A 1117169-nucleotide genomic window follows, 5' to 3' on the forward strand; every position below is an offset into this window, starting at 1 on the left:
ATTTCACAACACTGATACGGGTGCTTATCGCCGTCTTCTGTCCCGCATAATGATTCAAATTCAAAGATAACTCCGAAGATTGGCGTAGAAGAGCGCGAGTCTCATCTAGATTGTATTCGAACAGCGCCCGGATGTATTTTCATTCACTTTGTCTGCAATCCAGGATCAATTAAATGCGAGAAATAATACAGTGCTTCGCAACGAAAAGTGCCTTAACATGCGCAGATTCATTAATAATAACTTGACATGTCTGGTTTTTCACCGCTTGTGCGATGGGGAGTGTAAAAATCGATCCCCCGAGAGTGTGTGTGGGACAAGAGAAATTTCTTGAAATAAATTGAAACACCCCTGATTGTGACACAAAAGAGGCACAATTGGGGCGAAAAGGGCGAGAATTTTTCCCTTTCGGTGTTGTGCCATATCATAAAAGATTCAGAGAAATTGCTGCAAGGCACCCACATTTGCCCACTCATTAGATTACACATGTTCATGAGAGAAAGAGGAGATATTTGCCTCGGCGTTTGGGAAAGAAATTGTGGCAATTGGACGGAAATGGAGATGTTTGGAATTGTTTCTAAGCCACGAGGGATGAACAGAAATTTGAATAAAAACAAAATTGAGAAAAATTAAACATAAACATTGAGATTTATGCCCTCGAGTCAGTGGAGTGTGACTGGGAATTTCGCAAAATCTTCATCCCTCCCGGCAAACTGATAATGTGTCGCATTGTGTCATTGTCCAATCCACTATATAGGATAGCTGTGGGATGTCAATAGTGGGCGAAATGCATAATTGAGGTCACTTCCGGTATTCGATGGGTGGCACAACTGCTTCCGTCCACTATTCCTCAGGCCTGAACATAGGGTAGACTTTGTGGGAAATCCACACTCATATCCAAACATGCATTACACACGGGCGAGTCATAAATAAAAGCTATTATTACCACCACCGGCCAGAGCAGCTCCGCACAGTGGCTCTTGGGGGGTGGCGAGGAAAAAAAGTATGTGTGGCCGCTACTTTTCTCATGCCATGTGGAGAACTGAATCGATTACATTACACACATAAAAGGGGAAGTTAGTGAGAATAAAAGGGAGTGAATGTGTGTGCGGAGAAAGCTCTGGGTATATAAACTTTTTGCTCATTAAATCCACCCCAAAATGAAATGAATGCGTTGTGCCACGTTCTCGGCGCTGTTTTGCGCCGTCACATGGGGACTTGGAGGAGCTACAGGCCACTAGTTGAAGTCACACCACTTTGGGGTTGAATTGTGAGCGATACATGGCGAAGGTGGTGGGTGGCGACGAGCGGTGGGGCGAAGGAAGTAGTTGCTCATCCACCATCCCAAGATGCTCTTGACTTGGCAGTTTATTTTCCCACCCTTGCGGCCCAAGAGGAAAGTCACCCCATATCAAGATTGGTGGGAAAAAGGCGCGCGTCTGTCAGCAAGGATTATCGAAGATAATGTATACACACGGAGGAACTCGGAAATTGAACCCACTTTGATCTCTTCAGCAACGGAGACTCATTTTCGTCTCAGTGTAATAATTATAATAAATCTCACTTCGTCTCTCGTCAGAAAAAAAGATTGATTATTTTGTCATGCGGAGTTTGCTGAAACTTTCGCAAACTTAAACTATCCATTTATATTCATGTCGTATTTTTATCAAAGCAACAAATCTTACCCCTGTGCATCATCGATGCGCCAGTGGGTGGCGAAGAACAAGGGTGGTGAAGGAACACTTTGGGGTTGAATGCGAAGCACATAACCAGGCGAAAACACGCCACATCGCACTCGAGTTGCTCTCTTGCACCCACGAAGATGAATGCGAAGCAAACCCCGTGGTGCTCAGTGGGTGGAAATCAAATGGAGCAAGTCATACAATCTGCACACTTTCCCCTCAACATAACTGGTTGCACATCAGAAATGAAGTTGAGAATGATTTCCTGTTGCAATTTTGTTCGAGAGATTTCTAAAATGACTTCGAAGACACAGAAAATTGTCCATAAAATTTCTATATTTAAACATATTTTGCACAGTTTCAAACATTATGCTTCACACATCAATGCAATATTTCATTGCCACTTAACACAAATCTCTCTGAGTTACTTTAATTGATCAATCAGCATTTTGATTAATTATCCATGTGACAATTCAAGGATGAATCGAGATTTGGGAATGGATTTTCTGGGCATTTGGGGAATGGAAAGGATTTAATTTAGCACATTGTTGTCGTGTGATAATGTATAAATCATTAGGAATAAATGTTGTGGAATTAATTATATCGCGAAATTGAGCCATTAATTGACACTCACTGAGCATATCATCAAAAACTCATGCACTGAATACAGTGAGATTTATTAGTTGCCTAACTACCGTCCGAGTATCATAAGATTTTCATAGCTGAAATAAATCGTTTAATTATCAATTACTGTCCGCTTAGCGTTGATGCTGGAAGTAATTGAGTGATTAATCATCTTTTGAAAATCTAATTATACTACAGAATTCTATTCCTCTCATAACGCTGAAGTTAAATTATTTTACACATATTCATAGGTTAAAAGTTGTTGTTTTTCAAAATTCTCTCTCACTTCACTACCCTTCACCTAATCAATGTAACACTGCCACATAGACTTTCCATTTACATAATTTCAATCGCAAGTCGGATTCTCATTGCCAACATCCACATAGGGTATATCGTCGCGATGCAGGGTAACTTTTGGCTGTTCTCTTAATTGAATTTCCTCCCTCAGTGTTGGCATTTCTCTGCGCTCTGCAAATTAATTCATCATCATCTCTCAGCACATCACAGAAAATTCTAATTTTCCACACTACAAGACCCATGGATAAATATTTCCAACTGATAGAGGTGGGATTTTACCTAAATTGGCCAGCAGTTTCGGCTGCAGTGGCAGAAGGAGGTCAACATTGCCAGTGGTGGCGGCTCGTGGCTGCAGGGCTTGCAGTGTGGGCACCGTGAGGAAATCGCCTGCGATGGGAAAATTGCACAATTATTCTGTGCGGTCTCATTTCCTATTTATAGACTGCTAATTGCGCCCGTGAAGGCACATTTGTTATGACAGTGAAGCTCAAGTGACAAAAACCTTCTCCCATTCCAGCACAACACGAGAATAATAATGATGAGAGTTGATCCAGAACTCACCTCTTTTGGGAAGTTCCTAATATGTATGAAATTACAGGGTAATTTTATCCACTTACCTGCCAGCGTCTGCCATTCCGGGGCAATGAGGAGTTGGTCAAAGTCACAATGACATATTTCCAACATTATTCTTGTGTTTTTCTACGGATGTTTGGAATATGTGCGAATAATTCTGTCTGTCGCATATTGGGGCAAATTCAATTGTCCCACCATTGAAACACCAGAATGATAGATGTCCTCTGCTTCTCTCCCTCAATGAGGCTTTCCCTCGAGGGCTAGCAAATCCGCTTTTCACATGTAACTTCATTGCAATTCGAGAATTCTACGTGTATGAGTATTTGCAAGAAGAAATTCTTGAAGGAAATGAAACCATGCACTAAAGTCAATACTTGAAAGTGCAATTCAACAGTTTTTGCGTCATTTAGCAGAAAAGCACACAGAAACCGCACACGCCAGTAAGTCGCCTTCTGGTGGCCACAAGTCCACCCCCTATTTGTCACTGTGCGACCTGGAAAACACTAGAATAGCTTTCGCTGGACTATTGGGTCGAATGCTTCCTGGAACTGACATTCTACACCCATTACCTTCTTCACTCCTCTCTGACTGATGATTGTCCTGTGCTTGTGCAGGGACATTTGCAAATTATTCACTACACCCACACTCAGCCACCGAAATGTTGCTCTTTCGCCAGGAGGGAAAATCTTCTAGCTAATAAGATAAGAAAAACAATTTCTCGGCACGTTCTAACACAGTGACAAAGAGATTTAATGTCACCCACGCCTTCACACACCGTACTCAAATTTCCTCTCGTGTTAATTAAACTTACATGAGTTCTTTCGGCAATTCTTGGTGGCTTCACAGGAATGCTGAGTGATATTTTAGAGATTTTGGTTTCTAAAGTGGCAGCTTCAGGAAATTAATTCAGTGTCAATTCATGAAATTGCCTGAGTGATGGCGTGAAAATGGAATTGTTTAATATATGGTAATTTCTTGGAAGATCAATGACTTTGAGCAACTTGTCATCCCCTCTGTTTTTCTTGCGGATGAATTTACACATTCAAAATATTCACACTGGGTCTTCATTGATACAAAGTGCTTCTTATGGATTCTGTGTGCCAAAATTTATGGACTCTAAATTGCGCTGTCTAACCGTAAGTGTCGTGGAAATGCGTTCATTGAGCAACATTCCGGGTGAAAAATGTACATACAGTGCATTCAGTTCATACAAATCAACACACTTTTGTGGGAAAATGTGAAGTATATTGTCGTATGTGGGGAACATAAACGTAAAGGTGAAAAAGGAGGTGGAAAGCTGCTATAAATCACTTGAGTGTAATTTCATTGTCTCATCAGCATAGGCAGTAAAGGCATTCATAAATCTGTTGACGTATAGGCATTCTATCGACCAATCTCTCTCGTCTATTGAGAGCTTTTTGGGCGCACATGGTGTGGAATTAGGGTTGTGTTTTCACGATCGTGATGTGACGGATTTATGTTGAAAACATAAAGTGCATTGTACATGTGTGAGTCCAGTTGTTCTTGACAGTGAAATTAATCAATTAATGTATCGAATTCATGGGATGCAGCGGAAGTTGGGACTTTGAGAGAGTAACGAGTCATTGGGCAGTGCGTCATGCTGAATGTTATCTTTGGGGTTGACTAGAGGGGGTGAAGGCGTAAATCACAGTCTAGAGGGCAGAGGTTTAGCGGTGCATAACTGAGCCTGGAGGCAATGAGAATAGAGCATTTTGCAATAGCAATGAAATTTGGGTTATATACCTGGGCGATTGGACATTAATAGGGGACGCATGACCGCAAGCCCTGGTACTGTTGGACTCTGTAAGCTTAGTCCGATTATATTCACGGTGTCCACGTGTCCTGTCGGGACAATGGCAGGGAGAGAGAGAGAGAGAGATAATTGCCAATTTGTATTTTGGAAATACGCGCTTTAGCACTATTAATAGCTTAGCCATGCTTTAATTGCACTATCATCGACTGAATTTAATTTTCAAGGCTCTTTATAAAGGCACTTGCAACTCAATTTAATCAAAATCACATTTTACTGTTCTATGTGGTAAAGACCATATTTTTTCAGTAGCCCAATTAATCTCTCGCATCGCTCGTTAAAGGTATTTTGTGGGTTGGATGCGTGCTTCACAGTCGGGCGCGCAAAAGCTCATAGGAGGATTAAAATCCACCCATAAATTGTCACCATTTTTGTAATCGTCGCGGCTTTCATGACATTGCCACCTCATAAATCACACATGTGTCCTTTTTATAGCGGTAGCTGAAAACCCCCCTTTTTATTTATAAACTACCGGAAATTGCTAATTATTTCACCATCCAAGTATACTAATAATACTCTTCGGAAATCCACAAGCCAGGACACCCGGGACAGCAATCCTTGTACTAAAAAGAGAACACGAATACAGGACGATCACAGACAGTAACCAGCAACACAACGGTTGAACATCGAAACAGAGAGCTTTTCTGAACAACAACAAGGACACACCGCGAAAGCTCGAGTGCTTGGGAGAGCTTTACCGATTTTGGCACTTCCGAAGGCATCCTTGAAGATGGCAGGATGTGTATGAGACGCGTGCTGGTGCTTCATGGCATTCATGCGGCGATTGGCCGGGGCTCCGGTGTCTCGTTTGCGTCTCGGTTGCTCCACCGGAAGGACTCGCCGACGTCTCTTGGGTAGCTTGGATCTTGCCTGTGCGAGAGGGTGATTAATTGTCGGCAATTATGCAAATGGAGAGGCAAATTTTTTTCTTCACACTCAATTCACTGTGCATTTGGATGGACAAACAAGAGTGGTTTTAGCGAAATGCCGCTTCATTGGTGGAATGGGAAGATCCCCAGCAGGGAAGGTGAGCTGCAGAGACAGAGTGCTAACCCACATGAATAATTACCATTTGCCCGGTGATGCGTAAAGTGAGTCGTTTATGTTTTAAATAGCTTCGAGCCATTCAGGAGTGGAATATGCATGATTGAACTGCACGAGGCGTTCCTATACGTCACAGTATAATTAAATAAAACTAATGGAGGCAGAAAAATGACAGAATAATTGATAAATTCAAACCTTCTGTCTCTGCAGCATCATAATTAATTTCTGAAAAATGTACTCACCTGAGTGTGTGAGTAGAACATGGAGAAATTGCTGACAATGACCGGAACAGGAAGAGCAATTGTCAAGACACCGGCCAATGCACAAAGGGCGCCCACAAACATTCCCACGTACGTTTTAGGTGCCATATCGCCGTATCCCACTGTCGTCATGGTCACTATGGCCCACCACAGACCAAGAGGGATGCTCTTGAATTGATTATCCGGGTTATCCTGCAAGGAATACATGATTTTAATCAGTGCAAAATCTCTTAAACTTTTACTCCTGTCTTTCTTCCCTCAAAAATCCCGTCGTCGGTTGTAAACTGAAGTATTGTATACCACTAAGACCACTTTCCAAAAGAAAGGCTTTAAGCATAGCATGCGAAGAAGGAAGATTTACAACACTTTAGTTTACGCACGACGGTATGCATTTGAAGTTTTGAGGTATTTTTCATAAACCGAAATCCACTTTTCCAAGTACATAACTTTATGTCATCCATCTTCGTTATGGATATGGAAACCATATAGCGAAATTTTTTCATAAAACAGAAAAAGTATTGCTGTAAAAGTTTTGGATACGTGAACAGAGTATTGTTCATAAATGGGAAAGAAAATCGAAGGAGAATTCGTTGATGGATATTGAGAGTCTTTTTTTCTGGTACTCTTTCCTTCATACAAAATGCATCACGTCCTTGATAAACTTTGCACGGCGGAAAGTTACGCTAATGTGGCAAAATAGGAAAACACGGAATTAATTTTTGCTCCGATAAAGCACACCCAGAGAAATCAATAAATCACACAAAATTTCGGTGAGAGGTAATTTGAAAGCAAGGCACAGATAAGGCATCTAAATGAGAAATTGCGTCCCTCCAGGAATTAAAAGCAAGAGGCAAGTGAGTAATTTGGGTAAACAAATCTCACAATTTCATTTTATGAAATTCTGTGTTTTAAGGTAAATCTTTCCGTTCCGAATGCTTGGCGGAAATGTAAGCAAAATTGAATAAATTTCACTAACATCATCTTGTGTATTTATTTATATTCACTTCCACCTCTTGCTTATCGCAAAAGAGCATCTCAGGCTTGTGGGGCAGCAAAGTGGAACGATGGGGGATTCTCACCTGCAACTTCTCGGCGTAGTATACGAGACTGGCGAAGACCACGATGCCGAGAACGAGGAAGAAGACGAGGAGGGTGAGCTCCTTGGCGGACGCCTTGAAGGTGTGAATGAGGATGCGGAGGCCGGGCGAGTGGCGCGTTAGCTTGAACAGTCTCAGAATCCGGATGATGGAGAAGGCCTCCAGCAGGCCCGTTTGCTCCCCCATCTGCTGCACCACGTCCGTGTAGAAGCTCAGAGTGGCGGCCAGATCGATGATATTCACTGGGGATTTGATGAACTGGAGAATGTTGGGGGCCACCTGAGAGTCAGAATGATATGAGTATCATTTTATTCGTGTTGATGTTTCCCACGAGTGAATGATCAATGACCACTGTATTTGCTATTTCCCAAGGACTATTTGATACATCATGTCCTGGAACATTAGGCGTCAGTGCAATGACTCACCACAAAACGAACAGCCAATTCAATGATAAACCACACATTGCAGACAAGCTCCACGTAGAAGAATGCCAAGTGAGGCTGTCCATGTGAGTCCTGCCACCCATCCTTGCTCAGGCTTAATCGTCTCAAGTGGAAGAATGTTGGGGAATGTCGTGCTTCCGTGGAGGTGGTTCTATTGGTGAAGCGGCTCCGATTGCCCAGTCCGAGAGATGCCATGGCATTCTCCTCTAGGCTGGGCGTCGGTGTGACGTTCGCATGGGCGATGGGTGTTGGAATTTCCACCCGGAATCCTGGGTGGGTCTTCAAGCAGAAGGATATCACAGAAGTGCATATGAAGAACACAGAAATGCAAGCAATTAACTGGAAATGAAGCAGACATGAAGTGTACGTGAGCAAAGTCTTCCATATGAGGATTCTCCAAATGCCACAGGATGGTTCAGCAGACCTTTGCACCTGTTGAGCTCGACGGTTCATCAAACATCGCCCATATTTTTGGCTTGACACGCTGCCAGCAGTTCAATTCTGTGCTCTCTTCAAATCCGAACAGACGCGATATGGCATCTTCAGAAGGCTGCTCGTTGTCCAGATCCAACTTGTCCAGAATGGCCAGTGTTGTCTGCCGGCCGCAATCCGCAAAATCAATTATGTTACAGTCAGTCACATATAGTGCAAATTATGCTGAGGACAAAGCCAGAACCTGAGTGTCGCGGTGTATGCTGTACGTTGACCAGCAGCACGGTTCAACTTGATTAGAATCTAAGCCCCAGAATTCCAGCTCCTCCTCGAACAGCGGTCCGCACACATCAGTCGGGTAATGAAGCTTCCCTGTCCTGAGGATAAAGTGCGTATTCAATGGTAGAGAAAATTCAATTTACCTACCCATCCAACCATAATATAAAGTAGGGAAATTTATTAAACGTGAAGCTAGCATGAAAGCTCTTTTTTCCGCAAAAATGAACTTAAGTCTGTTGATTTAAAATGCAATTTTTCACCACATTTCTCTAAACATCACGTTGTGCTGAATGTACACAAATTTACAACACGGAAAAGGATGAATAGCTGCAAATACAATTCACTGAATTCCGGTTTATAATAATATTCTATCTCTAAAGCGTCTGACAAAGAACACAGTGAGATTTATATTCCCAATTCCATTGAAATGTAATATCAATTGTGTTTTGAATCGATGCAGAAACTGAATTCTCATATTGCTTGGTGGGAAAAGCCCAACAGCATTTATCGAGTTAATATTCATAGCTTGTTCCTCGTGCAAGTTAGGAGTTTTGCGCGGAAATGAAGTCAATTAGTTGGCAAGCGCTCGCCCTTTGGTCATCCCCCATAACCATAATTCATTCATTCTCTCCCAAAGTACATTAATATCAATTTTCTCATCATTAAAATCAACTTTCTTCATCATCAACGCATCTGTAGTTACCGATATTCTCAGTATATTACGTGGTGTATCGCAAATTACCATAGAATGTGACTAAACAAACAGAGAAAGTGTTTCACATATTTACACTATCCCAACTAATTGATTGATGATGGAAATTTTGCCATAGTTCCCTTTGAGAGGAAGTGACATTTAATCAGCTCAGCATCACTGACCTGTAGTAATTGAGGATCTGAGCAAAAACACCCGGATGCCGGTCGAAGAAGTACTCATTCAGGACGGGATCATAATTCGCCAGAGCTTCTGTGAGGCGAGACAATCGCGTTGCTGGAATCTTCTTCAAGGTGGCTTTATACGTTTCATACCTGCAAATAGAATGGGGATAGAGACAAAAGACAGAGACTTCGTCACATCCAGATTAAGGATATTTTATATCCTGACCTCCATGAATTAGATATATCTTGTCTATAAGCTTTCTGTGAACTCAGACAGAAGGAAGTGTCGTTCGTATACTTTCTTTTTCAATTTGCAACGAAAAGAGGACGAAGAAATCTTTCAAAGGTGAAGATGTATGAATAAGAATGTGCCGAGATATTTTCGCTTGATTGATTATTCCACCTGATATGTTCAGCATATATTTTTTTTCACTTTCTCCACAGACCCATAAAAATGCCTCACATGCATAATCTGAAAGGTTTCCAGCATTCAAACAATTTTTTATCATATTCTTTTCCTCAGATTTATGAAACGGAAAACGGAATACAAGCTCCTCGGTGTGAGGTGAGAAAACATTTAATACAATGACGTCTAACTTTAAAGTTTAAACAAAGCTCACACTATGAAAATTTTATTATGCAAACACATTAGTTGCTTACCGAATCCCACCCACATTCAAGATGATCCGATTTTCACCATCCATGGCTTGTGGTGAGGGTGCGAATGTCAGCCCATCACTGCAGAGTTGCTCCTCGACAGCAGGTGGAAATGGTGTCCCCTTGCAAATTGATTAGACTAACGCTCCTCCTTGTTCCACTGTTCTCCTCCTGCCATGCAATTCAGCAAACTTTTATTACACCCCACAAAATCATTTCCACGCTCAAAGGTTCAGCAACATATCCTCTCTGATCTCGTGAAAGCACAGCACAGGCTTTATGCGTGGTGCCTCTCATTTCCAGTGAGCGCGATTGCCTATATTCAAATGTCGCGTATAACCAATTGCAATTGGACCTGGTTGTGTGGCAAAGAATACTACAAAAACTTTAATATGTAGTGTGAAAAATATATGAATGAACGCGTTTTACTGACAACAAATCAGTTAAACACTGTCGTAAACAACACACCGTGAAATGTTCATTTTGTGATAAGAGAAAAGTGTGATTTCGTGATTTTATTTTATTTTTTAGACAACTGTGAATTTATTTCCGTAAATAAAGGAGAGTTTTTACTATAAAATAGTATCTCACATAATTTGAATATACATTATATGAAATCATTTGACTTTCAGACCACAAGACAAGTTCTCACATATATTAGAACTTTTACTAAAGTTAATCAGTATGTTTCACCCTCATCAACGATAGGAAAGCATTTCTTCCATATATTATACAGAAATCTGTACGTGATTGTCAGGTGCAAGTTCTGAATTGTGTCTGGATCGTCTGAACAAACATTTTGGAAATATGGGAAATATGACTCTAAATGAAGCATAATCATGATTACAGAAAGTTTATGGCTGTAACATCATATTCATTATATTGACTCTCATAGACGAGTTAAGCTGTGATAATCTGTGTAGCAATTTATTATGTATCAAAGGCACTTCTAGTATTCTCAAGGGTATGTTTGCATGAAATGGATTGCTGAGGAGATCCCATCAAAGGTAATTTGACCTACATTTCTCAAACTGACGTATAAAGGCATAAACTTTGAGATGGACGTAATTTTTCAGGCATGTTTTTGTAGAATTTTCTAAAAAATGACGCCTGTATTTTGCACAAAAGTTCCATTTGTAAGAAAACTTGTTAGAGTGTGAAAAATTAGTTAGAAGAGGTTCCCATTATCCTTTTCCTGGGGGTTGGGCAAAGTCATCCCCAAGGCTTGCCTTCTCACCTGCACACACTCTCATGCCCTGTTGTTGTAATGTTTCGGCAGAGTGGCACATTGGACGCATAATATGTGTGTTTGTATTGAGTCCATGTGAGAGAAATGATCCCAGCCATTGTCCCTCGTGCGAGGCGAATGTCGGTCACACGCATCGCAACGTAATTTATGTATAATAAACTCGTGGAACATACATAAATCCCGGTGAGAACATGTGTGCATTTGCAAGTTAAATATTTAAAGAGGAAACACCAAATTCTTCGCCACAGACACTCCTTCGGCCGCAAACATTTAGGATGGAGTGTCCTGGAATGACGTCGTAAAAAACGTCGACAACCCCATATGATTATCGCCCGAGCTATGAGCCGGGGTATAAAAATAAATATATTTTCTTATTTTCTCAAAGCGCCGCAGCACAAGTTTTCGCCACATTCTGCCACTTCAGCATGAAGGTCAGGATCAAGAATTTTACACCATCTCGAGCACTTTAGCGGTGGAAAAGCGCCCTTTCGACTCTGTGCACAAATATTTCTGTGAAACTTTCAAGGGTGATTCAATTAAAGTTACAGCGCATGATGAAAATTTCCATGCAATTTACTGTGAAATTGTAGAATCTATTTTTAGCAGTCTTCTGACGCTGTCCCAAACAACTTATGCAGACACATTCATTCTTCATTCAGACAACTTTACACTCAGCCAAAATGGAGGGTCTGTGTGAATTAATAACACCTGATTTTAATGAACTTTTCAAGTGGTAAATGGTGCAAATTTTAGAGCATTCCCCTCACATAAATTGCACGATGGCGCGTCATTTGCAATTCTTCAGCCAGAGTTTGAATATAAATTTTCCCCACTCTGTGGAAAATCGCCAATAAAATATAGTTATGAATTTGAGCATGAAAGGCAATCAGAGTTTCGAATTGAGCTTCTCCTATAGAAATGTGACAGAGATGAATTATTGCATTTATTCGGGATGCACTGAATCACAATCATGGAAAAAGTTCCCTTGATATTAATGTCACTGACGCCAAGTGACGTAATATTGAGCATTTTTGACTGTTGGAATTTCATAAAGCCAGCAGAATATCAATATATATACATATTTCAATTTATGGTATTTCTAGTTTATCTGGTATTTCGTGCAAATATGAAATGCACAAGTAATTATTATACTATACTTCAAGCGAAAACCACACATTCCATTACGAGTTGCACAATATTTGGAGCTGTGCTTTCGTTTAGTTGTTTTCAATGAATTTTCAGTGGCCAAATTGCGTGAATTTGTCCGTTTCTCATGTAAATTTTGCTGAATTGAATATATCACTGAAATTTATAACAACCCAAATGCAATTACCTGGCAATTTGATTCAAGCGAAACCGACTGTTTCGTTTTCATTTAGAGTCCCTTTTCTAGTGGTTATTGAATTGATATTTTTTTCTATCGTATTAGTGATTGCGCACAGTATAAATAAATAAATTATTAAATTGCGCTATTTCCAAAATTATCCACTACATTTAATTTTAAAGGAAATCATCGGTGTGAGTTCATGAAAACAAGCCACATTCCACTTTAGTGACTCTTTTCACTCCCAAAGCCATGCTAAATGAATTCCCAGCTCAAAATGAAGCTCACAGACTGTTTTCATTCATCTGGTAGACAGAAAACATGGATCATTTGAAAGAAAAAGAGTGTCTTTTCACACAAAAAACCATCAAGGTAAATGTTTTCAGGGTGATTCCGAATACATAAGTAAACAGACAGGGAAATTCCCTGGTGGAGTAGGTAGAGAAATGAGTTTCCTCTTAAGAATCGTCTTCTCATTGGATTCACGTGAAATCCCTTGAGGGTGTGCAATTCTCCCTTCCAGAAAGTGTCAAAAGACATATTTTTTCGTGAATTCATGGGAGAGATAAATGCAAATAAACTATCAACAAGTTTTCCTTATAACGCCTGAATCTGAGCGTCAAGTGAATAAAACATTCAATCGTGAATATTTGTATGATCAAAATTTCAATAAAATATTCATATATCTTTCCGGGGCCTTTCCCAACCAGCTCGTTTCCCCCTTGTATTTTCTTTTCCTGTGAAAACGAACTAAACCGGAAGCACGTACGGCATTTTTTTTTCCTCTCCCTCTCGCTCGCTGGGATTGGTATTTGCGTAAAGCGATATGATTCTAAATTAAATTCGCTGAGAATATTTGTTTGATCTCTGCTTTTGTATGCCGAAGAGACGGAGAAAAAACCTGTAGCTTCATCATAATTTCATGCATGATTTTCTCTCTTTCTCTTGAAAAGGGATTCCTTGAGAGAAACCACAGATATTGCATGCGATTCGAAAGAGTTCACAAAGCACTCGAAGTTTCATGTCTCAATACAAAATCCCAGCTGGCTGTAATCTCATAAGGCTTAACCACGCTTGCTGACTTCACAAACGAAAGGAAAACAATGAAAAGGATCCCCTACTGACTCACTGGCAGCACAAGTGTCTCTTCGACATTCCAGCTACATATTTGCTCCCTTCGCATCCCTTTTTCTGCCCTGTCTCCTCGAATTTAAGAAATATCAAGATGAATGTATATTTTTCCCCTCCCTCCCCCTCCCCGCCCCTTCGGGCGTCAATCTCATTTGTGTGAATTGTGGGATTCCCAAAACAGCGCTGAAGATAAGAGGCACCAAATTGACACTGGCAAGATTGTCGATGGAGGCGCCTGGTGGGGGTTGAACAAAGATTATAGTTGTTAAGTTGTGTTGGTTGCAAGGACCATTGAGAGCGTCCCAATTTGCTCCCCATGTTATTTATATATGTATTTGCCACCCTAATCCGCCCCGGGTCGTGGGGATTGTGGTCGTGATGGAGAGGATTCACACTTGGAAAAATCAGTGAGTTATTGCTCATTCAGCAGCCGTTAAGAATTTAATACGACACCGAGTATGAAGTTGTGACTATTACGGGATTCTCGTCTACCATGTCATCAAGGATTTCCATTGGGCTTCTCGTCTTTTCACCGCAAAGACCAATGAGAATTTCAGGGAGTCGACGAACAATCATTCTGTTAACACTTGATTGTCTCCATTTAATCTGCGGGATTCATACTTGGAAATATATTTAAATGACTCTCGTCCGATTTAGACTGATTTACAAAGAATGGAAAGAAGGTAAATCAATTAGGCACCATGGGATAATTCTTGTTCTGCATCAAGTCTGACTAGAATCTCATTTATTTTTCAACCCCTGTTAAGATTAAAACCGTATCAATGGGGTTTCTTCGTCCCTATCTATGGTGGAATGACATGGCGCGAACGAAAGGGTTTGTTTTTTGAGTGTTCATCCACTCACAGCGTCAAACTTTCGACTATGTGACAAATGGCTACGTGATGACAATGCGATTGTGTAAAATAATTAAAAGCCGAGCTAAAATACTATGGAAATTTGGTGTAATTTAATTGAGGTGACAGAGGTACAGCCAATTAATGCCGGTGGAGTAATCTCAATAAAATTTTAATTAAATTGCTACGTAATCCTTACAATATGAGGTGTAGGAGAGACACTTTTTTCACCATTTATCACCGTGAAAATGGGGAGCGGGAGGCAAATATTTGTTGGGTGTTTCCAGGGTGGAGATTAGGCTCGGTATTTGCCTCAATCTTTCAGCTTTTTATTTCACATGTAAGGACCCCAACTCCTGCCTCCTAGCCAGAGCAGAAGCGGCAAATTTGTTCCCATCTCGAGTGTCATTTGGCGTGAGAATAGCATTTGGAGTCTCTCTCTCTCTCTCTCGCTTTCGCTTTACACAATAACACAAGATGATCCCCATGAATGTTGTAGAAAGTTGAACAATTTAGAGAGGCTGAATGGAGGAAATTTTGGGAATGTGTCTCTGGAATTGGAGCTTTTTGCTGGGTGGGTTTGAAAAAGTATTGCTCAATCTATCAATCACTGTCCAAAATTGCCCCCCACCTCGTGAAACATCCCCAAACCACCAATATTTTCATCACTGTCAAATTATTGTGAGTTTATTGTACTAATGGGAATTGTCATCATCACCAATGTTGTCCTATTCACCACAATTCACCCTGTCTGTGCAATTTATTCAATAGGGATAATTAATTGTCACCAAATTAACAAGCCTACAGCTTTAACCTGTTCCTTGTCGAGAGGATATTTTACCAAATTTTGAAATCCCGACATGTTCACTCTTTGTCTCTTTTATTATGTGCATATACACATGAGCGTGTGCTTAATTTGGTCTTTGTCGCTACAAATTGACTTTTCATGTCATAACATTCGAAAACCCACGATACAGTACAATTAAAAATTAATACAGTGTTTTCATGGCATTTTGGGTCGAAGAGCTCGACAAGTGATACGCAATCTCGTGGAGGTGTAGCCTTTCCACCTACGCCACCTTTGGAAAATTCATTTGTGAAAGGTGAGGCGTAATCTCGTTAAAAGCACGTGAAATCGCTATGTGGGTTCAACAGTTCATCTCATTTTGCCAGTTCTTTGACTATCTCATTGCTCCATTTATACTATTTCAACCGCAGATCCACTTAATCTATGCTCACGATGAGCCTATTATGCGACATAACATATTGCACGAGGAATTTCTCACTTATCGCAAAACACAATGCACCAACAGGGATTCGCGAAAATTTTCATAAAATTACTATAAAGTCTGTGTTCATATCATGCCACTGTGTATGAGAATATTATTCCGCTGCTTGCATAATTACTATTTGCAGATCATCAACGAGCATATTTTTAATCAATTCACGAGCACCAGATAAATTATTTTCAGTCAGATAGAGCACAAATTCACCTTGGTTCTCTGCCAGAATGTAGAGTAAAATTTATGTATATATGGAAATTTTTGTTTAAATAAATTGCAACCATAATATCCAATAAAATTTTGCAATATTTCTGGATTAAGCTAATTGCTTTGGGAAAATCCATAGATCGTGACCTCATTGTGTTTGTTCCATCCTGACCATCAAAATCCAAATATTTAAGTTACGTTAAACGCGCCAAACACTTGTTGCTGAATGTCTCAAGACAAGAAAGCTTGAACTTCTTCAGTATTAATGTTGAATCCCTTCTATCATAATTTCCTCTTAATCTCTGTAAACACGGAGTTCAATTGAATATCTCATTTTCATCCCGCGTCAAAATATACTAAATTCTATGGACTCAATGAAGCCTCTTGAAAGATTATATTGAATGGGTGGATTTTTCACATTGCCTCTTAAGGTCGACAAAGCTCTCGAGCCTACAGTGTTGCTGAAAGTCCTCTTCAACCCGAGAAGGGTTGATTATATTTGTACAATGTTTCGAGTGACGCGTCGACCAATTCACGCGGAAACTCCGCGAAAGAAAGTCAAAGTTTGGCATTCCGTTCCAATGAGGGTGTAATCTTTCCTTTTAATTGTTTCGCCCATCCACCCGAAAGTTTCCAACAGCGAAAAGACACGGTATGGCTAATTAAATAGGACGAGATAAAGTCAAGGCAATAGGAAATATTGCTGAAAAGTTAGATGCGTCTTGATGGCTCAATATGTACCCAATTTTCGTGTACTTTCCAACCCCGTAAACAGACATAAAGTCTGGGCAAAAAACGTGGCATCCCTTCGGGGTAGCCGTGTTAATTACGTGGTGGAATGGGCACTTTCATTGTCTAACTTTCCAGGCAAATGAGCCTGTTGGAGATTTGTGCTGTTTTTTCTACGCTCTTGGGTGGAAACTGAGGAAATTTATTTGCTCTTCGACCACTTGAGAATGATGGATTATGATTGCGTGAATTATTTAAACTTGGGAAAGTGTACAAAAAAAATCGATGCTTTTTTCTCGCTGACTTATGCATAATTTATCTCCCCAAAAAAGAATGATCTATAAGAGCTGTGTTCTATTGCGCACTTTATTATACTCCAGTCGTCAGCCAAAGAGGTGAAAAAAGCTTAAGGGCGAAGAAAAATTGTTCTGAAACTCGGATATTTAATTGAAAATACATCAACACTGCACGAGCTCCATGGAAAGAACATGCATAATTCCATTATCACGCGATCCTGTTCAGATTCATTGTTGGCTTCGACTATAGTTGCCAAAAGTGCACTTTTCAGATATTCGTGTACAGATTAAATGAGTCTGAACTGGAAGAATGAATCGCCATTGGCGATGCTGGATGTCATGCTACACAGTAGATAGAACTAGAAAATCCTTCTGACCGTGCAAAGATCCTCTCTCATGGCGAACTGATATGGTTGTAGCGAGAAATTTTTGGTGATGGTTCGGAAATAAATTTTCTGTGTCGCCTATTTTTCCTGTCACTCTCATCATACACCCTTGGGTCTACCCATTTCTCCCTTGGAGACGAATGGGTGGCTGATAAAGCTCCTCGTCGATAGATAACACACATCTCAGGCCTCCAACTCGAGAGGGTGTTTGACTATGTGACTCCATAAAATAGCAAATAAATGTTATTGAGTTATTTTAAAGCGAAAGCGCAATAGATATCAAGGAGGGGATTTGCATTGGCAATACAAGGGAGAGAACAAAAAAAAGGGGAGAATATGATAGGAAGGCAACTTTGTTCATGAACATTTCGCTGAAATATTTCAAGTATAGTGAACAGCTATTCTGATCGCGAGGGTGTGCTGAGAGGATGTAAAGGAATGTCGTACTAGAGAGAGGATGTGATTCATTTTAAATGCCTAGCTTCAGTGGTGTGTACTTGAGATACACACGCCGAAAAGAAATCTCTTTGGCAGTGCAAAAGAGAACAGTCTCTGGGAGAATTGGAATTTCTGGCAGGGAGAATGAACTTACGGAATGCGATAGTCAGTCAATTTCAAAGAACGCCACGCGATGTGCTTGTGGTGAAAAACATGTGAGGACAACGGGAGGAAAAACAGGCAAAAAAGCCACAGAAAACAGTCTATCGAATCATTCAATGTGGTCCATTAAAAATAATGCTTTTAGAGCTGCTGCTGTCAAAGAGCCTTGTTGTTCTCTGAACCAGTGAACACTCTCAGCCAACAGATATCGATTACATATGTTCCATTTCTATTCTTTTACCCACCAGCCAGAAACAACCAACCCCCAATCAGCCCCCACAAGTGGAATGGCACCACTCAAGTGGCCACATGATGGAAGTTTTATGATGAGTGATTTGCACAGCGAATTAAACTTTTATGCACAATCGGAGCTTGACGGCTCAAAGGGAAAATTTACACTTAAAGGGTGAGCATTTAAAGGGAATTGTCTCCCATAATGGCAAGTTTTAGGGAGGATATTTTGGGTGTGTGTGAGGCAATTTATTGGGCCAATTTCACCCCAAATGACCACAATTTCTCTCAGCATCTCATACGAGCCTCACATCATTGAATCGTCAACATTGCAAGAAGTTGCTGAATTCTTGAAATATTTTCTCCTATGTCTTTAAGGAGGGTGAATTATGAGGAAAAGAACACTGGAAAATATTACTGAAAGCCTGACGAAAATATTCAACTCGGATGTTGCGGCAATTTACTCAATTGCTTATAGAATAGTTGCACTCGAAGAAATGCCCATCAAAATTTATCTACAGATCATTTTTGCTGGATAGCTCTTTTTCTGAGTGAAAGCGGTGGAAAATCTCACATCAGAGACTTGAGAAGATCAGAATTTGTGAGATTTTTTTTCCCAACGTTTGAGCTTTTTCCCGAGTGTACCTCAGTAACTCATTTAGGGCTTCTGCAATTAGTAATGCAATTAAAGATAATGTTTCGGAACTTTCGCGGAAGCTCAGCACTTTGGGGTGGAATGTCCTAATAAAATATATGACGTAGACAGAAGACAAGCAAATGCTGTAATTGCCAACTCATTGTGCGATTTCCATATTACATTTCGTCCAGATAGTTATGCAGGAGTTCTGTATGGAATCAATTGCATCATTGACGGAGCCATTATTGAGTTACTGGAAATAATTGAATTTTGCTGTGATGATATGTGAGATCACTTCGAGGACTTCATTAATTTTGCTGGGCTCAAGAATGATAACCATATCTTATTTAGTCGGCCGTCTATTAATTATAAAACTTGCACAATAAAAGTGTAATAACGGCGGGCAGTAAAAATTCTTTATGAACACATCTCATCCATTTTCATCTCCATCCATGTGCTGTTCATGAACTTATGACAGCGAAATAAATTCTAATCACAAAACAATTTTAATTATAAGTTTTCTCACTTGGCGAGATATTATTAATCATAAAGAAAAATTCCTCTGTCTCATGGGGTTGAGGGATTTTGGGGAATTTTTCCCTCCCGTTTCGTATTTCGGTTAAATTTCACCTGCCATGTAATTAACGGGGGCATTTGCCGAGTGGAAATTAGGAAGAGAGGCACCGTGGCATTGGCTTTTAATCACTCAGGCTTGATGCCTTAATTGCCTGGTTTCAGGATTTGAAGGTGCAAATTACCTCGGCTTAATCACACTCTCACGTGGACACTCTGAAGCACAAATCACACAAGAACTGTTTAACTTTACGACTGGCGTCCAATAAATTGTGCAGTGCAGAGGATTCTTATAGTTGCGGAGCACGAAATCACTTGGGAGGATGTAACGGAAATTCAGAGCTGCGGTGGGCGTAAATTCAAAAGTTTGTCCAAGAGAGCACTCGACAGGCGAAGAAGTTGAAGGAGAAACCGCAATCCTACTGCTTCAGCATCCGACGACAGATGAACTGAAGATGCCGTGGGAAAGCAAGAAAGTAGCCGAGCAGCTACTAAATGATTTAGCAAGCGAGCGGCTCCAACTCAGAAACAGATTTATCCCCATCACACAGTCAGCATCCGCACGCAATTCTCACTGCCTCCTCACCTTGTCCCACCCACACGTCTTTGCACCCGCTGCGCATGTCCCGCTCACGGAAGACTCCGCGGCACAGCACTTCTGTCTCAGACCTCATCGAGAGCCGTTTGTTTTATTTACCAAAGTCACCTCGAGCAGACTTCATCCACCAACACTCGTCGCCCGAGTGGATTTTGGCGAGAGTCAGTGGGGATGGTGGGCACTATCTTCACTCGAAATTCCAACTGATCCGCGCACACAATGTGGCAAAACTTACCAGCAAAACAAAAACTTTACAAAAGCCTTATCTCAAAGCTCCAATTTCCTGAAATGAGTTCTTCCACGCGGTAAATATATTCATTGCAATTTCTCTTGGTTCAAAGAGTTGCAACAAGGTTACAAGTTGCACAACAAAGAGTTATTTTTCACGAGAAATGTTGCTTATAATCCTGAAGAGGAAGGATTATGGGAATGCTTTTGACGCAGAACTGAATAAGCCGACCCCATTCATTGCATAGTCGTCGAATGAAACACACACTGTGGTTCTATAAAATTGATGCATTGTGAAAATGCAATTTATCGCCATATTTTTATTATTTATCATCTTCATTCATAGAAATTCAATCATATGCTTTTGATTTATTTTATCACCGGAATGGTCAAATTTCTATAGGTGAATATGATAAACACTGTACAACGTTTGTTATTTGTGTGTTGATGTTGATTATTTATGTATGTGAAAATGGAAAATGTCTGTTTGCGAGGGGGCGTTGAATCTGCCGAAGAAAAAATATATATATTGCATTTTCAGGCATATTTAAAATTTCATTTATCACACACACAAAAAAAATGAATTCTAAGAAATTTGAACAGATTTTCTCTTCAATTTGGCATCTGAAAGACAGCAAAACAATAAAGCATATCAGCAAGAATCATACCAACGAGAGACATTTAAATGCCGCTCAGATTTGATGGTGAAGATAAGTTGGGAGATCTCGATGAAAAGCACCCCCACATAATCTTCTCTGAGATAATATCCCCCCTCAGTCCTCAGTCACGTGAATATTTTATTATTTTAATGAAGTCTTAATAAGACATCAACAAACAGAAGAACCATTCCGTTTCACTTTCCACCCACCCACAGAGTCTGCGAAAAAGTCAGATTGTGTGCTATGAAACATTGTGTAAATTGTACTGTGAATGACAGAACAGGAGCGAAATTCCTATGAGATATAAATTAAATCATGCTCGAAGGCACTCAAAAGTTATCCTGGAGACCTGAGCAAAAAATGAGTTGAGCAAGTCCCAAAAAAGACATAAGTCCATCTCCGGTCTTACCGCCGTAATTACCCAGGGATAATTCCCATGAAAAAAACCCTACTTGAAGGGATTTTTTTACTGGCACGGACCCAACTCACCCAGCCAGCATTTCATTCTTGCAAATTTAATTGAACTTGCGGGGGATTTTCTTTAGCAAATTCCATTACCGAAATTATTCACAGTCGTATATTCGAGCTCAATTTTGCAAGGGGCCACTGACTGAGGGCAATTTTGCGAAAATGTGCAAAGAACATGATTTGATGAGTAATTAATTAGGCCTTGAATTATCATTAATATTTATGTGATATTTTCATACCCCAGAGAACGTAAGGAATGCCTCTTTGTGGCTCTTTGTCTCGCTTGCTGGCATTTAAAGGTTGTGCTGTCTTTAAGATGTTACTGAACTTTTAGTAGAATTTTGTCACTGAAGGCATTTAATATCATCGCATTACCTTCGCTTCGCCCCCCAATTTTATGCATATGAACTCAACGTGATTTGCACAAACGTGAATCTCAACGTCGATAATTGAATTTGCATTGTTCAAATATTATTCACCTGAGCAAATACCTAAAGGTTATTTTCCCTAACGACAGCTCGTGATGTGGAAGCTCGCACTGTGATGCCCATGCACTTACAGCAATGAAAACAGTGGATATTGATTTCTGCAGACAAAATTACACCTCACGGATGATTTTCTAAAAGCTGGAGAGAAAAATAATGTTCCACTCTCGATAAATTATGAAACAAGCTGTGTGGGAAATTGAGTTTGTGAGATCAAAGGCAATATCTTGTGGCATGCCGTCTTTGCACAATTTCCCACTCAAGCTTACTTCAACTTTTACAGCATCTCAAAGTTTAATTTTCTTATCAAATCTGCTTTATGCGAGTTCAAACTGGCACTAAATGTTACAACAAAATCAAATAAATCCAATTATTTCACTCCAAAATTGTGAGCTGGAATTATCATCAGTAGAAGCACTAATTCAATTTAGTATTCAATGTCACAAATCCTGCAGAGATCTATCGTTTTTCTGTGAACACTTGATGTATCCCATTAGATTGTGATATAGAATTTCCATTCCTATTTCAATTAATGGACATAGGTGTGCTCGTTCAGCCGAAAGCTCCGGAGATGAAATGAAAACACCTCCATTTCGAAGGGTATAGCAATTTTCATGAGTAAGGAAAGGTATATGTCGCTCAATTTCACTGTAGCAGGGATTAGGCAAAGTTTATGTCATGTGTTTTGTGATTATTATTTGGAAGATCTCACCGCGGACAGAGTCGGTTGAGGGAAATTTCATAAGCGGACCGCTCAGAGTACATTCATTAAGTGTCTCAATAGCCTGCAGCTTTATCATCTCGACACAGGAAGACCTGTGCTTTGATGCCCACGATATTATCCGTTTTATTAACAACCGTAACTTTTAGCATCAAGACTCTAAATAGTGTGGGAAAGGGTGGGGAAAACAGTGAGTTTGGCAATATCAACTTGAATTTCCGCTATACTTAGACTTGAATTAGCACATGAGCTTAGTTGGTGTGTCAGTGATATTATCTCTGCACTTCCCATCAAGGATCATCACTGGACACCGTCGAGTTGGGTGAAGCTCTGCGCTAAATGTATCCAACTGAGCCTATGATAAGGGTTGCCTATGGACGTGTTTACTGGACTTACACTTCCCTTTGTTCCATAATCACATACTCAGACGCGCGGTGGCAACCAACACCCGGAATGCAGGACGCAACAGGGAGGGTGAGTAATGAGATGACTGTAACCCCCGCCGTCAGATAATTTTGTTTCCGTGTCTCCCAGCATAAATATAATATCACACTCTGGCGCCACTTTATGTTTCGGCACATGGCAACCGGCAGGCATGAGGAGTCAAGGAGCTTCATTCGGGAGACGAGAGTCGATGATATCAAGGGGCATTTTGTCTCATGTACGCATGAGATTAATTTCTGGATAATTCACCTGCAAAATATACATTTTCATGAGACTTTCCGCCCCAAAGAGGAGTGAACACGCTCAACTACTCTGGAATCAACACAGTGTAAGTAATCCTATAATCATGTACAGGAGGATTTCCTCTTTGAGAATTATGACAGTGCGGAGATGTGTTTTAATCTCGGGTACAAACTCTAAACACGCCATCCGACACGCTCATGCCTTCGCTTTAAGAGCTGTGTAATTGCACTCTGGTGAATAATCGCCACGGTTAAACCATAAACTCGTGATAAGGTAAGAAGGTACATGCAACAGGCCTGATGTCCTAGCAAATAACCATCATCGGAACCGAAAGCAAACACTTTTAAGCCATCTTTGTGCGGCGAAAGGCAAAGAATATGACCTTTGCCACTCAATTCATAAATATTCATACCCCCAAAGTTGGCATGTTTATCTTCCTCTCGCCGCACTTGCCAGCAAAAACAGAAATGTCTTGGCTTTTTAATTAAGTCCCTTATTGATGGCTTCCACGTGAAGGAGACAAAAAAGAATTTCCGCTCAGTGAAATCGAGGGTCCTCGAAAATTGCGGTCGTTGAAAATTATGCCAAACACTCCGTGACATGTTATTAAAATTTTCCTGGAAATTTGTGTACGAGATATAAAATGGATTTTCGCCAGAAGTTGTTTCTGCTGCTCGATAGGGAAAAAAAACACACACACATAATTTTATAAGGCCAGGGGTGGTTTTCTTGGCAGCGCCAGAGTAATTTCGGGTCAGAGTTCTGAGAATTTTCCATGCACATTCAATCCGAATATGAGGCAATTTCCCAAGCACGTGACATAGCCTGTTGAATATCATTGGGAATGGAGAATTCACGAGAGTGAAAATCATAATAAAAATTATTATCATACATCCCAGAAGCAAAGTGGTGTTGTGCAAAAATGCTCCTCATCACATTGAGTGGCTTCTGGCGTTTTCTCAGATTCTCATTATGAGGTTTAAAATTTTCATCACTTTCTACACAAGGAAGTGAAATTGCGGGTGGGTAAGAGAAGCGACGAGAAACGAAATGGAAAATTCAAATGGGTAGCTTTCAATTATCGCCTCAATTTATTTTTCTTAACTATTTTCTTTTTTTCAATCTCCAACCAGAAACGGTAGCCTAATTCAAATGGAAATACATGGGGATTTTCTTATGAAACGCCACTAAGCTTGGGCAGCAATTTCATATCGTATTATTTTTCTCAATTTGGAATCATTTAGCGTGAAAACGCCTTTTTCTTCCCTTCATCTTTTCTTGTCTTGTGAGCAAAAATGACGACTTTTCCGCCTCCGAATTTGTCCATATCAATCTTTCTCGGAAGTGGCCTCGCACCACAAGAGTCCTCATTCTTCTTCCGTCTCGTAAGAATATCACAGATGGTGGATTGTTGGAAGGGAAGGAGTTTCCAACCTTCAGAGGAGACAGGAAGATGATTTCTTATTCATTTGCGAGGTTCGTAAAAAAGTCACGTTTTTCAATAAAATAGATCAGTGTATAAGTGAAATGAAGCTCCAACTTTAGTCTACTTAAAAATAGGGAGTCTAATATAGATGGAATATTGAATGGGAGGCAACGTGCAAAAAACAAAAGGATCACAGCGATGCCTTTGGGGATGCGTCGCGAATTATTAAATATACATGAATGACTGTAACGCTCCTGCTCCCCGGGTGAAAAACAAACTCCCCAAAGCGGGTTCGACTCCCCATGAAATCCCATTTGTAACTCAAGAGCCCTCTTGAGTGTTTTCTCATTTACCATGGGTTTTCATGGCAGGTGTCTTTACATTTTCATCCTTGGCAAAGTTGGCAAAATCAACAAACTCTCCCACTCTTGCAGCATTATATTTTTCAATACCCCTTTATTGAGAATTGTGTGTGAGCCTGTTTGTGGCACAATTGCTGTATGTGATGAGACAAAAATGCCAGAACAACTCGTGCAACATCAACGCAAAACTCTCCCAATACGCAAATGTTGCAAAATTGCTTTCTAATACACATACAAATTAATTTATAGCTCTGGTAACGAATGAAATTCAATCTCAAACCCCAAAAACAGCACTCCCAAACATGGTGCCCTGCAAAGTTTATTTTCACCCGCCATACCATATTATGTGTTTAGATTTGGGATGTAATGTAAAGTGGCAAAACGAGTCAGGGTAATTGAGTTTAAAATTGGGCGTATTAAATTAATGGGGAAAAATGCAAATCAAATGTTTATTCAGACACGAGTTGGATTTGAGCAAACAACCGCCATTTCAAGATTTTTGCCAACAAAGTGCAAGTATTTCGCCGGCAAAACTTATGGGATAAATTTGTCATTCAGTTTGCGTGTCCCCAAATAAGGGTCTGGCAAGGCATTTCCCATTTAGGAGGCTAATTTCGGCAATAAGTGTCACAAGGAGACTTTTAATGGCGGTGACCGATTTGAAAGTCAATTGGAAGGCAATCGATATCCATAAAGACATCTGCGAAATGGCCAAATTGTTTCCAGGGACATTTGAAAAGCAAATGTCGATTCATGCGAGGTCAATGGTTGAGTTGCAAATTTGTAAATTTATGGTAAATGTTTGATTGATTGGATTTGATGTAATTCAATCCACCCACGCAGCCATGGTGTCCTATTACAGTTCAAAACTTATCAATTGGATGGGTCATTTGGTCGGTGGTGAAATCCAATGTTCTTTAGATAGGGTTACGCTAATGACTCGTATATCAAACAGACATTTGATATATGTATGCATATATGAAAGAGGAATATCCACGACCATCATGTCTTTTTATATCTGCGTGACTGCTCGTAAAAAGCCAAATTTGAAATTTAAAAGAACGTAAAACGTGCAGGAAACACTCTCAAATTGTGGCACTTTTCTCTTTCTTCACTAAATTAGCACTCATTGGCGGTAAATATCGATACGTTTGAGTGAACTTCACACCCTCTGGTCTAATCGGTATCTTGAGACACCCTAAACATAACCTTAAGCGACAGGGATCAATCAAGTGGAAACACCACAATGTGGCTGATCGGCGCCAAAGGGGGAGTGAAGAGAATACATTGTGCCATCTACATATCATACAGTGGTGTCAAAAATAATATGAATGATTGGAAAATACATAAAAATCCACCCATAGACCGTCACAAAGACTTCGGAGTTACTCTTCACAAGAAAGAAGATACACAATGCGCAAATCACTTCAATTCTAAAAAATATTTCACCAAAAACTCTGAAAATATGCATTTATGAACGTACAAATTTACATCGAGTGACTATATTCCTCCCATTAGGTTTATGTATCTACTGTATAGTTGATGTTATCGTTTATATACTCATGCAAACATGGGATATATCTATATAAAAATTGTGAAATTTAGGTTTCTTCTATCTGTGATATTATCATGAGAAACACTGTAACAACCAAAAATGTGCGGCTTATATACATATAATCAAGGGGGATGAAAATCGCGATAGAATAAAATCAGAGTGAAGAGGGTTTTTTGGGGAAAAATGAATATGATATAGCTTGAGAGCAACAATTTTTCCAATATTCTATCGCGCGATGAATTCGAAGAACGCCTTCCCAGAGGATATATGTGAAGATTGGAGACAAAAGGGAATTGGGAGAATTATTGAAAAATTCTCTTTACGTTATGTATGTGTAGCAGATCAAAAGACACCGTGTGGATTATATTTTCATCCAAAATTGAATATTTTACTTAAATTACTTGTATGCTAATGTGATACATGACATGAAAGCCACCTGTTCAACGTGTAGAGGAGCAGTGTGATTAATTATTTTGCAAGAAATAGCATTAGATTCTGAGCTTTAGACTTGTCCTTCAAAACAAACCCTCAAGGCAAATGAGAAACATATAAACCTTCCCAAGCGGGAAATGAAAAACATTTTTCTGCATAACGACATGGATTTGTGAAAATGGAGAGAATTATTAGGACTGCAGAGCAATTTTTCCCATCATGCAAGACACCAAACAGTGAAAATGTTCGTCATAAATAATTCAGGGAACCCTGCTGATCCAATTCTCAGAAGCGATGCTTCCATTCTTTAGCGCCAAGCTTCCGTAGAACAATTTGCTATTCCTACCAAGTCGTGAAGGAGATTAACAAGCAATGCATATGAATTTCTACTTGTAGTTCATCATTTTTTCTCTGTACTTTAATCAAGAAATGTCTGGAGAGAGATCAAATTTATTTGTCTGCCTCTCGTGTTGTTTATCAGGCCAATAAATGTTGTTGTTTCTCACCGCCCAAAAAAGAGCCACACACTTATTTTCTTTGTCCAACAAACAACACAAACAACTTCACGGTATGAATTTATAAAATAGACACACGGCTATTACTCACATAAAGTGTTATACAGATCGTATGGTTGGTACTTGAGCAACTTTTACGGTTGGAATGGTTGCGGAATCAATAAAAATACACTGAGATGATTGATTTAAGGTTGGCTCGAATGTTTTTCTCACTTGCCGGTTGATTTAGCAACACTCTGGCTCGTATTCGCGCCACAAAATGAAGTTGCCACGATGCACGGGGGGAGGTAATCAAATAAAGGCCACCCTTCCTCAATAAAACCTTATTTTCAACTTATTTTCCGACGACTCCGCTGCCTCGGGGCCATCCATTTTTTTTCCTATAATCACCAAACGGATGAAAAAGTTTCCCGAACAGCCGCACTTCTGTCCGGATTTGATCCCAAACTCTGCTCGGGTCAGAATAGTGAGAAGCACAAAACTTTTGCCACCCCCAATTTCAGTAGATTTGAATGTGTGTTTTCTCTAGCGACGAGAGAAAATACCTAATAAGGATTTATAAGATAACGGGAATGATAAAAGGACGAAACGACCAAGAATGGCAAAAAAGAAGCACTTTTCCTATACATTATTTCTTACTATATTTTCTCTCTCTTTCTCTTGAGGAGGTTTAATCTCTTTTTGTTTTCTAGATGAATCACAGTTTGGACAAGTATTCATGTAATTTTACACATACATAATATTATATTAAATTACAAATTGAGGGTGAATAACAAAATAGAAGGGCCAATACTTTGTGGAAGAGATTCTTTTTACAATTTCACTACGTTATTATAAGACTTTCGCATTCTTTTTTTTTTCCTTACAATAAGAAATATGTATATTCAATAAAAGTTTGTCATCAACACTCTCGAGCTTGCGGTGGACAATATTTCACAAACTTTGGTCTCAATGGTCTCAATATGAGTTGAAATATCACTGAAATGTGGAAAAGTTGAGAGGATGAAAGATAAATCAACGTATTTGCATAAAGGCTATGCGATTGAAATGGAAGCTTTCAGACACACTTCAAGCGCTCTGAATGCTCTGTATCAATTGGGATTCGTCAAGCTCAATAGGTTCAAAAGATGCTCTCAATGGCGAGAAATTCACAAATATTGACCAAACTCCAGCTAAAGAGTTAGAAAGCAGTCGAAAACGACGCGACAGAGAAGTTAATTATGCAAATGAATTTTCTTCATATAATCAGCTTCGACTGTATAGTAAGTTTAACAATTCATTTGCTAAATATACATTAAATTGTCTTCAACCACAACTTTAAAAGGTGCGACGTAACGTTGAGAGTGTTGCAGACAAGCTCTGTACAATTGGGATTGAAAGAATATTTATTCACTCACCTATCTAGAAATTGTGTAACTTTTCACCTTATTTAAATATAGAAATTTTTCTCAATCAATGGAAGTTCTACAATTCAAGAGAGATAATTTATTATCACAAAAGTATACGAGCTTGGTAAAGTCGATAAAGGGTTCAGCGTCTATTTGGCTGGATTACTTCGGGTCATTCACGGCTATGCATTCCATCTTAACTTTAGAAATAATCAAGGCGGTATTTTGTGTCACGATGGTTGTCAGTCTCCTGGGCGGAGTCATCCTTTGTCACCTGGCGTGATTTGTTATCGACAGAGGGTGAAATTACTGCTGTTTTGGAGTAGAAAAAGAAAGACACCCAATTTAGAATAACCATAGAACTGACAAGGGAGCCTCTCCTACCAATTTTTGCCGTACCAAAGGCATCTTTGAAATTGTTTAGGTGGGCATTCGGCGGGTGCTGACTATTCTTCAGGCTGCTGTTGACATTGTGTCGTATTGTTGAGACCTCGGTGTCCCTCTTTCGCCTCGGCTGTTCCACAGGAATGACACGCTGACGTTGCCTCGGCAATTTGGATCGTGCCTGAAGTGCATAATATTGTGGCACTTTAGAAATTAAACTCAATCGGATATTAGACCACACATCCCATCAATAAGAGGACCATTCTCGACACCGCCAAACACCATCGTTTGGTGTATTTCGTAATTTCAACGGAGTGGAAAATCTATTTGATTCAATTAAGCCCAATTGCCCAGAGGGTAGAAATTCCGAGAATTACGACCCTCAAAGCTTCTCCACAGCGTGGAAGACCACATTCACATGCATTTTTAAGAAAATCCAACTTTACTTATTCAGCAATCATCCACTTGCGGACGAGCAGACGGTATGAAGAAATGACCGTATTCAATTACAAGAATATGAAATATACTCCGACGTATGACCTCTGATTCGTTTCATTTGCATGGGGCGGTAGTGCGAACAGTACCTGAGTGTGTGAGTAGAACATGGAAAAATTGCTGACGATGACCGGAACGGGAAGAGCAATCGTCAAGACACCGGCCAATGCACAAAGAGCGCCTACAAACATCCCCACGTACGTCTTGGGGACAATATCGCCGTATCCCACTGTCGTCATGGTCACTATGGCCCACCACAGACCGAGAGGAATGCTTTTGAATTGATTATCCGGATTATCCTGGAAGAGACACGGGATTAGACAACAATTTTAAAGCAATAACAGTCGAATCAGAGTTGAATAGCATTACAGGTTAATATAGATTCGAGATTCACCAATGTAGCTTAAAGTGATTACAGAGTTTTTATACTTCCTTGAGTAGTAAGAGATGGCTAAGACACGATTAAATTAAATAAGTTCTTTTAGAATAAAGTAACAATGCAATTGAAATTAAAACACATAGAAAAGGGAACAAATGGTGTCGCTTATTGGTAGTATCTACAATCAAATGTCCAACTAATAAATTGAATTCCTATTTTTTTGTAAAATCTATAATTCTCCATGAATTCAATTCAGATAAGAAATACGCACTTGCAACTTTTCAGCATAATAGACGAGACTGGCGAAGACCACGATGCCGAGAACGAGGAAGAAGACGAGGAGGGTGAGCTCCTTGGCGGACGCCTTGAAGGTGTGAATGAGGATGCGGAGGCCGGGCGAGTGGCGCGTTAGCTTGAACAGTCTCAGAATCCGGATGATGGAGAAGGCCTCCAGCAGGCCCGGTTGTTCGCCCATCTGCTGCGCCACGTCCGTGTAGAAGCTCAAAGTGGCGGCCAGATCGATGATATTCACTGGGGATTTGACGAATTGGAAGAGATTGGGCGCAACCTGCAATCAACAACATCATTAGTCCTGTCGTCGGCTCAAATGCATTCATAGCTAATCTAATGGTCGAAGACCCACGGACGTGAATGAGACAGTGAAATGACAATTGTATTGAATTCCTAATGGCTGCAATGGCAATTTCCACTGGGCTTCGGACCCGTATTAATTGATTTCCTGTGTTGCTTACCACAAAACGCACCGCCAGCTCAATGATGAACCACAGATTGCACATGAGCTCCACATAGAAGAATGCCAAATGAGGCTGGCCGTAAGTGTCCTGCCAACCGTCCTTCACCATGCTGGGCCTCTTCCATCGGCCGGAGTAATTCGTTGTTGCGAAGGTGGTCTGAGATGGTCTCATTGTCGATGCAGTCGTTGTCTCCTCTTGATATGCCACTGTTGTGTTGGTCAATTCACTACTGCTGTTGGCCACAATGAAGTCCACAGGAAGTAGCTCCACTCTAAAGCCCGGATGTGTTTTCAAGCAGAACACAATGACGGATGTACAGATGAAAAACACCGAAATGCACGCCACAACCTTGGGATGAGATGCAGGAATCATGGAAAGAGATAAAATGTTGTGAATTAATGAATGTGATTGCAGGGAATTCATGAAACATTCAATGCACATTGCTAGCCTTTACTTTGGCGCCCATCGAGCTCGACGGCTCGTCAAACATTGCCCAAATTTTGGGCTTCAGCTTCTGCCAGCAGTTGAGCTCGCCTCGAGCCAGGGCCTCCTCGAAACCGAACAGTCTGGCTATTTGCTCTTCAGACGGCTTTTCGTTGTCTAAGTCCAGCTTATCGATAATCGCCAGAGTAGTCTGCGTGTCGCGGTGGATGCTGTACGTGGACCAGCAGCACGGCTCCACCTGATTGGAGTCGAGGCCCCAGAACTCCAGCTCCTCCTCGAAAAGTGGTCCGCACACATCAGTCGGGTAATGAAGCTTTCCAGTTCTGCAGTGAAATTACAAAGCAATGTTCACATGAGAGCACAGCGGCATAAATAGTTATTAACTGCAACTATTGCTAGAATATTAATATAAACACGAAATGCTACAATGATAATGTGAATATTAAGCTATACATATATTGAACATTTTCCACACAAGCACACATCATCACGAGCAGATTTAGTGCACTGAAAGATGCAAATGACAATGCAAAGCTTTCAAAGAACTACACCAATGAAATTACGCTAAAATTCTATTCGTGTTTTCCTTCCCACTGAAGCTTTCAATAGTGAATTCTCGCGGATTTATTTACCCCGAAACGAACACGAAATGCATCTGTTGCCAGCTATCGATTTCCTCTTATTTCTCCACGATTTATCGCGAATACTTGGAGAGTTTTATCAATTGCCAGAGTAAATTAGACACACTGTGGAATGACAAATTTCAGGTGGGAAAATAGCTTTTTATCACCTCTGACCTTTTGTCACTGATTTTTTTTTTCGAAATGGCAAAAAGAGAGGCTCCAAATATTTTCATTGCTCTCTCCCCAAATCGACAGGGTGGAAAATCAACGAATTTCATTAAATCATTTTCAATAAAGGGCGGGTAAAACCCATATAATTTATGGAGGAGAGTTTTCACCCAAGTTAGTCTCGTTCTTTGATTTCACGCGACTCTCTCTCTGAGAGGGAATATTGTTGGGTGGAAAGTTTTCGTAAAACTTGTTGTGTAATAAATTTGACTAATAGAGAGCATTTTAATTAATTCCGCCTGAAACATTCTGATTGAATTTATTCGAGACATTAAATACACAAAGCAGCTGCTCACTTGGAAAGGATTTCTTTTTCTAACTTGACGACCTCTTTATTAAATTAAATTCAAATCTGGCGAGCTTTTCATCGCCAAAAGTGATGGAAGCAACATCTGCATACTCAAGACACTTGCGTTCTCCACTGCTCTCCATCCTTTTCATACAGCGGTCACTGTTTTCAGCCACTCCCTTGCAATTTATTTCGGATTAGTGAGTCTTTTGAGCTGTAATTTTGCATGCACATATTCATGGCGCTCGAGGAAAAAGTGCTACGATAGAAAGGCACATCAAAAAAAGGGGTTTTAAACTAAAACTCTACACTGACCTGTAGTAATTGAGAATCTGTGCAAAAACTCCCGGATGCCGGTCGAAAAAGTACTCGTTGAGGACGGGATCATAATTTGCGAGAGCTTCTGTCAATCTGGAGAGTCTCGTTGCTGGGATTTTCTTCAGTGTGGCTTTGTACGTTTCGTATCTGAGGGGATGGAGTGTTGAAAGGCCAGAGCAAAGTGGTGAGAAAAGTGGCAACTTTTGCAATGGAGGTGGGAAAAAAAGCTCAAACTTGTATATGTGTGTTGGAATGAAAGGAAAAACGGCCTACAAAATGATTCATTTAGAGTAAATGCTCCACTGTGATTTTCATCCTCACACTCAGGATGGGCATTATTTCACATCATCACGTCCATTCTGGGGTATGAGGACGACGGTTCTCAATGATGAAGCACTTTTTTCTCTCTGGCAAAATATTCTTTTTTTTTGCGCCCCAAAAAGCAGAGCTGAAAACTTGAAAGCGCCAAACAAAGAAATTCTTCCGGTGAATGTGAATAAATATTTTGTCGTTTTTGCACCATCTTTTCACGGCAATGCCTCAGCTCCATTTCACCAACCTCCCGCTGGCCGCCTCTTCCTGACCACACACATACACACAGAAACAGAAGGCACGAGGGGAAAACGCCGGGGAAAATTGCCCAAATTCCCATATACCGTGCTTTTGGTGAATTTCCTCTCGAATTATGTTTGGGGAGAGTCTGATATGATGGGAAAAAATTACCTGATACCACCCACATTGAGAATTATGCGATTTTCACCATCCATGTCTTTCCAGGCGCCTCTCTTGTCATGCAATCATCTCACATGTGAGTGGCGCCGTCAGTCGATCCACCAGAAAGAATTCTACGGGGAAGAAAAATGAACATTTTCAGTGATAATGAGACAGTGCGGATACATGATATCCCCCTCAAACATGATCCATCTCAGGCTGGATAAGAAGAAATAGCGAATTTTCTTGTCTCGAGCTTGTTCCTTTGAGAATTTCTTAGCACTTGCACAGAATATTCTCACATTTTCAGCAAAAGTTACCATACTGAAAAATTCTCTTTCTCTCACATATGCATGTTTCATTCATGCAGAGAAAATACGCAAGAGAATTTGGCATTGTCTATCATATGACCTAATTACATATCTCTAACTTGTATATAAGCTTGTATATGAATATAAATTCATATATAAATATTCACCAAATGAAAATGTGTGGAAAAAATTGATTGTGAATAAATTTTTCTACTTTAGAGCTCATTTATCTCCTTATAAGGGTCTATAAACAACCATTCACAACTCTCAGAATCTAATTTTTAATTAATAAGAAACTCAATGTTTTACCGATTAATTATGTCTTGCTGCCCTTTTGATAATATTAAGCTTCCCTCCGTCTTATTCACAACCAACATGTTAATCTATCAGAGAGGAGCAAAAAGTAAGACGATTATTTCTAGGTAACTCGTCTCTTTTCGCTAATGTCAATTGAAATGATTATGCTGATAAATTTCTCAGCATTAATTAAATATTGTATGTCTCTCTCTCTTCTCAGCCCCGCACTGAATAAATGAGCTTTCGGGGCGACGCGCAGAGCCTATCTGCAAATGCTTTTTCCTCTTTTCTGAGAAACTCCTTTTCCGCACCTCTGCCATCATTACCATGGATGGAAAGTATTTAATATCAAGCGAATGCGACAGTGTGTGCTCTTAAACGTGGAGAATATGCTAAGAGACAATCTCTTCAGCAGAATTTTATCTCGGATTTCATCTATACCTTGGCAGCTTCGAGGGATTTAACTGAGAACCAGAGAGTCACTGTATTAAAATAGGAGAAGAATGAAATTCACTCAGTATCTCAAAATTATCTAAATGGGCCTTTGTTCTATGCGAGTTGTCTGATATTTTTGCATTAAATTTTCGCCCGATTCAGCATAATTTACGAGTGGCAATTTCCTGATAAAGCCGCAAACTACCATTTTATGCACATTGCCGAGTGATACATAGTAATTTGGACAAATAATATAATTTGTTATAAATTTCACTTAATTCACAAATCATCTCAGGAAACTCATTAAGAACTTTTCCCGGGAAAAGTAATTTCAGCCACAAAAGTATCTCAACTGCTTTGCCAAACTGTGAAATTGGAAAAACTTTTCTATGCACCAGAATAACTAAATAAGTAGGAATTGTTTGCAAGAATGTCAATGGAAAAAGTATTCCAATTAGCCACACTCATTTCTCAAGCAGGTGTAAAGTGTTGAAAATCCACTGACAAACACAGAGTTTTCTCTTGCTTTTGGGACTGACGTGAAATTTATTTCAACTGAAAATTCTCTTTGTGCAGCGAATAAAATGAAATTAAAAAGAAAGATGAATAATAAATGAAAGACTTGATTTATTTATCTATTTCATTTTATGCACTTTAGATTTTGCATTCCATTTCAATCGCCAATCAGGAACGGTGTGAACAAGTGGCAATCGATAAGTCTATTAAAAAGTCTAATGGTTTAAAAGCACTCAATCAATAGAGCCATCCTCCATCCACACAGGCACTATGTGGAATTTGTTAAAGTGCAAGAGTGGGTGAATAAAAAGTTTCGAAAATTGGTGAGTGGCTCGTAAAATTTCTCATTTCCTGTCAATATTTTTACAACCGTCTTTTTCCCAAAGTGATTTTCCTAAGGATAAATTTCATGAGATAACAACGTGAAATATTACGACTGTTTTTCTCAACACATGAACATGGTTAGCTAAAGTATGATGACGCTTTTAATGATGGGAATTTTATTTATCGCCAAAGTATTGTGATATCTCGTGAAAGACACACATTTATTTGCCTTCCGCACGATTACACCCGCCGAGGACTTTCCAATTCACTACGTGCAATGAATGCGACGATAGTGAGTTTTAATGGCAAATTCTTGTATGATTTTTGCGTTAAATAAAAATATAAGATTGTCATGAAATCAATAAGGCGCCAAGAGATATAAATTATTCGGGAATGACTTTTCTGATTTTCAGCAGCGATAGTAAAATATTTTGTGATGCACAAGTGGCTGTAAAAATAATGAAGTGCTCATATAGAAATTGGCTACTGGATCATAAAATTGTTTACAGCGTATTTTCATTAAATCACGAGATGAGATACAACAGTTGTATTTCCGGGAACAAGGGCAGGAAGTTCTTAAATAATAAGGCATTTTGCAAGCATGATACGCAATTTTCAGATTTTCTTTTCTAGCTACCCAGTTTTATGTCGTTACTTAATTCTCCACCCGTCAATCTCGACTTATTTAAATTATTTGTTGATTTTCATTAATTTCTTATGAGGTTTTCATTATCGCCAAAAAGAATCATTATGGTTTGCGAAAGATTTGAAAGATTTTGAGTTTTGACAAAAGCTCTCAGCTCTCAATGAACAAGAAGTCCTTAAATTTTAGGGATAATAAGCTGTGTCACCCAAGTATGACTTCGAAAATTGAATACCTTTTAATTTTGCAAAATCCTTTATGGCGATTCTCATATTCGATAACGCCCTCGGCAATTCTGTTTAGGAAATCCTTTGTTGACATTCTCTCACGTCCGATGCCCCTCGATTCGATGGAGTGTTTCACGCACAATGTGGCAAACGCCCACCCCAAGGCGACATCATCGTCTACTCCCGAAAGCCTCGTCTCTCGCCTCGGGCTCCTCGCTCTGCTCCCAGGAGGCGGCTTGGGAGTGCTCTACAAATAGCCGATCAGTGATAGTATCGCATATAAATGGGGCGCACGGAAAGAGAGAAAATCATTGAATTACAGCACAACATGGGGTCGTATAGAGGCATTAGAAGAAAATAATCTTTCCGGACAAATCACACTGAAGAGCGTGGTACTGGCGAGCGGGACGGTACAGAATGTGGGACAGAATGAAAATAGTTTCTCTCCTCATCGTCAGTCGTTGGGGCTTTTGTTTCACCCTGAGAGAGAGCCCCGAACTAAAAGTCTCATTTACCGAATTGTCAATTTCAGGACTGAAGTGGCTCATTGCCCGAGATCCAAATCGCTTGTAATGAGTCTCATTGTTTGCTGTCCAGTTCTCTTCCTTTCATTCTCTTCATCTGCGGAAGACTCATGGGTAAACAGTCAATTCACAGAAGAATCTTCATAAATTAGTCAGCCACATTCCGACGCCTAATGGGGTTTGTCAATTTTTTTCCACCCACAGCAAAAAGTCCTTTATGACTCGAGAGGCGACTAATGAAAAGAAATTTTACCAAACATCTTGGGGTTAATAAATCTCGCCAGAGTGTCTATTTTTACACTTGGGAAATTCTTCATGCTGAAACCGGCTCATCCCCAAGAGTGCCAGTGGAAGGATTTCCTCTCCTCTGTAATTATCTCACCCTGGGCGGAGACGACTTTGATAGTAATTGATAGGTAAATCAGGGTCAGAGCCTTGTACTTAAGACCAATACTTGTTATCCTTTTGATACTTTAAGCCCATTAATCCGCAACACCCTCACAATATCCTCCACAAAATTAATCCCCAGCAACTGAGGTGAATTGCCTACAATTTTGCCATGACTAATGAATTTGTATTGTTTCCTCCTGAGAACGTCAAGGGGAGAAAAAGCTGAGACGAAACAATTTTGGGACGATCTCACAGGATTTCATATTTTAACATGGCCTTGTTATTAGTATGTGACGAGGCATGTTTTATGAGAATGTTCCCTGTTTTCATGACTAAAAAGTCAAGTCACTTGAGAATGAGTGAATCCCGTTGCGCAGCGAAAAACCAATATTATGAAATTAAAAAAACCCTCCAAATTAATTCTAAATGCTTTTATAATGGGAAAGAGATGTTCTATTTTTAAAGCCAGAAAGCCAAATTCCCAGAATAGCAATAAACTTGTATAGCATTTGATTGAAAAGGACATCTAAAATAGTGAATTTCCTATTATTGGGCACAATCTCATATTCTCTTTTTTAGATTGATGCTATTTTGAATCCATCACTGATATGTAACCAACAGTATCATTGAAAACGATTACGAATAAAATTTGCAAGAGTTTTAGCGAATTTTCCTTGTGTCAGCTAAGCTAGAAAACTTTCAACATTACAGAAACCTGAAGAGTGTACTTCGGGATTTCTCGTTTTCCCAAACTCCACGGAAAATATAACTTTTACAGTGTATTCTACAAAAAAATCAACTATCCGCTTCGATTGTATATATGAATCATTGCCATAAAAATTGAAGCGTGAAGACAAAAAAATCTGTCTCAGACTTCTGCTTAAGAGTGACTGAAGAATTTAGGAAAAATAGTGATTGAAAATGGGTGACTCGACTTTTTGGAAAAAAATCTTCCTTCACGTCATTTGGTTTGACAGAGTGAAGTGAGACTGCTGATGCCAAAAGTCTAGCCAAAAGGATTTCGTCGGATTATATTAAGAAATTCATCTTCTTTTCTGGTCCAAATATAAGTCAGCAGAAAACATGACCGCAAAAAGAATTTAATGCTGCAATCTCCTTGTATATCTTCATCTTCTACGTTTAGGGACAATTCGGAAAGGCAACCTCAATTTCCACAACTGTATCGTTTCTATAGTTTACAATTCATCGAGCAACTCGCATATCTTCTGGCAGAGCAGAGCTGAATGAGTTATTTTTAATATTGCCCAGCAACGTCCCCTCTCTGTCGTGCGGATGTTAATCAAATATCTTTTGTACATATTTTGTGGTATGTGCGAAGTATATATTGTATTGACAATGCGGAGAACCATGCAAATCACCCGCAATCTGGCCAAATTGTGATGAAGCCTTATTATTATTATATTGCGGAGAGATGCGCGAAGCTCGGACTTAATTGATTTATAAACGTCCGCCCGCGTGTGACGCTGGGGCCCGGCACTGTCGCAGCAGAGACGTTTTGTGCTGGGGAACTCTTGTCTCAGAGCATCGCGAGTGACTGAGGAAATTGAGGGAGCCCGAGTGGGAGTTGGGCGGCTGTAGAGTTGTGTAATCCAACTTGGAGACGTGCAGCTTGTTATAATTAAATTTCCTGTGATGTTTAAAATGAAAATTACTCATTCGACATCATTAAAACGTCGATGGAATTCTATTCTCAATAACATTGTAATTTATCCGCAATAACTGATATATAGTTGAATTTGCCCCGTGTTATTTCCTCATTGTTATTCGCTGGGACTGCCATCGCTTCTTTTTCCCACAAAACCACCCTCTTGGAAGAATGTCAGGCTGGCGGAAGTGTTGGAGCAATTGTGGGTACATCAGACACTTTCGCGCCATCTCTTCTAGCAAGAGAGGAGAATATAAATAATACATGGAGGAAATTTACTTCCCCATTCCAAAACTTTCTCTCTCATGCTTCGGAAAGGAATTGATTTTTCATTCCTCTCATCTTTTCATACTCTCCTCTCACTCCTTTTCACATTTGGCTTTTGTGCAGCCAACTTCCCTTCGGCTTCATCCCGTAGCATTGGTAGAGTCCCGAGAATTTTTCCACCACTTCGTTCTCATACTTTGTCGGCTTCCGCCGCACACTTTCCGCAAAATGCTGCCAACTTATAAATCTCTCAAAATATTTATTTATTTAACCATTACTAGCGTTGCCATCGCAAAAATGTACCACCGAGAATTGTGTGTGAGATTTACAGTTGCAATAATTGAAAACATAATTCAGGGAAGCGCCTTTAACAGTTGCTGCAATTTTCAATTTCACTTCGCAAATTATATGCGCATTTTCCGCCAAGATAATAAGCCATCAGTCAGATTTTGAAAAATGTAGTACCAAAAACAGACATTTCCGAGTTAAAATTTATTATTCGTATAGGAATTGCAAGCATAATGCAAATGTGAATCAACCAATAACCGGAAACAAGTACAGAACTGTATCGATTAACGTTCAGGAAGGCTGTGTACCTATATAAAGACCTTTTATACATATTCCTAACTTTCTTACAGTTGTGTAAAATTTAAAGGAGGACAAATCGTAGCAGAGAAAGTTCAAATACACAATTGAATTTATTGCTTATTCTGTATACTGTTTCCCTTGGGAAAATATCTCATGCAAGAGCACACATTTTTGTTGGAAGGAAGTTTGCTTACCCAGCAAAATCACAATAGTCTCAAACTACCCCAACGTCTAATCTAATATTAATAAAAAGTTCACATGCTCTAATATAATCTCTGTGATTCCACACATCACAGATGCGCTTCAAACACAAATTGATTTATATTTTCACCAACGGTGTCTTCAAAAGAGGATGTAATTACTCAAACTTACATCTCCGTCAGACATTTCTCACTCTACATCACGTCAAATCCTGAGCCAGAATGTCAAATCAAAGAAGCTATCAACATCTGGATGGACTCTTGAGTTGGGAAAGCAGATATGCATATGGGAAAAATTACGGTGTGAAAGAAGCTTATGAATTTTTCACGAGGAGAGATTTGTCCTGACAGAAGTACATGGTAACCATGTGTTGCCGCCCTCATTTGCCGTAAATGGTTTGATAGTCGCCGTGGAAGAGCTTTCGCCGCGAAGAAAGGGTGGGAAAGTGTGGTGAGCACTTACCGGAGATTACATAATTACACAAGGAAAATTACTCGTGTATTCATCTATTTGCACTGCACTGTGGCAGCACACAAATATTTCCACAATTTAATCTCGCAACCCTCAAGAAGAGCAGCTCGCTTCCATGCAAATGATTGAACTTGAAATTTTTATGCCCCATATAGTGCTTAATATAGTGTCGTATTTTTGTCCCTCGCTCGCTCTATTTAAAGCATTCTCACAGGAATATTCGCAATACGACTATAGTGTTATTGATCAATTCCAAATTTAAAGTTCTAATGTTCTTTATCATATATTTTCAGTTATAAAAGGGACTTTCTATTGTGGATCAGACAGAACTTCACTAAAAGATTCATTCCTTTTCCGTTTCTATAACGAGAATTCAATTTATACTCGTAATGCTTGTCCTTTTGTGTCATTCTTTCAGTGAATTAGCAATATATTCTGGGCTTGAGATAAAAGAATCAATGAAATCAATGGACTTATCAAAGAAACAATCGGGATTAAAAAGCAATTCACTCTGTTCTCCCCTTTTAAAGTCAAACAATCGGAACAGAGAAAGGGTTGTAGTAACACAATTCTTAATCTATCGCCTTTTATGGTTGTGTGACTTCTCCGGACCACGTTTTTCTGGGAATATTAATGTCAAATATTACCATCATCAGAATCTATGTACAGTAAATTGAGCGTTGGCATTACATTATGTAATCACCGCCTCATTTCAACCGTAAACTTTTGGTGCACACTGTAGATGACAGGGAAAAGGAGAGCCCTTGGGCATTTCCCGAAATGAGTTTTTCGCATACAAATTCAATAAGCATGTTCACAACTGGAATTTCATCTTTAATCGAGTCCAGCGTGTTCTTTGATCAACATTGTATTTTTTTATTTAGTCTCTCGGCGGTAATCTCCATGTTTTCTCGGAGGCAAAATTAAAAATTCATCCAACATAGTTTCCCTGGCTGGAAAAGAGTGCCACAATTCCATTCGGATGGTGGAGAAGAGAGAGGGTATTATTATTTCCTTCTGCACAGTTTCACTCAATTTTTCTCCATTCTACTCCATTATTTAGCAGATCCCTCCAAGCTCATATTGCAATTCTGCTCTTTTTGCGTCCCTCTCAGCCCATCTTATTCTTGTATTCAATTACTTTTTTCACTTACCACACACACTCACTCAAATTATGCTGAGTCTTTCCGGAGCACACACAGAAATTCCTCAACCAAGAGAGCAATAGTTTTTTTATCCCTTTGTCCTGTGATGCACTTGAGCTCCGCGCTAACTGGCGAAAGCTCACGGAGCGGAAGTGGAAGCAAACGACTGACGATGACGATATCAATTGATTCAGTACCGCGAGGGACGCACAGCGGTTGAGCTTAAAGCTCGACCTTTTTCACCCCACTAGAGCGCACGCAAACCGAAAATGTGGTCCAGACGCACCGAAGTCTCCTGAATCTCTGATTCTCCCACATCATCTGACACGGAATCTTGGGACATCGGCTCTCTCGCCGACTCCCGCGCTCTCCCACTCTCTCTCGCTCGCACAGAGTCTCTCCCAAAATGTTGGATGGAAATTTTTGCGCAAGTACGGGATCTCAGTGCGAAAATGAAGACAGTTTTAATGTAAATTCACCATCTAGCACATGAATATGGAGCATTTTGGCCAGTGAATGCTCCTGATCGCCCTCGATGTGTCACTGATAGGAAAGTCAACAGTGTCCCTCGACCCGCCCCAAACTCACCCCAACTCTTCAGCCGTGCTAAAAATTAACGTGAGGGAGCAATTGTGATCCAGGCAGGGTGTGTGTGCCCTCCGTGTCATCCCCGAACGAAGCATGGAAAAGCTCTCAACGCAGAATTAATGTATGCCAGCAAGATGGTTTAGATTATTAAACTTTGTCGCATCTTTCATCGCCCCTCGAGCCACTGCGCGATGTTTCTTTTCTCACAATTGAGCACACACTCCAGTTCATTCATTTGCTCCCAGAGGAGCAAACAAATCACTTCTTCTAATGGGGCTTTTGTACTTCAGCCTGGCCCAGAGTCAAGAAACGGTAATAAAAACAAGACTTCTCTCCCCTTAATTGATGGCATGGCCTTTCATGGTCCTCCCATGGCGCGGGAAACAAAGAAAGCCCACCTCATGAGACTTTATTGCATTTGAATGGGAGCGTATGAGAGAATGAGCTTCCTCAAACGACATAGAGTCCGGAAAAAGCCTTTCACAATCAAAACCTTCGAATTATATTGCTAAACTTTTCACTAAAACGCAAATCTTCGCAGTATCTTTGGGAAAACTGTATCTAATTTTCCAGATAACATGACAAAGGATGAAAATAGAAATTGTGAAAAAATGTTCTTATTTTCAACAAATTTCTAAACTCAATTTCGAATGTGGTCTAAAAAACATATCCTTAAGGATGAAAATGTAATTTCCTCGAGCAGCCACAGCAGCTCTTTCATGCTTGTGGTCCCACGATGAGAATATTGAAGTGAATTTCTTCGTCAAAGTGTTGCATAGTTGATGACATTTCCCCAACAAGTGTGGAATATAGTTTTTCCTCTCGTTCAAGGGACTCAACTTCCCACAACGACATGCCCTTTTTGCTTCATAATTTTCCTTGTGGGATGGCTTTTTATTATCCTCTCAGCTCAATTCATACATGGAAAAACGCACATGTAGCAGCACACATAGTCCTCCATGGACGCTTTTTTATTGGAGGGTCATCCCCATAAATCCCATTATGTCGTTGTTGACGACATCTACCTGGGTATCTCGACATTCCCGCGCCTGGAACGTCCTCGTGCCCGAGAAGTCCACCCCTCGAAAACACAGCTCTTTGGCACGAGCAATAAAAAAGATGAACTGCTGAGAGAAGATGATGGTGAAGTATGGCTTATCACAATTTATGGTTATGTGAAAATTGTTTCAATTTCAATTTGCCCAACCGAACTATCTTTCATGCCACTCTGCTTCCTCCTCATTTATGCATTCTCTCCCTTTGTTGCTCTGCCGACCATCCAATAGCCTTTAAAGCATTTTCACCGCTTGATTCGCAATTATTCGTTGAACGTTTCTTTGGCACGATCTACAAGCAGCTTAGCTATTCACTACACCGAAGAACATTTTCGCGTCTACTGAAATCCGGAAAATCTCAAGAATTCACCTTAAAAGTATGCAGAATTCGCTGCATCACTTGACTTGACGTACTGAAAAAATTATGCGCACATTGTTGGCGTCAGAGACACTTTCCAGGTCATTTCAAGAACGTCCCTGGAAATTGCAATCAATGTGGGGAGAAGCAACTTCATGGATATTTGAAATACAAGAAATAATTGCCAGTGATTAATAAATCCCTTTGGCTCACCATTTCTTTGGCCGCCTTTTTAAATCGCCTTGAGACACACTTTTAGGCTCAGAAGAGTTTGCGACATCATAGAAAAATGGCGCAAAGTGAGAGTGCGAAAGTGAGCTTGACGGAAATTTACGCAAGACTTCTTCATACGTTGGATCAATGTGTGATCAAATACGATCTGCAAATACCTGTGCAAGACAACTCGTGGCACTTCAGCATTCTCCAAATTATTACTTATATCATTCTGGTTGTCTATCCTTTCATGGTTGCTCATACTGTATTGTTAAACTCGGACGACTTCATTCTTTTGATATACTGCCTCACAACGTCAGGAGTTATTATAGGGGTTATGGGCAGACTTTATACGATTCAGTTCAAGTGGAGAAAGTCCCGTGACATGACAACAGAAATCAACAAAGTGCTCCAGAGAATGGAAGCCAGTTATCACGTCCGGAATATATCCGAGAAGTTTCTTCTGCTGTCCGAAAGAATTTTCGTATTTGTTAAGACGACTTTCTATTTCTGTTCATGTATTTTGTTGACCTATTCTTTATCTGTTTTCTTAATGACCGGGCAAAAAATACTACCCTACGAATTCTACATTCCTGGGGTTGATCACACAACCACACTTGGATACTTTGAAACATACGGATATCAAGTTATCGTGACAAAAGTATGCATGGATATCATTGTCTACACATCCGGACACTTCTTCAGCCACATGGTTATCGGATGTGGTCAGATGCAAGTCCTTGAGCAGTACATTAAGGATCTGGATTATCTGATCTTGGAAGGAGACTGGGAAAATCGACAACTAAAGCTGGATGAAGAGACCAGACAGTTCAGGAAGAATGTCCGTGAAATTATCGGCAAGCTTGTGATTGAGCATCAGAGTCACATTAAGACAATGCAACATTTCAATGACTTCTACAGTACTCATGGATTCATTGTCACTATGTGCGAAGTGGTAATTTGCGTCTGTGTTATATTTTGCATGATGTCCTCATTTTGGATTCAAGGAATTGGTCTCATTTTTTGCTGTTGTGGTGAGATCTTTGCAATCACTTACATGGGAAACATTTTTACTACTTTTTGTGAGAACTTTGAGAACGCTATTTACAACTGCAAGTGGTAAATTTACTTACAACAAGAGCAAAAGGTGAAAAACACACTCAAGTGTTTATTATCCAGGTATTGCCTACCAACGGACCTTCAAAAGGACATTATTATAATCCTGAGAGTTGCCCAAAATCCCATCATGCCGACAATTGGAAACTATCTACCTTTGCAACTCAGGACATTCTATCTGGTGAGTCTAAATCTCTCGAATTATACTTTTCACTCTGCTTTTTCTTCCATCTTTCAGTGCATGAAGCAAGTCTACAGCATTTCAATGTTCCTCTTCAATTTTGTCTACTAAATATGATGTTGCTGGAAATTGGACACGACATTCTAATTAATTGGGTGAAAGTGCAGAAAAATGTTACGCTTTCCGTAATGAATACTAGTGAAAATTTTTAGTAGCGTGTTTAGCAAGCCCACAAAACTGAGATGTAACTTGTCTCGTGTAGTCTTATGTTATTCCCTATTTAAATGGTAACAGTTTAATAAATAGATACATTTCCTCATTGAATTTATTAAGCTCATTAATATGTGCATTTAGTAAACTTTTTAATGGGTTTCCACATCATTTCCACTTTAATATATTTTAAAGTCTACCAATTGAGCGAGTTAGTGTATTTCATTATGCTAAAACTTTCTCGAAATTTCCTTACCATTCGCACTGTGCGCATTAGCCAGTGAGAACAGTTTCCTGGACTGAAGCCAATGAAGCTCACTTCCCTGGATGTGTCTCTGTATTTATTGGAGTGAAATTGTAACAACTTTAATTATCCTCTTGACAACATTAGGGCTCATCTCGGCGAGGCCGCATGGAAAAGTTTCTTGATTATCTTGCATCATCAAATGACATCTTTTGGAAGCGAGGACAGTGTCTTTCGGAGAGATAAAGGGAGATGTGCAGAAAATTCAATTTGTATGCGAAACAATTCACCAATTTGTGGGGAAATTAGATAAAATCAATGAACCCACAGTTTTTTTTCGGGCTCTGTCAATCCCCCAAGTTCGAGCAGGGAGTAAACTTTTCCGGCACGTCCAGGTAGGGAGAAGGCCTCAAGTTGCCAAAATGTACAAGACGTTCCAGACGACTAAAGTCTGTGGAGTGCAGATTGTAGCAAGTGATTGAATCAACTTTGGTGGTGTCCCCACCCTCGGGCTGTTGATGGCCCGAGAGAGAGAGGAAAAGCTCACTGCCTGCCTTTGTCCATATAACTTGGCTCATTAAAATCAATTAGCTTCTCTGGGGAGAGATGAGAATCTTTCGGTGTGGCACAGTGAGGATTTTTTGGGCTTGCGCCTCTCGAAAATGGCCCCTTGTATACTTTTTCCTCTTCATTAAATTTTCACAGCAAATGAGAGAAATGCTGATGGGTGGAAATTTTCCCCAAGATGAACATTCCTCCACTCGTGACACCTTACGATAATCACCAATTTACACAAGTCCCCATAGCTTCGAGCTACTCTAGCATCACACAATAACTTCAAACTCAAACTCTGTGAATTTCTGCAGGGTGGAGAAATTAAATAGTCAATTCAATGGCTATGGAATTTTTCAGTCATTTCCTCGTACGTTGGCGGCGAAAAGGAGAAAATAAAATATTTCAGTCCAATAGAAAAGCACACATTGCATTATTCGGCCCCGGAGTCGCAGAAAAAGCACCACACAGTTGCTCAATATACAAAGCAAATAATAATTCCCTTGGAAAATGTTTCGAAATTCCAGTTGAAATGAATGAGAAGTTGGGTCGCTGAATGTGGCGGCTAAAGTGGTTTTCCGTGGCTCGGAATGAGCGCAGTTTTGGGGTGATGGAGAAGATGGCATGAGAAGCTTTTTTGACGAATAATGTGACAAGCCCCAAAATTCATAAACATAATGAATATTTTCAATTTCAAAGCATTTGTGTTGCTTTGTCTAGCACATTTGCCCTAAAAGCTCGCACTGTCCATAAAATTTACAAACACTGAGACAATTTTCAATATCATAATGTGTGGAATTGTGGTAGATTCTGCTGTGTAAGATGTTCACTTTCCTGTGGACAAAGTTCACAAGGCAAAACTTCACTGCAAAGTATCTATTTGCCCATATCATTTTGAGGATCAAGATTAAACTTTGACTTTCCCACATAAACTTTACCGAACTTTCTGTGCAATTATCATAAGAGAAAATTGACTGCCACATGAAAATCTCACGAGCATACTCAAAAAATTTGCACCACTCGCACGCATCTGACAAATCCTCCAAGACTTTCCGCTACGAGAGAGCAAACATCGCGCAAGAAAAACCCCAGCTCGTCGATATTTTATGGATATTTTATTTTCATCCCATTTTCAATTCACTCACCCTCCACAAATGCGTGGGATGAATAGCGATGAAGGATTTCCACATGTTCCATCGGCTTTATTGGCCCACGCCCTGTGCCGAGGAGAAATTGCTGAATTCCTTTTTGATGCTCTCCGAGCCCTCAATGGACTCTCTCTGCTCCCTGTGAAATATTTTCATAGCAATATTTTGAAAACATAATTGATTTACAGCCAGACTTTATTAACGATAAGTCAATTATGTTTCCCTGGAGAATATCAATGGAATTTTTCAATCTCTCCCTTTTTCCCCACGATATATTCATGATGCAATAAAGTGATTTTTATGGAGGAAAATTAGGTGTTTGCGTTTCAATGATTATTCACTTACCTTTATTATCACTGGAAGAACGTGAGGGTGTTTCACGTGTTTTGCGAACGCGCGATAAAAAAATACAGGAAGCTTGATGAATGGATTTTCATTTGATTTTGCTGATAGATTGAACAAGTAATAAGTCAGGTTTATCCAATGACTGATGCATTCACAATAGAAAACTTGAATGGGATTTTTTATCGTGTGCGATCGAGAACAAAAAAAGGGCAGAACGTTGCCCATGGTTGATTGATGTAGCAGCATTTATGTTGACACAAGCATAAAATCCAGCACACTGGTGTTATTTGGATTTTCAGTGTGAGATGTTGCAATAAAAAGTCTTAACTAGTCATCTGACACTGGGTCTCTTTTCTTGCTGCAATTGCCACAATGGACATCGTCTCTGGGGATTCTGCAAGTTCACTTAATGATAAGGAAAAGTCGTCGGTGGCCTTTTGTGAGCTCTCACAAAACACACGGGTCGCACAGTCACGTCCAGAAGCGAGGATTAAACAAGGATTTGCTCAGGATATGTACAAACACGAACTTTCTCACGTGCAGTGGGGTTCGAGGAGGAAAACTTTTCAGTCTAACGCTCGTGGCAACCGCAGGGGACAACCATGGAATGGAAGCTCGCCTGGGCGGTTTTTGGCAAACACCATCGAATAAATCAATCAGACGTTTAAAGTCGCAGCCATGAGATAAATGGATTTCATAGAGAGGTTCACATTTTCAATTAGAGGCTTGGAGGATGTGCCGCTGAAATAAAGCCTGTCATACACACCATTTTGCGGCGAAATCTACCGAATTGATCTTCAATGTGGGCAAAATTCGCTGCATCACTTGACTTGAGATATTGCATTCATGATGCGCATATTGTTGACGTCACAGAAACTTTTCAGGTCATTTCAAGAACGTCCGTGAAAATTGCAATCAATGTGGGGAGAATATTGCAAAAAGCAACTTCATGGATATTTAAAATACAAGAAATAATTGCCAGTGATTAATAAATCCCTTTGGCTCACCATTTCTTATACTTTTCCTTGTACTTTTTCTACCCTTTTCCAGTGCATGAAGCAAGTGTACACCATTACAATGTTGCTCTACAATTTTGTCTACTAAATATGATGTTGCAGGAAATTGGACATGACATTCCAATTAATTGGGTGAAAGTGCAGAAAATTGTTACGCTGATGGTAGTGCAAAAATTTGAAAATATTCTATGTTATATTTTATACATCACCCTGTTGATTGCTATTTCACCTGTTGTTCATGAGATGAATAAATAACACCCGCAATTGATGAGTGTGTAGATCCAAACATTTTCAGGCTACTGTGGTATCCTTGACATTTTGTTATGTATTACGTTGCAAGGCATGAATTTTTCACTTCTCAATTTGGTATTTTTCGCCCAGAAAAAAAACTTCACATTCCATGCCAAATGCTAAAGTATCCGAGTTCGACTTTCAGGCAGTGCTTCGGAGTTTAATCATACACAGTATATGTAAACTAGGAGTAGAAATTCGTGTGAATAAGCAATGATGCCTTGTGTGGAGGTGATTTCAGATCAGGACGTTTTGATGCATTTTTAACAACTCGTTTCAGCACTTGTCGTGCTCTCGCCATTATATTCGAAAATCTGTGCTCTTTGAAGTGCACCCGGATTAATAATGCAGAGAATGTTAGCTATGCTAGCATAACTTTCAGCAAATTCTGCATGTGTATACAGACTAAGACAAAACTGGGCACATCCTTCAGCATTTGCAATCTCAAATACATTTTCCAACACCTTATCAGCTCATGAGACGTATAAAAAAAGAGTGAAATTGCCACGGTGACAATAAAAAAATAATCTCTTTGCACTTTTTCCCACTTTTCCCACACACAAGACGGAGATAAGAAATGTGCGCGCTCCGACGGAAATTCCTTCAGCAGTCTTCAAAGTTAATAAAGGGAGATAAAGGTATTAAGGCGACATCTTCTCTTCCCAGCCATCCAATTTGTAGCCAATGTCGTAAATTTAAAATGTGATTTATTTATTGGGTAGATTTTGTCAGTATGAATCCCCATGAGAAGCCCTCGCCGGCTTTTGGGTCACGTTCCGAGAGTTTGTCAGGGACACTCCAAGGATAATTATCGCGGGAAATTTAATAAAGTGGAAAACACGTGGAAAGTGTTGTTCTGTCTCTTCCAAATTATAAAATCATTAATTAGAGCGACGTTGAATTAAGTGCAACTTGGCCAGCGTTTGGTGGTGTGAATTAACCTGAATCTGCTGCGATTTTTCACGTCAAAATGAAGTGTGGGCGCCAGAAAAAAGGCTACGGAAGGATAAAAGAGTGTGAAATATATCCGAGAATGCCTGCCAGATGGAACCTTGTGCAAATTTACCGGACAACCGCCTCAAAGGAGAGAGCCTGCTGGGGCTTTGAAAGCGCTCCAAAGCGCCCCGGGGACTTTGACAATCTTGTAGAGTATTGTGAGGAAGACAAAGCCCGCATTATGTATGCATTAACTTGCAAGATGAATTTGAGAAATCCAACGTGCACATCTCTGTTTATTAAATTTACGAAACCATTTAAGCTGAGCAAAGAATTTTTGCACGCTCCCTTCTCGACTCTCAAGAAACCGCATAATGTCCAGATACTCAATTATTTACTGTTTGTGTAATCTCGAGGCTCAGCTTAAGCCCCAGTTTCTTGTATACCTTTTTCCATTCGACAGAGTCACTTCCACGGGTTTGAGATCGATTATGCGTTGAGGAGTGAGAAGTACAATATTGACGAATTTCTAATGAATTGAATGTGTGTGTGGTGAAATTGACAAGACTTTCGAGGGTTGAACTTAACTTCTAAGCGTTAAGCAAACAATTGGATCTGTTGAATGGTCTTGAAAACGTGATTTGAGAGTAAATTTGGCGACCGCATAGAAACCGCGCGATGGTTTGCTGACTTTGCCATGCAAAACACTCCCGTGAAAAGGGGTGACAATTCTCAATGACACACTTGAGTAAAATGCCATTGAAAATGTAGAAGAGGAAATTATGTATCAAATATAATTCCCGCCACTTTCACGTAGAATGGGAAAATGGGAAAGTTTTCTGAATTTTCGCGAATTCGCTGTACAAGAAGACGAATGATTATGGCATTCTCCCCTTCTCATATCGTGATATTGAATTAATTTCACGCACTCACTCACATATTGTTGGAAGGTGAAAAACTTTCTCTCACCCTCTTTGTGTGCGCCTCGTGAATGTGGGAATCAATAACTCGGTGAAAATGGTGAAAAGACATTTTTCACACAGAGGAATTCACCCTTGAAAGCATCGCCATTCTTTGGTGATAATGAAAAAGCTCAACGTGGCAATTTATCTCATTTATTTGAATGAACATCGTTGAATTTATCTGAGGCTTCACAATGGAAAAACTTCCGCTCATTGCCTCAGGGAATCGCATTCGGCGAAAACCCAGGGATAAAACTATTGGCTTAAGTGAAGAGCAATTGGATTTCCCTCTAGCTAGACGTCAGATCATTGGGAAAATGTCGAGTGGAAAATTACAGAGTCTCCTTGCCTGTTTATTTATTCAATTATATAGCAATATCCTCTCTGCTTATGTTATTCTTTCTGCTAAATGGCCTGTAATTGTTCATCTGTCTTAATACTCATAGATTCAGAGTTAAATTTCATCCACAAATCTCTTCATATTCACCATATATAATTTCCATTGTAGTTTCAAATATTTGATTTTCACTATAAGAGATTTATCTATAATTAACACACAACACCACATAGACGAAATCGCAATTGAGAGACACAAAAGAGCTTTTGAAACGCATACTTTATTCATTACTGAACTTCTATAGTTTTCCTGTAGCTTTCACAGGGGCGGAAAAGTTCTTTCACGTGTCATGAAGAGTATTTACGGAAGCTCAACATTTTGAGAACCATTTGCCAATTGTGGATAAGGGTGAAGCAAAAATATTGCCACATTTCTATATGCGCCTATTGTGTTTGTGTATGAATATGAAATACGGGTTGTTAACTGGATATTTATATGTTTAATCCGGAAAAACAACAGGCGAATTTCAATATTGTCACTTCAACTGGGTGGATGATGCATGAATTTTGAGCACAGATCCCGCCTGGTCCTTTCCCCATAGAAATTCACTGGGTTGGAACTCTTTAGTGACAAGCATTTGCGTGCTGAGGCTCTGCTGTGTTGTTGTTAATTACGATCCGAGGGAGGCTCACAAAATAAATGGCTTACGATGAATGATGTAGCGGTGTTTGGTGTGAAGTCACTGGGAAATCTCAAGTGCTCTCACTTCATTTCTTTCACTCTCCACCCTCTTTGTGTGCGTCCTTTGTCCGTTCCTTGAATAACAAGCTCTCTCAATTGAGACATTCTAACTTCCTCTGGAACTTAGAATGTGATGCCAAAGAGAAAGGGAGACAATTAAACTTTTGTCCATCTCCGAGCCAAACACTTCAGATGCCATTGGCACACATGCTTCAAAGGGTTTTCTATATGTGTAAAACGTGCAAGGGACGAGGGCGAGAGAGTACAGTCTCGATAGGTGTGCGCAGAGTTGGCTCCCAAAAGCCAAAACTCGGCTTCGCCCCATGGCGAAATTGCCATAGTTTGTATTGTATTACTATTTCTGTGACACAACTATAGCAATTTCCCATCTATCCAGACGTGGTGTTTCAACTTCACCAATTGTGGCGCAATGTGTGAAGAATAAGCCCAAACTTTCAGTGCCTATTTACCCACGAAACTGCCTTCAGAGTCACCCACAAACAGTGAGAATAGCATTTCTGATAAAGTGAAGAGCATGACAAGAAATTGTGGGGCGAATTGTGGGAAGTGTGCGGTTCCACGTTTGAGGATGAAATGAGTGGAAAAAAGCATTACCGCGCCAAGCGAGATGCCTTCTTCATACGTTTCAACATCTACCGACAATCATTTCAAATTACACCCCAGCCGCGCGCTTCTCTCTGTGTTTTTACCAAAGCCATCAGACAGATTATTCCCTCTAAATTCCACTATATATTTCTTTCATACACACCCCCTCACGGCACGGAGCATGTTTCCCTCATCAACATGATGGCTCAATGTTCATTTTATGGTGAATTAATCTTTTCATGTTTCGCTCGTCGAGAGGGTGAGATGGGCCCAATATTACTCCACCAAACAGACGGCTCAAGAACCCCATAAATAAATGGAATAGCATCTCATATCGTAATTATGTGTCTTGGAAATGATTCCACCACTCTCTCAATCATGCCATCCCTTCTCAGAGATCACGAATAGAGTGGGTGTTAATTTTATATATCTCTCCGCTCTCAGGATCGATTCGAGGCTTCTCCTCTTCATGGACGAAGTGTTGTATGGCAATTCATAAATTATCGGCACCGCTTTTCTCTTGATCACATCTTGAGAAAATCCCACCAAGAATACTTGCAGTTTTTCAGAACAATACAGAGTAGTTATAGTTGTAGTTTTTGTTTTATATATAGAAACTGTCTTACTGCAATCTCATCATTGACTGTACTTAAAAACTTTGCGTGAAAGCTAAAGTCAAGGCTAAAGTATTTCACTAAACTTCCATCATCAGTAAACATAAACACTCTCCACTTACTTTTTAGACAGACTCCCTCAAGACAGTTTATCCTCATGGAGATGCAGAGATAAGCTCATGCTTGTGCACCTCTTCTTGTCGAGTGGAGGAGAGAAGATTGATATGCCATTTATCAGTGTATAAACTGAGCAAGCGAATAAACCCATCGTCGTTGAAGACAATACGTGAAGTCAACGATGAATGTCAGGATAGAACAGAGATAAATTGGGAAGGATGAAGGTGAAATGCGACAATTTCCCTTGATTCTTCAGTGGCACACACATAATCGGATTATTTGAATAGTTTGCTGCACAGTGGATAAGCGGATTCCACCAACTCACGACTTTGCGCTTCAGCAAATCGCAAAATTGTCTGCAATCTACCATGAAAGGACGGCAGCTTCACCTGCTTGCACTTCTTATGCCCCTATGCAGATTCCCAGGGGAAGCAAATGAAAGAAAATCTGTTTAATTTTCTTAACTAACTATTAGCGTAAAGCTAGAAGCGCTGTTTTATACAAACTATCACCGTTGGTGAGAGATTTTCAGAGTAAATCGTATTTTCAATCATCGCTTTCTACCCAGAAAACCAAAGACAATCCATCAATTTCTGCTTCAACAAGTTATTACATTCCTGGAAAATCTTTTCTCGTCGAGACACTCACCCATTAATCATCCTCTCGAGTTAAATAACGGATTTATTACACTGAATTCCAGTTTAAACAAAGTCAAAATTTCGTCCTACCTTTTGCGCGCCTCCGCATTACTTCCTGTACCACATCTGGAGGGTCTTCATGCGCTTCACCTTCTTCTGCAGCTGCAGAATGCCGTACAGAAGAGCCTCGGCCGTGGGCGGGCAGCCGGGAACGTAGATGTCCACAGGGATGATTCTGTCGCAGCCTCGCACCACAGAGTAGGAATAGTGGTAGTATCCGCCGCCGTTGGCACAGCTCCCCATCGAGATTACCCATCGGGGCTCAGGCATCTGGTCGTACACCTTCCGGAGCGCCGGTGCCATCTTGTTGGTCAGCGTTCCGGCCACGATAATCACGTCCGCCTGGCGCGGAGAGGCACGGAAGACCACACCGTAGCGATCCATGTCGTATCGCGGAGCAGCGATGTGCATCATCTCGACAGCGCAGCACGCCAGGCCGAAGGTCAGGGGCCAGATTGAACCCTTGCGGCCCCAATTTAGGAGATCGTCAAGTCGCGCAACCGCCCATTCACCCACACTGGACTGCTTTGTGCCGAAGGGAGAGTACTTCTTGGGTGGCGGAGGTTTGGACTCATCCGCCACCGGGAGAGTGGCCATCGTCCTGACTGCAGGAGCGGCAAAACTGCCCGGAGGCAGGACAGCGCGTAGCTGTCCGGAAGTGAGGAAGCGACGCATCATTTTGAAGCCTAAATACAACAGATAATATGATTATGGTTGGATTATCAGGTTGGCTAGACATCATGCTCACCCTTTACTGCAAGAACAGTGCCAGGATATTGCGCTTTTCACTGAAATTCGCACTATTTTTGGGCAGAAAACACGCAGTGTTTATATAATAGCCCGTCACATTGACGTCTCGCATTTGACGACCTGCATTACCGACTTCGCCGCGAGAAGCGCGCCAGCAAACAAACTGAACGAAGAACCGAGCGATGACGAGAAAAGCCAGGAACAAAGGAAAATTATTGAATTAAATTAGAAATTGATTAGATAGCAAAAACCAAAAAAATACTCAACCAAAAAAGTTTAATTGAAAATACAAATTCACGTACAAAACATTGTGCACAAATCTGCTGCCACTATAAATTACAAAAGAAAAAAAGGAAAAATGGGAGAAAGCATGGAAAACATTACTAGACAATTGGCCAAGATACAGTCCGCAACCCATGATTCTAGAGCCTTAATTACACAGTATATTTTGTTTTTATTAAATTCAGTTCCTCTCACACCATTTTTTCATTTTCAAAATATTCATGTCTTAAAACAAAGTGTAGAAGGAAAAAAGTCTGGTACACCACGATTTTTTTTTGTTGCCTCACGAAGGACACAGAAAGAATATCTCGGGAATCAATTTTCTTCTCTCCATTGTAAGTTATAATCAATTTGCAAGCTCGAATGCATCCAGTGCACGATTGAGAGTCTTTTTAGTAAATTAATCAAAAATAAAACTGATCCCTCCTTATATTTATCATACCAGAAGTTTGATCTCATGTCCTCTCACTCTGCCATGCCCATGAGAATCTTCAATCAAACCCGAACAATTCACAGAAACGATGACAATTAATTGATCCCCATGCGGAGCCCCCGCGGGCTGGGGCCCCAGCGGGATTTACACTCTGCTCAGCATCTGACCGTCACTCGTCCTTCGGCTTCTCTGCCGACTTGTCCGATGGACCTTCCTCGTCCTCGTCCGAATAGTTGGTCGGCTGTTCGCCAGGCTTCAGCAATTTCCCCACGAAAATGTATCGCTCTGCGAAAACAAGGGTGTGATTAGAATTTTAATAGAAGAATCACAACTTAAAAAAGTTACATTGTAAGTCCAAAAGCAACACAAGACGCGATCATATGATATTGTCTCACTAGTTTCTATCAGAATGTCTCAAGACGAATGGCATTGGTTAAAATTTCAATCAGAATTCACTAAAGAGCGCATTTTTCATAAAATATTCTGTATTTCTTAGAAAATCTCAGAGATTTCTAAGAAATAGCAGAGATTTCTTGCATGGTTGAGCTGTAAATCTTGATATTCATGTTGTTTATCGCGCCTCATGAACGCCAAAATTAGGATTAAAACAACGGCTCTTCATGAAGAGTTCTTCAACGAAATATGATATGATAATCACTCATTGAACTACTTCTCAGAAGTGCACAACTATCAATATGACAAACCTTTAAACTGCATTTCCCATTCGCGGACAGAATCCATTTCCATTGTATTCAAATCGCTGAGGTCATCGTATTCATTATTGTCATTGCTGGTGACACTGAATGTAGCCAAACCTCTGGAAGCATCCCGGCCGCCGAAAGCCGCATAAGGTCCACCTGGAAGAGGGAAAAGCAGTGCGAGAAATTAGTGAGGATTGCCGTGTGAGAAAGGCGCGCGCGTGCACAATGGCCTCAGTGATCCGGAAATAGAATATCTCCAGAGATTCAATTATTTACCATCAATCTTTGTAATGGATCAACGCAAACCGCCCTTAATTTAATTAATTTCCCGCAATCAATACTTTCACATGTCAACAGACATTTTCCTCTTTCTCTCCGTCTCGACATGAGCGACGACAAAAGAGAAATCCAGCAGGTATGATATCGCTTTCATTGTGTGTGTATTGTGATAAAAATCATGTTGCTTAATTAGAAGCAGAAAACACAGCCATTTGGATCCACTTTATCATGCAGAAGAGAGAGAGAGAGAGAGAGAAAAAGCGCTGCGAAGCTCAATAAGTAAGATAGGATGGATAGAATAGGAAACAAATCCATGTTTTTCAACACTGGACTGTATTGACCCATTAATTCATATTTGAAGTCCACTAGTGAAAAACTCTTGATAAATGATGAAATATGTGTGATAACAATTTCTGCTTTTGTGTAATCTCGACTATTTTTAGTCTCTCGACTTTTCTCTACGGCATATCATTGAAAATTCATATCAAAACTGCCCCGTTATCAATGAAGAAATTGCGTTTCTCCGCACACAATTTCTGTTGTCTCATGCTGAATGTGTTTGAATTCAGACGGAATTCACACAGCCAAAAATCCGTGCCCGTGGAAAATCTTCGCCATTGCGTAATGCAGTAATTCGTGCACTTTATTGCCGAGAGTTCCAGTGAAAAACCGACTGACAATGATTGTGAAGCGCATAAAAAACTCGTCTTTGAAGTCTCTCAATCTCAGGTGTGATCGTTCACGGCAACATTTGTTGTGCTGATCAATGCAAAAAGTATTCACACAGCGGCCAGGAATAATTGACGCTCTCTGAGAACTTGAGAGTCAATTTGCAAATTACAAAGATTCTCCAGAGAAAGAGAGAGAGAATCACTGGAGCGCGAATACTTGAAAATCCGGATATTTTTGTAACTCAATTGGAAATTCAGAACGGCTCAATTTGAAATTGATGAGAATATTGAGAGAAAGGCGCGCGTCTCGCCATCAACCTTTTCCCTCTCAATTGTCCATCGCGAGGCACACAAGGTTGTGCGACTTGAAGAACACGTAATTCTATTTATGCAAAAAAGCAGCGTTCTAAACTCTCGCTTTTCTGCGTGTCTGCGTGTGTTTTTATTACTCGTCTATTTTTTATTCATCTAAATCGTTCTGTAGATCATTGGCAATTTTTTTTTCAGCTTCATTGCCAAAGTCCGTGTGCACTAAACACACGCAGAATGGTGAGTTAATTGTTTTTACAAATTTTACGCAATAATGACTTCAGTTACGGAACAATTACCGAAATAAGACTTTCAATTAGCCTATATTTAGGCACATTTCAATTTGAGTAATCAATTTATGCGATAAACTTTGCTCAGTGAGGAATTAATTAGAAGATAGAATAGAGACAATGGTGACCGAAAAGTAGAACAATAAATAAATGAATATCGTGAGAGAATGAGAATTTTCATTCCCAGAAGCGCTATTTCATTATTATTCACTAAAAAGTGAAACTTTCTGTACTTTACCCCATTATTCTTATATAAAAGCTGTTCCACAAGCATTAAATCCTCATATAAAGATGTTGTACTTTGAAGTCATTTGAGAATCACAGCCGGAAGCATGCAAAAGGCGAGTCAAAAATATGACATCAATCCGTGTCTTACTTGGGGATGAGCAATTCCACTGCTAAGGCTTCTCAGAGCTGAAACACTAGAGATTGGAGCCTTGCAAGTTCAACGCAGATCGTCCAGAAATAGAACTCCAAAACTAATGAGCATTTCTTCTGCAAAACCCCACGCAAATTCAACCTTTCGCAGCGCAACATATGCTTCACCTTCTGCGCCTTGCGGATCGATTCCGCCCGAAATTAACACATTGGACAAGCATTCTTGGGATAGCTTCGCTAATGACCTCATCGACTGAGAAACCCCCGGACGAGCTGTAATTTCTCCATATTGCGATGGAATCTCATGTGATAATGACGGTGCAGCTCAAGGAGAGTCGCCGGGCCGCGCGCGAGTGCGTCTTCAGGTGAGGAATGACACAGCGCCAGCCCAGTTTCACTCTTCGAGTCATGCTCCGGTGCCCGGCGAGCGGTTTACCTGGCCCGTAGAAGCGCTTCCCCTTCGTCACGTCGTACACATTCCCGTTCACGGCCACGAGGATGCGCCCATCCGGCTGGTTGCCGTCGAACGGCCGCAGCTCCTGCACAGTGAAGTCCCGCCGGAGGCGCGGCAGCGCTGGCTCCACAGGTTGCGTCCGGACGGCCGCCGACTGGGTGGTGTTCCGGAAGATTTTGTACGCCAGAAACGATATGACTCCGACGAGGAACAAGTTGACGGGATTGAAGAACATCTCGTAGAAGAGCCCCGTGAGGAAGCCCACATCATTTTCACTCTCCACACTATCGGCCATCGTCACGCGTGTCCGAATGTCTGTTCGCGGGTCGCCACAAGCACTAGAAAATGTACAATTTCACTATGTTTTCCCTGCCCACTGGAGTTTTACAGAATCATGCTTCGTCGTGAAATAAAACACTGAACGATGGCATCTTCGTTCAGTTTCTTTTTGCTTCTGCGTTCGCCGCACTTCGCCGCGTGTGTACTAAAAACCGTGACGCGCGCGATCAATTTGAACGAAATCGATTTAACCCATCAACGGGACGCGAAAGAGAAGAACCTTTTTCCCATATTTTCCATGACCCACAAGCAAGACAGATCAGTTGCCCCTAGATTTCGAGTTAATAAGCCAGTAACCTCAGCGGGAAAGCGAAATTTCGCCTTCGTCGCCATGAGAGCGCGAAATGAATACTAAAGCGCCCAATACAATTGATATTCATATTTATTATCATTTTCTGTCATCATGCACAAAAACATGCCTTAAACTCTAAGCCCTCTACGTGCTGACGAGTCCTGAATCTTATCTCTTGCCACCAGCCGCCGCTTTGCTGGCCATTTTGCGTGGGGTCTTGTGATGCACTTTCTGTCCGGATGCGCGTCGCACGAACATCGTGGACACGGGCCACTTGTCCGCCTCCTGGGGTCCGCCCAGCACCACGTGCGCCCCATCGGGAGTGTGCGCCCAGGGCAGGGCGAACTCAGCGGGCGTCACGTCGGGGACGTGCTCGCCGAACGCTTGCACGGGCAGCTCCTCGGTGATCTGAATGAAGCGGATACTGCTGGGACTCGGATAGAAGGAGGGTAGGCAGTTGGAGGACTTCTCCTCGCCCGCCGCCGTCACTTCCAGCTTATAGTGGCGCTTTTTGAGTCGCTCTATCGTGCGCTGCTCCCTTATTCGCTGCACATCCCACTTCTTCCGGCGGCGCTCGTCAATCTCGAACTTGAGGTGACGCTTCATGTACGCCTCCTCGCGAATCTCACCCTCGGCCAGCACTTCTGGTGGCCTCTCTGAGGGCTCCTCTGCGTCGCCCTCGACAATACGCCAACTCGGCACTTCCAGATTAATCTCCAAGTCGCCGCGCTTCTCAATCAGCTGAGTCACATCCTCCTCCAGCTCCACCAGCTCCCAGTCGCGCGTCACGTACTGCTTGTTGGTGGTCATGGACATGAGTTTGAGTGCCTTCTTGCCCTGCTCGGCGCTGACAGCCGACGTTTCGGAGAGACGCCGCTTGCCAGAGCCCTCATCGCTGCCTTTGTCCGCATCTGCAGTACCCTCAGGTGACATGGGCTGCATCGGTGGCGGCTCCTCCGCCTTCAGCACGCCCTTCTGGCCCTCATCATTGGACTCCACCTTAATTTCCGGCACTTGCTGGACGACCGACGTAATGTTCTCAATGTTCCCCGCGTTGTTCAGCACGATCTTCCCAATGGGCATCCCATTGGCCTCCAGCGCCTTCTCAGTTGCCAGTCCCACCGCATTGGGCTTCACCTCATCCAGGCCATTATCACACTTTGCCGCGGGCGCGGACAGGTCAATCCGGAAGTGCGGCTTGGGCGCTCCATTGTTCTTCGCTTTCCCATCCACAGTGGGCAGGTGGTGCAGGATGCTGCGGCTCTGCTTGATGTGCATTCGCCGCTCCATGCGCTCAATCTTCAGCTTCAGCGACTCATTCTCCTGGCGCAGGCTCGAGATCTGCTTCTCCTTGGTCAGCAACTGGTCGCTCTGCTCCTGAATCAAGTCCAGGTGCAGCAGCAGCATCGACTTGAGCTGCTTGTTCTCCTTGATGATGGATATGAGATCCGAGCTGGGGCTGCTCTTGATGTACGCACTGTTCTCGGCTTTGTGGCAATACAAGTGATCCAGGTTGTGTACATCCTGCTTGATGTTTTTGCTACTGCGACTGGACATTTTCACGCTTCCGCGATGGTCAACACCAATGAAAACAACACCATACGACACCCCGGCGGTCCAAAAGATGTTCAAAAGGACATTTTTGCACGCGGGCGAGGAGAAAAGTGGATAAAATTAGCCGCAATGTATATTGCGTGTTTTGATACAAAAAATTTCTGAAGACGCGAATTTTGACATTGACAGCGCGATGACCCGCCGAAGGAACTTTCCAGCACGTCCCATGGACCTCTCCGCTGTGCTCCAGTGAACTTTGTGTGAAAAAATATCACACAAGAACGAAGACCTGGCAAAATAGGTATTGCTTGTGCTGACACAGCTATTATTATAGTCCTGTAGCGCATAGAATATACAGGACGAAGATCTGATTGCGTTGAATTTTGTTTTTTGCCACTCTTCACGGGTGGATCACGCGAAATCTATTGGAAATGTCCATCGAAATCCACAGTGCATTTGAGGTGTTTCCAGGAAACAATTTGTAACGGCCATCAGTGTGAATGTGTAATGTCAATCCAGCAGAGAAACTTCACGAGACTCGTTTCTTATTCCCAATAATACTGTATTTTACCGATTTTACCATTATCACAGGGTTTCCTTGTGCCGTTTCCCAGGTCACTCCTCACGAGCTGCAGTCCAGAAGATGTCTGACGATACCATCAAGAAGGTACGTGCATCAGAAATGGGTTTTTGTTGAGCTCATTCTTTGGCCTCATGTCACATCTGAGAAAGTCGCTAAATTGGCCTTTTATTGCGTATCACTGGCAAAATTCCCGGTTATGCCTCCTCTTGAGTCCCTTCTGATGTGCCCTGCACGGGTGGATGATGGGCTTGGGGAAAGTAATGCGATGCTGGAACAAAGAGTGAGGTTATGTTCGAGGATGATGCCGAGAGAGTATTTTTTAAGGTGTTAAGTATTTTCAGTATCAATTGCAGGTGCAGGAGTATAAGGACACGCTGATCAAGAAGGCGGAGCACTTGATCATCACCGGATTCCCTGAGAAGATTGTCAAGCTCAATCAGATTCTGGCAACTCCTGCCTTCGCTGAACGTGACTTTTCCGATGTTTACCAGGTACTTTTCCATGATACTTCTGCGCACTGCCGCTCGATTAGCTAATTCTTTTGCGATTTCGCCGGCCCAGGAGCTCAACATTCCAGTGCCCGACGCCGTGCCAGTGAATAGCTACGGTGATGCTGGAGATCCGCCGCCGAAGAAGGCTCGAATGGAGACCACGGTTTCCGGGACGAAGGTTATGGCGCTTCCCTCGGGAATTGTGACTTGCAACGCGCCTATTTGTGATCTTATCAAAGTCGTGAAGCCTGTTATCCGAGCTCTCGTCGAGGACTGTGAGTTATCCTGGCAAGGAATGCACTCTTCGTCATCTCAACTGTTTCCTTTCTTTGCAGCCAATGTGCTGAAGATGTGGATTTCCTTCCTGATTCCCAAGATTGAGGACGGCAACAACTTTGGCGTGTCAATCCAGGAGGACACCTTGTCGGAGATTCAGTCCGTCGAGTCCGAGTCTGCGGCGTTCTTCGAGCAAATCTCCCGCTACTTCATTTCGCGCGCAAAAGTCATCTCGAAAGTGGCCAAATATCCACACGTTGAGGATTACAGACGGGCCGTCCAGGAGCTGGACGAGAAGGAGTACTTGAGTCTCTGGCTGGTGATGTGCGAAGTGAGGAATCGCTACTGCTCGCTCCATGATATCGTGACGAAGAACCTGGAGAAGCTCAAAAAGCCACGATCCTCGAATGCCGAGAGTCTCTACTAGCTTCTCCGTCTTTTCTGGCTCCCTGGAAGTCTGGACAAGAGGCACTGCGCTTATCATTTAGTCGTCCATCATCAGCAGTATCAATTTTTATAATTCTGCCACTCGCAAAGTCTTCAATCATTCATCCATATTTGTTCCAGAACAATGTTCTCAGCCTCCCAGATTGCTAATAAAAGAAATTTGAAACATACTCAAGGTCAATTAGAATTTGAGATCAGCACATTTTGCTCACCGCGAATGCGAATCCAGCAAGGAGGCGAATTTGAAGAAATCAAAGCATGGGCGTAGGAAAGAATTATACTGATGAATGGGATGAATGACTATTTTTCTACACCCTCGCAGGAATATTCTACACCAAACATTCCGAATTCCACTCGTACTAATTTTACAGTGTACTACAAAAGAGTGACAAATGTGTCAAAATGGTTCAGTGAAAAATTGCTGTGTTCGTGAGAAAAGCACGAAAATTGCATAGAAGCGTGCGTGAAGTGACGTGATACGATCGCGAAACATTCCCCCGTGACCCGTGAAGACGTAGATATAGGAATTGGTTTGTAAATCGCGAAGAAATTCTGGTTTTGCGGACATTTGTGCATGACTATTGATGTTTTTACCTCTTTCTTCTGGTTATTCTCTTGTTATTCTGGCGATCTGGCAAATTCCTAGTGCATGAATTTTGCTTGAAAATCCTCTTCTCTTCTGCTGGCATAAAAGACAAATCACTCTTCGTGAGCGGACGCCGTGAATAATTAATTCGCCAATCGATTGTTGCACTGTGACCGTTGGAAGGAGGCGAACTTCCTCTCGCTTCCAGTCCGGGAAGGCGTTCTGGCGACAGCTGGTCGAGCAGACGACAATGCGAAGATGAGTCATCAGCACAGCTACGCCGTGTGCTCGCGCCCCTGCCAGATTCGTCTGCTGACGGGCGTGCTGTCCGGGGACGAGTACACGGGCCTCCACGCGGGCGCGATGCTGCAGATCCGGGAGCGCCCCAGCGCCAAGTTCGCCAACGTGCGCGTGCACGAGTTCCACACCAAGGACCTGATGTGGGAGAGCAACCTCTTCTCCTGTCCGCTGGCCAATCTCACGCTGATCCCGTCGGACATCTGGCTCTTCCTCGCCGCCATCGTGGACCCCGCGGAGCGCCTGGCGCTGGCGCAGGCGGAGAGCCGCGTGAAGCACATCCTGAGCCTCAATCTTGGCGATATCGTGGTGGTCAGCGGGGCCGCCTTTAGATTAGAGTCCTGCTTTGATGCCATTGTTAGATACATTGGAAATGTGCCTGAAATCGGACCGGGAAATTATTTTGGTTTAGAGATTTTGGTAATTTTGGTCTTTGCTTGTTCTCAAAAACCACCTCACTTTATCCGCATCCCCGCACTAAACAGTGGCTTAACAAGGGTTTCAGAGACTCGCTAGCTCTTATGTAACACCTGTTTAATCTCGTTCTGGGCCAAGGTTATTTTGAGACTTAGCCGGAAGCTTATTAACTCTGTGCATGTGTTTAACTGGTGACTTTTGCGTTTTCCCAACCAACTCTTGTCTGTTTCTGTAAAATTTTCCACTCAATTTGAAGGACAGAATGATTGTTAAACAATTGAATGCATTTATTGAAATTTTATCTGAAACCCACGAATGGGAAAAGCCACAAAATTATCACACTCAATCGAATAATTTCAACCTCATATTTCTCCTTCAATCTCTCAATTCAATTTTCTTTATTCACACGCAGAACTTCAAGTCTGGAGCGTCGCCACAGGCAAATGAACTCTACTATCTGGGAAAGTACATGTCATGCGATCCCGCGCTGGCTCTAGTGGTTCCGGCCAATCTGATTGAATTGCCCGCGGATTACAAGTCGTCCAAGCGCTCCACGAAGGGACTCATCAATGGCTTCCTCTGTCTGGCTGTCGATCGCGTGCAGGAGACGAAGGATCGCTATGTCACGCTGAGAAGCTCCAGCAGGAGAATCAACAAGATCGACTCGCTGAACAGGCTGTCTCTCAATGCCGACGTAGAGGGATTTAAGGCACGAGACTTGTCACCGCACTCCAGTGAGTCAGCGATGGATCCCAGCCATCGTAAGGTGAGCTCAATTAAGCCATTTCTGTTTTGCCTCTCCATAGATAAGCCCTTGGCTAGTAAATTCGCGGATAAAATCAATTAGCGTGGAAAGGTGTGGCGCGCGGAAAATCGATTGACAGCACTCTTTTTCCCTCTCTCTTGTCCAGAGTATTTCCTCTTCGTATTCGAATCCCAACTTGAGGCGGGACGACGAGAGCGAGCGCGCCAAGTTGAATGGCGCAAAGACGCTGACGAACAGCGAGGAGTACGTAAAGTATGTGGAGAACCACGAGCGGAATCTGGAGAAGCAGGCGAAACTGAAGAAGAAGGCCGTGGTGCCCGGCGTGAAGCCCAATACATTCCTCAGCCTTAAGGATCGTGATATTGTGGTGATAGACAAGGCGGACATCAAGGAGTCGGTGAAGAATGAGAGCGAAGTGATTGTGGTGGATCATGGCTCGCGCAGCAGCAACAGCGAGATGGATCTCGTGGACATTCTGGGTGCGAATTGGCCGGCGGCGGCCGGTGATGTGGCGCCGGTGCTGAACAGTGACAAGCGAAATGCACCGCCGCCGCCCGTGAAGAGTTGTGATAGGAACAAGTCGGGAAATCCAATTTCACACCTGATAAGCACTAAAAGTGCTGAGCGACGCCAGAAGGACAATATTGCGAGATTCAGTGAGGAATCCGCGTCGAGTTCGTTCGACAGCAGCAGCAGTTCGGCGAACAGGAAGAGTGAGTGTAATTTTCGAAGATTTCCACATTGCGTGAATCCCTCTCGCATTCGGAAAGGTTTACTTTCTAGTTTGGTTGCTATTAATAGATGTTTGACTTAAGATGAAAGTTCTATAATTAGAGACTGTATAGTCTCTTCCACGTTCCGTTTTCCGTTCTTTCGAACGCCATCACGCGTTCTTCTGTTCGTCCATAATTTTTTTAGTGGTTAAATTGCTGTGAAGGACTGGCAATTAAAGTGGCGAGAACAATGGGAACTTCAGAGGTGATGAAAGTGAATGATATTCCGCTCACTGTGCTGGAATTGTTCAACATTAAGGCGCTAAATTGTGTGGATTTCAGTGGGAATTGTGAAGGTTTTCACGCATGTGATAATTTAATTTGGATCTCTTTGTCATTCGGAAGGTTGTAACTTGTGCGGTGTCTTTTCAGAGAATGCAGAGCCTGAATATGACAATATTGTCGCCTCGCCACGTGTGGATGATGAGCCCATCGCTCCGTCGCCGCTGTCGGAGATTCCGGACACGAATCTGGGCGTGGGATCAGTTGTGGAGGTGTCGACGGACGTGAGCGAGGACCTGTACGGCGTCATCCGGTGGATTGGTTATACGCCGGGCAATGCAGCGGCCGCGAAGGGTCTTTTGGTGGGCGTGGAGCTGGAGGAGGATCAGCCGGAGAGACCGCTGACCCTCACAGATGGCTCTTACAATGGTGTGCGGCTGTTCAAGTGTCCTCTGGGACGAGCTCTCTTCATTCCGCCGTCGCAGTGCTCCAAGGATCGTCGCTTTCAGGACATTGAGCGTCCCTCCACGTCCACAGTGCCGGACAATTACAAACTCTTCGGGCACGTTGACTGTCCCATTGTCCACGGATCCGTGGCTCCGCTGAGTGAGTCCTCTGGCCATTCTTATCTGGAGTTTGTGTATGATTGTCCTTCGTTCTTGCAGAAGTCGCCAAACCGGACGATCTGGAGACGATGTGTGGCAAATTCAAGGGAATACAGGGTCATCACAATTCATGCTACCTCGACGCCACGCTCTTTGCCATGTTCACCTTCTCCAGTGTCTTCGATTCGCTCCTGTTCCGGCCGCCTGAATCAGGAGACATTCCCCACTACACGGAAGTGCAGAAAGTGCTGCGCGAGGAGATTGTCAATCCCCTGAGGAAGAATTTGTTCGTGCGTGCGGATCGTGTGATGAAACTGCGTCAGTTGCTGGACAAGCTGAGCTCAGTCACGGGTCTCATGTCGGAGGAGAAGGATCCTGAGGAGTTCCTCAACAGTCTCTTGGCGCAAATACTGCGCGCTGAACCGCTGCTCAAGCTCAGCTCTGGTCAGGATGCCTTCTACTATCAGCTGTTCGTGGAGAAGGACGAGCGACTGAGTTTCCCGTCGGTGCAGCAACTGTTCGAGCAGAGTTTCCTGGCGTCGGACATCAAGCTGAAGGAGGTGCCGTCGTGTCTCATCATCCAAATGCCGCGCTTTGGCAAGAATTTCAAGATGTATCCGAGAATTCTGCCCTCGCAAGTGCTCGATGTCACTGACATCATTGAAGACTGTGAGTATATATGCAGATTGTATGTTTATCGCTGCTCATTTACCCCAATTTTCACTTGACTCGCCAAGTGTGTTGGCGGAAGTGAGTGCAAATTGAGATAAGGGAATTTGTGTTACTGAATCAGACCTGAATTTTCATTGCTGGTTTGATGCAAAATCATTCTGAAGCACAAGGATAATTTCACTGCATCTGTATTGTAATTTAACAAGGATTCTCTCTTTTACAGCTCCGCGTCAGTGCACGGTTTGCGGCAAATTGGCGGAGTTTGAGTGTCGCGAGTGCTTCGGGACGCTTCAATGCGGCGTCGGCCTGGAGAGCACTGCGTTCTGCCGCAAGTGCCTGGAGACGGCGCACTCGCACTCCAAGCGACTGAACCACGCGCCCAAGGAGATCTCGGTGCCGCACGACTTCAAGATCATGGCCGAGCACTGTCCCGTGCCGCGCCTCTTCATGGAGCTCTTCGCCGTCGTGTGCATCGAGACATCTCACTACGTGGCCTTCGTGAAGGCGGGCTCTGGCCAGGACGCGCCGTGGTGCTTCTTCGACTCCATGGCGGACCGCAAGGGCGAGGTGAACGGCTACAACATCCCCGAGATGGTGTCCGTGCCGGATCTGCCGCAGTGGCTGAGCGAAGACAGCGCCCGGACGCTGCACGAGGCGGCGTCACACGACAAGATGCTGCCTGACCACGCGAAGCGCCTCCTCTGCGACGCTTACATGTGCATGTACCAGAGCACCGACATGATGATGTATAGATAGACGCGCTTTAAGTCCTCCTAAAGAGATGCAAGTAGTCCGAATTTGTGAATATTCACTTTTATTGAGAAGAGTTGTGTTATTCAGCGCATAAGATTACGGTGTGGACATTCAAAGACCCACAGGAGATAGATAAATGAAAGTATTAATTCTACGGTTATCAATAAATTCCTCTTAATTCAACACATAGACTTTCTATCTCTACAATTCACATCTAAAGAAAAAAATTCATGATTTTTGGGCTCTTTTTTGCCTTTGCCAGTCTACTCTCTGTTTTGCTTTCACCTGCAATATATTGCCTCTTCGTCTAGATCTTTAGCGACAATTTCTTTTTTTACCTCTTTGAGAGTGCAATAGTCACAAAAAATTGTACTCTTCTTGAGTTTCACTTCACACTTCACCAATATTAAGACAAGAATATCAAAGCTTTTACGATTGTGCCTTAAAACGAACAGATTCACAATCTTACTGGCTATGTCAATCCTTATAAACTACATACCTAGTAGAGAAGATAGATTGTATTTGATATTTTTCCTCACCATTCGCAAGAGAATTCATCCACAAATTAAATCAAGTTTTCAGTTTTTTGCAGTTAGTAATGATGCTTAAACATAACATTCTACACTCTGTCTCTCTATCTAGTGTCCTATTTCTAAAAAGTCACCTTACATACTAAGACAAATGTACAGTCAATTGGATGGTTCTCACGTGCGAATCATTCATTGCTGAACTGACTTCGCCCCATTCACTTGAGCGTACCTAAAGGACTGTTTCTGTACAGAATGCAAGCAAATTCACCCAATTTGTCTGGAAATTGTGATCGCATCTTTACAAAAACAGGGGCTCAAAACTGCTGATTTGTACATAAATTTTACGTTTTGTACATTTTACATAATAATTCCTCGCTCTCTGTCTGTGTCCTCTGTGTGTATCTTAATCCACCTTATCACTCATTATATAGTCTAAAGTAAGCAAAAATCTTCAGCAGTTTTGACGCCAGCATCGCGCACATCTCGGGACGGAAACTCTCACATCGCGTCTCTCACCCGCTTTTCCGTCACAAAATGAGCCGGAGAGAAAAGATCAATATTGTTCAAACAATTCACATACTTCATCTGCGACGTCTTCAGCGTCTCTCTCTTAAGAACTAGCAAGAAATTGGGGGGTGTGTTTGTGTGGTTACTGAGAAATCGTTAACTTGTTACGTTGAAAGATTGCAAAAAGAAAGAAAATTAGAAATTCGGCTCCGATGCCACACACGATATTTAGTAGTAGTCATCGTCGCCCTCCTCCATTGCGAAGTCACTCGACGTTCCAGACTCCCGCACGCAGAATTGACTGCAAGAAAGAGCGCGTTAAAAAGTGTATTGAGAGCACTTTCTCGCACGGCAAACTATCCAATTTTCCACTCACTTCATTGCGCGACAAGTGAAGAAGACGATGCGCTTCAGCTTCTTGTTGTAGAAGAAGTAGTTGAAAGACCAGAGACATCCAGGCTCACCATACGGGTCAGAGTTCAAGTCCGGATTGTAGCTGTAGATGTCGCAATCCATCAGGCTGATCTCGTCGTCCACGGCGGACCAGAGAGCCGCCCGCAGACCGTGATACTGCTCACCAGCCACAGCCGACAGGTTGGCCTCCACGGAGTTCATCACCCACTGCAAGGAAGGCTCCTTGCTGAACTCGTGACTCTGCGGGGACAGAGGAAAACACTGCGTTACACCAATGACTGCCAAGCCGCATAAATCGATGCATAATTGTACAATAAATCTAGCGGTTCTTGTGACATTTAGAAACTTGTTTAGAAACCTGGGACTTCGTGAAGAATTTACTTGAGAAAGTGTAGTTTTCGGCTCACAAACTACACAACAAGGTGTTTAATGTGATTTTAACTTTAATAGACAGAATTTTAAATACTGTAGCAAATTAAGAATACAGAAGTAAACTTCCTCCTGAATCTTCAAGATTTTCATAGAAAAGTAATGTTTCAGTCTGTATTAGGCAACGCTTAACTAAGAAAACTGTGATTGTTGTGCGAGTGTTGAAAATCGCATTCCTATTTCAGCACAATAAGGCTTTTATTGTTTGCCGCTGCTCAAAAAACCATTAAAAATTGATCGGAATTTTATCGACTTCACGAACGCCAAGCACTTTTTACGCCAATTTCGTGTTAAAACTATGACGAGGAATAAATAGCAAAAGTTTTGTGGATTTGGTTTTGAATTTTGATTTCATTTCAAGCAATTCAGCAGAATTGGTCTTAAGAAAATTCAATGTGGATGGCTAAGAAACGGTATTTCAAAATAGACTGAATTTTCCTCAAGCAATCTCAAGCCTAAGTATAGATAACCAATCAGATTCAAGTGTGATTACCTCTGAGATAAGGCACTCAGAAATTCAGCTTACGATTTACATCACCGTAAAATAAAGCGCAAGACTTCAGAGCTGTGTGTTTTTCTTTCGCCTAAGTGTAAAAACCCGTAATCTCCGCTCTCTTCTTCACGGGCAAATTCAAAACACACCCACGCACACAGCCACAGAAATAACAGCAAACTTAGCACTCAAAATATTCCTTGTTTTTCACAAGCATCATCAGTTTGTTGGCTAAAAATAGCCATTCGTCAGCCGTTCGTGCGGCAAGAGGGCAACTTCTGTGCCCCCTGACCGAAGGGCGACTCACCTTGGCGTCCGAGAAGTCATAGTCGGGCTCGAAGGCGGCATTCAGTGTCGCGATGAGATAGAAGAGCGTCTTCCGCGAGATGGTGTCGCACAGGATCACGCCCTCGTCGCCGCTCATGCTGCCGCCGCCGCGGCTGAAGGCCGGCGAGAGGTCCATGAGCGTCTGCGGAGGCGACAGGGCCTGCAGGTCGGCCTGCTCGGACGTGAAGCGCTTGTACAGCGCCTTGTCGGCGCTCACCATCTTGCAGGAGTAGCTCTCAATCCTGCCCACGATCGTGCTGTCGCCCTTCTTGATGGACAGCGCATTATTGATCGCCTCGAAGCGCGAACTCTCCAGCAACTTCATCTCGCCGGTCGTCCGTCGCGCGCCTGGGGAATTTCTTGCTGACTGTGTTTTTGTATGTGAGACAATTGTGAATTGGTTGTTTGAACAATAGAAACCTATTTCGCACTCTTGACGATGCAATCGCTTGAATGCAGACAAATTAAACCGCTAAACCTTAATATATACGCCCAGTTGGGGTCGTGATATATTGCCGTTTAGGGAGTTTAGTTCCTGGCCGGGAATCTCGCACTCGAGGGTTGCGGAAAGCCCGTCAGCTGATTTCCTGCGGCACTGGGCAAATTTCTAAACATCGTGGCGGGATGTATGCAAAGTCTCTTCCTGATCGATGCTATGTGGATGAAATTGTCGTTCTGGCGCTTGTTTTCTCGCAATTTTGTCAATTTCGGGCTCATTACAGCACTAAGAGTCCACCGCACAACTGACTCTTCTCTCTCTCACTCACTCGCGCGCACAAGTGGATGTTCTCTCTCTGTCGCGCACTGGGGGCCACTGCCTGAAAAGTCCTTGTCGCGCACCGTGACCTTCAAACTCTGCTCTCCAACTTCACGCGAAAACCTCCAATCGAATCGCCGCACAGGGAAAGCAGTCCCAATTGGAGCTCACAGTTTCTTTCGGGAGTGAAATTGCACCGCAAACGGTAAATAAGCGCAATGGAGGGCAAGGAAAACACAGCACTGTGTGTGTGTGAGCTATAAATGTTCAGAATCTGATAGCTTCTCGTAAGACATCATTTTCCTCGTCGAATCTCTAGCAAATCCAAATACTCAAGCACTGCACACTGGTCACTGGGTGGAATGGCGCAAGTTTGAGCGGAAAGAGACGCTTCTTCGGCTGTTTTTCACATACAATTTCTCAATTCCAAAATGGAAAATGACGGAGATCTCGCAAACACAAAGGAAATTACTCGATTAATACGGCAACCCTCGAACACCCCATAAAGTGCGCAAATCAATCTGCTCCATAGACAAATCCAAAAGTGTCGCAGGACACTTCAGCTTCTGTATTTTTCATCGCTGGTGAGACTATTTGAGAAGATGTCTCAAGCATATAAGCTTCTTAGCATATTCCCATTGGTACTTTTCCATTCATTTTCTCTCAATAAATACTCTCAGAAGCTCAGTAAATTTGCTGTTCTGCTTCGACTATTCTCAACTCTCCGCGGTGGATTGGAAAGTCAAGGTCCGCGGATCTGTCGTGGGACGCTATTTTTCCGCGATGCTCGTGACGCAATTGCGTCGCGGGTGTGGTGAGTAGATGTGTCCGAGAGTGGTGGATATGGCGGAATGTCAGTGGTGAAGTGGACTCTCTGGATTGTTGCTTTTTTCTCACCCCGTGCAGACAATTACTTAATTTGCCCCCAAAGAGCCCTCCGTCGTGCCGAATACTTAACGCCCTCGTGAGTGCCCCCTCGCCTTCGACACGTGTGCACGTTCGTGAGCTCGGAGGAGGGAATGTGTTATGATTGTGGCCTGATTTAGTTCTCATCTCTCTCTCTCTTTCGGTTCTTTTTTCTCTTCCTACCTTCCACTCACTCTTCATGTTCCATTTGCAAGAATTTTCTGACTCGTTCTGCTGGTGCATCATATATGTTGGGACTCTTTAGCCGCCGTGGGCATCGCGCTAACAGGACGGGAGGATGCAGACGTCGATAAAGCAGGAGAACCCGCAGCTCAGCCCGCTGAAGATCGTGCCGCTGAGGGCGGGCGGAAATGGCAGCGGGAATGCCTTTGAGGAGGACAGCCCCATGAAGTACGAGGAGAAGCCGCTGCTGCTCAACGTGGAGCTCTGCCTCGTGTGCGGCGACAGGGCGTCGGGGCGCCACTACGGCGCCATCAGCTGCGAGGGCTGCAAGGGCTTCTTCAAGCGCTCCATCCGGAAGCAGCTCGGCTATCAGTGTCGTGGCACGATGAACTGCGAGGTGACGAAGCACCACCGGAACCGCTGCCAGTACTGCCGCCTGCAGAAGTGCCTGGCCTGCGGCATGCGGAGCGACTGTGAGTACTCCCGACCCAGCCATCCGGGCCCCAGTGACACTGTCTCTCTCCCCGCAGCCGTGCAGCACGAGCGGAAGCCCATCCTGGACAAGAAGGAGGCCTCGGTCGCGGGCAACAGCGTGGGCGGCGGCGCAATGGGCCCCTCCATCAGTCCTGGCGACGTGGGCTCCAACAACCAGCCCACGATGAGCGGAAGCGCGCGCCCGTCGTCGTCCAGCCCCAATTATCTCTTCTTCAGGCCACCCAATGACTACAGCGAGCCCAATTTCGCCAGCATGATGTTCCCCGTTGGATTCAACTTCAATGACCTCAAGGCAACTCTTGGACAGAGAGCATGTAAGTCGCTCGAACTCATTTTCTCTTCACGCTTACGCGCCGAGCACACTCGCCGCTATACCTTGATTGGGCGATTTTATTGAGAATATCGTGCAGCGATTCTAAGCACTTCTTGCTGGACAGCTTCGCCCTTCCGATTGGAAACGAGTTGGATTCATTTGAGATGCGAATAGGGAAATGATTTTGCAATTAGGACAATTGGGAGGGAAAATGATGCACAAGTGATTTATCCGAGTGACATTTATAATATTGCTTTATGCGCCAGAGTAATTGTTAACACTAGATTAACCTTAGATTCATTAAATTCGTCATAACCAGACTGAAAGCAAGAAATTGCAGTTGAATCACTGTTAATGATAAGTTGATAATTGTGGAAATTATTAGACATGAATGTTGCACAGCAGAATGCCTACTACTGGTGAATCTAGTGTTGATAGTCTTATCGGAAACAGAAGTGCTTGTGCTAAGATAACGTATACTTAGAACCGGAGCATTTTAGAAGAATGCTTTATGCGCTTTTGGTTGAGTTTCGAGAATACAATTTCCTTGGATGACAATCCATTGATATGCCGCAGTGATAGTTCGCGATCTGAGTTGATTCTAGGGCGATAATAGCGCACGGTGTGCAATGATAAAGAGCTAGACGGTGGCGGAGAGTTATGGCTGAATCTTTCTGAGTTACGGAGAGCAGAATATGCGAGGTGTATTAGATAAGGTTGCGCGCGATGTACACAGGAATAAATTATCCAGGTGAGCGAGCCGGGGTTAGAAGTTAATTTAGAACAAATAAAAGTTGCGCTGGAGATGGAGAGGCACTGAAAATATGAAAAGTGATTAGATGATTGCGCTCTGAAGGTATTCGTAACGGTTGCACTCGGCATAATCGCTAATGTATGCGCGCAGAGGGTGCAAAAGGCGTGGATGGACTATTGGGAATGAAAGTGTGGCGAAAAACTGATGGTTTGTGTGCTCTGTGCAGTTTTGCAGCAGAGCGGTGTCTTCCAGGGCCATCCCATATCGTCGCCATCCACGAGTGGATTGCAGCAAGATGACGAGGCGTCCAATGATAACAATCCACCAAATAGTATCTTCACAACGGCAATAAACACACTGTCGAGTCTAACTGCCACCAGTTCCGCTGATTTTCTCCAGGCCGCTATTAACAAACATACAATTGCCGAGTCGCTGGAGCTCATCACGAACCTGCCGTTCGAAATGAATGCAAATGGGGCGAGAGACTTCACGAAGCACGAACCGTCAGCGGGCACGCCCGCGTCTGCGGACAACAGCAGCCCCAGCGGCGACGACAGCAGCTCGCCCACGGCCGCCGCGGTCATCAGCATCGATCCCAGCGACCTGGACCCCCTCATCCCGGAGCCGTGCGTGCCCTTCTCCCTGCAGATACCCAACGTGGTGCCGGCGTACTTAAACTTACACTATACCTGCGAGACGGGATCGCGGCTGCTGTTCTCGTCAGTGATATGGGTGAGCAAGGTGCCCGTCTTCCGCGCGCTGCCTGACGACTGCCAGGTGCAGATCCTGCGCGCGTGCTGGACCGAGCTGTTCGTCCTCGGGCTGGCCCAGTCGGCGCCGCAGCTCGCCTTTCCCACCATAGTCACATCCCTGGTCAATTGCTTCAAGGCGGCGATGGTGCAGGAGAAGCTCTCGGCGGCGCGCATCAAGCTGATGGCCGACAACATTTCAAGACTGTGTGATTTTGTACAAAACATTCAGCGAATCGGCGTGGATGACTATGAGTTTGCAGTGCTGCGCCTCCTCTTGCTCTTCAGTACAGGTGAATCTCTGAAGCCAGTGTCCTTTTGGCATGAGTGTCTCACTCTCAACTCCCTTGCAGACAACATTCGCCGGGAGCCGATGCGTCAATCAACGTCTCTGGAGGGAATTCAGGAGATCGCATGTCGCTGCCTGCGAGCCCACATCGACCAAAGTCACCATCCGTCTCAGTCGGATCGTTTCGCCAAATTGTTGCTCAAACTACCCGCTTTAAGGACGTTCAATGCGAACACAATGGAGGACCTGTTTTTCGCCAATCTAATTGGGCAAGTGCAAATTGACAATGTTATCCCCTACATTTTAAAATTGGGGGTAGCCAGTGGGGTTCGTATCATTTTTACTGCCTCTGATTTATCGCTGATTTGTGTTTTATATTAATTTCTTTTTCTCTTTTTTTTCTCCCTCCTCACCGTTGTGGCCAAATGCAGATTAAATCCGAAACAACATGATTGTTAAATTGTCTTATTTTATACAACAAGAAACATAATATTATAATAAGTATATTATTATATATTCTAATGCTATTTTATGAGAATGAGAGAATATTATTCGTAAAAAGTTCATAATAACTATGTTAACTTTTAATCAAAATTAACTTAATTCATTTTGAAAGCAATTTTCTTTTCCTTTTGATGAGTTGAAAGATTTTATATATTGTGTAAGACGATGGATAATGTATGTAAACGAGGTGTCTCTAAATTGTGCCTTTCGCGATGCAAAATTTTCAATGTTTTTACGTAATTTCTTTTTCGAAAAGAGATAAATGAGAATTAATCAAAAGAGTAGAAAACAATTATGAAATAGTATTAAAAGTGAGTATTAGATGATGAAATTTTATCCTTTCTAAGGTTAGAACAAATTTTGTAGTCTTGAGACAGGAAAATGACGTGAAATTGGCTCTGACGCATAGAATGTGACCGTTCGACTCCTGCCTGCAGTAAGAATGTTTTTTTTTTATTAAGTTATACAGATCAGTTGGAAAAGCACTTAAATCATTGGGAAAAACAAAGTGTCAGGGCCAACAGCGAAGGTTCCCTTCGCTTTTAACCCTTTATGATAAATTTAACAACTAAATTGGAGATAAAAATTAGCAATTTTGTTAACACTATTGTTGGAGAGAAAGTTCTGATTGTATGAATTTTCTTGCGTTTTATTAAGTCCCTTTGATTGAGAAAAGTAATATATTGTTTTGTTTCTTTTCTTTTCTCCTAACGGAAACAATAAAAAAAAACACAATGCTATTTTTATATTATAAAATGATTATGATAAAAAGCAGAAAATATAAATTATATGAATATTATTTACAAAACAGAAATTGTGTGGAGGGCCGCAGAGTTGCTGACACGGCGAGTTCTCGTCGGTGGATTTATTTGTGTCCACACGCGAAAGAGGCGAGCGAGAGCCAGATTAAAGTGCGCCGATGAGTGAGGTGGCCTTTATTGAGACAAGAAGAACGGCGTTTTTTCAGAGCGTAACGCGTGTGTATACTCGCTCTGGGTGCGAAGAGGTCACGCGAGGTCAGTTGGATCTCTTCCACTGGCCACTGCAGCGTTCCGGGCTCCATCTCGTGTGCCAACTGCACGCCAAGTCACCGTGACGCGGTCCGCCGGCGGGCGCACGTCGACTGGCGGCGGAGTAGGGTTCGCACCTCACCGACAGAGCCTCATTAGAGCGGCAATTCGCACTCGAATTAATCTTATTCACCTTTGCTGATGCGCCTTGCAGACAAGGTGGTTTGCACAATAGGAAAAGAGATTGAATTGAATTTCTCGACATGATTAGTTGTTCTGCCCTTGATGTACATCAAAAGATGAATAATCGAAAGACTTTTTATTGCAGCAAATGACCGGAAGTGATACACAGATTCGCAATGACTGAAATAAGTCCGCAAATGGGGGATAATGTGTCTTTTATTGCGCGATAGGGCCAGGCGATCTTGGGAGAAGATGTGGCGCGAACAGAGTGCAAGAACCGGTTCAGAGGTTGCTAGTAAAGATGAAAAAGATGTACCATTAAGTCACAGAAGTAATCATGTCTTGAGCACGTCTACCAGATTGCCTCTGTCCAGTCGCAACGCGTCATCGTGAAGAGGTGAAAAAGAAGCTATATTATAATTCACTGCAGTAGCATGAGAAAGATCAATTTACGGTGTAACCAGACTGCAAATTGATTCTTAATTGAACTCTTTAATGAATATTTTATTGTTGCGTTTTTATTATCAATATAAAATAGTAGTGTGTAATGAAAATTATGTGGGCGGGGCACTGGAGTGGGCGTGGTTTCACAAAATTGCCCCTTCACAGTCGAGCATACTGCGAAAACCTCATTCACTCTCTCTCGCTCTATTCATGTCTTAAAAGCGACATTATTTACATCATTTATTGATCACCGTGCAATTCCATCCACCTCGGAATTGCACTCGCGGTCGATGAACACAATAATCTCAACACCATCTTCATCATCATCCAACCACACTTCTGTGGACCTCCTCGTGAGTTGCCAGACACGGTGCGAATACTTAGTGACATTCACTTATTCACTTGCAATTGCGCTGGAGTGCATTAAAGGCATTAAGAAAATCCTGATTGTTTTTTGCTTAATGCAGCAAGAAGAATGCATATATTTTCAATATTGTAACTTATTTGTTTAAGACGGATAGGTTTTTATGGAATAGTTTATCATGAGAAAATACTCATTTCTATTTTTAAATGTCCACCAATCACTGGCGCGATTAATCACGTATTGTAATCATTCTTCATCTTGTCCGTATTTTGGTAAAACACCAAATTGGCACGAACAGGTTGCCAAGAAACCCTTAGCTTTTCCATCTCCATCCTATTCAGTGGTATTTGCATGTTCATCCGCCACAAATACCACTCAGAAATGGGCAATTTGCCTGTGTGTCCGTTGGGAATTCAACGAATACGGATAGTCTTTTTTCGCGGGCAACAGAATCATTACAGAGACGATCGGCTATTTGTGTGTACAAGATTACTTTTGCTCATCATATTCGTACCCTGCAATCACTAGTGATCAGCCTGAGATTCTCTGTATATGCTGGCGCGTTTTTCTCCGTTCTCGGGATGATGCGCGAGTCTATAAAGAAGCCTCCAAGTCGCTGGGCATCTTGAGTGTCCGACCGACTGGCTTCGAGAGAAGCTCGCGTAGTCGCGCAACAATAGTGCCCAACGCGAGATCAATCATCGGCAGTCTGTGATAAACACGTGGAGAAGAAAGGTGAAAGAGCCACGAAAAGATGAGAGCTTCAGTGGTCTTGGGCTATGCAGTGGCCCTAACTGTGTTACTGGTGCAAAGTAGCGGTAAGTTCGTGGCTTTCCTTGTGCGCTTATTTGATGGGCGTCTCTCAAAATCTCTTTCTCACTCAAATATCACTCCATAATAGTTTAACGGCAAAGTGAAGTTTTTGCTGGCCGACTGATTTGTGCATTGAGCCTCAAATTGAGATCTACAACTGAAGAGTGCGTGGCCAAAAAGAAGAGTTCATGGCGAAGGTGAACTGAGCAAATCAATTACAACGCGAGTGATTGCTCAGATGAGGTGCTAAATCTTCTTTTTTAACACAGCACACCATCTCATATGAAAAGAATTTGTGTCTTCTTTTTTTGTATCAGCAAAAAGCCTCATTCTTTCAGCGATCGACTGAATGTGGAATATGAAGAATCCAAATTTATGGGCCATCTCAGACTAACACTCGCAGACTCAATGGCAATTTAGCAATCGATTCCTTCGATTTTTAATCGAATTCTTATGCACAATAATTATGGCTGAGCATCTTCGATAAAACTTTCATGAAGATTGGAAAAGCATTTACAGTCATTTAAGTTAGATAATTTATTTAAATGCAAATAATCTTTGTTTTGCTAATTTCCTGTCAAATTTCCATTTATTGAGCAGATTTGATCACAAACCTTTTTTGCAAATTTACAGTAAGAACACTCAGAGACGATTTTACGCTCTCGTCTGAGATTAGATGGAATTGTTAATTTTCAAATAATCCTCACTCTGAAGACTTCCTCTTGTGTGTGGAATTAACATGGCTAATGAAAGCGAGTGATCTCATATTTTGCACGGAGTGCAAAAAAGTAACACTGCTGAGAGGCACCTCATTTGATCACGGTTACGTAGAAATCAATAAATCATTAAAATTATTTACAAACTAATGGCAATCACGGATCAAAAGTCACGATTATTCTGCAGAAGCTGATCGTGTAGATCTTGGTAATTCGCAATTTCTTGCAAATTCCTTATACACTGACTGCATACATGAGAGTCACTCTGGGAAATTAATGGTGTTTTAGTCAATAGTTTGTTAAACTCTCCAATAACCAGAGATAAATCCGGTGAAGCAAATAAATCGCTATGCCAAAGCTTGTCTTTTTGCATACACCACATTTTCAAGCGATGAGCAAAGTGGAATCGCAGAAATGCAAGAAAAAAGATTCGCATGCGAATAAGAAGGACTACAACATAAGAATCAAAGGGGCTACTCGCAGAGAATGTGTCGTTTTTGTTAGGAGAGGGAGAGAAATTTTGAGTGGGCGGAGCATCTAAATGGGCGGGGCTTTTTAGAGATGTCCAATGTTTCATTAGAACATTTCAATGAGTAAGAGAAGTTGTTAGAAAACGCTCTGTACGGCACTTCTCGACACTCACTGTCCTAATAATTCACCTGATTTACACACATATTCCAATGTGAGTAGCCTTTTACTACCTGGTTGAGAGAAGTTACCGAGAATATTCGAAGGAAGCACCTTGAGGAGCTGGAAATCATCACTTTGGTATTTCAGTAACGTTGGTTGCTTCGATGAAATAATGCGCGATGAGGTCATGGGTGTTTTTTTTCCAATTTTTCTATTGTACCCCCTCAATTATTTAATGATCCTCTCTGTGATTGTCAATGAGGTGAGCGTGTGGGAGACGAGAAGAGGGATTCGCCGATAAGCTAACAGTGGAGAATAATTGTTTTCCGCCATCACTTAAATCTTACCTTTTGCTTTGCAGACGCCGCACTAGTTTATCAGGTTCTGCCACCGCGAGAAGGTACTTTGAAATTGAAGCGCAGTTACATCAATTGATGGCATAATCTAAGCTTAATTGAGGAATGACAATTGGTGGCATGATTTGTTAAAAGCGTATGCTCGTTTTTTTCCACACTCAGGCTATGTTCCGGTGTACATTCGCTACGGTGAAACGCCACTTGACGAGATTAATCCCAACTTGGCAGATGCTTTTCATGAATACGGAATCAGTGCCCGGAAGATTAAATCTGGACTGGATGCCGTGAGTTGAGCATCTGATGGAAGAGGAAATTCTCTAAGTTCTGTCTTTTTTGTTGCACAGCAAATGATGGAAGACCAGCCACAGGAAGAGCACAGCAGCACACCTGAAGAGCCTGCAAAACCGGCCAAATCCTCTCTGCCACCCGCAGCTGAGGCTGCAAGTGAAGACAGACCACAATCGCCGGACGCGAAGAGCGACAAAGCTTAGCAGGTGACACTGAGTCGTGAGATGCAGGGAGGTAATAATAATGAAACGTAGTCTAAATGTTAGGCATAGAATTTCCATAATTCAATCTCATACACGACATTCACTTTGCGACTGTATAATTTAATTGGATACTTTATTTACAAAATAAACGATAAATCACAGACATATGACGTAAGCTTTTGAAACTACAAAGCATTTTGGACAATTAGGTATTCCTTTAAGAACTGTGCAAAGTATCACACACAGTCATTAATTTTGAATGACACCCCTTAATTTGCAACCCTTAGTTGCCACTACACGCTGCGATGCATAAATGTTTAAACACTGACAAAATTGGATTAAATTTGCATTTGTATCGATTTTATTACAATTTCACCTTCCCCGGGTGGAAATTAAACTTTTAACCCTTCCCAACAGGTCAGTTTATTGCTTACTAAAAATTCCATACCAAAGGCCCATAAATTCGAACCCCTGTACAATATTCCACAGTCCGCAACGCATTCTGCATAGAAAAAAAAAACAGATAATATTATGAAAGTGAATCCGCGCCGTGGGTAATGAGCGCAAATAAAATTAATTTAAATTATTTACATTCCAGTTAATGGCAATAAAATCAATTTGGCTGCCAAGAATGACATTTACAGTGGCGAGTCATTTTATATTTGAGCGGATGAAATTTGTGCAAATTGCACCAATAATTTACATTTCACAAGGCGCACCGCGCCCGGACTGCCAGTGGGAAAATTTATACAATTCTATGTAATCTTTGATCTATGATGCGAAGATATGTTAAGTCAGACTCTAAACACTTAAAAATATTTGCATGAAATTCTGATATGTTACGAAATATCAAAGTTTCACGCATTTTTAGTATAAAATGCCTTGATAAAATGCGTGTCATGCGGCCCTGTAATTTCGAATGCACAATTTATTTGATAGCAATTGACGAGGATACTCAGGATGTACTTTATGGCAATACATTTTTTTTCAGCCCCGGAACACCGCTGTGCATATGAGCAAATATTGCCAATTATTGGAGTGCAAAATAGTGATGCTTAACGCCAATTGTGTCAATTGCAATTCAGTGGGTATTTGTCAATATTTGCAACATTCTTCGTGTACAAAGTATTGTAAGAATTTCACGTAAAATTGGTTTTCATTCCATAAAATTCAAATAATTTTCCACATGGAATATTTATCAATACAGTGATTAATCATTCATCCGTATGTTAATTGCAATTCCCATGGCGAAGCAGTAATCTATACAGGGATTGATTAAAAAGAGCCGAGTGGGGTGGAATAATGCCCTAAATGCAGAATTCATGCTCATTCAATTAATTATTTAAGCAAATAATGTGGGCGATTGCAATGAATGAAATTTTAATACGCTCCCATTCACTTTCGTCCTGGGAAACGAAAAGGTATAATCAAGGGGGGAAATTTGATGAGCAAGTATTATCATTTTCTATTCCGCAAAATTTTGATGGATTGCTGTAAAATTTGAATTTTGTTCACACTAATGATTCTACTCTAGCCACTACTCTAGCCTAGAGCCGATGCAATTCAATCTCTATGCTGGGAAATATTTAAGACAGTGTTCTAAACATTCATGAACTCCCCGTTCGTCACCCCTCGGGTGACGAGATAAAGAAGTTTTGAGTGTTTATCTGGGGTGAGAAAGAGGCGTCTGATTAGCATTTCCAGGAGCAATTTCAGAGTGTATGACACACTTTCGAGCAAAACACACAATTTCACCCTTTCACAGGCGCTTTTTCATGAGACACGCCGCCTCATAGTGGAACAAGAGGGTGGAAAGTTTGTCTACTTGGCAGATATGTTTTTCCTCAAAAATCATGAGCGAGGGTGCAGAAAAATGGTCAACCTAGAGAGTCTTCCCCCAGTCGAGCGACTCCACATAATTAGACTCCAAAAGTCATTTTAAAGTCAATTTCGCCTCATAAATATTCAGTGTGGCCCTGCTTACTAATTAAAGTGGACCATTTGGATATACTTTGTCAAGTCCAGGACTTTTGAAGTTCTCATTTCTTCCCAGGTAATTCAGGAAGAAGCGTCAGGGATAGAAAAAAATCACTGTCAATGGTTCTTTGGTAGTTTATAGTAATGAAACTTTAAAAAACTTTAAGAACTTTCACCATTGATTTGGATAATCCCTCCCTTCTCCTGATATATGGATGGGAGAAAGCTATTTCACTGTAGGCACACATCATCAGGGAGAAAAGATTAGAGGTCTGTGTGAGTTCCTTCAAAGAGATTTCCCACCTCTCACCAATTCAGCTTCTTTGAGGAACATGTCAATTCAGCAGCCTTGCTGGGCTCCTTTACTTTCTACTTTATTCAAGTCAACATCAACAAAACTGTATGTCCTGAAAGTCGCTTGATGGATCTGAAGAGACTGTGTGCTTTTTAAAGAATCATGTAAGTACGTGTATAGATTAACAGGGTATTTTTGGGAAAGAAAATTGATTAATGTTTATCCAGACAGAAATTTATTTATCATTACTTATCTTCAAATGATAACGATAGGATAAGGAGTATTAACCTAAATAGATTTATTTCATAAATGATTTATAAAAGAGGGGAGAATGAAGTATTTCCTAGCGAGGAAATTTGCGTATGAAATTAAAGAATTAGGTTATTGAATTGTTTTATAACTGAATGCAAAAACTAATGCCGGGGGCTTTTGAGATGCATTAGAGCATTAGAAGCTTCAAATTCATCCAAATTGCTCATATGAATTCCCGCAGGTGAAAAGAAGCAACACAGGAATGCTGTGTCGCGCGCAACTTTGCCAACTACAACTATATCGAAATTAATTGAATTCCCAAAGTTTGTTCCGTCGGGAGATAGGGTGGAAAATTCCTTGGGGATGATGGCACTTGGAGTCTTGGAGCGTATTAATTATTTAACTGTTATTCGTGGGCGAAAGGACAGAGTTTGGCCTTCAAACAGCTTCTCCGGACATGCATATACTTATATGTACATCTTGCCCGTCTTGCTTGTGTACGAAAGAAGGTGGTTTGTGGGCAACTTTACTGTGAGCCTGTCCTTCATCGTGGGAGGAATTCCGGGTGGTGAGTCTCATGCCCACACCCTAAGCCACAATGGGCTTTGTTTTTGTGGTGGTATATGGGTCATTTATCTTCCATTTGAATTGGAATTCAAAGCCGGTGAAACTATGTCGTGTGCTTTGGTACACAGTTTCGGTGACACACCTTCTCCACCCGCAACCGCCAGGCATGATGATGACGATGTCCGTCAAATTTGTGTAACGATCTCCAGGGCGAAATGAGGGGGGATGATAAATGAAGACATTCCCTTGATGATGGTAAAACAACTTGTTTGGCATCTCAAACAAACATTGATAGAATACCGGGAATTCAGCCGCAATGCCACACAAATTTCCCCACATCCAACCCCCATTTCAGATCTTTCATCGCTGAAGCTTAAGCAACACATGATAAGTATATAATTTCCGCTCCTTTTGTGCGAATATTCACTTGAATCTCGAATGGGAATCAAAGGGTGTGTTATTAAATTCAGAATGAAGGAAGGAAAACCATAAAAAATTAACTCAGTGTCAAGTCTCAAACCCTTGTATTTACTCAAGCTCGCACTAAATGAAATTGGATTAAGATAAACTTCTTGGCACCTGAAAGCGTTTTCCTTCCTGCTTCATAAGATGTCAAAGTTTTCACCCTCAAGACTACAGATATCTCACTATATTCAATTAACTACGAGAGCAACTAATTAGAAGGGAGCTTATTTAAAGTAATTAAAACTTATCTCAAATGGTGATTAAAATAAACTTGGACGCGCTTGAGTTCGTGGGTAGAAAGGTCTCGAAATCACGTGCAAACGGAGAATATACAGTTTTATGAAATTATTAGGAACATTTTTCCCTCATTTTCCTCTCAAGAGTCACCCTATTTGCTCGCTTTTGAAACTTTTTTTTATAACTTTGGTGGAAATGAATGATGACGAGCACTCAACTTTGCCCACACTCCGGCAGTATTGTGCGAGGGAACGTTGTCAAATCAGCATCTCACACCGTAAATCAATGTATAAACACTAACGGTGTCGCAAGTGCAGGCCACAATATGTTGCCGAGCATAAGTCTGCATTAAGGATCTAAATTAACAGCTTTTCCACCCACGAAAGCTCAACTCGCCATCAGCTGCAAGTGTCTCAATTAGGCGGAATCAGGCCGGGCTGCTGGTGAGATGGTGTCTTGTCACCCTCTCAATCTCTGTCCCCCCGCCGCCGGCTGCCAGACGTGGTGGCGTCGCCCCCACCGTCGGGATGCTAAGCGGGATCCTGCGGGTGTATCGCAATCGCACATCATAAACACATGGTGTGACGCGTGTAATGGGTTCGTGACCTTCGTTAGTTCGTGACCGAGGGATATCTGTGCCTTCGGGGCGGCTCCGCAGGAAAATTGAATTGTAATGGAATGTGTTTGCACGGGGCTTTTGATGAGGGCAATTCCTCCGGTATGCTGATGATCTCGCTCAGACTCTGATTCCAGTCACGGCGCGTCTATTTGTCTTATTTGACTTCCGCTTAGCGGCTCCGACTGTCTTGGTGCAGTGAACGCTTCAAGTGGCGTAATTTGTTCTTGCAAATGACTTTTCAATACAGAATTAATGAGACTCAATGGCAGTACAGAATCTTGCAAATTTGTAATACATTCTTGGTACATTACAAATGCAGTGTCTCTGAGTACCATATTTTTTGCTACTCTAGTCTATATTCTTATTAAATTTATTATTGTCGCTTCCCGCAAATATTTCGTGCTTGAATCTGGAGACTATTTTCCATATATTGCATTGGTTAACTTGAGAAACTCTTTGACGGAATTGCATTCCCACTCATCAACAAACATAACACGATCTTTATAAGCTGTGAACAAAGTTGTGATGTAATTCTATGTCGTTTCAATTAATTCCACTTATTTTGGTCTATGTTGATTTACCGTAAATAAGTGATATGATGTAGGAAATAGCAGAGTTAGGCCACTTTCCCACTCAATTTAAGTGCAGTTACTGGAAAGTTTCTCAGAAGTACTAATGAATTTCTTTGAAAGAACCAAGGGAAGAACTCTTCAAGACGCACCGGAGTTATTGGCAGTTGGGTGGAGAGTGGGTGTGGGTGCGAAAACAAGTCTGACAAATTGTACCTCTAAATTGTGCAAGCGATGGAACAACTTGAACCACACCACTTCCGGTGATTACCCAAGCATGAGCACGCCCACACCCTTAAACGCTCCTGAAGCGCAATAAGATTGATTAATGAAATTCACTCCCTTTCTTGTGGTGCAAAGTTTTGGTTGTTTGCACGAGATTCCGGTGTGCAGTGCACACAGATTCACACGCTCAAGATGCCGCTCACATGATTCTGGATGATCCGAAAGAGAAAGAGAGAGAGAGTGTTAAGTCGCAATTCGGCCAGGAAACACAATGAGAGAATTATTGCCTTTGCTGACGCCGGAACAGATGGGCTTGAGTTACTGGCGGTTCGGAGCTTTGCCTATGCTTTGTGTTCGATAAAAATGTCGTTATTCTTTCCACGAGGGCTCAAGAGTGTTTGTATTTTGCAAAATTCATTGCACGCCTCTCACGGAACAATCAAATACTCTTGAAATTTATTATGAATCAGTTGGAAGGAAATTCAATTGCAGTACATAATGCTTGAGCGTGTCTCCGTAGGCCAATTTACCTTCGACTTCCCTCAGAGCATATTTGTTCCCGGTAAACAAGCGCTTGGACAGAGGGACTTTGTCTGGATGTCTTTCTGTCTGGGTCACTTAATAAACCCTACCAATGCAGGAATGGTCATTCTGTACCTTGAGGAGCAATTTTGTCAACTCCAACATAGCCATCAAGAGAGGTTCAGAGACTCTTGAAGCCATTGAAAATATTTTTATATTTCACGTGACAGGACTTGATTGTTCAAACAATATTTACTCGTCCTCCAATGATAGCCAGAAGGATTCTCTTTCGCTTATCGTGACTTCGGATGAAACACAGCCTTGAGGATTTTGTTTGGGGTTGGGACAAAAAGATTGTGTGTACCTTCCTGTCGAAACATTTCCCAGGAAATTGTCGCACCAACTTGGGTTTTCCACTCTACAGCAAGAGGAGCAAATAATGAAATTTTTATGGTCACATTCACTCATATTCCGGAAAAAATTCTCCGTTGCATCGTGAGATTTTCATTTAGTGACTCCTAAATTAATTTTTCTGTTGGCAGTGCTCTCACAAGTACGGCGATATTCTTTATTAAAGTGTAATTGAGAGTGGAAATGAGAAAAAAATAGAACTGAGGGTTGAAATAATCATCATAAAATTCTCCGAGAAATTCACATTTCCAACATTTGATTGTTATGTCGAGATAGCATGATGAGATAGTAAAGGACTGACTTTTAGGGTGTTCTTTGGCAGATTTGGTTGATTGACAAGATGAACATAAATTGAGTCCTTATGCGTTATCCTCACAATGAATAAATTGCAGCAATCTGGCATAGGAATTTTCATTCTCCCGGCGACAGTGACAAATGGATGGAAACATCCTTATTCACTGGTTCAAGTGCGGCGCTTTTCTGTGTCAAATGTTTGCACAAAGGACACAAAATCCGGGCCAATAAAAAATTTACTAAACTGAGATTTGTCCTGCAGATAAACTTTGAGAAACACTTGATATATGTTTCCACTGACCATTATGATCTCTCGAAAGCCCCCAAAAGCCCAGAAATTCCTCACATCTATGCGAGTCTTTTATGCAAATTTCATCTAAAGAGAGCTGAAAAAGGACTGTAGAATAGAGAATTACTAATCTGTCCCGCTTACACTGGATTAATTCACATACTGTTGTTTACTTGTGAAATTGTCCACTAAACAATGCATTTGAGTGGAACTAAAAGCACACAAAAGCCCGCAATGGACGCAACAAGGAGGACTGAAAGTGACTTCCAACTGTAAATAGTTTTATTAGTTGGACTCATTTGGTCCGGAGTCAATTGGGAAACTTTTCCCCACCCCCGCTCCTCGATGACCATAATATGGGAAACGATTTGGAAGTTGGGATAAGTTCTTAGCAGAGCAGATTGGTTTTTGAGTATGAATGCATTTGGGAAATTTCACTTGTCACGCCAGCAATAGTGGTAATTCCGAAATTACTCCTCCAGCTTGAGACATATTCGTGTTATGTCTCAGAATTATTTACACAGTCTAACTGGGATAAACCCAGGGAAAGTTTCCTCGTCTCGCATAATCCCCGATGAAAGCTCGAGAAGAGTGTTTAGTCCTGAATTTAATTCAAAATGCTTGTTAGATATATATATTACATTATTAGATATTCATGAATTCCATGCAGAGAGACAAACTTTGCAGAATTTCAAGTCAATTTTGAATAATTCCATGTCATGCGTTTAATGTGGAACGATATGATTGTGGATATGAAGGTAAAGCTTTCAGCAAATACAGCACAAAGACGCAGAACTTAAGCTTTTCTCGTGATATAAATTTTCATCTAGATGAATCTTCCTCTCAATGCAAGCAAAATAACGAGGAGCAAGATTTACTATTCCTGTCGTGATTGTGATTGAATTTCTTTCCTCGGCATCCTGCTTATCTCTGATGATACAAATCCACTTCATGTTTAGTAATAACACACGTCTCCTCAATGATATTCTTCCTGTTTTTCATCCTCAATCCAACTTCAGTGTGAATACACTTTTCCCACTTCTTATCTTCCTGACGAGCAAAAGGCAAATCCGCAGTGCAATATTCAATTGAAACAAATAACATGTGGCTGAGAGTCGTTCGCAAGGATGCTGACTTCCTCGGAATGAGACACTGAGGAATACACGACATTGGGTAGAGCAAAATTGATACATTATTCACTCTTGCGACTTTTATGACGCACTGTCGCTGAACTTTTCAGTTCACCGAAGTATAGAAGGCGAATTCAAGGGTTTCCACCCACTTCCACCGTATCTTCAGCATCGGTTGCAATAAAATATGAGCAAACACGCTTTTTCATGCGAAATATATCATCTGTGATTCGCTCTGAACTCACAGATTCCGTGTTTACGGAAAATGATATGATGCGAGACTTTTACTAACTTTGGACAAAAAGTCAAAATAAATTACACAGAAAATCGATGCTAACCGCGCTCGTATTTTTTTTTTTAATAATAATTAACTTAACATTCTTTTTATTCATATTGCGGAACAGTTTCCATAATGAGTTAAAATTGGGAGGTTGTTTTAAGGAGCTCTGTATAATATCTATTTCACTTTGCAAAATTAATTCTCCGTTAAAAACTTTTATGCGCAAAATTTAGATGGAAAGTGAACCAGAACAAAGTTGTTATTCTCAAGTAAATAATTTCTGCTGCATTGTCATTTTATATCTGGAGTCATACAAAGATATATAGTGAATATTTTGCACAAGAGTTCTCTAAATAGCACTGAAAGACCCGTCATAAAACTTTCAAAGTTTTATATGCAAATAAACTGTGTGTACAGAGAGCCAGAAAGAATTCATGTTTATGTGAAAGTTCACTGGGTTTTCATTGTACTTTATAGAATCTAATTTGCACAACTGAAAGCGTAAAACGCAATGAAAATATTGTTTAAAAAATATATGATGCGAGAAATTGTATTATTTTCCAGAGTTTTTGCTCTCTAAAATTGCAGATTTATAGTTTTTAACGGCCGAATTTGTGAATTTCATGGCAAAGTGTATGAAACACTTTACTTGCAATCTTACTCTCCAAATGTTTGGCCGCCGACCTCTCGAAATCACTTGTACGTGCTTATGTGTACTTAAAGTTTCTCTTCTGAATCCAATTAAGAGGGTATTATTTAAATTTGCCCTGTAAGCCGTTGAATACCGACGGCGAAACGGTGAAATTATGACGGTCTCTCATATCAGCTCTCTAGCTCTAGAGAGCGCCATAGAGGTGGAAATGGAAATTACCTGTTGCAAAATATTTTCTCACACACCCGTGTATGTAATGTTGGCGCAGCAGAGGTCTTATGCTAATAACATTAGATCCTATGCTAAGAGATGAATTCCAAAGTCATGGAGTGGGAAATTTGCTCATTAGGAGCCATTATGGAAGTTTTATTGGATGATCAGGGTATGGCAGGGAGAGATGAGTGGCGGCGAGGATAAAATTGCAAAATGCCGCTCATGCGAGGTGAATTGTGAAACGAAACTTTCGTCATTCAGTGCTGTCTTTGTGAAGCAGATAGTTGGACTTTTTCTACTTTATAAACTACTTGGACTTCAATCAGTATCAGCTCGCAGACCTCGAGTGAAAATCCATATCAGATTTTAGTCGCGTATCTCACTTCAAAAGCTCAGAGCAGCGACACAGAAAACTTCACCTGGCAACTTTACAGTGCCTGCATTGAGTGGGCGTATGAGAAAGTTGGTGCGGGAAAACTTATTTAGCCAAGGTAAAGCATTTCATTCTGGGTTGCGAGTGTGGGACCCACTTAAAATCTCAAGATATTCTCGAAAAGAACCAACGCTGGGTGAGAAAGTTTGCTGCGAATGAAAGTTGCACGAAAAATATCGGTTTATTCAGGATTTGCGCTCAAGATGGGTATAAAGTTTAAATTCTCCAACAATGATGTGCATTTTCACCGCGTCCTCAGTCTTTCCATGACGAGCGTCACCACCTTGACGCACGCTGAATGGGATCTCAGTGGAATATCCAGCCGCTGGGGAGACGTCTTCAGTTACAGCCCACGCGCAGAGAGAGAGAGAGGTGAAGGATGTGTAGGAAGAGATAGGGACGAAACGCAATTAATGGGAAGGATAATGGTGAGACTCCATTAATGGATTGCTGAAACTCAATTAATTTCTTGAAAAGGATTTTCCTTTTGAGTTTAATAAATAAAATCAAGCGTCTGCCTGTAAATAAGACAACCTGATTTTCTGGATCGGATTTCTTCTCAGTCTTCAGGCAAAGCCAAGAATGGTTTCCATAGTTTCAACTCCACTGCCTATAATGGCTAAATTTCAGTATAATTACGGATGTAAACAATATACTTCCACGTTCGAGTATCGCAACACATGTGTATATTGTTCGAAATATACATTCAAATGAACATTCTTCACAAGATTACAAGAGTTATTGGGCTATTAGTGCTACGTTGCATATGCTGGCTTTGTACAAGTTCTAAATTGTAGCCATTCTTCACAAATATGTATTATCTATATGTCCTTAATGGAAAATCCGCAAATAACTATAGTGCACATTTGCAGCAAAATTTGTTGCGGATGGGAAAGAGCACAGCAGATTTTTCAACAAAAACTGCAAAATTTAGAGAAACAATTGATTTTTACTGTGTCTGTGAATGGAATAGGAAAGAACAGATCCAAATTGCGTCTGTTGTGCTGAAAAATGCATTTGATGTGTGGCGAAAAAGCTAAATTTCCTCGAAAATTCTGCATTGTGTGAAGTAGCGAAAGCGTTTTGAGGGTGATTTGTAATTTATTTAATAAATAACGAGTCAATTATCCTCTCTTCTTCATCCATGTATTCTCACTGTGCGGAGATGCCTGGGAAGTAATTTGAGAAGTGCCAAAGGTTTCGCGCAAAATACACCCTTTCTTCTGTCCTGTCTCTTTTTTCTGACCATCCACTTCTGCCCCATTTGCCACTAATGGAACTCGAGAAGCTCTGTCTGGCGGGTGCTGTGGATGCCTGAAGAATTCAATTAGTGATGCACATTCCAATGCAATTCCGCAAACAATATACTCGTGCATGGTCGCCAAGTTGAAAGTGTGTGGCGGAAGGTGGGAAAAAGCTGCTGCTCTGCCGCATTTACGGTCCCCATGAGCTTTCACATCTGCGAGGGTTGTGGGTAAAATTGTGTGGAAAAATTGTGGCATTTCCTCAATAAATTACTTTTCTGTCTTCGCAGCTTTTGTCACACCACCCAAAGAGGATGGACAAATGGAAAATACCATTATGATTGTGTGAAGTGGCAACAGAATTGGCAATTGAATTTTTCCCTCTCGTGCTGAGATGAAATGCACATTTTTCCATCTTTCTTGTGTTACAGGAAAAGTCTCTTGTCTCGCCAAACTGCACCTCAACGTGCTAACAAATTTTCATGAACTATAGAGGTGGGATCTGAAAGCGAGTGAAACAGAAGCAGAGCTGGAAAAACTATGTCATATAAGCGGAGGAAACCCGAGAAAATACCTTACTCACAGTATGTAACTGTAATTCGTTTTACTTGGCATTGTTCGGCTATATTTAGCCGAAGACATGGAGGGGATTTGTGAAATTGTCCTCAACCGACAATGAAAAATGACCAACGAGGAAAGTTGAACTATACAATTTATTCATTGGTGTCAATTTGGTGACAAAAAGAAGGCAAAGTTTGGAAACTTTCGGAGATACCTAATGGTGTATTGACTAAGAATATTTTGAGGGATCTTCATGTCCTTAGACATAACCAGTAGTGTGGTAAACCTGCATATATAGTCATATAAATGAATTTTACAGGCATTATTTAGTAATGAAAACTTTTAATGGGATTTTCCTGTATGAAATACTCATTTGCGCTGCATAATTTCAACTTCCACTTATTGATAACTTTTGTAGACTGTTATTACAGAAAGTAATATGTGCAAAAACTCATTGATATAACATAAAATTTTAATGATCCTACGCAGAATATGATTGCAAACATATTTTTACTTATTTGGAAAATATTTTCTCAGAAATGTTTTCCAGTCCAATATCTCCACCATTTTCAGGTAAAACATCCCCTTTTAATTTTATTATACCTTTGAAATAGGAAAATCAAAGAATTCGTTATGTGGTATTTTCTCCTCGCCATGCTAAATATTTTGTCGTTGGTGCATTTAAGTTTTCAACTTGAAAAGACGGTAAAATTTTCACAGAGAATAATATATATAAAAGTGATGTCTCAAAGAGCATATTAAATTCCTTAACGTGGAATTTCTACTTGAATTTTCACCATATGTGAAATGCATATTTTCCTGATGAAACTTTCAGCATTTTCGCAGACATATACCTGTCTGTCGTTGTTGTGTTCCACTTTTTCGCGTGAGAAAAGCTACAAAAAGAAGTCATAACTCATATTTGGCTCTTTTCATGTTGCACATGAAACATCTACGAGATTCTCTTGATGATTTCAATGATTTCATACGTGTGGATTTTCTGCAATTTTCATACGGCAAAGCACACACTTCAGCAATCTCCTTTTGCACCTCGTTGTAGAAAATCTTTTCAAACGAAAAGACCTTTGGTGAGAATCAATCACATGGCACTGATTGTGAAAATTCTACATTGAATTTCTGATGAAAAGAATTATTATGTGGAAAAGAGCACGCTTAAATACTAAAATTGTTGCTTCCCATCAATATACACACCCTTCGAGGGCTTTTCCCCTCAAGAACTGTTCGACAAGGAGGACAACTGAGAATTTATGGGAAATGTTTCCTTTCCACTGCATCAATTCGCTCACTTGAAGATACAAGAGAACATCTTCCATACACATATTAATCACCCTTGTGATTCACAATGAGCCAATTGATCTCTACCAATTTGTGAAATTCCACTGCTATGCTGTGAGGATTTTCACTTCAGCTACATTGTGACTGATTTGGGCAAATTGAAGGGCTTTTCATCGTAACATCCAGGCAATATAACGTGATATGTTGGATGAGTTCGAAGTATGTAAAATATATGTATGCTTTACTCGAGGGTGTTCTTGAATAAAAATTCAGTCTAGAAGCGTGAAGGATGCGCTGTCAATTATTTATTGTTGAAGGATAACCTGATTTAAGGAAAATTTTAAGGAAATTGTGTAATCAATATCCATATTTTGGCCATAAATATTATGAATTTGACGAGCAATTGAAATTGTTTACCCAACTTCTAATTTTTTTTAGAAACAACCTTTAAAAGTGGTCCTTAAATTTGTGGTTTAAATTGTCCAGCTCTTCTGTGAAACAACATTATAGGGGCTGGAAATAGGTAGAGAATAGATTTTAATGGGAAATTTTCATGTCAATCATACCAAAATTGGGCTCTTATATCTATTTTGTTGTTCTAGTCATTATTGATGCAACAAAGGCCCTGATGGTCGATTTGGAGTATGGAGGCGATAGTCGAGAATGAAATCAACTGCATACTATTATCAATAACCATTATCCAGTTGATTGGATTTTCAAATTGGATTGTTTAATGTATTCTGTCCACTTTGTGTCAATTATTCGGCTCACATGCAACGACTCTCTGCTATTTTCCAGTCAAAATCACTTTTTCCCCAGTGCAGAGCTTTTTATCAATCAAACGGTGGCTTATAAGTGATTGGAAAATAGTTAAAATGCGAGAAAAATGGGATGATCTGAAGAAGAGGATTTCCTCCTCCAGACATTCAGTCTGGGCCAAGTGCAGAAAGTCAGACTACGGGTGGAAATTTGCACACTCATCTATTTGGGATTATCCGGGGGCGCGATGGAATTTTGAATTTTGCGAGCTCTTCCCACCCCGTGAAAGCGAGTGAGCTGACACAAAATCCTCCACATATCATGCTGAATTTATAAATTTATGTTGTAGCCCACCACACTCGCTCCGGCCACCCGGAAAGTTGGCTTATACGAGCGACAACTAAACTTTAGTATCAGACACCCACGAATGTGACGTGTGTTGGGTATTTTGTAGCCATGCAATGTACCCCCAGAGTGGTACAAAGTTGAATTTAATTTAGCCATGTGTACAGCCACTTGATGTATTTAGAAGTGTGTATGAGTTGTGAATAAAATCAGCAACATCAATCACTGTCACCACATGAAGTTATGCTTGACAGTAGTTATTGATGTATCCACTACTGAGGGAAAAGTTTGGCAAATATGAAAAATTACCGACTTTAATCACTTTTCAGCCCTCAAAAAGCTCTTACTTCTAAAAGACACTAAAATTTCAATCATCATTTAGTTTTAATTTTTTTGAAGTTCACATTCTTTATCAGATTTTTCTCACAGTGCAAGAAAAACTTCAATATTTGCCTCTTTCCTTTCGTTCCTTTATCAACCTTCAGGGCAAGTTATCTAGATATGGATGAAATTAATGCTTTCGAACTTTGTTTGGACCATGATAAAACATCAATATTCTTTTCAACTCTGTCCTATCTCGATTGATTGTGTTGATTCTCAAAGTGGCACATGAATTTATTGCTCAATAGAGAAATTACGTGAAAAACTCAAGCACAAAATTAATGATGTGTCTCATTTCTTATAAGTTGACGTGAAAATAATTTGCTCTATTAACGACTTTCTCCGCCCTGTCTCGCCCTTTAGATGAGATAATTTATGTTTTGGAAAGAAAAACGACACTTATAAAATATTGAAGTCAATTACACGAAGTTAACAGCAATAGTTCATCTCTGTCCATAAGATAACACAGTTCGTATGCATCTTTGGAAAAACAATATAATAGATTCTTGAGAACATTCACGCCCAAGTTTCAAATGTTGGATATTTTCAGCCAAGGAGGAAATAGCAAAGTCTTTAATTCACGAATGAATAACCACAAACAAAAACAATAGTATAATACAAAACAAAAGCAGAGTAAAAAGACGAAGAAAAGTGTTCCCAACTCATTCTTTTCATTTCATGTGTAAAAAACAACATTTCACTAAGTTATCACGGAAAAATGAGATGAATGTATTGTTGAGTTTATTGCGTAATTAAATGCTAAAGACAAGGATAAAGATATGAATAGCCATCGTTACGAATATCAGTGGTACAATATACTGTATCAGTGTAATAAAAGTATTAAATTTATAGCTTTCATAATAATTAAAATTTAATTTTGAGGGAGTTTCATTCAAGTGATATTCCAAATAAAGCACAGTGTTTACTGATTATGTGGTTTATGGATAACTATGGTGAAATTTGTGTAATAAAACCGCGGAATTTCCACAACAAAGGGATTTATTGACCAGAAGATTTTCATATTTTTCATGACAGATAATAAAATGTACTCAGCAAATTGTTAAATTATTTTTTAATGAAATTATTACACAATGATATAATGTTGAAATTCAATAAGAATTGTAGTTTACGGGATATTTCCGAAGCGAAACAAAAATTGCAATTATTATATATATAAAATAAGGAGGAAAAATTGACTCAAGAACTGAAGACAAGCCGGAAAGTGGTTAGACAATCGCTCTTGTAGTTCTCGACCATTTTCGACCCAATTTAATTTAGCACAGAACCCGCACAATCAATCATATCTTTTGTATTGGAGCAAAATGAAATTTAGAAAACACTTTTCTCCCTGGCTTTATTCTTCATATAACCAAGTAGGGGATTTTCTCTGCAGAGGAAGCTCTTAAGTTCATCAATTTGTCATGTTGCACGAGAGTGGGAAATTGTAGAAAAAGTGAGAATGTAGAATTGGTGACGGGAAATAGGATCAGGAAGTTGGCATCATTTTCTACACCTCACAGAAAATCGCTTGATAAAAGATTTCCCCCAAAAGCACCAACAAAGAAGCGCCAGAATATTAAATTTTCCCTTTTGTGCACGCCCTCAACTATTGAAATGGTATTTGGGAAGATTTTTCAAGCGGGCAATTTGTCACTTCACAAAATGCACGTCGCGCGTCATCGCCTTTTGCATAGCATATAAACTCAATTTATTATTCGAAAGAACTTCGTGCACGTCTCGCTGGAAGTAGTAGAAAATACATAATCAATATTGCATCGCGAACGATGACTTGCAAATTTGTGATACTCAAGTAACAATTCAACCCAGAGTTCTTAATACTCAAGATGTTTTCTATTTTATATTCATTGAAATACGTTTTCCGCGTATTTTTTATGTGCGATAAACTTGTCCACCCTTTGTTACACAATTTATTTTATTCATAACGAGCCAAAAAAAATTTCTCTCAAATTACGAGCTCAAATAAAAAAAATCAATCTATCCATTACTGGTTCAAATTATATCATAATTGCACATTTCCGTGCATTTCATCATTGTTTATGCTCATAAATCAACAATATAATTGTGCTTGCATGTGTGTATATTAAATTCGGTGTAATTAAAATATTTCAGACAGATTTTCATATCTTCAGTTCATGTTAAATAAACGTTAAAGTTTTTCTCTATACACTTTGTCAACACGGTTTTGCCGTTAAAAGTGTTAAAAAGGATGTTAAAGGCAAACGCCAAGGAAGAATAAATTACGCCAAGGCATAATTTTTTATTCAGGAGCTTGGGAAATGCTTGAATTTTTCTTCTGTGCACAGTTTTAAATCTCTTCTATAAGTTAATCATTCAGTTAATGACTCGGAAACTTTAGTACTATATGTTTAACATCATAGAATTGCCACCGGAAACAAAGGCCAATGAGCTTTCACGTGAGAATGACACATTTTAAATATTTCCTTGAGAAGTCTGGGAGAGAAGTGCTAAATGATGTTATCATAAGTGATATGGGTAGAAATTTAGCCTCCCTAATCACTTTTTGCTCCATTCAACTTTTCCATCTTCCACACATTTCCCATTCTATTAATATTGTCGATTGGAATACGTAGAAATGCGACAGAGCAAATATCAACTATGTAAAATATCAAAACAACTTTTTCACGACAAGTTTCGATTGAATTGAGGGAAAAGGGCACAAATTCTAATGGTAAACAAGTTGTTTTTCCTCATTCACTTCATCTGTGGGTCTTCCAATTTTCTCTTCGTGATCTATATGACCTCATCAAATGCATTGGAAATCCTACAAAAATCTTTTTTCCCCGTTGAAACCCCATCGCATATCAATTTCAATTTCACAGATACACAACAAGACATAAAATCGAAAAGGAACTGCACTTTTGTAGTATTATTATGACATTCAATTTAGTAGATATAATTTCTTCTCAAAATTCACTCTTCGATTGTATTTCGACTGTAGTTTCCAATCATTTGTCTGACACTTTAACTATCCCATTGTCGAATTCAATGTACAGTTGCTGCTGTGAAGACACAAGAGTGGAGGATTTGATTGATTTTTTACTGAAGAGCAGTGAAAAGAGGAAATTGTGGATTAAAATGGGAGAAACACGTACCAGAATCGCCATTGTGGATAAAAATTGATTTTTCCTTCAATCGGAGAGTGAGAAAATTCAAACGTTTTCCTCGTGGTCACAAATTCGATGGTATGGAAGCTTATCGGCCAGAGGCAGCTTTATCGGTTTGGCTTTCTGGCAAAATATGCGGGAGGAGATGCGATTTTTCACGAATGGTCGGGACATTTCCCCCTCATTTGAAGCCACTCGTAAAGGCCTTATCACAATTGCCGGGAGTGCCGAAGAATAATCCAAAAAATATAAATTTTCAGTTCAACAATATTTCTTCCCAGATCCTTCGTCACATTTTCATATCTCGCTACAAGGAAAGATGAGAAATGAGACTTTTTTCCCTGATGCAGAAAGGGCAGAAAATATGGGGCAAAAAACATGACTTGGAATCGCACGAGTTGCCTTTGAGTGTATCTTCTTGGAGAATTGAATTAATCACCTCTATGATGGCTCATGGTATCAGTTTCTTCTTGTCTATTAAAATCCTCTTTACAACCATGCCAATGTGGGCGTTGTCATGACAAATCAGCCAAAGCTCGAGAGTGATGGTTAGCATGATTGCGATCAAAGTTATTTGTTGTGTCCAGAATGAGGCTCTGAAGTTTGATGAATTATGCAGAAAGTGCAGCAGAATTCTACTGTTTATCACACCACAAAACTGCAAAACTGCCAGACTTTTCGGGAAGTTTTAAAAAATTCCCATTCTGTTTCAAACTATTAACATATTACCGCCCATGTGGTGAAGGATGATTTACAGCACGGCCATATTTTGTGCTTCCATATACCATATTGCTTCTCTAATAACTTGAAAGCACCCTCTGTGCGCTACACCAAGAAAAGTCGCAACTTTCAAGGTGCTTAGAACATGTAATATGGTAGACTTTGTCTCTGTCGCCTTGGGCAATCCATTATCAAAGTCAGTGTCAAAATTCAGGGACACTTGGACAGGGGTTCACTAATAAATTAACAAAGACATTTAATTTCCTTATGCTCTTCTTCGAGTGTCTCAAGTGGAGTATGGGGAAAACAGTGAAAGAATTTCTATAAGAAATGCGAAAAACTCATTGTTCTGCTTTACAAGTTGTTTTTACGTCTAAAAACAGTTCAGAAGGCACCGATTTGGATATTTATCAAAATTACTTCTAGGATATCTAAAGCGAAATCTAAAGTCTGTATATCAAAAACCCATAAGCTTAAGCGAAGTTCTTCGTATGAGAGGAGAGAGTCGTTTTGAGATCATTCCGGAAGGTTACATTGCATCACAATCTTCCTAGCAACAACATGCTGGCCACTTCTAATTAATAACTTAACTGGAAGTGAGCACGTAAGAGGGAGAACAAGACGGGAGATGCCTGGATAGCCTCTCAATATCCTCGGGTGATGTTATGTGTACATATACCTTTCGGTGCGGTCTCTCATGGGATGTTGTTCATTACCAGTATCGAGCCGAAGGAAGTGTGGTGATATCAATTGGTGTTGATATTGATGCAAGTTGGAAACCACAGAGGCGACAAACATGCTGGACGTGACTTGAATCACAGGGCTATTTGGCCACACAGGCGCCTCACAGTTCCTCCGCAGTTGATTCGGAGAAAGGCCTCAGACGCTGGGTGTGAAGATGTTGTATTAAAGGTGTGATGATTTTCTTGAATTCCCCTGAACTGCTCTTCAGTTAATTTCTCAGTAAACATATCGAGGAAGATAATGGCTTGGCGACGGAGGTTAAGTGCCCGGAGACACTGCATCCTCTCAACTCCGCACGATTTCCGGGATGAGTCATGCTAATGGCGTTTGACTCTGGCAGACGACCAAGAGCAAGCCTTCATTTTATTTGAGTAATTATCCACCTGACGTGAATTTGCCAACATATCACGTTCTCTCAAGAGTGGCAAAATCATAAAAGCTCTCGTCACTCCAGGTTTCAGCGCCAGTTATGAGCTTTTTCTCACGCCGTGACCATGCAGCTCAGCAGAATTTCTACCCTTCGCTCGTCTGACTGGACTATGGTGCCAAGGAGTGTATTCCAGCAATTTATAATAAAAGCATATATGTTTAATATATATAAACATGGTTGGCTTCTGCCCTTGTTGCACTTTTAACACGACAACATGACATTCTTTGGGGCCACAAAGGGAAATGTAATGAATGTCAAGGGTAAAAAATGATTTTGAGGTTTTGTCACTTTTACCTGTCTCGCGAGGTGAAAATTTATTCATGGGAAAGTGTATAGAGAGCATAGAGAATATGTGAAAAAACCACGAATACAAAATGATTGTCCTTTGACGCTGAAATATGAATTTGTATCTGTGAATGGGACATATTAAATTTATAGGGAGAGAGAATCATTAATTCACATCCAATCCTTTGCCTGGACAAGATGATTGAATATGAATGATAAATCTTGTTCTTTGTCACATGTATGAAGCATCAAAAGTACAGACGATGGAAGAGTCAAGAAGAAAGGATATGTGCAAACGAGTGAACCATGTCATCGAGTCTCCTTGATAATCTTTGGTGAGCGAGAGGCATTATTTCGGAAATTAGTTTTCAAGGAACATGCACATGACAATGGAAATGCATATGAATTAGATATTAAAATATTCTCTTCATGATCTCGCTAGAACGTAGAGAAATAATTGACCATCGTGAGCGACATGGAAAAATTTACATTTTCGATGTCCGGATTCAAGTTCGACTTTTGAGGAGGGGAAATCAACCAGAGAATAGGCAAACTCTAGGTGTTATTTATTAAAGCGCTCCAAAAGATATTCATTAGAATTTCGAGAATCCATGAAGGGTATGTGGATGAAATTCAATTTGTTTCTCATTGTCTTCCGGATGGGAAACTTTCCCCACGACAATTCATCGTGAGTCTGTGGGCACTAAATTGAATGATTTGTCACTCTTGAATTCATAACCAACACGGGAAAGTGGAATGCATTGGGTTGACTTGAGGAGAGAGAACAGGAGGAGGCGCAAATTTGTGGTACTTCCGATTTGTTTGTGTCACTCACAGGATTTCAGCACACATTTCTATATGCTCCACTGAACTTGGCAATTTCACCCGAAATTCTATCGTATTAATACATCGGGATGAATCGGTGAATGTCACCGAATGTCCTGGCATTTGTATTTTGATTTGGATCAGAATTATGTACATTGATTACCATTTGAACTAGCTCAGTTCTTCATATCACACGTCGAAAATAACTGCTGGCAGAAGCGCCTCTTGTCTCCGCACCCTCATTGTCGTTATATCCCATTTGTTCGCATGCAAAATAGATGATGCTGAATAGAAGAACATTGAGTGCCTGTATTTGCGCTGGATTGTGAATTTCATATTTTTTCACATTGTTCTATGCAGTGTCAGCCACTCAGCATATTTAAATTTCACACCTCCATGTTGAGATCAAGGATACATTCTAGTGCAAAAGCCGTAATCTTTCTGAAAAGCATACTAGAGTCTGAAATGTCTCTGAATAATCTATAATAGTATGTTCGTAAAGAGACTTGTAGGACACTAAAAACCATGTGATGAAAATCCAAATCTTGATGTACATCTGTTCATATTTGAATACTCACTCGCTTGCAAGACTCAAGAACATGGCTCTTCTTCCCACATATTCAGCATGTAGTTAGTCCTTCACAATTGGCACAGGGATTCTATTCAGTTCGGTTTCATCTTTAAATATCTTGTTAAATATCCGAGATCTTCCATTCATTTGTATGGCCGATGATTCTCCAATTGCGACACAGACGTTTGTTGTCTGAAAATCAGACAGAGAGTGAGAAAGCCTCCAGTAAGTCACTGGCAATCCCTAATCGTGTAATTGAATCACCCAGTTTGATGCTCTTTCGATGGGCAGACCAGACCACAATCTCGTTAAATGTGTATGAGATGGGAAAGTTCTTTGAGTTTAATTAAATCAATTAGTTCTTAACCTTCCTCGCACACCTCTCTGGACCATTTATCCATCCTCGACAGCCCTCTCGAGGGGCGGGCCAGAGTGTCGCCTATCATACAAAGGGTTTCGGCAGAAACAAGAAACTTTCTCGATGAAAATTATCACAATTAATAGAATTGAATTGTGGGATGGAGTACATTACGCTCCTCCGAGAGTCGTCTTGCTCTTTCAAGCTCTGACGACTGGAAAGGGTGAGTTTATGACTGAAGAAGGTAATTGGAGATTTTATGGATCGATTTTTTGAATGGAACATGAGAATTGTTCTGATTATTATGACTCTTTTAGCACTGTTTGTACGTCAATTTTCAGCCATTTGCGACCAAAGAGAGTGACTGGATTCTTTTCATGGTGCAACATAAAAGGAGCTTTATTCCAACTTTATTACCTTAAGAGCTCAATATTGGTGGGATTTCGGATAAATGCCAATGATCTGAAATTGGCACAATCAGTATATTTTGATGATGTTTTTCATGCTGATCTCACTTGCAGAAACCACGTCGTTTCGCACTCAACATTCAGCCGTGCACAATTGTAGACAATAAAAATCGCTGCGGTGGAAATTTCTTATTCAGACATACGGAAAGTTGTGCGGAAATTGGCAGTCATCCTGTGGAAATGATAAGTTCTATTGCGCATTTTACATGCAACTTTTTTGTGACAATTACTATTGTCAATTTCTGTCTACCTCATAAAGTCGTGACGTGGAAAATGCAAAATTTTCCAAATGTGTGAACACGGGTGGAAAAATTATTCAAAAAAATTCAAAACACGCCGCGAATCTGCCTCTCGTAGCTAAACAGGCATTATTCTGGTATGGCAGCAACAACCCACATCCATTCTCTGTCGATATATATTGTTGCTTATTATGCCAATTTATGTAGATATTTACCTCAGAGAATTCAATTTTTTACCGTGAATCATGAGCTATGGTTGGTGCGGCTTTTTGAAGCACCATCGCGCAAATTTGACAGGTTACAAGAAATTGGATTTTACTCCTTCCCATGCGTTTAACCACTTTCAGTTTCCTTGGCAATTCACCCCAACTGCCACAGCATCCGCACCCCAATGTTTTGCAAAAAGAATATTCCATACACTAATAAATAATCACGAGAAACAAGCCCCGAGACGCTCAATTCTGGCATCAGTCCAAAATCAGGGGCGGAGAGAGTCACAGAGACGATATTTTCTGGGTGAGAAGGAGGGCTTCTGTTTTTTTTCTGCACAACATATGCCGAGAAAGGTGGCTGTGTACCCCCGACAGTTTCCCAAATGCAGGAACATGGAAAAGTTTTACCACCGAACCACCCCCGGAGTGTTGACGCGGAAAATGTAAAACTTCCCGCACCCTCAATTTATTTCTCACTGGCATTTTCATTCTGGGGCCTCCCATTGTGCCAATTTGCAGCTCCTGAGGAATTTCCCAAGAGGAGATGGAGTAATTCAATAGACATGGAGAATTTGTTACAACTTACGCTAGTCGTTTTTGACCATTAAAGGTATTTTGCGGACAGATAGAGCTCATAATATCGTTTCCTGTAGTTTTTCTTTTTCACTGTAAAAGCGAGTAAACAAGTGTTTAACAAATTTATGCAACTTTATTCATCTCAGGCAATGAAAATTCGCTTAGAAGGCGTGCACAGAGCAGTAAAACAAGCTAATTATACAATTGTGTCGTACTAAAAACTACTATATAGTGATTATATCCACCACATTACTGCTCTACGTTAATGCAATTCCATCCCCCTTGCTTAATTGCATTGGCGGAATGAAATATGACAAATAAATACGTCACCAAGTTATGCTACTGCTGTTTCCACATTAATTACCCAGCAGAAGTGAGTGGGTTGAGTTGGGTGTGGCAGTGGAAATTAAAAAGCCAGAGACTGACAAAGTATTTCCATCTCTAACCATTTTCCTGCGACCAAGATGCACAACTTCACGGGTTATATGCCAGTTTGTTTTCAATTCCATTACGACACAAGAGCTCGGGGAGAGATTAGGAAAATCTGAGGAGAGTCCCGGAAGAGTCATTCTCGAGATTTTCATCATTAATTGTGAGTTTCGCCGTGCAATAAAAAGATTATGGCTGAATTTTTCACGAGAAGGTTGTAGAGTTAGGGTGATGTTGCTGAATTTATATGTTAGACGGTGGCCTGAATTAAATATTTTTATGATTATACCAGAAAGACTTACACTCCATCAGATTGTGGTGTTCTTTTCTTCTCTCGTGTGTACAACAAATTATGATGATTTTTTAAGCTGCCATCTTCGCTTGCAAGAGTTGGGATTCCTAGTGAGAGCACAGCAGTTTACATTGCCTCACTCTATGACATTAACTTAACCTCACAGTTGCAAAATCGCCCTTTTCATCTAAACGCTCTAAAAACACAACATATTTTGAGGATTCCTCCACAAATTCTGCTTCCATTGAGACAATCTTGTGTCTTATTGACATTCTTAAACCTCGCCAGATAAATTCGTATTGTTTCTGACATTTTCAACATCTTGTTCATCTAATAACTATTAAAATTCCATATTCTCTATTTCCTTTGGCAACACTGTCTTTTTCGCACAATTACAAAAGGTCTGGTTTGTAAAGAAAATTCGCTTATATTGTAACAACACTAACTCGCAAATTTGTGTGCTTTTTCGCAATGACTTTGCAGAGCTGTAAAGCATAGTCGGGATTAAGCGAAAGGGTGTTTTAAGAGAAATTAAATATTTGAATAATTTATCAGATTGAACACGAGCATTTAAAGGAGAATATTCAGCAGTACACTTTAGAATCTTTAAAAATTGCTTTTTTCAACTCTGCATCTCTCTCTTCAAAATGAAGCTATGGTAATCTTATAAAGCATAATTCTTGTTATGCAGCACAAAATATAACGTGTGGCTGCGGAGAGGTGTGTGCAAAAGGGGGTGCATGAATAAATTGCATCTCGCTTCAGTCTTTTGGTGGTTTTCATGGCGTGGCGGAGACTAACAAAGCTAAGGTGGAATGTCGGATGGGAATTCCTGGCGAAGGTACGTGAAAAATTGATAAGTTTTTGATTTTTCCATCCCTGCATTTTCCAGATGCATTCAAGTATCCAGTAAATATTTACATACAATGAAAGATAAATTGTCAATTTCCTAGCCAATGCATTTCAATGAAATGCTCTCGTACAATTGCGCTTCAGCATTCTATTGATCGAGGAAAACCCAGCACAGAAGTTTTTTTTTACTCCCTCTACTTCTTTCCCAACAATACGAAATTTATGCAATTATCGCTTCAATGTTGTGTTCATTTTTCAACGTGATGTCGTGTATAGAAAGAAACAGAAAAGATGAAATTGAACTCTCGAAATTCAGTGATTATTTCATATTCCTCATGCCCTTGAGCTCTGTTTTCTTGCTGTCGTGGGTGAAAAGAGGCTTTCAGGAAATTCCAATATCACCATCGATATTTTTATGGAATCAACTCACAATGCCAAATGTAATATTGGCAGACGACAAGACGAACAGGAGGAAGGAACAGAGTGGAAAATGTTCTTGAGATTAAATCAGTTTACCAAATTTTACTTTCCCTAGTCGGAATTTTTCCTCTCTTTTTTCCTTCATTCATAAATATGATGAAGTACTCTTGTCCGTCAGCAGCTTTTCAGCTGTGTATTTTACTCTTTCCATGTTCATGAAAATGATAATTAAAGGGTTTCATGTTTTGATTTACCAAACGAACCGCGTTTTCACTTTGTTTTAATTTTCTATGATGCTGTCAGTATGCTAAACAATACATGCACTAAATTAAGCTTTAATCTCATTACATTTATGAGCTTTTCGAACTTAAATTGAGAGCTCTGAGTATGGAAAACTGTACTGTATAATGCTAATTGATAGTTCATTGCGTTCATTTTCAGTTTTATGAAATGAAATCACATCTGTTTGTTAATGGTTTCAATATAATTTCGCTAAATTTGTTAACAATAATATTGTATTTGATATCAATCATTTTGGGGTTTTTCCAGGAATTGCGTTCAAATATTCAAACATCATTAGTCGAGCACTTTTAGCATCTATCGATCCTGTCTATATTTTAAAGCTATAGAGATTCTGCTGAGTGTCTTACCGTGAATTCGATATAAATTAGAAATCCATTATGGCAGCTTCGTTGTTCTCAATAATTTGAAAATGTGTCACTCTCTGCGGAGGGACATACAATTTGCAAGGGGATTTCGTGGAGACATAATGGATTTTCGGGGAGACACATTATGTTTTTCATTTATTCATTAAATATTGCTTCATCACGGTGGGAGATTGTGGGATCTGTGGGTTTGTAGGTGCAATTTGTTCTGCCTTCCGTACACAATCTCAACCCTCACAATCCCCCAGAGAACCTGAGTATTCGCCAGTGTGTGTGTGTGTGTGTGGGTGGATTTTGCAACCACGTGCAGAGACTTTGCTAAAGGACGAGCCTCTCGAGATATTTCATATGCGCTCTTTCAGCCACTGCAAACTTATTTTGTGGCATTGATGGAATTCACATGCACAAAAGGTGCGGCACACGAGAAGGGGAAGATAGGTGTGCAATTGAAATATTTGGTATGCAAAATAAATGCAAACTTTCCCCCAGCCAGCTTTTGCTGATGCAAGCGAAAAAGTTCCCCGTCGTGTGAGCATTCGAACACACCCACGCTGGGTATCATGTGAGAAAACAGTCAGAAATTGTTACGCTCCAGGAATAAAGTACCAGTCGATTTGGTGTTGTTTGCAAAATAGTTGCATATTCTCGTGCCGAATATTTGCATAATCCACCAGCAACAGTCGCTGAATGACAATCTACTACACTTTTCTGCACGAGGCACTGCACTAGAGCGTGTCAATGAGTGCCGAATCCTCATTCTCTGCAATCTGGCTAATCCTGTCATTTTTTTCTGCTCTGACTCGCAGTGTCGTGGCCAAGTGTATAAAATTGAAAGCTCTGGTCACAATATTTTCGAGCGTGAAAGAGAGAATTTGCAAAGTGGCTGTAAACAAATGCCCATGAAATGCGTTGAAATTTGTGTATGAAGCGCACTTCAAAAGCTCTCCTAACTCTACTATCGCGCGTTGGAATACCATTTCACATCAATGTGCATGTGCGTGTGTATTGTCAATAAAAACGCGATACTCGCAATGAAAATGGAAGAAATTATAGATTTATTGTGCTATGTGACGATTTATGGACGATTATAAAATAATATTTTTATGAAATTCAAGCGATAGTATTTTTAAACGCTTTAACTTTAAAACTTTGGATCCAGAAAACGATGTGAAACATTGATCTCATTTCTTGCTCGAAAACATTTGGCAATATCAACCAATAATAATTTATCTTTTGCGCACTTTATTCCATTTCTGAAAAAAGCTAATTTGTTTTGATGAAAAGAAGCAGGAAAAGTGTGAGGAAAAGTTTTCGTATTATAACTTTGATTTGCTCATGCAGTCAATATTCTACTGCGACTTGGCACTGCATTTGTCTGTCATCACGTTTGAAGTCAGAGTTTCACATGAAAAACTTAGTCAACTTTCTTGTTTTCTCCAATGTAAAAGTGTGAAATAGAGATTGCCTGCAGCATAGTTGCATTTCTTCTCAAGGCGATGATATCAAACTTAACTTGTTGGCGTTGGTGGTATTGTGATTAATTTGTTTAAAATATTTGTATCAGCATTAAATTTTGTGATGCGCTCCAAGAGAATAACGTCAAAATTTAAATGGAATATTCTACTGAGCGAGAAGTCTGAGTATATCTCGTCTCTTTTGGTTTTTGCTTGCTCTTCTCTTTAGAGCAGCCATATAAAGATTCCAATCTATGCAAAACACGAAAATTGCTCATTATGTCTCAAGAAATCTCTCATGAACATAAATTTCATTCGACTCATTTTATTATCACCCCATCTTCGCTGCCAAAGTGCACTCAAAGAGAATTTTCAGCCATGCATTTTCACCACAGAAGAACGGGTGGAAAGCGGTGAAAATGAGAAATGAATAAAATGTTCCGAGCGAGGTGATGACACGACTGATCGATCGCCTTTCGTGGGTGTTGCGGAGAAATATTGCTCTCGTGTGTTGTAACTGCATTGAACATATTCACATGTCGAATTTGGAGAAAAATTCTTTGCGAAAGCACATTCTGCACTTTATCAATTTTCCATTCACGCAGCAAAACTGGGTGCTGGAAAATGTGACACGGAGCAGAGTTTTTTTTGGTTCTATAGATGCTAAGTGATGGTGTATAGATTCAATAATAATATTTTTATTTTGAAAAATATCGTAGAATTTATAAATTATGGGATTTTGTGCAATAACTCTGCTGGAATTGTTTTTTAAAGATATCCAGCTCGTCAATTTTTCATGCAGAAAAATTAAATTTCTCTTCTCCTTTGGATACCATCCGCAAACATTTTCTTTTTCTACCCGAGATGCAGCTGGAAAAATATGGAAGAGCAGCAAAAAACACATCCATATGATCATGGCAATTTATTAAACGGAGGAAATTCTTTTCTGGTTTCCACTGTATTAAAGTACGTTGAGTGGTTTAGAGAAAGCTCCTGATGTTGCATATGAAAAACAATGCTTAAACATTATGAAATTTATTGTTTTATTGCCGTTCTTCTAAAAATTTTTAGTCAGATGTCTGGAAATAATTGATTATTGATTTATTGCTAGTACAGAAACATTTACAGTCAAATTGCGAAACTTTCTTGAATCACTGAAAGAGTTCCAGTAAGAGAGTGAATAGCTTATCTTCGGTCTTTTGGATGTGTTCCAGACTAGAATCTCTATATGTTACATTGTATTACATCCTCGAGGATGATAGTTCATCTCATTTTTCATCCTCTCCTCTCCATTTTCCCGCAAACTCTGCCCCTCAGACAAAGATTCTCTGCACTTTTCCACGGATTCTTTCTCACGCTGAATTAGGGTGACTCGTCGTTTGGAAAATTCCCTCTCCACCCTAAAGTTTTCCCACATTTCACCCGAAATTCTCAGCGCAATGGAATCTAAAATCACTCCTCGAGATTACTTTCTTATTCTCAAGCAATGATTCTATTTGTACTTTTTTAATTAAAATGACGAGAAAGTTCAACGAATATCTCTCACAAGGGACGTTAACTAACTCTTCGGTGGACTTTGTAAAGATTCTCAGCAGATATTGAGAGATGGTGGGAAAAAAGACGAAAATCTCATAGAGCTTTTCGCACAAGCTTAATTGAATTTTCGCTCACAGATGTGTTGCGATAATCTATGTTTCTCAGCAAAGTTAAGGACGTGATAAGCGAACGCCAAGGCTAGCTTATGGGTAAGCTGGGCCACGCCACCAATTTGAAATGTGGCAGGTTCGATTTGTAGCTAAGTTCAAATGATATTGGATTTGATTTATTCATTATTTGTTGAAATATTAATTTAACCACCAGAAATGCAGTTCCAAGTGTAGTTCCTTAGTTTTGTGAAAAATGTGTTATTCAGCTACATTCCACATATTACTTCCGCCTGCTGCAACTCGATAAAAATTACTATTTATTAAGTTGGTTTGCCACTCTGGTTTCACTAAAAATTTATTCTAACACAACTTTTAGTACGCATTTAAGTTAGTACAAAGTGAATTATGGGAATATATGTGTAAATTTTTACGGAACTCAAAAAATAACACCCTTTTATTCTTCATAATTAGCCTCTGTGCTGTAATTTTAGTCGATTTGCGACATTTGATTTTTTGCGCGATTACAGATGAAACCGGACGGACTTCGCCAGCTCAACAAACTCAATTGTGAAAATGTGAAAAAGCAACCGATGCTCATTTAAGACATCACGAACTTGATTTTGCTATTGACACCGTGATTAGATTTCAGAGAAATTAATTCGCTTCTTCCTACGATAAATGAGCCATAGACGGAGAATAATTTATACACATATTATGTGTATAACTATTAGTGAAATATCAGAAGGTGGGCCTAAAAGTTATGTACATATTCCATGCTGAATATATTAAGGCAAATGCGATTTATGGTAATTGAATATATTAAAGCTCAGAGTCCTAAACAGACAAAGTCAGTAATATAATGAGGAATTGTCAAATCAAGTTAATTTTCACTCCCCCTTTGAAAACCCAATAATGAACAAGTAATTAATAGATAATTATACGTAAATTGATGTGAAATCAAAACCATAGTAATTATCGGAGCTTTTAACTATGTTGTGAGCGTTCGAAATTCTGAACAATCACTGTATACAAGCTGTGAAAAATCACTGATATTCTAACATGAAAATTCAAAATTACCTGGGTATTATGTTCATTCTATAGTATTCATTCTATATCATTAATGAAGTGAGATGCAAATGCTTGAGCAGAAAAACACGTTTCCGATGGAATCATTGCTGAGTCTATTCACATCAATGTGAATGTCGGATTGCATGTAATTTCATTGAAATTCACGTGCAAATATTTACAATGCACCATTGTCATATCTTTACCACGTTATAACGTATAAACAAGAAATCAAATACACTCACTTTATAATAATATTCACGTTTCGGAGATTCTGTAGTTAAGAGACATTTCTGTGCAGGAATTTAGTCGAAAGCAAATTGAAGGTAAGGATGAAATGGTAAATTAGATGCTCAAGTGTAACACCAAAACATCATCATCGCATTGTAGACACTGTGTAAATAATTTCGTGCATGAGACAGTGTGGCGAGATGGTGTGACTGAGGGTGATGTTCATGGGGGAGCTGAAAAATTTGCTGTACACCCTAAGCAACAAGAAGATGGGAAATTTAATAGCAATAAACACAAGAAAACATATTCACCAAACACATTTCGATTGGCTTATCAATTTCACGATGCGACGAATGCCGGAGGAATTCTGTCGCTCATGGGGCGGCTCCACCCCCAAAAATTGCACGATCTCCCCATAAACACAAACAAAATAATAATATTTTATGGCTACCACGCCACGAATGACTATAAATGGAGAGGTCATATTATTATCTGTCGATTTCATTTCAGCTCTGTCTTGTGGCAATTTTCTGATTTTCAAGCATTCTGCGAAAACCTCCTTCGCGCCTTCTTTTTATCAGAATCATGAAGTAACTTGAATCGATAAAAACTTTCTGTTTATATACTTGGCCTGAGAGCCTCGACTCGATTTCGCGTGTTTATGGAAAACAAACACCACAAAGTCTCGTCAATCTTTCTGTAAGTCAACACAGCTTTTTGACATTCAACTACCCAGTCGAGAAAGGGAGTCCAAGTATTGACTTTAGTCGATTGAAATTATGCATTGCAAAAGAAAACTACGCGAAGGTAACTTTCCTCATCGATATAGTTGAAAGTTGTACTTATAAATAAGATCTCTGTTTAATATGAAGACTAGTCGCTTTCTTCTTGCCTTGCTTTTTACCGTGAGCTGAAAGAAGGCTTGAAGTACATGAACAGGAATATCCAAGAGAGATGTTAGGTTGTTAATTTATTTCAGCAAATAATCCACAAGACGCCAATTCACCATAAAAGACGCATTGAATCATGGGAGTCTCATCAGGATAAGCACTTTTTTGCCGTGAAATAGCAACTGCGAGCGGTAAAAGTTTGAGCAAGTGATTTAATAGTAAAAAGACTCCACAAGGAATTCTCGCGAAAGTTAATAATCCCTTCGTCAAGCACACAATCTTACCATCATGAGTAATAAATTGGCCATTAAAGCTCCTCTCCAGGAGATGCCTATTTTGCACGATATCATTCTGAATTCTTTACTCCTTTTACTCAATATAAAACTATTAGGATAATTGTTGCAGTACAAAAGCTGAAAAACGGGGCAAGATATTTAATTATATTATCCAGAAAGCTCTTCATGAGCCTTTAAAACAAAGAAAAGTCGCGCACTTAAAACAACAGAGAAGACAATTAATTTTCAATTATCCTAACTTGTCGGAAGAAAGAAGCTCAGAGTGCATTTTGAAACTTTTCAAATATCCTGTGAGAAAAACATGAAAAGCATCCCTGCAGAAATAATTTACATGGCACAGAAGAAACAATATAGGGACTTTAAAATTTCTCTGAGATGGGAATTAAAGTTAAATATGGTGCAGAAAATACGTTGTATAATAAAAGTTGCATTGTTAATAATTGAAGAAGACATATCAAGAGAAAAGCGTTTTTGTACTCTTTAAACTTAAATTACCAATTTCATTCAGTTCAAGTTTTCATTGCTTTCCATGCATGTGCGATGCTGAGATTCGTTTGAAGCGGAACAACGCGGCCAGATGTATTTTATCGTGAAGCGTCAATTCCCGAAGAAAATTTATGACCCTCCGCGAGGAAGTGCATGTGACGAGTGCAATAAAATTCGCTCGTCGGGCAAGATTGATGGTGGAAGTCAAACAATGTTGAGATGGTGAATTGGTCAGTGAGTCTGTTGCTCATGTCAATTCCTCTGGGGAATCTTTGTTGAATTTAACGACTCACTTGGGGGTAATTTTAATTTGTTCTGGGGGTTTTTCCCGTCTGTGAGAGTTGAGTTACTTCAGCCCAACTCCTCTTCAATGCGGCGCTCAAATGTTTATTGAGACTTCTTCGTTTGGGGCAACTTTCTCCCGGGTGTGAGTAATATGTTCTTCCGGGGGATGTTGCTTTGTTGATTTCCATGGTATCACCGCTCAACTCCAGTCTCAATTGCTGGGAATTCTGTCGGCCACACACATTTATCACGCTATCGATTTGTGTCGGGCAGACAAAAATCATCATCGTGGAAGTTTGGCCATTTCCACCTCGACCCATTTTCCGGATTGGGGTGTGAGAAAGTGGAGCTACCGTAACAATTTGCGACACAATTTGGAGGATAGTGTAAACAACATTGGCGCCATCAAACGCACTCAAATAACGCGCCACGACGTCCTGTTAATTGAGTGCCGTGATTGCAGCCCAGCTTCACGTAAACATATTCCCTGACCTCCTCGAAACATCATCACCTCACAGTAAACAACGTCTTTTCTGGCAACCAAATTGACTATGCGGACTTGCCGAGCATCCGAGCAGCAACTCGTGGATTTGTAAATTATTGGCAAATAGATGGAATTCAATTTGAGCGTTATGACATGATAAATTTGGCATTATGATTCCGGTGACGTCAATAAATTTATCATCATCGCATTCATCGCTACGCAGAGAGATTTCCAGGATTTATTTGCTCACTGGATTTATTTGCCGATTTGATGATGTCGAAAATTGAATTGAGTCAATCTTTACCTTCATGAATATTGCGATTAAGAAAGCAACTATTTGCTTTATGAGTCATTTCGCGGACAATTTCACTAATTTATTTGTTCTCTGTCACTAAAAAAAAACGTTCTCTTTCCCCAGAAGGATTTTCAGGTTAATCAATTTCGAAATCGCAAGAGCAATTTACAATTGAGTTCCTTATTCTCAAATTGAACGTATACCAAAATAATTACTAATTTCTCTGAAAGTTTCCACAAGCTCGGAAAATCCACACAAGAGTTTATAAATCACCCCAATTACGACGATATGTATAAGGTATTGAGTAGAATTCATTGAACAGGGAATCACTTGTGCTCCTGCTTTGAACTTTTGCACATATTTCAATAGACTAATTTATGTTACTCAACGAGAACTTCCCCTTGGCTGCAACTTTTCCCATTTATGCAAGATTGTGCAGGATTAAAGTTCATTTTATGACCATTGAGGGATTTCTTTTGTGACTCTCGTGCATTGAAAGACTTGCATTTTGCAATTAATGTTCGCCACTCAGGGTGAATAGTTGTCTGCTTACAACGACGGTAATCAACGTTAGTGGATTTCAGATTACTGTCCCAAACCACATGTCACAGTTCACTTTCAAAGGCATCGCTTCGTTCTTTGGTGGGTAAATTTCAATTTTTTACCATAAGCATCAGCATAGAAGCACTGCTGAAATTAAGTTACAGAATTAAACTCACTGAAAGCTTTTCTATGTGCTAAAGTGTCAGTAAAAGCTTGAGAAAATGCTGTATTGTCTCAGCGTTAAGTGCTGTTTGGACATTTTTTTCTTATGTCTTTCATCTTTAAAATGATTGTATCTTGGAATGATTGTGAAGGAGGAATTTTTATAGCTAATTTCTTTTATCACAAAGTCGTAAATTCTTGCTATATATTTTTATGGCCAGTATTGCGTTATAACAAGTGCATTTTGTGTGTAGCTATTAAAATGAAAGTGGCTCTCTAAACCCAATTTCAATACACGATTTGTCGTACAATTGATTTATTTTATTCCCAAGACTTTACAAGACTTTACAAATGCATCTCATGGGATTTTCCTTGCCAAAAGCACAAATTCAGAATACCTCAGGGCTTAACTTTTTTGAGCTTTCGAGATACCAGAATGTCTTTCAGAGACTGTAAAATCACTCCTCGTACGAGCATGTGAAGGAAGACTACAGAAATGTATGTATTTAGTGCACAAAAGAAGGAATTCTTTCAATGGCAAAAGAAACTTGTGAATCCTATTTCATTCTTACTTTTATACGGTTAAACTATATGTTGGTCGTATAAATGCATTTCTCTGCATACATATGAGGAACTTTGTGCTTTTTCCCGCCATCTCCCAACTGCAATATCGCGCTGCAGTTCAAAGGGAATAAAAATGCATTTATTTCTGATTGTTCAGTATAGCTTTGCTGTGTTCTGAAGACAAGTAAGAATAGAGATGAAAGGAAGGTTTTTATACACAAAAATTCTATATGTGATGGATTAAAGTGATAATTTTGTACGAAACCATCCATAAATTTACTGATAGCGTTTGCAACGACAGAACTTGATGACGGGTCAATTCAATGATTTTCTAATCATATTCAAATGTCAATAGCAGTCACACAGTTTGCATTTGAACACTATCACGATGACACTTCATTACCGAATGGAGTGATTTCCATGGTGCAAATTCAATAAAATAGTATAGTGTTAACAGAGCCTCGATATAAGTGTGATGTAGCGTGAAATGTGACGAGCATTGCTCAAAGTGAGCCCATTTGTTCCGTAAAATCTCGCAAGAAATGATAAATGTTCCTCTGGATGGAGTTTCATTTCCCAACATAATTAATATTCCAATATGAAGAAGACGACACCATCTGGACAAACATACAAATTTCTCTAGTATTATTGCAGTCACTCTAATCTCAATGGTCTGGAATTTACGCCGATGGTCTTAAGAGCACTGTGTTTCACTTTTCGGGCCAAAATCCTGAGTGCCTCACTCTTAGGGAGATTATTAAGATGTGGCAGTGACAAGAGGTCTTACAGTGATGTCAGGACGTGCGTTTGCAATGAAACTTTAAGACTTTGGAGGAAAGACCCACGTCAAGATTAACAATGACCAGACTGATCTAGGTTGTTGTTTAAAAAAAAAACAGTAGGCAAGACATTAAGAAGCAGTTCCTGAATATATTACAGACACAGACTTTAAGTTATTGAGTTTCCTTTCGATTTCCGCTGTTTACTGTCCTTTTCTGCACACATTTCTGCTCGTCTGGTTACCGCACTATTGTGGGGAGAAATGTGCACGATGCCCTCAGAAAATCACTTTGGCAATCTCGCATTTCACATAAAGACGCATTTTCTTGGCAGCTTGCTGTGCGAGCGTGCCTGATGAACTGCTCCAGTGTCTTCACAGAAATCTTACCACATTCCTCTGGTCACGTTGTCACGGAGGGTGGTCAAGATGCCTGAATGTAAGCTAAGGGCGCTTCCGCGGGTGTGTATTCACTTTTCAACAGTTGGACGTTGAAATGAAATATCGTTAAATTTCTCGTGTGTGAAAAATATTTGATACCCTTCCTCAATGGCAATAGAGAGAAGTGATATTTGAATCAGCCGAGTGAGCTTCATTTTCATTCCCTTGTCAGATATATCACTTTCTTAGACGTGTCTCGAATTGACGAGATGTAAACTCCACGAGTTGTGCTCTTTTTCGCTGGCGCACAGAAGCAGGAATGTAATGGAAACGGAAAACTTTATCATTTCATGCCTTCTCGCAATAGGAGTCCTATACTTTCTATCAGCATTCCTCAAATGGGACGACTGAGGGTGAATGGATATAGATAGGGAGTTGGATAGAAAAGTAGAAACAGAATTTATTCTTCATAGTTCATAAAACTTGAATGACTTATTTATATACGAGCCCCAACATTCTTGTCGTGCCTTTTTTGCCTTTCTCACGTTATGCAAAATGGGCACATTTGTCCGCCCAACCCCGACGCGACGCCCCACGCAAGGCGTCTCAGAAGAATGGACTGCGTTATGGGGGTGAAAAGGAGTATTGATTGCGGGACGTCTGCTCACCACGATGGTGTACCTCCACGCGGCAAGGCGCGAGGTGTTGTATTGAAAATGTGAGTGTGCGTGGCCACTGGTGGGATTTATGCGTATAACGCCTGTTCTTGACTGATTACCCAGTGGATGCCCGCCACTTCTTGCCCAGAAATCCGCCGCGCGTGGATTAATGGTGTGACACAAAGAGCTGTTTCGGCTTCACATTGAATTATTGCCAACGCCTCGCTGAACAGGGGATGATCATTAAAATTATCTGGCTGTTGTGCAAATCATTCGCCCCCGGGGAAAGAGCAGCCCCGTCATTTCTAATGTAGTGAGCAATCTCTTTTTTTACGCCTCCACCCAGGAAAGCCGCCTGTTTACCGCTCCACCGTGCAAAATTACTTCCGAACAATGAATTTTATTACATGAAAATGTAATTAAAAAAGGTTAATTATGACAGTCAATCTCGCGCGGTGGAAACAGCCCCAAACCTCTCAGGAAGCAACCGATTTCCAAGGGGTGGGAAATGTGCTGTGTTGAGGGTGAAATAGTTCTGGAGAATCACCCTCGGGCCATTGACAAATAGCAGTAAATGAAATCGTTTAAGCGCTGAATTGGCTCTCTTTGTGGAGCTCTTTTATTCAACTTCTACATCTACTTTCTATGCTGAGCCACCTCCTGAGGGCTCCGGTGGGCGGACTGGGCTGGACCAACTTGTCTGAACCTGAGATTGGATTCGCACAGAGAGTGTGTCGACAATGAAATGGTAAATTTTGATTGAAATTTAATTTGGAGCGCGCTTTGGATCATACAAAGTGGAATGTTGCCAAAATCGAATGAATATAAGATGCAAAAAAAGTCAACGAATCATATAATGGGAATTGAGATTATTTTGATGATACTTCATAATCCGTTTTCAATATGCGACGAATGAAACCTTAAAGATTTGCGCAGCGAGATATCCGCTTCTCATCCTTACCGCTGGCAATTGTCGAAAATGACAGGAAATTACGAGGGTGCTTTCCTGGGGGAGCTTTTATTGAGTTTTTACAAACGAAAAGTCTGTCGAAATTGCTTGATTTTCATGTCAAAAGCTGACCAAGTTTTTGGTTAATTTGAAATATAAAAAGCAAATCTGGAATAAAACTTGAACATCAGAAATTTATAAACTCTGCTTACTTATAATTGGAAAAGCTGAGACTGGTTCTGAAATGTGACTATTCAGCACAAAGATTCATGCACTCGAGTGACTTAGTTAATCGGTCATTCAATTTAATTGTGATTCTGTTGGCAACGCCAATGCAAAAAGCATCGTGTAGCCAATATGTGATTTCGCTTGAGTGTCAATTGGGTGAATAATCGACATTTTAGTATTCATGGCTTCAAAAGCTCATTTCCGGGTCAGGCAGTCTCATCAACAGTTTCTGCAAGAGTTCAGTCTCCATCCAATCCATCCACTCTGTGAGATAATTCCCAGCCAGTCCTCCATTGCTTAAATATTCATGTCGCAACCGCCAGTCCACCTTTTTTGCCGTACTCTTTCAAATATAAAAGCACCCACCTCTCTCCCTCTCTCATCAAGCGTATCCGTTAAAAGCTCTGGCACTTATCAACACAATTTCCTTTAACCGACTGTTTGGTGCATAACTCATATTCACGTGCTTCTCCATTGCGGATTAATTCACGGTGGATAGACTATAATGCCATGGATTAAAACAATGTCTGCTTTCTCGTCTTTCTTTCTGTCTCTCACCTCGTAAAAACTTCAATTGCACTTAAAGTTCTGCAACATTGTTGCAAGAGTTGCAAGTCGTAAAAGATTACACTTTCTCGCTTTGGTCTTCACGCTGAGAAGTTGTGGAAAAAATTGATAAACCAAGATGAGAGTGTGAGAATACCCCGTTTGATAAAATATAATTTCTAATTTCCCTCTACTTATCTTCCTTAGCAAGAACCGTCCTGCTCACCGCCCTTAAAGTTTCCCTGAGGGCAATTACTGTAATTAAATTTTATTAATCCATTGACCTAGTCGACGTCAGTTATCACACACATTTATTAATCCTCCCCAATTACTCTCAATTCCTCACCAATTTCAGTTTGTCTGGGTGATTTTCCGCTTGCAAATTCACCGAAAATAACATTATAGCAATTGACCATTTCTCACCCTTCATCGGATGGCATTAATTAAATTACAGACAATTTCTGCTCACAGCAAAAATCGTCTTCGGGCGAAGTGAAAAAGGGAAAATTGTCTGGAAAATTGTTGGGATAGCGTGAGAACGACAAAAAAGAGTTGAGTGAAAAAACAACCCATTTTTCCTCTCTGTTTTCTCGATATAAACATTTTTTTTTAAAAGACCAGCATTTGCTGGTATGTAAATTTTTAGGATACAGACAAATATGTCATACACATGATAAATTTTACAGACCGATCCATCTTATGACGACTGAGATAAGATAACTCTCTTATAGCATCAGCAAAGCCTCATGGCGGGTCTTTCCGCAGAGGTCGTCTTCACTTTCTCTTTTGTAGAGACACCATAAAAAATGATGGGCGGGCGAAAGGATTGCTGGAATGTTGCGAGAAACTCATGTGAGGAAATGTGTCAATAATGAAACTTTAAAAGCTCCCCAAGAAAGTTACAAATCGACAACTTCACCGAAGTCATTGTGGGGGTGCTTCGAAGGAGAGGAACTTTCACTTTTCGGGTTGGATCTCTTCCTAAAGTGAGCATGTAATTAATTGCGACCAATTGCGACCATGGCCCTTGATCATAAGCGGAATGCGAACGAGAAAGGACTAATGCCGTCGGACACTATATCCATACAGAATGAGCAGAAATGATAAATTACCCGTAGATTGGCTAATTTGTAAACGCCATCGAGAATGCTCCCCATATTTTTCTCCCCATCAACTAAACCGCCTCTGCCCCATCTCATCAGACTGTGCCTATTTAAAACCCAAAGCGTCCCGCAGCGGCGAAGCATCAAAAATAGGATTATTCAATATAAACTCAATTTCACCCCCCCCCCCACAATTCATGCTTTTTGCACATAAACATAACTCATAAAAAAAATAGTGCATCCCGTATTCGACAATTTGTTCATATATTCATTATTGTTCAGCATCCCATTGAAAATTGCATCAAATATTTAGAGGAAAATCGTGCTAAAGTGCTATTGAAATATTTTTCTGCACTGACAAAACATCATTTCAGCAGTGGAGTAAAAATTTCAGTTGATTTCATGTAAATTTACCACTGTTGAGGGATTTTTGCTGGTGGTTTTGGGACAAAAACTGTATCCATTCGAATAAAAATGCGCGAGAAATTTAATATGATTGGGCAATGCTCGGAAACTGATGATTTTTTCAGTGTTTACCAAGGGGAGAAAAAACTTGTAAATTGCAATGCATAAACCTATTGGAAGATAAATAATGCAAGCGATACAACTCACAAAAACAACGTTGATTAGTTAACAGAAACTTTTATCATCAGTCGTCCTCTTTATTCGTCGAAATAATTTCTGTATCAATTATTCAAGTAGAAGGAAATTTCGTAGCGATTTACGGAGTGGAATACTATTGATTTCTATAGTATGTGCTGACATAAAGTTATATTATGTATATGTGCTAAAAAGTTTCTTGCTGAAAGATTTCTCCAAACACTGAATCCGTGATTTCGATAAGAAGAGAAACATTGTACAAATGTTGATGCCACGAGTTTCGTGATTTTTATGGCTAGTTTTCACTTCTTCTCTTTATCGACTGATTTTTTGCTGTGATTTTGTTGAGTTCTTCTCATTTTTCGACAAGAATTGAGCATTAAGCACACTTCCCAGTGATTTATTTCTTAATTCACTCTTTTTCACTGAATATTTGGGATTTCCGAAAATAATACAACATTCTTGAGAAATTGTATCAAATCTTAATTGATTTCCTCTTCATTGTCGAATTAAAACCCAATTAATAATGAAATTATGAAGAATACAATATGCTTTTGAGTTCCTTCCTCTGTCTTTTCATGTGTTCAGCCAGACATCATATTATAGATTGCCATCTGAAATGGAAGGGCAATTTACAATTACACTTATTATTCTATGGTAAGCGAGTATTTTTTCCCACTTTACATCATCACACGAGCATTTATTAGGCATGGAAAACGAATAAAATTAAAACATTCGGCTAACCTTGCGAGCGGTGTTTTTGCACTCTTTTCTTCCACTTCATTATTGCTCGTCGCGATCAAGTTTCAGTCTCCGGTGATCTTTGAATGGATTAACACCTCCAAAATTGTTAAGTGGTGAAATTTGTGGGTAGACAACAATGTCGCAAAAATACGACGGGAGCAAATTGAGTGATGAATTGAAGAAGAAAGCTTGGGAAAACTTGCGAGAGGATGAAAATCTGCGATGCCAGGCTCTTGAACAGTTCAGAGAATGGATTACCAAGCACCCAAAGATCAAGAAGTGTCGTATGGATGATGTTTTCCTCTTGAGATTCCTTCGGACAAAGAAATTCTCTGTCCCGGAAGCTTGTCAGCTGCTCGAGAAGTATCTCACAACGCGCAAAGTTCTACCTCAGCTTTTCGATAACCTTTCACTGTCTGATCCGGCTATTCGTCATTTGATTTCGAGTGGCGGCGTCATGCTTCTGCCAGAGCCGGACAAGCAGGGACGCCTTGTGATCACATTCGATCCTGAGCACTATGATCCGAACAAGTACACGACTGTGGATGGGATCAGAGCCACGAATCTGATCCTGGAGCTGGCTAACCTCGATGAGAGATCTCAAATCTGCGGCATTGCTCATGTCATGGACTGGGCTAAGCTCACACTCCCTTTCATGGGGATGTGGACGGTCTCACAGACAAAGAACTTCACTCGTTGCTGGCAAAAAACCTTCCCATTGCGTCATGGAGCTTTTTTCTTCGTCAACATGCCAGCCTTTTCATTGGCGTTCTCGAAGCTCGTAATATCTTGTCTGAGTGAGAAGCTGAGAGATCGAATTTACGTAATGCCCGGAGTTTTTCCACAAATTACATATTCTTCGACTCATGTTCTTCGTCTTTCAGATGGTGAAGGACTGGGAGAGCGTCCATGGCGACTTAGGTGCATCGATCTTGCCTAGCGATTGCGGTGGGAAAGTTCCTCGTAAAGAGATTGCAAAGAAAGTTATTGAACTGGCCGAGAAGCACCGCGAAGAAATTCTTGCTCTCAATGACTTCGATATTGATGTATCTGATGTTGACCTCAATTTCGGCAACAGTTACGATGCCGACCTAGACTCAGCGATCGTCGGAAGCTTCAGAAAAATCCAAGTTGATTGACATGCAGTATTGTATCAATTGAACAATTAAAATGGTAATTTATGCTTCAGACTTTAGCACTGCAACTGTACAGGAGATCATTAATCTTGCATGAGATTAATTGTATATACTTTCAGTATCAGTATTTTCACTTGGGACTGGATTTGGTGCTGCGTGGATGTCACAAAACAGATAATTAATTACAAATTATAAATGAGCTGGAAACAAGAGAACATTTAAAATTTTTGTATACGGTAGAATTAATAAAAACTTTTTTTCCTCTTTTTTTTTATTGTATTTTATGTGTTTCTTCTTGTGGTGATTAAGTTGCGAGTTTTAGGCCTATAATGCTCCGCAATTCAGTCCTCATGATGATATGGATCGCCAAAAGCGCGAGCAGAGAAGGTTTCTCTAGCATAACATGGTCAAGGGCACTTTAACCGCGAGCATATTGAAGTGTTTCACACACATTAACACATTCAAATGTAATAAAACTACCCATTAAAGGTGTAAAGAGAGACTGTAAGATGATTGAAGCACTAAGAGATAGTATGCGAATTAATTTTGCGAAGGTGAGTTTCTTGCTGAATAAATGATAAATGAATATGAACTTATATACACTTTCGAGTTGAATTGTTTGTATAGATAACGAATTTCACAAATTTTTACCATAATTTATGCAAAATTCTTGAATTGAATAAAATAATCTTTATAATGAAATGCACAAACTTGATAGCGAAAAATGAATTTTAAAGAAAAATGCGTCACTTAATCTTTGTGTTTAAATCATAACAACTCTGATTCGCTTCCACACATTTTATATAAAAATTTTCTTAAGAAATTGTTTTCCCAGGAGTTGCAATGATTTTCAGTCACAATTTTCTCCTCAATTGATACACACACTCGCTGCTTTTTTAATTGGAAAAGTCTCTTTTAATTAAAATATGGATAAAACCTCACTAAACGCGCGCGACGATGAAAATCTTAGAGCGCAAGCTCTTAATCAGTTTCGTGAATGGATATCGAAACATCCGCAGATAAGGAAGTGCCGAACGGACGATCAATTCCTTCTTCGTTTCCTGAGAGCAAGGAAGTTTTGTGTAACTGAAGCGTGCCAATTGCTTGTGAACTACTTATCTAGGAGGAAGATGCTGCCGAGTATATTCGAGAACCTCGACTTCAAATCACCAGAGATTGATTTCTTCATTCAGAATAAAAGTGTTTATATTCTTCCCGAGGTGGACAAGCACGGACGTAATGTACTGTTTTTTGATGTGGGACAAATGGATCCGAAGCAATGCACAGCCTTGGATTGCTTAAGGATGTGCAATGTTTTATTTGAACACTTAAGCATCGATGCAAGGTCACAAACCAACGGAGTGGTTAAGGTGGTTGATTGCACAAATGAAGAATTTGCCTTTGTGGCCATGTGGACACCAGCGAAGATCAAGGAATTCTCTCAGTGCTGGCAAAAAACCTTTCCTATCAGCTTTGCAAAGATTTATTTAGTTAACATGCCCTCTTTCGCGAACGTTGCGCTAAACCTCTTCAAAACTTTTATCAGCAATAAGCTTAAGGAGCGAATTAAGGTGAGAGACTTGCTGACATAAAAAAAATCGAGTTTTTATAAACGTTTTTTCGCTTTATATAGACAGTTAATGGCTGGCAGGAAGTATTCGATGATTTGGGAAGAGACATCTTTCCGGAGGAAATTGGTGGCAAAACTCCATCAGCAAAGATAGATGAATTGTTCAAGAAAAACCTCCTTGAGACCCGAGAAGAAATTCTCGCCATCGGCGACTTGGATATTGAAGTCTCCAATACAGCTGTGAACTTTGGCAACAGTTACGATGCTGATCTCGACACGGCGATCGTCGGAAGCTTTCGCAAAATTTCTGTGGATTAACTCAGGCTTTACGCCAAAAAGTATGTGTAATGTAACTTCCACGAAAGATAGAACGAAAAGTGATGCAAACTAGCTTAAATTAACGTCTCGTGATCAAGTCAAGAGGAACTTTCAATGAGTTGTAAGATTGTGAATGCTCAATTCAATCAAGATTGATTAGCAACTCATGCATATCAGTTTGAATGTTCATGCTTTTCAACACAGACATAAAAGGCTGTTTCACGATGAACGAGACTTTTAAACTCAAAATTGTACTGCGTAGGAAATTTATGGTAACACTTGAATCATTTTTTTTCCGCCGAAAACATCTATTTTTGATAAGAAGCACGAGGCAATGATAGAGTTTGAGCGGGAAGACTGATAAATTTGGCTGAATTCACGAGACATTTTTGAAACATGACGCGATAATTTGGTTAGCGGTGGCATCGATAATCACTTTTTCTCCATCACACGTGATTTATTGTCATTCTCTACACTGAACGATATAAGAGTGGTGAGTGAAAATTATCAATAGAGAAGCGGGATTACCAGGGAATTTGTCTTCGCGACATATCAGCAAGTTCACTTATATTGTGTGAAAATATCTCAAAAAGTGCTGTATATTTTAGCAGAAATTCGGATAGTTATACGTGCGTTTAATGACGTATGATTCTTCTCAACATTTTCATCTAATGGTTAATCCATTAGCATGCTATAGCGTGATAACTAAGAAAAGTCAGTCAAGAATAAAGAGTGGAAAATATAACTGAAGAAGTGTCTAAAATAGCACAGATTTTTTTTTATTGTATTTTCTTCTTTATCGATCGGGCACGATAACAACGTGATAATTAATCAAAATACACAATTCTTAGGCGAAAAAACGGAGCTTTCAGCGGAAGAGAGTCGATATCATGACCGAAAGAATAATTCATGGTTTTCAATGTGAATTAATTACGCGAAACGCTGATTGAGGTGAAAAGTTTAGTTCCAATCGAACAATTCCATTTTATTCTTCAAAAAGAGGGACACTTTCCCAAGGTTTTCTTTCATTAAATGGCTAGATAAAAAAGGTGGAAAGGGGAGAATGGGAGAAAAACGTCTTCTCATGCTTCTCATGGACTTAATTAATTAGGGATTTTTTCTTCGCAGTGAATAAAATTAGCACCTGCAGGAGTGATAAGATTACACCGACTCTCACTAAGGTTTCACGGGTGTGAAGGGGTTTAATGGGTGTGCGCTTTGAGATAAAAGCGAGCAGACAGTGAATAGGAATTGTATTTTGTGCCTAATAAATAATTTTATTAAAAATATCTCAATAATACACTGTCTGTAAATTCAATGCTTCGGATTGGATGTGATGGATGTGAAGCTGATGATGGAGAAGTTGAATCGCAGGCCTTCGGGAGTCGGTTCTTCCTGGACGTTGATGTCCTCATCCAGCTCGTCATCTTCGTCGTCTCGCTCCTCCTCATCCTCACTGTAGACCACATGTCCGTTGCTTTCCTCTGTGGGCACTGGATGATGATGGACAATCATCTTGCCGTTGCTCTCCTCGTGCATGGCCTTCAGTTTCTCCTCGCGATGCTTGTGGCGAACCTCCACAATCACCCAGCCAATGCCTCCGGCCAGAAGCACAAGGAGCAGAACAATGAGTTTCATTTTAGCGCACATGGCCGCCGAACTGGCGTACGTCACGACGAAGCCAATGGATTCCCAGAGTCGGAAGTTCGAGAAGGCCGCTTCCTTGTTTCGCCTGAAGAGTGCTCCGTACATTCCGTTGATTTGTGTCTGCCACACAGCATCGGCAACGCCCCAGAGGCCAGAGATTGCAAAGAAGATCATGGGTTGTTCGGGATTCGGCCGCCAGAAGAGCATCATGAGCAGCAGAGATCCGTGCAGAATGAATCCCAGCAAGATGATTGGAATCCTGCCGATGACTTTCATTGCTGACCCGAAGATGATGGAGCAGATTGAATCAACCACGCCGAAGCACACCATCACGTATCCGATAAGATGAATTCCCAGGGCGCAGGAAACAAAGGCCTGCAAGAGACAACATGCGGGTGTGAGTCAGAGAAATTGTGAGTCTATGGATTGTCTCGTGAGTGACGCACTAATTGAATCAGAACATTCATCAGAAAAGTTAATTATGTGGAGATTAGAGCATCGTTGATAATTTCATTGTAGAAATTCTTGAAATTTCGAGGTGTTGACGTATTTTCAACAATCACCAAGTTATACCCAAAATTTAGTTGGAGAAATTATTACGAAATTTACAGTAATTTTCGGCTTGTGGTTTTGTGATAAACACAGAAGATAATCTATGTGACAAACTCCAGATGTTTCCAGTTTCATCAGAATAAAGTCAGTTATCTCCCAATTAAGACATTTTAGCGCTCACTTTTTCCATTAGAAACCGCGCACATGTGCTCAATAATTTGGCAAAAAAATAAAGTAATTGGTAATAATTTCAGCAGTGTAAGTCAGACCTGTGTGAAATCCGCTGCCAAGACGGCCTGTTCCATTCCAATAAACACCGTGATGGGGATCAGGAAGATCTGGTTAGGCTTCTTGAGTTGCTTCGCCGTGGCAATCATAAGAGTCCTGATCGGAGTGGGTTTGGCGGCGACTGATCCTCGTCGGTTTTCTCCGTACCGCGACAGAGGATCTAAGAAGATCGCAATTATGGCCACAGCTATGATGATGCAGGCTAGATAGATTCCTGAGATCTTGTAGATATCAGCATCCGGAGGCCTTTCTAGGTTCTCATTCACATGAGCTGTGCAGAAATTGGCACCACAAATGTCCAAGTCAATCGTCACATTATCTTTGCTCTCCTTTTCGCTGGAGAGAACTAGACTTGAGATGAGATTTCCCCAGAGTTCGGCGGTTTGCCAGGCAAAGAAGAAGAAGCCGAAGAAGCGCACAATGATTGCCTCGACGGCCTGATGGGAGATCTTGGCGTACACTTGGCCCACTTGCGTCAGATAAGTAGCTTTGGCCGCCCACATAGGCGCCGCTCCGAGACCCAGGAGGATTCCTGCCGGAACGAGGGTGTAGAATCGCGGGTAAAACTGGAAGGCGATGTAGGGAACGTAGCACAGCATCGAGACGCACAGCGTCCACTTGGCTGTGAGCTTTCTGATCATGAGGGTGGGAATGAAGATGCAGGAGATGATCAGGGCGGCGTAGATTGCACTCAAGGATGTCACTCCCAAGCCATTTTCAGCATTTATCGATGACTGGAGATTCCCGACGCCTTGGAAGGCCGTGAAGTGCATCATAAAGGCCACCGAAATGGTCACAATATCTTTGAGAATCTGCCATTTGTCATGTGGGAATACATTCACCTTCGCGCGAGGCTCCCGAGGATCATCCACGTGTTCGACACTACCGTACTTCATAATGAGAAATCCTGGTTTTTCAGTCCTTTGATAGAGTCTGTGTGTTTGAATAAAAGTTCCACTTCAATTCGCACTGTGTTTTTTTGCCTTAGCCTTATCTGATCACAAAAGAAGAGGAAGTTCCTCTAAAGCACGTGCTCACTTGGTCACTTCATACGACAGACTGATGTGGTCTGCGTCGCATTTTCCACTGATCGGGTTGAGTATGAAAGTGTTTTTGGTCTAAATTTTTTGCCCTTACCGGTTCTATCCCCATCGGCTTTGGCAATGCCTGGAAGGTGCGAATTGGTGGAAAAATCCAATAACCATAAAGTGTCGTTAATCTTGCGTGTAAATTCACCTAATTCGCACTCTTTGACGCTCAGATTGACATGCCAACAATTCATATAATGACAATATGTATTATAATTGTTTTTTTTCCTATGAAATGGCCGTCCTTCTGGCACATTCTCGCTCATATGACGTCTTATCTCTGATTTCTCTTTATCATCGCTCGTCGCTTATCTTGAGCTGTGATTTTCCTCAACTTCTCAAGAAGGCAACTCATGCCCGAAACGAATCACTTCGCTCACAAAAAGCTGCCATGAAAAAATTGCACATTCAATTTGCCATTGATTCTTGTTCCACAGGATGAATTTTATCAACTTGTCGATTACCGTAAAGGAGAAAACAATAAAGAATGACGATGCTTTTAATACAAGAAAATCCCCGTGAATCTGTAAATGATGTTATAGTAATTTTAGTCTCTAAAATTAATACTATACTGCGTGAGTCACATTTAATCCAAATATTGTCACACTTGGAGTACTTTACTTTCTCATTTAGCCAATAAAATATTATGTTTATGAGAATGTTGCTACTCTGAAGGAGTTGAAAGTTTTCCCATTTCTTTTCCACCGCCTTGCTTCTTGCGTCGACGAAAGCCAATTAAGTGGTGAAATTGATTTCCATCGACTACCTGTCTCACCATCTCAATATCATCTCGTTGAATTACATTTCTATATTTCTTCCTCCCCAATTACTAAACTTCCCGCATTTTTCCCCCCACTTCCAGCGCAATTCCTCTCCCTTCGACCCTATAATCCAATTCTTATGGCAAGAAATCCATCGAGTAATTGTGTTTTGCTTACAATTAGCATGAGTTTATTGAATTTCCATATCCGATGAAAGACTCTCGGTATATTTATTAAACTTTTTTCTACTTCTTTAATGGGTCAGAATAGAGATTTTCTTCGTAGGAAAATTCTCCGTCTTCTGATATTGGAATTTTAATGAGGCTTTAATAATAGCAAAGTGCTTAAAGCTCTTCACTAAGCATCTCTGAGGGGTATTTTTAGAAAGCTCTTGAAACGCGATTTGAGTTGATAGAAATGAATCAATCCAAGATGATTGTAGTCAGACGGACAGACGGATAAACGACATTACAGTGCTATTCTAAAATGGTCTCTCTATACACATCGTTTAGCATTGTTGAGGCCATAAAATAGGAGTTAATTGTCCATCTAATGATCTCATGTTGCATCTCCGTGATTACTTGCCCAGTTTTTTCTGCTTTTATCTCGCTTAGGGCTTTCAATCCAATTATTCTGGGGCCGGAGACAAAAATTCCCTAAAGAGCGCCACGCGAACATAAATTTTCCCAGAGTGTGGAAATCGCAAAGCTCTACATTTCATCCAAGGCAATTATTATTCGCTCACATTTGCAGATTGCAAAGCTGAATTAAAGACACACTTTCTGAGGCCGACAAGTTGAATGTGTTTTGACAATTCCTGTCCTCAGTGTGGTTAATTTTGTTTAAAACACACAATTCGGTGAATTACGATTTAATGGGAAACTCACTGTTGACTATTTGGATTAGTTGACTATTTGGATGTTAAATTGAAATTTTTCATTAACCTGTAATAATCTAGGTAATCTAAATGCACACTGAATTCTATTTCGGATATTTAGCTAAAAGGTAAACGATGAACTTTTGTGATTAATTTAATTATTTTACATCGTATAAATTTCCATTAATGAAATTGTTGATGCTTGTATAATTTTAATAATAAACTTTGCATTTACTTGTATCTTTTATATCATTATTTATCTCATAAATATATCGCATGAAAGTTTAGAACAAACATTTATTAGTGTGATGTTTTCCAAAATGTTCATAAAATATTGATGGTTGTGCATCCTGCAAATGTTTGATTTAATAATTACAGACTGTTAATGAATACAAAATTTAATGTTCTTTCTGTAACTCAATCTATAGCCTCGAGTTATCAGCAATTTGGAGAAGGAATATGCAATTTGCACGAAATGTTTCTCTTTTAGAGTATGTTGAACTTTGAGAAAGTAAGGTAATACTTCTCTCAGGCGGGCGAGACTGAAAGATATTCAATCTGCCAGCTTAATGTCTTGGAGGCATTCTAATAGCTAATTTGAGGTTTCTTCATGTTGAGCACAAATCTCGAATTTAATTAATAACACAGCACATCCTGGTGCTTGAACCTTCGGTATTGTAACTCGAGAGTAGATTAATTAATTGTGTACGAGGCATAAACCTCTATACATACATCCACTTTGGCGCAATAATTTACATTTTCAACATTTTCTATGTGGCATTGTTGGTTGCTTTTGGACTTTTCCCTCGCTCGAAATGCGAGCACACTCGTTGAAATTGTTGTGGATAAAGAATATGTTACAGTGGGTACGAATTTCTCACTTGCCCCAACCGGCAATTGGAGCATGGGGAACATGCATATGAAGGTGGGGCGTGTGTTGAAATTTTCAGACAACTGTTGAAATTTGAAATTTAATTTCCGCCCTGCCAGAAGCGACGATCCAGGCATTACCTTGAGGGAAGTTTACGGATGGGCTGTCTTAGATCTCATTTCAATTGTAATGTGCAATTGATGAAAGAGTTCGTCTTGCGTTGAATCGAGCTCAACACCCTTCAGGAGCACATTTCACCACCAACTTTTAAACTCACAAGAGCGGAACAAGAAGTTGAACTCCATTCACTTTATCCGACCACTAATTGTGTGGTCCTCGAGCCACACATGCTTGGCCGCAGAGTGCAAAGCTCTGAATAAATATTAGATGAACATAGAGGGCAATTCAAGAGCCAGAGAGTGTAATTGTTCATTTGGATATTTGATTTGTGTAATTCATGGATTATGGACTTTACGTCTGCAGAGGACTTTATTCAATGAAAGGCATTTGGTATGTATGTTTTATAAACAAACTATGCGAGGAAACTTATCAAGTTGCAAAATCATGTAGATTTTACGTGGACTCTCTAGGTTTTCCGCGTCCATTGTTGTAACATCAGAAAAGGTTTCCATCTGGCAACTCCACACAATGCTATCATAGAAAGTTCTCTTGAGGTGTAAAACTCATCATGATGCTGAAAATGGAAGTTTGCAGCAATATTCTGCCATTCACTCAACCGAATTCTAACATTTGGTGTACATTAAAATGATATCTCCCCAGCTCGCAATGCAAAACATGACAATTATATCCAACTTTCGTCTTTCTCTGCGCTATTTTTCACCCTCAGAGCTTTTCACATAGAAAATTCAAGATATACAGAAGTTCATTTATGAAAATGTGAGTGTATTTATTCATAATCTTCTCATCTATTTATCATGACTTCCACAATGTAAAATTCTTGCTGAGCACAATGAAAATTCCACTCACAAGGCTTCAATTCTTAGGCCAGAGAGCTTTCTGAGGTACCAAGAAATTGATGCACATCTCAAATTAAATTCTGGGAAAATTCACTGTTCACTGGGTTCAATTAGGGAATTTTTTTCCCTGGAATCTCCCAGTGCATTTTTTCATTCATTCCATTAGGAAAATTACTAAAATCCTGAGAGGCACGAATTGTTCCAATTCAATTTTACAATATCCATCAATGCAAAATGGAAAATTCATTGCACAAAATGGATTAACGTGCCACTCTTCTATCTCTTACAAATATTTACGTTCTTGTTTACGTATTTTTTAATGCATTGCATTTAATTACCGCTTTCCATATTTTTTCAATGTAAATTCGAGTGCAAATCCCACTTAGTTTAATGCAAATAACGCAGTGAAAGACAAATTAATATTTTTTGTGCATAATTTCATGTTTGATTTCCATTTTAGTCACTTTCACCCCAGATAATTCACTATTTCCGGGAAATTTATGTAATATGTTAAATTCAGCTTTGCTCCTCAGTGCTTTGGCATGATTTTGGCAGATTAAAGTTGGAAAATTTGCCAGATAATTTAATTAACATGTCTAAAAGTTTCATCTTTGAGGATTTCCCCATTAATTTCACAATTTCATACCATACGTATATTTCTCAACATGCATCACTCGACAGTAAATTTAAATGATTATTATTATTACGAGAAAATATTGCTGTGGCTTCTGGAGATGAAAATCCTTGATTTCAGAGGATTCTCCCTAACGACGCATTTCGCTTTATGCTGTTAAAAACAAAGGATTTTTGTACCAATGATGACATACAATAAATAAACTTTTACGATATTACAGAAATTACAACCATATTTTAAGTACAATGAATTTAATTAATTTATCAAGTAATTACTCATAGAACTCCGGTATTTGCTTTGTATTCAATTATGAGTTCAATTTTCACTTCATTTCTAAAATACACCCATGGAGAAGCTCATTTCCCGTGCTTTTGTACTTTGCCTTTCATGTCCAAACTTGCTCAAAATTGGCTTTTCCTGCATGAATAAGTAATTGCGAAACGTCATAGAAATCAAGTGAATCTTTTATTTTGTAGCACAAAGTTACATATTCCCTTAGATGAATATTTGAAGGTTTCTCCTGGCTTGACCCTAAACTTGGTCCGACACGTAAAGGAAAAGGAAATAATTTTATTTATGGATCTATTGGAGACATAAGAGTCTTTTCGCATGTGACTGTATCATAACTTTGGAGAGCATATGCGGGAAATACCTTCAAGTTTTTCTTATAGCAAAACTTCCCTTGAATTCATTTCTTATGCTCCGCGTGTCAGCAGCCATGACAAATTCATTGAAGATGACACTGAGACACATCCTATATTCTACTTGCAACCCCCATTGGGAATTCTCATATGCGAGATAATAAGTAAAAGTGTGATTTCCTCGGGCATGGCGATTCGGGTAATTCACCATTAAGATGATTTTGGTCCCAATATAGAGAGTCTTTCGCAGTAAGGGGAAAACTCTGCACTGCGCATGCTCTGTTGGGATAGGAGAGCTGTGGAACGTGTGGAATGTAACGCATTCTCAAGATTCTTGAATTGAAAAGCTTGTTGGGGTAAAATCAGTTGGTGTCTGACCACGAAGACGAAGAGTGGTGCTGAAAACAAGGTCTGACTGTAGCTGTGTTCAAAGTTTTGTTGGGGAAACTGTGTAATGCTAGACATTTCTCTGGATTAAATGATGATAAATGTGATTACCTTTCCACCGAATTCCATGCGCGTTGTGTTGTGTAAGTGATTTTCCGACTGAGAAGGTGCTTAAGAAGTGTTTGCCTGAGTGAGGATAATGGATGTTTGTGGATCAATTTGTCGGATTAAGTGAAAGTGTTTTTAAAGAAACCATACCCACAATTTCCCACCGGAAAATCCCTATTGAGCTACCAAAATTGCTTAGCAGCAACAATTCCAAAATTGCCACCCTAATGACCTTCTTTTGGGCACCCGACAAAACCAACCCCACAGTCTGTGGTGGGATGTGATTTCATTGACTCTCTGAATTTAAATTGATTTCCATTCTGTTGGGTATTGAATTCAACATTTATCTCCACGTCCCTACACTTGAGCCAAGAGAGGAAAGATTGCCAGTGAGGGTCCTTTTCATCCAAACAGATCCTCTCCAGCGTCACATTGTGTTTCCCAATGTGACGATTTGTATTCCCCACAATTCACAACGTCTTATTACAAAAAAAAAATCCCACCCCTAACACCCACTTCTTCGCACACACTCGAGAGGGAATCCCTTTCACTCAGTCTCCGGCAGAAGGAAAGGTCAATAAATTGTCACATTTCGTCATTCGCTAGCCTTTTGAAACACCCCGACACTCTTACCCAAATGGCTGCATCCATAAATTAAATTTATGCCTAAAGTTATTTGAAATCTGGTTCACTCCACATTTTTCAACGTGAGAATCTCGACAAGCACACCGACTTTACATCTGTCGAGAGCAGTCGAGAGTCTTTAGTCAGACCGCGACTACTCTCCATTGCAAATTAAATTTTCCCTCATATGAAAAATTCAGATGGCATTGCAAGGGGAAAAAAATGAAAGAGATGCTATGCATTTTAAATTTTGCACATATCATCCATTTTGAGGTGAAAGCGCTTTCCCGCGAGAAAGCACTAAAATCAGAGCTTTTCACTCGCAGTAGTGAAAAATGAATTTTCAACCCGCGCGAGAGGGTTTATCGGATTTGCGAATATTACAAACTGAATAGATGTGATCCTACTTTTAATTTTCGTTGATGGGTTTAGGATTGCATGATTTATAAACTAATCCATAGCGACATTTTTTCCCGCGCTTAAAACTATTCATCCAGTAACTCAGACAATATCAAATAGCTTTGTTTGAAATTCATTATACATTCCCCACAATATTTGCATTCGATTTATTTGACGTATTTTACATAAACCCATCCGTTAAGGGGTTGCATCTGAGCCCGGGCGCGAGACAGATTCATGCAAAGAATTTCGAAAGTGTCCCGAAAAAGACATGAGGGTGAAAAAAAGAAGAAATATGGACAAGTAACCCGCAAGATTTCCTTTTCCACCCTTCAATTCATGAATAAAATATGCGGTTTATATACCCAAATGATTTCACTGCGAATCCTTGTGCAAATATGCTGAAGCGCGGACAGCGGGTATTTGAGAGGGAGTGAATGTGAAAACATCATTGTTGATACATAATGTGGTAGTGAGGCTGAAAAAAGCTGAGCGCTTTCGATAGTTTAATAAATAATGGGCATATTTAATATTCGCAAACATCAGCAGTGTGATAAAATCTGTGAATGACATCTATAAAAAATATAATTCTTCATTCAATTAACCAGGCCGACGGAAATGATATTTTTATTAAAATTCAAAGTTTGTCACATCACTTTGTGTGGTCTAGTGATGCTTTTTGTGAAGGGTGTATTCAAAAGATGACGTTGATTACACTTATTGGCGCTTCCTCTTTTTTCATCGCCTCCCTGCTTTTTCATCCCTCTCTCCACTCTCATGGGAGAATGACTGGGCAATTCAAGGGCTCTGGTGCGTTTCCCAAGAATTCCCTAGACAGAAGGAGCGCTTTTGCCACGTCATCGAGTTCGTGGTTTCAATTCAGTGAGCATTTCACATGCAAAAAGGCCTCCTCATTGCCTAAGAATTTTAACATTGTGTCATTCTCGAAGCCCTTGTATAGTGAAATTGCTCCATTCTATGGTGAATTCTCATCATTTCCCAATCAATGGCATCCATCCTCAATTTCCTCCGTCAAATTACTTTGACCGAGAGAGAGAGAGAGTGATTTCAAGATCGTTTCGGAAAATTTGATGTGCCACTCTAAGTGAAATCAACACAATTTCAGTGCCAGAACTTCCTGCATTTGCCCTCCACAATTGCCATCCGGAATTGACCCAACTATGCCTATTAAAGTACTCTTCTTTCTTGGCAAAATCACCCCCCGAAAGCCGCAACCACAAACCGTGCAATGGAAAAAGTTGGATTTTCATCACCAATAAAATTATCATTTTAATCTCGTTGTGGGAATTTTTTTCCCAGTCATTGAATCCGGATTGCGACAAGAAAAAGGTGGGAGTTTCATCAATTCACCCTCGGCAGAACATCAATAGGTCGGGTTGAATTTCCTCGGAAATCCATCAATAAAGGACAACAAATCACAAGCACGAAATAATTGTATTTTTTTTATGCAATTTATTTTTTATTACCCCACAAATGTGAATGACCCAGTTTGCAGAAGTGTCCTCTGCATATTTTGCTCCTGATGGGTTTCCTCTTCTCAATTCTTTCCACATTATTGGCTTTATTGACCTAACTGACTGTGTTTTATTGACTCTGTATTTTCCTTCTCCTTTTATTGAATATTCAAATTTTGAATGAATCACTGAAATATCATTTCTGAATATGCTTTTCTTCATCAATCTAGTCTAGAATATTGTGAAATGAAGTTAGAGCAAACGTGTCTCTAGCTAGAGTGCTGACACTAGATCTATATACTTTCAACTCTATCTCAATCAATATCGAATATTGTTCAGAGAAAGACAGATGGTGACCACTCGTCATCTCTTGAAGGCTCTTCTGCCGCGACAATAAACGCTTTTGAATAATTTTTAGAGTGTGAAAAAACTCATTATTCGCATCGGGAAGTGTTGATGAGTTTTCCAGTGAAATGATCGTGAAATTGTGATTGCGCATTTAGCAGGAAGTTGAGTGCTTGTGGTCAGGAGATCGTAAATTGAATGTCAAGCTGCGAGCCAGTGTCACAAGGGGGAACGATATGGAACCACAACAGGTGATCCGTGTGTTGGTTAATCAGCAAAAGTGGTGCAGTTGATGCCGGAAGGGCGGACTAGGAATGTCGCTGTAGTGCCCAGATTGTCACACACTTCCGCGTGAAAGTCTCTCTGGATATAATAGTTGTTTACTGACGTATGGCGATGTACTATTACGCCAGTAAATTGTCCGCCGTGGCATGTGGTGCACGGTGCAAGCAGAGTTCGTCCCAGAGGATCCGTCATCGAGGCACCGGACGCAGGTTCGTGGGTGGAAGTTGCAGCGAGGACGATGAGAAGGACGACGACAACGATGACAATAACACCGCAGACCATTTTGCCACGGTATGTGTGCTCGTGTCGTTGCCAAATTGACCCGACCCCAGGACCATGAAGACTCGCTCCTTCTTAATTGTGGTCGCTCTTGTGCATGCTCACGAGTCTCGGATCACATTTCATGTGGAAATTCTTCTAAGCGACGAGGATTTGCTCCATATTTTTTCCCAGCGCAATCCTGCATACCGCCCTGAAAAAGAATCTCATGAATAGGGATTGTATTCCCCTCCAAATTCATTTCCCATCCACATCATTTTCGCTAAATTATACGCGCTCAGAGTTGCATGTTCACCAGATGAGAGATGGACGCTCTGAATTATTATCTCTGTGGGTGAAAAGTGGTTGGAAATTCCTCAGCATAACTGATGTATTTAATAATTTTGCAGCAATTCTTCGCCTCGGAATAATTTGGAATATTTTAGCCTTGATTTTAGCAGATTTCTTGTGATTCAAAATGCTGAATATTTATGAGAACAGCATGAATTTTCGACGCAGAATAACCTGAGATGAAATTAGAAAACATGTTGAGCTGCAAAGACAACATTGTCGATGGGAGAAAATGGGTCAAATGAGAAAACAATTTCATCTCTAAACTGTCTTCTTGTCTCCTTCCAACTCTTATCCTTCATTTTTTTCCACCCAACAAAAAATGCGAATGAAAACACGCGACTTCATCAACAATGACGACTTTTCAGAGTCAATCTCAGACATGGAACTTGATTGCGGAGGTTCTTTGTAATTCCAATGGCGTGTGTTTTATAGCTTCGACACTCAATGTGTGTATTATTAACGGGAATAAAAGGTGAATACGCGACTTAGGCTTCTCCCTTTCTCGGGAAACACTTTGACAATCAGATTCCTGACTTTTTTTTTCTAGCATTTTTAACTTGCAATGTTTCGTCAAACAGATGAGTTTTTCGCAGAGAAAAATATTTCCTAATTTAATTTCCACCTCACAGACATCATTTCTACGCCTTCTTACCTCCGGCCAAAGCTCTTCTTGTACGTTTCTATAATTATTCGTATTCACTCGCCACAGCTTGATGTTTTAGCTTGTTTTCTCATCCTAAATTATGTTGATTTTCCCAGTAAATTTGATTTCAACCACTGGGTGAGAAGCGCACCCTCTCACTTTCTGAGGACTCTTCAGTCGGGAATCAAAGTCACTTGTCTTAGGTTTTTCACAAAAACACCCGTATTTGCTCAATTATTTCACAGTGTAGTGATTCACTGAGGGAAAGTCTCAGGATTTGTTCACCATTTATACTCGCCCACAGATTTCCTTCCTCCAACTTCACGATAAAAGAAATAAAAACAGCAATTTTGTAAAAATGAATTCAGTAAGACATTAAAATACTAATTGAATTTAATAGTTTTCAAACTTAAATTGTAAAGAGCGTGAGTTTGAGTTGGGAGAAAATAAATTTTAGAGCCCATGGGTAATTGAAATGAGCAGAGTAAGAGTGAATTTGTGGGGTAACATTGTGAAGGTAGAACGTATAATCAATGAAATGTATGTACAACAATCAAATACTGCAAACATACATTCTCCAGCTTTTAACAGGAGCTCGTGATGCCTTCTCCCGTTGCCATTTATCTGAGTCCAATGTGGTTGATGGGATTTTCTCCCAGGACAGTGAACAAGTTGTACATTTCATGAGGCATGAGCGAATGACCGACTGGGTCTCTAATAGCATATCGTCTGTAAATTCCTTTTCAGTTTCTTCCTCAAATGGTCTATTTGAAGTGCACCTCACGAATCTCTCTGGTGGGCATTGAGACGTTCGACAAGAGATGAAACAGAATTTTCCACATGATCCATTTCCTAGGCTATTCAATTCGAATTTTCCTCAAAGTTGAAAATCAATGCCTCTTGAATATATTGCCGACATGAAAGCTCTGTAGGACCAAGGGAGTGAGATTTTATCGGTCTTTCAACGTGAAAGAGTCTCAATAATTCAATTATAATGGCCGTGTCTCCTTTTTATTCTCTCCTTTGCAGGCAAAAACATCCTCCAGTCAGTTAGATAGCGACCAAAAAACCATTCACGGCACCTCGGCACAGCCTCCGGAAGTGGCATGTGAGAATCCACCCCCAAGTCTCACGGTAAGTTTCCACCCCAGCAGCGTGGAGAATTTCCCATTCATGGTGGTCAATTGCGCGCAATGTCGCGATAATTTCACACCACTCAATCTGTAATTAATTGCCTAATGATGGCCCAGGGACTCGGTGGCACGTGGGAGTTTTTGGGGTTGTGCTGTCGAGGAAGGAATTTCAATTAATTATGCCCTGCCTTCCGTCCCCTGAAAAATTCACGCAGATTTTTCCAGGAATTTGGACTTATTCAATATTCCGCAAAGTGGATTTGGCACATCCTGACTTCTAGCATATCGCATCTCCCCAGCAATAATGCCATCAATTTGACTTTAATGCTAATAAAATGTTCAAATTCAACATGAAGAATTATTTAACACCATTTAACTTGAGTGTGTTCTCATTTGACAAATTGAAATAATTTACTTAAATGTATTTATTTGGAAGACACAGCGCGAATTCACAGGGCAAAATCATCATCTCCGCCCGGAACGTCGGAAAGAGTTTTGTAATGTTAGTGTGGAAAAAGCCCAGAGCGAACAATCTCAATTCAATTAATAATTTTCCCGAGTGCTCTCACATAATGGCTGAATTTTCTCTTCAGTCGAGAGGCCACGCAACAATTGCGCTCTATACTATTAACCTCGCTGATGTGCCGCGACCCTTCTTCGCCCTTTGCCACGCCCGCCAAGGAATTGAACTTCCCTCCACTCGAACCCCCATATCGCTGAAGAAGATCACGAGGAAAATCTCCGCTGACAGCGACAAAGTGAATGTGACATATTCGCGCGCGAACACACCATCGAGCGTGATTGATGCGTCGTCGTGTCGTTATGTGTAAGTTTTGGGGTTTAGGGTGAAGAACTTAAATTAAATTCGACTTTGCGGAATATTTATGACAACATCTCACCTTCAGCTTCAACAATTTGTTCGATCTATTTGGTAATGAGCGCGACGAGGAAGGAAGATGTGCGGATAAGGAGGGAAGAATACTCAGGCGACAATGATAAATTTCCAACGTCTTTTCTCGTGAATGGATAATAGCTTACTTATACTCAGTGTCGCTACTCAGTTACTTCAGCTGCAACCTTCTCACCATGAATAATTACACATCAACAACTTTGAGCTCCTAAAACTTGAAATCCATTCCAAACTTGGGATTCAAATGCCACAAATATTCAATTTATTGCAGATGTGCAGCGCACTGCGATACGCCACAAGATATTAGAAGCCTCAGGGAATATGCAAGTTGGTTAATATTGGAATTTTTCCCGAAATAACTTGCGGGAATTTGGAGCAATTTCCCAGAAATTCATTGATGAGTATCAGAATGAAACTTAGTCAAAGCATCAACAGATTTCCGTTCAAAATTACAATAGAATCGCGCTCAATAAACAATTGAGTTCATTGGAGGAATTATGCTCTCGTCTCGATTACCCACTTACAGACTTTTCCGCTCAATTTAACTCTTTCCCTACTTCGTGCCGACTACTTCAGCTCGGCGCGAGAACGTGGGGTTGCAGCCCACAGCAACCGCGCTGATGTAAATGAACCATATTGGCGCAAAACCACAATTTTCAATTGATTGGTATTTGACTGAAAATGAACTTTCATGCGCGAGATTAGGCCAATACTGGCGGGTATTATTCATGTGAAATTGAGAGAATTAATAGCGTGCTTTCCCACATTTCATTACTTTAATGCGATATGATATCCATGGAAGATTGGTGGATTTTCATTTAAGCGGTTTTACATTACGAAGTGGTGTTATTTTAGTAAAATTACTGATAAGATAGATTTGCAGTGCTGCAAATTATGAAAATGTGTTACATACAATATTGACCAAGATATTGACGGTTACATTTAGTCTATTTAATCCTGAAAAGCCAGCAAAATTTTCAATTAACGTTTTAAGTTTTCCCTTTGTTTTATATAAGAGTATTATCCTCACATATTCAGAATATTTTTATATGTAACTTATCTAAACCTTGATTTAATCGCTTTAAAATCTTGACAGAGAAAGAGAAGGAATCCACTTATTCTTTATTTAAAAAATTCGCCTCTAACTATTAGAAAGTCTATTTCAAGTCAAGAGCTTATTGTTCGATATCTGATATGATGCTCAGTATAATTAAATTAAAAGTTCGAAACTAAAATACACAAAGTGCACTTTCTTAATCCATTTTCGCTGAGAAACACAAACTCATGCTCAAATTGCTTCTGTGTATTTTGCTTTCAGCAAAATGCGAATGAAAATTGAATTGGAGTCTCAAATTCTGTTCGTAGTCTCATGTTGCTTTTGCAAATTTTATCACGCAACATCACGAGCTCTTAAAGATATGAATCTTATCAAATAGACACGCACCGGACGTCCATTTCTGAGCACAAAAGCCTATTTCCTAATATAAAATTAACATGGTGTTTATCGGGTATCCACTCAATCATCCATTATTTACGAGCCTCCCTCGCATTGCTGATTATATTCACCATTGATATTAACGCTGGATAAACAACATCGTGACTCTGTTTCGTTGTACATAAATAATGGCAATTTATTTCGAGACCAATGAATTTTACTTCCACATTATTGAATGATGTGGATGCTCGTGATCGGTTGCACTGTAATTCTGAAAGGACTTCCGATCCCTGCAATATTGATTATGACCATTTACAGACACCTTCCAAAGTGGTTTTGTGTGAATGCTCACATTACTTTATATGCCAGATTAGACAGCCGCAAAATACCCGGAATTATGGACGGAAGCGTGGCCACACGTCTCAGGACGAATAACATTTGTAACCGTCGCTTAATCATAATCGCATGGTTGAATTGTTGCAGAACGCTGCTCTGGGACCTGGTGGTATAATGTACAGCAATGGAAATGCGGTTTCCGGTCCTCTGGATTCACTAATTGACTCCCTCATGCCGGCCAAGTGTGATGAATTCGATAAGGTGAGTCCATGAGCTCGTTCTCCTGATTTATTCCCACCACAAACATTATGCTAAATTGAGTAATAGCAGCACATAAGGTATGCAACTCCTCGTGCTGAATATTGCTGCACGTTCCGAAAAACTTTATACTTTAATCATGACAATTCATGGTTTTGAATTCAAACCCTAAGTGCATTATTGAAGATATACTCTTCGTCTGCACATTGCCATACAATACCATCAACTGCGAACGCACCTTCAACCGACATGTTTATGCTTATTCCAAAATTGATCGCATTAATCTCAGCGCAAGCTCGCTGCAAAACCCCGTTTTAGAGCTTAATGGGGTCGTTCGTCAGAGCGGACTGTGAATTGGAAATCATTTGATATACTGAGAGATTTTGTAGCTTTATCCAAAGCCCGGGAGAGATTCTCTCGAGTTTATACGTATTAGCTTAAAACCCGAAATAACATTTTGCACACAAGGGAATTGATTTAAGACTTCAACTACTTAATTAGTCAAATTGTTTGGCCTGTATTCGAAAATAGACCCCGATGAAGGGTGACATTTTGATACAATAAGTGGAAAATCAGGACTCTTAATCTCATAGGAAGGTTATTGATTGATGCAATCATGCATAATCAATGAGAATGTCTTATTCCATCTGCAGGACTATGTGTTCTCCTTCCTCTTGTCATCGCGTCTGTTTGTGCGCCCTCACGAGCTCCTCGGGCAACTGTTGTCTTCCGTACCTGACCACGAGCCACAGGATCGCCTCGTCGGACTCCTCGGACTGTGGACCAAGATCTTCCCCTACGATTTCCGAGATGAGAGAATCATGTGTCACGTGAAACATATCGTTGCCAGGTAAATGGCTCACATTCACCAAACTCGTGACAAATCACATTGATTAATCAGCCTCATCGCAGATGTGCAAACACTGAACTTGGTGATAGAGTCTCCGACTTACTGAGTGCCTTGCTAAATCGTCTCACCGATCTGGAGCATCACGAGGAGGAGTTGCGTGCCTGTCAATCCAACATGGAAAAAGTGAGTAGCCAATATTTGAGGAATAACCCGAACGTAATTTATGAGACCGACAGAACCTTCACCGCAACTTTCACCACGTATAAAATCCCTGTGAGAGGGTCCATAACCCCGCCGACCCGGCGTGTTTGATTTATTATTTGGCGGAAAAAGGGAGACATGCAAATTGCCAATAGTTTTCATCTGTTTGCTCATGAATAACCCACAAAAAATTCTCGTGGCCCCAAAAATTGAGCACTCCACCCAGGAAAATATCAATTTTCATATAACTTTTGACTCTGTGGCGCGGAGAAAGGCAAAGCATGAAAGCAGATATATTGAAAATTTATGCCTCAATTGCAGGTGAAGGCAGAAAAAAAACATCTATAACGTACGTTTTACAAAAATATAGAGAGGATTCGGTTGTGGCGTCACTTTGCACACTAAATAACAGCGGCCTGGCAAAAAAACCTGCCATGAAAAATGCATCAGAATTGCACTAAATATGTAAATTGCACGTGAAATGGTTTGGTTTAATAGCTCTCAGTTGAGGTGTATTTTCCTAAACTTTCGCACAAAAAACTGTGAGTCAACGGAAAAAAAACCTTTAATTATTCAGGCGAATGAAAAAGAGAACACAAATATAACATTTAAGAACCGTGAAATGGAAGGAACTCAAATGTCAACATGTGAAATTGTATACTGAAAAGTGACAAAAATAAGTAACTAAATGTAAAAGGTCTCATTTTGGCCCACTTGACAGTGTTAAACATAGATTTTTGCACGACTATAACAGATAATTTCCATACCATTTGCATTTTATTGCGAGGAACAGTGATAAATTCAGTCCGAACAATGTTCTGGATAGTAGGGATTAACATAAACAAGGCTCCATTTCAAATAATTTCAACAAAAGTTTTACTAGGTTGAGCATAATATAGAATCATAAAATTCTTTACAGCAATCTTATTAAAATTTTACAATGAATTTATGTGGTATAGAGGCGTACCTCTGCTCAGATGGCCCTTAATGTTCAGAAAGACCATTGACATCGGCATTATTTGGGTTAAATTGAAAAATGTCTGCAAGATAACAGCCAAAGAATGGGAAAGAGCTGGGAGAATGGAATATGGCTCTTGGGATTGCGATGGCAAGCGCAGTTTGCTAACTTCATCCCCGAATAATAATGTGAATATGGATTGTCTGTCGACATCAAAAGGCATGTGGACAGAATGTCTTGTGCACTTCTTTCTCGACTCCAGCAAAAGACCTCTACAAATAGTACAAATGACATTTTTTTTGCCGCAATCGAGCTCCAAGTCATTTCTCGAGGGCTTTTCCATTCACATAACCTTCACTGGGGAGTTGAATTTTTCGGGTTGCACAATGGTGGGCAAATAGATTTCCTCTCTCCACCCTTCGTCTGGGTTTTTGTACCCTCGTAAGCTCAGTCTCCCGCCCCCGCCGAGCGACAGTGGCTCCAATGCCGAAAACAAGTGGACCATGATGGCAAAGTGCATTGATTTTTCATTAAAGCCTTTGGCATGGCCCCCGAGGAGTGGCTCTCGGTGGAGGAAATCACTCTCAAATCCCTCGTTATGGGTGAAATATGTGGGCGCAAGGTAGGAGGCTATAAACTGAGAGTTCCTAAAGCCAATGCCATTCTCCCTGTGCCGTGCAGAGCGACATGAAGTGGACGTCAGCATCTCAACTGGCTCAATTGCTGTGTCGCATCGAGAGGAAATTGGCGAAGCATGTGGGACCGGAAGAGTTCCTGCAATGCAATGGGAACATTTTGAGCAAGCAGGACAGTTCATCAACTTGTGCACAAAATGGCACTCCCGGAAATCAGGATCCCAAGAAGACATGCAACTTGGAAACGTATTTGGATTGGTCATCACGACTTCGCCTCTTGGCATCCAACGATATCCTTCAGGTGAGGACAAGTCGATTCTCATGTATTCTCTGAAGACCGGGTCACACAGAATGTTCACATTCCATTAGAAGTTGATTAGGAGGATTTTCGTTCATGTTCCAATTATATAATTTGTTGCATTTCTGAGAAAATTCTTTTTTTACAAAAATAATTGTGGGTTGTCTTCAAATGCCCCGCAGCCAAATACGGAGCAAATGTTAAACATTTTTCTGAACTCACGTCGCGGATTTTATTTATACAGTGCCAAACGAAGCAAATATTTATACACAAAGCTTAATTTAGCATAAATTGGCTTGATCTTTACTTTTTGAATTACTATCCCATTTTCTTGGTAGGAAGCTGAGTATTTCACCAAGCTTAGTCCTCCTCGCACTGCTTTTCGCAGAATTTTTCTCCCAGGCATTTGTCAGTGGATGAAATATGTATCTCATTGACTTTCTAAACTTGTCTCATAAAGCTGGGGGAACGGGGGCAGTTTGTGGTGTGCTGGAGACAGAACCTGAAATGATGTGCAATTCACAGCAATTAATGCCATGCCTCAAAACCCATTTATTTTGCAGTGCGACGGAATTACGGAGAGAAGTCGGATTGTCGAGATGTGGAGTGGTGCTGCCCAATATTGTCTCCTGGTGGGCAACTACAATAGTGCCACCGCGATTCTCGAGACACTGGATGCAATTCCGGTGGCACGTCTCACAGGCACGGTGAGTAATCGTATTGAGAGAAGCAAAATAGAGTCCAAAAAGAGAAGAGCTGAGTAGAAAATTAGCTTGCAAGACAGCATCTCCCAATTTGTCCAATTAGATAAATTCACTTTGATAGTTCCGATCTGACTTAAATCTCCGAGGGATTTTATTTCCTCAAACACTGATGCCTCTTAGCATCAGTGAATTCCTCACATTTCTCTACGGATTTCCCATCGCCCGCTTAAGTATCAGGTGGGCGATCCTTGGTGTCGCTTCAGATGAAATATTCAAGGAGATGAGGAAGATTTTCGACGGTGTGTATTTGCTCGAATGGCTGGAGTGCAGGATAATTCTGGCAAACGCTGATGGCATTTCAGAAACATAAATCCTTCGTGCAATAAATAATGCGACAGGGTGTCTCTCATGCCGGCATTCTTACTCGCAGCACAACGGCGTGTGCAGTTCGCTCTGCGAACAGCCCGGAAAGGTGTTTTGGACTTTGCTGACTATGACAAAGTGGGCGATAATGGATTTCCGGCTGGTTGTCCTGTTTTTGGCTCGGGAACACTCATAAAAGTTCTATGGTTTTATGGTATCTGAAGATGCTTTTTTATTGCGGCTACTATTTGACGCGTGCTGCTCGGAAATCTCAGTTCCCATAAGATTTGCAAAAAGGTGGCCTGACAAATTGCTTTAATAATACATAACCCAGGTCATGGCTATACCAAAAATCAGGTCACACTTTGTCAACTGTTTTATGGAACAAGAAGTCAAGTAGCAATAAACCTCGAATCCCTGAAATCTCATGTACGTATAGCCTAATCCCGGATGCTTTCTCTCGTGCGTCTGTCCACTTTTTCCATTACTACACTGCGGACGGGACACTCAACCCGATCCAGAGGTAAATAATAAAATATTCATTCGCACAGGCAAGCGACAACCGTCATTCGCCATGGCAAATACCGCACAAGAGTTGAGGGATTTTCATTGCGGACGGTTTGCCACACACACCGGAAGTCACACAGTCGACAGAAAGTTTTCCACACTCATTTCCGTCTATGGATATTATTTGCTGAATGGATGAAAAATCGCACAAATCCGCTCCAGAATCCGTGTATTCCGCATTTGTGAGCATTTGTGCGGATAAATCTTCAAGGGCGATTTGTGGCTCTGGAATTTCCATTGCAAAAGCAATTTCGCTGCTTTATTTGATGTCCTCATGAGATTGTTTTCGTGCTAATAGCATGTTTACACCCACACATTCGTCAAAGCCGAGTATTGATCCTCGATCTGATGCCGACTTGCCCTTAATGAAATCCTTCGCAATGATTTATCTGGTTTTTACTGAAATCGATTTCGTCATTGTCAAGTTTTCCAATTAAAAATCGTGGTAACCGTATTGTTTTGAACGCTCTCAATTCGTGTAATTTTTATAAAAATCACGTTCTGAAGAGCCCTGATATTGATCCAACCACAAACTGCTGGGGATGCTGACAAACATGAACCTACTTATGCTTATATATACACACTTTCCCTAATTATTTAAACTTAAAGGATTAGGAAAATTAATTAGGGGGTTATGAAGTAGTCTTATTTTCTGGCTCTTTCCCCGCTTCTTCTTTTATTTTAATTTGAACCGCCTCGCTTAACTTTAATATGTGAATTTTAATATAATACTTGGTGGAAGAGCTATGCGACAATTTGTGGAATATAGTAAATTTCGCAAACATGGATATAAAAAAAACACCAAATAAGCAAAGGACATAGAGTAAAAGCACAGAAGGCTGCAGAAAAGAATGCTCATTGTGTGTCGTGAGTAGGCGGAAAAGTATTTGGAGCAGAGAGAATTTTTAAATGAATCCAACGTGACTTTCATGTGCAATTAATTAATAGCACTTTGTGCAGTCTTTAACCATTTTCCTATACAGTTTGGAACTCGGAGACCTCCGGCATTGCCCTCAATGTACCTTGTGCGGAGAGAAAGTTTCTCAGTGTGAAATTATTATGCAAAGTTTTTCCAAGAGTGTCTCGAAACCCGAACACTGTAAATCATTCTCAGTGTGACAAGAGTATTTCGTATGAAATTTGCTGTGAGAATTCTTCCGCTGAACATGCAGTCCAACTCTTGTCCAAATTGATGTGACTTGCACATTATGAAGTTGTGTATACATTGGGAATTGAGAGGAGACTCTGTGGATTTGATGGAGAAAATTACTTATTAGAGTTCCATCGGAGCTATTTTACCATGGCACATTGGCCAGTGTTTCTGACACACAAATCAATTTTTCCCTCCACCCCCTTTTGTCCTCTCGATGGGACTTGTATGCTCTTAGATTGTGAGACAAGCAATGAAACTTTCCCTCCTTTACTTTCACGTTGGAGCTTTTGGGAAAACTTTCGACTTTCCGCCCTCACCCACAAACAAGTCGAGTCTCTCTTGTAAGTCTGTCGCCTTTCCACCCCAATTCGACGGGAAGTGGATAATTCTTTTTGCCCTCGTTACTTCTCACCCTTCGCCACTCACGATCGACGCTCACGTCAACAACTGACGAAGGCGCAAGACACTCCCCACGGTTGCAAGGAGTGATTGCTGATGTGGAAAACTCCACGTTTTAATTATGAGACAACACTGCATGGAAGGACTTTTGATAAACTTTCATTTAACATGGATATCTTGGTATATTCGTAAGCTACACTTACAAAATAACATCAAGGAAGTTTGAAGAGTGTGAAAGGGTATTAATGAAGAAGTTTTGATGATCTTCGACAGAGTTGCTGTACCTTCTTGAGAGCATTTTATTCACTTTAATTATTTACTCTCCACCAGTCAATCTTATTCTTTGAGTACAAAATGCAACATCGCACTTCATTTGCTCCCATGTGAGGTTCATTGAAGATACTCAACTGCACACATTACAGCAACTTCCCTGTAACTTGTTTAAAAAGTTTTGACTTTTGAACTCCCCACAAGATTGTGCTTCTCGTATTTCTCCTATTCTCAATTTCCTCCAGTTGATTTTTTCCCACAATGCTAGGCATTCCGTAGGGTCAGAGTTCAACGCAAGTTTCCTCATGAGCTTCGATGGAAATTTGCCATCTCGGGGGAAAAGTAGAACTTTTGCTGTTGCGCGAAAGCTCTAAGTGGAAAAGGTCCATTTAAATTAGTGGAAAACATCTTAACTGGACCGTAAAATTATAAGCAACTGGCAGATACTTTCCTCACACAAAAACACACACACTCACATCCACCCTCACTTCCCTTGCGGATTAAATGGATCTACTCTGCGGAAGATCACCATGGCAAAGTCCAGGGAATGTGGGAGTCATTTGCCTAAAACGGAAATAAGATTTAATACCCGCCGTCATTCTTTCGGAACCGAGAGGCTGCATGAGAAATTGAACAAAGTCTCTCTGGGTGTCACTCGAATCTTTGTCCCGTCGCACACTTCACTGATTTTCTTGTCTACGATAATATATCCCATCATTCCACCCCTTTTCCACCCAATATTGGAAGAATCACCCCCAGAATAATATTAGTGGAATCTTCAATCTTTACCATTTTCCTTTCTCGAGCAATTACCCTTTCCCTCACTTTCGTACTTTCACAGGAAATTTTCATGCTTATATGAATCTGATAGAATTGAAGCTTCTTATCGGCATCTTAATTCAAGTTACTCAATGGTGTTCATCCATACCCTTCTGATCACTCTGATTGTGCTCAAAAGGCGGCTGTTTAAGCAGAGTAGAAGCTATTAAAGATCTTATATGAGCTGAAGTAATGTGCAAAAGCTGACCTAAACATAAAATTTTCTTGAAAATCTCAGAGAATATCACCGAGATTGCAGAAAATAGAATAGATTGTTGGCAGAATTTTAATCAGTAGAGTGAAGCGTTTTTTACCCAAATATGAAAATTAAATAAAATTTATCTATTCAACGACTGACTGACAAGAGAAATCTTCCTAATGAATATTCGGAATGCAAATGACTTTTCCAACTATAAAGAATAAATGAATGAATATGGCAATTGTACGAAAAATCAATAATTTTGTGTACTTTCGCTCACAAATTCTGCATAATTTGATCACAAGCGACTCATATTTCTTTGTGCTCGCCTTCTGTGGCTTCTAAACGTTTCTCCTGCTCTTCGAATTATCCTCAATTCACCCTATGTGACCATCAATGCTTAGCATAAAGTGATACTAACCCACTCCACTGCTCCTTGTGCTTTTCAGTGGAGCAGACTGTCGTCAACGAGTCAACAGTTGAACTGCATGCAGAGACACGCGGAAGGATGCGGGGATTTGTGGCACAAACAGACAGAAAGCTCGATGGAGAGTGGCATAACAGCCGATAAGATCAGGCACTGCAAGCAGAAATCCAGCACGCACATCTCGACCAAAGTCAAATCCAGCGATTGGGTTGTAATCCCCGTCTTCGCAGACATCGTACGATTGGCCTTAATAGCACGTGAAGACTGCTTGATAAAGTAAGCATGATTGATGATGCCTTATCAATCGTTGGATATTTATTTGCATAAAAGCTTTCCACTTGGCTTTCGCTCTCATCTCACAAGACATGCCTGTTCGCCCTTTTTGCCCCTGCAACATCGCAAACAAGCATCTTTTATTGTTGGATTATTTTTTGGAGGACTTTTCTCACGGTTGTCGCTTAGTTTTCCTCCGTTATTCGTCGTTAAATTGTTTTTACAAAATGCAAGAATGTCGTGTTCACAAATCTTAACTCTAAGCTCAGTTTCTTGTGTTCCTCACTAACAGCTGGATTATTAAGCTTTCTCAGCGACATTTAGACTTTAAGGAGACCCACGAAAAAGCTTGAATTCTGTATTCCAAGAATTTCAATATATTTGTGCATGTTTAGTTATACTGAAAAAAAAATCGTATATTTCACTTTTCTAATGAGTTGTGATGCTTTTATACTCGTGCAGAGCTTTGAAATGCGTCAGAGCTTTCATTTAATATCACTCCCTGTTCATTTACTTATGAACTTATTAAGAACCATATTGTTCTCCCTGGAAAAACGGGAAAACTAATTATCTTAATTGCAATATAGAGGGAATCATTGTGAATTTTCGCTGTTTCTTTCTTTCGTCATTCGCAGATGAATAACACTGATTTCTTTTATTCATCTCTCCTGGTTTCACCAGAAATCCCAGCTCATGAGGGCTTGCGAAGGGTGCAGCTTATCACTTTATTTGCATTTGATTTATGACCCTTCATTGCAGGTTGCCGAACGGACATTTGAATGTGGCCGCTTTTGATAGATTAGCGGCCATTGTGGGTGCTTTCACACGTCACGTGAGCACCGTGAACGCCCCTCTGCCCGCGCCCGGTGAGTTTGAGTCCTTCTGGCAACACATGCACCACTGCACTTTGCTCAGCGACACAGGTAGGCGCTCTCTTCCACGCCTTTTCGCTCGAGTTGCTGTGGCAAGAGCGAAAAGCCTAACCTCCGAAGTTTTCTCCAGAAAATTAAACCCTCATAATGTGTTTCCGCCTCCTTGCATGTCATTCGACGGATCGCTTTGCAGACCTGCTGCTGGCATCGTTTGACTGCGAACCACCCACTGCCAGTGAGAAGCTCAACTACAACATTGTTTAGGAGCGTCGTGCGAATATTAATTATAACTTCGGTTGTTGGCATTTTCTACAGAATTTGTATCCATTCTTTTTTGTTGTCACCCCCTTTTTTACATGTCCATTCGCATGTTCCGCTTGATTGGCGAGCAAAAGAACACAGAGACACTAAATTGTTTCACACCCACCCTGATAGCACAAACGGCAAAAACATCGCCAATGTTGCACTTCTGAAAAGCTCTCGCTGGACTAATGAAAAGTTTTTAGTCCACTTTTTCATCAAGTGGCAAGTTTTCAAATAGAACCTAACAAGGAATTCAATGTCGTGCTGTTCTGCCACCTTTTTCCCTAATACATAATAACCTATAAATAACATGCATGTCGTGGAGCAACAGATTTAATAATATCGGCAAAAAAAAACCGGGATTGTGAAGGTGAAGTTTTTTAATAAAACTTTTTTTATAGAATCCGCTTACTTTTACCATGTTTTACAACGAAAAAACAATTCCATGTTTTTTATAGGAAGGATCTTTGCAGAGTAGCCTGATAATTGGTTTCGCTGAAGCTTTTATGAATTATTTATACGGGTAATTGATTTCCTGCTCCTAAATGCGATACAATTGATAAAGGGCTTAAGCACCGCAGAAATACATACTTTAGTGAGCCCTAAATCGTCGATTTGAAACTTATGCAGATGTAGAGAATCCTCAATGAGTCACAAGAATAACGCGAAAGTATTTGTCAGAATATGATTATTGGACCAAAGTTTCTTGTGAAGCTGTTGCAAAAGGAAACTGCTGCCTGTATCATAAATTGCAGGTTGATTCCGCATCACTTATTTCAAAAGAACTTTAATGCAAATTATATATAAAAATATATTTATTGAACATCCAGCGAAATTATTCATCAGGATACTCTGAGAATATCAACCAAGGGCTTCTGAAAGTTATTTGCACCTTGTCAAATACTTTATCGTCTCATTTTATTCTCGTTTTCTTGTAACAGGCAAAATCCAATAAATTTTATATATAAAACTATAATTAGTGCTCATTCGTTGTATTTCACATACATTTTTTAAGTGTACAAAGTAATTAAATCTGTCTCAAATTCAAGCAAAATTTATGCTTTTAACAAGTAAAAAGGCATGTTTTTTTTACCACTTGATTGCACATTTTCGAAAAAAAATATATGACTGAGTTTGCATTTCACCATAAAAAAAGTCATATTCATAACAGGATCAGTTTCACAAATGCACTGATAATACATGCATCATTTCATGGTATTTAATTAAAAATTGTACCGAATTTATATGACATTCCATTTTTACTTTATACATTCCTGATGGATATTCGCCACAGTTCCCCAAACAAATTTCGCGTCTCTTTAATTTTCTATGCTTCTGCGGAACAAAATTGAGCGGTTTTTCTCGTCCACAGAAGCCAAATCAATTTTTAACGTATTAGTAAGGTTTATATGATGTGAACAAGTAAAAAAGAGTGGAAAATAACCAAAATAACTCAGTAGAGGACAAAAAATGGGATGGCAACAGTGTAAAAAACGCGTGAGAATGTAAATAAAGTGAAAATGCATTTTTGTATGTTACATCACGACTTTTCTTGCTCACTTACTCGACTTTGTAGAACTCAAAGGTGGCTGGATATCACCCAAACCAGGACTTCTCGTTCATCTGATTGAATTTGGCCATGTTCACCGCGATGGACGTGGATATCTGCTCTGCCTGCATCGTCTGGCCATAATAGTCCACAAATTGTCCGTTGGGATCCACTAAATAGATGATGATTGTGTGGTCGACAATGTAGTCATCGTCGACGTCTTTGGGACCAGCGCTGTAATACACCCGGAAAGCCTTGCACACCTGGTGAATTTGCTCCAAACTCCCTGTCAGGCCGAGCAATTTGGGCGAGAACTCCTTCACATACTTCCCCACGATCTCTTTGGAGTCCCTCTCAGGATCCACCGTGATGAACAGGGGCTGAATATTGGGCACATCCTTGAGGGCGTCTGAAATCGACAATCTGATAAGAATTGCGCAAGAAAATTCAAGCATTTCTCAACTCACCGATGTTATCAACGACTTTTGCCATTTTCTCCAGCTCCTCTGGACATACATCCGGACAGTGGGTGAATCCGAAGTAGATCAGGAGCCACTGGCCCTGGAAATCCTCAGATTTCCTCGTTTTTCCCTCGCAATCCACCAATTCCCATCGTCCGCCAATAGCCGCCTTGCCGAGCTGCCTCTTCCGCTCCTTCAGCATAGCTGCAAGGTCAAGAAAACCTATGTTCAGCACCTGGACCAGTACATTGAGCAGAAAATCCTCACCCATCTCTTTTTCCTGCTTCACGTAATACATAAATCCCATCACACCGGCTCCGGCAATTGTGATGATGCCGAGGCTGCGCCACGTTATCGGCCCCACCGCCTTCTTGGGCGCCCTCTCAGTGGCCATGGAACGTCTCACCAATCCATCAGGGAGTCTCCTGGGCGGCAAAAGGGAGGAAATCCTCTGGCAAAACAGGAACCTTCCTAGTCGCGACATTGTGAGGTTAAACACTACAAATCGATGAGTCGGCCAGGAAACATGTCACTTGTTGGGTGTTTACGAGAAACACTCTAAATGCAAAACTTCCCGCGCTCTGCAGTATAACAGATTCAAAGGAATTTCCGTTTGCTTAGTGTGATTACACAGCATCGTCACGTTTTTCTGGAGAAAAAAAAACAATCGAAAAGTGATACACAAAGCTAATTGACAAAAGAAGAAACCACACAATGCGTTGTCGCTTTTTGGCCTTACATGTGAATTTCGCGGCTCATCAAACTGATTGTGCAAGTGATCCATGAGGAAGAGTGTGAGTCACTGGAAAAGTCTCATTATTATTCACCGAATGTGTATCATTGTTTCCTCGGTTGTAGTTTCAATACATCTCTAATCACTCAATTTTTCTTGAAGACAAGCTCTCTTGTCAGCATGGATATTCTCACATACAAAGCGATATTGGTTTTTGCAGAGCGCTAAAGATCGTGAATAGTTTGTTTGTGGATAACGCGGACAATATGGTAATTTATGCGTAGAAAATTCCTGCGATACTCTATTTTTACTCCATCCACAGAGTAGGAAAATAATTACATTTCTAATTATTCAGACCTCGCGAAAAAAATACGCCAGAGTCGTGCGGAGTTTTAAGCATCGGCGCTCATGAGTTCACCGCGAGACTCTGGGGAGTCTGTGGAGTATTTAGTGGTCTCCAACTTGCCTGTAGTGATCAGTCATGCGAGAGACGAGCTCGTGGTCGAAGCAGTCCTCAGCAGGTGCACTTTTTCCCGTGATCTTCCGTCTCAGTTATTCGTGAGTATATTTTTGCCCAGTGAAGATCTTTGCTGCCAAAGTTGCGATTTTGAACCGTGAAGTTGCAAAACACTGATAATTTTTTCTCACGACCGATCGGAGTTTAAAACGCGGTGTTTCTCAGCGCGCTATTACAGCTTTGGAGAGATACTGCGACAGAGGATATCAGTGCTCTTGTGCTAAGTAATGTGCTTTATTGGTTGTGATTCTTCGAGAATTCGCAGTTTCTGTTGTTTATCCTGTTTGATTTTCTTGCATTTCACACATTTTTACATTACTTAGCATTCATATAGTGCTATAAAATGATTTTACATCAAAGTTACAATCAAAATGAAACATAAATTATGCGTAGCTGCTTTAGTGCTTTTGTGTAACAACAGGCATAACTATAAAATTTTATTTACACTTCGAGTTCTCCATCAAACAATCATTGTCGCCATAAGATCGAGCAAAGCAGAAGACTTACCACGTGTTTTCCTTCATTATTAAAATGCCGCGGCTGTTGCGACACATTTCTGCACATTTTTTCCCACTTTTCTGCTAAACTTTATGATCACTTCGCGGATTGAATGCAGACATTTCATCTGACGATTTTATTCCCCTTGGAAATCTCAATGTTAGATTCAATTGCGTTTAGTGGAGATTCTCGAAACTCAGTGAGAATGTTTCCGTGAGAAAACACGGATTTACATACACTTTTTCTTTCTACGAAATTGTATAACTCGCGCTTTCCAAATTTTATACTCTGGGCACAGTGATTTGCTGTATTTGAGCTTTGTGAATTCACCTTGAATTTAATGTTGATTTTTCAACCAAAAATTTCTCTCTCGCTGAACGGCGAACATGAAATGGCACAAGCTCTTCAAGTTCTTGTGTGATGATCTTCTGACCCAATTTTCAACGAAATTTATCGTTGTCGTGTTTCGGTGACAATTTTTTCGAGGTCTCACGACAGTTTAGTGCCCTTGTGACCCCGGACGATGAACAAACGCGACAAGAGAGAGAAATTGCGAGGGAAATGCAAATGACGGTGGGCTTCGAGGCAGAATGCGGGAGTTGATGTAATTTTAATGAGATCTCTTTCAAGTGCTAACAAGCGACATTGCCTCTCTGTTTTCCAATCCGTTGACAAAGAAAACAACAACTCGGGATCACGGGAAATCCGCAAAGCGACGGCTTTTTTTCCCCGTCGCAAATTGATAGTAATTCTTTAGCACGGCTGAGAAGCCCCGACAAATAGATGGATACTAATTCCGCACTTCACTATTCTTAACTATTCACATCACATGGAAATTTCGCTCTTCAGTCACAATACAAGACACTGAGGTCAATTTCGAGTAATCGCACGCCTCATGTTCTCCTTGAACTTGCTTCAGGGGATCTTTTTCGTTGATTGATTTATTTAAAAGGAACGGCGCGAAAATTTGATGGAATTCCCACACTTTTCACTCGGCAAAAAGTCACAAAAATGATTTTGATTGCATAAATACACTATTACGGCGAAGAGTGTAAAAGCGTGGAAACGCATGATGATTGATGAGCATAGTGTTATATAGAAAAGTGAACAATTATTGAAATTCCACCAATTCGGCAATTCTAATCACTTTCATCTTATGCGGATATTAATTTTACTTTCAGAACATGGCGAAACAATTGCTGATTTGCTGTCTTATTAGCCTGGCGACAATTGTTAGTGGGGCAGGACTCTCTCTTGATGAACTAATAGCGTGAGTAATTTGATTATTGATTATTGAATCGATGTGCCACTTTTTTTAGTATTTTGGAAAATTTTCCTAGTTTAAACCAACTCTAACAAAGAAACAATAAATATTTGGTATAGAAAAATCATTTGAATGGTGCTTGAGTTTAATTGTGGCATTAAATTGTGCCAGGCGAAAAAACTGGGCTCTGGCAAAAATTATTCATTTACTGATGTTCTTATCGGATGAATGCGAAATTGGTCATTTGGTGAATACACCGATGAAGTCTAAAAATAACAACACCTGTTAAATTTCCCGTGATCTATAGAGAAAAAAGAACACACTATTATGGCGCTATGTAATCTAAATGCACGAATAATGATTATTTTCACAAATTGGAATTCAGGGTCATGCGTTTATGTATTCAGGAGATTCAGGATGAAATGAAAACTTTTAATGCTTTTAATTTTCAGAGAGCAAACCCAGTTCAGGCCTGCTGTCAGTCTTCCTGATAGTTTGAAGTTAGAGGCTTCAGCCTTGCTGCGACAGGACGTGATTAACACGTCTCCTCATCACCATGGACACACGGCGAAGAACATCCTCAATTTGGCTCAAAAGATCGGGGAGGCACTCATGGCTTCGCGATCGGAAAAGGTGTTTGTTTATTCACCAGTGGCAATCGCGGCTGCTCTTCAGCTGGTTCTCCTGGGCGCCAATGGTGAAACCTACAATGAATTACTGAAGCTTCTCTCGACTGACAACTCTCAGACCCTCCATGAGGACTTCGCAGCGACAATCAGCGATCTCTTGGCCACAAATTTCGATGACGTGAACGACAGCAATGTGAAGACGAACCAAATAGCAGCCGGAGCTGGATCAGTTGATCATCGTATATCTGTCGTCAATGGTCTCTTCGTGCAGAATGGTTACTCCATCCGACCCAACTATCGAACGGTCGTGGAGTCGATCTACAGCAGTGAAATCACAGAGTTGGATTTCGAGAGATATCCGGAAAACGCAGTGTCGTTCATAAACAACTGGGTGGAGAAATCAACCAACGGGAAAGTGAAGAATATCGTTCAGAGTCTATCTCGAGATACGAGAGTAATCGTGGCGTCAACACTTTACTTCAATGCTCGCTGGAAGCAGACTTTCCACGAGGCAGGCACGCGTCCTCGAGAATTCTATCCTGATGGTCATGGAGGACGATCTATAATGGTGGACATGATGTCCTTCGGGGGAAAGCTACCATATTACGACGCCAAGGAGTATGATTGCAAGATTATTGGCTTCCCGTACAAGAACAATCTCAGCACATTCTACATCATCATCCCGAATGATTCCACTCCGCAGAAGCTAAGGGATCTGCAGAGGGATCTGTCGCCCGATATGATAGACTACATGATTTCCAGAATGACCATGAACACGTCCATACTCTTCCTCCCGAAGATGCACCTCACGTCCGACTTCAGACTAAGAGATATTCTCTATCAGCTCGGAATTACCACGCTCTTTGACCCCGCCAGAGCCGATCTTTCCTTGATCACCGACAGAGATGCATTCGGAAACGTTGGTCGGACTCTTCCTCTGACCCAATCTGGAGGCTTTGCAGCCCCAAGTGTGCCTCTTCGGTACGAAAACCGAGAGGATGTGCTGATCTTCTCCCGTCTGCGTGGAGATGATGATGATGATGAGCAAGCAGAAATTAAAGATGCAAGTAATGACACCCAGAAAACTAAAAATGCGCGAAAGAAAAGAGCCACGTACAAAGTAGCTAGCAAGTATGAAAGAGAATCCGAACCGCTGAGACTAAAGGATTTCGTGCTGAGAAAGAGGATTACAAAGCCTTATGCTGAGAAGAAGCTTTCTCGGCCACGTAGGCAAATCTCGGCGCTGGAAAGTCTCCAGGAAATCAATCAATTGAGAGGAAGAGTTATCTCAAATCCTGGTCTCTACGCCAGTGAGGTTGTTCACAAAGTCGACCTAACAATAAACGAGAAAGGTAAATTGCATTTTCTATTATCTTGTAATATCTTGGCTAATCCTGGTGTAATTTTCAGGAACTGAAGGTGGCGCTGCCGTTTTGGTCCTGCTCCACAAGACCGGTACGGATGTCGTGTTGAGAGTTGACGTGCCATTTATGTTCCTCATCCGCAATGAGGCCACAAAGCTGCCGCTCTTCTACGGAACGATTTTTGAACCGCCACAGCCCGAGAAACCTTATTAATCCCTTGTGATTTTATATTTATCGCGTGGAAATCACACTCTTATTTTATGTACAAATTGAATAAAATTTCGTATGACAAATATCTGAAATATATATTTTTAATCTTGTCCGAGTAGAAAAGACAGCATAAAAATCGTTGCATATGAATTACCCGCCGAATCTTTAGAATGAGTTTCTCTGCTGAGTCGAGTGATTACAGCGCCAACGGCTTTAGTCTGGCAATACTAACGGCGGTGAGTCGGGTTAAAAGGGTTGCCGTGATTTGTTTACTTGGTTTTCACTGCTTATTTACTTTTTATACCGAAAATGCATGAGATTTCCCTCAATATCGACAACATCGAGGTTTTGAGAGAGGTAAGACATACGATTTTGTCAGAGTTGAAGAGATAAATGAGTTCTTTCGTAGTTCCTCAACTTTGTCATCGATGAGGAAACTTTCGAGAAGACTGAGAGAAACTCCCTGACAGCCTGGAGAAAATATGGTTTTTCTCAGAAGGAAGAGATTGATTTGGCCAGGAAGAGCCTCACAAGCATCTTCACACAGTATGCTTTGGCGAAGATTGATCAGCGAACTCTGAAATCCTACTTTTCCTACCTCAGTTCGGAACTCCAGGAGAGTATCGTGGCAGTGCTCGAGAGCAGGAAGGAGGAACTCCTGAGACGACTAGTCTTCGCCAGGATATCCGCTGAACAAAAGGCTATGGAGTCGTTTGACTGGGACGTGAAGTGGATTCTTGGCAGCAGCAGTTCATCAACTGTCCAGAAACTCATCACTTCTTTGACGATCAATTGCAGGAAAGGAAAAGATCCGACTGAGAATCTCCACATAGAAATGGACAAGACGTTGCTAGATAAGATGATTGCGGCTCTAGAGAACTGTGAAAGTAATTTGTCTAGTGCATAATGTGCACAATAAAAACTCCTGGTAAGCATGTTTTGACTATTATCGTAATCATAAATTAGACCGTGAATTTATTGGGGCGCCGATGAATTTCTCTTGAGTCACTCTGCTGGGAATCCGTGCCAAGATTTCATCAGTGGCAATCAAAATAAAAACATCACAGTCCTGGAATCCCCTGGCATTCCGCGGATTCCATTGGCGATTCAAGATTGCCAAGAAGACGATAAGCAACGATCAGACGCCGAACTGACGGCGTCGTGGACAGAATCGAGGGATATTTTTAAACGCACTGCACAGCGAAGGTGTCTCCCAGTAGGCAAGAACACTCGCTAGAGAATCGTCTCGCATCCGGAAGCGCAAAGTTTGATCCTCGGGAGAAGGAAGTGCGAATATCTGGTAAAAAGACAATATCACCACGTAAAGCAAAGTCGCATCGAAAGTGATCTTAATATCACCCACTCAATCAAGCATTTGACCAATTTGTTAGCGATGGTGTGGATTAAATGAGACAACATTGACGGAGATTTATTATTGCTGCTCCCATTTCATTGTGCAACTCGTGTCGCTTCAACTACGCACAAACCGGGCAGTTTTCTTATGTAGGATCGCACGAATAGATCTTCACAAGCTCGTGGTTCAAAAGGAAAGATTTTCCGTGAGGAGTTGATGTAAAACGCATTTTGCAATTTATTGGGGTTTAAAACCTTATAAAAATAGCTTTCCGCGTCTCAATGATGAGTCTTCAATTTTGCTTAACCCAATATTTTTTATACAATTAGTTTGGTGTTTAAATTTGCCTAATTATTTCATGCGATCGCACCCAAAAATTGCGAAAACTGTCCACCCTTATTGCTTCACATCCTTCACATCTCTAACAAAGGGCTTTATTACACAGAGATTTGAAATCAAATTATCAAATTAAACTAAACGCAAGTGCTTATGAATTGGTGTGACTCTGATATGGTGATGTTCAAGCGCTGTCAGTGGTCCTTGTGATATCGTGAGTGCTTGAAGTGCAAAGTTTAGGGAAAATTATTAGTGATTCAAAGCGCTTTGGCGTGAAGAGAAGATTTGCCGCCAAATAGTGAATTCTAATTGATCGGCGAAAAGCCAAAAGTAAGTGCCACGCACAGCAGAGACAGTGCCCAAGTCTGCACTCCAACCAGTTGCATAACGCGGACGAAATAAGGTGAAACGACAATCCAGAGCCCACAGGGATGGTCCTTGGGCGAGGTTATAGAACACATAGCACGTCATCAAGTAGATTGTGAGCTTCTCCACCAGGAATTTCGAGGTGAGACTTATTCTCGTGCGCAATTATCTTGTTTGCCACGTGTGGTATAATTTCGCATTCGCGTGGACTCGGGATTAGGACAGGGCCAAGATCATGTCGAGAGTCAGCGAACGAGACAGAGGAGATTTATTTAACCGGCAGATTCATTGAATACTTCGCCAACTCACTAATGCTGTGCGGCAGAATTTATCCGGATGTTTCGCATAAATACAAGAAAGTCCGCCCTCAAAGAGCTTTGTTGAACCGCTCTGAATATCTTTGCGACAGTCATGAAATTTCTTCTTTGAAGATATAAGTTAAAAAACTTCTATTATAAAAAATAATATACAGACAGTGAAGGTGTTGATTGCGATATTTCAGCACGCTTGTTGTTAATTTGACTTGAAATTTGGTGAATAAGAACATTATACTAATTGATCTTGACTAAAAAATATGACATTATATGTCTTGTTATATGTAAAACATACACAATTAAGCTCTAAAAGAAACATGAGAAATTAGATATAACTAGTGGCAGAGCCAGCAAATTTTATTATAATAGAAATTTTTTTTTATCAATGATTTTGTTGAAACCAGAAGAAAAGAGATCAGGAAGCAATTTCACTCTATCAAATGATTTACCCAGTAGAATAATTTAATTAATTAAATTAAGGTTCATTTTGGCTGGGTTGAATCCTAAATATAAAATTTGATTGCATATGTATATTTTTCTTGCTTGGTATAATTTAAAATGTTCCAGCTGGAAGACTGAAATTAAATTTAATTACACAAAGTGTGGAATGTTAGTAAGAAAAAGTTTAATATCACAATTAAAATGAATTTTTGAATAGGTGTATGTAGAATAAGGGCTAAAGAGTGACGAAATTTTCCACGAGTTATCTTGTAATTTTCTGGTATACAATTGCTTTATTTAAAAAAGAGATCAGCAAAATAGGTTCAACTTACCTACACTATCCGAATAATTTATATTATAATGTAGCGAAGAATAATGTTCAAATGCCACGCCCATTTGTATGCCCCACCCATTCTTGATGAAAGACTTTCGCAATCTCTCTATCTGCGTATGGAACAAATTTGGTGTTTACCCCAATTTTCTCCAACGCTTTCAATGCGCTTTCCCCAAAATTAACACTCAAGCCTCCTTCAAATGGTGAAATAGTATTTAAATATGCGACCACTCCACATGTTGTCACGGTTATCAGAATTACTCCCAATATTGCCCTTGTGCTGAATACATCATCCCTGGGGAATGTTTGTGCAATAAAAATTGCACGCAGTTTGTGAGATTTTCCATCCTATGTATTCAACCTGGAAAATCGATGCGCTTTCGCCACCAATGCAATGCCTTCGCTATTGAGGGATTCAGGGGAAAGCCTCAACAACCACCGAGGTGATTAATACTTTCATGGTCATGGGAAAAGTGCTGATGGAGTTCCGTTGCCTCTTCCATTCAGCTTTTCGCTTGAAATTGCTGGCAAAATCGCAGGAAAAATGATGAGCTCGAGAAGGGTGAATTTGCATTTCGAGTCGCGATGTGCGGATGCGAATGGCCTGCGAATGGAGAATCATCTGAGAACTTGACAGTCACTGTGCCTGCTTCGGGCATTCCTTCGGTATGTGGCTGCTCAGTGGAGAAAATCGATACGCTTTCGGGAGCGGTTTGATTTGCAGGCCGCGGAAACATCGGTTCAGTTTATTTTCATCTGCCACTGCGTACAGACATGCTCATGTGCACAAGTCCTGTCCAAAATAAGTGACTTGAAAATTGCTGCTGCCTGCATTTTGTGGCACTCCAGTGAAGTCTAGCCAGGATTATATTGCCAGGATCGGGCCCTTGTTCTGTTCGGTCGCACGTGACGCAGTTTTCCAATACAGTATTGCTCGGTTTTCGGGAGTGCTCTTCGCATACGCAATATACGGAAGAGGGATAGTGTCTCTATCATCTCTCCCTGCGTAGTTTGTCTGACAGAGAAAAAAGGGAGGAGAGTGTCTTGTGATCCTTTGAAGAGGAATCTTACGGTGGCCCAGGGCTCAGTAAACGAACACAAAACGGAGCCAAGACTTTCCACCACAGCCGCTTACCGTGCAAATTTCCCAATCTGTCCACACAGATAGTAATGGACCAGTCTGGCCGCTTTTCAGATTACTTCTTTGCCAAGATGGGACCTACATTGCAAAACGGAGACGATGACTACACGGGAGAGACCAAGGAGCGATGTCACACCCCAACTGATCCCGCGGGCATCCGCAAGTGGATCAGCGACAACATGATGCTCCTCGTCACCCTGTCCGGGGTCATCCTGGGCGTTGTTGTGGGTAAGTCACAGTCCTTCAATCAATGCTTTGCCTCCGGTGACTATTAATTTGCATGCAAACCCCCCTTTTCATATCGGCAAACGAACTCCTTTTTTACACTCACATCCAATTCTTACTTCTCTATTTCTAATTTGCACACCTCATGAATTTTCCATGCATCTCCCCTCCGGAGGGGGTGGCGACGGGCGCTGGGGAGGGGCAAAATGGCCAGAGTGGTGGAAAATTTCCATCGATTGGATTTCCCTGCCGCGTGCAATTTGCAGGGCCAGAGCCAAACACCCGTTGTGCAAATAACAAGAGAGCTTCCCATCAACTCTAAATCAATTTGTAATAAAAATTCATGCGACTGGGTTGGATTATTGGGCAAATACAAGGGTTAAGTAGAGGGTGCAAAGTGGATGGGCTGAAATCGATAGTTGGATGGAATGCGCCGAGGAAGCAAGTTTGAGTGATTGATAGGGCCTGAGAGCGCCACGGCACGTGAATCATAATACCATTATCTCACAATCCGCGTAATCCCACCTCTTGACATTCGGAAGGGACGTGCCTAATCGTAGGAAAATTTCCGAGAGGTGCACATGATATGATTTGCATAATTCGTTAGTTGGAAACAGATCAATTTGCACAAGAATATCCAAATTGTGGAGATGATTTCGCGCAAAACTGTTAAAACAAACAATGGCCCTATGACTATAAGGTGCTAATGCAAGACATTCTGGAAGTTGCGACGGTATGATGAAATTAAGTAGGTACTCTGAATGCGAACACGTCAGTGGTCAAAATTAGATTCACTGAATCTCAACCTCGTGTTAAATCAATGAATTTTTCCGCTGATGATAACATATCGCGCCTTGTAAACTTTAATCTCTCTATCTTGATTAGATGTGAAACATTTGAAATTTATGTTCAGAAAAGAAAAGCAGAAAAAATCATTATGATAGAGAACAACATAGGAAATCATATTGATTAATTATTACTCTGGGTATTAATTATTTATGGATTGTTTACGTTTCGTTGACGATTAATTTTTAAAGATTTTCTTGATTGTACTGTTCAACAGTCGTTTTCTTAGACCATTTAAGCCAAATATACCGCATATGTACATATGTGTGTATTTATCTCTGATTTTCTGTAGATTGCGGCAAATCGAGTTTTATATTCTTTCTGTGTTTCTCGGAACTTTTTTAGCTTGTTCAGAATTCGTAGAAAAATTTTATATTTCACTTCAGCTCTGCAAAATAATCCAAAGACATTTGAAGTGAACTTAAAGAAAAGAAAAAGTTAAAAAGAATAAAAACGACATGTTACACAATAAATAAGAGAAGTAATACTGACTGTCATCTAAACTCATTTTTATGTGGTAGAAAAATCTCTCATTTTTATTTCGCCCATATATTTTATAGCCTTTCAGTGGCTATGAATTAAGTGATGACAAGAGATTTTCCTCACATGAGTTGGTTTTTTTTTTTAAATTAAATCTAAGAGTAAAGGCAACTTTTTGTGGATTTTGAAAAAAAAACCACTTTTTTTCTCCGCCCACTTCAAAATCACGCCCATTTATTGCATTGTCTCTAACACAAAATCCTATATACGCTCTTCTGTATTGTTCATCTCGTTCATCTTATGGTAAATACGGCTTTCATGTGTATGATTTATGTGTAATTCAGTCAGAACATCGTCTCTGGTGTTTAGGCTGATAAATTTCATCGAGGCTTTATGTATGATAATAAAAAAGCAACGCTGTGTTGTCCTAGAGTATTGACATTAGAAATTATTGACATCAGCAGCTCAATTTTTGACGACTCACAATTCTAGCTCTCACAATAGTGGTAAAATCAATGTGGCTTTTTTAATTATTCACGGGTTGTCTTGCTCTCAAATTCCGAACCATATTTTATCGTGACGACAACATGAGTGACTCCACCGGCAGATATTCAATATGAAATTGGCCACGCAATGAAATAATTTTATTGAGCGATACACCATGGCATCATCTAGCAAGAACTTTTGTTGCCAAGCACTGACATTGATGCGGTGCTGCACGAGAATTTCGCTGTCGCGGGATGATTTCTAGACACGTGATATGGCAATTTATGTGTCGATTGATGAGCCCCCTCTTGAACTTGCTCTCACGATGACTGGTGGTGACTTGACAAGGAGGAAATGAAAATTTCTACCACATGAAAAGCGCGCTGTTCTGGCGGAAAATGTGGGGGGAAACTGCATTGCGTGGACAGTGAAGAGGAAATTGTATGCGAAGCACCTATAAATTGGATTTAGAGATGAGCCAATTAGAGGATGTGAGGCAATGCATAACTGACTTCGTCCTTGTTGGCTGAAGAAATGTGCGAGTTCAAGAGCAAGAAGCGGCGTCAGATCGTAATCGAATTGAAATCGAATGAATTTGCTTTATTGTTGATGGCACAGCAATGTTGCAAGGGTCAATTAGAATGTGTCTGTCGCCAATGATGATTAATTGCTAATCAATTGGGAGATAAATAATCTGTCTTTCTCTGGTAGGTTTCAGTTTGAGGCCACTCAACCTCAGCAAGGACTACATCATGTTGATTTCCTACCCGGGAGAGCTATTTATGCGCGTCCTCAAGCTCATGATTCTTCCGCTGATCATCTCCAGTCTCATCGCCGGCTCGGCCAGTCTCAATGCACGAATGAATGGGAAAATCGCCCTTAGAACGCTCATCTACTTTGCCTCCACGTCCTTCTTCAACGCCTGTCTTGGCATCTTTCTCGTCCTTCTCATCCACCCCGGAGATCCTGGTCTTCACCACGAATCTGTCGGAGCATCTGAAAACAAGAACATCAACCTCCTCGACAGTCTTCTCGATCTTGGACGGTGAGTCTTACGACTTAAGCCACAAATGTATATCAGGCATAACTCTGGTCTTTCTCTTGTGTTGCTGCATGTTTATCTGAGTTTCAACATCGTCAGCCGGACAGACGATTTTCGAAATCATTGGGGTCATAGTTATAAATTGTTTTCTTGGTTTTCTTCTTTAGTGATGCTAAATTAAAACACATTGTGTAAGACAATTTAGAGGAAATTTAAGTGCCAATAATAGAAAATATTTAGGGTAGAATTGATATTTAAGTCAATTGTATATATAAAAAAGTCGTATCTTTCAACTCTGTTTTGTCAAAAATTTCCCCAATAGATAAAAATATACTTATAAGTACAGCGTGAAGACGGTGAAGACTCACAACGATGACGTGAATTGATTAGAATGACTCAAAAGAGTTGTCTTTTTTAGACTTTGTTCACTATGAAATTAACATCACAAACGTCATAAATGCTATTTGAAATGAAGAGGAAAGAATAGCGCTTATACAAAAATAACAGCAAATTTCATGACTGACAGCAGACATTTGATGAGAGGCTTCTGAAAAGTCGTGTTTAGTGTCGCTATTTTTGCACATGCACGGAAAAGAATTACCTACTTTTCGCTATTCAAGAACTTATAATAAATTTGTGCATAAATAAATATCAAAATTTTATTCCCAACATCACGATATATTTGATTTTATTTTATAATGAGCACAGAAAATAAGAAATATTCCAGGTGTCAAACATTAAAAATCGTAATTACGCTTGAAATTTCCTTAATTAGTAATAAACAAGCCGACAAAGTTCTAGAATGGAACATTCTCTCTGTCTTATATTTAAATAGGTCATTCATAAGAAATCTTGTGACTATTTCTATTTCCGCCTCGTTTTCAAACCCAACGAACACACACACACACACACGCTTAGAGGAAAGTGTATTCAATTCGAAATGCTTCTCGAGTGAATACAATTTTCTGCAGAAAATTTTCTTCGTCTCTCAGAATTCTTGTCTCTATCTTGCATTTTGCAATTCTCCATTTAAATTGAGTTTTAAAGTTCGCATTTCTCTTCGCTCTCTATTCCAACTACCAAATATGACTATAATTCAACGAGTCGCATGCAGAAGCAAAATGTTCAGAGAGCGTGCCAAAAGTTAGATAATTTTGGCACACGAGGTGATTTTTGCTGGTATTTCAGCAAATCAAACATCACACTTAATGAGGTACTCAATTTGGCTGCTTTCGCCAATAAAAGGCTAAAGAGGTGAAAGTTTTCGCAAATAATTTAGAACATTACATATAAAAAAAACCACATAAATTCAAGAGATTCTACTATCAATTAAAATGCTGAAAACAATTAAATACTATTTTTGTAGTCATTGGCGATATGTACTTTGCCATATTTAAGGGGCATGTCATTTGTAACATTGGATGCCTATAGAAAATTTTGTATTAGTATTGGGTGGAACTTTGCGAAGTTTTGGAGTGCAAATTTGAACTGTGCGCTTTCTTCCATCCACAGAAATGTCTTCCCGGACAACCTGTTTCAAGCTGCTTTCCAGCAGGCTCACACGGCCTACGTACCGCAAAGCAATTCTCTGGGCCTCAACGACTCTCTGCTCAACGCCACGGACGCCGCTGACGAGGCGGAGCCTGAGATGGTGCGCGTGATCAAGTACCGTCCTGGCACCAACACGCTGGGCATCGTCTTCTTCTGCCTGCTGTTCGGCACGCTGCTGGGCACTCTGGGCGAGCGCGGGCAGGTGGTCATTGACTTCTTCTCGGCCGTTTTCGAGGTGATAATGCGCATGGTGACGGGCGTGATGTGGTGCACCCCGTTGGGCATCAGCAGCGTGATCGCCGGCAAGATCCTTGACGTGTCCAACTTGGCCCTGGTGATGTCTCAGTTGGCCATGTTCATCGTCACGGTGGCAATTGGCGTCTTCCTGTACCAGCTCGTCATCATGCAGCTGGTGTACTTTGTTTTCCTGCGCAAGAACCCCTTCAAGTTCTACTACGGCCTCATCAATCCAATGCTCACGGCCTTCGCCACGGCGTCCACCGCTGCCGCTCTGCCCATCACATTCCGCTGCATGAACGAGAAGTTGCGCATCGACCCGCGTGTCACGCGCTTCGTGTTGCCCATCGGCTGCAACATCAACATGGACGGGACGGCGCTCTTCATCTCCATCGCCTCCATCTTCATCGCCCAGATGAGCGGCATGAATCTGGGCTTCGGCGAGATAGTCACTGTCTGTCTCTCCTCGACGGCCGCCTCAATGTCGTCGGCCAGCGTTCCCAGCGCCGCCCTCGTGCTCCTCCTCGTCGTGCTCTCGGCCATCGATGCTCCCGTTCAGGACGTGACGCTTCTCTTCGCTATCGATTGGTTCGTGTAAGTAGAGAAAATCCTATAGGATTATTGAAATTTCAACTTCACCTGCACTTGTTTTGCCTCCACTCATGAATATTAAACAATGCATGAACAATTTAGCAGCCAGAACTTGTGTACGAGTTTTCTCCACCAAACTCCGTCAATTAAAACTGTAATCTCAACTGATTAATGTTATGCCTCTTGTGTAAAATATAAACTCATCCTTGACATTTATATTCTGCACGACATTTCAACATACTCTTCATCTTCCAGAGACCGGATCAGGACGACCAACAACATGCTTGGCGACTGCTATGCTGCTGCTGTAGTGGAACACTTGTCCCGAAAGGAACTCATGGCGTTGGACGCAGCAACGCTTTATCAAGTTAGCGCAGAACTCTAACAACTATACCGCATTTCACCTGCACAATCCCTTTTTTATGCACACATTAAAAGGTTTTGCTTTTTGGCTTTTGTGTTTATTTTGCATAGTCCTTTCCTCTTCTCTTGTGCACTTTTGTGTTACTCTGTGTTGGTTTGTATGCAAAAGCACTCACGTTTGCTCCTCTTTTCTGCAGGAACAAGCACCAAATGGCCATATTATGAATGACACCGACCCAGACTTGGATCGACGAAGCTCAGTACCTGATTCCGTGATCGTTGACATTCCGGCAGCTGTGGCCAATGGTCAGGCCATGCGTCGCAACTGAACGGAAGGATCTCCGGCTGCTTGGGAAGACGACGCAACGCAGATTGAAATGCAAAATCTCAATGGATTGTCCCACAAGTGGAGTCACAATGGAGAGACAGACCTTTGTGATAGAGTCGAAGAGTCACACTCTTTCAAGCAAATTCTTCTCTCATTTTCCACCGTCCCCACCAGAGTCACACTCTCAACCGTTTATTCTTCTCATTTTGACAGTGAAAAGCCCAGGCCTGTGTCCATTTCTCTTCAACCGAAAATATTGAAAAGCTATATCACGGGGAAAAATGCAAAAAAGTATTCACCTTCTGAGGATTAACCATAAAGTCACGAAGCATCTCTTCAGATTGAAAAATGACATAAAACAATACTAGGAATATATTTAGAGCCTATTGAGAGATAAAAGGAAATACATCACAGTAGATTGTAGAACTTTATAATGTGATACCAACAATTTAAATGTTACCCCGAGGGTTTTTTTGTTAGAGAAGTGAAACACCTTCCAGAGAATATCAAAAAAGTAAATATATATAAAAGGCTAAATCCTCTCACGTAGGATCACGTGATTAAACAGGGAAAAAACTTTGAGGCAACCAGATGTATTGGGCATCTTTATGAAGAGACATATTATAAACGGTTTTTAGACAACATTTTATTCCTTTAAGAACACACCCTTAGATCGACCTTCATTGCCAAGTAATCTGTAAACTGTAGGTCATCAAGCAAGACAACTTCTATCTTTCTCCTAACATACACAGTCCACCATAGAAATTTATGAATAATGTATTATACATATAATATATTTGCTGTAATAATTCATTGTTAGACTGATTAGATTTTAGATGAAGATGCGAGATTAATAAAAAGTATAAAAATACCAAGCAAATTGCAGTTGTAAAATAATCATTTGTGAGACTACAATGGAAAATATATTTGTAATCGCTGTAATTCATGTTTGATCTGATTTTCACTATTTCATTTGAAAGAATTAAATTATCTCACTGATAGTGTCAATCAAACACACTCACTACTTATAAGATGATAAGATTGCGACTCTGAGATGCTGTGGCGTCATGATTAGGCACTCAAGATAAATGAATTTCCTGATTAATTACGCCAGTCGCAGTTTCAGTATCAGAGTGGAAGAGTGGAAGTTCTTAACAGTGAATATGAGTGACGAAAGAAAGAAATCATGGGTGAGAAAGAATCTCATGTTGGTTCTCACTCTGATGGGAGTTGCTGCGGGAGTTTTGCTGGGATTTTCGGAGGAGTTTTGGGAACACTTGGCGAGCGCGGAAAAATGGCCATTGGTTTTTTCCAAGGCATTCTTGAAGCTACGCTGAAGATTGTCCGAGCCGGAATGTGGATGGCCCCTTTGGGAGTGTGCAGTATCATTGCTGCGAAGATAATCGAAATTGAGAATCTGAACTTAGTTCTCACTCAGCTGGGAAAATTCATCATAACAGTTTGCATTGGTGAAACAGTTTATCAATTGATAATCCTTCAATCATATTATTACATCATTATCAGGAAGAATCACTTCAAATTCTTCGTCAAGCTATTCGATCCGATGATTACAGGATTCGCCACATGTTCTTCGTAAGTCTCACTTAAAAATCTCTTTCATTACGAAATTCAGTTAATTTTGACAGTCACTGTTTTGCAATAGACTAATTTAACACGGAATAATCTTAAACTAAATAAAAGAATATTTTATGAGTAAATATTTACCATGAGATTTTCTACTTCAGAAGCATGAGCACTGGAGTTTCTATGCAAACATTACCTCGTGTTCTCTGTCTTCTAGAGTTGCCACGCTTCCGATAACACTTCGAACTCTCAACGACCAAGTGAAGATGAATCCTAAAGTTACGAGATTTGTTCTTCCGCTTGGATGCTCAATGAATACCGATGGAGCTGCAATGTTCATGATGATCGCCTCAGCCTTTCTCGCTCAGATACAGGGCATTGAACTGAAGCTAGGTGAACTTATAAGTCTGCTGATCATAACGACAATCTTGTCCTTGGCCGTTGGTAGCGTGCCGAGTGGGCCGGTTGTCTTAGTAGCGATCATTCTCTCCTCAATCAATGCTTCTGCCGACCAAATTACTCTTCTTTTCACTGTTGAATGGTTGTTTGACAGAATTCGAACACCAAACAGCATACTCAGTGATTGCTATGCAGCTGCAATAGTCCAACATCTTTCCAAAAAGGAATTAGAGCAGCAAAACTCAGAGGAAGAAGGAAAAATGTTACAATCAGTAAAAGTAGAACAAGCCGAAAGATAGTATAAATTTAATGCGTATATTTAAACTTTCCTTTCAATATCCTTTCAACTTTTCATCATACTTGTGGCAAAGGGGCAACTTTTGAGGAAACTTAATGCTATTAATCAAATATTTAAATAAAATAATAAAAAAATGATTATTTTTCAAGTAAAATTGCAAAATAATCAAATATATTTAAATAAATCAGAGATTATATTAAAATATTTTCTGAATATTAACAAAAAAAAAGGAATCGATTCGATGAAATCGGTGCGCCTGACGCCCCAATCCAAATTAAAATTGCCTTTGACCCAGAGCCTTATTGCATTCATTTTTCAATGACACAATGAGCCCAAAGTGCCTAGTGAGGCATTGCGCTGAACTGTTTGTCTCACATACTTGTCAAAATCTATTGTAATCATATAAAATACATTAAATAATCATTTGCTTCTCACACATATGCTGATAACAATGATAGCGTAATAAATTATAACTGAGAATGCTTGATCTTACACTTTTTGGAATGAGACTTTTGTCAGTTGAAATTGTAGTGTCACGGAGAGTGGACGTACTATTTGAATTAAGGAAAATGGCTATAGACGAAAAGAAGCCATGGGTGAGAAAGAATCTCATGTTGGTTCTCACTCTGATGGGAGTTGCTGCGGGAGTTTTGCTGGGATTTTCCTTGAAAGCTCTCCATCTGAACACGGATTACATAGCGATCATCTCATATCCTGGAGAAGTCTTCATGAGCTTCCTGAAAATGATTATTCTTCCTTTACTGACATCATGTTTAATTTATGGAACTGCGAGTTTGAACATTGGTGCCAATGGAAAAATCGCTATAAGAACATTAACTTACATAATCTTCAGTTCATTTATCGCTGTGTCAATTGGACTGTGTTTAGTCGTCCTCATTAAACCAGGAGTGGACACAACCAGTGAAAGAAGCATAAGTGAAGAGAGAAATTGTTCGGCAACTTCTGAAGTGAATCTCTTGGACACATTTCTCGATCTGGGACGAAATCTCGTGCCGAACAATCTCTTCAGGGCGACATTTCAGCAAGCTTACACAGCTCGTGAACCCAAGAATGTGATTCTCTTCCGCGATGGAACCAACAGCATGGGAATTGTATTCTTTTGCTTCCTTCTCGGTGGAGTTCTGGGAACGCTGGGGGAGCGTGGAAAGGTGGCCATTGATTTCTTCCAAGGCATTCTTGAAGCCACGCTGAAGATTGTTCGAGCTGGAATGTGGATGGCTCCTTTGGGAGTGTGCAGTATCATTGCAGGGAAAATACTCGAAGTGGAGAATCTGAACATGGTGATGTTACAGATAGGAAAGTTCATAGTCACAGTTTGCCTTGGGCAGGCAATCTATCAATTGATAATCCTTCAATCGTATTATTACATCATTATTAGGAAGAATCCCTTTAAATTCTACGTTAAGCTCGTTGATCCGATAATTTCAGGAATTGTTACATGCTCAACGTAAGTTGAAAATGTATTATTTCTTTATAGTTAATATATATATATATATATATATATATGAAAGCTGCAATTTTTAATAAAAAAAAAAATAAGCACGTTAAGAACAATTCATTGGTAAACAGAAACATCGCGCTTTATATTCAAAATTAAACAATCGCAAAAAGTTCTGCAAAATTTGCATTGAAACATGATATCAGCAGTTTTACTTCAAACTCCACCTTGTTCTCTGTTTTCTAGAGTTGCCACGCTCCCGATAACACTTCGAGCTCTGAATGATAAAGCTAGGATTAATCCTCGTGTGACGAGATTCGTTCTTCCGCTTGGATGCTCTATGAATACAGATGGAGCTGCAATGTATATGATAATGGCTTCGGGATTTCTCGCTCAAATGCAAGGAATTGATTTGAAGATGGGAGAACTTGGAACTCTCCTAGTCATCACCACGATTTTATCTTTGGCTATTGGAAGCGTTCCAAGTGGAGCAGTTATGTTGGTGACAATCATACTTTCCTCAATCAATGCCTCAGGCGACCAGATCACCCTTCTTTTCACTGTTGAATGGTTCCTTGATAGGGTTCGAACGCCAAACAACATTTTAACTGATTGCTATGCAGCTGCCATAGTCGATTATCTATCTATGAAAGAATTACAGAAAGAAGTAATTGAGGAAGAAGGAGTTATGCTGCAATCAGTAGAAGTTGAAAAAGCTGAAAAATTGCAAACAATGTAATTTGCCTGATTCTTTACATTGAAATCAAATTTTATATTAAATAAATAATTCACAGATAAGCAGTATCTCATGTGAAGATTCATTCAAGGATTCTTACTATCATATGAGGTATCTTCTTTCTCTCAGAGATAAGGTAATATCTTTAATTGTCCTGGGCAATAAATTATAGCTTTAAAAGCGTCAGACTGCGTACATCAGAATAAGAATTTCATCAGTTGCATTTGAAGCGCCAGAGAGAGTGGAAGTTCTTAACAGTGAATATGAGTGACGAAGGAAAGAAATCATGGGTGAGAAAGAATCTCATGTTGGTTCTCACTCTGATTGGAGTTGCTGCGGGAGTTTTGTTGGGATTTTCCTTGAAAGCTCTCCATCTCAATCCACACTACTTGCCGGATTACATCGCGATCATCTCCTATCCTGGAGTAATCTTCATGAGCTTCCTGAAAATGATCATTCTACCACTGCTAATTTGTTGCCTCATTTACGGAACCGCGAGTTTGAACATTGGTGCCAATGGGAAGATCGCTGTAAGAACGCTGATTTACTTCGTCTCCAGTTCATTCATCGCCGTGTCAATTGGACTGTGTTTAGTCGTCCTCATTAAACCAGGAGTGGACACAACCAGTGAAAGAAGCATCAGTGAAGAGAGAAACAGTTCGGCAACTTCTGAAGTGAATCTCTTGGACACATTTCTCGATCTGGGACGAAATCTTGTGCCAAACAATCTCTTCAGGGCGACATTTCAGCAAGCTTACACAGATCGTGATCTCGAGAGTGACCAGAAAGTGATTCGCTTCCGCGATGGTACCAACAGCATGGGAATTGTATTCTTTTGCTTTCTTCTTGGAGGAGTTCTGGGAACGCTAGGGGAGCGTGGAAAAGTGGCCATTGATTTCTTCCAAGGAGTTCTTGAGGCAATGATGAGAATAGTTCGAGCAGGAATGTGGATGACACCTTTGGGAGTGTGCAGTATCATTGCGGGGAAAATTATGGAGGTGGAAAATTTAAGTCTCGTTCTTTCTCAACTGGGAAAATTCATAATAACAGTTTGCATCGGTGAAACAGTTTATCAATTGGTAATCCTTCAATCGTATTATTACATCATTATCAGGAAGAATCCCTTCAAATTCTACGTCAAGCTATTCGATCCGATGATTTCAGGATTCGCCACATGTTCAACGTAAGTGGAATATTAGTCTTCATAGTGACTTTCAGATTTCTTGATAAGATAAAAAACCAGAAGAGAAAGTGGAATGTCCAAAATAATTCCTAACCAAATAAGCTGAGAATTTACTTTTTGATTAAATATTTGCCATGAGATTTGCTATTTTAGAAACATGAGCACTGGAGTTTCTGTGCAAACATTACCTCGTGTTCTCTGTCTTCCCCAGACTTGCTACACTTCCAATAACGTTGCGAACACTGAATGATAAAGTGAAAATCAATCCGCGAGTGACGAGATTCGTTCTTCCTCTGGGATGCTCAATGAATACCGATGGAGCTGCGATGTTTATGGTGATCGCTTCAGCATTCCTCGCTCAGATGCAAGGCATTGATCTTCGAATGGGAGAACTTTTGACTCTCCTCGTCATGACTACGATCATGTCTTTATCAGTTGGAACGGTTCCGAGTGGAGCTGTCGTCTTGGTAGTGATCATTCTGTCTACAATCAATGCTTCTGCTGACCAAATCACTCTTCTCTTCACTGTGGAGTGGTTCCTGGACAGAATCAGGACGACAAACAATGTTCTAACCGATTGCTATGCGTCGGCAATAGTCGATCATCTTTCCCGAAAGGAATTGGAGCTGCAGAACTTAGAAGAAGAAGGAGCGATGCTGCAATCAGTGGAAGTGGAGAGACCAAGAAAAATAGCAAATATTTAATTTTACAATTTTCTTTTTCATTTCAACTACATTCTCGGAATTTCTTTACATTTGTTTTGTCGTATTTTGTATTTTCGTAAGTAATTTCGCTTCAGCAGAGAGAGAGTCAACTTACTGGCCGTGATTTCAAAATTAGAAACTTAACTGCCGATTATTCCACAAAACGATCTCATCTCTGTATTCGTTCTAATAACTCCGAGTATGTCGTTTAAACAGAAAATTCTTCACTATCGAGCATTAAAAAACGTACTAACTGCGCTGCTTCCTTGAAATTAACAATTAATTGGGAGTAGAATTTACAGAGATAATTATGGCGTTTTAAATACGCTTTACACAGTCTTATTTCAGTTCTAATCCATTCGCTCCTTTTTTACAAGTACTCTGACACTGCACTTCAGATAATACTCTCTCGCTGTTATGCTATAGTTATTAGAAATTTCAGCGGGGACTATGTACAAATTAAACAAATAAATTTGAATCCTACTTTGTTGGACTAATTAACTTATCTCATTACTGAAGGCACATTGTTATTTACAGACCTGTGTAGATTCGAATTACGGCAAAATTTCTTTTCGCACTTGTTTTCGCGCGATCTGCGTGGGCGATTTGCTGACTGGTGAGAAGGAGGCACGCCTAATAAATATTGATCATCAAAATAAAATCCTCCCGCGGCCCACGCAGAAATACTCTAAGAAACCTATCTAGATTATCTTATAGACAACAGACACAAATCTTGCTTAAACACAAGACAATTAACTGGGGAACTCCCTCTCGTCCACCTGCGGAACACAGCCTTTCTGGGGGTGTCTCGGTCACTCTCTCCGGTCAACTCAGATGCGTACCCTCATTTCCGGATCGAGTGTCTTCCTCTGGATCGGCTGTGGCTGGTGCTGCGGCAGGGACACCATGTGATGCGATGTGGACAGGCCAGAGTTCACATGGGGCGAAATGGAAGGCGACCTAGTGGCCAGTGGACTGAGGGAGGGCGAGAAACTCGGCGACATGGCCGAGGAGGTGCTGAAGCCGCCACCGGGAGCATCGTGGCTGATCGGCGATCGCGGCAGGAGGTACTGATGCGCCGTGAGGACAGAGTGATGGCCAGGTCCTCGGCTTGGCAACACCGGCATAGCATTGATGGTTCTCGGAGCGACGTTCGTGAGCAAGGGCGGCGGAATATGCTTGGCAGCATGCTGCAGAGATCCTTTGCTCTTGGCACTCGACGCGCCGCTGTTTCCACTGTGCACAGACAACGTGTCATCCTTCAGGCGGGCGATCTCGCTGAAGACATGCGCCAGCGGCTGGTACTGCGGTCCCCAGTCCAGCAAGTAATCCCAGTTGTAGCTGCCCGTGAGCTCCTCTTCACTATGTACAATGGAACTCAGGGACCCATTCATACTGGGTCCGGTGTTGCCACCGCCAACCACTGGTCCATCCCCGAAGCCTCCCATCACCATCACATGATCCACGGCAGCCCCTATACTGCCCGCAGTTGTTGCAGCTTCATCGGCACTGCTCGCCCGGTCGCTGCCGCCAGCAACATCGTTGAGCTTCGCATAGATGAGATTCGTGATATCTGACTCTCCGCCAGGCTCCTCATCGAACATGTTGTGCAGACTATCGATGGGCAGTGTGTGGTGCAGAATGGCATCTTTGGCACTCCCCGGACCTATACTCTCCGAGCAATGTCGTGAGGACGTCGATCCCGCTCCGTTTGTTGCCGGATTGTCAACAATCCCCAATCTTGCTAGGTACTCTTGAGTATTCTGCACAGAAATGCCAGACAGCCTGCCGTCCACATCGTTCGTCCTGTGCAAGCCAGTGTCTCTCTGCAGAGGTCCCTCATTGATCATCCTGATCTCTTCGTCCTCTCCATCATCCCCATCTTCCGCACTTCCTCGCCCACTCGATCCCGACTGCTCTGATCCCGACAACTCAGACGTTGTAGGGGCTCCGGAATTAGAGCTCCCCGTGTGTGGCCCATACGGCGGAATCTCGTCGTACTTCGGCGGAGCAAACTGTCCGGTAGTGCTAACTCCAGCAGCATTCCCTCTTATGGGAATCGTGTCAAAAGCCGAGGGATCCACATATGAATTGCTATTGCCAACAGTTTCTGAGCTCAAACTCGGCTTGGTCACTTGCTTGTGTCTTCTGTTGCGCATGTGGAGGAAGACAAACACCGCTGCGAATGACAGTATAACCAGGATTAAAGAGATGAGAAGTCCCAGAGCCCAATCGGCCAGTCCACTGCCGCCGGATCCAGAGCCTGAATTTCCAGTGGCCGAAGCAATGTTCGTTGCAGGATCTGCTGAAGGATCCAGCGCAATCTCCACAACAGTCATGTTGGTTAAGGAACCTTGTCTGCCTGAACTTGCCTGAACCACAAGACTAATGTCTCTTCCAGCCTCAAGACTCGCTGCAACATTGTCCACCTTCTTCTTCACCATCACAGCGCCGGTGGTGCGGTTCATCTTGAAGTAGGGATGATGAGTGGAGAGTTGGTAGATCACTCGACCATCGGGTCCCTTGTCCCTGTCGGTGGCTGTGACATGACCCACGACATAGCCAACGGGAAGGTATCCAGAAGACGGAGTGGCCAGTATGAAGCGATACGTTCTCTCCGTGAACTGAGGGCTGAACTCATCGCGACTCTCAATCATCACTCTCACCCTCACACTCGCCGTCTTTCCGCCAATGTCCCGAGCCTTGATCGTGAACGTGTATCGATTCTTCTGCTCATAGTCAAAGATGGCATTTGTGTTAACAACTCCTGTTTCGGGATCCACTTTGAACAGCTTCCACGACTCATCAATGTCCGAATATCCACTGGCGGCTGACGAGACTATCGTGTAGTTCACCTGGCCAAAGACACCTTTATCCATATCCGTAGCCCTGGCCGTGAACACGGACACCCCTATGGGCTCATTCTCACCAACGAATTCCAAGTATTCCGATACCGGGAACTTCGGTTCATTGTCATTCTCGTCAGTCAGTTGGATGCGGAAAGGCTGAAGACTGCACAAGGGCTTGATAGCACTATCACACGCTCTAATTACGAGATTGTACTCCGACTCTCCAGTGTCATAGTCCAATTCGTTGTTAACAAACAGCACTCCCGACACCAAATCAATGGAGAACATTCCCGAATCATTTCCACTCGTGATGTCATAAACCACCTCAGAATTTGGTGAGCTTTCCAGATCCGCATCTACAGCCTGGATCTTGGTTATTGAGTGCCTCAGCGTGGCTGCCTCGCTTATGGTGGCTTCGTAAGTGGCAGCTTGAAACACTGGCACATTATCATTGGCATCATCCACTGTTATGAAGACGTTTATGGCCGTGGAATTGTCATCTTTCCGTGTGGGCTTCCCTCGTTCACACATCATCAACCGCAAATGATACAGATCCGTTTCCTCGCGATCCAGCGTCTTCACAGTTATTATAGTAGCTCCAGGATTGGTGATCTCAAAAGTGCCATTGTCATTCCCAGAGACAATCTCCAAGTTCATCAAACTCTGGGCATCAATTTCTGGCAAGTCTGGCGGTGATAGGCGAATAACTGCAGAGCCCCGTGAGATGTCTTCCTTGACGCTCGCCCTGCGGTCGAAAGAATGATTAGTTCATCATGAATCGATCATAGTTCAATGCTATCAACTCACCGATATTGATTCTGCATAAACTGCGGTTTCGCGTGCGAATTGGAGTTCACATGAATGCGAACAGTTGTGGTGGCTGTGAGAGGAACACTTCCCGAGTCCGTGGCCACAATGGTCAGATGAATGTCCTCGCGCAAGGGTTTGGAGATGCGCGAAGTGTTGGCATAGAGAATACCAGACGTTTCCCCAATCCTAAAGCCAGCGATCAACTTGGCAATGGAGTACCTGATCTTGGCATTGACCTCGCTGTCGGCATCTGTGGCATTCACGGTGAGGATCTCCAATTCGGCATTGTTGACTTCCTCTGCAATGGAACGATCGCACACATGATGAGAACTGCATGTTTGGACAGTTTGATGTGATATGGAGAGATATTGAGACAGTCCAAGGCGATTGGACTGTTTATTGTGTGGTTTGGGACAAGAAGAAGGAATTATTGATGAATGTGATCATATGTGATCAAGGTCTCGTGTCAAATTACACTCGGTCTGCTTCTGCTAGATCAAAAGTGTGTACACCTTGGTGTGTACATATGAAGAGAATAGAGCGAGAGGGCAAGGAGACGAGACAATGGTCGCGGCTGTTGGATGTGATTGACTTGGCAGGGTCATTTGAATGATTAACACTCGAGCATCTGCATATTTTCTCACAACACCTCATACCGGTCTTCTAGTGAGAGAGAGAGCCCTATTCATAGGGACAGAAACAGTGAAGGGCGCGCAGGAAAAAGAAGAAACCAATCGCCAGTGACACCATACGATCGCGCCCATTGTAACTGTCACTACCATTTAAAGACTTCACCTTTTGGTCGTCGAACAATCGAACATGAAAATACAATTGCACATAATGTGGAGTGCATAAGTGAATCCCTACAATAAATGCAGCAACGCGATTTCTTCAGGATCAAACTCACGCAGTTTCTCATCTTGTCAACATTTTGAACACCACAGAGATTCTGTGTGCCGCAGAAAAACATGCGGATTGTAATTTAATTCCAAACAACTCATCTCACTTTAATTTGAGGTGCGCTGTTTCACTCTCTGCTATCATAGGGTGTGATTTTTCATCAATTGCATACGCAATGCTCGTCGAGATGAGCCACTTTGCGTCGTTAATACCCTTCTTCGTTGACACATCAGCTATTATTAATGCTTCTCTTCTCTTTTCTCAGCATTTATGCGATTAATACCGAGAAATTCAATCGTTCTCATCGCAATCATGCTCAGATTTGTATGTTATAGCTGACATTGAGATCTTTTCAGTGAACCCACACTTTAATGTCTCTGGGCATTGGAACTCTTAGCTTCTATCGATCATTCTATAAAATTAAAGCAATAAAACATAAATTCGAAAATTATTGTGCAACAAGATTTTCCTAATCATGTCGATTACAAGTTGTGTTCATCTTCAAATCGAATCGAATTTCGACCTAAAACTGTGCCGTTTCGTAAGGCTTATGCACTTAGAAATGATTTCATCAATTGGCTATTGTTCTCGCCAGTGAAAGAAGCTACCAATTGCAATCACTCATTCATGGACGTCACAATGCGAGGATTTGTCAATTTAAGCACGATCTCGGGAGCGCAGAAAGGGTGATCAAATCGCGGGCATGAGTGGCAATAAAGTGTGGATCAACTCACCGGGCAGTGTGGTGTGATAGGCCGGCTGCTGGAAGATTGGCGCATTGTCGTTCTGATCTGTGACACGGATCGTGAGGGTTGTTTGCGCCAGGTGTGACGTGTCGGACGCACTGATCTTTAATTGATACTCCTGTCGTGTCTCATAGTCCAGCCGCTGGCGCAGGATCACTTTGCCACTGAAGCGGTCAATGGCGAAGATGTTGGTGGTGTCGGGATCGGAAGCCTCGTCGACAAAGCTGTACGTCAGAGCGGGATTGGTGTCCACATCATTGGCCGTGATGGACGTCAGCACTGTTCCCAATTCAATTCCTAGGCGCGAGCGTGGAAAAGAGAGAAAAGAAAGGCCATCAATTTACTGTGGCGCGCACACGAGTTGGCGAATTGACATGCCAGGAAGATGTAAGAAGGCAATAATGTAGCAATAAATCACGGAACGGTCCATAAACTCATACACCTCGACACTGTCCCACCCGCAGAAATCGAAGGCTCATCGTATGGCAACGATATCATCTTCCCCAGCTCCACCCTGTGCCCCCTAACACATCAGCCAGAGCGGCTCTGCGCGAGCTGATCGTGCCTGTAAACGCTGAAATTGCGAATTGACCTGTGACCCGTGAAAAATTCATCATAACACCGCAAATATTTATGTGTATATTTCCTCCTCTCCTCAGTGCACACATGACTTTTATATGCAAAAATGCACCTCATTGTGCATCCATCCTAATACAATGTTCCACGCACCGGCAAAATATATTGGCTGTGTGGGTTGTGCTTTTGGCTAAATGACCATCAATAAGCGAATAAGACAAGATCGCGCGAGGAAGTGAGGATCAACGTGTGGAAAAAAAGACCGAAAAGCGGAGCGCACGAAGGATTGTGTATCTTTCAATTTACGAGAGTGTATAATCGAAATATTGCTTTTGAATTACTTAAATTGCACTGCAAAAAACCGATCCAAATTCGTCATTTAATGTCAAAACCGGTCAAAACACTCAAGTATTTCTCACAATTTAAGGTAATAACAAGAAAAGCAGACAGAAAATAGATCAATTTTCTTGTGTGAGTAATTTAGTGTGGATCATCGACTAAACAATTTCGTAAAAAATGATCACAGAGGGGAAAAGGAGGTGAAAAAGCCTCTCATAATTCATATATAAATTTGGTGGAGAAACCGGTTGAAGGAAATTGCGCGCCCGAACGATAAAAGCGAGAATATCAGGAGAGTCATTTAAAGTGTAAAGCAAATTCTCGTCATTTTCTCCCTTTTGCTTTTTACCCATTCTCCATTCTATGAGAAATGTATGGCATAAATAAATAAATTATGATTAATTTTCTTTTAAAGTATTCTCCGGGTGTTTCGGAAACCGTGTTTTGCCTTTCAGTTTTAATTAAACTAAGCCACAAATAGCGATTTCTCTCCGGGTGAGAATTGAGCTCATACCGGGTGGAATTCGCAGCATCTCGTCATGCGGACTCACCTTCGCTCACGCTGATAACGCTGTGAGGCGGAAATGTGGGTTGGTTGTCGTTCACGTCCACAATGTGCACCTGGATTGTCGTTGTGCCCGTCATCTGTGGCACCCCTTCATCCGTTGCGATCACCTTCAATCGATACATGTCCCTGATTTCGCGATCCAGCACGATGTTCGTCTTCACAACGCCACTGAACGCTGGTTCGATGATGAAGGCGTTGTCATGATTTCCGTCCACGATGTGGTACAGGATGCGTGAGTTCGATCCTTGGTCGGCATCGTAGGCTGACACTTGCATCACGAACGTGCCCTTGTTGTTGCCCTCCCACACGGCCGCTGAATACTGATGCTGCGTGAATCTGGGAGCGTTGTCATTTTCATCCACAAGAAGCACCTTCACCTCACAGTAACCATACAGCACGGGATTACCCTCGGTTCTCGCCACTGCGATCAGCTTCAAGCCCTTCGGATACTTCTCAAAGTCCAGCTGATCCGCATTGTGGATCTTGATCTCATCCGTTGCCGGATCGATCGTGAAAGCTCCATCCTCGTTTCCACTCCCGATCTTATAAATGATTCTCTGACGTCGCCCATCACTTCGAACGGCATTCAGCTGAACGACAGATTGTCCAGAGACCCCATTCTCCGGCAGTCGAACAACATAGGTGTCATTCTGGAAGCGAAGATGTGGCGTTCCCGGAGGAACATCACCAACTTGAAGTTCGATAAGTCCGGTGGCGGTCTGTGGAGGATTTCCCTTGTCCCGAGCGATCACTTCCAGATGCAGCAGCTTTCCATTCTCACTCGCCAAACTTTGAGTAGCGCTCAGAGCGCCTGTGTTGGGGTTTATCCGGAACTTTCCGTTTGTCGCATCATTGATAAGACTGTAGAGAATCTCACCATTAGTCCCTTGATCGCCATCTGTCGCCGAGACTTGCAGGAGAGTTTGTCCGGGCTGCACAAAGGCCGCCACGTGACCCTTGAAAGGATATTTCTCAAACACTGGCTTGTTGTCATTCACATCCTCAATGATGATCTGCACAGGGACTTTCTGGGATCGCGTATCATACTTTCCGCCGTCAGTTGCTACCACCATGAAGTTGTAGATGTTCTCCTTTTCTCGATCAAAGAGCCTGAAAGGAGAAGAGATTGCAATAAAGTATTCAGTTTATGCTAAATGACTAGATAAGACGTTTCCCTCACACATTGATTTAGTGACTAATGACCGTTCAATGTTGACAGAATAACTTTAACTACATCAATTAACTGTTCAAATGTCCCTATTCACCACAGAGGAAGAGTGGCAAGCTCTTATGTGGCAGAAACATGGCTTAAATTTCATCCACCGTCCAATTGACGGCACATCGTATAAACACTTATTTATGCAACCATTTAAAAGGCTGTAAAAGGATGATATCGTATTAATATATGAAACACCAGCACACATAAAATTGCCTTCCATCTCACTTTCATGCACAAATAGCAAATAGTCTCACGAACAGCAACATGAAAAGGCATATCATTCATATTAAAGGGAATTCTACATAGTATGCAAATTGTTCTGGGCCATTAAATGCTTTATAGAGATGCAATGGAATTGATCCTTCATAAACCGGCAAAGTTAGCCAAACTCTCTGACCCAAGAGGTCGTTTTCTCAGCGCATTGCCAGCGACATTCCCAGCCACTCAGTGGGAGTTTCACCTGCTCTGGTAAATTCCTCGGCATTGTTCATATTAATATCGGCGGACAATGGCGGGCAGAAAGGTGAAAAACGTCCTCCGTATGACAAATTGTTGCATTTAAATAATAATATAGAAGCAAAAGCACAGGGATTCGCTCATTTGTCTCTCTGACTGTGTATGTGATATTTTGGTCTTATATGCCGAGTATTTATCAGGCTTAATCACATACGAATCGGTGTCTCCATAGGCAAAATAGACTCTCCTTCTGAGCTTCAGCTCCCAAGATGACTACGAATGGGAGTCACCGGCAAATGCCACCGACTTCTTTGTGCTCATTCTCGGCGACTAATTGTTCGCTGTGATGAAAGTGACATGCAACATAAAATTGGCTTGTTTATCTGATGAAGGGACTCTCTTAAAGTGAGGAGAGTAGATTCTGACAATATTTATGTATATGCAAAAACGCCCAATGATAGTGCTCATTGTTCAACGCCACACTTTTTATATCCCTCTCAGCATTGGAGGACGCAAGACAGTGGCTTTCGAGACGATCTGACAAGAGGATATATATCACGTTGGCTGGGCGAAGGACAAGAAAGTGAAATGACAAGCCACATGGCTCGCTTGCAAGAGAGAATTGGGATTCCCAGTGAGCCAACGTGGAATGTGCAATCGGCATCCTCATTTTTGTGATCACGGAAATTCGAGAGAGCTCGCAAGAACACAACTTCCCGCGGTTCATCAGCCAATTTATGTAAATGATGATGAATTTTCGGTACTTGTGGTCGTGCTATCGACTAATTTATCACTCGTATTCGCCTCTTGTTTCTCCCATGCATAACGGACCAAATCGCGGAATACCGAAGAACTCCATCGCAAACATTCTGTGCAACAAGCGTGATTTTCTTATTACAAGTTTACGCGCATCTGTACCAAAAATCACATTTGGCCAGTTCAATTCCAATTGCAGCTTTCTTATTTCCGATACTTTATTGTGCTGAGATCTTGGCGGAGACTCACTTCCGCACCTTCGCGAGCATTGGATCTCAGCGCGGTGTAAATTCCCCACGAAAGACGTGGGATGAGATGATGGTTGAATGGCATAAATTGTTGATTTTAGCACCTGAATGTTTATTCACGAAAACATCGATCTCAATCGCAAAAACCGTCTGAAGGAGCCTCTCATGAAATTTGACTCCGAAGAAAGTTTCAAGATCTCTTTAGGAGCGATGCTGATGAATTACATATTGAGAGGAAAACATATTCATGAAGCGTTTTATTTTATGGATTTCACGCGACAATGGCTTTTAAATTGCTGAAGGATTGAGTTTCTTGAGCTTGAAATGCCCAAATTTTACTATTATCTAATAGTGGATAGTATTTCCAAATCTATTAGCGCCCATTTTCGGAAATTCCGCCGAAGATCTCTTGATACTTGTTCAATTCAAGAGACCAAAAAGCATCCCCACATAATGCCAGACGCTGGAACCGAAAGACAAACGGTCCAGCAATAGGAGGCTCTTTGACATTGGCACAAAGGGAGAAAATAAGCTGCCTCCAATTCACCATTCGACGTCGTCGCTTATTATATGCAAATTACGAAAAATGCCATTCTACAATTTTGGCAAAAATAAAACGCATGTAAATGCATTCATAAAATAACTTCACTTTAACGACAAACCAAAGCGATCGCCGACAATTTTACTTCTTCATTTTTTGTCCCATTCCCAAGTCACTGATCGTCGACTTTTTTCGCGACGTTATGCCCTCCACCGCCTCCCCTGCCCACCCCAATTCCCAGATCATTGTTCCATTCGCTTTGCGTAATGGCAGGAAAAGGCGCGCACACTGTCTTGCTCTCTCCTCTACGGCATTGTCGAACTGCCGGGCTGAATATTTATTTAATTATCTTGATAAAGTCGCGGATGCGTCTTTTGAGGATTCTCACATCCTCCATCCCATGACATGCAGTGACAGACGCTGGCTTCTGCGTATTCTTCCACGCAATCAAATATCAATTCTCCGATATTGCCTACACCGATACAGAATATACATCTTGTCTTCTCATCAATAAATATTCCAGTATATATATTTATTGTCAAGTGATATTTCAAAAGGCGATTCGTTTAATTTCGTGAGATTCCTCTCTAAACAATTTTCTACGCTCTCAGCTTCATTCGTGATTGTTTATTACAGATGTAATAAGTATTTCCAAACTGTATGTTTTAGAGACATGCGAGGGAATTTCTATTTTTGAAACTTGTACTCATATCAAACTTTTGATGATAGCGCACTTCATCTTGTGGACATGACAATGGAAAGTGTCTTGAATTGTGTGCATAATACGCCAAAATTAAAGGACAACAGCCAAAAAGACACCGAAAAGTATAGGAAAAATGCAAATAAATAACTCACCCTGCTGTCGTTATAAGTCCACTCCGATTGTCAATGCTGAACAGCCACTGCGTCTCGTTGGCCAGCGAATAGACGATCCGGGCATTGATGCCCAAATCCACGTCTGTGGCCCGCACGGTGAGCACTGATGTGCCGATGGCCACATCCTCGGCGATCGTCGCAATATATTTCGACAATTCAAATCGTGGATCATTGTCATTTTGGTCCTCAACGGCTATAGATATATTGCACGTGCCATGATATGCGATCGGTGAGCCGCGATCTTGGGCTGTCACTTGAATTGTATAGCGCGACTGGACCTCGCGATCCAGCGGACGGGCTGTTAATTCGCCCGTGTGCATGTCAATGCTGAACTTGTTGCCGATATTTCCACCTGAAGAAGAATTTTTTGTGATAAGCGTCCCTGGCAACATCTAATAATATCGTCAATCTCCTTTATGACACTCAATAAAAGGTCACACAAACACGCAGAGTGTGCGAAGATCGCGTGGAGTAATATAAAATATATGATGGAATAGGAATGGAGGAGATGTTCTAGCTACAGAAACACTTTTGTGGCTTTTCGCCATGTTAAATGATATGCGGTGCGTCATAAAAGTGCATTGCATACCTGTAATGCTGTAAATGATATCTCCATTGAGTCCTTCATCCAGATCGGTGGCCACGACTGTGTGGATGACGGCCAAATCGCTATTTTCGGGCACTCTCAGTGGGTAACACGATCCAGGGCGGAACTCTGGGGCATGATCATTGACATCAGTCACCCTCACCACGATGGTGGCGACGTCGAATTGCCAAGTGGCCGCCTTCCCGCCGGACGACTTGACTTTGCTGGCTGAGAAACTGGACTCCTTCACGTACACCGGCACTGTGTACATGTCCTTAGACTCACGATCAAAAGCGCCCCGTGTTGTGATAATTCCGCGGATGGGATCCACAACAAAGTGATCATCGGCCACTCCATTTGGTATCTCAAAGGTCAAATTGCCACCTGAGGAGAGAAGAGAGATGATAAGTCGGAGATCGTGAATTTATAGAGTGTGTGAGCCAAGCCAATTATGGCATCGAGAGCGCAGATGCTAAATAAGCCCTCCAGACAGACTTTTAGCTGGGCGAAAAAAGGGTACATAATCAGAGTAAAAAGATTGAGCAAAGCGTACACCCAAAATCATCTATGCATGTGCCTTCAATCGTACGATCCATTGATCTTCGATATTCGATCTGCAAGATCGCATCGTGGGTATGAAATTTTAGGCTACTTTTTTCACACACGCAGCTTCCCTTTTTCGGCCACGCCACGCAGTGTGGATGCGATTTTTCTGGCTAGGTACATTACCTCTCCTCAGCCTCTCATTCACGTCTTATGACCACAAACCGCACATTTGCTACATGAATGAATGGCTACGTCAGTGTAAATTGAAGTCTTCAGCACTAGATGCAATACTTTGGAATGTAATCTAAGTCAATTTCTGTCCACTCGGAGATGCGATCGACGCTGATCTCGCCTTTCCCTCTGCGCGGACCCTCTTTGCTCTGTCTTTCGACATCACACGGCGCACAAAAAACAATGGACCAATATATTATGGGACCTGTTGAAATTCAAGCCGTGCGTACTCTTCCCGCGGACTCTGGGTATGAATTCAGAGTCCAATAATTTCATCGTGGCCGTTTTTGCTCGCCCAGAGACGTTTGTTTTGGGCATATCAAGCCAACTAAAGGGGCTCCGAGACCACTCTCAAAGACTTTTCTTCTGTCGTAAAAGTAATCTATACGTAATCTTTTTTCCTCTGTGTTGGTGATACTTCATGAATAATGGCATCCCAAGAGGATGATCATAGCGAGAACCAGTTTCACCACTGTTGTCAAACCTAATCTCGCGATCACGTGAAGATCAGCCTCCCAGAAAGTATTTCACTGTGCGCGCAAACTATGATTTTTGTCAAATTGTAACTCTAAAATCGATACGGTTTCTAATTATACGAGGATGATCACGAGATGCTATGATGATCAGCAAATTGACTGGCTTTCTCGTGATAGGCGATCGATATTGATCTCGCGGAGAAATTCGTCTGTGAATATATCTCGAATGGGAAATGTCTGGCGGGCAGTGGACACCAGATAGAGATCGATCTTGAGAGGAAGGGATTAAGCTAGAAGAGATTTATAACTTCTGAAAAGTTAGATAATTGAAAATCGGTGTTTTCATCTTCAGTTCTGTTATTGTTCGCGATCGCTCTGTGAAAGACTCTGCAGAACGGTCATCGCGCGAGGGAAATTGAAAGAGCGCGACTCACGAAGAGGGTTTTCATCTCGCTGAGAGACTTTTATTCCCTCCATTATATTACATAGTTGCTCTGTGATATGATTAGTGCTGAAGACACTCTCTTTTATACGATCTGTCTGTATAATGCAGGTTAAAATAGCAGCCATATTTAATAATTTGAGAATAATTACTCGCCAAGAAATGCATCGTCTCTAATCGTTCGGAATGCTGTGTGCTGTCGAGATCGTCGTCTTCTATTTTACCAGATATTAACACACACTCATTTATACAGAATTTACCTCTCTGCTTTTTTCTACACTTATTTCACCTTTTATATGCCATCCCCGCAACCAACTACAGAAAACAAGAATGCGGCCAAAGAATGGAAGTAATGTCGGATCAAAATATGAAATGAAGAATTATGAAAATCGCTTTTCATGTACAATTTCGTCTCAATTGCCTCTTTTTTACATTGTAATCTTGCTCTGAAAGGTTCTATATTAGCCCAAGAGGCTTGTCCACATGTTGAGAGATTTTTACTTGCACTCTTATTCCCTGCCTGACAGTTGATATCTTGCGAGATATTTTGCTGCCGTTTTGTGTCTTCAACTAATCAGAATCTAGCCTTGAATCTGACAAAAATCTGAGCAAAGGTTTGATGATATCAACGTCAACACTCTGACTTATAATCCCAACCATAATTCCTTCATTATTACTTTGTTTTGCACTCACCATTATCAGGCTGGAATGATTTGGCACCCACTCGCGTGACGAAGCTTCCGGACGGAATGTTCTCCGACACATTCACGTGGTAGACGGGTTCTAGGAAGCGCGGTGGATTGTTAGTAGATCCTTGAATGACGATCTGCAGAGTTCGACGATTTTCTTTGGGGATCGGAATCCCTTTGTCGGTGGCACTGACGATAATGTTGTATTTTCCAGCATTTCTTCCATTGGTGGCATGATGAAGATGCCTAGCTGACGATTGATGGCCTATGATTGGCTTTGCCAGAACGATGTTTCCACTCTCAGAGTCAATACTGAAGCGTTCATCGTCGTTGCCACTGACGATGCTGTAGATTACGCGGCCATTATCACCACTGTCTGCGTCAACGGCGACTATATGAGTGACTAACTGGCCTACAGTAGCTGAATCGCTGAGATAGATCACTTCTCCGTCAGACGAAGGCAGGACGAAAGCAGGGGCGTTGTCATTCACATCAGTCACAGTGATCATAGCTGTGACTGAAGTATTTCTGCGATCACTCACGATCGTAGCTTGATCAGTGGCCTGGACGACAAGGAGGAAGTTGCGACAATTTTCAAAATCCAGCGGCTTCAGTAAGGTCAGACTCCCAGTCAGCGGATCCAACTCAAAAGTTCCAGCCTCCCCGGGAGAATGCTTGACCATGTGGTACTGAATCTCGCCATTCACTCCCTCATCGGCATCGTGGGCAGAGAAGTTGTAGACAACTGATCCCACACTCGCGCTCTCTGCGATCTCAATCGTGATTGGATCCGTATGCCAAACTGGGCTGTTATCATTGACATCTACAATGTCCACTCGCACGGTGACGGCTGAGCTCTGAGGATTGTTGGAGGCGCTCGTGTCGAGAGCTCTGATCTCCAGTCTATATTCACTTTGCTGCTCACGGTCCAACTTCCGCGTGACGATCAAGGAGCCCGTGTTGCGATCCATGTCAAAGGCGCCATCCACAACATCAGACGTAATGGACGTTAAGGTGTACGTGATGTAGAGACTATTGCCGGAGATGAAATTGTCGGATTCCGAATGATCAGAGCCACTAACGGAGCCCACAACGTGACCCACAGACACATCCTCGCGAACCTGCAAGACAAAAGACTCGCTGTATTGACAGTAAAGCGCCGAAAATGTTGACCAAGAACTTATCGCAATCATCTCATCCCCAGCAGTGAGCAGGAGCTTTGTGGGTAAATTACATAATTTCGCTCACTCATTTTTTGTACGTCTCCGGCTTTATTTCCGCCAAATAATTGCGAATTTATCAGAGTAAATGGATAAAATCATCACTTGACTGATGAGCAATCTCGGCAATCTCTCATCTTTTGGCCTGGCTGTCTCTATAATTTTGCGCAATAACTCAAAATCAATCAGCAATCTTCGAACCCATGGCGAGAGGGAGACAACAGCACAGGAGATGAGAGACAATGTAGCATTGAACTGAGCAATTTCTGGGCTCGCGATTGGCAAAAAAGGACCAGCCGAGAAGAACGAAGAAGATGGAGAAAGACGGCAAAAATATGTGAGCCGTATTCGGTGGGATTGCAGAAAAAGTGCATTCCGCACAAGAAGGGATTTGCAGAACGCGAAAAATGTGTGACTTTGCGTATTTTGTCAATTGTGCGAATCACTTCGATGACAGCAATTAAAAAGCATGAGGCAAAAAGGGTGACTCACTCACCTTGAACAAAAGGCTGGAACTCGTGAATGTGGGACGATTGTCGTTCAAATCCAGCACTTCGACCCTCAGAAGGCGCACCGTTTGCTTCGGCGGCTTCCCTCCGTCTGTCGCCGCCACGGCTAGGCGATAGATGCTCTTCTCCTCGTGATCCAGCGATGCCCGCGTCTTGATCAGTCCCGTCATAGGGTCGATCGAGAATAGTCCAAAGCCGTCAGAATCTCGACCCTTCAGAATCGAGTATGACACGGAAGCATTGTATCCGTTGTCCCGATCAATTGCCCGGATTCTGACCACCTCAGTTCCCGGCGGCTGCTCCTCACGCACACTGACCACATCCTCCTGAGGATCAATGATGTCCGGAGCGTTATCGTTGACGTCAGTGACTAGGACGCGCACTGAGACTCTGCTGCTGCGATAAGGCGTACCTTGATCGCGAGCTTCGGCCACGAGATCATAAGACGATCTGGTTTCCCGGTCAAGAGGCTCGCGGGTTATGATTTCACCTGAAAGAAGGAAGACAAGCATGTTTAAAAAACCGATTGAGAAGGGAATTTTACAAGAACACTTGTTTAATCCGTGAAATATGAAATAAATTGATATAAAATGAGGTGAAATATTATTATTGTAAAAGGACCGTGAAATCTACATTCTCAATTCAATTCTTCATTTCCCGGGGAATTTCTCACACCTTCATCTCTAGATTCCTCAACCGTCTGTCTGTTGCATTTCAATTGGTTCGTGTGGCACAAAACTAGAAAACAGTAACAAATCGCAAAAATTTGCTGGCGAACAGCAACGGATGAGAAGGGCAAGCGCTAAGGTGAGCACTGTGTGCAGAGATGAGGCAGGGGAGAAAGAGGGAGAGATTGCTGAATCACGATTCAAAGTGGAGACAAGTGGTGCAATTATTAAAATACATGACGGACAATCACGTTCAATGAATGCGGTAGGGTTGAGGCTCCAATTCACGCAATTCTCTTTGGCAAAAGTACTGGGTCGCCTTTGTACATCTCATTCTCTCACCCAACACGCTGAGGCGCAGAGCTTCTGTAGCAGGAAATCAATTTAATTAATAGCTGCCTCTTGCGTATCAAATACAAAGCCTATGATAATGTGGAAGTGAAAAACGCTGCCAAAATTATCACCTTCCATGCAATTTTGCGATTCTCCGTTGCTCTCTCGCGAGTTGGGCCGTTTCCGATCTCCTTTGCTCACATGTCTCGAGATCACAATCCAAAGGAGGAACTCACTGGCAAAAAGCCGAGATTTTGACCTTATTGTTGAGTGTGGGAACTCCATTCGTTCCAAATTGGAAAAGTACAATTAATTTGTATGCTGCAATTCAGAGAATCTCTCTTCTCTGTGGCAAAGTGAGTGATTTTTGGAAATAGTGAAAGAATATTGCATGCGAATTAAAGTTCCTATGCAAGACTTCAATGCTGGAATCTGCACACAAATGCCGCTCTCAGTTCTTGTTGCGCTTTTCATTACCATTCATCTACTCGTGAAGGCCATTAATTACATTTTTAAAATAATATTGCATTTGTTTTGCATTCCTTGTCTTAATTATGTGTTTCCATTCTGTTGCCAAGAACGCGAGAGAGGGAGAAAGTGAGATCCTCAGCTCTCTTCTGCTGGACTGACCATTCTCAAGCCCATCTTCAATCGTCTGTGTTAAGCGAATGCGCCTGATGTGCAATACTATATGTTGCCATTGAATAAAGGGCAACAACAGACTGCGGACTCAACGTGATATATTTATAGAAGTGCGATGAGCATTGGGTCAGCGATTCTCAACCTTCGCAACCACCATCTTAGGAGCATTAAACAATAGGCTATTCTCTCGTCATATTTACCAAAAAATTTGTCATAAAATTCCCAATTTAATTGCTCAACGGCGCAATTGTAATACTTGAAATAAAGGAAATAAAATTTTGAAGGTTTGAAAGATTCCAGTTTGATGACCTAAAAATCACGAGGTGCTTCATTGAAAGTTCGTCAAAGGCGCATTTCACTTTTACCAGCTGAGATTTATTTAAATGTCATCGATGGCATAAAACAATACCCGAAAGTGCAATTAAAATGCAAAACAAGCCTTTTTCTCATACATAACATCGGTGCGAAAGAGATTTCGCAGACAGCCAGAAATCAGAGTTTTTGCTTTGGCAGGTCATAATTTGGGCAATTGTAAAAATCACTATGGATTGTAGTGTTTGGCCACCCTACGCATTGTCTGGAGGCGTGTCAGCGCAATAAAATCATGCAGAGTGATCAATGAGCACGATCTGTTGGGTGCAAATTGTGTGGAACTTTCACATTCACGCGATGCCAATGAAATGTCAATAAAATTATTGGATTTATAAATGAATTTTATGGGCGAAATCAATTAATGAATATATTGCATAATTGGCCTGCGGTGTAATTGAGAAGCACTGGTGGACCGAAATTAGGAAGATTCTCGCTGACTTGCGCTTGTGGATGCTGGAATGTCCGAGGGGAGTTCCTTTTGTTGCTCAACAGAACTCACAAAGCCGCACTCGGTTTAAATAGGGAAAATTAATCGCTCTCACTTATTACCGTCGACGAAGGCATTTTTCAGGCCGAACAATGGCGATCGCGAAACTAAATCACCCACTCTTCTGCTCATGCTCGCCCATAGACAGGCAATGCATTGCCCACAAATTGATGATCATATTACACTACATTGTATTAATTTCTATAAATCGCCATCCGCCAGTTCACGCCACGGACAACTGGGAGGAATGTCTTCAAGGGTTAGACTCATTGCTCACCTGTCATGGGATTGACTTGGAAGCTGGTATTGCTCGGTATGAGCGTGTATCTGATGGCTGCATTTGCATCCAGATCGGCATCCGTGGCGACCAAGAGGCCAACAATTGCACCCCGACGCAGATTCTCCTCCACGCTAAACTCATAGTTGTCACGTGAGAAGCGCGGATCGTTGTCATTGGCATCCAGGACATTGACAATGACACGTGTTGTGGCCGTGGCCGCGGGTGTACCGTTATCAGTTGCCACAACAGTTATCTCATACCGACCACGTGTTTCACGATCCAGCATACGGTGCAAGTAGAGCCATCCACTGTTGGGAAAGATGCCGAATACCTCACTCACATCCTCGTCGTATCGTGAGGCAGTCGTTTTGTTCTCCAGATGTGCAATCTGATCACCGCCACCGCCACCAACAATACGGTATGTGAGTCGTGCGTTGTTCCCAGTGTCCAGGTCAACGGCGGCGACCTGCAATATCTGCAATCAGACAGCACAATATTGATCAATTATCATTGGTGCAAATTAATGTGTAAGGCTACAATTTTTCGAGCAGACGCTCTTCCGCTATCACCTTATGCGGCTGCGTGATATAAACTAATTGATTTATGATGGACACATTGCCGCGAGTCTCATGTAATTAAGGATTCGAAATTGAAAAGTGCGATCTGCAAGATCACGGACAGATATGTGTTACTGGTTCAAAGGTGCTGACGTGAGAGCGGCAGAAGGTTGCGGGAAAGCCGCGGTGATTGAGCAAGGGCTATAATCGATAAGTATCTATCACTTGGATGCCTGTAAATTATAGGGCTTCATAAAACTTTACTAGCTGAAGTCAAGCTGAATTTGTGCAAGATGCGACTTTCTCTTGTATCCAACACGGCGAACGCCAATGTCCAGTGATGCACAATTGAAAATGATCCCTGTAGACACTATTGGACACCATCTGCAGCACATTGAGTCAACTCTAATACACATCACATGACCTTAACGGATGTGCAGTGAAATATTTCAATGGAGCATCGCGCTAGTCTATTTCCGACTTTTCTGCAATTCACATACCTGCGAATTGATGGTTGTCGATTCGGACACTTTAACGGTGTACTCATTGCGCTCGAACACGGGTGGATTGTCATTGACATCTTGCACCTCGACCAGCACCGTGAGATTGGCGGCCAAGGGAGGTTCGCCCGAGTCCGTGGCCGTCACGATCAGCGAGTGCCTCTGCGTGGTTTCGTAGTCGAGGTGGCGAGAGAGGGTCAAGTGACCCGTGCGTGAGTCGATGCTGAAGAGATTCGAGTCACTCTGACCCGAGTCCCCGCCACTCGCGATATTCGACAGCCGATACGTGACCACACCGCTCTTCCCGGAGTCGCGGTCGTGGGCATTGGCGACGTACAGCGGCGTGCCCAGCTCAACATTCTCCGGGACAGAAATCCTAACTGTGCTGGATTCAAATTCTGGCGGATTGTCGTTCACGTCTTCGATGTCAATGTTAACCTTTGGGCAGACAGAGAAGTGAATTGCAGACTCCGTCTCTGAAATTTGCACACAAACCACTCACCTGAGTGTGACCGTAGACCGGAGGATCTCCGCTCGTGGCTTGGACATTGAGCAGAACCTGAACTTTGGACTCATGATCCAGCGGGCTGGCGATGCGGATGTTACCAGACACAGGATCGATGCTGAAGTAACCATCAGGATCACCTGAATAGATTGAGTATCGCACAGTGCCTCGACTCCCTGCGAAGTTTGAAGAAATTGATTACTTTCATGTAAATTAATGGCACTTCACATCATTATTTATTGTGCCCAATTAATTCCGAGTCTCTCTTTTGGCCAGAAATATTTTAACAGCAGTCAATTGGAAGGTGTCAAATGAACTAACTATATACACAATTTGTAAGAAATCTACAAAGTCAAACCCTTTCTCATGATTCAGTGATTGACGAGCTAATTCATGTCCTGTCATCGTGCGCTTCAAATGAGTGCGCTCACAGGGAAGTCAGACTTATTAAGTGAGCTAAAAATTGTTCCATTCGAGAGCCACTTGAAAAGAGTCCCACCACTGTGAATGTGCTCTTCAGCATCCCTGGGTTTGATCTGCATTTTGTGGAAGGCCCACTGTCAAAATATTTTACGAAAACGAGCGTAAACAAGGTGCAGAACCAGCAGGAAAATTGTGCCCCTGCAGAACTTGGCAGAGAGATGCTCGACTGGAAATGGGCGAAGCAGGAGAGGAAAGAGGGCCAAAAGAATGGCTGAGCCAAAGTGGGATGGGAGAGAGATCTGCTGCAGTGACAGAAGGAATGTGCCATGAGGATTTCATGTCACGAGAAGAAATGGCAGGAAGGGCATAGCAAGGGATTTGGCTTGGGTGTGCAATCGTGTGCATTTGTATTTGCGATCTTGTTGGAATTGCCAATGGAGAAATGTTTGCGCGGTGGCACAAAACAAGAAGAGCGCGAAATGGTGGAGAAAAAATGCCAAGTGAAGCGAAGATGGAGAAATAAAACAATGTGTGGTGTGTCTCAGGAATATCGACGACCTTTTAATTAAATTAAATGATTTGAGTTTTGAGAAGTCCGGAGGAGAGTTGTGTGAGAGTTGGAGGGTTGGCAAGAGAGGCAGATAGAGACTAAACGGGTAGATAACATAGCAAATAGCGACATATCGGCGCGACTGTTTATAGTTCTTCGCGAACGAACGAATAAAATTCATGTTTACAGAAAAGAGTTAATGCTAATTTACATGAGATTAATGCGATAGGCTACCTCCGTGAGCCTCCTCTGTGAAGAATGAACGAGCCACAGCGCAACACAATACATATTCACATTGTGTGCTCCAAACAGGCATAGAATGCCTGAGAGAAGGGGCTCGCTTTCCGCGATGGCGGACCCAGCCAAATGGAAGCGACAATCTTCGCGAATGTCTCACTCAATTTGTGTACATTGGACTATACACTGACAATATAGCCACGGCAAGGAGGAAGGCATCTCCTTATGGGCCCAGCAAAAAATGCTCTCCACGATTGCGTTTATATTGGGAGAGAAAATAAAAATGTGCGCGCATGTATATTCCCTCCAGTGGAACTTAACACTTTAATCTCAACGCGAACTTGTGCTTCGTAAATTAATGACGATTGAATATCTGGCGAAAAATATTTGCATCAAACTGTACAATGATAAATTGTCACAATTAGACGTTGAAGGTGCATTCGGCGACATGTACGAAAATTACTGTCGTGTATTATTGCGCGGAATTAATTGGGTGTGTTGCCAAAATTAATATACAATCCCATCCTCTGGTGACACACTAAATATTCTCTTGTTTCGCGCATTCAATCGTGGTGCAAATTGCATCTTTCTCGCATGGTCGCAAACCCGAGAAAGAATTATTCCCCTCCGGAGCTCTTTTTCTCTGGCTCCACTGCCGCGCGCTGTCCAATTCAATGAGGGAGATTCATTGCTGTCCCGGCACGATAGAGGGCTGCTCATTAGTGGAATTGCGGTACAGCGGATTGATGAGAGGTTCTCAGGTTTCTCGTAATTGACCCGATGCTCAAATGCAAATCACAGGCAAATTTTAAAGATATTTTCACATTGAACAAGTCTATTTCACAAGTTTGGAAGGGAACGTCGCCTACCTATAAGCGCATCCTCTTCATCTTCTTATAACTACGATGGATCTTGAGCAAGAAAAACAAATGAGCACGCTTGCGAGACAGCAAAAGAAGCCCACATTAGAGTCTGTACATACTTAGGGACAGAACATTTGCATATATGCCAAATGATAGGAGACTTTTTCTTGTGAATTTAGTATTGAGATATGAGCTTCGACAATGGAATTTAAGCCTTTGTTCGCGTAACATCCATCTCCATGTCATGTCTTCCCCCTGGCCGCCTCTCGCAATTCTGGTGGGCATTGGATAAGTAGCAGAGAGACTTGAATGGAATCCGCAGTACACAATATAAGTCCTTTTTTCTCAATATAACACAAGTCGCGATCCGAACTGCGGGAAAGATGCTTATACGATTTTGAGCAGCAGAATGAAGAGACTCACATGAATTAATTTATAACTTTAGTGATGCGGACAAACTGCAAATGGACATGGAATCAATTGCTATCACTTTTCTCTTTATGCAGCTACCACACGTTATATTGTGTCTTACTACCGACTCGCCGATAGATTATATTGGAGAGACCTGAGAAGACTAATTAAAGTGAACATGAATAAACGAGTGCTTCACATTGTCTGTGAGATTAGATAAAGTGCATTTATACCCCGTGATATTTATTCCGACACACGAATTGAGAAGTCACACATTAATCTTCACACAGGAGCTCCTCAGCCAATGAGCCTCTCACCGCCGTGACCGTTTAATTGATCCATTTGACTAAGAGACTCTCAAATACTACGCAAAATTTGTTTGACTGAGCAAAAATAGTAATTAGAAGACTCGAAACGCGTGATAGTCATCGTTTCTCCTCTTTTTCGCCACAGGGCAAAGGAAAGCCATATGGAGATGAGTTCGCTCAATATGGAGATTGAGTGCACTTGAGCGCTAAGCAAAAGTTTGACGAGATATATTGTTAAATATTTAACCAACTTCGTGAGTTCATCTTCCCAGAAAATTTTCATGTTATCTTCAACTTATTCAGAGTTATTCTTCAGCGAAAAAACACTTTACTGTCAGTAAAAGTGTCATTTCTGAAATATGATAAGACCCAATTTACATCAACATAAGGGTTTTAGACAACTTTCTAACAATTCGGTTGGAATTTCGCCCTTTTTAAGAATTATAGTTAAAAAGAAATATTTACTACACCGCGGATGAAATGCGAGAGTTTCTGAATTGTTGGGTCAAAAGTAGGTGAAATTTATGCCCTAACCACGAGAGACACTCTGGAAGAAGAAACTGGACTCAAATTCTCCGGGCTGGCAAATAAATCAGGCAGAAAGAGATTGCAATCTGAAGACTCACCTGAGTCACTGCTTGTGGCCGAAACGGCTCCCACGACAGTGCCCCGCTTCACGTCCTCCTTGACGTAGTAGTTGTAGCGTGGCTTCTCGAAGATCGGTGGCCTCTGCGCCGAATCAATCACGCTAATGAACACTTCGGCATCTTGACTAGTTCTGAGGCCTCCGCCGTCGCTGGCGGAGATGTTGAGCCAATGGTAGGGCTGCACCCGGCTGGAAAGTATCGTCGGACGCGCCAGGAAGATCTCACCTGTGATCCTGTCGATCCTGAAGATGCCCGCCTCGTTGCCACCCACAATTCTGTACGTCACCACGCCGAAGCGGCCAGAGTCCGGGTCCGTGGCCACCACCACGACCACGGGCGTGACTGACGAGGACGAGGGCAGGGGCTCCCTTAGGGACACATTGTACTCCCGCGGGTAGAACGTCGGCCGGTTGTCATTGACGTCGGTCAGCTGAATCTTAACCATTGCCGTGGTGCTGAGCCCACCTGAAAGTGTGAAAAAATAGGAGTGAGAATTCCGCGGATTGTCTGAGAGCCAAGGCCAGATAAGCGGGACGCTCGAAGAGCCAACAAAGTCCCCATTCTTTATCACCAGCACCTCTCCTGCACTTTGCATGTAAGGCTGCAGCGCGGAGCCGACGTGTAACACATGTTATCACAAGAGAATTCCCTTCACGACTTTCCGTGATTCTCTCATTATTTTTGTTTCAATTGGCACTCACAAATCGTCTGTTTGGCGTGCAGGGGAATCGCGAGGGGCACATCAGCATATACAGATTTTTCTGCAATTCATACACAACCGACTGATCTCTACTTTTGTGCTCATATAGTTCTCAAGCAATATTCAGAAGCTAGGTAATTACTGACTGTTCTACCGGAGAAAATTGAAAGACCTTTGCAACATCGAGAGTCTTTAGGATGAATAGAAGTTTAACTGTGTGACTTTCCAATGTAGCGACTTAGAAAGGCAAAAATCTCCACATAAAAACTGTCTAATTCGAGTGAACTTGCCGTAAATTATGTCAGCAGTAATTGCCACCTTAGTGGCAGAAATTTTCTCCTCTGATTGGGTTTTTAGACAACAAAGTCTAGCGCGAGATGCAAGAAAAATGCAGAATATAATCTGTGGCCCAGTTGAGGTGAGTGAAAATACTTCTGGAGAAACTCACCTCGATCCGTGGCGATTATGGGAAACTCATAAGAAGTCCGGAGCTCGTAGTCCAAATCGCCGGAAATGCAGACCTCACCCGTGGCGGATTTCACCTCGAACTCCTTCAGTTTCCTGAAGCCGGTGACCAGAGTGTAGTTCACCATGGCATTGACGCCGCAGTCCAGATCAGTGGCGGATACCTGGAAGAGAAGGTGTCAGCAATGAATTTGTGTGCATATGATGTACACATTCTGTCGCATTGGACAGCATGTTGCCAATATTATGACTAATTTTTCTTCTATTTTGATCACACCGAGGAAATCTCTCATTTAGCGCGAGTGCTTTGCCAACTGGAGGGAATTCTTCAGCTTCCAATTTGCCCGGTGAGTGACTTTTTTCATCGCGCACAGTGAAGAAATAGCAAACGCGTCCGCGGAGCGCAATTTATTCTACTGCATTTATTGCCCACGTCTCCCCATCTTTCGCTCATTCGCTCCACACAACAGCCAGCGATGGATAATCTCAAATGTGAGGAGTGTGTGTGGATTGTATTGGAATTGTATGAAGCTGTGAAGCATAAATAATATATTGTCACACCTTTTTCACCTCAATTTTCGGACCTGATTCAGCATCACCACCATAGGGAAGGTGCATTTTTCGACATAGGAGAGATGCTGATCAAATTAATTGCGACAACATTGTACACCTCATAAGCAAACACGAGCTTTCGCAGGAAGTTCCATGCATAGGGAAAAGTAGACCACCTTGTCGAGGTCACAATATCACAAGACAATTAATCACGAGCTTTTCAGCAAAACTGGAGACACACTGAGAGTTCCACGACTCGCTTGGATGTTGTTGTCTCCACCTTCGTCGAAGGAAGGCGCGCGAGATGTGAAAAAGAGCCCATAAGGCTCTCAAGATGCCAGAGTGAATATCTATTTAAGTTCCCCTTGTTGATGTTCCACGCCATTCGTAATAATTCTCAGTGGTGTCGGGCATTCAGGTGCACAAGTAATATTTTATTAGGATTGGCATAAATGGTATTAAGAGGGATGAAAGAAGTTACTGCACAGCCAAGAGGATTTTCGCGTGGTGATCTTTAAGCTGGCACAATATGTCACAAACACTCGGTCAATAATAAATTCATGTGCTTGGCCAGAGCAAAAATGATCATTTTTATTGGCAAAATGTAATTTATAGTGTGGCACCTACTCAATATCACAAAGTTTTCCTCGCCAAATCACAATTTTAGAGAGTTACTATTAAGTCATCAGTCATATATTGAAATACAATCATGGCGAATGTGGATTAAGCATGATTACGAGGAATGAAGACGATGTTATGCTGCATTCATTAAGTTATGTCTTGGATATTGTAGCTATTTGGCACACTCAATGAGCCGACAATAGCGATGGAAGGAAGAATTTCGCGTCATTCCTCGCCATCGGACACTTAGAAGTTGTTCTCATCGAATTCGAGGAAGTTCTCTGTGAAAGGGGACAGTATTTGAGCTATTCTCCCTAGGATTGAGTTTACAACACAGCGAACACAATGCATCTGGGAATGGAGGAATTGCAGAGTGTCCAATGACCAGAGGGCAAATGTCGGTCAATGAGTTGATTCTCAAGATATAAAATCCTCCACATAGTCCACCTCTGTATCGATTAATTAACTATTAAGTCGTTTTCTGTTGCCAGCTTCTCTGGCCACAACGCGTTCTGCCATAGCTTCTCGAAAAGCTGTAAACAGTTTTATTAATAAGTCTTAATCTCTCATAATTATCCAGTGGGAACACTATTGAGTCGATTCTCATCTGCTAACCCTCAAACTCTGCTCAAATGTGGCATACCTTCCTATACAACCCAGGAGAATATATGTTGAAAAAGACAATTTACTTTTATTGTATGCCACACACCATGAGCATAAATTTTAGCTTCTTTTTCTACCGCAAATATTGCAAAAAGGTGTGGTTTTTATCCGAAAATTACTCCTTCCTGCCCACCCTGACCCGACTGCGAAAGTACATTTCCTTCTCCGCGCAGACTCACAAGATGCAAATTTCCTCTTAGCAATTAATACCATCCTGAGGATCATCAAGCCAGTTCAATTTAAAAGCATCGCCACGGCCGATGATCACTTGACACCACAAGAGCGAAGATCGCGCGATCAACTCCCATGATCTGCCCAATGCATTATTGCCAATCCATTCAACTATTTCGCGCATATTGTATTACTTTTATGTCCAGCTTTTATGCAGCGAGCCACTCTTTGAAATGCGCGTGTGAATTGTTTATGTGATAATTTCTACGATTAGTAATAACTTGTCAATATATTTCTGAGGCACAAAACCACTGGTAAAACTCTTGTATAGGATGCCGACAATATTTATAAATGCATTTATTAACATACAGGGTGATTGTATCTGTCGCAAATATGGCAGATATGACTGAATATATTAGCCAATGCGCCAGCTAGCATTCTATACCCGCGAAAGCGCCTACAAACCAATTAACAGGTGAGCGAAATCCCTTAATTACTTCTGAGATACTTTTTCATACACATGACTTGTGCTATGATTTATATTGCCACACGAAAAATTGATAAATTTCCAACCCACTCATGAAACACCCTGCAATCGATCAACATTGTGCAGAGGAGATAAATTAAAATGTAGTTCCCGTATTAATAAATAAGTTGGATGTCTTCTCAAATGTTGGGATTTCTTCATTCTTCCCATCGCCATCGAGTGAATTAATATGCCACAGGATATAAATATTATTGCTCTTCACCATTATCTTGAATTCGCTGCAATTGTGATTCGTGCGATAAGTTAGTTAGGCTCGAGACAAGATGATGCATTTTTAAGGCAATTTCACTACAATTCCAATATATCATTGGCCAGAGATGAGAACCACTTTTGGGCGAAGCTGTACAGGAATTGTGTCATGCAAATTAGACGTCTTTCGTAAGCTTAGAAATTCCTCTTGTGTGGTTGGCTCTAAGACCACTGCCTTCAAGGCTGACGACACGCTGTCTAATCTGCATGGTGTGTGTTACAAATTAATAAGGCGACTCTGGGTAGAAAAATACTCGAATGCCGAGGATTTGCACACCTGTGATATGTGTAGACGCACTCAAAATGTGCAAACCAACCTCAAGGTTCAGCCTCTATCGCATGATCTAAATTAAAATCATGTTCTACGACACATTCTCACACGGCATTCTTTCGCCAGTCATGCTTTTTCGACCAGCATTGCTGTGCTCACGAGAAAGGCCAATTAATGAACTTCTTCGCTGATCACGAGACTACATTTCGAATAGAGTGCCTTTTTGGTGAGCATACAATTTTGTTAAACACTGATTTTAAAGCCTCAGAAATTAATTATTTCTCCGCACTGAATTTTTATGTTAATTCCTCTTAAGAGTACTTAATATACACTGGTCATAAATGTGCGATTTTCTCATGCAAAGGCACTTATCGTAATTTATTTTTGTAAAATACTGTGCAAGCATATTTTATTTTTGACCATATTTTCCACTCAGTGGCTCTTTATTTGCTCTTCGTGTAGCTTTTCTTGGGAAAATGCCCATGATATGTCCAATGTAGAATAAAGTACCTCAATTAGACACACTTTTTGCACAAAAGATATAACACGATAGCGGGAATGCCTCGCGATAAATGCATTAGGGGAATTTAAGGTCGCACAGGAGATGCACAAAAATTCGCACACTCACATTATTTAAGTATTCGTTATTATTAATAAATGTCAGTTTATGAAAGAGGCAAGATCTCAGATTACTTCTCTTCTTGTGAAATTTGTCTCCACTGGTGAGAAAGACGAAGAAATGGTCAAAAGCTCATCCTCTGCGCCAATGAAGTTTGATTAATCACGACAAAATATTATTTATACAGTGAGACTAACTATGAAAATTCATTCAGTGCCTGAATGCTGTCGGGAGGGAAAAAAGACAAGACAAGGAGAGAGACAGAAATGTGGATTATTTTAATCTACTCAAAGATGAAGTTGGTTGTGAAGACAATTTCAAGAAGAAGAAAAAAAAGAACAGAGAGAAGAAACCATGACAAAATGAAGAGTGTGATGAAAAGACAACAATCCATAGGTTTTATTGCCATTATTGTTGATAAAAAATATCAAATAAATTATGGTATTTCACAAGACCCTGAGCTTCTTTGGGAAATCTTGGAATTGAGAGTTAAGAGATCTCCAAAAAAATGAACTGTATGTCAATTCTGTAAATGGTACAGCGAGAAACCCATAAAAATGTCAGCCTAGATATTTTTATGATCTTCTATGTTAATGCAGAGGAGTAAAACTGACTTAGAAGTTGGAGTGTTGCGTGGACTTCTAGATCTATTCTATCATCACAAAATTTGCCCTTTTCTTCAACACTTTGTAGCCAAACTGTACGTGAAATCGTGAACATCGCCATGAAATCACCATGTTACGTTAGAGCACTGAAGAATTTCAATTAGAGAAATTTGTAGGATTTTTGTCCTTTAACCATTGCACAACAATCAATTAAATCCATTAAATTAGATGAAAGAAAATACGCGACACTCAGGCTCTCGATTATGGAATTAATTACTGCATGAAAAGCTTTCTAATGTTGTCCAATTATCTCGCGATGATCTGTGCAGATCTCGTCAATCCACGTGCATTCAATGGGTCATTTTTTTTATAATTTATTTGCTGATAAATGACTGGAAGATCTTATCGATGCTTATGAGATCGTCACAAAACATCTTCGAGTTGATATTTCACCTCCGCAAGAGATAGAAATGCGACTCCGCCTGCTCGCGTGGATCTCATGAAGACCTATTGATTGAGAAACCTCCTAAAATCACTGTCTCACTGTCCCATAAATTTCCTGACAGAGGAATATTTTTAAAACCAACTGGTTTTGCATCTGCAAAAAATGTCTACCTTATTCCGCAAAAAGCTCGTCTCACCAAATTAGCCTTCAACCATCATAAAGAAAATGTCTCAATATAAATTCCATTAAACGCAAATAATATGCATTAACCAAAGCGGTGTGCTAATTAATTGAGTTTCTTTGTCATGTTTATTGCGCAATTGCATTCCAATGGAAAAGCAATGCCCTTTGGCAAGCACATTGATGGCCTACGCAATGCGCCAAAGGACAAACGAATTATGCAAAAAAGAGAATAATACGTGATCTTATTAGCCTTCTCGGGGATGTACAAAATCGTGAAAATATGGATGTAAAAAGTGGAAAACCTCGCGGACTTCAAGAGCCAATAATTCGACATCATAGGACGCTTCCAATTGGCGTGATTGAGATATTTCTCGCGTACAACAAACATAAGCAACTGAAAAGGAGGTGAGCGTCATTAAATCAAATGCAATTTTGCGGTGTGAGAATCGCAGCATTTCACCGACACACAATTTCTCATCTTATCAATTGAAATGTGCATTCATCATAAGGCTGTTCAGCACATCACTTCGTTGCGATTTCTCTCACTTTGTCACGCCGCAAGTCGCTGCGCGACTCTTAGATTTCGACAATTATTCACAAACAACGACTAATGGCTGAGATAACGAGTGAGTTTCTATATGTCAATCCATCAAACGAATCGAGGTTTCCCAGATAAAAGTGTAGCATTAATTAGACTATTCTTAAATTCATCCTTCAGACCAAAAGTCTTGCTAATAGCAAACTTATACAATGTAAATTTCCTGCTATGTCCTCACAGCAAATATTCACCCATTGTGCCGTTACCGTCATTATTCACATCGTCGATTGACTATGATAAATTTGCTATTTGTCTCCCTTGAGGTGATATAAATTCATAATTATTGGAAATCCTCCGTGACACTTGCGACTCCCCGAAAGACATTCCTCAGCTTCCGCGTAAAAACCCAATGCGCGCTGTTCTATCGGTGAAATATTTCACGAGCGCCAGATCGAGCGGTGAGAAATGATGCAAAGTAAGAAATTGATCTCCAAGAGGAAGTATTTCATTAAATTTCCATTCGGTTAGCCATTTAAGGTGTTAAGATTGAGAGATAGATCGCCAGGGTGAAGAGTACGGAGCCACCGAGCCACTGTTTAGACACCCGAGCATTATTCTTTAAAATCCATTCAGGTGAAAAGTTGATAAATGGCTGTGAATCACATTGAAGTGAGCAAATGATATTCCCTCTTCCTCGCGATGGCAGCAACACTCGTGATTTATTTATTTCTAGTAAAAATTCTACATTAAAATCGTGCGATCAAGATAATTCGGTGAATAAATACAATTTGATTGTGGCACAGAGAAGAAGGCTGCATTGCTTGCAATGGTGTTGATGGCGCGCAGAAGCTTTTATATACCCATAGAGAAATTCTCAGGGTTGCAGAATGCACTCGGACGGGAGGAAAAATACAATAAGAGACTCAGATGAATTTCAATGGAGCTATTAATATAATCGCATTGATGCTGATGAACAGAATTTACCTGTGCAGGAAATACTGCCAATATCCCCCCATTTGATATGAATTTCGCGCCCGGAGATCGATAAGGATGCAGAATCTCACGGTGGCGACAGGAGTTTATTGAACTCCGGTACATTTCAGCACCGTGAAAGAACTGGACAGAGAGAAAACTGTCAAATTGCCAAAATTCTGTGGACAGTGTGACATCTGCGACTGGTGAATGAGAGACAGTATTAATTATTGCATTCCAATGCAGGGAAATTGATCCGAAGATTGGCATTTTTCAATATTCTTCAGGATATCGCACCAGAAAGCTCTTTACACAGCGAAATTGCCCAGAAAGCCTATCTTTATTTACAAAAATGTGCAACAACAAAGCTCCAGAGAACCACCTTGAGAAGCAGTAAATTTTCCATGTTGATTATGGTGCCCAGTTGAGACATTATGCAAATGAGAGGCACCATAATCCAGCATGTGTCGTCTGCATTGTAGTTAATTGCATGAATGGGAATTCCTCAGATGGCCGTAAAATTCCGGAAGTTTTTACCAAAGCGGCGCAGTTTGAGAGATAGTAGTTTAATTGTTTCTCGATATACCCATTAAATTCACCTTTATTTACCCAAAGTCCAAGCGATAGCCACGGAGATTGGTGGAAAAATGTCTCTAATGACAAAATATTTCGCCTCTCTGGCATTTGGCATCAATTAAGTGAATCAATAAATCAATAACCGTTAGAGTTCAGCAAAACTATATTAACTTGTCATGATTGTGTGTTGTGTGTATTTTACACTTCCTATAGGTATGATTTTTCACTTCTTTTTCGTGTGTCTCAGATTGTCGTGTGTGTCGGTTTTTTTGCGCGCGCGCGCCAGCGCAATCTTCAGAAAGCCCATCGCGGGTTCGCGGAATAGAGTCGAGATGAGAGAAGGAGGAAGAGGAGAAAAAATGAGATCTCAGAAATAAATTACGCCCACAATAATTAGAGAATATGTTTTATGAATCGATGTGGTCGCGATAAAATGCCAACAGCAACAACACAATATGCTTTCCGATGCGCCGTTTGATGATCTCGATGGTTCTTTGCCTTCTTTTTCCGCCACTCTTCCTCTGGTTTCTCCCGCACGCTCTCGCCTGTCTATCAGACCGGCCTATGCCCGATCGCGGTGCGGAGCGTATGACAAAAAGCAATAAATTATATAGATGTACAATCGCCAGAAATGTTTCAATATCTCCAGAGAGACTTTATTTGGACTTTTGGCGCGCAAAAGACGAATTACAAATTATTCCAGCCGCGACTGATTGATTTGGGGAGCGCTGGCCTGGGTTGGGACCGAGAGGACGGAGTGTCACACTGAGCTTTGGTGATGTAATTTGTTTGAGTTCAGCGAAGAATAATACATGATTAATGAATTGGACACCATTGAGAGACACTCTTATGATTTATAGAGACATATATTTTTGACACGATTTCCCGTGAACTTAACATCGGCCGAGAGTCCTTCTTTTTTGCCCACGTCCATTGCCTCCTCATTAATGCAAATTTCCCTGCCCCGCAGGATCGCCCTCGCCCGATTGACACTTGACATCCACGAAAGAGATTATTTTTAATTCGACTTGCACTCAGAAAGGGGAGAAATGCCCAGCCGCTGGCGTCGTCCTACCATTAACGGTTGAGGCACAATGTTGCCCATATGGAAATGAGGTGGAGGACGCTTCGCGTGGTGCTCAAGTGCTGAGGATCGCGCAAATCGGCCCCTCGGGGTTGCTACTGCATTCAACAGACAGCCACACCCTCTCTCGCACGCCAATTTCCTACAATGTTGAACCGCCAATATATCATGGCATAGCAAATCTTTATTTGCTTGCACACATTAATTTTTTATTACGCACTAAACTGACGTATTAAGACTGACCTACACTTAAATTATGCACGTAGTACACAATCTCTGTTTGATCACTTTAGGAAATCACTTTCATGGAAGGCGAAGCGAAAGATGAGATGCCGAGAGACCGTCTCAGCGCCAATATTTCAATCAATCTCACCGAGTCTCCTCACATGGCCAACGCATAAAGAGTCATTAAAGTGGCGGCAATGGGACTTATCAGGATATTTATCGCAACACCTCACCGGGTAAACAGATTGCGGAGGGATTTCTCCAGGGAGTCTTCTCACAGAGTGCTGATTAATAAATCTGAATCACTTTCGCGGTTGGCCATGTGTGCAAACAATTTCAGTATTGTCGTTCATTTTTTCTCTTCTCTCTCTCTCTAAATTCTTGTGGTATTATAAAGTAGAGCATGATTCCACGAATATGAATACTTTTCTCAGAAGCTTCAATCTCGCCCTAGCGAAATATCCCATCTTACGAGGAATGATTGTGTACAGTGTCATTTGGCCAACAGGATCATTGGCACAGCAAACAATTGCTGGAAAGCGATGGGGTTTATTTTGGCAGTTGCAAACTATATTCGAGGATACTTAAATTCTGCCTCTTTCAGATACATACAACTACAAGAAATGCCTCTTATTCTCTCTCTATGGCACCTTCTTCGTGGCTCCTGCTCTGTACACTTGGATCCGATTCGCCTCTAATTTGTGGCCAGCTCAAAATCTCCAGAACAGTTTGGCAAAAGCCCTAGTTCAGCAATTCACCTTCACTCCATTGAACATGACCGGCTTCTTCTTCTTCGTCCCACTAATGGAAGGACGCGGTGTTGATAGTGCACTTAACCAAGTCCGCGAAAAAGTGCTTCCGACTTTCCAAATGTCACTGCTCTTCTGGCCCACCTTCCAAACCATCACCTTCACTTTCATCCCCGAACGCAATCGCATAGTCTTTGTCGCTGCTGGCAGTCTCATTTGGTCAACCTATCTTGCGTACGTAAATCAATGTTATGAGAAAGCAAATGTAGAAAAAACATCTTTCTGAACTGATTGATGAGAATTATGCACTGATAAACGATACAGAACCACTACCTAAAGTTCAAATTTAAAAGTAAAAATGCAACCAACGATGTGTCTATTGAGAAATACAGAATACATAAAAAAGAATTGTGTTTGAGAAGGAATGCAATTAAATGGAATATCTATCCAATAGCACCATTAACTCTAAACTGCGTAATAATAGGGAAGAAGACGCAGTTATTTATGCTAGACGCATCGATTGACTCGTCAAGTTCTCACCATCTGTTGTACTGGAAATGACAGTCGAGGAAGATTATTGAAATTGCAACTCGCTTGTGGACTGGCGAAATAACAATTGCCATCAGATTCTCTTGAAGATTGCCTTAATCAGCTCTATCGGTCCAATGCGATCAATCGCAAATCATTGGTCCTATTGAAGGCCCTATGCATTGAATAACACATGGTCGATGCGGCATCTAATGACCAAGAGATAGACTTTACAATAGGAATATTTCCGGGATTTATAAAATATTTTAATAGATTCCATCTGACATGCCCTCAAAGACCCAGAAATACCATCTTGCAGGCAGACTTTGTCAGCAATATTACAACTTCACTGCGTCCGAAAATCTATAAGTATGTCCCAGAAAGCATCATCTTAATGAGTGCATTAAATTGTCCATTGGCAACTGAAGACATCATCAGCTTTTTAAATGATAATTCCGCCGCTGAGACTATTTGTACCGCATAGTCTCTCATTGAAGTGAAAAAGGAAGAAATTATCATTTCAACTTCCAAAGAAGAAGTGCAATAAAATAGAGTCTACGGAGCTTCATCACTGTGTCTCTTTTTCACCAGATTCCACATCGCAAGCTTCTCTGCCAGTCTAGTGGTCTTGACACATGGATGTGATCTACTTTTCAATGTCTCCAGCATTCTGCGCCCAGTGCAAGATATTGCAATTCAAGGGATACACACACGTGTAAAAATCGTGGCAATTTTCATTTTGACTCATGTGAGATGTGACGGAATGACAATTGCTTGATTTACCTCTTAAACCATTTAACTGTGACGCATATATTGAATGGATTAAGAGAAAGACTAATGCATCGATATGCACTCTATTGCATGGGAGACATTGTTGCGCCTGCATCATTTAAATCGATTCTTCATCTCGCATGCCATATGACAAAGTCTATGCAAAACGAGGACAATATCGAGAAAATTTTATCGTTGACTCATCATCGATGAATATTGCGAGGAGAGATAAATTCTTTCATTTTGCGCTCATGGCGTTGGATGGATTCTTTTGTGAGTCCAACGCCAAGTGTCTGGAGCGTCTAATTCCATAATCATGTAACTGTATATATCATAATTACACACATTTTCAATCATTTTCAATTCATAATTTCATCTCATACTGTTATTAATGACGCAGAAAAAGATTACGATGAAATTGAGTATGAAGTAACCCATTTCGCTGAGTTGTGTGAATTAAAGGCCCATTGATGGAATGAAAAAAAGAACCCTCGTGGATTTGACACACTTCGGAATAGGTTAACTTATCATCCCAGACATCAGCAAGTTTACAGTGGTGACGAGCATCTGAGCGGTTCGTCATCTGACCATTGAAATCTTTTGATTATCTTCCGAATTTTTCTGAATTTCGCTGGAAAAATGTTTTTGAATAATAATTGGCAATTATCGCCAAAGTAAATTGGTTCTTACTATTTTGATGAGACACAATTTGGCATACCTTTTAATGCTTTTTGCATACGTGAGCAGAAGGAACAGTTAGTCAAGTCTTTAAAGAATGGGTACTAGTTTCTGTTAACACTTCATTAAAATCTCCATCGTATGAATAAACACCAAATAGCAAGTGAAATTGCCAATATTTTCGACAGATCTTCGTGGGAAAGTTCCAGTAGGGAGAAACACATATAAAATGTCCAATTTAAATAAATTTCAGTGTCCATTTCATCTATTGAAGAGCCACATTAAGTGTGTGAGTGTTGCTCAACAAATTAGCTGAGATCAGTAGTAAAAAGTTCAAGATTACCAATTATTAAACAAAATGCATGCAAGCACTTTAACCTCTCTCGCAAATGCTTTGATCATTCGTGGCACAAAGAATGCTGTTTGAGTGTATTTGAGAGACTCAACGAGAGAGGCTGGTCAAAGTACATTAAATGTTCACATATAATATCCAAAAAGGAGCAACGCGATGGTGAGTGAGAAGGAGAATAGAAATGAAAATAATAATAAAATATAGGGTGAGGAGAGGCAAAAAGGAGAGAGAAAGAGAGATTCCAAGGAAAAGACTATGGGGGAGAACAAGTACAAAGGATGGGAATGGGAATTAAACACAAGACCCAACACCTGTAATTCGATATAAAAGACCAACTCTTCGCTATAACGATCGAGGAACACAGAGTCTCTTCCTCCGGTGCACGTAAAGATAGATGGCTGGCATCGGGGAAGTAAAGCACTCTCAGGTAATAATTATACACCACTCATCGGCCAATGGAGTTTTTGTTGACTGTAACATTAATGTTAGATTTGATTCTTGTTTCTTTCATACATTCTTATATGTACGCATACAGAAACACACTTTGCTCGGCTCTGCTTGGTAAAAACAGCCTTCTCAAGCACACCGATACAAAGTGAAACAAACTCTCATCTGTTGATTCATGTGTGATACTCCGCACAAGAGATTCCATCTTTATCCCTGCGCAAGAATTATTCAGTTTCCACAAAATTTGAGAGAAACTCCCAAAAAATGTTAACTAATCTTGTAACTGTCGCAAGATCAAGATCAATCCAATGAGTGCTGTTCTCATCTCAAGCGCGACAGTGTGTGACTTAGTTAAGATCACCCAATTGGAAAGTACATATATAGATAGTCTCTTGAATGATCCGAGAAGATGGACAGAGGAATGAGGTCGTGTTGACAAACGTCGGTAAGAAAGAGGAGAAAAAATATTCCACACATTGTGAAATAATTAATTAAGAAGCGTGAATGTCGAACAATTAAAATTCCAGTCGATGACAGAAAATTTGATCACGATTCAATCATCACAATTACACCAATCTATACATAGATTGCGGTATAGAAAAAGGACGGATGGAGAAGATGAAAAAGAATCTCCCAAGATATGCTTCAACTATTTTAACCGATGACGGCATTTGTGGCCGAATCGCACACAGTTTTGCCATGAGAGAATAAGGGAAAGGACAAAATCAGGCCAGCAGGAAGGGTTACTTTGTCATGCAGAAAAGAAATGCCAAGCACTGTCTTCTCGCGAGCATCCATGTCTCTAATTTAAAAGTCACATCCATGTTCTGTCTTAATCAATCTCAGCTATGTACACTTAGCTTCAGTCCCAACACAAAACCATTTTCTATGGGATTGTCTTGAGATAGAGAAAACGCAATTCCCTAGACTATTTCTTCTTATTACAGTAAGATATTGCAGTGATATTAAATAAATTCAATGCGCCTTTTTGCTCATGAGCTTTTTCAGACTACCTGCACACATTCATTCATGGAATGCAAGCTCTTCATCTCCTTGAGGACTCGCCCTTCCGCTCTCGAGAGAGTTAGAACAATGCCAATTCACCGCGGGCGGCATAATTAAGGCATCGAGAGAAAGAGATTGGCAAATATATGTATTCAAAGCAGTGTAAATCCCTCTAACGAAGATCAGAATAATCAGATATCTTTCGAATTAACCTATCTGAAAAGCAAGGCCACAAAACCGCAATTTGAGGTCGCGATTTTGAAAACCTGGCTTAATGCAGTCGTATGAGATCGAAGCAAGCTCTCACGTGATCCATATTCTTCATAATATTTCTTGTAAATTTTATGTATAGCAATTAGCAACAATGTTTCTCTTGAGTATATTTTTAGTAAATATTCTTCTCTCATCTCAAGCAGAAATATGTGCATTCTATATCAATGATTTATTGTTTTTGCACACTATTTAAAGTCTCTCCAACGCGTTCTCTTCATCCTAATATGCTAAGAGAAATACAGCACGAATACATGGATCTCTTTTGCAGGCGCAGAAAAGCCTCATCCTTATCGATTTGAGATTAAGGAAACACAGCAAGTGTCTCTATATCTTCTCTTACACCTTTTTAGTGTGACGTGTGAAACTGTTTCAGTTTTTAATGTGATTTTCGGGCCGTCTCGAGATAGTGCGTAAAAGCTCTTTATTCTCCGTTGATAGATGGATAATTTCCATAATTTCTTAACCATGTTCGCAATGGGGCGACTATGCTTCTGCCTCAAATCGAATTTGACTGTCGATTAGTTTGCCACAGCAATTGATCGATGGTGATTCTGTTTGCCCGCGAGTAACACCAGATAATCCAATCGTGAAGCCGCACTTCGTAAGCCTTTGGGGAAGGAGATGACTTGTGGAAATGGCCTATTGCCGACATTCCATCATCAATTTCACGAAATCGCCTTTTCTCTTATTAGCATCGACTTTCTTATTTGTTTGTTTCTTGATTAATATGTACACACACTTCAGCCTTTTTGTCTTCAACATCCCCTGACTCGCTCGCTCGGCAGTGCACCTTTTTACTCAGTCTTCCAGGTAATGATCTCTCGTCTCTCCCAATAGTCACAATCAAAGCAAATCATCTCACCATTAGTATAAAAGCTTTTTACCGGCGTCCCGCTGAAATTATACACCACCACCGCCGACAATTTGTTTGACTTCAGACCACAAGTTCATGTGCCTCGGCAGAAGCCCATCGCATGGAGGAAATGGAGAAAAAAGTCACATTTTAACCAACTAATTCGCCGTCAGTCTCTTTGTCTTCTCCCCGGCAAATGTAGGAAATTGTCTCTCACTGGGCGCTTCTTGGGAAAATTATCAGGCCATCCAATTAGGAATTCCACAGTAATTTTTCATAGGCAATTTCAATCTCAATACTCATCATCCAATACGCACGGCCACCGACACACACAGAGAAATTAATAATCAATTTTTGATATTTTATTTCTATTTCTACCATTGGTCACTGGCGCGAGCCGCAGTGGAAAAATCCATTGAAATTCAAATGTGACTAATTTTATAGTAAACACTTTCTTGTCGGTAGATTCCTGGGAGAATCCACCGCCTTTTTCATCTTTGCCGAATTTCTTCACCTTCTTTTCTCACACCTTTTTCACACTCCATTTCCACCATTCTTCGCACTAAAGCATCATCTAGCAATATTCCACAGACCATCGCACTATTTGGGCAATATATCGCTTTGAAGAGTGTAAAATTGAAAGTGAGGAACGCTGGGCAGACGTGAGAATATTGCTAAATTTCAAGGTAGCTTCTATTCTCCGAAATGATGGGTTAAGTAAGGGGTTAATGGAGTTCTCTTTTTCCGCAAGTCCTCTGGCAATTTACATACGACTCTTGTGTACACTTAATGCACATTATTGTGCAATTGGCCAAGGATGGAGTCTCATTAATGCGTTTCTTTTGTTTTTATCCCCAGTGCGCATTTAATATATGACGGTGAGTCTGTATGGCTGTACCATTGACTAAAATGCCCTGACGGAATTCTGTACAGCATTTTGTGATGGTGTGCAGAGAATTAATGAGATGGAAAAGAGGGGGGAAGAAAGGGATCAAAAATGGGAAGATTTTCTGTAATCCTTCCACGGTGGAGGAATTCACTTACATGAGACTGTCAAACACACAATATAAATTCCTCGACATTGCTCACAATGCCCTCACATTCCAAAATTGAGCATCGCGTTCCAACCAGAAGCCGCACATCGCCAATCATGGCAGATTCTGCATTTCTGCACCCAGGTTAATTGCCAAAGATAATCCACCTACAATGGCTAGAGAGGAGCCTTGAAATTTAAGAAGATTCCTCTGGAAAACAGCAATGCTTCCTGCGGAAAACTCCTTGCCGCAGAAGCGCACAATTAATATGGGAAAGGTGCGTTGCAATGCACCAAACACTCGAGGAATTGCCAATGTTCTTTCGGAGTCTAAATGCGGGAATGTAAAGTGTTTGTCATATGAATTTGTTCTGTGGATTAAAGTAAATAAATGCACCGGCGGGTATTTGTTCTGCGCGGCAACTCTTTTACCATGTGTGGGAAACTATTAATTTTCTTAACGTCTTTCTATGACCTCCAGTGTTCAGAGTACTTGATTGAGCTATTCGCCATCCCAGATGACTTAATTGGATGGAAAGGAATTGTCGATAGTGCACAAATTTTCCCACAACTTCTAAAGTCACTTGCTGACCGACGAAGCCTGCGAATTGATACCACACAACACTTTCGCATTCTACTTCCCCTCCTTTAAACCTTCTCCAATTAAGCACTGCAATTCTTATGTAGTCGCTAACTAATGGACTCGATTCATTTGTCAGAGAACTTCATTCGTCTTCTCCATTGTAGTTTAAAGCCTCAGCTTCCGCGTATTTCACAGACCTATTTCAAAATGCAAAAACAAATGATCCTCGTGATTGAGCAATTTCACTCCCTAAAGAGATCTTTTGCATATCTGTGACTTCTCAAGTTATGGAAAGAAAAGTGGAAAAAATCCGTTGAGAATTCATTTATGCAAAATTGTACAGTCAGTTGGCAATTATTTCGTTATCTAACTCAAAACAGGAGTTATTTGCCCCTCTTTTCGCAGTCATTTTATTAGCACTCAGGGTGTGGCTGCGGCACTAGAGGCACATGGACCTTGAGTACTGTTCTAGAGAAGGCGCAGCCGGTGGTTGAGGGTGTCCACGTGAGTTGGTGAGCTTTTTTGTCTGCACGGCATTCTTTCACTTCACACCATCATTAATAACAACCATGGCGAATTTGCCACGCCGAGAGGATGAAAAAGTGCTGAGACCGAAAATCGTGATACCATCATCATTACTCTTCTAACACTTAATGACAGGTCAAGGCACACAAGTGTAATAGTACAGTCAGAAGCTTCTTGGCGATCAAGCCATGAAGACACCCAGCTTGCCTTTGGTAGCTGATGTTGAGTACTTTGACCTCAGGACCGTTTTTTGTTCCACGCCGAATTCTTCACTGCAATCAAATGCAACACAGGGAAACTTCCGCTCCAGTGATTCACTTATTTGGGCTCTTGATGTGTGGAGGAGCATACGATAAATGATTAGTTGGACTAGCTTACAAACACGATTCTTATATTGCCGAAGCCTTGCAAAATGTAGTGATTTTAGAAATAAAATCTACAAAGTCGAAAATAGCCTTGTTAAATATTTCCTGCAACACTGTCCAACCACAAACGTACAGCCATGAGATTGAGATATACTCTCTCGGGGTTTGCATGGGGATTTCGGTGAGTGATTGTCCCCTTCGGAAAGCTCATGGTATGTAGGAGAAAGAATGGCTATAATAATCATTTCACGAGCATGTGGGCTCCACATTGAGCCTCACAATCGAGTTCTTGGCTTTGCAATGAGTTTGAGGAATGATAGCAAAGTTATATGGCATTCGGTGAAGTAATCCCTCGTGTGAGAGCGAGAGATGCCAACTAACCGTCCGCGGGTGAAGTGGAGACGCGAAAGAGAGATCAATGGGAGGCTCGCATATTCCTCCGCAGAAACCTCGCCAGGAGATAACCGCGAACATGGCACATAATTCAACTGAGCAGTGTCATATGAACACATTTCCAATTCTCCGGTGTCCTCAGAGCATTCAAGAATTCCCATTGGAGTTGTATTTGTTGTGCTTGTTTATTTCATATTAATTTTTAATCATCATCAATATTTATTTTAATGTGTGCAGGAGACCATCATCATTATCGCTACCACACTGTCGTATGGTCTATGTGATTGTGTCTTGTTTCCCATTTTATTTATAGATTTATCTCTATTTACTCGCCAACTCAATGGACTGTGGAGTATTTTAATGTGCCTTCCTCCTTTGCCCAAGCCACATTATACGTGTTGGGGAGAAATGGGGGGTTTATCATCGTCACATGGCCAAACATGTGGGAATAGATTGAATTTCTCACTCATCTGTCTCAGTCCCATAAACACCCATTTCCTCTGGACAACGACACCTCGCAGAAGATGGACTCTCATGAACGGATGGTGGGCAAAAAGGGCATTCTCTGCCATCGATAAGAGTCACTAGAATTTGCTACTTTGTGGCACTCTGTCTCAATTCCGCCGAGGAAGAAGGAGGAGATGACGGCCTCCCTAAGTGATGCTGCACCTCGTAACCAATAACACTCAATACAAGGAATGATCCATATTAATGCACTCATTCGCAGCTCTTTAAGAAAAACACACGCTGAGTTGAGAACCTTTCCTGTTCGCCGTCATTCATCAATTTCCCTAATGACAATGGAAAAACCAGCGACATCAGAAGGAAGTATTTATGGAATCTGCTTTTTATCCGCTACGCGTGTAAAGCACTTCAAGTTATCCAATTTAAGGACAGCAAATTCAACTTCAACTTGCAGATATGAAAACAGGACGGGGTAGAAAATCAATTTGCTCATTTTGAATTCTTCCAAATGGCATTAGAGAAACACACATTCATAGATTGCGCCTCTGTGATCAGACTGGCTTGAGCTTGAGGTTGTAATTCCATCGTGATATCTGATTGCGAGGAACATGCGCTCAAAGGAGGTGGATTGCAATTGATTCCAAACAAGGCAAATGAACTGCAAAGTGAAACACTCTCGATATGATAGACCTTGGGAGCACTTTTAACGCATTTTCGTCATCTCCTATTATAATTGATATCACAGTGATCGCCATGGAGATCTTGCGTGATCTCTGCGTGATCTTTCAGCAAAAGTGTCAGCGGGACAGCTTATAAAAGGACGAAGTCTCTACACCTGAACTCCTCAACTTGCCACACTGCAGGTGAGGTGCATGTTCCGCAATCAAAACACACCTTGAAACAATTAAAGGTGCACAAATTGCATTAGAAAGTTCACTTTGGCGCGAAGCTCTGCGCAAAAGCTGAGATTCCTCTGGTGAAAAGCTGTGACTAAGTCGCTGTGCAAAAGTCGAAGGTTGTACCAGATTTGCATTTCGAGAAACTCGTCATATTCGCATGGTAGGAAATTGAGTGTGTGCCTCTATTTGGTCTGGATGGGTTATGGCGAGTGTGTGGCACATTTTGAATAATATTTTGTAACGACGTGCCAGATACTTATCTCGCAAGTGAATTTTATCGTCACTCCGTGCTTCAAATGTACGAGAGGCACAGAAAAAAAGTTTCAGACTCCAAAAGTGAACTACATGTAAATTCTGAACAGACATTTGGTGGAGTTTTCGTGGTGTTTCTCACTGTCTTGCATAATTTTCAACGCAATTACGACGAATCGTCAAGTAATTGGCTTGTAAATTGGAGGGAAGCTGCAGGCGTGCGTGGGTGTGCCTCTCATTCCACCTCAAAATTTGCGCATATATTGAGCACACAGCAGAGACAATAGATCATGTGCTCAGATACACTCGTCGTGTCCTAAAGACTTCCTTTCATTTGCATTCACAAACCTCCAACTAATTGCTTAATTCTGTTAGTGCACAGACAATGGCAGAGAGATTGATTCGTTGGTGGTAATTTTCTCTGTTTTCACCGTGTTATTTTTGGAAATTTCATCACTGAATTCATTTCATATAAATGCTAAAAAGATTCCATAGAGCTTTCAACACATATTCATTTGCATTTTTATATGATTAATCGCCATAGTTCACATATAACATTCCGATCTCATCAAATGAACAATCGAAGAGACACTCTTTTGACCATTCACTGCATCGGCCACTGACTCAGTTGGTAATAAATAATGGAAGACACGTTGTGAGACCCGTGTTGAAATTATTATTACCCCTTGCGATGGCTGAATCGACCGATGTGAGGGTGGCCGGGGAGTCGATAAAACACTAAATCCCCGGCAAACAATTTCGACGAGAAGCCAAGAGATATGCAAATTGTGCTTTTTCTTATTTTGTCATCAGCTCTCGCCCATCAACACCAATGCAGGAGTGAAGAGGGATTACATGTGAGGAAAAAATCTGTGTACAGATGCTTATTTGTACGTGATGCCGAGAGTCACCGTGTCAGTGAGAGAAAAAGAAGCGCAGAGATAGCAACAGACGGAAAAAACGATGTATTTTGGATTGCGGAGGAGCATAAGAAAAAAAACAGAGGAGTTATAAAAAATTCTACAATAAAAGGACATATAAATCATTCTGCGTGAATGACTCGGAATTGTTGGAGCAGCGTAACAATGTATGAATACAAATTGTCCAAATTGTACCCTTTCTCCTGGCCACGTAGAGACAAGTTGAGTACCTTTGGTGGCGACATGTGGAGGAAGACTGTAATCATGAGCACTCCCTTTCCGACCGGTCTCTTCTAGTTTTCACCCCTGATCGTTGATGCACTATGAATCAGGGGCGGTGAAGAAACCTCAATAATCATTTTTCTAGCATGAAACTTTTACCTGCTTCACAGTCTTCCTCTACCCAAGAAACATCCACTATAATCAGTCGTGTCGGAAAAGGTGAATTTCAAGAATCCCTCAGTTTTCGATCAAGAGGCGGAGTCGTATTTTTTCGACTTTTGTGATATCCAAAAGTAATTGTGTTCCTTTGAAGTCTCACAAAAATAAACTGACTCTATCGAAATGAAAGCCCACTTCAGCAGAGTGGCACAATATGCAATTGCAGTGCTATGAGGCAGGCATTTTTCGCAGCATCAAGTGTAGCTCGAGCATTTTGCATCAGCAGCCACAAGCTGAGTGTATACGGTATCCCCCAAAGTAAATGGAAAGGCATCTCACGACAAGAGTTTTGCATAATCGAGCACATCAACCACTTTCTGCGGTGGAATGGACAGAATGTGAACAATATCGCGCGTTATAAATCAAATGCATCGTCGTCCAAACACTTTCTGAAAATGTGTCAGACAGAATTGGTTGTCGACTATGGGAACAGCGCGATAGTTTGCATTGCAAGCGATTCGATCGTCGAAAATGTTTCTTGCATTTCGTGGCAACGGCACAGGTGAAAATTGGCTTAAATTACAACTAGGTGTAGTGTCATAAGTTGTATGCTGGCTGTATGATGTTTTTCCAGTGACACACCTAATCGCACACACTCGCAGATTGTATACTTCACAGAAAGCGATCGTGATTGTAATCATTTTGGGTGCGCGAGGATCACTTGTAGCATTTGCAGATTGCATTTTTATCCATCTGTGACATGTCAACGAGACTTTTTCAACCTTCTCACTCGCTTTCAGATGCTGATCTGATGGCACACAGAATGGCGAGATACTGCAAAATACCAATAGAGATGAAGATTTTTTCCATCACAGTTGACGATCAAGCGAAGATCTCGTTTGCATGCTGAAGCAGTCACGCATAGAGAATCTCTATGAGAAATGGAAAGTTGCTGGGGAATACAATTATTCCTAATTAAATTCCTTGCCGTACATACACCTCAGCAACTGCTCATTTGCTTGTGCAAGACCACCACGAGATCACCTTAAGATCGCATTAATAGCCAAAGTATTTTGCTATTGAAAGACACCGCTGTGACTCCAAAATGCAATCTTGCAAGCACAAGCACATTTTTTCCACCCGCCAAAGGAACAATGTTAAAGCAGAGAAGAAGTTAACAAAAAGTGAGTGCCAAGAGGACTTTCGCGAGATGCTTCAGCTCCGCGATTTGGGTGATATGTGAATTTCACTAGAATCAATCGATTGTAATACAGCCGCTCCGCGAATCGTCAGACAGCGTGTCATGGCCATAAAAACCCAGAGGGAATGTGTGTATATAAAATGATTATACTCAGTAATCAGACAATTAGTACAGTTGAATGTATTCTGTTGGGAGTCGAAAATCGGGCTTGTTCGCAGCACGTGATCACCATTTCTTCGTGAAAAGTATTTTATCCATTTTGCTATTCATTTGCATCAACAGCGTCATTTGCGCCTGCAAAACACCCATATTGTTAATTAATTGAGACTTTTCCATTCAGGCTCGCTCGACTCCCTCCCATTACGTATTCACGTCACAAACCACAGGTACTCATTCAATTAGTGCCTGCGAGTGTTTCAGATATCGTCCTCAGGTGATTCCGACTCTCAATACATCCAATATAGTCTCATGCAACCACAGAACACACTGCGTTATGGATTATCCTTGTCCTTGGAGTCCCTTGGATGTCGTGTCACCAATTTATTTTCATTTTTGGCCTGTGTCGCTGCACATTTAGCCACGATCATTTGCAATTCTTTGTCAACTTGTTAGTCTCTCCTTGTCTGCGAAATTCGTCTCAGTGGCTCCCCGGTCGCCTTTGGCCCGGGCCGAGAACAGCAAGACACTGATCTCCTCTGTTATGAGACGAGAGATAACAAAAGTCGGTTTTTTCTCACCTAAAAATCATCCCGCAGTTGTTTTTCTCCAGTCAAACGTGAAAGTCTCTGAATGAGACGAGAGCGGAATACAAATTTTGATGGATGAACCTCGCTGGGTGTTGCTCTCTCAACTTTTAATGGCTCGAGCATTGTGAATTTCATGGACTATATTGCTGTGATGTCGAATTATCCTTCTCTCATTAAATCTTGCATCGCCATCTGAATGACAAAAACCACCCGAAATATTTGGGGAGTTCTTGGAAAGCATTCAGAAAGCCTCAAGGCCGAAGGAATTTTGATGTCTTCCGCGTGATTATCAGTCGAGGTGTCGTCTGATGGGCAGAAATTAAATTCACATTGATTCATCCAATTCATCGAGATGGAATTAAGTATCATAAAAGTGAAAGTTCCCAATCAAACGGAGATTTTATGGAATTCTTGTCAATTGCCGCCTGTCAAGCAATCACAAGGTGTGAAAAACATCTCAAGTGACACTTGAAACGTCCCATCTTCAATTTCAATTACATATGGAGAAACAACAGCTGAAGTATGTATTGATTCAGCGTGTAAAAGAGTGACAAATAAATGAAGATTATTGAAATATGATGGAATTTTTATGCGGTCACTCGTGAGGAATTTGCCACTTTCGCACTGAGAAAATTATTGCGAGCCTGGCCACGTTACGCTCATCATCGAATTTCATCAGTCTCACCTTCTGATTAGGTACACGAGATAATTTAATCTGACTTGACGTGAACCAGAGAAATGCGCCACCCAATCCGATACCCTTCACTTTACGCAGGTCTGGAAAATGGCTTCCCAAATTGCAGCATTTCCACGTCACTGTGGAATTTGCCAATGCGAATTCAATATGCACAATTACTACTATTCGCTAGAGAATTAGTCAAGTTGGAGTGCCTCAAGAGATCACTCAAAGTTTCCTAACAAAAGTGGCGGCATGGAAAAGCCTCTGGCACGAGTATTGCGGTGTTGAGGAGCTCAATAGGCCATCGAGGTGGGTGTTTTTTGGTGTATAAGAATTTTCAGGAGGAGATTGTTGAATTGACTCCGATCAGCATATGTGAATTGCGTCCCCTCCCAACAGGGCCGACCATTTGAGCAGTCGTGACCCAAATTTCCATCAATCGACACACACGGCTTTAGTGAGAAAAGACAAGTGTACGAAGCGTGATTGAGAGTGTTTCTGGCCATCCAATATAGGCATTGCAACTTTACTAAGAAGGCGCAACCGGTGGCTTTTTGCGATCAATTAAAATTTGTGGCATGATCACGTCAATATATTGGCAATCGAAGGTACAGAGATTGAGTGATGTGATTTGACTGCTCAGGTATTGCACGACCTACGAATCGCTGGCTAATATGCATCTTTGTCGTGCATATTGAACACAAAAAATATCACATTGGAAGCCAGATGCCTCGCCTGACTTGCATTCGATGTGATTCAATCGCGCCCAACTCGTGCAAACGTTCTCTCAATGCTTCTCAATCGAATGCAGAAGCTGTGAATTCTACTCAAACTCCATCTCGTTGTCACTCGTCCTCGAAGAACACGAATTATCAGTGACTGTAGCACCTTTCGATGCGATAAAAGTGCCAAAGACACGACTTATGCGGAGGTGTTGAATGTGACAAAAAGTGATTCATCAATTTATGGGACTTTAATCATCAGGTGTCCCCATGAATTGCACACCGAGGAACACTCCTCCAGATAGCCAGCCACTGTGGACGGCATTGGGGCACATTTTAATTGAAAAAGTCACTTATAAATGGTCTCAATCAATTTTATCTGTCACGTCGCCTGCAGATGGATGGAACAAAAGGCCGTGTCTCACGAGACTCGAAAAGCCGCGAAAAACGAGCGGCAATCGCTTAAAACCTGTGTGTTAATTTGAATGTAATCTAGCGAATGGCAATGATGTTTCTATCATTGACTTCCTCATTGTCCTAATCTGACATAATGACGTGACATATGATGCAATAACCAGTGCCGAAAATGCAATATGCGAAATTAACCTCTTGCCCGCGGTGTCCGTTTCACCTTAAGTGCGTTTATCTTTGCTTGTCCATATTAATTTTGGCGTGAGATGTTGCACAGCATGTGTGTATTCGTTGGATGTTGTCGCATATTGATTTGTCTCTTTTTCCTCCACCACAAAATTGAGGAATCATTTCGAATCCCATGATTTTTCGCACTTCAACCAGTAACGACTTTCTCATCATCTTATCGCTCAATGATCACTCTTAAAACTCATTAACATCGCGTTATTCAACAGGGAAAGAAAAGCAACCAAAATGATTAAAGCACAAATTGAATTGATATAGACATTCCGAGAGCTACTAATTAGGTTGATCGCTGATCAAAATGAGCATCAGTCACTGGAGAATTGTTCGTAAATGATTAATCTCGCCTTAATTAAAATGTTTGGAAGTTTTTGAGCTTTCCGCGATGATCAATAAACTAATCGCGAACAGCTTAATGTGCATTTGCATAATTCTGCAATTAAAATAACTCAAGTCACGCTTAACTTAAATTCAAATGCATTTGTATAGAAAATATTGCGGTAATTTTCTGTCTAGGAAACTGTGACGATTGCAAGGATAATGTCGAGTTACTTCTCGCGCTTATTAGATTTGATAAATAAGGTTAATAAGCAAGTCTGGTGATCTTTCGCCCAAACTCCACATGTGATCGTGATCAACACTCGAATGGGAGCCTATGGATGTTACGCAAATGGTGATTTGTGATCATTAATGCGTGCTCAATTGAATGCTCGGACGTTTTCTTTTCGCTAACATGACGAATCCCTCTCGTGCCGAATTAATTCCCCGAACGAAATTGGCGTGGAGATCGCGCCCCAGAAGCATGATCTTTCAGGGGACACACCGTGGAGTCTGTAAGCATTTCATAGGGAATTGTGCAAGAGTCTGTTGTCGCCGTGCAGGCCGATCATCGGTACTTCATTGCGCAATTGGAAAATATCTAATTTATATGCAATATATTTTACTTTTCAGTGTGGCTGCTGTCAAAACCATTTCGCATTGGAATCTCTCCTCTTTCTTTTCGTCCATTTTGCCAACCTCCTTGCGCGCCGTGTTTTCTTCGCGCAGAGTGGCCGCATATTGGCAGAGAATCACAATACGACACGACGAAAAGACCATTTAAGACAGAGAGATACCATATGTTCTATTGTCTTGCAGATACTTCTCCACATTTGCCCAAAAATGCTCCTCCATCGAGCATGATCACTTTAATATTCACTCAGTGGAATAATGGACTCATGGAATAATGACTTCCAAAATTGTCTAAAAGATTGTTTTATATTAATTATACTGAGACTGCGAAGAGAGGCTTGGAAATATTTCAGGTTCGTCACTTGAAGCGCTGATGTCTATCGTTTAATTCAACGCTTAGCTTCATCTTCTGACTATGAAACTAAAATAGACACCTTTATTCTCAACTCTACGTCGAATGATGCATATTAAAATGAGTTGTTCCTCCCCTAGATGATATTAAAATTTGACTTTAGACACACATTGAAAATTGTCGGGCAATTTGACTCGCTTTGTTGACTTGCCTTCAACTTAGGCGACAGTCATGACACGAATTATGATGGTTTCCATAGAAATAACTCATATTTCCATCTCATTTTTTTCATTCCTTCCTCTTAATTCAATTTCATCCATTTCCCTTCTCATTGTTTCGCGCAAGTCAGATTTTTTTCCGTGATAAGATTTCACTGAGGGAATATGAAAATGATTCTCAGTAGTGGAGGAACGCCCACTGAAACTTAGCTGTAAAAGTGACAATTTCTTATACAGCGGATATTCTTGCACTCAATGCCTCTCTTTTTTTCTTCATAGCAAACCGTGGGAGTTTTTGGGGTGAAATCCCTGCACGAAACTGCAAGTTTCACTCGTCACGTTGATCTCTTGCGAAATTTCCGCTTCCATCACACGTGAAAATTCCAGCAATAAATTTAGCCGAAATTTTGAAATTATCCCAGTGAAAAATCTCGCGCACATAAATGTGCAATTTTTTCTGTTGCCGCAACCGCGGTTGACCAATGAAGTCTGTCCTAAACTATAAAGTCTTCTGGTGTGAAGAGATAAAAAATTACTCTCAATGAAAAGATTATTCAATTTTGTCGCTCGTCCGGTCACGTATTCTTCACCATTGCATTCCCGAGGTGGTGAAAAGAAAACGTGTCCATTGCGGTGTACATCTCTGTGGCCATCCGGAGCACATATTCGTGGTGTTGATGGGTGTCTTCATTTTCGTGCGCCTGTGAAACACGATCCACCATCGAGAAGAAACTGGCCCCACCAACGAACGGGGACATTTTGTAACTTTTTCCAGCTCATCAAGATAACTTCTTTCATCTCTAATCTATCGCAATCACGTGTTTTCCACCCCAGACAAAACATTCCCCAATTGATTCTCAACAACGTTGCAGTCTCAAGGCAATTTTGCAAAATCCAAACTCCGAACAATAAGATTTAACTCCCGTCTGAGACTTATTGTGAGCCAAATAGCCTGTCTCTGGCGTGTTTCCTGATTTTCCGCGGTTGGATGTTCTTTTTTTCCTCTCTCTTCTTTAAATAATATTTTTTGCCATCAATCTCAGGGTTGGTAATTCATAATAATTTGAGGTCTGTCGAAAATTGGAAAAATGCGCAGAATATACGAAGCGAGACCATAAGTGTTGGGGCAGAAAGATGAGGTGCAGTGATGAATTCTGCAGAAGTGATTTGTGTAGGATACAGAAATTAATGATGAGTGGTTGTGGCATAATTGGGGACTGATAGAAAGAACTGATGACTTCCAAGACGATCTGCCATGATCATTAAGACACTGTGAATGCGAATTTGTCGCCATTCTCTTCGCACCATTGCGTCTCCATGATGGTCAAATTATGATGAATTTCGACGCACTTTCGGTATTCTTATGGGCAGTAGTGCCCACTGAATGCTAACTATTTTGCATCCAGCCCCTCTGCAAATGCCATGTGCACATCCCGCTGCGTGGAGTCCATTGCGACCGCATGTATATAAAATGAATTTTATATAAAATGATAATACGAAAATCAACCAACCGGGTGAGGGAAGGTTGTACCGCGAGTATTCACCAATCCACGTCCACCGAGAATATTCACCTCATCACACAATCATTATTATCGTCGTTGCGATGCACCTGAATTCCACACACGTCTTTTTTCTCTCGCTCTCTCTCGTTCTTTTATGCCATCCACCTCTTTGCCTTTCCATGAGCGCCTTCCAGGGAAAAATGTGTGGCTTCGCAGTGTGAAATTTTCACCGTCACTTCACTTCGAAATGCCACGGTAATTTTCTTGAAAATTTATGCGCATACATCACAAGTGGAAAATTCTGAAAGCACACAATTCTACAGATAAAGAAAGCATATAATCTAATATGAAATTAACGACAATTTTTCAAAACATCTTACAAGAAAGTGTGACACCCTCGATCAATTGAGAAATATGTACGCGAATGGTAATTTCAGCACACTTCTGGTTAAAGTTATCTAATTATTCAATTTGACCAGTATTGTGTGGTCGTTTGAGGGCACCGCGAGACACAAACACCACAAGAGTGGCAAATAAATGCGATAAACTCCTTAAATGGTGGTTCAAAGTATCAAAGGGTCAGTCGGTTTCGTACACGCTGCTTGTTTTCAGCTTCACTTCCTGGTGGGACTGATCTCGAAACTCGAATGCGAGAGAGTACAAAAAAGGTCTCCAAATGAAATAATGAAATGTAGAGAATAGAAGAGAGAGAAATCGTGAATTTTCTTATTCTTCCAAAGTAGTGGAAGAATTGAAATTTAAGCCACTCTTCATTATTCTCAAAGTCTCTGGCGTCTCTAAATGGCATTGAATGAAAATTTGCAAGCCAGAAGGAGCGAATGTGACTCAATAACTGTGGCATTCGGTAGCTTATTCATGTTCCACCTTTAATTACCCTCGATCTCGCGAGCAATTTCCCCTCGCACGTGGGAATCTTTTTCTCAAGTAACCCATCGTCGGGTCAGTGAATAGATTATAACTCTGGGGCCCAGGAAATAAAACTAGCTAAAGTATTACAGAGCATCCAGGAAAAAAGCCAACATTTCGTAGGCAATAATTCCAAAGTTATACCAAATTTACTTGAATAATGAAGCATTCATCATGTAACATGAGTCTAAATGTGTAATCTTCTGTTTCACCTCTCTTTCTCACCGCGGAAATTTGGGTTCTTTCCCTCCAGGCCGCATGTCTTTTTACTTCAGAGATTCCGGTGTAGATCTTGAGCATCAAACGTGGTTTTATTGCACCTTTTTATCACTGTCACACAAGATTTTGAAGCCGCGCATTGGTCAATTTTTGCGTAAGATCGTCCTACATAGCATAATTTGTATCCTCCTGAGCTCAAAAGCCAGACATGGCAAAAAATATCATTTGGCTACAATGGCAAGATCATCAAACTCTCAATGGCAAACGGAAGCATTCCAGAGTTCTTGCTATTTCTTCTTTTAATTGGCTCTTTTTGACTCTTCGCCATTTTTGCATGGCTTGCATCTCAACGAGACCCATGAAAAAAGCATGAAGACTTAATGAAATCCACCCACTGAACAGTAACACCAGAAGCTAATTAGATGGACTGAGAAACACTCATCTAGAGCTCAAAATTGCAAAGTAACAGGTCGATGAGATTGTTTTTAATCATATTAAATCGATTGATTTAATGAATTGACTCTGCCTTTTCAACATAGAAGTTCCTTCACCTGCTTATTTAATTAAGAGATTGCGATAGAATTCCCACCGGCAAATTGCAAAGCAAAATTCATCATAATGCCTCACAAGATGCGCGTCTTTTTGCGTGGATAAACATATTTTTTAGGCTGAAGGAGGGCCATTGAAACCTGTTAGTGTCAAGACTACAAAGGGTTAAGCAGCAGTTTAGCAATCGGTAAGTTTCATAAACCCATTCATGATTGGATGAATAAGAAAAATGAGAAAAAAGGGGGCAATTTGGTATTCTTTATCGTGACTGTTTTTTTTTTCTCTTCATTGGGCAACTTCGGCACTGAATTTTTCTTAGACGCCAATGCCAGGAAGATTGAGTTTCATGTGAAGGCACCATCACTCGCTGGATTTGTCTTTTTGTGCCCTGGCGCGCGGTGCACGCGGAGTTTTGCATAAAGACCAGAACGACAGCGCATTGCAAGAGACTTGGGGAGACGCGATGGATGGCAGACCTGAGATAAACTGTCGTCCTTCTTGTATTTAATGATTAAAAAGAATCAATTGTTTCAAACATACTTTATGTGTGTGCTCACGGCACTGCCAATTATGCGACTCTGACCAGCATTGTGATCCCCAGGTGAGCCCAATCGAAAATTGCAACAACACAGCGGTCAGAGATTGGGCATTTGAGCACTCCGAGACGCCCACGTTAAAATTACGAATGGATCATATAGCTCATAGAAGAGGTGTTATTATACCAGGAAAGTGGTCTCTAATCTTGCCAAATAGATCTCCATCCCGCGGTGAGTCAGTTGGTTTACATCAGAGGTGGTATTCGGATGGAAATCTTAGAACTTTGGGATGCACTCCGCTAGGTAAACATGAGTTTGACGAGGTGGAGTGCGGGAATTCTGGAAAGGAGTGCTTCTAATGAAGAAAATACGGAATTCGAGCCTTAATTAGAGGCACAAAAAGTCAAAGCAACCGAGAAGGGAGAACTTCTAATATGTCCCCTTTTAGCACAAACAGACAAAACACAACACTAAATAGTTCATCCCACGATTTTGCTATTTTCTTTACCTCTGGCCTCACGATCAGGAGAGCACCTCAGCCACCGATTCCCGCCAACGGTGATCTCAATAAGCAATCCATCCGCAAGTTCAATTGCTGTTCAATTCTGCATTTGCTAAAGAGACGTATTGTGAGAAATTGTGGTCTCTCTTCGAGGTAAACATTTCTTGATCCCACATTTTGAGCATTTTTAGGTAACAAAAAAATTCCTTTTAAATTAATTACAATGTTCCAGCGACACGACGGTGACACTTTGGTAAGAGTGTTCAGAAACAGCAATCACGATAATGCAAATTCAATTTTTACAGACTTCGCAACACACAGAAGTGTTTTGGTTGGAACCTTGTGATCACGCAAAAGTGGGTGGCCCAGTATCGACTTCCGGCTTCACAACAATTTACCAGTTTAATGCAGATCGTTAGAGGCTGAACGAAAAAATCTTGCCAAAGCTTGCAATTTGCACGCACGATGTTAGACCCGTGGAGGAATGTCTTAGAATATAAGACAGACGTCCCTTTACAGGCACCAGAGCATCGTTGTAGCTTTATTATGCATTTTCGAGCATACTTGACTGCGGAAGAAACACATTAGAGCACGTCGCAATGCAGAATCGTGAAGCTGCTGGAATATTCTAATCCTCATTGCCGCGCTTCATTGGCGTGGCGACATTAATCCTTTCAGTGTTGAGTTTTTCTATCCAATCATCTCACAGAGAAAGAGAGAAGAAAAAGAATCAAAAATTATCCGCAATGTTAGATTATGCTTGTATGATAATAATAAAGGTGGTTCGATGTGTCTTGCGCCCAAATGTTCTTGAGAAATATGACGAATGGCTGATGGCAGAGGAGGAAAAACATAGCGGAGAAATATTTTCAATAGCTGTTGGCCGAAGATAAGCGCCTTCGGACGCGGGCATGGCAAATTCATGGCGTACACATGCTGCAATGTTGTGATTTCTGCCATTGAGGGGGCAAAGGCAAAACTGTACACGGGACTCCCCGGAGAGCGTCCCGGGACAACACTGAATCAATAGGTAGTGGCATTCTGCATTAAATTGGACAATGATGGAAGCCCTTCTCACCATCTCACATCACTTGCAGGCATTTCTTCGGCACTTTCACATCAATCTCCCGATCATCAATGGCCATTTCACGCCGTAACTCTGTAATTTGCAAGTGGAAACTATTCAGTACTGTGCTAATTGAAATTCAAATCACTGACGAAGATACATTTTATCCTTTTCCAAACCTCAAAATCGCAACTCAGCCACAAAGATCAATCTTGCTTGCATGATCCTTTCGTATTTACCCTTTTTTGTATGGCCATCGCCCCTTCTTTGGCTTTCTTATGCTGCCATTCATGGCCACTACTTTGCGCTACAAAGCGTGTTATTATTTATTTTATAACGAAATTGTTGCAAAAGCAATTACGTTTTAATAGTAATCAACTGGATGGTACAAAGAAGTCTCATTTGCGGGCATGGTCAGGAATCTCCGCATCTCATCGACGCAGTTTGTGCGAAAATGACGGTATTTCATGCTCAGGAAATAAGTTTAGAAAGAAAATACGTTGGGAAAAACGTGGGAAAAACAGTCTTGTGCGGCGATGAGGAATTTTCTCAGCGGGACTGAAGGTGAAATTTATGGTGTGATCTTCCCAAAAATTGACAGCTCCAATTCGTTGGCCTGCCATCCTGGCCACAATTTATGGTCTGGCGGTGCGCTCACGCGTGCAAAACGCACGAAAAGGCCAGCCCATTGGCATATAATTTCAGCTGCAGTCTCCACCATCTTCTGTGCCATCCGGCGGACTCCCTTCGCCGCCCCGCGGCCGCGAATCTACAAAATGAGTACGTGCGGTAAATCCATTTAGTTTTAATTAGATTTTATACTGATATCCCTCGAGTTCAATTATTGATTCCCATCGAATGTCAGCCATTTTCATTCTCCGACTCCCGAGAGCTCTATATATTCCAGCCCATGCAATTAATGCTCATTGAAGTTGATTGGTTCTCCGTTTCGTCGTTCTCTTTTTTCGACATCATCGCGCGCCGTTGCAGTGTGATCTTGCCTCGCGCAACAGCATAACATTGTGGCGATCAACTAATATATTCTGGCGCACCATCTCTGGGCCCAGGTAGCCATCAGCCACAACTACGAGCGCAGCCAATTCAATTCCATACGTGATCGCCATCAACCATCCGTGTCGTACATATTTTTATTATTATTGTTATTATGATTATTATTATCATTATAATGATGATGGTGCGGAAATGGAAATTTGTTTTGGTGCTCCTTCTTTTTTTCCTAGCCCTGATTGCATCGCCCATTGGCGCATATCTGGGAGTATATATTGTGAAAAATGACCATCACCGAGCCGGGAACAATCTCCTTTTTCCCGCCTTCCGGAGACCGGCGATGGTATCTCCGGCCGCCAACCGGAATGGGAGCGCGCGCGCTGAAAAGCGAGAGAAAATGAGATTTCTCAAAGTTGGCGGAAAAATCACATAATCAACTGTGGGAGGATGAAGATAGAGGAAATTATTTGTAGCGCGTCTTGCTTCTTACTCACTGGAATGTTGATAACTGATCGTACGCGATAGCAGCAAACGATTTACGCGCTGCAGCCGCAACCGCAGGAATCCAATCGGCGCATTGGGTGATAGAGTGAAAAGGAAGAGGAGAGATTTCATTCGGAAAATAAATTCCATGCCATGGAGGCGCCAGGTGTTCTAACACGACACATCAATTGGCGAGCAAATCAAATTCTCGCATCCTCTCGCTGTCCATTCATAGGTTCCGAGTCGGATTTCAAATATTTTTGGCAGCCCAGCAATCACTACAGGTTCTTAAGATCACACCCACTGAACAGAATGCAGCATCTACTCTTCTTCAGACTCTGTGCAATAATATCTCGGATTCACTTCACACTGTAAACCTCTTAAATTATAAATCCGAGCATCAGCAATAAATTTTGACAGTTAAATTAAAGCTCTGTGAGAGCAACAAAAGACGAAGACGTTCATAAACACGTCATTAGCTGATCAATAGAGAAGAAAGTTGAGGCACGAATAGACTCTTAAATTGACACTGATGTCTAAAAGGACAAATCACACAGAGCTTCCATCGGAGTCAATTTCACGTCGTGATCTTGCAACTCTTTGCGTGGTGAAATGGTAAGAGGTGGAATCCATTTAGCCGTAGCGTGAATAATATAAAATACTACTGTCACGCTGATGGTATTAATGGGACACGCGCGGTTCTTTGTCTAGAAAATCCTCAGGGCTTTTCTTCGTCATTTTTTTCGCACTTTCCGCATAAATCCGCGGCACCGTGCCTCTTAAATTCGTATTAATTGCCTTATCGACGAGGATGATCGCATTCTTGTCTGCTCAGAAGCTTTCACCGCTCTGTCTCATGGACAGGATGCGTGTTTCGCCTTTGCGTGATGCTTTCATTTGGGAGAAAAGAAGGCAAATTGTGTCCTTTTGTCACTCTACATGTCGTCTTCATGTCCATGTCTTGCAATGGCAGACTGAATATCGGTCAAATGTCTCGTTACATTGCTTATCGCGAAATCATCTGGTTTCAATAACATTCATTAGAAGATTGCGCGATCCGACTGTGTCTGTCGCAAACTTGAGGCAGTGCTATTCGTTTTTTTCTTCTACAAGTCGCCGCCGTGCGATCATCTTCTACACAATCATCTTTTACGCGCAAAATTGACACATTGATTTATTTGACACAGTTCGGACATGTATTACATATGTTATAGACGCTCTTTCACATCATTGGGTGCCATTGCCTATATTGTTATTCCTCTCTATTTGCACTAATAGCGCCTTTTTTCCACGCTGGCCTATCCATCCTTAAATAGAGACACGTCTCGTGACTCCGTGTGACTTTATACTCGTCAGTTGGATGCAACTGTCGCCACATTTTTCCACGCTGAAGTCTCGGACAATTTTCCAATTTATGTCATTTTGGACATCTTGAGCACCTTCGCGACTCCCCAACTTTCTGATTCGCCTGGAACTCGTTGGAAAATATGAGCGGGGCTGAAAGTAATAATTTTTGCAACTCTTGCTTTGGCGACACACGCAGAATGGCGGTGACAGTTGCATACGCGGATATTTTTACTTATATAAGGAAACACGATCGCAATTGAATTGATGGAACTTTCATTCATACTTCGTGTTTTTCGAGATTACAAATATTATACATTTTACGCACAACAAAATGAGATTCAATTGAAAACAAGAGTTTTAATTGCCGCGTTTTTGCCACCGAATAATTTATTATTTCTTGCCTTTTGCTAAGTGTATTTCTCGCTCTGAATCAATTTGTCTTTGTGGACAATATTTAGCTTGATGGCCAAACACCAGGAAGTGTGCAATGAGAGAAGTAATGAGTGTCTTACACTGATGAAAATAGGTGATCATGCGTTGCAGATTTTAATAATAGAAAGGGCTCTGACTTGTGGTCTGATGATGGCGAATGATGATGAAGGCATGATTATCTCGAAGCGCAGAGAATTAACCGCTCACGAGAGTGAGAACAACAGGTGGAGGATGCCAAGAGAGGATATCTCGCTAAGCGTCTAGTCCTTAATCTGCAATCTTTAATTATACATCGCTGAGCCCTCAATTCATGGGCTGTTGAGTGTGTATACATCAACATTTAACACACACTGCACTGCATTATTGACAAATGAATGGTGAATTTGTGCCGGAAATTAATGTTCAATTTAATGTTTCAATGTGTTATTTTCTCCTTGCGTGAAAAACGATAAATTTGATCTGGGAGGCTGCAAGACTGCAACCATTCTAATATGTACACGATGTCCAATCATTTGATCTCTCCTCTCGTTGGCTGCACAACTTCTGCGCTCAAAATTACACAAGGGATAAACAACTCGTTTGCGTACTGAAAATCTCACAAGCTGTCAATGATTTTTTTTTCTGCTAAAATTATGACTCATGACTTCAGATCACATTTGGTTGTGTTTCTTTTTCGAAAATGCTCCAAAATTGGAGTAAACGGTCAACATCTTGTTTAATTGATCTCAAGCTCGCCACATAAAATTGTTGGCATTTTTCCTCGCCGATTGATTAATAAAAATCCATACATTTTAATTGCTTCTTAATACGAAGTACCAGCCGCATTATTAATGTTAATTGGGGGAAAAATGTGTTGAAAATCAATCAGCTTCGATGTTACACACATTGATATGATGGCGAAACTTGCTCCTGGCCAAACTCTATGCGAAATTTTCATTCATACAGCCGCTCTTCACTCACTATAAATTGAATCAAAGGCTCGCCTATTTGTCGTCAAGTGAATTACTCGCTGTCGTATCACCATTAGATTTACCATAGCAAATGCAACAAGAGACAATTCATCCGACGTTATATAAAAAGCACTTATGAAATTCATCGCAGACTCAGGAAAAAAAAAGATAATTGCGATTTTCCTTTTTATGGTAAAAGCTCAATAGCCGGAGACACGCATCGGGTTTATGATATGGATGGTCAAAAGCAGTCCACGAGACCCATGAGAGTGAAACTATCCACTCTCTCGTGACTATTTAGAGTCAATTCAAATCGAAGAATGAAGGAAATACCAGCTATTCAAATACAACGTCTTTCATTTTAGTAAATTTGTCCTCAACTCTGAGAAAACCCCACGAAAATCACGCCCTTTTTGGAATAGATCTCGCGAGAATACCTTTTAAGGCCACGGACTTCATGATGAAGCAGATTAATGAAATGCAATAAAAATATTTTCCACACAAGCGCCATGCGAAAACCAGAAGGAGATTTTTGCTATATTTGCTTGAGTTTCCAGTGATTTTTCGCAAAGTGAATTATGTCACTGAAAAGTGAACTTTTAGCGTGATTGGCGAGTTTGATTGACAGAAATGTCTATGACAGATCTGCATTCTAATGATTCTGCGAGCGAATGCAGAGCGAGTCTGAAGGATTGGGAGGTCTTCGGTTGAAACATTTAAACAATTGTTCCTTTGCGCATGATCGCAAGTGCGTGTCAAGTCCATAAATTAGGACCCACCGACACTATTTAATTTGAACATTTTCGGTTGGAATGCTGGGGATATCAAAAGCACCGCGTGTTTGGAAAGCGCGTGACTCCATCATTAAGACAAGACGGCCAGAATGTCTACCCGAGTTTGGGTGAAGAAAATCACTTGCCCCTCCCCAGAACCTAGCTTTCGATTCACTTCTTGCGTGAAAAATTGCCATAGAAGTCGGCGCAAGAAAGCCAAGCAGGAGCGATTTTAATTTAATTAACATTTCGCTGATAATGCTTATAATTACATTTTGCTATAAATAATCATCGATTACCGCAAGATATTTTCAATTAAACTTTCCACCGTTCATACTTGTATTGGATTCTAACCCATAAAAGCCGAAGGTTTGTGTAGACTAAGATGAGAACCACATGATTTTTTATCTTTTACATATAGGTAATTTTTAAACCGTATCTATTCCTCTCTCTCTCTCTCACTCTCGTGATATTGAGTGCGCCCATTAACTTGCCTCTTGTGCTGGGCTGGCAAAGTGTATATTTGCAAACCTGAAGTCGGCCGAGAAGACCGGAACGCAGTGGTGGTTGGGAAAAAGTGATAATCTCGGGAGTGAAAAAGTTATCTCTTTGGGGTCGCATATAAAATTAAGGAAGGTAAGGATGGATTAGTTATACCTGAAAGGCGGAGCCGCAGAGGCCAGGTTTATTAACGTGCATACACTCCGAATAATTGCGTTTGAAAATTATTATCCATTTATACGGTTGCAAGAGTTTTTGAGTGCGTCATTGATATTTGATTCTTGCATTTCGCTCCCCCTTTTTTCCCTCGTTTCGCGGCAAATGAGGGGTGTTACTGGAAAAATATTTGAATCAAAGCAAGCCTATGCGAACCATCATGCTTATTAAGAATAATTAATGAGTATGTTTTCAATAAAATAAAATAATTTTAGACACTGATGCGATATTCTTCTCTGAGGCATTGGTCTGTTTTATTTCTCATGCCCATGTCCAATCAACACATATAGCTAATTAACCGTCTACATGGTGTACAGATAAACCGTACTTAGTGGACTCAAAGAGACAAAAAAAAGCGTTCGTATATTAACGCACATTCAAACTATTGATGTCTTTTACTTGTCGGATTACGGAAACACTCTATGTGTAGCTCAACTCTTTCAGGATCGTTTCATTAGGCTCTTCATCGAGTTTGGCGCGAATGCCAGGAATTTTAGTTTCCTGTTGCAGGTTCAAAGGATGCTTTGAGAGCCCCAAAACGGACTCTCTGTCCAGTGCGGACGAATGCGACAGATATCATCACTGGGCATTTCTCTGGGATGAGAAAGAGAAGGCTGTGCTTCAGTCTCAAACACACACTCATTTCTTGGGATCCAAGACACATCTTCCGAGGAAGACAAGACGACGGACGAGAGATTGGAATGCACTGCGCGTCTTATATAGTTATCGTGTGTTTACTGCAAGGTGATGATTAATCTGATTAATTCCTCAACTTTCAAAAAGCCACATGGTCGGAATAGACAACAGCTCTGAATTGATGCTATTAGTCTGAAAATTCTCCAATTGTCATTGAAATAAATCAGTGCAGGGGAACTTAGAGATCACCCTGTGCGTTTTCATGTATCCAATAACACATGTCGAAGATTGAAGGCAGAGTGAAAGGAAAAGAACTGGAAGATCAAATCTCCATGGTATATTTTGGGCCATTTGATCGAGTGTGCAGGCTAAGCCCATTACCACACCATCTCTGCAGTTGTGTCTGTGGTGAAACAAGCGCTCATACCAAGAAAGTCTTCCATATTTCCACAATCTCATCTCTTTATGAATAAATATTTTATATACGATGGTGTAAGTGTTTAACAGTTTTTCTTTGACTTCTTTTGCTCCTCTTTTCCAGCCATCTCGCATCTCCACAGCCCAACTATACACACTTGCCAGAGTGTTGGTGTGCCACAAGAAGCTAATCTTGAGGCCGGTGCCCGAAGGCACAATAAAAAATGAGGCTTAGAGATATAATGGTATATTGCTACTCCGCCCCGATAGAGTCCCAATCGCATCTGTTATCTCACACAATTCGTTTTGGTGTATTCGAGAAAATTCCTCCCCCTCGCTTCCCATGGACCCCTTCTGACTACTTTTAGCGCAGCACATTCGTCAATTGCCGTGTTAAAATCACACACCGAGTGCAGATTGAAGAGGTGCGCTGTGTGGATGCCACATATTCTCCACAATCTTTCATACTCCATCCCATTTTGCTATTCATTAACGCTAATGCATCCAATATCAATGGCAGCACAAGAATTTCCGAGCCATAATGAAACACATCTATTCAATCAATTAGCACCTATACGCCACATTCAATCAAAAAGCCTCGAGACTCGTTGTATCTCAATTCCTGCAATATCTCATGCCTGTGTTGAGTAAGAGGAGGAAGAAAGTTGATAGAAACAAGCTTGTGCGGAACCGATTTCAATGAAGTAAATGAAAAAAAGAAACTTTCGAGAACCTTAAGAGAGAGCCACCCAACTAATCGAGGACTTCGCATTGATGGGTTAAGGGCCGATTGAGACTACTGGTTTCTCATGTTCTACAGGAGGAGAATTTCTCAAGAAATACCCAAAGGGCCACATTAACACCTTTCCTAAGTAAACAAGATTTTCAGCCACCGAAAGACAATTTAGTTGCCTCAATAATAATTGCGCAGCATCGTATAAGAATACCCCGGAAGACGGCTGGAATTTTATTGGGGTATGTGAGCAAGACAGCAGGGATCGAATTGCAGGAGGTGAATAAGGAACGCTTGCCTCTCAGTCTTGCACATGATGAAAGAAGTGAGAGTTATAATTAAGGTGCAACGCAGTGAACCACAAAATCCGCCGCACATTGAATTTGAATATGCATATTAAAATTCTAGATTGTGTGTGCGAGAAGGAAAGAGACTCGTGAGATCAAAGACATCGCGCCGCATGTGAATTGGTGAAGGGTTTTTCTTCACCATCTTTGTCGGTTTTTCGTCAACATTATCCCAAATAGCACAGTCTCACATCCCACCGCCTTTTGGGTCTATGATTCCCGAAAGGCCACTCTGCTGAGCCTCCCTTTGGGACACCACTCACATCCCAATGTTTGTTGATCATCCGTCTGTGGCGACTCTTCAGAAGCACTATGGTATGATAAATATGTACATTCAAAGCCATAGACATATTTAGTTAATGGATTTTATGGATAATCAAATTGTTGTGTCTCACAACAACTGGACAAATTGTGGAAGAGATCAATCGGCAAGCTATTTAGCGGGAATTATGATTTTTAATGATTTAGTGGGGACAAAAGAGAGGATCTTCAGGGCAGTTTTATGTTGTATAATCATTGCAAAACATGTCCACTTTACATTAATCACTATCAATGCTCCGCAATCATACAACAAATTCGTAATAAAGACTAAAGAACAAGAAAAGGAAGTTCCAAGAGCGTGTTTATTTGCCTCTCAAATTGATCATTGGCTTCCTTTTTCACCCGAATGAACTCACACAAGGTCGTAAAGTATTTCAGCAATGGCTAATTTCGCAAAACATCGTCAGATTTCTACATCTCGTGTGATGAATTATATCTGATATTAAGAAGGAAAACATCCCGACTCAATGCAGAAGCTGCAGAAAATTTCAAGGTGAGAAGAACTTCACATAATGTTCTAAAGGTGTTCAAGAAATATTTCGCAAATTTTCTAATATAAGTGATAATTCAAATTGTATCTTAACTCAGAAATCAAAGATGCCTGTATTTAGGTCAATTTAACAAAAATCTACGACTTATAACCTGATCCTCCGTGCATTGTTTGAAACCATGTCGGGACCACAAAAAGAACACTGCGCGGATTCGTTTAGTGATCTTAATGAGAAGGAGGATGGAAAGGTGATCCAACGGTCAAAAATGTGATGAAGCTGAGGCAAAAGATGAGGCTGAGCAAAGCAAATATTCACTTTGCTGAGAGGCATCTGAATGCCAACAAACCACCGCGGCTGTTTGGCTGGCATTCTAGCGACTCTCCCAGTGTCGAAAAATTAAATTGAGGAGCCCTATGGAACGTGCACGGCAATCTCTTCTGCTCGGAGGATTAAAGATGTGGCAAGAAGAGTTAAAAAAAAATGTTGTGGTGAAGATTTGGGCAACCCATATTTGCTGATCTGCGATACTGTGGACCTCAGAAGAGAGCAATAATACTCCAAAGTGTCATGCTTCTGGGCACAAGATCAGGCGCGTATTTTTCTCCCTCAACGGTCCTCCCTCTCTTTTGCGCCTCCTTTTCACCGACCTTCCACCGGTAATTTAGTGGTAGCTGAAATTTCCACTCCAAAATACGGGTTCTGGCCCCTTCAACGTGCATGGCTAAGCATCGCGCAATAGTGGCCCCAAAACATATGGAGGAGAATTCCTTTAAATGCACGCCGGGCAAAATGCGAGAGAAGAAAGAACCTCAATTCCGGTGATACATTGCATTTATTATTATTATTACCGCCTTGGCGATGACTGTCGACTTAACCAAAATCTATACATCCTCAGGGCATTCAATGAGTTTTATCTCAGATGCTTCTTCCATCTCAGCCCAGCTTTCCGAACAACAAGAGAGACAAAGTGTGCTTCTATGGAGTTAAAGGAGGAGAAATATATTAATTCTCAGCTTTTGACTTGGCTCATGGCTTTATGATTTATTCCCCTCTGGAAAGTTGTACACCATCCAATGGAATTTATTAGCTGCACTCCATCGTGAAACTGGAACGTTTTGAGTTCGAGAAACACATTTTCATCAACCAGGAGACCTTCTTTCTCTAATTTCTCCATGATCTTTGCTAAACTCTCTGCCATTCACAATGCGAATCGTCACTTTTCCTTACAATGTCTCCTGCCGAAGTGGCGGCGAAGGCATAATTTGATATTTTATCATAAAATTTCACGTTTAATGACAAAGGCGGGAGATTGATGACCTCTGAAGGAGAGAAGAACTGCAGAAAAAGAGTCCCAATAAATTTCCATCGAGTGGGAGTTGGCAAACGAGTGAAAATTCACCATTTATTTGGACCACGTTTCGTGCATTGATGCTTCAGCAAAAACAGACGAAAACACTTCAGCAGAAGAGGAAGGATTTAAGGGATCGTAAAATGATGGGAATTTATGAATAACTAAAATTCACATAATTCATTAAAGTCCAAAAGATACATCTGCGAGTGGTCGAAAAAACATCTTGAAGATCGCATATAAAACTTTTTCCACCGACATTTGCAACAATGTCTTGGCAGAAATCTGCAAAAGCATAGCGAAGATGGTAATTTCTGTTGTAAAAAGAGGATATGATAGGCCTCGTATTTTTTCACATCATCTTGCAGTATTCAACCTTATACTTAAGAGTCGTAAAATTGTTATTTTGTGCCGAACAGTATCTCTGCAGTTGCTCGAAAAAACAGTTGTGCATTTTTAAATAAGATTTTCTACAGCTTCACCCCTCAATTACCTGTGATTCTTTGATTCATCTCTATTTGCGATTATATGATTTCAGATCTAACTTTATAGTTGAGAGCATTTTTAATCATACCATAGCCGCTTTCCACCAACGATTCCTCTAACCGATCAGCAAAGATACACACATACCTGAAAAGAAAGAAAAAGGAGTCAATAAGAAATATTGAAGAAAGTGAATTTTGCTGAAATGATCTCAGAATTTATATTAAAAAGAGAATCCCGCAACCAAGACAGTGTTGAGTGAATATAAACAGACGCGAGACCGCGATATTACATACAGAAAAATCGATTTGCATTTTAAAATACGCTGAAGTGATAGTAATTAAGAAACCTATCGATCGGTCATTAGCTCCGTGCGATGGGGAACTATCATGCGAACGAGAATGCCACACAAAGACACACTGTGCAAGAAGTCCACCGGGATGAGAGCACACAACACCCAATCCGGCACATTTGAAGACTTCGATTGTGGTTTTTAGTGTGGCATTACTGGCTCTTCTTCCCCTCTTCGCCAGCCACCGTCTGATTAAATAATGTCCACTCGATTTGAGAGAAATACTTCCTCCAGTGGCAATCGCGTCTATTTTGCATATATAACGCTCTCTGATCAGACCATTGATGCACTGGAGGAGCTGCGCTAATGGCTGGCCACAGAGTCCACCAGAGAAATTCGAATCAGCATCTTTGATTCTCAATGTTGCGGTCTTTTCACATTTTTATGACGTCCTTGAGTGCAAATACCATCCATTGTTCGTGGCAAGACTGACTTAGGATAAGTTGCAAGTCACACTATATTATCTTGACTAGAAACTGAAAGTTCGCTTGAGACAATTAAAAAACCCTCCTTCTAGATATAATTGGGAAGTTTTCCTTACACCATGCCTTATAACCGAGCAAAGCAAATTTTATTATGGGTGGTCCGACGAACTCAACAGATCCTTCTGTTGTTGTGGAGATCTTCACATGTTTGCAGTTCGGCAATAGACTGGAACGTGCCCTGTCTCAATTGGCCACTCAAAAACGAAGGCAATGGAACTGCGCGAAAAAATCGCCCCGAAGGCAAATAGCACAAGGAGTGCTAATACTTCAGTGCACGACGCATCTAAATAATATCCTGGAATGCCGCTTCAGCACTTCTTACATTACAATTTAAATTCCATCGCGCTGAGGACTCTCTATTATCTCCATCCACTGGGTGTGCGATTTGTTCTCATTTCCCAGATGGAGAGCCATTCCTTCGGAAGAACAAAAAGTCATTTAAGATACGCACCGCCCTCTCTCTCCATCGATGTACCTTTCCATACAGCAAAAGCGTCATGATCATTTTGTGGCATGTTGAAAAACGTTCGAGTCGAGTTAATAGAAATAACTGTGCGCTCAAATTATTATTAACAAGAAGCTATGCGCGTATTATGAAATTATAGGCGATCGTATCTCAAGTGAAAGATTCTACCATCGATGAGTCGCAATGCAAGGAGTGTAATGTGGACTTTCTGCACAGTCTTTCCCATGTGACGGCCTTTCTTCCAGCTCCATCTCTCGGCCCTCATTCTCTCCAAAAAAAAAACACACGCCACAATGGGAAGGTTGAGAAATTGGATGAAAAGGAAGACTTCTTTTGCTGCAAAAATTCTCTGCAATCTTTTTCATTCCGTTCATCTCCTCCCCCAAAGTCGAAGAATTTCTCTCCGGGGTGGAGAAAATCGACTGATCATTTGATTAGTATCAGAAAGTTCGAGCATTCATTGATAAATCGCAGTCTCTCAGGGGCTGCTCACTAATGGAATCAATGGACTTCCACAGAGTTGAAGGGCACCAAGAGCCGCCCACAGGCAATCACACGCATTCCATTAATCCTTTCAGGCGGAAATTTGAATTTGAAGAACAATAAAAGGCCCCCAAATAACGATAATCTTCCCATTATGGCTAATTGACGCCTATTTCCCATGTGCTGAGAATTTAATCTGAAAATATTGCGGTGTGATTACCGGTCTTCAGCATGGCGGATGGAAAAAGAAATGGCCCCAGTGGATGGAGAGCTTGAGTATAATTGCATTCGATGATTATTCGATTATTATGTGAAATAATGAGAAAATGGTCTGTAAGTACGGTGATTGCAGATTGCCCACTGTTGAAGGTTAGCAATACATACAAAGAGATCCGAAAAAGCATAAATTTCCCATTCGTGTGATAACATAAAATACACTTTCCAGTATAATTAAAGTGAATCGATTATAATCTTTTAATGAAGTTTTGTCGTTGAAATTCACATACATATGATCTCAATTCCCCCTTTTTCCGTGTTATGAGATATATTGAGCAAAATGTATCAAGATCGCACTTCTGGCTCTTTTTCATCCATGCTTTTTTCTCCCCCAGTCGCCTTTTTTCAGCCGTCGCAATTACACATTTGCCGCACTCACATCAAATAAATTAAAATGGTAAACACGATCAAGGTGAGTTGTTAAAAGCATCGAGTCTTTTACAGCTTTAAATACGCATGAGAAGCATGGAGACTCCTTGAGACAACTTGCACTTGAATTGTTCTATTGTTGTCCCAAATGAAACCTGCCAAATCTGATCATTTCGCCACCGCCAGCAATAATAACCTACTAATTGCTGGTACTTGGAGAGTTCCTTGATCTCTGTGAGATATCGATTTCTGCTGTCTCATAAACATATCAATCTATCTGGGGAAAACCTTGATCCAGTTGCACGATTTTTCAATCACTTCCTCACCAAATACTTGAACGTTCAATCACTCAAATCAACTTTTCTCGCCTCCGCGCCTCTCAGCAGCGACAAATCCCCTCGTCAGTGGCTTGGATTTTCTACAATCGAACATGATCGCTTTACAATCTCCTCACAATGTGAGATGACTGCGGCTCTAGAATCCTATTCGAGCGATGCCGCATGGTGTGAAAAGTGACTTGCGAAAGATGCCTACATTGTGCCTCCCAAATTGCCTCCTGGCTCACACCTTGAAACTTTTCATCATTGGGTTTTCCATGGAATTCCATCGCCCAGAATCTCTCTCTCTCTCTCTGACCCTCTTCAACTGATGCCAGTCCATTGGACTTCAGACTCCAATGCAAGGACTTGATCTCATGCTGTTAGGAGAGATAGGTGTGAAATATTCGACAGAATCATGCATATTTCCTCCGTCCTTTGAGACGGATTTTCAATCTCCTCGTAAATTCTATGAATATTGATCACATTTCTGGCCGCTTCCAATGTGTCACCTGCTCAAAATTATCCACCGTAACAGCGTCAAGTCGCCCAAAGTGAAGTCTGCACTACTAAGCAATTGGGCAAGGCCAAAGATAATTCCTCATTTTCGTGATGCAAAAGTGTGCTCAAAGGAGGATTCCGAGACAGAAGAGGTGGAAGAAAAAAGAGCACAGAGCTAGAAAGAGCCAAATTGTAACTGCCTTTAGCTATTATTTCGCAGAGACTCAACGAGCGCAGTGTATAATTTGGCCGAAGTTTGGCATTCTGACTCGACCCCAAAAAGTGTGTATTTCCATTGAAATTGATCTAATGGGAAGACGGTGAGGCCAAAAATCGGCGTGATGGTAATTTGGGCATGGAGATGAAGAGGGAAAAAATGACACACGGTCCAGACACAAAAGTCAAGACAATCCAATTATTTTGACTACTTGTGCCACAGACATGATGAAAGAGATCGATGAATATCTTTGCCAATTTCACGGCCACACTGTCTATGTGATTGTGGTGAGGACCCTACAATTGCCCATGCTAATTCTAGCACACGAAAGGGCCGAGAGATAATGGAAAAAAATCAATCATCCCACCGAGCACGAGAGCTTTCGTTCGATGATTATACAAATTCCATACTCCTAATCTCCCTTATCCATGGAATTAAGACAAGAACAGAAGTGTTGCAAAGGATAAAAAATAGAGAAATTGCGGTTTTGCCACGCTGAATTCTTTCTCTCTCTCTTGAATGCAGTTCCAAGTGAGACCTTCCTTTGTAATTATATGATCGAAAGGTATCATTGTGGTCTACGTGAGGTGGAACGCTTGGCATGTGGAAATCCACAGGTAAGCTGCACGCTTTCCAACTGCAGTGCTCACAATGTTTCACAGGTTAGAAGGATGAAATGCAGCGCAACCCAAATCCTCACCGGCCTCGACGTGTCGAGACCATCACAAAATCTGTGATCTGTTAGAATTCATAGTATCAAAGCGATAGAGAAATACAGAGAATTGCATTGTCTGACGCTTTTTACGATTTTCAGCTTCCATGGAAGAAAGAACATATTTTTCTAGTTCCCCAGCCCATAAAAGCCTTATATTATGCCAAATGATAGTCGACTTTTCTCTATTTCTGGCATGGTCAGTGCTGCTCAAATTCATCGGACTGCCGACTGGTGATCAGACGAAAGAGGTGAGTGGAGATGGAAAATAGCAGGTTTACTATCAAGACATTCTTCTGCTCGATTTTTTGTTGTACTTCTCCTTTGAGTATATCTCCTCTTCTCACTCGAAAAATCAACCCATGACACCGTGGAATTCCCTACATCTTTTCACTCCCCATTTTGACGATTCTCCCTACAAATTGCATGGGATTTTTCTCAACACCTCACCTGCAAATCCTTCGCCAGATACCATTGATTTTCAGCATTTTTTCACCCCCTCCTTTCCTCGAATAACACGATTAGGATCTCCCGAGAATCGCAGATGGATAGAAACGACTTTTTTTTACACACTGCAGTAGTCAAAAGTTGTCTCATTGGATTTATTCACTAAAAGACATTGCGTGTCTTTAATGCGACTCTCGGGGCGGAGATAAAATATGATGCAAGATCGTCAGCTTAATCGCAATATGAGGCTTTCCTTATGGCATTTTATTGAAATTATTGAAAGCTCTCTCAATGTGAATGCGTTAAGAGCACAAAGGCAAGTCAAATTTCCGAGAACATTATTCTCAGGATTCAGACATTCCTACAAAAGCAAGAGTCAGGGCAATTTAGTGTGACTGTCTTCAAATTGCCTTTGTTCTTGGCAGTTAAGTTTGGGAATGTTGTTTTCTCACAAGATGATTATTTGAATTTTCGGTGAAGAAAATCGACTCATTTCAATTTATGGCAATTTCCCCTCACCCAGAGTGCTTCCCTTATCTATCAAAATTGACTTTTAATCTTCCACATTATCGTCCTTTTGTCTTCAACGCAAAACTCGCACCCAAGCTGGTAATTAAATGCCATTAGGCTACCGACACATAAAAACAATAATTTTTCTACCCATGGCAGACGATGGCAAAGTGGAAGAATCGACGGTGGATGATAGATAAAAAGTGTACAATTTCTACAAAATATGCCTCGTCATATAAATCCAGAGTTGTGTGTGAGTTGTATGGTAAAGTCTCGGAATTACTGCTGCTGATGGAATATTATTAAAATCATTTTGTTTCCATTGGTAATTGGACTTTCGAGAACTTTGCTGCTAATTTTCCCTCCAAAGTATGGACTATGGGTGCTTTTTGTTCATGCCAGCCGCTCGTTTTTTCGCGGTCTCTCTCTCTCTCCTTGCCTCGCTGCGTTCATCATCCTGGCTGTATATCTGCACACCGCTCACTTGGGTGAAAGAGAGCCGCGAAGCAACAGGCAGCCAACAATGAACAATGTGGAGAATTGAGCTATTGTCGAAGCAATTTTAGAGCATTACGAGAAAGAAGCAATTTTTCTCCATCATTGGTTAGACATTCTTTTGCCCAATTGATGGCATATTACCTTGTTTTACTGACGATGGATTATGAGCAACTTATCCCAGCCGATATTCCCCCAAATGACCCATTCCGTATACCGGGAGTCGTGAAATTGGCGAGAGGGAGACCCATAATTTATACATTGCTCGCAGAAAATGCTCACTGGAAATTTAATAAGTCTTCTTATATGATGAAGATGAGTCTTTATGGTATTTCCGCTCAAGTCGGCATTCATCATTTAGAAGAGTGAAGTCAGAGTGCCCCTAAAATATCACACTCCGCACATGAAAGCTCTCCGTGATGATGATACAGAGTTTTTGCATCAGACGAGAGTCTGGGCGAAGGTGCAGAACTCATGTTCATCTCGCCAAGGACTGTATTGATTACATCTATCCTCATTGTTACCCCTTTGCATAGAATTACCTTCAAACATGTCGAATGGGAAATAATACAGAGTCAAGAATCTCAAATCTTCCCAACCAACATGCATATATTCTCAATCTGACATTATCGCACAGTTCAACTATACTTTTATCTAATTGGCTTTGATGTATACACGTGAAGGTGTAAAAATAAAAAGCCATCCTGTTGCCAGGCAATTTTTCTCCCCTTTTCATTTGCTCCTCATCACCAGATTCGGTTTCTCCCTCTCGCGCGCAATTGCTGAAGAAATCTCTGAGAAGATGTAATTCAAACAAAGAGAATCGGACAGTGAGTATTCAGTTGGGTTGTATTATATTTGGAATTCCTCCAGATTTCCTCACTCTCGCGCGCCTGAGCTATTATTTATTTTTCTATCGCGTCATTCTTGGCCATCATTGTGTGCATAGTAGCGCGGGGAGGGACAGTTGATACTGGAAGAACTTGAATCGGCCGCGAATCAATGCAAAACCAAGTCACAGCCAACGACATTTCGGTAATGAGATGCAATAAATCGTAACAATGCAACCGAAGAAACTCTCATGGGATCCATGGGATTTTTCTCCTTTTCATCTCACCCCGACCGCTCAGGCGGAGACTCAAAGGGCGAGTAACTTCCTCAACTCAGTGTATTTTCCCAGAGTTAACAAGGCAATTTAAAACTGTGGCATAAATTCAAAATTCAACGGCTAAATGAAAAGTAATTGCACGAACGAGGAGTATTAGATGCCATAAGCAATCAAATAAATTAAATTCACGTTAGCCTAATGACGGTAGACGAAATGAACCCCTATTTTACCATATGCCAGCCCCTCGCGGCACAGGCATCGCGAAAGAAATTCAATGGACGAGAGAACGCAGCTTGACGTGATGAGATAGATTTTTGAGCAGGCACACAGAAATGAGACAAAAGAAAGGGAGAGACCATTAAGAACCTATAAATTGTCTTTGGCGAATGTGAATTCTTGGCGAGGAAAAAATGCAGAGAACATTAGCATGGTGAATTCTTCCGCGATGGCATACGTTTTCGGCTGACAATTGTCACTCTCTTTTCGGCAAAGCGACATGCGAGGCCAAATCCGACTCAATTGTCCCCTGAGTCAATGCAAATCAATTCATCAATTGATATGCAAACAATGAAAATGGTCTTGATATCGGCCTTAATGATCACTCTTTGGCAAAAAAACAGGTACATATGCAGAAAGCACCTCAGTGATTTCCGCGAAAGGATGCTATGCGTGACAGGTTGGCTCTGGAGGTGCTGAGTGCGGAAAAAACAGTCCCATGGGACTGTAATTAGCAAATTGACAAGAGGGAGAGACGCTCAAAAATCCTTCGTGGTGTCAATTGAGTTTGGGACGTGGAATGAAGACTGCGGCCTTTTGAGTGCAGAAAAAGAAAATCGTCACTGCTGTTGGACAATTGGTCCATTTAAAACATTCTCCTCTGCTTGCAGTGACGAACACGCTGCGGAGACCGAGACATGGCGAAAAAGTCTCACTTAGAGCAAAACCGGGAAACTCTACCCTCGTGTCTTCCTCAGCTTACGTGATTAGCCAGTCAGATGAGAAAAAAAAACCATGTCTCTTGAGATGGTTTTCAGTATACAAATCAAAAGCCCGAAGACACCACAAGAGATATACATCTTTTCCAATCTTTCGCCCGTAATTTTTATCTTATTGTACCAAATATTTCGGGTTCATCGACTTTTTTTGCTCTCACACGAGCAGAATCCCGAATGTGTGCGAGACGAGCATCACAGTCCATCTCAATTGTCGCACAAAAGTCAAGTCGGAGGAAGAATTGTGTTGCCGAATGAAATTTTTGGTGTGGTTAGCGAATACGGCGAATACTGTTTCTTCCTCCAGCGTCAATCATTCTCGTTTCGTCGCGAGAGATCAACACGTCGCGTTAGGCATCCACCGTCAAGAGCCTTGGCTCCACTTTGTATCCACCGTCTTCACAAACTCTGTAATTTGAGTTATAATTTCGCTGTCCTGATATGTAAAAGTTTCTTTCTGGATAGAAATTCCGAGGCTTAAATACTCAAGTCGACTATCCTTTCGGCTCTTAAGAAATCCCTTACGACTTTAGCTGATGGAAGCGTCGACTGCTGCTGAGATAAAAAGCGCGAAGAGCGACGGAAGAGGATGCACTGGCACGGTGTGTTGTGTCAGGGCGCATCAGTTTCATCCCAAAGTGGAGAGCCGGAGATGGAATTGAAGCTGGTGATTTTTATATACATGGCAACAATAGTAGATTGTTCGTTTTCTTCACATGATCGTCCGCTCCTCTGCGTCCTCTAATTCGCGTTGCACACCAAATTGAAATAATTTACCAAAAAACAAAAAAAAACAAAACGAGAAACTGCTGTAATCGATGCAGTGTGGAGGAGACTGGAAGACAATAAAAGAAGAGTGTGTGTGGAGAAGGCTATTTTGCCCACAAACTCCACAGCGAGAAGGGAGAGAGAACTCCGTGGTTCCACCAGGACAAGGAGGTTGAATTCACTTTTTGGCATTCAACCGTGTTTTTATGGATGCCACATTTTTATTTGGTGCGCAAATAAAAATGAAGAAACTTTATGTGCTCCTCTTTTCTCTGTGCATTCAGTTTTAGGAGATCACTCCCCTTCGTTGCCCAATATCTCGCCGCTTTTTGTCAGCCTCCCCCCGGAGTGTCCCCCCTGCGGGAAGCGCTCGAATGCGGCAAGGGAAGTGGACAGAGAGAAAGGCAGCGATCAGCAAATGGAAATGCACACAATGCAAATTTTCACGACTGATTTGGTATGTTCAGAAGGCTGCCGAGAGAGACCAAAATTCACCCTATAGTCACAAATGTCATTAAATGCAAATGCCGTCTCGTCGAATCGCTGGACTGTCCGCTAATCGGCTCCAGTGATCTTCGTCTTCGCCTTTGTCCACACACCAAGCATTCGCCATATCGATAAATTTGTGACGAGAGAGTGATCCGGAAATTTCTGTGAATTGTGTCAAAATCATAAATATTCCACCATACAGAAGATGTCCTATAAATTGAGCATTCCTGCGTTGAGCGATAAGATTGGTGAAATATTAGCGAGTATATAGAAAATATTTGTAACAGTTTGGAAATGAAGAGATGAAATGGCCTCTCCAAATGAACAATTCTTGTTCCAATGCCCAGAACGACTGGATTGATAACCATTTATCAAGAGTTAAGATAAAAGCCTACGAGATTAATGCCTCTATTCAAACGTTCGAGGTATTTGAATATTCAAGAGATTCAAGCAGGATAATGATCTGACTTCCCGGTCTCTCTTACCGCGCAGATGATCTTGAATCAAATGCTGTGTGTAAATTCCAGGCGAATCTGCCAATTGAAATTGCTAAAATTCGCGCTAAATCTCACGCAATTCGTTGCCAAAGGAGTCCGATTGCACACTTTTCGACGCAAATTGACACAAATTAGCTTGTCAATCTCAAAATGTTGCAACACCCATAAATTAAAGGATCTTCGCACCTTCCGCACGCAGTATCAAACGCGAAGTCGCGAATTGACGCGGATTTGGCGAAAATGCTGCAATTGGCTAATTAAATGCTAACAAGGCGATTTCGTGGAGGAATCTAGAGCAGATTTTTTACTCCCTTATGCGTCTGCACTCAAGTGACTCTCACTTTATAAGCACCACACGGTGGAATATCTTGGTTTCTCTCACTCTTTGGCAAAGCTTAGAAAGAATTTTTACTTAATAAATTTATATTTGTCTTGCGCATGGCTCTTGCTGAAGACAAGAAGAAGAAAAGGCGATGGAGAAAAAGAAGAGATGTCTATCTTGCTCAACAGTAAATTGAGCCCGAAGACAAGTAAATGCAATGTTTCTTCTTTTATTTTTATTTAATGCCATGTACATATATTTCGTCCGTCTATGTGGTTGTTTTCCGCGAGTGAGGATGCAGAAACTTGTGCCTCTTCTTTATTTGCTTCTGAGATGATTTCGCGATGCAAGAAATTGCCATCTCTCGCTCTTCGCCATCTCACCGCGAATTTCTGGCGAAAATCCCCAGTGAAAGAAATTACAAAACATATTTATATAGGGTGATACAATCAATCACCAATTCGATAATTTTTCCCTCTCTCGCTATTCTCATTCATCGCGACAAGGCAGGAATGCGTGATCTTCAGCGGGGCTTTTTGGCTCATGTCGCGGGGGAAAGAAAGTGGTGACATGAACTCTTGACTTCCGCAGAGACATTAGACACTATTTTGCATTATAATGCATTGGAAGCCAGGAGGAATTGTGCAAGTCTGCACAGAGTCTCAAAATACATTAGAACCTTTCTTGCATGTCGAGATATTGGTGCCTATTTGAAATTCATGGAGACAGAAGGTGAGAAGCGTCTGTTTAAGGGAATTTTAGAAATTTCTGTCACGAATTTCACGGGAAAGGTCTCAAGGAGTGCAAAGCACATTTCTGAGGGGGGAATTGTGCAAAACTCCGTCCATCGACACTCTCGACATGCTTAAATTCCAAATAGGAATTGAAATTTCTTGCACTCTCGAGCGGATACTCTCGCGCTTCTTTAATCACTTTCCATGTTCAGGAGGTGGAAAAAATTGAAGAAAATATACACACAATCGAGCAATTGTGACTGGTAATGGTGATAGAAAATGGGTATCGTGGAGTGTCTCCGCTGAAATATTAGTCACTGCGAGAAGGCGAGCGAAGGAGGCCAGTAATGGACCCATGACTATAGGATGACAATGACGATGACACTTTTATCCCATCCATTCTTTCAACTATTTCCCCACGACCAACACCATAGAGAAGAACAATGGCAATAATAGTGACGATATGATATCGACAATCCATAGACACAAAAATTCCAACATTCAGGTACAAATTTCTCAAATTCACCCCCCAAAATGCATCTTCTCTGCCTGCCACTCTCATCAACAATGATCCAAGGCACGAACGAGAGGCTTTCCCAGTGTTTCCGACGGAGAACATTTTCACTATCTATGGGTGTGGGCTGATTTGCTGACGCGGCGAAAAGTAAAGTTATCGACTAGGCGAAATGTGTGTTTCTCTTTACCATTCGAAGGAGGGTCTGGCGAAGAGATACATATTCTCTGCACTGCGGTCAAGAAGGATGGTGCGCGAGGCAGAGACAATGAGTGAATATGGCATATTGCATTTGAAGTGAAAATGCTGAAGAAAAAACTCCAGAGTGTTATATCAAAGGCATCCATCAGATGATATACTGCTGCCTCCTGACATTTCTGTGTTTCTCCACGATATCCCCATAAATATGTGCATTGCGCCGTGCCTTGGTATGGCAATTGACCATATGACCAACCAACACCACGCCATCGACCCTCTCTCCCACTGGCCATCCTCATCCGCGGGATACACGCGCCAACGTATGCTGATGACGGTGTCTTCGCCCCATGCAATGCCCCATGCATCACAAACGGAAAGCAATAAACCATAAATTGAGTATCTGCCAAAAGATCACCACTTGATTGCTCAAATATCACACCTCTTCTGTCTATCGCCAGAAATGTCGCGAGAAAATGCGCAGTCTTAGGCCATAAAGAAGCCATCCATCTGCAGATTTGTCTCGGTGATTTATTTCCAGGGAGCCTCTCTGCCTTCCAAACTAATAAAATATATCGCCGGTGAATTTCTCAGGATTCACTTGGCATTGCAACACCGACTAGGGGATCTTGGAGACCAATTTCATGCTCCTCACCCACTTTTGGCTGATCATCAGTCCTCATGCAATGCCTTCTTGGTGATTTAAGTCAAACACAGTGGTTTGGCCAACCGAAATTTCAACTAATAATACTTCCAAAACCACTGCCTCGCGGATCACCTCCAATTTCGCTCAGGGTTTGTTTTTATTAAAGGGGCAGCAAGAAGACCTTCGCCTTGGTGATGGTGAAAAAAGAGAGACACAAGAGAATGATTCGAAGAAGCAGAAAAAATACATAACTTGTGATTGGCTTGGTGGAGGAATCATCAGAATGGGAAACTGACACACCACTATAATTATCTCCCATCCTGTGGACTTCTCTCGCCCTCTCTGGATGCTCTGATGGTGTGTGAGCAACAGTAAGACAATGGAATTGATTTCTTCCTTATTGTCACACATGCAGCACATTCCAGCATAGGAAGAAATGTGTGATCTGTGCGATCGTCAAATTGAGGTGGGTTTTGAGAAAAGATTCACAGTCATTTCCGCATCCCCCCATGGCACTTATCCATGTGCTCTAATTGTCTAACAAGCCAGGAAGAGAGCACTCACCAGACACTCCATACCGAGATTATTATACCATGATAACGCAAATTTAATTATTACTTTCCTCAAAGTCGAGTGAAACTTGTTAACATGTTTCTCAAATTATTTCACCACACTTCAATGATGGAACCATGACGGTTGGGCGCGCGCAGGTGGGATAAAGGAGGACTCATCCAACATAGAGATTGCCCCATCAATCAAGTGACGTGAAGACAAATCTCAAGGTTGTGGGGAAGAATAGTGACCCATGCGGAGAAGTGCAGAGAGGAATCCATGAAGTGGAATGCAGAAGAAATGTAACTCAATCGATTATTCAAATATATTTCGAAGTTTGTGATAGATGTCATATCGATAGGCATCTAATAAACACAAAATATTAATTTGAGAGGTGAGAAGAAAGGAGAAAACAAAAAAAGCACACACAACACCACACTTGATGAGAAGGTTGTAGAAATATCAGGTTTGTCGCTTAGCGCATTGAAGTCTTTCGTTCCTATTTCATCGACCGTTGGCCTTGTCGGTTTATTGGGTGCGAAAACTCTCAAATTTTTAATTTAAGCCAGCCATTGATCTATTGATTGAGTGATGAGAAGCCATGAGAGGCAAATCAAGGATGATTTCAAACTGCACTCTCCTCTCAATTAGTGCACTTGAGAGCAACAAAAGCCCCACGGGCAGCAATTCGTGCTCCCGCGATGTTATTATTACAATCCACACAGACACACGTCATCGAGGAGAGAGAGAGAGTGACCCATTGGCTGCTGAGATCAAAATCCTCTCCCGATGTGCGTCCAGGTGTTCCGGAACTGCGAATCTATTTTTGATCGATACACATATTCATTGTGCACCAATAAATCCACTCTTTTCATCGGCGTACAAGGATCGCCCTCGGCCATGGCTACTGCGCCACCGTTCCACACCGAAAAGACCCATCGCGAGTACCTCCTCTGGACTCTGCGCTCTAGCATGCACTCCATGCCAAAGTGCGTGGACAAAAGAGGACTGCTTCTTTGCACACACACGCAATTTTCGTCGTTTCACTTGTTGCCATCTCCGCTGCGCTCGCAAGTTTGGAGCATAAATGGACAGAAAGGGTTCACCGTTTGAGATGCTGAAGAGAGAAGTGTTGTGTGTGCCATCAGATCATCATTATCGGAGGTATAATCAGGGAGAAGGGAACGAATGCCCGAGAGGTTGATCACTTTCCGGTTTTAAGGCGATTCGTCGGGACAAATTTGATTCTTTAACCCAAAAGACGCAGTCTTCGCACATATTTCGTTCGCACGGATAAAAGTGCACCGATCATTTCGCAGATCATTTTTCAGACTAAACGGAACTCGGATTTCCCTCTCGAGTCCACAGATAATTAACATACGTAATTACCAACAAGATCGAGCAGATATGACACAAAATAAGGGCCAAACATAATCACAGCGGACGGTAATTGTTTTCTTGATGACTTTTTAAATACTGTAGGTCCTCTCTCGAGCGCTCCTAAGAAGTGAGTGCCTAATCAATTTTTTCCTCATCTCCTTCACGCCCGCTTCCGCTGACGGAAATGCTACCAACATCTCTATCATCATGGTTGTTTATTGGAACGCCTAACGTGGGTATGTTTCCCATACGCAAAGACCACAGATCTGCGATGAAGTGTTTGGGTTGCAAATAAAACCACTTTGCGCGCCAATTCATTGCATTCTTATCTCTTCACCAGTGCACACATTCTCCTCTCTCTCTCTCTCACTCTCTCATGCCTGTCTAAACCAACAAAAACCTCATGATCGTTCCAATAAAGTACTTATGCCATTTATCAAATACACCTCGTGGAATTTTTCGTCAGTTTCCACACTCTGAGATTCCACCAGAATTCACTGTTATTGTTTCTGGCCAAGAAGCCAATTTACTAACGTCCCCCGCCACTAGTTTCCCTGCGGAATCACACAATGTGTAAGCTTATCACATTATCACGTTGTGAAAGAATTATGAGAAAGGTTATTTCGCCCAGAGTCTCCATGGGACACTCTTAGCGAGAAGAAATTGGTAAACTCTCATGCCATTTTACCACCCATTAAAATACCACACTCCCATAGCGAGTTAAGGAGCACACATTGCAATTTCAGATCACTTTTGCACGTGCTTTTGCTAGTCAATTCACAGCCCAGCGATGCAGAGAAAGTCCTCCCGCCAGCCTAACTACAACCTTCTGCCAATGTGGCAATCACAAATTTGCTTAATTAAATGACCGATAGCAATCTCAACTGGTAATTTTCACTCTCAAACTCATCCACCATCACGACAATTGGCATTTGAGGCTGAGAACCAAATCACCCACAATCTCTAACCACGACTATTGTACATATTCACTGCCCTTTGTAGACGAAGACTTGTTTGTTTCAAATTAGATGAACTCTGCCAGTCGCCAGGTGACGTCCAGAGGCAACTGCTCCTCTGAAGCTCCCCACAAAAAAAAAGTCCCTCGAGTGCAACGGTTACATTTCCCAGAAAAGTGACAAGAAGAGTGAGCAGAGATTCATATGAATTTCCACATTCTCAACACTTGCGAGCACCTCCCCGAATATTGTGTTGCTTATTGAACATGGGCTCCCAATTTTCTGACGCTCCAGCGACACACAATGCAACAATGGTCTCCGCGGTGTGGAAGAGAATTGAAAATTGTATCGATGCTCTCATTCTGCACTGTCCTTTTTTCTGCCCCGCGCGCGCGAGATCTGCAGAAGCTACAGCTACCAGAGTTGCATATAATAATAAAGTGTTGGGCAAAGTTAAAATTACATACGAAACCCTGCGGGCTGAGCTTCTCTCATGCTTTGACTCAATAAAGAAGGGGGGACTTCTCTCGCCAGAGAGATATCTCTCCGCGTCTCCCGCCGCCCCATTCGACTGTCTTCGCCGAGGCAAAAATTTCTCATTAAATTTATCACCCCGACGAAGACACTCCGAGCTACTGTTCTCAGGATGGAGCTTTCAACATTGGGTCATCGGAAGCCACCGCGACGGCCCTCCTCCCTGGTCTCCACCTCTCGCCCGGCCATTCTTCCTCCCGTCATTGACTTTTATTAATTCATCGCGCTAATACAGCTCATGCCACCGCATTGTTATTATATTTACACGAATTTCGATCAATACCCCACCTGTGTTGAGGCGAGAGCAGAAGAGCTCGCCCCGGGACGGAGAGAAGATACACAGTGCGGATGGGAACACAGGCGCGCAGTCGAGAAATTCTTCAGCCAAATATGTGACGGAGTCAATGACTCCCGGAGGTGTTTCTCGCAGCAATTTGAATTCGAGAAATTAGGAAGTTAATGAAAATTTAATTGGCAGCTAAACGTAATTTTGATAATCTCCATATATATTGTGTGGCGCACACTTGGAAGGTCCTCCGCACACACGCTCGCCGGAGCCAAGAGGAGCGCGTGTGGCAACGTGGCTCCAATATTTTCAACACTCCTCTGGCGCACCAGTGTTCGGCTGTACATGAGAAAGCGCGGAAATATGGCAATGGCCGCTAGCAATAGCCGCGAGAATCGAGATGCAAAGAATTTAAATAAAGTGCCTGCGCGTGTGTGTGGCCATCCGCCATGGTGTTTCCCAACACACGCCAGCACACCGTTCTGCAGTCCAAGAGCCCCCAATATGGCCAACACACACGACACAATTCAGATTTGACTGAGAGAGTGTAAGCGCAGATCACAGAAACCACTACCAAACGATAGGGACATTCCAGAAATGTATTTGTGGCCTCCTTTGTGCCCCATTCTATACACCACCACCTTAGAATACCTCAGTCAGTCAGTGGTCAGGCAGGTTGTATAGAAATTTCTGACACAATCTCCACACATCCATGAACATCTTGTTCAACTGTGCCTGCACTGAAAGAAAATTTCTTCGCCAGAAAATGCTCAAGTGTTGCGCACTTTTCCGCCAACTATTCAATTGCAGCGCCAAAACATGGAAATCAAAAGACTCAAAGTCGCAAAGTTTTTACCCAATTAAAGTAGCAAGGAAGTACAATTGATATTGGACGAGCAGACGCAAGGACGGGTCTTTCTATTAAACCTATAAGCATGATATAAAACCTAAAAAACTGATAATATTTTCTATTAATGTCTAAGATTCTCAGAAATCAGCTTCAGCATACTAACTAACATAAAGTTCACATAAATTTATGAAAAATTCACATAAGTTTTTATGAAGTTCACATAAATTTAAGTTTAAGCCAGGCTTCGCCCAGCTCAATCCAGATAATCTTTTGTCAATGTCATAAATCGGTTATTATGAATCGCTCATGAACTCAGTGTTTTTGTAAATAAAATTCAAGAATCTCAATTCTGATACTATTACCTATAACATGTAGTTATGACAGGTCATTAGTTTACATATCACTTAATAATCAACATTATTCCTGCTCACGCAGGGACGCTTTCAATATCCGCGAATTAAGACTGCCCGGGTGAAATCAAGCAACACACCATCATCATCAGTCTGCAACTGCCCTGGGTTGTTTGCCGTGGACGAGGCCCTATACTCAAATCGCAAGAGGCATCAAGAGTGGCAATGGGAGTACATGCGAGAGTGAAGACCATCAAAATAGCACTTTGATGGTGCAGCAGTAGTTAGGCGCTTCTCCCCCTCGTCATTCCCATTTCGAATTAAGTTATTAAGCACTATAAACTGCAATGATGGTTATCTCTCAAGTATTCTAATTGCTTCCCAAGCACCTCATGAGCAATATAAAATAAATACAATCCCATTTTATATTCTTATCATTTTTTCCACACCCAACAATACTCAGGGTCGGTTCAGAAGGAACATTCTGACTGCAGATATTTCATCTCTGCGGTTTAACTCTTTATTGGCATTTTCGAATTATTTTGACCTATTGAGTCTGATGAAAAAATCACCGTCAAATGTGCCCCTTTCCACACGGTTTGTGGTGAGCTTCAAAGTCATAAAAAGCTCAAGTAATTTCACTCCTCGATGCCTCACCCCGGTACTTCAGCGGGAGACAGTAAATGTGTTAAAAGGGATTCTTGTATAATTACGAACAATTCTCTGTGGCCAGAAAGTGCCTCCGGAATAAGACACAACCCCGTCAATCTTGACGTGCAATGATGTTGAATTATTGCCACTTATGATGCTCAATCAAAAATTGCCAGTGCGCAAGGAAAAAGACAATTAAACTGGGCACAAGAGAGGAAATTGGAAAAGTTAATCTCCGAAAAGAGGTTTATATTGAAGTCCGCAAGTATTAATTTGCGTCATCCTTTGTAATAGTCGAAGCTTGTGAATATAAGGTGATAATTGTAATTTTGTAACAACGCTTTAGAGAGGCACAGAAGTGAAAAGCCAGCGAAATTCACTTTCCTCGTGAATAAAGTGAAGTGAGAGACAAAGTAATGTGTTGAGAATTGCAATGCATGGTAACATTGGACAATGTTGTATTAAAATTGAACGGGCAAAGCTCGGAGAGAAACACCACATGAGCGTGTGTGATTGAAGACAAGGGGGAGGATGGCGACGAGTCGAGGAGGAAGTATCTCATAAGTAAATTCATGCTGCGAAATTAGCATAACTAGAGATGACTTGCGGCATTTGCAAAAGTGTGTTTTATGCAAATGCATTTGATCGCGCACACACACACACGCTTTGAAAGCCATTTATGCAAACTTCTATGTTGGGTCATTGCATTAAAAATAATCCCTTCCTCCCTTCAAATGCTGTACAGACAAATGCTGCTGGCCCAGAGATTCGAAGCAAACGCCACTTCGGAATGGTCAAAATGAGACATTTGAGATAAATTCCACACTGAAAAGGAGCTTCCACACATCATCTAATATGGCCGTAGGTTTATCACCTCCACCGAAAAGCAAAAGGTCAAAATCGAGTCTCATTCTTAATGCAATACGTGATAATAAGTTTTGTGTGGCCTCCGTGGAAAGACAATAATTTGAAACGATTCAATTCCCAAGCAAGTGACGTGAATTCATTAAGAGACCGGGCGTATGTGTGTTAATTTAAAGAATTAAAAAAGAAGAGAACGATGCATGATGATTTTGTTAATTAACATGAAATTTAACATTCCTGTTTGTTTTCTCTCTCTCTTCCAACAGCACTCTTCCCATCTTCCAGCGCCTCCCCCTTCAAACGCGTGTCTTATGGTGCCGACAGACGAAAACAGTTTTATCTTAATAGTTTAGAACTTTGAGTCACTAGTTGCGTGGTCCAGCATGGCACTATCAACATCTCATGGCTATTGACACGGCTCCCGCGGAAGAATGAGGCGAGAAGGAGAAAAAAGACCACGAGCGCGAGACTGTCATCGAAAAGCCCACGGATTTCGGCAGCCTGCACACTCCCGAACTCGCAGGATAATTGCTCATTTTTGCTTTAAAACTGATATCAATATGTATGTATAAGGGCTTAATATGTATATTCGAATGAGTGCATCGAAAGCCACTCTCAATCACAATATCTCCCCCTTGATTACGCCAATTTATGCTGCATGAGACAATATCCCAAGAGCTTTTCCAAATACCTCAGGTCTTTGTCTTGACGACAGAATTTGATGGCAGATTATAGGACACATTCCGTTAAGAATATCACGCGTGTTGAGCCGGTAAAAGCCTCTCTCATGGAAGATTTAACTGTCTCTTGTGACAGCCCTCTTCAAGACACCGCCACAAATATTAGATTAGCAATTGAAGGTACAGTGAATTGTGTTAATTCACCAAGTTGTGTGATTATTTGATTTAGCTTAATTGCAGCCCTCGGAATTCCTCACAACAACACCAAGTCCGAGCCATCATAACGTGTAACATCAAATCTAAATTATGTTCTCGCATTTTATACATACAGAAATGTTTCGAATTTTTTCATTGTATTCCTCACATGTTTTTTTTCTCTTCTCCTTACATTGGCTCACTCAGTTTTTCAACACATGCACGCACTCGTGTTACTCCCTTTTGGAAGATACTTCTTTGAGCGCGCTTTTTTCATTCTCCAGTTGCGTTGCCTTTTCATATGAGGCCAACATCTTCGGGGAGTAATTGAATATGAGTGTGAGTTTGTAGGCATCGACAGATCGCCCAAAAATCTTGAGTGTGTTATGCTCTGGCAATGGAAGAACACTCTGCGAGATGGAAAATACACAGTGCTGAGTTGCTTCATAAATGGTCTCACAAATTTGAAAATAATTGCCTCCAATATGAAGAATGGATGCCGACTGTGAGGTTTTGTTGTTTGACTAGCTTTTTCTCCACCCAATATTCCTTCACTCTGTCATCATTTCTTTTGCGCAAAGCATCATCATCTCTGCATTATCCAATATCCCCCGACACCATCATGAATGCAAAGACGTGAAGCAACCCCACTGAACGAACCCTTATTTCCACCCATGATGAAAGTAATTAAATTCCCAATTATCCACACTCGATGACTGCACATAAATTGGCTCTTTTGCTACTCTGCACATCCCAGAGAGTTGTTCTCAATGTTCCACGAAATCACCAAGTGCATGGCAATAATCCCAGAGAGTGTTAGACAAACAATAAGAAAAGCATGAGTTTGAGGAATCTCTCTGCACAAGAGAGAATCCCAGATGGATTGACTATGAGTCTATTAATCATTCTATGTCTATTCTTCACCAGCCCCGCCAGATACCATCTCGCTCATTCTCACGTGACAGATGCCAACGGGACGAGGAGGATGGACAGTCCCATATCCACAGACCGAGAGGCGAAATTCGTCGAGTGTCCAATTGGTGATGTCCTGAAGGATGTGCCATCAAACGGCATTTAATTGATGCAATTGTCCGCATACTTCCTCCATGACATCACCTTTTTGGCATGCTCAAGTCACCTCTCTCGGGAGGCCTTATTCCATCTAAAAGCTCAAACATTTGCACGTTGACTACAAAAGAGAATGACTGCCTCACTGACAATTTCCAACTCAGATGATGAGGATTTTTTGCCGCTGTCTCGGGCACTTTTCTCCGTGGCGCGAGTGAGAGAGGAATCGATCAAAATGGGTGCATGAGTTTGCGACTATTAATCATCGCCATCGAAGTCTTTTGCCCCTCGCGAGATAGGCTGGGAGACCTCTCTAAAACCTGACTTGCTCGTCGAGCCACGAGTGCGAGATATATGTGAGTAAGTCGATATTTAGAACTCCAATATCAAGTCACTTCTCACTGGTTCTCAAACCGCACCTTGTCATCTTCATTGTGGATAATTAGTCAGTAATGCGGTAATCGATCACTCGCCCTCTGAATATCAATCAGCAATAGCATCCGGAAGGGTAGAGCCACTCGTAGCCGCACGTGAATGCGAAGCACCCGGAAAGAGACACGGCTCTTCCGAGAAGAACAGTTGAGAATCCAATTGTGATATCTCGCGGGAGAATCATCTGAGTGTGTTGGATTTCTTGCACGAATGAAAAGGTCGAGACCTCCAATTTTTGATAAATACACAAAACATGTTTCATGGGAGATGCTTAAGTTTAGGGGCAGGAACTTACCTTTAAGATACAGCGTCCTTTGGGCTCGTTCTCCGCCACGGAAACATTGTAGAAGCTCTGATCGAAGATGGGTTCGTTGTCGTTGACATCGTGGATGGTCACAAACACTGTCACTGTTGAGGACAACGGAGGATGTCCGTTATCTTTCGCCACAACCGTGAGCTGCGGCACAGGTTCGGTTTCACAATCAATATGAGCACGAGTTGTGATAAGTCCACTATGCGAGTCTATTTGGAACCACTGCGAGTGAGTGTCGGGAGTGTCGAGCAAGGAGTACACAATGGCGGAATTGTTGCCTTCGTCCCTATCGACTGCGATCAATTGAATAACAGAGGTTCCCGGATCAGCAATCTCCATCACGTTAGCGCGATACACATCGCTCTCGAACTCAGGAGCGTTGTCGTTGATATCAGTCACGCGAAGATAGATGGTTTTGCTGGCGTGCAGAGGAGGATTGCCTGTGTCCGTGGCAACAACGCTCAGAGTGTAGTTCGGCTGTAGTTCGCGATCCAACGGCAAGGACACAATCACTAGATAAATAATGTTATCACGCGTAGTCAGTCCGAACCGACCGTCGCCGCCACTCAGCGTCACATTCACATTTGAGTACTCTGTCTTTGAATCCGGATCATTAACACTTATCCTAGCGACAAACTCGCCAGGTTGGGCCGATTCCGAGATCTTCGGAGTGGCATCGTCACTTAAGAAAATCACATTAATAATCGGCTGATTGTCATTCACATCAGTCACTCTTATTGATACGAAAGTCGTTGTTTCTAGTGGTTGAATGCCGTGATCTTTGGCCACTACAACCAACTCGTGCAGTTCCTTCGTTTCAAAATCCAGAGGCTTGTTCACGGCAATCCAACCTGTTTGCGGATCAATCTTAAACATTTGCTCCTTGTCGCTCTGACGACGGTTGATCGCATACTCCACATACCCATTCTCACCAGCGTCAATGTCCGTGGCGAACACTTGAAGAACACTCGAGCCGACCGTGGCGTTCTCGGGGACACTGGCAAAGTATCGGCTCTGGTTGAAGATGGGCTGGTTGTCATTGACATCCTGAATTGTGATGTTCACCGTCATTTGGCCCTGCAACGGTGGCGTTCCGCCATCGAGGGCCTCGATCACGAGACTGTACGCAGGAATGGTCTCCCTGTCGAGGAAGCCATTGATCTGCAGATCGAGGTACAAAACCCCATCTCGTTCGCGGTGCGACGACAGCCGAAAGGCGTTGTTCACGTTGCCGGACACAATGTTGTAGCGCTGCGTGTTGTAGCGCCCCAAATCCAGGTCTCGCGCGGGATTCAGGGTGCGCTTGACGTCACGAGGTGTGTTCTCCGGAAACTCAATGTTCATGACGGGTGTGGGAAAGATCGGGGCATTGTCGTTCTCGTCCAGCACACGCACAACAACACGAACATTCGCGCCACTGAGCGGAATCGCCACGAGTGAGTACGAGGCGCGAGTCTCACGATCCAGCGCCACTTTCGTCCTGATCTCGCCCGTTGTGTGATCGATGGCCAGGTCGCTATCCACCGCACTGCCTGGCACCGGCACGATCAAGTAGGGCGGCCCGCTGTCCAGGCCGTGCAGGAACTCCCCGATGAAGCCGATCTGGTGCCCTATCGGCACCCCTTCCGACACTTCTAGCTCGCGCACGTGCTCGGCGTCGGCTCCGACCGCCAGCAGGCAAAGCGCGATCCACAGCATGATCAGTGGGCGACGCTTGGGGTCGCCTCCACCATTTCCTCGTCGCACCATCACCTGTATCTGCGTCCCGAAGCCATGCCCTGCGTTACACAATTCCCTCACACTCGTCGCGGCTGCAAAGAGAAACAAGAGAACCGTGAGTGCTGAGCAGCAAAAAACGTCCAGCGCTAGGGGCCAATTTGCCGTGATTGGATAGGAGGTTTCTATGGAATTGAGGCCCCCAGAAAACCCATAGAAAATGTATTTTTGAGAAATGCCCCACACTTTTCAGCGCTCTTTCTCGCATCGCGAACTCATGAAATATGGCCAAAATATGGTAAAAGAATTTCACAAAATATTATCCACACGCCGTATTTTTCGCATTCCCGCATAAAATTGCAATTTATCTAGAATTCCTTCTTCCAGTCATTTTTTATTGCTTCCGCGAAAGACATTAACCGCATCCTTTGGATCTCTGTGAAGTGACCCACTAACAATTGACCGTTTCTATGATCTTTATCAATTTAAACGATGAAAACTCAACCATAATTTTCCTCAACAAGCCAGCCTCTCTTTATTCTCACCCACCACGCAAGTTCAAGTCAATGCTTTCCACAATTACGTGCAAGAGGCAAATAATTTGTATATCGAGCGAAAATTTCCTGACAACGACCCCGTTTTCACAGTCATTGTGAAAGAAACGAAGAAGAACATTCTTATGCAAATGCAGAGTTCCAAGAGGATGGCTAGGAATGCTCGCAATGAAGAATTACACAATTTGCTAATTACTCACTACGCCTGCCATGTAATTTTTGCTCTATATCAAGAGTAAGAGATTTTAGAGCTGTGAAAACAGAACCCCCCGCTCCCCTAGCCCCACAATGACTCCCCGGGCTGCGCGCAGAGAAATTGGTTGTCATTTACTATGCCCATCTCGCTGAAGATGTCTGCGAGGCGCAAAATACCACTTCAATCCGTCGAATTCTAAGGCTGAAGCGCGCGCTGTTTCTCCACCTAATAAACACACAGACATTAACACATGAGTGTCTTCTTGTGTGACTAAGGAATTCTCCGCGATGGACATGTGCAAAGGGGGGCTGCCGGAGAAGAGAAATGCGCAGAGACTCCACTACAAGTGTGGCTGAATTGAACGTGAAAGACCTTTCGGCGAAGTGTTCAATGCGACCAGTTTTCTTATGCTGTTTATCTAACATTACACTCGTTCTCTGTCGGCCGAATGGTCATCATCACCAGCGGCAGCAGTGGCAGCCGCGGCAGCCCGAGAAGAATCAATAGGAAGAGAGGCAGAGTCGTTAAAGAATACCTTCCATCTCTGCACTATAAACACACCACACGTATTAGAAAATTTCTGCTTGACCTACTCCTAAAGCTCCAAGAGAGGCCCCAGAAATGTATACAATGTCCGCTGGGAGAGAGTCACCATGTGGAGAGGAAGAAGACGGCATGGATAAAAAAGCAAGAACCTCTTCATGACCAAGATTCTTCCTCGTACCGTCGAAAATATGGCGGTGAAGAGAAAGGCTCTCTTTCGGAATAGTAGAGCAGCTTCGGCATCCAGAATCATGGGTGGGAACTTAGCAAATTCCTAGTGCATCTCTCCTTGCTCTCATGCACACTGATATGTCTCTGGGATTGTCTCTTAAGAACAAAAGATTGCCTTGCAAGAACCATTAATATAACAGCTTTTAATGACTCTGAAACATTTTCAATTTCCTCCTAATCTATTACAATAAGCGTCTAGAATGGCAAGAGAATTCATAAAAGATTTAGAATTGTTTCTCTTTTCGACGAAAGGCTCTGAAAGCAATAATTAGGAAATCGGGACACCGAAATACGGAGAACTTCATCCCCAGTCAACGATCATTAGACAAGTTGAAGCAGTCAGTCTTCACGCTGAACATCCTATTAAGTCTAATTTGAGCAATTCGAAGAATCGAGTCTGGAATTAGGATGAAATTAGAGCCTTGGCCGTTACAAAGCTGTCCAAAAGAAGCTAAAAATGTCCCTGGTCGGCCAGTTTCCTCACGGAATAGCGAAACGTTCACAATTCTAGAGCAGAAAATATACCGTTCGAAGATATGTAATATTGAATAATGAAAAAATCTCACAAATACTGGAAGCTCAAAAGGGGGTAATTTATGGTTATTTCAGTGTGGAAATTTGATACTTTAATTCCTTTCTTCTCTCTACCAACTGTTTTTTTTCTCATCTGGACACCAACTCTGCCATTCACTCACAATTTCCTTTTTCAGTTTATTAATTTATCTCTCGAGAATCACACGCATGTAAATCGACAATTATTTTAATTCGATACTTTCCTCCATGGTCTGGAGGATTGATAAACAAGGAGACGATTGGAATGCTCTTTCTCTTGAGCAACCAACCAAATTGGGGTTTCCGCTGGGGTTGCAGGTAAATGCGTGGAGAAATTTTGATCATCAGACTGCGTGAAAACTTTCTCACCAGAAATCGGATCTCGAAGAATTCACCTATCAGTGAAAATTCCTCATCGTAAAATCCAAATTATATACAGAATGTATATTTGGGGATTTGAATTTTTTTGTAGGTACATCACAATCCAGGAAGGGAATTGAGGTGGAATGATGAGGAGAACTAGCCCAAAGAGAAGTGAGAGTAGGAGAAAAAAAGATCATTATTTTGTATTATGTTCCTTGAGAGTTTTCGACAAAAATGTTGTTAGCATTATTAGTAATAATAATAATTTAATATAGCTTCCAAGTCCCAGACCTTTTTCTGAGCCTCTCTTCTCTATTCACCATCCGCACTGTATTCTTCTGCAGAGACGGCGGAGCGCATGAAAAAACGCCATGGGTCCGTACAAAAGTCTATGCGGAGAGGATGAGGAGGATGGAATGCCGAGCAAAAGAAGTCTTCTCTGTCTCACCTCAAGTCGTGCCCAAAAATAGAGAAGAGCCTCTATTGTGGAACGGTCGTGGGCTGGAATCTCTCTGTGCGTGAAGCAATTGAGGTGGGACACAGGTACAAGAAAAGCTGTTGATGCCAAAAAATCTAATGGACCGACGGTGACCCTCTGAGGCCTCTCTGGCGTCTCTCGGACATTCTTCTCGCGCAGCGGATTCGTCATCCTGGCGCGCTCAAGTCCTGCCCTTTCAACTACTCGTAAATTGTGCTTTGAAGAATTGCACAGCGAGCCCAAAACTAATTACCTACAATTTGCGTGGAACGAGCGTTTTGCCAGGGTAGAAGATCTCTTTCACTTTTCTGTGAGCGGCCACGAACGCGTCTCAAGTGTTTAAACATATTAATAGAACGAGTGAAAATTACATACTTTATACGCTTCAGAGGATTTTCATCAGTTGAGATTGTTTCTGACAAGAGAATGGACTCCAGAGGGAGAGTCTGAAAATGAAACTCTTCTTTCACTTTTGAAATAGCTTCACGAGCACGGCACAATTCAGCGGCAACCGACTTGAGAAAGCGACTCAAGCTAGATTCTAATTGAAGAAGGCCTAGGAGACACAGGCGGATGAATTTAAAGGGCGATCAGCATGTGCAACTGTGAATTTTGCGCAAAATCTCATCGTACGAATCGATCTTCCAGCTCGCTCTCGCCCAGGCCACCACACGCCCCGCGGATTCCTCGCATTTTACAATGGGTGTCTCGAGAGGAGCAGAACCAGTCCATCAGCCATGCCGCTAGAATTCATAATTGTTTTAAAAACGCATCTGTTCTTGTTCACTTTGTTCTCTCACTGGCTCCATGCGCTGGCCAACATAAATAAAATGTTTTATGTGCATTGTATGTATATATCCTTTTGCATCTTCGTGCACACAGCTTCGTGACACTCGCCTCATACATTGGTAATTTCATCAGCTCCCAAATACACACCATTTCTGGGATGCCCAGATTCACCTCGCACTGCCACATCGTCAATCTGCGCGCACGAGAGCGCAGATTTTCGACCATCTCTTTGAGACGTCCATCAAAGATGCACAGGCTCCGCTGGCGTGCACACAATCTCACCACCCTGTCGGCGGAAAAAAAGTGCGCCCAAACACCGCAGACATTCCTCAGCGAGAGAGAACCATCAAAGGAAATCGCAAGCCATCAATCACAGCGCTTAGAAGGTAAAACTCTTCCTCGCCAGAGAGACTTTTCGTCACTTTCACCGCGATCACAACGGTGAAAAAGGTGCTCCAGAGGGAAACTTTCAACTGCGGAAGAATTCCACAATTGCACGTTCCCCACAATAGCCCAAGTGAGAAAATTGCAAAAAAGTGAAGCCATATGTTTTCTTTGTTCGATGCTGTGTGACTTTTTGATAGCAATACATCTTGCCAGACTTGACAAGTACAAAACACTCAGAGAGAACAAGATGCTGAAGTAATTATTCCAATTGAATAACATGATAAATATTTATAACTCCTCTCATGTCCAGAATCATTGCAGATACTTTCTTTCTTCCAAATACTCCAAATAGAATCACAGTTTCTCTCCATTTGTTCGACTTTGACTTTCAGGAATCGCATCATAGCGAAGAAATGGCAATAAATCTCCCAATCTGCGAGTGAATCAACATGCGAATTTGCCTCCTTCAGGATGGAATGCACCCAGACAAAAAATGTCATATCGTGCTTTATGATTTCCCTTGGGCAATATTGAAATTTCAATATTAATTCCTCCAGTACGGATTATATACTTCTTTCACACCCAGACGATCTTCCGCGAGTGTCTCTTGAATGGGATTTATGAATGTGTCTTGCAGACAAAAGAGATCAAATTCGACAATCGAATTTTATGGTGGCGAGGAGGATCACGAAGGAAGGTTCATTTGGCGAAATCTTCAAATTGAAAAATTTATGTTCAATTTGCCTTTAAATTGTTGTTGGTCGGATGGAGGCTCACAAAAGTACCAGATAAATTACATTGACGCTGGGATGCGAGGTGAGAGAGATGAGATAATTTAGAGATGGCCAGAGAGATGGAAAAGAACCCTTCTTGAGGGGTTTTCACTGATATCTTTACGACTGTGCGGCCTTTTTTCCACGCGTAAGTGCAATATTTCACACGATCATTGACTAATTTATGGCCAATCCGACGACCGAGAATACTTTTCAGCAATTCTCGCGGATGCTAATCTATCAATCCAGTCACCCAGACATCAATTCACCCCTGAGACTTCTCTGGATATTTCAATTTTGTTACCTTGCAGCGTGCAGATCACTGTTGTGTGTCTCTCCGTGCGATTGTCGGATCAGCACTTCACTGGTAAATCCAAATTTGACCACTGAGCGTGTCACGATGGCACCATTCTCCGGCTGTGCGCTCACGAAACAGCACAGTCCGCACTCACTGTTATCCTCACTGTCAAAATGGCACACTCTCACCACAGAATCCAAGAGTGTCTCTCACAGGCCACTCCGCACCATCCTCACCAATAAAACGCGTTTTTATTATTTTGTGTGGATGTTAGACGTGTAATTAAAAATTGAATTCACCGTCATTATATCTCGAGCTGACGGTGAAGGGATGGAGGGCGATGGAATAACAAGAAACTCTATAATTAGTTTTTTCTCTCTCTCTCTCTCTCTTTCTCCTTCCCCGTAGAATCTTCACCTTCTGCTCGGAATCTTCGGTCTTGTGTGTCTCACAGTATCATAGGCTAAAATGAAGGTAAGATGGCAACCTTGATGTGTGCACTTCTTTCACAATATTATACAGAAGATGCTGGATATCCGAGCATTTATTGATCTCTCTCACTTGAGTAACAACGAGAACCGCGGCGGCGAACCGAAGGGAGAGAAGGCTTTTGTATTATTTATAAGACTGTCGTCTTTCGCGTTCTTTCTCGCTCTCACTAAATATCCACAGTAACACTTTCGGTCACCCAAATATCCTTTGCGATGTGGGGCCACTGTTGGCCAGCTCGGCGTGCACAGTATCCGCAGCACCTCGATTTTCACCTGGAGCACTTGCAGCGGACTGTCACAGGTCTTTTTGGGGGGAAAGGCGCTCAGGAGGCGAACTCAACGCGCGCTGAGGTCTTCGAAGGCTTCTTTCTTTAACCTCACCGTTCGAGCAACTGACTTCGTTGGTGTTCGCCAGCGATGGCAGTCACTCCGGCCGACCTGGCTGGCGCTGTGTTGGTGCTCCAGCATCTCAGGTGTGTGGCGCACACAGCCACACGCCCGGCGATCGTGAAGGAGGGCTGCCAGGGCTGCAGTGTGGGTTCATTTGATCTCGCTGGCCTGTGTTGGTGGCTTCGGCATTCTCGCGCTGCGCCCGTGTGCGGCTGACAAACAGGTTTCCTCTCTGGGCTGTGCTGGTGTTTTTGCCAATTCAGCCCATCCGCAGTGCCATGGCGAAGAATCTCGCGGAAGAAAATGTATGTGGCGAGAAAAAAGGTTCGCCGTGGCGAGAGTGAGAGGCCCGAGATGAACTGGAGGCGTCCGCGAGCCTGCATCCCGCGTGCACATGTGGTCGTGCGATGGGACACTCTTGCGATTTCTATGCTAATGAAGCTGGTGGAACAGGTAGATGGTGTGGTGCAATTTTTGCATATTGCCTTAGAATTACCCACCGCGCATGATACTCCTCGCAAAGTGGCAAGAAGTTGCGTCTGTTTGTCTTGAAGATTCCAACCCAATTGCTGTCTTGTCGTCGCGGATAATGATGATGACCGGTGGTTATGCGATTCACCATCAACCAGTTCGCGCTGAGCCCCCGAGATCACCCCAGCGCAAATCTCCCCAAAAACAATGATAAATGCTCACGCGCGCCAATGGCCAAGGCAAAATCAATAAAAACGTCCAGCAATGCGAACCCATTAATTACCCGACAAATCAAAACATCTCAAACTTTCACTGGCGGCTCAAAATTCCAATAAATTAATTGTGGAAATTAAAACGACAGCGCACCGTCAACAGAGTGGAATTAAGTGCTGCCCAGAATGAATAGAGTATCATATTCTTGAGGATTTGCCAATCAATAGGCTTCACGACTTCATTTCGCTCTGTCACTTAATGCCCAACTACAGAGCAATTAATTATATTTAATATCCTGACTTTTAAAGTTTTTAATTAACTTTGCTTGAATTTTTAACTACCTTCTTCTTCCTTGAATAAGACAGAGAGCTCTTTGTATTTTGGACTATTCCTATAAGCGGCATGAAATCTGCAGGATTGCAAGAGAGCAAACGGGGCTATTTAATCAGGCGCTCCTGATTGATATTTCCTAAGTCTCTGCCTGCAAGACGACTAATTCTCATTATCAACCACTTCTGATGCCTATCGATCGCAGATGAGCTGCCCAAAGTGAGTTTTTGCGTACAACCGTTGAATTGCGGCTAGCAAAACGAGAGAGATAATTGTGGAGAATAAATGAGCAATGCAGTTCTGGGCTCTTGAGGCCCGTCATCAGTGATCAATGATGATGATGGGGTCTCAAAAGCAGTGACTCCGTGCGCATATCCATTTGATGGCAAGAAATATCCACTCTGTTATTTGGTGAGATCTGAAATCTGAAATTTTCATCCGTCTGTATTATAAGCCCAACACGAAGAAGTCTTGAATTCCGATGATTACGATTCCGTGTACCGAGTCTTGGGGAGTTTGCATTACAGACACATTTCTGCTGCCTCTCGCGCGACCACTTTCCATGCAATTCCATCGGCGATGGGCTACTCTTGTGGTTCTTGCATCAACTTCTTCGCGAGCCCTCCGCACTCCTCCTGGCCAACGCGCCAGCGCGAGATGTCTTCGGCGGACCGCGCGATCTCTCGCCAGCATTGCCATTCACATGCAGGCCCCAGCTTTGGGGAGATGTGTGCGCTGCCCGAGTCCCTGGCCACGTCGTCTTCTTATTATTCTCCGGCATTACACGGAATTCAGAGAATCAAACACTTTTTTGCAAGGATAATTTCATGATTTTTTACACATTCGCAGCGCGCTTATTTGTGCATTTCCACCAGCCAAGCAATTTCTTCTTCTCTCTGTGTCTCCGGACACTGTGCGCGCCAGCACTTCTTCGTGCACCTCACCTGGACGTGGACGCGCCGGAGAATGCACATGTGCCTCCAATTGCTAGACCGCAGCTCCTCAGCAACGCATGACCATGGCGAATTCGTGCATTTTCGACACTCGACCATCGCGTCTCCGCTTCTTCACTATTTTCGCCTCTTCTGCAATTCACTTCTGATAATTCCTGCGGCATGTGTGATTAGCACAGATGCACATTCCTCAAATCATGACCATAGCAGACATCCTGCCCTGCCATTTCGGACAGACACGCCAATAGAGATATTGGCAGTCGCCAATAATTAATATGTAACTGTCGTATATCGAAATTGATTGAAATGCCATTAAAATAGAAAGTATCGGAGAAATGTTTTCCACTTCAATGGCACTCTGCCATCAATAAAAGTCTCTTTGCGCGAGATCTATTTCACTTCTCTCGCGTTCCTGATTCTCTCTCGAATTCCTCACTGCGTCTCAGCGTCCGAAAATATTTCGCCGCCGTCACAAAAACCCGTGGCATTGACGAATCGCCCAAATAGGAGCAACTTTGTAAAGTGGGAAGTTCGTCTGGCGAAATGCATATAATTCTCTAACAAGAGAAATCATTATTACTTTTTATTCATCGTCCTCTTGTCCATCAGTGCCCAGGCAGAAGAACTGCGGTGAACACATCGTAATACCGCCCAACAATTGAGTAACTCCGGTCTGATTCACTTTCTTCCCATTGATTGCAGCACGAGGGAAATGATCAGCATATTTGACACGTCCGATCGCCCAAATTTTCTTACATGGCGCAATAAAAAGTTCCCCTTTGCGCACCAGAAAGAATTCCATCTCGGTAAACACGTGACAGTGAGAACAAGAAACCATTTGTATGTGTGATATTTAGGTGAAAAAGCGCAGAAATTCCTCAAAATAATCAAAAGACATCAACAATGCAAGCGACGAGCCCAACTAGGCGTGAGAGCCAAAGAGAGTGAGTTTTGCCACCGATTCACCAGTAAAGTATTTTAGAAGGAAGCTAAATTGTAAGGCTTGTGCAGAAGAAAACCACTAAAAAGTTCTTATTTATTGAAAAATTGCCTTTTCCAGTTGTGAAAGTCTTAATTATATTGCCCGAAAACAATTTTTTTAAGACTGAAGGACTGTTTAATTCAGTGAAATCTTGATTTTTAAACAATTCAGCGATTCACAAATTCCAATTGCACCCAGTTAGATAAGCCTCACTCTTCGCATCCGATCTCTCGATCCAACTTGAAGATACATAAATCGATAATAAATTGCCATCGCACATTTTAATTCAAACCCATTCTGTAGTGTTTTTTCCCAGCTTCTTGGCTTCTTCGCCATCCTTTTCACCACAAAGCAGTCATTGTGGATTTCTCCGAGCGAGAGTGCTAATGTTGGCGGTATCCGCAATATTAATTGCATGTCAATCCACCTGATAATTTTCACTGGTTACACAATGCCGCACAGAGACCCCCATTAGATGTGGAGAAAAATGACAGCACAAGAGAGATATGTGCAGCCAAAAAATCTCCCGCTCGCGAGAAAGTAAATAGAAACCACACTTTTGGCGTGGAGAGCAAAAATTAAATGATATAGAAAGGTCTGGCTCAGGATGCCTCGGAAAAAAATGCCCACAGACTTTTTGTGATGACTCTCTTGAGAGCTCTATTCTTTCCGAAGGCCCTTGCATAACTCCAAACACAGTGAAGATAAACAAAAATACACATAATAGAGATCCCATCACATTTTGACTCCTCACCGCGTCTTATTTGGTTTCTATTTAATGCCTTCCACGCCGAGAGAAAGTTGCGTGAAAAAATAACTATAGCAAAAAAATTTAGACAATATAATTGATCTCTGTGGAACATTATGGGAAAGAGACTTGCGCTATGGAAACCTTTGCACATAGTCTCAATTTAATGCAGTGTTGACGGAATTCCTTCTTCCTCTTTTTCTTCTAGAGCATATTTGATCTTGTGAAAAACAAACAAAATGAGGATTTCTGAAGGACACTTGAGATATTCAGGGAATTGGCAAATTCTGTTTGCACAGGAATTCCTGCCACATCCGCTTTTGGGCAAAAAAAATATGACGAAAAAGAAAATTGAGAAGTCAAATTCCGTGTTTCGGCTGCGTGCAGACCGTGAAAATGACCCAAAAAGCTTTCATCACGTCTTCACGCCATAAATCTCTGAATTTTTATTGCGATCATTCGGTTTTTTTCAGCACAAAACCAATGAACAATGGCTAGCGATTCCCAGTTGATCTTCTCAAGTATTTTGCATGCTAACCAAAGATCCGTTCTTAATGTATGACCAGCTTTTCACACATCAGCACAGCGAAGCAGCAGTGCAAGAGGGACTCTCGTGGCCCTCGTACAATTTGTACTTTATTTAATTAAAGGTATTGGCCAGTCTATATTGCATTTTGCAACACTGTGACTACTCGGTAATTCGATATTTATAAGAAAAATTTGTGTAATTCCGTTTGATTTACGGTCATGTTTTAATTGGGAACGGATTGATTGTAGGTTGCTGTCTGCATTCGCAACTGCACTCAGCCCGTGTGTTCCTTTTTTATTTCACTCTCTCGCTGCCACTTCTTTTTACCAGCACCTCTCAAAAGCCAGCCACACCATCGCGCCAATTGGCGATCTTTTTATTCTTGCATCGCGCTCTTCCACATCCTGCAAATTGCAATGCAAATTGATAAATGTTTTTCTTTCGCAGCTCCCTTTGCTGATCGTCTGGGCGAAAAATGTGCGTCAAATGAGGAAATTTCCAGACACACATTCATGCACAAGGAGGAAAATTTCATCTCCCAAAATCTAACAGATAGAAATAATATGCGCATTTTGCTTCGTGCAAATTTATTTGAAAACCTTATAACACTTTAAATCGTTTACAATATTCAGTACAAGTGTAAAACGTCTGCTTTTGTATATTGTAGTGTCCAATAAATTGATGAGATTCTCCAACTCAAGAGCAAACATAAAGCGAATTTTGACAGAAACTCAGGAAAATAACTAAAACTGACCCCAAAAATACATCATTAATCGTTGTTTTGATTGCAGTTCTTTGATTACAATGTGGCTTCCATATATCTTGTGTGTGGGTGAAGATTGCAAACTAAATTGCACTCAACGGTCAGTCAATTCCCTCTTTCCCAAATTGAGTCAGTACATTTTTTTTTTGTTTTTTCGAAAGAACAAAGGCAACCACACAGCCCACCGACTGGCTTCACCTCTCCAGGCGCTGTCAAATACCCCAAATTCATGCTTCACCGTTTATCTGAGCAGAGAGAATCTTCAACTGTTCCACCAATTGATCCATTCACGCAAGTGTCGCACGAGTGGAATAACGATAACGGGCGACGGGCGAGCAACTAGTAGAAGTTTAAGTACATGGATTGCTCGAGAGCTTCCTCAATCTTCTTCTGGAGCTTCTCCTCCTCCTCCACGCTCTTTGTAGGTCCACTAATCACTGCGTCCGACTCATCATCGCTATCCGTGTGAATCTCCGCCACCTTTTCCACCGGCTCCTCGCCAATAATCCCCCGGATTTCGTCGCTCAGGTGCGGTGCGCCCTTCACTTGCTGATATATAGCCTCCGCCTTGGCCAGGATCACATCCAAATCGAGTCGCATGGACAATTCATTGACGTGCTTGAGGATCTCGTTGAACTCCTTCTTGTTCCCAATGATCGTCTCCGTCTCACCATCCAGGATGGCCAGACTGATGAATAGGTGGTAGTTTATGCACGGCAAGCCCGTCCAGAGCACCTCCCACAGTCGCATGATGTCATCCTGGGAGAACTCCCTCTTGAACCACACGAGCAGCCAGCGGAAGCAGAAGTACATGTTATCCGATCCCGTTTCCACGAAGTAGTTGTAAAGTCGCGGATTGGCAAATGCCAGCAACTGCGTTAGATCATGCAATTGTCTCTTCATGCCCGCCTGATCCATATCGAAGTTGGTGAAGACGTGATCCATGAACCCCACAAAGCACCAAAAAGCATCCTTCTCACTATTCATTACGTACAAAATTGGCGCCAGCAGATCACTCATGCCCTGCAAACAAAATAGACACACATTTAGATCTCTCGAAGCTCCACCAATCAATCCCTCTTCAGCTCACCTGAACATAGCCCAGGTCAAAGTTGTACATCACATACGTCATCAGGAGTTCATGGAGCGTCTCAAGGTTGGGATTATCATCGCCCGCAAAGAACTCGTGTGTGCGATCTGTGCGCTTCACGTCCTTCTCAATTTGGCACTTGCGATCGCGGAAATCGGAGAAATTGCTCTCCTGCACCGATGTCATGCGCAGCCATTGTGACTTCATCGTGTAGTACTCAATCCTCTTCTGAGCTCGCCTGTGTTCGCGCTGCGTGTTCGTGTTCGCCCACAAGTCGTAGTCCAGCAAGAACTTCCACAATTCCGCCCGAATGTCCGGCTCGATACCACCGCGGAAGATCTTCTCCTTGATCAAGTCCACCTTGTCGCTGGGAATGCTACCGTCCTCGTTGATCATGCTCCGCCACACCATTTCGCTCAGCGGCTGCCCGCGCGGCTGTATCTCCACGGCGGACAATCCCGGCATCTCTATTCGCTTCGCCACCCCAGGAACTGTATCGCCACAATCCGAGTCCGTCTGGCGAGGAGAAGTGCCCAAGACCTGCAAGAGAGATCCCTCATCAACCGTGAAACCGACGCAGCCGCGCTGCAAACTCACCTCGTAGTCTTCTGTCGTCGACTGCATCATCGCATTCTGTCCGTCCGCCGGCCGGCCGTTGTCCGGACTTGAGGAGGGCGGGGAGACCGGCGTGGCCACGTAAACGTCGGCAATCTTAGCGAAAATGTCCATCGTCTGCTCGTATGGACGTCTCATCATGTTGGAAATCCAGCCACTTCCCGACTTGATGTCCTCAATCTGCAGCTCCGCGAAGGTCTTCTGCAACTTGTCGCGGTCCTGCGGCCTCTGCTGGTCCTCCACAACGTCGTACACATTGCGATTCCTGTGATTGCGCTGCAGGCAGTGCGTCGAGGACAAACTCCTCACGAAGTTATCCGCATTCCCATGCTGAAACACGTACTCGCTGTGCAGCCGCCCGTCCACGCGCCCGATCAGCTTGATCACCAGCCCATTCTTCAGCACCTCCACGGACTTGAGATCGCGCAGCTTCACGCGAATCATGCGGTTCTTCGGCGGCGTCTGCACATCTTTCAGCGTGATGTTGCTGGTGTTCGGATTGAAGACGAGCGTTTCGCTGATTGTACGATTCCGACGGACGATCGTGTCCACGAAGGACCACTCGTCCTGCTCCTGCGTGTCCGTGTCGGAGATCAAGAAGCCATCGTTCAGACGCCACTCGATCCACAACTCATTCGTCGCCAGACTGTGGATCAGATGGATGCTGCCGGTCGTGTTCACTTCCACAGCAACAGCGGAGTTCGCTTTCTTCAGCAATACGCCGTCGTGCGTACAGATTTCCTTCAGAGATAAGACGACAATCTATTAATTTTCCGCCTCACATATTGAATTGTAGGGTCAATTGTTCCTATTTTCTTACAGGAATCCAATTCGCATTTCGCCTCCTGTTTTTCAAATTTGCCAATTTGCCAATTAGAATCGAATTAAGAAGCACTCTCGGAATTACATTCAAAGCAATAATTTCAAAACGAAGACTTTTCAAGCCTTTTTCCCAAACACCCCGAAGAGGGTTAACTCTCTGGCATCCAATGAATGCCAGTCAAAACATTCAAAGATACCTCATATCTCAGATAAAGCAGATTAAAGCCTGCAAAATCTTCTTCAATTGATAAGAAACGCGAATACTTATGAAACAAAATTTTGCGACTGATTTTGCCGCGCTTTGACACTCGTCCGGAACGCGACTCCCGGACAAGCAGATGACGAATCTCCTCTTGAGATTCATTTGAAAGGCTCTTGATAATGAATTCTCACATCCAGCATGATTGAGTAATTCAGCGGCTGAAAAGCACATTAGCCACTTCTCGTGTTGTTGAGTAATTCAAGCATTTGTGGCGTAATTTCGAGTCATGATTTCGATGCAAAGTGCGACTTCTCGAGCTTTCTTCGCAAAAACAATCCCTTTTCGCACTAATTGGCCCCATTTATCACCACCACGTCCACAATGAGTGTCCAGGGGCTGAGATGCTGACGAATATGCGGGGCAAATAGGAGATCTTCGGTGGGGTCGTGAGGTCAAACGGGATCGCAAAAAATGGGCGAGAAAAGCTAATGTCATTGACTTACTTGAGGATTTTCGATGTTTTCCTCCATTTTTGCAGCATAACACGGCTTTTTATGCACAATCACCACTGCACATCACTTTGCAGAGTGTCTCAAGACCTGCTATCACGGAATTCCCGTGGAAAAATGTGAAGAAAAGTGAAAAAATATGCGAGGAAATGTTCACGTCTCGTGCTTGTCACTGCCTTTGTTTTCTGACGATTTCCACTCAGGGCCGTCGAATGGGGGAAGAGTCGCTGCAATCGCCAAGAAGTGGTTTGTGGCAATCTTCACACGACACTTTGGCGGGCGCGCGAACAGATATACGCAGCCCAAAGTGTGCCTTTGAATTTGTGGGCACAGTAACCGGCGAAATTTTCCAATGCTTATGCGCACTGGCGCAAAAAACTCGGGGCTCACGTGCGAGGCGTAGAAGAGGCGCCGCGACGTTTCGTACAGTATGACCTCGCGAGAAGTGGATATTTTAGTCATCTGTCAGAGAGCGAGCTGAGAATTTTACTGTCCCTGAGAATCGCATTTCGCTAATTGATTCAATTGATCCGCGTCTCCAGTTGTGAGCAGTTCAATAAAAGTGATTTCCAGCGAGTGAAATGAACAACTTGGGCATTTCGACGGATCCAGCTTTGCTGGGAGTGGAATTGTCGTCTTCTCTGACGACGTCACCGTCCGTGTCGACTTTCATGCCCGAAGAAGATGCCTCTATTTGCCCTCTCTTGCCAACAACCCCGAGTCCGCCGCCCATGGACTTCATCCACCCGCTGACGCCCAACGCGGGAATCGAGGAGGAGAACAACGAACAACTCAGAGGTGAGATTCCCCGCCGTCTTTCGAGACGATGCACTGCAATTTGGGGTCACTTTCAGACGATGACGCTCAGGCGGAAACCAGCTCGTCAGGAAGCAGTTCGGGAATTGGCATCCAAGTGACTGCCAACGGTCCAGGATCTCTCTTCAATAAGCACGCATATCAGCATCTGGGCTGCAAGAATGGCGACATTACGCAAGTAAGTCATTCAACTTCATGAGCAAGGGTCATTTTTGTGAGGTTTCACAATCTAATTACATGGAATTGTTAATGAAAAACTTAACGATCCTGAGAGAAAAAAAAGTGAAACTCGAGCGATCTTCATGACGTTCGGTGTATAAAAGCAAAAGAGTCATGAAATTATTAAGTTAATTAGAGAATTCCACACACGAGGACACTTCTTATGCTAAATGTTGATTACAGGAAAACGGCGTCACTCAGTCAGGAGTCTTCAGCATCCCAATCACGAAGGACACTCCGTCTTTCGTCAACTGGAATTGGCCACTGATTCGCAAATGCACTTTCTTCCTCTTCATGGCCGGACTCTTCGCAATGTGCGCCATCGTCGCGGCGATGATCATCAACCTGCCAAAGTTCTGCAATCCGGAAGTTCCATGGTTCAAGGGCAGCGTCTTCTATGAGATCTTCCCGGCGAGCTTTCAGGACTCCAACGGCGACGGCCTGGGCGACTTGAAGGGACTGGCGAGCAGAGTGGATTACATTGAGAGCTTGGGCGTGGGCGCAGTTCGGCTCAACTCAATCTTTCCCGCCAAACACTATCCTGACCACTTTCAGAATGTCACAACACTCGCGGATATTGATGAAATCCTGGGGAATACCAGAGATTTGGCGTATTTAGTGAGGGTTCTGAAGAGGCGAAACATCTCGTTGATCCTGGATCTCCCGATTTACCCTCTGATCAAGCGCTTGGCAGTGATTCGAAGCAATGTAACAGAGTCAGCAAATTCGACTAATGCGGAAAGCCAGGAAATGTTTTGGGAGGATGAAGATGAAGTTGATCCCATCCTTAACGCAATGAGATACTGGCTTTCTCTGGGTGTGGATGGATTCTACGTGAAAGGACTCGAGCACTATGTAGAGGATCCTTACCTTGTCGACAACATGAAAGTGTGGAAATTCGCTCTGGGTTCGGACAGAATTCTTATGGTCAACAAACTCCTCTTTGACTCTGTCGACGACGAAGTGGCAGAGAAGATCAAGCATTGCGTGGATTTGGTGGACGTTTTTGTGGATGTCTCAAATGGCACCAAGGTTATTGCCGAGAGAGTGCAAGCAATGTTAAATTCCCGCCACTTGGCGCCCGGATTCGGACCGTGGATTCACTGGAGCTTGGGAGGTGTGACGGAGAGACGCCTGGCTCAGGGAACGAGCTCCAACACTTCTTTAGCAGCCATTCTCATGCAACTTATGCTTCCTGGGACGCCAAGTATTTTCTACGGAGACGAAGTCGCTCTCCAGGAAGTGTACGATCCTCTCGGTGATCACGAGGAGACCAAGCACCTTCATCACTTGTCGACAATGGTCTGGGACACGGATATCCAGTTCACGGGGAAGGAATCCCTTCCTTGGCTGCCTCGCGGAGCCTTCGTGGCTTTCCACCACTTTGAATATGTGGCGGAGTTGGTGAGGCTTCGCGGAATCTCACCATCAATCTACCAAAACGCCGTGATCAAGGAAAAGCAGTCAGTTCTCAACACAGCCGTGCGGTACAGCAAAAACGACATCCTGATCCTGGAAAGATGGTATCCAAGGCGTCACACATTCACTTCAATATCCAACTTCGGCACAAAGTCCCTCGTCCTCGATCTATCGGCAATGTTCTACTCGGGCGAGATCATACTGGGTCCACTCAAGGGGGAGAAGATCTACTTCAGCAGCATCCAAGTGAGGCCAATGGAGACGCTGATCGTGAAGTTGGACAAGTAAGAAGCAAGCGAATATCAGTTTGGAAAATAAAATTAGAACATTTATTACTCTAAAATCAGTAATAATGTGTAGCTTAATGTAAAGAAAAATACAAAAAATGTCTCGAACAATAAAAAAAAATGTTACACTTACACTTGAGAAACCTACAGTTTAATTACAAAACCTAAGACTGTATTTATATCCTAACAGTTAATCGATAGTGTTTTTTTTATCCTCTCATCAGAAGCCAAAGTGTGGCATAAGTTACACCCTATAGGTATGTTTTACCTGAATGTATATCATTTCATTTAAAAAAATACATATTATTTACTGGTTTTCTGTTTTCCTCTATGATTTAGCACATAGTTATTTTCATCCTAACCTATTCCCTAGCTAAGTTATTTAAAATGTAGACATTTTTTTTCATAAAAAATATAATCCAATCTTAGTACAAGATCGGCTCCGTCCGAGCTACACTCCTTTCGCATTCGCCTTTGCGAATGCACAGTGGAATTTCACTAGAGATTTCAGTAAGAAGCGTCTCTACCTCACGAATACTTAACCGAAACAGTCGGTGGGTGAATGTTCTCCTTGCAGACGTAGCGCTCACGGTGTCACGTACTGGGCTGGGAGTTGAAGCTCTTGTGCTTGATGGGTGTGGGCGTGGGGTCCATGACGTAGTTGTTCCCCTCCGCGGACTTGGTCTGGCACTGGCACGGGAGCGGCGGCAGCTTGTCGCTGGGATGGCGATGGCTCGCGGTGGACTTGCGCGGCTTGGCCAGCTGCACGGTGCTCAGGCCCGACACGGGATACTTACCCTTGATGGCTGTGTGACTAGCGAGGGCAGCACTCACGACACCGCCTTGATTCGGGCCACTGCCCGATCGCGGATGGCGTGGCATCACGAAAGCCTTGGTTTGCTTCAGCAGCGACCGGTCGTTGCACAGAGCGGCGATCAGGGGCAGGTCCAGGTTCTTGCTCTTCTCGCGCAGCGCGTGGATGTCTATTGTGGGCGATCCGGTGGCGTCCTTCCCGTTCACCAGAGTTGGGGTCGATTTGGCGGGAGATGGAACCGAAGCGGCCTTGCTCGTGCCAGCAGATCCTGTGAAGATAGAATCTGTTAGGACCTCGCAGTTGGTCTGGGTTGCGCTTCAACTCCTTACCTTGAAGACTCTCCATGGGCGTCGGAATGGGTGGCTTGAGATTCCTCTTGACGTTCACGGGTGGCGGAGGAGGAGGCAAGCGCCTCGCCTTGGGCAGCGTGTCGATCGAATTGAGGATGTTATCGTCCGAGCGCGAACGCGAGAATATCGACGTAGTGCTGACGGGTCTGGGTCGCAGGGGCAGCGGTGGCGGCGGTTCGTAAGACGAGCAGAGGCTGGCTACAGATGGCGAATAGAGTGGAGAGTAGGCGCCGGGGAGTTGAACGTACGAGTCTGAGAGATTCTGCGTGGAGGCGTAGCGCGAGTGGCTAGACAGTGGCATCGCCATTGGCAAGTACGGCGTCGATCGGTAGATCGTGTGGCCTTTGCAGGTGTCCCAGGATCCCATGGATGCGGCTGCGTGATAGGCCAGGTAGGGAGGAGGCGGTGGACTCTGTGCCATGGCGGCCAGTATGGATCCCTGCTTCGCATCGAGATACTCCTGCTGGCTCACTGCCGGATCCTGGATCGGGTAGATCACGTAGTCCACATCGCTGTAGAGCTGCTGTTGGTACAATTCGATCTGCGATCGGGCCAGTTGGGATGAGTAGACCGTAGCAAGTTGGGGCGGCGGCGGCGGAGGAGGCTGACGTGGGGTCTGGGGAGGCGGCGGCAGGTACTGCCTGGGCTTGATCACCGGTAACAGAACGCATGTGCGTGGCGAAGACTTTGGCGCCTCAAGGTAGGGCGGATGAGGCGGAGAAATGGCGGGCATGCTCTTGTGCGGTGCATGAAAGCTGTAGGGAACGATGGGGATGCCGATGGTCGTTGTGGGTGTGACAGCTGGCGTTGGCGGTTGAATCGTGGGCGCAGCAAAGCTCGGCTTCTCGCCCACAACGCTGGTGTGCGCCTTGAGGATGTTGATGTGAGGTCTGGTGGTGATGAACCTGGCCGCAGCTTCCTCGGGAATCACACTGGCTGCAGTCGATGGCGGTCTCGGAGTTGGTTGCTGAGGATATGGCGGTGGATCCCGAAGAGGAATCGCCGGAGCCTCCTCTCGAACAGCCGGTCCACAGAGTCCAGTCGTCTCGTGGTGCGAATTGTACGGCGGCGGTGATCTTCTGGCGGGCACAATATTGGCCAGGGAACTCGTACCAGTGCTGTTGATTCGCTTTGGGGGTGTGGGTGGATTTGCCAGAATGTCCAGCTCGAATTCCTCTTCAGTTGGCGCTGTATCCTTGTGCCCCTGAATGTAGCTATCTCCCTCGAGCGGCAGAGGCAGGGTCACATAGTCACAGTCAGAATCCAGGGTGTTGCTCACAGTCTTTCGATTGGGATAGGTTCCCCTGCCCACTATCAAGTCCGTCAACTCCTCTGCGCTCAGCAGAGCATGCTTGTTGTCCGTGGGATCACTGCCATCGCCCCTAAACGATCCGGAAGCACTCACATTGGAGTCCGATCGTATCCGAAAATCCGCTGTAGCATCACTGCTCAGCCTATGCCGGAAATCATTGCCATCCACAGAGTCCAGATTGGCGATGCTCTCGTTGGGTTGGAAGCTGCCATAGTGCGACGACTCGTGACTCTCAGACTCTGCCATCTCGCTGCTGCTCATCGTGTACACGCCACTAGTCTCCGTGGGCGGAGCTGTGTGTGCCAGGGTGTAAACTCCCAAGGATGAACCCTCCTCATCCTCCTCGTCGTGATTGAGACAGGCAGATGTGACTTCGCTGAGAACGGAATTCTGGGCTGTGTGACTAAAGCCCAGCTCTAGGCTAGAGCATGTACTGTGTCGCCTAGCGTTAGTTTGAGGTGGAGTGGGAAGAGTAACCGTTTCAGTGGCCACAACAACTGTGCTGCACGTGGACGAGCACTGAGAACTGATGTTGTGCTGTGATCCCGGTGAGTCTGTGTCATTTGAGGTGCGATCAGTTGTTGTGGTGTTGCGCTCCTGGAGTTCTGTCGATTCGCTGCTCATCGACCGCACACTCAGTGCAGCCAGCGTGTCCTCCAGTCCCTTCAGCGACACTTGACCCACCGACGAAGCCTGGCGGCTCACACTAGGTCTGTCCAGGAGGTGGGCCAGAGCCAGGCTCTCCGTGCTGGGAGCCGCTATTGGAACTGCCGGCGGTGAATTGATCATGATCTCCAGCTCATCCTCGGAATGGACGCGATCGCTAATGATGCCCGATGTGGTGTTGCTGCTGGTGCTGCTAATCACCGAGATGCGTTGGTCGTTCTTGTTCTTGTTGTAGGGCAGATTGAGCGATCGCGAGTATATGTAGCACGTGTGGATGCAGCTGCTCTCTTCCTCCTCCCGCTTGATCGCCTCCGTGAGCCGGGGTGCGATTTTCATGGAGAACTGGTGAGTTTCTCTGCACAGTGCCAGCAGCATTTTGTTCTTCTCATCGCTGCTGGCATAGAAGATGATCTTATTGTCGCCCGAGCGGATCTCGAACTTCTTTCGCTCGAAGCTGAGCTTGCTGATGCTGGGCCAGAGGAAAGTTGTGGGCATTGCGGTGTCGCCCATGATCTTAATGCCCTTCGCGTACACCGCCAGCCACACAGATCCCGGACTCGAGTCGCTCTTCGTGCTCTTCATCCGGAAAATGTGGGCGTTTATGGCCTCGTGAAGAGCACAGGCTTCGCGGATATAGTGCGTCTCGGCATCGGCACGCGACATGGCGCGGTACTCGCGATGGCAGGAGTTGAGCGCCGAGGCGCCCCAGGACGAGTGCATGGCGGCCGGGATGTAGTCCTCGTGGCGGAAGTAGTCGGTGGACTGCTCCTCAGGGGAGTCTCCCAGGTCAGCCTGCAGAGCCAGGCCGCCCAGCAGCAGCAGGCTCTGCTCCGAACACTCCTTTGGCACATCACGGGACACCGCATTGGCTTTCAACTGGAGATAGTAGTAGTGGCGGGACGTTTCATCTCGAAGCATGAGCGGACTCTCTATGTAGAACTGAACGCGGAAGTGCAGCTCCAGGAGAGGGCGACCATTTGCGTCGAGGCCCTGGAAAAAGGATGAGTGTGAGAAACTCTCAAGGATCGCACAATGAATTGAAGTGTCTTACGTGCGTGTGAGATGAACGCCAACTTTTGGGGCCGTACTTGGACAATTTGCTCTCCGGATCGGCAAACAGATACTCGCCATCTGAAAAATAATATATTCACATATAGCTAACAATTTCAAATATTCTACCGGAAAGTCAGCACGGCGCTATAATTTGCACCAATTAAGAAAATATTTTGCAGTGTCGTTTATCTTGCTTCTTTTTTCGTCTTCCTCCACTCAGCCATTAATTGCGAACTGTGTGTGTGCGTATTGGAATGAAGAGAAACGATTCATCTCAAAGAAGGAGAAATATTTTTGCTATAATTGCAAATTCCCATGTGAGTGAGACGCCTCTAGAAACATGACTTATCTCACACAAGCTTTGGTGATTAATCCAATCTTTACTGTTTCTCCAGTGTCACAGATCCATGACTTAAGAACTAATGGGTTAAGACGTGCTGAAGCACGAAATCTATACAGAATGCTTCATCAGTTTGTCAAAAAATTTGTTGGTCGCTCTCTGTGTGCATTCTGGCAATCGGAGACGACAAATTTCAAATTTATTGCATTCGATGAGAAATGAGCGAGGAATAGGTGAGTGTGGGGTCATTTCGCTCTAAATACCATCAATTTTATTGACTGAAAGTATATTTATTACCCAAGTTGCATTACTTTTATGCCCTTCTTTGAGAGCATGACCGAGAAATCTTAAATAAGATCACTGGACAAATGACATGCAGGAAATGTTGGAAAGCAGACTACAATTCTCCTCTACCCCAAGTGACTCAGCACTCCCCTATGTCTTGGGGTTGAGCGGGAAGTGTGGAGACACGGGGAAAAAGTCGTTTGGAATGTGGTCTCGCGTTTGGACGTCTCTTTTTTATTTCTACCTTCCATCTTCAGCCTTCTTCGTTTCATTGTGCTCGCGCAGATCACAACAATAATCATAAATTGTTTGTGAATGTGGAGTTTGTGGCCACGCCGTTGGCAATGGGGAAGAGAGCCTGAGCAAGATCGACGAGAAGGTGTCAAAAGGTTAAGATTGTAAATAGCTTTTGGACGACTGGGTGCCTCCTCATCTCCATATGATGTCATTTCATCAAACACATCGTGTCTCCTTTCCTTCCGCGCGACCGAGAAAGCCGCGCTCGCGTGAGTTCAACACTCTCTTTTTTGGACGACATGGAATTCGCTCCAAAAGATGAAATGCTATTTCGTTCACGGGGAATTTTTATGTGCACTCGCATCCCCACAGTGTAATTACTGGGCTCGAGTAAGAAAAATTCATCAATTATTTCTATATGCCTGCACATGCAGCAACCAACGCGACTCTCTGCCTCCAATATTCCGTCGATTGCTGCACAAGGTGTTTTGTGGGGCATGAAAATCTCAGGACGGACGCGAGAGCGGGCGATTCAAGCGGCGAAGCAGGAGAGAAACGCGACAAACGAACGGGTTTTCAGCACAAACGAAATATCGTGAGGTTTTATTACTTTTAAAAAGACCCCAACACCTCGATGACAATGAATGAATTTCTGGAATGCAGCACATCTGTAGCAGAAAATAAAATTAAATGCTACAGGAATCGCGAGAGGGTCAGCCAAGATATGCGCTGCAGAGAGTATCCAACATAGGCGAATGGCGCGCGATACTTTGAATGGTATGAGGCTGACCGAAAGAAGACGCACACTCGCCGAGAGAAAACACCAAGTCGCCATCCCAGTGGTGAAATGGAAACCCAGCGCGCAATGAATATGCCCGAGGAGAGCTGAAGACTGAAAAATTCAACAGAGATTCAATACCAATTCGAAAAGGTCACATTCCGATGCTTTTTTCTTCATCGACTTGGTGCTTTTTTATACTCGGGTTTTGTTACTTTTTTCGCCTCTTTCCTTTGCTTCTTCCCCAAATCTCTTTTTTTCGCCCTTTTCTGGCTCCGACGCGTTCAATCATCATGCATGGAGAAGCCACAATGTAATCGATCGATTTGATTGTTTTCAAACTCTACTCACTCTTTCCATGACTCAATAGACGGTACAAAATGTTAATTTTCTCATTTTCACTGAGATAGAAATGGTAATGATGAGTGAAGCTCGTAGCAAAGTTGCACATATTAGATACCATTCTTCTGCAGCGAAAGTTTATGGCTGCAATAATGATTGGAGATGCAATTGGGAATTAAGAATTACACTCTATACTTGCGCCTTATTGATTTTGAAGACGTGGAAGTGCTGAAATTTGATGGTTTAAAATCGCGCAGTGGATTTTTTGCGGGTGAGCATTAATTTACTGAAATTTATTTTATTGCTCTTCATAATTTTAACCGAAGAAGAGTAACAAAAATGTAATTTTTTCTGTGTGTGCCACAATAAGTGTAATTTCTCCCTCTTTTCCTCAGCATTTTGAATTTCTGTACATTTCAGCGCATTTTCCATCGCGCTGACTTGTATCTTATTTTAATTTTATTGTAGGCACACACATAGATTTTTTTATAACCCATACTTCGCGCAATTTATTTATTCACTTCTTTGCCATGGTCTCTTCTCTCTTTCTCTCGCGACCGGGCCGCATTCCTTTGCCAAACAGCCTGTCATAAAATATAAAAACACATCCCAACAGATTCATCGAAAAATTATATGCAAGACATTCTCTGTGTACTGTGGTTAAGGCACTACTTATATGTATAGTAACTTTTGAATGCCGCTCCTGCTGTTGTTGCCTCGGGCTTATAATGAAAATAAAACACCACGGACGATGCCCAATAAAATGGAAAGAGAGAAGAATAGAAAGAATGCCCACAACACCACATACTCGCCAAGGAACACGGCCAGAGCCGAGGAACGCGCTCTCTTCCATCCCAATAGATATACAAACGAACATTATACCTGTGCGCTGTTCAGCGAGTATGTATACTGGATCGCTGAGTCGTGGAATTTTCAGAGGCGCGATGCCTTTTATCAATAAACCGACTAATCTTGGGATTCCACGTGTCGCAGCGGACTTGAGAGCCACCGCTAGAGGAATATTATCTGAGGAACGGAGTCTATTTTACACGGCTATGCATGACCTTTACGAGCTTTTCATCTTTATGCGTTTATTGCAATTGTTGCAGCACGAGAAAGAGCAGAGGGAAATATTTTAGAATTTCCCCGGACAGCCGATGAATATTCCGCGGACTCACATGCCTCCACATGTACACAAGCATGCGATGGAAGATGGTGTGGAGCGAAGATGACGATGGAGAAGTGAGGAGAACGAAAAAGAATTTCATCATAAGGAAAATAATCAACTTCTTCTGAGAAGGTGGTGGAATTCTCTGCGATTTGTCCAAAAATTGTGAAAAGGATTCACTGGACTTATCTCTAAACACTGGCAAGAGCCCAGAGTCTAGCGAAAAGTCCCAGAATATGGGTCATGAGTAGTAAAATCCTTCGTCCTCATTCCAAACATACACCGTCTAGCAGAGAAAAAAACGATCAAAACGAGTCTGAAGATGGTTTGGGTGGAACGCATGGCGAAGAACACCTCAAGCGAGTCCAATCGAGCATCACGGCTATTACATATTTTATGTGCGGCTCTGTGTATATGGCTGTGGATGGCGAGGCACATAATACGAATATTCGGAATGGAATCTCGAGACGTAAGACGCGTGTTTGGTAATTCAGGTAGCTACTGGCTCTGAGCGCAATTACAGAGGAGCCAATGTGGGATCTGCGCCGTCCGCGGGTGTGGAAGCGGGAACGTGGTCTGATGAGATATACGGTCTTCTTCTTGCTCTGGCGGCCGCTGGCGTAGCGCAAGTCATTTGTTTGAACCGCGAACTGAGGACAGAGAATTACACATATTGTGTTGGAAGAGGTTGGGAAGATGATGTTGGGAGATAAAGTGCCTTTTTTCGGGTTCCACCACATCTCATATGTATAACTCGGCTATTTACATGTACAAAACACCCAATCCTCTCCTTTTCCCAAAAACAGACGCGAGCATTCAGCCTCAGCGCTTTCCACTCGACCTCTCCGAGTCCGGGACCCCGAAAGGGGGTGTGCGCGGGATCAGAGGCAGGGCGTAATGTTTATGACTGAAGCCAAAAATTTTTCGTGCGAGAAGTTCCTCAAATAACCTCTGCATTCTTCTCCGAGTGCCTTCATGACGGCAGGCGGCAATTGAGGATGCAGAGAACACGTATGGAAACCACGATTCGTAATGCTGTGCTCACAATTGCGGCTTAAGTCTGAACAGGATCTTGAGTTGAGTTTACATTTGAGTTGAGATCATCAAAGAAATTGGAATTTGCTTTAGCAATCCTATTGGATTCTCCTCAATTTTAAGCCAACTTTTAAGCACACGAAAGACAACTAAATGTTCTGAAGGAAGACGAGAAGCTTAAACGAACTCAAACGAAAGACTTAAATGCACCCCATTGGCGACGAACCCGTAAGGAGTTGAGACTTACCTGTGAGAACCGCCAGGCCGAAGAGTTCGGTATCCAACATGCCTTGCTTGGCAAAGTGAAGACATGTCTGTGCATAGACTTCGCGGACGCGACTCTTGGCTTCCACAAGAAAGTAAAGAGTGCGCGCTTGTGGTGTTCCCAGCAACCTGGATGGTCAGGAGAGAGGCACATGAGCTAATGCACGAGCGAGGCACGGATGTGCTACATACCTGAGCGCTAGGAATCTCGCACCTGGACACAGTGGGCGTGTGGGTGGCGCGCAGACCTCGAGGGGCGCGCTGACGGTACAAAAAGCTCGCATGCTGCATCGTTACCAGCTGCAATAACTCTCATGAAGTATTTCCTGCAAAAAAGAGAGACGCACTTCAGTATAAACAACGCTAATGACTATCGCCGCGGAATGTGCTGATGATGTGTCCAAAATGGGTGTCGTTATTTCCGCAAGTCTACGATGATGTGTGCATGTATATCAATTCATTTTTATTACTCAGATCGATTGCCAATAAATGAAAAGAGTGTGGGCATTATTCACGGCAGTTTCTGTGCAATTTTATTATCCACGCCAATCAAATTCAACACTCAGACAATCGTGATTAATTTTATATGCTTAAATATGAGCTTCTGCCAAAGTGGAACTTCAATGTGGCATTGGAAAATGCATAAAACAGCACTGTTATGTTCACTCTTCCAACCATTTCATATCCTCAAAAAATGCGTCCAACTTTAAAAATTGTCTCACTATTTGTCGATCAAACAATGAAATAAGCAAATTATTTCTCTATTTGACAGGAAACGTGTGATTTCAACTGACTCATCTGGTGATTCTTGAATCACTCTGTTGGAATGCAAATGCTCACACTGAATTCTAACCCCTAGAAAATCCTCAATTTCTGCTACAGCTGACATCGAAAATGTTCCAACACATTATATTCGCGTCTGCTAATTAACAAAGCATAACTACGGCGATCGGAATGACAAGGTCAGAGTTGTGTCACCCTCTGAGACAGTGTGCGACAAACAGTGACAAGTCTGATTTGTTTTCATGCTCAATACGCAATGGAATGCCGATTGATGATTCGCCTCACCAAAGTCATTCTCTGCGCGCGGACAGGAGATCGAAGTTCAGTGGAACATGATCCCATGGCGGTTTCTGAAGCTCACACACTGCCTTTTTGTATCCCCAGCTTCTGTGGTCAATCGGCTCACCAGAGGAGTCTCTCCGGAGAGGAATGTTAATTCGATGGTGCCACTCAATAAAACATGAACAAATTTCCAAGCGCTGTGGTTATAAAGTGGAATTTGTCTCAGTCCGCCAGCCATAATAAAACATTTCCCATCGCACAGACTCAATCCAGCTTCGAGTATTCAAGAATAAATTCACCACAGGATTTTTTTCCGCACTCCACGCGATATGCAACTGTGTGAAATAGAAAGCGAACGATATCAATTCAACAATTGAATGCTCTTCACACTATCTTCACTGTCTTATGTGCACAACCTGAAAGATGACGCCACGAGAATTACATTCACACACTTGCAGTCAACAATGCTCAGCCACTGCTGAACTGGATTCTTACACATTCCATTTACATATCTTCAGTTTCCATAAATTCTCTTCTACCATCGCGTCTTAGAGAAAATTACATGCACGATAGCATCGTTTATCGGGAAAAAAGCGAACAAGTTTAGAAAAGCACACAAGGAATTTCGCTCTCAAATTCTATTTCCTCTGGATTTCAGTACAGAAATCCTCATTGATGCACTGCTAAGCTTAGCTGTGCACATAAAGTGACCCACACATGACGTGTACGTAAATTATCACATATCTACATATGTAACCTACATATGTGAGCCACTGGCGCCTATCCGTACATCTGCATGAGTAAATTTACACATGAACGTAATATCAGTTATCTTTTTTTTCCCCTCCGTGCGCACAAGAGAGTAGGAAGTCCGATGATGTGGCGTGAAAAAATGGGGAAGAATCACAAAAAGAATCTCGAAACTCGCACAAATTTTTCAGCATTATTATTTATAATAGGCCAGCCAAGATACATTGTCAACCATGCATTTACTCTCATGGAAGGTTACTGCAAGCGTAGTGGAATGGCAATTTAAATAAATTAAACAGATTCAACAACGAGTTTCGAATGTGGGTAACTCAAAAATCTCTGCAACATGAAGAGGTCAGTGAACAGTTGAGAGTACGCGCGTCTCCACGCACTGAGGTCAGGAAATCACTTTGGTTTAGGATCGAACAAATCTCATAGTTTATTTCGTTAATACATTCATCACACATTTTATTGCGGAATTCTCATCAGCATCCAAGAGAGTAATTTGAAAGCTTAAGAAATGATAATGTGTAAATTATACGTTGATGGTAGGGCAGAGAGGAGTAATTTCATGTAAATCTCTTTTGAAATATTAAGTATTTCTTAAATATGCCGTGAAGAAATAATGTCAAGAGAAGAATAAGAAGAGAATGCCTTGCACAACACAGTAGCTAATTCTTTCTCTAGCTCGCACTGGAGTGAAACGCCAAGGAATTCCGTGGCTAAATCAAATTTCAAGGCACCACGGAGTGCCCTTGAACGTGGAGTGACCACTCAGAAAGAGTCATGCTCGTATACACAGTCAAAATAAGAATGGTGAAGAAGAGCCAGGATGAGAAAAAAGTGGAGTGTAGCCACAGCCATCAGACTTATCACACCTGAAAGTCATAGCAGTGTACATTCCTCAGCCACAGATGGTGCAAGAAGTCATTAAAGTATAGCCCGTAGGGGGCCACGTTGAACATATTTCAGTTTGCCAGCCTCCAACCAAGCGACCGAGCCACCACTCGGCCAAAAATATGTTTATATACCCGCCATCAATTCACTCACACCACGGCAAATGGACCAAAAAGGCCCATGCCGAGAAACTATCTTCATCTACCCATTGGCCAGCGCGAGTTTTTGGGGCTCACAGTAGCCGGAGCTGGGCAGTGAAATATTCAGATTCCGAACACATACGCTAATTGGCCCTTTTCACTCGGGCCACGCAAAAACATAGAGCCGTGGCGAAGGTCTTCGCTGGATGCTCGGCCCCACCTGCGTTCACGCATCCGCCGAGCCTCTCTAGAATCCCCTCCGGCCCCACGAGGGTTATGAATTGGTAGCCACATCCGAACCTGTGGTTAGCATTCCTCCCTTTGGGCCTCAAATCGCACAAATGGAAATGCGCGAGTTTGGAAGAAAAATGCACAGAGCCGAAGATATCATGGCACATCCAAAGATATTCAGCATTTCTCTGAAATCAAGTGCACGTGCTGAAATTTATGACGACGCGAGACTCACATACCTTCAAATTTCCATGCCATGAAGTGAAGATATTGTGCGAAAAAATTTCCGATTTTGCAGCTTAAACCAAATTATAGCCACACTCACGCAGTTCATTTATCCATAAAACTGTGTTTCTTTTCCATCGGAATTTTTGAGATATTTCCAAAACATCCTCACCACTTCTGCACCTCAACGCTTCACCGAATGACGGCATAGAAATGATGATTTGAAGTCAATCTGAATACACGTGTTTCCCATTATACATGCATACAGCTTTTTAGCGTGTTCGAAAGGGAAATTTTCATCATTGACACTTTCATAAGAAATTATATGAAAACTGCTGCAGAGGCGACATGGAAAAATATGTGGAGCGACATAGCAAAAAGCGGATCATTTTAACTTCAAGCTGTGACAGAAGTACTGATAATCTATCAGTTATTCTATAAGTCTATGTCCTATTAATTAGCGTAGGTAAATTAAATCACACAATATAAATAAATCCAACCGTAAATTCATTATAAAGCGCTGGATTTAATCTAAAAGTAGACTTTCTTAAGATTTCCTAGCTAAAATGGAGAGAGATAGATTTTTTAGAACCACACCCAGAAGATCATCAGCGAGGTAGTGTTGTTAGAAATGGCCCAATAAATTAGTCCAATTCTCACTATACAAATGCTAAATATTCCCCACGATATCGCCCAAGTGTAATAAATTTCCTGATAGAGAGAAACTTGTAAATTCTAAACTTGGACTGATAAGGAGAACGTCTCTTTTTGTTTCTTGATTTACAACCAGTCAAACAGTGTGTTGCCAATTCGTGATTTTTGCCCACAAACTGAAACAAAAATCAGCATAAGAATTCGAGTATAAAGGCGGCAATTGTTACTATCTTTCGAGTGACACTCTTTAACTGTTTGGTGTGAATTCCAATGAATAATAGCATAAAGTGCAAAACAGCCGAGTAAATATTTACTCAATTATCAATTTCTATTCGAGGGCGGTACTGAATTCCATCACTTTTCAAGTGCCTTGCTAGTGGAATTTTATTGCGAGCCATCACATGAAAACATATCAATATCATCTAATTGCTCATCGCGCGAAAAATAGCCAATAATAGCACGCATGACAATAAAAATCTCTGAAAACATTCACACACTGCAATTGATGTGTAAATTTACTGTGTCTCTCTCGTTCCTCTATGTTCTATGGCGCTTTTGTAGGACACTCGAGTCATTTAATGTGACTCACTTACGCTATGGCATTTATTTAGAATACAGTTTGTGCGAACGAGAAAAACGTATTGCCGACACTTCTGTCGTGCTATATTTTCAGCAAAAATATTTTACCTTTGATTGTGACTAAATATAGCGTTTTTAAGAATTCGGCGAAGCTTTCCGTATTTGAGGTATTCTCAAATGCCGAGCTCTTGTGCAAACATGCCAGATAGTTAATGTCACCGAGCGCGCAGAAAGTGTGAATGTGTGATTCTCCAGCATGTCTAAAACCTAAAATTATGGTGCAGCTTAGAATCGGATTTGATCACATTCCGCGCTGGCTCAGGAGGAATTTCAGCTCCCATAAACAGAGCAAGGTGGCTTGGCTCTGGCTTCACCCATGGCATTCCATCGACATAAGGAACAAGAAGAGCGCGCGAGAAGAAGTGAAGACTTGTAGGGAATTTTTCTTATCTTCCTCATCATCTTCGTCCACTGTCCGTCCATCAGTCATTCCATCAACGTAGCTCCATTTGTGTACCCAAAACGCTCATGCCACAGCTACCCAACAACAACTGGTGGGCATGGACAAAAAGTCGCGGAAATATTCATTTACGTGCGAAAGATCATTAGTCAGAAATTTCATTTGAAGGTCAAATATGCATAAATGGCGGATAAATGCAAAAATGTCCGCGTGACAGTGACAAATAACTCCCCAGAGCCCGGCATTTTGAAAGCCTGCCCACAGTGGATATGGCCATCACCGCAGTCCCGAATGCATGGGAGAACATGAGGAGCTTCATCATTCTCCTCATGAAACAAACTGCCCTCGGGCCATGAAACTTTTCGATGGTTGCGTCACTTCCAGCCCAAGAATCTCTCTTGACAGCCACGGCAATTATAGTCTCGTAATTCATTATTTCTTCAAAAAAATTCCCTCGCCTCTCTGGCTGCACCTTTTTCGGACAATTTAAATTTCATGTTCATCTGTGTCAACTCCGTTCGCGATGCATCAGCACTGCCAACATTTGAAGCATCATTCCGCGTTTTCCCACCCAAGAATCCCAGCTCTCATAAGCTCAGCCCAGCAATAGTTTATCATTTCATTTAGTATGAATTTTTAATTAATATATTCATTAAGCGATCCTCCACCTTGTAAACTGTGCGGTGAATTATAAATTTATGAATATGCAGAGAGTGAGTGCGCGGACGGAGGAGCTGAAGAAATTCATGCAATATAGCATTTATGTTCTCTCGTGTTGGTGCGAGAAGAGTGGTGTGATAAAAAGATAAACCAGGCCGACCAGTGGCTACTGTTCAGCATTCCAAATCTGATGAACTTCTACTTCGCCATCACATGCAAACCTCCAGAGCGATCTCTCAGCATCTCGCTCGCGGGAAGCATCTCGAGTCCATCCGCAGCAACACATTTACACAGCGCGCCTCACATTGCGCGATTCCTCTGCCACTCTCTGGGGCCAGCAGACCCGCGATCTCGCTCACAGGCCGACCGGATCGTGTGACGCAGAAGGAGACGCAAGATGTTGGCAATAAATGGCAGAAAGCAGCCAACAAGAGAGGTGAGTCGCCCAAAGAGTAGCAATCAACAGCGAAAACACCGATCAACATATACACAGCGCGATATTTCGTATGCATTCGCACGAGGCCAGGAATGGAAGACGAAAATGATGATGGTATGTGCATGTACATAAGAATTTTCGTTCCTCAAAGTACATAACCAAGTTCTTCATTCTTATACTCTTATTCCTCTACTCTTCTTCTCGTTTTCCATACGTTCATCTCCTCTCTCGAACACTCTCACAATACTTCTCACTCTCTCTTTCTCATTCTGCCAGCCATTCTTCCTGGGCCTCAATTCAACCTCTTGGCCTTAGGAGAGAAATCTATGTGTTGTCTTTTTTGGTGTGGTGTCCGTCGTTTTATCGTCATCAGTGAATTCCACAGTCAAACGCGTAATAAACCTCAGTTTTGACTCAAGCTCTCACGACTTGAGATTCCCAAACATTCCAAGCACTAATGCTTGCGAAATATGTTGTTATACTGAGAAAACTGTTCTGCCCAAATCATATTTACCATTCAAATCGTGCCAGACACTAAAATAGCACCATCAAATTCACGCTCTTACTTTGTATAACAGTGAGTATAACTTGAAAAATAGGCATAGCAGACAAAATTTCCTCTCCGTGATTTCTTTGCCTGAAAAGAATTCACGAATTATGATCGAATGGGATTTTTCAAAGTCTGCTCCGGCATTTTTGCTTTTCGATTGATTACAATAGCAGTTCAACCTCGAAAAGCACCAACTGAAGAGCCCTACAAGCACAAAATTGTTGAGGAAGAGGAGAGACAAAATCCCCATGAAGAATTTAATTATATAGCATCTTGCATTCTTTCCATACTTAATTCCTCTCTGGATGCCAGATTGAACCACAACTTTCTTTCACTCTCAACCACAAAATGCTTTAATTTCTACTTCATTTCCCGGAAAATCCACCAAACCGTGAATGCAAACTTCAATCTGTGTGATAACCTATTTTTTCTCAGAAATTTCTTCATCTATCCACTTCTGGGTATAATGCGAGATGGCGAAATTGCGAGAAATTCCACAAATCCATCTGCAGAGATCACTTAGGATCAGCACAGAGCGCGTTTAGTAGGCAAGAGTCATCAATTTTCGCAGCTCGTTCCATGGAATACCTCCAAAGTGTGCTTGCACTACATTGCACACACATAAGAATACGTTCTTACGCCAGTTAAATTATTATTTTGTATTCTTTCCTTGGCTTAAGCGCGCCATTCGGGTCGTTCCAAGTTTGAAGGCCAGCCGCATTCCTTGGCTCGCATGTGTACACTCTCGACCAATTGATCGTGTCGTATACAAACGCGAGCATAACTATGATTCCCGCTTTTTTCCACCACCACACAATCCACTCGAAATTTCATCTCATGTCCGCGCGCGTCCACAAAAATCCATCACTTTGGAGCCAAGTCGCAGCTGAGGTGTATCTTCTTGGCCACGATCGAGACGCGATCACGAGAGAGAAGGCGTGGTTTCATCGCGTGAAGAAGGAATCTTGACACGAAGATCACTCCAGAGAAACCTCCGAGAGCTCTCAGTCAAGGCAAATTCAGGCGAGAAAGGGAACCAAATATCACAAGTTTTCCGTGGAAGCACGAATAGACTTCCCCTTTGAATAAATATTCCACATGATTGTGCTTTCTGCATTCTCTACCCTCAAGTGATCATGAAGGTGAAACCGAGTTGCATTTGAAGACGCATCATTGATGGAGTCAGTGAAGAGCGACCGTGCTCATGACAAGAATTTCACATTAATTACCAGAAAATTAATTATCTCGAGCAGTGAAATGATTTGAAATGCTTGAAATTCCACAGCATGTCTTGTGATTGTTATGCAAAGTGCGAATTGTTTGCCAACACAAATATCATAAACTGCATCACTTGCAGTGGTAATGAAAGTCTTTTCACACTGTGGAATTTTCTTTTTTTCCATGGCATTTTCATTTTTCACCCGATATGTGTGTGTGTGTGTCTGCTCACCAACCGAAAACCCGCGCGGAGAAATCAAGCGTGATCGTGTGAAAAAAGATGGAATGGCGTGCGCGATGGTCACATGATCGTGCAGATGCGATGCTGAAATGCCGATGAAAGTGCGCGCTCACCCAAAAATTGATGGAGGGACAAAATTTCATGTAAAATTTTTCCGGTTTTGCCGTTGAACTGGATGGAATTTGGGAAATCCTGGCCATTGAACAGAAAGGGCCCATGGTCTATAATTATTGTCATTATCGTGTGTTATTATAGGGAGAATCAAAATTTTCACCCGGAACCCAAATCCAATTCCTGAAATTGGTGTGTACCCACCAATTGAAGAGTCATTTTTTCGGGATGTCTTTTCCGAGAAGGGCGAGAGAGAGAGAGGCCAGCAAATTATCCCCAGGCCATTACGTACATTCATCGGGTTTCTGAGATGGACAGAAGATGGTCAGTGTGATGAGAAAAAAAACTAACTCTCGCGCCTGAATTCTTGACTAAAGAGGAAGCTCCTGGATAATCGCACATCTCATGCAATCGCTGAATTAGGGAGTTGTATATTGAGGCTCTCCAGCTCATTTCGAGACCCTCTGGGCATTTCTTGTGCCCTCCTCGCGCGGCTCCCCATCAAGATTGCGCGGCGATCGCCTCGGGGAGAGTGAGGAATACGCTTAGAACAGCTCTCTTCTCCATCTCACTCACTCTACAAATACCTTCTTCCAGCCATCCTTCACTTTATTACCATTTTATAATATCTCTGTCACGTTTCAATTCCGACATTTCTTCTAATCAAGCGTGGCTCCAGTGCTGTGCTCTACACTGTGCATCACCACAATACAGTATACATATTGTGGAATTTTATATAAAATTACATTACCATACAGCCATTCAATATGATGCTGCACATACGTGAGTCTACAGATAGTTTCTCTGCATCCACACCATCACATTGTCCCCATCAAAGCATGAGCATCGCGCTAGAGAGAGACGACAGTTGCATCTCAACACAGAAACATGAGTATAAATTTGTTATCAATTCTATGCGCGTATCGAGGGGAATGATCAAAAATTTCCAACTTTGTGCGAGTCTGTCTTCCTCTTCGCCACGAAGAATCATCGTAATGTGTGAGAAAAATCTTCGCCCGCTCGTCCACGATGAAGCTCGCGATCAACAATTCTTGCCCGTAATGCCAATCTAATGGAGTTCCAACTTTATACCATTACTTTGGTTATTATAGTAACCTAGTTCGCGACTCGTTCAACAAGTATGTGCCCCGTTCTATGACGACTTTCAAACATCACAAATATGTCCACATATACAAAAGACTCTCATTTCAATGAAGAAAATTGCACTTATGACCGCCCTTATAAGACATTTTTCAAGCGCTCTGAGCATGAAGAATGCCTGCAATCCCCTATAATTGAGTCAAGGGTCAAATTATATTCAAATTAGCATCAAATTTTTTGCATACTTGCCATTCACAGTAAAAATTGCCATGTTCGCAGTTTTAATATTCAGATTGTAATTGCAAATTAATTACATTTGCATTGATTTGTGACAAATTATTTCACAGAAAACAATTAAAGTTATTTATGTTTCCGTGCGAATGCCGAATGATTTATTAACTCTCTGTGCGGCAGAAAAAAGCATGTAAAAAATCAATTACGATAAAGTTAACAATTAATTAAGAAAACAGTCTGAGCTCTGTGCACTTTTTAAAATCTCTCTGTTATTTTAAGATCTCATCTAACCTTGATCAAATAAGGTAAAGCAAAATGCAGCGAAGAGATTACGTGATGCCCTAGAACTTGGTGTGGATCAAGCATAAAAAAGCCAGTGAAACGCGAGAGCAATTGCAATCGGAGTTCGTCATTTTGAGAGACGCTAATGTGTTCATAAACACAATCTATGGTCTCGTAATTCATTTTAATGCCATATAAGAATAGCACAAATCACAACATAATCCACTTCCCCGCGCGCTGCAGAAAGTCAAAGAGGGCAGCTTGTCGATCAGCAATGCACGCAGTGTTGGTGATGGTGAAGGAGTGTGCATGAGTTGCATATTTTATCAAATTGCACTGAATGTATTGACAATCTCGCGCTGGAATTGAGAGAAAATTTCTCCTAGAGCATTTTCACTTCCTCCGTTCGGTTTCAAGTATGAGCTCGCATTGCTAGGTTAGGTTTTGCCCATATTACACATGTGCTCTGAATGAAAGGTCGCATACTTCTCCCAACCATCATAACCATGCCGCTCAACGAGCGATGAATGATCGCGCTGGGGCCACAAAAGTGGAAGAACTGGAAGACTCCGCGGTGGAAGAAGAGTTTGATAGATGGCATAAAAAATGGCCTGAGGCAAAGTTAATTCGGAGCCATCATTATCATGCTGATGTGGGTCTTTTGTGCACCAGCAACTAATATTTAAATCGAAGCAGGGGCAAAAACTTTCTTCCACGACCATATGGAAATTCCGGGAAATTTCTGTCAAAATACAGCACAATTCATACCAATTATTCTTTCTCTACTTCCATGTGCAAAAGCTGTTTCTCGCCATGCCACTGTAATTAGCATTTCATACGTGAAAACCAGTAGCAATCGCTCTTGTCATTTAATAATATCACTTGTGGTGTTTTCTTCACCATAACTGACGTCACGTGTTCTGCGATCGCTGCCAGATCTCTTCAATCACATGTCGATAGGAATGGCAGTTGAAGTGGAGTTATTACGAATTTTATCGGATTTCCACTGACGACAACCGGCTCACAAACAGTCACTCATTTTCGGCTCAAGTATGAGTCGAGGTGCCGAATTTTATTAGCATTTTAACCCTTTAAAACCAGTGGAAAAACGTGCTGTTCTGCCCACTAAATATTGAATTGTGATATTTATCATACAATGAGTAATTTCAATGATAATTAAGTGCTGAATACTCTTTTCATGACGCCTGTGAACATTTTTGAGGCATTAGAGAGACAAAACCACGTAAAACAGCAACCCAATCTGCGCTGTTTCAATAAATTCTGCACCTCAAAACGCCGTTTAGGATCATTGCGCACCTGAAAACCGCGCGCGTTATTTTTACCACGCGCGCCACACTGTGCAAATTCTTAATTAATTCGGCATTAATTGCCAAGCAAAAACAATGCTTTCGCAGAATAGAGGCGCTGGTGTGAGTGAAAACAAATGGATTTTATCTCACTGCGAAATCAAACAGAGGCATTTCGTGACTTTTCTCGAACAAATGTCGAGTGTGAACATTATTAGATTGGTTAGGAAGCGAGTGTCGGATAAGATTCAGAGTTGGAGCGTTCGGGCGATAGTCGAGTCGTATAGAAATATGAATCGCGAGTTGACAATGGCTGAAATTAGAAAACTTATCACCTCGTGCCCTGATTTTAAGCTCTTTATCTTTTGTTGTCTTTTCCTATTGAGTATCAACTCATATCTGGCCATCTACTTCACCTTTCAGACACTGAAATAACCTTATTGAGCGCCTTCGAAGCCAGCGAGTGAAGGTTAGTAACCCATAAATCAACGTGGAATTCCAATTCAGTCGCCGGCCAACAGTGCTTCTTTTATTGTTACTTCAGCATCATCAAGCGTGCTTTTTTCTTTCTCCCCATTTCAGAAAATATACCACGGAAAATTTTGCATAATTGTACGGAAGACGCGGGAAAAAGTGTGTAAAATGCGATATGAAGTACGAACGGATGTAACACTTGCGGAATGTGGGAAATAAAAAGGTGAAAAATTGCGATTGTGGCCAAAATCTAAGCTTTTTTCCTCGCCCGATGCCAAAGGTGACAAAATACTGTGAAGAAAGCCGCGAGTGCATATAAATTTCTCATGTGACATATTGCGGTGCAAAAATGTGACTATGGCGTGGAATTATTTAACATTGTTGATTTTGTGACTTGTTGCTGTGGCATTTTTTTCTCACTCTCGCAGGAATAATAAGCGGGAAAAGAGCAAAATCAATTGCTGACGCAGCTCATAAAAGTGAACCATTTGGTTTTATAAGGAATTGCAAACTGGCATCATTCTCTACACTTCGCAATGTGCTTAGAAAACGTGGATTTGGCGATGCAAGACGTCACAAATGGCTAAGATTGAATTTATTTTAATTCTTGTGTTTGAAATTCTAACCTTTCCAAATAGACTTTGAATCGTAACTATACGCGATAAATGGTTAAAAAAAATTCCATACAATCGATTTCGCCAATCTTCTGTCGTTCTTTTCTGAGCCACACATTTTGCGCAGAGTGGCGTCAGTTCTTCAGGATCACCGCTAAATACGATAAATACGAATATCCCTTGAGGAGTTAACTTGCAGCGTTTGTAGATGTGCTTTGGAAAGTCAAAAATTCTACCGATTACAATATGAGTCCTCAACGCGTGGCCGATTGTACGTGTTGGGGCAATAAAAAGGTGATTACGTGCAATTTGTGAGGCGGACACGGAAAAAATGTGAGTCGAGAAAAAGAAATTTCCAAGCATCTCTGCGGTTCATTATGGAGGAAGATTCATGAAAAATTGTGTGAGAGAGAAGAATGTACGAGGCAATAAACTGATTTTTTACGGAGCTACCTGTCCAAGAATGTAGCTTGTGTGTGTTAATCAGCGACATGAAATTCCCCACAGTTTGCCATTTGCGCCATACAAAAGCCTCTCTTCGGGGCACCGAGAGAGACACATTCCCCAGCTCCAATGTAATTCATTGGAATAACACGCCACAGGGTGACATACAACTCACAACATGCCGCGATAAAGGTGAAACTGTGCACTTGGGCTCATGTACTCACCATTGATGACAGGTGATGAGTTTCCCGAGAAGACGAAAGAAAATCCAGTTGTTTGGCAAATTGGTGTGTGTGTTGCGAAAAAATTGAGGATGAAGAACTTTTCCCTCTGCCTCTCTACAGGTATCCAACACTCGACGGAAAATATAATCCAATAACTCTGCGTCTCAGTGGCGTTTTTTGCGAAACGTTTTCAGCACTTGTGGAATGTGTTCCTCTCTCGCGTGCAATAGTGTGAGCAAAATACAATTTCACTCCGTTTTGCCCATCTTTTGGAAACTTGTAATTCCTTTTACTGTGTCATCAGTCTCACGTTAACCATAAGATGAGGAATGCAATTAAGTCACTTCAATACTTTTGATCTCTCTAGTTTTTTTTCACACTTTTCAATGGCGACGGGCAAAGTTGAACAATTCAAGCACTTTTCGTCGTCTCTCGCAGCCGGGTGGTGCAGGAAAAGCTATGAAAATACTCAGTGTTTCTTGATGTGAGTGGAATTGATGTTAAATTTGAGACGCTGGGCGAAGTCTTGTCCGACTCATTCAAGTTTCTCAGCGTAACTGACATCGTGGTCGGATTCGTTGGCGCTGGAATGCCGCCGTAAGTTTACCGTGTTCACATCTCCGGAGGAGATCGTGGCCTCACGAGCGCCTGTGCCTGTGTGTTCGCACGCGCTTTGTATGGGTGCACCTTCAATCCCACTCAATAACTCAACACATGCTGTTTGCCAGAGCAACGCAAGCACAGCACCCTGTGGCATGTTATGTGTGTTAATAGATTTTTCACATATTCTATTGGGAAAAGTTCTGACACAGTGGAAATGCTGGTCTCACCGTCGCAGACAGTGGTGGCCTGTCGTGGCCCATCGCAGTGCTGAGAATGCGCGTACCTATATTTATGCTCTGTGGAATTTCTGTGACCATCTGTTGGGCCTCTTATGTGGCGGGAAGGAAGCAAAGAAAAGGAGCAGAATATCCTCCGTGCGCCTCCAATTGCCTGCATTCACGCAACACCACTGCATTTCAACACACAACCATCCAGGCAACGTGAATTCCATCGCGCGAGATAGAGTCCCCATGAGCAGAGGAGATTACACTTTCCACACCGCACAAAACCAGTCCAAACTCCGCCATCGACCTGTGTGGAACATGAAAATGGCATTGGAGGAAAGTTGAGCGGCTCAAGAGAGTGCAGCGAATTTTTTTGCGCCTCAACACAATCAAACACACTTCACATTCCACTGCGGATTGCGATACAAAGCCACTTCTTGTGGAGGCGAGAAGTGGCGTAGTTCGCTGCTATATAGACTGAGATTGGTGATGTTTGACATCAAATTGTTATCAGGATCTATTTTTAAACTTTTATTTACCTCTTTGCCTGCATGTTCTTGATTGAAACTCTGGGTTCAGGGTAGCAAAGCGAAGGTGCAGAGAACATTCTGAATATTCTTGTGAAATGAACAAGACAACACGCACAATGCAGGACTGATTAAAACACAGCTTGAGATTCTTTAAAGGAATTCCGAATTTTACACCGTATTCATGGTGAAATAAACTTTCCTCGCTAAAATCAAGATTTTTACAGATCTCTTTTCTCTTAAATATTCTCAGAACCAGTAAAACTCTCAAATTTTGCATTCACCTTGAATATGCAACCTTCTCCCGCATCTTGAAGTGAGGCAAAACATCCCAATCCGTCCTTTTCCGCTGCAGTCTGGTTACTTTTCACTGCATGCATATTTTTATATTCGTACATCGCACTGACCGCCTGAAAAAATCTCTGGAATTCCATTCTTCCTCCTGCACTTCTTCATCTCCTTTTTCTGCCCCTCTTTTTTCTTCCTCAGCCACAGCGAGATGTATATACGCACCAGAGGCAAGCTACTCGCTTTACGTATTGGGATTTTGGAGAGTGAGACAATTTTGAAAAATTGTGTGTGTGTGATAAATTGAAGAAATCTATTGAATTGAAAACCATGAATTGGGTGGCTTAACTCGAGTTTGAACGGAAGTCATCACCGCTACAACATTCCACAAATTCTTCAGCAATCGTTCAATTCGACTTAATTCAATTCATTCTTCGCTCCAGAATCTCAAATCACGCTCTCGAGCGATGTGTTATTTGGAAAGAGAGTGGCTGCCGATTTAATTTAAGCATGTTTGGAGCCTTTCAGTAGTTCTCCACATCGTCAATATCGATTGTCACGCGGAGACGCTGATAGATTCGAGAATACCATCAAGAGGAATTTCGAGGATTCCACTGAATCGACGTGTGTGGTCCATTTGAATGGATCAGCCAGTGCAGTCATCATCGTCATTTTGTGCGGCAAACGGGAGAGAAAATTTTGAACGATTGCCTCGGCAAAGCGCATAAATCTTCTCGTCTGAACTCCCAAATTTTGCCAAATATTTCCCATTCCGCGACTTCTTATGTAAAACCTCAATGGCATCACACGAAAGTCCCGACACAGCCCTTCTTTGGATGCGACACTGCAAATGGCATTTCTGTAATTAATTGAGCAACTTACAGTGTTTTGGCATATGAATAATACACACGTCGTGCGCTTATCAATAACGATTATTGACGGGCCGATTAACTGCGGCAAGAGTCTCTGTCTTTTGCTTTCACTTGCATCTCGTGGCAACGCTTCGCTAGGCGCTGTCGATATGCTGGAGGTTGTGGTGAATCTCGACGCTCTCGGGCAGAGCGCTTTTGGCCGCGGCCAGGTATGATCTCGCTTTGGACCGCTGACCGGCTTTCGCCGCCAAAACCGCCAGGTTATTGAGGGCGGCGCCGTGCAATCCGTCGCAGCTGATACACAGTCTGAGGCATCTCCGGGCGAGATTGAAGTCACCGCTCGTGAGCGCCGCGAAGCTGCAATTGTACCAGATATCCGCTCTCTGCTCCGCACTCGTGGCAAGCCGAAAGGCTCTCTGGAAGCAGGGCATGACCAAGTCCAGCAATCCTCCGTAGAGACAGCACAAGGCCAGATTGCAGTGCAACTCGGCGCTGTTCACGCCCATCGAGAGGATCCTTCGATAGTGCAGCAGAGCCATTTCCGGCTGATTATTGTAGAAATGGTGCACAGCTATGCAGGCCAGAGCTTCGCTGCTTGTCGCATCGAATTGGGCCACGAGGCGATACATCTTGACTGAGGCTTGCAGATTGCCCACAAGCTCAAGGATACGAGCTTGTTGCGTCAAAAGGCTCACTTCGCCCGGTAGTCTATCGAGAGCTCCTCGACAAACTTCCAGAGCTGCCAGAGGTTGATCAATTTTCACGTAGACTCGAGCCAGGAGGAGAACTGCATCCGGATGAGCACACTGCGACAGAGCACTGCGAAGGAACTGTTCAGCCTTCCTGGGATTGCCTGGAAAATTTAAATTACTTTTAACCCACTTGCTCTCAACACAACAACAGTCTAGCTTACCTAAACTGATCAGACATCGTCCCTTTTGCATATTCCACCACCAATCAGATTGATTGCTTCTCGCCGAAGTTGCTGCGTCGCACAATTCCAGCGCCTTTCGAACATCTCCTTCGTGGTAGTAAAGATAGCTAAACATGATCGGTGCTACACTCTTCTTGGCAGCAAATAGCGTCAAATTCAGTCTTGCCACGTCCACTAGTGGCCCAGCGGGATCGTGCAAGGCAAAGATCGAAGCGGAACCTAATCGAATATTTCTAGCAGTTTCTGATCGGGAACCAGTGCGAGGAGCAGTTCTCGAGATCATCGAGGAACCAGCACGCGTCTGGCCAATCGTTCCAGGCCGAGCCATTCCCGTGAGAGGTCGTCCAGCAGATGTAGTTGGGCGATTACTTGCCTTGGCGGCAAGTGCAGTTCCCATTCTCGAAGATGTCCTCATGGTAGTTCCCGGACGAGGCGCCGTGGCGAGACGCTGAGTATCCAAATCGTCATTTTCTACCGGAAAAATGTATAATAAGGGACTATTTCGTCAGTGAGATCCAGACTTCAACTCACCTTCAATGCCATCATCAGCTTCAATATCGTCCACATACACTCGTTGTGTTATGGCTCGCATCTTAAGCTCCCAGGTTCTCTGGAGGCGATTATCTGTGGTGTTCTTGAGCAAAGTATTGCACAATTCAATGCACTCATCGTATTTTCGCCTGCGATAGAGAGACATAGCCTCGAAGAAAATATCCATTTTAGCACGTGAAAACCAACTGCTTTGTTTACAAGCATGGTGTCCATGGGAACACTGTTGCGCATGAAAAAAAGGGTTCACAAGCAAACGATCGTTTTCATTTTGAATATTGTTGCTCAGACAAAATGCGTGTCTTGGCTAAGTGCGCTGACAACCAGGCGCCTCCATCGACACAACCAGGCGGCCCCACGGGACACCTGGCGGCCCCACGAAGCATTTGGCTGATTGGATCACAAGATTAGGCTACAAATCAACTTCATATGTGATTAAAGTGTGATGTCGTGAATTATTCCGATGCCATCAAGTCTAAAATTGCAAATCAGTGTAACAGAATTAAATTCTGCAGCGCTTGCATAACTCAAAGCTCATGGCTCCCACTTTGGGAGCTTATTTGCGTTTTGGGCGGAGAGATAAAAGGCCGCAAAATGTGTGATTTAGTGTGTGAGCTCATGGAAAAAGAGGTGATTTTTCATGCTGTTGCGGCTGTGAGTGGAAAATAAATGAAGTACTTGCGAGGTATCAGATTATGTACTCAACACGCTGACTTCCGTGTGGATTGGCTGAGGGAAGGTGCGTGGCTGTATGTTATTTTAATGACTCCTGGAAAATATTTTGGTAGGGCTAGATTAAAAGTAAAATCCTTTTTCGCACCTTCACTTCCAGCAAGCGTAACCGCAGTGTCTCTTCGCAATTTGTCCTCAAACAATGGTCGGTGGAATTGAATAAGAATTAGGCGGGGAAGAGAGAAATGGCAAAAAGATGCCCTGCGAGCAATTGGGAAAGCGAGCAAGGACAAAGCGCTGAAGACGAGACAAGAAGAGTACAATGCTAAATCGATTTCCAACGCGCGTCAGAAACTGTGAATGAAACTCACACACAAGTTCACTTACCTCTCCCGAAATGTTCCTCCAATTCTCTCAATTCGAGGTCTCCCATCTCCGCGATGTGTAAAAGACATGAAGGTGTGGAAGCATTGTTCAAGTTCGGGACGCATAAAATGCTCTCGGGTTTGCTTAAAGCTCGCAGTCATGAAACTTTGATTAAACTTTACACACTCACACAAAAGACCATCGCACGAAAGCATTCACTTTGCATACCTTTGCCAGACTTCTGGCTAAAAAACCAGAACGTGCAAAGTGGCGAAGGAGGGAAAACAGTGGGCGGAGGAATTATTGTGTGACCACTTGCAAATTCAGAATACAATTTACATATTTTAGCTGCGATTCCTTTCGATGGGTTCACAACTTTTTATTCTCTCCAATTGAGCTAATATTTTCATCGAGTGGGCGTCCGAATTTTCTTCCATCCTTCCGTTCATCCGCTGAATGACGGCTTAAGCGGCAGAATGGCATCAGATAAACTGAATTTTCCCGGGATTTCCTTTCCAATTTGCAAAGACACTTGAATATAGGGATAAAGTAATCTATACATATTTACAATTCTTATTGTTCTGAATTGCAGCCCAAGTCAAGAAGAGGTCGAAGTTTCGTGGGTAATTTGCAGAAGTTTGTTCACAATTATTGTAATTAATTCAATAAATTCTTCCCAAATTGCTGTTTGTCTTTGCGTGAAATCCCCTAATGGAATTCACGATGATTCCTTGAATAGTTTGAAAAAGTTATCATGGAAATTTTCAATGAAAAAATGTTTGTTGGAAGCGATGACTTAATGAAATGTTGCCATGAGAAGGAAGTGTGGTGGCGAAAGTATTAAACTTTCCACGAATTTCTGGAATGGCTGGCAGCTGTTGGCGGTGTGTGTAAAATGTGAATATCGGCGTTAAGAAATTCGCATTCGCAGGCGTGGCGATCAATAGTCTCTCGCTCTCTCGTGGCATGTAATCTGAAAGGTGTGGATATTTCCCACAGAGTGTGCGAAATTGTTTTTAGTAAGGCATTTCAGCGCCGAGGTAATTGACGACGAAAAATTACCCCAAGTCTGATTGACTGGGCTGATTAATCGGGGAGCCCGGGAGCTGTGGCTTAATTAAAACACCACACATTTATGGGCTGAAGAGCACACCACAAATCCACCCCAATCGGTGTGCTCGCGCGGTTTGGGGGTGAATGGGAGCCCATTGTTGGGAATTGACAATATCCTATTTGCCGAGTGCTCTTCGTCTGCAAGTGCGTCAAGCATTTGCCAGCCATGGCGATTTATCTTGCGAATCACCTCAATCAATTAAATTGTCGTGCGGCAGCGGGGGCGAGAATCGCATGATACTGTGTGCCCTAGGAATGCCACGAGAGCTCGTGGAGCCTCTTTGCGGCGATATCTCCACCGCAGGTAGATTAATAATTACCAACACATGAGGAGGAACATGCGAGGAGGCCAACAGTGTGAATCCATTTGGGTGATTCAGTCGCGAGATACTGCAAAGCACACTGGACACTTGACAGATTGCTGAGTAACTTCGGATTATCTCACTTGTGCAGAATCACACGAGATTAGACCCACTTTTCTTGCGTGTGCCTGCCATCCTATCGTCACCCTTCCAGCTTCATCACGCCAAAATGACCAAATAGCAATTCAAGGGCGCCCGTTAAGATATGTTTTGTGCACGTAATTCTTGCCGAAATATTTGCTGAATGTGCACAAAAGTATCCCGTTTTGTCTACTCGACACAAGAAAATTTATGTGCATAAGTTCACCACTCGACCTCTTCTCTTCTCTCTGCTATTGACGTGAGGATTTCTGCCTTTGTTCTATTTAGACGGAACTCGTATTTGCTGTGCATGAGAATCTATGTGTGTCAAATAGACCGAAATACACCACTAAATCATGATATAGAAATCAATTAAAATTTGTACTCAACTCGTATTCTTGAATATAAATGTGCGGCATGAGAGATAAGTCATAAGTTATTTTAATGCAAATCAAATACCCAAGAATCATTTTACTTGAATGTTACAAGTGGCAGAATGATGTGAAGCGATGATGGCCAAAATCAGTTGGCAATATGCGTATTTGTATGATAAATAGAGGGTGAAAATAGGAATTTAAAGATCATGCACATTTCTTCAGACACTCTAAATCTACCCCATCTCCTTCGCTCGCTCTCAATTGAATTCAAGATGGAATCTGTGACTGTGGATATCACAGTGTTATAAAAACGTACGTGATGACACTGAGAATGATTTGCAATATAATTCGATGATTGAATAAATCAACGAATTGCTCGTAAAATACTTACTCTCGTGTTCTCTCTTGGCCAGACTCCTTCATTCGGTGGTAGGAGAAATATTTTATGACAGCTCCATGACTTTGAATTGGAGAAATTTTATGAGTGCTCAACTTTAAGTGGAAACAATTCAGTAATCTCTCTTGGAAAATGTTGACCTTTTAAATGCTTTATGTTCTCATTTTTGTGCATCACTAAAAGGTAATTAAATGCAGAGTGTTATTACGTTTTATATTGGCAGGACGTATTGTTCAATTATATCTTTTTAAGAGGTCCAGCAAATTAAAAAGACACACCAAAATTTTAACGGACTTTGCAAGCCAGAATTTCAACATCAAGTGTCTGGAAAAGTTAGTGAGATGCTCTGTGCTTGTCTGTGAAAGTTCTACTTCAAATTAATTGTTCCTGAAACGTGAAAAAATTAATTAAATCTGCATCTGACTGATAGCTTCAATTAACATTATATGCACAGAAAGCACATAGCGCTGAATTGTGTTCACGCCATTGAAATGCGTAAAGCAAGAAATTGTTTAAATTCGTTAAAAATTCGAAACTCCGGAGACGTACGTATATATATTCTGTGTATGTATGTACATTTCTCATTGAAAGTAATCTCCAATAAAGTGATATGAAATGGTTTGTGCATGTCGGAATATTTCATATGCAATGATTAGAGGCACAGTGGGATCATCAACGACCGTGAAACTAGATCCAATTTGTTGTGACTAATTAAATGGCGTGCCACCCACGCTTGGTGGTTAATTGAAAGTCTCGCGGGATTCCGCCGTATCGGCTTTGGTCTAAGCCGTGTGCAGAGTGGCCACATATAGCAAATGACCACTATTCCTATTTGTCACAACCTGCTGTTCGCGTGACAGACACATTTATAAGTCGCCGAGCCAATTGTAGAGCGACTCTCTCCCTCGCCGCAATTTACCCACTTATCTTTGGACACCTCTTCCACTTGTGGTGGAAGTCATCACACCTGGGCTGTCACAGGCATCTCTCGTCCGCCGTCGATTCACGTCTCAATCGTCCCATTCATGATTTCGGCCCCGGATTGATGAGGCGGCGAGAGATGAAAAGACATTTCTATGAAGCGTTTAGGAAGTGGACCAGTCTTTTTGTTCCTCCCAAAAGATAAATAGAAGACACACTCATTTCTTAAGAAAATCTAATCTCGCAATCTATCTGACTAATTTGATGCCATTTCTTAGACTTACCTTCCAAAGTCAGTTTAAGTGAAGGCGTGACTCAGTATTTTCTCGAGGCAATCGATAGTTGTTGTCCAATTTAGCACTTTAGCTATCATTCTATCGATATCAATTAATCACATTTTGCGCTCAATTCTTCTCCAGCTGTGCTGAAAAGCCCAAAAGAATTCAAGTTCATTGCACAACACTTCCTCCCAACCACGCCTCTAACGTAGCATGAATTCTTCCTCGGCAACACGAACAAAAGTTTTATAACCCAAGCCCTCATCTCGTGGGTTTTCTGATCCACTGAATATATAAAACCGAATGTGCATATGTAAGTCGACAATTATCCTTCTGAAACTTTCATGAATGAATTATAGATGAATGAAGAGGTTGCGAATCCCAAATGTATATAAGGGTTTGTTCGGTTTACTTGAGAATTCTTCCCTCATTTTGGCGCCCATTCAAATGTATCCCTTTTCTCAATCATGAAACACTCAATGTACAACGGAAACAAGGGCGCGGAGCGCCTCGACGTACATAAATCTCGTGCAAAGTTCATTCGAATTTGAAAGCATGTCCAATGAAGAATGAAAGGGAGGGTGAAATTTATTGACGTGCCATAAAACAATGGCTCGCCAAATTGTTGAATCAATCATAAGCGGAACAAGTTTGAAAATATGGCAATTGAGCGGAAAATTAACCCAATTTTTACTACAGCTGTAAAATTCTGATGTAATGCTCTAAAAAACCCATGGAAACACCGTGAGAAATTTTCCATTTGTTCATTCATTATGAATGTCCTTTTGCATCATTAAAAAATCATCGACTTTCCGCAATATTGTTCGGATACATTGCATTAAATCCTTGACAAAATCTCATTAAGAAAACATAATGAGAAAACACACATGTGGAAATTTAAAACAAACTATAAAACACTTTGCATATTACAAATTGATTTAGTATCGTAGATTATTTTTAACAGGAGCGATCAAAAGTGCAAAAATGGATCTGGACTACCTGTTCAATCTGTTAGAAATTTGTGTTTCTTTGAGAACAATGAGACAAGTCGCTTCTCGAACGTGGACACGTTTTATCGCGATTTTCCTAACCATTCAAGCTCATGTAGTTTATGTATTCAATATACTTTATTTGTGGCACATTTTTCACGACAAAGACGCTGATTCCTCAATGGTTCTCTTCGCTGCAATCGCACTAACTAGTGTGAATCAATTAACAATGAAGAATTTCGCTTCAATACGAATACGACGAAATAACTCTGAGTTTATTATTTACGCCAAGTTTTTCTGCGTACTTCTGCAATGGCTATTGCTTTGTGTTTTCGGAGAAATGATCTCTTTTAAAATCGAACACACAGCCACGCTCTTAAATTCCACGAAGTGGTACGAAATGGGCATGAAAGACCAACAAGCCATTCTTATTATGATAGCGATATCTCAAAAGTGCTTCGTTCTGAAAGCTGTTGGAATATATGATGTCAATATCATGGCATATGTTCAGGAAAAATCATCCCTTAATTAATGCATCAAGTAATTGTAATTTTTTTTTCAATTCCAGATCGTGCAAATGTCAATTCGTTACAGTGTTCTGATATACACATTAACTTGAAGCGACAATCCGATCGCTTTCAAAATATTATTGTTTTTTGACCTTTCACAACATATCAGATTATTATGCTTGTTTTACACACGTCTGTTAATTGATTATCCTTTATAAACAAATCACTAATAAATCTGAATGAAATAATGGAGTGAAAATAAAAAACCATGTTCTGCAGCGTCTCTTTGGAAAATATCTCTTTCTCAATGCATAAATCTGAGAAAATCAACGTGGGAAATTGGAAAGACAATAATAAAAACAAAGGCGCTGTTGCCTGAAGGAGAAGCGTATTCCTGGGTAATGTGCAGGTGAAAGAATATAATTTACTTATTTTTATCCCAGAGTCCTGAAGCAAAAGCAGTACTTTATTCATGAGAATATTTATTCACTGTCTTTCGGTTGTGTGTCTTCGTTACATTGTGTTCGACCTTTTTTCACAAAGACACTCTTTTCCGTTGGGTGGGAAAATTCACAGCACCATCATAAATATTCAATTGGAATGATGAGGGTAGTAGTTATAGATATTCCCTTTCTCTCGTCCCTTTTCGTGCTCTTCCTTTCATCCGGTTGCAGTTTTTTCCGCTCCGAAAATTCTATTCAATCGGAGAAAAATAAATAGACTTTGGTTAGCAAAATATTCAAGATGGCCGGAAATTCGTCTTATTTCCTAAGGTAGAATGATTAATTAGATTACTGGCGGTGATGTTTTCTTGGGGAGTATCATGTTCTGACATTTCAACCGTCACACTACACATTATTTTCCTAACTTCACGAACACGTTTCACAAGTGTTATTTTCATAAAACTTTGCACTGCTGCAAAGTTGCGTAAAATGAGTGCGAGAACTTGCCTAACATGGTGAATTGCGCGATGTTGTGACACTCCGCCATGAGATTTTTTTTCCCCAGGGACTTCACCCTACATCAGACCCATCAGAAAAGTGTCGGAATTACATGAAAATATTTCATAACTGACGTCCCCCAAACTACTATGTCATCTTCACAGTCTGTTGTGACAAACTTCCTCGCCATCAGAGATAAGGAGAGTGTTTATTAAGGGGCTATTTTACGTGAGAAATTGGCATTATGAGCGTCTAAGATGTGACACGTTCTATTACAGCGACGAGAATTTAATCAGATGCAACCCTGTAGTCAGGGGTTAAAAGTATACTTTGACGTGGAGCTCAAGATTGCAATCTATCACCATTAAGCACAATTATTCTCCCTTTTCTTCAGCCTCTATATACAGATTAATTGTTGCTCTATCAACTCGGCACAATCAATTTCATGCCACAGTTAATTATGATTCTATTTTAGATTAATAAACATTGCCGGGTATGGATTTAATCGGGGATTTATTATTTTCACAGTAATTTAATTCATCGCGCTCGAATGGAATCCTCCCCTTACTGTTCCCGTTCATTAGCTAACGCATCATGTGTATTTACCATGAGTATCATGTGATTCTGCGAGTACATTTCGGATAAATATTTTCATTCACCAGTTGGTTTTATTGCAAATATGTGCTCAGAAGAAATTTGAGTTAATTGTGATATTTTTCCATTGTAATACCATAAAACTATAATTGAAATTAATTTATGATGAAAGTCGAAAATCATTAAAATATTCTATGTATTATCATTATCACATTGATGCTATTATGGCCTATAACTGAATTTCCGGCAAATAATTTGAACAGCAAATTCGCACTGGGAAAGGCTGTCATAATGTAATCATTTATGGTTATTATGTATTGATTCACCCAAGTGTTGCACACCACAACAAGGAGTAAATTGAAAGTGCAGCAAGCTATTCTCAACCATAAACAGTGTGCTAATGTCTAATGATTTCATGCACAGAAACACTCGGTGGAAATGGTGAAATTTCACTTTAAGCCCACAATACGAGTAAATCTCCATTCACCATCCCTAAAATGCTCCTTCGCCGCAATTCCTGGGAAAATGCACAGATAAGAGTCATCTAGAGCTATAATTATTTATTAAATTTCACTCTCCGCTTAGTGTGGAACCACTCCGTGTTTCGTAAATAATAACACAGGCCAGCAACTCAGTTCGCACTGTGTGCTGGCGGTCTCGGGAATGTCTGCAATTTCCACATGTAGCTTCTGCAGGGAAAATTCTTGATAGTTCTTCTCGCAATTCACCAGTGAAGTCGTCCACTAGCCACAGATTATGTTCTGGATAATGTTCCTGGGTAATTGTTTTACTGCATGTTGGGTTTTTGTGGCATGGATCCCACGAAATTAAATTTAACAAAGCCACATTGACAAATTTAGTGGAACTTTTGCGACAAAGGGAATCGCATGAATTGAATGTGAAACTAACTACAATTATTGCCAAGTTCTCATCCTAAAGATTGCCTTCTCCACTCGACGTTCTTCGGTAAGTGTTTTTTTTTCCTATCACAATGTGGAAGATTGAAAAGAAAATAGTCACTCTATTTTCCAGAAAGTTCCCTTTGTCCCATTGCTTGAGTGTATTGTTTATGGGAACCAATGCGTGAAATAAACTACAAGTTTCGTTGAATATTTCACCAGAAAGTTCATGGAGCGAAAAAAGTATATGAAATACACCCCGGGGAATTTGATATCACGAGAGTACTTGGATGTCTCAGTGGGAAATGTATGTGGATGCCTTCATATCTCACCAGAGACCGTCAATTTTCATCGAGAGGAAATATGTATACTAATAATATCTTGGAACAAAGTGAAATTGCGAGCACGGCGAGTGAGAGAAGTGCGAAGAATGGTGAGGTAAATGCAACCGGAAATGGAAATTGAAGCACTATTGAGCTCCTTTTGGTATCCAAGTAGAATAAACTATATTATTATTACTATTGAGCTTTTCTTAGCCCCATTCCACCCACACCCATCGCATATCCGTCAGGCTATCTCACCGATAATCCCTCGTCTGGAGGACTTTTCACATTTTGCTCGCCTCCATTCACTCGGTTGCCCGCACGATTTCACAATCAATAAGTGGATGACTTTTATCGCGTCGACAGTTTTCTCCTCATCGCGTCGCGCGGCATTTGTAATTGTACGTGGAAAAACCTTTGAATATGAGCCCCAGAGTATCTCATCATCGCCACTTTTATCCAATGTGCTCCAAATGGTGGTGTTTGTAGTACTCCATACGAAAAACACAATTTAAATTTTAATTGCAATTCTCAGCATCACTCAGCCCACACGACACAATTGCATCGGCATGGCTGATGTCCCTGAGATGACTCTATGAATTTTTAATTGGACTTGAGAGGGTGGGTTGCACTGGGAAGCGTGAAAAGACCCAAGAAACGTGGTTTATGCTTAGTCCTTTTTTTCACCCACGCCCTTAAGAGAACGTGGAAGCTTCCATTCTTCGAGGGTTGTCGCAATAATTCATAATAAATATAAAGCGTATATAAAAGCTCTTTAAGCCACGGTGGAAAAATTTGAATTTTAATTGTTGAATTTGTATTTTCCTCGTGGAAAATCTCTATAATCCATACAATCTTGTGTTGTGGCTAACTGTACTATTTTAGCTCATCAAGTGGCACCAAGAGAAGACTTTAATAACACTATAATATGTAGTTCAAGTGCGGTGCTCACAGAGAGAACCATTAAGTAATCACGTTTTATAGTTGTCCATAAATTGATAACTTTGTACTCAAATATTAATAGTCTACATATGCGAGTCATAAAATAGAGTGTTTGCAAAAGAGACGCTTTATAGGCTCCTGTCGAGATCATTTAATTTCTTACCACTTATCCCACTACTCCGCCCAAATTAATTCTTTCCACATAATCAATGTGTTTTATATTCTTGCAGCAACTCCTCCCCATAAGTTGGCTAGCAGATAATTTCACCATTCAGAGAAAATGAAGTGTCATCGGTTTCTAATATTTATATCCGCAATAAATTCAAGCGAAGTTATTGTAGAGGAATTTGAGAGATATGAAGAATGTAAGCAATATCTTACTCAATTGAACAAAAACTGGATCAAAAGCTTCATTTGATAAACAAACAAGGTAAACATTCTCATTATATCGCAAGGATCACAAGTGACACTGTTGAGAGTGGAAACGCATAAATTTCATTGTATATTGACACTGAAATGCTATGTCGAAAGGTGTTGGGAGACGAAAATATTACACTGAGCGCATTATAATCGTCTCCCAGAGATTTAATTTTCGCATAAATACTCATATTTAATGTTCGTCTGAGTTTGCTGTGTGCACTTTGCACAGTGCTGCAAAACCTGCAAAATGTGGGAATTTAAAGTGTTATGAAAAATCGATGGATTGTAATATTCTCACAGTGTGCAAAGCTGAGACAGAGCTCAGTGAAAATATTGCTTTTGCATTCAACTCTAGCACAACTCTGTTATTATCCGATGCTATCTCTATAGCTAATAAATTCAAAAGGCGCCTCGCGCCCCTCATTCGTGGATTGTCTACGAGAAATTTGGAAAATAAGACATGACATGGGGAAAAAAACACTCCAAAATCGTTTATCAACTTTTAATCCTCAATGCTTGCGTGCTTTTTTGATCTCTTTGCCTCACGTGCCATTGAAATTTACCGGGGTTTCGGGAGGATAACGGCGAAGTTATGTATGCACATTCTATTTCATACATTTTAGTCAGATTGTATTTCTTGATTGTGCAACAGCAGACATTGTGGGATGAGAATATACACAAAGTAGGATAAAAATGTTCTTTAAAAAATGTCCACGGGTATCTGTAAAAGCTCACTTTGTGCAGAATAAACACACTTTGATTCCAACTTCCATTAGATACCATGGAAATACACAAATGACAAACACAAATATATACATCTACGCGCATATATATAGCACTTTCCACCTCTGGCAATCATGAGATAATTGAAGTGAACATCGCGCAATGCTAGCGTCAAAGCGCCAAAGAGGAGAGACACAGAGGTGGGGAGTGTGTTGTAAAAATTGCAGATTGAATAATGCAATATTTTCGTACCGCCCCTTATTTGCATATTAATACGCAATTATATGGCAAAATATGCGATCATAGATGAAGTCACACACTAGTCACAGCTATTATTTCTCGCATAAAACTGCAATTTAATCATGTTTTCTTCAGTCTTCGCCTCAAACATTCATGCACTCCTTAGCATCCACAGTTCAGACACTTTTCATTGTGCAGGAAATCTAAAGTGAAATAAAGGGTATTCAACCGTAGAGCGCAGTTGATACATAATCATAAGGAAAATTAATCTGTCATACAATTATTCTCTCTGTTATCTTGTCTCCTCATCCAAGATTTTTTTTTTATTCTCCTCATTTCGCGCAAAGGCGTCGTATCACGGCAAAGTGGAGGAACGATTTTCTCGGGGCGAACTCATGTATCATATCCACGGTCTCTGTGACAGCATAGATTAAGCGGAAGGCAGGATAAGTGTGGACTTCTTGGCTCCATGCAGCACATAATTGATCGGATTAGTGAGGGCATAACACGATTAAAATTGCCCCTGAAGGTGACAAATAAGTTAACTTCACCAACAAGTATAACAAGCCATAGAAAATGTACTTCCTTTGTGACTCACTCGTTGAGTTTTGCGAAAAATTTTGCCGCAACATAAAACTTAAAGACTGTGGCTTCTATGAAATGTGAAATATTTCCTATTCTCGCGTAAATCTAATTGAATTGGTTACGTTGGCTATGAAGCGCATTGAACTATTCTCTATTCCATCGTTCTTTTGCACCTGCTTCCCAAGCAAGGTGCTTCAGAGGGCCAAAGTTTACCTCACTACTTTTGCAAACTCTGCAAAGAGCAGCAGCACTTCGAAGAACCTTGTGTGCCAACCAAACTTCATAACAACGCAATCGTCGATATTTCATGCATATTCCATTCATTTTGCGGAAAATACAAGAGCTTTTTTCGTTAACAATGAAGTGTTCTCATAAATGTTGAACGCATGTTGCACCCAAAACTCGAGAGATTTTTTGCCATTATCCGAATGCTGCAAAAGTGATGGCAATGAGCATATGGAAAATTCTTAAAATATTGCCTCGTGTTGTTTCACGGAAGTCGTTGAAGCTTTTTTGCAACATCATTGTAGTTCTGCGAACAAATATACTGGAATGTGAGTGTGTACTCAAAGGATAATATTCAACAAACCACGAGATGATTTTGTGGCAAATGAAACAATTTTGGGACAACCTCGTTGTGGTTAGCATTTCTGACGAACCACAAGACTACATAGTTTGTATCGTTGGTATGTATTCAATTTTGATTTACGAGTACATCTTTATCGGAATGTGATGAAAAATGCGAGGAATTTCACAACACTTCAATTTGGAACAATAACTATGAATTCTCGTGATTTGATAAGTGCGGTAAAATGGCATTGTTGCATTGTTTACCGGAGAGAAAAATCGATTTCATTCCATACTCTTCATTATCGGAGCTCTTTTATTTCACTTGTCCTCAGAGTTTATACAATATAATAGAGCTTGATAATATTTACATGCAAAAGAGGTCAAAATTTGCCTTACAACTTTAATCGCATCTCAATGAATGGGTGAAAGCAGGGCTCAGGAGATAAGCAATTTACTCTAATCCCTGCTAAAGTCTTCTATTTGCGTAAAGTTGCAAAACGGACTCATGCTCAACGCCAAAGTTCCCCGAAAAGGGGTCTGATCAGTCATGTGTCTTATGATAAATTGCTTTTTGTTATGACATAAAAATCTCGCATATCGCATGAAGCGCGCACCATTCGCGTTTTTCCGTCATCCCCAAAACTTCACTAAAGACACATATTTTCGTGCGCCCGGCGAGAGTTCCTATTAAATTGACATTCATCCCCTTTAATGAGGCGTAATGGGACAGATTTCGGCGGGAAATTGCGGCAATTTCCCAGAAGCATCGCGGCAGAAGCAAATTTTCTAACGCTCTCTGAAATTGCTACAGCCACATAAAAGAGGTGGAGCTGCGCAATTTGATCGTGTGAAAATCCCCACAATTGTTCTCAAAAAGTCGACTTATGGCAGCAAATCCAAAAGCTGCATGTCACTCCACGCGAGACGGGCAGCAAAGTCTAATGGCTGCCGAAGAATTAGTGGGGAATTCTCACTCGAGCGACTCATACAATCTTGCCATTTGTCACCGGAGAGAGTGGCTTATAAATAATGCATTTCGGAATTGCATTGCGCGCTTTATCTCACCATCGCTACCAATTTTGATGCTCGCTCTCATGTAGGTTGGCGAAGCATCAGAAAACATGAGAGCGTTATGATGAAATTCAATTGGCAGAAATTGCTGCAAATACACAGTAAATGATTGACTTGATTTCTAGAAAAAACATGAGATGAAACTTAAATCAACAGAAGGAGGACCGAAAGCAATTAAAAACAAATGAAAAATGTAGTTTCATTGATTTTGCCATTGTTTGCCTTAAAATACTCTTGTGATTTCATAAGTAATTTGTTTCTCTCGGTGAATTTTCACTCACAATGTGTGGAATATGATTGGTTCTGGAAAGTAAACGGGTAGAAAAATCAATGAATTGCATAGTGTTATTATGTCGTCGGTGCAAAAAGTGTGAGAAATAAATAATTCAAGTGTTCTGGCTGCGAGCAAAAAGGGAATAGATGGGAAAAGTGATAAAAGACACACTTAACAATGTCAGAACATATGTTCTTGTCTCCATGTCATCTTCACGATGGCAAGTGTATCAATGTACAGTCGTGTCGATTGCGCATTACAATTTGCCATGAGTATGAAAGCATCTCCTGCTGACAAATCAGCAAAGATTTCTTCTTTTGGTATCAGCCATTAATCACTCTTTCGCGCGAATTCAACATGTACGGAAACTTTCTGCGCGAATAAAAAATTCATTTCCTATTTTGAGTTACCATCTCAAGTGGGGTGAGCCTGAATGTGAGCATCTTGATGACGTTTTCCACTTGAAATCCGCCGGAAAATCTCCTTGTGTATCACTGAAAAGCACCTTATGCGATGAAACTTTAAGTGCGGATCTTGAGGAATGGGCAGAGAGCAGAAATGGCCAGCACAAGAAGCAAATGAGGGCCATTGAGAGTTCAGTGCACTTGTGTTTACCATTGGGACATCTCAGGCTTTCAATCCCTTTTTTTCCACCCTTCCTATTTACGAGCCTATACCCTCAGAATGGGCAACCTTGTAGCGAATCCTTCCACCACAAGACCCGCTATTGTTATCAAATAATTTATTATCATGTATCCCTTCCGATTTCCACATGACTTATTTCACACTTTCTCATGTCCTTAATCCTTTGGCTTCTCTCCTCCTCGACCAGCAAGACGCAATCTCTGAAAGACCGAATCAACACATTTTCCATTAATACTACACAATTTATACTGACCTGAAGGGATCTTTAAATATTGGCATGAATAAATTGCTCTTCATCAATCGAATGGCAATGCTTCATTGCCGTTCATTCACTGCGACGCTTAAAGAAATTTACATCCATGTAATCGTTAATACTTTAAATGAAAATACCGCAGACGGTAAAAGGAATTTATCATCCGCAAGAACACTTCATACGTATTTCACATCATTGAAAAAGTAGAGAATGCTCAAATTGGGCGAATAGAGAAGAAAACTTTATCCTAAAGAACAGACAAAAGACACTACTTTCATCTATCATTTAACATTTTTGCCATCGACAATGGTTCAGCATAAATCGAACTTTTCAGTTAACCCAGACGAGACCAAGAGCTTGTGGCGTAGAAACTTATCTAAAAGTGGGTGCTGCGTGACGAGAGATGGGTGGAGGAAACTTTCCACCACGATGGAAAGTGCAGATGAGACAGAGTCGACAATAAATATCCCACTTTCTGGGTTATATCAGTCAAACGTGAAATCTTTTTCAATGAAGCACCGCCGCCACCTCTCCCTGTTCGATTTTGAGACCAACTTTCATGAATATAAATTCAACGGCGAGTCGTAGATGAGGAGGGTTGAAGGAATTCCATCGTCACCATCGATTAATTTCCCTTCTTCGGCACATTTGGCAACACGCCTTCGAGGTGATAACCTTTGAGCGACTTGTGTGATCTTCGAGAGGAAAAAGTGAAAGTAATTAGGAGTTTCAGCGAGAAACACACCCCAGCACACACTTTTAACCATATACCATTGTGTGGTTACCCTTTGACAAAGGCAGTCACCGGCAGAGAGGGTGGCGCTGAAAGTTTTGGGTAAAAACTGCCCCACCCCCACAAAAAACGCCCCCCAGGACAATTTCTAGTTGCCAAAGGCGTGATGATTTTATTAAACTTTTCGATTTTTCTTCGACTTTCACCTTCGTCTGACTGAGCATATATATAAATCCTATAGTCTACCAATGAATCGTTTGCGAATTCTAGCGTGTGATGGAAAGTCTGGCGAAGACATTGGGAGAGAGAGAGGAATAGTAAAAAGAAGAAAAATCATTGCTGTCTGATGGAGTGAATTTTGGTAAATTCACAAGAGTGGATTTTTGGCCAAAGTTGATGATGTTTTTTGGTTAAATTAGTCCGAGAGTGCCTTGAAGGAATCGTCATCAGCGCGGAGAAAGCCATTCTCCGAGATAAATCCAAATGAAAGTCTGTAATGTTGATAATGAGTTTCGGGGGTGTGTGTTGTGGGCATGGGCGAATGAAGTCGTTTTCGCACATTTTCCTCCACATCCTTCGCCCACTCAATTATCAAAAAGAGCTTGTTTCTTGATGGCCCATCTGAAGAAGAATTGTTAAAAATTCTCTCCTTTCAGCAGCCTAATTGATTACGCTTATTTCACTGCGAGCCTCTCTCGCTATGTGGACCAGAATGATAAGGAGTGAAGTGCTTTTACGTGGAATTATCATATTCTTTCTCTCCACTTGCGCCCCAGAAAGCTGCGTGAAGAGGCATCATTTGGAATTTTTTTATGAATAAATTGTGAACTTTATTTGAGAAAATAATCAGCATAAATTGTCCACAAAGGCATCAAGACATACTGATAAGCTAAAATTTAGAATTTCAATGCCACAGGGCTTGAAAACAGAGTGTTTACAATTTGCTTCGCTCGAGAAGAAGGAGCTAAAACTCGAGTTTCCAGCTTTCTTTTCAGTATTCCTTCTGAAAAATTTCTGTTTCTATAATTCTCTTAATCTTATGTTACTTAAATATACCAATTACGATCCCTGTTTTCTCAATACGAGTCATAATATTCAACATCACACATGGAATTATCTCAAATTTCCAGAAATACAGAACGAATCAGAATTTCAAAACAACTTCAATACTCTTCAACCCTTGTCCACTGTGACCCCGCGCTCCCCAACAACCCCACGCATGGCCGGTGGTGCGTGTCGTGCTGATATACTAAACATAAATGTAGGGGTTTTATGGCAGTCGCATACGATTGCTAGTGAAGTATAATTTGGCACGAAACCACTGTAATTGTCCTCTTAATTGAATGTAAACATTTGTTATTCAGTGCAATTTCACCTCATGTGTTAACACCGCTGAACTTGAGCGCACAACCATCAATTCATTTGCAACTTTGAAGTCAATTGTTCCCGCGAGCAGAGATCAAAGCGCGTGGATGTCTTCCGGCGCGATTAATGCCGAACACTTGGAGATGATCGAGCAAAGGTAATCACAAACACTTTTCCGGTCAAATTCAGCATCTATGTTTACCCAATTACCTATACACCGTGGCGACGATGGGATGTATGCCTGGCCAGATGAGAATGTAACTTACCTCTCTCAACACTCCCCAGCACCACTTTCACTGTCGCTCCACTGCGCTGTGCCCAGTGCTTCCCAAAGCTCATCCCATGCCGCAGCATCCGACGTGGGATCGCGGATTGGGACGCCGCTGGCGAGCGCCTGCTCAGTAGTGTCGGGACTTGCGAACACCATGAGCGAGAGTCTCACCAAGTGCGGTCCGCCAGTTGGGTTCTGTCGTTCTTAGCATTCGCATCGCTAGTCGCAAGGCAGGCTTCTCACCTCTTGGATCACTCACGCAGAGCGGTTCAGCAAGGGAGAGCCGTCGCGTCGCCCCGGGTGTTTCAGGTGGGAATCCGTGCCGAAGAAGTCACCACAGAAGGAGCCGAGCCGCGACTCCCCACGCTTCCCAGAGAGTGCCAAACAGTGTTGTGGAGAAAGTGTGTTAACCCCCCAAGAGACACTGCCAATCAGACAAAATGTTTAATATCACCTCTCCGTGATTTATCACATCTGCACCGAAAAAATGTGGGTGAAAAACAACTGCGTGTTTGCTTTTGAGGAATTTTCTTTCAACATAAAATCACATTCGACACGAATTTCCATTCCCACGCTTCAAAGAGACTGTTTAGGAATTATTTAAATGAGTTGTTTTTTACAGAGGATTTTCGTGATTTTTTTCTGTTGTGCACGCTCACAAGAAGGAAACTCAATTATAGACTTCATTAATGTTTTATTTTTCGTATTTATGCTTCCTACATTGTCGCGATTCTTCCAACGACGTGTCTGTGTTTATCCAAATAGAAATTCACACAGCGACAGGTAGAATTTTAAATGGTTCATTTTCACAGGAGCGTTGAATTCTCCTCGGTATTTATTTTCAATTTGATCAAATTTTCATCTCCTGGAGTGTGCTTGAGTCGAGGGACCCTTATTAGGCCAACCACAATCCCCCATCTTCGCAATTGTCAATTTGCAAACTCGCTAAATTGTGTAAGATTACTGGGTGTGAAATGTAATTTGCATTATCAATTAGTGTGATTTCAATGGTTTTATTGATTTTTGGTGTCCAGAAGAAATTCACTGAATTCTTTATAATGTTCACTTGTGCAATCCTTTCAGAGCTTTTCTTGCACATGAATATTGAATACAAAAGAACGATTCAATCTAATTAAGTGCAAAATTCTTGCTCTAGACATCTAATGAGAGATTAAAGTTTCAACCCCCCTCACAAATCATTTACAGCACATAAATTCCCAAAGTTGGCGTGAGGGAAGGGAGTGAAATTGAATCATTTGATATTTGTCTAATTGGGTAAATAATTGCACACAATTAATAAACATTATGGTAATTTTTGACATTATTCACAATATCACTGCAATTACATTCAAAATCTATTGATAGACTGCATATTAAAATGCACGATGTACTTATCAAGCTTCACGTCAGAAAAAGTACTTTGACATTTTTTGCCAGTGATTAAAATTCAACCATGAATTTCACTCCTCGCGCTCTCTAAATCCATCCTGTTTTATATATTGATTTTCTACCAAAAGTTTTCACAAAGTGTTTTCCCTCCCGAATTTGTGGTTTGTGATTTGAATTTAAAAAAGCCTTCCCATCGAGATGAATTTTTTTCTCCTTCTCATCCCCATTTAAATCAAAAGTGAGCGACAAAACTGTGCAGAAGAGCAACGATAGTCAACAGATTGTTAAGAAAACGTGAAGAAAAGGTGAAGCCGTTTGAAAGAGTTTCGAGGCAATTTTCGAGGATTTATTTCGCAAGAGTCACAGGTAATTTCTCATTTAAGCATACTTTATTGTTCTCTCCCTTTCAATGCCTTTTGCCTCCCCGTTTCCAGGATAAGTGTTGGCTTTTGTTGAGGCTTTCTCCCGGGAGGATGTGCACAAATGATTAATTGGATTTTTCACACTAAGCTCTCGCTGTCCGGACGTAAAACTCCCTCGGGTCATAAATTTTCAGCAATATCTTTCGCGTAGAAAATGAAATAGTTCATAATGAAGGCTCTCAATTCTGGACCTGCCCAGAAGCTTTTTGTCTTCCTCTGTTGTTTCTGCTGATTCGATGGCACTTAATTTGCCTGCAATAAATGGCGACTTGATTTTGATTGGCAGGAAACTGTTTGCCCACTATATCTTTGAATTCTGCTTGGAATGTTGATTTTGGTTCTATCACTTTATGTGCCAAATAAAATTTTTTCACTACTCCTCTTCGTTGTTTTTGTTATCAATTATGGTTTGCGTGCGATGAAAAAGAATTGCTCTCTCTTGTTCCCCAATCAGTGACCTCTGCATGTACATAAAAGCTCTCAATCTTTCACGGGATAAAATCAATATATTGACATAGTGTGTACTATGTATATTGACACGGCCAGCAGGTCGCTATGCGCCTGATGAATGGGGGTGAAAGAAGAAGGACCCGAGTGATATAGTGAAATCACACCATGGGTAATAAGAAGTCTGTCTTAAAGAGCACTGATCGAAAAGACAGTAATACATTTAACATGAATTGATGTTTCGCATTTGTAGCTCAAAACAAGAGCGAACGAAGAGGCTCTTAGCGGGATGCCGAGGCACGTGGTTAGTTAATATAATATCACAATGAAGCTATTTTGCCTCTGTCATCGTCAGACAAATCTATCAACGTTGTCATGTTTGTCTACATATTACAGCCATTAATCGGTTGTTTATGCTACTGATAGACGATAGACATAACGAATTATAGTATACTCTGCTATCCAGAGAAGAAAATTTCAATGTTAGGGAAGATTGGGCCAATATGGCAACAGTTGCTCGCTTTCCTTCTCTTGCATAGCGCGTAAAATTTCTCCACTCTCAATTTCCACACATATTTTAACTTTGCATGGGCAGGAAGGCGAGCTAGTCACTTCTGTGAGCATCTTCAGGAAGTGAAATAGACTGGGTGAAAAGTTACGAGGTCTACGAGTAAAATTTAAATGACTTTTCATGAACCACATTTACTCTCAATGGGTTTTTTGCAGCAGATTTTCATTTCCAATGTATTATGTAGGGCCGTAGTAAAAATTCAGCAGCTCCGTGAAATTTACATATGAGGCCCATGTTATGAGGTATAGAGTGAAAGAGAGGAAAAATAGGGGAGCAAAATGGAAGCATGAAGGCGCAATTTGGTGGCGAAAGTTGAATATATTCACACGAAATTACTGGGGGTAACACAGAGCATTTCTCGCACAATAGTATACACTCTGACATATATGCAGTGCCAAAATTTAATGTGAGAAAGTCATTTTATGCCTATCGAGGGAATTCCAACGAAAAATTCAGCCGCACTGACGAAGATGACGAGGAGGGATTTCAAATGTCTACCGCACATGTAGTGAGAAACTCAATTTGAGGCACACACAAACATTTTACGGCATGAGCACTTGAATAAAATTATATGCTATCACAGCGACGTTAATTACACTTAATCAAAGTATATGACATAGAAACCACTATCCATATAATGAAGTCAACAGAAGATATTCGCGCTAATATTCCTTTTACACTCCTTGCATTTCAACTTTATTGGTCTTCCTCTTCTTCCCAACGACACGATTTGATACGCTCTAATTAAATTGTTATTTAAATTCTCGCACATATATTATGCATGCAGGACTCTTGGTGCTCCACAGCATCTGACAACGCTGATGATGCCAGTGGCGGAAAAGTGGGTGCTATCATAGTGCTTAATAAATATATTTCTCTAGATAATAAAATTCTTATGGCCAGCATAAATTTTTTACGCTCATGTTATGTGTGACATAAAGTTGAACAAAAATTCACGTAATAGCCGGACTGTCGAATTAGATTGATATTTAATGCCTGGTAATTGCAAAATGCATCGTGAAATCTCCGAAAAAATGTCTATTTAGCTAATTGTGATGCCTGCAATGCCATCTCATCTCCAAATTCCAACTGTGGCAAGAGTACACATTGATTGGTAGTCAGAGTGTGTTTTCCCAAGGAATTCCCACACTTTATATATCCGAATAACTTTCCCAGACCAGCAGGAATGCTGTCTTTACGCAAATATCTTTATGGCACTGATATTTCAAGCAAACTACCTCCAATGGGACATTGAGCAAATTGCAGGGAAATTATTTGGTGACTGGGCGCTGAAGGCGTGGACTCAAATTGGATATGTTTCCGTTCACGAATTTGGCGCCCAAATGTACGTTATAATGTCGTCGTAAAACAAACAGTTGTGCGGATTGTAAAGGGGGAAAAAGATGGAATTAGTCATTATTCTCCGTGTGGCATTAAGCGCCAACGGGGTAATAAAAGTGACCGATTTGGAGATGCGCCTTTCTTTCGCCAGAGATCATGACTTTTGAGTCATGACTCTTGTCACTCGCAATCTGGCATTTTTTCCCTCCACCCAAAGCCCCAGAGAGCGAACAAACACACAACTCAGAGGCAAGCATGAATAAAAGGGGGCCTTCTGGGCTCTCGGAAGTGGTGTGTCTCGGAGCATTGAAAAAAGCTAAGCAACTCGTAAAATTTAACATAAAATTTTATTCCAGCCAGAAATGAAGTATCTCGCGGGGAACGCATCGCACAATTGGCTTCATCGAGACAGGGAATTTGCATATCAATTAGAATAATATACATTTTACGAAGACAATAAGGATCATGTTACAATGTTTGAAAGCATATACGGAGAGAATGGAATGAAAGCAAATCCACTTTTCGGCATTATTTTCTCGAACGCGAATTGATTTTCTTTGCTGGGTGTGTTGAGATGAAACCATGCTCTAAATTTCAATTTTATAGATCAACGACTCTTCATCGCGATTGCGCAAAGTTTTTGTCTTCCTGACTGTTGAATGCTTATTACTATAGGAAAGAAGAATCACCAAGTAAAAATGGGTTTCCCCGATGAAATAAAGTTGTTTTTTGGCTCTCTAGTTGACATAACTGAAATTCAATGAGAATAGTCAACAAACAAATAACAACTTTTTACGTGAGGTTACTCTGTCATACTTTGCTCATCATAACTTCATTAACCAACGGTTCGGGCGTGATTTAATCATCTCGCGCTTTCTAATTTGAATGCTAATTCTTCCTGAGGGTTCTTCAGAAGCCTCTCAGAGAAATCACATTTGCAGCCACTGCGAGAAAATGTCGAAAATACGCGTGAAAAAATCTATAGATTGGTTGTTTCCATTGATGTGAAGAGACGGTTTTTTCCCCTAACTATTTATGTCTATTCTTTCTTCGCTTGATCCACCTCTATCGAAATGAGCAAGACGAGCTCTTGAATTGACATTGAATCACAAGCATGAGGAATTCCAGTGTCTTAAAAGGTTTCCAATTACCAGAAAGCTTTTGAGTACGACAGGGATAAGCCACTCGCTTACATTGGCATTTTTACATACTGCGCAGATGGCGAAGAGTACATTGACATTCTATTTCAAGCTTACCTTTACGAGTAATCAATTACGCAAAGAATTCCGCTTATAATACACAAACCCTGAATTTGTACTTTCAGATGAGAAGCAATACACTATCAGTGAAGATTCAGCAAGTATTCCTGGTATTTGGTTGCATTGAGTCCTTTGATGTGCGATATATAGTTTAAGACGATACATTTCCTGATTGATGTTAATACTATAATCAGCGAGGAGGAGAAAGGCGTTGTGTTTCCATTTCACTTGCTCTGTTTGTAGTGAAAACACGGCATTTCACACATTTTGCTTACACCTGTAGCGGTAATGCTATACAATTAGTCCTGAATTACTGTTTTCGCGAGATGTTAGCAAATAATAGTAATACTACACGGGAACATCATCCAGAACATAGGCTTGTCTGTCTGGAATATGCAACAGAATGAAGTGCTCATTTCGTCAGAAACGTACTTGGGTGAGCATTAAAGTGTAATCATCGTATACAACTAATATACTCCTCATTTGATGCGAATGAACCATGAAGCAAGATATAGTTTCTCGAATTAATATAGGTGGAGACCTCCTAACTCATTCCCTTGGCGTAATCTCAAATGGAATTTCAGCTCTCTGTCTCTCAGGCGCTGTCGTGTAATGAAATCTCCATCTTCGTCTCCAGAAGCACACGCAAGCATCATAAGTTTTCAATGGGTTATTCGCATGGAAATGCTTTCTGGTCCGAGCTTCAAACAGAAGTTACACATGTGAGTTTCGGTGGCACTCCAATTACGTCGAACGTCATTAGACAATGTACCGCATATTTTGGGAAAATAGATTAATTGGGATTAAGAGGGGGTGAATAATTTATGTATTTTATCTTGTATTAAACTTTCCACGATAAGGATTTGTACGTATGCTCTGACAATTTCAAGACAGTCTCGAGTTCGCAATTGTGCCGCCAATTAAGAACAGCCATAAAGCAGAAGTGTTGATCAGCATGGCAAAAAGCGCAATCAGAGAAATACGACAATTTAATAATATCGTGCTTATAAATAACCGCCCATAAAGTATCACATTTACAAGAAGCTCACTTTTATTTAAAAATATGCGTCTTTTATTCTCTCAGACGTGCAGAGAAAGAGATCTCTTCACGCGCTTTTTATTCGCAATAAAATATTGCCTCATATACATAAGTATATAAACATAGCGAACCAGTGCAAAGCGCTTTATTGCAACATCCTCGTAGAAGTGATGCTAATATAAACACATCATATAAGCGCTGATATAAACACCATTGAACTTGCTCGTAATGAAGCTGTATCTAACATTTCACTACACTCTGCTGGAGAGACATTCGCCATGAAATTATCATGATATTTGCCTCGTAACTGCAGAGCTTTCCACGTGACGCCTTCTTGCATTGGTGGGGACAAAAGTTACTCTTTGCCTTCCAATCAGAAGTGAGGAAGGCAGGCAATTACAGTTGAAATCTTTATATATTTGGTTATTGTGTCTTGTGCGCGCAATATCGTGGGGAAATAGTTTGATTCGAATGAGTTAAGCGTGGCTTTATGTAGCAAAGCATCTTCAGCATCCACTCGACAATATGCTCAGCATTGCTTTAATTTACTTTTATTGACTGTGTGAGCTTCGGAGATTTCTCAGGAGGGATGCAAGCCCAACGCAAATACATAGTTTTATGTCAAGTTGACGACTCTCTCTTCCTCACACTATTTGCCAGAGGAAAGAAACATTCAGACTTTGCTGTTCTCGCCTGATTATAAAAGTTATGGCAATGCTCTACGTCTACAGAGTTGCTGTTGTCTTCTGTGCACCTTGTTTTGGTAAATGGAATCATATCTCCGGCGTGGTTTCTTGCGACACAGGATTCCCCACCTTAACACGCCTCCCTCTCAAGTGTACATAAACACCTACAGCTGCACAGAGATGTAACTTTGGCGCTCAACTTCAAAACTTACTTCAACTTTCTCACAAGTACTTCAACAATAATAAATCAAATTAAGAAACGACAGACACTGTTGCCGAGAAAGTTGATGTATGTACAAGAAATCACAGAGTGTGCCAGGTTCTTAATACTATTAATTATTCCCTTGATTACGCCCATCATCTCAAATTAAATCTTCCGTGTACCATAAATGTACTCCGCTGGGATAAATTGCAGAAAAAGATAATCACAGACTTACTCTGCAACATGTTCAAAGGCAAGGGTGACAGTCTGGCTTTGATGCTTTCCGAACCAACAATGATATGTGCACTATTGAAATGCACATGCTTGTTTGCAGATCTCCAAGACTATCATTACCGGCTTCTGCATTTGTAGGGCTCTCATACATGCGAAGCCTTATTAAGCATAGCACTTGACTATTGTTGACACCATCTCTGGAAAATGATTTACTTCCTTGCTTCCACACCCGGCACAAAGCGCACTTGATGTGCATATTTACAAGGCAGAAGCATGAAAGGTGATGGAATATTTTATTGTCCAAGATGGGTACCGCAAAGACAATTGTATGCGATTCGACTAATTTATTAGCATTTCGCCACTGTTCGTCTGCCCAATGGATTGATTGTGAAATTCAGCCACATGCCGCCATAATGTATCAGAATTTTATATACTTTAAGAGCCTCTTTAAAGTCCGCTTCTTTGTGCCGCCAGAGATTAATGATGAAATTTAATTCATAGAACACAATAGTACAAAAGCTTTCACATTTAGATGGCTCACAGATCAGTTACCCCTCGTTAAACTTCTGAAACTTTCTTTTAAGTCCATTATATAGGGCAGAAGTAATTAAATATCAATATATCACGCTCTTTTATTAAAATTCCTCCCTTTCAAATTCAGCTGAAAATGAGACTTGCGATTAATTTTATTATATTTATAAATTTTGATACGAGAAATGAGTGGAGTCAAACAATTAATGTCATAACGTCATTTATAGTGAGAAACGAGCGGAAAATTCCATTTGCAACTTTTTATCAAGTAAAAACAAAGAAAAAAGCATGAAATGCGAAATGCAATTTCTCAAGAATTCACTAATTTAATTCCCTAACACACATTGCGAGTTTTATTACTTAATTAAAATGTTCTGTGGGCAAATGACAATTTATATTATTTTATTTTCATACTGTGATTAAATTTCACATGCGCATTTGTGGCATTTCAATTTGAAAAAATCCATATATGAAGAATGTTCAATGAAATTCGGTTTTTCGCGAAATTTGGCAAATCATTGAAGCATTCATGCATGATGCACAACACTCTGCTGAACTCTTATGCAATTTTGGTGGAATCGCACATTGAAGGGAATTGAAGAATCTTTCTCGCTCCTTCAAATATAATTCCTCTTTCCGAGATGATGTGAATATGTATTGAGAAAGAGTTTCTTCATCTTTTCTCCTTGTGTTTGGCATAGATAGGAATTCACTGACGATGAAATGCTCGAGGAAAGTTCGACATTTCACTTTGTTCAGCATACCTAGTATTCCGATGTTGTTACATTATGACACATTTTCCTCCGCTTCAGCTCCCCCTATTCAATCTTCCTCGTTATGTTGTCCATCGTGGAAGACATTTTCAGTGCATTTCTTGATGATCTCCGTCGTGATGAAGGTAACGTTGGGGTGGGAAGGGAGATGCGCAACAATGGTCAGGAAGGGTATTATGTCAATTGATTGCCTCTGCTGGAGGTTCAATTTCATCAGACTACTTCCCTGCGAAACGACATGTCCGGATAATCCAGATATGGATGCACTAGCACCACCAAATAGCACTCTGCACGAGTGTTTCCGATTCAACTTTGAAAAGACTTTGAAGGACTTCGATAAGTGCACTTTTAAGTACCTGAAACTGTAGCCAATTTGCTCGTCAGTGCCGTGAATGTCCCGATGTGTTCTATTCTATTAAAGAAGCAATTTGTCAAATAAATTCGCGCTCTATGAGTGCGGGAGTGGGAATTCTGATGACAAAACGCTCCTTACCTTGATCCAACGAAAACAGGGGAGACTCCATGCCAGGCGGCTTCCTGAGTGTTCTGCAATCCACAGTGGGTAATAAATAACATCGTGTTTGGCTCAGCTACCACACACAAAAGACCATGGCACATATAAATTAATTTATCTGTCCCTGGAGAGCATCTCAAGAAGCGGAAACCACCCAGTATCTCATTCTGTGGCACCCATTTTCGAATAATTAAATTCTTTGATACATCCTGCGATCCAGCTCGAAGGCGATCCAAACGTTTGTGTACAGGTGAATAGGGGAAAGAGGGAAATATTTGGCGGTAAATTTAGCTTAAGATTCCTTCTACCCGAAAAATCTATTCAGCTGTTTTCTGTAGAAGGTAGAATAAATCCCAAAATTATCCCGCTTTCCCCTATTCCAGAATTTCATGACCAGCCTATACAATCTACCTACATTAATCTACTCTCCAAGGGAGCGACACTCCGCATATTAGACCCAAGAGACAAGACCACCACGCCCTTGTCCGCTCGGCATTCGGGCCTTAAATCCTACAGGTAGCGAAGGAAAAAGTGACAGAGGATGTGAATCTGTCACGCCTCCGGGAGTCTGTCGTGGTGTTATTGTTCCCAAAGCTCTCAGCATCGAAAGTGAGATTTTAGACAGCCCAGACAAGACAGAAACTTGTGCTTTTGCTCAGCAAGAACTTGAAGATTGTCGTGAAATCTCTCTCAAATCCACAACTGTTATCCAGATAAACTTCGTGTGCTCTTTGAAGTTTCACCTGAAAGTCGTACACGTTGCCTCAACTTTCAACTATTCTGCGGGGTGGTGGCGAAGCACTTGTCGCGCAGCACAATTGGCGCCAACTTTCTCGCACAAGCATATAAGAATAATCCCAGCATAAGCCTCACTTGCTAATGCGCGTCTTCTCGCATGGCCGGAGGGAGTGTTTTTCTATCACAATGATGACATCAATTTTAAATATCACGCTGAATTAGCTGAGACCGAGTGTGGTTGAGGAAATTGGGAAAACAAACTCCCATATCACACCTGTTCGAAATTTTCATTTCATCGCACAATCTCTCATCCCATTGTCTGGGCTTGGGATGGCAAATGCTGCCTCACGTCGCAGCCCCGATGGCTAAATTTGAGTACAATGGAATCTCATGGCGAAAGAACGCACAAGCAGGGCGGCGGCATATTTGGGGAAAGCTGCCTGTCGTAAAGTTGAATGAGTCTCAATAAAAAATGTTTAATATTAAATTAACTTTCAAGTGGCGGCGGAGGAGAGAAACTTTGCTGCCATTGTCTATCGCATGGGGTGCGAATGATAAGATTGTCATGGAGGAAAATATTGGAAACATCGTGTCAATTTCAGCCTTTATGTGCGGTTCCTTTTCAAAGGCGAGAAAGGTTGGGTTGCGCTATCGGACAGAATGGAGAGCATTTGTTTTATCGGAGCCCAAGGAAGTGAAGGTGGGGAAATAGAGAAGACCTGTCAGAAGTGAGAGAGAGATTTCTTCTAAAACACCCCTAGAAAGCATAGAGGAACTCCCTGTGAAATATATCCTATTTCATAAAATATTTACACCTTAAACTTTCGACGCCGATAAACCAATAAAGATTTCACTGTGATCTAAAAGCTTTCCTCTTCTATTCGCAGACTCAGCGGCAGTCACACCTCTCCAAATGATAATCCCTCTGGTACACGTGTGCCAACATCCGAAGACATGAACTGTGGCATGTTCTGTGATTCGGGCAAAAGTGTGCGGAGTGTAATTTCGGTGAGCGAGAGTAGTTAAGACTAAGATGTATTGCACATGCGACCGTGGTCTCAGTAGTTATCTCCAGCACCATCCGTACTCCACACTTCCGCGCAACCCCTTCGTGGCGGCCGGACGCGCCCCGCGCCGCCCGCCACTCCTCACCTCGTCGCTCTCAGGCGCCAGGTCATGCGTGAACTTGCCCACCGACTGCCAACACACCACAGAGCGCCCCTTCTACTCCTCCTCCACCGGAATATGCGATCTCCACGCCGGCCATGTGATCCCGTGACGTTACAGCTGCTCGTGTAGATCGCTCCAGCCCCACCACTGCCCGCAGCCCTTCTGGGCCCTGCCCCAGGTCGCCTGCCACCAGGCTCACTGCCCCGCGACTCACTCCCAAGCGCCCGGGCAGCAGCAGCCGGAGATGCTGGGCGTCTCCGCCGGTTGTGTGTCACCTGCTATGTCCACATCTCCGCCACCGGCGCCTCCACCACCAGCGGCCAGGCCGCATCCTTTCAGCATCAACGGTTGCTCCCGCTGTCGTTTCGCCACCATCGCGACTCCTACGCACAGCAGACGCGCCAACTCTGCGTCCCATCACGGCGACATGTCGCGCCACGGAAGCTACGGAACCCAGGCCAACTCCTACACAGGTCAGTCAGTTTTTCGTCAAATTTCACGTTAAAGTCGCGCATTTTGCGCTCATTTATCAATGCAACAACGCGCTATTTTGTGTACATTTTATTCTGATTCATTATGGCTTCATTAAAATTAAACAAAAACTCATTCTAAACTCATATCTGCGCTTGGAATTCTATTGAAAAACGGTAAAATGAAACAATTTCAACTTTTCCAATTTCCTCTAAATTAACACTTAATTGCAACAAATTGAACCAGCTTGCCAACTGTATTTATGAAGACCTGTGTGGAATTTTGCCAATGTTTCACACTGAGCAAAACACAATGAGTGTTACAACAGACATTTTCATATGTAAGACACAAAGGCAACAGTGAATCTTAAAGAAATTTTCATATATGAATGTGAAATGGACTGCAAATTTGCAGATAAGAATTGTAAATAAGAAAAAGGGTTGTCAAAGAACTGTTGATTTTCAGAGATTTTCAAGCATATATACATAAATTATTATGTATCCTAAAACACTGTATAATACATATATTCCTGTGAAAATCAGTAATACATTTTCCGCTTGAGTGAGAGAATAAATTTTGCTAATCAATTTCACGTATGTGCTCTGAAACCTTCTGAAGGAAAAGTATTTCAGCAATCTTTTCCCTGAGAACAGAGAGATCAAAGGAAAAAAAGGGAACTTATTGAAGAACTTGTTATCAAATTGAATGAATTTTTTCCCCATTGAGAGTAAGGAGAAAATTCGTAAAGGAAGGAATGTTGCTCCATTCAGAATTTGACATCGACTGAAAAGAATGACACTTTAAGCATCTAAAAGGCCATATTTTGAGGTCAAATGTCATAGGAAAGATGTTATGACTGTTATGAGGCATGTTTAAAATTCCTGACATAGCTTTGGTGACAAAGGCTTATCCGGATCATCGACTTTATAGGTAAAGTTGAGCTTTCTGGCAAGATATGCATAGATAGGCAAACATCAGTATGCAAAGCTAGAGCGCGCTTAGAATGAAGAGTACATTGAAGGTCTAGCGCCGGAACTTGCTTAGAATAATTTCTTCATTCACATTATAATGCATGCGAAGTGCCCATTTGCGTTTCAATTACACCAATTTATTCACACATTCGTAATTGGCATACAAAATGCAATTGTAGAGAATTATTGATGACACACCCATCACTCCAATTACCTTTAGTGGTGTGCCATTTTCGCACGTGTTTACAAATGTAATGCATCGACCAGACACCTTTTGTGCGGCACATAAAGTGACTGAATTGTACGCCGAGAGTGGAATAAAATAAATTGCATGAGCCACACTGAGCAAATGAATATTGTGACTTGTGAAGCCAATAAACCAGTCATGTTAGTGTGATGCGATTTATTGCCACATGTGATTTCCACACCGAAGAATCACACGCACTTCCATCTCCGACAGTTCAGACAGTGACGAATTTTCCAAAATACGAGTCACAGATAAATCTTCCTCGTGGACCACAAACTCGAGCGAATTCCCATGAATTTGGTGCTTGTGATGTGGTTGATTGCAATGCCGCGCGAAACGCGATTTGCCACCATCTCTATCGGTGCATTATTACATTACCAATTTAGAACTTTGCAAATTGGTTATTACATTATAAAGAGGAAAGTATAATGAGATGTGGGCTTATTAATTTACTTCACTCATGGGTAAACATAGTTTAAATGTTTGGCTTCTCGTCTGTTGGTACGAAAGTCTGCGGTCAAAATATTTGTGGAAGTTTTCCATCATCTAGTTATGATGTTGTCGACGTGGTAAACATTACGCTGTAAATATATGAAAATGGGACAATCTGTAAAGTATAGTAAAGTCTATCAAGCGAAGACTTATTAGCAAATTTGTTTACACTAGAGGCACAAAAAATCATTTTCGCATGGTGTCAACCTATAATAAATTTAAAGCTGAAGTGAAGTGTATTTGAAGAAAAATCATTGGACTGTGGACTTGAAAAGAACATTAAATTTACAGAACCTTTTCCTCATAGTCAAAACATACCCGAAGTTACCTTTCTTATAAATTGTTAATATTTCCCAGATGAGTTGACTTCTCGTGATAACCTTCCGAGTGAATTAGGAATACAAATACACTCGGCAGAACCAAGAATACGCGCCAAAGCAATTTCAAGGGCCTTTTCAAACAAAATTTCAATAAGATGTGTATCAGAAGAAAGAAGTATTGTGTCTTTGTATGGGGCAAATATTTACTTCCATACTACTGAGAGGCAAGAAATGCTCTCTGGAGGGTTGTCTCTTAAATGACACTCCAAGTAAGAACTACATCCCCAAAATTGCCACGGGCACATGTCGAATTCCATGCAGAAGACTTTGTTGGTCCTTCTCTTCGCTCCTAGAGACATTTCTTCACCCGCATTTAGCATATAAAGTAAATAATTTCTCACAATTTAATATGGGATGCTCTGCAAATTTTCCTTAGGAGAAAATCACGAATTTAGCATGAAAAAGGAATGTAAACAATTTTTCTTGCGTCTCTCGCAAATTGCCATCTTGAGTGATGGAAGAATTTTGGGTCAGTGATTTTTCTTCTGCTTTACGAACCGGAGACCGATTTGTCGTTTAATAATTCACACACACATTTCGCCAGTTGTGACAGCCATAATTGCTGACAATAAACTAACCAATTTACAAGAATTTTTTCCATGTTTTACGTCCCCAATGATTTCCCCACCCCCATCAAATGGCGTGAACACGCGTGAACTCCCAAACACACACCATTTGCGATATTTGAACTGAAAAAAAGCACACATTTCCTAACCGGCGAAGGCATAACATAAATCAATTTGGAAGGCGTCCGACAAAATTATTTTTAAATTCAAACCCATTTTGCCATCAACATCTGTTTCCCATCCCGAAAATCATGCGGGCCGCATATCGTATAAATGCGAACGTTAAGGAAATCGCACAAAAACTTTATGAGAATTCCCACTATTTTGCGGCTCTCTGGGCAAGAATGACGAGAAAGTTGAAAGGCGGTGGCACTCGAAAGCGAGCCTTTTATAGAATAAACTTTTTGTCTCACAATTCTCTTTAATGGGCTTAAAAGCGAAGCCTACCCACAAGGGAGAATTCAACCCCAGCTCAGCAGGGTCGAAAGGGACCCCACGCCAGCAAATCCCGCCACGTTCATCATATTTAGAGGGGTAAATTTGTAACTTGTAGTCCAGGTCGAGATGCTTCTAAAACTGGGTCACACCTTGTGTCATGTTTTCAATAATATGAACTTTGAACGCCCCTTAATTCATATTAATTACCACCAGGGATGTAATATTCATGTCGCACGGTCACATTTCTTTTGACAATTCACATTCATGTAAAATGCAAATTGGACCATACAAAATTCAACAGGCGATCTAGAGAAATCACTCCGTTCCTTACAAGCATTGCGAACGCAAATGCTTTCCCAGTATTTCCATTCCACTCCATCTATTCTGACAGAGCCAGGAGAGCTTATTTAGACACCCTGTGCTCCAGCAACATGACCCGGGAAGTTTATTTACATACTCAACACTGTATTATTGTCACGTACAATAGAATGAGAAATGTGTTATTTGCAAAACACACTCAAAGAAAGTCAAAATAGGGGAACACCGTGCTACCCTTTTGTATTGACTAAAGAGCTTTTTCTGCAACCTTTTGCCTGCTTTTTTCAATGTGCGTCGTAAGATTTATGATAAATTTTGAAATGTATGACAGATTTTCCATTAAGTTTGAATTGAATATCACTCGAAAATCTTCCCTGCGGCAGAATAAATTGAATGAAGTATTCCCGATACCGAAATAAATGGGAAATTCAAAGTAAAAGTAGAATTCACAGCACAAAGCCATACCGAATTCGATGTCATTTCATCAAATTTTGAATATCACTTTGAGGCCCTTTGCACAATTTAATTTGCCCACTCAACTGTACTCCGAGCTCTGTGTAATATTTCACGATTGCGCAATGTAGATGGACAGGTGATGCATCATGAGTAATGATCAAGAAACTTCATCCCAAGCAATTAACATAAATCCCAACACGCAGTGACAGAATTGTGATATTGGGACGTGTGTGGCGCTAGCTATAAATGTATCTCCAGCCATTTGATCATCGCTGACGGGAATGATGAAAGATACATCATCGAGCGGTTTAAGGATGCTGTCATGCTTCTGTGCTTGCGAGGAGTCAAAAGACCGATAAATTTTTTGCCAGTCAGCTGTTGCTTTATGAGGGCGAGACTCCCGTCTTAGCACAAAAAACTGCAAATAAACACACTGAAGAACCAAAGGGGTCGGTCATTTTGGCTAAACAATGACAAGATGCACCGAAACAATGTTTTGTAAACTAACTATTTGGGTAGACGAACTCAAGAGTCCACCAGGAATAAAATTATAGTATATTTATTGAACAATTTTACAAGATTTTTGTGTATAAATCGTTTACAGAACGTACTTCTTGTTCAGCAATGCAGCACCCTTCGGAAAAATTTATATCTCCTGGCCACACAAACTTACAGTGCATCTCCGCTGAGGAAAGCCCGAGAGATTCAACACCCTCAGAATATATTGCAGAGAGAAATTGTTTTCCTAGCCATTCTTCATACTAAGAGAAAAAGTGCGATGTTTCACGTACTGTTTCGAGATATGCTTTCTCTGATAGACTCTGTGTCTTTAATTACTTCATTTCAAACACTTTACATACATTATCAAATCGACTGCTCTCAAATTTATATGCGCAGTGCCTTTGATGTTTATCTGTTTGTGCGTCGAGGACATAAAAAAACGCTATGTTTGGAGAGTTTTATGCCATGAGATACGACTCCACAATATTTTTACGATTTTTATTATTTTATTATGAATGTCGCTGGAATTGTTTGTGTGGTTTAAATAGGAATCGCATATCTCCGCTCTTTATCCTCATGCGAGGGGTGGTCGTGTGGTGGTCAGAATGACAGTAATTTATCATTTACGACTTCCCAGACTTCACGCTATTTTTGGTGCATGTGACGGCCGTGATTTTTGCATTTACTGCATCATTCCAGCTCCCATCGCCGGTTTGCATTTTATTCATGCATTTTCCTTATCTCGACATTCATCAGTCATTTCCATGCATTTTGGCTGAGATAAGACAAATTGAATAAAATTGAATTACATTGTGATACCGATAAAATTACGCTCATTTTCTCCATTTCCTTTCGTATTAAAAATGGGATTTTGGCGCAGCGCTTCGTATTTTGCTGAATGTGGCCCAATTTTCCTTTGGCGGTAGTTTTTTTTCTTTCCTTTTTGAGAAATCTCTGCTTCATTTGAACTCTTTCTCTTGCTCCATTCGACATGAAGCCAAATTATGGTTTACAGGTCAATTGACAGAGCGTGACTGAATCACTGAGTTCCTTCTCAGGAAGTGTGGTGAGAGGAGAAAATGTTAAGGAGCACCTTCCTTCCCTCAGAACTATCCGCTCGTCTGACTTCAAATGGAATGCCAAGGAAGAGGGCATCAGTCACAGGAGCGTAATTTCATTGAGAATTTCAAGTGTCGATGAAATGTGGGGTTGAGGAATATGAAGGAGTGACATGACATGCCATTCAAGAGGGTAAAATGAAATTTTTATGCACATATTCTCCACCCATTCCCATTCCCTTGATCCATTTCCCTCAAAAATTTTCCACTTTTCCATAGATTTATGCAGAGTTGACGAATAACTCCATTTCGCTGAGCAATGAAGCGTCTCAAATGGAATGTATCCTAATGCAGAGGGATTTCTCCTTGCCTCTCAAATTGAAAGACTCTCAGTCATGAACGTCCCTTTTTGCGGACGGATAGAACAAGTTTCAAAATGTAAGCGGCTTTTGGCGTGTTCCTTAAAACTTAACATGCAGAAAAATCCTCTATATATATATATATATATATACCAAAAAAGCTCGTATCTCATCAAGCTTTATAAACAGTCAGGATTTTTATATTTACACACCCAATATTTTTTTGGGGATCTCACCATTGTTGATGTTCACTGAATCCGGTAAATTTATGTATGGATTGAAATTCTGCCGTTGTTCGGCGGTGGTCTGAAAGCAGAAATACGCCATTTCTCGGTAGAGTTCCCAATTGTTCACGCAATTAATCATTCCCGAGGATAAAGTCATGTATAGAAAGCAGTGTGTCATTGGTCGGCAGGAGTTCCTGAGGAATTTTACACTTGGCCCACAAAGGATGTATGAATAAGTGGTCTGGCATGACGAGGTGAGCCTCGAAGCGACACATTCCAAATATTTGCGGGGTTGTTGCGGCTGAGATATCGTATGAGGAATTTGTGCTCAGCAGAGAGGATCAACATCACATCCCACACCATTCTGCGTGACTTTGTGGCGGATGAGCGTCAGTCCGAGCGATGACACTGAGGCCGTTGAGGGGGTGTTCTTCTGACGCCTCGCAGCTCTCCTTAGCGAATATTGATGCATGCGAGGAAGAGAGTGTCTGGAAACACCATTAATTCCACTAGATCGGATTACGAGAGTCCCATTCACGAGGCGACGATTTAGCAGATCATAAAGCAAGTTTATTAAATATAACTCCGTATCACTGAGCTCGAGTGACAACAACCAACACACATGGAGGTTCACATTTCACAATAAAAGGCCATATTATCGAAGGGATTGATTTTTATCTATAATTGATTCATCATAAATTCGAGAGAAGAAAAACACCCGCAGGAGCATTTTTACGCAGACGTCGATATCAGTGCCAAGATCTGAGGCAGATTCGGTAAATAAATTCACTTATCGAGCAGCCAGACAAGAATAATGTGACAGAGATACAGAAAATGTCCATGAATTCTGCCTTGACAAGAAAATCCGGACGAGATGTGTATATATTGAGAGGGATTTGAGGGGCTCCGTTTTGAAAATATGGTTTTCTTATGAAAATTCAAGGACTTTAAAGACTCCTTTCTTGTGACACTGCAAAAGCACGATGTACAACATCACACCTCCATTCATTCAGTGTTGACAGAGAGTATATATGTTTTATAATTACAAGCTCACATTTAGCAACTCTAACTGTGATCCTTTCTGTGACTTCTAAACACGCAATTAATCTACATAAGCGAAAGCCACGGGATTCTCTGAAGAGTTAAATAATTGCGATCATCAAAGGAAGAATGGAGGCGTGAAATTTGCATTTAATTAAATTGCACAAATATTCTGCGACGTTTTCAGCTACTGCACGCACCACAGCATAATTTATATCGCTCCACTGGAAAAATGCGTAGAGAAGCCTCGCATCTAATGTGGTCACGCTAGACTCCAACTTACCTCTCGACACATATTCAATTTTGTCACCAAACTGAGAGTCACTTCCCCTACATTGTGCTCTCGTACAGTTGCAAGATGTCGTGTAATGAACATTCAATTCCCATAAATAATAACCAGAGAAAATCCCATCTCTCAGCTCTTCTTAGTCATGTTGTCGCTGGTTTAATTTCTTTTGCTGGGATAGAATTCAGTGTGGCATAAATATTTACGACAAGTTGGTTCTTTTTTCCTCATAGTGGTAGATAATTTATCTCTCCGGAGATTTCATGTTTGCTGAGGAAGATGAATTATTGATTGCATAGAATCACGCGTCTCATTGAATTGATATCTCAATGAGAAACTATACGATGTCCTCGTCACCAAATTCTCTGTCAATACATTCACGCACAGAATAAATGCAGCAAAGCTTCAAATCAATTTATCAATGATTTCTATTTGTGCGTTTTTTTTTCTCTGAAAGAACATCGAGTTCCTCTGGCGTTGTTTCCGTACATAGTGTGTGTATACAATACATATGTACATGACAATGAATGGACCGTCTTTATCGCTTAGAGTCACCCCCTGAGCATATTGTGCGGAAGGCAATTAATCAGATGGCAATTTTCTGTGATATCTCATCCCCGATATAATGAAGGTGGCTTAATTTAATGTCTGCAAAATTGAGTGGGCGTCTTGAATGGGAATGGCTCATTAATAAATAGGCAAAGTGTGAAGAAAATAAACACATCACCCCACACGAGGAGTGAGCCAAAGAAAGCGAGCAGAGGCTTGTGAAAAATATTAATTATACAGCAAGTGTGCCGCCCTACCAGCCCCTAGACTACACAACAATTATTCACTTTTACAATAGACATAAATCTCTATAATTCATGAGCCTCATGGAAGTTTGTGAAAAATTTTATTCTCCTGCCCCCAATTTATGGCGCTAAAGAGATATTTTGGAGTCAGCACACACAAAAACGTGCATTCGAAATATTTGAGGTTCGCACAGTTGCTATGATGAGTCTGCGTGCTACTTCTTCCCTCATGACAATACACAACATCACGGGAAACTTTCAAGAGGTTACATTGAGGGGCAAATAATGGATTTATCAAAACTTTGCATTTTTAATTAAAAACTTGTACTTCCCTGTCATGGTTTCCCGCGCCTGTTGTGAAATTAATATACAAGAAAATCTCCATTTCGCATCGAAACTCCCCGTTTCAAATTTGCATATTAGTGATGCACAAAATTAAGCTTTGGGCTTTAAAGTTCGAAATGTGCCAGGACTTTTGCAAAGTGATTTCTAATCAGAACCTGACCAACACATTGAATATTTAATATTGTGTACAAATAGATAGAGTTAAAGTTATTTTCCATCTCCATGGAATATGCTTGTGATCCTGAAATCAGAACTTTCAAGGAAAATCATTGAATTTAAAGTAATTATGCAAATTGTCGTGCATTCACTGTATAAAAATACACCCTTTAAATTGTTCCCTAATGGCTGAAATTGTGCAAATGTTATAGAGTTTCTAGATCTCTAGAATCAAGTGTCATTTAGCAGACGTGAATACAAAACACAAGTTTTAAATGGTTTCCCATGTTCTTCAATTAAAGTTTCAGGAAGTGTATTTCATTTGCAGAAGTATCAGAGTTTCCTCAGGCGTCTGTAAGGTTGTTCATTTGCTTGTGAATGACAAAAAAAATATGTGGTAATTTATTAGCAATCCAACTTTTTTGACAATGTAGAATGAAAATTAATTTTCAGCTAATTTCCCCTCTGAGGACAACTTTTGCTTGAAAATCATTAAGAATGCTTTTTAGCCTCGGGTTATCAAAGTGGTTCGAAGGACAGGAGTGAAAGAGTCGAATTATTATTCTCTGTTGTGAGGAAATTCGCCTCAACAATCTAATCATAAACACATATTATGCGAGCTTTACTCAGTGAAGCCGGGAGAAAGATCTCACACCTCCTCTCAACAAAAGAGACACTCTATGTTCTCACTTAATAGCATTACAGAAAACACAGAGAGAGAGATGAAATTTTCCCCTAATGCAGTTCATTCGCTACTCTTTTCAGGCTACGATCCTCGAAGCCGGCTGCAAGAGGAGGAGGATTCCGCCTGTCCGGCACTTCTGGAGCGAGAATTTCACTCACTCCACAGAAATGTGCCAGCTCTCAGGCGTGCCGGCGTTGATACTAATGCAATACGACAGGTAGAAAATTAATTCCCATCATTGGCAGTGAAATTGAGACAAAATACGCATTTCGCCCCCGTGAGTCCGTGAAATTGTCATTCAGCCAGCGAAGCTTCTGGCATTTTCATCATTTAATGGAAGAAAAATGCTTTCATTTTAAGTAGAAAATTGAGAAGAGACTTTTGCTCATGATATCGCATTACTTGGGCGAGATCTCCACCCAGCAATCAATATGCTTGAGCGAGTCAATTTGCAGTTGAGCTTCATCAGCGCGAAGTACCGAAGCACCTTCCAATCAATAGTGTTGAGTTGGAGAGCAAATAATTTTCTTAATCCCCATAAGTCTTCATTTAGCGAAGCGCGGGCAAAATAACCGAACAGAGCTGCAATTTTCGCGTTTGTATTGCCTCAAATATTCATGAATGACGGCGCGCGAGCGAGAATGACTCGGCTCGAGCGACTCGATCGATATCAATAACAGCAGATGAACAGGAGCACAGAATCTAATTGCAATGGACAGTCTCGAAAGACAGTGGAGAAGCCGGGTAAAAATCTCATCCGAGCCACAAACAGAGTCAAAAGTGATTCTTTTCTCTCTACTTTGCGGCGCATTCGCCTCGCCACAGAAATCACACTTATGAAGCCATAGGCGATGAACTCTCAATGGAAACTGCGGCGCTTATTTGCTACATGCATTTTTCGAGCTGTTTTAACGTGATGCTATTTTCCGCAGCACTTCTACCCCGACGGCGGCTGGGGCTGGATTGTGTGCGGCGTCTCCTTCCTAGCCCACGTCCTCACCACAGGCTTCCAGCTCTCTTACGGGCTGCTGCAGCTGTACGCTATTCCCCATTTGGGTCATGAAATGGCAACGGAAACAGGTCAGTTCACAACCATTCATCAAGCACTTGCACACTTCTCGCAGCTCCCGTATTACACAGGAGCGAACAAGGATAAAAACTATCGGCGTCAAATTGGGGAAGAGAGGGTCACTTTTGAGAAACTGAAAGGTTTCACAAATTTTCAGTTCATTTCCTCTCGAAGCAGATTTTTTTCTTCACTTTTTAAACTCACTCCGATACATTTGAGATACAATTTAGAACTGTGAATTCAACTGTAAATGAAGCGCTTTGAGCGAAATAAAGGCTAATTAAACTGTGTGCAGAAAACGCGATGCACAAGTTTGCATATCCAACCATACATATGTTTGCAATGTCACTTGAAATTCAAATTTACACAGGAAATATACAAACACGTATTGAAATATTTCCCGCGTTCTCATTCCGAATACAACCCACTCTCCTCTATAGACACAAATCGGCTTGCCTTTTTCTCCTTCCGTCAATGTGAAATAACATTCAGTTTTTGAGTTCAAAATATCCCTTAAATGGAATTATCTTTGGTGTTGATGGCGCATTAAACTGCGGTGTTGAAATTGCATGACGTTATATGGTTTGAAGATATCCTCTGCAAGTGGCATGATATTATCGATTTTACAATAAAGTGATGATTGAAAATATACCTTGTGGGAAGTAGATTATGCTCACGATATTAATTCAGTGAGTTTAAATGCAACTCTGCGATGCCAGAATAACACGTACAGCGTGAAGCAGAGAATATACTACAGCAGATAATTTGATAATGTAGGCAAGAGTTCAGACCAGCCAAGCCGATTGTAATGCTTGTTCACTTTTTATATGCTAAAATAGAAAGAGAGGATTTGCTTAATAACGCTGAACAAATACGTTATTTGCATTGCTGCTAAATGGAAATTAACGCAACAACTTGAACGCGAACAGAAAACCTTTTATTCAGGACTAATTCGTTCACTGTTTGCTCGCAAATTTCAAAGAACGGACTTTACTGCAGATCCCGATTTAATTAGGACTAATAGCCTATTGAGATATGGCTGAGCAAACACAATAAACTTGAGAAAGCTATACAACGCCACAAATTTCAAACTTCCCTCCCTCAATTTTCCACCTGTTAAATTGAGCCTAATCTAATTCGAGAAGTTCAATGTATCACCTTAGAATTTGCTTTTATCATAATCGCCTCAGTTTTCGCCTGTTTCCATACTCTAGGCGCACAAAGAAATGAAAGAGAGCAACAACTTTTGAAGTGAGATAAAGCTAGTTCTTACAGATGAGATATCAAAAAAACGTGACAGTGTGTTAAAACTTTTCCTTTGATGCCATAGGCTTTGTGTCATTTTGCAACTCAAAATTACTTCTTCAAATATTTACCGTGAATTTGCACCTGGAGCCAGATATGAACACCTCTAGTGAATGTCTGCGAAATTCTGCGGGCTCTGCACTTGAGGATGAAGATGAATCATGCAGAGCACTAAAACTTCCATTAGACAATAGCTGCCGCTGAAAGCATCACAGGAAGTGGCGGTATTCAGACGTAGGGAAATGCCATTAGGGATATGTAATTTCTGTAATGCACTTGCCAAGCTCGGGTGCTAAATCGAAGGAGTGAAATATCGAAGAGATTACGGTGATGGCAAAGGAAGCGGCAAGAAAGTCAGTGTGCTTTTTTAACACAGCTCTTCCCGCGCAAAAATCATAAATCACGCGTGTGGGTGGATTTTCTTCCATTGCTCCCCGATGAAATGAAAATTCCTCCCATGAGAAAGCTGGAAAATCTTCCTCCTTCCCCAGAAATTCACCCCAGCAAATGGGCAAAAGAATGAGAAAAGCCCAGGCAAACTGCTGAAAATTAAAATTATTATATTTGCCAGCAAGTCTTGCTTTCATCAGAAACTTTTCGCATAAATATTTGAATCGCTCAGTGGGCCAGACCGTGCTTCATTTCACTGAAAGAGTCAGCTTGAGAAAAATAACAGAGACATACAAGAAAAGTATTCATCAAGCATGAACGAGGTTGGAAAAACACAATGTGCGTTATTTATTTCTCATTAAAACCAGAAAGACAGTCCATTAACCCGAGATTGCTTGACAAATCACGGAATGCAAAAGCCAAGCTCTCTTTTTCACACTTTTTCACGACCTCACAAAGCAGAACAAAGTGTATAGTTGAGAATGTGAGAAGTTTCTGGAGATTTTTTCCACTTTATTTTCTACTTGATAAAAACTATGTCAAAGATGGGAGGAAAATTCTCATTTGACCCAAAACTACATCTGAACAGTACAAAGTTTGTGAATTATTTTAATTTTTCACATCTGAATTGAAAGTTGTGCTACATAAATTGCTCTCAGTAAACTTTAATACTTACGACCATTTGTAATGCTCTTACTTTGAAATCTACTTGGATTTCTCTTGGTGTGTTTTTTTTCTTCGCTTTAACTGGTAACTTTTGCTAAGAGGTGGAGAGATAACTTCTGCTCAACCTTGATAAAGAGACCAAGACTTGACATCTTTAAGTTCACATCGAGGGATTAAAATGACCCAGTGATTAAAGCACTTTAAACTTTCCACCACGAGCAGATGATTAATAACTTAGCAACTTTGTGATTAAACATAAACAGACTCATTAATATTAATAGTTCTCTGTATGCACAACTCTTTTCAAAATTCACATTTCTCTCATTAGCGTATATTTTTCCCTTTGAACCGGGAATGAGCATAGAGTTATAGTTAAACACGTACGGGAAAGTTGCTCGTAATACGGATAAACTTTTATGGTCTGGGGCAAAGTCGTGCAAATTATGAGCAATTTCCACCCCCTCTCGCCCAAATATTAATTAGTTGAGCAACCGTAATTTAATTTTAAGGTACACCAAGTCAGATTTATAATTACCCTTGAGAGATATTATGAACTTTCAAGTTATAAATCGTAAATTGACTCATTTTGGTAAAAAAAAATTCACATTTTCATCTAAAAAAAAAAATAAACCGTGAAGCAGTTAAGAATAATAATGCACCGGAAAGTGAAAATGACAGATATAAAGTCTAGAGAATGAATTTGCAAAACTTCATAAAACGCATCAAAAATGTATGATAGCGATATTTTGCCGTCATGCATTATGTCTAAATGCAATTTCTCCATTGTCTCCATTGTCATGTTACACTTTTCAGACTTGCTGTCACCCATAAACGCAAAACTTTATTTCACATTATACGAATGACACAATTTCGGTGATGGACAAAAACGCCACGTCACGTCACAAAGTGTTTGCCAATGCTTTCAGGCGTTTGCAGATGTTTTGTGCAACTTTTCAGCATAGCCGAGGGAGTTTGTAAGCAATATTTATAATAACAAGTACCGTGCATTTCTTTTCACGTTTTTATCATGCTCTAAGGGATGAAAATGTCATAAAATACCATCACATCTTCCGCTATTATGAACTCTGAGAAGGTTGTAATCATCAGGAACTCGTTGACTGGAGAAAATCTATAACTCTTTTAAATTCATAAAGTTCATAGAGACCAAAAGATGAGAACAGGGCGAAAAATTTAATGAAAAATGTATGTATGACTTCTACTTCCGCTGCTCGTTAATGCTTGACGGGATGCGACCTCATGGACCTCATAGCTGACGTGAACGTAATGAATGATTATGAAGACCGTGAGCTCTGAATTTTCACAGTTTTGTTTGGAAAAGCACTTTTTCATCCGGAAAGGTTGACAGGAAAATTCTTCAAATTAACATCAAGTTAGTGCTTTTTTGTTCACCTGAAGCCTCAGAAAGAATCATTCATCATTCAAACTTCCCGTCCTTTATTCTTGCGGGGTTCAATCCATTTGCAAGAGAGCTTGGCGATAGAGTTGTGGATGGCCACAAAAAGCTTAGCCGAGAGATTCTACAGCTCAATGAATAGAAGCCTATATCTCCAAGAGAGGGGTTCAGCATAAGCTTTTTGTGTGGCTAAAGAGGATGTGATTCCGCATTCAACATCTTTCATGAGTGTTTGCATAGTGAAGCTCCTCTTCGAAATCGTACCAATTGAACTGAACATTTCTCTGACAAAGTTTATCCTTTATTGCATGTGAATATTATGGGAAATATATTATTAACTGCTGTCTGGCCATAAACAAATTATAGGCAGATTTCATCAATTGAAAGTTGTATGCATAAATAATATTAATTTATGCGGATTTAATATTTTTACACATTACTTTAATTCGATAATTATATCGGTGGCACCAGAAGTATAATTAATATGTGAAATCGCTTCTAAAATAACACAGTGCGAAAATAAACACGCCAAATTCCCATGTCATGAATTACAAATGAGTTGTGGAATTACAAAATTTAAAAAAAAAATCTTCTCTAATTTCCAATAATGTTAATGCATTCAAAGTTCTTGTCAAATCACCATGCAATTATCAATTATTTGAGCAACAATGGTCAGGGAAATGAGAATTGTCATCACTATTATAGGAAGGGAAGTGAAATAGAACTCATTTCGAATAATTATACGTGCGGTTAAACTATTTGAACTCATCAATTGGTCGTTCTTTTATTAGCAGCATGTATTGTGGATTTTCGAATTGAATCAATTTGAAAGGGTATAACACATCAGCGACCAATGGCGAATTATTTGCAGAGTGAGACTAAAAAATTCATTGGCTTTAGCCGCTTTAGCACACGCTTTTCAAATTTTTATTTACACACGAATTATTTCATTTACAAATATGGGATTCCATTGCCGTTATACCTATTAAATTATTTTTTAAATCTCATATTTCGCCCAAAGGAAAATTGGGTCATGTACAATTACAAGGACCAAAGCAATAAGTTGCCACAGCTGAACTTTGTCATAATATATGGAGAGAGTGGTGTGGGTGTAAATATGTGCATGAACAACGCATTTCTCTTTATGTAGCTAAACTGGTGGCCAATGGAAAACTCCATTAAAAAATTACAATATTGCACAATCAGTATATTTCGAAGGAATACAAAAAATCCAATTTGTGAGCTTCAAACACTGATTCGAAAATCATAAGAATTCTTGGGAAATATAATACTCGTAAATAAATGGTGGATGAATTTACATATAAAAAGGGAGTAGATATTGACACCGGAAATACTATACAAATTTCAATCAAATTCTGTGTTTGAAGAGGCATGGAAGATGTTTGTAAACAGACAAGCTAAACGTTGAATATTGATAACCCACATTGAAGGGAGCGAAGGGTAGTTTTTCAATTAATTTCTGGGTAAACATTCTCAATAACCGTCCAAATCTGTGGCAGGAATGGATGAGGGCACGCTATTATGTTGTGAACATCTCCACATAGATTTCTAATCAATAAGCTTCCCATTGAAATCTTCTTATGTTCAAGTCACTTCAGAACATGCTTTTCAACTAAGCAGCATGAATAAAAGGTTTTTAAACACTATATAGTAATTTCTTGTACATGAAGCTCCCGTATCAAATCCAAAACATACATTGTGGGTGACTGTGAATCCACCCTGTTAGTCTGGGAAGTTGGACGGAAATCGTTTTGTACCAACCAATCGATTCTCATCCCTTAGCACGGGAAATATGTATAGAAGAGTGGGTAGTAAGCGGGGAAGGTGAATGTTAAATCGAGCATTGGGCGTTTTGTCGTAAAATAGGACGCCCCTCAGTTCCTCCAGTTAGTCTTTTAAATAAACATCAACGAATAACCGACGCGCTTTCAGGAGAAATATGATATCACTTCTCCATTATCCTTGTATATGGCGATTACACTTTCCGGTAATGGATTTCACATGATGGATTTCTCTCTTGTTTTTTTTTAAGATACACAGCACGATAATTCCTCATGGAATTTCATTGAGAAATATTCCTTCAACTTCTTCAGGAATCTCATAATTTAATTCCTTGGAGCAAAAATTCGTTATACATTTTATTTTTTTGATCTCTCGCACATACCATAATGTTTATTCAAAATAACAAGAGCCATCTTTTCCAAAAGGAACACACACCCCTGCTTTCTCAACATAAACAGAACGATTTTATTTTCCCCAAAACTTTAAATTCTTTTTATATCATTTCACGTTGCGTCGTGTATTGTGAGGTGGTGTATAATAATGTGTGCTTTATGGCACATAAATATGTGAATTCAATATACCGCGAAGACTTTTCCGACATTTTCTTCCATCGTTCTGATATGAGATTTGAGAAAATTCCCTTCCAACTGTAGGGAAAACCGAGGAAAACAGAAGACTGAAAAGAAGTTCAATTTGCCTGTCGTCAGAAGTTTGGATAGGCGAAATCATTCATGATAATTTATGGGTTTCCTGTAGTATTTTTGAATTGTTCATTAAAAAAAGGGGAGGAAATGCAATTTCAATTTTAATTAAACACTACCAATGGAAGTTGGAATTTTTTTTATTGAAATTCGAGTGTATTTTAATAAATTTATAAATGGATTCTTTGACATCAAAGAGAAAATCCAGAACTACGAGTTGTTCAACAGCATCAAAGGATAATTCTCAATTTCCCTTGGTAAATAGGTCAGTCCTTCGCAGCGGGTTCCGAATGAGAATGGCACTGAAATTGTATTATTTTTATGTTCTGGGGAGCATTTAGCCAATTTTTTCGCACCATATAGCTTGAATGATGTGCGAAAATGCTCAGACGGGCAGCCATAGAAAAGAAAAACAGTCATTAAGGCGATGGAGGTACCAGGCATAAATGAGCCTGGAGTCGACTGAATGGAGTGGCTCAAGAGGGCCTGTGGGAAACTTCCTTATTGACCTCCCGTTTCCTTTGTAGGTTGGCTCGGAGCTGCCAGTTGGTCCGTTTCCATGCTGTCGGCCACCATCGTCGTGGCGCTCTGTCGCCGGAAATCCACACGCTTGACAGCTGTCCTGGGAGGACTCGTCCTCGCCCTGGGCATCCTCTTCACCTCCTTTGCGACCCAACTCCACCAGGCCGCCTTCAGTTACGGTAAGTTAGACACCAAGTGCGCTGCATATCAAATAGTTAATATCGAAATCAGAGCCTCTCCCTCATCACAATTTCCCTACACGATGACTTTCACGAAATTATGCTAAGATTGAATTGGCAATGGAGCAAGAAATTAGCGAGGCACCTTAAATATGCAGGGTACATGTTATCTCACGAGAAGTGTTACTTCTGCCTTGAGATTGGGAGTGAGAGAATATCCACCTTTCCACAGCAGTCCTCCCAGATAGTCCTGCCACTTCCTTGGATGTATTATTCAACGGAAAACTCTACATTGTATATATGTGTGTGTGTGTGTGTGGAAAATAACCGTACGTGAGGCAATTTCATAAATTGAGATTAAACTGAAATCTTAAATGAATTAAAAATGGAAGAATAAATAAAAACTTTCAGAGGATTTCCCATTTCCTTCCACATCCAGTAAACGTTGGGCAGGAAATCCATGAAAAGATGAAAAGGGAATGCAGAATAAACAAGACGAACCACGACAATGATTTATTTACCTACATAACGCCTCCCCGAAAAAGCTCCCCTTTTAATCATAGGGCCATTCTGTATTTGACAAAAAGAGACGAAAACATGAAATAAATTTATATATACAGGAAGATGATGAAATTGTTGTCTTCGTTTTTGCATTGAATTTTTCTGGGTCATGAGTCACACACTCCCCAAATTGCTCCCTCACACACAACTACTCTCACATTTTTCCCATCTTGCTACATCTCATATTTTTCTCCTTTGTATCCCAAATGAATTACACCATTTGAATTGCAATCACACAGAGAAGACATTTTTTGCAATAAATTAATTCCCCGTCATTTTTCACACCAACATAAGTGGGAACAGAAATCCTTTTAAACTCTTAGCGTCAATAAATTTTAATGGCAATTACTTTATACTCATTTTCCGACTGAAGAAATTTTACGGTAAATTTCAGACAGATTGAATTTTATGAAGCCACCTCCAGCAGCAACATTTGCGAGAGCTTTTGCGAAAACTTCTGAGACTTTTCATTAAGCAATTGCCGACACAACATGGTTAATATTTTATGAGTAATTAAAAATTTCTCATGTTTCCACGGTTCTACGGCCATTGATGTTTATTATTATTTCTGATAGTTTTCCAACAACTAACCGGACATTTTCATAGCCTAACCAAACTGAGAGTGCTCGTCCAACCACTATGATTCTCTTTGATGACATGAACTTTCATGTGTTGCTCCGGAATAGCATGATAAATTAGGAATTCTATCATATCATTTTGTCATATTAGGTCTTCTCACATAGATGTAAAAACATTTAAAACTTTATCAAATACACTGAAATTGCAATGGAATTTCCACAGAGACAGTTTGGCATTGAGCTAAGAGACACAAATATAATTGAAGGGTTAAATTTTCTCCATTTGCCATACATAAGTATGTGTCTAGAGCGAAATTTTTTGACGAAATCCACCCTCACAGGACCAATCCTTTCGAATGTACGCATAATTTGTTAAACTCATCCCTCTTACTTATTACTGGTACAAATGCTATGAAATAAGAGAGAAATTTGTAGCGAGAAAAAAGATACACATACAATGCTTGCCAGCCATTTATTAAACCTCTTCTCTTGTCTCTCTTCTGCCACGCAAAATCCCAACACGTGTTCGTCACGGAGCAGGAATTGTCGTCGGTGTTGGAGCCTCGATGGTGAGAGAGTCTGCAGCCGTGATGCTGGGCCTGTACTTCAAGCGACGCAGGCAATTTGTAGAAATGGTTACGTTATCAGGCGAGGGAATAGGAGTGGCGTTGTTTTCGGTGATCCTGAAGGAGGGAGTTGGGTGAGTATCTCCTTCTTCTCCACGTTCTCCCTTATCGCCGTCTCCTGCGCATTCCACTCTCCTTAACCCATAAGTTTAGTGGCCAGTGGCAGAGATAAAAAGATACCTCAACTACAAATTATATGCTTTAGTGGATTTGCGGGGATTTAGAATTCTCCATCCAGCGGAAATTAAAAATGACACGAAAGTTGGGTGGAAGTTCACACGGCCAGCGATGGGTTAACAATTTGTATTCTCAGTGTGTGGCCGTCGCGATGCATGAGAATGAAATAGACGCTTCGGGGGGAGTAATTAAATTAAATTTAATGCACATTCACCACTGGTTGCGTGATTAAGTTTTATGTAAATGCCCTTGTTTTGCCGCGCATCCCCGAAAAATATTGCAGAAAGATGGGATGGCGCTTGGGCCTTCAGGCCGTGACAGGATTTGTGGCGCTCAGCTTCTTCATGGGCCTCCTCTATCGACCCGCATCGCTGTACCATCCGCAGCGCAGGGCCATTCTCCATTTGAAAAATCAGAGGAAGAAGGTAAGCGAAACACATTAATCCTTACAATACATTGCCTACAATTTACGGCTAATACAAAATACATAAAAACCTTATTACCATAGCACAAAATCCTCCTTACAAAAATACAGCATTGCTCTTTGCCAGCTTCATTTTAAGCGTATTTTCACTAGTCACAGGACTTTTCATCCTGGGATTTGAGATTTTTGAATTCAGCGAAAACCGAAATGTATTCATATATTCGTCTATGTTGTTCTTCCATTCCGCCAACTCGCAGGTTAAAGAGAAGAAAACACACGTTCGCACACCCAAGCCGCCCTTCCTCGACTTCACTCCATGCAAATCATCCACCGTCCGGATTCTGATAGTTTCAGCATCCGTTGCCGCGCTCGGAATTTACACACCCATCTTCTACATGGTACATATTAACAGGTGGCTTTGCGGCTGCAACAGGAGAGGGAGTTATTTTTCTCCATATTCCACAGTCCCTTCATGGCTACCAGGAGAGTTACGATATGCAGGATTTGGTGCTGGTGCAGACCTTCTTGGGCCTCTCCGTTGCCGTGGGAGTCGTGGCGAGTGGATCGGCCATTAATCGCGTTTGTCAGCTGTCGTACAGGAAATTCAGCATATCTCGTCAATACGTCTGTCAGGTTGGTGAATTGTTCACAATGTGAATTCTCCTCATGCTGCGTCCTGCCCTATAAATCACACTTCAAGCTTTGTTTATTGGGAAACTCACTGGAATATTAATTGGATGTTTAGGGCGTAAAAAATTCGCTTCAAAGTCCTTGTTGCTTGTCAATTTGATCACGAGTTGAGCTAATTACACAAAGAATCCCTAAACTCCGTGTCGGAAGCACATTTGCAATCACATTAATTGATCAGGAGTCTCCTTTGAAACTCCACAAAGGTATAATCCAGAATCACAAATGAGAGACAGATTAGCCTGCGTTTATGCCAGTCTATATCTATATAACACACAGCGAAAGAAGATTCTCAAACAAGACTTGTTTACGCAATGTTTCAAAATCCTCTCCATTGATTCTTACGAAACTCTTGCGACAGGCTGTCATCGAAATGAAAATCCAATATTTGCACAGGGATGGCAAAATCATAAACTGATAAATCTTGAGTTGCGCCACTTAACAAACACTTCGGGTGGGTGGAGAAAAAATAATTTTCTCGAGACTCTGCCACACACTCTTCCGCAGAGTATCATCCAATAAATCAAATAATTAATGTGTGGGCAAGGCTGAGGGTGAAATCACCGTGACTAGCATGACCAGGTCCACCTTCTTTCCCACTCCCAAAATCCTCAAATTGTGAAACTTTTGCAAGAATCTCATGGGATGAACGCTCTCTGAATCTCCCTTAATCTCGCTGTCAATTAGGGATGTCTAACACTCGCTGCCATTTCGATATTGATCCTGTCTGCGGCGTCCGGCTACAGGAGTTTGTGCCTGTTGGCCTGGACATATGGCCTGGGTCTGGGTGGCTACCGATACACCCTTAAGATGCTGGCACTGGAGCGGGTGAGGGCGAAGCACTTCACCAAGTCATGGAGCTTCATCAAGAGCGCCGAGTCTCTGCCTGTCCTCCTCGGCGTCCCGATGGCTGCCTTTCTCAATGATGCGAGCCACAGATATGGCCGTGCTGGCTACTACATTTGCTCCGCCGCAACAGCCATCGCGTCAATCCTGCTCTTCTTCGTCGGCTATCCAGATGGCAGACAGAACTTCTCTAAATACTCCGCTAATGGGTACGTAAAATCTAAAGTGTCTCATGACAATTGATATGCCTTACGCTGGAACGCTTCTTTTGCTGCAAATTTAATCAGCTCCATCACCTCCCACTGCACCGGGCCCGTGTCGTCCACGGAGTGCCCGGACCTGCTGAACCGGAGCTGCTCATCTCGCTTCGGGGCGCCGTGGTACCACAGCCCGTACACAACTTTGACGAACGGCGCCTGTCCCAGCGGACACCACCAATTTCATCGACATCATCGCTACGGCAACGGCGTGTGTCCCAACGGGACCATTAGCTCAAACCACGGACGGTTGCACAAAAGCCTCTCGTTTGCCTTCCAATCCCCGCATCACATGTGGGGTGATTACCCCCAGCAACCACACTCCTGTCATCAGGCGCACAACTTCACCGATGGATGCTATTCAAGGTGAGATGAGCTGTGTCAGAAAACCCACATATTAGTTCGACGAGTTTACAAAACAGTTTGCCAGAGTTTGCCATATTCCGAGCGTAACAGACGCTTATCAATGTTCCCAGGTGTGATGCCCACAGGTCCCAGTGCAATGCGAATAGCTTCCAGGGCCACCCGTCGAGGAGCCGCTCTGTTCCCGAGGGCTTGGCATTCGCATCGCGCGGCTGCGACTGCCACTGGGCCACGGGCCGGTGTGCGTGGCCGTCAACAGGTAATTGCTATTCCGGCAGTGGACAACCCCTGCAAGTCGTTGAGCAAATCACCACGTCAGTGTGACCGATGCTCGGGTAAAACCACAAAGCAAATGTGTTCGCTCATCTCGTATCGCAATGCATTTAAAATTAACGTAAATTGTGTCATTTTGAGGGAATTATGTCAACGTATAAGGTAGATAATAAATCCAAGATCACTTTTCAATACGGCGAGAAGGAGACCCTGCAATACATCCACCAATTGTGCATGTGTTGAGGAGTAATTGAGCAAATCAACCCCACATCATCATGATTAACTTTCGAACTTCACCTCCTGTATTCTTCACAATCGAATGAACTACCCTGATTAAATTGCCACTATCACTCGATCCAGAAGCAATCAGCTCAAGCACTAATCAACAGATGCCCTCCACTCGCAGTGTGTGCAATCTTGCAAAACGAAAGTTCTTCACTTTGGAATTGATTAATAATAAGAGCTCTATTTATTAAATTGCATAGGATTATACAAATTGTATAAAATTAATTTGAGTAATCAATTTTGAATTGTATCTTATATCACAGTTGCATTACAATAAAGAATAAAGAGGAATATTAAACTTCTGCCAACTGTTCACTCCTTTCACGCATTTATGCATGTACATACAAATGGCTTTTTATGAATTTGTCTTCATTTAACTTCACCGACACTGTTGCATTGCTTTAAAATGAAATTCTCCCCAAGCTAATGGTGATTTATGCAAAATGCTACAATTTTGTGCATTATATGGCAATTTATACTCAACAGGATGCAAGAGCAATAGTGCAGGAATCACCAATGGAATTGTTTCCGCTCATGGCTCAAGCTTGTGAATTATTAAAATGGCAATGTCTTTTACATCCGACAACACCCTAACGAGGATTCATTGAATGGTTGGATTGTTTTTCCATTATCCAGTGGAAAATAAATCTATGCAGATTTATGTATTATTGCCACTGTCCTGATTATTCTGCTACCACTATCGATATTCACATTCAGGAGAGCTTTGCTCATCAAATTACGCTATTCAAGCAGAATCTATCCTTTCAACTATAAATGTATAATTAAATTTAATTGCCAAATCTCTTAAGACAGCTTGAATTGATTTTATCCTATACTAAAGTGAAGAAGAATTCAATGCCGAATGAAATATCTGGAGAGTTTGAAACTTTGCGTTTCATTAACAATTCAGAAAAGTTATACGTTTTTCAGCTCACTTATTTTATACAGAATTACTGGGAGAAGCCAATAATTCAGAGGAGTTTTTGAGCAGCGTAATGGAAACCCGATTGGAAATGCAACACGCAACTTTCATATCAATTGACCACACCATTGATCATAATTGCACAGCAAAGGGCACTGTGTGGCTTTATCAAATTGCTTATTTTGCTAAGCAATTTCCCCATTTACTGGAAACTCTCGCGAAACTGCACCACAGACAAGAATCTCAGAATGCATTTGTGAAGTTATTGCACGAATTTTCACCCCCCACCACCCACTCTCAGCGTCACAGTGAAACTCCACACAGACTCTGGCCAATAAAGATGCGAGGGAAGTCAAAGCGTGGAAATATTGACGATGGTAAACTTCAGTAAAGATAATTCCAAATTGATTGTGGTATTATTTTGACCCAGTTGCGGAATTTGAATTGAATGTAATTGAATTGAAGACCATCTCGCGTATAAATTCACTCGCGACGAGGAACTCATGAAGGGAAGAATTGTTTCTCATTCAATTTGAAACAATGCGAAAAGAGCTAGTCCATTGCCCTGTTTCTCTACAAAGTCCCCTTCGTGCTTGATCGTGGAATAGTTTTTCTCGAGAGTGCATTTCGATGGTGCACAAGAGGAGTGAAATTATCACAATGAGCGCACTTTTTCCACGTGGCCATGAGAGGAATTTTATTGCAATCCAATCTCATAATTATTTATTGCTGCAAAATACACTGAAATTGAGAATTAAAATTTACTGAAATGTTCTCTGATTACCGAAAAGTTAAACCGTATGAGAAGCGACGAAATAAAGCTCTGAATAAGTATTAAATCAACTTTTCACAGTCCAGCGAACATTTCTCCTCTTCCTCGCTTCACTGAAATAAAAATCCTTTTGCGGAAAAAAATGCCGAGTATTAGAAAGTATTTTGTTCACTAGTTTATAATTAAAAAATTCAATTAAACTACAGTTGTGAAGTTAATCTCTTTGTGTGAGATTCAATTACACATATTCTGTAAACTCTCCTAGTTAGTTCCCTGCATCGCACAACTCTGTGTCTCTTCAGCTAAACCTTGTTAGTCAGGTCATCCAATGTATTCTGTACAGTCTCGGGCTTAACCTCGTCCACAACTTCTCCTCCAGCTGGTGGCGATGCGGTAGAAGCTTTAGCGTGCTCTTCAGATGTGTCATTAGACTCCTCACTTGTATTATCCTGCACCGGCTGATCGCCCATCATTTCCTGAAAATATTTCTGATATTATGAATGTGAATGGAAGATTCGAGTTGATTACTTCAAGCATATTTGTTTCTCATTGATTTTTGCTCAGGAATTGTTATTTACATCAAAATACATATAATTACATCCAATATTACGCAATACTTTAGCAAATTCATTTTTTTCCTGAGCAAAAAAGTCAATTTCACGCAATTTTCATCAACCTTCAGAGAAATTGCAACATCATCTCTTGTACATTAGACAAAATATGCACACATTAGTGTTGTGGCTGAGAGTGAAACAGGCTGCAAAGCAGAAGGGAATTGCATTCCCTACATTTGGGATCGCCTGTGGTTATCCTGATGTTAATTCATGCCACCACACTTGGTAATTTTCTATTCATTGGGGAATAATGTTTTATATGAACTCTGTCAACTTACATCATCCAATGCGGATTTGATCTTTCGGGCGCTGATTCCATATTCATGAAAAGCATCTGCCAGACCGGGATTAATTTCATCCAGTGGCGTTTCGCCATAGCGAATGTACACAGGAACGAATCCTATGTAAGCAAGAATGGAATAATTTCAATAAATTATACAAACAATGCAAATGCAATCAATAGTAATTATCAAATTCTCCTGTCACATAATTGTGCCACATAATTATGCCAAATTGTTGCAAAAGTACCTTCTCGTGGTGGCAAAACTTGATACGCCGGCACAGCTTCTGCAAGAGAAAAGGTAAAGATTGGAGAGTGAAATATGAGAATCACTCCAGCGCCTCTCGTTCTCTCCCACACATTCGCTTTATTGGCGAGAGAAGTGGGGATTATTAAATAATTGGGGGGATTCAATAGAAAAATTGGAAAAATATCCATGACCTCACCATCGCGTATTATTTTATCGTATCATCAAATGAACTGGAATGCCAAAGCGATGATTCCTCGCTCTTCAAGGTGTTTTCCTTGCCTCGAGAGTGTTTCTCTTGCTTTCAACCAATTGCCATATATTTGCTTCATTTGATTTATCACTGATTAGAGAGTTTAACAAACTATTGAGCGAAACACACTATTAATTTCCGCACAGCGCGACTCTCATGCATGCACGCGGCATAAGTAATTCGCGAGAAACTGTGAATTGCCGGCTCTTCGAGATTCTCCTCTGCAGCTAAATTTTACCAACAATTGAAAACAATCATCCGCACGAGAGTCTGATCACTGACGCTAAATCGTGACTCTTGGGCCGTGACTTGCCAATGCTTTGCTGCGGTGCACCCAAAGGTAAACCGCATTTGGCACATTTGGGAAGCACAATCAATTTCTATGATTTATCGATTTGCAGAAGGTTAATTTCTTGGTTGTAATTTTAGACTTTTGGCAAGAACCAATTCAGATCAAATGGTGAAAGTTCCGCCAGAATTTATTTGGCCAATTTTGGTCCACAAGATTTCACGAAAATCGATTACTAAATTGGTTGTGCTTGGCAGAGCTCTGAAATGGTCCATAAAGTTGGATTCTTCAATATTTCTCATTCAATCCGACCACATCAGGATCTTGCAGATGCCATATAAAAGCGAGACACACATTCTTTTCACGTAAAATTACTGTATAAATAGGGATTTGGCACCTCGTGTGAGCAATCACTCAACTTGTAATCGATTTTGGCTCGAACGCTTTGGATCTCAATTTAGGGCCTAGTGCACAAATCAATCTGCTCAATGGGCCGCAGCAAAAACGCCACCTTGCCGTTAAACTATTATTAGACAGAGTAATATTTTGTGTGTGAGAAAGACTTCGGCCAATCCATCAAGCATGCAAGGAGAATCCACAAACTTACCACTTTGCACCAGTAACACAATTAAAACCACAGCACAGCACAACACCGCAACTCGCTTCATTTTCGTGACTCTTTCACCTTGTTTATCACAGACTTACAATGATGGATGCACCTTCCAAAGCGCAGCCTCTCTTCAGCTTAGTCAAGTGGACACTGAAGATGTTCGGCAACTTGGAAGCTGCTTTATAGAATCGCACACCATCCAGAGAGTGGAAAAAAACACATGCCAGCATACAGAGGATCTCTAGCTGATCGCAATAATTGCAGGGTACGAATATGAGTAATCTTGTGTGAAATACACAAATAACTCATTGCCTCTGCAATGATCACGTTGTGGGCGAAAGAAAACACTTAATCCGCTGTAAGTTCACAAACAAGAGGTTGTTGATTTAGAGAGTGAAAAGCGTCGAGACGCAAATTAAATTATTTACTAAATAACTAAAGTTCAGTTAATGAAGTATAGAAAGCTTTCGATTGTATTCTAATGTGTCATATTGCAGGATTTCAAGCAAAATGTCCTTTTCAGCATTCCACAAACATAGGGTTCTGGACGAGACGCGGAAAATAATTTAATAATTTTCCTCCTGAGAGCAAAAATGGGCATTAAGGCGCACTATATGTAGTATTGCTGGTGAGAAAGGTAATAAAATAAAGCCATAAAATATTTCTCAAAAGGGACAGGAGTTTATTGCTAATACTGTGCCTCTTTTCTTGCTTCCTCACATCATTCATGTGACAGAGAGCCCGAGGATGGCCATAAGAAGGCGTCTCATGGGCTGTTAGAGAGCAACTTAAATGCTGTAAAAGAATCAAGATGTGCAAAAGACTAATATTTCTCCTCTGAGGGTGTGAAAAAAGAGCCCGTAAAAAGCCCATACCATGCGAAGAAAGTGTCTTTTTAAACAATTTTGCGAGATTATGGCATGACATCAGTCCGGAAGCATCGAGCGCTGCCCAAAACCCCAAAATATAATCCACATGCGTCAATTCTGTTCTATCACAATCGAAGTTTGATTGATGAATATCCACTCTACGAGCTCTTTTGTCCAACAAAAGGCAGATGATTTCCTTCACATTCCCTGAGGAAATTATGGATTTGTAGACGGAACAGTGAATTTATTGATTTTCTGCAAATAATCCCAACTCCTTTCTTTTACATCATTTTAATTACTGTCAAGAATCCCATTAGACACCTCCTTACAGCACACCAATAAGCTCTCTGTACATCGTGTGGGAAAAGGAAGAAAATACGCAGGATTAGCAATAAACTCTTGTCCTCCCTTTTGAGATAGATTTTATTACATTATTTTATTGCCACTCCGACAGCAATTGTACTGCTCATTGTGCCTCTCAGGGGAAAAGTATTGATTGCTCTTGGATCTTGAGCTTTTTTTCTCCCAAAGTACTGTGATTTGGAAGACGATTTGTCTGTTTTGTCCTCTGCCGTCTTGGGCGATTTGCCCATGTTTAGAGTTTGAAGTGAAACGGCAATTCCGATAACCCAGAACCTGACCTTCCACACGAGTTGGAATTAGATTCATGCCCAACACGCAATTGTATAATGGCCAGTTTTGTCTATTCTGTGCCTTTTTTTCCGCTCACATCTCAAAAAACTTTCTTCACAACTACTCAGACGGCAATCAGCTAATCTCAACTGCGCCCTCATTTCATCCTATCTTACATATGAGATGTGATAAGAATTTGCATAATCCATTCGATATTTAGACCGGACCATTTCAATCAACGCTGGAATTGGAGTTCATCTCTTTGTTTTCAGTTATTATATGGCCCGAGGCTTCATCGGTTCAACCAAAACACTTACGGCGAGCAAATGTGGTTGAGATATTGAATATCTTACAGCTCGAAGGGGTTTTCATAGTTTTGGGAAATTAGGTTACTAAACACCGATAAAGCGCTGTACAGATTCAATGTCTGACCCTTCGTTTGGGTCAAAGAACCTCTAAACTTGGAGAGAGAACCATTTAAGTCTATATGCAATAAAATGCTGATGAAAGCGTAAAGATAGTTGGGAATAATGTGATCGACGCAAATTCTTATCACTACATCGAGCCGGCATTTTGCCACTACCTTTTGGCTCTATCGATGCATTATTTCACTACTTGAAGTCAGTAAATCAGTGAAGGTGGCTGTGAACGAACAGTTCGTGCAATTTCAAAGATTTACAACTTGTCCGGAAGATTTGCTTGTGCCAAAACTGATGTAAGTTTGTGGTACAAATTTAATTCTGAAGTTTAGCATCTAAAAAGAATGAAAATATCGGTGGAAAAGTCGGTGTAGACAAAAATCAATTTCTAATAATATTGACTTAAACTTCCCAGCACGTAGTGAGTTTTTCACACCGCCCACAGAAGGCTTCTACATACTTTTTCCAGAAACATGTATACAAATATTAGATATGAGGGAAAGTATCGAAATTAGTTCAATAAATACGGGAAACATGAGCAAATAAATCGTTTACTGTATTTCTGATGCATTGTCCTCAATTTTTGTTTTAGTAGGGCTTTTCCTATCAAATGAACAATACTTATATAAAAATACTGCTAAATCGTTGAAAAATTATTCTATTGCATACTTTACTGCAATTTAATTGTGATCTTTTCCTTGTGCGATAACACGGTAAGAGTAAAATACAAATGCAAAGCTGTATTATAGTCTCGCTTTTGTGTATTTGACTTTGAGTCACTTCCATGAAATTGTAAAGCAGCGATGTAATCAAATTTTGCCTATCACGCGAAACATAAACAAAGGTTGTTTTGTACTGCAACGTTTTTTCGCGACATTTCAATTTTTTTCTCCTTAATTCCTAACACTTTTAAAATATATTCGCGCTTATTTTTTGGTTGACTATCAAAGCACAAATTGTTGTCTTTTCATCCAAAATTGCCTCACTGTTCCCTAAATAAATTTATTTTGTCCGAAGCCAACCCAGGAGATCTCATACTATCTCAATGTCAAGCATGCCAAGTAAACAGAGAGGATTTGTATAAAAATAAAAATGCTATTTTTGCGTTAAAAATCTGCGGTTTTTCTAAATTTAGCAACTTCCACGGCTTTTTTCCAGTGTATTTTGCACAAATCCAGCAGAGACGCGCACCGCTTTTCGACGACCTTCTACCCCTTCGGCTTCGCACTGCAAACTCAAGGAGATCGATCACATTGTCTCTGTGGAATTGGAGCGAAACGGGAGCGTCGTCAGCCGGCTCAATTAATTTTGCTGATTTTGTGCTACAGGAAGCCCTCAGAAAAGCGTGAGTATCACCAGAGTCAATCCCCTCGGTCTCCACGCGCGCGGAAAAGTGCTGTAAAGTGCATTTTCTCACGGGATTTTCCCAACTTGCGCAATTCCAGGAAAACGCGTGTGAATCATGACGCCACCATTGCAACGCGCTGCGCCCGATTTCTCCGGAACCGCTGTGGTTAACGGAGTATTGAGGGATATTTGCTTGGGGGACTTCCAGGGGCGCTACCTGGTGCTCCTCTTCTACCCGCTGGACTTCACTTTCGTCTGCCCCACCGAGATCATCGCGTTCTCAGAGCGCATGAGCGAGTTTCACGAAATCGGATGTGAGGTTGTGGCAGTCTCCACGGACTCCCACTTCTCCCACCTGGCCTGGACGCAGCTGTCCCGGCGCGAGGGAGGCCTGGGCAAGATCGCCCTGCCGCTGCTCTCTGACAAGTCCATGAGAATCTCAAAGGAGTACGGAGTGCTGAACGAGGAGACGGGCATCGCCTACCGAGGGCTCTTCATCATCGACGGGCAGCAGAGGCTGCGCCAAATCACCGTGAATGATCTGCCAGTTGGGCGGTCTGTTGACGAGACACTGCGTCTGCTCAAGGCATTCCAGTTCACGGACGTTCACGGCGAGGTGTGCCCAGCCAATTGGCAGCCCGGCAGCAAGACCATCAACCCGGACACCGTCAAATCCAAGGAGTTCTTCGAGGCTACCTTCAATTGAAACCAAACCACCCCAAAGAAGCACCAACCAGGATTATAGCGAGTATTACACCCAGTCACTGGAGATTGAATAAACACGAATTTCACAAGCAATCCTCTCATTTAATCATCATTCAATCTCTGCCGCGTGTTTCTCACTCCAAACTGAATTTTGCGCTTCTTGAAGAAACCTGGAACACTCGAGGCCGTCGCGCTGTCCAGACTTATCACCTTCTCCTTGAAGTTTCTCACCCTCTCCGGCGGCGGCGGCTCCGCAACCGGCGGCACATAGGCAGGTGCAAACTTTGTCTTTGGCAGCTGCAGATCCACGCGCTTCTCCTCCCTGAAACATTCGGAAACGTCACAACTTTGCCGCCAATTCCGCCACACAAGGACTCACGTCTTCGCAACTGTCTGCCACTTCCCGTACGGACCGGCAGTGGGCGAGACGAATGTGTCCACCGCCTGGAAGTCCTCCTGCTTCGCCCACTTTGCGCTTATGCTGTCATCGTCGTCCTTCACGCGACGATGCTTCAGGCGCTCTCGCATGTTTTTGGCAACGAACTCATCGGCATTGTCTCGATGGAATTGTGTCTCCTTGGCCACTTGCTGCTCCTGCTGCTTCACGGCCGCATCATTGATTTTGTTGTACTCATCCAGAGACAAGAAGCCCTCCTTGGGCGCCTCCCAAACAGATTCTGCAAGAGATGCAAATTTAAGTATCAGTTTTGTTGAACAATTGAGCAACTATTCCGCAATTACACATGATTTAATTGTTCATCAATTTACAGTTTTCATTGCTTCTACTTTGCATTGAATTTCATTGTCATAGAAGCTGTTACAAATGCTGGATGCAGCTATTCAATTAATTATATCAAAATATCTTGATATCCTCTCAAATTTAGATGCCAACAATATTGTTTTTCAGAAATATTTGAATGTAGTAGAGATTTAAACGAGAATTGTGTCTATTTTCTGTATTAAAAGGATAATTGCACCATTTAATGATTCAGACACACTTGAAAACCCCACTTAAGAGTGCATTGGATCATTCATTACTCGTCCGTCTCGCTAAATATCGCCTTATGCACACTAAAATATCTCAAATCTCAAGATGAAATGCACAAAAGTCATCCTACACAGCATGGAAGCACTGCAGAGTCGCACAAACGGTTTGGCACTGAAGTCCGGATATATCAATAAGTTTAATTAAAATATCATGCTGCCGAATGGCTGCAATTCGGCGTGTAAGACAGATGAAATGCAAAGTAGATGGTTGGAGAGATATAAAAATAACGTGTACACAAGTCGAGCGGTGGCAACCTGGTGACCTGGTATTAAGGGCAATATGCCAAGAGTTGGTATTAATTTTATTACTTACATAACGCCATATTCCAATTTGACTCGCGTCGTTCACTTACCGTTTGTCTTCACATTCCAGTAGTATGTGTACCCTTCTGGAGTCTTGGCTTCGCACCACAAAGTCGGATCCTCGCCGCTCTCCTCCAACTTTTGTGCCGCTGCCGCCGCCTTCTGTGCCTGGATGAAGGCTAGCTCTTGTGGGTCCATGGGCGGCAGAAGCGGATCCACGGGCTTCTGCGGCCCAACCGGCACATCCTCCGTCCTGGACGTGGACGCTATGCTGTCCGGATGCACTTCGGCCTCTCTCAGACTTCTGTTGATATTCTGCGAAGTCATGTCTGCATTGCGGTGAATGTCCTGAGCATAGGCTGCCATGGCGGCCTCTTCCATCTTCCTCAGCTCGATGTCCATCTTCTTTTTGCTCTTCTCATCCTTTGCCGCCTTCTTACTAATTTCCGATATCCTCTTCTCCACATTCGCCTTGTGTCGCCGTCCATTCTCGTGAAATTGGATACTCTTGAGGAAAATGAGAAGACGATAAATAGACAATTATCGCACAAACATCGGCACACTAATACTCACGGGCTTATTGTCGGCAATCCAGCACTTGCAGAAGTCACAAAACTTCCTCTCATTGGACTTCCAATAGTCAGCCCTTGTGGAAAAGGCGAGAAAAGGTTGTAATTAGCATATGAATCAATCGCACTGAGATAAAGAAACAGGAGGGAGCAATTGCAGCTCTATTCTTAGACCCAATCGCCCCAGCCTGAACTGATAATCACATTAGAAAGAACGAGAGCAAAAATCATGCCAAGAACTTGTGGAATGCATTGCAAATATCTGTGGGAACAATCTCTAAATCTTAGTAACCAGAACCAAAATGGGATAGTGCATGTCTTCACAGTATTGCGCCGTCATTGTCAACTCCAGGTGCTTCATCCACACAATATCACTGTATTTCCGCATCGGGCGGCACTTCAGTCCCCTTGCCGAAGCCTCAGAGGCGAATAAGTCCAGCGTCTGGCCCCGTTTCGGGGCTATCACGAGAGCAGTCCCCTCCAGAGCCAGGAAGAACTGAATGGCATCCACTAGGGCAGACCGCGACTCATCGAAAAACACACAATCCGCCGAGAAGATGTAGTCGAACTTGCTCTCATCGCCCGGATGGAGTTCTCGAGAGCGCTCCCAAGGCAAATTAGAGCACTTTATGTAGCAATTGATCGGATTGAGGCGCAGAGATCTCCGGACGTTATCCACGGAGATGTTGTTGCCATCCGTGAGGTGGACGCCGTACGGATTGCCATACTTCGCCACCAGAAGTCCCGCCAGGCACGTCATGCCGCCGCCCAGCTCGAGAACCCACTTGTCCTGGAAGTCCTTGAGGTTCTCCAGTATGTAATACGAGAGCGCCTCCTCGCTGGGCCACAGGCAAATGTTGCCCGTGTTGTTGAATCCCATCAGATCCTTCGCCGTGATCTTCGGCCTCATGCGGTGCACGTTCACCGTGTATCCCGTGCCCAGGATGATTTTGTACTCATTCCAGTTCTCAGGATGCTCTAGCGCGATCTGCCTGATGCTGACGAGATCAAAGCCCCCGAATCGGGGCACCGAGGGGAATCGCCACTTGATCGCCTTGGCCAGGATCCTCCATCTCTGGCGCGCATTCACTTTCCGCTCGTCGCACTCCTCCTTCCTGCGGTCCAGCACCTTGAGGATCTCCTTGATACTCCCCTGGACACTGTCACTGCATCCCTCCATCCTGGCCCAGAGCAAGTGCTCTCGCGACTGGCGCCAAGTCCCAACTGACGGCATGTGGCCTGCATGACTCAAATTAATGGGACACCTCGAGTCAGTATTGGAATTGACCCAATTTTCTCAATTATGCCGCGAGACCCTCTCTCGCCAGCCGCACACCCTCTCCCACTCCCGAAGCCTCCTTTGCCCGCCCAATCACTCACCAATTATCGCGGTGGACAATAAAATCGCGCAATGAAGAAGGTGGCAGTGATTGATAATGGCAAATCGCTCTGCCCAGAGGCCACAAATATAAACAGCCTAAAGACACTGATCCCAGATAAATTTCCCCGCGGATGTGACAACGCGCTGGCTATACTCACATATTTCCGATTACTTATGGCTTCGTCGCGGAATAAATAGAAATTCTTGGCGATTTTCACGGAATTCCTCACGATTGTTTTGATTTTCCACTGACGACAGAGAACAAACGTTTTGGTGTTGCCAGCGCTCATTTGACTGCCGCGCGTCAATTTCTTTTATTACGCTCGTGTCACGCGTGTAATGTATTCGAAAACTAAAAGAATTTCTGCACAATGAAAGACGCGAAATTAAAAAGGAAAGTACAGAACGCAAGATGAAACAGTACGTAGGTATTGCCGCGTCCCAAATGAATCTATTTCCAAAAACTATCAGTGTAATCCGCGGGCGTAATGTGTCTAGCAAAATCGCGTAAATTTAAATTGACTGCCAACTTCATAACCTCAAGGGGGAATTTTCCTTGACATTCGCATGTCAATTTTTCCAACGCGATTGTCATTTTTTATTTGCTTTTAGTAAAAAAAAAACTGGTGAGTTTTTCGAGTGCTGCAAGTTTACCAAAGTCCCTGAATAGTGCGTTCTTCCATGGGCAATTGAGAAAAGCGTGAGTGGACAAGTTTGTGTGTGATTTGCGGGAAGAGCGGCGGAGAAAAATGGATGTGGATGAGATCTGCAATGACAGCAGTGGCCAGAGGGCCTCCCCGGAGCCGCGGGCTCAGGACGACATCGACCAAACCCTCCTGCAGTCATTCAGTTGCCTGGGCACGACGGATCACGAGGAGCTGATAAACCAGCTGCAGCAAATCATTGGCCAGCAGATCAGCTACACAACGGCAAAGTTCTTCCTCGACATGAACAACTGGTGAGACAAAGGAGGATGATTTGCAGCGACTGAACGGTCATGAGCGCTTTGTCTTGTTGCAGGAACCTTCACGCCGCGGTCGGATGCTACTTCGACTACTACACGGGCCTCAAGACCTTCTCCATGAAGGTGCTGGTGAATGTGACGGAGCTCATCAAGATCCGCCCCAGCACCAACTATCTCCAGACGTGGATGGTGCTGAACGACGGCGACGAGACGTGGCCGGAGGGATGCTACCTGCACCTCGTCTCACCCACGGAGAAAACCAGAGTACCTGTCAAGCGACTGAAGCCGGGCGAGTCCGCGCGCATCGACGTGTGGCTGGTATCGCCGGCCGAGCCGGGCGTGCATCAGTACAAGTGGCGAATGAGCACGCCCTGCGGCATGTTCTACGGCGAGACGCTCTGGGCGATGGCCGAGGTGGACGAGAATGCGCCCAACATCCGGCCGGAGGACAGCGCGGCGCAGACGAAGGAGATCGAGGAGCGCCTGCAGAATCTGTGGGCGAACGAGACGCGGCCGGAGACACGCATGGATCTCGTGCCGCACCAATCGAATTTCATGGGGTGGCCCAATATTCCCGCCTCGCAGGGCATCGCGCTGCCGCCCCCGCCGCCCGGCCCCTCCGAGGACACGGAAATGTGATTGGGGGAGGCCCCAGGACTCCCGACGGCGCCCGCAGCACGAGTGAGAGGTATAAATTGTACTTGTAAAGCATCGTAAGGGGAGAAAGCTGTTGTTTTCACATCTTTAATTCCTTCCAAAATTATTCTTGAGGTATATACAAAATTCTATTGGGAGCATAAATGCGATTTTCCGTTATTTCCTTCAAATCTCCATGAGAAGATTTTCCAATGTACGCGAAGGAGTGACAAATCTCTGACCAAATTAAAATTATGGCGATTCGAGCATTTCCATCGTGAGCACCAGTGGCGTAGCGGACACGGAAAACATTCAGTCAGACAAAGGCTATCGTTGGCGTTGCGTTGAAGTTGGCAAAGCGACGGTTGAATATTTCCCAAGTGCCAAAATATTACCTAAAAGCAATCACTCAACTCCAAAGTAGTCCCTAGTCTTTATCTTACCGCTGGAACGTCTCTAAACATTTGCAATTTAGTATGAATGCATGAATTTAACCATTGATCCTTGCAACTCCTCTGTATCTACGTGGCTTTAACATTCCCTGTAACATAATATCCAGCAAATGCTGCTTATTTTGCATCCTTTCAGTCCCTTTTATTCCGCATTCATAGCAGAAAAAAATTTCTAAATACATTGAATGTCTTCTATAACTGTTTTATCAGGCACTTTTTACCAAACTTTTCAAAATCCTGCTTATAAATAAGACTAGCTCTGGGAGGATTAAGTTTTCAATGCGATGCCAACGCTAGGGAAACATGAGATTCAATCTGTGCGTCAGAGCCTTTAAAGCACAGAATTTCCTCACAAATCTATATAAAATTGTTACATTCGTTTATTGTTGAAAAGTTTTTTGTATTTTTGGATATACATTTATTTTTATTCTGTTATATTGCCCGCAAACTGCGCCACTGATGTTGAATAATTTTCCCAAGTCACCAAACTTTGCATTTGTGGGGTAAAAAAAATTGCATTTTATTGGGAGATTTGGTGTCGCACTAATTTTGGTACGAGATTGTTTGTGAATAGGGGAAGTGTGAAAGTCATTGCGATGTCTTCAGTACATTTGGGCAGAAAGAGTGCAAAACGTTGAAGCCACGGTGGAGAATGCAGACTCCACTGACGCCACAATCCACGAGGAAATTTGAAAACTGTTGAGACGATTGTATGGAAAATTGAGTAAATTAGATGATAAAGGTCTTTTCTACAAAAAAATCAAGCATTTTTCACTCACCAGAATCGCATTCTCATGGACAGAACTGACAATCGCCACGACGCGATTGGCCAGAATGGCCTCCAGATTGGGAGTGCCGAGGGCACTGAGGCGCGTGTCGCCGAGGAGGACAGAAGTGAAGGGGATGTTGAGGCTGTTGGTGAGATGCGCCCGCCGGAAGTCGGCTGAGTTGCGCAAGTCGATGACGATCAGTCGATCTGGGGAGTTGAGATGAAGATCCACGAGATCGTTGGCACTTATGCGAGGACACATCTCCCTCTTGAGATCCTCCAGCTCCACGTCCTGCACGTCGAATTGGCCGAGCTCCTTCTCGTGCAGCACAAACTTGCGGTACGCGAGACTCTTGGGTGTGGACACGTACAGCTTCTGGGAGTCGATCACGCACGTCTCCATGACAATGTCCGGCAGATCGGAGAAGAGTAGGATGCACTCGTTGAAGCCGGAGGACAACAGAGTGTTCTTCAGCTGCTTCAGCACAGATATGCCGATGAAGAGCGGGTAGGAGTGGTCGCCCAGCATGAGCTTGTCCCAGAGGTGGATGATTTTGTGCAGAGGGAAAACGTGCGAGAACATAGTAAGGAACCAGGGAATGGCGAACAACTCTGGGATGAAGTTGATAGTGACGAGATGCTTGGCCAACACAGGTTCGTGGAATGTGGTAAGTTGGGAGAATTTGCTCAGGTACTCCTTGATCACGGCGGAGTTGTCCTTGAGGAAGAACCAGTGCAGATACTTGGGGATGAACTTGTAGAGACTGTGGAAGGCGCGCTCCTCGTTGTTGAAGTTGAGATAGAGAAAAGGCGCCGTGAGGGAGTCCAGGCCCTGCCAATAGACATATTGCGTATGAGATGTGACCCACGCCTTGAGCAGCCTCTTCAGCTTCCGGTGGCCAACTGGCGAGGACAGAAACTCGTCGTACTGGTGACATCGTGGAATGTCCACCTCAATCTGGCGATCTGTGGACGTCGGAGTGGCCTTGTCGATTTTCTCGTAGCAGCCAGTGTTGTCCAGAACGCCCAGGACACACGCCCAGACTTGCCCTCTGAGTAATGGCGGGATGTCCTTCTGCGCCTCCGCCATGATGAGATCCCTGGTGAAGGGATAGCCCTTTAGGAGTCTCCTGAACAGCACCACGCGATGAAATTGATACTCAGTGTCTTTCTCCCTGATCACCAGCGGCAAGTATTCTTCCTTCTTCTCGCCCTTCCGATAAAAGTCCAGAAAGGCGGTGTTTGTGTGGATCAGTGGGTAATAGGCGAGTTTACTAATCTTAGACAGTCTCTCAGTCAAATTCGCCAGACTCAAATGCACCACTCTGTTGTCAAACAAGTGACTTTGACTCCTGGGAGAGCCGCAAATCCTGCCGTTTAGCAGAATAACACTGGGCATCACCAGAATAGGCGCTTCAGTGCGAATCAGGCCTTCTTTCTTTAGCTCCGCCTGGACATCTCCGCCAGCCAACTGCCACAGGTAGTAGATCTGCTTCAATGGACATCTCAGGAGCAATGCACCAGGCTTATCGCGCTCCTTTGTCATGGGAACATCCTCGAACACCGCATGATTCAGTATCTCCTCGGGCAGAAGACGGTTCTCTACAGATATACAGAGACAAGACTCCAGCAGGTTCCTCACAGACTCATCCAATTCCTGGTACTTGTCGAAGAACTTCTGCTCCCGCGCAATCTTCTCCAGAACACTGTCTGTGTTGCAGAGACTGAGCACTTTCCGGATGATCTGCGCTATTTTGAGATTACTCCAGAGGGTGACTTGGAAGATGATCTCCACCATGATTATCCCCAAACTCCACACGTCGCTCTTGATGTTGTTCTTGCTGCCCAAGAGTCTCTCAGGGGACATGTATCGCACATTCCCGATCGGGAAGGAAACATAACTTCCGCTGTTTGTCACGTAGTGCAGTCCATAATTGAAGAGTTTCACACGGTTTTCCGCATCCAAGAGGATGTTCTCAGGTTCCAAATTATGATGCACAAAGCCCAGATTGTGGATGTGATCTAGACCGGCTGCAATTTGCCTGAAGATCTGAAGGCAGGCTGTGGATGACACTGGGAGTCTCTCGGCCAGTGGTTCTCCCACGTATTCAGACACAACAATCGTTCTCTCTGCAAGGGAAACCAGGAATCAGGACTTCGAGTCACTGAATAGCTTCTCTAGAGACTATTTACCATGTTTCCCACGGATGATCTCAATGAATTCACACAAATTCGGATGATTGATGCTCTTGAGGAACTGCGCCAGGCCAACAATTGCTATGGAATTTGGCGTCAGGGGCAATCCGTTGGTTCCACACGTGTCAGCTGAGTGACACCTGGCAAAAAAGGTGTAGGCGGCCAGATTGGAAACACACTTGGAAACGCATGGTGACATTTTATTATATTCTTATAAAAATCACGCAATTTTTCCTCCCACAAAAATTTCTCCGGTGTGTTTGTCACACACCTTCTTGCTGCGTCCGCACAGCGGCGCTGTCTCCTATTCAAAGTCAACGGTGAGCTCTTCATCCGAATCCTCCTTCGCTTCAGTGACTTCCTTTCCGCCGAACACGCTCTTCTTGCTCTTCTTCCTCTCCCTGGAGTCCACAAAGTGGTTCGCCGTCCTCTTCCTCAGCTGTGTCACATCCTCGTCCGCCGCCGCCCACTCCAGAACCAACCGTCTGCCGTACAAATGAGTGCTCTGGGAGAGACTCTTGAAGGCGTTCTTCGCCTCACTCTTGCTGAAGTAGTCCACAAATCCGAAACCTCGATGGCTCTTCTCTCCCGGCGTCACCTTCAGAGGCAGTCTTACTGATCTCAACTCCCCGAAGGCCTTGAAAATGTCCCTGACTTCAGACTCCTTCGCCTGAAATGGGATGTTCCTCACCAGAATCTTGCTTCCTGTCTGCTTGGCAGTGTCCTTCTTCCTCTCCACCTGAGACTTAACTACTCTGTCGCTCTTCTTCAATTCAACTCTGTTTCCCTCAATCTCAGTGAATTGCATGGTTTTCAAGGCGGTGTCTGCCGAGGATTTCCTCTTGAACTGAATAAATCCATAGCCTAAAGAAATTTTCGAACTAGGGTCCTCGGGATCCTTCTTCATTGCCACCTGCACCATGTGTATAGGCTTCAAGTGTGAAAAGTGTCTCCTCAAAGCCTCTTCTCTCGTGCCAAAGTTCAAATTTCTCAGGAAAATTGTGGTGTCTGGCTCAGGATCTTCACTACTCATGTCTTCATCTTCACTCTTCTCTTCTTCGGACACTTCTGGTGCTTTCTCCTGTTCTCTCTTAAAATCTTGAGGCTCATCCTTAACCTTTTTCTTAGGCTTTTCTGCCTTTTCACCCTCCGCAAGGAAGATATTCTCAGGCGCCCATTCAAGATACAGCGGAGCGTCTTTGAATTTTGAGTAAGCCAACTTCATGAAAGCCTTCTTCGCCTCCGAAGGTTCTACAAATTCTATCAGCGCTGTGACTCCACTGGGAGGTAGGACAATTCTCCCCAGCACTCCAAATTTGCCGAAGATCTCGTTGAGTTCCTTTGCTTCCGTATGAGCGGGCAAATTCTTCGCCAGAATCACATTCTTAGAACGAATTTTCTTCCCTTTCGACTCCTCAAATGCCTCCAGACGCACGCCATTCTCTTCCAAAAACTGTCTCAATTCACTCACTATCTGCGTCTCACCCAAAGCGAGTCGAACAGCCGCACTGGAGCCTCCAGTCGCGGAATCTAGCACGTGTTCTTTCGTGGTACTGTAATTCTTGGCCAGGATCTCAGCCACTGCATTGGCGCCCAGAAACAGTGTATTCCAATTGTGCGCCAGCCCAGCTGACTTCTTCAATTCCTGCTCTTTCTTCTGCTTGTATGATCCCGTGTTGTTGTCCTCAGCCTCCTCCGTCTTCTCCTTATCCGCCTTCGCGGGCAGCAGATGTAGCATCCGACCATGAAACGCCTGGCCATCGAGCTCATTGAAGGCCATAATCGCGTGCTCGGGCAGCATGAAAGTCACCGTGCCGAAGCCCTTTATCGCGCGCGTGTGGGAATCCACTGGTAAGTTCACCTCGGCCACAGGTCCGTACGTCTCGAAGAGTTTCTGAATGTCCTCTTCCGTGACTGAGTACGTGAGATTGCGGAAGTAGATCTTGCCAGATTCAGAAATTGACTCCTCACTCGCGAGACTCTGTCTCTGCTTCTCCCACTTGGGATTCTTGTCAGAGTTCTTCTCGTCCTCCATCAATCCCAGCTTCTTCTGCAATGTTTTACGATTGTTGTCCGTGAAATCCACAACAAACACCTGCAAATATACGCGGAAAATTGTCAAATAAAATGCATGATTTCTCCTCTCAGTTTACTCACTTGATTCGCCTTCATGAAGCTTTTGTGCTTGGCCAATGCCTTCGTCATGTCCTTCTTGTCCTGAAATCCCACATAGCAGTAACCATGTTCCTTTATAGGAATTCTCACGGATTTTGGCTTAAGCGGCTTGAAGAACTTCAGAATATCGCCTCTCTTCGTATTGTAAGGTAGATTGAACATCTTGAGAGTGAAGAAGTTGATATCCTTCTCCTTCTCTGAACCCTTTAGCTTTTTCTTTGCTTCCTGTGGGGCTTTGGGGGCTTTGGGGGCTTTTTCTGGCTTCTGCATCAGACTCTTCATGTACTCCAAGTCACTGATGGCTTTGTCAGCTACTTTTTCCTCCATTTCCTCCACATCTTTGTTGTCCTCGTCTCCACTAGCATCTCCTTCCTCATTCCCAGACTCATTTACATCGTCCGGGGATTCAGGAGCTTGTGTAGCGTCTTTTCTATCTCCTATGCTCGTGTCATTGTCCCAGACTGTTTTCTTCCCCACTTTGTGCACTTTCAGGAACTCCTGGAACTCCGGATCATCTTTGTATTCCTTGATGATCTCCTCCTCCTTTTCCCCCTTCCTTCTGTGCTGTTTTTTCTTCTCTTTCGCAGGCTCCTCGGCGGGCTCTTCTTCCTTCTTTCTCCCCTTTGTTGCCTTCCCGAGGGGCGCGCAGAGTTCAACTGTGATCCTCGAGGTGTCAACGAAGGATTTGTTGAAATGCTCGAGAGCAGCTTGAGCCTCATCATCTGTCTGGTAGCCCACGAAACAAAAGCGCCTGAACACCCCGGTCTGTGTGTGCTTCAGCTGAACATCCGTGACCCTGCCCTTCTGGCCAAACAACTCCCGAATGCGCTGTTCATTGATCTGCCGAGAAAATCACAGCTGTTAGTCCTTATTTACAAAACTAAATGATTGAATACCTTCTTCGGCAAGTCCTTCACGATTAACCTTGACATTTCCACTGATTTTCATGGAGTTTTCACCGAAAAAACACTCTGTTTTCCTCTGTTATCCGCCCCACGTGTGTTTTCGTTTCACTCCATTGCCACACTGCTCAACACGATTTCACAGATATTGCGAGCATTCGAGTACATTTCCGAATATGCAGCATGACTTCCGTGACACATTTCCTGGACTCTCGGGTCGGTGAAGCTGCAAATCTTTGAAATTGTGAGGTGATGCGTTCGTATCTGAATTGAATTAAGCATTTATTCAAGCCCTCTTAGTGTGGCAACGCGGGAATCGCGGTTCTTGTAGAACGCTCCGCTCTCACGGCTCTTTATCTGACGTCTCGCTCGCTCGGCCGCACGCACACTCTCACAGCCCGTCGCCGCCGTGTTGCCCGATGGCAAAGTGGGATAATCCAAGCATACTTCCAAGAAAAAGAGGCATCAAAGTTCAAAATGGCGTTCGGAGGAGCATAAATGTAGGAATCCGTGATTAATTTGAGGCGGAAAAAGGTGTACATACAGGGGGAAAATCGGTGAAAAAAGGTGACTAAAGTGTACATAGGTGTGTGGCCGAGAGACTGCCGTGTGCATTGCGTGTGCACGTGAAGGGTGTTGTGGGAAAATGATGCGGGCAAGCGAGGGGAGAAAATCAATTGCTAGAGAAACTTTGATTGGAAATAATCATTGCTGCTAAAGGTGAGAATTCCATTGCCTGTGTCGCTCTGTGAGGTGGAGAGATAATGAAAAAACCGGCCAATTCTCACCACAACGCACCGCCGAGGCTCCGCGAGGTGATAAATTGTGCAGAAAATGTGCCAATGCTTCGCATAGTGGCCAAATATTTTGTGTAAATACACTTCGCTCGGGGAGAACAAAAAGAGACCCTCCGCAGAGGCTTCCCCATTTTGGACGAACCCACAGAGTTTCGCGATCTAATTGATGAGACAATCCCAAATGGTGGCAATGTCGTCAAATGGAGATACAAATCATCATTTGCCGGACCTTTTTGTACGTATATCAACCTCCCTGTCTACTTTCTCATTGTACAAATTCCGTGCTAAAAGCGACGTTTGCCGCCATTCCTCCTCTTTTGCTTCTCTATTCCTGTTTCTCTCTTCTCTGGCTGGCTCGCTCTCTTTCTCGCCTCCTTGCCTCTTTCTCTCTCTAAATAATGGAAATTTGATAACGCCCCCGAATTGGATGCAACGCTCAAACGATATTCGTTGTGTCGCGAGGCATTGTTGCTCGCTCAATTGAGAAGGTCTGGAACAAAAGGGGGCGATGCATGCGTGAATCACTCTCTTCCATTCCTCCACAAGCACTCGCTCATCTCTCTCTGGACATTTCTCCCGCGCGCCAAGACAATGATCGGGCGTCGCGGGCGCAGCGCGATCGCCAAATTGCTGATGCTTCATCAAGCGAATTGGATGTCTCTCGATAAGACGCGAATTTCACAACATCAACACAGATAGAAATGGGCAAAAACACTGGCGAAATGTCGCAGAATTTGGCTTTGATTGGTAAATCGAATCGGAGCGCCGCCGGACGGAGAAAAGCTAAATTTATTGTCAATCTCGATCCTCTGATCAGATTCTCTAGACTTGAGAAATTTTGATGTTCAAATTGAAAAAAGCACCAAATTTATATCATGAGACTGTAAAACTAATAAAAACTCATCAAATCTTATTATATTTGTATAGCCAAAATAATGCTGATGCTAATTGCTTTCCTCTTTTGATTGTGCTTCAATGTTTATTTCACGCACAAATGTTGGCCTATGCAAAATCCCCTGAGAGAGAGGAAATCACAAGTGCCTAAAACAGCCATAATCAGAGCTAATATTCCCGATGCTTTGATGTGATAATTTCTGAGTTGGTTTTTTTTTCGTTCCTCCACACGTGAGTCCTGCTCCACTTACCGACGTGTTCATTATTTTAATCGTATGCACTGCACAGGAATATCTTATCATTTGTATTGATTTTTTGTTTCTCTCCCCTCATGAGTTGTGTGCGAGTGTGTGTGTGTGTGTGGGAGTGTGTGTGCCGAAAGAGGCAAAATGCCAGTCGTACAATGATTTTGATTACAGTGAAATTTCATATCAGCAGCTGCGATGGACTTCCGGGCTCCGGATGGATCACTACTGAAAATATCTAGTGGATTTCCTGAACCTGACATAGGAAAAGCATTAGGAGTTGAAATGTATAAGGTAATGAGGCGGAGCCCGATGATATCTTCTATGTTGCACTCATAATGCTAATTTTGTGCTCTATTTCTCTCCCTTCTGTGCCGATGTCGCGATTGGATGCGAAATGGTGTGGAAATGCAGGTAAATATCGAGGATCTCAGTCAATTTTTGTCATATCATGAGGTGTTCGGGAAGCTACCCAACGAGGCTGCGCCCACGGCTTCGGGCATCAACATCGCCACGACGGCGGGAACCCTCAACATTGTCAGCAGTAGCAACAATGCAATGCAGCCGCCGCCGCATCCGCCAGTGCCCAACCTCCCTGGCGAGCCGCCGTCCGTCAGCTCGGCCCCGCCGGCCATCGTGACGTCCGTGCCGCCGGTGGACACGAAGATGGAGCCGCCTAGCGTGCTGAACTCCGATCCGTCGCTACCCAACTCGGGCGAGAGTCCAGTGATCGTGCCGCTGTCGCATTCGTGCGACATTTGCGGCAAGATGTTCCCCTTCCGTTACCAGTTGATTGTGCACAGGCGCTACCACAACGAGCGCAAGCCATTCACGTGCCAGGTGTGCGGCCAGGGCTTCTCCAACACGGCGGACCTCTCGCGCCACGGAAAGTCCCACATTGGCGGCCCCATGTTCATGTGCACAGTGTGCTTTCACGTGTTCGCGAACGACAGCAGTCTGGAGCGTCACATGAAGCGTCACTCCACGGACAAGCCATTCGCGTGCACAATCTGCCAGAAGACGTTCGCGCGCAAGGAGCACCTGGACAATCACATCAGGAGTCACACGGGTGAGACGCCGTTCCGGTGTCAGTACTGTGCGAAGAACTTCACGCGGAAGGAGCACATGGTGAATCACGAGAGGAAGCATACAGGGGAGACGCCGCACCGATGTGATATATGCAAGAAGTCGTTCACGCGGAAGGAGCACTACGTGAATCACTACATGTGGCACACGGGCGAGACGCCGCATCAGTGCCAGGTGTGCGGGAAGAAGTACACGCGCAAGGAGCACCTGGCCAATCACATGCGATCGCACACGAACGAGACCCCCTTCAGGTGTGAGATCTGCGGCAAGAGCTTCACGCGGAAGGAGCACTTTACCAATCACATCATGTGGCACACTGGCGAGACGCCTCATCGCTGCGACTTCTGCTCGAAGACGTTCACGCGAAAGGAGCACCTACTGAATCACGTGCGCCAGCATACGGGCGAATCGCCGCACAGGTGTACGTACTGCATGAAGTCCTTCACGAGGAAGGAGCACCTCGTCAATCACATCAGACAACACACTGGCGAGACGCCCTTCAAGTGCACCTACTGTACGAAAGCCTTCACGAGAAAGGATCATCTGGGTGAGTATGTCAGCATTAATGCCTCTTTTGGATCTCTTTTAACAAAGATCTAACTCTGTCATTGGAAGAATTTCTCTCGAAAGACATAGTAGGCAGAGCTTCCAAGTGGGTGTGGCTTATAAGTGGGCGTGGCTTAGCGTAGATGCTGTATAAATAGATAATAAGTGGTTTCTTTGTTCTGTTTTTACAGTAAATCACGTGAGGCAACATACGGGTGAATCTCCGCACAAGTGCTCCTACTGCTCCAAGAGTTTCACGAGGAAAGAGCACTTGACGAATCATGTGCGCCAACATACCGGAGAATCGCCTCATCGCTGTACGTTTTGTATGAAGTCTTTCACGAGGAAAGAACATCTGACTAATCACATTCGGTGAGTGAGGCAAATAGGCAAATAGATGGGGAGGAAAATTTGGAATATGAAAATGTGTTGATATTGCAGAATACACACGGGAGACTCGCCGCATCGATGTGAATTCTGCCAGAAGACTTTTACGCGAAAGGAACATCTTACGAATCACTTGAGACAACATTCCAGCGAAAATCCCCATTGTTGCAATGTGTGCAATAAACCGTTCACCAGAAAGGAGCACTTGATTAATCATATAAGGTCTGTGTATATATTTATCTACATGTTTTCGGGTCGGAATTCTAACGAATTTTCTCATTCCTTCTGCCTTACAGTCGATCTCACACTGGTGAGAGACCCTTTGCATGCAATGAGTGCGGAAAATCGTTTCCACTGAAGGGAAATTTGCTCTTTCATCAGCGTAGTCACAACAAGGGAGCGGCAGCTGAACGCCCATTTCGCTGTGATTTATGCCCTAAGGATTTTATTTGCAAAGGTAATTAGCAACTAACAATTTCATCCCTCGCGCGCACACTGCCTGATAAAATGGCTAAATTGAGTGGATTCAGCAGCATTAATGAATAATTGATGTAATTGACTGTCAATTCCACGGTGTGACCCATTCTTTGAATTGATTTTGGCTAAAATGTTGAAATTTTTACTCGCTCTATTTCTCTCCTCGTTCGCATGAATGTTGGGGAAGATATTTTCAATTATGATTTGTTCCATCTCATTAAGCATTATTCCTGTCGGGTCTCTACAATCTATGGGAAGGTGATTAAGAAGTAATTTCTTGTCTCTGAGGACGATTCAGTGAATTTAATCCGATTCAATACAACGTCAATTTAATTGATAGGCAGGCAGTCTGGGAGAAAAGGAATTTGTGTGTGAAATTGAATTTCAGATTCAGTAATGGTGAATAGGTGATTTTCTTACCTTGTCAAGGACACGGCGGGGCGGGGCTTCCAAGAAATCAAGCCTTTTCTCACACTAATGCTTTGTTTTCTCATCGCAATCGTAGGTCATTTGGTGTCACATCGGAGATCTCATTCGGACGAGAAGCCATACGTCTGTATTCACTGCGGGAAGTCATTTGTTGAGAAGGGCAATATGCTGAGGCACATCAAGAAGAACCATCCGCAGGCCGCGCCGGTTGTTCTGGAGCCTCAAGTGATCAGTGAGTATTTCGGTGCTGTACAAAAACTTCATACTTTGCATGTGCGAATGCGTGTGCTAACTCTCGGCGTCCTCTTGCAGTATCGCATCAAAAGGCCACGCTGCTGTCGCCCCAGATAAACGCGGCGAGGCCCATCTGTAGCACAACGGAGACGGTGAGCGCACTTCCTGTGACTTCGACGATAACGTCTCACATCCTCCAGCATACGAACTCACAGACTGCACTGAGGTTGCTGCAGAGCAGCGAGCCACCGCCGCCTCCGCCACCCATTCCTGTTCATCCGCCGGAGAATTCGGTGGCGCTGCAAGTGAATGTTCACAATCACAATCCAGTGAATGCTCCTCCGCCGCCACATCCGCAGCTGAAGCCTTAGAATGAGCCCCCAGTGAGGAGGATAGTGAATAGACAAACAACACGTACTAATTTGCGGTACACCTAACGAGTTAGACAGCCTGTGTAGTGAAGAGATGCAGAGAGAGTCTCTCTTGGGTGGATTTTACAGTGGGAGTGATGAGTTTATCGTATTGAGTTTTTCATCTTTGGTTTGTTCAGGATAAAGAATGGAAGACAGGGGAAATGAAAATTTTAAGAGAATGCAAGCACAAGAGAGAGAGAAGGGTTGAAATTATGAAAATTTCCCACATAATTGCAATTTATTTTACTCCCAAAACTGATTTATGTGTAGGAGTTTTTAATTTAGGAAGCAGCTTTTTAACTATTATACTGAGTTTAGAGTTATTAATGACACACAACATTTAGTTTTTACAAAATGAAAGTGTATCTCCTCGATTCACTTTTGATGATAAAAAAGAAAACCAATTGCAATTGAATATATTTTCACGAACAGATTATGTTTTCTGCCCTGAAAGGAAGCGCCATTTTTGTAGTGTTTACAAAGTTAAGAGAGTGAAAAGAAAATTCATATTCTATTTTAGAGGATATTTTCTATTATATTCTTATTTTGAGAGAAGAAAAAAAATTATATTTATGGGCCATACAATTTATATTCTATATAGGTTTAGTGAAGGAGTGTGATTTGTAAGATCACCCAGTTTTTGGGATGAAGAGAGAGGAATCAAGCTTTATCCCAACTTGAGCCATGAATTCGAATTTCTCATAAGAGTTTTATGATAAGGATGCTAAGCATTGTTCGGAAGAGTGTGTAGGATGAGTAAAAAGAGTGTAACTGAATCGAGGAGAGTGACCAATTCCTGACGTATAGACAGCAAAAAGCTTATTTTATTATAGATGAAAATGAAAGTCAGGAGATGAGTCTCATGAGATTTATCTCATTACTTTATGTGTAATCCTTTTTACAATTAATTATCCAATCATTTATTTTTATTTCTTGATTGAATTTATTTGTAATGATATGCAAAAAGAGTCGAGTTTATTCTTATTAGGTAGAAACTTATATAATACATTAATTATCTCATAAGGAACTTGCATTATGATATTAGGAGTCTAAAAATTTAAATGAAAAAAATGCAGTGAGACAGTTTAAAAGGAAAATCACAGAGTATAAAAAAAGAGTAATATTTGATGACGAATAAGCTGAGGAAACTTAAATGAATTTCATTTCGATTTTACTTCATTTACACTTTTCACTTGAATTACTGGATTCATTTCTCATGTTACGCGCATTTTGTCGTATGCAACATACAATGTGTATGCCGATAATAAGAATGAGAACAGATGTAAATTATGTATATTGTCGAACAATATTTACATATATAACAATAAATGACTTTATGTTGTAGTAAACTCTAAAAGCGACTCGAAAAGCGTGGAAATCCGGCCAAGGCATCGATCATGGGATGACATGGGGAGACTAAAACACTTCTGCCAGCAACACTGTCGCTGCTTCAGCCATTGTTCAATGCATGACGCAGTCGACTACGCTTATACGCCTCTTTATTACTTGCCTCAAACGTCTAACAAATCATCCTTTGGAATCCATCCTTTTTTAAAGTAATCACAATAAAAAATCACTAAATCCGTGGGCTAAATTGACTAAAATTGAACGCTCTTCTAAAGTACTTGAATGATTGGAATAGAGGGAATGCTGGGAATTTACTGGAAAACATCATTCATGTTCTGAAATTGACGAATAGCAAAGTCCACGGGCAGATCGAATTTCAGGAGACTCAACGGCTCCATGCTGCGAAGGGCATCCCGAAAGCCTGTCTTGGCGGCGTAGCTCCAACTGGTGTAGTACGTGGAGCAGAGTTCTGGGCACTGATAGATGAGATGAAGCCACTTTGTGAGCTTTCCCGTACTACGAAAGACAAATTCATCAATAAACCCAAAACTTTCTGAATTTCCAAAGTAAAACAGTAACTCACTTGAGTCCGGCACAGACGAACGCCTTAAAGTGGGAGTTGAGATTACGCTTGTAGGGCGCATGGAGGGTCAGGATGCATCCTATGGTGCTGAGAAGGCTCTGCTTCACCGAGATCGCTGTGCCGCCCACAATCTCTAGGTTGAAACTCTGCGAGAGCCTCCGTGCCGGTGTCTCATTGTATTTATCGCCGTTCTTGATGTAGTAATACTCGAGAATCAGTTCCCACGCATGCATTTGCCTGCCTGCCTTGTCGTCCTCATCCCCAATCGCCGCTCCGTAATCTCCATAGTCCACTTTGGGCATCGCGAAGCAGCTGATGAAGGGCACCATCATGCTGGAGTTGTCCGGATTCCGCAATCCGTGCTGCATTAGTTTCTGGAGGGTCATTGCGAAGCGCTTCCGCACGATTGACATGAGATAAGTGCTGTCCTGAGATTGCTTCTGGGATCTCGCCTTCCGACGCCTCTGCTGTGTGACCACTTGAGCAGAATCCGGCTCGGAATCAGAGTCAGTCATGTACACACTGGAGAGATCATCGTGTGAATCCTCGTCCTTTTTCTTGGCGAAATTGCAGATTTCCTGGATGTCCACTTCGAGCTGTGCTCTCAGATCGCCCCAGTGGCTCCCGCTGGGCGTCTTCTTGAAGGAGTTCCTCTGGAATCTCGTCGCCGTGGAGGCACAGCCAATCTGAGAGGAGGTGAAGATTTCCAGCAGAGTGAGCACGCGCTTCACGATACTCTGCCCTTTGTCCACGAATTTACCGTCAGAGCCACGGCTGGAACCGTCCTGGCTCGACGTGCTTGTCATCCTAGAGCGCGAATTCTTCCTGGGCAGCGGCTTTCGTCGATGCTCCTCAGAAATGCAGTCACAATTTGTGTCCACCTCCCCAACGGTGTCTTCTGCATTCTGGATAAACTCGATGAATCTCTCGAGATCTGTGATCTGAGTCTTCAGTTGAGTCACGAGTTGATCCTTCATCTTCAGCGGGCTGACAAATTCCCCAAGCGCAGAGTCCACCTTTAAGAGGAAAGACGCGTTATCAAAACAATTTATCTCTTGTCCGCTCTCTTTCTGCAATAAAACCACCCACCTGATGACGCAAATCCTCTGGACTCAAGTGTGACAAAGCATTCTCATCCAGATTGAGATTGATTTTGCTCTTGAACTCGTCAATGATGACCTTCTGCTTTTCCACCAGCATCGATTGCGGCAGAACGGGCTCACCAGACTCGAAGGCGAACTTCTCCAAATCTTCCAGCTGGCTCTTCAGCTGCTGAATCAGCTCCTGCTGCCGATTCCGTTGCCACTCCACCGAGGACATGATGAGATTCCCACTACCACTCTCAATCTCCTGCACTTCCGGGATACCCCGGAACGCAAACTCCTCCAGGTTCTTCAGCATCATGTCACGCTCCTCTGGAGCAGCCTTAACAATCTGCTTCAGCCGGAACTGCACCTGTGCGAAGTGGGATGTGAGAGCCAGAAGTGAGGATGTCAGCATTTCCTGCTCTTCCTCCAAACTCCGGATCCGATTGAAGTCACAGAAGTGTTCCGGCCTGGAAATCAAGGAAACATACCGACATAAGGGATATTCACCCCTTTCTGCGATTTCCATGAAAACTCACTCCGCCAACTGTCGCTCGGAATCCGCCTGCTGGATGTCAGTTTCTGAGTCATTGGCCGCCCCAAGAGGATCCCATCGCTCAACATCTGGTTTCTCTGTCTCAGACTCCTCATCAGTAATCAACGTGTCCACTTGCTGGAACAGAATTTCTCCACTTTCATCAGCAAACTCCATGATTGCCACTCCCACGAAAACTCCAAATCTGCGATTCTACTACTTTTTTACTGCAAAAGTCTCTGATTGTGAGAAAAAATCGAGAGAAAAGTGTTTAGTAGAAATCAATGTTACAAGTGAATGGAAAAGAATTTTTTCGACAGCTTGAAAATGTGGATTTTGCGCGGTTGAAGCTTCCCTCATTTCAGCCCCCGCATGAGCATTATCATGGTTGGGTAGGGAAAGAGTCGGAATGAGAGCAACAATGCGTGGGAAAATGTGTAATAGAAAGCGGGTTGCGGTATTATCGTTTTTGTAAATATCATTACTGGACTCCTTGGGCAATTTCTTTTCAATTTACCCAATTTACTTGTTACCAGGAACCTGCAGTTTAAAACGAACCACGCTACGTATAAGATTCTTTGTATCCTTACGAGTTTGGCTGAGAACAAAAATAGAAAAGAGAAAACAGAGAGATGGTGAAAAATTTAGGAAAAATACGATGAAATTGAAAAAGAGAATACAAAGGAACTTAGTTTTACAAAATAAGAAAAATTCTTGCATTTTGATGAATCTTGGCTTGTTGAACACCTTTTGGGCCCTGAGTAATACCTTGTATTATAAAATGCCAGATTCTCTTTACCATATCTTAAAATCTAACATCAATAGATCATTATTGCAATATATAATGCAAATCTGAGAAGAATTCTGCCAACGGTAACCGTAAACCATGCGAATAGAGCATTCCATTCCTCTGCTGGCATGCCAGTGTGATCAAAATAGCGCCAAAATGGAAAGAATGCTTGCCAGAGAGTAAGATTCTCTCTCTCTCTCACTCTGCGTTCTGTTCTCATTCAACAGGCCTCTCAGAGTAGAGGAACGAAAGAGAAACTTCACTATAAATGTGCTGAGAGTGAGCGAGGTTGGTTCTCGTGTTTGTGACACTTTGAACGATGATAATTCACTTGTGATTCCGCGACTTATTGTCATAACGTAAAGGTGTTTTGTGGACTCCGGAACAGGAAAAAAACCCGCCCTCTCTGGAATGATTTGTGGTGTGATATCAGAAAGTGTGCTCAGGAAAGCGTGAGACTATTGAGAAAGGAGGTCTATTTGGCTAAAAATACCCACCCACCACAGGCAAAAGTGTTTGGAGTTAGAAACTTACCTTGAGCCCCAGAAGAAGAGTGTCAAGAGAGTGAGTTTTCCTTCTCCGGACGATGGGTTTCATGCCAAAGATATCAAACCTGAAGGCGGCGATTGCCATCGCGCTGGTGTTTGTTGGCTGCTGCAGCAATGTTGTGTTCCTGGAGCTCTTGGTCAAGTACGTTCGCGTTGCACAACAAAAAGCGCAAGGCCAGGTGTCGATTGAGTAATACTTCTCTCTCTCCGCTGCGTTAGGTTTGACCCCGGTTCCGGGAATCTCATCACATTCGCCCAATTCGCCTTCATTGCCATCGAGGGCTTCATCTTCACACACCGCTTCGGGACGCAGCCGGCCAGGATTGGCTTCAAGGACTACACAATCCTCGTGGCGATGTTCTTCACGAGCAGCGTGTGCAACAACTACGCCTTCGATTTCAACATTCCCATGCCGCTGCACATGATCTTCCGCGCAGGTTCGCTGATCGCCAACATGATCATGGGAATTCTGATCCTGAACAAAAAGTATGACTTCTCCAAGTACTTCTCAGTCATCCTGATAACATTTGGCATCGTCATCTGCACCATCGTGTCAGGATCTGATGTGGTAAGTTTAAAATATTGACTCAATTTGTCCACATCGTTCGCACCTGTTAAAGAAATACTGTTTATTATGCATGACTTTCATTTTCGACGATATCAGCTGTCTCAAATAGCAAGATATGATGTGTTAGCGTGACCTTCCTTCATATTTTTGCAGAAAGAAAGCAAATCGGCCGCGAAAGAAGCGGAAGAGGAAGCGGATCCCGCCACAGTCTTCTTCTGGTGGACTCTGGGAATCACTCTGCTGACAGTGGCTCTGTTTATCTCAGCCCGAATGGGAATTTACCAAGAAGTCCTGTACAAACGCTACGGCAAACACCCTCGAGAGGCTCTTTACTACACCCACCTTCTGCCCTTGCCGGGCTTCCTGCTGCTCACTGGCAACATCTGGGAGCACTTCAAGATCTGTGTCTCCAGTCCGCCCGTGCCCGTGCCCGTCCTCGGGATCGGAGTGCCGATAGTGCTGCTCTATCTGCTGGGCAACGTCCTCACGCAGTACGTGTGCATCAGTTCCGTGTACGTCCTCACGACGGAATGCTCCTCTCTGACCGTGACTCTAGTGGTGACACTGCGGAAGTTCGTGTCGCTCCTCTTCTCGATCGTCTACTTCCAGAATCCCTTCACGATATACCACTGGATTGGCACTCTGTGTGTCTTCTACGGCACCATCGTGTTCACAGAAGTGATTCCTAGTGTTAAGAAGTCTCTTGCCGCCCGGAAGAGTGATGCGAAGAAAGTGGAGTAGATTAGAGACTAAACATGTGATTTTTGCAGATTTTTGCCTTTCTTCACTTTCTAAATTTGATAAAACTTTCGAGAACAGACAACATAGTAAAACGCTAACAGATAATGCTCAACCGAGACATTAGGATACTTTGCACATTTCATCACTCATGGATGGGGTCAGGGCGCCACCCTGCAGCACCGTGTTCACCGCAGCTCTCGCCAGATAGCCTGTGGTCTCTGAGTAGCTCAGGGAGTACAGCGGAGAGATGTCTTTGGAGATCTCCTTCTTGTTGTCCTTGCAGTACATGATGAAGGCGCCCTCCAGCAATTGATCCAGATCCAAAACCTGCTGAAACTGCAACTCAGGATTCCGACTGAGGATCTTCGCCACAATGCCCAGCAATTCCACAGTCAATTGCCGCCTCTCGGGCAGCTCAATGTGAATCAGAGTCTCTTCCACGAGCAGCGAGAAGGACAACTCGCTACGACTCATGCTCGTGAGTGTGGGACTGGCGGGCAAGTGATGTCCCTGCACGTGAAGACCTTCAGGAGTTCGCTGCAGCACATCCCAGACCCAGTTGTAGAATTGATCTGGCACCCGACAGAGACACCCCTCGAGCTGGCGCCGCTGCAGAGTGGATAAACTACAAAAAGAGGAATCATTAGAGCTTTAAAAACATCAAAATACAGGGAAATCTGCACGCTCACTTCTCATCCAGTGCCCACTGTCTCACGGTGAGAACGTGATGGAGCAATTGGCGCACTTCGTAGGGAGACAGATTCTCCAGATCAGTTCCCTGGGCTGAATTGGAAATGTGCAAGTACAGCCTCATCGCCTCGAGCACCCAACCGACGCGAATCTGCAGAGAAGAGAGCATTACGCCTCATCTAATCATCTCATTTGTCCACCCACCTTGAGGATTCCACGGAACATCTCAGGCGTTGTGGCAATCAGACGACCGCAGTAGAGCACAACTTCCTGCTGAAGCACCGCATGGATGACGTTCAGTGGCTGGACAGAGGAATACATGACATTCTGTATCTCAGCCGGAGTCATTGGCTTATCGAACACCGTCTCCTTCTGCCCAATGATGCCCACTGTGAGTTGCTTCCCGTTCACCAGCACTGTGGTGATGAAGGGCGAGATGGAGTCCACGATGTGATGCAACAGAGAACTACAGTACCTCACCACGCGCCAATATCTCAAGGATCCGGCGCGATAGTACAGGTCTGTAATGCACTGATACAGAGTCTTGTCGCCAATCTCGTAATCCATGCCCTGGCGCTTCATCAGGATCTCCAGCAGCTGCACCAGGCCGAAGAGTGATGATGTTCTCCTAATAGCCTCAATGACATCCTCGTTCGGCCGATGATTGTACTCCTTCATGGACATCTTCTCGTCCACGTACGTGAGCGCTTTCGGGATGTCCGTGAGACTCTGGTAGCCAATGTACTCGTGGGTCACTTGACTGAAGGCCTCGCAACTCTCTGGCAATTCGGATTGTGACATAAAGTCCAGGTGCTCAATGCAGGAACTCGAAATCAGATTCTGCAAGCGTCCAATTCGCACTTTCATCCCATCGCAGTAGCCCTTCTTCAGCATTGCCAGCAAGTCCAGCATCTCTTTGAATTGCGGATCTCGCATGTGTTCCTCGCGAATTAGCAGGCACACCGTTGGTCTCCCCGAAAGCCTCCAGTACTTCCCCACAAATTGCAACTCCGTCTTGATGTCATCTGCAAAATCACGGTGGAATTTAGGCCAATCCTCAGAAGTGCATTTGAAGGCGGGCAAAGTTACCGATAAGGAGAGCCATGTCGCGATACAGATAAAAGTCCGACACTTCAAAGATTAGTGGATAGCAGAGAACCGTCATTCCGCAAATTCTGTACACTTTGGAAGTTCCTAGAGATCCTATGGGTCTCGGCGGCCGCCCAGTGAGTCCTATTTTCTCGTTCACCCCCAGCTGTTGGTACACCTGAATTAACTTAGTCGATGACCATATCTGCACGGGCTCCACCTGTGCAACACCAAAAGAAAAATTTAACTTAGGGAAATGTTAGCAATCTTAAACCATGTCGTGAGATTACATTTGAAATAAAGTTTCTATTATCGCGTTAAGACAACACGGCATTTATCATTGATTTACCTCATGCGGCGTCTGCGTCTGAATCCCATAAGTGGCCATCATTGCCTGCAGTCTCATAGATTCGGCAATAAGTACAATTTGCACCACGAGATCCGTTGCAGTGCCCTAGAAAAGTCATCATCACATTTAGTTGCTTTGCACAGGAGTTTCTCCTATGATATTTGCAAATTGAATTTTGACCTAAAAGCCACAAAAGTATTAATGCATAAGTCGAATTTTTTTTTACATCAAATTGAGTTCATGATATCAAAATCATTATCGCGGGTTAATTACACTGTCAAGATAAGGGGAAAACTAATGAGAAAAGAACTCAACACCTAGTCAATCATGCTACCGCAATTTACTTACTATTCCCGGCTTTGCCTGAGATTGAAAAAAGAATTCAGTTAAGATGACAGTCGAGAGAGAACTTCCGCAATTGATTAAAATCCAAGAGGCAAGGTTGAGTCCTTACAAATGCAGGCAGAGCACTTACCTGGAAAGCCGAATACCTGCCGCCTTTGCGTGGTCTGTTGTAGCTGGGGAGGTATCGTCGGATCGGATCGAGTTCGTTGATGTGCAAAAGCCCAGCAGTCAGGAGTTGCGATATGATAAACATAGATTGGCCCCAGAGGAAAAGGGAGTTGGGATTGGCGCGCGTGTAGCCTCCCTCGCCATCAGGTTGGAAGTACATTGAGACCACGGGATCTGCGAAGAGGACATTGAGTGTTTCACTCATGTTTTTCAGGTCACTTTCTCACCTCCGTTCAAGTCCTTGTAGAGACAACTCCTCAGCTCGTTCTGGAACTCCTCTATCTGAGCGGCATTGTTCTTGAACACGCCATCAATGATCATGTAAATGTGGAAGATCGGCCACTCGCATTCGTATCCCTCGAAGTCCTTTATTTCGCCCCGATTGTAGAATCTCCTGGATTTGTCCTCGATCTTGCTCAAGTACCCATCGCGGCTGAACCTCTTGAAGCCTCTCATGCCTCTCAGGCGTGACACCACGTTCTTCTTCGTCATGTCCACAAGGCGCTCCTCGTGGGATGCAAACGCCGGGAAAGAGAGCGTAGGAATAAGTGAGGCGTCCACACCTTTGGAGCTGGACTCTCTTGGCAGCATCGTCTCGAAGATGCTGCGATTCCTATTGTGTGCATCGATGTCTACGTACACGACGCTCCACGAAGCGCCCTTCTCACCGAACAAATTACACCCATTGATGGCCTCAAGAGCTGACTTGGCGAATCCAATCGACGAGGCGTGAATCTCAGGAGTTCCATCGTTGTACTTCGAGCCACGTTCCCAGATTCCAAAGTCTGGCGTTCGATAGGCGCGCTCCACGTAGTACACCAGGTTCTGCACAAACGCCACTTCGTCCTGCGTGTAAACAATCTGCAGGCCAGACGTGATCATCTGCACGAGGAATATCAGATAGACTGACACCACATCGATTTGCAGGTGGTTGTAGTTGTCATCCGGAAGCACTTGCTCTCCTGTGTACAGGTGGAACTTGCAGTGCAGTGCATGCAGACTGCACTGGCGAGACTTGAAAAACTCCACTCGACGCGATTGCTTGATCCAGCACTCCAGAATCCCTCGCATGCACTTCACTGTGGACTGGCCGAGTTCATAGGACTTTCCTCGATCGTCATCGATCCTCTTGTAGGCCTGATAGAGACTCCAAATGGCAGCTGCACAGTACACACTGTCCCTGATACTGCCCACTTCCGTGTCAGTCGAAAGGACCGGAAAGAGGCCAGTAATTGGGCTCTGGAACTGCAACAGTTGTCTTTTGACTGGAGAAAAGTAAGATGATTAGCACTAATTCACAAGTCTCAGGCACTCTTACTTACCAATGCCATAGTATATGTCCAGCTGCTTCACGGTGTCCTCATAATTGGTGATTTTCAGGAACTGATCCAGATTGATGTCGTCAATACTACCCATCCGGATGGGATTTGGTTTTCTGCAAATAACACAGAATTAGCGAAAGTGATCACTAAATCAACACTGACACGCACTCGGTGGCATTCTGCTTCAGAGCGTCCCGCATTCCGCAGGCCAGGAAAACACCTTGAAAATGAGAAAAGCAGGAAAACCAACTTTCTTCCGATACGTATTTACCATGAAATGACCTCTGAAGCAGGTGGCGAATTGGGGCGAAGAGGTCTATTGCCGAATGGCGCGAAACCGAACAAAACATTACTTCGGCCTCTAAAATACATTTTTATGGCATTACTTGATAAGAAATGCAAATATTTTGTATGAAATCCACTTCATTTTGTGATGCAGACAGTAATAAAGGCGAAATTTATTATTTTACGCACATTTCGCCGTGTACGGCGAAAAGGCCTATTGGCGAGTCGCCGCGCGGCCAGATGACGAGCAAGATGGCGGATGTGTCAAAGCAATAGAGATTTTGCTGTTTTGATTTTGATGATCTCTTTCTGAAAACTCTCCGCGTACAGTAACTCGAGGAAAAGTGTGTGTGAATCCCCGTGAACCATCGAAGTGAGAGATGGCTGCTGTAAATGATTGTTTTTCCATTGGCAGTACAGTTGTGTGTACCACTTGTTTCAATCAAAATATCGAGGGAGAAGTTCTGGCGTTCGACCAGAGCACCAAGATCTTGATTTTGAGTATCCTTTTACGCTGAAAAGCCCCAGAAGGGGCACACATGGGGGCTTCTGCTCCCACCGCATCGCATGCTTGGTCTCTTTTCAGTCGCCTGCAACCTCGAAGGAAGCCCGGAAGAGGACAATGAGGCGCTTTGAATATGTCGGAAGAAGGCAGCATTTTTCATGGCTGTTGGGAAATTTTCACAACTTTTCTAGGTTATGCACTTTTCCTATGTAATTTTCCTTAATGCACACCCCAAAACAACAGAATGCACTGCCGTGAGCGGGAACGTGAAGCAGCACGATGTCTTCATGGTGAATCTAAGCTTGTGTGGCGACGTTCAGGTGAAGAAGGAAGTTAGTACAAAGCCAGATCCTCCACAGTCATTAAATCTCCAACGAGTAAGTTGACCATGACTTAGACTGATGCCGCGGCAAACTGACAAACCGCCTGTCTTTGCAGTTGACCACCAGATTGAGGAACACGCTGGAACAGAAGAAGCGCCTGGTGACGGCTCTCGCGGCTGGCGTGAGTCCCGACGGCCAGAAACTCTTCATAGCGATTTCTAAGACAATTGATCAAGTTACGTGGTCCGGCCCCAACATAGTCGTCTTCAACGATGTCACTATATCACCTCCATACAAAGTAGACAATGTCGCCGGGAATCCAGACTCCAAACAACTGACTTATGTGAAGAAAATCGTGAGTTCACACTTCACCCCACAATCGCTGGTCAATGAATTATGCACACTCAAGAATTGAGTAGAGGTCAAATCGAGTTGTGGCAGATTATATTTGAAGCTGACCGTCCAGAACGAAAGTTATGTAAAACTTCTGTCAGTACATCTGAAAAAGTGTGCGTAATACGCTGACCAGGGATTGTAATGCCTCGATGAGAAATATTTGAGACTGACCGATTGCAATATCTTTGCCAGGTGGAGAAGTATCTAACGGATTCAGCCGCCACATCATCAGCTACCAATAATCAAGGAATACCCGCAGTATCAGCCAATTAATTTAAATTATGATTTGAAGAAGAAGAAAAAAGGAAGAGGAAAAGAGAATATATTTATATTGAGCAATTGACAGCAGACACTCTGAGAACAAAAAACAAAACAAGAAAGGCAGAACAAAAGCCGAATTGGTCAGAATGAAACAGCCAAAAATCAACTTGAATTAGTCAGAATCCAATTACAACTTTTCAAACTTTCCCTCCTAATACAATAGATTGGCAATTTTTTTTGATTTATCATTTTCTCTCTGGAAGAAGGAATGAAATAAAATAAAGAAGGAAAAATCGAGTAGAATGCCTGCAGTATTTATCATTTTTCTCTCTCTAAAAAACAAAACAAAAACCATCAAGGAATATAATCTCTTTGAAAGTTTCTTTTGAGAATCGAAATTTCTTTTCAAACGTGCTGATGACTTTTCTTGTGATTTCTTTTTCAAAACTTTTTTCTCATAAGGAAATTTCCATCAATAAATAATTTACCTTTACTCAATCGTCTTTTCCTCACTTTTGTGTCTAAATGGTGGACTTTTATTGCCTTTTAAAAAACACTCTTCTCTTTTCTCCATTTAAAATATAGCAACAGAAATAATACACGATCTCTATAACTTACAAATGAACAAAACAAACGTGGGGAGGAGTTGCAGCTTACCAGCGATGGATTCACGCGCAGCAGAGAATTGATGAGAATTTCGCTTCACTTCTTAGACGACTTGCAAACTGTGCAAAAGTCTGTGTACTTGTCCGGCAAGCAGTTCTCGTGAAACACGTGTCGACAGTTAAACGCCACAATATCGTGCTTCCCATTGGCTTGGGAGCTACTGTGTAAGGCTGACTCCTTGGCCAGGACGCTCCGTCGACACATGCCGCACTGGAAGTCGCTGGAAATGTGAATGGCCTTCTGCTGAGTCTTGTACAGTCTCTCGTGCAGGTTGAAGTAGTCCGTCACGAGAATCTGGTTGCAACCGTCCTGGATGGTAACCTGAAATGACAGGCAAAAGTCAGCAATTTGCACAGTCTCCATCACCCAGTGTCTTTTACCTGAAGGCTGTAGTCTTTGAGTGTCTTGATGAGGGATTTCTTGAGTCCGGGAATCTTCTGGCCCAGCTTTATCTTACTCACTAGCAATTCTGGATTGATATAGCCAGCAATTCCATCCAAAAGCTTTGTCATCACGTGCGGCTTGTCCAGAGACTCATTAATCAAGTCATTCCATAAGTCCATGTCGTCGTTATCCTTGCAAAACTCAATGCCCAGCTGAACATTCTCCAGCTTGTGCAGCAATATCGACAGGGCTTCCCTGGTATTTCCCATTCTGCCCAGCAGAAACACCATTTCCGGATAGTACAGCTTCTCCTTGCAGATGTCATACGCCTCTTGGATTGGATACTTGTTGGACCTCTTGAGGAATGGCAGTAGTTTTTCCCTCGCATACTTTGCATACAATCCCACCATCTTCCAGTGAAATTTCCCACTCGGATCCACCCGATCCTGTGCGTCCAGATAGAGAAAGAGAAAGTCCTCTCTTGTCTCCAGCTGCGCCACAACCACATCTGACGATATCTTGTCCTTCTCCAGCAGCATCGCGATGGCCTTCTCAGTGTCCAACTGCATCAGAGCCACAATCATCCGATGAATCACTGAGTAGAGATTGTGTTTCCTTATCAATGCAAAAACATCCTTGTGCTGCAGCTTCAAGTACATGGCCAGAGCTTTCTCGTACTTCTCCTCGTGCGAGTAGAGTATCGCCAGGGACTCAAGAAGAATACTCTTGTCCTTCTCATTGTAGTGATCCTGAATGGCATTTATCACAGCAGACGTGTTGTAGAGCATCGGGTGCCACTCCTTGATCAGCGCCAGGAATCCCGGGGGATCCAGCTTCAGATACTCATAGAGAACCATCTCGTAGACATGTGGATTGAGCTTGCAGTCTGCACTCCGTGGCAGATACATACTTACAGCCCTTCAGGAGCAAAAAAAACCACGAGAATAAATATGTTTCCAGGCTTTTATAGACTTCAAAACTCACCTCAACTGCTGCACCTTCACGAACTTGTACACCTCCTCTTCCCACAGCAACTTATCATTCCCAAACGCCCGCAGACACAGCTTGGCGGCATCCTCGTACAGTCCAAGGGAGAGTAAGTGATCTAGATAGAGCCTCGCCACGCTCACCAGCGAGTATCGGCCTCCGTGGACTGATATCACATCTATTGCTTGCTCGAACCGCCTGACGGAGGAAGAGAGAAAGGCAGCAAAACAATCAATTAGGGGGAATTTCTCGTCAATTGACAGAGATATCGCAGCACTGAGTCGGTGGCTTTTGCCAATTGTAAAAGTACTCCTTTGGTCGTCTGATGGCGTCATTCTGGATCTGGGAGCATGTAAAGCCACTCTGAAAATGCCTCATGTCCTCAGCCGAGCGCTTGTGAAGCACTATATGGTAGCTTTGGCACTTTCTGGCCATGAATGCTGTGTCGAAACGCACGTCGTGTCGACGATAAACATCCCTGAAGGGCGCAAGCCAGCTTCCCACCGAGATATCCTCGCTCTTGAACACCTTCAGAACATCCTTCTGCTGCGATAACTGTCTCACGATGTTCCCAGACACGACATAGCCTCCGCCAAGAGCATAAGGCAGATACCTATCGCAGAGATCGTAGTTCTGCTCCTTCCACTGACCGGCTGTCTTTACATGCGCCCTGCCGTGAAAGTATCCCCAGTAGAGCCTCGGAATGGGGCCCAGATTCTTCCTCTTCTCATACACAATCTTCAGCTGTGTGTGATAACTCTGCAAGTCCTGGAGCAAGATTGCCAAATCCACAAAAGTATCATCATCACACTTCAGCAGATAGTCAAAGCTGAACTTCTCATCTAATGTGTGGAAACTCTCCAGCAATTTCCTCGTTAAATTGCCATAACTATCCCAGATGCTGTCCAGCATAAGAATATCTCCATGCTTCCTCTCTTCTTCCTTCAATTCCGTCACTTCCGAAGCACTCAAACCTGCCGTTCCAATCGCAAAGTAGTGCGCAAGCGAAATGTTGCCCATCTTCTGACCGTCCAGTTCTGGGTTGATGGTTTTGTACTTCGCATGCCACTTTCTGTACACACTCAAACTGTACGACTGAATGTCTGGAGTCTCCGGACGAATAAATCCCGTCTCCGGATCGTAGAGAGGAATATAAACAGCATTCGGGTCGTAAGGAATGTCCGATTTCCAGAGATATCCATTCTTGAACCATGTCTCTCTCATGGCATTCCTTTGTGGGACATTTCCGGCCGCAGTTGCCACCAGAATCACCAGGAAGTGATGGGGTTTCTTTGGAGCAATGTTGTCTCTCAAGCTCCCTGCTTGGAAGTCTTGCACAGATGCTTTGTCCACCAATTTCTCACTGACCATCATCAGAGCGATGAATGTTCCCAGTGAGAATGCACTTATTGCAATAAATATGTTCAGCAGACGACTATTAAAGTCATTACTCCTCATTTTTCCACCCACAAACGTCCAAAGAGAAAACACCTCAGAGTGAGGTTATGGAAAGAGTTCTTGACAAGCCAAGGGGATTTTATCTGAGGAATAATACTCACCCATGCTCGATTAGCCATTGAATCCTATCGTCGTGCTCATAAGGACTGGCCACGACGATATCCTTTGGTGACACTATGAAATATTGATTCTCCTCGATAAGGCAGTCCAGGAAGTAATCATTGCATTGGAATTCTTGATATCTGCCGAAAGAAATACCATTTAATTTTTCTCTTTACTCAAGAAGTGAAGGGAAATTGATTTTCTTACCCTCTTAGGGAGAGACTATCTGTGCAAATCTCCACATAGTCGCAGGTCTTGTAGAGAAGAACACTAAGAATAGGCCTCAGGGATTTGTTATTCTCCAAATCACGTTCTTTGGGGACTCCCAGGACGACCAGTTGATTGGCTTCCAAGGGCGCAAGACCGCAGACAAAGAAATCGGTCTGGAATGTTGATACTAGAAGAGAAGAGCCAGATGATTCGATGAGTTATTTGCCCCTTGAAAAGATGACTCAAATTGTCAAAACAAAAACACCATGAAGCTCGTGCAGTGTGTTTTCGTGAGGAGTGATTTGGTGTGGAATGCTGGAGCTTTGGTGGCTCAAGCGTGTCACGCCACTTCTGCCGTGAATCACGCACGTCGTGTGTATTCACCCACTCAAGAGGCTTCGGTAAAGATCATTCAAGTGCCCGGCGAGGCGGCTTTGCAGTCCGTGGGAACATTGCTGGAGCAGCAAGGAATTCATCACAAGATGTGGATAGAGCAGCCAGAGAACATAATCACGTGTGCCTGCACTGAAATGCAGCCAGAAGCTGATTGGCAAAGACTGGAAGAACTCCTCAAAGCGAGTCTTCCCACTCATTGACAAGATGTGCATAGAAATCAACATGAAGGGATGAGAAATTGCGTACTTTTGTCCCAATTTGATACCAAGTCTAGAAATAAATGGGAAATGGGAAAATTTGGGACTTTTTCTCACCGGGATCCACTATAAATCCAGGCAAGTCCCTCGTGGACACTTCTATGCTGTTCCTCTTGCGTATCACGCAGATGCGGATGGTGTCCACCCAGCCGATGAGGAGGGTGGTTGAGCTGGACCATCGCAGATTGCAACGGAAGTCCGTGAGGGACAGAGACTTGGGCTGCTCCCATCTGATGAGCCCCAGAGAGCACCTCTCGCTCAAGTCGAACACTCTGACGCCCAGTGAGCTGGACCACGCCACAAATTGATTGTTCCAGGCTATGGAGGAGACATTGCCCTCGGACTCACTCAGCACCGTCGACTTGAGGCTCTTCAGGAAGGTCTTCTCGTACAGACTCAGCTTGTTGTCGCCCACAATGAATTTCCGACCGAAGCCAGACTTGTGGTAGAGCGGGTCAAGGCAGATGCTCCTCACGGCCTTCCCGATGTTTATCTTTTGATTATTCTCATCCGTGCAGAGGCCACTGATGATCACCATGCCGTCGTCTGAGCATGTGCCTATGTGCTCCCCTTTCCCGTCCACCGAGATCTGATTCACCGCCACCATGTGATGGGGCACATTCGCCTTCTGGCTCACAGTGTTCCCCTGGTGGTCCAGCAGATGGACTTCGCCCCAGTGTGTGCCGATGCAGAGGAACTGCAAAAACAAACAACACTATCATCCACTCTCTTTTCCTCACTCAACCGAGAGCACCTTTGAGTGGACGGCGATGCAGCTGATGGTGTCCTTGTTGAGGATGTTCTGCAGGTCATTTGACATGCGAATGTACTTGAGTTTGGGTTCCACATCCTCTTCAGCAAAGCTCTCCGTCTCCTGAAAGAAAGGACAATCGACATTGAGCCACAACAGAATCGACTCGGAGAAAGTGGGCGGAAAACACTCAAAATAGCCCGTGTTTCCTCACTATTCAATCACACTTCGCACCTCAGACATCGCTTCCTCACGCGAATGCGTAATTTTTGCGAGAAAAGGGAAAAATACTAATAAAAACAATAGATAAAAATATAACCACTTCTTGTACACTTTTTGTTTTTCGCTCGAGAAATGTCAGTGACTCACAACTGGTCCAACTGGTCGAAAAAGAGGGGCAGAAGGAATTCCGCGAGGGGTTTATCAGCCACACAGAGTGAAAATCTATACTCGGACCAACTTCAACGCAATTCATATTCATGGTTGTATTTTTTAAATAAAATTTATTTTCATTACCATTTACAATTTACAAACATCAAAGTTTAGAGACAATTTTTAACGTCGTATTCAATCTATGCAACTATTCAATAACTCAATAAGTGGATAAATAAAGAATTTATTATGCGAATGCATGTCTTCACGTGGAATAGATGTCAATTGAAGTATAAATTAGAAAATATAAGGAAAGCACTAGCACTTGCGATTGCTGCATAATACGAATAACAATTTTTAATTTTTCCATTTTGATTTCACTTCTATCGCAATTCTAAAAACATTTAATTTCTTTTTCCTCCGTCTACGAAATCCACCTACGCAAAAAGGTTCATGTATGAAATTAGTGTACTTCCTCCTCTCTCACAATGTCTTTACTATTTTCTCTTTTTAGTGATCCTACTCTGGAATATTACATATGTGTAATAATATAATCCTTAGCGATGTTATGGAGTTGTGACATTGAAGACAGGCCCAATTCTCAGGAAAACTCGCCTAAGGACACTTCTGAGTTCAGGTTTCAAGTCAAAGCACATAATCTCACACAGTAAAGCATAATAATGTGTTATGTGAGCGGCAAACTGGAAAAGAGACAACATTTTTGGTTAAAACACACATAATTTCAAATCAAGAAACGTGAAACATGTTTCAGTGTTGATTTGCGAAACAGTCGGTAAACATCATTGAATAAATCTATAGAATGATCGCAGGATTTACTACTCACTCTATTGTCCGGCATCTTGAGGAGGCGCGTGAGGACGAGTAGGAGAATGGACGTCCACGTTTCTCTGTGTGTTTCGCTCTGGAGATTAAGAAAGTACTCCAACGCTTCCTGACTCACCGCTATGAGCCTCCTCTCCACATCCATCCAGTCCGTGCGTCGATTCTCATCGTTGTACAGCTTGAAGAATATCCTCAAGACGCACGCCAGTGACTGTGTCTCCTGCTTCAGCAGATTAGGCCGCACGGACCCCTTGAAGCCCGCCTTCCACAGCACATTCTTCTGTTCCGTGTTCACGTTGAATTGCTTGGCGAATCTGTGACTCTGCATCAGGCAGTCGGTCAACTTGAGCAGATGCGGTGTCGTGAGGTAACTGTACATCCCCTGTTCTTCGCGCTGACACTCCGTGTGACTAGAGACACCCCCCGTGAGATCCGCCGTGGCCAGAGCCAGTGTCTCGGCGTCCTCCTTCCGCGACGTGGCCGGAAAGAAGATTATATTGTCTATCGTCTGGATCAGCTCCAGTTGCACCACGCACTTTATATGAAGACTAGCAAAAAGACTATTCGATCCGTGATCCACCACCTTGCCCATCATCTCCTCCGGGCCCGTGTACATCACCGAATGATGGGAGTTCGCCCTCTTGAGGATACCATGCCTCACCTCGCCGTTCTCCAGCGCATTCGCGCTGCCGTGCCGATTGTGATTCCCAGCACTCGAGGCCACGAAGTTGGGATCAGGTCGCCAGGTCAGCAATTCCGACGGAAGAGTGTTGTTGAAGATGTCCAACATGCACTGGCAAGTGCTGTCCCACGTCTCCTCGGTGAACTTCAACCCATTCGAGATCACAAGATTCTCCAGGCAATTCGTTCCCGATCTGGCCAGTTGTTCATTGTTCTGCTGCACACACCAGTGCAATTGCGTGTAGAGATCGTGCAGGAGCAGCGGCCCGAGGATGTCAAAGTATTGCGTGAAGACATCCACAATCGCATACAGGGCATGATTGCACGTCGTCGTCATCCACTCTGCCTTCTCCGTGTGCTGTTCTGGCAACTTCATGTTGTCGAAGATGCGGAACAGAATGTTGAACAAATCCCGCCACCAATTGGCTTTGAAGGCATCTCCATGATTCTTCACAATCTCGAACAGCACGGTCAATCCTCGAGTTCTCACGTCCAACTTGCATCGATTCACCACACACGACAGGGAGAAGAGCATCGGAAACCATCCGCGCACCCACACTCTGTCCTCCTCCGAGACAGCCACATCATTCTCCATGCCCGCGTGCTCGGCAAACAGATGCGGAGCACTGTGCACACAGAGAGCGCACGTCCTCACCAGCCTGATTGCCTCCATGCTCGTATCCGGGAAGCGAGCATTGCACGCAAACTCCGACAAACACTTCACAGCGTCCTGGAATGAGTCGATCATTATGTGAAATTGGCGCTGGTACAAGTCCGTAATGATCTTTCCCGTTGTCTGGAATGCCAACTCCACAATGCCCTCATCGTGATCTCCGGCCGCCAAGTGGAACACCGAGAAGATGTTCTTCCACCCAGATTTGATATTGTGCGCTTGTGAGTTCACCATTTGCGCCAGACATCGGACAACCATGTCCCTAATTGCGGGCGAGTGATTCTTCTTCATGATGTGCTCAAAAGGCCTCAGGAAATCCTTCTGAAAGCGGAAGTTCGTGAACTCCCCTTTCTCAATAAACTTCATCGATAGCTGCCTCAGCGAGTCCAGGGCGAAGAATGCAATTTCCTCATTTGTATTGCATCCCACAGCATTGAAGTGATCACCCAACACTTGCCATATGCGTGACCACTGAAGCCTGATTCTGCCCATGTTGTAGTACGAAATCTCCACAATCTTCTGCAACGAGAACATCCTCGGCTGGTGTCCGTGGAGTTCATCCATCGACACTTGACACAGTGCGCGAACAAAATCCACAATAGCATCACCATCCAGTCGTATGGATCCCGTGAAGATGCGATCGACGGCCACAACGACACTCTGGGAGCTCGTCTCACCAATGTGCTCCTTCACACTCGGATCCAGAGCATCACGATGCGTTGTCGGCCCTGAGAGATACTGTGGCCTCACGCCAGTGCCAATCAGCTGCGCCAACTCCAGTTGAGAGATGCACTTCACAATGTCCAGCCAACTGCTGCCCAGGTAATTGCCATCTGTGTGTGCCACCATGATCAGCGTCTTGATCGTGTCAATGTTCTTCGCCTTCATCTCCGTAATGGGCGAGTTGGCCGTGAGCAGAGTGAACCGCGCCAGAGCTTGCACGTACGCATCCCTCTCCAGAGTCATGTGGAAGATGCACGCAATCCGAATGGCACATCGAATCCCATCCAGACAGAGGCTCGCGATCTCTGTGTCATCGCAATCTTGCAGACCAACCGAAAAGGCGGCCAGGAAAGGTGTCCAAGCCATCTTGAACATGGGTCTTACGTGCTCCAAGTGCTTGGCCGACGTGAAAGGTGACTTGAAGTGTGACACAGACTCCATCAGGTTCTTCGCCGTGGTGGAGATCGCCTCCATTTCCATATTCCACAACAACTTGCGCTTCTTCTCGTTGATGATGATCTGCCGATTGCCTCCTGGCTTCGTAACACTCGTGTTCTTCATTTTGATCTCATGCCCAGCAATCTCATCGTATATCTGTGACAAATACTCCTCTGGCAAGTCCTTCGAATCACTAATCCCCCTATTGAGCTTTATATATTGCTCCTTTGTCATCTTGTTCTTCACCTGAGGTGAGTGCAGATCCGTTGTGAGCATTATCACGCTGAACGCCAGCACATAAACCGTGTCAGCACTGGCAAAGAGGGTATTATTCGGATTACAGTCACAATAACGACTGGCAAATTTCTCCATCAATCTGTCAATCTTCTGAGCCTCTCCGGGCAAACGGAATCCTTCTAGGAAGTGCCTCAGCGCCGCCACAATGTCCAACTCATCAAAATCCATCGCGTCTATGTATGCGCACATCACCTTCTTGCAGTGATCATCATTCTCACCCAAATAATCGCCAATCACTGTCTTGTCCAGACGATCATCCTCGTGAAGCCACTTCGCTATCGCCTCTACAGAATCTCCCAAAAGGCCACGCTCCTGCAGGAAAGCCACTCCCTTCTTCGGCTTCCTGTTGAACATGTCAATGCCCATTTCCATGATCTCCTTGCGTTGTTTGCGCTCCTCCAGTTCCTCCGGCAAATCCAACACCTCTCGATTCCCACCACCGTTCGTGTTCGTGCTGCCCGTGGAGTTCAAACTAAGATTGGAGCCTCCATGGGACTTTAGAGAACCCATTGGCTCCTCAACACTCGCCGTAATAACTTTCGCCGGCTCTCCCAGAGTCGTCTGCAGATTTGGATTCACATACAAATCCTTACTCCACTCCACCATGCACTTGAGTATGGACACAAGACACTCCAGACCTCGAATTCGCATGCTCTTCTCCTGGTTGGGTGTGGCGCCCAGTTCTAGCGCTTGACGCCCTTGGGCGATCTTTGATAAGTCATTCACGAGCCTCTCGAAGAGATTTGCAGCCGAGAAGTCACAGTCGTAGTTTACGTAGATGTCCACAACGCTCTGAGCGTCGGCACAGATGCGCGTCAATGCTTGGATCACCATCCACTTGTGGTCAAAGGAGGAACTTGTGGTTTCCAGGATGTTGAGGAAGATCTCCTTGAAGAACACCTCGATTTGCTTCTTCAGATGCACCTTGAAGTTCGACAGCAAGGCCACAAAGATCGACAGGGACAGTTCAAACACTTCTGGCACCGAACTCACGCCATTTTTCGAGAGTGCCACGCACAAATACTGCTTAATAGCCATGATGAACATCTCATTGGAGCGAAACACCGGCCCGGCGTTCTGCAGAATGGACAGAAGTAGGTGCAGCGAGAGGACTTTGGAGCGCAACTCATGTGACTTGGGATCTGGAGTTCCGTCAGGCAATGGTTTCATTGAGAGCTTGCACAGGGCGCGAAACACGAGGAATGCATCTTTCTGGAGAATGTGCGTGAACTTTGCCGTCACGATGGCGTCATTCTCACTGTGGGTCTCCACACTCTCCTGGGACGGTATTCTCACGATTGTGCCACTCTCGGGAATGGCACTGTTGCCACTCGATCCGTTTACAGTGGCCTCAGCCATCGCCACTGCATTAGCTATGATCTCATCAAGCACACTTCGTGCAATCTCCTCCACGGACAACTCCTCGCCGATGGCTTTCATGTCACTGCCACTGTCCGAGGCGCCCGAGCTCATCCCAACCTCGGTCGCCTGGTGCTCCATCCGGGTGAAGATCACGTTCAGCATTTGGGTGAGCGTAGCGCGCGCAGTTGTTTGATTGATGAGATTTTTACTGGACAGGTAGATGTCATAGCACGTCCGGACGGCCTGCAGCACTGTGCCCTCGTGCACCTCCACATACTGCGACGTGACGACAGTGAGAAGGGCCTTGATGATCTGCAGCTGCACCCCTTCGTCCGTCTGGGGCCCCATGAAGCAATTGCATATCGTCGTAACAATGCGATCGATGAGGAACTTGCCCGGATTCGAGGAGTCTGGAATGTTTCCCGTGAGGTGTCCATAGGCAATGAGTTTCTGCAGGCAATCCAGCGCCGTCACCACAATTCGCGGCGTCTTGCTCTGACACGCCAGTTCGAAGGGCAGAAAGTACTTCTCCGCATTGATCGTGTTGGCGGAGTCATTCTTGGGCAGCGGCAGCGCAGCCGACGGGGCGCTCTCCAAATTTTCCACTTGGCCAGATTCCTTCAACTCTTGCTTGATCTCCTCTGCAATAAAACAGCGCGCTCAATTAATTTCGCTGTCTTTCACACAAGGAGGGAGAGAAATTACCCAATGCCACATCGCAGGCCCTCTTCAGCTGCGACTGTGAGTGATGTGACCTCCGGATGTCTTTATCGGCAAGAATCTTCTCCAGAGCCCTGACGATAAACATTTCCTTAGTCTTGTTGGTGTTACTTTGCATCTTACACGTATTTCACTCGTGCCACTGCTCGTCTCGCATGAAAATATGATGTAGAGAGAAGGAAAAGAGAAAATAACATCAGCCATATTGGTAAATTTATCAAATTTTCACTATCAATTTTCACCCACATTTCGGGCATCCACCAGTGCTTTTCGTCATTTAAAGTGACCCCACTATGGCATATTTTCACACTCAGTGTCTTTTCACTGGTTACTCACGACGATTTTCAAGTTATTCCACTTTTATCTATATCGTCGCACTTTTACAAAATTACACGAACAAATTCTGAAACGTCAAAACAAGAGACGTCATCGAGCCAAACTAATCGATTTTCGAACTTTCGAAAAATCTCGTCTAAACTCGTCGAGTTTTTTTTACTGTCCGTTGAGGAGCGCAACAGTGCATTGAAGTGGCGTTGTTTTCCAAGAACTTTTCCACGTAAATCATGCCTTTCGACTGGGATAATATTGATTGTGCCTCACCAAATTTAGAGAATTCCGCATACTTCTTCTGTGAGTACAAATTGGACATATTCTCGAGGAGATCATAATGAGTTTTCATGTGATTTCAGTGGTTCCTCATCCGGGTCATGAGAAGGAGGCATTCAATGAACAATTGGAGGACTTCAAGGAAAACACAGCCCCACAGAATGAAGAGAAACCGAAAGAATCTCCGATAATCGTTGAAAAGCTTAAGAAGAAAGTTCCGCTGCAAACTCGCGTCAACAATGCAAAAGTGGCTCCAAAAGATTTCACAAAGGCTGTGAAGAAACACAATGAGAACCTGAAGAAGCCTCCACCGCAAATTGCCGGTGCGAAGGATAAGGCAAAAACTCTCACGTTTAGAGTTAATAGAGTTGCAGTTGTGCCTGTTCGCAAGGAACCACCAAGAGATGTTAAAGTTCCGGACTTCAGAGCAAAGCCAGCTCCAAATTTCAAGCGTCTCCATGAGATGCAAAAGAAGATAGTGAAGCAGAAGACAGTAGTAACTGTTCCTCAGACTCCCACAGTTCTGAAAAAGTCGCAGGCTCTGTTGAGGAATAAGGCAGAAACTGAAAGGACTGTTAAGCCGAAGATTGTGATCAGGAAAGATCCCCCCAGGACAGCGCAAGCTCTCGGGAAGCAGCCCTGGGTGCCGAAGAAGGAACGTAAACTCACTCAGGTGGTTCCTTTTAATCTTCAAACGACTAAAAGACAAGAGGAACGTCGCCGGTTCGACGAATTATCTCGCCAGATAAGAGAAGTGAAGATAAAGAAGGTAGAATATATCAAACTACCCTCTTAGAATTCCTTGTAATCCCATTTTATTGGACTTTTCAGGAGCAAGACCAGAGGAAGAAGGAAGAGGAAGAAATGAGAAAGCAACTACGCAAAAGAACAGAATTCCGAGCCCGGCCAAATCCATTCAAATAATTAAAATTTTTATATTGGAAATATTCAAATACAATTTTCGTATTAGGTGATGCGTTCAGTAGAAATCATCCTCAGCGGCATTAGAATTGTTCTTTTGGTTCTTGATCTGATCCTGATTGGAGTACATCTCGACCACCTGTTGCGCACTGGTGGCATCTTCCACTTTCTTGTCGTCCCGGATGCGAATGTACCGCGGGAATCTCAGCGAGATACCCTTGCTGGGATCTACCAAGCCCAGAGCGGCCTTGTGGACAGGACTCAGCGACAGGTCGGCGCACTTCACCTCCCACACTTGAACGGCGTCAAACCAGTCGTCGGGCTGGTGGGATGAGTCGAAGCGATAGTATGATCTCGGCGAGGGAATTTTGTGCTGGTTAAGAAACTCAGTGTGCTCCTGGAGAGCCTCATCGCTGAATCCTGTGCCAATTTTGCAAATGCTCTGATATTCCTCTCTTTCGGGATCGAAGCACGCGAGAAGAAAGCCTCCAAATGTCCCCGTTCTCCTGCCCTTTCCTCTGTATCCGCCAATTACGACCAGATCCAGGGAATCTCCAACTCCTGACAGATAATCTTTCTTCAGCTTCAGCCAATTCCTCGATCGCTTGGCAATTTCATACGTCGCGTCCTGTTTCAAAGACTTCACCATCAGACCTTCGCAGTTCCCCTTGACCGACTCATCGAGAAAGTTCTGCAGGTCATTTATATCATTCGTGTCCAGACTCGTCGCGAACTTCCACGCGCCTTCGACTTCGATGAAGTTCTCGCGCAGGAGGCGTCGGCGCTCGAACAAAGGCTCTCGCACTAGAGGCTTTCCATTGAAGAAGAGCAGATCAAACATGAAGACACACACTTGAATCTTGATGTCAGTCTCAGAGGCGTCCTTCCGCTTCCTCGTGCTCAACACCTGAAACGGCATGATTTGCTGCTTCTCCACATCCCAAGCCACCGCTTCGCAATCCAGGATGCAAGACTCCACCGTATCCTTCTTCACAGCGTCAATTCTGGCAATTATGTCCGGATACTTCGTGGTGTTGTTCTCCTGATTGCGACTGAAGATCGCCACACTTCCATTTTCCTTGATGTGAATCTGCGCTCTCTCTCCATCGTATTTCCACTCACACGTGAAGTCGATGTTGTCGAAGCGCTGGAACACATCCTGGATGTCCTTCGTCGGATGTGCCAACATAGGCTTCACCGGAGTCCCTGGAAGCATCTTGCATTTCTCAGGCAGAGCTGATGGTCCGTCTTTGAGCAAAACAGGCACAATCTGGCCATAATCCGGACACTCACAATGTGCAGTCTTCACAAGGAGGGCATTCTCATCAACCCTCGCCTTGAATTTGGCCTCTCCCAGCTTCTTGAGGTTGCTTAAAATTTTCGGAGGGTAGCCTTGACTAGGTGGAGTGTCTGTGCAAGCCTGTGCGATCGCCTGCAAGACTGATTGTTCAGCTAAGCCTATCCGTAACTTCCCAGCGAGGGAACGAATGAGGAATCTGGCCTCTGAATGTTTGCAAGCAACAAACATTGATTGAATCTTGTCCACCTTTTTCGCCATGGCTTGATTTCCCGACATCTTGGCGATCTCCAGAAGCTTCTGGAACACGCCAGTGACATGCAGTGGTGCAGGCGTAAACATCATGCGCTGATTACTCCGAGATTTCTCTGCCACGACGCCAATGTCTCCAATGCTCTGGATATCGCTCTTCAATTGGCTCATGCTTCTGCCCGTGCTCTGGGCGATGGCCTTCATCAATGTTGTCTCCGCTATTCCCAATTCCAACCCCTCATGAGCCGGAGCCACTTGATTGAGGCACAAGAAGATGCTGGGCAGAAGCTCTTCAGGACTCAGAACGATCACAGAACGGTAGTAATTGCTCAGAATATCAATCATTCTCAAGCGACCTGATGTCTCCTCAATCAGCTGAAACGTCCTCGCCAGAGCCAAATAAGGTACCCTGAAAAATAAGTACAGAAAATGTAAGTTTACCAGGAAAACCAGGTTCTTGCATAAGTACTTTTCATTCTGCTTCCAAATTGCATCGTTGATTGGATGATACGCCTTCTTTCCCGGATTATATTCATTGCCATCAGGTGCTTTAGAATCCTTGGAGTCCTTTTGGAACATCGAGAAGACTTTCTTGGGCGAGGAGGAATCAGTTTCCGAACTAGAAATCTCTTCCTTCACTGATTTGGGAGATTCTTTCTGAGGAGTCGTTTCCAGGGAGTCTTTGGGAGAATCTGCCTTTTTCTTCTTAGGGACTTGCTTCTTCTTCGTCACCTCAGCAACCTTCTCCGGTTTCGCCTCATCTTCACTGCTAGATGATAGAATCCGGGCACGCTTCTTTCCTTTGCTGCCCACTTTTTCCTCCAGGCTATGAGACAAGGTTATGTTACAAGTCAACGAATATACAGGAAAAACACTGCCCGAGAGATCTCGAAGAAGACCTCTTCTAGCTGATAGTTTTAGCATTCTGCACACAAGCGCAGACATTATCTGAAAATTGAAAAAATAAAATACTTTTAGCTTACCTCTCATTACCATTTTCCTTTGCATTTGGTGCTTTCTTGAAGAAGTCCCTACAAATTTTCCCAACAATTAAATACAGCACAGCCCTTCAATCATCATAATCTGTACTCACGTTATTGATTTCTGAGCCATTCTGGGTAAAAAACACAATTTTATCACGAATGAAAATGTAAACAACCTATTTCGTCACACGCTGAAAAATGCGCCATATTTTCGTCTAATTTTCGGACTTCGCCACTCGCATGCCAGCACCTACAGTCGACCATCGAGTGAAAACAAAAACAAATATTTTTCTGTGAACATTTTCTTGCTAAGTCTGGATTTCCTACTGAGGAATTTGCACTAAAATACGATGAATATCTGTACAAAGGCTTTGAGTAGATTTTGGTGGAGAAATGGACCTAAATTACTCAAGCGAGAACTTGAGAGAGAGCAGTTTGTCAGGCCGTTTTCACAAAGTGCGGTTAAGGAAGAAAAAGGGGATAAGGAAAAACCCGGATTTCCTCACAAGATGAAAATGCGTGGCTGGCAAATACACTCCTATGGAGATCTGGATGAAGTACAGTTCAGCGATAATATTAGGATTCCCCAGGTGAAGACAGGAAGTGAGGTAATGGTGCGCATCAAGGCAGCATCTGTGAACCCTATCGATATCGCTCTTATAGGTAGGATTATTTAATTTTTCCTTTGAATTTAAGAAGCTCGGAAAATAATCATCCCATTATTTCCCAGGTGGATACGGGGCTACTCTTCTGAACTTGATGCGGAGGACTGACATTGAGTTTCCTCTCACTCTGGGGAGGGACTTTGTTGGAGAGATTGTCTATCGAGGCTTAGGTGTTCCCAGAGATCTTCGGATTGGTGATATTGTGTGGGGTGTCATTCCTCCCCATAAGCAAGGATGCCACTCTCAATACGCAGTGATTGATTCGTCACTTGTGAGTTCAAGACATTTGCTTTCCCAAAGGCTTTGGAGACTAATATTTTGCCTCTTTTCTAGATAACGCACAAACCTCGCCTGCTTAGTGATATCGAGGCGTGTGGCATTTTATACAGCGGCTTGACAGCATGGTCCGGGCTGTTTTTGTCCGGGGGCCTCGGTAATCTGTGCGCCTCGTTGCAGCGGACGACTTCCTCCAATCGGAAGCGCGTTCTAATCTTGGGCGGCTCGGGCGGTGTGGGCACGATGGCTGTGCAAATAGCGAAAAGCGAGAATGTCCATGTTTTTGCCACTGGTGCACGAGACAGTGCCGACATGCTATCAACGCTTGGCGCTGATTGCGTGCTGGACTACGGAGATGTGGACTTTCTGCAGCACATCCACAGCAACGGACCCTATGACATAATTCTCGATTGCGCCGGCAGTGGTCCAAACTTCGCCTCGAAGATCCAGTGTGACTTTGGGAGTTACGTAACGTTCAGCTCGCCACTGCTCAGGAACATAGATTCACATGGATTGATCAGTGGCAACGTCCGGAATGCCATGTCGCTGCTGGAGGACAACAGCCGCGGACGTGGCCTGGTAAAATGGGGGTATTTCGTGCCGCTGCAGAGAGGAATGGAGCACCTGAAGAGACTGGTTGAACAAGAGAAGGTGAGTTACTCATAGATATTACTCATACCTGTGGAAATCGTATCACTCTTTTAATTTTACAGTTAAGATGTGTTGTTGATAGCGTTTATGGATTCGATAATGCAATCGGCGCTTATCAGAGGGTAAAGGATGGTCACTTGAGGGGAAAGGTAGTCTTAGATTTGTCATAGTATTACTAATTTGTACAATTGTTGGAATATACTCACTATTCTGCAAAATGCATGTAACAGTTTTCTTCCCAATTGAATCTTCTGTTCGTGATTGCGCGGCGCAAGCCATTAGTGGGGATTTAATCATGTAATCACAGTGGAGGAAAAAACTTTTCGACAACCTTCTACTGACCTATTACATCCACGGTGCGACAGAAAAATGATGATACTTCTGTACACATTGCGGGAAAATAAAACTGTATAGAAATGGGGTGATGTCCTGGTCACCAGTATCAGTGACCCCAGAAAACCTATTCGCGATCAGTGTCACTGTCTCGTGTGTCGTGGTCAATCACTAGCGAAATTCGTGGCTGGAGCCTCAACTTTGCCCATTTGCTGGGAAAGTGGTGGTGAAAATTGATGCCTGACTGGCTGCTGATATGTTCGAGATTCTCGGGCAATCTCACATGATGTCTCCAACGTGAACTTCTCAAGGCGTGCTGGAATTTTGTGCTTCCTTGTGAATTGAGACTTTAATCATCTTCCACTTAGATCACAACCAATTAGATCACAAGAGGAAAGCTACTTTAATTGATTTATACATTACAAATACCAAAAAAAAAACAATAAAAATAAATATAATTTGAAACACGCTTTTCATGTGTTCGACAAAAAATGTATAATAAAACTAGCTAAAAAGTGCAGTTTATGATCAAATTTTTAAGTTTATGAACTCATAAGGAAATTTATTACTTCATAATTTATTTTTCTATATGATTTTTAAAATGCTAATAAACAGTTTAAGTAAAATAAAGGTTTCAGCAGGAAATTATTTAAAAATACAACCTTAAATGAAACATTTAACTCAGTTCCAGACAAAATATAAATTTACGACAAAAACTTCATGAATTATGCTAAACAGAATCGATACAATGTCACTAAACTAAAATATACAAGTCAAAAGTCACTCTTTCTGACAAATTACTGCAATGAATATAATCAAAACTAAAGAAGTCGAAATAAAAGGTTCATTTCATTAAATTGATTAAATAGCTTAATTGAAATTGCAACATGATTTATTCTTTTAATTTTGATGGTGCGATTTCACCTTTTCTATGCTACAATTGTGATATCTTTTGCACTGTAAATGTTGTGAGATCAACAAATTTCCTCTTGAAATATATTTCCAAGTGTGCAAATGAGTCTCTCAATTTCTCTTTACGTTTTAATGCGCTCTTTAAAATGCATTCCGTCAATTTATATGAATTGCGTGTTCCATATTGTCTTGTTATGAACTTTAAAAAGGACGTCAAAGAATTTTTAACACTATCAGAACCATCAGAACAAATGATAAATTGTTGCAGACCATCACGAGAGAGTGCGTGAATACTTTATTTTCTGTGCAACTGTTGAAATGACCTGTCGAAAGTCAGTGCAATACAATAGAATTATTTGTTTTCTTCCAATCTCATATTGTTATATATTAATTGATATGAATTAAAGATGATTTGCAATGGGATAAAATGCCAATTACCTGTTTGTTTGAAGTGCATTTTCCAATTTTGCCCTTTAAAAGTGTTTAGCATTTTTCAAAGTTATCGCATAATCGTACGATGAATTTGATAAATTCTTCCAGTTGCTTTTCTTTAGAGAAAGTAAATGGTTTTTATGTTAATCGTGTTGTTGTACTATTGTTCAATGATTTGTGTTGCTCATGAGTGCGATTCCCATAAATGAATTATTGGAGCAAATGATAGCCGCACACGTCCGCGATTTGTAGTGTGATTTGCCGTGTGTGTACGCGAATTTGAATGGGTGTTTGTGAATGGTATTGTTTGGAATATATATAAACATTATAAAATTCACGCGAATATACGTGGAGCATCTCTGAGTGGTGAGGTAACTCTTTAGTCAGCCGAAAGAAACCATGAGTTGTGTGGAGATCCATAAGAACCAGCAGGCGTCAGGCGCATGTTACAATCTTTTCCATTGGCTAATACTGGTGGTATGACATCAATCGAACCACGAGGCAGAGAATGGAGAGTAAAAGAGCGTGCGAGAGGGAATTGATGTTGCTCTCACTTGCGAATTTCAGCGGCAAATTGTGTGTGTAAAAAAGATTGCTGATGTAAAAAGGGTTGCTGGATGAGGAGATTGACCAAGTGATGCACGTCAGGAGAATTTTGGTGTTGGTGTTTTTTTATTCCATGGAAATCACCAGATTTCTTTTCTTTGTTTAATTTCTCTCTCTCTCTCTCTCTCTCACTCTCTTACTCGCAGAGAGAGAGCAAGCGCGCGGAGAGCGAATCATGCGCACGCGGGAAAATATTTGAAGTTCAAGAGCATGGGCTGAGATATCGTGTGCGGCAGCATTATTACTTCACAATATTTCAAGATTTGTGCGATTTGTAGAAAGAGTATGATAGTCAATTGATGAGGCGATGAGAGACATGGAAAGTGCGGCATGAAAAAGGGAAAATCCAGTCACATTATTCGGGAATCGGAGCGATTGAGGCGTCAGTGCAAAATCAGCGGCCGGTCTTTTTGCTGTGCCAGACAAGACGGATAGATATTCTTCTTCCTTTCGCTCTCTTAGTGGGTCACCTATAACATCATGCCATATGCTGTGATACCACCTCTTGCTGTTGTTCTGCGCCGTTGACAAAGTCAGGAAGCAGACTCTCTCAGTACTGTTCTAGTGGTCGATTTGATCAGTCACATCATAGGAAAGCGCACGTCCGCTTTAGTAGTTTTCCAAGTTCTCCCACAGTTTTACTTCTCTTCGCCTAAAGCCGTGTGCCCAAGTTTGTGCTCCTCTGCGTGGAATTGAAATTGCGTTCTAGAGAATCTGCCGCGCCGCCAATTTACTCCAAATTGGTTTTTATCTAGTGATAACGCAGGAAAAAGGTGTTTTTCCTGAGTTTGATGGTGTAAAGTTTGTGTGTTAATTTTCATGTGGCACTGAAGAAGGTCACTGAGGAGGAAAAGGGAGAAAAATTGAAAAAATAACACTATTTTACAGCTGAGGTAATTAGCAAAAGAATAACTTTTCATAGTTCTAGCACTGCAAAAAGTTATTTCTAATCTTTTCCGCTACTAATATACCTTAGCATTGAGATGATGCTTGAAAATTACTTAGAGAGCTCTCAGTGGGCATTTTTATTAGCAAGTCCTCAATTTAATTTGGTTAGCAACAATTTGCGATGAAAAAGCAATGTGCGATTGCTCTATAAGGTTATTCAAAGTGACAGAGAAATGAAATGTGGAGTACACATATTATATCATCGTAACATTTTTATGTTTCCGCAAAAATTTCTCGCTTCACACTTGCACACATTGGTCGTGAAGGAAGGCCCGATGAGAATTTGCGATATAGTTTGTCATTAGAGGTGGAGAGTGTGTGTTGCGGAGGTGAAAAAAAGCGATAGACGTTCGAAATATTATATACCGATGCGTATTTGCCCAGAACATACGAACTGGCAGATGGTATATAGAGATTAAATAGATGTGCGGGGCTTTTCTTTCTAGACCCACAAAATTCTCTCGTACATAACCGAATCGCTGTGCATATTCTAGAGCCGCTTGGCTTTTTTTCCTCTTGCGGGCTCTCACATGAAAGCTCTCTCGAAGTGTGACTACATTCACACACACGCGCGCCGTCCGTCACTTGTGAGCACATATATGAATGATTTGATGGGGAAAAGCTTGGAGGAAAAAATGTGTGATGAGTCTCTCAGTACACATCACCATCAAAAACGCAGCAATCATTGAGTTTTCTAGTTAGTCTTGTGTGGCTCTTCGGCGGGAGTGGAAGAAAATCCAGAATCTCTCTAAGGAACAACTCAACTTCTGGATTGGAATTTGACTGTACAGTGTGATTGATCGTCTCAGAATTCTGGTACATATTTTTTCAACTCTTCAGTGCAAAGTGTTGTGTGAAATTTGCAAATCCAACAATACACGTTATTTTCTTTCATATTTCTCGTGAAGAACAAGAAAGCAACTGTTTGGCAAATTTGTGAAAGCAAGAGAAACGGTGCTCACTTAATTCACGGCAAATTAGTTGGCAGATATTTCTGGCAAAAAGTTCAAGAACAATCTTCATTCGGCAACAAAAGAAGCTGAGGAAGTGCAAATTTAACTAAATAGGCTGAATTAACTTGAGGTTCTCTTCTGACGTTGTGTGAAGAGGTAAATTGTAATGTGTCCTGATGTGATTTCAAGACTACCTTAGAGAGCACTTTTGTAATATAAGCACACAGTCTTGGATGTTTGCTGGTGTCTTTCGTTACGCACTGTATTTTATTTCTAAATTTTTCTAATGCTCAAATGGTGTAATTCAGTTTTAGAGGTCAATTTCCTCAATTATTCCTGTCGCTAGCGATTTATGATGTAATCCTAGTGGATTCCATGTGCCTATCATATCGCAGAGAATGGTCGATGAATATAATCTCAGTATTTATCACAATTGAGTACAGCTTAAAATCCAAAGCTTGATCTTATCAATTTGAGTGCCAAAAAATTGACATGCTGGCAAACGTGGAATTTATTGCTCTGCTTTGCGCTGTATTGGCATATTTGTTGCACTTCCACGTCGTCTAAACAGCTACTCTGTAAATCTCCGCCATAGATTAGCGATTGCAGTTGATAACTTGCGGAAAAAATAGAACTATTTCAAATAACAATTACACAGACTGAACGACTTTCTAGTCACATTGAGAATTAGTACGTATGCATTATATTTAACATTATAACATAATGCGACTGTGACATTGACATTGTGCCATTAGAGAGTGCAAAGATTCGTGATATCATTATCAAATTACTCCAGCTTTTTTATGATTAAGGAATCATTACGTAACTGCGATTATCACTTGAAGTACAGTTAATGCTGTTTTTCCTCCTCGTCATTTTGCATAATGATTAATCTCATCTCATTTGTCAATTTCTCGGTCTTTTTCTACGAAAGCGAACCACAGATTCATGCACTATATTCCCTATTCCAATGAATTCTGCCAGTGAATACATAAAGCAGCACATGAATGGAAAACAAAAAATGAATGAAGCCAAATATATGTTCTTCAATTATACCTCATGGCAGTGGCGTAGATAAGAGCATTGATTTTCCTCCATTTTCCATTGAATATCCTAACATGTTTCATTTAATTTTTTCCCCACATAATTCAATGCAATAATTCATTGAGCATTGCCAAAAGTTCAGACTTTTGCCAAGAAATCCCTCACTCTTGGCCATTTTTTTGAGTTTATTTGGCTGTATTTTCAATGATCGAAAGGTTATTGTGGCCACAAAGATTGCTTTAACCCCACACTCGAAGTCAAACTTCTTCTAGACACTTTATATATAGCAAATGTGAAGTGTCGTTTGTTAATAATCCTTTTATACTCCAATAAAGCTATTATTTTCAAATTATTTCTTCAGTACAGACATCATGTGACAAGCCTGATAAGATACGCAATAATTTTCTAGACTTTTACATACAATAGAAAAAATTATAATGTATGCACATTTGAAATATGATTAGGCATTAAGTCTTGCCACTACTTAATTAGGCCTATAAATTGCTTTAAGTAGAGCGATGGAGTATACGTGAATTTCCATTTCCAACTCTTTTCCAACTGATGTTTTTCCTTCCTCGTCTAAAATCGATAAAATAATGTTCATAGTAACATGCACAATAGTAGGTCATTGACAAGACTTTTTGATATATACCAATTATTTTTATACACTCTTCTCTTTTCTGTGTGTTGTGTGCACAAAAAATGTAATTTGAGTTAATTGAATTGAAGATGCATCAACGTCTATTTCAGCTGGGATTACACATTAATGGAGAAATTCCATGTGTGCCTGTGAGACATGATTTTTTATTTTCATGTCAGGATTGTCTGTAGTCAAAACAAGATATTCCCTTGAAAAACCCAATTTCGTGTTGATTTTTTAATGTCTGGCCGCTGTATTGATTCCATTGAACCTTTCAGAATCTTAACAACCTGCTTGACCCACTCTCGCGAGGAAGTAGTGCAACAACCGGTGTTCTAACAGGACACCATTCCATCTCGAAGGAATCGACAGCGAAAAAGGAAAACACGACGACACCCAAGTGTGAACGAGATGCCGGCGCGATTCGAGGATGTCTCTTCTGACACCAGACATGGTGTCCCCAGGGATTTGGGGAATGCAAACTATTATGACCCGCGATCTTTCCAAGATGAGATCGTCATATCGGGCATCTCAGGTCGCTTGCCTGAGAGTTCCAACATTGAGGAGTTCAAGAACAATCTCTTCAATGGCGTCGATATGGTGAATGACGATGCTCGGCGCTGGCCGGCGGGATTATATGACTTACCGACGCGCCTCGGGAAAATTAAGCAGGAGGATTTGGAGAACTTCGATCAGGGCTTCTTTGGCGTCCATCAAAAGCAGGCTGAGGGAATGGATCCAGTGCTCAGGATGCTCCTCGAGTGCACTCACGAAGCGATCATGGATTCAGGTGAGAAACTTTGTGTGTTAAACCACCTTTTCCCCTCTCTGCCTTTTCGTGTCCATAAATACATATTTATGACATTACTTGATGAATTCTATGCAAATATCCGTACTCAGCGTCACGTAGTGAAGTGTATTGAAAAATTCAATAAGATTCTAGCTGAAGGTTATACAAATTACACTTGCTGACATTGTCCGTTTATGAGTATCATCTCTTACACCGGGTTTAATCAAATATGTGATACATATTGATGTACAGCACACCTCCTGGTGTATGCGTGCACGTGCGATGGTAGGTGAATTAGCAGTAGTGGAAAAAATTGCCAAGTCAAAACAATATGACGCACTTTCTTTGAGAGGTTGTTGATTGTATGTACTCACCCAACATTTTCGCGAATCATCCTTTGAGCCATCTCAACTGTCTGACGTCAATCTTTATTCATGAAAATGATCATGTCTCACACACCCTCACTTTGCGCACAGGAACCAATCCTCAAGACATTCGAGGCTCGCGGACTGGTGTCTACATTGGTGTGTCGGCAGCTGAAACCGAGGAGCACTGGTGTGGCAATCCGGAGATGGCGAATGGCTATGGATTGACGGGATGTGCTCGGGCTATGTTTGCGAATCGTATCTCCTTCACCTTTGATTTGCGCGGACCCAGCTATGCCGTCGATACTGCCTGCTCCAGTTCCCTGTACGCCATGTCTCAGGCCTTTGCGGACATCCGCAGCGGTCGCTGTGATGCTGCCATTGTGGCCGGAGCTGGAATCATCCTGAAGCCCACCATGTCACTGCAGTTCAAGAAGCTGAACATGCTGAGTGCTGACGGCGCGTGCAGAGCTTTCGATGCGTCTGGAGCTGGATATGTGCGCGCTGATGGATGTGTGGTGACCTTCCTGCAGAAGGCTAAGGACTCACATCGAGTGTACTCGACAATCTTGAACATCCGAACAAATACCGATGGCGCGAAGGAGCAGGGCATCACCTATCCCAATGGTGAGATGCAGAAGAGACTAATCAAGGAGACATTCGAGGAAATCAATCTCAATCCCAATGATGTGGTGTACGTGGAGGCTCACGGTACTGGTACAAAAGTGGGTGATCCGCAGGAAGTGAACGCGATCTGCGACTATTTCTGCAAGGATCGCAAGACACCCCTCCTCATTGGCTCGGTGAAGTCCAACATGGGCCATTCCGAGCCTGCGTCTGGCGTGTGCTCGATTGCCAAGATGCTGATCGCCATGGAGGAGGGCGTTATTCCTGGGAATTTGCACTTTAAGAATCCCAATCCCGATCTGTACGGCATCATGGACGGGCGGTTGAAGGTTGTGGACAAGAACACCCCATGGAATGGTGGTATTATCGCCCTGAATTCCTTTGGTTTTGGAGGTGCGAACGCTCATTTGATTATGAAGTCAAATCCCAAGCCAAAGACCATCAGTCCACTGGATGGATTCCCACGATTGGCCGTGGCATCGGGACGTACAATCGACGCTGTTCAGACTCTGCTGGAAGACATCGAGGCTCATGCTGATGATGAGGAGTATTTCGCGCTGGTGAATGAAATTCACAGCAAGAATATCCCACTGCACAACTATAGAGGTTACACCGTGGTGGACAACAAGGGAGAACCTCTGCGTGAGGTGATTGACCTGGCTGAGACAAAGCGTCCCATCTGGTTCATTTACTCAGGCATGGGCTCCCAGTGGGCGCACATGGCGAAGGAGTTAATGCAGATTGAGGTGTTCAGCAAGAGCATTCATCGGTGTGCAGAGGCGCTGCGTCCAGAAGGTATTGATCTGGTGGATGTTGTAACCAAGTTGGATGAATCTCGCTTCGATATCCTGTACTCCTTCGTATCTATTGCCACTCTGCAAGTGGCTCTGACCGATGTCCTGACGCATTTGGGAATCGTGCCTGATGGCATTGTTGGACACTCTGTCGGTGAGCTGGGATGTGCCTATGCAGATGGGTGCTTCTCGCCAGAACAAACCGTCCTGGCTGCGTACTGGCGAGGAAAGAGCATTCAGGATACGACTCTGGTTCCCGGTACCATGGCCGCAGTTGGTCTTTCATGGGAAGAGTGCCTGAAGCGATTGCCCAAGGATATCATTCCTGCTTGCCACAACAGCACAGACAGTGTGACGGTAATTACTTGCTTTTTCAGGTGCCCTGATCAGAATCTAACATATAATTTACTCCACAGATCTCTGGACCCACGGAGTCTGTTAATAAATTCGTGGAGATCTTGAACAAGGAAGGAGTTTTCGCCAAGGCGGTGAACTCATCTGGGATCGCCTTCCACAGCAAATACATCGCTGACGCTGGTCCGAAGTTGAAGAAATCCCTCGACAAGATCATTCCCAATCCCAAGAATCGCACAGAACGATGGGTTAGCTCGAGTATTCCGGAGACAGCATGGAATACGCCATTGGCAAAGCAGAGCTCTGCTGCTTATCACGTGAACAATCTGCTTTCACCTGTCCTCTTCCACGAGGCCATTCAGCACATTCCCAAGAATGCCATCTGCATTGAAGTGGCACCTCACGGACTTCTCCAGGCCATCCTGAAGCGCTCTCTCGGAAAGAATGTGACCAACTTGAGTCTTGTGAAGCGCAATCATGAGAATAATGTGCAATTCCTGCTGAGCAACATTGGAAAGTTGTATGGCTCCGGTGCACAGCCCGCTGTGAACAAGCTTTTCCGTCCTGTGTCATTCCCGGTGGGACGCGGCACTCCAATGCTCAACTCCAAGATTGAGTGGGATCACTCTGTGCGATGGATGGTGCCCAACATGAGCGGAGAAGCCTCCTCTGGCGAAACTATTGTGGATTTCAACTTGAGCAATGAGGACGATGCCTTCCTGGCTGGTCACACTATTGATGGGCGCGTTTTGTTCCCGGCCACGGGATACATCACTCTGGCGTGGCGTCAGTTTGCCAAGACTCAGGGAACCACTTATGATCGCCTTCCTGTGGTGATGGAAAACCTGGTCTTCCATAGAGCTACGATCATGCCCGCCGAAGGACCTGTGAAGTTCGGAATTAACTTCTTCGATGGCTCTGGAAAGTTTGAGATTTGCGAGGGTGGCTCTCTGGCCATGTCGGGAACAATTCGTGTCACTGAGAGCATCGAGCTGGAGGAGTTGCCACTGGATCCAGTTCCGGTAAGCAAGGCTGGTCTGCCACTGGACACTAACGATGTGTACAAGGAGTTGCGTCTTCGTGGATATGACTACAATGGACCTTTCCGCGGAGTTATGCAGACAGACTCGAACGCTGACACTGGAAAACTGGAGTGGGCTGAGAAGAATTGGGTGAGTTTCATGGACACTATGCTTCAATTCAGCATCATGGGAAAGGATTTGCGTGAGTTGTACTTGCCAACGCGTATCGAGAGAGTGGTTATCAACCCGGAGAAGCATTTCGAGTTGGCTGAGGAGTATGACGCTGGTGAGCGTGAGAGGTCAGTCTTCCCAGTGTACATGTACAAGGATATCAATGTCATCAAGAGTGGTGGTGTGGAAATGCGTGGATTGCGTGCTTCCCTTGCGCCCAGGCGACAGGGAACTCAGGCGCCACCGAAGCTAGAGAGATACACCTTTGTGCCCAACTACAACAGCCATGATCTCTCTGAGCAGCTGGACATGGCGAGGGAGCACGCAATTACCTCCGCTGTGCATTTGGCCATTGAGAATTCCAAGGGAGCTCTTAAGATCAAGACGGCTGAATTGTTGCTGGACAAGACACCAGAGAATTTGCTGAGTTTCATCGTGCAGCGAACTATTGAGGCTGAACCCACCCTGGCCAGTGATGTGGCTGTTGTGGCCACTAAGAGCACACCTCAGTTGCAACAACTGGTGAAGGATGCAGAGATTCGTGTGGTGGCCAAGGATGCCGCTGCTGGTCCAGTTGAAGCCAATTGCCACATGTGCATTGCTGCTGATGTTCTGACACGTCCCAATGCTGAGGTGATTTTGAGGAATCTCAAGGAGTCCATCAAGGAGGATGGTTTTGTGCTGCTGGAAGAATCTGCCCTCGAGAAGAGCAATAGGGACAATAAGCTCTTTTCCAAGCTGAACTTTGTCGTGGTTTCGGCTCAGATGTGCTCGAAGAAGGAGTATCTTCTCCTGCGCGCGGCGTATGATGTGAAGTCCTCCAACAGCCAAGTGATTAATGTGACCGACAAGAACTTCGATTGGGTGGACCTTGTCAAGCTGGCCATTCTAACCGCGGAGGGTGAGAACAAGCTGGTGTACATTGTGTGCCAGGGCGAAGAATTATTTGGCGCCGTGGGATTCATGAATTGCATCAAGAATGAGAACGGCGGCAAATTTGCCAGGATGGTCTTCATTCAAGATGCCAAGGCACCAGCATTCTCTCTCACACACCCCTTGTATGCGGAGCAACTGAAGAAGGACCTCATCACGAATGTACTTAAGAATAATGCCTGGGGAACGTTCCGTCACTTGAAACTGGAGTGCCAGCAGAATGTGCCTACGCTTCAAGTGGAGCATGCTTACGTGAATGCCCTCACGAAGGGTGATCTGTCTAGCTTGAAGTGGATTGAGGGGCCTCTGTGCCGCGATCGTCCTGATCCTAAGGATCCTCGTGTGGAGTTGTGCACAGTGTACTATGCTCCAGTGAATTTCCGCGACGTTATGCTGAGTTCAGGAAAATTGGCCGCTGATGCTCTACCCGGAGATCTCGCTCAGCAAGACTGCATTCTCGGTCTGGAATTCTCAGGACGAGATGTCAAGGGGAATCGCATCATGGCTATGGTGTCGGCTAAATCCCTCGCCACAACTTGCGTGGTTCAGAAGAATATGCTGTGGCGTGTTCCAGACTCCTGGACATTGGAGCAGGCCTCCACAATTCCATGCGTCTACTCAACGGTATACTACGCCTTGGTGATGCGCGGCAAGATGAAGAAGGGCGAATCGATTCTTATTCACGCTGGATCTGGTGGTGTTGGTCAGGCAGCGATCTCGGTGGCACTCAACGCTGGCCTCACTGTGTACACCACAGTCGGCAGCAAGGAGAAGAGGGAGTTCCTGAAGAAAACCTTCCCACAATTGACGGACCGACACATTGGCAATTCACGTGATTGTTCATTTGAACAATTGATTATGCGTGAGACGAGAGGCAGAGGTGTGGATTTGGTGCTCAATTCGCTGGCTGAGGAGAAACTCCAGGCGTCCATAAGGTGTCTTGGACTCAATGGGCGATTCTTGGAGATTGGCAAATTCGATCTGAACAACAACAGCCCTCTGGGAATGTCAGTGTTCCTCAAGAACACCAGTTTCCACGGCATCTTGCTGGACAGCGTGATGGAGGGCGATGATGAGACCATTGCCACTGTAGTGCAGCTCGTCAATGATGGTATTAAGAATGGGGCTGTCCGACCACTGCCGACAAGTGTATTTGGCGACCAGCAAGTGGAGCAAGCCTTCCGTTTCATGGCGTCTGGAAAGCACATCGGCAAGGTGGTGATTAAGGTGCGCGACGAGGAGAAGCAAAAGCAAGTCGTGCCAGCGCCAAGGCTCATCAATGCCATCCCGCGGACTTACATGCACAAGGAGAAGACTTACGTGATTGTGGGCGGTTTAGGTGGATTCGGCCTGGAATTGACACACTGGTTGATTTCGCGAGGTGCGAAGAACATCGTGTTGACATCCCGAAGTGGCGTTAAGACAGGATATCAGTCTCTGATGGTGCGCAGATGGAAGGAGAAGGGAGTGAATGTGGTGGTGGACAAAAATGACGTGACCACACTAAAGGGAGCACAGCAGCTGCTGAAGGAGGCGAAGAAACTGGGACCTGTCGGTGGCATTTTCAACTTGGCCGCTGTGCTGCGCGATGGTCTCTTTGAGAATCAACTTCAGGAGGACTTCCGTGCAGTGTGTCTTCCCAAAGTCGACGGCACAAAGTTCTTGGACGCGGCCTCTCGGGAATTGTGCCCTGATCTGGATTACTTCATCTGCTTCTCGAGTGTGTCCTGCGGGCGAGGAAATATTGGACAGGTGAACTACGGCTTGGCCAATTCTGCAATGGAGAGAATATGCGAGGCTCGTCAAGTGGCCGGATATCCAGGAACGTCCATTCAGTGGGGCGCAATTGGAGACACAGGTCTTGTGCTTGAACACTTGGGCGACAATGAGACTGTTGTTGGTGGAACTCTGCCTCAGAGAATGGTGTCCTGCCTGCAAACCATGGATCTGTTCCTGCAGCAACCGCATCCAGTGCTCGCCTCAATGGTTGTGGCTGAGAAGAGACAAGCGGACAATGCTGGAAGAATGAGTCTTGTCACATGCATTGCAAATATTCTCGGACTCAAGGATCTCAAGAACATCTCCAATTCCTCGACGCTCGCCGATCTGGGCATGGATTCTCTCATGGGCGCTGAAATTAAGCAGACTCTGGAGAGGAATTACGATTTGGTGTTGAATGCACAAGAGATCAGACAACTTACATTTGGAAAGCTCAAGGCATTTGGTAAGTGATGGTAATTTAACGTGAATGACTGTGTTTTTGAGAAGGCTCTTTCTGTTTTGATAGAAAGTGGAGCTACAACACCATCATCCGCCCTGGGAAGCTCAATGTCCAATAGAGATGAAATGGAGGCTGAGGATATGGCTGTGCAAGTGGAATTCTCACAGGAGTTCATGCCAACGGATGTTCTGGTGCGCCTGGAATCCAATGCTCCTGCGAGTAGCAAGCAAAAGCCGCTGTTTGTGGTGAGTAATGTTTGATTATTTGTTGTTGGCGTAAGTGCTAATGAAAATACTTCACTAGATTCACGCTATTGAGGGTATGGTGGCTGCTTTGAAACCACTGGCGGCGGAGCTGAATTGCCCAGTTTGGGGTCTTCAGTGCACTGCTGATGTGCCTTTGGAGTCCTTCGTGCACCTCGCCAAATTCTACATCAAGCAAATGAAGACCGTGCAGAGCAAGGGTCCGTACACGATCGCTGGATATTCCTATGGAGCGGCAGTGGCGTATGAGATTGCCTCGCAGTTGGAGAAGGAGAATGAGAAGAGCACGTTGATCTTGCTGGACGGATCTCCAAGCTATGTCAGCACCCAGACAAGACTACAGAGACAGCGATCCACAATTGCTGGATCACAGGCTCACGATGAGGCGTACTCTCTAGCGTACTTCGCATTGGTGGCTGCACAGCTGAACTATTCAGCTGTGGGCAAGGAGCTGGAAATTCTGCCAACATACGAGGACAGACTGAGGAGGTGTGCCGAGTTGATTCACGACGTTACAAAGCACAATCATGAACTGGTAAGAGAGAAATGTGCAATGGAGAATTTTGTGAAGAGAGCTAATTGATGACTTTCCCATGTTAGATATCAGTCACAGCCACAACATTCTTCAAGAAGCTGGTGGCTGGAGATTCCTATCAACCTAGTATGAAGATTAAGGCCGATGTTACTCTTGTCAAGTGCACATCCGGCGTTACCAAATTTTCTGAGGATTATGATTTAAGCGAGGTGAGTACAATTATTTCTCGTGATGGTTGATCAATGCATTAAATATGTGGTTTTTCCCTGTAGATTTGCGAGAAGGCAGTTGACGTTCATGTTGTTGAGGGTAATCATCGCACATTCCTCACTGGAGAGTCTGTACAAAAGGTTGCAGAGATTGTACAGAAGATAGTTAATTAGGTGTAAACTTTCGACACATTTGCGTAAGACAGATAAGAAATCATTACTAGAAGAATCACATTTTGTACAACATTCCATTAAGTGTTGCTGCTATTTCCGGCAACGTAATCACATGAGTTATGAATTAATATAATGAATAGTTGAATGTCACAGGATCAATGTTGTTTTCAAAACTATTTCGATGGAATCTAACTAAAAGGGAATTTATAAATGTAGTACACAAAGATGTAAAATGAATTATTATATAAAATACTCGTAGGAATTTGCATACGAAATCAAGTGCATTGCATATTTTCACGGCTTCATTAATGTCTCTTGGGGATAATCACAAAGATAATATTTTTTGTAATGAATTGCACCTTAAAGTTACAATAAATTGGAAAAAATAAATGTCACAGAATTATGAATAATACAATTTCGGTTGATTTCTTTTCCTGCTCCTCAGTGGATAATGGATATTCGGAATAGGGAAGTGTCTCTTGATAGATCGTAAGTCGCACTGAACATGATAAAAGTCGAATATTGGCTATGATCATGCTAATAATTCGGAGGTGTAATCAGAGCGTGGTGTATAAATATCGAAGGTCGTGAAAACGTGGGCGACTCTATAAGTTGATCTTATTTTGATATGTGTATCTGTTGTGTAAAACTGGAAAAGATTGTGTGAAAAAAGAGAGATCAACGCGTCCAGCAAAGCTGAAATATTGCCTTAGGTCATATAAGCATTTTTTTTTCGAATCGCTCTTGCAAATTTTTCAATGGAATATTTTCTTGGCGTTTTTGTCGCTCTCATTACTCGTTAGCATTTCAGTAAAAATCATACCAAAGACGGATATTATTGTGGCAGAGTAAATATTGTCACAAGAGGTGGAAATTCGCATGAATCCGAGAGATTGTCAGATGACAGATTTATAGCGATTTTTCCAATCTGTCCCCCAAGTTGTTAATATGAATGTTACATGGTGAAGAATGAAGAGAATGAGTGCTTTAGAAATGAGTTCCGCTTCGCTTGAGACATACAGGATTTAAAAATCATAATCTCTTCTTTTATACTTCATGAAATATGATTTCGTCTGAATGCCAGCCGCTTAATTCCAGAGCCTCAATCCGATAAGGATTGCGTTGAGTTTCTCGAGTGACATAGTGTTAAAATTTTAATTGGCATGTTGGCTGGATGGCAAAAAAGGTGGCAGTTTTCAAGGCATTCGCAATTGAACACTTGAGGTGAGTGATTGGCGGAGTCAGGAAATGATCTACACACCAACTCCAATGCCTGACAGTGACCGAATCACTGTGATTTTATTGTATAAATGGCAATGTGGATACATAACAATGTATGACTTCTGCAAGATGAAAGATTTAGCTCAAGTGTTGATCGCATTTATTTTTGCTAAGGCAGAAACTTACGATAACAGTACATACGTGAAATAAATTGTGACATTCACTTCTTGGGTGTGGCATGAGTATTATTGCTTATTATTTTTTTATCGCTGCCAAGGGGGAGATAATATGGACAAATTCTGTACGCCATTTCTAGTATTTTGTAGAAATTTGAGTTCATAACGCCTAACAATAGCATGCTAGAGCAGACTATTTTAAGCTTCACTAATAAACTAAATGCTTGAATAAAAATTGAAATATATTCCCAATTTATTAGGAAATACTCAAGGAAAGACATTTGCAAATATTTCCTCACTCTTGCAATTGCTGCATGACACTTTTGACCAAAATATCTCCCCCTTGATTGCCACATAATTTGCAATCAACTTGAGGGTGTTTATCCGTACTCACTGTCACAGAGACTTTCAATGTAGTCTTAAGAATAAGTAATCCTTGGGATCAGCAATGTATGGAATTTGATTTGCCCGCTCAAAAGTTCGATACACCAATAATTGCAAACTTTTTTGCAAACATCCAGTCCAGTTTCTCGGCTTGAGCGACAAAATTAGTGCAATTCTCCGCAATAAATTAATAAAATATCGCGATCAAGAGTCGTGAGACTTATATACATTAAGTATTTCACACAACGGCGAGGTCAAGCGACTCTGGCAGAATTAATTTTGTGTATCATGGACTCTAGAAGTGAAATACACAAATAAACGACGAGAAAATCACGCTTTGCACCTTCCATGGCACGTACAATCGGTACATGTTAATATTATTTCCCTGGTGATTAATCTCATGTAATTATTGGAACATGAGATTATCAGCAATTACTTTATTATCCAGACCCTTGAGCATTACTTGACAGTCGCGCTAAAATAAACATGGAAAAGATTATACACCGAAAACTCCTAATTATCTCCGCTTTTGTCACAATTACACAATTTAAATTAATTACTTTAAATGGGTCATAACTCTTTCTGTAATATCACAGCCTCTGTTGGAGAGTCCAAAGTCAATGCTGTGAGAGAATTTTACAATAGTTGCATTGTGATTACCTTTTATGCTATTCTTCCTCAACAGCTTGTCTGTATTTTCATAAACATACGTATGCAATTAAGCTAACCAATAAATTTGTAATCATCACAAAGGAATAATAGTAAGCATTTCACAATCACTTGAATAGATCTTCTGCTATTAGGCCGTTTGAGAGGAGAAAAACGCCCCGTTAAGTTCACTCTCCCCAAGGTGGAATCACTGCAACATCTTAGGCAAAGTATAGATAGAACGGCGCGCACAAGGACTAAACGGAACTGCAGAGTCGCAAATCATCAATTTTTCTGAGAAGACCGCGAAAGTGTGCTCGTGAGGTGGAAAAGAGCTGGAGCATGCTGAAAAAATGTGGAAACTTTTCTTTCCAGCATCACTGGTGAGTAAAGAGAAAAATGCCCAAGATGTATCCGTATCGGTAAAAATCATGACGATCACCCGATATGAATTCTTTCATGAAATTCTCCGTAAAACGCGATGAGTAATGAGGCGAAAATACAGTGTTGAGAAATTTTCATTAATTGAACCTCTCAATCACTTCATTACGTGTGCACAAGAGACGTATTCTCCGTGGTGTATCTTGAACTTTATGTATTCAACATCCTGTGGAAAAAAAAAGAATAACTCACTATCAGTCACATCTTCTCGTTATGGGGACAGTTGCTCAATGCAATGAAGGCATTTTTTCGAACGGATTGATTTATCTTTAATTGGATGACTCGAAGATGGTATCGAGCGAAGTGAAAATTACTTTTCACAGCCCACAAATTCCTTTCCTTTTTGGCATCAGTAAATTGTATCAAATCGCGCGATGTAATGTTGGATTGATGACGTGGAAATATTACAAAAAATATGTAGTTTTTTTTAAGGTATTCACATTATTTCTCTACTAATGCCTTGTTCTATATAATAATAATCAGTTTAGCAAATTTACTCTGTTTTCGTGTAAATTCTACATTCACAGATTGAAAGTTTTCATGCCTCGTTCCATATGAATATATGCAAAGTTCGATAGAGCTGTTAAATAACTCTAAGCAGTGATTTCGATTAGACGATTGTAATTCTATTATTTGTATGAAATCACTTCTGCTGAAGAGCTTTTCAGAGTTATTTGCTTTTATGACGATTAAAAGCTTGACTTGCCGAATCTTAGAACGTTAAATATTTACTCATTCTCATGTATGGTTTTTATCAAACATTCAATATGATGATGCATGATGCAATGCACTCGGCACGGTTGAGAGTGTACGCGAGATGTGTAATGTATGGCCCATCTCTGCGGTGTGAAGGTAAATTTTGTAGATTTGTACGTGTATTATTGTGGTCTCTGGCAATCTCAGAATCACACAACTCAAGAGGCAAGTACAGTTTTGCAGAAGTTTGGCGCGCTCCGAGAGGTGACTACATGACCGTCGCGCTGTATTATGACGTCTCTCTTATGGATGCTTAACACAATAGCACTACCGAGTATACGCTGTGGCATATAATCGTGTATGTAGCATGTGGTGAGGGTGACGTGTGGAGAAAAATTCAATACCTTATACACGATGGAGTCTGGTATATTTGCATAATATCAAACACAGTCAGTCTCAGTTGGTAATTCGTCGTGGAAACACCTGATCGTGCGATCACCTCTTTCTCACATCGCACGATCGCTCTTTTGAAATAAAAAGTGAAGTTTATAGTAGCAACGAAAGTGTAATCTCAGTTGAGTGGCTCGTTGGAGTGTTGTTCATCTTTATAAAATGTTGGAAAGTGTTGAATATTTTCACTGAATGATTGGTGGTACTGAATAATGTTGAATATTGCTAAAAATCGATCGGATTGGAGGAGTTTAGCATAAATTTTGAAGGAAGAAGAGTCACACAGTGCTAAATTTGAATATTTTCTCTCTAAATACCAACCATCTAATGGGTATTGTATGAGAAATTTCATTACTAATATACGTGAGAGTTTGAGGAAAGAGTGGCAGAAATATTGAAAATATATACACACATTCGCCTATTCTTTCCAAATAAATGAATTTTTTGGCGGATTTTTGCATATACAGTGGCGCCGCAATTAAATTCGTCTTTTTTGCGCCATTTGTTTTACTTAATGGAAGTTAATATGTTGTGTGTAAAAGAAATTTTTGGCAGATAGAAAATGCCATGATAAATTAATTCATTCACATAGACGAAGCGTCTCTCTACATGTGAGTTTCTTATATTCAGGAGATAATCGTAATGAGTTATGACATTGAGTTGGTTATTTCGAAAAATTTCTTATAGAGATGAGGTGAAAAGTTGCTTCTCTCATGTGTGTGTACATAATTATCATATGAGCATCTCTGCACCAACTCTCGTGTTGATTTTTTCACCGATTGTGCCATAATGCCAATTGATCCTATACGGAAATTTATTGTTCATATTTTACAACTCTAATTGACACAATCAAGAAGTTCTTTGGGCTCCTTCTAGTTCCGCTGCGAGTGATATATAATTTTGATGAATGAATCTGAAATTGTAATAAATATTTGCATAAATTACACACATTTATTTGCTGCCGAGTCACTTGTTTTCACAAGCACACAGATTATATAGACGTAAACGCGTAAGAATGCTATACATTCTGACAGCCAACACAGTTTTCCTCTCTGATCTCCCATTGAAGTCTCTTCTGAGAAGCAATTTTCAGTGTAGAATGAAATATAGAAAATACACATGCGGAGCAATTCTCTTAATTTACATATAGAATGATAAAAATGACGGGTAAATAGTTTTTCCACGCCAGAATAATTGATCTTTAGGAGAACTATGTATTGAAATTTATTTTGTGCTAATTGTATTGTTTTATCGCACTTCCAGGAAGATATGTGTATACTTTCTTCCATGAAGAAAGTGAATAATAAATGTGCGAAGTGATGTTTGAGAAGATCGCGAGCGCATACATTGATAGTTTTCTGCAAAGTGGATTCTTCACATCTCATGGGAGCAAATATTAAAAGTTTTCTTGAAACATCAAAAAGACGCACTTTGATTTTATTATACATATTTTCACATTATGTACATTTATAGAAAATGTGTGTATAGAGAGAGACCGCGTTGGTTTGGCACTGTGTGTGCGTTTTGACTGTGGAAATAATTATATAATTCGTATTCAAACGAATTTGAATAAATTACTGGAAAACGCCAGATGTGTCAAAATTTCACTTTCTATGCAAATATTTTTACAATAATACAATTTCAGTTTCTCTCTCTCACTCCGTCTGCTAAAATGGACGAATATCAAATTATTTACACAATTTTATCAGGCATGATGCGATAAGGTGGGCTTTCTACAATTTCCTGGAAAGCACAAGATGCATTGCGAACAATTAGTGCATACTGCATGAAAATCACTCTACCAGACTGTGTATAATTGAGATCACACTGCAGTGCAACGTGTGTGTGCTCAGTGTTGCGAAAGTTAAGTGAATTTTAGAGGAAAAAGATCGTGAGGCATCTTTTTGGGAAGTGCGACACCCAATCGTCATGGCTCTGGCGAATTTTTCTCTTCCTTTTGGCGCTGTCAATCAACCGTGGGTGGGAAATTTAAACCCACTGCAGCCGCCACCGCAGCACATTTCGGCCGTGAACAATTTGCTGTACGGCCCGGCGGGGCACCAGGAGAATGACGTCCCGGTGCCGGAGAGCGAGGCTGAGCAAGAGGCCTTCTTCAAGAACAGCCCCTACGCTCCGCCGCGCAATTCACAGTACCGCACGCGCAACAACTATCTGCCACCCCCACCAATCAGCCCGCAGCCACCCGTGGCGCAGAACGCATATCCCTCGCCCTCCCACGCGCCGCGCACCTATCAGCCGTCCACGAGAACGTACGGCGAGGGCCTCTACGCCATGCCGTCGCCGCCGCCGCCGTCCAGCAACACGCAGCAGTTCTTCAACAATGCGAATCCGCAGAACAACTACGACAACGGTCAGCCATACTCAGCGGCACCCACGCAGCCGCCAGGCGCGCCGCGAAACGTGCCGCAAGCGCAGAAGACTCATCAGCCATCGCCATCCGGCGGATACCCGCAGCGGCCGCCAGGCTACACCAAGGTGAGCGCCGGGCAGGGATCGCACACGCAAGTGCACGCGGTGCTCGACTACGACGAGGAGGAGAGCGACGACTTCTACGGCGACCGCGGCGAGAGCAGTCCGGACTCTCAGCGTAAGCCCCAACAGGTGCCAGGTGAGACACACACTCGTGATCCTCCCCTCCTGAGCGTAGACGTGCTGCAGAAGATTGAGAAACATGCTGTCGAGATTGTCAGTTCAGCGACATTTAAAATTAATATGAGAGCATACACGCGATAAATGTAATTCTTCCACTAATTAACGGATAATGTAGCTGAATATTGATTAATGGCCTCATCAATGAGCGATTGAATTCGCAGCGCTTCCATGAATAGTCACAATGAGATTCACTTTCAGTGTGGCGAATAGAGATGAAAGTGGTTCAGTGGATTAGCACAGCCGATTGGGGGCTCTCAATTTCCCCGTTTCGTTGATTTACAGACCTATTAAGAATGCGTAAGTCATAGTGCATAGACCAGGCTATGAAATTAAAGAAAAATCTAATTTTTTCTATTTCATTCGCTTACATATTTAGACAGAACCTTTGACTAAATTTCAATTCGTATGATTACAAACGCTAGAAAAAGCCAGACTTTTCCGATTAAGTAATTTATTATAATATTAAGCACAGTGACATGAATTTCATGTAGTCATGAGCCTGGTTTATTTGTATTAAAACCCCCAATAAAGATACAATAAGTATAATATGCTTATAGTCATAATCTCTAAAGCGGTAAAGATATATAACACGCGCAGGGTATTGTGGAATATTTCTTTTGTTACTCTTAGATGGTCGGTGAATTGTTTGAGGTCCCAATTAGGGAAATTCCTCAATTAAAAAACCACAAAATTGAATTGTTATTTAAGAAAATGTGGACAATAAATGTGCTAACAGAGTGCGATCTCTCTGTCTGAGCGAAATCCTGTAAATGATCATATTTGGCGGGTGATTCAAGTGAAACGTTTATTACCAGAATGTTGTGGGAAATTTGGGCACGCACACCCACTTTCAGTATCGCGAATCATTTGGACAATAAACACCGCAATTTTTGGCATCTTTCTTCGTCTACTTTTGGTCATGTCACACGACATGGACTTTTTAAGCCAATGCGAACAATTATGTAAATGTATTGTGACAAGGCATTAGTATTTGAGACACATTCCAAAATCATGTACAATCGTTTTTTTTGTACTTATCTACTCACTGAAATCTCTCAAGTGTACGATCGTTTTTTGCACACAGGTTCCCATCGATTAAATAATTATTCAACTGTTATTTCCAGAGATATATTCAATTTTGAATTGTTGCGATGGAGGAGCTTTGATTTTTCGCAGGAGTGACTGTAATTTATTATTGGAGACAAAGAAGATCGGTAAAAAAGTGGATGAAATAGAATAAATAGGAACAGATTCCCGATTTCACATGGAATTCCCCTAGTAGATTCTCGCGCTTGATTGAATCCCATCATAATCTGTTCTTTTCACATGGAGTCAATAACACGTTGAAAATTTTCGGTGTTTTTGTATCCGTGTCCGGTTCCTGTATTTAAGAATAGTGACTGACATTGTTTTTTCTTGCTCTCTTCACAAAAGTAGTGTGAAATGCTTCAGCACGTTGATTCAAAATTTATTTTTAGCAACACAACAATGAAGTTCTTCGGCGTGTCTTTCTTACCATGCATTCTAGATTGATGAATATCACTGATAAATGTCCTTTCTATCTACACACATTAAGGTGGAAAAATGCCGACTGTGACACCAATTCAAGGGCCTATCTTTATTAAAAATGGATCTGTTCCTGTTGTTCCTCTTTTCTCATATCCAACTGTAAATAATGGTTCTTTGGTTCAAATTCCGGTTCGTATACTTTGTACTCTTTGCCAGCATGGATGGGGTCTCATATTCTCATGTTCCATCAAATCGACATGCACATCATAATCTTGTATCATTCATAATCACGCGTTGGGGCCTTACGTAGCTCCTCATTCATTTATCACACGAAAATGTACAAAAGTAATGAATGAATTCTGGGAATGAGCAAAAGGAAAACATTGAAGTGCTGCAGCTTTTGTAAGTCCTCAGCATGTTTCACCAGATGGTGGCCGACGAAGGTATCTCAGGAGATTGATCTCCAAAGATTGCATTTCAACAAGCATTTTCCATTTTACCACTCTCTGTGCATTACGGCAAATAAACATTTACTCACTATTTAACCCAAATATAACTATCAATCGCCAGAGTTGCAAGAGTTTGTCTTGTTGCATTTGAAAATCGTGCAAAGTACTAGACAAACACACCAAGTGCAAAAGACAAACACTGCGAATGCCAATGAGAAACCTCAGGGAAAAAGCTCACGTTAGAGAATAAAGTTCTAGGCAGAAAGTCGTAATTTTTGAGACGCTTTGTAAAATATTATTCGTTGTACACAATGAAAGTCAACGCTATTATTAAATAAAAGCCTCAAGGCGACAAAATACTGTTATTGATGGCTGTCTCACTAACTATTGTAAACTATATGGCTTTCAAAGTGCAATATTGCGAATTGTCATACTATTTTCTGCGACATATAGCGATTCAGGTTGGCAACACAATCCCAGAAATTGTAACATTTGAACTTTTCTGGAAAAAGAGGCACGAAAACATATTCACATATTTGAACGATTTTAAAAGATTTCTGATTTAAAATTAAGTCAGTCTGCGACATTATACTATCTAAGTATTTTTATTGCTATGTATTCGGCCATTTACTTTCGCTCTGAAAGTGACGTCAATTCTAAAAATATGCATACATTAAAGTTGATATAATTTAAACCAGATCGGATGCTTTCTTGACACAACAAAGCGGAAAGAATGCCAGTGGAATCTCGGAAAAATGGCAAATAACTAAATGTCCATCATCATTGGTAAGATCTTACCGAGTCATTTTATATAACGAGTTTATTTACCAGGCATTTCATGAGAGCCATTGATTTGACCACGTGAGATTTATCTTCGCTGGCTTATTATCACAATAAAATGGAAGTAAAAAGAGATCTTTTGTGAATCTTCCTATTATGTACATATTTTTCCATAGTAAAGACCTATTAAATTTCAATCTAATTAATCAAGATGTGTCGTAACTTCAATTCACTTTCACAATTTTTATTTCGATCTCCCAGATGTGTCGACATACAAAAATGGTCACAACTTCTGTCTCACTCACATCTTAAGAGTGAATCATTTGGGAAACAACATAAAACGTATTTGCCAATCCAATTTTAACAAAAAAAAAGGAGGAGAGACGTTTTAATTTGATCGTGAAATTATAGACATGTTTTAAATACGATCAAATTGAGGTGTAATAAGAAATACTATAGATAAAAGGCGTAAATTGGACTATTGCATAACCACTAATTGACCTATATTTTTTTCGCCAAATAAAATGTAGAGCAAATTTTATTAGTTTCTTCGACAGACATGAGAGTTTTTCTCTGAGAAGCGAAGTTGTGTGGAGTTTCATTGTCACATCCTTTAATAAATTTCATGCCATCCATCAATTAATGATGAAAATAACCGCATTAATCTCAATTCGTCTCATTTGTAAACTGACCCATGAGCTTGCCATTGAGCAGCGAAGCTCAACTGGACAACACTTCCGAATTCACTTTGAACCCATCTAATCGAATTTATCTTCCTTCTCGCCAGATTTTGTGGACTGCGCTCTCCGTGGCACTTGGCATTGACATCCGTGGGGAGATTATCAGAGGAATACCGTGCATCAAGAGGAATTACCAACTGTTCTGTCCCTCGGCTGGCAATACGTATCCATCGTAAGTTATGTTGCCTCTCTCAACATCAATTGTACATTAGAAGTGCAAGCTTTTGTCTTCAACATGCACAATCCCATAAATTTATCATTGTGTGCGAAATGAAAATGAAAGGAATGACAAATTGGCCAGAATGGCAATTTGTGCCTCAACTACATTGAAATATCAATTTAACCGTGACAAATTTCGCGTAAAATTGTGATTGAGTTCAAGAAGAATGATGTGCCTGTGTTTCATTGCCCACAGCGCGAACCCAGATCACGCGTGAGGGGCAATAATAGCCATCTAGTTGTCACTATGACTCAGAGGGCAATATTTTTATGCAATATGTATCGATCTTTTGGCACAACTGGAGTCTCGCCAGATGTCTGTCCATGTGATTTTTACGTAATTAATTACGTAGTATCGCGGCACTCTGCGAAGTTCCCTCTACTCTTCCTCTGTTTTTTTGCCATTCAGTCATCTTTGCAGCCACCAAGAATGTGTGAATCACGACTCTGGAGGCATTTGTGAAGTTCATGTCACAGCAAAAGTGAGGCGTTCTTGAAAAGAAACAAATAGATGAACATCACTGGGTTCCATTCAAAATTCATGAACATCCAATTTTGCACCACTTCTCAAACCGTGATTGTTGTGATCACCAAACTTTCTTGGCATCTTCGGCTGACAACACCGTATACAATGTGCAAGAGCATGGATAATTTTGCAATACTTGCCCTTGCTCCTCGCATTTATAATAGTTCGTGTGGCGGAGATTTTTTCTCTCACCTTTGAGTTTCTCTAAGTCCGCTCTTTCTCCACATAGTATAACTTTACAACAATGAGAAAAAGACGTAACCGCGACCTGAATTTCAGCTAAATGTCGCTGAGAGTAAAATTAATGCAAAATATGTATATGGTTTAAGAGATTCAGCTATTGATACAGTGTGGAAGATATTTCCAAAAAGTCGCTCACAAGCACTACAAATAGAGTCAAATTTGATTTTTTTTTCTTCTTCTTCAACAACATGACGCAACATTTAAATGATGATAAATTTACACACAATCGCGCACAGAAAAAATATTTGGGAAAATTTCAATAAATAAGAATGTCACTCACAATTCAGAGCATTTTTGGTATGCAAACAATTACGCTCGTTTATTCATGCTGCGCGATCTCAAAAAGATGCCACTGATATTTGGTCTTTTCGATGTAACACAGGTGAGAAAGGGAAATTTAACAGTTGACAGAGAGAAATTTTTCACATAAACCCATGAGAATTTGTAATGCAAACTGGGCTGAGCACTAACTCAACTAATAATCACTTTTCCCAATGCTCAGGGATCGCATTGAGACTTTCATCGATGAGAATAAGGCGCTGATGAGGCGGATGTACGGAGATTTCCAAATGTCCTCCAATTACGGGCCGCCGTTGCAGCGACTCAGGAAGAAAAAGCGCAGCACGGAATCCGGAGCGGAAGACGACGACTGGGAATGGGGCGAAATGCCCGGCGTGCCGGATATGATAGGGCCACCGGACGCCAGTTCAGATCCCGTCCATGATGCCGGCCACAGTGGTGATTCGTACTTCAAGAAGTGGCGCAGCAAAAGGCAGAGCCAACGCCAGACTCCCATGGGGAATCGAAGTACCGCAAATCCGGGTAACCAAAGAATCACCAATCCCGGACCGACGAATGCGAACGACAGCAGTGGACGGTGAGAAAGATGTTGATTCTCTTAACTTAAGAGACGTGAAACATTGGGGAAGCGCAGGCAATTTTGGTCTCTGATGGTTTTTTGACAGTTTGAGACTTAATAGCTACAATCAAGGCTGCAATATTTTTCTATCATCGATTGTGGATTAAGAAGCCAGCTCATTGCTTATTCTCTCAATTGCAGGCTCGATATTTGCGAATCGAAAGTGGAAATTGTGGCGCCGTACTGGGCTTCCAATTCAGCCGGAAAAATTCGTGCCATTGTTAATACACAGCATTTCGAGCAAGCCATTCATCAAGAAGTCTGCACGTGAGTCAAAAACACACTCTATTTTTGATAAAAAGTATAACAACCTCACACATTTGCAGGAAACCACAAACTACACGCTGCGGAGGAGATTGTGGATGTGAGCAAAAGTACAAATGGCACAGACTACTGGCCTACGATCCAGACAATGATTGCAAAGGGATCTTCATGGATTGGTTCCTCTTCCCATCATGCTGTGTCTGCCGCTGCAGTCCGTAGTTCAATCCAACACCACCTAATTTCTCCTCTCCTTCCTCAAACGCATCTAACGAATGTTCTATTTTGTGTAAAGCGCTAGAATTAACATCTTTTTATACTTCCCTCTTTAGCTTATTGATTTACTATGTATTTGTTTTTTTGTACTTGATTTCCTTTCTTAGTTCTTTTTTTCTCATGTAAATCAGGCAAGAAAATGCGTTGTATTTTACTATTTTAGTTAATGAAGCAAAGAATATGGATTAATTGTAAGGAGATTAGACAATTACGATGAAATTTGTTATCAGGAGTAACATGATAATATTTATTATCGCACATCTCATTTTATCATATCATACACGTTGTAATGTAGTCTGTTCAGAGTTGCTAAGTGTATCGTATTTAGGTGTAGATAAGTTAGATGTTTCGAAAATTATCTCTCATAGAAATTTCCAATTTATGATTTATGGCTAAAAAAATTGAGATCACTCTTAGAGATATTTACAAAAATGACAATGTAGGATTTTGTGGCGATACGTTAAACAGAAAAACTTGTAAGTTTACGATCAAAGTCAAAGTTGACACTCTTAGTTTAGAAGGAGTCATTGATCATTGACGGTTGGAGCGTCGAATGATGGTGAAAACGCGCCTGACGTTAGAGGAAACACAAAGAGCGCCAACATTCTGATTCATTTCTTTATTATGACATCAATGAGTGATTTAACATGATTCGTCGTTTTTTTCTATTAAGACTTGAATATCTATGAATATCAATAAACGTATGATTATTATTGTGGCTAATGTAAGCAGCTACCATTCGATTTTTTGTCAGCTCAGACATTTGGAGTTCAAGTGGTTCTGCTTTAACCCAAATACGACTGCTGGACAGAAACATTCGTCAGTCACTGTTGAACCTCTGGCGAGGAAAGATCTCTTTAGACTATAACATAGTAATTGCTTGTTGGCGGTGAAAGTGTTTGAGCGATGGAACAGAAAAAGTATCCTATGCTTCTCTCGGATCTCGATGAGTTGCCAAGAATCAGTTTCGCGGGATATGATCTGTATTTCGACCCCAATTTGTGTCCCATTGCAACCAAAGTGGCCAATGAGGTGCTCCAGGAGACAGAGGAAAAGAAACAAAGGTGCATAGGCGAATTGAGAAAGCTTCTGGAGCAGGAGAAGAATCTCGTGGTTCCCATTGATAATGAGGGATGGCTCATCCGATACTTACGAGCCAGAGACTATGATGTAACTGAGACATTCCATCTGGTAACGCAACGTACTCAGCACACTTTGCATAGTTATTGATGATTTGTGTACTTTTCAATTCTAGATCAGAAGATATTACAAGTTCAAAATCAAGTATAGTGATATGTACAAGGACTTTATTCCATCCAAGATGACCCACTTGTACGAGCACATGCTGTTCACAGGCACGCCCGAGAAGGATGACATGGGAAGAAGAGTTCTGTTCATAGAGATTGGCAGTAAGTGAAGCATTCCTATCATATGTATTTTATTCCAATTGAGTGTTTACTTTTACTTTCGCACAAGTGTGTGTCACTCATGTCGTTATGGTTTACGTGCAAATAATTTTGGTACCAAAAGTGGCACCATTGAATCATTTAAATTTCTTTTGGCTCTCAATGCTAACGAAATATGACTTGCGTAGCCAAAAAAAAAACGTGTTATTGTACCATTACTTATACTCTCACATCATTCAGCTACAAGTTTCGATGAAATGAAAGCCCAACAGTTTGATTATTGGAATTGGGCAAACATTACAGAACATCTCAGCATCATATAAAAACTTTTAATGGATTTGAAGAAATCTCACACATCTCATTGATACAATGAAACAATAACAAGGTGTAAAAAAAAGATTTTTGGCGTTTTTACCAGTATAACTAATCAGACTGACTGGTTTGCTTGTTTTCCTGACTCTGCATAATTACGGAAAAGAATATTTTTCGCATACCGTTGAACAATTAAGTAAAACCAAAAAGCTTCCACTGTTTTTACCTAATATGCACTTTACGATTGAAATTTGTACTTAATTTTATATTAACTATCTAATAAATCTCAGAAGCCTTGAAAGCATAGCATGTTTACTAAAATGCAAGTTTGCGAGAATCTGGAAAATCCAAGCGATCGCTCAGAACCGCACAACGTAAATAGGGGAGATCGGGTAATTTTGGGTAGATATTGGAAATGTTTCATCTATCAACTAATGAGATTTTTTCGATTTTTTGCAAGAACTATTGAGCATAATGAAAACAGTATGAAGAAAGATTGAAGAGTGGTATTTCGCTCCTAATCAAGATGATATTGCAATATATGTAATTGTTAAGCGTTAGGAGAAAGTGCAGAATCTGATTAAATTTCTATAGAGAAATATTAAAACTGCACCGCCTCCCCTTCTATGGAAATAATTACACCATCCAGTATGAAGATATTTGTAGATTGTATCCCAAATCTCCACATGAACATATTTGTTAAATGATTACACTGTGCTAAAAGAAATCTACTTTATTGAACATGTTGCCTAATACTGATGGTGCTCATGATTTATCACTTTTTGTTTTTATCCATCCATCCATCATAAACTCTTGTACTCTTTATTGTCGGCTAAACACCAAACCTTTCCAATTCCGTATAAACAAAAAATAAAGAGAATGGTTCGAATGAAATTTTCACTGAAAATCTTCTACACGCTATGCAAGTGAGCTTTTGGACGCGAGGTAATAATATTACTGTGTCGTTTCTTTTTTTTCCAGAGAAGTGGAAGCACAAGATTGTCTCCATCAAGGAACTGTTCAGAGTGTGCATTCTGATTATGGAGGCCGCCAGTCTGGAACCCACCACCCAAGTTCTGGGCGGTCAAGTGGTCGTTGACGCGAAGGGATTCAACTTGTCGCGCGCCAACAAATTCACGCCCAACATCCTGAGGATGGGCATCAAGTGGATACAAGACTGCATTCCGATTAAGATTGTGGCCTTTCATGTGATAAATGAGAACAAATTTGCGGACATCGTGTGGAATCTGGCGAAGCCTCTGCTGAGGCAAGAATTCCGGGAGCGTATTCACTTCCACGGCACAGATTATGCAGCGCTGCAGAAGTGGATTCCGCCCAGGTGTCTCTTCACACACTACGGCGGAACGGTGGAAATCCCTGAACTTCCGACTCACGACGAGCTCTGGGAGCAATACTCGCAATGGGCCGACAAAGCTGACAAGGAGTTTGAAGTTGTTAATTCGTATGGTTTTAAGAATTGAAAAAAAAATTTGAACAGGTTTGGAGGAGCAATTGAAAGATTGGCTACTATTTGGTGATTGAAGGTGCTTTTTTCTGGTGGAATAAATGTGTGCGGTGTAGAAAAAGTCTAGGAGTTTCTTTGACCTTCACGGAGATGAATTTTCGGGGAGGGAAAACGTCCAATCGCGTGCGTTTCTCTCGAGACACATTAGAGTCTTAGGTACATTTGGAAATACAAACTACCTGCCGAAATAGTTTGCTGGCAAAATCCATCATTATTAATAGTCTATCTGTGCTGTCGCTCTCGTGAGACTCTGCGTGAGACACATTGCGTTTCTTCAAAGCAATAGTGTTGGGGGAAAAAACGAACGCCAGTTGTTGCTGAACTTTGCCTCGTGACGGTGTTTGAGTGTTTAATTGTTGTTTTGATTGCGCCAGTGTTTTACAATCATGTCAAGCAAAAAATATCCCATGATGCTATCCGATTTGGATGATATTCCGCCACTGAAGTTCGCTAATTATGAGTTGATTTTCGAGTCGGAATTGACTGATTTCTCGCGAGATGTGGCGCTCAAGGAACTCCGCGAGACGGAGACTGTTTGCAAGGATGCCGTTTGGCAGCTGCGGAAGCTTCTGGATGCCGAGGAAGATCTCGTGACGCCACTCCACAATGAACACTGGCTCATAAAATTCCTCAGGCCGTGCAAATTTTACCCGGAGAGTGCGAGAAATCTCATTAAGCGGTACTATGAGTTCAAGGAAAAACATTCCAATATCTACGACGGACTTTTACCTTCGCAACTTTCAAGTGCATTCCAAGAAGACATGATAAAAGTCGTGCCTAAACGCGATCACAGAAGAAGGCGCATTCTCATCATTGAAGCGGGAAGTGAGTCAGAGAATATTATTCCACATTCATTAGCTATGCAAATAAACAACTTCTACTCTTGAACAATCAGAACCGTGGAACACCAAAAGGGTGACACCGCAGGACTTGCTGAAAATGTGCATTATGCTCGTGGAGGCGGCGATTCAGGAGCCCGACACTCAAGTCAATGGAGCCGTGATCATCTTCGATCTGGCGGGATTTTCAGTGTCGCAAGCAAGAGTAATAACACCGACGTTCATAAAGATAATCGCCACTTGGATTCAGGTAAGAACGCACGAGGCAATATAAAATCATTAGCATCTCGTTTTTATTCTAACATATCTTTCGTCATATTATTTGGAACAGGAATCCATACCTGTCAGAATCAAGGCTTTCCACATCGTCCATGAAACTTTTATAATCGATGTGCTGTACAAAATGGTTAAGCCATTCCTCAAGCAAAAACTCAGAGATCGCATACATTTCCATGGCAAAAACTATTCCACTCTTCACCAGCACATCCCGCCAGAGTACCTCTTCACCACTCACGGGGGCGTCATAGAGCCGCCGAATTGCGCCAATCAAGCGGAGATGTTCGATGCTTATGCGAAATTCTTGGGGATATTCGACGAAGAATATCGCACAATTAGTTCTTATGGATATAAGAGGAAGTAGTGATTGTTCTAGAAAGGGAATTTATTTATAACACCCGATCAAATCCATGTGCCTTTGAATAGCTGTAATCGGTGGAATACAAAAGATTGTTTCCCGCAATCTCAAGTTACATGTATTATTTAATAGGAATAGGACTTTGAGAATACATGACAAAACATATTAGATTTTGGAGTAATCAGTTGTATTTATTAAAAATCTGTCTTAAAAATTTATTAGGCAGTTTTTATTCTTTCCTACAGCTATTTTTTACACCACCAGGAGCGTCTAAAACAGCGGCATCATTTTTCCTTTTTTCACCCGGCTCCTGAGAGTATATGGAACTTCCGGAAGTTCCTTTTCAGCCTTGTTTATGACTCCTTGCCCTCCGTTTGAAGATTTCTTGACATCGTCCTTGATTTTTCCAGTGGTTTTGTTTTCGTCCTTTGTGTTCTTCGTCTGTTTAGCTCGTCGATTGGGATGATAACTTCTATCCGAATAATTAACGTTGGTGTTTCTATCCCGAAGAGATCTCTTTGTGGTATTTTCTTCATCTTCTGTCGATTGTTTTTTTGACTCGATTGTATTGTTGTTGACTTCTTCTCTTACGTCTTCATCAGTGTCCTGGAAAGGCAAATCGATAGTCACTATCTATGGCTAAAACATTGAGTAATCTCTTACCTCTTTCGGTGTTACAAGTTCCCACAAAAACTTGTGATCCGCAATATTAAAACAGTCCCCGGACTTGAGGAACTCCTCTTCAACTACTGAAACCCCATTGAGCTGGACTGGATTATCAGTAGACAGATTTTTGATTTGAATCTGCAGAGAGAACGAGTAAGAACATTTGGGAACTCTTGGAAATCACTATCATACCATATCAAGCGCTCCTATCCCAATACTGCAGTGGAAGGGCTCAACGTTGGGTTCCTTTAGCTGGATGTCGCAAATGGAATCCTGTCCAATGTACAGCGTACTTCTTCTGGTGCTATGGACAATCTTATCCTCTCCATGCCCCGTCCACTGTGTTAGCTTTCCTCCAAACAACCCGTAAGCTTTCGCCATCCTTTCAAACACCCAGACTTTTTCACACTATTCACAGCCGTCTAGCCAACACATCCGACACGGTAATAAAGCTTCGTTTTCATTGAGAGTGACAAAAATTGTCAAATATACTAAATGCATTCACGGCCTTCTAAAATTTACCGTTGAATAATTCTGAAGAGCAAAAAGATTTGCACAATATGCCGCCAATTTTGCGGCGAATACGGCGAATATCGTCTAAGTGAATTCCAGCGCCTCACGTGGCATTGAGTGAAATCATCCATATAAATAAAGCGAGTGACCACATTTTCTGCTCTATCAAATTGAGCTATTTCTCTTGATTTACACAATATTTGGCAAATAAGTGTGACTCGGAGGTATTCTTACTTCTTCGCAATCAAGTTCAAGTACAAAAAACACTCCACTGACAATCATGGCAAGTAAAAATTTACTATTATCAGATTTGACATAACCTCAAATGCTTGCGTTTACAATCGTGATGTTCTATTCCATTTCCTCACATTTCAGACGGACGACGTTAATCCTAAAGCCTACCCGCTGGCCGATCCTGTTCTCACATCGAAAATCATGACTCTTGTGCAGCAGGCGCTCAACTACAAGCAGCTCCGGAAGGGCGCCAATGAGGCCACCAAGACTCTGAACAGAGGCATCGCTGAGTTCATAGTGATGGCAGCTGACGCCCAGCCGCTGGAGATTCTGCTCCACTTGCCGCTTCTTTGCGAGGATAAGAACGTTCCATACGTCTTCTTGCGCTCAAAGCAAGCTCTGGGGCGCGCCTGCGGAGTCTCCCGACCGATTGTCGCCGCTGCCGTGACGGTGAACGAGGGCTCGCAATTGAAGTCACAGATCACCAGCATTCAGCAGGAGATTGAGAGGCTTCTTGTTTAATATTTTTACTTGTATTTTTACAATAAATTCATTCGTAACATTACAATTTTTCGCGGTATTCTCAGAAGCGTCGAAGTCCACTAGAAGAGGCCAGAGATTGCTTCGAAGGATCGTCTGGAACGCGCACCAGGAGAATGCTTTTGGGTCCAGTATTCCATAGGGCGCCTGACTTGTCGATAACATACGCTTCCACGGTGACTTGCCACTGGCCACCGACGGAAATTGGAGTTCCCATCGAGCTAGTCTGGATGTTGTTGAGCTGCAGTAGGAAACTGCCCGAGAGAAAATCCCTGTGAGGTTTCACGGTCTGCGTCATGGTGATATCGTTGAGCTGCTTCACTTCGCCGGGCCGCTGGCTGATCAATTGAGAGACCAAAGTCAGCTGCACTGAGTCAATGGAGCGGAAGAGGTTTGGCCTGGAGCCACTGTGCTGAATTACGCCCTCCACCTTCACCACCAGATTGCTGTTGGGCTGCACGTTGACTGGCTCCCCGGCGGCTCTGGGCTGTGGCAGCACGGACAGCTTAATGGAGGTGTTCTGGAGTACTTGGAAGAAGAAGCGAGGAATGCAGTGAGGAACACTCATGGCCACGCCAATCTGACTGAGCAGCACTTGAGTGTGTTCAGTCGTGATGGATTTCTTGTTGTTAGTTTCCTTGGGCAGCTTCTGCATCTCCTTAATGATGCGCTGGCAGCCGTTGAGAAAGAGTCTCGTTTCCGGATAGGAGCCCTCGGTGGGCTGATTGGACGAGTCCGAAGGTGAGACGAAGCATATCGCCTCCACAGAGTTCCCGAGAACACCGCACAGATATTGGGCGACTTGAAGATATTCCAGAGTGCAAGGATCAGCATCAAATGCCGATTTGTAGAGCTTCAAATAAGCATCTTCGCACATTTTGAATGTCTTCACAGTCTTCCTGAGTTGATTTGTCACATGTCCGTACATTTGCAGGTGATCCCGAGAGTTCTGAGCCAGACTCTGGGCGATCGCGGGCGGGAGAGTGATCAGTTGGGTATTCTTCGTGATGACCGCCGTGAAAAGGGCTTCCAGAAACTGACCACGGAGGCGAATGAACTCTGACTGGAAGGTCATTGGGTGATTCGGCGAAGAGCTCGCCTTAAGTGTGGCCAGAGCCTTCCAGTACATCGCAATGGACTTTTGCAGTCTCTGCGACAAAGACAGAAACTCCTCCGGATTCGCTGATTTGTACTTCTTCACGATGTCATCGAACTCCCGGCCGTACATGAGCACACACTCCGCCTTGGACATCTGCGATAGAGCCACGAGGAAGAAATGCAGCTTCTCCAGAGACACCACATTTGCTAGTTTGGCGTATATCTTCGCCGAGAGGAAGTGATGACCATATCTGGACGCCGACCTGGCGATGCGATACTGCGACCAGCAACTAATGGCATTCACCACCTTCTCGAGGACGCTGAAGACACTCTCCGGAATCAGCACGCCGAGATGAGATTGCAAACAGACTGCAGTCATGATCTCAATGAACTGGACGTTTTTCTCGGCGAGGCCCTTGTCCACGAGGAATGACAGCTTCCGCAGGATGTCTGGCAGCAGAGCGTGAATAGGATTCTTCCCACTCTGACCCTCGTCCACATCCATTCGCTCCTCTCCAGAGACGCCGAATCTGTTGGTGCTGAATTGAGAGCAAAGAGCTGCGAAAGTCTCACAGATCAGCACCGTGTGCTTGTCGCAGTAGACGAACTGATCCAGCAGCAGACTGCCCATGAGATCCACGAATGACTCCCCAAACTGCGGATCCTTCTCAGACAGCTGCACACCACACTTGAGATACTGAGCGAACTCCCGGGTGAATTTCTCCTGCGGCAGGGAAGTCACAATGAGGCTCTCTAGGTGCAAGTTGATGAGATTCATGTACTTCGCCGGCGGCACGATGTGCTCCACGTGGCAGTAGAGAATGAGGCTTGTGAGTATGGCGAGGGCTTTCGCGCTGGCGCTGTGATGCTCAAGTGTCAGGCAGCCTGAGCACAGATCATACACCAGTTGCTGCTCCTCGGACAGCAAAGAATGGCATGTGACGGGACATCGGGTGAGAGTCATAACGACAGCTAGAATGAGGCTCTGCTCATTGCCATCATCTGTGCACTCTCTGGCGATGGTCAGCAGGTTCCGGACCGTTCCGTTGGGCCACAAGTGCGCTCCCTTATCGGCAAGACTCTGCAGAGAATGTAGCACTTGATAGCGCACTTTCCTCCGCGGATCCATCAGATATTCCAGCAGCACATTTACCTGATCCGGAATGTCCACAAGCGTCTGACACGAGAGCTTCGATAGCGAGTCCAGAATGACCACCACAAAGTTCTCTGATGGATACTTAGGCAGCAAATTCACGCAGAGCGTCTTCACGAGAGCCGCCGTGTTGGCGTCGTGATGCATGTGACGCAGCACAGGAATCAGCTGCAGCTTCATGTTGATGGGCGTGTTGAGAGACTCAATCATCGTGGCCACTTTCGAGCACATGCTGATGGCGAAGGTCTTCGATTGGGCGGCAAACTGGACGCTAGCGTAGATTGCAGCCTCCACTTCCACCATATCATGGCTATCCAGCGCCTGGCGGATTGCGTGATGGACTTGAGGCTTCTCCGGGATGATTCTCGCCACAGCGCCCAGCGTCCGGATGGCCAGGGCGCGTTCTATGGGGTTATTCGAGTGCGTCACGTAGAAAATGCGCTTTACAAACTCATCCACACTCAGAATCTTGTCCAAGTGTTTCTCACTTTGCTGGCACACACGCAGAACCCACAGGCGCAGCAGATTGGACCTGAAATGAACACTGTTTAGCAATAATCTTGAGGCATTTTCCAAACACAAATTTTACCCATTTTGAAAGAACTCCGCTAACTTGAGAAATGACGAATTGATCAAGATGGGAAAAGGATACTTTTCAAAGAGTTTAGGGAATCTCACGATTGCCTCGCACTGTTCTCCAACTTTTGAACATCGTAATCCTGTAAACAAGTAAACGGATTAGGTAAAAATTGGAATATTTTAGAGGAAAAGCCGCAACCTTTGTCAAGTTCCGTCATTGAAGAATTTGCATCCTGCTCGTTTTCGTTGAGAAAACTCTCATTATTCACACGAATTCCTAGGGAATTGGACATTTTTTACAGTGATCACCGCACAAAGACTGATTAAACGCGAGATTTGTAGCGAAAATGAAGGATTTTCAAAGCTTTTTGGAGAAAAACTGCAAACCATGAAAATGTAAACAGCGAATGTGACAGCAAGGCGAGCCGCAAAAATTGTAGCGGCGTCTGATTTGAAACCTCCGCTTGAGGGCGCTGACAATTGCTTTTTGAATATGTAGAATCCGGTTCCGGTTGGATATTTGCATAATCCGCCAAAACAATAGTATTATTTATGTTATTATTAAGTTTGGTAAAGCAACAAATTGGTGTTCAGCTGCTTTATTGGGGAATTAGCAAAACTTCCGTTCAAACAGTGTATCAAAAACCATTCATTTATTCTTCAATTTCCATAAGTTTTATCTTCTTTTTTACTACTTTCCCACAGAATGCTGATGAAGAAGATGGAGAGTTGGCCAGGAGCGTTTTTCTAGAAGAGACAAACTTTTCAGGTCAGTGCAAAAAGCTACAGATAAATACTATTTCCGGGAATTTGATTTTCATTTTCTGCGGGTTACATATAGTTCAGTTCAGCGTGTAATTCATAACAAGACGGATCTGTGAGATTTATTTAGCAGAAATGAGGCGTGGCGGAAAGTTCATTTGTTAAATGAATTTGTATTCCACCTCAGAGTTTATTAGCCATAACATTTACACACGTTTCACGGATGAAGTTTCATTTTTCATTTTACAACCCCTCCAACAATATGCATACGAACGTAATTCCGCACGAGGATGAAGGTTAAACATGTGTAAGGAGATGTCCTCAACACCAATAAACACTCTCAATTGGTACATTAAGCCACTTTCGCCACGTCTAACATAAGATTTTAATTTCATATCTCTGATTTACCTCTTGCATTGCTTGTCTCTGGGTAATAACCGCAATGGCAGTTTCTTGTACGACACTTTGGCACTGGCATGAAGGACATCAATTGGGTAGCAGGTGTCCTTCATGCGGTTTCCTCTCAACTTGTATAAGGGGAATGAATAAAAATCTGCATCAATTTGCCTTTATCAATTTTTGATGGGGCAGGAATATGCGTGTGAGAGGACACAATTTGAAAATTGTGTAAAAAGTACCTGGAACAGGATGTCCGCGACGATGTGGAGTGGCTCCCCTAATGCTCTCTCGCGCACGGAAATGCGAGGCTTTCCTCTTCTTCTCAGCAAAGAGAGGCCACGCGGTGTAAATCAGAGAAGAGTAAAAAATAATACAAACGACTGTACATCTTTTTCGTTTTGCCGTTCTGAAATTAAATTATATTGCCTCGCCGTATATTTGCTTCCCATTTTATTATTCAATTTACTCCCCTGCACACCGCCGGTGAGCCACCCCCTTTGCCGCAGATCCCGAGACATTCCATTTCCATCTGCCTGCGGACCATAAATGGCTCAGGGGGTGGGAAATTGTAAAAGTTTTAATTCGTAAAATAAATACCTCCCCTCATGCGTATCACGATTCACACATGGATAAATTCCACATGGGCGACTCTTCACGCACGATCCACGCATCACCCGATGATTATGTACGTACGTATGTATGTGCAATTGGAGGACTGCGGCAGTGGCGTAGCGAGACTCGGGGTGATTTCAATTCAAGACTCCTTCAAACTGAGTTTCTGGCTGTATTCTAAGATTTGCGCTCTGATATGCTTTGACTCACATTTCCTGCTCACGGACTGTCCTTCTTAAGAGGTGTTTGTGCTGCTTGTCATGGTCGCTGCAATATAAACTTACTACGCCACTGGATTGCAGGTATGTTCGGGGTGGTGTAGGCTGTAGACGCCATATGAGTGCTTTATTTCGCAATGTGGCAAAATCTGCACAGGAGATAATAATAATGAAAGGAGACAGTGCGGACTAATTTGTACCGCCGTGAAGTGGTAATGAGGTGTAATTAGTAATAAAATTAATAAGCGTGTCGCTTATTTATCCTATATCCCATCAAGGGCGGGTGAAGTGAGTTAAAATGCGAAATACACACATCACAGGCGTGGGGAATGCGCGCACGTTACTTAATATCTCATCAAATACGCGGAATGGGGCGAAGGGAGTTTGATAAATATGCGAAACAATAAAGGCCCACACCCGAGCATTGATGTTAATTGTGAAGAAAATTTGGCGTGCTAATCGCTCTTCAGAATCAACGTGTAAACAACTTGTAGAAAGTCTCAGCACTGTGTTTATTTCCTCTATTCATCTGTCATGAAACTCTTCTTCCTCTCGATGTGCTTTTTGCCATCCCCAAAAGTATGTATCCTCGCTTGCTCGCACCGCCAACTAAGCATTGCACCGCACTCTTCAACACCCCCCAAACTCCACAGACGCCACTCAGCGTCTAAACCGTTTTTAAGGGCTGTCGAGAAAGTTTTAAAGGAACACATCGGGCTATAAACCTCTCGGGAAATTTCAAGAACTTTCCTACATTGTCTCGTACACCTGATAACGCATGCCATTTGACATTTTAAAACGGGCAAAAAAGACAATTTTAGATATCCCCAAAGTATTAGTGAAAAGTACAGAAAGCGATTTACAGTAAATAAGGAGCACTCTATGTTTCGCAACACGTGGTGTGGAATGGCGAAGCCGAAAAAAAGCAATTTTCTCCACAAGCTGAAAAGCGTGAGGAGCTATTTTTTTCTCCATTTCATGCCCAACAATGTTATGCTTAAGCAATCTTATCGGATGACTTCTGTTCACAATTTCATATTCAATTTGTGATACATATTCGCTGAAAATCCACTTTGCCGCGCTGCCACATAAAAGTTTCTCCACAGCTACCTTCCTTCTGCGCGAAATGAATAAGGCCAGACCAGCTTCACCAAACATTAACAGTTTAATTTAATTTTCATTATTTTATTTCAACGCTTAACTAAACTTTGTCCCATGAAATCGCATGATTAATTAAGGGAATTAGATTTGCAGTCAGTTTGATATTTAACAGAGATAAAAGAGACAATTTGTGAATAATGTGAAATTGCAAAGCATTTGCTGATATCCTGATAATTTCGGATAATGTCGGAGAGTATTTTTGAAATTGCTATAAATAATATTATCATCAAACATTTCACAATTACCGCATTTGTGTGGTATGAAGCAGAAATTACTATGTTGATCCTCTTGTGACATTTCCCATATATCACGTAGATGCGATGCACACAAGCGCTAATATGTACTTATCTCTTGTTAATTACCATTTACTCCTACAAAACCAACAAATTCAACTATTTATCTATCTTGATCCCCTTTTTCACGCACAGAGTGATTTAAAATTCTTCCATAGCGCCGAGTTATGTTGTTGTTATCCTTTTACATTCATTAAATAGAGGTTCCTTGCGAAAGCGACATCAGCAACCGCGTTCCACTTTATACTGATGTCATAACGAACGTATGAAGCCTGAAAAAATCCCCACAGCGCGTCGCAAAATTATCCTTAAACACCTGCTGTTATATTATTTTTATGTTAATTTAAAATTCCGTGACTACATCATACTTGTGTAAATATACAGCGTGGAGATAAAGGCCGAGAATAAGAAGAGTTTTGCTTGTATATTGTAAAAATTAGCAAATAATCTTCTACTACATTTACATATACACTGTGTCTATATGGAAATACGCCCGTCGTATAAATGAAGGTGATTGTCATGAAAATCCCATGGATAATGACGCTGAAAGCTATGCAGAAATATTTATATTAAAATTACCCAGCAGTGATTTAAAGTTTGTACTCAATTAAATTACCTTTGCTGCACTACATATTCAATGTGGACTCATTATGAATGCCGAAAGGTATTTTAAGTGACATAGTGAAAGTAATATCCTGCAATTATGTGTTAATGGAAATTACTTTGTAAATCACTCCCACGAGTAATTGCTTCACGTCTTCGGATAAATAGACAAATATACTGGAGCCAATTCCATGGTAAGAAAATTTATTTAGACCGGAAAGCTGCAGATGGAAATAGAGAAAGCTTCCCGGAAGCTTTATTTGCTGTATTCCACTTCATTCCATATTCCGGAGAGAATGTACATACACACGTACCTGTACATCATGTGCATGCATATTCATGTATTGTACAATTGAGGAAAAGAATGAGAATCTGTGTATTTCCTCTCTTTCCAAAAATTTCCTCGTAAATATACTAGGAATTATATCTTAATATCCAGACGAGCTGTCATTTTGTCAGAATTTGCAATACAATTCTTATTCAGTGGACTATCCAATTCCAAAACCAATCAATTATGTGAGAGTTGTTCACAATTTGGTACAATGCATAATGACAGTATATTGAAATTCAATGAGCTCAGGTGGGAAGCAGAGGAATGCTGGAGAATTAACCCACAAACTTTAAGTAATCAATACCTCAAACTTCAATTTTATGAGTGTCCGTAAATGACCCGTTTCTTCATGACCGTAAATTTTCAGCTGGGAACAATCTGATTCCATATGATGACTAAAGTGGCAAATTTGCCAGAGTGAAAGTGTGAAATCTAAAATTAAATTGATGAAATCACAAATTATCTGAAAAACGTGATGCTCTTTCGTAATAAGATGCAAAATTTTGACAAGTAATTCTTAACTCAATTTGTCACATTTTTACGGTAAATTTAAAGAAAAGCTCAACTTGAAAAGATTTTGCAACTCGTTCTATAATCATTTAAATTAAAATTGAAAAGTTCCCTCAATTTATTTCACATCAAACAGACATGATTATGTAGAATCACAGGAATATGCATAATAGAGTCAGGTATATAATGTGAAGAGAAGTTCATAAATCAGAGGGTGCTGAGAACTTCAGTGACTGTGAGTCTATGGGTCCACAGACAAGGAGAGGAAGGCCCGAATTAAATGCACTGCAGAAGCTTTTAAAGAACAAATATTTCACATTATGGAGCAATTTGTGTATCATTAGAATTTATTAATTTTACGCTCTCACTTCGCTTGATCGACTACCAGCCGCCTTCGGCCTCCCCAATCATATTTGACTACTGCCGCAGCTTCAAAAGCGCCAAAGACTGGTCCTCTTGAATGAATTGGGCGAAGCCCCACTCTATCTGTAATCGCGCTAAAAATCAAATGTCGCAAAATCGACTGAAATTACATCAGGGAGACTAATTATGACGAAACTTGACGAAAAAAGGGGGTAATTTTTAAGATTTTTTTTTTGGTTTCCGTCACTAAGTGATAAGCGTCAAGCCGTTTAAGTTTAACATAATTTTTGAGTACTTTGACAGTCCAGATTGAGACGTTTCCAAAAAGTGGTTATACTTTTTTGTTAATACCACAGAACCTGAGTTATGGAGGTTTCAAATTTTTGGTTAAAAATTGGGTTGGTCAGTTTGGTCACATTTCGAGTTGGTTGCGTGGCCCAGCTCACCCATAAGCTAGCCTTGGCGTTTGCTTATCACGTCCTTTCCATTGTACTCACATTCGTCTATGTACATTGCGCGAGGGGAGAACAAGAAAGCTTTCATACTTAAGAAAAATCAATTCACACTTTTTGCGAAAAAAGAAGAGATACATATAATTCTCCATTGGACGAATGGAATGAGTTGCTCGTGATTCATGTTCTTGATGTTGCTGATAAGTGGGATTAAAGGGAAAAATTTGGCACATAAGATTACACAGTGAAATGTGAAGACAGAATGTGTGTGTTGCTTGAAATTTTGCTGCAAGTCTGTTGCCAATGGAAATTATTAAAGATTTACATTCTTTCGCACTAAGATTTCGCCTCATAGAAGGCGCCTGAGAGAGCATGGAAAATTCTCTGAATCATATATAAAATACAAGTTCGGCATATCTGAGCACATTTTCTCCTCTCACCATCTCTCAAAGCTCCGCGTGAGGCGGTTTATTCCGCTCTCGATTCTCACCGAATGCTGACTGGCTGAGGAGAGCGTGAGAGCGCGAGAGCGTCGCATGATAGTATCTCCGACGCCGACGTCGGGATGCTGCTGAAAATAGCACTGCCGTGAGTGATGCTCAGTAGTCACGAAGCAGCAGCCGAGAGACGTGAAAGCGAATCCTCCGCATCGCTTTGCACAGCGAAACTTCTTTTCACACTTCTCAGTCGGAGACTTTGCACTAATTTCTAATGGAATCCCAATTCATTTGACTTTCCCGAGGGTGTGAGTGGTGCTCGGCAGGGAGACTGCCAAGGAAAGTGGGAGATTAAGGAATCTCCATACAGTGCAGGCGAGTGCGGAGTGCTCAATTATGTATATGTGAGTGAGGCAAAGTGGGAAAGTGCCACGGCGAGAGTATTTGCTCGGTAAGAATCTGGATTATGTATTTTCACAGAAAATTTTCGAAAAAAGACACCGAGAAACTCGCTCTCCCTCAGCATAACTGGCAATAAAAAGATATGTGCGGACAGTGAGAATGTAACACATTCTTTTTTCCACCTCGCTCCCTGTCGCCATGTGAATAATTCTTTGGGAAAGTTGGTTGAATGTGTGTGGATGTTTTGGGGCGAAAATCATAAATTTCAATCTAAATTTATAATAAGGCTGTGTGTTGAGTTTTGCTACACACACTCGATTCTCATCTGTCATGAATTAATATTCTTTAGGTGTGTGCATTATCCTCGTCCGTTTTTGAGTTGGTGAGACCCGAATGTGAAGTCACTGGCCATGAGGTGAACCTAGAGATTATTTCATGAATGAAGGAACTTGTAATTAGACCACCAGTGGCGTCGGTTCGTGCCAAACTTCCGTTGTAATTTAATTAAGAGATACTCTCTCTCTCTATCTCCCTCATTCCCACCTTAGCACAACATATACACTTTTCCACCACATCACCATCCACTTCCACAAGTTTATCTTGCGAAATTGTCACCCTTAAATCCACCCCCGTCACGCGCTTCACAATCCATGTACTTTTATGAGGAAGAGAAAATCAAGTTAAAATCCTATACTCGCCCAGACGAGTCCAACTATGCCGAGTGTTCATTTAAATTTGAATGGGGCTCCCATGTGCGTCCCTGTGGTGTTTGTGGTGTGTTTTTGTTACTATTCCGCTCACATTGACCCGTCAATTGGTATTATTGCTCAAGAAGCAAGAGCTTAGCCGAGGCCATCCAACAGAAAATGCTCCCAACTTGACGTCTTCTTCATATTTCTCATATTTTCCATGCTGAAGGGGAAAGGCTCCATGGAGGAGCAAAAATCCTACATTTTAGCATTTTCTGATTTAATCTCTCACCCTATATCGTGTGCGCTTATATGAAGATGTTACATAGAAAATATTCATTGGATGCTACTTGCTATGTGACACGATTTTGCAATTTTCATCATCATTTATATAAATCACGCCTCTCTCGCTGTGTTTCACGATAAGAGCACCCGGCCACCAATGTACAAATCATTGGAATGCAACAATTTACCACGAGATAAAACAAAAATATTACCCAAACTTCCAACAAAAAAACGAGAAAGTGATTTTCAGTCCTGAATCCATTATTGGACGAAATTGTTATTGATTTCACCGCAGGATTTCATGCAAATATGCAATTGATTGAAAATAAAACGTGGATTTTATTTGTTATAGTCGAAAAAGTACATTCTAAACTAAATCGGGGGAAAATTGCTGTGCACCAATTAGAAACTGGAGCAGTTGGATAGAAAGCTCTCGTAATACCGCCATGGTTTTCAATTAACATTTCGTTTGATCCGCTAAATCTTATAAAAATCCGTCTTTACGTTCGGGAATGTTAACGAGGTGGAGCCCGCATACTTATCACCCTCCATTTATTCTATCTTCCGCCAAAGATTCATCCATTTATCTTGAAAAGGATGTCATTTTTTCTAATTCGTAATCCAAACTCCCTCTCGCTTTGTGTATACAAAGTACTTGACAGCATTTCCGCGACTTTTATGGTATGTTAAAACAGTTCCAGATATTTCCCAGTCTAATTAAAAAGAAATTCCAAGAAGTTATTTCCCCAGACAACACAATATTTCCACACGATATTAATTAAAAGTTAACTTTTAATGGCACTTCAGTCGATTAAATGATATCATTGTAGCTTACATTGTTAGAGACTGGCAAGTACAATTCCACTCCTCATTTTTAAAGTACCTAGATTCCCTGAGTTATGTGCCTCGTGGAATCACATATGCTCATGCATATCTCGAGGAACATCATGCCGTTCTCAGAAATATGGAACATGCATATGTACATCACATATTATAGCGAAAAGGGAATCGTTGAAATACGCAAAATTTGCTCTAGGAATGTCGAAAATATTTAATATCTGTGGAATTAATTGCATATGCCAGTGGAATTCAGCATAACTGTGCCGCCACATGGAAATGTGGGAAGTTCCTTAATCTCACTTTGACCGCTCGTGAATGAAGCTTGAGTAAAAAGCGTGGAAAGAGATGCCTTGTTTCAATATTTCATTGTGCGATACAAGTTGTTCCTTTATTGAGTGGAAATTGCTACAGTGCACTTTAAGTTGGGTTGATTTTGCCTCATGGTAAAGGGAAAATTGTCGTACATTTCCATCCACTCTGCCTCACTTCCTGTCGATTTCCCCTCTGAATTTGTGTCGCTTTCTTTCCCTTTTGTTTTTAACCGACCTCCCCAGCTCCGCCTTTTTGTATTTCTCCAGTAACTTTTAAATATTTTGCCCTGTTTTCTCTTGAGCTCCGCTACAATTGACGTTAGAAAGAATCAAAAGACCATCGTTCTTTATATAGCAAAAACAAGATAAATATTTTATCATCATATTTCTCTCCTCTGGCTCTTTTACATGAAAATGCGGTAATACTTACAAGCACATAGAAGTGGGTGCTATTATGTTGGAGAGAACTTTCCTTAGATCAGGAGCTACTCCACTGCTGGTGAGTGGTTAGAACAAGCACTGGAGAGGGGCCAGAACAGCATGCACATCCTCTCGACGGAGTTTCACATTATTTGACAGATGAGGGGCACAGATTGAATCGTAAAAGTGCAAATAAAAGTGCTCTTTTGGCGCTTGTCTGCTGCTGTGTTGAGCCTTTTTACCACCGCATTGTCTAATGACACCATCCCCGATATTGTCCCAAAGGTAGTGCAGAGTTGAACTATTAAAATTTTCAACTCCTTGTATCACCAACTTTTTACGCCACTGCCAACGACTACATTTTATTCTCCACAATCCTCGTTTCGCGACTGAAATAATATACGTGTGCATTAAACCCCTGCCAGATCTATATAGCATTTGATATCTGAAACTTAGGGAGGGACACAGAAGGATAGAGAGACAGACGCCGTGCATGTGTATTGATGTGCAGAGAGAAATATAAACCGATGGTCCACAGTTCTGCTCGAGAAGCAGGTTGATTGCTATACATATTATGTGTGGCGGTGAAGTGAAATGGAAATCCATGGGTAAACCAACAGCGCCATTCTTATCTATGCCAATCTTTTCTCTATTTGTGCGACTTTGTTCGATCTCGCCATGACAAAAGGAATCGTGGGATTCAGAGCACATACCTTTAATCATACTCCTGCATGCATAATGACTAGAATTACCGACGACTGCTACACCAGCTAAGATAAAAGCCATCTAATTTTGCAGACAATCTCTCATCGCTCGCACACAGTATCGATTAGACTATTACAGCTTATTGCCAATTGCTCTGAAAATATTTTGAACCCCAGTACACGCTCTAATAACAGAAATCATGAAGTCCAAAATTAACGCTCCAAATCAAATATGATGTGCCACAGTGAGTTTGCTAAATTACTATACACAACCATATTATTCATCATGCATAAAACACTCGATGGGGCTCAACTCAACATATCTCATACATTTTTCATATACACAATTAATTAATAACATACATAAATGGCTATATTAAGTGGATATGAAATTGAAATGGCAGTCCTGTTGAAATTCAGCGTGTTCCATTTATGGAACCATTCCAATGCAAAATATACAACTATAATAATTGTCCTTCATCACAAGTATTAACTGTGGAAAAATGGTTTGCAAACAGTTCAAAAGCTCTCAATGCGTACTTTTTAATATTCAAAAATATTTATTGCAATGACTAATTACTCTTTTTTCTGTAATAATCCAAACGATACTGACCCAAGTAGAAAAACGCACCGGATCCGTTCACTAAATTGCTCTGCCCAAGCGCATATTGTCAGTTCTTTAAATGAAAAAGGCATGGAAAGACACAACTATTATTAATTTGATTTCTAAATATAGCTTTCGGGATGTGTTTTGAATCAAATTTGGCAGGTATTTTTTCATAAGCTGCAATAAGAATAAAAAATATACGATTCTCATCCCAATCCATAGGTTTCTATTATGAGAAATATGACGAATTTGTCCCGGTCCAAAATAAGCTCCTGAAGTTTAAGACCTGGAGGTGGAAGAGGGATAAAAAATATAATGAGAAACATCATCATAAAACTATGAGAAATGATCCAGTTCTACTGCTCTTAAAAGTTGGAATCAATACATATTTAAGTAGTTTTAAAAAGACGGTTTCATGCACATTTATCTGATTTTTATTCATGGAAAAGGGGCAGAGCAATACACCAAATTTAAAGGATGCTTTGCTTACACAGGACAACTTCTACCCCTGTCATGTTTGGTAAAAAAAAACACAGCCGACCCTTAATTTGTATGTACATATTTATTAAAAAGGATCATACTTATTACCAAACTGAATTTTCAATTTATGCTATATTAAAATCATATACTGTAGAATGTACTAAATTCATTACGACCACATATGAATAATTTAATCTATTGGATATTGTCTAAGCCTAGGCCACATATTTCGTAGAATGTGGAAGCAGCAGCTTAAATTACTTAGATATCATGCACTTGGCTCTGCTTTGTACTACGGCATGTAGGCCCCATACAATGATGACGAGCTTGATAAATTATTTAGCATATCCTCAGTCCGCCACTCTCCGAAACTGGGCGATGTGTGTTTGCTAAAAACCCTCTACACATTACTATTCATAAAATACATGTGTATATGTGTGTTCATACATTTGTGTGATGTGATTGTACAATGAAAAGAGATTAAATTATGCAGGGTGATTTTTTCTCGCGTCTCCCACGGAATTTTCTCAATAGACATGCCTGTAGCATATGAGCACCTACTGAGTTGAGTACCTATGCTATCAAATACATAATAACGGAATTGAAAATATAGATCCACGAGGTTGGATCTGTGGGGGAAAAGTACGTACGTTTCTCATTCACTCTTTGTCCTTAATTGAGTTTCATAACCCCAGCACAAATAGGATTAAAGGAAACTTTTCAATTGAAATAAATTGCAAAAGAACGAACTTTATATTAACTTTTCTAATTACGATTATGATTTTATTAGTTTCCTTTATATAGGAGAAACGCCTGCTTGTGGCACAAGAAACGAAATATTGTGTATAAGTCATTTTACCGAAATTCTCCCTTTGCTTTTCGCGCTTTTCATGGTATAACCTTGTGTATGTGTGTTTGTGTGTGTGTGTGTGTTTGCGCGCTAAAAGGCATTTTACGGGGAAAAAGTGGAATTGGAAGTGAAGAAAATGAGAAATCGATATCATGAAACTTATTGACATGCGATATTTTGGGATGAACAACAATAGGTGTGTTACCTCAGAGTCTACAAACAGTGAGGCGAATTAATAATCATTTTGACTGAAAGTTCATAAATTCTGATAACATTTCATCTGCGTTGTCTCTCTCATTCCGCACATCCTTTCATTATATGTCCATACCTATTCCTCTGCACACTATTTGCAATGGCTCTCCTCTTGAGTTGTAGGAATGACTAAAATATGAGCGAAATGACGCATTTTATCACTCTGCTCGTCGTGTGTCTGAATTAATTTGAATTCATGGAACAATAATTTTCAGATGGTGAAAGAAGAAGACAAATATGAAATTTATGAGTTTCTATTTCAACATCCATATTTTCCCTTTTTTTACAACTCCCCATTTGATTTACAAGTGTGCAATCAATCATGTAAAATTTCTTCTCGAAATTTATTAAACGGAAATAACAGACCAAATCAGATACACTTGTCATATAATGTGAGATTGAATACAACAAATTCGTATTGCCATAGAATGTTTTCTCTCCATGACGAGGGATTCTACGTCCGTAAAGAGGAAAAGACAAAAATTGGAAGGAATTGAAGGAGGAAAGACACTGTATACACATTTATGTAGTTTCCATCAGATAATATTGTTATCTCCATTTGCTTAGGTGTTGTTATATGTTTCGTGTCGTTGTGTCTACTAAACTTTACCAGCAAATTCAATTGGAGTGACAAGTTTTCCTCGGCTTTTCGACTCCTCAGCAATAATTGAACCATTCCTGAGGACATTGGAATACCTCAATTTCTGCTATTGCGCTTCATTGGATTCCACATTCGCAAATAAACACATAATACACTGCATATATATGTAATCCTGCATATGTACACACTTATGTTTTTACTCTCCATTTACCCCTAGTCAATTCCACTTTATATCACCTAATACTAATCTCGCTATCGACATCTTACAATCAGACAGAAAATTTCGCATGCCCAAGGGATGTTGCTGTTGTGGAAGATTGTAGATAATCGCATTTGAGGAATCGTCATTCCGGCAAAGCATGGAGTTTGTTCTTGAATTTCATACACTCTGTGCGGTGCTTTAAGCACACTCCAAGCCATATTTCCGTTCTGGCTGTATATGCTATGTGAACAATGTCAAAAATATTTCCGAAATATGACATGTGAGAAAGAGAGTTAAATTCCACATAATAAATATTAATGATACTTGCAAAGGAGCCTCAATTCGGCATTAGACAAATTCTTAAGAAAAAAACTTTTCCAATGTTTATAAATGTGAAAATTTTCATTCAAAGAATCATCATACATGATATCGAGAGAGCGCACAATATGATAAACAGTGGAATAGAGCAAAAAAGAGATTTCACGAAATTTCAAATGCGAGAGAATCTTCATTTTCGCTTAATTTGCATACATGTAGCGGCCCTTAGAAAGTGTTTTGGGGGTGAATATTCTCGCAAGGCCTTTGTACTGTCCCAAATTGCCTTTTTTCCTCTCTTCTCTGTTCCATTTCCTTCGTTTTCATATAATTTTTCGTCTTACTGACATGACGGCCGATTTCTTTATATTCGAAGCGTGTTCTATGTGTCTTAATATCTGCAACAACAATATATAAAATGTCGGGGGCGCGCCACCAAATTATATATTGCCGAGATAGTCACTAGAATAGTCAGATTCAATGTAAATGTCCTATATTAAGGGGAATGTCGCTTACCATAAAAAATATCATCCACTCCTACTTGAAGGCTTTCTCTGCTGATAAAAAATCGTATAAGTAATTTATGTTGAGGCATATCGTTGGATATTTGACTCTGTTTTATTTCGAATACTTCTCTGTGGTGCTCACAGCATGTTATGCATGAGGAGGAAACAATACTTATGACTTTTCGGCGATCAATTTCAATATTGTTCCACCCCTTCCAATTTCACGAGAAAGCCACACTGAGATTTACCCAACAACGCCACAGCTAAATCACGCGAGATACTCGGTTGAGCTTCAAAGCTCTGGAAGCTTTCGCTTTATACCTTGCATGATTCAACTACTGCAAATTTTTCACCGTACACAACATACAGCATTTTCAATCTTAACCCACCGATAGTTCAGTATTAGGGGTTTGTGGTTCTCTTCTCGAATTCTGCTAGTTGCCTCATAATAACCTTTGTTAATTGTGTTTCCCAGGCTGATTAGAGAAAGTCAAGCGTCTTCCTAAGTTCCTGTTTGATCTGCTTTTAAACTCGAAGACTTTTAATGTTGTTAAACTTTAATATTCCATAAGATTTATGAACATTTTAACATCAATTCCAGCATGCATAATACTGTAATTAGGATTTTAAGTGCCTCCACACTTCGAGAGAGAAATGATTCCTGGAAGCTATTGAAATTAATGGGAATATTACAGATTATGACTGAATCTTCTCTCAAATAATATGTTCATATGCAGTAATCAATTTTATTCCCAACTCAGTGAGCTTAACCTTTAAGAGCCATTTAAATAGATTCATTTTGAATGCAATCGCTAAAGTTATATGCCAGTTGAATTTTCAATGGGCTAAAATATCGATTTCCAGTACAATGGCTTTATCTCAAAATATCTCTGAGCTGAAAAACTGCGTTCCCCACCATAAAAATAGTCTCTCGAGACAAGGGAAAACCCAGGAGAGAATTCATTGGGAATTTGATTCACAAGCCACTTTTGTTGACGAGTATATGAATCCATAAGTTCTGGTGTATAAACTCAACAAATTAGCTCAGAGAATATTCAGGGATGATTTAATATATGACGTTGCACAGTGAAACTAATCCATGTGAGCATTGCAAAATACTAAATTCTATATGCAAAGTTATGCTTGTTGAATAATAATATAATGGTGCATTTCGAATAGTGAAAAGTTAGTAAAATCACTAACATTTACTGCTGGCACATAAGAGTGGAGCACATTATATCATTCTTAAGGGAAGCAGCCCGTTTTGCTTATGTAATATCCCCAATATAATGTCACGAAATATTGCTGGGAGACTTGGAGATAATTCTGTAAAAAATGATTTGTATTCACACGCATAAACGTCATAAGAGCAGTCCACGTTTTCTCCTATCTCTCCCATTGAGGATTTTTTCTCACATAGCGAAGTCATGACAACATTAATAATAATTTTAACAGGGTCAACGTCGGTCTGTCAGATTTTCATTTCTGATGGTTGTTTTGTCGTCTCCATTCATCTTGTCTATGAAAAGAAGGAAGAGAAACTACTTCCTTCTTTTTCAAGATGAAAAGAGCAAAAAATAAAGTTGAAGTACATATTATGATAGAAAATTTACATAGAATTCATTCCTCAAAATCGATTGGGCAAGCTTTTGTCTTTGGGGAATTCCCGCAAATTTTAATATCCACTCTCTGGCTGAATTGGTTATGCTATTTAGCTAAAAATATCCTTTTACACAGTGCTACATTTCACACGTGTGTGCTTTCATTAGTGATAAAGTCGGAATTTTTCATTAGTCCTCGAGGCATTAGTATGAATGAGTTTCTTTGCCTTATTCCGAAATTCTCCTTGATATCCCATTGCAACTATTGCGCAAAGAACAAAAAAATAAATAAATGCATGCAATGTTGCGCTTAATTTCTCCTTGGAGCAATTGCAATTTTCCGGAAATGCTCCACTCCACAACATTGAGACTCTGTTTAAAATGTGCCATGTATTCTCTTTTACTGTCTTCTAAATGTGTCCCTAACTTGCACTTCCCTTTTTTCTCCCATCTCAACAGCAACACCAGAAACACCCGTGGTTCTTCTTCACCCATCATCGCATTGGATCGCACTAGTTTTTTTTGTCCCGAAAGCCTCATCAGAAATGTGTCAAAGGCACTGCAAACAAACCATCAACAGTAACAAGCGAAATGAGGAGCCACAGAATGCCGAAATATGTTCTCAATAAGACATTTACTAGGAAGATGACCTTAACTCTAAGAATAGATTTTAATGAGTCCCAGCGCAGACGCCGCCTTACTGACTCTCAGCATTCGTCTCGACGATCTCCGATGGTGAATGTGTCAAAGATTAGTGATAGTATTTGTACTAATAAAAGTGAAAACTTTCACTACAGCAACACTAAATATTTAATAGTGAAACATTGAAATGTCGATGAAGACCAATTTTGTGTAAAGTATAACATTATAATATTACATTTTGTAAAATCATGCGTGTGCGAATAACAGTGTTCAAGTGAAATGATAAATAGTGTGACAAAGACAGCAACATAGTCGTAAAAAAAACAATTTATAATGTAGAAATGTTGGATAAAAATTTAAACACGGCTGGAAAATGACGATCACAATATGGTTAATTTTAGTTATACTCTGCAGATACAGTATTAATCCAGGTAAGATAATTGAATAAACATTTGCATAAGCGTGTTTCCATTGGAATTATACATTATGTACATAAATTTAAAAGATCTCCCCATCGTGTTTCACCATGCCCTAAACAAAACACACTTAGAGAAATAGAAGGGAGACGCTTCTTGAAAGGACACCATGTAGATGTAAAAGATTCAATTTATTCCCTCCCAATTCTTATTCCTCTTTAGGTGGATATTATATTTATATTATGTACTGATCAAAGGGAGAGGAAACAATCCTTGTGCTTTTATGTTTCCCAATAAATCTAATAGTTGAACCATTTACTGTATGGAAAAGGCTTCTCTGTCACCATATAACACGTTATAACATACATATATTTATATTACAACTCTCTTTAATGGAACTGGCGAACGATGTCAAATATGTATGTTATGTTTCTCTGTGCTCAAAAGAGGATGAACAGGTAAAACATTTCGCTGCGTGCTCGTACTTACTAAATACGGATCGATGGCTTAGGACATTTCTCTTATGATTTTGCGAAACGATTTGTTTTTTTGTGCGGAAAATCGTATTCCAAATTCTCTTGCATTGCAACTTCTCTGGCTTATTTGTGTAGTATTTTGCTATATGAGATATTTTTCTTGGTTGAATCACAAACAAGAACTGTAAGCATTGAGATCTGTATTTTCAATCAGGCAAATCCTCTGTTCAATTTCCAGCAGCCAGAGTGACGTGTATTTTTCTCAGAGCTTTCCTCGCCTTTGTTTTCCTGAAAATAAGCACATTATTTACCAATAGGCATTGTTCTCCAAGACAATTGCTTGCGCAAGTAGAAGTATTTTCTTATTTTATTGACAGAACAATAAAGGAGAGTATTAAATAATGCGTATTATCGGTAGTAAAGCCAAATGATATTTAATAGGGATAAAGAGAGCAACTCATAGGAGAGTTATTTCAATCATTAAATGAAACAATCAGATTTTATCTTTGATTTTCAACAGTTTAGATATCGTCATGGGAGTGCTTGCCTCTTGTTTTTTAAAGCCCTTATGAAATATTCATTGAAAATGGGGATACAAGAGAGCCTTTGCCGTGAATAGGACACAATGGCGGTTTGCTGTATGTGTTTAAAGAGCATCTGTGCAAATGTTATACTTTTGTAATTTAAACATATATATAAGTGGCTTCTCACTCGGTTGTTGGCTCCAAATTGTGTAAACAGAAATCCCACAAGCTAGAAATTCAATTGTGCCAACCCCCTTTTGACTGGGGAGTTGCGCCTTTTGCTTACTGTATGTGCTATGTTTTCATCCCTTTCTCTTCCTAAACCATTCTTCTTTCAAATATTGCTTATACAGAAACTTATGTAGAGCGCTTGAGTGCAGAAGACTCTTGAGAAGCGACCAAAAGACATGCCGCAAATGAGCAGAATCGCCCGATAAGTCTTCGCAGTTGATCTGCTCTATGGTAAATGTGATTCTGCACATAACAATGTTATGTCAAATCATTCTCATGCCACCCATAAATATAGAGAAAAACAGCTTTGACATTAATTAAAAGAGTCAGAGGTTTGTGCTAGTATAATTGTTTTGTGGATTTCAACCGAAATGTAACATTTGCCGGAAACCACAGTGTATTAACTCAATTGGCGCAACCGCGAGCTTCCGGTGAACACAGGAGCTGTGAAAAAAGCCATGGTGGAAAAAGTTCTGGGTGGTGAAGCAATAAATTTAAGGTCTAGTGGTAGAAAAACGTCTATGAGACAAAAATTAAGCACAAGAATATATAATAAGTAAGCTTGTGTAAAATATTGCCTCTCTTTTATGCACAAATGCAAACAAACTTCATTTTGCTGAATAAATAGACCAACAAATCTCTCCTTTTTTATCGTATAAACAAAAAATTTATAGGCTGATGGTGCAAACTTATTAGAATTCTCTTTTGTATATCAAAAACATTCCCCAATTAATCATCGAGTGCATAAAAATTTTATAGGCAATTATAAAAAAAATACTGTGGGTGTAATATTGTACAATAAAAACTTCTACTCTGCATTCATGACCAATCTTTCAAACAGTACATATACAAGAGTTAGATATGTACATCTAGCTTAATGTCACAGAAGAAACCCTGCTGTCAGCATAAATTATGTGATACTTATTCTGAATCTTCCCCTTACATATTCAGTGGGGAAGGAAGGTGTGAATTTCAGGATTGTCTTCACCTGCTTCAGCTTTTCCATTTTTCAAACCACATCACCCTTTCGCACAAAATTCAGCAATATATTTCACTCGACACACCGAATATGTGTTCCACAGGTTTGTCGGATAGTATATGATGTTCATATTTTTGTATTCATTACATAATTTTGGCGATTACTGTACATATATAGTAGGACAATAATTATACAAAACTACAGATACTTTTTAAAAATTCACAATAATTTTTGTATTCTTTTGTGGCAAATTAATTATTTTTATTACAATACCATTCACATTTGCCGCTCATTGATAATTTCCTTTTTTTCTTCTTGTTTGCTCTCTCTCTCTCTCTCTTTAATGTGATTCCATTGTGACAGTAAATAAATTGGCACTTAACAATGATAAAAAAATATTTTAAAAATTGGATTCAAAAAGTCCATTTCATAAAATCGCGTTACCCACAGAAGAAACAATGACAAACTGTTAATTCAGGAATTATTCTCTGTTGTCTGTCATGTGAATTAAATGTTGAAATAATGAAATATGAACTTTTTGACAGTGAAAAGTCACGTATTATACCACAAATGTTCAAGTATATTCAGTATAATTTTACAATGCATTAATATATGCTTCAACCCATTTAACTGAAATGTGCATTGTTATATATAAGAAACCGAGCTTTCTCCTTTGACGAATGCACCTTCTGTGTAATGTGCATGATGATGGAAAATGAGTTATGATATCATGCATACATTAATGAGTGTCAAGTGTAACAATATTAAGAATTTTTCTCCACAAAGTTATAAAGGCCTTTTGTTATAATTCCACAATGAACATTTATCTATATACTATGCTAATTCTGTTTATGTCTATTATCAGAATTTGTCAATAGGTTAGTAATTATATAGTTGAAATGTTTAATTTGCATATCATGATTCAGTGATGGAATAATTCCTTGTCCAGTCCGATCAATAATAACTTGTCCACTGCAACTCTCATCGAGATTGCACATATTTAGAGTTTTCACCATGGACAGACCAACAATTGAAATTACCATACAGACTCGTAAATACATGAATTGACAGCGAAGAACTCAATTTGAGTATGAATAAAATATATAATATGTGTGCACAGATCTGTCGAGGTGCAGATGCAGAATAATATGGGGCTTATGCATATGAAAAATATGCAAAATTATGTGCGGATATGATAAAATGAATGTAATATTTGGTTACAAGTTCATTTCATTTCTGCCTACGTGTGCAACATTTATAACTCATTGATATTTATACATTTATTCATGCATATATTTATTACACATCCTGAACAAGATGTGCATAATTTCACTCAACAAGATGAATATAAGTAAAGACTATAATTATATTTAAGATTCCACTGCATGTGCTTTATATTTATATTTATACAATCTGTGTAATTTCATGAAAACAAAATTATTGTCTTGCTCGTGTTCCAGAAGCAACTTTTAATTTGTACTTTCGACATGGTGAAATCTCGCTTAATCCAATTTCACAAAATTACAACGACCCTTCTAATTATATTTGCAATTTTCCTTCCTCGGCGCCTCTTTAATATTAGCATACTCATAAAAACGACAAATCCACAGAGTTTCACTGAATTAATTGATTGCGCTGAAGTAGCACAAGTAATGTTTGCAGTCATATCACTTGCTGTGGCAATAAATTTACCTACATTATTTTATATATGCGCAGTCAAAATTTTTCATTAAAAAAATCCCACACATTTTTGTTGGTTTTTAATACATGCATATTAAACAAGGCGATTATTGTGCGTAAGTATATATCGAAGTACACATCGTACACGTATATAATGTACATAAGGTACAAATGGATATACAGAACACAGATCAATCCTTGGCAATTACAATTCAATGTGGCATGTTTAACACCTAAACGTAATGATTTCTTTGTGTCCCTAAGTAAATACAATTGTATATATTCAAGAGGACAAAAACCCGACATTCGCCCTTTTGTAATTTTTGCATACTTCAACGATTTTCCCCCAATAGATTTAAGTGTGGCACTCTGAAAGGATCTAATAGACTTTCTCACAATGGACTGATTTCCTATGTGATTCTTCACTCTTCGTGCTTCTTCTGTTGTCCTTCAAGTTGAATTGCTGTGGCAAAATTGTCCCAACATTGTACGCGTAATCAAAAGTCTTGAGAGGAAGTAAATTATCTCTGTGAAATGCTTTTGTCACGCAACTTTGTGCTTCAGAAAATGATTTATTCAGCAATAAAATTGTCGAAAAGTGATGTCCAATGCTGAAACTCTCAAGGTTTCACACAGAAAGGGAACAATTTCCCGATAAATTTTAATGCTCAGCAATTTTTCTCACACACACAATTCGCTGCAACTTGACACCAATAACCACACAATTTGCGGTAAAATTAACTCATTTTAAGATAAACAGTTGATAGCACACTGAATTATTTCGGGCCAAACAAATGAACTCTACGAACGCAGTTTAAATTCATAGATTTACTTTCTGTCAGCAATTTTCTTACATAATTTATCACTTTTATGCATTTCGTGCTAACCGGTCTTCCTTGAAGAAATAAATTTGAAGCAGTAAATCATAAGATATCATGGAGAGAATAATGGAATAATTTGGAGACATTTATTATGTCTGAAATAAGTGGAACAGTGATAATAATGCTCATGATACAAATTAGATACGTTTTCGTGCATTATTTGAATACTGCGGAAAATATTGATTGTCTTCTCGTTTCATTGATGATCAGGCGAAATGAATTTGCATCCACACGTGAGCGTGTCAAGTGGTTAATTGCCATTCTGGAAGATCACCTCAATGGGAAACAATTAAGCTTCCATAACGTGGCCAGAATTCGAGAGGCGGCGCGTATAGAAAAAGTTTCAACGTGTCGCGTACGCTTATTGTACGCTGAAAGACAACTTGTAGACCCATAAACTTTCTCTCAACTTTGAGACTCACCCTCAGGGAAAGGTGTACTACTCTATGTATATCGCAAGATACTTGCACACAGCGAGTGATGTAGCAAAGTGGCAAAGAAGGGCACAATAGAAAAGACAACAGCAATTGCTTATAGCTGTAATTGTCACGTGTAACCATGCAATTTACAATATTCCAGTCGTGAGTGGTAAACCGAACAGAGTCTCCTCTATAAATATCAGCCTCTCTATCTAATTTTCACATGTATACTTTATATATTCATATCGATTTAATTGCTATACATACAAATTTGATGAGTCTTAAGTTATCACTCTTTTCGCGTCTATCTCAACTTCCACGAGAGTCGAACGGAATAATAATATCTCTGCCGTCTCTTCTTCCCTCTCACTGAAGGGACGTGCTGTCATTTTAATGATATTTTGTATTAAACCAACTTTTTCTCATCCCTCCATCGTCTTCCCTTAGATTTTTATCATATATTCAAAAGTCTGGTGAGATTCAATTTCCGGTATAAGTATGTCGAAATTTATTCCATCCAACAATTATGAGATATTTTATCGCACAAAATATTCAAATTCTTCACCACACGTGATTGTCATTAATGATATTGAATCCCAGGATCGTGCTCAAAGCTCAGAAATTTTGATCTTCGCTCAGAGATATCGACGCAGCATAACACTTATGCAAAATATTACTCTATTAATTGCTCTGGCAGATCCCCCAAATAATTTACATCCCTAAGTTTTTGGAAACTTGATGGTAGATAAATTTGGTTCGCATGAATACATATTTTCGCACCATACCTGGCTTTATTGTCTGAACATAAGCGGACGTGAAATGAGATAAAGTTCGTGTGTCCACTGCTTCCACCGCTGGTACTTTATACCAACAATATTACTCCACATACATATGTACTTTTTGTACATAGCATTGTGTCATGCAATTCCACCCACTGTTCAATACACTGCCGCTGCGTATATAATATGTTGTACAGCATCATAAATGGATTTGGCAGAGAACAAGTGGATTTGATTGGTCTTGTCACATTCTATGCGTGTTGAAGATGTAAAAGTGATGATGAAACTGTTGGCGGACGAATTTTGGGGTAGAATTTTCACACTATCGCAAATAGACACTTTCCCACTACTAATGTCCACTCTTCTCTGCATCTATGTTTCCATATGAATTCATTTGTTAAAATGATTATGCACGAATGTTAGTATGAATAAGTCATTCCTTTTATCCAAATTCCCATGTTGAGCGCACAAGAAGAGTCTATTTAATTGCATTAAATGACAAAATGAAAACCATGAAGGAGTAAAAATCCTTTCAGTTGGGAATTTACAAAAGCTCTTAATACTTTAAGTAGAGCAAAAACCGTTTAGTTTACACAAAAAACAAGATGCTTACAAAAAACACCACGAAGAAAGTCAGAAGAAGCCGGAGGCAAGATTAAAGCAATTTATTCATCAAGAGGATGGTGACGAGATTTGATGCAATGCTAGTGTTATGGATTATCACATATTTTTCCCAACATAGCACATCATATCTGACCGCCCCTAATGAGACCACAGAGAGGAAGATGAGGAGGAAGAAGCTATTTGGCAAAAAGTATATCCTTTTTCATAAATTGGGTAAATTAGCATAAATCAAGGGACAGGCCGTGATATCAATGCGATGGTGTTGGCTGGAAATTTGGAAGAAAGTTTTGTGAAATCAATAAATTTACTCCAGAGCCCGTAACTTTTTCCATGAGAAAGTGGGGAAGATATTCAAGATAGTATTCACAGACAAGATTAATGAAAAGTGATAAAGTCACTTGAGTCAATTCTCCCTATTATAACCCCACATGATAGTTAATCAGTGACCCAGAAAATAATCACATTGAGCGACACAGACTTGAGGCATCATATAAGGAAGGAGTCGAAGGGTGGCAGCATGTGGCTTTTGGCGCAATTAACCTCGGCAAGAAAATATACCAAATGGAGACAGAGTGGGTGGATTGTAACTTCAATCAATCAATTGCTCGTTCCACACATTTTCCCTTGATCATGCGAGATCCAGCATCTTTCGCCATCACTTTATTGTTTACACGTACATAATGTACATTACTAATGGATATTTATGCATTCACTTCTATCATAATCTGCAAATTGAACCATGAAGATTCACAGTTTTGTCCATTTTATCTCATTTCAGTGGCGTGTCACTCACTGGTCAAAGACAATGTTGATGAGATCAATATGATTAGCAAGACAAAACGAGCCGTTCCACCAGAATATGCAAGTACTTCCAGTTTAGCTGTCTGCGAGAGCTTCGTGATCGGAGACCCGGAAGCGAAAACACTCTACAGTCCCAGCTATCCAGGCAACTACCCAAATAAAACAGACTGTGTTGTCGTTCTCGAAGGTAAATATTTTGTTACACATGCTATATCACACACCGTGATTTAAATATACACACCATGTGTAAAAGTGTTATTCAAGATATCAATTGGAATTTAAATTTTACTGTTGCAAAACAGAAAAGTTCCCAATCATTGCTTTAATAAACCATTGGGGAAATATTTCCACAATCCTGAAATAAACAACAAGTCCAGTGTCAATACACTGCTGTAAATTTAAACGAGTGGGAAGTGAGAAACAATTTTTGTGCTCGAAAACCAACACGTGTTTCAATATTTAGTTCCAGGACAATATGAAAACGCGTATTTGCGGGATGCGTATATATGTACATATGTAGCGCCTATATATTTATGTATCATTGAGCATCCTAAAAGTGTCTATAGACTTTGATATTTCATCTTTATTGAACATATGAACTGGAAATCGTGTGTAACAATAGTGGTGGGCTTATAAATTATTCGGCAATGTGGTTTTGTGTTTGGCCGTAGATTTTCGTCTATTGCACTTTAAACAGTGGCTAAGTTAGTTATTGGCAATTTGAATATCACTGCGGTGAGCACAGTGAAATGCCGCGATAAGTGAATCATATAGCTCGCATTCCATCCTTTTATATGCAGAATGATAATATCTGACAAGTATTTTGAGCACTGTTGTCTTATGATTAATAGCATTCGCTTTGAACTGTCGTAAGTGCATGTTATCTCGAAATCCGAATTAAATAATTCTATGTAGAATCCACCCCAAGAAATCTCACCTTTTATCTGTCCCATTTAATTATACGTACACACTCAACTTCGTATTTCCGGGACAAAAGCTTTGACAAACAACAACTCAACTCACATAAAACATAATGTCAAATCACACTTGATTTCCCAATTTAAATTCAAGTGGTTGTTAAGGAGTTGTGTCAGCTAAAACGAGAGATGAAAAGAAAACGTCAATTTCACAAATTTTCTTTAGGCGAGATTAAATTTATATCGCACACATGTACAATACATATGAATTTCCGTATATACGAGCGCGTGTTTGCAATTGACAAATTGAGATGTCACCAGAAATTGGATTGAAGAAATAAAACTTTACAATCAACAGGTAATTCGAGATTATTTATACGCATTCATTTTTATTTTATTTTTCAATCTCCCTTATTATCGTCCAATAAGAATTCTGGGATCGCTCAAAGTTTGATTATATATATCTGAGGGTGTGTGTATATATGTAATAACGATAATAACTCAATTTGACACTTCATATAAGAGAAGCTATTAAACGAAGTGACTTTTTAGACATTCAATGAATAATAAAATATACAGTCAGAACATTTTGACGTAGTAGAATTTTTTATGACTCAATTTTGGAAGTAGTAATTCTCTGCTGAATTCTTAAATTTTACACCACACTTTTTTAATTGTGTCTTTATTTTCGCAAGTGAATATTTTATGCCACAGCGCATAAACCTATCCGAATAGCCTTCACAGAGGGATATTAAGAATTACAGTCTGATATAATAACACGTCATCATGAATTGTTCTTCCAATTGTTATAATGCTTTTTGTCTCACCCTCCAAACTGCTCAGCATTCAAAAAATCATCCCCAGTTATAGCCACCATCCTTTATCTCGTTAATCTCAACGGGGAATATTCCATGGGGTTTGCTATCGTATCCGAAACGCTCCTGTTTTGGGGCAGTTAAGCTGGATGCGAAGAAGACGGTGTCCTGTCCAATATTCATTATCTCACACCTAATGTATCAAAGATATACCATCAACATTTACCAAAGAGATTTGTCCTAAAGTGCCAAGAATTTCATGGGGCATTTTCACGCAATGGTTGTGGCTGTGAGAAAGCTCTGTTTTCTACACGGAGCTTTTCCAGATGCTCCGTCTCGAAATATGTAGACAATTTGCTTTTGGTGTATTCGACGCATCATGAAAATTAAAGTCAAACTGAGGTATATATATATATATATAAAACTGTAGCAATGTGGAAGAAGTTCTGCATTATGTGTTAAAACTTTCACAAACACTTGAAGCTGAACAAGACAAGAGTAATCCGATATTTTCCTAATTGGCGCATACTTGTAATCTATGATTAATGGAATCACTTGCCTTGATATTTGAGTAACGAATTGGATGCTTTTGCTACCTATTGATTTTAATAGACAACATGTAGCGTAAGTGTTCTTGCACTAATAATCTTTAGAGTGAATTTTGTATTTACTCAAGGATGGTTTGCAGAGTTCAAGTAGGGAAATCATTTTGCGAATCTCTCCGGTTTATCATTAAAACAGTCCAAAATAATGTTAATTGCTTCTTTAGCAACCGCACAGTCAAGTGAATTACGCCTAAGGATAAGATTATCATTGAATCGTTTTCACTAATTCAGAAATGAAGCGGTTCGCAGAGTCAGAAGAATGAGTTCACCATCATTAAATTCCCGCCATATGTGCTTCCTGGGCCCTTCACCCATTTTCATATTCACATTTTTATCACTTCTCTCTTCATTTCCTCTTATCAGCTACATATACGTACTTAATGTTGGAGCACACGACATGACAAGCTCTGTACATACGAAAGCTACGAAAGCATTGTACATAAAATTAAGCGGAAGGGAATTTCGTGAGTCTTCCGCGGCGGGTGCATGGTTCGTTTGCTCCTTGCGTTATTTTTCGCGACTATTTAGCATATTCGCAGCGAATGGAGGAGGAATGCAAAAAATGATGGTAATGATGATGATAGTTGTCTCCATGTCAGTTAAAGTATACTCTACATTCATTTCCTCTCCATTATCTACTTTTCGCAACTTTACTTGTGGAAAATTTTTACTGATTTCCAACGAGACCAACTTATATGAGATTCTTGTTCCTGTGGGCTTCCAATAATACTCAAAGTACTTATTCTCAAACGAATATTTTGTGTGCAAATGCGAAAACTTTTGCTGTTCATCATATGGAAGGGAAAGTGTTGGGAGTATTAAAAACCTTTTCGGATGCCTGTATTAAAGTTATTTCATCGTGACACCACATTTCCTTTATTTATCCCCCTTTTTTCCACCCCCGTCCGACATGAGAAAAGAAGAAGCAGTACCTTCGGCCATGACGTGCTTTCGCTATAGACTGACACATATACATATGTATGAATGAACATTTCACTTGGCCCCGAGGGACTCTAAAAAATTTTCTCCTTCATTGCTGTGGAAATGCGAGTCTTGCTGGCATATGGCACGGATACATATACTCATAAAGAAGCATGATACAAGAATTGTTGATTATGATACGAGTACATATCAGCAGATACTCACATGATGGTTTCATTGCTTCCGGGCATATAATGAGAAAGAGGGAAATACACTGGCTGTGCTGCTGGGTGTGATGCAGGTGAAATTCACAAACAACTGAGAATGATGGATACAAAAACATGTGTCCACACAAAAGGTATCCTTGCAAGCCCACAAACATAGTCTCAGATGGGTAGTAAATAATAAATTTCTCCATTCATATCGCAGAAGAGATTCTTTCTTTTGTGCTCCATTTGCCCTGTGGAAGCTCAAAGAAAGCGATTGTCTTTGTTGTCCTCGATTTTTCAATTTCATCTTTTCCTCTTACAATATCCAGAAATAGCTAAGAAAAATATTGGAATTCTGAGCGAGGAAAAATATTTTTAGAAACTCGTCAATGTTTTGACCTTAGACTAACTTAAGGTTAACAAGCCAACAGGAATGGCAATAAGGGATCACATATATACATGTGTGTACATAAAATAAGAGCCATATGTTTCAGAGGCATAATAATAAGCATCTCGTAGAGGTATTACGACCTAAAGTACATTACATGGAAAGTTAATGGACAAAAGCTAATGTTGCTACACTTGCCAACATTTCAAAATTTCTGTGGTTCAAGACGCAACAATAGCAAATTACAACAAAAAAAAACTACAAAATATAGAGGAATGAAAATATATACGAACAATCGAGCATTTTGGCAGGTGCAATTCATGTTCATAAATTAATTTTCAGCATTTGGCAACAAAATACACATTTAAATTTGATTAGTTCATTTTACTTAAGGTCTTTAACACAATTTCGCTAAATTTACATCTACCTGCAATTTAGCATTAAATTAAAGTGTTTCTGTGTCAAATTTCACATGGCTTGTAATTTCATTACATTACTGATGTCATTTTCCTCATATTCTCGCCCATTTCCCAACGAGAGCCTACCTTATGGCACGCTGGATATGCTATTAACAATGGAAATACAGGGATGCATTTCATGTAAATACAGACCAAGGGAACAATTGTGAATTGCGACAAAAGGACGAGAGAGAGAGAGAGAACAAAGTTATTCTTACACCGACTTGTGCAGAAAAAGTGACGGGAAATGGCCTCAAAGGATCTTGTTCGTGAGATTGTACATACATAATGTTTGTGTGTACATTATCGGATTTTGGGGAAAATTATTGGTAGGAGTTTTAGTAGGAAAAGTGCTATTTTATTGGCAGATTATCTTATTCTTCAGAGCGTTATTCCATACATACGTATTAATTAGAGGGCAGTAAAATGCTACCAGCAGCAGGTGTCCAATTAAAGCTAATGACCTCGTGTGCTCTAATTTATTGTACTCATTTAACTTTCCTCCTACTTTCTCCATGTTGTCCACTACAGAGAATACTAAATGAGATTTAAACTGCAGATATTTGTTTATCCATTCTCAACTCTCTGGTCGCAACTCTCAGATAATATAAAATATTTCATACACCACATTTACGTCGATTGTCATAATTTGTGGGTATGACCGTAATAAATTATACTCTAGGGATCATTTATGTTAGGCTACAAATTTAATCAGCCAGATTGAATTAAATATAGTGGTTTTCTTGATTATACGACAAGTTTTCAGTCACGAAATACTCTTTCTAATGAGTTGAAGCTTATGACAAAAGTTCATGCTCTCAAAAGTGTTGTTGGCAGCTTTTACCATGTATGAAAGCTTATAGAGTTTGAGCAATCAAAGTTTTCAAATTCAATTACGCACCATCCATATTAAATATATATTGTAAATTGATTCTTTTGCAGCTCCTGTGGGTTTTCTGATACGACTAGATTTTAGAGACTACTTCAATATAGAGCCGTCTGAGGAGTGTAAATTTGATTTCTTAGAGGTGAGTGCACTGCACACGTGAATCATAAGCAGAGTCCTCATGAAATATTAACAATAATCTTGATGTGTGTGCACGAGCATAAGTTTGACCCTTGCTCTTGCAGATTAGGGACGGTGGTCATGGCTTTTCCAGCTTGATTGGGCAATTCTGCGGAACTGATTTTCCGCCAATGGTGACATCAAGGGAGCGACAATTGTGGCTTCACTTTCACTCGGACGAGAATATCGAATATGCGGGTTTCGTTGCCGTTTACGAATACATCCCACGTCCGACAAGCTGTAAGTATATTTCTCATTTATATTCTGTGATATAAATATGTATTTGTTTTATTATATCGTGTAGAATGGAGCAGTTTTCTCCAACGACACTCCTTTCATATAAATATGAAATGTTGTCGTCCATAAAATCATGAAGCGTTTCACATTCGTAAAAATTAAGGATTGTTATTTTCTTCATTTTTTTCCTCACTCCCCGACACCAAAGCCATCTAGTGTACTTACTATGTGGACTTCCGGGATTTGGTGTGTGGATGAGGGCAAAAAATGGAATGTCTCTTGGAATAGAATTGATTCATTTTTCGCCACTCTTTGCATTTTCCCAGGAGATGTATGTATGAATGTGTGGTATGGGAAAAGTTGCCAATCCAACCATGATGGACAAATTCAATTTCAACGTAAATGCCACTGAAGGATTTACTGGAATCTGCGCCCTCGGATTCCCCACTGATTCCTCTGAGTCATCTTTGAGATGGCAGTCCATCCCCATCTCTGAAATTCATTTTAATTTCCTGCATTATAAATAGCACATGTAGCGCCCTGAATTGAAATCCATGTGAATGGAAGAAGATCCCTAAATGTGCTCAAATGTTTTTCATGTCATACCGTACATACATATGCATAAATAATTTATTTATGGGTCAACTCTCACATATTATATAAAATATTGAATATTCACATGGTGTCCTATCACCCTATTTTGGACATTACCCCTGCACAAGAGCTGGTGGCCTGTATGGGAAAAGTGTTTGTCGTGAGGGCGTCCCAATAAATTTCCCATCTTGACTTCTTCCATAGCCATGGCGTAGCGTATATTGATATAATGTGGCATCTCAATATATTCTCAGGGTGGTCTCTATTAGAATGTATACATGAGCATAACTACTTACACCACATATGAGATCATTGAAAGGAAATTCCCTAAAGAAGCCCACTCCACTCTTTCTCTCTCACTCACACACCTAAGAGCCCAACTGTTAGGGAGATTTACTAATTTCCTGACTTAATCGTCTTCCGTGTTCCAACCCAAAATAGCTATTTACGATGATTCAAACTGCCGCTTTGAGGTGGGTGGATACGAAGGATGGGTTAATCGGACCGATATACTGACTGAGAAGATGCAAATCTCCGTGGAGCACAATTTACCACTAGACTGTATGTGGGTGATACGAGTCTGGGACGGCTGGAAGGTTGGTATCCAGCATGTACATATATCACTTATAAACCACTTAAAGCTATGAAATATTAACTCGGTGCACCCTCGATGGACCATGTCATATACCCATGGCTTTGTGTATTAAATTTAAATGAATAAATAGGTTACTAATAATCAATTTGTTTGCACAACACACACAGATTCAACTGGCCTTTCTTCTATTCAAACTCGATAAGCCCAATGACTGCGACAGCAATTTCGTCGACGTGTTCGGGGAGAAGACAGACATCCCTAGCCGGTAAATATTATACAAGATTTATATTATATGTATACGTGTTAACCATATTCCTTATTCAATGTACCGAAACTATAATGTGGTTCAGGACGTTAGTTACCCTCTCAACTGTTGAAACATGTGTAATCACACTCAAATCTGCTAATGATTTTTCATGTGTAGAATTAAAGATGATAGAAAATAATCTGCAACTTTAAGCCTTCAATGTTCAACATATCAAGTGAACAATAAAATTTGAGACGGAGTGTTCATCTAAGGCAACCATATGGGAAATTCCCACTTTTGACACGAGTCGGAGTGTCCCTGAAGAAAACTCAGTGACTTACTAGGTCATATAATTCCACTATCATGTGTCCAATAAATGTTTCAGGAATCGGATTCATATATCTTCGAGGAAACGTGATAGTTAAATTATACATACTTGTCGTACATAGCAATCAATCCACATAAAGAGGCGAAACAGTTCAGTTGCATAATTAATGTATATTCAATTCCCTTTGACTTGATGACTGATCAAAGGTCCTCTCGAGGAAGTGATGTGGAATATTAATTATGTACCATTATTAGTTATTTATTGGATTATATAGAGGATATAGGAGAAAAGTTAGGGCAAGTTGCTGACCATTGCCTTGCGACTCTCGCGAATATAATTCCACTTGGAGCAAAATGAGTTTCCAAACTGAATTGCAGCACAAAAGTATTGATTTTTCATAATTAAACTTCTCAATCCCAGCAGTTTGCAAATTGATATGTTCATTATAGTATATTATTATATACAATTGATGAATATATGTAGTGCTCAATTGTCTAGCAAATTTGCATTAACAAGTACAAATTTCGATTTATATCTGAGGTTTTGTTCCATTTCGAGCATATTTTATCATTTCCATTCAATTCTCTGTCTTGCTTTCAATCTCTCTTTGTAGGTTAAAAAATTTCTGTGGCTCAATTGCTGATTCTGTCACATCCAACAAGAACATACTGCATATTCGATTCTATGCGGAGCCACCGGCAATAAATTCGACGTTCGCCATTCTCTTCACGGCATTTCGGGAGAAACCGGCAGGCGAAAGTAAGATAAATTCTCACCTGAGGCACATTTCTTTATTATTGTGGTGACAATTGAAACAATCTCATTTTATATCCCTGTCACCTCCCGTCCAATAACCATGCAGCATGCGAAGACAATGAATATGACTGCGAGGATGCAACTTGCATATCTCACGACTTGAGATGCAACGGCCGAGTGAACTGTCGCTTCCGATGGGACGAGGATGAATGTGCTGTAAGATGTTGCCCATATTGACAAAATTGCCACCACGCAAATTACATGCTGAGCAATTAATTTAATTTATCTGCAGAAGGATGAAGAAGGACAGCCACAGCATGTTGTCATCATAGTTGTCGTCTTTGGTCTGATCCTGGGTGGAATGTTTACTGCCTTTCTGGTTAGCTGCCTGAGAAAACTTATGCGAGACCACAAGATTATTAGGGTAAGTGTCCCTCAAGCCATAATCTTTAGACTCGATGTATCACAAATGGGAAAATTGATGGTACACAGTGCGAGGCTCTGTTCACCAATCTACAAACAGACATTGCTTGCTAATAGCTTGACAAAATTGATTTGTCCTGCTAATGAAAGGGTACATAACACAATCATGTGAAAACAGTCAAGTCGCACTGCATTGTGCACTTAATTGTAAACCACGGGCAATTTCTTCTCCGTATACATACATATGTACATCATATTGTTTCCGGTGGCTATGGTAAATGTTCGTCTTTTGGTTCATGTGGTGATGGTGTTTTCTGCAAAATACGCTCTCAAATAAACTCACGTATCTTCCCTTAATTAGACAGGTAGGAGTAGAGTGACCTCCGGGCTTCGGTTTCCTTGAAATGTGTATGCACAAAGCGCTTCGAACACCGCTCGGGCTGCTTGTGCTTATGCTTACTGAAGTCTTAAGAGAGTGGTATTGTCTATTAACACGGGGTTTGCCAAAGCTATCAAATTAATTGAATTCAATTTCAACAGAATATATTCTGAAAACGTTACAAGGAGTAAATATCAAAGTAGATTGCTGAAGACAAAGTCATAATTCTAGTGAGTCTTGTATTAACATATGTTTCTTATTGTTATATATTTGGATCTTACATCGTGTACAAGTACTGAAAAAAGATTTTTTTTTCTCGTTCTCCTCATAAAAACAAACTTTAGATATAATGTACATGCAGAAAGTTTTTATGAGGACGAGTTTATTGGAAATTTTCACTATCTTCGTTGGTTCACAATAGATGAAGAGCGATAAAAAATTAAAAAATTCCAGCTCAATTTAGTCCAAAAAGTTGTGAAGTGTGTTGAAAAGTTTGTGTCTATCGTCTCGTGGTGAGTTCTTGTATAGATATTGAGCCAATAGATCCTGATAAACATGTGCACCACAAGGGGAGCGAAGAGAAGTTTCCCGTGGGAAGTGAAATGGTGGGGCCAGAAAGGATATTGCTCTTTGAATATAAGTATTGTAGAGAGCGAGAGAGGAGGCAAACTTATGCTGCACTCAATGCATCTCTCTGTTGGTGCTTGATCAGGCTTTGTCACCACCAAAACTATCCCCCATCTCATATCACTGAGCAATATATTAGTTTTGTGCTCTCTATGCTACAGTTTTGGGTTGCACGCGCGAGACTTCAACTCTTACAGAATTTCCTGTGTCTGCAGCCGAAATTGTCCAACATCCGCCGTACTTTAAACTCTTATGGTTCACCATGGAAGACGACCATGAGAGACTTCCTCTTAGACGCTCTTGTACGTTCTGAAACTGGGGGATTTTCAGTGAACACAAATTGCAAAATGTGTGCTATAGAAAGTGGTGAGAAAATGAGGCAAACAACTCATCAGGAACTCACACGATCTTCTACTATTTTCGTGTGTGCGAGGACGCAATTTAAGTTCTTTGCATGCTCCAGAGACTTTGAGTTTGAATTTAGAGTCTAAAATCATGCAGGATGGAGAAAATTTTATTTCCTCCTGAAGCACGCTCTTTTGGTGTGTTTTAATATGAATGAAATGTGTGTGTGTACACAATGAGACTTTGATTAGAATTTAACAAATTTCCTCAACACCGCAGAAAAGTGTCCCTTCACATACCTAAATTATTGATAAAGCTATTTGACGGTGAAATCCATAAAATCTTAATTGAATTCCTTAATCTTCCCATTCCAAAGGTGATGGCGAACAGAGAAGGTGAATTTATATCTCCATCCTTGCATTATCGCCATAAAAAAACAGGATACCTTGTTGTCCACCGAACTCTGGGTCTTATATTTCTACCAAAGTCCTCGAGGTGTTTGTTCATCGCCGTCCTCTTAATTCGAATACATTCCCAAAATGTAAGGCTATACTTTCACCCGGGCACATCTTATAATTTCATGAACCTTCGGAAAAGTTTCCCAATTATATTCACAGAGATGGTTGAATCCCTTTCTCCTGGTTCCCCAGTGAAGGTAGAGATATAAAAGGAAATGAATTTACCTGTCTATAGAATTATGTTGATTAAAAGCACCTGCATATATAGATTACACTCACTGTATTTGGCTCAATGTAAATTTTATGCAACAGGTAATAAAATATCTATTAAGCCACTCATGAAAATTTTTATGAACAAACACACTCTCACACACACGCACATTTAAAAGCTCTTAGCAAAAGTTTATTGTAGAAAATTTGATAAAAGCGTAATAAATGGATCATAATTTTAGCCATATTAATTTTCAGTAAAACTTTTGCAGAATAAATTGCGGGTTATAAAATTATGTCTTCTACTGTATTTCAATTTAAATACATTTGTACTACTGCAAACATAATATTTATCATGGTATTAATAGATGTTTTCATTAAATGATCCCTTCACCCTCACTCTCGTAATATACTTTTTCCATTCATTACAAATATAACATCCACTTTCAGTTTCGAGGGGGCAAAAATACTTTTGCGAAAATTCCTGAAATTAATCGGCAGCATAACTCGTCCCGAATATTCCTCACTTACAAAATGCTATATTCCTCTTATATATATATATATACATATCAACGTACATACAATGTTGGGTGTTTCTTGTATAATTACCAACATCTCTATTAATTCCGTTTCTTATGAAAATCTCTCCTCTATCTTGTCGTTTCTCAACCCCATGGTTTTTCCCCATATCGGATGGTTTATTTAATGAATCAGATTTCAGAGAGAGAGAGAGAAACGCTTCACTGAGGCTTTTTGTATTTTGTTCAGTGAAATTGTGTAATACAACATTTCTTCTAATCATTTTTAGATGGAATAACAACTCAATTTCCCGCTGAAACCAATCATTGTGGCCACTTTTTAGTTCAACTAGCACATAATACCCTTTTAGGCATGATGTAAAATGCAATTTGTATTCTTCTCTTCTATGTTTTCACAAAATCCCCTCCCAAATGCAAGGACTTCCCTCGGTCATCAGCATATAATGCGGGAACTGGGGCTGAAGGAAATGTGATAATATTTGTCTTGTCATATTTTCCATAACATTTATAAAATTTCCATTTACTCCTCGTTATATCGTTAGCTTTTTTCCGTGATGTCATGAAAAATGTTATTTGAAGTTAAATTGCAATAGCAATGTCAATAAATTAATTGGCAATTTCACTCGAAGACTCTCAAGCACTTCTTCTGGCAAATGAAAATATTATCCGAAATTATGCAATACTTTTGAAGTGTTCCTTTAATATTTTTCTAAGTTGTAATCGAATTAAACTTCCAAACTTTAAGATGTTCCAGCTGAAGTGAAATTCACTCTCAAAAGTAGTTTCACTTCGTTATCAACATTTGTTGATTCAATGTACTTTTATTATAACATTCTCGCGAAGATCTCATATTGGTTTTTATCAATACACCGCACAGTCGTGAGTGACCTAATAAAAAGAATCTTCACATGTTACACATAATGTGCGGAAAAGAAGGGAACTCCATTCAATGATTTTCTCCACATCATACAGTTCTCATTATATTTGTTAGTCTTCTCCCACCCACAGAATTCCTTCACTCAGGGATACACGTATTATTTCGTTATAATTCCTCAACCTCTCCGCATGCCCTTTTATAACCACCCCATTTTCTATGCTCTAAACGTTCGAAACTCCTGCTCTTGCAGTATTTGTATTCTCTATGGCACATCTCAGTATAGATTTCATTTCATTTTTTTATTGCTCACACATTCTTGTAGTCCTTCTATTTCACCTCAGATCTTGTTTAGTTATATTTTATTTCCTGCTTTCATTTTTCCAACTATAGTCCATTTAATGCTGTTGTAGAACATTATATATCTCAATAATGTAGAAATTCCTAACCTTACCGCACCACGTCGAACATTTTGCTCAGCTTTGTGCCTTTAGCACATAAGGTGCATTTGCTTTCTGGCCGGGAATTTCATACATCCGACTCGCTTTTGCGATCAGCTCAACAGTCACTGACGTCAGGGAGAAAGGGAATCAAAATTGATAGGAAATGTTCAAATTGCATTTCTGATATTCTGATTGCCGGTCAAGTTATAAACATTTCTCAGAACTAATTTCTTGATTTGATATATAAATCACTTTTGAATTGCAATTCTTATGTTTTAAAAATAAATTAATTGAGTCAATCACACCCAGAGTTATCCCTGAGAATCACAGCTGTGGACAAGCTAAGCTAAACCGGGTGCTTATCAATTGCCTGTCTCCTTTCTCAGTTTCTCGGTTTAGTCAATGCTGGAGAAGGCGGAAAGAAAACGTATAGAAATGATAGCCAACCCTTACAATTCTTTGTGAGTTTTGAATTCTACTTCCTTCAGCACCATTCAAACGATCATTTGAAATAATATCGACATCCCCACAAGTATCCACATAAATATTGATGCGAAGGATATAAGAGGAGAAAACCTTGCTTTTATCAACACACAATTGCTCTCTGGACACTGTATAAACTTGCTACTTGTAAGACGCTTTTTCTGAGAAACAAAGAAACAATTTGCAAAGAAGAATCAAAAGAGGAAGAGCAGTTAATTTAGGTTCAACTTCAACTGCATCCTTCAGGCTTTTACGGGATTACAAATGAACAACTTGTGGTGCGCTTCATGATCTGAAAACTGTTACAGGGGAATGTGCACAATGAAGGGAAAAGATGCGCGGTGAGGAAATTCATTGAGAAATATCGACATATTATTGTTGTCAGACCATTTTTCAGGATATTTCTCCGCAACTGTATCCTGGCGGACATGGGGAATAAAAAACCTCATTTCAAGAGCTCTCCGCCAACTAAATTGCTATACGATACATTAAGGGTCTCACAGAGCAACATTCCCCAGAAGCGAATGCTCTGAGCTTTTTACACATTAAGTATATAGCAAACTATCTAAATTGTTCAATTTAATTTTTATGTGGAAATTCCAATAATCTTCTTCTCTGAACTTTATCAAATTCCAATCAACTTACGAATTATTTTCAATTGATATTAATTAGTTTAAAGAGTCAGTGCTGCATTCATCTCCTTATCTTCGCGGAATGTGTTTTCTTTTCTTATCAAATGTATATCAATTTCCCTATTCCCTAGGAACACATTCGGCAATCCAAGGAGAGCAAGTTGGATGAGCTGGGTCGACACTCTACAAAACTTCCCGAGGAGCGACAATCGATGAAAAAGTCCCGGGAAAACCTATCGTCCAAATTGGCTGTCGCAACTTCTGCGCCACGCGGGAAGAGTGTGGACGCCATCAGTAATACTGGCCATATCCTGGACTCGCCAGACATCTCAAATCGCTACTACCGCGAAATCGTCCCAATTCCCACCACTGGGACTGTGACCCACTGTGAAATGAAACGCCCCGAAGTGCTTGTCGGATGGGTAAGTTTGATGAGCCAACAATAATAATTCATCCCTCTACTGGCCTCATGAAACTTTTATTCCCAATCTCTCTCTCACTTTGCTGGCTCTTTCAGAGAACAAGCAGTCTCCAAGATGAGAGTCACAGCAGCGATGGCGTTGGGATGTGTGATATCGCCTGCCAAACGAGGTGAGAATATTCACACTTTTATAACAGCCCGAGCAAGGAGTAGTCAATTTGCAGGAAATTGTAGATGTTTCATTTATCGTTACACTCTCTATTGACCCTTAACCGCAACATAAAGTATGTCTTTATGTCGAATGTAGGCAGGAATGTAACATAGCTACGTAAAAGGTCATGAAACCTATGATAAGTGCCTTGGATTTTTTACCCTTGGCATTTAATTTCGACTTCCCATCAGTGGAAAAAATCCCTTCGAAATTCGCTTTCTATCTTATTAAATTTGCAATGTTTGTCCCCACATTCTCCACAGGGAATCGCTGTTTCAGCCCATCTTCAGGAATAAAGTCACTCAATCGCCGATCCCTTCGAGTGAAATTAGATTTTCCACATTCGGCTACAACTCCCCGCCCGTGATGTCCAATGTCGGCCACGAGCTCAACAACCCGGCCAAGCAGCCTCTAATCCCATCGGCAGCGAATGTCATCGAAATGAGTGACCTGGGCTGTCCGCCCCCTCCACCCCCTGTCGCGCACCATCAGCACTGTCTACACCACCAGATGAAGGCCTTGGAGGCCCTGAAGCTGGACGAAGCCAAGAGAAGTCAGCGCGGCGACGACATACGTAAATCAGCCCCGGACGTTATAATCATGACTTCGCATTGACCACGGTGGATAATTTTTACTATGTAAATTTTCATTTTCTACACACGAGAGATCGTTACATGATTAAGAAAAGCGGGAAAAGGCTCTCAATCATACACACTCGCGCCCACACGAGAGGAAAATTTAGAATGTGTACCGTGTGTAACACACTTATTAATTTAATCTTCATTAGTGGAAAAGAAGAAAAATAATTTTAAAATGTATTTTGTAAATAATTTTCGTTATTGCTCGGCAGCGTAATTTTCTTGTTATTTTTACATAAGGAAAAAAACATCAACATATATGATAGATAATATATTTAATATTTTATTAGAATGAATTTCTAATAAAATATATTGAGAAATGAAAGAGAAATTTAGGTGTTTTTAAGACCCCATAAAGTGCCATCTCTTATTTTTAGCAGCACTGACTCTCTTATTTCCCACTCATTTCGCTTTTTCTACATTGAGAATCCAAGGAGCGAGTTTACGAATGCTGCTTCGTGAATCTTGGCTATGCACACACACACGCAACCCACACACTCTGCAATGCTTTACGTAGAAAGGAAGAAGAAGAAGAAGGTGGGCGCGTCACGGCGGGAGTTTCGCCGCACGGAGTTCTGCGTTGTGCTCAATTCATGCGGCTATTTGGCTATTTGTATTATAGAATCAAATCTTACCGGAAATATCAAACTTCCGAAGGTCTGTCTCTCACCAAAGATAATTAGTGCAAACCACGATTTTTCTTTAGAAGAAAGCGAACATTCATATTTTCACACCGACGCCGAACGCTGACAATCCGGCCCGAAGAATTCAGCCCGACGCACACTCCGCTTTCGCCCCTTTTCGCCGTGCACTTGCGAGATTGCCAGTGTCAAACAAATTCCAACTCCAAGCCAGCAAGATTTTCCATTATCGCGGAGTTTTTTCCAGTGAAAATGGGAGATCTCGTGGTGCAGTAGGTGCTTATCAGTTGCCGTTCAATGGTAAAAGTGCCGTGTTGAGAAGCGGAAAGCGTAGGAATCCACGGAACGCGGAGTGAAGAGCCAAATCCGAGTTGAGACTGGGAGTGTGTGTGAAAAAGGTGAGAATCACGGTGCGTGAAAGTTTCTCTAATTTTCCCACAAGCTCGGGAAAAGCCGCGGAATTGGGAGTTGTGCAAGATCAAATGCACTTCAAGCTGGTAATTTCTGCAAAAATCCCAGTCATGTGAGCATTCACCTTGGCTATGCTGAGGTTGTTTGTCGCCGGCACTGCGGATGTGCTGCCGAAAATGTGGCGATAGGCGAAAAGGGCGGTTCTTCCTCGAGAAGCGCTCGGTTCTTTTTGTCAATCTTGAGGAGAACTGAGAATGGTTTCGCGGGTGCGATTTTGCTTAATCGCAACTCAAATAGTGAATATCTTAATTAACACTCCGCACCCGAATATACAATGTGAATTGTGCACGTACGCTTTGGCAGTGTGGGAAGGTTACTTGGCGTCACGGGTTTTTTTTTCATTCGAAAATATCGCGAAAATTAAACTAGCCTTCTTCTCTTATTTTTAAAATTGTGATCTAAGGATTGGCGTGTCCAATTGACGCCTCTTCAGACACCTCAATTAACTGGCACGTGTTTCTCAAGCAGCTTTTGTCTGGAATGCTATCACCGCAGATTAGTCGAATAATCCAAAAAGATATTTTTGATTCGCGGAACGTCGATTTTCATCAATAGACGCAGGGCAGCAGAACCTTGCCGTGCACGTTGTGCAGGTTGAAAAGACCTCCTCTTGTTAGAATTTATCGATGTGGATAATTGCGTGCTCATTATAAAGTACGAAACGAGTTTTCCCTTGTCGCAAAGTTGGCCAGCATTGTTGGATTCTACACAGCAACAGAAAGAACAGTGACGTTGTGAATCGGAAAAGCCTGAGACGTTGCCTGAGTCACTCAAAATCACGTCTGCATGTGCGGCGCATCGCGTGATAATCATGTCACTAATTTAGAAAATATAAAGTTATGTATACAGCATTGATTTACAGCCAAACGAGAGTCTATCGCCCCATACAATGAATTCCTATCGTGACCTTTGGCCTTGCTCTAGTTGATGTGACTCATAGCATTTTTAAATAAATACCAGCGGCGACAGGAACATATGGCACAAATTCCAATATTCTCTCCTCGTCCACAAAACTCTTCGTACGAAATGATGTTACCTCTTTGATAAAGCGCTGTCGACACAGCGATTGAATCACTATGACAAAAAGCTTCTAGATAAGGCATTTCTTCATCAACCGGTGATCTTCCAAATTGCCAAACAAATAAAAGGCACACAATGGCCAGCATTAATAGTTGGCCTGAGATGGCAAGAGTTGCAAAAAACGACCTCCAGGAGTTATAGTGTTAAAGTGGGGATGACAAAAAGAGTTTTTGTACAAGAAAACGACGAAAAAAGCGAAAATGTAAACAAAACAAATAGTGGACGCACATAAGTAGCCGTAGCTTTATCGCATAGTGTTGTATATGTAATTCTTTCGAAATTCCTCTACTATTAATTGGCTGAACTTGTACTTGTTTCAGTATTTTTTATTACTCGAGGCATTCAAATGCTAGAATAATTGTGAATCTATTTTAAGAGAAATCTTCGCACTTGTGCAGAAATTGTGGTTTAGCCAAAATGTATATTTACTGAGTTTATGATTGAGCATTTAACACTTCAGTCGATATCCTTATTCTAGCATGCTTAATGCTCGCCAGTTGATGAATAAGATCAAACATTGTAAGATATTTATATAATAATATAAAATATTTAAAACAGAACTTAGATAACGCTGAGAGCAGATGAACATTTTGATTTATTTATTTAACTATTTATATTACTCAATAAATTAGCTTGACCGAAGATCGATCTGTTTAAAACTGCTTGCTAAATAGTATCTATAATTAATTTCACTCTGCCGACAATTTTATTATCAGTGAAACCAATCTAATTTTTCCATTCACCTGAAATTGATAAATTTCATTCCACCATTTGTTAGTTTCTGTTATCCTTAATGCATTTTCCATTAACAACTACGTAAAATCGACATATTTCGTTTATTATATGACAATAATAGTGAAACTCATCGTATTTGTACAATCTACTGATGCAATTGAACGTACACAAGATTTGAAGTATTTGTTCACTAATTGACTTCTCCATTGAGAAAAAAAACATACTAAATGCTCAAAAACAAGGTAGAAATATCAAATAAATAAACCTCTATTTCGCTTATCTCATTTATTGTGCATGGAAAAAAGTAATATTCTGCTTCTCTCCAATCAGTCCAGAGAAAGTGCATTTTCTACCTTTGCAACGGTTGCTGCATTAATAGGTTTTGCTTTTAAACAACCATCTCATGCTTCTTCAGCTTTATTTCCCTTTTCTTATACACTTTCTGCCACTGCGCGCCTTTTTGTGCCAAATTAAAATATATACACTATTGTTTGCAACAATAATCATCATTTCCAATTACAACGTGTAGGCAACATAATAGAATTGCTTTGAGCAGAATATTCCTGAGCATTTAGGTGGATAATTGTGAATTAATCATTTTCTAAATTGGCAGAAATCGTTAATGAAAAATGAATTGTGACGTGAAAAGTATGAGTTATTCATTTTCCATATCAGTTTCTATGGAAGCATCTAAAGTGAGTGTTGCTTTTTATAGAGAGTGAATGAGAGGAATTAGTCATGATGTAGAATGTTATCACTTTTTTACTTGACACCAAATTCTGAATGTTTTCACCACAATATCTCTCCTTTGTATCACAGCATTCTATTCTATTTTTCTAAAAGTGCGCTTATCTTATCGATAAGAAAGTAAACGGTGGAGAGTTTGAAGAAGAAGTCTGAGTATAGAAAATCACGGCTAATTAGAGCGCAGGGGAGTCAGAGGGAATGATTCAATCTATTAATGACTCGGTGACCAGATAAAAATTCGAGTGTTTGCAATTTTCATTAGCTGAGTATGGGTGTATATGTTGTGTATGATTCCGCGCCTTAAAATGAACTCTGGCGTAATTTCTTGATGATAAGTCAAGCCATGGCGTTTATCTCTTTGCGTAATTGTCTGTTATATAGGGGAAACGCACATTTTCACACGCCTTCCAGGTATAACTGTGCAGTGTGCGTGTAATAAATTCTTATGTTATCAATTTTCGCATTCACAGTTTAGAGGCTATATTTGTAAAATTCTCCAACACTTGCACATGTCTTTCATGAACTAAAAATACGAGAGATAGGGGCAAAAAAATCATATACCGAATTTAGTCTATGGTGTGAATTGGTACTCGAGTGACTTACATGTGACTTTATTGAATTTTTCCACAGGAAGAAGAGCCGTCACGAAAATGCTCTCGTAGCTCTCAAGAGTGGTAATCTTGGACATCACAAGCGGTCAGTGAAGCGAACGTGAGCGCTACAATTGATCCCACACACACTGTGCTTGAGCGTTGCATAAGGGCGGGCAAGAGAGGAGTGCAGCAACTGCAGCCGTGATTGACGCATCAAAGCGCCAGCGAATTGGCGGGCAAAAGACAACCGGAAGACAAGTGCATTGAATCTGAAAGGGTATCATGAGATCGACAGTGAAGCACTTGTTGCACTGCACTTTCCTTGTCGTGTTCATTGCCGCCTTTGAAGTATACTCTGGAGCGATACGCCTCGATCCGGACGCCTTCATCACGATCGATCCGCGCGAAGCGTACGGGGACATTGGGTGTGTTGCCCTCTATTTCTTGCGCCTTCTCACACTCCTGACACTGCCGCAGGTGTTCTTCAACTTCTGCGGTCTCGTCTTCTACAATGCCTTCCCGGACAAAGTTGTACTTAAGGGATCGCCACTGCTGGCGCCCTTCATATGCATACGCGTGGTGACACGCGGGGACTTTGCAGATTTAGTTAAGACCAATGTCATGAGGAACATGAACCTGTGCTTGGACACAGGCTTGGAGAATTTCCTCATTGAAGTCGTCACCGACAAGCCACTCAATCTGCCTAAACATCGACGAATACGCGAAATAGTCGTGCCGAAGGCATATAAAACAAAAAGTGGAGCCCTGTTCAAGTCACGCGCTCTGCAGTATTGTTTAGAGGATTCTGTGAATGTACTAAACAACAACGATTGGATTGTGCACCTGGACGAGGAGACACTCCTCACGGAAAACAGTATTCGTGGTGTGACGAATTTCGTGCTGGACGGCAAGCATCCTTTTGGTCAGGGACTCATTACGTATGCCAATGAGAACGTTGTAAACTGGCTAACAACACTTGCGGACAGTTTCCGTGTGAGTGACGACATGGGAAAGCTGCGCTTTCAATTTAAATTTTTCCACAAGCCCCTCTTCAGTTGGAAAGGAAGCTACGTCGTGAGTCTGGTGAGTTATTTTCTGCTAATAATATATATTTTTATGGGCAATTCACTCACTGTGAACGTTCATCAAGGTTCTCGAAAAACTGTATGACGAATTATGGCTCAATTGTGGGGAAAAAATTCTAAGCGTAGAGTCACAAGAAAATGTACTCGCAAATGCGTACAGAATTGCCCAAAAATAATCGGCAAAAAGTGAGACAAATTATATCTCATAAGTCACACCGCAGCCGAGAAGATAAATTTCCAAGAACATTTGAGCTTCAATGTACTCGCAATGTACTCATGATGTGATACAACAATACAAATAAGGTCGCGTACGTGAACGGAAAGGGCATAAAAGTCATTTTGGGTGTTTTTGTATACAATCGACAAGCTCGTAAAATATATCATGTATTGCTCGCTATGTTGTGAAATCAACCTGCGACATCACAACACTTAGAGAAAGTCTAAATATAGTGATTGACTGAGTGAAAAACTCGTTCATTTGGTAATGAGTGAAATTACTCTTCTATACAAGAGATAATGTGGAAATTTAATATGTTGTAAAAATAGATATCGATGAAAAAAAAGTCTTGTGCGCTTGATGGCTTTTATAAAAATTTACTAAAAGCAGAGTGTGACAGTTTTAGAACATCAATTAGCGACTTTAGGATGGTGTACATTGAAACATTTTAATCGAATGGGTTATTTTTCACATTTTATGACTTTGCTGAAGTCTCTCCAGCTTGCAGGTGCAAAATTTAAGATGCCATAAAGAAAATAAATCGGCAGCACGTCAGTTTGGTGGAGAAATTTATTTTCCTTACCATATGTCATGTGAAGCACTCATAAGGAAAATAATTAAATATCCTGCTCACTTCTATGCTCCGCCCATTTGGCCTAAGTCCTATTTTCTGTAGTTGATTAATGTCTTGTGAGGCGGATAATTCTTATCGGCCTGTTTGGGTATCTGCTGAGCCTCAGAAAGCAATAATGAATGAGAAATCTGGTAGATGCGATTATAATTTTCCCTATACAACTTGCATGCCAAAATTACGTGCTCTCTTATCGTGATTCTCTTCTGTAAGGCTGCGCGCAATTTGCACTTACCTTGATCCATAAGTAATGGCTGCTTTTCAATAGGTGGCCGCCGAGAGGGACGTGACTTTCGACAATGGAATCGACGGCTCCGTGGCTGAGGATTGCTACTTTGCGATGCGCGCCTTTAGCATGGGCTACACGTTCAACTTCATCGAGGGCGAGATGTACGAGAAGAGCCCTTTCACGCTCATGGATTTCATTCAGCAGCGCAAGCGGTGGCTCCAGGGAATCCTGCTGGTGGTGCATTCCAAGGGGGTGCCGCTCAAGTACAAATCCCTCCTGCTGCTCAGCATCTATTCCTGGGTCACGATGCCACTGGCCGCCTCAAATATCATCTTTGCCGCCCTCTATCCCATCCCGTGTCCGCAGTTCTTTGACTTCCTCTGCGCCTTCATCGCCGCCGTGAACATCTACATGTACATCTTCGGCGTGATAAAGTCTTTCTCGCTCTATCGCTTTGGGCTGGTGAAATTTATTTTATGTGCCGCCGGCGCGATATGCACAATTCCTATAAATGTCATGATAGAAAATATAGCCGTGATTTGGGGTTTGATGGGAAAGAAGCACAAATTCTATGTGGTCCAAAAAGATATTAGGCCTCTGGTCACAGTGTAAAGTAGGAGGTGATCAATCACATTAGACACGATAACTAATTCTCTACTGTACATATAGACACAAGTAGTGTATAAGGGAAATTGCAGCATGTGTGCTTTTAATGCAAGTAAAGGGACAATTTTTTACATTGTCACGTGAAATTTTCATAGAATTTCTGTTTATGTTTCATTTTATTCTTTCGAATAATTTTTGCACCAAATATTTAAAATTATAAGTGAAATTTTAGGTGGTAAATTTTGCAATAAGTATTTGTTTACGCGTGAAAAAAAATGTGAAGTGTGCGAGAGGGCTTGTTACACATCTAAATATAAAGAAAAAAAATTTAGTATTAGTAGAAGTATGGAAAAAGCTTCAGATTATATTCAATATTTATTGAAGGAATCACAAACCATCGCTTTGAAGGGAATTTTTTATTTCTAAAATTCAAGTCCGCCCACGAGACTTTGATATCAAGCTTCCATCCAACGCAAATGTTATATAGTTTGTAACTTATATTACTGATTACTTGCAATTAGTGATGTTTTATTGTTCAATATGCAACACCCAACTTAATTTTCAAGCCAGAGGAAACTCATATTTTGCTAGTGAATCATTTTTTAAACCATTTGTACAGTCTATAAATACCGTGAGCAGATAATAAAAGAGTGCTTAATGCTGAAGTACATAAAAAGAAAGGTGTTATTTCTTATAGAAGCTGCGCAAGATCAAAAAATAAAAAGAGTAAATCAGGCTCTAGAAAAGAGATACAAATTGACAAATGTATTGAATCTCTCGACAAGAAAACAAACGACTTTTTATTTTAGTATTGTGAGTATTGTACTGATCTACACTTACTATGCGTTATGACATTCCCACATTCGCTAAATTTATGATTTTTTGGGCAATAAGAGTTGAGAAAACAAAAAATGTAAAAGGAATGTTAAAAAATTAGCAAAGACCATTTAGAAGAGTATACCCAGAAATATAATGCGTTAGAGTAGAGAGAAACGGGAAGTTTAACACAAATTAGCTCGGCAATAGAGAAAATTCGAATATGTTAAGACTATATGTAGGTAATAAAAATCTAGTCGCGTTTTTATCACTTGCAGACGTTGTAAATATATATTTTACATAATGTCGGAAGTTAGATTACTTCCAGGGACTCACGAGGAACAAATAGCAGAACAAATAGCTACATTGATTGATTGATTCAAAAAGATGCTTTGATTTCGCCGTGAAGCATGTAAAGCTCTCAAAATGAGAGTTCTTTGATCAAAATTAACATAGGATTTCTTACTTAATTGTTGAAGAAGTAATGCAATTGAGAGCTGTAAGGATGTGAACATTTTGAAATAAAAATTACTATGTGCAGAATGACAGATATTTATTGTTCTATGAAGCCGGTTGGCCAGTACTTTTCCATTTACTTTAATCTTCATCCAATACACGCAATGAATTGGATGTAATTTCAGTAGAGATAAGAACTATTCACTTACCACGAATAGAGGAGCATGATATTGTACCCAATGTGTTTTACATAGTGAGGGATGTCGCCTTCTTGAACAGTTGCACGGCGAGATTATTCAATTCAGGACTCACAGAGCAATAATGGACCTCTTGTATGGGAAAGCCACACAATTGTCTGCGAACTTGCAAGTCCCTGCGCGCATTGAGAGCCCGACTGAAGCATCCCGATGTTTGTGATATCAGACGAGCTCTGCGCTCAGTGGCCTTCCTCTGCGCCACTTGAACATCCGCCACACGATGCGGCATCGCGATTTCCTCCTCCTTCTCCACTGCCTCATGTTCGGCAACCACTTCACCATTCTTCATCTGTTTATCCTCCCTCGCAGACTGTCTAGCGCGCTTCAGCAGTTCTCTGGTAAATTCCTCCCCAGCCAATCGCACGGAAATGCCCAAATTCAGCAGCACCTGATGATGCTTCCACTTCTGCCGCATTGAAGTTGCCTCACTGCGATTTGCCTGGTCTCGCGCTCGACTCTCCGTCACCAAGCTAGTCCAATCCACGCCCAGAGCATCTCCCAGTCCCTTCACACGAGCCTCCTCCTCCAGCTCCCCATCGGATATCTCCTCAAATCCCAAATTGAAGTCATCCTGCATGTCCTTCATGCTTTTCTCACCCATTTCATCCTTCACCTCGTCGACAGCCTCCAGCGAAGTCTTTACACCTTCGCTCTGCTTCTTATCATCCACCCCTTCCACCTCAGCAACACCATCGTCTTTCTGTTTACTGGCATTTTCCTGAAAGCATCGAAAGGAAAATAATTAGAGAGCAAACATTTGTAGGACAAACAGCAAAATGACTTGCACGCAACATTGATTAAAGAGAACCAATAGAGAAACTCAAATTCATTGTGTGGAGAATACAGTAAAAGGAAATCACTACATTCAATCTATTCATCTTACTAAGTCACTATCGGCTTTATGGATGAATGTTGAGTATAAACTGTGATCTGGCTGAGCCACTGCTAAATTCTGCACACTGATTTCCTGGGGTGCATGCACCAAAGTAGATTCCTCTCAATACCTCCTCTAAAGGGGAAATCCTTCACTTCCCCTTCATCATTTCATGTTCATAAGAGCATCAAATGCACCATTACTTACCACACTGTTCAATATTTCATCTGCATCGTCGCTTATCTCGCTCAAATCGTCCTCAATCACTTCTTCAGACGTGTTTGGTGTCTTCACTGCCTTTCGCGCTGTCAAATCCTGCGGCGGTGCACTCGAATCCGACATTCCAGTCATCATTGGGCGCTTCTGCGGAGTCTGAGCCATGACTGTACTTGCTGGGTAGGAAGACTGGTTTCCATACTCTTTAACCCCCATCGGCACACTCATATCGGACGATCCAGACAATTGTGGTTGAATATGACGCATTCCTGCAGATAAAAGTCATTTCAATCCATTTTCCAACTCCACAATTGCAATTTCTAAAAATATTCCCCACCTTGATTGTGATGATAAACCCCTGACGTGTTTCCAGGCATTGAATTCATATGCTCTCCTTGCATGTGAGACACATGAGGAGCATGAGCGTGCGGCATTCCCGCGCGTCGATATGGCTCAGGCCTGGCATCGCCATCTCCTGTAGACATTATCGGATGCCCGGATCTCCTCGGCTGCCACCTTCTGCCGCCGTCGTTCACCTCTCTGTGGCGATCCATCCACGTGTCGCGCTCCTGATAGCCAGCCTCCCATGAGTCATCCTTCAGGCCACCTTGCCAATTCCCCGCCGGCTTTCCACTGCCATTCTCATCCCACTGTCGCTCAGTCACCTTCCATTCGCCACTCTCAGTGTACAGATCATTGCCTCGAGCCATTGTCATGTCACTACGCTCCCACTCACTCTGTCCAGCAGTTCGATCGTACATCCTCTCTCGTCCCTGCTCCATGCCGCGCTCCCACTCGTGCTCTCTGTGGATTCGCTCACTCCCGTATTGGGCACGGCTGGACGTGTAATCGTGAGTCAAGTGTCGATCCTCGTGAGTCTCATAGCGAGGCTCCATTGGCACCTCCCCGTACACTTCATGCTCATCTCGACCGCCTCTCCTGGAGCTGTCATACGTCAAGGAACCCCTGGCGTCCGGCCGATTCCTCATCAACACATACTCATGCTCACGTCCCCTCTCGCCATGCCGCTCTTCACGATCTCTCCTCAGAGTGGGAGAATCGTGATACCTGCGCTCAGCAAACTCTCCTCCGCGAACATTGCTTCTGCTGTGCGAACGCGTGCGGTCACGCTCCACCTTATCGTGACCCTCTCCGCGACTCGCAGCCAGAGCCATCGCTCTCTCTGCCGGCCTGGGCAGCAAGCGGTCCACAATCTTGCTCCGATCTCCCTTGTCCCTGTCCGCCAACTCCTTCTCCTTCGCCAGGCGCTCCCTCTCGCGCTGTCGCTCCTGACACCGAGCCAGAGCCTCAGCTCTCTCCTTATTCCGCGCCGCTTCTCTATCAGCACGCTCCTTATCCCGCCTCTCGCGCTCTTTCAGCATTATCGACGATTCATGCCGTCGAGAAGCGTCCTTCAGCGGCACTTTCGCTGCCCTCTCAGGACTGCGGTCGCGTCGAAGAGCAGTTCTCATTTTTGATGGACTCAATCGCTTCTCGTGACTCTTGCGCTTCGGTTCTCGAGATCTTTGAGGACTTCTGCGCGACTTGACTGGGCTTCTACTCCTCACACGCTCCTTTCCATGATGTCTCATCTTCTCCTTCTCACGATGAAGTTCCCGATCTTTCGTATCGCGAGAGCGCTCCTTTACTAGACCCGAATGGTGCTTCTCCTTTCCCACAGACTTTTGCTTGGGCAACGCCTTCTGGCTACCCTTCGACTGCGGTGATATACTCCGCTTCCTGCCCACAGAGATTGGAGTCAACGCCCGGGAGCTTCGGCCCTTCGAAGAGACTTTCTTCGCGTGAATCTTCACTACAGATTTCTTGTGCGATCCATGCTTCCGCCCTGTGAGTTTCTTCTTCAACGGTGGATGATCATTCGATGAGCTGCTGGACGTCCTCCGCCTCTTTCCACCCTTCAGCATCTTCCGTGACTCCCGGGAAGAGGAACTGGACGATGTGGAGGAGTCATCGCTGCTAGAATTCTTCCGACCGCTGCTGGAGCCACTGTCAGAGCTGCTGCTGCTGTCCGAGGACGTGGAGGAGGGGCGTGGTATCTTCTTGTGTTTCTTGAGGATCTCCTTGGACGACTTCTTCACCTGCGACTCCATTTTCAGTTGTTTCTTCAGTTCGTCGCGTCTCTTCTCTAAAACCTCCGCTGCAGCATCTTCCAAAGCCGATGGATTGCCCGTCTTTGTAATGTCTCTGTTGACACTGCCCAGAAACTGCAAACCGCACCAAAGAACAATTGTTTAGCCAGAAATACAGAGAAAATTCACATGAAAAACCTTTTGTATGATGGCAGCTTGCTGCGAAGCAGTGTGTTTGTTTTTGTCTTTTGGAAGCTCGACCGATGCAGGAAACTTTGCACTATTTGACATCTTATTTCAATAGTTCAGATACAGCTGCATATTTGCTGCACTGAATAGATAAGTCCAAATGTGGGAAAAACTACTTTTTCACCGGTTTTCACTGTTCTTCACGCTCTCTTCCCAATTTTTCATTACCATTTGACAGCGGAATAAAAGCGCATTGTTGGCAACACTGCGAGGTCGAAGATTTTCGAAAGCCTCCTCGGGTGGGTTCGATCGGGTTCGCGCTGCCTTTAATGACATTTCACTGATTTCAACGGTGTCATTGAACAGTTCGTCGGAGGATTTGTCGGAATTTTCACGCAATTTCATTCAAGTTTCTCCATAGCTGTGAGGAAAAGGGGCGCAATCGAGTTAAATGTGAATAGTGCGAGTGGTGCTTGGGCGGAAAAATGAGCAAGCACATGTACACAACGGCCAATCTCTCGGACACAGAGCTGAAAGAGCAGGGAAATCGACTGTTCTCCGCGAGAAAATTCGAAGAGGCGATACAATGCTACACAAAAGCAATTGTGAGTTACTATGATTTACCCTATTGATTCTCATTTTCCTCTCCTTTTCACGCTCAGAATTTATCTGCCACATTAAGTGTCGTGTCGGCGAAGCAGTGCGGAGCAAATATTGGTGGAAAATTCGTCAGGGATGAGGAAAAAAGGTGTTCAATATGGGCGCCATCGTTCAAGAACTTCACATGACTCAAAAACTTCCGTAGAAAATTTGGATACCCTTCAAAGCGGCCCGTGAAATTCTCTTACAGTTGCCCGGACAGTCTTGGGAGGGAAAAGATGGGGAAGAGCGTGAAAAATAAGGGGACATTTTCAAGCTTAGGCTCCACCAAACGTGGTGTCAATCGAGTTATTTTTAGGCGAGACTCTACCATTGTTTGTTTATGTTATTTTTAAACACTTCTTTTGGCATCTTTGCCTCTAAAGTCCATTAGAATACGGAACGTGACTGTTTCTAATTGGATTACAGACAAATTTACCACTCATTCAAACATTGCAGTGCATTCCAGGAAATTACTGCGAAAGACTGTTCTGATATCCGGACAACATTCCATGAATACCCTTTTCCACATCACACTATTATGAATTAAATAAACAGTGTGATAAGTAAATGCAACAAGAATGTTTGAAGTGGAAAGGCAGAGTTGATTTTCTAGATATACCTTGGGGTAAACTATAAACATAAAACTATTCGAAAAAGTATCAATGTTTCAAATTCTCGGAATTTCTCTTTGTAGCAATTTAGTAAATATGTTTCCTTATCCTTGTCTTGTGTTCTCACTGTCGAAGGGGTTAAGTCTTCATCGGGAGGTTATTGACTTGTAGTGATGGAACGCGAACTTAGATAAGATTGCCTTTGTCCGCACATGAGTTAACGAAATTACGTGGCTAGACGCTGAAGGATTTCTCTTTCTCCTCGGCAGATAAAGAACCCCACTGTGGCCATCTACTTCACAAACAGGGCGCTGTGCCACCTGAAGCTGAAGAGGTGGGATCAATCGTGCAGCGATTGTCGGCGGGCGTTGGAGATTGAGCAGAATCAGGTGAAGGCGCACTTCTTCCTGGGTCAGAGCCTCATGGAGATGGAGCTGTACGATGAGGCGATCAAGCACTTGCAGCGCGCGAATGATCTGGCGCGCGATCAGAGGAGGAATTTTGGGGATGACATAGCGTCGCAGCTGCGCTTGGCACGCAAGAAGCGATGGAACATCCAGGAGGAGAAGCGCATTTGCCAGGAGATCGAGCTGCAGTCGTACCTGAATCGCCTGATACAGCTGGACATGGAGAATCGAATAGCGAAGCTCAAGTTGGACGATAATGCCAATGAGGACTTTGTGAAGGAGAAGAGCGCAGAGATTGAGCGCGAGTGTGAGAATCACGTGACGGAGCTGAACAACTTGTTTGCCAAAGTGGACGACAGGCGTCGCAAGCGGGAAGTGCCCGACTTCCTGTGCGGCAAGATCAGCTTTGAGATTCTGCAGGATCCGGTGATAACGCCGTCTGGGATAACGTACGAGAGGAAAGACATCGAGGAGCACCTGCAGCGCGTGGGGCACTTTGATCCGGTGACGAGGGTGAAACTCACGCAGGATCAACTCATTCCCAATTTCTCCATGAAGGAAGTCGTGGATGGGTTCATAGCGGAGAACGAGTGGTCGCTGGACTACTGAATGGACTGAAGAATGGCTTCTTTCGACAAAATTATCCAATTTCAAAATTCTCTAATCTCGCTGCAAGAAGTGTTTGGGAAAATGCATTTTAGTGTTTTGCATTGGATTTGCTCAAGAACATGCAAAAACCTTTATTAGCAATTGAAATTTGCCTTCCTTTGGGATAGAAGATGAAAAGTGCAGTGAGATTGTCATTCTACCGACACGTGTTAAAAGTAGTGTGGCACATTGTCTGTGTTTTTTTTGGCAAATATTTTTATTATTTATGTGATAAAATGAAAATTTTTCTGAACGAATTGAATAATAAATGCGTGTGCGAATTATTTTTAACACCTGTCTGTAGCGTTCTTGTTCCCATTTGATACGAAAGCATAAGGAGAAGAATAATAACTCCCCTTGCGGAGTTAATCCTGTATATGTGAAAAAGAGTACTAAATATTAAGAATAAATAGTTGATTGAATTGAAATGCAAGCACGTTGTTTTATTCATTTTATTATACTTTGTCTACAATATTCTTTTTATTATCGTATTTTAATAGGTGTGTAAAGTATTATTACTCATTCAAAATTCATTTATTATTAAATACGAATAAAATTTTCTGATCTCTTGAGAGATGATTTTTTGTCTATTTTTTTTTCTCTAAGTCACATAATGTTATATAACTACGTTTAAAATATTTTATGCTTTCCTTACAATCATTTCTTCTTGAGAAAAAAAATTGTTTGTAAATTTCCTTAGACGTCCTGCAGATATATAAATTATAAAACAGGGTAGTAAAAATTAGAAAAAGAGAGATACTCTATTAAATTAAAAAAAAACTTTTTCAAAGTATGTGATTCTTAAAAAATACAAGATAGTGAGAGAACGGAAATGCATTTTGCGTATCCGATTATATAGAATATTTCTTGATTTATTCATTACCTTTGCAATTGTATAAATACTTAGTTTTTTTTTCATCAATAATGTTACAATTAAATTTGATTCAACTTTCCGCTACTTTTCCACTTCAATTTTTAAGTTATTTTTCTGTATTCATTATAATTTTTTTTTCTTCATATAATTATTAAAAGGGAGAATTATTACAATAGCTTTACTTCTAGAGAATATCTTCTTCAATATTGGTTCATTGTATGATTTCTTCCTTCTCTTCATTTTCCCAATTCTTCTTTTATTCTCATTCCATTAAAAACAGTTGTATTTTTTCCTATATGCAGTCACTTTATCATCACTATCTTTACCACGGAAAACGTCCTTCCTCCGCCCGCACTCCTTCCACCGCTAATTCCTTAAAATCTAAGCTGTTGTATCGGAGAGAACCTTTAGGGAAAAACACTTGACATTTTGAACACTGCTTGATTCATGTTAATACAATAAGTCCATCATTACTTCACACAATCACTTTCATTACAAACTTATTCGATAGGGAAATTAGGTAAAAATAAATAATTCCTTTATTACACAATATCAAGAGCTTGCAATGCCTAAATTCATCTCACCACCTCCTCTTCCGCGCCCTCCTGGCGCGCCCACCTCCCCCCGGTGCCCCTCAATGCCTCCGAAGAGATTTGGTCTTTAGTCAAGTCTTGCTCTCGTCGCTCGTCGACAAGTTCAGCGACTCCTCGGCCGCTCTGCGCTCCGCCGCGATCCTCGCCGCCGCCGCGGCTGCCGCCCTTCCGGCGCTCGATCGCAACTCGCGCTTCCGCTCGGGCTGCTGCAGTGCTGCCAAGGCCTCCAGGTCGTCCCCAGAGCGTGGCCGCTTGCCGCGCGTGCGCTTTCCAGCAGCCGGCTTCTTCTCAGTCTCCGCCACGTGTTCCGGACTCACTGCCCGCTGCGGCTGTTCCTCCTCAACCGCCGCCTGAGTGTCCTTCTTCTCCACCACAGGTTCAACGGATGGGCTCTTCTCCTCCACCAGCATCCCACCGCCCTTACTCACCTTTGACGGCGCAATCAGATCCTCCAAGTCCATCTCGTGGGTCACACTAGGCGAAGTCGTGGCAATTGGCGCCTCCGTGGGCGCCGTGACTGACTTGGTGAGATTCTCAGGCACCGCCGCAACGGAGCTCGACGGGGATGTCACCGTGGCCGAACTGGAGGCTCCGCCGCTGCTATGATGCGCCACCGTTGGCGAGACATGAGCCGAAGGCGACGGGGCAATTGTAATGGTCGTCTGTGAGGGCAGAGACGACAGACTCACTCCCGAGACAGGCGAAACAGTGACCTTCTCAATAGTTGCCGCATTGTCATTGCTACTCCTGGAAGATCTCGTGTGAATCTTATCCTCCATCACCAGTGGCATCGCCTCGTCCGACTTGTGGCTCGAACTGTGATGATCACTCGAGCGCATCCTCTTTGACGGCCCACCCTTGTCCTCTCCATGACTCGATCCAGCCATGGACGTTGTGCTTGTCGTCGAAGTGGGAATCAGAGAAATGCATGAGCTCATGCCCAAATTGCGAGCCAACATTTCCATCTGAGCTTTGCTCATGTGCTCGAAGGAGTCCTTCAGATCCACCTGCTCCCGACTCCTCTTCGACGATGTCGATCCACTGCTGCCCACACTCACACCAGCTGCCGCTGCCATCTCAGCAAATAGAGCCTGACTGAAGTCCGGCGGCAGCGGGATCGGCAGGCTGTCGCTCTTCGAACTCTTGGACGATGTGGATGGCGTCAGAGATGTCGATGGGAGTTTCCCTTGAGCAAAGGCCTGCATAGCCGCCAAATCAGACCCGAAGCCACTCCTCGACAAGTTGTCCATCAACTTGCGCCTCTCCTTCTCCAGCTTCTCCATGGCATCCTTCGTGGCTGCCAGTGAATTGTCCCTTGTCATCTTCGAGTCCATCTTCGAACTTCCCGCCATTGCGCGTGTGGATTGAGTGATATCCAGACCCGTGACACGACTCAGTGACTCCAGCAGGTGTGGATCATGAGGAGAGAGCAAACTCTGCAGCTGGTTCGTATCCACGCGCGACGACATTGAAGAACTGCGCGTCTTGCCACTGGGCGAAGCTCCACTGGACTGTGAACCGCCGCTGCCGCGACCAGATGCTCCAGACGACTTGGAATTTGACTGTCGTGGCGATGATGTGGTTGTTGACGAGGCAGCGCCAGAGCTCACAGATCCCAATCCGGCTCCGTTCAAGAGGCTGTACTGCGCTGCCAGTTGATCGTACGGCGACATGCCCGGAGTCAGCGGATACGGCAATCCCAGTGGATACAGCAAACTGGGATTTGGGAACAAGAACGGGAATGCAGCATTTGCTGCCGCATTGGCACTGCTCGCCGAACTGGAGGACGCCTTGGATGTCGACGGAGTGGCTTGACTCTGCGAAGTCTGCTGCTGCGATGACGACATGCCACTATCACCCTTCCTCGACTTGGAGCTGCTGCTTGTGCTTCCACCGCCACTCGCTCCAGCGGCCGCCATCATCGTGGCAAGACTCTGCGGATCCAATCCAGCCAGATTGCTCAGTCCCAGACCCGCCAGGTTGGCAAAGAGATTCATATTGTTGAGATTTCCCAGGCCACTCATACCCGCCAAGCCTGGCATTCCCGCGAACGGCATGAGAAGTGGATTTTTGGGATCAAATGAACCCAATCCAGGCAAACTGGACAACAAGTTGGGATTCAGGCCAGCCAAGCCAGGGAATTGCATTGCCGCCGCCGCAGCTGCGGCATTTGTCAGGGCGGCTGATGAATCATGCGATCGTCCCTTCTTCGACGTGGACGGCATGGATTGCGACTGCACACCATACGTATTGGCAGCACTGCTGGCCTGAGCGTGAGCACTGGAACTGGATGCGCCCGCATTGGCAGACGAACGGTGTGGCGCCTTCGACGAGGAAGACGACGAAGTACTAGCCTCTGATGGTGATGGTTTGGGTGACGGCGATTGAGGATTCTGTGTCATCTCCAGCCACTTTGGATCAATCTCATACGCTGGATTCTCAGTCAGCCTAGGAAGAAAGAATACTCAGTGATTTTGCGGTAGAAAATCTCCAAATTTGCGGTTTTTTGGAAACTCTTAAGGCTCCTTAGATGTACTACACAGAACAAATATCCAATTAAACTCACCACTGCGTTAATCTCTTCAATTGTGGAGCCTTATTTCCAGTGAGTCTCTTCCCTGTAATCTTATTTATCACGGGAACACTCTCCTCTCCTGTCAGAGCCTTTCTGTTGAAGATATTATCCTGTAATGTTGGCGTTGACTGTTGTCGTGATCGCGAACGCGATCTGTAATCCATTCCCAGTGCTTCCTCCGTCAATGCAGCGCTCTGCTCAGCCAACCACTTATTCACCTTAGCATCGTGCGTTGGGTACGAACCCAATTTCGAACTGGAAAGATAAGAGCTACATTGAAAAGTGGAGTTTTGCCTTGTCTCCAGCACCCACAATATACACTACCTCAAGTGCTTCATTTCAGCAAACATCGCCTCATATGCCTTCCTCTGCTGCGAAGATGCCGGTAATTGTTGCAGCAGCTTCTGATGTTGCTTCAGCATTTGCTGCTGTTGCTGCTGCTCCGCCTTTGCCGCTTCCGCCAGGAATGCATTCATATCTTTGGTTGACACACCGCCAAGTCCAGCCATATTTTGCAAAGCTTGCAATCCCGTTGTGGCTGACACCGGAGGATTCTTCATGGATGCCCCTTTGCTCGATGACACTGCAGAATTGGAAGATTACATGTAGTGAAAAAATATAACAACAGAGAATTCAGTTGCATTACTTCGTTTTTTACCTGGAACACTTGTTACGGTAATGGTAAATGGTTTCTGGTTGGCACTAGAAGATGACGATTGCGATGGTCCACTGGCTGGCGTCACAGAGACACTCGGAGCCACCTGAGGCTTCTTCATGGACATCGGTGGTGATGGGTCTGGATACATTTTCTGCTCCTGGGCTGCTGACAATCCAAGCACAATCTCATCCAACTTCCTTCGCTTCTTCTCCTTCCCAATCACAGGCTCCTCAACGGGCTGCTTAGAGTTTGGAGACAAACACATTCCATGGTTATACATTTTATACGGATCAACAGACAGCATAAACTCGTTGGTAAATTATACTTACGCAATTGTTCTTCTTCATCAATTTCGTCAGCATATTATCCAATTTGCTTTTGCCTGATGACGAATTGCCATACGCTGAAGCCATTGCGCTTGAAGATGAAGATTTAGCCTTCGACATGGAGAAGTCTTGTACTTCACTCAAATCAATTGGATTCTTAATCATGTCCGCCATGTTCACTTTCGGCAAACTAATCAACGAAATTAATCAATTTATAATTGTCAAGATGAAAATGCGCGCAATGTACAAACCTTGAAGACAAATCAATCGGCGTGAGGGTACTCGAAGTACCAGGTATGACTGTCGGTTTATTGTAGGACGACATGGTCGACCTATTCAGCGGCTGATGTTGATGCGCCGGCGGTGGTTGCAGAGACATAGATGATGAACTCCTTCGGGAATCATTGGACTCATCATCGCCCCAGGCAGGCTTTTGCAAACCTCCTGCCACAAGATAATAATATTTTGTTATAAATTCATTTTACGGACAGATCTCCACGCCAACTCACCTGGATTTTGTGTATTGTTGAGAAGAGCATGCAATTTTGCCCTCTCTGTCTCCACATCGATTGCAATATGCCTCTTCCTCTTCTTGTTTGACGCCGCTACCGCAGCCGCTGCAGCAGCAGCCATGCTCTGACTAAGAGCAGAAGCACTACCGCCCACCGACGCATTCAGGCCGGCCAAGTTGGGATTCTGCAGTTGCTTCGACAACCCCTGATCCGTGGTGATTGTGATGACATCGGGTGTATTTGAGCGACCACCCAAACCAACATTTGCCACAGCAGCAGCCGCAGCGGCGAGATTCACATCAATCGCCGTTGGAATTCGCTTCACAGTCTCATAAAGTGGCACATCCAAGTCCATGCCTTGGCATCCTGTGTAAGCAGAATATGACCTCCCCACCGGCCATTCTGCCTTCTCCACACTGTGAATGATGTGACTGATCCTCTTCTCCAGTGCAAAATCACGGAACCATCTGATGAGGATTTGCTTCGACAGAAGCTTCGGAATGATTGGTTTGATTTCTGAAAGTCCAAAACATATTTGTTAATACCTCAAGCAAAACCCTGAATAAACACTGAAAGACTTTACCTCTCAGCGACAAGAGTTCCTTCGGGAATATGTCACTCACTCGGGGCTTCACAACAGGTTGTATCACTTCCAAGTCGGGGAATCTTGCCTTCAGTTCCGCAGCTTGCTTGCTGCACTCCTCCTCAGCTGAAATCTCTTTCTCACTGCGCTGCTCAGGAACGCTCTTGGGCGGACTGCTTTCCGGTGGACATTCTGGTGTTGGTGCCTTCTCAGGCACCTTCTCTTCGGGAGACTTGACTTCTGCTTCAACTTCAGCCGGCTCCTTTTCCTTCTCTTTCATCTCCTCGTCATCACCAGTCTTAGCAGGCTCTGCCACATCTTTGCTCTCCTCTGTTGGACTGGGAGCTTTCTCTTCTTCCTTCTTCTTCTCTTCCTCTTCTTGCTGTTCCTTCTCCTCACATTTCTCCTCTTTGCCCTCAATTGCAGCTTCCTTCTCTTCTTCATCCTGAATCATAGGCTCTGACTCCAATTCCTTCTCCTCAGACTTTTTCTCTTCTGGTTCCTTCTCTTTCACTGTCTCCTCTACTATTTTCTCTTCTACTATTTTGGGCTCATCCTCCTTCGCTGCCTCCTCTTCAGTTTCACGAGGAGTTTCGACCGATTCAGCAGCGGGTTTGTCCTCTTCCTCTGTTTTCTCTTTATCTTGCTTCTCTTCCTGAACCTCTGCTTCTGGCTTTTCACTAGGAACCTCTGCAGTTTCCGCTTTTACAGCCACTTTCTCAATTTTCAGTGATGATTCAGCGGGTTTTTCCGCCTTCAGCGACATCGATTCCTTCTTCTCGAGATTCAACAATTCTGCCTCCATTTTCATGAGTGCTCTCTGGTTTTGTGCCTCGAGCTCCCTCTCATACTTCTTAGCAGCCTCGTAGAAGCAGAACTCACTGTCATTGAAAATAGTGTACTCTGATCGGTACAATCCATGCTTCAGGACTGCCCTCACCAGTTCCCTGTCGTGCTTTCCAGACTCCCACCAGTCCGGAGTGTCATAGTTATTTTGCGCCAAGTACACGCGCTCGTCCAATTTCGGATGCTTCACTAATTCCCTCAGTTTCGACAGTAATTCCAATCTATCCAAGATCAATCTTGCATGATCCTCACTGATATCATCCACAATCCCTTCGAGTCCTCTCTCATCCTCCAACAGCTTTACACTCGCTTGTCTCTTGCACATCGCAATGAAGACTTTATAGTAGTCAGACATGCTCTCATCACTCTTCTTTTCCAACTTTGCCAAAGACTTGAATTTCGTCCAATCCGGCGTCGGAATTGTTGTGCACGGTTGCAAATCTATTCCATAACCAGTGAGCACACGCAAGAATTCATTCTCTTCGCGACGATTCCACTTCTTTTGCACAGACTCCAGACGCATTCGCTCCTTTTCGCGCACTTGCTGCTCAATCTTCTCACGGTGTCCCATCTTTTGCTGCAAAAACATTTACAGCAGATTAGTTCCTGTCAAGATTTCATACAAATGTCCTCAAACTCACCAAATACATGGCCAATTTAGAGATATCCCAATTAGCCAATTGACTGGCATCGGCGGGATTCAGACCCAATCCGAGGCTCAGCATTAGTGAGAAATCTGCGGCTGTGGGCATGGGTGGATTCTGTTGCTGCTGCTGATGGTGATGCGACTGTTGACCCTGGTGTGACTGTCCAGAACTTCCAGCCATTTGATGTCCAGCCGACGTTGAAGTGCTGCTCACGCTCGTTGCCATGGACGCTGGTGAAATTGAAATGCCCCCCATCGATGTGGGAGTAGAGCTGGCAGACATTGACGGTGTCACCAGAGCCTGCAACTATTTTGACAACCATTAGCACATTTATTATTTATTAAATACACTCAAAAAATAAATAAACATAACATAAACACTCAATAAATAAATATATTGTGGGAAGACTCTCAAAACTACACTCACCTTTGCCTTTTGCTGTTGCTTCAGTTCCTCCTTCTTGTAGTTCCTCTGATATGACGTTATCACACGACGAAGACGCGTGTTGAGATCTTGCATAGTCGGCCAAGTGTGAGGATCATCAGAAGCTAATGTTGCAGCAATTATTGCTTCGTCATCTTCAATTCCTGTGCAATAATAGCGTTTAGTTAAGCGCTTCTCACATGTCACACAACTATTTTACCTGAACTACTCGGGCGATCGAGATCATTATCCTTCAAATCAGTCGCCGATGAAGCTCTATGATCATCCTTCGAGCCGATGTCATCTTCCCCTTCATCACCCTCCTCGTGCTTCGAGTTTGTGTCATCTTCCAAACTAATAGGGAGAGACAGAGAGGAGTAAGAGGTAAGTTTGACATCAATCTCCAAATGCATACAAGCCTTCAATTCAAAATTCTAAGTTACACAATTATTCACTCTCTTATTCCTTTTACATGGTACATAGAAGGGAACCCATATAAAATAAAATGAAAGAGTCACTGTGGATTTGGTGGAGTGATGGAAATGGCAGGGAGAATATTATGTTTGGCACAAATGATGGTTTTACTTTGAATTATGTATATAGAACGATAAGAGGTAAATTAAACAATAAGAAAATGGCATGCAGAAATTCAAAAATAATAAAATATAAATAAGGATGTTAACATGTAAGCCATATTGCAATGATTTTAGTTTTATTTCACTTTATCCGTAAGTGATAAAACATGCCATAGCATTTTTAGAGAAAATAAAATAAACATATTAGGAGAATTAATGGAAATTATCCCTGTGTCTTCTTTTAATGTTTAGGTATATATATAAGAAAATATAGCGACATGTTTGTATAAATTATATTTTCTTCATTGATGACTGCCGAGTTATATACTTACTGAAGGGGTAGTTCTACATTGACTACGGGACATAATCATATCTTTTTCTCTTGCAAATATTACACAAAACATTACTATTCTTGTATTTCCATCCATCGCAGTTACTTCCTCTATCAAATACTATCTCACATTTCCTAATATTTCTCTGCACAACTCATTTCTCTTTGTAAATTGTAGACTCTTGATTGATAGAGATTGAAAAAACTTACTTTGCCGTTGAAAATCCCCCATCTTCCGGTGGACCACAATGAGACAGAAAACAAAGCGTTGCATCTGCCCGGATCTGACGATAACTTTCACAGCCATGTTTATACGTTCCAACCAATAGACTCTTGTCACAACATTTTGGATTCCACCAAGAGCTTGGCATCTGATCGCTGGTAAGTGGCGGGCGAATTGGGAGATCGCTACATGATACACAGACAACCCAATTTGGAATTTAGAAAAACAGAAAATTCAGCATAATTTCTAACATTTCTCATTTCTCTCTCGCTCGCTCTCAAGTCACGAATATTGTAGATTATTAATAAAATTGGCAAACAATCCATTTTTATCGTTTACTACAGTTGTGACCGAATCGCAAGAGTTTAGAATTTTCAAACTTGAACACTCGTCACAAGTTGCTCTTGCGCAAATGTGCACAAGTTTGAAAATGCACACATAATATTAGAAATATTAATCGTTCGGTGATCACTGTTATAAACTAAAGAAATCCACTACTAAAAAAAAGTATAGATCATACTATTTTCTACATAAATATCACCACAGAAGCTGCATGTTTTTTTCTTCTTCTTCTTCTCAATAAGAATAAAATTAACACCTACTGATAAAATGCCAAGTAAATTAGATAATCAAAATCATAAAGTAGAATATCACAAAGAAATCAACAAATATAGTAAAACAAAAAGATATACGAAATCAGAATTAAACAGCCCTTTAAACTCTTTGATTCGGTTATTTATCCTTCTTTTATGTACAGAAGATAGTCTTTTTTTTCTATTGCAACGAACACTATGCCAAAACTTGTGAGTTATCCACAGAGTTCATTTCAATGTTCAACAGTGACGGAAAATTTATTATAAATGCACGCAACCAATTTTGTAGCTTAGAACGCCCGATTCGCCATTTAAATTTGCTCATGGTTCAACTCTTTGTCATACAACAACTCTGCACTTCCTACAGAGTGTGCATTCCTTATGGTCCTTCCGATACAAAAAAAAAAACCCACAAACTCTTTTTGCAAATACTGAGATCATCATTATCACAGAAAGTAACACATCTATCGATTGAGGAATAGGGACCAAAATTTAGATGTGTCAGCCATCAAATATATCAACGCACATCAATGAAAAATATTTTCCAATGTCATATCAAAAGAATAAAGTATGAATAATATAGAACAATTGCCAGGCAAATACCTTTCTTGTTGTCGAAACTTACTTATAATCATCTCTTTTGTGTGTTCATATTGTTATAACATCACATCGAAAAGGAACAAATATCATTCAAAACAGACCAAAGAGAAAGTTGTAAAAAAATATTGTAGCAAATATTTCGTGCTTGTTTATGCCATCAAATGCATATAAATAGATATAATGTACGAGTATGTATTCAATACAAAGTGAGTAGTGTCAAGAAGTGTGATGTAAAAGAATGACTTGATAAAATCACTTACCATTATTTATTTATATATATTTGGTATGAGGTGATTTTTAGTAAGTTTCAAGATTTCATTAGATTACACGGAGGGAGGGAGTAAAAAGTACGGAACAAAAACAGAAATTCCAAATTTTTGTAAGTTTCAACAACTAAGCCCAAATATAACGCTATGAGAATGTGTTACGTTTATCTATAGATAAAAATTATAAAAAAAAATTCTGAGTTTCAATCAGCATTAAAGAAAATTAGAGATAAATGATTCTTGTCTTCTGAATTAAATGATGATGATCTTATCCAGAAAGTGTGACCAATTCACCAGGATTGAGTATTATTTTATATCGTAGGGTCACCAACTCAGTTCCAACATGCGTCCAATTATAAGTTCCCAATTAATCATAATTTCTTTCCCATGAAATCCAATGACTTTTTTCAGGCATGAGAAGCATATTCTCATTAATATTATTATGTATAAAATATATGTTAATTTTGCCAATTGCGTGTGAGCTCCTAAAATTGGTAACCCTATTTTTTTTTTAATTATGCAAATTTAACAAAGCACTTTCACAGTCAATTGAGGGACAGTAAAGAGGTTTAAACAATGGGAAAATAAGCTCAAAAAGCTGTTTGTCGGTTTCTAAGTATGTCCAACTTAATAGAGAGTTTATGTAACAAAACAAATAAAAAACGATGCATTAATGAAATTGGATGATATTCAAATGATTCTGTTTCCGATGAACATCACACAATAAACTTTCATATCTCGTTGGAAGAAAAGTGACAACCATATTCACTAGAGAAGCAAGTCTTTTCAAAAATTGATCTACCAAGAAGTCTTTCAAATACCTTATGTTGACACCATCGTTGATTTGCTGCACCAAATCCCCTATTATTTCATGCTTAATGTAGTACAACATCCGCACACGCAGGAGTACCCTTTAAAAATACATTCATTAGTCGCAATGTTCTCTTAGAAAACAATTAGAAAAAATTTACTCACTTGTTGGCATGCCTCGACAAATGCTTTCGATAGCTGCTCTCGAGGAAAATGTCTGTGTCATATTTATCATCGTGACTCCAATGATTTGGATCCCCATCCCGTGGAGGTCCTCCAGTTATCGGTGGGGTGGGATTCACTGGAGTGGACGATGATGAAGATGCCGTTGAAGAAGACGGAGTGGCGAGGGTCAAGGAGGTGCCACTTCCTAAGTTTGCAGCTGTTAAAGCAGATGTTGACGCCTGTTGCTGAAGTTTCGCCTCGCGCATTGCTGATTCCTTGTTGCCCTTACCCTTTCGTCCTATACAATATATTTAACAAATGATTGTTTAATACAGTTTATTCTGTATTTTATGCATATAAATCATTACTCACCCTTTGCATTGCGACCGCGTGGCACCAAATTGTGTAATCCACTGTGATTTCGACTAACTTTGTGCTCCTCTCCATCCTCAGATGGTGTTATCAAGTCCCATATGAAGTTCTTGATCTTCTCATCTCCTTTGTAGCATTTGAGGCAATACAGCAGCTGAAGAAAATAATCAAGTATTTATACCATTCTCACATTAAAAGACCGCCGAGTTAACTGTTTTTAACGAAAATCAATCAGATATTTTTTGAGAAATAGTTGTATTCAGCGAAAACCTTTAGTTTTCTCAATATTAGCATAGCAGACATCATTTAAAACCTTTCAGTGGAACCATAGAGATAAAATAGTAGTTAAGACAATGTCATATATTTACTCACAATGATTCGAGCCAGTTCCTCCACCTCAATTTCCCTCCATCCGCGCTTGAATTGACCGTGCTCAAGTATTTCAGACCATCGCCCCCAGCTGAAAAGTGAAATGAGTAAACATTTCAGCATTCTGAGCGATAATTGCATAGATAAACAATATTTACCCATAAGTGAGTAAACCTTTCTCCACTTTGAAACACTCAGAACGCGCCCAATTGCCATAGGCCACGTCATCGATGCCCAGACCTGCCAGTGCTTCTCGATCTCTTGGCATGTAATCCTCATTGCCCTTCTCCATATTCCTTGCTCGTTCCTTAGCACGCTTATCTCTGCGCCGTTTGCTTCTCAGTCCTGATGGAGAGATCAAGAAATTACCAAACATTCCTCAACTGAAATTAAATAGTTATACTCACCAACTCCAAGTCCCTCTTCATCTGTATCGGTCACTGAATCCTCAGACATTTCCATGACACTCTCATCGTGACCATATCGCTTGATTTGTGTCCTCCTCCGTGGTTCAGTCATAACGAGATCCTCCTTCTCGTCACGCTCCTGCACTGGATCAATGTCAGCCTTCTTCGCCCACTTTTTCCAGAAATCAGGATCATCAATATTGATATCTGACCGATTGCCAGACATGGCAAATGACGCCTTCGAGAATGTCGAGCCCTTCTCCTGTTCCATCGTGATAACTTGAGTGCGTCGCTTCAAGATTGAATCAATGTCCTCTTCACAGAACTTGTCAGCTGCATCTTCCTCCATTATAGCTCCATATGCGCCTTTCTTCAGCAAATCCTCAATTTCCTTCTTCGACAGTTGCCTATTGTTGCTGTCTTTTCCCTGTGATGTATTCATACTCTGCAGAATTGCCTTATCCAGACCCAATTTCAGTGATGCTTTATCAAACATTTCCCTCTCGTAAGTGTTGCGACACAATAACCGATAGATTTTCACCATTTTCTGCTGTCCAATTCTGTGACATCTCGCCTGAGCCTGGAGATCATTCTGTGGATTCCAGTCACTATCGTAAATGATCACTGTGTCAGCAGCAGTCAAATTGATGCCCAAACCACCAGCTTTTGTGCACAGGAGGAATACAAAGCGATCCGAATCAGGTTTGCAGAAGCGATCAATGGCAGCCTGGCGCAAATCACCTCGAATCCTTCCATCAATCCTCTCAAATGGATACTTTCTATACATCAAGTAGTCCTCCAGAATGTCCAAACATCGCACCATTTGACTGAAGATCAACACTCGATGACCGTTCGCTTTTAGCTTTGGCAACAACTTATCAATGAGCACCATCTTTCCCGATGAATATATCAGATTCTTGTAGTAAGCATCCGCATCCTCTCCATGTGTGTTCTTGTACTCATACTGAATTTGATCCTCAGCACCATTCAGCAAGTATGGATGAATGCAGCACTTGCGCAATTCCATCATCGTGTTCATCAAGTTGGGAATATTTGCAGTTGTTGTACCCTTCGTTAAGAATGAGAAATTCTGCTCTAGAATTCCTCTGTAGTACTTCTTTTGGATATTTGTCAACTCCACTTCAACTATTGTCTCTTCTTTCGGCGCTAAAGACTTCTCAACGTCATCCTTCAGCCGACGCAGCATCATCGGCTTGAGTAGCGCTTGGAGTTTCTCTACTTCCACTTCGGTCTTGAGACTGCCAAACTCCTTCAGGAATTCGTCACTGCTGGCAAATTGGCTGGGCTCCAGGAAGTTCAGCAAAGAAAATAATTCACTTACATTGTTCTGCAATGGTGTACCGGAGAGCAACACCCGATGCTCCAGGTTCAGTTGCCGCAATCCCTCCAGCAACTTACAATTGCGATTCTTCAACCTGTGAGCTTCATCAATCACGCACACTCGCCAGTTGAACACCCTCAAGTCAGCATAATCAGTCACAATCATTTCGAAAGTTGTGATCAACACATTGAACTTCGTGAAATCCTTATTCACTTTCCCACTGTCATTCTTGTAGTAGAACTCGTACTCTTGAATCATCTGCTTGCTTGTCACCGAACCGTGGTACACAATTACATTCATGTCAGTCCACGCCTCGAACTCACGCTGCCAGTTGGGAATTGTGGACAGTGGAGCAATGACCAGGAAAGGACCTCTCACTCCATAATCATACACAGAGTGGATGAATGTCAGACTCTGAATCGTCTTGCCGAGACCCATTTCATCGGCCAAGATGCAATTATGGGAATTATACCATGAGAACTTCAGCCAATTCAATCCCTCTAACTGATATGGCCTCAGAGAATTGCCTCCCTTGAAAACTGGTGTCTTATCCAATTTCTTCCACATATCCGGATGAGGTCGTCGCTTTGGCTTCCACTCATTCTTAGGCGGCATCTTGTTAAACCTCTCATATTGTTCAATCTTCAATTGATCCGCATCCTCCTCCAATTCCCACGTAGAGTCTTCATATGCCAAACTCTTCCACTTTATCAAGTAATGCTTTGTCTTCTCCCCTGTATTGGCATCTGTGTGCTCTGACACATCTAGAATACGGTCAATTTCAACGAAATCGGGATTGAAGGGTTCCTCTTCAAGATTTTCAAAAATGTTGATTTGCTGCGATTGTTTCTGGTGGAATCTCTTGATTTTCGACGAAATTCTTCGATCACCCTTGTACAACTCCTCCTCAGTTCTCCATTCGCAGTGTAAATACGAAAAGTTTCGATATTTCACAAAGTATTCCTCCACATCCACAAATACGGGCTCTGGCTTCACTTCAGGTTCAGCCGTCTTTTCTCCTGTCGTCTCATCTTGTTTTATAGGATTCTCATCTTTAGACTCTTTCACATCTTCATCTTTTTCTTCCTTATCCTCCGCCTCTACCTCACTATCCACATCCTTGCTATCCTTCACAGGATCCTCAGTGGTTTCTTTCATTTCTTCGTCCTTGGTCTCTTCCGCATCCTCCTTGTCTTCAGTTTCTTCTTTCTCCGCTTCATCGACCTCCATTTTCTCAGGTTCTTCCTTTTCATCTGACGCAGCCTCCTTCTCTTCCTCCACGGTTTCAGTCGGAGTAGCTGCATCATTGTCATTCTCGCTTTTAGCCTCATCTTCATTGCTGTCCTTCTCAGGTTCTGCCACCTCACTGTCACCCTTAGTTTTGTCCTCTTCTTGGGAATCTACTTCCATCTTCACTGCATCACCTTCAACATCGGTCTTATCTGCCGACTCGGTGTTTTCCGCAGCTTTTTCTTCGCTTTCTTCACTCTTCTGTACTTCAGGCTCAACTGGTGGCGGTGGAGGTTCAGGCTTCAACTCTCTCTTTCCCATCCTAACAGCCAACACATGTTGAACAACCATAGAATCCTCATCTGTGGTATTCACATACACGTAATTAGGTTTTCCACCGAAATCCTCCATGGGTTTTTCCACTTCACCTTTTTCCAATGTTGCTGTTGTTGTCACATTGTCATTCTCACCGCCAGCCGAAGCACTACCTTCCTTCACCTCCTTCTCCTTCTTCTCCTTGCGGGTACCGCCAGCTGATGGCGATGTTATAGCCGACTCATCGTCCGAGAATCGCAACATAACATCATCCACGTACTTCTTGCGCTGGGTATTCCGAGCACTACGCCTCTTCGAACTGTCAGCTGCTTCAGAATCTGGAGGTGGTGATGGTGGCGGAGTGGATATCATGTCATCTCCCTCGCCATCGGAATCCGGCACAATACGATTACCCTTCCTCTTGCCTGTCTTTGCAGGTCGCCTAGCACCTCCATTTCTGTTGTACCGTCGATTTCCGCTCGAGCCTCTGCTGCGTCTGTTCTTTTTCGGTGTCGGAGTCTCACTGTCAGCCGGCTTAGAACTGTCAGAATTCTCATTACTCTCATCTTCCAACTTCTTCAATGCGCCCTCCTCCAGCAGACTCTTGATAGGAATCTTCGACACAGGAATATCATCAAAGTCAGTCACTTCATCAGACAACACTGGCTTTATCTCCTTTGCATCTGAAGAATCTTGATTCTGCGCAATTTGATTTGATGATGAATTATTTTCGTCAGAAGCTACTGCACATGATTTCACTACGTCTGTACTAGTCGTGTCCAGCGACATGGAATTGTCCACAGTAGAGTCCAAATCAATTTCACCAGGTTCAGTTCCAGGCTTTCGACCTCTCTTCTTCTTTGGTTTATTCGGATCCTTAGGTTCCCTCTTCTTGCGTTCTTTCGGCTCCTTTGGCAATTTTGGTTCTTTTGGTGCTTTTGGTTCTCTTGGCTTTCGTGCCTTCTTCTTCTTGCCCTTTTCATCGGTCTGCGTATCCAACTCCTCAAATGTTTTATCCTGAGATATCTCACCATCGGAATCATTCACATCCGTCATACCCGGTGTCATATCACCCAACCCTGCACCAGGTGTCACACAATCCTCAGACACCGGTAATTGCTGCGATATAGCCGTTGGAAGCATACTCGTGTCTGCTGGACTCGATTCAGAAGTATTGAGAGCCGCCTGAGCAGCTAACTTTTCAGACTTCTTTTGCCTTGGCTTTCTTGGCTTATTCACACCTCGAGCACGACCACGACCAGTCGTACTAGACACTTGAGGACTCTCAATCATCGCAGAGGAGTAGAGAGGACTCTGCAATATACATGTTGCACCACCATTGCACTGATCATTCGCCTCGTGCTGTTGCAATATATTCATCCTCTCCTGAAGACGCATGATCTTCTCTTGTTGCTCAGGAGACGGAGGCATACAGTAGAGCTCCTGCAGTTGTTGCTGCAATGCTGCTTTCTCTTGATGGTGCATCAATGGTCCAGATCCATAAGGATTCACATCTGACATCAGTCCATGATGCGGCATCATTCCGGGAGTCATTTGCATACCCGGACCACCTGGACGACCCATCATCATTTGGTGATCGTACATTGTAGTCTGAGGTGGCATACCAGGATGATTTAATTGGCCTTGTTGACCCATCACTCCCGGCATCATAACCTGACCCGGCATTCCCGGAAGATGGGATTGCTGCGGTGGGACAGGCAGAGTCTGCGACGGCACACTTGGGGTTGTTTGTGGCGCCGGCTGTATTTGCTGTGTTGGCTGCACAGATGGTTGCGCCGGTGGTATTTGAGTCTGTTGGAGCTGACTATCAGATTGCTGTTCATTCGCAGCTTTTGAGTCACTACCCTCAGCAAGAGCTGTGGTTACGGATGGCAAGATTCCCGTCTGAGAATTATCACTCTGTGAATCATGCTGAATCTGCTGTGTGTGAGATTCACGAATCGTTTGACCCTCTTGTGTAGAACTATCCTCAGAATGACGTTGTACTGAATTAGATGATGGCGACAGCATTGATTCTTGCTTGGTTATATCCTCTGTATCATGAATGTCCTTATTGCCAGCCTCGTCTGAGTGGCAAGTTCCACTTTCTCGACTCAATTCAGTGTTGGCCTCATCAACTTGTGCTAACACCTGTGATGCTGTAAGTACAGGTTCATTGCCTGTTGAATTGTTTGTATCCTGATTGTGTTGTGATAACTCTTGATGGCTACTATCCTGAGTATTTTCATCTTGTCTGTGTTGCTCTGGGGGCTGTGAGTGCTCAATTGTAGTCTCAGAGAGAACAGGAACAGCCGAAACTTGCTGCATGGGCTCAAGAACACCCGAAAATGGATCTATCAGACCGGAAATGTCTGTAGATGAGTTCGAATTCTGCGATGAACCCAATACATCTGGAATCTTTATTTGCGGTGTCGGTGTTGAGGACTGCGACACACGCGTCTGCTGCTGTGTCTGATGTGGCTTCTGCTGCATCATCAGATCATCAGTCTGCTGATGCACCTTCTCAACGCCCAGGTGATGATCATCAACACCCAATGGGGTCGTTGTGGGTGGATGCTGCGGAGATTGCTCTTGAAGTAGAGATTGAGATTGTTGATGGGTTTGCTGTGACGGCTGCGATTGTTGGCTATGCTGCTGATGCTGTGATGTAGGCGGTGGATGCTGAGCATGTTGTTGCTGTTGATGCGACATTTGTTGAGTCACATAGTGCGGCTGCTGCATCGATGCTCCAGTTGGATGTGGGATTGGCGGCAGGGATTGAGATACTGGAGCCAAACTCGATGATAGGTCGCTTAGCAATTGAGGATGCTGCGGTTGCTGTTGGGGCGATGTAACATGCCCAATAGGTGGCAACGACTGCTGCGGGTACATGTGTTGCGCCTGCTGCTGTGGGATGTGATTCCCACTGCCAGGCCTATGCATCGGTGGCCAGTGTTGCTGCGACTGTTGCGGCGACATTGGCATTCTGGGGCCCATTGGCGAGAGTGGGTTTGACGACATCTGCTGATGTTGCTGCGCACGATACGACGACGGCGGGTATTCCATGGCGACGGAACTGGGTGGCACTGGCCCAGTTGTGGGAGGCATCACCATTTGCTCAAGTGCCTGAAGCGTACTGACTGGTCCAGCGGGACTGGCATTCTTCGTCTGAGGCATGCTTTGCTGTTGGCCCGGTCGTGGGCTCGGTACGCTGGATATATGCGGATGTGGTGACAACGCAGATGATGAGTTCGGCGGCTGCGGCTTCGCCGGCGACATCACTGGCCGCGGAGACATCTGCGGGTGTGGTGATATTTGAGGTGGTCTCGGTGACATTTGAGGTGACAACTGCGGGAATGGTGTCCTGTATTGCGGACTACCACTGCTATGCTGTGAGGGCTGCGATTGTTGTTTCGCAGCCGTCAAATACGAGGGTTGTTGCGGAGCACCAGGGTGGGTTTGAGCTTGTTGCTGTTGCTGCTGCTGCTGCTGTTGCTGCTGTGGCGGCACGCCATAGGCATTCAAACTGTGCGCACCCATTTGATGGGGAAGAGCCGCACTGTGACTGTGGGGAGGAATTCCTGGCTGTTGTCCCTGGGTGGGCTGATGCTGATTTGCACTCGCCCCAGGGTGCAGCATTCCCGGATGCGATTGCTGACTGTGCACCATGCCAGGGTGTGGCTGAGGTGTCATGTGTTGCTGCTGTTGCGATGGTTGTTGGGACTGATTGCCTGGCTGCGCTACTGCGGGTGTACTTTGTTGGCTCTGCTGTGGCGCATGCAAACTTGGCAAGCTAGACAAGCCACTGTGCTGTGGATGAGCCTGCGAGTGAGATTGCGATCCAATTGGGTGGGATTGGACATGCTGACTTGGGTGCATTTGCTGCGTGGACAAGTGCCCCTGCGACGGTTGTCCCAAGTGATTTTGCGCCTGCTGCCCCGGATGGCCAGGTGGCAATTGCTGGGCCTGCTGCTGTGGTCCAGGTCCCAAGTGATGACTCGCTGCAGCAGTGCTCTGCAAGTGTTGGCCATATGCCGCCTGGTCGAGTTGTGCATGTCCGTAGCCGACATGCGATGATCGACTGCTCTGGTGTTGTAATCCTGCACCATATCCACCGTAGGCCTGAGCGGGTGTTGGCTGAGGCTGTGGCGCCCCAGGATACATTGGATGCCCCGCAGATTGTGAGTAGTGCTGAGGAACTCTTTGCTGAGGTTGAGCTTGCTGGGGCTGACCAATCGCCCCGTAAGCTTGCTGTGGCATCATTCCTGCCATCATGGATTGTTGAGAAGAAAATTGAAGTTTCTGGGGATCTTGAGGATATCCCGTCATGTGTTGGCGATAGCTAGAAGAAATGTATGAATAACGCAGTAATTAGTGTTATGAAGTCATAGGAATGAGAGACGTTCTTACCTAGGTTGTGGTTGGGGTTGTCTCTGCTGTTGCTGTGGCGTCTGAGGGTGGCCATACCCCATTGTGGGCGTGCCATACGGCCCTGCTTGTCCGGGGGCACCCCAGGCCGAGCTAATGTCAGCCATACTACCCATCGCAGCATGCTGATCACCCATGGTGTACATGCTGTCCGTTGGTGGCTGATAAGATGGATATTGGGGCTGCTGCTGCTGCTGCAGAGGATGTGGGGCTCTGTGGCGCGCATATGCCCCCGGAGGGCCCATAGGACGTGGTGCAGATGTATCATATCGATAGTAGGCATCTCCCTGATGGTTTCCGTGAAACATATTTTGCGCATTCCCATCCATTAGAATGCAGCTATTGTATGTTTCCTCCTTTTTTCAAATATATCCTTAAATATGATGCCCTTGATGCATTGATCTTTTCTAACTTCTTTCACTTCTTTGTCTACTTAAAGTTGAATACTTTTCACTACAAAATCTGCGAAGAAAGAAATTTTCTATCAGAAAAATTATTCATTCCAGATAAAAGTCACAATATAACTCACTTGTATTAACAAAATCCTTAAGCGTTATTCAATTAAATTATTCACAGTGTTCAATATGAGTTGTTTATCTTCTTCTCCTTTAAAGTGTCCCTTAGATTTCTACTTTCCTTTATCTTTAATTTTTTTTCTTTTACGATTAAGTTATGTGTAATTTTTAATCAAAGTTTTTCTCTCCTGTTTTCCTTTCACCTGTGTGGTCAATTTATGCATAACCACGTTATCTAAAGTTAAGTTCTCCTCATAGTCGTGTGGTGTTCTCAAAATCGAGTCAAATGTTAAAGTAATACTATTCATTCACTTTCCCCAATTCTCTCGGCGATACTGTCGTTTCAATGTCTTGCACAACATTGTGTTTAACAGATTCGCCCTTCTGATATCAGTAATATCTCCGTTATCAACATAGTTCCCAAATATGCGATAATGCTCAACAGTCAGCTGATCGGCTGTTGACTGTGCTGTTCCTTTCATCATTCTCTAGGCCATGATGCTGCTTCAGCCGCAGGTTAATAACCATTGCAAGGGTTGCACTCAAGGTTCCTGCAAGACATAAAATCCGCGTTAATACCCCGCAATAGCTCTTAAAATACAATAAAACAGTTCCCAAACTACCCACTGCTGGATGAATTGTGCAACGCCAAAGGGGAAAAGCTATACGCTTATGATTTTCATAAAGTCTACATAGAGCGTACGGCATTCCTCCTTCGGAATTGTACACAGTTCTGTAGACTCTCGTTTGAATTTATAGAAACAATCATCTAATAGAAAATATATAAATCCTCCTCTCATGCACAAGATTTGAGACAATTCTGAACATCAATATAATAGCATATATTTCAAATTTGATTGATTCTACTGAATGTACTCTTAAAAAGTGTCCAGTCTACACAGCGAGAAAATAAAACCCAAGCTTTCTAATAGGGGAGATGAGATTCTTAGAGATTTTTTAATTTACAAAATTTGATTTTAGACCCAAAAAGCATATTTTTTGTAATCCGAACTTCCCCTATATTGAAAAGCTTTCGATGATTTGAGCGTGGCATTCGAAATGCGCATGAAGAAAAATTAATTACTCAGTGTATGGGTGTATTTAAAACACTTGTAATGGCTCTTCTCCATCACCTTCAGATGGAAAGGACTCTCTCGCCATTGGTGAAATAATATAATTCGATTTTGTCTCAAACTTGCTTTCACACTTTTTTCTCACCCACAATACATATTTGTTCATTTCATTTTCACGAATATATTTGTATGAGCGTTCATTTTATACACTACACAAGACGTCTATCTATATACATATAATTTATCGCCATCATGCATTGTAATGAGTCTTTCGACAAAATTTTATAACACAGTGACAACACTCTCGACTTTGGAAAGAATTTTTCTTCCCTCTCTTTGATCGCCATTTCGCTGGTAGTTTCTTCTCTCTCATTCCTCAGGTCTTTTGTTCTTCATCGAGAAATTGACCGTCTCTCAATAGTCCGAGTGACCAATGGTAGTTGGTGAGCGACATGTCTCCAAATAAAATTTAGCAGCCATTCTATCTTGTCACATTTGACATGAACTCTTCACGTACACACATCCATCCACAAAAAAGCCATGTCATACACATAAATATGGCCTGCTATGCAGAACACGAGAAGAATCTGTCTCTTTTTCATCACGGTTTTTTTTCTTCTTCTTTCTAACTATTATAATAATTATAATGTTTTAACTTTCACACTCGCTGCTGTGTTGGCTTAAAGTCTAATATAATTTGCATTCTCTGTGTACATACACACGGGAAAACCAACACAAAAAGAAATATTTAGCTTCTTTAGATAGAGAGAAAATACACATATATATCCCGAAACCGCGACGGCGTACAATCGTCATCATCATTAATTCGCAATTCAATATACAAAATGTACTCTTCCTCGTCACAAAATAAATGCGCCGTGTATGAATTTTATACAAAACCACCCCATCGCAGACTCTCTCTCTCTCTCCTCTCTTCTCTCCCCCTTTTTCCACGAAAACCCCTCTCAAGCCAGCCCATGATAACGCGTACAGATTGTCCGATGCTCAGTGCAAACGGTAGTAGGTGGCATTTTTCTGCACACTCTGTGCTCGTAGATGCCCGCGAATGCCGATTTGCACCTCCCTTCAGGTGATCCCAGAGTGCCGGAGACACCATACAAAATGATTGATTTCGCGTCGAAAATGGTACACACCACTCTTCGCCATTAAAGACCAATACTCAACCACAATGTTGGATAAAGCATTTTCACGTTCATTCTCTTTTCATGCTCTCGCTTCTTAATTATATTTCTTTTCATAGGTAACACACACACACACACAAGCAGCCGCGGCACGTCGAAATGAACGCCGGAGTTGGGATAAATTGGAGAAAAATTTACCTACTATTTTTTCTTACACTACTCCACACTGACGATGAGGTGTTCCAGCAATGGCAGAATCAATTTGAAAGAAAGAAGCCACGGGAGGGGGGAGGTGATTAAGTGAATTGTAAGTGTTTTAGGGACAAATATCACTAATTGTGAAGGAGAAAAAAAAGCACAGAGCCCAGCACACATTCATGCACACACACCTCGTGAAATACATCTCTGGCACTCGGTCGAGAAATGTCCATGTAATGAGTGTTTAATAAATTATAAAATTCAACAACGAAATGGGAATCGCCATTATTGCATATGTATGTATCATGATTTTTTCTTCACTTGTGTGTCTCTCTTTTTTTCAATTCATTCCTTCTATCTCTCGCTACTCGGAGGTCGTCGTCATTTTTATAATGAAAATGATGAAAGATCCAGAGAGAGAGAAAAGAGACCCTCGCGCTCTGGTGAGGTGCGTTCGCCCCAGAAATACCACACAGATTATAGATTTATTGAATGGAAAATTGTCTAGCGAGAGATGCGCGAATGAGACAATTAGAAAGTAAAAGATGGAAATATAGGCACATAAAGCATTGCAAATTGTGTCCCCATCCTTTTGTCAAACAGCAAAAACACACACGTATTCCACATCGGGCACTCTTCAGCGGGGGGCGCGCATACTTACGATATTCACGAGACGGCGGAGAGTCGGTAAATCCAGGCAATTGGAATATTTCAGCAATCATTGAAGTACTCCATTTCCCTGTCTACGAGGGACGCGTTGCACCATCATCCACTGCCAAACACCTTTCTCAGCACAGCACTGCACGCACAAGTACGGAACAATGGTTCAAATCACACCCAAATCGCCTATTTTCACTGCTGCGTGCGACTTTTCTGCCCAATAAATGCCGATTGATGTCTACCCTTGCATTTTTTGCCGTGCCTCGAGATGCAATGTACCCCCGAGTCCGCACTCACACTCTCTCTTCAAGCGCACGATTCTCGCGTGAAAAGTCCGCGGGCGCCGCAAATCTCACTATCCACAGACTCGGGAACACTTCAATAACTAAAGACTAGAGTTAAATTTATACTTATTTACACTAATTTCACATAAATTTCGCTTAAAAATACGCACCACTTGATCGCCATTTTGTGTTGGAGACTTTTGAGAGCGGCGGCAGCGGCACTGTTTGTCATGCGGCCGAAGACGAAAACACCGCGAGAGCATCCGACATGCAGCGCCACCAGAATTTTCGAGCAAGTTTCTGCCAACAACGAAAAGAGTATGCAACAACACAGGGTGGCCCAATATTTATTCAATCATCTTTCGCGAGGAATACTTCAGCTTCTTGCACGGAACCTCCACGTCCATCTCTTCTCCAGAACTCTCCGAATCGGAATCCTCAGCCGTCGTCTTGCTAGACAACACCACTGTACATCCATTCCTTCGTCCAGACGCCCGGAGAAGGACACTCCGGCAGTTGTTCCTCATGGAATTCTTCGACTGTTCCTCACTCAGCCCAAAAATCAGTCCCAAGCACGCGATGTCATAAGGACCCCTCAGCTGGAAGGCACTCGTAGCTCCACTGGAGATGATGATATTCTCTGATTTGCCCAGAGAATAGTACCCATGAGCCTTTCTGATGATGCACCTCCGCTTGCTTCTGTCCAGGATGGCCGGAGAATACTGGATTTCAAAGAACACATTGCGCTGCACGGCCAGTTTGTAGAATTTCCGCGAGCACTTCATGAATTTCTCGTCTGTGTTGAATGAAATGATGTCTCCATTGAATGTTTGGCAGCAATGCTGCAGTCCAGCTTCTGTTTTCGGTAGTCCAGCAATTATATCATATTTTTTGAGGTTTAAAGAAGTTCCCTGTAAAAAAATAACAAAAGTAATCGTGTACTCAAGAGACTAAGGAAGATCACTAGATTTCCTACCATATGATGTGATATTGAATTGTCGCTGTATATTATTGTGAGACGTGAATATATCTTTATATCTTTCCTGAACTGTTCCAAAAAGTTCAAATTCACCGGAGGCTGAAATACATCTCCTGCTCGCTTTGTGGATTTATTCTTCTCAAACACGGTGTTATCAAATTGTTGCTCAATCGCCGCATTTTTGTATCCTACTAAAAACAACAATATCAATACAGAAACATTCTGCGTTTCACTAAAGGAACTTACATTTTATAAGTGTCTCCACTATTTCCTTCAAGTCATTGTGATTTTCTGTGTAGGGAATGCACAAATCACAGAATCCACCAATTCTGTCCATCTTACAATAATAAAAACAAACCGGCGTGGTGGAAATTTGACATTCGGTATAACGGATTTGGTCGTTTTGACGGCCATTCGATGAGTTACTATCATGCCATTTCCAACATTCCGCCTCTCAAACGGCCCTTTAAACGCTGTAAACCCTTTAAATTACAAAAAAAAAATAATTTATTCGTTTTTCAATAACTTATGTCCTATACACTTGACGTCCTTCTCAAGGCAGTGGCTCTTGCAGCACCGCTTACACATCGAGAATGAGCACTTCAAGCCCACGGGATTGGTGCACTCAGCGCAGAGATCGAAAGATCTCTCATTCTGGCTACCCTGCCTTCCTGGTTTTCTGTTCAATCTTCTCAGCTTCTTCATTTTCTTCCGTGATATTTGATTACCCTCCTCATCGTAGAAAAGCCTCTTCTCGCGATTGGGATCTTCTGCTCTCTTTTGTGCCTCTTCCAGCTTCATCTTGTGCTCCTCTGGAGGAATGCGAATGTACGAATGGCACAGCCAAGGCGGGATGCTGATATTGAAAGTCTTCTCAGGTTCGTCTGTTGATGACAATTCTTGAACATACTCAACGACGCCTTCATGGATAGGAAGATATTTCGCCTCCAACTCATTCACCACTCGTCGGAAATCCTCTATATTCTGGGCAGTGGCAGTTCTGCTTCGAAACCCATCATTTGATGGCAGAGCCAATCTGAAAGAATGTATGATGAGTAAAATCATAAAATGCGAATTGCAGAATCTTACAGGTGGTGAAGAATTTTGAAGAGATGCCCTCTAATGAACGACGATGGACACGGATACAATTCAACCAAGTCCAGATATTCCTTGCATATCTCCCAAGTCAGTGGAATTTTACTCTCAAATACAGACGGATTGTATAAATTTCCCTCTGCTGTCATGATTCCCTGAACTCCCGTCTCTTCCAAGCATCGCGTCACATCCTCAAGACACTGAATATTTCCATTTGAGAAAATGGGAATTTTGATATGTTCTCTGGGAAGAATAAACTCCTTTAAAAATCGACTCTTATCTTGAGAGATTTTAGCATACCTGATTGTCTTAACATAGCGCCAGTCAGCCAATCCTGTCAAGGGTCCTTTCTGCTCTCTCGTTCGTCCGTGAACTGTGAGGAGCTTACAGCCTGATCGCTCTAGCATTTGCGCATAGAGAATAGTCTTCTGGATATCCTCAAAAATTCTTATTTTGCATGTCACAGGAATCCGTAAATTTTTGCTAAGGGTGTTAACTACATAGAAAACAACTTTACTATCATCTCAATATGATGACAAACTACGAAAGTAAATTTACCTATGTCTGATATTAGATCCCATTCATCCTGCAAGAAGGCCCCGTAGTGCCCTTTCCTGGCGATTGCCTGAGGACACCCTAGGTTTATGTCAACGGCCGCACAGTCACACAGGTCCTGAACTATCAGCCCAGCTTCCAAGAGAGTCTGCGGATCATTTCCGCAAAACTGAAAAGAATATCAAATACATAACACTGATGGCAATGATCAGAGCACATTGGAAAATACCTGAACAATAAGCGGCCTATCCTCAGCGCAAGTTTGTATGGCATCCTTGCGGTATTTGGGATCCTTCACAAAGAGACTGCTGTGAATCATGGGAGTGTAGCAGAGATGAGCACCGTGTCTTCTGCTCAGCATTCTCCATGCCAATTCGCTCTGGTCAACCATAGGAGCAACTACGAATTTCGGAGAGCCCAGAACATCTCTATAGAAGTCCACTTGAGTCGGTTCGTCCTTAGTCATTTTCCTCTAAAATGTTCTTCCTGAAACCAAAGTTTGATAAGGTGAGAAGTGTGGAACCAAAATCATGTCATTACGTGATTGAAACAATGAAAATTAAAGTCAATTTCATCACTTGACTTCTCGATATGATTGGAATGTACTTTTTGAAACTGATTTTATTCTTCATTTATTTTAAAACGTGAAACACAAAACTTTCACAGTGGTTGAATATGATAGTCTCTAAAACATCCTCTTAAGAAATTATGGGACATTATCATGAACTGTTCTACACAATAGCTGTAAATGAATTCAAAATGCTGAGTATTCTATATGATTTTCCAAACACTTAAGCAAATTTAATTCAAATGAGTGATCTCACAAATGTCATGCTGCATAAAGAAATTATCATACTTTCTCACGTGAGATTCCCTTTTTCATTCCTGGTGATGAGTAAAAAATACCTTTAAATATCAAACTCATTCGTTATGTCTTGTTAACTACACAATATTGTTTAATCCTATTATTCACATAAAGATCAAAGTCTCTCAACTGACTTAATGTTTATTTAATATATTTTTATAGACTTATCGTTATGAATATTTCTTGGATACATTATGTATGTATATATATAAACAATTCCTCTCTCGTTTATCATTGTAAAATATCATTTTTGTGAATGTCTTGTGGTACATATATAAATTATTTCTTGCTTGAAAATATCTTTATAAAAAAATATTATCACCATCTATTCAATTTGCCAACTTTTACACCCAATTTATCGTACAATGAACATGAAAAGTAATCAGATTAGTTATTTTAATTGAGTTAGCATTTAAAGTATTTGTGTGTAAACCTTGAAATTGCAAAAACTTTTCAGTCAAACTCCACGGAATGCCGGTTGAATGTTCTTTACCGAAAAAAGACACTGTTGACCTTTGCTGCGCCGAAGAAAACTTTAGGGGAGGTTTTGCAATGAACCTATTAATTTCATTTGCACACGCTTGTGAGGAAAATAACACAACAAAAGATATTCAAAGAATACATTTTCAATTTAGAATGAGAAATCTATTAATACAACCCGAAGACATGCTCACAGGAAATGCTCTTTATAAATTAAAATGTTAGCAAAAGGAACGCGATTTACATTCTCAAGCCACACACACAATTTCAAATATGCCACCCACTCAGGATGTGAATATTGAGATAGACATTTTGTCGTGACTTTGCTGCACGCTGCACATTAATCGATAAATATACATCGGCTTCACTCTGCGTCTCACAGGCAAAATATTTAGAAATACAAAAAGCAAGTGACAGAGTTAGTTTCTCCCTCATTTCTTGAGATGATCCATGCACTATAATTTCTACAATCTATCAGCAATAGAGGCGTTCACTTCTCGTGAACACCGGATCCGTTGATATTTGTGATACTATCGCTAGAACAGAAGTCACTGTTGCATGTGGCGTGACGACAGGGCTTCGGCGAGGTGGGATTCGAGAGTCCTGACTCGTGAATCGGTGATAAAGTGGGACTTCGTGTACGCAGTAGGTTTTTCCGCCGCCCTTGTCGCCTAATTGGATTACCACTGCCATTTCTCGGATGCTGCACAAATGCTAGTGTATCTGCGAGTTCTTGCAGGTCTGCCGTGTTGCGAATCTTCCGCCTCGGCGGCGGCGGCAGCGCTGGCAAGGAAATTCCAGTCATATCAGTTGCACTGTCGTCATCATTGGAGCGAATTGCCGAAGTGGGCAAAACAGTTTGGACGTGAATGGAAGGTATTGGCATCGTTGTATTGTGTTGCTCGACGGATGATAGTGGACGAATTTGGTTCTGCTTCAGCACGGCATTGTTTCCGCGGCGACAGTGGGATGTTCTGTACTGTCCAATGGTCCTCAGCATGTGCCGAAAGCGAGAAACTGGCCACGGTCGGACAAGACGAGATCTCGTATGCTTTCCACCAATGTTATTCGCACTCCCATTCAACTCTACCCTCGGCGGTCTGTGAAGAGAGGCTTTCTTGTCGTGGTATTCGTTGTGTCTCAAATGGGCATCAATCATCTTTGGTTCATCGCCATGCGGAAGGGGCGGCACTGTCGATGTGACGGTGCGGATAGCATCAACAGGTATGTCCGGACTGTCTGGCACGGATGAACAGCAATTCCACTTCCGTCGCCACCTGTGGTGGTGTTTGGTAATTGACTTGAGACAGCAGCGCTTGCTCTGGAACGACAACGCATCCGTCTTTGCAGGTGCTTTAATGCGGAAGCTACAGAAGGTGCACTGCTCGGCATAGCGCACGATTGACTGATTATTCGTCTGCGGTAGGGCTTCCTGGTCCACTCTCTTTAGTTGAGAGCAGCAATGAAAAGTTCTGGATTCACACTCTTGACTGCTGTTACCGTACATTGCAGCTGATGAGCTTTGCTTTAGCAGGGAGCACACGTAGTACGCCCGATGATGGTGCGCCACTTGGTGTTCATACTCCCGCGTTGACTCGCAGCAATGCAGGGATCGTGGTCTATTGAGGACTTGAGGAATTTGCGCCGCCTCTGTAGATGTGGATGAAGTCGCCACGGAGGAGCAGAAGTACACAGATGAGGCAGCCAGGGTGGAATCAGCCTCTATAACTGCCGGCAGTGTGGACGGTGTATTAGAGTTGCCGTTCTGGCGACGATTGCGAATGTACTCGTACGTGGTGAGACCCAGGAAAGAGATGTAAATGTGGAAAAAACAGAGATGAAGGAGGAGACCGGCTGAGATGGCAGCTAGGATTCCCAGGACGGCCAAAAATGCCAAGAACACCGTGTCATGTAATCCAATTCCACTGCTAATAGCATCAACAGTGTCTCCCAGGCTCTCGCTCACATTGCTATGAGACACATTCAGTCCCGCAGCGGTGTCATTGAGGAGAGAACCATTCCCACTTGATGTGGTGTCATTGAAGAATATGCTCGACTCCTCACCCCAACTCCATATGTTCAGCCACTCCGGCTTAATGTGGTACAGCCAAATTTCTGCAATAGCAGCGGTCCAGATGACCAGTGTTGCACAAACGGCACTCACTACACACATGAGGAAGGCCACATAATTTCTCTCGCCGACACAGTGGTTTAACCTTAGGTCGAGAAAGGGAGAAATGCACATTATATACGTGTACAACAATCACTTATTTGCATCCTCTTACCATTTACAATGATGATCGAACTTCCCCACGCACTTGTTGCACACGCTGCAGTGTTTCGTCCTGAAGCTACTGGTGGCAATGTTGCACAAGTGGCAGCGACCATTCTCGATTACGTGGGCGTGCTTCGTGCGATCAAACTCCGGCACTATGCGGTCCACATTCTGCTTCCTCAGTTCCGGATCGGACGGATCGAGCAGAAGTGCGGCCAGGTGCGATATGCCATGCACAACGTACAGGCCGGAGAGGAGGCCGAACAAGGGTTGCTGGGCGGATGTCTTAAGGGCTGGTATCAGCACGAGGAAGGTGGCCAGGCCAAAAGTCGTGAGAGCCACCCACCCAATCAGTTGCAGTGGGTGCAGTGGCAGCTGCAGTCCATGAATTCGGCGGCCGCGGCGAAAGTGGGAGGCATTCAAGTTATCTTGGAAGGAGCACCATGGGTTCCGTTTGAAAAACTTCACTTTCTTCGGTGTCTCCTGACCAATTGGGGCGGTTTGGTGCTCTGTGAGCATTATATAATAGACGAGAAAGACAAACACGCCTCGAATCTAACGTCATATCATACAACTGTGGAATTGCCTCTGCTATGTACTTTTCTATCCTTCCTCGTCCTCCAAAGCTCATGCATTGTGTCGTCCAATTATCCTGCACTTTTCCATTGATTGTCCTCTTATTTCACTGGCTTTCCCAAATCACACTCATTATTGCGTCTCTCTCTCACCCCGAGGAAAAGGGGTATTAATCACCTCTAGTCAAGGACTCGAATCCCTTAGATTCGTGTAAGCATTAATTGGCATGTCTTTAGTTGTTTTTTTCACATCACTGTCTTACCAGAGAGGCAATAATGAAAACAGCTTGTTTATAGAAAAGGTATTTAAATCAATTTCTATGCAAAGTATCTATCATCACAACCATTTCAGTATTGTAGCAACAGCAACACACAATCACTTAATATATTCATAGGTATAAAAGCACACGGTATATAGTGAGAGTTCAACATAGGGATATCATGTATATATCAGTTTATCGATCCATTTATTTTAAAGACATTACACAAAAAATGTTCCTGTTGTTCAACACTTTATGCAATTACTTCACACAATGGACAATTAATGGCAATGTGGCCTTATTAAAAGCAATCACAACAGATTGGGTAATGCACAAAATATGTCTTTTTCTCCTCTGTCTCTCAAAACCCGTCCATAATCCACTGTATCTTTTACACTAATATCTGCTGCAGAGAACAAATCACACCCAAGCCCATTCAGATCTACATGCGGATTAGAAAAAGCACACCTCTATTGTGACTTTAAATTCTTATCTATCTAAATTGTGAAAATGAGCGCTTGCAGTGAGGAAGGAACGTCTGAATTTTCACACAGTTGAACACCTACTAACTCAGCAAGAGCACTCGGGAATATAGACTCGCATAGAAAATTACAAAGTGTGACATTGACTCTCTTTCTCTCCATCGCTGGTTCTCTTTAGTACAAAACGTGCACACAGGGAGTGTGCTTAACCGGGGAGAACCTGAGAAATGTGGGGTGGGAAATTGAGAGAGGCAGTTTAAATGCCAACGAGACGTTCTTTTTGTCAACTTTTTTATCCATCCCTTAACACCATGATTTAATTAGACAATAAATGTCTAATCATAAATACATTTTCTCTCCTTTTGTTCACCCCACAATCGATTTTCACCCATTGATGACGTCGCTCAGGAGTTCTGCGCCATATCGATTTAAGGCGGAGCTCTTCTACGTATGATGGTGATAGTGTATGTATGGCTTTTCATTTTCTCCTCAATCAAGGAGCAGCACACACCTCTCGTTATGCTATTGTAGCCATTGCTCAGGTGGGGCGCTCTTGAAGGCTCGTGTTAGATTTTTATTCCTCACTACGCGTATGGACAGCAACGTTTACCCCCAAAAACATGGGCTAATAATAGATGAATTAAGGAAATTTAGGCCATTAGTTTTAGCCTAATAAAAAGATATTTTGATAGTGTTCAACCCCAGTATTTCCTTTTCGTACTTCATGCTAAGAATAGCAAACACCAAAATTTTCCACCAGTCAATTAATATTCATCTTCAAAACCTTCAACGTGACATGGCGAAGATGAAATAATAGGGATGGTAATTGGAAATTCCTATGTGAGCGAGATTATCTCACAGAAAGTAATTCGGAAAGTTGTTGAAAAAAGTTTCAATTCAATTTTTCCACTTAACTTTATAAAACACCTTGAGGAATATTCATCTCATGATTTGATGAGAAATTTCATAAAACTTTGTCTACTTTCGTCATATCATGAATTACTGCCTTTGAACCTTTTTCGCTTTTTTTAATTACTTAAGAAGTCTTATGCCACAGCATTTATCTTTGCAATCTATAGAGCAAATAATTGATCTCAATAATGGTTCATTTTACGATGATGCCACAAAGCAATAATAAGAGCAAAGAAAAATGCTTTATAATTCATTCCATCACACTTTCTAACTTATTGGTATTTTATTATTTTCATTTACGCGGCCATGAGTATTGATGCTCTCTTACCACCAATTAAGAAATTGAAGAGTGGCGTGACAGAATTTTACTGCTGCATTTTGTTCCAGGAAAAAGTAATGAGTTGTCTGAGGGCAGATGCACGGAAAATAATTACATTACTGAAGTAAAACGTTTAATTTTTTTTCTCCGATTGATGGTTTCACAAATTCTGTTTCTGTTATAAGGACATGAAATTTGGATGATCAACATGAAATAGAACCGGAAACAAAACGCACAGATAAAAGAATTGTTAAAATTTTAAGAAACAAGCAATACCTAATATAGTCAATGATCAAGACTGATTATTCAGCAGCTAATGATCATTATAATAAAATCCACGATGTTCGGAATTGTCCCAGCTTTTCCCTATGAAATCTAACTGATAAGGAAAGATTTTCCTTTCGATCATACAATAATGAAAATATCTATAAATATTTTCTGGACATGTTGTAATATGATTTTTGAATAGCTTTTTATAAAAGTATCCACCAAAGGATCCTCAAAACTCTTTCATCACAATAGGACAAAAAATTATGAAAACAATACAAACTAACCTTGTTTTTTATACTTAATGATTTCAGCACTAATCACCACTTTTTTCCTGTTTTTCCTATTCTATATCAGACACTATACCTTCTTTTCACTGTACAATATAAAAGAGTTGATAAAAACGCACTAAAATCGTCTGTTCTGCTAAAAAGAAACACCGTCTCCTCGTCTTTTAACACTCGCACGTGTCTTCTTTGGATGACAGAATGACGTCACGTTGTTTTGGTGACCCGGGCACGCTGTATAAGTTCCTCGTTTTTCTGCACATTTACGCCCAAAATTGTCCATAAAAATGTCTGAGGGAAAGCCGAGGGCGCACTTGAGTGAATATAAAGTGGAACCTGACGCCAATGACTATGGATTCGATGATGATTTGTGGAATTTCGAGAAATTCCGTGAGAAACTCCGCATAAACATTGTGAGGTTAGTTGAGAGTTGCCGGAAAGGAGGTGGTTTTTCTCTAAAATTGCAATTTATCTTTCAGTTACAAGAGCATGGAGATGGAATTTGATGTCATTGGCATCCATCCGGCTATTGTGAACGCTTTCCGACGGATAATGCTGAGTGAAATCCCCACAATGGCCATCGAGAAGGTGATGATTTACAACAACACGTCTATCATTCAGGACGAAGTGCTGGCGCATCGATTGGGATTGATTCCTCTCCGTGCAGACGCTCGTCTATTTGAGTATAAGACTGATGATTCTGAAGACGGCACGGAGAATGACACGCTAGAGTTTGAGCTAAAGTTCAAGTACACAAAGAAGGGAAAGGACGGCCACAAAGATGCCTCGTCGGAGAACTACATTAAGAACACCAGCGTCTATTCCAGTCAGATCAAGTGGCTGCCCAAGGGACGCCAAGCGTCACTGTACAAGGAGATAGACATTGGGCCAATTCACGATGATATTCTCATCTCTCGGATGCGTCCTGGACACGAGCTGGACTTGAAATTGGTGGCTGTGAAGGGTATTGGTCAGGATCATGCAAAGTTCTCGCCTGTGGCCACAGCGTATTATCGTCTCTTGCCTGAAATCAAGCTCAATCGCACTGTAAGTGGCTGCGATGCGCGACTCCTCAAGCAGTGCTTCTCGCCGGGCGTTATTGACATCGATGATCATCAGAGGGCCTACGTGAAGAATGCCCGCTACGACTCCAACAGCCGGAACGTGTTCAGATATCCTCATCTCAGCGACGCCGTGACAATGTCTCGCGTGCAGAATCACTTTATCTTCTCTGTGGAGTCTGTGGGATCGCTGAAACCGGATGAAATCTTTGTGGAGGCTGTAAAGTGTTTGAAGAGAAAATGCCGGCTGTTTCTGGATGAAATTTCTGAGGATAAGTAAATCTACATGGATATATAATCGCTTTGTGACATCTCTATGGTCTGGCCATCGCCAAGGTAAGAAGCCACGGAGAATTGGTCCATTGTAGGCGACTGCTCAACTTGCTTGTGAGTCTTCAGGTGGGCCTTGAGGGTGCTCTTCTGCCGGAAGGGTCTCTGGCACACATCACAGCTATACGGACGCTCTCCCGTGTGCGTCAATCTGTGTTGCTTCAGCACCTTGTTGTGGGCGAACTTCTGCGGACACAGATCACAGGCATACGGTCTCAGTCCTGTGTGGCATCTCATGTGAACAGCCAAATGGCTCTTGGTCTTGTAGCTCTTCTCGCACATCGTGCACTTGAACGGCTTGATTCCCGTATGACTCCTCGTGTGCGTAGTCAGTTCAGGCGACGTGGTGAAGCACTTCCCGCACACTGAGCAGATGAATCTCTTCACACCGTTATGGCGAAGTTCGTGGTTCTTCAGCATCACCTGGTTCTTAAAGGTCTTGTCGCAGGTGCTGCAAGAAAAGGGCTTCTCCGTGGAGTGCGATAGCATGTGACTCTGCAGACCGTGGGCGCGGATGAAAGATTTGCCGCAGAGATCACAGATGTAGCACCGGATGTTCTTGTGCACCTTCGTGTGGAGAGTGAGCGATGTGGCGTATTTGTACTGTTTCCCACACGTCTGGCAAGAGTACTGCTTCATGTCGTTGTGCTTTATTCGATGCCGCCGAAGTGCTCTCAAGTTGTTAAACTCCTTGTTGCAGATCTTACACACTTCTGGCTAAAATTGCAAGAATTATACTCAACGCCCTTTACAAGGATCTAATTGGCAATACCTTGAGCCCTTTGTGTTCTCTCATGTGAGCTTCGTAGCGTTCCTCGTTCCTGAAATTCCTCTTGCAGCTCGCACATCGATGCTGACTGCGGGCAGATTTCGTTTTCCTTGCGCTCCTGGGCTCCTCAATGTCCGCCTCGTTGCTAGAATTGTCCGGTGAGTTTTCACCAACCAGAGCAACTTGAGAATCCTCTGCGATGTCTTTTTTTATGCCCAAGTCAATTTCAGAGAGAATCACGCTGTCCAGTTCGTGCATTTCTGCTGAGCTGCCGGAAAAGGTGAAGACCAAAGCGCTAGCATTCTCGAGGTGTTCAAGAGGAGCCTCTGTCGCTTCCCGCTGGTGGATAAGTTTCTGCAGGATCTCGTTCGACTCTTCGCATTGTTTCTTGAAGTCGTACCATGAATTGCACTTGTCCATGCACTCCATGCACAAATTTGTCGGCAAGCCATCGCTCGCACAGATCTGGAAGAGATCAATGTTAAGAACGAATAAGATTATAATTACTTCTTGCAACAATTACACACTTTTATATTAGTGCAGCATTCAAACTTCTCTGAACTACTTGATTCGTCACACAAAGCGAAAACAACACTGTCAGCTGTGTCTAAATTCAGCAGACACCCTCGGCAGAGATTATTCAAGCTGTTCTTTACCAATTTATCCATAGAATTTAAATGTAAAATAATCCTATATACGATCAAAACAATAACAAACTGACATATGTAAGGGTCGCGCGTCGGGTCAATTACCGCGGCCAAAACATGATTCTAGCACTTTTTCTTGCCGGTCGATTCAGTGCTGCCAACATTGGCGAAGTGAATTAATTCGCGTGGACATTTGTGGTGTGCTTTTGGTAGGAAAATCCACGCGATGAGTGAGGAAAACGTGAAAAAGTTGGACGAATTGTGTTTATCTGAGGGAAAAGAGGCAAAGGCATGAAATATTTCACGCTATAGACACTTTCAGAGTAGCTATTTTCAATGGGTTTATTGCAAATTGCTAAGATATTCAATAGAGAAAAATTTACTCAATTGCGTCATCTACGGCAATTTTCCTCTCTGGTTTGTTTTCCATCCATCAAAATGTGATAGAGATAGATTATTCCTACTGCCCTATTCCTTTACTTTTGTACAGTTAGAAGTGAAAGATGAAAAACTTGAGTGCAATGTTTTCATAGGTGTTGTTCTGTTTTGCAGGCTGGAAAGATGAAGAAAGACAAGAAAGGCGCCGATTCCGGGAAGGAGAAGGCCCGTAAGGAGATGACGCCTCCTCCGGAGTTCATTCAGCATCGCCTGAACATGTGGGATTCGCTGAAGGCCAAGTACTTGGAGGAATTGGCGGCAAAGCCAAAGGATGCGATTGAAATTACCCTTCCGGATGGAAAGATTGTCAGCGGACAGTCATGGCAAACCACTCCCTATGACGTTGCGGTGGGCATAAGCAAGGGATTGGCGGACAATTGTGTGATCTCGAAGGTGAACGATGTGCTCTGGGACTTGGATCGGCCGCTAGAGCAAAATTGCAAGCTACAGCTACTGAAGTTTGATGACCCCGAGGCTCAGGCTGTGTTCTGGCACAGCTCAGCGCACATCCTGGGCGAAGCTATGGAGAGAATCTATGGCGGACACCTGTGCTACGGTCCTCCAATTGAGAATGGCTTCTACTACGACATGTTCATTGATGGCGATGGTGTCTCGAACAGCGAATACTCTGTGCTGGAAACCCTGGCAAAGCAGATTGTGAAGGAGAAGCAGCCGTTTGAGCGTCTGGAGATGAAAAAGGAAGATCTGCTGAAGATGTTTGAGTACAATGAGTTCAAAATGAGGATTCTCAATGAGAAAGTCACCACAGACACTACAACAGTGTATCGCTGTGGCCCATTGATTGATCTCTGCCGTGGGCCTCATGTTCGCAACACGGGCAAGATAAAGGCCATGAAGGTGACGAAGAACTCTTCGACTTACTGGGAGGGAAACAGTGAGGCGGAGACTTTGCAACGCGTGTACGGGATATCGTTTCCCGATCCCAAGCAACTTAAGGAATGGGAGAAGATCCAGGAAGAGGCCGCGAAGAGAGATCACAGGAAATTGGGTCGTGAGCAGGAGCTGTTCTTCTTCCACGAGCTTTCGCCCGGATCGTGCTTCTTTCAGCCACGCGGTGCCCACATTTACAACACGCTGGTGAGCTTCATTCGCGGGGAGTACAGAAAGCGGGGCTTTCAGGAGGTGATCTCGCCCAACATGTACAACGCAAAGTTGTGGCAAGTCTCGGGACATTGGCAACACTATGCCGAGAACATGTTCTCATTCGATGTGGAGAAGGAAAAGTTCGCGCTGAAGCCCATGAATTGTCCAGGACATTGGTAAGGATGCTTGACTCAACTGAAGGTTCTTGTTTGATCACTTTCTCCTTTGCAGTCTCATGTTCGACAACCGCAATCGATCTTGGAGGGAATTGCCACTGCGCATGGCGGATTTCGGTGTGCTGCATAGAAACGAACTCTCCGGAGCTCTCACTGGATTGACTCGAGTGCGGAGATTCCAGCAAGACGACGCTCACATCTTCTGTGCTCATGAGCACATCAAGGATGAGATGGTATAATTGATTTTTCACAGCAATGAACATGTGAAACTTTACTTTCAACTGAATCATTTTCAGACGGGATGTTTGGATTTCCTGGACAGCGTGTACAAAGTCTTTGGCTTCTCCTACAATCTCGTGCTGTCCACCAGACCTGAGAAGTTCTTGGGTGATCTTGAGATGTGGAACGAGGCGGAGAAATCCCTGGAAGAGGCTTTAAATAAGTTTGGAGCTCCATGGAAGATCAATGCTGGCGATGGCGCTTTCTATGGACCCAAGATCGATATTACCATTCACGACGCCCTCAAGCGACCGTTCCAATGCGGCACGATCCAGTTGGACTTCCAGCTTCCAATTCGATTCAATTTGTCGTTTGTGTCAGCTTCAGGAGAGACGAAGCGACCAGTGATGATCCATCGCGCCATCCTGGGATCTGTGGAGCGAATGATTGCCATCCTCACGGAGAACTACGCTGGAAAGTGGCCGTTCTGGCTGTCACCACGGCAAGTGATGGTGGTTCCCGTCGGACCGCCCTTCAACGACTACGCTGACAGCGTCCGGAAGCGACTGTACGAAGTGGGCTTCATGGCTGAGAGTGATCTCGACGATGGTGACACGATGAACAAGAAGATTCGCAACGCCCAGCTTGCTCAGTTCAATTTCATCTTGGTTGTTGGAGAGAAGGAGAAATCGTCAAACACTGTGAACATTCGCACACGAGACAACAAAGTGCACGGAGAATTGGGCGTTGAGGAGCTCATTGTGAAGTTAAAAAAGATTCAGGATGAGTACATAATCGGAGAGGATAACTTTTAAGTTTCTTACCAAGTTTTCTGGCAAAGTGAGTAGCATTTTCAACTCAACCGTATTCTTATATTTATGACATGTACGAAGAAATCTTTCAAACTCCTGGCTTTGCTATACAATTATTAAAATCCACAATAAACTCACTTTAAAGGCCTTTATTAGTTGTAAAAGTAGCCCGCCAGTGGGTAACGTATAGTGAAGGCAACACCTGTGCAGACACATTGAATTCCCAGCAGAATCCACGTCACTCTGTCTTCGCGCATCGATCCGAACTTCAGGATGACAAAGTTGATCAGCGTGAAATTATTTGTCGTCACTATTGAGTCTTTCTCCTCCCATTTGATCAGTCGAAGGTGTTTGAAGATGCTCACGGCCAGTTTCCCGAGCGGATGAAGTTCACTGTAGCGAAATGTCGTCTGACTCAACTCAAGCTTGTCCGTCGATGGATTATATTTTGGCAGCCGATGCCTTGGGCAGGGGATGAAGTGGAACAATTGAGGCACAGAGTAGAGAAAGTTCACGACTTGAGGAATGAAGAACAGCAGCACGGTTTTGCTGAAGTGCCCCAAAATTGCCACCACGGCGAACGTCATGCCGGAAAAGTAGCAAAAAGTGTCGCCCACAAATACTTTTGATGGATATCTGCAGAGAAAATGATAGAAAACATGCTTAAATTGCGTATGCGTGTTAAGAAGCTCGAAGTTCCTTAAGAGAATGCTGTTAAAAATACCAAAGTTGGTCAATTTAATTTTAAATTTTAGATTTGTTACTAATCTTAATAAAAATTTTACTATATTTACAAACATATTTAATGGATTTAAATTATAACAAAAACCCTTAAAAATTCTTTTTTTTTTCTTCATTCTCAAGTCAAATTCTGAATCAATTTATGTAAATCTCACGAATTTTCTAATATCTTGTCTTACAAGTATCTTGACCACGCCTATTTTCATTCCCCATGAGAATTCTTTCACTGCGCGTCCTGTATCGCGCTAAGGGGTCGGGTCACTTATGAATCATCTCCGCGATGTTAGAACAACAACCCTCTGACAATTTTGACATTTTCTCAGTTGACTTTATTTATCTTTTCGGTGATTTAGCGTGAAAAATCTACCAATTAGAATCGCCTGCTGACGAAAAGACTGCCCACAGACACGTCCCGGATACGGAACAATTAGGAGTGATTGTGGTTTAATTGGAAATTCAATGCATTAACAGGGTAAATGGGCAAAATGTTTCCTGCCGCCCAACAGACTATATCAATGTGGTGCGATGTGTGTTGAGAAATCCGACGAATTCACCAGAGAGAGAATTCCAGTGATGCTCAAGATTGATTCTCGCCTATTCCTCTGGACGCTCTTCATACTGCAACTCTTCCTCATTGCCGCCATTCTACACTTCAGCATCATTTCTGGGCCTCCACGCGAGACATCCCTCGACACTGGCATCAAGTTCATCAGCAAGTACGACAGAAAGACTCGCAGGCCAAGTCAAGTCAATCAGGATGTTGTTCTGCAGCAGCTGGGAAATTTCACCAGAACTTTTGCTGAGACACCGTACAGGAGCGTCGTGAGAAGGCAGCCGCTGACGTGCTTTCGCGAGGGCACAGTGACGGACAGCGATGGCTCAGTGGAGGTGGACTTTAACGACACCGAGGACGTGAAGTGCCGATGCCGTGCGGAGTGGCACGGACCGGATTGTGGACAGCCAGAGGTGATTTGGAGAGCCTTTGTGGCCGGTAAAATTCCCCTCAACTTCTCCCTTTCACACACCGTGAGACATCGCCTGATTTACTTCATCCAAACCACCTCAGCTGGCCAGCAAATGCTGGAGATCCAGATACTGGACCTGATTGATATCGTGGAGTTGTTTGTCGTGTGTGATCTCATGGAGAAGATGACATACAAGCACTCATCTCTCTTCAGCGCCCACCGTAATCGCATCCTCCTGCAGCACCACCGAGAATGTACCCCAGCCGACATGTACGAGAATCTGCCGAAGAGCGTCGCTCTGCGGGATGACGATGTGATCATTTACAGTCCTTTGGACGGGGTGTTCAACCGAAAGGCCATCAACTACTTCAAGTGGTACGAGAATTGGCCGCAGCCCGTGCGATTCCGCCTCAAGTACAACGTCTACGGCTTCTTCTGGCAGCATCCGGACAGCACAGTTCTCGGAGGATTCGCGTGCTATCACAGCGTCTTTCAAGACCATTCCAGAGACACCCTCAATCGCGTCCTGGGCCAGGAGAAGCCAGCTATGATCGTGGGCGACCTGAATCACTATGGAGGTTGGCTCTGCAAGTTCTGCGCTCAACCCATCGACATCGTGAAGCGCCTTGAGTATGAATTCCAGCATGAACACTTTACCTTCGATGGCAACAGCCGCAAAATCATCGATGTGGCCTACGTGCAGAGTCTCATCACCAAAGGACTGTTTGTGGATGGCAAGATGCAGCTGAACAAGGTGCAGCGCTTCGCTGAGAAATACTACACGCCCTTGTACGTGGAGCAGAACAGCTGGAACTTCGACAACATCCTCACCAATATCTACGCCCACTGGGAGGACGACAGTGACGATGAGTATTTGTAGAGACATTGGGCATTATCATGCTTAGAATTTATAGAGTTAATCAATGCCTGCGCGTAGAGTAAGTTAAGAATACTCGGCCAAAATGATAATTATTCAAATGCAAATGCTCGCGCTTCGCGGTGAAGAGACGTCAGAAACAGTCAGTAATGAAACTGTGATAGTCCAGAGAGAGAGAGAGTGAGAGAGGGAGTTTGGGGGAGATCAAGAAAAAAGGGTGACATGTAAGATTGAAACTGATAGCACTTATCAACATTGTATGGGAAAGTCAGAAGAGCACAAGTCAATATACAGGTTCTAGAGACAATTTATGTAATAAGAGACAAGCATGAGATTTTAAATATGTAAATCCTTTTTGTAAAATCATTGTGTATTGATGCCTTATTTCGCAGAATGAAGAACGATCAATCAAGACTGTCGTTATATTAGTGTAAAGAGTAAATTTTTCGTTTATCATTATCATAACTAGACCTTATAACTGATGAAGTGGAATCATAGGAGAATATTTTACGTGAATATCCTTTTTGTAAAAGTGAGTTGTACCATAACGATATTCTTCCAAATAAAAACAACCACGGTAAAATGACTCGGATTGCTACTCACTTGTTGTGCAGCCAGAGCGCGTAGGTCGTGCCGATGTAGGGCAGAAGCATGTAAAGGGAGAAGGAGTGGCACTGCTCGGCTCTGCCCATGAAGATCTCCACACAATTGAAGAGGACGATTGAGATCGCTATCACCAGTGATTGTCCCACTTCCAGGCCGTTTATCCCCGCCAGGATGTTGATGGCATTCGTGCAGAACACAGCCAACATCCCCATGTAGATGTAGTAGAGGAATCCAATGTTCAGGGAGTGTCCCACGAGTTGCCGCACGAACACCGGCATTATCACCGTGGTTGAGTTGAAATTCACGTAGTAAACCATGAGAAGCGGCAAGGATGCTATCGTGGGCAATAGCAGCTTTATCCTCCATCTCAAATCCAGCACATCATCAGCGAATCCCAGCAGAATCATGCAGCAAATCGAGAGTAGGGCAGAGATGAGCTCCACAAATTCATCATGTGGAAATTGAGAGCCTTTTGAGTCACTGAGTAGGTGTTGAGTGAAAGGCATTGGGATGAAGAGGAAGGATACTACGAGGTAAACTGATGCTGTCACAACTCCAATAGATTCTGGGCTGAAAGCGAGAAGATTTCATTAGTTTGCTGGAAATTGCACTCCTCTTGTCATAACCTTACATCTTGGTTTTGTCCTTCTTGCTCATGTCTATTCCGAAGACATTCGCCTTTATGAACATATCTCTAAGCTTTGGTATCAAACGATTTGTTACAACAAATGCAGTTGCTGAAAGGAAGATATTTATTGCGAGAGGGAGAAACATTTTGGCCAGGAACAACAAAACACTCGGCGGCCACTATTTGAACTGTCAACACATCACTCTGTTTTCTAGCACTTTGCATGCAGCGGAGATTCACAGGGCCACCAACATTGCAATCAGGAAGTGCAGAGAAAAGGGAATTTTTGCGCTAAAAGAGCGGGAACACAAAGCGTCTTCTACTTTGACAAATTGTGCATGTTGGATAAGTTTTACACGATTTTTACCTAAAAATACACATATTAGAAGTCTGTGAATAATTGTAAAGTGTTGAAAGATGCGTGAGACAAGCGATAATTATGTTATCAAGAGAGGTAAGATCGCGAGAAAGATGAAAATAGGTGAAAAACATGTGGGGCTCCGCTGCGAGAGAATGATGACCTCCTGCTTTGTTTACAGACGGTCGCAAGGAAGGCATGAACTGCGATAAGATAACATCCCGGATAAATAAGCTCTGCTATGGATTGAATATGAATTTCGTGAATCCTGTAAGAATCACAATTGGAGACTCTACATAACCTCTTGTATGACTAATTCTCCGAATTCTCCCTTTGTTGTGCAGCCGGCCATCACGGAGAGGGTGAAGAAGGGACTCTACTCGGGTGTCACCACTCCAGAACTGGACAACCTGGCAGCTGAAATTGCGGCGACAATGACGACGGATCATGCGGACTTTGCAATCCTTGCGGCTCGTCTGGTTGTCTCGAATTTGCAAAAGGAGACGAAGAAGCTCTTTTCCGATGTCATGACTGATCTGTACGGGGCCATCAATGAAACCACCGGCAAAGTGTCGCCCAAGATCTCAGAGAAGCACTACAACATCATCATGGCCAATGCAGAGAGGCTCAACTCGGCGATCGTCCATGACCGGGATTATGGCTACAGTTACTTCGGCTTCAAGACCCTCGAGAGATCGTACTTGATGAAGATCGGAAAGAAGATCGTGGAGAGGCCGCAACACATGCTGATGAGAGTGTCTGTGGGGATTCACGGAGAGGACATCGAGGCAGCTATTGAAACGTACGATCTCTTGTCGCAGAGGTACTTCACCCACGCCTCGCCGACTCTCTTCGCCGCTGCCACGCCAGTGCCTCAGCTGTCCTCCTGCTTCCTCCTTTCAATGTCCGACGACAGTATTGATGGTATGAATTTGGCCAGTGATTTTATTTTCTTGCAAACGAAAGCTCAGAAGACAAACACTATAAAGCCACGCCTATTTAGATGCCCCGCCCACTAATATTGTACTCTAGAATGTTGCTTATGCTAGTATTTCCTCTGCAGGAATCTACGACACTTTGAAACAGTGCGCCTTGATTTCGAAGGCTGCTGGCGGGATTGGCGTCAACACCCACTGCATCCGAGCTCGTGGCAGCCACATTGCTGGAACCAATGGCACATCGAATGGTCTGGTGCCGATGCTCCGAGTCTACAACACGACGGCCTGCTATGTGGATCAGGGAGGAAACAAGCGGCCGGGCGCTTTTGCCATCTACCTGGAGCCCTGGCATGGAGACATCTTCGAATTCTTGGACCTGAAGAAGAACACGGGCAAGGAGAAGGCACGCGCACGGGACCTCTTCTATGCGCTCTGGATTCCGGACTTGTTCATGGAGCGCGTGTCTGAGGATAAGGAGTGGTGCCTCATGTGTCCCAACATGTGTCCCGGACTATTTGATTGCTGGGGTGAGGAGTTCAACAAGTTGTACACGCAGTACGAGAGGGAGGGCAAATATTTGCGCAAAGTGCCTGCTCGGGATCTCTGGTTTGCGATTATACAGAGCCAAGTGGAGACGGGAACGCCGTACATGCTGTACAAGGATGCTTGCAATCGGAAGAGCAATCAGCAGAACATCGGTACGATTCGCTGCAGCAACCTCTGCACGGAGATCGTTGAGTACTCGTCAAAGGATGAGATTGCAGTGTGCAATCTGGCGTCAATTGCTCTCAACATGTTCGTGAAGGCGGACAAGAGCTATGACTTTGAGAAGCTGAAGTCAGTCACTAAGACAGTCACGCGCAACCTGAATAAAGTGATCGATATCAATTACTATCCTGTGCCGGAAGCCAAGCGCTCAAATTTCCGGCACAGACCCATTGGAATTGGTGTGCAGGGACTGGCGGATGCCTTCATCCTCATGCGACTGCCTTACGACAGCGACGATGCGAAGAAGCTCAACCAGCAGATCTTCGAGACGATTTACTATGGCGCCCTCGAGGCGAGTTGCGAGTTGGCGGAGAAGCACGGTCCCTATGAGACCTATCGCGCGAATGGCGGGAGTCCCGTGAGCAAGGGAATTCTGCAGTATGAGATGTGGGGCAAGAAGCCAACGGACTTGTGGAATTGGGACGAACTGAAGGCGAAGATAGCTCAATACGGCGTCAGGAATTCTCTCCTGGTGGCGCCTATGCCCACAGCTTCCACAGCCCAAATTCTGGGCAACAACGAATCCTTCGAGCCCTACACGTCCAACATGTACAACCGCCGAGTCTTATCTGGGGAGTTCCAGGTCGTCAACAGCCACTTGTTGAAGGATCTCACGAATCTAGGCCTCTGGAGTAATGACATGAAAAACAAGCTGATCGCCAGCAACGGTTCTGTGCAGAACATCAAAGAAATTCCCGAGGACATCCGCGAATTGTATAAGACCGTGTGGGAGATCAAGGTGAAGACGACAATTGAAATGGCAGCTGACCGCGGAGCCTTCATCGACCAGAGTCAGTCGTTCAACATTTACGTCGCGGAGCCAAACTACGGCAAGCTCACGTCCATTCACTTCTACGCTTGGAAGCAGGGCCTGAAGACGGGCATGTACTACTTGCGCACGAAACCGGCGGCCAATGCGATCCAATTCACAGTGGACAAAACGAAGCTTAAGGAGGAAGTCAACACTAACGGAGAGGACAAAGTGAATGGTGAAGAACGCGCAGACATGCTGTGCTCCCTGGACAACAAGGAGGCTTGCCTTTCCTGTGGATCTTAAGAAGCGCGCTTCTCAGTTCACGCAGAAAAACTTCCTTAGCGAAATTCAACTAACACTCCTCATCTTACGATATCAATCAAGATCCTCAAAATTGCACATTTTTACACTAACAAATGAAAGAGTCACGATTGAATTTATGTAATTTGTGTATTTGAATAAAGTCTACATCTTGAAGAGCTGCTGCAGCATCTTCTTCTCCTGCTCCTTCTTCTTCACCGCATCCACACTCCTCGATTTCCATGTGCTCTTTCGCAGCTTTATCGGCCGACTTCCCACGTAGCGCCCTGCAAAAATTACGGCAAATATGAAGTGAAGACTCAATGATTAGGAGATGATGAATACTGAATAGGCTCATTTTCGGCTGCTTTCATACGTGAGCCCCATCGCAATGCCAATGCTAGACAAGGAATTTCTTAAATTAATTTTTCCCTCCGCCAAAATGCCACGCGACGTTCGACGGTGCTGTGAATGGCGCTTTCCCTAATCATTCTCTCTCAATGAAAGGGTCTTCCTTTTCAAAGGCGCTCAATATGAGAGGCATTTTTCTGGAATCATCTCCCAAATATTCCCTGAATAGAGATTCCCAGAAGCAAATTCGTGGCTTAATGAAGCCTTGTTTAAGTGCCATTTATTCGTATTTCCACGTATGTTGAATTCTTCATTAATCCATTGTCAGTGGCGTAGCGAAGTCTATTTTGAGTATAGACAAACACTAAGTTAACTCAAGCACCAAAAAGGGTAACAATAAACCGGAAAATCATCCTCTTTTCCACTACGCCACTGTTGAGTCTCATACGAGCGGCAATCATGCAATTTTGCAAATTACCTGCTCTCCTTTGTGGGTGAAACACTCAAAGAACTCAAATTACAATTGATATTACATATTTGCTCTGTACGGGAAAATTGTTCATTAACAGAGCATTGCGCTCTTGCTGTTCATCAATTAAAATGTTCGTATCGCTTTATGGCTTCGCGAGGACTTTCAAAGTCATTGAGAATCACGTTCAAAGGAGCAACTTCCAACACTTGACTATTAGCTAAATTACTGGCAAAAACGCTCCTCGGGATCCGGACGTTTCTGTGGGGAATAAAAAATGAGCAGAAAATCCCACATGCATCATCGTGAACTCTTTCACGGAGAGGCACAACCGTAGGTGTTATTCAAAAGAGAAGTTATAATGAATGGTCATCCTCTCGTAACTCTCTTGAGTCATCTCAGGGAAATCTCTCTCTGTCCTCCCGAAGAGACACCACATATTGTCGTACAATCACAGATAAATTCTCACAGGACTTGGCAGTTTGAGCATCAACACTTTACACCGTCCTCTCCAGCGATTCATTCGTATTTTGACGCTCAAGCTGTGCAGACGTCCTCATAGTGAAATCATCAATTACACTCCCTATCAGAGTGAGCGCAAAAGTTGTTTACCAAGTTAACGAAAAGAGAGGGAAGAAGTAGGGAAAAAACCGTGATAAAGTGAGTTTGTACTCCCACAAAAATATATAATAATGACTTAATTAAAATCACAGTGTTTTCACTGGAATATTCGAAATTCCCATAAAAGTTATTTTCGTCATAAATCCATCCTAAAAAATTATTTTTAGTCCACAATGTTTACAAAACAGCACCGATAACTTTTCAGATGATGAAAATACTCTTTGGCTTTGCTGTAATCACGGGCATTGTCGCGTGGTCTGACGCTGAGTACGTTCCCAATATGGACGTGACCATTGCCAAGAAGGATCTCTTCATGTCGCGCGGATGGGGCGCTTCAGGGATGCCCTACCCTATGTTCTATCTCAATCGCTACACCCAGACGCAGCAGATCCAGCACAAGGGCATGAACACGCCGCGGATCAGCAATCCCAAGCAGTTGACCCTCATTTCCGGATACCTCGGGAAGCCTGATCACACACCCTTCGCCAATGAGGAGACCACTCATCGCAAGACCAATCAGTCCCGAAAAAATCACACTATTCCCCACCTATTTGTCTCCTATGGCTGGGGACCGCTCGGCTAATGAGGTGATTTTTAGAGATATTATGGTAAGAAATAAAGGTCTCACCATCCATTTCCTTCATTGCACGGATGAAGTCTTGAGGTTCTTTGAAGCTGATGAAGCCGAATCCCTTGCTCTTGCCCGTGCGCTTGTCTCGCAGCACTTTGGCTTTCTGGAAGGACGGATACTTGTTGAACGTTCTCGTCAGGAGTTCATCGTTCACGTCATTGCCCAAGTCTCCACAGAAGATCCTGAAGTCATCGTCTGGCCAGTCCGCCAGCGATGGATCCTCCCACATCTGACCACCCGCCATTCGGATGGTTTTCCTATTCTTCTTGCCTTTGCGATCCTCATGGCCGAAGCTCTGGAGTGCTGACGAGGCCTTCGCCGCCTGAATAGCAGCCTCGGCGATGGGATTCGGTCCGGATGGCTTTTCCCCTTTCAGCTTCTTCAGTTTGTTCGTCACCTCGAACTGCAGCGAAGATATGTCCATGACAGAGGGCTGGGCAGGTGCCGAGACACTCGGAGACGGTCTATTTGTGTAGAGTTTGGGGGCGCTACTCAGAACCACAGGCGTGGGCTCTGTTGAGTAAGACTTTTCAATTTGCTGAGGCTGCGCCACCACGGGCGGTGTGAATGGGGGAATGATCATCGGTGGCATGGGAGGCGGTGGGACACTAGACAGCTTCTGCTGAACTTGGCTGTACGTGTTGGACGCTATGATGGGTTGCTTCACCTGGCTTGGGATGAACATGTTCACCGGAGGGGTCGCGATTTCCGCCTCAAATCTGCAAAAATGGAAAATCTCATAACTTTTTCTAGTGACAGTCATTATGGAAATCTACCTCGACATTTCATCTTCCATATTTTTCCTCTTTTCACCCATTTTCACAAGATTTTCCTACAATTTCCACCTAAACGTTTGCACGATCGCCAGAGAGGTTGTTTTTGTTGTGACGTTTCCCCTTTATTGCAGTACCAGAAGTGCTAGAAAATGCACCGCGCGCTTTTTCCACTCAGCTGATTCAACCTCACTTCTTTGTTTTCAACTGCGCAAGTGCGCAGAAATTGATTTTTCCTCCAAAACAATCGATTTTGCTGCATTCAGTGACGTGTGTTTAGTGAAAGTGACTCCAAATCTGATTTAGAGGGATCCAGCGAGGTGTTTTGTTAGGCAGTGAAGGAATATCAATATCCCAATCGTGGCAGACAGCATCAAGACGCAGAGTAAGATTCACCCAAGCCCTGGGGCAGCTCGCAATGTGTGGGCCCTGCCCCTCACAGCTTGTGGGATGGTGACGGAGGAGAATAGGGATGCTACCACCACTCCCACTAATGACAAGGACAATAACATCCTGGAGGAGGCGTCCAGCACGGAGGACATCTTCGACGTGATCAAAAACGGAGAGGTGTCCGATGTGGAAAATCTGGTGGAGAAGCTGGGGGCAGAGACCCTGTCTGCGCGGGATAAGCACGGGTACACGCCAGCTCATTGGGTGGCCCTGGACGGAAATGCCGAGATGATGCGGTATCTCGTGGAGAGGAACGCTCCTGTTGATCTGCCATGCCTGGGCACTCAAGGACCGCGGCCTATTCACTGGGCTTGCCGCAAAGGCCACACTGCAGTTGTGCAGGTTCTCCTGCTGGCCGGAGTGGCAGTGAATGCGGCCGACTTCAAGGGTCTCACTCCGCTGATGACGGCCTGCATGTACGGTAGAACAGCCACGGCGGCTTTCCTCCTCGGAATGGGCGCTCACAATCATCTCACGGACATCAATGGAGACACAGCACTTCACTGGGCCTCATATAAGGGCCACGCAGAGCTTATTCGCTTGCTAACCTATTCTGGAGTGGATCTCCAGAAGACCGACAACTTTGGCTCTACGCCTCTACATTTGGCTTGCCTGTCAGGGAATCTCCTGTGTGTCCGTCTCTTGAGTGAGAAAAGTAACTTGGATCTCGAGCCGAAGGACAAGAACGGCAAGACTCCACTCATGCTGGCCCAGAGCCATCAGCACAGCGACGTGGTGAAACTGCTGAATAACGAAATCAAGAAGAAATCTCGCTGGTTTCCGCCCATCTCTGAACTCTGGGGGCTTCTCTTCGGCGGCGCCGGCAATTCCAAGGGTCCACTGCTTCTCTTCGTGTGCTCTGTACTGCTCTGGGGCTATCCCATGTATATGATAAGGGTGAGTTGGGAAATATTCTACATTGTAGAGATCTAATATTCGTATGACTTGCAGTGCATTCCCATAACTTGGAACATTCTGAGGAGGTCGCACTACTGCTTCATATACTGGAACGCTGTGATGTGGATCAGCTGGATAATAGCAAACCGCCGGGATCCCGGATACATTCCATTGAATGCCGATTCCTATTATCGCGCCATCAAGCAGATCCCCTACTTCGACAAGTGGAAGAAGCGCAACGTCTTCCTCTCGCGCCTCTGCCACAGCTGCCGCTGCCTTCGTCCGCTGCGCGCCAAGCACTGCAGGATTTGCAATCGCTGTGTATCCTATTTCGACCACCACTGCCCGTTCATCTACAACTGCGTGGGACTGCGCAATCGCATGTGGTTCTTCCTGTTCGTGCTCAGTGTCGCCATCAACTGCAGCTTCACGATCTACTTCGCGTGCTATTGCGTCATGATCGAGGGCTTCACGCTGCTCTACGTCCTGGGACTGATGGAGGCTTTTCTGTTCTGCGGCCTCGGCTGGATTCTTACGTGCACATCCATCCTCCACGCCTGCATGAATCTCACCACTAATGAGATGTTTAACTACAAGCGCTACCCTTACTTGAGGGACAAACGGGGCAAATACCAAAACCCCTTCTCGCGTGGACCAGTGCTGAATTTGTTTGAGTTCTTCGTCTGCCTTCCGGACCGGATTGACGAGAGCGAAATAAATGTGGATGATAATCTCTGATAACAATTGCAGCGCGAAATAGCATTGATGAGGTTTATTTTAAATGATCTTTCATCAAAATCTCTAATTATTCACTTGATTGTACAATGTTAAGATTATTTCCCAAAAGTGCTTTAACATACCATATGGAAGAGAAAATTGTTGAATAAGAAGCTTGTAGCTTTTAGGTTTTTAAACTTAATATACTGCTTTGTGCAAGTTTATACGCAATACTGAATCCGACCAACAATGCTAAATTAATTTTAAAGACACTAATTCGGCATTCCTCAATCACATGATAAGGATACAAACTGAATATAATTAATAATCACTTTAGTTTATTGCTATATTTTATATTAACACTTGCAAATAAATGTTTTCTCCACACCTTAAAGGTTATTCATCAATTTAGAAGTGGAAGGATTTGCAAAGGAAATCTTAGACAATATTCAAAGAACGCGCGCTCGACAATTTCGAAAAGTCCGTTGCATTTGGAAAAGCAACAAACTTCACATCGGTCATTTCGAGAGCCTTCGAAAGGAGTTTTTTCACTGAGTGAAAGAAAAGATTCAATTTCACAAGTTTTCCCGTGGCAATTTCTAAATATTTCAACGAAAACAGTGAGTACGGATCCCAATCACAGTAAAACACTTGTAGTTTCAGAGTATTCGCATGAAAACTTCCTGGAAATCAAATGGAAAAATGTTGAGCTAATGACGCTATTCACCATATTTTTTCATGTCTTCCCTGTCATCATGGCTTTATCCCTCGATTTTCTTTAATTTATTTCTAAGATACACACAATTTGGGTCTTTTTCATGAAATTTCGTGACAAATGCTTTGTTTAGGAAACAGCGTAAATTTTTTATCTTGTGTATCTGTCTGGGATTCGTGTGATCTTCGAACTCCGAACGATTCTAGATTTGGGAGAGAAAATGGAGAAATTACGGAGTTTCGCTTCAAAATTCTGTTTTTATTCGCGAGAGATTATATAACGCATGCAACTGCAATATTCATTTTTCTAATGCGCTCTGTTCTTTATCTCTCTTTGTAGTGACGTCATCATTCGCACAATCCATAGAAATGAAGAGTGTTAAAAGACGAAATGATCTTTCAAAAAAGATCGAGAAGAAACTTGATACAGAAATAAAAAAGACCAAGAAGGAATTGAAGGACGTGGCTGCTTCTTCCCCATCCCGAGACCAAACATCCTCCGGAAGCTCTACAATGACTTTCGCACTTCGTCCTGTTTATGTTCCTTGTGGTCTGGTAAATAATGGGAACAGCTCCTTTTTCAATGCTGTTCTCCAATGCCTCGCTCAGACGCCCTACTTATCAGAGGTACTCAAGGAATCCGTCGAGCCTGGAGCAAAGTAAGTACACTTAACATATACATTTGCGCAGATTGATTAATGTTTTTGATTACATCTTTCAGAATTGAGCTTTCTGGTGGTCAGCTCACGCTTACCGATGGATCTGTGGTGAATCTACCACCAATTTCCTGCACTTTTCCTGATGAAGACGATAATTGCACCTCCAGTTTGGCTTATACAATTGATATACTTCGCGCCGGCGGGCGATTTTTCAATCCATTGATGCTTTTCAGGCAAGTGATTACTAAATGGCCAGAATTTTGTGGCGATGGTTACACAGATGCACACGAATTATTGAGTCGCTTGCTCGAGAATGTTCGCTGTGAGGACTTGCGACGCTATCAATCGGTCATTTTGGGCTCCCTCGGCGTGAGCAGTAAAGTGGATCCAGAAACGGTGGAAGGTGATATGAAGCTGATGTTCAAATTCTACGAGAAACAGGCGGAAGATAAAATACTAAAGCCTGAGCGTGTCTTCGGTATTATCCTTAAGTCCTTCACCGTTTGTCACAGGTGCTACTACGCATCATCGCATAATGAGTGTGTTCTGGACATTTCACTGCCGTTGCCGAGCAACTTCAACGAGGAGAAGAACCATGACGATTCTGGACACTGCAACTCGTACTGGATTGACCAAACTTACATCTACTTTAGAATGATCCCATGTCCGTTGGCTAACTATGATAAGCTTTCTGATGTGGATAAGAACTTGATTGTCTTCACAGGTTCGAGATCTGATAAGAAGAAAGTGGTTTGCGAAGATTGCACTCGACGCCTAAGTGGAAAGGATGGCGGAACAGTCTATACAACTACAATGAAGCAAGTTTTCATCTCCAGTCCGCCACCTGTGCTTGTTCTCCATTCTCAGCAATTCAAGTACATATGCGGAGAATTGAAGATTCGTTCAGATCCATGTGGCTCTTTTCCGATAGTGCTGGATATTGCTCCCTTCTGCACTTCAGAAGTGAATAACTTGCCGAATGTGAATCAGCGGCAGAGGAAGCTCCTGTATTCCTTGTACGGCATGGTGGTACTCGTGAACTACGACTCTCCCTATATTAGAGGTAGGACAGATTGGCACCACGTTGCGTACGTGAGGATGAGGCCTCATATGACACCTGAAAATGAGCGTTGGAAATTCTTGCCGAGAAATAGCAAGACAGAATTGTTCGCCAATTCTGCCAAGAAGAAATTCGTTGGTAAGAATGAAGAACCCTCCATCTGTGGCAACGTGCGTCCGCAAGGAAAGTGGTTAATGCTTGACGATATCTACGTGAAGGAAGTGACTGAAAATGAGATCTTAAAAGTTAAGCCTTACATCTTATTCTATGAGCGCATTTACTAAATAATGATCGTTAAGATGCTTCGATTCCTCTCATCTTCGTGTAATGTGAAATCTCTTACTAATGAAATAAAGTCTTTAACGTACGATTTATTGTGTATATTTAATCCGTTTTATTCTCTATTCAGCTCCAGAACAGTGCTCTAGCATCTCAGGATTCGCGCTTCAGGAGTTTTCCGCTTTAGTTATTAAGCGTGTTTTATATAGACACTTTTTTATTTGGAAAGTCATACATATTTCCCTTGTATACAGCATGAAAAATTGTAAAAATATCATAAAAATATTGAAATTGAGTGCAAACATTTTAAATTACACTTTGGCATACTGATAAAATATCTCTTTCGTGGAATCAATTTTCGAAGCAAAAATCATAGTTCTCCGGATCCTCAGGAATTGGCGGCGGCTCCTTGGAGATATCCACACCCTCAGTGTCCAGGAGTCTCAGCTTGATCTCCATGGACAGAAGTGTCTTCAGATCCTCTTCCTTTTGCTTGCTCGTCATGGGCAGTCCGAGCAGAGCATTCACGCCGTCTGTCCAGTAGTAAAATGTGGTCTCATCAGGAGCCACAAAGTCCAGCGTGGCCTGCTCCGTGTTGTCGAAGGTGATGGAGAAGCCGAGATTCACTGCGGACTTCCTGCCTCGCATCTCCTTCATGTGAGGACACTCCTTGCCCACGAGGAGCTGCTTGATGTCCAACACCTGCACTTTGTTGCTGAGCTCCTCCAGCGTTGGCACGGTCTTCTCGTCGCAATCACCGTAGTGGATGACCTTATGGTTTGGCGAGAGACGCACATACCAAAACTTATCCTTGCTCCGGACACCGCGAGAGTACTTTGAGAAGCGTGTTCCCTCCACCAGGAATCCCAAACGCTGCTCCCTGATCAACTTCATAATCTCCGGAGTGATTTTCTCCTTGAGATTCACAATAGCAGACGCCGTGCTCTCAATGTCCTCTTTCGACGTGCGCTCCTGCTGCCTCAGCTGTGTGATTGTGCTGTACGTGAGGCTGTGTATCTTCGATCGGAAGTCATCCAGATTGCCAGGTCGGCCCGTCAAACTGCGCGTGATCTGCTCGCGCACAACGCTAAACACTTTGGCAAAATCCTCATTAGTCGCTCGCATGTCCTTCCACGTTTTGTTGAGGATGACAATGCATATGCAGAAGAACTCCTCGAAGGGGTGATCGTGCGTGAAGAACATGGGGTGAAAATCTTGGCACTGCTCTGAAGGTGGCTCCCCGATCTTGATGATCTCGCACAACAATTTCACCAACTCAATGCTTGTGCGCCCAAAAGGACACTCATGCTCATCCGCTCTACAGCTATTCTCATGGACGACCTGCAAAATAGTCAGACAATCAAACTTCTGGTCATTTTCATTCATCCTCACATTACCTTCTTGTAGTTTTGGCCAAAGTTCCGGGCAAAATACACCATACAGTCCAGTGCCAGCATTCCCGGAGGCGCCTCAACGAAATCTTGTGCAGGATTGATGTCAGACTTGAAGCCCAACTTCTTGTAGTACGTGGAATACTGGTGATTCTGCCTCTTGGCCGTGTCAGCTTGGGAGTCCGCCCCATCATCGAATGCGATTCGCCGAAGTTCCTTGATTTTGTCATGTGCATCTTGATCCTGGGCGTTCATCTTGGTGTTCATTCGATGCTCCAGAAGACCCATGGTCAGTGTCTGCAGCACGTACAGCTGATGAGCCATCTCAGTGCCGATATTCGCATTGATAACGTTGGACAAGATAACAGATCTGTACTGTTTTGTGGCGAAAGTCGCGGCGATGCTCCTTTTCTTCGCCTCGTCGCCCTTGATGAAGAGGGCATTGATTAAGGCGATTGCATTCTGCTGTATCACCTGCGAAGAGGAGTCCTGGAGGAGCTTCAGCAAGTTCTCCAGCGTGATGTCCTTCTCCACACACGAAGACTTTGTGCAGTTCTGCACGATGTTCTCCAGAATGGATAGGGCGCACTGGACCACTTCCTTCAGCACAGCCGTTGGAGTGTTGATGAAGAAGATATTGCGAGCGATGAACGTTGGCTGCAGGATGTCCCATGACACTGTGCCGTGCTCCATCAGCTCAACAAACGAGAGGAGAGCGAACTTCAGCATATCGCCTACGATCTTCTCATCCTCAATCATCGTGATGATGAGCGACAATCCCTGCTCCTTGATGAACTCCAGCGCGAACGTGAGATCAATGCTGAGGGTCGATAAGTTCTCCAGCACCTGAGTCTTCTCCGGAACACTCCCACATTTGAGTATCTCAAGAATGTCGTGCGCCGTCTTGGACGGCGAATCAGTCAGTCGCAGCACACTTCCGTTCTTCACCTCATTGCGATTCTTCTCCGTCACGTAATTCTTGTAATTCTGCTCACAGAACTGCAGGGCGTAGTTCTCTGGATCAAGGATGTTCCAGTGATTGCAGAGATCCTGAATAATACTGGTGAGCGGATGGCGTTGGTCGAACTCAATAAGTTGGGCATTTTGCTGCTGATTCTCCAGCTCCACCGCAATCTTCACAATGTGGGAATCCTTCAGCACTGGCATCCTCGTTGCTTTCGGTAGCATTTATGACGATACTGTATTCTCTATGTGCACAAATTCACCAAATTTCCATTCCCACTTCAGACAATAAGCATTTGCACAGCAATTTATGGGTGTAGACATCTGACAGGTGTATTTCGGCGTCGCGGCGAAATCCGGAATTGCCCGATGGGAATCCGGAGATGTCAGTGAAACGTCCAATTTAGTCAACAAAAACACGCGACTTTCAGTACACTGTTTATCTCTAAATTTTCCTTGGAAAACTCGAGAAAATGGACTCTGGGGTGGAAAATCAGAAGATATTTTGTGTGCCTGGACAGAGATTGTGCTGTGCGGATGAAAATACAGTGGCCGGACACGGAACTTACGAGAGAGGAGATGGCTACATTTACACAGTGTTAACCGGCCAAGTCAATATATGGAAAGAAAAATCGGTAAATACTTTTACTTCTAAAATACAGAGCAATTATTAATTCATTTACCATTTCCCAGACAACTTTCATAGAGGTAAAGCCACTGGGAATGGAGACAATTGTGCCAACTGTTGGGGATGTTGTAACAGCGAAAATAACAGTTGTGAATCAGCGATTTGCAAAATGCCTCATCTTTAGTGTTGGCCACAAAATCCTCAACAGAAGTTATCGCGGAGTGCTGAAGAAGGAGGACATCAGAGCAGCTGAGAGGGACAGTGTGGAGGTACAAAAGTGCTTCCGTCCAGGAGATGTTATCTTGGCAAGAGTGGTAAATTGGGATATGAGCCTCATAACTGCACTGCAGACTCTCAATGTTTCACTCTTTCAGATGCCGCAGACGGAATTGCACCACTATCAGCTGACAACGGCGGAGAATGAGCTCGGAGTGGCGATGGCGATATCAAAGAATGATTCAACGGGAGTTGTTCCGATGGTTCCTATCAGTTGGGACGAGATGCAATGCCCTGAGACTCTGATGAAGGAACCACGGAAAGTGGCGCGTGTGGTTTCCACGAACTATTGTTTACCAGATTTGCCACGAAAAGATTAAATGTGCGGAGTTGATTTTCAAGTTGAGAAACCCTTTGCTCTTGATTTTTCACAGTGTTGTCTTGTCATCGCGCAGTTGTCACGATTTTATGGCCGTCAGACACGCAAATTCTTTCTCGGTTGAAGAATACTTCCTCAATCTGCATGGATAGAATAAAGAAAATTGTGAAATAGTGAATTCAACGCTTCCTTGAAGTGTTTTCCGAAGAAGAACTTAGGGTAAGATTGTGAAAAGTGATGTAAAAGTGCGTTGAAAAGTGGAAATGAAATATTCTGGGGTTCTGTACTAAATTTTAATTGGATTTTCCCTGTACAGAATAAGTGTTGAAACATTCCTCGGATCGGTATAGGAAATGTCATATGCATTAGATTTTAATAGAATTTCTAGCTGTAAATCAATTCTGATTAATATTTTGTACACAAATGAAAATGGGATAAAATTTCCCAGAAAAAATGTTTCCACAAATTTTTGAGAATTTTTTTTTTCTGTTTTGATCACGTGATCGCTAATTCATGTCTACTTTTCTTGCATTTTCAGGGTGTCTCAGCCTTGATCCATCATTTCAAAGGTCAAACTTATTGGAATATCACTCTCATAGCTGAAATCGAGGCTAAAATTGAGGAATTTGCAATACTGCTGGACGATGGAGAGCAATCGTGATGAAGCCTTGCGTTGTGTGGACATTGCGCGTAATGCACTGGCTGAGGGAAAATTAGACCGAGCTGAGAAGTTCTTGCAGAAAGCTGAACGTTTGTACCAGACCAAAGATGCGAAGGAACTGCTGGAGAAGCTGAAAGGGTGCAACAAGGAAAACCAGCCTTCTGCTGAGGAAAACACCGGACCATACAAGCGTCATGAGAAGAAATCCACCAGCAATGCTGACTCGGCAAAATCAACAGAGGTGGAGTACACCAGTGATCAGCTGGAGGCCGTGAAGAAGGTGAAAAAGTGCAAGGATTACTATGAAGTGCTGGGCGTTTCGAAGGACGCCACAGATTCTGAGATAAAGAAGGCGTATAAGAAGTTGGCCCTGCAGCTGCATCCGGACAAGAATAAGGCTCCGGGCTCTGTGGAGGCGTTCAAGGCCGTGGGCAATGCGGCAGCGATACTCACCGATGCCGAAAAGAGGAAGTCATACGATTTGTATGGCGAGCAAACGCACTCAGGACGTGCTGAGCACGCGGCTCACAATTACAGCGGTTTTCAATTTGGCGGATACTCGCGCGGATTTGATTCTGAGTACACGCCGGAGGAAATCTTCTCCATGTTCTTCGGCGGCAGCTTTCCCCAGCAGAATGTGTACATGCGCCAGCGTCGATATCAGCGAACCGGCGAGAATCACGCCCAGCGAGAGCAACAGAACAGCTATGCAGCCTTGATTAATCTTCTGCCAATCCTACTGCTAATTATGCTGTCCATGATGTCTTCGTTCTTCATTTCTGATCCCATTTACAGCTTGCAACCAAACCAGTAAGTTCACGATGAAACTCGTAACACACAATTGTCACTGAAATTGTCTCTTGTCTCTTGCAGAAAATATTCAGTGATGCGGAAGACTGCCAATTGGAAAGTGGCTTATTATGTGAAAGACAATTTTCACTCGGAATATCAAGGATCGGTCAGTCGTCTGGAGACGGCGGTCGAGGAGGAGTACTATCAAAACCTGAAGCACAAGTGTTTCAGGGAACGGCAATACAAAGAGTCAATGATTATGAAGGCGCGCAACTTTGGTGATGCGAATATGTACAGAAAAGCACAAAACACAGCGACTCCTTCATGTGATGATTTGCAAAAGCTCCAGAGCTACTGAGGGTTGCGAGGGAGGATTTAAAGAGTGGTTGCCATTGAAAAAAGTTGTTTTGTCGGAGAGATTATCACAGATTCATGACGGTTGTCCAGATATTCTTATTTTCATGGTCAGAATTTTACTACGGCTGTATGGTTTAATTTAATGTTATTCATAAAATAAAGTGTTACAAAATCTCCCTGGATATCGTTGTGATCATTCCTGTAGTAAAAGATTTTCATTGAAGAATCTGCGTCTGGAGTGGTTTTTTCTTGTCTTTTTTATGACTTTTTTCTCGAATGGGTGCGCATGTTCGAAACGTTGGCCACCGTGTTTCGGGTGATTTTTCGATACTTCAAAGCCACGGAAGAATCGAGCCGAGAAAAAATGGCTACAATATTTATTCGCAAAATAATTGTGTTTAATCACTAATGTGTAGCTTAATTTAGTTGCATACTAGTTCATAAACTCACTAAGATGCCCTTCGTGAAGGACCCATGTGGAATTGCGTGTCTACTCGTGACCTACATGGCGATTATCTATGCGGACTACGTTGTGATAAAGTGGATCATTCTGCAGAGTCTGCAAAATAGGTAAAATCGCCAATCATCAGCACAATTCATCACTCACGACTACCTTTTATCTCTGCCGCAGTTTCTGGGCACCTCTCCATGTGATTCTCTTCAACACGATTGTCTTTCTCCTCGCGATGGCGCACTTGCGGGCAGTCTTCTCAGATCCGGGCACAGTGCCTCTGCCCCAGAATCGTCTGGACTTCTCTGATATCCACACGACTGAGAAGGGTGAGCTGGAGAAGGAGGAGTGGACCGTGTGCACGCGCTGTGAGACCTTCAGGCCCCCACGAGCCCATCATTGCCGCATCTGCAAAGTGAGAGACTTTCACGCTCCAGTAATAAGCAGTCCAAATCTAAGTACTATCTTATCTCTCTCCACAGCGATGTATTCGGCGTTACGACCATCACTGCCCATGGATCAACTCATGTGTGGTGAGTGTGCTTCATTTTATGCCCAATTCCCCCAAAATATTTCTCAAAAGGGGCCCGACAAATGGAAGAGAAAATATGCTGGTCGCTCATGTTCATTAAGTGCTTTGCCATGTAATAATAATAAAAGGGCTTGAGTCAAATTTCTAAAGACGCAGAGTCAAATGATTCATGCCACAGTTGTTGTTGATGTGTATTAAATATTGAGTACTGTTAAGTGCGATGTTAATCAGAGGAATAGAAGTTAAGCCTAATCAGTCAAAATCTTTCTTCTTGTAGGGCGAAAACAATCAAAAATACTTCCTACAGTTTCTAGTCTACGTCATCATCCTTGCAATCTACTCCATCGTTCTGATTGTGATATCTTGGGTGACGCCCTGCGAGACGTGCTCAACGGACACGGCGGATTCCCAGTCGCGTCTCCTGCACAGCGTGCTTCTGTTCCTGGAGTCGACGCTCTTCGGGCTCTTCGTGATCGCCATCATGGTGGACCAGATGCATGCCATTCTGTATGACGAGACAGCTGTGGAGGCTCTGCAGCAGAAAGGAACTTATCGACCGTACAGACCGAAGCTGGCCCTTCTGGCAGACGTGTTCGGCCAGGAGCACCCGCTTCTCTGGATGCTTCCATGTGCCACCCTCAATCGCAAGTATGACACGCCCCTCCTCAGTCAGCAGGACATCTGAGACAAGCACTCTCTTCTGGCATTCCACTGAGGTGTACGTATTTACCATTTTCAGCTTTAATTTAAGGGTTTCTGTTGGTTTACCTTTCGTTGTTGGGATTAGTTCTATTGGAGAACACGTAGGAAAGAGAGCTTATGCGCAGTCCAATAAAGTTAACTGCACTTTGCGGCAAAATTCACGTTTCTGGCACGGGTTTAGCGGTCAAAAAGTACTATTATATGTAATGCCTTGAAAAAGCGACAAAATTGGCTATTCTTAAGTATACGCGTTAGATTACTAATCATCACTGCATTTCCTTTGACGATTGCGTTGTTGTATTTTCCTTATTCCTGAATGGATCAATGTGTATTAGCTTCCAAAGTGACATACATACCATTATTGATATTTCGATTTAATAACTTTTGAGTGTGTGTTTAAAAACACCAAACAGGGATGTGAAACAAGAGATGGCAAATAGATGTGAGACATTTTCGTTGTACTATTTATTTTGATAAGTTATTGGGAAACTCAAATCTTCTATGGCAAACAAAACAAGTCACAATTTTTGGGTAATGAATCAAAATCGTAATTGTAGCATCTACTATAGCTTTTATATCTATGGGATAATAAGATAGTTGTAAAATGTAAGTCAATATCAATGTGAAATATTTATTTTTATCTAATGCAATAAGGAAAGTGAATGGGAATTAGGCAATAGATGGGAAGGATAATAGCTGGTCTATTTGATACGAGTAGGTTAGAGACATAGATCAATTTTTCCACAATTGCACGTGACTTTCGTTCGATAGTTTGTTAATAGTGAAATGCCATTTCAATTTGCTGAAATAACCCAATTTTGCCAGAGAGATTAAATAATGTAGAGAAGTAGTGCAAGTGCTTAAATGTGAACCCAGGACTTTGATGTGTTACCTTTTATCTCAATTCATGTATGACTTTGGTACAATTTTCGGGAAACTTGTGTTCAATGAATAAAGCAAATTCTAAAATAATTAGCTTATATGTTCCAAAAGGTGTCTTTCAAGGTTAGTTGATTTGTCTTGCTAAGCAAAATTGAAATTTTCTTTTCAATTTCAATTGAAGTATTATTATAATAGAGTCCAAAAGTGAGATTTTTGAAATATTGTGCTTTGCCTTTTTATCATTTAAGGCGTACTAAATGTCTTGTCTAACCAGACACATTTATGTGTGTAATCTTATGAAGAAATATACATGATTGTTTTATAAATTTTATTACTCTTCATCGCCATCACTCTCCAATGATTCAAATTCCTCATCCTCCCTCAATTCGCGGGCGTAGAGCTCCTCAAACACTTCGTATTCCTCCAGCGTGACAAAGGCGATCTTTGTTGCGAAGGTTTTGTCGCTTGTATCCATTATTTGATACAACTTGGGATTAGTGCTGATAGCTCTGGCGTCTGCTTTGTAGCTCCTCTGTTTGTACACTCCCAAGCGATCTAGGAACGTGTGGCGGGTGCGGATTTTCGAATACGTTTTGGAAAACACCTCCGACTTTAGCACTTCGCTCAAATCCACCCTCATTGTGTCCTTCAGATACGCGATCTTGGAATCAATTACGTGCACTTTATCCGTGATGAGACACGGAGAGTTCATGATCATCGTGAAGACGTTCTTCCTCGTTTCTGCGTATATTTGCAAGTACCCTATGCGATCAGAGATGAATTTCTCGCTTTTGGATATTTCCAGCAGGTCAGGATACCGCGTGATCAGTTTCATAATATTCCTCTCCCCGAATTGGCTTGTGTTCCACTTGTCCAGGCCAAAGTTGATCTGTTCCGCACTCCTGTGAAGAATCGGCGGGTGGTTCACGATTAGCGGCAGAAGCATGTATGAAGGGAATCCTTGATTTCTGAATGTGGACACAATCCTTCGCCACGACTCTAAATCATATTCCAGGAGCTTCGGGTTCAGTTTGAGGGTCTGATCAATTGCATTAGCATTGATTTCTCCATCCGTCATGGAGGTTAGCGAGTCAATCTGCGAATTAACACAATATTCTTAAGTTATTTAGGAAATTGAATCAAAAGTATCTTAATTACCAATTGTGGAGCTGCCACGGATGACCAGAACCTCCTGTTAGTGCTGGGAAACCCGGGAAATTTGGAGAAAAACACCCGGCGAATAAGCATGTTTTTATTTTGACAGCGGAGTGAATTCTCGAAAGTGACGAAACGAATCATCGAAAGAGTAATAAATTTCGTTGTATTTTTGGTAAAAATTGTCCGTAATCCAATAATGTGAACTCGGTGAACTGCTGCTTGTGCATTGATGATGCAAAAAGAATTGAATTAAATTGAATCTATTTTCCGGGTTTTTCACAAGGTTTTCAATATGTAAACAACGCTAAATTTTCCGTCCATTCTTCCCGCGGTTTAAATGTAATTTATGTAATATTATTTTACACATTCGAAACGTAGAAAAAATGTTCGAAATCACTGTTGGCGGCAGTGCGAGATATGATAATTCACCGCATTCATTTCTCTCTTGCACTTTGTATTTTGTGCCGTATAATTTTTGCTTTAGTTTTATAGTGAATAAATATACACGAAAGTTCTTAAATTTCACCTAAAGTAAGTCACTGGAGTCTCTTAATCGCCCTGGTATTGATGAATTTCACCTTTTGGCAGGTTTATTGCCTTATTTTTGTAATAAAAAATAAGTAATGGCTTCTGTTCGCTTGTTGAGCAACACCACACGAATTTCGTGGATATCATCGCGAATTAGGAGCTTCTCGCCAGGTAAATCATTTCTATCTATACTTTAGTGGAGCTGTAAAGATTTATGTTATGTCACACGTCACACGGGAGATCCCGAGCGGTGTAAAAGTACAATATGATAAGCAAAAAATTATGATGTTAACTTTTGGACTTTGGACTCGAGATTCAAGAGAAAAACGGAATGATAGACAGTTTCACATGTTACTTACAGCTGCAGTCAGTCTGCAGAGATTCGCCAGCGATGCCACTGCCCAGAAGCACATGCAGACGAAGGTGGTGGACGGAGTTCTCGTGGTGACATTGGATTCTCCCAACGTGAAGGTGAATTCTCTGGGCGAGGAAGTCAGCAGGGAGTTCGAGAATGTGCTCAGGGATCTGGAGACTAATGCCGCGGTGAACTCGGCAGTGGTGATTTCAGCGAAACCGGGATGCTTCGTCGCCGGGGCGGATATTGGAATGTTGGAGAAGTGCAAGACTGCGCAGGAAGGTCAGAGAGTCTCTCACGATGGCCAGATCATGTTCAACAGGATAGAAAAGAGCAGAAAGCCCGTTGTGGCGGCAATTAATGGTGCTTGTCTGGGTGGGGGATTGGAGCTGGCGTTAGCCTGTCACTATAGAATCGCCACAAAAGACAAGAGCACAAGCCTGGGACTTCCGGAAGTGATGCTGGGTCTACTGCCCGGCGCCGGTGGCACACAGCGACTTACTCAGCTGACCTCAATTCCAACGGCCCTCGATTTGGCACTCACAGGAAAGTACGTAAAGGCCGACAAGGCGAAGAAATTGGGGATTGTGGACTTACTGGTGACCCCACTCGGCCCAGGACTTCAGCCTGCTGACGTTAATACCATGCAGTACCTGGAGAAAGTGGCGGTGCAAGTGGCAAGGGAATTGGCAACGGGAAAGCTGAAGGTGGATCGCGAGAAGAAGGGCTTCGTGAACAAGGCCATGGCGTTTGCACTGGACATTGGTTGGGTGAAGGACAAGGTGTTCGGAAAGGCCAAGGAACAAGTGATGAAGCAAACTGGAGGTCTTTATCCGGCTCCTCTGAAGGTTGGTGTAGTTTCTTTCTTCCTAAACTTGGACAGCATTTCAGATTGTGTGCTTTAATTGTTCTGCAGATCCTTGATGTGATCCGAACTGGAACTGACAAAGGAACTGATGCAGGATACGAAGCTGAACGTGTTGCTTTTGGCGAACTCTCACAAACACCTCAATCTAAAGGTCTTATTGGACTGTTTAGGGGTCAAACGGAGTGCAAGAAGAATCGCTTTGGCAAGCCGAGTCTTCCAGTTAAGACCATTGGTGTTCTGGGAGCGGGTTTGATGGGCGCAGGAATTGTTCAGGTGAGCGTCGACAAGGGTTACAATGTTGTCATGAAGGACACCACCGACGCTGGACTCAGTCGTGGTCTGGGACAAGTGCAGAATGGCTTCGAGAATGCGGTGAAGCGAAGACGACTCTCAGCACTTGATCGCGATAAGCATATGGCCAATCTCACGTCAACACTCAGCTATGAACCATTCAGAAAGGCTGATATGGTCATTGAAGCTGTCTTCGAGAATTTGAACATCAAGCACAAAGTCATTAAGGAATTGGAGGCTGTTGTTCCATCTCACTGCATCATCGCCACAAACACGAGTGCAATCCCCATTACGAAGATCGCCGCAGGAAGCTCGAGGCCAGACAAAGTGATTGGCATGCATTACTTCTCGCCAGTGGACAAGATGCAATTGCTGGAGATCATCACGCATCCGGGAACGTCGAAGGAGACTATCGCGAGTGCTGTGGCGGTGGGATTGAAGCAAGGAAAGGTGGTTATAACTGTTGGTGATGGGCCTGGATTCTACACAACGAGGATCCTTTCCACGATGATCTCCGAGGGAATCAGGTGAGATTTCATTGAGATTAGCTAAGCAGAGAGGATTTCTTATCGATACTTTTGCTACTTTCAATGTTTTATAGAATACTGCAGGAAGGCACCGATCCAAAGGATCTAGATAAGATGACAAAGTCCTTCGGCTTCCCAGTGGGATGTGCAACACTGGCTGATGAGGTGGGCATTGATGTGGGAGCGCACATCAGTGTGGATCTGGCCAGGGAATTGGGCGAGAGGATCAGTGGAGGAGATCTGCGATTGCTGGAGGACATGGTGAAGGCTGGATTTTTGGGTCGCAAGTCTGGCAAAGGCATTTTCATCTACGAATCAGGCAGTCGTGGATCGCGTGAAGTGAATCCGGGCGCCCTTGAGATTCTCAGGCAGAAGTATCCGCTGGTCTCCAAAGGTGCCAACGCTGTGGAGGATCTCCAGCTGAGAATGGTGTCACGGTTCGTGAATGAAGCTGTTTTGTGCCTTGAAGAGAAGATCCTCGACAATCCGCTGGAGGGTGACGTGGGCGCAGTGTTCGGGCTGGGCTTCCCGCCATTCTCCGGAGGGCCATTCCGATGGGTGGATCAATACTCAGCGGGCAAGCTTGTGGACAAAATGCTCACGTACGCAGATCTGTATGGAGCTCCTTTCAAGCCGGCTCAAACTCTCCTCGACATGGCGAAGGATTCCTCGAAAAAGTTTCACAAGGCGAACTAGGGTGTTTTAGCGAGACATCACAGCACTGATTGAGGTAACATTTCCAACAAATTTCATATAAGAATGGCAGCAGAGAGAGAAAATAAACTACAAGGAACAATTCAATGCCCCTTGTGCTATCACACACATTTCTTTGATGCCTACGAAGAATTATAAAGTCAATTAATTTATTTAGAAAACCGAAATTATTTTTGGCACCGGTCGACTGATATTCGAGATGATTCAGTTGTACAATTTCACACAGAGCTTCACTTTATTGCCCCGACATTCAAATCCACCACGCGAGAGGGACAAACTATAATCGATTTTTTTTTAAACTTATTTGTCTTCACAAGAGATTTGTCGAGGCACTTCGCAAAGTCCTTTGCGCTCTCTCTGCCTCCTGTTGTTGAAAAACACACAAAATGACGAAAATGATGTTAGGAAAAAGTAGCGAATATTCAAATGCAAAAAGAGAACACAACACATCGAACTACTTAAAAATAGGATCAATCTTACATTTTGTAATACACAATAGAAAGTCTATGGTTATTTTTTCTCTTCATTATTCTAAATTGAGCATTTCTCCCTCTCTTCGGAATGAGTAAGACAAATTTTTATACTGTTTATTCTGTAAGTCGCAAGTGAGGAAATTAAATTATCATGTTTTTTCTTAATGGTGTCTTTCAATTGATCGCTGACTGAGGGAAACTTTGCGTTATGTGGGAAACGTGAGCTTTTAGTTTAATAGAAATGGGAAATCTGACCAACTTTGATTAATGCACGAAGCATGGTTATAAAGTGTGTATTTCTTGAGGCAGTTCTTCGATATATCTTGCTCACGTGCATTTAGTTATGATTGGAATTTTGAAGGATTTCAGCTGGTTTCCAAGTAAATTTGAAATTTCTTATTACATTTGATAAAGTATGGTTTCTTTGGCCAGAGTTTTGTAGAAGTTTACTTTATAGGTTTGCAATGAAGGATTGAGGAGCAGAAGGGAGAATTTGATATTATCAATTGTGGTTTACTTGCTGTGATGTGAAAATTTAATTTCTATCGTGTGTGTCTTGAGATATCACAAAATGCAATATTTCTTTTTACAAATTTCATGCAAAGTTAAATTGAATGTAATACAAATAGAAGGGTGTGAATATATAGTTTCCATTCCATGCAGGGTGCTTTTGTTGAACTCAATGGAGTGTCATATTATCAATATTGTGTATAGTTTCTGTTGATTTCCCTGAAGGCGAGTGTCTCGAAGATAAATGGCCAAATTGTGTGCTTGTCTGGAAGGGCGATTTTAGTCTTGTGGTCTTCGACGGAGTGAACTCATGTTTCCCAAATATTGGGTGTCGCGTGTCCACTCACAAATGATCGATTTGGTGGCAATTTATCGGTGGGACGTCTTCGACTTACAAGGAGTGGGAGAGGCACAGGTGAAAATTCGACGGGAGAAATTAAAAATGAATGCGTAGAGAGGGTGCATGGCTGCGGACAAGGTGATGATAAGGGGTAACATGTGGTTTTATGATAGCTAGAGAGAGAGTTGCCTCGGAGGAGTTCTCGCACGATGACTCGTGCAATAAATTCGTGAGGCCATCCACACAGTATTCGGACGCAAATAACTCGGCTGTAGCTGCTCGTGTGGGGCTCTTCGTGGGGCTCCCACGAGCGCGTGTATTCGCGGAAAACAATAGCTCGAGCGGGCTGAAGTGTCCGTCTTGCTGAGGCTGCCCGAGGAAAATTTTCGCTTGAGAACATTCAGAGCTGCCGGTGTGTGCGTGCGAGCTTCGTGCGGAAAACTGCGCTGCGCAGAGGAAAATCCTCATCCTCTCTGGCCAGTGTGTGCCGATGGCAGTGCGATGGAAAGGGAGAGAGCGAGAGCTTTCTCGAGGGAGAAAGATACATACTTCACACACTTCCTCAACTCATGATATCCATCGTGTTGAGCTTTTCAGTTCAGTCGTTGAGTGTGTCCGATCCCTTAACATCACCGCCGCGACGTCGTCACCAGAATTGTGTGTGGAGTAAACAAAAAGGCACTCATTCTCTTGTCCCCGCCATCGGTAAGGGTTGTCTGGCGCGAGCTGCGCTCCCTGGGCGCACTGGAGCTTTTATCCCTGGCACTCTGTCGGGGCTGTCCGGTGCATTCGTTGGACATATTGAAACTCTGGCCATCCGCTTGTCTCCTGTCTTGCGGGGAAAAACGTCTTCTTGGGTCTTTTCACGAGCCACACGACCACATATACATACGCGATGTAAATTGTGTCAGGTGTGTGAATGGGGGAAAATGTACAATTTATTGTATAACATTCAAATAATTCACGCTGGATTGCCATCGAGGACGTTGCTTCTATTAATGAACCATGTCAATTGGAGTGCAGATGCGAGAGCTTCCATTTTCCACTGGTGATAGTGAACTTTGTGGGGGTGCGTTGCTCGCGACGGAGGGTTTTTCCTCCTTTTGCCGGAGTGCAGAGAAATCGTCGGTATTGGAATATACTTGTGGCTCTCAGTGTCGCCATTCTAGCCATCGACATTGTCTAGTGTGTATTTTCCACCAGCATATTGGCTCTTTTTCCTGCCTAAAACCCACCCAGAGTGTGTAATGGCATCGCGAGAGCAAAAACGACGTCCGTCGACGTTTTGTATCGGAATACCAGTTAGCTGATATTTATTTATAATACCAAGAGTGAATTTTCAACATCGTCGTCAGCATTAGCATCAGCATTTCACACACATGTGTCGTGTGTTATTTTTTTCCTCTCTTCATTATATTTCTACAATTCAACTACCAGTGAAAATTCCCTTCTCTTGTCTCTTTCTGCCCACCCCAAAATTGCCATGATAGAGGCTTTTATCTTCTATTTTTTTCCTTCACTCCTTTTGAAAAGAAAATTTGCCATTTCCCTCGCGGTTTCACTGGCAGAAATCTCTCTCTTTTGCTCACACACCACATAAAATTGGTTATACAGATAGATGATGTTGGCTGACTTAAAATGTGTCTTTATTTCTCTCTATAAGAAAAAGTTGTACAATACATCTGAATCTGGTGAAAATGTCTCTCTCAAGAGGCGTTTTTCTTCGAGTATTTTTCGTCTTTTTCCTTTTCATTTAATATAGTTCCCACTCAGTGAACCGATTTGCCAGTGCTGTCAGTGCAAACGAACGAGAATTACTTGATAGTCTTTCCTCTCTTCTTATATATTTTTCTTGAAATTTTCAACCATTTCCAACTTATACGAAAACCCGTGCTTTTCCTCTTCTACTCACTGTGATGACGTGTTTATTTTTCTTGTGATACCCCCAGATTTTGTGGAAAAGTGATAGGAATTTCAAATCTGCTGTACTTTTATATCTCTTCCGCTAATAAAATCACGAGAGAGGGAATTTACCCCACATTCAAGTTTAATTCTCACACGTACTTCGCGAATCCGAATTATCGATATGTATATCATGTCTTCGACAAATTAAATCTCCTGAAACGACAAAAAAGCGAGAGAAATAGCAATTTTTCTCATGTGTATGTATATAAAATTAACAGGAAGGTGCGGGAAAAAGTGTACCACCGAATTGTATTACACTGGGGATTTCATCTGAGAGTTGAAAATGAGCTTTAACCGAGTGCCTGTGACAGTGTGAGTGCAGCTGAAGTTTGAAGCTGTGAGACGAGAGATAGAGTGAGAGAGAGGGAGGAATGTTATAATTTTGGGATGATCCTTCCATTGCTCTGTGAAATTTTTCTCCATGGAAGAGTCCAAACGCATCCCTCAGCCATATGGAATGACGCCTGAACGAAGGGCAAAGTTCTCCAAGATCGATTTTCATTGAGAATGTGACTCTTGGAAAATCAATTTGTCCCCTCTCAATGCGCCTCTTCGAGCTAGCAACCGTTCACTTGTGTTCGGGGAAAAGTGGTGACTTAAGATATTTCCTAATCTCAATTTGAGGTGATATAGAAAGAGTTTAATTGTGTGTGAATTGGGTGGCTTTTGCGGCAGAGACAGTAATTTCAGACATTTCGCCGTGAATTGGGTTGTTGCAAAATTCCTTAACATCTCTATCGAGTAGAGCAAAATAGAGATTTTTATATTCTATCAAATCATGTTTTTCTGCATCTGCTCATCACTTTAGCAGGGATTCGCTGTTTTTATTCGCTTTCTGAGCTCCTTTTGCACTTTATCAGTAAGCAGAATTTTACTGAGTGCAAGCGTACAATAGCATGACTTGTGTCAATTTGAGCTCTGTGACTTTGGCTCGCTCTTATTAGTTTTTTTTTATCCTGCTTTGAATCAATGCCAGCAATGCCGTGCCACCTGTTCAAAAGTGAAAGTATATCTGATGGCAAATCCTCAAAGGCTTTTTGGATAAGATTCTTGGGTGCGTGAAGCGTTCCGAACTTGTGCAACAACCCGACGCTATGTAATATTTTCCTATTAGTGTATTGAGGATATATTTTTAGAATGAAACACCAAAAACCAATGTGTTGGGGCTACTGAAGAAATTTTCTGTTACATCCACTGCAAAAATTGATGTAAATTAGAAAATTAAATAATGACCAATAATGCATGTGTATGTAATTGAGAATATTGATTGGTGATGACACTAATTTTGTCCACGCCTCCCCCAAATTATCGGTCAATACGGGAAGAGAGAGGGAGAGAGAGAGAGAGAGATTAAAAGTTGTAAATAGTGTGTGTTAAATTGAGAATTTTACCTACTCCCCAAAAATAAAAGTGACGTCGATGCGATTTCCCCGACCAAGTGAGAATGGTTCGCCAGTGTGTGAGGAGAGATAATCTTTCCTTGTGGCTGCAGTGGCAATAAATTTGCAAAAGAAGCACATTGCAGCAATGTGAGAGGCGCCAAGGAGATGTTAGGGAACTGAGGACTCTTCATCGGAAAATGATTGATTGTGGGAATTAAAACTTGGCGTGTGTGTGCATCATTTTATCTCCCAAAGCGTTGATTCACTCGAATAATGTTTAGGTATATTGCGGGCGGGCGGGAGAGTGTTTGACTGACTGATTCTGTGGTCGGAGAGTCTGTGCGCCGTAATTGGACATGAGAAGATATAAAATAGTCCTAAATTGATATGGGGTCTTCCTTGCGAGGAGAGCGATGAATATAGGGCTCAATTGGAGAAATTGTTGGTATGTTGTGAGAGACGGTGCTATTTTTATCATGACTGAGAATTATAAGCGCGCGCAAAGCACAAATAGCAGTTAATTTTATTCAAGAAAAGGAACAACAACAGTGAAGAAAAATCCACCGGAATACGTGTTCCGTGTCATTTTCAATTCTCATTCCCAGGGTGGTGGGAAATACCCCAGAGACAGAGACAGTGTGAGGTCAGGGAGAGGGAGAGGAAAGAATGATAATCGCACGAAGCACCTGAAAGCTCCAATACGCCAGGCTATTAATGTTCTCTCCTTCGTCTCGTGCTCCAAAAAGAGAGGAGCTGCTATGAGTTTGAGTGACAAGGGGAGTCAGTTTGTGACAATGATCAAGTGGTTGAATGACTCCATCAGCGACAGCATCAACATTGACCTCGGCAGTGCTGCGGGAGAAAGTTGTGCTAAAGGATCTGTCGCGGGGCCAGAGTGCCACTCATTGAGTGATTCTCAGAGTCAATTGCTCATTAAGCCCTGATTATGTGTAATCCCTGCACAACACCCTCAACAACACCAGCGAGAGTGAATTTTTTTCCTCCTCAACACCATCGGAGCTATTCAAACAGCACAATGATACGATCTTTGTGATGTTTCCCGGCATCGGCTAATTAGATGGACAATTAGTAGTGTTTAAAGATAAGCAGAAAGGAGAGATGTGGCACGTGCGAGTGTGATTAAGAGACAGTTGCTATACATCCACCTGGATCAATCAACTCCGATCGATTTTCATGTGCCAGTGCCTCAAGTGTGAATAGGAGGAGAGAGCAGCTAGAGTTATATGTGAAATTCCATCGGGACACGCGCGGAGAGGCCAAAGAGAAGAAATTGTGGAAGTGAGTGGTAATGCAATCACATGAAATAGCATCAACATCGATGTCTCAGCATCAACAGCAGCAGATGAATAATAATAGCCAGGGTCAACAGAATGGTGGTGTAACGACAGGTACAGCTGCCCCAAATTCGCCGGGCTCAGCTGGGCGGCAGCAGCAGATCAGTGGGGGCCGCTTCGACTTCGAGGATGGCGGCACATACTGTGGCGGTTGGGAGGAAGGGAAGGCGCACGGACATGGCGTCTGCACGGGACCAAAGCATCAAGGCGCCTATTCCGGTGCATGGAACTATGGATTTGAAGTCTCCGGCGTCTATATTTGGCCAAGGTACGTTCTGAAAGTCTTCCTAAGGAGTCAATCAATTATTTTAAAGATTTCACATTCTGCATTAAGTGATATTGATATTTTATCTCTTGGGAGGATTCTCAAGGAACTGTGGTCCTCTTCTGAAGGACTTAATAACATGAAAATCTTTTCCAATCATCTTCAAATGTGCGTTAGACATTTATATGCAATTTATATTTATAATCAATATCGGATTCCCTCTTTTCGCATGGGAGGAAAAATCTCATGATTCTTGATTGAAATCACTCACTAATGAGTTTCTAATGAGATTTTCTTACCGACTTCTCGGCAATTTAAGTGTTCATTGATTTTTAATGAATTCATTGCTGCCGTTGTGAAGGTTACATATATAACTCATTATCCTTGGTTCATCCTGTTTTGAATTGAGCCGTGTTTCTTAGGCAGATTTTTAAAATCTTTGGATCCAAAAACGTTGATTTTAATAATTCGATATTATTCTTAGAGCTCATTTCATTTGTTATGTTTTCTGATCTCAACTCTATTAAGATTAAAATCAGAGAGATTTTCACAATCAATGGACGTCTCCAAAATGACTATAGCCTTTGAAATTAACTGAAATTTATGGTTTTCACAGCAGATTAGAAGGATACAATATATGATTTGAATTTCTTACAATGTGAGGTGGAAATTATCCTCTCCTGATATTTAGCAACAAAGTATAGTCATACATTATGTACATAGCAATACACTTTTCTATCATGCGTTGTTCGCTATTATTATAAACACAATGAATTGTATGTATCTACCTACATACGGTGAATAATAAAGATTCTCAATCAGAGATATGTATGTTTTCACGTGCCGTAATATATAAAATTTGCGGAAATATGAGAAGCATGCACAATGTAGCACAATAAATCATTTAATTTGTTTGAATTCATTTTGGAATACGCATGAATCAATGTGTTGCAATATTTCATAGGATTTGGTGGGACTTGAGTTATTAATGTAGAGAAAAATTACTAGGAAAACATAATCTGGCGAGACATTGGGTGGGAGGGAAGCTAAGCGATCACTGTTTGAGATGCATAGGACGCTCATAAAAGATATGAGCCAGAGTCTTCAATAGCTGATGAGACTTAGGTCGTGTTACTTGAATATTTGCCAAATGTTTCACAAGTGTGCAACTATTTAATGCAATACAAATTGCACTCATATTTTAACCTTCTCGCACTTTTTGATTGGGATTTACTGACTGATTTGCATTACTATTTCTATTGTTGCTACGCCAGTGGTAACTTCCTTGTACTCTAGAAGGAATTTCAGGAGTTTGTGCGTGAAAGTGCAGACAATATCCAATTGGCGTAATGAATGCGCATAAATAAAAATTCTATCTGTTGCCAATTTCTCATGTGGGACGCCCAAATTTTATGCTGAAGACCTGCACTCGTGATTTAAATTGGTAGACGACGGTAGACATGGATTTTGTGTCTTGTGTCTACATACCAATTGTGCGAAGCAAATTGAGAGCGAGCAGCTGAATAGGTCTCTCTGCGCCAATAAATTAACAATTTAATTTCAGTTCTAAGAGTGGGAAAGAGTGAGAGAAAGTACATTTACCTTTTATTGTACGCACCATTTGTTTTTGCCTCTGCTTATACAAAGTTTCACCCCATCGTGTTCTCTTCCGTTTGCGAATTTCACATCTTGTATACATTCAGAGGACCTTTGTCTGCAAGTTTTGACTCTGGGTGTGATTACGTCCAGACTAGCGTAGTTTCATGTACGGAATTTTGCATTTTTTTTAATGTTTCTCGCATATGATGAAAAATATTGTTTTTACGTCGCGGTTTTCTGTACAATTTTCAATTATGTACCTACGCCATAAATTATTATGTTTCACGAAATGTTATTCTTGCGATGGAATACATCAAGCAAATATGTACAATATTACAGCAATTGAGCGGTGAAGTTTTTGAAATGTACGTGCATAAAATGTGAGTACATGATTGGGATATATAATCTGTGTGTATACAAAATGCTCACGAGATAATGTGTGGAATGTAGTAAAGCACAGCATTTGCTGAACCAGAACTATTTTCTCGAAGCATATAATAGCCCCAAAAGAATATGTGTACTGAGTCTGAAACTAAAGCTATCATCGGCGGGACGTAGACTCGAACTAAAAATAGACGTAAGACAAAAATTATTTATTCAGACGTTCAGATTCATTTTCAGGCAGCTTTCAAATAAAATCATTGTTTGACTCATACAAATGATTTGCTCTACCATAGATTTTTAGTGGGTGAAAATGATGACAACTTCACTTCATAAATCCGTATTACGCTTTGTTAAAAAATTACATTGATTGAACTGAGTTGAGTGAGGAGTTCATTATGATATTGTACAGTGACCTTTGAGGCTCTGTTGGCGTATGGGAGTTTTTTTTATTGTAGCCATTGGAGGTTGATTGAGCAAAGAAAACTAATATTTACAAGACGTTGTGTACTCGGTGTGAAGTCACAAGTTCACAGGAGGAGTGAAAGCAATAAAAACTTGTGGAGAAATGTGAGCTTTGTTTCATGGGTATATTTCTGAGAATGATTGCAAATTGGAAAAATAATATTTAAAACATGTTGTTTTCGGGGGAGGAAGAGAGCAATCAATGGAAATAATTCGCTAAATCTCATGTGGAAGCACACCATAAACCTGACGTAATGCGTCGAATATCTTTTATTGGAATGCCGGATCTTAAGTCTTTCCATTCCACATATAAATATGTACATATGTAGATCGCAGATACTGTATATTCACGCACACACACACGGAAAAAATATAAATCTGTGTTACGATTTGCCATGTTTCAGGATATTACTTGAAAGATTTATGCATATAACAGAAGAACAGTCTGTTTAGATTATTTGCATAGCATTCCCCTAAAGCTTTTTGGCATTGTCATGCTGTGAGTTGTCAGCAGATGAGTAAGCCTTTTATCATTTTAATGTATGCACTTTTTGGATCCTTTCACGGTTTAACTTTTGCACATCATTCTATCGAAAGTACCTATATGGAAAAACATCTCGAAGGAATGTAATTTAAATTCATTAGCAATTTCCCACATAAAATGTGATTCAAACGGAAATTTGCGAGAAAATGTGATGAATCATATTTTCATTTATAAAAGGTAATTCGCCAGCGAGTGGGATTCATTGTGTATTTTTCGCTGCTGGTGAATCAATTTGGCTGACTTTTATTTTGACAGAAATTCTTGGGAATTGATTCATATGTATAAAGGCTGAGTTTATGGTCCTCAGCTTCCGCAGTGCCACGGAAAAGGCTGTCATATTGGGACAAAAGCCAAAGTAACGTATTCATGATATACTGACAGAGGGAGTCATCGCAATAACCAGAGGAAAACCACCACATATGGTGTTATGGAGCGAAATTTTCAATCAATGACCTTGCCCTCGAAACAGGGAATGGCCAAATTAGATTCGTGGTCAAATGTAATAGACATTTCGATAGATGTTGTAGGAGTGGATATCACATTCCTCAATATCCTAATAAGATTGCGCGTCTGAATTCTTTCGAAATCCTAATGTCTGGACTAATTAAACATAAATTTTATGCTGTTGTCCTCATTACCATGTAAAGTTCCGTGCTAAATAGAGTGGAATGAAGGAGGGAGTGTTTATTGATTTTCTCTACAAAACATTGAATGCAACAACACTGAAAAGTGAAACGCCTGACTAAGTCATTCTCTGGGAAACTCGTATGCTATATATACAGATGTACATATATTCCTTGTTGGTTTTGCTGCCTTATAATGTCAGAGTTAGTCAAGGTTGTTGAATGTCTTCTTTACATTCTTGTGAATCACTCGAAAAGTTAATTTGGTCCCAAACACGCGAACATGAAGTGGAGCCTAATTTTTTTTCCTTTCTTGGTATTGTTAAAAATTTAATTAAATTATAAATTACCTCAAAACTGACAGGGAAAGAATGTGATGTAAAGCACTGTTTTGAAAGTCTCTCGTTTCTCTAGTAAAACACTTCTCGTTGAAACTTGCGAATTAAATAATGAATGAGCACGATATAATGGAAAATTTCCTTTATTGAATCGTGATTTCTATGTACATATGTTCATATAGTCTCGAAAGACTATTCCGTGCAAATATAGACCGATAACGTCATTGCTTCTGGTATTTCCAAAAACAATTCTTCATATAAACATTGCGCATTGTTGTTATGTTGAGGAAGCTATTCTGTGTATCGGACGAGTCCATTGTCCTCTCAAATCTCTGTCTGTACCAAAAAGTTTGCAAAAAAAACATCAATCAATAAAGCATCAAAGCGACTCTCTCTGAGATTCCATGCAGTGTTTGAGTGTCTTTCAAATTTATGTCTTTTTTTTCACGAGAAATCATAAGAATTTCGTGATTGTCTTCTGACCAATTCGAACGGAAGGATTTGATTAATTTAGTGAACGGAACAATCGTTAACGCGTACTGTAATTCCGTTCCATTACAACTTAATTTATTTATCCAAGGCACGAAAATTTCATCACTGAATTAATTTATTACCTCCAGTTACTTTTTCCCTAAATCATTTAATCCTTTAATGTTTCCACTCCATAGGCTCTAATGGCGTTTAATCATGTATTCATAATTTTTATGTACTCACAATTTCGGCACTTTCTGCAAATGGATTCACTCTGAAAGGGTTGCAAATGTCTTGTGATTGAATATGAAGTGTATGCTTGACGATTCCTTTTGTCCTTTCTTCACAGTGGATCCTCGTTTGAGGGTCAATGGCAGAACGGACGCCGGCATGGCCTCGGTGTGGAGACGAGGGGCCGCTGGATCTATAGGGGCGAGTGGACGGGGGGCGCCAAGGGGCGCTACGGAGTTCGGCAGAGTGTGACGTCCACTGCCCGTTACGAGGGCACGTGGGCAGGAGGATTCCAAGACGGTTATGGCTCAGAGACTTATGCAGATGGCGGTGAGTTAAATTTGCATTGCAGCTGCTCAATATCACTGTAAATTTAAGGTTAATCATAGACTCAACTGTGGGGATATTTACATTAGAATCTTTCATATAAAATTTTGACTTTGGGAAATAAACAAAGATTCGGTGAAAATTTATAATCGTGCAATACTTAACGTATTTAATGGTCCTACTTAATATATTTAGAGGGGTGATTAACCCTCTCTCAAAAATCCGTGTCCAAGATCTCAATTTTGAAGAACGTTATGTTTTTTGATCTGTTGATAAGGACCACAGACCGTTTTGATATCATAATAATTAGTAAATAGTTATTACTATACTATTTGATGCTCACTTGTGTGCTAATTAGTATGAAATATGTAATAAATTTATTGGCAAGTAGGAAAAACCGAAAAAGCAATTAACGTCAATTATTTCTTTTGGCATAATCGTCAATTGAAAATAAATGTGATATTGATCGTATATGGAAACGAAGTAATAAAAGATTAATTAATGACACATGGACGAAATGGAAAAGAAATAAGAGGCACTAATAAATGATGAGTCTCTCCAATGCAATGCTTGAATTCACAAAAATTCTAACTCTATGGGTCAACACAAGTGGCAAAAATCAATACAAAATCTCTCACAGTCTGTTTTTTTTGTATTTTGGAGTGGCTGGATGAACTCTTCCTTTCTGCCTGAAAAATCCCCAGCAGCGTCTCGTGAGCACGTTTATCTGTTTAGGGAAAGTTCACTTTTGCCATTTTCCCTGTGCGTATACATTGAAATGTAATGTACAGATGTACACAATCCCTTTAAAGGTGCTATTTGAAACAGAATTTGCCTAAGCGGCTATAAAATGAATCAACACTTTCCATCCATCTTACACACACACACTATCTTTACGGTTAATTATTATAAATTGAGCATTGAAACGACACGTCATCTAATTAGAGAATGCTTGCGAGGTACATTTGCGATGAGGCACTAAATTTAATTATCTAAATTGCAGGAACATATCAAGGACAATGGTTATCGGGAAAAAGACATGGTTATGGCGTCCGGCAATCGGCTCCTTTTGGCCTGGCGTCACACTATCGGCCAAAGACTATACAAACATCAATGACATCGTTACGTAGCAACGAGGGTGAGAAGAGCACAGATCCAGCTGATAAGAGGAATCATCGCATTGACGATGTTCGCGGTGGGTTTGTTCTCAAGGCGAGATCCGACGAGGCTCCAGCTAGGAGAAATAGTTTAGTAGAAAAGACCAAAAAAGGGCTTTTGTCGGTGAGTTGGAATGAATGGAGAATGATAATTGTAAACTACAAATGTGTCTGATTGCAGGGTTTAAAAATTAGGAAACAAAGAAGTACGGGTGATTTAGAGAAACGGGGAACAGGTGCCTCAGGAAGCATAAGATCGACAGTATCGACAGCATCATGGATCAGTACTGGCTCATCTCAATCCGGAATGACAACAAAGTGAGTGCGGATTGCCTTGGAAGTGGTGGGGAAAAAATATAATGGAATTCCCTGTGACTTTCCAGGTCGATGCATACGGATTCCAACGCCAGTTTCACGGTTGATGAGGAGCAATTGGATCCGAGTGTGACGGAAATGTACATGGGAGAGTGGAAACACGATAAGCGTGATGGGTATGGAATATCAGAACGAAGCGACGGCTTGAGGTATGTACTGCGCGAAAGGGTGGGGCTGCGATTGGGGACGCGGATATCTTATTGGGATACTCTTTGTTTCAGATATGAAGGTGAATGGCACAACAACAAGAAACATGGATATGGCGTGACAACGTTTCGTGATGGTACAAAAGAGGAGGGAAAGTACAAGTGCAACGTGTTGATCACGAGTCAGAAGAAGAAACACGTGTTCCTGATACGATCTGCCAAATTTCGTGAGCGGATTGAAGCGGCTGTGAGCTCGGCTCAGCGGGCGTCCAAATATGCCCTCCAGAAGGCGGATATTGCTATATCGCGGACGGCCACGGCGCGCAGCAAAGCTGAGTTGGCTGACATTATTTCCGATCAGGCGAGAATGGATTCCGACTTGGCTGTGGCGACAGCACGAGAATTCGCTCCGGACTTCAAGCCAACAGTACTAGAGCGATTTGAGCGGTTACGGACTCGAGAGCGACCGAGGCCACCGACAGAACCGCCAAAACTGGAAATGCTGTCCAGCCCGAAATCCATGTCGCCAGAGGCGACAAAGTCACCTACTTCTAGTGCTATGGCGCCCGCGCGAGCACCCAGTGTGGCGCCTCAACCTCAAAGCCAGGCGGCATTTCGTCGACAATCCTTTCAGCAGCATCAGCAGCAGTCCTTTGACTACTCGCAGATGAATAACGTGTCAAATGTTCAATATTCCCAACCACATAGCCTCAATAGTAATGTAGCGGCGAGCCAGACAGACTACATGGCCAGTGGTCCGTCCATGTACCAACAACAGCCGGTGCAGCCGCAACCTAACAATAGTTATATGAACCAATTTTCCAATCATCAACTACCGAACTCGCAGATGACTTACGCGCCAACGCAGCAGGTTCCATACAATTCCACGGTGGTTCAGCAGCAGCAGGTGCAACAGCCACTGCCACAGCAACAGCAGCAAATGTATGCTATGAGCAGCAACATGAGCACTACGAGTGGCCAGAGTTTTGGGAAGATGAACTCGATACCTTACAATCAGCCGCAGCCTCAGACCAATCCGTACGGAATGCCGCCGAATCAGCAGAACTACTACATGCCGGATCAGCAGATGATGCAGCAACAGCCACTTCAAGACTACCCGACCCAGGTTCAGGGCGGTGCTGGAGTGCCGTCTCGACGAAGTTCCCAGATGATGCCCGAAGGTCAACGACCAATGTTGGGATCGCACGCCCAACCATCATCGATCGATCACTTTGATCACTACAAGCGACCGCCGAGTCGAGACTCATCCGTGGACAGGTATACGAGGGCGGCCAGCCGACTGGGAGGCGGATTCGGTTCCCGGCAGCCGTCCATTGACCGCACTCTGCCGCCTGCGCCGACGACCGACACCCCGGATCGCAACGTGAGGGCCGGATCAGCATTCCGTCAAATGGGTCCGAGCCCGCCATCCACGTCGGCTGGAAATGGCACAGTGATGACTGGATCTGGGTCTCGTAGTGGCACGCCAGTCTACCAGGCTCCCATGGCGCAGCCAGTCTACTCCTCGCCCAACCAGCCGTTCGAGGATGTGCTGCTGCGGCAACGCACTCTAGGCCAAGACATCGTGCCATCTCCGGCTCAGCCCAAGCGCACCGAGAGTCTGTTCATTGGTGCCAAGGCGGCGCCTCCCGCCCCAAGCGGCGGGGGCGGCGGCGGTGGCGGTGGTAAAGGACTAAAGGTAATTCAATACACACTCGCTATTCAAATAATGGATTGCCAATTTCTTCATGGACACACAATCATCCTCATTTTATTTCGAGAACAATTACCCAGGCATAAAGATAGAGAATTTACACATGAGATACCGCCTAACCTGTGTGATGTTTTTAATCTATTTCAACTCATGTTAAGCTAAAAATATGTTTTCCTTTTACTTGGTTCCTCAACTTATTTTTAGTTGAACTGCAATCTGTTTTCTCAGTTTTATTGTGTGATGCTCTGAGGTGACAATAGGGGTGAAATTGTCGGGAAATGAGAAGTTAGTTTTTATTACACACTGTCTGCTTTCAACACGCGTAATTGACAATAACCCTGCGATTGATTTGTGTCGAAAGATATATTTATTCATCAACCAACTACATCCCTACGAAAATATCATTTCAAGCCAATCAGGGTTTTTGTTAAGTTGATGCAATAGCTGAAGATTGAAGCTTTTTTCTTTGAATATCCTTTAGTAGATAGATATTTCATTGTTACACTGGTGATTATACAGCGCAATGTACACGATTTTATAATAATTTCGTTTTCAGTAGTGTGCATTTTCTAAACTTAAACGTTGCACTACTAGGATCGCTATTGAACGATGTGAAAATGTTTGAAATACATTGTAATTTAATGATTTCAGTACTAGATTTACTCTTTGAACGTTTAAACTACACATACCAAAAAATCTAATAAAACGTACGGAAATGATATTTGAATTAATGAAAATGCAAGGAATAAAATCAAATTTCACATAAATTTCTAATCGTTCAATGACCAAATGATTAGTTTCAAATATCATTTACACTATTTAAATAAAAACGAGCTTACACAAGTTTCAGATAGTTTTTCCCAGAAACCCAAACTATAATTTTTCTACTTTAATCAGTAAATCTGGTGCTTCAATTAATTAATGCGTAACAAAATGATTTCTTTTTATTTGCACTATTATCGTTCAGCAATCTCGGTAGAATTAGGTTTTGAGCTTTGCATTAGTCACCCTAATTAATCGGCAACATACTTTTTTCATGAAAAAATAAGTTATGAAATTGGTTGGATGTGTGGTGTCCAGCTTTTCATTCATTTGAAAGTTCTTTCATACTTCGTAAACACGCTCACGATCGAGAATAGTATAGCGGTTGTGAAAATGTCTGTATGAATATATTATGCCGATGGTGGATAAAAATAAAAGCCGAAATGTGTCTCTACGGGACAGAGAGAGCCATCAAGAAGGACGGAAAATAGAGTGTTTGAAAGAAAGTAAAAAGTAATAATATATGGGAATTGTGTGAGAGTTTAAAAATGAAAATGTAGTCGTTGGGCGACTGAAATATTTATTATTTGACGATGTTGAATGAGTAAGTGGTTTCTTGGCTCGCGGCTCTGAGGAGCATATGAGAGTATCTGAATCGCACACCGAGAGACAAACATCAACACATATCTCAGGAATGACTAGAAATAACCCACAAAAGAGATTCCTGATGGCTTTTTGAGTTTTCTTCAGCTTAGTTCAAATTTAGTTGCTGTGATATAAAGCCGGTGGAAACCTCACGTTCGATATTTTGCGAATTTATCGTTATCACGGCCAGAGAGGCTGAGGATTTCATGGAAGAGAGCACAGTGATGTGACAAACTTCGGGATCGGTTGTGTTGTGGGAGAAATAGTACGGCAATATGTTCTCGATTCGACAAGGGCGCGAAGTTACTTCGGCACGAAGGAGAAATCCGTGAAAATGAAATCAGTTGCTTAAAATCACCATAAAGTATTTCGCAAAAGCTCAGAATTCACGCACAAACTCAAAGTTAAAATGTAAAATGACCTTTTTGATAATATAACAATGTCAACCCTTTTGTTTAAATGTGAAATCGTGTTCTTATGCCATTGTGTTTTTCTGAGATTATCACAATGATTAAGTGAATTGCTCTGCTGTTCCTGAATTCTTGCAGAATGTTGAGAGATGGTTACATATGATCACTATTTTTAGAGTAAATTGACTCAGTTGAATTCATGCTACACATAAATTTTAACGGTGTTATTTGTAACCACCTCTAGAGTTTACATGTGTTGCGATACACACTCTCATTTCTTGCGTGTCTCAATGAATTGGTCGCGAGTCTTTGGCGGAAAATCCGGGAATATTCCACGGAAAATTTTCCCACACAGCATTCACACATTTATTGTGAGCAACGCATGCATAGATAAAAATTACAATTATAGATATTTCCTCATGAAGCGCAATGGCATATTGACGACAGAGCGAAAGAAAATATTGTAGTTTTGTGTGAATTTGAGTTGGTGATAAGAGTAATTGTGATACAGGATGCGTTGGTACCAAGAAGAGGATGAGGAGGAGGAAGATCTCATGTTCTCTCCGGCCATATTGGCTAGGAGAGCGTCCGAAAGCTGGATCGTTGCACCACCTGTTGAGGTTGTCACAGTTATGCAATTAATTTTACTCTCTTTACAAAATCACAGAGTCCTATTTCGTGAATATGTATTCACAAAAGTGCAAAACAGCCTTTTGCAGTCATAAATTTTGATTGCTGAAGGAAAAGCGTTGACATTTGCATTGTGGTTTTCCTGATGTAATGTATTTATATGCTGTCCTACATTTTCAATGTAATTGCTACACCCCCAACAAGAAAGACATGATACATTAACTCGATAATTTAGTTTAACTCTAAGTGGAGGCGAGGAGAGAAAACTGTCATTTTTTCCATTCCTATGTCGCAGAGTGTTCCCATTTCCATACCACTCCAGCGGAAGAAATCGCTGCCGGATGTGCAAGAGTTACCAAAGAAATCGGAAATGATGAGTCGGGAGGAGGTGTCAGCATTAGGTTCCGCTCGCCGAGAAGAGGTTCGGCGCCAAATTGAAAACTCTGAACGATTAAGGGCCAATCCATTATTATATTTAGTCAGTCCACAAGTGAAGGTACCAATTTCAAATCATTTATATTGTCTTTTGCTAATCAGTGGCTTTCCTATTTCTTCACTAAAAGAGACACTTCTAATGCCAAAATTCAGCAATATCGGGACTCTTACATTCACTCCCCTGGCTGCTTTTCTTTTTATTAAACTCTCATCACAGAAGTTGAGAAAGAAGCGCATTTTCCCTCCTATCTCGATAACACGTACATGAAATTGCTACAAACTAAGAGCATGAGAATTGTTATGAATTGGATGTCTTCTATTTGCTTCTAACACGCTCACAGAATTTTATGAACATATTTTTTCATATTCAACCTCTTTTATCGCTCTCACCTGCTAACATTCTGCATAGAGAGATACTTATAGGTATGTTAGAAGTTAATCAAATGTATACTTCAGCAATAGATCAGAAAAAAAACTTGCGAGACGGCATCGCTTTACAGTAATAATGTAGTGACTGAATTACACAAATTGTCACTGGCCATAATGCATGACAAATAATGTAGAATCTTATGATTGCATGTGCTTAGTTTTGCCATTATTACAATTTTCCATTATATTGAAACAAAATAATTCTAATGCGAGAGATTGAACGTTAAATTTTTATGGAAATCCAGATAATTTGGGGTGTAAAATGAGATGTTTTGAAGAAACGAATTAACACACTTTTCATACATTTCAATATGAATAATTTGTTTGAAATTTTGTTTAGTTCTTCAATTTGTTTTTATTCTAAATTGATGATATTTTAAACACAGTATAAGAACCATAAAGGTACACAAGTATCTCTAAGAGTTTAAATTCGAATGCGCTGTTTTTTCGATATTTGTGAACCGATTTGTGATCGTCATGTGGAATGAAACATTTTTACTTGCTAAAATGGTCAGAATTGGTTCACAAAGGCTGGAGATCAAAGGTTTCAATTAAGAAATTATAAAGAGTTAGCTTTCAAGTAACGTATATAACGAATGATTGTAAGTACTGCCACACTTGGCATAAGGGTAATTGAAAACCATCTAGTCCATTGCTCTACATCTTCAAACGGATTCGGCAAAAAGATAGTCGCGTGATATCTCGTCCGCTCGCAAGCTTGTGCCCTTATGTCAAGTATATGGATAGTGTAAATAACATTAATTTATAATGTTGGTCGTAAACAATGCAGATTAGTCTGTTCGTATCAGGATCATTGCAACTATTGCTTAAATCTGTCGTTGTCTGCATTTCAGGACTGGTTCTCACGACAACAACTAGTGATGCTGGTGTTGGTTGTAAACATAGCTCTAGCAATTATGTTCTTTAAGATGCTCACATAGCGTCGACTGAAGTCCCGTTTGGTCAGTGCACAATTTTCCCTTGCGATGGCCACGGGATGAGCAACCTGAACTGCGCATGGAACCCAGGATGTTGTCATTCTTCAGCATTGGCTCGTTTATTGTGCGGACAAGGCAATTATATCCATGTTCACTGGATGAACCAGACCATTTTCCTGAAAAAAAGAGGAAATTCCATGGATTTGGACAGAGTTTTAGCTTTTGAAAATTAAACCACGAGACAATCAACATTCTGATGTGAGAATGTTGGATTGGATAGTGAACTGAACGAAAAAAAAAAATTTGCAGCACATTTTTGGCAGAGAAAATTGTGTATTTTTACCGTGCAAAATGCGGAAGAAGTACTCTTTGTCAATTGGAATGGCTTGTCAAAAGTACAGAGGAGATTGAAGGTAAAGGAAAAGTCGAAAATGTAACATTTATTCAAAACCTTTTTCTCCAATTTTGATGTAAATTTATAAAATAAAAAGTCCTATAAATATACATGCATAATAAATTTAGCAAAGTGGAAACAGAATGCAAAGTGAGGATAGAAGAAACCAAACCACTTTTAATCTTGCTATTTGTGATATTGTCACAGGATTTTGTGCAAGATTCTCCTTTTTGGTAACATTGATAGCAGACAAAGATGAAACGTTCTTTATTAAATGATACAAAAGTGTAAAAAAAACACAATTTTCACTATTTAAAAGTAACAATTAATATGAAAATTGATATTATAATCTATTCAAGAAATTCTTTCTACTGATTTGAAAGACAAAAGTGAGCAAGGGAGGAATATTTTGATGGTGATTTTATAAAAAGGAATCAATTGATACCTTGCGATTCCGCATTTGATCAATCACCGAGAAACTACTGGACTTTTGAAGTCTAAACTAAGAAAAGTGAGTGAAGAAGGAAGAAAGCATGATACAAGTTTTGTAATAGAACATTAATCGCGTAATCGTAAATACAGATGCTTAGCTTCTTAAAGAGCGATTTTATGAAAATTTGCATAATTGAAAATCTCATAAACAGAAAATACATTTTTACGGTAATTGTGAAACTTTAAAAAGAAGAGAAGAATAAGAATTCGATGATAAAAGAGATGATATTGTTAAAAGAAAATTTATCAATTATTCTTGTTTTTTATTATATTATATAGATTTATAACATATAAGAATGTTGCGAAATAATTTATATTGTTTTCTTTACACAATTTCTTTTCATTTCTATCTCATACCTTCTAATCCTGTATGCTTCCTTCAAATACTACGAATTGTTGAGACTCTTCATATTTTTTATTAATTGTTTTATAATTTATTGTATAGATTTATTGTTATCACAGTTTATATCCCTCGATCGCCAGAGAAAACAATAGGAGAAGGAGCAAATTATTTGCAATGTTTAATTTTTGTTTCAACTAAAAATCAATAAAAATAACTTGTAGTTTAGATGCATTTTTGAGTTTCACACACACACAAACACACACAAACACTTTCTGGCTGATGAAATTGCAACACTGTGCAATAGAATAATCGCTAATGCGCTTTTTTTTATTGGTGAATGACTAAAGAAGAAACAATATGTAAGTAAAGTAAAATTTGCAAAGCATAGATAATTTATTTGAAATGTGCAAATTAAAAAGACACTTAATTAAAATTCAAACGTTAAACAAAGGGATAAATTAGCCAAAAGTGAAGTTCGTTTTAGTTTTCTAAATATATAAATTACTGTTAAATAATTATGCATAAATGAATAAGGTGAAAATCAACTATATTTGTTAAAAGGAAAATTATAATAAAAATTATATCAACGTTATCTGCATAATCAATTTTTAGTAAGGAGTAAGCGAGTCGGAAAAAGATTAAAAAGAAACTTTCTATTTGAATAACATTGGAATGCAAGAGTTCCAATTGATGGTAATGAAAAAATTTCCTTTTCTACAAGAGTTTGTATTAAAACGAATGTCAAATTTTAACTCCAATGTTCAATTACTGTATAAAATTCAGAGATTAATATGTTGCTAATAAATGAATTATCATACAATAATTTCCTAATTTCTTTTTGAAAAATAACACAACATGAAGCACAAAGTGTACAATGTATGCTCTCTTAAGTTCTGAGAATAATAACAACTTCTTCGATTAGCTATTTTATTTGAAAAACCAAGGAAATACGTGACACAGAGCTGAGAAAGTGAACTCTTGCTGAGAAGTATATTAGATAAAATGCCCTTAGTATTGAAAAGATAAATAAACTTGATTAGAGTGACTAGGCTTTTTTACACTTTGAAATGAACAAAAGAAAATACCAAAAATATCACACTTTTAATAAATAATTTACCAATAAAGAGAAAAACTCGCATTATCAACACTTTTGTGTATAATGTATGGAGTGAAATTGAAGGCAGATGAAGATAAGTGACATCCCAAAGAAATTCATAATTTTAACGTATTGATCTTGAGTATAGAAATAGAACTTTTTCTAAAGTAAAATTGTGTATTTGAACTCTTTTGTCACAATAGAAAAAAAAGAAGGAAAGGTAATACAAAGGCAAGTATGCAAAGTTCTTCAATGAGATAGCTAGATGAAAAGTTATATTAAAATGGCGACAATTGTGAAAAGAAAGGTTTTTTTTTAGATTTCTGTTGAATATTTAGATGTAAAATCTTTTATTTCTTCTTAATGTTAAAGTTTTTATTATTTGTAATAATAAACTAATTGCTGCATATTATGACATATTGTAATTAAAATCAATCGGACAGTTCTTGAAAATGTGAATGAGAATATGCAATATATGAGAAAAGGCAAAACTGACAAACTTGGATTTTTTGTAATTATGAGAACGAATTTTCATCCCACTCAGTATAAGGATTTTGAAGTTCTCTGTGTTGTGTGCCAGAGAAACTTCACATTCCTTATGCAGAGACGACCCTTTAGAAAGATATAATACTTCTTATGTTTCTAATTTACTATGAGTTTAATGAAAATCATAATTAAATAAATATAAATTTACCAGAATCAAGTCTTGTTTGTTAATTTCCAGAATATTTCACTCGTATAACAGTTTGTGCTTTGCTACAGCCACCAACTGTCACTTCGTTTGGAATTATCCAAATTATCTAAGACGTTTATCTCTAATACCAGCCACTCGAAAACAAGGCGCTGCAGTCGTTATGTTTTCTGCCTCATTTGCTGTCTGACTTCAGCTGCGAGCGGACAGTTTGTTTTTCTCAAAATTTCCGCTTATCTATCATTTTTTTTGTACATTTCCATAAGTCTAGCCGCTAAATAAGCATTAATGCTAGAGTGTTAGATGTGAATAGACAACTAAGAAAGTGTATTTGACAGTGTTTTTTTGACGCATAACCTCGCATTTGGTGATCTGGAAAAAATGGGGAAACCCGGAAAAACATCCAAGAAGTCAAAGAAGCATCACAAGAAGAGGAGTTCTAGTGAAGACAGTGACTCATCTCCAGAGCCTTCGCCAAAGAGAGTGGCTCAGAGGGAGCCTGAGAACAAGCATCATCGCAGGCGAGACGCTTCGGACGATGGCAAAGGAGTCTCGTCAAAATGGGACAGCCCCGAAGAGAATGCTTCTTATCACAGGAGGTATTTCCATCTCACCGCGTAATAATTCTCTTATGGAATACTTTAGGAAGTTTGTTTTGATTTTGCAGGCACCAGAAGAGGAATTATGAACCATACAGACAAGAGCAGGAAGACAATCGCCAGGCCGGAAGGCGTGGCAATAGAGAACAGCATGATGACCGCAGGGATCGGCCCGGGAAGCGTTACAGGCATTCTCCATCTCCCAAATGGGACCCGAGGGACAATCGGCGGCGGCACGAAGAGCATCACGTGGAGGATCATCCACGGAGGAGCAGAGATGAGGTTCAGGAGCGCGGCAGGAGATATCGGGAGAATCGGGAGGAGAGATTCGAAGTGCGCCGGGAGGATCGCGATGGACACAAGGAGAGATTCCATGACAGAGAAAGGAGGTAAGTTCTTATCATGCAGTGGCGTTTAAAACAGCTTATAAAGACTTTGTGACGAGTCAATTAGTTGTTCATGTTTTAATTGTAGAGTAATTTGAATCATTTCAACATTAACTAGAATATAATGATAATGGAGATAAGAGCAATTGAGAAACATCTTTCCTTCCTTACATGCCAGGTGTGATGACGGGAAGCGTAGACGATCGGATCATCGCAGTCGCAGTCCGAGGCGTAATTTTCCGCGACAGGAAGAGGACGATCGCAAGTACGAGTGGGGAAAGCGTGAGGACAAGCCATTTGGGGACCAGAAGGAGCCCGCAGAGAAGGAGAAGCCGAATTTCGGGCTCTCGGGGAAGCTCACAGAAGACACAAACAAGGTCAACGGTGTGGTGATAAAGTACGCGGAGCCTCAGGAGGCGCGCAAGCCTAAGCGTCGGTGGCGCCTGTACCCGTTCAAAGGCGAGACGGCTTTGCCCACGATGTACATCCATCGGCAGAGCTGTTTTCTCATCGGACGTGACCACAAAGTGTGCGATTTGCGCGTGGATCATCCCTCGTGCTCAAAGCAGCACGCGGCGCTGCAGTATCGCTTGGTGCCCTTTGAGAGAGAAGACGGATCCGTGGGTAAGCGCGTGAGACCCTACCTGATCGACTTGGAGTCCTCCAACGGGACCTTCGTAAACAACAATCGCATCGAGGCTCGGAAGTACATTGAACTCCTCGAGAAGGACGTCATCAAGTTTGGCTTCAGTTCCCGAGAATACGTGCTATTGCATGAGAACAGCGTGGAAGAGACTCTGGATGATGATGTGAATCTGGAGCTGGAGCAGCAGGAGATCAAGACAGAGCCAACAGAATGATAGTTGGTGAGTTTTCTCAAGTGTATAAGTTTTTGTTGAGGTACAACATAATAAAATAAGCGTGAAAGTTGACTTACAATTTTATTCTTGTCTCTTATTAGAAAGTAATTGAATTTTAAATTTAGATTGATTTGGTATTTGATTCTTAAATTACAAAAATTTGTTCATGGTATTTAATTGCCTACAGATATTTACAGTTGATATAATTTATTAATTTATTTACGTATTGCGTACACCTTTAATATAAGGGTGTTTATTGTAATTGATGAGCAATAAGCAGAGATGAGTAGATGGAATATAACATGGTAATACTCTGATTCTTACTGTCTTTGCTGTTCTTTTCTTTTCATCTCTACTTATCTTGATGAGTCCTCATGTTAACCATCAGACTAAAAATGTACAATGCGCTCTCTAAGGCTCTCATAACACTGTCTTTCCGTCGGTTGACGTTGAAGGCGCGGCAGTTGTATTTGAATAGATGATTATGGGTGACGGATGCACTTTCCCATCGTAGGTGTGCGTCTGCTGCGGCAGAAGGGCGTCCAGACTCGAGCAGGCGTCCGCTGAGGGATCGGGCAGGGCCACGGTGAGGATGGTGTTGCGGCTGGGCAGCTGCCCTGCGCAACTGCTGGGAGTCCTCGTGGGATCTGGGATGTTTGTACTGCCTTCCGTTGAGGGGAAGTTCGTAATAGGGATTTCGTAGTCTTCACTCACGAGACTAGGCGGTTTATCGTCGCTGCTATAGATTAATTCTATGTACTTTGGTATTAGACCTGTGTCTGTGGACGTGGTCGGGATCGAGTGATCCACTCGTTGGCTGGGAATCGACGTGATTCCAGAATCGCCACTCACGATTTTGTGTCCACCTGCAAAGGATACAGTAAAGATAAATCCGAAGACAAGTCTTGAAATTATTCTGGGTATTTTCCAAAGCCATTTTAGAGTTAATAACAAGTTAATAATGAAGATTTGTTAGAATGATGGGGAATTTTTACCTGAATTGTGATTATGGTTTTCGTCGGCGAGTAAGTATGATCTGTTAAAAATGCCACCTAAAGGGAAAGAGGGAGACAAGCGGGGGTTTAGATGATTTTGCAAAATTTCCTGGTCAAAACATTTGTCATGCGAATTTTCGTAATAACCAATTAAAAGCGAAAAAGAAGGGATTCTGTCTTATTCATCTACGAATGCACTCACCATTCCTGTACGTGTGTTGCATTGTAATCTGAATGGAGTCATTTGTGTTGTTCTTCAGGGTCTCTAAGATCTCTAGGCAGTATCTGAATGTAGGCCTATCTTCGGGACAGTAGCTCCAACATTTCAGCATTAGTTGATATCTAGAGTTGCCAAGTAGATAAATATACTGCGAAATGAACTATTAATAGCAATGTCTTACAATTCTTCAGGACAATCTGTGGGCCGAGTGAGGCGTCCTCCATTCCGAACGTAGTGCAGGACCTCAACGTTGGTTCTGGCAGGATAAGGCTGCTGTCCCAGGGTCATAATTTCCCAACAGAGAACTCCGAAGGCCCAGATATCCGACTGGGAAGTGAACACACCGTCTACTAAGCTCTCAGGCGACATCCAGCGAACGGGAAGCAGCCCTTCGCCTTCTTTTCTGTAGTAGTCGTTCTTGTAGATGTCTCTGGCCAGGCCAAAGTCTCCTATCTTGACAACTCTACCCTCGGGATCGACTGAAGACACCAAACAGTTTCTGCAAGCCAAGTCTCGATGGACAAAGTGCATTTCCTCCAGATAGCGACACCCCGAAGCCACGTCCACGCACATGGAAACGATATCCAAAAGCGTGAGGGAAGATGGAAAGTCCTGGAAAGCAGACATTTATGAATTTCTCGGCCAACGATCCATTGATATATACTTACCATCGACGGTCGGCTCTGGCGAAGGAAACTCAAGAGATCCCCGCCCTGCATCAACTCCATAATGATGTAAAGTGAGTCTAGGTCGAAGCACACTCCAATAAGCCGGAGAATATGCTCGTGTTTGAAGTTGCTCATTAAATGAGCCTCTTGCAAGAATTCTGCTTTTTCCTGTTCAGTCGCACCTTTTCTCAGAGTCTTGATGGCCACTCTTGTTTCAGGATCTTCGGGATTCTTGACACAACCTTCGTAGACTTCCCCAAAAGCTCCGCTGCCCAGGAATTTAGTCATGGTAATCTGAAGGCAAGGAGTAATGAGTGTGCAGTCAAGCAAAGGAGTAAAATTTGAAATATTACCTGATCCCTTCGAATTTGAGGCAGCGAAGCCACATCCGAATCCGAAAGAGGCCCTGTGGTGTAGAGAACGTTCACGTGGAAGCTCGCTCCGTGAGGCATTTCTCTCAGGTTTGCCAGTTCAACATCTGGAATTCTCGCTGAGGCGTCGGGAAAAAATTTCTTGTCCGTATCTCGTCGGACGAACACTGTGATGATACACACGACAAAAGCAATCAGGAAAACGAAGCTCATCGAGATCACTATGACAATGATCATGCTGCTCCTGTTGGTGACGTCCACGTAGGGTTCACTGATAGGTTCGCTAGTTGAACTGTATGGGCCCCAGCCGTATGAATTGCGCGCCCTGACTCTGAATGAATAAACATGGATTGGGGTGAGTTCCTGTGGAATCCAGTACAGCTCTGAACCGTTGTAGTAGATTTTCCACTGATCCTCTGGCGCAACGTCCACAGACCAGGAGACGTCACGCTCGGATAGAGTAATATTACTGTTAGTGATCCTGTGCAGGGCGATCTTCTCAACATCGTCGCTATTTATTTCGAGAGTTGGTGATCGTCGAACACGATTGGAGGTTGGTTTGGACTGGAAGGCTTCCAGACTGTACTCTTCTATGAGCGCTCCGTTGTCTTTGGCAGGTTCCCAGAACACTTTGTAAACGTCTCCGCTTAAATGTTTCACGAGAGGCTTTCCAGGGGCTGTGGGCTTGTCGCCCAAGGTTTCAAACACGGATCGAGTGTCAGGCGGCCAGAGGTAGGGTGAATCCATCTTTGGGTAGTACAATAAGACGTAGAACCTGTAGGTGGTTTTAGGCTCTAAGTCGTTGACGGTAAAAGTGCCATTGAAGGGAGGCAAGTCTCCCGCTTGAGCAGAATCATACACCACATGCGGAGCTATCGTCGGATTACTCAACACCTTGTATCCTAATTGAAACATGGATACATTTCCATGCGGTTGCCAAGAGATTGTCAGCGAAGTGGAGGTGTTCTGAAGAAGGGTGATGTTGTCTGGCTCCTGGAACGTCTCCACTCCTATAACTTCACTCTCCGAGAACGTGTCGTTTGTGGAGTAAGCGCGCACCCAAATTCGGTACGATTGCTGAGGTATGAGCTTTGTCAGAGAGTGATGAGTGGTGTAGACGAGCTGTTGCTGTCTGTTGCGGATGCCATTGCTTGGATTCTCAGTCTGCCAGTGCACTTCATACCAAATATCATTGCTGTTAATTTCCCGCGGTTGATGCCACGTCACGTTCACTTCATTAGGACTGATCACCTCAACTTCTATGTCAGTCGGTATCGAAGGTGCTCCAGCTGCCGTTGAGAAGATCTTGCTCGGCCCTAGATTCACGCGTAATTGCAACTTGTCTGCATAGTAATTGCTGACGCCAATTTGGAATTTGTACTTTGTGAAAGGTTTCAGTCCATGTATAGTCTTGATGTTGTCAAAGGAATAAACCACTTGGCAAGTTGTGACGTTGCACCTTCCTCCATCTGGGTAATTCTTATCAATTGGCCGGAAGAAGATGATGTACTTGATGGCGGGAATGGGGAAGTTGCATCCTGTGGCCGGTGTGGGAATGGGAAGTTTCAGCTTGATGGTATTCGATGTTGATGCTAAGAGACTAGCTTCGTACTTCGAGGAATCCTTGGAATTAGGAATCAGGCACTTTTTGCTGGGATACGCTTGATGATATAAAGCCATAATAGACTCAGCTTTGGATACGGGATATTTGTAGAATTTAACGCTGTGATCATTTTTAGCATGAATCACATTATCCGCTGATATCCAGTAAATCCTCGAGGAGTCTTTCACGAAGCTCAGTGTTGGATCACTGTAGTGAAAGTCCAGTGATCTGCAGTATTGCGTTGTTATGCCGGTTGAGTAGAGATTTTGCTCTTTATCAGTCCAAATCATGTGTGTTTCTCGGTCGGACTTTGTTTCGAGTGCAAAAGGACGGAAACTGGAGGTGAGGGAAATGTTGGGACATTCTTCAGTTGGAAACAATTCCATGCTCATGATGGTGCCGGTGTAGATATTGTACGAAATGACTTGCACCTCATCGTCGTTTTGTCCGTTGGATCGGTGTTCAGTCCAGAAAATCATTTTATCCATCGGAGAAACTAAGATGTTCCTAATGATGGCTTCTCTCCTCACCAGTTCAACGACACCCCGTTTGTATGCTTCGTACTTAGTGAGGTCTAACATGGCCAAGACTGAAAAGTTTCCATCCACGTGTGACCAATACAGACTTCTTTCAACCCAATCGACAGCCAAGGAGAGCGCTTCAGAGCTTATCGTCAGCAATTTGAACTGGGTTGATCCGTTAAAGGACATTATCTCATTGACCTCATTGATCCAAAAGATCTTCTTCTCTCGCGCAATGTAAGTCATGTATTTTACAGTGTTTCCCGTGCTGAGGATACTTTCGCTCTTCTTCAAATCCAGATCAATGCCGAGAATGTGGTGGTCCTTAGTTGATACAATCACTCGAGGAATTGACTTTTCCTTGGCTGTTTCCACACCCAACGGTCGCGTGAATTCTCCACTGTCGGCTTCCGTGAAGGCGAGGACTTGGAAGAAGTAAGTAACATTTTGTACTAAATTTGTTAGAATCATCTCTTCTGTTGTCGCAGAAACCTGAACGTTATCGCACTTTTGGTTTTCTTTGAAATCCTCTTCATACCAACACTTGACGCGATATCCTAGAATGGGCCCGTTGGGATGCAGTGGTGGGCTCCATCTGAAGGTGGCTGTGAGATTGAGTCCACCTCTCAGAGGATCATCGTAGTGTGTGATGAAGATTCTGGGGTTTGTGGGCGTTGTGGGCTTGGCTGGCGGAGAGTGAATGTGACTCCTAGTCGGTAAAGCTGAACCCCAGAAAGTGAAGGCTCTGACCGTGATGTCCAGTGGACTGTACGGTTGCAGAGAGTGCGATCGATGATGCCAAATAGGCTCCATTACTTCCTTGACAATGTCCTTGTGTCCCGAGGCGTGAATGCGGATTTCGTAGAAGACCTGGCCGTAGTTGACATTGCTGACTGGCTCCCAAATTATCTCAAAAGATGTCCATACGCCTCTGATCTTGATGGTGTGGTTCTTGACTTGATTAGGTATTACATTGATGAAGGTCAAGTTTGAGGGATAAATGTGATGCGTTGGATCAATGACAGAAATTGCGCGGATTCCGTTGAGTTTGGTATTATTGATCTGTGCCAAATTCTTCCCCATCATGTCCCCCACAATCACTGTTCTATTGTCTTGGAGCCACATTAATCGATCACTGAAGTGAGTTAGGGGTCCTTGGAGTGAAGCCTCGCCCAATTTGGTTTCAGTAACGCTCATATTGGAAGCGAAACTGCCAGCCATTTGGGCACTGTAGAGGCTTGAACTGTCGTATCTGCGAACGATCCAGTACACCAATTGGTTGTCCATATCCAGGGTTAAGCCCATCACTTGTAGACCCGAATACAACTCCACACTGTAGTAGGTTCTGCGGTTCTTCCCGTTCAAGCGGCAGGATTCAACGGCATGTCCAGTTGAGAAGTATATAAAGCCTCTCAGAGAGTCAATGCGCAACTCTTTCGCTACTGCTAGAATTGGAAGGGTTTCCTGCTGATCCCCGTTCAAGTGACTCCTTGTTATCAGTTGTTGTGTTGGATTGGACCAGTACAGTCTCTTTCCTATCCAATCCACAGCGATGCTCTCGACTGAGTCAAAGTCCCCCAACTTTGTTGTGGCCCTGCTGGTTCGGTTGAAGAAGTTAAGACTGGAGTTGCTGACAAAGAACAACATATCCTCAATCCAGGCAATGTCGGAGACATAGTGCTCCCCAAGTTCAGACTTCGGTATCAATGTATCAATGTGCTCCCCAATGACGTCGCTCTGGAGAAGACCATTGTCTGAAGACCAAATAAGATAGCGGTTGTGCAGGGAATTGAGGGTCTTGGCTTTGAATTCCGTGCTCCAGGGGCCTTTGCCTGCACTGGTGTAGGCCGCCACTCTAAAAGTGTACATGGCGTTGGGCAACAGATTGTCGATATTCCGATGAGCACTTCTGATGTCTCGGTACGTGACTTTCTCCGTGTCGTTCATGACCTCGAGTTCGTACTTCCAATTCTGCCAGGTTCCTTTGCCTTGATTGCCTAGCAGATGCGGCACTCGCCACGACACTTTAGCTTTGCGGGCACTGAGCAGGGCCTGAACATTGCTGGGTGGGTTGACGGGAATGGGAATCGGCTGGGCGGAGTTTAGATTGATGCAGAGTGAGATGTAGGTTCGATTAGAGAGTCCCGGATAGGCGTTGTGGAAGTATATTTTCTGGACTACGTGATAATCCTCTGAGATGACATCCTCTCCATTAGTCCAATAGAAAAGTCCGTTTGCCATGGCTAGAGATCTCACGTCATTGAACTTTGGTTGATTTGTGTTTTTGCGGATGTCCTCACGATCCTTTCCATCCAATGAGACAGAGATCACAGTGTTCTCGTCTTGCAGAGGCACGAGAATGCGAAACCTCGTGTGATCCACTGTAAAGGGCGCCAAGTTCTGTCCCTGGATCATGTGCAAGGGCTTCACTTTGTGCTTCACCCCATTGGATATGTCGCCGAGATCGAGGCGAAAAAGACCGCTGTCCATTGAATGGCCTGTAATGACCCAGAAGAGGTATCCATTGAAGGGATCCACTTCAATGTGATCTGGTCGCTTGACTAAACCCGCAGTGGCGACTGTGAGACCCTTTCCATCAAGATCACACCGGGAGATTTGCCATATGCGATGAGCGTGTGGGTGTTGCACTTCCCCCAGAATGTACAAGTGGTTGTTTAGCCAGTCAATTGAGAGTAGCTGAGGCTTGAAGTTGAATCCTGAATGCGGTGACAGCACTGTTGTCTTCGGGCCGGTGATCTCCAGCGGGGCTTTGTAGACAAATCCCGATTCTTCTGAGATAAAGAGGAGCTGCTGTGCAATGTGAATTGCGATTCCCTTGATCCTGATGTCGGTAGTGTAGAAATCCTTCGAGGAATCCGAGAGTAGATCCGATCCTTGTGTGAGAACTGAATACTCCGTAGCTAAGATGATGGTTGGATTGGGTTCATCCACAGCCACTGAAGAATTGGGATAATTAGATTAATTCATACACCGTTTCTGCAAGAAATTGTCTTACTTTCCGGTTCAGGTGGTGTCGAAACGATTGTAGATGCTGCTGGACCTTCTCCTTCGGCATTTCTCATTGTAACCGACACTGAGTAGTTGTTGGAGGGCGTTAGCTTCTCGAACATGTAAAAATGTGTCTTCTCCGTGGCGGATATATCCTGTAATTTTGCCCAATTCAAACAGCAATCATGAGCATCAGTGTGGCAATGAGTGTGTCAAAAATATGATTAACACCAAGAGAAAAATAATTTACTTAATGCAGAGACGCAGCAATTTATTAGTATAATTAATTTGCAACGGATATGTTTTTTCTGGAAGCTGTTTTCAATTGAGCAGAATTTCACTCGAGAGATGGTCAATGGGAAAACGGAAAGAGAAACAGTGACCCTCAGCATCGAAGTGTATAAATAGTTAATTAATTCCAATTCTAATGAAGTGTTTCATTCAATTTTGGCTCTTTTTTACACATCTCACATCTAAAACAATTCTCTCACAAGAAAAACCGGAAACACGTTAATTGATGGTGATTTCTGGTCGAGCTTTAGAGCGGCTGAAGAAGACAGCTTCCAGTTTGGCCAAAAGTACCATTTTATATCGTGCGTGTGATCATTCCGTTAGTGAATAAATTTACTTGATAGTCCAGGTGATTAGTAAGAAAAGACGACAAAGACGAGTGCTTTGCAGATCACGTGTGCTGTCGGTGCGAGAGAGAGGAGATCACTTTGCGAGATTTTCAGATGAATTTGCAAGCGTGATCTCTATTGATGGTTCAAGGTATGATAGTTAGCATGGGAGGAAATTGTATGAAAAATAATAATATGACATCAAGAATTAATGAGTGTGAGAAAAGACGGTCCACGACAAACAATACACAACACTGTGACCGGTGCTGATCGAGCGATCGACTAGATAGCGATCAGCGATGTGTGGGATGGGGCGAGCGTTTATAAATTGCATTGAACCATCAATAGAGAAGTGCTAAGAAACATGTTGAAGTTGATCTCATGGCAAGAGATGCAAAAGATCCATCAATGCTAAGATAGAATTCAAATGAGAAGTGTAAAAGCAAAGAGAAGAAGACAAGAAACAGGGTGAACTGAGTGAGTTGTCCGTTTCGCCATCACAAGACATAATTTCGTCTGACGATTGACTGAAAGACACTCCTGGCAGCCCACTCTGTATGATAGAGAGTGAGAAAAATATTGGCTACAGAAGAGAATCTGGTGCATCTACAGTGAAGCTACTGAAGAAGAACAGGTCGCAAGTAATGAGCTTGTGGCACCTTGAGCGCGGAGATGTTCAATGACAAATCCCTGATCTGCAGCACATACGATAGAACCGGCCCATTGGGGAATGGGCCAGGTTCCCATGTCACAGAAATCCTTGTGTGATCAACAGCCACAGCTCTTACGATTGCTGGCTCCGACAGGGGAACACCCATGGGCAACGTACTGATTATCACGCTCTGTTCGGACGTCAGGAACTCATCGTGCTGCTTAGACAGGAGGAGAGCTACGCGAAACTGCAAAGAGAGTACAATATTGAATTTCACTGAGGCAGACACTTCGATAAGGCCTTATCACTGGACATAAACTCATTTTTATGGCCGATACGAGGGTGTTGTTTTGGCGCTGACGATGAAATATCGCATGTCAGGGGATAAGAATGGGAAGAAACTCACCCTATATTTCGTGTACGGCTGCAGATTGTCCACGCGAACGGTGGAGTTGTCGCCCATGCTCTGGTTCCTACAGAACTTCCAGTCGCCAACCACTTCCTCATATCGCCACTGCACCAGGTAGCTTTGCGGTGAGTGCAGTTTTCCGCGCGTCAGTTGGGCGAACTTGTCTGGGATCTCCCACTCCAGGGAGAGGGATGTGGCCGTGAGGGAGTCCGCCACAAGGGCGGGTGCCGGAGGCACCCCGACCTCGGCTTTCACCCACTTGAAGTACCTATTGAGGGCATCATTGCATCCCACAACGCAGTACAGTTCTTTCGGCTCTAGTAACTCCTGGTCAGTCTTATTCTGAATGGTCGAAAAAAGCAAAACAGAAATCACGCAATTTTAGTGGATTTTAATGTGATATCGTCATGGTTGAAAGATTCACTTCGGTTAATTGTGAAAAACTCTTCATTTACTCAGCAGGTCGTAAATTCGGATGGAAAGTGATGCAGTGAATATTTAGAGGTATTTTTAGAAGTTAATCAAAAAAAATTTCAATTATTTCACTTACACAAACAGTCTGGCACGAAGACTCCAACGCTTGTTCCCAAAGTTGACAGCCCAGAGTGCACTGGAAGAGGAAGCAGAGCGTCGGTTCATCAGAAATTCATGTGAATTTGAAAGCTTCAGAGACAATTATAATGCTGATGGCATAAAAAATGAGTTAGAGACCATTAATTAGATTATCAGCCAAGTGTTTTGTGACGGCAGAGGACAAGCGGCCGAAAATGTGGTTGAAGGATGCTGGACGAGACAACCCGCATTTCGTCCCATCAGCAATACTCACACACCAGCAAATTGCCACATGAGATTACTCTTTTCTTCCAGGCTCGTGCCGCGATCACCGCGAGACGCCCGAGAAATTGTAATTAATTTCAATGTGCGATTGCACTGAAGAACAATAATAATGAAGCGGTGGAAGGCACGCTTCGGTACTTGATTTACTTTTCGTGTCGCGATACGCTTCGCACAACACTTGAGCGGTGCGGATTGCATAATTCTATGTGGTGCACCTGAAAAGAAGCCGAGGCTTCTTGGTACGCACTGTCTTATGTGGAAGAAGGAGCCGTTGGTCGCGCTTGAGTGAAGAAAAGTCGTTGATTTTGGACACAATCTATTTGAGAGTGATGGAAGAAACCACAAAATGCCCACTTGACCTTTGGGATTGAGATTAGAGTTTAAATGAGTGCGTTAAATTGTACTTCCGAAAGAAATTATCGTATATCAAGTCTATCGTAAATGGTCTAAACAGTGTTTTTAATGAATAAGTAGTGAAATTAACATGAGTTAGTTAATCGCGTCCCAATTGTCTGGATAAAATAAAGCAAGACTGCTCCTTAAATGAACCGAATACGGCATAATTTGAAGACTTTATTTAACTGAACGTCTGCAAAGTGGCAGATAATGTGTTCCATCTTTTTTACTGTGCTCTCTAAACATTCTGTGGGAAGAGGCGTGCGATCAGGTAGAAATGTCTGAGAAAGGCCACTGAGAGGCTGTAGATTGGATGCCACTCGAGTGTTCTCAGGGGAGTGAATCAATCAGCACACGATAATGTAAACGGTGAGAAGGTCTGGAGGCATGTGAAGAGTTAAACACAAATCCTCACTTGCGCCCTTTTCAAGTGGCATCTCTGCAGGACCTCGAGCGCAGAAGTTTCCACGGATGCCGTCTGTGTTGAAAGTAATTAGTGTGAGATTTGTTTCTGTCACTCACTGCATTAGGCATGCGTCTCGAGAGTCTCCTTTTGATGATGCTGTGGCACAGTTTCAGTGATGTATCTGATCATCGCTCACTCCCACTGGCGAAACTGCCGTGCAACATTGAGGTTTATTGAGAAATATTGCAAAAGATTAAATTGCTACGGGTATTTGAGTGAGATTAAAGTCCCTGGAGTCATGGTCGTTGATATGTTCAGCCGCAGAGCGAATGCAGCATCAATTTCGACAAATCAGAGCATCATCTTCAGTATTGCTTTAAATTTAAATATTGTAAGGCAGAGGAGAATATGAGAAAATGGAGTGAATTTAATTTGGGGCCGTTATGCGCTTCTGACCCTCTCTCGCTGTCCGTACTCTCGGGAATATAATAAACATCACTTTGCTTTCCGCCCTCGCCTTCCGGAATTAACGCGCGACTAACCAGAGAATGACGATTTTTTAAACGAGCCGCAACCATTACTAAATGAGAGATGAGCACGTTTATCAAAAGTCCAATTGGACGTTAAAAGCAATTGCCTCCTCACCAATTTACATTATAAAATCCACAGAAAACATCATTATATCTTTCTCTTTGCTGAGGCGGGATTTTTGGGGACATTCTGTGAAATTACTCAATGATGTAGCTAAATTTTATGGTATATTTTACAATTATTGCTCTTTGATATTTTTTTTTGAAAAATTCACAGTGAAGAAAGATTTTATTTATGCAATATGTCATCTAAAGAATAAATATATCCAATACTACTGCTTCGTCTCTCCTCGTATCTCTCTTAAGGATGGGAGAAATGCGTTTCTGCTTTGCATCACTTCACCAGTTGCATCCCAAAGAGATGGTTTATTTACGAGACTGATCAAATGTTATGGTCAATTTTGTGAAAGAATGCTTCACATCTTCATTATGAGCTCATGAATTGGATGAATTGGACATTCATGGGCGAGACAGAAGTGTTGCATTTCCACCCTAAAGATCGTGTACTTCCTGAAATACACACCACAGTTAATTTCAATGCATTCCGCCCTCTCGAGAGCTGTCAATCATTGTTTGAAGCTGTTGAAATTGATACATTCATAGTGTTTTCTCTCCCACAGGCCAACAAAGGGGGAGTTTAGAAGGCACTTCTTCCCAGTCAGATAGATGAAAACCATTTACAAGCATGTCTTGTGCTCTCGATTGACTCTAAACGATAAACAATGATCATCTCAAAGGGTTCAAATTGTTCAGACGCACTGATTGTAGCCCTGATGAGCGACATGACAGACTCCGCACTAATCTCGACGAGTTACAAGTAATTTGAGACAATTTTCGGGAAGATGATGCTGAAAAATGGAACTACTCATAAAATGCACTTTTTAACAAGTTCCATGATTACTTCACTGCATGATTTATATCCGGATTTTTTTGCTGCACTCTTCAAATTAATGCCTTAATTTCTCATAATTGAATATACTAGTCAGATTTTCTCCCAAATGTAATCAGATATGCGACATCGAAATTGCGTAACTAGTTATCTTACTAAGAAACAATTAAGGGGAAAAAACAGAAACATTTGGCGCCCAAACGATTAAAGATGATGGGAATGTTTGAATTTTCATGAGACGCAGCATTATTGAGATACGGCATTGCTACTCTGGTGAGCGAAAGAGCGCGCTCAGGGAGTGTTTTTCTTGTGTATTTTGATAAATTCGAAAATAAATCCACGGTACTGGGTCAGAGGGTATCTCGCGCCGTCGACGAAATACGGACATTCGCCGTGGTGTCGTTGGGAGATGTGTTATCGCAATGCGATGATGGTGTTTTCTCGTGGAAAGCCTGCCCAAGGGAGTCCATCAAATGTGGGGTCGAAAATTGATTTCACTCCGCTTTATATTTCAATTACGTTCAACTTTTATTTGTTTTTGCTGTCCACATGAGAATAAACAAATTATAATGAGATTTCTGCCGCTCTGACAGGGTTTGGGAGTAACAATAGCGCGACATGGCGATAAATGTTGATATTATCTTATTAAAGGAGAAATTCTTGGAATTCTCTCGCGCTCCTGTTTGTTTTTATTCTCCAGTCCATAAGGCACACACAATTTTCGGACACCGCGAACGCGGCCAGACGACCCGAAAGCCACACAAATTTGTCCCAGGGATCATGAGACTGTGCAAACAGTGCGGCTTCGGGCGATGGGGAAGATCAACAGTAATAATGGAGGCAGAAAGAGTTGAGAAAAGAGACACATCGCGGGCATCATTAGCATGGGGCAGAGGGACAGCATAATGTGAGAAACACGCACAAGGGCCGTCCGGGTGCGCTTGTGGACCATAATAAGGAAGTTGCCTTGGTGTTGTGTGTGAAAATGGACATCAGCGCGCGATGTCTCGTCACATCCGAGGAACAACATAATAATGGGGTCGTATTATTTATGCTTGATCCCAGTGGTCGCGATAGTGATCATTTCTTTGCATCAACACTTTGGCTGATATGTTGTGACATTGTCGGGGTTGCCGGGAAAAGGCGCCAAAGCCAGAGGGGACGCGTCACTGCACTGCGCTCAGCTGCCCTTTGGTAAGTCTGAGGAGATGCAGTAAAAAATCACTTTGTTTACCATAAAAGCAACTGTGCAGTAAAAGTCACAATAATAGACTTTTAATTGCATCTCTTGGCTCGAGATTCCCGCGAGATGCACAATTAAATAGATGATTTCAAATCAAAATCAATGCCCGTGGCTTCGAGGCCAGGAAGAATCATAACATTGTTGGTTATAGCGCAACCATAGCACTTAAGATTACTATAAACATGGTGATAAATACGATGAGCTTATTTATAGAATGGTATTAAAATCAAATAGAAGTTATAAGAATTATACAGTTTCAAGCGGAAAATATCACAATTTCCATCTTTCCTGGAGTATTCCTAATAATGATGCTGTTGGCTAAATATTGGAGTATTTGGCGAATCAAAAGCGACGAACAGAAAAGAATAAATAATCACGTTCGCAATACGCTGTGAAACTTGCAATAAATACTCTATTAGACTGAAACGAGAAGAAATTTTTTGAGCATTCGGGGAGCAGTCAGTTCCGTTAAGCTTAATTTTCATTAATATCCCTCGGGAGGAAGCAAGAGGACATTGTAGCCTTTTGTCCTGATTGAGGAAATGAAAGTATTTCCGATCAATTACCAGAAAATCAATCACCGGAGAGATTTTGTGAGAATGAAGTCCGATACAAGTGTGAACTCTCGAAAAAGTATCAACTTCGATTCTTCCGGACCGGACGCATGGTTGGATGGTTCTCAATAAAATTGACGAAGACCACACCGAAGTGAAAAAAGACTGCCCGACATACCAGGTGTGCTTTCGCGAGGCATATTTTCGAGCTGACTCAGTGAGAAGGTCAGTGTTTTTTATGCTAATCCACCACAAGAATCATGCAGCAGCGAGATGGGCGCAAACATACCTGATTAATGTAGCAATCGCCACTGCATCCGATGTCGAGATGCTCGGAGTTGGTGCGGTTCTGCAAGAAGAAGGCAAAAGATTAGTTGGAGATGCGTTGCGGAACAGAAGGCGCTGGGCGGGCGTGAAAAAAGTGTTTTCAACGACCGTGACAGGGCTTGAACCTGCAGTCTTCGGATTCGAAGTCCGACGCCTTATCCATTAGGCCACACGGCCTAACAGCATCCCTTCTGAGGCGCATCTTGCAGATGCCGAGGGTGGTACTTTCCCCGCGGAGAGTGCGCGACGCGCAGAATCCGAATCATGGCATGGTGTGGGCTTTCCAGAGGGCAAGAGTGCGACCGGAAGATTTACTTTAGGGTCAATTAGCGCGCGAAAGGGTGAACCTCTCGGACTGCGTGCTGTGGATCCACTTGTGAGCGAGGGGAAGTCAATTACCAACAGCACTAAATTGTCCCAGCAACTCTCGTCACATGAATTCATTTTTATTTTATGGATGGAAATGGTCTTGGAGCATTCAAATGCACGCCATACAGTATCAAATGCACCCAGTTTACTGCCTTAACCCCTCAACTCTTCTAATCACTCTCCGCAACTCTGCGCTTACATAAAAAAAGCCCAGTCGAAGCGGCAGAACAGCTTATCAGTTCGTTGACTCAATTTCGAAATCTCCGCCGCTGAGGATATATAACTACTAGTGATTGATAGATAATGAAAGTTATAATTGTTGTGGAGGCTGTCGCGGAGAGCAAAAGGCGGGAAAAGTGCCGCAAGACGCCGGAATTATTACGATTGTTTACTAGTAAAAGGTTCAAAAATTATCTGCAATACGGATTTATTATTTTATTTACATTATCATCAATATTTTATTTCTGCACTGCAATTAGTTCTGACAATTAATCCGATTGATAGACAAGTTAATGGCAATTAAAGCGATTTTTGCAGGGGAAAGGAATCTCCTGAGGAGAGGAAGTTCACACCCAGAGGCAATATCAATGGATCGATGGATTTCATTGCCCGAGAAGGAGGTCAAGGTCAATTAGAGAATGACTAAGATCTGCGAATTGCAGAAATGCATGAGATTGGCATTTTGACCGCATTTCTTAAGCAGCTGGACAGCATTGCAAGTAATTCGCAAAGAAAGTCTCTCTGTTTGTGCAAGAATGAGGCATTTTCCAAGCCCATGAGAAAGATTTCCATGACAGAAAATCACGAGATGAGAGGAAAAATCTCACATCAAGTGCAATTTAAATTGCGCTTCGGAAATTGCTTTGCTACATTGACTGATGTGCTGAATAGTTGAAAGAATAGTTTGAATTTGTACTTGAATGATTAGTTTTAATCTGTATGCTGAAATCGCAACGTCGAAGCCTTTTGCAAATTCCTCTCCTGCATTTGCGTAACATTTCAAATGATAATTGATATTGGAGCAGGGCAATTTCAAGAAACTCCTGCAGCAATTACCATCCGAGGAAACATCATGAAGATGGTCTGTTTGATATTTGCCCATATTATTGTGAGAGTGGTGTGCAAGTAATTGTCATGCTATTGCTCCCAACACTCTCTTTTTTTTAGTTCGATGGCGCGGTTTCAGATACTCAAATGCTGATGCTGAGCACTTGTGCAAAAAGGCGCGATTCCACATCATCCATGGCGGAGTGGGCAATATCGCTGTAGTTGGCGAGAGGGAGAGCGAAAAATCGATGGAGTGAGAGGGAGAATATGTATATGAAGCATGCGGTGATCAGTAATTACGGTCCACGATGAAAATTACCGGATACATCCTTCCTGTTCTCATTGCCGTGTGTTTGTTGGCGCTTGGCTCTGTGTTGGCCTGTGAGATACAGTATTTTTGGACAATACATCGGCGCGGTGTTGTAAAAAGCACGGTGAACAGGTAGAAAGTCAGCGAGGTGTGTTGGGAATCAGGAGCGTACCATCACCGCAGCGGAACTCCCCTCGGGGTTTACGGTCGCCTGGGGTTCGAGTGCGGAAGTGACTGGCAAGGAGTTAATTGGGCGTAATTGACGTGGAACAACAGGTACAAAATCCCTTCCTGTCCCCTCAGATAGCGGAGGAATTTCATGTCCTGAAGAGGCCCGCGAAGGAAGAGCAATTCGTCAGGCGGCGAAGGTCATTTCAATGTAGAAAAAACCGCGCTCAATCAGCGACCAAGCATTGTTGGGTGTGAATGGACAAACAAAGAGATTCTGGGGAGGCAGAAGCTGAACGAACTCTCCATGAGTGGTATGCAAATGGTATGACAAAAGGCACTCAGACAATGCTCACAAATAGAGCAAACTCCGCACGGTGGCTCTTTTCGACGCCACGGCGATCTATTGTGGATTGCAAGTTTTGCAAGCTCGCGGATCCTCCATCCGCCCACCAGTGAGATGAATTTATTCAGCCCCTGGAATCAGATGATTGCAACTCTTGGAAGAGGCACACACCAACTGATCACCGGACAATTTTCTCGCTCTCGCAAACACGACAAATTGTGCTATTTCCGTATTAAATGCCATCCCAGACAATGTGACAAGCTCATCGCCCATGGAACTATTAAATAATTAAAATTTCTGCCTTGTCTAAGCTCTCCTAATCGCTGTGCTGCCGAGCACTTTGCAAAGTGGCTGCTCATATGGTGTGCAGTTTTTTGGGGGCCCAAATCTTCTTCATTTTTCCACTGTGAGAATTAAATGAAATGTGTCACAAATTCATCGCCAGTTGATGCGTAATTAGAGAACAGACGCTCTGTTTTGGACACTAACTCATAAATTCTTTAATTACATCACAAAAACCTTGTTGTACTACACTTGCCACATAGTTTGTGACGCTTTATCTCCTTGGAAGGGTGTGAAAATAACAAATTTCGTATCAAAGATCTCTCTCGTCTCATTGAGAAATAACCATATGCTGAGAATTCAATACTCATTAAACTCTTTTTTAGCTGGGTTTTTTCGTGTCCGCGGATGGAAAATCTGTCAGAATAATTTGAAACACGCGTAGAGAGAAATTGTGCGGAGAGTTCACATTCGAAAAAGCATCAGACAAACGCCACATCTTATCACTCTCCACTTTTTCCGTTGTCCCAAGAAGTCAACTTTATTGTATAATTAATATTTTTCTATCTCCAAAATAAGCTACTCGAGACTATCAAAGTGCGGCGGCGTTTTTGGTGATTTTTTCACCACGCCTCTTAACATTCAACCCATTGACGTCTCTTGTGCAAAAATCACTCTTATAGTCTAATCACAGTTTTTTTCCTTCCTAAATGGCCTGGAGCCTCTTTTTCTGGACATTTTTGTGTCAAATCAGACGCATTATGTACAGAAATACCACAAAAGCCAGTAAATATTTAAGGCGAGATCAGCTGAAGTACAAAAACAAATCCCGGCTAAAAGTCACAACCTTTGCCTCTCCTTTTTTCCATCGAGTTTGTATTTTGTTGTGAGAAATTATCAACTCGCTGGGTAGAAAACGATGATTTCTATTCGATTTTCAACAGCTCGCGAGATGATCTTCTTTTGAAAAATCGCTCAACAGCCATGCAGCAAAGCCATGCGCTTGTGATGCACTGAGAGGAGAGATTTACGTGACATTTTGCGACTAATGAACAATATCGATGAATTTCTCTCAGTGTTTTGTATTGAAATTCACATAAATTTCCAGCTTTTTCCCGCTCAGAGAATTTAATCAGTAGAAAACTAATGAAACATGTGTTGATGATTTCTTTCCTATCGCCATCATCGCGAGCATAAAAGTGATTTCACTCGAGCCAGAGCATTTACGGTTGAATTTAATGAACTGTCCAAAGAGATTTTCCATGCAATTCCGCGACGACTGGGCGAGTAAATCTCCATTGTGATGTGCTTATTTAGTAATCTCAATACAAGTCATCGCGAGCTAAAATGATACATTCTGTCAAGAATAATTTTTTATTCGTCCCACAAAGCATTTAATTGAATAAATTGATTACAAAGGGCAAACGTAAGAGCTTTTAATCTTAATCTCTGATTCGTTTATATATTTTCTTTCGCCTCAATAACAAACACACCAGCGCTCAGCACATACGATGCTGGCACTCGAGATCTCTGCGGCAATTTGTGGCGAAAATTGCGCTACAGCTTGTTAGAATGAGAGAGATTTTGGGGGATTTAGTCACCTGTTCGGGACACTTGTGGACACACTGATCCTGGATATGTCTCGACGATACGATCTCGCTGGTGAGAGTCTTGTGGCGATCTCTCGACTGGTCAGCAGAAGCGGTGGGAAGTCGAAGGGCGATCACCGGAATGAGGAGAAAACAGCTCAAGAGTGAAAAATATTCACCCCTTTTTCTCACCATCATTTTCCCGGTCACTTTTTCGAATATTCCTCACAGTGTATCACCCACAGAACTTCTAGTGGCAGCAAATGCACATAAATATCGTAATCAATTCCATTCAAGCACCTGTTTCTCGGCGAAAGGAGTGTCTCACATAGAAAAAATCCACACTGTCAGAGGGTGAGTTCGAGAGTCATTTTGAAGATCACCAAGTCTCACACTCAAGATCACCCTCAGCTTCAGCACAATGTAATCCTAATAATCCTGATCATGTCACTGGCACTTTTGAGTCTTTCCCTCTCTAAAAAAGCAACCTTGCAGTCTTTAGCGTCCGCTTTGAGGAATTCTCTGAGCTACCACGACGACGGTCGCACTCCAACTGACTCTCGGAGGCAGTTTCTGAAGCGTGCGAGGCTCAGTGATCGCGCTTCAAATGGGGTTTCCAGCATACGAATTTAATACAATTTAAGCATCGTGTTGAGCACCCAGTAAATTACTTCTAGCATTTCCCCTACGAGAGCTGACCGTTGGAGATCGCCGCAAAATTGCAGCGAAACGTTCATTCATAAAATGAAATTACCCGCCCCCGATCCCGCTGACCATACAATGCACATTCGCGGAACGACGCGAGCTAATTGTTTGCGAAAATTACTTTTCCCATGGAGAAAAAATTCTCAATGAATTTTATGCAGTTTCCCGTTTGCCAATGCGTTATATGTGCCGCATCTCGAGTGGAACCTCGACATTTCCCAATGAAATGGCATTTTTAGAGGATTTGCGATCGATAGAGAAACATTGAATAGCGAATGTGGTTGCGTGAAACTATAGAATAGTTGTGTGAAACTCTCTTAATCCTTTTCTAAATTATATCTCTGATGAAAATGAAAGAGTGCACGCATTTCAAACTATGAAATGCAGTGAGACTCATGATTGTGATGTGAATAAAGTCTGGTCCATCAATTGGGAGACTTGCAAATTGACGGCATTAATTGGACTGCGCTCAAATAAGACGGTTTTTGTGATGAGGCCAGCAATTGCATGTGCCGCTCTCTGTTTTTCCTCATTTTCTCATGCTTCGCTGTTTAGGGAGTCCTAATCAAATAAATTACACTCAGTATTTGGGGCTTTTAAAGAAAAATAAATACTTGCTGTTCGAATTCCTCGTCCTACAGTCTAGAAAAGAATCTCTTTTTCTAATACATAAACACGACAATTCACTTAACGCACATTTATTTATCGTTTAATAGCAAATGCAACAAGTGGATGGAATGGCAGAGATAAAAGAAATGGTTGTTTAAATTCCTGCGACATTCTTTTCAATTTTTTCCACATTTTCCTTGTTAAATTATTATTTATCATACTTTGACTCTCGTCAGAGCTACTTTTATTCCATCGCGCCTAATTTTTCTGCCATTAACTTCATCACCACGTCTCTGCTGTTTACTCTTCGCGCTTGGATGGCATTGAAAAAGCCGAGGCATGTGCCTTCAGAAAGGAGTTGAAAGGAAGAAAAAACGATCGATAAGCACATGTGTTCGAAGATATTTTAATGCATCTCTGACAAATTGTGTTTTTCTCCCCTTTTTTCTGCAATTCTCCTTCGCATGGAGAGTAAAGAAGTGTGTTTGCCACCGAAATCCAACCCTCGATATTTGAAAAACATGCAATGTTTAAGTGATTAGCGTGGATATTGTCGAATTCTGGCTTGAGGCATTTGTTTATCAAGGACTTTTTGTATCGTGAAATTTTCATTTGTGTGTTTCTGGAAAGATCTTGACTGTAATGGGTGGAATTCTCCAGGAAGAGATAACATTCTGGAGTTTTTTTTCACAATATTTGGTATGTATTTTACTTGTCAATATGTCAAAATATTGATAAATTCATGTATATCTGCTGAGAAATTTTGAAGGTTGTAAAAATGAAAAGAAAAAATGAGGTGATGAAAGGGTTAAGGACTGCAATTAATGCTTGAAATACAGAGTATGTAATATTTAAGAATTTAAAACCTTGTCTAAGATATTTCAGAAGTATGATCTCGAGGTGATCATTGTGGACATTGTTCATTTGTATATGTTTTAGTAAGTTAATCCAGAATTTTTTATGGATGTGAAAAGTGTAGAGAAAAAATCACACACGGAAAATTTTAGGAAGAAAAATGTGACTTACAGAATTTCGTGGAACTTGTAAAACATTAATAATTTTATGGAATTATTCTTCCAGTGTCTGTTGCTCCAACACATTTCGAATTTGGGCTTTATCCGTCTTCGCAGCGCTTTCCATGTAGCACTCTTCGTATAACAGATACGCAAGCTCCAGCGCAATTGCGAGACTACTCGCCAGGGTCTCTGCAGTCCAGTGTCAGACTTCTCCGCTCAGTCAGTATCAAGTGGTCTGCGGTGGCGTGAGGAGTGTTTCGTGAGCGCAATGACGGAGTATTGAGAGTGAAAATAGCATCCAAAAGTAATTAATCTCTGAAATTGCAGCAAGAAAGCGTAGAATGTGTAATGAAAATTGCTGTGCGAGAGACTCCCATTGTGAAGCGCCGAGTGTGAAGTAGTGTATGAAATTCTCAGTTTGCGACACGCTCATTTCCCTGAGACGTTGGTGGAGCAGCAATTCATCCCCTTGGAAAATTTTGGGTGCAATTCTGCGTGACTGGTGAACGGGCCAAGGAGGATTTTCCACTCTGATCGCACGGGCAATTGTGAATGCGGTAAGCAATTTAATTCTGCATGGAAGGAGTTGGCAAGTTGGATATTTGGTGTGTGTTTTATTGATTTTTCCGCGGTGAATGCTAAATTTGTGCAAAATGCAGCACAGCTGAACAGTGCGACCCTCGGGGCACGAGAAGGGGTTGTGTACAGACTGACTCTCGCACTCGCCCTCCCGAAAAACACACCCCTAATCGACAGCATGATTCCCCGAGGCGGAAAATCTGCCGAGCAGAGGACAATGCATGTTTATAGACAATTCTGCTTCTTTGGGCCTCAAGGAATCGATAAGCATCGTCAAAGAGGGTGAAATCCTGATAACACGTCAATTTTATCCACATTTCCGTCCTTCGCGGAGAGATAAATCCTTCTCGCGTCTCAATTATCGCTCCATTCTTTCATCGAGTGTGATTACAGTAGCGTGACAAAAGTGTTTTAACAGCAACGCAATAATTACAATCATCATCATGGAAAGAACAATAGACATAGAATTTTATTTATTTACAATTGATTTAAGCGTAGATTGTGTATCACTTAAAACCCGTTAATAGATTTTTTTTAAAGTAGTAGGAATACAAGAAAAATCTGCTAAAATCTCTATCAGCGTTGAAGCTCGACATTCAAATTTGATCCACATAAATGCCAGCAGAAAATCTCGTGTTTGTTGTTACAATTTGGAAAATTTGCGTAGTATTTCGCGGTTTGCCAAAGAACATGGCAAAAAGTCACCGAACCGGATATGTGTCGCGTTAGTATCATTAGCAATACCTGAGCAAAGTGACTCAGAGTCTATCTGGTGCTGTATCGGCTTTAGTTTTTCATATGATATGGGTCAAACTTGGTCGGTGATTAAAGGCCTTCATTGCTATTCCTTCTTTAGCCAGCGAAAATGTGTGTCTTAAAAGCGTTTTTATCATCGCTCATTACTTAAGCATTATTGCTGTAATCGAGCGATTGCGAGTGTTTGCTTCTCCAGTCTCTGCATCGTGGCAGCGGCATTTTGTACGCTTTTGGCGCGACTTCCAGTGGAAATTCTGAGTCTATGTTTAATTTTTGGTTGGATTGCATAACATCCAGTCGACTGATGTTTTTTTGGCACTGAGACAAAACTCCATATGTGGGCTTTTTAGCAGATTTCTCTCTCTCTCCCTCACTGGTAGATCTCGCAGCCCGATATTCGACATCTCTCACCTTTTGTTTGAACACCAATAATCATTCCTCGAGATCGACTGTGAAATGAAATTGGTGTGCAGTGTGAGGGCGTCATGGAAAAAAGCCCACGATTGTGTCTTCCAGCATGCTTGCTATTTGGCGTGTTCACATAAAATTTACACATTGATGAAAATCCACTCAAATTGGTCCCATTCCGCCTCCGTGGGATTTGATTGTGTAGTGCCTTTTTTTTGGGCGCAAATGCCGCGAAAAGTGCGCAAAATTCTCCATAGAAGCACACTCTTGGCGCGTCTCCAGTCGCAATCACTCATTCGTTTGCTAAATTACTCACTTTCGGTGTGCAAAAAACACCTAAAGTGAGATTTATAAGCTGGAGATAGTGAAAAAATTGGCAGAATGCGAGATGCAGTGCCGTGTTAGAAATAGCGGAGCATTGGCGAAGCTATACATTAAATAAGAATTTTATGGCCGAAATTTTGGCGGTATTTTCCTCTCAGTGTGATCTATAAAAATTTCGCTTTCCTTGCAGATCTGTCGTGGTGGCGAGGCGTCGTCATGTCGTAGCTCATTGTGGATGTGAGATCGCGAGTGACTCTTGGGACGTGTGAATTGAAGTGCTTCGTTCTGGACACTCACACGATGTTGCTTCTGAGCGCCCTGGCGCTGGGCCTGGTGGAGTCCACTGGCCAGAACGTGGCCAATGGCGTTGCGCGCAGCGTGGACGTGAGTGGCGAGGAGATGTGGGAGAGCAACACGACCTTCCGGCTGGATCCGTCGCCCGTGGAGTGGGCGATCGGCATGGATTTGACCGCGGCGTGCCCGACGCTACGTCGCCCGCATCATCTCTACTACCAGCTCGGCAATGCCCTGATGGCGGTGGCCTTCCTGGCGCCCGGCGGCCCTTACGGCCAGCTGTGGCTGCGAAGTGTCCTTGTGATCGGATGTGTTCTCATGGCAATGTGGGGGTGGCTCGTGGAGTGCACAGTGGATGCCTTCGTGTGGGCCATCGTGTTCCTTGTGATTAATTTTATACATGTGATTGTGCTCCTCTTCCGTCTGCGCCCCGTCAAGTTCGAGAAGGAAATTGAATCGGTGAGTACGCTGCCTAAATAGGCCTTTTATGTGCAAAAGAGCAAATATCATAACATGAGATGGTGAATTCATTGGCTCGAGAATATATTTGCAATATTGTTTGAGCATACAAAATGCTAATAGTCTGCATGGCATTAGGGCTAAACATCACGTGTCACGGTTCTACTAAAGCGTAATTGCTGATATGAATCACACATATAGAATGAAATTTGTTCAAGCCACACACAGCTGCTGGTTTAATCATGCTTTTCGCTCGTTTTTGCCAGGCTTGAGCCAACTTCTTTCGCACTCGCCACCTTTTTTCCTCCATTGAACACTTATTCTTGTTGCTGGCCGAGTGCAGAGTCTAAATTCTGTCTATTCCCAGAAATTTAGTGTATCTCACGTGACTTACTTGACTTACTTTCACCTACTGTATGTGCAGGCAGTGTAGGTGTATGCGACGTATCGTGATTTCCTTGATATATTAAAATACGATACAGAACGGGTGTAATTTGCGGCTTTCATTAATCTCCTTCGTAATCACCACAAGGGAGTGATGAATTATACATAAGCGGTAACAGGCTTTCAAATTAGATTTCAATTACTGCAGTAAGATTCCCGATTACAAACAGTGACACTGCACATCATATTGAAGGGGTGAATAAAATTTTCAAGGGTTCATGAACCCTTTGTGAGTATATTTTATGTATTATCGACATGATATTTCCACCATTTGACGTCTTCCGCATATAGACACGATTATGTAAATTACGTCCGAGTGCAGAAATCGATTTCGCTATATAAACATCGCCAGTCAGTGGGTGGGAAGGATCTTTTCACTCTCTCTTCTAGCACTCACGTGACTTTTCATTTATCCACCTGGCGCTCTGATCCTTCAGCCCTCCCACCCGCGATGTGATAATCCTGTGGAGTGTCACAATTTGCGGAGAAGCAAAAGTAAGTGCACTTGTCTGGGAGCTAATGAAATGGATAAATACCCTCTGGCAGGCGGTGACATCCATTCTTGGCTCCTGAATCAGGAAGGGGAAATTCCACCTGAAGAGCAACTTGAATCATGAAATGTATTACTTGCAAATTCTCTTTCATTTCCGTGGGAATACATTATATTTTCCCTTTGACACAGGGCCAGAAGAACGCTTTGTGTTTCTTACAGAAAATGTCCCGAAAAATGCTTTGTTCGAAAATTAATGAATCATTTGAATAATTTTCCAGTGACTTGTTTCAACAACTGAAGATGCGAATCAAAGACATTTGTAATACCTTTTTGTTCTCATCACAAGCTTATATTGTCTTTGGAGGTTGGGCAAATACAATTTTGTTATTAGATACTTTTTTTTTGCTTACTTTTTTCAGTGCCAGCGACCAATGTTAGGGAGAAAATAATGAGAAAATATCTCGCGAAATAAAGCTATAAATTTAACTTTAAGAGCTCTCTCTTAATTTTTCCATTAGAAATCAGCAATTTCGCCACCAGTATGAAATATATGATGGCTTTTGTCAATTTGTGAAGTATTTGACCTAGAAACTGTGGTAAAACTGTGCAGATTGTATCGATTTTTCAGGCTGAATTACATTTATAAGCAAAGTGTGTCTGAAACTCAGTTGAAACGCATTCCCAAGACTTGATAGGCTGAATGGTGGACGCTAAGAACCGTCCTAAGTAAATAGACAGCAATTTGTGGCTTTTGGGCCACAGTAAACTGACGCCAAGACAAATATCTATACAATTAGAAAATTGTTTATTTTGTCGTGTCATGCAATACACCTCGGAGACTTGATACGCGAATTGTGATATCCATCCCCCAGAAAACCACATGATGCCCACCTCTGTGTTGGCTCAGGTGAGTCAAAAAGCAATATTGCGGATCGATGAGAAGCCGCGTTCAGTGGAATTTCATTGTGGCAAAGAATTGGGGAGGAATTCTCATTTGCTTTTGGGGGACAATTTTCCTAAGTTGGCGTTTTATTGATGGAAAACAGTGCCCTCAATAACATTAATCAATTATCCACCCTCATATTGGCTTCTTGCTATAGAAACGTGGAAATAGGGACAAGCATCGCAATGATAATAATAATTCATCGTGAAAAACCACGAAAAGCGACAGAATTATTAGGTATCAATCAATACTTTTCACTCTACAAATCAATGCTACGTGCTTATCGATAAATAAATCGACAACTAATTGATGGCATGAGAAACTATACATTGGCAAATGAGTAGACTATTCATCACATTGACGGGTGGCTATGAATATCAGGTGTTTATTGCTGAATCAATCATTTCACACTCCATGGACAGGCATGTTGTTCATCAAAAGCACGAGAGATTTTAACACCAATTAAATTGTACGCTTGGACAATTTTGCAGATACCTTCCAGCCAATATTGTACTATAAACTTACCCTGCAGCACGAAAACAGTGTAACGTTTGCATTCAGTATGACTCAAAGGTTCTATAAACCTCGTGTGTATTCTAATAAAAGTCAGCTATACTCTGTATCTTGCACACATTTTCCCGTATTAGCTTTCATATGTATTCCACGTTATAGTCTGGCCATAAATTGGAATCATATAGATTGATGCACTAAATTACAGTTGAGGTACAGCTGCGTTCTTCGAAAATCCCTAATGGGATCCTAATACGTAATGTCATGCCATAGAGAATGGATTACAATAAGGTGATAAGTTAATACTTAATGGCTTATACAGGAGAACCCCAATAAAGTTCAATCAATTGGACATTCCTTTTGTGCGAAGAAGCTTTATTCTTTCTGACCCCTTTTCACTTGAGACCGTGAGTCTTTTGTACGGTAATTTCAACTATCTTTTGATTTTGGGCACGTGTTTCGTCTTACTTTTCTACTTCTTACTGACAATTTTCCCGCAATTTATGGTGCTTTGCGAATTACTCGTGTGCTGAATACCTGATATTTTCAATTTCCTTTGAAGCACTTCCATTAATCACAGCAAAGTTTGTTTTCGAAGTACTGGAAATCCAAAATCGAATAATTTAAAATGCTAATGAGTAAGATTCCAAAGGGCACATCGCTATTGCCTCAAGATTAAAGTGTAAACTCGTGTTTCGATAAGTATCAATTTTGCATGGAAATGAGAACTGGACGTTTTTCAATCTCTAACAAATTATCTTGGAGTAAACAGTGCATTCGATTTCCAGTGAAAGTAACACATGTTCAGATCTTATCAGAAGGTTATGTTCATACATTATGACAACGAAATTGTAAAATCTGTGATCTGTGGAGTAAATACAAGTAGAAACTTGTATCTTTTCTCATATTGAAATGCGCATTTCCGATATTGAGTGTGTCTTCATAAATTTCTTAACTTACACATAAAGTTGTAGAGATGAAAATAGAGAAAAAACTAATGCAATACATTCTATCAAGAAATTTAAGAATAAATGGGAGCAAAATATGGAAACTTTTGCAATTCACAGAGTAAGAATTTCCTCGAATATCGCAACCATAAAGAATCATTTTAGAAGATTTGAAGGCGTCCGAGCAAAACCCTTATACGGCATAATGTCACTTCTGGGTGTGCCAATTTTTATGTTCAGTACGTGAATGTGTGCACTTGCGGGCATGAGAGAGAAATCTAATCATTTTTCTAACCAATTGGATCACTTTCCACATCACAAATTGACTGTGCACACAGCAAAAGTCAATATTTGATTCATGCAAGAAGGTTCTATTGATTGTTGGGAAGTTGCGGTGTATTAAGAAATAATTTCACTGCAAATTGTTATACTTTTTCACACTCTTTATCATCGCTGTTCATGTGGCATGAATTCATCCATAAATTCTTCCACTATATGAAATTTTTATGATCATGTGCGAATATCATGCCTCTGTCAATAGGATGTTTTTCAAAAATTTATAACTCCCGCAGAAGTAGGGGTAGCGCAGAGAAATGTAAAATTAAATTATCATAAATATGTAATAAAACTGCATGGGGGAAACCTAAAACTGTCACTGATATTGTCGTGCTGCTGGAAAGTATAAAGTTTGTCATTGGGCATGGTCGAGGACAGGGCGAAAGGGATGATGGTGACAATTTCGCAATTGTAACTCGATTGTGGTGTGTGTTTTTGACAAATTCTTGCCGGCTTCTTGCTGAATTTTTCAAGCTGATATTCTAGTGTTTGATAGCGCATGAGAAAGCCCATTGTCTAGCCTCAGGGTAAAGTGTGGATAGGATCTCAGGAATAAATGGTGTGGTGTTTTTATAGAGAGTCTAATGTCTGTCTCGTTGATGGAGTCTATGTGCAATTTCTCTTCTCTCTTACGATGCGATATATAAAATAAAATGACTACGTGAAAGTATGTATCGTCTCTTGTGCTGTCAAAATGTACACATAGTTCCTCTGGCTGGATATCCAGAGAGTGCTGTTGGGGTGATTCGAGGAGGTTGAATATGGGGTAATAGTTCAGAAACTCTGCTGGAGAGCGAGAGAAGAGAAAATTGGAGCAGTTATTACACATAGGCAACTCTCTGAACATACACTAAGGCGAATTTATTGATTTTTTTCACCATTGACTCTCGTGTAGAAAGTAATATTCTCCTCATTTCGGCCAAAAATTACATTTGTGACCCTCTCTTGTGCATTCAATTGATTTTGGGACATTTCCCAGAAGTCCAACCCCCGTTCGAACGAAATTAATAACATTTTCAATGAAAGTTTTATCCACTAGGCGTGAAGGGAGAGTGTCACGCTGCATAATTGATGCGATGATATAAATTTTGAGATTAAATGAAGTAATGGCTTGTGATAAAAATGTACACATATTCCCTAAAGATGGGATTATCACAATTTTAATATGTCCCCTCTGGGGTTTTCCGGTGGTCCCAATGTCCGCACCCAATGCTTTTCAGGCCGAGCAATCACAGAGGAAATGATGAGACCAGTCTAAATAAAATGGGTGGATCAGCAGAGAAAAATTCTGCTTCTCATGGGAAACATTAGATAAAAATGAGGGACACAGACAAATAAGGAGAGATAGGTATAAAACAAGACGGACAAAGAGGCAAGCGACTTTTTCTCTGTCATTTGATTACCTTTTATAACGATGTTCATAATTTTTTTCTGCGAAAAACTTGGGCATTTTCACGTGAATGGTATACCTACATTTATTAGAATGTTTTCGACTCTTATTTGAGCAATTGAGGCTGCTACGAAGGGGCGAATGTATCCCATAAGGAATTTGTATATTTCTCTTGTAAACACAATTTACATTTTCAGTCAGATAAACATAAGAGGATAAACAATTGGTTATAATTAGAAATTTTATATTGACATAATTGTTTTGAAGAAACACAATAAGCTCTGTCCCAAGTGCTTTAGATTATACACTCCTCGCGTTGATGAGTATTGCAAGAATTGTGCTTTTCAATTAATGAAAGTGATGTGAAATCTACGGAAGATTTTATTGACTAGACAGGCTGAGATTGCTTCCTTGCTTTCTCTCTTCTTACCTCACTCACTCACTGCCTTGCTCACTGCAGAGAATGTGGCCTGAGGTCTTCACGGAAAATCGATATGAGAGGGAAAAATTTAATAACCCTTAGTGATGGATGATAGCTCGGAAAAACAATTTCTCCATGACTGATTTGTGTTTACAAACCCAACTAAATATTGGCATCTCTGAGGAATGTCTGCTGGTGTTTTTCCCAGTGCTTCTCTCCTTTTATGATCGAGTTTTCTGGGTTGTGGGGATGCTGCAGAGCTGAAATGTGGGCTGAGACGCTCTCGGGCAAGCTTGGTGTAACTACTTGAGCATAAAATTTGAGTCTGGATGGAAAAACAGACTCATATTACCTTGACATTCGATGGATATTTGCCTTTGGATGGCAAGAGATGTACAAACAAAGCATAAAGAGTATTTTTCTATTTGATATCGCGTCGGCATCACGCAAATTTGCTGTATATCATTCTAATTGTCAGTCATTCTATAGGCTGATGATGGCTGTTCGGCCTCCGAGTGATAATTTGCAAATTAAATAAATTGCACGTTAATACTGAGCAGAGGATATACCAGAGTATCACTGCTATATCGTGTGTATTTATGGTCCTATGTCAGTTGTAAGGATAGAGGACACGCAATACTTGTCACAAAGTCTGGGGAATGCTGCAAAGAACTTTCGAGGGCGGGAAATTGGAGATAGAGACACGCATGATAATTAATATAAATAAAATATTGTCCAAAAAGAGAAAGTTGAAGCTTTGTGAAGTGTTATCGTCACCTGTTGCGTCCGTAAATAAACATGAATTGATCCATACATCGAAACTTATTTATAGTTTAGGTAATTTAATCACTTACGTTGCTCAAAGTTGCGTGTGACAAATTGTTGTAGGCAAAATATGGGAGTAATGTACATTTTATTGCCATGTAATTTTCTCTATTTGATTTACATACACGATAAATATTTCCTTTTGCTTGCCTTTTATTGAATCCTGTGAAAATTCCTCGCCCACCCAAAAATCCAAAATAATCCATATAATTTTCGACTTGACTTTCGTATGGATTAATGGGAGGAATTTATGAGTGGGAGAAAATTGGAGATGCAGCCACTTTATTCGCTTTTGATACACGACAACGAAATACCCTCATGTTGAATGTAATTGAATATAACGCGCGTCTCACAGAACGTGCTCACAATTTTATAAGCAGAAGAGCAATTCTGTTTTAGATTGAACAAAGCAATTGCACTGCAATATTTCTCTGATCGGCCAGTGTGTCTGCATTGAGGAGTTTTCGGTTTAATGAAAACTTTGTTCCACCGCCTGATTCTTGAGTTTGTACACATACACAAGACTAATTTTATCTTTGCCCAACAAGCAAGTCTGCCTGAATTTAGCACGTCATTTTCCGGATGAGTTCCGTGTTTATCTGGCCGGAGAGGTTTTCTATATCTGTCTCTGAAAAGGCCGATGGGTTGAATGCGAAATCGAACATAGGACAATGCATATGTGCGAATGGAGAATTGGGTCATTTATGTGCGAAATGATACATATTTTCCAACATGATGTCACATAGAGGAAAGTTTTATGGTCACAGAGGAATTCTTCATATCGAATGGCATACATTTTCTATGTCATGTGTGAGAAACTTTAAGGATATTTATGTATTTCTGCACGAGTCTCTTTTGATTGAGAGTTGCCTCGACGGTGGAAGCATAAGGTGGAATACATAGGAGTTTCCGTGTGAAACCGCCAACACACATCTTGCATTTGAGAGGGTGGGAAGAGGCGTAACATCTTTATCAAGGGATATATTCTTCCCTGGAACGCCCGTGAAATTATTGATGAATTGTGCTCTACTGTGGAATGAGATGTGATAGAATTGCAGAAAATCCAATTGCACTGCAATCAATTGAAAAATTCTTCAACATAACTTCATGTTTTATATGTCATATTCGCTGGAGCGCGCTTAATTAAATGCCAATTTGATTTGTTTGATTTGCCTGACTTATCATCACTCCGATGTGAATGTGTGATTCACACAATTATAATTCATGAGGATGATGCCGGCGCGATGTTGATTTAAATTAAACCATGACCAGTGGAACGATATTTCTCTTGCGTGTTAATTCTTATCGTGGAATTTCAAATTGCGTTCTCCCTAAATACACAAGAGTTCGTAGCGTTTATAAATACAAACCATTATTTGAATTTTACGGCAAAAGTTCCCAAAATTCAGCTCTCTTCGAATACACTTAATTAGAATTAGTACACTTCTGGGAAAATACAATTAAGCCTTGAGTGGGACTCCTTCACAATTCATTTTCTGACTCAGGACACGGGCCAGCTTATACTGCCCGTGAGAATTCTGGGGATGGTGTAATTGTTGTTCTGGGAGGTTTTCTTGCCGTACTAACCTAGGCTCTTGCAAAAGATGAAGCTTCTCGTGCCATGAATGCGGTGTATTTTATGATCTCAGAGGACAAATTTATAGCACTGCATTTTATATTATCAGGATTTTATGTTTCCATCCACTTCCTGAAGTCTCGAGGTCACCGCAGAGTTGAAATGAACACTTGCCAAATAGATTTAGGATTATTGCCATTGAATCAAAAATATTTGAAAAACGCATTCAAAGATAAGACAGAATATTTTAGTGCAAGGTTTTGAACATTGTTTATCTCATCTAAAATTTTATCTGTAAACGCAATTTTGTTCAACTTTGATGCTCTGATAGCAATCAATAGACAAAAAAACAGAAATGCATTTGCAAAACCGCACAAAATTGGTGATTCAATTAACAAAACGATTTCCCGTTTTTCGACAGGTGTACGCAGCACTTTTTCAGCCTCTCCGTGTTTCGCGTCATCAGTTCAAGAAAGTCCTCAACTGTATGAAACTGGTGCGCTCACTGAAGTACCAAGAAGTCTATGCACAAGAAAAAGTCACCAAAGTGGACAGTTTGTCCTTGGTGTTGTCGGGAAAGTGAGTTTCCAATTTCATTCTATCACTTTTGTCCAACTTATCGTGCTCGATGGAGCACGAAATTATTCTGCTAATGCCCTTTAAATGTCCTTTTTGTCGGAAAATGTCACTAAATTCAGTTTTTTTGCATCCCTTTCCAGGCTAGTCGTATCGCAAAATCAAAGAGCACTTCACATAGTGTTTCCTCATCAGTTTCTGGATTCTCCTGAGTGGTTTGGAGTGTCCACGGATGACTATTTTCAAGTATGTCGAGGAGCTTTTTGGGTTATTGGATTGTGTATTCATGATAGTTTGTGTCTCCCCAAGGTGTCAATAATGGCCATGGAGGAGTCAAGAGTTCTCATCTGGCATCGGGACAAGTTGAAATTGTCCATAATGGCAGAACCATTTCTCCAGGCTGTTTTTGATCACATCCTCGGCCGGGATGTGGTGAAGAAGCTCATGCAGGTGACTCAGGTTGGTATAGGGAGGAATTTGCATAATGCGCACTGAGTGCAATGCACTGAAAGGATCATTTCTTGCAGGTGAGCGAAACGATGGCCGCCAGCAATGGTTTCATATCATCAGGATATGACGATGCCGAGGACAAACCCATGCTGCTCATGAAGAAGAGTGGCGATGGTCATGGCATAACAGCGCTAATCAATCGTCAACTTCAAGGTGAGTAAGATGATGCCATGACGCGATTGTTCAACCATCATTCTCCTGGTTCCATATAGAACAGACACGACAGCGTGAATAGATTGCCCAGGCAGCGCAGTTCACTTTGGAATGCAGTTCGTCTTTGCTGTGCTGCTTGGGTGCCTCGAAAGGAATCATATATAGAGCATGCAAGAAGAAATGGCTTTGAATGTACTGTGACTGCTTGAATCTTCGTTCTCGCTTCAACTTCCGCTGTGTCCTGAGACATTCCATTTCCAAACTTCTGGCAAAAATTGGCTGTTTAGTCACGCAAATTGAAAAAGCTTTTTCTCGCATTCCACCACAATTCTGCAGAATATCATTCACTTTGCACACTCTTCCGTCCGCCACTCTCAAGGGCGGGCTGTATAGTGGCTTCTTTTCTTCAATCTCCACCATAATGCATTCACTGCACGTCTAGCCTGTGGAAATGCTTCACCGTGAAAACCCTTTCCAATGATTTTTCGTTTTCCCACCGTCATTCCACTCCTTATCGTTTTTAATTTGCCCTCCAGTTGTTATTTAATGTTTATATTCTCTTCCTTTTCTTTTTCTCTCTTTTTTATTTTAGAGGAGCATGTCCCATTGCTCGGAAGTTCCTATCGAGCGTTCCTGCCGTCAATGGTTGCATCTACTGATCTCAAAACGTCTACTTGCTGAACATCATGACCCTCACACTCACTTTCTCCCACATCTAATCGTAGATGTTTTGTTGCAATATTTCTTGTATTTCGTGTGTGATTCCGTTTGTTTTTGCGTTAAACGTGTGGACAATGACTTGATTTATTATCACATTTCTCTCTGGTGTAAACATTAATAGACTATTTTGTCCGGAATCCAAGTGTGAAATCTCTATCATTTGGACAGCATGAGCTCTCGATAAATACTTTTGCCATCCTATCTTTATTTCGCTCTCTTTCTCTATCTCTCAACAATTTAACGCTTCTCCTTCTGACTACTTCGTGAAGTAAATGAATCCAAAGAACAAATACAATAAAATTCACCTCATGCTGAATTCGCACTAAGTTAGAAATTCTATGATTCTCCTCGGAAGCTCTTCAGTTGATATTTGGATGACATGAAGATTTAGTGACTTTGCCACTGTTCTTGCTTCTTTAAATTTGTAAAAGAAACATTTTCTTTTGCCTAGCTCTGCCTAGGATATCTAAATATTATTATTGCGGTAAGTTCCAACACACCTCTTTATTTCCTCCCCAACTAACACGTAACTCTAACAAATCTTGCGACGTACAATTTGGAGACGCTCAATTAGGGTCACTAAGTAAAGCGATATTGTCTCTCTCTCGACCTCTAATCTCTTCTTGTTGATAGCACAATCCCTCTTAAATACATCAATCAATCAATACCTTTAAACCGATCGTGTTCTTTGCCTTCCAGACACAAAGGTCGCCTGGCATTAATTGAAGGGGAGGTTATTTTAACTTGTAGAAGATGTTGAATCAGTCAATTTGCTGATTGTGTTTAAAATTGCCTTTCTACGTGAGTCGATGATCTCTCAACGTGGCTCAGAGGCATTTTGCAGATTATTAACAGCGATGATAATGCACATTTCGGTTAACCTTTTGTGAATTGATGTCGGCGAACATGGCAATTAATTGTAGCCATTCACAAAACACAGCTGCTGAATAACTAAAGGGAGTTTCCTCATTATGACAATGTAATTTAATCCGTAGAAGAAATATCATAATTTCAGTGAGTGATCCTAATCGAGCTGCTCGTAGATTTATTTTAATAATTTTAAATTAACCCAAAAAAGCATCAGGAAATAGCCAAAAGCTAGAGTTTTTGTCTCCCTCCCGAGACAGATCAGTTCAATAGTGCATGCCAGACGAGTTTGTGTACATAAATTAGCACGAGATTGTAAATAAAGCAGTTAGACAAAGTAAATGAATTGGAAAGACTAATCTGTGAAATTGTACGTGACATTGAACGAGATGTGATTATTATTTGTCTCTCTTGCAGCTGGCGATCCGAATGCTTGGCGCTTGGGAAGAATAGAGGAGGCTGACCACGAGACGGCTGTTTAATGGCATGGACAAACCAAAGAAGAATGTGGATTTATTGACAGTTTTTCGTTGATCAGAGAGTTTGGGACAATATTTTTTTTATTCTCTTAATAAGAGCATCGCGCGCGCAAGAGTGATTTTTTGATACAAAAAAAAAATTGGATTTGTGCGAAAACAATTGGCGAGAAATGATAGTCAGTCATTAAATGAACGGAAGGAAAGAGAGGAAAATTGTATAGCAGAGAACTAAATGTGCTAAATTTGATGAAAAATGTTGAATTTGATGCTTTCTCATATTAACTAGATTTTTATTACTAACAATAAAATGAATTGTATATAAATAATTGGACTGAATATGTAGAGTGTGTAATTTCTAATCAATTGACGCGAATATCAATTAGTTGGTGCCACAAGAGAATTACCAAAAAAAAAGGAAGTGAAATGAAACTTGTATTCAGTCGAGATCTTTTCAAAGGAATTATTATTAATATCCTTCAAGGATTTGTGAAATATCGTGCGAATTGTATAATAGTCCCTTTTTACTTTGAAGACAAGATGAAAAATTCAACAATGATAACTTATGTATAATTGTACTGAAAATTAAAAATCGCCTTTTGTAATAATAAAGAGAGAGATAAATCGAAAATATACTTCAAGACTGTTTTTTCCTTATCTTAACACACAGCATTTCAAGATAATGTAAGTCAGCACATAAAATACCATCTAAGCACGTTGACTATGGCCAGGTGATCTTCATCCTCTTCGAGGGAGGATTGTGCTGAGGCTGCTGAGGACAGCTCTCTGAGGTCCTCTGTGGAGCAACTGGGCGGGTGTTTGATTCTGCAGCTGAATTGGTCATCTTCATAACTTTGTAGTGAACCTCGCGGGCCCTGCAGTCGTCATCTGTGAAGGTGATCTCCTTGTGCTTTCGCTTCAGTTCCCCATTGGCATTTGCTCTCTCCGCACGATCCTTTCCCACAGTGCTGGTCGTATTGGCACTCCTACTGTCTCGTTCCCTCGCCCTTCGACACGGTTGTGGCATGATGAATCTCTCGTAGAGCCTGATCAGCTCCTCCCGGCCAATCTCTGTGATTTTGGGGATATTCAGCTGCCTCTGGAAGCCCAATCAAGAAATGTAAGCAACGGAAGATCTTCATCCACTTTTACCTCTCCTACCTCCTTGAGTATTGCCACAATTTGTTCGTCTTTGAGTAAATTAGGGTGCATCAAATCCATTGTACGTTCTTATCACTGCTTCTTCACTTCTAATACTCCTTATCACATGAAAAATCCACCTTGAACAGCACTTTACTCAGGGGTTTGTTATTTTTCTGCGGGCTCCGGCTGTCAGTTAAACCTCCACGGATTGGTCGTTTGTGGGAAATCTGGCAGAGGCGCTGCAAGCAATTGCCTGGCAGTGGCAGTGCATGTTAGGACTTGTGAAAACTTTGTAATATCTCAGCACAGTAGCATTTTCTAGGAAATATTAGTGTGTAACTGATTAGTTAAGATGTTCAAGAAGTAAGTGGTATCAAGGATGGGAATCTCTGGTGTATACTTTGATGAGGAGATGGATTTCTCTGAATCTAACCTCAAACACTAACTTTTGTTTATGTGTTCCGGCTGTTCCTGCCAGATTCGACGAGAAGGAGAGCGTGTCCGGAACTCTCCAGCTCAAATCATCGGTGCAGAAGGGCATTCGCGTGAAGCTTCTCGAGCAGTTCCCGAATCTGGAGCCCTTTATGGAGAGCATCCTGCCGAAGAAGGATGGCTTCAAAATAGTCAAATGGTGAGTGTTTATGGGTGTTCGTGATGAGTTTCCCGGTCTCAGGGATTTGTTTTTGTAGCCATGATCACATAGAGATAATTGTGAACACGACGGGAGAGCAATTGTTCTTCCGGCAGCGCGAGGGTGCGTGGATGCCGACGCTCAGGCTGTTTCACAGATACCCAGTGTTCCTGCCCAAGGAGCAGGTGGACAAGGGGGCCATTAGGTTTGTTCTCAGTGGTGCGAATATCATGTGTCCCGGACTCACGTCGCCGGGAGCGAAGATGATGCCCGTGGACAAGGGCACAGTGGTGGCGATCATGGCGGAAGGGAAGCAGAACGCCTTAGCCATCGGAATAACAACACTCTCCACTGAGGACATGTAAATATACCGTTGTGTGGTTGTTGGAATAGTCCTGCATAGAGTCCTTGTCTTGCAGCTCAAAGATCAACAAGGGAATCGGCGTGGAGAACTGCCACTACCTCAATGACGGCCTGTGGCAGATGAAACCCATCAAGTAAACCTCCTTCTGGCTGTTAAACTGACCACCCTGCACCCCAATCATCGATGTGTAACTCTATTTGTATTGAAATTGAGGGAATTACATGTGACAGAGTCGGATCAACGAGCTGTTGAGGCTTTTGACTCGCACCGCCGCTCCTGAAATAATCAATACACTCCCCATAGAGTCTCCCCTTCGCGGCGTCGAGCCCCAACCACCTGTTGCCATCCCTCCCCAGAGCCAAACACTTGTTGCCGCCCTCGTGCACGTGCCATTCATTGATAATTCTCCGACCATTTGCAAGAGTGGGGCGTATCGATTTTTCCGGGGCACTTCTCCTGGCCAGAGTGTGCGCCTGAGGTGTCTGGTAAAAGTGTCCATTTTCCAAGATGTCGTCTAATAGTGGAATGGTAGAAAATTTCGCGATTCCTTGTGAGTTTGCTGGGAAAGGGCGTTTGATATAGGATAAACGTAACAGTGAAACTCCAAAGTGTATCTGTGCACTCGAGGATTGTGAATTCTATGGAAGAGACCGCGAGAATTGTACGAAAGTAGAAAACATTTGGCACGTCTGATTCACTCACGGGCCTGGAGGCGTAGTTTTTCTCATAAAAGAGGTCATAAAGGCAAAATTTTCCACCTCAAGCGGAGTTTAGAGGGCACTTTGAGGAGATTTAGAAGTAGCTGAGAGGGCGCAAAAGACCACAGCGTGACGGAAAATTCACCCTGCCTGCAACAATATGGTTGAGTATGAAGGAGGGGTTCTGAATTAGTCATCAGTGTGTCGAGTGAGTCAACAAAGCCATGGAAGAGCTCTTCCTGAACCTCGTGAAGGAGGCAACGGGCACGAAGTTGGCGTACCTCAAGCAAGCCGCCCAGTGTGCTCATGGTGAGTGAATTGACAGGCGGAGCCCCACCATATGGCATGAAAAAATCGATATCTTGTCTTCTTTGCAGATAAACTCTATCGCCAGCATGGCATCCATCGAGATCCGTCTTATGATTTGCGGTCCGTGTGCTTGGCACCGCTTCAAATGGCATTGGAAACTCGACGGCCCAAATTTGTGACTCTCGCCCTGAATGGAATGCATGTGAGTATATAGCGTCAGGATAATCAAGTGGGTGGCTCTTCTCATTCACCTCTTCGATGTATATTTTGTATATTAACCCAGATTGAATGTGGTAAGATATCTGTTAAGTGACACGCTGTATTTTTCGAGCCTAATCTATTGATTTTTCATTATGGTCAAAGAGGAAAGGCAAAAAGTCAAGATCGTCTGAAGGTCAATTTTCTGTCTATTTGCACTAATTATTGCGTGAAGTTGGTCTGTCCATTTGTTGTTTGGCTTTAGTGCCACAAAAAGAACGAAAGGCATTACCATTTCCCTCCAATTTAGTCTCTTCTGAAAGGTTTCACTCCGTGTTGTGAAGTTGTTTTGTCTGTGTCTGTTTATCCTTTGATTGAATTGATAAACGCGCAGAGACTCGACGTTAATTAAACAGCTTGTAGCTTGAAAATAAAATCACTAATCGCATTTTGCGTATAATTTCCATAAGTTGAGATTTGAAAAGTTTTGCAATCTCTGGTGGTTGAATTAAATAGTTTGCCACGAGCATTCAATTACCACAGGAAACTGGGATAATTGTTTAGACTTTGGCCATGTAACTTGTTCTACATTTCCTGCCTGCTTTAGTCCTAATTGTTCTCTCTCATTGTTTCTCCCTCCCTAGAGAGTGATTCGAGATGAACGCTTCTACATTGGACTGGAGCCAGAAGATGATTCGCTATGGTTGCCCGCACAGCTCCTGCGAGCCACTGCAAATGTGACGACAGCGCAGTCCAATGAGGATACTCTGGTGCACGTCCTGCGCCTCTTCCTCGCCATGGCGTGCTCGCCAACGTGCACACTGAACGGACGTCTCCTCATTGAGATTCTGTGCCGCTGCGGAGAGAATTGGGAGAACGGAACGAGGGCTGTTCGAGCGGCTTCTCTCGCGGCAGCCAGTCAGTGCTTGAGGACTTTTTCAGCGTTCCTCAAGGACGAAACTGAGGAGATCATGAGGACAGCCCCAGGAGCTCTCGTGACTGCCAGTCAGGCTGCGGCAGTGTACAATGAGGTCATCCCTGTGATGCAATGGCTCTGCAGTCGTCTGGTGGAGCCTCGCGTCAGCGGAAGTCCCAAGAGAACTGAGTCCAATGGAACGCTCTTCCTCACAGAGTGCATTCTCACCCTCACAATATCCCTGCCGCGCGATGTTCAGTCAAATCCGCACTTTACGGCCTTTCTGTGGCAGAAATTCTGCCCAACCCTGGCCGCCTCTCTGGGATCTCCTGGCAGGGTGAATCTGGACAAGAAGTTCACCTATCGAGACGCCCTGCACATAATCGAGAGTGAAACCAGAGGATTCTTCACCGGACCCGGACTCGATGGACCCCAAGCAAGATGCGTTTATCTCACAGCCATCCAACTGCTGAGGATTGCAGGGACTCAGGGATCACTTCGGCCGATGCTGGAGGCACTCTTTCACCGGATGCTCCTCCTGCCAGCATCGCAGAACCGCACTGAACCTCTGAGGTGTGTAAGGGAGATCTTCAAATCACCTGAGCGACTGGTGGATCTTGCAGTTATACTATTTCCGGATAAGACTCAGGGGCAGAGCTGCAGTGATGACATGGCTCTTTTCAGATTGTGAGTATTAAATGAAATTTTGCGGCAATTCAAATGTAAGGAGTGATGAAATATGAGATTTCACAGTTGAAACAACTCTCTTCAAGAGTTTGAAAAGTGTTAAAGTTCAACGATAATTCTTGAGAAAGTTTCCGGCAATAAAACTTTATCCATTTCGGTTCTTGTTCAGGAAGTGGAAACTTGTTCAAAAGATTGGAACAAATTAGAGACAGTTGGGACTTTTTAGGGCTTGCTCAGCTCTTTACTGACAAATCCGTGATTTCCTTTTTTCAGAATAATTGATGCTATGGAAGAATGCGCCAATGCAACTCAATCAGGCGGATGTTCAGAAGCCGCTCTTCAGTCCAGTGTTGAATGCGTTGTGGCGCTGTTAGGGAGTCTGCAAGTTCTGAGCTCTAGTGATGTGAATGAGACAATTCTGTCCAATCAGGCTATGGAGACTATCAATTCCCGCTACAGTCATCTCACGGAAGTTGACTATACTGGCCCATTGACGTACCAGTCCATGGCACGCCTGCCAGCACCGTATCGGGATGCTGTGGCTGTTCTGCGGCAGAATGGCTTCGAGACATCGTCAGCTTCTGACAGTGATGTAGAGAATGTTGAGGCTGATGTGGCGTCAAATAACTCTGGGGACACAGAAGGGCCTGAAGAGGAGCCACAGACGTCTGGAGATGAGATTTCTGGCGACTCCAATTGGCCATATTCATATTTGGAAGCACCGACGCCTGTAAGGAGCGATGGAGACATTGACAGACGACACGCTAGGGAATTTGCCAAGCAGTTGACAAATGAGCTGGTCCCCAAACTACTCTTGCTGAGAAGTTCTGTGGAGGTTGACGAGGCAATGCAGGAGTTTGCGAGTTCCATTTGTCAACAGAATAGCTACAATTTCTCTGATTTCGATTACAATCTCACAGTGATCAATGCTGATGGAATTTACTTGGCCACGTACTCGGCATTGCTGTTAAGTTTGCAACTCACTCGTGCTGGTCACTATGACAATACAGATGGGAATATTATGATTCCACTTTCTGAACAACAGTTTGTGACTTCAGTGCAGAATGCCGGAGTTCTGGTCTACTTATCCTCAGCATGGCTCTGCGAACTCTATCAATGCATCCTCGTGACGAATCCCTTGGTGAGTCTGAAGACAACTGATACGGATCAGTTCTACTGCGCTCTCGTCGACATGTTGTGCGATGCCGGAGGATGGGGACCTACGCAAATGCTCTCTGACTGGCAGCGTTTGCAGACTGTGGCTAAGCTTCAGCCGGAGCTGAGTGAGAGGCAAATTGCGTCGAAGAAGTTGGCCAGACGCCTTCTCACGTGCTGCTGGGATTCCATGGTGACTGTTCTCACAGCTGGCCTGGGAGATATTGAGGAGTTTAAGAAGAACAGACTCGTTGTATTGTCCAAGAAAACTCTGAGAACGAGAAGGAAGCAGCGAAACGACGGGGAGACACTTTACGCTACAAGTCTTGATGGGCTTCATGCAGCTGCCACGCTAAGCAATTCACTGAATCTGCAACATCTCTCAGGGAAGATCCTCAACCTGATCGCGGCGAATGTTTGTCAATCTCATGGACCGCGAGTTCCCGCTAATCAGGCTCTCTCGATGGATGTGATTCTATCAGGGGGACTGGAGTTAGGCTCCTTTAGCGCCGATTGCTGGCTCCCAGTTTTCTCTGTGTGCCGTCATGTGGCTCAGATGGAGCATGAGTTGTTTAGCTTGCAGAACTCAGGCACAAATATCAATGGTCCCAGTGCCATGGCCTCGAAGGATGGTGAGAATTCGGACAATCGGAGTGGAATGAATGCTGGAACGGGAGCGGATAAGCTGAATCTCAGTGCTTGTCCTATTGACGATGATGAGACTTGCGTGGATGTGTATAGTTTCCTCCAGGCGCCCCTTCAGAACTCTAATACGAGTGTTTCGAGTATCCTGAAGAACTATTCAGGCAATGAACCTGCTCTGCTAACACAGACCGACACGGCGAAGGTTCTCTGCGCTCTCTCTCATCAAGCTGACAATCTATTCAGCGATGCTGCTGAGAGGCTTAGTCTCCCGGCACTTTGCCAATTCCTGCGGAGTCTCTGCAAGGCATCTCGGGAGCAGCTATACAGGAATTCGAGTGGGAAGAGTGGAAGGAAGTCTTGGTGGCCATCGAGAAGCAACTGGAAGCAACTTCCGGACTCCTATCCTCTGTCGTTGCTGCTTCATCGCGTGGGTGATGTCACGCTGAGAGTGTTCAGAGGGCCACGACCTCTTCTGCATATCTTGAAGGTGTGGGCTATAACAGGACCACACCTCATGGATGCAGCGTGCCACAAGGATCGGACAATCTCCAAGAGGGCTATTGAGTACATCCATGATGTTATAACAGCTCTCCTGGTTGAGCAGACGGAATTGCCGCATTTCCACTTCAATGAGGCGTTGCTGAAGCCCTTCGAGAACCTGCTGAGTATGGAGACGTGCGACATCGATGTGCAGGATCAAATAGTGGCGTGTTTGTATGAGATTGTGGAGGCGCATCGGACAGAGATCCGTTCGGGGTGGCGACCGCTCTTTGGCACACTGAGAAATGCTCGCAATCGTCCACTTCATCTGTCCAATGTGACGGATATCTTTCGTGTCTTTCTGGATAGTGACAATATGCTGGTGTTTGCGAATGCTGGACTCGACTGCATCCTCTGTTTGCTGTCTTACTTGGAGATCTCCGGAACGGCTGCAGGTTCTGAGGATGACACCATTCGCCCTACGGACTTCCTCCATGAGACACTAAAATTTCTCGAGAGATGTTCATCAATCTTGGCCTTCATGTATACAATGCCCAAGTGTCCGAACCTGCATTCAACATACAAGATCAAGGGAATTAGCTACACACATGTGATTGACGCTAATATCCCCAATTCCATGGAGAACTTCACGTACTTTGGAAACGATTACTTGCAGAACAACAATGAGAAGCACATGATCTCGTACAGATCGCTGCATATTGACAAGGAGTCTGTTGTGAAGATTGATGAGTTGGACAAGGCGAGCGGTGTGCTCAAAGTGTGGTTCCTCCTGCTCGATGGCCTCACAAATTCTCTCATTGTCTGTCCCACTTCGCATCAATCGCCCATTCTGCAGTGCATCTTCAAACTGTTTAAACTCCTTCTCGTCAGTCCGGGCATCGATTTTGGCTTCTACTGTATCAATCATCTTCTGATCCCCATGATCCAAGACTGGTTGAGGTATGTCAACAAAACGCAACGCAGTTGGCAGCCGATTGAGAAGAACTTCAAGCACTGCTGCGGAATGGCTACTGATCTCATTGTGGAGTTCATTGAGAAATCACAGAGAAAAGCGCCTGCCACGACAATACACGCTAAAATGACAAATATCCAACGGCCTGTGGACAATCTCAGGTATGGCCAGTTGAGAACGAAGGGCGAATGTTCATCGAGTAGCGATGAGACCACATCTTCGGAATCTCCAACGAAGATTCCAGCCCCGGCAACGCTGGCGCTGAAACAGCTTCTGCTAGTGCTGATTGAGTGCACAGCTCAGGTGCAGGAATCTATTGCGAGAGTGGGAGTCTCCTGTCTGAAGCATGTGATTCTGTCTACGGGACACATCTTCAATGAGGATCAGTGGATGATTGCCTGTTCGGCTATTCACAGAGCTTGTACGGTCACCATAGCTCCGCTGCGGCAGCTCGGCTTTGCCTTCAATGAGAAATCCAACAGTTTCTACGGAGACTGCGCCACGGTTAAGGTAAGTTTTAGTGGTGCTCTCTAGCAGATCTGCTAATTCTTTCTGCTTTTCTAGGTGGCCGCTCGCAAGGACAGCACAATTGATGAACTGCAGAGGATTTATGCTCTGGCCCAGCAAGTGTTTCTCATGGACAATCAGCGGGAATTGCTAGCGTCGAAGCCAAGTTACGAAGGGAAGCACATTATGGACGAGCGCAGTTATTCCTTCCTGCTCTATCCCCTGCCAAATGGTTATGGGCACAACATAGACAATTTTGTCATTCGCATCCCGTACAGGAATCTAGTAATTGGCCTCCTGGCCAACCAAATGCTTCTGCAACTCGTGGCGAACTTGCTGCTGAGCAAGCTGAAGTGCGTTCCTCCAGAAGTGCACGGGTGCATATTTGAGGGATATCCAGCCAACGTGAAGGCAGAGTATGATTTGGGCTTTAGATCGCGGGAAATGTTGCTACGGTGCATCAAGCAGTACATAACGAGCGCTTTTGAATTCGATTCCCGTCCTGGACTGAAGTTTCTCATGCAGAAAGTCAGCAATATTGACTTTGCTGCAAATCTTTATAAGCAAATGATCTCCTCGTGGATGGTGTACTTCATTTCACTGGTGGATTCGTATCTGGCGGACATCGAGGTGTACAATCTCACCACAGAGGATCTTCTGTATATTCTGGAGTCATGCTCTCGAGTTAACACGACGACGGTGAAGAAGAAAGAGAACTTCGTGAGGTACTTGTTCTGTCTGCAGGATGCTTGGAATTTAATTTGCGAACAGTATCTCAACCAGTCAAATCTGCACGCGACAAAGAGCACGAAGGAGGAGATTAAGGACTTTGACAGGGGTGAGGAAGATCAAGTGGATTTCTGTGGCGCTGAGAAGATCGACGAGGAGGCGGAAAAGGAGATCACTGGCCACAGCAACAATCCCTTTCACGACAACTACAGGGAAGATTCCGAGGCGGAAGAGTCGCGATCGGAGAAGATTCGTCCGGAAGAGAGTGTCGGCGGGAGTTCTCCTGGCTCCACGAGTAGTCGCCATCAGCCGCCGCCGAAGAGGATGAATCCCTTCGACATAAATCGGTCCCCATCGGCGGACGGGAGCTCGATGAGCTTCTCCAGTGAGTCCATCAATCAAGCGGTGTCACCAGAGATTGAACAACAGCGCGCGACTAGCATTCTGAGGGATTCTGTCTACAAGCGCGCCGCTATAACGCAACTCGTGATAGCATCAATGGAGCTACTGAAGTCTCTGCCAGAGGAGTCCTCGGAGAAGCTTAAGGTGCTTCTCACGCCCACCATTCGAGAGGCATTTCGGCTGGTGAAGGCACAAGGCCGGGAGGTGAAGGTGGAACAGGTGTAATTGCTCAATGAATGTGTGGCGAGAGTGTGTATGTTATAAGTTACACTATCTTCAACCATTTCTCCAACACCTCTCTCCAACTTATTCCCCAACTAACGCTTTATTCTCTACTCTCTTACCAACCTTTTCACTATCGTCCGGAGAGAGAGAGCGAAACTCTTATTTCAATATCGTGTTCAGCTTCTTTGCCTCCCCCACATTATTTCACACCTCTCTTCCGCTTCTCTCATAAATTCTGCTCTGCTGTATCTTTCATTTAATCACGTTTTGCCATTTACGTAGTGAATAAATAACAATGTGTTTACCAGAGAATATGAGTACCTCTACTTCGGACATGTAGTTATCGTATACATGGAGCATATAGCAAAAGAAAAGGAAAAAAAAGATATATTTATTTGTGAAATAACCAACAGTTATTCTTGTGTGCAAGCAGCAGCCAAATATGAGAATTATATTGCAAAAATATATTTGTGCAGAAATAACATAACTTTTAACTTTCTCCAACCATGGATTTGTCCACTTACGGCCAACTCTGACTCTTCAATTTCGATTAATTATGATTGAAGTGCTTTTGAGGACTTTTCCTGCGCCCTGCGAAAAGTTTAAGTGTTCCGCTGTAAATCATCTGCAATGTTCTCAACAAATATGCGAGGGATGCGAAGCGATAGAAAACAACGCGTTAACGGTCTCCTCCTTATTAATTAAATGTTCACGAGAATGATCTGAATTAGAGCTGAATAAAGTCCTGGGAGACAAGGAAACGCAAGTGATGGATAATAACAGCACATGAATGTAGGTCCATACATTATATTTCATTAAGCGAGTGAGCTGGAAACTGCCCCAAAGCACCAAAGTTAGCATCACTTTGATGGAGATCATATCATATTACGTTATATGAGGGTTGGTCGTCGTAATTCATTGTGAATTATTATGATTTTCCAAATTTAATTTTAATCTCCGAGAGCAAATTTGAAAATTTATGGCACTTCTCACTTAACTCGCCACCGTTTTTCATTAACCACAAAATATAGGGCAAAATAATTTTGGTATTCAACTGCCTTATCGCGCGTTTTACAATTGAATTTAAAGCATCAGAGAAATGTGATAATAATTTTATTATTTTCTCTTTCTCGATAAAACGTCATTTTAATGGTGATTGAAGAGCTCTTTTGATGTTATTCATCTCGAAAGGAATTGAGAGGCATAAAAAGTTCAATCACTCGACATTTATTTGCGAGAGTTCATTCAATTTTCCAGATGATGAGTGCTAAATGTCTCCCTGGGCATATTTGATGAGATTATTGATGTTCTCTCCGCGAAGAAGAGTGTTTGTCTCATTTTCTTGAGGTTTGACGGAAGTCTTTTGCTCTGAAAATTTCCTTGTATTTATAGAATGGGTGTTTGAGTGATTCGAGTGTATTTATAGGCCATTGAGTGTAATTTCAGGCTCTTTGCTGTTTGGCAAGAATGTCGCTTTAGGACAAGAATTTATCGTGTAACGAGGCAATTCAGCACGGAAACATTCGCATTTGCAGTCATTATTGCAGAATTAAAATTCAACATGATTTCCGTTGATAACTCAGGGCAAATGCCGTACCTTCAGAGCATCATTTGAATTAGTTAATTGGCGTTGGGCTCACGGCGGGACATCGGCAACGACCCGTGTCAGCAGAATGTGAGCTAATGCTTCTAATATATCGCTAATTTATTTAAGCGACTGCGCTGCGTGAGCAAAGTGGATAATTTAATATGGAAATCGAGGAACATTGTACTCGCAGCATTTATTTTCGGGGTGCCATGGCCAAACCCCTTTCCATCTGGTTCACCATCGTGTGAATTCATTAAAATAGCCTGTCCGAGAGTTCTTCTATTCTGGGCGCTTAGAAACCCCTTCGATGTGACTGATAAATTCACCCCTAATCAATCCTCAAAATCTCACTGTTCGTTTTTGTTCAGACAAATGATCAGACTTTCTCAGCACGATTGGCTCTTGGCACTTGTCCTGAAAAGCCACAAGACTCCTCACTTCTCTTCATATTTCACCTGAGGCTGAAATTTGCATTTACCCCAATTTCCTCCCGCTGATGCTCAACACAAATCCATTGTCCCCCATGCCGTGAATGTGACTGTGAAGGGAGCGATAAATCGTGAGTATACATAAAATGTTTATAGCCGGGGAGCTTTTTTAACCATTCAACTGGTTTAGTTTCCCATTTCCATGCCTTCCTTATGGTATATCTTTAATGTTGTGGTGATATAAAGCTCCCCGAAATGGCGGTTTGTTGAGGAAATAGTGGCTATCGCGGATTATAATCTCGATGATTTCAAGTTGAATTGATTTGCAAAAAGCGAAAAAACAAGATGATTTTTTTTTCCACAAAGGGTCATAAATACTGGTGGTATCTGATAAATTTTGGTAAAGGATTTGACTTTATTTATGGTGGGTTGTTTCGTGAATCCGTGACCCCTTAATTAAATTAAATAACATATAAAAAAAAACTGTATTAATTCAAACTATTTGGAAATTCGTGACAATACTGATTTACATCGTGTTTTATTGGTTGTTTTTACAGGCTTCACTGCACGGAATTAATAATTACTGTCGCTGGAGCTGTTGTTTCTTGATAAACTGTTATCTTTGGCCAGTAAGTAGTGTACCTATACAAATTTATTTGAGCCAAATTAATCGTATTTCCATACCCCGCGACTGAGCCAACATTTCGTACACATATCTGTGGGATTTTTCGCAGAATTAGCGAAATATCGATTGCCCTTCATCCCCTGATTGGCAAGTCCTGCCTGCGATTGCGAGTGGCATTTTGCGTGAGGTACGCTGAGCCCATTTTTCATGTTGCCCGTGATTTAACACAAATCAGCCACTCTGTATGGCCCGAGAAGCGGCTTATCTGACGGGCCGACGTAAAAAATGCATGCCTCCGACGTGGTCGGCTGCCGTGCCGATGCAGTGGCTTTCCCTCGTTCCGGAGGCATGCGCTCACGGCCGGGAAGGGAGTGTGCGCCGGCGACGAGCGTGGCGATAGCGCGGGGCTCGCTGGCGACAGTTGCGTGGAGACATCCGTGAGTGGTGGACGCACTCTCGTTGCCAGTGGTGAGGACTCTGTGTTCCCAAAAATAAGCCCTGTCGCCTCTTCTGTGCTTCAGCTCCTCCGGGGAGCCCATCTCGAGTGCGTGCCGGGCGCCTGGGTGGCCGCGAAAGTGGGTGATGGAGCAGTGAATGGACGCCGCATGAAAGAGTAATGAGCGCGGGAGTGTATCGATTTGCAAGAGGTGCCCCTTTTTGCCGGAGCCGCACACAGGAGAGTTATGTGCTGTGAATACAATTGGGGTGCAAAATCGACCCTCCGTGGTAGCTTCCCATTGACTTGCTGAGGGTGGAAAAATTTTCAACCGCTTCTGGCCCCCTTGTAAATGTGTATTTCTTCCATTGTGCGAAAAATCGTGAGTGGATTGCTCAAGAAGACTTGAGGAATTCTATGTACAACATCTTCTGACCCGCGCGCACCGCCATCGCATTGAATCTGCACCCTCGCATGGAGTAGTTGCATCAGAAAAGTTGGCAGAAAGTGGCGAAATCACATCACTGAGATTCTCCCAGTATTGATTTGAATCTCTTGCGGAAAAGGTAATGTCGTGAAGAAAATCTCGAAACATATGGAATTATTTTTATGGTAATGAGCTCACAACGCGTGTCAATCGTGTTTACTCACCCAAACCCCCTCGCGATGGGGTCAAAATGCCACCCCCAATGGTCGGAAATATAGCGAATCTTCCGCGTTCTTCGTGGCTGTGGCAAACCGAACGAGAAGCGGAAAACAATGGAGAAAACAACTCCGCACGAGAATATTTGAATCGTGAACTGTTTAATAAGCACTTCCTAGACAAAAATCAATAATCACTTGACTCTATGCGCCACCCTCCTTGCTCTCGGGGGTGGGCAAACACATCGGACGGTGGCGAAAAGGCCAATTGGATTCTTCAAATCACTTCTCAGCTGGATTCTGATCCCTTTAAATATTTAATCGGGACTAAATTTCCATTAGCATCGGACGCAATCAATTTTTATTACTCACACCCTGGCCGAGGCTCGTGAAATCAGACGTGATGGAATAAATCTGGTGACATATATTAAATGCTAAATATCTACCTGCAGACATTGCTGAAGTCTAATTTCACCGTCATGATGGGAAGACATGACAGGTTTTACAGAAATGTCTCTGTGGCCATGCTGTCTGATCGTAATTGAAAATGATGAAGCTGGGAATGGGGTTGGCGTCTAAATGAGATTTTCTCACTCTCCGTCCTGTGTTCTTCACCCTTGAACTTCAGTTCAATCTCTTAGCCAAGTATGAACTCATGGATTGACTGAATGAGTGTCAGGAGAACGAATGGAAGTTTATCGTTTCATTTAATTACTTTGTTGGGCCTCAGCATATTGCATAAGTTATATTTTTTCTCCATGCTAACACAGGTTGAGCCTCTTGGGGAGTGTGTTTCTGAATGTTCTCACAATTGATTGCCACCCAAAAGTTTAACTAACATCGTGGTAAACACTGACGAAGGATCTATCTGAATCACTGTACATGAAGTTCGGGAGAAGTTTCAATTCATGGAGAAGGGAAAAACATAGTGAATTTTCAATCGTGACCTGGAAAAGTTGAAAGTTTCCCTCCCTTTCGAAAACAGGCAGACTTCGCTCATTTGCATTATTTCTTCCGATTGTTGGGGAAGGAAGTTAATTAAATATGATAATACGATTAGGCACATGTTAATCAATTTATCAAATTGACAAGTTTGAGTTTGAATTTATCTTCTCACCCTTCGCACTATTAAAAAATATTTTTATTTGCACGATTTTCATGACAAAACCTTTCTGTAAATAAATGTTGCATTGTTGATGCTATGTAAACACAAACCATTTTTTTGCAGCATTTTATAAACAACGGGTTTTGAGTGGAAATTGAAATTTCATAATTTGTTATACCTCCTCCAGTATTTACCGTATTATTTTAATAGCTGGAATTTGCATATCTGTGACGTGAAAGAGAATGAATTGAATAATTTATAGGAGTGTGATATTTTTGGAATTGCGGCGAAAAAAGCACATTCCGTAATTTCCATGGGTCGGTCGCAAAAAACACATCTTCAAGCGCATGTTGAATTCCTCCGGAATTGGAAAATGATGCGTGGAAAATATTTCCGCATGATGGAATTTAAGAGGAATTCTTGCAATTAGAGAAAAGAGCACAGAAGCATTGCTGAAAATGGCATATTTAGTCAGATTATTGCTCTGTCATTAGACATCAAATAACAGCAATATTGCGTGTGTGAGCAACTGAAAGTCGTGTGTTTGTTTTATCGTGCAGATGCAAAGACACGACGGATGATCAAGCAATTATCAATTAATTATCAAGCTTGTGAGTCGCTTTGTTGAGACTGAATGTGAACCTTGAGCGAGTTTCTCTCGTCACAATTTCTCAATGCGGAGATGATACATGGGAGAGCTGATAAATGTTATCAATCAAAGAATTACATTACACATGATTAAAATCCGGTGGTTGTGTGCTATAAACGCGGATTTATGTGCTATCAGTAAATACTCACCAAACCAAAAATAACCTTTCAACTGACCAGTATGATTCACACGAGTCTTTGTGGCTATCACGCCATTCAACCTGGAATTAACCCTCGATCTGCTGCTGAATAAAATAAAGCTAATTCAGTGTGTTCGCTTGAAGGCAGAACACAGGATCAGGGTTAATTCATTAAAATATCCTATTACAGTGTGTGTGCGTTTGTAGCGTGGCGAACTCTTAATTTCCCTTTCGTGTTAAAGACTTTTCAGCAGGTGCCAATGATCCCATTAATTAATTCAACTGCTTTAATGATAGATTTGTCTTCTGTGTATATTTTCACAATGACTAAATCATGCAATTTCTGAGAATTGATCCCATAATTCCGGCATGTCCTCCCCTAATAAGGCAATTTATGCCGCAAGGGAAAGAACCAATACTTCCTTGAGTTGGGTTTTCTGCATTTGACGTCACATCCGTGCGTTGCCATAGGAGAGAAATATGATTCCCGAGGAGGTCAGAGCAAATTGAAGAAGAGATAGAATTTGAGGGGAAAATGAATTACATTTGACATTGCTTTTCTCGGAAAAATTTATAGCACCTCCTCGTCATACATATTTGAAACAGTGGGTGTTTCAAATAAGACGATAAGACTTGCACATGGAGGTAAGAAGATATGATAGGGGACTTAAGGGATTGACAGAACCGCAAATGTTCTTCGGCCGATTGGTTTGCCAGATATAGAATTTCTCCCGTATATACTTATTGTATGAATTATTTTCACCATAATCCACACACTGGGTGATTCAAACTGGCATTAATTTAATGGCTGGAGCGAGAGAGAAAGGAAAAAAAGGCATAACAAGAAATCCTTGAATTTGCCACCTAATCTCTTTGGGTACGACAAAGTTGAAAAGTTCTCGACGTGAGGAGGAAGTTTAGGATTTTTTTTGGCCCTATTGCGTTTATTAAATTCCTTCCGAGAGAGAGCTTTGCCTTCGCATCAGAATAAACATGTAGCACCCTTATCTCCCGCATCTGGGCGAGTGTGCTTCACTCATCTCGATCTTCTCACTTTATACACTTTGTAGAATCCCTATCAGGGGCAAAAACCTGTGAATCTTCGCACAAAATACAAGGATTGCGCTCACGAGTGTGGGCAATATTCATGCTGACAATTTATCTATACACATGTTTGCACTGTGACCTTCCACATATCTTTGGCAAAGTGTCGCAGAGTGGATGTGGAAAGACACACTCTGGGGAATGGTACGAATTCCCAATCGTGCCGTTATTAAATTTCCTCTTAAATGCAAAATTTTTCCCCAAACACCACACAGTGGTGATTTCCACGACTTCCGTCTGCACAACATGCCATCGGGGTCCACTTAATAATTCAGTTGGGTCGATTTGGACATTAAACTATATCACAAGGCATAATGATGTGATGGGTTTATTGTTTTTCATGTTGTCATAAAAAATTCACTCGCCCATTAATCGCTTCGACAATGCCAAACACTTTGTGGTGGCATTAAAGGGTCTCATCTGTGAGTGGAACACGTGCCCCCACAGCAGCCGTCAAGCATTAACGAGCCCTGCGGGATATTAGCTGCTGCTCCTCTTTAAATAATGTGCCGAAAGTGTTATCCCATGAGTCGAATATATCGATTTTACCCATTTTGCATAATTAACAAATAGTATCGTATAGTGCGTGCATCAGATATCCGATCCCTAAATTGATGCCACCAAGCAAACACAGGATATCCTGGGGTAATTAATCATAGAGGATATGAATGAATAATTCTCAGTCATTCTGCATTTTTCATGGACTCGGTTGCTCAAGTTTAAAATCCAACTCATCCTGAATGTAACCACAGTTTTCATTTTGCGTTTTGTTAATGCTCTCATGTTGTTCGGGACTAATTGAAAATTCCGGGTCGTGCATATACATATTAAGCAAAATATTAATGAATGAGGGCAGGTGAAAGCCTAATGAGAGTGAAATTTCGGATGGACACTTTGCCTATCGCATTTTTCACCCCTTGATGCTGTAAGCTAATCCTCTCTTGAATCGCTCTTCCTAAACTGTATGGTTTATTCATCTCCTTGTTGTATTTACTAAAGGGCAACGTGGCGGTATTAAGCCATGAAACTCTCCTCGGAGGGATGATGTCGGTTGTGTGTAGCTTTAATGGCCCCAGAATAGATTCATTTCGTATCTGTGAGTGCACTTGCGAATAAACGCTATTTATGTAGTCTCATCGGCGACTGTTCGTACAGCCATAAAGGCCATAAATTACCTTGAAGATCCCCTGCGTCGGCGAGAAAGTCAGGGGAGGGTCGTCATGTGGTGGAGTTGTGCAATCGAGGCGAGGGCACTTGTCGGGAAGTTGAGGGTGTGCAATCAATTTGACGCCTCGCCATCGCCCTGCAGTGTTTGTCACAAGAAAGCATTCTTCTTCGTAACACCCATAAAGTTCGCATTATGCGAGAGATACACAGCGTGTGGTGTTTTGCGCTACAATTTATGAACACATCGCGCTTTATGGCTCTCGAAAATATGCCTGGATGAGGCGGTAATTGTGTAAAAGTGTCTTCTACATGGTATTTAACACCTGCCTTTTCACATGCTGCACTCGTCACATATTTGAAAGTGGGTGAAAGAGTGGAAAATCTACCTGATGGCAACAGTACAAAAGTTTTCACACATTTCCCCCTGGCAATTTAATATCCGATGGTATGAGGTGAAAATACGACAATGTTGGTGTGCAGACCAAGTTTACCTCACACCGCATATCCTTAAAGAAGTTTCGACGGCTGTGTCTTTCGAGATATGAGGTCTTCTAAGTTCTCTGAGAACATTAAAGTCATTAATCCCTCGAGTAATCTCGGGTGTAGAGCAAGATTAATGTTCCTATGGATGAATTATCGCTCTCCCAAGGGACTTTTAGAAGACTTTCGAACCCATTTAGAGTCTTTTATGATTTTTAACTACTGAAATGTCATTTCTTTGCAGGATTGAAAATGCCTGGAATCGTTGTGTTCAAACGAAGATGGTCCGTGGGATCGGATGACCTCGTGGTGCCAGGTGTCTTTCTAGTAACAATTCACGCCATTTGGTGAGTTATCTAAATTCTGCACAATTGACCTCTCACTCAGTTTGCATTTCAATAGAAATTTGCAAAATGTGCAGTGCAAATAAATTCAATTGAGCTGCAATCACGACATCGTGTGTTAACATGACTAATGATGGAGATGGAACATGGACAGGAAAAGTGTGTCGAGTGACACTAATAAATTTCATAGTGGAGATGGAGAGGAAATCGCCCAAATTGGGTGAGGCGGGAAAAATGTAATTTCCTGGAAAAATTGCTTTCTGCTATTTGGGTACAAAATGCCAGAGTGTTGGCGAAAAAGAACTAACAAATATAATTCGCCAGGATGTTGAGAGAATGCCGGAAAAATGTAATCAAAAATCCAATTTTCCTCTCATCGCCATATTATCCTCGCGCGCCTCGTCATTTTTCTCCAATGCTTTTGAATGATAGAATGAGAGGAAAGTTAATATGTCTTCGTCCGCGAGATAAATGGATATTTGTGGGTGCTTAGAGGATTTTAATGGTGTGAATAATTTTCCTGTGTCATTTTCTCAGCCACAATATCAAGAAAAAAAGTTCTGGTTTCATTCCCGCCCTTTGTTTTATGAGCAAGGAAATTTCAGAACTTTGCTGTGTTGTATAAATTTTGCACATTTGCATTTAATGGGATTTCTCATACCTCAGTTCTTTGAGCTTTCTGCATGTCGCATGAGTTTTCCGGAGAACTTTACTAAATCAACATGAAAATCCTTCACTTCTCTGAGAGAAGATGAGAATTTTGCAAAATAGCTGTAGGAAAAGTGAGTTGCATTTCACTTTGAAAATAATGCGACTTGCAGCGCATTTAAATTTCATCTCCGTTGTTGATATTGTCAATTCATGAAAAGGGCTTTCTCTGGCTCGGTGAGTTGGCCAAAGGAAGAAGAAAAGCTTCAACGAGTGCGCCTCCATCCTTGGGGATGTGCTAAGCGACATTAACAGGAAGAAATTTATCCTCCACCACTGAATGGAACACGTGCCTGGCTGAAGGGTTATTTGGTTCTCTTCTCCTGAGGGTATTGTTCTCAATTTCCCACCAATGACAGCGGATGTGCTTTTATTACCATCTCCCATTCGATGAAATACACCCCCAGCGAGATATTCTGTCAAGGAGCTCTGAAGGGATCTCGAGACTGTAAAAGATACGCCGAAAAGAGTCTTCTGGTGGGATAAAATTGAGCGTGAATGAAAAAAGGATTTCTACATTGTTTGAAGTGTGCTTATCGCAATCCATTAAGCGCCTTTTCTCATCTAACGAAAAGCCTTGAGTTCTCATGGGAACTCCCATTTGTTATATGAACAAATGGATACAATTGATTCCACAGTTGATTGACTAATGTCAATTTGAGTGTTTGCCTTGAAAGAATCCTTATTACATACTCTCACATTCAACTCGAATGGTTGAAAGCTCTTCTAATTGTTATAGAAAATTCTCAATAGTTAATATAATGCTATTGCTTTGAATGGAAAATGTTTTGAATACACAATACACGACTAATGTTGCGAGGTGCGCGCCTGCTGTACAGAATAGACCAAACTTTTCTGTGTATCTTGCCAATATTTGTCCTCCACGTCTTTCTCCTGCCTAACATCATTTGTTGGCGCAAATCCATCATACGCCCTGACATTTTCTCCACTTCTCTTTGCAGGCTTTTCATACTCGCTCTAGTTCTAGGCCTCGTACAGTACGATAATTCCGTGCGATGCATAGAATTGATGTGGCTGTATAAAATAGGATATGCTGTTGTATTAATTGGTAATATAACTAAGTCCTCTGGCTCATCCCACGCCCATGACACTAATGTATTTTTCTTGTGGATTTTCCCATCACGCTCATTGGCAGTTTCTTTGCTAGTGGAAGTAACAATATGTGTAATCTCAATGAGAGGAAGTATTCTGGAGACAAGTCTGCGGACATCGATGAATTACTGGGTGTATTTGAAGCTATGTGAGTACACGGAAGAGATGCGATGAGAGATGAGAGGTGATTTTCTAAAATGCATTCTTGCTGTTCCAGTTGTGATATTAATAGAAATTGCATGGCTGGCGATGGGTATTGTGTGGCTGAAGGAGTTCTATATGGATTGTCCAATAGCGGAGGCCAAAGAAGTGATGTTCGGTAAACATTTGCGGTCTCATTGACTGGCAAACAACTAATGTTTGCTCTAATCGGCAGGTCTAATAGTCTGCAATTTCATAGTGGTATTTGTTATAATTGGCACCATTTGGTGTACCTTCGACACGGCCGGCAGATCCTGGGTGAAGATGAAGAAGTACCAGAGGTCAATGAAGGAGTCGGAGTCGCGCTTCAACTATCGCAGGAGTGGGAGTCGCAACAGGAATTGGCGCCAGCGGAAAGTCATCAGGGCGTACCAGGATAGTTGGGACCATCGATGCCGACTCCTGTTCTGCTGCATGGGCTCTTCAGAGCGCAACAGGAACTCTTTCACAGACATCGCCAGGCTTCTCAGCGACTTCTTCCGGGACTTGGACGTGGTGCCGTCGGATGTGGTAGCGGGATTGGTGCTGCTCAGGAAGTTCCAGAGACTGGAGAGGGAAGCTATCGTGAGACAACGCAAGAATGGCATCTATGAATTTCTGAGTGGTGCACCGATCACGGAAGAGACGCAATTCCTAGCTTTAAACGACAGTCGTGATTTCAATTTTTTCCAAACGGTCATCCACTACATGTACTACGCCCAGAGTGCCTACGGCTGGCCCATCTACGTGATGACCCACTCAGTCACGGGTCTCTGTCAGCTCTGCTCTCGCCTCATCTGTTGCATGACATGCTGCAGACGCCGAGACAGGGTTGAGGTGGTGAAGGACAACTGCTGTCGCTGCAACTACGCCACCCTGCGGAAGATGGCTCCAGATTCAGACATTGATGTGGTCTATGTGACTTACCACGTGGACATTGGCGAGACACCTTTCTTCGTGGCCGTAGACTATACTAAGCAAAAAGTCGTCATCAGCATTCGCGGTACACTGAGCATGCAGGACGTCCTGACGGACCTGAACGCAGAATCCGAGTGTCTGCCTCTCAATCCGCCTCGAGAGGATTGGGTGGGACACAAAGGCATGGTGCAAGCGGCTGTTTACATCAAGCAGAAACTGGACGAGGAAAACCTCATTCACAGAGCGCTGCATCACAACCCCGAGCGAAATACCCCGGTAAGCCCTTATTGGCACTATCAATCAGTATTACGCAAATCAAATTTAATTGCCCGTAAAATATGGGCAATTCACTTGGCAATTCAGGGAGTGTTGCATAAGGAAACAGCGCAAAGACAGATTGCCTTATTTATGTGGATATTTTTCAGTCCTTCGGTTTGGTGATTGTGGGCCACTCACTGGGCGGCGGAACGGCAGCAATTCTGGCCATACTGCTGAAAAATGACCACCCCTCTCTTCAGTGCTTCAGCTACTCTCCTCCCGGTGGATTACTGAGGTTGGCTATTCATCATACTTCCCATGCTTCCGGCCTCAAGACTGCTTTTTGCCTCTTTTCAGCATGCCCGCTGTGGAGTACTCAAAGTCCTTCATAACGTCCGTGGTGGTGGGCAAGGATGTCATACCGCGAATTGGATTGCATCAAATGGAAGCGCTCAGGGCGGATTTAATTAATGCCATAAAGCGGAGCATCGATCCAAAGGTATGCAGCGTAACTCTCATGACTCATTTACCACGAGAGAATTGAGGATGAATTCAATTAAGGGAGTTTATCTCTTGGCAAATTTGATTGGTTTGTCGAACCTTACAAGTTTTCACCTAATCACCGTTTAATATCAGAGCTTTATGCGCCTTTTCAAGTGCTCTTGAATGGTTTATATGCCATCGCAACGTGTGAGATAGCTTTCGTAGAGTGCAATATACTGCAGAAAAGCTTTAAAACCGATAGAGCGCTTTAAGTCTTGCTAAACTTAATTTGCGACACACATTTTAATTATGTTATCATGTTATGTTGCATAGCGAATACTTCACAAATTGGAAATGTTATTGGAAATTGCAAATAAGTTTATTAGGTTCATAAATAGTAATTAAGAAAAGTAATTAGGAACGAACAGAGAAAAACGTGAAAAAAGTTGAGTGATTTCTCTTTCGATTTCTCTTTTATTTTGCATTTGAGTAAGATGAAATTAGAGAAATCCGAACGGGAAAATCCCATAGTGTCTCTTGGTAAGGGATTTTTGGGATTAAGCTTGAAGATTTGGGGATTTCCAGAGTATGACATGTTTCCTCTGAAGGCAACAAGTATTTAAGCGACTCCTATGCATTTCAGTCTCATATATATCCATTCAGAGCTTTCATATTATGCATTGATTCATTCAGAATCATTCCGCCTTATATTGATTGAACGAAGTTGATTTTGATTGAATGAAAAGCAGATTGCTTCAGTGATCGAAACGAGATTTATTCACTGGGTTGTGATTTATTTACTTGTAGTGGAAGACCATCGCCTGCTCAGTATTCTGCTGTGGCTGTGGCCCAGAACCCACTTCCGTCTCGCAAATGTCCAGTCGAGATGACAATATTAATGCATATGAAGAGGTTTGTACACACACACACTTTCCAAAGATGTTTTCCATTGTATCACACTGGGAATTCTGTATTGATTGATATCCCATCGGACAGCAAAGGACGAGTGCCCGGAATACCAGTGCTCATCCAAATGATAGCTCCATCGCCCTCACCCTCCACCGGCCAATGTATCCGCCAGGAAAAATAATTCACATCGTGAGACATCATCCCACACCAGACGAGTAAGTGTCCCATGAGCATGTGTATCCCCCTTCTTTTGCCTTCTACTCTGGAATGCTTCCATTTCTGGCCTTGGGAAATTCGATGCTTTGCGCGTCATATTTTGAATAAATATTGAATTTCGCCTCGAGCTTCTAGTCTTGGTTGGATAATTACGGCTTTCACCCACTGCTCAATACCTCACAATTAAGCATCAATCTCAATTACTTACCAATCATCGCTTTCAATGACTAACAAAATGCCATAAAACTGTGATTTCTATTTCAGGCACAAGTACGAGAAGGGTTGGAGGTAAAGTTGCGTGTTTCTCACTGTATTGCATTTTGTACATTCCGCACAGGATGAGTTTTCCAACTCCGGAATTCAATTGGCATGTAGAGCATGGTATTTTCATTTGGATCCCCCATTCATTTTACCTCTAGATTTGGAATTATTTGAAGAATTTTGCTAAATATTTGCATACACCTAAGAAAAAAAAATATAATCTTTTTTCTTTCAGTGTTTGTTATGTTGATTTGAACAGACGGAACTAGGATTTTTTGTTGCTGAGCATAATCTCCTCCATCGAAATGTTAGAAGCCTTGAGCTACATAGCATATCGTTAGGTTTGGGAATAGCTCAGCAACAGAAAAGAGGAGGATGTTTGCGATTTATGCCTGAAGCACTTTCAGTGACGTTAATATTGAAGGTTTCAAATTGATGTCTACGGAAGATTTCTCGTGTAAATTCGATTTTGCAAAGCTGATATTGGATTTGAATCACTCCAGAGAGTGGTATCAAAAGCCAATGTCGATTTGGTATATTCATTGAACCATTAAGATAAATAACACCATGACAAAATGAGTACTTTCGCGGTCGTGGCGTATTCAAATTTCAATTTAAAATGGAATTAAATTCTCAATGGGTGTAATACTGGGAAGAACAGAATGTTTTCTCTCCTCTAATTGAAATGTGAAAGGCGGAAAAGCAGCGAAATAACACAATGTTCTGACGACATTCCAGGCAATTGCTGAAGAAAAGGGAGCCCGTCTATCAGGCAATTTGGGCGAAGAACACCGACTTCGATGAAGTCCTCATTTCACCTGTTATGTTCAAGGATCACATGCCAGACAAGGTGCTCGCCGCTCTTAACAAGGTAAGTGATTCCACCTCAATCTTTCCACCCAGTTATTCTGCAACTCTCACTCGTGTTCCCTTATTGTAGACTTTTTGCCTCTCTCACCAGTAGCAAATTCCTTTTAGATGATGATGTGAAGTTGTTATCCATAATATCTAGTTGAGTGATTTTCTGTCACTTTGAGTATCTGAACACAAATAGATCATAGTGATGATGTTACATTAACTGATAGAAAATGCCAGAGCTTTTAGAATCTGTAATTCCTCTTTCCACACTGTGGAAATGTACATATTTTTACAGAGTTCCTCTCATCATTATTATTTGTTTCTCTTTCATTTGTACATACAATTATAATTTCCACTTGTATTTATCAGCAGCATTAAATATTTCAGTTTTCCGCTGTACTTTCTTCTTTAGTGGTGAACAGAGAAGAGGAGAGAATTTAATTTCCTTGGAAAAATTCTCATTTTGCCTCTCTTTAGAAACACCAACAGTATGTACAACAAAATGTTGAATAAATAATCCCATTTTGAGGCTTAGTGAATCAATAAGTCTTAAAAGCTTTCAGAGTCATTTCGTTGGTAGATTTTTACAACGGACATTTAGAGCAATTTCTCTCTTCATTTAACAATCCTCTAGAGATTCTTTCTCTCTCTTTGTCTAACAATTTATAACTTCTCGTTAGCTTTCCTTAAAGGAAATATGTGTTTTCGTTTTATGCAATATCTGAACTCCTTCAGGTCATGCATTTTAAAGAACGACGTCCTGCAAATCACGATAATACACCACCAGCCACAACCTCAACCATCACAATCACTCCAGATTCGCTTCCCAGATATCTCAATGACACCAGGTATTGATGCAGTAAGCGAAAACAATCCTCGTATTTTCAAGCATATTCCTTGCTATAAAGATGAAGAAAACTTTCAAAGAAATAACCATATTTTGTCTGTTCTCTCTAACTCAAGTCTCTGTGTGGTGTTACTCAATTGCTTTCTTTCAATTCATGTTTATTTATTCATAACTTTTGTGTTTGTTTATTGTTTGCACATATGTGAAATTGATTTTTCTTTTAATTTTTATTTCTTTTCTCCCTCAACATTGAAGCTATATTTGACGCTTTGCTCGTTGTTACTGAAAAGCACTCTCAGTATATGGTTTAGAACGACAAGATAGGGTTGAAGGTAAGTGGATTGCATTTCAAGTTTATTGCCATTGAACTTGTTTATCAAATTTTCCTCTTTTCGAGGGGACTTTTTGTACTATGAGCACATGCATTGGATATGATTATTTCCCAACCAATTCGATTGACATGCGGAATGTTTTAGAATAGATTTTTATTTTTTTCAGGTTGTAACATCACACGGACCTCGGAAACCTCAGCGTCAGCACACAAATTGCAATCCCTCCTCGGTGGCCATTGACCTTCCGGATGGCAACCACTACAATCATCGGCCTCAGAGTCCAGTGTCGCACAAGGTGTGCCTCGAGACATCCTTCACGAGCCTCCAGAGTCCTATAGATGCGCCTCCGTCCAGCAAAGGTTCCTCTCTGGCGGGCAGCATGCTCGGCCGGAGCATCGACGCCTCGAGTCTCGTGGATGACAGTGGCCTGGTGAGGAGTATGTCTGGCCCAGCCAGTGAAGCCACCACTGTTCTCCTCGCGGAACCCAGGAAGAATGTGGCCTTTGACATCAATAAGGCCGGAAGTGCTCCATCGCCCGCACCAACAGTTCTTGCCTTCCCACGTGGAATTCTCCAGAAGCCAGGAGTTCCTCGGAAACCCATTAGCTTGTCCTTCACGGAGGGACGTCGTACGCCGTCGGATGTGGTGAAGAAAATTGACCTGATCCATGACGATTGGTTTGGACTTGCGCCTCTGGCCAGTCCCGAGAGTCTGTCCGAAGTATCCAGCATAAGTTCTCGGGCGAGTCTGGCTGCGAGTTTAGCCACGAGTATTGAGAAGTGTCTTGGCGGGATAATTCAAGCTCAGAAGGATGAGCCTCTGATTGAGGAGTTACACACACCGCGGATCATGCGGAGAGCACCCAAGATCACTGGGAATCTCTCCAAGTGTGGGGATGACTGGAGATCTGTGGAGAAGTACAAGAGAATGGGTCAGGTGTTCATAACGAATCCCCGAGTGCCTTGCACGAACACCAGCAGTTCCAGTGATGACACATTCGGATCTGTGGACTCCTCTAACGGCATAGGACATCTGAATGAGGCCTCAAAGTCTGCTGATAATATCGATGAGAGCACAGGCGAAATGATAGCCACAGCTAAGCTCACGATGAGTGACAGTGCTATTCTGGGAGATGTTCCAGGAACTCTGTCCGTTAACCAGTCAATCGCTCAGCATCCCAAAGTGACGACGGCGAGCTCGAGTGATACCTATCACAGTGCAATGTCCTCCCTCTCCGCCCTGGAGCCGCTAAATTCAAATTCCAGCCTGAAACTTCGCTCTGGCGTCCTGGAGTCACACTTTCCCGTCTTCACCGAGTGTTCAGAAACCTCTGATCAGACTCACTTGCTCATGGACTCTCCACGTCGAAAGTCCCCCAGTCGCATCATAGGGAAGAGACGCAACACTCCGGCAGATAAGATTTTCGCAAAGAATGAGTCCTTGCCATTGCTCGCGAATCTGGTAGAGAAGTCCAGTCCCACGAATTTCGTGAAGCGGAAAACATGCGTCTACCCTATGTCCAGCTCACCCCACAAGGGTGAGAGTAATGTTTAAGATGGGTGACGGGAACTTTTGATATTTATACAGAGTACAAGTTAATAGGTTTACAAAGTGGGGAGACAGACAGAGTAATAGAGCTCCCAAATGTGTATACAATTTTTATGAGCACTCACGAGGACTTGCAACTGTTGATTTTCTGTTTTCCCCAAACTGTATCTTAAATCAGTCAATCCATGGTTTAGCTTTAGGCTAATAAAAAGGGCGGAGCGTCCATATGGGCGTGGCTTAAACTTGAATACAACAATACTCCAATACATTTTATATTGTTTGGCCCTGACTATGCAATATGTATTTTTGAAGAATGTTGCAAGACCTTGCATAGAAAAATGTCTTTAGTTAATTACTAAAATTAACATTCTAGAGATATTTATACCACAACTCATATAATATTGCCTCAAATTGAGTGAAATACTCTTGAAAAATTAGTTCAAGATCAAAACCAAGCAGAAAGATTGTGCGAAATCTAGCAAAACTTAAATGAATGGCAATAGCATTGAATAAATGGGGTCCAACTGTGCCAAAATCAAACTAAATATTCAAGTTTGTAGAAAATTTGGACATTCAGTAACTATTGCTCTAGCTTTCAGAAGCAGTCCATAGTTAGGTACAATACAACATTTGGAAATGGAATTTCCGGCAATTTTCCAGCGAGGGCGAAGGCGTTTAGTAAGAATGAGACATTTAGTGAGTGCAATTCTAGTGAAAGAAAACAGAATCTCTTGTCTTTATGAATAAATTAGTCTGAATTGAAATTGAATATGAATTGAGTATTGTTGAGTAAAGAGAGTAATTACAATACAGTTTCAAAAATATCATAAATTTCTCACGATTTTCACCTCAATTCTTGCTTTTTCCATTGTGTTGATGTGGCCTTTGGCGGATTGTGTGATTTACTCCAAGACTTTCATAACTCCAATGAAGCAGGGGCGGCCAATTGGCAATATTAGTAGACTTCTTTTCACCACAATCACTTTAAAGTTCACGCATTTTCGCTGTGTTCGCGTGAATTCTGCAAATTTTCCGCCCCTCCTCGATGAGAGCTTCGCGCAAATCACAGTAGCATTTGCTTGTGATCAAATAAGGAGAGTGGAGCCAGCGTGGGGACTGATGTACTTGGATCTCTTGGCGTCTACACTCCATCTCGCAGTCCAGCGCTGATCTTTCTGCGATTTTCGCCACAGCGCGATGATTTCACGTCGAAAAATGTAAATCGGCACTCCATACAGGTGAATTTGAGTGTAGCTGTGAGTTGGAAAGGTGGGCGCTGACCATTTTCGTGGAGCAACACTGGATGGCATTTTAGTTTGTTGGTGTGGACCATTGCGGAAAAGTCAACGAGATGCTGAGCTGGAGAATTTTGGGGCTCTTCCTGGGCTTCTTGGTGCTGGGAGAAGTGCTATCTGTGCCGATGGTGTACAAGAAGACAGATCGCGAAGTCTACGAAGCAGGTGCAGTGTTTTCAGTTGCATAACAGAGGAAATTTTCTCACAACTCCCACGCATGCAGATCTTGTACCAGTTTCTTCCACGGTTATTCCCTTGACTGTGTACGAGGTGAGCTATGGACATGGAGGAAAAGTCAGCGAGGAGTACAAGAAGGCCATTCTGAAACATCTCCACAAGAAGTCTAAAGTGAAACCTGAGAATCCTGACAAACTCATCACAGGTCAGTAACATTCGTCACACTCTTTTTTTGCCTGTACTAATGGAATTGTTTGCTTTTAGTGAAAGATATCACCGCTGAGAAGAAGGTTTGAGTGTAAATTTCATCGTCAAATAAAGATTTTATTGTTGTATTAGCGAAATTGGTCAATTTCTCCAAATCCAAAGGCGCGCATTGATTGAAGTCTCCAAAGATTTTCCCTCCAAACGATTTCCCTTTAATTCCGCGACGAGGCGCTGTCATCGCAGTGGAGTATTCAGTTTGACCGGCTGTAGATTTGTTTTGGTTGTGAAATTCTCGAATTGTTAAGTTTTCCATGAATACTGAGGAGAAAGAAGACCTATTTGATGACTCCTTTGACGAGGAACTCCTTAAGGTGGAGGCTCCTTCAGAGCCGAAGCAGATGAGGCTGAGTCAAGAGGCTGGACCGTCAACTTCGCACGCTCCACCGGCGCCGATGCAAAAGGTTGAGGTCAAGACAGCTTCTGTGACCAAAAGCCACTGCATCCTGGTGCATCCGAAGCAGAGAGGGAATCCCCTGCTCAGGAGTGTGGTCAACGTGCCCTGGGAGTACGATGACATTGTTCCGGACTACATTGTGGGACGAACTTCATGCGTCCTGTTCTTGTCCCTGAAATATCACAACCTCAACCCGGATTATATCCACGGGAGGATCAAGAAACTGGGGAATATGTTCCAACTCAGAGTCCTTCTGGCGCAAGTTGATCTCAAGGTAACCGAGGTCGGCTTTAGAGAGAGAATCTTGCGAAACAAGCTGTTATTCTTGCAGGAACCTCACAGTGCTCTTAAGAACATCACTAGAGTCTGTCTGCTCACAGATCTCACCCTTATGCTAGCATGGTCGCCGGAGGAGGCCGGGAAGATCATCGAATCTTATAAGATGTACGAGAATCGCTCGTCAGATTGGATAAAAGAGCGTCCAGCAGAGGATTCCCACACTAAGGTAAGCGAAATTGCCGGCATCTCTGCAATATTGTTATAATAATCATTCTGTGGCTGCCTTTCAGCTGTTGACTGCCCTCAGTAGCATAAAGTGCATCAACAAGACCGACTCGATGACCCTGCTGCACAATTACGGCACCCTGGAGAATATTATGAGGAGCTCTGAGGAGCGCTTGGGCAGCTGTCCGGGACTCGGGCCGCGCAAGGCGAAGAAACTCTACAAATTATTCCATGAACCCTTCTGCAATTGATTATCCATCGTGACAGTGTTAATAAATGATCCCTGCAGATGTGCACAAAAGAAACTGCTCGCCTCGCGAGATGCACGAGCCATTGATTGGAGGCAATTGTTGGAGCCTTGCAGAAAATGAGCTGAAAGCAATGGACAATCTGAGATTGCTGATGTCATGTTTAATTTGAAGACGGAGCACAAAAGACACTGACTACGGGCAGCCCAAGAGTGATTCTCGAGATGGCTCGCGAGAATCGGTCAATGATTCCACCCTTTGTCCTGTCCACGTACTTAAGCACGAAGCCGCGATTGGGAGTGCAAGGAGAATGGAGAGGTGAAAGAGAAACGCGAATGATTTAAGTCCAAATCCATGGGCACAATAAAAAGTAGAGCTCGCGACTGCGTCTCTGAAGAAATTGGGGGTTTCTCGCTAAGCAATTGAATGGAAGGTAATTTATTGAACTTCATATCTAATAACATCAATTTTCTACATGCTGTCTGTGCTACTGCATTGTTGAGTCCACATTCAATTTCTGTTCTTGATGGATGTGCTTAGAATATAGAAATCATTGTTGTGTGGGGCCAATCAACTGCAATGGCTAATTCATTCGGTTTTCATGCTTGCCTAGAAGGGCTCAGCGCCAGATTATCTCAGATTGTGAATAGAGCAACACATGTTTCTAATCCTTTTTCTAATATCTTTTCTGGTAAATTTTGCTTACTGATCCCAAACAGAACCTCGAGTTTGACCATTTGTGTACCCCATGGGATAATAAAACACTCCTTCTTCGCGGCGTCCAGAGCCAAGCCTGAGAGGCATTCGTCATGACACGGAGTCGGACTTAAAGGAGGTATAAAAAATTAATCCATGTACAAAATGAATTGCTCTCTGTCCATTGCGAAAGACTTGAGACACGAGCAACCAATCCGATGTTTGCATAGCCTCGAAGCTGGTTTTCGCGTCTCTTTTTGCTGGTTGGTGGAGGTTCGTTAGTTGGCGCAAAACCAGTTTTCTCGGGCGCGCTTTTTTCTGCCACAGCTTCTCTGTCTCTTTTCCAATCAATATTATTAATGCTGTATATATTTGAGCAGAGTTGTCTGTATGAAAGCTCTCCTGTTGATCGCGAGGAGGCAAAAAGGCTTCCTCTGTGCTGCATTGAGATTGATGCCAGAGGCATGCATTATTCATGGGGTGAGAATATGAATCGATTGGGTGGTTAATTGAGGACTTTTTCGCGATGGAATTGAGAGGTGCGAAAGGTTGATTGACGAGTTGCAGCGCAGTTGCGTGGCACTTGGCGGAAGTTGCACAATTTCTCGCGGACTACATTAGAATTCGCGTGTGTCATATCAATCAGGCAAGTGGTTGAACTATAAATTCATAATTGAGGGGAGGCGGCGCGATTGCGTTGGGAATGTGGCTGGCAATTAGAGTTGAGACGCACGGCGAAGTGCTGGAAGATTCACGGTGCTGATCCAAGCTATGCGGCCCCCTTTTTTCGCGCCTTCAATCGCGGATAAAGAATCTCTGGCCTTCTTCAGCTCGCGGCCGCGCGATCTTCGTCAACCGGTTAAACATGCTAATCCACATAACGCAGTAAATGCCGAAAATAAAATAACATCGGCAGTGTGAGGGCAGCAGAGAGGGGAATGTGGGCAGGCAAAGGGAGTCAAAAAAATATATGATTGTTAATTTATGCAGAGAAAATTGTATCTTTACGCCAAGAGGCAATAACATCGATCCAATTTCTGTGTCCACGTCTCACGTCCCACAATATTTTGACCATTTTTGACCTCACAATATTTCTTCATTGATTTACTGGATAGACAGTTCGGGAGGTGTGCTCTGCCTCCATCCGACAGTCACCAGTCACCCAATTTGTCCAGGAGGCAGACTGGACTCTTCCCAATATATTAAAAATGCGGAGGAGAGATCGATAAATTTGATACAGCTCCCAATAATGATTCCCTGTAATGCCTCTGCCAACAATGTAATTAATTTTCCTGAAGCTAATCTGTAGTGAGAATCTTAAGAGACTCTAATTGATGTTTTATAGAATTGGAGAGGAATTGCTCCCAGCCGCTGAGGAGGAGAGTGAGCGAGATTTCATCTGGAGATTTTGACTGAGGAAATTGGATGGTGATTTAAAAGAATTTCTTTTGGGTGGACCATCGAGCGCCAAATGTGGCACAAATTGAGTGACGACACATTGTGAGGTGTGTGTTTGTGCCCACAATACAGCACTCAACATATCGAAATGGCGGCAACGCGTATGCTGGTGGTTGAACAAGAAGTAGATGGAAAATTTCTCTCTCACCAACACATCAAGTGGGGCACACACGAAATGGAGATATATCGTGGCAACAAAGAAGGAAGGCAAACGACGAGGTGAAACAGAGAAGACAGACCAGCAACTCGAATCTGCGTTCGGCTCCGACTCGGGGCTCGCTCAGCGCTGTCCGGGCTGATGATCTCTTCCGCGACTCCGCGGTGAGGCAGTCTAGCAGATTGAGTCGGTGGAAGAGGCTTTTCGCGCCGGCTGTGTCGAGTTGAACTGTGACTGAAATCCGCTTTGCCCCAGAGTGTAGAAAGTGACCAGAGGAGTGTTGATTCACGCGATCGCTGGCACATTTTCCCAGCAGCCGAAAACACTGGGCCGCGAAAGAAGTGGTACAGAAGGGATATTGTTAATGTATGTGGTGATAAAAGCGCGGGAAAGTGCAATTGGCGCCAATACAACTTGTTGCTCAAGTCCAGACTGAATCTCTGTGACACTGGATGAGACTGAGGAGATAACTAATTTTTATTGAACTCTCAGCACGACAGCGAATCAGTTTGGAAGGAGAGGAGCAGACAATCAACTATTGTTTCAACAGAGAAAGGTAGACAAAACTGTCGTTTTTTACCCATCAAGTCTGAGTCAATTCCGAAACACTTGTGGGACTCTTCGCCTTTTCCTCTTTCGTGGCACAAACTCATGATTAGAGAGATTTTTTGGCAAACACGGAAATTCAATTAGACTATTTGCAGAAATTATATCTCGCCAGAATCATATTAGCACTCTGAATGCGAAAGACGGCAGAGTTATCGTTCTGATGAAGAAACCTTAGCATTTTTCTCACTTGTTTACTTCAGGAAATGCGTACAAGTCGTACAAGTAAAGTTATTGCCATTGCCCGCCCAACCTTGTAGACAGAATGTTGATTTCTATTTTAATAATGTAATTAAAACGAAGATACTTTGTCAATCTGAAGGCAAATCCCTCTTCTATCACTGCGGACGAGTAATTTCTCTATGTTGCACCGCAATTTAAAATCCAAATTGCTATAATTTTTCACAAGATTGGATTCATCAGCGAACAAAGCTCTAACCGTTGAAGATATCGCTTCACTTATCAGCTTACATGGTCTTTAAATTCCTCTAGCAATGTTGTCTCTTTAATTTCTGTCTCTCTTATGCACTGGTGACCATTTGATATTTGCAGAGGCAACAGAAATTGTACCTTGATTATCTCATTTTCCAACTCTCAGCATATCAGGCGTGATTTGATACTCATTCCTCAAGCTCATGTCGTGTCATTTATCTTGTGTGTGTGTTTGTGTCGAGGAAAGACAGTCAAGAACGTTGGTGGAGAAGCGAGTTGAAATAAGTCAAGGTACATTAATTATTTCGTTGGTTTATCTGCATTGACCCACTTCAAGGACAACTGCATGGGGTTCAAAATTCTGTTTGATTTATTTCGTTCATTAGGCATTTTTCAACATAGGAGATTCTGGCGAGATGTGGAAAGAAATATGCTCACTCTCTTCGGGATTTGTCTTTTTTTCGCCTGCCTTGGAACACGCTCGGGTTAATCGATTTTCAATGGGAAGGCGGGTATCGAATTAAAATTGCCTTTCTTACTTTATGCGTGTGGTGAATTGGTAATACGGCAAGGAAAAAAATGCCATAAGTCGAGAGCGCTAGAAGAATTTTGACAATGTGCCGAGGAATTCATACAAATTACCATTTGTTGTACTACTAATTTCACTTGTACGCAACATTAAGACTCAATTGCACCTATTCTGTCCTGAGATAATACTCGAAAGAGAGGTGCTATTGGCATTTTCTGTCACACTTAAGGGCCAATGATGAGGGAATATTCAATCACAGTCCCTCGGGACTCTGGCACTCATACCAATGTTATGCTAATGAGCCATTTATGCAAATTCATAACAAATTCACGATTCACTCAACATTACCACTACAAATGGTAAATTAGCATTTTGATTCTGTGCATGGGGTTAAGAAATGTTCGGTACTCAATATGTATTGACTTACAAGCGAGAGCTGAAGAGAATGTGACAGTAATAGCAAAAGGCAATTTATGAATTGATTTACAATACTAAACAAGCATTTTTCACTTGTCACTCTATATTAATATTCATCGCCCATATTTGGGTGTGTTTTTATTTGAAGAAGTTGATGGTGTGCCGAAGAGAGGCCTAAAATGTTGAAGAACCACAAGGAACTCAGCATGACAATATGGAAAAAAATGATTGTGCTGAAGTCAGACATTTAAAACGGCAAATAGACGGGATTTTTGGTGCCATGCTGAAGAGAATTTTTGCCCATTTATCACGTTTTCACAATAACCACCACTGAATCGTGGCACTTGACCATATTTTTATGTTTATCGCGCAGTGTAAATAACTCGAAAAATATACACCCATTCCCGTTTACTTAATGATTGCGATAAGCCACTTTTTCTCTTCATCATTTGAAAACTACGATGTGGTGATGATGGGGAAAAAAAGTCTATGTGAGAAGGTGCTTCATCTCACGCAGAGATCATCACGATTAACCTTTAGATTGTCTTAATCCAACAGTAACTAGTTTTAGAAGTTTTTTGACTTCAGTACTTTCTCGCAAATATGCCAGAAAAATGCTTGATTGCTTCTTTAAGTTGAATTTATATTTGGCATTAGCGGTTTGGTTATTTTCCCTCAGGATATCAGGATGATTGATCTCGTGGTGTGATTCACTCTCTCTACACTTTTATTGCCATTTGGCGAGTGTGTCGCAATGACAAAATTTTTCCTAGTGTTTTTACCCAACAGCAGACTGCGAAATGCTATATTTACCATAACAGATTTTATTTTCAATTTAACAGCCTGAATATTTCAGGCATTTACATAATGTTTTTCTTTTGAAAAACACCTTCCCAGACGCTATATGCAAAAGATTTCTCCGCATGAATTTGTCACTGAGAGACTCTCAAAGTGGCTGAGATTTTTGGGCGAATTTTCAACATCCGATGGATTTAATGTTGCGTGAGGTGGTCATAAGAATGTCTCGCATATCCTAAAGCTGTAAGAAATGTGAATGGGGAAAAAGTAAAACCACTTTAGAGAGATGGTTGAAAATTGCTATGTTATAAATACACACAGTTATTATGAGTATATGAAGAAAAGGTTTATGTGTGCCACTTGAGAATTCTCAAAGGCGCTTTCTGGAGAGAGAGAAAAAACTCCGCTCTATCCCACACTAATCCGTTGGCTGGATGATATGAGGCAAAAAATTGTCGCTCGGTGAAATATTTATGTCCCCCGCATGTTAATTTTCCAATAAATTGAGCAATATGCCTGATCTCTAAGTGATCCTTCTCATTATCATTTCCACAGCGATCGATGATGGAGTAGACGACATGCACGTGGGTGCAGCGACGTCTTCAGCGAATATGGTGGTGACTGGAGTGTGGCCAGGAGGAGTAACAGCCATGGGTGGGCCGAGATTATCTACAGATCATCAGATAAGCGCATCGCAGCGCGACTCGATGGGCTACGGGGCCTCCAAGGGCCTCCTCAATGGACCCGGCCAGAATAATTGCTTCCTCAATTGTGCAGTTCAGGTGAGCGGCTAGTCATATATGTCTCTTATCGGAGCACTAATAGACGCATCTCGGGAGGAAGGAAACTGTAGTGATGATGGGCAAGTGAAAAAGAGGAAATTACCATCTGCGGAGCCATTACATGAAAGTGCAATCCTTCCCCCTCGGGACGCACATATTAACATCATCGCTCGACAGTGAATTGTTGTTGAGAACATAGTCCAGAATTACGACCATGTTACGCACTATTCTCAATTCACTCAACACTGTGTTCTACATAACACGCTACATAAACCTTAAATCCTCAAAGTCTAATCACCAGTCATTTTACTTTTGAAACCACAACTCGGTGACGGGATCTCATTGTTCTCCCTCGCTACACGATAAATGGTAATTTATATTTGCAAGAGAGCGAAATAGACATTGAGGGAAGAGAAGTATAATGATGAGCCGCGGTGGAAGACAGTAATTGAAACATCGATCCTCTAATTACTCTGTGCCCTCATCTAATATTCCACTCGTACTGTCAGTTTGTGTTATACATTAGGAGAGTTGTGCATTTTTCGAGAAATCTTTAATTCAGAAGACACCCAGGGCAGAAAAAAGATACAACAGGTATATTAACGTTGATCGTATGAAGTGGTAATTTTAAAAATTTTCTCAACGCAATAAGACGAGAGAGGGAATATAAAAAAAGATTAATTATTCGTCATGGGAACTAGAGTCTTCTTGTGCCATATAATGGATTCATCAGCCACTTCCAGACTTCCTCTGTGGCTGTTCTTTTCTCAGGTGTACATTTGTGAATAGCAAAACGTGGGCTTTTTGCTTTTATAAATTCGATAATTAGAAACGATTCTGAATTAGCAATCAGATTGTGAAGACAGGGGGTCTCATAGGGGGGAGGAACGCCTATCGATGGGATTTTTAATGAGTTTGGCAATTTTAAAAGGCCATTAAATTAACCCTGCAATGTCTTGTGTGTGATTTTTTTCTCCTTCGGTGTGGAATATCTTAAGATGGATGAGAGTGCTTCAAGACCTTTTAAGAAATCGCTCTAGATTATGATGCGACAGCGAGTCACTGATTTTTTGTTCTTGTAATACAAGAACCAATCAAACATAATTAATCGCTCTTTTCCGCATGAAACATCATTCCAATTAATTAGGGGGAATCATGAAACAATTTTATGTATCGGCTCGTAAAATGAATTTAAAGCTCAGACATAAAGGGTTAATTTTATTTAATGTATTAGAATAATTCGAGTGTCCAGACGGTGGAGTAATGACGTGATGAGACTCGATAAAAAGTCATCTGAAGCACCTGCTTGTTGGCAAAAGAAAAAGCGCATTTGCTGCTTCACTTGGTAATTCTTGCAGGACCCTTTATCTTGTGCTTCGTCATTTATTATAAAGCTGTCCCGTGTATGTTTACGCAGTGAGAGTTGGAGGTACAAAACGTGCCGTGAAATTTTAAACAGGTGCAAATCTTCATTAAATTACTGTCCGTACAAAAGACACGAGCTCACAATCCTTTGTGTGGTGCAGAACATCGGTTGCTCATCAGCAAGATTTACACAAAATCTCTGAAGAGTGCTGAATTGTCAGTGTACACAAATGGGATTTAAATATGCTTGATTTTGTGTGCAATTACTATTCTCTAGTTTGCTTAATCCGAAAAGGTGTGCAGAGTGTAATCTTCTTTGGCTTTTTACCACTCCATCTCAATGGGTTCGATAGTAAAATTCGCCCGGAAGAGCCACCTGTTGCAGAGACGCGCTCGAAAAAAAGGGTTTCACTCTCTCGATCGGCTCTTCTCTCGCCAAAAGAGAGGTATAACATGTGTCTGAATTGTTTATTTGCTCGGCCGGATAGAGGAGAAGGCAAAAAGATGCGCTTTCGACTTCATTTGAATGAATTATTGGAGTGGTTTTTCGGGATCACGATTGTTACTTCCTCTTTTGGTGCAACTTTGTTGCACTCTCTCAGCCCACCGATGAGACTTTGATCTGGTATATTTTCTTTATAAGACGGTTGGAGTGAAGTTTGAGAATAGAATAACGAAGAGTTCCCATTGGATGGCAACACACATGGTGTGTTATTTGGTGTAGGAGACTCATGTATAAATTTATTAGAGATGTTGTCTTATTCATGGTCGAATAACTGAAGCGTGATGCACTCTTTTGCATAAATGAATAAAATAAATTTAATGCTAATATAGTATTAATTTCACATCAGTGTGAATTGATCAAGTGTGTGATGTTTGAGAATTTTCCTCCTTGCATCACAGCCTCAATGGCAAAGTCATCACAGATGGAGATTTATTGTTAGATCTCAAAGACATGACCTTAGGATTCTGATGTATGAAAAGAGAGTGTTGAAAATTTTCAATGTAACTAATACTGATTCTCATGCCCGAAGAAGCTTCTCTGAGTTATTAGCGCTTCTGTCCATCTTCTGTCGGAATGTCCAATAAACAAGGTTTGATCAGATTTTGCGATATTACTAATTGTTCTCTCGTAGATTTTTGTACAAATCATTCAATTTGATTCAATTAAATTTATGCTTATTGTTATTTCCATCGTTTCGTGATCTATATCTTGTTCAACACGGCGAAATTTATTACCTTCGCAAGATGCTATCTGCAGATGGGATTGGTTTTTTCGCTGAAAAATTCATACATTTCATAGAAGTAGCCAACATTTCCACTTGTGAATGCATTCGCCATCGCGCAGTTTCATCATTCACAACTCTGCCATATGGTACAGGTGCATGTTGCGCGATAATTGACACACATAAACGGTAAAGTTAACAGAGAATGATACCCTAGCATTAGGTGCTGCCAGTTAGTCGACAGTCGAGGTGAATTGAAGAAGATCTCAGAGATGTTCATATCCGAGCGCCATCGAGAGTTGGGAGAGTGTTATGATTCTCATAGATTGACTACGTGTGTGCATTTAATTTGTGGCTGTGAGAACTGTGAGACGAAGCCGTCTTCGCTCACGGCTCAAGAGTTCTTTCCACAAGAAAAAGTATCGTGTGAACTCATTATTCCCCACAAAATACTGTATGTATACACGGAGCCATGGCAATAAAGTACCCACAGTGCATACATTTGAAATACAACCACACTTTGGTCGTGAAGAAGTTGCCTTCTTTTGCCTCCTCTTCACATCAAGAGTTTCTCCCTCCGCCGGATTTGATTAACAATTCCCGCGCATTTTCATCTTCATCCATGGTGCTACTCCAGACGACTGGATCGGATTGCATATCAAATGGCCGGCGTAATAAGTTGATATGGAGTCAAATGTGAATTTGATGTGTAATTGGAGAAGATTAGATGGGGAGTTTGAGAAAGATAAAAGTCCAATTCCACTGGTGTGGGAGAAACTATAGGAGAATGGAAAAGAATTGTTGCTTTTTAATAAAAATATTACCCATGTCGCTCTTTTCCCGCTAATGGTCACTCCAATCCATCCATCATATCCATAGAACATCAGAGTCCCAGTCGGATGAAAGGCATGATTTAGGAAAAATTCTCGTTTCTGTTTACAAGTGATTTAAAACCCCTAAAAATGTACATGTAATTCATCGTGCGTGACGAAAATCGGACAAATTTGTGGTCATAAAAACGATTTTGGGAATATATTGAACCGATGGTGAATGAATCCCACCATAATTTTGTTATACCGAGTAATTATCAAATATTCTATTGCATGTGTAATTGGATTTTATGGTTTTACCAGGCAAATGACACGGCTATTTGCCCGTGGGGCTCTCGGCGGATCCTGAGAAGAACTGAGACACTTCTTCTCGGAAAATTGATAGTCTCAACAGATATTTTGGACATGAATCCATCTTCTAATGGCCTCTTGAGCTTTGTTTTTTAGCATAGTCGTGAGTCTGATCATTGTTTTTACACATTGACAATATATAGTGGATCGCTTTGGTGAAGTGAGAAAGACTCTGGCAAATAATAAGTCACGATTTTGAGATGTGTTGTTGTCTAATTTAGATAAATCCATCCTCTTCGAGAGGTGTTCCTCTCCCAACCTCTAAAAGATGATTCCACTGTTAATTGACCAACAGTGGCAGATAAGACTGAAATATATTTGATGCGGGGCTAGTCGAGGTGGGTCGTATGTGTGTAAATTTGCCTCATAAATTATGATTTTCCCCACACTGATTTTGCGGTGATTTGTACCAGAATGCGTAAGCCTCGCAGCCCATATTGACGACACGAGCCATATATTTTTCCGATTCGCAATTTGAATATATCACTGGGAGCTTTTATAGTTTTACCGGTCGTTAAATTTTACAATATGGATAAAACCAAGGTTGTTTTAAAAGTGTAGCACAGCAGAATTGTATATTTAGCAATTGAGTTGCGCATTAGACTGTTACTAATGCGGCCAATAAAATCATCTAAATCAATAGTAAAAACAAATCTCGAGATGTGGTATTTCAGATTTGGAACCAATAAAGAGAACTCAGCTTTCTCCAATGGATTCTCTATGGTCTCTTTTATAACACATGCCGTGAATTCGCAAATCATTATGCTGCCAGCTATAAGAATAGCCCATGAAATATGTAATCAAGTAAGATTCATACCGGAATTCTGTGAATTGGTTCACAGAAGCCTCTTAAGTTCTTAGAAGTTCGATACTTTTTCAACTCGAATTATGAGATCACTGAGTTCTTCAAGTCCAACGCGCATAGTTATTAGTTTTTGAGGTGCGGAGAAGAGAGGCAATGTTCACTAGAACTGCCATGGCCGAAGGGTGATGCGAAGGAAGAAGGTGGAAAAAATTGAGGAAGGACAGAGGGCATGTTGAGAATAGACAGGAAATTTCTAATGGACACTTCCTTCATGTTCATGTATAAACAAGAGATAAATTCTTATGGAATTTGTGAGGTGATTTTTTGTGCTCGGTACGCTATCTTGTCGCGTAATGGTCTGGTAGGCTGAGGTATCAATATTGATGTCGTCTCTTCGCGGGCAGTGATTTATAAATAAATAAATCGTAAAATTCATTCGTCACATTTCTCGAGCAATTTGGTGTGGCGGTCTTCGGAGGTAGCATGCCGGGCACATGCCACTTACCGCGCACTCCCTGCCTCGGCCACACCATCCCAATTGTCCATCGGCACACTCGGAGTAAGAATTTACTACGGACAGGCCGCGAGATGGTGAAAAAGTCCAAAGAAGAGGCGCGTTTAATCACGGAGTACATTGACTTCGCTTCACTCAGGAGAGTCCCTCTCTCGAGAGATGACGCTATAAATTTACACACGATTGTTGGTGGATGATTATCAAACGTGGAGTTTATTTTATGTTGCTCTCCTTAATTGTTTATTTATCTATTGTATCACCATCGCGAGCAATTTAGTTCAGCACTGAGAGGAAGGAAACTTTTCGTGCGAACCCACCGAAAAAACAGTCAACGAATAGGTACTTTAATTAACGAATTTATTACTACACACGTTTAATCGAATTTTTTCTCACCTTTTCGCGCGTCATGGCGGGAAATTGTAAAATGAGACGTGCGAGTACACGCTTGGAAGTCCACCGTTAGTTCAATCTTGTCTTAACGATATAGCTAGGATAGATGCACTGATAATTATGCATGTGTGACATGGAAGCTCAATCCAGTGTTGGGGCCAGTGTTGCCACAAGTGTAATAATCAGCAATTATAGCTTCCCATGGTCAGCATTGTGATTGCATAACGATAGATCGGGAAGAAGGTAGAGGAAGTCACTTCTTTTTCCCGCCAGTCTCACCGTCTAATTACGAATTTCCTTCATTCGCTCTGGCCGAAGGGATCAGAATAAGACACGCACAACTTTCATCTGGTGTCATTCATGGGAAATAATCAATCTCTCAATCATCTGAACGAAAAGAAAACCCTTTTTTACGAAATTGGACATCAGTTTGTCGGTCACATAGTAAGAAATGTGAAATCTTCGCTGTCCATGATCTCTTTTTGACGCTTTGAAGTCAAAACAGATCGTGTTTTGTGTCATTATTGAATAAATTAAGATCAATTGATCTTCTTAACTCTGGAGATACTTTCAAATTTGCTCGTCAAACATTTGGCAAGCAGAGTGCTTGAGGAATAGAGGCGGTAATTTAAGTAATCTGGAAATGGGTTGGTCTTTATAAATCGATTTTGTATGTGAACATCTTTGCTGGGGGTACTAATATTTAAACCGCTAACGAATTGTTGATTTGGTGTTCTTATTGTGGGATTTATGACTATCATTATTCAATTAATAAAACTAGGAAGCAGCGTCAGTTGTGCCAAAGCCTTGCCCTATACTTATGATAACGGATGAGAGAAGATTATTTTTTTGAGAAAATATTCTCCACAGAAGTCATAGTTTTAACAGCCGTATTGAAAACAGGAATTTGGGCGTAAATTTATGGGTAGGAAAGTAAATGTGATAGAATCGTTCTATGCATTTCTCGCTGATTTTCCTCCAAATGACCAATAAAAAGCAGCACGTGTCACAGTCGAAGCAACTCTTATAAATTGATGCTTTAAAACGCTGTCAGAGAATTTTATCAGTGAACTGTTGTTTGTTTACCCGCGCGATGTGGAAAGCGAGAGAGTTGAGATGGCTGAAAAACCAGTTTTCTGGTGCTATGTTAGAACTGCTGAATCCTCAGGTGTGCTGCTTGAGGATTGAGGAGGGGGAGATGCGAAGACAAAAGCGCGCGCACTCTCGAGATCCCGCCAATTATTGTGTGCTTGGATGGAAGAGAGCCAAGAGAGGCTGCACAATAGCCGTCCTCGCGGTATCTCATATCTTCCAGCTGCATGGAATAAGCTTTTCTCGGGCCAGCGTAAAATCTCATTTCATTTTTATGATTGCACTTAGCCGTACAGTTGAAAAGACTATTAGCTACTTTACATAGAAACTCGATTACCCGGTAGATGACGACGAATTAAAATTTCACACTATTTCAGACATTTATCATCTCACATTTTAAGCATATTATAGAATTTACATGTGATTAACAGCTTTACTGCTCAGCGATGAGGAAAAAACAGCGCTGTGAGATAAGACACAGGCAAAGAGGCTTAAATTGCCGTCGTATAGGGCAAAATAGCGGGAGGAGAGATACCAAAAAAACAAGATATCTCTGGAAGTCTCGGCTTCCAAAATACCAAATAGTATTTCACCCGAGAGGCAGGTACAACACAATAGAATGCGATTAAAAATCATAATAGTTTTTCTCAAATTCCTCCATTTCTCCCCCTCTTCGCCCATGATTGAACTTGACGTTGGGATGTGTGGAAGAAAAACGAGGGAGTACACGAAAAAGTCTCCACTGTATCATTATTCTTACCTTTCAGCCTCACTTCATGCCAAGTCACACGTAGAGTCCGCCAGCATCGGAGATGCATGGTCAGAGAAGAGAGGCCCAAGAACACGTTTACATGCGGGGAGATTAAAATATAATTTATTTATTTCTCCTCGATTTGGATGTGGACTTTAAGTCTTGTGGTGGTTGCACTGTTAGACCAGTGGAGGAGCAGCCAATTTATATTTGTAAAACGTGTCTTTGCCTTCCTCTCGTTCCTTTTGCTTCTCTGCTCATGCCTCTTTGGCCAAGTGTGTTCTGAAGCACACGGAGAGGAAACCGGTTTCCATTTTACCTTTTTACTACAAACCAAACTCCAAAAGAAGGTGTATATTTTGAAAATAAAGCTTGTAGAATCTCCTCGCCTCACTCTCTCCGCCTCATTCTCGTGTTTTTCCTCATGCCACGAACATTTACGATCGAACAAGCCGTACAGTGAGGCTCAAAAGTGAGAAGATTCGACTGCGATTTCAGGAGAATAAATCTGGAGTTGTGATGTATTTTCACCTCACTGTGGTACGGATTGTTTTGCCTCTTTCTCTTTCGAGGTGTGCAGAAGACAAAAAAAGCACTACAAACACTACAAATCCAGAAAATACGTCGAAGATATCTTCCAATAGCTTTTCTAAGTGGTTTTCGTATCTCAGAAGATGCTTATTTTTCATAAAAGCCATATCTCATGCTCTTTGGTGTTTATGAGCACTTTTTAGCGGGCATCTAATGGCCAACTCACATTTTCCCATTATCAAATATGTTTTTTTTCCATCAATTTTCCCTTTTCGGCCGTTTGTCGACAGTGATACAGACTACAACCTGTTAATGACTCTTTGGCAGTGCCTTTGATGAGATCTCGCGAAGTGTGTGCCAAATGAGAATTTAATTGTATAAAAGTTGTGATGACTTCTTAGAGCAGCATCTCGGCAATTTCTTGCTCGCCGTGTGTACATTGAGAAATGCTGAGCAAAAAAGCGACATTCGCTAAACATCTCATGCTGTATTGTGAGCATATAATGTTGTGCAGTAGGTTTTTTTCTCTGCGCGCACTCAAACTTCTTGCGCTGTGTGGAGATTAAAAACCTCCTCAGGTACGGTTTTCTGTAGCCAAGAAGTCCAACAAAAAGATTGTTAATGGTTGAAGAGTGGGAAGGGAGAGAGGTGGAAGACGCTGAATCTGGCGATCGTGTGTCTTCGTGGAGCTCCGTGGATCAAAATGGCCGTGCTGGAGTGACTTCTTGTACCTCTTGTACCTTTTCTTACCTGTGCTTCGCATAGCCCACCTTAGTAACGCTGCAAACAACTTGGCGGATTGGACGCGTTCTGTGCAAGAGGCTGTTTCTTTAGTGAATTCCCACCAAATTCTGTGGAAAAAACTTACTTTTTCCAGCGTGGAGACAAGATTAACGGCTAGTTAGTGAGATTGTGATGAGGAAAATCGGATAAGTGCACTTTTTGCGGGTGATTTTTGCTCCAAATGAGACCATCAGTGACTTTATGAGAGAGAGAGAGTGTATTTCCACACGAGGCTTTGTTGGCTGTGAGAGACCTTTAAATGTGCGCCCGCGGTGATTCATGGTACAACCTAAAAGAGATTTTTCAATTTGGAAGTGAGGCAGTGAGGAGAGACGTGGTGTATTGGGAAAAAGAGTGATTGTTCTGGAAGGCACGATTCCATGGGAGAAGAAGTCCAAAATCAAAATCCTTCGCTTGAGCAAGTCACACTCTTATTCGCATCACTCGTGCATTACGGCCGCGACAATACTCATGTTGACCGCGTAGTATAAACAGAAGAGGCGACTCAAGTGGACAATCACACTGTGCGTGACATCATTTCCGACTATTATTACACAGTGGAGTGCAGAACAATTTCGGGGACAGCGTCCCTCTCCAGGCGGTACACAAGATAGTTATGAATTTATGGAAATGCAAGTGCCTCGACAAGTGATTCGTCTCCCTTCTGCTGGGACGCTCTTCTGAAAACCCTCACGTGAGAGCGCACCTTCACGCTTCACCGTTCGGCTGCTTCTTGTCTTCAGCAGGTGGAGAGTGGATATTGTTGGACGCTTTTTTTTGGGGTGTCGCCGAAGAGAAGGGTCTGCCAAGGCCCAGAAACGCACAGTGAAGAGAGATTAGACGAAGAAGAGAGGAAAAGGAAGAGCAATGGGGGAACTTATTGTGTTCCAGAGACGACCATAGGAACCCCTGAGAAAGATACCCTCTCTATTGTGTTGAACATGAAGACAAGCGTTGGTGCATTTTTTCAGACGTGCAAGGTAAATTTCGGGATCGAACCAGCAATTTGATCTCTGAGATGTTCTCTTTCCAAACATGGTTGAATCTCGATTGTATTTTGGCGCGCAAAAACCCCCACTCTTTGCCTTTATCTCACCCAGACGAATAGGAATTGAATTGAAAGTAAACTTAATGATATATCTTCCCACATTAGCGATTTTTACGTCTCGAAATATCTCATCTAAAATAGGAATGCATTATTTTCATTAACGCTAATGACTTCTCTTTGCAGGTTCTCTGGCACCTTGACACTTTTCGCCGCTCTTTCCGCCAGTTGACGAACCACGTTTGCGGGGGCCAAGATTGCCTCTTCTGCGCTCTAAAGGTAAGTCACCATCTATGGACTCGACACTCTTGCGCGGCACTGTATTTGATCCGCGCCAATGTAGTCTAGCGTTAGGCGATTCTTAGGCAACACACAATTTGATCTCATTTCCTCAGCGTGTTCTCGCCTATGTAAAAGCATTTTAATGCTTGAGGTGATTTTTTTTTACATCATATCGTACACTATTTAATATATGGCCAACATAAATGAATGGCTTGTTCCAACAAATCTGACACATTTGCGTATGCAGGCTCGGTCTAAGTCTCTTTAAATGTCTTTCGCAACCGAACGCCTTTCACTTTGTATAGTAATGCTACTTGCAAGGAGAAATATCCAGCGAGAATAATTACCTCCCCTGATTGCTGCGCCAAATGCGACTATGCGGCTCTTGATTGATAGAAATCTCTTATGATTTTGTCTCTCAAATCACGTCTGTGCCGCGGTTTTTCAATCTGAAATAGTGGCGAAGCGAGAAAATTATGAATACTTTATCACATGGGCAATAAAAGGCCTCTCCCTCGAAGTCACCTGATCATTTTCTCCAGCTATTTACACACTTGATAAAGCACTTTTTTCTGGCTAGATCTTGAAAAGACTTTTGGTGAAGTGAATACGTGACATTTTGAGGAAAAATTTATGCAAAATCGCCCAGAGTAAATATTAGTTCCGTTTTCCCCTCCAACCATCCGCACGCTGTGCTAATTGTCTGTCATGGGAATATTTTTTCTTATGAGCATCTTGTAAGAGCGTCTTCCTGGTAACTCTCCTCAGGTGTTTTTCAACCTAAGCGATAAAATATTTATGGGTAGGCACGTAAAATTGACCAAAATTCTAACTTTGCAGCACGTTTTATTCCCAGACACTTGTGAAATTTACAACTGAGGAGTGTCTCGCTGGTTAAGAGACACAAATTCATTTATTCTATAAGCCCCCATAGCAAAAATTCCAACAATCCGCGTGATTACACCCATAAATACTCATTTGCAAAACACTAAACTTCAATGCCGTTCAAGTGACGAACCCGAAATGCATTAAAGCCTGTTTTCGAATCTTCTCCCCCACCGTTTTGTTATTTAATTGGACAAGGCATAAAAAGGACTAGCTAATGGCTGTGTATAAAATGATAAGGTGTTATCGCAGTTGTTCAAACACTGCCATGAGGGGAACTTTCTTTCCGTATGCATGTCGCCAGGTTAAGTGGAGAGACACCCACACACTGTGTTGTCTCTATTAGTTGTTTGTACTTGAGACGGAGGTGTTGTCTGTTTGTTGTCTTGTTCTTAAGTCGTGTCTCTATAAACTCTGTTGTCTTAAGCCCCGCGAGGCGCATTAAAAGCGATTAACAGCAAACAAAGAGCATGGGCTGTCTTTTGCGATGTTTCATGAATATTAAGCAGAGATTTTCGTATAGAATCTCATCGGTAATTTCATGGATAGGCGAGATAGTGTGGATGAAAGTGCTATATTCTGCAAATGAGACCATTAATTGGGCGAGAAACTCATTATAAAGCTAATTGTTAGACGTGTGTGGATTTTGACTCATAAATTGAAATTTTGCGCGACTATCACCTCAGCATTTTCCCACAGAAGAACACTCTTCAAGTCCATTCTGTGTATCTGGAACTAGTGGAATAGAACGGTTGGATGAGGGGAGAGAGAATCATTTGTTTTTACAAGCACAGGAGGATTTTTCTCCCACATAAAAATTAAATAATAAGAGCTCGAGTTACACAAAGAATAGGGAGAGACACTATCTCAGTGCTCCGATCACCATAAATAGATTATATACACTCCTTGTGGCTTCAGTGTCTTCAGTGGTGAAGCTTCTTGGTCACGGCTCGATGATGTTTCGGGCCTCCTTTCCGAGATGGATGGTTGCGTGAGACGACGACGCAATTTGTGAGTGTGGTTTACCAACACGAAACCACTGTGGGACTGTCGACCGAATACAAGAAAACCACTTCATCACATTCAGTGGTGGCGCAAATTTGTGCGCCAAGTTGCTCCATAACTCGTTTCCGTCTGCTCAGTCTTGAATTGGCTGCTAACCGAGAGGTAGCTCGCGATCGGGCTCTAAGGAATATACATACATTGTGCCGTGGGGACCACGTGAAGTGTGTGCAGTGGACCTCTTTTAGTGAAACAGTGAAATTAATTGGAATTGTACGGTTCATTGATTCAACAATGAGTTCATGCCACTCTGGAGAGTGCTTGGAAAAATCATAAAAGCCGCCCAATTATAGTAATTCCTCGCCCACAACGCCAACACAGAGATTCTTGACCATTTTAGGGGATCACTTGTTGATCAGAGAGCTTCACTCTTGCTGTTCTTTGTCTGTGCGCAAGTCAATAAGACATAATAGTGAGACATATTGCTTGGGTGCGGAATAGCAGCCAGTATGTTTTATAATAATCTAATTACCAGTGTCTCTCGCGGTGTATTATTATGTTATGCAGATTTTCTTGGTTAATTATATCAAAAGCGGGAGAGATGAAATAGTGAAAAGTCTTCCCTGAAAGATTTCCTTTCAGAAAGATGAATTGTAAACTATTTTCTCTCTTCGAAGAAAACGGTTATCGAACTGTAAAAAAGAGTCCCTCTCGTGCAAATCCCATCTATCTTGTGTGTTGGCAAAATCACAGTACAAAGAACAAGATCCTATTGTATGTAAATGTCTCATCTCTCACTGTCCAAACATACGCTTCTTCGCGCGCTGTCCAAAACTTCTATTTGAGATTAATTATTTGCACAGAGACACTCAACAAAAGGTGGAATATTGGCTCTCTTTTACCCAGAAAAATGATGACGTCAAATGAAAGATATTTTCGGTTGATTTCTACCTTGAACAACAGAAGATGCATCCAAAAGGTGCGAGAGAGAAACATCCTAATGGCTTTCGTGGGTGATGAGTCACTAATTCGAGCGCAGGAAATATGTGGAATATTTTTGAATGAGGGTAGGGGAAATTCTCCGCATTTTATATGCTATTTGTTACGCAACAATTCCAGCCATCGACAGGTGTAAGAGCACGCCTCTCTCATTGACTCTCGACATATGCGAGGCTTTCTGTCGTTCGGTGCAAGTTTGATTGCATGTGTCCAAATATAATTAACTTCATCAAGTAGAGATAATTGCCATATTTATAGTGACACGTGGTGGAGAAGTTGCAAAAAGAGAAGCGTATGTTTTGTTGCAATTCCTGCCATTCTTGTCTGATGAGGCGAAACCACAGTCAATTTCTTTTGCCATATTTGCATCCCACTAACCTCAAATGACTCTTCATTTGACGATCATCGTCAGATGCTTTAGCTATATTGAACTCCTGTGATCTTTTCCCATCGCTTAAGTTGTGTGCATCAAGTGAATACATAAGACTCTTCCGCGAGTGCATAAATCATGATAAAATTTCGGTATAAGAGAAAACCACCAGTTGATGGCAGTGATACTCAGGCAAAAGGAGGTCCAGTGAACAATAAGAAAGACACTCGTCCCAGTCGGAAAGAGTACAAACAATGCATTCGTGCAGTTGTTGTAAGTTTATGAGAGATTCTTATTTCGCAAATAGAGAAAAACTAACAATTTCATTGGACATAGTTGGGAAATTTATGTAAAACACTATCGTAGACTTAAATTTAAGGGGATTGCATCTGTGGCTGGCTTTCATCTTGGCGGCTAAGTGTTACTTAAGAGACATTGAAACTCTCGCGATGTCGTTCTGAGAATTTAGATGAATTGGACTGTGAATTGCTTAAGAGCTCTTAACCGCATAAGAAAGATTAATTGGTCAGGTGTTACATTCGAAGAAGGAGTGTTGGGTATTTCCTTGAAAACTCATTTCATAGACGATTGATGAGTTATTTTGATAGTTCGATTATGCAAAAAATCGTTGCTAAGGAACATTAATACAGTTGGAAACCCTTGTAACAATTCCTATTGTGTTTATCTGAGGGGTCAATTGAAGATTCTCCGGAAGGTTTATTTATGCATTGTGTGTGTTTTTTCATTGGGTCAAAATTCACCCTTCAGCGATTGAGACAATTTCATCGTTGCTACACCTGTGTGTTTTCGATCAAACTGTGCCGCCTTGGCTGAAACCTCTGCACTTGCGATGCTGCACGTGAAAATTGCTTCAGATGATCGTCTGTGTAATTGCGGTCGTTTTCTCTCTCGTTGCAGGAGCTCTTCTCGCAGCTGCAGACCTCGTCGGAGCCTGCGCTATGTCCCGAACCACTGAGACGTGCTCTGGCCAGTGGACCGCTGGCCGGGCGGCGTTTTCCTCTGGGTTGCCTGGGAGATGCTGCCGAGTGCTTCGAGCTGCTTCTGCATCGCGTTCACTCTCACCTGTCCCACGAGGACAGCGATGCCTGCGAGACTCCAGCGTGCGTGGCTCATCGTCGCTTCGCCATGCGAGTTGTGGAGCAGAGTGTGTGCGAATGCGGTGCCAATTCAGAACAATTGCCATTCACACAGGTGAGTCTTTCGCGCTCTCCCTGGATCACAGATTTGTCCCCTCTGTCGCTGTTGCACAACATCGCCTCTGGCACTATGTTACTTAACTGTACATTGGAAGTGAGAACTGTTTTCGTGGCTCGCGCGCGAGAGCAATGAAAACGAGTGTCTTCGCGCGGCAATCAATGTTGATGATCAACCAGTGAGGCTGAAAAAGAAACCTCCTCAGAGTGAGAGAGACCCGGATTGAGGTTGCCACTCATGAGGCGTCCTCATTTTGGGAGAGTCTCTTCTCGGATGATTCGGTTGTAAATCGCTTGGCATTTAAATTTAACATGCACAGAGGCACGATCAGTATGAAGATGCTTTTTATTAGCTTGGAAGTGTAGCCACATCATCATATTTTAATGTCCCATGGAGTGTGTGTATCACTGGCTAATTTATTGATGCTAACTTAAATACTAAGATTAAATGTTGCGCAATGTTTACACAGGAAAAAATACATGTGTATTCGCTAATGCCAACCTCAATCTCTTCCAGATGGTACATTATGTGTCTGCCTCAGCTCTCACATCGCAGAGCATTCTGCTCGATCGACAATCCATGAGTTTTGGACAACTGCTGCGCAGTGCCGGAAATATGGGAGATATAAGAGATTGCCCGGTAAGTGCCATTATTCTCTGTCTCCACACTGCCAAATACCTTTTAGGCGAGCATTTTTCTCGCTCCATAATTTCGACATACAACTCCACCCCACACCCACAGTCCTTCACCGCCAGTGCTCGTGAGTGTCTCCATGGGAGGTTTGGCGAGAAAGAAGTGCGCGCGCGCACCAGCTATTCGAGAAGTGGTCTAACCTTGGCTTCAGCTTTTTAAATTCACATCAACATAAAAGACATGCAATTCTATATCTTTTCAATGTTTAAATGGTATGTCAGAGTGACGCAATATGTTGTTTTTCTATCGCCTTATGGTCTTGTTTAGCTTTTCGCGCGCATTTTTCTGCTCTAGTGCCCCCGAGGAGACACTGCACGACCCCAACAATTGTGCCAAACCAGATGACAATGAATCACAAAAGCAAGCATTTGCAATTGAACTGATTGCAATTTGATCGAAATTAATTGAAAAATGCTTGACAATGGAATAAAAATCGGATATCCTACTAATTGGGAGAATAGCAGCAATCGAAAGTCTTGTTCGCACGATTCAGATTTTTCTTTTTCTCTGTCCGGAAATGTACCAGCTAATCCCAAGGCTTAGCCTTTATTTGCTTCCAAAGCTGTTGTTCAAATAAACTCGTGTTTATGACGCGCCTAAGTTGATGCCCTCGATAAGTCCCTAAATTTAGCTTCGTGATCGAAGATGCCTCATCTTGACTAATGGTATTTTGCAATTCCATTGCAAAAGATGTACAGCACTCTCAAGTTACCATGACTTGCAGAGTGGAGAATCTTAAAATCAATCAGAGATGCAGCGATAAGAGCTGTTTTTTCTCTCTCTTTCTTTGCAGAATGCCTGTGGCGCCAAAATAGGGATCTGCCGAGCTTTGCTCAATCGCCCAGACGTCGTCTCAATTGGCGTTGTCTGGGACTCTGAACGCCCGCCGGCGGATCAAGTGCACTCAGTCCTCAAGTCGATCGGCACAAGCCTGAGGCTCTGCGATGTCTTCCATCAGGTTTCGGACAGTCGTTGGGCGCAGAGTGTGGATCACGAGCTCGTCGGTGTGGTTACATACTACGGGAAACACTACACGACCTTCTTCTTTCACACGAAGTTGCGGGTTTGGGTGTACTTTGACGACGCCAACGTGAAGGAAGTGGGGCCTCACTGGGAAGGTGTGGTGGAGAAGTGCTGCAGGGGACGATATCAGCCGCTGTTGCTGCTCTACGCCACGCCACAGCCTCAGGCGATGCCCCAGCAAATGGTGGGCACTGTCCAGGAGGTGATGACGCAACCACCCAATGTGCCATCGCTCAGGCGAGCTGTGACCCCGTCGCCAGAGAAAGAGAAGCCCCAGGTGGGCACCACGCGACGCGCCATCACGCCAACTCCTGTCCGTGGCGGAGCGGCAACGACAGATTACCAGAACCTCAGTGTGATCCAGAGTCACTTGATGCCCAAGCAAGAGGCGATTGAGTACAACAGGGCAAAATCCTTTGACTCGTCTGCAGTGCAGTACCAGAATCTCAATGTGATCCAGGAGAAGATCTTTAAGAGCATGAATTCACTGAATGGCAGCGCCCAGATTGACTACTCAAACATGGGGACGCTTGAGAAGAAGGACTACGCCAATCGCTGGGAGAACACACAAACCATGAGGAAGCAGCAATATCCGCGGATGAACGGGGAAGGAGGAATGCCTCCGCAGCAGCACTATCCTCAGCATCCGCCGAATGACGGCCTCTCGATGCCTGATCATCTCAATCAGCCTCGGCGGAGGGACTCTGGGAACTGGAGTGGCGATCGTAACAGTGCGTCCTCTTCCTCATCGACCACCCTTGAGAATCCGTACCTGTATCTCGTCGGCAAGAGGAATGTCAACGTCCCACCGAGCCCAACACGCAATGGCATCCACTATGACGCCGGCTACGATTCCTACTCGCTCTCCTCGACGGACTCCTATCCGCCCAAAACTCACAATCCGCAGCTGGCGAAGATACCAGAGAGTGTAGTTCTGTCTGGAGACTGCGAAAGGCTGTGCATGGAAGCAGATCAATTGCTGGAGAAGTCGCGGCTGACTGAGGATGCCCATGACTTTGAAACCGCTCTCGTGTTGTGCAATGCAGCCGCTGGGAAAGCGCGTGCCGCCATGGATGCGCCCTACAGCAATCCTCACACGATGACATTTGCCAGGATGAAGCACAATACTTGCGTGATGCGTGCCAGGAGCCTCCACAGGAGGATATTGATCGAAAAGGGATCCGAGGTGATTCTTAAGGAATCCCAGCAACCTCAACTCTTAACCCAGGAGGTGAGGCACTCGCGAGATGGCAGCAACTCCAGCCTCCGGCAGATGAGACAGAGCAATAAGGATAAGATCATCAGTTTGGGGAAGCACTTGATGAATCCCACCGCGAATTCGACAAGTAAAGAGATGGAAAAGGGCGCGAAGAGCATTGAGATCTATGCCACTCTTCCGAAACAGAAGAAGAACGTGCTGAAATTCGTGGACACTGATGATATTATCAGTGTTGAAACTGTGAAGCAGGAGCGCGAGAGTCGGAGTCTCTTCGGCAGAGGACGCCGTAGTGAGGATAAAGAGAAGAGGAGTCGAAGTGAGGATCGCAATAAGATTGCCAGAGAGTTTTCAATTGCTGAACCACTCTTGGCCAATGCGAAAGATACTTTGAAGAAGCACAAGGAGGAGAAGGAGGACAAGAAGGAGAAGGACAAGTCCAACAAGAAGCAGCACAAGATCAGGAGGAAGCTTCTCATGGGAGGACTGATCAGGAGGAAGAACCGCTCAATGCCTGACCTAACTGAAGGTGAGTTGAGGACAAGAACCTCAAGCTAGAACATCCTCTTTGCAATTTCACGCCAATAAAAATCAAATCTTCAATTTTTTTTGATTGATGACTAATTGACTGGAAGAATAGCAACTCTTCCGTGAAATGTTCATACAGCTTAAGCGAGAAGAAAATTGCACACATCAATATTATTCATTTAGCATGCTTTCATCCGAGATTCATGTTTGAAACCGTTGGAAATTGAGTTTTAATAGAAATGTTTCTTTTCTGCTTATTTCAGGCAATGATGATCAGCAGAAGAACCCTTCTGATGGATCTATAAAGACCACAATTGTCTCCCACGATGACACTTCCCTGATGGTGAATAATAAGATGAACCCCAACAATATCAGTGGCTATTTGTCCGAGGGGCACTTGGAGTACCAGGCGCCTTACGTCTCCATTGCGAATCCCAATCTTGAGCGCAGCAAATTGATGAGGAAGAGTTTCCACACGAGCAATCGACAACTGACTGTTGCCAAGGTTCCTCCACCGCCGCCTCTGAGGAAGAGTTCATCCTTGACTCAAGCACAGCCATCGGAATTGACAACGGAGAACATCCAGGCCATACAGCCCTTCCATCAAGCCAATCCCAGCAACATTTCCACCATGAGCTCCAACACGAGCATGAGTGAGGACTCCATTCAGACCGTGATCACCACTTGTGCAGTGGTGCATCACGAGCAGACGCCGATGAAGACGCTAGAGGACCATCATGTAAACAATCTGGATTTGCCTCCATACCCGAGTCCTCCCACGTCGTCTTGCCACTCGCGGCAAGCGAGTGAAGAATTCCCGCCGCCGCCGCCCTCGATTGACATGGAGCCCCTGAATGAGCAGTTGAACCAGCTGCATCTGCTGGAGAGTCAGAGGAATGGCTTCCTGGAGATGCCGGAGGGCAAAGGGTACACCATGGCGAGTAGCAAATCCTTAAGTTGGCTCAAAGATATGCAGCAGAAGCAGTTGATGCAGAAAGCAAAGTCCATGAACGGCTTCCATCAACCTTCAGGTCCAGTGAGGAGTGTTAAGGACCTGGCGTCTCGCTTTGAGCAGCAAACGTCAGTTTCCCGGCCGCAGATGCGACAATATTCCTCTCAGGAGTTGCTGAATGAATCTTCTGTGGACACAGCGGAGACCATGTCGATTTCCTCGCAATCCTCTTGCTCAACTGTAGCCAGGAGTCAAATGATGCCTGACAAGATCAATGAGATCTCCGTTGATGTGGTGGATTGCCCGATGATAGCGAAGCTGAAGCAGAGCGAGGTGGGCAACATGGCTGGAGATCTGCAGAAGGTGCGATACGATGTGGCGCAGAGTCAAATTGCTGAGGAGTTGAGAGAAGTGGAGATGCTCAATGCTGTGGTTCAGCAAACACTCAATGGTGGAAGCAATCAGGCGGCCGCGAAGCGACCAAAGAAGAAGAGCGTCTCATTCTGTGATCATGTAATTCTTGTGGCCACAGCAGATGAAGAGGAGGATGACAGCTTTATTCCCAATCCAATTCTCGAGAGAGTGCTGAGGACAGCGATTAATGGCGGAGGTCCCAATCCAGGTACTGACGTTGTGGACACGAGAGTGATCCAGAGGATTGAACTCAAGGAAGAGAAGCGACCTGAGAGTCCACCGCAAGGAGTGGATGTTCCTGACAGCTTTGGCTCGCAATCGCATCAGAATCAGCTCCAAGAATTGCCCAGCCCAGTGAATCTCAGCACGCCCAAGCCTGATATCAAGAACTACTACTCAATGGATGCACAGAGAGCGGCACACATGAAGCAGCAACTGCAAAATATGCACAACTTCCAAGCTATGAGTGTTCCCACGCCCAATCAGGAGATGCAGAGGCAACTGCAACTGCAGCAGGAGGAGAACCAGAAGTTCTCAGCCATGCTGATGCAGGAGACTAAGAGGATGGAGAGATTTAGTGTCCCGCCAGGCACCGCCAATCATCAGTACACGGGAAGTCCTCAGATGGGTGTGAGGAGTCAATACCCGGGCATGACCAATGGCTACATGGCCTCGCCCTATATGCACGTGCCCCTGTCGCCACAGCAGCCCCAGGGCAACATGAATTTCCCTCCGAATGGACAAATTCACCCCGCGATGCAGCAGAGACTCATGCATCCACCCAATGGCTACATGCTGCCACTGCGGGGAAATCACAACACCAACATTTACCAGAAACCACCGCTTCCATCAGCCAACTTCCAGGCGCCACCCAACAACCAATTCACAAGCTATCCCTATCAGAGCGTTCCCATTGTCCACGGAGGCAACATTCCGCTGGATCAGCCCGCTCAGGCGCACCTTTATGCCCAGCCACCAGTGAAACAGTTCGCACAGCCGCCCAAGAAAGTCAGCTTCGAACCCGGAACGAAGACTGGAAGTCCTGGGACGCCGCAACTCAGTCCTACCGGAGAGTATGTAACCGGCACAGTGCCGCAGCGCGTGGCCATTTCCACCTATAACAGCACTGCCATCGTGAAGGCCTCTGCAAAGGCCATTCAGTGCAATCTGTGCCGGAAGAAGCACGTCATTGCTCCGGCAATGTACTGTGCTGACTGTGATGCCTACATGTCGCGCTTCCAGAATCGCCGATAGGACTTGTGTACAATTGTACATATAGACGAAGCATTTAGTTAAGGAACATATAGTTTTAGGACAGTCGAGAGTTCAAATTAACGCATAGAGATTCGTAACTGTAAAAGCAATTTTTGCATTTTTTTCTTGCATTTAATTGTGATAATTCTTGTGTAAAATATACTCCAGTTGATAAGATAAATTGTAATTAATCCATCCAACTATTCCATTCCATTTTAAGAGAATAAAGATTATTTTTTATAAGAATTTTCTAACGACACTGTTTCAATTGACAAAGGAATATTTATTGTGACATTATAGTGAAAAATTCACATATTTGCTTATCACATCACGAGTGTTTGCACTCTCGATGTCTTTTGTGAAGAGCGTGGAATAGGAGTCAACGTAATTTCTGTAGATATCAACACTCACCTGAGGAACCGTGGGAGGTTCAACGCTCTCATAAGAATCCTTCTTGAAATCACTGAGAGGCGTCAGTTGAATACATCCCAAGATCTTCTTCTGGCCAGTCATTTGAGAGTTCCTCACTTGGTTCTCCTCTGCCAAAGGCATGGATTGTTTGGCCATTTGAACGTATTTCTTATACAGAGCGTAGTTCTTCTTGTCGGGCTTCTTCACTTCCATGCCGTAAATGTCAAGCGTCGATGGAAGAGTGGCTTTCAGGGAAGATGTAGCGATTGCTTCGCGTTTCCCGCTCAAACTCTGCGTCTTGATATCCGACAGAGGCTCCTCATCCGACGAAGAGGCCTCGTCCATGCTTGAACTTGTGGAACTTGTAGTGGAACTCGTGCTGCTCTGGCCAGTTAGAGAGGGATTTTTCGAACTGGTGCTCCTCTCGTGTTTTCCCGGTTCAAAGGGACTGAAGTTTGTCCGGAAGGTTCTCACGAAGTTTCTCGCCAAGTAGCTTATCTGATAAGCGATGTGCTCATCAAATGCAGTCAACTTGTGCGGAAGATGATAATTGGAGTAGGAATCAATCATCTCCACATGCTTACTGTGCACTCTTATCAGCTCAGAGACGATCTTATTGCAGTCGCTCGTAGAATACGGAAGATTCCGCATCACAATGGGCCTCACCCACTCGGTGAGTGGCGCGGAATCCCTTGATGATCTGCCCATCTCGCGCCTCTGAATGTTGTGCATGTAGTAGTCAGTCGGAAGTTCCCAGATAGCCGAGCTCTGCTTCGAGTCGTTCTCATGTGGAACGTAATAGCCGAGAAACAAATTGATGCTGTGCTGCTTCTCTGTGTCGCTGAACGTGTTGCTGTAGTATCGACTCAGTGTCTGCATGATATCGTTGCCTTGGCTGGTCCAGGCCGCCGTCTTGCGATAAGTCTTGATCCTGTGCACCAGCTGAGATCCTCCATACTGCAGAGCCAGCGTGTCTCCGTGATCCTCATACAGTGTCTCAAGCATCGTCACGCAATCCGAGTCGAATTCCAACTTTGGCGGATCTATGAAGCCCAACTGGCAAAGCTGGTGACCCAGAGCGCACTTTCCAATCGCGAACTGCGCTGTGTTGGTCCTGTCCAGACAATCTACACAATTCACCCTAACAATCCCTGTCTGGTACAATTGAGACTCATCGCCATCGTACAGGAACATTCCCATCTGCTGAATCACATTCTCAGCGATATCCGCCAAGCTGTTCATCACATTTCCATCTCCTCGACTCTTCCTCGCCATGTCGAAGTGGATGTACTTGATCTTATGAGGCGGAGGCAGGAACTGGTTGAGGTACTTCACACTGGATAGCATCTCTTCAGTCAAAATGCTTTCGTGCTTCCTCTTCTCCCTTTTCTTCACGAGATTGAAGATTATCACAGGAGCTCCGTAGTGGAAAAGCAGCCTCTCAATGTGTTTCGCAGACGTCTCTGCGTAGGGATCGGCTAGATCCAGCGAAATCGGAGGCTTTGGCACCATTTTGCTGATATCCTGAGACCAATGAGACGGAATGGATCCTCTCATCTGAATGAAACCGCACATCCTTCGGCCGTCCATAACAATTTGCTCAGTTTCCACCTCATTTGCCACGTCTCCCTTGTGATTGGCGCCTCTCTTGAGGAATCTCGTCCCGGCAAATCGATTGCTTCTCCTCGCGATCAGACACACATAAACTGATCTCCCGAAGATATTGATATTCGACTGGCTGATGAAGCCATGGATGATTTCCAGGAGCCAATCCCTGTGCAGAATGTGTTCCATGGGACGCAGGAGAAAGGAATTCCAGACAAATCTCTTCCTGGAGATGCTTCTGAAGGCAAATTCTACACCTTTGTCCACCCCAGTCGGTCTCTGAAAGAGAAGATCGTTAAATTCTGCCTTGGCGAGGTGGGAAATTAGTCTTTACCATCTTGTCCCAATCTGGAACTGGTTCATCAGTGTTGATATCAACTTCTGGTCCCACAAATTTCGGTCCAGACAGATTATACTGCAGAGATCTCGTTAGATCATAACTATAGCTGCAAAATCCAAAGAAATATCACTTTAAACTCCGTCTATTGAAGCAATTCGCAGAGATTAATGTTACCAGAAATAAAAATTGCTTCTCAGGTCGATGTTTGAGAACATTTTCAGATATCTCTGCTCATGCGGATGAGGCTGCTTCGTCGAAGATTCATTGATCTTTATCATAACTGTGTCCTTAATGGTGTATATCACGTGCATGCCTATAACCGCACATCGCGTCCTCTTCGTGATAAGGATGAGGTAGTAGCCTTCCAGAAATCTCACAAATCCCAACACTCCATAAGCACTTATGGATTTTGTGTAGCCGATCGAGCTGATCAGCTTCCGGATGTCTCTCACCTCCAGTTCATTGGGATTTTCAAAGATTTTCAACTCTGTAGTGCTAGTGCGGTCAATCTCCAATATCCTGAATCTCGTTTCCTGGTTGTTACTTCCGATGAGATAGAGTTTCTGCGGAAAATATAATGAAAACATGAGGAAACTCAACAGATTTTTCACAATAAGAAGTTCTTACGCTTTTCGTCTCATAAAGAGCCACTTTCTGGATGGAACTGATAATGGGGTTGAAAGTGACTATTTTGCTTGTATTCATGATTGCACAGAGTAAAAAAAAATCACGAGAAAAACTAGGAAAACATCCAAGAAAATACCAAAGTTCTTAATTCCTCTTGAGTGGCGAACCGAGCAAACTGAGCAACTGTCAAACTTCGGGCATCAGCTGATATTTATTGCGTCATTGATTGGTCATTTGACAGCAGGTGGAGAAAATTGTCAGTGTTGTGCAGTATTTTCAGTGAAAATTTTAAAGAAAACACCATGTCCGCCAAGAGAAATCTTTACGAAGTGCTGGGAGTGAAAGAAACGGCAACTCAAGCGGAGATTAAGAAGGTATTTTGGCCAACGTCTTGAAAGGTGCGCTTCGATTTGTGGTGACCAACCCATTTCGATTGCTTTTCATTTCGCTCGCGATTTCCCGCATTTTCCCAGCTGATCAGCATGAATCTCTTGCAGGCTTTTAAGAATTTGACAAAGCAGCAGCGTCAGGACAACAGTCCGGACGGGAAGGAGCGCTACAGCGAGATCCAGAACGCCTATGAGATTCTCAGTAATCCCAGCAAGCGGGAGTGGTATGATGAGTTTGGCCAGGCCGAGGAGGGAGAGGAGGAGGATGCCGGAGCGGAGCAGGAGCAGGACTTCTACGATATGTTCGGAAATATGTCCATCTTCTCGCGACTCAACCGACAGGGTGGCATGGCGAAGTGTGAACCCCTTCTGGTGCGCGTGGCAGTGACTCTGGAGGATCTGTACAATGGGAACCTGACAAAGAGCGCCCATGTGAGGCGTGAGGTGCTGTGCGAGGACTGCGGTGGCGAGGGCGCAAAGGAGGGCAGCCAGATTCACAAGTGCGACAATTGCAAAGGGACCGGAGTCGAGTATGAACACCACCAGATGGGCTTCTTCATCAATCGCGTCTCCACGGAGTGCTCCACGTGCAGTGGCCGAGGGAAGGTGTTCAGCGAGGAGGACAAGTGTGGGAAGTGCAGCGGCAATCGCACTCTCACGGAGGACAAAACGGTGGAGGTGCGCATCGAGCCGGGGATGCGCAACATGCAGAAGATTGAGTTCTCCGGCGAAGGGAATCACTTGCCAGGTCACTTGGCCGGAGATATTGTGGCCGTGTTGGACTACACCGAGCATGAGGAGTTCCAGCGGGCGCAGGACAATCTTGTGATTCAGAAGACAATCAGTCTCGTGGAGGCTCTCTGCGGATACACTACTCTGATCAAGCACCTAGACGGTCGGCAGCTGCACATCCACAATTCTCCGGGCGAAGTGATCAAGTCCGGCTCCCTGATGGTTGTGAAGAACGAGGGCATGCCTTGCCTGAGCCGTCCATTCGAGAAGGGTGACCTCCTGGTCCGATTCTCCGTGGAGTATCCCGACAGCTCTAGCCTGAGCAGCGAACATATTGACACGCTGAAGCGCATCCTTCCGCCCGCCCCAGATTTTGTGATGCCCCAAGGCGAAAATGTGGAGGAGGTCAATATGTACGACTTGGAGGACATGAATTTCGCTGGAAGCCACCCATTCCAGTCTCCCGGTGGCCAAGAGGATGACGACGACGAGGCGTTCGGCGGTGGTGCAACTGGTGGCGTTCAATGCCACACGCAGTAATTCTCAAAGACTCTCCCATTGTTATATTTTTTATCACGCTCTAGAGAAATTTCTCCGGTATTTTTTTTCGTTTACTACTTGATTTTGATCGTTCACAGCTCGAGAATGTCGGACGTGTGAGGAGAGGTGCGATGTGAAATATTAAATAAACTTGCATGGACGATCTGTGCGTGTATTTGTTGATGGTCGGCGAAGAAGTAACGGCTCGACCGTGGGGTCAATCGATAAAAGGTCATGGCATTGTCATCGACTTTCAAATGGACAACGCTGGTGGTTAAATGGGGAGCTCGCGTTTGTGGCGCTGTTTGACCCCTTCATGAGTTGCTAATGGTAAGAATTGGAGAATTCTTATTATTCATCTTGCAGCTTGTTTTTGAACTGAAACTGCATTGAAGAAGACACACATTGCTTCGAGATAAATTTATAGTCGACTTATTTAAATGCATGCATGCATAAACAGGCATTTTTTACAACAACTGTGTGAACAACATGATTGTTCAGACCTAACATAAAACATTATAATTTATTGTATTGATTCAGTAAAAAAAATGAGCTTAGGTGAGAATGAGGCAGATTTGGGTTAGGTTTGGGAAGATGCGTAAGACTAATTTTAGAAGTCAGCCTACATATTAAATCAGAAGAGTGAAAACACAGGAAAACTGTAGTTGTACTGCGTTTGAAGTCATTTTTTTAAATTGTGACGAAACTGCTCCTCTCTCCCCTATTCTATTTATGTCCAGCCAAAAGTTTCCCTTGAATTCAGATTATCGAGACGTGATGATTTCGTGAGATTCTCAACAGCTTCGAGAGCGAAGAGAACAACGCCACGATCGAGTGTCCATGATTCCAGCGGTGTTCCCTCGATTCTCGAGCTAGAAATAAGGAGTGACCATGAGGAAAGAAGATCTTGTTCATCTTGGCAAAAGTGCATCGTCTAATTGAGTGATCCCATATGAGATCAATCGTAAATGGTGATCTTCGCTGATCTCTCTGCACTTGCAAGCTCGAAATAGTCGAGGTAATCTACTCTCTTTAGATTCTAGCATCTCGCGCGCTGTGTAGATAATTCCAGTTTCTTTATTTTACACTTTTTACCCACTATTCATCTGCCACAGCGCGCCATTTGATTGCCATTACAAGCGCGAGATGACCCAATTTGGAATTGGGTAATTTGCTACAACACACACACCAATGCTCCCCGAGAGGCGCTCTTCTGCGGCTGGGTGATAACAAGTGCTGGCGGAGAGCGATTCTGGCGAGACTTTTTCTCACACGGAGTGACCAGAGATGTCTTGCTCCACATTTTTTCTCCGCTGTAATTGTGTCTCCGGCACTCTGTTGTCAGTGGCTCTGGCCAGAGGTCTGGTGGGCTTTTCCACATCGCGCACAGACTCTTGTGGCCATCGGTGGAAAAAAACAGCGAATCGCTCTGGTGCGATGTTTGCCTTTTGCAAGAGTCGTCATCGTTGAGGCCACATTAAAGCCACGTGATAAGCGATAAGCGTGCTCAATTCTTTTTCTGCGGGGCGACCACAGAGTGTCGTCGGGGGCACACAATACGACTTCTCTGTCGCTCCGCGCTCGCGATCCGCCACACAGTCCCACCATCATCCTCAGCGCCGCTGTGTCCCTGAAAATTGTTGGCTACCATATGTACATACGACTAATTGTGGTGTTTGTGTGCCTTTCGTGGCAGATTCCGTGGCAATCAAAAGTAATGACTAAGTACAAAAACGTCGCACAGAGTTTCACTCATCATACGAGGCAGCTTTTCTGAGATTGTGTGCAATTTTCCTCAATTCTGGGGCCACACGTTAGAAGGCGACCACACTTGAGATGCTCGTATGAGATTATCGTGCGAGAGCCGAAAGAATTGCTTAGCGCTTTTTGCACCGCCTCGCCCTCCCTTCCCTGGGACAGCTGGAAGGACACTCCGTGGCCCAGGCGACCACGAAGTGGCAAAAAATCAAGGAAATGAGTATTGGCGATAAGGCACAAAAAACCACCGACTGAAGAACAAAAGTGAGAAAGAAGTGCCAACGAGAGATCAAATCAGTCAATCAATATACCAAAATTATGGCAATCAGAGTACCTAATAATTGTTATAATAAAAAAAAAAATGGTAAAAATGCTAATTAAGTTTTCAAAGGATCCGTAACAATCAACTCTGATTAGCTAATATGGAGTTGAGATTTTATACTCCAACTTGGAATATGAATGTTTAAGATTCAAATGAAATCTTGAATAACTTTTCTGGATGAATCAAAATTGGATTATTTCTGTGATAGCATTAGACCAAAATGACCAAAATACTTTTCTCTTTATCAATTAACCTTTATACCTACGTAGCTTCTCAATTGGATCACATTGCCTGTTTCCATGAAACGAATAGAAAAAAAATGTGAAATTTCAGCTCCTGAAAATTGTGCCTTTCGCTATAGGTCAAGATTGAATCTTAAAACAAGGGTAGAAAATGTCAACATCACTCTTGGCATGGATCAAATTCGTTTTCTCTTTACACGATAGGGAGAATCTTATCTCGCGATTTCCTCTTTCCATCTACTCATTCGATGAATTCTTGGCAAAAAGAAACACCTCAGCATGACGAGAGCTTCTCTCCTCTCTTCCGCCTAATTGGCTGAACACACGAGAGGCGCACTTCCCCCGCATCTTCCCCATGGCGGATATCAATTTGCCGTGGAAGGTGGCACGATATTGATTTTTGCGATCTCCAAACTCCCTTTGTGATTCGCCAAGGTGGCATTGCGAAGCGAAATCGGGGCATTTCCCCCTTTTTGCGCCTCCGCCACCCCGTCCCACTCCGCCCGACACACCGTCGTCCCTGGGAGGAGGCTGAGATGCTCTCCTGCCCACCCACTCACCCACTCACACATCCCCGAGCCGACTTTTTATATCTATTTGGCATGTGAATCCACAGAACTCCGTGCCATTCCACTCGCCGTGACTCTGGTTCTTCTTCTGGCTTTTTGGCTGAGTTGACGAGCGGACTCGTACATTTTGCTGCTGGCGCAGACAATCTATTTTGGGATTCCGCCATCATCGTCATCACCATCATTAACACAATTTCATACGCTAACACTCGATGCCACCACATTCACTTCGGAGCTCACTTCTTTGCCCTCCCATGGGCCAAACGGGTGAACTAAGAAGTGCCGAACAGAGGGCGCTTTCCCCTCTCATCTCCAGCAGCACGAGAGTGGCCACTTTCAAGGTGATGCAAAATTTCCATTGAGATGACGAAACCATTCTCGGGAACGTCTGAAAGGCCACAAACTCCAGAGGAGTTGATTAAAATGTAGTTTCCATTCATTGCTTATACAGTTTTCATTTATTAGAGAATTTTCTTCAACGCTCAAAGGAGTCCAAGTTCTGAAAGTCACATCTTTTGATGCAGAAAGTTTCCTATAGAAGAGTCACATTGAGCGCAAGTAGTGGACAAAGAAAAGAATACTCTAAAAGTGAATTAAAATCAATTTCAATGAGATAGTGTGCTGTGTTCTTGGAATCGTTTTCCAGGAAAATTCTATTGCGCTTCCAAGTTCTCTTTTTCTCAAGGAAGGTGCATCGAGAAATGTACAGAATTCTGAGAAGAGCTTCACCTTGCTTCCCACCCACATCGAGCGTCTCACTCATTGGAGCAACGCCGATTTTGGCAAATTTAGAACAGGAGAGGGATCGTGGAATTTCCTCGTGGAAATTTTCACGGAAATTGCCAACAGTCGTCAGTATGCATTCGATTGGGAAGAGATACAGCGAGAGAGAGAGCGAGAGAGGCGCGTTGCCGATGGTATTATATCACGTTTTCTCAGCTCGTGCTCATTCAAATAGACCTGTGAGATTGTTGAATAAATTTTTCTCCCGATTGGATGGCCTCCAATGTGCGCCTCTCAGCCCAGCAGAAGCCTCACATTTCTGAGCGTGTTCTTTCTGCCCCCAGCACACGCTAGAACACATCACACACTTGGTGTGCTGGCGAATGCAGAATCGCTGGGCTTATTAATTCTTGTGAATAGAGCAATTTGCTATTTGCCCACCTCTACAGCATTCTACTCCCGCCTCGCCTCTTGCACTTTCGACATGCCCATCACTCTGATTCTCAATCTGCGTTCTTACAGAAGTGCCGGGGCTCCCCCGCCAGCCCGACGGCCGGCGAAGGTGGATGGAGTGAAAAGCAATTTTCAGTGGAGCCCGCCGCTGAGTGTTGTTTTTATGTAACAAATGCGCGCGAATCGCTTTTAATTGCCACAAATTTGTGTGGAAAATCGCGCGCGTTAATTTTCTTTTCATGTGTGGTGTGGGAAGGTCTCGTGGACTTCTTTTTTTATCTTTCCTCTTCTCTCTCACTCACACCTTTTTCACCTTTCCCATTGTACATGGGTTTTCCACACAATGCATTGAAAAGCGCATCAATGATTACCTCTTATTGCACCGAGATGAAATGCCGAAGAATCACAGATATTGTAAGCTGTTGAGATTAGATGAACGTTCTCAGAGCCCTTAAGAAGCTGCATTTACTTATTTCTCAGTTAAACTTATACAGAAATCATTCAATGATAACGCTTTTTAGGTGTTAAAGTGTAAAGTAGCATGAACGCTAAAGTTATTAATTTAAAGAAAAAAAAATTATAGATAAATATCCAGTCGATAAGACTGTGGCTCTCAAAATGTCTTGACTAGGAAGTATTGTGACAAACCATTTAAATTGAAAATCAAAATCAAGGTAAATGACACCTAACATATGAATAAACTAAATATAAATGAATTTAGCGCGGTTTGGTGAACTTTCTAGGTTTCTCAAAATTTTATTTGCACACCTTGATCGGCGCAATAATCACAGAGTCGCGTAGAGTGAGCAGGCTTCACCGGGACGAATTAGAAGACCAATTATTGTGGCGTGCATCTCATCTGACGGTGCGAGTTGATTCTTTGAGATTTGAGCAGCGCTCTGGCGAGAGGAGGAGGGAAGGGTCAGAGAGGATGCAGCGTGTGCGATAAGGGGATTTTTTGCTCTGAGCGAAACTGAGTCTTCAGTTGATGCTTCTGGTATTGTGCTCATGGCTGCAAGATCAACTCCAGTGCGGAGTGTGCTGAAGTTTGTAACATCTTGGGTATATTTGTATGCAATCAAGTTGAAATAATATATTGGATTTTATGTATAAGATGTGTGGTACCCCAGAATATGTGGCTATGTGAATATATCGTCCTCTGTGTGCTGGCTGCTGGCTTGATTGCTTGAGTGTCTTCATCACACATCGAGTGTCCAATGTTCGATGTTCCCTCAGTCTCACAGTCGTTCGAGAACCACCAAGGCGAATACACGAAAAGCGCACTGTTTTCCACCACACCATAATTCCTCCCAAAAAGCATTATTCACTCTCACTCAGAGAGACTCCGTTCTCACTCTCTCTCACTCTCAGCACAGAACAGCTTCTGTGAAAGACATTTTCTTGCATTTCCACACCAACCACCCAGTGAAACGTGCTGTGTGCTGCGGAATCAGTGCTGGAGAACTCTGTCAACCTTTGGACTCGCCTCCCTGGAGGAGGACATCCTCTTATTTCTCCTATTGTATTGGCTCAGGAACTTTCCCTTTCGTGCGCGGTGCGACAAGAAGTGCTCGGACCACAAGTATTTTTTCCGACATTGTTTACTCGCCAAATTTGTGTGAAAGAGTGAAAAGAAAAGTGAGAAATCCGTTTTAAATGAGAGTCTTTTTGGAAAGAATTTATTAGTGACTTGTGTGCCTTTTTCCGCTCAATTAACACACATACAGAGCCATAGCGGAGAGGCAGAAAATTGTGCCATACCCGCCGAAGCCCCTGCCTTCCCTGGTGAAGCAACACAAGAGCAGCAGGAGCTCCACTTTGGCCATACACGTGTGCCACTCATCGCAGTCAGAGGATATTATTGGACGTAGAATGTGAGTTTGAGAATCACTTTTCTAGCTCTCTCTCTAGATATAACCATAGCGAATAGGGGGGCATACTAGTGTAAGAGAGTCCCGGTGCGAGTGAGATGGACTCTGCCAATAAAAATAATTAAATAGCTCTCAAAAACACTTCTGATGAAGCACGTTGATGTGTGGCTTGAGGGGAAATTGAGAGCAAATTTGTGAATTACACTTTCGGGTACCACAATATCGCGGAGGTTCACCGATGAATTTTCCTCACTCTCGCATGACGGCGAAATTCTTTCGCATCACCCACTCGACTTTTGCTGATTTATCGCTCCGCCTGGCATTCCGCGAATCGCGAGAGGATTGTACAAAGTATATGGTGGCTTCTTTCACAACTCCAGTCCGCACCTACTGGAGTGGCCCCCTTATCAGTTGGCCTGTGCGCGGCTGTGTGAGTGTTAAGCTCGATTTGATGTGGCTGATAAAAAGTGTGGCCCCAAGAGCGAGAGCGGAAGGGGCACTTTTATAGGCTTTGTGTGGCATATTTAGCTGGTGAGCGAGAGAATTACCCAAGTCGCCACTCTTCGTTGCCATCCGACTTACGGCGTAGAATGGCAACCCAGAAAAAGTTCACTCCGGGAGTTCTGGCGCGGGTCTGGCTCTCTGTTTAATCTCTTGCACAACGCGCCTGTGACTCTCTTTTGTTGTGTGTGGCCCACAGAGTCAAAGAGCAGAGCCACATCATCATTTCAATGGTCCTCTGCTCTGTCTCCCCTTGATGCCATCCCAAAGTCACTTCCGGCCAAATCCGGAGGAGCCCACTTCGCACGTCTTGTGTGCATCGCAATGATGTGGCGATAGAGTTGGCGATAAGTGGGAAAAACAACACAGAGAAACATGGCAGTATCAGAGAATTGACGAGAGAAAAAAAGTAATAATGTAGCAATGAAGACCACCGCACACTTAAGTAACCTTGGACTGAAAACCGCAGCCGACAAACACGATGACATCCGTTGCAAACGCTTAAAGTACAGGCACACATTTGAGACATTTGGGCCCAGAGTGCAGCGTGAGCCGGAGCCAAAAATTGCCACTGGTCTTCTCAGTCCATTAATCATCGGATCTGCCGCCCCCATCGCTCCTCCTGGCTGCAGCATCGCCCGATCGCGGATGGGAAGAAGTGCGCGCCTCTGCGGATGATGTAATCACCTCTCTTGGTGATAAATTCTTGGGAAGGAATGCCCAGGCAACGAGATACGAGAGTGGCACATTTCTGAGAATGTCGCTGTGACTTTGGTATCACCTCGCATGGTCGCCTCCAGTCCCCACAACCCTTTCCTCCGGGCCCGGTCATATGATTAGTGCCCCATCTCCTCGTGACTGTGCATGTCTGCGTTTGGTAATGAACGTTTGGCTGGAGAGGCAGCAATTGCGATGAGTTGTTACTACACAATTCTCGGTCGAGGCTCGGACACATGGGAGGCTCGCAAGACGTCGATATTTGCTGAATAAGCACCCAAGAGAGGCGCACACAATTATTCAACTGATCGACGATTGTTGCCATAACTGACGTCTTTGCTAGGTGACCATGAATTTGTGTTGTGAAAACAGCCATAGCGAAGGCTGCGGACACACTCTACAAGAAATTAGCTCTCGCACAGATTCTCCTCGCGCCGCCACCGATGACATTTGACCAGGACGGCGAGAGCCCACAAAAAAGCCATTTCGCTCGACACCCTTCTATTCTCATGGTAAAATATGCGCCAGCATCTTCTGAAATTCAAATGACGAGGCACACACTCGCGCAGTCCTCACAGTGATTTACTACCTTCGAAGATCCACCATCCGCGTCCGCGCTTAGCATGTCGGATCCGCCTCTCGCGCGGCTCTCCTCCATGGACCCGCGATGATGTCAGTGCGGGAGCATCGAGATCGAAATTGTGGCTCATCGAGAGAGAAAATAGAGACGACACGCCAGCAGAACGCACAGCAACACACAATTGTGTTGGGCAAAAGAGTCGAAGAGAACAAGTTTTCAACGAAAGCGAAATGCCAGTGGCCTAGTTTACATCATGCGCGGAGCGGCTGAGATAACGCTGGGCTGGGATGCTCTGAGCCGTGGAGAGGCCATCTAAATCACTTTGGACACGGCGTAGCGGGAAAAACAGGCCGCCCGCCGGCCGATGAAATGGAATTACACACAATACCGTAAGTGGCCAGAGAATGGCGCACAGATCATCATCATCAATTACTCCTTCCTCTGATGCTTCCCCGCGCTCGAGCGCGACGATTCTTGGGCCACTTCTTTGTGCTCATCCTCGCCTTCGATTCACTTCTCACCCATACATTCTTCCTCGTCTTCATGCTTGGCAATTGCTCCATTTGTGCGATACTCGCCAAGAACCAAAGAAGCACACTCACCAGATTTTCCTCTCTTCGGCTATATTCAAATCACAACATTAGGGTCCGAAAGTTTCGTGAAAATTATACAATATCTGCTGTTTCTCAAAAGTTCTTATTCAATTTACTAAAAAATAACACTGAAAAAAATGATTGATTTACTGGCACATGTCAAGATAATAACATGTTGAGGAAAATCGGTGTTTGCGATAAAAACCACAAGAGAAAAAGTAGATTTTAAGAGAAAATTGCAAACTTATCGACATGGTAATTTGCGAATAAACATTAGATATATCAGATAATGTAGAACCAAAATTTTGTCCTTAGGAGTCTCATTGTGTAGCAGATGTGAGAAAAAGTCATTTCTGGTTAAAATGTAATTTTCGCTCGAGCTCTTGAAAGTTTCGGAAATCTTTCCGCCTCAAGAAGTTCATATTGATGCGCAAGCACCCATACAGCGCACACTTTAGGAGGAATTATTATTCACCTCTTTCTCGGGCTTGTTTATTAATAATACAAATTGCGCTGCGAGTGTGAGTGAGATGAAAAGGGGGCAAAAATATTCTTGTGTGTCCGCGACGATGGTCTGATTTTGATTAGTCACTCAACCACTCCTCATGTATACACTCAGGCACAAAGAACAACAAATTGTAGCTAATAGATGGAAGATTCGCCGTGAAAAAAACTCTGCGAGTGCTGGCTTTTTACAGCAGGAGTCCGAAGGCGACACGCCGTGGATTCACCATCAAACTCAAGGCAGCAACGTGATCATCGTCACTGGCTGCCTCTGCCGACTTTTCCACGACGCGCGTGACAAATATACGATTTTCGCGAAATAATATTGAGTGTAGACAATTTCAAGTGGCAGTGACCACGAGAAGGTGGCACAAAGAGTCCACGATGAATGTTATGGGAGACGGAAAAAAAATATTTTTCTCCCCTCGTGAGCGAAACTTCTTGACTTTATCGCAAACAAAAGTTCCTTATCACTGTTCCAACACGGAGAGAGCCCCACATAAGAACAATACGGAGTGGGGATGGAGAGTGAGAATAAGAAGTGGACTTAATGATGTCACTGAAGATTTTTCTTCTGTGTTGCTGGTTTTTTCCCGCGCGCGCGTCTCCTTTTTGTGGATGTGCTTTTTCGTCGTCTTCGCGCTCCACAGCCAGAAAATTTTATTATGCATTTAACCTTCCCACTGAAGGTGACTTCTTTGTCAATGAGGGCACACACGGCTGATCATCTCTCCAGCGCGAGAGATGTTTAGAATATTGCTGAAAAGACAGACGAAGAGGATGGAAGATTTTCAGGCGTGAATCTTTGTTCAGCGCCTCGGAATTTCCTCCTCTGGCCGCAGACGGGGAGACAATCAATCGGCAGAAACGCAGATGTGTACAAAATTCATGTGTATACACTCTTATAAATTCAATATACAGAACGAGAGAAAGAGATATAAGGAGATATATTTTGTAAATTGGAGCTGCGTCTCCTCTACGGGCACAGAGCCGAGGCGAGTGAACCAGAGAAAAAACAGAGCGCTCCATTGCTGACTCTATATACATTATATTTAAATTGTACACACAACAAGGAGCTCACAGACGATACTCAGCTGCGAGATGTTCTACACAGAGTTCAATAAACCGCCAGCGATGCACTCTTGTGCCTCTTGGGCTTCACCACAGTTGACAACGGGAGCACTCAATTGAACACACCACACAGCAACCCAGAAAAATCCATTGCACACGCACCCACCGCCAATTGAGTCACACGATACCATCATCCAGAGAGGGAGAGTCCCATGGGCGCAGATACGGCGCGGCATTTGGCCGAGGGACAGTCATCCGAAGGATTTGTGTGCACCCAGAGATTCGTGCTACACACACGAAAGAGTGTGGTGTCTTTCAGCCCCTGTTGCCAAGCATTTGCCTGAGTGCATGTGCGAGTGGGAGCGATAAGTATGGCCTCTGCTTCGAGACGGATCGATAATCTCAGCAGTTGCACCAGCTGAAGAAAAAGACAAGCACTGTTATCTACACGGACTGATGGCTGAAGGCACTTGGGATGAAAAATAAGTCCTCGAGTTACACAGACGTTTCCATCCACTCTCTCTCTCTCTCTCTCCCTCTCTTCATCGCAAATCTCTTCAGATGCTCTCATTTCTTCTTTGTCCAAAAATTGACACTCCAGCGCGACGACAAAGAGACAAAACAATCCAATGTTTCTTTATTCCACATTAATCTTATCGCCCAGTCAAGACTGCGTCTTAATCTCCCAATAACTCCGTGAATTCATGCTGAACATTCTCGCGCGTGAATCACTCGGAAGCGACGTCTTCCTCGTGGACTTCCATTGCAAACAGGGCACCGTAGCTCTTTGGAGGCACTTGGTGTTAAATTACTTGATACATTTCCATGATAATCGAATAGAGTCGTTTATTTCTTGAATAAATTTACGCGCACACGTGAATATTCAAATTAGACAATTTCACATTTCACACGTTGGATTTATTGTGATGCTTTTAGCAAAACGCGCTTTAATACCTTGTTCTACCACCAAGAACAACTCGCGGGCAAATTAGATCTCTTTCACTGTCATTTGTATTCTTTGCACACTGTCTGGGTGAAAAAACAACACAAGTGAGACGGCAAATCTGAGCTTTGTGGAGAGAATTCACTTGGATTTAAAATTGCCCAGACAATTTAAATAATTCTCTCCTCCTATTTCATGTTATGATTAATTGATTCGTCATAACGCAGAACAATTTCGCCGCTCAGTTGAGCAATTGTGTGCTTTGTAACAAAAGAACATGGACTTTTACTCTCCGTGAGTAAGAAGAATTGCAAATACAATTTTTACCGCTGCTCTGTTTTCAAAAATTCACAGCAATTCTAGAGCTTGAAGCTACTGTAGAGGGTTAATTGTAAAGTGGCACACCTACAATTTTTGGAGCTCTTTTGAATTGCAAAAACTGACTGGATTAGTCATGGGAGTCGCTATAGTAAGTTTGTGTGGCGTTTTATAATTAGACGTTGATAAACTTTTGATAAAGTGCATATTATCATTGCCACTTGCAAAATCTATCGATTTTTTCAAAGTGCACGATAAGACGATAGAGTTGGATAGATCAAAGATTATACAATTTTTTAAAATTACCATCTAATGCATGGATTTTGCGTAATGTGTCACCATCTGTCGATGAAATCATCCGAGAGTGTCTGCATCTCGCTTGATTTGCTTCAGTCTCGCGGATTGGGTGGAAAATACGCAGCAATCGAGTGAGTTTCCGAGTGCATTGTTGGCATGATGAATTGTGTCGATTCATCTGCATAGAACTGTGGATGGACCGTCATTCCATCATTATCTGGTGTGCGTCGAAAATGCCTGAGCACGAACATGAGCGGTGGGCCTTTTCCGCTTGATTGTCACATGGCATCTGGGACTAAAGCAGTCGACTTATCGATGTTACTATCTGGCCCTCTTCGGGGACGCACAGCCGAGGAGATTTGTGGTTGAGAGACTGATGCAATCGCAACAGCGCGTCCCCTGGGAGCGTCTCGGGATGACCTGGACAGAGATTGGGAGCACTTGCGAGAGATTATTTTTGAGACACTCATCGCAATCATTTAGAGGTCATCACTCATGCGGTTGCGGGCTCATGCGAAGATTGGTGTCGAGGTTCAATATTGTTACCCACCCGTCGCAGCGAAGAACCATCCTGGGACAGCTTTTATTGCACATTACTGTGTTATATATGCACTTTATCTTGGAGACATCGCTGCGCAGCTCCGTGAAAATGCGACTCCCTCGTCACATGATCTTCTCTTGCTTTTCTCGACCCAGAGGATGGATGAAAATGATTGTGTGTGCGCTTTGAATTTGCGTTCCACACTCTATGGGCGGAATATCTCTCAATGCTGCAGATCATTGCTGGGCTGCAGCTTCTTGGTCAATCAGTGGAGCGCGATAATTGTCAAGTACATGTTGGTTTTTATGGGCATTTGTTTAACTCTCCGTACGTGCCATTGTCACATGAAATACTGCAAATGAATCATACTAATTTATTTTTCACATATTGCCAGTGCTGCAAGACAATTCCTATATGCACTTCGTAGAAAATATCCATTAATTGTCTCCTCTGAAGACATTGCGTCGTAGGAAATTTTCTCAATTATACCAAGAATGGCTAAAGTTCAAAGTGACTGCAAGCACTTTCGCAGAAGTAAAGTGTTCTCCTGAGAAAACAGCCGTCCACTCAAGAGGATCACTTGAGACACACGAAATTTATCTTCCACACACGCTGGAGATGAGAGTGGATCGCGATCGCGCAACCTCGACTATTGCGATTTGATCTGGAATAGGAGCTGTAGAATTGAAATGCGAAGAATTATGCGACCTTAGAGCTCTTCAACAGCACATTAGTTGCTTCTGCGTGTGGTGAGCACGAATCTAAAGTATAATAGTTGAAGACTTTGCGATGGCTACGCGAATGTTATGTAAGAAATATAGAAGGAAAAAAATCTACATAAACATATGGATTGGTATAAAATGAGACACACGGAGGCATGATAATAACAACGTTAAACTTGAAAACAAACGTTTTCACTGTATTTAGAAGGAGAGATGAAAATGTTAATAGAATTGTCGACGACACATTTGTCGTATGTAATATGCAAGGAGGTCTTCGAGAATTTTTTGGCAGAGCGTGGCTGCGAAGACATAAAGAATAATGGTAGTTGATGTAGTTTAAATTTCGTACACCGACAGAGGCGATAATTTATCTCTTTTAGCTCTTCTTGAAACCTTGAAGATTATCCGCGTCGTCGCCACAATCAAAAAGTACCAATGGAGAGACTTTTTCATGAGTCGTTCACGCTGCGAAAATACAAAACCATTCAGAATTCTATTTGAATATTCAATTAGCGGTCGGTCGATGGATTTTTTGGAGTTCGCCATTGCGACATACTGTCAATATTGTTATGTTTTTGCCCCAACTGAGGGACCTTTCTGTGCCACACTGCGCTAATGCACAAGAATTGATTGTCCTTGCGCTGGCCGACAGCACAGTTGACAAAGTGTTGATGCCCACTCATGAATTCACATCATGCAGACCAGTGAGAAGTGCCACGAATTGATAAGTCACCCATTGATGTAATCTTAAGGAGTGAATTTCGCTCGAGATTACATTGAGTATCGCCGAGGGGTGATCAAGTGTCTGGATTTGCACGCCATGGCAAAAATTCAACGCCAGACTGCTGAAGAATCAGCCTATGATTCAACAGCGCGATTTTGCCAATTGCACACCCCGTTGTGGCACAGTGAATTGGACTTCAGACTGGAGATTCTTTTCCCCTTGTGGCACAGCTTTTCTTGCTCACTCCCGCGTGAGAGTGTATTCAATGGAAAATATTACATTTGTGGGTCTCTCAATAATCTGAAATATGTCTATAGCTTTGACCTTTCAGAAAATAGTTAATACTCTGCCCGTTCGCGTGTTGATAAGAACCGCCAGCGAGTGGCTGAAGACACAAAAGCCGTATCGCAGTGGCTCGAATCCGCCGACGATTGATGGGGAGATGAGCGCGAGAGTATGTGGAAAGGAAGGCGCATTTCCCTGGGATCTCGGGCCATGTCTCCGGAGTGTGCCAGACATGACAAATAAATATCATTTGTGCGCAGATCTCATGTTTCAGCATGTGATTGCCGCACTTTTTGCCACTGGCTGTTGCTCAATTGTTTGTCAGGGTGAAACCGTGGCGCTCTTGACGCGGTGGTCCAATTGTTTCCATGGAAGATCCAACAGCCCATTCTTCGCAACTTGTTTGCTCTCCTCGCTACCTCTTCGCGTTTTTGTGGACCACATTCCTCCTCTGCCTCTTCGCGTTCGCACGTCTGGTGCCATCAATGGAATAATAATGTTTTTTCTGCTTAAATGTCGCCTCAAATACGCCTCGAAAACCCAGCCACACATCGCGGAGATTATCTCAGCGAAGGTCGCATCAATGATGAAGATGACACACTCAACTGATGGCCACGGTGCCAGTAGGAATTTCCACACTCTGTCGTTAGACAGCCAAGAATGGTGTGGAGGAGAGAAGAAGCACACCTTGACGCTTCTCAAGATGATTGTTGCATAGCCAAGAGAATGGCCAAAGGAGGTTTACGGGTAGGTGGAAGGCGCACGGTCAGATGCTCTCTGTCCCGTTCTCGCCAGCTGTCCTCTCTTGCACACTTCTTAGAAGACATCTGGGAAATTGCGCAATTGTGCCCATCGTCGGAGTTGTGGAGAAATACATAGTTAGAGGCTATCTATTAGTCATCCGGAGGTGATTTTCTCAACACGCAATGAGACCCCCTTTTGGGAGGATGGAAGGCTGAGGGAAGTGAGTTCTGACTGAGCACGAGGGAAGACGACAACGCTCGATTCTATTGAGTGGCAGATAGCGCAATATTATATCGCACAATCGGGGATCTTTGGTGGTGTCGACTCAACTTAAGCAGCACTTAAATTCATTATCACTATTTCAAGTTTACCTCTTTCACAACTACACGGAAAAGTAAAAATTCTCTTTTCACCTATAGACTTTCGCATGAAATGCCCAAAGAGAAGCTTCGCATGGAGCATAAAAAGTCTGCTCTTGAATTTCTTCAGCATGTGATCGGCTTGAAATTGAGTCCAATGAATTGTAAATGGTACTTTAGAGTTTGCCACCATATTAGATTTTCTTGTGGTCTAGAAAATCAAGCATTACCACAATGATTTCAAGTACAATCTCATTTGATGTCTTAGACCTTCGAGAAAACTCCAAGACACCTTGAGAAAAATCTCTTGGCGCTGTGGTGTGGAAGATGTGAGAGACAAACACACAGATGTACTTGGCACATGAAATTCAATGGCAAAAACGCATATAACTCCTTTTTCGCCGCGACAACAAGATGTTGAGCTCTGTGCGATGTTATGTAAATTCCCCGGAAATCCCAAAAAATAGATACAGCGACAAATTGACGAGTCTCTTCGGAGGCTGTTTTTCCTCGCGACTGGGTTGATTTTGCCCGCGCCACTATGGAATAATCACTCAACCACGTATCAGAAGTGTTACCTCCAATGTTTCCAGTACAATTGTATTGCGGAGTATAATAGTTATACCTTACAATTTTTATTTTATTGAGCTATAGTTGTGTAAGAGACTAACTATGCAAAACAAATGGAGTGACTTTGACGAGACCACGTCGAGGTCATGAAGCTGATGTTATGTTAAACATTTAAAGCCAAATACAACACACAATTTATAAATTTTAATTGCAACGATGATGAACACCATTGCATTGCATTACAGCACAGCCACTTTTTCTCTGGCTCTATTCCTATCTCTGTCTCTCGATCCCTGGCGCGATTGTGGTGCATGCAAGAGAGATGATATATCGCGAGCGGAGAGATAGATTAGGAGGAAAAATGCACATCTTCGCGCTGGCGAGAACAATGATAATTTCTGACTTTGCAATTTCATTGAGCGGCATTTTTCCTATTACCCAAGATTCTCCCCCCACAGCTCGAATTCCCCTGTAGATTAGAACTTGACGAAGAGTGAAGAAATTGTGTGCGAAGATGGAAAATTTTGCAGTGTGCGGAGGCTCTTGAGTGATGTGTAACTGAGGAGAACGTCATCAATTCTCGCGCATTTGCAGAGAAGTCCCCAACACACACGAGAGAGAGCTTTAATGCAAAATCTAATGAAAACACATGTACAGTATAGAAGCGCAACTTATTCGATGCAACGCGTGCAAACTGCAAACGGTGCAAAGAGGCCGAGGTCAGAACACCAAAGCCACAGAGTGTTTATGGCCATAACTTGCAATTGTAGCTCTTCGGAGAGAGAAAAAAAAGTCCATAAGGCGCCACGAGAGAGGGGAAGAAGTATTAGATCACCGCGTAGAATCTCGAGACTCGAGGCGATTCTACAACTTGGCATGATAAAGAAGACCTCCAGATCTGCCCATTCATCGTGCCCAAATGCACTGGGTGAATTAGAGAAATTCCGCACGGTGGTCCATTGATGAGATTCTCGTGAGATCGAATGCAAATTGATGGTCTGGCCCGAGGTCGGCCTGCACACCACAGATAAGCCAAGTACATCCACAGACAGTATTTTTCTCCGTGGCGTCAAATCAATGCGAACATTGAGGTGAATCTTCGCCTCGTGCTACAATTTTTCCCCCACATTGAAAATGCGCAGCGATCGCGTTAATTGATAGTCTAAATTGATCTCTCACCATTGAATTCCGCAGATATTCCCGACATCTTCTCACATATTCACCCGCAATACATCTCCAAATTGATTAATTTTCTTACGATGGGGGAGCAGCAGGAGGGACTTTAGCTCAAGGCTTTTCCCCACCAGAACATTCTCGCTCTCTCCCTCATCAATGTCACGCCAGAAGATGACTGTGGAGATTTTCATTGCACAAGGCACGGTAATTGCAAGAGAGGCCAGTCTTATTTTTAACCCAGATATGCTAGTAAAATTCGCGAAATGACCATTCGGAAGGATTTATTCTCAACCAAAGTGAAATACATTTTCATTATCATGGTTTAATGGCTTATCAATGTTTACGTTTGCAATGCATAGCTCGAAGGGTGAAAAGTTTCTCTTCTGGAAAAATGTGCTTAACTGGTTTCACTCGATGAGATAACAAAACTATACATTGTGTATTAATTGAGCGCATTTCCCAATTTCTTCATTCGATCTATACAGCTGTATCTGCTGATGAAATTTTCAAGCTTAGTTTTCAAGACTTAAATTTTATCCTAGGCTTTCAACTTAGATGTGCGAAGAGCGGGGCATAATAACTCAAAACGAAGCTGAAGCCTTTGTCTTCAAATAAGGGTTGAAGCCAAAAAAAACTTCTCATTGACACTTTTCTCGAATCACATCATGCAAATCAATAGTTTTCAGATCTCTTCCTTTTCTGTACACCTCTCTCGAGAGCTCTTTCAAGTGTGCTTGGGATTCTCTTTAGAGGACATTCCTGGGACGCCGTGCTGAGTTGATGTCTCTCGGCTGAATACCAATTCCTCTCATCTCAAGTCCACCGCGCGCGATTCTCAATGAGCACAGCGTGGCTATTTTCATCTCTTGGAAGAAAAGTGTGTTTTCTGTTCGGGAAGGTCTCTCTCGCTCTCTGTGCAAAATTATCTGATGCACCACATCGCCTTGCATTGGATGATGGATGATGATGATGAGGAAGAGGATGTTTGTCGTTTAAGCTGATTTAGCTGTGCAATTGTGTGCTGCAGCCCGCGTTCTTTGTTCTTCCTGCGCGCCTCGCTGCCTCGGGCGAGAGGAGTGCGCTCAAATTGGCAGGACGCCGGAGGGATTCTCTTGGCAATTTCACCCTCAGGGGTAGGCATTATTGATTGTAGCGCCGCGATGGTCGAAAATATGGTGTGTCTCTTGTCGCAGCTCTTCAACTTGCTGCTGCTGCTGATTCTGCCACCCTCGGAAGGTCTCGTCTATATATAGATCCCAGAGAGGCAGGCGAGTGTGTTAGGGAGAGAACGAGGTCGTCGACGTTGCTGCTGGTAGTTTTTTCCTGCCTCTTTCACAAGAAGTGACGTGAGAGGAGAAAATTTTCCTCCGCGTCGACGTCAACGCAGCCCACCAATACCAGAAAGGTATGGTGCTTCGGAAGGGAGACAGACAGAGAGGATTTTCCCTGTGCCGAGGGTGAATTCAATTGAAAATCTCGGCCATCGTCTTAGTTCAAAAATCCTCGAGCTCGGGAGCACACATCGCGCCCGGGATTGAAGTGCACACACAAACTGTGGGACATCCTCCATCCCAAAACCCCCAAAGAACTTTCGCGGAAATCTATTTTCGTCCCAACCTGGCACTGTGTTGAGTCGTGCGCTCGTGTGGGTGTCGGAGTGCGAATAAGGTTTTATCACAATTGTGTGGCGATTTGAGTGTCTCCACTGTGAATTAATACCTATCATATTGGTTGTCCTTCAAAGACTTTTCTTCAAGACATTTTCTCCACTCTGTGCAGTTGAGTTCTCTCTGTGGCTTCGGTACGTGATAAGAGCTGAAAACTGAGACGCTCGTGGAGGCACGGAGCAACCGCAAAAGTGGTCACATAGCCACAAAAGTGCTATATTGGTGAGGAGAAATACAGCCTGAGGAAGGTTGTTTGGTGAAGAGTTTGAGAGTGTGTGGCTTGCATTTTGCATTCTTCTGCGTGCAATTTTCCGCCTAATCTCGAGGGTATCGCGAGCGGTCTTTATCAGCAATTGGCAACGGGGGAGGCACTCATCAGCGATAAAGCCCATCTTATTTGCTCAACACTTTGCTGAGAAATATGGTACGTGTGGGTGACAAAGAAGAGCTCCCTTTGACTCGAATTCCTCTGAAAGACTTAGTATGCCCTCCTTGAGGAATTTGTTTTTCCCCAAGTCAGTGAAGAGAAGCAATTGGTAATAGCAAATTGTTCGATTTATCCGAATTTATTGCAGAAAATAGCTCAGTGTTGTGCAATTTCCGCGAAAACTAACGCAATTCTCTCTCATCTGCAGGCGCATCACCTGGTGTGGGTAATTTTGGCACGTGAAAAGCGAGGAAAATGGATGCCCCATCGATGGTGCAGCGCTCGGGGGACACTCTAATTGTGCGGAGTGTCGTGAGTGGCAATCAGTTATTTCTGGACAATGGTCAGGCGCTGCCCAGTTCAGCTGGAGAAGCCCTGCTGCCGCTGAACTACACAGACGAGTGCCTGGACGAGGCCATCGACGAGGAGAGCATTGAGGAGGACGGCGAGGAATCACCCCCGGACCAGGTCAAGGACGAAGAGTTGCCACAGTGCAAAATCAAGAGAAACTACTCCTGCAACAGCTGCACGTACTTTACGCAGAATCCGCGCCTCTATCTCACGCACCTGCGGGACAAGCACGGTGAGAAAATCGTCATCAACGAGTGCAAGCACTGCCTGTACGCGTCCAGGCATTACCAGAAACTGGTGCGACACATGAAAATGGTGCACGGATCCACGGAGGGGCTGGAGGAGCACCATCAGTCCCGGAAGCGCGCCCACCAGATGATCAGGGAGATCAAGAAGCGTCGCGTCACAGAGGACACCGTCCCGTCCACCGAGTCCGAAGAGGCGCCCCCCTTCGGGAGCACCCACGGTGTCGGAGAGCTCAGCAAGCTGCTCAAGTGCAGCGTGTGCGACTTCACCACCCTCAGTCGCAGCCAGCTGACGGATCACGAACGCAATGACCACATCAAGACCAAGTTCTTCAGGTGCAGCAAGTGCAGCTACGTGACTCACATCAAGGCGCGCTTCAGCAAGCACGTGAAGTACCATTCCATGCCCATGATCAAGTGTATGATGTGCGATTTTCGCACGCCGTACAAGTGGAATCTGGATAGGCACATGAAGAATCACGGCGGCACTGGACCCTTCAAGTGTGCCGCGTGCAATTTCACCGCCGATATCAAGCAGAGTCTCACCGTGCACGAGATGAACCATCACGTGCCGCCCGTGGGACACGCCTCGGGAATGAGCATGCACAGGCGAAAGAACAAAGTGGGAGGAACAGACGTGCCAGATGACCCGACAGACGAGCTAATGTACCGTGAAAACACTGATTCAGACATGGTGAGTGATTTGCAGAGTCTCCTTTTCCTTTCAACCCCAACGATACAGCCAAAATCCACTCAATATATCATGCTTCTAAAGACTTGCCTGACTTTGTGCATTTCTTATTGCATTGCACGGAGGAAATTTTATTGATAGCTTTTCAACAAAGATGCTTTGCAAATCTGGCGAAAAATGCTCAAACAAAACATCTCCTTTAAAGTTTTAAAAGCATTCTAGAATCCTTAGATTTATACAATTTTTCACGCTAAAATGCCTCTGGGTGATATTTTTTTTACAGAATTTTGACGAATCCCTTCCACTGATTGTGAACAACAACAATCGCGATGTGAAGCCCTTCAGTTCAGATATGGTGAACGATTCGGGCTTCCTCTCATCCTCCGTTTCGGATCACACAGTATCCCCACCGTCTGGTGTGAAGAAGGTGCCACGACCAATTCCCAATCTGATACCGATCCAGAATGCCACCACCGCCCTCAATTTGTCCGTTGGCCGCAAGGTTGATGGCGCCGCGCAGGCAATCACAGACCTATGTGCCAATTCATCTACGAGTGCTCTCAAGGACTTCGCCTCCCTCTTTGCGGGCGGCAAGGAGATTTTCTCCGAGACATGCTCAATTAAGAGTGAGGCCCCGCCGCAAATGTCTCCTTCATCCACGAACTCTTTCAAGAAGAAGCACGCGAGCTTCTTTGACAAACTACGCGAGAAGTGCGTCACGAATTCTGGCGTGGGCACGAATATGACATGCTCCTGTGGACACGTCTCCAAGTGTCTCTCTGAGGCACTCATTCACCAGGACTCGTGCAAGAAGCAACTGGAGAACAATCGCAAGAGCACTTCACCCATCAATCTCAGCATGAATGTGGGCTCCACCAGGTGCCAAATCTGTCGTCATAGATGCAAGTCCAGCGCTGATCTCATCGCCCACATGCAAACGTGCGTGGAGCAGAAAAGCATCGGTGGCGACTCCATGGAGGACTCTGTGTCTGAAGTAGAGAATTCAGACAAAGGAGAGGGTCAGGATGAGATAGACGATGCTTCGAATGACAATCAGAAGGAGCCCCATCCGATGGAGAATGTGGTGTTTGTATGGAATAAGATGCCTGAGCATCCAGACCAGTTTGTGACTGCGAAGCAAGAGCCTCAAGCGGCTGGCAGCACTCCTGATCCAGAGCCCACGTCCCGAGATGATCCCAATACATATTGTGGAGTGGAAACGGCACCCGGTTATGGTGAAGTGACGAAGAAGATGCAGAAGGTTGAGGAGCAGACGCCCAACTCTTGTCTGAAGAAGGTGTTCAAGTGTCCTCATTGTTCCTTCTGGGCATCCACAGCATCACGGTTTCATGTCCACATTGTGGGACATTTGAATAAGAAGCCCTTCGAGTGCTCGCTCTGCTCTTATCGCTCGAACTGGCGCTGGGATATCACGAAGCACATCCGGCTAAAGACCATCCGAGATCCTTCCCACAAGACAGCCCGGGTGTTGATGAATGACGAGACAGGACGACGGAATTATACAAAGTACAACAGATATATTACACTTATGAAAGTCACTGATGAGGATGGGAATCTCAAATTGATGAAGTCTGGTGAGATGACACCAAACCAGGAGGCAGCCCTGCAATCGCCGAATCTGAGCGCCAGCGGGAAAACCACTCCAGATTATGCGATGCTGAAGAAATTGAATCAGAATGAGAATCTCCAAGTGGCGCCGGTACTTCAGGATGCACCGCCCTTCGTCACGATTGCTTTCAAGAATCTTGAGAAGAACAATCTCATCTCTGTCCAGGATCTGCCTGGCTTTATGATGACCACAGCTGGAGTGACGAGCGAGAGCATTGCAGAGACATTTGGGGCGCTCACGGCCAAGTCCACAAATCAAGAGAGTGACTCCAAGAAGACCCTCTTCAAGTGCAAGAAGTGCCAGTTCAAGTAAGAACCTAAGATTCTATATAGCGGAGAGGAAAATATCCTGCCAAATGAGTGAACGGTTGTAATGTCAGTGTTTTCATTTGCAGACACGCCAATCGCGAAACCGTGCTGGCTCACGTGAAGAGACACTACGAGGAGGCGGGTCTCATGTTGGACAACAGTGCCTCGTGCGGTGACAAGAAGCCCCTCATCGGACTGCCCGAAGACTTGAAGCAAGCGTTGACGGGCCCCAAGTGTGAGGCTCTCATGGCGCCGCAAATGCCGGCGGCCGCAATGGTGCTGATACCCAGCAATAATAACAATAACAATACAAATGAGAACGGTGAGCTGGATGAGGCAAGTTCTGGGGGTACTACGGTGATGCCTGGCTGGCGAGGTGCTGCAGCAACATACCGCTGTGGCCATTGTCACCAGGTTTCAAATTGGAAGCATGTCATCCAGGTATATACTAACCAATATCATAATTCAGTGAAGGTCTGACACTCTTTCAATTGGAAATCTATACTCTATTCCAAACTTTCCTCATTCTTAACTCAGTATAGTGGGCAAAAAGAAGAGAAAAATTTCTTCCATGGATAAAGAACAGTCACATCTTCACTGGAGTCTATCATTATGGCTTTAACTAAACCAGAAAAGGGATTGTTTTAATATTTTACTTATAGAGTCAAACTATTAAGGAAAGTACAAGAGATTTTGTTTCTTATTATCTTCTCTCAGAAGAATCTGATGTGAAGTATTCACTTTGGTTCTGGGCTTCTCTGGATTAAACGTATAATTCTTAACTTTTGGATCTTAGCAGGGCTCTAAAGACAGTCATCAGGAAATTCATAATAGCTGAAGTCTTGAAATTCTCGTAAATTGAATGGATATTTTCTAAAATGTTTATGTGTGACAAGATTGAAGCTGTATAATTTCATGAAACTTTAGAGTCCTTTAGAACATTTTTTCATCTTGGTTCTCATTTCGTATGCACAAATTAATATTATTTGGGGGTTTTTGGAGGCAATAATTTTTCTGTGAATTTATATTAACTAATTCGGGTGCACCCAATAAGTGATTAGACAATTTTTGCTCTATGAATAATAAATAATAATAAATGGGAAAAATTAACATGGAGTGAATTTTCATAAATTCTCTCTAAGATTTGACATAATTTTTCCAAGTAATGAAGATTAGTTTATGGAGTAGACTTTACCTTGCTTATTGCTAGTTTTTTTTTCTCTCTCTTTCATTGTATGAATAACTGAATGTACTGTATTTTTGCGTCTATTTGTCATTTCAGCGTCACTGTCGCTTAAAGCACAATGGGGATATACAAATTGAGTTGATGGAGGCAAATGGGAAGGTGGCACTGCGGAAGATCACGAGCAGCACTCAAGTACCTGCACCAGTACCAGTTAATTCGGCAGCACAGGCAGCACAGGAGAAGGACAAGGTTCAGGGCGGCGCGTCGGAGGAATCTTCTGTCCTCAAATGCCATATTTGTCCATTCAGTGTGTCCAGCAAGGAGAGTGAGATCTTCCGAATTCACATGATCAAGCACACGGAGGAAGCGTCTGATTCCAAGAAGAGCAGCCAAGAGATTCCAGCCAAGAGACAATCCACAGAATCTCGTGCAGTGGTCAAGAGCAAGAGGTACAACTGCACCGCTTGTCCCTACGTTACGGACAGCAAATCCCAGTTCGTGTATCACAAGTCTTTCCACAAGCCACGTGGGGAGCAGTTCAAGTGCACCTACTGCACCTACAATGTGACCAAGAAACATTTGCTGAACCAGCACGTGAAGCTGCATCGCAACGAGGAAGTGTCTGGAGCATCTCGAGATAACAAGAAGAGTCAGGATGTTGAGCATCAGCCAGTAGTGAAGGCAAAGATCACACTTCCAACTCACGATGGTGAGATGACAGCGGATCGTCGATCACTCCAGTTTTGCGATAAGTGTCCAGCGAGATTCCTCTGCGAGAAAGAAGTGAAGATTCACATGAAGACTCACTCAAGTGGATTGCAATATCGATGCACTTATTGCACATTCTCAGCTCGGCAGGAGTCTCTTGTGCAGACTCACGCTATCATTCACAGTGGCCAGTATCAGGAGGAGACGAAGGGTCTCGAGCAGAAGTACAAGATCTCCAGTGAGAATCCAAAACCAATTATATCGTCGTACAAAGTTGAGAATGCCTCAGACATGTGGATTGTGGGCAATGTTCCCCCAAAGATCGCAACAGTCACCGCTGAGGAGGATCACGAGGCGCAGAAGGAGCAGAAAATCACCAGAAACTGCCCTCACTGTCCGTTCGTGGTGATCTTGACAGCGGGAAATGAGGGAAACGGTGAAAAGCAACTGGAAGATCACATTCAGCATCATGGAGGTTCTTCCAGCGGCAAGTATCGAGTGTCCTGCAATTTTTGCGACTTTGCCACGAATACCGAGAAGGCCCTGAAGGAGCATACAAAGTGGCACTTTGCGAGCTCCAAGAAGAAGAACCACAATGTGGAGTTTTTCACGAAGATCGAGAATGTGCAGATCTACAAGGGCGAAGGCGAGGAGGAGAGGAACTTCCCCGAGAAGGCTGAAGAGGACAAATTCGGTGCGGTCATGTTTGAGGAGCAGAAGAATGTTCTGGACTCGCGATCACCACTGGCGGAGGAGAACAAGATCTACATCAATTTGAAAACTGGTGAAATCATCAAGAAGCACGCGAGTAGATTTTAAAAGATCTAGCTAATTTATAACTTTAAATTCTAGTTAATTTCTCTATTCTTTCTCTTCGTATTATTGATCTTTAATACTAAATTTACGGTTGCAATATTTTCTTCTTTATATGCATTAACTTTGTACATTGAAATTTCCATTATGAGTTTATTCTATTCATGTAACTTTACGACAAAAAAAAACAAACCATGGGCCATTACCAATAATTTATTTTAAATATTTTCTTGGAGTGTGAAGAATATGTGAAGATGCAGAAGTGTCACTTTAGATTTAGTCTTGAATGGAGGAATAAGAAACCATGTAACATCTCACCAAATCACAATTGAAGTCATTTTAAATAGTTGAGAAGATTCTCGTGTCATTGTAATAACGAAAATTACCATTTTACCATTTATAATTATTATTTAAATGAAGTAAAAATACAAATAATATATAATAGTAGAAAATCTATATTTGTTTTTGTCCTATTAATTCAATTATTAACTCTACCATAGAATACTTTAGTGAGTGATTAGTGAATTAGGCAAAGGAAAGAGGATATTAGTGGACATCGTGATTTAGGAAATGCTTTAACAATGTTAGAATGGAATATTTTACCACAGGAAATTCACACAAAAAAAATGAAGAAAACACATGGAACCAATTAGGTGGAAATAGAATGTAGAGTTGGTATATAAATTCACATAAATGTAGAAAAAAAATAAAATGGCAAGGAAATCAATTATTTCAATTGAATCATTATAAGAATATACAAGAAATGATGTAACGTAGAAGTAGTGAACACAAATAAGATAAATTTTTACCAAAGCATTTTTGCCAAATGAATCCTAATGTATAAGTGAAATATTTAATATATAGATATACAGGAGATGTAAAATACAAATTATATACGCGGATGTTTGGTAAATAAACTTGCATCACACATCAATATTTTGCATTTTCTCACTCGCTTCTTGCGAAAAGAATAATTTAAATATAACTCTCAATGTTTTTCGCTAAGATTCAAGAGTGCTTTCAAGGGTAGAAAAGGTATGAAAATTCAGTATCCTCAGTTTTTTCCTTGATAAAGAGAATCTTCAGAACTCAAATATAACAGCAAATCCACATGTCTTTTCAAACGTAACGAACTTGTCCCAAAAATCACAACGCGTTCCACAATCCGTGTGACAGGTTCACCATTCCAAGGAAAATCGGCAACAGCGCACTTCTGTCAAGATTTTCGGCTTGGTGTGTGCTTTTAAAAGCAACTTCTTCAACAAATTCGGCGTTTTTCTCTAAAATTACGAGTTTTTCTTGCTTCTAAATTGTGTAAGTATACCAAAACTACAATTTTAAAGTAGAATAGAGTGAAGAAGAGCGTTTAGCAAGAGGGAATGTGTGTTAAAATCCAGGTTGAAATCGTCATTCTATTGTTTGTCAGTGAGAGGAAGCTGCAAAAGGCTATTTCACCACTTTTCACGCTTCTTTTGGGGATTTTCAGCAGTTCTGAGCAATAAAATGCATTCCTGCGCTGATCCTTGCATGAAAAAAGAGATTTTCAGGGGCGGAAGCGCGAGAAATGACGGGAATAACAATTCATGAATGGCGCTGTGTAGGTCAGTTTTCATGTGCTTCTTTTTTGTTGGTCGATATAGAATTTCACGCCGCCGTGATGGGGAAAAAGAAGCAGGACAACTCTTCGTCTGATTCGGAGGGCGAGAACGAGTATCAAGTGGAGTCGATCATAGATCGTCGGGTGAAGAAGGGCCGAGTGGAGTATTACATCAAGTGGGAAGGATACTCGGCCGAAGACAACACCTGGGAGCCGATTGACAATCTGGATTGCCAGGAGCTCATAGAGGAGTTCGAAGCATCGCGACCGTCTTCGTCCAAAGATGACTCGAAGGACTCCATCTCAGTGAGTGTATGCATTGAAGTTAGTTGCCGTGCGATGTCTAATTTCTTGCCTTTCCCTTGTGCCCAGAAGTCAAAGCCTCGAAAGTCCGGCAAGCGCAAAGGAATCGACGATGAGTCCGATGATGAGAGCGTGACGAAGAAGGCGAAGAAGATTCCAGCCAGCTCCGATGACAGCGACAAGGAGGGCGAGACGGAGGCCAAAAAGGAGAAGCCAGAGAAAAGCAAGACTAAGAAGCCCAAAAGCACAGATTCTGACAACCACAGGGCGAAGAACGGCGACACGAAAGAGCTCGTGCCGGAGACCATTCTAGGTGCTACGGACATCAACGGACCCCTGATGTTCCTGATCAAGTGGAAGGGCACTGACAAGGCTGAGCTGATTCCCGCCAAGGAGGCCAATATCAAATTCCCTCAGGCGGTGATCGCGTTCTATGAGCAGAGACTCATTTGGCACTCCGTGAAGGACAAAACTAGTACTTAAGCAAGTGAAGATACCTTTTCCCCGATGTTCTTTTCTTCAAATAGTATCCAGCAATTCTGAGATAGAGATTTTACGCGAGGGTGCAACCTTTGCCACACTGAAGTATCTTAATTTTTAAGTTTTTTTTTTAATACGATATTCTATCCGAATCATCCTTTATGATTTTCCGTTAATATAGTTAATGTTACGTTACACTCAATCTCAGAATTGACACACGCAGAAGTGAATTCTCAGTATTCTGCGACTTCCGCCTAATTGAGAGACCCCAAAGGAGACGTTCCGACCGGAAATGTGTCTCTACATTCCCGTTCTCCCTGTTTTGATTGGATCTTGAAACAGAATGACGAACATAAAATTGTTTGAATTAGATATCAATTGATATTCATCCAATTTATCAAACATTCGGGAAACATTGTTTGAAATTATGAAGTATTTTGTATTAAAAATGAATTATTCAATAATAATATAACTAGTTTGATTTACTCCTTTCCCAGCTAGTCCGGCTGCCTGCGTGTTTGCTTAAGGATTCTCTGCAAAAAATGAAATGTTCGCTCATAAATTGGCACATTACTTCCAATGTTAGAATGTGTATTCATTTACATCATAATTCGTGGCACTAAAAACAATTTTATTACACTTTCTCAAACTCGTGGACATCATCAGAGCGGTAATATTGTATAGAAGCCGAATTAAGTCGTTGGCTTCAGCTCCTTAGAGTGTCGTGAGAACAGGAGCAGTATGCGAATGTGCCTCAGCTTTGCCGTGTTGCGGAGTCGCGTGAAAGATTTAGGGACTTTCGGGCAGTGCGTGAGTGTTGGAACGGGCGAAAAAGGTGGGAAGCGTATTGGCGATAAAGATGTGAGGAGTCCAAAGTGATATTGGACGATGGTCACAATTTATTTTGGTCCTCCCTCCGCCTTGGCCAGAAGACAAAAGCTCCGCGATTCAAGTGCCACCCGCAAAAGTCACACTGTGTGTCCGTTGGCACACGTTTATTCTCATGAAGAATTATGTTGCTGTATATTTATTTATTTATACGCACACTCGATATTCCAAACCCACGACAGAGTGAGTAAAGATGTTGGTGAGGGAGATTTTCACATGCTACAGATTCACGGCTAGGATCCCCATCTAGTTGCTGTCCACTGCACGACCGTTCAAGTTGTCCCTGCGACCTCGTGGGTGAGCTGAAAGTTGAGCCTCCTGTGCACGAGCCCGTGAATCTATCCGGATCCCTTTCCCTCCTTGTGATCGGCGAGAGAAACCAAAACCAAAAAAATGTAAGAAAAGAGGCCACAAGAGCCCCAGGAAAATCCACGGACTGTGAATATCCCTATCGATTGCAGCAAGATGCATGAGTCCGGCAGTCTCATAGTCACCTACATGATCCTCCTGCTGCTCCTCGCCCTCCTCTGGATGCTCTACGCTGGCGTCTTTTAGGCCGCACACCATTCAGTGCTTAGACAATGCGGAGTGCTTCAATTTCCCCATCACCTCCCCATAGACAATCCTCCCATGGACGGACTGGCAGTGCCGCTGGACTACAAATTGTGCAAAAAGGTTAGTGTCTTCCTCAGTTTTCTCCTCACATTTCCTCCTGAGAAAATTCCACCACACATTCCACAGAGTCTCCGAAAAAATATAATATTGACAAAAATACTCTGCACCTCGTGACATTCACACATCTTCCTTGGCCAGAACTCTGCACGAAAATAGTTGTTTCATCCAGGAGACATAATATGAAAGATTGGCGTATTGCCGAGAAAGAGTGAAAAATTGTAATCAATCTTGTCTTTTTTGCCACAAACCACCCACTCTATTAGGCGTGATTGACACCCTCCGCCAGAGAAATGAGGAATAATTAATTTGAGATGGATTTTCACGTTGGGCGGAGAGTGAAATCAGGTGTGGAATGTCTCACGCAGAGACAAGGAGTCGAATATGTTGGGAGATTCACGCGTCCCAGTTTATAAATCACTCCAGTGGGATCGAGAAGGCAACATTGGGCTATTTGTAGAGGAGAAGTGTACGTTTAGGATTGGGAAATTTCGGGAAACTTGTCAAGCTGAAATATTGCGTGAAATATTAAAATTTTCAACCAGAGTTCTTGTGCTTCTGTGAATACTACCAAAGAGAAAATGGAAAATCCAAGCAGAGATTTACCAAGGCCCATGAAGTGTGGAATAGAAATACAAAATGACTTATTTACAACAATAATATTGAAAATACTTCAATTCATGCTTAGACGTTCTGACTGATCTAAGCGATCTAAGTATCATCCAGTTGTTATCTGGCTGAATTTAAGATAAAAATTCTTTAATTATCCTCCGAATTAGATCCAAAATGCTTTGGTAAAAAGTTTGTTGGTGTACAAAATTCAAAAATTATATCAAAGATTGTAGATTTGGTGGATTCCATTCTTGCAGTGTCAACTGTCCGGGAACAAATGACTTTTAATTCAATAGTAATGAGAGTTTAAATAAAAAGAAGAAATAATGAAGAACTGTTCATTCTTACTTTAAAGCTCGAGTTAAAGAATTTATCAGGGGCATGAGAAAAGAAGGGATGGCGAGGCTACTTCGTTCTCAGATGTTTTCATAAATACACTGATAATACCGACTCACTCTGAGCCATTCCATTGACAGTTGGGAAATAATTTTTCCCATCAGACCGATTTTTAAAACACTGAAATCTGTCGTCAACAAGAAGTTTGCACATCCTTTCTAAATGATCATCGCTTAGCAAATTAGCCGAGATTTTTTATTTTAGTAAATTTATTAACTCTGCGTCGCCGAGGAGGAATTGTGGCCAGGATGGCAGAGGAATTCTGTGGCTGCCTGGGCGCAGAATTTATACGGATGACGTGAGAAATTGAACGCGATCGCCGCCGAAGATCATAAAGTATTTTTCATCCAGGCGGATTATGATTTAAAAATATACCCACGACCGGGAGGATGCTGTCAATTGTGAGGCTCGCTGGTGGGGATCATGTGAGGAGAGAGGCTCAATGGCAGGAGATGCGCCCTATATTTCTATGTGATGATAGAGCGACGGCGTGCAGAAAATTTTGCGCCAAACACCGCGGATGATCAGTGGGTGGGATTCCGCCGTCGTCCGGGAACTCATCATATTTTTACGAGACTATCCAGTCATTCTTCGGCAGTCAATTGAAACGGAACGTGTGATCTCGTTCCCGGACAATTCACTCGCACTCTCTTGCATTTCGCTTTTCTCGCGGCCTATCGAAGACCGACTGTGAGTAAGAATCGCCATCGCGAGCATCACACACTCGAGAGTAACATTGCAATCCGCATTTCTAGGAGGAAGAAAAAATGAGTGAAACCAGGAATTTGATGACCACTTTTCTCATCCTCACCATCCTTCTTCTCCTCTTGTGGATCTTCTACTCCAGTGTTGTGTGAAATGAGGCGCCCGTCATCACACTTTTTCGGGTAAAGATTCCGGCTTTCTCTCGTGATTACTCTCGCGGGGCGAAATTGTGAAAACTACCGGAAGAGTTTGTCTCCAAGAAAATGTGTGCAACATTAGCTGCGCTTTTAATGTGCATTCTCTGGCGAAATGATGTGAGAGGAACTAAAATTAGGCGGAAGTTGCAATATCGCTTAATTATCTCAATGCACGCTCGAAATGGATGGAAGAGTGGAAACACTGACGTCGGAATAATTGAAATTTCCCAGATTTTCCGAGATATTTTAATCGATTGGAAATGCATGTGATCAAAGAGGCACAAGAACTTTGGATTTGAAGTGATCAGTGCAAATTTCAATGGAATTCAATGGAAAATTCAAGCAAAAAACACACTTCTAATGTTTCTTTATCTGCGAGCTATAAAGTCAACGAAACGAGTTCCTCAGAAACCACAATAAATTTTGAGTTATAAACAAATCACTCTCAGTCAGGTGTTGTAAAGATTCTAATCTCTGCAGAATGTTCTGAAAGACTTCAATCGTCAAATTTGAAGAAGAAAACCATCAAATCTCGTGAGATCCTCCAATATTTCAGATCCTCATCGACAGATTTAAACCAAAGCAGTAAAAATCTCGCATTGAGGCTCATGAGTGTCGTTAAAGAAAACCACAAATCACCGAAATGAGGTGATCATAAAAATTGGAGGTCTTTAGCGAATAAAGCGCGAAATAATTAATAAAAATTTTGATGGATTTTTATCTCAGTGCGAGTCGAACGCTGCCGCTCATCATATTTTCTTGGCATTAGACATCCAATTTCTCAAGGCATTATTTACGCTTTTTCACGAGAAGAAACTATAAAGAATCATAATGAACAAATAGGCGAGAGACCCCCTAAAAATATCTCTGGACATCGCATGAGGGGGGCTTCGACTTGCCACCAAAAACTTCGTTTAAGTTTGTTGTTGTAGATTTTCCACCCACGCCAATACATTTTTGCGTTTTTCCTTTGCGTTTTTTGATATGAAAATGTGGGATATTTTTAGATAAATTATTGTTTTCTCCTTTGAGCATGGTATGAGATATCTGTTGCATACAACTAAACCTCTTGAGAATATTACGCAAAAATTTTTCACTTTTATGTTTGAGTAGAAGACAGTCTGAGAGGCAGAGGAGAACAAGAAGAAAGATGAGAGATATGAAGCATACACTTTCAGGAGTGGTTGAAATCCAAAATTATTAATTTATTAATAAATAGGCGAAAAACGTGATATAGAAAACGGTTAGAAATATATTTTGCATGAGTGTAAAGAATAAAATTGTTCTCTGAATCTAATGGATTCTCATGCGTGGACGTCTATTTTCAGATGATGTAGCCGTTTAGAGGGAAGGAGGGCGAATTCCGCCACCATCCATGGGAATACTTGGTCATCCACATACATATTTATCGCCAAACATCACTTTTTATCTGTTCATCGCGCCAGAGTCAACATAATATCCCCTCTAACCAGCCAATAAATTTGCTGATTTCGTACTAACAACTTGTGTCTGGAAATTTATACAAATATGCATATATTTATTTAATAACACACAAAAAACTTCATTAATTTCTTTCTATACATATATTGCTAAATGCGTTCTTTTGAGAATTGATGAAAAACAACCAGAAATTTGTAACTCGTTCGAGGAAAAACATCGAAAAAACTGAACATCACAAAAAGCAGCATCTCACAGCTTTGTCAAAAGATGAAGAGAATACGAAATTTTCTTCTAGACTATAATTTCTATACATGTATTTTGTCTCTAGGCTAATTAAGGCATATTTATAAACATGTAAATTATCACTAGATGTCTTAAAATATGGGATACTCTTAGATTTACTATTACTTGTCACTTATATTTGGAGGAAAAATGTGTAGAGAAGCATTTAAAAAGAGGGATTATACACTATTTTGTAAGATTATATAATTTAGCTAAGAGAAGCCAATAGAAATACAAAAAAAAATGTCACTATTCTTATTGTTATATACAAAGTTAATGAAGAAGTGGTGAAAGCATTGTTCTGTGTACGACGAAATTCAAATGAGAAAAAGAACCATCATTTTATGAGCATGAATTTCGAATAAAAGCGGTCTTATGTCTGAATTCGAGCGTATGTTTATTCACACAGCTTTTATAAATAGGTCTCTTGATTGATCTCAGATGATGGAATTTATCTGCATCGCACTTATTCTTCACATCGACGTCATTGTTTCGATGTTGTCATTCTTGTCTTGCTTCAGCTGAGCATAGTAATCAGCCGACAGACCGGAATTCATTCTTGTTGCTATCATAAGTCTCACCCACTCCGGCACCATCTTCATAAACGCGTACTGAAAGGAGAGCGAGAATATTCTGTGTCAATTTAAACATGTTTCTCTGCTTTCAAGAGCCATTCCATGCGTCAATATTCAATCAACTACAGAGCTCTCCACATGAGTGCTTCAATAAGACATGATCCAACTGTTATACTCCGTGAAAAACTTGAAGCTTTCAGTGACCAATTTGCCCAATTTAAAGTACACTGTATATTCGTGTCTCTCGCGTTTTATGAAGACGATTGAGAAATGTGTGTTGAATTTTTTGATTAAAGTAAACACACTTTTGTACATTAAATATTTGGATGATCTTTTCCTCGTCTTCAGTGGACGTTGAAGGTGCTCTTTAAGAGTTTCGGTAATGTAGGGGAAAGTAGGGCAAATCTTGTCACTGCCTTTCTTTTGCACAGCTATTAAAACACACAGATATTATAGAATGTCATGTGAGGACTTAAAATGGTGAAAAAATAATTAGGAAAAAATGGGGTTGAGTGAAATACAAAGATTTCGCGATTGCGGATTTTTGCTTCGTTTAATTTGTCTTTGTCTATTAAACCAATTTCACCATTTAATTAATTACTCACATATTTTTTATTGTAATTAACGTATTCGGATGTCGAAATTGTTTTGGAAAATTCTTAGAAATGCTGTATATTTCCACCCAGCAAAGTCAATTTTGAACTTATTGGGCGGAAATACCTCACTCTCTCCTATCTATTTTGGGCAGCACAATTGGTCGTTAATTTTTCATTAAAAATTTGTAGGAATGCGCAGAGTGCAGGAAACATCTGGCTTTACAAAACAAATTAGCGTAGTATAAATTGTTCAACATTTACCTGGACAGCGTGAGACCAATACCCAGTCGTTTGATCAGATTTTCCCAGTGTGAAAATCATGCTGCGAGTGTACATCTTCACGTCGGGAATCATGATGTTGCTGGTCATGAGTCGCTCTGAATATTGGTTCATCTTCGTGACGACAAACATTGGTGACACGAGCTGCACGGTGATGCCATATGGCGCCAATTCGTTACGGATGGCCAGCGTGAAGTTCCGCACATAAGCCTATGGACAAGAGCAGAGAGCGTGAAAGGAGATCGATGGCCCCCCCAAAGAGAGACTAATTGATGCGATGTCTTTGACAGCGATGATGATCAAAAGAGTCGCAAATTTGGCACTTTTGGGCCATTTGCTTCACGCGCAATTCTCCCGTTGGAACATTTTATTTTTACCAAACCATAATATATTCTCGTGGTTTTTTGATTCAAGCAGAAGCTTCTCGACTGAGTTGTTTACTTTATATTTAGATAAGTCCGAGATAAATTTATACATTCCTTTACATTCTCAATGCGCGCACCATTCCATTCACCCTCGTGAAGACAAAACTCGGTGTCCGAGAGTCATTTGGTCACTCTCAAGCACGACCCCATATGACTGTTTTGCTCTCAACTCTGCCCAAATTTCAATTTATCTCGCGTGCTTGTGCATTAATCACGCTCTCGAGAGGTGGATTTCAAAAATACGCACGTCTGGGGAAAAAAATTTCCTCACGGTACAAGTGAACTTGAAGAGCATTATTAGGAGTTTTACACGCACTTTTAATTAGTGATTTTGTGTCGTGATTTAATCTAGTTCAGAGAGTCAAGAACGCATTTGACATGGCATTGAAAATCTAGGTCTATTTTCTAGCGATTGCACTTGAATGTCTGGAGAAGTTTGAAAAACAATTTAAAATAATGAAACTTCCGTTTTGCCATCGAATTTGACATACTTCCAAAACCTGACTCTTTGTTAAATTAAACTAAAGCATCTTTCATCTCCCATTTTACACGGGTTTTGTGAAGAATTAGGTCAACGTTCATTCGCCAGAAAATCATACTTCTAACAAAAATAACTTCAAGTTCAGAAATTTAAATTCTCAGCATTTTCCAATGAAGCGCGTGTCTCTTAAGAAATGAAAAATACTATTTCTTATAAAGATTTAAGATAACAACACATCCGGTAGCAATTTGACTGAAATTGCCCTACTGAAACCATATTATTTACAGGAGATATTGTAGTTATTTTTATGAGACATTTATCTAATTAACGATCGTAAAATTACGCAATTATTCACTAATAGATATTTCACGCATTTATGGTACAATTTATCGCCCATTGTTGGCATTCTCACAGCGAATTATTTTGATAAGACATACCTAACAATCTCACGACGATTAACTTCTTGACACCATGGGAAATTATTCATTTTTTACACGTGACGAAATAGAAATGATATTTTTATAACATCTCCTATGAAAATGAGCATCCATGGAGACGACATGAGTCTTCGAGTATTGTGAGATAAATTAAACTGGTTTGCTGTGAATATTGATCGTGTATTTTCTTTGGATGCTGTCCAACGAATTTAAATAATAAACATGGTAAAAATCCCATATTTCTAATTTGCAGCCTCATCTATTTTTCCCACAGATTCCCATTCTCCTCAAGTGCTCTTGAAGGAAATTGTGGGAAATTTAGTGAGCCTTCGCCGGGCGATTAGGGACTTTGGAGAGCGGCTCACCTTGGTGGCTCCGTAGACGGCCATATATGGCATTGGCTGGAGCTCACTTCCTGACGAAATGTTGACAATGGCGCCCTTCCTCCGCTCCACCATGCCGCTGAGCAAGAGCCGCGTCATCATCGTCACAGCTCCGCAGTTGATGTTCACCATGTCCCAGAGCAGATCCTCCGGCACATGACCGATGGAATCGGGGCCGTCGTACATGCGACCCACATTGTTCACTGAAAGGCCAGGCAAATGAGAAAATCGGTAAATCTTCAATTTTCCTCCTCAACTATTCCTGCCTTTCGCGCCATTCCGCCCTAACAATTGAGGGTGAGAGAGGCAATTAGCGCCTTTCCTTCAATGTGAGTCCGCCCTTTATCACATGTAGCGCGAGGAGAAATGCAAAAAATACTACACAAAGAAGCAAAGAGACTTTTGAAGAAGGCATAAACATACAAATTCGGTTATTGCTCCATTTGAGTGCAAATGGACCGTGTGATTTCTCACCAATTTCAGGCGGAAAATGAGCAGTGACAAGAATTCCCGATGAGTGGCTGGCTATTAATGGGCTTTCTTCTTGACTATTTGCACCACTAGGATATTTTGAGTCAAGTGTTAAATTGCTACAATGTCTCTGCTTTCTGGGAAATTTTTGGGTACATCACTGTTCTTTCCGAGAAAGTCACATGAATATTTATTTATTTTTAAATGCACTCCAACAAAGGAACGGTGGTGAGTCTTTTTCCCTAAGAATTCTTGAATATCACTTAGATAAGATATAGCCAGCGGAATTGTTAAAATTATCAATCATTCAATTGACATTATTTGCATTGTAACGTATCGTAATTATCGCGGAAAACTATTTTCATGTGAGTGGTGTGCAAACTAATTGCAAATACTTATGAGAAATTTGCGTCATAGATTGGAATATTAGGATTTATTACATTTCATGAAAATACAAACAAGCAATTTAAGGTATAACTTTTTATGCTAGCCAATTCCATCACAAAAGTACCAATTTAGTAGAAAAAGACAAACAAGAATTGCGTGTAAAAAAATTCTTACGCATTTTCAAAGTATCATCAGAAAAACATCTATTTCAATTTCTAATTTGTTTTGATGCGGAAATCAGTATCGGAATCAATAAAGTCTTCTCAAGTGTTGCGCGGATTCACAAATCTTCAAATAGTTAGTTTTCAAATTATTACTTGAATTATTAAGCAACTTGCGATGAGCCTGAGATAATTCTAATATTAGTTCTGATGGAATATTTAGAGATTCCTCAAAGACAGAGATTTACAGCATTTCGTCTCTAAACTCATAAATAATCCCCTCTTTTGCATCGTGTGTATCCAATGAGAAACAGAGAAGGAGTGAGAATTGCATAACTTACCCAGAATTCCCACTGGAATTCCTCTGAGCTCCTCCTCGATGCGAGGATAAATATCACGTCCTTGGCTGAAATCCGCGGCAATCCATTTGGTCTTCACATGAAAGTCCTGCTCTATTTCATTGGCCACCTCCACGAGTTTCTTCTCCGTCCTCGAGATTAGCACGACGTTTATGCCGCGACTCGCCAATTCGCGGGCATATTGTTTCCCAATTCCATCCGTTGAACCCGTGATCACTGCAAGATACCAGTAAAAAAGAACGGTTGGCATAAAAAGAGGCATTTGTACTTTGAGTGTTTACTAAACTGTGACTAACGTGAGTCTTTTGCACTGAATTTACGTGCACTGGGAATGTTGCGAAAGGCATGATTTATTGTCTATTTGAACCATTCAACAGCGGTGGCCAGTGTGGTGTGAAGAGGATATGCAATTGCGCTACACACTGACCTTAACCGTCATTAAAAAAGTGTTAAGAAAAAGATGCCAGATTTTTCACCTCAATTCATTTGAGCCACAACACTAACCGAGTCATGATGCTTTTTGTACCTCACAGCTATCACAATAGGCACGACTTAAATTGATCAATGGGTTATTTACCCATAAGAAAAACTTCGTCACAAGGTTAATGATTGAAATTACTACCTGTTGCCTATGCTTCATTTCAACAGTCACCGAGCGTCTCTATTAGTAATCAGTGAACGCAAACGCTCGACTCTTCCTTTCATATCTTATTCGTGTTACTTTAATCGCACACATAATGGACAGTGTTGGCAGCTCTTGTGTCATCAATAAACACTATGCAGAGCAAACACTTATTGCAACCAACGACAGAAATGTGTGAAAGCGCACACGTAATATCGCGATCCTCTATATCGTAAATTTTAAATAGCTTCGCTGTGTCCTCCAGAAACTGACTTAATCATCACACTTGCACAATATTGTCAGAGTGATATAAAATTGAGTGTAAATTTGGCCAGTGGAGTTAAGAATAGGGCGGCCAATCAGCTAAATTTACAGTCCAATTCACCTTGAATTATTTCTTCATTACGTTTGTTTATAACATTTTTCACGCTTGACACTCAAATAGACGTAATCGTCTCAACTATGTTGTTTTCTTTAATTGCACGTGAAAATTTCTAACAAATAGAAAATCGAAACAATAGATCATTTAGCATTTCGCCTGTGCACGCGATCAATTTCCGCACATAATCGATGGGTTAATCGATGCGAAGATTCTCACTGAAAAACTGCCATATTAATTGCACAACTCCGAAAACATCTTGATATGACTTGCGTGGTATTTTTGCGAAGCTGCGAATTGCCTTTATATTTATCATGATCGTAAATTTCAGCAAGATTCATCCATTCAATGTAAATGTCTTTCGCTCGCGAGAGAAAAACCTGATATTATTTAAGACAGTTGGAAGTCAACTTTATTGCACAATTTCCTCACGAAAACTCGTATCTTATTCAACGGAATTAAATTGCTGAAATAGTATTATAAATTTTTACTACACATTATAATAACAATTTGCCTGTGTGTGGATATAAGCAAAAACCAAACATTTTTCTGGGGCTTTCGCACATTAATTGGCCTGAGACGCCAGAGATAGTTGAAAGACACCGATTGCGATATTAGTTATACTGCAAATTTAGGCAAGACATGCAAAATCGATCTCAGAATTGTGTCTCTGTATCTTATTAACCATGGACAGTCAAATGACAAATCCTTGAATTATCCGCATTCACGGTGTTTTGCAAAATAATCATATAATGTTGCATAGCATTTGATTGTTGCATTATGGAATTATTCGTAATGGCATAAGAGAGAAATTGATGCTCACGATCAACTTGATCAATTAGCATAGGTTGAATTATGACATTCTCTTTTCATTAAGTCATTCTATCTTTGATATCTTCCCGTGCACAGTTGCATAACAATATTCACTCTCTGCAAGTGATCTTAGATCTCAAGAGACTTTCGAAAATACCGCCACTTCTATTAAATATCTCTCCTTCATCGCCATCGAGCGGCTTTGATTATCTGTTTGCCTTGAAACGAATTTTCTTGTATATTTTCTGAAACTCCTGCATCACTTCAGAGACACAGGGAAATGCGCTTTGTGGTTTACAAGTTTCTCATGTCTCTCAAATGTCTGGTTATTGCACAATATTCCAGAGTCACATTCAAGATGGTAATCTTTCAGCATGGCTCGCAGAAAAACCACTGGTCCAAATGAGGTGAAATCGTTAGAAATATCAACATTTTGTCCCCCCATTCAAAGTATTATGGTGGCAAAAAATGTCACGACGCAAAAGTGATAAATTTTGTTTCTTTTTATCCACGGAATGCTTTGAACGAATAGGAATAATTCATAAATTCTTAGCAAATACCTAAAGTCTTTATTTGTCTTCCTCAGAGCTTTTGGCTCTCATCATTGTGTCGGGTGACAAAGTGAATAGAGGTCACAGATTATATGTATTGTGAGGCTATTTGCAACTTCTTCTATGCATGTACATATCATTCATTTTCCTTTCAATGGGCAAAAGTTATGTATTGAAACAAATTATCCCCGCTAATTAAGTTTCTCAATTCACGACATTGATACTTGTATACCGCCCAAGTGTGGTGGAAAATGATGTAAAAACGAGATTTACACAGCTTATCCATTCACACACTTGCAGTGCAAGTCAAAATACAATCCATGTATGATCCAATGATTTTTTATGAACCAAAGGTCGTTCATGAAATGATTTATTTGAATGGAAAAAGAGTGTTCTTTTTATTCTCCTCCCAGCAATGCGCTCAATGTGAAATGCTCAACTTCTGCGGAGTGTATGCTTTTAGCACGTTTCATTAATAACCATGAGAAAAATCGCACTTTTTAAAATGTCCTCTTTGCTTGGGTGATTCCTGAAATTTGGCGAAAGGCAAGAATAAATTAAAATTGGCAGTATTTTAACCTACTGACACTTTTTTTCGCTATGTCGCAAGATTTTATTTACAAATGGCAGAGTTGAGTTTGCAATATTTCGCCTACACATCAATAAAAGCTACGTAGACTAATTGGAATGAAAACTGTCACAAAACAAATCCTAATTAGCATAAATTTTTATTTTTTAAATTTTACAACCTTCTGAACATGTCATTGTCAATCATTTTATATTTGTGGATATTATGGAGATTTGCAAAAAATTATGGAAATTTTTATCTTAGAAGCGTCATTCTTTTCAGCAAGTCAAAGATTTTGCCAAAATACCAAGAGTTATTCTTTTCTAAGGCAAAAAAAACTGGATTATTTAAGAACTTCCTGAATAATAAAATACAGTGAAATGTGAAAAACAAGGAAATTTTTCTGAGAATTGAATGATCACAAAAGGATAAAAAAAACTAGGATTTGCCAATTCACATAATGTTGAACACTTGTTTGTTTAGAGTCAATTCCCATGAATTAAATCTGGCTGCAATAAATCACGTAGTTTATAGAGTCATTAAACATCTCAAAATAAATTCTGTACCATCATAACATACACAAGAAATGGGGGAATGAACCTTTCACTTCTAATTACCTGCCCAATTTCCATACTTTTCCGCCAGTGTCTGATTCTCCTGTGGCAGGAAGTAGGGTGCCAAGACTGCCTTAACAATAAGCACAAGTGACCTTAGATTGTCATAGGCCCAGCTAATGATAGCCCAAATGCCCGCAATTGATAAGAGTATCACAATCACCACATATACATTCAGCGAGAGAGAATTGATAAGACTCTCGAACATTTTATCGTATTCTTTGGACGAGACAAGTTTAGAAAATTTCTTCAAGATCGGTAGGATAATTCACTCTTGCACAAGAAATTGGCACTCAAGTCTCACGGACACACAGACTGCATTAATCACACACTGTAGAGAAATATGGTGTTAATTTATGAACTATAGAAAATATCAATGAACACATGAGTGTTTTAATTGAAGAATGGTGACATCCTCTTGCGCACTGCGCTCCACTCAGAAACTGTCTGGTAATTGATCACTCACGTTATGGACGTATATTCAATTGTTGAACAACCCTCCCACACAATTATTTCTTAGAGTCACATCACAATTTCTCTATCTCATTGACGAACGCATTATCAACTGACGAGTTGCCTGTGGACAGACCACTCGAGGAGTCTCCTCCGGTCACAGTGTGTAATACAACTAACGCAGTTCGTCTGAAAATGGTCATAAATTGAGGCACGAGTATGGGAAACTGACCCCCACCAATATTATCGATTACCTCCAGTTGACTGGGTGATTCGCTCAAGAGCATTTTCCTTCAGAACTCTCATTGCTGCACTCCGTCATTTGAACCCACCCAAGGAGAGGATTATCTGCAAAGAAAGGAAATTCACACGATAAACAATAAAAAGTTATATGATTTAATATTTATGAGACACCCTGTCGAGGCAAACATACAAAACTTTCACTTTACCACCACCAAACGCAATGTTCTTTTTTGACCAAACAAAGCTCGAGTATCTGCTTGATATTCATAATTCAATTCACACACACGTGAGTGCAACTTATGAGTAAAATCAATTCACTAAAAAATTCATTTAACATTTTAGCACTTTAGTACCAAACCTCTTTACATTTCCCACACCAATATTCCTCTCTCATTTCCTCTCTCATAGTCAATCAATAAATTCACTTTATGCAACGCACTTGGCACGATAACAATTAGCATATGATATGTGTGTTGAAAGCGTATGAATGAACAACTCTTTACACACATTTAAGTGTTTAATCGATGCATTTCGCGGCCAATTGAATCATCTTTGGGGGAAATTCAGGCGAAATGATAGAGACGAGAAGACGCAAACCACACGAAGACGATGTTCCTCAGTTTAGGCAATTTAAAATCTCAGCGCCTTGGGGAGAATGAGGGAAATCCACTCGAGGCATGGAAGTGCCTCTAAAAATTGCAATTTTTCATCCACAAGAATAATTGCTGAAAGCTTTAATGTATTGAAACCAAGGGGTAAACATGTGGCGCAATCACGGTTCACTGAGAACGCAATCTTCGCAATCCCAAACGCAATCCGCAATCCCTAGTGTAAAATCGCAATCTTTGGGCGCAATCCACAATCTTTGGGCGCAATCCGCAATCCTTAGTGTAAAATCGCAATCTTTGGGCGCAATCCGCAATCCTTAGTGTAAAATCGCAATATTTTGGCGCAATCACCGCAATTCTAAGCGCAATCTTAAGCGCAATCCGCAATCCCTAAGAGTATTTCGCGGAATTTGGGTAGTTTTTCTCGGAATTTGGTACGTATTCAGATTGATTTACTATTTTTCCATGGCGTGGTGAGCAAAAATGTGGTTTGTTCTTTGTGATATCTTACTAGTAATTCTCTGATCCAAGTACTATCCAAGTAAGTCATTTTATTATTACTTTATACGGTCAATCACATAGGACGTAAAGGTATAAATTCTACAGTGATCTCGTAAAAAAATGTTTAGAATATTCTCATTTATGAATTCAATAACAAAATATATTTTTTGGTTTAAACTTGGGTGTGAATTCCTTCAGATACCTGCTGCTCAAATGAGATTTCACTACTGTACAATACAGTATTTACTGGAATTATAAATATAGGCAGATTAGCACTTTTACATTGCTTCGAGTCGATTTTCTACCTGAATTCCTTGGTACAAGGGCAGATTTTTACAGAGCAAAATGCAAAATTTTGAACCACGTTGAGTCGTTGGCAAAATTTTTGCGAACGCAGGGTATAAATTTTAAACATGTTTTTGATCTGCATTTATACAGTGTGGTAGAGAGAAGAACATACAAGAGAACATAGAATATTTTAGCACAGTGCAAGTCTGAAAAAGGCGAATTTATTTACTTTTTTTATAATCGGGTTCTTTAAATATTTGTCAATAAATGTGTATGACAAACACATACAATGTTCAATGAGCAAAAAAAATTAATATCATTGAAAATTTGAATGATAATAATTGCATTGGACTGGCTATTCTCTGACCAGGTCACATTTGCAAGTATTAGTGTGAGTTCAAGCAACCCAAATAGACTTGGCCATTGAGAGAAAGTGTTGCAAAATGAATATAGGGATTATACATGGGTATTTCCCAAAGGATTCTCTTTCTCTGAAATTTTGCTAATTATTGTAACGAACTTTCTTCTTTCCTTAAATCAATGGTTTGTGCTTGAGAAAACGTTGTCTAAATCTGTCTATTCAGACTCTCAGAAATTAAAATAGCAATTCCATCTCGAGGTATCAAAAAGTGTTTAGAAAAAACTTCCAGATGACCAAACCACAGATGAAAAGGTTTTCATGAATGTCTTTGGTTCCGAAGTTGTCATCTCTGATCTAAGTCAATCTCAACCTGGATCTGCTTGAGGATCGTCTCTCGCTGTATTTTTCATTTATCATCGCAAAATACAAATTTATTTAGGCAGTAAACATGCAATACTTGTGATGTTTCTACAACTGTAGGATATACGTATTTTTGGAAATTTCACGTCTCAAGGAAGAACAAAACAATTTTTTTTAATATTCCTATGTACGCGCCGCACGTGGTTGACGAGTGAGTACAAAATTCTCAGAAAAACTACCAGAATTCTGGTCAAATTCCGTTTAATACTCGAAATTAAGTCGAATGACCCGAAATATTACCCAAATTCCGCTGAAACGCAATCCCGCAATCCCAAACGCAATCCACAATCCCTAGTGTAAAATCGCAATCTTTGGGCGCAATCCACAATCTTTGGGCGCAATCCGCAATCTTTTGGCGCAATCACACAATCTTCGCAATCCGAGTTCACTCAGAGTGGCACATGTTTACCCCTTGATTGAAACAGTGTGGTGGGTTTTAGGGTGCGAGCGGCAACAGAAATCAGCCATTCATCCCCACAAGAGGCCGCAGCAGAGGCAGCAAATCATTGAGAAATGTGAATGTGGAGTCGTTGGGCGTCTGGTCGACGACGATCATCAGCAGTCGCCAAGAGGGTAAGAATACGGATGCAGTGTACATGACTTCTCGGTCTCCTTATATGGCTAAAATAGGGATAAAATGTCCTGATTTAGCCTTGTTTTACTGGCCAACTTTAAGTAAATGACTACCAAAAAATTTAGATATTTACTGTTTTAGACAATATCATTGACCGAATCTTCTGTTCCACCCTTGTCGCCCGTCCAGAGTCCGTCGAGAGGCACCTCCTTACTCATTCACAATGGTGCAGATTTAAAACACCATTAGTAATTTACATAAAATATCCATAGTTGGAATATAATGAATGAGCGAGAGATGGGCTCGTCCTCATTGGCGAGAGGGCCATTTCACTTTTCGGAGGCATCAGTGCGAAAGGAGGAAAAGAGATATTTCGAGTGCATAATGTAGGCGCTCTCGCAAATATGGGGCGACGATGGCCAAAGCCAAAGCACTTGAGCCATTGCCAAACAATAATTAACTTAATAAATTGGCGGAATATCTAGCGAGATATCTCTTTTTCGCGAGAGAATTTGAATTATGCCAAACAATTTTCAACTAAAGTCACTGCTATATTTGGGAATACTGCCTTCTACAGCTACACCCCCACCCACATTGGAATATATACAACTTTTATACATAACCATATACACACTTTACGCTTCCTAAAACTATTACCCTTTATTGCACATCCTTCCGAAGATTCTCCCCTCGGGACGGCGTGGCGGACAAAAAGAGCACAGCGCGGGGAAGAAATGTGCACACAGTGTCATTGAATAAAAATAGAGTGGTGTGTGATAAAAGTGGCATAGAGGAGGGCTGGAGAAAAGACAAAAAGCATTAAAACATTATAAATCTGTAATTTTTGTGTTGGAGCGCAAACAAATCATGATAAATGGTGGTGATTAGCTATCGGAACCTTCCAGCAAATTTCCAACTTCATCCTCCAGCCACCCCTAAAACCGGTGTATACATGGTGAGGAGGCCAAAATGTGTGCTTTGCACACATTTTCACGTATGTTTTTCCTGTATGTCTCCCAATGCGATGCAATCCGATGAACTTTGGATGCTGCACAGCGAGACCATTTAACCCTTTTCTCACCCCAGCACCCCACTTTCTGCTCCAATACACACATTTTTTGACCTCGACTGGCGGCACTGGTGGAATGGGAAAAGATGAAATGGCTGTTTTGACACGAAGGCGCCTAACAAATGATCTTCTGCGGCCTGAGGCGTGTAGAGGAGGAAAAAGTGGAGGAAAACTGCATGGGCAAACATAGAGAAGATTAGCAGCTCATATTCCATAAATACTCAAAATTTTATTGTGCCTCAAGTAGCCATTTGAAACATAACATCCTTGCCAATTGCGGATATGAAATTTGAGCGCCAAATTGCCAAAAGCTCCCGGCGACAAGAACAGCTAATTTGTTCCTACTTTAAATGAAATCTCGAATGCATCCAACACTGGAAATTATCTCTCCCAATCCAGCCAATTGAGGGCGGAATTAGCGCAAAAGCATCCCCAATGGCACAGAGATTAAAGACATAGCATTTTATTGGGCTTTTTGCACAAACTCCACATCTCAATGCCAAATTGCCGCCAAAAAAGCAAAGAGTAACTCACTGTTGTGGTGTGATATAAGGAGAGGCTCATGTCGTTAGGCAAGGCTTGATAGTACTGGATTATGGTTAAGGACTCTCAAGTGCTTCCGCTTTATCTTGAGACTTAAGTTGGGACACAAGGAACATTTTCAGGCTATTTCGAGAATTATTACGTAATGTATTTTATTTTTAATTTTCACAAAGGTATCAAATATTCTACCAAAGAACTGTTTTCCACAGAATATTTTGCTTCATATCCTTACATAATATAAATGCACCATAGAATTAAGTCATGGAGTTGGCGAGAAATGAGAAAAAGTGTGCATCATATGCAAATTTCTTCACATATTTGAGAAAGACTTGATCGTCGACACTTGCAGAAGGAGAGAGACACATTTTTGCAATATCCTTGGAAACTCTCATGGTACAATCACGGTAAATAACAAGTTATACACAGGAAGGCGTCAATCTGTCTCCAAGACAAATATCACTGCAGAGCATTGAAGTAGATTTCTTGTGTGGCGGAATAAGAAATATTTGTGTGAATTTGCGGATGGACGAAAGAGGACAAGATACTCAAGGATACTCGAGATGGTGATGAAAACAAACATGCAGTTAGTCAAGTTTTCGAGCATTTCAGCCTCGCTCTACGCCTACATTCACAACAGTTTGTCCATTTAGCCCCATAAATACTCTGTGCAGAGGAAGGGTGGGAATGGACTGGAGAATGTAGGGTCGCGGCGCCACTTATGTCCATTATCAACATCATTCTACATCACTTTCGCCAGAGATTTTTCTTGCTCATTCGCAAAATTCGATTCAATGGTAGACCAGTAACTATTCTTTTCACACAATATTGCTATTGTGTTTGGACTGAAATTTTCAAAAAAAAGTTCAGAGGTATTTTCTCATGTGCACAACTACGAATCCAGGAAAAGTCGATAGCGTGATGTAGCCATAAGTGGTGCATGGACCCTATATGGGAAAGAAATGCGCATTGTTGGATAAGTGGAGGAAGTCTTGTGTTATAATTTATACTGTTTTGCCATATGAATGCCAAATTGGAGACGAGTACAAAGTATAATTCATGGCGCCCCCGCCAACCTCACATGGTGGGCTGCATCGCACCCTCATATGCGTATATATTTCTAATGGCACAAGTCGCGACCTTTTCGCCCACTCCACCGCAGGCACATTCACACCACCCAGGGCATCCATGCCGCACCAGTATCCAAGTTATGGCAGGCTGTCGGCGTCGGGTGGATGTTTTATGGTGGGTGGATAGATGGCCGTGGATATCTCTTTCTGGTGGCTGGGCTGGAGGAGGAATATGTGACATCGTCCCACACGATCTCGCAAGGCAGCCGAGATTCTGCTTTGTTCGTCTCGCCCAGTGCACATTAAACTCTTCTTTCCCACTGAATGTTCCATCTTTTGCCCCAAAAAATAATTCTCCTCGCACATACACACACATACACACCAGTGGACCCATCCTTGTCGGCAGGATGGCTCGAGGACGCCCCGACGACGAGATATGCGGAGTGGCGGAGAGGGACTCCTCGGGGCCAAACTGGGAAGAATGAGTAACATATTCACATATAAACAGAGAGGAATAGTTGAAAGAGAAAACACACAATGCGGGGGGCAATGCTGGGAGTGCTGGCAAAAACAATGTACAAGAAAATCAACCGAGAACGAAGAAATATCTCAGCAGAGGAAGAAACATAAGTGAGTTTAAATACATATGAATACATTGCGAATTGGGGGACCCCAGCAATGACTTTTCCTGCCATCGCAAACTTACAAGCGCAGCAAGGGCGTTTTTTCTCCGTCTCCCGGACACATCGAAGGAAATTCCCCGGCATTGACAATATTGCCATGCACACATTCTTTCATCAGCAGACAGAGCGCCACTCCATCTGAATTCGCAACAACCCACACAATCGGCCCACGAGAGGATTAAAGCGGAGCACAAATTGCTCTCCAGCAAGGACCAAAGTGCATTTCTGGTGAAATTGTGAGTCAGACGCAAGGGAGTAATGTCTCAATTCATTTCTTTATGTCTCCAAAATGCTAACAATTCCCGTTAAATCTGCAATTTTAAGAGCATCCCATAAAGCGTATAAGAATAGGAATGAGATATTCTCTTGTTTGTGGAAATTAAGCGTATGGCGGATTCATCTGAATGCGCTTACACGGATTTTTGAGAAAGTCAGCCCCCATTAAATCTGACTATCGGTGCAAATGCCAAAGGTGAGGCATTCAAAGAGATAGAAGTAAATACCCAGGCGGAAAAATACATTCGGTACACCTGTTGTGATAAATTAGGGCACTCCGCCTGCGGTGGAAGCTTCCTCTGACGCCCTGGGGGAGGTGAAATTGAATTTGAATAGTCATAAATTGCCATACGAAGAACGGATCGATGTCCGGTCAAATGTTACTTGTCGTATTTCACACTGCGGAATACATGCACTTTTAGGCGCGTCGCCTCCATTCATTTGCGTCGCAGCAATTGGTAATTTAAGGAATTCATAAATTGCCACCGATTATGTTGTTAACGATGTGTGCCGGCCACCGGCTGTTTTCTAAACACCACCCCAGAATATAATCCCCGGCAGCAGCGCCGGACGCCAGGGTTTACACACAGAGCTACACGACGGCATCATGTTCACTGGGGATCGTTTATTATAAGCACTAGCAGCACAATATACAACCTCCGACGACAATGTGGGCCACCGTGGTGGGTGCGGAGGAACTTTTAGTTAGATGGTTCTACCAAGATCATTTATGTACCTTCTGTGCACACCACGCGTTATGCGTCACTTTGTACCGCAGATTATAGGCGTCAATTAATGTCCGGATACTGAAGAAATAGGATTTGGTGTGATTGTAGTCTGGATCAAGCTCCAGACTAGGATAGTTAAGACACTTTCTTTGCTCACTGTATGCGCATATAGAATGATATTACTCATAATGCTCATAATCAGGAATTAAAAAAAATATATATTTTCATAACACGATGGGTTTTCCACATGGAATGCCAATGGGGAAAGTCACTCCAAAGCAGAGACCATTAAATATATTCAAATTACATTCAATTATTAAGTTATATTCGGCCTTTTTAGTCTTGACCGGACGTCTGACGCCCCCTAAGGATCATTTTGGATCATTTAGGATTATATAGGATTAGTTTGGATCATCGAATCTCTCACTCGAGATCTGGCCAAGAAGCAGAACCGACAATTTGGAGTGATAAGTGGTACTTATGGCAATATAAAGTTCAGGAATCAGAACACCAATAAGGAAGTGACGGTGACTCTTTTGGGAAGGAATAGATTTGCCGTTCCTCAGTTCTATTGGCGACCTATTCTGGATCCCATTGAAAAAGCAGCCATTGTTTTCGTGACGCTAAACAACCCTTACTCAACTACGGTCCCAACACTCTGCACAAATAAATGTGCAGCGGCCAGATTCAATATTCCGAACTTCACCAACTTCAACATGGGATACACAATCTGCTGCAGCTACGAAGAGTTTGTCCGGCTGGTCAGCATAAATCTGCCCGGAGAGTACAGCACCGCAAGCTTCCCGAATCTAATCAGCAATGTGTAAAGGGCAATAAAGATGTGGGATAAAATTCCCGAATTTACAACTGACTTTGGGCACAGCGGATGATGATGATGACTGGTGGTCTGGCGCCTCCAATAAAGTGCGGCACGCGTCTTGAAAATAGCTGAATCGTGTGCACCCGCATTTGGCAGATGGCGAGATGTTTACAAAGTTCAGCTGATTTTGGGTTCTTCGCTCTCTCAGCTTCCGACTTGGCCAGCGGCTCTCGCCAGAGGTGCTAAGATTCTGCCAAGAGTGACGTGTCACAGTGGTTCACATCTGCCAGGAATTTTGTGGCTCAGAACCAGACACGAGGGCAAGTGTGCATTCGAGCGTGTGCCCCATCGGGAGTGTGTGTATTGGAGGAGCGCTCTGGGATGCTGTGCGACTCCGCTGTCTCTCGGCAGGCGGGCAAAGTGAGGGAGAGCCGACTCACGGCCGACGAGCAGATCGTGATTGTCTGACTAGACGACGTCGCTGAGGACGCGCGGTGCAGAGATTTTGGAGAGGCGCCAGTGTTTGCGAATTTCTTGCCAGTTGCAGTACCAAAGTGGTGCTGGCACCGACAACGCGCCAATCGCTGCCTTCGGGCAGCGAGACAACTTCTCACGCCAGATCCAAGTGGTGTGGACAAGTGTGCCTATATTTGTGAAGCCCAGCATCTTGGCCTGCACTCCTCGTGGCCACCGTGAAACGCACACCGCGACCCGTGATTCCCGCTCACTTGATATTGGCAATCAGGGGGCTGAAAATCGCCAAAAGGCGCCACGTAATAATCTCTGCAGAGGAGCGAGCACGAGGAGTGGGAGGATGCAGAAGGAAAAAATCTCCGCATAAACATCCAATCTATTGACTAACATGACTCTCGGAAGGAGTGGAGCCAAGAAGGAGTTTACCCAGGCGAGAATTGTGAAAAATTGCCGCTCTACTTACGGAATTTCATGCGACTCCCCACCTCCCGGACACACACTGGCGAGGACATACACAGTTCCGCCGAGTGGCATACACAACTGAGGCACACGTTGGGTGTTTGTTATTGAAATTGTGGCCAAGAGGATGGCGATGAGCTGCAGCATCGCCAATAAATTCAGCCCCGACGACATTCTTCTCCTGGCTGGCCAAGGAGTGTCTCCGTGTCGTCTATCAGCTGAAAGTCTACACACTTCTTCGTCCAACTGGCTGATGCCCAAAATCTCAGCATCGCTGATTACATTGTGTGTGACGCACCTCGCACTTGACACAGGAGGATTCCCCGAGGCGCTCCCTGGGCCGTAGAGCTTCCCCAGTATACTCCAAATAGCCGCACAGCCGAATTAATGCAGTAAAGTCCACCAGGACGGCCAGGAGGAATGCTCGCAGCATACTTAAGACTTACTCAATACCCACTTATACGAGGCAAAATATCCCCTATTTACCACAACATTACTAGCGCAAGCACCGTAGCAAGAGTTTAGGAGATCGCGGGACAGATGCAAGGTGACTTTGAGGCAATACAGTGATGACGATGACGCCCAATCTGGAGACTGTGGCAAGGCAAGTTGCTCATTATTCCCTCATATAATATTGAGAAAATGGGCTGCACTGTGAGATTGAAGATAGTGTGATATTGTGAAGAAACAGGGACCTTTGGTGTATAAATAGATCGTCGCAATTCCCAGACCATTTTCTATTTTTGTGATTTACGTGCTTTAATCTATCCTCCTCTCGATTGCATAACTCCTCAATCTCTCACTCACACCATGGTTTATGTATTGTCCTATAGATTCTACACTGTACATAGTCGCGTCACAAGTTCTGCTGCAACAACACTATAGTCAAGTCTATTAACAATAATGAACCATTTCGTCTTATGTTTGGAAGATGGGAAAAAATCCCTTTTTAATTTACTGTGATTTTTGAGTACGAAATTGATAAGTCTTTTAAATTAATATCAAAGTTATAGTATGAAAATATCACAAGTAGAAATACAAACACTTTTAATGCCGAACTTGCGGCACAACCGGATAGAAAATAGAGTGAATGTAAATTTATGAGATTCACCGTGTCAAGTGTGTGCCGAAACGAATTCACCCATTACAAGGCTCGAACATAAATTAATTACTTAATTAATTGTGGCATGTTTTGCTTACAGACGAAAAATCAGCGCATTTCATCGCGATGCAGTGAAGCTGTCTCCACCTCCCGGTCGACCGATTTTGACCACTCGCTCGACCTGGAGGTATCGGGACGCTCGCCAGTCGCCGAGCTGCACAGTGCACGTGGGGCTCGGAGGACTTTCGTGTGCGGGCGGCAGGACAGCGGAAATTGCCACAAAATCCACAAGTGTGATTCGATTGGACCACTGGAAATACACTTCTGGACGCGCGATTTGGAGTCGGCAGCGCGACACATCTCCAGATTGGACACATGTAGCAAGTAAATTCTAGTAATTTATGACATACTATTTGCAATATGACTACGAGTTCTTAACTATATACCCACTGATACTGTAAAAGTTTCAACATTTTTTCGTAGTAAAAGAAATGGTTAGGAGAATGGTTGCTGTTGTCTTATTTTGGAGGGAATACGAGAAAATCGATAGTTCTGGTAACGCAATCCCGTAGAATATTGTCTGCTGAGTGAAATGATATCGTGAATGTTTATTTTCATTGTCTTCTTGTTGTATTTCTGAGAAGAAAAACGTTTTGGCGGGAAAATACTCAGCAGAGCACATTTTTCCCCTCCCGTTTATCGACACACTTCTTCTTCTTTTCGTTAAGCTTCCGACGAGTGGAGGGGATTTGAACGAAGCCCACGTTTTTCTCTCAGTACCTTTTGTCAAAGTGCCATGTCAGTCGGAGACGTGTTTATATTTGTACGCAATGATGCTTCGCTGAAATCTCTTTTGGACAATTATGAGCAAAAATAGTCTGTGCAGCGCGAGTGAAGACGTTGCCGAATACCTGAGAGACCGCAAGAAAACCGCAGAGCATCATGAAGTGCTGAAGAGAATCACTGAGGACAAGCTTCGTGAGATTCTGGCCAGTGAGAAGCATCTTCGAGACGTGCCCTTTGACGTCACGCTGAAGGAAGTGGAGGAAAAGGTGAGGAGATCATATGTCTAATGGTGTTGGCCAGAGAGAAAGCACACGGCAAGATGCACACGAAATAGAAGTGGCACAAAAGAGACTCCGCACAGTGGAAACTCCCCAAGCCACGAATTTGCACGGCGAGATAGCATCAGGCCACTAATTAGTCATTTATTGCCTTGCAGATCAGTCTTATCAGGGGTCAGTCGATCACAGTGTTTGTGACGCGAGAGGCTCTCCCACCGTTTGAAATTGTGGTAAGTCTCTTGGGGGATTTCCTCGCTTTTCTCCTCACGTCCACTCAATGGGTATAATTCCGTGAATTATACCGTAAAGTCAGGTCATTCAATTCTTGAAAGAATAGCTCAACTCGTTTGGTCATTGTAGTCATTGCAAGACGAGCGAGACTATGAAAAAGTCCCAGTTTTTAGGAGAGCACGAAGCGATAGTGCTCATCAGAAAGTGTGCTATGCTTCTTGCACAGCGATTTATGCTGAGACAAGGAATTGACCTCAATTCCTGAAATTTCAATTACACTGACTTTGGACTTGCAATGAGAATTACAATATGACTTTTGATCATTCGTTGATCACTAATCTCTGGCCTACTCAAGTGCTTTTTTTACATCATTATCACTAAGCTTAAATTGCAGAGTGATTGATTGAGTGATAAGAAAATCGTGAGATCACAGAAAGTCAAAAAATTTGAAAAGAAAAATTCTCCTCCAAATATTTGATCAACAGTTCACTTATTTTTCTCTGGCCAATCAAAGCTGCGAATTAGTGAGTTAATTTTTCGTTTTCTCAAATCATTTAACCATCTGTTTAACACTATTCCGATGAAATTCTGTACCATGAAATTCTTCACGAAGCAACGTCATGATTTTATGACACAGCACGAATAAAAACTTCCTGCTGTGGATTGATAGCTGAGTAGAAAATGTTACTCTTTTTTTCTAGTAGTGAAAATAGCTTTTTTTGTGAACTAATCTTCGTCTAATATAAACACCAAGAAAAAATCTGTATATAAACTGGTGGAAAAGTTAAAACATCATAAATTTAACGCGTGCAATCTGTGGAAAAAGCACTGGTGATTGTCTATCTCGCTCTTTGTAAATTTGCGACCTTGTAGTGTGTAGAATGGTGTTGTTTCTCTTCATTTGAAGGCACACTGAGACTGATGATTACACTGAAAACACACAAAACTCACCAGTTTTCGGTGAGCCACTCCGCTGAGAAGTTGACTTTTAGCTGGAAGGCGCAGTGAATCGACCTGATAAGGAGAATCGTGCTTTTTTTGGTGGGCTTTCGTTTCTGTGTGTCAATGGGGTAATTCGCTATTTTATTGCCATTCAATACACCCTGGATTAAAGTCACATTTCCCAAACCTCATCGGCATTATCGTGATTTCACACGCTTCACTCATCGGGACGTGCCCAAGATTATTATTACCTGTGTGTGTTGAGAAAATATTTGCATCACGACTCCCACCCAGATTTGACGCTGGCGGGAAAGTTGATGAGAATCTGTGTTTTAATCATTTCCACAATTATATAAAGACATTCGCGGCCAAGTAGCGAACTCAGATGATTTACACAAATCATACTCTTATTGTCAACAATAATTATCTCTGAATTGCTCTACAAATAGGCAAACAAATTAGTGTCATAAAATACTGTGAGACTCACTGATTTTGTGAAATTTTCCACTTTGATTGGCTGTGATACTGATATTGACAACATTTCGATCAAAACTAATACGCAGTCGAAGTTTGAGGAGCTGCAGCACCTTTTTGCAAATAGAATTTGACCCAATTCAGTGTTATCCACCTTAATTCGCAACGAAGAAAAATGAATAATCCGCAAAATTGTGTGACGAAATCTAAGCCAAATTAATATTGATGATTTGCATCTAATTTGGTGGGTTTTTTAGAAGTGGATCATGTGAAAATTCGTGTGTCAAAGTTTATTTGATAGTTAAATTAACCATAGAGAAAAGAGAGATGACTAAAATGCAAATTGACAATGAAAAACTCCGCCTTTTTTAACGTCCCGCCCACAAATTCCACGATTTCTTATCTCAGAAAAATACCAAAGTTTTCAGTGAACACACCAAGACAAACTGATTAGAATTCTGTAATTGATGATACTCTCTAATCGCTAATACTCAATATCTATCACGCGTTAATCGTTTTATTGTGTCCTAATTGCAACCCAACCCAATTCTGATCGATTGCCTTATTAATATATCCCATTGCCTTTGAACAGATTCCGCAATCTGGGACCACTGTTCATGATCTGAAGAAAGCCATCGAAAGGACCTACAAAGCTCACCAGAAGCGCTGCCTTCAGCGTGCGAAGCGGCGCAATTTACCTGACGAGGTTTGCTTAGCAGCACGGAACACAGCGGATCAGACGCAAATCTCTTGGCGGTACATCTGGAGGACTTACATGCTGGCTTACGGAGGCATTAGATTAGCCGACGATAATCAGCTGCTGGCCACGTACGGAATCGCGAACAAAAGCGAGTTGCGCTTTACGAAGCGAAGGCGCGATAAATGTTCAAAGCACTAACTTCACCGATGGCTCTGAGGCGGAATGGTTACCAAATCTGGCGAGTGTTGCTCCTCTACGGCATGTTTGCCAGTGTACGAGCTCAGCTGGAGCCCAACAATAATCTCAAGATAAATGTGCACGGATTGGAACTTACCCAGGCGCAGAACATCCAGCGGCAGGAAGTGCTGCAGAAGATGTGTGACTCTCTCAGTGGGGCCAACGACCTCGCACCCGATGATCTCACGGAGCTGCAGATGGAGCATCTGCTGGTGGACAGGAAGCACCACTTTCTGTACTGCTACGTACCCAAAGTTGCGTGCACCAATTGGAAACGTGTCCTGATGATACTCACGGATGTGTGGAATGGCACGGAACCACTGCAGATTCCCGCCAAGCTGGCCCACTCGCCAGGGGTGTTTGTCAAGTTCAACTCCCTGAGTGAGGAAGAGAAGAACCAAGTCCTCGCCGACTACACTCGCTTCATAGTCACGAGGCATCCGTTCGAGCGACTGCTCTCTGCATACAGGAACAAGCTGGAGGGCAATCTGCCCAGTGCTCAGTATTTCCAGGCCCGCGTTGGCCGCCAGATAGTTAAGCATTTTCGCCCAAATGCGAGCAACGCGTCTCTCGCCACAGGGAACGACGTTACGTTTAACGAATTTGCACAGTACCTGCTCACACCGGAGCTCAGCATGAATTACCAGGCGAATCAGTCTTTCAACGAACACTGGGAGCCCATCACGAATCTCTGCAATCCGTGCTTTGTAAAGTACAATGTTATTGGGAAGTACGAGACACTGATTGAGGATTCAGCCTTGGCGCTCCACCTCATCAATGCCTCCATAACCTTTCCAGCCGGACAGAGGACGTCCGGGACCAGCGAAAGGATGCGCACTTACTTCGACACACTGCCAATTGGAACCCTCAGAGGACTCTATCAACTCTACGAGAATGACTTTAAGCTCTTTGGCTACAGCCTCGATGATGTGCTGGGCTTTGAATTGGGATGACAAAGGCTCTATTGGCCATTATGATTGTCCTTACTTAATACAGGACTAACAGATTGACAGAGAGATAGGCGATTGAGGAGGATTCAATACTTGTGATATGAAGTAATTGTTGAACAAATATACTTTTGTATAGTTAGAAGAATTAAAGGGATTTCTACTTCTTCCTAATCGCAGCTTCTGATCTACGCATTCTTATCTAATCAGGTGGTTGAAATTCAGAAGCTGGACTTAAATTACTCGTAGATCGATAACATTTGTATTCAGTACTTGAAATTCCGCAATCAGACTCCCACGACGTTTATCTAGGCCAGTTTGTAAAGGTGATAGCGTTTATGAGAGTGTTTCATTGTTGAGGTGACAGTGCAAAATCCGGCAGACGCATTGCTATATTTCACTCAATTGCCACGGAGAGATATCAACAAACTTCCCCCTTCTTCAGTCTCTGCTTCGGTTCCAAAGTCCAAGTTGGACAAGAGGTCACATAGAGTGATTGCCGTGCTTGCGAGATCGCGTTTGCAGTCTTAAGTCGGCACTCGAAGTGCGCAGACTGTGAGAAAAATGATTGGTGTTGCGATATTCCTAGTGCTTCTTGTCGTTTATCTGTTGAAGATCGACTTTTTCCAACGATGTGTGAGATTCAAGAAGATCATTGACTTCTCCTATAAGTTTCCTGGACCACCGATCTTGGAATTGGCCCAGAAAGCCCACAAAGAAAGTTAGTGGAATGTTTGCTTACTTACAGTGGAACAGGTTTTCTCACAGAAGTTTTATAATCATTGCTCACAGAGGTTCTGCCATGGCTAATGGATTGTCGTCGAAAGTATGGACCACGGTTCGTTATTTGGTTCGGAAAGGATCTCGTGGTTTTTCTAACTCAGCCTGAGGACATCAAAATTGTCCTCTCGAGTCAAGAGATTATCAGCAAGTCGGGCAATTACAAGGTCGTGATGCCTTGGCTGGGCGAGGGGCTGCTGACGAGCACTGGCAGCAAGTGGCAGAAGAACCGCAAACTTCTCACTCCGGCTTTCCACTTCAATATTCTCAAGCAGTTTCAAGTGGTCATGGACGACTGCTCTGATATTCTCATAAAGAAGTTGAGCAAAGTGGCGACTGACAAACCGGTGGACATTTATCCCTTTATCACTCTCTACGCTCTGGACGTGATCTGCGAGACCGCTATGGGAATCAAGAAGAACGCCCAGGAGAATAGTGAGTCAGAGTATGTGATGGCAGTGAAGAAGTAAGTAAAAATAAGCTTAATTTTGTCCAAAAATAGAAATTGGCACACTCAATCTTCATTTCCACGATCAATTGGACTTTATCCTTGACTTTATCATTATCCGGTCAATTTATTGCCTGATAAGTCCTGGAAAATGATCGATCGTCAAGTCAATTAATCGATTTTTGACCTCCGGTTTAAGCGTAACGTAAGATGATTAAAGAAGTTTTTCTTACCTGTTCTGATCAGAAAAGAACACGATCTATATTCTTCTCATTGCAAGCTGAATAAATGAATGCTTCGTTCTTATTAATTTATTCATCTATTCCCCACTCGTGATAATATAATATGTTATTCAATGAAAATAGAAAAGAAAGAATGAGAGAAATTAGACGCTGAAATTGAAGTTAAATAGGTATCGTATTTTTCCACTCTAATGATAACCATCTCGAAGGTACAAACCCCTCGATTTTTTTTGTTGTCTCCACATAAGTTAATTCTCGAGTGAGACTGAATAACAATTTTAGGCTTTAGCAGCTCATATCTAATCTCTCTGATAAGAAAGACGAAATAAAATAAAAATAGGTAAATTTTATTTCGTAGAATTTGCGAACTCACACATCGGCGTTCTTTCTCCATGGTACTGAGGATTCCCTTTTTCTTCAATCTCTCGTCCTACAAGAAGGCGCAAGACAAGACTCTCAAGATCCTCCACGATGAAACGAGAAGAGTGATCAAGTTGAGAAGAAAGGCTCTTGAGAATCTCAATATCAACACTTCGGAGGTTCTAAGCGAGGCCAGTTCGATGCTGGGCGTTAAGAAGAGACTCGCCTTCCTGGACATGTTGCTGATTGCCCAGCGAGAGGGCAAGGATTTGTCGGATGAGCACATTCGCCAGGAAGTGGACACTTTCATGTTTGAAGGACACGATACAACGAGTAATTCTCAAGATAATAGAAATATTTCTACAAAACATGATGTTGAATTTATTTGCAGGCAGTGCTATTGCGTTCACCATTTACTTGCTTTCGCATTATCCGAAAGAGCAGGAGATCGCCTATCAGGAAGCTAGGGATTACGAAGGGCAGGAACTGGAGACTATGAAGTATTTAGAAGCGGTGATCAAGGAGACCTTGAGAATCTATCCTTCGGTGCCCTTCTACTCTCGATGGGTGGAGAAAGAGGTGAAAGTGGGCGATGTCGTGGCGCCACCCGGAGTCACTTTGTCTGTTCAAACGTACATTCTCCATCACGATCCTGAGATCTTCCCAGAACCGAATGTCTTCAAGCCCGAACGCTTCCTTGACAGCGAGAATATGCATCCTTACGCATATGTGCCGTTCAGCGCTGGTCCCAGGAATTGCATTGGACAGAAGTTCGCGATGTTGGAAATGAAGAAAACTTTGGCAAAACTCTTGAGACACTTCGAATTCCTACCCGTTGACGCGAAACCAATTCTCTTGGCTGAATTGATCCTCAAGAGCGACAATGGAGTTCAAGTGCGACTAAAGAAGAGAAGTTAAGGTATGTCTTTCCTGAATTTTTTTGTTTATATTTATGATTGAAGTTTCACTGTTACATCGACAGAAAGAACCAGCGTTTAATCATCATGATAGTCTCTCTTCATCTCCTTCCTTAAAGCATCCATTCCTCATTATTACACATTAACTACTTTATAAAATTCAAAAGGAATTCAACAACACTTACTGTTCATCTCTTCAACAAATAAGAAGTTTACTTGAGATCTCTTGCTAATCTTATTACAAAAATACATTTATATATTGGTTGTTCACTTTAGAAACATGCAATATTGCCTAATAAATTTTCTCCTGCTTCTCAATCCATTCAGGGAACTTGTCATAAGGCAACGAAGAAACAACAGAGGAAACTTATAACTAGCACTGGATTGAAGTTGTAAAAGAACTCTTTTTTTCAACATCACAAAGCAAAAGTATTATGATATGTTTTAAATAGAAAGTGTTTGCACAGTAATTCTTTAAAACTACATCATGATTTTCTTCAGGAAAATGATTAGAGATATGGATTCGCCATCGAAATGATTTCTTTTCTTTTCTTGTGTTATCTAATGCTATAACGCCACTGAATAAAGCGGAATTTATTGCTGAATATTTTCACGGAGTGTCCGTTGTTGTAGTCTCGCAAGACCCTCGGCCAGGCTTAGATCCATGGCACGCAAATAAAATCACAAAAGTCTCCCTTCCTCTTGTGCTGCTGAATCCACTGCCCTTCGGCCCTCTGTCAGTGTCTCCTGGGCGTCTGCGGCGAACCCCCGCCGGAACTGCTGCTCACCGACGTCTGGCGACCGATGGAGCCCGCGCGCGAAGTATGCCTCTGCGGGATGACAAAGGGTGGCGGAGGCTGTGGAGTGCACTGAGGGGGAATCGATGTGGCAGAGGCTTGACGCATCAGCGGACGACTGGCAGCTGTGCTGGACTGCTGCACAGTCCCGGCACGCATGAGAGGCGGCGGCGGCTGGCCAGTGCGCGGAGGAATTGCCGGCGGAGGACCGCGCATTCCCACGGATCCCTGAGATTGGACTCTGGGCGGTATTTGGGGCAATTTCGAGGGTGGCTTGCTCGACGGGGGCTCACTTTGGGTGGAGGATTGGCTGAGGATGCGTGATGGAAGACTCGGTGGACGCTGCGGTGGGCTCTTTGGCTTCGGCGGAGGAGCTACAGCCGGCGGAGGCGAGGAAAACTTGGGCGAGGTGGTCTCCGCCGGCGGCTGGACAGCAGTTGTTGTGACTGTGGGTTTCTGCGGTGGCGTCAAGGGTTTTATCGTGATCTGCTGTGCCTTGGGAGTCTGTGCTTGAGGCTGTTGTGGCTTCTCAGGTGATTTCTGCACTTTTTGGGGCTGTGCTTGAGGCTTCTGCTGTGGCACTGGCTGCTTCGGCTGCTGCTGAGGCACCATCACTTGCTGCTGCTGCAGATTCGCCAGGAGGGCGGGATTCTTCTTCTGATCCTGTCCAGCAGCCACATAGGAGAAGACGCACAGCACAGAGTAGCAAATTTGATCAGCCTGCAAATACACGTAATTTTATTGTTTGAGAATATATCCAAGGATCTTGTGCTTTCTGCAATGTGGTTCTAATGATGTCACAATTTGGACTCCAATGTACATGCTGGTTAATTCCGAGATGGGTTTATCTAGCAAAAAGAATAAGTAAACAGAGAGGAAGACTTACATTGTAGATCAATTTTAGGGAAACACTTAAACCAAAAAAAAAATCCATCATCGTCCGTCCACGATGATATTCCATCAGGTATCTTGAACCATTAAACACTCTCTTCGCTCTTGTTTTCATCACAAATATAGTGTATTTCCTCAATATGTTGGGTACTTTTATATGCAATATAAACAACAATTAAAAGTGGACAAAGAAGGCATGCAAACGCTTGATCTATCTGAACTTTGTTACACATGTTCTACAATATTACATTATCATGATATCTCAGCGCTTTTCGCAACGAAACTTAAAGAGATTTACAAATGATAGGCTAAAGAATAGAGTGGGAAACAGACACGTACCCACAGCCAGAATCACAGAAATATTCTCAATTTCAACTACAGAAAAAACTCATCAAATCTCAACATGTTGTCTTTTGTGTCAATTCCTCGAGTTTCCGTGTGAAACATATAGAAAACAATCTATGGAGACATAGCGCAGCTTCCGGAGCCTTTAAAAGTTATGTAGAAAATTACAGTAATAAGAACACTATAGAAGTTTGTTAAAGAAACTATTTCTCTGCATGCAACAAATAACATGGAAATCTTTATCGTATTTCTCAAAACACACAATGAGACAGAGAAAAGTCAACAATTTAAGAAACATGATCTCCCACTCACCATTGACGATTTGTACTTGCGCTGAATGATTTGGCGTGTTTTTGGATCTGCAAAGGCAAAAAAGTGCAATTGAGGTCGCGATGTGAATGACTTTTTGTGATTGCGATACTCACTGTACTCCTCGAGGATGAAAATGCCACCCTTTTGCGTGAAGCACTTGCGAATGTGGTCCAAACGTACGAAAAACTAAAAGGAGAATCGACATACAAATCAATGAGTGGCCCCAAGATAAGGACTATTCGTGTGATATTGTGATCAACTATGTGTGACTCAATCCTTGAGAGGGAAATCAATAAATGCACTTCTACGTTAGAAGAAAAGCTCTTCATTCACATTCTCAACATGCGTCATGCATAAGCTCAACTCTGCAGTGTCAACTCTAAGCAACTTCTACTCTAGCCCTAGAGAAGTCACGCAAAAATCTAACAAGACGAAACGAAAATCATAAACAGACAGAAAATAAAAACATAGTGAGTAAATTTGGTGACCAAACTTAGGATATAGACAGAAAATAAGTAGAATGGCTAAATGAAAATAGAAGAAAGCACTTTTAATTCTCTATTACAAGAGTTTCAGTAATGTAAAATGTAAAATTATTCAGTACTTGTGAGATGGTCGTAATTCTTTATTATAGTCTGAGAAATACTCTTTAGATTATTTATAGTAAATACATAATAAAGCACTCTGTTGCTCCTCTTGCCTCACTTGGAGACATCGCTCAGTCCATGTAAACCACAGTAATTTGTTATTCATGTCTTTTGATAATTTTTTATTTTGCATTATGGTCTCTGGCTGGAGTATCTCATAGCACTAATATTACTTCAATTTTATTTGTCATAGCAAGGCCAATACAGTAAAATTTATTTAAGTTATACACTAAATTATAAGGAAACGTATTGTACAAAATGCAACTACTTAGAAAGATGTTCATATAAGTTTAGGTTCCCGCATTGTGTATTCCAAAAAACCATAAAGAGTTCTTGATATCATTTGGAAGGGTGTGAAACAAACATTAAACCATATCTAAGAAATCTCAAAAGTATGTGTTAAGAAAAGAAATTAAAAAAAATAAAAGATTGATTATTAACACTTTTATTGTCAAATTCGGTAATAAAAAAGCGTTTCTGTTGAAGTTCTTATACACGTCAAAAAATAAATATAAATGAATAAATTCAATTATGTAAGAAATTGTTGGATTTCTCAAATACAGCATGCAAGTTATTTATTACTAACTATAAAGAGATAGTAAATATAGTAAATTCAATGAATTTTCTACTTCAAATGGATGGTTTATGAATGTGACGATATATTATCCTCATACTGCATAATATATAATAGAATATTTTGCATGAATTCAGCTACAATCTTTGCACTTTTATTTGATGCTTTAGTGGGGCGTTTGACAATGTTTCTCCATGTGTGGGTGTTGTGAGATTTATTGATATAGATGTTGTGTACAAAAGTCAGTGTTTAACAAACTAAACTCTGCATACCCTGAAAGAAGATGCACTTGACAGCTTCTCTCAGGGCACAGCTTGAGTGTGAACAGAAAGAAAATATTTCTTTAATTACAGACAAAATCTTTGTAAAGTCAATTTGTAAAAGCTATTTCACTAATACACTGTGTCTAGGAAAATATACAATATTGCTTCAAGTCATAAACATATTAGAAAAGAGTGATAAGAACACAAATATCGCCACTGAAAATTTCAATATCATATATAAAAAATCTTTTTCGAAAATTACAGAATTATTCGAAACCAAACTGAAAAATTGCATTACTTTAAAATCAATGTCAGCCACAATTAGAAAAATCCAACAGAAAAACTCAAGTGTATATAGAGACAAACTATTGCAAAATTCTCTCTCGAACAAAATTTAACAATACAATTTTTTATGTAGCAATAGGAAAAATAATAAAATATCACTCAATAAAATTTAGGGTTGATGAATGAATTTCTATAGTTGATCGTTTTGACTTGTGTTCTTTTTAATCTTTTGTGATTATTTTAATATAATTTTGCAAATTTATACCTCAAAGTCCTTTGAATTCAGGCGTAGACCAAAGTTCCAAGGATGAGATCAGGATAGAAGTTTGTGGAAAGGTGACCAAGTGAAGCAGCGATAAAATCAATTTTTATCAATGTTAGTTTAGTCGCATCGTTAATCTCATTTTCTTCTTTCTCCATAATTTTACAGTTGATAGGCTTTTTATGCTTATTCCAAAGTTAAGAAGCTAACTAAGCAAATGAAATATTTTTTTATGGATCACTTTCCTATACAATATATTACAATTTCTTGCGACAATGTTTGCGATATACTGATTGTTGTTTGCCATATGCTTTGTTTATTACCTTCTATCGAGTTAATTAGAACTTTCTCGTCATAACAACATCCCAAGGACCATCTCAAAAGTTACCAACCCGAAATCTCCGCATTAATTTCTTAGTCAGAAACAGAGATTTACTTATTTCTTTTTTTTTCGTGTTAGCTCAAGAAATATATTTGTTAGTTTAGGAAATAATAAGAGAAATGAAAGAAAAATAGAATATAGTTAGAGGATAGTATATAAATATGTTGATTATATATATCGAAATATATAATAAAAAATATGAATAAAACAACAATAGCATTATGCACATTTATGATTAAATATAGAATAATTTAATTTTAGAGATTTTAACTATCAAATTCAAAATTCAAACAACAAAATATAAAATGTTTTCTGAGACTCGTCATTTTTAGTTTTAGATATTAGTCGTAAAATTTCATAGGCGCTTCGAGAAAATTTGGAGACTTCAGGCATTCACAAAAAGTTGTATGCATTTTGAATAGAAGGAAATTCTCTTGACATCTCTTATGCGATATTTTGCTCACAGCTTACAGAGAAATTCATTTCATATCGATGCCATAAGTACAGTGTAATAATCGCGAAATTGAAGGTGAGAACTTGAAAAATTGTCAATTGGCAGATGCATTATTGTGTGATTTTTGGCACTCAATCAAATTATTTTAGAGAAATATAATAGCCTTTCATGACGCGCGTTCTTCTTTGCATTGCATATCCTTATATATGTAGATAATAATAAGTAACCAAATGAAGAAAATAGTATACTTGAGACAAAAGCATATAATATTTATAAGGAGTATCTTCCGTTCTTTGGAGTAATTATCATATTTATATTGGAAAAAAATAACCATGAAAATTTTTACAAATAAAAATATAATTTTATGGGTTATATAAAAATCAAAATCATGCAATTCAATGCACTATTGAATATATAAATATGTATTATATAATGTATATATAGATAATTAGCAGTATATGTAAAATATTGAGGTAATTTCAATTTTTCTGATGTAAATTTGACATATTCAAAGGACGTCTAACGGATGTTTTTATTTTTATGAAAAATAGTTAATGATAATTTTGCAAAACCAAAATTTTATGCATAAATTCATCACTAAGAGAAATAAGAACGATAAAGAATATATGAAACCAAACCAGAGTGATAAAAGAAATTTATCAGAGTACCTTAATTTCTTATTTCTTTTAGAAATCAAACAATATAATATTGAAATTAATGTGAAATAAATGTACATAATGATTGTAAAAAAGTGTGTTTCGAAGCACGAGAAGGTCCTTGTAATGTCATGATATATTAATAATTTTATAAGTATTTCATATTCACTCAAATCCGTTAGATTTCAATGGATAAAAGAATTCCTTACTTTCATATATTCTCATAATCTTAGTAAAGACATGGCTCAACTTTTAAACTAATTATTATTTGAATTACGGATAAATATGGAATATTTTTATATTTGAAAAATCTGTGGAACAAATATGAAAATATTCCAATGCAGGAGCGATAAATGATTATATTCATATAAGTTAGACAGAATACGATAAATAGAAATATTCTGGAGCATTCACTATATATCACTGAGATTGTTCAACATAAGTAATGTTCTTCTCAATTAATCGTTACTCTTATCATAAAACACACTAATGAGAAATTGAGATGAAATATTGTGAAACTAGAGAAGTAATGTTGTAAAGGAATTGTATGTAAAGGCGTTTTGGTTTTCTTTTCCATCAGACAGAAGAAAGAACCAACAAGAGTGGTAATTCATATTTCAGAAAACTTCTTATTGTGTGTGTATTATGTTAGAACGTAGATTTGAGAGAAAAGAATTGTATAGATTGAGGTGGGGATAAAAAGTTATTCCTTACCTTGCTGTTGGCGAAGAGAAGTCCAACACCTTCAAGGCACACCTGAAGTAATCCACCCTCACCAGTTGTCATGTCCTGCACTGGAAACTCTCCGCCGAGTTCTGGCAGTGATTCCGGCGGTCCACCGCGTTCCATTGCCTCCTTAATGCAATTGTACAACTCTTTGCACTAGTCGAAAGAGAAGTTGTTAGTGAACTTCATCAGTGATTGGCAGGAAGTTTGTGGAACTTACTTTTCTCGTATGGTACTTGTGCAACTGAGTTTGACCACCATTCCGACGCCACAAGCACAGGACTTTGGTCTTGGGCGAGTAGGTCATATTTACCAGCCTCTCGTACCACCATCTCTCGACTATTGTTCCCGTAACCGACCTGAGAACCAGCCCATCATCGCGGACTTCCATGAAACGCAGCGGACCCGTGGCATCAACGCCCTGCTGCACAGAGAAACTCTGTCGGTGCAGGAGTCTCGATCCCAAGGGCTTCAAATCAATGTCATTCCCATTCTGCAATAAAGCAACCATTTAATTTACTGCTCAATCACAATCACTAACTATTTACTTACCAAATTCATTACTTGGTCCAGCAGATGATTGACTTCCTGTGAATAAACCAGTCCAATGTGACTCTTTCCCAACAGTCGCCTCACTTTCCGCTTAATTTCCTCCTTGTGCACATTCAACATCACCAGCACGGCCGTCAAATTATATAGCATCGTCGACAGGAGGCGATCTTCATCGTGTTCGAGGCGTTTTCGCTCTGAATCACTCAATGACTTGTATCTCTCCATCATCTCCCCAGGACCCTGATCCATTCCTATCATATCACGCTCTTGACTCACTGCGTCCAGGAAAGCGTCTTCCCAGAACTGCATCTGATCCCACAAGTTGAGTCGCTCCTTGCCCAAGAGACACTCAAACAGGTAAACTCTCGGGGCGTCAGGAGATGGTGAACTTGAAGTGAGCAATTGTCCTCCAGTGTAGCGAAATCCTGCACTCAGTGTTGACTTTCCTGACCAAATGCTGCTTGAGCGATTCTTATCCTTCGCACCAGACTGCTTGGGATTCTGCAAAACAGGTGGGAACAGTGTGATATTTCTTAGTACTGGAAGACAGTTGAGATTTCCACTATCTTATGGCTAAATGATCATGCAACAACAGGCTATAAAACTTGTTAAAAGTGGTAAGGAGGTGATACTTACATTCTCATACTCTGTATCAGACACAGTTGATCGACATGAAATCGACGGTATGAGGCCCCCTCCGGCTTGCAGCAACATTGGAGCATCACTGGCCACTGAGAGGGCCCCAGATGACCCATGCACTGTGCCCTGAATATTACATACAACACATATACACACCACAAATACAATTTTGTTCACTCAGCCCTTTCAATATCCTGCCAATTTCTCATCAATCTTTTAGCCGTATCAAAAGGAATCAATGAAAAGATAGTCAAGCAAATTATTCCAAATATATTCCCTTGATTACAGTCTCCATAGTTTATTAGCACAGCTGCTGGAATTCTCACAATTACCTCTGAGGCATTCATTATCTCTAATTAAGTAACATCGTGCAAATATCCTCTTTTATGCGATGCTCAGCGAGATAAATTGTTTTTTGAATAGAGATGATTAATTTCCTCTGTAATTCCCTTGGATAATCATCTCCTTGCACAGAGGATGATATACATATAGAGACTGCATGCAAGAAATCTAGGTATCATTACGTAAATTGTACTGCAGAAGAGACATGGCTTTGCGAGATGAGACAATATATAGCCTAATTAAACTACACTGCGCATCGTCAAGGGTTGTCATTTATATCAGATTATGTGTAAGCTTTCAATTATCCATCACTGGCTTTTTTTTATCTTTCATTCAGCAGTATTTTTTTTTAGTTTCTCTTGAGTTACTTTGGATGCCCACATACAAGAATATCCTGTGCAACTAAATCAACTGTACTCACATCTGAATCGAATGATGTCAGTTTGCTAAGCAGCATGTTTCTCTTCTGAGTGAGCATATCCTTGAAGATCTCCGTCGTGGACTGTTCAGCATGGACTGGAGGATCATGCTCGGAGAGACGCCTCATTTGCTCAGGCGGAGCAACTGTGGAGTTCTTCCGAGAGCCAGGCTGCATTCCTGCCCAATCCGCCTCGCCGGTGGGAGACTGAAGGTTCTCACGACTGCCCATGGGACTCACGGACTGGCTCGACAGGAGACTGGCTGACAGATCTCCTCCAGCTTCGGTGAGCTCCTTGCTCCAGAAATGAGTGTGAGCTATTTCCATCATTTGGAACACCGAAGCCATTCCCCCCAGCCCGAAATTCGAATACGTGTGATCTAGCCCGTGAGCTATAGCCTGGAGACACTTCTGCATGCCTCGATAGACAGGCTTCGGAACGCACTGCAAGAGGAAGCCATTATAATGAGCGACTAACAAGGAAATTATTAAAGTGAGTGCGAAAACTTACCACATCGTCAATGTGATCATCTGGAGCAATTTTCTTATCCAGAGTTTTATTAAGTTTTCCCAGAACAAGCATTCTGTACGACTCATCTTCCATTAGTTTCTTTAGTCGATTTAGCTTTAACCACCCAACTCCCTCACCTGCTAACACTTGATTCATGAGCTGCGGAGAGAAAAAGGTACAATTTGATAATCCTCGAAGGAAAATCACATAAATTGGATCTCACATCTTTCAGGAAAGCCTGATTCTCAGAATTGCTAGAAGCTTTCTCTGCATTTTGCTGCCTCTGTATCTCCTCCTGGGTCTGCCTTGGCCCCGAATGCTTAATCAAGGGTGTGCGCTCGACCAGAGCCTTCCGCCCAGGAAATGAATCAAATGGCAATACTTTCTCTTTTGGCTTGCCACTCTGCATAGCGGCTGAACCACCCTTCTGGCCACTTTGTTTCTCTGCAGACACATAAATCAATTTTCAGTAAAGCTCCAGAATCCTAACTTGGGATAATAATCCTCAAAAATAGCTCACCATTTTTCCCAAATAATCCCGAAAACATTGTCGATGTGGAAGACGTTAAGCTGTTAATCTCGCTGCTGAAGGATGAGAAGAAGTCCCGACCCGTGCCAGCTATCATGTTGTTCCCCTGAGTGCTAACGAGAGACGTAGCTGGTGACGCAGAAACGCTCGGGGGTTGAGTGGGTGGCATCAGTTCCCCAGTGGTTTTCATTAGACCCTTCTTAGCTGCCGCCTCCTTGGCTGTCTTCGTGAGATCGCCCAGAGTGGACTTCCCGACGTACGTCAAGTCATCCAGTGTCGTCTTACTCACACCCGCCGCCTGTTTGGAGGCCTCAATGGCCTGCTTAGAGGCCTCGCCGGCGGCCTTCTTTGCGTGGAGCGTCAACTGTAAATACACCACAAGATAATCAATCCAAAACTGTGTCCAACACACGCACCAGAGAAGTAAGAAAGTACTTGAGAAAAATTCAGAATTTGACTGTTATATCATTTTCAGTGTAGCAAATGAATATGTTATATGCACAAACTAATGATTTTCCACTAATTGCTCTAGTTAATGTGCACTCAGAGATGACAAGCTCCAAATTAGTCGCCAAGTGATTTGCCATATTCATGTTAAACTCTTTGCACTTTGCCAACATTCGCTCACCTGTTCCAGTGGAGCTAATATCATTTTTCTATCTTCTTCTGCTATTTTCTCCTTTGTCTGACTTTTCAGCTAGGATATCACAGAATTATGTCAACTTTACGTCCTCCCCAAAGCGTAGAGAGTAGAAGTGTTTCTGGTATGTGGGAATGTATTTCAAATTGGCACTCACCTTGTCCACATGAGCCAGCAGTCCATCCTGACTGCTTTGGCGCGTTGTTTCACGGACGAGTTCCTTGGCCTGCGAAGCAAACTGCTCGAACAGCGATCCTTGACTGCTCTGGCGCTGCGAACCAGCCGATCCCAAGGGTGGAGCATGAATTGGAGGACTCTGAGATCCCGATCCAGTGCTGGTCTGTCGTGTCAATCCTGGGCTTATTGGAGAAATCTGGCCAGATAGAATAAAACGCCGCATTACTCATCAATCAAACTGTCCACAGAAAGTCTCCTTACAATATTCCTCTGGAACTTTGCTGTCGCACTTCGTCGTTCGGAGTCAATGAGACTCTCCTTGGATGTGTTCTGACCCGAAACAATTGTCTTGGGTGTCGTTGTCGAATTTGAATCCGACTCATTCTCAAAACTTCCACCCTCTTCCTTCTCCTTCGCCAGCAGCGTTTCGCTCTTCGCCTTGCCGGGAAACTCAAACTCCGAATCCCTATTGAAACTGGGCGAACTGAGATCCGATCGACTCGATGACGATGACTGTGGTGAATCTGGGCGCGCATCATCAATCTTGACTGGCTCCATTCCAACTGGATACTGCAATTTACTTGGCGGTCTATAGATTAACTTTGGATCCAAGTTTGATGACATGGTTTGTGGATTGTGATGCTGATGATATTGCCCACCATATACATCATGAAGACTGGGTGATAAATCTGAAGAGACCATTTCAGAAACAAAATCACTTAGAGAAGAATATGAGGAACTCGTACTTTCTGCTCCCTCAGAATCCGATCCACTTTCATCCGTCGGCTGATTCTCCATCTGCTGCAGGCTCCGCAGAGCACCATTCAGTGAGCTCCCATCGTCCCACACGGAGAACCGAATGGGCGTGAGCGCATGGGCGAACCACTTGGGCTTGTCCCCCACCTGGCCAGGATCCAAGACACCCGTGTGCACGCGCAGGAACGCCACATTGCTGGGAGTGAGCGACCACTCCGCCAGAAACTCCACCGCCTGCGTTCGCGCAAATCTCCCCAAGAATCCGGATGCCCGCGGTCTGGATCTCAGGAAGCTATTGATCTGGAATGCCACCACTGGTCGCGGATACAGCCTCAGCGTCCGCGTGTGCTCAGTGAAATTGGCCAGGGTGTTTTGCGAATTGAAGAACCTCACCATCGCCACACGCGTCGCCACATCCACAGAGTCCACGTCGCTCACGTAGATGAAGGGATTGATTGTGGGCGGCGCAATCGGAGAGGCTTGTCGGGGCGTGTGGGTTCCGGGGGCGGAGAAGGAATTCCTCTGGCTGCCACTTGGCGAGCCAGAAGGCGGATGATCCTGAGTCTTCACAATGGAGACCCTGCGGAAAACCGTGAAATTAAGTTCTGCAGCAATTTCTCTGGCACGCATTGCCCAAAACCCAATGCATCTTCGTGTGTGGATAGAGACGATAGACATTCGGCTAAGGACATATCGTGTTTCCCTTATATATTCCTCTCATCCTTACCCCAACACTGGTGGTGTTGACAAACTATCCCTAATTGAAGGGAGAAGCGGTTGGTTCGCCACGGCACTTGTTGACATTGAGCTCAGTGCCTTGAGATAAAATGATAAATTGTCAGTGGAAATTTAATATTGTGCCCAGAGGGTGGATAGTCGTTAAATAAGGCTCTATGTGCTCGTGTTCTTGATAAAGGAAATTCTATCAAAATCACTTTAAGACGCTGACTTGGACAGAAAATAAGATTAAACGTGCAACAACAATATATAGAAAAGACAGTGTCAGAGATGAGAAATTGATATAATAGCGCGAAGACGACGATGAGGGGAGAAATAGAAAGCATAAACTCAATATAACATGACATATATAGCAAAAGTGATATTTACACCAGATCCTGCCTGATCCATCAGTTGCATAGCCTTCACACGCGAGGAAGATAGGCGAGTATTATGTGAAAAAGTGTGTTGTGTTAACGAAGGAAATAAGAAAATTGAGGAAGAGAGAATAAATTTATTGTGTCTCACAAATAGACGTTGTCTTCAATTTATGTGCATCTCATATTCGTGGATTTCCACTCAGCTGGCATCCTTTAAAATTCAAATGTGTGAATTTCTGCACTTCCGCGCTCACGAGAATGGCATCTTAATCATTCATATCCGAACTGTGTGCACTTCTATACATGAATTTCAAAGGATTCCAGTTGACAACCCCGCCTGTTCTGGGCAGTCTAATTTTGCATGATAATTTTGAATAAACAGATATGATAGTCGATAGTGGAAATAAGTTGAATAAATGAAAAATATTAAGATGTGTTTCACATAAACGTGACATTCCATATATTCAATTTTGTCTTGTAATTTGAGAGGTGTGTTTATGTACAAAATCCGAAAGAAATTAGTACATCACTGGCACCACATAGCATTGAATAGAGTGTCTGAATGAGAGAGGCACACAAGGAGGACATTGAAACGGACTTACTTGCTTCAGGTGATTCTTCAGGATGGTCCCTTCCGGCTCTGGGAGCGGTGGCAATTCATCACCACACGCTCCGGATGACGTTAACTTGTTCGAATCCAAATCAACCAGCCAAATATCATCGGGGAGCCTGAAGGAGAGACGAAATCTTAGACTTCTCACACTCGACTTGATGGGAAGAATCTACCTAAAGTTCTTCTTGTACAGGAGAAATGACGCTGGAATGCCAATGACAAAGGGCGTAGGTGCTAGCAATAGCTGCTCAGCGCAACTCATGCACGTCGGGAGGAGTGGAATCACTGGAAACATGTATTCCAGCGGATAGATCATCGTGACGAATGCCATCACGCTCATCGACAGTGCATTGTAGTCGCGCGATTGGAAGAGCACCTTGTTTTCCAGCAGTATAAGCGTGAGAACTTTGAGGCATGTGTCCACCCCGAGAAGCTCGAGCGGCAGGTGAAGCGGAAAGTCCACCAGTTTGAAGCGCGTGTGATCGGGCAGAGCGAACAGGAGCGGCTCGTGCACGCTATTCGAGAGGACTTCCACTTCTATCCGCGTGGAGCCTGGCACAGGCACCGGAGCGGACAGGAGACGCAAGATCCACGTCTCAATCTCCTTCACGTCGTGTATCACAATTGAGGGTGTGGCCTCTGTCACTTGACCCGTGAGCACAGTCCACACGTTGTCCCTGAAACGCAGGAAAAAGAGCAGACATTAGGTGATATGTAATATTTTGTGACACATGTTAGTGAACTTTCGGGCCGCAAGGGAGTAATGAAGTATCTCGGGGTTGATGATCTGTCGACTCTTGACACTGTCTTTTACCCCGACAACCCTCGTTCTCTCCCATGGGGGATAAATAAACACCACTCATTGTTGTGTCTATTGCTTTCTGATATTCTCCGCACCTTCGCATTCATCTCAGGTCTCGTGAACATTGATAAATATTTCTCTTAATTACCTGCCAACTTGCTTGGACGCTCCCACACGACGTGGACTCGAGGATTCATTGCACGCATCTATTAGCTTCTTCAAGATGAAGAGACATTCGCGGAAGGTGGAGAAGAAAGGGTGATGGGAGAGCAAGCAAAGCGACGTAAGCGAGTGATTTCGCACCTTCGCACGCCTTCGACTGGCTCTTGGCGACGGCGAGTGACTTCCGCCGGACTCAGAATCACCGGCTCCCGGATGAGTGACACTGAGACGAGCGTGCTGAGGTGGATCGGAATCTCTACGACTTGGACAGTCCCGATCCGAGTCACTGGGCGCCACATTGCTGCTTCTGTGATCACTGGAAGAAGTTAATATCCCAAAACTATTAACTCAAAATTGCCATTGTCATTTAATATGCGATGCAAACACAACACCTACAATTTATTATGCCACTCACCACGGTCTTCGTAAAAGCATCTATGTGGAATTATTGAAGCAACAACTCATAAAATCAAATATTTTGAAAGACTCATCATTGTCATTTCTCTCAACAATATACTGAAAACCCGAGTTCTTAGTATAATATTACCACTTAATCCCTTTATCCGCTGTATAAACATCAAAACCATCTCGTAATTGAGTTAGGATAATAGACGATAGAGGTGAAAACCGAACAATGGAGAGTTAACAAGAAGATGAAGACCATGGTGTTAAATTAAGCACATTTTCACATCATCTAGAATCACCTTGAGAAGGCCGAATCGGAGCTCCTCTCCATGGATTTCCGCCAGGATTCTCGCCTCAATGCCGAACTCCTTCCACGGCGACTTCCCGTGACGACGGCCGTGCTCGCCGGTACGGCCTTCTCCACAGGTCTATAGAAGTTCACGCAAATGCCATATCTCGTCTTCCCCGAATCCTTGTCGGTCAGCATGAAGACGAAGGACGAGGCATCTCTGATTGCCGAACCCGTCCTCCGGGGCCCAACACTCACGCATCCTTCGGGCTGACAAAAGTACACCATGTCCAGTGGCAGAGGAAAGTCCGCATGATCCGACGGCGGATATCGCCGAAGGAGTTCAGGAATCTACAAAGAGCACAAATGATGCGACACTCGGCATGAAATTTCCATGCAATCGCAGAACATGTAACACAATCAATTTTCTCAAAATAGATTCCAACTCAATCATGGAAAATTCTCTGATGCGTTTCCTCCTTCCCCACTTCTGTCAATTGATGGTATATTGGTGGTGCTTTTAAAGCGGATGTCATAAAAGTGGGAACATTACAATTTCACGCTCGACTTCCATCAAAATCAGAATTTATCCGTAAATTTAAGTATTTATTGGAATGTGCTTTATTGTCCTGCGGCCTTTCGAGATCCTCTCTTCATGCCACTCTGTCACGATAAATGGCAGGAATCGCACGATAAGGAGAAAATGCCCCGAAGGAAGGTTTATTACATTTTCCAAATGAAATCCCAAAGTCGATAAAAAGGTATGGGCATTAAAAATGTTCCATTGAACACTGAAATATATGTACGGTCTCATGTGGCTTTTAATTCCAATCCCCTCAGAGTTGAATGAAGGAAAACTATCCCTTTAATTCTGCCTTTCCCACACTTTTTATTACATGACACAAACGAAGAAATTAAAATAGTAGAATCTATAAGAAAATTTATTATTCTATAAAGAGTAAAAAGTGTGCTAAATCAAGTGTAATGAACTTTTAATGTAATTTCTGAGATTTCTCATGAAAAAATAATGGAGATTTATGCCATTTTGCAACCCAAATGAAGCTCTTGGAATAGCTTTTCTACTTGAGCTCTTGTCAATTTTCCACCACCCACAGAAGTAACCTTGGAATAGCATAAAAATCTTATCAAAGTTTGAGGTCAGCAGTTGTCCACGAATCTATTAAAATTTACGCTCACACAAACATGACATTGAAAGAGGCCAGATAATTTCATTAATATATTTAGCAAATACATTGTTGGCCATTCTATGAAAGCATCACAGCCAATTTGTGAATCTAATGAATTCAGGTCAATTATGCCCTTTTATCTCGATTAATTATTCAGATGAACTTTGACATTTCATCGATGTAAATATTTTTGCAGGAGCCTTGAACAATTCCGCCTGGGGTATATTAAAATATTTTCCAACATTTCATCCGTGTTGGCGCAATCATACTCGGGAAAATTTTCAATCAGAATAATTTGCATAACAATGGCATTCATTTAAAATTAAAATGAACATTCGGGAGAGAGTTTGATTGAACCGCCTGCGCTTTTAATTGAAATCCCGCACATAATTTGCAATTATGAGTAGTCAAAGTGATAATTGCTCACCTGAACAGGAGGATTAGACGCATTTCCGGCACGCGGAGTGGCACTAACACGTGCTCCGACGATTGCCAAGTAGTCAATGAGACGTGGACAGAGGAATTGCCGCTGAATATCCGCCATCCTGATGCTCCCTTGTGTCCTCGTTTAATTTGCCAATCTCTGCAATCAACAGCACAACACAAATCAAATCACTTTCTCTCAAATTTAATTACAGATGGAAGCCGCGATGTTCGGAGTCTTTCATTTGCAGATGGCAGCATGAATAGGGGAGAAAGTCTTGCTAATTGCCATCACCCACATGAAAATCCTCACGAGGCACGTACAAAACGATGCTCACAGTTAAAATCTCACGTCATTTCAAAGTTAGGGCCAGAGCAGAGTCCTTGGAGCGTACTTAGGCAATCTCTCAAGACGATAAAATTCATTTGGAAATCTTTTTGAAAACTCTCCCGCTCTCGAGAACTTCCTCAAATGTGAATATCTCGTTTGAATTTCAATTCAATATAAAGTTTATTTGAACAATTTATTCTGTCGCTGCCATTCTTCGTGTGTATAAGCGGGAAAATTTCACTCAAACTCCCGCATTCATTTCCCATTTTCGGAATATTTCATGTGCGAGGAAGATATATTTGTGATGTAAAAGAAAATCGATATTGAGAATTTCGCCAAAGATTAGATACAAGCAAAAATGGTGAAGCGTTTACATAATCCTTTGCTCTCACTCGATAACAGCCACCCATTTAAGTTTTACTGCCGACATATTGATTACTCGCGTATTATCTCCCTTTTTGCACCATACTTTCCTCGGCGTTATGAAAATTTACAGCAAATTAATTTACATCGCTGACGCCCGTATTGAGGCACAAGATTGCGACGTCAGTCAGACGGGGCGCAAATTGTGTAATTGTATTTTATCACCATTTGCTGAACAGAACAGAATGAACTTTTCATGTTGGGGCAATTGAATTGCTTAATTTCCAGCTGGGAATATGCTTTTACACTTTCATCCCATTGTCCACACTTTTTCCTTTAATTGACAGCCATGTGAGGTCCTTGCTTGCCTAATGGCATCATTCAATTTAATATCACTCGACGGCCAATATTTCCTCTTCGTCAACTTTCGTAGTGCGATAATGGCAAAAGTTTGTATTACTTTATACCCTGAAGATATGGACGATTAATTTTCCGTCCATTATGCATTATCACGTTTCTAATTGTTACGATTTAAAAGGCAAGACTGTGGTAAGTTGAAAACTATTGTGCTGTTCAGTCTGACAAAATATTTAGTCGCTGATTTTCAAAGACCATGAAATCGGGATATAAAAACCAAAAAGCGCAACCAAAGTCAGCACAGATCAATTTTTAAGCGACTTTCGTGGATTTCCATACTATTTCTTAATAAAAAAAATACATAATTTCATTTTCAGATTAGATATTTTATTCAAAACGAAATTAATACTGAAAAAAATTGTAAGTGAATCAGAAACTAATTAAAACTTAATCTTAAGTAAAACAATTCCCACTCATTAATTAAACTAAGCCCACGACAAAATATTCCAATTTCCTCACAAGAACCCAAATTAAACCTTTAGAGCGTACAAAATAGACTTATAAACTAATTAGACGGTCAATTAACTGTCCCTTCTTATTTAACATTGACTACCTGTAACCTTTCGAAATATATCTCAATTAGTTCTAAAAGCTGACCTTTGCCTCTAAAATAAAGGTTAAATAAATGAATCTTTCTGGAAATGCAATATTATGATAAGGAAAGTCAATAAAACTGTGCCAATTCTTCTCCGTTCAGCAAAATTTTGCAGTATTTGCGAGAAATCTAGCATCTTATCGCATTTCCTGCAGCATCATGGCGATAAACTTGCAGCGAAAGCTCTGAAACGGAAATGGTGTCAATTCCGCTGATGTCTTAAAAGGAATGCCTAATAAACTTCTCATGTCATCGCCAACACTGTTGCTGAGCATCTAATAAGAAAATGGAATTTATCTCAATTCTCTTAAGCGGAAAATTCCATCACGTAGCGTTTGTCTCATTTTCGACCGGGAAATTTTGCAAATTGTCCTCTATATTGTGATTCATGAGATTTTTAGGTGTTTTCTCAGCATAATTGGTGACCCAATTTCACCCCCAGATCGATTTCCAGAACTGTCTTTCCACCAGTCCACGGAAGAGCGATATATTTGTGGGCAAATATTTGCATTTACACCTCTCTTGGATAACTCCTAATTGTTGATTCAGCGAATGGTAAAAAGGGAGGAGCTCCTTAAACCCACATTGGCACGTGAAATTAAATCCTTTAAACCCTCCTCGTCGGTCAGGCCGAATTCCGCTCCTCTTTCTCGCCCCGAGAGAGTGGGAAAGCCAGGAAAAAGTCCCCCAGAAACACCCCGAGAAACTTATTGATTTTTCCTCTATCTGCGCTGGGGAGCCTACGTCAAGCTCAGTTGCACTGTGACGTGGAATTTGGCGAAAACCCAGCGAAGAAACACCCCCATGCCATGCAATCGATTGACTTTTCATGTCACAGCACCACAAAAATACCCCCAAAGTCGTCTTCAGGGCCAAAAGTGGAATTTTCATGCAATGCAAAAAATGGCGTTCTTACCAAGTCATCTTCATTGGGTCACACGTCTTCCCAATTTTCGCTGGAAAATCAGCAGCAGAACGCGATAAAGTGTTCCATTTCGCTAACCATGGCTGTCTGTCGTCACTTTCCCCGCAATTAAGTTGCAAGCAATGCACTGAATTAACGCGAAAAGCACAATTTTCACTTTGGCTGGTGCTGAGCTGCCTTGGGGAAAATTGATAGCGACGGAGCACCTGTTCGAATTTCCAGCCAGCCCTCAGGACGTCCAAGTATCGACTGATAAAAGGCCACGAGAGGCAAAACCACTTGGCATAGAAATGGAATGTGCAAAGGGGCGCATGTGCACCACTACATCTCCTATATAAAGTGCTTAAATTGCCATAAAATCGGTTAGCATTCAACCACTGGAGCTGAACGCAGCCGAATAACCAACCGAAATACGGTTTGTGTCTCGACTTGCCAAAATATATATCGAAAAGTTCATTTTTTTCTTTGTTCCGTTAACATAAATGCTGCTGTCTAAAATATGTGGATTTGTTAACTGATCAAACTCATAAAAAATTATGTGACATAAAAATAATTACCATAATTTACATTTTCTACGCGCGTGTAAAATAAAGTCTTGAGTCCACGTTGCCGCCTCGGAGAATTTTGCGGCTCACTGTGTCAATGTCACATATTTTTCCGGGGCAGAATTTCTCAGCGCGAAGTCAAGGAAAAGGGTGGCGAAATGGAGCAGTGAGAGTGGTCTGATGAGGGAAGATGAGTGACTCCAGTGCCCTGGCCATTGAGGAAGTGTACGACCACGTGAAAAAGGCGAACTACGCGGCAGCCTTCAATCTACTGATGGAGAAGCTGGAGCTGAGCCCGGAGAAGAAGGCCACCATTGAGGAGCTCCTCTCGTTCGTGCTGCACCAGCACACGGATCAGCTGCAGTCGGAGGAAAAGTACGCCGAGCTCTTTGACTGCTACGACAAGGTGCTGCTGCAGTACCCCAAGGACTGCGAACTGCTCACGGAGCTGGGATCGCGGCTGTACAAGTGAGTGGGAAGCCCTGCTCGAGATGATCACAATTCTCTCGCGTTGCAGGATGCCCCTGGAAATTATCATGGACGCCGTCCGGCTGCACCTGAAGCGCGGCCATTCGCGATACTTGGCCAGACAAATCCGCCTCGTGAGCTGTGGTGTCCGGACGGGGTTCATTTGTGGCCCGCCACAGCCACAAATCGACGATCTGCGCAATCTCTTGCGAGAATTGCACCTTGCCAAGGTTATCAGTGACGGATGCACGCTCTTTGCATTCCACGGCGAGTTGTGCATCGTGAATTTGCCCATGATTCAGGATGCTTTCCAATCGAAACTGCCAGTTTTCGTCAATGTTTCTCAGAAACTCGAACAGCCGGAAATCATGCAATGTTCTGCGCGGAAGGTGCGGTATTTCCTGGAGGAGGTGCAGGAGAAAATGGGAATCGGGGAAGATTCTGTGACATTTTCACCGGAAATCTCTCTATCTGCGGTTTTAGGCCTCTTGGCGGGATTCCCGGTGATTTACTGGTGTGAAACTGAGAACAATTGCCTCTCTATGGTTGCCTTGAGGCAATTCACTGCCTCAATTGACAAGGAGGAAGTCTTGTCCTTCACAGTTCCTGAGATCCTAATGCACGACCAGGAAATCCAGAAGAGTTTGTCTCTCTGGAAGAGTTTTATGCATCAATCAGGAGTGACAATCGAGGAGAATATCCATCAGCAGCCCATAGTCATCCTCTAGCTATATGTAGTCAGTTTAGAGAAGAAATTCACCTGGAATTTTATCCACTGATTCCTCCCTTTTCCTCTCTTTCAGACTCGGACGCTACGTTGAGTCCTTCAGTTGTTTCCAGCAAGTTCTACAGATCGATCCGAAGCATCTCAAGGCCTTTCACAGTCTGCAGTATGTAAAGGACAAGCTGGTGGAGCGGTGGCACTTTCGGATGCTAAACGATTGCCTGCGGAACTGCATCTATGCGAGTGTGATTGCGTCCAAGGTGGAGTTGGGCTGCGACAGCGTGCTGGACATTGGCACGGGAACAGGATTGCTGGCATTGTACGCCTTCCGTGGACGTGCCAAGACAATCATGGCCTGCGAAACTTCGGACGTGATGGTTTCCATTGCCCAGAAAGTGTTCGCGGCGAATGGAATGCGAGATGTCGAGGTGATGGGCAAAAACTCTCGGGAACTCACTGAGAATGATCTTCCCCATGGGCGACCAAAGTTGATAGTTACTGAGATCTTGGATTGTGGTGTGTTCGGAGAGGAGATCCTGGAGACACTGATGCATGCCAAAGAACATCTGCTGGCTGAGGGCGGGGAGATTTTCCCCCAAGAAGTCACTCTCATCGTGGCGCCCTTCCAGTCACGATCAGTCGCCATGGGAAGTGTCCTGCTCAATGAATCCTTCGAAGACTACATCTTCCTGAACGGCTACAGCATCGTGGCTCCGCAGACTGACCTGTACGATACCATAAGTGTCTCCCAGCTGGCCTCCTTCGAGACCCTCTGTTCCCCAGTGGAGTGCCTGAAGGTGAACTTCAATGATCTGCAGCAGATGCGAGAGTCCTTCAACGGAGCGAGCAACACCGTGAAGATGCGCTGTGCGCAGTCCGGCTATGTGGACGGATTCGTGGTGTGGTTCAAGCTGGCAATCAACAGTCACGGATCAGCTGTGATCGAGAGCAGTCCAACGTCTGAGAGTTGTTGGGATCAAGCCATCTTCCGGCTCAATCAGCGGCTGTACGTGGAGGCAGGCCGAATGCTGACAGTAACTGTGTCCTGCAGCGGAGGACACCTTCGGTTGCGTCACGCCCACAATCAGCCCATGGAAAAGTGCCTGGAGATCCCCGAGGATGTGCTGCGCTTCATCAATGACACGGATTACCTGACCAAATTGGAGTATGATGTGAATTCGCAGCGAAAGGACGGCAGCTTTCCAATAGTGATGGACTTTTCGCCTTTTCCCTACCTGGGAATGATGCTTCTGAAGGAAAAGCGCGCCCGGAAGCTTTACTGCTCTTCTCAAGCTCGCAGCTTCATTGCCTTCGTGGCTGAGAATAACTGTATCGACGCCGGGAGCATTGAGTACCTCTCAAGTCCCCTGGATCCATGCGTGGCCAACGCCAAGGCCACCTTCGACCTCATCATCCTCGCGCCTGTTCAGCAGTGCGGCGACCTTAACAACACTCATGTGGCCATGTATCCGTTGCTGAGGACGATGTTGCAGCCAAAGGGACTCATCGTGCCCGACAGGATCGAAGTGGTGGGCAATATTATACGATCTGACTGGCTGGTGAAGTCCAGCATGGTGGTGAATCCGGAGATGGACACTTTCGGCATCTCTCCGCACATCAATCAGTACGCCACGCAGCACTTCTTGGACCTGAGTGGCAACTTTGAGCACGTAAAGTTGACCACACTGAAAATAGCCGATCTGGCACTCGATGACGCCCTCCATGAAACATCCGTGAGCTTCCGCGCTACGAAAGGTCAGAAGATCGATGGCATTCTCTACCATTTCAATATCTTCTTCACCAGGAGATCGGATCCACTTGTGACGCACAGAGCGGACGCGAGGAACTGCTGCTTCCTCAGTCGCGGTGAATGTGATAGCAAAGCTCAGCTCACAATCCACTTTGTGCAGAACTTCGGTCTCATCAAGTGCAGCATTGTTGAGTTTGACTGACTTTAGGACAAAAATGTACGTACCAATCAGCCCGTGCGCTAGGTGCTAGACCCAGAGTTTGAGAATCCAGAGAATCTCATGGCTCAGAGGCCGTTATATGCTGAAATCCAATAATAAAAATCGTGATAAACCACCCAAAGGCAGTCAAATTTGAATCCTCGTGGCGAATTTTCGCCGCGCGCTAGTTAGCAAGAGTGTCCGCGCGAGGGCGATAGTGTGCCGTAATTGTTTTTATATGCTTGTGTGCTCAAATTTATACAGAGCTTTTGTGCATTTTTTGGTGGGTTCTCCATCATTTTACTGGTCAAATTGTAGTGTTTAATGCAATATTGGACTGTGGGTGAAGCGATTGCGTTGTAGATAAATGGATATTAATCGTAAGTACAACGATATTGAGGTGGAAAATTTTCCTATATGGCACAGCGTCTTCCCATTAATGCCGCATTCAAACACACTATCAACATTTATTCGCCCCAAAATCACACTTTGAATCCACTCGGGGGGCTTCACTGGAGCTCCACGGCTTTCAGGGGGAGGTTTTCCACAGCATAACACAGACTCGGGGGCGCTCGAGTAGCACGAGAGTGCGAAAAAGCGTGAGAAAATCCGCGAATGAAAACGATATGGAAATGTCAAATATCGATTTGCAATAGAAAAGCCTCTTTGTCGCCAACTAAAATCCTCCTAATCACGATTTTCCTGGAAGCAAGGCACCGATAAGTCGTGAGAAAGACCAAACGGCGCACCACTGAAGTGACCGGAGTCGGACGAGCGCTCTAACCTCACTTCAGGGGTGGATCTATCTTCCCGGAAGCGCTCTGCACAACTTCTGATGACAATCTCCACCTGCTTTTCTTGTAGTCTACAATGCAAATGTAATTGGTATGAATCCAGCTGACTTGGGAATGGTGTGGATGGGACATAATTCGATCATAATGGACGAAAATGCCACAAATCCATTCTTCGCCCAGACATCGCTGCCGTCATCAATGGGGCTCTCCGTGATGGATGACCTGAGCCAGCAGACGCAGGCCATGGTAAATTTTGGAGTAAGAACCCCTTGCATTTCTGTACATAAATCACTAGACTTTGCCTTGATCGTTAAGGTGAATTAGTACTTTGGAGAGAAAAAGTCCGTGGAAATGCAGCAATTCGAACGAGATCTGAGAAGATCGTGCAGACTCACGAGTGGGCGGAGCTTTTCAGAGGGTGGGACTTACAATTGCATGATTCTACAATTAAAATTAGCGCGAGGAAATTGAGAATTTCTAACGATATTTTGTTGCTCAACGCTTCGTTGAGATAAAAGAAATAGAATTTCAAAGCACTTAACAAATAGTGAAAAGGCTTTTATTCTTATCATGAGAAATATATCGAAGTTTATATACAAAATATATTTGTAGATTTCACGTAAACCCTTTAAGACTAACAAGATTTTTAGTGAACCATTTAATGCTGATTACAGTAGATTTGAAAGTCTGTAATACAATTGCTTCTGTCATTAACCCCATATTGCTGCATTTCTCTGGATTTTTGTAATTCTAAGAGAATGCCTTGATGGATATGTTTCTCACAGAAATTGCTTGGCTTCTGCCAAACTTGTGACATTCTTCCTCATAAGAAAGGTTTCAGAAACAATCTGCTAACACTGGATACACACGAAAAAATCCACACTTTTGCATGTTTTCTGCATTATTTTTTCTGGTTCTTTTTCGGTAATATTTCTTTTATTTCTATCGTATATTTCTTTAACAAAATTGCCAACAGTGATAGTAAAAGTATTAGATTAACTCGTGTGAAACACAGAAAGGTGCTGCTGAGGATTGCGTGGTGTGTTGTGTGGTGTGTGAGATTGAATTTGAGCAGCGAGAGATGCAGTGGAAAATTTTTCGTGAATGTGTGATGGAATTGCGGGATTTTTATTGCTTTTTCTCATGATATCACGAGCGAAGGGTTGATGAGAACGGGAAGGGAAGGCGAGAGAGAGAGAGAGAGAGAGACAGAACAGAGATGATTGAATAGTGGCGCGAATGAGTCCAAGAAGTGGAGGAGAAGATAATTGTAAAACGTGGATTTTTCTTTCTCTCTTTCTCCCCCCAAATGGCGCGTTCGATCACATCCCTGCACAGGACGTGAGTCCAATGATGGGTGTTGTGTCTGATTTCTCGAATGGTCAGGCGTCGGCTCAACTGTCCGGGGAGCAGCAACAGCAGCCGCTGTTCAGTTTGCCGGCGCATGTGGCGGGTCCGATTCAGGTGCAGGTGGCGGCTGCACCTGTGAACAATTGTCTGGACGCGACGGCGTATAAAATCAATCCCATTGCCATGTCGGAGTTGGAGACGGAGAGTCTGCAGGAGCACTTTCAGCAGCAACAGCAGCAGATTCTCATGAATGACGAGCACCGGGCGAGCTTTCGGTATCGCGCGTCGATGGGTCTTGAGAACGGCGTTGAGATGGTGTCGGATTTCGATATGAGTGACTTCGTGATGCAGCAGCAGCAGCAACAGCAGCAGCAGGAGAACAGCAGCGATGAGTACTCAATGGGAGCCACGTCGCCGAAACACCAGACGATCGCCACGCAGACGAGTATGGAGGGCAGGGACACCTTCAGGAAGATCAAGCCGGTGAAGCGGCCAGGATTGGTGCTCAAAACGCCCATTGCCTATGAAGGCAATGTCGATCCCTCAGAAATTCCCATCCAAAAAGACGGCATGGGTAGGTTATGGTTTTATTTTACCTTTTTTCTCATTTCTAATTACATTTTTGCTGTATTTATGATTTGACTTAATTTTTTATTGCAATTCGATATTTTCTTTTAGAAGAAGATTTACAATATGAAATCGCGATGAAGTTTTGTGGGATGAATTTCTTTTGTTTTATTGCAATTTTATCCCGAGAAATCCATTGAGAAAACCCCCTCTTGTACAGTCTTTAAGGACACATGCACATAACATCTCTCTGTTCACTCAATTTGGGAGGAAAGAAATACACCTGTAGATAATGAAATAATTCACTCACAGTCTCTATTACACATGATCATGTTCATATTTTAATTATTCAATGCTATTGCACTGCTTTTTCAATGTTTCTCCTAGAGCCCCCTTAATTTATCCTTACAGACATATAATTGCAAAATACCACATAGAATTTATGTACATAGATGTTTAGATTGTAAGTAGAATTGATGGGATTCATCACAGGAAATAAGACAAAATCACATACAATCACTTTCTCATTGATTAAAATAATTTTCTCCCCTTTGTCTTTGCAGCTGTTTGCGAGAAGTGCGGCGCCATTGGCGTAAAACACTCGTTCTACACGAAGGAGAGACGTTTTTGTAGTATGTCCTGTGCCAGAAACTTTGGTGTAAGTCCGGATCGCAAAGTGGGAATGGACTCATCGACGATGGAGGACTTTGAGTTATCACTGAAGACGACATCTGTGCCCAATACGAATTACAAATTCACGTACAAGCCGGTGAAGGAGACTTCATCGAGCAGTGGCGAGTTATTTAGGGATGTAATGCCGCAGGAGGAGATGCCACAGATAATGCCAGTGAAGAAGGAGCCACTGTGTGCCGAGGAGGAGCGCATCGAGACGGTGAGACGTCGTCCGGGCGATTCGTTTGATTGGACGCCACAGTTGAGCTTGCCGGGCTTCGTGGCAGCATCCGTGACGTGCTTTCGCCATGTTCCGGGCTACGATGTGTGGTCTAAGGTGTCGGTGGGCATGAAGGTTGAGGTGGAGAACACGGACTGTGATAAGGAGAGTCAGACAACAGCGGCGGCTCTTGGATATGTACCTCATTCGTTCTGGGTGGCGTCTCTGCTGCGAATTCAGGGATATAAGGGTCTTCTGCGCTATGAGGGCTTCGACGATGATGCAAGCCACGATTTTTGGGTGAATCTCTGCTCGTCCGAGGTGCACCATGTGGGCTGGTGTGCCACGCGCGGGAAACCTCTCATCCCGCCCAAGACAATTGCGAAGAAATACAGTGACTGGAAGGCCTTTCTCACGAATCGCTTGTCAAACGCGCGTACTCTGCCCACGACGTTCTACAACAAGTTGAGCGAGAGTTTCAAGTCGCGCTTCCGGCCGGGGCAGCAACTCGAGGTGGTGGACAAGAATCGCATCTCACAAGTGAAGGTGGCCACAATTCAGAAGATTGTCGGCAAGCGCTTGTACGTGCGCTACTATGACGATGTGGATGACAATGGCTTCTGGTGCCACGAGGACTCGTCGCTGATTCATCCCGTTGGGTGGGCCACGACAGTTGGCCACCGGATAGCCGGTCCAATGCACTACATGACGCGAATGGGACAGGCGAATGATGCGATGATTGAACTCCTGACGGACGACGCGACGCACGATTTGTTCAAGATGAATTTCACCTACGAAGAGTACTACCTGGACGGAAAGGTGTCCAACTTCAAGGTGGGAATGAAGCTCGAAGCGATCGACCCACTGAATCTCTCATCAATATGTGTGGCATCCGTGATGGCGGTACTCAAGTTTGGCTACATGATGATTCGTATTGATTTCTATGATCCTGTCGCGAATGGAACTGATTGGTGAGACTGAAAATCTTCTATAGATTTTTGTTTAGATCTGAATGAGATGTTTTTGACTTGCAGGTTTTGCTACCATGAGAAATCTCCTTGCATCTTTCCCGTGGGCTTCTGTGCGAGGAATAATATCCAGCTGATACCACCGGCTGGCTATACAGTTAACAAATTCAGCTGGGACGAATACCTGAGGAGCACAGGCAGTTCGGCGGCTGGCGAGGAGTTGTTCAGCATGGAAGTGCCACATCACAAATTTCAAGTGAGTTCTAGAGATTCTTACCTAATTTCGTAACTATAATTCATTTAATTGTCATTATTTTTTGTTTCTCGATATTGGCAAAAAATTTCATTTTCATTTTGTGTTCTATAAAAGCCCTTAATTTATAGAGGTGATGATAATGGAAAATTCAAACACCATAACATGGTGTAAATTCGTAAAGTGGCATTTCAATAAATATAATTTACACGCACTGTAACATGAATTGAAAAGGTGTTATGCAGAACATAAAATCGTGAAATTATCCCCATGTTGCAAATGATAGTAATTTATGCGACGTGAAAATATCACTCAAGTAGTAATAAATGCCAATTGGAAATTGTATATTGAAAATGCCACATTATCAGTGAAATCTGGGCGTGGGATTGGATTTGCATTGACCATTTTCTCTCAATTGCAGGTGGGCATGAAGATAGAATGCGCGGATTTGATGGATCCGCGATTGGTTTGCGTGGCGACGATTTCACGCGTCGTGGGTCGCCTCCTGAAGGTGCACTTTGACGGCTGGGAGGACGAGTATGATCAGTGGCTGGACTGTGAGTCGCCGGACATCTTCCCCGTGGGCTGGTGTGTGATGGTCAAGCATCGGCTCGAGGGCCCGAAAGTGTCAGCGCCGGTGAAGCCGATGGTGGCGAAGAAGCGGGGTAAAAAGAAGATGAAAGGTGAGTCGGGCTGGATGTTGCGATGGAAGTGGCTAATTTAATGCCTATGTTTTTTTTTATTTGCAGGAGGACGGAGAGGCATGAAGAATCAGACGTCGCCGGCATCGTTGAAGAGCGAGAAGGAGGCAGTGGGAAGGACGGGTGGCAGGCGCACGGACGGACGACTGGGAGGTACGATATCAATCAAGAAGGAGCAAAGACATTCGGAGGACGAGGAGGACTTGAGTGGTGGCGAGAGTGACATATCCGAACAGACCAATCAAACTGAACATAGTGATACATCTTCATCGCTTGCGGGGGTGAATGCTGTGGAGAGGATTAAGCCCACCGCCCAGTCGTCCTCATCCACGTCACCTCTCTCTAATCCACCGTCAGAGCGGAAAGCGACGAGTTATATTAATGTGAGGATGAAACTTTTTTTTCCAACTTTCTCATGCACTGACGATAACTTTTGTACTTCTCTTGATCTCTGCAGAATTCTGCTGTAAGCAGTCCCAAGTATATTCCTCGACTCAACGACACCAGCAGTTTGCCAGACATTGCGACGGGATCGTCGGCGTCCAGTGACATGGAGTTGTGTCCGGAAGTGTGGAACATCTTTGATGTGGCGACTTTCCTGCGTGTGAACGACTGGACGGCGTACTGTGACACATTCAGTCGCAACAAAGTGGACGGCAAGCGATTGCTGGAGCTGACGAAGGACGAGATAATCACGATGCTCAGCATGAAAGTAGGACCGTCACTCAAAATCTATGATCTCATCCAGCAACTCAAGTGCAAACTCAATCCTACACAGCTGAGGCGGGGCAAGAAGTTTTTATAGTGCCTGACACTGATAGTGAGAAGACTCGAGAGTCAAATGTGTGTGTGTTGAGAGTGTAAAATTTGATAAAATTATTTGCCTCGTGGGATTGCAGCTGGTTGAAGCGGGCGCATGAGGGGGAGTCGATTGGATGCTGGCCGACAGCGTTCAAATTACTGGAAATTAACAGAATCAGGGATTAGAGGTAGATGATTGGAGGAGAGAGTGTAAATATGAAAATTGCCATATACTTATTGCACGGGGAGTAGCACACACCTTCGGGGCAGATGATAAACACATGAGAAGATGAGGAAGCATTCATAAAGGATAGAGAAGAGTTTTAAGGTAATTTTGCATAGATTCTCAAACATATTGTACATTTTCAGCATATTTGAGCAATAGATGAAGAAATATAAGTTATTTAGATATGAATTTTACCACATTTTGCGCAAAATTGCTATGAGAGCGGGCAAATTGACTGCTCTTAACCCCTTGTCTGTGTGATTTTTGGCGCATTCCAATTGGAAGCGGCTGGTCGGGAGGCCTTCCAATACGATGGTGATTCGGTGCGGTGGTGGGAAAGCGAATTCACCACACCGAATGCAACTCACCACGTCGCCGCGGCCTCTTCGCCTGCGATCGTGCGTCTTCGGGCGCTTGGGGGCGTTGCCAAAGCCCAGCTGGCAGACGCCGAAACGTCGAACGCCAATTTTCACCCGCGAGACAGAAGTAGTGCTCTGTGCACGAGGAGTGAAAAATTGGGAAAATTGGGCAGATTTTGCAAAAAGTGTGACTCTTTGGGGACTGCGAACGGATTTGTAGTGCTAAAGTGGCGCGGTGTAGTAAAAAGTGTGGGGGGAAAAGTGATAAATGTGTTTCCGCCCAGATCGCGGAGCCTTCCAGTATCGGTGAAATAGCGTCATCCACGGGGCCTCAGCTGTTTCCCGCCACCAGAAATCTTCTGAAAGTCTTCGCGATTTCACGCTGTTCGGTGTGAGGTGCAGTTTTTGGTGGAGAAAAAGCCATCTTTCTGTGAATTATTGGGTATTTTGGCCCTGTGAGTTTGTTTTTACTGTTCACCTGTGCTTAGAGGACACGGAATTGCGTATTGCAGAGCAATTTCACGCGACTACACATCGAGAGAAACCTTTTCCGACCCCGGGCAAAAGGAGAAGAGACATCTTCAGTGTTTCGCGGCGTGTGTTTGTGCAAAATGTCAATTGTGGGTAGCAAGAGTGAAGAATTTGTTGTGGTGGAGACAGTGCAGAAGCTGGACGAGAAGTTTATGTGAGTAGAAGGGCATGATTTGGTAGAATTTTCAGAGGTCGCGGGAAAAATGGGGTGGCGCGGCTGGCGTGTGCGCCGAGCGGCCGGGCGGCGCCGGCGAGTGTGTGTGCAAAAGAGCGGAGCTCCGATTGGAATTTGTGCCTTTTCTGCGTCGCATTTTGCCACACATTTACCTGCCGCGCGCGTCTCACATTCCCCCCGCACACACACGCACGGGCTCCCAATGCAAAATTCATACGTCGCAGGCCATCTGCGGACCACGTTTGGCGCGCGTGAGGCGGGGGCACGGGTGGTGGCGCCACCCTCGCGCGCCCTAGCACGCACATTTTCAGCTGTTTGTCCGTCCGGCCGTCCGTCTGCGGCGGAGTGCTGAGACGGCGAGAGAGAGCGCGTCTTGGCGTGAATTTCCGGGCACACAGCGCGGTCGAATCTCGACGCAATGGAGGAAAAATCTCCACAAAAGTGCGGCGTGGCTTTACCCACACGCACAAACGCGCGGCCGCATGAGCGGTGCCAAAAATAGCGATGCGAGCGGGCGAGAGCGAGAGAGAAAGTCTCCGGCTCGGTTCCCATATCGATCGATGCACCAACACGCCGACAGGGCGGCATCAGTGTGTGCGCGCTGCGAAGCACAGCGGGCGACGAGCAGCGTAGCGTAGTGGGATTCTCGCTCTCTCCCTCCTGCCTTATATCGTGTTACGTAAAAAAAAATGTCTCATTGCTCACACTCCTCCGCCCGGCGTCAATTTTTCAGCATCCACACTAATCAAATGCAAGGTATGGCGCCTCCCCCCACCCGCCGAGCCCGTCCACATGCTCACGTGAGTGCCATTTCGAGGGAATTCAGCGATGAATCACCCAGACAGCTGACTCTCGATTATGTGGAAAATGGCACTTTTGCCCATGACGCAATTTCCGGCGTTGTCGAAAAGTCGCACTTGCCGATGCCCACGGATCTGGGTGTGAGCAGACGGCGCGTGGGCGTGTGTGTGCGTGGGCCCTCGAAGATAATTTCCGATGAATGTCAGAATGGTAGGAAGGATCCTTACCCCAACTCCTTGGCCGCAACTAATTATTTCAGCTGTTCCGAGCCAGACGCGCGAGACCGTGCAAAGAGTCAGTCAACTGGTTGCATCATACGGCATTTGAGGCGAGAAAATAGTGTTGTGTGGCGTATAGAATTTTCACCGAGAGGAGGAAATGACACATGAATTGCAATAAAGTATAAAGTCAGACGCATTTAGTGAGTCTGCACTGGCTCCGCGTGGCGCGGCGTGACATAATTCTCCTGAGATGTCGCGCTTCGCCCTCGCTGTCTCTCCTCTCGAAATAGACATCATCTCTCTAATGACCCAAAACTGTCTCGATGTCATCGGCAGTATTGCAAAATTGTCCGACTTGCACATTGACAATTGAGAGAGTACACAACAATGTTGATTGCCGCAGTGGCTCTTTCCCGCCAAGACACTTGGCGCGCATTTTGCCCACTCAGCCAGCGCAGTCAAGTGAATTTGTCGCGGAGTTTATGATCTCACATGACGGACACAGAGCATGTGTGCCTCCGTAGGTTGGTTCAAGAACCTTGCAGATTTGCCTTGCAACATTAAGCACTAAAGGTACTCAATATCGAGGTGACACAGAGTCAACAGCGAGGAGTTCTTTAAAAAAAAAATGTTTAAAATAGGAGCAGAAAAGGACACTGCCCTCCAAATGTGACAAAAATTAATTGTCCATTGCAATGTCTATGATAATGACTTGGATGTTTTCTTTTTGGAGTTCTTAGCAAATCCTACTGGATTGATAATAATTCTCTGTCCCAGAAAACTGGTTACAATGACTGTTGGATATTTCCAATTTGTAACCCATAGGCGCAAAATTCTTATTAGTAGCAATTGCAATAAGAACGCATTACATTATGTGGATAGGAAACGTCATCGTCTTAAAAAAAAATAGCCAACTCCATTAAGCTTCACATTTTATAGCAGTTGCTTAGGTGGCACTGACAGTGACGTTAACATTTTAATTGGATTTCGCTTGAAAACACGTGGAAATAGTAAAATGCTGACGTCCCACTATATGACACCAATCCGGTAAAAATTAAAATGAATTTCATTGTTCAGTCAGAAGTTCTGAATTGTGCTAAAACAAAACTGCAAAGCACTGAGTCACAGTGATAACGATAAGAACGTTTGCAGTGTGCAACAATGAGGCAAATAATCGTGCTTTATTCATAATTTGTATATTGCTTACGCAATTGCTTGATGATGTCCTCGACTAGAACGACGCGCGCTCCACATTTCCTTCCTTTTGATGGTCAATTTCATATCATGTGCCGCAAAGATTGTTTATTCATTGTCGGCTGGCAATTGATTTCTTTTCTCTCTCTCTCGCTTGAGCCAATCAAAATGTTGTGTCCTTGGCTCTTGAGAGCCCGAGTCAATGTGACAAAAGGCGCAAAATCATTGGTATGTCAATGCATTTGAGAGGGATTGTCATCATGCAATTACTGGAGTAGTTCTTTTTGTGCTTCTATTCCGCAAATAAGCATACACGTCATATGTATATTTCATATGTATCAAGATCAGCTGATAGATGCCATATAGCACAATATGGCATGTATAAACTTCTGTGTAGGGAAAAAAGTAAGACAGAGACTGATATTTTGCCACCACATATGTAGATTTGCTCGGTGTATGGCTTATAAAAGTGTATAAATAATGCATTGAGTGCAGACTGAAGAAGTGAATTTAAATACTCTCCTGACGTCATTCGTCGGAAATACGGGTCTTACCCACCTTCTGCACCCCAAAGCCTCATTTAAAGTCCACTTGATCGGCTTGTATTGAGTGGTCTGGGGAACTTACAGTAGGGATTTCGGAGAATTGCCGCAAGACACTTTCATGGTTTGTCACCAACTGTGAAGTCAATTCGCTTGGTCAGGTGCTTATTTGTATATCCAATTTTCCCTCTCATGTATCTCACTGCTGTTGTGAAAAATTGTGGGAATTCACAGGCACAACACCCCATGTCTGACGTTATTCACACTTTCGAGCTCACATGTTTTCTGTAAATGGTTTTCTGAATAGGATTAAGTGACAACTTATTTGCCGCAATTGTTTGTAGTTAAGGTAACAATTAAGAGTCTATTGCAATTCCAAACTGGCTCTTAGCAGATCTAACTAGTCTGGTGTTTTTTTTTTTAATTAGTGGGATTCACTGTAAAAAATTGTGATGTGCGCAATTACTGTTGACTTCCATTGTCGAAGTTTGATTTCAGCTTCAATCCAAGTCAGTCGCATTTTTCGTCAGATCCCAAAATCCAATCTTCACAAAAACTCAATCTGGGTAATTTTCAAAGATGGCCAAGAATTGTAAAACCGGATTCATTTCCGATCTTGCAATGCATCTCATGCAACGCACGTGGGCTTAAAAAATTAAGGTCTGTAGGTAGTAATCCAATATCTTCGGCAATATTTCACTCCACCTGTAAATGTCACTGTAAAAGTTTAGTGATAAAAGTGCGTTTTTTCCGCGAAAAATGGGTTAATTACTGCATGGCTATCGTGCGTTATATGGTTTAAATTTAATTAAATGGTGAATGGATGAGAATATTAATATCGGAAAGTGTTATAAAGCTGTGAAATTTACTGGGCGGTATAATTTCTTTTATTATTCAATTTGAAACACCATTTTGCCGTATGTCCAATATAATCTAATTTGCTGTGTAAACAGGCAAGTGTAATATTTGTGTCAACATTTACACTCATATAGTGCATACAGCAAGGGGTTTTAATTGAAACGCACGTTTCAATTTTAACACAATTATTGGATAACGCTTTAATGGTCGTGAATGGAGTCAATTTGTAGTTTCTGTTTGTGGGGGGCTGCAAAGGGGGAGCGCGTAAAAAAGCGTGCAATGTGCAATAATGCATTGATGCTGACACACAGGGGGAGAGGGGAAAAATGCAGCGAGCTGAGTACTTATGGAGAGCTGCACATGATAAGAACCGGCGCCCGCCATGAGCTCGGGCCCCCACACACTCGAGAGAGCGCGGGAAAGGCATTGTATCTCAGTGGAAGCCGGCTCACCAACATCATATGATCGATTATATGGGATTCTATTTTCGCAACAAATTGCTCAGTTATTAATTGTGTGGCTGTGCAATTTGAAGTGTGCACTCTATACATGCTCGGAGCGCCGAGTTCAAAGTCATGCGAAAAGAGAAGTTAATAAATGTTTCATTCTCTTCAGGTCTCTCTTGGCTTCAGACATTTTTCTTTCCCATTTTGCCTTGATATCGTTTCGATGTGCATATGGACTTTGAATAAAACGCCTCCGCGAACTTGATACTTTTTGCCTGGGTCTCTTCTGTCCACTTTTACCTCCTCTGCCCTTAGCGTCAAAGGAGTTCACATGCAGACTGAGGTGGAAACTCTCTTTGGCTTGGCTTGATTAAAAATTTCTCGCCCACGTTGACTTTTTAGCTAACGAGAGTCAGGAGAGAAAATATATTTATCTAATTTTACCGCGTGCTGCAAGTATGAAATTCTACTTTCGTGGCCGTTGATACATGAGGAAGTCTTGTGTCTCTTGTTAGTCGTTTGATACAGACGATGCCGCCACTTTTTTTCGTCTATTTTCGCTAATGCACTCGGTCGCGTGATTGTATTTTGATTGAATTCACGTGATAAATATTTCATCCTAATTATTTCCTATACATTACCGTAAATAAAGTGAGCCATTAGAGAGAATGTGAAAGGAATTTGCAACATAAGTTGTATAGGCTCAGTTAGTCTACAAAGTATCAAGATAGGTGCATCTTTAGCAGTATGGCAAGAATAGTGGCGTCCAGTTTTTTCTATCAACTCCCACCTTCGGAAATTGGCTGAAACGGTAACAGAAGGTACTGCCATGCTCAGAAGAACGAGGTGTATAGGTGCGAAATAGAATAAGCATGCGAAAAAAGTGGTGAGACAAGCGGCGGCGCTTATGACAATTTTCTTTTCGCGGTGGATGCCAAATGGTGCCGCCTGTCGACAATCCCAAATTGGTGGCGTGTCGACGCCACCACGTCGAGCCAAAACCGGTGAGTTTGAAACTTAACCTACGCAACATATGACGCGTCCTCACATGTCTACCACCTCTGCATCTTTTGACCACATCTCTCTGTATGTTTTTTTTTCCTTCTGGCTGCTTACGTGCTATTTTCATGCCGACTGATCAAATGGCTGCATCGAGACAGAGAGCCAGATGTGCGTATTTGATAAGATGTATGGAGGAGAATAAGGAAAGCCCACGGAGATTGTATTTAGTGAAACTTATTCAATTAATTCGTGATGCAGCGCGGCTTATATGATATACATGAGGCCGGTGTGAAGCTTTCTCTCACTCTTGCAGAGAGACAATAAGGCAAAGACGCGGTGAAACACTTGCAATTGGGCACTCATTTGGCACAATTCCAACTGTTTCTGCCTTCATTTCTAAATGCGACACACAACATGAGGAAGAAAGATGCGGAATTTCGATGAAATCAGGACATGAGGGCCTTTTTTCTCTCTTCATCTCTATACATATGTGGCATCCACGTGACATGCTCCCAAAGAAAGCGGGTGCGAGAAAGAAATCAGAAAATGCGAGATTCTGCCCAGTGTTGATAATTCACATTGTCACATGTGGTGTTGTGTTATAAGGTAACTGAGAAGCGCGCGAGAGAGAAAAAAGAGTAATTTTCTTATAATGTAATTTATACTGTGAAGCCATGAAATTATGGCGCCACCTTGTCGGTTGCTATTTGCACAATTGGCACCAACATCTATTACATTCTAAGCCTTACTCCATCCCCCCAAGCTCATTTCCCGCGCGAGATAGATGTGCCCAGATGAGATGATATAGGCGAAGAGACAGCGACACCCAAATGCTCCGGAGGAAGTGCATTAACCTATGAGAGGATTCAGATCATTTGACTGGCACTATTTTCGTTTGTAAAATAATGAGCACGTATGTGTGCGTTTATCTTGAAAATTCTTGACATATTTAGAGAGTGTCACTGAGCGATAAGATAGGATATTTTGCAATTACGCAATTTTGACACAAATTGATAAAACACGCAACACATTTGCCAGTCAGAGAGTGTCGTTGATACTCCCCCTTTGTGTAATATTATTCCCAGTAAAAATAATGGAAATCAATATCCAAAAATCTGCCATGAATGGAAGACCTTTGACAACAGTGAGGAGAGACAATATTCAATCTGTGAAATTTGAGGTACAATATTTCATAAAGTGTATGGCTTTGTGAGTATGGAAAGATCAAATACAATGTGTAAATTGAAGGCAGGTTGTTTGCTGATGGGGAAAAGTGCCTAAAAGTAATCACGTAATTGTAGAAATTATCACATATCATTATTTCTTGTGTAAACAGTGATTTTGTATAGTTAGTATAGCTATAAAAATATTCAATATTGCCTCCTATCCATTGGCATATCTCTATCAATATTTTTTATCCGGATGCGGTAATAGAGGAAAAGTGGATAGAATTGCGTATATTTGGAAAACAGAGAAGAGCTCTCTTAAATGTGAAAAATTGAAGAAGTCATGGGGCTATGTTGACTCCAGAGAGCAGAAATAAGATCAGAGTTGTATTCAATAAAATTCTCACTCTTCCATATACTCTTCTTCTGAACCATCAAAAGCTTGTATAGGCATCTGATGAGCCTAAAACTTGTTACTGAATTAGATGCCCATCAAGTCAAATCCATCTCGATGTAAGTAGAAAGCACTTTAGATAAATTTGAATTGGTTGAGCTCCTCCTGACCAGTTTACCAAGTCAACTCCATATAGTATTCCAATTAGGTGGAGACAAAACAAGATAATTGGAATGGAAAATCAACCGAAATTGTCAATATACAGAGGCAGGGATTAACATCTCTGCGGCTTCTGATAATCTTGGGCTCCAGAGGTGTGTGTGCGCCTCATATGGATGAAAGAGGCGTGGGTGGAAAAGCGCGGGAGACGTGAGGTTTCATGGTAAGTTTGCGTAGGGCGAAAGCGGAAGATGCAGAGAACTGGAGATTTCTCAATGAAGGGATAAAAGGAGAACAGTGCCACAGAAGTCAATGGCCAGCGCAATACATTCGTTGGAAAGTGTGCTGCGCGCCTTATCGCAGGGTGTGGCGAGACCATGAGAGAGAGAGCGCGCGAGATCTGGGCACAGTTGGGGTTGATGTACTGCATCCAGGAATACAGCTTGTCTTTTCGGTGTGGTTTTTTCGGGAAAGAGATGCTAGAAACTCATTCCTCGGACTTAACAGGTTGCGCGTTACGACAGTGTCGAGAGGTGTGAGGAAAAGGGGCAATTGTTAATCAACCGGTTGTACGTTATGAAAATATTTTGGGATTTCTATGCCGCGTGTTGCTCATCGAAAATCACATGTGAGTGCGAATTGTGGATTTTGAGAAATAATCAGTCTTCGGCGCGGCACTAAACACTGAGGCGTGCTTCAAAAATAATCACGCCCTAGAAATGTGGATGAGCCATCGAAAAGTCATCATGTGAGAAGAACTCTGGCAGCCAAGAAAAATCATTGAACTCACATCGGGGGCTTTTTTATATAACGACGGTACAGCATCATGTGAGATGTTTTCACCGCGCGAGTCTTCATTGTCTGTCCTGTGCGCGCTGCTCAGCTGTAAAAAGTCTCAATTTACTTGTGTTTTAGTACCCTTTGTGTGTGATGTTGCATGTTTTTGTTTTGGGGCCGCGCCGATGAGACAAGGGCCAAAAATCTAAGCGTGGCTTGTAATGCCCAATGCAATTAAAAAGTTTATGGTGCAGAAAAAAGTGCAGCAAGAAATTCAATGACACATTGTCAGTCGAAATAAGATCGGGTTGAGTAATTTCACTCAATATGAGGCCACATAGCGATATGTCCAATTAGCCATCGCGTCTCAGCTGATGAGGTGAATTTGCAACGAAAAAGCGCGCCAAGACGGTGTAAACAAAAAGAAGGGAACGAGAAGGAAAAATTTTCCGACAAATTGATCATTAATCATGATGGTGAATGAATAAAATATTACAATGAACCATACGTCAATGACGAATGAAGGTGACGTGCGATGGGTGACCCAAAGTGATCAGAATTTTTCGTGTGTGCGATCTGACTCACGTGAGTTGTAGCATCAGCACAAGGTAACGCTGAATGTCACTTTTGGGTGGTCGGGAATGTGGAAAAAGATACGCTTAATAGACGCAAAAACTCTCAAGATGAATCAGCTGTTTCTTGGCGCTTTTCGTGTGAAATTAATTTTCGGAAATAGCATGAGACCTTATTCTCGGGTGTATCCGGAAGTGGCGCACATACCTTTGAGAGACTATGGCTTTGACTCATTAGGATGAATGTACATTGCGCAATACTGCACTGCGCTCGATCGCGCTTTGATGAGTGTGTGTCACAGTCGAGAGAGAAGAGATGTTGTGCAATTTTTAGCTGGTGACGGCAAGGCCTTCTTTGCAAAAACGAGGAGGCCGCCGTGGCCCCAAGTCTTGTGGTCGATGAAAAGCCATGTCAAAGTGGAGGAGAGCCACTTCATGAGGTACAGCACTACAACGCCTGACTCAGTTGCGCGCGTCTCTCGTTGGACAAAAGCATCTCCGCGAGGTGTGATCTCTCTGGTGTTTTAATGAGTAGCACAGAGTCTGTGAATGAGAATTAGCGAAGTCTCGGACGGGAATTAGAGATACCGATCGCAAGTGGCTTTGCCTCGTGAAGGAGTGCGCGCAACACCTTCGAAATCTCTTTGTTTATCAACAAGTGTCTGATATAAACAGATTTTTGTGAAGGTTCCATTCACCTCTAAAAAGAATACGAGATTGTCAGTGTCGGAAAATTAACTTGATGCTTGGAAATTACTGTCATTTCGCATCGAAGCTTATGTAAGTGATGTTTAGGGACTTTTGTAATAATTGATATTCAAGTGTTAATGACTAGAGGGAAAAACCACTTGTACAGCCACTCATTATAGCCATAAAGTTGTTTTTTTTGGGAAGAAGAAATAGTAATTAGGACCTTAACGGAAATATCTGTACACTTGTGAACTCTTCAATTTTGCTTATCATCTTCGCCATATGCACAAGAAATACTTACTATCTAGCAATTCTTTGATGTTCTCCCGATATGTTGGCACAATAGCAGCGCTCTTTTGATCCGACATGGGGCCAAATATTTCCAAAATGAATAATTGTGCGAATTGTTGGCAACAGCTGTTGAACTGTTCGTCCACACTTTGCGGCCATTTGATAGGTTATTGACCATACACACATTTCGAGATTTGTTGGCTATATTTTGCGGGCGATGGCGATATATAAATTGCAAGCAAAATGGTTTGGGAGAGGCTGGGTTAGTAAAAGGGAAACGGGTTTGATTTATTAATTGATGCGAATTTCCATTTTCTTCCATCTAATCGACCAAGTGAATGTCTTGTCACCACCACACAACACCATAAATTATATTAAAAACAATTTTTTGTACATGCCAGTGTCCACATGCGGCAAAACTTTCTCTCGTGCGTTCTATCATAGGCACTTAATTGGACATTTATTGTAAATGCGCGAGCAATTTCAGCCTCTTTTTTATCTATACGGCGCAATATTGCATTTTTCACCTCACGCGCTTCTCTTTTTTGCAGAATTACACAAGAGGACGGCGGCGGTGGCGGTGGTCATCATAACACAACAACCACGATGATTGATAATGATAAGAAAATGCGACGCCAAATTGCGAATAGCAATGAGAGACGTCGAATGCAGAGCATCAACGCTGGATTCCAGAGCTTGAGGCTACTCCTGCCGCATCACGAGGGAGAAAAATTGAGCAAGGTACGTGGCACACAATAAATCCATCATCATCATTCATCAAAGTGCGAGATGAAAGACACGATCGCGATTTTCGTCGATACACATTGCTTCTCTGTAACATTGTTGCTAAATGGGAAGGAGGTCAGCTTTGTGCTCTCTAGAGGTGCTTGGCATTTGAATAATTTAGCACCTACGAGAATTGTCATTCATTCTGAACCTTCTGAACACTTTGGCGGATGTCGTGGGAGGTGTGCATAATTTCGGGTGATATTTTTACTCAGCAGGGGTGAAGCTATTAGCAAATGATATATTTCCAAAATTACTGTCACTGCACATTGACAGCGCATTTCAAATGACTTAACGGTTGGCGAATGGATAATTTTTCAAATCCAACTATTTTCGTATTTAGCGTATATTTTAATGCACTCTATGAGCGTGTGTCAATGAACTGTGTGTTGTGGTATGAAGAGAGCCGAAAAAAACGGAGCGATATTTGTGAATGAGGTGAAACTGAGTCACAAAGTTTGAGAGAGAGAGAAATCCTATAGTTATGTATTTTGCAGATTGAGATGAAATGGTGGAGGGTGAAAAGCTGTGTATATATATTGTTTATCGTGGTGGATTGGAAATTGTATCAAAAGTTAATTGGCGAGACACAATTTAGCTTTTTCGTTGAAGCCGTGAGTGGAAGTGATTTGGTTGCTGTGTTGATGTGTGCGATTATAGTAAAACAAGTCTGGTGCGCGACTACCAGTGGAAAAAGCGCTGAAACTGTTGAATGAAATGAATGAAACCCACTCAGAAAATGTACAATGAAAGAGTTAAATGTACTCTACTATATGCATTACTACACAACTCGGGAAGAATGTGTTTGCGACGTGAAACAGAGTGAAGGGGAATGACGCGGGGAGGATTACACCACACCCATAGACAACATTCGAGCTCTTTTATTATTGATTCATCGAACTTTATTTTTCAGGTATAATATCTCTTCTCCCAACCATATGAGATTGTTCATTGTGTGACTCGTTATTTTGGGTGCATTCGCTGCCATATGTTTGTAAAAATTTCTCCCTGTGCATCTGAAAATGCTGCCTACACGGTTGAACAGAGTAGAAAACTGGCAAAACAAACTGGGAAATTTCAGAGAGAGAGGGAGAGAAAGAGAGGGATAGAGTGAAAATGTATGGGAAAGCGGTGTGAATGATATTCTCACTCAGTAACTCTCTATATAGGCTCGTGTACGAAGTTGTGGGAGAAAGAATTAAGGTATGAGAGTATTTTTCAATTAAAATCATATATATAAAATCTCATGTCTGATGAATAATTGAATAAACGTACAGCGCGATTTTATCTCAAAATGAGTGATAAATAACACAAACGGAAAGTTATTTATGTCATTGCACTTCTTGCCGTCAACATGTGCCTCTCATTTTTTCTCAGACCTTATTTCATCACAGCAGTGGAAAGATCTAGAGGAAAATATTTTGTTTTTATATAGCGGTCATTGGTTTACACTTGTATTTTTGTATGACTCAATATTTCCCGGCTTAAATACCATCGCGCATGTTTGTTGGCATTTTATTTTTAATATTATTTTACATTCAGCATTTTGCGAAGAATACGGGCATTTGGTGAATTTGAATGCAGTGGAAAATGCAAGTTGGCGATGTTGTGTGTCCCAACGAGAGATAAGTGTGTGCACGCCAATGAAAATCAGAGAGTAAATGACATAATAAACATCAATTATTGTGGAATTCTCGCATATTTGAAATTTTCAATTTCATTCACACAATTTTCAAGTCTGCCTGTCTTTGAGTGTGGTTGTGGTGGAAAATAACGAAAATAATATCATGCTGTATGGGAGAGTGCTTTTAAAAACTTTACACAAAACAACTTACTCGCCTTGTGTATATAGTCATTATGCAATTACTTTATTTACGATTTAAGTACAAACACATTTCTGCATAAATATGTTACTAAATAAGGCGAGAGTGAGATAAAAGTGCAGTGAAAAGACTCAATGGTTCATTATTATTTTCAATTTTGCATCCAGACGGTGCCATAAGTGCCATTACAAGTAGATTATCGTTGGATTTGTGCATTGTTTCATATCTTATGAGGTCAAATAAATTATTTGTAACTGAATTGTGAGTGGAATTTCTCGCAAAACTAATCTTTGGCGGATTTGCAAGGTGTTTTAGAATGCAGAAGACACTGCAATTTATCTGTTTCTAATTGCTGAGTCACTACTAATTAGAAATCTTGGATTACCGGCGCCTCTTCGAAGGTCCTTGACTATCCCATGATTCAGTACAGAGTATGATATCAAGCACTTAACAACATTGTTTCGCTCGTGATGTGATGAATACGTCGGAATGAACAGCTGTTGACTAATTCCACGATGCTTTCATGAGTATTTCCTAGTTTGCCTGACAAAGGGAGAGATAAGAAAATATAGAATTTGCAGTAATAGTTCTCTCATTATCACTCGAGTTCACCGCAAAATCCTTTGTTCGTCTCAATGTTGCCGTTCGCTGAAGATGAAGGTTTTTCCTCATTTGCCAACTGACATCCAACAAATGATCATCATATTTTCCTTAGAGCTTCACACAATGTTTCTTCAACTCGCAGTAGTTTGCAGCATGTGCGCGACTATGTGTAAAATGGGTGGGGAGGTTTGCTAATTTAATTTTAATTCACAATTGATGTGTGCCAATTAAGCAAAATCTATAAATATCACCTTTTTTTCGTCTGAATCGCATTGAACACATGGGTGATGTTCAATGAAAAAGAGCTGTAAGAAATGAGAGCAAAAATATTGAGATCACTCGAAGCCAGATACACGAGAGTGGCTTTTGGCGGTTGTGGAAGAGCAAAAAAAATTCGCAAATGTTACCTTCAAGTTTAAAAATTTCTGCACTAGATTTTGTGCGGTGGCACGAATTTTTCCTGTTGGACACACTGTGCGTTGTAAGTTTATCGGCTTTGATGCTCATGGGAAAGGAGAACAGTGAGAACATTGCGAGGGATATATTTAGCATAACTTACCAAGTTAAGATACATGTCTTGTTGGAGGCAGTCGCCCGAAAAACTTATCCTTCTGTTTTCCACTATAAACATGACCCAGTTTTCATCTCGTGTTTCCATTTTGACTGGCTAATGTTGCAATTTTCGTGGAAACCACACTGATATTTTTGAAATGGAAAATCCCTCGCAATTGATGCTGCATTGGATGCTTTTAATCGCTCTAACGTGGTTGTTATTCGGCGTGTGTAGTGATAAAATAGTAAATTCTTCGTGGTGTGAAGTGTGTAATTTTTAGAAATTCTCAGAATGAATTATCTGGGTAGAGACATATATGCAGGAATCGTGCGCGAATTTAAAAACAACTCACTAATTGAGGACAAGGTTGTGCCATGTGCTTTTGTCTTGCCGGTTACCATGAGAAAGTGTAGTGGCAGAAAAAACGTATGGGGGAGGATTTTATCTTGCATACACCCATTGAATATGGGATTAAAAGTCGCCAAAGACATTTGATTGATACTCTCTACAGCTTGGCATTTGCTGGGGATTTTTTCTGAGCTCACATCGTCCTTGTATTTTTTGCATGAGGTGTGCAATCTTTTTTCAAGAACTCACTGGAATTCTGTTGCGGGAATAAATCTGTGCGGTGTGTGTGTGGAAAAACTATCAAGTTTAGGTGGGGAAGGCATGAGAATTGCACTAGAAGTACAAATAAGAATATTCTCGCAATAAATTTGAGCATTAAGTACGGTGATAAATAACAATAATTGTGACTTTGTATTGCCAGCACAAATAAGGTATTCTTGGTGGCTATAGCGCGAATTGTAAATGAGGTAGTTTAAAAAGATCACTTCTCGCGTATAGTAAATTCTCATTTATGACATTCGCGTTGATGGATTTGTTAGTATGCATTCTGCTGAGAGATGGAATTTCTGCACAGATACGGTTGATGTCTGCATAAGATACAACGTGCATGTGTGTATAATGACAGGATGTAAAAGTACTTAAGAAATAATTGAAGCAAAATAGCAGCAAAACATCATCACTTGTGCGTTCTAGTCTGAAATTGAACAACTCCTCCATAATGTGTAGTATAGAGAGAATCTCAACCAGTCTCTCATTCATACATTTCAATTCGAGACTACACTTGAAGGAGGAAGTCAGTCGAGACAGACAGACAGACGTTTTCTTAGCTTTATGTACGATATCTTATTATATTGCCATATATATATTGAATGGGCGATGGAAGGGGGAGAGGCGCAGTGTGTTGGATTAATTAGTTGGAAAGAGAAACGAATTTTCTTGGTGAGAAAATAACTTATGTACAACGCAATCTAACAGAGACAATTCACGGGCGTTTCCAATTCAATACACAATTTCACATTTCGTTTTTCTCCCTATAAATCTCCCTACTTTTTTTTCTATTCAGAATCCAAAGATATTACACTATTTCTGGTCAATTATCATAATTCACCCAATTCTGCTTTGATAAAAACCGATGTCACATGTCCGAAATAGTAGTGTTATTGTTCATAATCATGCCAATGATAAGGGAACTCGGAGAGAATTACTACTGTAGCAAAAAGCGTTACGATAGAGTAGTGATTTTGACCTGTCTTTCGGCGCCAGCAAATACCGGTAACTGTACGATATGGTGTATAAAAAATTGAGCATAGCTATTATTAGCACAGGCGTATCAAAAGCTCATTGAAAATTGATACACGTGGGCTTCCACTACGAATGTATAATTCAGAGCGAAATTTTTTATCAGTGGGAAAATCAGTTTTTGCTCTGATTCCACGAGAGAGGATGTTTGGTCACAAAAACACACTGGGTTTTCGGTGCAGATGCAAAAAATCGCGCATGTTTTGATGAGTAGAATTTCAGTAGGAATGAAGTGTGTTTAAGAATTTGCAATGAATGACAATGGCAACTAATGAACTTGATGAAATATTGGGGATTGAGAATGTCAGCTTTATATGGCTAACCTTAGAGATATCCCATATCTCATTAATGGGGAGGACTTTGCTTGGATTAAGCTGAAGACTAAGTGAAATAACACCGTATGGAAATTCCGCTTTCAAAGATTGTCTTCACGTTAAGCGAGCCTGTCTTGAGAGATCTAGTTTTCTCCTCGGGAGAGAACTGAACAGTGAGTTCATTAAAATAATTTATTATATTGTTCCGCATATTGTAAAACACTAAAATGATATGTTGTGCCCACGCTATTCGGCGTCAGTCATATCTTTTTCGCCTTAGTTCATTGAATGGCTGCAATATGTACATTGGTTGCACATTGAAATGATGTGAATGTGGTGCACCATTGCAATTTTAATAATGCCACAAGTTCGAATTGATGGTGGCGGCCTGTGTATATGGTCTCTAGAGAGAGGCGCATGTGAAAATCCATAAAAATCCACGCCGAGACACTCTCAAGGTGAGGAAAGATCACAATGCTGAGACCTTCGCAGTGTCTGCAATGTTTATTGCTCGTTTTTTCGTATATTGGATGCAATAAACCTCTGCAGATAATTTATTTCATAGTGCAGTCTTGCCTCCGGTGTGGAATGCCGAGATGGTAATGAGTGTACACACAGCTTTCCAACTATAACCCTTATGTTTGTGGTGAATTTGATGTCATGGGTACAACGCCGGGGTCTCGCCGATAACTTAGGGTATCCACACCTACGAATTTGTTGCTTATGATTTTGGCAGCGCATTTGGACGGAGGGAGAATTGTGCCTCTCAGCTTGGGCTCCGTAGAGCAAGCAGTAGCAACAGCAGCATAGTAAAACTAGTGACGTACAATCTTGTCGCTATGGCAACAACCGTATATCGATCCACCGGGCGACCGACTTTATAACACCAAAACTCCGGCGCGGCAGCCGGGAAATTGAGTGTCTCACGGGGGATGGCGATGGGTGGGGAAAATTCAACTTCTAGCTCTCAATTGCGCATCGAAAATTTGTGCGCATTCGAGAAGAATTTGTGCATCGCATCTTGATTGCGAAGCTGCAAACCCCTATTTCGACTCTGCTTCGAATTTGCCCACTATTCTAATTCACTTCAGGTACAGTGAGTTCGAGTTCAATTGGGAAAAATTATATCTATGTCATAAAAAGCTAGAGGCGATTGGAGGATGGGCGTTGTGCTGTTTTGCTGATGGAGAAGTAAATGTCTGTCTACGTAAGAATAGCTAATTGAGAATGAAACTAAGAATGAACTACAATTCAGGGATTCTCACTACTCCACAACTATTGATTTCCTGCCAAGCCTGAACTAATAGCGTGGAGTGGATTATATTTTTATAATGCAGCCAATGTGAGGTCCACCTGTGTAAAGTGGGCCAACGTTTTCATTTGTCCCTGTTACACCGAACTGACTTCAGCGCGGGATTGGGAGCATTTGAGCCAGGGCGGAGTGAGGGTGTGAGAGTGGTTCAATGCTAAAGGGCAAAGTTCGGCAGCGTGGCACCCAGTGCAGATGTACGAGGAGCTCGTCGCTCAGCCGACTGACGATGGGTGGGTTCTCTCAGTGGGTGGGCGTCTGGCGTGGCGGGAAAAAGACTCCCTTTGCACACAGTATGTTTTCTGAGAAAGCACAAGGAAAATGGAGCGAAACTGGGGACTGAGAGACGTTGCGGGCATTTTCTGGACGGGGTGGAAAATTCTGCTACAGCAGACACTCTGTCACGATGAATTTTCTACAGACAGGGGCGGTGTCAATTAAGATTTATGCCTAATGTGTCAAATGTAGTCATATTTGTGGTTTCAGTGTGGACTGGATATTTTGGATGTCAAGGAAACCCATGTATAGCCTTGATTTTGGAATTTAGGATAGGTCGAATAGGACCTTTGCTTCCGGTTGAATGTTTCTTTAAACTTTCAGCCTTGCCCTTATTCATGAGTTGAACACGGATTGCATAGAGTTTGCACTCAATCAGTATTAGTAGTAAATTGTCCAACGTTGTAGTCGCTTTTGTGTACTAATGTTCTTTAACAAGGGTTTGAGTGTTTGTTTGCTTGGTCGGTTACAAGGAGTATTGTCACAGATTGCAAGATTGATTAGTAATTTGATTGTCTCGGCACACCAGCAATACAAACAGGACTGTTCTGTTGCATGCACAATGTCTATGTGAGGTTCTAGAGCCACTTGAGACCAAGGATTTCTCCCATTCCCCATTATACATGGTCCAAGTATTAATTTATTTTGTTTTTACTGCAAATTGAATTTCGTTGTGAAATGCAGAGACGACGCCCCACACACTGTGTGGGGTCGATAGGACATATGAGTGTGTGTGGTGTTTGCAATTAAGTGGAGAATGAACAATGAATGTAGTGTAATATTGAGTGATGATGATGGTAGCAAAAAAGGTCGTAAAATCTGTATAGGCCATTTTATGTATAGTTGGCAATGCAGTTGGATGTGTACATATCGTGGCTAGAGGCGGCAAAATCCGATGCCGGGACGAAATATGACAAGGAATGGGCTGAGGAGGCAGGCAATAAAGATGCCAAATTGCGCACTTCCTTGTAATAAAGCATCATTTGCATCTCTTTCACTTGCAGACATCGACTGATTCTCTGTATGGTGTTTTTGCACCCACTTTCCCACTGCAGAAAGAGAGATGGGAATGTAGTTCAAGAGACGTGCACATCATGATGTGGGTGGAGATATAAAAATTTTAAATGAAGTATTAAAAGTTGATTGTACGCCGCATTTCAATACACCTTCGCACTTTCCTTCATCCAATTGATCTCTTCTCATTGCTTGCAGTCAGTCTCCCCATGCTGACTCCCAATAATGATGTTTGTATTGATTTGGCATGTACAAAGCCATATATTTGCATTTTACCTCAAGTCAACAGAACACTGACTCGCTGTCGCGTCTGAACCAATTGTCGCCCCCGTGAATCTCTGCCCACCAGCTCAATGTCGTACAACTCAATGCCCACATTTTCCGGTGTCACCGCTGAAGAAATGGGCGACTTTTTTGGCCAGTGAGATGAATTTGCGCCAGGTTGATTGATAAGGACGGAAAAAATGAGATCGTGCATTTTTTGCCATCTACACCATTTAATATTAATGGACTCTTGGGTCGTTGGCAACTGTATGTAGTGTTGTGTAAAATTTCTGAAATGAGCCCACACGTGGAACCTTTGTATCGTCACATTCGATCAATGAAATTTCTTCATTCACCTCTCGTATGCCATGCAATACCTTGGATAATTACTCTTCTTTTTTATGCACAGTCGAGGTGCTATCACGATGATTTTCCTCACCGTCGAGACAGGGCATTATCTCGTGTTATATGCAAATGTGAATAGTTTTCACTTCGATATTTAAAGTGAAAATATCAAGCCTTAAATACCAATATTATATGATTAGCGAATTTTATTGCACTGGGTTTTGCATTCGATCTTAAAATTATAGACACTATTAAGATGTCATGCATCGTGTTGAAATTGAGGTGAATTGAAAGCTTTCTGAGGCAAATGAGTAGGAAGATGTTAAAGAGAGAGAGATGTCAATGTGTGTTAAATGATTTACAGAAGTGAAAAGTATGAGGTGAAGAATGTGGCAGAGTGATTTAGGATGTTCGAATCTCATTAGCTGTTCATTTAATGAGACATATTCGTATTATTTAACTGTTTCAATTCTGTTATCGGCTATCTTTTGACTACATCTGACTTATCTTTGGGTTTCTCATAATATTTCCAACGTACTAGTAGAGCAGAGTGCATTGCATTACTTATATTAAAACAAGTCAGAGATCACACGGACTTGATCTTCTCATTGAACTTTTCACAGTCGGAGATGATCTATGTTTGCCGGGTAAGGTTTCTGTGCTAAGAATCCGACTAAAGTGAGAAGAGGTGAAAGAATAAAAAGTAAGGCGAATGGAGTGGAATTCTGCACTACATTGTTGCAGCAACTTTCAAAGCCCCTTTAACTATGTATAAATGGATAGAATGTGGGGGTCGCACTGATGTTGTGTGTTTTTATTATTGATCATGGAAATGCCTTTGGCTCTCCATAACTTCCATCCATTGTCGGCTGAGTTGCATGGGCTTGAGGAAGAGTCATTGGGAGCGTGGCTGCAAGGGTATGAGAATTGCGGGCACTCGTACAAGTCCTCCACTTTGTGGACCACCATCGCCTTCTGCAAGATGGAAAAAGCCCTAGCGATCGGAGTTGATGAATTTGAGTGTGTGCAAATGAGCTTTTTGTGGTGGTTTTGCGGAGGAGATGAAAAGCAAAATGAACCGCGCGTCTCTTCAGTGGCTCGACTCGCACGACCTAGCAACATTGTTGCAAATACTTCATTTCTCCACTTATACCAAGAGTCAAAGATAAATCGGTGGGTTCTATAAATAAATGTATAATTTATCTGACAGCAAAATAAATTGTATGGCAGCATAGAGAGGATTTTTTTTGCATCCTCCTCTCTCTCTTCCTTCATTGCTGGGTGTAGAAGATCTCTCTTTTATATTTGCACGGTCCGATACGGTGTGGTGAGAAAGGAGGAGAAAAAATGTATGGATATGTATGAAAAAAAAGAAGCTTCGAAACCTAGAACAAAAAAGAAATGTTTGGAGTGAGGGAAGATGAATTGTGAAATTTCAAATGGATGGACAAAAAAGTTCGCAATCAACAATTACATTCCATTTTTTGCCACTCTCGGCTTTTGGGAAGTGCGTCTATTTTTAGACCACTGGCAAGAGCAATGGATTACAAGAGCCTCGAATACCGCATAATGACAAGTGACTAGCATTAAATTGCCGGGTAATAATTTCAACAATGGATGTGTACTAGAAAAGTTTTGTGTGCCTTTTTTCGCAGTCATGAGAACATTGTTGGGAGAGTCCTACAGATCAAGATCAAGAACAACCACCTCAAAATCTCTTCTGGGATGCTAATTCCTATTGGCAAGCGAGACCTTTCGAATTGACTCCGAAGTTGTGACCTTTACGAAATTTCTCCCGGCTTTCCATTGAAGCTTGTGTGAATGCTGACTCTGTTGCTTTAAGACCCAGATATCTCAAGACTATAGAAGAAAGGACACCGACTTTTTCGACTGTGTGAGATTCTTTGGGTGAAAGGAGGTAAAATCTGTTAGCGTGAATTATGTTTAATTAGCGATTTGATCTCTTCCAATAGGAGTTTTCGTTATGCGAGGTATTTGAGACACACGGTCATTGTACCAGAACTCGCGCAGAGAACACCGACAGAATGTGTGTGTGCCACTGATTGTATAGTGATCAAATTATAGTTTGAGAATGTTGACCTTTAAAATGGCTGTGGTTACCTTTACATAAATGAGTGTGATGGGTAGTTTGTTTGATATTTCATGATCCACATGAGAGAGAATGGTGCGATTGTGCATATTTTGGAGCCTATATAAATGAATGGGTTATTGACTGCGTTCGGAGTGGAACAGCTGTTTTGATTTACCTCTGCGGCATCTTCAGTTTTATCGGACGTCATTGCGGAATGTGGGTGTCACATTGTATATTTTAAGTGGATGTTTTGTCTACCAACATTATCACGCCAATGAAAATTGGCAAAGGCTGCTGGTGCAGAGGCTCTATATCATGTCTTTCTGGTTATATTTGGTTTCAATTTTGAATGAATTCCACCCGGTGAAAATGTCACACGAGTCACATGATTCTTTGCCACAATATTTGCCAAGAGATTGTGTGTGCGTGAAAGTTTTCTTGTGAAAGAGAAGTGACGTAGTGCGGCTGGTGGTATTTCTTCTGGAATTTTTAATCATGGCGGGAAAAAGGTGGAAAGGCGGGAATTGATGTTGGACTTGATACTTTCATATGTTGTGTGTGCGCGCGCGGTCTTCTCGTCTATAAGCGCGCTCCTCTTCTTCTCCGGCTGTATTCCTCGAGCGTGTCTTCTTGAAAAATATATACACAACATAAAGAAAGAGACCAAGCAGAATGAATACTATTGAGATACACACAAGAGGAGAGAGAGACTCATTCAGGTAAAGAGGCAACCGCATTCCAAGCTTCATTTTTTGTTGTTGTTTTACTACTCTTCTATAAGGTGGGCTTTTCTGTGTGTGGAGCCCATGTTGATTTGTTCGTTGGACACCTCATGCTGTATATATGAAGTATCCAAAGATTGTTTGAGGAGGCATTTTAGGTCCAATGAACGGTCAGGTATGAGGTGAAGTCATCATGCGTAAAAAAGTTGAGAGTTTGAGAGTCACTCGGGGAAATTGTATGCCCCGAAAATGATCTAATCATCGCGTACACTCCGTAATGGCACTCCAAATGTCCGTAAAATTTTACACAGTCTAAAAATAGCCGGCGAAATTTGAAATGAACAAGCATGAACATTGAATTACCTTACCCACCGTCCAACACTCATTAATACCTTTCTTTATGATCCTGACTTTAAGGCGGTCTTTTTTCGCAAATATTTGTAAATAGAGCCAAGGCGCGCATATAATGGCATTTGTGTGATTTTGCAATGAATGCCCATTGCGCAATTTCTAAGAAGCGAATGACTTGGTTTTAAAAATTTAAATACCACCTCACAAGTGGCCAATCATGCGGCAGATAAAATCCCACGTTGTCAATCTCAGCGGTGGAAAATGTCTATGATTCTCACATGGGTTTCATAGTCACAAGAATCCCACTTTTTCTCCTACGGTGGAATCCGCTTCGTGATCGAATATCGATGGAATGCAGTTTTCGCACAGTCAACTCTTTAAATGTGTATACTTCGCCACTACTGGGGTGATTATTCCTTCTCTTTTTCAAGCACGAAATGACTGTGGAAGAGAGGAGAAGAGAACCACATATGGATTGGAATTTAATTTGCACACACTCACAAACTCCTGGCCACGATCAAAATGATTTGGTGAACTTGCGAAGTGAGAGAGAGCAGAGACTCTATCATGCCCAGACGGTGTGTGTACATATAATTGGGGCTACAATTGGAATGGATGAGATGTGTGGATTTGGAGAGATAATGTCCACATGTAACTGCAGATGGATATAAAATTTAGCGGTCAAAGTGCTAAATGGCAATAAAAAGACCTCCACGTGTTGGGTATTTATTGCCGCGTGTATTAACAATTTCACAAGACGAGAGGATGATTAATAGCGCCAACTTATTGGGTTGGGAGAGTGTGTCGTCAAATTGCTCCTGGCATGTCCCGCCTTGGCAAGTGCACACGATAAGTATTTGTTAGTGAAAAGGACGTGAATGTGTGAATAGAGAGTCAAGGACACAAGCGCTTGTCACCTCCAATTTCACTTTGTTGGGGCCTGTGTTTCATTGAACTTGAACTTTAGTGAGCGAAATGTGAAATATAAATAAAAATAATATCTACCTTGACAGAAGGCATGCCTTAGTGCTTTTTGCGTGAGTTCATTTTCCGCTTCGTGTTTCTCGTCTCTCTCTCTTACTGTTCCTTATGTCAAATTTTCACGAATCTGAGAGGAGAAAAATACTGAATTCCTTGCTGTTGACTATAAGGAAATTCGTGGTTCTGAAAATTACGGGGAATTGATAAATAAATGCGGTATATCATTAAAGAATTTATTGTAAATACATTGTATGTGTTCGCCAGGAACTTGCCTTACTATAATTGATATTTTCATTCAATTATCCATTGCCACACACGACTTTTATATATGGTATTCTCTCACATGGGTTGTGCTGTTGATATAATGGCAGCCTTATATACTCAGCTGATTGTACTATATAGGCATACAATAGTATATTGTTTTTGCGCCGCTACATATTCCATCCGATTAAATACCCAGCGCCAAACAAATACGCTGAAAATGGAGTCACGGCATAAAACATGTGATATTTTAGCGCCACTCTGTCGATTCTGTTTTATGTAATGAGAGGTTGAGACATGGTAGCAAATAGATATACTATGTGCACGGTGTAATAATAAATATGACTATTTTAAAATAATCTCCTCTTACCAACTCTCATGGCACGGCAAATTTGCGGTGTATGTCATTTAAAGTCGAAGGGGTGAAGAGTCTGCATGCACATTATATGGGAATTATTCACCAATGAATCATATCTCTTTTTCCCATGTGAGTTCAAACAATCACCGCGCGTGTTTCACTATATTTATTTTGCTAATTCATACTATCTGTGCAAATCAGCGCAAATTTTTTCTTCGCCATTGTGGATCACATGTTGTCAAGAGTCTCACCTTTTCGAGTCGCACAGGGGAAGATAATTATGAATATTTATTCACAATAGTGTGGTGATTTTCCTACATTATTGTCTTCTATGCTTAAAACATATTTTAACCTATGACCTTTCCCATAATGCATGCCTCACCGACACTTGGCGTTGGAAAATGCGATTCTTCGGAGGTGAATTCAATATGACTTGAAAAGGTGGCTGAAAGATTGCCATATGATACTGAAATGTGTCGCTCGTGAGATAAAACTGCGCAATTTGTACTTATTGCGCGCTTCGGATTGTGAGGATATTTTCATGTGTCTTCTTTTTTGCGAAATGTTGCTACAAGCATTTTTTTCTAGCTTCAAAAAATTCCACAAATTATTAAAGTAAGCAAAAGCAATAAAAGTTGAATGTAGTTGAGAGTACAATATTAATGATATGTAGCTGGTATCGTAGCCCTATTCTCATGGTTTATATCCACTTATCGTGACAAGATATCAATTTTCTCAAACGGCATCCAAAGGGAGTGGAATTGCACCTTGTTAACGTGTGAAACAATTGATTTCTATATGACACTGGGTGGCAAGAAATCCGTGTATTGCAAATTGAATTGGAAAAGTTGCATAGAGTCGGCGACCAAGAATGAATGAGACCAGCAATTATTTGATCTAATGAAAGGTATAGATGAAGAAGGAGGCATAGAAGCGAGGAGGGAAGTTGTGAAGCTAATGAACGGCCTTCCAGCAATTGCACAATGCAATCGTCATCAAATCATTGAATTCCTTCCCCACGTATTGACTCTCTCGGTGGCACACCACACCGAATATGGACACAGAAAATGCTCACTGGTGGAAATTCTATGCAAGACAAGAGGCGCGCACAGACACACAAGTGAATGGACGTGAAATAGGAGACACATGCTAGAGATTTAGATTAAATGTCTGGTTTGGGTTGGAGGAAAATTGGGTTGTGGTATTTCGCGTGGTATTTTTCTCAGACATTACTCGAACAATGTTGTATTTAGTGTAAAAATCTGTTAATTGAATGCGTCCAATGTGTCGGTCGGGCGCGATAGAGATCCTGGTCAGTTTGTAAGATCGCGCAATGTTGCTAAAATCATTGTAATTCAGTATGAGTTGAATGAGATACATTTAGCAGAGGCCGTAAAAGTCACTTGTATATATTTAGAGAGATTGCGTCTGAGCATTTTCTGCAACAGATGGTCTTTTGCGAATCGGCAATATTTCCTAATCAAAAATACACTTACATATATTGCAAAATATTTTCGGGCATAAATCTCTTTTCGCCTTACTGTACACTGGTCGATTGTTAATTGGAAAATTTTGGGATCACCTGTGTACAGTTGCAAAAAGTATCTCATCATTCCAAGGCTATACAGCTCAATTTGGATGCAACAGTGAATTGATTAGAGGTGATTAACGGATTAACAGCTCAAGAACACGCTAAACTAAAATGAAACTAACAAATTCCTAAAGTGATGGCACATTGAATGAATGCCGCTTTGTTGGTGTGTGTTGGCTTACTTATTGAATGAGCTCGAGATGACGTGAATTTTGTACTGAATGAAATAACTCCTCTTCAACAAAACCGTTCATGTTATACAAATCACGACACTTTTTTAGCACTTTGCCTTCTGTCATGACAGAAACAAGGGTCATTACAATAAGAGTGTGTTTATTTTGCGGAACAGAGTGTGATTGAGTGCTCAATACTTTGTAGGAAATTTTTGGTTTAAGCGAGTTGCACATTGAAAATAAAAGTGACAATTTTACACAGAGATAGGAGCTTTATTAGGTAAATATGCGGCTGAGCCTCGAACTGATGGGGTGTGTGTAGTGTTCGAATTGTGGAGAAGTTGGTGTTGTTGATATGATTTTATTGCTGCGTAAAATCAGCTGATTTCCTTGGGAGAGTGCTTTGAAAACGTTGCACGAGATATCTGCTCGAATGCTCTTATTTCGTGTTTATTTCATTCGCCGCTCATTATATCTATCTCTAAACAAAAACAATCATATGGAAAATGGCGGGGAAAAGCGCAAAATTTCAGTGGAGAAAAAAATTCAGTCAAGAGATGACCTCAATTTACATTAGTGCGATGAGGAGAGAGAGAGAGAGAAAAAAGCGCGTTTGTGAGACTGTGTCGGTGACCAAGAGAATCTGATGAGCTACAAACAGCTGTTTCATGTTGAAATTCAACATTGAGTGATTTATGTGATAAGATACAATCATGATCATTCTTTTATCTCACCCAGCTTCGATTATTTTTTCAAGTCGTCCAGCTATATTTAGGTTACACTTGCGCCAAATTCCATGAAAATTTTCCTAGACTTTACGGATTTGGAGACGGGTGTGTGTTGTGTGTGGTGCCGATGGCCGAAATGTGTGTGCACGAGCAATGCAAGGAAACCAGCGCGATTGTACGTGAGGCAGAAGTGGAGCTAAAAATGAACCAAAAGCATTGGGTGCAAATAATACATGGAGGTCGACCACACTGCTGTTTAGCATATTCTTAACTCTCTGTACTTGTCTATTTGCAAATTTATTCAAAGCAGTTGAGTACATTTTTGCAACATTGTTACCATATCTCGTCAATCTGCTGCAGTGTGCTGAATAAGGTGGCTCTTCCTCCGGGCAAAGATAGGGCAACCAGTTCACGAAATTTGCATGTGAGAACCTGGGAATATGAACGGCCGGATGTGTATCGGTTTTGAAGAGGAGCGTAACTAGTTTCTTTTCTTTTTATTACACCAAGGAGGAGTTGAGCCCTGGAGATTGTGATAAGATTCCCATAGGGCCATCACCATACAGTCCCGCTGCCATCAAATCCAACATAAATTCCAGATGCAGGCGATCCCAATAAGGGTCAGGCGGAGTGTAGCGCCTTTTACGGAATCAATTTATTTTACGACGCAAAAAGCAATCAGACGGGAAAGAGAAAGGCAATTGGTGCGAAGATGGGCATCATTTTGATGTCGTCATTTCCCTCTGAAGAGTCACACAATGCAGCTAAATTCGCTACATTTCATTATGCAAATTGATGATGGTGTATTCCTACACGCTCTCAACTCTTGGGCCTCGATTGCGTCTCTTTGCCGATGGCGAAGTGTGTTCGGTTTTTATTGCTGAAAAGGCACAACGCGATTTGCTAGCTGGCGAGATAGTTTTGGTGTGTGTATGGGTCGCGAAATGGCTAAAAATAGCCATCGCGCCACGTCGTCGACACTTAATTTAGTATAGGCTGCGAAAACCGCGCGGAATTTGAGTGATAAACACACGGTACGACCACAGGGCCCGCAAGGCGGTATAGGAGAGAGCCGAGCTGTGTGTGGTGATGCGATATTGGCAGAGTGTTGGACAGGAACTTGCACACACACTGGCAGCGGTATAAAATTTTACATTAGTCATTATGTGTAATTTAATGGTGGGTTTTTTGCAGTGTACAAGCCCAGGCGATTCAGCACGTTGTATAATAACTTTCATATGGAATTACACAGGCAGCGCGCGTAGTTTTTTGGCGTGTGTGTTTGTGGACAGTTTGACGATGATAATTTACGCAGAAACGTGGAACACGTCAGCAAATTTTATAAGCAATACCAGTGTAATGTTCAGCCTTGACTTGGCTTTTGCCGAGTGCTAAGAAACTCATGTGGCGCGAACATGGATTTTCAGCGATGCAACAATGTTGCCTCTCTCAGTTTGAGAAGCTTATGGGTGGCCTTTATGCCTCCATCTGTCGATTGTGCTGAGGTTTATTTTTAATCCCTGAGCCACATGGTGGTTGATTGTGGGATATCGGCGCACGTTATCCTGATTGTATGCCAAATTGATCAGATGTTTAATCGTATGGAGCCGGTTGCCGGCGGTGTGCGTCTGTTGGGTGTCTATTTTCGCAGAGTGGAGATCGTCAGAGCGCGGCACACAAATAGAAATAACCACATTACTACATGGAAAGGGAGAGTAAAAGTTGCGTTTGACGTGGTTTTTATAATTTAAATGCCCTGGCAACACACGCACTATTTTATACAATCTAATTTAAATCGACCAACACGCTATTCAGTGGCTCCTCGCGCGCCACCATGGAAGCCCAGTCAGTCAAGCACCAATAGTCATGTGATATCTTGTGTGTATGATTAATAAAGAAAAAAGATGGGGGGCCAACGGAGAGGAAGAAAGAGTGGATATAGTGCGAAAAGAGGCATTGAGAATGGGGTACGAGAAGCCAGCGATGTGCGAATTTGAAGGTTATTATCTCACACACATTGTACGGTTGGGCAGAGCTCTGGCGAAAATTATATAATTGAATTTTGATGAGATTCACGGTCATACTTGGGGTGAAATATCATAGCAGTCTTGGCAATATTTTTTCCTCAAATTGACCGCTAGAGGTCTTATAGGTAATTATAAGGTATTCAACTATCAATTTGCGCGGCTGTCTTAGAGGTGTGAGAAAAGAGAGTCAGACCATGTGATTGGGGCATAAATTAATTTTCAATGTCACATATGGTAAGAAAAAGCCCGATCCCAGACACTAGACGCCATGCTTTTCACATGTGTGATGTGGAAATATTGCAGTATACAGCAAATTTAGCGTGTAAAGTTGAGGTTTATCAATTCTCAGGAGTGGGATGACTGCATACATTACCCATTGACGTGAATCTGAATCAACCCATTGACTTACATTGTGACTCCCATCGCCTCTCTAATAAAAAATGGCTACAGACGAGCGAGAGAGAGGTATCTGATGTGGAGTTCTGTGTGATTCCCACTGGCGTAAATACCATACGTCAATTCATCTTCCACATGGAGAGAAACTGCGATATAGATTGCAGAGAGAATGGAGCTCCGTGTAGAACAAGTTGCAGTTCTTGCTGACTGAGATCAGCTGAGAATGACGAAAGACGCCGAGAATCAGGTCAAATACCTTTTTCACTTCCTGTTTTGCTTAAGAGCTTTCGCTCTGCACTCAGAAGATGTCCAGGGATTCAGGATTTCATATCATAACGCTTTGGATATTGCCCTGTTATGGCTGTGATGGACAGTGAAAGGGCGGGTTTGCTCCTCAATTAGAGTGTGTACATAAATAATTATTGTGAACTGCGATGCAGATGCAGTGACATGATTCTGGAGAGGCGTCATTGCCCTGATGATTCGAATACGATGTGCTCTTGTTCACTGCGTCGGGATGGCTTCGTCGCATGAATGACGTCATTCAGTTGCATACCAACACAGAGAGTGTGGCCGGTGAGGAGATCGATCTTACCCACGGGTGTGCTTCCCTCTCGGCTGTACACAATTTTCCCTCCCGAAAATACTATGCAGGCACACTAATAATCAAGTACGCAAGCTCTCTTCAAGTGAATGCTCGCGACGGAGTCAACACACTCCGTCGTCTATATTGCCCAACATCGAGGCGTTTTCGTTTCGGGAGGATGGGGAGAAAAACTAGAGGAGTCAATAAACGAAAAAGGATGCACACACTGAGCGCAGGGGTGATGGTCGAAGTTGTGCAGCGCAGTTCACAATCTCAGCGTATGAAGTTGAGAGTGAACAGCTGAAGAGACGCCGACGCGAACATTTCCCGGTCCCCGGCAAAATCTCCAAGTTGTGTGAGTGCTGTGTTGGTTGGATGTTGTATGAAAATGCCGGGAGACGAGGCATCGCGATGCTCACAGGCACAAACACACATGCAGATGTGAATGAAGAAGCGCCGGAGTATTGATATTTTGGTGTATGTACCATCAGGCAACGCCCTTTGAGGATAGAGGGAGAGAGAGAGCATCCTTGATACATGCAGGGATGCCCGGAAAATTGTCTTTTTTATCTAGGATGATTTGAGGGTGATTTGGATTTGAGGGTGTGAGCGCGAAATTAGGTCTAAAGTTCATGGACTGCAAAATTACCCGTGCGACAATTGGGGTGGAGTGGAAAATGAGCGTTTGATAGATTGTCTGAAATGAGACCACACGGACGCCATGTGGCCTGCACGTAAATTCATCATAGTAATTGGGAATGCGCCGACGCCGACAAATCACCTCTCGACAATCATTATTGCCAATGACTGGGCCAGCCAGCCGTCAGTCAGCGAGCCAGCCACCTAGTCACCCGGGCTCTGGCTGCGGGCGAGGAGCCCTGGGGGAGTGAGGAGGCTATTGGTGGATCGATAGTGCGAAGCAATGCCGACGACGTCGACGCCGACTCTTGAATAAATACTATGTTTATATGGGTTGTCCGCCCAACTGTCAGGGTTGCTGCAAGTATCCTGAACCTTCCACAAGAGCCATATGATCTCATTTTGCGCGCTGAAGCAACAAACAAGAATGTGTGCTCTATATCTTAGAGGAATTATTACAGTCTGTGTGCGCCCTGGCTGACTTAATAATTCATCATATTTGATACACTCTCCATGCAATCTCGCACTGAGAGCGTGGAAAAGCCTATTTTACTTTCATTGGAAGGCAGAAGAAGAATTACAGACGGTGTGTGTGTTTATCTATTTTCGTATGCATGGGCAAGGGAAGGAAATACATCATCGCTACTATTTCTGAACTTGGTGTACAACTGCTGACACTCAATGTGGAATCATACAATTTACTTCTCGGGCCGACGCAACATCAATAATGCTCCATCATTATTCCTCTGGATATACTTTTTTTCGGTTGGTTGCTGTACTCTTTTTTACCCGTTCTCAGTGCGCGTCCAACGTTGTGTAGCTCTGAAGCCCAGTTGCGGTTCCACACGCTACGTATTGGTTTCAAGAAACGGATACTCATCGGTAGTGGCTGTGAAACCGTTGCGGATTTGTTTCCTGTTCTGTCTCTGAGGGCAATCGGAGAGCAATAATACCTTATTGCCCTCCGACTATGAACATGATACAAATGAGAAAGGTTTCAGTTTCTGATTCCCAACAAGAAATGCTTTCGTTCTTGTTTCACAGATTAAACATGTATAGAATAAGCCATATGGTGTCCCTAAATTTTATGGCCCACAGAAATTTCAGACCTCTCAGACCCTCATAAAATTTACCCAATTTTCGGCACTCTACCTGATTGCCCTCAGAGGAGAAACGAGTAAGACCAAGTATTCTTACTATTTCCGAATGTGGTCAAGAAATGCCTCCGTTTGGTTTACGGAAGAGTTTCTCGTAATACCTGAAACCGGTTCAAAATTCCATGATGCGCTCGAGGGAGAAAAGTAGTGCAATAAAACATCTGTTTTACAGAAAATAGGCAGAGAAAATGCAAAGTATGAAAAAAGGGTCATAAAACAAGGCTCGGGTGTCGGGATGAAGCAATGTTGGGAAATTCCTTCACTAAAACTCATCTGAGTTGTCGATTTAGTTAAGTTCTGGTCGTGGTTGAATGCAGAACGAGCAGAGTGCAGTTCTTCATCGGATAATAAGGTGAGAAAAATTGCATTTATTTAAGTACATTTTGGTGAATTTTCAAAATGTGCATTGATTATGCTGTTGTAAAATAAATTGAGAGAAAATTTGATCTAAATTCTGCGCGTATAAACAGTAAAATTTAATAATTTTATCGTTTTTCAGATGGACAATGAAGCCGCGGGAAATTTCACGGAATCCGGGATAAGATGACGCCGGAAAGTGCTATAGGTGGCCAGATTCAGCATAATCAACACTGCCGTTTGGACAAAAATATATATTTTAATTGTATTGGATTCCATACAAGAAATAAATACGAAATTGCTTCCAGAAATAACTACGAAATTATTTCTTGCAATAGGAACGAAAATATTTCTTGATTGAATTACGAAATTGTTTCCTGTAGTAAGTATGAAATTATTTCTTGCACTAGTTACGAATCGATTTCTTGAAATGTCTCGGAGGGCAATTATCCTTTTTTTTTCTTCGAGGTTTATTGCCCTTCGCGCCCGAGCGTAGGGGCAATAAAAAAAGGGATGATTACCTACCGAGACATTTCAGGAAATCGTTTCGTCGAGGTAAAAGTGAAACGCATCCAATGTAAATTCCCCATAAGCGTTATGGGTCGGAAACAGTTTCTTGAAACCTATACGTAGCGTGTGGAACCGCAACTGGGAGCCTTCGTTTTTCACGGCGACTTATAATGTTTATGGGTGTCTTTTTTATTCACCTCCCTTGGAATGGGAAGGAAAGAAGCATAAAGAGATTTTCTCGACTTGTGACATTCGTGTGTATGTTTGAGAGAAAAACATGGAAGAAGAGTTGGAATGGAGGAGAGAATGAGTGACAAGGAAGGCTGTCTCGAGCATTGTGTTGCCTCCCAAGCATAACTTATGTATAGCGACGAGAGAGAGACGATATGAAATAACTCTTCCTGCAACTCTCGATGCATCTCAACATCAGGGGAGTCACACATCACAAGGTGCTCCAAAAGGCCAGAGAATATAATCTCAAGAGAGCCCAACAATGATTTTATACAGTATGATCAGCATATTCTTCCACTTTTGCTACAATTGCTGGCGTTTGTTGCATGCCTTGATGGCTTCACTTGTCTGTATTTCTCTGTTGGCTCTTCTTTCTCAGGTGAAAGAACTCGTGTCCTTCAACATCATCGTCACACAACTTACATTTTCTACGTGCTTTTTTCTGTACGCTTTCGGCTTGTGGAAAAAAAATCTCCACATATTCTTTTCAATACAGATTGTTACTGCTCAGAAAATTTGTTTACTCGAGAGCAGAGAGATTGTAGAAAGAGAGATGGCGATGGTTCTTTCGCTCCCACCTTACGTGCTCGTGGAGGCATTTAAAAAAGAAACAGTGGGAAATTCACTCACTGGGCGTCCTTTATGTTTCTCCGCTATATTTGTAGTATTTATTTGAATAATTAGATCAAAGTCGAGATTGCCTATGTTGAAAATTAATTATTTCCCCCTTCTGTGTTTCGGGAGAGAGTGAGATATAGAGCAAATTTGACGATTCTCATGGTAAACAGGGCTGGAATTGGTTGTGAAAGTCACATGTCATGTGCATTCTGTTTGATTATATTTTGGGCAAATGTTTATCTTGGTCGAAATTATGGGGCCAAATTGCTAAATCTGGGTAAAATGCCTCAGTTCTAGGTCATGCTGTTGGATTGAGTGATGACATAATGGATTCTGTGCGACTTGTCTTGATAATCTTGAGCGATAACGTGAACGTAAGCATGCAAATAACTTGTTCTAGTTCAATGGATTGAAAGCAAGCGACCTTAACCTTACCTTAGCATCATACTTTATTTTGCTCTTTACTATTTTTAAAACTAAAATACAGACATGGTCAATTGGGTGAAATTCTATCAGGGTCGCAGAAGTGTGTGAGGTTGTGTGCAAGATAGGAAGAAAGCTGGGAAAGAAACTTTCCTGTCAATTAATAAATCGATTGTGTGTTAACATGCTTGTTAATGTTGTTGGCTATAATCTTCCTCATATGGTACCGCCAGATCTCGATGATGTGGCTTTCGGAGAAAAAGAACTGGCAAGAGAATATCCTCATTATTTTTGCACGAGCGAAATATATAGTGGCGCAGAGAATTGTGGAAAAAAGGGTTCACGTTCAGATGGGCTTAGAAAGAAATTTCTCAACATTTAATTGAATGAATTGACAGCATTTCTGTATAACATTAATGGGGATGACTGGAGAATGTACAATCTAATAAGTGTCTGTATTAGACTGTGGGTATTTAATATTAATTGCGCCGTTTTCCGTTTGTGCGCGATTGAAATTTATAATTGATAACTGGATATCGCAGAGATGAGAGGCTAAGTGGTATGTGGAGGCCTACGAGAGAGGTATTTTACTTAATATCTTGTCAATTGGCCGATGGTAGATATAAATAAGGGGCACGTGCGACATGAGACACACTCTCTGCTCACCGCCGATTTTAAAAAGACAATCACGTTCACTTGCGCGTTAGATTTTATTCATTTATATTCAATTTAATTCATCTATGTGGATGACATTTTTTCTCGTTCATCGATCTCCACACACGCTCCATTCAATTTTTCCTCGCTGAATGCACGCGCGTATGAAAATTCACTTTAATTGCTGACGCCATATCGTGGGTCAGCTCTGCTTGTGACTCATTCATTTCTGATGGCAATGATGCCAGCGAGAGAGAGAGAGAGATACTTTAGAATGGATTCTGAAAATGTGCTGCGCCTCCCCATATTTCTGCGCCTTCCAGATTCTTGGAGATCAATCGTCAATGGCATAGATAGCGGCAGGTCGCGAGGGGGGCAGAGAGTGTGTGTGCGAGTGTGTGGCAAACACGTTTGAAGTATGCGGCCAAAATATTTAGAAAATGTGCACAACGAACGGACATGACCACAGTCAATAAAAATGTGTGCAGTTCGCGTTTGAGAATTGAGGTATCAATGTTGGAAATTTTCCATAAATTGTCAATATTTGTGACGTTCTGAAATGGGAGCTCAATCCTCATGATCCGCACTTGATTCAGCCCAGTTTATCATGTATAATTTCATTTAAAATTGCTTCTTTCAACAATATTCCAAGTGCAACAGTCTCTTTTTAGGGTAACAAAGTCACTTACTATTCCCCCTACGATATTTGATGAGATCATGATTTATAAGGCTGTTAATTAAAAATATATCATTTAATTATATTCTCCACTTTTTCACGCTCATGCCGAAATAGTTTCTCATAATGGGGATTAGTGCCTGTCTAAAGCACATTAGAGTGCTCTATTCTGGCGCAGGCTGATTGTAGCATGAATTGTTGAGAAACAATTTTCGGGGGTTCTATAAAAGCTGACCATTAGTGTGAATTAATTTAAAATAATTATCTCAATTCGTAATGAACGTTTGTAAATGTTAAAATTTCACTTATGCTTGGCCGTTGAGTTATTCATAAAGCCATGGGAGCGATAAAGAGCAGTCGTTTCAGCCGTTTTGGCAATTTCTCTCGCCAACCCGCGAATACTTCATGACACATGCAGGAAATGTGATAAGTTGACCCTTGGGAGAGATCATTGGGTTTCAGCAAAGGGGATTTCTGGGAAGACTGAATCACCATTCAGCCGGACGTTTTGAGAGCGATCCTGTTTATTTTCAGGCGAAAGATAAATTATCAAATTTCTCGTGACCGTATTTATGTTGAAAGTCTTATCGCAAGACGCTTTTCTCGGTGCGCGAAGAGAGTGTTGCGCGATGGTCTTGTGCGAAATGAATGTCTCGACTGTGGAATAAATTGCAAAGGCTGTCTCTTCGGGTGTAGGTAGTCTCGCGGGGTGATAAAGTCCGAGTGAATGAGAGACATGTAGAAGTGCATTAAGAGAAGTGCGCCGACAGGCCTCGTGAGCAAATTATAAATAAGGTCGCCGGTGAAATTTGATGGCAATGCAGTGAGCATTGATGGTCGAGGAGAGTTGGTGTGGCGGAAGAGGAGAGGGCGACATGAGAAATCTCTCGCGACATAGGCAGCTGCAACAAGTCCATTGAAGAAAAGAGCTCAAGAGATGGGGGAGAGAGACAATAATCGAAGTGATTGTGGGACACAGACATTCACTGCCAGACAAATAGACAGACAGACGGTCAGACGGATTGGGAGAGACAAGAACGGGCGCGCAAAAAGGGGAAGAAATGGCCAGTGAATGCCGTTGTCTTGGTTAGTCCTTGACTAAGGACGCCCGGCAAAGAGCCCGCGGGGCGTTGCAATTCACTCGATCATGATCTTGAATATGTTGCGCTGGCAAAATGTTGATTGGCTTCTTTTCTGTATCTCTTGCAGGCTGCAATTCTCCAACAGACGGCAGAGTTTGTCTACAATCTGGAACAGGACAAGAGTCGTCTCATGTCTAATGTGTCCTACCTGAGGGAGTTGCTAATCAAGAACAACATCAACCCGGATTTGCCGAGTGTGAGTGTGTCCAGTACAGTCACAACTTCCGCCACGACGTCCACTGTGTCGGGAAAGAAGCGCAAGTTGGACAATGTGATGACAATGCAGACCATCTCGGACTCATCGGATGAGGGGCTGGGTTCCATGTCACCGGAGCCCCTCACCTTTGTCACAGTCATGACGAAACCCAGTGGGGCGATCACAACAACGACATCGGCGTCCGCCGCAACGACAAACAGCATTCTGGCCAAGGAGGTGGTCGAGCTGAAGCACCAGCTGGAGATCGAGCGGCGCCAAAGAATGATGCTGGAGGATCAGATGAGACAGTTGGAGTGCCAGGTGTACCCCGAGCGACTGGGTCGCGAGGAGCGCATCTATCAGCATCAGGAGGTGATTGAGCACACGGACAACCTCCGCATGGACGAGACGGAGCTCCTGGGCGGGCCAGAGGAGGGTGTAGAGGTGATGGAAGAGGAGGAGGAAGAGGAATCCCTGCTGCCCAGTGACTCCATGACGAAGGTCTCCCTGTCGCAATTGACTGAGCTGCACCAGTCGCACGAGCTGCCGGATGTGCAAGTGGTGTCGCTGGACAGTTTGCCGACCACTGGGCAGAATGTGGTTGTGTGTTCCCCTGTGCATGAGATAAACATCGAGGAGTCTCGCGTGGTGTCGCCCAGTCCGGTGGTGGTGGAGTGCAAGAACGAAGTGGAGAAGGTGGAAATTACCACGAAGCAGCGACTGCAGCCCATTCTCGAGGCCGTGATCAAGGCTGAGCCCAAAGTAGAGGTTGAGCGCATCAGCAATTCACCCGTGAGTCTCACCGTGGTGAAATCTGAGGATGCCACATCGTCGTCTGCGGCGCAGTCACGGATGTACCTCACGTCCACGTCGCGGCAGAACCTTGAGACGATCGTGGAGGCGATCAGGCACCTCGAGGGCGATCACTTGTTCGGCGAGACGACTCAGGAGCAACCCACCCAGGAGGCACCGCTCGCTCTCACCACGCACAACAAGCAGCCCGGCCATCTGCAGCCTCATCACGCGCACACCCGCAAGATTCACGTTGACGTGAATCCATTCCTCCACTTCCGGTCGGCCGGCGCGGCCACGGCGCAGCACCTGCAGCAGCAGTGCAGGCCGGGTGTGATCGTGGTGAAGCAAAACTCCTGATCTGGAGGCGTAACAAGTGGGCGCAGGAGTGGGCTTGGACAGGGATTGGCGGCGGTCAGCGGTGATGGTATCGTGTGTGTCGTGGACAAGTTTTGATGCTGAGAGAGGGAGGGAAAGAGAGAGAGAAAGCAGATGAGATATGTGACTAAATAATTTTTAAGGTGAATAACTTCTTTTAGATTTACACTGATAACTACTATCTTATTTTAGATAAAATGTAACGATTAATGCAACAAGATTACACATTCGCATGTGTTTTTAGTCATTACCGTAGAGTCAGATCGTACACAGAAAATGCCCCCTAAATTGTAGGGTGAAAAACAAAGGACTTTTATCATAAAACTACATTCAATGTACCATCGCAAAGCAACAACAAACAGGAATTGTGGTGATTGGAGCATGTCTTTAGATTGCGAGCTAACTTATGAAATCCTATTTTCCTGCTAGTTTTTAACTGTATGTAATCCAAAAGTGCCAAAGTCACTTCACTAAATCTTGCATTCTCTTCTAACGATTTATTTATAAGTTCCTTCTGATATTACTACATTTAGTTTACCTTTTGTAGTCTTGTAAATTCCGTTTATATACTAGTCTTTCTATTCTAAATCCTGAGGTTGCAAACGCCATCTAAAAAGACATTGAAAATCACCAAAATCCCTCCTAAGTTAAATAATATGACATTTTCCTTTCTGTTATTTGTGAATATTTGAAAAAAGAAAAAAAAAATCTATATGACCGTCTCAAAATGTATTCTTAGGTGCAGAAAAGAAGAGCATTGAAATTCCCGGAAACTATTGCTATAACAAAGATGAAATTAAACTCAATTTAATGACAAATTCGTGTCTAGATAGATAAATTTTTGTATTGACGAGAGAAAAAATGATAAAATTAAGGGAAGAAGTACAAGTAAATCAATTTATTAATTAAATTGGCGTGTTCTCGCCTTAAAAGAGAATTTTTAGGCAAATATTTCTTTGTTCCAAACAAGATTTCAAAAAAGGAAGAGAATTTCAAATGTACAAAATTGTGTGAAAAACACTTGATTGATCTTTCGGAGAGGAACATTCCAAAAAATTAATCTACAAATTTCAAAGTACACTCAATGGGGACTTTTAAAATAAATGTTAACACTAATCTTACCAAAATTAAGAAGAATTACAAATTGTGGATGAATAGGAAGTGTGTGGTGCTGTTTCAGTTTCGTGAATTGAGATATTTTCGGTTTTTATGACAAATTAGCAAAATTGATAAACGAAAAAATGATAATCCTAAAACGATGGGAAGCAATAAGTCCGGGAAGAAAATCTGACGGTCAGTTTGTGAGCGAATAAAATCATACTTGAGCATTGAATACATATTTTATAAAGAAAAATTGATTGAAATCAACTAGATAATTTGTTTAGTAAGAACATTTTTGGCGCCATGAATTTTGGATCTCTTAAATTATTAAATTAATTATAATGAATCTCCAGATAAAATGTAGTAAAGTGAGGGTATGAGTTGTGTTTATTCAACGTTACAATAACTATTATACTTTGAAGAAAACGATATGAACAATAATTTACTTTACAAATTAAATAATGTACAAATGTTAAATGGAAACAAAGTGAAATATTTCAAACCTGATAATTAACATTTAATGCAGACGAGAATTAATTCTCTAGTAATATAAACTTTTTTTTAATGTATCCTTTTAATTAAAAGAACAAATGTAAGAATGATGGAACATCTTCTTTTCCCAGCTGTTAACCTTTCCTTCGATTCTGTGTCAAACAAATTGAATTCGATTGCATTCGAATTTAAGATGAATTTCTTATTTCATTTCTTTTGTCACAAGAGAACAAATTTCAGAGGAGAAAAATGAGCATGCAACATATGAAAAACGATGAAGATAGAAAGCAAAATTCGATTTAATAATTTCTATGAAATTTTTCCAATTATTTTACATTAAAAGTGTTTTATTTTTGCTAAAAGTCTGGCAGTGGAATTTGTTTTGTATCCAATAGCAAGAGTTTTACGAAAAAGTTGTGAAGAAATGAAGAGAAATTTGCAAAAAACAAGAACATCTGCAGAAAAAGTATCATAAATAATCGAGACTTACCTGTGTTTATATCATAATGATATGGGAGAAAAGTAAATAATTTGTTTGACATTTTTCCTTACTTTCACTCTTGAAACCCACAAAATGTTCCACTTTGTATATTTTACAATTTACAGAAACAGAAGAAAACCACCTTAAAGACAGTAAACTGAACACAGAACCTATGTTTAGAGAATGATTGAAACTGATTTACAAAATCCGTTTCTGGATTTCTTACACATGCAAATCAAGTACAGTAAAAAAGGTTCTATTGCATATATTTAAAATTTTGTTCCTTCTTTAATTGTAAATATTGATAAATGAGAAGAAAAAAAAAACATTTTAATAAAGAAAATTAAGTAATTCACCTAAAATAATGAAATAATTTTTTGAATTAATAGATGTAACTTCACTGAAAGGAAAAGATTATTAAAAGATTAAGGACTTTTGATATATAACTATTAAAAATATATAGTAATAATGAAAATCTATTTATAATTATTGCTAAAATAGTAATATACTTTTTTGCATATTATTACATAATAATTAAGAAAAAAGCAAGAGAAAATACTAAAAAAAAAAAATGAGGAAATTAGCCAATACTGAATAGAATAAATGCAGTGATTGTAGTCCATAAAGTAAAAAAAAGGAGAGATATGAAAGGAAGAGAGATAACAAATCAGTAAGAATATATTTAATAACAAACAAAAGAGAGTCTATACAAAGGAAATTGGAAATTTAGATAAATTGACAAATTTTTCGAAATCGAATGTATCCAAAGAAATGTGAAAGAAAAGCAAATATTTCAGAGCAAAAAAAGATTATTAATTTATAGTACAATTAGGAAAGAATACAATTCAACGTGTTGACAAGAGATGTAAATGGAGAATTTCCAATTTTCTTCACCCCTCGAGTAAAATATTAAGCTTTCTGCTTTATCTTGCGCTTTGTTGTTTATTTGAAGATGTGAAAAAAAGATAGTTTGATCCTTTTCTTTTCAAAATCATCCCCTTTTGTTGAGACCTATTCGAATCCAGCATATTTATTGACCTTTTGTGATTTACAAAATGTAATAATTTTATTTTAAGTTGAAAGCTATATAAATTTACGTTTTATTGCTATGAATTATTTTTATAAGAATGAGAATATATTGGAAAGGAAGAGAAACATGACGAAATGGTAAATGAACAAAGTGTTTAAGGTATACGCATATTAATTTTAAAAATTAATATCTGTTTAATTTCTTATTATTATTCCACTATTTTTGGGACAGAAAGAAAGAAGATGCGAAAGACGAGAAAATTGCAAAAAATTGTTCTGTTGTAGAGAAAATATTCTTTTTCTTCTTAAGGTTAATTTTGTGAAGCGCTTTATTATGCTTCAATTACAAAATTTGTGGGCTTGTGAATGAAATAAATCTTAAGTGTACCATTATTTTTTTTAAGAAAAAGAACATGCAACATCTTCAGAAATTCTCATTTAACCAGTGTTGTTTTGCAAAAATTGGAAGAATATGTACAAAATAATTTGTAGCCATGTTTCAAAAGTTTATTATAAAAGAAAGTGGGCGAAAGACTTCTTAGAAATGCATATTAATGGAAAAAAGCTATATAAACTCTAATCAGTATTCTATAGAAGAGGACAACACAATGCATAAAGAACTAGGAAGAAGAACGTTTTGCATATTTTTCAGCAATAAATATTTTGAGAACGAAAAGTAACTATATATCCAGTAAAAAAAAAACTCTTCAGAAAATCTTTCAAATCATCAATATTTATAGAGAAAAACAAGAAAACTACAAATAATAAATTAATGAAAACCACATTGTACTACAAACCTTCATTTTTACTACGATATGTTAATTGTAATAAAGTAAATTTAATATTAAATATATCATAAATATACTTAAAATTGGTCGTTTTTATTGAATTTTGACGAATAATCATCTTTCCTCCACTCTCCGCTGGATGTCGCTGTGAGTGTCACACGTGGTTGGAGTGTAAACACCTGTTGCAACGAGAGTGTTGTTTTCCCAGCTGAATTTCACAATTTCCACGGTAAATATCACTATTTTCTGTTAAATTACACATTATCCTTGTATCTAAGCACTGTATTCAACATTTGCACATGCATTCACTGCGATTTTTCCATCAGGAACAGCGAGAAAGCCATTGTTGACAAATTGATTTTGAGATTGCGTCATAAAAGATCTCGTATAATATCTTTTGATTAGAGCAATATTCTTCCGGCAGTGAATGCCTCTTCCTGAGAGGACCCCCTTGGAGGCAACACTCGTGCGGTGGTTAGAATGGGAGAAAATGTTATTGGAAATGCATCTATTGATAACCTTAAGGCGACCCTCTAACGTTGTTTGCGCCGATTTCTCTCGCAATCATTCAGTAATTCTCCTCATTTCAGTTGAAATTGAGCTCTTCCGCTGTGCTGATCAACTTTCGTCATGGGAATCGTGCGATACTACCTGCTAGAGAATCTCGACGTGGCCAAGAAGGAGACGCTCCTGCAACGGCTTCAGAAGGTAAGAATTTCCACTGTGGGATGCTTTCTTGATTCCTAACTGAATGCTTTGGTTTCTAGGTGGAAAAGTCCGTCTGTGATGTGCATCTAGAGAAATGCTACCACGTGGAGACAGCCAAGGGAGTGAAAGTGTCCGAGACTCAGGAGAAGATCCTTCGCTGGCTTCTGAAGCACTCTCAAGAGGAAGATGCATTGACTGGTGTGACAACTCTCTTGAATCCCACTTCAAACTCTGTTCTTATCGAAATTGGGCCACGTTTTAACTTCTCCACGGCTGATTCCACCAACAGCGTTAGCATCTGCGAGAGCGTGGGCTTCGAGGGGATCGTGAAGCGCATTGAAGTCTCCATGCGATATCTAATAGTGGCCCAGAATGCAGGAGTGGACAAGAAAGTGGCTGATTTCGTGGAGTTGCTGGGCGATCGCATGACACAGTGTCAGTACACGGAGAAGAATCTCCCGGTGGAGGACTTCTATGAACAGGTGTTGCTGAAGAAGCCTGAGAACTGGTATCGTGTGCCCGTGCTGGAGCAGGGAATTGCCGCACTGAGAGATGTGAACGCAAAACTGGGATTGGCTTTCGATGAGTGGGATTTGCAGTACTACAGCAATCTCTTTGGCAATGTGCTGAAACGCAATCCCACCAGTGTTGAGCTGTTCGATTGCGCCCAAAGCAACAGTGAGCACTCCAGGCATTGGTTCTTCAAGGGGAAGATGAAGATCGATGGGGAGTTTGTGGACAAGTCACTGATTAAGCTGATTGTGGACACTCAGGAGACCACAAATCCCAACAACACCATTAAGTTCAGTGACAACAGCAGTGCCATCAAGGGATTCAAGCAGAAGGCTCTCCGCCCCACGCAGTTTAGCGGTCCGGGGAAGGTGGAGGTCGTGAACATGGAATCGGATCTCATCTTCACAGCGGAGACGCACAACATGCCGACCGCCGTGGCGCCTTTCAGTGGCGCCACAACTGGCACAGGAGGTAGAATCAGAGATGTTCAGGGCGTGGGCAGGGGCGGATTAACCATTGCCGGGACGGCCGGATACTGCGTCGGGGCTCTCCACATTCCAGACTCCGAGGCTCCGTATGAAGATGACTCCTGGCGCTACCCACCGACATTCTCCAGCCCTCTCAAAATCATCATCGATGCCAGCAACGGCGCTTCGGACTATGGCAACAAGTTCGGTGAGCCTGTGATCTCTGGATTTGCCATTTCCTATGGAATTCGCGACAGTGCTGGCGAGCGCTGCGAATATGTGAAGCCCATCATGTTCAGCGGCGGATTGGGAACGATGGATGCCACGCACACAGACAAGTTCAATCCCGAGAAGAGGAATCTCCTGGCGAAGCTGGGTGGCCCTGTTTATCGCATTGGTGTCGGAGGCGGCGCTGCTAGTTCTGTGGAAGTTCAAGGTGGTCGTGATGCTGCCGAGTTGGACTTCAATGCTGTGCAGCGAGGCGATGCTGAGATGGAGAATAAGCTGAATCGCGTTGTGAGAGCGTGCATTGAGATGGGTGCCAAGAATCCCATCTTGGCGATCCACGATCAGGGCGCTGGCGGCAATGGGAATGTGCTGAAGGAGCTGGTGGAGCCAGGATATGCAGGAGCTGTGATCTTCTCCAAGGAATTCCAACTGGGAGATCCCACAATCACAGCGCTCGAGCTCTGGGGTGCGGAGTATCAGGAAAACAATGCCATTCTCTGTCGCCAAGAGGATAGGCAACTTCTGGAAGACATCTGCTCGAGGGAGAGGTGTCCCATCAATTTTGTGGGTGTGGTGACAGGAAATGGGTATGTGACACTCCTGGAGGAGGAGGCAAACTTCGAGAAGTACCTCGAAAGGCAGTATCTGCCCAAGGAAACAGCTCGTCCCTTCGATCTCCATCTGAAAGATGTTCTCGGCGAGATGCCTCGCAAGGAGTTCACTTTGGATCGTCTGCCCAGGAAATTGACACCTCTTCAGGTGCCGGAGATCAATTTGGAGAAAACTCTGAAGACAGTCTTGGGGATTATGGCGGTGGGCAGCAAGAGATTCCTCACGAACAAAGTGGACAGATGCGTGACTGGCCTGATCGCTCAGCAGCAGTGCGTTGGATCTCTGCACACTCCTTTGGCTGACTTTGCCGTCACGGCGGTGTCGTATTTTGGCCACGAGGGCATCGCCACGTCTATCGGCACGCAGCCGATTAAGGGATTGATTTCACCTCAGGCGGGTGCCAGGATGTCAGTGGCCGAGGCTCTCTCGAATCTCGTGTTTGTGGGAATCTCCGAGCTGGCCGACGTCAAGTGCTCAGGCAACTGGATGTGGGCAGCTAAGCTGCCTGGCGAAGGCCTGAAGCTCTATGAAGCGTGCCAAGCGATGTGTTCCTTCATGAAGGAGCTCAATATCGCTGTTGACGGTGGAAAGGACTCACTCTCGATGGCTGCTCGAGTTGGTGGCGAGACGGTGAAGTCTCCAGGAACTCTCGTCATCTCCACTTATGTCCAGTGTCCGGATATTCGTGTGAAAGTTACGCCGGATCTGAAGATGCCGTCGCGCGGAGGACGCGGAGAATTGGTGTTTGTCAGTGTGGAGAACAAATTCCGCCTGGGAGCCTCCGCCCTAGCGCAGGCGCTGGGTCAACAAGGAGATGACTGTCCAGACGTTCAACGGGCGGATGTGCTGAAGAGGGCCTTCGAGGCTACCCAGAAACTTCTCAAGAAGGGAAAACTTCTCGCTGGTCACGATGTGAGCGATGGTGGTCTGCTCGTGTGCGTCCTGGAGATGGCTTTCGGCGGAATGTGCGGTCTCAACGTGGACATCTCGAGCATTTTCAAAGGCCACAGCCACTCTAACTACATCCCCATATTGTTTGCTGAGGAATGCGGCTGGGTTCTGGAAGTGGAGAGTCAGCATTTCACTGAAGTCATCCAAACGTTCGCTTCTGAGGATGTTCCAGTCTTCCACATCGGTTCTTCCCTGGGCAGTGGCATTAAGTCGCCCGTCAGGATTCAATGCCAAGGCAAAGTGCTGCTGGACGTTGAACTTCTGCAGCTGTTTAAGCAATGGGAAGCCACAAGTTTTGCCCTGGAAAAGCTTCAGATGAACGAGGAGTGTGCCAAGGAGGAGTTTGAGAGTCTCTCTCGCCGTAAAGTCTTGAAGTACTCGTGCACTTACAATCCGGATGAAGTTATCCTCCCACGAGAACCTGCTGCTGCCATCCGCGTGGCTGTGATCCGCGAGGAGGGCACCAATGGTGACAGGGAGATGATTTCCTCTCTCTATGCGGCCAAGTTTGAAGTCCACGACGTTGCCATGACGGATCTCCTGGCGAAGAAGGTCACTCTGGATGCCTACAGAGGTGTAGTGTTCCCAGGAGGCTTCAGCTATGCCGATACTCTGGGTTCTGCTAAAGGATGGGCCGCCACGATTCTCTTCAGTGACGTCCTAAGACCCCAATTCGACCAGTTCAGGCGGCGGAAGGACACTTTCTCTCTCGGTGTGTGCAACGGATGCCAGCTCATGAGTCTCATCGGCTGGGTGGGCAATCCCAGAGAGACCAAGGAGAGTGCTTTTGACGTTCCCGATGTGGCTCTTCTCCACAATCGCTCGGAGCGCTACGAGTGCCGCTGGTCGACAGTCAGGATTGCTCACGACACCAATTCTGTTCTCCTGAAGCGCATGAGGGGATCCGTGATGGGATGCTGGATTGCGCACGGCGAGGGACGCTTCTCCTTCCGCACCAGGGCCGTGCTGGAGGGCCTGAAGAGCAGACAGAGCGTCGCTATGCACTACGTGGACGACGATCACAAGCCTACGGAAGTTTACCCCATGAATCCCAATGGCAGCACTGAAGGCGTAGCTGGGATTACGTCGGAGGACGGAAGGCATCTCGCGCTTATGCCTCATCCGGAGAGGTGCAGCATTTTGTGGCAGTGGCCATACGTTCCGCATGACTTCAAGCACAAGAACTCTCCGTGGCAGACGATGTTCGACGAGGCATTCCTCTGGTGCTCATCCAATTGAGCTTATTTGGCCATATATTTTTTGATATTCTATGCATGCATTTATATATATTTTTACTGGAATAAAATTGTGAAATATTTTCGAGCACATTTGGTGTCGTTATGTATTAACGGAGAAATGTGGGGTTTAAACTACAAACTTTCGATCAGCTGATTTCGACGAGCGCCACTGCTAGAATCGAATAGGAAGCCTAGAATGTAGACAAAGTGTTTATTTTTGTGTCTGGCTGGTGAAAAATCCAAGATTTTGCTAGGATGTCTGACTTTCGGGATCACAAAATGTTCCAAAAGAAGAGAAAATTGACTGACGAAGAGCTTAGAAAGTGAGTTTGTTGCATACACTTGAGAATATGTTCACATCGTCTTTGTATTCATTCAGGCTCGCTATTGAAGAGTTGAACCTTGAGCTGGTGAAGGCGTCAGCAAGAGCGGAAATTATAGGAGCTTCTGGGTGGAAACCGTGTCCGCTGAAGAAGACCAACAAGAGATTTCTTCAATCCACCCTAAAGTCCGCCGTCCGCCACAACGACAGGGAGAGGGAGAAAAGTCTGAGAGCCAGTTCGGATAAATTGAGTCGCCTGGAGAGGAGACAGAAACAAACCCACCGCGAAGGATCATCCAGGGAAAAAACCACAAGAAAGTCCGGCAAGTTTGGTGAGCGGAAGCATGAGTTCCGGAAGCCTGATAAGAAGGAGAAAGAGTCCCCGGAGAAAATAAAGGGCGGATAAGCGTAAAAGGCAGTTGCTTTATTAGTAACACAAAGCAGATTAATCCTATCCTAGATTTGTAGGTTAGTTGTCCAGAGTATTGTGGTCCCTCAAGGTGATTACGCGGAGTGGGACTGGGTCTCGATTGGCAACTTTGGCAGTGACATTTGGATGAAAGCACTTGTAGTAGATGATCTGGAAGGTGATGCCCAGGAGAAACAGCCCAATCACCGCCCCCACGAAGAGATAGAATAAGTAGATGGGCATCAGCTTCCAGTCGGCATAGAAGAAGTATGTAATTAGACAGGCCAAGTTCTCCACGAAGCAGATGGAGTAGAAAGTGACATATCTGTAGCGCGTTGGGCCCTCTTTCACGGAAATCAGGTGGAAAAGGAAGATCGTTCCGATGGTAAGTGAGAGGAGAAATTTGGTGAAGAAGTTGTAGTTGCACAGATTGAGATTCCTGCGATCAGAGACGAAGATGTACAGTCCAAAGAGGAGGACATGGATGATGCAACAGAGCAGTGTCCAGAGAGGTCCAATGCTGGCAAGGAGGGCGATTGCCAGGATCCTTGCCACTGACATGGAGAGATTCCAGATGATGTGGAAGACTTGGCCGATGAATTTGATGTGCTTCTTTGTCGGTGTGGCCAATCTCAGGCACTTTTGGTGAGAACTCAGCGTGTAGGCCATGCTGAAGATGCAACTGACGAGGAGACATCCCTGCCACGGCGTCAGAGCCTCCTCGCCTGAGAGGTAAATGGCAATTTGGAGGACTTTCTGAGGCGCAGCCTCAAGGAAGCAGTCGAACAAGCGCAAGAAAGTCTCATCGCTCTCGGCCTGCACCAGGTTCCTGTAGTATCTCGTTGCTCTCTCCTTCTGGTTCCTCTCAGTAGCCAGATAGTATTTCAGAGAGTAAACAGTCGTTTCCCAGTAGCTAAAAATAGAAATATTTTCTTCCATTTTCTTGACCTCCAAATTACAGAGTAGCAAACTGACCGTAAAATGTTGAGAAAAACACTCCAAACAGCGTTGGAACAGCAGTCTTTTCGTGTCCTGTGTAGAGATTCATCCTTGGCCCTCCTGTAGAGACAAACAAGAAATGATTTAGTGAGGAATTTCACTTCCGGAAACACGTTTTAAGGCTCATACACTTCGCAACTGATGAAGAGGGTCAGAAACCACGGGATTATCCAGCAGGCTAGTGTGTAGATCATGTAATTAGAGTTGCCCCGCTGATAATACTGGATGGAGACGTAAATTGTGACGCCAAAAGACACCACCCGCATAATAATCGAGATGCAATTGTATAAAATATCGCATGGATGGACCTTTTCTCTCTCTGTCGCTGAGTCATCTCGGATATCCGGAGGAATCTTGAGGGGGAAGCGAGAAGACACATAGGAAGCGTCAAATTCATTCATATCCGAGGCGTTTGGGGAAGCAATTGCACTGGGAAATTAACTAAAAAGGGTGAAAAGGGGTAAAAAGAAATGCAAGAAGAGGCGCGTTTTTCGCGAACTGATTGTTACGTCACTCTTTCTGACGTTTCGCTTTGTTCCGCACTTTCGTCGAAGCCGTGCTGAGAGGGAATTGTTGAATTACGCACTTCGCTTTATTTTTCTGACTTTACGCGCTTTCGGTGATTTATTATCATTGTAGAATCATCAGGAATGTTTACTCTTCAATCTCAGGTAAAATCTGCATGAGAAAATTGGCTGGATTCATTTGTAAGAGCAATGTTTGTTAATAGAGGTTATGTCTCTAGGTCTGGAGGACCCTAAGCAAGGGACGAATCAGCCAAATTGCAGGATGTCGCTTGTTCAGCAATGAAAAGCAACAGAATTTCGAGAAAAGTAAGTCTATTTCTTGTTCTGAAACACTCCACTGATAGATATTTCAGGAATAACAAGGGTTTCTTTTGTCCTTTTGCAGCTGTGAACAATGTTACGCTCTTGGGTCGTGTGGGAGTCGAGCCTCAGTTGAGAGGAAATGAGGAGCATCCTGTCGTTACATTCTCTCTGGCCACTCACGTAGGCTACAAGTAATTCCCCTAAATTAACCATATTTTCGCAAGATCTCATATGATTCTTATTGCAGAAACGAATCTGGAGACTGGACTCAGAAGACAGACTGGCACAGAGTGGTCGTCTTCAAGCCACAACTCAGGGAATCCGTGATGAACTACCTCCGTCGTGGGCAGAGAGCGCTGGTGCAGGGAAAGATCAACTATGGCGAGATAACAGACCAGGAGGGGAAGCAGCGCATCAGCACCAGTATCATCGCGGACGATGTGATCTTCATCAATCAGTCAGGAAAGTAGATATAAGCAGAGTCATGTACAATAAAGTCTTGCATTTTTCCTATTAAAATCCTTTATGTTTTACTCTGGCTTCGAGTGGTCGAAATTTGTACGAGTGGCGCCTAGAATGCTAGAAAAGTGGTCGTGCGAAAATCCGCAGTGGTGCCAACTGGTGTGTGGACAAGGTGCTAGAAATAGAGTGAAGAACTTGTGCGGCGGAGGAAGATATTTTCTCGTGAGAAAAGAGTGAGAAAAAGTGCGTCCGAAAGTCAAAAATCTCTGATTTTCCACTGTAAAATGGAACTCAATAGAAGCGTGCTCAGTTCAAAGGTACTCCTGTGTGACATCGAGGGCACCACCTCGTCCATTGACTTCGTAAAAGTAAGTGCAGCATTTTCCGTCTCCCATTGTGACTGTCCCGAAGGGCGATGAAAAAAGTGAGCCATGCGACCGGCATTCCTCGCATTTATGGCATTTTTCACACATTCCCTGACTGAATGCGTGTGAAAAAGCATTTCTGCACGCCGTAGTTGCACCGGGGGTGCTTTTTCCGCGATCCACGGACGTACTATCAGTGGAAAATGCGGGGAAAATTGAGGATGAAAAGCGCGAGTCTCAACTTGGGCGTTCAAGAGTGGAACTTCCCAATCCAAAATGGTCGAACTTTTTGTCTATTTCGTGTCTGGCGTTTCGTGGAAAATTTTCGCATTCATCTCTATCCGCACCGCCCTTGCGCCTCCTCACTGTGTCGGCTGTCCGCAGAGAATGCCTCCGTGTGCTGATCTCGGCGCCCCCCGCGGCGTCTGCCTGGGCTGCCGGGCTGCGTCGCCGGGATGCTGGGAAGGGGGAAAAGTCGCGAAAATGGAGAAAGTGGCGTCGTGTGACACGTCTCCTGGGGTGGCAATAAGGTATCCGCTGGTGGGACAGGTCAGGGACACTGACGAGCGGGCGCCGCTTCCTTGTGTCAGCTCGGGCGAGTGGGGCGAGGAGAGAAAGTGCCTCGGAGTCACACGCAGTGGCAGTGACAGGAAAATTCAGCAATGCGCGATAAAGATGGATTCTGCGGTTTTCTCCGGTCAACCACTGTGTTGTGGGGAGGAAAACAAAAGCTCCGATAGCTGCCCAAGGTTTCGCTGGTGCGGGATTCCGGAGTGTTGCTGGGTCAAGAAATTCGTATTCGCGTTTCCTTCTCTTTTTTCCCGACACTCCGCTCTTCGTTATTCACCATTCTTCTTTGGGTGCATCTTTGTTGGCGAATAAATATTGCGAAAAAACCAGTTTCTAGCCGAGATATAAATAAAACCCATATTCCTGAGCTCATTCGCTTCATTTTCATTTATGACAAAGGAGAAAAAAAGGAACACTGTCAGAAGACACACACGGCAATTGCAGCGAAAATGGTGCGAGAGAAGAAGATGGAGAGGAGAAATAGCAAAACGTCCCCCGCGTTTTTTTCTTCATGCCTCAAACTCGTGTGCTGAAAAGCTTCTCCGAGGAGCTGAGCGAAAGCCATTGGCCAAAAGAGGTTCGTCTTTTTGCCAAAGTCAGTGTCTTCTGGGCTCTCGCTTTGCGGCGTGATTCTGGATTGTGCCACCCTTTCAGGGTCGTCGCGGGGCGGATTGGGAAGAGAGAGAGATGATTGTGTGTGGAAAAATAGGCTCAAGGCGATGGCAAAATGAGGGGCATTCCTTGGGAGAGCCACACAAATTCACTGGTTGGGGGTTCTTGACCTCTGCTCACACACCAAAATATTTGCAGTCTACGCCTCGGAGGCCTTGTTTTCAGCACTGGCATTTGCCGTCTGACTTGATGAAATTCAGGAACTCTGCGGACGCTTGCAAGCATCTGGAGAAACAGTGGATGAAGAACACTTATTTGCATTTCATTATGTTAGGCAGACGAGGTTATACACAAGAGACGTACTTATCTGCTATTTGTAAACACAGCCACGCAGAACTACCCTTTCTTGGCTAGAACAGCGGAACTTTAAAATGGGAAACAGGAAAGCAATTTGGCAAATTAATCTCAATTATGTCATCAAGGTGAAGAGCTCAAATTTCCTGGATACAAATTCTAGGCTTGCCGGATTCTGTTCGACAAATTAAATATTTCCGAACAATTAAGAGCATTTCTGATGTGAAAAATTTAGGACATTTGAAGAAGATGGAATTTCAAAGTCTGTATGTAATTTTTAAGCTATTCTTTGTGGATCAAATAACATGTGGCTTTTCCCCATAGCATTAAGCCTTGGCGTTGTAACAAGATAGATATTCAATTACATATTAAAATAAATGAGCCGACTCGTGGATGAGATTTTCATTGAATTACCGCTCTGATAGGAATTCTTACTTAACAAACATGAGTGCAAATGAACCTTATAACCATCAAATATTGCTGCCAGTTATTCTCACCTTTTAGGATATGTAAAAATAACACACAAGTTTGCAGATTGAGTGCATTGAAAAGCAACATTTTATTGATATTCAAGAACTGCACAAGACCAGACGAGCTTAACAAAAGACTCGATGGAGTCGCAAAATTGTTGCTACCTTTGGAAGGAAGAGAGAAAGACGCACTCGGAAGAGAAGTGGTTGAGAAAGCTGTGTCAGATGTAAATGAAGTTGGAGTGTAGAAAAGCGAATTCCCCATAACACATTTACCCTACAAGACTAATCCCTATTGTCCCATTGTTCCTCCCTGTTCGTCAGTCGGATGACGAAGGAAGTGACCTTTTTCTAAATGGCAATTCTTTTCCACCACGCAGGAGACTCTCTTCCCCTATGCACTGAAGAACGTGGAGAAGTTCCTGCAGGACAACTGGGATCGGGATGATGTGAAGGAAGCCGTGGTGGAGCTACGGAAGCTGGCGGAGAAGGATGCTGAGGAGAAGACCGAGGGTGCTGTGCTTGTCCTGGGCGACGATGAGGACAAAGCCAAAGTGCAGGAGTCTGTGGTGAAGAGCGTGGAGTGGCTTATGGGGAATGACAGGAAGGTGACGCCCCTGAAAGCGCTGCAGGGATTGATCTGGGAGGCTGGCTACAAGGATGGATCCATCAAGAGCCAGTGAGTATTGATATTTATGCCGGAGGTTCAAGTATCGGGTAAACATTTGAATGGCTTGAGCAACAATTGACATGCTTCGCTTTCGCAGTGTCTATGATGATGTGCCCAAGGCTTTCGAGAACTGGACCAAGACTGGCCACAAGATCTTCATCTACTCCAGCGGCAGCGTCATGGCACAGAAGCTGCTCTTCGGCAATACATCGGCGGGCGATCTGATGTCCCATTTGTCTGGGTACTTCGACACGAAGATCGGTGCTAAGCAGGATAAGGAGAGCTATGAAGCCATCGCAAAGGAGGTGGAATGCGTCGCCGGGGAGATTCTCTTCCTCACTGATGTGGTGAAGGAGGCCAAAGCAGCTCAAGAAGCTGGAATGAATGTTGTGATTGTGAATAGGCCAGGGAATGCAGCACTGACCGATGAGGAGAAGAAGGAATTTGCTGTTGTTGACAACTTTGAGGCTCTCCCTTTGGAAGAAGTGACGACAGGCAAGAGGAAGATCCCGGAAGAGGAGGCAAAGCAGGTACAACGCAAGAAGAGATCTAAATAAATAGCATTTCTTGTTGAATATTGTCTTGATTTATGCTACTTTTACAGAAATTGGGATAGCTTTTGAGTCAACGTGATCTCGTGTGCTCAGGCTATGGAGAAGAGACTGAAATTAGCTATCTTAGAAGTGAGTTTCACTAAGAGATTTTTTGTTTGCCTCCGCAGGAAACCACAAAACCAGCGAAAGTGGCTAAATTGGAGACGGACGTGGCGGACGCAGCTGAAAAGCCGGAGCAAGTGAGTGACGAGAAGACTGACGATGAACCCAAATGTGACACTGCCGTTGTGGATAAAATTGAAATTGAAAGGACTGATGATGAGAAAACTGAGAAAGAGACTGAGTCGAAAGCTGAGGATAAGGAGGAGAAGATGGAGACGGACGAGAGTGAGGAAGTGAAGGATAAAGTGGAGGATGCTGAGGAGGCTGCCAAGGTTGAGGAGAAGAAGGAGGAGGCTGAGCAGATGGAAGTGGACGGGAAGGGAACGACTGTGGCTGCTGAGGTCGAGTCCGTTGCGGCTGTAGTGGCAGAGGTGAAAGAGCCTGCAGCTGCACCCACCACAGAAGAAGCTCCTGCCGAAGAGAAGAAGAAAGAAGAAGAGGTAGTGAATGGCAAGAGTGTCGAAGGCGAGAAGGTCGAGGAGGTGGCAGCTGAGGAGGAAAAGAAGGAGACTCCTGTCGAAGAGGAGAAGAAGGAGAAAGTGGTGGAGACAGAAAAAGTGGTAGAGAGCACAAATGGTGACGCTGTGGACGCCGCGCCCGCCGAGGAGGTGAATGGCGGCAACAAAGCCGCAGAGGTGGCTGAGGAGAAGGCCGAGAATGGCAAAGATGAGGTGAAGAATGGCCACAATGAAAATGCCGATAGTGTGGTCGCGGCAACGGCGGAGGTGACAGCGGACTCGACAGCATCGCCAGCGTCCGGCGCAAGTGATCAGGCGACGAGCAGCGAGGTCATTGTGAAGAAATGCGTTGAGCCGATGGTGAAGTCCCCCGTGGCTCAGCCCGTGGAGGCAGCAGAATCGTAAATGCCTGCCGAAATAGACGATATTTTCCACGCACGTAACGCAACTCTTCAAAACATATTTCTCTATAATTAGTAGTTTTTTTTTATTCAATGTTCTTGTGTTAACTTTCACAAACTGTTTCATGTCTTTTAGTTAGAATGATATTGAATTCACAAAAAGCAGTATTTAAGAAGACGAACTTGATAAGGATAAGAGTGATAAATGTTTAATGTAGTATCATTTTTGTTTTGTGTAAGAAATTTAGAATCTGTTTTCCATATTTGACACACGTTAAATTCTTGCGAAAAAGGCATAAAATTTATTTTGGATATTAGAGAGAATCTCAGAGAAATTTAATCTTGTATCATTTTATTCAGAATATAAATATATTGTAAGGATTTTATTTGCTAAGTGTTGAGAAGGTTATAAGATAAATACGAAAAATATTTCTCGACTGTTTCCATGACCATCTCTGAAAAATGAAGAAAAAAAAGAAACAAGATGATATAAGAAGAAAAACATATTCGAAGACGAAAATTCTGTAGTATTTAAAGAGAAAAAAATAGCTATAAAAAGAGATATTGAACGTAAGAATGACTTTTGACTGATTTTTTGGCCCTTTTTTGTAATAATTATATAAAGACTACAGTGACTGGCATGAATATTAGCTCAATAAGAAACATGAATTTATTTTATAAGATAAAGACAACCTCTTCATGTTTGGCCATTGCATAAAGACTGCGAATGATTTTTCAATATTTATTGTTTCAAATGTAAATGGAGTAGAGAATGCGGGTGAACATAAAAGAAAACTGCCAATAGTCATGGAAAGAAGTATGATAGTTGTAATATTTGCTCCAGTCACTGTACATCAGACTGAATGTGAGTAAATCCTCTAAAAAATAATACTAAATTGAACACCAAATAAAAAAGAGAAAACATACGATATAGCAAAGAAGAAAATTTTTGAAAACTAATTAATAACTCAAAAAGAATATTAAGTGTAAGTAGATTGTAAGGATTCTTCATTTTTTTGTACTAGTACTTAATTTTCAAATATTTCTTCAACGATCCAGAATTTTTTATAAATATAATCATATGTTTTTTTTTAAAGTAAAGAAAATTACATTCATTGAAAGTAGATTTCGTAGGGCATTCTGAGGATAACAATGCATAGTTAAGAGAAAGACATTCCGAGATTTTGAGTAAAGCGAGAAAAAGGGAATATAAATTGATTATGAAATGGTTTCTTTTCGCGATAAAGTTGCTTTATGGTTCTTGCTATACCATTTTATATTATGATTAAAATATTTAAATATGACAGTATAAAATAAATGATAAATAAAGTCAATCTATATATTTTCAATTCCACGGCGAAGAACAAGATTGGACCTGCTCAGTTTCCGCAATTGCTCAATAGATGGCATCAGAGCGGCAGTGTGATTCCTTCGATAGGCCACAGATGACGATGCATGTCAGCAACGCTTTCCCAGCAGACAGAAGAAAAAAACAACGGCATTTCTCAATTTAACAATTATTTCTCTTTATTTTGCAAAAGTAACATAAAAGTCAAACATTGCTTTCTGTTTTCTTCAAATTTTCATCCAATTACAGTGTTTTTAATGTTTCTTTTTTCACATCATCCTGAAACAATGGTTTTCTTCTTTACTTTTAAAAGTTAATTCTTAAGATTTCTTCTTTACTCTTGATTGTACATATTTATTGAACATCAAATTTTATTAGCATTTTTTTTCTTCATAAATTTATACACATACTAATTTTTTGTGACTTTTTCTTGTCTCTCTTCAAAATTGGTAAAATTGTGACCGCAAAAATGTTTTCTCCTTTTGTATTTTTTAAATAAATGTTTTTTTTATTTATTTAGTTCCGTCGGGATTCTTTGTCTCTCTATTCATTGTCATTTTATGGAACCGTTTACGGGAAAATTTTAGATTTTATTCTCTATTTTAGGGAAAAATTTGTGGAAATTCTTCCCTGTAATTGACGAAAAATAATCTCTTTTGCAATTTTGGTGTAACTCTGCATGACTTTTGCAAGTACTCTCATTTTTTTGTTAATTTTCCTTTATCTTTTTTATTCAATGATAATAATTAATAAGTAATAATAATATAACTTATCAGCTATTGGATTTCTTTCATATATATAGATTCTCTTATAATTTATCATAATTTTTAATTATACTTTTTATTTATAATAATATATCGGTAAGTAGGACTAGATTGTTCATTTCTTACTTGTTTATTTTTTAAATTTTCACTTGAGTTATCTTTTTTTTTAAATGTTTTTTTTTATAATATTTTCTTCTCATATTAATCTTGAGAAAAAGAAATTTTTCAATGCTTCTCTTCACAATTTTTTTATCGTGTCATGCTATTTTCGCGCCAATTTTTCTTATTCACTCTCTGAATAGTGAGAAACACGAAAATATTTCTTTTCCTTCGTTAATACTTTTTCTATTTACTTCATCTAATTTTTCTTTCATCTTGTTTCTTTTTTTCTTTTAAATATAAGTAAATTTCAGCAATTCTGGCAGAAATAATTTTATATACACATTAAAAAAATTCAACTATTACATTTTTATATTTCTTCTTTTTATTTACAAATTCGTACTTTTTCAATTTTTTTATCCACCTTTTCTTTTTCTCATTTCATCTTTAGCTATTTACAAAATTTTCTTGATGTGTATTCCGTTTTCTCTCTCGATTCCCTTCTCTTTTCCCAATAAATTAATTTTGTCATGTTTAATTTTTTTTTTCAATTTGCTTCACTTTGCGCATGAAAAATATGAGTGTCCTGAAAACTTGCAATCATAGCCAGAAAGTAAAAAAATCAAGAGAAAGCTCTCTGTTTGTGTGCTTTTCAACGTGAAAAAATCCTCACTTTATGCTCTCATTATTGCTTAGAATAATAAAATTACCACAAATATTGCTTGTCAAAAAGAAGCTATTGCTTAAAAAGTTATACAGTAAAAAATGTCTCTTCGCTAAAGAACGATGGCTGAATGGAAATAAGGATAAAAAGGAGGGAAAACAATTGTTGATCAATTCCTGCAAGGAAGATTGTTTTGTTGCTCGCGTCCAACTGTTGGTTCACATTTGTCCCTTCTTTATATAATTCCTTCTCAAGTATTTTTCTCTTGTCTATAAATCTACTAAGGAAGTGTACATCATTAGAATAAATATATTATTTTTGGGGTTTGAATTTCATCCTTTCCGTTCTTATTCTTCTCCTGATTTTTCTCAATTTTCAACACCAATTTTCTCATCAAACTTTCTTCTTTCTTCAACAGAAAGAAAAAAAATAATCTCACTGTTTTCACTACAAAATATCATTTCGTGTTGGTTTTCCTTTTGATTTTCATTCACTGTTCGCTTCGCTGTGTTACGTATCATTTTTTTTTAAGTACTTTCATATAATTTTTTCTTTCAAATATGAATAGGAAAATTATGGATACAGTTTTACATTTACTTAAATTGAAATTGTATTTTTCCTTTGCTTTCAAATGGCGAGTCACAAAATTTTCTATGTTTTTCGCTTGTGTGTGCTATTTTGCTTCTCATCAGCTATATGTTGCGATTTTTTCTCACAATCTTTTCCATCATAATTTCTTCTTCTGTATGTTTTTTTTATGTAGACACAGCCTTCACAACCTGAGCAAAAACTCTAATAAAAAACCGTATTTAAATGTCTTGATCAGAATCATGGTCAGAATAGAGAAAAAACGAGATGCGATTTATCACGTAGAGAAACACAGAGTGGCAGCAGTTTTGTCCGTTTTGAGTTAAAATGAACTAATAATAATTTAAATACACTATCATTAACTTAGGTTTGTCCTTTTTTAGTTGTAAAAATAAATACTGAGTGAATTTTGGAAAGTGTTGCTAGTCAAAAAATGGAAGATACTTGACATATTAATTCATCGTAAAAATGAATCATTGCGCCAAATTTCTGCTGCATGAGAAAAATCAATGACATTGCACACTCCATGCGGAATTGCAGTAGGGCAAAATGTGTATATTTCCGACTTGTCTAGAAAACTTCTTATGTTCAGGGCGATGTTTGCAGACTCTTAAAGATCACCCAAGAAAGATGTGGTGAGAAAGAAGAGTTCATGGCTTCAAGCCTGAAGAAGAGTTACCCATAAAATCTATTTCTGCACAAGTTTTGTTCATTTTTGTATCCCATTTTGCCAAATTTCGATCCAAAGTCCCGCCCTCGTGCAAGCTCCGCCCACTGCCCTATGAATTTACTGGAAGACTGACAAATGAAATGAATTCCCACCCATTTTAAGCAAAGTGTGAGTGTGATTTTTGCCCTACTGCACTGCAACATGGTGAGTGCGCTTTCGAGATCGATCTAGAAAAATGGAAACTCATCGAGAATGGAGGGATGGAACGGTGACCTGCCCTCACACTACTAACTTCCGACCATGATGTGTGTGAAGGCTGCGTCCATCTCCTGCTGGCCCGGCTCCGGCACGGACTTGAGAATGTCGTCCGCACTGAGCGGCGTGAGCTTCCAGCTGGGCAGGAGCTCAGTGAGCTCGGGCCCCAGACCCAGATCCATGTCCAGCAGCCCGTAGTCCCAGTTCGTGGTCGCCGTGACTGTGCAGGAGGCGGCCGAGGCGAAGGAGAACGTCGTGGCGGCGGCGAAGGAGCAACTGCTGGTGCTGCTGCTGGCCGCGGGCGTGCTCGTGCTGGTGGTGGTGAAGAGATCATTGTTGTTCAGCGGGTCCAGGGCGGATTGCGACGACAGACTGAGTACGGAGCCCCAGTTGATGGGCCTCGTGCAGTCCTCGTCCCCGTAGCCGGAGTCCGTGTCGGGCAGCCCGGCGGCGGGGAAGGGCGTGGCGCGTCCCCCGCTGTGGGCGTCGCGCAGCGGATGGTGGTCGTATGGCGGTAGGGAGTCATTGAATGGCAGGTTGGGGGGAGCTGGAGTGGCGGCGCGTCCATTGTAGGGCGCCTGGAAGCCGGGCGGCGACTCAGGGCTGCCGTAGTGAATCTCAGGCGGCGCGTGGTGAAGCGCCGGCGCCCTGTATTGCGGATGGTAGTCCGCCGGATGCGGCGATTGAGGTGGCGGTGGCTGTGGGTGGTGCATGTGGTGGTGATGGGGACCAGTCACGTGGTGCTGGTGCATGCCCAGCTCCTTACTCTCCATTTCCATCTCGCGCTCGATGCACTTGAGCGTGTTGCATATGAGCACGGAACGGTACAGGCTCTGCTCACTCACCTGACGGAAGCGTGATAACTTAAACATACTGAGGTTCATCATCTTTAAGCGTCTCTCCTTGTAGCATTGTTTACTATTGCACCAATTATTCCTACCATCACAGCACCGTTTCACACCACCGCGAGCGTTCATCCCGGCCGAGCCATAGCTCGCACTCCCTAGCTCCAGGTACGATTTCCCGTTCTCCGCACAGCGGATCGTCTGCTGCGGACTCGCGGCCGCCTCTGGGGGCGTGTAGTAGCCCCCAGCCCAGCCCGCGCTGTACCCTCGGCTCCCGTACACGCCTCGCGAGCACGTCGTCAGCGGCGGGTACGATTCCGTGTAGTAGCTGCTCTTGGCGGCGGGGGAGTAGGCCGCCGGCGGGGCGTAGCCGCGCGGCGGCGCGCAAGGGTATCGCAGTGGCAGGTAGCTGGGAATGGCCGTGTCATCCTCGTCAAAATCATCCTCGAAGTCGTCGTCGTCATCTTCGAGATCATCCGCGGCCAGGAGGGTGGTGGCTAGCGCCGAGCGCGCCCCGTCCGTGCCCCACGCACTCTCCCCCGGCACCGCAACGGCCTGCAGCCGCGAGATGCTGTCCACAATGGGCTCCCCGGCCCATGTCGATTCACCGGGCACCGTCACCGCCTCCAGGCGAGCAATACTGTCCTCGCCCAGGCCCGATGCTGAGATCACAGATGATGTCGTCGTGGCGGGAGTCGTGGTGGCACCCGCTCCGGACCAGCGACTCGTTTTGGCCGGGCTACAGCTGCCCTGCTGCTCAGCCGATTCGCCGCCCTCGCCCGCTTCATACTTTCGCTTACTGGCCGCCGCTTGGAGACCCATCATTGATAAACCAGATTTCTGGAAAGAGCGGAGAAGATCACAGTCAGACACGATCTTTATTAATGAAAAGCAGCTGAACCTCATATTTGAGGAATGACTGAGTAATGACGATCACAGAGAGCAGTGAAATTCCAGCTTATAAAATATGTGCTGGTCAGGAGAAAGAATGCACGTGCTCTGGAGCGCTGCTACACACCAAAAGTGCTCAGTGCCTTGAGTCTGTGTCGCGCATCGTCGTTTCCACAATTTAATGGCAGACGCATGCGGAGATAGTCTCAGATTTGTAAACACTTAAGATCCCATTGTTCCCTGGACTATAAAAGTCAGCAGCATGCAGTTTTGGAAATTGAAATATGCCTCTCGTGGCCTCTCATCCGTCTCAGGCACGGAGACACAGACGCGAGACAGAGAGAGGAGAATATTTAGGCTTCATACACAAATCGCCAATTGGTGGCAGAGAACTTGTCTAAACATCAATTAAAGTCACTCCATTGATTCTCAATGGGTGTAGAGTTGATCGGCATCGTGCCGGCAGGCGAATGAATGATGAACAGAGGAAAATCACCCAGTAAAATACCAATAATTACATTATTTATGTACTATCGATAGAGCAATAATTTGACTTATTTACTACGACTGGCGCGTGAGAAAAAAGACGGAGCCTATAGTGACTTCCAAAAATTTTTATGAATGAACTCTTCTCAGTCGAGGTAAACAATACGAGAAAAAGAGTCCTAAATAGTAAAAATCATATGTTCATTGTTAAGTCTCGACACAACAATTAATCGTTTTAATGCCTCCTCTCGTTTTTCTCTGTTGAAAAACCCATAACAATGTCAGCAAACACGATTTTTTCCACTCATTCTATATTCCCTCTCTTTTCCACCACTATCGTGCCCTCCTTTGCATCCCAACAGCACCACCGACTCGGTGGCGTGTGCCTTATGTATTAATAAATAAATTAAATGACTCTCAATGGGATGTGAAATTATTTTTTGGGCGGAATTTACCTGGCCACAGGGACGACCCTCACCAGCAGAGAAACTCTGGCGCGCCAAAGTTGTAGATGATGGTGTGTAATTGCATAGAAAAGCGTCCGGTGACATGCCATAAAGTAATGTAGTGGGGCAGAAAAAAGGGACACTTGTTGGACATCATATTTACAACGGGGCGAGACCCATTGATGGAAAACAGGACAAGACGACCACCTCGCCTTTTGCATCCTTTCGCAACGCCGCCACAAAGAAATCCAGTGTGGAAGTTGCGACATGATTTCTTGCGGTGGCAAATCTTGGCAAGGCAACAGCCGAAATTACAATGAACACCTCAAACTTTGAGTTCATGAGATTTTCGAAAGTTAAGCCGTTCACACACCATCCAATATTTCTAACCGAGTAATATTATTCATGGACAAATACATCAAGTTTTTACACGAACGTATCTCACAGTTCGCGCGCTTTTCACATTGAGATTTGTGGGGAAAATTTTCTATTTCATCCTGTTCGGCTTCTTGATTTTTTTTTTCAAATTCGCAAACAGTTTGTCCTCCATACTTTGTTCTTCATAGTAGGTAAAAGTCCAGGGCATGAAAGACTGATGAAATTCACGCTGAAATATAGTTCCAACGTAACTGAAAATGTATGAAAGTGGCAAAATAGACGAAAGAGCACCTCAATGCGCGGTGTGCACAGAAAATTGTGTGTGTTTTTTTGTATCCATAGTGACTCTGCGGCATGACTTTTTAGCGAAACGGTTTCATAACCTCAATGTTCCATCGCCACTCACTCTCGCATTTGTTGACTTCGAAAATATAATGCACACATTAGAGTGGTGGAGATTCCGCACCAAGTCCCCCCATCGACAGTATCTCTTGAGAGCTCCTCTCAAATTGCCATGGAGTTTCATGTTCATTTCACGATTTCTGTACTTCTCTCTCTCGCTCATTTTCTCTTCATTTCCCACTCTCGTGCGCCTCCACCGCACTCCCCTTTGACTTCACTCCCAAGCCTCGCGCAAGTATCTGGAATATCTTTGCTTTTTTCTCACTTTTTTTTGCCGTACTCCACAATCTTCCCATCCGACACCGAAGCTCTCGAGAGCCTCGCCATCGCGGATGAGGGGACACACAACCAGGCAAGGCATGGCGTTGCTCTATGTCGTCACAGTGATTCTTTGAGAGTTCCTTGATTATTATTTTAATGAAATTTGAGTTACATATGCGAGCGCGAGTCACCACTGAAGCGAGCGAAAAGCCTCCCCTCAACCCTCCCACATCGGCGAATATCACTGAGAAGTGGCTTCAAACCGCGGTATTGGGATTTATTTATAAAATTGATGACTCCGCATTCTCTTCGTTGGCGCAAAGCTCTAAAAAGAGAATACTATCTATGACGAACCGAATTCGCGCCTTATTTTTAGAGGCACTTCTGGCATGAATTCCTCCATTAATTTTCATCTTTTCCGCCACGAAAATTTCGGGACTTTAGATACATTTCTACTTTAAAATTACAGTGGATGGATTTTAGCAACAAATATATTTGTTCTGTAAAACCGTTAATCCGCCATTACGCGTCAATTGACAAAAGGAATTCAACAACAAATGCCTCACCACGTGAGGGAAGCGTAAAAAATGGCGTTTTCTTCTTTGACAGTGTGCCGAAAAAAAGAGAAATACCCACGTGAAAGGAAATGAACTTGAAATGTTGTGCTTTTCTTTTGGATTTTCAGCATTTCTCTTTCCATTGTGCCCTCTCAATTCAAGCCAAATATCTCTGACACACTCTCGCGAGAGAGTATGGAAAAAGGCCTCCTCTCGCACTTTAGTTTTCTTTTTCACCATCCAAAAACTCATCATTGTACACACAACAATAATAATGGTAATAATCATATTAATATTTTCTCATGAATGCACACGCAACATCGTGCGCTGAACTTTTTCTCCTCTCTTCCAACCCATCGCCAGCCAACATCATCGTCATCTCCTCTTCAATTTCATTCCATTCCCATCCGCCACACATCTCTCACCGGCCAAGAGAGTCATACAATTCTCGAAAAAGTGAACACACCACAAAATATTCGTCTTTCTGCTTCGCACACCATCCATGGACTCTGGTGTGACTCTCCCGCTCCGCCACCGGTGCCAGTCAGCATTTTCAGCATAAAACTCTCCTGAGCTGAAGAGACTCATGGCTATAGCAAACATTTTATAACCAACCAACACAAAGCGCCTGTGAAATAAAGAAGCGACAGCGCTCCAAACCCAAGAGTTTCTCTCTACCATTCCGTACAGTCACAATATTCACGAAATTACTTGCTGGCATATACACAAGCCCCACTATAGCTATATGCAGCGCATTGAGAGCATTGGTGAGCCTCTCTCGCCGAGCACTCCTTCCACCGTGGCCGGTGGAATTGAGAAGAGGCAAGCATGAAGAAGTCGAGAGGAGGAAGAGACTTCAAGAATAAGAATATTTTTCATGAAGAAGAACTCAACTATGAGAACATTTTGAACCGTTGCGGCTGGCCACTTTATGCCGCGATTAGTCCGAAGCTTCGTTCCACTCTAACGGTTTATATTTACACTCATTACAGAAACTAATCTTAATCTTGCCGCCAAATATCAAAAACTGCGCGCCAAAATCACACGAGGTAATTAGAAAAATGGAAGAGAATTCGCCCATATCACGATGAGAGAATCGGCTTTGGAGGAAGGAAAAAGTTGCCTGGAGAGTTCCCTCTTCATCCTCTCTCTCTGCCCAGGTCATCATCATGGATATGAAAGGAAGCCGAGGGATAACGGATGGACGGACCGAGAAACCTTTTTGGTCCTTTTTCCATGAAAATCATATCTTTTTCTGCCTTCCCTGCTTTTTTCGGGCTCGGTCTGTTGAATCCCTCACACAACACCCATGCTCATCACCAGGGGCAAACTGGAATTTCATTTCCCATGCGACTCTTCACCATTCCCCATTTCAGTCACAGGGTGTCTCACACTCAAATGGAGGGAAACGAAAATTTTGGAAATATTGCGGAAATTTTTCCAAAATGATAAATGAATTAGTGATTGCAAAAAACTTAGGCACCCCTTTAGTTTTTTTTTTCCTCCTTGTCCTATTCACCCTCCGTGCACACCCCATATCGGGACCCTATATATGAATATTCCATCGGAAAATGATGAAATGAGGGTTGAGAATAAGAAAGTCCCAGCCATTCCCAATTTGGACCTGTGCAGATGGGAGGGAAAAGTTACTTTTTATTTAGGTAGATGAGCAATCCCTGTGTAGGAAGGTTATGGCAATTGTTGGGATGGATCGAGGAGCGACCCAAAAAATCCCAGAAAACCCTCGAACCCTCTTCTGCCGAACACCATAAGGCTGACATGAGGAAATTTTACCATTGCGCCCATTGCTCGCATAATATCTCACACAGACCGAGACTGGTGGAGTTCCTGGGAGAGAAAGAATGGTTTTGTACCTGTCTCAGGAGGGTATCGTGTGAAGAGGAGAGCGGACAGAAAGGGACTTTCAAATCAAAGAGCAGAAAGAACAAATAAATATTGAGAGAACACTGTGGCATGTCTCCCACTGATTTATATGGCACTTGTTCTCACCGCAAGTACATTTTTATTACATTGTTATCTGCAATTCACCAGCTCTGATAGTCCTTATCATTGACTCATTCTCAGCAAACACACCTGCAAGCATGTGCGAGCAGAGAGAGTTGACAAATCCCAGCAATTGCACGCGAAATCTCATACGTTAGAATCTTAACTATTCTCAAATCTTCAGTGACATCTCGTCGGAGGTGTTGATAGCAAAAGAATATATCTTCCACATGGTTTGTCTATAAGGCAATATTGTATCGAATAATTCCACATCCACACCGCACATCCCCTTCAGTCCCCCCACAAATGCTATTCTGACAATACCCGTCCCAGCGCCATTCACATTCTCTCCATTCTATTAAATGTATGAAACCATCCACCCCATACAAATACATCCCATCCACCCTAGCACAGTCCTGGGCACAGGGTGGGAAGTTCTCAAGTGGTACAGCATGGGTTGTCGGCTTCTCTGCCTCTGCTATCGCACATACAGAAATCCCACTGCTAGGGAAAGTCGGATGAAGGGTGTACGAACCCCTACAAAATTGCTCAGTGTTCTTCCCAGCACCCGAAGGGGTTGAGGGAACCTCGGCAAAACCCATATATAGCATTCCCTACAGTCGCATAGCTGGTGACGATGATGTGGAAGTTGAGGAAAATACGAATAGAGAGCAAGAGCACAGAAGCTTTACCCCAGCAAACTACTCGTGCATTTTCACGTTTTTACCCTTCGCATTTAGTTTTTTTTTACGTGAAAATTTCTCACTAAATCCAGAGTCCGCATTTCACTTTTCCAGCTCTTTGACATTCTCTAGCCAGGGTTAGGGTTCGGGTCAGAATATTTCTATCTATTTTCGTGAACCACCTACGATCTTCCCCTATTGAAATTCTCATCATTTTCCCTCCACTAACATTTTACCCTATTTCAAGAGTATGCTGCAAAACCAGCGTGGGCGCTGTGAAGTGAAGGAAAATTACTCTCACCCACAGGCTTTTCCCTTGGCCATTTTTTCGGCACTTTTTCAAAATTAATCTCCGCCATCGAATTCTCTCTTTTTTTGGCATTGTGCTCAACTAACACTCAACTAATGCTTCCCAACCTTCTTGTATTTTCCCCAGTGTGAGAAGAAACACGAGAGTTGAAATAAAATTTCATTTCAAAACCGGTCCGTTCATTTCGAAAGGCGCACACACAGCACACGGAGAGCAATTGGATGGGTGAAGAAAGAAGAAAAGAAGAGGAGCAAAACACCGGAAGAGAACTGAATATTTTCAGAGTTGAAATCATATTGAAGAGAGTACAAACCGTACAGAGAATAATTTTCCGCGACGGGAAAGAGAAGAAGCTGGTCTGCCATGCAGCAAAATGTTAAGGATAGAAAATGATCTTTGAACTTTAGCTTAAGCTCGACCACTGTCGGAGTGGTTTTCCCCAAAATACAACCATTGAGACTCAGACAAATATCATGGTAGAGACAGTAGAGCTGAAAAACTTTTGGCTGGCACGTCTTTTTTGTGCCCATTCCAGAGACACACTCCGGGTAAGCCTCATGACGAGCAGACAAGCCAGCAAGGAGGACCCTTATATACATCTGCTCATTTTATGCACGCAGCTTTGAGGAACGGAAGGGCCTCAGCTGGGTATGAAAAAGCGTAGGGAATACGTTTTCACAGTGATATTCCGAGGGGTGTGATGCACATGAAATTCAGTCGGGAAATTACAGTGACATGCGGGCCTCACGGTGTATCATCCAAACTGATTGGGGTAAGCGCGCTTCCTTTGCCTTCAAAGCGCAAAATATTTGCAGATAGAGCGTGGAAAAGCTTCAACTCGTGGTTCCGGTGTTCATTCTCCGCAATACATATAAAAATTTCTCTCTCTCTCTCTCTCTCTTTCCCACCAGACTCTCGGAGACAATCGATTTCATTCAATATTGATGGTGCCTTCCCTGGAGTTGTATGCTTCTTTCTCATTGATTTCGAGAGAATTCACCGACAAATACGTAAAATGTTATTGGCGACTTTGGCGGATGCTCACAAACACACGCAACATTGGGAGAGATGTAAAATTGTTGTGTAATGTTGTGGATGTATAGAAAATGGCAAATAAAATCGCTGAAGGAGCGCTGCTTCACTTTTGCAATAGACACCTGTTGAGATGACACCTCATGCATATAAGCATGAACAAGGACAAAATCGTGGATGAAAGAGAGCCAATGACATGTGTGAATCCTGGAATTGCTGAAAGGGGTTTGTCTGTACCTGCAATCAGCTCTTTTTCTCAGCATCTCCTCAGCACATGACAACAATCAAAACCTGTACCTTGGCGGTGTTACTTCTCCACCGACACTTTAAATGCATGCATAAAATATTTCTGCTCGGTCGATATGCGACCACCTCACGAAGTCTATTCTATCCGTCCTTGTTTTTTTCAACATCTCTTCTTTATCCGCTGATTGTTGATGTCAAGTTGGCGCTGTTGCCTTCAGACAGCCCATTCGTTAGCCTTTAACTGTTTGCCATTTTCCCCACCCACTGCTATTAACCACTGATCCCACTTCTGATCCGCTAATCCACTACCCCTCAAAGTCTAATGTTCTCCACACTCTCTTCGGTGACTACATCATCGACTTTTCACCTCCTTCGCCTCAATTCGTACGTCATTGCTCAATGCTTTGTCGTCCCAATCAAAGATCAGCAAGATAGGGCGCTATTACAGTTCCAAACAGCATTTACAACATTTTTGGCGAGACTCCGATAGCCCAGTTGCGAAACTTCTCCGGCTTGATCCGTAAATAGCTTATCAGCGTACCGCGACGATAACACGATGTCGCGAATTGCAAGTGTAGCTGATAAGCGTCTCATTCGACACCGTGAAATAGATTCGTCCTCACTTCTTTCCTCCTCCCGCTATAATCATTTAATTATGCACAGTGCAGCTCATAATCATACATTAGTACATATACACAATCAAGTGATCCGAATATATGTATGTACGACCTTCCTTCCCATGATCCTAGATTAGTTGGAAATGTCCATCTTTCCACTCCTAGGCATTATATGCATAATACCCCTCCTCCAATATTTGCTATAAAGCATCACTGCAATATAACACAAACCATATCTAGCTACGTATAGTGCAATACAACAAATAATCACATTTCGCCAGGCCTGCACTCGGGAATCACTGGCCAGAACAGCATTTTTCATCGACCATTCTGCTATTGCGCAGCGAATTCCCGAGTGCTGTCCTGGGATAAACTCTGGCTCATAGGTATGTGGCTGTATATATGAGCACAAATACGGTACAATATAGAATTTATATCAACACATATAGGAGGAGAACGAGTATAGTTATGAGTGTATGGCAACGATTTTGTCCGGTTGAAGTCATCGCTTCGAATATACCCATTGCTGAGAGCACGATGGGCGAAAGAGACGCGAAAGAGGAGAGAGAGAGAGGTTATGTGTTTGGACCAAAATTGAGAATTTGCAATGCATGGCTATTGAATATTACTGTCAGCAGCATTTCGAGTGTTATCAAATTCAATGAGAAAATACCTGTCATTCCCAAAATGTTAATCAGAAACGCTATTCTTCCAGTTATTAATCTAATTATTCACATGATTTTAATTAATAAAAAAAATATTATGTGCAATTTTTTTGAGAACATCTGGATTTCTAGCGTCGCGTATCCAGCTATTCCTTGAGATGTCAAAAAAGTGAAAGACACCGTGGAAAGGTGGTGAAAAATCATCAGTGTGTATTTGCCTCTGCACGCAACGCGCGAATTGTCTTCAATCGTGCCCATCATTATATTATTGCCCTCTATGATATCATCGAAGAACCAATTTGACATAAAGTCACATTGCATTTGAAACTTCAGAAACTGAAGAGTAAAAATACAAGCCAAGTCTGAAACAAAAATAAAACTAAAGGAAAAAGTGAATAAAAAAACATGCGCCGACTTCATTCTTTTATTCTACATAACTCTAGCTATTCGTTGTTCTGCGCATAAAATAAAATATACGTAAGTATTTTGTTCCCCGCACTCAGTAGAAAGCTGGAATTTCATCATACACGAACATCAATTCCGAGTGGCTGGCAGTGGTGCACGAGCACAGCCGAGGGCACATCGTGTGCATACTGGCAATGGTGGCTCGGCACCGTAGATCAAATTCCTCGGATCACGAAGCGGCCGATTCATGTCGTTTAGAGAGAACAGACGCAAGCAAGCGAAAAGCAAGGGAACGAACCGACGAACATACACACATAGAGGAAAATATATTTATAAAGAAACTAATACAATTCTGACGTCTCTAAAAACATCGCCGCACACATTACGCTATATTAAAATTATCTACATACTGAGTATGCTTTGCCTCAATGAAAATATCATTTGGAGACGCCTTAAATATATATTTTTAGAGGGCCTCTTAGCCCTTGCATTGGGGGCGCGCTTCTATCGCGCTCCCTTCACTCAGCGACTCCCAGCGTATTGGGCACTCGCTTTTGTATAATGCCATTCGATCGGCCACTCGTTTCGTGCCTCTTGCCATTCCGCTGCGCTCAATGTCCGGATGTTCATGGATTGAGCAATGCCGCTCGGGGAGCATTCCGGCGATGGCAAATTTTATCGGCTTCTCGAGATTTTGCGTGAAACCCACCGAAGGCATCAACCCTACCCCTCCCAAGCTCGCGGAGCGCGTTCGTGCCCGTTTTTGGATGACATCCCACACTCGCACCAGAGCTTCAGATGCATGTCGCCGCGTTTCGTCAGCTCAGTCAGCGACTTGCATTGATTCTAAGCACGGCGCACTTCGCGCCACTCCAACTATGGCATTTTTCCTTTTTCCACCTCGATGCCGCACCATTTCTTCTGGCGCGAGACTTGGCAGTGGAGGAGAGGCAGGAAAAAAGCGACGCTCAATAGAACTATGTCGGCGCCACCAGAGTCAACCTCCAACCCCTGCACTCGCCGTACATGAGCATTCGGCATTTTTTTATGTCTCCATTCTCTCCCTTCCCAATACATATTGGGAAAAACGCACCGCATTCAATTTCTAGGTTAGAACTTATCAATATACGATAAATCACGTAGGAGCTTTTTTGTCCACAGAAATGCCGACGTCAGTTGATAAGATATTAGGCGCGCTGCTTGTGCCTCTCGCACACCTCACAACTCCCAAATCTCAACGTGTCGATGCTGATCAATTAGCCCGCCGTCATGGGGGTGGATTTGGCGGTGCAAGAGTACGAAATTTTAAATTGACGCTATCGACAGTGCCGCCACCAAGGCAGAAAAACTAGAAGCGTATTTAGAGCGCCAAAGTGTATTTTCATCACATTATATATTCTCAGTTCACAGTATAATCGTATCAAATGTATATATCTCTTGTGGTGAGGAATTGTGAGAGAAGAAAAGTTGGCAAACGTAAAATGAGGCCACCACTGGTTGGTGCCCAATCCCACTTCTTTTCTCTCTCTCACCATCTCCGTGCCGTCGTCATCGTCGTCGTCGTCGTCGTCGTCCATACACCCAAGCGATATACAAAAGACAACTCATGAAATACTCTGTGACTTGTTCTATACTGCATGAAACTGTAGGTAGAAGCACGGGCGTTATATGGCAATGTTTCCTCTCTATGTACCCCCAATATACACGTACATGGGATTCATAGTTGAGCTGCTAACACCCCAGCCCAGCGACAACCGCCACCCACCCCGCCACCCACTGCAATGTACAGCGTATCAGGGTTGCTATAGTGACGCTGAACATAGCGTGTTGCCAGCACAGTATACTGTAGCACTGTACATAGACACCCCCTCATTTGGTAAATGGTTAAACAGCACACCAGCCAAAGTGAGACAGAACTTGTGAGAGAGATTGGAAAATTTTCGGGGGTGGGAGCATGAGACTCCAAAAAGCTCAGGCGAGCAACGACACGGGAAAAAAACGAGAACAGCCATGAGGTGGGGAGTGTGTGCATGAAAGTTTTCCCATATTGTATATAAGCATCTCCACCCCAGATATGTACGCCACACTTGGCTGGGGTCTGGGGTTTTGTTGGTACATTATGTATCTGGAACAACAATTTACCAGTGGGATTGAGGGTGGAATATTCGCTTGGGGATGAAAGCTCGCCCTCTCACCAGTGATGGTGGGCCGGAGCGAGGAGAGAGAGAGAGAGAGAGAGAGAGAGAGTCAGTAGGTGGAATGACGATGATAATGATGGGGCCATGATAATGATTTCTCTCTGCTCCCACACCCACACGTAGGCATATAGCTCTAGGGTAGCCCAGTAGCAACACACCGTAATGATTTATTATTTACAGTATCACGGTTTTGAATAAAATATTCACCATCCAGCCAAAATAAGAAATAAATCTCTCTCTTGCTCTCCCCAACATTGACTGCCCTCTTCACTGCCAACATCCATCACGGTCCGGCCAGAGACACCGTCAGTTCTTGACCCACACACCACGGACCGTTGACACTTTCATCCCTTCGTCATGTCACCTATGTAGTTTGTCACGGCGCCGATGGCACAGTCGAGTGTTAAAAGTGACAGTAAGAAAACTCTCACGCTTTAATAACTAAACTCAACATTGTGTAAACAACACATAAGCGACTAACTCCCACCCTCAATGGCGAGAAGATATAGAAAACACAATTAGTTGCCTACTTAAGAACAACCGCCTGTTGAATGAACTTATATATGCTGTATGTGTGCTTCAATGTGCACGATGTGTCTTATATTTATGCTCTACAGAAGCGCGACATCCGGAATCTGGCGCCAAAACTTCACCAAGAATATTCTACTCTCAATCGCGCATTTTGTCGCATGTCTAAATCCAACCGAGTGCATCTCACATGCATTGTGATCTTGAAGCGGAAGTTGCCTTATTTCTTTGCCTAATTGTGGCAAACAACAATTACCAAAACATTCAAAATTGCATGTTTTATATCCAATCTAGCTTGTTTTTCCCTACTGTTAACATTTAATGTTTAACACAATGTTAGCTTAGGTTTTCGCGAATGTACAACCTTTTAAAACCTGGAAACTGCGAAAAGATCTGCTTTAACAACTTCAATCGTCTCTCGTAGAGGTTTACTCTGCAGAAATGTTAGAAAGTAGAGGCAATTTAGTGATAACTAAACCCTATAAGCCGTTGCACGCGAGAAACCATTTACAACTACCTCAGAGACCTACACAGCAATGTCGTACGACAGAACTTATGATAGAAGGGTCTTTAGTTGGGTGCCCCCTAAAACTAAACATTCAACAAGCTGCCGATAAATCTCCGCTGCTTTCCCAAAAAAAAACTTTGCGCTTTGTGTAGATGTGCATGTAGAAAATAAAAATAAAAGTGAATTGTAAATCAACGTCAAGGTCACTGATTTTGCTATACATCGACAAGATATGTATGCTGATATAAAATGTGGAAATATAAAATTCATAGCCCATATCAAAGTCAAAATATTCAACAATGCACCACCCATCGTCAATGCATCGCACTCTCAGGTCAGGATACTAGCGTGCATCCATCTCTTTCGTCACTGACTCCCTTTTCCAGCCCACTATCAGCCCCCGCGCAACCCCGTCGAGAGCTACCGCACAATTTCATTAACAACGCCGTCGACGCCGCGGAGAAGGGAAGTTCGTGGCGGAAAGAGCCGACGGAGTGAGGGAGCAACAGAAAAAGTGGCACCCGTGAAAGACAGGAAAAAACGGGGTAGAGAAAGCGCAAAAGTTTGCGCGATCTACCCTATATACAATCCAGTACGCTGAGAATGATTTTTTCTGCGCCACGATAGATAGGAAATTCGTGGAAAAAGCTCAAAATCGTTAATAAAAATGAGAGAGAGATCCGTACGGGGCGCCACCCCCGCTTTTGAGCTTTTTTCCACCCTGTCATGGGGGGCGACTTGAAAATGCTCTCTCGCCATTGGCAGAATTTTCTATAGCATCCCCCCAAAAGTGAAAAAGTTGTCGACAGTCTGTCTCGCTTCGCCCTACGTGTGTGCGCAGCTCTATCCTGCAATTGTGCTTTCATTTCAGCACTGGGTATCCCTGTTCTGCTCCCACTCGCTGGTATCATCAGCGCCATGGCTATATCTATGCGACTACCGTATGTATAGAATCTACAGTACGTGAGAGTTGATTGCAAACCACATTTACCCAACCACCCCAACTAACTGATGGTGTCTCTCCCTCTCATCCGCACACAGAATATTCCATCAACTCAGCCACCCTTCCTGACTACAGCCATGAGCAAGCCCGTCCCGGCGCCCACACCCCGCGTCATCACCCTCCCCGCCTCGTCGTCATCCCTTTGCTCATCATCACCACCCACCGCACCCGATTTCCATTCTACTCTGCGCCAGTGTATGGGTGCCGTATTCCACATTCCCTCCTTCATTCCATTCTGTACTCCGTCCTGGGAACACCGACTCTCGCACACTCCGCCACTCTTTGCCATCGTCAAGTTAATGTTTTAAATTTTAATCAAGGCGGGGGTGGACCGCTCTCATTCCACTTCCAATGCGTCATTCATGACGCGGTGTTACTCGCTACAGTTCGATTGTAGTTGTGAAAATATGTGGAAACACCATTGCGAGCGAGAGGAAAATGCGCGATGCCTAATAGAATAAAATCTATACTGCACTATACTTTTTTTTTCATTTTACACACTATCACCCCAAGCTAATAAGAGAGAATCTATTTCATTAACATTTTGCTTTTTGGCTCATTCAACAAAAAGGCGTACCGCTTTTGGTGTATCGTCCGCTGTCCACTCAATTTGTGGAAAAATATTCATACCACCAGAAAAATTTTACCATAAAACAAGTACTTAATGATTTAAAAAATTTTAACACACAAAAGTAAACTACATTTTATTACGTCATGCAAGCGCTCATGACTTCATAATTCTGCATCAGACAATTATTACTATCGCACATAATTATATCATTATCTGGAATTCAAGTACCGCGTAATGAACTATGTCATTGTAACAGAACGACTTATTTGTGGTGTCGCTAATGTCCATAGTAAAAACTACCTACGGTGCTATCATATTTATTGGGTGAATGAAAAATCTTATTCTTATGAGTGTATGAAAATGTTTTTCAACCACTTCAAAAGCTAAAATGCCTGGATTAATATTTATTGTACAAAATTGATTATTCTCATTGCAACGTCAAAAAAACTCTTGTTTCCAATGTTGGACATTTAGAAGTGAAAAAATCAAACTTTATGCCGAATTTGGTGTCTATTGATATTTTGTATTGAATGTTTCCAATCTTTACCTATTAATTTTGTGACCTGTTATTTATCAATCGGAAAGTGGTGCATTTTTGCATAATAATAGCTTGTGTAAATAGGACAGTGCTCAATTTTTGGTACCTCTGTGTAAATAGCATAAATTCTGAAATCAAGCATATCGATTAAATACTGTCATTATGGCGAATCAAAGTGAGAACACTCTCACGGCGAAAACACAGTTCATCCAATTGAAATATCGATGGAGAGGTTTAGAAAGAAAAGCTTTTAGCGAAATTGCTTACTTCAACCTAATCTCCTCCCGAGACTGCGAAAATCAGCTGGTATCTCTTTCACATGCCACCCTCCTTGCGCCGCAGTGGAAATTCTTAGAAAGTACATAGGTATGGCGAGAGAATTGGAAGGTCATCGCATTTGGTACGTCGCATACTTTCTCTCTCCCAAGCCACCCATCCAGCGACATCAAGGTACAAACGCTTTCTGATGTCGTTGCTTCATTCTCCTCTGGCACCCGCGCGCAATAAAATACTCTTTGCATCTCATTGAGCGCCGTCGCCACCAAATCGCATACACTCACGCGTTCCTTCTTCGCGTTGGACATGGAGCAGCAACAGCGGCTAACCATTATTTCATCAGAGAAAAGCCAAAAGCATTCTCGCACTACTGGCTCACACACACTTTTCCCACACAATGAATTTTCCCAAGCCATTCAGTGTATTGACGACAGCGCGCCGGATCGGATCTACAGTTCAGCCAGCATTTCCTACCCAATGCAACTCTATTTTCAGACATATTCTCGCTGTCTTCAGTGGAGGAACGACCCTTTCCCTCGCGCCGCAATCTCATTGCGACGTCGACCTCAATTGCTTCTCGGGGGGTGGATGTACACTTCCACCCTTGGCAGCCCTTCGGTCTGTCCCTTCTGCCCACCCTGCCGACGAGAGCAGAAGGGAGAGATCCTGGACAAAAAATGTCACATTACTTTTCCCTCTTCTTCCTCTTCTGCTCTCTTTCTCGTCGTTCTCCCTTCCATTCTCGAGGGCGCCCCTCAGAGCACCCCATGTCATCGGGCTCTCCCTCCGGAACGTGAGAGCGAGAGGAGCTCGCGTGGTGGGAAAAGAGGGCCAAGCCCGAGGATTTCTCCAGTCGTCGTGGGTCTGCTGCTCTCATAGTGAATGCCAGCGACGGCGGTGAGCGACGACGTCGAATATCTAACAATTCCGCTTGGACGTCGATTGTTGTGAAAGTTTCTATTTCGAAATGTCTACATGCACGCCATACCACATGCATAGAGCGCCTTATATATGCTGCCAAACACATGTACATAAAACAATATTCATCAATGTGCGCCCTCAAGGATGACGTAGCACGAAATATACTGTTTTGTACGAAAGACGACTGGTCTCTTTTACGAATATTATTTCATGTGTGGCTTATACACTCTGCGAGAATGTACACATATCGCCTAGGTACATAAGAATTTGTGTGAAGGGGAAATGAATTACATGGTCGTTACTATGCAGTATGTCAGTATTAAACTGTTCGTTTCAGTTCAATTCCAAGTTTCAGTCGGCGTGAGTCACACGGCAAGTTCCTTCTTTGTCTCCCTCCTCAATATTATCCAGTCCAATGCAGCCGCCCCAGACTCAGTCTCTCAGACGCAAATAGCATTGCCACCAAGAAGGACATGTATTTCTGTTCCCCCGAGCGTCACATGCACGGGCCGATGGCAGAAAAAAGAGGAACACCCAAGAGAGACGGAGGAATGCACTTTTCTCCTATGATCATGCAATGCACAGAAATATCCCGATATGATCGTACGAGATTTCAATGCTCAAGTGAGGAGAACTCCACCACCCATAAAATCTTCCCGAGAAATATACATACTATTTTTAAGAGTTCCAACCTAAAAAAAACTCTCGAAGATGCGCAAAAGACTTTGGCACTGACTTTCGTCGCGACATCAGCGAAAGATCATCGCGATGATCACCCATGTGATGAATTTACATGAGCACTGTGGCTCAAGTTAGAATAATAAATATGGCTAAAATCACCGATGCAAGCACATGTTTTGACGTGCCGAATTTAAAACCCTGGAATGCGCAAGTACGAGGGGAGTATGGCCCAAAATTAAAACAAATATTCGGTCTATATTTGAGTGCAATACAAGGCAATGGCTTCTCAGGAATGACGCAGAAAATCCTACGTCTTGTAAACGCTTCATAAGTGTATAAATAAATCTTGATATTGCAACCAATGCAGGGTGACGGATGTAATTTTGGTTGAGCGACCCACGCATCTCAATCTTGTGCGTTGGCTTTCTCAATTGCTCGTGTCGTTCGGGGGTGAGCATATTCCCGGAACATTCAGGTCAGAGTCAGGTGCATTGGGAACTCTCTTCCGCTCTGTGTCTCAGGTACGGAAAGTCATTAAATGCAAGAAGAGACATTGTTGCTCCTGGCGCTTGAGGTGTATAGACGTGAAAAAAGAGGGCCTTCTCGTCGAGACGCAGACGATCTGACGGTTCCGCCACGAATGAGCGCATGAGAATGTTTGGCCACGAGATGGACATTGGTGGCAGTGGCTGGAACAAGGAAATCACGTGCCGCTTTCAAGTTTTAAGCATATCGCCAGCCGCTTGTGCTTCCTTGTCTACCCTCTCTCTCTGCCCAAGACCAACTGTACAGTGTCTGTCTTTGATGTGCTTTTTAGCGTGCCATAAACTCTCTTTTTGCAAATATATAATCATTCTCGTGTATTGTACATAGACATCATCTCTCCAGCGACACCAGAAATTCTCCTCCAATTTTGGGGAATGCGTATTTTCTGTGTGCAGCCCATAAGGCTTACACATTCTCTCACATATGCCGAGGCTGTAATGTAGATTTTCTCTGTCCTGTGACTGCCTCTCTATATACTTTTATCACCTAACAGCATCGTCATCATATGTTGTGCCATTCTGGAAAAATATTGCAAATATATCCACCACTATACCCTTCACGGGGCGCCCCATCTCCTCAAGCACATATCGCCAAAATATCCCACCATGTAGACCTCAAATATAATGTAATGCTAGGTATTCGCCTCCATCAAGGCATACACCACTCACTTACATAAGTTTCAAGTTTCGATAACGAAATACAGTGTATTTAGTAAGAAAGAGATGTGGTTAGACCATACGTATATGGTGGTGATACATAAAATGAAAGAGAGAATACGGATGACTGAAGGAAAATTCAAGTGACACCTTATTTATACGGAAATTTCGACATGCCTTTCAGTTCTCGATAATGTCCAGAGGGGGAAAGATCTCTTCCGGATCAACTGGGATATTTTATATCCAGAGACAGAGAGGTTTGCAAGCTCGATCTCTTCTGGCCCCAATCGCATCATTATCATCATCATCAATTGAATTGTGCAGATTTACCCGAAACTTTAATATGAAATAATTAAAAATACAACATATTGCTGGGCCGGTCCAAATCATTCAGAGGACAATGATGCTTTAATAGAAAATTTACCATTCCAGCAATCTAATTGTATGAAATTCTAATGGATACAATATATAAATGATGCCATCTATGTACAATCCAAGTATTGGATACGCCCACAAATGTACTCTGTCACCATAGTAACGTTATGTGGATACACTGGGTGAAAATGCCACACAGCGTTTATATGGGGAGAGCTTATGGGGCGAACTCAGCTCGGGAGCTTTCAGGTGGTGCGACTGAGACGACGAGGCGAAATGGTGGAAAAGCTCTCGAACTCATTTTCTCTGTATCTATCCTCCAACGCGCCCAGCACACCCGACAACGTACAGATATAGCGATTACCTATGTGACCCGAAGCTCCGACCAGGCGGGAGCGAGAAGGCGCGAGAGCGCGAGAGAGAGCTCTAAAAGCGCAACCCCCACTCTCGCCAACATCAGACTGTAACAAATAGAAATTGGCGCCTACGCTGCCTCCCTGTCGCGCATGCATCGTCAGCCATTATGCCGTCTCACTCGCTCCCGCTCTACCCAGGCCACATAGCCTCCGCACATAGGTCGGCTATGTGGTAAATGGCAGGGGCACATAATGTACAGCTGCATATTGAATTCCTCGTACTCATGTGCACATAGCATTATAGAATGGCGTAGGGTTGCCAGAGTGGCTCATATTGGAAATCTGATCAGTGGCAATACATGGAATCCACAGTATAAAAATTACGATCCACCAATGCTGGAACCCACCACATGCACGCACACACCCAAACCACGCAGCATTCAGTCGCGAGTCTCATTGGAAAAATAAAACTTGCTGGACTTTCCATGACCGCTATGTGCACATAGTACGCTATATACACTCCCCAGTGTACATAATCCTTCTCAGTATGTTGGCTCGTTTCTTCGCTACGTTCATTCGTTTGTGAAATAAAATGTACAAAAGACACGGAGTTTTGTACCATACAATCGCTTGTTGGCTTCGAAAATATTCCATTCGACCGACGAATGTTTCTCACACAACACCACACACTCGCTCAGCTCTCATACTCTGGAACATGGAGGGGATTTTTGGTCGAGAGATCAATTTTTTTAAACATTTTTTTTCTTTCACAGAGAAGAAATACAGAAAAAACACCAATAGAAGAAACATAAAAAATATTTTTCAGGAGAAACGCCGCATTGAGTCCAATATCCTGAATGGTTACTTTATCCACATATTAAATAATTCAATGGGTTAAATTAAAAATTACTCCGCCAAATCAATAAATGTGAGTCTGTCGCATGTCAAGACTCGACTAACATGATAATTGCCGCGATGAGTATTTTTATAATGTTCGATTAGCAAGAGAAGTAATCAAGAAAACTATTTAACCACCACATCCGCAAGCGTTCGCAGACTTGCTCCAAGATTCCTCATCTATATTAGACGTGACTTTGACAGTTGAGCCTTTTGTCACCCAAATCAATACATAGCATGTATTGAATGAAATGATTAAGTGGCAATTTGTTGGCTTGGAGCATGCAATAAGAAAGCTCTCCGTCACTCAAGTGTGCGGCGGATGGGCCACTCTTTTTCTGTAAACAACCCAAGAACAACGTGAGATTGTGCCCTCTTGTTGATTTGGCAAAAAAAAATACAACTATCCAAAATTCTAATAAGAAACATCCTACTTTAATCCTGCACTACCTGAATGCCATCGAGCAATTTTTACCCAGTGAAGTGCAAGACAATTGGCATCATATATGTATTTTGCTTGAGTCATGGGCTGAGGGAGTCAAAAATGATTGTGACCATTCTTGCTGCACGGTGGCAAATGATTTGAGAGACATGATCTGATAAGTGGAAATGCTCTCGCAAGAGGTAGAGAGACAAACAGACAACCGAAACCCGTGCCGCTGCTCACTCTTTGTAAACAAGTGCGGTGTAATTAATTTTACACACTATACACACTCCGGCGACCACTCTATAGCAGTTCTTGCTATCCGCGAACTGTCAAAAAGAGCGCGATGTCAAAAGTTTTGCGTCTTCCTAACCAGTCGGTCGGTCCTTCGGGGCACGCAGAGCACGTGAAATTTTAAAATTACCCTCCCGAATCGCGAGGTACACAAATCAAACTCACCTGTATATCTGTCCACATTAATCTTGGACGATGTCTATTGCATTTGGGGATATAGTCTCTGCTTTTGCAGTCATTTTTTCGTTTGTTTTGCTTTTTTTCCTTCTCACTTGTTGTCTCCCACTTCACTTGTGTTTTAATCTCACAAAAATTCAATTATAAACTACTTATGTTTGTATGTTCCTTTCAGTTCGTTGCAATGTTTCAAAAACCATCAAAGTGTCCGATGCTTTCTTCTGGCGTTTGGCTCCTTAATTATTATTTCGACCGGGATAACATCACCTGGACTTCTTGTCAGTTAGTAACACTCACTAAACAACTGGCACACATCTCAGTAACATCGATTGAAACCATATTTCTGACCAAATGCTCAAACTTTGGGATTGATGTGGTTGGGAAAAATCAAATTGATTTTTTTCCTCCAATATTAGGTGTCACAATTTCTCCTTCTGTTCATATCAATTATTGAAGAGTCTAGTGTTGATTTACTACAATGTCTTCCTCCAATATTTCCGTAAAACTTCAATTTCTATGAAATCGGTGAACATGCACAGCTTTAGTACGAGTTACGTAGAAGTATCATCGCTCTCTCAACTCAACCTATGGCATGTAATGCACAGGTCTTACTGATTCTCCATTGCTTTCCGACCCGCCGTATAGCCGCTGTTGTCTGCCATACCGAGTTGAGTTTGTGTTCATCGGGCATTTCAACTACAAGCAGCGCACTCTACATTTAGCCTCGACGAATGCTCGCTATATAGCTACAGTCAGCACCACATACAGCCAGCCCATATAGATATTTTTGCCTGACTCTATCATTTATATTGCTCTCTCGCTATACGAGCGTATAGTATATGTGCACTCTCTAGATAGAGGCTAAACAGACACAGCGCTGGATCTGCGCCTTTTTGTTCGATATGCCAAGTGAGAGAAGAGTTTCACTGTACTTTACTTATTGAAACGATTCAATAATTCAAAATTCAAATTTGAGGTTATCCGTTTCGCGAGGAATTTCATCAAATCACTTCTGCTAATTAATCCCCAATTATTCTGCACCCCTTCAGCAAATACGATAAAAATCAGAATATTAAACCGCCATACATATTTTTTCACTTTTTCATCTCTACAAATAATTGTGAACGAATACACACAAGCTGAATAAAATTTCCATTACTCAAATTGCAATTTTCCCCGCTTTTCTTCAGTCCCACGCAATTTTTGGGGGTGAAAAGTTGTAATCCTCCGCAGCGCCGACTTTTTCCTAACGTTCCAACATCCAAAATTTTCAAAATAGTGTCATGGATCAATTTTCCTGTGCTTGAAACACCACCTTCGAGTGGTATTCTCTTTGTATACAGCAAAAGTCGACGAAAACCTCACTCGTTCCCCACTCGTGCCACATCGTGCTTCATCCACGAAGTGAGGTTCAGTGTTTTTAGAAGGCTCTTTCGCTCATTTGCGCTCTACTCTGCTGAGTTTGTGGTATTCAACCCATACAGTGCCGTACCCAACACATTAGGCACATCGCCGCCCCGAAAAATACCAAGTCCCCGAGCCAGCTCTGAGCCAAATACTGTGGGTCGTGTCTGTCTGTGAATGTACAAGCTATATAGGCGGCTGTACCTATAGCAAAAAGCGATTGCCGGAGAGATGAATATAACAGCACAACCGACAGAAAACTCTGTGAAACCCTCTTCTGTTCGTTCCACATACATTTGGTTGGGAACATTGAGGAATATACACAGTAAAACGACAGCGTTCCGTACTTTGTGACCATGGAATTTTAGCTTTTTTCCTCTCTTTCTGCTTCTTTGCCTCTCCCTCTCTCATTTCTCGCTCCTCTTCATTTTTGTAGCTTTATCAATTTAGTTCTGCGCTTCACTTGAAGCGATAGATAACACTCTACTGTTTGTCATCCTCAGACCAACAATTTAACGTGACAAATTCTGATTTGACAAATCTTTCAGATTGATCACCAAATCGATCTCGATATCTTAATTAGCTAGCCCTAGACGTGAATTTAGATCAAGTCATGCCTCATGGGGCTTATAGGTTAGATATCCCAATGAGAGTTCTCGCTTCAAGACGTCAGCGTTGCCTTGCCTCGCCATCCAATAGGACACGTCGTAGCAGCCTTTCGTTGCAGGGTGCGTCATAAGTGGCTTTCCGAAATGATTCACTTCAATTCGGCATATTCATAAATTCAATTGCGAAAACTTAAAACCGCTCAACAAAATTTAGGCAGAATCTCAAACGTAGTAATCATCTTCCATATTTAGTATCAGGATAAAAAAAAATTAATAATTCAATAATTCTCTTCAATTATTAAAAAATTCCTGCCGAATTATTCAATGAATTCAAAACTTCTGTAAAATTGTTTTCCTACTTAGATCCAATATAAAGGCAATGTTCAGACAAAAGGACTTCATTTAAAAACTGCTTTTTCCGTTAATTTGAATGCTCAAGTCGTCAAGGGATTACATAAAACATTTACTTGGAGGTCTGGATATTTCTATGATCGCAAGAGCACTGAGACTTCCTCTCTTTTGCCGACATTATCTAACAGGATAAGAAATACAAACTCACTCACAGCTCTCTCGTATCCTAACCTATACGCGAAGAATTCGTGGCAGAAACATTTCAGTCATCCACCCTGTACATGTGCCGTGTTCAAACTCAACAGTTCCTAATTTTTGTGTTCTTCGAGCGCTCTCACACTTTGTATATAGTGGGACGAAAGAGAAATCAACTCAGAGACTTGGTTTTCATTCCAATTTTCGATAACACTTGACTTTAAGGGACCTAATATGGACATAAGTTACTGTTTCTCTGCAAATAATATGGAATCTTTCGAGAAATCCCTGCAAAATTGTTAAAATAAAAGTACGGCATTACGCTTTCCTGATATCCAATGCCTGGGAACATGGCAGAAACAACACATGCGCAAGGCATCAGTCACACAAACGAAAATATCTAATACGACAGTGTTTTCGCTGCTTCAAAGAGACTTGGCAAGCACCCTGAACTCTCATACCAACGTGGAAATCGACCCACACAGCCAACATCACAGAGCGAATGCAGTGGACGTTATACAAGAAGCACTAGTACCACGAGACGAACACAGAGGGTGTTTCTTGAAGCAAAAAAGAGTCTTGGAGCTAACAAAGGATACTCATTTTACAATCTCAAGTTCGCTTTAATTTTTTCAACATTTTTTTACGTTAACCCAAAAATCGGGGAATCCTTATAAATGTTTCGTGCGCCAAACCCGTGGAATATACATTTATGAGAATGGGTATAGGTAAAATGTTCGGAAAATAGAATGTCAGTATTTTATTCATCGAGAACCCAAACCACAAGAGGAGCAGAAAGCATTCGGAAGAGCGAGATACTCTTTCGTACTCCAATCGACTGACTCTCGAGAATATTACATTGGGGAAGAAACAGTGCCACCTCTCTCGATAACCTTTTCCATTGTACAATTCAGCGAACACCTCGTATTCAGATATGAAACCCTCACTGTAGCTCGCTGTTCTCAGGCCACATAGAAACACCGATGACGCGAATAAAGTGCCATACATTCATGGGGGAACAAACACACAGCTATCATGAGGCACGAACACCAGCGACTGCACTGAAAATCCCAATGTTACCAACCAGCCAGTGGGGTACAAAATTACAAACTCCTCGACAAAAATATATTCACTTTGATGATGTTTTCAAAACACACCTCCATCCTGCACGCTGCAACTCCAGAGGCAACAGAAATGCCTTAAAATTAAAGCGGGAAATTCAAACGAAACACAATCGGATGTTAACTGAGTGGTAAAAAATCGAATGGCTTATAGTGGTTGTGCTCTTTGAGGGCACCGCGGAATATAACTCGCTGAATCGTTTTTGAATAACATGCCATGATTTTATTAAAATCTATAGTCTTGTTTGACTTTAGTGGACTATATGATGAGGAACATATTAAAATGCCTCTAATAGGCATGGAAAGATTTTTCTAATAAACTAACATTAACTCAACTTGTTTTTAAAAAATTCGGATATTACTTAAATTTTGATTGAATTCTACTGTAAAATGTTTATACTTTTACTATATATATTTTCTTTAAAATAATCAATAAAAATAAAATTTTTGATTGAATTGTCGAGAGTAAAGCAGAATTATTTACCTATTTTCAAAGATTTTTCTAGAACTGGATTACTGTACTGAATGTAGGTACAGACATTATTCAGAGTCTCTGTGCCATTATTTTAAATAAAATTCATTTAAAAATCGACTGAAATTAAAATATTTACCAATTTCTGATTATTACTGTTTACTTATCAAATATTGCTTGTTACTTCTTTAATAATATATGAGAATTTAATCACTAATTCTCGATCATGATTGGAAAAGAAGTAGATTTCTGTCGGAGCTTTCAACGCTGAAGCTTGGCCGGGGCTCACGCAGATATTTGAAAGTTTTGTGTACACAGCGAAGCTGCGGCTCCAGCTTCAGTCAATAACGTTTAAAATGCGCAATCGTTGAGCAATATTCGAAAGACTGACAAAATAGCGCACCACCAAAAGGAAGGACGTTTACCAATAAAAACCTTGAAAGTACCTTATTTTCTACGTTTTCTCACTTTATCCTGATATTTCTCTGGTTGAGTTGGGTGCAAATAAGAGGATATTTATTTCAAATTGTTTGTATATGTACTCCTTACGCAAGGAATCTGTTCGCTAATTAGGTTCTCCCTAATTCGCCAAAATATTTATGTGAAAATCGCCGGTGCTCTTCATTCTCACAAAGTGTATTCATCCCGTGCGGCGAACAGTGAGCAACAGTGGCGCAGTAAGAAAGTCACTGGTAGAAAATGTACATTCACACGGGAAGATATTCCAAAGAGAGAGGCAGACAAGAGCTCCACAGAGGCGGCAGTGGCGGCCTCACAAAATCACCGAGGCTTTTTATAAAAAGAATGTTCAGCCACGGCGACAGAAAGCCCGATTTATCACGTGAAGACGTGAACCCATACACACATTCGTGCTTGTTTCTCCGCGTTTTCTGGTATTGGCTTTTGCCACCAGCGCGAAAGCCTAGAGTGCCAAGTTTTTAAAAATTGGCGCCTTTTCCATCACAGCCAAGCAGCCGCGTTGCCGCGAGATATTCATTAAAAAATTTCAACTCCCAATGAAAATCCATGCAGAGGAAGTGTAGAGAAGGACTTTTTTCAAAAACTTTCTCATACTGGCAACTCGAGGGAAAATTCCAACCATTGAGTTGAGAATTTTCCATTCTCGTCATACGGAGTTTATCGAGGCACATAGCAAAGTCAGGGGTGCTGAACTGTGTGATGCTCCGAAGCAAAAGTATTGATTTAATGAGGTTCAGTGATAGTAGAAAATAACTATGTCGGTCTGACTGTGTTCTATCTAGATTTGTTTTCGCCTCACCAAACTGTAATTCTACGTGTGATTATACAAATTTCTAGGCTGTTTCGCTTCTATTACTTTGGGATAATCAAAAGAAAATTAAATGAGATTCGCTTGTTTTTTTTTTCATTTTAGGAATTCCACAAAACTCTCTGGGATAAGATACTATTTTCCCCATTGACAGACATGCAAAATTTATTTAATTTCCCTACTTTTCAGATTTAGGAAATATTTAAGAAATGTCTGGCAATATTCCTGAGATTTTCGTTCATGAGTCCTTTAGAATATCGCATGCGTTAACCTCTTTTACTGTCTTACTGTTACTGAATGGCAATCCTAGCACAATTCCTCTGACTCTATGACTAGTTCTTAAATTGGTCTCTCATAACGTGTTCGTTTGAAAATCTTAAAAATTTTGTATTGATTTTCACGCCAAAAGAAAACATCTTAACCAGTCCGCGACTCATTGTTCAGCATACCTGACTCATCTACCCTCCATAAACACATACACTCAGCCCACTCTCTTATACTGGCACAGACTCAGATTCCTTGGGCATAATATCAAATCGACTTCTCTTCCACCAGACAGGGTGTGGGGAAAATGCTCGGCGCTCTCGCTCGCCAAGCGCCTCTTCCAACTCCGGAGCTGCGAGACGTCACCCTGTGCGAATGACGCTCGCTACTGCGCCATGATGGCCATGAGTGTATGAGAAACGTTCGTTCAAAACGTTGTTCGTTGCAGAGAGAACGAAGAGGGATTTTTAATTGTGTGCTCAAAATCTCTTCGGTTCTCGTTTTGATGAATTTTCGGGCGAAAGTACCTGAAAATATCCCGCTCGAAGCTTAAAAGCTCCTCCATTAGAGTTTATTTGAAATTTGAGTTATATAGAAAGCACAATTCCGCAAGACTTTTCCATGCAGTGACTGCATGAAATATTTATAATTTGCCATACGGAAAATGTTAGGGTTTTTCGGGAACTCCATCCGAAAATTTATCTCAACTTCCAGAAGAGCATTCACAATTTCATCCACTGATTCAGACATCGCATTTTCGCATCGCTCTCTGTTTGAGTCAAAAGCGTCATCTCTCTTTGAGGCACCATCGTTGAGTGAAACTTTTGGAAAAGTATTTTCTTTGAGAAAGATTTCTGCTCTATTCGACAAATCATTGTGTTGTATAACGTTATGGAAGGTTGAGTTGAAAATTTTCCTTCTCTCCGCTTCAATATCTACCCGCTCATATCGAACAAAGTGTGTAGCACACTCTGTATTTCGAGCCAAATCACACAGTCAGTGTGAAGAGAGAATCAAGACTTTTTGGAGATGGTTGATGAACATTTTTGTGTGTGCTGCGAGAGAGGGTCACAGTTTCTCAAACCTTCTCACGGTGCTCGTCTTTCAGTCCACAACTTTCCACTGCAATTTCATGCCTCAATTTTAGTCTGCACACTTTTCAGTCATCAAAATATAGAAATTTTAAAATTTTACTCAGTATAATGATGATTGTTTTCAACTTTAACGCCCCTTCATTCGATATTCAATCAAGATTAGAATGACTGAAAAATCTAGTAAATAGCCTCAGTTGTTCAGTCTTTTTATGTTAACGAGATTTCTTCGTGAAATGACTGTAAATTTTGTAGGAAAAGGAATTCGGAAAATTCGCACGATAAAAAAAAATATGCTGGAAAGCGAGAAAATTTGAGAATCTGTGATGAACTGAAAAGTCTTTGCTTGATGTTGGCGTTACCGTCATTCGTATATAGCGTGCTATATTCACATTGTGTACATATATATCTTATTAAATGGTGGAGCGAAGAGTGTTGAAAATGGTGGAGAGAAGGAAACAGATATTATATAGACACTCCGTGTAGAATGTTGGAGCGGAGAAAATGAAGGAGCTCCAGCACAACCATGTACAAAAAGAGAAAAATATTTTCTTGGCAAGCACAAATAATACACTTTTGCCGACAGGGTGGAAAAGCTTGATTGGAAACTTTCAGAATTGGAGGCTCGTCGTCTCAGATTGTGAGAGGCGCTTTTTCCCTCCTCTGTTTCCACCCAGCATTTTCCGGGAGGGTTTCGAGAGAAAAAATATCCTGTTTCTCATCATCATCATTATTCTAATTGATATGACAAAATGAGTGAAGATTGGAATTTTTCTGAAGCTCACCTCTATTATTGAGAGTCACTCGAACTGGAACTTGAGGATTCTGTGGACATGACTTCAACTTCCACTTGAGACGCATTCTTGCGAGCTCTGCAAAAGAGAGAGACATTGTCAGTTTCCCACGTGAATTCCCAGAAGCGTAAATGAATAATCAAACCGTGTGTCGAGCAGTATCGATCCTCCGGACGCCAAGACGGACATGTGAAGTTCTCCGGAAGGATGCCAGGCGAACTGATTCTGCGCTGAGGCGGGAACTTCTGCGACAAAGTGTCTCATGAGAAGGATTTCAAGGCACAAATTAGATAAATTGAGAGATAGTCACCTCCTGTGGTGTTTCTGTGCATCTCATTGAGGCTACTGTGGTGCTGCAGGTTGTGTCCATTTATATTGAGATCGGACTTGCCCAGGAAGCCCAGTCGCATCTCAATGTCCGTCGGATAGGGGCGCCTTAGGTCCCCTTGTTGCCACGTAAGGGGCGCCGAGATGGCATGAGAAGCGCTGATCCGGTGAGCGTACTTTATCAGCTCCTCCGACGGAACGGGCTTCTTGTTCGCCCTTGCAATACTGGCTAGCTTCTGTCGGGCCTGAAACAGAGCCGTGGAGAGTATCTGCTCCGCTTCTTTGAGCTGCTTCTGCAGCTGGTTGATTTCTTGGTCCTGAAGCTCCACTTGAGCTCTCAACGAGTTCATCTTCTGCTCAATCTTTGTCTGGTCGCACGCCAATTGCAACACTGATTTCAATTCGGCATCCTTCGCCACAAGAAGCTCCACCAGCTGGGCATGTTCAGTGCTGGAGATTTTCTGATGCTTGGGAGCGATGGTGTTCTCTATCAACTCCCTGGAAGAGACATTGAGGTTAGAAATGCCAGGGTTTGTTGACATAAGGAAAAATATGAGAAATCCTCTTACTTGGCGATGATCTCAATATCATCCACGATCGCAAGAAGTCTTTCCTTCGTACTCAAGTGGAAAGACATGATTTCCGTAAGTAGTTTTTAAGAAAAATTGGAAAATTCACGGAGGAACTGACACCTCTCTATTTTGGTTTGCAGACTGTGGGACAACTGGGACACTTCAGTCGAGACACATCCGATTAGTACTAAAAACTCACAGCACAGCAAAGACACACCGTCAAACATCAGGAACTGCCCCGATTGCCCTTTAAGTTGCTCACTTTCAAAAGAAAACGACTCTTTAATGGATGATTCACATTTATTTATACATTCTGCATCCTCTAACATTATAAATATGGGTACATCTATTGAAATTCATGGAAGTTGTGTGATGAAAGAAAAGGACGGTTTGCTACAGCAGTTTTTCTCTACTTGATTGGCTCACTGCAAGAGTTTTAACATCTCAATTTGAACGGAAACTCTAACATTTATCACAATTTTGGCGAAAAAGAATATCTATTTCTGTCTGCCTTGAGATAAAACTTAAATTACAAGGTTCATGGACGCTAGAAGAAATACATTAATTCTCAACTTGTACTTAAATCCTAGGTATTATTAAGATCCTTCGTTCTAATCTTGCTCTTAAGCTTAGAAATATGTCTTTATATGCCTTTTGCTTCGCGATTTGACGGGGGCAGGCTCTCAATTCCTGATTACTAAAGTTTTGTATGTTTCACATTGTCCGTCCAGTAGTTTTGGATCGTCATCGCCTCCAGAGAATTCAGGAAGGAGTCATTATCCAAACTGTACATCTCGTCAGAATTGTCCTGGAAGAGAAAGAATGTTAGCGGACGATCCATAATGGGATTTGGTCATGAGGAATCTCACTCTTATTGTACTGTCGTCGATGTATCCACTGGAGTCGGGCTCACTGAGAGTCTGGGGCTTATTGATGTAGCGCCTTCGGTAGAGGAACATGCCGATCACTCCCGTGCCCACAAACAGGAACATAACAGCCACGCAAATGCCGGAAATGGCTCCGGCATTGAGCGAAGAGGAGTGCTGGGCAGAATAGGCGTGCACAGACAGCTCGCTGCCCAGCTCATCGTCGTTGACGGACGTGACGGAGGAGGCAGCGGAGCGCGCCAGCAGGTTCTTCGTCTCCGTGGTGAGGTTGGCTATTCTGAGATCATCGCTGTACTCGGTGAGCACCTTGGATCTGCGCCCCGGCAATTCGAGAGTGTCATTCTCCTGCAGCTGCACCTCCAAATCCACCGTGTTGTTCTGCACGAGATCCACTTCCGGGCGAACAGTCTCACTCTCGGTCCTGTTCTCATCCGTCCTCTCGGCTTCGCTCTCCACCAAGCTTCCGGTGGAATTTTCACCATGATCCTCAGGGGTTTTCTCCACAGTGGCATTCATGGAGGGATTCGAGTGGCTGGAATTGCTGTCCATCAGGTTGATTTCATACGTGGAATTCTCCGGACGCTTAATTGACTTGTCTTTCTCGGGCGGATGCGGCGATATCCAATTCAAGCGGCCTCCGTCCGACACCTCAACGGCCGCGAAGGCGCGATCTACGCCGAAGAGCTCATCTTCAGCATCCGTCTGCACCGCCAAGGGGAACTTCAGAGGTTCTCTCTTGCTGTACACCTTCTCACGCGCCTCGAGCACCTTGAGCTGAGCCAGGTGAGTGTCGCTTGTGACGGAGCTCATGGGCAAGGCTTGAACCGCCACTGAGAGTGTCAGTGTGATCCAGAACCAGTGAGACCACCAATGCCAAGTCATGATGAGGCAAGAAGGACGACACGATCTTCCGGAATACTTTTAATCTGAAAGCAAAGAGAATAGGACAATAAGTTACGGTTTGCACTAGCTAAAGTGGAGACCATTGCAATTCAACTTTTCATAAACTCTCCTAAACAACGATGACAATATCTCAAACGTCTCAAACATATTTCCACTGATGAATTTATATTCCAATTTCACCTCATATTTTCCCGACAAATAATACTCTGTCGACCTGAACAAGGTACAAATTCCTTGCCTGGTTTGCATGCTTTTGAATGGGTGGAAAACATGGGGAAGAGTTGTAGCGAGAAATTGTTGCCACAAGGCGGAAAAGAAGACCAACATTGATAAGAGGAACACAATAGAATATTTAGTTATGGAATTTCTGTGCGATTTAGCACATTGTTCCACAGCGAAATAGGGTACAAATGATGATGTAAAACACGGCACCCGAGGTGCTTCACTTGTTGATTTTTCACATTTGCACAAGGAGATTAGGCAAATGAGTCAGAGTGGCGATTTTTGGGATGGGTGGCGAAATACACCATCTGAAACTGTAAAAGAGCTGAAAGACGCCCTCACATGAGGCAATAATTGCTGCCAAGTCAGGATGGAGCATTGATTGGAGGCTGGAGATGGTTTTGCGGTCATTCATCTCGCAATGTGAGGCGCACAATAAGACACAGAGAGCAAAAACACTGTGAGCGAAATACTCTCTGCGGTGTGGATGATGGAACAGCTGCTCCCTTACTTGGAGATGCCATGGAGCAACCCACAAGAAAACGGCGCAAGACATGCTAATTTAATTAAGAAGACAATCGAACTGAAAGAGTGTCGAGAGGAGAATGACTTTCTTTATTCCACGTTTCATTTTCCTCATCAATTGTGAATTTATAAATTGCAATAATCTTAATGCATGCTAATATTTTCCCACCACGCGCGTCCTCACGAACGCCAACCATTTCTCTGGCGGTGTTGCAATTTTCTTCAAAATCTAATTCACCGCGTCTCAACATTACACTGCGATGCCATTAAATTAACCGTAAAGCATAAAATTATTTTTTTGGCTCTTTTCTACCACAAAAAGCACAATCAGTTTCATATGCTCCATGTCAGTGACTCCGGGAGCAATCAGAGAGCATAGCCGTGTCTCTCAGTACACCTCAAAATTGCTCTGTAATTTCCACCGGGAAAATCACACTGGGATTTCGAGGAAAAAATCTCCAAACGGAAAATAAATCTCTGTCCAGGCAGACAAAAAAAGTGATATTAAAGTGAAATCGAATTGCATGAAGGTTGAGCACATTATCAAATGCGACTTCACATCACAAAGTCGCCATACTCTGAATCACAATGTACCAGACAAAAGAGTAGATTCACTTCGCTGTGAATCTTAATTCGCCGTGTGATTCACCTCAATCTCGCCTTATGATGCGTAGCTTTTCTGCGAAATTATCTTAAGCACGGCACTGCAATTAATCTCTCAATGGTAGTGGTAATTTCAATAAATTCATGATGGTTCAAAAGCGCTGCATTTCTGTTTATCGACGCATAAGGTCATAACATTCAGATGAAAGATGAACAACCGCACTCGATCTTAATATTGGCATTGCTTTTACCCTGAAACTCTTGCATATTTCACGACAGATCGATAGAAATCACCCGAAATAATAGCGATGCATTTTTTATTATCTACTTCCCCATGTCAATCAGTATATATATTGGAGGTATGCATATAAAGCACATGTTCATGCTGAGTACGACGCTTCGATGGTGCTCAAAATGCAAATATTTTGTATATTTCTAGAAAAGTTACTCTTCTGCAAAGTGCACTCGTTGAGATTCTGCGAAAATTCCCTCCAGAAGCTATGCGAAACCACGTTACTCGTGAATCCCAAGTGCACTATTAATATACAAATTGTGCTTTATTCTCGTGCATGCCTTACAGAAATAGCCTTATTCATGGAACAATTCTCCACGGTGTGTCTATATTTATTCGACACATATTGATCTCTATATTTACGTGAATTTTCAAGTTAAAGAATCGCAAATTTTGCGAGACGATGTGCGAAATTTAAGACAACTCTTGCTCTAGCAGCACTTCGTACGCTCAATACGTGCCCAGACGATGGATATGAAAGCGTTAAACAGTGTGAAGAAAATTTTACAAGCAGATGTTTCAGTTGATAATCATGCGTCATGCTTAATCAGGTGTTGTAAGTAAAAACACTAGCATGTCTGCAAAAATATTTGAATTTATCTATTGGAACAATCAAAAGGCATCTCTATGGATGGCATAACAATTCATATTCAATATTGATACGCTCTTGGAGCATTATATTGGTGGAACTCCGTGAAATTGGCTTAAGAACAGGAAGAGAATTCCCATCGTGATGCAGTCGCTGGAGTCGCGGTGAATGACTGTTTTGTGTGGTTTCCCATTGTCATGAAAATTCAAGCAGTATCGCCCATTTGTGGGGCGTGAAAGATGCAGAATTCATGAAGCAATTCGCAAGATAAGAACTCTCTCAATGTACCTTCACTAATGGTTTTCTTATGGAAAATCCGCTATGTGTTGGCTTAGAAGAAATGAATCAATATAGAGATTCGAGAGGAGTATAGCACAGGAGTAATAGAATTATTGAGGGAAATCGGGTTCAGATGAATAATTGCTATTTTTCTCACAAAGAATTTAGGAAATTTCATTACAGTCTATGGGAAATGAATTCCTCGAATTTATATAACATCCAGAGAGCATTATAGGCAATCCCAGTGAACAGTCACGCCGATTAAATGAAGCTTGACGAGATTGAGATGGATTGAGAAGTCGAGGTGATTGAAACGAAAACGATGTTCGCTGCTTTTTATTGATCTCTTGCAATGCAAACATTTATCTTGAGCTCTTCAAACAAATAATTAACAGACTCAGGGGTTATTTACCGACTGGAATTGGTAAATTTGAAAAATAAATGAAAACGAAAATATTTTCACGAAATAATTCAACTGGTTTAGGGATGAGTTGTGTTGATCCCCTTCGGCCATTGCCTTTCCATCAAAGCCACGAAACTTGCATAACTCCACTGTATACTCGCAATGAATGATGAAGTCTAAAAACCATTAAATAGCTGTTTTGAAATGAGACGATGTTCAATAGGTGCTTCATTTCATTTTCAAACACACTTTTTCCACTATCTCATCGCTCATTCGTCGCTTTATTGCCGTCTTGGACAATTCATTAATTCGATTGCGCAATTTTCAGTGAAAAAGGGAGTAGAATTATAATTTTACTGCATGGCACACACATTTTCCACAAATTTATTGTGTGTGTCTCTCCCAGAACACCACCCAATTCTGCGATTGCCGCTTTTGATAGACGTTGACGTCATGATTAGACAATTAACTACCTCTTTTGAATGATATTTCCACCGTTTTTCAGTGCTTTCAACTCATGCCTTGGAGCTATTATACAAAGGAAGATATGAATACAGGAAAAACGTGTGCTCAATGGCCGGATTTCGCTGAGAATTGTGTTATTTATGGGAAACTTTTATGGCAAGTGTGATGAAAATTAAATAAAATTTGGCGAATTAAAACGAAATTTCTTCCGATCCATGTTTTATTTATCCTCTAGGAAAGTCATTTTTACGCCTCAGTGCGCAGTCATTCCGAAATTCTATTCAAAAAAACAGGAAAAAAAAACTTTCAAATATTGACTGTGTACACAATTCCAATTCACAGTACCAAAAGCTGTGATCTAATATTGAAATTATTCCTCACAATGGGTCGTTGAACAACCCAATGACATTATTATTGGGCGAAAGTAAAAGTACATTCGCTACATTTGAAAAATTGGTTTTTTGCTATCTTGGGGAATGAATAAAGTTTTGTTTTAATGCAATTGTAAGACATTTAGAGGCAGACATTAGAGCCATTATTGTTTATTTATGAGTAAAGTTGGTGATATTTATTAAAAAAAAGTGTTACATGTACCGCACATTCACCTCAATTGCACTGTTTTGAAATGATAGAAAGGTTTTGAAAATTCGGTCATTATGCCTTATTTAATATTTAATTCAAATATTATTACTTTTCTTTAGTATAATAATCGCTCTTTGCGCTACACTTACAAGAAATTCGTAAAATACTAACCTAAATTGTTGATTAAAAGTATTAAGCTCATGTATCACATGCAATGTCGGGAAATTCCGGAAGGAAAACTATAACTGAAAATTGTGAACATAGTTAAAATGAGCTTAATCGCATCGATCAAGTAAAATAATGCTTTATAAAGTCTCTGAAGCATAAAAAATTGTATAGCTTTAGCAGAAGAACTGGTAAATAATAAAATTTGAAGACTCTATTTTAATTCCAAGAATACAAAGACTCGTCGTCCGGAAGTGCCGATGGACTATGAATTTCTTTATTAAAACTTCGTGTAATTGGGCAGAATTGCAATCAGGTTGAAAATGAAGTCGTGTCCTTCTTGGCTAATTAATGAGAAACTCATTTTTCCGCTTTCACAGTCGTAATTCACATTTGTCTAATGAGAGAAATTATTCAGATATTGTACGACCGGCGAATAAAAATGTATGTGTCTCTAATTGATAAGAGAAAGGTGTACTGTCGCCGTATGGTAATATTTTCCAAGAAGATCTCTGCGAATTGAGTCATTGCGAGCTACAATGAAAATTCCGTCATTCCAGAAATCATATCTACACGACGGAGAAAATTGAATTAAGTCACACGACAGTTCTGCCAAGACATGAGATCTTTATGGGCGAACATTGCAGACACGGTGCCTAATGGCATGAGCTGTGAGGCGTTGAGTGTGAATTTTCAGGTGCTATTGCCTGTTGTCTCGAACTAATTGGAACTCTAAAGTCTACAATGTCAAATGAAAGCTGCGAATTTCACATTGTCTTTAATGCTTCTCTCAGCCATTCGGCACCTTGTACGTCTCACAATTATTATAGTTTACTGTCTAGCGTGGCTCTGTTTCAAAATTCTCCGTCTTCTGGGTTGCAAAGAACAGCAGAAAGAATTCTTGCACACTATTTCGGAGCGGTAAAAAATGGTAATACTCGTAAAAACTGGGAATGAGGCACTTTTAGCACGTCGGTGCAATTAAAGTTATTGTTAAAATGGATAAACAAACTGTTGTGCGCGTAATTATTAAGCTGAAGTCATTAGATTCGCAACAGCCTGAGCAAATTGTTCACATTTTAATGGGTGTACTGCTGCGAGGGACCAGAAATGGGTCCAATCATCCTAATGGTATCTGGCCAACGAAAATCAATCTCTCTGAATATAATTTTCGACAGGAAGTTGTGCCAAAGAGCGTGGGTACAATCTTCAAGATAGAATCGCCTAACGATGCCTAAAGTTGGTTAGAAGTGTTTAAGAGACTGTGTGAGGCAAATATTTTCGTTAAAATATCTATATTCACTGCTCATTTTTCCTGTATTACATATGAAACAGAACGGAAACTCTGGTATTCCTATTCGCATATCTTTTGCATATATATCATTCATTAAGAGCTCTGAAGATTGTAAACTCACTCGTGCTTGAGGTGTTGTTTTTCTCGTGACTCTGCAGAAGCCAAGCAAGAATACTAAGTCTGAGTCACATGATGACAAATTTCCCTCGTATAACCAGCATCAGCGTAAAACATTTATATTCCTCTTTTCTCTCGCTGGAGCGTTTAAAAGTGTAAGTATATACCAGAGAACTCACTTCCTCTGGATATTTATTTGATTTTCTAAGAGAATGTGGTCGGGATATTGCGAGGAAATTTACAATTCACCACAAAATGTTTGTATGTTTCATGAGAAGTGAAACTTTCATGTTCTGTAATGTGTTTTCTCAAATATCTTCACGTGCGTCATAACATTCAATTGATATCGGTGAGAGGGATAAAGAAAATGGACTGTCACCTCTGGCGCACAGTGAATGGAAGCAAACATCTGATATCTCATGTGAGCAGCTTTATACAAACTCCACATACATATTGTACATAATGATGGCGTTTAAGCTTGAGATCAGCTTGAAAGTAAAATTAAATTGCTTCGCAGCTTTCAGACAGTCAAAGCGCACTAAATCCATGCCCTTAAATTCATAATAAAAGTCTTTCATCCTCAGCGCAACACATAAATCCACGATAAATTATAGAAGCAGTTTATTGAATTTGAATTTTAAATGTTATATCATGGCTCGGAGGTAAGATGCAAATGCTAATGATATGTTAAACGGACGCGTAATAAAATTAATCAGGGGAAATAAGATATCATATTTTTTATAAATAGACATGTTTGCCTGTTTGTCATTTCCTCTCAGGACACCCAAAACCCTTCCAAATAGACATTTCAGCAAATTAGATCAGTATCTTTCAACTGGGGTATAATATTTTGTAATTAGAGCAAGAGAGATCATTCACTCTCTGTGTTGTTTTATCACCAAGCCATCTAATAAAATGTTGGCTTCTGTATCTGCGCGCAGAGTACATATGCTGTTGTATAGTTTACATTACATTTATTGCCGGCGGAAATATAGTACTTCTTGTGCTGAATAGCAATGAAATATGGTGAAAAGAGCAGAGTTTGTTGGGAAAATAATGGGAAAAGTGTCTGATAATCCAGTTTTTTATCGTACACCTCATTTATACCAATGCATAGTGGATATTGTGAAATTTCAATGGAGGAAGAATAAACATGAAAAACCGTGCTATAGATCTTGACGATGAGATAAGGAAAGTAGAAACAATCTCTTCGTTTCTTGCCGACGACACTGAATCCCTCACCCCCCGGATGTTATGAAAGCATGTAGTGCAGAAGGAAAAACGCAAGTACACGTACTCCATTGAGCAGCGGCCTATTGTTGCAACAGCCGACACTCCAATAGACTGCAATATCTCACAGAGATAATTCTATTCGAATGGGTGTCGGCTTAAGGCTATTTTTCGTCTTTGCCAAATGCATGAAAATAGCCCTCGAGCGAGGCTTTAATTCGTTTCCAAGGTATTTTTCCCAGAGTGGAATTTGAGCCATAGAGCGTTGATGGCAAAAAACAGAGTTATTGAAAATTGATTACATATAGATTGGTGCAATTAACGAGATTGCAGAACAGCGAGAACAGTTAACAAGAAACTTCCAGTAGGAAATGATTGGTCGAGAAATAATAATAAACATGAAAGGGAAAATTGCCATACAGTTCTCTTTACCATTTAAGAATTGCTTCAATGCTGCAATACCAGTGCTTCGTCGCTCAACTACTCAAGGTGTTTCTGTCATCTATTTAGGAAGCTTCCAGCTCTTGAATATCAATTAAGAGTCTCGTGCACACACAATTGTGTCTCTGAAAGTAAATTTTTCTCATCACACACTTTTAATTCACCCGTGTCCAGACTGTTGTCGTGTCTTTCTGTGTCACTTGGATAAGACTATTTCAAAATGCTAAACAAACACAAAATGTGTATCTGCAGAAAATTCCCACCAGTTGGCAATAGCACAAGCCAGAACGAGGGGTGCGGAGAGGCGCGGCAAAGGTGGTTTTCTTGTCCAGTTCTGAGCGCACCAGGCAAAACAATATACTCCAGAGTCACGAACACAATCACAAATGGAGTGGCTTTTTGTCATGAACTCCAGTCATGGAGCAGGGCTTTGGAGGTGCCCACCAGAATCGCTGCTCTTTGTTCGCGCTCACAATCGATCGTCGCAAGTGTGATGGACAGAAATTGACTCGAGTCATCCGACACTTTTGCAATCACACCCCACTATCACTGTCAATTTGTCTCACAATCAATGGATCAATCGATGGTGTGTGGAAATGGCAGTTGGAGTGGAGACAGGGCGGCAAGTCGCACTCCTCCATCGACCAACATCGCGCAAATACTGTGCGCCGTTGGAGATTTTCGTGTTCTCCAGAGGTACATTCATAAAATCCATTAAATGCCCGTGCAGTGGGAAAATGTGCGTGCTAGAGGGAGATGAGCAGCTCGAGAAGCGAGAGAAACTATCGCGATTGAGCAGTCGCACTGGCTGACTTCCCCCTCACGAGGCATGAGTGTGAAAGAGATCTTGCCATGTTCGAAATACAGGTGAGAATTCATATTCCACAGCTGTGTGGAACTTGGCATGAATGGCCGGCCATCAGGCGCGCTTGATGCATACAAGTAGTACACATATTTCACAGATGCTGTGCAAAACTGCAAATTGAATTGTCAATGAAGAAAAGTGTGAAAAATGAATTATTCCCATCTCAAGCTCACCGAAATTGCAATTAATCTAATCAGACTTTTGTAAATCTCATTCTCATCCTCGGGTAAATTACATAAATCCCGAGAACTCATGTCTTGTGTGAAAATCACGATATCACCAATTAATGCTATGATGAAAAAGCACTTCGCGGCGGTGCAAAAGGTGTTCGACTTAATTAAAATAGAAGAAATTGCACGACAAGAGGGAAACAGTTACTTTTTACATCTCATGTTATTAGTTATTTACCATTAAGTTGCGAATTGGGTTCTTAAGGTAATTCAGCAACGTGTTTCTTTCTTTCTGGCAATGTCGTCATCCTCATCAGAAGAGGAAATCACTAATTTATTTGAGGCAATTTAAAAATCACTAATTCAGACAATGCCGTACAAAAGCAACGTTCGGCTGAAGAATTAATTAGAATTACATTCATGGTTGTTGATTGAGAAGTTCTTTTTCTGGTAGTTTCACAATTCTTCGCATAGTCTTTATTTGGAAAAAATCCACCCACTGAATTTTGACTTTAACAAATAAAATAGGGTCAAAAATAAACAAGAAAAGATTCTTTTGCGAAATGCCATTAAGAAAGTTTTCCTATTTGTGGAATCCCGCAGTGGACTAAAATATGCAAATATGGTTAAGGACAATATCGTAAGTTTAAACGAAGTTAATTTATCATCTGCAAATTGCTTAGTGGAAGAAGACGGTTATGATGTTCAATGTAATTACTAAATAGAGGAGACTAAGGCATTTTGGAAGTTCAGGTAATTAATTAAACGAGGTCAGATTGATTGAATGAGGAAGTTCATAAATTTTCAGTCAGATTTTATGTATAATCTTCTCATATTTCTAACTCGCGGAATCCACTAGCATAATACTTACAAGAAGATTTACTGATCTTTTAACGCTTTATGATTTTAAGCAGTATTTTTTCACAAAGTATCATAGCTACATAGACAATTTCACTTCCACGCTGAAATTTATAGGGGTATCAAAGAATTTATACACCCCCCTCAAATGAGATCTCTTGTGAAGTTTCTGCTAAGTTGTTTAACATTCGTGATGTATCTAAATGGGGGAAACTTTAGCAGTTTAAAACGTTTGTAATTATATGAAAATGCACTCAATATTCATGGGAAAACTTTAGCAAACTCAAGACTCACTACGCAGTAATAGAAGATATTCATGCCTACCACAAGTAATTCCATACCTTCTTTTCCATGGTGACGGAAATCAACATGCTTCTGGGGTGGTGCTGAAAAAAATCCGTGCGGTTAACCCAGAAAAGGGAGACTCCTTGGGATATTGGTGCATTAATATACGTGTCTAAAGGTGAATTTTACGCGTGTGTGGGTTCCAGCCGTGAGTCTTTTATTCCTCCCTATTATCACGGGAGGAGGCATTTCTGTGCATTACGTGGCAAGTTTTCCGGCGACGACGGTGCGAATAAAGGGCAGACAAGGCAAAAGTTCGTATTGAGGTTAGTTGGACAGTGACGGCGCGATGGAGGCGCCAGGTTGATTCTCTGCAATTTCCTCATTAAGCCACACGCTGGCGGTATAAATAGTCTTGGGGTGAAAAATGCCAACTTTTCCACAAAGAATACCTCTGCAGTGTGCATCATATTTCACTTGTGGCGAGGAAAGTTTTATTAATCACATGGGGAGCATTGATCTAAAGTTGTTGCATAAGAATTTTTATCTGACGGGAGTAATTTATGACTATGATATAGCATGAAGTCCCTGGCCTCACCATTGATTTTCCTCAGCACGATTACTGGATGTTTTATGACGATAAATGGGGACACGTCTCGCTGAATTTGTCTCGTGGAAAGTTGTTGGAAATTGAATTAAGAGTTAGGGGGAAATGCAATAGATTTCTCATGCTTTGTCCACATGACTTTCTTTAGCAAAATATTGAGTACTTACGACGAGAAAACGGCAATCCATATGTTATGTGGTATTTTTTTTCTGTCATCCACCCTCGCAAGCCAGCTAAAGTCAGCACATTGCAAAAGGCATCACTTTTTTTATGGGAAATTGATCAAACTCACGAGAAGTGTATTTTGAGGTAAAGAGAAAAAAAGAGTATTGCACTGAAGTGGCCAAAAATAGCTCCTTCTTCTTCTCTATAGAACCTCCTTCGGAGAAATGTTTGTTTTTGTCCCTCTTCCACGTATCACTCAAGTCACAAAAATATCAATCGGTATAAATTGAATAATGCCGTGGCACGACACAATCTTTTCTCACTGGATGCCTCCGTGCTTACAGCACTCTCTGGCTGCCAGAGGCGAACAGGAGGACCGCGTTGGAGCATGCTAATGGCGAAGTGGGGAAAAGTTCTGGATGGTGCGCGCGGCTCTAGTCAGCCTGGGGCACGGAGTGGCGGCGCCAGTGGGGCGATGATCATGAAGAGTGTTTCCATATTCCTGGCGAGCGGCAGACGTGCCTCGAACAACAGCAAGGCTGCGGGTGCCACGGACAAAGGCAACCAGAGTGGAGCCCAAGGTGCCTCCACGAGTGGTGATCCCACGAAGAAGAGACGGAAGAAGCCCAAGCCACCGATGGAGGACGCGTCGGGCAAGATTAATCCCAAACTCCTCGAGTCACTCAAGAAGAAGACACACTTTTCCAAGTAAATTCACACTCTCCTTTTATGCACTTTTCGGGGGTGCTTCTGTGCAATTTATCATCTTGGTATGGGTAGACGCTAGATGTGCATTTCGGTGTAACAATGAGTGATTGATAGGTTTGTTAACTTTTTTTCTCTCGCCATGTATGCAAGCGCGTGAAAAATAGCAAGTGTGGTAGACACTGAAATTTGTGAGACTTTCAGGCTATGAGCGGTGTTTGAACGTGATATTGATACTGAGACTAAATTTTAATCACAACAGTGACAGGTCTTTTGGCCCCCTTGAAAGTCGCCTTCTAAAAATTCCTTCCTATCTCTCTGCAAGGATTGAACTGGAGGCACTGTGTCGCATCTACAAAAAACTCGTTACAAATTGTCACGTTACATCGAGAGTTCTGGCAGCCAATAATCCGGGTTCGGTAATTGCGAAGCCTCATGCCACCATCGAGGTGAGTCTCAATCCACTTCACTTCCCCAAAAAATTCAATACTACCTGATTTTCGATACACAATCATTTTATATGCCATTTTACGGCCCTCTTTTATTTGCATATACACCACACGAGGCTCCCGAGGCACCGGCATTGATAAACTATTTCACTGTACATTTTTATCCATATCTTGTGTGTATGACAATAAGGATGGCGAGGGGGGGAGATTGAAACTCAACCCGGTTTTTTCTGTGTTCAGGTGGAATAATCAAATAAACAACATATTGAAATGCTATAGAAAATTGATGAAACATTTTTTTCATAAATCACTCCCATTCATTTTGTCTCCATTTTTACGATATTTCATGTCGCACGCCTTTTTTCGGTCGTGCAGCGCAAAAGTGTATTGAAAATTGTCAAGACCCGGCGCCTCCATCGTGTACACAATGAGGTGGAGCCGCCTGGTAATTTCACTGAACTGCTCGAGTTATGCGAGGTGTAGAAAAGGGAATTAAATTGCCTTTCAACCTGTGGTAATGTGGCAATCAATGATGAGTGATGAATTTAGGAAACTAATTAAATAACACGGAAAACGATACACGTTCCACCTCAAGCGGATTCGTGGTAAGAACACGATAGGAAATTGCGAGTCTATAGAAGCGATTTTCCGTTCATATATAACCGTACGAAAATGTCATCATGATATAGTAAAATTTAATTTAAATGAAGAGCATTTTACGAGGAAATGTCTTTTCTGTTCAATCAAGATATACTGCCATTGTTATTGTTCTACATATTTACCTATGGTTAATTCGTGTCTTTTCAGCGCATTATCAGTTGAGAATGTCATTCCCTCTGGCTTTTTAGCAGCACAATTTCTTATGGCCGCTCAGCACGCAATCACCCATCCCGGAATGCAAATTACTTACTAGTGATGTCTTATCGCCTTTTGATTTCTTTATTAAATATTCTAATATTATGTTAAGTGAATGAACCACGTGTAGTCAATACGTTTCACTAAATTTCACGACTTAACCAATTGTAGTTAAGGGTCTTGTTCCGTTTTGGGGAGATTTATTGGACGAGAAATGAGAAATTGTTCTTTGCATGCAATTTTCTTTTGACAGCCAGTAAAAATGCACAATTTCAACCCTGAGAAAATGACTAATTTGTTTTCTTCGTGAACTCATGAGTGATTTAAATTGGCTGTAAAACCTCCAAACCAAATGTTGGTTTCGCCAATTTTATGCACAATTTCAAATTGCCAAATTTTGACAGTGTGAAGGCTTTGCAATAGAATACATTTCTTTTCGCGCTCTTGACTTTCAGGGCATCGACCGAGCGGTTTTCCGGGAACTCCTACACAGCACATTCGACATTGTCACGGAAGAGACGCTGATGGAGAGGATTTTCTGCGCTTGGGACACAGGATTCGAGGGAATGCCACTGAGACTCGAGGGATGGATAATTGGCTTATCGATCTTCCTGCGAGGATCTCAAGCGGAGAAAGTGGCTTTCTGCTTCCGAGTGTACGACCTAAACAGCGACGGTTTCATTACACGAGACGAAATGTTCATCCTGTTGAGGAATTGCCTGATAAAGCAGCCTCAGGATGAGGATCCGGACGAGGGTGTTCGTGATTTAGTAGAGATTGCACTCAGGAAGTTTGACAACGACAAGGATGGTAAAGTGAGCTTTCAGGACTTCCAGACGGCTGTCACGGAGGAACCCCTTCTCCTGGAAGCTTTCGGACAATGCCTCCCTTCAGAGAGTGCAACTATTTCCTTCCTCTCCACTCTCCAGGCTTGAGCCACAAACTGTCTATCCGCAGGCGATTTAATTCGAATGCAACACTGTTGGTTTACCAGTCAAAAAATACTCATAATCAATAAGTTCAACATTTGATTGCGATAAAGTGAATATCTTAGGACCTAATGAGAAATGTAATGTTTAAATATGGAAATTGTTATTGTTGAGAAGCGTAATCCATCTAAATGAGGAGGTAAAAACTCGTCATACGATAAAGGCGAAACTAACATTAGGAGATGACGATAAATATTTGAAAATTATACGCAACGAGTCATTAAAATGTTCAATGTCAAGTGCTCAATGTAATTTCTCCTACAGCGTTTTTGGGGAACATTTCCTGACAGCAATCATTCTCCTGATATAGAAGCTCATCTTCATGGTGAATCGTAGAGATGAATAAAAAACCGTATAATCGGCGATTTGAGTGTTACGGAAGGGGAAACCCGCGATCGCGAGATTACACTATACTGAAAGCGAGTTAATATTATACAAATTTCGTTCCACATTTGCAGACACTCCCGAAGATCACCCATGAATGAAGTTTCCATCCGATCAGCGGCTTTTAACCTTGAATGAAAGTTTCATAGACGGTCTCTTACTATTTTCATTTCGCACATTGCAGTCCATGGCAAAGTACTGCCCTGATTGACAACGATACGGGAAGATTTGAGAGCAAGTGAGATTATCAAACATTGTTGTACTCACTAAACTATTCGGCAAACGTGTCTTTTGAAGGTGAGCAATTTTGTGTGTATTCCATTACTGGAAAAATATCACAATGTTTCAACTTCAAGAATCAAGGTTGGTCGAGTTGATGGGCATTTGCAACACCACCTACTGAATGGAAATTCTACACGCTTTACATCAAATTCTCGTGCGTGAATCTCTCTTTCTTCATCGTCTTGATGTCTTCCTGCCTTGCATATTATTGCAGTTTATTTGCACAGTTTCTCAAGATCTGTGCAGAATCCCAATATTGATCATCTCTCTGTTTTATTCACACCAACAATATCAGCAGAATTTCTTTCAAATTGTGTGCAAAAATCTTCAGATGATGCGTCAAAGCATAATAATGCTCAACAAAGGGGTTTACTAATCTAATGGCGATGTATAAACTTGTTTACATTTTATATATTCTGCATTCTCAGAGGAATAAATTACAATGATTGCAAGTAAAATGTGGGTACTCTTCTAATGTGTGCAAAGTATTTTCATGATATGCAGGAAAATCTCTATGAAACTGGAAGTGTGACATAACACTCCGAATGATTCGCCCCTCACATTTTTTGCCTCTGCGGAAATGCTTTTGTGGAAAAGAGTTGCCGTATTGTTGAACTTTTTCAAGTATGTCTTTTCAACTCGCCCTGTTTGCCATTGTGTGTTGAACCAGTTGCGTGATGTCCCATCGAGAAATCAATAGAACGAGTACGGGTTTAATAAATACCCTATCTCATGTGTGCATGACTCATTTCAGAATCTCTGGGCGTCTCATCGTAGAGTAACTTTTTAATTGATTCTTCGCCCGTGCCGCCCAAAGTGCCTTACATTTCTCAAATATTGCGCCTTCAGCTGCTACAGTTCAAAGCGTAAAGGCGAGTTTGAACAGTTGCGTGTCTGTATTGGCTCTCTCGTTACTTTGGCGATGGCCAATGCGTCATACAGTCCCACTATGCACACGTTCTATAGAGACGAATTGTATGAGATTCAGCTGGCGGCGTTCTCGGTCGCCGCTTTAGCGTCAGTTTTCAAGCTCAACTGGCACCCAACGGGTCGCTCTTCTTCACTCCTCCCTTGCCGGTGTATCGAGAGTTATTTTTGACGAACTACACCTCTTGATATGACACATAAGCTGTCTTATCTTAAATAATTCGCGGTGTTGATAAGAGTGTCACGATAAAAAGCATTAATGCTACTGTGACCATTGTTCTACGCAATTCGTCTCTTAGTCCAGTTATAGAAGAGTGAAGAGTGATTTGCCAAAAGTAGTGTAAAAAAAGGAGGAAGATGGAGCAAAATTCGAGAAACCATGTGGGAGTGTAAGTTTGAAAACGTGTCTGCAATTAAATTTAGAACTCCAATCTTTCTGTCTCCGTTTCTCGCTCTGCACTCGATGACCCAATTTTCGCACTTTTTTCTCGTTTATCAAATGCGAATTTTTTTAATTCAGAATATCGCGAATTTTAGTCTAAACATCCCAGATTCGTCTTTAGTGTGTGAAGTCATGCAATTTCTATGGAAACAATCTTAATTATATGCAATATTTTAATTAGTATTTTACGGAAACACATTTGAATCTATAATAGAGAGAGAAATTATTCTTAACATCTCAACAGAAAAGAGCCTATGATATATCAGTGTTGTTTATATATTACTGCACTGAATATAAATGCAGTTTAATTTAGAAAAATTATAAATAAGTGGGTTGTAATGATACAACATCTTAGCAAAACACTCGTGCACGCTTGTCCAGAAAAGAAAGTGAATATTTGCAAGGTCGCAGTGTCATTCAATGCAATTCAATCTACTTGCCAAAATTTCCTCTTTTCGGTTTGCAATGGAAAGTGTATAAATTAGACATGAGGCTGTTGAGAATGATGTTGTGCAACCTAATAGAATTTATTACATCAGCATTCCTGCGTATACCATACGAACTAGAATAATTGCAGCATATATCAAGCAAGAGAAATTCCTTGTGTGCTTCACAGTCAAGAAACTTGTCTGCTCAAACAAGGTGCAGAGATAGAAAGAATTGAGGAAATTATGTTACATTTGCATGACCCTGTGACGGTGTGGCGCCTAGACAGAAAGATCTCCTAGTGATGTCTTTGTTTCCCTGCAGACAATCCAACAATCCCGGAGCTCGCGTGTATGCAGCAATTGTTCTGATATTTGATCTGTGCGTGATCTTTGCGCAATGGACGTACTTCGTCTTCGAGGGCATTTATCAGCTCTTCAAACCCCCGACAGAGAAATCTGTGTCCGGAGACATTGTCCTCATCACAGGCACTGGCCATGGGATTGGCAGGGAGCTGGCACTCCAGTACTCCGCTCTGGGAGCCACTGTTGTCTGCTGGGACATCAACGAGGAGGGCAACAAGGAAACTGTCTCGGAGATTCGCGCCCGCAAAGGAAAGGCCCATGCGTACGTGTAAGTATCTTCATCAAAATCTTGACGTCACTTCCATTTAATTCTTTGACTACAATGTCACGTGAAATATTAGCCAAACGATGCTGCTTTGAATGACAAATGACACCCATAGACAGACGAACATGCCAAAAAACGTTTTTGACAGTAAAATAAGGAGTGTGCAAATGAATTTAAAATTCTTCACTGCTCTTCTGCGTGACATTGTGACATTTTCGTTTTTGTCTATAAAGAAGAATGCAGTATTTTCCGCGATGTTTTTGCGGAAAAGAAGTCGATTGTCTTGAAATTTCGCGCTCAGATAATATCAATTTACAGACGCGCCCCGCGGAAGCATGTTATTATCGAATCGAGAAGTAATATTTGAGAATTATCGACTCTTGAAATATTTCGTCAGACCTGATAAATTGCGGCAATTACCAGCATCAGAAGATGTTGGGAAAATGTTAATGGCAGTTGATTTGAATACTTGAACTCATCGCGTGTCAAGGTTATCAATTGATTACCTTCCTTGGATCTCTTTATGGGTATAACTATTCAAATTTCTCCGATTAAGGTATTGTGACTGAGTTTAGAGAGCAATCTTGATACAATATCCCGTTTTCAGAGATAAAGTGCAAATCACTTTTCTAATGAATGGTCGAATCAATGAATTTCTTGCAATTTTTTATCAGTAAAGCTTTCGCAATAAGTGCAATTTACTGGAATTTTGATAAGTCATTGCTAATCTTGCGATCTGTTCGATGCAATCGTGAATTTTCAGTTCGCATGGGAAAAGTTGTCGATTAATTAGTAAATGTTCAATAAAAAAAGATCCCCGAAGACCTCGTTGCAGCATCAATTGAAAGCATAAATTCAAGGAATGCGTGAAAACTGGCCTTCATCTTTGGTGGGTGAGAAAAATATTCTGGTGGGATGGTAACAAGTGCAGAGTTACGGTGTACTTAATCCACTTGTTGCGGGTGTTTGAGACAATGATACGCAATGCTGTTCCAAGTTCACAGTCCATTATTTATCACGCGATTGATACTTAGCTGCATTTAGCATGATTGACGAGCACGAGTAGTGCGAAATTGCCCAGTAATGGGCAGATGAAAGTCATCAGGCTAAGCGGAGTGCATATAGTTTGTGATAGCCTCATTTTCTTGTTGCACAGTCAAATATTTATAGAGAATGACAGAATGTCTTTATGAGAGCTCCTCTGATAACGTATCGTCGCACTAGGGCAAATAAAAGCGCTGCTGAGGTGAATGAATCGATGGCAAAGTGATTCAATTATCGAATAATTTGCCCATTAATCAGACTTTTATGGTCGTAGAGTCGCTCTTGAGGTCTTTGGTTGGGAGTGTTAACAGTTGAAACTCGAGCCAGAGCTGAGAAAAACATCTTAAACAGCGAGATGAACCTTGCCGGTGACGCACACCTGTACTTGTTTGGCTTTTTGCGTACACCGTGAGAAGGGTGGGGGCTTCTCAATGATTTCCACTCGGGCGAAAGAAGTTTTTCCCTTCAAATCTCACCGCCAGAGCAAACATTCCAAATCATACTTTAGAAAGGAATTGCATTTTCAATGCAGCGCCATCACAGAGATCAATACACCTGACGAAAGTGGAATGAGGGAACGGCGTTAATCGGCGAGCGCCGGAAGGTCATCAGCATTGAGGCTGATTCAAGTACCAATTGCTCAATTGCCGGATGAGCGGAAAGAGACGTGATTTATTATGGGCAAAAAAAATTTCCTACTCATCTTGCAATTTTATCTTGTGCTCTTTCGGTAGGTGTGACGTCTCGAGACGCGATGCAATCCTCGAGGTGGCCAAGAAGGTGAAGACGGAAGTTGGAACTGTAACGATCTTGGTGAACAATGCCGGCATCATGCCCTGCCATCCATTTCTGCAGCACAGCGAGGCGGAAATCCGGAAGATCTTCGACATCAACGTGCTGGCGCACTTTTGGATGATGCAAGCCTTCCTCCCGGACATGATCAAGAACCACGGTCACATCGTGTCACTCTCCTCCATGGCGGGCATTGTTGGTCTCCAGAATCTCGTGCCATACTGTGGCTCCAAGTTTGCCGTCCGCGGACTCGCTGAGGCGATGAACGAAGAGTTGCGGATGCAGGGAATGGTGGAGAAGGTAAGGAAGACACATATTTTTTCCTCACATTCTTTTTTCTAACACTGATCAACGGTTCTTCTAGATCAAATTCACGACCATCTATCCCTACATGGTGGACACTGGCCTATGCAAGAAGCCCTACATGAGATTCAAGAACCTTATGAAGCTCATCCGCCCCGATGAGGCCGCTGCGGCCATAATTTCCGCCCAGAGACGCGAACTCGTGGAAGCATCCATTCCCAAATACCTCCTGTACCTCAACGGATTCACACGCTTGTTCCCCATCAAGTGTGGTGTTCTCCTCAAGGATTTCTTCAACAGCGGCGTGCACTCTGACCTGACTGAGGAAACAAAGTAGCTCCATGAAGCTGGGTGATAATGTAACTTTGGGATTTAACTAGAAAGGGGGGCATTAAAATAGTTTCTACAGTGTTGCATAGATTATGATTTTCTGGCAGTATGAAGAAGTGTAGATGTATTCTTTTGATGATTTTTTCTAAATAAAGCGTGTAAAAGTATTTTGAAAATCCACCCAAAAGTTCGGTGAATCCTCCTCGTGACGTCATGGATTTGAATTTGAACGCTCTTGAATGAATTCGCCCCAAAAAGGTCCCAAGGACGTATAACAGTGTGGCTGACAGTGTAGAACAGTTTGCAGACTGTCGGCCGCACAATATTTTCTCATATTGGCTCAGTTGCGGGCAGAAAAACCGTGTGAAAGTAGTGAAAGTGCTCTTGTGAGTGATGTTCAAGGAAGTCACCACAAAGATCTAGGATTGCAAAGGTGGACTTTTGAAGAAAATCGCATTGAAATTGCGATACAAGACGTCTGGCTACATCTGCGCCACCAGTATCGTCGCGTGAAAAGTTGTGATACGGTGTGGAGTTTTTCCCGCGCTTTTACTGTCGACCAGAGAGGGAAATGAGGATTGAAACTTGCATGTAATTTTCGAGTGAATTTCAGTATTTTCCTCAAAAATTTCTAATTTTCTGTGTAGTGAATGAAATCTTGCAGAAAGTTTTATCAACTCTGAATGTTGATGTCCATTAATTCCTTGTCAAATCTGCAGTGAGCAACAATACTCAGTGTTCCTGGCTTTTAGCCAAATTCCCTACATTGAGACATGTGTTTTTACGTTCTCAGTCACAACAAGAGAATCTTCAGGCAATTAGTGTGAAGATGTGAGTGCAATTGTGTAGAAGAGACACTAGAAAACATTGAAATTGCACACAAGCCTGCCAGAAAGATGAATTTACTTTACTGGACCGCTGGAATTGTGACTCTCCTCACAGCAATCATTTTCTACTACCCCACTTTCTTCTATGTTTTCCTGTTTGTCCTGTATTCAGCAACGCTTGTGATTTTGTGTGAGTTTCGCCGTATTCCAGTGTTTACATTTTTACCATATGATTTTCCTCCTCTTTTTCCAGCTATCGCCGCAACAATTTATGTTCATTGTCTGCTATCATCGAAGAGCCAGCCTCAAGCTAGTCACTTGCCATCGAATGTGTTGTACAATGCGACGAGGTCAGTAACTGGGACTGCTGTTATCAATGTAAAAAGTAGGCACACTCTTCCCAAGATTGACCTCAAAATGCCTCACCACTTTTAGACATTCCCTAAAAGAGACACTAATCGATATATTGCCTTGAAATTTGCCCTGCGATTCAGCCTCGAGACACGCAGGAGAAAATGCACTCTCCAATTTCGCATTGCAAGATTTCCTGGACTTGCTTGATGAATTGCAAAAATATCATTCCAATTTCATGACTTTGCTTTTGCCTTTCAGATCCAGTATCTTCGATTCGCCAAAGCCCATCAGGAATGCTTCGAGTTTGCCAGTGATCTTTGGACGCACTGTTGACGGACTCTTGCAGCAAATAATTGAGTACACCATCAGAGATTTTATCTCACCATGGCTGGGTCATGTTGTGAGGAAGCCCAAAACTCTTATGGATGTTGTGCGGGAAGACTTGTGGAATGCCATTCAGAAGCTGCGTGAGAGGGCGGTGAAAGTCGATGGGCCGAAGATGTTCGCTGTAGACATTGTGGTGCGAGTGACTGTGCATCTGGAGAAGATCAGGATCTATCAGGCGAGACAGAGTGATGGCGGAAGTGCTCCGACCTTTGCCACGGCGTCGTACTTAGAGTCTGAGGAGAAGGAATTGGAATTCCTCAGGAAGATAAGTGAGATAATGGTGATATTCCTCTTGCCACGAGGCTACTCACTATCGCCACTGAAGAATCTCATTAGCGAAATCCTTTCGTACAAGATATTCCATCCGCTAATCAAGATGCTCACCTCGCCGGACTACATCAATCAGAAGATTGTGCAGTACATGGAATCTCGATTGGCAGCAGCGGCGATAAGCAAGAGGAGCTATGAATATGCAGCGAGTTTTGAGGATTTCCTCAAGATTATCAACAATTCCCAGAGCGTAGATGAGTTGCTGATGATGCGATCCAGCATTGTGAATGATATCATGCAGGCCACAACTATGCAGAATCTGCGAAGGGCTAAAGGTCTTGACCCGGACGGTGAGGAGGGGAATTTGTCAAAGACTTCGCAGAAGCTGAAAAGATACATTCAACAGCTAACATTGGCTCGTGCCCAAACAGAAAGGAATCTCAACAAACTGGGATGGGATGGAAATTTCAACACGACAGACTTGAATCTCTCTATGCTGGACATTTTGTCGACTGTTGTGGGCAGGAGATACTTAACACTCTTCCTGGAGCCTCTCCATGTCAGCTCTCTTGTGGGATTCTACACCTCCGTGGAGGAACTGAAGCACTCTCCAAAGACTTCAGAACACCAGGTCGGAGCGGAAATCTTCTACACTTACATTCGGGCTCCGTCATCGGAGATTGTCATTGACAAGAGCGTGAGGAAGAAGATGGAAGCCTTCCTTCTGGGCGACATTGGATCTGAGGTGTTCTATGAAGCCCAAAAGACTGTCTTGCAGACACTCGAAGACAAATACTATCCACCTTTTCTGCAAAGTCAACAATACCTGGACTTGCGAAACACTCTCACGTCTGAGGATATTAAGGATATTTCTCTGAGTAACTATGCCGACTCTACGGATGAGAGCAGCAGTGTGAATAGCGAGGGTAGTGACATGAGTTTAGATCTCACTAACCACTCAACGTACGCAAGGAACAAGCTCGACCAGCTCCAAGAGAGGCTCAATAACAAAAATCAAGCTCTGCAGGCGCTGAAATGCTCTCTGAAGCCTGAATCAAAAATCTTGTCCATTCTGGAGAAGGAAGTGGACTGGTTGAAGGGTGAGAAGCATCAATTGGAGGCTCATTTGATGCGAACAGAGATTTGGGCGGACAATTTAGGCAAGTGGAAGGCCACAGTTCAGAGTGTTGATGTGAATGAGGAGAAGGATTCCTTGCAATTTATGATCTTAGTCCAGACTGATGAGTCCGTTGGTCAGGAATGTGGTGAAAATAGTGAGGAGAATGGTGATAATGTGTCCACTGGATGGGTAGTTCTGCGCTCTCTGAACAATTTTCAGGAACTCAACAGAAAACTTCGTCCGCTGTGCAGGGAAATTCGCTCTCTGGAGCTCCCATCGATGACTTTCAAGCTCTTCTTCCAGAAGAACGACAAGAGCTCTCTTGAAAAAGCCAAAGGACAGATACAGAAGTATCTGAACTTCATTCTGACTGATGATCACTTGAACCAGAGTGAGGCTCTCTATGCATTCTTGAGTCCTAGCTCCGACCATCTGAAGCAGGTCACGCCGTCTCCGAAGAAATCAAAATTCTCCTTGGCCACTCTCTTCAAAGGCAACGCTGTGGAGACGAGCAAACATGACGCCTTCTGGGGCTGCCCTAGGGACAGTGGCGAGGACGAAATGTCATCGTATCTGGAAGGCGCGAACAGTACCGATGCTGAAGTTCACAAAGGTGACGGAGAGGGTGGAAAGGACTCCATCGCTGAACCACTTTACGCCCTCCTGGGAGAGATCTTCGACATGGGCGGAGTGTTTAAATGGGTGCGCAAGAGTCTAATATCCTTCGTGCAAATCACCTACGGACGCACGATCAATCGACAAATCCGTGACACTGTCAACTACCTTTTCGAGGAGACTATGCTGCACCACTACGCCTCCACGGCGCTGAAGTCCTTCTGGCCAGGCGGTGTTCTGGCGTCCGCCTATCCCGAGAGGACTGATGATATGCGCGAGATGACAGCCAATGCAGCAAAGTCCCTTCTCATTGACAACATTCCCGAAGTGCTGTGCAACTTGGTTGGTGCTCAAACGGCTAAACATGGAACAATAAAGATCTTCGAGACTATTCAGGATGTCACACACAATAAGCAACTATTCTATGTGAGTTTTCATGGTTTTAGCGAAGGTTTTCTCAGACTGATTTGCTTTTGTCGTAACTGTTGCAGGAAATGCTGGAAATTTTGATGTTGGAACTCTTCCCAGAAATCAGGCAGTTGAAACCAAACTACAAGCAACATTCCAACAATTCCCACCCCCACAAGATTCAGTAGAGAGATAGAAAAAATATTGTTTGGTGTATAATTTGGTCTGTATATTAGCGTAAAGGAAAATACCACACGTTTATTATCAGAATATCCACCAAGTAGATGTTTAATGTTATCTATATGACACTGAACTGTCTCTATACAGATATCGCAAAGAGGAATTTAAAAGATGCAGTATTGCAAAATGAGTTAAAATATTCGACAATAGCGTCGAATAGCTCATTCTGCAATATTTGATGGTGCATATTGAGTGCCATTGTCACGTAATGAAGTAGAAAGAATATTTTTATCAAATAAATACTGCAGTATCCAGTAAATGGAGTCATTGTGCTATGTGTGTGCGTGAAAAAGGGGAGGAAACAGAGAGCCAAAACAGAGGCTGATGGTCGTCATGAGAAGAAATTGAATGTTATATTAACATATCTAGTCATATATGAAATAATTATACTATGATACATAATTTCACAATACGATATTGATGGGAATCAATGTGAATATTTTACGAAAGATATTTCGAAGAATGATCGATATATTTGCTATGAAATTTTCTGCATTCTCTTACTTTCAATCCACATTGTACGATTTAATGTAATAGACATGAGATAATAAATCTCTGGCTTTTAGTTTAAATGGAAAACACATGCACTCACTCACTTAGAATAGTTCGCAATCATATCGTCGTCTGACTCATCCACTGATTGCTGGGCTTTTTTCTTGCTGGCATCGCCGGAATCATCCGTAGGCAATGACGTGTTGACTCGAGAAGGTCCTGGTTGACTCTCCTCGTGGTTCGGAGACACATTTTGGATGCTGGCACTCCCAGTCTCTGCAGAAGCTGTAATATCTTGGTCATCAGTGAGTAAATCGTAACGCTCCTGATGTCGTTGCCATATGAAAACTACTAAGTAAAAAATTCCCGGAAGAATTCCTATCAGACCACTTATGATGTAGAAGAAGAGCAATGAGGAATTTCTATCCCGACAGCAGTTGAGCTCAACCGACCACTTAATCCTCGTGCGATTCATGGCATCCTGCAGATCAAAGCAGATGCGATCTTCCTTCTCCTTCTTTATGCCATCGAAGAAGTCGTTCAACTTCTGATAGCTTCCCATGCACTTGAGACAGGGATCGGAGGCTTTGTTATCACTGATGCACTGCTGTATACTCTCCAAGTAGTAGTAGAAGTCCTTCGTCGTGTTCGAGAGACTGGCTGAGGACACATTGGCGTAGCAATCGTCGCAGAATCCCACCAGCCACATCTGATGCAGCTGATTGTATATTGTTTCCACAACGCCCAGACGATCCACATTGAAGTAGATATCCTTGCAAGATACATTGGTCCTGTCCACTGCCGTCAAGAGGTCCTTGTAAGTTTCCTCAAACCGCAAGTATTGCTTCACAGATTTGTTACAATAAGTCACCGGGACGGCATTGAGAAGAAGCTGTGTGGTAAAGTCTTTGGAGGCGTCTTCAAAGTGACTCAAATGCTTATCGCATGTGACATTTGTGTGATTGTTGTGACCATTGCTCTTCCATGTGGACTCAGTTCTGAGAAATTGACTGAAATAGAGAGAAATAAGGAAAATCATGATGGATTCGAAATGTTTTTGCATCACAGCTGTTCTTACCACAGTGCGGAATCCGCTAAGATCAGAAGGAAAATGCCCAAAGCACAGTAAAAATCTGTAACTTTCATGTCGAACTAGCACCTAATCTACTAATCTAACTAGTGCAGTTGAAAAAACACGATTCACTTTCATTGACAAAGGGAAAAATGACGAAAATGTAGAAACTCGGTGAATCCCAGAATAGTGGAAAAGTTGCTATAAAAAATTGAGGTTATATTCTTTGTTTACAATCAATTGTCAAAATCACATGTTAGCCGGTTCAAAATATTTTGATTCGCAGCTTCCCGAATAAATTGACGCGTGTTTTCGCAATGCAATTGGTCAGAAACTGTGTGAAATTGCGAAATTTGTTGATCTTTCAGAGAACATTCACAACATCTCTGAAAACTGAAGTGAAATCCGGTGAAATTGTGCCTGAATACAATGTTTCTTATCTTCTTGATCCTGAAAATCTCCCCGAAATCACAGCCAACATTTCTCGCCGGAAGGGTGTTGGAGACATTCGGAAAGCCCATGAGCTAGCCAGGAGATTGAAGGATAGCAGAGATCCAGCGACGGAGATTCAATTACATGAAGAATTAGGGAGGATTCCCAACAACACTCATCCGGAAGTCGTTAATTATGGCGACGAAGCCAAAGTCCTGCAGATGATCAATGAGAAGAGAAACTTCTCATTCAAACCACATCCATTTGCGACAATCTGCCAAAAGAATAATCTTCTGAGAATGGAGAAGTTAGGGAATTTCTCTGGCCACAAGAGTTACTACCTAATGGGAGACTTGGCAGAGCTCGTAAGAACATTTCGGATTAAAATCACAGCATTATAATTTAAAAATTCTGTGTGATTTGCAGGAACAAGCGCTGCTTCAGTACACAGTGGATCGACTGACAAATCATCAATTCGAAATGATCAACGTGCCTGACATTATTCCTGCCCAGATGATCGAGGGCTGCGGCTTTACCACCACTGGAGAGAGGAATCAAGTGTACAAGCTCAGCGAACCACCACTGTGTCTCTCAGGCACTGCCGAAATGGCTCTGGCGGGCTTCTTTGCCGGACAGACACTGCAGGAAGACTCGTTGCCAAGGAAAGTGATGGCTGTATCCAGATGCTATAGAGCAGAAGTATCTGGACTGCAAGAGGAGCGCGGAATCTATCGAGTTCACCAGTTCAGTAAAGTGGAAATGTTTGGAGTGGCTAATCCTAATGCCTCCGATGAGCTCCTCGAGGAGTTTAGGTGAGTGTGACTGGTGGCTATGCCCAAAATAGAGGGACTACTATTAACAATTATGCCTGAGACCTTGAAAGGCAATTTAATCAATTGATTATTATGGACTGAGATATGCAAAAGAGTCAGTTGCGACTCAGCACTGGTCAAATTCGGACGCGGTCAATATGTTTTTCACTTTACTTCTGATTCTCTGCGGCCTTGTGTATTTGTGGCAAAAGTGGAATTATTCCTATTGGCAAAGGAAAGGAGTGCCAGGACCGAAACCGACATTTTTTGTGGGAAATCTTGGCGCAATAATTGCACAGAAGGAACATAGTGGATTAGTAGCTGATAAGTGGTACAAGTAAGTTATAGAAATGTTCTATGTACTGGCAAAAAGTCGTAAATTAATCAATTTCAATTGACAGTGATTACCCAAATGTTCCCTATGTTGGCTACTATAAAACCTTTACACCTGCAATTTTGCTGCGAGACGTTGAAATTGTGAAAAATGTACTGATTAAAGACTATTCTTCATTCAGCGCAAATGATATCGCTGAAGTTAATGACCCAAATGAACTCTTAGCTGATAATCCATTCGGCATAAGAGATGAACAAAGGTGGAAGCAGAGTCGTGCGATAATGTCTCCAATGTTCACAACGACTAAAGTAAGTCTTTATTGAGATTTATAGTCATTTCTGTTAATACTATACGTCATTCTCTTTCAGCTGAAAGGCATCTTTTCGAGCATTCAGGCATCTTGCGATAAAATGAAAAAGTACATCGATAGACAAGGATCTTCTAAGGATATCGATGCCAAGAGTGTAGGACAAAAAATATTAATTGACTTTTTTATTTGAAATATCTCTCAATTTATTTCCAGATGTCTGCAAAATTCACAACTGAAAATGTTGCTGCTTGCGCATTCAGTTTGGATGCGAATTGCTTTGAAGATCCCAAAAGTGAATTTCGCGAGATGGGAAAGAAAATCTTTCAACCTTCGTTCTGGATGGGAATCAAATTCATGGTTATTTTTTTCTTCCCATTTATCATGAAATTCTTCTCTGTGTCGTTATTCACAAAGGAAACTAATCAGTGGGCCAGAAGACTGGTGAGAGAAAATATCTTGTCTCGACAAAATAGGAAGATCAAGCAGGAGGATTTGCTGCAAGTTTTATTGGGCGTTCAGGACAAGTACAAAATGACCGAGAGCCAAATTGCTGGCCACTCAATGTCTTTCTTTGTTGATGGATACGAAACTTCGAGCACAGTTCTTTCATTTGCACTGTGGCAAGTCGGACGCAATCCTGAAGTCCAGGAAAGATTGTATGAAGAAATCGTGAGAGTCCTGGAGAAATACGATAACAGTTTTTCGTACGAAGCGATTAGCGAAATGGAATATCTGGATATGGTTGTCCAAGAGACGCTGCGTTTAAATAGTGCCGGTCTGACTTTGCATAAATCATGCACGAAACCTTATGTAATGCCCAAATTACCCGGACAAAAGGAGCCTGTTGTTCTGGAACCAGGAACTCCAGTTCTTATTCCCATCTATTCGATACATCAGTGAGTATTAACAGAGTTTTTCATGACTGACATAATTCTAAATATTGTTTCTGTAAACATATAGTGATCCTGAGATCTATCCTGATCCTGAGGTTTTCGATCCTCTGCGTTTCACTGAAGAAGAACGTCAAAAGCGACCGAAATGCTCTTACTTGGCCTTTGGCGACGGTCCAAGAATTTGCATAGGAATGAAATTTGCACTTCTGCAGGTGAAATTCGGATTAGCAAGTCTTGTGAAGGATTTCGCCATCACTGAATCACCCAATTGCAAACCATTTGTCATTGATCCACGAGGAATAGTTCTTCAGGCACGCGATGGATTAATTATAAGATTTGAGAAGAGGCATTAGAGAGATTTCCTCTGTGTATATTTTACAGTAGTCGCATACTCTGTACCCAAAAAAAAGATAAAGAGACCGAAACCTTGAACGACTATTTACTTTAATTGCTGAATTCGTAGTGGGAATTGGGCGGATTGGGCGAGACGCAGTGTAAAGATATCTCTTAACGAGTTCGGTTGCGATTAATACAATGTTCTTCACTTTACTTCTGATTCTCTGTGTTCTTGTGTATGTGTGGCAGAAATGGAATTATTCTTATTGGCAAAGAAGAGGCGTTCCGGGACCGAAACCAACATTTTTGGTGGGAAATCTTGGCCCTATTGTTTCCCAAACAGAACATAGTAGAGAGCTCGCTGATAAGTGGTACAAGTAAGTAGTGGAAAATTCTATTATGTAATTTACATTATCTAAATCATAACATTTGCAGAGAGTTCTCAGATGTTCCTTATGTTGGATATTATAAAGCCTTCAGGCCGGCAATTTTGGTGCGAGATATCGAAATCGTGAAAAATATGCTAACTAAGGATTTCACATCTTTCCAAGCCAATGATATCGCTGAGCCAAACAATCCCAATGATTTAATATCTGAGAATCCATTTGTGATAAGAGATGAGCAGAAATGGAAGCTGAATCGAGCAATAATGTCTCCAATGTTCACACCGACTAAAGTAAGTCTTCCAGCAAAGTTTCATGGAAATGTTTACAACGTGAGATTGATTTTCTTCCAGATGAAAGGCATTTTTCCAAGTCTTCAAGCATCTTGCGATAAAATGATCGAATATTTAAGATTGCAGAGCTCAACTACTGATATTGATGCCAAAAGTGTAAGTTAGGTGTAAGTTATGATGCATGATTTAAAAAATTTCTTTTATTTCATTTTCAGCTCTGTGCGAAATTTACAACAGAAAATGTCGGCTCGTGTGCATTCAGTTTGAATGCAAATTGCTTTGAAGATCCAAATAGTGAATTTCGTCGAATGGGAAAAAATATCTTTCAGCGCACTTTCTGGACGGGAATCAAATTCATGGCCTTATTCTTCTTCCCAATTGTCGCTAAGATCTTTTCTATTGCTGTTTTCTCTGAGGAAGCTGAAAAATGGGCCAGAAAACTAGTGAGGGAAAATATCCTGTCACGACAGAATAGGAAACTCAAGCAAGAGGACATGATGCAAGTCTTGCTGGGCGTTCAGGACAAATACAACTTGACTGAGGGTCAAATTGCCGGCCTCGCGATGTCCTTCTTTGTTGATGGATATGAGACAACTAGCACTGTGCTATCATCTGTGCTTTGGCAAGTCGGACGCAATCCTGAAGTCCAGAAAAGATTGTATGAAGAAATCGTGAGAGTCCTGGAGAAATACGATAACAGTTTTTCGTACGAAGCGATTAGCGAAATGGAATATCTGGATATGGTTGTTATGGAAACATTGCGCATATTTGGCGTTGGATTTCAAAAATTATGCACAAAACCTTATGTAATGCCCAAATTGCCAGGGCAAAAGCAGCCTGTCGTACTAGAACCAGGCACGTCGGTTCTAATTCCCGTCTATTCCATACATCAGTGAGTATCAAGAGAACACGTCTTAATGACTGTAATGTAATGTTTCTTTTTGTATGTCCTAAATTTTAGTGATCCTGAGATCTTCCCTGATCCTGAAATATTTGATCCTTTGCGATTCACGGAAGAGATGATCAGTACGCGTCCTAAATGCTCATTTATGCCTTTTGGCGAGGGTCCCAGGATTTGCGTCGGGATGAAATTTGGCCTTTTGCAGACGAAATTCGGACTGGCAAGTCTTGTAAAGGACTTTATCATTACAGAGTCTCCTAATTGCAAACCATTTGTTATCGATCCTCGAGGTTTCATACCAGAAGCGCGCGATGGATTTATCGTGAGATTTGAACCGAGAAACTAAAGAGAGAGAAAAATAGATAAGATAATTTACTTCGTCAGCGAAACCCAAGGCGAAACCTTGAACGTGAATAAAATTTTGGAAGGCAATCATTCGTGCTCTGTTTCTCTTTGAGAACGTACGCAAAGTTGTTCAAGATGTTCCTCACTTTGCTTCTGATTATCTGTGTTCTTGTGTATTTGTGGCAAAAGTGGCATTATTCTTATTGGCAAAGAAGAGGCGTTCCGGGACCGAAACCAACATTTTTGGTGGGAAATCTTGGCCCTATTGTTTCTCAGAAGGAACATGTGGGAGTTTTATCTAATAAGTGGTATAAGTGAGTACTAGGAAGGCACGTTGATTCAAGGATTACATAAATTTCTTGAATTCGTAGAGAATATTCACATCTTCCTTATGTCGGATACTTCAAGTCCTTCACTCCGGCAATTCTTATCCGGGATACTGAACTTCTGAAGAATGTTCTGGTGAAGGATTTTTCATCATTCTTTGCTAATGATGTTGCTATAAATGATGATCCCAATGATCTTGTGCGGGAAAATCCATTTGTGCAGAAAGATGAGCAGAAATGGAAGCAGAGCCGCGCAATAATGTCTCCAATGTTCACAGCGAATAAGGTTTTCACTTCTTATCTGTAACTTACTTCCATGACTTTCATTTTAAATTTGCTTCTGCAGATAAAAGGTGTATTTCCAATTATGCAAACAGCGTGCGATAAGTTGATAAAATACATTGAACGACAAGGCAGTGATGACGTCGACGCTAAAAGCGTAGGTTCAATTTCACAACTCTTATCACAACTAAACAAAATCTAATCAATATATTGCTTTTCAGGTATCTGCTAAATTCACAACGGAAAATGTGGTTTCCTGTGCATTCAGTCTGAATGCGAATTGCTTTGAAAACCCTAAATGCGAATACCGCGAGATGGGAAAGAAAATGTTTCAGCCTTCGTTCTGGATGGGAATCAAATTTATGCTATTATTTTTCTTCCCATTCTTTGTTAAAATAATGACTCTATCGCTCCTGCCGAAGGATGTTGACCAATGGATTAGAAAGCTCGTGAGGGAGAATTTGAAATCGCGACAAAATAAGAAGCTTCCACATGAAGATATGTTGCAAATATTGCTGAGTGTTCAAGACAAATACAACTTATCTGTTGATCAAATCACTGGCCATGCGATTTCCTTCTTTGTCGATGGATATGAAAGTTCAAGCACAGTTCTTTCGTTTGTTCTGTGGGAAGTTGGACGCAATCCAGATGTTCAGAAGAAACTCCACGAAGAAATAGTGAAAGTTCTGGAGAAACACGATAATCAATTTTCTTATGAAGCTCTTAGCGAAATGAAGTACTTAGATATGGTGATTCAAGAGACGCTCAGGCTCAATCCGCCAGCTCTAGCATTGCACAAAACATGTACGAAATCTTATGTGATGCCCACATTGCCTGGACATAAGAAACCAGTGGTTTTGGAGCCAGGAACTTCCGTGCTTGTCCCTCTTTATTCTATTCATCAGTGAGTTTCATACTGAGTGATAGAGAGTTTGTCTTATTAATTTATGTTTTATGCAATTCAGTGATCCTGAGATCTTCCCTGATCCTGAAGTATTCGATCCACTGCGCTTCACCGATGAGGAGATCAATAAGCGACCAAAATGCTCTTACTTACCTTTTGGCGAGGGTCCCAGGATTTGTGTGGGAATGAGATTTGGTCTTATGCAGACAAAATTCGCTTTGGCGAGTCTTGTAAAGGACTTTATCATCAAAGAATCCCCCAATTGCAAGCCATTTGTCATTGATCCGCGTTCATTGATTTTACAGTCGCGAGATGGATTGATTGTGAAGTTTGAGAAGAGAAATTAAAATAAAGCATTGCCGTTAATATTTTGCAGGAATATTCAAGTGGAGCTCTTCAGTGAGTTGGGACTGCACTTCAAGATTCTGGACATGCCTCCGCCGGAATTGGGCGCCCCGGCGTACAGGAAGTACGACATTGAGGCTTTCATGGAGGGCCGGTCAGATTATGGCGAAATCTCCAGTTGCAGCAACTGCACGGATTATCAGGCGCGTCGCTTGGGTATCAGGCTGCCCTCGGGAGATTTCGCTCACACCGTCAATGGGACAGCTTGTGCTGTGCCTCGGATGCTGATAGCCATCCTGGAGGCCTTCCAGAATGACAATGGCACTGTGAATATTCCCGATCCTCTGCGGCCTTACATGTCATTCGACCAAATCTCCCGCCGAAAGGCGATTCCGCAGACGAATCTGGTGAAGAAGATAGAAAATCCAGGGAGTGGGAGTCGAGTGGAGGCTAAGACATAATTTGACAGTGAAAATTCTCGATCAGTTTATTGAATAGTTTGTTAGTGATCCATGAAAATAAACTCATTATGAAATATATCATGTCATTATAAAATATAGCTCATGTCAGTCGGCGTCCCCGGGGCAATAATAGGAATACATGGCGAGATACGATACAAAAAAAAAATAATAATTTGCTGCTATATACTGTCTTGTTGGAGGAACTATTGTCTCACGATGACACATTCAGGAAGTCTCTCCTGGGAATAATTGTCGCAATATAATAAAAAAGTCATATGGAAAGAAAATTGCAAATTAAATTTGAGAATACATGGCATTAAGAGTTGGTTAAAGATGATGATTCTTCCTTCATCAATTTGGAGCAAACTCCAGCGATCAATTATGGGCGAGGCTTTATTGTTTTGCTAGCCGGTGGAGGTATCTTACAAAATCCGGCGGCATCAAACACCGGAAGCAATTCACGAACACGCCCTGGTATGCTTCCATCAATCATACTGCGGAGAGACAGAACAATTAGACACGCATTAGGCATGAATCTCAATCTTAAGATTTTGGGGGAGAATTGTCACTCATTTAGTGCTCTTCGGCTCTTTCGAAGGCAAGTAATCAAGACATTTAATTGGAAATTGTATGATATTTTGGGCTCTACTGGAGCGAAGCAATGCGATAGATTGGAAGCGTGTTAGAAGAAGAAATTGAGAAGCCACTCTAAATGGAAATTTAAGGGGCCATAATGCAACTCATATTAGCCCTTCAACTTTCCATTCGAAGGGACCTTTTGAGCTGTGATCGGCTATGTGCTAGTCTATAGGGCATTACCGTCCTCGCTTGGTGGCGATCCTGGCGCCAGTGAGCGGCAGATTGGCTTCCGTGGGAAAGAAAGTGGCGCCATAGAAGTCCAATCCGTTCTGGAGGAGCGTATTGAATTCCTCAAGAGACGCCAGGGTGATCCTAATTGGTGGCGGCGGACTGTCCTTCTGGTTAGCCACATCCGCGTCATCTTTCACAGGCGGCTTCGGGATCTGCGGCTTGGGCGTTGATGTTCCTGCAAATAGAACGAGAATAGAAGGGATTCCCTTATGCTTGTGCCATCATCTCACCTTCTGTCGGCTGCCCGGGCTTGTCTGACGGATAGTGAATTACCAGCCTCACGACCTCTACGACGGAATTGAAGCGGTACAGAGAGTGCCTCACGTCCTCAACGGGCAGATCCTCGGGCACGTCCAGGACGAAGAGTGTGAATGTCTTTTGCGGACGACACGGAATGGCGACCTTCTTATAGAATCTGGCGCCAGTGACTTTGTGGAAGCCCTTCTTGAAGACTGCCTGATAGTCTTCGGGACTAGAGAATTTAAAGAGGATTCCTGTTGCTGTCTTTGTTAAACTAAAGCACCCCTTGAAGTTCATTTTCTCACAAATCAGCGCCGCACGCTCCATGGATAGTTCGTGAGATGGCGTGAGGAGGAAGGCGCCTGCCAGGAGAGAGTGAGCCTTACTTATCAGAGAATACGCAGCCGAGGAAACATTACCTTTGGCGAGGAAGTTCTGCGAGTCGGAGATCTCCGAGTCGTCGGAATCTTCACTCTTGTCCCTCTTGTCATTCCACAGGACATCGGCAATTTTGGGGCTGCCGATTGTCTTGGTGGTCAGATTGGTATTGCTCCTGTTCCGCCTGAATTCTGTGATATTTTTCTCCTGCTCCACATCCGAGGCATTGCCGATGTACGACATGTCGCCCGCGCTGCACACTCCACAAGCACTCTAGAGATGCGTATCAACCAGTTTTCGGCACAGCACAATTCCTCCTTGTCCACAACTCACCGAGAGATTCTCATGAGAACTGAGAGCCCGTGTGAGTGCGAGGGTACTTTTATAAGATCACCAGCCGTCGCGAGATGCAATTGAACCAGACTCTGATCAGTCCCAATCCTCAGTACAAGCTCTCTCTCTCCATGTGTATCCGACTCTGCGAATTTTTATTACAGCCACGCCGGAGAACAATGCCACATTATCTTCGCATGATTTCCTCCTTGGCCAAATCCTATAAATGGAATTCGCATGTAATTATATAACTGATGATGATTTGTTGACTGTCACAGGGAATTTAGAAGTCTAAAGAGGCGTTTTAATTTACCATCAATTGCCTCAAGATCATACTTTATGTAGCGAAACATCTTCCCTTTGCAATTGATGCCAATGGCAATTGATACAGCCTTCTTTTTGGCAATTTCTCGTTAATCTTGATCTTCACTAACGCTACATCTATTGATCATTATCGCGAGTTTTGTTGTCGCCTCTTTGGGCATCCACTCCCACACTTTCGGTCCCAATGACCCATTGTGGGGAGGAATTTAATTCTCTGTCGATTGTCTCATTGTTAGCGTCAATAGGCTAAATTCCTAAAGAGCAAGATTGACCAGCAAGTTTAAAGAGTGATTGATAAAATGATCTTTTTGACTAGAAGATTCTTTGAACGACTTTTATTCAACCTTAACATTTTATCTCCAGTTTGAGGCATGGGCTGAATTCACTCTAGAAGATTAGAAGCAGAAACAGTGAGAGATGGAAAGATTCCTGAAGAAAATATGTATATATGTAACATCGACGTTCAGTTTCTCGTTTAAAATAAATTTCACTTTTATTCTTTAAATTTCATTGCGTTTAGGAATAATTGTCTTAAATTCGATTACAAATTTTATCTTTTATCACAAGTGATATTATTTATCACAAAATGTGTATATTATATCAATATACTGATGGATTCACGTGGAATCAAGCTGAACGAACCTGTTAAAATCGGAACTTCTCAAAGGACACGACGTGCTGCTTATTGATACACTCGAAGATCCAATCAATCTTTAGGCAAATGCTGTGGTTTCCGGACAGAGAATTTCTGATCTTTTTTATCATTTTTTCCATGATCAAAATGTGCGTATTGCCATCGAAAGTACTGGAGTACGTGCCACCGTTAGTCTCAATCAACTTCCTTAAATCCTGCTCCTGACTATCGCTCAAATTGGTCGAAGAGATCACCAGCCCGAAGAACACTGGCATGCGATGCAAATTGAAGAAGGTATCGATAGCCAGGACACTTTGATGAGTGTGATTCTTCATCCAAACATCATATACCCAGTTTGATCCAAAGATTGTGAGTCCGCTGCTACCCATATTTTTGTACATCTCGAACACATCGAAATTCATCGAGTAAATCGACAGATAAACGCAGTTCTTGTCCTGTTTCTCGAGACAGCAGCCACCCATCCAGCCAATGAGCTTTTCCGCTTCCATACGTTCAGTGGCAGGAAACTCGTGCAGATACACTTGAATATCTTTCATGGCCAGAGAGAAGACGGCTCTTGAGCAGCACAGAGGAATACTGGCGTTCCGGGCAAGGCTGTACCACAAGCAAGGTGTTCCAATAATGCTGCGGAGTTGTAAAGATTGCAATTAGATGAACATGCACCTGAAATATTACAAAGTGATTCTATTCTCTCTTACAGTGCTTTAGAATTTGCCACCAGATGCTCAAATGCAGCCCCGGAAAAGCGTTCGAAGACGAAGACAGTGTTCAAGTGTAGGTTCGTTGTGTCCATTTCCAGGCAATACTCCTCGTCCACCCATTTCAGATTGCTGTCCACGTTCAGATACTCATGTAAATACTGAAAAAGTAAAAGATGGAAGTATGTACAATTATCAGGCAATGAAGAAGCAAATAAACCTCAGCGCAGGATAGTAAATGAAGAGAATCCCTTTTCAAAACATTATTCTGCAGCACGAGGAAGTATTTTGAGTCGCCTTGCAGACGAAACCCCATCTTTTCAGCGAAGGGGAGCTTTGGAAGAAACACGCAAGGAGACAATGTCAAATTCGGACCGTTAGAAAACAGGAAATGTACTAAAAGCCCTAACCGGAATTTCTCTTTTGTTTACAAACATGAAGGGCGTGTGAAGTTGGAAGAAAGTCGGGAATGCGCGCCAATTGATATTGGAAAGTGGGTGCCATAATTCCAGTCATTCAACATCTGTGCAATTTGACACATTCCTTTCCGCATCGCGGCAGTTTATTTTGTGATTTCTTGCTGAAGACAACAATGGAGAGAGAAAGGTACTCCTACCATTTGTAGCCGAAGGTGTTGGCAACTGAATTTCCCTGTGGTTTCAGATTCTCCTTGCTGCTCCTCGAGCCAGGTGAGGTGTACTTTGAGGACTTCTCGGTGAACCTCCTGAAGCCGCTGATTGTGGATGAGAGTCGCCGGATGGGTCGTCTCAAGCTGTGCTCCAAATCTCTGGTGTATGACCCGCGAGATGTGAGTCAGCCCATTGTGAAGATCTCCTTCAAGGACTGCACTGACATCAGCTCGCCGCCCGGATCCCTGCAGATGCGCGAGACGAACGTTCTCACAATCAGGTTTCACGGGGATTTTTCTGCTTGACTCTCTCTCTCTCTGTTCATGACTCATGTTTGTTTTTGCACTCTCTTCGCAGTTGCGATCAGCACATCGAAATGCTGGAGAACAACACAATAGCCCCGTACAAATTTCGGGCCCAAGCCATGCAATTCCTTTTCGAGTTCAACTACGTCCGTGTGGATGATTGTCTCACGAAGATCAGTCAATTGTACAGAGCTTCGAGTTTGCAGGCTTGCGAGCAGAATAGCATGATCGCCACGATTGTGTACTCGAGACACAATCGCCTGAAGTTCGATCTTCTCTGGCTGGAGGATGTATACGAGGAAGTAATCACAGAATTCCAAGTGGACGAAATTACACCTCTTGTAGTGAATCCCGGGCGACTCTTGCTGTCCAGCAAAGCCATCTACTTCCAGCCCTACAACAACGTCCATCCCTATCTTGTGAAGAAGATAAAGTTGTGTGACATCACGGGCTTCCTCCAACGCCGTTTCCTGCTTCGACAAGTTGGTTTGGATATTCAGTGGCGCACTAGTGACAAGGATGATCATCTGTATGTGTCCTTCCGCCGGGACAGCGACAGAGAAGCCTTCTACGAGGCCACGAAGAGACAGAAGGAGTTCACTTATACCGATCCAGAACCGGAAAGCATGATTCTCAAGTGGCAGAACGGTCTCATATCGAATTACGACTATCTTCTGTATCTCAACAGGTGAGAATCGGGTGGAAAAGTCAATGAGACGCACTAATTGCAGTGAGTCAGAGCTATTAAAATGGGATGCACGAGATAAGCGACAGACAATCAATTCAATCAATTATACAGCCAGACAAGAAGATAAGAATGTGTCTCTCTTTTCAGTCTCGCCGACCGCACATTTCAAGACCTAACACAATATCCAGTCTTTCCTTGGGTAATTAGTGACTACAAATCCGACCATCTCGACTTGACAAATCCCAAAACATTCAGGGATCTGAAGAAACCGATCGGTGCTTTGAATCCAGAGCGTCTGGAGCGTCTCTTGGAACGTTTCGACGAGATGGCAGACCCGAAATTCCTCTATGGATCGCACTACTCAACTCCTGGCTTCGTCCTCTTCTACCTCGTGCGGAAGTATCCCAAGCTGATGCTCTGTCTCTGCTATGGGAAGTTTGATCATCCAGACAGGATGTTCAACAAAGTTGAGGAAGTGTTCAACAATTGTCTGAACAACATGAGTGACTTCAAGGAGTTGATTCCGGAATTTTACGACACTGAAGCCAAGGGAGACTTTCTGGTGAACAGCTCCAAGATCAATTTTGGCTGCCGAGCGGACGGAACTGTGGTGAATCATGTAATCTTGCCTGCGTGGGCGAAAAATAGCCCTGAAATCTTCGTGAAGACACTGAGAGAGGCTCTGGAGTCGGAGTACGTGTCGCAGAATCTCCATCACTGGATTGATCTGATGTTTGGCTACAAGCAGCGCGGAGAAGAGGCGGTGAAAGCCAACAACTTGTTCTACCATCTCTGCTACGAAGGAGCTGTGGATCTGGATGGGGTGACAGACATAGCCGATAGACATGCTCTGGAAGTGCAAATCTCAGAATTTGGCCAGGTTCCCAAGCAGCTCTTCACGCGACCGCACGTGCCGCGCGTGGTGACTAACTCCCAAAGCGGTTCGCTGTCGCCCAGTGCTCCCAAGTCGTCTGATGATGAGCTCTTGCCTCTGCTCAAGGAACTCTCACTGCAGGTGAAATACTCAGCGCACAAAGACGTGATTACGTCCGTTGTTGTGGATGGAAAATGTATAATCTCAACGGGAAAGGATGGCGTGCTCAAGTGCTACGACTTTGAGAATCAGAAGCAACTGAGAAGCGTCCCAGTTACATCAATGCCCATAAGTTCTTGCATAAAACTGCCTGGAGTGAACATTGTTGTGTTGGGATCTTGGGACAATTCGATGTAAGACCTTAAGGTGAATTCTGTTTGTTTATTTGGTAAATTTCGCTTTTTTTGCAGAGTATCTTATGATTTGGACTACGGAAGGACTACGAATGTGATCACAGCTCATGACGACGCTGTCTCCTGTCTAGCCTATATAACAAGCCTGGGTCTGGTGGTGTCTGGCAGCTGGGATTGTAGTGTCAAGTAAGAGAATCAGAAGGATTACCACGTATTTTCTGTATTTCTCACATGAACACTCGTTGAATAGGATCTGGAAGGGATTTGACAAGAATTCGCTGCCCTCTTTCCGGATGTCTGACTCCATGAAGGCGTACTTATCCCTGGAGGACAAGGTGGAGTGTCTGGATGCAAAGTGCCGAGACACGAGAATAAGTGTAGCGATAGGCAATGATGTTGGTGAAATAATTTTGTGGACATTAGACTCAACAATTGTGAATAAGTCACCAGATCCTGGCGAAAGCACAACCCAATCTGTGATACTGTCCACGAAATCCTCAATTACGGGTGTTGCTTTCAATGGCAACGCCTCGAAGGTGGCCAGTTGCGACGAAGCGGGCATCTTCCGGGTCATCTACATATCTGACCATCAGATGGGCACTGTGATCTTCCAGAAGGAGCTCACCAGCTCCTTCACCTGTCTCAACTGGACTCTCAGCGAGACGCAAGTGCTCGTGGGCGACGTCAAGGGACAGATCCACGTGTGGGACGTGCGAATTGGGGAGATGTCGCTGGAGTGTGAGACTCACAGTGGCCCAGTTTGGTGCATTACGCGGACGCCAGACAGCAAGAAAATCATCACGGCCGGATGCGACTCCCCTCGAGAGATATGCATCAAAGTGTGGAGTGCAATATATGATAAATCTCCGCTCTTATAGTATTCCAGGGTGCGTCGTGCATGTCGCAATATAGCTTAGTTTTCCTTTTGTATATTATAATCTCGAAAATATACTTAAAAGTATACTTTACATAGTTTGAAAAATGTCATCAATTTGTTGTGGTGATTTCAATAGGTGCTTGAAACAAAATTTCATTGTCTCTCATTTTTCCAAGATGTCGGAAAGGAATTTTCCCGTGAAACTATGGGAAGTGATAAACTCAGAAAATCCAGCCATTGAGTGGGGCGAGTCAGGACAGACAATCGAAATCGATTTTGAGGAGCTGGACAAGTATCTTCAATCTAGTGAGTCGGTGTTTAACATCAAGTCTGTTGATTTTTCACTGAGCCTCTTCAAGTGGGGCTTTCGGCGAATTTTCGATTCGAAGATGAAGACAATTGATGATGAGAATCCTCGAGATGTGTACAGCAATGTCTACTTTAGACGAAACAATCCTAATCTCATCAGTTTGATCTCTGCCATGAAGATCGGGAAGAAGAATCCGGCGATCTTTCTGAAGAATGAACACGTCCAAAGCCGTCGCGAGACAGATCTTTGCTTCAGGATCTTGAAGAGACAGTCAAAGATGGAGAGGGAGCTCAACAATCTGGCCACATGTGCTGCCTTTGAAGTGACCAAGAAGAAGCTGAAAGAGGACACGGGGAAGAAGACAATTCGCACATATCCAATTCAGAACACTTCCTGGCAGGTGGAAACTACTGCAGAGGAAACAACTAACAAGGAAATTGTTGTGGGAGATTTAGCAGGATTCTACGGAAGTGAGGAGACTGAAAAGCTGAGAAACTTCTTCGGACGTTACATCCCAACATATGGCATCCAGGATGCGGACACTTTCCCACCCAGTTTCAGACCTCAAGCAACGTCTTCAAAGATCTGGAACACTCCGCCGCTGGAGAACACAACAGCTGAGACCAATGAGTTGCTGGCAGACACTCAAATTGGAGTGGCGGCTTTCTCAGAAGCCGAAGATATCCCAGACGAAGGCCAGTCAATCAGTACAATTCCTGCAACTGCTGAAACCCACTCAGATGTCTCTGACGTAGTTCGTCAACTCCAGGAGTCCTTCAGCGTGCTGAACAACTAAGGAGCTTTCGTGAATTTCTCTTCAGTATTTATTATAAATGAAATCCTTCAAATTATTGTAGTTCAATTGAAAAGAGATGCTGCTTCCCGATCTACTTCTTCTGCTTCTTCTTTTCCGCCTCCTCTTCCTTCTCCTTCTCAATGATGTTCACATACTTCTCGATCGTCTCCACGTCCAGCATCTGCAGGGGTTCATTCCGGCGCATCACCGCCACTTCGAGAGTCTTCTGGCCGGACTGCACCACCTCGAGGAGAGCCTTGATGGCGAGCTTCACAGCTCCCGCCTCGGTTTCCACCTCTTCGTCTTTGTAGTACTTCTCCAGGAACTCCCGGACAGTCTTTGCAGACCTGCCCGTGGCGTTGGCCTTCCATTCGTAGTAGATCCCTGATGGCTCTGTCTGGTACAGGTGCGGCACGCCATCGTAATCGAAGCCCCCGATCAGGCAGGAGATGCCAAAAGGACGACGGCCGTTGCTCTGCGTGTACTTCTGTTTCAGACTCGCGATGTACCTCGTGATGTACTCCAGCGTCACCGGGTCCTCCACATTGAGTTTGTGGCTCTGGCACTCCACTTGGGCGCGATTGATCAGAATGCGAGCGTCCGCCGTGAGTCCGGCGAAAGCCATCACAACATGACTGTCCAGCAGGCAGATCTTTCTCACTGTTCTCTCCTCCTGCAGCTTGGCCACGGACTTCTTCTCCACGCCCAGCACCACCACATCCTTCCCACGGACGCCCACCTGAGGGAAAATGGGCAGAAATGTGAGATATCCTGCGAAAATGACCAGCAAATTTCCATGGGTTTGAGGTTAGGACACTCACTGCTGTTGATCCCTTCCGCACCGCCTCCTGGGCGTACTCCACCTGCAGCAGGTGACCATCGGGCGAGAACACAGTCACAGCACGATCGTAGCGTGAGGACATTTTTGCAAGATATCACTGAAAACTACGGGAATTGAATAGAAAAGAGATGCAACCAGTCACCGGACAAAATCCCAAAATCATCAACAATGCTCACACACACACACCCAAGTGCCACGGGCGCTCAGTTTCGACTTCGACCAGTAGCCGAGTGTAGAAAAATGACGTCAGGAAGGAAAATGTAATTATATTCAGAGATTGTGAAGGTGGAAAGTCGCAAATGCCTACATAAACCATGGCATGAAGACACTAAATCGAATTATGTTTTTTTCTGTAGTTGTATGAGAAAATTTAAGTAACTTTTTCCACCCTGCCGTAGAATAAATCTCGTATTTTGCGACACGCCCGTTGGAAGGCATTTCGACGAGTCTGGACTGCGTCATTTTTATAGCATGCACTCAATGACAGCGCCGTCGGGGCCATAGAGAAAATAAAAGTTGTCGGAGTCGCAGTTGCAGATTGTTTTGTTCATATTTTGTTATTTTAAATGTGCGAGACGTGATTGAAACTATTGTGATAGCATCCAAAAACGCATTGAGACCATGGCGGTGGCGAGAAAATTGGCATCAAAGATCTGTGAGTGGTGGAAAATCGCGTGGAAAAGTCACGGTGTCTGTGAGGCTCTTCTGCTCTCTCTCTGTGTGTGGCTTTGGCACAAGGTTATGTTTGTGGCAGGTCTGGCGAAGCCCCCGCACAAAAAAGCCACACGAGAAGAGCGATGACGTCTTCCTTGGGCAATATTTGCGCTCTCCAGCACTAATTGATCTGTGCGGCTCTCTTTGCAGATGAGATTCAGGCCCACTCGCAGAAGGTGACGTGCCTGGACGTGGGGCAGACGGGACGAGTTCTGGTAACTGGTGGCCAAGATCGCAATGTGAACCTGTGGGCCTTTGGGAATGAGAAATGCTTCATGGTAATTGATCATTGTCTCTGGGGAGGAGATGAAACTTTCCACCAAATCCGCATTAATGGCGTGTTTTCTCTTTTCCCTCTCGCCAGTCTCTCGATGGCCACAACTGTGCAGTAGACTGTGTCAGATTTGCATACAACGACGACGTCGTCTACTCGGCCGACGAGATTGGGATCATCAAGCGATGGGACCTCAATGTGGGCGGCAGTTCGACGTCCTTCCACGGGCACATGAAGGGTGTCCGGACTTTGGATATCCACCCGTTCGGCGAGTACATCGTCTCAGGGAGCAATGACACCACCATCCGCCTGTGGGATGTGCGCAATGGGTCGTGCATCAAGAAGTACCGCGGCCACATCGCCAACGTGAACTCCGTGAGGTTTTCTCCCGATGGCTCGTGGATCGCCTCCGCGGGCACCGAGGGCTCCGTGATCATCTGGGACATCCGGATGAGCAAGGAGATCATTGACTTTCAGGAACACGCGTCCTCCGTCACGTGCATCCAGTTCCATCCCTTCGAGTTCCTTCTGGCGGCCGGTCGCAATGACGGTACGGTGGATCTGTACGATCTGGAGAGCAAGAAGATGATCTCGCGCACCAACACCGCCTCGCCTAGCAATCTTGCCGGTCACAGTGTGAAGTGTGTGACATTCAGTGAGAATGGCGAGTGCCTGTTTGTGGGCAGCACGGCGGGCATCTCAGTGATCGGCTGGGAGCCCGACCGGGAGTTCGATCACATTGAGTCGACGTGGAGCTTCCTAGGGGACATGAAGGTGATCAATCAGCAACTCATCTGCGGGTGCTACGAGAACACCAATGTCACCATTCACGCGATGAGCATGGATCTCATAATACCCTTCTACAATCCCTCCAACACGGCGTTCAGTCACAACCAGAGCTCGCGAAAGAGCTTCAACCGGGGCCACGGGAAGATGAGACTGTCGATTGGGAAGGAGGAGAAGCCGACGATCAGTGTGCCCACGGTGGCGGAGGAGGGCATGTCCTCGCCAAACCTGAGCATCGAAATGATCGACGATGAGGATGTGTTCGATAAGTATCTACTGCCCAAGTGTTCAGAAGCCCACAGCAACACCAGCACCACCACTTTCCAGTTCACAAACTATCAGCTCGATCGCGACGACGACGCAGATGTGTACAATTTGAACAAGAACATCGAGGAGTTCTCCACGAGTGACGTGGACAAGTTCTCTGACCCAGAGAAGGAGGACTTCCCAGTGAACAATGCCCAGCCGCCCGACTATGCGCCCAAAATGAGTCACACCATCGTCAGCCGGACGACGGTGGTGGCAAAGTCACGGCCAGAGCGACGTGGTGGTGGCACGAGCCAGAGCAGTGCGTCCACGACGAAGCAGAACCTGCAGAAGAAGATCATGAACTCGATGAGTGTGACAAACTTGAGTGAAATTGCCGAGCCTCTCAACAATACGTACGTCGTGCCGTCTCAGAGGACGATCTCACGCGGTGGCTCGCCCGTGCGTAGCATGAGTCAGTCCAACAAGCTGCGCCGCAACGACTACCAGGCGCAGATCAACAAGGAGAACAACCTGAGGAATCGCAACGCCACCCAGGTGCAGATCTTCGTGAAGCCCATGCGATCCAAGTCCACGCTGGACATGAAGAGTCAGCAGCAGCAGCACAGCAATCACAACATTCACCAGCGCCCGCCGCAGAAGATCATGAACTACGGACAGCCGGAGGGCGCCAATGAAGGGTACGAGATGAAGATGCTCACCAGCAGTCATGACACGGTGTACCAAGAGCTGTGCAACAGGCACGCGAGCCTGAAGATCGTGAAGGAGTCCGTGAAGGGTCAGGACATTCATATTGCACTGCGGCAGAGTGTTCGGCTGAAGGATCACGCCGTTCTCGTGGATCTACTTGGGGCGATTCTGGAAAAATCGTGAGTATAATTTGATGAACAGAAAAAAACTATCGCTAGATCTGCTTCAAAAATTTGATTCTGTGTTGGATTCTTTTCTATTTAGTATCAAATCATTAGTGGTTAGGTCATGGATTTTTCTCATATTCTCGAAGATCATTTTCTGATCGATCTTGTTATTGGATAATAAACAAATTTACAGACTTTTTGCATATTGGATGCGATTTGAACTTTCTTTATAGCAGTGAAAATATTGAGCGTGATTTTGAACGATAAAATCAAACAACAATCATTGGTTATCAGAGAAAATTGTTCACTCACAATTAATCGTATATTTCTCATTGTCTCAATTTGACGAATTTATTAGTAATAAAACTCACTCTTCAGTGGAATTTATGAGGTTAATGCTAGTTATAACGCATTTTAATGATATTTTCTCCTGAATTGACGATTGTTCTCTTGCAGAGCATCTTGGACGCTGGACATGTGCGTTATATTGCTGCCTGAACTGTATGAAATGCTCCAAAGTGATCGTAAATTGTGAGTATCAGCGCGGCCTTGGCGATTTGTGGGCGCGAGAGAGTTTTTCCCTGACTGTGGCGATAAAACTAATGGCGCTAATTTTATTGTCAATCCATTTAGCCACTGCACGAGGGCATGCGATACACTGCGTGTGATTCTCACCAACTTTCTGCCGCTCATCAAAGCCAATGGGGATCCGTGGGCGGCCAGGTCGCTCGGCGTGGACATCAGCAGCGAAGAGCGGTGGCAGAAGTGCAATGAGTGCCGCAAGTGGCTCCTCATGATACGCACGCTGCCGGAGAATAAAGTCGTCGGAGCCACGCTGACGCCGCTGCAGAACTTGATTGTTGACATATAGAGTGGCGATCTCGAATGGAACATAACCAAGACTTGCTGTCTGTTCTTGCTCACTTAAAAGACGCATTACTTTGAGGAAAATCTTGCTAATTGTACTAGGGACTTGATAATAACAAATTAATATGTTCTAATAATTTATATGCGTGAAAGCAATAATGATTATATTGCCTTCTACAAAATATTCAACATTTCAAATCTCTCTAGAGAGTTCTTTTCTCGCTAAAAGTAATCTTGGTCAAGACAGAGAAAGAATTTAGGAATTCGCGTGTTATACTAATGAATGATAAGTGCTTAACACAGGACTACAAGAAGGTGATAATTTATCTATTTAATAGTAGGAGAATAACATAAAAAGTTAAATGTAACGTAGTGTTAGTATGAAGAAACCCCAAAATCACTAATTTATGTAATTCAATGCCACTGATTTACACTTTTCGTGTGATGGTGAATGAGCGTGAGATGAGGTGTAACGGAGGAAAAGACATTGAGAGTTCACACAAGTGCAAGAGAAGCCCAAAAAGAAAGTCATGCTTATGTTGAGAGATGAAAAAAAAGAGATGAATGAGAATTTGGATAAAGAGTGCCTTTTCCCATTTATGGTGAAGAAGTATTGTAGAGAATATAGATTTTAAGAAGAGTTCCACTGAAAGAAGCGATATGAAATTGTGAGACACACACATAAAACAGTGAAATGGTTTTTCTATGAACATATCCTCAAGATCTTCCCTTTCCACAGGGAGGGAAAAATATGATAAAAGACAATGTTTAAATAGTGAATTTTTATAAGCACTTCCTCTCTTCCCACAAGAAATAACAACGATATATTTTCACACTCAACGTAAATCTGAGAATAATAAAAAGACTAATGCATTAGCAATGTACATAGGATGCATACAAATTAATAAACACATTTTTTATAATAATAAACCTCTGCAAAATTGCTAATTGTTGATGGAGGGTTTGCGGTGGGCACAAAAAGGAGTGCGGGGAGGTAGAAAAAAGGATGCCAACGGCACGCGGTGTTCCCAAGCGGTCCCCCATCCAAGTACTAACCGCGCCCGACGTCGCTTGACTTCGGTGATCGGACGAGAACCGGTATATTCAACGTGGTATGGCCGTTGACGAGGACCTATGATTTTGCCATGATCACAAGACGGGAATTAAGTATAAATATACAAAACTTACATATTCTGAATAATCTGCAATAAGGGCTCAAGGGATGGTTGGCATTTTTGCTGTGACAAAACACTCTTCTGTATTTAGTTTCACTTTGTTCTCAAGATAAAAAAAAAACATTTCATATACAAATCGCAGATTGCTGATAATTTTGTTTGCTTAGTTCGCAGATTTCTTTCTTAATCTGTCGCGTTCTCTTCAGGAGCGTTCTTCTCGAATGAGTTAAGAAAGTAATTGTTAAAATCGGGATTAAAATGATTGAGATTGATTTTTGAATCTTCATAACATCAAATAATTCAGCAAATGTGGTAAATGTTTCCCGTTTTGGGCAAATCAATGAGTAAATTTCACTGGTGCTCACGGATATTGCCAAGGCGAAGATGCTCGTTCTGGCGGAAAGCCTTCCTCTGTGCCGGCTGCATTCCATTGCATTTCCTGATAATATTGTTCTCTTCACAGTACTTCTCAGGATTGTATGCCTCAGTTGGAGGCTGTGCATCCCAGTCGTCAGCAGTGCTTGGTGTTGAAAACATTTTAATGCTATCATTCTTGTATAGAGAATTAGAAGAATCAACGATCGGAGCGACAAACTTGTCCACAGCCACGCGATCCGGGCAGGTTTCCATATGAAGCTGCAAAATGAAAGGGATAATAAGTCTCTGCAGGAATGGCGATGCCAGGGAAGACTTACCCCACGCTCGAGCTCATTGATCAAATGCGTCGTATTGAATGGACAATAAACCTTCTCCGTGCTGTGCGTTTTCTCATATTCCCGACGACATCTGATGAGGTGCGTCTGAAATCGTCTGCCATTCTCAACTTGGTGAACCTTGTTGTACGGACACTGTACGAGATTCTCATATCCTCGAGGTGTTGTCATCTTATTGCTCGCAATCTGTACAAAAAGCCAAGATTCAGCACAATAACAGTATAATTGAAGAGGCAAACTTACGACAATCAGAGGAATTTATGCGAATTATGCAAAAATTAAAGAATGTTTGAAAACACGTTTTGCGTGATCAGCGAATTTGGCGGATAATTAAAACACTTCCGCGCGAGGCTCTGCTGTAGCAGAGGTAGCGATTGGTCAGAAAATTATTTATTGAAGATTTTGGTGAACTTGCGGTCTTCAGATCTGCACAATATGCTCTTCAATCAATGAATAAGTCTTGTTGAATGTGAGGAAATTAAATTTAGCTGCACAAAAATGGCTTTTGAATGGACTTCTAGGAAAAGCCGCTTGAGCGCTGCAGGCGCATGGGAGGAACTCAAGTGAAATTCCCAGTCACCAGAGGTCGTGCGACGCGTGAGTTTGACAGCTGCCAGTGATGTTTCTTGGTGTTCATGGAAAAATTTCTGTTTTTTGATTGATTTTCCATCAAATTGCAATCCAGCTTGGAGAAAATGTGTCCCCCACAGTGCGACAAGTGAAACGCCACAGTTAGTAGAGTGGCAAGTTGCCTGAAGAAGCGGCAGGAGTGCCGAATTGTGGGGCAGGAGTGACTTCCAGATGACACAGAGTTTCAGTTCCAATAGGAGAAAAGTGGTGCATATTTTGCGAAAAAGAATAAGTGATCAGTGAGATTACATTGTTTGCTGAGTGACAATGGTGAAGTTACACGCATTGAGTATTTTCTACAAGGGACCACATGAGGCTCGATTGCTCAAGGCTGCTTTTGACCTGCAGAGCTTCTCGTTCTTCCAGCGTGGCTCCGTGCAGGAGTTCATGAGGTGAGTGCTGAGTGGAATTCAGGGATGGCCGCTAGTCTGACTCTCGGTTTCTTTGCAGCTTCGCCAGTAAGACCATAGTGGAGAGGACGCAGGTCGCCTCGAGGCAGTCCGTGAAGCAGGACGTCTACATGTGTCATGTTTACGTGCGGGCAGACAGTCTGTCGGCTGTGCTGATTGCCGATCACGAGTACCCGGGCCGGGTGGCGCACACGCTCATCACGAAGGTGATGGATGACTTCGCGCTGAAGGTGACACCCGACCAGTGGCCCACAGGCTCCGACGCCACAGTCAACTTCACGCAGCTGCCCGCGCTGCTGGCTAAGTACCAGAACCCGCGCGAGGCGGACGCCCTCACGAAGATCCAGGGCGACCTGGACGAGACGAAGATCATCCTGCGCAACACCATCGAGGCCGTGCTGGAGCGAGGCGAGAAGCTGGACGATCTCGTGGTGAAGTCGGAGCAGTTGTCCGTGCAGAGCAAGGCATTCTACAAGACAGCGAAAAAGACAAACTCATGCTGCAACTTCAGCTAAGGAGACGAATAAGCAGCGCTATTGTTATACATTCTCTTGGTAAATTAAATCACACTGTTCAACCAAAAGTTACTATCAGAAAACCATCTCGTTGTCTCTGTGTAAAGTGTCTGTACATTATTTCTTGTCCATCGTCAATTGTTTGTAAGCAATTTAAGTTGCATTTCAACACACACACACACACACACAGAAGCAAACGAAGACTGAATTCTCAATTAGGACGACAGGAGAATAGCGCAACAGAGAGCTTCTTATTGTTTAGTGCTAATAAAAAGGACGTAAAATGCCTATTTTCATGCTGTAATTACCCTTTATACTCAGTTTCTCTAGTTCATTTCTTTTTAATTGTAATTTTCGTTCTAAGCTCGCTTCTAGCTTCCTGTGATGGTGATGAGCGAGTTAACACTTAAAGAGGAAACAGTTGATAAATAATCGTATTATTGAGAAGGAAATATTAGACATTTTTGAACACACAACACAATATCAATGTGGAAAGGAAATATTTGTAATCTAAATAAAGTATGTTATACATGTTACTACTGTATGTCTATTGCAGATAATCTACTGTATATGTAAAAAATGTACTAGAAATAGGTACTTTTTATTAAAAATATATGGGTATTGTATTTTCGCGGAATTCTGTAACATGAAGCGCGCCAAGAAGGGATTCCCGCCCTGACGACTCCTCCTCGGTGACGCCAGCGCCATTCCGTCCGCGCCGCATGCCACGTGAGTGGGAGGGAGACGGGCATAGTTCTCCCGAGCGACATCAGAGCCCAATGAGCGTCTATATTTAAAATCACAGGGCTCAAGCTTTTCGGTCGAAAATGTGCGGTGGAGTTTTGTAGTTGATTTCCTGTCGGATTTGAGCTGGACACACGGAAGATTGCAACGTAAGTAGGTGTGGTGTGTGCTGGACAATGTGCGGCGGGTGAAATTGGGTGGGAAAGTTGCGAAATTGGTGTGAAAAGTATGGAGTGAAAATTCCATTCAATCGGCGACACGCACACAGAGACGGCGCGGATTAAAAATAAAACGACACGACCAGCGCCAGTGGAGTAGTGTGCGCAAGGGTGGGCAAAGTTGACACGCGGCGACGGGTAAACAATGAAAATTGGTTAAATTTAGCGAGTAATGCAATTTTTCCACCCCGCTTTTTCTAGATAAATAAACATCTGGGCACCATCTCCGGCGCTGAGGTCATAAATTAATCACTTGGACAACTCGGAGGAGGCAAAAAGGGGACAGCAAACATGGATCCGGAGGCATTCTTAGATATGGCTAATCAAGTCATAAAAATTAAGGTAGGTATATTTAGCGTGGAAAATCATTTAATTTGCACACAAACATCATTAGATGTGATAAATGTAGACAAGCACTCGCTCCGTTTGACTTCTGCGGAACTGAGATTTCTGAGACTAGCCCGAAATTATGCAGGCTCGATTTGAAGCTGATCTCAAGCCTTAAATCTGTTTTGAAAAGTTGTATATCCACCAATATCAAGTCATATTGGACATAAAATATGAAACCAATCTTTCTTGCCGCTTTTGGTCTTTGCTGAACACCACTTGTTGATATCTATTACCGTTTTCGAGCTGCTTTAGTGATTTAATTGTCCTCATTCTCGTGATCTTAACATAATTAGCCATCTTCTATACTTAGTTACTTGATTATTTGCACAAGCTGCGATGTGAGGCTCCTAATATGATAAAATATCTCATCTCATGCTTCTCAAAGTCTATTGAGGAAAATCATCTGTTGTGTGCCTTCTGATAAGTATCAGAGCACATTTTGTGGGATCAGTTGGTAGGAAATTTCGGTGATAAGCGGTCGTGCATCATGGAGACGGTTAATTTCATGCACGAAACTCTACTGTCGCAGAGTTTTTATGTAAATTGACGAGAGAATTGCGGTTCCACTGAGACTCATGAACTGTGATCCCTTTGCAGATGTTCCCGTACTTTGACATAGCGCACAGTTTGCTATGCGCCTTGTCCGTGCGCGAGGATCTGGGAGCCGGCGCGCAGGCCTTCTCCCGGAAGCATCCGCTGGCCTGCTGGCTCTCGACGATGCTGGTGATCTTCGCCGGCGGAATGGTGGCGAACGGACTGCTAGGCGAGCCCATCCTGGCGCCCCTCAAGAACACGCCGCAGCTGCTGGTGGGCACGGTGGTGTGGTACATCGTCTTCTACACGCCCTTCGACATTGGCTACAAGGTGGGCAAGTTCCTTCCCATCAAGATTGTCGCCAGTGCCATGAAGGAGATTTACCGCGCCAAGAAGATCCATGACGGCGTCACGCATGCCGCCAAGCTCTATCCCAACGCATTTATCATCATGATCATCATTGGCACGCTCAAAGGCAACGGGGCGGGCTTCACGAAGCTCATCGAGAGACTCATCCGTGGCGCCTGGACGCCCACGGCGATGGAGTTCATGCAGCCCAGCTTGTATGTTGAGAATGAAAGGGAATTTCTTGGCGCTGTTGACTCACTTTGGCTTTTATCTTGCAGTTACACCAAGGCTTCCCTCGTAGCCTCAATTATTTTCGTGTTGGACAAGAAGACTGACTTAATATCCGCGCCGCACGCCCTCGTCTACTTCGGAATCGTCATCTTCCTCGTGTACTTCAAGCTCTCGTCCATCCTGCTCGGCATTCACGATCCCTTCATACCTTTCGAAAATCTGTTCTGTGCCCTCTTCCTGGGCGGCATTTGGGACAGTCTGGCCAAGCTGCTAGGCCGCGGACAGGCCAAGGAGGAGACGAAAGACGCCAAGAAGGCCAACTAACTGAGAGAACATCGTGCGCAGAACAGTGTCAAAGGTAATCATTGCAATTCGACCAAAAGTAGAGGTCTGTCTCTATTTTACATGATCAGTGTATTTCGTCTAGTCACACAAGAAATTTTACAATTTGACGAATTTTCTCCCAATACATTTTGGCGTGCAATCAAAAATTAATGTGGGTGATTTTTGACTGCACAGAAAATGTATTGAAGGCATGCCAAATGAGAATCGGTGATTTGTAAACCACGTAACAATAAAGATCATTGAATGGGTGAAAAAAAAATGAATTTCCCACATAAGCCATAAAATATTAATTTTTAAGAAGGAATTTGAGTTTCTGGGAGGAAATATTAGGATAAATGATTTATTTTATCTTCTCCACTGTCGAGAGTTCTGCCCGAACTTGGTTCTGAGATTGCTTCCTGACACAATTGGAGCCTAGGTGGGGGAATTCCCTGATCAGAGTGATTCTTCGTCATGTGGGCGGCAAGAGAGCGCCAGGAACGAAGTCTACAGCTGCATATGGAACAGGAGACTCTGTGCTCCTTGGCGTGGATCCTCACGTGACGACGAAGGACGCTCTTTGTGAAGAAGCTCTTCTCGCAGTCGGAGCATTGGAAGGGCCTCTCGTACGTGTGGCGAGTGCGCACGTGATCATCTCTCTTGGAGGGATGATGGAAGCCGTGCTGGCAGATGGGACAGGCGAAGGCTGGCGTTTGCTGCTGCAGTCTGCACGTTGTCTCGTGCAGACGTCTGCGGAAGTAGGAGGAGAAGATGACATCGCAGTGGCGGCACTTGAAGGCTTTGGTCTTTGTGTGGGTGTAGGACATGTGGCTCTGGAGATTGCACAGTGTCCGATAAGAGCGGCCGCAATCACTGCAGACGAAGGGACGCAGAGCGGGATCCTCTTGATCTGCCTCGTGACGCTTCACATGGGCTTTCATACTCTCCGCCTTCAGCATCTTTCCGCAGAGACTGCATAGTTGATGAGCTGCTGAGTCAGTCAATTGCGGCTTTGGCGCATCTGTTGATTTCAGATTGAGGATTTTCTCTTCCGTCTCCAGACAGAGGAGTCGGAATTTGTAGGCTCGCGCGAGTTCCGCAGAGCACTGCTCGCAGATGAGAGTGATTCCATGGGATTCAAGAGGCTTGCCAATCAACACAGCGTACATATTCATAAGGCTGCTCTCAAGAGTCTTCATCACAGTGCTATATTGTAGGCAAATTCTGCAAAAGTGTCTTACTTTTCCATTGATAACATGTCCTGATTGAGTTTTGTCATGTGAAGATTTTTGCACGAAAGCTCCTTTGATTTGAGTATCTAGAGAATTTATGGAACATCCGAAGCTTCTCATTCGATTTGATGTGTGCTCCACTGAGAGCTTCTTCTTCAGCTTGAACTTGTTGGATGCCCAAATCTGCAAGAAAATCTCCTTTAACTTACACTCTGAGGAACAGCTTTCATTCTACCTTCTTCCATTCGGCAATAGAACGCTTTGGAGGTCCCAGATTGTTGAGTTCTTGCGAGAGTTTCTTCCAGAATGTCCTGGAATTTGACTGATTTTTTCGCCCTTCAATCAAATTCACGTTGGTGGTCATGAATTGAAAGAGATACTTTAGCTGTTCAGGAGTAGATCGTTCACGACAAGTTTTGAGACTTTCGTCGTTGCTCTTCGATGTGATTTTTCCTTTCATTTTTAACTTCTTCAATTTTCAAAACCACATAAAATGAATCACAGATATTCTCATTATCTTTTCACTGTCAATCACTGACTATTTGAAGAGCAGAAAGGCAATTTTACACAGAAAGAATCGGAGTTTGTTGTGACAGTGGCCAAAAATCGATACTCATCTTGTGCTCTTACTAGACAGGGTGATCCAAAAAGCTCAAACTTTGCAACTGATTTCTTTATTTCACTCTTCTTTCAATATCACCTTAGAACAATTTTAATTTCCAGGGAAGAAGATTCAAATTTCCAACACTTTTACATTGTGTATCTTATAATTGCAATTTTGAGTGTGAGGATAAATGTAATGCAGAGAAGAGGGCGGATTTTCCTTTAGATAATTTTCTTCTCTTTGTTAATTGTACTACACTTTCTCGCCTTTGTCTCATTGCCATGAGTAATGATAGTTAACAATTTTTCTTATTGACAAATTTGCCTTTTATGCAAGAGCTTTGCCTCTTCTCACGCGAAAGCATTATTAATTTTCATCAAAATCGAATTACACAATTTCAATTTATCAAATTTATACAGAAGAAATTACACTCGCCGTCTCATCAACAAATTTAGTACCTAAAAACACCAAATTTCTTGCATTTTTGAGAACTACATCCTAATATTATTGCAATAATAGTCAAATAAACCACTTTTAGTCACACTTTCTTCATAATTTGCAATTGTCATTAATTGACCTACAAGAATAATCAACTTTAATTACTTACATACATGATTATAGGGGAATATTTTATTGAATAATATAATAAATATACCACGGTGGTGTCTGACAAAATTGCACAGACGCAAAGACAACAATTATAATACACAAATTGGCAGACAAAATGATTGAAAAAAAAATGGAATGTAACACTAAATAATTTTACTTTACGTATTTCTACAAATAAATAACAATCCCGGGAATATTTGCTAGTGTTTTATCAATCATTTCTTGAGTCTCCCGGATGAAGCACTAAACGCTACAATGTTCTTTAATGCTGCACCAATTTGAGGTGATTAAATATTCTTGCTGCTTTTCTTCTCTTCTCACAGAAATCATGATATAGTTTTTTTTTGTTGTTTTGTATTTTATACTTCATAACGCGGATTTTCTCTACGCTCGTTGTGCATTTTTTAGCCCACTTTGCATTTCGCCTTCGATCGCCATCACTTTTTCAGCTTCAAACAACCCTTAAAACAAATCATTGAAATGCACAACGGATAAATTCAATTGCTATTCATCCACTTCTAGTTACTGTGCACATGTACCCACATCAAGGCATCCTTCCTCCTCTAATTTGGACAGGAACTTGATGACACGGTACTCGTGATCAGTCTGCCGAATCATGTCGATCAGCCCGTTGAGTTTCTTGATGCCGATGAAGAGACTGAAAAGAATTTAGGGAGAAAGTGAGAAGTGCTAAAAGCGAATAAGTGCTTTCTAACTCACCGGTGACCGTGGAGCTTCTTGTTAATGGCCATTAGCTCTTGCTTGTTAAACACGTCACTCTCCTCGAGCACAGCCAGCACGTGCTCAGCCTGAGACAGATTTGGCACGTGCAGAATCGATGTGAAAGCTGAGAGCATCTCCATGTCCTCGAGCACTTGTCGTCGGCTGCTCGTGCAGAGAATGAGGAGCTTCCTGCCCTTCGGCGGCTGCTTCTTCAGCAGCACAAGGAGTGCCTGCAGCGTGAGATTGGAATACCTCGGCCCGATTGGACCATAATCCAGCAGACGCTCGATGTTGTCCACCAAAATGCAACTCAGAGTGGATCGATATGCATCGTCGAAGATCTGAAAATGCAAATTTCATGTAGAAATTACAGAGTGCTGTGGAAAGATTTGTTTTACCTTGCGAATCTGGAGACACTTGGCGGACTCTGTGAAGCCCACCATGTCCTCTGGAGAGCACACCTTGACGAAGGGAAAGTCGGACATCTTCGCCAGTTGGGCAGCGAGGGCTGTCTTGCCGGCATTCGGCGGTCCCTCGAGCAGAATTGACACAAGCCCATGACTTTCGGCGGCTCTCGCTTGCTGGATGTAGAGAGATCCGTCCTCCAGAAGACTCGACACTGGCGTTCCCCAGTTGATGATGCCGCGTGACAGGAAGTTCTCCAGAGCTTCGGCCGCAGTGCCGAAGGCTGGCTTTATGTCATTGTCGAGAGCGTGCAGGAAGTCTTGACGATTCACCAGCAGCTTCTCCATCGCCTCTGGATCCACCTCCACTTTCGTGGCCGCCTTGATCAGGCGATTCATGGCCGTAGACTGAGCAGCTCGCACCAAACCCTCAATTTCAGCTCCACTGAAGTTCTTCGTGAGCGTTGCCAACTCGCGATTGTCCACATCCGGATTGATCTTGTTGAAATCCTTCATTCGCTTCGTGTGAATGTTGAGAATCTGGAAGCGGCCGGCCTCGTTCGGCAGGCCAATCTCCATCTGCACCTCAAGTCGACCCGGACGCATGAGAGCCTCGTCAATCATGTCGCGGCGATTCGTCATGCCAATCACGAGGATGTTGTTCAGCTGCTCCACGCCATCAATCTTGGCCAGCAACTGATTCACCACCGTGTCATGGACGCCACTGTTGCCCGCCACGGAGCCTCGAGCCTTGCAAATAGCATCAATCTCGTCGAAGATGATGATGTGGAGGCCACTGTTGGGGCCCAATCTCTTCTCTTCCTCTTCCGCCTCAGCGAACAGGCGCCGAATGTTTGCCTCCGATTCACCCACGTACTTGTCCAGAATCTGCGGTCCATTAACAATTTTCGGCTCACGGGCGTTTAGCATTTTTCCAATTTGACGCGCCATGAGCGTCTTCCCGGTTCCGGGAGGGCCGAAGAGCAGGATTCCCTTCACGTGCTTGCAGCCCAGCTGCTCCACAAGTTCCGGCGGGAAGACACGCGAGGCAAAGGCGCGCCTGAAGATGGCATTGAACTCCTTGTCCAGACCACCGATGCCCATCTTACCGAAGTCCCAGTCTGGATTGATAATCGACTGTCGCACCACTTTCCCCTTGGATTTGCCCACGAGATTCACGGAAGAGTTCTCTGCCTTCTCGAATGTCACCACCGTGTTGCCCAGCAATCGGCCAAATCTCGTGGGCTTCGGCTCCATGTGTGTGTTATCCTTGTAGGCATTTATGTCCACCGCTTCCATGGTCTTCACGGCCAGACCCAGGAGCTTCTTGTCCTGGAAGCTGAACACCAGCGGCTGGCCCACTGTCAGCGCCAAGCCCGTGAATTGCATCAGGAAATCCTTAGCCATGAGATCGGAATCGTAGGACTCTGAGGTGGTGATCTTTTTCTGGACAAAGTCCACCTCGAGCACGACATTTACGATGCACTCAGCATTCTTGCGGGCATCGAAACTGAAGGGCTTCACGTCGATGTCTTGATTGATGGACAGAGTGGCCCATTTGCGCTGCACCAGTGAGAATCCCACGGCGTTGCGCGGGATCTCCGGATGTCGCTCGATGGCGAAGACAAATCTCTGTCCAGGCCCAGTGGACACCTCTATATATCTGCAAAGGAGAGAGGTGAGTCAGCTACATGAATTGTTCTCCACAATTTCCTCAGGTACTCACTTGATGTCATCAGAAAAGTCGTAGGGACTCACAATAGCCGCATTTTTCAGCGACAACTCGTCCGTGGGACACTTGGTGGCCTTCATCCTCTGCAAGAATCACGAAATTGCGAAAAGACAGAAAATCAATAGAGAGACACCTCATCCCTGCCATCTGAGGCAATGACTCACCGCTGCCATGTCTTGCGGATTCCCTGCTCTTCTCTCGCAGGACAACTTTTCACACCAACTCTATCAATAAGCACTCACACGTGGGAGGATTTCCCGCGGGGAGAAGCAGGAGAAGTTCAACAAAAGAACCACCAAAATGTGCTGCAGAAAAATCAATATTTTCCAAAGTTCCTAGGGCGTCTGCCAATATTTTCACGCTGCTTTTCACTACTATCACGCCAAGGGGTGGCACTTATCCCACTATCACAATGTACTTGAAGGTGACTAGAATGATAATTGAGCCAATTGGATGCCAAAATGCGCCTTTTTCCTACTCAAAACTCAACAATTTCACAAATTATTCCGCTGGAGACTTGTTTTCACAAGGGACACACTCACACACTCTCGCTCTCCGGACGTCAAAGAGAGCAAAGTGAAGTTTGCCGGGTTTCCAAAGAAGATTCAATTTTCAAATAATCGGTCTTCGGACAACTCTTTATAACGCATGCAATCAATAAATGATCCCTTTTTTCCTGGAATGTATTCAGCGCCTTCACATATCCCATGGTCAGATTGATAAGTGGCTTCTTCGTGAACTAGAAGGGCATTCGGGGCATTCTCATTGCATATTAATGGGTTTGCGATGGGAAAATCACTTACTCCAAGAATCCATTATATTGTACAAAGAACAAAGGGCATTGAATCAAATTGGTAATAAAATACATTTTCGTTTTTCTTGTGATTTCTCATGGCATCAAACCTGATCGAACTGTGGAGAAATCCGAGAAAGTGTTCTTTCTAGCATGCAAATGGAAAATAAATCATGGAAATTGATAATACACAGAACTGGATGCCTTTTCCAACGCTAATGACTCTAATGCATATCACAGAAAGCGATTCCGACGAACTTGACCTCCGTGATCTTCCATGACCGTGCTGCTTTAGCGCGGTCTTGTATAGAATTTATTTTGGGTGCTGTTGAAACTCCACTTTTTACCCAATCCACGTGGACAGCCAATGAGCTCTTCAATTTAGCCATATCACAATCTCATGATTTCTCGTAGATTCTGGGTGTTTGTCAAGTTGAATGAACAGACTGAAATTGATTTCTTCTTCTCCACACTTCCTCTCAGATGAGCATTTTCAACAGTCATGCTGAAGTGAATCTCCAGAGCACAATTTCGAAGCATCGCGAAGGATGACGTAATATTGAAAAAGGTTTCACAAAATTCTGTAATGTATCGCCATCTCAGTCTGTCACGCTGCTTATCATTATCGCGAGTGACGTTGCACTTAGGCCGCGAAAGCACGCATGTGTGAGTGGCGGAACTTAGAATCTTCCTTGTCGTGCCGCATCTTTCTCACTCTCAGCACGTTTCGCGACGACGTGTCACTTTTGTCAGTGTAGTGAGTGGAAAATTATAGCGGCGTCGTGCCCAAGAATAGAACGCAGAGGTGCGAAATCGTGAATTTTGCACGTTGCTCAACGCTCAAAACGTGGAACATGCGTGGGAAAAATTTACGCGTGATTTCAGCTTGGTGCTCTTGAACTTGCTTCAAAATATTTATCAAAAAAAGCATCATGATTGAGAAACAGGGAAAGTAATCAGAATTCCTTGGCTACCGGCGTTTCAAGATTCACACTGTCTTTTTCTCTTTCTGGCGAATACAAGGGAATAAAATAATGAGACTCACTCAGTGAGCTGAGAAAGGCACATAAACTGAATCCACGATTACAGACTGAGAATGCTGGGAATCCCTTTGTGGTCTTTCTCAGTTAGTTATAATAATTTTTGAGAAATATATTGTTAAACCCTTTTGTAATCTTTATCTATAGTTCCAATTAATAATTATTTTCAAATCCAAAGAATTGAAAGTTTTCTTTTATATTGATGTTCTTCATAAAATGTTATAAGATTCATTTGAAAAGAACACAAAACTTGACCAACAGAGTATAGTTTGTACCGTGAATGCACATAAGTTCAACATTATCTCATTAGCGCCGTAAACAGTGTAAAACAAGCAAGTTTACAATTGTAAATTACACTTAATAATTGTCAATATTTGCAGAATTAGCGAGAAGATCTCGTGATTTGTGTTAATTTTACAGTAACAGCATGATCGCTCGGTTGCGAGTAGCTGGACTACGCGTAAGCGCGGGAAAACTCGTACTCCACCACTACACTGACGGCGGTAGTCATTTCGGGTGGCCCAGGGGCGTCAGACTCATCTGCTCTCGTCTCAGCGGCAGCGCGAGTGGTCTCTTTCTACCGCGTGCACTGACGGGATTACACACGGTTCCATATCCGCTCCTCTTGTAGTACAACACAGCGTGTAGGTCAGTGTATTCATGCCGAGAGCGAGACAGAGCATCACATGTCGCGTGAGCTGCCGTATAAAATATTCGCAAATTCGATCGATATTCCAGTGACTTGTAAAGTGTTTCGCAGTTCGGTTTCTCGCATTGCCAACGCTCCTGCCGAGTCTCTATCCCAATTCACCGTTAGGACCGGCATAAAATTTTATTTTCTCGCAAAAAGTTAGAAGTGGAATAAAGAGTGAAAATCTCTCCCTCGTGATTAGATGCTTTTTCTGATCTTGCGCGGTCTTTAGAGTGTGCTTCTGAAGCTGTCACAGCCGAAGTCTTGGCCAAATTCCTGATTTTATGTAACTCGACTCTGTGAGCGCAGAAAGTAAGAGTGATTTAGGGAAAAGTGAGAGAGAGTAATTTAGTTCAACTCAATAAAGGCAGGGTAAAAGGTGAGTAAATTTCGGTGAAGCCACTAAGGGCTCTTTGGCGGGCGAGAGAGGTGAAAGGAAACCGCAAATATGCGGGGGTGAATAACCAGATCGGAGAGAGCTTTCTCAGCATGCCATTTTTGGTGTCACTTAAAAATTTATCCAATAAGTACTATTTGGCTTTCCGCCTTGCAGACGAACATGGGTGAACCACAGTTCAAGAAGCAGCCAAAGGGATTTGCCACCAAGGCTATTCATGCTGGTCAGGATCCCGATGAGTGGAGTGGCAATCCTGTCATCCCGCCAATTACGATGAGCACCACTTTCAAGCAATACGATCTGGATAATCATAAGGTAAACACTGAGAATGACCTGTTCTACGAGGGAAAAAATATTTATGCGACAGCATATTGACTCATTCTTATTTATTTTCCTTCCCATTCTGCTTTGCACGTTTTTTTCTATACCACAAATGACAAATTGTGACTGTGCAGATTCTTTTCTGTGTATGCTAACACAACCAATAATACTTTCTTCAGCTAAAATGAAACTCAGAGCATGAGTTGGGAATATTCAGGTCGTTTCTGTCTTTCTCCATCATCATTACTATTTTTTTTCGGGTGAAAATCAATACAATATTAGTGTGAGCATAAAGTAACACGACACTATTCTCTCTTTGATGACGTGTGTAACCGTTGATTGAATTAATCCTTGTATTTCCTGAGAAAATTCCGTATCCAAGCGCCAAAGTCCATTTTGTGGGAAATTCAGTGGGGTTATCAGTGCTTGTATTTAGATTAGAAAAATATGTTTGTCAAAAGTGTCTTTGGTGGAAAGCTTGTAATCTTTGAATTGCCTCCAAATCTGACCGTTTAATCTTCCGAATGATGAATTGCATACGTGTCATATTGACAAATGCCTCACAATATTAGAAAAAAAGAGGAGCATGCGAAAATATGTTTCTCATAGTAATAATTAAATAATTTGCATACGAAATTCCGGGAATTTAATTTGTCTCAATTTGTATAATAATTTTCAACTTATGAATAATTAAGTAACTAAAAAATATATTCCAAGTCAGAGCTCAAAAAGCCATACATTTGTCTCGAATTATTTCAATTCCATTCAAGAAATGCAACAGGAAATTAAATTAGATAGTCCAGACAAAGACAGTCGAATGTGACAAAAAGAGATTTTTAATTCAATCTTCGAGGCATTTTGCAACACATGGTTTCTTCAATATTGAGCATTATAGTACAAAATCATCTTCTGTGTGTGATTTTATCGGCTGAAAACGTTAAAATGGTAATTGCTGTGTTTGTGCAAGTGCGCGAAGAGAGGAAAGAAAATTTATGAGTTATTTTGCTGATAAAAATCGTAGGACTGATAGCTATAGAAAGGTGACGATTGATTAGGCCTGGTGTGCGCGATAAATGTGTCACAAGAGGCACACTGCGAGTAGATTTCGCTGAGTGCTCCGCAGGGAATTACTCAAAATTATTGTAAAATTGATGGATGACAAAATTGTCCCTTTACTCGCAATCCTGAGCACATGTTGAGCGATAAATTGAATGAAATCACACAATCATGTGTCAGAGATTGATAACCGCGATAACAAAGAGGCGTCAGGTTAAATGAACCCCCGCAATTTTACTGTGAAATTGCATAGAGCGTGGCTTTTAGACATTTTAGTCTTTATTCAATTTCTGAGTAATACGAGTCGATTTGGGTGAAGCCACAAAAATCCATAAAGATTGGATATCTATTCTTGTCACATGAGCGATAGACTTCATATTGTTTGGCCGAGTGTGTGTTTTTTTTTCTTGCAAATTAACTCGTGAATTGAGTTGTTTTGCTTTTCTCTATCTAACATTCTCTTATTAAATTTAATGCCGTCTCATGTTTGTTTTTTCGCATTATCAGTGACTCGCGGTGAGAGGTCAAAAGGAATTTCAGTGTCAGAGATGTAACCGGCTCGAGATGAGAAATTACTGAACAATTCCTTCATAATGGGCGGATTTTTCGGGTGTGGGGCAGAAAAGTTTATCGAATTGTAATCGCATTGGAAATGAATAGTCAAATTTTGCCAGCTTCTTTGGTTGACAATGACGCAAAGAGTGTGTAAAATGTTTACAAGCTCTTATAAAATTTAATTTGATAGCGAGAAAAGGGGAAAAACAGTGAGTCGTAAACTGATAAATTATAAAGAAGAACCGATAAGAGCAGTTTTAGTACCATAAAGTGCCTTATTTGCCAAGAAATTTGCTCAAATTCTCCGTATCAGTAGGAAATTCATCAAGTCATATTGCTCTAAATGAATTTTAGAGAATGATCATGACCTTATTTCGTGCCTCAATTCATCAAGTCATTTTCTTTCATTCTCAATTAACGATCACTTTGCCAAGTTAAGTAATTAAGACGGCATTTTTTTTGTTACTCTTGCAGGGTTTTGTCTATGGCCGCAGTGGCAATCCCACGAGGAACATGCTGGAGAAGTGCCTTGCCGCGCTGGACAATGGAAAGCACTGCCTGACTTTTGCCTCTGGTCTCGGAGCCACGACAACTATTGTCTCTCTCCTTAACGCCGGCGATCATTTGGTTGTCACAGATGATCTTTACGGCGGCACAAGCCGCTTTCTGCGTCTCGTTGCCAGTCGCATGAATATTGTATCTGAATTTGTTGATGCCACCGATGCTGAGGCTGTTGTGGCCGCCATAAAGCCTAACACGAAGATGGTGTGGTTGGAGACGCCCACGAACCCGAGCATGAAAGTCGTGGACATTGAAGCTGTTTGCAAAGCGGTTCACAAAACTCCTGGGGTAAATCTGGATGACATAAGATTTGGCATCTCATTGAGCTAATCAAGGGTTTTCTTGCTTCAGATCATCGTCGTCGTGGACAACACATTCTTGTCGCCGTACTTTCAGAGACCTCTTGAACTCGGAGCGGATGTTGTGGTGCACTCCGTAACAAAATACTTAAACGGACATTCGGACATCATTATGGGAGCTGCTATTACCAGTGACGATGACATCCACCAAAGATTGCGCTTCCTGCAAAACTGTAATTATCACACACTCTCGAACTATAATTGATCTGTTGGATGCACCAAAAGTATGACTATGTATGGTGAATTTCACAGAATTATTTTCTGTGAAAAAAAAAACACCCACAATCTTGAGACTTATTTTTAAAAGTCTCCAATTGAATTCTGTTATCAAGAAGTCACAGGAAAAGTCGAAAAGATAGCAATTCCAATTTATTGCGCCAATCCAGTGTAGATTGTTCGAGTTTGTTTCAGTTGAAAAAGTACATATTTGTTTTTCACTCAACAGACATGAAATGTATGAGATGTAATGGTGGTAAAAAGTGAATTCATTTTTGGAGAAGATGAGGATATGCAATAACGTGAGTGAAGCATACAAAGGCAACAAAGGAAGCTATTTTCCTCTTCATGAGAGAAGGAAAATGGATTTTCCTTGTCCTGTTGAGTAAATTGAGCGAAAGCTCAATGGCTCATGAAACATGTGGGAGATTGATTATCTTGTGTGGCATGACTCAATTCAATAGAAATCTTGTTATTTCAGAGCTTTCAATGCTATTGTTTAAAATTTTGAAATAATCTACAAATATGCAGTGTCTAGCATAGAACATCAAAATATTTTTGTGCATTTGGCATGATTATGAAGAAGTTTTAATTGAATTGATTTTTATTTCTGCAAATCTAATACTCTTTTCTCTCTCTCTCTCTCTCTCTTTTATGCACATCTTCGCTTAAATCCAACAAATGGCATCAGCAATGGGAATCGTACCATCGCCTTTTGATTGTTTCCAAGTGAACAGGAGTTTGAAAACTCTGGCGGTGCGAATGGAGCAGCATCACAAGAGCTCCCTCAAAGTTGCGCAACACTTGGAGAAGAGTCCTTACGTAGTGAAGGTGCTGCATCCTGCATTGCCAAGTCATCCGCAGCACAAATTGGCTCTTCGTCAGTGCTATGGCCACAGCGGCATTATGTCATTCTACATTAAAGGTGGACTAGAGCAGTCGAAAGCTTTCTTCAAGAATCTCAAAGTGTTCACGCTCGCCGAGAGTCTTGGTGGATATGAGAGTCTGGCAGAACTTCCGTAAGTTCTTTATGTGTTTGAAGTGCTTGAGTAATGTCAGTTGATGTACATTAAGAGTGATAATAACTTCCGCGACAAATCATCTTTGCAGAAGTCAAAGAGTTTATATGACTTAAGCTCTATAATCTCACCTTGGTATTTGCAGGGCAATTATGACGCACGCTTCCGTTCCGGCGGAGCAGAGAGAAAAGGTCGGCATTACCGACAGCTTAATTCGGCTGTCAGTAGGATTGGAGAATGTTGAGGATCTCATTGAGGATTTGGATCAGGCTCTGAAAGCTGCCGTGTCTTCGTAGAAAGTTTCAGTTGTACTGAAGAGCGTTTGAATGGAAAATGCAGCGAGGTAGAATTAAAAGGGAGATGAAAATACGCTCAATCGCATTGTACAGAGATTTTTTTTCCACTTGTAATCTGGGCTATAGTGATTTTGCATTGTTTTTCAAAGCTATTTTTGGTTCTTTTTGTACTATTTAACTTTGATTTAGACTGGAGGAGCTTTTTGAATGAGAAAATCCCCAGCAAGAATTTTCGCACGGAGACAATTTCTCACTTTTGTAGTTTTTCAGGTAAATTTGTGACATGAAAAGCTCACTTAGAGAAACGCTCAAAATTGTATTTGTTTAAATTCTGCACTCTGCAAATTTATAGTTGAAAAAGTGGAGTGAAAATGAATAAAATCACTTCACAATTTATACAAATTCACATAAAATACATATATTTTTCTATTTGACCACAACTGTGTTTTTGACGCTTTTGACGAGGAAAATTTCAGTTTCTACAAATGTTAACTAGGTGAATTGGAAAGTGTTGTTTCAAGAGTGATTCTGGTTGAAGTTTTCGAGGGTTGTTTGCTGTTTTGTATGCTTATGACACTTTTTGTGTGCAATTCAACAGGAGTAGTATCAACAGATGGACAAAAGTGGACGAACAAGCGAATTTTGATGTGGTCAGTAGGAATTTTCAGAAATTCACATAGATTCCGGCTGAAAATACCACATGAAAAGTGTTCTCAATTTGAGATCACAGCACAAACAATCTTCTCCCGAAGTCACACCTACTAGCGCTGAGAAAGTGAATAATATTAAGAACTGTGACTCACCACAGCTTATCTGTGATTGGTTGGTATCGTCCGTGTGGAAAAAAGAAGATGAACAACTTTTGAATGCAGGTTACAATATATTCTAAACTATTTCTTGTGTCATTGTAATAAAAATGATATAGAATTGCGAGATTTCATTGACCTATGAGAGCATCCCATCGAGCTTAGAGTCCATTAGACGAGGAAGTAGTGGACAGGATCGGCTCGCTTGAAGCACAAGTGCAGCCAATACGCTTTCTCGCAGAGATCAGCTCCGACGGGATTTTCGCACTGGGACAGCATGTTGTGCCCAATGTCTTTCAGGTCTTCCGGCACTTTGAGTCGCAGCTTCTCAAAGTGCACATGACCTGTGTCATCAACCACCTCAGCCTTGTGGAAAATGCAGTTCATGTAGCACATAAGAGCCCTGTCTTCGATTGGCGACAGATGATCGCCGTCACTGAACTCTTCGATGATCTTTTCCGTGGCTCCACTTTCTTGCATGCAAAGCATTCTCAGTGGGCGATACTCTTCCAAAACATCCCTCGGCGGGTACTGAAAATTGCACAATTTTAATCAGTGAACCAAGAACTTTCTTTTCAACTTCGAATGAAAGCAAGCGACGAGAACTTTGTTTTTTTTTTTTTTTAAGAAATCACAAGTTCAAGGAAGTTGAAAAACTTTTCTGCTGGTTTTACAATTGATGTCGGAAATTGAATTTCAATTCACGTAAAACATTGGAGGGATCTTACACTTTCATCTCTTCGCGGTGCTTGAGGTCTTGCTTCGAGATAAAAGAGACAAACTACGAACAATATCGCGGAGCAGAGAATCCACTTCATGATTAATTCCACAAATGTTCTATGCAATCGAAAGACTGTTTTGTCAGTTTTGCATGCACTTCTAATTTATAGTCGAGAAAATGGGAATGACAGGGCGCAAAATTAAAACGTGATGAAGCATTTTCTAAGGATATCCCAGTAGAAAAAAGTTAAATTGCCTATTAATTCTCTATTGTAATAATTTTGATAATGCCTTCATTATACTTGTGTACTACTTCTCTACAAATACTCATCATCTACATTATGTTGAATTTCCTTATTTACGCCATTGGGTTTGTGAAGAGTTGGAACATGACATTATGAATAAATTTGCATTATTCAATATTAATAAATAGTCTGCTGCATTATTTTTATGGCTCCGCCACGCAAAAGCGATCATGCGTAAATGAAAAGTGAATAAATAAATTGACGACACAATATTCGATAGTCTTGAAGGATTCAAGCGGAATATTAAACTTCGATTAGACACCCGAAGACTGCTTACGAAGAGTCTCCACGGCACTATAGCGTACATTACTCCGACAAGAACGTGTACAAGGGTAAAATGGATTGCATTTCACTATAATAGGTGATGCCCTTTTGACGTATGAGAAGGACAATATAAAGAGACTGTTGAGTTGAAGTGCTGAGAAGAAGGCACTTTAGCACGAGGCAGAGCAATTAATGCGGGAGAATATCATCATGTCCTCCTCATTATCGTCATCCCGAGCTATCATTGTCACGGATTGATGCGCATTTTGTGAATTTTCCACTCACAAGGGCTCACTTGGAAGCACCTGGAATTAAATAGACGCCCTGTGAGCTGTAAAAGGCGATTCTCTTAAGTCATATGGCTGAGAGAATGGCTAGAATTTGATAATTGCACAATCCTCGTGTGAGAAGAGTCTTGTGATGTTGATATAAATAGCTGAGAATAATTTCAGAGATCCACCTTTCCTCTATCTCACCAATTATCAACATTTATTCGCAAACACGTCATATTTCACGATGAAAGAGTCTAATTATAAAATTGATGTGTGAAAAGAGATATTAAGTGTGTGATATAAAATTGTAATCTCTGAGCAGGACAAATTAAGACAAAACGTCTGTGAATATCGAATGTGATCTTTTGCCACAGGTTCTCATGTTTGTGATATTCTCTGGCATATCAAATCGCAATAAAAGCTACGGGGTTCCATCGTAAATGGAAATGAATAAGAGTGAATACCTACTGTGAATACATTGGAAGTGCGCTTCTGACGTCCTTAATAAAACGCGAGTGACAATTCGAACCCCACGGGCGAAAGGGAAGAAAAGGAGTAAAGGAATAATGGCTACCAAACCATAAGGAGAATTCTCAATGGAGTGAAGGTGGTGAGTTTTTATCGCAACAATAATATTGATGTACTAAAAAGGTGGGCAAACTTTGGATTGTATCTGCGAAGGTAAAAGCCCACAATGAGGGAAATTCCTCTGAATTTTTTTGGGGACATCAATTTCCTCCATTGACGAATGCCTTCTACCCATGTCTATAGAGCACATACAAAATTGCCCTGGGCTGATTTTTCGCAAATTATTCCCAAACATTTTGCCGAGAAATCAATTGCGAAGGGGTAGCGAGGAAATATCTGCAATAAGCTTTCGGTAATGTGATTTTTCGTGTGTGTGGCAAACTGAAATTGAATTTCCGTCAAAATCGAAATGAGACTCTCATCTTGGATGAATGTTTAGAAGTGCGAAAGTGTGGGGAATTGAAGCTCTGAAATCTTCTACTTTTTTCTAATAGACCTTTTTGCCTGTCTTGTGTGTCAAATTGAATAAATTAGCTAATAGGTTGTCTTTCTACTTTTCCTTTCTCTGCAAAGACACCTGCAAAGTTCTAATAAAATTCTTAGACGAAGGGAAAGTCTGAAAATGTGTGACAGAGAGAAAATGGAAAATTTTCATCAGACATTTATTTGGAATGAAATTCTGAATATTATATGTTTTTAATTAAGAAATTACTCCGGTCTCTCCAAGAATTGATGTTCCTGTCGTGTTTGAAAGTAAAGAAATGTTTTTCAGTGAGTTCTATGACATGTTCTCATTATAATACTTTTCTACCGTCTGGAGGAAGTCACCAATTAATGAATTGCGCAAGAAGTCAATTGAGAAATCATACAAAATTGCTAGTTTTCCTATTTGCCATTCATAATGTGTCTGACACCGAGAATGCTGACGAGATTTCAGCACTTTTCCACTATTAAATACAAATTGCCATTCATTTCTTACATGCCATAACGCAATATCAAGTGCAGAAGTAATGATGAAAATAAAGAAATTGAGATTTACATAGATACAGAATACTTTTGGCATATTAGCAATTAAATATTTCACTGCATTTGGTGAAAAGTTCTGAGAGAAGCTATTGTATTTTACAAACTTGTGCGGAAGTTTAGCATGGGATGATGAATGGGTGTTTTGGGTTGAATTTTACGCTTATTTTCCGGAAAATGCTCAATTTTCTCCTTGATGGAACCTTGCAGCATCAATTAAGACTATATGGGAATTTTTCATTGAAACATTTTCACACATTTTTCTCCATCTCTCGGACATGACGGTGCAGAAAGTTCTGCAAATCATCACTTCGCACATAGACAGAACAATAAGAGGGGGTGTATGTGCGGGAATCTGGAAGTTTGTGGGGTTGCTCGGGGGTGCAGTGACGCAAATTGTGATCTACTTTCTTGGCGAACATCATGCAAAATACAAAGTTAAAATACGACGTGGGGAATTATGAGATTTGGGATTCTGTGAGGAGAAAAGCTGAGAAGATGGAAAATATGTCCAGTTTGACGAGGAGCGCAATAGTTATTCTCCTCATGATTTCTAGGAATGATACTGTAGCTTTCTTATCACCTTGAGTGGAGGTTCGGAAGTTTTCTATACCAGCAATTGGCAGTAAGTACGAAAAGCTGTAAGAATTGAGAGAAATGTGAGACTTTTAAAGGTCATCCATGTAATTTTATTTTCTCCCATTGAATTTCTCGACGTGTTCACACGAGCTAACATACTTCTCCTCCTTAACATCAGTGTGGTGGTTAGAATTGGGTGGGAAAATTGATGAAGTAACCTTGATGGGAATTTGAATATTGAAATTGCTGTTAACGTCTACGAGACTAATTAAATTATTAACACATTTACGCCCATTGTTTCCATTCTCCTGACTTTTCTTTCAGCTCATGCTATTCACCTGAATGCTACATTGGGAGATAAAGCGCATTGAGGAGTGCGAGTTATCTGCGTACACACTAGAAAGATGTTGTATTTCGAGTAAAATGGTTTGGTCACGAGAGTGTTGGTGCGAGATTGCCGCCCAGTGACACAATAATAAAGTGCGCGAAGCACGGCAATAAATCAACTAGTTTCTGTCCCCTCGTTCGGAATTCCTCCTGGACGAGCGAGTCGTCATCATTCCACCGGCACACACTTGTTGTTCCCTGCCAGGCGAGAGATCCCTCCGACTTGATATGGAGAGTTAACTCTTTATCGCACTCTGTGAGGGGCTCTCGGTGTGCTCGGCCATGCCAAGGGGGTGGCGAGGCCTCTCTTAAAATCGATAATTGAGTCCTCATTGTTTTGTCACGACTCTAGGATGAATGATGAGAGCCAATTGAGCTGGCAAATGGCGGATTCGGTGGGTATTTTCTGAACTCTTCAGCATTTTATCACACCTCGCCATTCCACAGACTTCACACTTTTCCCATTGACTGATTTCTGAGGTGGAATCAAATTTCCTCATCATGACTCAGGGTGAGGAGCGTTAAGAGGAACTTAGCTCTAGATAAGACCGTCTTTACTTCATAGAAACAGTATTTCTGCTCTAATGAGAGCTGCTAATCTTCCAGATAAGAGATTAGCAATGTTTTCTGGCTATTTTTGGTAGTGATTCTGAAAGCAATATCCGATTTTAACACCATTAGTGTTGATCCGAATTACATTCAGTGTTTAAGAGAGAGTTATTTTTAAATGTTTATTCCCGGGTGCGAAGAGCCTTTTTTGTAAATATCTACATATTTTGCTCTTGCAGCTTTGTTCGCAAGTTCCTTCAACTCTGGTTAAGGGTTAATAACTCGCTCGAGTGTGCTTGTATTCGTGGGGAAATTCAGAGTCCCAATTTGGCTTTATCCAGCAACACACAGTGATATACGTGTACATAGGTATAGTGTGAGCTTTTATCACTCACTAAACGAAAAAAGGCATCCACAGAACTTTTCACTCACTTCCTGCCTTCGCTTGTCAGAAAAACAGGGTAGGGAATTCTTATAAATATCATCCTCTCTGTGGACTGGTGGAAAAGTTCGGCTCCCAAGCTCTCCCCCTGGGAATGAAAGGGTTTGGCGTGAGAGCGGAGAGAGAACGAGCAGTGACGTGAATGATTTAGTCAGTCCAATGGGACTTTTGTCTCTCATCTGGGCCATCTGATGGGGTCGCGCGAGCCCTTGGAAGCATTCCGTCATCGTCACTGGGACTGGAGGAAAAGAACTCGCTCGTGGTTATGCTTTATTGGCGAAATGGGTGTACGACTGTTTAACGCATTTATCACTCGTTCCCCGAGCTTTCGCTCTCCCATTGTTGACGCGAGAGCGACTGAGAGAGGGAGAGAGTCCTCGTGCTCGGTGCGCGCGCACGGATTCTCTCCATGGGAGCGAGCTTTTCTCGGCGCCCCATCGAAAGCTGGACGGCATGTGTCCGGGAAGGGGCACAAATTCCGATACACAGCGACCCGATGTTCACTTTTCCGTCCAATTTTCCAACGGGCCACGGCTGTGAGAGGTTTCGGGTCTGAGCCGAAGACCATCGCCGGGCTGCTCGGGGCACCAGATGAGGCCTCTCTCAGCACACACTTTCCGATGGGAGAGCGAGCATTCGTGACACAGTATCGTCGATTCCATATCGACGTCGCGCCGCAAAACATTCACAAACGCGAGAGGAGAGAATCTGCCTGTGTGTTCAGTTTGGTGTGTTTTGTTGTGTCGTTTGGGTATACCGGGAAAGAACTCTCAGTGCTTTTTCCCTTCTCCTGTGTGCTGCAATTCAGTGGAGCACAGGCGGAAAAGTCTTTGGCATTAAGTGGAGGAACGCACAAGGACGACACTTTTCCATACCCTGCGAACTCTGTCTGGCCGCGAGGTGTGTGCTTTTTTGTGCGGCCGAAACCGCGTCGCCACTGATTTCGCGTTTTGTGTACAAGTGAGGTGAGATTTTTCATCATGAGTTACACAGTGAAATAGAATTTTTCCATCCACATCTGTGAGGTAGAGTGTGAGTGAGAAGGGGAGAAGATAGATTCCTCGTCTCTTCCACCGTGCCGATTCCACAGGAAAAAAGGGAGAAAAAAGTACACACATAAATGTATTTTATGTAACAACAGAAAAGTTTCGTGTGGAAAGAGTATAAGAAAAGCAGCGCACTTTTCATTGACGGGAATAGATCGGTGCTGCCTGTGTCGGTGTGAGTGTGTGTGTGTGTCTTTTTGGAGAATATCACTGGGGAAATTATTTGGAGGAAACACAGCCAGTGGAGGAAATAGAATTAAACACAAAGGGAAATTCGTGTGCAGTTTGGAAAGAAAAAACACCACTTCCCACCTTGTGTGAGTTTTTTTCTTCATCAATTTTCAATGTTTTCCACGCGTTAAAATGTACATGGAGATAATGGACAATTGAATGGAAAAATTTGTGGGGAACTTTCCCACTCATGTGTGTGCTCTTCACTGGGGTTCCACTCCTAAGGTCTGATGTGGTCCGCGTATCATATGGTATGGAAAATGTGGAAAACATATCTAATCGCGCTGCACTGTAATTGGAAAGAATGTTTGCCGAAGCGCACTTCTCTGTGTGTATGCGTGCTGTCTCACTGTGTAGAGAATTATGGTGAAATTTTCACAGGATTGCCATGAGCAATTTCCAGGCCACATACGAAAGTCGGCAATTGTGTGTCGTGTAAAATGATGATTGTGAAACTTTTTCGTGTTCCTTCTTCGCCCTCTCCGCGTTCCGTATGTGTGCACACTTCATTCCCTCGAGGAGGCTTCCTTCCCACTCGAAATGTGCTTTTCCCATCCAACTGGGATGTCTCTTCTGTTTCTGTGGAAAATTGAGTGAGAAATTTCCATTCTCTCACCCCCGCTCGCCCACTTCCAGTGCTACTAAAAGCCGTGATTTGTTCTATGTGTGATGTATTTTGGGGATATGTGGGGAGGAATGCCGCGCTGCGTGTGTGTGTGTGCTGCGAGGAAAAAGGACAAAAGGTCTCTTCTAAGAGGGAATATTTGAAGGAAATAACTGGTCTCATTTTCCTCGCCGTCCCCACCGCACACACATTCAACTGAGCATTTCACATCCTCCCCAGGCATGAAGGGTGAAAGTATACTACAACCACTCTCTCCCCCCATTTTCCACTTGCTACCCATTTGCTGCTCAATCTTTTCTCTTCATTTCCATCTGAGAGATCACACAATCCTTCTTCGGATGTCTATCGATCTCTGGTTCAGATACTTCCACCAATTTCACCCGAGTCTCCGCCCTCCGCGCCACCCCACAGCGCCCCGGCCAGCGAAATTGAGATGGAAGTGAAACTACACTTTAAACAGCGTGTTCAGCCCCCAATTTTGCATTTCTTCACGCGTTTTCCCTTGGAAAATATTTATTCTAGAAAGTAGTGGGAATTTTCTTATCTCCACCAATTTCACTGTACATTATTTTCTTCTATTGTGTCTACATCACTCTATTGGCTTTTTAATATGTGTTTTTCCTCCTTTCGTCTCCTCTATTTGCTCTTCGTGCGTGTATATAGTTTTTATTACCTCCCATCGCGCTTGGTTTCTGGTCCAGAATTAAGAGATTGTAATAGAATTTTGAGAAAGCACTTGAGTTCTCCCAAAACTTCAACACTGCACGCAACTCTGACCTCTCGCATGACTTACATTTTAGTGGTTTTGACACCCTTCGACAGCACGTATATAATAAATTACTAACACCATGTGGTTGAGGAAAAAGTGTATGGTAAAAATCTATATTCTTCACTATTTTGGGTCTATAATAATGTTTGCAATAGTTACAATTCGTAATAACCATTTGTGATACCCACTTTACCTAATCATTGTGATGACAGTAGAGCTTGCAACACTGTACACTTGATATACACAACTCGCTGGAAATCGCACCCAATCGCTCTGCCATTGAAGATGATAATAATAGACGGAGTGTATGTCTTTAGTTACATATCTCGTTGATAAGGGAATGATCTCATAAGCTGGTTGCTTTAATGTCAAGATACATGATTTCTTCTCGATTTCTGCTATAAATACTGCTTCACGTATTATTAAAACAACCAACTTCAAATGGACTTTTCGGTGATCATTTTGAGAGAATTTATTAATAATACTTAAGATGCCATTTTTCATACGTGCCACCACAAAAATAATGTGTCTCATCTCTCCTGTAAATAACACAATATTGGCCCTCAAAGTCGCCTTTGAATGATGATTTCCCGGTGTGGCAGCAGTGTGCGTAAATTTATAATGGTTGGATGAAAAACAGAACAGGATGATGATGAGGATGAGACAGAAAAATTGTAGCAGAAATTCTCGCAATATGATTTAATTATAAACCTCCCCATCTATTTTCTTGCTTTTTGCCCACGATTCGCTCACTCACACTTCTCGATAATAAATTTAAATCCATAGAAGCCGCGCAGTTGAGTGTCTTGTTAATAAATTTTCATTCATTTCGCATCCTTCTTCGTGGTAACTTTTCTCTTTCATTGCCACTGCTGCCAGTTATGCTCCCTTACCCGCACTCAACATACCGCAGAAGTTTCCTCAGAAAGACAACAAACCCAACGCAATTAGAGGGCACGAGCGGAGAGAATGAGTGCAAGACAGAGGAGACAGCTTTAATGGGTGTTTTACAAGTGCAATTAGGAAAAATGAAGTAGAAAAATAGAGTCATTCCTCGGGTATTCTCATATAAATACATTGCACTAGAATTGTGCGGATATATTGTCAAATTGTGTGGCATTTTGTGCTGAAAAGGTCGTCTATCTCTCACATGAACATCCGTGCTCGATTCTGGTGACTATTTTTGCTGTTCCTCGCAATTCAAAACATCACCATCGCGACTGATTAGAGGCGCGCGCATCGTCAATTTCATGTGCGAGATTCTGTTTGATGGGCAAATCATGTGCTAAGCACTTCAATCATATGAGACACACTGACAAAAAGCAAGAATAGAATGCATCTGGCGATGCTCTGTGCTGATGACTTTGTGTGAAAGGTGTGAGCGATGTTGACAGTGATTTTTCGTCTCACAAAAGGCATCAATTAACCTTTGATAGCTGATATCGTATGCTATCTTAATTAGATTTCTACCACGATTTTCCTGCTGAGTAAATTCAATAAAACTCTTGACAGTTCTTCAACGCTGTCTTCCAGTGCTACTGGATGGTACGATTTGATTAAGCTCAGAATATTTGCGTCATATCAATTTCCTGCGATGAGCGATTTTAGCGCAATTCTCAAATTGATTTACTTAAGTACGTGCACACTCGAGAACAAATAGAGTATGTCAATTGAAAAGGCTTTGATTGTGTGAGTGATTCATTCCTCTTCAGGCACATCTCACAAGAAAGAATTTATTTGATTATAGGGGACGACAAAGTGACTATGAACTGTGGAAAATTTGTCTCTCTTTCCTCTGCCATCTGCTGAATTAATTAGGAAATTGGCACAATTACTTATATTTTGGTATTTATTTATAACATTGCGTGATATTTAAATGTTGTCCCTTCAATGAAAGCTGCGATGATGATGTGTATACTATAAATATCCCAAGATTTTGAGAAATGTTCTTAATTTCTTGTGTTTGTCTTCCTTTTCAACAAGATGAAAGCTTGGTCTTGTGATTACGGATATAATGAACATTGAAGACAGCACTGTACAAATATTCCCAGTAACATTAAATGATGATTGATACCACTTCATTCGACGCTTTATTGGGCAGTATGCCCAATTGGATATATTCCTTCGCCAGAAGAGGAATCAAAACAAACTTTGGGGCGCGGTAATATAATGGAAGTGATACTCAGATAATTAAAATGAGGAAGAATAAGTGATTTTATTCGATTTGTGAGAAAGTGTTGTGATTTTCAGCAAATATACTCAAATACAAGAGCTCAACTCAATATGTAATTCAATATTAATTACATGAGTTTGTGGCGTAGCACTAAATCATGGCGTGTTTGTTTATTCTATTACTCCAGTGGATTTGTTGTGTGGTACGCTCTGAAAGATTCCCTCTTCGCTTTTGATTGCTCCAATCGAAAGATGAAATCGCGTTGGGATGAAGACTGAACGCTATTTGGTCACGTTTCATTGAGCACTGTGCATTTCTTTCAAGTTTCACTATTTTTCTCTGATGTAGATCCGAAAATTGTTGTTGAAGCGTCTTCTTTATCTCCTAAAAAAACATTTTACGCCACACTTGATATGCTGAATATATGCGAATTGATACAGAGAATGTATTGAAATAGTCCGATGGGAATCTTCAAATAGTTGTCATTTATCGATCAAGGAAGTGAATGAGGAAAATGCACATATGTGGAATTGCTCCACTTTCATGCTGGGTGTCGTGTTGATGTAAGATGATTCTCACATGCGTGTCCAAATGAATTCCAATCTACTCCATTTAAATAGCACTCGCGCTCAGGAATAAATTGTCAGAATGACGTAAGTTGGAATTCCTATTCACTTCTCTACCTTGCCTCTCTTTCATCCATTTTCACACACCCAAATAATCACTATAGAGACTGAAAATTCAGTAATTGGAAGTGATTTTAATTTAAATTATAAAAGTCCCACAAAAGCCCATGCACGAGCGAATGTGACCTCTTTTGTGTGTGAAATTTACTAGAACGGAAATAAACTCTCTGAATTTCACTCGCGCTTTTCGCGCCGTTTTCACAAGAAAGAACACAACATTCGTGTATTACTTTTCCGCACCGAAGTCAGGTGCGATGAAAGGCAAGGGGAAATATCGCAATTTTCCCACCTTTCTACTTCATTTATCTTCCCTTCCTGTTCTTTGCGACATCAGACATTTGAATATTCAGCAAAATTGTGACATTGTTGCTGCTCAAGCAGCAGAAGAGTTCGTCGCCATAATTGAATTTGGCTGGTCAAATGGTAATTGATGTCAAATAGTTCAACTCCCCCATTCAAATGGTTAATAGAAAGAAGAAATAGAATTTGTGATCGTCTAAATTACCGCTCAGCTATTTCCATTCTCTGGCATTGAAGCATTTTAAGGCTAATTCAAAGGCTCCGTATATTACATATATGATGCTTTTAATACCTCTTCACAATATTTTCGTTAAATTTAAGCTTCACTTGTTGCTAACACTGTGTTCAATGCGCCAATGAAAATATGCAAGATAAGTGCTATTGAGTTAGAATTTACATGATTCTCCTCCTTCGACATACAAAGTCCTTTGGTGTTTTTCCACGTTAAAAGTTCACATTGTAGCAAAATTGAGGTAGTAAACTTTATGTGACATTACCGCCATCTCTGTAATTCCTTTTGATATTTTTCTTGAGCTTAATGTACAGACTATTTCAGTACATTGAGCACCGAACATGGCAAGAGACGGAACCATTGACGTGAATTTAAAATTACAGTCTGAATGGGAGGTGAAAGAATTGAGGGAGTGAGTTTTCCATTTGAAACATTCAAAGGATCCCTTTTCCCACTCTGTCTCACCTACTCGTTGGATATTTTTGGTGCGACTAACACAATGTTATCGATACTGATGAGAAAGTGGTGAAAACCTCAAATTATTGAATCATGTGACAATTGTACAAAAAGAGTGAATAGCATGTGATTTTCATTGAACCCTAAATTTTAACTTCAATATCAATGTCGCAATGTTTATTGTGAACTATACTAATTATTTTTTAGCATACAAAAGCAGAAAATGCTGCACTGAAAATGTGCGAGATCGTATAGGAAATACATCAGGCGACATTTAAATGTTTAGTGTCCAATTATATGTTGTTGATATTCCCCTTTGTTTTACACCAAAACAATAAAGTAGCTCATTCTCTTTGAGCTGAATTTACGACTTTCTCTTGAGTTTTATTACATTCGGAAAAAGGAAGACTTTGTATGTATATGACGTAGTTTGATGAGTGTGAGTTGGAAAAGAGCAAAAATCAATATCAACACCCTTTTTTCAATATCACACACACACACCATATCTAAGAGAGGGAACTATAAAATAGCCGATGTGTGTTCGTAGAGACAACTTTATTTTCAAATACACAAAAGGTGTGATGACCCACTATCTGCTGTTATTATCTATAATACCTTGAATTGCGTACGTCATCGAGGAGTTAATGCAAGTACAACAAGAGTATTTGATAATTCGTTTGCTTCGGCATTTGGAGTAGAGCATTTTCTGTGCCACGATAACAGTACTCTAATAATCGTCGTACAATTCACACAAATGGGTATTTCCATACAAATCCAATAAATGTGATACTGCATTTTTTCTGTCTCACATGATGTCACTCTAATGGAAGAAGAATCGACAAGAAATGCGTACAATAAATAGATAAATTAGATTTCAGATAAGTGAATGAAGGTCGCCTGAAGAGACTTCAAGTTGAAGTTACAATGATTAGTGTAACGTTACTCATTTCAAGCTATGCAAAAACTTACTCTTGCAGTGAATTTCAATAGAGTAAACAGCAAAGCATTTTCCACCGATGCATCCATAAATTTAGCAAAAGTTGCTAAATTTTAACACAGTATTTTCCATGTTTGTTTGTTCAGAGTTTCTGTTTTACTATTATTAACTTCAATAGATTAGTTTTATTATGTTATGAAAACGCTCATGATTCGATTGTTTCAAGTAACCGACGAGATGAGCTGGTTTGCGGTATTTTATGTTGCGAGACAGTATGACTTGGAGAAGAATTGTATTTTTTAAGCAGCACCCTATTTAATTTTCATAAATTAACCCCCTCGAGGGAAAGTAAAATGCGGTGGATTAATGCAAAGCAGCCAGGAGGACTTTTCAGTTAGAAAGCAATTTTCGGACTTTGAATTAATTTGAAAATATTTGTATGTATGGCACTTTAATTGCTTAATAAATTAATTTAAGAAGTGAGACCCTCAATGGAACGATTTTATAAACTTTGATCTCACACTTTTGATATGCTAAAGCTGAACCCTAAAGGTAGAGTTTGTTCATCTTTTGGCAGAAAAATGTTAGTCATCACACCCATGTTACGTCGCATAGAATTTGCAGAGATTAATTAAGTACATTCTAGTCTTTAACAACCGCCATAATATGGCAAGGAGAGGTATTTCATGAAAACGTGGTGGGAATTCTCAAACTTCATCCCTGTGCTAAACAATTTCATTTGCAAATGATGACATGCAGGGATTTTCTTCCCAAATGAGGGTGGTTTTTGAGAATGGCTTCACAATTACAAATTCCGCCGAGGTGGAATTTTCACCCTTATTTCATCCGTCATTTTGTATAATGGTGTGAATATTCATCATTGGTTAATATCTTCCACTTATGTAGAATCAAAATATGAATTTTAGCCTGGAATGAGATGCGCAAAGATCTTCGGAAAATGGGGAATATTTCCCAAACATAGACATATTGTGATAGTACAGGAGATAATCATCGTTCAATACATACATATATCCTTGCAAATATGCATGCACAGCACACGCTAAACAAGCAATGAAAGTTCTCATGATAGATTTGAGGGAAATAATCGTGGAAAAGTTCGTTAATTTTACTCCACATACACATAATGCTGTGCTGAGTATAAATGGAAAAGTTTAACATTCCTTGCAAAATTTATTTTCTCTCTCGTGCATTTTCGCGTGGCGTGGAAAAATTGGATTCTTGCAGTTGAAAACTTTGGAATACACAAAATCGTTTAGAGTCACGAAAATGAAATTTTTCTTTACGTCATTCATGAAATTTAGCGCTATAATACTGCTTTTCATTTTCCCACGACGATTGAATTATTTTCCCTTGCAGCTTTTCCTCATTTACCCAACAACAACTTGTTGACTTGCACTGTTTCTCTCTCCCTATTTCGTGTACTTACAAACGAACTATACTCGAGGCGAGAGTTAAAATTTATTCATAGATTTTTTAAGCCTCTCATTTTTGCCAATTTTCTCTCCTATATCGGTACAATCCACTTTCCTAATATGCAGCCTTAGCAAAGTTATTGTTACTTTTTATATACATATATTCTCGTGTCAAATCTTATTTCCATGTCTTGCTAAATATTTTGTGGTCCAACAGGCTGTGATCCTTCCTTTTAGTGGCCACATAAATGCATCCGAAATATTTCCTATTTACTGTATCACGTTCAACATATGTAAGAGAATATTTTACCCCTTTTTCAATCTGTCCAGCCTTTTTTCGAGATGAGGGTGAGAAAGTGGACAAGCTGAAGGAACATTTAGAGCACCGGTGGAATATACACACCCAGAAATCGATGACCTTTGAGCTTTAGCTTAAAAGCTTCCCAACTTATGGATTTATGTGTCTCATGTTGTCCCTATAAGATAAAATGTTTTCAAAATATTCTTATATAGCTTCGAAGAGTTCTTGGAATTCTTTTCAACTTGCTTGACAATGCTAAAATTGGTGTTAAGAAAAGAGTGTGTTTTCCTCTATACAAATGGGTAACGAATGTTCAAATTAAATTTTCAAACAAATAGCGAAAATGTGCTTGATTTCGCCTTTGTGGTTATCTTCTATTCAATGCCTTTGATTGATGTATACATTTCTTATAGACAGACTTTAGAGAAGGGAGTTAAGAAGGAAGTTATAGCATATGTACCTGTGGCAAGACCTGTAAGGCAAAAGTTTTATTGTGCTCTATTGAACAATACCCATGGGAAGACTATTAGATTTTAGGTATACATTATTGGGAAATAGTGAGGAAAAGAGGGAAACTTGTTAAACTTTCTATGTGCGGATAAGCACACTGATGGTCAAGTTAAACGGCTTTTGTATTCACCTCAATTATACAGCAAGACATTAAAAACAAATTTTCGCATGAAAAGGCTTTCAAACTTTGTGGAATACATATACAAAAATTGCGAGTTCTGAGAATTCAGTGGGAAGAGCCACAAGTGGTCTGAATAGTGTTGCAACAAGGGTTTATCATTGATTTCCAGCAAGCGAAGGATTTTTTTTATTGAATTTAATCTGAAGCGCTTCTCGTGGAGCTCGAGAAAAGAAAGTGGCAAGGAAGACGTGTTTCAGTGACGTCACAGAATCTCATCCCTGCGAAATAATAGAATTCAGTTGTGAAGACACGTAACATAGTCGTACTCAACCTCCCTCGCAAATACACGTGATTTTATCGCTTGCCACCCAGTTGCCACCTCCTGAGGGGTACGCGAACGGCTCTCCGTGGTTAATAGTTCAGGGATAGGAATTTGCATTTTTAATGAGACAGAGACCTCAGAATGCGTTGTCCGACAATACACGGGGAAAGACGTGGAAGAAATTGTAAATAGCGGCAAATTACCATTAGAGTACTGTGGTTCCTGAGTGGGGTTTTGGGTGGTGCGGAGCGATTTCGATATATGGCTATTCTACGTGTCACTGTATCTTGCCAGAGCAAAATGTCATAGTCACATACCCCAGTGATGAGTATATGGGCAATTTTTCCACTTTACTTCTCCCATGTTGACAGTGGAAAAGTTTATATTAATCGCATGAATGTGTGTTCGTTGAGAAAAAACAGTGTCAACTTGTAATTAGATATCGTCCACTGAATCACCCATATATCGTAGCATCTACATAGGACACAGTAGTGCAACTTTGGAAGCTTATTATGGACATATACCCAGTTAAGTGCCTTTATCAGGGCGCTCCTATTCTACTGGCGGTGGCTGTAAGTACTGATGGTATTATTGAGCAGGAAAGTTTTCCGTTTTCTTGGCTGAACTCATTAAGCGATATTTCTCCCGTCAAATGCCTAAGAAACACTGCGATGTTTCGTGTTGAGCAAACATATAACTCATGTCTTCTATATAAGATAGATATTTTTGCCTCAGTGTTGTTATTTTTTCCCCTTTGCAGAATGAGGTATTTGGTGAATTTTCACTTTTAGTATAATTTACCCCGCATTTCAATTAAAATTTTATAGAGCTTGGCCGAGAAAAGGGTTCATCGCATTTTCTCACAACAACAATTGCATGAGGAATTTTCATCTAAACTCTAAATATTACTGGGGGGTGGTGGAAAATTCTACTATAGGCTCTACGTTTGCGTTACGTGCCAGCAATAATAATCTGCAATTATATAGGGTTTTAGGGTGTGGGGTTACAATTTAATAATAAATTCAATTTGGCATGACTCTGGGGTACCTCCTAATAGCTTTGCAATCTGATGCTAATGAAAAGTGGACTGTGGAAGTGAAGATATTCACTTACCATCCAAAGATTCTTGATATTTTCCGCCAAAATATTTCAGAGATGAAAGAGCAAAGGAGAGGAGCATAAATTGAGTTTTGACTTGGCGACAAATTTCGAAGACTGAGTTGATTTATATTGAAATTCCCGTCTGTAGACTTATCTTGGGCAATAAATATATTCTAATTCCACATAAAAATGCTCGGTTTGATCCGCCAAAAATTGTTCAATTTTTATTGAAAATGAAGAATAAGAAATTGCTTAAAGTGGCAGTTTTAGCTCTGCTTTTCATGTTTCCCTTTAATCAAATGTTAATTTCACTGGGTTGAAAAATTTCTTTCACCATCAATCTCATGATGGAAAAAGCGCTGATAAATCGTGCAAAGGTGACTGTATAGAGAGCAAAAGGTGCTGTTGATATAGGCAGTCACTTGGTTTCGCGTCTGCATGAATTTTCAGACACCCTGAGCAAATATTTTGCCTGGAATAAAATTAGAAATCAATCAATTTTCCCATGGATTTCGTCATATGGCCTTCTGCCAGACTATGTCGCGGTTCTCTTAATGGAGTGAGTCTTCTTTCGCACCACGAACAGCGTGATTAGGCGAAAACGCGGAACTCCAAATGGTCGCCAAGATTTTCTGTGGACTCGCTAATTAATCCATTAGTCAAAATCTATAGAAGCAATAAATCTAAAATATTCCTATTTTGAAACATGATCATCGACCAATAACAATGTTTCTTATTAACGCCTTTCTATGTGGGTCGCAACTCGATTCGCGGACTCGCAATTTGGAATCTATAAGAAGCCATACATCCGTATCTGTATAAAGAAACCGCGTTGGGTGTGATGAAAGTAAGTGAAGTGAGGGAATGTGATTTGTTTACTCAGCGATTGAAATATATTCTCCCAGCATTACCCACTCTTCGGCTGTGTTTCTTTCTTTCCTTTTGATGGATTTCGCCCATTTCGTCTAATCGAGGGGGCGGGAAACGCAACAAGTCGTTTTGACTATCGGTTTTCTCACTGTAAAGAAAGCGAATTTCATCGCAGTATTTATAGTGAATTTTTGAAGGGTACATTTGAATTCTTCCAGACATTTTTATCACTCCGACTAATCAATATTTCGCGAAACCAGAAATAAAACTGACAAATAATCTCCTATTCATCGGATACTTTATGATTTTGAGTTTGTGTTTAATTTTAATGTTCTCCCTGGCAGACTTCTCTTCTCGGTATGTTCATCGCAAATTTGCATGCTTGTTCCCCGTCGTTATTTTGAGCTGTTGGCAATTTGTCTAAATTGATGGACATCCTCTACCGTTGTTCCTCATTATCGACGCAAAAGGAGTCCCTTGTGTGCCCACCCACCAACGAATACTCGCCCCGTCTACCTTGCCATGCAGACTTAGTACAACAATAAATCATTCCCGCCGGAGTCAAAATCTCACAACAAATTTAATATATTGTAAAATTGTCTATTAATAGCAACCCCATCATGTTATTCATGCGACTGGGCGAGTGCGAGACCCACTGCGAAAATTACATATAGTGGAGAGGAAAAGTTTGTGGGTGGCTCGGGATAGATGGGGTGGTGAAGGGGACCAAAGGTGTTCCAGATCCAGATACAAAATTAGACGCCTCATCTCTCGTCCTATTAATAGCTGTACTCCTTCCTCTCATGCGCCTCTTTTTGTCTCCGCAGGTGGCAAGTGAGCGGCGACAGCGGGCGATTGGCCAGGAAGCGTCCGCCGGAGGATGAGTGCATGAGCAGCGAGTGGAGCCCGCATGCCAACTGTCAAGCCGGCAATGCAACTGGGGCATTTGACGTGGCCGTCCTGGCGTTCCGCTGCAACCCGTCGTGGTCGCGCGATGAACAGCCGGATCAGGGGCTGCAGTGAGCGGTCCCCGCCATTGACCTCCTCTGGACAATGCTATTAAGCCCCTGAATGCGTGACTGAATCCACGTGGATCTGGAGGATCCAGTGGGAGGTTGAGAGGAGCTAGTGTGTGTTTGTGTTTGTATTTAGTTGTGTTTTTCCGCGACGAGGGTGTGCTGAAACATTTTCAAAAGTGTGTGAACGAGCGCGTGGCAGAGTGTCGCCGACGGAGCCACTGAATTCTGGGGGGCACAGTGTTTCGGTGTTGCCTACCTTGTCGCGGGGGCTCGGCAGCCCCCGCAACAAGCCCCCCTAATTCACCCGTTGACGAGGAACAGTTGACCAATGTGACTTTGGAGTCGTACGCCACAGTTGTACAGCAACAGCGCTTCGCGCCAGCCCAGCAATCGCCTCTTCCGCATATTGAGGAGGAAGAGGAGAGTCAGGAGACTTCGCGACAGCAGTCTCAGGAAGATCTCAGTACCGCTCGGAAAGCGTTCTTCACAAACAGCACACCAAACAAGGGGGCCACCGTCAAGTTTCACGACCGCTGCGTCCCAGACGATTTTACGTCGCCGTCGCCGCGTGCCAAGCATCAGCGGAAACACGCAAAGCCGCGAAACAGGTCAATCACTTCAACCACTTCCAGTGACACCGCATCGAGTGGCACCAGGAGCGAGCAGCTGACAGCGGGAGCCTCAGGGGCTCTGCTGCTACTGCCCAAGATGCAGGCCGAACAGGGTTCCATAGGGGATCTGCAGAAGTATCACAGTCGCTACCTCAAGAACAGACGACACACCTTGGCCAACGTTCGGTGAGTGGCACTTCCTTGTCTCGTATTTGCGTCAGGGGACAATCAGTGGGGTGATTTGAGTCGAGGGAATTCTCATATGGACACTTGAGTAATTTCTCCGCAAACCCCTTTCATGATCATTAACAAGTCAGAGAGCGAAAGTGTGAGAAAACCACTTTTAGGGCGAAGGATCGATTCGAGGAACTTATTGTTTCGTGGCTGATTTATATACTCCTAACTTTCTAGTGTAACTCAGTTTATATTGATACACCTCTTTCCTGTCCCACTCTTCAGACCCAAGTGTAATTTATGATGAGTGCGAGACAGATAATGTGGCAATCAAAGCAGAGGAACGAATGAATATAATTTTGGTATTCTCCACCTACTATACAGATAAGATGTCCCATAAGATTCCTCGTGGAAAGACGTCAGAGAATTTTAAAATTAAATTCGCAGCTTTTGCTCTCACTCCCTCCTCTGGCTCATTCAATTGGAACGCCATACTCCCAATAATAAAATTATATAAATTATCTAAACGATCTGCAAATATAAAAATTAAATCATCTTCCGTCTGACACTTTATGTAAATATATCGTGAAGAATTAGTGCTATTTGGTTGCGTTGATCACGGCAAGGAAAAATCTATATTTCATAATTACTGCGTGTATTTCATTCCGGTGTCTATTTGATGTTTTGTCTGTATATTAAATTGTGAGAAAAACATGGAGGAAAAACATTCAATTTGAATCAATTCAATTTTAAGAGTACCTGTTACATGAATGTATTTTATGTGCTGGCAGACTGTTAAATTACTGCCCACACTTGATGACTGTTTTTAAGGTTTTATCATTTTAATTTACTTACTTAATTTGTTTTTTCCGTTGCTGAGTCCTTGAGAATTCATTATTAATTAATTCCTACTTCTAAGATTTGCAAAAAGGTTTAGTTTTCCTTCTAATCTGTCATCTCCAATGGCGTTTACTTTTCCTGTTTGAGCAGAGTACAGCTTTTCTTCTGCGAAAACTTTAAAATTCACAATCGTTTTTTTCAGGATAAATTTCATTGTTATAAAATTTAATTAAGCTTATTTTTCAACTGCTGAGAAATGCAAACTAAATATAAATTTTGCATTTCTGATTGTGATAAATACTTCAGCAAATTCCAAGTCGAAACGTTTTGTGAGATTAATATTCTCAGGTGTACATGCAGTAGATTGTACATTATGTATGTCGTGTTGCTGCAATTTTCCTCTGGAAAACTCTGACTCGGTGGAAATAAGTAATTCTCCCAGGAGAAGCCGTTGTGACACTTTCATACCAACAATACTGTAGGTGAACTGGAAAATTCAACTCAAGGAAATTTATTTATGAATAATTTTTAAAAAATATTTGCTATGTGCATACGATTTTCCTGTTGTGCTCATCTCGATAAAATGAATAAAAGTTGTAAATCAGATTGGAGTTGAAAATTTTTAATATTATTGCATCATTCTTTGATGTGCTCAGACTTTTTTGTATATACATTTAAAGTCATTTTTATTAAAGTTTTCAAATAAAACTATGAATTCTGACAATTTTTTATAATGTAAGTACATTTGTATTTCTCTCAGAGTTCACATATGCTTGTGAACGCGCATTCCCTTTCTTCACAAAAGTAGTTTATACTTTGGCTTTATTTACCCCATTTTTCTCTCTTTCCACCAACATCGTCCGTAAATGCATTCACGCAAATTATGCAAATGAATTCCCTTATTTATTGCACCACAATAACAATTCTCACCCCCTTATGCGGAGTTGAGAGTATTAGAGAGCTTGAAAGTCAAGTCAGTCCGTGAAAATACACCCTGAGGTGGATGATTGCAGAGCGGTGTACCTGGTGCTCATGTGTGCAATATATGTACATATGACGCACATGGCTCGTAATGGTCGTGTCGTGCATTCACTCTCTCATGCGGTGTCCAACATGCCACAGTGGCGAATAACATTGTGAAATTTCATAGAGCGATAAAATGGAAATTGTTTCTGTGACATAGAAAATTAGATGAGCATTTTCCACAGCACTTTGAAATTTGAACCATAATGCTGCACACACCTTTCATCCGAGGTGCATTGGGGCGAGTTATTTTTGTTAACAAATGAAGAGGACAATGAATGATATTTCAGGACGTCACCACGTGATTCCATAGTCTTTTCAATTAGAATGTTTTGGCGTAGTTTCGAATAACACTGCATTATTTAAAGCTCTATTTAGATAAAACACTGCGAGTTAATAGAAGTAATTTCACTAATTATCCTTTCACCCATCGTCCGAGTTCGCATTCTGTGGACCTCATGCTGTTTGCGTGGCTTCCCTTGCACATTTCACTGCATTTTCAATGTGGAAATTTGTAGCTTTTTCTCATCTCACGCGTAATCCATGAAGTAAGAAGCTTTATATATATATATAGAGGACCATTTTCACTTTACTTAATCACACTGAATTACTAAATACAAACCCACGGAAACGGTGTGATACACACACACACAAAACAGGGCTTTTCCTTTGCTGTGTAATTATTGTAATGCCAGTGAAATTGTGAAATGGAGCTAAGTGGATAATTTTGTAAATTGTATGTCATGTGGTACGTGGAAATTTCTTATTAGAAAGACGAGGTTAATCGCGAACGAAGAAGTGCTTCATCAACTTGCTCAGTGAGTGGAATATTCAATACTTGCGAATGGATTCATTAATTCTGCTGTAATGCTTATGAGGTCGAGGTTCACCTGTTCTTTCTCCTGAAAGTCAAACTCTCTGTAACAATAATGCGGACCTTGTGGACTACCTGGACATAGATTATATCTGTATAAGACGTACGAAGGGCAAAGAAAGTAAAGTTTCTGGAAGTTTCTGGAGCCAAGATACAAAGGTATATATCAAATATGCTATCTTAATTCTCCGTCATGAGTGTTATATATAATGGCGTTAGTATGAATGATTCAGAACAGATCCCAAACTTGAGATTCATAATCTGTCCTCCTTCCAGTTGGCACGCTTTGAAGCAGGAACCTTTGCTCTAACGCGTGGAAACATCAACCATGTCGCTTTGGGTTGATGTGTGGGAAAGCCTCAAGTATGTGTGATGTGCTCTTGAAAATGGGGGTCTGAGGGAGGCGAAAAATGACAAAAGAAAATGGGAAAGCGGTGTAAATAAATCATCGCGAGAAAAGCAACACCTGTATAAGGTGGATGCATGTGTTTGCCGACGTCTGACGCACATTCATTTCACCTCTTCAATTCCTCACCGCACACTTTTGGAGTAGTAATTGGATGGTTGAGTGGATCCCCCCTCGTGGAATGTCCCTCATTCTCAATGTTGCCTGTTTCTGGCTGGGTGAGAATGCATGAAAAGGCGTGAAATACGTACGAAATTGCGTATTCACTGGAGATTGTTGAGGAAGAGAATAAACGGAAAGTTCACTCACTATTAGACTGACTCTAATTCGATTTGATTCAGTAATTAAGTGTTTACTTGAGTGGAGGAGCAAATTGAATTTTCAGGGATATCAAAACATACATCTGAGTAAATAAGAACATATAATAGCTGAAGAGGAATAAATATGCGTGTTGCAGTTGTGCACCTATTAATTGCATTATCGCTCTATTGCAGACCTGTCACTAAATTCGAGCACGAAGTAAGAAGCTTTGAAGTTTATCAGTGGAAATTTGAGAGAGAGCAACACGTGAACAGCGAAAGGGAAGCTCAATAATACATACATTCAAATTTTGCGCCCAACTTTCAGCCGTAAAGTGAAAATGCAAATGTGCGGGTGGCTTTTTATGAGGCTAAAAGCAAATTTGACACTACACACTAAGCCTGATTTGTCCCTTTACACGCCCTGGTGACCTCGTGGACAAATAAAATGTGTTTGCACTGAGCGCCCGGCGGATTGATTGTGTGTACAGGCGGATTTAATTGAAGAACCTTGAAATTGTCAGCGAAAAGAGCTGGCAGCACAGCGAATTATTGATCAATTTAAATTATAGAATCCGATCAACTGCAATTTGCATATTAATTTCCACTTGTCGCACAATTTGGTGTTGATTTCCACAAGAGCTCCATTAACTTAACGAGAAATGCCGGTGCATGCCAAGATATTTGCAGTGTTCTCTATAATATGATTTATGTATGGATATTTCAGCAAACAGATGTGGCGTTTGATTTATGTCTTGTGAAGTTGAAAAGGTCTCCCTTTCTTTATTGCAAATCGATTTAATATCTGAGAAAGTAAAGCTGCGATTTCTTGCATAAAACGGAATTGTTAAAACTTTAACGAGTTCGCACTGGAGAGAAGTAAAAGCTGAAACACACAAACTCAACCACGAGATTCCTTAATCAATTACAATCAAGTTAATAATCATAAAAAAGAGAAGGAGTGATAATACACATATAAAAGCCGGGTAAAATTATCAACCTTGACATTATTATAGACGATATATTTTTATTATGGCGTCGTTTTGCCATAAGAGAGAAAACTCTATAAATAATCTACCCACAATTTTGCTCGCCCGAAAACCCCATCCTTTTCTCCATCATTTACAATCTAATTTCAGATGATTTCTCATGTGCAATAATTCGAGATGGATTCCTACTATGATACATCATCTCCAAGGCATCTAAAGGTTTAACATGAAAATTATTGCTGAAGCTTAAAAGTTTCTGAAGGTCAAAATTCTCTCAATCGCCCCCAACGCCCCGTACTTATTGACAAAATCCCATTTCGAGTATGTGTGTGCTGAATATGGAAAACTTTCCACCTTGTTAATGTGCCTATTGCTTGTGGAGCATCTTATACATGAAGATTTCACTCCTAGATCTTTTTCGTTCATCTGCCTTTTCTTCGCTACGCGGTGAAAACTTTTTCAAGCGCCTGCGTGTTGTTCTACAGGTCTTTTGAGCTCCTATGAGGACTTTTTCAGGACAAGCTTCATTTTTCAATAACTCGCGAATACATGAGTTCGCCCAGAGCTGTGAAAATTTAATGATTTCATACACTTCACTGGAAAGTCTCACGTGTGAGTTTCTGTCGGTTTGTATGAAAGTTTTGTCGTCGGAAAGAGAGAATGTGCATCTTTTCAGAGTTTTACAAGGACGAGCACAGCTTTGGTTGAACTCATTTTCAGTTTTTCCATTAGAGCATACGTGAAATGCGTTAAATGTTTGCGTTTCACGCAAATAACTTATTAATTATGTACAATATGTACATTCCTTCATACATAATTACATTCATTCGAAAATTATACCCTCTGCTATGTACTTACATACAATATTTCTGATAAATTATCCGCACTATTGATGATATATGATTATTACAATGATTTAGATCCATTTAAGGGAGCTTCAAATAGCGATAATAGATTTACTAAAGCTAATTTAATACCTTACCTATTCAGATCGATTTAATTTTATTTAGGCAGGATGAATTTTCAGAAAGTTTACTCAATTCAACATATTTTTGCAATACAAATATTTGTACAACAATATACTGTATGTTTCATTGGACTTGACGCTTTACTTTTTTGAATTCAGAATAGACTCTAACTTTCCCGAAAATTTAGTCACATTCAAGCCAATTTTAAAATTTAAATACCTACATTTATCTGGGGAAAAAGTAATACGATTGAGAGATGAGGCATAAAAATGTTAGGTGAATTTTTTTTTTATTATAATACTCGGAGGCAATAGAAGTATTACAACGGGGATTTTCTTTGCCAGCGGCAAGTATAAACTCGTGAATTATCTCATAAGAAATTTTGATGATGAACATAATTCTCTCTATGAAGGATATACGAGAGTATAAGTATACGAAAAGCCCTCATTTTATACCTTATCCTTCTTGTTGTGTGCGGTGGTTTCCTTCAAATAATTGCCACCCCTGAAAAAAGTACCAAGCGACAGTGGCTTCGTGGGGATCCACTGCCGTCGATGTGCAAATATTTATTGAGGAACAGCACAAAATGGATGGAAGATTGCTAGGGGATGAGAGCTAAGTAATACACCTTTATTTTAAGGCTTCCAAATGCTATTCCGATCCATTTTTCGCTTATGTGTAGCACAAATTGACTCAGTACAATTCTCTTCTTGACAGAATTGTGGCTAATAATATGATTTTTTGCTGCATTCCATTTGAATTAGTGTGAAAATTGACCAAATTTACTGCAATGCAGAAAGCCATAAATAATCGGAGTTAATTTGTCCGAATGCGCTGTATCTTCAAGTCTAAATATAGTTTATGTCTATCCTGTTAAATGCTCTTCATTATGGAGTGGGTGTTAATTTGTGCAAAAGTACAAAAACGTATAAATTAAGAGATATGAATATTTGAGCTATATGAAACATAAAAAATAATTTCTGTACCGTTTTCAAAAAAAACTATTTTTGGGACTTCTGTGAAATTTATTTATATTTTTCGTCTTGATATTCAATAATACGTGTGAATGAAAAATTAAAAGTAATCATATGAAGTTATAGTTCAAAGACACATTGCATTAAATAAATAAAATGTGTGATCTTCACTTAACTGAATTTTATATATTCGATGAAAGAGTCATGATCCGCTCCATTTAACCTTGCAAAACCTGTTTATTATTTGAATAATAATTCACACTCTCTTCAAATTTATCATGCAATTGATAAATAAATTCATTAATACGAGAACAAGATTTCCCGAAGAGCATAAAATATGGTGAATGATTTTCCACAAAACAGTGAATCTTTCATCATTTGGCTTTCCTAGCTGTGACGAAGGAGCTGATTGTCAAAAATAAAATGAGGGATTTCATAAATTCTTTTCCACCCACGCTCCTCCTCCTATTTTAGAGAAGCTCTTGTACCGAAACATCGACGAGGTCTCGTATCATGGATGGGCTTTACAAGAGAGACGCCAGGAATTTTGTCAGTGTGGCAAGGAGAATCGGGAGAGACGCGTTCGATCATTTTTTACTCCACAAACATTATAATTCCTCTCGTTTATCGCGCACCAGTTCTGTGTAGCTTTTCCCCATGTCGATGGTGTGGGGAGGACAGGAAAAATGGTCTCCTCAATGTTAGAGTGACACGCAGCATCGGAATCAAGATCACGATCATCAACACACCTCAAGCCAGTCACATACTCAGGTGCAATTAAAGAATTTTCCGTCAATTTAGTTTGAATTTGTGTGTCGCGCTGAATACTCTTGCGCGCACAATATCTTCGACTGTGTTGTGCGCGTGAAAGGCTTAAAGTTTCGTTCATGGTTGCAATGTAGTGAAAATATTGTGACATTGAGGAGATATTTCAAGAGAATCTCACAACAAGGATTTAATGTGGAATTTGCCTCAAATAATATCACGAAATTTAGTGTCTTCCTGTCTCTTCGCTTGAAATAATGCAATAGCATCGTAAAGAGATCACCAACATAGCAAAATCTGGAGAGTTAATGATATTAGAAATCAGCAGTGATGAGTGAGGTGCCAAAAATTGAGATTTGCGTCAAAGAGCCCAATTGGTATGTCATAAAAATAAATGCTAATGAATTCTATTGAAAATTCACCTGTGACCGTATATCAATTTGAGACACTGTGAAAGTGAAATGTAAATAAAATGACTAATCATTCGCTCGGACTGTCAGCTATAAAATATTTACATTTATCATCTTTATATTATGTCTTATCACTGGACTTGCGAAGCAGACGGTCTCCCCTTATTTACCTCTCATCTGACCACTTGCGTCACTATCTTCAATTGCTTCCCAGTTGCGTCTCGATCTCGATCTTTTGCGTACTGCAGCACTTACTTCAGTTATCAGAGGAAAACGGACAGGAAGTGGAATAAAAGTTTCTGTAGATAATCTTTATTGACTGACACAAATTAGGCAGAGCAAGAGTTTGTCCAATCATGGGGGAAGACGCAAACTTGCCATCTCACGTCAAAGCAAAGATTAGGCGAGCAATTGGTTTCGACTGGGTTTCCCTCGCCTTTGCATTGGAAAAATTTCGTAGGATCACTGGAAGGCCAGTGACGATTGGCACTGAGGTCACTTCCGGTACAGCTTGGAATCTGACATGTTTCAAAACTGCGAAAGGAATTTGAGATATGATTGCTTGCAGAATAAGACGTAAATTCTGATTTACACTAGTTAGACTTACCCTGTGGTAAGATGACTTTCAGGAGATGCTCCAGGACATTGCGTGTTAGGAATGCTTTCGCATAGGCCATTAGCATTTGCAGAACTACCCTCAGGGCAGAGAGTAAAACATTCAGGCACTCCAGTTGGCGGATGAATAACAATCTGATTAACCGCACATCGCAATTCTATACACGCTGGAGGATTTACTGAGAGATCCACGGCGAAGCCGTCTTGACATGTCAGAGGCGGAGTGTTTTCGTCAGGTGGAGGAATGACTCCCGGAGTCAAGCACTTGAAGTATTCCTCACTAAACTCCGTATTGGCTGGGCACTCTTTCAATTCTGCAACTCCAACTGCCACACACTCCCAGTAGTGATGAGGACTACCCTGCACTGCAAACCCATGATTAAAGTCATCAGGGTTGCGGCACTGAGGACGAGCCCAAGACAAAGTGCTAAGGAGGGTAACAATCAAGAGGACACTTAACATGATTTCGCGTTGTTTATCGTTTCACTGCTAAGAAAAAACTGAATTGATCGAACAGACTTTGGGTACCTTTTATACTCGGAATGGCTAAAATTTGTGGAATATAAAAATCTTATCAATTTGTGTCTTTATAGCTGTGTGTCAATAACAGAATCAAAGTTTTCTTCCAATTCCCTCCACTGCAATAACCATAAAAGAATTAACGTCAACAATGGTATGAGTTGTTTTGATAAGGCATTGGGGAAAGTTTTTGCCCACAAAAATTCTCATTCAGGGATGCCTTCATATTTAAGAATTCCTAGAAGTTCAACATATAGCATTGACATACACAGAGAAGCATTACTTAATACTCGAAACACTCAGGTATATAGAAAAAATTTCCAGACAATTCTACTTGTTGTAAAGTTTAAATGCTCTTTAGTAAATGGGAGTTTATCACAGTGAATCACCGTCATTTGAAGTGAGACAATCTGCAGATTCAGTTCATATCATGAGGAAATTATCCAATTCACATAGGTTTGGATTACATTTAATTGAGGAAATTCTTAATGAATAATCGGAAATTGTGGTCAAGCAATAAATTTGGGGAATTTTTGTTTGCGATCAATTCTCATCCCTTATCTTATTGTGAAATATAGACAGAATTTGTGCGACACATTGTCGAATGAAATTATCGCAAGTTGTAAAGATTTCGACAATATTGGAAAGGTCATAAAAATATGGTGTATGATTGAAGAAACGTATTTGATAAAAGTACTTTATTAAAGGCTTCAAATCGTATCACACGTCAATATTGTACGCTTTTTGCCATATTTTAAACTGCTCCGCAAGGATTGAACCATCGCTCTGGCTCAACGCACTCCTGTAAGGCGTAGCTGAAGCAATGTTTCGGCTCCAAACAAGTGTTCACCCTAAGAACAGTTGGGGTGAGACAAGTGTAGTACTGTCCAGGATCCACAGCTGGTAGACGCATGCGACTCTGATATAAGTCATTTGTGCAAGTAGGTCGTGCACAGTTCAGACTACCCTCAATCATGTGTGTATCATCAGCACCAGGGCATTTCATGAATGGGGATTGAGTTGTTGGTACTGTTGGGCTCTCTGTGTTGGGTGGAGTTGTTTCCTCTGGTTCTGTGGATGGATTTTCCGGTGTACTTTCAGACACCTCCGGAGAGCTATCTGTAGAGGGTTCAGTGACAGGATTTTCCGTAGTACTCTCAGGCTCCTCCGGAGAGCTATTTGTAGAGGGTTCTGTTACAGGATTTTCCGTAGTACTCTCAGGCTCCTCCGGAGAGCTATTTGTAGAGGGTTCTGTTACAGGATTGTCCGTAGTACTCTCAGGCTCCTCCGGAGAGCTATTTGTAGAGGGCTCGGTGACAGGATTTTCCGTAGTACTCTCAGGCTCCTCCGGAGAGCTATTTGTAGAGGGTTCTGTTACAGGATTTTCCGTAGTACTCTCAGGCTCCTCCGGAGAGCTATTTGTAGAGGGTTCTGTTACAGGATTTTCCGTAGTACTCTCAGGCTCTTCCGGAGAGCTATTTGTAGAGGGTTCTGTTACAGGATTTTCCGTAGTACTCTCAGGCTCCTCCGGAGAGCTATTTGTAGAGGGTTCTGTTACAGGATTGTCCGTAGTACTCTCAGGCTCATCTGGGGTGGTATCTGTTGAGGGTTCTTCTGTGGTGGGCTCTTCTGGGGTAGGCTCAGTTGGTCCAGGTTCAAGTGGACATTGCGGCTCAAATTCAAGCGGTTCACAAGCGTCTTCATCATCATACGCACTCGTTGGTGGTGATCTAAATGGAGTTTCGTCCCACATTTGAGCTGGAACACACGTTTGCCACCACTCATGGAACTGAGTTTGCTTGGGACACTGTCTTGGAGTCGCTTCGCGCCAATTTGTGCACTCCCAGAAATTTTCATTCACTGTTGAGTGACGCCAAAGCCTGGTAAACTCATATCGAGTCCGGCATCCTGGTTTTCCGTCATCAGACACTGAACTTGTTCCCGATCCAATGCAAAGAGCTATGAGTAATATCACTTGTGCTACTGTAATACTGAGTTTATCTATCATTTTTCGTATGTTTGGTCAGAGGACTTCGAAAGACTAAATAAAAGTGCGCACTCGCACTGTCTTAAATACTTGAGACGGATTATCACTCTCTTTCCGTTTAATTGGTGGCTCATGCTAGCAAGGGGTATCAGTTATCGTTTCGATTGTAGCTGATTGTGTGTCTATTGATTGTGGAAGTCATAATCTTGAGAAAAGCGAATGATAAAGACGTGATATTTTTATGTCTCTTGAATTGCATAATAAATATTCTTGACTTATTTCAGTTATATATATATATATATATATATATAAAATTGATATAAGTCAAAAATAGAATAATCAAAAATAAGCAAAGATGAAAAAAACTACTTAACAACGATATTTACCTATTAAAATATGACACTACAATTAAAGTTTATATAATTATAGATGATTTTTTAGAGTTTTGATGCGTCTTACAATAACTGTTTAAAAATAGGGAAAAATTAAGACTACTCAATCTTTTTGATTATTGTACAGACGACTAAACGTCAATAGCGAAACTACCTTATCACGAATTCATGATTATCTTGGGATACAGGAAATTGTTTTCGAACCTCTTGAACAAAAAACATTATTCAGCATGAACCCAATCGATTGTTCCAAAATTTCTTCAGTTATAGAATCATTTACAAGTCATAAAAACATAAAGAAATAAAGTATATTCCACATGTATACATGAACAACTTTTTATTCATTTACAATACCACACGATCTCGATTCATTTTTATCAAATTTCTCCAACATGAATCACGCTGGCAAAACGCCATCACATGGGTTCTTCCACTGGTAAGGATGCACGCAGACGCGATATTCAGAACTGAAACAAGTTCCTCCAGGACATTCTTTTTCAACAGGAAGTCCGGGAATTTCACACTGATAGAATTTATGAGGCTGCCTGCTTGGCAAGTGCACATTATCACGATATTGCTCTTCAGTACACAAAGGCCGTGAGCAAGTCGAAGTTCCAGGATTCCAACTACTTGGTGAAGATCCAGGACAAGTCTGAATAATACTGGGAGGCTTGGTGGTGGATTCTGTTGGAGCTAATGTGGTTGAATCCACCGACGTTGGATTTGTCACCTCAGGCGTGGAGTCAGTGGGATTCAGTGTGCTGGGACTTCCTGGTTCTTCACTAGTTCCCGGTTTTTCAGTTGTGATTGGGGGGTCGGTTGGAGCCTCGCTGGTAGGATTTGTCACCTCAGGTGTGGAGTCAGTGGGATTCAGTGTGCTGGGATTTCCTGGTTCTTCAGTAGTTCCCGGATTTTCGGTTGTAATTGGCGGGTCGGTTGGAGCCTCGCTGGTAGGATTTGTCACCTCAGGCGTGGAGTCAGTGGGATTCAGTGTGCTGGGACTTCCTGGTTCTTCGGTAGTTCCCGGTTTTTCGGTTGTGATTGGGGGGTCGGTTGGAGCCTCGCTGGTAGGATTTGTCACCTCAGGTGTGGAGTCAGTGGGACTTGCTGGTTCTTCGGTAGTTCCCGGATTTTCGGTTGTAATTGGGGGGTCGGTTGGAGCCTCGCTGGTAGGATTTGTCACCTCAGGTGTGGAGTCAGTGGGATTCAGTGTGCTGGGATTTCCTGGTTCTTCGGTAGTTCCCGGATTTTCGGTTGTGATTGGTGGGTCGGTTGGAGCCTCGCTGGTAGGATTTGTCACCTCAGGTGTGGAGTCAGTGGGATTCAGTGTGCTGGGATTTCCTGGTTCTTCGGTAGTTCCCGGATTTTCGGTTGTAATTGGGGGGTCGGTTGGAGCCTCGCTGGTAGGATTTGTCACCTCAGGTGTGGAGTCAGTGGGATTCAGTGTGCTGGGATTTCCTGTTCTTCGGTAGTTCCGGATTTCAGTTGTGATTGGGGGGTCGGTTGGAGCCTCGCTGGTAGGATTTGTCACCTCAGGTGTGGAGTCAGTGGGATCAGGTGCTGGGATTTCCTGGTTCTTCGGTATTCCCGGATTTCGGTTGTAATTGGGGGGTCGGTTGGAGCCTCGCTGGTAGGATTTGTCACCTCAGGTGTGGAGTCAGTGGGATTCAGTGTGCTGGGATTTCCTGGTTCTTCGGTAGTTCCCGGATTTTCGGTTGTAATTGGGGGGTCGGTTGGAGCCTCGCTGGTAGGATTTGTCACCTCAGGTGTGGAGTCAGTGGGATTCAGTGTGCTGGGATTTCCTGGTTCTTCGGTAGTTCCCGGATTTTCAGTTGTGATTGGTGGGTCGGTTGGAGCCTCGCTGGTAGGATTTGTCACCTCAGGTGTGGAGTCAGTGGGATTCAGTGTGCTCGGATTTCCTGGTTCTTCGGTAGTTCCCGGATTTTCGGTTGTAATTGGCGGGTCGGTTGGAGCCTCGCTGGTAGGATTTGTCACCTCAGGTGTGGATTCAGTGGGATTCAGTGTGCTGGGATATCCTGGTTCTTCGGTAGTTCCCGGATTTTCGGTTGTAATTGGAGGGTCGGTTGGAGCCTCGCTGGTAGGATTTGTCACCTCAGGTGTGGAGTCAGTGGGACTTCCTGGTTCTTCGGTAGTTCCCGGATTTTCGGTTGTAATTGGGGGGTCGGTTGGAGCCTCGCTGGTAGGATTTGTCACCTCAGGTGTGGAGTCAGTGGGATTCAGTGTGCTGGGATTTCCTGGTTCTTCGGTAGTTCCCGGATTTTCGGTTGTAATTGGGGGGTCGGTTGGAGCCTCGCTGGTAGGATTTGTCACCTCAGGTGTGGAGTCAGTGGGACTTCCTGGTTCTTCGGTAGTTCCCGGATTTCGTTGTAATTGGGGTCGGTTGGAGCTCGCTGGTAGGATTTGTCACCTCAGGTGTGGAGTCAGTGGGACTTCCTGGTTCTTCGGTAGTTCCCGGATTTTCGGTTGTAATTGGGGGGTCGGTTGGAGCTTCGCTGGTAGGATTTGTCACCTCAGGTGTGGAGTCAGTGGGATTCAGTGTGCTGGGATTTCCTGGTTCTTCGGTAGTTCCCGGATTTTCGGTTGTAATTGGGGGGTCGGTTGGAACTTCGCTGGTAGGATTTGTCACCTCAGGTGTGGAATCAGTGGGACTTCCTGGTTCTTCGGTAGTTCCCGGATTTTCGGTTGTAATTGGGGGGTCGGTTGGAGCTTCGCTGGTAGGATTTGTCACCTCAGGTGTGGAGTCAGTGGGATTCAGTGTGCTGGGATTTCCTGGTTCTTCGGTAGTCCGATTTTCGGTTGTAATTGGGGGGTCGGTGGAACTTCGCTGTAGGATTTGTCACCTCAGGTGTGGAGTCAGTGGGACTTCCTGGTTCTTCGGTAGTTCCCGGATTTTCGGTTGTAATTGGGGGGTCGGTTGGAGCTTCGCTGGTAGGATTTGTCACCTCAGGTGTGGAGTCAGTGGGATTCAGTGTGCTGGGATATCCTGGTTCTTCGGTAGTTCCCGGATTTTCGGTTGTAATTGGAGGGTCGGTTGGAGCCTCGCTGGTAGGATTTGTCACCTCAGGTGTGGAGTCAGTGGGACTTGCTGGTTCTTCGGTAGTTCCCGGATTTTCGGTTGTAATTGGGGGGTCGGTTGGAGCTTCGCTGGTAGGATTTGTCACCTCAGGTGTGGAGTCAGTGGGATTCAGTGTGCTGGGATTCCTGGTTCTTCTCCCGGATTTTCGGTTGTGATTGGGGGGTCGGTTGGAGCCTCGCTGGTAGGATTTGTCACCTCAGGTGTGGAGTCAGTGGGACTTCCTGGTTCTTCGGTAGTTCCCGGATTTTCGGTTGTAATTGGGGGGTCGGTTGGAGCCTCGCTGGTAGGATTTGTCACCTCAGGTGTGGAGTCAGTGGGATTCAGTGTGCTGGGATTTCCTGGTTCTTCGGTAGTTCCCGGATTTTCAGTTGTAATTGGGGGGTCGGTTGGAGCCTCGCTGGTAGGATTTGTCACCTCAGGTGTGGAGTCAGTGGGACTTCCTGGTTCTTCGGTAGTTCCCGGATTTTCGGTTGTAATTGGGGGGTCGGTTGGAGCCTCGCTGGTAGGATTTGTCACCTCAGGTGTGGAGTCAGTGGGATTCAGTGTGCTGGGATTTCCTGGTTCTTCGGTAGTTCCCGGATTTTCAGTTGTAATTGGGGGGTCGGTTGGAGCCTCGCTGGTAGGATTTGTCACCTCAGGTGTGGAGTCAGTGGGATTCAGTGTGCTGGGATTTCCTGGTTCTTCGGTAGTTCCCGGATTTTCGGTTGTAATTGGGGGGTCGGTTGGAGGCTGTGAAGTCCCTGTTTCCCCATCATCTGTCGTGAACGCCGGTGTTGTATCAGTTGGTTGTGGCGATTCATTCTCATTAGGTTTGCATTGTGGTGGAAAGATTATCTCTTCACATGCGTCATCAGCCTTGGTGTATGCACTCGTTGGGGGATCATAAAATGGATGATCGATGTAATGTTTCTCTGGGACACAAGTCTGCCATGATTCTTGAAATAGTGTTCCTTGTGGGCACACTACAACTTGAGACGTTCCCCACTCTACGCATTTGAAGTAATCGGAATTGTTTATTCTATTTCTCCAAAACCGAGTAAACTCGTATCGCGTCCAACATCCTGGTCTTCCATCGTTCGGATTATCTTGACACAAAACATGTTCCGTAAGAAACAGTAAACACAGCACATAAAATATCGCTCCTTTAATCACCATTGTTTCTCGTTTATATTCTCTCACAGCACTAACGACTGCTTAATCCGTGACTGGTGCTTTTATACTTTCCCTCGTGAACATGTTATCAACCTTTTGGGATATTGTATCACTTGGAATCATAAAAATGTCTCTTATCGACACATTTCTTGAGTGTTCATCCCCCACTCTCTGTTTTCCATGCTATTACCACAATTTGTTCCGAGTATCAAATTGTTTTGAATGAGAGTAGGAATGATGATTGTGCAAACAATTGTGTAGAACAATTATGAGATGGAAATAAAATCACCGACACAGGAAGTTCATAGTGACTCAATAATGGAAGGTATAAAAGTACATATTTTCAGGGAAAGTATACTTATTATATCGTTCTTTATTTTTGCATTCTTTTTTTTTTGTAAGATACTAAAAAAAATTCTGGAAACTTATTTTGATACATAAAATCAGAAGATTAATTATTCGTTGAGTGTATTTGCCAAGTGTAGAAAACTTTGCTGTCTTTTAAAAACAATTTAAAGTATAATTTAATTTAATGGATCCTACAATTGACATGGTGACATCATAACAATGGGGACAACAATAAAATAAAAGTCATTGATAGAATATGTCATCAATGTGAATATTCGACTTTGAACTCTTTAAGAAACTTCCCTTTGCGACATTGCACAGCAAATGAAAATAGATAATATTTGAATTAATTGCAACGTAAAGAGTTTAAATACGTCAAATTCTCGTATTTTCTTTAGATAAGATAAGGAATACATCTGCTCAATTAATGAATAAAAGTCTTTCATGTCGATGAGTAAGTTAGAAGGTTGTAAAATAAGTTTACAGGGTTTACACTAACTTTGTATGTGTCTTTTTATGTTAGAGAAATTTCGTGATGGAAAAAAACGTTTTAGAAAATTCACAGAAAACTGCACAGTAATGGTTTTGTCTCGAATCTTTGCATAAAATTGATTGATTGGGTTGTTACACGATTACTTTTTTATCTGAAATTTTTCATAAATTTCATTGATAAGAAAAGAAAGTCTTTCAACAGTTTTATTTGCCTTCAGTGTATATATATATATATATATAAATTTAGTTTTACAGCCAAAATTTTCAGTTCATTTCCCAAATACCGTTTAATGAAAACATATTAATGCATGCAATAGTTTTGCCATTTCTTTGCATTAACGCAGCTTTGCTTTCCGTAGTGGAAGCACTCCCCGCGACGACACTCAGCAATCCTAACATTTCCATTGCCAGGACCACAGTAGAAGTAGCTCGTTGGGTCCCTTCTCGGATACAATTTATTGCGATGATGAGGTGGTCTACATTCTGGGCGAACATCGCAGTCCAAAGGCCCAGGGGCATATTGCTCAGGTTCAGCGCCCGGGCAGAGTCCTAAGTTCGGTGGGCAAGTAGGGCATTCCGGGGACGGGCTAGTACCAGGACTTTCAGTGGTAGGCTCTTCTGTGGTAGTCTTTGGAGGCTTCTCTGTTGTAGTCTTCGGAGGCTTTTCTGTTGTAGTCTTCGGTGGCTTTTCTGTCGTAGTCTGCGGTTCTTCTGTAGTGGTCTTCGGAGGCTTCTCAGTGGTAGTCTTCGGCGGCTTCTCTGTTGTAGTTGGCTCTTCTGTGGTGGTCTTCGGAGGTTTTTCTGTCGTAGTTTTGGGCGGTTTTTCCGTGGTAGTCTTGGGTGGCTTCTCTGTCGTAGTCTGCGGTTCTTCTGTAGTGGTCTTCGGAGGCTTCTCAGTGGTAGTCTTCGGCGGCTTCTCTGTTGTAGTTGGCTCTTCTGTTGTGGTCTTCGGAGGTTTTTCTGTTGTAGTTTTGGGCGGTTTTTCCGTGGTAGTTGACGGCTCTTCTGTGGTTGTCTTCGGAGGCTTTTCAGTAGTCGTCGTCGGCTGTTCTGTGGTTGTCTTCGGAGGTTTTTCTGTCGTAGTCTTGGGGGGCTTCTCAGTAGTAGTAGACGGCTCTTCTGTGGTAGTCGATGGCTCTTCTGTGGTAGTCTTCGGTGGCTTTTCTGTGGTAGTTGACGTCTCTTCTGTGGTAGTCTTCGGAGGCTTTTCAGTGGTAGTCGATGGCTCTTCTGTGGTTGTCTTCGGAGGCTTTTCAGTGGTAGTTGACGGCTCTTCTGTGGTAGTCTTCGGAGGCTTTTCAGTTGTCGTGGTCGGCTCCTCCGTAGTAGTAGTAGGCGGCTCTTCTGTGGTAGTCTTCGGCGGCTTCTCAGTGGTAGTCGATGGCTCTTCTGTGGTTGTCTTCGGTGGCTTTTCTGTGGTAGTTGATGGCTCTTCTGTGGTAGTCTTCGGAGGCTTTTGAGTTGTCGTGGTTGGCTCCTCCGTAGTAGTAGTAGGCGGCTCTTCTGTGGTAGTCTTCGGCGGCTTCTCAGTAGTAGTCGTCGGCGGCTCCTCTGTGGTTGTTTTGGGGGGTGTTGTTGTTGACTCTTCGGGTGTAGTAGTTATATGAGGTGGTGTTGGAGTGTGTGTCGTCTGTGATTCAGTGGTTGTGTCTTCTGGTGTGGACGTTCCAGGATTTTCTGGGGGTGTTTGTGTACCTGGAGTAGTGCTTTCTGTAGTGCTTTCCTCTGGGGTCGTTGTTTTTGGGGGTTTTGTGGATTCAGTGCTTGTGGACTCTTCTGGAGTGGTAGTGATAGGTGGTGGTGTTGGAGTATGCGTGGTGTCAGGAGTTGTACTATCTGTAGTAGTTTCCTGTGGGGTCGTTGTTTTTGGTGGTTTTGTGGATTCAGTGCTTGTGGACTCTTCTGGAGTGGTAGTGATAGGTGGTGGTGTTGGAGTATGCGTTGTCTCAGGAGTTGTAGCTATACAATAAGAAGTTAATATGAATTATACGAACTTGTTAATATATTAAAATTAGGCATTGTATATTCTTACTGCTTTCTGACGTAAAGTCGGGAGTGCTTTCTGTCGGATTTTCAGGGGTAGTGTCTATAAAATAAGAAAATAACGCATTAAAAGAATATAGTAACCATCCATGAATGTTAATTTAATTTCAACGTATGAAATGGCTTTCTATACATACTAGTTGGTCCATCAGATGTTGTTGTTTCAGTTGGGGGTTCCGTTGGTGGCGTTGGTGGAGGACAAATTCCTGTGTCAATAGGTTCGCATTGATCTTCATTGTCTTGGCCGGCTCTCGTGGGGGGTTCACTGTACGGAGTCCATACCCACATGGCCGAAGGCAAACAGGTTTGCCAAGAGTCCTGAAATAGCGTTCCTGATGGACACTGACGCTTCACCGCGGGGAAATTCCACACTTGGCACTCCCAATAAAATCTGGCATCAAAATTATTGCGCCAACGCCTTGTAAACTCGTATCGGATCAGACATGCTGGTTGTCCGTCGTGCTGTGCTAACATTAGTACATCCTTTAGATGGCACTCGGATGCTGCAGCCACTAATATAACGGAAAGAAGCACTAAACCAACTTGGTGAACACTCTTTTGAAACATTTTGGCACTTTATGATTAAAATTGCGAGTGCATTCTTCTTTTATAGGCGTGAAACATTTGGCAAGATAAGGGTATCAGTTGATTTTTGATTGCGAGAAAATCTCCAGAATTATTGTTTTTTAATGAATGACCAATTATTACGGCAAGCATAAAGAGTGACATATTGGCTTAAAGTCTATACCGATAGGGGCAATTGTGTGAGAAAGCGGGCGCTTTTGATAAGACGAGAAAAGGTACACACGTAAGTTATTCACTAAGCTTCATTTCCTACCATAAAAGTCAATTATTAAGTGATTGGGAATTCGAGTCTAAAAAATCAAAAAATTACTATTGACTTCAAAAGCTTGATTTTATGAGAGAAATTTCCGCAATTTCATACTTTTTCTTTGATATTAAGCATGAAATTTATCAGCTCATGGTGACACTATAAAGTAGCTTTATGGCTGCAATAAAAAGCAAGTGTTTAAGTTACAAATTCCTTTTCATTTGCACAGAAATGATTTCACTGATAATCACTCAAAATATCGTAGTCTTCCAGCAATTACATTGCTGATATGAGAGACCAAATGTTTGGCTAGAATAAAGTGTGTGATTCATTGACAAGTTCACAGACAGATTATGTTGTGCTGTTATCAACAAAATTTCTTCGAATTGAGGGTTTTTGGAATGTTCTGGCAATATTTCTTGTAATAAGCTTGATGTTCGAGGATGGACACATGATGGGTGGAGATATTTGTGTTCTTGTTTATTATTTTTCTTTCGTGAGGACTACTTAAGCTTCCAATCATCGTGGAGAGTGTCAAATTCTCATAAAAGTACAAGAATGTAAACATTTGTGTGGGGATTTAGTGTGGAGAGGATAAAGTGGGAGTTCGTGCCGAAAAAGGACATTTCATCGACAGGTGATATTGATGTTTGTCTTGGTGAAATGTCAAGCAACATTTCACTGATTTCTATATTTAGTTACCACCTCGCCACCGTGTTTTCCTTTGCCATAAATATTTCCTGTGAGATGCCACAATAATGGTAAACCGTGGGCATGCTTAAAGAGCAACATGGAAAAATATATGGAAAAGAAGTTGAAGGGGAAAGTGATTCATCTGTTTGCCACGACACAGCATCGTATAATATTGAAGATGTAATTCATTACGCCATAATTCAATTCATTCTCTCTATGTGATATGTGGCACTGTGCATTGCGAATCTACTCCGTAAAGTGGATTTAATGGGGCAAATAGGAATCGAATATTCCAACAAGAGGATATTCAATTGTCTCTCACTTATATTCTAGCTGAATATGTGATATTAAAACACTTATTAGAGCTCTATATATGATTCCAGGCTCTGGTTTGTGTCAACCGAGGAGAAAATTGAATTTGATTGACAAAAATGAACTTTTAGATCTCATTCTTCCTTCCTTCACACTTGATTTACCCCAAGAAGTCTCTCACACGATCATTCAATTAAGTTTATGTACGTATGTGGTTTGTTGTGAGAGCTTTTAATTAAATTTTCCTCATTATGTGTCCGTCATATAAGTTGTACGAATACACACATTCTATACAAACTGAAAAGGATTTCATCATCTGGTGAGAAATTTTAGTAGAAAACTCATTTGAATAGCATTAAAAGTGTGACATTGCGAAATTAAATTGAAATGTCAGTTTTTAGTTTATTTTATGCACATATAGAGTTTGTCTTCATATCAAATCAGTTTATAATCTCCACGACAATTTGAAGTGGGTTTATTTTTCTGACATCCATGAAACATGTGAACCCAAGAAACCCTGCCGTGAGTCAAATTCTCTTCAACTTGCAAAGTGCCCTGCCATTCCAAGATAGCAAGATAAGAAGGAAGGTTAAATATACAATTACCATCTCTTGAACTTGTCACTGTACTGTGTAGGAAAAATTTCACTCACTTCATGATAATTGCATCTGCCCGAGGAAAAGAAGAAACTCTCTGGTCGAATGAGCTTTCCGGATGTTCTTTGAATATTAAAACTCAGTAAATCTCTTCTGCCGTACATTTCGCTTTGATGGTTTTCGCTTCGAGATTCACATACACATTATATAAGTTTAAATAATATATTAGATATAGAACATACGTAGTTCAGTAAATAAATAAGGCAGCTCTTCACAAATACAGTATGTATGTGAGCTCGCATGCACTTTCCAAATTGAAATTTATTGTGCCACGCGTATTTGCTTACTGGATAAATCTTAGTATTCGGTGGCAGTTATATTGCGTAAAATATTTTTTTTTATTCTTCAAATGACTGTGTACCCACTTTCTTTGTCCCATAATTCCTTCGTGACTTGTGCAAACTGCGTAGTAAAGAGTCCCTCAAAGTTCCTTTGTCTCTCTCATCTCCCATCATCCCTGGAGGGTGTTTAGTGTTTATTCTTATATGCGTTAGCGACAAAGAGGGAAATAAAATTTATCCCTCTGGCCTGAATATTTCATTGTGATGGCAGAATCCACGTGCACGTTGAGGAAAAGCTCTCTCACCGAAAGTTCTCCTTTGCTCGGTGGCAAATGGAACAGATGCTTTCTGAGGGATGAAATCATAAATAAATTGTGTGTTGCACTTGATTCAATTTCGCCTTTGGGCGAGAGAAAGTTGCCTCTGTTCTTTTGTGATGGCACCAATTACACGAGTGTATAGAGTTTGTAATGATTTGTGACAAGAATTTGCAGAAATATCCACATGTTCCGTTCTGCAGAATTCTGACGAAATATTCCACGCTCGCGTGGTGACTTCTTATATTGTTCCGGATGTTTTTTCACTCAATTATCCACTTGATGGTGTGTTCAACAAGGGAATTCACCTTGTTGACAATATGATTAATTATAATTTTATTTTATTACTTAATCATGTTAGGCAATTTCACGACGGTGTCTTTTCACAGTGAAATAATGCCACCATGAAAATGACAATCACGCATACTCCGAGTGAAATTGCTCAGGGAGCACAATTTGAAGAATCTTTAAAACACCAAATTGAACAACATTTTTTTATTTGTATTTATGACTTGTTACATTTCAATCACTTTATAAAAGTGTAATGTAGCTACTATTATTTTAGCCGAATTATCAAAACAGTCGTTATCGTCCAATAACACACCATAACACGTGTTGTTATGAATTGACCTCATATAGTTTCTTGTAAACATTTTTTTCTTCTGACCACAGTATCATAAAGAATGTATTTATATCGTTTACTCTCTGTATTATAATGGGCGAAGAGCGAAAACTCAAGCTTCTCAAGACGCAAGACGCGTGTTGATCTTTTATTTGCTCACAAAGGCAGAAAACTTTCTTATTTAATTAAATGCGAATTTTCTGAGTGTGCTGGCATTGGAATTTCAACATCAAAGTTTCTGAAAATGTTCATGACTGGAATTAAAATTGTCACTAAAAATATAAGAAGCGAGGGCAATTTTCTACATTTTACATCAGAGATTTTGAGTGTGAAAAAAAACGAGACAAAGTGGAAGTTTTCATGCGGACGCAATTAAGATGATAGGAAAGAGCTTTTCCAATATTGTTAAAGCTACGTGATATGAAGTCACAGAATAAAATATCCCACATTTATCTAGGGGAATTGAAGGTAACATGGATATTCATGTTTAGTCATCAAATTACGTTTATATACCGTCCATTTATATTAAGTTATCATTATTCACCTCCGCTTCCCTACAATAATTATGACTCCGCTCATTGGGGACACAAATGAGGGAGCGATCTCGAGCATTAATTAATTAAATGAGCAACAATATTCGCCAACGTCAGTTTTTCGCACCAAGAAACTCAGAAAGGGGAAATTATGCTGTGGGTATTTGCAGGATGTCTCCAGTTTTGTAGCATCTAATTAATATTTTTTAACTTTCCAACTACCGTGCCACGAAGCATAGCTAAGGAAATTGAATTTATATGCAGTCGTGAAAAAAATATATATTCTCTACCGTTGATGTGGAATTAATTTTTAATCTCTACGTGGAATATTTTCCTTCTCAAAATTAAAATTAATTTTCTGCGTTATTTCAGCTTTAGATATGTACATTCCTAATAAATAATTATTTTGCCATCTTGTCAGAGTGCAGACGATTTTATTTGCTTTAATATAACGTGCGGTTGTTGCCAAAAGAGATGAGTTTCACACATCATAAATATATACATAAATTGAGCTTTCATGTGAGCTTTTTCTTGTTTCCTTGTGTTGTTCCATTATACGGTATTCTTCACTTTGACGCAACTTCTTATTAATATTTCACGAGAATTTTTTTCTCTGGTGCTCGCCTTCTGCTTTCTTGCTAATAAATTTTATGGTGTATGAATTTCCCTTCCACGTGCTATTTCTTCTCACCCATCTGCCCAATCAAATACTTGGGCCCTAAAGCAATGGTTGCGCTCGAATTCCCCTTTTCCTAGCATCCATTTTACAGGATTTGGACATCAAAAGCGACAATTGACACGAAGATAGAGCCAAATCAATTGAACCTCAGTAAATTGGAAATATGTGCACACATAAGGACTTATTTGTATAGTCACGTCTCAGAATACGGTAAATTGAGAATAGATGAATCCCTGGAATGGAAAATGATCAGCTTCACGGAGCTTTTCGTACATTCTTGTGTGGGTTAAGATATTTGATTTGAGTGTCTCGACGAGAGGCATGCCTTTGCGCTGAGCAATGCAAAAGGGAAGCAAGCCTGAGAAACTCCATACCCTTCGCCGAAGATCCTGTTATGATGATGTCTCAATTGCGAGATGTGCGTGAGGGATCAATCACAAGACGCGACCACCCCAAGGAGACGACCCCTGTAATACCATATCGACTCTCGTGAAATCCAAACCCCATTTTCCAAGCCAACGGCAGCTCTTCTCCGTTCGCTTGTGTGACGGCGGCGGAAAAAATGCCGAACAAGTGGTGGAATGTCATCTGATGGAATTCCTGTCTCATGTTGGTGGCTGTCAGGGCTTCAAAAGGACATTTTGACTTGTACGTAGGATGTTAATGTGAAAATAGTTGTCATGCCACTCACTTTGTGCGTATTTCATCTCCTTTTCTTGGCGGAATGGAACCATTTCACGAGGCACATCACCCAAATAGGATTTCATTACAGCTGGCAACAAAGTGCCAAATCCACTTTGCCCAGCACGATAGGTCGAGTAACTTTTAAATTGCCTCTACGATTGTCTCATCGGGACTTTTTTCTCCTCAAATTTCCCTCAATCGCCCAATTATGTCACTCTGAAATTGCTGAAATGGGATTAATTGGCGTGAAAAAAGTTCTGGCAATTTCACGTTTTAATTAAAAATTAGGGTTTTTGCCGATATTTTAAAGTTTTCAACGCAAAATCACTGCCATAGCGATGCTTTAGGTTTTACGTCCATCTTTTTATAATCCATATTCATTATTTTTATACGCTCACGTGGACTTGTTTTTTTGTACGTTGTCATTTCTCACATTGGGAATGTCACAAGTGCCTCAAAATAATATTTTTAGATTCGCGTCGGAAATAAAATTCTCTGCGACAGCATCTTTTGGGTGAATCAAAAATAGGAGATCGTAAAATGCCACTAAAACACTGTAGCTTTCTTAATCCTCCGAAAATTGGATAAACCCATTCCATGTGAAAATTTACAGTTTGTGCAACCTCCACAGAATGCTGTGAAATTTATGATCTTTTAGGGAAAAGTGTTCTTCCTCAGGAGTCCCTACATTTTCGTGGGGTTTTTCGCAAGGAAGAGGGTTTCGGATAACGCTGGGCGGATGGCAGAAAAGGTTTATTGGTTTATTTTATGAGATTTACGATGAAAAATGTCAATTAAAATATTTAAACACACTCTTTCTCTCTTTTTATGATCCTTCTGACAGCATGATATCTCCTCTCATTCTCTAATTTATGTCCTTCAGCATGCAATGCACGATGAAAGTTTTGTACTTGAATCACAAATGAAATTAGAGTGTCTGACAATTTGCCGCTTGTCTATGGCCTATCCAATAAATTTTTTCCATTTGTCCTCTTCCCATGATGTTCTTCATTTCACTGTGGCTCTGGCAGTGTGGCTGTGGAATAAATTCCCAGCATGTTCAATCCGCAAATAAATGTATAAGAAGATAAATAATGAAGCAGAAAATCCAGAGTCTCAAGTAGCAACATGGAAAACTTATGCATATTGTCTCTGATATCAGAAGGGGACTTTTTACGAAAGCTGAAAGCAACTCATCATTGGATTATCATACTTCATGGCAAAAGAATGCGTACATTTTGCATATTGTATGTAATGTAGCAGTAGAATTTTTGAAAAGTACACAGAAAAGGGTGAGTTTAAACCTTTTTAAGTTGTCCTGTTTATTTTCTCAACAAACCCAAGCGATCACATTGACACGTCCCAAATCATTGTATATCAAACAAATTTTCTTAGAGTCTTCATGTTGATTTTACCCTAGATTATTCCGCTCAGCGATTAAATTCATGATTTCCTGAGTGGTTTCGTAAAGACAGAAATGCCGTATAGAATAAACATGTAGGTTTTTGATTGCTTTTTAAATTGATTGCAAATAAAAACGGATGAAATAAGAGAATCATTGATAATTTCATTGCTTGTGCACGACATAAAGGAATTTTTTATCGCGATGCCAGAAATTCTATGTTTTGTGGCTACGGAATTTCTTGAATGTGTGCTCAAAATGTGTATGAAACCCATTTTTTGGCTACACGTGTTCATCTAATGAAAACAAAACAATTTTGTGTGCGTCTCATGTGGTTGTAATTCGATTTAATGATAATTCAGAAATGTGAATGAATTTAATTAGTTGTGGAAGAATCTTAAATTTGAGTGTCCACGCGTTTGAGCTTACTCATGGTGTTTTCGTGATGGGGAAAGGATAAGGTGGGGCAGAAGGAAGATGAAAAGTTGTGTATCCATGTCATAGTCTCCTTCCTCCGTTTGGTGTAATTGAAAAATGATAAATCGCCACCACTGAGCTCTGCACGAGCGAAATCCTTTCTCAGCACCCACGAAGGTAAGGTAAAAAATGAATGGGTGAAAAGAGCTTTCCGTCTTTCTTCCCAAGTTACTCCATTTATATTGTTGTTATGAACGAGTGAGATGCAAAAGTCAATTGGAAAATGTAATTTAGGTGGATATCAGTATTGATTTCTCATTTTTCCTTCCCTCGTTCTTGTAGTAATTTAATACGCTGTATGTGTGTATCTTGATGATAATGCTGTGAGAGCAATGGACAATTTTTAGGCGATTGTATTACATTTGCGAGCATCTAATATTAATTCCAGGCATGGAAAATGAGAATAGAAGAGCTTTTTTCGGGCTCCTCTCTTCCATTGATTATTCTTTGAAGGCGTATTTTACGATTAAGCTCTCTATTTGGGCAAATTGCCTGTGTTGCTCTCATGTGCAGAAAATAAGGGCCTGCATGAGGGTTAAACTTCAGAGCCGCGGAGAGTCACTTGGTGGAAATTCTCCGATGGAGTCTATTTTTAACGGCAATAAAATAGGAGAGAAATTGCTACTGAAAAATTCATTCAAATGGAACAACAGAGATACGAAAAGGAACTAATAAAGTTTCCTCTTTGTTGTGTCTCCGCCATCAATTTTGTGACCTCAAAATTCTTTTTCTCTCTATTCTTCTCCTTTGCTTCTTGTTTCTCGAGGGTGACAAATATATAGGGGGCTTTGGGACAGATTTTTTATCTCCTCTGATAGTCTTCTATGAATGATCTTTTTCAACCACCAATATTTCTCTCCCCAGTCACTTCTCTTATGCCTCCTCCACATGACTGTCTTAACTGTTGGCCTTAACGACATTCTGAGACATTTTGTGCAAGCAGGGAGAAGGGAAAGAAAAAGGTGAAAGATTACAGAGAAATACTTGTGAATTCATAATAATTTTCTTTCATATCGTTCCGTTTACTTCCTCCCACTCGAGTAGCATTTCGTTGAATGTGCATCGACACAGTGTCAGGAAATGACTTTTCGAATCAATCTTGCCACTACCTTTTACCACCTGCACCTTCCGTGGGACTGTGGAAGTGCAGAAACACCCACGATGGAGACAACGCCATGAAATTCACTGGGGTGTGTCGCGTTCCTCGGCATTTCATCCTCCGATCGATTTTGCTTCGATGGTGAATTCTTTGGATTCATTTGGCACTCCCTTGAGAAGTACAGCGCGGGCGGTGGGTTAAAGTGTCATAGAATCAGATGAGAAATAACCCCAGTAAATAGAGGTTTGATCTTTGATTGTGATATCATCCACTGGCTGGTGCAATTCAGGAAGGTCTTCAGCACTGCCGTTTCATAAGAAAGACGATTGTATCTCATGCTTGACTCCCTTTTAAACCTGATCTCTGACCTTATTCGATTCGCCGCAGTTCTATCAGAGCAATTTATTCTATATGTGTATTCTATAGATAGCACTGGAGAAAACGAAGGATAAGAGGAGTTCAAGATTATTATGTTCTGGTAATAAATTAGGTTTCTTGCTCATTTGCTGGAGGGTGAAAATGAGCGAGTCACAGACTAATGAAAATTTATTGAATTCTTCCACTTGAATATGTCACTTGCAACCAGTTGCATGCAATCAAGCGATTCAATATGAATTTTCTTAGTGAATTGGCGGGCTCTTGTATAAGTGGATAAGGGAATGTGGAAGGGGATGAAAGTATTCGCAGAAAATGCTTGCTGGAGCTGTCATTGTGGCGGGCGAATTAGCAAACTCCTCACGAGGAAGGAGACAAACCAGCTGTATACCTTCCATAGAGTTGTCAGGCGATAACTTAATCACTAATTCACTTAGGACTTCACAGAGTGTTTGACATTTTGTATACTCATTTAATATACATTTGTATTGGCTGCTTAAGTTGCTGGCGCAACACACAGTTGGGGTTATTATCAACTAAGTAGAGGTGGAAGAGAGGTCGAAAACCTGAAAGCGAAACATTTTCACCCAAAGTGTAACAAGATTATTCACTGACTCGGTAGCAAGTAACTTATGTAGTAGAAGACAAAAGTGCAATATGGAAAGTTTTAAAACTTCTGTCAGCGTATATAGCGCCAATATATTTGAGATAGACTTTATGGAGTTTGCAAGAGTTGTAAAGAACGACACACTCTCTTCAAAATTTAGGCAATTTAAGCCAGACCATATTAATGGCATTTGCAATACCTGAAAATGGAGGAGCCATTTAAAGGCGTCGTTCGCAAAAGGCTCACAACAGTGCGTGAAATTAAAGCTTGGGTTGGACTTTCTATATTGGTACAGCAATAATCATTCCATTTCCCCTCTTATGGTGTCTTCTCCCAATTCGCATGGAAAAAGTACGAGAAAGTTTCCTAATAATGTCAAGAAGTTCTTTATGCGTATTGTTACTGTTTTCCAGACTCGACCAAAAGGAAATTGTCCGGAAATCTTAAATAGAATAATTTGAAATTATACAAAACAAGGAAATATTATAGATATGCTGGTTTTGGCTATACAATGTGGTGACATAAAGTGAATAAGGGTAAATTGAACAAGACAGAGGTAAAGCCTACAGTTTAGTATGAACGGATTTGTGGACGGGTTCAGTGGATATTGGTCAAAATTTAAAATTACCCGCATTCCTTCCTTTCCCATCGCTGTAAAGATGAGCATGAAAAGAAATTTTCGAGATTGTTCTCCATGTCTTTACACCCGAATACATGTGAGAGATTTGAGCTGTAAAATTTGAAATAAAATGGCCAAATATGTATGCAAATTGTCCCGCCAGAGATGAAATCGAATAGCTGCTTGAAGCGAGAAATTCCACAATTCGTATGAAAATTTTATCCCATGCTTCTGTGCGTCCGCACTTCTTTTTATTCAGCTGGGATGGAGCGATGATGTACTTTTACGTTTGTGGATGTGCGATGAAGAGACTTTGGCCTTATATTTGTCATGCGAGTTGTGCTTTAAGCCTAAAGCTCCCCATCGAGATTTCGGTTGAGGCTCTGACAGGGAGCTGAAATGGGAAAAAAGACGAGGCATGTGTTCACAGTTTTGTACAAATTCATGCGTTCCCCACCCACAAACTCACGTTCCCATTTTTATTTTATCTCAACCGCCAGAAATGAATGTTTATGGTTATTATTTTGTATAATACTTTTTCATCTCTCTCTTGCACACTCATGATGTGGGAAAATCCGACGATGCAGAGGCCCCAGAATAACTTCTAAAAGTGCGAGAAGCAATAATTTTATATTATAAAAGCAATGTTGTAGTCGTAAAAATAATACAGCAAAAATTGGAAAACTTAAGAGAAAGCTGAATATATTCAAAAATACTATAAAGCAAGTTGGAGTACATATAATGCACTTGAAAGCACTATCGTCACGTACAGATCTTAGGGTGAGTGGACGTGTAAACCCATGCAAAAGGGTTTTTTTCATTTGTTATTCTCCTGATTTTTTTTAATTCAAACTTTTTTACACACGTCCGTTATTTATTCAAACGGCTTTCCATAAATTATCTCAATTCAATCCAGCTTACCTCGCACACTTTTATTTTACCGTGAGACACTAAATTGAACCCTGAAGCGCCGTGGAGTGAAAGAAAAACATCACGTGTTTGGTTTTAACATCATTTTAGCATAAATACAAGCACCAAAAAATATTTTCATACATTTTCATCTGTATTTACATACATCCTCAATTTTCAATCCCCACTTATATGTTCGTATTTCACAATTACTCCGTCTGAGTTATTCTTCATTCACTTTTTTCCCCATTGTGTGGAGGAATAAAATATTACTTTGGAAAGAAAAGCCGAATGGGATGTTCGCGGGGTGCTTTAATATGCGATTTCTTTCAGTTATCTCATCCCCTCATGAAGTTTAGCAGTTTCGTTTACCAGTGATACATATGTATGAAAGTTACGGTGAGCTTTACGTATTCTTCGCTTAATTGCATGTTTCACCCATGCAAGGGAGTTTAAAATGAGGGAATAGAATAAATTAAAAGCTTTTAAAAGCGCCAAACTCATGATTCGCTCGTTCACTTTGTAATTTTAGACAAAGTGTTGTTCTACCGCAGAATTGGTCGTTGCACATGCGAGTTGCACATACTATTTTGCATACACACACTCTTTGGATCGGAGGCACAGGTTAAAGAAGGACAAGTGTGACTAATTGGATGTTGAGCTGACGAGGTTGGAAAATGCCGGGATAAATCGCTTAAGAGAATTATCGATTGCTGGATTTTACTTCATTTAGAGAGATTACACTCTTCCCCTGTAAGTGTGGCACTGTGTTGAGCGATAAAACTGCAACAAGTGTGTATGTATGACTCTCACCCTCTCTGGACAATTTTTGTATTGTGTTGGAACAACCATTTTCACAGTGTTACTAGAGAAAAATGAACGGAGCAGGTGAATTTTCTCTAGTGAGCTTTGCGGAAGAATTTCGGTTTCTGCAGCTAAAACCATTTTAATATTATTATAATATTTCTTCTTCTCAATTATGAAGATTTCTCTGTTGTTTCGCTTTCATCGCGAAAGCGCGCAATCTTACCTTCACTTCCTGTCCTGAGGGAATTAACGTGTATCACTTCAGGGGCTCTCGCTTGCCACAAAAAGCGTTGATGGGTGAGACGTGGGGGTAATGGAGTAGGTAAATTTATCGATTGGCATAACCAAAGTAAATGTAATAAATTAAAGTTTCGCTCTTGAATTTCACCACTCAGCTCTATAAGAGTATAACTTTGCGAGAGACGCAGGGATATTGTCTCGAGTACACTCAAAGAAAGATCCAGTATAATGTCAACCGCAAGAGCGAAAGACAGAGGCAATTTCAATATTATTGGAGCTCCATTTCCTCATCGTCACAATTCAAGTGGGCGAATATTCAAAATTATTAATATAATGGAAAATTGCGTGTAGCATTTTTTCTCAGTGCGTCAACTGTCAGGTGTGCCCAGACGGGAAACTTTCCTCGCTTGTTTGAATAGGAGAATTTTGCATAAAGCTCGAGCTTTCATTTTGGCTCATTCGTTTTTCAGACACCATGCGGGAAATTGCTTTTTAATACTGTCACCCTAGGAGGAAAATGCGAGGCAGATGACAGTGGTATAAGTTCATCAATTATGAGAGAGTGTCTTCTATCTCTATTGTCAGTCACCTTTATCTCCTCCTCGCTCATCATTTGGTGTGTAGTCAGTGCGGAGAAGCAAAATGTGGAAATGACGTAGGAATATAGGTGGGAAATAGCACAAGAGAGCTATGCAGAGTCACAGAATTTGGAATAATGTAGCGAAGGTATTTCAATCTGCTTCATTGAATATATTCGCAGGGCTTTATTTCGTTTCAACTGGTGGGTGAGATAGAAAGAGTGATTTCATAAGTCTAATTTCGAGCTCTATATACATTGTGGCAGGTAGAGCGAGGAGTGAATATAAATTTTGAGTAGAACTAATAATGGCAGAGCTTAGTGAAATGGAAATTTTCACCCAAAACCGTCATCTTTGTGGTATAACAAAGAAATTGCTTATTCATCGTCAAATATCTCTCGATTCTCCTCAATAAAATATTAATGAATTTATTTATTTTGTTTCTTTCCAGGTGAGTGTTCCTTTTCTACCTCATGGATATTGCTTAAGCATTCCGAGAGCGACTTTGCTTCGCAAATTCTTAGCCACCAGAGAAGAGAGTTTAAGTATAAATGATTTTTATGCTTCCTTAAACTTTGCATGCCCTCGGGCAGGCGAATAAGTACTTTGTCCTGTTCGAATCTTTATTATCCTAATTAAAAAATCAATAGGTAAATCCGGTGGAAACGCTATTATTCTTCAACAGCTTTCTAAAATAACGCGGCCAGTCTCACTTTTACGGCGTATTTATAAATCATATGACCTCGTAGCGCCATCAGTTTTCCGACTTTTCCCACCCGAAACCCCACCAGAGACACAGTTATTTTGGGGAAAAGTGTGGAGACTTTCGTGTGTCTCAGCTGATAATCTCCAAGAAGAAAGAGTGCCCCCAAGTAGATGAATGTCAGGATAGGGAAATTCTATTGAATTCCGCACGTGAAATCACCTTAGTGAGAAAGTTGAGCTGAGATGGCGCATCGGTGAATCGAGGAGAAAATTCAGTGAAAGCTCAGCACACGTTCTCGCGGGAAAAGCTCCGGGAAATGTGCGAGAAATGTATATATAATGTGTAAAAGACTGGGAAAATTGCCAGGAATGCTGTAGAATAAAATCACTGACCTCAATAATTGCATCCCTAATGAGTGCTCCACCCTCGATGTAAACTGTGTAAGCTCATTATCTCTCCTTTCCCAAATAAATGGACCAATAGAAAGTTGCGAAGGAGAGACGAAAGCCAGTGAACTGCAAAACGATGCGAATGATACTAAAAATGATATCAGAGCCAATCGATTGGAAATCCTTTTGGTAGCCGATTGATAAGTTCAATGAACAATTAAAGAGGAGAGCATAAAAAATCCCAACCGTATCGATTGACATTCACCCCGTTCACCCCGGAGTTAATGGTCTCAATATAATATAGAGCGTGAGAGTGAGAGGATCGTCTACACGGAGTCTTATCGCCCTGATGCTGTAATTTTATTTTTAAACACACTCCTAACCCTTTGGCATGAATATCTGGACGCGTGTGAGAATATTTCTCGCCCTTTATAACCATTAACTGTCACTGGGTGCCCAGCTGTTGCCACTCAAACCCGCAGGCAATTTCTATACGTGACTTTCTTGCTCTCTATATTAAGCCAATGAGACGGAAAATTGCGGATGAAAATCCCTCGCAAATTATGTTGCAGGGGTCAAGAAGAAAATTCGTGGCAGTGAGAAAGTGCGGCACGGCATTATGTAGTTGATAAAAAGATCACCGCAGGGGAGCAAGTGTGGTTGGCTATGTGTTTCATTGGCATGTTCATGGGAGAAACATCGGGCGGGAGGTTGAGTTTGAAAATAATTTACTCACACCCGCGTGCCCAATGGAGGAGTCGTTCCACACTGTCAAGGCGCACACACAAACAATTAACTCATTAGCCCCAATAATTTCCTCCACTCCACGCGCAGGAAATTGAATTAAAAATTCAATCTTTCACCACCTTTGCCAGCAATTTTGAATTTTTCTGCACTCTTCTAGGCAACCATGTGATGTTTTATATTTATAGCGAATTTATCAGATTTTATCACCTCAGAATCGATCCTCGTGATGGGAAGCAACATTCCCAGCTGTCATTCTTTGAATTATTCGCTCGCGTTTGGTGACAAATCAACACATGTATGACCTTCTGCTTCCCTTGAATTTGTGAAATATTTTTAATAAATAATTTTAGAGTGACGCGAAAAGTGGATCGCGTAGAAACAGTTTGCGCTCGTGAGAGAAATCAAATAAGACAAATTCGAAGCAGATGGCATAATTATTTTTTATGACAAATATTTTGTATTAGAATTTGTAGTTTTGTGTCTAAAGAGGCTCGAACTAGATCAAAATTCACTGCGAACATTTGGTTTCAGTAGAAAATCGTCATATTTCAATTGGATTGTTCAGCCATATTGTATGTGACATTTCTAATAACACTCATTAAAACACCCCCGAACTTTTTCATCGGGATTTATCTCGTTTAAGCTGTCTTGAGTGGGTAAATTGAAAAGTTTTACTCACGAAATGCAATTGATTTTCTTCCTCTTCGAATATACCATATTCTTTTGAACAGCCCAAGAATATATTTTTACTTTCAGCTAATTTATTTTTTCAACTCAACAATGTCTTCTTCGTGAAAGTTTTAATGGAATCCTGCAGGAGATGTGAAAGAATTGTCAATTTGAATATTTCTGTTATTTCTCTCTGCTAATGATATGAATAATAAGATCTGAAATTGAGTTTCCCGATGCGAGATGAGAAAGTTTCTATTCTTCATGATCTTCAGCGCTTCATTTGTCATCTAGTTGGAATTTCTTGTTATGCGAGAGATGAAACAAGAGTGATACGAGGACATGGTTTTTCGGATAGGTTGCATATAGAGCTCTTGCTCTCTCATTTCCGTACAGTATCGATTTAAAATGGTGCTTCGTGTGCCAAATTTTGCATTTTGGTCGTTGCATTATCGCAGAATGTGAGAAATCTCATAATATTGAAAGCTTTATGACTTAAATTGAGTTAATAATTTAGATAAACCGGAAAACTGTGTTAAAGATAAATTCACCATTTAAATTTTATCGTGGAACATATAATAATTTTAATTGAACTTCGTATTGATGCTTTGTGTTTTAATGGATTTCACTGAATTTCCATATACATATTTTTGCCACTCATCTGCGTTTATAATAACTTTAAATTTAGCGATGCAGAGTTCATATTGCACCTTGAATTTTCATCACCTGCCGCCTGAGATAATCTTTCAATTTTCAGACGTTACACTCGTTGAGAGATCGGGCGCCTCGACGAGGAGTTTCAATTTCAGTACAACCTCTCATGAAATTCACTTTATATGGTGAAATGAGTGGCTCATCCTCGACAGTAAAGAAGCAGTTAAGGTTGGATGCGCGGGAGAAATTGATGAAAATTGAATAAAGATTCGCGTCATGGTATTTTCTCCACGTATAGCATCGCACAAGAATTTGCCATATCTCCTCGCCCCAGATTGGATTACACTCTATATCTTAAGATAAAATTTGATGCTTGTTAAAATTTTACCCCTTTCAGAATGTACATATCAAAAGCTTCAAAAGCAACACAAATTCCTTTAAATGTATTTGACAAATTTTCTACTCACTCGCAATCTTCATTACGTGTCAAACGAAAGTGCTTCATTTATATTTACTTTTGTAGATAAATAACACCCGTTAGTTGTTCCATTTACTAGAAAAGCGTGTCTCGTGATTATCTTCCATTTCTGAACTCCTCAGCATTCACACTTCGTGCAATTTTCACCGAATTTCTGAAATATCCACGATGAATCAGACGATCCACTACGGAGGTGACTAACGCACGAGAAAAAAGCGGCTGTCATGTGGGGGTAATCAATTGCAATTTACAGCAATCAATTGCTTCTGGAATCCCCTGTCGTCATCTATTCAACCGCACGTTGTCTTGTGTCAATTACAGGTGTATTTTTATTATTGATACACAGTTTTGAATGGTGATTCAACGGAAAAAAAATTATTTAAAATAAATCAGTATCAATTCTCGGGGAAAACCTGAGAAATGTGACTAAAGGGAGCAAATTGTTGATCTGGTAATTGAATTTCGGGGCTTTCGGGGTAGAAAATATCACCCTCTCGTGCGTCATTGGTATTGAGAAAATCAATTGATTTGCAACACTTCGGATGGTGGTCTGTACGGTGATAGGCCATAAATCAGTGGATAAAAATGTGGGTCTATTGTGCTGAATCCGTCCTTGAGTGAGAAAATCTGGGAAATGCAATTTGTGACTGTCACGAGGCGATTACCGAAACGGGCCTCTTAATCCTCATGAATAAATTTTGTTCGAAAACACATAACCATTAACAATATAACAACATTAACTATATGTATATATAGTTAATGAAATAATAAAATGAATGGCAAGCACAAGAATATAATCAATTAATTTAATAATGCTCTTGACTTTCAAGGCACTCTAAACCGCTCTCTATCAATTAAAGTTTGCCTTAAACGTATAAGAGATATTTTATATTTATTTCGTCACTGTGATTGTTTTCCACTTATTACCAGCATACTAATTATGAAATTATAAAAAAATATGGTTGATCTCTATTTTCTTTTCCTCTCTATTTCTTACAGTGCTCCACTTCTAGACTGGTAAGTGTTTTCTCCCTCTCTTTCGCTCGTGTTTCTCTGCTCCTAGGTATATTTTTGTATGATGATTCTGTCAATCATTTGTCACGAAGAACAAGAATACATGTCGTCGTTCTCTTTCTTGAAATTACAAAGCATATCTCAAGTATAAGAGATGCAAGTTTTTAGGCCACCTGTCGATGTGCCTATGGCAGAGACTATTATAGTGAGCGTTGAAGCGGAAGCAAGAGTACTCACACTGGAGGTTATTGATCATCAGGTGGGCAAACACGTAGAAGAGGGTGTTTTTGCTCTATCCGGGGATAATCTCAAACTCACATCTGCACAGAGAAGTAAATTAGTTTCTGTCGTAACTCACCATACCGTCCGACTCATTTCAAATCGGACAAATATGCAAATGAGACTGTTCCATGCTACCAAAATGCAACAATATCAGTCGAACATACATCACTTGGCTATAGAGTAATCAATTCTCAACAGGAGCCGACACATAAATTTTCGTCAGCTTCCAATATTTGCATGTTTCCGCCCCACTGAAATATGAGGAAAACGCAATATTTTCGTTGATGTCAGGTAATTGTGGCAAAAATTACATAGGCAAATCTCCCACAGGGCTTTCGATGAAATTGGTCGGGTGCAAAAGAAAACATGGCCTGCCTGAAATTGCTGATGCCATAAAAAAACGAATTGCAAAAGTTATCACAATGCAGTTAAAGAGAGGGAGACAGAGAGTGCTTTATCATGTGAAAATTCCACATGCATGGTTAATAGAATCAGAACCCAGAGAGAGGATGCAGATTTTGTGATAGTTTAAAATAGATTATAGACTTTCATTCTGACGTGGTGCACTTTTGCCCTTTATGTCAATTCCTGTCATAGACTGATGGACTGATAGTTGCTTTCTATCGACACCCTTTCGGCAGGTTATTGCGATCGATCCTTGTCAATCCTTGAATTTTACTTTGAATTCAGTATAAGGTATGCAGAGCTCAAATATATTTCCTTCAGCTTTTCATCTGCAACATATTTCTGTGTGAAATTTTATTCAGTGTGTGATGATATTATGGCCCAAAATTTGAATGAAGTTAATTCAAGCTCAAAATAAATCAAAACACACACCGAATGGAGCTGCATTACCCTACTCACTGAACCCACCACTAAATATGCAAATAAGCACATTCCCATCAATGGTAGGAAGAGCACATGTATGTAGATGAGCCCAAATGTGAATGATAAAGAAAGAGGGCAAACACACCGGTTGGGTGAGCTGTAAAAATTTATCTTCACACAAAATTCCGGTAAAATACCATAAAGGTAGCCACTTGATAATATTCCAATGAACTCTTCACGCTTATCGCGGCCTTCCCTTCTGGCTGCAGATGCGTGGTAGTCATGATACCTCTCGCACGTGTGGAGTGTCATTAAATTCATTTGGGGGTGAGGATGCTGAACATGATAGGGTTTCAGATGCATTATCATAACGACATCCTGGGAGTTTCCTTGTGTGGGATGCACTAGTTGAGGTAATTGCCGAGAGGGTGCATTTTATTGGCTCGACTAGAGGGAGATGGTCAGATGTGTGGTGAACCTGCACGCGCTAAAGCTCTCATTTGATAATGAACAGTGTAGTATGTGGATTTTATAAATTCTCTCTGGGTCTGGAGCGCCGTCTCTTTCGCCCACCCTGAGCACTGGGGGTGGATGAGTTTAAAGGGTGTGTACGGTGGTCTCTGTCGGGAAAAATTTCGGCTGCTCGACCGTCTGTCGGGCCCGTTCTTGCGCATGGGAGAGAGATTGAGTGGAAGGCTACCCTTTTGGTGTCAGTTTAAAAATGATCAAGTCAAAAAAGCTCAACTCGTCTCTTGGCTCTCCGCATGCCTTTTTGCTCAGTCCCAAACTCTTCGGCCAGGGAACTCATAGCTCGTCCGCCAATTCAGTGAGTCACTCTCATTCTCTCACTCATTCGCTCGCTCTCGTTGGTGACTGTTGCGTCTCACCGCGAGAATTTCTCGGCGGATCGGCTTCGCAGTCTCAGTCGGTTGTCGCCATGTGCAGTTTGGTGAATGTGGAGCAAAAGCTCGTTGCGATTTGTGCATCGCGTGAGTTCAGTGATAGTGGATTAAGGTTGATGTGTCCGCGGCGTGTGAATTGCCGTGAAGAAAAATTGGCGCAATCGTGCAATTAAGAGACGTTGCGAGGGATTAAAATTGCGTGCAAAGTGGGATTAAGTGGCTGAGACAAGACCGTGCCAGTCTGAAAGATAATACTGGCCAACTGTGGTGTGTGTGTGCTCCGATATCACCTGGTAATGTGTCCAGATAAAAAGTCTACGTATTCACGAATTCCGCGGAATGTCCAATTTCGAGCTTCATGCTGAGTCCTGTGACAATTTTGCTCCCTGTGACTCATCCAGCATGAAGAAATGTTAGTAATTCAACTATGAGATTTCACTTCTCACCACAGAGGCTCATTTCGACAGTGCTACGGTTTTCTTAGTGACAAATTTGTCGCCTCCGCAATATCGTCACATTTTTTGCTAATATCATTTTTAATTAATTCACACATTTATATTCGTCTGACACGTTTTTGTGGCATTTTTCTTCTACCGTCTCATTGTTCGATCGCATTTCATTGTGCTTCTTCGTCGTGAAACTTTGAGGAAAATCTGCAAAAGAGTTTCTGCTTAATATCTAGAAACTCTCCTCACAGCGACTTTTCTACACAGAAATAACACTGGTCAGATTTTCTTTACGAGAATAAGTTTGGTGGAAAAAATAGCAATTGTGTCGCGCGGCTGAGAATTTTCCTCTTTGGCACTCTGGGTGAAGGCTAGAAAATTCGCCTATATTCACGTTATTTTTGGGAAAACCACAACACGGAAGATACTCTTCTCGTGAAAGAACTTGAGAAGAGAACACCACAATAGTTTCAAACGAATTAAGTGTGTGAAAACACTCGAAAAATAACTTCTCTAATCAAGAAAAGCATCGCAATGAAGATGCTTGAGCGTTGAGAGATATCATCTGACTTTGTCTGTACTCTTAAGAAAAACACTGGTCCGTTTATCTAAACATCTTCTTATTTAGCCAAAAATTTAGACATAAACAGAAGGAGCACAACTAATTTTGTCCTACATTTGGGATTGAGAAAATAAGTAAAATAGCCTTTGCATCGGCTTTGAGACTGACACAAATTGTATTTTTAATAATGACTAATTGGACAATATAATAAGTTGCTCACGAATTCATTATTCACCGTAAGTCCAAGCTGTTTTGCATCAAAAGTTTTCACTATGAGAAAGAAGGCCGTGAAAAAATCTGTATTTCTTTTTAATGACTTCAAGAGAAAACACACAGAAATATATATATGTAAGTTATTGTGGCAAAAATCCAAACAATTTTAACTTCAAAACTGCGCTCTAATAAAATTCAAAGTACGAGACAAATAGTTAAGACCGCATTTTTAAAGTAGTGATATATGTAAATTCTGAGCTACAATCTTTTCAGGTTAATTGTACGGATTTTCATGTGTATTTTAGTGAAAATGCGAGAGAAAATCCGTATTCTTGGAAAATGAAAGGCGCGCTCATCGAACAGTGGCTTTCGCGTATGTGAAATAGTTGAAAACATTTATTTTGAGATTATTTCATTGCGGGCACTTAATAGTCGCCAATATTTGCTTGTTTCAGAGAAAATATTTGCGTTAACTGATTTTGTTGTGTATGTGGCTTTTGATATCGTCTCCTTGAACGAGACTCTCGACACGTATCTTTTGGGCCCGCTTTGAGTGCCCAAGCCAGCAGTATGAAAGTGTATCTCTCAAGGGACTGCGTTTTACGTCTTTTACGTTCGAATGGACGCGAAGAAGCAGTGTTGATAACATTTTTCATTCACATAATTGCGCAGATTATATTTGTGGTTTTGGCGCTCTTTTCTTTTCGCCTTGTTGTCACAGCTTCGACTGGCGTCTTTTATTTCACCGGGATTTTCTCATTATCACAAATTTCTTCTGTTGTTCACCGTCTTTTTGCACAAAGATTTAACATCACTTTGCTGTATCTGGTAAATTCTTTTGTGCGATAAAATTGAGCAACACAAAAATGTGTGATATGTCAAAAGAACATTGAGAAATTGAAATTGCTTTACGTCATTCTCATCAGAACACTTCACCTGAAAATACAGTAGCATCGGTTAATTTATCTTTCGAAATATTCCTCGAGGCTTGAGAAATACACATTCTCCTCAATGTCACATGATGGAATTATTGTAGCGACAACTGTTCCAATAAATTGCATATATTATTTAAGTTGACAAATGGTGTACAATGAAGACACACAGAATCGATTCATAGGGATACTGGAGAAAAATCAATAACGAAATTCCTCCCTTTTTCATCTTTTTTTTATCAAATGAAGCTGGTTGATTTTTGTGCGGCACTCAAAAATTGTCATTTGAAGTAACAGAGAAAAAGAAGAATGTGTATTTTTTGTCAGGGGGGAAAGAAAAACACGATTTGGAGAGGAAAAAAATGAGTGAAATGTAAATACATGGGAAAGATCTGAGGTTGGTATCAGTTAGGGCAAAAAACTGGGCGAAAAATTCCATACAACCGCAGGCATGAAAGTTGTTCGATATTCCAGATGTACAAGTGAATGCTTGTAGAATGAGGGAGATTCTTTGCTCATTTTCTACTTGACTGAAATGCGTATAATGTTGGTAATGTCTCAATGATGCCGGCAGATGTAAATACGACTAGAGTTTCAAACTATGACAAATTTCACCTAATTTGTGGGATTTGGTCTATAAGTGGATTCAAAAGGAACATAATTTTCACCCATTCGTTCAGTTATCCTGTAAACATTCGATAGAATTTCAAAACATCTCTTTTCACAGTGATTCAGTACTTCTGAGAGCTAGAAAAGCAAGTGGAAAATATTATCGTACTTATCCAAAGATATAATCCGTTGCCATGTAATTAGCTTTTTTAGCCTTCGGGCTCTCGGAGTAAAGAGGATGCGCGTTTTCTCAATGGAATATTCTAATTTACCATCGAAAACATTTCCAATGAAACTCCAATGTTACTGGAAAACCCAAATTAAATATTAAAATTATTGATTATACGAACAAATCGTAATTATCTTTAAAAATTACTAAATGTTAATAATACTAAAATATGAATGTCAGAAAAGAGATTGTCTAAAGAGAATTGAGAATGATTTCATTAAATATTTAGAATGGTTCAAGAACCAGCGGAGAAACCCCTTTTTGCTCCAATAAGCATTTGAATATTTTGTATGACGCACAATCGAAAGAAAAGGGTTTCCCAGGAAGACAAATATTAAAATGATTGCTCATCGTGTTTCCTTTTCTAGGAAAATAAAAGAACTTGAGCATGAGTAGCTGCAAAAATATTATTCAATGCATTTTAAATTAAAAGGCATTTCTATGGTAAGAGTGAGAAAAAGTATTAACTTGAACATATTTCTCCAAACTTGTGCATTTATATTTTCCTAAAGCACAGTTGGAAAACTCCAGATAAGTTTCCACATGCAGAATGAAAAGGAATGTGCAGAGAAGATTGCTGTAATACCGGTCTGACAGTTGAGTAAATCTTCAAAATGTATTCCACGTCTGTATGAATTTTCGCCAGGAGCTCGTGTACATGAATTGTTGATTGTGAAGAAACGTGCAAAATTCTCAAATGGGACATTTTTGTATTTTCACACAGTTATTCTCGCTTCTGCAGTTTGGATGCTACAGACGGATATACATGCACACTGTGAGACGACATAAATTGGGAGACAGAGAATTGAAGTGTGCTCTCGAAGGAAAACTTGCTACAATTTGATTTTCCTCGCAATTTTGGTGCATTCAAATGAAATGGAATTTATGTGGTTCTTGATCCGAACTAAGCAAAACACTTTTTAGAGATTACGCAATCCTACCAACTTCTTCCAAGTCAAGCCGTGGCTTTTTGCAACCGAGAGTGATTCATTCACTGCATAAACCTTTTTATTCACTCTCCCTCCAGCGGGACTGTTTTCCTGCCATGTTTTCCCACCTTTCGAGCCAACAGGGTGAATTTATCTAACCCCTGTTTATGTTTTCTACATGTGTTTTCACTTGAGGGTGAAATTCCAAATGATTCACTTTCCCATGCAATAAATTAGGAAATGGTGAAATGTTCGTGTAATTTGTCTCTTCACAGATACAAGAGTTTTCTTCGGTGTGGGTGGATTATTTCCATTACAGTGAATGGTGGTAAACGTGCAGAAGAAGAAAATTAGAAGAATTTCTCCCTGCGCTCCGAACCAATTCATAGGAGACGTCCTTTCGTTCTCCTCAAAAGCTCTCATGTGAACTTTCTCTATGTCTTTACTGTCCGTATATCGCTTGCAGAAGGTGTTTCTGAGCATGGAATGATATTCCATGGTGAGGAATATCTTATGCACAAGAGGGTGAGAATCGAATTGCTCGCATGAGCAATTTTCTCTGTGAGCTTTTCCTTTGGCGAGAGACAAAAAACATACACTGACATCTCATGCGATAGCGCTCGAACTTTCCTCTTTTATTATAAATTATTCCAGCCTCGTCTTCGGATTTTTTCCCCTACTTATATTGCGCCAGCAGAGAATTGCATGAGGAAGATAAGACCGATGTAGCAGGATTTTTCTTTGAAAAACGCCCTCGTAAGCCTGCCGAAATCCCCTACAGAAATATTTCTCTGGTATTTTTGCATGAGTTGCACTTTTTCCAACTATAGACTTGGATTGGAAATGGAACTTTTTCCATCATACATATTATATGTAATGTGAGGAGTGAGCAGATGTAAAGTTATGAATAAAACATATGAGAAGAGAGTGATTATGAGGAAAGCATAGAGAAAAAAAGGCTACAGAGAAACCTCAAAACTTGTTGCAGTCAGAGGTTTTCCGTCAAATCATCAATTAATTGATGTTAAATGTGACATCACAAATGTATGATGAATTGCGACTTCAGCAGCTCTAAAGTCTGTGCTAATTACCCTCTCACATCGAGACAGAGTCGGGCAAAAATGAAATTTGCCATCCAATTAATCACGAGTGTGTTGTCCATGCGGAAAGAAGTGGAGCAGTCGTAAAAGGTTGGTCCAGGAGGCGGTGAACCTACGTCATTCCGGCTCCCTACCTTCCTGGGAAGGAAGTTGGTAGATTTATCACGCCTTTATACTTACTTGAAGCACACTGTGACTTTCCATTAGGGCATCAAAGGAAGATATGACCCTTGTCGTATTTGTTTCCTCTAAGATTTACTCAGGATAAAACCATATACTATTTCCACACGCGTGGTTTATCTAGGAATTTCAATTGCGTTCTGTAACATAATTTCTTTCCTATGACACACAAGTTACACAATCGATAGAGAAAAAAAAGAGAGCGAGACTACAGAGGAAAACGTTGGGACATTGATGAACGGAAGAAGGGGCTGAAATGCGGAGTTTATTCGAATTTCCTCTCATTTGACATGACTTCCTTTTTATGCGCAGAACCTCACGAACGAAATAATAACATGACCAAGTGTGTGGTTAAGAAAAATTGCTAAAGCAAAGGTCTTGAGATTGTGAATCGTCTACTTACAGACGCTGAGTGGCTTATCCTGGCAGGTGGGCAGAAGAAACTATGACATTAAGTGGGCCGGACAAGGCGAAATCACTTGGGGGAAATGGCTGGGAAAAGAAAATTTACCTGCGTCTCTCACCCACGCCCACGTCATGGGATATGAGATGGGAAAGCCATCGGGATTGTGCATTAAATGATGGGTGAAACCATTCGAGATGAATAGGATGCTTCACTTTTATGCCATGAACACATGCGTGGATATATAATAAATTGTATAAATCTCTGCTCGGTGCCAAGCAATTCATCCCCAAAATCTGTTTCAATCTTGTCATTGTGCCCAGGAAAACTTTCACTTAGGACACACGGCTTGTGGGTAGATTGACCTACTTCCAACCTGCTGGCGTGTGAAAAACCGTTGAAAGCTCCACAAGAAGTGTGGCGGTGAATGATAAATGGCACTCTTCTTTCGCACATTTTTTGCGCCCGTCCGCATTTTCACTGAAGGAGCGAAAGTGCGTTTTCAACCTGCGAGCTTTTGCAATGCGAGATAAATTTATTTTTCATTCTCAGTTATTCATCCATGGGGAAACGCGTGTTGGGGGTTGAATGGGGGAAAAAGGTTGTCGTGGGCTCCTTTTGCGCTTGGATTTGCCTCCTGGCGATCATACCCACAATCGTCGTGGGGTTGAAGAGCAAAAGCATAAATAAGATCTCTCTCTATGAAGGGAAAAATTTCATTGAAGCATTACAGAGCTCCTTTTTGTGTCTGTGCCGTGTATAATGAAGAGAAAGGAGGCTTTCTTTACCTGCCTTTCTGTCTTGTTTCTGCTGTTGAAACATTCGCCCATGGGCTGGTGGACTTTTCAAATGAATAAAAACGAGAATATTACTAGGTAAGCTGCTCGCTTACATGCTGGAATATTTCAAATCAAATCTCAATCATTTTATTTTGTCTAGAAAATATTCTGGAAATAGTAGATTTTGCGTGTCACGTTGACTTGGATCGGTATTTATATTTTAGTATATGCTGAGCAAAAAGCAATTACATTATCCTCTATTGCATCCGCTCTATGTCTTGAACACTTTTTAATCATCCATATGAAATGCATGCAATTGATGGATATTTAATGCAGAACTCATCATCCTGCTTGAAGTGCTAGTCATTTTCCCAGCATCCGTGTCGTAAACAAGGTGTGCTTACTCTTGGCTTTTGAAATTCATGAATAATATATTCATGGACAAAATTATAGCTGTACATACATATTTGCTTGAGAAGGTTTGAAAAAAATAAAAGAATCCATGAATGAAATATTTTATTCCTTGAAAAACAATATTAAACAAATATAATATTTTATGATGTTTGTACATTTTTTGCTGCAAAATTCACCTTCGCACAGACTGAAGCACAACAAGAGTTGAAATCGAAGAGAATTAAACGAGTCTTTCAGACTTTTTTCCACTGAGACTAAAGCTTAAAGCCCTCGATGTGCTTTGTTAAACTTTAATTGATGCATTATCTCCCCAGAATCATCTCTCGTGAAGCTATTCAAGCCAGTGGCTTTCCATTGTGCACGACATGGAAGAGTGGGCATATCTGAGACTTAAAGTCACAAACATTTGTGCTATCTATGTAGAAAAGTCTCTGACTGAGAACTCTTCTCAACTTCTCACTCATCGTGCATCATTCTCATTCTTGAGGGGAAGAATTTCCAAAGAGCTTTTTATCTTCTATATAACATTTGTTGATGGAGAGAGTTTTTCGAACGAAAGAACTTTATACAAGCAGGTGCACTTTCTGAATCCTACGGGACTTTTGCAAATAGTCTAAAAGTGCTGAAATTTCATTCGCTTATCACGCTCGAAGAAATTGCAGGAAACGAGAAAAATCTGGCATTGGATGTTGTCATAGACTTTCCCTCCAGTTTGCGTAAGATCCATTTTCTTTCAAAGAACTTTCTGCAAGTAAATTAAATTGTATGTTGGCGAAAAATTGAATTCCTTAGACAAAAGTCGTGAAGTAATAAAGTGTGGCGGTTGTTTGAGCACATCTCACAGGCGGTTTAGAAGAGAAAGAGAGAGAGAGTCATTAGGAACGCATTTTCAGCAAGAGAGTAATTTTGGACAGAAAGGCGTAAGAGGCAATTTGTGGGGTCTCTATAGCAATAATGAGGAAACTTCCTTTTGTGGGTGCGGAGATGGTATACAACAAATATTTAACTAATATTTCCTGCACTTGAAACACACTCATGGAAAATTCATTTGAAATTTATGCCAAAGTTTCGCCAACTCACTGCCTCCCCATTTCACAGAAAATTATGTACTTACTGTTTGCGAAATGAGCCAAAAGTGGTGAGAGGAAACGCCTTCAAGTTCCGCATGTAAATATTAATTGTGATTTTACATCTCCTTCATCAGTGATCTTCGTGTGACTTTTGCATTTTCGCACGGAAGGAACAAAAGTAAAAAATAGCCAAAATTAGCGTGAAAAGTGTAGGAAATTAGCCAAAGCGGAAGAATTTATTTGGCGAGTGAAGTGACTCGCTAATGAAGCGCAACCCGAAATAGCCCAAACAGAATGTCTGACGAAGGTGCATCCGAGAGTGGTTCAGTCAGGCGCAATGCGTCCCTGGACGAGCAAAGACTCGCTTTCGCCTCGTCCAAGCTCTCCTCGGCGAATCTCATGCAAGAGGCGTCGCGAAGCCACAGCTTCCAATCCTCCTCATCCTCCTCGTCCAGCATCACGTCCACCATGACTGTGGTGCACCAGCAGCAGAGCCACTTTCATCAGAAGGTCAGCAGTTCCAGCAGTGCGTCCTCGAGCGGCGCCTCCAGCAATGCCGGCGAGCAGAAGATCATCATCAAGTCGTCGGCGAGCGGGAGTGCGGCGAGCGGCAGCAAGACCAAGTTTCAGAGCTTTCTGCAGCAACCCGAGATGGCCATGCACTCGGGCTTCCTCAGCGCCACGGCACAACAGCAGAAGTTCGTGAGGCAGTTTGTGCGGTCGTCCTCTGCGCACAGCGAGAGCATCGACAAGCCTGCGATTAAGTGCATCCGCAGTGCCTCCACGCAAATGGACGATGGTGTTGTGCAGCAAGCGGCTGCTGAGATGTCCAAAGTGTTTCAACAGCAATCCGTGCTCATCTCCAAGTCAGCCGAGACCATCGAAACGTCCACAACGTCCGCCATGGGCACAGGCATTCGCAACACGCTCACACTCTCAGGTGGACTGTTGGCGCCGCCCAATCGAAAGCTCACTATCCTGAGCCCAATCCACGCTCCGCCGGGCCTGCAGGAGATGCTCAAGCGCCACCAGAATCGCTCCCCATGCTCACCACGACTCGTTCTACCAGGTGCAAGCGAGGCCGATCTCTTCGGGTAAGATTGCCGATGTGTTTCACTTTTATTTGCCCAATTACTTATGCCAATATTTAAATTTATCGATCTCCTGAAATCCACGGTAATGTCCCCGATATGCGGGGAGCTGTTTAATGTAAACGAGGGGTGGTTTGGAGCACAGGAAAGATAAGACCACCCTCCGAGGAGAGAAAAATCGTCGTTATGAATTAATTTATGTTTGAACTACTATGATTTATATGTATAAGCGGGAAACTTTTGCTCCAAAGATTTTCATCCCTTACACGGGATATGCAGTTGAAAGATCGCTTTCATCTTGGCTTCTATTTGAAATTCTACTATTTTCTTGTAACATCGTACTTGACCAAAAAATCTTCATTCAAATACATCAGTAAATAACTGTGAATGCTCTTTTAAAACCCATTCACACACAACAATATCAATAATTCAACTGTTGCGAAATTTCAGCGAAACGTTTTTTCAGCAAAACACACAGGGTGAAAGTATGTTTTTTAGAATTAATAATTCAAATGGGCCTCGGGAATCATTCAGTGATGAATTCCGCGCACCCAGTAAATCAATTTGGTAATCAGAGAGTGAGGACTCTGGATGGAAAAGAAATGGGAGGAAGTGCAGGATATTAAATAAATTGATTACTTTGTGGAATCCACTCACTGTGTACCTGCTGACATTGGTAAGACTGAACTTGACTTTAAACCTTGTTTTTTTCCCATTGAACGTGAATTTCTTCGAGAATGTCTATTAATAGTGGGAAAAATTATTTCTCCTACGCCGCTTCATGACGAATTTAGTCAATCGCTTTGGGCTGAATGTAGAATAAATAAATTAATACGGTTGATCTTGTGTGTGAAACAATTTCTGTTTGGGATTCTGCGTGCAGGAAAAAATATTGTTATTTGTGTCATTCCACTGGCGTCACGATGGAATCGCGAGCAGGACAGAAAAGGCCAAAAAAAGACTCAATATAATTGAATTGATGGATTGCAAAATTGTGGGTTCGAGCAGTGGCGCTAAATGTTTTGTATGATTCACAACAATGTGGAAAGAAATTAGCATCAATTTTCCCCGACTGCGAAATATCAACGAGACACGGTGAGGCACCAAGGGTAGAGCCAAATGATCGTGAAGATGTGATCCAGCATGTTGATCGACAGAATATAGGCGGGATGTGAATGATTTGCGAGCATCCAATCTGTCAATTTCTCATTTTCACACATTCTTGACGCACAACTCTATCATAGTGAAGTGACTTGAGACTTTTTTGTGCTCCACCATTTCTGTCCCCCGTGAGTTTCTACACACTTCTCGGCCTTATCAGACTCAAGTTGTTTTCTCTCTCCTCCTCGATATTGGAATATTGGCAAAGCGAGGAAAAAGAGAACCACTCAATATCTCATTAAGTTGAGGTGATTTTAATTTTCGGTCAATGGTGATTGTTTCCGCCAATAGCGCGTTTCTATTCCTCTAACTGTGTGTTAGTTTGCTAATTAAGTGATGAAATACTGGGGAAATAGTGAAATTTGTGTGTTCATTGTTTCCAATAAGCGGAGAGTTTTCACCGAAAACACCGTTATTTACTGGATGTGAATTAAAAAAAAAAGGTGCCAAAGAAGCACGGCTGTGAATTCTTCTGAGGGATGAACAGGGGAGACTTTCCATGGTCTTGTGAGCACGAATGCTAATTCGACGGAGAAGATGATTGAATCACTAAACAGTCTTCAGCGAATTTATCGTGTTTTGATGAAGGGAAAATTTGGTAAATGTGAGAATCCGTGAGTATATATAGAAATGCTTCTTTTTCGAGCTCATTGAATTCCTTAATGGGGCTTTTTTGCTAATTTTCTCCTTCATTTTCTATCTAAACTTGTGCCTTCTATTTCTTCACACTCACACAGTGCCACTATACATATCTGGAATTTGCTTTTCTCCATTCAAAATGTGGAGACGTAAAACGGATAACAAAGAAAACAGACTTCAAAATTTGGAGCGTGATATTTTCTTCCAAAATTATTTCAATCGTACGATGTCAAAAAATAGTCACCAACCTAGGATTCTAAGAAGTTGCCTCTCTCTTTCTTATCCAATCGCACGTCAATGCAAATGTCATCTGAAGATGCTAATAAAAATATTGCTTACAATTTACGCAATAACACCAAATCATAGTTCAATCAGCTGACATACAAAGTGTATGAATAACAACTTAATTAGAATACGGCAGCTTTTACACGTCTTCCAAGAAATATTCTGAACAATTGGCAAATTTTAGATGATGCTAAAAAATATTTCCTGTTTTCAAATGCAAATCTTGAATCTTTAAGTGGCATTTTTTGCTGTATTCACACAGGAAATCGCAAAGAGCGAGCATAATAAATTCCTCTGCGTACCAGAGGGAACAGTATAATAATATTCAGGGGTTTTGAGACACATTTTCACTCCCGCCCACACCCTGAAGAGTGCTCCCATTCAGGTCAGAATGAAAATAGCATCTCAGGCAATATGATGAGAGCAATAAACAATTCATGGAGATGTTTTTCTTACTTATACAACGCACAGACGGATAGGGCATTGTGTTAGCTACTCAACTTAATTTATTCACCATGAAATGGAACATGTGCTCAAAAATTATGGTACATTTTCGGTGATAAAAGTTTGCATGTCATACAAATGAGATGTGATATTTGACTCCAGTTACACTGAGAATACATGTTACGTACAATGTACCGAAATTCCAACTATTCTCATATGCATCGCAAGCTTTATGCATGAAATTTGACAAAGATGAAATTGCTGAAGCATAAAATTTCCCCAACATTGAGTTTTGGCTCAGGGTGCGAGGAAGAGTGCAAGTTTCGTACAAAAGCTCCGGTTGGATTTTATGCATGACATCACTGAGGGTTGCATGCATATTATTTGAGGTGAAAATTTTACAAAGTTCGCGTTATGCTTATATTTCGCCAAGTATTTCGCTGTGGTTCACCTGTATGTGAGTGTGTAAAATTTTTGCAAGCAAAACAATAGCTTCCGGAATTACAATGGAAATTAAAGTGAAGGGAAATACGGAGAATTATAATAATTACGTATACAAATTTAATGAGTGCCACACTAATGACAACGAATTGCAAAAGGATTTGCTTTATATCCTATTAGAAGATCAAACAAACAAATACAAAACCAGAGAACAAAAATGAAATTAAATGTTTCCCCGCTATGGTATAATTGAATTAGAGTGATGTTACTATAAATTTCAAACAAAAATTTAATATAGCAGCATCAATTGAATTTTATGATGAACTTTGCGCACCTGCAATTTATGTGTATTTGAAAAACTGACGTTTACCACCATCGCAAAAAGAAAATTGTGTACATTGAGCAGAAAGATATCAAATCCAAAAGTGTGTGTGTTCAAAATTCATGCTCGAAGGAGTTTCAGGAAATTTCAAAGACACTTTGTCGTGGATAAAAGTTGGATAAGAACTCTCAACCTTTCTATATGGGAAAATCTGGTGAAAACCATTAAGACTGGGGGTGAAAAAGAATATAGAAAGAGTTACAAGAGAGATGATAATTTTATACACAATAAAATTTGAAAGTGTGCGCGTTCTTCCTTTCATTTTCCCCTTGATGAATTTTTCACAAAAGACATCCTCCCCAGGCACTCGTTGTGAGCGCCAGTCTAATGAAAATTTTCACTAATTAATTTATTTTACTCAAACCATTTGGAGGAGCACACACAAAAATTGCCACGATTTCATATCACATTGCATGTCTCGAGCAGGGAAAGATATTTCCCTGCTTTTCAATTTCTGACGCACGCTGGGTGGGTGGAAAATTTCCATTTTACCTGAGGAGAAGAGTTTATATGTTGATGGATTGTGGAACAGTGGTTTGACGTGAAATTCATCAATAGCATCCAACCATTATATTGATTTGATAAACTTCCACCTACTCGAGTACGAAAAAGGGAGGTTAATTTGAGGCATCGAGAAAAGTGTATAAATGAGGCCAGAAAATTCAAAACAGAGGACAATTTTGACACGTGATTTTACCGTACATTTAGATATTTGCAGATGGGTCAAGAGAATTCGTGATGAATCAATAAATGATGCGCATTTAATGTAGGAAAAAATTGTCAGAGATTGTTTGCGAGAATTCGCGCAAATATTTGCATGATTTTATTCCTACAAATTCACACTATCGCATCCATCAGATCTCATGTGAAAATAGCGCACTCCGACTGGATCCAATTGAAACGTTCACATAGCACATTCTGAGCTTTTATCGCAATGAATAAATCTCACGGTATATTGATTTCTGCAAGTGTGCTTAAGTGAATGCAAGGCCAAAATTCACTCTATTGTGTCCATCTTGGTTAGCTTTTGATACTCTTCTAGTTTTGTATTCCAACAATGAGCTCTTGGATACTTTCATACAATAAATGCAGTGGAAAAATTCTCTAGGGAAATTTCCGAAGAATAACAACAAGCTTGGAGGCAAATTTGCAACAGACGAAGAATCATGCACAAAATGATAAGCGGATTAAACTGAAAAAAAACATACGGTTATGGGCGATTTTCACGATCGCTCTGCAGGAAAATGCTAGAATTTCATCTCTTCTGACCATTACATTTTTTAATTTAAATTTTAATGCGAGTTTAATCTTTTCATACCGGCACACTGCTCGTAAAAGTTCCCATTAACAAAGTATTTTCCTTCCACAGACGCTATTAAAATGTTTCAATGCAAGACATAAAGAGAGCTCTTCAAAAAATCTTGAATGACTCCTCAACACTTCTTCCTGTGGCTTCCTTCAGACTTCATTCATCACCGCTTTCCATTGGGGTTTTTTTTGCCTATGGAATGTCTTCAGTGTTATATGCTATGTGCAAAGGAATTTGTGTTGATAATTGAATAGGAGGGAAAGATTTAATTAATTTGAATTTAAAATACACGACAGACTCAAAAATTTACGTTTAACAAATATTTCCCATATTTTCGGGGGACTTTATCGTCATGTATTCCAAAAATGTGTGGAAAATTTCATTGTGTATTTCACCAGTAAAATACGAGATGAGCTCTAAGCACGTCAGACAAATTTCGGAGGATCTAATGAAGCGGAAGATAAAAATTTACTCAGGAATTACAGATATTTATGTGTTCAAGGGGTTTATAGTTGAACTTTCCCACACGAACTGCAATGTAGGAAATTAATTTTAGATAGAGAAAAATTGATAATGAGAAATGTGAATAATTTCCGATTATGCATAAGTGATGCATTGCGATGATATGTACCGAATTTTCTGCTTATTCACCCCTTGACTCTGTTCCACATTCGTGATAATATCCGGTACATTAGGCTTACTCCCAGTCCAACTCATCCCAGTGGAATATGAGATATGTGCTCCGTTATAGCGGAAGTTTAAGAATACGTGGCTCAATAATCAGCTTTTGGAAGGTACTTCGGCGTCTCTTCCAGTACAGAACTCTTATATTTGCTCATATGCAGAGGTTGCGGAAAACCACAAGAAGAAAATGTGCCTGATAAATTGCGTCTGGGATATTTGATATGTGGGAAAATTTAATCATACATATCACTGCGCTTTTAATGGGGGGTTTTTAGGAAATGTGAAACACAGCAGATGAATTTAACACAAAATTTAATAATAAAATTACATTTCACTGGTTGTATTCAATAAAGCTGTATTCCGCATGTTGATAGGTATAGCATGTGTTTTTGACGCTTCATTTTCACCTGAACAGTGATTGTGACTCAAATTGAAACCTTTAAAGTTTATCGAAATTAATTTACCCTCCGCGCTGCTCTCATCAAAAGCACAGGAATAATTAATTCTGCTGGTTATATTACCCTTCACCAATCGCTTGCATGATATCCCAATGATAAAATATGCAGCCAATATGCACAGCGCTATTCCGAAATTACAGAGACACGCAATGGTGGAAAATGTGCCTCTGCGATTTCGCATGAGCGATATGTTATTTCTATTGTTTTGTGCGTCTTGGTGAAAATCAATTTCGTTTTCCAGCCAGTTAATTGATTAGTGGGGAGGAATGAATGAAATTACATTTCTAAACCAATTGAGATTTCCCGTTTGAGAACGCCAAAGGGAATTCCAAAAGCCAGTATTAAAGTGAACAGAGAAAAGTATTTTTGCTGAAAGTTCACAGATATCCAGAGAGATCCTTTTCAATTGGATAACTTTCTTAATTGCACCCTTCCGAGACTTTCAAAATTCTTAAGTGTCTTTCATCAACATGAATCCTTCAGCAACAGCTTCGCCCGATGGAAGTCCATTGATGCATGTTGAGGCTACTAAATTGGGAATTCCCATTTAAATCCATAAATTTCGTTTTAATTCACAAAATGTGAGATTTCTTCGGTGTTTTGGAGTTGCGACGTCATATCGCAATTAAATCTATTTTTAATTAAATGCGTCCGCTGAAGAAGCTGTTATCAATGATTGATGAATATGCGTCACCTTTCATTCCCTTCACCTTAATCGCGCAAGATTTTCGCTTAATTCAATTTAGATTTGTCTTTTTATGGGCTTCCCCGCATCACTTTGATTAGACTTGTGTCAATTTTCAAATTTCATTCACTTTTACTGCCAGAGTGCAAAGCAGCCAAAATGATTTTAATTGATTTTGTAAATAAAGTAAGATGTTTACTTTCACTGAAGAGGTGTTGTTTTCCTATTTTCCCTAACCGCACGAGAGAATAAAAAGGGTAGAAAAATCATGAATTGTGTACATAAAGCGACAATATCACGAAATATAGCAATAAAATAGATTTTTATAATTTTCCCCACAATTTGATAGGCTTTTCATACAAATGCTTACACATCGTGTATATGTTTTTGTGCGTGTGGTTTGGTGAATTGGAGAAAAATGGGAAATATATATGTAATTTCCCTTCGATTCTATATAGCTTGGCCAAAAGGGGAGGAGACCCCTAAACGGTCTTGTTTGTGCGAGAGAGAAGACTGTCTGATGGCCTGTGAGCTTACAGCATGTCACATTCTAAACTGTCGAATGTGCGCAGGGAGAATCGAAAGCTCGTCGTGAGCTTTCACCTTTCCCCTTTCTGGTTATTTTCAAACCCAGTGCTCTGTGAGAGTGAAGCTCGAAAAATTCGGTCTTTTTCCAGAGTTGTACAATAAAAGTGCACAATTGATTCCGCCTCTCTCGCGCACGGAGAAATAGAGAGAATCCGAGAGGAATTGAGTGGCAACTGGTGTTTGAGAAGCACACACAGTGCACATTCTCACGCGCTCTCATGACTATTTCCTCTCTACACGCTGAACGCGAAGAAAACTTGAACTACTTGAAAGGTAATCTCAGACAGAGCTCTCTGTAAACTGTCTGACGCATTCTCTTATCACTCGGCAATTTCCCCTCTCTCTTTCGCACAACGTGGGGGAAAAACGTACACTCCTCGTGCCGTCTCGCTCTCATACATCACGAGCTCTCTCACAATCTATTTTTAATGTAGCGTTTTGAGCATTTCGTGTGTGGCGAGCTGAGAGGAGAAATGACGCGAGCGTGTGTGAGTGTAACTGATATAAATGTATTTTTATTGCGCTTCATATGATTCGTGAAATTGTACTCTAGTTTTGATTGAAGACACTCCACAGTGAGTGGACAGCATAATCTTTCTGCCTGTTCTGTCACCTTTGCAGAGGTTGAATGGTGTTAAATTGTGATGCTTTTGCCCAATTCTAGACTGTGATTCAGAGTGATGAAAGTATATTGCAAAAAAGAGACCTGAGAATGTGTGACTTAGCTTTCAACATGTCGGACTTTCGAGGCTCGACAGCCTGATAGTAGCCAGAGTGACTGCTCTGGTGTCGTATCACATGTTTGTGCGACATGACGGCTGTGACGTCAAATGAGTTTTGCAATGTAACATGAAATTCCCAGGTTAATTTCCACACTCCCTTGGAAGACTTCTTGGGGCTCTCTCGCGCTCTCCTCCGCTTTTCTATGGTGTGACTTTGGAGAGCGCGGCGGCGGCGGCCGATTGAGAGGGAAGAAAGCTCGGCGAGTGTGTGTGCAAAAGCCCTGCGAGAGTTTGACGGTTCGTGAGAGCCGCACAGAGAGTGTAGTCATCAGTTGACCGCGTATTCTCCTGTGTAGCGCTACCGAGAGTCGATCGTCCGTCGGTGCGGCTGCTGAATTGCACGCGCGTAGTGACGTCACGGGACTCAAAGGTGGACTTTTGCATGGCACGCGTCGCGACTCTTGCCCATCGCCGTCGCCGGGTGCCCTTTCTGCCGTGAGATCTCTCGTCCAAGATGGCCCCGCGCGCTGTGACGCCACAGCGTGACTTGCGTCGCGCCGCGTGAGCTTTCGCCGCGCGCCAAATATTTGTGCAAGATATTTGGTGTGGAAAAAAGTGCACCAATCGAACTGTGGTGACACACTTCACACGTTGGAACTTTTTCAAGAGGGAGGGGAAGAGACAAACAGAGAGAGAGAGAGTGAGAAAGAGCCAAAGATTTCCTCCCAGTGATTATCATCCATGCGATGTTGCTCTCATTTGCGGTGTGAGTGTGTGCCTAGTGACGAATAAGATAAAATAATTGAATGACATAGAAATTAATTACCACAAGTGAGTGAATTCTCATCTGCTGAGCATCAAAAGTGTGACAGTGAGATGGAGAGAAAGATAAATTTCCGTATATAATTAATACCTGAACTGAGCGATGGTGGCTCTAATTGAATCACCTGGTCAGTGCTGATGACAAAGTGAAGAGAAAGAAGTTGGAAGTGGACAGGAGAAAAATGAGATCCGCTGAGACTGTGCTAAATAATTGCTATCTGAGAGTCACTTTCAATGTATCGTCGACATCATTTGACTTGTGTAAATAGCTTTATGCAAGTGCAATAATTTCGTTGCATTTCTTAGCGCTCACATACACATACTCACGCGAATGTATGTAAGATTACCACCTATTGCAATAGCCAAGAACAAGGAATAGCATTACCCATAATACCCATATTCGACACTGAGTCTAATTCCAATAATGGAGAACGAAGACTGCAGCAAATGTATGGTGTTTGCGCAAGAGAACTCACCCTTTCCGCTCCACTGGAGACACCAGACGAGACTTACGGGGTCTTTGCATGCAACAACAATCCCCCAAATGGTCTTTCGCATGAGGTTCTCGTGTTATTACATCAAAATAGCACTCTAGACGCTCACTAAAAGCGTGACTTTATGTGAAGGCATTTCCTTAAAACTACGGAAATAAGCATCCCACTTTCCTAACAATATTATCATGTCAGAAATCCCAACGACACACCTAAACTTTCATGCTGTTCTGCAAATGCAGTCAAACTTATTATAAATTTATGTCTTAATTTCCATAATGTTTTTCTACTGCACACAAAACACACACACACACACAAACACACCCAAACTCACAGCAGCATTTTATGGAGATGAAAGATATTCTTCTGGCATTCTGTGATATGACTTAACTGCAATATAATCAGAAGATAATTCAATTCAGCAGTTGCTAGTGAAAAGCAGCTGATGTGCTGATCATAATCGGGTGATTTTCCCGTTTCATCTCATTTCTGCTTGTATGTCATAATGAGAGCACAAAGTATTACGAAAGTGTCTATTGAGATCCAATTATTTGAAAGCTTTCTAAATTGAGATAATGGCCTCTTCGCAAGGACGCAAGTATTCTCGAAACTTTAACAGTATATGCTTTATTCCTCATTCAATTTAGGAGAGGCGCATTGAAAATCCTCACACCTGTTCCCCTCAGGTCTAATTAATTTTGCTTTCTCATTTTCGTGCTGTTTTTTATGCGTAAGATCAGAACAAAAGAAGAAGAACGAAAATCGCACAAGAGGTGGTAATTCGGCGCTTCTCTCTTAACCTGTTAACAAACGCACTCAAGACTCTCATATCTGCTTGGAATTTTCCACATTTTCTCAGTACAGTGAAACATGGCTGTATTGGGTTAATGGAATACTGGATTAGATGTACGACCAGGGTGAAATGCAGATTCTTCACAGAAACAGCATGACAGTGAAGTGTTATTATTCTCTCAAGTTTTCTTCATTGAAGGACAAATTATATCTCTTTTCGCAGTCACATATACATTTTTCTCTTCTCCGTTTTCACCCTTTCTGGTGGTATTTGCGGAATGGAAAGAATATATTGCCTCTCTGGGTGGTAAATATTTTGGGTGTCAATTTTTATTTAACGCATGAGAATTTTATGACTTTGACACGCCCAAAGGCAGAGTCATAATCAATCGATTTTTCGAACTTTACAGAAAAGGGCACCACTTGTCCTTCTCTACATTTGCCGTTTGTTGTTTTAGCAACCAGGCTATATGGACTTAGACGTGGCTGAAATTTTGTGATTTTTCTCCAATTTCACCCCCAGTTGAGGTGCAAAATGACTCGCTAAGTCAGAGAAAATCCCAAGAGTGTTGTCTTACAAGTGCGTATCTCGCAACCGCTTAAGAAAGTACTCAAATACACACTTTTCACCCCCTTCCAAAGGCTGTCTAAAGCGCACCATTTTTATTATACCGTTGGGGTAGTCAAGGAGTGGTTTGGTTTGATGGTTGACGCTGTAATACGGTTGAAACAACCCCAAGGCTATATTTTTTCCGTCTGTGGCACAATTTGAATCCCTAACTTGGGACTTATTGCGAGGTTGAGGAGCAGCTTTTTAACGTCCGACATTTAAAATGACACAGTCCCCAATTTATCCTCAGCTCTCCCTCTAGCTTTTTAATACGTATTTATGCTTTTTGCATGAATGAAATTGAAATGCCATGAAAGTCACCAGGAACATGACAAGGTGTGAGATAGATGGGAGACAGGGAGTAGAAAGCAAAATGTTCCATTAAAAATATCCCTGGAGGAAATGTGCTCAATTGCATGTAGTGGAAAAACCATTTGATTTCATTAAATACGCTTCAAGTGTTAAAAAACACTCTGCACAACATGTGTGGCATATAAAGTACATGCGAATTGTGTAAATTCAAAAAAATATTGGATATTTCATGGTGATTTTCGAAAAATATAACGCAACCCACAATTTTCTCTGTTATCTATGATTGATAATGACGAAACGCGGTTAAAAGTTGTGACTTTTGAGCAAGACCCCAATAAAATTGTTTACTCAAGTGTTCACATGGAAAGTGCAAAATATGTACTGTAATTTGCTGACTATTAAAAAATATGTATTCTCTCATGAATTTCACTCACCTGGAATTTTTGGGTGCTTGTTTTGTCCAGCTCAGCATGTTTTCCCTCCTGTTGAGAAGTGCTATCGAAGTGTTCACGAGGGTCTCTCTTATCGATGTTGTGTGACTCAATTGAGCAATTTACATTCAAGCGTTACGAGAGTGCCAATGACAAATTGACGAATATTGAGGCAGTGTATTGGCTCTCAATACTGACTGACTCACTCGATTATTCTCCGGTTGACCGGAAATTGCTCATTTCACCCCCAAAAGTCACAATCCCAGATTCAATTGGGCTTCCTTGTGAGTAAGGTAAAGGATATTCCTAGTATCCTATTCTTATTCCGTTTGGTTATTGATTATTATCGTCCAGACACTTATCCACAAAGCTCACACTTGCTGTGAGTGTAGAATTTTCAATTTCCACGAGAAGAACTCCCAAATAATGCGTCTGGTTCTCGAGGAGTCTACAAGTGGTTCCTCCATGTACGATCGATTTTCCGCACAATGCCTTGGACAGACGTAACATTTGTGTGATGAAAATGGGAATTTCCCTGCAATTCTGTCATCTTTTTTTCGAAAGCCATAGAAATTGATGAATAAATTTTCCACGTGAGACACGAACGGAGTTTATGTGAGCTCTTTTGGGTTCAATTCCATATCCATACACTCTGTTCAACCCTTTAGCCTCCGTCTTTTGCACATTCTTCATTGCGTCGCGGGAAAAATATATAAATGCTGAAAACGTGTAATGGAGGTGTATTCAGTTTAAATTGAATTCTCTGTCCTATCTTCAAATTGTATTGCGTTTTTCTCTTCTTGTTGTGAACGAATTTTTTTTTGGGAACATTCCCCAAACAGAAAAGGCTTTTATGTCTGTTGCCTATCCATTTTGGCTAATGAATCTTATTTAATTTGCATTTTTTTGGGGTTTCCCGAAAAATTTCGTTTCTTCGCATAAAATATTTAACGTATTTACAGAGGAAAGAAATTATATTTGAATACCGGCTCTCATACAAACGTAATGAATGACAATAAAGAGTTCCATGTACTTTTTATCCAACCTGTTGCCAATTCTGCTAATCGCTATTGATTCGAAGCGCTATTAAATGATTTAAAAATTCTGAAACTACCATTTGCATTGAGAGCGAATTAATAAAATCCACTTTGACTGTGTAAAAATTGAATTTTGCATATTTGAGAGTTAATTCGAGCGTGTGCGCTTTTCTGGCATATTTTTTGGAATTGCTATAAATTTGTATTTTTTCCACTCGTCTCAGCGTTCCTCCTAATCATTCATAGGCAGAGATATATTGCCGATGAACCCATATCCAGCGACGTGTATCAAATTCCAACAAGCGACAAATTTATACACTCGAGTTATCATCTGATTTGATATTAAATCTCTGGTGACGTCAAATTCATACATGGCTACCATAAATATATTTCGTCGAATGCGTGCAAAGGATAGCAACGCCTAGCGGGTTGCATACCAATAAATATGCTCAGCAGCACAATGAGAATATCCCCACGGAGCACATTCCCTTTGGTATCGGGGTGTGAGAGAGAGAGAGAGAGAGGTTAAATTTAAGGGTGTTCATCTGTTAGGGAAATTCCGTGAATCATGTCAATTACATAAGCACACATTTCTGTAATAACTGGGAATTCTTAATCAAAATCAAGAGCCAAGAAACTTGGATAAATTGCAATGAAATGAAATTGCTATAGATTTTTTACTGGATGACGAAGTTTGCTGAACGTAGATGAGATTATGTGGGAATTCTGGGTATGAGAGGTACGTTTCTTCCTTATTAAGTCCAGAGATGGCGAGTAATTCTACGATATTGTCTCAAGATGCTCTGAATATTGCATTTGATGAGCTTTTATGATCACTCAAAGAAGCACTGAACCCGAAATGCATTGAAGCAAAATCACCTCGCTCTCTAACCACGCACTTCAGGGTATTCCACTTCATACACCCTGTGTTGCGGGTGAGAAAGCAATCAAGTGTGAAATTTATATTCATTGGTTTCTTCATCGTACAACGAAATGGAATATCTCCATTGAATGGCGCAGTTAGAGTGTGGGAATGCATTTCCACCCACTCAATCGGTAAAGGGGAGTGAGTTCAGAGGGCAAATCCTCCAAATTGCTAACAAGTTCGAAACTACAGTTTTTCTTATCAGCACAGTCGCTTGACATGTGTGAAATAACAAGTCAAAAAATGCAACTGAATACATTGAAAGTGTATCTCTCATATAGAGATCAAAAGACCTTTGAGAGGAGTCGATTTTTCTTGACGTGACTGCACAAAAGAAGACAGAAGGATAAGTGATAAGAGACTCTCGCGACAGAAGTGTGTCTGCAAAACCTCTGTGGCGAATTAAGTGGAACAATTCCAAAGGATGTGGCTGTGATATGATTGCAACGTTCTTCGTACTATTTGCTCTGGTGCGCGCATTGGGTCGATTAGGTGTGAGACGCGAGGCCCGCGGGGCCATGCTGCCCCCCATTGACATGCCACAGTCACCCACCGCGGCCTTGGCGGCCAACTGCAGTCCTGTGGCCGACACGACGTCTTCCTCATCGTCGCTGTCTACGGCACCGAGTGGCCAGACGGCGGCGCGACGTCAGTCATCCGTGACCACTGGCCGGACGTTGCGTCAGCAAAGCACGACGTCCGACACGCAGTTCTCGCGTAGCGACTCCACCGTCACGACGGCCAGCGGGGCAACGCTGTCCTTCTCGCGACGCGGGGACTCTACGGCATCCACGGTCTCCACGAGCGGGGCCTCGGAGGTACTTCTGCCGCCCGATGGGCGTCGCAGCTCCGAGGGCGCCCGCGTTGTGGGCAACCGACGCTCCAGCGGACGTATCCGGCGATACGGACCGCGCACCGTGGCGGCGCCTGGTGGGCGCCGTCGCACCACCGGAAGGTACTGACTTACTGCATAGATTTCCACACTTCTCACACATATCATGTGCACAAGCTGCACATACCCAAAAGAAAACTCCTACTTGCGTTCTTACAGTGAAATAGAGAGTTTTAAACAATAAATTGCTGTTTCATTTATAAGTAAAAATATTGTACATAGCATAGCGAATTATTTTGCAGTTTTGGAGAATGGAGGAAAGCATTGACAATGACAATAGTTATCATCAGTCGAAATTTAATTTCCATTTTATACCATATACTATCTGTAGTCAAAGCTTTGTATTTACGAAGTAATTGAAAAGTTCCCTGCTGTGGTATAAAAATATTTTATATGTGAAAATGTCGTAGAAGTGAAAATACATTTTCAAAATATTTTCATCGTTTTCTGTGTGGCTCAGCTGCAAAATGATTCAATACTTTATTTTCTCCCCTTTTCACATAGTGGAAAAGCGTGTAATAGCTTTCCAATAGCACTGTTGATTGATTCTGAAAGAGCCCTATTTTCACAGAATCAAGCGCAGTATTCGAAGAAATATAGCGGATATTGAATATCAACCAACCATTTCGCATTCGCGAATGTTTTCCTATGACACTCACCAACTTCGCTGAGAGCTATTTTGTAATTGATGCTCTGCTGCTTCTCTTTCTCCAGCCAATTATGCATACATATAGTGTGTGGTTGATGGGAAGGAGTTAGATGAAAAGTGGTGGATGTTCGCGATTAATTGCGCACTCTCAATAAAATATCTCGTATGTAATTGGCATTTAACTGCAATTTGCATTTATCTTGCAGCGAATAGTCGTCACGTGGTTGTTGGAACAGTTGATTTATATTGCTGCTCGTCATAGGCGTATTTATTTATTTATTTATTTATTTATTTATATAGTGCGAGTAGAGCATATAATGTATCTGAAAAACAATTTTGATCGCAGTAAATCGAACGGTGTCCTGCACTTTTTTTCTGGTATATGCTAGTATTCAGTTGTAATTTGAGTGTGAAATTGGTAAACGATGCATGGTTTTGTGGCTCCAGCGTCACGTTGTATTTATTTAAGCAATATTCACATTCACTATTTGCATAAGATGTGTGCTTGAATTTTCATCTCTACGCATTATTTGGATTCCAAACAATGTATATTTCTCTATACGTATTCGCTTGAATTTGTTCACCCGTACTTTATGCATATATAGCAGTGATTCTACTAATAGAATTCACTATGCAAACTCAAAATGGCACAGGTAGAATCACGCCGTCTATACATATATTCAGCAATGCAGAAGGTACACGGTGAAGCATAGAAATGTATGAGAAGCGCCTGCGAGAATGAGCTTTTCCTCCAATGGGCAGTGGGATGGTGTTCGATTGCGTTGCGGTTGAAATCTCATTTTCTGGATGTGCTTTCTCGAATGTCTATTTACTCCTTCTGTAATCAGTAATGCAAATCAGTTTCTGATTTACCTTATTTCCCTTGCACAGAAAGATGTTTTAAAGAAATGTTGTCGCGCATTGTGTTGCTGATAAAATGATTTTTAAAGGTTTTCTGGAAAATTTAAGTTAAATATTGACATTGTTTGCTGTAGTGTGAAACTGTTCAATAGACGCATCTTAATTTGATATTCAACAGGTTAATTGGAAATTTAAATTGAATTTACCACAGAGGATTATATTGACATGTGTACATGCTTACTGATTGTCAGATAAATTAGTCAAAGAAGGAAATTGTGTGTTTGAGACAATATTCATCCTTATTTTCTCTGAATATCAACAAAACAATCGACTTTTTTCCCATCAATTTCACCCAATTTCAAATAATACCTATCCAGTTTCCATCAGCATTGTGAAATGTGTCTTGTTTCTTTTCTGCCCTGCTCCCTGTCTAAAACTTCCTGATCGATAACATTCGGTCTCATAATGTGTACTTTGTGCGGTGAATGAGATGACGTAGAGGGATTCTTTGTGGTTTGACTCTTCGATGAGGGGGAAATGAACTCTCCCATTGTTATTGCCCCCACACTGTTATTGGCATGGGGCGCGGTGGTGGTGGAGATTGGGAAAAGGAGGACAGCGATAAGAATGAGATTGATTAGCTTCTCGAATAATGCAGAAATGCAATTACCTCAATAAATTCGAAATTGATGGAAAACACGCCATTGTGAGCATATTCATGTGCAACTTCCGCTTATTGTCATTCTGTCCTGTTTGTCTTTGCAGTTTCGATGTGGAGAATGGTCAGGGCGCACGATCACCCCTGGAGGGTGGATCACCAAGTGCAGGACTCGTCCTGCAGAATTTACCACAGCGACGTGAATCCTTCCTGTATCGATCCGATTCAGACTTTGAGATGTCACCGAAATCCATGTCGCGCAATTCCAGCATTGCGAGCGAGAGGTAAGGCACTTTACCAAATATATTTGTGTGCTATACATATAAAAAAAAAGAGCTTTTCCAGAAGAATAGTTGAAAAATGACGGAGATGAGATTTTTTAAAAATAATAAGGACGGAACAAATATTTGTGGACGTGATGTAATTAAAAATAATCTTCCACACCGGTTCCACAGAGACACTCTGGATTCATATTTCTCCGCCACTTTGTGGGTACTTTTCTGCCCACATAGGGACAAGAGAGACAAAGCTCCCCTAACAATCTTTTAATACCTTCTCTCATTACTTCCATCCTGCCCATGTAGGAAATATAATGCAAACCTCAATAGCCGTGTAGAAAAAGTGGTGGACAGATACTCTCTCTTTATGAAACTCTCTTTTCAAGCTTTGTCCATGAGCTTTCGTGTAGGGGAAGTGCTATAGTCTCTTTTCCTTCTAAAGTGTAAATCTTAACACTTTGTGTACTCCTTATAAAATGCTGTTAGATGTATCGAGTGGAAAACGTGATAAAATACATTATACGCAATCCACAGTCAATGCTTCAAAATACCATCCTTTTTATACTTGTGTGTACCTTCTTAACATATTTTCACACTCTACTATTGAGTTTCATATGCAGAAGTATCATGCATATGACGCCGTAAGCATAAAACCAGTGGATAGAGAACGAAATTGGCGACGCCAAAATTTTTCTCCTAAAAGACAGTACTAATGTTTTTGTAGTTGAAGGGAAGAAAACATGGAATTGAACATTAAGACAAGACACGATATATAATTTCAGGTTCAAAGAAACAGAGCCGCCAGTTTTAATGGAAAGAGCGTACGTATTTTGATTTTGATTTCATCTCACATTATTTTTCCATTGCGTTTCTTGTTTATGCTCAATTGAATAAGAATTCTCCTAAAACAATGACTTGTACAGCAATAAGAGCTAATTAATTAGAAGTTTTTTTTTGTGAACTTTTTCATTTTCACTAAATTCAAATATGAATATCTTGGTTTTCTGCTCCTTATATAAGTTCTCACATTACATCTGCACACAACATATCTGTTCACGTACATTTTTGTTTCTTTGTAATCGAGATCTGCTTTTTTGCAACACACAAAGATATATATTTTTTCGTTTTTTAGCATTTGTATTTTTAGCCAATAACACCGACAAAATGATATTTCTTTTCAATTCAATATAAATCAGTCGGCTGAGAGATTTTTAGAAAAAATTTTGTAGCGTGATTCTTTTCACCTTTTCTACACTTTGTTCTCCAATTCACGCCTCTGAACACAGTTTCAAATCATTTCCACAGACTCCGACGCACCGATATTTATTCGTATATTATGTACTTTGAAAAAAGCTTTCCGTTGCATTGTGTAACAGCTAAACAGCAAAAACATGCCAGAGAAAAATTGCACCACATGAAATAGACGGAATATATAGGAACGGATCCAATAAATTTGATAGAACGTTTAATTGTTTTTGAGCTTTTCCTATCTCTCTGTAACCCAATCTATTGGGTTCTTGCTCTGTATGCGTTTTATTTTTTTCTATATATGTATGAATGTATAGGTATTGAAGAATGATTTGTTCTATTAGTTGCTGTTTAAATGCCTCATTGTTTTCCTACATTTTATCACACACATTGAAAAATCTCTCTCTTTCTTCTTCCTTTGAAGTAAATAAAAATGAATTTGAGAAGCGAATTTGTCCAAAAACGCCATAAATATTGTACGGTTGTGAATTTTTCATATATTTCGAATTAAATTATTGTTATATCCTTAATATTTTGATGTGTATTGATAGTTTATTCTTACACAGACTCACTTGTTAGTCTGTTGAAATTGCGAGGGAAATTCTATGTATATTGTATTGAAGCGCACCAGACAACGATTATATTATCAATGATAATTGTTGCGATACAATTCCTCAAATACTACGATTCTCCTCGAAATGCAGTCAGTGTATCATAAGAATTGTTTGCGAAGAGCATCGTGCGTTTTTTTCTGCACATTCGAGAAAAAAATTCCTGGGTTTTTGTTCGTTAAAAATGCATTTTTTGAATCGTTTAGAAAATAGTGATGCAAAAATTGACTATTAGTGTTTCAGAGTGCACGTAATGAAATGAGTTTTATAAGTTTCCTGATGGTGAAGTTCTTTGAAGTTGGTTTATTTGAGGGCGCGTCGTAACGAGTTTTTTGATTTTTTGATATGCAGTTTTAGTAAAAAAAAATTGCCAAAGTGGGGAACATCAAGAGCAAATGTATAGAGCCGCACACAATGTTTCGTCGGTAAATGAACCTTTGTCTTATTATACTGCACGAAAATGCATAATAAATAAGAATTTGTAGCAACTGATAGAGAAAAGTGAATCACATAACAAAGTAATTTATCCACACACACACACTCTTTCTTCCTCCGTGAACACAAAAAAATTGCTCTTGTGATATTAAATTCATTAAGAGTGTGAAATTGCCTTGTTCACCTATGATTTCCTTCGCTTTTCTCCCAACTATTTCATGTGATTTAGATCAATTTTTAAGATCAGTACAGTGAATGCGGTGTTATCTTGATGGGAATTGCTGCGGTGGGAAATACAAAGCTGTATCCAAGTTTTTTTTCTACTTCATAGAATTGAGAAAAAGTTGTGCTTCCTCCATCCATTGCCCAATAACACTCCTTGTCATCGAAATTACCTTTTTGTCCTTTCGCAGAGGAAACTTTCATATCCCTCGTTCTGAGCAATTTCTCTTTTGCAGCTTCTTTGGGTAATTAGAGAGTCTCGAAACTCATAAATTTCCATTTCAGCTTTGGCTTTTCGTGCGAAGCAATTTGTACTTTCTTGAAGCTTTGTTATCCTGGCTTTTAGTCACATACACAACAATATACACCCATCTGTTACACACTTCTTAGAATGTTCTCTGTTGGTTCAAATGCTTTCTGTGTTTGTTGGCATTACATCTCTCTCTATCACCTCTCTACAGCTTCGTGGCTTCTTTTTTATTATCCCAACACGCACCACCAATCATGCGTAGAGCGGCTGTATTGCAATGCAGAGAATTATTGAAAATTTAGAATTCCCACAACCTCTTATCAGAGAGATTGCGACACACAATTTTACCTTATATTTTCCAAACAAAATCACTCCATGTCATCTTGTTTTGCCTTGTTTGAAATTACGATAATATAGAGTAGCTTTTCTTTTAAATATTGATTGATTTAACTTTTGCTTTCTTGTTATACACTTTGAGTGAAGAAACAGCCCCCCTCTTTTGGCTGCTACATTATGTTTGGTGGTGATACAGTAAACGAGAGGCAACAATTGGGCTGCTTTACAAACCGAGAGGGGGAGTGTGGCTGATCAATAAAATTCCTCTTCAGCACTCTCAAGAAGAGGAAGAAGAAGGAGCGAAAACTGGCCTCATTGATTTCACTAATGGGCTCTTCCTTCGTTCTTTCAGTCATGGCGAAGATTTGATAGTGACACCATTTGCTCAGATTCTGGCCAGTCTTCGATCTGTGCGGATTAATTTTCTGAATTTAACAAATGTCAACACGAGCAAGTAAGTGAATCATTTGCAGTCGATCCTTTCTCTCTTGTGATGCCAACCATGCCGTTGCAGATCGAAACGCCAAACGAATGCCCCGCTGCCGAAGCCTCTGGTGCCCGGAGATGAGGCATACGTCCGCTTGGCCCATGACACGATGGAGGAGCTGGACTGGTGTCTGGATCAACTGGAGACCATCCAGACTCACCGAAGTGTCTCGGACATGGCGTCACTGAAGGTACAGAAGTCTCTTTTTATTGCCAGAATTTCAATTAATGCTCACATCTCTCAATGTCTTCCATTTCAGTTCAAGCGAATGCTGAACAAGGAATTGTCACACTTCAGTGAATCCAGTCGATCCGGCAATCAAATTTCCGAATACATCTGTTCGACGTTTTTGGGTGAGTCTCATAAAGTTTATTGAATTTCCACGATATAAACATACACTCTCGTTGAATGGAAAATCTCATTAAGAATTTCAGAGGCGTCCCAAGAAAGTCCTTCTTTGCCATTTAATTGATTAAAAATTCACACTTTGCTCGCCGAAATGCTCAGCGTTAGGTAATTTTCACTCATTGCGCGCTGCGAACGATTTGGCGACCCCTGATAAATATTCAGGGTGGAAATGAATTAGAATTAACTTATTGTGGCAATGTGGCTCCTTTCCATCCTAGTTATATGCATTATTTGATTGTTATACACATTCAGGTCGCGTAAAGCATATGATATGAGAAACATTTTGGAAGACTATTAATTGTCCAAATGGAAGGTGCATCTCACAATGAAATCTCTTGATCTGCAGGAGCAGCTTTTGTGCTATTTCACTCACTTCAGAAATTCTCATTACAATAAAAGCTCTATTGTGATGATAAGCCGAAAAGCTGAGTATTGAAAGCGCACAACAAACTTGTGGAGAGTAAAAGCTCCTACAGGGAGAAATCCAGCTTTCATTACGGCATTCGCACTATTTTATATTTCCCATTTGTGTTATACCTTTTGCTTAATGGGGCCGATTTGCATTTAGCAAGGAAAGATGAGGCAATAAAAAATAAAATTTGCATGTAATGAGGAAAATCATTTACACACAACGCATAAAAGTTTCTAATTTACTAGAAAGTTGAGAGATTACAAAAGTCCAGTGAAAAGTTGCATAAAATAACTTAAGTTATGGGCAAAATATTCCTGACTTCGGGATGTTTTAGTTCTTACCTTACTTTCCACCTTATTTTCCAACGCATTGAGATGGAAAAGTTTTCCCTCCGGGGGGAGAAAACAACAGAGAGCTTTCTTAATCATTCATGATCGCTTAACTGGAAACGTATTCTTTTCCTCACTATTTCACAACTCAAACTTCTTGTGCGTCAGCATGAGAGGGTGGGAGAGAAGCTTTTAGTGTGAAAAGCACGTGTGGTTTTGAGAACTTAAATCTGATTACCATCAGGTCAGCAACAACGCCACTCAAGCCTTGGAAAGTTCATTTCAAATTCATAAGGGGACGAATATTTCATTCATACCGAGTCCACTTCACAGGAGATGCTAATTTCTCTCACTTCCTTTTGAGTGCCATACACAAATTTGGAGTAATATCCTTCGCTGTGCTGTGCTGTGTGTGTGTGTGTGGTGTTGAAATTTAATTGCACATTATTTGGGATAATCCTCTACAATTTCCATCTGTTTCGACGTTTAATTCCCGAGGAAGAATAACCACTTTTTCCTCCATTGTTCAAGAGCAAACTCACTTGAATTATAATTATCTGGCAAAATGGTAAAGTTAAAGGGATGATTTTCAACAAGTCTTCCACACGGATTCCTTGCCTTTCGCTCCAGCAAGGGATTTACTTAAAGCGAGTCAAAGGATTATTTTCACGCCGTTGTGACGAAAGTGAAACAGAAAGCTTTAAGTTTTTTCTTATGCATGCTCACGCCTTTGCAGTTTCACTAAATTTCGCTATATTGGATTATAGTCCTTTAGCTTGCATAAGGAACAAAGGAAAATACATAAATCATACGGTTTTGTAATGGAAATTTATTACATTTGAGGGAAAGATGGGACATTACATATTATTTCATGCACAAAAGATGGAAGTGACGAAGTGGAAACAGTTTTCCTCATACACACACACAAAACCTGATGTATATGAATTTGTGGCCCTGAAAGAAAGAAATAATTATTCATTGTGCCAAAACGGGGTGGGTTTAGTTTCTCCTCAAATGCGAGGCTTACATTGTCCATTGTTGTGGACTTTACGCTCCGGCATTTAATGAAAAATGTCAAATGATCCTCTTTGCAGACAAACAACAGGAGTTTGATTTGCCATCGCTGCGCATCGACGAGAATGAGGTGGCCAACATCACGTCAGCTTCCCATCCGCGCAGCAGATCGCCGCGCTTCGGGGGGCCGCCAATGTCACAGATTTCGGGCGTACGACGACCGCTGTCGCACACCAACTCCTTCACTGGTGAACGCCTGCCGACGTTCGGTGTGGAGACGCCACACGAGGCGCAACTGAGCACCCTGCTGGGTGACCTGGACACCTGGGGCATCGATATCTTCCGCATTGGCGATCTCACGTGCAACCGCCCCCTCACGTGCGTCGCGTACTCCGTGTTCTCGTCACGAGACCTCCTCAGCGCCCTGATGATACCACCGAAAACACTAATCGCATTCATGGTGACGCTGGAGGATCACTACGTAAAGGACAATCCATTTCACAACTCACTCCATGCCGCCGATGTGACCCAAAGTACCAACGTCCTCCTCAACACGCCGGCCCTCGAGAGTGTCTTCACGCCCCTCGAGGTGTGCGGCGCCCTCTTTGCCGCCTGCATCCACGACGTCGATCACCCTGGACTCACCAATCAGTTTCTCATCAACACTAGTTCGGAATTAGCATTAATGTACAATGATGAATCGGTGCTGGAAAATCATCATTTAGCTGTTGCCTTCAAATTACTTCAAAATCAAGGATGTGATATCTTCTGTAATATGCAAAAGTGAGTACGCCCATAAATAATGTAATTACAGGCCCACTGAAGGAGTGAATTGTGAATGCACTTTTAATTATTGCCGCATACGTCCTGGAATGAACCGAGAACATACACTTGAAGCACTTTGCGTTGGGGTTCACGTTCCCCGCAATTGCCAATTAGCTCCTTCATTGTAAATTCCCACACAGCAATTTTCTTCTCATATTTAGCCCGAATGGTGTGGGCGAAGGGGAAAAGTGTCTTAAATTGGGTGGGGCAAGATGTTTTTATTTCACACGAGAATGTCAAGAGAGGGAAATGAAATTGTTTGTGATGAATTTTACATTGGCAGACGACTAATCCATCAAGTTTGTGATGGAAAGTGGCTGTTAAAATTTTAAAATTCATACTTAATATTCTATCAAAGTTTGAGACAAATGTTTGTGCTCAAAGAGAAGTTTTTCCCATCTCACACGTCGTGATTGACGTGCTCTCGGGAGTAGTTTAATCTTTAAAGTTTATCTCATCTATTTATAATCAATATGAGAAGATTGCTTATATAGTCGCAAACTTTTGCAATGTATGAATATTTCGCTGTCGTTAGAGAATTAAATCGATATTGTATGGAGACATGAGATAGTACAAGATGTACGCAAAGTACGTGAAACGTCTGGGAAATTCAATCCAAGCTGTGATTAATTATTTTCTGTGAATTAACGGAATTAAATTTTCAATACTGAAACGTGCTCAATTCGCATCTTCAGATTATATTCCTTCATAACTTTCCCACAATTTCTGTATTTTTTTCTTCTCCCTTTGTCCCCATCAATCACGCAATAAGCGGCAAAAAGCTGCCTCTCGCAAGACAATCTTTTAGATAATGTGGGTGTAAATTGAATTTGTTCCCTAAAATCGACTTGTTGAATATTGCGCGTCCCACCAACTAAGAAAATCGTTTTCGTCCCCAAAATCAATGTGATGTCCCCGAGTGACAAACTTTCCAATGAAATCTGATTTTTCTGCTCGACCCGCCCGAAGATGTGGTGGGAGGGAGGAAAAATCAGGACATTTTCCCCATGAGGGTGTGAAAGGTTGGTTGTGGGGCTTCAAAGACTAATTTTCTATACTTTTCACTCCGTATTTTCTCCAATTTGCGAGGAGATGGGGAATTTATCCCATTTCCTGTAGTCAGCAACAGATACTCCCACCAAAAGGACTGAAAATGTGTGAACAGGATGGCAAACTTTTCCCATATGTGACTCATGGAAAAGTTATAATGTGTATAAGAGATATATGGGGGATAATTAACCCTCTTTTTCCCAGGGTTACTTTTCACTGTCATTTCTGTCACTGATCTTGAGTGATTGTTTCTTATTTTGTACCTTCTATCAAAGTATGAGAGTTTGAGGAAGGTGGAAAGTCGTCAATTAATGCTTTCTGGGACAAAAATGGAGACGCTCTCGATTCTAAGAAACAATTTCAAGATAATTGTGATAATTTTATTTCGAGATAGAGCGAATGGCAATAGTGGGACTTAATCGGCTTAGATTATGCAACTAATTCTACTTTAATTACACTGATAAGCGGAGCCTATCTGAATGTAATTTGTCTCTTTGCAGAAAGCAACGTCAGACGTTGAGGAAAATGGTGATTGATATAGTGCTATCGACGGACATGTCCAAGCACATGAGCTTGCTGGCTGACCTGAAGACAATGACGGAGACGAAGAAGGTGGCCGGCAGCGGCGTGCTGCTCCTGGATAACTACACAGACCGGATACAGGTGCTGGAAAACTTGGTGCACTGCGCCGACCTGAGCAATCCCACGAAGCCCCTGCCGCTGTACAAGCGCTGGGTGGCGCTCCTCATGGAGGAGTTCTTCCTGCAGGGTGACAAGGAGCGGGCCAGCGGCATGGACATCAGCCCGATGTGCGATCGCCACAACGCCACGGTGGAGAAGTCCCAGGTGGGCTTCATCGACTACATCGTGCACCCGCTGTGGGAGACGTGGGGTGACCTCGTGCATCCCGATGCCCAGGAGATTCTCGACACACTCGAGGAGAATCGCGACTACTACCAGAGCATGATCCCGCCATCCCCACCGCAATCAGACGACATTGAAGGTGACGACAAGATTCGCTTCCAGGTATGCAATCTTGAAATTAATTTGCAAACTCATCGGTCTTCTTTTGCGCTATTAAAACGACATTTTTCTCCAATAAATTGATCGCAATTTAATTGGATGTAGTTGCCAGCAAAATTAAATCGATACAGAATTATACTCCGCGAATTGATCTAAGCGCATTGCACAACTTCCATTGCTCAAAGACACTTTGCAGGAATGATGATTGAAGACTCGTGAATAATTCCCCGAGGAACTACAGTGTTTCGCTCTTTTCTCGGATTCTTTAATCTGATACTTTCTCGTGGGAGGAAAATCCAATGTAAATCAACCAAGTGATTTAATTGCTTTATGCGCGACTATAAATTACATTTTATTTACCTTTCTTATTAGTCGTGACGTGGCATAAATTTTTCATCTTTCCTTGTGCCTTTTCTTAGAACACTCTCTCAATGTATTTCCGCTAATCTCATCAGGATTAAATATCGGTTTTTCGGAAAATGCCGTTTTCATGTTCAAATTGACTCTCGGGCTCTTAATTAAAAGGTGAAATGTAAATCTCCTGTTATGTAAATATCAATGCCCATTTATTTGCAATGCTTATTTGGAAATTCTCCACGAAATTCGCACAAATTGTTTGAACTTTCCATTTCGCGCAAGGGCTTAATCAATACAGTACCAATTTTCGGTAATTATTAAAGGCATTAACTCTTTGGGACCGACAAATTTGTGAACAATCGATTTCGGAGAAAATGGTTTTACTTCGTCTTGAGAATATTCAGATATAATGAAATGCTTTATTCGTGGAGGTATTTTATAAGAAAATACTTGGAAAATTAAGTATATTTTCAGTCAAAAAGTTTTTTGTTCTTATTCCTGTCAGGCTTTAATTATCTTTCTTGCTTCACGAACTTTGAATCGTCAAATATTTAAATTTAAATAATTCTGCAAAGAGCATTAGAAACATATTTTAGTTTTCCAACATCACATGTAGTTTTTTATGCTCAATGTCTAGGATCTGGATGGTTTTTGACTCTAATGTGAAATCCTAGTTCAATCCTAAGTATCGCCACGTGAGCGTCTGCCCATTTTCCCTGCTTTATGACTGAGTGGAGTGCCACAGTTCTGAATGTTTTCCTTTCGTCCCACCCGCAGGTGACTCTAGAGGAGGGTTCCGACAATGAGGGCGGCGAGGATGACGAGGAGGAGGACTCCGGCGGGGGCGGTGGAGGTGGCAGTGGAGTTAGGCCATCCACTAGTCAAATTTCACCGCAGCACGTTGGGATGTGACGGAGAGTGGTCGGACTATGCAGGAAGCTTTCCGAGAAAGCACAAACATTTTGGCTTATTAGATAAACATGGAGTGAAAATGAAAATATGGAGGAGAGACACATGCGATGTGAGATTTTCTTTCCTGTGTGTGTGTGTGTGTATTCTTATTTCGAGGACTCTCCCGCCGCCTCTCGAGAGCCCGTGGGAGTGAAGGAGAATTTGGGTGCGAGGGAAATCACATCAATCAGCGATGTGATGAGGTGTGGAGAGGAAATCCAGCACTAGACAAAGTTGGGTGGAAATTTTTGCATTATAATTCTCTCACACACCTTTTCATCCATTTGACTCTACCTCCGCACACTCTGCGTATCTCTGTCACTCATGAAGGAAATCATCCTCACAATGAGCGTCTCCGCCCCCTCCGAGACAATTAAATTAATGATAGAGAAAATTCGTGTAATCATGTGAGAGCAATTCTTTATTTCAATGCGTATTCTTTGTGCCGAACATTTTTGCGCCAATTTTCTTTGCTATGCGTGCAAAATGTGGAGGACGCGCGTTTTTTCGTTTGTATTTGCAAAGAGAAAAGATATGAAAAAGGTTAAAATTGAGAAAGAAATTTCTCAATTGAACAAAAAAAAGCGTTTTTGAAATTGATTTCTTCTATTTACTACAAAAAAAAGAATGGTTGTGTCTATAAAAAGTATGCATATAAGACATATATTTGATCTGGCGAGGAATAATGTAACATAGAAAGATTATAGAAACCAATAAAATAGGGTTTTTCCTCTGTGAAATAAAAAGAAAATTAAGATTTCAAATATAAGTTGCGTCCAAGTGACAAAACAAAGAATTTAATAATATTTTCAAGATGCTTTGCGTGTAAAAGCTGCAAGAAATGAAGTGCTTTTGAGTTTTTGGATATTTTACTGAATCACACTTTGTGTTTTCACAAGTGAATCTTTACAGTACACAAAGTAATTGACGGATGAATTGATATCCAGAAGATAAAGGATAATTAACAACTCGCGAATAAAAGCAGTCGTTAAGACAATTCTCCTCTTGTTTGTATACACACAAATTCTTCCTTAACTTGTTTTCTTTATGTAGTTAACAAAAGGAGATCTTTATGGTGGAGAAGAAGAACATATATAGAAATATTAGTGATGTAATAGGAAATCTTTTAGAGGACAGAAAGCAAAAGAAATTAAAAGGGAAAATAAAATTGAACATATAAACGTTTAGAGAGTAATAAATATTAGTAAGAAACTTGAAATAACCTTTAGATAATATATTTGAAAAGGAAAAGTGAAACATAAATTCATTACAATAGAGAAGCAGAAAGGAGGAAAATAAAGAAAGTGAAATGTTAGATTTTAGATTGAGAGAAAACTTTCAAGTAGAGCTGCATTTTAGGATGAAGAATCTCCATTTCATCACTGGAGGGTGCAAAAGATCTTCTCAGACAAAATGAGAATATAAAACTGTAGTGGAAAATTTGCAAAACTACTATGAAATATTGTAGATTTAGCAATTTTTCAGAAGCAACAAATGATACACATTAGAGAAAACATTGTACATCAAGAAGTATAATTCATTTTCTTTCAAATACCCCGCAATATTTTCGTCTTCTTTGCAACGTTATTTTATAGTAATTGTTTTAGTTAAATGTACACAAGGCAGGATCCTTGAGAAGAATGGTGAAGAAATGTATAATATTTTAATATTTTCTCTTCGGGAACATTTTGTCAATCGTTGATATTATATTTACAAGTCTTTATTTGTCCACTTTTCTTTGATTAATTTCTGAAAATGGTAGGTATTTCAAGGTGAAAAGGCAAAGACAAAGAATGGAGAGAAAATATTTTAAAATCCATACATAGACAAGGTGGAAAACAAAGATTAGAATTCTTCGAAAAAGAATTTAGTGAAAAAAAGGTTTTTCTACAGATGAATATTACTCAATTTTTGTCCCAGTAAGAATAAGTTTAAAAGATAACTTAATAATAAATATACACGTTGAAAGTGGATACTAAAAATATACAAAGATATATTAAAAAAAGAACACACAAATTAACAAAAAAGCAAATATATTGTGAAATATTTTCTCTGGCTGGCTGGAATGTGTAATAAATGTAATAAATTGTAATAACACGTTGAATTTTTCGGGGGCAGGTTCCTCAATTTATTATTTATTTTTATTAATTAAATAAAGTATGGATTAAGCGAGAAAAAATTATTATTATCTTCTTACATTGTGAAGCCACTTATAAAGTTTAGAAAATGAAAACAGAATGGAAATTATATTATACAAATATAAAAAATATTTATGTAAAAAGAATATTATGAAATGAAGATGAAGAGTTGAAACTTAAAGCAAGGATAGTGAAGCATGAAAATGTAATTAATATTGTAAAAGATGAAAACAGAGAGAAGATTATAACTATCGTTAGCTAATGGGGAATGTTTAGAGTTGTCACTTTCAGATGAGAAGCTAAACGCAGACAGAAATATTTCCTAAAAGAAAAAAAAGAAGAAAATGTGCAAAGATTCTCTATGATATCACTCAAATCATCAAGATATACAAAATAGATGCTGTAGTGAGGATTTTGTGAGGATAGAAAATATTATAGAGTGACGCTGGCGTCGCCTATTTTAATTTTTTTAGTGATTTGAGGAATGATGATTTGAATGTGAGTGATTTCAGGATACAAAAACAAACAAAATGTTGAGAAATATTGAAATATAACCTTGAAAAATTAGTAAAAAAAATTAGCAATTTTTTGTTTACCTGTAACAGCTCTAAGAAAAACATTGAAATACTTTTTCTAATATTGTAAACATGATTTCATTGGGTTATCGAAAAAAAAGGAACAAATGGATTAACTTCCATTTGTCTCACCGATTTCGAAAAGTGATTTAATGATTCAAGAGAAAACTTTGAAGTAAAAATCTCATAAAATCTGACCGTAAAAACTACTCTTAGATGAGAAGCTTTCAATGTTAATTAGAGAAAAAGAACAAAAATAATCCTGGATGTTAGAGTAAAAGAAAAAGAATTAAAATTGAAAAAATCTGCTTATAATTTTTCTTTAATTCTCAACTAAATATTTTACACAGTTTCTTTTAGGAAGTGCTGAAGAGCAGTTTGAATTAAATAACTTTTGTCGTATGGAAAATCAGAATGAGAGTAAAATAGAATGAAAACCGAAATGAGCTTAAAGTTTTCCAAGAATATTTTAAGAGTGACGCGATGATTAAAACAATTAATGAAAATTAGAGAGAGAAAATCGTCTAAATCTACTGTAAACTTATTACTTTTCATCTTGATAAATGCTGTTTAAGGGAAATATTTAAAAGTATAGGAGAAAGTGAGTGAAAAATAAAATCATATCATGACAATTTCACAAAAGACGCGAGATTGTGGTCGAGTAAAATTTTTGTTTTCAATTTTTTTTTTCCAAAAACTTTCAAATATAGAAAAATCATACCAACAACTTTTTCGATAAATATTTTCCCTGTCATTTGGTAGTCACACACCAACAGAAAACACTCTTCCTTCATTTCGTCAAAATTTCACCGGAACTGTCTCATATTTTCACACATGAACACTTTAAATGCAATTTTTATGGGAAACAGAAGGAAAAGAATTAAAACTTACAATTTATAGGAAAAATGTTCTTTTTATGTAAAACTTTTATCGGATTGAAATCAATCACTAATGTGTAAAACCAAAATATACAATCCCCACTATAAGTTTAATAGAGAATATAAGAAGATATACCAAAAACTGATAAAAGTGGAAGAAACTTTGTAGGTTAGTGCAAAAGGTGGAAAAAATATGAGAAAAAGAAATATGTAATCGGAAAAATTAGTAGATAAACAAGAAAGATCATTTTAAAATTATTATTATTGAAATTGATAAAAATTAAATAATTACGTTTATTTATTCAACTTTGAAGAAAATTTACGATTGAAAAAATGCCAAAACTGTGTCCAGTAATAAATATTGTATTGTAAAGAAAATATCCTTACGCAAGAGGACAAAATTTAATTGGAATTAACACAAGTTTCAAAAATTATTTATTGATGAAAGTGAAGAAAAATGAGTTTAAAAAATTCTAGACATTGGACTGTTACTCATATAGCCTTAGCAGATAATGTAAAATATAAGTGAAAAATGTTTGTTTTGAGAGAAAAAGAGGAAACACATTAAATAAAAAAAGAAAAAAATACTAACTTTGAGTGAATCAATATCCCAGACAAAAACCATCGGAAAGTTCGAAGCAAGCGATGTTTCATCGGTGTTTCATCTTGAGCTTTTTCTCCATGCACATTCGAAATAACGACACTTGGTGTAAAAAACAACAAAACGTTGAAATTTCTTTATTGAAACTATAAATGTAAAATTGTACAAACTACAAGAGAGCAAAACTCATCTAACTGAGAAAAGCACCACCGTAAAACTAAGGGAAATGGGGAAAACAATAAATTAAAACGAAAAATTAGCCATAAACTAACGACAACGACACCAAGTCCCACTAGAAGAACCTCCACGTAAAGAAGGGAGACAGTGTGAGATTAGGGGGAGGGAGAGGAAATGGGGTTTGAGAGATTGAGGGAATTTGGAGGGATTCTACTCCCCGACTAGATAACAAACTCAGAGAGCGCCTTTCTTGTCGTCACTCTCTGTCGGCACTGTGGGCAAAAGTGAGGGGGATGAACTTGCTGCCGGCATTGTGATGGACTTCTTCAGCACTCTCTGTGACCAGAGGCACCTCCACGTCCTCCTCCGACGCGGTGGGCAGCTCAAAGTTGTAGGGAAAGTCAACAGAAGGTGGGCGATATGTGGGCAAATCGATGCGGATCACATTCTCATCTTTTGACTGATCCTTCTTAATCACTTCCGGCAGAGTACTCGGTGGCACGACATCCTGCAGATTTGTATAGTACTTGCTGTCAGAGGCGGATCGAGGTTGAATGACACGTGAATCATTGCTGGACTCATCTCGCATGGGTTCATACAGATTTCTGGGACTTGAGGCGTTCTCCACTTCCGCATGTGTCAAGGGACTCTCTTCCTTGGCCGTCACATTAATCGGCGCCACAGTGGTGGTGTTCATGAGATTCTTAGTCACAGCATCAGCAATCTCAGCTTGTTTGAACTCCTCCTCGGTGAGGTACTTGGGCTTCCGGTCATCCTTCTGGGCGGCAAAGTTGAAGAACCTCGGAGCAGTTTCGCTGATCAGTGGCAAGAGAGTAAGTCTAGCGTAGCGCTCAGCTCTCTCCAAAATCTCCCCCAGACGAAATGGAAAGAGCTGCACAGTGAGGAAATTACCATCTCTGGACTTTCTCTTCTCGCCAGCAGATCGCGCGTCCTCCTGAGACTTATTCCGAATCCTGGGTGTTGTTGAGCGCAGAACAGGCTCCAGAATCTCATCAGCCGATGCCTCCGTGTCGAATCTCCGACCCTTTCCACTCTTTTGTCTCTTCGCCTTGAGGATTGGCTCAAAAATCTCCGGTGGATTGTGCGTTGTGACAATCTCCTCAGGGAATCCACGACTCGATTCTGTACCAGATCCACTCTCAAGGCCATTCCCCTCCACATGTTGCCACTTGGGATTCACACTGTTCTCCCTGTCATCACGCGCGAAGCGCAAATCTTGATCATCATAGACTCCATACGCATGATTTACCTCATTTTCCTCACTCTTCTTGTCATCAATCCGATCGAGAGGACCCTCCTCCAGATCAATCTCCTCGGGAATGTGACAATCACCGGGCAGGAGTGCCAGCAGCTCTGGCTTTCCCGACTCGAGAGTGAAGAAGCGCTTGCAGATAGAGTAGCTACGGCCAAAGCTGTCCGTCAAGATGACTTTATAAATATTCCACACGGGCAGTCCCCGAGATAGCCATCCACTGTAGGATTTGTAAGTGAGTGCTATGTCAGTGGGAAAGCCCAGAGCTGGATGTGGCACAAGAATACGCGAAAACCTCTCCCCAGCGAAGAATTCTGTATCGTCTTTTCTGAAAGAAAATACCCCGATTTGATGGAAACATTCAAGTGTGCTGATTGTATTCTATCTTACTCTGTGATGGTGAAAGTCTCATTGAGACCTCCTTCTCCGATCAGAGTCACTTCCCAACGGCCGAGAGATCGCAGAGGAAGTTCACTTAGGGCGCTGAAAATCTCAATATTGTACTGATGAGCTGCAGACAAAAGTGGAAAATTAGAATTGTCTTCAAACTGATCATTGAAATTAAACCCACCGCAAAACGGTTCCTCCTCTCGGGTCACCAGATACAGTTGCCCTCTCCCTGTGGACCGATCGGCATAGTATCCCATGTTGCCACATCTAGCATCTGCAGAGATCCCTGTTGAATTTGAGGATTGCTTGCACGGGAAGCATTTGCCCTGCAAGAACTCATCATAGCTGCCACAAGGGAAGGCTGGAAACAAACATCGTGGCGCCACGGAGTCTATGAAGAATTTGTACGCTCTCCTGTGATTGCATAGAGATCTTCCCTCCACAGAAGCAGCTGGAGCTGTAGTATAAAAAGTATTAATAAGAAATGGTATTTATTATGACTTTGTGCGAAGTTAATCAATTTCTTACACCAAATGAAGTCAGTCACCGCTCCGACAAACAAATTCGAGCATCCGTGCTGAACTCGGCCTCCATTGGGATAGAAGTCCACGTGACCCATTGGTTGCCAGGATCCCAAACCGCCCAGGATCAGATTCTCTCCATTAGAATGGATGACGTCAACGAAGTTCGCATCGCTGCTGTCGAGGCGAGCTTTAGGGTGTTGCGACTCAAAGAGCGGTCCCGCCGGATCTAGTCCTGTGATTCTGCTTAGTCCAGGCAGATCGGCTCCTGCAAATCCCGCCACATGTGCGCCCAAGCTGAAGCCTATGACGTGCACTCGAGACATTTGCAGACCACGATGCTTCTCCAGAGCGGCCAGAAGTTGAGCCAATTGCTTCCCCACGAGTCTCGTGTTGGCCGACGCTTTCACGTAGTTGGGCAGCGATGCGCCCTTCTCCCAATCCACGCAGATCACTATGCAGTCCTCCACGGCCATGAGGGCAGTACGCATCTCATAGATCCACACATGAGGACAGCTGGAGCCGAAACCGTGCACAATCACGCGCGCCGAGAGAATCTCCAGGCCCTCGAGGCTGTCCAATGACCGCCGAAGAGAAGCCTCCGGGGAGTTCGTCGGAGCGATGGTCGTTCCATTCGACTCGTTCAGGGCAGTGGTGGTTTCACCCGTCGGATGGTCATCGGTTCCCACGGCGGCGGAGATGTTGAAGTACGAAAACTCCACGAGCGGACGATCGCCTCTGCAAAAATATAGCACACGTGCAAATAATTGGCTCATTGTTCTCCCACTACAATGAAATCATTGATACTAAATAGAGCCACAAGAAGTGTTTGTGACAAATCAATTGCTACAAAATTAGCGTCAATTTAATGTTATTGTTGAGTTTTCTCCCATTTATACACTTTCTTCCACAATTGCATAACATATTCTCCAAAATACCAAATACAAAAGCTCAAAGTATAGTAAAAAGCTTCCGGAAGAGGAAAGAATGCAAAATGAAACAAATTACCGGTTATTTTCGCTCCACTATCGCATTGTCTTTCGTGATTTCTATGCAAATTACGGCTGCAAGAGAAAAGTCGAGCAAAAACTCACCTGTTTTTCGTGGAATAGAAGTAAAACTTAGTGTCAATCTCCTCCGGAGACGCAGGCAGCATGTCCAGATATCCGAATGGACCAGAATCCTCAAAGCAGCCCAAATCTCCGTAGCAAACGCGTTTCTCTTCGCGTTTTCGCCTGCAAAAAAAAGCATCGAGCAAATTTAGGTTTTGCGGTGAGTTCAGGAGTTCAAGGTTGTGGCAAGTGATTTCGAAATTACATATGAGAAGCTCTGGGCGGAGAAAAAGCACCGCGGGAAGTCACTTTTGTGCTCTGCCTCTCTCTTGCAGATCTTTCTAAATTGTACCCATTCGTCTGACGGACGAGTGAATGGCTTAATTGTTTGGCTCTTCCAACGCAAAAAAGATCGTGATGATCATCGCTGATGGTCAAGATCACGAAGAGTATTTTCTCATCACAATTTCGCCAAGTGTTTCTTGTCTTTTCTATTGAATTTTTAAGTATGACCTGCAAAGGACTATGATGTATTTCAGCAGCAAAAGCTTCCGCATGCTTTTAGCTGTATGATCACATAATTCATTCCTTGCAAATTGTGGCAACTTTCTCTGATCATGATGCGAAAAGTTGCAAGACAAGAGCTACAAACTCTTGAAGACACGAATTCAGAGAGAATTACTTGTTCTGCTATCCAAAGATTTGCTTCCTCTATGAGCAAATACAGCGTCAACATTTTAAGCTTACTATTTAAATTAAATAGATAAGGAAGAAGACAATTATATTAGTCACAAGAAGAATGATTTAGCGAGAAAATTCTGTTACTGTGCAGTGAGATTGAGTAAACAGAAATATATATCATCTCATGATAAGATGATTACATAAATGCTGTGCAGAATATAGAGAAATGCATGTGATGCAAAAGAAGTCAACTTTATATAACAATTAATAAATTAGCCATAATTCAATTATCCCTGCGTTTGTCAATATTACTCAATATGACAACAAATTTCACTGCCACGATGAAGCAACTTCTTTCATCAATTGCACAATTGGCGGGACTCTTCGAAGGTGAAGAAAATTTTCGAGGAGAAATTGTGAAAGAAACGATACATTTTATAACGATTTTCAAGTACATTAAGTGTGGTTAGACACCCTAGGAAAGACTGTAAAATGTAATGCCAGACAATTATGGAGTTACTCAAAGTCATAGGTGATATGCAACCATTTTCTTGGCAGATTGTACATTATTTGCGTATGTAGAAAGTGAGAAGAAAATTACCTCATCACGAAGGAATGTAAACATATTTGCAATAAATTGATACTGATTAACTCGATCAACTATAAAATTAAAGCTTCTGCTCAATATGCGTAAAGCACAGACGTAAATTGTCAAAATAGCCAGTATAGAAATTTCATGCTCAATTAGAAATGTTAAGAATTCAATTCTACGTCAAATAAAAAAAACAATTCAAGGATTTAATGGAAGTAATACAATTCATCATACAATATGAAATAATTTGAGTTCAATTGAGAAATTGCATGAAGGTCGATCAATCTTTTAGCATTTCACATAACCCAAATCAAACAAACCAAATGGTTATTAAACAATTTCGGCTGTAAGTAATTATTTTCATGCGCCTTTGAAAAATCATTGCAAAATTTTACACTTTATTCTTCTCGTTAAGCAAGTAACAAAGAATTTTTTTTCTGAACAGAAACAAGAATAAGACAGAGGGATTTCATTATGAAATCATAAAGTATGACTGAGTGTGTTAAAAACACATAATTGAGCCATCAGTTTCGGCTAAATTTATTTGAATACTGCACGAACCTTGGCACAAGATAGTGCATTGTTCATAAATTGTCTTGCTCAACGACAGAAGAAGATGTTCTTGAGAAATATAACATGAATGTATTACAATTTATTATACTGCATATATTCAGCTATAATTTATTACTCGAACGTGCATCATTTTAAAAATGGGTTATCATTGGACATTCCACGGAGCATAATTATGTAAATACTCATAAATAAAGATAAACTCTTATCATTCAAGCACACAAGCAAGATGCTGAAGTAGCACTCAAAATATACGTGAAAATCCTTGAGGAAATCTCACCGGTGATGCTTGTGGTGTGTCTTCATCCTCCAGTCGTGCATTGATTGCTGGACAGCTTTGAGAATTTCAAAGTCATTCCTCTCATCGAGAGCCTCTTCTTCGCTCGTCGGCCACTTAACTCCATTCGCTGGAATAGACATTAGAGAATTTGTTTATGAAAAGTGGAGGAAATGAGTGCTTGAATCTGAACAGTAATTAAGAAATTCATCAGAAATGATTCGAATATACAGGAATTTTCAATTAAATTGCAACTGTGTGGTTGCATAAAATTCCTCTCCAAGCCAACCTCTTGTGCACCTACCATTTCTCTTCAAATTGATAACTAGTAGAAAGGTGTGCAGTTATAAGTAGACACATTGAGCAAAATGAAAGCTGCGCAGGAGTGATAATCATCAAAGAATACAAGCGATCAAGTAAATTATCAGCAGTGCAAGAAATTACATAAGGAATGAAAGGTTGCACTTCTGGAAAAAGTGCACAGCGTGAGAGTGAGAGAATGTTCGACTGACCCGAAAATGTAGGTCACAGAGAATGTCAAACTACATCGTGATTAAAGAAGAAAATTATGAATAATGTGAAACACCTCCACACACTCATTTTAATCTCATTCTCTTTCCTTCACTCTAGCGAAATGCACTTCTTGGCTTTGTCAAGATGTGTGTGTGTGAAGTGGGAAGAAAAAACTTTCATTAACACTCCATGCCAGACACACTCGCGAGATATATAATATTTCGCGCGGCGTTCATTAAAGTGTCCTATGTAATTTCCTTTCATCATTCACTTTATATTAGAGAGTGTGCTAAAGTGTTAAGCATACAAAAGAGTGAAATTGTGACTCTCCAAATAACGCCAAAGAGCATGATACTATCCATTAACAAGTTTAGATAAATTAGTGTCTCTTTCTGCTTTTGTGATCCATTTTTTGCTCGTCTCGTGCATCGGCGACGAGGAAGGTCTCAACAGAGAAGGAAACCATCACTTTCACCGCCTACAAAAGTGATAAAGCCGATAAAACGCATGATAGGCCAAAGCAAACTTGTAGGAGTTGTGATTCTTCATCAGTGACCTCGAAAATTGTATTTAATCAAGCAATTTCTATAGCATTGCGCGATTAATGGTAATTCAAATTCTCAAAATAGGCCAATAAACTCAAAGACAAAGGCGTAATTATGCTGAATTGGGGCAATCTTGCATTTTCCGGTGACTGCAAAAGCTGTGAACTTCCGAAGAACCACGCCTTTAATTGCTTTCCAATTAATTCAGCAGAAATATTTGCCGACTTCTCTCCGTTTTCCGCTATAAAACCACCAAGTAATGTTGACGTTAATAAGAGTGGCAAAAAGGAAATCGGAGGAAGAGAAATTTTTGCTCAAGAATAATTTGCTGAGAAGGAAAGACTCGTGCATTTTTGCCATTATACACTCAATTATTCAATAGAAATCCCAATTAAAAGCAATCGAGATCATGGACAACGTAAATTTCAATGAAACTCTTCTCAATTCAGCGCAGTTTTTTTTACTTCATTTTAGAGTCACTTTGATTATGAGTTAGAAAAGAGAAGAAGGAATTCAAAACTTGATTCAAAAGCTCTACAATGACTCAAAAAACACAACATTGCATTAAGCGAAAACAAAACCAACAAAATGCAGTAAGTCAATGAATGGGCAATTAAAAAACCCAACAAATTAATTACTGAACAATTTAATTATCACTACAAGCGAGTAAATAAGCGAATCAGCGTGTAAATATACGAATTGTATAAGAGATTTTTCAGCAATATGAATTTATTGATTGGAAATCCATTTGCATTTCACTGAATAACAAATTGTTGATGGAACTGTAACTACAAAACAGTTTGTTGCGAAAATAGATTATTGTTTGCAATCTTCTGAAAATCACTCAAGGAGAGTTAATGTTGAAAAAGTGTAAATTCTCTTTGTCACTTGTAAAATTAGCAATTTAAATTATAATTTTAAGCATTATCACGAAGAAAAGATCATGAATTAACGGTGGATCGCCTAGAAATCCACAAACACATTTCCAATTCTGGGATTCTGAGAGGCAAAAGAGTTCATCTTCGCTCTTTTCTTCTCTTCTATAGTCATCTTTATATTGGATTAAAGTGAGGAGGAAAGAATGGGAACACCGTTTTACTGAGAAGTGATTTTTACCATGTCTTTCTTCTCCTCATCAACAATATTGAGAACAGTCTTTCTTCTGTTTTTTTTCGGCATCGCACTTTGCAAGCGAGAAAGAGAGACTATTTCAACAACATTGTTGACCTCACGTGAAATTAGAAAACACCTCAATCTTCAATTAAATCTCGATTGTTTCACCTGAAGACATGTACTCTATTGTACAGACTTTTTGACACATTTCCACTCTCATGGGTCGCCTCTCCAATCTGATTTTACGTGGAAAAGACTTTAGTCAAGGTAAAGAGTAACGGATTGTGTTGCAATGTTTCACGAATTTATTTTCATACGATATTTTCCAGAAATATTTCTCATTTCACATCGCATTAATCAATAAAATTATACCACCAGAGTAATAAGAAATTAAAATGTGCAACATCATGATCAAAACCGGACGATGATCGTGAAAACATCAACCTAAATGGAAGGTATATTTGAAGTTTACTGAACTCGCGTGTGTGTGTTTTTTCTCCAACTCTCATACATGATTTCATTTCATCTCATTCTCTTTTGCTTCTATACTATACGATCCAGAAGAAATTACTACAGACGACATTATCGATCATTTCTCCAATTTCAGCACTCAACTTACATCAACATAATCGCGCTTCAGTGACACTATAGCGGGGAAAACGGCTTTTCTAGTAAATGCCTTTCGTCTCGGCGTAAATCAATGGAGGAAATAATATAGGAAGAGAGCATAAAAATGACTTTATTACCTGATGTCAGCAAGCAAATTGCATAAGAGACGCAAAACAGCAGGAAAGGTGAACTTGAGACGAACATATTGGGCGTCGAGTTGTTCCGTTGCACTGTAAAACTATTTTTTTTTCTTCAGATGCACCTGAATTTCAACTCACTGTCTTTTGTCACATCATCTCCAAGAGAATTTCATTAGCAAATAGCACTGCGATATATCATCAACGTGATTCACCGTCCTGGGCGCGGATTTTATAATAAATTAATTGTTTTAGTGAGTTATTTGTCCAAAAGTATTTTCTACTTTCACACGCTTTCACCACACACAATCGAAAAATGCATACGAGAAGCTGTTGAGTGGTCGCCGCCCAAAAGAAGGTGTGCACACACAACTCGCGAAAAATGAGCGTGATTTTAATTTTACAATGCCAGGGAAGAACTGGTAGACGAAGAAAATCTCAACGGAGATCTCCTTGTTATTAAATAATTGCCACGAGAGTGAATAGAATTGGAAAACAATAAATTATATTGTGATTATTTCTTACGTAAATTCAATTGCAGCGTGTGCACAGGCCTTCTTCCCTCCATTAGACCATTTCACCTAATCTTCCCACCCCCGCGAGAGCCGCAAGCACGTACTTACACTCAGCGAGAGTACTAAGCAGGCAGAAATGGGCTTTTCAAGAAGTGAAAATAGAGCTTGACATTACGCAAATATGACGAGACAGTGAAAATTCCGTTTTATAACATCTTTATTTCGCACAATCTGCGCACCTGAATTGAATATTGACTCAATCGCCAAATCATGCTCACAGATTTCTTTTATTATACCACTCAAGCGACATTACCGAGAAATGCAGTTAAAAAAAATATATTGCGCGCGTGTCTCAAAAGTACAAGTGATTATCAGTGAGCTTTTTAAAAACAAACTCCACAATAAAACCCTTTCTAAAAGCTTCAAGCTTATTTGTTCATCGTGAGATTAAGCAAACAAAATTGTCCCTATTTTGTTATTCAATTGTTGCTTTCTTGTGCTATTCTTATGAATTTTCCACCACCCACAAAAGCAGACAAATTGGCAAATCCAAAAAGTCTGCAATCGCAAGTTAATATGCCGGTTGTGATATCGACTCTACAACATGCTTAAGACTCCATAAAAATTGTAGCTTTTCCATCTGTCCAGCAAATTAATTACAGAGTTTAGAAACATCGCAGTTACAGAAATTTCACCCTTTCTTTTTCGCGCTATTGCAGAAGAAGACAAATAAGTGAATCGCGCCTCTGTCCAAATGTACGCATGCTTGTTGAAATTCATATGCAAATCTCTTTAGTCGTTTCATAGATCAACGCAATTTCAAACATTTACTGATTTTTCAACACTCACTTAAGTAAATATTAAAACTGCAGTGCACGAGAAAAAAATTGTGAATTTTATTGCGCAAAGTGACGTTGAGCAAGCGGCTAAGCTAAAAATTCTGTCTCTATAGCGAAACTTCAGAGGAACAAGTTTGTTAATTGTATAAAAACACCTACGTGATAATTTATTTCTTAATCACAGCCAATAGACGATGTTTCCTCATCAAAAACTATCCGGTATATGTTTCTGCAAGGCATTCTCGACTGATAATTCAGCGAGAAATTTCTTACTTTCTCACGTGTCGGCATCAACATGCATAATTTAGATGTGGACTCAGTGAGGAGAACGGGAAAACATACAATTTAATAGCTCTTTAATCTTCTATACACATCAACCCAATTGACCTGGTTATCGTGTGTCTTGCACACACCTTCGGACAACTTTTTCAACCCTGCAGGTGAAAATTGGTCGACTTGCAGCACAGCACGGAATATGCAAAATGAAGAGTTCATTGATTGTGGTGGCGTTTTTCTTCCTCCTCTCACGTGTAGGTGAAAAACTTTCAAAACATTGACGAGACGATGACCAACCGAATAAGTGATTCAGATACATAAATATCGCCTCACAACTTTCTTTCCACCTTCATACGCACAAACGCATTGTGGCTATCTTGTTATTGAGGAATGCTATTGCTCATCTCTTTGAGCTCTCTCACCCACAGAGCCCAATATAGCTATCAGACGGCCCATCGATTGTGTGTGGCTTAGCCAGGTGTGAGAATAGATTTGAGGGCACTATTCTCGCCTCAGAGAGACTGTGAATTGGTAGATTGATGGCTTCAGATCACCTTGACACACACGCTGGAGACGATAAAAAATACCGCGCGATCCTCCCAGCTTTATAGAGAATTAATTGTCTCGCGATCACGCACACACAAGTGATGAGGAGTGATTCTGAGAAGTGAAAGAGGCCTTCTTTCCACAACACCGCGAGCTCCGATACTCTTCACAGCGACTCCACTTGCGAACGATATGAAAGTCGCGCCTCAACTGAAACGCCACTTCAAGCTTCTCTGGTCAGGAGGCTTTCTCTGTCTCTCCCTCCCCAGCCGTGGGTTCTCATTCACTCCACATTTGGCCTCCAGCACCAGTGAACGCGCGCGCGACACAAGAAATTGTATTTCACTTGCAAGACCTGCACTTTGTCTAACCTGGAAATTCATCTTCATCGCCAAACGATTTCATTTCGCACACAAACACCACGCAGAGGGACAATCATTTCTCCATTACCTGCCATTTGGGATATTCAATCACACAAATATTTCATCTCAATTGCGAAAGTTGTATCCAAAATCCCCAAAAACCGCATCCGGGCAAATTCCTATTTGCGCCACAAAATCAAATTCTGCTGATCTCTTATCTTAAGAGAGAACTTGCAAAGTGCCGAAATCTCGCAATTTATATGCTCAAGTCCTAAAATGATCGCCTGGATTGTAAATTTTGCAATTCTCTACCACAAAAAAAGCACCGAAAGAAACCACATTTGCATAAATGACCGCATTGATAGAAGATCTGTGATAAAAGAAAGTTATGTAAAATTGAAATGAAATGCGATTTTGATATTGCAATCCAAAGACATCATGAGAGATCATTTTCTCCATTAAATGAGCATTTCGTGTTAAATAATCACGACACATTGACCAAGATATTTTGGATGCAGAAGCAATAACCTTGGAAGGATTACCCAAAAGCGGGCACCAAGAAAATTTCACGTCTTTTACGTAAAACGGTGTGGTGTAAAAAATGGAACTGTTAAATTTTCATACCAGAAAGCATGATTCGCGGCTTTTAATTCTTCAATCTTTGCTCACAAGGATTTACACAAATTCTTCCAGCTTAAGCCTGTGCCTTGCGTGGTTTAGCAGTGACATTCTCGCGGAATCCGTTGCGGAAGCGCCTCCTGACGTTCTTCAGATAGCGCATGCGACCAGTTCCTGTGGTCTTCCTCCTCTTGGCCTTCACGGACCAATTGTCTGCAAAGAGAGACACCAGTTACTCAATATTCCAACTCATACACAAACAATTTGGTCAATTCAGTCATTTGTGCGGAAAAGCAAAAACCCATTAATATCCTCAGTAAGATCAATGCGCTGTTCTTCTTCTCCACACATTATCATCTATCTGCGTTAATTGACGATGTTTTTTGGTAAATCCATCACATCGCTCAAAGCACAGAACAAACATTCCGGGAGTTCATTGTCACTTTGAGGTTATGTCACACTTACAGGACCGCAATTTAGCCGATGGATATCCGCATTGAGCGCATCGGTGCTTCTGGATGTGGTACGATGAGCGCCCACAGCGACGGCACAGCGTGTGGGTCTTATTGCGGCGTTTTCCAAAACTCGAAGTACCCTTCGTCTGGAAGAAAATACAAAAGACCACGACATTAGACAACACTGTTTCACACGTGGTAGAATTTTCACATCGCCTTTTCTCACTCAAACCACCCAATTTGCCAGGTAATTTCTACACGAAAGTGTGCTTGGGGGCTTCAATCTTCAATTCATCGTGGATTTGAGTGAGAAATCACGAGATTTATCACGAAAACTCACCATTTTTCTCGCTTCGCGATACTACCTCAGTAGTATTTGACACCGGAAAGAAATGGCGTCGCCGTTGAAGGGTTTACATCACCCGAATTGCCCGACATCACACTGCTTGACAATACCAAACGAACAGCTAACGCGAAGTGGTACGCGTGCAGTGCTCAAGATCGTCGAAACCGACTGAAATCATAATTACTCACATCGTAGAAGGCTTTATTTATCAATATTCGATTGAAGTGCAGACTTGTAAATCTTAAGATTTAATGTATTTTTTAGGCCCAATAGTGTCAAGATTTTCGCGCTTTTACAGAGAGTGGGTGAACTTCACCTGGGTTAGTAAATTCTCCTCTTTCACTACAGCAGAGCCTCACACGGAAGTTTCTGAAGTGTCAGGAGTTTGATAAACTCGAGCGGACGTTCGCAGTGCTGAATCTACAAAATTGGCAAAACTGCATGAAATCAGCTGTTTTTGGTAAGTTTGCCTCTTCAATCCGACTACATATTATTGTGCTACACGTGCTAAATCTTGGCTTCTTGTACAGATTGCGAATAAAAAAATGGCAACACCGAGAGGATACGAGAATCTCGTGGAATGTCCTTACAACCATATTCACCAAGTTGAGAACGGCAGACGATTCCAGACGCACCTCATCAGATGTCGTCGGGAATATGAGAAGTCTAATGCTACGAAGAAAATTTGTTGTCCCTTCAATTCGACTCATCTGATCAATGAGCCCGAGCGTGGGGTGAGTTTTCCTTGGCGTCGCATTTCCGGTAGAGACTTCAGAGATTCATTATCCTTTCCAATTTGCAGCTGCACATGGAAAGCTGCCCAGATCGCGTGGCTGTGGACAAGTTTGTCGCTCCGATTGTTGACTCTGTAGAGTCACTTCACAGACACAGTGGTGCCGTGAAAATGGTGCCAGAATACCTCACCGTTGACGAAGACGACTGGGATAATGATCAATCGGTTCCAGCATATAATCCACAGAAGTACTGTGAAAAGAACAATATCATCCGGAGCTGCAACGGAATGCAGCCGGCGCAGAGGAAGGCTTTCCGCCAGAACGAGCATCTTCGCCTTGGCAATATTCGTGAGAAGAAGTAATGTAAAGTGCCTGTGATTCAAAGTCCTAAAACGATCTGACACTAACTTACGGATTCTTTGCTACCGTTGCTACCTGACATTGAAGTTAACATTGACAATAGTTCACGATAATTTTGATAAAGCAAAGTGACAATATGAAATTTATATTGAAGATCAGAGAAATTTCTATTGTTTAATTGTTCAAATGAAATACACTGGTGAATAACTGTTAGTTTTTATCATGGTACAAATCAATGTAACGGCGTATTTACATGCAATCTATGAAATTCCTGAAATACCATGTCAAGAGTTCTCATCTTTAGCCGCAGTTATACAGATTGATCTCATTTAGTTCTGTTGTTTAAAAAGGAAGAATTTTTATAAGAACACTGACATATGCATTCATTTAAGTTTAAAATAAATAAATATGACGGAACGATGGTGTTTTCTTTTTTTATCTTATTTTGAAATCTTATTTTGATTCGTTCATTCTTGACGTTCTTAAAAGAATGGTTGGCACTTTTTCATGAGATTGTCTTCTGATTCTGTAGTTTCCAAATAATCGCAAACCAAACTATATTTTGGCATTATAAATAATAATAGCTTCTGCATTTTCATTAGCCATCTTATCACAAAGAAAAGATGTGATTCGCTCAACTTTGCGTTATTGTTAATTTTCCTTGAGAATTAAATTTTGTCCTAATATAATACTGTGTGGCATTAAATATGTAGATATATTGGGCAACTGTTAACATTCACTTGTCTTGTTTCATCAGTCTTCTTTTGTCCCCTAATTTCCCAATATAATTTAAAGGACACTGGGAAACATTGTCTCATCTTTCGCCCTTTCCACTTCTCTGAGAAAGATGAATTTGCGAGTATTCGTCTTGGCTCTCACGAGGAGGCAAATTAAAATTTTTAGACCATCCTGGAGACGTCATGTCGCATGGTTGAGTGTAAATCTCAGCGGGAGATTGACAATTTTATGTCATGCCCAGAAATTGGGGCGTAGAAAAGGGCAAATGCTCAAGTCCCGCAAGGGAAGCACTCTTTTGTCAATCTGAGTGTGGGTCAGGAGGAGGGACAGAGCTGAGAGCTTTTATTGCTTCTTCTATCTTCGGAATGGGTGGTATTGTAAATTGGGAGGAAAATCATCAAAGGAAACGAGCAGCGGCATCTTTTTTCTTGATCCCTCAAATATGCTCTGTGGGAAAGTCAGATGACACCGAAATCTCATTTAATAAGTCAGTAGGTCTCCCATTACTCCCCTTGCAAAAAATCCTGGGGGCTTATTTTTAATGAACCTAGAAGAGAGTGGGCTTTCTGCAGTCCAAATATTTGCTGCAGAGAGAGAGAAAAATCTATGAAGCTTTTGTGGGTGTTTTAATTAATTTAATTAAGTGTATCACGGGAAATAGGACACTTGACATGGTCCGATCCCAAAGGGCCGCAACTGAATAAAAAAAATTTCCTCTCAACTCCATTTGGGAGATTAAAATTTTAGGGGTGCCCTTGCTATATGTTATGTTCCAGCTCTTCTGCAAGCTTTCAGGAAAATTCATTTTGCACAATACGTTGAAGAATTGAGGGGAGCGTGGCACAATATATCTGCATATGTGTATAAATGTACAATTTTTAAGTCTCAATATAATTAATGACTGCTTCAAAGCCTGTAAATTTAGCAATTCCAAGTTGATTCGTGTAGAATCTCATTTTCCATAAGCATACGAGGAATCGCACTTTTCCTATGTGCAGAAATTCTCGCAAACATCATAGATCACCATTAATCCTAGGAGTGGCTCTTGACAAATTTCCAAGTGGGTGTTATTTGCGAGAAGACCGACAAGCCTGAAAAGTGTCAAAGTGCCGTGAAAAAGGAGTTTCGACCTTCAGTATCGTCAATTGTGCAAGTTCACGTGCCAATTGAGGCAAGGAGGAAAGTCTGGGGCGATAAAGTGAAAAAGTTGCCGCGTGAAGTGGCGCGAAGAAGGGCAAAAAGTCAGTTTATGTGGCAAGAAATTGTTGATTTAATAAAAATCATTTCGCACTCAGAGTGATTGTCCGACGAGATGATTTTCTTCCATTTTCCTCTCCCTGTGGTCTCCCATTCGACCTTCTATGACGCCCAAGGGACACTTTTTCAATCTCACATGGCTTAAGCGCTGCACTGGAGGTCGAAAGCGAGAAGTCTCCCTTCGACAGAAACAACGGAGAAAATGGGAAAAGGTGTGAGAACAATGTAATCTATGTGGGAAGGATGAGAGTTTGGCTTTTACACTTTGCACAGTGCAGAAAAGAGGACAACACATTTGCCTCGCCTCCGAAAATGGAGATTCGTTATTATGCGAGCTCTTGAACAAGGATGATGCTGGATAGCTTAATATGTATAAGTACCAAAACTGAGGCTATAAGCGCATTTAGTGCGACTAGTGAATTATATTTTTGTGAATTCAACCAGCTTTAATTCCCTAATCTGACTATAATCAGTAATCAGGTTGACACAATTCTGAAAAAATTCAATCCACAGAAATTGGCAAATCACTTGTCTATTCCTTCATTTGACATTATATTTTGTGTCAATCAACATTTATTCATGACTGGGAGGGATTTATTAACGCGATTAAAATTCCTGTTGTAAGTAGCTAAATTAAATGTTAAATATGTAGAAATGGATGCACCATATATGTATAACAGTTGGAATAGATTCAATTTGAAATTCTGAAATTGTCAGTTCCAATTAACAAGGATTTACGATGTGATGATATTATATACATTTATGTACATTATGTGTGAATTATGGACATTGATCATTTCAATGCAACAATTTCACTCCTGATCTGGCTGTAAAAGAGACCGAACAGGGTCGAAATATCGCGTGACAAGCTGATATATTTTCTGAGTGGGATTTCAGCTGAAAACTTGGCTGAAAACGAGCATGAAGAAATAAACATTATGGCAACGAATAAAAAATATACCACTTTATCGGAATAATCTCCTTCATTCAGCTTAAGTTACGAACCTCTTGAGATTCTCGTGCTTTCGCCACGTTCTTATCCTTTTCTTTGGCTCTTCTTATCCCACTTGCTGGTGCTTTTCTTCTCGATTGAAGCAAACATTGTAAATTTCGTCATTTCATGCGGTGTGTAACTCAAGAAATCACGCAGCAGCGCAGCGGTTGAGATAAAAGTGAGACGTGGAAAAAGGATGCCTCAGAGGATGATGATGCTCGAAAGTGTTTTGATTTAAAATGGTCAGTTTTTGTGCGAAAAATATATTATTCCATCCCTGAAGAGGGGTGGATTTACTGAGGATGGCGTGGCGGAGCTGTGAAAAGTGCTGATGGTGATGATAATATACCACAAACTGCCTAGCTCCTCTTCTCGCTCGCCTCTTCCTTCTTCCCACATCCTTCGCAGCGTGTATATGCGATACGGATGGACGGTGAATGAAATTGGACCAGACGAAGGTTAAACACTAAAGCATTGTCATGGGCGAATGAAGACGTGAAGTGGATGAGAGTGAGAGAGAGAAAGCTCCGAAGGGGGCGGAAATGCGGATTGGGCGGAGGTGGAGTCGTGGCATGTCAATGCTATATAGTGAATGAAACCGAATACCCCAAAAACCATCTGTTCCCTGAAAGCTCTGTCACTCCACGCCACATTTCCCCCTCCTTCGCGATTCGTAAATCTTTTTTACCAACTTTTTATTCGTCTTCATCATCAAATGTAAGTTTATAACATTTTTGCCTCCTCGCATGTTCACTCGTCCTTTCTTTTTAAAATACACATTTATATATATATATATCTACAGAAGATCTCCTATAAATACACATTTACATTTCTGCTCAACTACTTTTCACCATACGCAATCAGAATATTTCTCCTTATAGAATTGATGATGTGAAAATTGGTTCCATATTTTCTCTGTAGTTTTCTATATGTACAGACATTGTGATGGAAAAGGAAATATTTATTCATTGATGCCTTTCCCATTTTCTAGATAATTCAATTTCTTCGTATTTACTTTTCACACGTGTAAACTTTCATATGTTATCAAGAATAAAATAAAGCTATAGTTTACCACATTAGAATTCGTGTTATGTGCCCGACATAACACTTTCCAATTTAATGTTTTATCGTAATTTTTCCCCTCAATTTTATCATTCAAAAATTTTCGTCTTTATTTTGCTCGGAATCCAGTTAATTTTTTTTGTCAGATTTATAACTCTTCATTTTCGTGGGAATGAAAGCATAGAAAGTATTTGGCACAGTTAGTACATAAGTATTCATGTTCCTTTACCAATCATCTCTAAAACACAATTGAAACTCTCTCTTCAAAACCTCTAAAAATCACTATTCTAACCCTCAAGAAATTGTGAAGGGTTTCATTTGAAAGACAATACAGCAATAATTCTTTAAGTTGCTACAATTTATTACACCAAGAGATAGATATAGGAAGGTAAATGTGAAGATTTAGTATTGGTATAGAGAAGAAGTACATATATTTTGCAGAAAACTAAGCAAAGACATACAATAAAAATGCATCATGGTTGTTTGAAAACTTTCATGTTATTGCAGTGGATTTTGGAAAATCTCTTCCAACACTGCGCAAATATATCATAGAACATTGAGAGACTTTGTTATTCTAAAAAAATGATGTGCTCAGTTTTATTTTATACACTCTCGTGCTGAAGCATATGCAAGTATACATTTATTGAACGTTACGTAGTATAAAAAATTGGTTCTCTATATTTCGTAGTTGGTTTGATAATCTTCTTCTTTACAGTCCTATTAATTACAATAATAAGTATTACAATCTACATTCTTAGTAGTTAGTATTATCTTCTATAAATACTATAGGGACTTTCGTGCTCATTTGCATTTTTCATAAATATTCACGGTAAGTTCAATGAAATTAGAGAATAATTCACATATTATTTTACAATACTTTCTCTGTTTTATGATACAATATAATTCTTTGTGAGATAAAATCTTAACTTTCAGGAATGGTGTCCTGAATTTTAGAAATCAATTTATAAAAAGTATTTCACAGTTGAATTAAATCCATTTAGCATTTTGCTGGTTTTATCACCTCTTTATTCGTTCAGAATTTCTACGTGGATCAAATGAATATTTCCACCAAGTCTGGGACTGTGAGTGTTTGAGGGGTTATTTGAGCTTGAATTTGGCAAGATGGCAGGTAATCAGACGGCCTCGGCACTGGATTCCGTGAGGACGAGCTGGTGGATGTCCACGGCGGACCTTGTCTTGCGGGACGGTTGCAGCGGGGAAATGACAGGGGGGCCAACAAACACTGAATTTTGCCGGGGTCTGGAATACATTGGAAGTCCTGCGGAGAGAAAATGCGAGCAAAAGTCAGTGGAATTCATTTAGAACGCGCAGTATTGGCTTACCTCTTGCATAAATTAGGTTTTGCTGTGGAATTTGTCCGTGTCCCAGACTGGGCATTTGCACCGATATTCCCATCTTTGACACCGATGCTCTCTGGCAGAATAGAATCAAATCAATAATTGAAATACATGTATATTCATGCTTCAATTGATATGCAATCTCAATGCATTCTACTGAAGGTTCATAAATATTGCCTACGCAATTTCATTTTTCGGTGCTCATAAAAATTTATTGTTCTTTTCTCCTTACTTTGTTATGCACCGAAATGCTATCCATTTCGGCAAGAGGACACGAGGCTCGATGTTGCTGCTGGAATTTGGGCTGATACGGCTCCAGCATGCGGATTTTGCCCCATCGGTGAAAGAAGAGAGCAATCGCTCCCACCCACAGAATCAGCACAAACAACACAATAAGGACTTCTTCTGTGCGGACGATTATTTTTGGTCCTGCGTGAGATAAAATGTATGCGTGTGAATGCAATGAAATATTTAGTCACAAGATTAGACGACGAGAAAAAGGAGAGATTCTGGAAAGAGGTCACATCCTTCGCACACTTGGCTAGATAAGGAAGCAGATAACAAGGGTAGGAAGCGGAAGGAAGTCTAGAAGTGAGTGTGAATTTCAAAGCTATTTCCCGAGAAAAGCTCCATTTTCCTCTTGAATTTTTAAAGTATCCTAAATGGAACTGTTATATTTTGCAAATTCTTGTTTTCGTATTCCTTTTAACACTGTTTCATTGAACATTTTTGGCACTTCTGTTGGGAAGAGGAATGTTGAAATTAAATTTCACAATCTAATTGTATTACCAAAAGCAAACAAACATATGTAAATACTCTTAAAATACAATAAATTAACAAATTCTGTTTCAGTTGAAGCCATTCACTTCCGTCGGAAGAGAGAGAGAAAAGCAAAGGATTCAAATTTAAAGTTTACTTTTCTATTCTCTTCAACTTTACCGAATGAATTGTAGTATTGCGATGTTTCTTTTAACAAAATTATATCCAATAGTAAAAAAGATCTTCTTTACTGTCATCATAAGAATGTGCAAATTAATTGAAAAGACATTTCAAATGGTGTTTAATTTTTTTTTATAATCAATATCGGAGAATTACCAACATTTTTGAGTCATTCTCTTGGAATTCCACATTAATATTAGCCTCAAAATACCAATTATTGTTCTGTCTATTGAAGCCAAATCGGCATCATGAATTGAAATTCAAACAGCGAACTATAATCAATTTTTGATGGAGCAAATGCTCATATAGAGCTTTATACTGTATACACATAAAAGGCCACAATTCAACACGGATTGTATGTAAAGCAAACAATTTTTCTACAATTTTAATTAATTTCAAACATGGTGAAATAAAAAAGTGTTTTATTGCTGCAAAATTAATAATTTAATTCATTTGATTTTAACAAGTGAAATTAATAAAGCTTATACTTTAAATTGGATGGCTTTACAAAAGCTGATGCAGCTTTATTGGGATGAGCTATAAAAAACCTTGTCGGATTTTGAAGCTGTAAAGTTAATTGAACAATGTTCCACTGTTATGTACACTCGCTATATAATGGAAGCATAGAATTTAATATTTAATTTTCTCTGGGAATTAATCCATACAACAATTTCCATGGAAAATAAGAAAACACTGCTTGGTGTGAAATTCAAAAGTATCTTTTGTCCCTTAAAGTCTCTGAAGCACTGCAATTTGCAGAGAATAGTGAACTGAATGCAAACAGAAGAGTTGAATAGGATTAAGTATAGAATGTACACTGAAATATTGATCTTCGGAGACAAAGGAATTCTTTGGACAATTAGATACTTATGGAAATGTGCCGCGAATGACATTGTGAAGTTTTAAAGACAATTGTAACACTTTAATATGGACGAAATGCAAATTTATTTGAAAAGTTCACGATTCACTGTTTGATTTGCATAATCTTGTCTATATGCCAACAATTGTTTGTCTAAAACCATTCGAATTCATGTCCTTTCGAAAACACAGCAGAAAAATAAGATAAAATGAATAAATATAGGTTGAATGTGTGCTAACCTCCACCTCAGAGGCACCTGTCTGGGACATTCTTCACGATAAGGAATCCAATATTCTTCACATGACTATACAATGGTGGAACAAAACATTGTTAAGGGGATGAAAGCAAAACCTCTGCTTTATCATGTTTGATGAAGACGACACAAAATTCACAGAACACCGCATGCATTCCGTGTCTCGCAAAGGTGGGAGAAAGCTTCAAGATCCCTGAAGTATAAGTGGACTATAAAAGCAAGTTTCTCTAGAGGGGATTCTCTCGACCTTTCCGCACACACTATGGAGGACTACTTGAGGCCTTTCCACTTCCCACTGATGCTGGAGACAAACAATCTTGCGAATATCTCAATGACGAGAATAAATAAATAAATTCATCTCTGACAATATGGCAAACACAATAATAATTTTATTTTACGCCCTCCAAAAATTTCCCTCAGCTCCTGCATTGGTACGGAAACAATGCTATAAAGAATGCCATATACCATGAGAAAATCGATAAAGATTGCGATAGAATGCAGAAAGTATATGATTCAAAACATGGCCAGGTTTGAGGAACAAGAAACACTGCATTTTCAGTTAGTACGGAATTAATTGCTCCGTGTGGCGTTATAGAGAATACTGAAAGTCCTCAACCTCGTTCGCAATCGCATATGAACAATTTACACTCACATCACCATCAGGTAATTTTATCGACTTTTTCAAATAAGAGGTGGTTGAAAAATTATTTAAATATTTATGCATGTAAGTTGCATAGAGAACTTCCTTTTGTGCTTTTCACCTCAACGCTCGACGTTTCAGAGCTGAAATTTGTGGTAGAAACACCTAGAAAACTCATCAACAATGTATGCGCCAAATCAATTTTTTATATGGCAGACATGTAACAATATAAACCATGGATTGTCCCCAAGGAAATTGAGCATGTCTATCATATAGATTTTGTGATATTTGAAGCATTTTTCAAAATATGTTCAATTGCATTCGAATATATTTTTGCAATAATAAATTTATCAATCAAACACATAATTAATGCAAAAAAAACTCGTATAATTACTAATATGCAGCAACTGGAATTGATTGACAGAAGTCTTTTTTACCTCGATTTTACCATATTTTATGAGTTGCTTTGATTTCCATGTGACAAATAATTTTTATCATTTCAATTCCAAGTCGACCATAGCAAAAGCTTTACCGCCAAGAAGACAACTTTTGGCAATTTTTCATAATAAAATTAATCCAAACATATAATGAGAAACTTTGAGTAATATGAGACTGCTTTGGAGCTTTACTTACAGACTTAAATTTTAACAAACAAGGCTGACAGAAAGAGTAAAATACTCCGCAACTAGAGTATCCTTTCCACCAGGAAAATGTGATTACAGAAGCGTATTTAATCAACCCCGCGTGTCACGTCGGTGATTACGAAATATTAGCAAAATTTACCATTTTAAATAACACGACACCATCCACTAATTACAGCCTGCGTATGGAGATTTCGGAGGGTGAATTTTCCGCTGAATACATGAGCTTTTGTCACGTATTAACCATATCCTAACTATCATGAAATTACAATCAATTGTTCGAGATCGCTGGTGTGATAATTTTGAACATTTTCAGAGGTGGAGATGTTTCGATTGAAAATGCTGCATAGACTCCAATTTGGGAATTTCACATGACATAATTTCTCAACAATAATGGATCAATTTGTAACATTATTCCTTGTGCCTCAATAATTTTCTGCCCATATATTCAGATTCAGAGTCTACGAATTGAGCACGATTTATTCCATGCGTGCAGTGGAACAATATGAAATAATTATTGAACATAATGAACTTTTGTGTGAATATTTCGATTGGCTGTACGTACATGACAAACATTAAGTATTACGCTCGTATAATAATAATTTTTTTAGCCTACATGTAATGTTTTGAGAAGCATCTGCTCATTTTTATTTTCATCAGAATATTCTTTTCAGGGAAATGAAACCTTTTATTTGATAACACAAATATTACCATTGCGAATTTGTGGTACATTATCAATATTTGCTCTCTTCTGGTGAATGTGAATATGAAAGTTGGGTGTTGTTCTTTCGGAAAATTAAATCTCCACCAGGCAAATTTGCTCTTCCCTCCTTTTTTGCCGATTGCACTATCAGAATGGAAGAGCTGTGGATTGACATAGTGACGTTTGTTAGTGCAGACCTTCTCTTAATCCAGGATGGCTTGGGAGATTTCCTGTTAAGCTTCTTAACTTAAAGTATTGAGCAAAAATTTTCCACATGGAAACTACCTGGGACGTAATATGTATGTACATATCGAATAGCACGTGAAGACACGTTGTTTAGCAAAAGAAAATGTAGGTGAAATCAATTTCAAGTCTCATCCTTCTGTTCTCAAGTCTATCAATTGACTAGAGCTCTCGTAAGTCGCCTGGAAGCTCATTATCATGTCATTTGAGATTGTACATGGTGCACAAGAAGGAATTGCAATTACGGAGATATTCATCTGACGCTAATTAATTCTCGCAAGCCTGCAAGAGGATAAAAGGGGTGGATAACTTTGGAATGCCTAAAGGCAAATCCAGTAATCAGTCCATCCCCAGAGTCACACAGTACATTTGAAACACAACAAAATTCTCCAGTGGCACAGGCATTCGAGGGTGGAAGATGGGAAGTTCATTGAGTGCTGAAGGTACAATATTTTAAATGTAAAACAATGCCACAGGCTCACACATGGAGTTCAACTCTTGCAACACCCTCATTTGATTCCTGAACTGTTCGCAGGGTGTTTCGGCCAAGAGTAATCAATTGGCAACTGACAAATTGCACCCGTGACGGGTGTGAGTTGGGAATTGTGCCGGAAGTGTGACGTTGAGGGTTGTGAGCTTAAAAGTGGAACATAGAGCCTCACCATCATTTCCTGTGGTTGTATTTATTTCAATTGTTCCTCGCTGTGTCTCCGTAACCCCTTCGCTCACCTCCACGATGACTTCTGGTCCAGGCCAATTTGGGTCCCATTCTGCAAATGAACGAACGAGATGAGGATATAATCCAATTCCTCCGGCTTTGGTATGTAAATTTCAGTGTCTCCTTGCTGGGTTAACCCCGGAAAACAGATGCCCAATTTCGTATCTCCATCAGTTATCCCACAGCATGGTCACATGCTTGATACACTACACCCGGAGCATAATGTTGAACTACAAAGACTTTGGGCATTTTCTCTGCAAACTCAATTACCGAAAGCGATTTTTATGCTGCTTTTCCACTCTTCAGCCGACAAGTATCAACAGAGAGTTATCGGGGAATAAAAAACCGTTTACCACTCCAGGAAAGCGGTAAAAAGCATCCAACGAGGCTTCACCTGCATTGCATGGGGCTGGAAAGCGCGACCCCTTGTTGATTTTTAAGTCAATTGGCTCTGAAGAAGCAAACATGGAGAGCATTACGTACAAAATTTATTTTTAGCCTTGAGTGTAGAATGTAAAAATTTCACGATTTTCACATCAGTGGATTTAGCAAGAAAGTGAGAGTTGTATTTTTGGAACAATTCCCTGTGTGCACCCTTATCTGAAATCGTGGCTTTAAAAGGGGGGATTTTCACACGAAAGTTTCCCACAATTAAATTACATAGAGGCCATCATGATAATGAGTCTTTATAATAAAGTTATTCTGCCCAAAATTAGAACTTTCGGCAGTTCTAGGAACTTTTAGTATGCTCATGTTAATTGTTGCAAGATTACTTTTGTTTGTAGACTTATCGATAAGTTATTTGGATCAATTAGTGTAATAAAAAGCATAGATAAACTCACCTGCAGACACTCTGGATTGACGAGGATTATTCGTTGGATTCTCCAGCTTGAGATTCTGCAAGAAATAGAACTCAATTACATATAATCCTCAGTTAATTATTATACTATGTGAGCATATGATACACAAAAACCACTTATTAATGAGAGTAGAGTGCAAAATGTTGTGAAATTCACAAGGATATTCACAGCATATAGTGAAGTGTGTTATCAATTCAATTTTCATCAACTAATGCGACAGAGTGAAATTCTCAATTAACGTGTAAAAAGTCCCCAACAACTGGAATAATGGCAGATGCTCGACAAAAGCATATTCAGGCTTCATTGAGTGAATACATGCTGATTGCCCATATTATGAACAAGGAGAGAACGCTTAATTCTGAATTGAAAAATTCTCTGACAAAAGTTTCCACAACAACCACTCTCACTCCAACATTTTCCCCAAACCTCGTGATGCTTTTCACTCTCAACGCACCGTCCTCATTTTCAAGTACAAATTTAATAATGAAAATTCTTTCACAACAGAAATATCACATTGTGTTGGCGTATTGAGAGCTTTTCGTGCCTCCATTTCATCCTTTTGTCCGCTATTGAGTGCATTTTATGGGCAAAATATGCGCGTTGAAGAATATAATGAAGAAATTAGTTGAGTTATGGGAAAAATTAGCTTATCTTTTAACTTATATTAACCAGAAAACTGTCATATTTCACTATGGGATGAGTATAATAATGAATATGCTATAGTTTAATCAATAGAAAAAGCCAACATTGTTGCAGAAGTTAGTTTATTGCAGCTTGTTAAGAGAAGCCATAGAAGAAAGGTTTCACTAAAGTTTACACACGTTAATTGACAATGATAAGTTTTCCACTAAAAGTTGCACTTAATCCAATTAACTTATTACAAGTTTCCTTTGAAACTTGCACGTGTGTGTTTGTTTAGATGGTCGATATTTGAGATAGAAATTTTGCTCAAGCTTGAATGCGATATTTTATTCAATTATGTTAACAACGAACAAATTTGCAATGATTAGGGGAAATGTTAGGAGGAATAAAGTTGACTCGTTATTTCATTTTACACACATATATGTACGTTCTTAAAGCTAAAACAAGACTTATTGCCAATATCAGCCAAGTTATGCATGTGCTCTCATCACTTAATTCCTCCACATGAGAATGGCAAAGCGTTTTATTAATAAAGTGTTCTATCTAATGGCTCGCAATTTCCTGAGAGATGAATAAATATTTGCGTCGGGGAATAATAAACGTTTTCTAATTATTAACAATAGAAACCGCATACGAAGTGTAGATTGTAGACGACGTACTTTCTCGATTCTTCAAATTATTCATAAAGACTCTTTCGCTCTGAGATCATTGCTTGCAATTACACCAAGAATTTTGCACATCAAAGCCAAGTGTGTTTTCGAAAAGCTTTTGACGCACCTTACATCTTCTCATGTGTGGGTAATCTACATTTGCGAAACACTTTTGCGTCAAATGAATGTTATAATTTAATTTCCTCGAGTATGTTTCTCTTAATAATCTTTATACGCATACTCTAAAATAAATGCTTTGGGGGAAATTCAATTTTTAAACAACCTGCTTCACAGAAAAAGTGAAAAAGCAATCTATTCAGCCAGTCGTGTGATTGGACCCGGTCATTCCCCATGAGGATGCGAAAAGTGGAGAAAAGCACGAGCCGCATTGTCACAAGGGATTCTATTTGGGATTAGATTTGCGCCAGGATTATCCCGAATAAATATAAATTTTGGTATTACTGCTTGAGCACTGTGTGTGTTGCTGTAATTTTTCTACCCACGTGTCCTATTTACCTTCCAGATTGGGTGGATTTTATCTCCCTCCGTAATTTCCCTCGTTTAGTTTCTTGCTATATCATTCTATCTCTCCGCAAATACCAGTAAAATCAAGATTTCCCTTGGAAGAAATTAAAATGCGGCTACGTGATAAAAAGACACCAGCAAAAGAACGATGATAGATGTAATATTAAATGTTTAGCATTGAGAAGGGACTATCAATCTTCTAATTGATATACATTATTCTTCACTGGGGAACATCAATCAAATGTGACTCAGCTTTTGAATTATTGAACAACAGCTCTCTTTCACCTTCATCCACTTTTCAATTTCTGTTCCGGAAATTATCATTCAATTTTGGGACTTTTCAAAAGAAATTTTATCCTATTAACAAGAGAGCCTTCGCCATCATCTCATCATCAATCGAATTATTGTCCATGTTCAATGGAAGGAAGAGACGTTGGAAATGAAAAGCTCTACTCCACGTCTATAAAAAGACAGTCTCCATCAATACATTATGTGGTACATAGATTGACCAAATGACTGGCCCTTTTTATAGGATCTCTCTCATTTTCCACTAGGGAGGATCAGAGGAAATCCCCAAATGTGGGCAGAATAAACAAACCTCAAGGTAATATCCCAAAAGTCCGATTCTCTCCCACCCATTTCTTATATTATTGATGGTCCATTTCCAATAATCGCATGGCCAAATGTGACTTTGATTTATTACATTCGCTCTTTGATTCCTTCTCTGTTAAAAAGCACAATCAAATGGGCACAATTGCCCAGAAATACACTCCCTCTCTTTATTTCCTCTAACGATACCCTCCTAAATTTCGCAACTTGACGGATATGTTGAAGTGAGAGATCATTTATTAAAGTAGCTGTCCCAATATGTGTGAAATGCTGATATTTTTTCTCACTCTACATCATTCCACGCATTCGCCATTGATTGAGTTACATTTTATTGCATTTTATTTGATTTAGAAGAAGAGAAAATCACCCCAAGAGTCGAGCTTTTGTCGAAACAGCCACAGATATATAGCTGAAAGCTAAGACTCAATTCACGAAACAAACTAAACTGGATTATCAGAATTGAAGTGCTTTCGTGGTAAAATTGAACGTTATCTCTGCAATTTTTAAGGCAATTCCTAAGTTGCTTTAATTCTGCAGCATTTCATCTGGTCCTAATATATTATTGGAAAGAAAAAAATCAATGTTATATTTACGCCATCAAGAGATGAGTGAATCAGAATGAGATTTGCATGGCTTCTTGTCATTAATAAGAGGAAATTTAGCATCATCTACACACAAAATGTATTACAAAAAACAATTGAGCAGGAGAGTTTTTTAAGGATAATTTTTCAATCAAGTTCCATAAAAGCTCAGCATGATAAACGAAATGACAAATAATTACATTTGACGTAGCGTGAAAATGGGTTCAACGGAGCTTTTCCAGCGGAAAGCTCACTTTCTCTCCACAATCTGTTATGCCATATATATACAGAACTTTGGCCAAAAGAACGAGGAGTTGATCAGACGGTTCTCCTCACCCGCCTTGAATGGAGTGAACTTTTAAACTTATGAAGTTATATAATTAATTTTCAGTTAATTCCGTCTTATTATTAACTTTTCCTTTGACACATGTTGGCTTCCGGTAGCTCAAGATGTCTTAATATTTAATGTATGTATTTTTCCATCTTATAAGTATAAGTATATTAGTATGCGAAAGAGAAGCATAAAGTATAGAGAAAATTCCTGTTCCTGCCTGATTTAATGAAGTTTCTGGCATCACTCAGAGTATTTGCAAGAGTATAGGGATGTTGTTATGTATACTTGTAACTTTTCCATCGCAAATTTAAATGTTTGGAACAGTATAAGAGAGTAAGGGAAATTGGCAGAAAATTCCCTTCAACTTTCTTCCATTCTTCAGTGAAAATAATTGTTATTGGACTTCGTACAGCTCTGTAGGTCTATGTATGTATATATACACCCTCTAGGTCGAAAGATTGATTGAATAAGTTCGGAGAATTGCATCTCCGAAGCTTTATATGTCTGGCGAAAAGTTGAAATTCAATAAATGAAATGGACATGAAATGCAATCAACAGCTTTAGCATGTGTTTTACACCGCACCAACATAATTTCCAGATTAATCTGTACATAACATTATTAGAGCATCCATTAATGATTTGGTGAGTGAATGCAATTGACATTGATGTGATTTAGAGCAGAGTTCGTGAGATTAAGAATAGAAGAAGATAGGAGGATTTTATTGGAATTCTTGGGAGGAGAAGAACATTCACTTTTCAATAGCGCTCTAGGAATTGCATTAAAGTCATTGATTTCTCACATCGCGCAGTTGATTTTGCAGGGAAATTGAAAGTGAAGAATTCTGTACTAAAATTGCAACTCCTCGTATACAATGATATTCGCGTTATGCATGAAAACCTCAAAATCCATAAAATATTTGAGTGCCAAAATGCACATACGAATGCTTCTCAATTTACATTTTGCACAGTAACGGCTCAGTCATTTTTAATGTGATCTCCACACTGCAGATAGATTTCATCAAAATAAATTATGCTATTTCTGCAAGAGCATCTCTATCGCCTTCAAACTCAAAACGCTCTTCAAGCTTAATGGACTATTGTGTAAATGGAACATCACTGCCACAAATAAACTAGTTGGAAACACTATTTTGGCAAATAGTAAGTAATGTACTAATTAATTGCTTACAAAATTGGCTCTTTTCACTTTCCTTTCCACTTTTTCGGCGGTTCCCCCAAAATTCCAGAGCTCAGAGAAAAATTGTCATCGAATTTTTTCCGTCTATGCGGGTCCTATTAATTATTTTTCTCTTAACAACCCCCGTGGAGAAATAGTACATGTATGAGAAAAAACAACCAACTTTCATTACAACCACCCTTACTTTGACTATAAATAGGAGAATTGAATTTCTCTATCGATTGTCTCTCATTGTTTTTCTGTCTTTTCTCACCACACCATCTGATTAATTTCTCCCACCCTTGTGAAAGTTCACCATATGTTTCGGTTTTTTCCCCAATTTATTCACTTGTATCGCCAAATTGGAAATTTCTCCCATGAATTCACCATATTTTTGTGCTCAAAAATGACAACATAAGCATTGTTATTTATACATTCGTTGCGTATACAAAGGTGGCAGAGTGAAAGGTCCAAATAGAAGAAAACGCACCCCCTTTATTGACGGCCGAACGTGAATGCTCGACTGTGGCTGAATTGATAAATGTCCAAACAATCAATTTTGATTAATTTTTCCTATCTCAAGAGTGGTGTTTGTGGAAAAAAAATGTATTTGATGATTTTGTCACCTTTTCCCTGAGCAACCCTCGTGATTTCTCCCCCTTCTTAGCTCTTTGTTATTCCTGCAGCCCTCTTCATTAAACATTTTCTGCTTCCTCCCATTTTTTTAACGGCCGCGGCACGAATTACAAGAGTTGACGGCATAAGCCTTCCTTCGGGCTCTAATTTAATTTTCACTGATTGAAGTGTGAGACATTTTGAAATGAATGAACATCAAGATAGAAGAAAATTCTTCTCAACTGGCGGATGATGTGTAATGCACTTTCCATTATCGCGTATTCTTGGTAGCAATTTAATGGATGGAAGCATCTTCTCGGGAGTGAATAAACCATGATGAGACAGAAAAGACCATGAAGACCACAAGGTTGAAATTGAATGATTTTTCTCGTGATTGAATGAGAAAGAATTTCTCTAGAGTGGAAGAAAGAAGTTCAGATGAGTCTATTCCATTTGTCGCGCGGCTAAAGTTGATGGTGCACAATATATTGTTTCCTTTTGCCATCAAGAAACAATTTGAGGTTTGCTTCTGAAACTTCCTCAACGAAATCACCTAATAACTTGCTTGCACCAAATCCACTGCATTCATGCATAAAAATTGAAATGATATGTAGCGACGTTTGTCTTACCTTTCAGTTGCTATCGAGAGAAATAACTTGCGATGTATACCATGAAATTAATCTTGGCAAATGTTCGGAGTACTTTTCCATATGCAACTATACGTATTTATGCAATGCGAGGAAATTCTCAACAGAGCCTTTCAAATTCCTCCGTCACGCACAGAAAGTCTCTTCAAAAGTGATATTCAATTCGTGATGTATTTTTGTAGCACTTCAAGACATCAATGATACAAGTTCAGCCTATTTTATTATTTCTTAAGACGCCCTCAAGACATTGGCTTTACTGTTATTAATTGCACTTGACCGAAATATCGCGTATCAGGATGAGTGGCGGGAGTCGAAAATAAAATTTTGATTGATTTTCTCTCAACTTTGAATTTCGCCAATATCTGATCCTCGCTCCAGTCGTTTTGTGTATTTTGGCAAAATGTGCTTGGAAACCTTTAGACCGAACCCGTTTTGAAATTCAGGATCGTCCCGCGAGCGATCTACTCACTTCGGCGTTGGTCTGTTAACTGACGACAGTGTGACTGTGCGATGAACGACTGAGTGCGGAGTTGTATGAACGTCGTGGCTGGATGTGACGGATGCATCCCGAACACGACGCACTTTCCCATCTCACGGCGCCCAGGCGTCGATTCTAACGTGCGCAAACCCACTGCATGGAGTACTTTCACGCCACCTTCTTCTCCTTCACGACCACACTTTCACCTTCTCCCCATTCTCGGGACACCCAACTCGCGTCACTCATGCGCCCTCGCCTTGTTGATATTCCGAGTGCATCTCCGGAGGAAGGAACATCCAGCGAAAGCTGCTACAGACACAAGTCTCTAGTCGGAGGAAAGATTTCCCTCTGCAACCGCCGCTCCGCCGTCAAATCGCGAGAGGAGTAAAATATGCTAGAAAGTATATATTTATGAACTCTCAAATATTCACTAAAAAATCCTCTACACTTCCCCACACCATCAGGGTGAGCGCGAAAAAAGGGCGAGCCACAAAGCGAAAAAAGAACGACCCCATAACTTCGTATATTCACCCTCTTTGCGCCGTTCGCATTTAGCTACATTGAAAATCTCAAGCCACTTGCCACATTATTCACTCCCTCGGCCCCTCAGCCCATTGGGACAGGTTTTTTCTGCACCCTCGTGCTGGATTTCACGAGGGAATGATGCGAAGGGTTCCAATTTCCGCACTCAAACCAATGAATCTCCAAATTAAAATGCATAATAATGAAATGACTCTCTCCCACTCCGCGGGCAGTTCATGTAAAAGTGAGAATATTCGCAGTGCTACTTTTCATCCCTGTACCTTTTTATTTTATAAAATATGTACATGTAATAAATACTGTATGTGTGCATATTATGTAATTCAGCTTAATGTAGTCGTTTTTCACGTGAAATTTAAAATTTAATAAATATTTGTTTGTGACATTTGTGAATTTGTCATGAGGAGAAAAAACACACTGACAATTTCAGGGATTTTCCTTTCTTGTTACAGAAGTAATCTGATCTCTGTGATACAAAATATACCTTTAAGGAATCTGAAAATATTATTTCGATTCCCCGAAAAAACCCAAAAGTCCACATATCGATTGCATGATTGTAAAAGCACTAATGAACTAAAACTTTCTCATTATTAATATATGTATACTTAAAAACCACTGAAGTCCCTTGTATCACTTGTGAATTATTATCCTCGCGGCATTATGCCCCAAGGCACACTCTTATCGAGTCATAATTCTAAAATCATCTTGCAGGTCTCTCGCAGGGAAGTTGGAAGAAGATAATCTCATTGTAATTCCAAGTGCCACTCCGAGAGGGTAACATAAAGCAGTATCTACCAGAAAAACAATGAGAGTTAGAAATTTCGAAAGTGGAACAAGGAGAGGTGGAAAGGAGTGAAAATACCTGGAAAATTGATCAATGGATGAAATTTTCACAGGAAACGTGTGTTTACTTCTCTTTAGACAAAATTCAAGAGATCTTTTTAATTAACTGGTCATTAATCAAATTTACTTGCGTATAATTATACCGAGTGAGCGTGTGTCGCATTGCTTTTGTATCCCGCCAGAATTCCAATTTTCCACACAATAACGCCAGGAAAAATCCAAGCTTAAGAATTGAGGCCTCTGTGCCAAGAGCTGAGTCACATTCCGCCGCCAATTAGTGACAAAGACGCATCAAAAGCGAGTTTCGAGAAGGGATCTATTGATAACACGTGAAAATGATAAATGACTAAGGAATTATTCGGTATTTTTGGGTCTACGGCCACAAAATTTGTTGACTAGCAATTAATAACGCGATCTGCGATATTGTTTCTGCATAAACTATTTCTGTATCGTCGAATATTGATTTATCGCGTATACCCGTGATATATTGCATCGCCAGGAAATCCATATTTAACTCAACACTATTTTCTCATTTTGTACGAATATATTTTCAACTAATTAGTGTCTCAGTGGCAGATATGAGCATTTGGTGAAGGAATAGAAATTAGTTAGGGAGAGTATGACAATTTTAGCGATAATATGTAAATGCAATTCACTCGATTATGCGACATTTAATTTTCCCATTTCTTCCCCTACGGCGAGGGAGAGTTTGGAAATAATCATTTGCATAATTCTCATTAGATCTTTGTTCCATTACATCATATTCGCAGAAGAGGAGAGCGTGTGCTGGGTAAGCAGCCAGATAGAGTCATAATGACGTTCATTTGTCGTGGGGTTGGGGACCATGATGAAATTTTCCCGTAGCATATTTAAAAGTTATAAAGCGACAAAATCTTCTCGACATCGTCATGAGAGGACGGATAAGGCTACTTTAATATTCCCTCCTTTTGCTCCTGTTTCTTGTAATTTTTTTTCTGCACACGTCTTCATGTGGAAAAAATGACATCTCCATATTAATTTCCTGCTAAGTTGCTGAATTTCTCTGTACAAAAATACCTAATTCGTACATTAGGAGGGGAATGGACGTTGGTATTGTAATGTGAAGTATGTTCACCCGCATTTTACGAAATTAGTTCCATGAGAATTTCCTGTACAATCGAGGACATTCTCTCTTTTCAATTATTCTTCAATTTCAGTCCTCATCGAATTTGTATACTTTTCAAATGGAATTCCATCCACTTTCCCCTCACATCCGCCCATTACTCGCTGTATTTATCCAAACCCATAATATACATGGCCACAGGATCCTCTCGATTGCCTCGCTAGCGTGGAGAAGTATCTTTTCACACGAGATCTCCTCTCCTTTCGTCATTCGCCACTCCAACGCCACTTACCACTGGCGAGAGAGACCCTTCAGCGTGCCGGAGACGTCATGAGAGATCCCAAAATGTGCCCATTCCATTGTTCACCCTCACTTTGATTGGGTAATCAATGGATTTCACTTTGAATTTCATAAGAAGCGGGTTCAGTCAATTGGAAGAACGAAAGTGAGGGTGTCGACGGCGCCCCTTGGGAGGCAAAGATACGTGAAACACTATTTGAGAGCAAAGCCAATAGAGTGAAACAAAGCTTCAACATTAAATCCCACAACATTTTCAACCCAATCTATTTTCAATGTCAAGTGAAAGGGGAACAAGTCTGTATGACGTGAATCAGGGATGAGACACTTTCACAGTTCTTATGTTCGATCGCATAGAAAGAATGAGGAATAGTGGAGGTTTTTGGGACGTGGATTGAAAATTGCAAACAACCTCTTAGCTCAAGTGTTGAGAGTGTCTTCTGGAATATCACCGAAACCACTCTCAAAGAAAATCCTCGAAGGAGACCCAGAAACGGGGTGGATACACTCGAACGCCTGCATGATTCACAACTATACTGTGGATTTTGCAAAAAGAGCCACACACGCTGAGAATCCACTATATACACATTTCTGTGGAGAGAAGCCATCATCCGTGCTTCTTGGAACGTCTCAAGCTCTCGAAAATTTTCGCCCTCTAAAATATTGATGATGGATGGGAGTTAGTGGTGCTCTCTTAATCCATTGCAATTCCGTATGATGTTACATGAGACTCTAATCAATATCAGCCACAATGATATTCGTTAGAGGTCGATTGAGCGGGGATTTTGAACACACTCACGCCCATAGGCAAATTAAGCAGAGCGAAATGAAATGCAGAATGCTATAAATGCAAATTGAGGAAGTGAGCGAAAATATCATATTGCCGGAGAAAAGTGTGTGTGCGAGAATGTAATGACCTTTCTATGCTAATGATCTTTCCAATCAATTAATTTTTTAATTTAAATTTACATCCCCGAAAATTACAATTTGAGAGCATACATGAGCACAACCCACGATGGTAGATAGCGCGGAGGGTTAAGGGAGAAGTAATAACGAGATAAGATTGGTGTTGGGAGGGAAACAAACTCTTCAAGGATGAGACGTGTTGGTGCGAAGGAAGAGTGCTGAGGGAAAAAATTTAAATTACCACCTCCCTCAAGGAAAAAGAATTCCATTCTCACCCAGCTTCACATCTGCACCGAGGACACAAGTACTCCAGTTTATAAGTGAGGAGGTAAGGAACTGAGCTCTCTCTCTGTTTCTGCTCTCCTGCGTCGGTATCCACTCGGATGCCACCACAAACCATCCTCCGCTTATGCAGATTAGCGCTGAATGCTTTTGTTCCTTCCACTGCGTCACCAACATTGCCGTCGTGCTTGCGAAACACCCAGAAAGTGCCTTTCCGCTGCAACAAATCCAATTTTTCTCGCCCATTATTTATCTTCCTTCGTCCACTTCCTGCGCGACAATCTCTGGCAAGAGGGCTGAAGGGAGAATGCAATTTACATAAGAATTACAGGAAGACAACATAGGAATTTATACCCAGGAATCATCAAACTTGCATATAGAAGCTGAGATTCGTCATTAGCAAATTCACAGCGTATTCCAATAAAGTGATTCTACCCCTCCCAGCAACACTCATTGCAGGAAATTATTCTTACTTCTTTATTTAATTGCAAAAAGAAAGGGTAGAAAAATGAAAAGAAAAACGTTTAAATATTCAAAAGGGTTTTAAATTAAATTCACAAAAAGTTTCCCTCTTCTGTGGCACGAGAATTCCTCAGGAATGTAAAAGAATAAACGAAAGTACCCTAAGCAATTAATTTTCCCCCAATAAAAAAGGGTTGAAAATTCTCTTGCAACCCTCCTTTCATCATTTTAGAGATAAATAAACAATTTCGTGTATTGAATGACATCGCGAATGCTGAAAGTACTTTGTGAAGTTTCCTTGTGCTCTGCAGGATCCTTAATTCACCTGTTTTGTTCCATTTTCATGCCATTTAATATCATTTACGCGACAATATCAGCAGCAGTGTGGAAATGTTAATAGCCCCAGACAGTTTAACGGAAGGGAAAACTTTCATTTTCTTGTGGTCTCCGAAGCATCTTCAGCACTTCGAGAATTTTGTGACAGTTGTAAAGTTTCAGATTCCCTTGGGTCATCAGCGCCAACACTAGAGATTAATGTTTAAGACTCGCTGGTTTGCATACACAATCAAGAGGTGGGTTCACTGCCATTCACCGCCAAGAACGAATACATCAAATATTTCCTGCCCTCCCTCCCCATCAAAGCATCCTCGAGGCACTTTTATGAATAATAATGCTCGAGTTGTGTGATAAAAGCACTATTTCCTTCCCCAACCATCGCACGAACTCCACCCAGCAATCGTGGGCATCGTGATGATGAGACCATGGGAAGCGGAAATATGAATTGGGAAATTTCGATTGTATCCTCGCACCTTCACGGTGGATTCAGCATTGGTTCTACCGATGCCGCAGGGAAGCTACAATTTAGCTGTGTCGTCATAAGAAAGATTAATCGATAAAATTTGTCATTGACAAAAACCCAGACTTTTAAGGGGAACCATTGGGGAATTTTATCCTTCGACATTGCTTTTTCAGAGTTATCGCTTTCTATGCATATCTCTATATCATGCCATTCATGACTGAAACGAGATTGAGCAATAAAATAACACCCACCCTCTGTTGACTTATGAAAAGCACACCCACTTATTTTGGTGCATAATGATCTTACCCTCAAAATGATTGAGAACGTTTATCATTAAATGTCTATTAAATTACTTCCCATGCTCATATAATCACGAGCAACCATGAGAGCTCACTGCATACAGAGTAGTAAAATATTTTATGGACACGCTCTACTGCGAAAAATATTCCTCCTATGGATATTTGGGGATAAAATACGTAATTCTGAATAATATAAATATTCTCCCGGAGGCAAGGATTGGGTCCGATTGGAATGTATACTCAGACTAAAGAAAGCCCCATACGAATATATTCGGTTAATTGACGAGAAAATGCATGTAATGGGATGGACGAGTTCTCGATCAAATTTCATGCTCAAAAATTATTATTGGACATTATGGAAAATTTATAGACTACAAAGTATCGATAACATGATAAGCTTGCTTGTGGAAAAGAGCTTTTTGATGAGTCATCTCAGAATATGTAGTATGCAAGAAACCGCTTTTTAAACAAGTACCTATAGAAAAAAAATGTATGACAAGAAGAACGGGGAGAGAGAAGACTTCAGCCGGATATCAATAAATTATGTATAGTTTCATTTCCTCAGAGTATATGATGAATTATACTAAAAGTCTTATAGTGGAAAATGTACAGAATTCTGGAATTGGGAAAGCACTATTGTAATTGAATACAGCTTTTCTTCATATTTCTTCAACCGCAGTTTCTCCTTCTTCGCTCTTCAGAAGAGGAGGAGATTTTATGGAAAAATAACCTAGTACCCTTAATTCAGAAAATTACGCGAAATGAGTGGAAAGAGTTCAATAATCAAATCTTTTCAATATGCGGAAAATTTCATTAGAAGGTTCCCTTTTTCACGAGCATGCACAAAAGAAAAGGAATTAATTAAAGAGCTTTATTCTATTGAATTTGCAAGCAAAGGAAGAAAACACAAAAAAATAGACTCCCCTTAGAAATATTCCAGCACCATTTTCGAGAAAAATTGCGCTGTATTAATCAAAAAATATGTATTCTGACTTCTTTTTCTACTTGTGGGCAATATAAATCTCGGTTGGGAAATTGATGGGACAACCCACTTTGAATCCATCTGCGTACAAACATTCGATCCGAAAATTTAATACTCTCTGCCCCTAATACTTTGTGTATACGATTTTTTAAGCTCCAAGGACTGCAAGACATTAGATAAGGAAGGAGACAAAACTCTATAGAGACATTTTTCTCTACTCATGGCTGAACAGAAGAGGCGAGCAAACAAACCTCCAAAAAATTCTCTTCAGCAAATATTTATGAAACAATTTGGCCAAATTGGAATTTATCAAAAAAGGAGGACTCGAGGAAACTCTAGATACAAGCTTGAAACACCCGATAATATGGATAAAATCATAAACTTTTCAAACACATACATTATTCACTCCCTCGAGAGGAAAACTCCCATTTTGCATCTTCACGAGAAGCCACGCGAAACGTAAAATAAGCACAAAAGTGGTGGATGATGTTCGGCTACTGATAATAATAATTGAGAGAGATTAAAAGTATGCTCGAGAGTTTGAATCAGTATGCATTATGATTAGGTGAGGCCTCACGATGAGTTTTAGAATACATAACGAGGGGCGGAACTCTCGCCACTTTCAGCGGAAAAGCCACAAAATACGGCGTGTGTAGATCGCGATGAAAGAGTGAACTTTTGCGAGCCAAAGCGAAGGGGAGGGGGAAATGGTGAGTTTTAAGTTAATATGATTTGTCGAAATGAATAAATTTCACTTTGCAAAGAGAATATTCGTCTTTTCTCTCTCCTGAAAGAGCCAAAGCCACGTTTTTACCATTTCCATGTGGGATCAAGGAAAAATGCCCTCCGGTGCACGTCGAGAGAATTATACTGAAAGAGGTAATTCAAATTAAACATGAAACAGAATGTTTCTTGTTCTACCTTCTCTCAATCTCGCCTTCAACAGTCCATGTGATGAATAATGAAAGAACTTTGTTCGTGAAAATTTTCTCTCATGTCTTATGCGATATGTATTATTTATTATAGTTTCACCAAATCGCCATGGAATGAGGCGAAAAGTGGTTATCCACAATTGAATTAGACTTTAATTATACTGTATTTCAGAATTAGATTTCTCACTCGTTTGTGCACTTCATTAGAATTTGTCATCAATTCATCTGCATACAGATTCACTGGAGTGACCAGAGAAGTGTCTCGATTTTCTCCGCACTTATGAATCTCACACAGGGATGAGTATATGGGTGATGGTGGCTTTAATCACTGTAATAGAGCTGAAAGGGAAAAATTTCAATGGTAGGGAAGCTATACACTCAACTTAAGTGGATTCTTTCTTCTTGCCATCGCAGTTGTGAGTGTGTCCCTGTCTTCAGCTGCGGCGATAAACTGCCTATGGGCTGGAGTGAGATCAAATTCGTCCACAAGTAGCGTTTTGAGAAGAGTGTTTGGACGATAATCGCAATAATTGCATTTACCCACTGTATATGGCGGGAGGCGTGTGTGTGAGCTATGGAAAGCGTTGTGGAAAGTGCGGGAATGTGTGGTCCACTGGAAGATGTGGGATGTATATGGATGTGAATGGGAGAGCAAATCATCTGTGTATAGTGTTATATGCTTTAAAAGCCCAATTGAGATGAAATTAGGCAGTTACTTGTATATCAACGTCAGTCATTGAAGATCATTCGTGGCAACAGTTTCACTCTGCAAGGGTGTCACCACGGACAGTGCTGCATCTGTAGTGTTACAATTTTTAAGATAAATCGCCTCACTTCTCAGTTGTTGTCTAAAGTATACGCAATTCCCAGTGACAAATATGATGAGAAAAGGAAAAGGATGAATGCGACATTCGAGGAGAGTTTCGCATTTTCACACAGGAAATTACTTATCGCACGAAAATAAATGGTGAGTTGAGTATATTGATGTTGGCTATATTACTTGACATTTCGCCATATAAATCACATTCTAAACCACACACACGATCCGTGGAATTTAATGCTCACAATTATTTTTTAGCACGTTTGCAAATGTGACTAGACAAGTAGGGAGAGAGAGAAAAAACGAGTCATTTTTAACCACAATCAAAGACAAAAATATACTCTTGATATCGTTATGGTGTGGCCACGATCAACGAGTCACAGAATGGGAGTATAATCATTTTAAAAAGGTCTAGAGGTCAAATTCATTTAGTTTGCATCACACTGTGTTCGTACCATATGGTTCTCAATGTGGTGGCATTTTCTTATGTATACGACGCAACAAGAGCTGAAAATGCTGAACACATTTTGCACCCCGTGTGATGATCCCAATATATCCCAATCACCTCCATCAAAAATCCGCTCAATCATCTCTAAAATATTTCATTTGGAGGGATGACAGAAGTCACAAAGTCGCTCTGTGATGAAATCTGGGTGTTAATTTTTTAATTGACCAAATTCAATAACTGATCGTTGATTTCATAAGCAGATGAACCCGGAGGAGTAAAATGTAATAGTGTAGATGAATTTAATAAATTTGAATTGACTTAATTAACCTTTTATGTGCTTGTGTATTGAGAGCACTTTAAGAGCAATTGCTCCATATATGTATGATATCTTCATTCACATTTCGACTAGTGGGAAGAGCGAGAGGCACGGAGGTCTGAGAAGTGATTCGTCAATCTCGTAAGATTCATAAGGCGGTATATGAGAAGTAGAATAGGAGATGACAGACTGTATTGAGATCCATAATTTGTTAAACTACCGCTCAATGGAGTGCAATAGTTCACACATTAAGTCATTGTGATTAAATTTAGGAAGATGGATAACTTTAGTGGATAATATCGAAGGGGGTACAATTATTTTATAATACACACAATTTAAATTCTCCGTTCATGACTTCCACGACCTTTTTGTACTTTCTCAAGTTGAGAGATCGCAGCCTCTGTTCCTCGTCGCCATTGATCAAAATACCCTGAGATTCTTCTGTGTGAATGATGAAGGCACAGCGGAGAGATGAAGGAGGGCGTAAATATGTGAAAAGAGAGTCACACAGAGTGCCCACATTTTCTTCACTTAATTTATAAAGAAAAATGGATTATGTCGCTCTCAATTCACTCTTGTTTACGGATCTCCCTCATTGTGACTGTGTGCTGAACAATATATTATGTAAATGTATTATACTGTACAATGTACAACTTTGAATAACTTACAATGTCTATTTCCTCAATTTACTCTTTATTGATTTAATTAATATTTCCTTTTAGGTTCTTGTTGTGCTCAAATGTGCTTCATATCGCATTTACGACTGCCACAGACACTGATTTAGCCATTCAACGTGATTTAAAGCAATGCAAAGAGCCGTTATTCCTAGGATCTGCGATGCCACAACTTCAAGGATCATTAAGTGCACCCGTTAATGCGTAATGGGAGGAAGTCGAGAGTGCCGCTCTTTTATGAACTCTTTTCTAAGTACTAGTGCCGCAGGAGTAATTTAGTCTCCTGCTGCCCAAGTGCTTATCAAAGTGTTCAATAAATCCACGTGTCTTCGTCAATCCAATGGCCAACTCTGTATGACAAACGAACGACGCAATTGACACAGCAGAGAACTATTCAGGTCTTTATGAGACAAGAGAGTGAGCGTATAAAAGCTGTCCAAGGTGGTAGCTTTAGTTGGACACAAATGAGGAGTGAAAATGCCCACCCCACAAGCGATTGAGAGGGTGTCGATGGATGGCGAAGAACAAGATAACTCAATCGTGTCATTTGGTCCATTTTTACGGCCCAGCTGCCAAGATGAGATCCGCAGGATATGTGAGGCCAGCGTTATAAAAGTGATAGCTCCAATGCTGATTTCCCTTTCTCTCACAATGGCATTCATGAACGGAAAATACCAATTGATAGTGACAGAGTGCGACATAAAATGTGAATCCATTTTCCCTTTCACTATGACGCCCTAGAGACATTTTGTGCCTCCTCCCCCCCCTGCCCCGTGTCTCAACCACTTTCTCCCCATTGTCGTCCTGATACATATACGTCACTTTTTATGGGGCATGAGAAAATGAAGATTATCGTATACTTGAATAGAATTCCACCTCATGTTTCAGACGCGCACCCGATTAACAAATGGAGAGAAAGGGAATTTCCTCGCTCTCAGTGTGTCAAAGGAAGATTTATCATTCCATTGACTATTGATGACACAAATTCATCCTTCGTCCTCTACCACATTCATCCACTAGAGATAGCGAGGAAGAACAGAGATTACATACATTCCGACCACGTCTCTGTCATTTGCACACTCGCTGGGAATTGCAAGATCCCATGCAAAAATTCGCCGCTAAACAGAAACGCAAAATGCCAATGAAGGAAGAGGTATGAGTATTTGTAACTCCACTTTTATTACACTATCTCATAGAAGATTTCTTATTTTTCAGACTGCTTTGCATGCGATCTGCAAATATCTCAATCTAATTAAAATTTGAGATACAAATTTCTTTATCTTATACATAATTTGACAATAAGTGGAAGTGACAATGTCTGTGACACTTTACTCGTCATTTGGAAAGATAGCGAGCTTTTATCATTTAAGACACGGTGCTCCTTTTAATATCATTCTGTCTAATATCTTCACGTGAATCTTTTGCAAATAACAGGAGGATTTTTATAAATCTTTCTCGACGCATTCCTTCTCTAAGCTTCTCCGAAATCGACCAGAACAACCCAAGATCATTTCTTCCTTCATCGTAAATTTCACCCATGTCTTAATCAAATGTTGATGGGAAAAATATAGTGAGACATTCCCTGAATTCCTCTGCATAACTAAATTGTCCAAATTATTCCTAAATTGCTCTCCTCCTTTCTAGTCTGCAAGTCATTTATATCCGTCTTGTACGGGTCGAGGTCAGATATGTAATGGAGAGCATTCTTGTAAGGCAGGGAACCACACCAGAGCACCATAACACAGCGTGAGTAATAACATTAATATTTCCATGCTCAATGTCAGAATATTTCAAAGTATCTCCAGAATTTCTGCTGCACTCTCTGCACACTTTCCCGAAAATAGTCAAAGAAAAGCACAACCAAAATGGAAATGTGATTAAGAGCTATGTTATGGTGGCTTAACCTTCCCTTCGGCAACGAGGATTCCTGGCGAAGCAGCAATGAATGGAGCAAATGCGAAATCCATCTGTGCTTAAAATGTTTGCAATATTGCCAAAGCTTCTAATTCATGCAATTTCTAACACATTTCCCATTATATTTGCCAACTCTGACTTTCCTGCATGTAGCACAAAAGTGGTGAAATGTAGGTAATCACGGCCCTGTGAATTCCGAAAGCTCTGCAAATTGCTTTTGCTTATCCACAATCCCCACATGCTTGTGGTGCGTCATTTGAATGGGGGAGAATAAGAGAAAAAGGACCAAAGTTCCCAAGTTAAAATTCACGCTGTGAAACCCTCTACTGTGTCGCTCCACTTGAATTATGTATCAGTGGCTCCATCGCTCCAGCACATTCCACCAAACTGCTTCACAAATCTTGCCATCAGAATCACACAAAATGCGTCAGGAATTGCGACATTGCTCTGATCTCACCCACACGTTGCCTGAATTATATCATGGGAGCTATCATGGGATGAATGTACTTCTCTGTATTGAGCTGGCTTGATGAGTTCTCTCAAGGATCAACATCCTGGATCAAGCTATATCACGAGCTTTAAGTTCCACCCATATAAATTGATTTAATCGTCCGTGTAGTTTTTCCGCATGAGCAAGTGAAGTAGATTTTCTGAATATCAAACAAAAAATCCTAATCTTTCATCCATGTTTCACATCAATGTGAGATACACAGCAATTTGCAATTCACCCTGGAAAAAGCTTCGCATGGCATCAGGGAAGCTGAATGAAAGCTTAAGTCGAGTGATGAAGACATTTTTCACGCAAAGCCCACAAATCGGCAGATTAATTGGAATTGATTACACTGACAATTTGCCTGTGGATAAATTGACCGCAAAATCTCACCATAACAAAACATTAATTTCTCTCCTTTAGGGATTTTTCCGTGCTCTTTCCCCCCAATATACTTTCCAATCTATCACCATTTGTGGGATGGGACATGAGAGAAATGTCTGTGTAAATTTTGCACTGTGCACAGAAGCAAAATTGATGAAGGAAGTGTTTCAGAGATAAATTTCTCAATTTCTCGCCATTCATCACGCACACAAGACGTCATCAGACGCTCTCCTCACATCCTCTTGATCTTTTCCACTGTCTCCCAACAATACCATACAGCATTATCGGGAACAAATTGTCTGATTTCTTGTCACTCACTTACAAAGATTGATGTTCAATGTCCTGCAGTGAGGCGGAGAATTTCATCAAATTCACACGATTTTCCGTGCGCGCACGTGAAGAGAAAAAAAAGCCGTCCAATTTGCACACACAATTATCGTTCCGGGCTATTTTCATTATCCTGACGACAAAAAATTGCTCGAACCACTTCATCATCGATATGGCACGAAAAATCCCATGAGGCTCGCATTGAGGGTTGAAAGGCGTAAATGAAAATGATTTCCATGGTCATAAATGCGAGTGTTATTTGCAAAGTTTCCGCAATAAGCGCGACCTCGAGTGGAGCACAATTTCCACGAGGACATCATGTCATTGTGCTCATGAATTATCTACTAATTCAGGATTGTCAGCTTTGCACGTGGATTTTCCCAACCAACAGAGTTTAGAGTGGATTGATTAATTCCTTGTTCAATTTCGGTTTAAAGATCTCTAACATATTCTGTATGTGATTCATTTCAATGGATGTTGTATTAATAATTCAGTTTTTATTTCTTGTTTTAAATGTACTAAACGATCATAAAAGTCCAAACGCACAATGTAATGAGAATGTGTACAACATCGTTAAAAGAGCTCTGTGCATGGTCAGATTGAAAAAGGAAGTCTGTCTGATGGCAACTGAGTAGACCCGAACAGATTTTAGGCTGGAAATTCCATTGGGAAAAACCAAATGCACACGAACACAGGCACATGGCTTGAATCACAATATATTGGGATAATGGTTTCTAAAACGTCTGATAAAATGTCAACGCATCAATTTTTCGGAAAATGAAAGTGAGTGAATTCGTGGAGTTCTTCAGAATCCCACTCACGTTCGGTCAATCTCTCACGACTTAAGGATTCTGCGTAAAAAAAGATAAAACCTCTCTTGCGGCAAGTCTCAAAACATGAGCAGTTGAAGAAATTCCCGATGGCAAATATCATTATGATGAGAGTGACTTATTACATTGGGTTTGAGCTTGATTAATGACCTCAATTATCATCGTCACTTCAGAAATATTTACAGGAAAGCGCTTCCTCTAAGTTGGTCACTCAGTAAACAATAGCAGCTCTTCAGCGATGCTCGTGGAGATGTCTCAAATTGTGTCGTTAAAATTGATAAATGCCCGCAATGATGGAATAAAGACTGTGCAATTCTCATCTAATTAAAATCACTCAATGTCCACATTTGCGCCGTTCTCACATGTCAAGCTTTCATGTCATTTATTCATACACAGCAAAGCAGCAGAGGCAGAGAGAAGTCTACCAAAACTCCCGCTGAAGAGTGCTGGATCTCTCGTCAGTTTTTAGTTAACGTCCACCGAGGGAACATTTCTGTGAAATTTTAAACATGTCTATCTGCACGTGCTTTCAGCATTTCCCCGGGGACTGATGTACCTATGAAGCAGAAGCCCAGAAGTTGCCCCATATGGAGAGCAGCAATGTTCCATGGTTGCTGCCGAATTAATCGTTACAAATTGCTTTATGCTTCCACTGATGTGTTTGTGTATCAATTGAGAGGGATTTTTCATGTCGTTCGGTGTGATTTTACGAGGATTTCCATGAATATTTCACCCATACTGAAAATCGGAACGAATGGTCGGAAGTTGAGGTGTTGGGATTTACGGCTATAATGGCAAATAGTCAAAGAGACGCGAATCGTTTCGATGGAATAAGCTAGAAAGCCAATTTACTCACGAAGATTTCTCAGAAGCGCTCAATAATGGGCTCGCACTATTGATATATAAGTGTCTACACTAGCAGATAAATTAATAGCACGCTGCAATTGTTGTATAAAAAGTGGAAAGAAAGACATTGCAGATCATTAATATCATTTGCATAAGATTTATACTACAACAGAGACTATGGATATTAACACTTTCAGTTATTCAAATGATATGTGCCAGACTTGTTGTCGCACCGCCGAACGGCAAGAAGAATAGTCAACAGTGGAGGAAAGAGAAGTGTGATATCGTAGACAAATTAAATTCAGCAATTTATATGGCAAAATGCTATCTTTATTCCGCCACAATCTTTTTTGCTAATGTTCTATTTCACTTCTCGTCCGTGTATGCAAATTCGCCACGTCGGATTATTTTGCTGACATGACCTAAAATTATGTTGATAATTCTAGAGATTACCAACCGATTTGTTTTCGCATTGAAGCTTTGTAGTTTTAACGGTAAGCTCTCGTATTTGACCAAAACTGGCGGAGCTTTTCAACGAAATAAACACTGAATGGCAGAGTGTTCAGCAAAAAAAAACGAGGAAGCAAATGAAGCTATAAATTTATTCAGTAATCTTGCTACTCGTATGATTTTTCTCAATTCTTAAATTTATTACAGCGCAGCTTTTTCTCCGGTTTATTCTGTGTTTTCCCGTCATTGACCGACCACATTTCACATGACTTGAGCTGCCTGACAAAGTGTGGGAATTTTGCAGACATCTCATGGACACACACTATTCTCGCCTCCACATGCATCCTTTCTGGCGCCTAAGGGCGAATCCTCGCACGCAGAGAGCGACTTCCTGGGATGAAATATGGCCCGGCGTCATCATCTGGCGAGCACGAGGCGCATAAGACCATCCCACATGCGTGCCAATTGTGCGTTGCACAAAATTTTGGCCCTCGGAGGAAATTCCCACCATCCCTTGTAATTAATGGTAATCTTCGCTGGGTGTGATTGCCCGGGCCACCATTTGCACGCTTTTTATTAGGGTTCACCCTAATATCTGCATATTTCTGGGTTTTTACGTCTCTAACGACCCAGCACTAAAATCCTGGCAAGCGCCAGGCAATTTTCTCCCAAAATGTACCAACCAAATTTGTGCATTTGCCATCCTTTGGCCAGATGCTGAAGGAATTGCGCACCTCTCTGGGAATCTACCTTGGGAAAATACGATGCACATGTGGTTTTTCGTATCTGCCAGACTGAGAAAGGGGCGTTCAACTGCCGAGGCGAAGCATGTTCAGCAGTGTTTTCAGTACAAGATCGACTGCCGTGAAGCGTGCACACATCGAAAAAAGCGTCTGAGAGTCACAAGAAAAACCTGAAGCACACATTCTCTGGGTTTTTATTCACTAAACCGCGAGAACACATAGCATTTGTGTTCTCTGCCGCACAATTCAAATTTCCCCGTGTCGCGAATGTGTGTCGTAAGTGATAATAAGAAAAAACATTCAACATGCGAAAGAGATTACAATCGTGCCAAATGACTTAACTGAGAAGAGAATCTACGCAAAGTTTAGCATTTAATTTTACATTTATTCGGTGCAACAGTTCCTCTAAATCATCTGCAACTAAACTATCTCAGTATTATACATAGTTTTTTCGTCTAGTCACTGGCAAGAGGTTAGACTTGTTGCGAGAAAAATCCATAGTGTGAATCAGTGCTCGCCAATTAAGTTTCGCTTCAGTGGAAGAACGCGCACAAGACATAATAAAAAAAAGACTACTGGAAAAAGACTGAATTCTTGTCATTGTTTGACGAGACTCTTTTTGCGATCATCAATTAACTTACCGGTAAGCCTAATTCATTCAAATACAGTCTCTCTCTCTCTCTCTCTCTATTGTATGCCTTGTTACTTCCTCGCCATTTACCGCGCTTCATATTATGTGTTAATATTGAATTGCTAATGTAAACACCGACTTCGCATGTGAAATTTCTTCTTTCTCCCAACCACATCGAATTGCTGATTTTGCGCGTGGTTGTGTGAATGGAACATGCGTGGAAAAAGAGATCTCCGACCACGAGATAAGCGTATTTGTACGTCTCTATTGCCACAAAAAAGTCCACCGGCAAAAATTACCGTTTGACATGGCAAAATCTGTCTGAAATTATATAGCATTTCTCACTTATTAGATGTATAATGAGCTTGCATTCCCACTACTCTTCACTACTTTATGCGCGACTGAAAAGATACTTTGGAAATCCACTGCTTATTGTGTATCTCCTTGGCGAATGTAAACAAATAAAGATAATGTGCAAAAGTGTACGTCATATCAACTGACGAGGCGCGATTTCGGTGAAATTTTGCGTCACGATTAATCACTATGTGTGGAGAAAAGATTTCGGAAACTACGATGAGATAAACCAAAATACCCTCAGGAAATTCCATTGCGTTGTCGGTGAGATTGATTCCAAATTACGCTGTATTTTCTAATCGACATATAATTGGGTATAAAGAACTAAGAAGCCCTAGCTGCAAGAAGAAGCCTTCTTCTTGGTATTTCTCTAAAAGGGAAACCTTTATTTCGGGTATTTCCAACAGCTGACAGCAATTATCACGTTCGGCTTGCGTTCAGCTGAGAAGAAAAATTAACACTTATCAACTAGAATTTCAAATAATCATCTCTCCGCCTAGAGAGTGTGTTCCCAATCTCGATTTTATTGCTATTCAAAGTAATTACTACATCTGAAAGATAGAGTGTTGATATCTCCAGGAACTCGTCGCCCATTTCTGGGAAAGTGTCACATTGTGATCTCAATAGTGTTTACCTCAGCAAATCATTCGCAAGTGCTTGCTAATTAGTAATGGGAATATTTAGTTTTTCCCCGCGACTTTTGTTTACCTTCTTCTGTTGATAATGAAATGAATGCCCAACTTATTGTGCGGGGAAAAATCAGAGCTTTCTCATGCGCGAAAAGTGGGAGGATTCATTGAAAAAGATGCAAGGTAAAAAAATCATGGTGGAAATTCCGCAACTTTCCAATTACTTTGGAGGTTGGATTTGAATTTCACCTTTTCGCACATCGTCTCATTTTTTTTAATTTGCCAAAAATTCCCACTCTGCGCGACTTTTCCCCGCATTCAATATGCGCTACCGATGGTGGCACATTATCGCACATTTTGCTCATCTGTACGCCTTTCTGGCGGTCCGCGGTGCCCCTTTGCTTGTGGTCTGACCTCCAATAGCACTCATTTGGATGTGTGTGCATCTAAAGACGCGGGCTCCAGCTCGGGAGTGGGATTATATTTAGTCAATGCACGGAAATTCTTGCCTTTTGAGGCCTCCACTCTCTGGGACTTTCCAAACAGCCGCCACACAAGCTAAAAAGTGTATTACAGTGAAATTCCCGTGGCGCATCATTCTTCAATTTTATTACACACTACTCATCGTCTCTATATTGGCTTCTTTGTGTGCCTTCAGCGCGATGTAATTAAACTTTATCCCTCTACGAAATTGTAGGCAAGTCAGGCGAGTTGAACAAAGGTAGAAATGAGTAAATATGAAATGTGACCATTTTCCCGCGAAGAGACGAACTGGCTGGTCGATCACAATTCAAACTAAAAGCTTTGTTATGCTAATTTCTTCATTTCTCATTGCGCGTTGCTAGAAAGTAATTTTCAGAAAAACTTTTATTCAATGGAAGAAAAATACATAAAAATTTTTTTTAATGATTTGAACAACACTTGGCATGGAGTCAAAGGTCAACTGGGTCATGTCGAAGTGAAAGAGTGATGTCACAGAAAATATTTTATGTTTTCATTAATTCGAATTGAGTATCGTGCGATTGAAGCACGTTCTTTCCACAGGAGAATTTATTTTGCGCGAAGTAGGGTAGAATTTGACAATTTTTCAAAAATGAACACACTTTGCGGTTTAGACTTTGGATGCCTGTGGTTACACATTTCCAACACAGTCACTCATTCAGCAGACATTCAGTCCGAGTCTTCTCGGAAATCCGTGTACCCACGGTGTGGATTTTTGCGAAATGTTACCAGGAAATTGATGGCAAAATGGGATTTCACGAGGGATTTCATGACAAAAATCACGTTCCTTTTTGGCGGGAAAATACAATGCGCGTCTGCCCTCCAGCGGTGGACTTTTTCCCTTTCTGTAGAAAAATTCCCACCACAGGTTATTCACCACACACGCACACACTCTCACGGAGCGCACGCTTCCACGCCACTTCGGGTGAAGTCGCACGACGAAAACTTTCAATTGTCAGTTCTCGAGGTGATGTTGAGTGGAAAAGACGTGTTTTTGCGCTGAGACGTAGTATTTTTTGTACATTCTCTGCTTGCAATTTGTGTGCTCACGATACGACATTCTTATGTACGACATCGGAGTAATTATGTTATTGAATCACAGCAGAGGATCGTGTGTTATCAATATTCCGCTTGATAGTGTTGTGCAATAGATATTCCCCACTCTGGGAGGCCACTGAAATCTCAAGTGGAAAGTTTCACAGCGGATTCGCCATCTTGTGAATACTTGGGACTTTTAATATAAAATAACAATTTTCCTCGTGTGGGATTTTCACCGTCTGGCATTCTCGCAGCACAAGTGTCGTGTGTTGTGTGGCGAGCAGCTCTTAGATATTCTTGTTCTTGTGGCGGGGCTGCAGGAGAGAGAGACTTTCTTTTGTTGTGTTGCTAAAACTGAGAGATAAATTGGCGAACTTGTTCATTCAACATGTGGGATCCGAAGGCGACGACGAGTGAGGCACAGGAGAGGAAAAACCTGGACAAGCATTGCGACTTTGAGGTGTCCCAAGGCGGAGATTCGGGCTTTATGTCATCCGAACAGTGCATGTCTCTGAGTGAGATACAGAGCGACGAGGGCAAAGGCTCCAACATCAGCAGCGCGCCAGACAACGCTTCGAGGAGCCAACAGCAGGACAACAGGCCCAGCCAGAAGATCAGCAACACGTGCAGCGCCCTCGACTCGGGCGTCATCTCAGACAGCGGGCTCGTGTCATCCGGACAAATGCTGCTGGACCGCGAGGTGAACGACAACGTGTCGGAGTGGTTCTGCAATCTGAGCCTCAGCCAGCCCGTGAACAACCTGAGTGGGCAGAAGAGTGCCAAGAGGGCGATCGATCCAAAGCCACAGACATGCGACATTGTACCTGCCGTCCAGGAGCCATGGGAGATGTACTATCTCCAAAATGCAGATGGTGACACGTAAGTCTCTCGCATGTGCTTTAGTAGAAGCTTCGGTACACCAATTGCGATATGAGTGTCCTGATAAGCCAGGCAACAGTCATTAAAGTCATAATTTTTTAAGGTACTTAAGTCTTCAACAGACAGATTGACTTAACGAGAAATCCTAGTGATTCACGACGAGTCTTGGAAGAGTGACGGTTGCTCTGATCAAAGACTGTGATCAGGTTTTTCCGATCGTCGATCTTAGGCTGAGAACAGTTGATTTTTTTTTTTTTTGGAAACACTACGATCAAACCACGTGGCAGGCTCTGTGAGAATAGTTTAATGAATTGTCTGAGTCACGATACACTGAGCGCTCTTGTCTATGATCGCGATAAAAAGACGTAAAGACCCACAATGTCAAACAACTAAGAGATGAATATAATCGAAAGATGTTGAATCACTGGAGTTTCCAAGTGCCAATTAGCATTTTTTTATGTAAGAAAATGTCTCAATAGAGTCCTTCATGCAGGATTTTCCAATGATCACGACGCCCTTGGTGTGTCTTTGCGTTTGAATATGTTTTTATGACTCTTGCCATTGTCTCTATTTCTTGGGAAGGGTGCACCTCAATTCTCTTGTGTCAGTCGATCCTATGAGTTGATAACACCTTCACTTTCTCCAGACACCTGCACTTGGCCATACTGGATGGATACGAGGACGTGGCGCGAGCTCTCATCAGAATGAATCCCTACCCTTGTCTGCTGGACATTCAGAATGACTTCTTCCAGACTCCACTGCATCTGGCCGTCATCACAGGACAGCACACAACGGTGCGAAACCTCATTTTGGCCGGCGCTGAGGTAAGATTTCATCTAAGATTTCATTAAGACTCCAGTTTCACTCTGGCTTGTGGGCGATTTGCGCGGGGTGTGTGGGTGGAAAGTATTTTTCTCTCTCAATCCAACGTCTTTGTTAAATTGCGATAATGAGGTATGAACACGATGCCTGGAAAATCCATACATTGTGAAACATTCAAATTGTTTTTCATCACACAGCATCGCAACAGTTTTTGCGCCATAGTTTTGAAAACCGCAATCGCGGTAATTGCCGATGAGATGAAGTGCCAACAACTGTAGGCCTAGACTGTATGTAGAGTTGTTGGGAGGATTTTGTAGAGAGAGCGCAGCTCTGTGACCATACATTTCGCGTTTCCCCTATCGTAATGTATTAAATTGTGGAAAGTCCGCAAGGCGAGAGAGACAGCTTGAGAGGTATTTGCACGACGAAACACCATTTGAGGTGATTATGAATGATATCAGCAATTTTTACACAACGGCTATTATTGTGCGAAACACCATCTCGCTGGGATATTCCCACAATATACCTCAATACTACTTTATAGACGCAGTAATATTGGTGGCGAGCGCAATTTATGCTTTTTTTCTCTCTGTCTCTTGACTTTTCTGTACTTGGACCGCAATTTCTTCGTCGGGGGCAGATAGTTTTGTTTTTTTTTACGAGTCTCACCTTCAAAAAATCTCTCCACGCACTTTGGGCACTGACATGTAATTTTTTCTCCCTCATCTCCATAAGGAAATGGGGAATTTTGCGAATTTTTGCGTGGGAGGTGTGTGTGAATACAATGCGGGGAAAATAAAAGTTTCCGTAACGCTTTTTGTACTCACTGAATTTCGTTTGTTCCATGAGTGCAAATTAACCCATCAATATCCAATTTCATGCTAAGTAAATGCTGTATTTATCATCTGTTGCCATATGGGAAAGATGACGAAACGACTGATTTGCAAGTAAATGTGGTCAGTACAGACGATTGACGTATTGGGAATTGATGTGACGTCTTGCCATTAAAGCTAATAATTAAAAATTATTGAAATGCAGTCGCTGCAGACGTAAAGAGTTTAATTGCATTTCCAGTTCTATCAAGAATGAATGATCTGCACACTTAATGAGCAAGTGCAAAGTTGAATGCAAGATTGCTTCTCTGCATAAATGAGAATCATCTAGAACATCATGCTATTTTCGTCTTAGAATGCTGACCTTTTATCCAAGTTAATAATCTGTTGAAAGCGCGAATAGAGTCTGTAGATGATTAGATTCAAGCTTTACAATTAAAGGAATTGTAAAGAAACAGTGCGTGGGCAAAAGTGTTTGAAAAGAACGAAAGAAATTTAAAAATCCTAGTCGAATCCTTTGTTGTCGCGAGAGAAGCATCAACAAGAACAAATCCCTGGGCGAAGAATTGGTTTAAAGGCTCACAAAATGGACTTAGCAGACTTGGGAAAACACAGACACACGGAGGGAAGAAAAAAGATTAAAGAATCTCGGCAGAAGATTTATACATGAATTTTTAATGGATCGCTTAATGAGATTATGGAAGAAACGTGCCTAGGGGGAATATTTAATAATGGGTTAAAACACAGAGCAGAGATTGGCAAAGACTATCTCATGACATTATATTTTGCATTGATGTATGCGAAGAATGCAGAGGTGTAGTCGTGTTGGGATTGTTTTCATACAAAACCAGATCAACCTGTTGACAAGTCTGGGAAATACCCAGAAAGTTGGAGCTCTTCTTCCTTCCCTTCGGCCGCGCTGTTGTGCGTGGCGTGATGATGTCTGTGATATTGAAATTTTTGCAAAATGTATTCAACTGAGCAGAAATTTCACTTAATCATTTTCACTTTGGGGATTTCTGATGTCTGGAAAAAACAAGTATAATTAATAAAATGCAAGAAGAGCTTTTGCGCGTGAGACAGTAAATGCAATGAGAGGGAGAAAGAGATGAGATATTCTCGAGATTATTCTTTCCGCATGTGTGAGAAAACAGTGTAGAATGACGCTGGGTTTGACGTAGATAGAAATTTTCATATGACGGAGGAAAACTCAGAGTCTCTCAAAAATTCCACGGCTGAGAAAATTATATTTATAGCCCAGCGAAATGAGTGAAATACTCTGTTTTGGGGCTTTTGTGTGAGTGTGTTTCAAAATTAGCTGAAATTTTTCGAATTGAATAACACTTTTCCATTGGCAGTGTTTGTGTGAATTTTCACACGATGTTGGAGACTTGATTTTCCTTGATGTTTGGGTGGATATTTTTAGTGTTTCTATAATTGGGATGAGAGATAGAGAATAGGCAAATTGGTTCTTTACTTTGCTTTTTAGAAAATTTTTGGTCCAAGATATTTTTGCACAGACACTTAATTCCTTTGTAATTATTTATAGACCCAGAGAGGATTTCGGAAGTTGGATCTTTTTTTGCACATCATGTGGCTAATTTTAATGCTTCTTCTTTCAGCCCACCATTCGGGACTACAAGGGAAATACTCCGCTGCACCTGGCCTGCGAGAAGGGTGACTTGGGGTGTGTTCGCGCCCTGACTGTGCCAATTGCATTGACTGAAATCCAAGATGTGTTCCGAGCAAACAGCACATTCACAGACAGTAGCAGTAAGAAGAAAAGGAATTCACCGTGTATTCAACTTCCTGGCGATTTGGATATGAGAAATTACGATGGTGAGTAGTATTTTTCTTTTCCATGGAAATTACACACACGCGAGTCCATCGATTGCCTGGCCGCTGACCATGTGGAATATACGTCAAGTGTAAAATAGATTTTCTATTTTTGGCATCCTTTGTCCTGCGCAACTCACAGGAAATTCAAAGCCATATTTTCCAACCCCCTTTCTCGTACAATTTTCCGTGCTCCTCCTGACGTTCTTCCACTTGAGCGTGATATTTCTGTACTTTCCCACACAAATTGCCCAAGTATGAGTGCATGTCGTGTGTTCGCCTGGGTGAGAAAGTGGAAAATTCAACAAGAGAAATCGATTTTTCCCTCCTGGCTATTTTTGGTATTTCCACGAATTTTCCATAGTGGCTGGAAATTGCGGGTCATTGCTTGGTATGGGCCGGAAAGTGTGATTATGATCAGAATTTATATGTGATACATATTTAGAAGCGTTGCGAGTGAAATTTTTGATTAATGCTCTCTTCCTTCTTCAATTCGTTTTCGCCCACTTTTTCTCTTTTATCTCCTCTTCTCATCAAGTGTAAAAGCAACCGCTTGTCTGAGGACGGGGAAATCCCAGAGAAGAAGACACGAAAGAATTACACACAGTTATGGGTTATTAAATGATGGCTAAAAGAAGACTTTTTACTTTGGGGAAATTTTGAATTTAATTTCCGAGCGAAAAAACCTGTTACATTTTTTTTCTTACTCTTCGAGTGTACAATTTAGCATCTTGTGATATTTAATACATGAATATATTTTGCCACATCTGTTCAGGTGAACAGCAGAATTGGAGAATAATCAAAAATATACTGTCAAGGTGCTTCCGGTAAATTCTGCTTATTATTGGTGAATTTTTTCTGGCACTCGTCTTGAGATACACACAGCTTCTCTGTAGCGTGCTGTTCGTGATTGATTTTTTGGAATTTTTCCATCATTTGAATAGCGAATTGAAATGGCAATTGTGTGCCATTGATTGTATTTTTTTTATTTCCTCTCACAACCTTCCTATAAATGTGTGTGCAGATTTTTTCCAAACATCTGTACGGTCTGTAAGTGCTCAAGAACGCATAGAAACAGGACAGAAGTAAAAAAAAATAGTCAGTCAATGCTTTGTGGAAATATAGAAATTGTGCTGATTTTTTGTTGTGCTGCAAGTGCTTGATAAAAAGTCACTAGTATAAAATTATACTGTGTAGACAGACTTTAGGCATTGTGTGTGAGAGGGAAGAGACGCGATCCGTTCTCTTTCTTGAGCATGTTTTAATTGCATTGTGACTGTGTGTAGCGTTGGAGGCGAAATATATACAGAAAATTTTTGGGTTTTCCCAGCATTTTGCCTGGCATTTTATACCGAATGAACAGCGCGCAAGCAAAAGAGCTTTCAGAGCGACGAGAATGTGGATATACACAGACACAAGCTTGTGAAACTAATGGAATTTACAATACACACAGATGTTTGAAAATAGCATGAAAATGTAGTGTATGTGGCGTGGAATGAAATAAAAAGAGACTCTTTAATTATGTGGCGATGCAATAAATATGGAGGAAGGAGAAAGACTATAAAATTGAGGTGTTGTAGACAGAAATCCACATTTACAATGCCTTAATGAAGAAAGGAGAAATCATTCTTTTTTTGGGGTGGAAGATGATATAAATAGAATTCAATTGCATCAGTCATTGATTGTTTATCTGGAAGAAATATTAAGAGATGATTTATAATTGCCAATTGCTTATCGCTTGAAGTCTTTGTTTGATGAAATGAATGAGTTCTGCGAACAAAATTTTTCTCATTATCGCGAAGAAGTGATTTTAATCGCAATGTAATCTATTAATAAACCTCCCAGTTTTCCATATTTTGAGACTTTAAGTCGTCTGGGCATAATCTTGTTGAGGAAAACACTGTCTCTTCATCACCTTTTTCATTCAGAGAAAACTGTGTGAATTTTCTCAGTATGGATTGTCACGCGATTTTCCATCATCTCATGGCAGTTTCTTGGCAACGTGCGCATGCCAGACGGCAAATGGCTAAATATGAAAATTCACCAAATGCAAGAATATTCTCACAGTCTCTCCTTGTTTTAATAGTGTGGAGGAAAAAATAGACATGCAAAAGCATGTGACTGGCGAGGCTGATGACATAGAAATTCCTTCTTGGTGATTTGTATTTGTCTTTTTGAGACGTCTGCATGTCTATTTAGGATGGCTTATAAAGGCTGTGCGTGTCGCGATAGAAGTAAATTGAATATAATTTTCGTAATGTACCGCAAAAATGGTAAAACCCGAATTGTGTTCAATTTGGAATTACCAAAACGCGATTAATTGTAATGTCTTGTTGTCTCAAAGTATGTTCACATTTGTGGGGGGAAAAAAACTGTTGCCATGCAGAATTGTGAGTAATGTAAGGGAAAACACATGTTGTCAAGAGGAACTTGAGAGGATCACTTGGTAATCTATTTACCCAGAACCAATATGGTTTCGCAGTAATTAAGGAAAACTCAAAGATCAATCATTTAGCTGGTATTTGTTTCTAATTATTAAATCAAATGCAATTGTCTGGATGATGAGAAAGAAAATGTTGTGAGTGGAAAGATTGCAGGGTTTAATATTAATGCGTTCATACTAAGTCAACAGCGCAGATGGAGGGACAAGAAAAACCCAGTGGAAATTCCATATGTTTATTGTGTCTCTTTCTTGTTTTCTTTGGAAAGAATCTGCGACACATCACACGGAACTGTGTGCGACTTGTCATTTTGAGTAATTCTCCAATTTGGTCTAATTCTGCGAACTTATGAGTAAATCACCGCAAAAGAATGTTCCGTGATGAGAAGGGAACAAAAAGTTGTGAATTATAGGAAATGTCTATGAAATGAGTAATAATATTTTTAAAGTAATTTCCCATCATTCAATAGAAGGGCGGATTTCAGAAGAGGTTCTTTGCGTGAGGTTTATAGACGGCTCGGTGTTGAAATGATAAGGACGTATTTTCCGCTTTTTAGGTTTGGCTTTCTTTCCCATGAAACGGGGACATTTCGGAGAATCTAATCAGATTGCTCAGGTTTCAAAGGTTCACATTATCGATGTGTATATCACTTGAGAAATGTGTGCTTGATGTGTTGTCACTGGTGTGATGGTAAATTTTAATTATAAATTGGGAAATTCCTATTTGACTTGTCTTTTGAAAGTGTGTTTGTAAGCAGAGACATTGGCAATTTGGTGGCATTCTTTGCTGCTGGTCAGGGAAGTACAGACAATTGGGAAAAAAATGTGGCACAATTTAGCGATTTAGTAAAGTCCTGAAGTGGTGGATGGTTTTTTCAGCTCTTTGCACACAGTCTCCAATCCGAAATGAGGTTTCGCACTATCAGTGTGAACCACTTGAGAAAATGCTCTATGCCATGAATAGAATGGTTTCTTTTTTTCTCGGCTGATTTTGTGTAAGAGTGTGGGGAATTTTGGGTGTTTTGTGACTCCCATGAGGATGTTGTTTTTGAGGCCCGAAGAACGATAGTCAGAGAGGCCAAGATAGAGTCTCCAAGTGGCCTTGTTCGATGCCCTCTTTAGCATCGGAAAAACGGAAAGATCTCCGCGGTGAGTGATCTCTCTCTCTCGTTTTGTGTTACACCATCAGAATTTGCTGTAAAATCCCGGGAATTTCTACATTATATACCCACTTATTTTGCAATTTTAATCGATTCCACACACAAACCGCGATGCTTCTTTTTTTCCGCGCTCTACTGAAGTGAATTTCTCAGTCAGACAGGATGTTATGTTTTGCTAATTGCTCTGGCCTTTTCTCTCTATATCTACGGGGAGATCGAGATAAGAAAATCATCTCTAAAATATTGTCAATCACCCTTATGAATTTTTAATCTTCTCCAAAGCGCACAGTTAAATGCATGAAACGCAATTGGGAAATCCAATTTTTATTGTTAATGCCAAAGGCGGATTTTCTCTCTTTCACACACTAAGCGCGCGCTGGCACACATGAGTTCGTGGCAATTTGGCGGTGCGATAAGAGATAATGGATATTGTGTTTGTATGATCGCGACACTGCGATATCCAGTTGAAACTTGATGGAGGAATAAAAAATTCCTCCAGTAATCTCTTGGGCAGGCAAAGCACGCGGGGGTGATTTGTTTCTTTCACAAAAATCATCCACACAGGCAATGGTGTTGTGGGCGCTTGTGGTGTTTCACTGGACTTTCAATTGGACTTGCAAGTCAGCAGTGAAAAATTTATGAGGTCTCGTTCTCAAAATCAATTACCACAATGGGTGAGATTGGCTGATAAGATGGTGTGAAATCATTGATGAATTTCATCGCAATATTTCATTCGTTTTTTTTTTTCTATGCTTTGGAGCCACAAAAATACAAGAGAACACTCAACTTGAATGTGGAATTCTAATCTCGATGTGGCTAAAAATAATCTTCTCTGTATTGTCCAATACAGAATTTCCAAAATGTCACGACCTTGCGTGAAGTCATACGTTATAATAAGAATCAGTTTTATGACTTTAATGCTTCACACATGCTTGTCTTGATAAAGATTTACTCTTACTTTTCTTATAATTCAATTTTAAATTACACATTCAAAATAGACAGCGTACAATTTCAATATCTAGATAAGATTTATTGATGTTTTTTCTTCACCTTTTCATGCTTTGATATTGTGGGAAAGTGAATAAATTTATTGGGGAAAACAAAACTTCTACAGATTACATGTATACATTTGATCAAGACTTCCTAGTTGTAATGGATGAGATGAGAAGGTGTCATTATGCAATCATGCTGAAAGATCTTCTCTATTGACAATAAAATACAATTCAAGGTAAATGAAAAGTGCAAACGCTTAGAAATCAATTAGTCTAGAAGGGAGGGGTGAACTTTCAAGTGCAACTACAACAATAGACAGTTTGAGAGGGTTTCAATAAACGCTTTTATTAGTCAATTATATAATCTATCTCTATGGGAGAGGATTACAACAGCATTAGCATTAATAGCCTTCAATATCTGAATATTGTCGAAAGATTATACTTGACAGTGTCTTTTGAGGATACACTTCCTTTTTTCAAAGTGCGCGATCAAAGTCCGCATGTTTTTGCACGCTTTCAAATAGTTGATAGAAATCGATGCAGTTGTTTTCACTGCGATAGAGACTTGCCTGCGTGCAGGGCATTCCATTGACGTCCATTCGCGTGTGTATGAATTTATAATTTAGGGTAAAATTGAATAAATAAATATCATTTGTGCTCTCTATGAAATTTCTCTTTAATCCGCAATCGTGATCTTAGTTGATAGAGTATCATGTGGGGAAATTTGCATGACGTGCGACAAGAGACGATCGTGAATGCATTCAAGGAGATCATGATCTCAGAATTCTTCACAGTTTTCCAGGAACTTTGAGACTTACTTTGAGGAGGAGAGAGAGATCAGAATATGAGACACAATGATCTCATATTGAGTGATCATTTGTTTTGTTCACCTCACTTCATTTCTCAGCGTCTCAACTGGTGTCTCGCGACTGTGTTTGCGGAACTGAATTAAGGAATGTTATGATTGGGCTTACTGAGTGTGTGTATTTTATTGCAGAATTGCGATACGTGAATGCCTTCTGAGTTGTGTGCCTTCGAAAATGTGGGAGTGCGACGATGATATCAGAGAATCACATCAATATCAATCTCATATTCTTCTCTATGATAATGAGCTGCTCATATGATGTTGCTAAGACGCATATAAGAGAGGCTCTTTTGCGTGGATTTCTCCACACCCACCGTCAGAAATTTTTAGGTGTTAATGAAATTCGGAAGATGTCAAATTTTCTTGGGGATTTTCTGTCTGTGAAGTAAGCTTGAAGAGACTAGTTTTTTTTTCTCTCACTCTTCACACAAATATCCACTCTTTGGCCTCTTCAATAAAAATTTTTTAAAGAAAATATATACAATGTTCAGTGTGTTGATGATCAAGTTGAGAAGGAGATTCTGTATAAATGTATTCTATTGTGTTGAGATAAATTTTTCGTGATTGACATCACAGCGTAATTTCCCACAATGTCTGTGAAGTGAAACTGTTTCCTAAGAGAATATCTAAAGGTTAAGAATGTGCTTGATTCATCTTATAAATTCGTCTCTCGATGAACTTGTGTGATTTTTCTTCCTGCACAACTTGTTTTCGGCTATTCAATAATCTTGTTTTTCTTGGTTAATGTCATTTCAGGTGAAAATTGTGTTCATTTGGCTGCACGAGGAAAACACGTTGACATTCTTCGACATCTTGTGTGGTGTGGAGCTGATATCAATGCCGGGGTAAGTGAAATTTGCAGTGATTTAAGAGTAATGCATGACGAAATGGGCGGAGCATTTGCGTGGGCGGAGCTTAAGAGGCGTAGTAGAAAAAAGGATGTTTTCTAATTACACTTTCCACTTCTTCTTTCACAGGAGGGAAAAAGCGGTGAGACTCCACTTCACATAGCCGTGAGTCAAGAAGATGAGCGTCTTGTGAGCTTTCTGATAACGGAGTGTCCGAAAATCAATTTGGAGAAGTGCACATTTGGTGGCATGACGGCTTATCAATTTGCTGCAATCAACCGAAATCAGGTGAGTGTCAAATTGAGATTGATTGTTGTTCGAATGCAAATGACTAACGATATGATTTATCTCTTGAATGCAGATTTTAATGAGACATTTGGCCCACGGAGGAGCGGAACCACTGACACCGCCTGAGAGTGATTATGACTCAGAATCTGATTCCGATGACAGTCAGGTTAGCGATTAAATAGGCTCTAGAGATCATGCAATTTCTCACGCTATCACACATTACACAACACACACTCTCATACTATGTTCGATAAGTTAGCTACAAATCTGAATAATTTTAGGACAATCTAAGTCGCATTATTCACTAGAATTTTCTGTACAATTTCTATGTTTTAGTAGAATTGAGAAGGAAAAATGTTATGAATTTATCGAGAAACCCTCAATTACATTGGGATGGTTTTGCAAAAAGAAGAAAGGGGCTTCTCTGAATCTCTCTGTTCATGAGTTCGGGATGTAAGAAGAAAACACCATAATCACAAGACACGACAATCTGTTTAGCATTGCTTCTGTTCCATTTTCCGTAGGTGTGGTCTTGAGGAATGTTGTTTGATAACATGTCTTTCTACTATTTCTAGATGGTGGATCTTTTTGGATCACCTGGATACTTTCAGAAATTTAATGGGGCCAAAGCGATAAATGTTGCATAGAGACAAAGTGTGTGGGAGAGAGAGAGAGAGAGAGAGAGAGAGAGAAGTGCACAGTTTCTTCCTCTTTAGCTGAAACAATAGCGCTATGAAGGAAAGAAAGACGAAAAACTAGCAATCATGCTCATAATTAGCTCAAAAACACAATGATAAACATATTTTCTCCTCTCCAAGAGTGTTGGTTTTTCTTCTATTGAGAGAAAGTGGATGGAATGGGTGTGAAGAAATGCGATATGAGATGAAATGAAGAGTGTCTCTGAATTGTAGGATGAGGAAAAATGTTTTAGTAAATGTGAATATCATCATGTAATTTGTGTTTTAATCTTTGACTTAAAGAAAAATCCTTGAATAGATTTTAGAATCGGATAAAATAGTGAGAAATACAATTGTTGATTAAATGTTAAAATGAAGAATCCCAAGAAAGTGCCTTAAGATCGTAAATTATTTAGATGTGTAAATCATCTCATATTCGATAAATATTAGTTATGATTTCTCTATGTCTATTTGAAGAAGTTAATGGTTTAAAATTGTGTAAAATCTAAATGTCACAAAATGTATTCAAAGAATAGAGATAAAAATATGTAAATCAAACAAGTATTATTAAAGGAATTTTAACACGTTTCATGTCATAATTTTGTTTATTCATGTAAGGATAAAGTACAATTTTGCCATACTGAGAACGATGGTGTTTTATCATTAAAAAAAAAGTAATGAAAATTAACTAAAATGTAGACATTTCATGCCTAGAAATTAATTGTGAAGCTATAAAATGCTCTCCTCGCGAAGGGCAGAGGAATAAGACAGTGAAAAGCAAAAAGAATGAGAAAAGATATGAGAATATACATGTTTACTATATTATTTATTTATGCTAAGGTAGTTGATGTTAAAATAAATGTTCTTATTGAATAAATTTCGCGCATTTCTAATTCCAAAATGCAATATACTTAGCGTTTCTTTTCAATTTATGCTGAGAAGCCACTCAAATGTGGCAAAGTGGTGAAAAGTGGTGAGTATGCGCAACATTTGACAGGCGTTTCTAAATGTCAAAGTGTAAGTGGAGAAAACAATAATACTGTTTAATAAAAGTGTTTTTTTCCGCATTTCCAATCACATTATCACTGCAAGAGCATGACGGACGACATCAAGAGGTTCTTCAACGGCCTCCTGCACAAGTACTTCCTGAAATTACATCGTCAAAAAGGCAGAGAATGCCCAAAATCCTATCTCTTCCTTTTGTTTACGTTTTAGAGTCTCCGGATTGCATTGCATCGCAATCACGGATCGGGATGGAGTGCCTCTCGTGACTGTCACGGGTGAAAGAGTGCCTGAATTGGCGCTGAAAGCGACATTCCTGTCCACCTTCACAAATGCCACGGATCAAGCTAGCAAACTGGGTTTGGGGAAGAATAGAAACATTATCTGCATGTACTCCAACTATCAGGTAATGAAGTGGTGTTTCTGCTAGAGAATCCTGTACTGAAAACCTTGTTTTTTTTGGGGATATTGCAGATTGTCCAGATGAACAAACTCCCTCTTATTGTGACTTTTATCGGAAATCAAAATTGCAATGTGGGCCACATTCTAGCTATTGAGAATCAAATGGACACTTATCTGGATGACATCAAACTTGCTGTTACGGAGTCTTGATTGATAATTACGCTGTAAATGCGATTAAAGAATTTAAAGGCGAATTGTGTGTTTTTGTCCAGGAAGTTGATGTATAACCTCAAAGACGGCGTCGCCATCTCGTGACTGGGGCACGGAAATTCGAGCCCAGATGGTGGATTCATCGATTTGACCGACAAATCGATCAGTGGAGGTTATTTTTCTCACCATTGCAAGAGTGTGTACTTACGGGTCAGTGGGATCTCATTTTGTTCGTTTCCGACACGTGCTGAAAGTTCTGGGGCGCTCTCACGGGCTATCCGGTGGACTGGGAGCGCAATTTTGGTGGCAAACGACAGAATATTAAGTGTAGAATGTCGGGCGGTAGCGATTTTCCGTGGAAATGTGCAGGTTTGCTGGGAATTGTGGCTTTTTCACAAACTGCCTACATCGTGTACAAGTGGCTGAAGGAGTCTCGTGGAAATTCCTCAAATATCCACAAGGTCCTCTTCATGAATCCCCTCGTGTGCAGCCAGAAGTGTCGTGAAATCAATTGTCCGGGCACTCGCAGCATGACCACGAGCAATGTGTTTAAGGAAATCGCGAAAAAGATCGACAGTGCAAAATTTTCCATTGACTTGGCCATTTACGTTCTGACATGCATTGAAGTCGCCAACGCCCTCCGGAGGGCACAGGAGCGCCAAGTTCGGGTGCGCGTGGTCGCGGATAACTCATTGGCGTGCTCCACAGGCTCCCAGATTCCCGACCTGATGAAGAGTGCGTGCCAAAGTGACCCCAGAACATGTTGCATCACTCACTAATCTCCTTCTGTTTGTTCCTTTGCAGAGATTCCTGTGCTGCTGTACAACGGAGCTGACGGACTCATGCACCACAAGTTCTGCCTCATCGACGCCCCATCAGCGCCCGCTGGAGGAATGGATACAGTGTTTGGAGGAAGTGTGAATAGTGCAATAATGTGTGCTTCAAAGTGGTTTTGTGGCAAAAGTTCCCCGGAAAGTGAGCGAAATAGTATTCTCATCACGGGATCTCTCAACTGGACCCTCAGGGTGAGTCTCCACACCGCACAGAGTCTCAAATTCTGACCCATTTCTGAGATATTCCTGCTTTACTGATGGTGAATATTTCACTCATTTTCAGGGAGCGACATCCAACTTCGAGAACGTGATTATCACAACAAATGGTGATCTTATTCGTGATTTTCAGGCTGAATTCCAAAGGCTGTGGACACATTTGTCCGCAAACAGCTCATAAGACAAGTAAGTGTGGCGGAAGAGACTATTTTGGGTAATTTTCTCATGCACACGTTTTCTCAGCTCATTTTTCATTGTTCTCCAGTATTTTGCTACATAACCTCATTCGGAGACATTTCTTTTGACTTGTCATTCACTTGTTTAGAGGAACATGCAGAGGGCGCTGAAGTTTACATTTCGCATACCCTCTGGTGGGAAATAGTGGATTCAAAATGGAGTATGAAAAGGCGGGATAGAATTGCTTTTGAACTTATATTTTATGGATATGATATGAATTATAAATCATTTTCCTTTATTTGAAGAGTCTGAGGATATAAACTACCGCCAGGTCGTTGTACCTTAACTCATCTTGCTATCATTTGATATTTTTACATGATAAAATATATTGCAGAGACAGAGGAATATTAAAAACGTGCAAAAGTGTCGAGGCAATGATTTTGCCAGATAAATGTAAAATCTCATAATAAAAGAGGAATTAAAACGGCTCATGGGATAACTCATATAGGAAGATAATCATTTTTATTTATTACTCTTGTCTGGGTCGCAAGAAGAACGAAATGAGGAGGAATTATTGGCATTATTGATCGAAGAGCACAATTTCCGCGTGAAATATTTTCTCCCTCTTGGCTTTCTCCTGCTCATTTGATGGATTTTCACCCTCCTCTCGGTGCGTCACCGTTTGTGTAAGATGGAAGAAAAAAGGTGATGCAGGACAAAAAGGAGAGGAGAGAAATGCAAGAGTGAACAATGCAATTCTTGCAAATTTATTGTATTTCTTCGCCATGTGGTGCAGAAGAGATGTGAAAGGAAAAAGAAGAAGGCCAAAACTCAGTGTTGACAACTTTCACGTTGGAATTCAACGAATTCCGGTGAATTGCATGAAATCTTTTGGCCCGAGCGAAGATTGTAATAATGACTAATAGTGAGGGATTTACTTAATAGAAGCAATTTTCATCCACTGTGTAATCATGTTAATATTTTTGATCCGTAGTGAATTGGAAATAATTAAAAGCGGAGAAGAAGGAGAGATTCAAGAAATAGATTTTTGATTAATCTTTGCAATTATTATTTTCTTTTTACACTGAATCATTCGCTTGTGATGGTAGAATTTCGTAAAAACTCCTGCGTGAATTTAGGATTTTGTAAATATTCTCAATAGAACAGTCATTCCATAGCTGAATATTTGGGCATAAGTACAGTGGAAAAAAACATTTTCATGGCCTCTAATCAAAGTCCCTTTGCAATATTAATCGCGTCCGCTTTTATCCCTAAATTTTCAATCTCTAGAGTCAATATAAAAACAGATTCTCAGAAGAGGATTAAGAGTTTGGGATAAGAAATAATGGGTTGAATGTATAAAAAAAAATGATGAATTTCCTGGAATTCAATTACAAAATCAAATTTATTATTGTTTATTGCCCATTTCATCATTATCATCTCAATACAAGGTTTTTTTATGTCACGCCAAATGGATGGTGTTAAGTACTTTGAATTGTTACTAAAGACTTATCATATCATATAAAGTGTTACGGTAAAAATTGAATGTGCAATTTTTTCGGGCTGAATGTGAAAAGTGAGACATTAAATTTTATGGACTTTGCAGTGTCACTTTATTGGGGCGAAAAATCGTTTTGATCTCATTTGAGTGTGCAAATAATAAAGTTGACGAATTTCGCATTTTGGGCGTTCTTTTGAAATTGCGTGTTATCTGATGGGTTTTAGTTGATATTTACGAGGTCTAGTCTTGTGTGGATTTAGCATAACGAGAAATTCTCACGGGTTTTTGGGCTTGATCAGCAATATTTCACTGAGATTTCAGTGGCAAGAGCAATGAAATTTGGGGTGAAAGTGAAAGAAGAGGAAAATTAGGAGGGAGCGTGAGAGGCAAATTACATGGTCAGAAATTTCTCTTCTCCTTAAATCATTTCTCACATTATGCCGGCATTTTTTGCCGCCCGTGATCATTGGTGGCATTGACAGGCAAGGGAGGGAAATCGACAAAGGACGAAAGTGATCTTCTTCTCCAGCGGAAAGGAATCGCACGTGCTGCAAGACATTCTCTCGCCGCTCGTCGGTTTTCTACCCTTGATCAATGGGTGGGAAATTGTATTGTGTGCGATTTGGAGGGTCCTGCTGAGTTTGTGTCTTCGCAGGAGATCTTCGTCACGCGGAACTTTCTGGACCTTCTGGGAAGGGGATGATCTTCAACATTTCTCTCGCCCCTCTTTGGCAATGTCGCTGGCTTTATTTGAGGAAGCAATGCCAGATAATTTATCAACTTCACCGTGCAATTTAATAAATTGCATTAAATTTGCTATGCAATGTGTGGCATTTTTCAGGATCCACATTAAATTGATTTCACAGAGAGGCGCAAAGGAGAAATCCGTGTGGAAAGATATAAATTTCACGTTGATCGAGGAACTGAAAAAGGGATTTACACATCCAGCGAGAGGGTGAGAAGGGGAAAGTTTCTTATATCACCTTTTGGATAGTGTGTGTTTTTTTCCGAGGGTTTGTTTTGTGGTTGAAAACGTGAGACGGAAAAAAGGATTAGAAGGTTTGGAGATTTCTCTTCCTGAGACGCGAGCAATTTCACAAAGGAATTGCCTGAAGGGAGAGGCGAGTTGAAGGTTGCAGACAGAAAACCACTTGTAGGATTTTTCACAGTGAAATTCCGTGCCGAAATATCTGTCTCACAGACATTTGTATCCACACCTCGGGCATGGGGAGAGAAAGAGGAAGGCAAATTCATTTATCTTAGCCTTTGTTGTGCCATCGAAATTGTGTTTGTTTTATGGATCATGGTTGTGTTATTATAAATGCTTTACTGATGAGGGGATTCTTGGAAGAAGGATAAATTTTTCAGCTTTGCGCACACACCCCGAAAAATTTCCCTTTTTCGCCTTTCTTCCGACCAGATAATACTGGCAGATTATATTTTTCTCGTTGTTCCCCGGCACAAGGCGTCTTCAGTGACAAATTACGGTAAATTGACGTGATTAATAACGCACGAAGGATCGTCTAATCTCCAATTAAATATTGCACAAAGGTCGCGCAATGCATTTATCTGGTATTTTGATTTTCTCCGTGATATTTGCACAGTGCAATTCATACAAACTCCGCCCGAGACTTTCCGTCCTATTCAAATATTTGGACGATTTTGATATTTGTACTTTTGTGCAGTGTGTGTACTTCCTTTAAACGGAGCCTCACAGATGAATTCTTGATATGGAAGTTTAGGAATGTAATTTATTTAATTGAGCTAATTTTAATTTCTGGGTTATTGGCCCACTTTCGGTCTCTTTGCTTAAAACATGGGCGTAACAAAATATGGAAAGGAAAGATTCGTGTGCAAGAAATGAATTATATTCACCGCAATATTCTGTTTATGTTCTTTTCAGTCTTCATTTCTGCAAGAACAATGCATTTCTACTGCGTCTTTGTACATCTTGACAGTGTTCTTCTAAACACTGCTGTTTTAGGTCAATGATACTTAAAAAAAACAAAAAGTGATTTTAAGAGAAATCATTTATTGACATCCGCTCAAAACATCAGGTATCGTGGGCACTTCCCTGCGTCCGTGCCTGAAAAGCACACTTTCTCCATCTGCGACGCAAACTCGCGTCCTTTTTCTACCTGGAGAAGGAAGAGGCTAAGAATCTTGTCTTATTTTTTCTCCAACTCAAAAAGAAGTTAATGAAAAAAATGGTAATAATAGCAAGACAACAACAATGGAGAGAGAGACCGAAAAGATCCGGACACTTTTTGATGTGATTGTGTGTGAGTGTGGCAGATGTTTTGGGCTCTTTCATGGGGGCCACTCTTCTTCGTCTCCATCAAAACCACCACCCTTTTGCCTTCCTGCTGCCTTCTTCACTGTTTTTTTTTCGCCTCTTCTCGACTTGTGTTATATTTTTCTTACCTCTGAAGCGGCAGTCTGGCTAGGAGAGAGAGCGAGACGCAGAGTGTTATTGCATTTAGTGTTTGCAGGTAAAGAAAAAAAAATGTTGAGGGACGATTTCACTGTAAGCTTGCAGCTTGCAAAATTTTTCTGTGGACCTGTGACAAGATGAAAATCACAACAATAGAATGCAAGATGGTGAATTTTTTCTTCATGTCCCTCTTGGCTACTTCTTCTTGGCTGAACAACTTTCTTCTCTTGTGCATTGTGTGATCTATTTCTCTGTATTGATTGCTGAATACTTCTTACGTCTCATGTTTTTTTTCTCGGTCACCAGCTTACCACGTGAATTTCACTTTTATGTGACATCTGGAGGAGGTTCGATTCATTGGGGAAAAAATGCATTTGCAATTATTGTGTAATGTCTCTTTCTTCCATGGAATTCCTTCCTCTACCTTTGCCATCTACATAATGGCTCATTATGGGGGAATTCATTGGCTAGCGTGTGTGATCTATAATGAGAAAGACAGACTGGGCGGAATATTATGAACTTGAAGTGTCTCACTTTGTTCAATACCGTAATTTATGTGTGTGTTAATTTCTGTACTGTGTTTTTGTAGATCCCGAGGATCCTTCAATGTTATAAATGTCTCGAACTTAATGTCCCATGGCGCGTCTTTGAGGTGTTTGTCAATCATCATTTACTCTATATAAATCAATGCGTGTGCGAAGACAAAAAGTGGGCATAAAAGAGGAAATATGCCAATTTCTCAAGAAGGTCTTACTCTTGAAATGACAATTGCAACATAAAGAGTCGTAAAGTATGTTTGAAGTAGCAAATGATAAGGCCTTAATTACTCCTGGCGACGCCAAGATGGGTCATGAAGCACACACTCTATTTCCTTACCTATCCATGTCTGTGCTCACTGCAACATAAATTACAAAATCCTCATTCTCTGATGTTTTTAATATTGCTGTTACTTTTTTTTCTCTTCATTCCGCATCAATTGACAAAAGGACTGAATTTTAGAGGATGAAAATATATTGTTATTTCTCTTTCCGCCTTGTTTGCGTCCTTTCCTCCACGTGTTCAACAGGCGACAATTTACTTCATCATCTCACTCTGTGTGTGCACAAAAATTAAAAGAGGGGTGGATTTTAGTATAAAAAAAAGACACTAGAGATCGTCTTAGTGCCTGTAAAATCCAAAGTCTGCGTCTCGGGATTTGGGCGAAGGGACAAATGGAGGGGACGAAGGAGTGAGATGGGACGACAGTGTGATTTTTCCTCAATCTCCTCGTCCTCCGTTGGCAGGCACACGGATTTACACAATAGAAAATAAATTAGATCACATTTGATGTCCTTTGATGCCACCTTAAAGAGAGGGAAGTTGCAGGGATTTTGAGGCAAATGTGTGACTGAGTTACCCTCATGTCAAAGAAATGTTAAGTATTCTTCCTCCTAATGCTTCCCTTCTTCCTTGTTTTCCCATTCAGTGCTGGCTTTCTATGTCGCATTGCACCATTGGATTGTGCAAATCACGGGGTACTCATCAGGAAGATCTTGCTCATCGTAAAGTTTTTACGTCCGCGGAGAGACTCCAAGCTTGCCTACGAAGAGCCGCCTTTTACCCCAATGCACAGCCCATCGAGCGTGTCATTATTTTACGAGTAGAGATATGTAATACATTTTGTATTGAACAATATGCCAGATAGTTATGTAAGGAATTTTTGATTCCTTTTCTCTCCCGTCGCTACTGTCAATGGAAATGCCGTATAAAAGGAGTGGTTAAGCAACCGCTTTCCTTAGCTTATGCACTGCTAGGATTTTATTGGGGAAATCTCCATGAAGACTTTATCTAGTAAACACACTTTGTCGGACAAAGTTATATTGTTTGGAAATGAAAAATGAGTTCTGAGAGTCTCAGACTCTAAGGGAAAATGCAACATTCTCCTGAACTATTAGATATATTTGCAAACTTCTAAACTTATTTTCTTGATTCTGCGACTGACTTGTCCTACAGACTATATAAGAGTAAAGTTGTGATGTGAAATCACAGGACCCAAATAACCTCAATGCACTGAAAAGGGATACCCTTTGACGCAGAAGTGTCAGAGATTCAAAGGGGATGTTCGAAGAAGGGTGGTTTATGTTGTGTAATGCAAAGGAGAAAAAAAATGCTTCAAACAGGAAGATCAATGTGAAACTAGTCCAAACCCTAATGCAAGATTCATTTCCTTCAGCATAAAAGATTAGCTGAGGAGACAAATCGGGATGATATATCTGAGTATAAGTGAGGGAAAAGGTAGAAAGCTGAGACATCTTGAATTTCCATATGTTACTTTTATGGGTTCATTCGACAACAATATGAAAATATTTGGTGGTGTGTCATGATGATAAAAATGCATATTGTGAAGGGCTTATTCTGTAATTAGGGCGCACATCAACATTGGAGGTATGATTTACTAAGATAGTTGTCATATGAATATTTCTTTGTAATGCAGAAATGGGGGCTGAATTATCTGACTCATCCTCTTTCTTTTCTTTATTTATACGGCGTGACAACGTGTCAGAAGCTAAGAAGATAACTGAAAATTATTGCATTAATATTAAATTGTCCTTATTTCCTTGCGCTCAGTAGATGCATATTTCTCGAGAAGGAGTAACTCATGCCGCCGAGGAGGCAGTTTTAAAATTCCGTGGAAGTGAGAGAATATACATATATCTTCTATTTCCGGGTAGGCTTATGTGTGTGCTCTCGTGATTGTTGAACTTCTGTGGAAAAAGGGATAAATGTGTGCCTCCTTTTGCGGTATCCCTCTCGAGAGCCCACTAGGACATTTCTTCCATATCTTTCATGCAGTTCCTCACATGGGGTGCTCTCTACTATCTCTCTCTCCTCTAGAGCACATGGAAGGACTCGGAGTACTTGAATCTTTACAACCCCTCCTCGTCGATCCTTGAGTGGCTTTCGCTGTTGGAAAACAAATTTAATCCTCAATGATTGACCGCTTTCTCCTTGTTGTCATTCTGCTTCGACGACAAATTAAAGGCTCACATGCGTTCAGAAAAAGAAGAGGTGAGACATTGAATGGGGATTCCCTTGAGTCAATTATTTTACAATTTTGCTCTCAACTGACCGGTTTAATCTTGCTCTCTGTCACAACTTGTTCGCTTAGAATGCCTATTTATGCATCATTAGTGATATTTTCTTTTCGGTCATCTCTTTCCTCTGTGATGCTTTCAGGCTTAATTATGTTTGGGGAAGCCATTCATTTTCTGAGTGGAAATGGAGGAAAAAGAGCGGAGAAGAGGAGGAAAATATGTTAGAATCGGATTATTTGCTGCACGTGGAAGATATAACAGACGAAATAGAAATCGGGAAACTGGATCACACTCAGTCTTAAATGATTCTCATCGGTTTTCCACGTGCTGCTCGAAATGGCATTGAAGAAGAACTTGCTCACACCTCTCGTCTTTCATTCTTGCATACAGTTTCACTTCTTCACTTGATTCGTAGGAAATTTGCCAGTTGAAAATTTTCCATACACCATTTTATCCATAAGTAAAACGTAAAAAGCAATTTGAGGTGAGTGAGAAAAGAGGGCAATAAATGTTGGGGAGACGAAATGTGTCTGGATGATGGATAAAAAAGTGCGTAAAGATCGCATTGGAGACAATTAAGAACACATCCCAAGAATAGCATCAAGTGTTTCTGTCTTGCTCTGAAAATAAGTCAATGTTTGATGAAAATGAATGGTGGACAAGCTATTGAGTGTGTCTCGCTTAAAATAGGGCCGCAACACTTGCTTTACTTTGATGAATTTGATAGACATAAAAAATTTGACCGATTTTCACACATCTTCTTTCACGTATGATTCTAGTATGTTCACGAAAACAGAGGCATAGAGAGATTTCTTGTGTTTTTTTTTGTTTCTAATTCTCCGCATTTGCATTCTTTAGATGAGGGTTTTTTATCTTGCACTCTCTTGTGGAATTTCAGTGGTGAAAAGAATCTTCTTTTTCTCGTACAAACAATTGAGATTGCTCAATTGTTTGAACGCAGAAGAAGTGTGGTTTTTGCTGTGATCGCGAGCTAACATTCTTGTATTTTGGTAAAGGTATTTTCTACATGACTCCACCAGATCCATCCTTAAATAGTCGTGTAGCAATGAGGAGGAGAAAAAAGAGCGACAGTGCGTAGAGAAATGACTATTTGCGGGGAGATGCTAATAATAATAAAAAGAGGCATTGATTTGTTTGTTAATCTCAGTTAAAATGATGATGAAACACAGTAAATTTGCCGGACTTCGATATTTCGCGTGAGCAGCAAACCAATATTCGGTCAATGAACTAAATCGATTTTTGTGTTTTGGTTTCGTGTACAGCATTTCAAATGCCACATGAAGGAATGAGCGAGAAAGGGAAGAAAAAACGCGCCGAAGAGTGAGGTTTCGCCTCCCTAGCACACACAAGATTAATTATATTCTTAGGCAATGTGTGGTGACTTTTCTAAATTGAGCAAGGAAGCAAAATATATACACGGAAAGACAGTTTTTTTCTAGCACACTAAAACGACCACATAGATGGATGATCTTTTTTTTAGTTTTAGTTCTCCACAAGAGAGAGAGATGCTCAAGAGACGTCTTTTTTCTCACATTTATTTTTAAAAGTCTTTCTTTTGCGTTTGATGTCAAGAAACCCTCAAGATTTTTCCTCGTGATTTTCTGCGAAATTGACGAGAAAATGATTAAGTGTGAATTTGATTTACCTGATGTTTAGATAACGCATTACTTTACTTTTATGTTTGTGACTTTTTGATTTATTAAATGAATTACTACGGAAAACACTGTTTTATTGATATAATTCAGCAGAAATAGCGAAAATTCTAGCACTTATTCATTCATCAGTGATACATTCGCGTTAATCTTTTGTAAAGAAGTTCCGAGTATTAAACTATGAGAATAGTTGGCCTGCAAGAATACAAGTTAAAGTAGTTTTGTAGCTAGTAAATGATAAAAAGTGAGAATTCAAGCACCAATCCTTTATCCTACACTTCCTTAGAAACACTGAAAGAACTATCTGGCTTAGGATAATTTGAATCTAGGTCAGTGAAGCAAGGGCCAGAAGGCGAAAGAGTTCCTAATATACGAATGTCCGCGCAAAGTCGTGGCGGTACTCACATATAAACACTAAGAAGTGTTTTCTTAATAGCATTAATAATAATGATGATACTATGTGGTGAGGAAGAAGGTGCACGAAGGGAGTTAAAAAGGGTATAAAAAAATATGCTACAATCAGCATCTGTTGCTCAAATTTATTTTGTTGACCGCGCCAGGCAACATGTGTTTCTTCAAGGGATTTCTTTGAGAATGAATAACAGTGTTGGGGATATTGGAGTTTTCGTGCCTTTCTTCTCCCATTCTTTTGACCTGAAGGAAATGAAAATGAGAATAAACATAACTGACTGTATTTTGATCACCTTCCTTCACTAACTTCATGTGCATTCGTACAAAAATGACCGCCGATAAAATAGTTGTGAGTGAGAGTGAGCGAGATGGATGGGATGCATCAAAATTTTTACGTTCTTGTCTTTATGCGTGTTGGCAAAAAGCGGCAGAAGGGGAAAAAATGGATGTCTAAAAAAAGGAGATCTTGCAAGAGAATCGCGCATTTTAGTGTGTATTTTCTCTCTGGGCATCTTGTGCGGGTCTTTATTCTCAACTCCCCGAAATGTTATTGCAACAGGTGCCCAGATCAGGAAATTTGTGGGAAGACACGGAATTATTTTTATCTGTCTGGTAAGATGAAAAAGAAGTAAATTACATGAATTTCAACATTTTTTCCCCTCCTTCACTCAGTTTTTATTCATAGATCCTTGTGCTTTTTTGTACGCTCTGATGACACGGTAGAATAGAAAATTCAGGTATTTTACTATCAATTTACTTAATTGCACATCGCATAGTGGGACAGAGCGCAGGCGAGGCGATGGAAACTGAGAGAGAGAGGAACTGAACTAATTTATCTATCATGTGAATTTGAGGTATTTTTTGCACTACATTCTGCTGTTCGTGCTCGTTATCCACTGAAATTGAGTGTCGCATGAAAATCTGGGTCTCTATCTCGGAAATTTTCCATATCACATTTCGCCAAATGCGGCTTGTCTCAAGTGAAGGACATTGCAATAATTTCTCTTACTTGTTTTGCAATGCCTGCGGCTTTGGGTGGCCATAGAAGTCACTCAGAGAGTTTGCGTTGAGTGCATTTTGTGCCATGTCAAAAATATAACCTGAACATTGTGACTATTGCTTAAATATGAATTCCACAGTAATTGTTTGGTAATTTGCATCCTTATTGCGCTCACTTAAAACACTTTTTCATGCATCAATTTCGATTGTTCTGAACCTTCTGGACTCACTTTTTTCTCTCTTACATTTTAGTATAATTTGACTGTGACACATAAAAGCTTTCAAATTGAAATGCAATCAGATAAAAATGGTGTGCAGAAATCCGGCAGAAACCACTTTTTTCGCAGGGCATAATAATTTGGAATTAAAGTGGTGGCAGAAAAAGAGTCTGATGGAAGAGATTTTGTGTACGTTTTGTAAAATAGGTCATAAATAGAAATTCACACCATCAAATTTAATCTCATTTCTCGCCTCTGCTCACAACTCACGCAGCTTCAAAAGGGTGAGATTGTGTCAAAATATTTCTTCTTATCCTTCACAGTGGAGAATCGAATGCAAGTTTATAGCCAAAAGACGAGAGGCAATGAAATATTTTTGCATCACTTCAATTGTCACCTTTTCCCTTTTATTGCTGTGGGATTTGTGTTGGATGAAAAGCCATGGCAAAATTGTATTTACAAGCTTAGATAATGCAACACGACTGCTGTCTTTTCTGTGCAGTTTTCGGGAGGATTTCCAAAATGCCTCCGATTTGTGACTGCGGTGTTCTTTCTTCCTTCACGTAATTAATGAAGGGCTATTAGTAATTGTCACTTTGATTGTAGATTCAGCCCTCAAATGAGATGGTCATCCCATGAATTATGTCAATTGTGTTATTTGTCGTGTTGCTTCTTTTGTAATGCCTTCTTGTTGCGGGGAAAAAAAGCGGAATGGGAGAAGACGTACATACATGAGTAGATGAGCTTTGTCACACTGGAAATAATGTGAATGCGAAAATTTTGTGCAAAATGCAAAGGAGAACATGAATAGAAATCCATTTCCTTTCTCAGGGTGCATTTGGCCTTTCTTTGTGCTGTTGCTTGCACAAAAATTTGCCTTTTTGTGGTTCTCAACTGCACATTTGTTTGATCTTGGCGCAATTTTTCACGTAAGAGACTTTTTTATTAGGAAATTATTACAAGTTGTTGCTTCCCCTTCAATGACTCGCCACGTTTAATTACAATTCACATGCCGTTGCACCCTTGGCGGATTGTCCTTAACATCTGGCACAATATGACAAGGCATTAGATGAAGGAATCCTTCATGAAATGTAAAGATTTTCCCTTCATTTTGTATCTTCATCAATTGAGGTTGGCTGAAAGTAATGAAAACATCTGAGCTAACAATAAGTGCATAAATTCAGAGGTCTTCAGAGTTGACTGGGTGATGAGTTTAGCATTCATACATGAAGATTGTGGCTCTTGCATGCTCGAATGTGTCACACCACTTATGATTGATGGAAGTTTTCTCTAAGATTTCTATGCTTTCTCTCATCTTCAACCCCTCAATGGAAGTCGAAATAAGATGGAGAGAAATTGCAAATTCATATTTTGTGTTAAAAAATACGCATCCCTATCGTACGTCAAGGTAGAGAAATTGTCGTGATCAGACGTGAAAGATGGAAGAAAAACACTTCAGAAATTACATCAATGAATATTGACCATCTGTTGAGGAAGACAGAGACAAAAATGACCTTGTTTTTTCAATGTTCGGAGACTTATAAAATGAAATATATCCATATTGATTGTCTCTCTAGTGGGGGAAAAAAAGGAAAGAGTGAAGAAGAAAAACCTCCCATATCAATTGACACTTCCGCTCAACTTAACATACAAAGAAAATCTCACACACTCACCATATGTCTAGCGATTAACCTCTGACCTGACACAAACAATGTACGCTATGTAGAAAATATGTATAATTTCATTGTAGCAATATTACATATTTCTGAATTGTACCGAGAATTAATTTCACAATCTACGTTTTACCTAAACATTATATTTAAACAAAGATTAGTTTTGCTTGCAATCTGACCTATTTACAGTGCGTTAAGACTTATAAATATAAGTAAAGTATCAAGATTCAACTTTGCTAATCCATAATACCTAATCAATTGATTGTCAAACATGAGATTCGTCGGTTATCTTTGCATGACTTTGGAAAGATTTCAATGTGGTGTATGTGCTCCAGTTATGTGAATCCGTAACCTAATTAAATTTCAATAGGCTCGAAGCTGAATTTCAATTGATATGGGAAGCGTTTTTGTGTGTCGCCAACGTCTTCTCTCTATATGTGATCTTTGCATCACTTGTGCCACATATTGACGCTGTTCTGACAAATTTTATTTTATAATCTCACTCCTCGTGTCATTGATAACACCGAACTGACCTTCCGTTTCAGTTTTTTGTGGTTATTTGCCTTTTTTGCCACCAGAACACGCGTAATTCACCCAAAGTATCTCTCTTGAATTCATCTGATGACATTCTGACACTATAAATTGGTGAGGCTCAATGTACAACTCTCTACGTTGTTTCACTTCTTATAAAATGTGATACATTATCGCTGAATGTGTGCATATGAATGGGAATTTTTTCACCGATAAGATAGAAAGTCCTGAAATTTTTATTTCATTGGCAAAAGTTGGACATTTGCCCAAGGAAAAGGCCATGAATGTTATGGAAATGGCCTTCCTTCCAGCATTCCTTCGTCATCCTTTCAAGTTTGCTGCAGCCAATTAAAATAAATTGGTTGATAAGGGATACGATTGAGCTAGAAAAAGTTATCTGAAGAGAATGTTCACAATTGGAAAGTCTTGTGAAACTTTACAGTACACAGAAAGAGGCGCAACATCACTTCTTTTCTATACCCTTCAATGGGGAGACGGAGAAGAGAAGAGAAGAGAAGAGAAGAGAGAGAAACCTTCGAAGATATCTCGTGGGCTCCCTTTTGTCCCTAATTTTAAAACAATATGCGTATGTACGACTTTCTTGGCCTCGAGAAGAGAAACACGCGCTCGCGATAGAGATTCCAATGGTGCGCGTTTTATAAAATGGGGATTATTGACGCACCTGCTTCGGTTAATTCTTCATATGGAATAAAATGTAGATGTGGAGGAACACATCTTTAGCGGTGTCTACACCTGCAAGGAATCAGTATTTTTTTTATTTCGAAACATCTTGCCGTGTGTGTTGAAGGATGCGGAAGGAATATGGTCAAGGATGCACAGAAGACAGAGGGCGAACTAATCATTAAAGTCATTAGGGACGCTCGGCTCTTCCATCGTCAGATCTTGCTTTCATATACCAGAAGGGCAAAAAGTTTATGATCCAACTCTTGTGGCGTTAAATGAATTTCTATCCTTCACTACTTCTTCAAGGACTGGAGCGCCTTGCAAAAAAGAGAAGTGGAATTCTGAGGACTGTCTCTTTGAGTGTTTAAAATGTGCGGAGAGGAAAATGTATTGTGGTAGGTCTGAGAAGGAAGAAAAGTTTTAGCGAGAAGTGAATTTTGGTAAAAGGTGACTTGTCGATTTTTTGTCAGTCACTTTTGCCGGGCGAGAGGCGACAAATTGTCCTTCAGAAGAATCTTTTTATATGTGTATTGACGCTTCCAAGAAGGTTCTAACACTTCAAGGAAGAAAGGCGTCACACTGAGAAGTCGAATGAGTGTGGATGAGGCTAGAGATAATTTTTCTGTCTGCTGGAGAGTCGCATTTTGGATGTTGAAATACAAGAATTTCTTATCATATCATCGAATTTGTCCAACTTTGTACAACTTGTGTTGCATTGATTTTTACTCGGCGCACTAGAGTGTGAAATTTTCTCTCATGACTTCTGGTCCTACAGCCATAAATTGTCAAAGAGGGAAGCGGTTTATCTTGAGACCCTGGGCTTCTCAGAAAATTCGTTAACCCTCGTGTGACAGAAAATATCTAATCAAAATTTTCAAGGCAATGAAAAAGAGTTGATCTGTGACCGCCTCATTTTAGGTTGCTCGGTTTCTTTTTGCCTTTTTTCCCTTCTACTTTTTCAACAGGAAATAAGCTTCTGTACTGAGTGAATTTGAGTATGAAATCTGCTACGATGATTTATGGTGTTTGATTACGAGACACTGAGGAATTCGTCCAATTGACAAGTTCACCATGGCTTTTGTGTGCAGAATTTAATGTATGTCGCAGAGACGCAGACATGTGTAGGAATGTAAGGGCAAAAAAAATCAGTCAATCTTGCATTTTCAGTTCTGCCGAGATTGAGTTTCTCTGTGACGATAGAACTCCATACGATACTCTTCGTGTGCAACTAAGTCGCAACAATAATAAAGTGTGTGGAATGCGCTTAAGATTGCAACTTTGCAAGTCAAAGGCAAAGGTTCAAGAAGTGTTATGTGATTCACACGTCGAACTGCTTTTTTCTTAACCTCTCACGCTTCTCAAGTACTCGAAAGCCTTAGGAATATCAGCATTGGCTGTGGGAAAACCTTGAAATGTAATTAAAGTTTGGAGTACATTGAGACGGAATTGCGAAATAATGCAGGGAAATCATATTGCAAACTGCCTGTTCCTTATCAAATCGCAATATAGCCACAATTCCTTCTCTTCTACTCTATCACACCTGACCCACTTACTTGTGCTATATAATTTTTTTACTATTTTCTACACTGCATTGTACGCCGTACTTTCTGTTTACTATCTCTAAGACTGATTGTAGTGTGCGGCGCAAGGGGCGAGGACAACACATACAATGTAACAGACAAGGGACCCAGAAAAGCTTCATTATCACAAGCCAACACACCTGATTAGGATGCCATTTGAAAAGTGTTTATTGTTGTTTATTATTTTTACCGGAGGACAAGTCGCACTGAAGTAGGAAATTGAGACAATGTTGGGGTGTTTTTATTTTCATCATTGAGATTACAATGAAATTGATAAGGCTTTGAGTCATATTTGCTTGCGTCGCACTCACTTTCCATTTGGACAATACAGATTTTACGCTGTTGACAATTGAGAATGTTTTAGAAGTCGCTTGTTTGGTCTGATTCCTTAATTGAATCTTCTATTTTGTCTTGAATTTGGTGAATTTCCATTGAAATATCCGCAGAAAAGCGCCAAAAATAATATTGTGACTTTCCAAAATTGTAATTTGTGATAATGCGTAGCGTTAATAAACAACTTGGCTATTGGAAATTTGACTTTTTATCTAAAACGCAAATGCATTTCACCGAGTATTCTTCCACAAATCACGAAGTGATAATTATTGGCAATATTCGAGAGATTAACAATAACATTTTTATGGACTGATGTGAGGAATTTCTGTAAATGGACAAAAACTACACAGACACAGTGAGAATGTCTTTCGGAGAGAACATATAAACGTGATCGAGAGTAATAAAATTGGATAATTTAAGTAATTTAAATGCTCGCATTCCTCAGTGTGAATAAATTATACGGAAAATATATTAAAGCCCAACTTTGAACCTCCCTCATTTACGCCTCTTCTGCGCAGTGAAATTAAATTTAATGTCAATTCGCGGGAGTGTAAAAAATTGGAAATCACGGTTGTTTACATCACTTTTGCAATGTTATGAAATTATTCTGTGAATCAGTTCTTGAGCGGGCAATTAGAAGGCATACACATAGACGTGTTTTTGGACACTGCGCACAATTAAGAAAGGAACCAATAGTCAAACAGACGACGACAATCAAGTCGGAATAAGTGTGTAAGTGATAAAAAGGTTCAAGCACCAAGTTCAAGGACACCATTATAGCGCCAATTCACTCTTATTTTCCCTCCATTTCTCAGTCTTTCCTCGTCTCTACGCATTTCGTCGTCAGGAAGCATACTTATAGGTGGGGAGAATACTAACAAAACACCACAATACCTGTCTTTTATTCGCGAATAATAATTCACACACAGAAATATGAGAAGTCTTTGGTCTGTTGAATGGCAAGATGGAGCTGAGGATGAAGGAAGAATTGCGTTCCGCTGAAAGAGGTGTTAAAATGGACGAGGGATAAATAAGGATTATAAATTCGGAGATGGTGGAGAAACTTTGGGATATTTTTTTTCGGCTATCGCGAAGAGAACATGTGTAAAGATATTTTAATGAGCTCTCTCTCTCTCTCTCTCTCCTTCTCCTTCCCTCTGGTATTATAATAATCATTATGATCCATGAATTGACCACATGCTGATCGTCTATTGCCCTCGTGCCATGAAGAGTCCGAATTTACTCACTTTTCCGCCCTGCTCGTTGCCACGTCGTCCCCCGTATCCCAAATCACTTCTCTGCAAGTCATACAGAATGAATTTCGCGAGGAAGGAGCATGGCAAAAAATGCCAACTTCCAGATACACACACGTAGACAATTATTGACCTCACAAGATGAACTCTAAATCGCAAAATTCACGATCTTTCTTTTTGCGCTTTTTTGCATCTTTCTCTCTCTTCATTGGTCAATTTCACTGGACTTTTTGCTCCTTCTGGGAGAAGAGCGCGATGACGAGAAAAAAAGTATGACGAGTCAAAGGCATTTCCTTGATTTCTTTTGGAGCCCGAGAGAGATCTTCCCAGATTGCCACTCGGCTGGTAATATGCGAAATGTGCTCAGTGATTGTGTCTAGAGTCTAGAGAGCATTTCATAATGCTAGGTACAATTTTTTTCGGCAACTAATTTTTTATGCGGTTTCACTCGAAAGATGCTCATTTCGCTATCAATTTTAACGTCAATGGCAAGATGTGGCGGGAAGGCACAAAAGTTTATAATCATGAGTATGGAAGACTGTAAGAAACGTGCGATGGTGGGAAAAAAAAATTCGCAAATGTAATAAATGATTACATTATTTATCTAGTACACATAGTTTGAACATTATATACTTGAATTTGGGAGTGCGAAATGTGAAATATATCCGCATAGAGACTGAATAATGGTTGTTGAAGAGAATTTGTGCTTTGCAAAATGTTTCACCGCTTGGAATTTATTGGAAGAGATCAAGTGCAATCAGAAACGATTTTTGGGTGAAATGAGGGCCCCGGGCGAATTTTTTCGTTGGCAATCTTTCTCCTTTCCGCAAACCATGAGTTATTTACTTGACAATTGCTTTGATATCTCTAGATGAATTTCATTATTTTTTTCACACTTACTTTTCGAGGTTAAATATTTAAAATTTTTACGATATAAGCGTGTACTTGCAGAGGAATGTGAGTTATTCAGTGGAATTTTGCAATTTAACAGGTGACTAGTTTCTGGAAATTATTTCATAAAACTGCAAACACTCAAGGAAAATCGGTGATGAGATGTACTGGAAATAGAATTATTTATCTATAATGATGATGTTATAAGACAAATTTGAGTCATTGACTATTGTACTCGATTGTGACATTAAGATAATGACAAGGTCAAAGAAAGTAATTTTCTGATATCAACATTATGTGAAAATCTTGCCAGTAAAATGAACTTTGTGAAAACATCACAGAAACGTCTATTTAACACTTACTTTTTTATCTTGATATAAGGATTCAAGTTGTTCTATGCGATCATTTTATTTACATTCTTTTCAAATATTCTATGAGTAACCACTTGAAAATTGAGGGATTGAAATTATTAATAACCGAATTGTTTATTTCCCCCAATTCTTACAAATAGGGTCACAATTTATATATAATTAAGGTGTTTGTAAGGACACTTTTGTTATGTGAAAATAATGTTGGGTTTTAACGAGGCGAAACATGATGCGAAGCGAACGAAGATTCATTTAAAATTAACGAAATATACAAACTTCCGGATGAGGGGAAATTTTATTGATCATTATTTCTGCCTTCGAGTACCTGTTCTTTTAGTCAATATTAAAGTGAAGGGCGAAAGGAACACGAGAATTGAGGAAAATTAATTGAAGAAGTAGAATTTACTACATCGTCTGGAAATGGTAGGTTTACATACTATTGGAGTGGAGATATGGCAAGTTAGTGGCAAAGTATCAAAATTAAACCACAAATTACACTATTAGTTGTAACTTTTTTCGTTGCTAAGCAAGTGTCATCCTTCCAATAACACATTAATTGTGGTGAAAAAGTCAACATATGGCATGGTTGAGTGAAAAGTTATCCTCCCACGTCGGCCATCGATCTCTTGTTAGCTGCGAGGGATGTGCCATCATGTGTTTTTATTTCCGAGACTTTCCAGTCGCACGAGGTATTCGACAAGGAAGTTTTGTGCAGGGCAAAAGGAGCGACAGGGATGGAAAGTGCGAAATCTGTGCGGAAAGTGTGTCATAAAAGTGCGCAGGGGTGATTCCAAATGACACCCACGCCTGACATTGCACGCGTGGGTGACAAATCTAATTGCATACTGTATGACCCGGAAATTTCTTATCAATATGTGCACTCCTTTCCCCCCACATATCGTGCCTTTCGGCGTAAGCTTTCAATTTGTACACTTTCCCTTGAATCTTCCACTAACATCCGTGTTTCAAATTGCAATTAAAGCAAGGATTAAAGTGCATCGAGCAGCTTTTCCATGACAAAGAAGACAGTATCTTCAACACTGTCCTATTTATAGGTTTGCCTTTTCTCATCTGGAGAAGAAAATTGTGTAATTTCACTTCCACCCACAGCTTTTACACTTCTTTTTCATTCTTTATATGGCCTCAATGGCGAAAATCGACTGAGATAAATTTCCTCTCGTTCACTCGAAGGCGTTGTGATGCCCACACAGTGAAAAGTGAGGAAGTCCACGTCTTCAAGACACAGTATTTGAAATTGTGTTGAAAGCAATGTTTTTCTCGGTTTTTGTACATGGCCTGATATCGAATTCAAAACAGCACTGTCTCTAACTTAATTTCCACCGCTGTTTTTATTGTAGAAACTTCGGGTATTCTATTGAGTTCCATGTACTCGTGACGTGAATATGACGTGGTTTGACAATTTTCGCAATATAATTTAAATTAAATGCCGTTCAAGAAACATCTGCTAGCATTTTAATGATTCTTTTTGCATGAGCATAGTCAAAATTTTCTGTTGAAGCTAATTTTAAGGACTAACAATTTTTCACCTTAAATACTTTCTACCTGATTTCCCAAGGGAGAGAGAGAGAGGGTTATTAAGCACATACAGACGCTGTTAAAGGCGTTTTTATTTTAATCCCCAGAATGTCATTAGGTGTGTATGCGAAGAGGTAAAAATCTTGACAGCCAAGACAGAGACCGTTAGGTTTTTTTTGCGCAGAAAACACATATTTAATTGTGAAGGAGATAAAAAGTGCCGTACGTGGATACTGATATGAATAGAAGATTTAGGATTACTCTCCTTTTATTGTGATCCCCCTCGATGTGGTTTTCATGGAGGCGAGAGAAGACTGCTAAAAATGGTGGGATAAGCATGACCTTTTGCGACGAGGACATATGAAATATTTGATGTTTCTCATCTGAAATGTATCGCATTTAATGCGGGGCGTGCTTTTGATATTTGAGGGGTTTGAATTTGGGTGAAAGTGAAGAGGAGACAAATTTTGTAGCCACTGATGAAATTCGCGCGCGCCTAATATATTGCTTTTTGCTGAAATATCAATGGGATAGACGCAGCCAGAATGCGCCAAATCTGTCCCTGCGACGAATCTCGCCACCCCCAAAATTCCACCCACTCACCATTTTGGGTTCTGCCCATCGTCTGCCAGACGAGAGAACATTAGCCGGCATTCTCGTGGGTTTTCTCTCCTTTTTGTGACGCTGATGCTGCTTCTGTTGCTACACCACAGAGGAAAGCGCCGTCTGACTATTATATGAAATTTTCCCCAACAGTCTGCTCTTCGGGCGCACACACTTGAATCCCCAATTTTCCTCTACCTACGTACAAGCGGAGGCATCGAGGGGTGTGCAGAGTGGTTGATGAGGGGCTCTAGGGGGGGAATGCTCCCTATCGATTTTCCCCAATGCGGGGAAATTAAAGCAGAGTGAACGTGTTTCATTGAGGCGCCTCCGAAACACCAGAGAAAAATTTTCTCTTTATACTCTCGTCAGCATTTCTTCATCAAATAAGTGATTTTTTGGCTGTTTTTTAGGGTGAGACGCCGAGGCAATAATATGATTTTTTATTCGCACGTACTTTCTAGACAGGAGTTGTGTTCAAAACCAGAGAACACAAATTTAACTGTATTCTCTTTAAATTTCAATTACTTGGCAATATGAAAATATTCTGACTATCACTGATGGCTGAGAGATTGACATGATAGAAATGGAAATTGCGGTAAAATAAAATAACTAATTAAAGAGTATTGTGTAAAAAAAAACGTCTCAAAGTTTCATCATCTCACCGAGCGCAAGACATAAGTATGATTTGAATAAAAATCTAAATATGAGAAGGAAGGAATAAGTGTGTGTACAATGTGAAAGGGTCGCTTTGGAGTTTGATTAACGTTCCCTCATTTATTATATAATAAATAGCAAGTTTAATTTTCTATTCTTTTATTTATTATTCCCAAAAGGCGTCACAATTTGGTATATGAAAAATTTACTGAATGTGTTTCCGTCTTTGTTGAATATATCAATAATATATGGAAGAAGTCTGTGTTTTTTTTCCTTCTGCACCTCTGAAGGCACCTTAGAAGAGGAACATGTGTATGAAAGTACAATGACTCCTTGCCTTCGTATTAGGTGAATATTAAAAATTTAAATAGAAGACATTGAATTTTTCCCAAATTTACCCTCTATAATTTGAAATTAAATGTAAACATAGAAATAACGGAATAGTTCACTCTTTACTTCAAACTCGTCGTTATCAAGAGACAATTGCAATGAGACAGAAGAACGATAAAAATGAGCTCAACAGTCAAAAAAGTTGATGATACTTTTTCTCGGAATTTTAACAATCGCAATTGCGCCAATAAAATGTTGTCATTGGCTGCGAACGAGTTTATAGAGGTACAGAAGTGAAAGTAGACATCATCTCTTATTTTTTTGATATGCATTTCAAATCCCCGATAAAATTTCGACATCTCTATTGTCGAATCTGAATTTATGGTTATATTCCAGGAATAAAATAAGCAGAGAAGAGCAGGGCACATTTGAGGCACTCGATGTGCGTTCAATCTGTGATCAAGATGGGAAATTGCTGATGGGCTGATTTATGCACAGACTTTTTCACATAAAAGAAACATTCCCAACGTCGGTATGGGCTCTTCACTGCCGATAGTCGGCTGAGGAATAATAGTTTGCACTTAGAACCAGCACCACTTTAGGAGATATTAAGACTTTGCCTAATCTAGTCTGGCTGAACTTTGGACTGTAGGTGTTCAGGAATTCAGGTATATTTGCTGAAATATATTTCTAGATCGTCTGGAAAATGATTTTCTCAGTATTTTTTTTATAATTTTTCTGAAATTCTGACTTGGGAATCTTGAACTACTTCATCTTACCGTATCCAAAAGGTGTGAAGTTCCTTGAGTAATTGCATCACTAGTCTCGAGAAAATGTATGTCTCTCTCGAAGTAAACAAGTTAACATGTTTCCTACAATATTTGATTTATCTACACATAAAAATGGTGTGTGAATTTCCTTCTAAATATTAATCTTTGGCCAGACAAGAGCAATAAATAAGTTTTGAAAAATCCACTCTCTCCTATACTGATAGATTTAACACATTGCAATTCCTTATCAGAAACTCAGTTCATTGCAATAGATGACAACTCGCAGAGATATGACTTAATAACAAATATTGCCCATTGTTTGAAACTCTATAGTTTTCTATAAATCCCTCAGAACATTAGTTAAAACATGTTTAAGGGACTTGTGAAGGTTCGCTTCGCTGTGGTGATGCTAATTTTTAGCGGGAAAACACATCTCAATGTTCAATTGATAAAAATATTGTAAGTTGTGAATTTATAAATAGATTCTTGGCGGCTTCTGCATCTCAATTGGGATGGCGAGGAAGCAGCAAAACAGTCGTGAGAGTCTGAAGATGCAAGATGTATTGGGAAATATCGTTGTTATTGCATGAAATTTACTCAAGCAATTTACATATTGACTGTAGAAATCAATTAAAATGATCTAAATGATCATCGATGGCACGAACATCAAATAACTTTCCACTCTTTTGTATGGGATGGAAAATTATGCTCTACTCTCGGTTTCTGCTGTGTGCGAAATCGTGTGGAAAATTTTAGGCGGGAAAATGGTGCACACACTCCACACAAAGTTTTGCTGCACATTCGGTGTTTTAAAATAAAATAAAAAATAGCCGGCTCGTGTCTGATTACTGGCGGAGTGCTTTTGCGTCTTAGAGTTTGTAATCTAGAAAATCTAGGAAGCATCTTATATTACTCCTCACGACGACCATAACGTCGTATATTGCATTTCCCATTGGGACATACATTGTAGATTGTTGATGTTTCAGCAGTAAAACAGTGGCATGTGTACAATTTTTCATGCACTTTGTATTTTTTTACGGCTGCAATGTGAAGTATGGGTGACAAAGTGTATTTATTGAAATCTCGAGTATCTCTAATTAATTTGCCGTATAATCTTTCATATTTCTTTTTCATAGGCACTTTGCCAATCCGGAAAATATGTCCATTCCGCCATATAGAATTGTGTGTCTGCCACTCTCTGGGGAGAGTGGAAAAGTTTTTCGGGTGTGAGAGAAAAGGCGCATAAGAGAAAATAGTTTTGTAAGTAAAATGCCGGTTACTCTTCGTTTAATTTTATTTACTTGGGAACCAAAAAGCGTGTGTGGCTTTTTTCTCTTGCTCGCACACACGCACCTTCTCTTTCCTGCCGCCTATATTCTTCTGCCAAAGTGTGTGCGACTGCCGGTCGAAAGCTCAGAGAGAATTTTTCCATCCGTCTCCCCAGTTTTGCGTGCCGAGTGTGCGTTGTGTGTGTGTGTGTGTGTGTGTTTGAAATAATTATTTATATACAATTTGCCGGCTGGCATATGGCGGCGACGTAGAATGATTTTCCCACACGACCGATTACAGTGTCGGTAGTGTGTGTGTAAAATAGTGCAAATTGTGAAATACGACAAACCCGGGGAAAAGGCACAAGACAGTCTGCGATAGTTATTGAAAAAGGATTTTAGGTGGATTTTGTAGATGATTTTGGTAAAATGGGGCTGTTTGAGGGTGATTTTGGGTGGAAAAGGTGATGTGAAAATTTCGTCAATGCCGGCTACGCCTTGTAGTTGAGATAGAGCGGTGCACACACACAGCTGAAGTGGGCTGAGAACGCTAGTGACGTGTGATCCGTCTCTCTCTCTCTCGCACTCGCGTTGGCGCCGATGCCGGCACTTGCGAGAGAGTGTGTCTCTTGCGGTGAATCTCCTCTCGCGCCCGCGCCTGATAATGGCGCTCTGCTGGCTTCCTGAGCGTGTGTGCGATCGCCTCGTGCACGAGAGGGATGGGTGGATGGCGATGGCGCGAAGCGCGAGTGGAATGGCCGTATGTCGGTCGGGGGGGCGCTTGCGAGATATATGCGGGAATTGGAATTTCATATCAAGTGGAAATATACTGCTCCTCTCCACTGTATATATATAGGAGTCGCGTGGAAGAGAGGTAATGAGCCGGCGTGGCGAGAGCGAGGGAGATGGAGCGATTGACGTGTCTCGAGGAGCGGTGTGCGTGTGTGTGGGTCAGAGCAGCGCTCTTTGGGCTGGTGTTCTTTTTCACTTCACTCCCGAGTCAGTGAATTTTCTCGATACATCGTTTCTTCGTGGTCGTCTCGTTATTCAGTCGCATTTTAGACCGCAAATTGAAAGGACGAATTTTGGTGGTTGCTCTCCCGAGACGTGCCCATTTTCTCACTTTGGAATCACACTCTGGGAGGTTTGCTGGCACGGAAAAAGGAAAGAATTGAAGTGTTTTTGCACTTTGCATAGCAAGTGACCGAAAATTTGTTCGTTTCTGTGGAGAATAGGAGCTGTTATGCAGTGTAATTCTAATTTCTTATTTCGGAACATTGTACACCGCATCAAATAAGGTCAATAGACGTGAGATTCTGACACTAGAAAGGTTTCAGTCTCCGGCATTTTTTTCTCGCGAAGACCTCAAGGCAAGAACTTGTGAAGTGGATATTTTATCGTTGAGAAAGACACTAATAAATTGGTTAAACACTTATTCACACTCTTGAAGTTTTGTGAAGATTTTATGTACATTTACGGTGATTTACCGGATTTTTCTTTCGTCAGACAGTACGAAAAGTCACCGGTGAAAGGACAAGAAATTGTGAGTGCATTTGCCTAAACTATATGTGTGACTGATCACAGAATACAAAAAAAAACTGGGCGGAATTGAGACATTCTCCAACACTTTGGGCGGCAAAATTCTTGATATGCCTAGAAAAGTGACGGCTATTGCAGTGAAAAGCAGTAAAAAGTGTGAATCAATAGTGAAAAATCATCTCTGTACATTTCACACAATACAAGTGACTAATCACTGCAAAATATTTAGACGGATTTACTAAATAAAATCGAAAAAGTGACATTCTTGACCTGCAACTCTCGAATAGGACAAAATTTTAATTTTTCATCTATTTTAAAACTAATAACGAGAAATAGAACACTGAGACCAAATAAATAGTGTGTGTGCAGTAAAAAAAAATCTCAACAATCCAACTGAAGGAGCGCTAATTTGAAAAATATATTCAACAATTCTTAATCAGGTAATAAGAGAGTTTTTCAGATATTTTGCCATCTGCATGAGATGAGCGTGACATAGAATTCTGGGCAGAGCGGGAGAGTGACTAATGGTTAATTCTGAAATTGTTGCTGTCGTGTGCAATTTAACGTGGCAATTTTGAATCTATACCTGTGTGTTCTTGTATATTGCACAGGTGAATGTATTTCACACACTTACGATATATTAGTCATTTAGAAAATGCCGAAGAATGAGTGTGAGACTCGCGAGAGATCAGTGATTGTGCCTGTTTCGCAGTTTCCACCTTACATTGCTGTATGCACACACTGATGTATGAAATTCCATGCGAAGGAGGGTCCGAGAAACCCCTTTTTGCTCCTGAAAAAGTCGTGTGTAGTGTGGCAAAAAAAAATGCCGCAAAGGGAAATTTTCGCGATTTGAGATGTGCGCATGTGTGCAAAGCCTCCAAAATGGGAGGATGAGGGGCTAAAGATGATGAGACTCATCCATCCACTCAGTAACTATCCCAAAAGGACGAGCAAGATTGACTAAGATGTGATTATGAATCATTGGGAAAGTGCAAAAAAATCTCTGGCCTACGGTTAGGATTTTGTCGATATGTACGTACATAATCTACATAAATTTGAGGTGATTTTTTATATGGCTTCACTGTCAACTTGCCATCAAGCAATTTAATGGTGAAAATATTCAAGATTCTGCTCCAGATGGTGAGATTTGATCGATTTTTTCACCATTAGTCGTGGGCTGGAGGTTTTTTGGTCTTGTTGTCAAGTTGACGGCGGACCATTCATTAAAGAGAGAGTGAATGGCCGGCTCTGCACGTGATATAACATACCAGTATCTAATCATTTCGATTCCAAGTTGGGGACAACTTCCCCTATGTCTTTTTATTCAAAGTATCTTGTAAAGATTTCCCTCTTTCATCCTCTCTAAATTTTACGAGCCTATATTGTAGAATGATCTTTGCGAACATTTCTTTTTATGTCCGTGCACAGCCGAGAAATTTATCTTGTGAGCGAAGTGAATCAATAAAATAAGGAATATTTTAGAGTGCAGTAAAATTGTTCACAAAGTCCTTGCTCAGATCGTGTATGTTGTGTGTAGAGAAGATGAAAATCATTTTTCAGTTTAGACAGCGAACTTATATTTAGTTAATCATAACCCGATTTTTTATGACTTCATTACAGTTTCCGGCAAGTAACACACTGATTACTTCTCATAATTTTTGCTAGCTTTAATCGCCCTATATAAAGCTTTTCTCTCTTTTTATCCGGCATTACCTTGCATTGTGTCTGTTTTTTTTCTGTGTGAAATGCTATACTGTAATATTTGATGTTGGCGCTGCCGCCGCCCCTCTTGGCAAAAACGATGTCTAAATAGCCCTCTCGCACATAAAACATGATGTGACTTAATTAAATTAAATTAATCAGACCGTGATCTCGCTGTGTTACTTGATTATGTCTTTGAGTTGTGAGATGATGCTTGAGGATCATGCCTTTTACTATTGCAAGCTGGGATCTCTTACAATCGCCCAACATTCCCCAAGACGATATTTTCCAAACGTTCGTGAACAGCAGAAAATTCCTTTTTCCCAATCAATGTTGAGGGCTCATTTTGGTGTTTTTATTTTGCATTTACTGTTGAGGCGCAAGAAGGGTGGAATGCGTGAGTATTCTGTGGAATTAATTAAGTCTTTGATGAAGTCTCTCTTTTCTGTCGCATTTGGGAAATCACCCACATTGAAGAGTGTGTTGTTTGTATTCTGGGTGGTGGGATTTCACATGTGGGCTTCTTGTGGATTGTATTACATCTCGTGAGTCGCATGCAATAGGGGAGGGTTTGATAAAATTATCCAAATTGGTCGAGATGAAAGGAGGAGGGAAAAGTGTAGAGTCAACAAGTAGTGCGGAGCAGTGAGACGTGTAAAATAATTGTTGGTAATAAAAATTAGTGATGGATCAAATATTTGGTGGGCAGAAATATTAATACTAATTGAGATTCTCAGGCAAGAGATGACAAGGAGGTGTTTGTCGGGCAGAGAGAAGAAATAGACAGACTTTGATGTATAGGCTCAATATTTCGTGTTCTGTTCTGATCACGGCCTCTTGAAGTATTTCACGTTAGAGGAGAAAGACCTCGGTATTTTTTTTCGCTATCTCGTTCTCGGATCACTCAAGAGTCTTTCCCATCCGAGCCGAGGGGAAAAATTGCAACTCGTTAAAGAAGAGGTGCGGATAATATAAAAAGACGACTAGACTTGGGAATATTGGTTAAATTATAAGTTATGCACTTCGTCTAATCTGATTTTTTGTTTGAACTGTCGGTGTGATAAAAAGAATTCGTGGAAGGGAATTGTATACCGGCTGGCCTTATATTGGCTATACAGTCGGTTGGGCATGTTGAAAAAATGGTCTCTTGGCGAAATCTGCACACCTAGAATTTGGGTAGTTGTTTTTTGTGAGGTGTCTCGGGAAACTTTTTCTCCATTCAACTTTGCAAGCTCATTTCTCAGAATTAATTGACGCTGGTTAGTAGTTGATTGAGTGGCATTTCGCTGGTGTGTAACTGTGTGTTGTGGAAAAGAGCTTGAAATTTTGCTGGCAAGAGAGTGAAAGAGACAAAATTTGACAATATTCCAGTGAGAAGAATTCGTGGAATTTCTAACGGGTTTTCAATCATTTCAAGAAATTGATCTTATTAAGAGTTATTTAGAAATTCACCTTGGCATTTATGTTCAACATAATTAATGTTGCACCTTATGAGATTTGCGATTGCAGACATTTTCACGAATTTTTTTGTTTGCCAATGAAGAATTGTCGAGTGTTTTCCAAGTGAATGGCTATTTCGTGCGAAATAACGGCCAAGTTTCACCAAATATGCAAATATTCGGTGCAATATTGTTTACGAATTCAGTGGATGATTCTAGTGGACTTTCTGGGAATTTTATTTACACTGATGAACAACTTTTCTTTGGAAGTCTGAGAAACAAAAAGTCGTTGGTTAACAGACAGAGCGATGGGCAAGAAGTCAAGATGATTTGAATATGAGAACCTGCAGAAGATTTTTTCTGATGAATAATCATCATGTGTTTGCTAAATGGGTGGTTTTTCCTCTTAACAGCGCGAGGCGGGAACTTTGAGACAGAAAATCATTGGAATTGATGATTCGTAGAGAAGCTGTGTATAATGTGCATATGTCTAATTGTTTGCAAAGAACACTTCCTCTTCCAGTTTGTTGATATACACTATTTACTGGGAAAAACATGTAACTGAGGGGAGGGCAGATGGCGCCAATGATAATTTATGATTTCATGGGAAATGATTGACAAGCAAACATTTATAAAATAGTGAAATAGTGTGAAATTTTGCACGATTAAAAGCGAATCTCCTTTTCCTCTGTGATTTCAGGCTATCTTGTTGAAACGGTTTCGTCCGGAGTTCGTCACGGAGTGCGTGAATTTGATTTGACAGCATTTTTGAAGGAAATATTATGCCCGTTAAAGTGGAAAACATGATGGAGGATTCAGAGTTGTACACACCATCGTACACACCCCATGAGTTTGAATGGGAATACAATGTGCTGGACCTGCCGACGTCGGAATTTATGGCGTCCGTGGACACAGACAGCATCTTCTTTGGGCTGCCGGAACCGTGCCCCATGAGGCCCCCATCGCCGCTCATGTCGCAGTCGCTGAAGCATCAGTTGCTCCACAACCACGACTGCATGTGGTCGGGTCAGTGCGGTGATCACACGGACAAGACCAAGTGTCCGGGAAATCATGGACCGGCGGTGACTATTAAAACGGAGCCCGGCGTGGATAAGCAGAAGTCTTTGATAAAGAACACCACGTCTCACAACATCCCGGCTGGTGGATCACTGCTGCGGTATAATCAACAGAACAAGAAGAGCCCCATGATGTCGAGTGTCGCCCGGGCGCCGATGAAGAAGCAGACAGACATCCTCAGACCGGACACACCTCTGAGTCTGGACAGCGATCCGCCAGAGTTCAAGCACACCTTCGATCTGGCTGCATGCACAATGGGATCTAACAAGTGGAATCTCTCGAGTTCCGATGATGATGCGAAGATTATCACAATGCTGAAGGAACATCTGGAGGACACGTCAGATGGGAAGAATGAGAACTTGAAGGCTCTGATGGGAACCTACAGATCCAACTCTTTGTCCGATCTGCTCACGGACATCAAAACACTGTCCGACTATGAGGAGGAGGAAGAGGCTGAAGATAGTGCCATAGACACAGATCATGATGACATTGTGGCATCGATGAGTCGTCAGGAGTCGTGTCAAGTGTCACCGCAAATGGTCTCGTCGCCCATCTCGTCCTCCCAATCGTCAATCTCGAGCACAGGATCTCATGCGATGGCCGGATCCACGACAGGATGTGTCGAGGCGCACAGTGATCACTGCTACACGCGGAGTATTGATCTCAGCGGCCTGGGCGTGCAGACACCTTCCGATTCCGGTGAGTGTGACATCATGATTTCCTTTTATTGCTCTCTACACCCACTCTCGGACTTCTTGTGCCGTGTGTGTCCCATACTTTGTGATCAGCACTGTTAACACGCGTTTCCCGCCTTTTCGGATTGAGTCAAAGGGCCTTGAACCTACGTCATATTGATGTACATTGAGAGTCTCACATCATTTTTATCTGCACACACTCGCAAGTTGGGCAGAGACGTGCATGTGTGTGTGCTTTTTTGGGAGCTCATGCGCGCCTGTAGACAGCATTTTAAAATCGAAATGCCGGTGCTCTTGTGTATATATGAATGGAGAAGGAAATTGTGTATATAATTTCTCGGTGGTGTGTATATGGAAAAAAAAAGAATTTTGCATGCTTGGGAAAAGAAAGGTGTGTGAGAGAGTGAGATGAAATTGGCGACCGGCTAAAGAGTGAGAGAAGTACTTATTTAGTCGAAGAAACACACACACAATGCTGGAAAAAATGGAGTGTAACAGGGTGAACGCGAGAGGAATTCGAGCCAAAATCGATATTCTAGCGACGCGCTAAATTTTCTTCAGTCACTTAAGTATGCATTCATATTTGTGTGGGTGTGGGGGTAGAATTTGAAATGCCCCAAACTGCCTGAAGACGGCGATTTTGGGGTGTAGAATGGGCCATAGTGGAAATTATCTTGACCCACCCTTAGTCGGAGTTCCAAGAAGCACGGATAGTCCGAGAGATCTATTTCACAACATGCTACAATATTCTCGTGACTGGGCGACTTTTGGGCGGTGACGGGCTATTTGATAGATGACAAGAAGGAATTGTGGATGTTTTTGGAGGCATGAGTCACACGTGACTTGGGAAAGGATTCTTGTGCGCGCGTAGGTGTGCTGAAAACTTTCCACCATAAGCCTAACTAACGCCCCCAATTTTCCAAGCATCGCCAAACACTGTCAGATGCAGTGTGCATGGCATTATAAGCATCTTCGCCCCGGCAAATGATAGTAATAATAATGTATGGTGTATTAATAGTGTGTCTCGTTCTGAGATATGTTGGGAGAGTTGAATTAATGTGAATTGAATGACGTCATTAGGCGCGGTCGCGTCATTTGAAGAACGCTTGCGCAATGCAAAATCTTTGGCGGGAAATTTTCGCACTTGCAGACTGTGACTACAGTTATATATGTATGTATGTAGCATGAATTTTTGCTACTTATCGCGAGCGTGTGACAGAGAGATAGAGGAGAAAGAATGTGAGTGCAAGAGGGAGGTAAAAATAGGGAGACCAGACGATAATTCCTCCACTTCTCCAACTTCTGACTTCAATGGCATTTGTAGTATGGGATGAGGCAGAAGGAGAGAGAGGAATTACAGTGGGTAGAATAAGAAATAAGACATTTTTGGGGTCTGACTGGTCTTTTTTCGCGGGAACACTAAGAGAAACAGAAGGACTGAAATTTTAGATTGTAGTTTGAGTACACATTGCTTCGCTCTTCAGTGTAATGATGGTGTATTTTATTTAGAGACACTTGCCAAAGCGTCACGCTGGTATTAAGCTAAAATAGATTTATCCAAGAGATGTTGTAAACGCATTTCTTCAATTAATTTCCGTACTCTGCAGAGCGCGTGAAGGCATTTATTTTGGTCCTTGGATGTTAACCAGTAAATTTCTCAGAATTCACGTGTTGGGGAATTTAAGTTTTCATAGATGTTTTGCTTTATCGGGAAAATATACATACAAAGTATGACTTTGTTTCGATTTATTGGATAGTCGAGTTTCGCCTAGAAGAATGATCGGCAAAAACCACACGATCAATAAATTCAATTGAGTTGGCAGAATCTTTCAATGAATTTACAAGCGAGTAAATCATAAAATTCACACATAACATGCTCACCAATGACGTTGATTGCGTGGTTTTGCGGAAGATGATTCGGGGTGTGTGTGGATAGTCGCAAATATTGCAACAAAGAACAGTGAGAATTGTCAATTATTCTTTATTGGAATAAATAGCATAAGAAAGAAGTTCTATGGTGGAATTTTTTGCTACTTCTAAACACTTGCGACTGTTGGATTCATTGCTCAAACTAGCGCAAGAGGATTCTGTGAATAATAGTAATGTAGATAATTTACTTTGTCATGATATTTTACATGTTTGAGAATACGGCG

General features: G+C 41.7%; 137 protein-coding genes, 2 long non-coding RNA genes and 2 other non-coding genes across 216 annotated transcripts in view; 82 read left to right on the forward strand and 59 right to left on the reverse strand.

Annotated features, from left to right (window-relative positions):
- Positions 1-2003: 2003 nt before the first annotated feature.
- LOC132261620 (potassium voltage-gated channel protein Shaw-like) lies at positions 2004-19968 on the reverse strand. The gene is made up of 13 exons (XM_059760510.1): positions 19778-19968; positions 10096-10408; positions 9436-9585; positions 8525-8657; positions 8273-8443; positions 8077-8187; positions 7831-7932; positions 7388-7684; positions 6291-6500; positions 5703-5874; positions 4938-5036; positions 2880-2987; positions 2004-2771 (listed from the first exon to the last, which is right to left on the reverse strand). The coding sequence occupies exons 2-13, from the start codon at positions 10137-10139 to the stop codon at positions 2650-2652; spliced, it is 1719 nt and encodes a 572-aa protein (XP_059616493.1). The 5' UTR covers positions 10140-10408; positions 19778-19968; the 3' UTR covers positions 2004-2649.
- An 8382-nt stretch (positions 19969-28350) lies between these two features.
- Positions 28351-42019, reverse strand: LOC132261558 (potassium voltage-gated channel protein Shaw-like). 5 transcript variants are annotated; one of them, XM_059760419.1, is made up of 9 exons: positions 41757-42019; positions 33755-33876; positions 33029-33178; positions 31584-31896; positions 31127-31477; positions 30646-30942; positions 30085-30294; positions 29501-29681; positions 28351-29428 (listed from the first exon to the last, which is right to left on the reverse strand). In XM_059760419.1, exons 2-9 carry the CDS (start codon positions 33796-33798, stop codon positions 29319-29321), a joined length of 1656 nt encoding a protein of 551 aa, XP_059616402.1. In that variant the 5' UTR covers positions 33799-33876; positions 41757-42019; the 3' UTR covers positions 28351-29318. The 5 variants fall into 5 exon arrangements, with proteins under 5 accessions (XP_059616402.1, XP_059616405.1, XP_059616404.1 ...); XM_059760422.1 differs by having other exon boundaries at positions 28351-29425; positions 29516-29681; positions 31569-31896; XM_059760421.1 differs by having other exon boundaries at positions 29516-29681; positions 31569-31896.
- Positions 42020-54040: 12021 nt separating this feature from the next.
- Positions 54041-54953, reverse strand: LOC132262281 (NADH-quinone oxidoreductase subunit B 2-like). Its single transcript, XM_059761499.1, has 2 exons — positions 54824-54953; positions 54041-54761 (listed from the first exon to the last, which is right to left on the reverse strand). The coding sequence occupies exon 2, from the start codon at positions 54751-54753 to the stop codon at positions 54124-54126; it is 630 nt and encodes a 209-aa protein (XP_059617482.1). The 5' UTR covers positions 54754-54761; positions 54824-54953; the 3' UTR covers positions 54041-54123.
- Positions 54954-55314: 361 nt separating this feature from the next.
- LOC132262282 (membrane-associated progesterone receptor component 1) lies at positions 55315-59047 on the reverse strand. Its single transcript, XM_059761500.1, has 3 exons — positions 58605-59047; positions 56245-56397; positions 55315-55825 (listed from the first exon to the last, which is right to left on the reverse strand). The coding sequence occupies exons 1-3, from the start codon at positions 58915-58917 to the stop codon at positions 55710-55712; spliced, it is 582 nt and encodes a 193-aa protein (XP_059617483.1). The 5' UTR covers positions 58918-59047; the 3' UTR covers positions 55315-55709.
- A 279-nt stretch (positions 59048-59326) lies between these two features.
- Positions 59327-60970, reverse strand: LOC132262609 (male-specific lethal 1 homolog). Its single transcript, XM_059761921.1, has one exon. It carries the CDS (start codon positions 60808-60810, stop codon positions 59422-59424), a length of 1389 nt encoding a protein of 462 aa, XP_059617904.1. The 5' UTR covers positions 60811-60970; the 3' UTR covers positions 59327-59421.
- Positions 60971-61191: 221 nt separating this feature from the next.
- On the forward strand, positions 61192-62774 carry LOC132262610 (proteasome activator complex subunit 3). Of its 3 annotated transcripts, none has more exons than XM_059761924.1 (4): positions 61192-61474; positions 61732-61881; positions 61952-62156; positions 62217-62774. In XM_059761924.1, the coding sequence occupies exons 1-4, from the start codon at positions 61451-61453 to the stop codon at positions 62582-62584; spliced, it is 747 nt and encodes a 248-aa protein (XP_059617907.1). In that variant the 5' UTR covers positions 61192-61450; the 3' UTR covers positions 62585-62774. The 3 variants fall into 3 exon arrangements, with proteins under 3 accessions (XP_059617907.1, XP_059617908.1, XP_059617906.1); XM_059761925.1 differs by having other exon boundaries at positions 61194-61474; positions 61744-61881; XM_059761923.1 differs by lacking the exon at positions 61192-61474 and adding an exon at positions 61487-61670.
- A 178-nt stretch (positions 62775-62952) lies between these two features.
- LOC132261816 (ubiquitin carboxyl-terminal hydrolase CYLD) lies at positions 62953-67878 on the forward strand. Of its 4 annotated transcripts, XM_059760811.1 has the most exons (7): positions 62953-63134; positions 63251-63907; positions 64317-64670; positions 64816-65383; positions 65816-66271; positions 66331-66939; positions 67166-67878. In XM_059760811.1, exons 2-7 carry the CDS (start codon positions 63449-63451, stop codon positions 67696-67698), a joined length of 2979 nt encoding a protein of 992 aa, XP_059616794.1. In that variant the 5' UTR covers positions 62953-63134; positions 63251-63448; the 3' UTR covers positions 67699-67878. The 4 variants fall into 4 exon arrangements, with proteins under 4 accessions (XP_059616794.1, XP_059616795.1, XP_059616793.1 ...); XM_059760812.1 differs by lacking the exon at positions 63251-63907 and having other exon boundaries at positions 62954-63134; XM_059760810.1 differs by lacking the exon at positions 62953-63134 and having other exon boundaries at positions 63165-63907.
- A 738-nt stretch (positions 67879-68616) lies between these two features.
- On the reverse strand, positions 68617-71648 carry LOC132261818 (repressor of RNA polymerase III transcription MAF1 homolog). The gene is made up of 3 exons (XM_059760814.1): positions 70376-71648; positions 69109-69386; positions 68617-69033 (listed from the first exon to the last, which is right to left on the reverse strand). The coding sequence occupies exons 1-3, from the start codon at positions 70718-70720 to the stop codon at positions 68961-68963; spliced, it is 696 nt and encodes a 231-aa protein (XP_059616797.1). The 5' UTR covers positions 70721-71648; the 3' UTR covers positions 68617-68960.
- A 340-nt stretch (positions 71649-71988) lies between these two features.
- On the forward strand, positions 71989-76288 carry LOC132262652 (nuclear hormone receptor HR78). Of its 3 annotated transcripts, none has more exons than XM_059761982.1 (6): positions 71989-72116; positions 72199-72714; positions 72772-73050; positions 74030-74845; positions 74906-75168; positions 75273-76288. In XM_059761982.1, exons 2-6 carry the CDS (start codon positions 72357-72359, stop codon positions 75291-75293), a joined length of 1737 nt encoding a protein of 578 aa, XP_059617965.1. In that variant the 5' UTR covers positions 71989-72116; positions 72199-72356; the 3' UTR covers positions 75294-76288. The 3 variants fall into 3 exon arrangements, with proteins under 3 accessions (XP_059617965.1, XP_059617964.1, XP_059617963.1); XM_059761981.1 differs by having other exon boundaries at positions 72274-72714; XM_059761980.1 differs by having other exon boundaries at positions 71989-72714.
- A 1660-nt stretch (positions 76289-77948) lies between these two features.
- On the forward strand, positions 77949-80515 carry LOC132262834 (uncharacterized). Its single transcript, XM_059762271.1, has 4 exons — positions 77949-78164; positions 79867-79905; positions 80024-80145; positions 80206-80515. Exons 1-4 carry the CDS (start codon positions 78101-78103, stop codon positions 80350-80352), a joined length of 372 nt encoding a protein of 123 aa, XP_059618254.1. The 5' UTR covers positions 77949-78100; the 3' UTR covers positions 80353-80515.
- A 39514-nt stretch (positions 80516-120029) lies between these two features.
- LOC132262830 (clavesin-2-like) lies at positions 120030-121358 on the forward strand. Its single transcript, XM_059762268.1, has 3 exons — positions 120030-120811; positions 120873-121161; positions 121244-121358. The coding sequence occupies exons 1-2, from the start codon at positions 120125-120127 to the stop codon at positions 121125-121127; spliced, it is 942 nt and encodes a 313-aa protein (XP_059618251.1). The 5' UTR covers positions 120030-120124; the 3' UTR covers positions 121128-121161; positions 121244-121358.
- Positions 121359-121992: 634 nt separating this feature from the next.
- Positions 121993-124312, forward strand: LOC132262831 (clavesin-2-like). Its single transcript, XM_059762269.1, has 3 exons — positions 121993-122695; positions 122758-123032; positions 124141-124312. Exons 1-2 carry the CDS (start codon positions 122051-122053, stop codon positions 123010-123012), a joined length of 900 nt encoding a protein of 299 aa, XP_059618252.1. The 5' UTR covers positions 121993-122050; the 3' UTR covers positions 123013-123032; positions 124141-124312.
- On the reverse strand, positions 124278-126395 carry LOC132262409 (UNC93-like protein). The gene is made up of 2 exons (XM_059761681.1): positions 125481-126395; positions 124278-125034 (listed from the first exon to the last, which is right to left on the reverse strand). The coding sequence occupies exons 1-2, from the start codon at positions 126393-126395 to the stop codon at positions 124327-124329; spliced, it is 1623 nt and encodes a 540-aa protein (XP_059617664.1). The 3' UTR covers positions 124278-124326.
- A 5334-nt stretch (positions 126396-131729) lies between these two features.
- Positions 131730-149593, forward strand: LOC132262829 (ras-GEF domain-containing family member 1B). Of its 2 annotated transcripts, none has more exons than XM_059762266.1 (11): positions 131730-131956; positions 134572-135262; positions 137256-137360; positions 140188-140301; positions 140952-141148; positions 141211-141331; positions 142989-143243; positions 143804-143947; positions 148164-148417; positions 149174-149337; positions 149480-149593. In XM_059762266.1, exons 2-11 carry the CDS (start codon positions 135077-135079, stop codon positions 149548-149550), a joined length of 1611 nt encoding a protein of 536 aa, XP_059618249.1. In that variant the 5' UTR covers positions 131730-131956; positions 134572-135076; the 3' UTR covers positions 149551-149593. The 2 variants fall into 2 exon arrangements, with proteins under 2 accessions (XP_059618249.1, XP_059618250.1); XM_059762267.1 differs by having other exon boundaries at positions 131730-131878; positions 134681-135262.
- An 829-nt stretch (positions 149594-150422) lies between these two features.
- LOC132262833 (protein SCO1 homolog, mitochondrial) lies at positions 150423-152179 on the reverse strand. Its single transcript, XM_059762270.1, has 3 exons — positions 151867-152179; positions 151606-151803; positions 150423-151547 (listed from the first exon to the last, which is right to left on the reverse strand). The coding sequence occupies exons 1-3, from the start codon at positions 152081-152083 to the stop codon at positions 151186-151188; spliced, it is 777 nt and encodes a 258-aa protein (XP_059618253.1). The 5' UTR covers positions 152084-152179; the 3' UTR covers positions 150423-151185.
- A 608-nt stretch (positions 152180-152787) lies between these two features.
- Positions 152788-156894, forward strand: LOC132263458 (serine protease inhibitor 28Dc). Of its 2 annotated transcripts, none has more exons than XM_059763229.1 (4): positions 152788-152890; positions 154529-154617; positions 155064-156592; positions 156651-156894. In XM_059763229.1, exons 2-4 carry the CDS (start codon positions 154532-154534, stop codon positions 156815-156817), a joined length of 1782 nt encoding a protein of 593 aa, XP_059619212.1. In that variant the 5' UTR covers positions 152788-152890; positions 154529-154531; the 3' UTR covers positions 156818-156894. The 2 variants fall into 2 exon arrangements, with proteins under 2 accessions (XP_059619212.1, XP_059619213.1); XM_059763230.1 differs by having other exon boundaries at positions 152815-153073.
- Positions 156895-157040: 146 nt separating this feature from the next.
- Positions 157041-157873, forward strand: LOC132262137 (uncharacterized). Its single transcript, XM_059761285.1, has 2 exons — positions 157041-157171; positions 157224-157873. Exons 1-2 carry the CDS (start codon positions 157124-157126, stop codon positions 157719-157721), a joined length of 546 nt encoding a protein of 181 aa, XP_059617268.1. The 5' UTR covers positions 157041-157123; the 3' UTR covers positions 157722-157873.
- A 104-nt stretch (positions 157874-157977) lies between these two features.
- Positions 157978-168248, forward strand: LOC132262135 (excitatory amino acid transporter). Of its 4 annotated transcripts, none has more exons than XM_059761282.1 (7): positions 157978-158317; positions 158614-159012; positions 161155-161328; positions 163849-164182; positions 165692-166561; positions 166814-166925; positions 167119-168248. In XM_059761282.1, exons 3-7 carry the CDS (start codon positions 161172-161174, stop codon positions 167248-167250), a joined length of 1605 nt encoding a protein of 534 aa, XP_059617265.1. In that variant the 5' UTR covers positions 157978-158317; positions 158614-159012; positions 161155-161171; the 3' UTR covers positions 167251-168248. The 4 variants fall into 4 exon arrangements, 3 of the variants coding, with proteins under 3 accessions (XP_059617265.1, XP_059617264.1, XP_059617263.1); XM_059761281.1 differs by having other exon boundaries at positions 157978-158114; XR_009468446.1 differs by lacking the exons at positions 157978-158317; positions 158614-159012 and having other exon boundaries at positions 160709-161328; positions 166814-166996; positions 167119-167229.
- A 14-nt stretch (positions 168249-168262) lies between these two features.
- LOC132262136 (excitatory amino acid transporter 3-like) lies at positions 168263-171787 on the forward strand. Its single transcript, XM_059761284.1, has 3 exons — positions 168263-168842; positions 169051-170998; positions 171236-171787. Exons 2-3 carry the CDS (start codon positions 170010-170012, stop codon positions 171726-171728), a joined length of 1482 nt encoding a protein of 493 aa, XP_059617267.1. The 5' UTR covers positions 168263-168842; positions 169051-170009; the 3' UTR covers positions 171729-171787.
- LOC132262410 (excitatory amino acid transporter 3-like) lies at positions 168436-169531 on the forward strand. Its single transcript, XM_059761682.1, has 2 exons — positions 168436-168842; positions 169051-169531. Exons 1-2 carry the CDS (start codon positions 168436-168438, stop codon positions 169529-169531), a joined length of 888 nt encoding a protein of 295 aa, XP_059617665.1.
- A 160-nt stretch (positions 171788-171947) lies between the features above and the next one.
- Positions 171948-173628, forward strand: LOC132262753 (excitatory amino acid transporter 1-like). The gene is made up of 2 exons (XM_059762159.1): positions 171948-172908; positions 173120-173628. Exons 1-2 carry the CDS (start codon positions 171989-171991, stop codon positions 173610-173612), a joined length of 1413 nt encoding a protein of 470 aa, XP_059618142.1. The 5' UTR covers positions 171948-171988; the 3' UTR covers positions 173613-173628.
- Positions 173629-174430: 802 nt separating this feature from the next.
- LOC132262411 (protein dachsous) lies at positions 174431-265056 on the reverse strand. Its single transcript, XM_059761683.1, has 15 exons — positions 264856-265056; positions 260235-262010; positions 198127-198307; positions 196958-197443; positions 193537-193715; positions 193035-193472; positions 191975-192452; positions 189183-189685; positions 187471-188587; positions 185086-185466; positions 184476-184848; positions 180384-181510; positions 178906-179214; positions 177269-177569; positions 174431-177206 (listed from the first exon to the last, which is right to left on the reverse strand). The coding sequence occupies exons 1-15, from the start codon at positions 265054-265056 to the stop codon at positions 174443-174445; spliced, it is 10614 nt and encodes a 3537-aa protein (XP_059617666.1). The 3' UTR covers positions 174431-174442.
- Positions 265057-272809: 7753 nt separating this feature from the next.
- LOC132262546 (TBC1 domain family member 17) lies at positions 272810-276423 on the reverse strand. The gene is made up of 4 exons (XM_059761825.1): positions 276235-276423; positions 274690-275448; positions 274093-274632; positions 272810-274025 (listed from the first exon to the last, which is right to left on the reverse strand). Exons 1-4 carry the CDS (start codon positions 276259-276261, stop codon positions 273342-273344), a joined length of 2010 nt encoding a protein of 669 aa, XP_059617808.1. The 5' UTR covers positions 276262-276423; the 3' UTR covers positions 272810-273341.
- Positions 276424-276676: 253 nt separating this feature from the next.
- LOC132261822 (alpha-amylase 3-like) lies at positions 276677-278982 on the forward strand. The gene is made up of 3 exons (XM_059760819.1): positions 276677-277038; positions 277095-277234; positions 277459-278982. Exons 1-3 carry the CDS (start codon positions 276822-276824, stop codon positions 278980-278982), a joined length of 1881 nt encoding a protein of 626 aa, XP_059616802.1. The 5' UTR covers positions 276677-276821.
- Positions 278983-279573: 591 nt separating this feature from the next.
- Positions 279574-301072, reverse strand: LOC132261821 (protein expanded). The gene is made up of 6 exons (XM_059760818.1): positions 300523-301072; positions 287818-287951; positions 287609-287754; positions 283175-283254; positions 280125-283113; positions 279574-280063 (listed from the first exon to the last, which is right to left on the reverse strand). The coding sequence occupies exons 2-6, from the start codon at positions 287907-287909 to the stop codon at positions 279576-279578; spliced, it is 3795 nt and encodes a 1264-aa protein (XP_059616801.1). The 5' UTR covers positions 287910-287951; positions 300523-301072; the 3' UTR covers positions 279574-279575.
- A 2098-nt stretch (positions 301073-303170) lies between these two features.
- LOC132262412 (tetratricopeptide repeat protein 8) lies at positions 303171-304688 on the reverse strand. Its single transcript, XM_059761685.1, has 3 exons — positions 304502-304688; positions 303950-304441; positions 303171-303889 (listed from the first exon to the last, which is right to left on the reverse strand). The coding sequence occupies exons 1-3, from the start codon at positions 304686-304688 to the stop codon at positions 303171-303173; spliced, it is 1398 nt and encodes a 465-aa protein (XP_059617668.1).
- An 18020-nt stretch (positions 304689-322708) lies between these two features.
- LOC132262413 (monocarboxylate transporter 2) lies at positions 322709-355968 on the forward strand. The gene is made up of 12 exons (XM_059761686.1): positions 322709-323188; positions 332467-333222; positions 342621-342757; positions 343473-343620; positions 350416-350589; positions 352269-352428; positions 352815-352956; positions 353213-353353; positions 353421-353588; positions 354330-354697; positions 354776-355111; positions 355222-355968. The coding sequence occupies exons 2-12, from the start codon at positions 332994-332996 to the stop codon at positions 355430-355432; spliced, it is 2214 nt and encodes a 737-aa protein (XP_059617669.1). The 5' UTR covers positions 322709-323188; positions 332467-332993; the 3' UTR covers positions 355433-355968.
- A 1542-nt stretch (positions 355969-357510) lies between these two features.
- Positions 357511-359869, reverse strand: LOC132262236 (uncharacterized). Its single transcript, XM_059761434.1, has 4 exons — positions 359651-359869; positions 358503-358541; positions 358253-358374; positions 357511-357836 (listed from the first exon to the last, which is right to left on the reverse strand). Exons 1-4 carry the CDS (start codon positions 359709-359711, stop codon positions 357663-357665), a joined length of 396 nt encoding a protein of 131 aa, XP_059617417.1. The 5' UTR covers positions 359712-359869; the 3' UTR covers positions 357511-357662.
- A 1876-nt stretch (positions 359870-361745) lies between these two features.
- On the forward strand, positions 361746-363719 carry LOC132262235 (peroxiredoxin 1). Its single transcript, XM_059761433.1, has 3 exons — positions 361746-361870; positions 362733-362919; positions 363020-363719. The coding sequence occupies exon 3, from the start codon at positions 363037-363039 to the stop codon at positions 363625-363627; it is 591 nt and encodes a 196-aa protein (XP_059617416.1). The 5' UTR covers positions 361746-361870; positions 362733-362919; positions 363020-363036; the 3' UTR covers positions 363628-363719.
- On the reverse strand, positions 363714-367198 carry LOC132262231 (WW domain-binding protein 4). 2 transcript variants are annotated; one of them, XM_059761429.1, is made up of 5 exons: positions 367085-367198; positions 365550-365622; positions 365027-365483; positions 364006-364303; positions 363714-363948 (listed from the first exon to the last, which is right to left on the reverse strand). In XM_059761429.1, coding segments are annotated over exons 1-5 (1050 nt in total). In that variant the 5' UTR covers positions 367087-367198; the 3' UTR covers positions 363714-363728. The 2 variants fall into 2 exon arrangements, with proteins under 2 accessions (XP_059617412.1, XP_059617413.1); XM_059761430.1 differs by lacking the exon at positions 367085-367198 and adding an exon at positions 365750-365845.
- LOC132262232 (calmodulin-lysine N-methyltransferase) lies at positions 365366-366870 on the reverse strand. The gene is made up of 2 exons (XM_059761431.1): positions 365550-366870; positions 365366-365483 (listed from the first exon to the last, which is right to left on the reverse strand). The coding sequence occupies exon 1, from the start codon at positions 366777-366779 to the stop codon at positions 365823-365825; it is 957 nt and encodes a 318-aa protein (XP_059617414.1). The 5' UTR covers positions 366780-366870; the 3' UTR covers positions 365366-365483; positions 365550-365822.
- A 138-nt stretch (positions 367199-367336) lies between the features above and the next one.
- On the forward strand, positions 367337-368916 carry LOC132262234 (protein ILRUN). The gene is made up of 2 exons (XM_059761432.1): positions 367337-367884; positions 367947-368916. The coding sequence occupies exons 1-2, from the start codon at positions 367676-367678 to the stop codon at positions 368527-368529; spliced, it is 792 nt and encodes a 263-aa protein (XP_059617415.1). The 5' UTR covers positions 367337-367675; the 3' UTR covers positions 368530-368916.
- Positions 368917-368954: 38 nt separating this feature from the next.
- On the reverse strand, positions 368955-372142 carry LOC132262229 (TBC domain-containing protein kinase-like protein). Its single transcript, XM_059761418.1, has 3 exons — positions 371941-372142; positions 369758-371877; positions 368955-369674 (listed from the first exon to the last, which is right to left on the reverse strand). The coding sequence occupies exons 1-3, from the start codon at positions 372140-372142 to the stop codon at positions 369567-369569; spliced, it is 2430 nt and encodes an 809-aa protein (XP_059617401.1). The 3' UTR covers positions 368955-369566.
- A 105-nt stretch (positions 372143-372247) lies between these two features.
- LOC132262227 (probable RNA-binding protein 19) lies at positions 372248-375157 on the reverse strand. The gene is made up of 3 exons (XM_059761417.1): positions 375015-375157; positions 374101-374958; positions 372248-374038 (listed from the first exon to the last, which is right to left on the reverse strand). Exons 1-3 carry the CDS (start codon positions 375048-375050, stop codon positions 372248-372250), a joined length of 2685 nt encoding a protein of 894 aa, XP_059617400.1. The 5' UTR covers positions 375051-375157.
- A 217-nt stretch (positions 375158-375374) lies between these two features.
- Positions 375375-381247, forward strand: LOC132262230 (zinc finger protein 271-like). 9 transcript variants are annotated; one of them, XM_059761420.1, is made up of 8 exons: positions 375375-376052; positions 377131-377250; positions 377371-378589; positions 378780-378960; positions 379030-379197; positions 379272-379432; positions 379958-380125; positions 380194-381247. In XM_059761420.1, exons 2-8 carry the CDS (start codon positions 377155-377157, stop codon positions 380484-380486), a joined length of 2286 nt encoding a protein of 761 aa, XP_059617403.1. In that variant the 5' UTR covers positions 375375-376052; positions 377131-377154; the 3' UTR covers positions 380487-381247. The 9 variants fall into 9 exon arrangements, with proteins under 9 accessions (XP_059617403.1, XP_059617405.1, XP_059617402.1 ...); XM_059761422.1 differs by having other exon boundaries at positions 377147-377250; XM_059761419.1 differs by having other exon boundaries at positions 377150-377250.
- Positions 381248-381968: 721 nt separating this feature from the next.
- Positions 381969-385484, reverse strand: LOC132261854 (RUN domain-containing protein 1). Its single transcript, XM_059760868.1, has 5 exons — positions 385403-385484; positions 384083-384317; positions 383548-384013; positions 382459-383474; positions 381969-382391 (listed from the first exon to the last, which is right to left on the reverse strand). The coding sequence occupies exons 2-5, from the start codon at positions 384253-384255 to the stop codon at positions 382187-382189; spliced, it is 1860 nt and encodes a 619-aa protein (XP_059616851.1). The 5' UTR covers positions 384256-384317; positions 385403-385484; the 3' UTR covers positions 381969-382186.
- Positions 385143-386725, forward strand: LOC132261855 (UDP-xylose and UDP-N-acetylglucosamine transporter-like). The gene is made up of 3 exons (XM_059760869.1): positions 385143-385558; positions 385636-385984; positions 386138-386725. The coding sequence occupies exons 1-3, from the start codon at positions 385455-385457 to the stop codon at positions 386723-386725; spliced, it is 1041 nt and encodes a 346-aa protein (XP_059616852.1). The 5' UTR covers positions 385143-385454.
- A 17-nt stretch (positions 386726-386742) lies between these two features.
- Positions 386743-390959, reverse strand: LOC132261853 (probable phosphorylase b kinase regulatory subunit beta). Of its 2 annotated transcripts, XM_059760865.1 has the most exons (10): positions 390857-390959; positions 390689-390801; positions 389594-390631; positions 389329-389540; positions 389202-389216; positions 388854-388958; positions 388505-388724; positions 387620-388440; positions 387415-387566; positions 386743-387350 (listed from the first exon to the last, which is right to left on the reverse strand). In XM_059760865.1, exons 1-10 carry the CDS (start codon positions 390886-390888, stop codon positions 386846-386848), a joined length of 3213 nt encoding a protein of 1070 aa, XP_059616848.1. In that variant the 5' UTR covers positions 390889-390959; the 3' UTR covers positions 386743-386845. The 2 variants fall into 2 exon arrangements, with proteins under 2 accessions (XP_059616848.1, XP_059616849.1); XM_059760866.1 differs by lacking the exon at positions 389202-389216.
- Positions 390960-391218: 259 nt separating this feature from the next.
- Positions 391219-392951, forward strand: LOC132263063 (LSM12 homolog A). The gene is made up of 4 exons (XM_059762631.1): positions 391219-391474; positions 391722-391855; positions 391917-392156; positions 392390-392951. Exons 1-4 carry the CDS (start codon positions 391354-391356, stop codon positions 392468-392470), a joined length of 576 nt encoding a protein of 191 aa, XP_059618614.1. The 5' UTR covers positions 391219-391353; the 3' UTR covers positions 392471-392951.
- LOC132263054 (vacuolar protein sorting-associated protein 41 homolog) lies at positions 392499-398025 on the reverse strand. Its single transcript, XM_059762618.1, has 8 exons — positions 397904-398025; positions 397673-397792; positions 396976-397615; positions 396263-396452; positions 396055-396195; positions 394493-394693; positions 393505-394426; positions 392499-393445 (listed from the first exon to the last, which is right to left on the reverse strand). The coding sequence occupies exons 1-8, from the start codon at positions 397910-397912 to the stop codon at positions 393161-393163; spliced, it is 2508 nt and encodes an 835-aa protein (XP_059618601.1). The 5' UTR covers positions 397913-398025; the 3' UTR covers positions 392499-393160.
- LOC132263058 (beta-1,3-galactosyltransferase 6) lies at positions 394634-396000 on the reverse strand. The gene has a single exon (XM_059762627.1). The coding sequence runs from the start codon at positions 395951-395953 to the stop codon at positions 394748-394750; it is 1206 nt and encodes a 401-aa protein (XP_059618610.1). The 5' UTR covers positions 395954-396000; the 3' UTR covers positions 394634-394747.
- LOC132263064 (putative peptidyl-tRNA hydrolase PTRHD1) lies at positions 396477-396949 on the forward strand. Its single transcript, XM_059762633.1, has one exon. The coding sequence runs from the start codon at positions 396532-396534 to the stop codon at positions 396859-396861; it is 330 nt and encodes a 109-aa protein (XP_059618616.1). The 5' UTR covers positions 396477-396531; the 3' UTR covers positions 396862-396949.
- A 127-nt stretch (positions 398026-398152) lies between the features above and the next one.
- On the reverse strand, positions 398153-404188 carry LOC132263051 (brefeldin A-inhibited guanine nucleotide-exchange protein 1). Its single transcript, XM_059762614.1, has 4 exons — positions 404025-404188; positions 403764-403920; positions 398886-403699; positions 398153-398742 (listed from the first exon to the last, which is right to left on the reverse strand). The coding sequence occupies exons 2-4, from the start codon at positions 403894-403896 to the stop codon at positions 398608-398610; spliced, it is 5082 nt and encodes a 1693-aa protein (XP_059618597.1). The 5' UTR covers positions 403897-403920; positions 404025-404188; the 3' UTR covers positions 398153-398607.
- Positions 404189-404278: 90 nt separating this feature from the next.
- Positions 404279-405308, forward strand: LOC132262414 (targeting protein for Xklp2-like). The gene is made up of 3 exons (XM_059761687.1): positions 404279-404408; positions 404468-405153; positions 405216-405308. The coding sequence occupies exons 1-3, from the start codon at positions 404342-404344 to the stop codon at positions 405306-405308; spliced, it is 846 nt and encodes a 281-aa protein (XP_059617670.1). The 5' UTR covers positions 404279-404341.
- LOC132262388 (DNA ligase 1) lies at positions 405296-408044 on the reverse strand. Of its 2 annotated transcripts, XM_059761659.1 has the most exons (4): positions 407948-408032; positions 407838-407885; positions 407324-407680; positions 405296-407263 (listed from the first exon to the last, which is right to left on the reverse strand). In XM_059761659.1, the coding sequence occupies exons 1-4, from the start codon at positions 407965-407967 to the stop codon at positions 405364-405366; spliced, it is 2325 nt and encodes a 774-aa protein (XP_059617642.1). In that variant the 5' UTR covers positions 407968-408032; the 3' UTR covers positions 405296-405363. The 2 variants fall into 2 exon arrangements, with proteins under 2 accessions (XP_059617642.1, XP_059617641.1); XM_059761658.1 differs by lacking the exon at positions 407838-407885 and having other exon boundaries at positions 407324-407802; positions 407948-408044.
- A 32-nt stretch (positions 408045-408076) lies between these two features.
- On the forward strand, positions 408077-409862 carry LOC132262389 (reticulon-4-interacting protein 1 homolog, mitochondrial). The gene is made up of 4 exons (XM_059761660.1): positions 408077-408500; positions 408568-408773; positions 408836-409429; positions 409492-409862. The coding sequence occupies exons 1-4, from the start codon at positions 408188-408190 to the stop codon at positions 409597-409599; spliced, it is 1221 nt and encodes a 406-aa protein (XP_059617643.1). The 5' UTR covers positions 408077-408187; the 3' UTR covers positions 409600-409862.
- A 3497-nt stretch (positions 409863-413359) lies between these two features.
- On the forward strand, positions 413360-424170 carry LOC132263216 (fatty acid synthase). The gene is made up of 9 exons (XM_059762874.1): positions 413360-413476; positions 413569-413769; positions 415576-416087; positions 416564-418230; positions 418290-422577; positions 422641-422819; positions 422878-423372; positions 423438-423581; positions 423645-424170. Exons 3-9 carry the CDS (start codon positions 415709-415711, stop codon positions 423753-423755), a joined length of 7263 nt encoding a protein of 2420 aa, XP_059618857.1. The 5' UTR covers positions 413360-413476; positions 413569-413769; positions 415576-415708; the 3' UTR covers positions 423756-424170.
- Positions 424171-427784: 3614 nt separating this feature from the next.
- Positions 427785-437083, forward strand: LOC132262605 (protein spaetzle 3). Of its 2 annotated transcripts, none has more exons than XM_059761915.1 (7): positions 427785-428102; positions 429481-430400; positions 432021-432142; positions 433970-434094; positions 435413-435787; positions 435971-436096; positions 436156-437083. In XM_059761915.1, the coding sequence occupies exons 2-7, from the start codon at positions 429701-429703 to the stop codon at positions 436310-436312; spliced, it is 1605 nt and encodes a 534-aa protein (XP_059617898.1). In that variant the 5' UTR covers positions 427785-428102; positions 429481-429700; the 3' UTR covers positions 436313-437083. The 2 variants fall into 2 exon arrangements, with proteins under 2 accessions (XP_059617898.1, XP_059617899.1); XM_059761916.1 differs by having other exon boundaries at positions 427785-427973.
- An 11-nt stretch (positions 437084-437094) lies between these two features.
- On the forward strand, positions 437095-439659 carry LOC132262606 (alpha-tocopherol transfer protein-like). The gene is made up of 3 exons (XM_059761917.1): positions 437095-437557; positions 437622-437775; positions 439066-439659. The coding sequence occupies exons 1-3, from the start codon at positions 437273-437275 to the stop codon at positions 439563-439565; spliced, it is 939 nt and encodes a 312-aa protein (XP_059617900.1). The 5' UTR covers positions 437095-437272; the 3' UTR covers positions 439566-439659.
- Positions 439660-439995: 336 nt separating this feature from the next.
- LOC132262415 (clavesin-1-like) lies at positions 439996-441296 on the forward strand. Its single transcript, XM_059761688.1, has 3 exons — positions 439996-440434; positions 440505-440698; positions 440780-441296. The coding sequence occupies exons 1-3, from the start codon at positions 439996-439998 to the stop codon at positions 441086-441088; spliced, it is 942 nt and encodes a 313-aa protein (XP_059617671.1). The 3' UTR covers positions 441089-441296.
- A 56-nt stretch (positions 441297-441352) lies between these two features.
- On the reverse strand, positions 441353-442176 carry LOC132262065 (proliferation marker protein Ki-67-like). Its single transcript, XM_059761196.1, has 3 exons — positions 441941-442176; positions 441746-441886; positions 441353-441688 (listed from the first exon to the last, which is right to left on the reverse strand). Exons 1-3 carry the CDS (start codon positions 442127-442129, stop codon positions 441353-441355), a joined length of 666 nt encoding a protein of 221 aa, XP_059617179.1. The 5' UTR covers positions 442130-442176.
- Positions 442177-442308: 132 nt separating this feature from the next.
- Positions 442309-443119, forward strand: LOC132262416 (NHP2-like protein 1 homolog). Its single transcript, XM_059761689.1, has 2 exons — positions 442309-442349; positions 442570-443119. The coding sequence occupies exons 1-2, from the start codon at positions 442309-442311 to the stop codon at positions 443015-443017; spliced, it is 489 nt and encodes a 162-aa protein (XP_059617672.1). The 3' UTR covers positions 443018-443119.
- Positions 442986-446276, reverse strand: LOC132261539 (integrator complex subunit 7). Its single transcript, XM_059760388.1, has 3 exons — positions 446065-446276; positions 445876-446005; positions 442986-445818 (listed from the first exon to the last, which is right to left on the reverse strand). The coding sequence occupies exons 1-3, from the start codon at positions 446156-446158 to the stop codon at positions 443079-443081; spliced, it is 2964 nt and encodes a 987-aa protein (XP_059616371.1). The 5' UTR covers positions 446159-446276; the 3' UTR covers positions 442986-443078.
- A 5900-nt stretch (positions 446277-452176) lies between these two features.
- LOC132261657 (neuropilin and tolloid-like protein 1) lies at positions 452177-484662 on the forward strand. The gene is made up of 13 exons (XM_059760556.1): positions 452177-452457; positions 461531-462144; positions 469501-469710; positions 474779-474864; positions 474968-475142; positions 476175-476329; positions 476496-476593; positions 477517-477662; positions 477766-477875; positions 477952-478083; positions 483204-483494; positions 483590-483663; positions 483968-484662. Exons 2-13 carry the CDS (start codon positions 462087-462089, stop codon positions 484317-484319), a joined length of 1887 nt encoding a protein of 628 aa, XP_059616539.1. The 5' UTR covers positions 452177-452457; positions 461531-462086; the 3' UTR covers positions 484320-484662.
- Positions 484663-485167: 505 nt separating this feature from the next.
- On the forward strand, positions 485168-492736 carry LOC132263056 (beta-1,4-mannosyltransferase egh). Of its 3 annotated transcripts, none has more exons than XM_059762622.1 (3): positions 485168-485381; positions 488647-489692; positions 490811-492736. In XM_059762622.1, the coding sequence occupies exons 2-3, from the start codon at positions 488892-488894 to the stop codon at positions 491381-491383; spliced, it is 1374 nt and encodes a 457-aa protein (XP_059618605.1). In that variant the 5' UTR covers positions 485168-485381; positions 488647-488891; the 3' UTR covers positions 491384-492736. The 3 variants fall into 3 exon arrangements, with proteins under 3 accessions (XP_059618605.1, XP_059618607.1, XP_059618606.1); XM_059762624.1 differs by lacking the exon at positions 485168-485381 and adding an exon at positions 485402-485480; XM_059762623.1 differs by lacking the exon at positions 485168-485381 and adding an exon at positions 486073-487844.
- Positions 491171-496524, reverse strand: LOC132263052 (fl(2)d-associated complex component). 3 transcript variants are annotated; one of them, XM_059762616.1, is made up of 6 exons: positions 496285-496524; positions 494334-496221; positions 493988-494265; positions 493790-493873; positions 492859-493624; positions 491171-491276 (listed from the first exon to the last, which is right to left on the reverse strand). In XM_059762616.1, the coding sequence occupies exons 1-5, from the start codon at positions 496375-496377 to the stop codon at positions 492896-492898; spliced, it is 3072 nt and encodes a 1023-aa protein (XP_059618599.1). In that variant the 5' UTR covers positions 496378-496524; the 3' UTR covers positions 491171-491276; positions 492859-492895. The 3 variants fall into 3 exon arrangements, with proteins under 3 accessions (XP_059618599.1, XP_059618598.1, XP_059618600.1); XM_059762615.1 differs by lacking the exon at positions 491171-491276 and having other exon boundaries at positions 492730-493624; XM_059762617.1 differs by lacking the exons at positions 491171-491276; positions 493790-493873 and having other exon boundaries at positions 492730-493624.
- An 88-nt stretch (positions 496525-496612) lies between these two features.
- On the forward strand, positions 496613-499016 carry LOC132263061 (E3 ubiquitin-protein ligase CHIP). Its single transcript, XM_059762629.1, has 2 exons — positions 496613-496880; positions 497798-499016. The coding sequence occupies exons 1-2, from the start codon at positions 496761-496763 to the stop codon at positions 498542-498544; spliced, it is 867 nt and encodes a 288-aa protein (XP_059618612.1). The 5' UTR covers positions 496613-496760; the 3' UTR covers positions 498545-499016.
- A 5-nt stretch (positions 499017-499021) lies between these two features.
- LOC132263050 (chromodomain-helicase-DNA-binding protein 7) lies at positions 499022-522727 on the reverse strand. 4 transcript variants are annotated; one of them, XM_059762613.1, is made up of 21 exons: positions 522236-522727; positions 519176-519712; positions 518629-519108; positions 511332-518560; positions 511083-511269; positions 510928-511015; positions 510556-510709; positions 510184-510481; positions 510030-510119; positions 507737-507934; positions 506841-506974; positions 506624-506784; positions 506192-506503; positions 504705-506127; positions 504119-504637; positions 503861-504053; positions 503613-503799; positions 503272-503521; positions 502950-503208; positions 502617-502895; positions 499022-502498 (listed from the first exon to the last, which is right to left on the reverse strand). In XM_059762613.1, exons 3-21 carry the CDS (start codon positions 518973-518975, stop codon positions 500122-500124), a joined length of 14685 nt encoding a protein of 4894 aa, XP_059618596.1. In that variant the 5' UTR covers positions 518976-519108; positions 519176-519712; positions 522236-522727; the 3' UTR covers positions 499022-500121. The 4 variants fall into 4 exon arrangements, with proteins under 4 accessions (XP_059618596.1, XP_059618594.1, XP_059618595.1 ...); XM_059762611.1 differs by having other exon boundaries at positions 503284-503524; XM_059762612.1 differs by having other exon boundaries at positions 502617-502880; positions 503272-503524.
- Positions 522728-522849: 122 nt separating this feature from the next.
- Positions 522850-523889, reverse strand: LOC132263062 (ribonuclease P protein subunit p30). The gene is made up of 3 exons (XM_059762630.1): positions 523744-523889; positions 523495-523688; positions 522850-523429 (listed from the first exon to the last, which is right to left on the reverse strand). The coding sequence occupies exons 1-3, from the start codon at positions 523832-523834 to the stop codon at positions 522866-522868; spliced, it is 849 nt and encodes a 282-aa protein (XP_059618613.1). The 5' UTR covers positions 523835-523889; the 3' UTR covers positions 522850-522865.
- A 75-nt stretch (positions 523890-523964) lies between these two features.
- On the reverse strand, positions 523965-532041 carry LOC132263055 (tRNA-dihydrouridine(16/17) synthase [NAD(P)(+)]-like). Of its 2 annotated transcripts, XM_059762621.1 has the most exons (6): positions 531870-532041; positions 525377-525633; positions 525151-525316; positions 524893-525088; positions 524587-524835; positions 523965-524533 (listed from the first exon to the last, which is right to left on the reverse strand). In XM_059762621.1, exons 2-6 carry the CDS (start codon positions 525611-525613, stop codon positions 524005-524007), a joined length of 1377 nt encoding a protein of 458 aa, XP_059618604.1. In that variant the 5' UTR covers positions 525614-525633; positions 531870-532041; the 3' UTR covers positions 523965-524004. The 2 variants fall into 2 exon arrangements, with proteins under 2 accessions (XP_059618604.1, XP_059618602.1); XM_059762619.1 differs by lacking the exons at positions 523965-524533; positions 524587-524835; positions 524893-525088; positions 525151-525316; positions 525377-525633 and adding exons at positions 525754-528708; positions 528778-529600 and having other exon boundaries at positions 531870-531937.
- A 24-nt stretch (positions 532042-532065) lies between these two features.
- LOC132263059 (DNA-directed RNA polymerases I and III subunit RPAC1) lies at positions 532066-533331 on the forward strand. The gene is made up of 2 exons (XM_059762628.1): positions 532066-532287; positions 532349-533331. Exons 1-2 carry the CDS (start codon positions 532157-532159, stop codon positions 533208-533210), a joined length of 993 nt encoding a protein of 330 aa, XP_059618611.1. The 5' UTR covers positions 532066-532156; the 3' UTR covers positions 533211-533331.
- On the reverse strand, positions 533183-534748 carry LOC132263057 (oocyte zinc finger protein XlCOF6.1-like). Of its 2 annotated transcripts, none has more exons than XM_059762625.1 (3): positions 534557-534748; positions 534033-534494; positions 533183-533977 (listed from the first exon to the last, which is right to left on the reverse strand). In XM_059762625.1, the coding sequence occupies exons 1-3, from the start codon at positions 534695-534697 to the stop codon at positions 533213-533215; spliced, it is 1368 nt and encodes a 455-aa protein (XP_059618608.1). In that variant the 5' UTR covers positions 534698-534748; the 3' UTR covers positions 533183-533212. The 2 variants fall into 2 exon arrangements, with proteins under 2 accessions (XP_059618608.1, XP_059618609.1); XM_059762626.1 differs by having other exon boundaries at positions 534686-534744.
- Positions 534749-534832: 84 nt separating this feature from the next.
- Positions 534833-537575, forward strand: LOC132263323 (threonine--tRNA ligase 1, cytoplasmic). Of its 2 annotated transcripts, none has more exons than XM_059763029.1 (4): positions 534833-535093; positions 535229-536394; positions 536450-536627; positions 536691-537575. In XM_059763029.1, the coding sequence occupies exons 1-4, from the start codon at positions 535013-535015 to the stop codon at positions 537426-537428; spliced, it is 2163 nt and encodes a 720-aa protein (XP_059619012.1). In that variant the 5' UTR covers positions 534833-535012; the 3' UTR covers positions 537429-537575. The 2 variants fall into 2 exon arrangements, with proteins under 2 accessions (XP_059619012.1, XP_059619013.1); XM_059763030.1 differs by having other exon boundaries at positions 534833-534965.
- On the reverse strand, positions 537570-541506 carry LOC132263325 (UDP-N-acetylglucosamine--dolichyl-phosphate N-acetylglucosaminephosphotransferase). Its single transcript, XM_059763033.1, has 3 exons — positions 541246-541506; positions 540612-541184; positions 537570-538061 (listed from the first exon to the last, which is right to left on the reverse strand). Exons 1-3 carry the CDS (start codon positions 541386-541388, stop codon positions 537578-537580), a joined length of 1200 nt encoding a protein of 399 aa, XP_059619016.1. The 5' UTR covers positions 541389-541506; the 3' UTR covers positions 537570-537577.
- LOC132263324 (beta-1,4-mannosyl-glycoprotein 4-beta-N-acetylglucosaminyltransferase) lies at positions 538192-540594 on the forward strand. Its single transcript, XM_059763032.1, has one exon. The coding sequence runs from the start codon at positions 538692-538694 to the stop codon at positions 540009-540011; it is 1320 nt and encodes a 439-aa protein (XP_059619015.1). The 5' UTR covers positions 538192-538691; the 3' UTR covers positions 540012-540594.
- Positions 541507-541548: 42 nt separating the features above from the next.
- LOC132263322 (ribonucleoside-diphosphate reductase large subunit) lies at positions 541549-544507 on the forward strand. Its single transcript, XM_059763028.1, has 4 exons — positions 541549-541696; positions 541782-541870; positions 541945-542524; positions 542664-544507. Exons 1-4 carry the CDS (start codon positions 541660-541662, stop codon positions 544361-544363), a joined length of 2406 nt encoding a protein of 801 aa, XP_059619011.1. The 5' UTR covers positions 541549-541659; the 3' UTR covers positions 544364-544507.
- LOC132263326 (RNA-binding protein 42) lies at positions 544492-547339 on the reverse strand. The gene is made up of 3 exons (XM_059763034.1): positions 547209-547339; positions 546430-547151; positions 544492-544647 (listed from the first exon to the last, which is right to left on the reverse strand). The coding sequence occupies exons 1-3, from the start codon at positions 547247-547249 to the stop codon at positions 544526-544528; spliced, it is 885 nt and encodes a 294-aa protein (XP_059619017.1). The 5' UTR covers positions 547250-547339; the 3' UTR covers positions 544492-544525.
- LOC132263327 (uncharacterized) lies at positions 544681-546420 on the forward strand. Its single transcript, XM_059763035.1, has 2 exons — positions 544681-545840; positions 546007-546420. Exon 2 carries the CDS (start codon positions 546007-546009, stop codon positions 546382-546384), a length of 378 nt encoding a protein of 125 aa, XP_059619018.1. The 5' UTR covers positions 544681-545840; the 3' UTR covers positions 546385-546420.
- A 79-nt stretch (positions 547340-547418) lies between the features above and the next one.
- Positions 547419-549653, forward strand: LOC132261936 (uncharacterized). Its single transcript, XM_059760992.1, has 2 exons — positions 547419-548552; positions 548607-549653. The coding sequence occupies exons 1-2, from the start codon at positions 547656-547658 to the stop codon at positions 549288-549290; spliced, it is 1581 nt and encodes a 526-aa protein (XP_059616975.1). The 5' UTR covers positions 547419-547655; the 3' UTR covers positions 549291-549653.
- A 2525-nt stretch (positions 549654-552178) lies between these two features.
- LOC132262770 (engulfment and cell motility protein 1) lies at positions 552179-554662 on the reverse strand. Its single transcript, XM_059762180.1, has 2 exons — positions 553379-554662; positions 552179-553322 (listed from the first exon to the last, which is right to left on the reverse strand). The coding sequence occupies exons 1-2, from the start codon at positions 554558-554560 to the stop codon at positions 552333-552335; spliced, it is 2172 nt and encodes a 723-aa protein (XP_059618163.1). The 5' UTR covers positions 554561-554662; the 3' UTR covers positions 552179-552332.
- Positions 554663-554723: 61 nt separating this feature from the next.
- Positions 554724-555563, forward strand: LOC132263379 (exosome complex component CSL4). The gene is made up of 3 exons (XM_059763115.1): positions 554724-554970; positions 555029-555277; positions 555338-555563. Exons 1-3 carry the CDS (start codon positions 554809-554811, stop codon positions 555557-555559), a joined length of 633 nt encoding a protein of 210 aa, XP_059619098.1. The 5' UTR covers positions 554724-554808; the 3' UTR covers positions 555560-555563.
- Positions 555564-556202: 639 nt separating this feature from the next.
- Positions 556203-557569, forward strand: LOC132263376 (dnaJ homolog subfamily B member 12). The gene is made up of 2 exons (XM_059763112.1): positions 556203-557029; positions 557093-557569. The coding sequence occupies exons 1-2, from the start codon at positions 556203-556205 to the stop codon at positions 557367-557369; spliced, it is 1104 nt and encodes a 367-aa protein (XP_059619095.1). The 3' UTR covers positions 557370-557569.
- A 138-nt stretch (positions 557570-557707) lies between these two features.
- On the forward strand, positions 557708-560261 carry LOC132263378 (palmitoyltransferase ZDHHC3). Its single transcript, XM_059763114.1, has 4 exons — positions 557708-557938; positions 558000-558234; positions 558302-558352; positions 558629-560261. The coding sequence occupies exons 1-4, from the start codon at positions 557823-557825 to the stop codon at positions 559034-559036; spliced, it is 810 nt and encodes a 269-aa protein (XP_059619097.1). The 5' UTR covers positions 557708-557822; the 3' UTR covers positions 559037-560261.
- LOC132263377 (transcription termination factor 4, mitochondrial) lies at positions 560250-561203 on the reverse strand. Its single transcript, XM_059763113.1, has 2 exons — positions 561094-561203; positions 560250-561031 (listed from the first exon to the last, which is right to left on the reverse strand). The coding sequence occupies exons 1-2, from the start codon at positions 561181-561183 to the stop codon at positions 560267-560269; spliced, it is 855 nt and encodes a 284-aa protein (XP_059619096.1). The 5' UTR covers positions 561184-561203; the 3' UTR covers positions 560250-560266.
- Positions 561204-561450: 247 nt separating this feature from the next.
- On the forward strand, positions 561451-565014 carry LOC132263375 (trifunctional enzyme subunit alpha, mitochondrial). Its single transcript, XM_059763111.1, has 5 exons — positions 561451-561624; positions 561682-561792; positions 561983-562824; positions 562893-563662; positions 563737-565014. The coding sequence occupies exons 2-5, from the start codon at positions 561717-561719 to the stop codon at positions 564356-564358; spliced, it is 2310 nt and encodes a 769-aa protein (XP_059619094.1). The 5' UTR covers positions 561451-561624; positions 561682-561716; the 3' UTR covers positions 564359-565014.
- Positions 565015-566337: 1323 nt separating this feature from the next.
- On the forward strand, positions 566338-586310 carry LOC132263020 (junctophilin-1). Of its 7 annotated transcripts, none has more exons than XM_059762564.1 (9): positions 566338-566404; positions 569793-570669; positions 575437-575648; positions 576649-576926; positions 576984-577120; positions 577186-577326; positions 577399-579022; positions 581780-581980; positions 583203-586310. In XM_059762564.1, the coding sequence occupies exons 2-9, from the start codon at positions 570356-570358 to the stop codon at positions 583287-583289; spliced, it is 2994 nt and encodes a 997-aa protein (XP_059618547.1). In that variant the 5' UTR covers positions 566338-566404; positions 569793-570355; the 3' UTR covers positions 583290-586310. The 7 variants fall into 7 exon arrangements, with proteins under 7 accessions (XP_059618547.1, XP_059618545.1, XP_059618546.1 ...); XM_059762562.1 differs by lacking the exon at positions 566338-566404 and adding an exon at positions 567363-567861 and having other exon boundaries at positions 569652-570669; XM_059762563.1 differs by lacking the exon at positions 566338-566404 and adding an exon at positions 567363-567861.
- Positions 586311-586468: 158 nt separating this feature from the next.
- LOC132263021 (smad nuclear interacting protein 1) lies at positions 586469-588219 on the forward strand. The gene is made up of 3 exons (XM_059762570.1): positions 586469-586901; positions 586970-587290; positions 587466-588219. Exons 1-3 carry the CDS (start codon positions 586684-586686, stop codon positions 588145-588147), a joined length of 1221 nt encoding a protein of 406 aa, XP_059618553.1. The 5' UTR covers positions 586469-586683; the 3' UTR covers positions 588148-588219.
- LOC132263019 (protein sevenless) lies at positions 588216-597321 on the reverse strand. Of its 2 annotated transcripts, XM_059762560.1 has the most exons (6): positions 595542-595904; positions 590384-595482; positions 590031-590324; positions 589544-589974; positions 589345-589484; positions 588216-589013 (listed from the first exon to the last, which is right to left on the reverse strand). In XM_059762560.1, the coding sequence occupies exons 1-6, from the start codon at positions 595654-595656 to the stop codon at positions 588568-588570; spliced, it is 6525 nt and encodes a 2174-aa protein (XP_059618543.1). In that variant the 5' UTR covers positions 595657-595904; the 3' UTR covers positions 588216-588567. The 2 variants fall into 2 exon arrangements, with proteins under 2 accessions (XP_059618543.1, XP_059618544.1); XM_059762561.1 differs by lacking the exons at positions 588216-589013; positions 589345-589484 and adding exons at positions 596814-597053; positions 597213-597321 and having other exon boundaries at positions 589702-590324; positions 595542-595689.
- A 5240-nt stretch (positions 597322-602561) lies between these two features.
- On the reverse strand, positions 602562-602634 carry Trnar-ucg (transfer RNA arginine (anticodon UCG)). Its single transcript has one exon. It is a non-coding gene; the product is annotated as a tRNA-Arg (tRNA).
- Positions 602635-609123: 6489 nt separating this feature from the next.
- LOC132261408 (blood vessel epicardial substance) lies at positions 609124-622961 on the forward strand. 2 transcript variants are annotated; one of them, XR_009468426.1, is made up of 8 exons: positions 609124-609455; positions 611156-611718; positions 620025-620182; positions 620323-620425; positions 620489-620638; positions 620707-620842; positions 621435-622046; positions 622847-622961. XR_009468426.1 is itself a non-coding variant. In XM_059760212.1 (7 exons), exons 2-7 carry the CDS (start codon positions 611266-611268, stop codon positions 622909-622911), a joined length of 1065 nt encoding a protein of 354 aa, XP_059616195.1. In that variant the 5' UTR covers positions 609124-609455; positions 611156-611265; the 3' UTR covers positions 622912-622959. The 2 variants fall into 2 exon arrangements, 1 of the variants encoding a protein (XP_059616195.1); XM_059760212.1 differs by lacking the exon at positions 621435-622046 and having other exon boundaries at positions 622847-622959.
- Positions 622962-623626: 665 nt separating this feature from the next.
- LOC132261410 (uncharacterized) lies at positions 623627-624179 on the reverse strand. The gene is made up of 2 exons (XM_059760214.1): positions 624067-624179; positions 623627-624004 (listed from the first exon to the last, which is right to left on the reverse strand). The coding sequence occupies exons 1-2, from the start codon at positions 624124-624126 to the stop codon at positions 623627-623629; spliced, it is 438 nt and encodes a 145-aa protein (XP_059616197.1). The 5' UTR covers positions 624127-624179.
- Positions 624180-624273: 94 nt separating this feature from the next.
- LOC132261409 (malignant T-cell-amplified sequence 1 homolog) lies at positions 624274-625287 on the forward strand. Its single transcript, XM_059760213.1, has 4 exons — positions 624274-624411; positions 624527-624679; positions 624738-625040; positions 625099-625287. Exons 1-4 carry the CDS (start codon positions 624401-624403, stop codon positions 625178-625180), a joined length of 549 nt encoding a protein of 182 aa, XP_059616196.1. The 5' UTR covers positions 624274-624400; the 3' UTR covers positions 625181-625287.
- A 678-nt stretch (positions 625288-625965) lies between these two features.
- Positions 625966-633438, forward strand: LOC132261407 (brefeldin A-inhibited guanine nucleotide-exchange protein 3). The gene is made up of 5 exons (XM_059760210.1): positions 625966-626050; positions 626119-626252; positions 626893-627851; positions 628125-631614; positions 631669-633438. Exons 1-5 carry the CDS (start codon positions 625966-625968, stop codon positions 632965-632967), a joined length of 5967 nt encoding a protein of 1988 aa, XP_059616193.1. The 3' UTR covers positions 632968-633438.
- Positions 633439-636032: 2594 nt separating this feature from the next.
- Positions 636033-651155, forward strand: LOC132262383 (diacylglycerol lipase-alpha). Of its 6 annotated transcripts, none has more exons than XR_009468458.1 (15): positions 636033-636610; positions 641575-641677; positions 643345-643451; positions 643539-643643; positions 643713-643814; positions 643872-644869; positions 645019-645146; positions 645209-645350; positions 646142-646246; positions 646331-646458; positions 646724-646747; positions 647459-647591; positions 648314-648437; positions 648681-648757; positions 648924-649034. XR_009468458.1 is itself a non-coding variant. In XM_059761652.1 (14 exons), the coding sequence occupies exons 2-14, from the start codon at positions 641583-641585 to the stop codon at positions 648928-648930; spliced, it is 2187 nt and encodes a 728-aa protein (XP_059617635.1). In that variant the 5' UTR covers positions 636033-636610; positions 641575-641582; the 3' UTR covers positions 648931-648960. The 6 variants fall into 6 exon arrangements, 4 of the variants coding, with proteins under 4 accessions (XP_059617635.1, XP_059617633.1, XP_059617636.1 ...); XR_009468457.1 differs by having other exon boundaries at positions 648314-648426; XM_059761652.1 differs by lacking the exon at positions 648681-648757 and having other exon boundaries at positions 648314-648426; positions 648924-648960.
- A 264-nt stretch (positions 651156-651419) lies between these two features.
- LOC132262303 (uncharacterized) lies at positions 651420-652121 on the forward strand. The gene is made up of 3 exons (XM_059761532.1): positions 651420-651766; positions 651825-651983; positions 652043-652121. Exons 1-3 carry the CDS (start codon positions 651658-651660, stop codon positions 652072-652074), a joined length of 300 nt encoding a protein of 99 aa, XP_059617515.1. The 5' UTR covers positions 651420-651657; the 3' UTR covers positions 652075-652121.
- A 129-nt stretch (positions 652122-652250) lies between these two features.
- On the forward strand, positions 652251-653236 carry LOC132262246 (DNA excision repair protein ERCC-1). Its single transcript, XM_059761447.1, has 3 exons — positions 652251-652713; positions 652771-652944; positions 653009-653236. The coding sequence occupies exons 1-3, from the start codon at positions 652297-652299 to the stop codon at positions 653192-653194; spliced, it is 777 nt and encodes a 258-aa protein (XP_059617430.1). The 5' UTR covers positions 652251-652296; the 3' UTR covers positions 653195-653236.
- A 5751-nt stretch (positions 653237-658987) lies between these two features.
- LOC132261852 (uncharacterized) lies at positions 658988-679855 on the forward strand. The gene is made up of 6 exons (XM_059760864.1): positions 658988-659066; positions 668936-669028; positions 673206-673499; positions 674019-674141; positions 674989-676963; positions 677226-679855. The coding sequence occupies exons 1-6, from the start codon at positions 658992-658994 to the stop codon at positions 679580-679582; spliced, it is 4917 nt and encodes a 1638-aa protein (XP_059616847.1). The 5' UTR covers positions 658988-658991; the 3' UTR covers positions 679583-679855.
- An 18-nt stretch (positions 679856-679873) lies between these two features.
- Positions 679874-682740, reverse strand: LOC132261849 (polyphosphoinositide phosphatase). Its single transcript, XM_059760862.1, has 4 exons — positions 682566-682740; positions 682113-682501; positions 681933-682044; positions 679874-681877 (listed from the first exon to the last, which is right to left on the reverse strand). Exons 1-4 carry the CDS (start codon positions 682641-682643, stop codon positions 679877-679879), a joined length of 2580 nt encoding a protein of 859 aa, XP_059616845.1. The 5' UTR covers positions 682644-682740; the 3' UTR covers positions 679874-679876.
- Positions 682741-682783: 43 nt separating this feature from the next.
- On the forward strand, positions 682784-684958 carry LOC132261851 (dnaJ homolog subfamily A member 2-like). Its single transcript, XM_059760863.1, has 2 exons — positions 682784-682939; positions 683063-684958. The coding sequence occupies exons 1-2, from the start codon at positions 682868-682870 to the stop codon at positions 684224-684226; spliced, it is 1236 nt and encodes a 411-aa protein (XP_059616846.1). The 5' UTR covers positions 682784-682867; the 3' UTR covers positions 684227-684958.
- A 3994-nt stretch (positions 684959-688952) lies between these two features.
- On the forward strand, positions 688953-709769 carry LOC132262929 (uncharacterized). 2 transcript variants are annotated; one of them, XM_059762422.1, is made up of 5 exons: positions 688953-690167; positions 703112-704193; positions 704474-706128; positions 706215-706464; positions 707411-709769. In XM_059762422.1, exons 2-5 carry the CDS (start codon positions 703159-703161, stop codon positions 708839-708841), a joined length of 4371 nt encoding a protein of 1456 aa, XP_059618405.1. In that variant the 5' UTR covers positions 688953-690167; positions 703112-703158; the 3' UTR covers positions 708842-709769. The 2 variants fall into 2 exon arrangements, with proteins under 2 accessions (XP_059618405.1, XP_059618406.1); XM_059762423.1 differs by lacking the exon at positions 688953-690167 and adding an exon at positions 702454-702900.
- A 254-nt stretch (positions 709770-710023) lies between these two features.
- Positions 710024-711682, forward strand: LOC132262931 (chromobox protein homolog 1-like). 2 transcript variants are annotated; one of them, XM_059762426.1, is made up of 3 exons: positions 710024-710149; positions 710476-710738; positions 710805-711682. In XM_059762426.1, the coding sequence occupies exons 2-3, from the start codon at positions 710493-710495 to the stop codon at positions 711216-711218; spliced, it is 660 nt and encodes a 219-aa protein (XP_059618409.1). In that variant the 5' UTR covers positions 710024-710149; positions 710476-710492; the 3' UTR covers positions 711219-711682. The 2 variants fall into 2 exon arrangements, with proteins under 2 accessions (XP_059618409.1, XP_059618410.1); XM_059762427.1 differs by having other exon boundaries at positions 710808-711682.
- A 618-nt stretch (positions 711683-712300) lies between these two features.
- Positions 712301-716129, forward strand: LOC132262932 (uncharacterized). 3 transcript variants are annotated; one of them, XR_009468470.1, is made up of 3 exons: positions 712301-712498; positions 712565-712778; positions 716014-716128. It is a non-coding gene; the product is annotated as an uncharacterized LOC132262932 (long non-coding RNA). The 3 variants fall into 3 exon arrangements; XR_009468471.1 differs by lacking the exons at positions 712301-712498; positions 712565-712778 and adding exons at positions 713957-714477; positions 714539-714670 and having other exon boundaries at positions 716014-716129; XR_009468469.1 differs by lacking the exons at positions 712301-712498; positions 712565-712778 and adding exons at positions 713960-714473; positions 714539-714670 and having other exon boundaries at positions 716014-716129.
- Positions 716130-716849: 720 nt separating this feature from the next.
- Positions 716850-725150, reverse strand: LOC132262930 (inactive hydroxysteroid dehydrogenase-like protein 1). The gene is made up of 5 exons (XM_059762425.1): positions 724512-725150; positions 720944-721177; positions 719566-719786; positions 717840-718067; positions 716850-717018 (listed from the first exon to the last, which is right to left on the reverse strand). Exons 1-5 carry the CDS (start codon positions 724714-724716, stop codon positions 716881-716883), a joined length of 1026 nt encoding a protein of 341 aa, XP_059618408.1. The 5' UTR covers positions 724717-725150; the 3' UTR covers positions 716850-716880.
- Positions 724913-734679, forward strand: LOC132262417 (uncharacterized). Its single transcript, XM_059761690.1, has 4 exons — positions 724913-724958; positions 727823-727955; positions 730728-730897; positions 732722-734679. Exons 1-4 carry the CDS (start codon positions 724913-724915, stop codon positions 733147-733149), a joined length of 777 nt encoding a protein of 258 aa, XP_059617673.1. The 3' UTR covers positions 733150-734679.
- On the forward strand, positions 734565-735698 carry LOC132261978 (uncharacterized). Its single transcript, XM_059761064.1, has 2 exons — positions 734565-734679; positions 735278-735698. The coding sequence occupies exons 1-2, from the start codon at positions 734645-734647 to the stop codon at positions 735570-735572; spliced, it is 330 nt and encodes a 109-aa protein (XP_059617047.1). The 5' UTR covers positions 734565-734644; the 3' UTR covers positions 735573-735698.
- Positions 735699-735806: 108 nt separating this feature from the next.
- On the forward strand, positions 735807-739947 carry LOC132261979 (carbohydrate sulfotransferase 11). Its single transcript, XM_059761065.1, is given in 4 exon segments — positions 735807-736229; positions 736400-736471; positions 738481-738780; positions 738783-739947. Coding segments are annotated over 4 exon segments (1557 nt in total). The 5' UTR covers positions 735807-736040; the 3' UTR covers positions 739779-739947.
- Positions 739948-740310: 363 nt separating this feature from the next.
- On the forward strand, positions 740311-742948 carry LOC132263412 (probable cytochrome P450 4s3). 2 transcript variants are annotated; one of them, XM_059763168.1, is made up of 5 exons: positions 740311-740493; positions 740565-741018; positions 741601-741935; positions 741994-742521; positions 742847-742948. In XM_059763168.1, exons 1-4 carry the CDS (start codon positions 740337-740339, stop codon positions 742518-742520), a joined length of 1473 nt encoding a protein of 490 aa, XP_059619151.1. In that variant the 5' UTR covers positions 740311-740336; the 3' UTR covers position 742521; positions 742847-742948. The 2 variants fall into 2 exon arrangements, with proteins under 2 accessions (XP_059619151.1, XP_059619150.1); XM_059763167.1 differs by lacking the exon at positions 742847-742948 and having other exon boundaries at positions 741994-742531.
- Positions 742633-761522, reverse strand: LOC132263411 (MAP kinase-activating death domain protein). Of its 5 annotated transcripts, XM_059763166.1 has the most exons (22): positions 761278-761522; positions 758660-758815; positions 757056-757396; positions 756338-756667; positions 755561-756064; positions 755377-755503; positions 754785-754817; positions 754405-754493; positions 753183-754257; positions 752902-753117; positions 752733-752801; positions 752096-752468; positions 751799-752019; positions 751576-751734; positions 751068-751508; positions 750302-750430; positions 749666-750166; positions 749334-749606; positions 749102-749269; positions 744978-745050; positions 744865-744911; positions 742633-744036 (listed from the first exon to the last, which is right to left on the reverse strand). In XM_059763166.1, the coding sequence occupies exons 2-22, from the start codon at positions 758774-758776 to the stop codon at positions 743257-743259; spliced, it is 6066 nt and encodes a 2021-aa protein (XP_059619149.1). In that variant the 5' UTR covers positions 758777-758815; positions 761278-761522; the 3' UTR covers positions 742633-743256. The 5 variants fall into 5 exon arrangements, with proteins under 5 accessions (XP_059619149.1, XP_059619147.1, XP_059619145.1 ...); XM_059763164.1 differs by lacking the exons at positions 755561-756064; positions 758660-758815; positions 761278-761522 and having other exon boundaries at positions 753183-753610; positions 753668-754257; positions 756493-756667; positions 757056-757107; XM_059763162.1 differs by lacking the exons at positions 755561-756064; positions 758660-758815; positions 761278-761522 and having other exon boundaries at positions 756493-756667; positions 757056-757107.
- A 412-nt stretch (positions 761523-761934) lies between these two features.
- Positions 761935-765108, forward strand: LOC132261580 (protein arginine N-methyltransferase 9-like). Its single transcript, XM_059760456.1, has 2 exons — positions 761935-762299; positions 763103-765108. The coding sequence occupies exons 1-2, from the start codon at positions 762022-762024 to the stop codon at positions 764973-764975; spliced, it is 2151 nt and encodes a 716-aa protein (XP_059616439.1). The 5' UTR covers positions 761935-762021; the 3' UTR covers positions 764976-765108.
- An 89-nt stretch (positions 765109-765197) lies between these two features.
- On the forward strand, positions 765198-771713 carry LOC132262550 (polycomb protein Sfmbt). Of its 3 annotated transcripts, none has more exons than XM_059761838.1 (8): positions 765198-765352; positions 765837-766024; positions 767105-767690; positions 768247-769546; positions 769610-769799; positions 770218-770479; positions 770546-770880; positions 770955-771713. In XM_059761838.1, the coding sequence occupies exons 1-8, from the start codon at positions 765340-765342 to the stop codon at positions 771300-771302; spliced, it is 3222 nt and encodes a 1073-aa protein (XP_059617821.1). In that variant the 5' UTR covers positions 765198-765339; the 3' UTR covers positions 771303-771713. The 3 variants fall into 3 exon arrangements, with proteins under 3 accessions (XP_059617821.1, XP_059617822.1, XP_059617823.1); XM_059761839.1 differs by having other exon boundaries at positions 765837-766012; XM_059761840.1 differs by lacking the exon at positions 765837-766024 and having other exon boundaries at positions 767153-767690.
- Positions 771714-772024: 311 nt separating this feature from the next.
- LOC132262994 (transcription factor AP-4) lies at positions 772025-812013 on the forward strand. The gene is made up of 3 exons (XM_059762526.1): positions 772025-772568; positions 782254-782443; positions 807377-812013. The coding sequence occupies exons 1-3, from the start codon at positions 772495-772497 to the stop codon at positions 808655-808657; spliced, it is 1545 nt and encodes a 514-aa protein (XP_059618509.1). The 5' UTR covers positions 772025-772494; the 3' UTR covers positions 808658-812013.
- Positions 812014-812719: 706 nt separating this feature from the next.
- Positions 812720-817373, forward strand: LOC132262993 (phosphoribosylformylglycinamidine synthase). The gene is made up of 3 exons (XM_059762525.1): positions 812720-812795; positions 813157-813274; positions 813334-817373. Exons 2-3 carry the CDS (start codon positions 813197-813199, stop codon positions 817282-817284), a joined length of 4029 nt encoding a protein of 1342 aa, XP_059618508.1. The 5' UTR covers positions 812720-812795; positions 813157-813196; the 3' UTR covers positions 817285-817373.
- A 64-nt stretch (positions 817374-817437) lies between these two features.
- Positions 817438-818035, forward strand: LOC132262998 (protein POLR1D-like). Its single transcript, XM_059762529.1, has 2 exons — positions 817438-817606; positions 817663-818035. Exons 1-2 carry the CDS (start codon positions 817539-817541, stop codon positions 818009-818011), a joined length of 417 nt encoding a protein of 138 aa, XP_059618512.1. The 5' UTR covers positions 817438-817538; the 3' UTR covers positions 818012-818035.
- On the reverse strand, positions 818010-819524 carry LOC132262995 (XK-related protein 6). The gene is made up of 3 exons (XM_059762527.1): positions 819143-819524; positions 818990-819073; positions 818010-818927 (listed from the first exon to the last, which is right to left on the reverse strand). The coding sequence occupies exons 1-3, from the start codon at positions 819412-819414 to the stop codon at positions 818075-818077; spliced, it is 1209 nt and encodes a 402-aa protein (XP_059618510.1). The 5' UTR covers positions 819415-819524; the 3' UTR covers positions 818010-818074.
- Positions 819525-819556: 32 nt separating this feature from the next.
- On the forward strand, positions 819557-820319 carry LOC132262996 (single-stranded DNA-binding protein, mitochondrial). The gene is made up of 4 exons (XM_059762528.1): positions 819557-819684; positions 819759-819846; positions 819926-820034; positions 820091-820319. The coding sequence occupies exons 1-4, from the start codon at positions 819664-819666 to the stop codon at positions 820311-820313; spliced, it is 441 nt and encodes a 146-aa protein (XP_059618511.1). The 5' UTR covers positions 819557-819663; the 3' UTR covers positions 820314-820319.
- Positions 820320-820467: 148 nt separating this feature from the next.
- Positions 820468-825645, forward strand: LOC132263205 (enolase-phosphatase E1). Its single transcript, XM_059762858.1, has 4 exons — positions 820468-820673; positions 823057-823355; positions 823444-823876; positions 824068-825645. The coding sequence occupies exons 1-4, from the start codon at positions 820590-820592 to the stop codon at positions 824923-824925; spliced, it is 1674 nt and encodes a 557-aa protein (XP_059618841.1). The 5' UTR covers positions 820468-820589; the 3' UTR covers positions 824926-825645.
- Positions 825646-826756: 1111 nt separating this feature from the next.
- On the reverse strand, positions 826757-851645 carry LOC132263207 (uncharacterized). The gene is made up of 2 exons (XM_059762859.1): positions 850475-851645; positions 826757-830994 (listed from the first exon to the last, which is right to left on the reverse strand). The coding sequence occupies exons 1-2, from the start codon at positions 850490-850492 to the stop codon at positions 829342-829344; spliced, it is 1671 nt and encodes a 556-aa protein (XP_059618842.1). The 5' UTR covers positions 850493-851645; the 3' UTR covers positions 826757-829341.
- A 6370-nt stretch (positions 851646-858015) lies between these two features.
- LOC132262215 (mediator of RNA polymerase II transcription subunit 4) lies at positions 858016-859124 on the reverse strand. Of its 2 annotated transcripts, none has more exons than XM_059761400.1 (4): positions 858971-859124; positions 858385-858899; positions 858220-858316; positions 858016-858152 (listed from the first exon to the last, which is right to left on the reverse strand). In XM_059761400.1, exons 1-4 carry the CDS (start codon positions 859036-859038, stop codon positions 858071-858073), a joined length of 762 nt encoding a protein of 253 aa, XP_059617383.1. In that variant the 5' UTR covers positions 859039-859124; the 3' UTR covers positions 858016-858070. The 2 variants fall into 2 exon arrangements, with proteins under 2 accessions (XP_059617383.1, XP_059617382.1); XM_059761399.1 differs by having other exon boundaries at positions 858220-858319.
- Positions 859125-859254: 130 nt separating this feature from the next.
- LOC132263509 (uncharacterized) lies at positions 859255-871032 on the reverse strand. 2 transcript variants are annotated; one of them, XM_059763293.1, is made up of 3 exons: positions 870923-871032; positions 859843-860786; positions 859255-859781 (listed from the first exon to the last, which is right to left on the reverse strand). In XM_059763293.1, the coding sequence occupies exons 2-3, from the start codon at positions 860740-860742 to the stop codon at positions 859671-859673; spliced, it is 1011 nt and encodes a 336-aa protein (XP_059619276.1). In that variant the 5' UTR covers positions 860743-860786; positions 870923-871032; the 3' UTR covers positions 859255-859670. The 2 variants fall into 2 exon arrangements, with proteins under 2 accessions (XP_059619276.1, XP_059619275.1); XM_059763292.1 differs by lacking the exon at positions 870923-871032 and adding an exon at positions 867962-868623.
- Positions 871033-871179: 147 nt separating this feature from the next.
- LOC132263512 (calaxin) lies at positions 871180-874813 on the forward strand. Of its 2 annotated transcripts, XR_009468492.1 has the most exons (4): positions 871180-871628; positions 871951-872074; positions 873385-874599; positions 874659-874813. XR_009468492.1 is itself a non-coding variant. In XM_059763297.1 (3 exons), exons 1-3 carry the CDS (start codon positions 871309-871311, stop codon positions 873862-873864), a joined length of 924 nt encoding a protein of 307 aa, XP_059619280.1. In that variant the 5' UTR covers positions 871180-871308; the 3' UTR covers positions 873865-874813. The 2 variants fall into 2 exon arrangements, 1 of the variants encoding a protein (XP_059619280.1); XM_059763297.1 differs by having other exon boundaries at positions 873385-874813.
- Positions 874814-875579: 766 nt separating this feature from the next.
- On the forward strand, positions 875580-879645 carry LOC132263511 (epidermal retinol dehydrogenase 2). The gene is made up of 4 exons (XM_059763295.1): positions 875580-875900; positions 876704-877012; positions 878788-879145; positions 879210-879645. The coding sequence occupies exons 1-4, from the start codon at positions 875869-875871 to the stop codon at positions 879483-879485; spliced, it is 975 nt and encodes a 324-aa protein (XP_059619278.1). The 5' UTR covers positions 875580-875868; the 3' UTR covers positions 879486-879645.
- Positions 879646-879798: 153 nt separating this feature from the next.
- LOC132263507 (sorting nexin-25) lies at positions 879799-884278 on the forward strand. The gene is made up of 4 exons (XM_059763291.1): positions 879799-880495; positions 880559-880655; positions 880918-883477; positions 883543-884278. The coding sequence occupies exons 1-4, from the start codon at positions 880375-880377 to the stop codon at positions 883645-883647; spliced, it is 2883 nt and encodes a 960-aa protein (XP_059619274.1). The 5' UTR covers positions 879799-880374; the 3' UTR covers positions 883648-884278.
- Positions 884276-885461, reverse strand: LOC132263510 (uncharacterized). The gene is made up of 2 exons (XM_059763294.1): positions 885270-885461; positions 884276-885201 (listed from the first exon to the last, which is right to left on the reverse strand). Exons 1-2 carry the CDS (start codon positions 885335-885337, stop codon positions 884292-884294), a joined length of 978 nt encoding a protein of 325 aa, XP_059619277.1. The 5' UTR covers positions 885338-885461; the 3' UTR covers positions 884276-884291.
- Positions 885462-885526: 65 nt separating this feature from the next.
- Positions 885527-892696, forward strand: LOC132262237 (serine--tRNA ligase, mitochondrial). Its single transcript, XM_059761436.1, has 3 exons — positions 885527-886060; positions 886122-886507; positions 892191-892696. Exons 1-3 carry the CDS (start codon positions 885581-885583, stop codon positions 892618-892620), a joined length of 1296 nt encoding a protein of 431 aa, XP_059617419.1. The 5' UTR covers positions 885527-885580; the 3' UTR covers positions 892621-892696.
- On the forward strand, positions 886641-892182 carry LOC132263385 (uncharacterized). The gene is made up of 15 exons (XM_059763121.1): positions 886641-886844; positions 886909-887149; positions 887210-887305; positions 887365-888047; positions 888112-888396; positions 888560-888757; positions 888816-889056; positions 889117-889212; positions 889272-889948; positions 890018-890209; positions 890386-890616; positions 890674-890914; positions 890975-891067; positions 891132-891814; positions 891876-892182. The coding sequence occupies exons 1-15, from the start codon at positions 886666-886668 to the stop codon at positions 892159-892161; spliced, it is 4422 nt and encodes a 1473-aa protein (XP_059619104.1). The 5' UTR covers positions 886641-886665; the 3' UTR covers positions 892162-892182.
- A 115-nt stretch (positions 892697-892811) lies between the features above and the next one.
- On the reverse strand, positions 892812-894457 carry LOC132262238 (uncharacterized). Its single transcript, XM_059761437.1, has 4 exons — positions 894150-894457; positions 893721-894092; positions 893440-893665; positions 892812-893114 (listed from the first exon to the last, which is right to left on the reverse strand). Exons 1-4 carry the CDS (start codon positions 894349-894351, stop codon positions 893000-893002), a joined length of 915 nt encoding a protein of 304 aa, XP_059617420.1. The 5' UTR covers positions 894352-894457; the 3' UTR covers positions 892812-892999.
- Positions 894458-895149: 692 nt separating this feature from the next.
- Positions 895150-896488, reverse strand: LOC132262268 (DNA topoisomerase 2-binding protein 1-like). Of its 2 annotated transcripts, XM_059761479.1 has the most exons (4): positions 896339-896488; positions 896119-896279; positions 895408-896044; positions 895150-895194 (listed from the first exon to the last, which is right to left on the reverse strand). In XM_059761479.1, exons 1-3 carry the CDS (start codon positions 896432-896434, stop codon positions 895411-895413), a joined length of 891 nt encoding a protein of 296 aa, XP_059617462.1. In that variant the 5' UTR covers positions 896435-896488; the 3' UTR covers positions 895150-895194; positions 895408-895410. The 2 variants fall into 2 exon arrangements, with proteins under 2 accessions (XP_059617462.1, XP_059617461.1); XM_059761478.1 differs by lacking the exon at positions 895150-895194 and having other exon boundaries at positions 895282-896044.
- A 161-nt stretch (positions 896489-896649) lies between these two features.
- On the forward strand, positions 896650-899913 carry LOC132261967 (protein FAN-like). The gene is made up of 6 exons (XM_059761045.1): positions 896650-896724; positions 896782-897027; positions 897105-897740; positions 897888-898967; positions 899025-899153; positions 899218-899913. Exons 1-6 carry the CDS (start codon positions 896711-896713, stop codon positions 899843-899845), a joined length of 2733 nt encoding a protein of 910 aa, XP_059617028.1. The 5' UTR covers positions 896650-896710; the 3' UTR covers positions 899846-899913.
- A 1062-nt stretch (positions 899914-900975) lies between these two features.
- LOC132261749 (proteasome subunit alpha type-7-1) lies at positions 900976-901994 on the reverse strand. The gene is made up of 2 exons (XM_059760698.1): positions 901772-901994; positions 900976-901689 (listed from the first exon to the last, which is right to left on the reverse strand). The coding sequence occupies exons 1-2, from the start codon at positions 901871-901873 to the stop codon at positions 901042-901044; spliced, it is 750 nt and encodes a 249-aa protein (XP_059616681.1). The 5' UTR covers positions 901874-901994; the 3' UTR covers positions 900976-901041.
- Positions 901995-902276: 282 nt separating this feature from the next.
- On the forward strand, positions 902277-906486 carry LOC132262739 (katanin p80 WD40 repeat-containing subunit B1). The gene is made up of 5 exons (XM_059762140.1): positions 902277-902446; positions 902656-902783; positions 902870-904701; positions 905146-905220; positions 905323-906486. Exons 1-5 carry the CDS (start codon positions 902413-902415, stop codon positions 905558-905560), a joined length of 2307 nt encoding a protein of 768 aa, XP_059618123.1. The 5' UTR covers positions 902277-902412; the 3' UTR covers positions 905561-906486.
- A 77-nt stretch (positions 906487-906563) lies between these two features.
- On the reverse strand, positions 906564-906682 carry LOC132263588 (5S ribosomal RNA). Its single transcript, XR_009468496.1, has one exon. It is a non-coding gene; the product is annotated as a 5S ribosomal RNA (ribosomal RNA).
- A 107-nt stretch (positions 906683-906789) lies between these two features.
- LOC132263576 (gametocyte-specific factor 1 homolog) lies at positions 906790-908021 on the reverse strand. The gene is made up of 3 exons (XM_059763399.1): positions 907688-908021; positions 907427-907630; positions 906790-907367 (listed from the first exon to the last, which is right to left on the reverse strand). Exons 2-3 carry the CDS (start codon positions 907613-907615, stop codon positions 907083-907085), a joined length of 474 nt encoding a protein of 157 aa, XP_059619382.1. The 5' UTR covers positions 907616-907630; positions 907688-908021; the 3' UTR covers positions 906790-907082.
- An 8-nt stretch (positions 908022-908029) lies between these two features.
- LOC132263575 (synaptobrevin homolog YKT6) lies at positions 908030-910245 on the forward strand. 2 transcript variants are annotated; one of them, XM_059763398.1, is made up of 3 exons: positions 908030-908466; positions 908525-909038; positions 910163-910245. In XM_059763398.1, the coding sequence occupies exons 1-2, from the start codon at positions 908342-908344 to the stop codon at positions 908997-908999; spliced, it is 600 nt and encodes a 199-aa protein (XP_059619381.1). In that variant the 5' UTR covers positions 908030-908341; the 3' UTR covers positions 909000-909038; positions 910163-910245. The 2 variants fall into 2 exon arrangements, with proteins under 2 accessions (XP_059619381.1, XP_059619380.1); XM_059763397.1 differs by lacking the exon at positions 910163-910245 and having other exon boundaries at positions 908525-909543.
- Positions 910188-911801, forward strand: LOC132263574 (trimeric intracellular cation channel type 1B.1). Its single transcript, XM_059763395.1, has 3 exons — positions 910188-910303; positions 910949-911448; positions 911512-911801. Exons 1-3 carry the CDS (start codon positions 910253-910255, stop codon positions 911786-911788), a joined length of 828 nt encoding a protein of 275 aa, XP_059619378.1. The 5' UTR covers positions 910188-910252; the 3' UTR covers positions 911789-911801.
- A 334-nt stretch (positions 911802-912135) lies between these two features.
- On the reverse strand, positions 912136-914443 carry LOC132263573 (zinc finger protein 84-like). The gene is made up of 2 exons (XM_059763394.1): positions 913256-914443; positions 912136-913203 (listed from the first exon to the last, which is right to left on the reverse strand). Exons 1-2 carry the CDS (start codon positions 913478-913480, stop codon positions 912136-912138), a joined length of 1293 nt encoding a protein of 430 aa, XP_059619377.1. The 5' UTR covers positions 913481-914443.
- Positions 914444-914554: 111 nt separating this feature from the next.
- On the reverse strand, positions 914555-918420 carry LOC132263572 (vesicle-fusing ATPase 1-like). Its single transcript, XM_059763393.1, has 5 exons — positions 917257-918420; positions 917087-917175; positions 915355-917023; positions 914954-915297; positions 914555-914891 (listed from the first exon to the last, which is right to left on the reverse strand). Exons 1-5 carry the CDS (start codon positions 917263-917265, stop codon positions 914756-914758), a joined length of 2247 nt encoding a protein of 748 aa, XP_059619376.1. The 5' UTR covers positions 917266-918420; the 3' UTR covers positions 914555-914755.
- Positions 918421-919629: 1209 nt separating this feature from the next.
- LOC132262096 (cystathionine gamma-lyase) lies at positions 919630-924855 on the forward strand. Its single transcript, XM_059761234.1, has 6 exons — positions 919630-919995; positions 920170-920328; positions 922420-922794; positions 922858-923038; positions 923773-924100; positions 924246-924855. The coding sequence occupies exons 2-6, from the start codon at positions 920176-920178 to the stop codon at positions 924394-924396; spliced, it is 1188 nt and encodes a 395-aa protein (XP_059617217.1). The 5' UTR covers positions 919630-919995; positions 920170-920175; the 3' UTR covers positions 924397-924855.
- A 401-nt stretch (positions 924856-925256) lies between these two features.
- Positions 925257-926079, reverse strand: LOC132262097 (general odorant-binding protein 83a-like). Its single transcript, XM_059761235.1, has 2 exons — positions 925931-926079; positions 925257-925733 (listed from the first exon to the last, which is right to left on the reverse strand). Exons 1-2 carry the CDS (start codon positions 926018-926020, stop codon positions 925374-925376), a joined length of 450 nt encoding a protein of 149 aa, XP_059617218.1. The 5' UTR covers positions 926021-926079; the 3' UTR covers positions 925257-925373.
- A 17581-nt stretch (positions 926080-943660) lies between these two features.
- On the forward strand, positions 943661-1021425 carry LOC132263342 (cAMP-specific 3',5'-cyclic phosphodiesterase). Of its 6 annotated transcripts, none has more exons than XM_059763058.1 (10): positions 943661-944200; positions 979746-979763; positions 1007115-1007291; positions 1008068-1008106; positions 1010740-1010841; positions 1010902-1011064; positions 1011134-1011227; positions 1013118-1013820; positions 1015413-1015938; positions 1017070-1021425. In XM_059763058.1, the coding sequence occupies exons 1-10, from the start codon at positions 944112-944114 to the stop codon at positions 1017202-1017204; spliced, it is 2046 nt and encodes a 681-aa protein (XP_059619041.1). In that variant the 5' UTR covers positions 943661-944111; the 3' UTR covers positions 1017205-1021425. The 6 variants fall into 6 exon arrangements, with proteins under 6 accessions (XP_059619041.1, XP_059619039.1, XP_059619040.1 ...); XM_059763056.1 differs by lacking the exons at positions 943661-944200; positions 979746-979763 and adding exons at positions 981828-982184; positions 989773-990732; XM_059763057.1 differs by lacking the exons at positions 943661-944200; positions 979746-979763; positions 1008068-1008106 and adding exons at positions 981829-982184; positions 989773-990732.
- LOC132263344 (uncharacterized) lies at positions 953593-955203 on the reverse strand. The gene has a single exon (XM_059763064.1). The coding sequence runs from the start codon at positions 954876-954878 to the stop codon at positions 953625-953627; it is 1254 nt and encodes a 417-aa protein (XP_059619047.1). The 5' UTR covers positions 954879-955203; the 3' UTR covers positions 953593-953624.
- LOC132263386 (mucin-2-like) lies at positions 955421-958470 on the reverse strand (the record flags this gene model as incomplete). The annotated part of the gene is made up of 5 exons (XM_059763122.1): positions 955421-956712; positions 956781-957580; positions 957678-957998; positions 958111-958212; positions 958330-958470. Coding segments are annotated over 5 exons (2430 nt in total), but the record flags the coding sequence as incomplete, so codon positions are not given.
- On the reverse strand, positions 958473-962855 carry LOC132263387 (mucin-2-like; the record flags this gene model as incomplete). Its single annotated transcript, XM_059763123.1, has 4 exons — positions 962519-962855; positions 962371-962424; positions 960651-962297; positions 958473-959536 (listed from the first exon to the last, which is right to left on the reverse strand). Coding segments are annotated over exons 1-4 (3102 nt in total), but the record flags the coding sequence as incomplete, so codon positions are not given.
- Positions 1021426-1021514: 89 nt separating the features above from the next.
- On the reverse strand, positions 1021515-1030009 carry LOC132263340 (uncharacterized). Of its 2 annotated transcripts, XM_059763054.1 has the most exons (7): positions 1029886-1030009; positions 1026972-1027098; positions 1024891-1025031; positions 1023804-1024534; positions 1023457-1023732; positions 1023276-1023396; positions 1021515-1023213 (listed from the first exon to the last, which is right to left on the reverse strand). In XM_059763054.1, the coding sequence occupies exons 1-7, from the start codon at positions 1029950-1029952 to the stop codon at positions 1021869-1021871; spliced, it is 2808 nt and encodes a 935-aa protein (XP_059619037.1). In that variant the 5' UTR covers positions 1029953-1030009; the 3' UTR covers positions 1021515-1021868. The 2 variants fall into 2 exon arrangements, with proteins under 2 accessions (XP_059619037.1, XP_059619038.1); XM_059763055.1 differs by lacking the exons at positions 1026972-1027098; positions 1029886-1030009 and adding an exon at positions 1025362-1025445.
- On the forward strand, positions 1029340-1030116 carry LOC132263347 (uncharacterized). 2 transcript variants are annotated; one of them, XR_009468484.1, is made up of 4 exons: positions 1029340-1029406; positions 1029469-1029594; positions 1029747-1029933; positions 1030005-1030116. It is a non-coding gene; the product is annotated as an uncharacterized LOC132263347 (long non-coding RNA). The 2 variants fall into 2 exon arrangements; XR_009468483.1 differs by having other exon boundaries at positions 1029363-1029594.
- Positions 1030117-1033033: 2917 nt separating this feature from the next.
- Positions 1033034-1033950, reverse strand: LOC132263346 (large ribosomal subunit protein eL37A). Its single transcript, XM_059763067.1, has 3 exons — positions 1033837-1033950; positions 1033507-1033642; positions 1033034-1033254 (listed from the first exon to the last, which is right to left on the reverse strand). The coding sequence occupies exons 1-3, from the start codon at positions 1033837-1033839 to the stop codon at positions 1033118-1033120; spliced, it is 276 nt and encodes a 91-aa protein (XP_059619050.1). The 5' UTR covers positions 1033840-1033950; the 3' UTR covers positions 1033034-1033117.
- A 437-nt stretch (positions 1033951-1034387) lies between these two features.
- On the forward strand, positions 1034388-1035375 carry LOC132262147 (gametocyte-specific factor 1 homolog). Its single transcript, XM_059761298.1, has 2 exons — positions 1034388-1034576; positions 1034645-1035375. Exons 1-2 carry the CDS (start codon positions 1034388-1034390, stop codon positions 1034936-1034938), a joined length of 483 nt encoding a protein of 160 aa, XP_059617281.1. The 3' UTR covers positions 1034939-1035375.
- A 3234-nt stretch (positions 1035376-1038609) lies between these two features.
- Positions 1038610-1046234, reverse strand: LOC132261922 (uncharacterized). Its single transcript, XM_059760970.1, has 5 exons — positions 1046184-1046234; positions 1045286-1045393; positions 1040578-1040774; positions 1040331-1040421; positions 1038610-1040266 (listed from the first exon to the last, which is right to left on the reverse strand). Exons 3-5 carry the CDS (start codon positions 1040665-1040667, stop codon positions 1040121-1040123), a joined length of 327 nt encoding a protein of 108 aa, XP_059616953.1. The 5' UTR covers positions 1040668-1040774; positions 1045286-1045393; positions 1046184-1046234; the 3' UTR covers positions 1038610-1040120.
- Positions 1046235-1071219: 24985 nt separating this feature from the next.
- On the forward strand, positions 1071220-1083522 carry LOC132262059 (NF-kappa-B inhibitor cactus-like). Its single transcript, XM_059761186.1, has 7 exons — positions 1071220-1072174; positions 1072821-1072998; positions 1075452-1075668; positions 1081879-1081967; positions 1082100-1082258; positions 1082332-1082424; positions 1082834-1083522. Exons 1-7 carry the CDS (start codon positions 1071684-1071686, stop codon positions 1082903-1082905), a joined length of 1299 nt encoding a protein of 432 aa, XP_059617169.1. The 5' UTR covers positions 1071220-1071683; the 3' UTR covers positions 1082906-1083522.
- A 411-nt stretch (positions 1083523-1083933) lies between these two features.
- On the forward strand, positions 1083934-1084593 carry LOC132262212 (ragulator complex protein LAMTOR3 homolog). Its single transcript, XM_059761395.1, has 3 exons — positions 1083934-1084074; positions 1084151-1084343; positions 1084412-1084593. Exons 1-3 carry the CDS (start codon positions 1084031-1084033, stop codon positions 1084547-1084549), a joined length of 375 nt encoding a protein of 124 aa, XP_059617378.1. The 5' UTR covers positions 1083934-1084030; the 3' UTR covers positions 1084550-1084593.
- Positions 1084594-1084853: 260 nt separating this feature from the next.
- Positions 1084854-1091291, forward strand: LOC132263345 (mitochondrial cardiolipin hydrolase). Of its 2 annotated transcripts, none has more exons than XM_059763066.1 (4): positions 1084854-1085284; positions 1085354-1085574; positions 1085666-1085784; positions 1091176-1091291. In XM_059763066.1, the coding sequence occupies exons 1-3, from the start codon at positions 1084882-1084884 to the stop codon at positions 1085777-1085779; spliced, it is 738 nt and encodes a 245-aa protein (XP_059619049.1). In that variant the 5' UTR covers positions 1084854-1084881; the 3' UTR covers positions 1085780-1085784; positions 1091176-1091291. The 2 variants fall into 2 exon arrangements, with proteins under 2 accessions (XP_059619049.1, XP_059619048.1); XM_059763065.1 differs by lacking the exon at positions 1091176-1091291 and adding an exon at positions 1085864-1086264.
- Positions 1091292-1109584: 18293 nt separating this feature from the next.
- The window catches only part of LOC132263343 (myc protein), a 21152-nt gene continuing 13567 nt past the window's right edge, over positions 1109585-1117169 (forward strand). The window contains exons 1-2 of the mRNA XM_059763063.1: positions 1109585-1110541; positions 1113945-1115020. Of these exons, the coding sequence (XP_059619046.1) occupies positions 1114027-1115020 (994 nt within the window). The 5' untranslated portion in view covers positions 1109585-1110541; positions 1113945-1114026. The remainder of the gene's footprint in view (positions 1110542-1113944; positions 1115021-1117169) is intronic.

This window comes from Phlebotomus argentipes, unplaced genomic scaffold (genome assembly GCF_947086385.1).
Source record: "Phlebotomus argentipes unplaced genomic scaffold, Phlebotomus argentipes genome assembly contig_15, whole genome shotgun sequence".
Classification (NCBI taxonomy): domain Eukaryota; kingdom Metazoa; phylum Arthropoda; class Insecta; order Diptera; family Psychodidae; genus Phlebotomus; species Phlebotomus argentipes.

Bases quoted from the DNA above. Each gene is read 5' to 3' on its own strand.
- LOC132261620 (XM_059760510.1), bottom strand. From the start codon at position 10,139: ATGGATGGTGAAAATCGGATCATCTTGAATGTGGGTGGGATTCG. The intron at 9,586-10,095 runs GTAAGCAACTAA...TTCTATTTGCAG, and splicing joins TTGAATGTGGGTGGGATTCG to GTATGAAACGTATAAAGCCA. The intron at 5,875-6,290 runs GTGAGTACATTT...CCTCTCGCACAG, and splicing joins TGTTCTACTCACACACTCAG to GCAAGATCCAAGCTACCCAA.
- LOC132261558 (XM_059760417.1), bottom strand. From the start codon at position 33,798: ATGGATGGTGAAAATCGCATAATTCTCAATGTGGGTGGTATCAG. The intron at 31,478-31,568 runs GTGCATTGAATG...TCTCATCCCAAG, and splicing joins CCAAAGTAAAGGCTAGCAAT to GTTGTGGCGTGCATTTCGGT. The intron at 29,682-30,084 runs GTACTGTTCGCA...TATGCACTTCAG, and splicing joins TGTTCTACTCACACACTCAG to GCACGATCCAAATTGCCGAG.
- LOC132262281 (XM_059761499.1), bottom strand. From the start codon at position 54,753: ATGATGCGTCGCTTCCTCACTTCCGGACAGCTACGCGCTGTCCTGCCT.
- LOC132262282 (XM_059761500.1), bottom strand. From the start codon at position 58,917: ATGGCCGATAGTGTGGAGAGTGAAAATGATGTGGGCTTCCTCACGGGG. The intron at 56,398-58,604 runs GTAAACCGCTCG...TCCCTCTTCCAG, and splicing joins GAAGCGCTTCTACGGGCCAG to GTGGACCTTATGCGGCTTTC. The intron at 55,826-56,244 runs GTTTGTCATATT...TTGTTTTCGCAG, and splicing joins ATGGGAAATGCAGTTTAAAG to AGCGATACATTTTCGTGGGG.
- LOC132262609 (XM_059761921.1), bottom strand. From the start codon at position 60,810: ATGTCCAGTCGCAGTAGCAAAAACATCAAGCAGGATGTACACAACCTG.
- LOC132262610 (XM_059761923.1), top strand. From the start codon at position 61,587: ATGCCTCCTCTTGAGTCCCTTCTGATGTGCCCTGCACGGGTGGATGAT. The intron at 61,671-61,731 runs GTGAGGTTATGT...AAGTATTTTCAG, and splicing joins ATGCGATGCTGGAACAAAGA to TATCAATTGCAGGTGCAGGA. The intron at 62,157-62,216 runs GTGAGTTATCCT...CTTTCTTTGCAG, and splicing joins CCGAGCTCTCGTCGAGGACT to CCAATGTGCTGAAGATGTGG.
- LOC132261816 (XM_059760811.1), top strand. From the start codon at position 63,449: ATGAGTCATCAGCACAGCTACGCCGTGTGCTCGCGCCCCTGCCAGATT. The intron at 63,908-64,316 runs GTAATTTTGGTC...ATTCACACGCAG, and splicing joins ATTTTGGTTTAGAGATTTTG to AACTTCAAGTCTGGAGCGTC. The intron at 65,384-65,815 runs GTGAGTGTAATT...GTGTCTTTTCAG, and splicing joins CAGTTCGGCGAACAGGAAGA to AGAATGCAGAGCCTGAATAT.
- LOC132261818 (XM_059760814.1), bottom strand. From the start codon at position 70,720: ATGAAGTTGCTGGAGAGTTCGCGCTTCGAGGCGATCAATAATGCGCTG. The intron at 69,387-70,375 runs GTGAGTCGCCCT...CTGTCCCCGCAG, and splicing joins ATGACTTCTCGGACGCCAAG to AGTCACGAGTTCAGCAAGGA. The intron at 69,034-69,108 runs GTGAGTGGAAAA...TCTTTCTTGCAG, and splicing joins TTCACTTGTCGCGCAATGAA to TCAATTCTGCGTGCGGGAGT.
- LOC132262652 (XM_059761980.1), top strand. From the start codon at position 72,357: ATGCAGACGTCGATAAAGCAGGAGAACCCGCAGCTCAGCCCGCTGAAG. The intron at 74,846-74,905 runs GTGAATCTCTGA...ACTCCCTTGCAG, and splicing joins CCTCTTGCTCTTCAGTACAG to ACAACATTCGCCGGGAGCCG. The intron at 75,169-75,272 runs GTTCGTATCATT...GGCCAAATGCAG, and splicing joins AATTGGGGGTAGCCAGTGGG to ATTAAATCCGAAACAACATG.
- LOC132262834 (XM_059762271.1), top strand. From the start codon at position 78,101: ATGAGAGCTTCAGTGGTCTTGGGCTATGCAGTGGCCCTAACTGTGTTA. The intron at 78,165-79,866 runs GTAAGTTCGTGG...TTTGCTTTGCAG, and splicing joins GTTACTGGTGCAAAGTAGCG to ACGCCGCACTAGTTTATCAG. The intron at 79,906-80,023 runs GTACTTTGAAAT...TTCCACACTCAG, and splicing joins GGTTCTGCCACCGCGAGAAG to GCTATGTTCCGGTGTACATT.
- LOC132262830 (XM_059762268.1), top strand. From the start codon at position 120,125: ATGTCGCAAAAATACGACGGGAGCAAATTGAGTGATGAATTGAAGAAG. The intron at 120,812-120,872 runs GTAATGCCCGGA...TTCGTCTTTCAG, and splicing joins AGCTGAGAGATCGAATTTAC to ATGGTGAAGGACTGGGAGAG.
- LOC132262831 (XM_059762269.1), top strand. From the start codon at position 122,051: ATGGATAAAACCTCACTAAACGCGCGCGACGATGAAAATCTTAGAGCG. The intron at 122,696-122,757 runs GTGAGAGACTTG...CGCTTTATATAG, and splicing joins AGCTTAAGGAGCGAATTAAG to ACAGTTAATGGCTGGCAGGA.
- LOC132262409 (XM_059761681.1), bottom strand. From the start codon at position 126,395: ATGAAGTACGGTAGTGTCGAACACGTGGATGATCCTCGGGAGCCTCGC. The intron at 125,035-125,480 runs GTCTGACTTACA...TGTCTCTTGCAG, and splicing joins TGGCAGCGGATTTCACACAG to GCCTTTGTTTCCTGCGCCCT.
- LOC132262829 (XM_059762266.1), top strand. From the start codon at position 135,077: ATGGCGATGTACTATTACGCCAGTAAATTGTCCGCCGTGGCATGTGGT. The intron at 141,332-142,988 runs GTGAGTAGCCAA...TGTGCCGTGCAG, and splicing joins GTCAATCCAACATGGAAAAA to AGCGACATGAAGTGGACGTC. The intron at 143,948-148,163 runs GTGAGTAATCGT...TGTGCTTTTCAG, and splicing joins TGGCACGTCTCACAGGCACG to TGGAGCAGACTGTCGTCAAC.
- LOC132262833 (XM_059762270.1), bottom strand. From the start codon at position 152,083: ATGTCGCGACTAGGAAGGTTCCTGTTTTGCCAGAGGATTTCCTCCCTT. The intron at 151,804-151,866 runs GTGAGGATTTTC...TTGACCTTGCAG, and splicing joins GAAGCAGGAAAAAGAGATGG to CTATGCTGAAGGAGCGGAAG. The intron at 151,548-151,605 runs GTGAGTTGAGAA...TGTCGATTTCAG, and splicing joins AAAAGTCGTTGATAACATCG to ACGCCCTCAAGGATGTGCCC.
- LOC132263458 (XM_059763229.1), top strand. From the start codon at position 154,532: ATGGCGAAACAATTGCTGATTTGCTGTCTTATTAGCCTGGCGACAATT. The intron at 154,618-155,063 runs GTGAGTAATTTG...TTTAATTTTCAG, and splicing joins TCTCTTGATGAACTAATAGC to AGAGCAAACCCAGTTCAGGC. The intron at 156,593-156,650 runs GTAAATTGCATT...TGTAATTTTCAG, and splicing joins CCTAACAATAAACGAGAAAG to GAACTGAAGGTGGCGCTGCC.
- LOC132262137 (XM_059761285.1), top strand. From the start codon at position 157,124: ATGCATGAGATTTCCCTCAATATCGACAACATCGAGGTTTTGAGAGAG. The intron at 157,172-157,223 runs GTAAGACATACG...GTTCTTTCGTAG, and splicing joins ACATCGAGGTTTTGAGAGAG to TTCCTCAACTTTGTCATCGA.
- LOC132262135 (XM_059761280.1), top strand. From the start codon at position 161,130: ATGGACCAGTCTGGCCGCTTTTCAGATTACTTCTTTGCCAAGATGGGA. The intron at 164,183-165,691 runs GTGAGTCTTACG...TTCCATCCACAG, and splicing joins AGTCTTCTCGATCTTGGACG to AAATGTCTTCCCGGACAACC. The intron at 166,562-166,813 runs GTAAGTAGAGAA...TTCATCTTCCAG, and splicing joins TTCGCTATCGATTGGTTCGT to AGACCGGATCAGGACGACCA.
- LOC132262410 (XM_059761682.1), top strand. From the start codon at position 168,436: ATGGGTGAGAAAGAATCTCATGTTGGTTCTCACTCTGATGGGAGTTGC. The intron at 168,843-169,050 runs GTAAGTCTCACT...TCTGTCTTCTAG, and splicing joins GGATTCGCCACATGTTCTTC to AGTTGCCACGCTTCCGATAA.
- LOC132262136 (XM_059761284.1), top strand. From the start codon at position 170,010: ATGCTTGATCTTACACTTTTTGGAATGAGACTTTTGTCAGTTGAAATT. The intron at 170,999-171,235 runs GTAAGTTGAAAA...TCTGTTTTCTAG, and splicing joins GGAATTGTTACATGCTCAAC to AGTTGCCACGCTCCCGATAA.
- LOC132262753 (XM_059762159.1), top strand. From the start codon at position 171,989: ATGAGTGACGAAGGAAAGAAATCATGGGTGAGAAAGAATCTCATGTTG. The intron at 172,909-173,119 runs GTAAGTGGAATA...TGTCTTCCCCAG, and splicing joins GGATTCGCCACATGTTCAAC to ACTTGCTACACTTCCAATAA.
- LOC132262411 (XM_059761683.1), bottom strand. From the start codon at position 265,056: ATGACGAATCCGCTGCGCGAGAAGAATGTCCGAGAGACGCCAGAGAGG. The intron at 198,308-260,234 runs GTAAGTTCCTGC...CTTCTCTTCCAG, and splicing joins AAGGACGCTGTATCTTAAAG to GTATCCGCCACTGATCTGGA. The intron at 193,716-196,957 runs GTGAGTCTTCAG...CAAACTTCGCAG, and splicing joins GGCCACAAGCAGTGACTCAG to GGAGTCGAGGCACTGTGCGA.
- LOC132262546 (XM_059761825.1), bottom strand. From the start codon at position 276,261: ATGGAGGAAAACATCGAAAATCCTCAA. The intron at 275,449-276,234 runs GTAAGTCAATGA...TTATCTCTGAAG, and splicing joins AAAACATCGAAAATCCTCAA to GAAATCTGTACGCACGACGG. The intron at 274,026-274,092 runs GTGAGCTGAAGA...TTTTGTTTGCAG, and splicing joins TTGACCTGGGCTATGTTCAG to GGCATGAGTGATCTGCTGGC.
- LOC132261822 (XM_059760819.1), top strand. From the start codon at position 276,822: ATGAACAACTTGGGCATTTCGACGGATCCAGCTTTGCTGGGAGTGGAA. The intron at 277,039-277,094 runs GTGAGATTCCCC...GGTCACTTTCAG, and splicing joins GAACAACGAACAACTCAGAG to ACGATGACGCTCAGGCGGAA. The intron at 277,235-277,458 runs GTAAGTCATTCA...TGTTGATTACAG, and splicing joins AGAATGGCGACATTACGCAA to GAAAACGGCGTCACTCAGTC.
- LOC132261821 (XM_059760818.1), bottom strand. From the start codon at position 287,909: ATGCGAGCTTTTTGTACCGTCAGCGCGCCCCTCGAGGTCTGCGCGCCA. The intron at 287,755-287,817 runs GTATGTAGCACA...CTGACCATCCAG, and splicing joins GCGAGATTCCTAGCGCTCAG to GTTGCTGGGAACACCACAAG. The intron at 283,255-287,608 runs GTAAGTCTCAAC...ATTATTTTTCAG, and splicing joins CGGCCTGGCGGTTCTCACAG to ATGGCGAGTATCTGTTTGCC.
- LOC132262412 (XM_059761685.1), bottom strand. From the start codon at position 304,688: ATGGATATTTTCTTCGAGGCTATGTCTCTCTATCGCAGGCGAAAATAC. The intron at 304,442-304,501 runs GTGAGTTGAAGT...TTTTTCCGGTAG, and splicing joins AGCTGATGATGGCATTGAAG to AAAATGACGATTTGGATACT. The intron at 303,890-303,949 runs GTAAGCTAGACT...TAAATTTTCCAG, and splicing joins ACGATGTCTGATCAGTTTAG to GCAATCCCAGGAAGGCTGAA.
- LOC132262413 (XM_059761686.1), top strand. From the start codon at position 332,994: ATGCTGGGCGTCTCCGCCGGTTGTGTGTCACCTGCTATGTCCACATCT. The intron at 342,758-343,472 runs GTAGAAAATTAA...TATTTTCCGCAG, and splicing joins ATACTAATGCAATACGACAG to CACTTCTACCCCGACGGCGG. The intron at 350,590-352,268 runs GTAAGTTAGACA...GTCACGGAGCAG, and splicing joins CCAGGCCGCCTTCAGTTACG to GAATTGTCGTCGGTGTTGGA.
- LOC132262236 (XM_059761434.1), bottom strand. From the start codon at position 359,711: ATGAAGCGAGTTGCGGTGTTGTGCTGTGCTGTGGTTTTAATTGTGTTA. The intron at 358,375-358,502 runs GTACTTTTGCAA...TTGCTTACATAG, and splicing joins AGTTTTGCCACCACGAGAAG to GATTCGTTCCTGTGTACATT. The intron at 357,837-358,252 runs GTAAGTTGACAG...AAATATTTTCAG, and splicing joins TCAAATCCGCATTGGATGAT to GAAATGATGGGCGATCAGCC.
- LOC132262235 (XM_059761433.1), top strand. From the start codon at position 363,037: ATGACGCCACCATTGCAACGCGCTGCGCCCGATTTCTCCGGAACCGCT.
- LOC132262232 (XM_059761431.1), bottom strand. From the start codon at position 366,779: ATGCCGTCAGTTGGGACTTGGCGCCAGTCGCGAGAGCACTTGCTCTGG.
- LOC132262231 (XM_059761429.1), bottom strand. The intron at 365,484-365,549 runs GTGAGTATTAGT...ATTTTCCTCAAG, and splicing joins GGATTGCCGACAATAAGCCC to AGTATCCAATTTCACGAGAA. The intron at 364,304-365,026 runs GTAAGTGAACGA...CATCTCTTGCAG, and splicing joins CTGGAATGTGAAGACAAACG to AATCTGTTTGGGAGGCGCCC.
- LOC132262234 (XM_059761432.1), top strand. From the start codon at position 367,676: ATGGATGTGGATGAGATCTGCAATGACAGCAGTGGCCAGAGGGCCTCC. The intron at 367,885-367,946 runs GTGAGACAAAGG...GTCTTGTTGCAG, and splicing joins TTCCTCGACATGAACAACTG to GAACCTTCACGCCGCGGTCG.
- LOC132262229 (XM_059761418.1), bottom strand. From the start codon at position 372,142: ATGTCACCATGCGTTTCCAAGTGTGTTTCCAATCTGGCCGCCTACACC. The intron at 371,878-371,940 runs GTAAATAGTCTC...TTTCCCTTGCAG, and splicing joins GATCATCCGTGGGAAACATG to AGAGAACGATTGTTGTGTCT. The intron at 369,675-369,757 runs GTGAGTGAAAAA...TCGTCTCAACAG, and splicing joins TCCATGAGAATGCGATTCTG to TTTTCAAATTTCCTCGTGGA.
- LOC132262227 (XM_059761417.1), bottom strand. From the start codon at position 375,050: ATGTCAAGGTTAATCGTGAAGGACTTGCCGAAGAAG. The intron at 374,959-375,014 runs GTATTCAATCAT...TTTTCTCGGCAG, and splicing joins TGAAGGACTTGCCGAAGAAG to ATCAATGAACAGCGCATTCG. The intron at 374,039-374,100 runs GTGAGTAAACTG...GTATATTTGCAG, and splicing joins GCTTCATGAAGGCGAATCAA to GTGTTTGTTGTGGATTTCAC.
- LOC132262230 (XM_059761420.1), top strand. From the start codon at position 377,155: ATGGACTTCCGGGCTCCGGATGGATCACTACTGAAAATATCTAGTGGA. The intron at 378,961-379,029 runs GTGAGTGAGGCA...TTGATATTGCAG, and splicing joins CATCTGACTAATCACATTCG to AATACACACGGGAGACTCGC. The intron at 380,126-380,193 runs GTGCTGTACAAA...GTCCTCTTGCAG, and splicing joins AGTGATCAGTGAGTATTTCG to TATCGCATCAAAAGGCCACG.
- LOC132261854 (XM_059760868.1), bottom strand. From the start codon at position 384,255: ATGGAGTTTGCTGATGAAAGTGGAGAAATTCTGTTCCAGCAAGTGGAC. The intron at 383,475-383,547 runs GTGGGTGGTTTT...TTCCTCTTAAAG, and splicing joins CAGAGGATTTGCGTCATCAG to GTGGACTCTGCGCTTGGGGA. The intron at 382,392-382,458 runs GTGAGTTACTGT...TGTCTTTCGTAG, and splicing joins TTCGTCTGTGCCGGACTCAA to TACGGGAAAGCTCACAAAGT.
- LOC132261855 (XM_059760869.1), top strand. From the start codon at position 385,455: ATGGGTTTCATGCCAAAGATATCAAACCTGAAGGCGGCGATTGCCATC. The intron at 385,559-385,635 runs GTACGTTCGCGT...CCGCTGCGTTAG, and splicing joins TTCCTGGAGCTCTTGGTCAA to GTTTGACCCCGGTTCCGGGA. The intron at 385,985-386,137 runs GTAAGTTTAAAA...ATATTTTTGCAG, and splicing joins TCGTGTCAGGATCTGATGTG to AAAGAAAGCAAATCGGCCGC.
- LOC132261853 (XM_059760865.1), bottom strand. From the start codon at position 390,888: ATGCGGGACGCTCTGAAGCAGAATGCCACCGA. The intron at 390,802-390,856 runs GTGCGTGTCAGT...TGTTATTTGCAG, and splicing joins CTGAAGCAGAATGCCACCGA to AAAACCAAATCCCATCCGGA. The intron at 387,351-387,414 runs GTGAGCGTGCAG...CTCTTTTTGTAG, and splicing joins CAGTGGGCACTGGATGAGAA to TTTATCCACTCTGCAGCGGC.
- LOC132263063 (XM_059762631.1), top strand. From the start codon at position 391,354: ATGGCTGCTGTAAATGATTGTTTTTCCATTGGCAGTACAGTTGTGTGT. The intron at 391,475-391,721 runs GTATCCTTTTAC...CCAAAACAACAG, and splicing joins CACCAAGATCTTGATTTTGA to AATGCACTGCCGTGAGCGGG. The intron at 392,157-392,389 runs GTGAGTTCACAC...TATCTTTGCCAG, and splicing joins TGACTTATGTGAAGAAAATC to GTGGAGAAGTATCTAACGGA.
- LOC132263058 (XM_059762627.1), bottom strand. From the start codon at position 395,953: ATGAGGAGTAATGACTTTAATAGTCGTCTGCTGAACATATTTATTGCA.
- LOC132263064 (XM_059762633.1), top strand. From the start codon at position 396,532: ATGAAGCTCGTGCAGTGTGTTTTCGTGAGGAGTGATTTGGTGTGGAAT.
- LOC132263054 (XM_059762618.1), bottom strand. The intron at 396,453-396,975 runs GTGAGAAAAAGT...CTTCTCTTCTAG, and splicing joins TGGATTTATAGTGGATCCCG to TATCAACATTCCAGACCGAT. The intron at 394,694-396,054 runs GTGAGTATTATT...TTCCTCCGTCAG, and splicing joins CAATGGCTAATCGAGCATGG to GCGGTTCGAGCAAGCAATAG.
- LOC132263051 (XM_059762614.1), bottom strand. From the start codon at position 403,896: ATGCAAAGTAACACCAACAAGACTAAGGAAATGTTTATCGTCAGGGCT. The intron at 403,700-403,763 runs GTAATTTCTCTC...GTTTTATTGCAG, and splicing joins GGCCTGCGATGTGGCATTGG to AGGAGATCAAGCAAGAGTTG. The intron at 398,743-398,885 runs GTGAGTAGTAAA...TCTCTTTTCCAG, and splicing joins TCAAGATGCCGGACAATAGA to TTTGCCGCTCACATAACACA.
- LOC132262414 (XM_059761687.1), top strand. From the start codon at position 404,342: ATGCCTTTCGACTGGGATAATATTGATTGTGCCTCACCAAATTTAGAG. The intron at 404,409-404,467 runs GTGAGTACAAAT...ATGTGATTTCAG, and splicing joins GAATTCCGCATACTTCTTCT to TGGTTCCTCATCCGGGTCAT. The intron at 405,154-405,215 runs GTAGAATATATC...TGGACTTTTCAG, and splicing joins GAGAAGTGAAGATAAAGAAG to GAGCAAGACCAGAGGAAGAA.
- LOC132262388 (XM_059761658.1), bottom strand. From the start codon at position 407,799: ATGTCTGCGCTTGTGTGCAGAATGCTAAAACTATCAGCTAGAAGAGGT. The intron at 407,264-407,323 runs GTACTTATGCAA...CTTATTTTTCAG, and splicing joins ATTTGGAAGCAGAATGAAAA to GGTACCTTATTTGGCTCTGG.
- LOC132262389 (XM_059761660.1), top strand. From the start codon at position 408,188: ATGAATATCTGTACAAAGGCTTTGAGTAGATTTTGGTGGAGAAATGGA. The intron at 408,501-408,567 runs GTAGGATTATTT...ATTATTTCCCAG, and splicing joins TATCGATATCGCTCTTATAG to GTGGATACGGGGCTACTCTT. The intron at 408,774-408,835 runs GTGAGTTCAAGA...CCTCTTTTCTAG, and splicing joins CAGTGATTGATTCGTCACTT to ATAACGCACAAACCTCGCCT.
- LOC132263216 (XM_059762874.1), top strand. From the start codon at position 415,709: ATGCCGGCGCGATTCGAGGATGTCTCTTCTGACACCAGACATGGTGTC. The intron at 422,820-422,877 runs GTGAGTAATGTT...ATACTTCACTAG, and splicing joins AGCAAAAGCCGCTGTTTGTG to ATTCACGCTATTGAGGGTAT. The intron at 423,582-423,644 runs GTGAGTACAATT...TTTTCCCTGTAG, and splicing joins AGGATTATGATTTAAGCGAG to ATTTGCGAGAAGGCAGTTGA.
- LOC132262605 (XM_059761915.1), top strand. From the start codon at position 429,701: ATGGCTCTGGCGAATTTTTCTCTTCCTTTTGGCGCTGTCAATCAACCG. The intron at 432,143-433,969 runs GTTCGTATACTT...CCTTCTCGCCAG, and splicing joins GTTCTTTGGTTCAAATTCCG to ATTTTGTGGACTGCGCTCTC. The intron at 434,095-435,412 runs GTAAGTTATGTT...CCCAATGCTCAG, and splicing joins GCTGGCAATACGTATCCATC to GGATCGCATTGAGACTTTCA.
- LOC132262606 (XM_059761917.1), top strand. From the start codon at position 437,273: ATGGAACAGAAAAAGTATCCTATGCTTCTCTCGGATCTCGATGAGTTG. The intron at 437,558-437,621 runs GTAACGCAACGT...TTTCAATTCTAG, and splicing joins TAACTGAGACATTCCATCTG to ATCAGAAGATATTACAAGTT. The intron at 437,776-439,065 runs GTAAGTGAAGCA...TTTTTTTTCCAG, and splicing joins TCTGTTCATAGAGATTGGCA to AGAAGTGGAAGCACAAGATT.
- LOC132262415 (XM_059761688.1), top strand. From the start codon at position 439,996: ATGTCAAGCAAAAAATATCCCATGATGCTATCCGATTTGGATGATATT. The intron at 440,435-440,504 runs GTGAGTCAGAGA...TTGAACAATCAG, and splicing joins TCTCATCATTGAAGCGGGAA to AACCGTGGAACACCAAAAGG. The intron at 440,699-440,779 runs GTAAGAACGCAC...TATTTGGAACAG, and splicing joins TAATCGCCACTTGGATTCAG to GAATCCATACCTGTCAGAAT.
- LOC132262065 (XM_059761196.1), bottom strand. From the start codon at position 442,129: ATGGCGAAAGCTTACGGGTTGTTTGGAGGAAAGCTAACACAGTGGACG. The intron at 441,887-441,940 runs GTATGATAGTGA...TTCTCTCTGCAG, and splicing joins GGATAGGAGCGCTTGATATG to ATTCAAATCAAAAATCTGTC. The intron at 441,689-441,745 runs GTAAGAGATTAC...TTGCCTTTCCAG, and splicing joins AACTTGTAACACCGAAAGAG to GACACTGATGAAGACGTAAG.
- LOC132262416 (XM_059761689.1), top strand. From the start codon at position 442,309: ATGCCGCCAATTTTGCGGCGAATACGGCGAATATCGTCTAA. The intron at 442,350-442,569 runs GTGAATTCCAGC...TACTATTATCAG, and splicing joins ATACGGCGAATATCGTCTAA to ATTTGACATAACCTCAAATG.
- LOC132261539 (XM_059760388.1), bottom strand. From the start codon at position 446,158: ATGTCCAATTCCCTAGGAATTCGTGTGAATAATGAGAGTTTTCTCAAC. The intron at 446,006-446,064 runs GTTGCGGCTTTT...ACTTGTTTACAG, and splicing joins AATGACGGAACTTGACAAAG to GATTACGATGTTCAAAAGTT. The intron at 445,819-445,875 runs GTAAAATTTGTG...TGTTCATTTCAG, and splicing joins GCGGAGTTCTTTCAAAATGG to GTCCAATCTGCTGCGCCTGT.
- LOC132261657 (XM_059760556.1), top strand. From the start codon at position 462,087: ATGACGATCACAATATGGTTAATTTTAGTTATACTCTGCAGATACAGT. The intron at 462,145-469,500 runs GTAAGATAATTG...ATCTCATTTCAG, and splicing joins CAGATACAGTATTAATCCAG to TGGCGTGTCACTCACTGGTC. The intron at 476,594-477,516 runs GTAAATATTATA...CTCTCTTTGTAG, and splicing joins AAGACAGACATCCCTAGCCG to GTTAAAAAATTTCTGTGGCT.
- LOC132263056 (XM_059762622.1), top strand. From the start codon at position 488,892: ATGAGATCGACAGTGAAGCACTTGTTGCACTGCACTTTCCTTGTCGTG. The intron at 489,693-490,810 runs GTGAGTTATTTT...GCTTTTCAATAG, and splicing joins GAAGCTACGTCGTGAGTCTG to GTGGCCGCCGAGAGGGACGT.
- LOC132263052 (XM_059762616.1), bottom strand. From the start codon at position 496,377: ATGTCAAATAGTGCAAAGTTTCCTGCATCGGTCGAGCTTCCAAAAGAC. The intron at 496,222-496,284 runs GTTTTTCATGTG...TGCGGTTTGCAG, and splicing joins AAGCTGCCATCATACAAAAG to TTTCTGGGCAGTGTCAACAG. The intron at 493,874-493,987 runs GTAAGTAATGGT...CATGCACCCCAG, and splicing joins ATGAAATATTGAACAGTGTG to GAAATCAGTGTGCAGAATTT.
- LOC132263061 (XM_059762629.1), top strand. From the start codon at position 496,761: ATGAGCAAGCACATGTACACAACGGCCAATCTCTCGGACACAGAGCTG. The intron at 496,881-497,797 runs GTGAGTTACTAT...TCTCCTCGGCAG, and splicing joins AATGCTACACAAAAGCAATT to ATAAAGAACCCCACTGTGGC.
- LOC132263050 (XM_059762610.1), bottom strand. From the start codon at position 518,975: ATGGATGGGAATGCGCAAAATATGTTTCACGGAAACCATCAGGGAGAT. The intron at 503,800-503,860 runs GTTTGTACATTG...TTCGTTGATTAG, and splicing joins CCGATTGATTTGTCTTCAAG to TTTGCCGAAAGTGAACATGG. The intron at 503,209-503,271 runs GTAATGCAACTG...CCAATTCTGCAG, and splicing joins TGTTCCAGGTAAAAAACGAA to TGTCATCGAGCAAAGGGGCA.
- LOC132263062 (XM_059762630.1), bottom strand. From the start codon at position 523,834: ATGGACAGAATTGGTGGATTCTGTGATTTGTGCATTCCCTACACAGAA. The intron at 523,689-523,743 runs GTAAGTTCCTTT...TGTTGTTTTTAG, and splicing joins AGTGGAGACACTTATAAAAT to TAGGATACAAAAATGCGGCG. The intron at 523,430-523,494 runs GTAGGAAATCTA...ATTTTTTTACAG, and splicing joins ATTCAATATCACATCATATG to GGAACTTCTTTAAACCTCAA.
- LOC132263055 (XM_059762619.1), bottom strand. From the start codon at position 529,286: ATGCTCACAGAGCACCAAACCGCCCCAATTGGTCAGGAGACACCGAAG. The intron at 528,709-528,777 runs GTAAGAGGATGC...TCTCGACCTAAG, and splicing joins TTCGATCATCATTGTAAATG to GTTAAACCACTGTGTCGGCG.
- LOC132263059 (XM_059762628.1), top strand. From the start codon at position 532,157: ATGTCTGAGGGAAAGCCGAGGGCGCACTTGAGTGAATATAAAGTGGAA. The intron at 532,288-532,348 runs GTTAGTTGAGAG...TTTATCTTTCAG, and splicing joins CTCCGCATAAACATTGTGAG to TTACAAGAGCATGGAGATGG.
- LOC132263057 (XM_059762625.1), bottom strand. From the start codon at position 534,697: ATGGATAAATTGGTAAAGAACAGCTTGAATAATCTCTGCCGAGGGTGT. The intron at 534,495-534,556 runs GTGTGTAATTGT...GATCTCTTCCAG, and splicing joins AATGCTGCACTAATATAAAA to ATCTGTGCGAGCGATGGCTT. The intron at 533,978-534,032 runs GTATTGCCAATT...TTGCAATTTTAG, and splicing joins GAGAACACAAAGGGCTCAAG to CCAGAAGTGTGTAAGATCTG.
- LOC132263323 (XM_059763029.1), top strand. From the start codon at position 535,013: ATGGGTTTATTGCAAATTGCTAAGATATTCAATAGAGAAAAATTTACT. The intron at 536,395-536,449 runs GTAAGGATGCTT...TCTCCTTTGCAG, and splicing joins ATGAATTGTCCAGGACATTG to TCTCATGTTCGACAACCGCA. The intron at 536,628-536,690 runs GTATAATTGATT...AATCATTTTCAG, and splicing joins AGCACATCAAGGATGAGATG to ACGGGATGTTTGGATTTCCT.
- LOC132263324 (XM_059763032.1), top strand. From the start codon at position 538,692: ATGTGTGTTGAGAAATCCGACGAATTCACCAGAGAGAGAATTCCAGTG.
- LOC132263325 (XM_059763033.1), bottom strand. From the start codon at position 541,388: ATGTTTCTCCCTCTCGCAATAAATATCTTCCTTTCAGCAACTGCATTT. The intron at 541,185-541,245 runs GTAAGGTTATGA...TCTCGCTTTCAG, and splicing joins AAGAAGGACAAAACCAAGAT to CCCAGAATCTATTGGAGTTG. The intron at 538,062-540,611 runs GTGAGTAGCAAT...TTTTCTCTGCAG, and splicing joins GCGCTCTGGCTGCACAACAA to ATATCCATCAAAAGTATTTG.
- LOC132263322 (XM_059763028.1), top strand. From the start codon at position 541,660: ATGCGTGAGACAAGCGATAATTATGTTATCAAGAGAG. The intron at 541,871-541,944 runs GTAAGAATCACA...TTTGTTGTGCAG, and splicing joins ATATGAATTTCGTGAATCCT to CCGGCCATCACGGAGAGGGT. The intron at 542,525-542,663 runs GTATGAATTTGG...TTTCCTCTGCAG, and splicing joins GTCCGACGACAGTATTGATG to GAATCTACGACACTTTGAAA.
- LOC132263327 (XM_059763035.1), top strand. From the start codon at position 546,007: ATGATGAAAATACTCTTTGGCTTTGCTGTAATCACGGGCATTGTCGCG.
- LOC132263326 (XM_059763034.1), bottom strand. From the start codon at position 547,249: ATGGGTGAAAAGAGGAAAAATATGGAAGATGAAATGTCGAG. The intron at 547,152-547,208 runs GTAGATTTCCAT...CCATTTTTGCAG, and splicing joins ATGGAAGATGAAATGTCGAG to ATTTGAGGCGGAAATCGCGA. The intron at 544,648-546,429 runs GTGAGACCTTTA...TAATTTTTGCAG, and splicing joins TGCAATGAAGGAAATGGATG to GGCGCTACGTGGGAAGTCGG.
- LOC132261936 (XM_059760992.1), top strand. From the start codon at position 547,656: ATGGTGACGGAGGAGAATAGGGATGCTACCACCACTCCCACTAATGAC. The intron at 548,553-548,606 runs GTGAGTTGGGAA...TATGACTTGCAG, and splicing joins ATCCCATGTATATGATAAGG to TGCATTCCCATAACTTGGAA.
- LOC132262770 (XM_059762180.1), bottom strand. From the start codon at position 554,560: ATGCTACCGAAAGCAACGAGGATGCCAGTGCTGAAGGATTCCCACATT. The intron at 553,323-553,378 runs GTAATGTGAGGA...ACTATTTTGCAG, and splicing joins TTGGCCAAAACTACAAGAAG to GTCGTCCATGAGAATAGCTG.
- LOC132263379 (XM_059763115.1), top strand. From the start codon at position 554,809: ATGGACTCTGGGGTGGAAAATCAGAAGATATTTTGTGTGCCTGGACAG. The intron at 554,971-555,028 runs GTAAATACTTTT...ACCATTTCCCAG, and splicing joins ATATATGGAAAGAAAAATCG to ACAACTTTCATAGAGGTAAA. The intron at 555,278-555,337 runs GTAAATTGGGAT...TCACTCTTTCAG, and splicing joins ATGTTATCTTGGCAAGAGTG to ATGCCGCAGACGGAATTGCA.
- LOC132263376 (XM_059763112.1), top strand. From the start codon at position 556,203: ATGGAGAGCAATCGTGATGAAGCCTTGCGTTGTGTGGACATTGCGCGT. The intron at 557,030-557,092 runs GTAAGTTCACGA...TGTCTCTTGCAG, and splicing joins TACAGCTTGCAACCAAACCA to AAAATATTCAGTGATGCGGA.
- LOC132263378 (XM_059763114.1), top strand. From the start codon at position 557,823: ATGCCCTTCGTGAAGGACCCATGTGGAATTGCGTGTCTACTCGTGACC. The intron at 557,939-557,999 runs GTAAAATCGCCA...TCTCTGCCGCAG, and splicing joins CTGCAGAGTCTGCAAAATAG to TTTCTGGGCACCTCTCCATG. The intron at 558,235-558,301 runs GTGAGAGACTTT...CTCTCTCCACAG, and splicing joins ATCATTGCCGCATCTGCAAA to CGATGTATTCGGCGTTACGA.
- LOC132263377 (XM_059763113.1), bottom strand. From the start codon at position 561,183: ATGCTTATTCGCCGGGTGTTTTTCTCCAAATTTCCCGGGTTTCCCAGC. The intron at 561,032-561,093 runs GTAATTAAGATA...GTTAATTCGCAG, and splicing joins CCGTGGCAGCTCCACAATTG to ATTGACTCGCTAACCTCCAT.
- LOC132263375 (XM_059763111.1), top strand. From the start codon at position 561,717: ATGGCTTCTGTTCGCTTGTTGAGCAACACCACACGAATTTCGTGGATA. The intron at 561,793-561,982 runs GTAAATCATTTC...TGTTACTTACAG, and splicing joins AATTAGGAGCTTCTCGCCAG to CTGCAGTCAGTCTGCAGAGA. The intron at 562,825-562,892 runs GTTGGTGTAGTT...ATTGTTCTGCAG, and splicing joins TTTATCCGGCTCCTCTGAAG to ATCCTTGATGTGATCCGAAC.
- LOC132263020 (XM_059762564.1), top strand. From the start codon at position 570,356: ATGCAATCACATGAAATAGCATCAACATCGATGTCTCAGCATCAACAG. The intron at 577,121-577,185 runs GTGAGTGCGGAT...GTGACTTTCCAG, and splicing joins CAATCCGGAATGACAACAAA to GTCGATGCATACGGATTCCA. The intron at 577,327-577,398 runs GTATGTACTGCG...TCTTTGTTTCAG, and splicing joins GAACGAAGCGACGGCTTGAG to ATATGAAGGTGAATGGCACA.
- LOC132263021 (XM_059762570.1), top strand. From the start codon at position 586,684: ATGGGGAAACCCGGAAAAACATCCAAGAAGTCAAAGAAGCATCACAAG. The intron at 586,902-586,969 runs GTATTTCCATCT...TTGATTTTGCAG, and splicing joins AATGCTTCTTATCACAGGAG to GCACCAGAAGAGGAATTATG. The intron at 587,291-587,465 runs GTAAGTTCTTAT...CTTACATGCCAG, and splicing joins TTCCATGACAGAGAAAGGAG to GTGTGATGACGGGAAGCGTA.
- LOC132263019 (XM_059762560.1), bottom strand. From the start codon at position 595,656: ATGTTCGAGAAGCTAACGCCCTCCAACAACTACTCAGTGTCGGTTACA. The intron at 595,483-595,541 runs GTAAGACAATTT...CCAATTCTTCAG, and splicing joins GACACCACCTGAACCGGAAA to TGGCTGTGGATGAACCCAAT. The intron at 589,485-589,543 runs GTAAGACATTGC...TGGCAACTCTAG, and splicing joins ACAGATTGTCCTGAAGAATT to ATATCAACTAATGCTGAAAT.
- LOC132261408 (XM_059760212.1), top strand. From the start codon at position 611,266: ATGTTGCTTCTGAGCGCCCTGGCGCTGGGCCTGGTGGAGTCCACTGGC. The intron at 620,183-620,322 runs GTGAGTTTCCAA...ATCCCTTTCCAG, and splicing joins TCCTTGGTGTTGTCGGGAAA to GCTAGTCGTATCGCAAAATC. The intron at 620,843-622,846 runs GTGAGTAAGATG...TCTCTCTTGCAG, and splicing joins AATCAATCGTCAACTTCAAG to CTGGCGATCCGAATGCTTGG.
- LOC132261410 (XM_059760214.1), bottom strand. From the start codon at position 624,126: ATGGATTTGATGCACCCTAATTTACTCAAAGACGAACAAATTGTGGCA. The intron at 624,005-624,066 runs GTAGGAGAGGTA...TTGGGCTTCCAG, and splicing joins TTGTGGCAATACTCAAGGAG to AGGCAGCTGAATATCCCCAA.
- LOC132261409 (XM_059760213.1), top strand. The intron at 624,680-624,737 runs GTGAGTGTTTAT...TTGTTTTTGTAG, and splicing joins GGCTTCAAAATAGTCAAATG to CCATGATCACATAGAGATAA. The intron at 625,041-625,098 runs GTAAATATACCG...CTTGTCTTGCAG, and splicing joins ACACTCTCCACTGAGGACAT to CTCAAAGATCAACAAGGGAA.
- LOC132261407 (XM_059760210.1), top strand. From the start codon at position 625,966: ATGGAAGAGCTCTTCCTGAACCTCGTGAAGGAGGCAACGGGCACGAAG. The intron at 626,051-626,118 runs GTGAGTGAATTG...TCTTCTTTGCAG, and splicing joins AGCCGCCCAGTGTGCTCATG to ATAAACTCTATCGCCAGCAT. The intron at 627,852-628,124 runs GTGAGTATTAAA...TCCTTTTTTCAG, and splicing joins GACATGGCTCTTTTCAGATT to AATAATTGATGCTATGGAAG.
- LOC132262383 (XM_059761650.1), top strand. From the start codon at position 641,583: ATGCCTGGAATCGTTGTGTTCAAACGAAGATGGTCCGTGGGATCGGAT. The intron at 641,678-643,344 runs GTGAGTTATCTA...TTCTCTTTGCAG, and splicing joins GTAACAATTCACGCCATTTG to GCTTTTCATACTCGCTCTAG. The intron at 646,459-646,723 runs GTAAGTGTCCCA...TTTCTATTTCAG, and splicing joins CATCATCCCACACCAGACGA to GCACAAGTACGAGAAGGGTT.
- LOC132262303 (XM_059761532.1), top strand. From the start codon at position 651,658: ATGCTGAGCTGGAGAATTTTGGGGCTCTTCCTGGGCTTCTTGGTGCTG. The intron at 651,767-651,824 runs GTGCAGTGTTTT...CCACGCATGCAG, and splicing joins TCGCGAAGTCTACGAAGCAG to ATCTTGTACCAGTTTCTTCC. The intron at 651,984-652,042 runs GTCAGTAACATT...GTTTGCTTTTAG, and splicing joins TCCTGACAAACTCATCACAG to TGAAAGATATCACCGCTGAG.
- LOC132262246 (XM_059761447.1), top strand. From the start codon at position 652,297: ATGAATACTGAGGAGAAAGAAGACCTATTTGATGACTCCTTTGACGAG. The intron at 652,714-652,770 runs GTAACCGAGGTC...TTATTCTTGCAG, and splicing joins TGGCGCAAGTTGATCTCAAG to GAACCTCACAGTGCTCTTAA. The intron at 652,945-653,008 runs GTAAGCGAAATT...GCTGCCTTTCAG, and splicing joins CAGAGGATTCCCACACTAAG to CTGTTGACTGCCCTCAGTAG.
- LOC132261852 (XM_059760864.1), top strand. From the start codon at position 658,992: ATGGGCTACGGGGCCTCCAAGGGCCTCCTCAATGGACCCGGCCAGAAT. The intron at 659,067-668,935 runs GTGAGCGGCTAG...TTCTCTTTGCAG, and splicing joins TCCTCAATTGTGCAGTTCAG to GTTCTCTGGCACCTTGACAC. The intron at 674,142-674,988 runs GTAAGTGCCATT...CTTTCTTTGCAG, and splicing joins GAGATATAAGAGATTGCCCG to AATGCCTGTGGCGCCAAAAT.
- LOC132261849 (XM_059760862.1), bottom strand. From the start codon at position 682,643: ATGAATACAAGCAAAATAGTCACTTTCAACCCCATTATCAGTTCCATC. The intron at 682,045-682,112 runs GTAACATTAATC...TGGATTTTGCAG, and splicing joins AGAAGCAATTTTTATTTCTG to CTATAGTTATGATCTAACGA. The intron at 681,878-681,932 runs GTAAAGACTAAT...CTTCTCTTTCAG, and splicing joins TTCCAGATTGGGACAAGATG to AGACCGACTGGGGTGGACAA.
- LOC132261851 (XM_059760863.1), top strand. From the start codon at position 682,868: ATGTCCGCCAAGAGAAATCTTTACGAAGTGCTGGGAGTGAAAGAAACG. The intron at 682,940-683,062 runs GTATTTTGGCCA...AATCTCTTGCAG, and splicing joins CTCAAGCGGAGATTAAGAAG to GCTTTTAAGAATTTGACAAA.
- LOC132262929 (XM_059762422.1), top strand. From the start codon at position 703,159: ATGGATGCCCCATCGATGGTGCAGCGCTCGGGGGACACTCTAATTGTG. The intron at 706,129-706,214 runs GTAAGAACCTAA...TTTCATTTGCAG, and splicing joins TGCAAGAAGTGCCAGTTCAA to ACACGCCAATCGCGAAACCG. The intron at 706,465-707,410 runs GCAAGTTCTGGG...TTGTCATTTCAG, and splicing joins AGAACGGTGAGCTGGATGAG to CGTCACTGTCGCTTAAAGCA.
- LOC132262931 (XM_059762426.1), top strand. From the start codon at position 710,493: ATGGGGAAAAAGAAGCAGGACAACTCTTCGTCTGATTCGGAGGGCGAG. The intron at 710,739-710,804 runs GTGAGTGTATGC...CCTTGTGCCCAG, and splicing joins ACTCGAAGGACTCCATCTCA to AAGTCAAAGCCTCGAAAGTC.
- LOC132262930 (XM_059762425.1), bottom strand. From the start codon at position 724,716: ATGTTCGAGAGTCTTATCAATTCTCTCTCGCTGAATGTATATGTGGTG. The intron at 719,787-720,943 runs GTAAGTTATGCA...CTGGCCTTTCAG, and splicing joins AATTCCAGTGGGAATTCTGG to TGAACAATGTGGGTCGCATG. The intron at 717,019-717,839 runs GTAAATGTTGAA...CTCTCCTTTCAG, and splicing joins ATTGGTCTCACGCTGTCCAG to TACGCGTTTATGAAGATGGT.
- LOC132262417 (XM_059761690.1), top strand. From the start codon at position 724,913: ATGGTGACATCCTCTTGCGCACTGCGCTCCACTCAGAAACTGTCTG. The intron at 724,959-727,822 runs GTAATTGATCAC...GGTGGGTTTTAG, and splicing joins CTCCACTCAGAAACTGTCTG to GGTGCGAGCGGCAACAGAAA. The intron at 727,956-730,727 runs GTAAGAATACGG...ACTCCACCGCAG, and splicing joins CATCAGCAGTCGCCAAGAGG to GCACATTCACACCACCCAGG.
- LOC132261978 (XM_059761064.1), top strand. From the start codon at position 734,645: ATGACGATGACGCCCAATCTGGAGACTGTGGCAAG. The intron at 734,680-735,277 runs GCAAGTTGCTCA...TTTTGCTTACAG, and splicing joins AATCTGGAGACTGTGGCAAG to ACGAAAAATCAGCGCATTTC.
- LOC132263412 (XM_059763168.1), top strand. From the start codon at position 740,337: ATGATTGGTGTTGCGATATTCCTAGTGCTTCTTGTCGTTTATCTGTTG. The intron at 740,494-740,564 runs GTTAGTGGAATG...CATTGCTCACAG, and splicing joins CCAGAAAGCCCACAAAGAAA to AGGTTCTGCCATGGCTAATG. The intron at 741,936-741,993 runs GTAATTCTCAAG...ATTTATTTGCAG, and splicing joins TGAAGGACACGATACAACGA to GCAGTGCTATTGCGTTCACC.
- LOC132263411 (XM_059763166.1), bottom strand. From the start codon at position 758,776: ATGGCGGATATTCAGCGGCAATTCCTCTGTCCACGTCTCATTGACTAC. The intron at 750,167-750,301 runs GTAAGTATCACC...CCTGTTTTGCAG, and splicing joins CTGATACAGAGTATGAGAAT to AATCCCAAGCAGTCTGGTGC. The intron at 745,051-749,101 runs GTAAGGAATAAC...TTCTCCTTTTAG, and splicing joins TTCTCTTCGCCAACAGCAAG to TTTTTCGTACGTTTGGACCA.
- LOC132261580 (XM_059760456.1), top strand. From the start codon at position 762,022: ATGAGTGACTCCAGTGCCCTGGCCATTGAGGAAGTGTACGACCACGTG. The intron at 762,300-763,102 runs GTGAGTGGGAAG...CCTCTCTTTCAG, and splicing joins CTGGGATCGCGGCTGTACAA to ACTCGGACGCTACGTTGAGT.
- LOC132262550 (XM_059761838.1), top strand. The intron at 769,800-770,217 runs GTGAGTTCTAGA...TCTCAATTGCAG, and splicing joins TGCCACATCACAAATTTCAA to GTGGGCATGAAGATAGAATG. The intron at 770,480-770,545 runs GTGAGTCGGGCT...TTTTATTTGCAG, and splicing joins GGGTAAAAAGAAGATGAAAG to GAGGACGGAGAGGCATGAAG.
- LOC132262994 (XM_059762526.1), top strand. From the start codon at position 772,495: ATGTCAATTGTGGGTAGCAAGAGTGAAGAATTTGTTGTGGTGGAGACA. The intron at 772,569-782,253 runs GTGAGTAGAAGG...TCTTTTTTGCAG, and splicing joins AAGCTGGACGAGAAGTTTAT to AATTACACAAGAGGACGGCG. The intron at 782,444-807,376 runs GTACGTGGCACA...TATCTCTTGCAG, and splicing joins AGGGAGAAAAATTGAGCAAG to GCTGCAATTCTCCAACAGAC.
- LOC132262993 (XM_059762525.1), top strand. From the start codon at position 813,197: ATGGGAATCGTGCGATACTACCTGCTAGAGAATCTCGACGTGGCCAAG. The intron at 813,275-813,333 runs GTAAGAATTTCC...TTTGGTTTCTAG, and splicing joins TCCTGCAACGGCTTCAGAAG to GTGGAAAAGTCCGTCTGTGA.
- LOC132262998 (XM_059762529.1), top strand. From the start codon at position 817,539: ATGTCTGACTTTCGGGATCACAAAATGTTCCAAAAGAAGAGAAAATTG. The intron at 817,607-817,662 runs GTGAGTTTGTTG...GTATTCATTCAG, and splicing joins ACTGACGAAGAGCTTAGAAA to GCTCGCTATTGAAGAGTTGA.
- LOC132262995 (XM_059762527.1), bottom strand. From the start codon at position 819,414: ATGAATGAATTTGACGCTTCCTATGTGTCTTCTCGCTTCCCCCTCAAG. The intron at 819,074-819,142 runs GTATGAGCCTTA...TTGTCTCTACAG, and splicing joins CTCTTCATCAGTTGCGAAGT to GAGGGCCAAGGATGAATCTC. The intron at 818,928-818,989 runs GTCAGTTTGCTA...TTCTATTTTTAG, and splicing joins GTTTTTCTCAACATTTTACG to CTACTGGGAAACGACTGTTT.
- LOC132262996 (XM_059762528.1), top strand. From the start codon at position 819,664: ATGTTTACTCTTCAATCTCAG. The intron at 819,685-819,758 runs GTAAAATCTGCA...TTATGTCTCTAG, and splicing joins TGTTTACTCTTCAATCTCAG to GTCTGGAGGACCCTAAGCAA. The intron at 819,847-819,925 runs GTAAGTCTATTT...GTCCTTTTGCAG, and splicing joins GCAACAGAATTTCGAGAAAA to CTGTGAACAATGTTACGCTC.
- LOC132263205 (XM_059762858.1), top strand. From the start codon at position 820,590: ATGGAACTCAATAGAAGCGTGCTCAGTTCAAAGGTACTCCTGTGTGAC. The intron at 820,674-823,056 runs GTAAGTGCAGCA...TCCACCACGCAG, and splicing joins CGTCCATTGACTTCGTAAAA to GAGACTCTCTTCCCCTATGC. The intron at 823,356-823,443 runs GTGAGTATTGAT...TCGCTTTCGCAG, and splicing joins GATGGATCCATCAAGAGCCA to TGTCTATGATGATGTGCCCA.
- LOC132262215 (XM_059761399.1), bottom strand. From the start codon at position 859,038: ATGTCTTTCCACTTGAGTACGAAGGAAAGACTTCTTGCGATCGTGGAT. The intron at 858,900-858,970 runs GTAAGAGGATTT...TGTCTCTTCCAG, and splicing joins GATATTGAGATCATCGCCAA to GGAGTTGATAGAGAACACCA. The intron at 858,153-858,219 runs GTTTGATTATTC...TCTCTTTTGCAG, and splicing joins TCGATACTGCTCGACACACG to AGCTCGCAAGAATGCGTCTC.
- LOC132263509 (XM_059763293.1), bottom strand. From the start codon at position 860,742: ATGACTTGGCATTGGTGGTCTCACTGGTTCTGGATCACACTGACACTC. The intron at 859,782-859,842 runs GTGAGATTCCTC...TTTCTCTTCCAG, and splicing joins TCGACGACAGTACAATAAGA to GACAATTCTGACGAGATGTA.
- LOC132263512 (XM_059763297.1), top strand. From the start codon at position 871,309: ATGCTAATGGCGAAGTGGGGAAAAGTTCTGGATGGTGCGCGCGGCTCT. The intron at 871,629-871,950 runs GTAAATTCACAC...TCTCTCTGCAAG, and splicing joins AAGAAGACACACTTTTCCAA to GATTGAACTGGAGGCACTGT. The intron at 872,075-873,384 runs GTGAGTCTCAAT...CTTGACTTTCAG, and splicing joins AGCCTCATGCCACCATCGAG to GGCATCGACCGAGCGGTTTT.
- LOC132263511 (XM_059763295.1), top strand. From the start codon at position 875,869: ATGGAGCAAAATTCGAGAAACCATGTGGGAGT. The intron at 877,013-878,787 runs GTAAGTATCTTC...CTCTTTCGGTAG, and splicing joins GGAAAGGCCCATGCGTACGT to GTGTGACGTCTCGAGACGCG. The intron at 879,146-879,209 runs GTAAGGAAGACA...CGGTTCTTCTAG, and splicing joins TGCAGGGAATGGTGGAGAAG to ATCAAATTCACGACCATCTA.
- LOC132263507 (XM_059763291.1), top strand. From the start codon at position 880,375: ATGAATTTACTTTACTGGACCGCTGGAATTGTGACTCTCCTCACAGCA. The intron at 880,496-880,558 runs GTGAGTTTCGCC...CTCTTTTTCCAG, and splicing joins AGCAACGCTTGTGATTTTGT to CTATCGCCGCAACAATTTAT. The intron at 883,478-883,542 runs GTGAGTTTTCAT...TAACTGTTGCAG, and splicing joins ACAATAAGCAACTATTCTAT to GAAATGCTGGAAATTTTGAT.
- LOC132263510 (XM_059763294.1), bottom strand. From the start codon at position 885,337: ATGAAAGTTACAGATTTTTACTGTGCTTTGGGCATTTTCCTTCTGATC. The intron at 885,202-885,269 runs GTAAGAACAGCT...TCTCTATTTCAG, and splicing joins TTAGCGGATTCCGCACTGTG to TCAATTTCTCAGAACTGAGT.
- LOC132262237 (XM_059761436.1), top strand. From the start codon at position 885,581: ATGCAATTGGTCAGAAACTGTGTGAAATTGCGAAATTTGTTGATCTTT. The intron at 886,061-886,121 runs GTAAGAACATTT...TGTGATTTGCAG, and splicing joins TGGGAGACTTGGCAGAGCTC to GAACAAGCGCTGCTTCAGTA. The intron at 886,508-892,190 runs GTGAGTGTGACT...AATATTTTGCAG, and splicing joins GAGCTCCTCGAGGAGTTTAG to GAATATTCAAGTGGAGCTCT.
- LOC132263385 (XM_059763121.1), top strand. From the start codon at position 886,666: ATGTTTTTCACTTTACTTCTGATTCTCTGCGGCCTTGTGTATTTGTGG. The intron at 888,397-888,559 runs GAGAGATTTCCT...TCTCTTAACGAG, and splicing joins AGATTTGAGAAGAGGCATTA to TTCGGTTGCGATTAATACAA. The intron at 889,949-890,017 runs GTGAGTATCAAG...CCTAAATTTTAG, and splicing joins CCCGTCTATTCCATACATCA to TGATCCTGAGATCTTCCCTG.
- LOC132262238 (XM_059761437.1), bottom strand. From the start codon at position 894,351: ATGTCGTACATCGGCAATGCCTCGGATGTGGAGCAGGAGAAAAATATC. The intron at 894,093-894,149 runs GTAATGTTTCCT...CTCTCCTGGCAG, and splicing joins GCAGAACTTCCTCGCCAAAG to GCGCCTTCCTCCTCACGCCA. The intron at 893,666-893,720 runs GTGAGATGATGG...TTCTATTTGCAG, and splicing joins GCCCGGGCAGCCGACAGAAG to GAACATCAACGCCCAAGCCG.
- LOC132262268 (XM_059761479.1), bottom strand. From the start codon at position 896,434: ATGGGGTTTCGTCTGCAAGGCGACTCAAAATACTTCCTCGTGCTGCAG. The intron at 896,280-896,338 runs GTTTATTTGCTT...TTACTTTTTCAG, and splicing joins ATTTACTATCCTGCGCTGAG to TATTTACATGAGTATCTGAA. The intron at 896,045-896,118 runs GTAAGAGAGAAT...ACAACTCCGCAG, and splicing joins GTGGCAAATTCTAAAGCACT to CATTATTGGAACACCTTGCT.
- LOC132261967 (XM_059761045.1), top strand. The intron at 897,741-897,887 runs GTGAGAATCGGG...CTCTCTTTTCAG, and splicing joins TATCTTCTGTATCTCAACAG to TCTCGCCGACCGCACATTTC. The intron at 898,968-899,024 runs GTAAGACCTTAA...CTTTTTTTGCAG, and splicing joins GGATCTTGGGACAATTCGAT to AGTATCTTATGATTTGGACT.
- LOC132261749 (XM_059760698.1), bottom strand. From the start codon at position 901,873: ATGTCCTCACGCTACGATCGTGCTGTGACTGTGTTCTCGCCCGATGGT. The intron at 901,690-901,771 runs GTGAGTGTCCTA...ATTTTCCCTCAG, and splicing joins TGCGGAAGGGATCAACAGCA to GTGGGCGTCCGTGGGAAGGA.
- LOC132262739 (XM_059762140.1), top strand. From the start codon at position 902,413: ATGGCGGTGGCGAGAAAATTGGCATCAAAGATCT. The intron at 902,784-902,869 runs GTAATTGATCAT...CCCTCTCGCCAG, and splicing joins GGAATGAGAAATGCTTCATG to TCTCTCGATGGCCACAACTG. The intron at 905,221-905,322 runs GTGAGTATCAGC...CAATCCATTTAG, and splicing joins CTCCAAAGTGATCGTAAATT to CCACTGCACGAGGGCATGCG.
- LOC132263576 (XM_059763399.1), bottom strand. From the start codon at position 907,615: ATGACAACACCTCGAGGATATGAGAATCTCGTACAGTGTCCGTACAAC. The intron at 907,368-907,426 runs GTAAGTCTTCCC...TTCATTTTGCAG, and splicing joins TCAATGAGCTCGAGCGTGGG to CTTCATATGGAAACCTGCCC.
- LOC132263575 (XM_059763398.1), top strand. From the start codon at position 908,342: ATGGTGAAGTTACACGCATTGAGTATTTTCTACAAGGGACCACATGAG. The intron at 908,467-908,524 runs GTGAGTGCTGAG...GTTTCTTTGCAG, and splicing joins TCCGTGCAGGAGTTCATGAG to CTTCGCCAGTAAGACCATAG.
- LOC132263574 (XM_059763395.1), top strand. From the start codon at position 910,253: ATGGATCCGGAGGCATTCTTAGATATGGCTAATCAAGTCATAAAAATT. The intron at 910,304-910,948 runs GTAGGTATATTT...ATCCCTTTGCAG, and splicing joins ATCAAGTCATAAAAATTAAG to ATGTTCCCGTACTTTGACAT. The intron at 911,449-911,511 runs GTATGTTGAGAA...TTTATCTTGCAG, and splicing joins GAGTTCATGCAGCCCAGCTT to TTACACCAAGGCTTCCCTCG.
- LOC132263573 (XM_059763394.1), bottom strand. From the start codon at position 913,480: ATGAAAGGAAAAATCACATCGAAGAGCAACGACGAAAGTCTCAAAACT. The intron at 913,204-913,255 runs GTAGAATGAAAG...ATTTTCTTGCAG, and splicing joins CTATTGCCGAATGGAAGAAG to ATTTGGGCATCCAACAAGTT.
- LOC132263572 (XM_059763393.1), bottom strand. The intron at 915,298-915,354 runs GTAAAACAAATC...TTGCATTTTCAG, and splicing joins AGTGTCTCCAGATTCGCAAG to ATCTTCGACGATGCATATCG. The intron at 914,892-914,953 runs GTGAGTTAGAAA...AATTCTTTTCAG, and splicing joins AAGAAGCTCCACGGTCACCG to TCTCTTCATCGGCATCAAGA.
- LOC132262096 (XM_059761234.1), top strand. From the start codon at position 920,176: ATGGGTGAACCACAGTTCAAGAAGCAGCCAAAGGGATTTGCCACCAAG. The intron at 923,039-923,772 runs GTAATTATCACA...AAATGGCATCAG, and splicing joins ATTGCGCTTCCTGCAAAACT to CAATGGGAATCGTACCATCG. The intron at 924,101-924,245 runs GTAAGTTCTTTA...TGGTATTTGCAG, and splicing joins GAGAGTCTGGCAGAACTTCC to GGCAATTATGACGCACGCTT.
- LOC132262097 (XM_059761235.1), bottom strand. From the start codon at position 926,020: ATGAAGTGGATTCTCTGCTCCGCGATATTGTTCGTAGTTTGTCTCTTT. The intron at 925,734-925,930 runs GTAAGATCCCTC...TGCAATTTTCAG, and splicing joins CACCGCGAAGAGATGAAAGT to TACCCGCCGAGGGATGTTTT.
- LOC132263344 (XM_059763064.1), bottom strand. From the start codon at position 954,878: ATGATAGATAAACTCAGTATTACAGTAGCACAAGTGATATTACTCATA.
- LOC132263342 (XM_059763056.1), top strand. From the start codon at position 989,933: ATGTCTGACGAAGGTGCATCCGAGAGTGGTTCAGTCAGGCGCAATGCG. The intron at 1,008,107-1,010,739 runs GTACGTATTTTG...TCGTTCTTTCAG, and splicing joins CCAGTTTTAATGGAAAGAGC to TCATGGCGAAGATTTGATAG. The intron at 1,015,939-1,017,069 runs GTATGCAATCTT...TCCCACCCGCAG, and splicing joins ACGACAAGATTCGCTTCCAG to GTGACTCTAGAGGAGGGTTC.
- LOC132263340 (XM_059763054.1), bottom strand. From the start codon at position 1,029,952: ATGTTCGTCTCAAGTTCACCTTTCCTGCTGTTTTGCGTCTCTTATGCA. The intron at 1,025,032-1,026,971 runs GTGAGATTTCCT...TTTTTTTTGCAG, and splicing joins ACACACCACAAGCATCACCG to GCGAAAACGCGAAGAGAAAC. The intron at 1,023,733-1,023,803 runs GTAAGAAATTGA...TTTATACTACAG, and splicing joins GGTGACTGACTTCATTTGGT to CTCCAGCTGCTTCTGTGGAG.
- LOC132263346 (XM_059763067.1), bottom strand. The intron at 1,033,255-1,033,506 runs GTAAGTGTGACA...CTCTCTTTGCAG, and splicing joins ATCGGCTAAATTGCGGTCCT to ACAATTGGTCCGTGAAGGCC.
- LOC132262147 (XM_059761298.1), top strand. From the start codon at position 1,034,388: ATGGCAACACCGAGAGGATACGAGAATCTCGTGGAATGTCCTTACAAC. The intron at 1,034,577-1,034,644 runs GTGAGTTTTCCT...TCCAATTTGCAG, and splicing joins TCAATGAGCCCGAGCGTGGG to CTGCACATGGAAAGCTGCCC.
- LOC132261922 (XM_059760970.1), bottom strand. From the start codon at position 1,040,667: ATGCTGGAGCCGTATCAGCCCAAATTCCAGCAGCAACATCGAGCCTCG. The intron at 1,040,422-1,040,577 runs GTAAGGAGAAAA...CTATTCTGCCAG, and splicing joins GCATTTCGGTGCATAACAAA to AGAGCATCGGTGTCAAAGAT. The intron at 1,040,267-1,040,330 runs GTAAGCCAATAC...TTCTCTCCGCAG, and splicing joins AAACCTAATTTATGCAAGAG to GACTTCCAATGTATTCCAGA.
- LOC132262059 (XM_059761186.1), top strand. From the start codon at position 1,071,684: ATGTGGGATCCGAAGGCGACGACGAGTGAGGCACAGGAGAGGAAAAAC. The intron at 1,072,999-1,075,451 runs GTAAGATTTCAT...TTCTTCTTTCAG, and splicing joins TCATTTTGGCCGGCGCTGAG to CCCACCATTCGGGACTACAA. The intron at 1,081,968-1,082,099 runs GTAAGTGAAATT...CTTCTTTCACAG, and splicing joins GAGCTGATATCAATGCCGGG to GAGGGAAAAAGCGGTGAGAC.
- LOC132262212 (XM_059761395.1), top strand. From the start codon at position 1,084,031: ATGACGGACGACATCAAGAGGTTCTTCAACGGCCTCCTGCACAA. The intron at 1,084,075-1,084,150 runs GTACTTCCTGAA...TTTACGTTTTAG, and splicing joins TTCAACGGCCTCCTGCACAA to AGTCTCCGGATTGCATTGCA. The intron at 1,084,344-1,084,411 runs GTAATGAAGTGG...GGGATATTGCAG, and splicing joins GCATGTACTCCAACTATCAG to ATTGTCCAGATGAACAAACT.
- LOC132263345 (XM_059763066.1), top strand. From the start codon at position 1,084,882: ATGTCGGGCGGTAGCGATTTTCCGTGGAAATGTGCAGGTTTGCTGGGA. The intron at 1,085,285-1,085,353 runs GTGCGTGCCAAA...GTTCCTTTGCAG, and splicing joins GATTCCCGACCTGATGAAGA to AGATTCCTGTGCTGCTGTAC. The intron at 1,085,575-1,085,665 runs GTGAGTCTCCAC...ACTCATTTTCAG, and splicing joins CTCTCAACTGGACCCTCAGG to GGAGCGACATCCAACTTCGA.